Source organism: Heptranchias perlo, chromosome 6, assembly GCF_035084215.1.
Source record: "Heptranchias perlo isolate sHepPer1 chromosome 6, sHepPer1.hap1, whole genome shotgun sequence".
Taxonomy (NCBI): Eukaryota; Metazoa; Chordata; class Chondrichthyes; order Hexanchiformes; family Hexanchidae; genus Heptranchias; species Heptranchias perlo.
Window position 1 is genome coordinate 23,641,388 of NC_090330.1, and position 1,153,433 is coordinate 24,794,820.

General features: G+C 42.5%; 5 protein-coding genes and 1 long non-coding RNA gene across 13 annotated transcripts; 3 read left to right on the plus strand and 3 right to left on the minus strand.

The window, feature by feature from the left end:
• Nucleotides 1-32,901: 32,901 nt before the first annotated feature.
• On the minus strand, nucleotides 32,902-670,071 carry nbeaa (neurobeachin a). 6 transcript variants are annotated; one of them, XM_067985943.1, is made up of 58 exons: nucleotides 669,563-670,071; nucleotides 591,479-591,710; nucleotides 583,292-583,392; nucleotides 582,950-583,045; nucleotides 581,144-581,265; nucleotides 564,809-564,935; nucleotides 563,245-563,364; nucleotides 561,886-562,032; nucleotides 527,262-527,459; nucleotides 525,742-525,875; nucleotides 500,443-500,551; nucleotides 499,628-499,780; nucleotides 493,115-493,283; nucleotides 474,283-474,362; nucleotides 473,899-473,961; nucleotides 472,771-472,868; nucleotides 470,542-470,634; nucleotides 454,054-454,162; nucleotides 452,082-452,163; nucleotides 450,788-450,911; nucleotides 448,038-448,230; nucleotides 443,007-444,023; nucleotides 442,501-442,718; nucleotides 436,145-436,298; nucleotides 427,277-427,285; nucleotides 425,389-425,569; nucleotides 417,325-417,455; nucleotides 409,622-409,729; nucleotides 403,126-403,294; nucleotides 379,631-380,069; nucleotides 372,112-372,266; nucleotides 362,975-363,104; nucleotides 361,849-361,976; nucleotides 336,354-336,415; nucleotides 327,158-327,222; nucleotides 325,023-325,131; nucleotides 311,420-311,586; nucleotides 255,308-255,432; nucleotides 198,557-198,700; nucleotides 194,408-194,544; nucleotides 149,532-149,649; nucleotides 149,263-149,365; nucleotides 144,619-144,734; nucleotides 142,570-142,682; nucleotides 115,251-115,391; nucleotides 103,289-103,408; nucleotides 96,479-96,631; nucleotides 92,659-92,826; nucleotides 72,168-72,230; nucleotides 71,777-71,866; nucleotides 67,846-68,038; nucleotides 65,401-65,472; nucleotides 60,560-60,715; nucleotides 58,180-58,350; nucleotides 52,855-52,956; nucleotides 52,478-52,674; nucleotides 51,191-51,342; nucleotides 32,902-34,473 (listed from the first exon to the last, which is right to left on the minus strand). In XM_067985943.1, the coding sequence occupies exons 1-58, from the start codon at nucleotides 669,848-669,850 to the stop codon at nucleotides 34,383-34,385; spliced, it is 8,805 nt and encodes a 2,934-aa protein (XP_067842044.1). In that variant the 5' UTR covers nucleotides 669,851-670,071; the 3' UTR covers nucleotides 32,902-34,382. The 6 variants fall into 6 exon arrangements, with proteins under 6 accessions (XP_067842044.1, XP_067842045.1, XP_067842041.1 ...); XM_067985944.1 differs by lacking the exon at nucleotides 72,168-72,230; XM_067985940.1 differs by lacking the exons at nucleotides 72,168-72,230; nucleotides 427,277-427,285; nucleotides 436,145-436,298; ... (21 more) ...; nucleotides 591,479-591,710; nucleotides 669,563-670,071 and adding exons at nucleotides 197,837-197,869; nucleotides 425,875-425,937.
• On the plus strand, nucleotides 189,300-191,145 carry LOC137322474 (putative nucleotidyltransferase MAB21L1). Its single transcript, XM_067985395.1, has one exon. It carries the CDS (start codon nucleotides 189,615-189,617, stop codon nucleotides 190,692-190,694), a length of 1,080 nt encoding a protein of 359 aa, XP_067841496.1. The 5' UTR covers nucleotides 189,300-189,614; the 3' UTR covers nucleotides 190,695-191,145.
• Nucleotides 670,072-717,606: 47,535 nt separating the features above from the next.
• Nucleotides 717,607-744,063, plus strand: LOC137322641 (E3 ubiquitin-protein ligase TRIM62-like). The gene is made up of 8 exons (XM_067985548.1): nucleotides 717,607-718,170; nucleotides 724,951-725,046; nucleotides 727,326-727,430; nucleotides 728,216-728,449; nucleotides 728,591-728,613; nucleotides 736,381-736,529; nucleotides 738,285-738,530; nucleotides 744,035-744,063. The coding sequence occupies exons 1-8, from the start codon at nucleotides 717,607-717,609 to the stop codon at nucleotides 744,061-744,063; spliced, it is 1,446 nt and encodes a 481-aa protein (XP_067841649.1).
• Nucleotides 744,064-896,349: 152,286 nt separating this feature from the next.
• LOC137322832 (probable tRNA methyltransferase 9B) lies at nucleotides 896,350-956,057 on the plus strand. 3 transcript variants are annotated; one of them, XM_067985946.1, is made up of 4 exons: nucleotides 896,350-896,635; nucleotides 940,863-941,069; nucleotides 946,392-946,565; nucleotides 954,625-956,057. In XM_067985946.1, exons 2-4 carry the CDS (start codon nucleotides 940,916-940,918, stop codon nucleotides 955,752-955,754), a joined length of 1,458 nt encoding a protein of 485 aa, XP_067842047.1. In that variant the 5' UTR covers nucleotides 896,350-896,635; nucleotides 940,863-940,915; the 3' UTR covers nucleotides 955,755-956,057. The 3 variants fall into 3 exon arrangements, with proteins under 3 accessions (XP_067842047.1, XP_067842046.1, XP_067842048.1); XM_067985945.1 differs by lacking the exon at nucleotides 896,350-896,635 and adding an exon at nucleotides 900,416-900,552; XM_067985947.1 differs by lacking the exons at nucleotides 896,350-896,635; nucleotides 946,392-946,565 and adding an exon at nucleotides 900,416-900,552.
• LOC137322475 (uncharacterized) lies at nucleotides 901,826-909,882 on the minus strand. Its single transcript, XR_010963135.1, has 3 exons — nucleotides 909,805-909,882; nucleotides 908,918-908,981; nucleotides 901,826-903,238 (listed from the first exon to the last, which is right to left on the minus strand). It is a non-coding gene; the product is annotated as an uncharacterized lncRNA (long non-coding RNA).
• An 11,245-nt stretch (nucleotides 956,058-967,302) lies between the features above and the next one.
• Nucleotides 967,303-995,781, minus strand: rfc3 (replication factor C (activator 1) 3). The gene is made up of 9 exons (XM_067985396.1): nucleotides 995,611-995,781; nucleotides 988,902-989,039; nucleotides 981,832-981,899; nucleotides 979,246-979,343; nucleotides 978,591-978,772; nucleotides 973,411-973,547; nucleotides 972,760-972,858; nucleotides 969,479-969,548; nucleotides 967,303-967,738 (listed from the first exon to the last, which is right to left on the minus strand). The coding sequence occupies exons 1-9, from the start codon at nucleotides 995,695-995,697 to the stop codon at nucleotides 967,547-967,549; spliced, it is 1,071 nt and encodes a 356-aa protein (XP_067841497.1). The 5' UTR covers nucleotides 995,698-995,781; the 3' UTR covers nucleotides 967,303-967,546.
• Nucleotides 995,782-1,153,433: the final 157,652 nt, after the last annotated feature.

The following is a 1,153,433-nucleotide window of genomic DNA, read 5'->3' on the forward strand; positions in this document are numbered from 1 at the left end:
TGTGCATGTGGCAAGTTTTCCCATTGTAAATTGCAGCTTGAATGGGTGTCTTGCTGAAGTATGGGTGTGCATGACTTGGCATCGGCAAACATTAAATGTGGGACAGGTTGAAAGACAATATTTTGTGGCATGCAATCATGCACCATTTACTTGGTATTTAATGTGAAGCAGGTTAAAGCTATATAAATGCAAGTTGTTATTGTTATTGTATATGGTACTGTTGTGTAATTTAACCTAACCATGTTCCTTATAGTATGTTGCCTTCTCCAGCATCCGTTCCCAGCTTTTGCTGAATCGTTTTAATTGTTTTTATGTTGATTTTCTTCTGAAATTGTCTTCTGAAATTGTTTTGCCCCCCACCCCCCAAGCAACTTTTGGAAAGGCTAACAAATGTTCCAAAAAACATTTCCAGCCTTTCTAAAGGCTGAAAAAATGTTTTTCCTCCTTTGTCTATGTAGCAACTCATCTTTAAGCGGCCACATCCCTTTCATTTTTTCAGCTCATAATCTGCCCCCCTCCATCATACGCTCCTACTGTGTTATGGACTAAGCACAAGGAGCACACAGAAATGACTTAAATTAGCTGATCTCACATATACCAAGAGGTCACCTTTTTGCTCTGCAGGCATGGCCAATGCTACTGCTTTGAGAGGTGTTAACGAGCTCAAAGTTTACAAATTACATTTTGATGATCTTCAACCAGGATATATATTACAAGCATTAATAGTGCTGAATGAATGCATGCATCATATTCAAACACAGAATATGTTCTAAGACCTGAGAATAATTAAAAATATCTAGCATAACAAATGTGCTAAAGATACCATTTTAGGTAAGTGACTGTCTTACATGGTTTTTAAGTGAGGTATGCGCGACATTATAGCTTAAGAACACCGCCAGTCTTAAAATGGAAAAGCACCTTGCTTCATTGGAAGGATAGGCCAAATGTGATTTTCTCATCATTGTCTTTTTATGTCCAGCACTTGCTTATTGTAAAATAGTAGTGATCCTGTCATCTGTGGGGGATAGCGGACCAGCATTGAATAGTGTGGATGAAGAGATATTCTGGATTTTTGCTTGATTACCTATGGGATCGGGTGGTATTCCTGCATAACTTTCCCTCAGATACTTAATTACTTGGCTTGCTATTCATGACAGGATATATTATTATTATACATGATCTGTGGAAGGATAAAGCTTATTGGGTGAAAGGACCTTATCTCATCTTATGTGCCATAAATGTAATTCTTTCATTTGGAATGAGAAAATCAACATAAAAACTATTAAATGATTTTCAAAAAGAGTAAAGTATATCAAGATGATCAAGGTAAAAACAGAACAAACAAAATAAAAGCAAGTTAACAGTGGCTGGGCTGACAACATTGCCACAATTTTGGGTGACTTTTAGCTTCCACATCCAAGGAGTACTCTTGATTAAAAGAATATTACTTCAAACTGTGAACTCTAGCTAATTCTTGCAAGTAAGAATTTTAGAGATGTTTTAAATATTTTTGATAGACCAACAAAAATGTTACTAATGTAAATAGCACCAGAGACTCTCTCATTTATCCAGTTTATTTTAGTCACAAATAGCAAAGTACAGAAAATTCACAAAATGGAGACTACATAGAAACATCAATAGGGTTCGGTTACATCTAGAAGACAAATACCATCATTGTCATGTTTCATGACTTATTAAGGACTTACAAACCATTACCAGTTAACTTTCAAATAAACAGATTCTTAACTAGTATGGTTTTATTAAAAAAGACGACTTTTAACATGCTTGTATCCCCTTTTGTTAGACTATAAAATCCATCCAATTCTTCTCAGTCAGGGGGCCAGGATAATTCATTTGAACTGTTGAACAGAAACTGGTCTGGCATATATTACACCATAATAAGCATTTTTAAATGATTTGGCAAGTAAAATGCATCTTAGCTGATTTGCATGTGTTAGCAATCAGTCCTTTTTATGCGTGGTTTATTGCCAAATCTTTCTGGAAACACAAGGAGGAATTAAGGAAGTCCAGTTTGACAACTCAGAGGTAATATAGCCATCTGTGTCCCTTGTATGATGAAATCTGTTTAATCCAGTACAATCTGTATAGAATGATCCTCTGACTCCAGCATGTTTTTCGCAGTAGTAGAGCTGGATGACAAGTCTCACTGCCAAAACAGAGTAGCAGTGAAGTGCCTTGGGACATTTTACTATGTTAAAGGCACTATATAAATGCAAGCTATTGTTGTTATTGTAAAAGGTGTCTGATGTTGGGAGTATAAGTGAAAAATTACCCTAAATGGAATTTCTCCAGTACTAATATCTTTTGATTGGATGATTGCAATAAATAATTACTACAAATCTTTTCATGAAAAAACATGTTAGCTTCATGTTATCAGTCGTGGACGTATATTACAATTCTCCTGTCCTTGCTGTACTGCACATGAAGATATTCAAATGAATTGTATGGAAGCTTTGTTAAAAATAGTTCTATGCATCCTTGAACAAACTTCTTTACCAAAATAAGCAAGGGCCTGGGTAGGTAGAATCTGCTCCCTCCAGTAACCACGTGTATGATGAGCTTTTATCAGCTAAGCCCAGATGATAAGTGAAACAACCTTCGGAGCTGTGGTGAGTTCTGTCTGTAGATCAAACAGCCCAATAAATCATTGAGAAAGCAGCAGTGGAATCAGAAATCATGTGGTATCTGCGATCATTCAACCATCTGACATGTGAAAATGAAAGAAAATGGGAAATAAGAGAACAATATTTTTTTTAAAAAGACAAGGATGTCGCTGTTCAACACTTGCTACCATAGAATTTATGAGATTACCCACTCCATGATATAATATTGGCTATTCTTTGAATTAAAATATCCTTCACATAGCATATATGTGTGTAAACAATCTAAAGGGAAATCACAACAAATACTTGACCCTTCGAGATCATTTTGTACCATCCCCTTTAAAAGTCATGTTCCTTTGTTTCACATTCATGTAAACTTTATTCAGATTTTTTTTTCCCAATCAAAGGCTGTACAGTGTTTGTTCTGAATTTCCTTACTTAAACTAAGAGTACACTATATATGTTTGAGCATTTAAAGTAAATTTTACATTTTGCATTTTGCTTATTAAGGATAAAAATCAATTACACATATAACCCTAACAATTACTGTTTGAACGTTCCTTTGTTCTTTATTTTAATAGCAAATGTTGACATTCCCTTTTAAAAATAAATATGTTATTTGAACCTATGGTGATAGCGCAAACAATACTTTCTAACCCACAAAGAATAAACAGCTTTAGCAATATAGCAATGCAAAGAATGAGAGCAGGCAGAAATATTTGACATTTGAGAATAATTTAGAGTGAGGAGTATTCCACCTAAGGGCACGTCCCTTATGTGTTTTATTGCACATATCATAAACTCTTCATAAATAATATTTATTTAGAAGAGAAGACCTGTTGATTTATGAAAGAAGTTTTTTATAGAATTTCACTTAAGGGCAACAGGATGATTCTTTGCTGCCAGGTAGGAAATACAATAGGAATATAGAGGATGATTGCCTCTGTGTTATGTGTACTAAAACTGTAAACCCATTTATAAAGAGTTTACGATTTTGTTCAACATCCTGCATAGATCTTTGTCTATAAACAGGATACTGTCTATTAACTAACAAGCCAGTGTTCGTTTAGTGAACTTACTTTTTTTTCTTACTCCAAAAGGTGTATATTCCTAGCTGGATTACAGCTCCAGGGACATTGGTCACCCTCTGGTACCTTGCCCAAAGGACCACTATTCAAGTATGCACCATGACAGTGACTGTCAGCAGACTATTCTACCACAGGGAACATTACAGTTGAACCCAATCCTGTCTCCACCTGACATCCACACAAGTGCACTTCCTGAAAGGGTTGCTGGATGGCGATCAGGAGTTGGACCCCTGGCAGATTTCCCCTTTACTACCCCAACAATAGTGCCTCTACTGCTATGCTGGCTGAGACCAGCTAATTTAACAAAGACCAGAGATCAAACTCAGGATGTTGCTGATCTGCGTGGTTCAGCTATTCACTGGACAAACTTTCCAAGCTATTACGGGAGCCGACAATTTTATTTACACAGGAAGCAAAAAGTCAAGCATTTTTTTTCTTCCACCTGTATATTAGCAAAGAGCTCAGCAATTTTCAAGAAAATGTCTGGAAAATTGTAGGGCCAATGGCTCTGGTATTACCGTGGCACTATCACCCCATCCAGGAGATAATGTGGCCCCTCTCAACCTCCCATTTTCTTATGATGATGATTGGTTGCTGCAAATCTTAAATTTATAGGCTTTGCCACATTTTCTATCATCACCAGTGGCCGTTTGAAGTACGTCATTAAAAAAAGCGGTGGCAACAGGTGACTGTCAAAATCTGATTGTGTGCTGTGCAAACGTTGGCATCTATATCAGGAACATACAAGAGCATGGTACCACATTTGTCACAGGAATATTTGCAACTCTTGAGGTGCACCATGTGATCAGGTATACACTGCTGTTATCACTTGTCTCCATTTAAACTTTCTCATTAAAAAAAAAGCTGAAAAACATCAACAAGAAAAAAACCCAACTATGACAACAATAACATACTGAAACAAAAGTAAACGTGTGAAAACATTATGGAGAAAAAAACCCAGAAAATAAAACGAATAATAAAAAATTAAAAATTTCCCCAAGGAAAACAAGCTCTACTTATAGGTCTTTCTTCATAACATAGAGATACGGGGAAGGTGGGAAAATCAGCACCCCTCCCCCCCCCCCCCCAGAACTGGCAACTTCTGCCACAATTTGCGGACTGTGGGGCAAGGTGATTTAGATGTGCCTCTAATGGTACAGACATCCACCAATGGCATTAAAACCAAGGGGCCACCCCCTGCCCCCATGAACTTTAGCAGGGTCAATGGCAGAGGTTACAGGCAGCAAGCATCTCAGCACTTATGCCAGGATGTACCCTTCACCCACGGATTTTCAGCCCCATAAGCCCTTAAACCATCTTTGTTGTGCTCTAAAAACATTTTTTGAAAATAGGAAGCCCAAAATTACACACAATATTCTAAATGTGACCTCATCAAGAAGCTATACAAGGTAAGAATAACTTGTTTTAAATGAAATGCCCTTGCAATGCAAACCCAGTGCATGATTGGGTGAGTTATTAACAGCTTCACGTTGACTGGAAGCTTTCAGTGAATGATTAACAATTACCTGAAAATCCTATTTCTTTTCCATCTTTGCAAATGGCAACCCTTCATCATGTGTACTCCAATCATGTTCCAATATGTATTTCCTTGCATTTATCCACAGTTAAGCCCATTTGCCATTCCTTATTCCATCCATTTAATTGGGTCAGAATCCTTTGTAGAATCTTCCTTATACTCATCACCTGGTCACATACCTTTCTGTCATCAGAAAATGTTACGACGTTATATTACAAGTACGCTAATGACTTGTGGCTATTGCAAACAGAAAAAAAAAAGACTCTGTAGGCCTCCACTAATCACTATCTTCCAGACACAGCTCTTTCCATTTATCATTACCTTCTGCTTCCTCTTGCCAGATCAATCTCAAATACAGCCAGTTAATTTGCCTTTTATTCCAAAACCTTAATCTTCCTTAAGCACCTCAAATGGATAATTTTATTAAAGGTCTTCTGAAAACTAAGTAAGTCATATCAACCAGATAGTAGTTGATCACTAATAGATTTGTAAGGCTTGTGCTATTGCTTCTAAATCCATGCTGGCTGCTCCATATAGCATCTGAGCATTTTAGAGAAACACTGATTGCATTCTCGCAACACTGTCAAACATATTCCTCAGCAGTGATATTTGGTCAACTGGTCCATAATTTCCAGATTCATCCGCTATTCCTATTTTGAACAGTGGGTGACATTTTCTATTTTCCAGTTACAAGAACACCTCCTGATAGATGGAAGATAATGATGGAGTTTCTGAAAATGTGAATGTATTCACGGAGATGCTGAAAATGTCATCAGAGTCTTGCCTTTCCTTACTTGCTTCCTCGAAGAGCCTGTAATGTGCCTCAGTTGGTCCAGATGTTTTGTTACTGTTTAATTCTCCACATGTCTTCATATAACACACTTTAGTGACCTCTACATACATCTTAGATTTCTGAGCCAAAATGAGTGGATCCAGAATTTACACACAGCCTTTACCTGCTAGTTTCTGATCCTCTATAATAGTTCTGCCGCACTTATATTCCTTAAAGATCCTATCTGGCCATTGATACACCTTCCCCAGACCGTATTATTTTTGTTACTTTCTGTTTTAAAAAATATTTTTGTTTGACCTTTAGATTATTTTTGACATCTGTATTCAACACTATAATCTAACTTCCCAGTTGATTTATCTAAACTGAAAGGGAGATATGTGCTAGGATAACTATTCTACTATAACACCTAATTTATTTTTCAGTTTTAGGGTAGTTTTTCATCTCTCCATTGATCCATCCATCCATCCTAAATTACTTGTAAAATCTGAATCTCTGAGAAGAGGATTATTAAATTTCCATTTAGAGAACATCCTTGGAATACAAATGTAGCTGTGTGATTACTAGAGTGTGTAATAATACCTTTAATACAAAAATGTGTGCTGGAAAGGACAGTGAGTAGAAGTTAAAGAGAAATCATGCAAAAAGATATATAGGTTTGAAAAGGGCAGTGAAGTCAAATGAAAAAGTCATCCAACTACTGGCACAAGCTGACAAAATGTTTATTTAAATTAGCTGCGACTGCAGAGACCGAACTAAAAAAGACAGGACCAAAACCAAATTAAAGCTTTCTCCGAAGGAAAAGAATTTGGATCGAGATAATAGATTAAATAAGGAAAAAAAGGTTATGCAGTTTCTTGAAAGAGTTTTTGGAGGTGGTAATAGTAATTTTGGAAATGATTTGGATCCAAATTAATACAATAGTTCCATATGCTCCCATTTAACCAATCATTAGCAAGTCAGAGGGTAACTAGATTCTATTCGTACTCAGCTTTTCAAACTCAATTTAAAATTCAGTGTGATATTTTCTATATTTTATTTCATACAGTTACTTCTGCAATCCTATATTTGAACATTTATGAAGGCTTAAAAGTTACCTTTGTTTTTACAGAAACAAATGTTGAAATCATACTTATTGGATCCTTTAGAATGCAATTTAAATTAGTATCATAAATCTGATGGCCTGGGTAGCACAGTATATTATCACACTGTCCTTTTATCTTTGGAAACTGAGCTAAAATCCAGCCCAAACTGAAAGCATAAAACTCCTCTGTTGCCTGTATGGGTTTCACATGTAAAATAGGTTTAAACAATCTCATCCCAGTTTCTAGTAGGTGTGGTCTGTAGTGTTATAATTGGATAGCCATGTGGTAAAGGAAATACTAGAGCCTAGTCTTTAATTGTTTCCAAGGCTTTATTCATAGAGATTCCTTGATAAGCTCTCTTATAAAAAGGATACAAGAGAGTCCCCAATTGATACCCACCATCTGAATACAATTAAAACTCATTGATATAAATCATACAATTAACAGTTTCCCTTCTCTCCCTTTAAATAAAAAAATTAACTTTATATATACACAATACAAACAAAAATTTCAAAAAAAAATCAAAAAAACTTCCATACTCTTTACAACTTCTACTATTCACAGCATTACATTGTGAGGCGACCCTTCTCCAGGACCACTAATAATTCCTTTGTACATGTACCTCTTAGTAAAACAATATGGTAGTTGATGGCTTGAATCCACCCATTTGGTTTTGGAGATTTCCTTTCTCTCCAGCATTTGTTTCAGGCCAGTAAGGTCAATCCGTAATCTTTTCTCACTCACATTTTTCATAGAGTGTACATTATCCCACAATGAACGATTATCTACATAACATTCAATGGGTATACTATCTTCAGTACTCCCATTGTACAGGATATCACTCAAAATATTTGCTAAATAGAACCCCGTATCCACTGTGTCTACAAGAGCCAGGGTTTCAGCAACCAGAGTACTTTTAACAACCCTTTTATTTTCTTAGCTTCCTAAGCTAAAGGACAACATTTCCCATTCTCACCCAAAAGAAACACAATGAAACCAGCTGCACGAAAATACCCATCAGGAAGATTAGCATATGAAGCATCGCTAAAGATAACTAACTTCATTTTCTTTGGGTCACCTAAGGATGGGAACTTAAGTACACATTTATCTATATTTAATTTTTGTAATGCTTTATTTGTCTTTAAAACATTCTCTACTATGGGATGTTTCATTGAAGTACTTAACTCCAACACATCAAAACTAGCATCTGGTCTAGTCTGAGTGCACAACCAGTTCAACTGACCAATCAAGCTTCGTACTTGCTCTGTCTCTTCTTTAGACATCACCTTTCTGTGATGACCTAGTACAAGTCACCGGGATGGGAGAAACACTAAATAGGACTGTTGATTTAAAGATATACCAGACCCACTCTGTTTAATATCTAAACCAATATATTTAAAAGCCCCACAGGCCTGATTCCCAATTTTAAATTCTACTCTAATCGTATTAATGACGAATTTCTCAAATTTCGCATTACCAACCCATAAGAAATTAACGTGCATCATGAAGATGCCTGAAAGTTTTCCGTTATGGTTCCAATAAAACATTGCAGGTTCTGCTTTAGTTGAACACAACATATTTTCAGCAAAACAGATCTCACTGAAAAATATCATACCCTGGAAGCATCATTCACGCCATAGACGCATTTGTTTAGTTTCCATAGTTTTCCTTCCGCATCGGCTGCTTCTTTAGGCGGTTTCACAAACACTTCTCTCTGAAAAGTATCGCTCTGCAGGAATGCAGCTTTTGTGTCAATTGACCTACAATCCCAAGAAAATGTTGCCAAAAGAGCCAAAAAGATTTTTAAGATTACCTTTCCAGCAGTGGGAGAATCCACTCGAACATCTGTATCATCCAGTTTCTCTTCAAAACCCCTAGCTACCAACCTCGCTTTAGCCTTATAAGTCCCATCTGTAAGGAGTTTTTCAGTACAAACCCACCTATGCAACAAAGCTGGTTGACCCTTATCTGTTACCTCAGAATAAATTCCAAATTCTTTCCAACTATCTAACTCCCTTTGTTTTGCCTCTCTTACTCGTTTATCCTCAAGTTTATTGGCAGCCACCAAAACTTCATGATCATGAGGACTTCTGCTTCTAGTTCTGTTATGTGATTGTTCTGTGGTCTTTGTTTCATTGTCTGACCTCGTCAAACTACGTCCTCCACTTCCATTTCTATGTCTGTAGAGACTACTACTGCGAGATCTCCGTCTTTCATCTCTAATTTGTGATTGTTTTCTGATGTGAGTGCCACTTCTGGATGCCCTATCACTACTTGTACTCCGCTTTTGTGCTTTCCACTCTTTTACCCCGTTCTGCCAATCCATGGATCTCGCTTCTTGGCCATCATCCTGAACATTCAACCAAAATTTAAACCTACCAGTAGCTTTGCCTGCATGTCCCAAAATTGTTGCCATTCATTAGTCCCTTCTGGAACATATGTCACCCGTGTACCCACTTTGGGTAATTGTTCTGTGAATGTGATAGCTCTGTCTTGTGTTTCTTCATCACTGACATTACCACTGTCTGGCCCTTGATCTACCTCATTCTGTTCCTCAGGAACCTCATCAAAAAAATTATGAACAGCTGAGGCACAAGGTGCCTCGCTCACTTCTATCAATTGCTCAAAGTCTGAGATTTTATAATTAATTCCAATTAATCATGATGAATGAACCCTAGCAGTTTGATTGCCATGTTGGACAATTACTGTCTTACCATCATGACAGATTATCTTACCAGGGCCTTTCCATTCCCTATGACACTCTCTTTTACAGTATACCAAATCTCCTGAATTCAACTCTGTCACCTTAGTGATCTATGAATTTTCTCTGATACCTCAGCATTGATAAAAGCCTGTCTCCCTGCATTCATCGCATTTAAATGCTCAGAAAAAATGACACTAATTGTAGTACCTTCTAGAGCACGAAAATTATCACAAAGAATAGAAGGTAACTGGGAATTGCGCCCATAGACTAGTTGGAAAGGACTATATCATCCAATCATCTGAAGAGAATTCTTTGCATGAACTGCCCATGCTAGGACAGTTGAAAATTTACACTCTGGTTGATCAGACAAAATGTTATGCACCATACTATCAATCACAGCATGATTCCTTTCACAAAGACCATTGTTAAAAGGGCCCTCAGCTGCTGTATTCGTATTCTCATGCATATCTCTGAACTCCACGTTAGCGAATTCACCTCCATTATTGGTCAAAAACTTTGCTGCTGTCTCAAGTCCGTCCCTATCCATTTTTCCATAATTTTATCTAGAATAACCTGTTTACTACATGGAAATACTAAATCTCATAGCCAGGTCAATAAAATATAAGATGAAAACATGTATGTCTTTGCCCAAACCTTTAGATCCATGGCAACTACCTCGTTAAAGTCACGTGCTAATGGAATACTTACAATTGGATGTGGCGGTGTCCGTCTATACTTCTTACAGATGTCACAGTTCTCACAAATCTCGTCTATTAACCTCGTATGCTCCTCATCAACTACATCTGCATCTTTTAGCAGGACTTTTAAACGTTGACAAGTAGGGTGGGCAAATTATGTATGCAACTTTAAGACAATTTCTTTTTTTCTCTCTCTTATCCTTATTGCCTGATAGCATTAGTACTTGCCTAACACACTGATGGGGATACAATAATGCCCTGACTGGGTAAACTGCAGATCAACTGATTTTACAAATATGATTGCCTCATTGTGTTCCATGTCAAGTTTCAATTTTGCCTTATTCATGGAAGGTTTATCCAAAACCATAGATATCTCGCTAGAGACTACATCCGTACTTATAAAATGGCTTACTCCAGCTATCTTACATGGAATTACCACTCTCTTAAGTGACCTTAAGATGTTGTCATCTCCAAACCTAAAACATGTGGAACTTTTATATTCCTTAATCTTGCTTCAATCGTCACAACTTAGTGAAGCAAGATAATATTTTAACCAATCTACCCCATATACAGTTTAAGTACATGCACTAACACCACACAATTAATGGAATCCGTGACTAATACATTCATCACAGGATTGAAATTCTTTGTGACCAGTATAATCTGTTCACGTTCACCATTATCTTCATCCTCTTCCTCAGAATTATTTCATGCGTCATTTCAAAGACCCTGCCTCGTCGCTCTGAACAATTCGCCTCATAATGATACTTAGAGTCACATCTAAAGCGTCTCCTGCTTTTTCCTTGGGCATTCCTGGAATTCATTCACCCGTTATTACTGCCCCAGTTTTGTCTTCTGTTCATATAACTGGATTTGCTGTACCTGCTTTCATCACCACTCTGGCTGTCTTTAATCCTTCCGCCATATTGACACCTGCGTCCGGTCTCTTGAAAATTTCGAAACCTGGTCTGGCGCCTGCGTTTAGTATCTGAAATATTTTGAAACCTGGTAACCAATGAATCTTCTATTTTTTGTGCCATAGCGGAAGGCCTCATTTGTTCCATGAGAGCTGAAGGGAATGACTGTTCCCCCAGGAATTTTTTTAAGGCAGCAGACATTTGATCCAACAAAGAACTGGATGCCAGTTAGGACCAGTTGCCTGTCTGTATGAGACACCTTAGCACAATCTAGTAATTTAAATGCTATACCAATCCAGGGATTCCCAATTTGAACTTTGTCAATCTTTTGTACAATTTGTTAAAGTCCATGATATACTCTTCCATTGAATGACCATCCTTTTTCCGAAATCTATCAAATGCTGACCAGGCCTCATAGGCACTTAACAGGTCATCACTCATAGATTTGATCCAGAAATTCTATTAGAAAGGTAAAACCTTCATCATTATCCAAAAGATCTGCATTCATCTCAGAAAATACCTTACTTCTGATTTTACTTAGTTTGGGAAGCGACAACGCCAAGGCTATGCCTTGTTTTCTCTTTGGCAGAGTAGTAACCCGTGTCCACATATCAATCGCGTTCGTTCACTGGTCATATGGTTCAAACTCCGAGAACATCGGAGGGAAATCGTACCTTGACGATTTAAATGTGCTTTCTTCCATTTTCCACAATGGCCACTAGGCTTTCACGTTTTTCTTCTTTTATGACCAAAAAAAAATCGTAGTTTCCAACCTCCACCTTTAGGCAACCATCATCTACCATCATGTTATAATTGGATAGCCATGTAGTGAAGGATAGAATACTAGAGCCTTGTCTTTAGTTGTTTCCAAGGCTTTATTCATAGAGATTCCTCTTAAACACACACCACACCCTAGATAAGCTGTCCTATAAAAAGAAATTAGCCAGCTTTCAGGAGAACAGCGTCCACGACACCACACAACCCTGCCACGGTAACCTCTGCAAGACATGCCAGATCATCGACACAGATACCACCATCACACGAGAGGACACCACCCACCAGGTACATGGTTCATACTCCTGTGACTCGGCCAACGTTGTCGACCTCATATGTTGCAGGAAAGGATGCACATTGGCGAGACCATGCAGACACTGCGACAACGGATGAACGGACACCGCGCAACAATCGCCAGACAGGAGGGTTCCCTCCCAGTCGGGGAACACTTCAGCAGTCAAGGACATTCAGCCACCGACCTTCGGGTAAGCGTACTCCAAGGCGGCCTTCGAGACACACGACAACGCAAAATCGCCGAGCAGAAATTGATAGCCAAGTTCCGCACCCATGAGGACGGCCTCAACCGGGATCTTGGGTTCATGTCACGCTACACGTAACCCCACCAGTGAACAAAAGTTATCTGTTTTTAATATAACGGGTCATTGGCTGTCTTTCTCTTCCTTCCGGATGTTTCTGCCTCTCTCTCTGTTTTTTTTTGGTTGTTTGTATATTCGGTGGTCCTGTAGGTAACACCTCTCTGTCTGAACACTTTGATTGCCTTGGCAACGGGCAGTTGGAAAGACTATCTGTAATCACCAGGTATTGTTCTGTGATTTATAAATGCGAAGGGTTCGAGAATTTCTTGACATTCACCTGAGGAAGGAGGAATCCTCCGAAAGCTTGTGATTTTCAAATAAAATTGTTGGACTATAACTTGGTGTTTTAAAATTGTTTACAACTATAAAAAGAATACAAAAGAGTCCCCAATTGATATCCACCACCTGAATAGAATTAACACTCATGGATATAAATCATACAATTAACATATAGTACCAATCTACACATAATTCAGCACAAACTTGCAACTTCGCTTAGGGGATGTTGCGTCTGGAAGTTGCACCTAACCTGGGAGTGCTTGGAGACAAAAGTGGAAAAGTGTTCCATAGATCACATTTTTTCTTGTATATAGGTTGGTTTCTCTATTTCATCCACACTCACACATATGAAAACATTAAGAAAAAAAAGAGTACAGACAGTTGCCTTCTTTTCCACCCCGCTATATACCTTTTTGCGACCAGTCTTTTTTTTTCCATTCTCCATTCTTTACCTTTACTTTCTCTTACACATGTCCTACTTCCTCCGCTACCTCAAATATGAAGTAGTTGCACTCAATTAGAGTTTATGCCATGTTTTTCTCCGATGGCTTTCATTCACTTCATGCCTCCATTGGCTGATGCCTTTCAGTGCCTGATGGAGGAGGCCCCAGGCATCTCAGATTTAAGTTGTGTGTGTCCCTCTCCTCCCGAGCCACTTTCTTATTCCTTTCTAACCTGATCTGCTATTATCTTATAAAAAACTCAACGGTGTTGTCCAGTGACAGAACATCAGCATTGCACGAGCTTTCTTTTTCCAATCAATAAATTTGAAATAGAGCACTGTGCAATGGGAATAATATAGACCCTATTTTTAATGAAACTATGCAGAGAGCACTCAGCATTTTAGATCTATATTTATGACCTAAAGCAGTAACAGAAATCATTTTAAACAAGGTGCTCCCACTGACCTTTGTATGTGACAGAAATGGTAGGAGGTTGGGGAGAGCCAGATTGGATGGGAGAGAATCAGTCAAGCACATTATAGAAAAGAGGAAAAGAGGAAGCAAATTGAACTGAAATTCCATAAAAAATTACATGCTCCAATTATCCAGCCTAAATCCCATATTAGCACTCAAAGGCCCGGAATTTTCTAGATGGCTTTGGCATAAGATCAAAATCGTGCTGTTTGTTTCCAAGGAAATTCAAGTGTAACCGCGGTTTTACACTGAAACACCACTACCCGGGAATTTCCACGACCGTTACACTCGACCGAGATACCTCCGTTGAAACCCACCGCTCCTCATTAACAAAGCCCTGCCACCATGGAAAAGTCCATCTTGTGCGAGTTTCCTGGATTTACATGATTAATGCGTTGGCGTAGATTTATGTCCAACAACTTAGGTGCAGCAAACCCAAAGACAACTGATATTTGGTGTAACTGCGATTTTCCTTGCGATTTAAAAAATAATGTTTTTACTAAGACCTGCACTATACTTGACCGAAGCGTTGACAGTCTCAGTGAACCCCCAAATTTTTAAGATTCCCACCCCCCACGCGTTCAGCAGGTCTAAGCAGCTGCAATGGCCTTCCCAATGGGAATACCCTTGTTCTGTATAATAATGGAAGAGGAAGAGGAACAACAGAGGCAAGAGGCCCTGAGAGTGAGGCACCATGTCAGAAAACATGAAATGTGGAAATCTTTATACGGATAGGAGAAATATGTATCATTCGACCACTGATAATCCTCAGCATGATGAGTGTAAAACATCATCAACAAAACCCTCTAAAGCTGATAAATTGAAATGCAAATATTAATGTTTTTAAAGGATTTAGGAACAGCACCTTTAGTATTCCATTTCCTGTTTCTGTTAATTGAGATTAACTGCAGCTGATTCACTAAACTGAGAGCATATGTGGAGTAAATGAGATTATAAATTAAAGTTGAATTATAAGTATCACAATTCCATCCAAAAAGTTGGAGGGGGTGCTTGGGGGGGGGGGATTTTAACTTCCAGCAGATTTCCAGTTTCTCGCCCACCAGTGGCAGAATGAAACCCCATGAATTAAACCACCAGGCTTTTTTTTTCAAAAAATATACTTTATTCATAAAATTTGCAGCAATACATACAATACAGTTGTCATATCACATTCCAAACGTACACAATACAGATTTTACAATTTGCAGGTTACATCAAGTACAGTTCAATGAACACATTGGACATAATTACAGTTCATGACACTCTAGGGTGCCTCATTGCAATACACTCAATACACATTTTTGATAACAGGTACGTTACAGATTCTTTCCAGGTTCATTACAGATTCATTACAGTTACATTACATCGGTTAGAATTTTACATTCTGCCCGAGGGGGTTTTTCCCTGATTGCAGCCCCTCGGTATACAATGGCGGGAAGGCTCTAAACGGTTGCCTTTCCCACCAGGCTTTATTATCATGTTGTCAGTGGGTAGGAAGCAGATGCCGGCATTCTAGAAAGTCGGACGTCCAAGGACCATCTGCCGGCACTTGGGTAAGCATGGGGCCTCCGATGCAGGGGAGGCCCAAACTTTCCTTATGAGGCCTGGAGGCCCAGAAAAGAAAAGAAAAAAGTTACCTGGAAGGCTTCCTCTACAAATGGTGGGAAAGTCGGGGCAATTTACCCGTTCAGGCCAAAGTTAAAATCACTGTTGATTATGTCATTGGACCTTAATTATCATATGTCAATTAGACCCCGCTCGCTTTGTGTGGGTGCTTGTCTAGAATAGTCATTTAAAATTGGAAATGGTGGGATCCAGGCAGCTTTCTGGTGGGTAAATAACCTGGGGCATTTTAACTGCCCACCCACCCGGTGGGTAGGATTAAAATCCCGCCACCCCCCCCCCCCCCCCACCTTGGTTTGATCACTGACACAGAACAGGTGAGATGTGTAGGTGGCTGCTACTCAGTTTGCAGGCATTATCATAGTATCATAGTAGGTACAACACAGTAGGAGGCCATTCGGCCCATCGTGCCTGTGCCAGCTCTTTGAAAGAGCTATCCAAGAGCAATTCAATATAACAGTAGAGTTTCTGTTCTATATTCTACATAGGTGTGGCTTCAGCCAAAAAAATATTGCTTGGGTAAACACATTGGGATAAAAATTAGTCTGGGCCCGTTTTCAGACCCAGACGGCACTGCACCCAAACCAAGAGGCCTGAAGATCATTAGAAATTGGTGCTTGGGCCTCATCTACTTACTCGAGGTGAGCTGCTGCTGCTTGTCGTATCTCCACAGGCAGCTCACCCCACAAGAAAAGTCAATTTCAGGCTGCCTGCCTCGCTGGCAGCGGCCATAAGGTAAACTCCGGGAGGGAGGTTGGAGTGGGCAGTGGGGGGGATGGGCGATCGCTAGGACTGTCGAGTCGGGGGGAGTACTTCTGCTCCTCCTGGCTCCAGATGAAGTTTTTTTAAATTAAAAAAATAAATATAATTGGGTTGAATTTCCTCTTTGGGCGCAATTGGGAAATTGCCCCCAAAATGCGCTTGAAATTGCACTGGCTAGGTTACAGTTCAAGTTTCCGATAAAATTAATTTGTATAATCACAAACGTAAAATCTTCCATGAACCAGCGCAATCAGGCACCGTAATACAACATAATTGTTTCTTTTTCTTTCCATTAAAAGTATTCCTTGATGTATTTAAGAGTGGTAACATGGTGCAGTTTTATCAATACAGTTGAAAATGGGTTTATCACCAAAAATAAGCATTTTTAATAAGGGTTTTCAGTCCTCCAACTGTGAGTAACCTGATTTAAAATCACTGAAAATGATTTAATTTACTAAGAAACTGACTTGTGTACACCAATGAAACTATTAAATGGTCCAGTATAGTTTTAATAATATTTTTTGATATGAAAAAACTTTTAAAATGTGCCTATTGGTGCCTGTGCACCTAAGAAAATGAGCGTAATTTGAAGAGCATTCCTTAACCAGCACAATTGTTGGAATCTCGCAATTTCGAGATCCGAGCGAATTGAATCTTGAACCGACGTAAAAGATCACAGAAATCATAAACATAAGCAGTTTTGGGCATAAATTACTTACATTTAAAATTCCCCGATCTTTTGCGCTGGTTCAGCCAATTCCGCCCAAATTGCGCTGATGTTACTGGGGTAAAAAAACGGAAACTCTACTCCATTTTATCTTTAGTTGACGGCCACAGAAGAATCCTGAGCGTGGCAAGTCCGATGCCCATCCCGCTTATTGGTAACTAATTTTGTAAAGGGGCATTAAACCCCTCCTCATTAACATATTCAAGGGGCCTAACACCTGTTTTAGGTGGCTGTCCAGGGTGCCGTAATAATGGGACACATAAATTTAGCAGTGGAACTAACATCTGTCCAGATTGGGAGCAGACCATTCCACTGCTAACTTGGTGTGCTTTGCGCCCTGTTTTACAATGCATTCCAATTTCTACTCCACTGTTTACAGTTCCACATATTAACGACAGGCTCTTGCCTGCTCTGTTTATACTTTGACAGGGGATGATGTCCTGATGCTTTACTATCCCTAATAATTTTTTGCATCTCTAGCTTAGGTAGTATGAAGGTCTCCAGTGATCCGATACAGAATACTGGATTAGCCTACATACAGACAATATGTTGTCAATGAACTACAGATCAGGGCAGCTATGGTACTGAATTTAATAGCATCACTTACATGTACCTTGCAATTCTGAGTTATCTGAACAAACCTGAAGGCCTTCCTAAAACCTTGCACTGAGTGTTCACTGGAGGGTATTCCCTATGCAAATAAGTAGAGGGAATGCTACTTAGAAACTACTCTAAGATATTCAAAATTGATCTGGAGAGATGGAACACTCCACCATTATCCTTGTGATACAGAGTGCACTGTGTCAAGATGTTGATTTTGCCCCAAATTATTGCATAAAAGGAATTTTGCTGCTACCAAAAGAAGCATTGTCTCGATTTTAATGAATGGTAACAGATTTCGAAGGGAGAGGAAGTTGCCCAACAGTGGACCGATTGATCAGAAAAAATGATGATGATGATGGCCTAGGTCTGCCTAATTTGGAAGCTTACCATCTGGCATTCCGCTGTAAGATGTGATTGTAATGGTGAGGGTGGGTTAGAATTCTGCAGAGTGACAAATTGTGGATTAGAACTGAGTAGCTCTTAGGAGTCTGGCACAGTTGATGCTTATTAGTCGACCAATGAAGAGACACTTTTCAGTGTAAAGGTTGGTTGGCTGAAAAGGTCAGCAGCTGGCTAGGAAGAGGTTAATGCAACTAAGATTCTCAATGTTGTAGCATAATGATGAGAACAAAACAGAATCTCTCACTAGAACAAGTAGAGGGGGCTAAAGACTACTGAAGATGTATTTATGGAGCACAAATATACTCCCTTTATACAATTAAAACCAAAAAACAATGATATACATATTTTGAGACAACATTCATTGTGAGGTACTTCATCTTGAGGTACTGAAGTTATCATTCACATGCATCTTAAAATTTGAGGCCTTTCTTGCAAAAATGCTGAAGGCCCAAAGCCAGTGCCAGCTATCTCTGCCTCAAACAAAAGCATTAACAATCTTAAGCAGTAGGTTTGGGAGGTGGAGCTGGGATTAAATTCACAATGGGAAGAATGGGTCACATTTTCATTATTTGTTTATCAAAGCCTTGAGAAATTAAAACAGTAAACCTTGTATTAGATGTCATGTTACTGTTAAGACAAGGTCACAATCCTGTCAACCATTGCAAAATGCATATAAATGCTCCACCAGAAATGACTAAAATTCAAACGTTGTAGGAGTGATTTTGCAGTCGGATGCTCACAGAGAGCATTTACTGGGAAAACACATGCACACAGTGCCTGATTTTTTGTCCCTTTAAATTAATGGGCAGAATATCGGGCACTGCACTCCTGCAATTTCCGAGCAGGTGTTCCCTGTTAGTACTGTGCCATGCTGGGAGTGCCCAACCAAAGAATGATCTGTTGTGTCATTACAGGTCCTCTCTCGAGACTGATAGAGCTCACAGATATAGCACTTTTCTTCTCCCCAACAAATAATCCATCTATCCCCAAATCAGTCTGAACTAGGCCTTTGTGAATGCCAATACCATAGGTAATGTAAACATTTGAGGATGCCTAGTTCTGACAGTAGTTGAGTCATTTTCCTGCTTCCTTGCCCCCATAAGAAAGTTGGTTGTCTTGAACTCCCAAACTTCCTCTGAAGCAAATAGAACTTGTTACTACTAGGCCACCGACACCTCTCCAGAAACCTTTCTGTCACTTCCAGACGAGATTGGCAAGGCCTCTGTGCATGACACATCATTTCCACTTCAGCAACCAAGCAGCAGCACTAGAAATGTGTATTGCAGTTGGTATATACACATCAAGACATAGGGAGCGATTTTAACCCTACCCACCTGGCAGAAACTGGGAGGAAGGTCAGTTAAAACGTCCTGGGTTACTTACCCGCTAGAAAGACGATTTTTACAATTTTCAGTGAGGCTTCTGAACAGGTGGCTAAGTCGCCCACCCAAAACCAGTAGGGTCCCAATTCGCATATGTTAATTGGGGTTCAGTTACATCATTGTGCTTTGACAGCGATTTTAACTTCAGCCTGAAGGGGTGAAGAGGATTTTCCAGGTAAGATCTTTTTAACTTTCCTTTATGGAGCCAGGAGGAGCAAGAATGCTCCTCCAGACACCATAAGGAATGTTTAGACCTCCCCATCCCTGGACTGCACCCTTCCCTACCATGAGAAACCCTGGAACTCCCTTTCCCGCAGTTATCTGAGTGCCGGCGAGTGGCCAATTTTTCGAAGGCCGTCAGCCGCATCCCACGCGTTCCATTAAAATCGCAGGTAGGCGGGAAACTAACTGAACCCAGCGGCAGTTAAAATCCTCCCCAAAGATTTGGATAAATGTCTACATTAAAGCCCTATTCAGAGGATGAGTTAAATATTATGCTCTCAAGCAAGACATAACACTTTCCAAGGATCACAAAAAAGCAATGCTTCAAGCATAAGGACAAGAAAGGGCACCTTCTAGCTTATCAGCTAAAACAGCATTAGTATAGCAAACTCCTTTCAGAGATCAGAACTGCTGATAGGTCCACAGACATTAAAATCATTTCAACCTTGGTTCACTTTAGAAACTCTGTCTGCACCAGCAAGTCTCACATTGGAAAAGAAGCCAAATGGTTATATTAAGAAAGCACTTGATGACCAAGTCATTTTATATTGGAATTTTATGTGGGATATATTTCCTTGCCCTGTGAGTCTCTGATTTTTCCATCTATCAGGGCATTTTGACATTTTTCCCAGTGCAGCAGTACATTTTCATTAAATGAGGGCTGTAAGATGTGGTGCTTTGCAAAACCTAGTGGGTTCTGCTTGGTATGAAGCTGGGTGAAATCAGGAGCCAATATAAGTCAGCGAGGACAGGGGAAATGGGTGCGGGATAAGATACGGGCAGCAACGTTTTGGAAGATCTGAAGTTTACAGAAGGCGGAGCATTGGAGGCTGGCCAGGAGAGCACTGGAATAGTCAAGGCTGGAGGTGACAAATGCATGGAAAAGGGTTACAGCAGCATATGGTCTGGAGTAGGGCAAAGGTGCATGATTTTACAGAGGTGGAAGTAGGTGGTCCTTGTGATGGATAGAAATATGGGGTTGGAAGCTCAGCTCAGAGTCAAATAAGATGCTGAGGTTGCGAGCCGTCTGGTTAAGCTGTAGACAATTGCTGAGAAGGCAGATGGAATCGGTGACAAGGGTACAGAGTTTGTGTTGGGGGCCAAAGACGATGGCTTCAGTCTTCCCAATATTTAACTGAAGCATATTGCAGCTCATCCAAGACTGGGCATGCAGTCTGATAATAAAGAGGCAGCGGAGAGGTTGAGAGAAGTGGTGGAAATGCAGAGCTGGCCGTTGTCTGTGGATCATGTCATGATGGGGCAGTATGTACATGAGGAGGAAAAGGGAGCCAAGGATAAATGCTTGGGGGACTCCGGAGGTAAAGGTGTGAGGGTGTGAAGAGATGTCATTGCTGGAGATGCTATGGCTACAATCGGATAGTTAAGAGTGGAACCAAATGAGGGCAGTCCTGCTGAGCTGGAAAACAGGAGAAAGGTGTAGTAAACTGTGTCAAAGAGGTCGAGCAGTTCAGGGAGAGATAACGCACCATGGTCAAAGTTACAGAGGATATCATTTATGACTTTGTTTAGTGTAACAGTGCTGTGACAGGAGTGGAAACCTGACTGGAGAGAATCAAACATGGAGTTGAAAGATGGACATGGATTTGAGCGGCGACAACATGTTCAAAAACTTTGGAGAGGAAAGGGAGGTTGGAGATGTGGTGTTAGTTTGCAAGGACAGAACGATCGAGGGTAGGTTTTTTAATGGGGGGGGGGTTGGGTGATGATAGCAGTCTTCAAAGGGAGGGAGAAGTACATGAGGAGAAGGAATGATTTACAATGTAAGTTGGCATGGATGCCAAGAATGGAAGTTGGGTGGTCAGCAGTTAACTTGGTATAGAAAAAAGCAGTTGATTAATGGCATGTCGGCGGGCAATAGTCCCACACTGTTGCTAACCCACCAACAGGAAGAAAATCCAACCCCAGTCTTCAAAGGGGTCCACAAGGTCATCAGACATCTGTCTGAAGCTGGACATACTGTGGGCTGTGATCACAATGTCTTGAGAATTCTGTATTCTATTACTTTTCTGAATTGTTGACTTACTAGCATGTTATACTAATAAAAACATTTTCTGCAATGATAGCACTATTTTTCTTTAGAAAATCAAGACTGACAGATTTTTATTAGGTAAGGGTACCAAGGGATATGGATTAAAGGCAGGTAAATGGAGTTGAGGTACAGATCAGCCATGATCTAATTAAATGGCAGAACAGGCTCAAGGGGCTGAATGGCCTTCTCCTGTTCCTATATCCCTAAATTAAGAGAGTGGCCCCCTAGGAATGTGGTCAATATTTGCAGGGTGTCCCTCACACAGAAAAGTTTCAAAATCACTACAGCACCCAAATAAAAAATGGCACCAATTGTAGAATACAACTTAGAAACTGAAATTCAATTAAAATATTGATAATCTAAGATCACAACTTTTAAATCACAGTATGTATCAAACTTACTTTAACAAAAATAATTTTTAAGAACATATTTAAAATTGTTTTTTACTACTATTTTCCACATTTAAATATTAATAAACATATAACAAATGGAATCATCCACCAGTGGCAAAGTATTATTGAGTTTATTTCACTTGTGAGAAAACGTCAAAAATAATGAGTATCCAATTAAGGGTTTTCCACACTAGTGTAAAAATAAGTGGTGTGCTACTGTAATATCCTTTAGGCATTTAACAATCCAATTAACACATCTCTCCTGACATAGTTACCAAGTTAATTTGATCTATTCTCATCACATTTCTCCTTCAATAGGAAAAATTACCTCCAAACTCTTGTTACAATATTCTTTTCTTTTTATGTGATATCTGGAAATAGACTTGCTAAACCACTTCAGATAGATAGAGAACATCATCCTTATTTGGACAAAAAACATGAATTATTGAAATGATTTCACAAAGATTGCCCATTCAGTATGAAATACTCCACTCATAGTGAATAATTTAGTTACGGAAATCAGCTGCAAATACTCTCGAAAAACAGGAATTTCCTGGATTGCACTTACGCAGTAATCACTCCAAAATTTACATCAGATTCTGCACTGATTTGATGACAGGATCCAACGGCCAAATTTTCTGCACAGGAGAACAATATTGGGCAGCTGTCTTGTGCCATGTCACCTCACTCACAGCCTCTTGCCTCTGGTGCTCCTCTTCTTCCAGAACAGGTGTATCCTCATTGAGAAGTCCATTCCACCTGTTTACTCCTTCTAGACACGCGGAGGGAGGAGCAGGGATCTAAAAAATTTCAAGTGCACAGAGACTGACAGCACTTTGGTTACATATGGTCCAGGTCTCATGGGGACGGGGCTATGTAAATGAGTGGCGAAAGGTTTCGACGGACTTATCTCAGAAGCGGCACAAATGCTGGAATATGGAATTAGAGTAGACAGGGCTGATGGCCGGCGCGGACACGATGGGTCGAAGGGCCTCTCTCCGTGCTGTATAACTCTATGACTCTATGACAATTGATCGAGGAAATTCAAACATAGCGATGTTTTGGCGTAAAACCAGCATAGGTCAGTTACGTGAAAGTTGCTTGGAGAAAATGGCACAACTCCACTTTTACACCATAGTTGTACGGAAACGTTCCATCAAAATTCCAGGCCATTGTTTCCAGGATCAACACACCAAAAATATATATTGGTTTGGTATTACTGGATTTGTCAGATAGAATAATGGAGAAAAAAACTATGCTTTTGAACTACTAACAGATCTGGGTTGACATTTTTATGATGAGTTGGATGATATGCTGTTTTACAACAATGGGGTTGTTAGACCATGTAATGCACAATATATTATCAAGACCACTGATTTACAGTGACTGAATAAGTCAAATTCTAAACTAAAACTAAAGGCCGACAAATCCCCTGGATCTGATGGCCTACATCCTAGGGTTTTAAAAGAGGTGGCTGCGGCGATAGTGGATTCATTGGTTTATATCTTCCAGAATTCCCTAGATTCTGGAATGGTCCCCGTGGATTGGAAGGTAGCAAATGTAAACCCACTGTTCAAGAAAACAAGGAACTGTTAGCCTGACATCAGTAGTATGGAAAATGCTAGAATCTATTATTAAGGACATAGTAATAGGGCACTTAGAAAATCATAACATGATAAGGCAGAGTCAACATGGTTTTATGAAAGGCAAATCATGTTTGACAAACCTATTAGAATTTTTTGAGGGTGTAACTAGCAGGGTAGGTGAGGGAGAACCAGTGGATGTATTATATTTGGATTGTCAAAAGGCGTGTTCGATAAGGTGCCACTCAGGAGGTTGTTAAATAAGACTAGGGCTTATGGGATTGGGGGTAATACATTAGCATGGATTGAGGATTGGTTAACTGACAGTAAACAGAGACTAGGAATAAACAGGTCATTTTCGGGTTGGCAGGTTGTAACTAGTAGGATGTTGCAAGGATCAGTGCATAAGCCTCAGCTGTTTACAATATATATCAATGCCTTAGATGAGAGGACCGAGTGTAATGTATCCAAGTTTGCTGATGATGCAAAGCTAGGTGGGAAAGTAAGCTATGAGGAGGATGCAGAGAGACTGCAAAGGGCTATAAACTGGTTAAATGAGTGGGTGTGAAGGTGGCAGATGGAGTATAATGTGGGGAAATGTGAAATTATCCATTTTGGTAGGAAAATAGAAAAGTAGAATATATTTTAAAAGATAAGAGACTAAGAAATGTAGATATTCAGAGGGATTTGGGCGTCCTTGTACATGAATCACAGAAAGTTAACATGCAGGTACCGCAAGTGATTAGGAAGGCAAATGGTATGTTAGCCTTTATTGCAAGGGGGTTGGAGGAAAAGAGTAAGGAGGTCTTGTTGCAATTATACAGGGCTCTGGTGAGACCACACCTGGAGTACTTTGGTCTCCATATCTAAGGAAGGATATACTTGCCACAGAGGGGGTGTAATGAAGGTTCACTAGATTGATTCTTGGAATGAGAGGGTTTTCCTATGAGGAGAGATTGAGTAGAATGGGGCTTTTTTCTCTGGAATTTAGAAGAATGAGAGGTGATCTCATTGAAACATATAAAATTCTTAGAGGGCTTGACACGGTAGATGGTGAGAGGCTGTTTCCCCTGGCTGGAGAGTCCAGAACTAGGGGTCATAGTCTCAAGATAAGGCATGGGCCATTTAGGACCGAGATGAGGAAATAATTCTTCACTCAGAGGGTTGTGAATCTTTGGAATTCTCTACCCTAGAGGGCTGTGGATGTCGTTGAGTATATTCAAGACTAAGATCGATGGATATTTGAACACTAAGGGAATCAAGGGATATGGGGATAAGGCGGGAAGGTGGAATTGAGGTAGAAGATCAGCCATGATCTTATTATGAATGGCGGAGCAGGCTTGAGGGGCCATATGGCCTACTCCTGTTCCTATTTCTTATGTTCTTATGTTCTTAAATTCTGTTTTCATTACATGGTATTTTTACAGGTGTTTTGGGGATAAAATTCTGTAAAGTTTTCCAGGAAAACTGTAAATCAGTGGTCTTGATCATTATTATTGTATGTTCCTTTACCCGTGTATTTAATTTTTATCTTTTAACTTTCTTAAAGCCTAGAATATTCAGCAAGATGGAAGGCAATGTGTATCATATTGGACGTAAGTATGTGTGATTTAAAAGTAGTGAGGATTGATGGAGCTTGGAATTTGACATCATTTACTGGGGTGCTGGACTTAAGTTGCACTGCAAATAGGTCTGGGGAATGGTAGTACACTGGAGAGGGAACTTAGGCTGTAGATGTAGAATGTGGGGTTCAGCTTATTGGGCGATTCCTGGGTCTGGGAGTAGTAGAAAGGGGTTCCAAGGTGTTGCTGTTGGGGGGGGAAGTTCTGGAGTATGGCAGCATTGTGGGTGGGTGGGTGTGTGGGAGCACGGGGGAGGTAGAGCATCGTAGAAGGTGGCGGGACTGGGCAAGTGCCAGGGGCTGGATCATTGAGAGGGGCTCTAGGGTGTGTCAGAACTGGGGATGAGGAAATCTAGTAGAGCAGAATCCTGAGGTGTGACAGCACTGGAGACAGCAGAGGTGTGGCTGCACTGAGGAAAGGTGTTAGGGTCTGACTGCAATGGGGATGTTGTATGAGGATAAAAGAACTAAGGAGTGGGGCCCTGCAATCTCGGAGTATTGAGGGCCCCCTGAAAGTTGGCAGCTGCAAGGGTAGCCATGGGCTTTGGCAATGCTGTGGGGGCTTCGGGGAGCAGTACTAGGATGGAGAGTTCTGGTGTGTGACTTGAGGGACAGTGAAAGGTCTGCAGCAATGAGGTCCTGAGGTCCATGGCATGCACATCTATTAAGAAGGACCTGAAGTCTGTGAGTATGGGAGAGATCCTGGGTCTGGGATCAATGGGGGGTGATCGTGGCATTTGGGAGCATTAGTTGAGGAACCTTGAGTTAAGAGAACATTGGGGAGGTGACTGAATTTGGAGCACTTCAAGGGGAACTTAGCTGTGTAGAATTAGGGGAAGCTTCCTGAATTGTGCATCTACTACGGTAGTCAGGGTTTGGTAGCAGTAGAGAGAAATTCCCAGGATCTAGTAGTACATGGGGTGGGGTGGGGTGGGGGCAGTGGGTGCTGGAGTGTGGAAGCATTAGGTAAGGACTATGGGAGTATTGGCATGTGGGAGCATTAAGAGGAGGCTTCTGTGTTTTGGGAGCACGGAGAGAAAGAGGTTGGTGATGTGGTCTGGAGCAAGGGAAGGGGTAGGTATTGTCAGAACTGGTGAGAGGGAATTTTCCAAAGAAAAAAAAGCTAGATTTCAGGACTAATCATCAGAACAGATGCAGTAATCCATATACCAGAAGGCATGATTGTCCGTAAAAACCACAAGTGTAAACTTTGCCAATTTAAATAAGCAACGGCACGCCTTAAGCGATCAGAGACATAACAATCAAATCCCGTTGTCCATTTAATTTAGTGTAAAAGGTACCCTGAAAGACAGTGTCAGCACAACTTTTAATCTGAGTTAATGAGCCTTACGCTGCTTAAATCTTGCATAATTAACTCATACACTACTCCAGTAAATAGACAGCAAAATAATTTGCCTATTCTAATTCTGGCATCCAACATGGTTGTCAAATACTTTTCTACCACAACCAATATCAGTCTAAAACAAAGTTTACACAACAACTGTATTTGAATAAACATACTGCAGTGATTATTGTATAAACCATCAAGTTCATGTTAGTTTAATGAAAAAAATCCAGTTTCCTGATATATATTGCAACAAGGCAAAATTATTCTCTTTGGCTATTAAAAACAAATCAAATGGAAAGGATGTTCGGCAGCCAGATTATGAGTTAAAGTTCTAGGGACTGGTACAGCCCAGTTCAACCCACCTGAATCACGCCACCTGCCAGCTGTGGAGAAGTCCATGGCCCAGACCATCCTGTTTAGACAAGGATATATTATGCCGATCAGCACTGTTGGCGAGAAAGGAAACCTAAATCCAAAAAAAATCAGGTTGCTAGAACTACTATTTACTGAATGTTATATTTTGTGTGAGCTTGTTAATAACAATTTTAAATTAAAATTGTTTAGATGAACATTATTGTCTTAAAATCTTAAAATTTTGTTAACAATTTCATTGGAATTTCAGTAAACCATTAAAAAATCAGTTCCATATTCTAGTTTACATAGAGCCAGAATTTATGTTGTTGAGAAACAAAGACAAGAAATGCTGGCACTACTCAAAAGGTCTGTGGAGACAACAGGTGAGTTCATGTTTCGGGTGTAGACCCTTCTGTTCTGATGAAGAATCCAGACCTGCATTATTAACTAATCTGTTCTCTCCATAGTTACTGTCTGACCTTCAGAATATTTCCAGCGTTTTTTGATTTTGTTTCCCAACAACATAATCCTGGTTCTGTTTAAACAAAAATATGGAACTGATTTTTTAATGGTTTACTGAAATTCTGTTGAAATTGTTAATACAATAGTGTTCATCAAAACAATTTTGATTGAACAGTTATATTATTGGGAAGTTGGTTATGAAGAGTTGGTTACTCCAGCAGTGTGAGGGAGTTGTACAGTTAAAATAGCAAGATTATTGCAGCGTCCTAGATTAGTGACTACATCTACTAATTTTAATTGAGCTCTCACACTGCCATGAAACAATTGTAACACAATCTGTAACACAAATAGTTCATTTTCAAATTCCTAATAATTAACTGCCCATTCAGAATTACTGGGTAATTGGAAAGTCTACCAAAGGTTGATGATAGGCAGTCACGTCCCAGCTCTGTGAAAATTTAAGTGGCACAGCAACAACTACAGGATCAAGAATGGGATAGGTGGGCAGAGTGCCAAAAGTTCTGAAAGAATTCTTAGTCTGAGAGAAAGTGATTTATTAAGTTTGTTTTTAGAAAAAATTGGTAATGTTTTTAAGTTGTTAAGCTGGCAAGCAGGGAAAAACAATGCCTGGCCTAAATCCTTCTGGTTCCAGTAGTGCCAAGCATTTTTTAATATGTTTATAGCATGACTCAGTAGATATGTGAGTTATTTTCAGGTATAACAACCGAGTGTTTTAGTTGTATTTTCATGCTGCCCCTTGGCGACATCATTCGAAAATATGTCGGATTCCACATCTACGCTGACGATACCCAGCTCTACCTCACCACCTCCTCCCTCAACCCCTCCACAGCCTCTGATTTGTCACACTGCTTGTCTGACATCCAGTACTGGATGAGCAGAAATTTCCTCTAATTAAATTTTGAAAGATTGGAAGACCGAAGCCATTGTCTTTGGTCCCAGCCACAAACTCCGTTCCCTAGCCACCGACTCCAACCTCTCCCTGACCATTGTCTGAGGTTGAACCGGACTGTTCACAACCTCAGCATCCTATTTGTACCTGACCTGAGCTTCTGACCCGAGCTTCTGACCCTATATCCACTCCATCTTCAAGACCACCTACTTCCACCTCCGTAATATCACCCGTCTCCGCCCCTGCCTCAGTTCATCTGCTGCTGAAACCCTCATCCATGCTTTTGTTACCTCCAAACTCGACTATTCCAATGCTCCCCTGACTGGCCTCCCACCCTCCATAAACTTGAGCTCTTCCAAAACTCTGCTGCCTGTATCCTAACTCACACCAAATCCTATTCACCCATCACCTCTGTGCTCATTGACCTACATTAGCGCTTGGTCTGGGAGTGCCTCAATTTTAAAATTCTCATCCTTGTGTTCAAATTCCTCCATGGTCTCGCCCCTCCCTGTCTCCGTGACCTCCTACAACCCTCCGAGATCTCTGCGCTCCTCCAATTCTGGCCTCTTGCGCATCCTCAATTTTTATTGCTCTACCATTGGCGGCCGTGCCTTCAGCTGCCTAGGCCCCAAGCTCTGGAATTCCCTCCCTAAACCCCTCTGCCTCTCCTCCCTTAAGTCGCTCCTCAAAACCTACCTCTTTGGCCAAGCTTTTGGTCACCTGTCCTAATATCTTTTTACGTGGTTCCATGTTAAATTTTGTCTGATAACGTTCCTGTGAAGCACCTTGCAAGATTTTATTACATTAAAGGCGCTATATAAATGCAAGTTGTTGTTGTTGTTAGAACTCACTATTTTTTACATAATTGGAAGTTTGGAACAGATGTTGGGAAACATTATATGACCTCCCTTAGGCATGATCTTCATTCTTACTAAGCAATTGATCATTCACATCAAGAAAATCTAATCATCCAAAGGGAGAAGATCACAGGAACAGAGTCTCTTAAACAGCTTTGCTTGCTTCATCCTTGCAAGTCATGTGATTTGCCTAAATCCCATTTTGCATTAGAGATGTGATACCAGACTAATGTTGACTTTTTAACAGAAGCAGCCTCCAGAGTAGTTAATCTTTTAACAGCAAATAATTCATTCTTCTAATTAAATAGTAGTCTGATGCTTCAAATCAGAGAAGGACAGTGGGAAAACGGCATGTGAGAACATAAGTGATGAATAAATTCTGTAGAAAGAATGATGCAGACCATACCGAGGTTTGGTAATCAAACAATTTTTCTCATTCATTTATTTTTCCATTTTATTCAAAGATATATATAAATCAGTACCAAAAATGGAGTAGGCAATTTTATAATTAAGTTTAAGTCAAGACAAACATAAGAGTATCCTCCGGAGAACTTAGATTCAAACAATAGTATTTAATGAAGATGTGGTTATTGTTCTTTGTGGCTGACACATTACAATATCTTAGCACGATCAGAATTGAGTTCTCTCTTAACATAATATACAATAGTTATATTGTCCACTTAAGGCATCCTCTACTTGCTTATGGATCCATCCATGAAAATGTAGGAGTGTCAGCCTTGGTAATTAGAGTAGCCTTGTGTGTCAACTGGTCTGTGATTGTGTTCATACTCTTTAGATCCAGGTTTCTTGCAGGTCAGAAAATCAGTATGAGAAAGTATCTAAGTCTTAGCAGCAGGACCCGCATTGAAAATATTTAAAAGTCTCTCTCCTGGGACCACCGAGTCAGACAAATTACTAAGTCCCAGCAGCACGCCTAAAGATATTGCAGTACTATTGCTGACAAACTTCCTTTGGATATTTTTTCTAAGAATATTAATTGTAGGTTGGAATGCAAACAAATAAATTGTAAAACCCTTAATTTCCCTTGCACAGAGCCTAAGATTGTATATAAGTGTCTACCTCTGAAGCCAAGACCTCTTTCAATAGGGACATCTTGAACTGAGATAAGAAAATGAGTTCCAGCAGTTCCACAACTTGCTGTTCAAAGAATCCCCTCCTACTAATTTAAGCTTTAATAGCTCATGTATTGACTAGAAATGAAGTTGGCTCCTTCTGATGGCCTGTGGGTTTATCCAATGAGTAGCTTAGCCTATGGCCCAGGAAGATCACAAATTTGATCTGGGTTCTGGGATGATATGGCTGATCTCAGCTGAGGTAGTGAGATAGAAATGTAACAATTGGTCTCAGCATCTCTGGTTAGGGAAGGGAAAATCAGCCATGGCTCCCATTCTTGATCACTATCTAATGACCCTGTTGGAGAATACATAATATGTTTTTGTGCACTGGGGTGAGGGCAGGATCAGGATTAACTGTGATAAACCTGCTGTCCAACACTCCCTCCTGGAAATTACCTTGTGGGGCAAGCTGCCTGTGGAGGTGTGACCGGAGTCGACAGCTTGCCCCGAAGGTATAGATGACGTGCCAGGCCCAATTGTGGGATGGCTTCAGGCCTCTGTTCGGGCATGCACTATCCCAAAATCTCTTATATCAACCAAAGCATTGAGACAAAAAGAATACTCAGTGATTTTGGATGACATCACAGGCACCACATAAGCACCAACTGAGGTCAATTCTGTTGACTAATTAAGTGCAAAGGCTGATCGCAATGCTTACAGTGGCTGAGATGGTATGGCTATATGGAATGCTAGGTTATTATAGACGCAAAACCTTCTATGATGATTTTTTTAATTTTTGGGGTGGTGGTAGTATTGTCCAGAATTATCCTAAGCTAATTGCCTTGGCTCTTAAGTGCGGGTCAATGATGGAGTGAGTAACCATGCAGTAACAGAGAATTCAACACACTCATGACCTCGGAAAAATCATCTGGCAATTGTGAGCTAACCAATGCAGTTTGGGTTCCTTCAGGAGGAGGTAGAAATGATATCAATACCTACGCAATGAGGGTGTTAGAGCAGTCATCATACAAACCTGTAAATAATTGCTGGGTCAGAGAAGAACCTATGTCTTATCGTGGTAATATAAGGTGGAATGTAACCTACCACACTCGGTGCAGTTGATGTGCATCAGTTCCACAGTTTACAACTGTGCAGTGTCCTTCTGTGCTTAACACGTCTGTCCCTGATCCACAGTGCTCATTCTTAAGTTTAGACTGGGGACCCATCTCCAAAGGTTCACTCTTAGTAGGAGGAGATGCATGAAGTAAAACCATCCTTTGTCCAAGGATCACTGTCCAATGCTTTATACATTTCTCAAAGAACATTCTCCAACAGATGAAGACAGGCATTTGACTCACAAACTGTAACTCAGGTGGAAATGTAACATTGTAGGTGGTTATCAGTACAGCTAACATCAACTGAAACAAGTTTCAGAATATCCAAAGCAGTTATAGCAGAACTATAAACAACAACAATTTGCATTTATATAGCGCCTTTAACGTAGTAAAACATCTCAAGGCGCTTCACAGGAGCGTTATCAAACAAAATTTGACACTAAGCCACATAAGGAGATATTAGAACAGGTGACCAAAAGCTTGGTCAAAGAGGTAGGTTTTAATTAGCATCATAAAGGAGGAAAGAGAGGTAGAGAGGCAGAGAGGTTGAGGAAGGGAATTCCAGAGCTTAGGGCCTAGGCAGCTGAAGGCACAGCTGCCAATGGTGGAGCAATTAAAATCGGGGATGCGCAAGAAGCAAGAATTGGAGAAGTGCAGAGATCTCGGAGGGTTGTAGGGCTGGAGGAGGTTACAGAGATAGGGAGGGGCAAGGCCATGGAGGGATTTGAAATCAAGGGTGAGAATTTTAAAACCCTCCAGAGGAGAAAAATCAGCATCTAAACTACTCAACCAACACGTAGTGATTACACTGAAAATCTAAGATTGTAGCTATAAACTGATTTCAAAGAAAAACATTTCCTGATAGAGAAAAACAGCAAGTTACTACAACAGAAGAAAAAGGAACTCAGGCTGATCTGGAATTATTATTCTTGTGCAGCATCAGACTGGGACAAGATCAAATGGCTCTGTGAGTTTACAGCAAATAAAACTTTTAAAGGGACCTTATTGATGTGATTTTGCTCCATTGTCTTGTGATGTATGTGGAAGACAATGAAAAATAATTTCTTGCAGGTTGCAAGAAAACTGAAGTGTTTAGAAACTTCAGAGACAGGAAGATTTTCCATTCCTTTAAATGCTCTGCTGAGTTCCTCAATGAAATCTGCACTAGTATTAGTGGGTTGTTGCAATTCAAACTTAATTAAAAAAACCTGATCACGAAGGACTCTATTTGAATTTGCAATTTCCTGTAGAGGAAAAAAAATGACAAGCAATTACATTTATTAGAAAAGCATTTTTCAATTAAATGAAAACATATTCTCATTTTCGTACATTTGACAAGATTCACATAAGCTCCACAGGACACTATCGTGACAAAAGAATGAACAAAACAAATTAGTTCTTTGCATATTTTATTTTTTTCAATTTTAATTTCCAACTGACACACATCTGGCATATTTTACATCTTTGCCATAAAACAGCGTTACAATAGCTCAAGGATTTTGTATATCCAAAATATTTCACTGTGATTTCCAGATGAAATGAAATTGTTTTCCAGATGCTTATTCCCCCCCTCCCAATTCTAGACTAAAAACTCATAATATTGCTCACACATGTGATGTACAACTTAATAGTTACGCAGTCAGACTTTCTTCATGGTTTTAATTGTTTAAATACAAACAACGAGTAAAGAATTCAGTGCTAAAATTTACTATTACAGAGTGGATGACAAATCAATAATCACAGCAATAAATAATGATATGTTTCTGGTGCAAAGTGCCAATACAAAGAATCCAATAATTATTTCTTAAATAAACAACTGCAAGAGAGTGTAATTTCCAAGAAAACTACATTCCTGTTACATGCCTCTTAGCCCTACCAACACAGTATGTACATCTATGACTTTTGACGATACAGTCACCAAATATACAAAGAAGAAAACATGAAGTGATTTTTTTTAAACCCCTGGGTGTATATGTGTATGTGTGTTTAATCAGAATAATATGCCAGAAATATCTTTAACAGTGATTTTTGCTACAGTAAAAAAAATGCAAGGTACTCCTATTCTCGTGCCTACTAGGAAAGCTGAAAATGTAGTTTATAAGCTAGAGAACCAAGATCTCACAATATTCACCTCATTAAGATAACTTTTAACAGTGTAGAGAAACCAAACTGCGTTTGTAAGTTGACAGCACAGCACAGAATGGCCACATTGTAAAATTAGATGGCCAAGTCAACTTAGTTCTCAAAGCTAATAAATGTTAGGTACTTTCGACCAAGTTCCAGTTTTTTTTTGAAAAAAGTACCTTAAGGGTATGACTGGAACGCTGGATTTACAGATTGTGCACAATGGAACTTCAAACTGGTTAGGAAACAGCTGTTTTGGGTGTTTCATTTTTTATCAAAGGTATCGTATTAAAGTAATACTTATGAAAAGTATTCTTTCACAGATTGGATACTGGCTGAAAATAAAGAGGGATGCAGTTTTTTTTTTTACAGGGTCTTCTGTTAGCCTGAAGTATTATAAATAATAACTGGATACGTTCTTCAGAAACTTTTCCCTGACACATTGTCAATAAAGTTACTTGGAAATATGAATTATTTAACATATTCTGATTCATCTACTTTACATCACTGAATCATAAACTAATATGGCATTTCTTTGTTGTAGCTGGTGCTCAGTGGTGGGAAGAAAGAAAACACAGCATTTGTGATTGCTTTTACACGTAAAGAATACAATGTACAACTATTGCTAGATGTAATGGAATGTATAACAGAGGTCAATGCAGAGGGCATCACGTTCCACCACCTGTACCTGGGGCATTCACTGCAGCACTTGTGCTCTCAGCTGGGACTGAATCACATTTCAGCCTTCCTTAAAATTGGTTTAGTATCTGTTCTGATGTTCATAATGCCACCGGTTGAAATCTATGTTAAAAGCTACGATACTGCCTGAAGCCATGCCAGTTATCAGTGTCCTGTAACAGAAATGCAAAAATAATGTTATATTCAAAATGTGATCTTTGAATATCACTTTGCATAATGCATACAGACAACAGTTATTTTTTTAAAAAAAATTCACATGGGGCAGTTTTGAAACAATTTCCTAATTGAATTATGTTTTTGAATCAAATATATAAATCATAATTATTCTTACGTTTTTTTTCAGTAAATTATCTTTAAATTTATTACCTTTTTCTAGTATAAGTTATTAGGACAATTAAACTGTAAAATACTTCCAAGGTGGCTCAACACAATCTGTTAAGCGTATAAATGCACAAACAGGCTCTTCTAATACCTCAGCGAATTCATTTAGTGAGTAGCTCAGCCATTTAGACCAGTAAGGTTCCAGGTTTGAATCCTAGTGTGTGCCATGCCAGCTGATATCAGCTGGGGTGGCAGTAGGGTGCTGCAATTGGTCTTATTTTGCTTGGTTTCTCGCTCCCAAGAACTATCAGGAAGTCATAGTCTTAATATTTCAGATAAATAGACATATTAATTGCCTGCGGGATTCCCACCAGTGGGGGCCACGCACGCAGCCCCGCACATCATCGGGGAACCCGGAAGTGGTCGGGATCGCAGCGCGATCCGGTCACGTGACCGCATATCGGGATTTTCGGGGCCCCCCCGCTGGAAACCAGCAGGAAACCCGACCCTAAAATCGAGCCCCATGTCCCTTTAAGAGTTTGCAGTGGCATATTTTTTTTATTCGTTCATGGGATGTGGGCATCGCTGGCAAGGCCGGCATTTACTGCCCATCCCTAATTGCCCTTGAGAAGGTGGTGGTGAGCCGCCTACTTGAACCGCTGCAGTCCGTGTGGTGAAGGTTCTCCCACAGTGCTGTTAGGAAGGGAGTTCCAGGATTTTGACCCAGCGATGATGAAGGAACGGCAATACATTTACAAGCCGGGATGGTGTGTGACTTGGAGGGGAATGTGCAAGTGGTGTTGTTCCCATGTAACTGCTGCTCTTGTCCTTCTAGGTGGTAGAGGTCGCAAGTTTGGGAGGTGCTGTCGAAGAAGCCTTGGCGAGTTGCTGCAGTGCATCCTGTGGATGGTACACACTGCAGCCACAGTGCGCCGGTGGTGAAGGGAGCGAATGTTTAGGGTGGTGGATGGGGTGCCAATCAAGCGGGCTGCTTTGTCCTGGATGGTGTCAAGCTTCTTGAGTGTTGTTGGAGCTGCACTCATCCAGGCAAGTGTAGAGTATTCCATCACACTCCTGACTTGTGCCTTGTAGATGGTGGAAAGGCTTTGGGGAGTCAGGAGGTGAGTCACTCGCCGCAGAATACCCAGCCTCTGACCTGCTCTTGTAGCCACAGTATTTATGTGGCTGGTCCAGTTAAGTTTCTGGTCAATGGTGACCACCAGGATGTTGATGGTGGGGGATTCGGCGATGGTAATGCCGTTGAATGTCAATGGGAGGTGGTTAGACACTCTCTTGTTGGAGATGGTCATTGCTTGGCACTTGTCTGGAGCGAATGTTACTTGCCACTTATGAGCCCAAGCCTGGATGTTGTCCGGGTCTTGCTGCATGCGGGCTCGGACTGCTTCATTATTTGAGGGGTTGCGACTGGAACTGAACAGTGTGCAATCCCCATTTCTGACCTTATGATGGAGGGAAGGTCATTGATGAAGCAGCTGAAGATGGCTAGATCTAGGACACCGCCCTGAGGAACTCCTGCAGCAATGCCCTGGGGCTGAGATGATTGGCCGCCAACAACCATTACCATCTTCCTTTGTGCTAGGTATGACCCCTGATTCCCATTGACTTCAATTTTACCAGGGCTCCTTGGTGCCACACTCGGTCAAATGCTGCCTTGATGTCAAGGGCAGTCACTCGCACCTCACCTCTGGAATTCAGCTCTTTTGTCTATGTTTGGACCAAGGCTGTGATGAGGTCTGGAACCGAGTGGTCCTGCTGGAACACAAACTGAGCATGGGTGAGCAGGTTATTGGTGAGTAAGTGCCGCTTGATAGAACTGTCGACGACACCTTCTATCACTTTGCTGATGATTGAGAGTAGACTGATGGGGCGGTAATTGGCCGGATCGGATTTGTCCTGCTTTTTGTGGACAGGACATACCTGGGCAATTTTCCACATTGTCGGGTAGATGCCAGTGTAGTAGCTGTACTGGAACAGCTTGGCTAGAGGTGCAGATAGTTCTGGAGCACAAGGCTTCAGCACTACAGCCGGGATGTTGTCGGGGCCCATAGCCTTTGCTGTATCCAGTGCACTCAGACGTTTCTTGGTATCACGTGGAGTGAATCGAATTGGCTGAAGACTGGCTTCTGTGATGGTGGGGATATCGGGAGGAGGCCGAGATGGATCGTCCACTCGGCACTTCTGGCTGAAGATGGTTGCAAACGCTTCAGTCTTGTCTTTTGCACTCACGTGCTGGACTCCGCAATCATTGAGGATGGGGATGTTGGCAGAGCCTCCTTCTCCCGTTAGTGGTTTAATTGTCCACCACCATTCATGACTGGATGTGGCAGGACTGCAGAGCTTTGATCTGATCCGTTGGTTGTGGAATCGCTTAGCTCTGTCTATATAGCATGTTGCTTCCGCTGTTTAGCATGCATGTAGTCCTGAGTTGTAGCTTCACCAGGTTGGCACCTCATTTTTTGGTATGCCCGGTGCTGCTCCTGGCATGCTCTTCTACACTCTTCATTGAACCAGGGTTGATCCCCTGGCTTGTTGGTAATGGTACAGTGAGGAATATGTCGGGCCATGAGGTTACAGACTGTGCTGGAATACAATTCTGCTGCTGCTGATGATGGCCCGCAGCGCCTCATGGATGCCCAATTTTGAGCTGCTACATCTGTTCTGAATCTATCCCATTTAGCATGGTGGTAGTGCCACACAATATGGTGGATGGTGTCCTCAGTGCAAAGACGGGACTTTGTCTCCACAAGGACTGTGCGGTGGTCACTCCTACCAATACTGTCATGGACAGATGCATTTGCGACAGGTAAATTGGTGAGGACGAGGTCAAGTAAGTTTTTCCCTCGTGTTGGTTCGCTCACCACCTGCCGCAGCCCCAGTCTGGCAGCTACGTCCTTCAGACTCGGCCAGCTCGGTCAGCAATGGTGCTACCGAGCCACTCTTGGTGATGGACATTGAAGTCCCTCACCCAGAGTACATTCTGTGCCCTTGCTACCCTCAGTGCTTCCTCCAAATGGTGTTCAACTTGGAGGAGGACTGATTCATCAGCTGAGGGAGGGTGGTAGGTGGTAATCAGCAGGTTTCCTTGCCCATGTTTGACCTGATGCCATGAGATTTGATGGGGTCCAGAGTCAATGTTGAGGACTCCCAGGGCCACTCCCTCCTGACTGTATATCACTGTACCGCCAACATCTGGTCGGTCTGTCCTGCCGGTGGGACAGGACATACCCAGGGATGGTGATGGAAGAGTCTGGGACGTTGGCTGAAAGGTATGATTCTGTGAGTATGGCTATGTCAGGCTGTTGCTTGACTAGTCTGTGGGACAGCTCTCCCAATTTTGGCACAAGTCCCCCGGTGTTAGTGAGGAGGACTTTGAAGGGTCGACTGAACTTGGTTTGCCTTTGTCATGTCCGGTGCCTAGTGGTCCGATGCCAGGTGGTCCGTCCGGTTTTATTCTTATTGTGACTTTTTTTTAGCAAGATTTTACAACTGAGTAGCTTGCTAGGCCATTTCAGTGGGCAATTAAGAATCAACCACATTGCTGTGGGTCTGGAGTCACATATAGGCCAGACCGGGTAAGGACGGCAGGTTTCCTTCCCTAAAGGACATTTGTGAACCAGATGGGTTTTTACGACAATCCAGTAGTTTCATGGTCACCATTACTGATACTAGTTTTTTTTAAATTCCAGATTTTATTTAATTAATTGAATTTTTTTCATTAATTGAATTTAAATTCCCCAGCTGCCGTAGGCAGGATTTGAACTCATGCCTCTGGATTATTAGTCCAGGCCTCTGGATTACTAGTCCAGTAACATAACATTACTAGTCCAGTAACATATGCGTTACCCTCAGGCCTGCTGCCGAGATGATAGGATATACAAACGCCCAATATTATATCTTGCTTTCTCCTGTTGTATTATCACTCTGGTTAGTACTCTACTTATTCATCCCTGTTTTGAGTAGAGCTTTGTACTGCTGATTAACTTAATATTTTCATTTAACAATAAAACATGCAAACACTGGGCAAATTGGAATCTCAGCACTAAAATTAACCTAGAACTCATTACTATATGGATACTAATATTAAGTGGTTTGAAATAAAAGATTGGCAGGCAAAACTGTAATGGAACAATAGGCAGCCTTTAAAGAGGAGATGGCTCAGGTACAGTCTAGGCACATTCTCACAAGGGGAAAAGGTAGGGCAACCAAAGCCAGAGCTCCCTCGGACGAAAGAGATAGAGAATAAGATGAAGCAGAAAAAGGGGGCATACAACAGATGTCAGGTTGATAATAAACGTGAGAACCAGGCTGAATATAGAAAGTACAGAGAAGTGAAAAAGGAAATAAGAGGGGAAAAGAGATAGTAGGAGAATAGACTGGAAGTTAACATAAAAGGGAATCCAAAAGTCTTCTACAGGCATATAAATAGTAAACGGGTAAGAGGAGGGGTAGGGCCGATTAGGGACCAAAAACAAGATCTATGCATGGAGGCAGAGGGCATCGCTGAGGTACTAAATGAGTACTTTGCATCTGTCCTTACAATGGATGAAGATGCTGCCAAAGTCACAGTAAAAGAGGAGGGAGTTGAGATACTGGATGGGTTAAAAATTGATAAAGAGGAGTTACTAGAAAGGCTGGCTGTAGTTAAAGTAGATAAGTCACCCAGTCCGGATGGGATGCATCCTAGATTGCTGAGGGAAGTAAGGGTGGAAATTGCAGAGGTGCTGGCCATAATGTTCCAATTCTCCTTAGGTACGAGGGTGGTGCCAGAGGACTGAAGAATTGCACATGTTACACCCTTGTTCAAAAAAAGGTGTAAGGATAAACCCGGCAACTACAGGCCAGTCAGTTTAACCTCAGTGGTGGGGAAGCCTTGAGAAACGATAATTTGGGACAAAGTTAATAGTCACTTGGACAAGTGTGGATTAATAAAGGAAAGCCAGCATGGATTTGTTAAAGGCAACTTGTGTTTAACTAACTTTATGGAGTTTTTTGATGAGGTAACAGAGAGGGTTGATGAGGGCAATGCGTTTGATGTGTAAATTGACTCTCAAAAGGCGTTTGATAAAGTGCCACATAATAGGCTTGGCAGCAAAACCGAAGCCCATGGAATAAAAGGGGCAGTGGCAGCATGGATACAAAATTGGCTAAGTGACAGGAAACAGAGAGTAGTGGTGAATGGTTGTTTTTCGGACTGGAGGAAGGTGTACAGTGGTGTTCCCCAGGGGTCGGTACTATGACCACTGCTTTTTTTGATATAAATGACTTGGACTTGGGTGTACAGGGCACAATTTCAAAATTTGCAGATGACACAAAACTTGGAAGTGCAGTAAACAGTGAGGAGGACAGTTATAGACTTCAAGAGGACATAAACAGGCTGGTGGATGAAATTTAACGCAGAGAAGTGCGAAGTGATACATTTTGGCAGGAAGAATGAGGAGAGGCAATATAAATTAAATGGTACAATTTTAAAGAGGTTGCAGGAACAAAGAGACCTGGGAGTATATGTGCACAAATCTTTGAAGGTGACAGGACGGGCTGAGAAATGGTAAAAAAAAGCATACGGGATCCTGGGCTTTATAAGTAAAGGCATAGAGTACAAAAGCAAGGAACTTGTGTTGAACCTTTATAAAACACTGGTTCGACCACAGCTGGAGTAGTGTGTCCAATTCTGGGCACCACTCTCTAGGAAGGATGTGTAGGCCTTAGAGAGGGAGCAGAATAGATTTACTAGAACGGTTTCAATTATGAAGGACTTCAGTTACGTGGATAGACTGGAGAAGTTGGGATTGTTCTCCTTGGAGCAGAGAAGGTTAAGAGGAGATTTGATAGAAGTGTTCAAAATCATTGGTTTAGATAAAGTAAATAAAGAGAAACTATTCCCATTGATGGAAGGGTCGAGAACCAGGACACAGATTTAAGGTGATCGGCAAAAGAACCAAAGGCGACATGAGGAAAAACCTTTTTACACAGCGAGTAGTTATGATCTGGAATGTGCTGCCTGAAAGGGTGGTGGAAGCAGATTCAACTGTGGCTTTCAAAAAGGAATGGGATAAATACTTGAAGGGAAAAAATTTGCAGGGCTATGGGGAAAGAGCGGGGGAATGGGACAAGCTGGATTGCTCTTACAAAGAGCCGGCATGGGCTCGATGGACTGAATGATCTCCTCCTGTGCTGTAACCATTTTGTGATTCTATGATTCTAAGTCTGCCCCTCCCTTTTTCTTATTTTTAGGTTCCATTGTACCACTGATATTTTGTCCTCTTCCTCTACTGTAGATACAATGTATTCATTTAACAATTCTGCCATTTCCTTATTATAATTTCATTATTCCTGCATTTGTCTTTAATTAGGAACAGGAGTAGGCCATTCAGCCCATCGTGCCTGCTCCGCCATTTGATAAGATCATGGCTGATCTGTGATCTAACTCCATATTCCTGCCTTTGGCCCATATCCCTTAATACCTTTGGTTGCCAAAAGCTATTTATCTCACATTTAAATTTAGCAATTGAGCTAGTATCAATTGCCGTTTGCGGAAGAGAGTTCGAAACTTCTACCACTCTTTGTGTGCAGAAATGTTTTCTAATGTCACTCCTGAAAGGTCTGGCTCTAATTTTTAGAATGTGCCCCCTACTTCTAGAATTCCCCAACCAGCGGAAATAGTTTCTCTCTATCCACCCTATCTGTTCCCCTTAATATCTTATAAACTTCGATCAGATCACCCCATAACCTTCGAAACTCTACAGAATACAACCCCAATTTGTGTAATCTCTCCTCGTAACTTAACCCTTGAAGTCCGGGTATCATTCTAGTAAACCTACACTGCACTCCCTCCAAGGCCAATATGTCCTTCCGAAGGTGCGGTGCCCAGAACTGCTCACAGTACTCCAGGTGTGGTCTAACCAGGGTTTTGTATAGCTGCAGCATAACTTCTGCCCCCTTTTACTCTAGTCCTCTAGATATAAGGGCCAGCTATTCCATTAGACTTATTGATTATTTTCTGCACCTGTTCATGACGCTTCAATGATCTATGTACCTGAACCCCTAAGTCCCTTTGGACATCCACTGTTTTTAACTTTTTACAATTTAGAAAGTACCCTGTTCTATCCTTTTTTGATCCAAAGAGGATGACCTCACATTTGTCTACAATGAATTCCATTTGCCACAGTTTTGCCCATTCACCTAATCTAACAATATCGCTTTGTAATTTTATGTTTTCATCTACACTGCTTACAATGCCACCAATCTTTGTGTCATCGGCAAACTTAGATATGAGACTTTCGATGCCTTCATCTAAGTCGTTAATAAATATTGTGAATAATTGAGGCCGCAAGACAGATCCCTGCGGGACTCCACTAGTTACATCCTGCCAATGTGAGTACCTACCCATTATCCCTACTCTCTGTCGCCTTTCGCTCAACCAACTTCCTAACCAAGTCCATACTTTTCCCTCAATTCCATGGGCTTCTATCTTAGCTAACAGTCTCTTATGTGGGACCTTATCAAATGCCTTCTGGACGTCCATATAAATGACATCCATTGACATTCCCCTGTCTACTACTTTAGTCACCTCTTCAAAAAATTCAATCAGGTTTGTCAGGCACAACCTACCTTTCACAAATCCATGCTGGCTCTCTCTGATTAACTGAAAATTCTCAAGACGTTCAGTCACCCTATCCTTAATTATAGACTCCAGCAATTTCCCCACAACAGATGTTAGGCTAATTGGTCTATAATTCCTGGTTTTCCTCTCTCTCTCCTTTCTTAAAAAGCAGAGGGACATGTGCAATTTTCCAATCTAGAGGGACAGTTCCTGAAATAGAGAACTTTGAAAGAATATAGTTAGGGCATCTGCAATCTGCTCACCTACTTCCTTTAAAACCCTGGGATGGAAACCATCTGGTCCTGGGGATTTGTCACTCTTTAGTGCTATTATTTGCTTCATTACTGTTGCTTTACTTATGTTAATTTTATCGAGTCCCTGTCCCCAATTCAATATTAGTTTTCTTGGGATTTCCGGCATGCTATCCTCTTTTTCTACTGTAAATACTGACGCAAAGTAATTGTTCAACATGTCCGCCATTTCCCCATTGTCAATGACAATATTCTCACTTTCAGTTTTTAAGGGGCTAACACTGCTCCTGACCACCCTCTTTTTCCTAATATAACTATAAAAGTTCTTTGTATTGGTTTTGCTATCCCTTGCAAGTTTTTTTTCATACTCTCTTTCTGTAGCTCTTACTATCTGTTTTGTGACCCTTTGTTGATCTTTGTATCTTTTCCATTCGCCAGGATCTGTGCCATTTTTTGCCTTTTTGTATGCCCTTTCCTTATGTCTTATACTGTCCCTTACCTCTTTAGTTGTCCATGGCTGTTTTTTTTGGCAAATAGAGTTCTTGCCCCTCAGGGGTATAAACCGATTCTGTATCACGTTAAATCTTTCTTTAAACATTTCCCACTGATCATCAGTCGTTTTACCCATTAACAGATTTGCCCAGTTTACTATGGACAGTCTCTGTCTCATCCCATTGAAGTCGGCCTTACCCAAGTCTAGAATCTTAGCAGCTGACTCACTTTTTTCCCTTTCAAACTCTACATTGAACTCGATCATGTTATGATCGCTATTGGATAGATGTTCACGCACAGTTAAGCCGTTAACTAAATCTGGTTCATTACTCATTACTAAATCTAGTATGGCTTGCCCCCATGTTGCCTCTAGGACATACTGCTGTAGAAAACTATCCCGGACACACTCAAGAAATTCACTACCTTTCTGACAGTTGCTAGTCTGCTTTTCCCAATCTATGTGAAGGTTAAAGTCCCCCATTAAGACCACTATGCCTTTGTTACACGCTTGTCTAATCTCTGCATTTATACAATCTGGCACTTCAGAGCTGCTGCCAGGGTCCTATACACAATTCCCACCATAGTCTTAGATCCTTTCCTATTTCTCAATTCAACCCATAAGGTCTCTGTTGGCTGCTTACCTCTCATTATATCCTCCTTTATCATTGAAGTGATTTCATCTCTAATCATTAAGGCTACTCCTTCCCCTCTTCCATTTTCCCTGTCTCTCCTGTAGACCTTATAACCCGGTATATTCAGTTCCCAATCCTGACCATCCTGTAGCCATGTCTCAGTAATAGCTATCATGTCATACCCTCCAATTTGAATATGAACCTGTGGTTCATTTAATTTATTCCTTATACTCCGTGCATTTGTATATAGAACTCTTAGTTGGGCCACACACCCTAGCCTGACCTTCAGCTTTGATGCTGGGTTAATCGCCTTACACCTACATACCATCTTACCACTCTCTTTCTTTTAATATATTTATTAAAACTTTTACTGTTAGCTTTGATTTCTCATGCAAGTTTTTTCATACTCCCTTTTGCAACTGTTACTACTTTCTTTGAATCCATTTGTTGATTTTTATAGCTCTCTCGATCTGCTGGATAATCGCTTTTCCTTGCATTTGAGTAAGCCTTTTCTTTTAACTTGATACTGTCTCTCACCTCGTTTGTTGACCATGGTTGCTTAACTGCACAAGTGCCGCTTTTGCCTTTTAGGGGTATGTACTGGTTTTGTATTGTACCAAAAAGTTCAATGAATACTTCCCACTGTTTTTCTGTAGGTTTGCTCATTAACAGCTCAGTCCAGCTTACTATGGCCAATATATTTCTCATGCTTTCAAAGTTTGCCTTCAAAATCTTCCCCATTAGGAAGAGTAATTTAAGTGGCTAGCTGCTAGGTCTCAGTGGTGGTCACTTGCAATTGAGGTGGCCCTGTATCTTCTTGTACTGGATCATGAGGTGGGCCTGCAACTGGTTCTACCAAGTGTGTTGCTGCGGTGGTTGGTCTGCCCTCTTTTGGCGCAGACTGAAATGCTGGTTCTTTGAAGAATAAGGTGTCTAATGACACCCTTGTGACCATGGGTATTAGGAGTTGTTCTTCCACTGTGGGCGCCACTGTATGCCCATAGAGTTGCAATGATGTTCTGACGTGTTGTTGAGCCTTCTGCATGATTGCTCACATGCACCTGGCAGATTCCTCCACAGTCATCACCACGCCTTCAAGGGGGTTTTGGACAGCCTCAAATAACTCCACAAGGTGATCATACTCAGATAATAATCTTCATTTATAAGCAGGCCCATGATATAAATCTCTAGGCACAGTAGCTGAGGTAGAATGCTCCTGCTTCTCCCACTCTCCTTCTCATTGATTCATTCAGTGTTCTCTTCTCAAGGTTATTACCCCACCCTCTGGTGGATGTAGCTGTGCTGGTGTTTGTGACAGGTGCAGTGAATGAAGCATTGTGCTGTGAGGTGCTAACTTGTTTGTGCCATTGGCACATCAGCCTGATTCTTGGTGATGTCTATAGGAACATGCATTAGAATGTTGGCTGCACGACACCCCTTGAAATAGCACTTGCATGTCAATATACTGTGCGCCATGGTGTTGAGCTTGAATATACGGAACAATGAGTGAGTTTCTGAGTAAAGGGAGAAGAAATAAGAGGATGGTACTAGTCTTGAATTGGAGATGGCCTCCAACACCACACTTTCCTGTATGCTCTTACTCCCAATGACTTCAAATGTCACCTCTATGAAACAATTCAAGTTTGAAATTTCAGAGCCCTTCTCCTATGTAAGTCGGTTTCCTCTTGTCATATGCCACTTTCCCTTGCATGGGGAGAAGTAGTCTTGAGGTGTCAGCCTTGGCTCAATGGAAGCACTCTTAACTCTGAGTCGGAAGGCTGTGGTTTCCAGCCCCATTTCAGATACTTGAGCATATAATGTAGGCCAACTCTTCAGTGCAGTAGTGAGAAAGTGCTACACTGTCAAAGGTGCATTCTTTTGGATGAGATATTAAACCGAGGTCCTCTCTGCTGTCTCAGGTGGATATGAAAGATCCTACAGCACTATTCGAAGAAGTGCAGGGAAGTTCTGCTGTTGTGGCCAACATTTAACCTCTCAACCAACACCACTAAAAAGGATTATCTGATCATGTATCTCCTTGCTGTTTGCGGGACCTTGCTGTGTGAAAATCGGCTGCTACGTTTGCCTATATTACAACAGTGACTCCACTTCAAATGTACCTAATTGGCTGTGAAGTGCTTTGGGAACGTTAAATGCAACTTCTTTAATTTCGTGAGATGCCCGAAGTTTCAGGAGTACAAACAGTGGTACTCAAGTTCTCATCCAGCACCTTGGTATTTATGTTAGTAAATGAACATGCTAGATTTGTTTGGAAGAATTGTTTATGCGCATGTCTTTAATAGACGCAAGTATGACAAGAGTTTCAGTTGTCAATTGTGACTGCAAAGTGTGTTCTACTGTAGTTCTTCCACGTATGTTAAAGAATCAGAGGTGATCAAATTAATGCAGAACAGGTAGCGAGGAAAACAAATTATGGCATGCATACGTACTTGGTACAAGGTACTGGTAGGTAACCTTACCTTGGCAGGTTTCTTCAGATGGGCAAATTTTTTCTCAACTGTTCCCCCTTTGAATGTTGCAAACACTAACCCTTTGCACCACCTCCTGCCCGGTACTCAGCATACTCTCCTGTTGGGAGGGTACCCTGATCCCTAGGGCAACCCTATTTTTGCTACTACCTGAAGCAACAGCTCTGCAGCTGCACCTGTGAATCGGAGTGTTCTTTAATGCTATGGATTGATAGATTGGCCAGAAAAGAATACAATTTTTCCCAGGCATAAGAATACTTCCCTTCAAATGGGTGCTGCAGCACTTGAAATAGTCGCACCCACCTGGAAATATCTCTGCTACATCGCTGAGCGCTTCAAATGATAGGTGATTTAGATGGTACGAGATCATATACAATATGTAAGTAACTCTGAACCTGAAGTTGCAGAGAGAACAGGTGTGCAGAATGGGGTAGGCGTACAGCTCTCTCTCCATTGTTTCTGCCGTCATTTAGTGCTCTGGGACGTCCTGACGAAAGGAGCTATATAAATGTAAGCTTTCTCTTTTTAAAAAAAGCAGCTATTCTGTTCAAATCAAAGGGTCTAATTGAGGATTCAGTTTGAAGAGAACTGATCAGTTTGAAAGTCCTGAAAGGGAGATCAGTCTGAATTTCTAAAAAAAATATAAATTATTTAGGCTCCCATGGTGGTAAGAAATTCAAGGAAAGGAATCATTATATTATTAAAAAGTTTTTTTCACAGAATTAGCTTAGTTCTTCGAGTGGCAATCTACTTTAGTGGATAGGTGGAAGGAAGTCTGATGTGAATATATAATTATCGGTTCAATTCCTGCTCTATTCTGAGTTAGCTGATCTCAGTTAGAGCAGCACTTGGGGGCACTACAATTAGTCTTGGGACTCCCGAACTAGAGTGTGGAAAAACCAGCCAGGGTTTCAGCTCCTGACTGCAATCCAATGTCCCTGTACTGGATGTCTTGCATGTATGCAGTTAAGATAGGACTAGGCTGTGCTGCGCTACCCTCACAGTTGAGTAGCCCGATGGTCAGATAGCAGTATTCTTTTATTTGCAGGTCCCATGAGGTCCTGATCCATGACCTCAGCAGATGAAGAATGACTTTATCTAAGACCAGGCGGTTCCAGTGTCAATATAGCCCCTTCCACTTACTCCTCCTCACTCATGTTTAGTGCTTCATCCAGTGCAAACTTCAAACTGATGCAAGCAGTTGCTGGGCCATTTCATGATAGGGAAGTTTAGGGCCTAGAAGCACCTGCTAACCCCCCAGTAGCCAGTCACCTCACTTCTTGCTCCTCCCAGTTGAGGGAGCACATGCACAGATTCTAGAGAAGACAATCACCTTTCACTATCACCAAAGGTAAGCACCAAGAAAAAAAACATTAATGGCAAGTACACTGATCATTTGTAGATAAATTAAGTAACTGCATTTTGTTTCAACTTTTTTCGGAACACATCAGCGTTTAACTGTGTCACAAGTCATTGGTATGAAAAATATCTTATTCAACAAAGAAAAACAGTCTTTAAGTACTATCTGCGTGATGCAGAAGCTATAACTGGACAGATATGGGACTGTATGTATTATGTATTCTGACCACAATCCCTTATTGCACTTACACTTTACTCATATCTGTTGCAATGGATTGCTCTATAAAGATACAACAGGGTTATCCAACACTGCCATGTTTCTAAAAACGGGTACACCAACACAGTGTCAAGACAGGAATTTCAGCCCTCATGAGCGCGGCATTTGAAATGGGGATGAAGGGGTGTGATGTGACAAAAATTAAGCATTTTTGTATTATAATGTAACATAGTTTTGGCTTCTTTAATTCTGCCATAACAGGGTTAAAAACCAGCTTCATTCACAAGAGGACAGTAGATGCAAAATTTTGTCTTGACCAGGTGTCCTCGGGAGGGGCCAAGCCATTCAATTTAAATGCTGATAACTTGTGAGATTGGTTTTAACACATGTTTGATTGGCAGCTTTTTAAAAATTTGAGTGTCATTTAATTTTGATTGTTTTCTAGAAAGTAGTTCTCAATCTGGTTGGTTCAAATTGGAGAATCTGTCTGAAGTTTTTGGAGTGAGGCCTCGCTATTAACCACCCCTCAATGGACTGGAGAGGGCCGGGAGGGAGGTTAAACCGTCAAATGCGTGATACCCGCCGCGCACGCGCCCGTTGCTGTTTTTACAGCGGCGGGTTTCGTGGCCTCCCAGTATCCTGCCGTGGAGAGGCGAGACATTTCATTAATATACTTAAATCAGGCTCCCACAGTGCAATTGGGAGCCCAATTTAAAATTCACTGCTGCTGCACAGTTTTCCCCGGGGTCGGGATACTCAGCAGTGAAACGGAGGCAGAGGCTGCCGGCTCCTCAAGGCAAGAACCTTTTCCAGCATTCCTGATGGGCCAGAGTGCTTCCCCCGGCCCCTCTAGGAGGCCTTTCCTCCCCTCTGCCGATCGCGTCCTCTCTCTCCCCCTCCCGAACGCCGACCTCCCCCCTTTCTGATCTCCCCCCTTCTGTCCCAATGGCCTATGCTCTCCCCCCACCCCGGCCACGATGTCCGATCTTACCCCCCACCCAAACCGCCTGCCAGGGAGTCTGATCTTCCCCACTCCCCCTCCCCGCCGTGATGGCCAACCTTCCCCCTCCCAATTGCGGGCACCGTCCCCAAGGGTCCCCAGCGGCAGCCTTCTGCTGCTGGTTTTCCTTCCCGGCTACCGGCCAGGCTGTCAACTTGACCTTCCCTCACTTTGCCGTACATGGCCTTTTCTGGGCTGTGATCTTAGTTCTTTGATGGAAAATGCAGAATTGAGACTCTGAGAAAATTATGGTAAGAGCATTAAACAATAGACACCATGCAATTTCAAGCAGCACCAGTCAGAAAGAAAAATGTAGGAGAGCTTGGAGCTTTGCAAGTCCAGGTTGACTGTCATTCTAAGAATGAGGAAGATAAAAGGAAAATAAAAGTATATATGTACTGACTCAAGAATAAAGGGATACTGTGGCATTGCCTCTGAGGAAGCCATTGAAGGATGACCTCCTCCCACCTTGCCTCCCTCAGTGATGAGAAGAAAGCCTACGTGGAAGCCAGGAAAGTAGTCACTCGCTTAGGATGACTCTAGTCATATTCACAAATATCTCTGGTGGTACTAAAGCTACTTTTTTACCTACCAGAGCCAAAAGTAGTGCCACAGCTGGCCGTGCCCCAGAGGTTGGACCATATGATCTAGTGCTGCAACAGAAAGAGTAATGCCAGCCATAGACTGAGAGAAGGACATAGTGTTGAAGGAGTTCTTGAAGAAATCCTTTGTGCTGAGGGGGTTATTTGGGCAATGACTTACTTTTCCGCTTGTGGGAAGAATACTGGTAAGACAATTTTTTGGCCTCCTTCCTCCTGTTTGAGCTTGTTGTTGCACTCATCTGGATCAGCATTGAAACAAAGTCCAAGGTAACTGCTTCAGGAGGAGCCAAAGGTTGCACCAATGAGTTTCGTTGGCTCTACACTTGTAAAACTTGAGCTTTGATATCTTTATAACTAAGACAGCCTTACAGAGAATGAGTCGGTAACACAACCTTAATGCTGAATTTAGAGCAGATCTCAAACTTCTAAAGTTCACATGATGACAATAAAGATGATGCTGTGTGGGTCAGTTACTAGTGAGGATCCATAATGTTTGATACAGATTTTAAAACCAGTAGCTGACACTGACCGGTCTTATGAGCAGCTCATCAAGATCAAACTCACTGAAGTACCCTTGGGAGGGCTAATAGGAAGATATAGCAAGTATCAGCCAAGACACAAATGGCATTAACAAATTAGCAGGAATAAAATGGAATCTATCTTCAGAGACAGAGTGACTGAGCACTTGAACAAGTATTAGCTGATCAAGGAAAGTCAGCATGGATTTACGAATGTTAGGTCATGACTGACTAATCTAGTTGAATCTTTTTGAAGAGGTCACTTGTATGGTGGATTGGTGAATTCTATGGATGCTGTCTATATGGACTTCTAGAAGGCATCTGATAAGGTTCCGCACAAAAGATTATTAGCAAAGGTGAAAGCGCAAGGAATTTGAGGTAACCTTATGACATGAGTTGATAATTGGTTGGGAGGTAGGTGACAGAGAATAGGTATAAAGGGTTTGTTCTCTGATTGGTGGGATGTGACAAGGGTATTCCCCAAAGATCTGGACTGGGGCCTCAGCTTATCACCATATACAGTAATGAGTTGGATGAAGCAATAGAGAGTTGTATATCCAAGTTTGCAGATGACACTAAGTTAGGTTGTGTGGATGGGAGCAGAAAGTTTCAATGGGACACAAACAGACTATGTGAGTGGGCAAAACTATTCCTTCTCACCTTCCTCAGTAAAGACAGGAAAACCTACCTAGAACAATGGAATTAAGTCCTTAAAGAAATAGTGCTCCTCTGTATACCCCACCCCCGACTGTTTGACCAATTACATCTGTGCCAATGTTTTTCTCCACAAGCCACCTAGTCTAATTGCACTCTCCTGGTTTCCCACTATATCCTTTATTTTTTCTCTTTATCAAGCAACTGTCTAATTCCCTATCAAAATAATTTATGGACTCTACTTCAAGAATGATCTGTGACATAACATTCCAAATTCTAACCACCTTCTGTGCAAAGATTTTTTTTTCTAACTTCCTCTTGAGCTCTTTGTTATTATCTTAATTCTGTGCCCTCTTATTACTATCTCACCGGTGATAACAATCCATCACTGTTTACCTTATCATAATCCTTCATAATCTTGATGACCTCTATCAGGTCACTCCTTAACCTTCTCTAGTGAAAGAAAATCTTAACTTCTCAAATGTCTTTTCAGAACTGTAAGCCCTCCTTCTTGGTAACATCCCAGTGAATCTACACTGTATGTTTTCCATTACTGTTATATCCGTCCTCTAATGGTTTACCCAAAACTGTGTACAGTTCTCCAACAACCTTTTGGAAAAGTATTTCCTTGAGGAGAATAATGAAATATGAATGAAAAATAGCTAAGAAGATGGAAACATTATTCTACATACCAGCTTAATGGTTTCCATTACCTTTGATCATGGGATAGGTCCATAGCCCTGATGCCAGCATCACAACCAGGGTAAATATAGAGTTGTTTGAAGTCACAGGCTTGCCACACTTCTACCACACCATTATCACCCCCAGTTACCAGGTTTTGTCCATCGCTGCTGAGAAGTAATGCCTAGAGAAAAAATAATTCAGCATTCAAGAATTTAAGTTTTTTATTCTCTAATGGTACAAAGAAATAGTATTATCACCTGGGGAGAGAAATTGGAGTAGCACCGATTTCCAGTATGAAATGAGGGGCACAATTGTACCGCGAGCCCAAAAATGTTGATCCAAAGCCCGATTTTGTTCGGGCCTCATCTGCATGATACTGGCCAATTGGGGTACCGAGGCTGCTTGCTGCTCAGGGAGTCAGAAATTTTGTCAGGCTTCGACGCCAAGTCGGTCGCAAGTAGGTCCTGGGAGGGGTGGGATGGGGGGATGGGACCGCAGGGGTGCAAGCCTGGGCTGGAAGCAGCCCGTATTTTGTGGAGCCAGGAAATGTACTCCTGCTCCTCCTGGCACAAGTGAAACTGAAAAAATTGTTTACTTACCTTTATGTTGGCAGCCTCAAGCAGTGCCTTTTAGGACCAGTGGTTAGGCCGCTGAAGACCCGGAATAACTGGACGGCGCATGTACAGCGCATGTTGCACATTGCTTATTTTCTGAATGGCACCCAAAATGAAGCAAGACAGTATGGGATCACTAAATGCCAAGTCCAGAATTCCTTGACTTTAGCGACAGTAAAAATTTATAGCAGTGATTCACCACCTATCCAGCAAGGAGTACTCGGAGGCATTTTATCTCATAAAAATGAATACTTTACTATAATAATATTTTATTGTTGCTTAGAAATTATTTATTAAATTCAGGTTTTGATAAATTTTCTCCTGTGTGTTCATCAAAGCCACAAATGTCATTGCTGGGGAATGGAGGAACTCTGTGCTACATACCGCTATGCTAATCCTAATGCAAGTGTTGTCAGAGGGCAGTCCAATCCATATCAAGTTCATATACAACAAAGTGTAAACTCTATCTTGGAAATTTCCAAGTGGCCTGCCAATAACTGGCACTCCAAAAGTTCCAAGAATGAGAATTAAAGAGAAAATTTTATCACTTTAATAAACACTCTTATAGAAGAAGATGACTGTTCCAAAATGACAGTTGGCAAGCATTGAAAAGGCAGGAAAAATCAAAACAATCATAACCTAGAAGTCTACTTCAACAAAAAGATGGGTATACAGTGTTTTGCAACTTCCTGTGCCACTTACTCTGGTTGAGTCATTGGTCTCCATCTGCCCTAACAGTTTGCCGTTGATGCTAAAATTACAGAATCTTCCTCGCTCGTAGTAGATGATGCAATGACCTTCACTGGATACAGATATAAGACGTGGGTAGACACAGTTTTCCGGCCCCTCCAGGGCTCTAAGAAGGTCCCCAGTAATTGTATGCACCAGACATGGTCCTTCTGTAAAAGAACGAAATGAACATGTTCAGAAAAACCTCAAAAATCTGCCAGAAAGGATTGAAATTGTTCATTCCTACAGATGAGTGGCACTTCGGGATTAAATTACGCTCAAGGGAAAACACACACTCATTAAAATAACAAAAATATTAATATTCTTTCTGCTGTAGCATGCCTGCTCACCTTTGGCTCCACTGATGACGAGTCCCAGTTCAGCACACACAGATACAGAAACTACTTCATGGTCATGCCCAGTCAGGACAGCTCTTGGAGCAGGATAATCACCTGAAAGTAAAAATCAGAGATCATGCCATTTAGTAAAAATTAACTGGAATACACCACTAGGCTATCCTATAGTTGAACACATGATGTATATTGTACCCTTTGAATTAAAGCAATTATTTCAACACTGACCAGTTTTATATTTCATAAAAAAAGTATACTTGTCCTTATTTCAGAAGGCACTTTTATTTCTTTCCTGCACACAATTTCCTAAAAGAGAGAGGCAGCTATGTGACATGTTCCTAATCCTCTTTACGATGTCACCATAGTGGCACTGGTTGATTTCATTTCTAATCTTGCTTGGTGTTTCCTCTACTGGCATAACTGAGATTAGGAACTGGCCAAGGCAAGTCATTAGATAAGGTGAGAATGACTGCCCTTGATATCAAGGCAGCATTTGACCGAGTGTGGTACCAAGGAGCCCTAGTAAAACTGAAATTGGGGGAATGGGGGAAAACTTTACAGTGGCTGGAGTCATACCTGGCACAAAGGAAAATGGCTGTGGTCATTGGAGGCCAATCACCTCTTTTGAAGTCCTCACAGAACTGATTTGATTTCTGAAAGGTATATGATCTAATTCCATCAACTGAACACCGGAACTGGAATACTGTAGCAGCTGATTACAAAGCTACACTAAGGTTACCTGCTTCTCCTTTTGGCCATGGAATAGTACAAGGTACAGATATACCTAAAGAGTGGAAGGTGGTGAAAATATAAGGCAACTCACCAAGTAAAATGCAAGGACAATATGAAGACATAAGCTCCAAAGCTACATATTTTTTTTAAAGAAAGTATGACCTGATTTTCTATTCCACTGACAGAGAGGCATCATGAGAACACACCACAGAAAGGGTTAATACCTATAACAGCAGATGTCTGAAATCAGAGTAATAATTTAAAAAGAAATTGATTATTCCATCATTGTCAAGTCATCTCTGACAGATGCAGTGAGAGAGAGGTTAGAGGTTGTGACATGCATGCAGGCAAAGGAGGAAAACTACTTCTTGGAAATAAAAGTGGATTTTCAATTTGAATCTCTATATTCTGTGCAATATAGTGCTATTTGTCACAATCAGTTTCAATTTGTATCATCTGTACATCTAATGCATTCACTAGTCATAGTTATAGCTATAGGGGATTTTTTTTTGCACGTTATATTGAGTGGATTAATGTGACAGATTCTCAACTCTGCAGCAAGAAACAAAAAAAATCACCTACTTATATTGAGATAAAGAAATTGCCTTTGAAAAATGTTTAATCAAAAGCTTCAACAACTTTTTAAAGCGTTATACTTTGAAATATTAATTTAGTTGAAAGTACACATTATTGTTACTTGCTCATACATGACTCAGACCCCTGATCATATTTCCATCTTTGATTTAAAACATGCCAATACTGGACTGGTTATTCAGATAATTATTTACAGGTTTTTGAATCCTCATCAAAGCTGGACTCATGAAAGTCAGATGAAATTGAGGCAGAGCTAAACTAGCATGAGATCATTACATTTGCTGTAATATTAAAGTCAACAGAAACCAGTAGAGTAATCATTGCTACAGTGATGAGCTACAACTGGTTTTCTGTGTTCATTAAAAATTTTGATAAAACATTAGGAACCTACATAGAACTGTATCAGAGAAGAGAACTTAGTTCAATTAGTTAGATCAGATCTGGAAAAAATGCAGATGGATGCATATATAGTGAATGTGGCCAACATGATATAGAACTGTCAACAGCTGATTAATATTCATTTTTTGTTATGCAGTTCTGGTGCTGGTTTGAAAGGTCATAAATATAAAAGAGTCGCTAATAAATCCAATAGGGAATTCAGGAGAAACTTCTTTACCCAAAGAGTGGTAAGAATGTGGAACGCACTACCACAAGGAGTCGTTCAGGCAAATAGCATAGATGCATTTAAGGGGAAGCTAAATAAGCACATGAGGGAGAAAAGAATAGAAGGGTATCCTGATATGGTTAGATGAAATAGGGAGGGAGGAGGCTCGTGTGGAGCATAAATGCCGGCATTGACCAGTTGGGCCAAATGGCCTGCTTCTGTGCTGTAGTTTCGATGTAACTCAATGAATGAAAAAAGAGATGACTATGAAATCCTTCTGCAAACAACCGGAGCCTTTTTAACGTAATTCATAAATAATTAAACTGAAGATTACAAGATTTCTAAAAGTTACCATTCTCTTTTAGGATTACATTTATTGTCAATGCAAGGACATTTGTAGAAAGGCCATACGATCTCAACAAAGATGTTCAGATTTCATTACTTCTTAAATCCATCAAAGACTGTTTAATTAAATGCTATAAAACTGAAGCTATGCTCCTGTATGGTCTTATAGTCAGCAGTTTTAATCATTATTTAGATTTAATAGTGCAAACAAAATAAATATTTCCTATACAATTTAATAATAAATGAGATTTTAGTTAACCTAGAATTATCATAAGTAAGCTTTTGAAATATTTTCTAAACGTCAAACAATGGTGATTAAAACTTGAACTAGTAGTGTACCAACAAACTGCACCATGCAAAGTACAATGTGGGTTGGCGGTTGGCAGTCTTCACGTAGGGTGTTCCTAATCTCAGTCAGGGTCGGGCCATAAGGGGGAGGCATCGAGTTGAGGTTTAACACTTCCTTTCAGGGAAGGAAAGAGGAAAATAAAAATCAGACAGCTGTTCTGATGTAGCTGCCAATGAATGGTAAAGGGTTACTTGTCTGCCTATTCCTCTTGACTAGGAAATGAAGGGGCAGAAACTAGAAACTAAAACAGTGGGGAAAAAAAACAAAGAAGACAAACTTTTAAGAAAGAACAGTAGTTATGCTTAAAAGGTACCAATAAAATGCAACGGTTTATGGATTCCCAAAATAAATTACAAGTTATAGATCATATGAACTATATTAAACACTAGTAACACATTAATGCAATACATAACTTTACCCTGGATCACAACCTTCCCCCCCCAAACAAAAACAAAAAACGCATGGATGCGTGCTCTTTGGAGCTGTCTAATGAGAAATGTCAGGTGAAATCCCTCTAATCAATGGATCTTCAGGCTCTTGGGACACAGTGTGAATTGAATTGATCCCTTCAAGAGAACAGCAGTCAAAGGCTGAATGTAATATATTGCAAAGAAATGCTCTGGAGGATTCTTGGCCAAGTGCAACACACCTGCCTGACAAAAAAAGATTCAATCAGTTCCTGTTCCAACATAAGATGTTGGAGTCTTGCAGTTCTTCAGCATTGGGCAGCAGCTTCAATTAGACTGTGTAAATTAATTTTTATCACTTTTAAATTAGTTTTTTTTTCAGTTGTGAATTGCTCTGCATCAGATTAAAGCATCTGGCATCTACCTTCCTACAGAACTATCACAGTTTCACCATCAGAAACTATAAATGTGATGCTCAATGACAACATGCTACAGCATTCAAATGTAAGATTTACCAATAAAGTGCAAATAATTCAAGCTCAACCCAAATTGCAAGCTATTTGTGCACATCACACAGACATGCTCTGTCATAGCATGCAAATTTTCTCTCTGTTGCAGAGAGGATTTTTCCTTCCTTTATATGCATCAAACAACTACTTCTCCATTTTAATTTCAATTGTTCATCAAATCTTATTGATGCTATAGGATGATAGAATGGCACTAGCCGAAAAACTAGTAGGGAACACTCCATAATAACCACTCTAAGAAAGTGCCCTGGTTGAAAACTCTGGGTTCGATTTTAACTCCCGGGCAGGAACGTGGCCTAGCAAGTGTCCTTACCTAGCTGGGCCTCTTCTGGCCCTGGCTCCTGTTCCTGGCAGGGAAGCTATCGCTGCTCACCCACTCAGGCCTCAAGTTAAAGTGGCAGATCTGGCTCCGATGACATAATCGGAGTTGGATCTGTATACACATACATACATTAAAAAATGAAACCCCACCTGCTTTGGGCGGTGTCCTTGTTGCCTGCTACTTCATATTGCAGTCAGCCAGATCGGGGAGACAAAGGAGTGGGTAAGTCCCCTGTTCCATTTTAACTGGCCCCTGCCTGTTTTCTACCAAGTGGGGGGAGTTAAAATAGACCCATTGGAGTAAACTATGAATACAAGAGTTACAGCCTCAGTCATTGCCATGAGATCTCTATAATTTTACAGGGAACATGCTTTGGGATTCAAAAGTAAAATTATAAAAAAGGATATGTCACATTGCTGAATAAACAAACAGGTAAGGCTCTAAAGTATTGCTTTACAACACCCATTCTGCCAACACACATCAGCTAGTGTGATAGGTTCCATAGGAATGTATAAAGTTGCAAAGTAGCTACAGATGTGAGATTGTTAGATTCAGTTTAGTTTTAATAGGAAAAAAAGCCATCACTTTGCTTCTTCATCTATTTGCAAATGTTAACATTTGCATGTGATTGCATAATGTGTTTGCTATCAACTTTTCTGACATTTTGTCTTGCTGATCTCAAAACAATTGGAAATCTTAATAACAAACACATAGTATATTTGTTTGTTTGTTTAACACTTGCAGCGCATTGTAATATTTTTACACCTTTGTTTAGAAATAAGGATCAGTTATTTAATTAGATTTATTTCTAAAAATTTTTTTTGCTCATTTATAATATTCAATGCAAATATATATTATCAACTCATAGCGAGCAGCTCACCTTATCGAGGCTTTAGTTCTTCTGCTAAATATCATAATGTTAAATCATTTCCTCTCAGAGGGAAGAGCAGTGTGTTATAATGAGAGGAGTGTGATGAAAGTCTGCAGCAGGATTATTGCAATTGTGCAAGATGTTAGGTGATTTACAAAAAAAATACATTCTATGAATTGATAACTAGATGAAGCAGTTTCAAAAACATACAAAAATCTTTCCCTTTGTCCTTAATATGCTTTTTGTAGACATGAAGTACATTACATAAAATTTATTAACTCTCTTTATCCCAATTATGATCTGCAACAAACCTCATTTCACAGATTGGAAGACATACAGTGAAACTACAAATCTTAATTAATGTCCCAACACTATGAAAACTCATTACTACAATTCTAACACCTAAAACAGCTAATTATTAGTTCTGACATTTACATTTCTTCCACTCCTTCATAGCTCTTATTTTGGTTATGAGAAGTTTGACTACTAAGCCCTAGTCATCCTGCTGTACTGAGCTTTTTGCAAAAAGCATAACACTAAGTGACAGTTCTTCCTTCCGAAGGCTACTTACTATTGTTAGGGTTGTCTCCAATGATGTGATGTCGTCCACTCCAGTACCATAGCAGAAGTGTGGCATCACGAGAACCTGATACAATGTAACAGTCACCACCAATATATGACTCAGATCTGGCCAAGCATGTGACCACATCCCAGTGTCCAAACACGATTTGTGTCAATTTCCCTAGAAATAATTATGAAGTCAAATTTTATTGAACTGTAGCATAAGAAAATGGATAATGTAGCTATGCTATATTCTAATTTGGCTCAATCTTTTATAGATTTTTTCTCACAAACACTTAACTTATAAAAATATTTAGATATATTCTACCGTTTCAATATTTCTGTTAAAGACTTTAGAAAGCTTGGATATTTTTCAACAGTGATTGTGCAGAAAAATCTCCTACAAAGTAAAGTTGTCTTTAATATTATAATCAATATCAAAAATCAATGTGAGAAGTTTTCCTTTTTATCTGGGAATTAAACAGATGCACCCATATTCAGTAGCACAGTGCACCTGCGTACTAATAAGCAGCACCCCAAAGTGGGGCGGGGGTACAGCTTCAATCTTACACTCTACTGAGTTTTCGATTTCAGTGGGGAGGCACCAAATGCAGATTAGGGAGAGGGATATAAGTATAACAGTAAAAAGGCTCTGCCGATGGCTGCGTGGGTGAGTTGTGTGATGTGGTACTAAATCACGGAGACCATGAAATGTGACAGGCTGCATTTCTAGACTTTGCTGAGTTACCTTATCTCAGCTGAGTGGAGGCACTACAATTGGCCTATGTCTCCTTGAGCTAAGGGTTGGGAAAAAAATCAGACAAAGTTCTCACTATCAAGTTCCCCTGCTGTAAAGTATATATGTATGGATGTCAGGTGAGGACAAGGTCAAGCCCAGCTGTGATGCCCCTCGTGGTCAAATACCTTGTCAGCATTCTCTTTCTCAGCTCATATATGGAGAATGGCCACTGAAGTCAGTGCAGAAAGGAGATGACAGGAAAAAGGGGAAAGGGAATAATATGTTGATCACTTTTGGAAGTCAAATTGAGATCATTCCTTTATACCAAAGAATTTTAAAAATGAATGGTAGGAAGTTGAAAAGTAAACAGAATATGCTAAAAAAAAACACATGCCAGTCAGCATCTGACCCTTCATCAGAAATTATTAATTAGTTAAGAAACATAAGAAATAGGAGTAGGAGTAGGCCATATGGCCCCTCGAGCCTGCTCCGCCATTCAATCAGATCATAGCTGATCTTCGACCTCAACTCCACTTTCCTGCTCGATCCCCATATCAGCATAACTCAGTTGATCGTACTATCACCTCAAAGTCAGAAGTTTGTGGGTTTAGCCATATCCCATCCATTGCAGTACTGAGGGAGTGCTCCATTATTAAAGGTGCCATCCTTTGGATAAGGCAAATCAAAGTCCATTCTGTCTGCTTTGTTAAAGATCCCATGGCAATATCCAAAGAAGAGCAAAGAGCTCTCCTGGTGTTTTGACCAACATTCCTCTCTCAACCACCATCAAAAATAAAAGGAATCTTACAACACCAGGTTGTAGTCTAACAGTTTTATTTGACCGTTGGACTATAACCTGGTGTTGTAAGATTCCTTACATTTGTCCACCCCAGTCCATCACCGGCATCTCCACATCACCATCAAAAATAGATTAACTGATCACTCATTTGATTGCTGACTTTGGGATCTTACTGGGAATAAAATAACTACCACATTGCCTGCATAACTGTCACTGCCCTTCAAAGTAGTTAATTTTATAAGAAGCACTTTGAGACATTTGAGTAACATGGTAAGATGCAGTATTTTTATTAGCATATTAATTTTCATCTTCCATCAAGACAAATGGCTAATGCCAGAAAGGCTTGCTGGTCTTAACTTTTGGATTTATGTTTCCATTTGGAGTGCAAGACTTCTTCCCCCTCTCTTTGCAGCTTGTTATAAAAATATATCCTGTTTTAATTGAAAACGAGTGGGGAGTAAAGCTAACTTTATAAGTGGTTATATTAAGAATATCATCATATTTAGTTGTCAAAATCTATATTTTAGATTTAAATAAAGTGCCTCCTGGATTGTATGGGCAAGTACATCCATATTGCAAAGAAAATTGATGTTTGTGCTATTCTTTCAAGAAACTATCATTCAGCCATTTTTTTGTATTAACTGAAAGTCTAGAATAAAAATCACATATGTCTCTAGAGCGCACTGCTACAATATAAGGAGGCACATGAACACAATGGCGAGATGGATGGGTCAAACCCTACATCGCAAGCATGGCTGCACTGAAATTAATACTATGGTTGCTCTGATTTTCAAATTACAATCCTTAATTTTAACAGCGAATTTCTAGAAGTCACTTGGTACTGTCACGTACCTGTTTCAGTTGAGTACACTCGAAAACTCTTGTCCCAGAATCCACAAACGAGGATGTAACGATTATCTGCTGTCACAACAAAGCAGTGTGCGTTAATCTGAATGCTCTGATCCACAAGGTCCGTGATCTGCCTCTTGTTCACACCGGCATTATTGGCTGTGAGGAGAAAACAAAGAAAAACAACTTCAAATTCATGCTGAGCTCAAACACAAAAGGGTGCAATACCTTCTGGTCAGACGCTTCTCAGTAAACGAATAATTTTCACCTCAATTATCTGCTTAATCTGGGCAAAAGTGCTACAAATATGAATTTAAAAGCTTGCTGCTGAGAAAGGCTTTTTATCTATGTTGTGTACAAACATTTGCTCCTCCCAGTAAATCAGGCTCTCTCGGCTTCCTTCTATTTTGCACTTGTGTCCCACTGAGTTTTTTTTTATCTCCTTCAAAGAGATTTTAAAAACAGCAAACTGAGACACTCATGGCAGAAGAAAAACAATTTGACATGCAAGGCCAAACTTCTCAGTGCCTTTCAAATGAAAATAAAGCAAGAGTAGTAGCCCATATCTACAAGACAGTTTGATTTAGTAACCTCTCAGTAGAACAATCATTCTGGGAGCTAAAGAAAACATGTCCTTCTACCGAGAGGGGCCTTGGAGTGACAGGAGCACAGACACAAATACAAAGTTAAAACCCAGTAACCATATGTCATGAACCTAGCAACAGGAAATGTTAGGGAACCTACTGATTCCTAGATTGAGGGTGATCAGGGAAAGCAAACCACATCTAATGAGTCCATAGATTCAACTTGCTTTATGCTAAAAATTAGAGTGGAAGTACAACAAATTCTCATTTTTGTGTAATTTATCAGATAAGATTTTGTGAGGAAACAGTGGGCTCAATTTTAAAAGGGCAGTGGGATGGCAGCGGCTTGGGTGGTGGGGGGGGGGGATTTGCGGGCGCCAAACCCAGAAGGGAAGTAGGCGGTTTGCAACCAATTAAAGCCTCTTCCGGGTTTTGTGCCCGACAGGAGCTGCACATCTTGGGGGGGGGGGGGGGGTGGGGGTGCTGTAGAGAAAGAGAGCGAACTCATCGGCCATTGTGAGAGAGAGTGTGAGGGGGAGACAAAGATCGGGGGGGGATGGAGAGGACATCGGACACAGAGGTTGCGGGGGGGGGGGGGTGTACAGAAGACATTGGACATCGGAAGGAGGGGTTGTGCAGTAGACAATGGGCATCAGAAGGGTGTGCATAAGACATCGGACATCGGAAAGTGGGGGGTGTGCAAAAGACATCGGACATCGAAAGGGGGGGGCTGTGTGAAAGACATCAGATATCGAAAGGGTGTGCAGAAGACATCGGACATCAGAAGGGAGGGGCTGTGCAAAAGACATCGGACATCGAAAGGATGTGCAGAAGACATCGGACATCAGAAGGAGGGGGCTGTGCAAAAGACATTGGACATCGGAAAGGGGGGGCTGTGCAAAAGACATCGGACATCGGAAGGAGGGGGCTGTGCAAAAGACATCGGACATCGAAAGGGGGGGGCTGTGTGAAAGACATCAGACATCGAAAGGGTGTGCAGAAGACATCGGACATCAGAAGGGGGGGCTGTGCAGAAGACATCGGACATCGAAAGGATGTGCAGAAGACATCGGACATCAGAAGGAGGGGGCTGTGCAAAAGACATTGGACAGAGAAAGGGGGGGCTGTGCAAAAGACATCGGACATCGAAAGGGTGTGCAGAAGACATCAGACATCGGAAGGGTGTGCAGAAGACATCGGACATCGGAAGGGTGTGCAGAAGACATCGGACATCGGAAGGGAGGGGGGAAGACATCGGAGAAACATCTGATATCGGAGGAGGGCGGTGCAGGTGATTTCGTGATATCGTTTGTAGGTATGTTTATTTATTTTTTTACAATAGGAAATGTAATTTTATTTAATTTATTTAGTTTATTTTTGACTGACCCGGCCCTTTGGTGTGAATTGGAAACTGTGGGAAAGCCGCCCAGGTAAGGTCAAAATCTTTTAAACTGTTCAATATGCCAAAAATAAACTACCTTTAGTACTTTAATGAGGTACATTTGCTTGTTTAAATATTGTCCCGCTGGCTTTAATTGCCGGCGGGACTTCCGGGTTCGGGAGCAGTGCGCACACCCAGATGACTCTGGGTCATGCGTGTTCTTCAGTGGGCTGGAGCCGGGAATCCTGCCTGCTCCAGATTTCTCTGGTTTTCTTTGCCCCCCACCTCCCGTCCTCAACGCACCCGAACTTTCATTTTAAAGTTGAGCCCGGTGAGTTTGATTTTCGTCTTCACTGCCTGTATGGTAATCTGGTGGGGTGGATTGCCCACCCTTTATAGAACCCACCTGATTTTCATTCCATTGATTTCAGTTCTACAATGAGCGGACAGCCCACTCCGTCGGTTTACCGTCCTGGTGGTGAACACAGAAATCTACCCCTGTATTTTCATACATTGAAAGTAAAATTGGATGCAGTGTAAAATGGGCGGCTAATCCGATCCAGTCAGTATCCCAGCAGGTGGGTTAGGTTAAGATTACCCACATTATTTTTATTAATACAGGAATGAGAGCTATAGGGCTAGAAACAAAAAAATTGATTCAATTTAGCTATAAAAGTGAAATAATAAGCTTATACGCCTGTGATATGACTTTTCTTTTTCATTCATTCTTTGGATAAGGGCATCGTTGGCATGGCCTTACAAGTGTCTTCTTCTCTTAGTCAAATGTCTAATCTAAACACACCTGAATGCTATACCTTTTACTTCCCCCAAAATAGGGAAAACTGGATTTTTTCCTCAATCATTTTACCAAACAAACCTAACTTAGAGAATTATTACATAATTATGCACAAGCTGGAAACTTAATGTTTTCCAGTCAAAGATTAAACTATGTCCAATCCACTTGATTTTCTTTGTGTTCGGTATGATCCAACCCCGTCTCTTTTGAGAATATAACTTTGGAAGGAAATACAATGGCGAACAGGACTGTTTTTGAGAAACTTAAAAGTTCTTCACTTCTCAAATAGTTAAAAAGTTTGCTTTTAAAGATGTTTTTTTCTTCCTTCCTCAGACCAGTTTGCTTTGAGATTGAAAATTTTTAAAGACGATATTGGGGGTAATTTTAACCTAAACCACCACCTAGCAGGAAACTGATGGGATCAGATCAGCCCCCTTTTACAATCCATTGTGGAAAGTAAAATTGGATGCGGTGTAAAATGGGCAGCTAATCCGATTCAGTCAGTATCCCACCGGGTGGGTTAGGTTAAAATTACCCACATTATTTTTATTCATACAGGAATCAAAGCTATGGGGCCAGAAACAAAAAAATTGATTCATTTTAGCTATAAAAGTGTAATAATCTTATACACCTTTGGTATGACTACTTTTTTTCCATTCATTCTCGGGATAAGAGCATTGCTGGCATGGCCGGCATTTATTGCCCATCCCTGGTTGCCCTTGAGAAGGTGGTGGTGAGCCTTCTTCATGAACTACTGCACTCAATGTGGTGAAGGTACTCCCACAATACTGTTGTTAGGTAGGGAGTTCCAGTATTTTGACCCAGATACGATGAAGGAACGGCGATACATGTTCAAGTCGAGATGGTGCGTGACTTGGAGGGGAACTTGGAGGTGATGGTGTGCCCATGAACCTGCTAACTTTGTCCTTCTAGATGCTGGAAGTTGCAGGTTTGGGAAGTGCTGCTGAAGAAGCCTTGGCGAGTTGCTGCAGTGATTTCTGTAGACAGTACACACTGCAGCCATGGTACGCCGATGATGGGAGGGGTGTTGATGTTTAAACTGGTGGATGGGGTGCTGATCAAGCAGACTGCTTTGTCCTGGATGGTGTTGATCTTCTTGACTGTTGTTGCAGCTGCACCCACCTAGGCAAGTGGAGAGAAGCCCATGTACTCTTCCTCCCAATTTCAATCAATCAGACCACACTCCTCAAAGTCAATTTGTTGGGGAATTTACAACTCCTATGTTACAGGCCAAAAAATTGTAAAATGCTAGGTAATAATTTATTGCATTTATGTCACTACCAACCATTTATTGAATGGTAACCACATGTATTGATGCACAGTTTAACTTCTAGTACAATTACACCTTTATGACAATATTAGAGATTTATTTCCAAGTTAATTTTATTATCTTCAGTAATTTCTTGTACCATGGATCGCAGCCAATTTTGTTTGGAAATCTGCATGTTTCTAACTAAAGTAAGTCAGGGAAAATTATATCTCCAAAAAATTCCCTTTCCACACCTGTACTTTCTAAATGCAGCAACGGTTATGCATACAGGAAGTTATATTTTGTATTATTTAGTGCATATATATTGTTTTCATGAACATAACAATTCTAACAAAGACATCATGGAAATACTGAGTTTGATGAATAGGGAACACTTAGCACTTGGAAAAGAAGTTTTACCCCATTGAACTCTGACATGACATTTGTAAATTCAAGTAATATTACCTTCAAAGGGATAATTAGAAATTACACAATCATGTCACTGATCCTTTGAATGGGAATTATTGTAATTCTGAAATAAAACTAACCTTTGCACCAAGATTATAGAATGTTAAGATGGGCAATTTTATTGTTACAGCTAAGAATAAAATTGTATGTCTATGCCTGAATATCTTTATGCTAATTTTGATCAAGAAATAGTGATGGATTTATCTTTACTTTCCACCTAATTACTAAAAACAACTGTTATATCTTTGACTCGTTGCCCTTAACAGACTGCAGCAAGAGGAAACAGTACAGTCCTAGTCATCTCATTCCAAACTAGAACACCACAGTCAGCTACAATGGATTTACCAATCAATGGATCCATTTCAATCGGCAAGTGATGGGCCTGTTCCAGGGAGTATCCTGGAGCTCCCCTAAGACCTGCAGAGAAATAATAAAAAACAATGTTTCACAAATGACAGAACTAATGTAATGCACTTATAAAATGCAATCCTTTCAGGTATACTACTTATAGTAGTAAAGGTGGGTTATGGGCAGAATTGTATCTGGCTTCACGCTGTAGAATTCCCTTTCTGAACCCCTTTGCCTCTCCATCTCCAAGAACCTCCTTAAAACTCACCTCTTTGACCAAGCCCCTCCCATTACCTCTTACCTTGGCTTGGTGTATATTTTAATTCATTATACTTCTATCAAATGCCTTGGGACATTTTTCTACATTAAAGGCATTACATAAATGTTGTGGCTGATTCACTGAACTGACTGATACACTATGTATTTCAATGGGCTGAATTACGTTTAATTTTTGTCATTCACAATCAATAGAATCAAAATCTGACCCTCTAGATTAACTCCCAAGCAGTGAAGACCAAATCTACCCCATGGTCCCGTGCCAGTGCTGAATTAAATGATCTTAGCCACTGCAAAAGTAGTGGCACTAAAATTTGCCCCACTTTTCCTGGGCTACGGGACAGAAAATTCAGCCAGAGCTCTTGCTTCCGATCAGTATCCAATTATGCTTGCATATGTGGACATTAGATGAGGATAGGAGTGGATTCAGTTATGATGTACGATAATGTCCAGGCTTACACCTGAAAATTGTTCATTTGGTGAAGATTCCAGAATGTCTGTGGAACCTCTAGGGTGAGAGGTTGAAGGGGGAGAAAACTAGAAAAAAAGACAAGGCACTGAAGCTATTTTGAGATTTTTGTAAATTTTCTAAGTTTACTATCCCCTTCAAAGAATTTTGTGGCTCTACACTACATATGCCCTACTTCTCCATAAATTCATATTGCTGGTTTGCACATAAAAACAGGGGAAGGGCTGGATAATGGAAAAAAACTGCCATAAGGCCCCTCGAGCCTGCTTCAATAAGATCAGAGCTGATCTTCTACTTCAACTCCAATTTCCCGCCATATCCCCATATCCCTTGATTCCCTTAGTGTCCAAAAAACATCAACAGTTTTCAGATCTGTATATTTCATAATTCTTTAATCTGTTAAAAAACATTATCTACCAAATAGTCAGGTTTTCAACTTGACACACTGCAGTATTTTTATAAATGTGACACTCTTGGATCTTTGATAAATATAAGCTATATTTCTTATAGCATTATTAATAGAAGCCAGGAATAGGAAACATTTCCAAAAGATATATTTGAATGGCTCTGAAAGATAGTCTTATAGAGAGGATTAACTATACACATATTACAGTACCACACACAAATTTCACAACAAGGAGAAAATGTCCTAACATTAATGAAGTTGCATACCGGCTGTCATTCAGAAGCTCTACACATTTTACCGGAGCATGTTGTTACCTGAAAAGACTACAAGGATCGATATCCAATTAAGATGAAGGCTATGTTCTGGAATGTATAGTAGCAAAAAGGACAGTATTTTTTTTTCTTAACATATTAAAACAATACATTTCAATGTGTTCCTTTATTTAAACAAATCAAATCTGAGTTTAGAAGTTAAAGAGATGGTGAGCATTACTATTTGCTCTAACTATTAATAGTGATTAATAAAAGCATAAACTACACCTTTATGTAGGTTTTTATGGCCTGTAAAATGTCTATTTGAAGGCTGGTCAAGTCATAGATGTTAATTTTACAGCTGGTTTGCCAATATCTTGAACTTTACAGAGGGTATATCACACAAATATTCCCAAGGTCATCACAGAAATTTGTAACAATTTAAATTTAAATCCAAGGCCACCAGAAAATTAAATAGAGAAGTGTAAACTATAACACTACATATTTTGTAATGCCACTTCAGAAATATACATCAGAAGTGCTACAACAAGGATATCGGAACTACGGCCTGCAGTCCACACGAATGCTATCTAGTTGGTGAAGCACTATAATATCCCCACTATCCTATAACAGTATTGCTGCCCATTCAATTTCTTATTTTAGCCTATTAGAATAGACAGCAATCTGGAAAAGCTGGAGGAAGTTGTTTGTAATGCCACTATGTAAATTTAAGGAAAAATTAATTAACACATATATACACTGAGTTTTCTTTAAACAGTACTAGATTCACATATTTAATTTTAGTGGGACTGGTAGTTTGGAAAGATCTGATTTCAGTGCTGATCAGAAATTTATATCATCCCAGTCTATGGCACAAAATGTAGGCACACTAGTCTATTGCACCACCAATAATCTACTGCCTTTATTTTGTCATCTCATTGCGCTTATTGTCAGGAATACTGAAAATAACAATGACCACAAAATAACAAAATTCTATGTAATGAATGTTAAAAAGATTCAAAGATAGTGTTTTCACTTACCTACAGTGTTATGCCACCTATTCACTGCAAACAGCCTGCTGCAGGTCACAGTGACCACAGCAGGGGTGCTTAGGTGAGGCAGCGTGTTGGCTGCCACATGGGTAACAGGGGAGTTGGATGGAAATTTTAGCACCATTATAACATCTTGTTGCATCTGATCCTTAAACATGAGTGGGCTCTGTGGAAGGAAACACTGTTGAGTAGAAACAAAGAGGAGAAAACAGAAGAGGCAGAAGGGAAAACACAATTAATGCGGAGGTCTGGAAAAACAGGGAAAAAAACAATAGGTAAAGTATTTACATGCATCAGGAAAATGTGCTGCTATTTTGACAAAACAAACAGCACCCATATCTAGGAAGTCTAGAACTGGACCAGTACAATAGGGTAGGTAATAAGGGGTCCAAGTGGAGCTGGTATCATCAGGTACTACAGAAAGGGTTTCATGTAAAAGAAACATTCAGCACAAAAACATTTCTGTTCATTCTACCAATGAATAACAAAACAAAAATATATTGAAAAGAACATTTTACATTTGGCCAACATGGTTAAATGAAAATACTTTCAGTAAACCATGTTGTGAAGTTCTAAATCATATGATACACAGTGAAATATTAAAAATATATAACATTATTATTTTAGTCATATTTTAGATGTTGCAATTGGCACCATCTGTTCAAACTCTGTGAATAAAACACGTACCCAATTGTTAACTGAGTGAAACACTATGCGGCCAAAAATTTGCTGCCCTTCCAGTGCACTCTGATCATAACTATGCTTGAAGGATGCCTGAAGGGCTGCAAATTAAGCCGAGACCTGGATATGCCAGGTCCTGGCCTTATTATGGGGATTCTGGGATGGCCTGCTGGGGCAGAACCTCCGCCCACCCCAAACAAGGTAATTAGCATGAGAGGGTGGGGACTCCTAAATCAGGAGTTTGCATTTTCCCACAACTTTGGCAGGGTCAGTGGCAAAAATCTTGTGTAGGTGCTTACACTAGGATGTGCCCCCACAGAATTTTGGGGCCCATAATACTAAATTTTAACCATCATTTTGAATAGAACATGTGTTACTTGAAACAAAGATTTTTTCAGAAATGTATGACTTTTTCCAACTACATCAACCTCTCTCTCTACCCACTTTGCAAATATTACTTTATCAGTAATACTCCTTCAGACATTATCAACCACTTTATTCTTCTGCTGGCTATTAACCCACTACTATTATACTAAGTACATGTAAGTGAAATAAGGATAATTTAGATCTTATTTTAATTTCAGCTGTAAAATAACAATAGAAGCAGTTTCAGGTTTTTTGGTTTGGTTATCTATTTTAAATGGCAGTTGCATCATCATTACAAGGAATACAATATGACAATTTAAATAGTAATTGGGTCCTCTTCCATCTCCCTTGAGTATTGAAGGAGGGGACCAAAATTATTTGAAAGGCAATTCTTCAAATCAGATATCTAAACCTATCTACATGTACTGTATATTATAGATTATCTACTTGCAGGATTTCCCGTGGCATTGCTCATGCAGTCCTGGGTCTGCAGCATGACCTATTAGGTCACTACTCTAAACAGGAAAATTAAGGTAATTGAGGTTTCTGAGAAACTCCTGAGGTCAACCAGAGGGCAGTAGTAACTACTAGTAAATTGTAGGCTCCAGAATGTACACACACAAAATCACTAAGAGACCTCCTATAGTGCTCTAACCATCATCTTATAGTGAGTCTGATGACGTGCTGTGCTTTAAGGACTATGTAACGTGCAATATATTATTCTGCTAAAGTAAAACTGTGTCCCTTCAAGTCTAAAAAGTCTAATTTCTGTGAAGTAAACCCTGGGTGAGATCAGAGTTTAATTGTTCATCATGCTGCAAGTCACAACCCTGACTTTCTCTTTCTCTAAATGTCATTGGTAAAGTCAGTCTGTCATTGTAGACATTCGAGGGTCGATTTTAAGTCCTGGGTGGGAATGTGGTCATAGCAAGCGACTAGCCCATCTCAGAGCGGATGCAGCAAGGCCCAGCCAATTGTAATGTCCGTGCCTCATTAGAGCGCCACTGTCTGACTTCCCGACCACAAAGGTTCTGGAAATTGGCTGGAAGTGCCTGCCCCGCTGTTAAAATCCGGCAGCAGGAGGCGACCGTCAGGGACAAAACAATCCCCCTGTACTAAGTTAAGTCTGCGGGGGTGGGGGAGGGTGTGGTCTGACGGAGATCGCGATCAGGGGAGGGCAGGGAAGTGGGGGTAGGAGAGGCCCAAGGTTTCCTTGTGGGCTCTGGTGGAGGACTCCTGCTCTTCCTAGTCCACAAGGAAACATTTTTTTAAAAATTTACCTTTCTGGACCTTTTCTGGCCTTGGATCCACTTCCCAATACCTTTGACCAGGCAGGGAAGCCACCACTGCTCCCCTGCTCAGGCCTCAGGTTAATATTGCAGCCAGGACCCAACGACATCACTGGAGCCCAAACTGCTTATTTAAAGAAAGATCCCGCCGGCTTCAGGTGGGTGCTCTTGCTCCCTGCAATTTCAAATTGTAGTTGGTCAAATTGGGGCAGCAAGCCAGTGAGTAGGTCCCCCGCTCCATTTTAACTGCCCTCAACCCTTCCTGATGTCCACCGGATGGGGGAGGGGGAGGGTTAAAATTACCCCCATGGCTCCTGTGTTAATGAAGATATTCTCAATTGCTGGGCAACTAGTACATTGCTAATGGCTGTTTTTTTCTTTATTTTTTTTTAAAACTGTGGAACAGAAATTTGTAGTGTGATACTTGAAATATGATAGGAAAGCGTGCCAATATTATTTGTTGATGTCCCATGGTGTTGCTCAAGTAGAGAAAAATTTAAAATAAACACAAGAGAATGCCTTTTATTCAAATATTGTCTCTTTCTTATTTTAGTTTTAGACTGTAACCATTTGTGTTCTTCGGAATATTTTATTACATTTTTGCTGCTTGTATTACAGCAACTAATTGCCTTTTAATTTTGTACCCCTTTATATTTGCTCTCTGCATCATGTATCTCTCCTGCTCTACTATTTTAACTCTTATTAATATCTATTATTACCCCCCCATTTCTAGTTGCTCTACATTTGTCTCAGTTTTCATCATCTATATTTCACCTTCTTTCAGTCTCTCTTTCATCACCTCTATTATTAATCTTAATAGTACAGTACATCTTTATTATTGTTACCCCAGGCTCTCAGTGATTGTTTATTTAGCAAACACAGACCCTTGAAAATTTTCTCCTCCCTCTGTATGTGTTCCCTTGCCGCCTCCCTCCTATAATTGTCCCCTCTATTGCTTCTCACTCAATCTCACGCCTGTAATCAGTATCTGTTCCCGTCCATTAGATGTTTTACTGGTTCCCTTACCAACTGTGTTTACCTCCTCCCTGTTCGTCCAGTGTCCCAGCCCAGATCACCAGTTTCAGTCTTGCACTAGCTAGTCACTGCTTTTAACCATACATGTGTGGTAACTCCTATCCTATGTCATCAGAGGAGTGAGAGAAAAGAGATGCTTACTGTAGAGTGGCAGCATGTGCTAAGTAAGAGAAGTGCAGGCCTGAGAATAACTAGCTAAAATGAATGGATAGAAAATCATGCAGGTTGCACTGACTTCCAAAACCAAATTCCCGATATGCGCTCCTGTTCGATGATATTCTGGGAGTGCAAATTCATAAAATCAATCCCAATGTTTTATGAGATACCCAAACCTAATAAAAGAGTCTATGCTGTTCTTATTTTGGGGGAGGGGTGATTATAAATTTATGGTAACTTTATTTGCTAATAATAATTTGTGACATCAACCAGATATGATCAGTTTTTGCTCTTTGTAGAAGTGTGCCTTCCTCATCTGTTGCAACTCTGCATTTTGTTTTTACACCAGGTGAAGTTCAAGTAAAACAGATTCCAAAAACATTATTTCTCACCAGGTGCATGGCAGAGCTTCGAGGTGGATGTGGCTCAATAAGCAACTGGGATGGCATTTGTCCAAGGTTCTGTATGTGCGCCTCCATGGCCTGAAGGAGAAAAGAATGATTGTCATGATCAATATGCATCAAAGTGGGTCAATGCTCTGGTTGACAATGCAAGCAAATCCTAGCTCAGCTAAGGTTTCTGGAAATTCATCGCAAATGTGCTCCTCTTGCAGTCTGCAAAATTAAACTAAATGTTAGTTGTGGTCAATACACTTTTCCTGCAACATGCTGAGATTAATCATTTCTTTATATTCAGGTTAAGGGTTAATAAAAAATGTTAACTGGTGACAACATGCAATAAGATTATAGGCCATTGAAACACCAATGCTTTAAATTGAAATACCTTTACAAAATCTGATGCAAGGAGAAAAGTATAGGGATCTCTAATGAAATAAGGCTCTGGGATCTTTAAAGAAAAAGACAAAATGGTCACAGGCCAGGAAGCAATTATCCTTTTAAAAAATGCACAGAGGAGAAATGGCAATTATTTAATTGCTCATTAAAAAGAATTCTGACATCTTTCTGTGACTAAATAGTTATCTCACCCATGGCATTTGAGTTTTTTGAACAAAATGTGCATCATTTTATTTTTCCAACCCAGAATGACCACCTTGTTAGCTACATATTCTGTACAAGGGTCTTATTTAGATAATTGTAGCACTCTAATTCTCATATAAACCAAACTGACTGATAGAAAAGTGTAATGAATTAAATGTTACATAAACTACCAATTATGCCCTACCGTAGAAAATCAGGAAATAGCTGGTTTCACAGTGGAGACAAGTCAGTCAGCAGTGCACAGATGAAAAGCCATAGTCTGTCAAGCAAGAGGAAAATTCCTTCCAGCTATTTTTATTACCAAGAGGAGAGGTAGCCAGTAATTTGTTCATTTTCTATAGAAGGTCTGATCAGAGCAAATGGGATTAAAAAGCATTATAACCATGGAGCCTCTGTATGCTTTGACAAAGCAGGAAAACTAATACCAACAGCTCAGTTCAACTTTAAAAACGTGAAAGTTAAATGTTGACAAGAAACCTATAATTTTGCACATCGTAGCAACTTTTACTCCCAAATTGATGGAACTGTAATTAGGCCACAAAATTTAAAGAGGCTGGGGGGAGGGAGACATATGTGTATACTGTATTAACAAAAGACTGGACATGGATTCAACATAGATCCCAATGCTGGAGAAGTTACTCTTTTCTCTTAAGGTCGAAAGGTTCTATACATTTCCACATGATTTAGTATGCTGGCAGTTCCCTTGATAACAGCCATACTGTTTTCACTGTCATATAATTTTAGCATCCTCAACAGAAACCTGCAGAAAATGTAGGTATATCCATAATGCAAGTACGTTAAAACCTTGTTTTGCTCAGAGATTGTGACAATATCAATTAGTTAGCCTGATGTTGGAACCTGAAGGGTCCGGCATTTTAAATTTTGCTGAGAAGTGAAAAATAAATACTCCATGCACCATACGGTGAATACACTCCATGTGGAACAGGTTTTTGTTTCCCCCTTTATACATTAACATAATGATTCTCAATCTGGAAAGTGAAATATTGTTCTTCAGATTTGCCTCTCCATGTGGCAGGCTTGGCTGTAGACAATGAGCACGCAGAGATGTTTATAAAGAAAAATAACATTCAACCCCAGCCCTTTCCATTTATACATATTGAATAAAAGATAGGAGGGAGCTCAAAGTCAGCAACAAAATCAAGGGGTTCAGAGTATGTCAAGGTGCAACAGAAAAACCCGAGTGTCATTTACACACACTAATCTAAACTCCAGGACAGACTTACAGCCTTCAATTGCCTCCAATCTATTATTTGTTATGCACAATTTATGTCTTATTTCTGGAACCTGTAAATTCCTGGCAGCTAACCAGCATTCACAGCTCAATCAAATTCTTCTGGAGTAACATTACTGAGAGTGTGTTACAGGCATTGTGATACAAACAAAAGCATCATATGAGTGGTAGAAACCAAGGTATACTGTGATTGTTTGTTAAAGTAGAAGTAACATGCTGGATTATTCACTACTTAATATATATTTAATACCGTTATTTATTATCAATGTGACAGTCATCAAATGAAGGTGAATGAAGGGCAGAGGAACAAAAACATACCTTGTTGAAAACTTTAAATACATTTTGAAAATAAATTTATAACACAGCCTCACGACAAATACATTGGTGCAACAAAAGTTTTAAAGTTGTCACAATTTCATACCACAATTCCATACACTAAGCACAACAAATTCTATTTCTAGTGCTTTAAGAATATTAGACAACATAAATAATGGAAAATACAACAAAAATTAAACAATCTGCAATATCACTATTCTTCACAACACAAGCAGCAGACTATTAGCAAAACAGCCTTTTATCACTCCACAATTGTTTATGCCAAAGATTATCAAATTTTTCTAGGGAGAACTCTGCAATGCTAGACATACCCCTGGGGGTCTCCTGTAAATATTGCCATGTTCTTGAGAACACCCTGTCCTAACTTCTGAAAGCAAGTGGCAGCCACCCAAAGGCAAAGAGTGCCATCAAGATCAAAACCATTGTTCATTAGCATTAAGCAGCAGAAATAATGTGCTAGTGAGTCAACAAATACTGATGACAGACAGAAATTTGATAACCTTGCAAACTCCCTTGGAATCCCTGGACCCCAGTCTGAAAACCAATAGCAAAAGTTATGAAGAGTAAAATCCAGCTATATACTTTTTTTGTTCCAATGTTAAACTTTACTTAGCCAAGAAAATTGTACAAGGATCATGGCCTAAATTTTAGTCTGGAAGAATGGGTGGGATGGGGGCGGGGGGTGTGGGGAAGGTGGTAAAAATTTTAAAAATCTAAAACCCGACCCCAACCCGCGCACTTCCAGATTTAAAAGAGGCAGGACAAGGGGCGACCAAATTGCTCTGAGGAGGCGGGTCGGTCACTGAAAGCTTTCAAGAAGGCTGGGGGCCTCCATTTTCACAGCTTTTTTTATTTTTAACCCCTCGGGGCCGGGATTCCCGGACCTTTTGCTTCATGCCACGTGAGAGGAGGTGAGATGGCCTGAAACAGCAGGTAAGTGCCTTTATAGCACAGCTTGTGGGCCCGGAGGGGCAGGAGTGTCGATCAGGCTGGCCTGTCAGGCGGGAAACCGACAACAAAAAAATAAAAGACATCCTTACGTCAAAATCATAAGGATGTGCGGGAAAACCGTACTTCCGGGTTTCCCATCAGGAAATCCCCCCCCCACCGCTGTTTTCCCAGTTTGGTGTTAAAATTTAGGCCCATGTGTCTTACAAGGATCATGGGCATGATTTTAACTCGAAGCCGGGAACCCAGCGCATCCGCAGATATTCACGTGGAGAACCCAGAAGCTAAATGAGTGCGTAGCAATCTGCGATCGCAACTCAACTGTAGGTAAGTATTTGTGCTTCCAGATATCCCATGCGCCAGGCAGCCAGGTTGACAGGCTGGCTGCCTGTAGGAAGTGAAAGCAGCCACGAATTGGAGAGGAGGGAGGGAGGGAGAGATCGTGGGCCATGGAAAAAAGTGGAGGTGTGGGGGGAGGTAGATGACATGGGTGGGCCTTGGAGAAGATCGGTGGGGGGGGGGGGGGGGGCTGATCGCAGGATCCTATCAACGCCAGGTGAGCTTGTTGGGCTTGGATGAAGCACTCTAACACCTCTGGGCCCATAAGCAGTGCAATAAAGGCACTCACCTCATGGATCCGGCCCTTCCCACCTGCTTTCACCTGACGTGAATCGGAAGTAATGGGATACCCGAACAGGTAAGGTTAAATTTGTTTGACATTTTTAACACAAAAAATTAAGTGTCTCAACTATCGCGATGAGGTACATTGCCTCTTTGAGTATCGGCCCGGCGGCTTTAAGTGGGGACGAGACTTCCGGGTTTCTGTTGCACGCGCATCCAAACACGCCTGGGTTAAACCAAAAATCAACCATTTTTACTGCCCACCCGTTCTTGGGGGTTGAAATTACTCCCCATGTGTCAGTGGAATCTCCTGACTTTGAATTTTAGTCCAACTTGAAGTAGTGCTTCACTAATAGTGTCCTGCTATGTAGGGCTAAACAAGAACACTACCACTTTAAATAGTATGGTGCGGCAATGTTCTGCAAGTAATAGTGGAGTTAAATTGTCATAATGTCTTCAGCTGCAGCTTCTTTATTGTGAGAAGGTGTCAGTTTTTAATTTGACGTGAGGAAGAAAATTATCTGTTTTGCCAACCTCTAATTTCTTGACATTTTAATGCCATAATCGTTGTGGTTAGCACTGAAAACTATGGTTCCACCTGTCAAGGATGAATGAATCAATACCCTCAAGCTGATCATCACATCTGAAAATGTCTTCCATCTCAAGCATTTCACAGAATGGCTGGGGGATATAATCAAACTGTGGAACACTTTCTTTCAACACTGAATAGTCATCATTGTGATAGGAAAACAACCGGAGAACATTGAAAACAAGAATAATAGAATGGAGTGTAACAACAAATCTGCTCACTTTGTTTTAAAACACAAAAAATACTGTGTGTTAACTCTCCATGTACCAGAGGATTTGTTCCATCAGCTCCAGCAAAAGCAGTCTTCTAATTACGCTTTAGAAAAAATATTTTTCTCAACTCCATTACCTTAATAAAATTTCAAATAGTGATTTTTTTCCAGCTTACTTTATAAACAAAACAGAAAAAAATAATTGAGATAGCCATAGTACTAGAATCATATATTTCTATTTTAATAATTATGTTGATTCATCAGTGCACCTCAGAAGTGTAGTAATTTCAAAATCATCAGGAAGAAAAAAGAGCAACTTTGGTAAAGAAATATTACTGATCTGACCAGCAACAATTTAGATAAAGAATAATGGATACCTCTTAGTGAATTAAAAAAGCAGTTTAGGGGTTCAGTTGATGTCAAAAATGCAAGAGTGATGGTCAAGTAATTTACACTTGTCATCCAAACACCAAGATTGGGCTACTGCCTTACATTAGCTGTGTGATATCTATTATTGTATATTAGAGCACTGCAATTTTCCCCTCAAACTATTATTTTCCTTACTGTGTGGTACTGTATTTCCATTTGAGGTGAAACTAGTCTTTCATTATATATGGCAAAAGGGTATTATTAATTTTGTAATTAAGGACCTGACTAAGTTGAATTTCTGAAGTAAGATCATACCTATTTACATAAAAGGTATATCCAAATTTTATTTAAAAAGTGAATCATTTCTTGCCTTATATACCATACACATTACGATTGATAAAGGAGCAAAACACTTAATACAAAATACACATCTTAAGCTTCTTATAAGTTTAGGAGACACAAATGTGGCTCACTATACAGCACCATGAGCAGACCATTCCTCGTTTCCATTGGTTTTAAAATCTATTCCAGTGACTCTTTACTATCTTTTATCAGCTGACTATAATTTTCTGCACTTAAAACCTACATTCTTTCACTGGATTGGATTGAGTTAATGTCACTGGTTTGACCACTTACATTTCACTAAACACCTGCTTCATTATTGTTTCTATTGCTGCCAACTACATCTTTATAAGGACTAAAGGACTTCATTAGTTTCTTGGCAACCAAGGTCTTCTTAACTTTTCTAAATAAAATAACACCACAAAATAATACTAATGGGAATTTCAGCCCAGTCTGCCTCCTGATGGGTCTAAGGTCGGATAGGCTTATGCACTGCTATGGGCCTAGAAAAGATGCCATAATGAAGGAGGAAGCAGGAAATTGATCGCTTTATGAGCTGAAGAGTGGGTTGATCCAGGCCTGGGAAAACCCTTCCTCATCTTCAGTGCAGCATTGGAGCAGTATGGTGTAACTCTGATTTTCCAGACGATACCACTGGTGCATCCTTACAGGCACAGCAGCCTGCCCTGGCTGTGGTAATAACACCATTCCAGCAAGCTGGGACAAGCTTTATGGCAGGCTCCATGGGTGCATCTCTGCTGGTGGACCAGACCTCCTGAAATTTCAAGCCATCTGTATTTTTTTTAAGACAGAACACTGCAGTAAACTGCATTAACAAATTTACTTTCAACGAGTTAACGCCTTCTGTATAACAGTGGAGAGGGAAATTTCAGACAGACATGTTAAATATTCACAAGCTAGTATCAACGCAGCAAAATTTCAGGCCAGTAATTTTTAAGAACACAATTATTTACTTGCATAATTCCATTCTTTTTCTTCCAAACTACATAGTAATCCTGTTCAGTTTGGGTTTCACTGAATGAAACCAACTGTTCAACCATGGCTGGTTGGCTGAAGCTTAACCACATGGTGGGATTGTTCAGGCCTGTTTCTTTGTAGTTCCATTTTTTATGAGTTTACTGATTTATGATCAAGGCCACTGAATTGTAGTTTTCATCGAAAAATGGACAGAATTACAGAATGTTATCCCAAAACAACAGTAAAATTCTTGGAGAATTCCATCATCCCTTGTAATAAAGTGAAATTCATTCACCATAAACCAGTGCCTCTATGTAAAGGTAAGTATGAACTCTAAAGCACTGGTAACAATCTTGAAATTCTGTGTAATAAATACAGAATTTGATTTCTTCAGTTACCTTAATACACTATCCCTGGTCAGGATGATTTTGGTTATGATTGTGGTATATTGCGGAGGATTAGAATTTTGGTCAACTGAAAATGTCTGCACTGCCTGTTCCATCAAAGTAGATCACTGCTTAGACCAAGTATTTGGAATGATTAGTCTCCACAAATAGCTGGCTAGTGACAAACCAGCTTTATGAACCACAGGTACACGAAACCTTTTGAATCAACCAGACAGTCGGAGTTAGAATTACCCCGCTGTCTGCTTTGGTTGATTCAAAAGGTTTCTTGCCTGGGGAGTAATGTGGCGGAGTGGATCATCTGCCCATTATAGAACTTGTCCGATTTTCATTCCATTCAATCGGATGTAAATTGAGCGAGATCATTAATGGGCAGGCGATTTGCTCTGTCACATTACCTCCCAGGTGGTGAAGTTCAACCACTTCCAGAGCCTGATCGGTGAAAGATATCAGCTCATCCCAATTCAATGCTAGTATTATCATTCAGGGGCAGTTTCAAGGTTTGCAACTGGTGCCAATGTCTCTGGAATAGGCAGTCGGTTCTCAGGAATATGGATGCACTGGCACCACCCTATTTTAATTATATCAAAACAAAATATCCTGATGTGATTGTCCTTTTATTACAGTTGCTCTGTATTCTCATTCCAACTGAATGAAAACAAATTGCAGTGGTATTTCATAACACAATTTTATTGCATGAAAATCAAAACAAACATTATAGCCCAGATCTTACTCTTCAAGGTTGATTTTCAATGGGATGGTACTTCTCCCTCTCCTCTGTGTCCGCTCCAGCCTCCACCCATTGGGGCTCATTAGAGGTGCAGGGTAGGCTCCTGGTGGAATGCCCACCATCGCAATGGAGCCCACCAGTGCTAATGAGGAAACTCCATCAGTGCTGCAGTGGGGACACCAGAAGATACACAAATTACTTAAAGGGGCAGAAGCTCCCTTAAGATTGGAAAAAGGCCTTCAGCAGGTAAGTCCCAAGGACCATCTGGAGAGAGAGAAAGTTTCTACAAGACCCTCTTCCTCCATTTGGGTACTTACCACTCAACTGCCACTTCCCACACAGTGGCCCCAGGAAGTGGTGGTAAATGCAAAAATCTGTCGGGACCCTAGGTCCCGCTCCCTCCACCAACATTTACAGGTGGCAGGCAGGAAAGCAGTAGGCGGTAAAGGAGTGGACAGTGGGATTGTTAAGGAGATTTCCCCCCACATTTTCCTTTTTGAAGAAATAATAAATTCACACCAACTACCTGGTGTTCCTTTCTTGCTGTGTGAATGCATAGGATGACTGAAAGTATCCCAGTGTTCAAAATCTCCTCTCTGGAACATATTGCCAGAGTTATCTTTCCTTCCATTACTACTGTACAAAGCACAAATTGAAGGTATGTTTGTGCATGTAAGTGAAGCATTTTGAATGAAAGTGTACCTAAAGCTTTTGTGTGCATAAATGGTCTAATGAACTTTAGTTACAAGGCTGAACTGACTTGGGATGCAAGGTAATCCTAGGAATTGTTTTGATTGTTGGGGACCTTAGTATCTGTAAGGTAGACATTATTCAGCAGAAAGCAGACGTACAATTAGATCAGTCTTTTTCATATGATGGTATCTCACTCTCGAGTCTCTTGTGGTTCTTCTTTTGTTTGTATTTTTAGGATAATATAAAGCCAAACCAAAACCAAATGGCCTCATTTTTACAAATTGCCAAAAATTATAACATATTCACATAATACATCACATTGGCAGCTCAAGACCTACAGTGTTTGAGCACAGGACTCTTGATTAAGGAAACAAGAGTTCGAACTCTAGTCTTGAGATAAAAACAGAAAATGCTGGAAAAGCTCAGGAAGTGAGGCAGCGTCTGTGGCGAAAGAAACAGAGTTAACAGCCCCGATTTTAGAATGGAGGCGGAATGGCAATGAGGGGGTGAATGGGCGCATGGGTAACCCGACCAGTAAAATATGTCCATTTCCCACGCGATCGCAATTGAATTGGTGCCACTTAACGTGGCTTCCGGGTTTGCCGTCGGAAAGCTGTGCAGCAGACGGACTGCGCTCCCGCATCACAGGCTGTCAGCTGGAGGAGCTCTATTTAAAGGGCCATTGCTCCAAAGGCTTTTTCTGGAGCAAAGACCCAGAAACCACAATGGAACAGCACAGGGGCAAGGCTGCTCCAAGGTTCAGCGACGTCCCACTCCAGGTGCTACTGGACGGGGGTGAGAAGGGAAGTGTTTTACCTCGTGGACGGGAGGAAGTGCCCTGCCCCTGCCACCAAGAAGCCCTGGCTCGAGATGGCAGAGGAGGTCACCAGCAGCAACAACTTATCCTACACCTGGATCCAGTGCAGGAAGCAGTTCAATGACCTAACTAGGTCAGCAAAAGTAAGTACACTTATTGATTCTCCTACACTCCGTGTTTCAGTTCACCGCCCCACCCCCCACCCAACTCATTCTGCATTGCCAAGACTACCCTATCACATCACTCCTCACACCCACTTAAGGCTCAACCTCAAGTTACCTGCACTTCCTGATCTCCCCATTAGTCACCCCACCATTACCGCTCACCCCAATTCTCATCCAATGTGATGGCTCTGTCTCATAATCACCCTCTGATGCATCTCTTTCACGGTCAGTCTCACCCAAACCAATGCATTCATTGGTTGGCCACTTCACCATCACTCACGTCTGTTCTTTCTCCCCTTCTAGAAGAGAGTGCAAAATGCATGCGAGAGGGCAAGGACTGGAGGGGAGGCCACAACAAGTAGTGGTCCTCACAGACGCGGAGCAGGAGGTGCTCGAGATCAGCTGAACCCTTGAGTGCCTGTCTGTTGGGGACGGCAAGACTGGTACCCCAAAAACGTCTGGTGACACAACTTAAAAATTCATCACACACAATATGAATTGATGTTAACGATGCTTGCCATCTTCAACACGACACAACTGTGATGATGCTTAATATTGCCTTCTGTTCTCTTACAGGCCCTTCAGTGACGGCAGTGACAGCAGAGGGCGATTCCTCAGAGGAACTGCCGGCCTCTGAGGGTGCACCGTCACATCTTAGTGAGCCATCCACAGTGAGCCATGCTCACACCTCAATGGATCCTAGTAGGGAGTTAGTTGGGTTGACACCTGGTGAGTCACCGCACACAAGTGAGCACAGGTAGACACAGGTGGCAGGGGCAGCTGTGGAGAATCCACATCTTCCCCAGGTTCTGCTCAGCTGCACGCGGATGCTGAGCCCTGGGGGTCATCCTTTAAAAGGAGAATGATCGAGGGAGGTGAGCAACTTTCTTTTTCATTTGTTCATGGGATGTGGGTGTCGCTGGCGAGGCCGGCATTTATTGCCCATCCCTAATTGCCCTTGAGAAAGTGGTGGCGAGCCACCTTCTTGAACCGTTGGTTCTCCCACAGTGCTGTTAGGAAGGGAGTTCCAGGATTTTGACCCAGCAACGATGAAGGAACGGCGATATATTTCCAAGTCGGGATGGTGTGTGACTTGGAGAGGAACGTGCAGGTGGTGTTGTTCCCATGTACCTGCTGCTCTTGTCCTTCTAGGTGGTAGAGGTCACGGGTTTGGGAGGTGCTGTCGAAGAAGCCTTGGCGAGTTGCTGCAGTGCATCCTGTGGATGGTACACACTGCAGCCACAGTGCGCCGGTGGTGAAGGGAGTGAAAGTTTAGGGTGGTGGATGGGGTGCCAATCAAGCGGGCTGCTTTGTCCTGGATGGTGTCGAGCTTCTTGAGTGTTGTTGGAGCAGCACTCATCCAGGCAAGTGGAAAGTATTCCATCACACCCCTGACTTGTGCCTTGTAGATGGTGGAAAGGCTTTGGGGAGTCAGGAGGTGAGTAACTCGCTGCAGAATACCCAGCCTCTGACCTGCTCTTCTAGCCACAGTATTTATATGGCTGGTCCAGTTAAGTTTCTGGTCAATGGTGACCCCCAGGATGTTGATGGTGGGGGATTAGGCGATGGTAATGCCGTTGAATGTCAAGGGGAGGTGGTTAGACTCTCTCTTGTTGGAGATGGTCATTGCCTGGAATTTGTCTGGCGCGAATGTTACTTGCCACTTATCAGCCCAAGCCTGGATGTTGTCCAGGTCTTGCTGCATGCGGGCTCGGACTGCTTCATTATCTGAGGGGTTGAAAATGGAACTGAACACTGTGCAATCATCAGCGAACATCCCCATTCCTGAACTTATGATGGAGGGAAGGTTATTGATGAAGAAGCTGAAGATGGTTGGGCCTAGGACACTGCCTTGAGGAACTCCTGCAGCAATGCCCTGGGGCTGAGATGATTGGCCTCCAACAACCACTACCATCTACCTTTGTGCTAGTTATGACTTCAGCCACTGGAGAGTTTTCCCCCTGATTCCCATTGATTTCAATTTTACTAGGGCTCCTTGGTGCCACACTCGGTCAAATGCTGCCTTGATGTCAAGGGCAGTCACTCGCACCTCACCTCTGGAATTCAGCTCTTTTGTCCATGTTTGGACCAAGGCTGTAATGAGGTCTGGAGCCGAGTAGTCCTGGCGGAACCCAAACTGAGCATTGGTGAGCAGGTTATTGGTGAGTAAGTGCCGCTTGATAGCACTGTCGACGACACCTTCCATCACTTTGCTGATGATTGAGAGTAGACTGATGGGGCAGTAATTGGCCAGATTGGATTTGTCCTGCTTTTTGTGGACAGGACATACCTGGGCAATTTTCCACATTGTCGGGTAGATGCCAGTGTTGTAGCTGTACTGGAACAGCTTGGCTAGAGGCGAAGCTAGTTCTGGAGCACAAGTCTTCAGCACTACAGCTGGGATGTTGTCGGAGCCCATAGCCTTTGCTGTATCCAGTGCACTCAGCCGCTTCTTGATATCACGTGGAGTGAATCGAATTGGCTGAAGACTGGCTTCTGTGATGGTGGGGATATCGGGAGGAGGCCGAGATGAATCATCCACTCGGCACTTCTGGCTGAAGATGGTTGCAAACGCTTCAGCCTTGTCTTTTGCACTCACGTGCTGGACTCCGCCATCGTTGAGGATGGGGATGTTTACAGAGCCTCCTCCTCCTGTTAGTTGTTTAATTGTCCACCACCATTCACGACTGGATGTGGCAGGACTGCAGAGCTTTGATCTGATCCGTTGGTGGTGGAATCGCTTAGCTCTGTCTATAGCATGCAGTTTAGCATGCATGTAGTCCTGAGTTGTAGCTTCACCAGGTTGGCACCTCATTTTTAGGTACGCCTGGTGCTGCTCCTGGCATGCTCTTCTACACTCTTCATTGAACCAGGGTTGATCCCCTGGCTGGTTGGTAATTGTAGAGTGAGGAATATGCCGGGCCATGAGGTTACAGATTGTGCTGGAATACAATTCTGTTGCTGCTGATGGCCCACAGCGCCTCATGGATGCCCAATTTTGAGCTGCTACATCTGTTCTGAATCTATCCCATTTAGCACCAAACAACACGTTGGATGGTGTCCTCGTCTCCACGAGGACTGTGCAGTGGTCACTCCTACCAATACTGTCATGGACAGATGCATTTGCGACACGTAGATTGGTGAGGACGAGGTCAAGTAAGTTTTTCCCTCGTGTTGGTTCGCTCACCACCTGCCGCAGTCCCAGTCTAGCAGCTATGTCCTTTAGGACTCGGCCAGCTCGGTCAGTAGTGGTGCTACCGAGCCACTCTTGGTGATGGACATTGAAGTCCCCCACCCAGAGTACATTCTGTGCCCTTGCTACTCTCAGTGCTTCCTCCAAGTGGTGTTCAACATGGAGGAGGATTGATTCATCAGCTGAGGGAGGGAGGAGGGTGGTAGTAATCAGCAGGAGGTTTCCCTGCCCATGTTTGACCTGATGCCATGAGATTTCATGGGGTCCAGAGTCAATGTTGAGGACTCCCAGGGCCACTCCCTCCTGACTGTATATCACTGTACCGCCACCTCTGGTGGGTCTGTCCTGCCGGTGGGACAGGACATACCCAGGGATGGTGATGGAAGAGTCTGGGACGTTGGCTGAAAGGTATGATTCTGTGAGTATGGCAATGTCAGGCTGTTGCTTGACTAGTCTGTGGGTCAGCTCTCCCAATTTTGGCACAAGTCCCCAGATGTTAGTGAGGAGGACTTTGCAGGGTCGACTGGGCTTGGTTTGCCTTAGATAGTGTCGTAGGTAACTGCGGGAATGTCTGAGATAGTGTCGCAGGTAAGTGCGGGAACGTCTGTGATGGAGAGAGGCTAGCCTCCGTTCAGCTTCAAACACGGCTCACAAATGAGTCCATTCAGGCCCTCACAATGGTCGTTCGGACTCAGGGTGAACAACATTCTGCCGCCTTAAACAGGCGGCAGACAGATACTTTAGAAGTGGCCTTCCAATGCATCACACATGTCCACCACACTGTTCTCCAGCAGGGTGATGAGAGTGACATGGGCCTAGTCCAGGGGAGGGATGATGGCAAAAGGGGACATGGAAGTGGGGACGCCACTCAAAGCGCTCCCACATCTCACCTGTTGCCCCCCTCTTAACCAGTATCCGCAATGCTGCCTCCTTTCCAGATGGCTGAGTCTGCACAGGTGCAGGTGGAGCAGTCTTTGGAGGGGCCCAAAATCCAGAGGGCATAGACCCAAAGCATCTAAGCAGTCAGGGCACAAACATGAGCAATCTGCCACTACCTCTGCTGCAGCCACAGGGGATGCACCACACAGAAGTCGTCAGAAGAGAAAGGCGAAGGTTTTGTGAGCACGAAGAATATGCACAAGGGTGTTTGACAGACTGTCAAGTTTTTCATTTATATTTGTTTTTTGTTAAAGCCACATTAAATGTTATGATTATCACCACTACTGCCACGTCTTGTCCATTCTTGACTGGCTTTTGTGATAAAAGGGAAGGTATGTGATAGGGTAGAGGGCAAGATTGACAAAAGGGATGATGGTGCAAGGCAAGGAGGGTGGTACTGGGACAAGTTAAGAAACAAAAGATTGGTCTAGAGGAGCTGTAAATGGCAACACTTGCTATCACAAAAAATGGGAGCAGTGGTTATGATCTCGTCTTGATGGTCATTTGTATTTCATCTTCTCCTAGCTGGTGAGTTTGTTAACATCAGGGATAGAAAACCAATCCTGAAAAAGTCAATACCCACATGATCATACAGGTGAAGCATGTCTGTTGGGTTGACCAAACAGTGGCGTTCAGTATCTGTGGGGGTATCCATAGACTCCACTGTCTCAACTTCCCATCCAAGGAGAACAATAGGAGTATGTTGGAGAGAGTATTTTGTGGACATTGGAGCAAAAATTAGAAAAAAGAAAACCTACTTCACTGGAGCAGGATAGAGCACATATGGGACATGCACTTTTTCATTAATTCTCCCTCCCCCATGTTTCTAAAATCTACTAGGTTGCATGCTTCTCCATGACCCATGCCTATGTTGCCCTGTAATCTGCCAACGAGAGACATATTTTTGGCAGGGAAGGACAGTATTTTCCCTTTTGGCAGAATGTTCTGCTTCCAAGAGATGTTCCACTTACAGCCTGAAAGAGAACTAACAAAATGTATCCCAACTATAACAGGCAGATTTGAGTGGCAGGCAGTCATGGGATGTGAAACCACAACTATTTGGTTAGTTGCTGTCTCAATTATACTGCTTTACTTTTTCAACATAACATTCTCAGGTTATAATTTGGACTTACGTTTGCTCTGGCAACACTTAAAGGGTTATTAAAGCTAGTGCTTTGTACAAAATGAAAACCAAAGAGAATGGTTGGATAATGTAATTTATTCTTCTCTTCTGCAGGCTTTCTACTTTTTTATTAATAATTCTCCTTCTTACAGCATTGCATTTTTAGTTATTTTGCACACAACAGATGGTAAAGATCTAGGGATATCTGTAGCACACTACCACAGCTCTACTGGTGCACTGTAGTTTCAAAGCATATTTCTCTTAAGCTTTGCATACCAGCTGTCACATAGTCATAATGTTCTGAATAAATATTAAAAACCCCTTAGTGCTTCTTTTGTTCATGAAAAAACCTGGCACAAGTACATTGACAAAACTGTTTTGAAGGCATAAATCAAAAAAATATTCTTGACGGAAACAATGTGCATTAATTTTATCAATTTAAAACTACGTAAAGAAACTATAAGTTTAATTTAATAATCCCACTAATTGACCTGTCAATAGGATATATTTATCTGTCTAAATCTTGCACGTGACATTACTCAGTGTAAGTTTACTCAACAGCCCAAATGTTTGAAAGGGTTTTTTGTGCTCTCGTATTACACAGCTTGATGTAGTGAAATACTACACCATGACATTAGTGAGAATGATGAGTTTTGTCTTTTAGTGGCAGATTTGTTGCACATGCACACAGCTTTAAATGGTGCAAAAATACCCCTAAAAGGATTTCACTGGGCCCATTAAAATCATGTTGTTTTGACCTTCAAATAGAGTTGTTCAAAAAAGGAATACAATAAGGACAGAGGGGGTCACTGTTTGAGGACACTAATTCCACATGGGCATGTTTATAATTTCAAAATTGTCTGTAATTGTCCCATGCAGATATTTTGTTCAGGTAGGTTATTTTCAAATGTTAGGAGCTAAAAGGAATTTACGTATTTTGGGTTTAAGGGAAAAAACAGAGAGAGGGTGAATCTTTAAAACACAGATCTCCCACAGCCAATTATTTACAGTAATTTGTTATGCCATGACAAATGTTGCAAACTTAATTAAATTTTACATTTTAATAAATACATTCATGCTCCTAGCGGTCCATTGACCTGTCCCTAATCTGTTAAAAAAAATCAAGAATTTCCATGGCAGAAAAGTTGGAAGTTCAACAGCTTGATAATTTCCCTGTGACTTCTACAAAGACAATGTGAATTATGGACATTTGAAGAATTCATGAAAGATTTCAATGAATTTACTGAGGTTTTAAAAATTCCCAAAAACTCAAAAAAACAATTTTGGTGGTTATCCAAACAAAGCAATGCATGAAGTGCAGGTTGAAAATTAGTCCAAAAGTTAGAAGAACTCAGAATGTCCTACCAGAAACCAGGGGCTCAATTTTGAAATGGTGGCGGGTTGGCAGCGGGGGGAGTGGGGTGAAGGCGCACGTGGCAAACGCAAATAAAATAAACTTACCAGTTCTGACGCAATCGCGATGTAATTGATGGTGATTAAAGCTATTTCCGGGTTTCGCGCCCAGCAGCCAGCTTGATTGACAGACTGGCTGCCGACAGGAGCTGCAATGCCGGGGCGGGGTGGGGGTGGGGGGCAGAGAGAGAGAAAGAGAGAGCGAGACATCATCTGGCGCTGAAGATCGGTGGGGGGGGAAGAGGGGAAGATCGGTGGGGGGGAGAGGGGAAGATCGGTGGGGGGTGGGGGAGATGGGAAGATCGGTGGGGGGGAGAGGGGAAGATCGGTGGGGGGGAGAGGGGAAGATCGGTAGGGGGGAGAGGGGAAGATCGGTAGGGGGGAGAGGGGAAGATCGGTAGGGGGAGAGGGGAAAATCGGTGGGGGGGAGAGGGGAGAATCGTGGGGGGGAGAGGGGAAGATCGTGGGGGCAGAGGGGAAGATCGTGGGGGGGGAGAGGGGAAGATCGGTGGGGGGGAGAAGGGAAGATCGGTGGGGGGGAGAAGGGAAGATCGGTGGGGGGGAGAAGGGAAGATCGGTGGGGGGGAGAAGGGAAGATCGGTGGGGGGGAGAAGGGAAGATCGGTGGGGGGGAGAAGGGAAGATCGGTGGGGGGGAGAAGGGAAGATCGGTGGGGGGGGGAGAGGGGAAGATCGGTGGGGGGGGAGAGGGGAAGATCGTGGCGGGGAGAGGGGTAGATCGTGGGGGGGAGAGGAGAAGATCGGTAGGGGGGAGAGGGGAAGATCGGTGGGGGGCAGAGGGGAAGATCGGTGGGGGGCAGAGGGGAAGATCGGTGGGGGGGGAGGGGAAGATCGGTGGAGGGAGAGGGGGAGATCGAGGGGGAGATCGGAGAGGGACATCGGGGTGGGGGAGAGGAACATCGGGGTGGGAGAGAGGGGCATCGGAGAGGGAGACATCGGGGGCTGAGAGGGACATCGGAGAGGGAGACATCGGGGGCTGAGAGGGACATCGGAGAGGGAGACATCGGGGGCTGAGAGGGACATCGGAGAGGGAGACATTGGGCATCGGAGCATGGTGGAAAGGTAGGTTTATTTTGTATTTTTAACTTCGTGCAATGGTTTTTTATTTAATTTATTTTGTTTATTTTTCGGCCCTCCACACCAGGTGTAAATCGGAAGTCATGGGAAAGCCACCCAGGTATGTTTAAAATCATTTCAACTATCTACTACATCAGAAATAAAGTACCTTAAGTGCCTCAATGAGGTACATTTGGTTCTTTAACTATCATCCCGCTGGCTTTATTTGCAGATTCGTGAAGCACGCACACACAGGCACGTCTGTGGGGAACCCGGAAGTCAGCGGGTCGGAGCCGGCTTCCGAATCCGCTCAGGATTTTTGCCATTTTCGCAGCCTCTCCCCTGCCCCCAACGCACCCGCAATTTGATTTTAAAATTGAGCCCCATGTTAGAAACAGAATCAGTAGTAGATTTTCAAAGGGAAGTGGATAAGTTTTCGAAAAATAAATTTTTTAAAAAGGTTTAGGGAAATGGGAGGGGAATAAGACTGAGTGGACAGCTCTTTTAAAGAGCTGACACAAGCACAATGGGCTGAATTCTGTGGTACGAAATTCTACGATTTTAAGTCGGTAAACATGCTATCTCAAAGTACACACTGTGGGCTCGATATTAGCAGGGTGGCGGGTTCTCAGCGGGGGTCAACTGGGCGTGTGGGTAACGTGCCCGGTGAAATCAGTGTGCTCCGCATGCAATCGCAGGCTAATTGGAGCCACTTACCTTTGCTTCCAGGTTTCCCGCTGGTAAGCTGCGCGGCGGGCGGACTGCGCATGTGCAGCAAGATCTGTCAGCTGGAGGAGCCCTATTTAAAGGGGCAGTCCACCAATGCTCCTCCTGCAGCAAACGACCAATGCTGAACCATGGAGCAGGCCAGAGGGAAGGCTGCCCCAAGATTTTCAGACTCCTCACTCCAGCTGCTGCTGGATGGGGTGAGGAGAAGGAGGGAAATCTTTTTCCCGTCTGATGGGAGGAAATGCCCTCCCTCCACCACGAAGGCGGCATGGCTGGAGGTGGCTGAGGAGGTCACCAGCTGCGGCAACGTGCCACGAACCTGGGACCAGTGCAGGAAGAGATTTAATGACCTAACCAGGTCAGGCAAAGTGAGTATACTTACGCATTCTCCCACACTCCGTCTTCCACATCACCTTCACCACCACACAACCCCTTCTGCACTGCCACCACAACGCTTTCGCATCACTCCTCACATCCACTCAATTATCATCCTCACCTTGCCTGCACGTACTCACCGCCCCTGTCCCCATTCGAACACTACCATGCAACCCAATCCTCATACAATCTCATGGCTATGTTGCACACGCACCATCTCCCTCACGCTCAACCCCACCCACACCAATGCATGCAACGGCTCACCATGCAACCATCACTCAATCACGCCTCTTGATAGGAGAAGAGATGCCAGAACGTCCTGGAGGGGGCATGGACCGGAGTGGGCCCGCCACATCAGGTGGTCCTAACGGACGCGGGGCAGCAGGCATTGGACATCAGCCGAACGCTGAAGTGCCTGTCTGTGGCGGATGCCGAGGCTGGGATTGCACAAGCGGCCGGTGACAGAAAGCTAACACTCAGCACTCATGATAGCGAATGATCTTAGCATCACTTGGGATCTTAGCAGCACCTCAACATCTGTCCACATGCCTAATATTGCTTTCTGTTCTCTTGCAGGGCCATCTGCGAGCACCGTGACCGTGGAGGGTGATTCCTCAGAGGACCTGCCGGCCTCTGAGGGTCCATCGTCACATCTGAGCCATGCATCCACCAGCGCAGATACATACACCTCGGTGGGTCCCCGTCCTCACTTAGTTGGGCTTGCACATGGTGAGTCACCACGCACATGTGAGCACGAGCAGACTCTGGTGGCAGGGGCAGCCGTGGAGAGTCCGCGTCGGTGGGAGTACTCTTCTCCAGGCTCTGCTCAGCTGGACCCAGATGCTGAGCCCTGGGGGCCAGCTGTGAAAAGGAGAGTCGTCGAGGGGCAGCAGCACATTGCTGAGGCACTGGAACAGGTGCCACGCGCACTCTCCACAATCGTGCAGAGGATGGAGGAGTCCAACTCCTGCATGAGGGGAACGTGGCACAGGTACAGGAGGGTATCTCCAAGATAGTGTCACAGGGACGTGAAGGCATCTCTGAGATAGTGTCGCGGGTAGGTGCGGGAATGTCTGCGATGGAGGAAAGGCTAGCCTCCCTCGAGCATCAAGCACGGCTCAACAATGAGTCCATTCAGGCCCTGACAACGGCTGTTCGGATTCAGGGTGAGCAACATTCTGCCGCCTTGAACAGGCTGACAGATACTTTACAAGTAGCCTTCCAAGGCCTCACACAAGTCCTCCAAACTGCCGTCCAGCAGGGTGGAAGGGGTGATGTGGGCCTGGGCCACGAGAGGGATGATGGTGAAAGGGGACATGGAAGTGGGGACGCCACTCAAAGCGCTCCCACGTCTCACCCGTTGCCCCCCTCTCAACCAGTACCCGCAATGCTGCCCCCTCTCCAGGTGGCCGAGTCTGCCCCTGCACAGGTGCAGGTGGAGCAGTCTTTGGAGGTGCCCTCACGGGCACCCAAACCCAGAGGGCATCGGCCCAAAGCATCTCATCGGTCAGGGCATGGACAAGAGCAACCTGCCACTACCTCTGCTGAAGCCACAGGGGTAGCACCACATAGGGGTTCCCGGAAACGCAATGCAAAGGTTTTGTGAGCACCATCTCCCTCACGCTCAACCCCACCCACACATTTGTCATGATTTTTATTTATATTTGTTTTCTTTCACATGCACAATAAATCTTATTATTATCACCACTACTGCCATGTCTTGCCCATTCTTCACTGGCTTGTGGAATAGGTCCCTTTCATGGAGTTCACCATGAACACGCACACTTGATGCCACCCATTGTGTCACTGCAGAGTGGGTGTAGGTGTATTTGCAGGGCTCTTTTGTGCAGACAACTGAGAGACGTCGGCGATGTCCCCGGTGGCACCCTGGAAGGATGCGGAGGAGAAGTTGTTGAGGGCAGTGGTGACTTTGACAGCGACAGGTAAGAAGATGGTGCTCGGGCCTGCCGGGAGCAGCTTGGCATGAAGGAGGCTGCAGATGTTCACGACTACATGTCAAGTGACTCTGAGCCTCTATGTGCACTGCTGCTCAGAGAGGTCCAGGAAGCTGAGCCTCGGTCTGTAGACCCTGTGGCGAGGGTAGTGCCCTCTGCGACACATCTGTCTCTGCGGTTGCCCTCCCTCCTGCTGTGCAGGTGGATGTGTCACAGCACTGTGTTGTGGAGCTCCACGTGTCAGAGGTGGACGGCATGGCCGGCGAGGCTGGTGATGCTGTTCGTCCTCCGAGGAGGTCATGACTGCAGCTACGGCGGTCCCCATCTGGAAGTTTGAGGGGGTCCGCAAGGTAGGTAAATGTGTCTTGACACCGGGGTAAGTGTGCAAGTTTGTGCATTTTATTGTTAGGAGGAGGGTGGTGGAGGCCAAACTTTGTCCAAAGTGACAGAGTGGCCTCCTGCAATGAGTGAGGGTCTCCCCCCCAACCTGTCAAATGGACCTTTGCAGCTGCCAAAGGCTGATGGCTGCAACACATCCATTTGAACTGGGAGTGTTTCCTCCAGTACGGGAAACAGTCTCAGTTCATTTTAAAATCCTATCCCTCCTAAAATATCAGGTCAATCAGGTCTGTAAACAACCTGAAGTACCTGTTTAAGTACTTTAAGTGGCACCAGCCGGCGGGAGTCCCACATGCAGGGGCTGCACGCGCATGTCAGCGCGTCACTGGGGAACCCGGAAGTGGGTGGGTGGGTTGGAGCCGGGCTCCAGACTCGCCCCGGGAATCCCGGATTTTCGCAGCCCCCCTGTCATGAACGCACCCAAAATCGAGCCCTGTATTTGGGATATTGTCTCAGCTAGCTACAAATAGGTCCTGTGCATTCAATGCAAATATTTTCTTTGAAGGGAACATATTAAACAGATCTCTGCAGCATAACATTTGTTGCAACAGTTCTAGAATGTTTAAAAAAGTGACTATGAACACTGTGATTTCTGCATCTGCTGTACTTGTTAGGTCTTACCTCTCTCAGGCCAGAATCTGTGATGCTGTCTAGATTCACAGAACCCTCATAAGTCAAGTAATGGAAAACATTGAGAGCACGAACTGCCTCTGGGCCTCGCTGTTTGTATCCAAAAATAAGGTCAATCCACTGATGCAGTTGGCAAGAAACAAATTCACTTTCCAGAGCCTGCATGAAAACATTTTAAAATGATAAAACAATAGAGGTCTAGAATATTATTATATTACTATTCACATGGTAAAATATTTATCAAGCCTGCATCCTTTAATGCTTGCTTTTTATTTTTATTCCTCCCACTCCTCAACCACTCTAAAAAAAAAAGTATTTAATGGAAATTTTTATTACACTGGAATATTTTTACTATTTTCAAAATACAGTATAAATGTTGATAAATTTGCATCATACCACCAAATTGATTTTCCATTTTACAATGTTGCCCAGAAACATAATAGTTATGGTTTTGAGTAAAAAGGAAAACAATATCATGGTATTTGCTTCAAAATATCCAAGCTCATGTAAAACATTAATTTTATTACTGCAAGCAATATTTACATTTTCAACACAGAAAATTATAATGATTTGCATTGTTTTAATTTTCTTAAATACTGTATGGATGTTGGAGCAATTTTGTAATATAAGAGACAAAAAAAGATATATTATTCCTTTAAGAAAATGTATGACAAATGTGCCTGATCATATAAAAATCACTGTAGTCTGACCTCATACATTTTCATTTTCTCTGCTCACAGAATAATTTAAGAATTAGAAAATACAAATCATCATAATGCACTCATCCTCAAGGTCAAGTCAGCACAGTTCACTGAATTATGCTGACATTTTTAGCTGCCATCATCATATTTAAGCAGCTCTCTGGAACTTACAACAATAGGCAGATATTCAAGGGATGAATATTAGAACTCAAAGACCAAAATGTTTGCGCCAGCTATCTGGACACTGTTTTAAATTAGACCGAGGTTTCCCAACCTAAAAACACTGCTGTAGATTCTATTTAACAGGGCAGTAATTTAACTAAAGATATTATCCTTATAAGTGTGTGACAACATTTCTAGACCAAAGCCCAAAGCATTTTTTTTTAAAAACTGAAACAATTCAGAAGGTATAATTTCATTTACTGTTTTTCATTAAAATAGCTGTCAAATGACCCTCCAAACATTTGCTCTGTTTTTACAAAAAATAATTTCTAATAAACTATGCCACATTACAAATTGAACAATTTAATAAAATTTCCAATTTTGTTTAAATAGTGCAACATTGTTAATTTGACAATGTCATAGCAGAGAAATGTCATGGCTGAAGGACAAACCATATAATTTGACAACACACAAGGCATGCAATCACTACTCCTCTTTGCAAAGCAAAAGCTGTTGAAGTGGCCTGGTTATGTGGTATGGATAGGGCCAGATCTCCATTTGAACTGCCTGAACAGAAGGAAGGAAGGAAGAGAAATGAAAAAACTAGCATTTACATATTGCCTTTTACTGTTTCAGCCACAGCTCAGTTGGTAGCACTCTCGCCTCTGAGTCAAAACATTGTGGGTTCAAGTCCCACTCCAGAGACCTAAGCACATAGTCTAGGCTGACACTCAAGTGCAGTTCTGAGGAAGTGCTGCACTGTTGGAGACTGCACTGTCTTTTGGATGAGACATTAAACCTGCCCTTTCTGCCCTCTCAGGTGAACTTAAAAGATCCCATGGCGCTATTTTGAAGACGAGCAGGGGAGTTCTCCCCAGTGCCCTGACCAATATTTGTCCCTCAATCAACACCACCAAAAAAACATTATCACATTGCTGTTTGTGGGAGCTTGCTATGCACAAATTGGCTGCCATGTTTCCTTCATTACAACAGTGACTACGCTTCAAAAAGTACTTCATTGACTGTAAAGCACTTTGAGGTGTCCTGAGGTCGCGAAAGATGCTATATAAATGCAAGTCTTTCTTTCAAAACCTCAGGTTGTCCCACAGCGCTTCACATTCAAAGAATTACTTTTGAAATTTAGTTACTGTTGTTTTGTGGGCAAATACTGCAGCCAATTTGCACAATGCATGGTCCCACAATGAGATAATGGACCAGTTAGTCTATTTTGCTGATTTTAGTTGGGGAAGCATGTTGGCCAGGACACTGGGAGAACTCCCTACACTTTTCAGAAAAGTGCCATGGGATCGTTTACATCCACAAACAGCAGACTGAGTCTCATCTAACATCTCATCTGAAAGATGGCACCTCTAAAATGCAGCATTCCCTCAGGACAACGATAAATTGTGTTCTATATGTCATGATAAAGCAATTGTTTCTATCTTTGTACTTTCATAAAAAAAATAGAAATACTAATGCATCATTAAATTTATACAAACTTATTATTCAGTGTGCAGGGTGTTATAGTATGTTTGTGCTCCAGCATTCTGTGTTAGAGTTTTAGGATAAGGCTTCCTCCTATGGTTCTACACCTGGAGGGATTGTAATTTTGATCTGCAAGATAAGGAAACCAGGAGCTTCCTTACAGGGAAAGCTAATGAAAATTGACGGCTAAAATATAAAGGACTACTCTCACTCATCTCCCAGCAGCCAGCATTGGCAAAGGCTTGTGAACAAGCAGCTCAGTCAACTTAAAAACAAATGTAAGGAATCTTACAACACCAGATTATAGTCCAACAAATTTATTTTAAAATCACAAGCTTTCGGAGATTATCTCCTTCGTCAGATGAATGAATCTGACGAAGGAGATAATCTCCGAAAGCTTGTGATTTTAAAATAAATTTGTTGGACTATAACCTGGTGTTGTAAGTTTCCTTACATTTGTCCACCCCAGTCCATCACCGGCATCTCCACATCATGGCAACTTAAAAACAGTGTGAGCGCACCTAAACAAGGCACCTAAAAATATATATATATTTTAAATGAGGTAAAAAAAATACTTTTCAAAATCTTTTGTTTAGTCAGTTGCATAGTAATTAATAAGAAGGATTTTTGGGTAGGAAATAATAAATATTCTAAATACACTATTTTTCATTTTTGTAACCATAATAACCTGTAAACATTTTTAATTGCTTAATACCTACTTCTTCTAGTTTGCCAGTTCCAAGCAAAGGTACTTTGACCTCAAGCTGGATGCAGCTGGCCTAGAGTCAAGTCACGCAAAGAATTGTATTATTTGGAGATAGGCGACGATTCAGTTCAGATGAGAACCTGGTCTATCTGAATACACAGGATTTTTTGACCAGAACAAAAGAAAAGTTTTTTTTATGAAAACAGCTCTTATTAATAAAACAAAGTAGCAAATAAAGATGAATAGGTGGAATTGGTATCATGTTGGAAATCTGAGTTAATATTATTAGTGGTGGTCAGTGGGAATGAAGGCATTGTAATTTGAAAGATAAACTGAAACTAACAGCGTAAATCCCAGAATTCCTCATCTTCAGACTCCTTTGCATTCACATATTTAGCATACTTGAACAGCCAGCTGAATGTGTTCTATTTATGGCTGCCACCCGCAAAAGCCTGCTGGGATTGAATGGCTGAGTAATGCTGCAGATGCACATCTGTGAGAAGCTTTTTAAAACTGGTAAATTATGATTGATGAACCCAACAGTCATGTAACATTATCAGGGACACTCACTGCTTCTGTCCTTTGGTGACATCATAGAGGTCAGAAAAAAATCATGTTAGTATTGAACACTCTGCTTTAATAAGGTTACATGAATAAGTCTCTGGGAAATGTCTAGCCACATGCAGCTTGGAAAAAAGGCTATATGCAGTTTATCCAATGTAGCGGTCATTTTGCAAGAGTCAGTTATCATTCTTACCATCCTGTTAATACGAACAAAATCCTCTGGCTTCTTTGCCCAATGTGGAAGCTCAACATCAGAAACAACAGTTCCATCCTCTCGAATGCCAAGATTATAGTTATTACTGTTCACAAACATTTCGGGTAAATAATAGAATTCTGGAATTAGCTCCTGGTTAAGAAAGAGACAAAGACAGTAAAGCTTTTTTTTAACATAATAATAATTGTTGAGAAACAAAATTCAAGATTTCTTTATGCAACTTCACCATCTCAATTATCATTACTTGTAGGCAATGATAGGTTACACACCATGTCTTAGGATTAGATAAATCATACCACGTAGATGTGATTAGCACTGTAACAATTATGCAAAACAGAACAAGTTGTCTTATCTGCTCCATAGATTTGTACTATAAGGCATATCACTGTTATATGTAATACGCTGAAAATGTTGCATTTTAAATCTCACATGGTTAATTCCATCCTCAATGGGAAACGCACCATTGGTGTAATAAAATAATGTGTGTGTCTGGCAATGCCTCTTCCTCAGTGGATGAAATTTTATGCTTGCCACCGCCCCCCCCACCTTCTTTTCCCCCCCCCCCTACCCCCATGTTCTTGTTTAATTCCCTGGCTGATGGGCCTCTAGAGCCTGCCACCCACCCATCCTCCCCCTTCCCATCTCCTTCCTTCTTCCCCTACACTCCTCTTACATAAGAAATAGGAGCAGGAGTAGGCCATACGGCCTCTCGAGCCTGCTCTGCCATTCAATAAAATCATGGCTGATCTTCTACCTCAACTCCAATTTCCTGCCCTATCCCCATATCCCTTGATTCCCTTAGTGTCCAAGAATCTATCAATCTCAAGCTTGAATGTACTCAATGACTGAGCATCCACAGCCCTCTGGAGTAGAGAATTCCAAAGATTCACAACTCTCTGAGTGAAGAAATTTTTCCTCATCTCGGTCCTAAATGGCCGACCTCTTATCTTGATACTATGATCCGTAGTTCTAGACTCTCCAGCCAGCGGAAACAGCCTCTCAGCATCCACCCTGTCAAGCCCTCTAAGAATTTTATACAATTCAATGTGATCACCTCTCATTCTTCTAAACTCCAGAGAATATAGACCCATTTTACTCCATCTCTCCTAACAGGACAACTCTCTCATCCCAGTGAATCTTCGTTGCACCACCTCTAAGTCAAGTATATCCTTCCTTAGGTAAGGAGACCAAAACTGTACAAAGCACTCCAGGTGTAGTCTCACCAGAGTCCTATATAATTGCAGCAAGCCCTCCTTGCTCTTATACTCCAACCCCCTTGCAATAAAGACTAACATACCATTTGCCTTTCTAATTGCTTGCAGTACCTGCATGTTAACTTTCTGTGATTCGTGTACAAGGACACCCAAATCCCTCTGACTATCAACATTTCTTAGTCTCTCAACTTTTAAAAAATATTCTGCTTTTCTATTCTTCCTATCAAAGTGGATAACGTCACATTTCCCCACATTATACTCCATCTGCCACCTTCTCGCCCACTCACTTAACCTGTCCATGAACCTTTGCAGCCTCTTTGCGTCCTCCTCACAGCTTACCTTCCCATTGTATCGTCAGCAATCTTGGATACATTACACTCAGTCCTCTCATCTAAGTCATTGATATATATTGTGCATTGCTGAGTCCCGAGCTCTGATCCTTGTGGCACCCCACTAGTTACAACCTGCCAACTCAGAAATGACCTGTTTATTCCTACTCTCTGTTTTCTGTCCGTTAACCAATCCTCAATCCATGCTAATATATTACCCCCAATTCCATGAGCCCTAATCTTGTGCAACAACCTCTTGCATAGCAGTTATTGAATGCCTTTTGAAAATCCAAATATACTCTTCTTCCCTCTCCCCCTTCCTCCGACCCTGCCTTGCCTGAACTCAATACTGCACTTGGTCTTGACTCTCTATGTGCAATGCCATGGGAGGTCGACTAATAATAATAATAACTACCTAGGTGTGATTTCACGGCTATAATCTAATTTCAAGCATCAGGTGATGATAAACCATTGACAACACCCTATACCCTCAATGAGATTGCTCACCCTATTATCATTATTTAATTATAAAAGGTTTACATGTTAAGTCAACTAACTCCGTTTAGCAATAGCTACATTTAACATGCAATCAAGGTCTTCTATGCTAAAGTGTCCAATTATCATGAATGGTTTCCTTCCTTGCAGAACACTCATCACATGTTAACAGTCATGCAATTCCAAAATGTAAAACAGATTTCAATATCAATTGTTAATTAGCAATGCACTATTAATATATAAAAAATGTTAAAAGGAAGTTTGCATCTTATATCTTGCAACCACAGTTTTGTCAAGCAAAGGGTGTTACAGATGGTTGAAAACAATTACTAGAATAATGTTCAATGCAATAATTATTTAGTGATTTAAGTTTCCACGTCTGTTACTGCAGAAAACACACAATACATTTCTTGAACTTTGTACACCTCTAAAATACCATGAATTTAAAATAAAATTTTCATTGTTCATATTCTGCAAAATTGTTAATTTCAAATGTTCAGAAAAGGACAAGATTATTTTGGCTCAAAAAGAGTTAGTATTGATTTTTGTTCATCTAGGATTCTATTAGATGTAATTTTAACAAGGTCAATGACATTGGAAGAATATGTAACAAAGATTGTTGCTATATTATGTGATATCTCATTAAAGTATGTGATGTGCACCACATTGCCCAGACTGTCAGGTGAAGACAAGCCAATTTTCCAGAGGGGAGAGAGGGAAAAACTAAAAGGTATGTGCACTTCTTCCACCCTTGCATACTCCTGGCAGTTAGTTAAAGAGTTAGTTAGGAGAGGCTAACAAGTGGTTACCCATCTACCTAATTGTTTGGGGAATGATGCAAGGAGGCCTAAGAGGAGAGAAAATAACTTGTAAAACACAGGCGATATGGGATTAAGATTATGTATTTTTACTATGATGCAAAATGACAAAGTTAAGTTACCTGGCTCAATTCCAACTGTCATAAATAAGCCAGAGTAGAAAATAAACTATTGTGTTTTACATATTCCACAATTCAGAACAAAATGGAGATTTCTTTGGTGGCTACATTTATGTTTGAAAAAGTATTTCCTGGCACAATCGCCATGAGGGAAATCTAACTATACCTTTTTCTATGTGAACGACACACAATTCTGGAGCATTTTAAGCAAACCTCTTCAGGTAGCTTACGTCTTAAAATTACACTGCAAATGCCATTTTGTTCTTAGAAAATTCTTTTATCTCCTCTTTTAACAAAGGCATTATCCTGTTCAAATAGCCAATAAAGGGATTTCATATGAATATGTAATTGTCTGTATGTTAATATTTGTAAACTTTGAAAACCTGAATATATTTAATCCCATGTTTTATTTGAGCAACTTGTTACCCAAAATCTTTTAACGCTAAGTATTATGGAATCAAATTATAGAAAAGTCCCAAACCTCAGTGTATATCTCAATTCAAGAAATATTTCATTATCCTATTTTTAAAGACACAAAACCATTATAGTTTTGAAGCCTTATTTCTTGGGCCTCAATATTGTAAACCATGGATTTTTGATAGATTGCATATACCTTTTAACACTAAGTAGACAGTAATAATCTTTCTCAAATCTGTTTTTTTTTAATGACTTTATAGAATTTCTAAAATTTCTGCTTAAGTTTTCACATATTACTCAACACAATCATTTGGATTTGTTTTTGCTTTCTACAGAGGTCATAACATTAGTTTTAGGGTTCTAAAAGCTGCTTTGATACTTGAGTGGATTAGTGGTAAAGCCAGAAATTAGAGTTTTTTGTGAGCTATTGTAATATAATGAAGAACCCACACTGTCTTCTATTCTAATCACATCAAACTATTTACACATTGGTGAGAAAACACAAATAAAACAATCAGTACTTTTTTTCATTTTAGTAGTTATGCACTTCCTCAGTGCTCAAAGGTAAGTACAATTCTTACTGCTGAAACTCTGCCACCCTTATTTAAATTAAACACTTCTAAAACCTACTGCTGCTAATCTACACTGTATGCTAACATGATACAGCTTTTTTAAAAAAAAGCAGCCTGAAGCCTCCGATTTCCCAAATCCCAGCAACAGATTAAATTCACCAGATTACATCGTTACAAGCATTAAAGCACTACAACGCGTAACATGATCAAAACGGATGACACTCTGCTTGAAATCTGACTCTCTATATAGGCTTTTCTAGGGTCACAGAGGTATAATAATGTAAAAAAAAAATCACTACAGTCACTAAAGTAACCAATTAAATTTGATACCTCAGCCCTGTAATGTGCCAGGGATGTGATCTAGAAAAGACATTAATTGTTAGACACAAGACATTTTCCTCTAGCCTTCCTAAAAATGGTTTGATTATTTACCATTATTAAAATATGTACTATCAAAATACAGTTTGTTTCAATTAATGAAGATAATGCAAACTTCCCTTAGTATCATTTAATGCAATTTTATTCCTTGGTATAGCTTTAGGTAAAGTACAAAGTGTAAAATAAGACAAAACTCCAGCTCAGGCACACATTATGCACAGTCTTATGTAATAATAACATGGTATTCTAATAACACAGGGCAGCCTGACTGTCCCAAATTCTAAGTTGGAGGGGTGGAGGAGAAGGGAAAGAAAATGTAAGTAAAGTATATTAAACAAGTATAAATTCATGGATAGTGACACAAAAGACTTTCTTTAGCCAGACATAAGTGACTTTAGCTGGTATTTGTTACTACCGAATTCTTCAAAATTGTACACTTTTTACCAGATCCTATGTAAAGTTTACATTCCACTGTTATTGCAACATAGTGTTATTATGGCTGCACAGTGAAATGAAATCCAAAACATACGTTTCCACTTTTCTAATGTATTTCACTGCAAGCTTTTAAAAATGCCATCTATTTTCTAGTTCTTGATCCCTTGGCATTCATTAATTCTGGAAAAGACTCATAATGGACTGACTAATCATTCAGAAACTCTCCCCATTAACTGTATTAATTTACGCTGCTTTAATAGCATTTTGTCAGACTCGTGAGGCCTGCAAAGCCTTTTGAGAACACACAGTGGCTACTTTGAACAGTTTTTATTAAATAAAGAAAAGAAGTCTGGACAGTGGTTCCTTTACTTGTCACTACATTTTAAAAAATCAGTGTGAAGCCAACTGGACTAGCTAAGGTCTTTTCCGGGTGACTTGTTTCCTGAAAGGTCATCTTACTAACAGCCACTCTTTTCCCAGCTTGCTCTCATTACCACAGGAGGAGGCCAGGATTAATAAAGAAAGATTGTAAAACATAGATTCTTGACCAATTTTGGGTTCTGCAAGATCATATATCAAACATTTCTTTTGACCAGATCCCCAAATTACCTGTAAATTTAACCTATATAATCATACAAAACACATGTGTATACATATATGCTCTAACGCATTTTTGTACGCAATGTCACTTCCACATTTTCCCCCAAAATACATAGTCGACAGACATACACAAACAACATTATTTAAAATGAATTGCACTGAAGTATAACATCACTGGGCGCAAACAGCCTATGGTAAGAAAAAGTGGCTTTAAGGATCAATCTGCATTTAAAATAGAACATGTCATTAATGGTTAATTAACTGCCTTGGGCAAATGTAACCAGCGTTGGATTGAACCACAACAATATGACACATTGAGGACGAATGCCATTCCTGCTGTGTTTTATTGTAGTGAGAAAAACATTAAGTCAACACCAGCAGAACCATAATAATACTGTACCTCTCTTGTTTGTAGTCCATGTTATTAATGACAACCGTGTTAATTAGCTTTGTTCAGACATATCTCTTAGCTAACAATTTGTGGAAAAAAAAATTTAAAAAACAAACAAAATTCATTTTTCAAATTCATTTTTGCTGACTGCATATTTTGCTTCAAGCTGAACTGTGTAACAACTTTGGCTGAATAACACTAATTAAAAACACTGTAGGTACTAACTAGGACTGCAGAGTTTAAAAGCTAACAATGGAAAAACATCAACTGAAAACCTCACTTAGAAAGAAGCTGTTAAATATATTTCTATGATACCATAGAACACTATACAGTTAGTGTCAATTCAAACCTTCACATCAACCAAACTGTGTGCTGTAATTCAGATGCAAAGCCACTCAAAGCACAGTCAAACTGCTTTGATATTGGCATTATTTTAATTCAGATTCAGGAAGGCCAATTTCTGTGAGCTGGCTCCCGCATATACACTTAAATTCTCTTTCCTTATCTTAGCAGCAGACTTGTAGACCCAATTTATTTAGGTCTACGAGTCTGCCGCTGAGATAAAGAAACCAGATAAAGTAGTAAGAACACCAAAAGCTGGTTGACAGATAGTGGACTCCTGGAATACAAATTAAAGTAAGGGGAATATAAAAGCAACATCAGTAAAAGGTGGGAAACCACCTGCATGAGGTGATCTCACATTATGTGGAATTTTTACTTGCTGCTATATAACTGCAGCTGGTATGAATCTAAATTTTAAATGTTTCCTGATAGTCTGTTCTTAAACTTCATTTCCGATGTTAGCAGTGAGATGACAGTGATGTCAGTTCTCTCCAAACATTAAAATTTAATAGGTATTCAGATGTTGGAGAACAGACCTTGGTGCACGTATAATGCTCCATTGTCACTGGGCAGAAAGTGATGCAGGAGCACCCAGTGTATCCCACCTGCTATACCTGCATCACCTAGTACATGTAGCATAATAGCCTCAATATACTTTAATGCAGTCAGCAACACTTACTTTTACATCTGAGGTGTCTCTCTGACAGTTCCTCCATGACTTTGCCACGGAAGAGAATGTTCTCTCTGGATAATCAAATTTTCCTTCATTTGCATTTAGGAAAAATGTGGTAAAAGGCTCCTAAAAAAAACAAATAGTTGCATTTATATGACAAAATAATAATGTGGAATTAACCAGCACTTAGTAGCTAAAGTCTGACCAATAAATGTGTACTTCTGAAGTAGAAAGATCACATCTGATCAAAACAATAAAAAAGAAACTAAAGAACTGAGTCCCATGAAGGAAATGTATGCCCAAAATATCAACTTTTAAGTATTTTCAAATATATATTCCAGTTCCATGATTATCATATTAGTTTTCAATTTCAAATAACTTTAATGATGGCATGCAACTTGTGGAGGACCATAACATCAGACCAGGGAACAAATACATGTATTTCATGGCTCAAATTGACTGGAAGAAATGTTCTGCATAAAAGCTCCCTCATCATAGGAACAGAGGAATATAGGAACAGGAGTAGGCCATTCAGCCCCTCGAGCCTGCTCCGCCATTTGGTAAGATCATGGCTGATCTGTGATCTAACTCCATATACCTGCCTTTGGCCCATATCCCTTAATACCTTTGGCTGCCATAAAGCTATCGATCTCAGATTTAAATTTAGCAATTGAGCTAGTATCAATTGCCGTTTGCGGAAGAGAGTTCCAAACTTCTACAACCCTTTGTGTGTAGAAATGTTTTCTAATCTCACTCCTGAAAGGTCTGGCTCTAATTTTTAGACTGTGCCCCCACTCCTAGAATCCCCAAACAGCAGAAATAGTTTCTCTCTATCCACCTTATCTGTTCCCCTTAATATCTTATAAACTTCGATCAGATCACCCCTTAACCTTCGAAACGCTACAGAATACAACCCCAATTTGTGTAATCTCTCCTCGTAACTTAACCCTTGAAGTCCGGTTATCATTCTAGTAAACCTACACTGCACTCCCTCCAAGGCCAACGTGTCCTTCCGAAGGTGCGGTGCCCAGAACTGCTCACAGTACTCCAGGTGTGGTCTAACCAGGGTTTTGTATAGCTGCAGCATAACTTCTGCCCCCTTGTACTCCAGTCCTCTAGATATAAAGGCCAGCATTCCATTAGCCTTAATGATTATTTTCTGCACCTGTTCATGACACTTCAATGGTCTATGTACCTGAACCCCTAAGTCCCTTTGGACATCCACTGTTTTTAACTTTTTACCATTTAGAAAGTACCCTGTTCTATCCTTTTTTGATCCAAAGTGGATGACCTCACATTTGCCTACATCTACATTTACAAAATCATCCCTAAAGGTAATCAAATAAGACTGCAGAAGGTAAAGTGCTCAAATTGTACACAAAATTCCAATTGCAGCCTCGCCAGTGATGCAGTAAAGGTTAGAATAACTTCTTTTGATTTATGCCGAAATGCCTTTGAGATAGAACCTCGTATTTGATAAGCTTTGTTTATAACAGCTTCACATTGACTTAAAACTTCCAGTGAATGATTAACAATCACATCCAAACCCCTTTCCTTCTCCACTTTTACTGATAGCTATCCTTTCATAATGTATACATTTGCTGTTTCCTGCTCCACACATTTGGAGCAGAGGAACATACAATGATATATGGAGATAACAGAGCAATGGGATTAGTTTTGAATTGCCCTGGCAAAGAGCCAGCAGAGATATGATGGCCTCCTTCTGTGCTGTAAACGTCTATGGTAGTATAAATTATCTTACATTTGTCTACATTAAAATCCATGTTAAACCAGCTGTTTAACTAGTCCAGAAGTTTTTCAATGCTGTTTATCTCTAATATATTAATCACATAATCACATGGCCACATAGCTTGGTAGAAAAGCAAATTTTGTAATAAATAAAAGAAGTTGTCTCGAGCAAGTTATGAATATTAACAATAGAAGACCGTGTTAATCACCACATCCCAGAAAGATCCTTCTGCTTCATATTGACATAGTTTTCAATCGAACTAGTAAACTTTCCAATAAGCTTTTAAAAGCTTCAGATGTGAATCTTCAATTATATACTTTACAGCATCTCTCGGTTGCCTGTTGTTCCTGTGATATGTGGTTTGAAACTGCTGATTAAATTACATGGCATCATGAAATTATGTATCAGTGGCACCATAAATGAGGATTGTGGGTTGTAGGCAGCAGTCCCATTCATGTCACTGAAGTGAAATTTCATCACCAAATTCTTTCAACCATAAACCATTACCATTACATAATATCAATAAACCTTACCATTTTTGATACTGAGAATACACAGTAAGATGGTATTCAAGGTATACCATTTGGAGATAGATACCTGGCATTTAAGAAGTAATTAACATCAAATTCAAAACAGTGTACTCTCCAACTCACCATCAGCAAAGCCAAATGTGGTAATATATTATAATATGTCTACAATGCATTTTGTTTGCATATATACTTCCCATTGTCAAATTTTGCCATCATACTTTTGCTATTGCATTTTACTGATTGGTTCAAAGTAAAACTGCAGTAAATTACAACTGAAGAGCTAGAGAACGTACAAATTAAAATCAAGGAAAGCAGCAAGAAAACTACCAAACAGAAACGTCTAAGGACTGATTAAAAACATCTAATCCTGAATGACTAATCAGGACACCTTTTCATTTGTTTTATTATCAATAAAACAAATGAAAAGGTGAACCAAATGAAATGCTTTGACTCAATATTTTTCCCTCAGAACAATTGAGGAGAGTTACAAACCACATCCATGCACTCAGAGCATGTGCAGTTCGCAGATCTTCCCAGAATGCATGAATAGGTTGCTCTTAGTTGAAGCAGAAAGGTGTATTCCATTATCCTGTGAAGATGTGTGTGCTTCTTTGTTTTTTCCAAAAGACTGAAACAAACTGGAGATTGAGTTTTCAGGCAAGTTTTATATTTAAAATATTAACTGTTCCATTTCTGTTATGAACTTGTTCCATTTCTAGTATGAACTTCTTGCTTAGTTAACACCTATGATTAAGACAACCTGTGCATAGCAGCAGCTGTAGTTTCTTTGTTGACAGGAAGCAAAATAAAAATTGTTTATCAAGAATGTATTTCTTTTTTCTCAGTCGAAAGGTTCAAAATTCATTTAATCTTTCTCTTCTGTATCATTTTGATGCTTATGGGCATTAAAATAAAAATTGAGAAACTGCAAAATGAAGAACCTTTGAGTGTTTTGAGAAGTACTTTTCGTTTATGAAAATTTATATTTATTATTAAAACTATACAAGTTGACAAACTATTAGTGCACCAAATGCTTTAAAGCAGCAATGGGAAAAGTGGCAGGGGTGGAGTGAATAATGGACAGATTGGGAAAGAGGCTGTCAGGAGAGGAGTGAGGTGGCGGTGGGGGGTGGGTTGATACCTGCTGGGGGTCAAGAGCAATTCAGGTTCCATTCCCCTGCTCCCCCCTCTAAGACTGCTAAATCCTACCCTTCCAATACTGCCAGATGCCAGCAACCCCACAACAGTGCCAGATGCTGACTCATTTGATGCGCCCAAACCCCCTTCCAAGTTCTGCTGGATCCCAGGATCCACCTCCCCAGGACTTCTCTCCCTCTCCCCATCCCAATCGGGACCCCTCTCAGTGATCACAAATTCCTAAATCACGTTCCCAAGGGCAGAGTTTAGTGAGAAGAAAGCAAAAGGGTGGTACTTGGAAGAGAAGAGGTGGGAGTTCAAGAGCAATGCAGCAGAGGTTGGAGTGCACGAGCAACGTTGAGAAGATGTGGGATGAAAAGTGTGAATGGGACAGGGGTGTAGGAAAGTAGAAACATGAATTGAGGGAAGAGAGATAGAAAAGTGGTAGCATGAATTAGTGGAGTTAGAAGGGAGCGCATCTCCAAGAACTGAGGGGCGAAGGTTACAGGAGAGTATAAACAGGAGGGAGTTGGAGGGGGAGAATGTCTCTGTGAAGGCAAAGAAATGATCTGGTTGGTTTGTTGCAAAAACAAATATCACTTATCTTTCTTTGTTTTATTGTGAAGTAAAATCTTTTATAAAATTAAACAGAACGCACCATTTTAATGTTAAAATTTTTTTTTCAGGGGCATTTGGAAGGAATGTGTACAACTCTAAATTTGCTGCCTACAGCCCTGACTATGTTCAATAAGACCAGATTTGAATCCACTATTTGCTATTACATTTTTTTTCTTTCAGAAATAGATTATCTCCTGCAATTGGGAGAAACAAGTTTTAAAAAAATAAAGAAAACTAGTGAACTCCCAAATGGCAAATAAAAAGTAGTTTTTAATAAAATTGCACAATTTATTTTTTAGATTTAAAAAAATGTAACGTCAGTGTCCACAGTAGGATCCAAAATGCTGGAAAACACCAAATAAATTGTCACAAATCAAAATTTCTGTGGGGGGGGGGGGGGTCATGCACTAGATCCCTCCTATAAAATAAATCTAGTGCTTTGAACACTTTTATTCATTGACGTGGAGTTTGCTCTGGGAAGTTGGATGCAAAATTGCACCCAAAGCTGTACCTATTTTGCCAATGTCAAATTGCACCCAAATAACCAAGCGTGGTTGAAACATAATTGGACAGAGCCAATGGAGCTTCAGGTGCTAGGGTGGAGGACTATAAAAGTCGGAAAAAAAATCCTGCAAAGTGAGGCTGGGGATTTCAAGTAAGGAGCACACAGCTCTCTGTCTTGCAGATTTTTAAATAAATGCTTTTAAATTGCTCTGTAGGGTGTCTGCATCGTCTCAAACTTTTCCCCTTTCACAGATGACGACATCTGAATCACAGGAGAAGGCTGTCCACAAGAGGGCTTTCAATTTCGCTAACAAGGATTTTCAGGTAGAAGTGAAGCACCAGCAGCTGATTAGCTCCCCAATATCTCAGCCCACACGTGGTGAGGAAGTGGATGTCACCCGAGATCGCAGAGGCACTGAATGCCAGCTCATTCATGCCCAAGATGGCGGAGTAGTGCCGAAATAAGTTTAATGACCTGACTAGAGCAGGGAAGGTAAGAATCTCACGATGCCACAACTTTCTCCCACATCCAATGTGGTCACCACATTCAGGCGGAACAAGCTGATTAGTGACCAATTGGCAAGACCCACCCTCCCTCTGATAGATGCAGGGCAGTGGCTCCTTCAATTGCTCCATATACTTAAATCACAAGTCTAATCTTTTCCATTCTGGTCTTTTTAGGGCAGGAATGCACACAATGCCCACGACTCTGTACAACTGGGCACCGGCGCGGACATAGTAAACCATGACGTGTAGGTGATTCAACCCCAGGTTATCTCCCAGGTGTCTGAATCCAGATTTGGGGAGTGGGGAGACTCGGAGGAGGTGGAAGATGCAGCATCTCTCTAGAGGGACCAGCCAGAAGGCAGCTACAGATTGGTGAGCCAGTGGAGCCTGACTTGACAGCTCAGTCATGAAGGGGCACATGCTGTCGGAGCATCAATGGGGCAAGAGGTCCCTCGGCTTCATCAATAGCAACATGGAGTACATTGCCAGTCTGGCCTCAGTCTGCTGTGATGATCAGCAGCAGAATTGCACAGATGATGCTACAGCTCCAAAAGCAAATCCAGCTGTTGACTGCTACTTTGGGATATACGGCAGCTCCTGTGTCTGGGATGATGAAGTAGAAGTCAGGGCTCCCAACTTGATGGATGCTCACACTTCAGCTCTTAAGGCTTTGGGAGATAGACTGGAGGGCGTGATGAGTCACAGCTTTCTAGTCTTGTAGAGGCATTCCTGGATCTCACGGGCTGCCATCGTTCCACCCATCAGGATGCTGGCTGGGGCCTGAGATCAAGACGGCATTGGTAGGTTGGCTCATGTGGTCTAAGTGGCTGATGCTTCCACATCTACGGGCGGCAGAACCACCCTGGGCTCCAGCCTTACAGCAGCAGGCACATTGCCAGCTGCACATGGCAGGCTGTATGGGGAAGCTCAGGATCTCAATCCTGGGATGCAGACATAATTCCCTGGTCCAGGAGTAGCTGGGCGTAAGAATCAATGAACTACAGGAGGTCATCGACTTTGGATCCAAAGAAGACAAATATTTTCTTAATGGTGAGGGACTAGAAACTGTGGAGGAACAAAGGGATATTGGTGTCGAGGTACAACTGTCACTAAAAGCTAGTGCACAAGTACAAAAAGTAACTAAAAGGCTAATGGAATGTTGGCCTTTATATCAAGGGGTTGGAGTATAATGGGAAGGAAGTTATGCTTCAATTGTACAGAGTCTTAGTCAGACCCCATATGGAGCACTGTACCTCAGGAAGGATATATTGGCTTTGAAGGGGGTACAGTGCAGATTCACCAGAATGATACTAGGGCCTAAAGGGTTAAATGATGAGGACAGGTTACATAAACTTTGCTTGTATCCCTCTGAGTTTAGAAGGTTGAGGGGTGAACTAATTGAGGTGTTTAAAATAATAAAAGGATTCAATCTTAAAATTAGACTTAGCCCATTCAAGAGTGAAAACAGGAAGCACATTTTCACACAAAGGGTAGTGGAAATGTGGAATTCACTCCCCAAAAGGCTGTAGATGCTGGATCAATTGAAATTTTCAAGACTGCGATTGACAGATTTTTATTAGGTATATGGATCTAAGGCGGGTAAATTGAGTTTGAGGTACAGATCAGCCCTAATCTAATTGAGTGATGGAATAGGCTTGAGGAGTTGAATAGCTTACTTCTGTTCCTATATTCCTATAAAATGCTTGTTCGTACTCATAGGACAGAAAATGTTTTCTTGGCGAAGCATACTTTTGGGTCAGGAACCTGAGGTTCAATTTGGTGTATAGACCTGTATATTCTTTATTTGGTCTTTGATCAAAAATGTGGCCTGGAGATTGATGACACACACATGCACCATATTACTACCACTTTCTTTCAGCTGGTGTAGCCATGGACATTTTTACTGTTGACTGTTGTGCGATGCCTGTTTTTATTGCTGCCTATGCATGTTGCCCCTGATTCTGCTTTTTACTGTAGTCTGTGTCCCTGAACTGCTGCCGTTCCTTCAGTGCTTTTGCATAGAATTTTACAGCACAGCAACAGGCCATTCGGCCCAACAGGCCCATGCTGGTGTTTATGCTCCACAGGAGCCTCCTCCCATCTTACTTCCTCTCACCCTATCAACATATCCTTCTATTCCTTTCTCCCTCGTTCTTAACTAGCATCCTCTTAAATGCATCTATGGCTAATCGCCTCAACCACTCCATATGGTAGCGAGTTCCACATTCTCACCGCTCTCTGAGTATAGAAGTTTCTCTTGAATTCCTTATTGGATTTCTTAGTGACTATCTTATATTTATGACACCTAGTTTTGAACCCATGGATCTCCCTCAGTGCTGTGAGACCCCAAGATAATTTCCCAGTGGGGTCAAATACTAAGACCACCATCCCAGTGAAGTCAAACCTTGGACCACCCCCAAAGTGCTCTCATCCCCAGGACCTCCACTGCTGATTCTCAAGGCCCCTCCAATGCTCCGACATCTCCAATGAGTGTTCCCAGATCCTAGGCCATGCTGGGTGCTCCTAAACCTCAGCATTTCCCACTTCAACCAAATCTTTCCACTCTGTGGACAGATCCACACCAACCTCTTCCATCTTCACCTATCGAGTACTCCCAGATGCTATTTCCTACCCAGTGCACTTCAAGGCCAGCCCCATTCAGTGTTCCCAAAGCTCAAGTGCTAAGTTTCCCAGATCCATTCCCCCAAGTACTCCCAGACAGCAACTCCCACTTTCTAACCTCTGAAAGGCCTTAGTCTTCTCTGCCTCCCACACAACAACTGCAGGCTCACTGCCCTCTGGATCACATTGGCATGCTTCCTCCTGGTCCCTGCCTTCCCACTTTTTCATAGCTGATGTCACTAGCCCTCAGTTTTCTTTCTCTGGACCCTACTTTCAGCCTGATACATGTTGCCTCACATCTTGCTGTTTATCCCTGGGCTTTAAAAAGATGAGTGAGAAAAATTGAGTAGATAGGTAAAGGAACATGAGAATTGGGCAGAATTCAATTGATTAGCAGCACCTTGTAATAAAAATAGCACTGACTTACTTAATCACCATAAATCGGTGGTCCTGATGATATATTATGCATTACATAGGATGACTCCATTGTTGTTATAAAACAGCACATCTCTGATTCATTGTGAATAATGCCACAGGAATATGTCCACACACATTTCTTGTTTCCAATTGCTATGTTTTTTAGAAACATGATTGTGTCAACTTTTACACCGTAAACTCCTATGTCCACATTTCCCATTCAATTTTCCTATTTGGACATTTACTGAACATTCAAAATGCTTTTCAAAAAAATTTCAGCTGCCTTTTTTTCTCCTCAGTAACTGAAATTTAAAATGACTGGAATAAAAAATTCAAAAACTACACATTTCACAATAACATGTTTCAATTTTCCCATTGAATTGTGTTCTATATCTTATAATCCCTTCTTTAAGTTTTACTTCAAGGGCTTTGCCTGCCTCAAAAACTTGGGCTTTGGTTATTTTTACTTCCCAGCAGTTGAGAGACCTTTCTGTGCATTCTGAGCATGTGCAATTTGCAGAATTGCCTAGCATGCAATCTGTGGAGCTGAAGGATAGAATGGTGTGTCTTCTCATCTTGTGGGGATTTGAGAGTGTCTTTGTTTTTCCCAAAAGACTTCGAAAGAAATTGAAGGTTGAATTCTCAAAGCTTTTATTTTAGACAAGTGATGAATTTATATAAATATATTAACAATTGTGCTTTTCTGTTACAAACTCCTCAAGGACTGAGCTGTGAGAGGCAGCAAGTGAGAACAGCAACTGTTATCATGGTTTCTTTGTTGATGGTTAGAAAAAAAACCAAAGAGATTGTTTATAGAGAATAGATTTTTTTTAGTCAATCTGCTGGCTCTATATATTCAATTTAAAAATCTCTCCTGAACCATTTGAGCTTTAAGAATTTGTTTTAATACAAAACTTGGAAAATTCACAAGCAATGAACTTCTGAGTGCTTCATGAGCTAATTTTTATTTATTTATGAAAATTTCTGTTTATTAAAGATTGTACAAGTTGGTAAACTCAGTAACAGTGAACTAAATGTTCTGCTTCTGTACTTCAGGAGTGCATATTCAAAAATTGTACACCTGCAGCCCGTAATTTTCATCCATTAACTTTAAGAAGCAGAAGATTTACGCTTAAATGCTTTAAGATAGAAACATAAAGACAGTAAGCAACTGACACTGGAATCTCGCAGTGCTCTCTGACCCCCATTCCTGGTGCTCCTGGATGCAAGGGCTGCATCCCAATGTTGATAAGTCAATGCCCTGTTAATACTACTTGACATAACATCCCTGTTCTTATAAAACTTCCAACTCACTGTGTGCAATTCCATGAGAGATCTGCTTAACAGCAGAGGTGTTGGGCGTTTTCTTGTATGTGCTTGGGACAAAACCGTTCCAAGGTATTGCAAGAAGTGACATTTTTTTTTAAAAGATGGCTGCAAATTTTTTTTTTTAAGTGTGACGATGATGGAATTTCAGACCACATACCAAAAAAGACATTATTGTCACAACCAGCCAAAATGAGACTACACAAATAAATAAATCCTACATTCCAGTGGGCGTATCTGTACATGCAACTAGAACCCATTTTACATATGCCAGAATGGGTAAAGCTTCAAGGCTTTGCTTCTAACTTGTTCTAATTCTTACCAATATGCATTTTTATCATATACAACCAGTACCGGTAGAGGAGAATAAAATATGAGTTGAAAGCTGGTTTTACTTTTGTGTCACTCAGAAATTATTGTCCATATACTAATTTCAGTTATTTATTGAAAGGAGAGGATTAGTGTGAAATTGCAGAATAATCCTAGAATGTTCTATAAAAACATCAAAAATCTATGTAGCTGTGCAACCTAAAGGTTATGTCATTGCCTAATCTGATTTTGTAATTTCATGTCAAACTGTGCAACCTAATCAGTTTTATTAGATATGGCTGACTGCCTGTCCAAACCTTTAATATAGTTATTCTCGGTGCACCAATCCCATTTCTTTTTTAATAGTATTAACTACAAATGCCTGCTTTAAAAAAAACTTTCAGTGATTTTGTTACAGACAGAAAACTCTTAGGAGCTATAGTAGTTTCTTGTAATGCCTCTCTCCATTTAAATCTTATGACAGCACTAATAATGTAACATTTGTAACAATGTTAAAAAAAAATTGAAAAACTTAAAATCAGTTGTTATATATGTGTCAATATAAGTGCAGTACTGGCACTGAATTAGCCTAAATTTGTCCACTTTGAAAAAATACTGCCGGCCGTTAAGCTGATCTGCCAGCCCTCCAGCCCTTCTTATTTTATATATACAGTCTTCTAAAAGTTTGATATAAACTCAAACAAGTGTTTTTTGCTGCAATAAGATACAATTACCAGCAAACATTGAACGTTTTACATATCTGGATTGAAAAATACTAACAAAACTGGGATTCAGGGGTAAGAGACTGTGAATACTAAATCGTGAAAATTATGCACTCCTTCCCAGCATTATACATTCAAAGAAGCAGAAAGGTTTGCAGATTTAAATGTCATAGCACTAGTAGAATTTATAAGGGGTTACTTCAATTGTTAGATTGTGTATGACACCATCTCAGAATGATCTATTTCAAGTCCACAAGAAAGCAAAAATAATTTAACTCAACTTTTATAACTACCTCTCATCAATATGATTGTGAGATTATGCATTAAAATTTAGAAAACAGTTACCAATATTCTTTTGCATATTATGTATCGCAGTTCTAACTTTTGTCATTATTATAATCTGCAACATAATAAGTTGCTTCCATTGTAGAGTTAAGACTTGGCCCTAATCATCAACTCTCACACCTTTGCAATAAAATGCTGATAAAACGTATTTTCTGGTTGATTAAAATATGGGTGCACAGAACACGCAATTTACCAAATCCAAATAACTTTTAATAGTTGACAGTCAAATGGCATGATTAAAAATATATTGATGCAATGATTCATGTGACAAATATGGTGGAAATAACACATTCAAGATAAATTGATATGGGGAGAATTTAAATTGGTTTGCATTGTTCAGTAATTAATTTTCATTGAACAATATTCAATAAGAAATATTAATTTGTAATTATTTCTACCATAGTACATCTTTAATAAAGAAAATATCCTGTTGAATATATGATAAAACTGTGTCAAAATAGATGGTCTGGTGGTGCAGTTACCTAACTGATGCACCACTTCACTACGCCTCAGTGATCTAGTATATGGGTGTGAGCCCTCAGTTTCCCACAGGCTCAGTCCCCATATTTTTCTGTCCCCATCCTGGGGATACACTGAATTGATTCAATTCTTGAGGGATAGGTTTTTGCAGATTTTCAAATAAATTATCATTTTTCTATGGTTATAGTTTTCCCCTCTTATTAAGAAATGCAGAAATAATAATAATGATAGCATTTATACTGTGAAACATTACTGTTGTGAGTAAGAACAGCACTGACAAAGATATTGGAGAAGACAGACTGACAACCTTTCCAGATGGGCCACAGAGCAGTGTTTCAAATTTGATCAGGGATGGAAGGAAAATCTGACCCACTCGCATGCACCTTATAGCATACCAGTTGCTAAACAATTTTGTTAAAGGCTTAAGAGCAAGTCATTGTTCTGCTCTCTGCTTTGAAATGGTTCAAGCTTTTGGGTGGGAATGGGATCAAAAAGAAGGCAGGAAGCAATAACTGAAGACCTTGCTATTTCTTTTAAAAAGTCACAATACAACTTCTTTGAAAAAAAGACACAATGAGCTCCCTAAGAAATTAGCCATAAGTTAGACATAAACACTGGCATAGACCAGTTGGACTAAATGGCCTGTTTCTGCTGTAGATTCTATGTAATTCTAAATAATATATGCATCTGAAGATACTCACATTTCTGACAAGCCATGATAGTATGGAAGTAGCTGTAGAGTAATGTGTGTTGTAATGGTAAGGTGGGACTTGATCATCCTCCCACGTCTCATAGCGTTCAGCATAGAAGACGGCACGCTTTGGGTTCAAAGATCCAATAGGCTGTCAGGGAAGAAATATAGATAGCAAATAACTGGTGTTAGCTTTAAATAGCATCTGGAGAAATAAAATGTAGCTTCTCTTAAGTGGATTGTTCCTCATAATTATAGTAATAGATTTGTGCAGTAATAAATTTTCGAAATCATTTTATTCTGTAAGGGAGACAATAACATTTCTCTTTTACTGCAAATTCCTGAGGGATAGGTTTTTGCAGATTTTCAAATAAATTATCATTTTTCTATGGTTATAGTTTTTCCCTCTTATTGTAAAATGCAGAAATAATAATAATGATAGTATTTATACTGTGAAACATTACTGTTGTGAGTAAGAACAGCACTGATAAAGGCATTGGAGAAGACACATTGACAATCTTTCCAGATGGGCTACAGAGCAGTGTTTAAAATTTGATTCAACTTGATTTGTCCTATTATTTAATAGTCTGCTAACTTGTGTTTTGTGAATTGCATTTTCTTCACAGTCATTTAATTTCCAGAATGCTGTATGCATATACTATTTTGTCAGCTATATACAAGTCAGAACAGAGAGCCGTAAAACCCTTATTTTAAGCACATAGCATATAGACTGTGTTCAAATATAAAGGAGTGGATAGGTTAACAACCACAGTAACGAGCTTTCCATAAGATACTGTCTGAAAAATTTAGTATTTTTAAACATTTATTTAAAAACTTGAAAGTTTGAAATATTGCCACTACAACTCTTAATTGACATATTTAGCATGTCTCTTTATCTGTAGGGCCTGGGTTATGTCCAGTGCTCGACAACTAAATCCTGCAGTGCAGAATTGTTAAACATGTCTGTGTGTTTCAGTGATGTCACATGAATCAGAAACAACCCGTCACATACTGTGGATTTTAAGATAAAAATATCCAATAGAAAGCATAGGGTGCTATATGACATAAAACAGTGTGGAATGGTTTTCTTAAAATTATATCTTAGATATATTTGAAAACACGCATGTAATGAACCACCAAATTAATTATGAACAGAAAGAATTTTTATCCTCCTTCAAAATAGTTGAAACATTATGCTGCATGTCCCTTTTAAAATCCTCTTAAACAATCACAGCTTTCTTAGATGCTGTAGTGTATTATCTTAAATGAAATTTCATCCTGTGAATTTTATTTTTTTGCTGAATTGATCGTTCAAATTTGGTAGTAATTTTTTTAAAAACACAGTGCACATGCCCATTATGTAGACCAGCTGCTGTTAGTTATACTTCCAATCACATTTTTAAAAATATATTTATATGTTGAGGACATAATATAGATCTACAATAAATCCAGCTTCTGGGTCATCTATTAGCATATCTTGCTGGCACTCTGGGATACCTGTAATTATTTTTTTATCCAAATACTTCAACCGTACCATTCACTTTTAAAAAAATGGCTCAAAACAATTCATTTTTATTCATTCCTGGGATGTGGCCGTCACTGGTAAGATCAGCGTTTATTGCCCATCCCTAGTTGCCCTGAGAAGGTGGTGGTGGGCCTTCTTGAATCGCTGCAGTCCGTATGGTGTGCATCCCACAATGCTGTTAGGTAGGGGCTGTAGTAGTTGGATATAACTGAGCTAGGCCACTTTAAGGGCAGTTAATAGTCTATTACGTTGGTGTGGGACTGAATCACATATAGGACAGACTGGGTAAGGACAACAGGTTTCCTTCCCTAAAGGACATTAGTGAACCAGTTGGGTTTTTACAACAACCACAAGGCTTCATGATCACTTTTTTTTTTACTGATACCAGCTTATTATTTCCAGATTTTAAAAATCTGAATTAAGATTCACTAAAACTACCATAGTGGGATTTGAACCCACGTTCTCCAGATTATTAGACCAGGCCTCTAGATTACTAGTCCAATGACAAAACAATTACACTATCGTAACTATTATTTTTATGAACAAATTAAAACTGTTACAATTAATGCAAAATACTGTAAGCATTTTCTGAGTAAATGTCTTGAACTTTCACCCCAGCCTTTCCATGCATTTGTGGAATCAAGCCACACAGTTCATTATGTCACTAATCCTTTGAGCACTTTAACGGTATTTATACATCAGAAATAAAAACCAAGTCTACAGTTTTCAGATTATAAAGAGGCTAATTTCTAATGGCTGATTCTCAGTATCTTCAATAATACAACATTGGACTCCCAAACAGTGCACATCAGTTCAAATCTTGATGTAGCATTTATTTCACAAATCTGAAGATGGGTCTGTCTACGGAAAGAATGAAAATTGCCCAGGGATCCTTTCAACCAACAATCATGCGCACCTACGGCTGGCTCTGACATTAACCATGGAAGTGCCTGAAAACTGGATTAACTTTACAACCATAGAAATTAACATGGATTTTTTTTTGAGAGAAGCAGGCCAATAGCATGCAGCAGAAAAAATGGTAGGGAAGCGGAAGGACAGAAAAGGGGTGGAAACTATTTTTTTGATGAAATGAGAGTATCTTTGCTAGAAAAGATAAGTATGTTTTTAAAGCTACAAGGGAATTCAGTTGCTAAAGAGTTAACTGATTGAGGTATTAGCTTTGAGACAGTTGTGCGTAGGAGTCAGCACTTACGTTTTTAATAAGATGATCAGCATTGTTTTCTCTGAGAAATCGTAAATTCCCTATTTATGATTTCTCAGTGCTTACTGCTGAGAACCTTTGCATGTAACGTAGCCCAGTGTGGAAAAAATAAGACAATTCTTCTAATTTAAATCAAATAACCTGCAGCGTATATCTGCATAAAGCATGACCTAAATATACAACAGGCTTAATTTCTAGGACTTTTGTGAGGGACATTTTCCTCTCGAAGCCTGACTGGTTCTAATTTGTCTCCAGTTAAAAGGTATGTCCTTGTGAGTCCTTGTAACTGAAGATGATTTGAAATTGTATGTTTGAGTCAGCAGGTGACTGTGGGTTCATTTACACATGAATGGTTATGTAAGTATCTGGGCTTAGTGACATTCTACCAGGGGAATATTCATCATCAGGGTTACAGTTGAATTTTTTACACAAGCAAAAAAAGAGGAAATTGTTATTTTAATAAGATTAAAGTACATTGAGGGGCATAGGTGCATTGTAGCGTGAAGTGGTAGAGTGCAGGTTCTCTCTCAAGGATTATCCGTGTCAGCCAGACTGTTAAGGGAGGCACTGAACAAAGGCCAAACAATTACAATAAAACAAAACTTGCATTTATATTATGCCTTTAATGTAGAAAAATGTCCCAAGATGCTTCATAGAAGCGTAGTCAGACAAAAGTCGACACCCAGCCAAAGACAGAGATATTAGGAGGGTCGACACAAAGCTTGGTCAAATAGGTGGGTTTTAAGGAGGGTCTTAAAAAAAGAGGAAGGTGCTGGGGCGTATACATTTAGGATGGGAATTTCAGAGCTTAGGGCCCAGACAGCTGAAGGCATGCTCGCCAATGGTGGGGCGAAGGGATTTCAGGATGCACAAGAGGCCAGAGTTGGAGGAATGCAGAGTCTCTGGAGGGTTGTAGGGCTGGAGGATGTTACAATGATAGGGAGGGATGAGGCCATGAAGAGATTTAAATAAAAAGATGAGAATTTTAAATTTGAGATGTTGGGTGACTGGGAGCAAGTTTTTCCTTCCTTGTCCTCCTTGATTTCTCTGCAATCTTTGACATGTTCAACCACAGTATCCTCCTTTAATGCCTCTGCTCTGATGTCGTAATACTAACCCCTTACATCCATCTATTGGATATTAAATTTGGTATGTATATTCCCCTGAGATTGGACAATCTGACCAATGGGTTCCCATAAATCGTTCAAAATGCTTTATGAATTTTTTTAAAGCTTTTTTTTCCCTCAGTAACTGAAATTTCTAATATCCAAAATAAGAGTTTAAATAAAACAAAAATGTCAAAAAATTAAACATTTCTTAATAACATAACAAAGTGGGGGAGAAATTCAACCTCGTTTCACTCATTTTCTGGGCGTAAAACTTAGTGAAATTGGGCTGGGATCTGCTGCGCCCGATTTGCTTCCGAAGATCGATGCCCACCATTTTGGATCGGGCAACTTCTACTCGCCCAGGGCACCTGCCTGAATCTAGTGTTAGGACTCTTGAATATGCTAATAAGGGAGCCAGAGCCTGTTTCAGGACCCCAATGTCAAATTAGGCAAAAACTGGAGTTTTTTTAGGTCTCCGGCAGCCTAACCAGTGGTCCTTAAAGGGACTCCTGAAGATTGCCGAAGAAGTAGTAAGTTTTCCAAATTTGACTTACCTTAATGCGGAGCCAGGAGGAACAAGAACGCTCATCCAAGCTCCACAGTGATACTGTGAGCAGCCCCCTCCTCCCATTCATCTCCCCACACAGGACTTACCTGCTGCCGGCTCGGCAGTTGAGCTGGAGGATTTCGGAAGTGCCAGACCAGCGTGCTGCATCGGCATTCCATTTGGCATCTGCAACTTGTCGGAATTATGAAGGTGAGTCCTGAGGCCAATTTGCCTTCTGCAATTGGGCGAGTGTTTTCGATGAGTCAATGATTTTGCCCTAGTTCTGCATGAGAACCCAATTTCTCCCCCAATGTATCCACTGAATTGTCTTTTGTGTCTTTGACTGTTTTTACTCCGCGGCCGCAGCCCCTCCCATAAGTCTGTGCATAAGAGTTGATATTTTTACCGAGAGCTGTGAATTTGAGCGTGCCTTGGGATGTTTTACTACGTTAAAGGCGCTATATAAATGCAAGTAGTTGTTGTTGAATTCGCATTGTGTGGTTTGAGCATGTGCAGTCCACCTAATTCCCCAGGATGCATCAGTATTGTTCAGTCAGCTGTACTGAGGGGAATTTTTCTTTACCTCCTAAAACAAGAGGGCAAATTTCAAAAGCTTTACTGAAGTAAAATTTATGTTGAAGTTTTTTTATATATATATAAAAAAAGTTGTGTGTATGTTTGTGAGAGAATTATTACACTGTTGTAGCTTTTGTTTTGTGTTTGAGAAACTTTAAGAAATATATTAAACTGAGGGTGAGACAGAGAGCGAGAGAGAGGAGAGTCAGACAGAGAAAGAAAGAGAGAGGTGAGAGACTGTGCGCTTTCTTAATTTAATGTTACTTTAATTTTCAAAAGGAATGAATTTTTAGCAAACTAATAATATCCACCAAAAAATTAGAAAAGCTGAATGCTAATCACTTGCACCTGTGAGATAGAGGCCTGGATATTTGTTGAGACTTGGGCCGTTTCTCAGGTGCGAAATGGGCGCCGCGGCGGCGGCGTGCGCGCACACATTTCACACCAGAAGTGCATCGCCTGCCATGTTGGTAAAGGCAGACAAAGCGGCATCCAGGGTCCGTGTCTAAAACAGGCGTTAGGCCCTTTGCATATGCATATAATGCAAATGCAAATTGTGCTTTTAGTCGCAGATCTTCAAATCAAGCACAGGAATAGACAAACCATCTGATTATAGTCTTGTAATATCACAGTATCAAATGTACTATCTATGTTAAGTTCAAACACCACAATAATGTTACTTCCCTTAGTTCTATGTCACACTGCCTTAGCTTTACAGGACAGAACATGACAGTAAGAAAACCACAAATATACTTTGTAAAATGGAAACTGCTTAATACACACAATTAATAAATTATCTGGAACTGAATTAATTAATCTATTTAGATTGCCCTTTAAAATATAGCACCAAGAATTTGATGTTAAAAGCCTCAGGATTCAGATGGCGTTCAGAAACAGTTTGTGTTTTGCTCTCGTGGTTTATAAACCTTGATTGAATTACAACCTTGCAACTCACTACCCAGAATCTATTATTCTGCATTTTAAACTATGTATGAAGGAAACACAAAGCTCTGCATTCAGAGTCATGAATAAACTGGCTGGTTTTCTGAGTGTGTGAAATTTTCACTGTAATCCCTAGGGCTTAACCTTACCTGACTTGTATCATACCACAAGGTCTTGCAACACATTCTTGAAAGTGCAACATGACCTAACCCAAAAGCCTTTCTAATACTTTCTCAACTACTGTAAAATGATAAAACAAACATTCACATTTCTTTGCTCCTGGAAGTCATGGGAAAAGGACTTCAGTACCAATGTTATGTTGCTCTAAAGAGGCTCTACGAACCTTCACATTCTGCCTTGTTTTCCATATTTCGTGAACAAAAATAAATCTCTTAAACTTTTGACAGTACCAATACTTCAGATAAATCCCCATGTTACATATGTCACACAGACAAATGGTAAATACGAACAAAATAGTAAGAACATTTAAAAAGATGGTTACACAAATGCCTCAGATTCAACAATTAATAAAAAATGTACTTTGTAAGGTTTTATGAATGTCTTTGATTTTCTGTACAAGATGTCAAACCTGCAACATTCACAAATATTCCAATGGCATATTTCATTTTCCAGCAGGGTGAGGATATAAACCTAAAAACTTAGAATTTCTAAAAAAAAACTGACTAGTTTGCAATTAATATTAGTAGTTAGCAAAACACCATTAAGTATATACAATTTAGAGGTACAGAATTCTAGCTGGACAGAAGAAATTGATCTGCATGTGAGCAAGTGTGCAAAAGCTTGCTAACTAATTTTGAATGTTATGAATTGTATGTTATTTGGTACATGCATGGAATGAACCATACATCTTCTCACCTCATGACCTGATGTCTTATCATCACCAATATTTATTTATGACTGGGCACACAGTAAGAAACAGGAAGATCATCTGAGTCACATTAGCTAATGTCAGCATGACCCCAAGATGCCTTAGCCCTCAAAGGGACCCAGCATATCAGCTTTCAAAGGTCTGAGGTAGCAAGTATTACTTCTTTCCAGGAAGGCCTGACACTCCCATCACCTCCGGAACTGGCAACCTCCACCAGGATTCCTGGTCTCTACACCATGGTGGCCATTCAAGATGCATCCCTATTGGCGCATGCATTTGTCATTCAAATATTAACGCAAACTTTGGTGGGAGGCCTTAGGAAGTCCATCTTGGTACTTTTCAGAATGCACTTCTCCCCATGGGTTTTCTGCCTCGTTAACTATAAACTCCAACATACACTACAATAAACAGTGGGGTATTTTCTGAAATGAACTTACTCTGAATTGAATGCAAGTATGTGCAAAACATTATGAACCTTTGATTCCCAGTAGATGTGGCTTTGTAGCAGGGAATTATTGATCTTCTCCTGCCCCTGGAATAAACACTCAAAATCTCTGTAGTGCCCTATCAAAATCAGCTGCCTGTGGCCTGTTGCCTTTTACAACATTGAGGCCCTGGTCCTTTTTTGCCCTAACTCTCTCAACTTCACTTTCAATACTCTCATCCCCCTCAGATCCCGTACAGTCTCCCACCCAATTGCTCCCCCTGGTATAACAAGCACCTCCATAGCTTCAAACTAGCAAGCCTTTAAATTTGAATATATTTAGTGTTACATATGAACATACGAAAATGACGGGCAGGAAAAGAACATCAAGCCTGCGCCACACAGTTGTGATACCTGAAGTATCATGATTAGACACCCCTTACCCAACAGCAGCCTCTTCTGGAAGAGGCAAAACAAAACAGATAAAAAACCATGGCCAAATAGGAACAAAATCTAGTAAATTCCTCTCCGATTCCCTTAGGTGATTGAAACTAGTCCAGGAGACTAAATTCACCATACTTATAGTACCTGGTATTTCACCTGCCTTTTATAAGATGTGATCTCTACCCCAACCTGGAACTCTCTCTGCCTTCAGTTTATGACTACATGTCTCGCCCAATCTCTGCCATGCCTATGTAAACCTTTTGACTGCTTCTTGCAATTGCTGGCATCGCCATGGTGAAGGATGGGGAGGTCCATGGAGCATCCTCCTTTTGCTAGTTGCCTGGTTGTCTACCTTCATTCTCTACTGGATGGGGTAGGGCTACAGAGCTTTGCCTTGATCTGTTGATTGTGGGATCACTTAGCTCTGTCTATTGCCTGCTGCTTTTTGTGTTCAGCATACAGGTAGCCCTGTGTTGTAGCTTCACTAGGTTTATACCTCATTCTAAGGTCTACCCAATGCTGCTTCTGGCATGCCCTTCTACATTGAACTAAGATTGGCCTCCTGGCTTTATGAAGATAAAGCAGTGAGGGATGTGCCGGGATATGAGGCTACACATTGTGGTGGTATAAGAACATAAGAAATAGGAGCAGAAGTAGGCCATACCACCCCTCGAGCCTGCTCTGCCATTTAATAAGATCATGGCTGATCTTCGACCTCAACTCCATTATCCCACCCTACTCCATATCCCTTGATTCCCTTAGTGTCCAATAATCTATCAATCTCAATCTTGAATATACTCAACGACTGAGCATCCACAGCCTTCTGGGGTAGAGAATTCCAAAGGTTCACTAACCTCCAAGTGAAGAAATGTTTCCTTATCTCGGTCCTAAATGGCCGACCCCTTATCATAATGCACTGCATTGGAGTGTCAGCCTAGATTATGTGCTCAAATCTCTGGAGTGGGACTTGAACTCCCAACCTTCTGACTCAGAGGCGAGAGTACTACCACTGAGCCACAGCTAGTATGATGGTGGTGCCACACTCCATGATAGAGAATGTCCTCATGATGAAGATGAGAGCTGGTCACTTCTACCAATTATATCGTGGATAGGAGCATCTGCGACAGTTGAGTGGTGAGGTTGAGGTCAAGTAGGTTACTTTCTCGCATTGGTTCCCTCAGCACCTGATGAAGGCCCAGTCTGGCATCTATGCCCTTCAGAATTCTGTTAGCTGAGTCAGTGGTGGTACTACTGAGCGACTCTTAATGGTGCACATTGTAATCCCTCACCCAGTGTACATTGTGTGCCCCTGATTCCCGCAGAACTTCTTCCTAGTGATGCTCAAATAGGAGGCGTAGTAAATAATTCTGAGGACCAAAAGAAGCTGCAAGTGGATATTGAAAAGATGATGGAATGAGCAAAAAGGTATCAGATGGAATTCAATGTCAGGAGGTAAAAAAAATAATAATTATACTTTGAATGGGAAAGGCTGGTTGATGTGGAAGAGCAGAGGGATTTTGGGGTTCGGGTTCAAAAGACATTAAAAGCAGCACCTCAAGTGGATAAGACCATAAAAGAGTAATGGAATATTGTGTTTTATGACAAGAGGTATAGAATATAAAAGTCGAGATGTAATGGTGAATCTTTGTGAACTGGAAACGCATATGTGCAAACCCGGCAGAGATCCAACGGAAGAGGTCACTGCAAATTTCCCATTCCATATGCATATGGGGCAACAGAGAGATGAAAATTGCCCTAATATCTTATTTTCCTTCGTGCAGACTCTTTAGCCCTCTAGTCTGGACACTGACTTCAACAACTTCAGACCTTATCTGTCTCCTCTGCTGTGTTCTCCCAATAAAAACACAATGAAAACAAAAATCCTAGTACAGGGATATTGTATGTTTTCTTCTACATCTGGGTCTACTCCCAATATATCATCAGGTCAAAAGGTGGCAAGTATTACATTGCATCTGACCTGTTCTACACTAGACCCAGGAGTGCTTGACAGTATCACTGAGTGACAAGCACGTAAAGAGAAATTCCGTTTCTCAGCATTGCTGTGGCTCATCTCAATATGCACAAAACCAAAAAAAGAAAAAAATTTACCAAACAATTTTTCACCTTCTATAATATTAAAAATGGTGGCTATGTATTTATTTTACTAACCTGTATGAAAGTCCTGCTCATTTAGTTGAATAATGTTTAAAATCTTTCAGGGGTTGTATCTTATTCTTAGCCTTTATTATAATGTTTAGTATTATATTCACATAGAATTTAATTTTGGAGATTCAACAGAGCATATGTTGACATGCTGTTGCATGTGTTAGAAAAGAATTTCAGTGATCAAAAGACAAAATTACTAAGGTGCAAGTGAGCTCTGAATTGTGAACATTTATGATTTATTGTGGTTCTTCAGACTGCTTGTCATTCAGAACTGACATTCATTTTCAGCTGCCTAGGGTACTCCTGACAGAATTAAATTTCACAGTCAGTGAAAATGACATTGGAATTAGTGCCTATTTTGCTTTTTTTATATTCACACCAAATGCCTGCATTGATATGGACCAATTTATTACTAATTTTTATTTTGACTGTCCTCTTTCACTATATTATTGGTTTCTGCGACATGTACAAGAATAGAGGAACTTCATTTTTTATGACTATTGTGCAGTTTAACTAGACCAGTCATGCTTAACTGCAATCATTTGCATTATTCCAATTAGGAGCCCAAGGCATTATCACTTCCTTTATAAACCAGCATTTCAATCTGGAAAAGTGGTACAGCTTGATCATCAGTCACTTAAAAACACCTTTAACATTCATGAAAGTAAGTCCTGCCCTTTGGCAACTGGGTGTGTACTGTGTTTTACACAAATGTCAACTTTGGTTGCACTGATGAACCCATTCAAAATAATGAACAGGCTTTAAAATGAATTAATCTGAACATCTGGTTTACACTTCAGTATAACAGAACAAAACAGCATGTAAAATCTAATTCTGCATAAATAATTTTAAGGTAATGTTATATCATTTTTCCAGCACTTAGCAAAAATCTGCAGATGTCATGAACTAAGTTATTCACACTATCTGTAGATGCATTCACTAATTATGAATCATGAAGGGCGATGCCCCTAATTCCAATACCTTTTGGACATAACCATATTAAACCAATTGTGATGTTCGAATGCCATTCAAATAAAAGCCACCAGAATTTTGTAGTAAAACATCCAAAAGAAAATTGTTGAAGTGAAGAGTTTGCATTGTTATCTATTTGAGTTCCCTGCCTCTCTTATGTCATTAGCATTTCAGCTTTCTTGTAATTTTTTATATTTGCCTAGCAAAACAGACAGGATCATGGAAATTGCTATATGCTCAAAGTTGGTCTCTGCATCTCTGGCAACTAAACCAGAAAAAGTTGGAGTAACAATTTCTAAGTTAGTAACGATCAACCCCTTAAAAAATGTAAATTTTCCTATTTTCATAAATACAAGTATTGACCTCATTTTTAATTAGGGGTAAATAACAAAAAACAAATTTAAAGATGTAACTGTCAGAAAAGATTAATAATCAGTCAGCCTACTTGTGTGGACTTAATACAAGCCTGTTCTGCAGGAAACTACTTGCATTATTTTTATGGCAGAACAATCAAATTTTAAATTTTCATCTGGTCAACTGACATTATCTGAATCGTATTATGTTAAATTTGAATATTGTCCAAGGTACTGAATATGGCCAGCACAATCCACTCAATCATGGAGTTTACTTCACTCGTTTAATTATGCAAAAGAATATTCTACAAATTTATTTGTCCAGCTTTCTCCCTGCTCAACCCCTTGGCCAAAATAAGTTGAGCAAAATTTAAGAATTTCAGATACTTATTTAATCCTACATCACACTTTATTTCACCTTGATTGGTTGCCTTTCTTAGAATAGCACCTGCACAAACTCAGCAGCTTAGGAGCTATTTTGTTGCATTGAGCCTTTGAAAATCTTTATTTGCACTTATCCTAACAACACTCAACCCTGCTCCTAATTAGATATTCATTGAATTAAAAAAAGATGTTTATCAATATTACATTAACTTTTTTTGTTGTAAACATCCACTATTCTGTGAGGAGAAAGTCTTTCTAATCTCAATTCTTGTGTCCTTTGTTTCATGGCCACAGTGTAAGGTCCATAACCTGCTTGTGACTACATTATTCATCCCTCATAGCATTTTAAAGATCTAGATTATGTCCTTTCTCAGTCTTTTTTCCAATGAAAAGAAATTCTGTTCTGTGAATCTTTCTTTGTAACTTAGAGCCTACTTCCCAAATTATCCTTATCCTCCGTTGAATTCTCTGCAACGCATCATTGTCTTTTTGAAAGAAGGTGTCCAGAACACTCTCTATATTCACGGTTAGAAAAACTTGTTTTGAGTTACAATCAAATGCTCTTGGATGCAACTTAGTACATGACTAGCTCTCTGAACCAAATACTTTCAATGAATGGTCAATAACCACACAACTCCTTTTCCTTTCCTACTTTTGCTTTATATGCATACACAAAATTTTTCTTTGAATACAGACTGCCCCTTCACTAAACTGTTTCTGCTTTTTTCCCTCTAAGGGGAGGCATTTGTTGACTGTTCAAATAGAACGGGACTATAGCTCTATAACAAAATAGTACCTTTGTCCATATTAAAATTCATCATCCATTCCTTAGGACAATCACTTTGAGTGGTCTCAATTCCTTTGAATTCTATCAATTTCTGTTTTAATCATCACCTACCCACATAACTTAGTATCTACAGAAAATGTTATATTACAAGTCATATCATATTTACAAGTACCACCCTCCCTCTATATTATTTCTGAATACATGATCAGGTGACTCTGAACACATCCCTGCAGAACTCCACCAGTCACTATTCCCTAGTCAGAGCTTCTTCTAATCATTGTTGTCTCCTATTTTGATTGTTAAATCAGCTTTTTCATCCAATTGGCTAATTTGGTATTAGTTCCATGAACTTTAATCTGTTTTCAAACTGCTTTAATAATTAGTAGAATATTCAATTGCAGGAAAAACTGGTCAGTAGAGTCAGAATTTAGTATTTTGTGTAGTTTTTTTTTACATCCTGTCAACCTTTACAAATTATCCATAACCTGTTTGGTACAAATGTACTTTGCAGCATTCAGAATAATCATGCTAATTTTCCAGCACATACAATGTACAATTGTGCATATGTTTTCAATGTGAAATATTGTAAAGTAAAATTAAACAAACATACAGAACCTAAGGACATTTGTTAATTCACAAGTCACTGAACAAACCAATTAACTGTAATCATGTTATAATTGTGAGTGCAGAAATGCTACTGCAATCAAACAAAGGGTTAAATGATGTTACCATTTAAGACATCTGATGAGCTACGTCTCCTTTCTAGGATGAGAACTCTGACTGGTGGAGCTGAAATATTCACAATAGATGAAAGGATGCCTGGCCCTCAATCTAGCAAACCAGAGTTGCCAGATAAACGCTAGTGAATAAGCACAGGGCAGAACAAATGGCATTGTGCTGACAATTATGCAAAGCTCACTGTGTTGTGCAGAAATCCAGAAAATTGTTCTTAATGCCAACTTCAATCCATCAACCAAAAAGTTTACAATAGATGAAAGTTGACATCAACATGAAAAAAGCTTTTCTAATTGTTCGATTCTTTATGCTGACAGTGTTATACATACATATGTATCATATACTGCATGAAAAACATACTGAATTGTAAATTAAACTAGACATAATAAATAAATGAACGAAATAAATTAAATCTGAAACCAATAAATTGAAATTTAAATCGTAGCAATCTGATTCTAAATCAAAACTACAAAATAGCAAACATATCATGTGTTTGGTTATGGGTAAAGAGGGGTTCTGATTGGCTGTGCATCAGATTAAATGCAGTTTCATTCAGTTTCTGAACCTTTAATCATTCTGCATCACAGCTATTTCTGTCAAGAAAATCAGAGGCAGCAACTAAAAATAATTTCAAAAATCATCACTTCCATTTATTCTGATAATAATGAATTCACATGATGTACATTTACCTAGATTTTAGAATTCCAGGGTTCACTTTTGCACTAAGTAATCCTTCATGCGCTAACCTACAGTAAATGTACACCCTTTCATCCATTAATATTCAATTGAGAAAGGTTGTCTGGTCCCATTCCACCCAATAATACAGTAATATGCAACATTCCAAATTTTTAGAAAATTCATTTTGCATAAACTTTAGGGACAGTTCCTTATTTTAAAGGCAACTTCTGTATACAAACATTAAAGCTCTTAATATTTTACTCAAAACAATTTAAACTACTGTCAAATATATACATGCTGTAGCCTTACATAAAACAAATTTAATTTCAGAGCAATACTTTCATACTGTGGTATGGAAGAGAGAAGCAACAGAAAGCAGCAGCAGTGAATTCAAATCAGTTTACTTAAAACAGATGTGTTTGAAGATTAAGTAAAAAAAACTGTCATTAAAAGGGACAATTTTCACTTATTGCAGCATGCAATTTAATAGGAAATAGTCTCATCTAAACAGAAAATGTACAATAATGCAACAAATAACTTGTAGACAGCAACATACTACACGAGATTAAGAGTCTCTATGAATCTACAATGTAGGTGTATTCATGTCTGTAGCAGACACTGAACAGTCCTAGTCTTTGAGCAATTTTTGTACTAAAACACAAATAGAACTATTTTGCTAGCATTGTACAATAAGCAAAGGGTGACTGGTGCCAAAGTAGTTTTAGTCTGAAATTTTACAGGTCTTTGTTTAGTGATCATTTATCATGATTGCAGGAAACAGTAAAAAAGCTCTATATGCAACACTATTGAAGGAATGGATCTGCATGAAGTCCTCAAACAAAATAAATGAGCGCAACCTTAATGTGAGAAACTTCCTTTAGGAGAGAAAGGTTAGAGGCTACTGCCTATCCAGCCTGAAGGGATGAACCGTTTAAGGGGATTAAAGAAAATGGTGAAAATAAAAAGCTGCCTGATCTGGTTAACATTTCCAAAGCTTGGCCACAATTTATGTACCTTTTAAGACAGTGATTTGTATACCTTAAATGACTTTAGTTAAGTCTATTAGGATTAAATATTTCTGTTTACATAAACATGACTTGTTCTGATATACCAATGGTGTTTTAACGTTTGACTGAACTAAAGGATTCCAGGGAAAATGCCATTGTACATTTCATTGATTGATTAATTAAAAAAAACACATGCCAAAGTTTCTAGTAGAGCTGTCTTCTTCTTGTCCTCCAATGACTACTAGACATTACATATATTGTATAGTAAGAATTCAATTTGCTGATTTTGACTAAATTCTTCCCAACTATTTCACATGTAATTTATTGTAGCAGGAATAAATAAAACCATGGACACTGCAAAACAATGAAAAAGTCAAAGGCTAGTCCCACTGATAATTTCCCCTTTAATACCTGCTTTATAGCAAAAATCTGCAATCTGGCAAAACAGCACTGTGAGCATTGTGACTTGATATAAGGCAAAGGGTAGGAATCCATCTGGGTTTATGGTTGTGCACTGTTGAATGCTATGCTACCAAAGCTACTTCCAGCTGGTCCTGCTTGGCCCCACCTTTTATTTGGAGATAATGGCAGAGACTTTCAATTGCTAGCCACCTGTTTCTCACCTAAAAAAAGGCGACCGGCAATTAAAATTCTGGTGTGGACCTTGTGCATCCATTTGCCTACCTGAATCAACTTTGAGACAAGATTTTAAAATAGCCAACGAGCACTTCCACCCAAAACAAGTGAGAGGCTGTTTAAATATGCAAATCAGGGTCCTATGCTTGTTGTAGGTTACTGATTGCAACTTTCAAGGAGAAATGATCAAAGCATGCACAACACATGCCAGTCCCACTTTCTCTAGGCTTTGAGGCTCTTAAAGGGACTGGCTACTTGCAGTAGCAGGCCGATTTTCCTCCTCACCAGACTGGCGAGCTGTAGTGAGCGACCGTTTGAAAGAAAGACTTATATTTACATAGCTCCATTACATAGTTCCTTTAACAACCTCAGAACGACCCAAAGTGCTTTGCAGCCAACGAAGTACTTTTGATGTGCAGTTATTGTTGTAATGTAGGAAACGTAGCAGCCAATTTGCGCACAGCAAGGTCCTGCAAACAGTAACGTGATACGACAGATAATCTGATTTTAATGATTTGGTTGAGGGATAAATATTCGCTGTTCTTCTTTGAAATAGTGTCATGGAATCTTTTATATCCATCTGAGGGGGCAGACGGGACCTCAGTTTATCGCCTCATCCGAAAGACGGCACGTCCGACAGTGCAGCACTCCCTCGACACTGCAGTGGAATGATAGCCTGGGTTTTGTGCTCAAGTTTCTGGAGTGGGACTTGAACCCACAACCTTCTGACTCAGAGGTGAAAGTGCTACCTATGAGCCACAGCTGACACCTAAATTTGGCGCCTGCAGTTCACCGAGAAAATGTTAATGAGGCCCAAAACGGAAAGTGGTTCCACCCTCCCAATTGACGCATTGGGGGGGGGGGGTTGCCCTGACAATATCGTGCCCATTCGGTGCTCAACCTGAAAGACTCTCCAATACGCTGCTGTGACATCATCATGTTACCAAAAAGGCTGACCTAGCTACTCTGAATTCATACATCATAAATGCTTAACTGCTGTTCAGCTTTATGCATTTTGCTTTATCCCCTTTTGTCCCCCCAAAATTAAATATTAATACAATTAAATGAAGGAGAAGCCTAATTTTCCATTCTCGGCCAAATTTAGCCTTTTCTATCTATTTGCTGGAGCAAAGCTAGCGAGCAGTACTGAGCTCACTCCCTCCCAATTTCCTGTGGTCAGCTTATTCATATAATTAGTCATTGTTGGTTGTGTTGCGTTGGTCTTGTGCAAGGAGCCACCATAATGTGGGATGTAAAACATCTGGCCAACAATTCAAACTAAAATGATGTGCATGCTTAAAGTTGAGTGGATGCATATAGGGTCAAATACTGTTTTAATCTCTATAAAGCTTTGAAATTAATTTTAAATATTTTTTTTTATTCGTTCATGGGATGTGGGCATTGCTGGCAAGGCCAGCATTTACTGCCCATCCCTAATTGCCCTTGAGAAGGTGGTGGTGAGCCGCCTTCTTGAACCGCTGCAGTCCATGCGGTGAAGGTTCTCCCACAGTGCTGTTAGGTAGGGAGTTCATCTCATTGAAACATATAAAATTCTGACAGGGCCAGACAGACTGGATGCAGGGAGGATGTTTCCCCTGGCTGGGGGGGTCCAGAACGAGGGGTCATAGTCTCAGGATACGGGGTAGGACATTTAGGACTGAGATGAGGAGAAATTTCCCCACTCAGAGGGTGGTGAACCTGTGGAATTCTCTATCACAGAAGGCTGTGGAGGCCAAGGCACTGAATATATTTAAGAAGGAGATAGATAGATTTCTAGACACAAAAGGCAACAAGGGATATGGGGAGAGCGCGGGAATATGGTATTGAGATAGAGGATCAGCCATGATCATATTGAATGGCGGAGCAGGCTCGAAGGGCCGAATGGCCGACTCCTGCTCCTATTTTCTATGTTTCTACGTTCCAGGATTTTGACCCAGCGACGATGAAGGAACGGCGATATATTTCCAAGTCGGGGTGGTGTGTGACTTGGAAGGGAATGTGTAGGTGGTGTTGTTCCCATGTGCCTGCTGCCTTTGTCCTTCTAGGTGGTAGAGGTCGCAGTTTGGAAGGTGCTGTCGAAGAAGCCTTGGCGGGTTGCTGCAGTGCATCCTGTAGATGGTACACTGCAGCCATGGTGCGCTGGTGGTGAAGGAAATGAATGTTTAGAGTGGTGGATGGGGTGCCAATCAAGCATGTCGAGCATCTTGAGTGTTGTTGGAGCTGCACTCACCCAGGCAAGGGAAGAGTATGCCATCACACTCCTCACCTGTGCCTTGTAGATGGTGGAAAGGCTTTGGGGAGTCAGGTGGTGAGTCACTCGCCGCAGAATACCCAGCCTCTGACCTGCTCTTGTAGCCACAGTATTTATGTGGCTGGTCCAGTTAAGTTTCTGGTCAATAGTGATCCTCAGGATGTTGATGGTGGGTGATTCGGCGATGGTAATGCCGTTGAATATCAAGGGGAGGTGGTTAGATTCTCTCTTGTTGGAGATGGTCATTGCCTGGCACTTGTCTGGCACGAATGCTACTTGCCACTTATCAGCCCAAGCCTGGATGTTGTCCAGGTTATGCTGCATGTGGGCATGGACTACTTCATTATCTGAGGGGTTGCGAATGGAACTGAACACTGTGCAATCATCAGCGAACACCCCCATTTCTGACCTTATGATGGAGGAAGGGGTGTGATAGGCGCATTTGAAGTGCCAGACAAATACAAAGTCAACTGATTACCAATCTGATGGAGCAGTATATCACTTCACCTATTGTTTTGATGGCTGGCAAAAAGGACGTGTAGCTGCATGAGGTGAGTGTGAGGAGGGTTGTCCTATTTGGCATTTTAAAGCATTCTTCCCAGAGGACATCAGTGCATCATTCATAGCTGCGGATAGGAACATAGGAACAGGAGTAGGCCATTCAGCCCCTCGTGCCTGTTCCGCCATTTGATAAGATCATGGCTGATCTAACTCCATATACCTGCCTTTGGCCCATATCCCTTAATATCTTTGGTTGCCAAAAAGCTATCTATCTCACATTTAAATTTAGCAATTGAGCTAGTATCAATTGCCGTTTGCGGAAGAGAGTTCCAAACTTCTACAACCCTTTGTGTGTAGAAATGTTTTCTAATCTCACTCCTGAAAGGTCTGGCTCTAATTTTTAGACTGTGCCCCCTACTCCTAAAATCCCCAACCAGCGGAAATAGTTTCTCTCTATCCACCCTATCTATTCCCCTTAATATCTTATAAACTTCGATCAGATCACCCCTTAACCTTCAAAACTCTACAGAATACAACCCCAATTTGTGTAATCTCTCCTCATAACTTAACCCTTGAAGTCCGGGTATCATTCTAGTAAACCTACGCTGCACTCCCTCCAAGGCCAATATGTCCTTCCGAAGGTGCGGTGCACTATATAAAGATAGTGATTAGCTTCAATGCAGCGTACACTACCTGCAGGCACTGGGAACAGATTTGTAAGAAGACTGCACATTTTAAGGAATTTGGAAAGGTACGACGACCAACAATGTGTAGAGCTCCCTGGATTGCATGCCACAAAGTGTCAACTATCAACCTGTTTCACATTTACTATGACAATCCCTCACACAAACATACAGCTCTTTCACTGTACTTCATGTATTTGTGTACTTCAGTAGGGCACACCTTCAACGTGCAACATACAATTGAAACTCTAGCCATACTCATTTTTTCCAAGGGTATCGCACCTCAAGTCCTTGTAGCAGAACCTAACAGCATTATGCATAGTCACTTACAGATAATCAAGATTTGCATGTAGATCAAGTACATGCCACTGTGCATGTACTCCTTCAACTTCCAACATCTCAAGATTACTTCTTCACTTGTACAACAAGATAGCACAATGAGGGTCCAATTCTGACCTGCAGAAAGGCTTCCCTGGTAAAGTGTAGGTGGTAAAGGCACATCTCCTTGACATGCCTAAATGGCTCTGGTGGTGTCTGTGGACCCACATACTTAGGTAACAGCAGGTCTGTGAACCTGCCTGAGGTGCAGGCAGCCCTGCCTCTGATCATTCCTCTGAAACTCCTCATTCTCAAGCTCCCTGAGGGCAAGAGGAATTTCCAAAGGAATGCTGCTCCTACCTGCAAGACCATCACAAATCACAGTGAAACTCTCTTGAATGGGAGGTGGCAGAAAAAAGTAAAATGCAAAAGTTGAATTTAAAAATGCAAAATATAAAGTGCACATAAATAAATGGAATGAAAGCAAACCGAAAAGTCTACATAGTACAGTAATCACTGAAAGCTAGTGGACAGGTACAGCAAATAATTAAAAAGGCTAATTGAATGTTGGCCTTTATCTCAAGGGGGTTGGAATACAAAGGGGTGGAAGTTATGTTACAGCTGTACAGTGCTCTGGTTAGACCTCCTAGGGAGTACTGCATTCAGTTCTGGGCACCGCACCTCAGGAAATGTGTGAGATAGATACCCTGTTCTCATTCACATCTTTCTCAAACTCTTAGTGAGCCTTACGCACTTCAGCAGCACAAGCCTCGAGCATTCAGCGCAGCCTGATTGGAAAATAACCATTTCTGAGGCAAGTCAGTCCTGTCTTGCCTCATAGCTCTCCCCAGATTTCCAGACTTCCCCTTCCCCACACCCGCAGGCAGACATCCACTGCAGCAGAAAATCTTCCCATATCACAAGATACGGACAGATGATGAAGGCTATTTGGCTCTTCTTAATTCATCAATCCAGAACTACCCTATGCCCTCACCACCCCCCCCCCCCCACAATGTTGTATCTAATTGTTTTTTTTAAATGATTTCAGGATTTTTACCACTACCACTTTGTTCAGAAGTTCATTCAAAGTGTTGATCACTCTGCGTGAAGAAAAACCTCCTGCTATCAGTCCTAAAGCTACCTTTTACCAGTTGAACCTGTGTCCCCTTGTCCTACTCCCACAGTTTAACTTAAAGTGGTATTTTAGATTAGCCTTTTCCATATCATTTACTATCTTATATATCTATAAGGCAATCTTTCAGACATCTCCTTTCCAGATTAAAAAGCCTAAGTCTCTTCAGTCGTTCTTCATAACTCAGACTCCTGACACTAGAACCGTAATTTAAACCCCCTGCACCCAATGAAAAAGGGGCATGAGGGAGGTTAAAATCATGGCCGCATGCTACTCACTGACTTCTTACTGATTCTCACGCCGCACGCTATTTTAACAGGCATGTGTGGGGCACCATTTGAGGTCCTCTCCCCAGGCAGGCAAGGGCTTCGTTGAGATGCAAAAGTCAGGGCTGATCATGTTATTCAGACCATGACGCTATTTTTACTTCAAGTTGTGCGTTCAGTGCTTGGTGGCGGCCTCGGCACCAAGCACTGGGCCCCACAAGGAAACTTTGGGACCCTCCTACTTCAGGCTTCTCCAGCTTTCCCCCAACCGCGATTGCATCTGGCCCCCGTCCAGATCCATTCATCTGACTGCTGGGGACCGTTCCCGCGGTTTACTGGCAGTGGCATCCTGCCGTGCTCACCCCGCTACCACACCAACCCCCCCACCTCCCCCCAATCCGCAGGATTCAGGCCTGGACTATGGTAATGAGGCACAGGAGTTAAAATGGCCTGGGCCCCACATTGGCAAGTTGAGGTGAATCTGCTGCTCAGCCCACTGACAGCCCGCTAACCTCTCGCCCCAGTTAAAATTGGGGCTTAGAGATCAGCCTTGTGGCTCTTTTCTGCACTGTCTCTAGTGCTTGAATGCCTCCCTTGTTTCTTGGTACTCAAAATTGGACACAGTAATCAAGGTGTGGTCTGACCAGATCACCGTACAGTTTGGTCACTACTTGCTCTGACTTGTATTCTACTGTTTTGGCTATGTAATTCATCATTGGCTTTGTTGATTGCTGTACTGCATTGGTTGGACATGTTGGGCTCGATATTACCAGGGCGGAGGTTCGCGGCGGGGGGTCTATTGGACGCGTGGGTAACGCGCCCGGTGAAATCAGTCTGCCCCGGGCGCAATCGCCGGCTGATTGGATCCACTTACCTGGTCTTCCGGGTTCCCCGCTGCTGAGCTGCGCGTCGGGCGTACTGCGCATGCGCAGTAAGGTCTGTCAGCTGGAGGAGCTCTATTTAAAGGGGCAGTCCACCACTGACTGATGCTGCAAGAAATAGGAAAAATTACAGCATGGAGCAGCCCAGGGGGAAGGCTGCTCCCAGGTTAATGATGCCTCACTCCAGGTATCATTGGATGGGGTGAGGAGGAGGGGGAGGACAGAGATCTTCCCCCCGGCGGGCGGGAGGAAGCGGCCTGCCTCTGCCACCAAGAAGGCCTGGCTCAAGGTGGCAGAGGAGGTCACCAGCACCACCAACATATCACGCACCTGCATACAGTGTAGGAGGCGCTCCAATGACCTAAGTAGGTCAGCCAAAGTGAGTACACTTACTCATTCCCCTACACTCCGTCTGCCACATCACCGCCCCCACACCACACCTCCTTCTGCACTGCCAACACTACTCTGTCACATCACCCCTCACACCCACTCAAACCTCATCCTCATCTTACCTGCACTTACTCACCTCGCCAGTACTCATCCCGCCACTACCACTCAACCCAATCCTCATACAATCTCATGGATCTATCTCGTACTCACCCTCTCATGCATCTCTTTCATGGTCAGCCTCACTCAACCTGCCACTATCTGTGCTGCAGCCACAGGGCATGCATCACATATGTGCAGTAGGCAGCGTAAGGCAAACGTGTTGTGAGCATGAAGGAGATGCACAAGGGTGTTTGAGGGTTTGTCATGGTTTTTACTTATATTTATTTTTTAATCAACTCACATTACATATTATATTGGCACCATTACTGCCACGTCTTTGCGAATCTTGTCTGGTTTGTGCAATAATGCCCTTTCCTGAGGATCACAATGAAGACCCACACCTGATGCCACCCATTGTGTCACTGCAGAGTGGGTGTAGGTGTATTTGCAGGGCTCTTTTGTGCAGACGACTGAGAGACGTCGGCGATGTCCCCGGTGGCACCCTGGAAGGATGCGGAGGAGAAGTTGTTGAGGGCAATGGTGACTTTGACAGCGACAGGTAAGAAGATGGTGCTTGGGCCAGCCGGGAGCAACTCGGCATGAAGGAGGCTGCAGATGTCCACGACTACATGTCGAGTGACTCTGAGCCTCCGTGTGCATTGCTGCTCAGAGAGGTCCAGGAAGCTGAGCCTCGGACTGTGGACCCTGTGGCGAGGGTAGTGCCCTCTGTGACGCATCTCTCTCTGCGGTTGCCCTCCCTCCTGCTGTGCAGGTGGATGTGTCACAGCACTGTGTTGTGGAGCTCCACGTGTCAGAGATGGACGGCGTGGCCGGCGAGGCTGATGATGTCCGAGGAGGTCATGACTGCAGCTACGGCGGTTCGCATCCGGAAGATGTACATCTGAGGGGGTCCACAAGGTAGGTACATGTGTCTGGACACCGGGGTAAGTGTGCAAGTTGCTAAATTTTATTGTTAGGAGGAGGGTGATGGAGGCCAAACTTTGTCCCAAGTGACAGAGTGGCCTCCTGCAATGAGTGAGGGTCTCCCCCCCACACCTGTCAAATGGACCTTTGCAGCTGCCACAGGCTGATGGCTGCAACACGTCCATTTGAACTGGGAGTGTTTCCCCCAGTACGGGAAACAGTCCCAGTTGTTTGCAAAATCCCACCCCATGTAAAATATCTCCTTAATCAGGTCTCTAAACGACCTGAAATACCTAAATAAATACTTTAAGTGGCACCCTGCTGACTTTAATTGCCTGCGGGAGTCCCACATGTGGGGGCTGCGCGCGCAAGTCAGCGCGTCTGTGGGAAACCTGGAAGTGGGCGGGTTGGAGCCAGGCTCCCAATCCGCTCCGGGATTCCCCGATTTTCGGAGCCCCCCCCGCCAGGAATGCACCCGATAGCGGGTGCTAATATCGAGCCCGTTGAGTATACTAAGGATCCTAGGTCTCTTTCCATTTTATCCACAGTTATTTCAACATCCTTCAGAGAATATGAATATTGCCCATTTTTCCTTCCTACATGCAATATTTTACACTTGTCTGCATTAAATTTCATTTCCCTTTCTTTGGCTTACTCACGTATTATGTTGAACTCATTTGGTAATTTCTGGCCTGCCTCCTTCAATTCCACTGCTCTCCTAGTTTGGTATTGTCTACAAATTTTACCAATTGAGTTTGAGTGCAAGTGACTGATATAATTTAGAAACAGTGGTAGCCCCAACACTCATCACAGTGGCACCCTCCATATTAATTTCCAAGTCTTGCCCTTAGCTAGGTTTTGAGCTTAACTAGTAACCTTTCACAAGGAACTTTTAAAAATGTAAGGACACAATACCATAGGGTTTACCGTAACCAACTTAGGTTGTCACTTCCTCAAAGAAATCAAGGAGGTTTGTCGGACAAGATCTTCTTCTTCTAAAGTTGCTACTTACTAGGTTGTTGTTTAGCAGTCATTCCTCAAGTTTACTCCAGATAATTGACGATTATTTTACACAGAATCGAAGTAAGACTAATAGGTCTGTTTAGTCACTTTAAAAAAAAATGGGTACCATATTATCCTGTTTCCAATCTACTGGTACTTCCTCAGTGTCCAGTGACTGTCTCATAATGATCATATCACAATTTTTCAATATTGCTATTGTTTGTGATTCTGGGACATATTTATACATTGCTAGTATAAAGTATGGTTCAATGTACATGATACAGAAGTATAGACTAATAGGGAGTAAACCTTATATCGGGGTTTAACGACAGACTTGGGGCTGGTTCCAATGAGTGGTATTGGATTTTACATAGACTGCTGTGACTGTGTAGTGACGTTGATAACTGGTTAATCTCGTTGGCTGCATTGCTTTAGGTTTCTGACCTTCCATGGGCTAGTGTATGTTCCTGTCACACAACGTATAGGCCATATAGGGGAATGTTGTTGATGTGCCAGCCAGCCGTTGGCAATAGGAATCAGATTTTAAAATAATTTCTGCTAGTTATCTAAGAACATTATCTTTTGGAGTGGAGTATTTTTTACAGCCATTCAACCTACATCAACAGGATTGCAGGATTGTCACATGCTGTCACCTCAGAGGAACACATGATTAGGCTGCAGTTAGGAGGAAAACTAGGAATCTGGCCATGTCTAAGCCCAGAGTGACCATTATGGTAAAGCCCAGAAAGCACTGAGCTCAATCCGGCTAGATAACGTGGTTGGTTATCTTCTGAATTCCAAGCAGCACATTATGACACTAGGGCTGGATCTTCGTGCATAAATACAAAATCATAAAATTTTGCAGGACAGAAGGCGCCCATTCAGCCCATCGCGCCTGTGGTGGATCTTTGCAAGAGCTATTTACTTCGTCCCATAATCCTACCCTTTTCCATTTTTGTTTTTGAAATATTTATTCACATTCCTTTTAAAAGCTATTGTGGATTTTGCTTTCACCCCTGTTTTTTGTATGGCATCTTATATCCTAATAACCCTCAGTGTAAAAAAAATTCTCCTAACTTCTCCTTTCTATCTTTTGGTGACAATCTTAAATTTATGCCTTCCAAGTTACCTACTCACCAACCACTGGAAATAGTTTTTTCCCTATTTACCTCATCAAACCTTCCATAATTTTGAACATGTCTAGCACATCTTCTCTTAACCTTCCCTGCTCTAAAGAACAGACCTAGTTTTTCTAATCTCCCCTTATAACTATAGCCTATGGGGGTATAATCATCTTAGTGGATATTTTCTGCACCCCTCAATGGCCTTGACATCCTTCCTAAAGTAGGGTTCTTAAAGTGGAGACAATAGCGATGATTTTCCTCTGCTTTGTGTCCGGAGAATGAAAAGCAGAGGAAAATGGCTGGAGACCTTGGATGCCAGCTCTCTGTCCCCTTTGCACTGTTCTTGTACTTCCTGAGGTGGGGGTGGGGGTGGGGGTGGGGGTGTATAGTGCCTGCATCTGGAAGAAGCACAAGTATTGAAAGAAATTGAAATGAGACAGGAGTTATATCATCACACTGCCTGCCTCATTTTTCTGGGTTTCCGCTTTGTGGATGTCCAATCTGTGATACACCCACAACAAGTGTGCTTTAGCTCTTGCACTTAGCCCCCTCAGGTCGGACAGTCTGGGGAAAAGGCAGGCAGCAAGGACATGGAGGTTCCAAAAAAGTATGTGTCTTTTTTTCTGAGTGCTGCACAGGATTTTTGAGGCAGGAGGTCTTCTGGTTACTGTTCTTGAACGGTAGCCAGAAGACCTCACATCCAGTGACCATTAATGCTGCTGCAGGCCTCTCAGTTGACTTTTCTCCTCTTCTGTTTCCAGGCACATCCCTATCAAGAGGTGCTCCTGAATTAGATGACCAGAACCTGGAAGTACAGGGGAGTTCAGGTAGGTCAGGTGGCGTGCACTTCGAGTACACTCTGCTCAGGTGGAGGGATAAGGAAAATTGGTCCTAATATTCTAACTGCAACCTGACCAATGATTTGTTTAGGTTTAGCAACACCTCTTGTGTTTTGTATTTCATGTTTCCATTTATCAAACCTCGGATCCCGTATGTTTCTTTTTAATACAGCTTTATCAACTTGTCCTCCCCTTTTTAAAGATTTGTGTATCTGACTACACTTCAAAAGTACTTCATTGGCTGTAAAGTGTTTTGGGATGCCCTGAGGTCTTGAAAGGCGATGTATAAATACAAGTTCTTTCTTTCTAGCTATACACTTTTATAGCTGCTTTGTTTTTCATTTTGCTAATCATCAAGTTTGAGAGTGCAAATTATAGCTGAAAACTATGTTCATTTTACTAACAATTAAACAGATCAGCAAGAACGAAGGGAACAAAAGACAGAAATATACGGATGAGGAAGAATCTGGAAGAAATATTGAACATGCTCATCGAATTCAGTAATAACTTGATTATGTGAACTGATGTTAGAAAAATATTTCCTACCGTAGCACCTGAGGCCTAAAAGCCAATACACTCAATCCCACTTAAATGAATAACTGGTAAAAGAATAAAATTTCTAAGAGAATAAAATCTCTACGCTCAAATTCTTTGGGGGTGATTTTAAACCCCAAGAACGGGTGGGTTGCGGGCGGGTGGATGTTGAAAACAGTTGTTTTTTGGGTCGCGACCACAACCTGGCTTTATTTCCAGGTTTAACATCGGCGAGTAAAAGTACAGGCTTCCCACTGGGAATGCGAAGTCCAAAAGGTTTGTGGTTGCGAACCAAAAAAACAACTATTTTCAACTCCTACCCGCCCCCAACCCATCCGTTCGGGGTTTAAAATCACCCCTGTTATCTTTTCCAATGATGGTTTAGATTTATTCATTTAAGCCTCATATTGCTTTGCTAAAGCCAATGTGTTAAGCCTTTTTTGCCAATCAATGTGCTAAGCTGTTTTTACAAGTGTTTTTGTCTAGGTGTGAAAATCGCCCAGTAACCAGATCAGTGATGTTCAGCATATTTCATATAAACACAACTATTATCTCTACCTACAAATTTTAATTTTATTAGCCTGAAGTTGCAAGACTAGATTTTCATGTTTACTCAGAAAATGTTTGTGTCTTCTTAACTTGGCTGTTATAAATAATACTACCACAGTCCTGGCACATATAGCAGCATAAAATATATAAACATACTTAATAGCATTAGTAGAATTAAAATGACCAAAATAATTTTACCTCACCCAATCAAAAATGAACTAATTATACTTGTTCTGCTTTAATATAATGCCAACTACAATTGCTACAACTATGTTGAAACTAATCATGAAAATTATACACTACAGCTTTGTGATTTTTGGACCTGCTTAATGAAATCCTTATGGCCTGGGTAAACTTAGGTAGAAATTTAGCATCCCTCTCTCCCCTCTGGAGAAGTGCTAAAATAGCTTAGTTACAGATCAGGCACTGTTGAAAGATACCTTTGATAGGTCCCTGAAGTTGCCTGGTAGGGTCAGATCCAGCTCTTCGGACTCATAGTTCGTAATAACCCAAGGAAACACAGGGTACTGGTTTAAATCATTGTACGTCCGTCCTAGCAAAGAGGAGATAATATGATGAAGGAATGCTTGTAATGTGTTTGCTTCATAAACGGGAACTAAAATTATAAACTTGACACAGTTGTGTTACTCATAAAATGATATTGGTGTTATGTAAAAATGTGTGATTGTTAAAGACACTTGAACAACAAATGTTTCCTTAATAAGGTAGAAATTGCACCATGAAACATCAGGAATCAGAATGACTGAAGCTTCTGCACTCTTAGTTTATATGGAGAAAAACTAGCTACAAATGTTCATGTTCCCATTTACTACTTCCTGTATTTGGCCATCTTATCCCCTTTGTCAAAGCATTTCCTTGAATGTTCTGCTACAAATTCCTCTGAATGAAGCATAGCTATAAAACACACAGGTCTGTTTGTTCTGCTAAGCATCCTCTGCGCACAAATGCCTCATACTGGGAATTTTTGTACTTAGCTGAAATTTGAGAAACCAGTGACCTGCAGTGGTGCAGCAGCATCCTCACATTACTCAGCTTTCTGCAGGCTTAATGACTATGGGCAACATTTTCCTCACCTTTAAGGTTCAATAACTTAATCCAAATTCAATTTGCAATTTTTTCCCAGGTTTATTTTCTGCCACAAGTGGATTTTAGTTCAAATCTGAAATCTGTAAGTATTTTTAATTGTATCTTTACAAGCAGAGAATTCCGGTTTGTAACAAGGGCAAAATGTCAAGACGGTAGAAATCCAAGCCTGCAACAATTTTTGCAATAATGATCCTGGAGAGCTTTAAAATATTATTTTAATATATTAGGTTCAGATGACCATTACAAATTTAAAACACTCAAAAAATTTAGTATGACAAAAATTGCAATGGACATTGCCATCTTTGGTTTTACTATTCTGACTGCTATTGCTCGGGTAGTGGCTTAGGCCATTCTAATCAGTTTTCATAACTGTTTTCTCTCACGATTCACAGGATGACATAGGAGCTTTATGGGGATAAGTATACATTAAAAGCAATTTCAAATTGATGTGAAAGGTTCCCCTATAAAACGATTAACTTCTGGCCCATTTGTGCATTTATAATTAAATTTGTTAATTTTCTCATAATTTGATAAATAATTTTTTATTCCACTCTAATTCTAAAATAAGACACACAACTGGTTGACCAGAAGGCCTAGATAAAATATTACTGAGAGCCAAATATTTTTTATGTACTTGAATATAGCATGTTTATGGTTGTTATTCCTCTGCTTGTCTGCTTCCCAACACTTAACAGACATTTTGTCATCTCCAGTTCATTAGGAAAGAATTTTTAATGATTTTTCTCCATGTAAGCAGTTCAAGTTACATCTAATTAGACGGCAATAATAAGCTCAACACATGCTGAAACTAAACATATACATAATTATTCAGTGCAAACTTCAACCACACACACATCAGAAAATAAAACAGTGGAAAATGCATGCGTTGTATGGAAACATGTAAAGTGCTCTCCCTTTGTTTTACCTTCTGATACGAACACAAAATCTCCTATTTTCATGTATATTTATGTTGCTTTCTATTAATCTGCCACAACTCAAGATGTTGTACTGAACAGAATACTGTGCCATTCTTGTTCTACTGTCTAGTTGCTGTTGTCTTGAGTGACAAACCACTAAAATTACATTTTCTCGTTATTATTTCCAGACACACTCTGAAAATGGTTTGTAGACTCTAATAAAGCTTCAGTTTCAGACAAAGCTGTCAGCAAAGGAAATGGCAGAGTGAGACCACAGAATAACCCCAGAAACAATAAATGAATCTACAGTCACAGTGGCAGGTTATGTGTCTCTTGATAAAATTTAATGGGATAGTTTCAATATCCATCATGGCCCTGCAGCTGAATCCCAATGGATAAATGCAAACTATCAAGCCAAACCTTGATATACAAACATATAAGGAGGACTCAAAGGCTGCAATGTACCTGCTACAGTGTTAAGGAACATCAAGTATTCAAAGTTTGAAATTTCCCGCCGTTGCCAGCGTTGTGTCATGTTGGAGGATTTAAAAAGCTGGCGAGGACTGGCCAACGATATTCTCCTGTTAATTCCAAAGAACAGGGAAAGAGTTGTTATTCATTGTACACATTTGATTTCATCCAGAGTTATGGTACCAAAAAAGTGAGAGAATATTTGCCTCTTTTGGTCACTTCAAAAACCTTTTCCTTTTGAGTAACAAAAAAGCACTTCTTCCTGACACTCACCCATCAAGCAGCCTAGTCTTGTTTCTATCACAGCAGTAAAACTTCCATTATCTTTTAATACCAGCATGAGAGCTATATTGAGCAACAAACTTAAATCAATTTATTTTTCTGTTCACACTTTTGCATCTGAGTGTTCCGTTGCTTTTTTTTAAAAACAAGAATATTTTTGGGGTTTTTTTTACATCTTCTGGATAGAGTAGAACTCTGTTAGAATGAAACTAACCTTGGTAATGAGAAGTTTAAGAACTCTCAATGTAGTCAAATAGCTTGAAACTATTCAAGATACAGTTAAGCACCAATGCAATTTGAATTTGTCATGGAAAATGAGATTATAAAAGGGTGTCACTGTACTGGGTGAAAAATTATCACGAAACATTTTGAGAGTTGGTTAATCTGTTCAGTGTACTAATTCATAAGCCTTAAAGAGGATCTTTGCCAACTAATCGTGGAATTTTTAAGTGAGATTGCAAATTTATTAATTTTGAAAAAGAACATTACATAGGTCATTGAAAATACATTTTATCCACCCAAATAGTGGACTCATTCAACATAGCTGTGCTTTATAACAATGTAAAATAATGCAGTATGAATTATTTATAGTAGCAAAAATGTGTTAAAAATTTGTGTCCAATTTTCAAGGTACTAACTCAATACTTCAGGAGAATTCTAAAAATTAAGTATTTGCAGAAAAATTGCCTGTCATGCCGAGGCTGACCTCTTGATTAGGGCCCCATTCTCATGCACCTTACTCTGGATTATTTCTTAACAATTACACTAGAAACCAATATTGTGGGGAGAGTTATCAAGAACTGTAAAGGAACTCAATTTTTGAAATGAAACAACATAATGAAATAACTTCACCATTGACATGAAGTTGCTATCATTAGTTTCTGGGGTGACTAGTTTGACTCTAATCAGTATAATAGGATAAGTGATAATTGTAAACCACTTGATCTTTCTTGATGCCTCAGAAACTAATTTTGTACCAATATTGGTTTTGTTAACATTTGTGCACAAGATGCCAGGAGCCCTACTGATTCATGATTGCCATAGACAAAATCCATTAATCAGTTTAGTTGCTGTAATTTACCAACAGCATGTAAAAACCTGTGGGCATTTTCTGACACCAAACTGGAAAGACTAGTTTTTAGAATTTATCAAAGTCCTAAATCTTGTCAACTACATAGCAAACATTTTCTGATGTTGCATCCAGTGAACTAGTCATTAAAATATCAGAGCTAGTTGATAAATTAATCAATAGCAAGTTATACAATTTCATGCAAATTGGATCAATCAGAAGACCTGCAACATATACTGAATCTGGTGAAAATCTGTAGAAGATTGTTGCTGTTATTTAATATTTACAACAAGTAATATGTTTTAAATGAATACTGATCTTGAAATTCAGAGCCAATTTTTGAAAGAAAACAAATGTGGAGAAACTTTTACTTAAAGTTTGGTACAAGTCTGTTCTAGGCTTTTGGAAGGAGACATTGTCATTGTCTTGAGGGAGGCAGAGTTAACCATAATTGCTTGGACCAGCCTGATAACAATGGAGTTCTTGGTTTATGGCCTTGTGAATGCATAAGGGACAGGTGGTCTTGTCTAGCAAATATAACCTTGCACTGCATCTTATTTTACCCAAAACAACTGGTAAGATGTTTTAACACAACCCTAAAAAGTAAAATCATTTATGGTAATAAAACAAAAAATCCACCAACATGGAAGAGTACTGTGGGTCCCACACATTTTGGAGAATCCTATTTCCAAACAGTTTAGAAGCGTCTACAAAAACTTTGAATTCTTGAGAAAAATAGTAATATTGAAAAGATTGACAATTGATATTTGTCTCAACTGCCATATTGAATATTGCTGAGTGGGTAGTTTGTTTACATCAGCAATTTATTTTTTCAGGCTAGGGATTCATAATGAATGATTGAAGTAACAAGCAAATGCCAACAGACAGCTGTTAAAGGCAAAATCTAATTTTAAATTCCCTATTTTTCTGAATTGCAGGGGTATTAAAAATCATGAAGAGTAAGCAAAAGAAGAGAAAAACAAGAACACCTATATTGTCTTATGAATGATAACTCTAATTGCCCTTAGTTAGTGACAGTGAGAAGAAACACTACTTCATATATCACAGTGGATAACAAGTATCAGTATGAGCGCAGATTTGTTTATCCTTCCTCTTCTTTTCCACGCTTAAGATTACAACTTTATACCGTATATATAAATGGCACAATTATTATGCAGAGTAAACATGCTGCTACTCTGTAGGCTTCAGTGCACAGCACTGCTGTTAAACAACCTGCAGCAGTTCTCATTTATCAGGCTTTCTCAAGGTGTGATCTGCAATTACCCTGTTTTATTATTCAGTGTGCTACAGTAGTGATGATGAATAGACAAAAGTCAACAAGTCTAGCATGTTAAGTCTTGTAACTAAACCACTGATCAGCATGCATCTCAACCCTTTCACATATACGCAAAAGGTTTTTAAACCACTATAGTTATAAAAAAGTGTAACTCCTAACTCCGACCACATATCTGCTCCATCACCAAGAGCACCTCCTTCCATCTCCGTAATGTTGCCCGTCTCACTCCCCCCCCGCCTCAGCTCATCTGCTGCTGAAACCCTCATCCGTGCCTTTTTTATCTCCAGACTGGAGTACTCCAAGGCTATCCTGGCTGGCCTTCCATCTTCCACCCTCCATAAACTTGAGCTCATCCAAAACTCTGCTGCCCATATCCTAACTCGCACCAAGTCCCTTTCTCCCATCATCAATGTGCTCGCTGACCTACACTGGCTCCCTGTTTGGGAACGCCTCGATTTTTAAATTCTCATCCATGTTTTCAAATCCCTCCGTGGCCTCGCCCCTCCCTATCTCTGTAACCTCCTCCAGCCCTACAACCCTCCGAGATCTCTTCGCTCCTCCAATTCTTGCCTCTTGCGCATCCTCAATTTTAATCGCTCCGCCATTGGTGGCCGTGCCTTCAGCTGCTTAGGCCCTAAGCTCTGGAATTCTCTCCCTTAACCTCTCCACTTCTCTCTCCTCCGTTAGACGCTCCTTAAAACCTACCTCTTTGACCCAAGCTTTTGATCACCTGTCCTAATATCTCCTTATGTGGCTCGGTGTCATATTTTGTTTGATAATGCTCCTGTGAAGTGGCTTGGAACATTTTACTATGTTAAAGGTGCTATATAAATGCAAGTTGTTGTTGCTATTGTTGTACATATCAATAATAATACACATGTATGGTCAAGTACCCTCTGCTCATCTGATCTCTTAAAACAAATACTTTGCAGTTTATTTTAAAATGAATCTCTCAACAAAAATAACTACTAACAATTCAAAAACAAATGCAATACATCATTTACTAAAATCATATTGTTCAAAAGTTTAAATTCTGAATACATATCTTCAATTTTATGGTCAAATCTCTGCTGTTATTGGACTGTTCCACTGATGGTATCATGGGTTGACACTCACAAATACTCCTCTCACATTGTGCATTCAACCCACAACATCCTATGTGGAACAGTTTGCATAAACAAAAGAAAGCAACAATGCACTGTCAATAAAGGTATAGATTTAAGATTTTGAATACTGGAGTTTAAATAAGAGATTCATGAAAAGAACCAGTGTTAATTCAGAGGTTTACTCTATGGACTCTAAAATTAAAGGAATCTTACAACACCAGGTTATAGTCCAACAATTTTATTTTAAAATCACAAGCTTTCGGAGACTATCTCCTTCGTCAGGTGAGTAGACTACTCACCTGACGAAGGAGATAGTCTCCGAAAGCTTGTGATTTTAAAATAAAATTGTTGGACTATAACCTGGTGTTGTAAGATTCCTTACATTTGTCCACCACCGGCATCTCCACATCATGACTCTAAAATTGGTTGCTTGACCCATGTGGTAATAGCACATATTGGACTATTAATGTTTACAACAGATTTCATGAAAGTCTTATATATAGTGTTGCAGAAGCTCAATCTGTCTGGTTTGTTAAATTATACTTGAACTCCAAACATAATCCCTTTCAATTAAATATACTTGCGCATAACACTCAGCAAGTTATGAGTTACAGGAGAGATGAGCTTTGATGGGCCATATGTTCTTTTCTAGGTGTTTTCTTATTTTATGAAGTCACCATACACTAAAGAATAATTTTAGCAATATAGGCAGGCTAGCCAATATCTCACAAATGGCTATTGACGAAAAATACACAAAATCATTTGCTTTGTATTATATCATCAGGTAAGCCTTTCTGGGTTAAAATAACTGTTAATTTAGGAGTACTGGATTTGAGATGAAAAATTAAGAGAAATTTCACATAAAAAAGATCCATATCTAATACCTGGCCTGTGGCAAACCATAACTAGTGCCAACTCCAACACGAGGTAAACTATATACAACCTTCTTCACTGTAGCTTGGTCTGGGAAATTGAACATAACAGAAGCTGCAGAAAAAAATAAGAAAAAAATAATTTTAAAGAGGAAAGATGCAACAAAGAATTACCTTTTTTACAAAGGCTGCACTATTTCAAGCAGATTTTTTAAGACAGCGTTATAGGTCTGCATTTACAATACTTTCCATGAGAAAATTAAATTTGTAACAGGACATACTTCTGTTGGCCATGAAAACTTCCAAAGCTGTGCTCTGGAGGAGATAGCGTCTTGAAAACACAGCCCGTATCTCGCTGAACATCCATTTTCCATGTAAACCTTCTGTGTAAGCAAGGACCTAAAATTTGAAAACATATTCATTTTATTTAATTCAAATCAGTAAAAAAAAATTGGTTAACCGTCGATAGAATTAAGGATTAATCTGAGAATATGCCTTTAGTCCAAGTTTCCATTTATGTAAGAAATAACAAATGTCAGATCTGTGTAACACTTTCCATTAGGGCACCTCAATTTTCCCATAAATTTTGAAGTAACTTGAAGGAATGTACTGTGAGTTAAAAAAATAAAATCAGTCCTTGGAAATTATAACCAGAATTTTTTATTTAAAAAATGAATTAATCTATTTGCGATGGCTGATGTATGTTAAGAGGCAGGGAGGTGCACTCAGTTGCTCTGTTAGTTTTGGAACACAGCCTAAATACACTTACATAAAGTAACACTATTATAAACATATTCACTGATAAAATAAGTCAGTGTTTATGAATAAATCTCAAACTGCTTTACAAGACAACTTTTTAGAACACAAAACTTCAATACTGTCAGTGGTTGAAGCTGTACTCCTTTTGGCACTTCTTTTTCCTAAGAATTTTAATATGAAGTTTCTAAGTTACAGTTTTTCTGTGCAAAAATTTTTAATTAATGCAATGCTGATATTTATATCTCATAATGAGAAACAGGTATTAAATATACAAAGATTCTGTTTATTATGGCGTTTGGAGAAATGATTCAGAAATAAAACCACAATTCTCAAAGGGTTAATAAGGGAGTGTGGTAGAATTTTCTGTCCTTTTTTGTTAAGAAAATTTGTACTAAGAATACCACAGAGGATTTGCTGATGTATAGAAAAAGATGAAAGGAGCCTTTTCCTTTTCACAAAAGACCCATCAGAATTATCAAGACACATTTTCCCTTTTAAACAGATTGTTGCTATCTTTCAGTTCTAAACGTTAGACCTTTTTTTTAAACAAAACAAACCATAGCTTTTAACATTATTTGGTTAACAAATAAACCTTAATTGTTACATTGGTACAGGTTAAAGGCAGCCTGGCTTTTGAGTGAAAAAAAATCAAGTGGGCTCTAACTGACAAGTGAAAATAATCCTTTTCCATTTTCTATTTTCCCACCCTGACTTGCAAAGAAGGGCCCAATTGACAGCTTTCTGTGCATCTCAGGTCAGCTTCATGCTTTTCAAACTTAATCAAGGAGGTGTTAAAAAAAAGATGAAAGTCCCTCAACCTTCGCATATGGTAGAAGGCAGAGAAATGTTGGAAGTGAAGTGAGATGTTCCACAGGGGAAGGTTAAGGCTGATGCTAATGCTCATTTAAAATGGTGACAGTCAGTAGTACTGAAGCCTAGCTAGGCTGGTTTAATTTCTCCCTGGAATAGCTCTTTCCTGACCTTATGCAGCACATCAAAGTCTCTTGAGCTCAATTAAAATTGGATTATGTTGAAATGCTCTATCTATGGGACTTTATGCTCACTAACACTTTTCTCTCAGTAATACTCCAGATGACAGTTACTCATCCCAATTTAAACAGTTGTCATAGAGACCACGAACTAAAGAAATGGCAGCCAACAATAAGGTGAAAGGTAAGCTCCGCCATCTCATGAATGAATAAAATGCTCGATATCCCATCACAATGGTCTCAACTGCAGCAGCAGCTTGGATTTAGAATCAGTGTCAAGACAGTGCATGAGGTGTGAGCTTCAGGGGAACTTAAGGAAAACATGTCAAAGGATTTTAAAATATTGCAAAACAAAAATTGCTAAAACAACATGGCTTTGGTTAAAACCAACAAGGGGCCTTGCAGAGTTAGTTCATAGTTACCGTGATGAAGTGCAGCCCTCATTTTAGCCCAGCTGTAGAAAATGCCATCTAATGAATCTGTCTGGGACGGCTCTCCTTGTCCTGTCAGGCATGTCAGGAAATGACAAGCACTGGGGACAGGCCGCCTCCAGTCATAGACAGGCCTGCCAGCTGGAGACTTCAGCCCCAATCTAATCGCAGCACCAGAAAATAACATTCAGGTTTCAGCTTGTCAAGATGGTTTGGGAAGATGGCTGAAAAGCTTTTTGTTTCAATTACAGATGAAATTTGCACACAGTAATTAAAAGATACTACTAGCAGATGAGTTTCATGCTGTTTAATATAACCAAAAAACACATGGTGTTAATGTAAATCAAAAAAGGACAAGCAGCAATAGGCCAAGACCATTCTTTCTTGGCCTATTTAAAAATGCAGCTATCAGATTCAGAAATCACTTAAAGGCAGTGCATATATTATACTAAAATCATTGCCATTATAAAAAGTAACATCAGCCATATTACAAACATCTTCAAGACAATGAACGTAGCCTCATCATCAAATTACACATCTGCGCACTTTCCTGTAGCTATTTTGTTTGATTCATTTCATTCATCTAGGAGCAAGGCAAGCTCTGGCCCCCTGACCTCAATTTTTACTCGAAGAAACAAATTTATTTTTTGCAAACTAACTCAATTTTTCACACGTCAACCTTTAGCCTAGCTTTAAAAAATTAATCTCATTTCCATTCCATTACATATAGATATTTGCTGCATCTAAAGTTACTTAAACCATTTGAACTCATTAGCATCTGCCCTATGACAACAGTATTATAGTCAGCTCTGAAAATACATTATAGCTATTTACCTTAGATGGAGGTGAAGCCTATCGCTTTACTTGAGAGATTCATCTACAAAGTTTGCATTCTTAATAACCTTTGTAGACTGTGATATTAGTTCTGCACCAAAATATTTAGCTAGATTGCAATTTTTATATGCTACCAACAGTCTGAATTAAGAAATGCTCTACTATTAATAAGAGCATTTAATTCTACTTGACATTTAGAATTAGAAATGGGCTGCAATCCATCACAGCAAATGTAACACAGCAGAAAATAAGTTGGTATTTTGAAGACCGTAAAGATTTTCCAAGCTCAGACTTTAACAAGATGCTCCCATGTGTAGTTTTAGAACAATGTTCGGCCAGAATTTACTGTCAAAATAATGGTGAGGCTAACAGCGCTCAGAGTTATTTATGTACAAATCACACAGCAACTTCAGACGAGGGCAGATGCGCGGTTAAACGCGAAAATCCAGTAGTTGCTGGCCGAGATGTGCCGCTTCGCTGTTAGCTTCCTGAAAATGGTATCTCACTGTCTGACCCACCATTCAAGTGTATTAAACAGAAAGTTAGGGCTTGTCCATTTCAGTCAAAGTATCCTTTTTAACTGCGTGATAAGTCTTAATTACTGCCAAACAATCTCCGTGGCACTGAAAAATAACCTTTACAAATGTGGAGTCCCCTTCAGCTTTTAATTGTCGTTGGAGATTTTTTAAAAAATTAAATTAATTTTGTTTTCTTTTTCTTTGTTTCTTTTTCTTCTCTCTCTTAATCCAATCTTTCTTTCTCTCTCTATTTCACTTTCTGTACCTGATTTAACATTGAATTCACTTTTCTAACTTACACTTTCTGGTTCAGACTGCACTGGTCATTAACAATTCTTCAATCTGATTGGTTAAGTAGATACACAGTTGCTTGTCCTGTTCACACAAGTCCCAGGTGTCCTGTAGGGGGCGCTGTGCCAGATTGATCTCCCATTTACAGCAACTTGCCGAGCAAAAGCTCACGGAAATTAAATGGACAAGTCTAATGAATGGCAGGTGCCGAATAGCACATTCAAGTATGTTTTGAAATGTAGTCAGAAGGTAACCAAAATAAGTTGATCATTTTTGTGATATTTCTACCCTTGATGAAAACCATTTCTTTTCTGGATGACTATTATTGGGTTATGTATGTACACTGCTGTTATTACTTTTCCAATTATCTTTTGTAAAAAAAATGTAAAACTTAAATTGAATTTTTAATCAACATCACTAAAACAGGTATCTGGTCATTTATCTCATGGCTGTATATGGGTCCCTGCCTTACGCAAACTGGCCACCATATTTACCTACATTGCAACAGTTATTACAGGGGGAGAGGGAAGAAATCAAAAATTGGCGACCCATCTCACTACTTAACATGGACAACAAAATTCTTTCTAAGGTCATCGTAAATCGGGTCAAATCAGCCCTGGAGGTGGTGATCCATCCCGATCAGACCTGCGCTGCACCCGTCAGCCTGGTGCTGATAGCCTGGTGCTACTCAGGGATACGAACGCCTACATACAGGGCAGAGGGGTGAACACCTGCCTCATCAGCTTGGACCAGGAGAAGGCCTTTGACAGAATATCGCACACGTACATTATGGAAGTGCTCTCCAAAATGGGGTTTGGGGAGGGAATCCGCAATTAGATCCGACTGCTCTACACAGACATCAGTAGCGCAGTTTCAATCAATGGGTGGGAATCGGAAAGCTTTCCGATCAAATCTAGAGTCAGGCAGGGCTGTCCTCTCTCCTCCACCTTGTTCGTGTGTTGCATCGGACCCTTTGCCAAGTCCATCAGGAGGGATGTGGGCATAAGAGGGGTGATGATCCCAGGCAGCGGAGGCAGTCACGTCAAGGCCTCCCTGTACATGGACAATGTCGCCGTCTTCTGCTCGGATCAGCTGTCAGTCCGCAGATGGATGAGCATCTGCGACCAGTTTGAACTGGCCTCGAGGGCCAGAGTGAATCGCAGCAAGAGTGAGGCCACTTTGTTTGGGAACTGGACCGACCGCTCCTTTGTCCCCTTCACCGTCAGGTTGGATTATCTGAAAGTGCTGGGGATCTGGTTTGGGGGGGCCGGGGCGTGCACCAAGAACTGGGAGGAGCGTATTGCTAAGGTGAAGCAGAAACTGGGACTGTGGGATTGACGATCCCTCTCGATCGTGGGCAAGAACCTGGTCATCAGGTGCAAGGTGCTCTCGGTGTTGCCGTACGTGGCGCAGGTCTGGCCCATAACTTGCTCCTGCGCCGTGACAGTCACCCGAGCCATTTTCCACTTTATCTGGAGATCAAAAATGGACCGTGTCCACAGGGACGTGATGTACAAATCTCCAGAGAAAGGGGGGAAAAACGTGCCCAACGTGGCCCTCATCCTGATGGCCACCTTTGTGTACGGCTGCATCAAGTTGTGCGTAGACCCTCGGTACGCAAATACAAAGTGTCACTACGTGCTGAGGTTCTATTTGTCCCCGGTGTTGCGGAGGATGGGCCTGGCCATGCCGCCACGGAACGCTCCATCCACTTTGACCGTTCCGCCCCACCTGACCTTCGTGGAAAAGTTTGTGCAGAAAAACACCCTTGACCACAAAGCGATCAGCAAGTGGTCTTCACGTAACGTCCTCGAGACCCTGCGGGAAAAGGGGATGGTGGATCCTGTCGGTTGATACCCCGAGCAGACTGTCAAAGTCATTTGGCAGAACACCTCATCGCCACAGCCGTCAAACAAGCACCAAGACCTAGCTTGGCTGGTGGTGAGAAGGGCCCTTCCTGTCAGATCCTTCATGCACTCCTGACGTCTCAGTGCCACCGTGCGCTGTCCCCGAGGAGGCCGTGGTGGGGACGAGACAGTCACCCATCTCCTTCTGGAATGTGCCTTTGCAAAGAAGGTCTGGAGAGAGATGCAGTGGTATCTGTCCAGGTTCGTCCCGAGCAGTTCCATAACACAGGACTCTGTGCTGTACGGCCTGGTCCCAGGGATGCGCACTGAAACTGACATCAACTCCTGCTGGAAGACCATCAACTCGGTGAAAGATGCCCTTTGGTCTGCCCGAAACCTGCTGGTCTTCCAGTGCAAGGAGTTATCCTCGACCGAGTGTTGCAGACTGGCACATTCCAAGGTCCAGGACTACGTGCTCAGGGACGCACTGAAGCTGGATGCGGCCGCCACAAAGGCTCTGTGGGGAAAGGCAACCGTTTAGAGCCTTCCCGCCATTGTATACAGAGGGGCTGCAATCAGGGAAGACCCCCTCGGGCAGAATGTAAAATTCAAATTGATGTAATGGAATGTAATGTACCTGTAATCAATAAGCTGCATTGATTGTGATGCAATGAGGCACCCTAGAGTGTCATGAACTGTAATTATGTACAATGTGTAACTGTACTGTTGGAATCATATTTGAACTATACTTTATGTATCTTGCAAATTATATAATCTGTATTGTGTATGTTTGAAATGTGATATGACAACTGTATTATATGTATTGTTGCAAATTTTATGAATAAAGTGTATATTTTGAAAAAAAGTTACTACAATCAAAAGTAATTCATTGGCTGTGAGATGTCCTGAGGACGTGAAAGGTGCTATTTAAGTGCAAGTTCTTTCCTTCCTTAAATACACTCACATGCTTCTCACGATTACATCTGGCAACAGATGAAAACACAAACCTCATCCATGAGGCCATTCACCTTCTACATGAATAATTCATACTTCTTTATCCTCTTCTGCAGGAGCCAGCTCCTGCTGAGTTTTGATTCCATTGTCACCTTCTAGTATCTCATCCAAATGGCCGTTCTTCATGTGTGAGTTGAGGCAATGGATGTTGGCAGTTGGCAGGTTATCAGGGGCACCACAAGCGAGCCCAATACCATTCTCACCCAACTTCCACACGTGCACTTCTGGCCGAACAATTGTATAATCTGTATTGTGTATGTTTGAAATGTGATATGACAACTGTATTGTATGTATTGTTGCAAATTTTATGAATAAAGTATATTTTTGGAAAAAAAAGTTACTATAGGAGTAGGAACCCTGGCTGATTTCCTCCCACCACCCCCACCATAATCGAGAAGTGTTAAAGCAATTCAGAGTTTTTTTTAATTTTTTTTATTCGTTCACGGGATGTGGGCGTCGCTGGCAAGGCCGGCATTTATTGCCCATCCCTAATTGCCCTTGAGAAGGTGGTGGTGAGCCGCTTTCTTGAACCGCTGCAGTCCGTGTGGTGACGGTTCTCCCACAATGCCGTTAGGAAGGGAGTTCCAGGATTTTGACCCAGCGACAATGAAGGAACGGCGATATATTTCCAAGTCGGGATGGTGTGTGACTTGGAGGGGAACGTGCAGGTGGTGTTGTTCCCATGCGCCTGCTGCCCTTGTCCTTCTAGGTGGTAGAGGTCGCGGGTTTGGGAGGTGCTGTCGAAGAAGCCTTGGCGAGTTGCTGCAGTGCATCCTGTGGATGGTACACACTGCAGCCACAGTGCGCCGGTGGTGAAGGGAGTGAATGTTTAGGGTGGTGGATGGGGTGCCAATCAAGCGGGCTGCTTTATCTTGGATGGTGTCGAGCTTCTTGAGTGTTGTTGGAGCTGCACTCATCCAGGCAAGTGGAGAGTATTCCATCACACTCCTGACTTGTGCCTTGTAGATGGTGGAAAGGCTTTGGGGAGTCAGGAGGTGAGTCACTCGCCGCAGAATACCCAGCCTCTGACCTGCTCTCGTAGCCACAGTATTTATATGGCTGGTCCAGTTCAGTTTCTGGTCAATGGTGACCCCCAGGATGTTGATGGTGGGGGATTCGGCGATGGTAATGCCGTTGAATGTCAATTATTTATCTCAAAGATGAACTCTTTTTATGTGAATCTTTCCTTGGAAATCATTAAAAATATTAAATTTTTTAAAGAAGTTAATATGACTTTTTAAAAAAATGTTAATAGACTATTACAGCACTAGTAATACATCATTGGGTTTAATTCATTGAATTAAACACTTCAGAATTCACACACACATTATGGTGATTTTAAATTCATTAAATAAACATGGTAAAGCAATGCTACTGATGCAATACCCTTTGTTGATTAGTGGACACCAGTTTTCTCAGATGCAGTATTAGTGGCAAGTGAATCAGATTAGAGAATATAATATGCTCTGGAAATGAATACATAATGATGATATTTGAAGAAGGAGTTACATTGATATTAATGGGGGTAATTTTCAACTTCACTGCCTGGGTGGTATGCGATCAGAGTGGTTCATCTGCCCGTCGAAGAACCTGCCTAATTTTCGTTCTATTGAAATCAATGGAACGAAAATTGGGCAGGTACTATATTGGGCGAGCAATTTGCTCCACCAGGTTACTGTCTAGGTGGTGAAGGCGAAAATTATCCCCAATATATCTATTAAAAATCTTGGTTTACTTAGCAATACATGGTGACAATTTTAAGGAGATCAGGAGGGGGCGAGCGTTGGCTGCTAGCAGCTTGTAGTTTCAATGTAGAGCCAGGAAGAGCACTTACCTACTTTTTTGTGGCAGCCTCCAGCGGTCCCTTTAAGGACTGCTCGTTTGGCTGCTTTAGGCCTGAGAAAACTGACTGTAACATGCATGCCGCATGCTGTGGTCAGTCGCGATCGAATATGGAAAAGGGGCCTAAAATCGGCGGTATGCCCTGGATTTGCACAGGAAATGAGTCCAATGCCGGTGTCAAGCTTGCGCCTTGGATGGTTCCGCGCTACCCTAACTAGTTTGGCATGCAGTGCTCTCATAGTGCGGAATCAGTGCGCACATGCCGCATGCAATATTGGACGCTTCAGGGAGGAGGGGAGCAGGGTTTAGATCTGGTGCAGGCCAGAGAGGAAATGGAACAGGGGGCCCATAGCCTGATGTTGGACTGAGCAGAGGCTGGGCAAAGTTGGTAAAATGCCTAGGTGAAGGATTAAGGCGGGAAGAATGGAGAAATAGGGAATTGTAATGATTGCTGAAAATGGTTGAATTTTTTTCCCCCAATGATTGGTTGTCTGTGCCAACCTCAGACCACTATCATGTGGTTAGCATGGGCCAATCAACAATGATTGAGGGACTCTACAATGTTACATTATCACAATAGTACATTATACAATCTACTTTACAGTATTAGGCACAGACACAAACTTTTAACATAGATAGATTCCTGATTTCCCTGATAGCATTTGCAGATTTGTTTTCAAATTCAATACTGAAAATGTGGTATGAGGTCATGCTTCTGTTCAAACTATACATCCTATTATTCATAAAGAAGCCATGTGTCACATGATGACATCACCAAATCGTGTTACGTTGCTATACTCAATACTGGTGGACCAGTCAAAAAAATGTAAGTGTCTCCTTCATTAAAATTGAAGTTGTTGCCACAGTTAGAGTGACTACATTGTACCAAATACAGTATTTAAAATGATTATAATGGTAAATACTACAATTTGGATAAAATGTCCCTTGGAAATGCTTTAAATTTGATGACATACCAAACAGGAATTAAATATAAACTTTGCTAACAAGAAAACAGAACTTAATATGAACAGTTACTTAATGTTAAAAAGAGAAAAAAAACTTGAAATACTAAAATAAAAACAGAAATTGTTGAAAATATGCAGCAAGTCGGAATGGTGATTAGACAGGTTAACATTCTGGATATAAAGATCCTTCGTCAGAATTCAATTAACCTGTCCTGCGCTTTGGACCTGCTCTGTATTTCTAGCATCTTGTTTCTATTTGCATTGTGGTGTTTGATTGTGTTTTAGGAAGAAGTTCCTAACATCAATAATTTACAAAAAATATTGGGTTTACTTAGAAATACATGGTCAAAGCTTTTACTTTTGACCCACAATATTTTGTAGCATTCATATATTCTGTTGGGGGTGAGAGAGGCTTATTGAAAATCTTGTAAAACAACAGCTGCTGTGAAGAAATCTTGCTAGTTGCCTTCACATTTTGTCCTTTAGTATACATGGGATGTGATAGGCATGCTTAGGGACTCGGTGGATTTGAGCTGTGAGGCGACTGAAACACGCCCTGTCAGTTTTCAACTCATTCTGCCAAGTGTGTTAAATGTGGCTCTGAGCATTTAAAAGACTGGAATTTCAGGAAAGCTCCAGTTTGCTGCACAAAGGGCTCATGAGCAATGAATGCTGCACCATCCCCCAATTAATCTTGTCTCTCTACCTTTGCTTTTGCTTTCCCTCTACATGAAGGTAATAATGACACCCTCATCCATTATCCTTTTATCCCGTTATTCACATGAAATTGCTTAATAACATGTTACAGATTTGTCTTCAGTCATATAATTCTTCCTGTCATTGGCAGTATATCATCCACAAAACATATAGCCCTGTTTCCCAGTGTACGCTTTGAAGATTATTGTCAGTGACACCTTCAGGATGCATTCACAATTTGGAGCATCATTTCCACCATAATGTGGAATTACACTGACTTATCTGTCATTGCCAAAAGCACAACAAGCAATTCTGTGCTAATGCAAACGTAATACACATTTTCTCCATGCTGTTGGAACAAGGGCTCTTGTAAATTTATGCTAATGATGCCCTTTTGTAGGAAAGTAGGTCCCACTGAAGGACACTTTGGCAGCTGATAATCTGTGTTTGAGTCCATTAGATAATTTGTAGTTTATCCTCTTGTAATTATATAGCTTAAATCTTTTTATTGTTATTAATCCTAAATCATGTGTCAGGACCCTAGTTTTGTTAGAGATAGAAGGGAACAGAGTGAATTAACAGTTTGTGAATTTCTGCTTTGAGAAATTCTAATTGCTCAAACCCATATCATCTTTTAACAGTTCAATGGCACAAAAAATGAAGAAGCTCTTCAGATTCTTAATATTTAGCTCATTTTCTCCTACAAGAGATCACCATTGTTAAAACCAAATGGCTTCCCTAACTAAAGTGGCATTCCAAGGGGACCAAGAGACCCCAGTGTGCACACCAATCTGACAGCACATGACAAGCTGGTCGGCGTGCAATAATTTGACTAATTATACAGGATTAGAGCATATTAATGCAAGCTGTTTTCTCTAGGGTTAATGACCTACTGGCTGGGTTTATATGCCTGCAAGTCTGCACGAAGCTAAAAACACAAACCCAATTTCTGATCCTCGTCTTTTCGTATCAGCAAATGAGTACATCAAACTACTGAGCAGCAAAATGCATGTGACACTGTGCCTCCTATTACCCTTCAAGCCTTTTCTAACTTTCCACCCTAGGGATTATGGGAAAGAAAATGAAAGTTCTCTCTTTACAGACTGCAGTGGATATTCAAAAACAATTCTATATTAGCACAAAGAAAATGTGCTAGTTCCTAGTTGATTCTATTCAACCAACAGAATTAAATTCTCAAATCAACCACACCCAAAGGTAAAAGCAGCATAGTATGGATTTGTAAATTTATGTACAGAATCAACAAAGGCTGATTATGCAGCATTATTTTGTTTAACCAGAGACAATTTTTTCTTACTGAACACGTTATGAACTATTCAAACACATTTATTTTCTTTCAAGCCAAACACAGATAATAACATCTAAAATATGTGGATTAATGGAAGACGAAGGATCAAACTTAAAGCAAAGCATTGGTAAATATTTAGCCTGCACATTTGATGAGCCATCTTGATGAAAAAAGATAGGTTGCAAAATGTACTTTTGGGAGTTTCAAACCTCATTTTATAATAGTCCATCAAATTAATACAGACAACCATTTGTAGGTTCCTTGCCACACAATTTCTATTGAAATCAGAAAGTTCCTCAAATGGTTTGTAAACCCATGGAATCCTGAAAAACTTTCAGTATCAAAACACAGATATCTTGAGAATATAATTTCTGGGAAATTATTTTCTGTAACAGGAAAATGCTGAACATTGTAAAGCAGAATTAACGTACATTACACTTCAGGACTTCGGATTTTTTTCAATAAAAGATACTAATCTTGTTATATTTGTAATTCTAGCTCAGAATTACTTCTGTGGCTTCCAAAGGGTTTATAATGACTATATTTAAAAAGATACACTTTAGATTTACTTTACCCAAATAGGTAGAATTCCTGAATTCAGAAGATTTTTCTACTTTCAATTAATAATTGCTTCTTTGGAATTCTAAAGTTTGTTATTTTACTGAATGTTTTCTACATAACAAAGTCACTTAAACACATTAAAAAGGGGTAATTTTAACTTTTATTGCTGGACGGAAAACGGGTGATAGCGAGTCCCCAGCCCCTTTTACAACTCACCCGATTTTCTTTTCCATGTTCAATGAAAAAAAATCAGGTGAGGTGTAAAACAGTTTGCTGAGTCACTATCACCCTTTTCTCACCTGGCGATAAAAGTTAAAACTACCCCCGACAAATTGGGTGTATTCCGAATTCTCTGTGGTTCATTCTATTTACAAATGACTTGGAGGAGACTATAAAATTTTAGCTTGGCTCAGTTTGCAGCACTCTCGCCTTTGAGTCAAGAGGTTTTGTGTTCAAGCCCCATGATGCCTTGAGCAAATAGATCTGGATTTTCTGATTGGGACACATCTCTGGTGGGGCAGGACTTCCATCCACTACTGCCCCGATCTCAGCCGTATTTCTTGCCCAAGGTGTAATCTGCATGCAGGACTCTGAAACGGAGTCACACCAGACTGGGGGCAGAGACTTGCTACAGCAGGCCTTCGAGCTAGCCACTGAGCTGACTGTGTTTTTAAGTGCTACATTTTTTATTTTACTGATGGGACCTGTGCACAGTTATGCTCTGAGTGTGTTTGCTAAGGTCCTTCTTCCAGTGAACCCTTGAGGGCCCCCATCCACTTGATCTTAGAACTTGCCCCTGCAACCAGTCAAGGGAAATAACGAGAAACACGCCTACTTCCATTTCTATAACAACGCTTGTCTCTGCCCCTACCTCAGTCCATCTGCTCCTGAACCTCTCATCCATGACTTTGTCACCTCCCACCCCCACCCTCTAAACTGCAGCATACACTTGGCTCCTGGTCCCCTAATGCCCTAAATTTAAAATTATCAACATTGTGTTTAAATCCCTCCATGGCCTCACCCCTCACTACATCTGTAATCACCTTCATGCCCTACAAGACCCCACCCCCCACCACAACAAACTCTCAGTTTCTCTGATTCTGGCGTCTTGTGTCCCCCCCCATCTCTTTGCCACACCAACGGTGGCTGTGCCTTCAACCGCCTAGATGCCACACTCTCAAATTCCCTCCATAAATCCCTTTGCCTCTTCTGCTCCTTTTCCTCATTTAAAAACCTCCTTAAAATCCACCTCTTTGACCAAGTTTTTGGGCACTGCTCCTAATCTTTCCTTTGACAGTGTCCAGTTTTCTTTATGCCTCTGTGAAGTGCATTGGAATGTTTTTTTTTACATTAAAGGCACTATATAAATGCTAGCAGATTGGCACTTCAGTGCAATACTGAGGGAGTGCTGCATTGTCAAAGCTGCCATTTTTTGAATGAAATGTTAAAGTAAGGGCCTATGAGTAAAGACGCGTAGAGCTGAATTTTTTTTAATCATCACTGGGGCACAGAACTGGAGGACATAGGGTTAAAATTAAGAACTCTCAAGTGAGATTAGAAATTAGAAGAAACTTTTCCTTCCTCCATAGAGTAGTAGATAAATAGGACAAAAGCAGTCGACACTTTGCGGATTAACTCCTTCAGCAGGTGTGGAATAAAAATTTGATTGGGAATAGGAAGGAAGTTTATGTATAGACTGAGATGATTAAATACTTCAGAGTGCAATGGTTCCTGGATTGCTGTGTATGGTGAGTGTACAAAAATAATGAAAACAGGAGTAAGAGGAAAAAATATACATTTTTGCCATTTTAATTAAAAAACATTTACACTTTCAAATCAAATTTCTTCAAATACTGCCATGATAGTACTTTAGAGGATTCTGTTGGAAATTGAATTTTATGTCTATTTTATATTTTATGTGCAAGGCTGTAATACATATCAGCAATTCTAGCATTGAATAAACAAATAGAATACTTTAATCAGGTTGAGATCCTCTGTTCGAGTTTAGATACCACTAGAGTACTCATTATGACTTTATTGATAGATTGCAATATAACTAGGAAGCTGAGGCAGTTAAAATCATTTTAGCAACACAGGAATTTTATCACAAATAAATGTAGACCTGTTCTATCAAAAAGGTCTCTTTGATTCAGTCATCTATGCATTGTTGATAGAATCGTGCTGGAAGGTACCAAGCCAATTCAGCACTTAACAAGTTAACAACTAGATGCAGGAAACCAAACCGATCAGTTTTGAATATAAAGCATATTAGAAAGCAATCATTATACATCAAAAGTGCAACTTAAAATATATCCTGGTCAAAATTAAACAATTCACTTAAACATAGAAAACTAACAGAAGGCTTACTTTGCACAGCAATCTGCTTAGAGTTATTGTATCTAAGATAATGAGTGCTCAGGAGGGTTCTGACTTGAAGCTATCTCACTGATTTGTGTAAAGGCAACATGCCACAAGAAAAGAATAGGTATACAGCTGGGCTTTCTCTTCTGATGTAACCCCAGGTTGCACCTGTAAACCCCCCTCCCCTTCTACAAACAACTATATACCAGCTGATCTACAGCAGTATAGCCCCATAAGACAAGAAATGTTTTCGCTAGCCTGCTGTGCCTCCCTCAGTTCAGTGCTGCACCACATGGTAGATGACAGCTTTGTGTCTATCCCTTCCCCTCATCCTCCCCCACACACACAAAATGTTCTATAGCTAATGATGCAAACATGAAGCGTAAAGTCTCCTTAATTTGACCCTTGTTCAACTCCTAATTGGATTGCGGCTGGGCTGAAGTATATAGCAGGCCTGGTTTATTCAACTGGGTTTTATAGACTGAAGAGCTAGACTATAAAAGGCCCTTACTCTGGCTGGCGATGGACACCTTAAAGATTAGGCGATGAATTGCAGCTGTCACTTAACTAAAATCTAATGAATTGCTTCCTTAAACAGGTAACTTTTCAAACAGTTTTCTCATTGTGATAATCTTCAGAGTGTGCTTGACCTAAATTTAATAAGATGCTATTATAGTGAAAGTGCAGCTGTTGAACAAACACTGTTGAACGATACTGTGCATTCAGGGTGTTAATGATCCTAAAATGACTACAACCACTGTTTCATTCAAGCTGAACAAAGCTCAAGGCACTGTTCCTCAGCACACTGTTTGAACACAAACTGTCTGAAGCAGCAGCACTTACTTGTCTTCATAAAATGCAAAAGGTCAAGGAGTGTTTCAGAAAATGGCTCAACAGCTCAATTATGTGTATTCTGTAAGAAATCTCTACTACTCTTTGGATAGGAAAGCTGGTTTCTTTTCCCAGAAAATAGCCCTAATACAGAAGCAAGACAGTCTATAATATACAGACAGGTGTAAAACATGCAGTAATTACAGAAGATGGAATTAGTTCATAGCCTGGAGGTAAGAGAGAATGGTGCATTGACAAAAGGGAATAGCAAATAGGGAATGGAAACAAAAAAATGTTTGGATGTGTAAATTAGCAAGAAAAATGAGACAGAAAAGCAGCTTTTCCCCACCATTATTCACCACATGAGAACAGAGCAGCTGAACATGATCAAGAGGGCTTTGGTGCAGAGAAACAGGCATCAACACCGAAATGAAGCCAAGAATGGCAGCTCCGCACTCCCTAGTCAATCACTCATTATGTGGTGAAGTGCTCTTGAGAAGAGCCTCTTATACTTGACCTATCATATTACTTCTTCTGTAAACGCATAATCCCTGCTTGTTAGGTGGTGTCAACACCAGCATTCATGCACTGTGGTAGTTCCTTTGTGTTTAGACACCTAAGAAGTAGTGTCACTGTTGAAAAGCAAGCACCACTTCAGGACACTGTTAAACATTCTGATTTTACTAACATCAAATACACATTGATTTTTCAGCCCATGCATTCGAACAGTAATTGTTCTACTAGTTCAAATTTAATGTATATATCTGTACTTGATCTTTTATTTGGAACATAATATTTTAACCATTTTCATATCAATATAGACTCATCCAAAACAAAACCGTAACGATTTAACATCCTCGTGTCTACAAAAATGTGAACTGCTGGTTTATATTAGATCCATACTCAAACACAATTCAGTTTTGCAAAGTGTTTGCTTTTGCAAATGTATGCAAAAACAGGGATAATTCTAAATGTGACATGATAGTTTAGTAACATACTGTAATAGTCTTCCGTTAGAAACACTGATTTATGATTAAAATGTGTGTGAGCTTATGCCTTAGAGAACGAGTTGCTCCAGTGGTTTTATTTATTCACTTTCAGCAAGTACACATCAATAAGGGAGAAAAATATAAATGCTATGTACAGGATGAACATTGATAGAATGACTGTTTAGGAATTTGTACGACAATAATTATTACGTTATTTGCATGGACTCAAAGCCATGTAATGACTACTTTTATGTCACGACCAGGCTGGATCTTTCTTTACCCCTCCCCCAACACAAAACTAGCTAGCTGACATAATTGGAATTATTAAAGTGGGGATTTTGGTAAAATTGGCTGTTGCAAATCCAACTTTAATTTTAACAGCTGTTTGTAACTTTTAGTTCAATGACTCAATAATACTGCATATTTTTAAATACTGCTTAAAAATAAGTTTGATAGAACAATAAGCAACAGCTTTGTGCCACGATTCCCCATGTAGGGGCGTTCTAATTTTATTTGTGACTTCAGATGCAAGCAATGAGCATAGGCTAGGCGCTTCAAAGCCGGGAGCAAAGGAACATTAGAGGGTAAATCAATCTAGACCATTCTTGTATAGGCTCCCTTAGGCCCATTACATGACATTAGCAGAGTGCTGGTGACAAAGTTCCTTGAAGGCTTTCTTGACTGATCAGTAATGAATAGCATGATGGTGGTGGGAACTTAAGCATAAGGGAAAAATAACTAAAGCAACAACTTCTATTTATATAGTGCTCCTCACGTACCGAAAAACGTCTCAGAGCACTTTACAACAAGAAGCAATATGGTGGACATGAGCATAAGGAAAGTGGAGGAGAACGGAAAAGCTGGGATGGGGAACCAATTGAAGATGAGGAACAAGAAGCAAAAATCTGCAGAAAACAACAACAATTTGCATTTACATAGTCCTTCACAGGAGCGTAATCAGGCGGAAATTGACATGGAGCCAAAGAAGGATATATTAGAATAGGTAACTAAAAACTTGGTCAAAGAGGTAGGTTTTATAGGAGGATCTTCAAGGAGGAGAGAGATGTGAAGAGGTTTAGGGAGCAAATTCCAGAGCTTAGAGCCTAGACAGCCAAAGGCACAGCCACCAATTATGGAACAAATTGAATGGGGTATGCACAGAGGCCATAGTCAGAGGGGCGCAGAGTTCTTGAAGAGTTGAAGGGCTGGAGGAGGTTATAGAGATAGAGAGGGGTGAGGCCCTGGAGTCATTTGAACACAAGGATGAGGATTTTAAAATCGAGGCGTTGGTGAACTGGGAGCCAGTGTAGGTCAGCGAGCACAGTGAGCTTCCGGTCGCTTGCCATTTTAATTCTCCGTCCCACTCTGACCTCTCAGTCCTCAGCCTCCTACACTGTTCCAATAAAGCTCAATGGAAGCTCGAGGAGCTGCACCTCATTTTTCAATTAAGCACTTTACAACCTTGATTTCAATAACTTCAGATCATCACCACTGCTCCCATTTTTTCAGACAGCTGGTGTTGGTAATGGTTCTGCTGTTGCCATTTACAGCTCCTCTAGAACCATCTTTTGTTTCTTCACTTGTCCCTCTACCTTTTGCCTTGCACCATCATCCCTTTTATCATTTAATGAATCCTGCCCTCCACCCTATCACAGACCTTCCCTACTGTTCTTCCCTCCCCTTCTCACCAACCCCCATACCACCACCCCCCACCCCCACCCAATCCTTTCCCTGGCTCTGTACTTGCATATAAACTGTTAAATCTCTAACTTCTTCCAGTTCTGATGAACAGTCATCGACCTGAAATGTTAACTTTGTTTCTCTCTCCACAGATGCTGTCTGACCTGATGAGTATTTCCAGCATTTTCTATTTTTATTATCTATGAGATGTCAGTAAAAATTTCATTCTAGAGTTATATCAGAATAAAAACTTATTCTTTTGGCAATGGGTTTCATATCACTACAACACTAGTGTTGATGTAGTGGAAACACAAATCCAGGGCATTTTTTTGATCTCTGCTATTTGTTTCCAGACAACAAGGGGAGTCAATGTGGTGATGGGACCTTCATTGCACTATTTCCACCCTGGCCATCTGTTCTAACATCCTAGGTCTACTAAAGTGTAAATTTTGCCAACCCTGGATCGTGGCTTAGCAGTAAGTATACTAATCTATACCAGAGTTGTTTTGGGTACAAGTGTAAACAGGATTTAAGCCAATTTAATAATGTAAACTTGTCATAGGTGATGGTATGACAAGATAACAATACTCAAAGGAACAAAACCCCCTGCTCTGTGCTACTGTTTCTAGATAAGAAGCTAGAAAATACAAGTCAATGAGATAGGTGAATGGTTGTTGTAGCTGGTCAGAAACTGCATAAATAAATCATTCCATAAAGCAATATTCCAGGCATCATTAGTCATAATTACATAATAATACACTGAACAGAATGCACATGCGTCAACTGGGAATGGTGCACAAAGGATCAGACAACTTATGAACTCCACCAAGCTCTAGAAGCAGTTCATAAAGCAACTGCCTAGTACATTCGGATTCATATGATGACACTTACTACAGCAGAATGACCAGATGACACAGATGGGACAAACTCAAGCAAAGAAAGGCCTCTTTTGTGTAAGTCCTGGACCTTATTCAAAACCCATTCAAGCAACAAATTGGGGAAATCTGTGCAAGTAGCACTACATTTTGCTCTTTTGTTTGGAAGTCCATACCACCATTTGGCAAAATACAAACACACACATTCTGCTTCACTCATAAGCTGCAGTTAGGCAACAAGAATGTGTAGACCTAATTAGGCTTAAAATCTTAAATGCTCTTCTTTGTGTATATCCTTTGCCATCCTCTAACCTTATTGCACATAAATAATTTCTGTGACTTCCCTGGGAAATTGCTGCATGTTCTATTTATAAAATGAATTGAAATGTTTAGATTTGCATGCTCTGCTTCAGTGACAATAATAGTAGTAACTCTAGTCTAGCAAACCTCAGTTGATTGACGTCACCAATGAAATATTTTATGAAATCTGATATCATTCAGCCATGCAGATAATTCAGGTTTTAATGAGCCCTTTTATGTCACTTAACAATGGTGACTAAAGTTTCACCATTGGGTGTGTTTAAAGGGTTAAGATAGGAACACAGCTAAGGTAATCACAGCAGTCACCCAACACCACAATCTGCATAGACTAAGGCATTTGTCATCATTAGCTTCAGTACTGACAGTTGGCACCCAGGGTGTCCCAGTGTTGTAGGAGTGGCAATAACAGATCTCTCATCAGAGTTCATCAGGGTTAGGCCTCATCATTATTTAATTTTATTATCTTTTTGCCAATGACACTTGATTGTAAGGCATCTAACCTTAATAGTGACAGTAATTTTTGTAAATCACTAGAAATGTCTTCTAGAATATCTGTTAACACCGTATCATCCCTAACAGATAATTCCAAAAAGGATGTAATCTCTACTACAAGGCATATATTAATTTTTATTTTTCTGTTAACAGTAATCACATTTTTATTGTGCTCATAAAATTCAAAGTATTTAATACTGCAATAAAAACCTAACAGCCTAAACTGTGCCCTTTTAAATCATGGTGGAATAATTATATGAAAGACACAAAGAAATTTATCAATGTCTGCTGAAAGCAATCTCCTGCCACTGAAAAACTAAACCATTTTAATAATTTTCTGCATTATTATGTAAACTAGTTTTTCCCAAATAAAATAAAATTGTGTTAATGTAAAATCTATGCAAATTCATGCAGTCATTTATCAGAAAAGCTGACAACCATTCCATATCGGTGGAGAAAAATCAAACAGCCTCAAGAATGGAGGCAATTAATTATTTTGTATTTTCTGTTCTTCTGTCCTGAGGCACAAAAGTTATCCATCCAGTTAAAAATGCGAGTAAAATAAAGAGATTTTTTTTTCCCTTTAAACACATATGGCTTTTGCTTGCAATAGTGATCACCACAAGGTCTACAGATGCCCGTGGCTAAATTGTACACCCACAGATGCACACAAGGGAAAACTCCGTTAACGCAGTGTAGCCAGAAAAACAAATGAAAGAACTGAATTTATATAAAAAGCAGCAGCCTTCTTATTCAAAAATTCAGCTTTCATACAGACACCAGATTTGGGGAACAATGCACTATTTTCAATTTCCATTTCCTCAGTCTGCTCACTCAACAAAAAAAATACAGTGAATATTTACAATGCGAGTACTGGTTCCACAAAGAAGAAGCAAAACAAACATAAATTTAAAGCAAATTTGTTCTGCACACACCAGTAATTTGACATTGACTTTTAAACTACACTTTTTATTAGAAAACACCTAATATCAGAGACGATAAGAAATGTCAGCTAAATTCAGAGGAGTGTTCACTCAGCAGGAATATAGGATTGCCAATCATATCATATCAAGAAGAGTAGGTTTATTTTAAATAGATTATTTTAAAAACCTTTAGGGTTAGGATTAGATACAACCTCTTATCCTGTAGTTACTTTGCAACTTGTCATTTATATAGTGCCTTTCATTAGGATGTCCCAAAGTGCTTCACAGCCAATGAAATACTTTCAAAGTGTTATCACTGTCATAACGTAGGGAAACGAATTTACATACCAACATACGAATTAAGAGCATGAGTAGGCCATTCAGCCCCTCGAGCCTGCTCTGATTTGTGCACAGCAAAGAAATAAATGACCTGATAATCCATTTTTAGTAGTTTTACTTGAGAGATAAATGTTGGCCAGGACCACAGGAGAACTCCCCTGCTTTGCTTCGACAAGTGCCATGGGACCTTTTACATCCACCTGAGAGGTCAGACACCCGTGGTTCAATCTCTCATATGAAAGACGGCATCTCCAACAGTGCAGCTCTCCCTCAATGGTGCACCAAAATGTCGGCCTAGATTATGCGCTCAAGTGTTTGGAGTGGGGCTTGAACACACAACCTCAAGACTCAGAGTCGAGACTGCTACCACTGAGCTAAATCTGACACTTTGCAGTAAATTCTAAAGGAAGCATCAATACACAATATTCAGGGTAATTACTGGGCAAATAAACTATATAATTACAGAAAAATTCAAAACCTCACGGGTTTCTTGTCAGTAGTCAGTAGTTTTTTTTTAAAAAAAGAACTCACCAAACAAACCATCACCCATGACAATAAAACGCAAGACATTGGGAAATATTTCTTTCATGCACTTATGAAGTTGTTCTTTATTAATGAATTTATAATTTTGTTACACCCATCGCACAGCAGATATTTTCCCCATAGTTGTAGGAGAAATTAGTAAAATGCATGGTGCGTTTGAAAAAATAAAATAAGCTCTGAGATACTCATTTGCAAATTCATGTTTGTGGGCTTTAAATAAAGGTTTAGATAAACATGACTTAAAATGCCATTAAGTTATTTGGTTAGCTGGGCTCATCATTCGTTTTTGATAAATTATATTGCGCAGAGATGCGGAGCTACTTAAGAATTATAATGATTGATGGCACAGTACGTAGAAACACTAACATGCATTGCTACCTTGATAGTGAGTCCCATAAAGTTGAATTCCCAATCTCAACCACACTATTGTGAGACTGTACCTTCCTGGCAGTAAAGCAAAACTGCAGGAGAGTTGTCTCTCACTCACACAAATAGGGAGAAAATAGGAAAGGATAAAGAAAACTATCTTTTAACAAAAAAACAATTGTGATTAAAGAATAAGCCAATGCTAATTGTATTTTTGCATAACCTGATACTTACCATTGTACAGTTGTTACATTTTTCTTTTTGTTTGATTTAGTAAAACCACTAATACCAGATACTACTGTTACCATACCATTAAATTCTGAAAATTATGGTGAGGTCATTTATCTTTTTACTTCAGAAATCATGATGATATTGAAGTACAGCTGTGTGACTTTACAACAGTGTTGTCTAATAGAAATTGCTGACTAGCCACATGTGTGGCTACAGTGACACCGTTTTAGCCATATGCATTAATTTTTATTTAGTAATAAGAAATGCAATTCACCATCCCTGGATTCCCAATTAGCCACATGTGGCTAGTGACTGATGTATTGAAAAACACTGCTTCATATAAAGTATAGGGAGAACTTTCTGTTCTGAACACAGCTGATACAGCGCTAGAAATTTTTAACAATGACTATTCTTTATCCATGAATAAAATTTATTATTAAAAAGCGTGAATATTTGGCTGTTCAACTCCCAATCAAAAGTTCACATGTTCATCTCCCAAGAAGGCCCTGCAGTGGCACCTACTTCAGTAAGTTTCAATAGATCTTAACTGGGCCACAAGATAAAATATCACATTATTGCATGACACTCTCACCAGGAATTTCCTTGAGGGTTTCCTGATCGGCAGCCATAACTTTGGTGGAAGATCAGCAGAATCCCCGTTTATGCGGCGGATCTGGGGTTTCCGCCAATTTTCTGCTGAAGTTATAGTAGCTGATCGGGAGAATCACTGAGGAAATTCCTAGTGACTATCTTTAGTGGGGGAAGGGGGAAAGTGAAGCTGACATTGACTCCAGCTAAAATTATCCTCTTTCTGAATGATCACAAAGTTGAATTTAATGGTTATTGTGGGAAAGTATGGCCTCCTGACTGGAGTGGTGTGTACAAGAACATGAGAAAAAGTCAAAGGTAGGAAAAAGCCATGTGGCTCATTGAACTTGCCATTCTTCTATTTCAACTCACTTGCCTAGCATCCAATTGCATCCTGAATTCCCCCAACATCTCAGATTGAACGATTTTAACTGGTACATCATTCCAAACATTTGTCACACTTTGAGTAAAGAAGGTTTTTTTTAATAAGACCGGTTTTAAATTTACTTTCACTAATTTAAATTGACATCCTGTTTACTGACCTGGCTGAACTTGAAGTAATATTCTGTGTTCACCTTGTCTATACCAGTGAATACATTATTCACTACAATAAGGTCTCCGCTTAACCACCTTCCCTCTAGACTGTAGAGCTTAAGCTTTTCTAACCTTTCCTCATAACTTATTCTGTTTACACTTGGGGTAATTCTTGTTGCTCTTCTTTGTATCCTTTCCAATGCATGTATGTCCCTTATGAAGTTTGGCATCCAGAATTGCACATGGTATTCCAAGTGAGGTCTGACCTTATACAGCCCAAGCATAACCCCTATAAACTTATACTCCGCTGCTTTGGCTAGTTCTATTTGCTTTTTGATTTGCTTCTCTACATTGTCACAACAATGAAAGTGCCAAGTCTATTCTTATTCCCAGATCCCTTTCAAAGTCTCTTTGTGCTATTCCTATTCCTTTCATTGTATCCAATAAGAACAACTTGCATTTATATAAAACGTCCCAAGGCGCTTCACAGGAACGATTTTCAAACAAAATTTGATATCGAACCACATAAGGAGATATTAGGACAGATGACAAGGTAGGTCTTAAGGAGCATCTTAAAGGAGGAGAGAGAGGCAGAGAGGTTTAGGGATGGAATTCCAGAGCTTAGGGCCTAGGCAGCTGAAGACACAGCCGTCAGTGGTGGAGCGATTAAAATTGGGGATGCGCAAGAGGCAAGAATTGGAGGAGCACAGAGATCTCGGAGGTTGTAGGGCTGGAGGAGGTTACAGAGATAGGGAGGGGCAAGGCCATGGAGGAATTTGAAAACAAGGATGAGAATTTTAAAATCGAGACGTTCCTGGACTGGGAGCCAACGTAGGTCAGCGAGCACAGAGATGATGGATGAACGGGACTTGGTGCGAGTTAGGATACGGGCAGCAGAGTTTTGGATGAGCTTAAGTTTATGAAGAGTGGAAGATGGGAATCCAGCCAGGAGAGCATTGGAATAATCAAGTCTAAAGGTAACAAAGGCACGGATGAGGGTTTCAGCAGCAGATGAGCTGAGGCAGGGGCGGAGACAGGCGATGTTACGGTGGTGGAAGTAGGCAGTCTTGGTGATGGAGCGGAGCAGTATACTTCAGTTACTCATTCTTTTTTCCAACATGCAATATTTCTTATTTGTCAGTATTAAATTCAATGTCATTTGCCCAATTGCATAACATTCATAAATTCTTCTTCAAAACTGAACTGCATCCTCTGTCCCTACTGCACTCCCTATTTTAGTGTAATCTGCAAATTTAACATGATTATAGTGGTACTCCACTCAGCACCTCCCTCAATCTGACACAATAGGGCCGATTTTTGTTTCGCTACTGCCCTACTTTTGCCTATAAACGGATGGTAGTGGAACAATTTTAAAAAAAAGTCCTGATGGTCCATTGGAGGTTGACCATTCTGATTTTCTGGTGGACCTTGATGTAGATGACCATGCTCCCAGTGGAAACAGGTGGGGGCCTCACTAATGTATGCAAAAAAGGCTGCTACTTCCTCCGCCAACGAACCATGGGCAGTACAGCTTCAGAGGTGACCATTTCCAGCGGTATTTAAAGGGATCTTTAACTGCAGTCATAGAAAGCTGGAAGCAGGTCTAGCACTCATTTTTTCAGCAATCTTTTCTGAGTTTTGAGTCTTAAAGGCTTATATTATTTCATCTCCTTGGTGCCATGGGTACTTCAAAAAATTCCCTGCTGCTGAAAATTGCAGCTTTATTTCACTCCCAACCTTTCACTCTCCTCTTTAAGGTGCTACTGCAGGACCATGAGGATTGGCTGCTCCGGCGGAATTCCCGCCTTCCCGAATGGCAAGCTGCATACAAGCAGCATGATTAGTGCTGGCAGCTTGCCTAGTCAATGCGAAAATTGATTGGGCCTCCCGCTGATGTCATCGAGTGGGCAGGGTGGCCGTCCTAGCCACCGCCCGCCCAACGTATGCTCCGCACGAAAATCGATCTTTATGTCTCATGATTATTGTTTCTTATTTTTTATCCAATTGCTCATCAAGTCCCACATCTGACACAGGGATTCCTTTGGGTTTTAGATTAATTAGTATTCTTTTATGTGGGAATTTGTCAAAGGCCTCTGGAAGCCCAAATAAGCTATATCAGGGGGATTTCGCTTTTTTTTAATATAAACTCCTGATGAGGTTTGTCAAGCATGACCTTCCCCTCCTAAATCCATTACTTATTAAGCTGTTTACTATACAGGTACGTCTCCAATCTACTCTGTCATGTATTTTCTATTATTTCATGGAAAGCTAATGCACCTCAAGGTACCTAGATCAGATTTGTCCCTTTTTAAAACATAGGCGCTATGTTTGTTAGCTTCCAATCCTGTGGAATCTCTTCAGTATCCAATGAATTTTTAATTTCTGTAGTCAATGCCCTGCAAATTTACTACCTACCACCCTAGGATAGGCCATATGGCCCAGGGAATATGTTAGCTTTTAGTTTTAACTTATCAAGTATCTCCTCCTCTTCATTTTCAGAATATTCTATGATATTCACTGTACCAGAATGTTGCGTAGTCACCTAATATTTTCTTCTCTGGTGAAACTTCTAGAAAATAACCATTAAATAATTCAATTACTTTCCATTCATCTTCAGACATGCCAAAAGTTTTATCTTTTAAAAATCTAAAGTCCTCCTAACTACACGTTTACTATTATGAGATTGAAATTTATTATTGTGCTTAATGAATAATGGGGAGTGGCAGAAGTGAAGCTTTTTCTTTAAAAATACACATGTACACACACAAACCAACAACTACTCTTGGAGAAATTAAATTAAAACTGGAAATAATGTATTATAACTTCATGAGCAGCTCATCTGAAGGCTCAATTAGTTAACTTAGCAACTAAGCCAAAGAGACCAGGAAGGTCCCATGTCTGCCTGCATTAGCTGATCTCAGCCACAGTGGTGTTTGGGTGCTGCAGCCCACCTCAGTACCCCTGGGTTAAGGAGAGGAAAATGCCAGGGTTACCGCTTCTAATCACATCCAGCAACCCCGTGTAGATGTGTGAATGCTGGTTGAAGACACAATCAGGCTCAGTTGTGATGCCCCTCATGGCTGAATGGGCTGCCGATAATCACTTTCTAAACTCACACATGAAGAATGGCCACATGAATGAGGAACTGGAGAGCAACCTGGCATCTGTGGGACAGTCCCCATCAAGAAAGTAGGAAAGGAGAGAAGCAAATTGGCAGGGAAAAAAACTTCATTAACATAGTTACATCATTTAGTAAGCAACCTGTACCTCTGACACAATGAAAAACATTAATGGCAAGTAACATTTCAGTTAATTATATTTAATGTACTTTTATCCTTTATAATCTGTACGTGATGTAATCATTAGCTAATAATGAGAGAACAGGAGTAGGTGATCAATATAAGTAGTGCTATGAGTGATTTTTCTTTTGAAATTTAATATCCTGAAAAAATGATCAAAATTCAACTAACAAACCCCCAGAAATAGCATCATCTGTTGTCACAATATTACGTAAAATGACAATGTAAAATGATAATGTAAAAACAGCCCCTTGCTATGGTAAAAGCGTCACAGAATCAGTACCCTACAGCACAAAAGGAGGTAATTTAGCTCATTGTGCCTGTCCTGGCTGTTTGAAAGAGCCGTCCATTTAGTCCCATTCACCTACTCTTTCCCCATACGCTTCTAAATTTTTCTTTGGCACAAATGTAGTTACTTCCCTTTTAAAAGTATTATAGGTACTGCTTTCACAACTGTTAAGGCAGTAAGGCATTCCTTGTCCTAACAATATTCTGCATGAAACAATTTCTTCTAACCTTTTCCTTCGTTCATTTGATGATGATCTTAAATCTATGCCCTCTAGTTACCAACTCACTGACCAGTGGAATTAGTTTTTCACTACTTACTTTATCTGAACCTCTCAAAATTTTGAACATATCTGTCAGACCCCCTCTTAACGTTCATTGTTCTAATGAAAAGAGGCCAAGTTTCTCTAGTCTCTGCTAATAATTAAAGCTTCTCATCCTCAATATCATCTTCAGCACCCTTTCAATAGCCTTATCATTCTTCTTAGTGTAAAATGCCAAAAGCTGGACATAATATTGTAACTGTGACCTAACTTATGATTTGTGTAGGTATTTGTTTTCGTACTCAATGCCCCTATTTATAAAACCTAGGATTCCACATGCTTTTCTAATCAACTATGTCCTTCCACTTTTACACATCTGTGTATCTAAACCCCTAAGTCTCTCTGCTCACAAAACAATGCATTTTATGTGCTGCAACAGGTTATGTTTCTATTAAGTGTGATGACAAATCCGTCAGGATTTTTAAAAATACCATCAGGGTCTTGATTACAGTACATACACACACAACAATCACAACATCTTGAATTTTTTACCTACTTTTGTATTTCTTAAATCCTTCCTCAAAATTAAGAGCAGTAAGTAGGAATCTCAGTATATGTTTAGCAGAACCCAGCTTCTGTACACTAATGTTCTAATTGTGGTCTAATATTTATTTGTATAGGTCTAGCAGTACCTCTTTGCTTTTGTATTCCGCTCTTATTTATAAAATTTAAGATTCTATAAGCTTTTTACAGCTTTATCAACTTTGAGAAGCTCTATTTTCATGACTGAATTTTGACTGTCATTATCATGATTGTCGCAGAAGTTTTTAAACATTATACAAAGACATAAATGTACAAGTAAATGGAAAATGAATATAAATGGTTTTATGATTTTGGCAATTTTTTTTGCTGCTTAGCAACCATTAACTGGTAGTTTTGCCACCTGCATATTCATATTTGAGCCAATCAGCATTGTTAAGACTGGTATGTTGTGGTTTCTGGCATAATTTGTTTGTCAATCATGATTTTTTTCCCACCCATGGACTCTTTCCAGTGTCATACTTGGGGTGTGATGGGCAAAAATAACGTATTTGTGTGTGATGGACGCTTTGCAAATGTGACGCAGTTAAGTGTGACAGATGCACACTAGGTACAAGACTTAATTAGGTACATGAATTATACTGTTTTAGACTATTAGGCATTAATAGCTTGCCTAATGCTCAGCAATACCTTATTTCTAAATTTCTATTTTTAATTATGTATCATTATGGAATGATACTCAATGTCACTATTTGAAACCTTTAAAATACCAATGTATTTGTGTCTATAGATCAAAATAACCCGCATTTGAGCTCAACACATGATAAAAGAACCCTTTTGTTGATATCATTCTGTTAAAGATTTTGAGTTTAATCTCAATTGCATTGCAAAGTGAATCCATGTGCTAAAATATAGCAGTGAAGAGATGAAGCACATTTCTCAATAGTCTGGCGCAATTATTCACCTCTGTATGAATTCATCTTGAATTACTGAGGTCAATTCTTCCTTGGTCTGGTTTGATAACAAGAAATGGTTATGGAATGTGAAATACAGCTGTATCACTTCGGAGGCAAAGAAGAAAAGTGGAAGGTGGTTCAAAACACACAATCAAGTCACTTTAATAATCACTGCAATAATACAGTAACTGGACCATAGGTGGACATCAGTGCAAAAGTGGCTTAGCTTAAAAACAAAGCTTAATTTAATTTTTTATCTGTTTATAATTTTATGTGCACAATAATGGCTGGTCATAAGTCATAGAGTCATACAGCACGGATAGAGGCCCTTCGGCCCATCGTGTCCGCGCCGGCCATCAGCCCTGTCTACTCTAATCCCATATTCCAGCATTTGGTCATGTATAGAAATAGACATGTATGTAGTTCCCAGTTGGTTTAGGAACAGAAGCTATGAATTGACTTACAATCTTGAACCTACATAGAACCTCCATAGGCAATGGTAATTCATCTCTGCACTATTATATGCAAGTTCTTTTTTTTTAACCTCTTTCTCTATTCAACATCAAGTGGCCTATGTCAAATTAGCATACAACTTTGCAGGTGACTGTTAGTAGAAGTAAAAATGACAAGGAAATGATCTGGATGTTCTGAAACAGATTTGTACAGATTACAATGGGAGAATTTGAGGAAATACAGATAAATGAACTTGTTTATATTGGCCCAGAGTTATCTGGAGCGGGGCATCTCGCAGTGAGTGCATGAGTTGGATTCTTTTCCTCACCTTTCAGCTCCAATTAATTTTGCACCACAAATTGCTGAAAGTACGAGTTGATAATGGCATGGCGAGGTCAACGGGGCATCTGGGACCTTGGTGAATGACGGAACCAATAGTCTATCTCCTTAACCAATTAAATTTAAGGATAGCGAAAGAAACACAGTGAACGACGAAGAAGGAAACAGGGTGAATTAAAGTCAAATTAGATACAGAAAGAGAAATAAAGCGAGGGAAAGAAAGAGAGTGTAATAAGAGAGAGAGAAAAAAGAAACAAAAGAAAAGTAAGGAAAAAATAAAAGAATGTAAGATTTTAAATTTAAAAACCTCTAGGATCAATTTACTACCTGCAGAAGTGAGAATCCACAGTTTCAACTGTTCCCTTTCTGGGCATCCGATGTTGTGTGGCATTGCAGAAACATAAATCTCGTCATTAAAAGGGCCCTTACATCAAGAAATAACAGCCCTAACTTTGAGGTGAGTTTAATTCATATTTATGGCGCAAATGCAGCACTGGATAGAGCAAAGGCTATGGGCCCCGACAACATCCCAGCTGTAGTGCTGAAGACTTGTGCTCCAGAACTAGCTGCGCCTCTAGCCAAGCTGTTCCAGTACAGCTACAACACTGGCATCTACCCGACAATGTGGAAAATTGCCCAGGTATGTCCTGTCCACAAAAAGCAGGACAAATACAATCCGGCCAATTACCGCCCCATCAGTCTACTCTCAATCATCAGCAAAGTGATGGAAGGTGTCGTCGACAGTGCTATCAAGCGGCACTTACTCACCAATAACCTGCTCACCGATGCTCAGTTTGGGTTCCGCCAGGACCACTTGGCGCCAGACCTCATTACAGCCTTGGTCCAAACATGGACAAAAGAGCTGAATTCCAGAGATGAGGTGAGAGTGACTGCCCTTGACATCAAGGCAGCATTTGACCGAGTGTGGCACCAAGGAGCCCTGGTAAAATTGAAGTCAATGGGAATCAGGGGGAAAACTCCCCAGTGGTTGGAGTCATACCTAGCACAAAGGAAGATGGTAGTGGTTGTTGGAGGCCAATCATCTCAGCCCCAGGGCATTGCTGCAGGAATTCCTCAGGGCAGTGTCCTAGGCCCAACCATCTTCAGCTGCTTCATCAATGACATTCCCTCCATCGTAAGGTCAGGAATGGGGATGTTCGCTGATGATTGCACAGTGTTCAGTTCCATTCGCAACCCCTCAAATAATGAAGCAGTCCATGCCTGCATGCAGCAAGACCTGGACAACATCCAGGCTTGGGCTGATAAGTGGCAAGTAACATTCGTGCCAGACAAGTGCCAGGCAATGATCATCTCCAACAAGAGAGAGTCTAACCACCTCCCCATGACATTCAACGGCATTACCATCGCCGAATCCCCCACCATCAACATCCTGGGGGGGGTCACCATTGACCAGAAACTTAACTGGACCAGCCATATAAATACTGTGGCTACAAGAGCAGGTCAGAGGCTGGGTATTCTGCGGTGAGTGACTCACCTCCTGACTCCCCAAAGCCTTTCCACCATCTACAAGGCACAAGTCAGGAGTGTGATGGAATAATCTCCACTTGCCTGGATGAGTGCAGCTGCAACAACACTCAAGAAGCTCGACACCATCCAGGACAAAGCAGCCCGCTTGATTGGCACCCCATCTACCACCTTAAACATTCACTCCCTTCACCACCGGCGCACAGTGGCTGCAGTGTGTACCATCCACAGGATGCACTGCAGCAACTCGCCAAGGCTTCTTCGACAGCACCTCCCAACCCTGTGACCTCTACCACCTAGAAGGACAAGAGCAGCGGGCACATGGGAACAACACCACCTGCACGTTCCCCTCCAAGTCACATGCCATCCCGACTTGGAAATATATCTCCGTTCCTTCATCGCCGCTGGGTCAAAATCCTGGAACTCCCTTCCTAACAGCACTGTGGGAGAACCTTCACCACACAGACTGCAGCGGTTCAAGAAGGCGGCTCACCACCACCTTCTCAAGGGCAATTAGGGATGGGCAATAAATGCCAGTCTCGCCAGCGACCCCCACATCCCATGAACGAATAAAGAAAAAAATTTCTTGACACTCATGGGGAGGTTGACGGTGACCTCCCGCTTTTCCGAGGCTAACGGCGGAGTGGTGCAAATTGCATATTAATTTGTGGTGATTCACAACTCCTGGCATATCCCTTCCTCGCCACAAATTGCTGGATTTTTTACACACTAATAATGGCGTGCGCCTTTAACTCGTCGTTATTTTGCCAGCAAATTGTGGCCCATTATGCAGGAATATTTCAAAAATTAAGTTTTAATGTTTTCATAGGTTTTTTTTGTAGGCAAAACTTGCTCTTAAGTTATGTCTCATATTCCTCTTTCTTGGGAATTCCGTCACCAAATATTCAGCCCAAAGAACAACTTAGCTGCCATTATAAGCAAAACATACTGAAAGATCCCCTATGATTAATTAGGTCTAGACTAGGGTAACTCAATTTGCTTTTCTGTTCTCATAGCACCAGGAAGTCTTGCTGCACCACTTCTGGCCTGGAAATAGCCAACGATAAACTACAGAAAAGTTTGAACTTCTTAAATTTGACTATATATACTAGCTGATTTACCTTTAATCCAAGAACAATAGTTTTCCCCAGTTGGACATAAGAAAAACCTAAATATAAAGATATTGAATTAGATTTTCAACTTGCTACCTGAACAAAAACTGGCATTGTGGATCAGCCGGCCATTATAGAAACATTTCCATTAAATATCAGGCGATTTTGATAATGGGCAGCCATTCTGCAACGCCGGTTTTATACCCGGGCATCAAGTTGAAAATATATCCCATTCAGTCAAATCGAAATCCTGAAATTTACAAGCATCCAAAGTGGGAAAACTGGTCACAGAAATCTAGTTTCCCCATTGAAGTAAAAATTTTTTACTACATGTTGATATTTTACAATACCCGATATATATTAACATACAAACATGTGTTCAATAATGATGTTTTACTCCAAACAAAACATGTTAAAAATGTATTTTTAATTATTTTGTGTGTATAAATAATGCCACTTTTAAAAGTTACATTAAGGATTCAAGATACTGTTACTTTTCCTTTGCTATAAGGCGGAAAAGGGACAGTATAATGTCAGAGTCAGGCCTCAAAATCGACTCTGGAGTACAGCAATGTGAAAGCTCCTTGAAGGACCCTGTCTCACTGCTTGGAATAGACACTGCATGGAGTATAGCTCCAATGCAATCTGAAACCATTGGACCTCCTTGGCAATTTATCAACTGAAACAGAGTTTTAAAAAATGTTTTGAGAAGGCAGGGACTCCTATTCATGCTCTCAACATATTTACAATTTCCTAGCTAGGAGTGGAGATACGCACATGTATGCAGAGAACTTGTTCATGGTGTCAGGAGAACAAATGTGCAGTACACAGTGTTTATAGAGTGCTGTCAGTTGTGAACTGCTCACTGTAAAGTATAACCACAACCTAAATTTCCCTAAGTCACCCTCAGCTTATAAAAAGTTCTAATTTTTTTCATATTATCTAATGGAGTAAAACACACTTTCAAAGGACCATGTGGAATAGCATTTTAAAATAAATGGTAACCAAGCACATTCAACATTTCTGTATTCTGCACTAATGACAGCAACTTAAAGATTCTAAAATCTACTCCAGATTTAAAGAATAATGTAGGTGGGAAGAGATCCTCTGACAGAACAGTATCCATCTTACTTCAATATCACGATTCTTAAACATGTTGAAGCTGTGTATGAATGTCTGCTAGAGAGAAAAAAAAGACATTCCACACTGATTCAAGACAACCACATAATAAATGAAACTGATCGTCTGCAGTCACAGATTTATTACTAGAGGTCAATTCTGAGAAGTGACCACAAACTCACAGCATTACAGTATTTAACTATAACAAATGCACTATAGTGCTGAACTTGTTTGACCTGGTGCAGATGTGGCAAATTAGGAGGTGCAAATCTCAACAGCAATCAGACTCATCTCATAGCATGGGAGGAAACACATTCTCTTGGTGGGAAAGCTTAAAGAATTATCTGATGTAGCGGTCTGAGAAAAGACAGTGAAAGTTAAGGAATGTATGGATATATGCCTTGGATACAGTAGCAAGCAGTCAGTAAATCTCTTTCTGCTTTCAGTTTCAAAAACATTAGAAAGACACTTCTATGTTGTGCTTTATATCCAGATTTTTTAATTTCTGTAATTATAGGCTTTTTCGATTGCCCTTTTCTTCACTGCATAGCGACACCATTGTGAAATAAGCATGGGATTGTCAAACCATATTACAACAAAAATCATAGTATTTTAAATTGCATTATGCGACACTTCAAGCAAACAAACCACCCATATCTGTCATTTATTCCTGCCGTGTAAGAGTAATATTTACTGTGGTTGGCAAGATGATAGAGAAAAAGCAGTATGGGTGCACTTGAAAAAACATTAAAAATCCAGAAATCAAATGTAATCAATCAGCCTTCAAATCCACTCCAGAAACACAGATAAATAATTTAAGATCAGATTAGTATCCTATTCTTCAATTAGTGCAATGTGCAGATATTTTAAAAATGAAACCTGAAGTGAGACTTTCTTTCATGTTGGCTTTTTTGACTGGCTTTAATATGAGAAACTAATTTATATATTCAACACAAGATGTTTAAAGTATAATATAATTAGTGCTGAATTATGAGCCAAATTAAAAATTAAAAAGTAAACTACCTGAACAAGTGAAGTATCTCGTTAGGACTTACATTATTTTTCAATTACAAAATCATGTTTTATTAATTTATATAAGATAATAAAAGTCTGAACTATTGTGCCTGATGCATTGCCTGCCAAACTCTACTCACTACTGTGCTTGGTGATACTATAAGAAACATGTTAATGTACTGCTTTTTCTCTAAGTCAGTGTGGCTCACATAAAATTAATTATACAATTACCAGAGACCAATAAATGTTAATACTGCACAATAAATATTCAGCAGGATATGGACTCATTTACATCACTCATATAATTAAATAATAAATGTTTTATTTTTCTATACTATTAAACAAAACTATGATCATTTAAAAACATTTGTGGAGAAAGACAAAGGCATATGCTCAAAGGAGCAATAAAGATGTAATACAACTATCAAATATGGGAGAAACAGTGTGTCATATTTCTGGTATCTAAGGATAATGACCTAAATGCTATTGTTAATGCAATCCTTGTATAGTTTGGTTCTATACAGTCAGTTTAATTACCGTAAATTAGCTAAAGTATAAATTATAAATGTCACATGTTGGGTATTTTAAAAAGAAAAATTCTGAAAGTCATCCATGCAGCACCATCTCACTTGTTACGCACTGAAATAGCTCATGGATGCTTTACAATAACATTTCTGAGGTGTGCAATACTTTAGATTTGTCTTGCTTCAGATAAAGTATGTGCATTCTGAGGCAAGAGTCTTAATGTCTGCAGTCTTACATTTTGCAACTATGCGCTTCCTTTAGTTTCCATCTTTTGTAAGTTTGAGAGCCACAATAGCATTTTTGCATCATAAAAATAATTCTGGTTTAAGTATCTGATTTTATTTAAACAATAGTATTAATTTTTAAAGGGTAATAATTTGCAGCATTATGGAGAATTCTCTGTCTAAATATACTGTCTAATGAAAACGAATGTGTATTTTTGGTTAGAATATTGCAAAAAATATTCAGGCACTTCATGGTTAATTTAATGAAAACATGTGACAAATCATGCGTAGGTCTCACATAATGATAGCAGTTTCCTTGCTATTAATACTTACAGCACATGATATTGAAAAATATTAAACTATAAGTATTAGGAAAGTAGAAGTATGACTCTGAATGTGCACCTACCAATGGAAAACAGTAAAAAGGTTTGACAGAATCCACATTAAGAGACCTAAGCAATACGTAGTTAAAGTGAATTCTGTGACACAGCTGATCCTAATTGGACAAATGAATCTTGCAAGATATCCCTTCAAATTCAGTCTTACTGACACACCATCATACCTGGTAAGAATTCTCAAAAATGAATAGCAACTAATTTGAGAGTTGTTGAGAATTTCTGGCAGTGCCTTCACACTCCAGCAAGCAAACTGGAAGTGAATTGCTCCTGCGTTTGTTTCAGGTTTGGAGAGTTGATTCATTCTGGTACCTCCAAAATTCAAACTTCTTTCCAGGGTTTCAAGATAGTTAATACTACTATGTCATGATGTGCACGTGATGACATCATAACACATGCATGAGAAACAGTTTTTTAAAAAATCCTGGAGAGATTAAAAAGATTTTCACCATTTTCCCCAGGGCGATAACTAATGAAGAAAGATTTTACATTTTGATTTCTTCCTCATTTGTCCTGCTCTACTTTGCCCTTGAAAGTGAACCGCAGAAGCGTGCATTTATACTGCAGTCTGTGATCTGCAGTTAAGATATGAAACCACTAGGTGCTGGGCGTTCAATTTTTGGGCATGTAGATCAATTCAATCTAACATTGACCTTGTTTACACACTACCTTTAGTGTCATGGAAAACTGGGAACTGCTTTGTTGTGATGCTAAAAATGGTGTGTGAATGCACCCTTAAACAACTGACACCCAAATTGTGAAACAAGAACCATTTATCTTCTTGGCTGAAGGATTTTAACTTGAAAATTTGTCTCAAACAATATACTTGCTTGCATGCTTGTGTACCAGGTGATAAAGATAATAAATAACCGTATTTCAAATTCTGTTTTAAAAAATTGAAACTTACAATGAAGGGATTTGCATGTGGAAAAAAATATTTTAGAGGTGAGAACATAGGAAATAATCATGCCATGATTGAAACACATATCATGATGATATAATTACTATAAGTTCCAATGCTATATATTAATTGTTCCACTCCCCCATCAGAGACTTAAGATAATATAAAATGACTGGGCTTATGGAGTACAGAAAAATAGAACTCTAAAATGAATATCATTTTCACTGAACAGGTTCCCACTTTTTCATATGAATTGAGTTCGTAAGTCAGACTTTCAGTTTAAAGTAAACCGTTAACCTACTAGCATACTTTACATTACAATAGCCAAGGTATCCCTGCCTAAACCTACTATTCAAAAATCTTAATTGTATCCTTAAATTTTGTTGACCTCTTTTCGTATCAACTGTTCCACAGAATGACATTACAAGATGAACAGATTTTGTGATTAACATAACTGATAGACAATCTTATGAGATCACCAGTGAAACAGTCCATTGATAACCAGTGAACTGTAGGCATTTAAAACCTTTTGTACATCATTATTTTTAATAATATAGAGCCAATGTTTGTCCAATTTTTAAAATGTTAGCAATGTACCTTAGTGATGTCCTTAAATTTATATGGTGGTAGATTTAATCTGAAATGATATTCAAGGATGATTCAACTGCTGGTGCCATAGAGAAGATAACTCACCCTGCAAAAGCCATTCCTGGTTTAATACATTAAAACGCATCAAAAATTCCCATTTCAATCTTTATAGTTCTGGCTGAAAATCAGCACTGGAGACAGTTTTCAGGCAATCAGTGACCAGTTTTTCCAATGTGAGTCCCACATCCAAAATGGATATAGGACCTAGCAAAGGAAAACAGGAAAGTAAAATTGTAATAAAAACAAAAAGTGCTGGAGAAGCTCAGCAAGTCAGGCAACATTTGTGAGAAAGAAACAGAGTTAACATTTCAGGTCGAAGATGTAACATCTTCCAGTTCTGACGAAAGGTCTTCGACCTGAAACGTTAACTCTCTTTCTTTCTCCACAGATGCTGCCTGACTTGCTGAGCTTCTCCAGCATTTCTGTTTTTATTTTAGATTTCCAGCATCCGCAGTATTTTGCTTTTGATTAAGTAAAATTGTAAGTTTAAAAAGAAATTAGAAGGTACAGAATAATTTGAATTGGATGTATTAATTAGAAATTAAGTCATAGTAAAGTCAAAATAAGAACAGAAGAGGGAGAAAGAGAATGAATAATAAAGGAGAGAATGGGGAAGAGAGAGAAATAGGAGAAAGAGAACATGTTAAGGAAAAGTAAATTGTTTATTTAGAATTGCTTTTTTCAAGTTACAAGTTTTTAACATTACAGTAATCAGGCTCCTTCTGACATTTAAGTAGCTTTATTATCGTAATATTACTTTTTTTTAGCATACCAATGCGTGTGCTGAAAGCTTAAGCCTAGGAAGACTGACATTTCTCTGGATCTGTCAGCAGTGTAAGTGTTAACCAATTATTAATAAGCATTAATATCAAGTATAACAGAGTCCATAAGTCTAACTGAACAGAGACCAATTCCAATCTTTCAGCCTCCATTGATTATTAAAAACAAACTTTATTTGTAATTTCCTTTAATCATACTCTGCTGCTTTATTTCTTGTTGATAGAAAATAAAGTGACTACCAACCTGTTCCATCTTTTACTGCTTAGGTCATTGACTTTTAATAAACTTAATCAAATATTGTATTTTACAAGCTAGCTGTGATTCTGTAGGTAGAGAATGATGCACATTTCATTTTTAATAAACTTGATACACAGTCTCTGTGGGTCAGAAGACCAACATTACATGATCTATTTAACTACCTATTGTGGCATACTGGCATCAAAATATTTAGTTACAGTATTTTAATCCGATTCACTTTCATTCATCTACTGTATCAACACACCAAACCATGTATTAGTTTTATACCACATAATACTTCCTGCTTATGTCATGTTAAATGTGATTGTAGAATCTTTGCCAAGTTGTTGGATAATAGCAAGAAAGAAAATCTTTAGAATTTACACTAATTTTACTAAAATGCTGTACATTGAGCAAAAATAAAATTCTACCTGGAACTGTAGGATTACAAAGAGGCATTCTTAGAAGTTAATTCTCATTCAGCATATGGATTAGAACATGTGTATGCTTATCTCGCAAAATATTTTATTTTTATTTCGAACCACCGTTTAATACATTCTTCGATTAATTAGCAAAAATTCAGGAGCAGCCAAAAAAGCGACGTGATGCAAAATATTCTCAATCGGCCGGATTTGATCCTTGCAATCTGACTTCATCGTCAATCGCTTTATTTGACTCAGATTGTAACAGCTAATCTAAGCGTTATCAAATTCGCCTCGATATGAAATGCAGATATCTGTTGCTATCTGATAATCACGTGCTAGCACACGGCTTGTAGGAGAATATACGTTTTCCTTTAAAAACATAATTTTACATTTAACGATAATCAACAGACGGAAAGATAACGGACGAACGTTACCGAAGATGCAAGTGATTACAGAACTAAGAAACCTCTCCAACTCCAATTAATACTCAATCGGTTGTTTCATAATATGACTGAATGAAAAAGAAAAAATGTATTTTGATTTTAATGAAAGCGAGATAGTCTGTATCCTCCATCTGGTTTGCATAAAGCATCAATTTTGTGATCTATTTAATGTTCATGGGCAATAAAAATAGATTTTTAAAAATGTCCTTTGACCGGACCAGGCGTTCATAAGTTAACGAAGTCCGTAAATGATACAATGTATATGCCTTCATTTTAAGTAGCTTCAGCATTGAAGGGATTTTGCCAACACCTCCATAGATGGATTTGTTGAACTGACCTACAATTCAGAAATCTAGTTCATTTTGTAAGTTAATCTACGTCAATTACGGTGAGTTATCAACATATATTCATTTGCGATACTTCTCACCACAATAAACAGAACAGGTTGTTAACTTTGGTTTACAAAAAGTGACATATCCCGTAATGCAGTCCCGTTTTGTGGTGCATAATTATCTTCTTTTATCACAATGCTAGCAGCCTCGGACTGAGAGCAATGACAGGCACGGGTTTCAACGCACTAAACAGCAACTCTCCAATTGCAAGGGCTCCGGAAAATGGCATCGCTAGAAACAAAACCGTCCCGAGAGCATGTGGAAATCCGAAAGATAAAATAAATAACATCAACTGATCATTCAAAATGTATAGTAAACCTATGATACAGAACTGACAGGCTTTAAAGTTAATTTTGTTTTAAGTCAGTTTTCCTTATTACGAGTGTACATTACTTTAAAGCTACGTTTTTAAGATCATACAATTTTAATATTTTGAAGACACATGACTATAAAATGAATGTTTCAAAACCTAATTTTTGTTTGTTAAAATTAATGTCGTTAATTGTTTACTTGTTTCGTTGCAAATAATGTAACATGTTGCCAGTGAGAACGTCACTTATTAAAAAAAGCTATGCTGTAGAGCTAAACCCTTCTAAAGCTGGATTTGAGCTGTTATCTGACAATCAAATGAAGAGCCCCGATGAAACCGGACTTTCTTCTTTGAAAGTGACGAGGACCTACAGCCACAACAAGCCATTAGCACCTGCCTATACAAACACCTCATAACTGTAAACACTGCCCAACCTAATAGAATAAGAGGGCTAATAGATCAGCTGGCTATCAAATACCGCATCTATTTATATTATAATATTACCAAATGGCTTCTCTGTCCAATAATATCCACAACATACACACAAAAATTCAAGTATTCCTCTGACAATCCCATTGCGCTTTTTTGAACATTCTCTTTTCGTCTCAGACACCCACTTTGAGTTTCTTTATAAATGCTAGGATTAATTAGCTCTATTTAGTGGCAGGCAATGACGAGCCCAAGAGCGATTGGATGCCGACGCCCGGCCCTGCCTTATATTTTACACTCCACAGAGCATCTGTGCTCCTCCAAACTGATCAGCAGCTTTAGAAGCACAGGCTGGACTGCACTTGATCTGTTTCTTGACAACTTAGAGAGAGAGAGAGAGAGAGAGAGAAAACAAACAAACACGAAGTTTGTTTTGACTGGTGCGAGTACTGCAGTGTTCGGTTTCTACGCTCCTGCTGCTGTCCAGATTTTATTATGAACGCAAGTCTTTGACATCAACGCTGTTCGAAGTTTCTTTTTTATTGCAACACCTACTTTTACTGCTGATTTTATTTCTCTGAAGTTGGCGCCTGTAAAACCGGCCGCATTGGATCCGTCAGCGTATTGCGAGACTCCGGTGTACAACCCGGATCTCTGCCCCAATATGATAGCTGCCCAAGCCAAACTAGTCTACCACCTGAACAAGTACTATAATGAGAAATGTCAAGCTCGAAAGGCCGCTATAGCCAAGACCATCAGGGAAGTGTGTAAAGTGGTGTCAGACGTGCTCAAGGAAGTAGAAGTGCAGGAGCCACGGTTTATCAGCTCTCTCAACGAGATCGACAGCCGCTTTGAAGGTTTGGAGGTAATTTCCCCTACCGAGTTCGAGGTGGTCCTCTACCTGAACCAGATGGGAGTTTTCAACTTCGTGGACGACGGCTCCTTACCTGGCTGCGCCGTGCTGAAGCTAAGCGACGGTCGCAAGAGGAGCATGTCTCTGTGGGTGGAATTCATTACGGCTTCGGGATATCTCTCTGCGCGTAAGATCCGCTCCAGGTTTCAAACACTGGTGGCTCAGGCTGTGGACAAATGTAGCTACCGGGACGTGGTGAAGATGGTGGCCGACACCAGTGAGGTGAAGCTCCGGATCAGGGACCGCTACATAGTGCAGATCACCCCCGCTTTCAAATGCACAGGGATTTGGCCGAGGAGCGCGGCGCACTGGCCACTGCCTCACATCCCCTGGCCTGGGCCGAACCGGGTGGCCGAGGTCAAGGCGGAGGGGTTCAACCTGCTCTCCAAAGAGTGTTACTCCCTTTCCGGCAAACAGAGCTCAGCCGAGAGCGATGCCTGGGTCTTACAGTTCGCCGAGGCCGAGAACAGGCTTCTGCTAGGGGGCTGTCGGAAGAAATGCCTATCCGTCCTCAAAACTTTGCGCGACCGGCACCTTGAACTCCCCGGACAGCCTCTCTATAACTATCACATGAAAACTCTGGTTTCCTATGAATGTGAGAAACATCCCAGGGAATCGGACTGGGACGAGTCGTGTTTGGGAGATCGCCTAAACGGGATCCTATTGCAGCTCATCTCTTGTCTTCAGTGTCGCAGATGTCCACATTATTTCTTACCCAATCTAGATTTATTTCAGGGCAAACCACATACCGCTTTGGAAAACGCTGCAAAACAAACCTGGCGCCTGGCGAGAGAGATACTCACCAACCCCAAAAGCTTGGAAAAACTTTGAAAATGAACATTTACAAAATTTAAACTGTGGTTTTTATTTTGTTACATATTAAAAAAAACTCGCATTTGTCGTTCAGTTGTGGCTGTTGATGTTTGTGTTTCGTGAATTCTTAGGCGAACAAGCTGACTGGTTCCAATTTTTTTGGATACGGCTGGACATTTTTTGCTAAAAGAAGATATTGCCATCAAGGTATTTGTAGATAATATCATTGAAGTTTATTGCTATCTGATGTGTCTAATGCAAAAGTTTACATTCTGGCGACAGTGATCGTTTCAGATATTTGCTTGTTCATTCCTTTCTTACTCATTCCACCATTACTTGAATTGTTATTTAAACTATATCCAAACGGAAATATGAACGTTGCTTATACATAATGCTTGAATATCGAATACTGGAGAAAATATTGAAAATATGCACTTGGAAAACACTGGATTAGAACATTTTGTGACTAAGAACATTTTGAAATTCCTGTTGCTGAAAATATTTAATTTGAAGTTAATAAAAGAAACGATTAAAATCTTTACTGTCTGCAGTTTGTAATGAATTACTTAAGTCAAAGATTCCATATTGCAGTAAAAGACTAATCACTTTTGTTAGTCTCACTAATATCTACAACAACGTACCCGATCAATTGTTTAAATATTCAATGGATGATAAAAAGATACAAAAACGCCACAATAAATTTCTATAAGCTATTATTTTACAAGATAGTGTCACATTGTTTTCAATGACAGTCAGTTTTGAGGTCGATAATATAAAATAAAAATACTATAGCTTCAAGAAATTACTATGAACGCGAACGTAAACCAAACTAGGAATGAGAGTCATCGGTTACGTTTGTGTAAATAATCTTAAAAGCCAATCTAAAATGCAATTCCATTACAAAAAAATATGATTATTTGTACATATTGCTGGTTCCTTGTACTCTTATTACAGGAGCCAGATTAATTAACGGTAAAAAGCAATGAAACCTGACTTATGGTAAATTACATTTGATCAAAACGTATCCATTGCATTAAAATGGCGTTAGATCCCCTGTTTAATTCAGGATAAGGCTTGGACAATGCAAACGTGAAGATAACTCACGATGTATAAGATCACCAATATATTCATTAAATAAGTGAGGTACTGGAAGTGGGCCTAAAATGGTCGTTTAACATATTTACATATGAAAATGCATCGGGAAACGGTTTACTATTTTAAATATATTGCACATCAGTGAACTTGTCAACTCAACTGTTGAATTTTTATGTTCATTTTAATAAGAAATGTATTTACGATGCCAATTTGCTTTTTTGTTGTCTCACAAAGTATTTTAAATAGGCCTCGGTGTTAGATATAGTGTTGAAAGGGCGCAGTACAATATTAAATTGGTCAATCTCTTCTGGGCATTGATTTTTCAGCTGTAAGTAAATACAGTAGAAACATAAGCTTAGAAAGCAGAAAATGAATAACAAAAATACTATGACGCGCTTAACAACAGTCATGTTTTAATGTAACCAAAATAAAGTAGGATATTTCACATCTGTATCTGAACTGCCCCCCTCACACCAAAAAAACTTGTTTACAAAGGAACTGATTTATATTTTCAGGAATTTAGACAATATGAATATGTAATTAAATGTTTTTCAAATATTCAAAACTAAGTATAATTTTCAGGGGTTTTTTTTGCAAATGGGTGTGCATGATAGGCGTCATTAGCCGCTTGTGGAACCATAGATGGTTTTAACAGGTTATTTTCGTTTCTTGTATTACCCATCCAAGCATGTCCCTATAGCGTTTGTTCTTAAATAAAATCGAGTACTGCAGTTAACAATTATGTTTTGATGCAAGAATAGAAAGAAAATTTAATGCTATTAATGCGCTGACTAAGCTGAAATGAATTGACTTCTCAAGAACAAATAAAAGTTCTTAATGTAAATGTAAACCACAACCAACTCAGAATACATTAACTATAGCGTGCATGACGTAAATTTGTTTGAATCATTAGCAAGACATTTTTATTAAAAGTGTAACTCATTAAAGCAAGTATTAGACCTAGTAATGCTATATAACATCAATCATTGTCCTTCACCATAGGTGACTCTGAAAGTTAGTGGGTTAACATAGTCGCAAATTTTTCTGCATTATGTTACTTTGTAAAACGTAGCTCACCATGGTGATAAAAGGGGCATAAGTCTTTGAAAACAATATTTTTTTTGTTGGTTAAGTTTTGAAAAAAAGTCACACGCTGTGTTATTTGAATGTTAAGGGCTTTGTCCAGATTCACTTTTTATGTATTACATTATAATGGCTACCAATACCATAGTGTAAACTTAAAATAAAAAGAGAACAGAAAAATAAGATGGAATGAAACAGGTGTGTCAAGCTCAGTTCCAAAATGAAACCCATGAGAGATTGTTTTATTTAATTAAATTCTACGAGAGTAAAAAAAGAGGATTTAGATGTGTTTGAAAACATTAAATCAAAATGCAATCATAAATCGTAACTGAATTAGATATGAACTACCGTTATGTCGAATTGGTCCTCTCGAGTATATTTTAGTATTGCAAAATTGTAAATATTTGGTCTGCAGGCACTATACGAGTCAACTGGATGCAATGAAAACAGGGCCAAGGCCTGAACATCGTGGTTTGAAAAAGCCATTAACTCTTTTGTAGGCCCAGATAGACTAGGTTAAAGATCAAATCCTGTCTTTAGTCCTGCCAGTTTTATTCACTTAAGACTCATCAAAATGTATCGGCTACTTTAAATAAACGAGTCTCAAGAGATGCAGAAATCAAACACCTTTTTGACGTCTGTTTGTAGTACTGAATATCACACACACTGACACGCATGCAAAACTTTTAGAATATTTCATAAGGTGCTTTGAACACATGTGATCAATACATTGATCTATATAATCTTCGGTGGGGAAAGCTATAGTACTACATTTTACAATATGTTCCCACATAACATGAATTTATTACTACATCCCAAAGCACCCACCAACTTTGTACCAACTGTGCTACTGACGAGCTCACAAATGATAGCTTTATATGCTGTGTTATTTTTAAAATGTAAAACTGACATGGCTGCAAGATGCGGGTCGATCAATTTTATTGGACCAAAATATCAGTTCGGTTGAATTGCTTGGGTTAAAGTGTGAAATACCAGAGGGACAGGGACAAAATAGGAAAAACACTAGTTTTTTATACCACACATTAATAAGATTTTCACGAATATACAAATATTGCAATTAGCAGAAATTACAAACTGCTTGTTTTCCTTTCCCGGTACTTTCCAAAATACAGCCATATTCAATATTTGCACATTATTTTGGTTAATTTCTAATTAATTTTAAACACACTGCGAAAATGTAGGTAATTGTAGCATTTGCTGAAAATATAAGACCTTATAAAAAAATCGGTACCAAATGATTAGTACTCAAATAACTTCTTGTAATTCTCAACATGTCGTTGTTGGGAAATACACTTTTAATTTTATTTTCAAGATTGAGAACGTGTTAATGTTCGTACAAATGTTATTTTCAAGTTTTCAGACAAAGCCGGTAGTCTTTCCATGCACGAATACTGTAATTTAATATTGGGGCAAAGTTTAGTGTCATTCAAAACAATTGAGGAAGGTGACTAATAAAACGCGGCTTAACAAACCACAAATACACAAAATATAGTTCGGACGTAAACTGTCTTGCAAATATTAAAATAACTTACTTTTGGGTCGATTTTTTTAAATCCTTGGTCATCCTCGTCTACTTCGAAATAGATTTCTGTGGTGGTGATAGACAAGGTTCCTTTAGCAACTACCACTGGTGCGATTAGCTGAGCTGGAGTACTCAGGACAACGGGGCCTGCAAGTAGACATGTAAATCTTTATTCTCAGTATGGATCTTTTCGGGGAACGTGATTTCAAACGCACTGGCCATTTAAAATTTAATAATTTGACAAAATCGGTTTACCGTGATCATGTATGGAAGTTTCTTCATCAAAAGCCGTACGCCAATGCTCACATTTAATCATGGGCTTTGTAGCACATTAGTACGCACAACATTACCAGTGAAGGTACATAGGCTTCAAAAATAATTCTAATGCTATTGATAATTTATGTGTGCCCACTATGCACAAGACTGGTATCTCATTAGACACTACATTTATTGAAGTTATCTGAGTAAGATCCTGAAAATATAAACACCTCCTTTTTATGACACGATCTAATGTACATTTTATTAGTTTGAACGCCTGCACAGACTACCTTTAAATAACGTGGAAAATTAGCATCCAACATTTTTATCCGTCTCAAAATTATCACAAAACGTACTGCACACCACTGAAACAAACCAAGGGCCAGGTTTCTTACAAAGAATGTGTTTACACATTGTTATAATCCGTTACTAGTCTTTCCAGCAACATTTTAAAATACTTTGATCACTGTCAATGTAACGGTTTTTGCTCCGCGTTCTAAGAATGTCTAAAGCAGGGTCTATCAGTGTTCGTTTTCTTAGGATCCGACACTTTTCTGATCTTAGTCAGCTGACCATCATCACGTGAAATGTCATCATCTGGATCCTGAGCACTCACTTGTGCCCATATTATCCATCACATCTAGCCACAACTAGCCAAACTAAAATCTTTACGATTGGTATTTGCTATCGATCGCTACACTGAACCGCTACTTTAATCTCTCATCAATCTTAATCTGGGCTGCTCAACCAATTATGTTCGATATTGTTGCAAGATTACAAGTGGATTTGGTTTGTATTCCCAAGGCTCCCCTCTTTTGTGCTCGGAGAAAGAACTGCGTGCAGCTCTTCGTCTTACATCTCTCAGAAGAGATGTTTACTAATTCAGATCAAATTTTTAGAACTTGTCAATGATACATTTGGGGGGAGGCGCTTTCCAAAACCCTAATTGCATAGTAACCCTAACCGTAGAATATTTAAAGAGGATACAAGCATTGTAGTGTTGACTGGAGGGAATTAGAGAAAGACTGGGACAATATGAGATTAATCCAGTACAGCCGTAAGAAAGGGATTACGTTTTAAACTCTCATGGGATGGTGACTCCATAATTAGGATCCAATATTAAAATGTTTGCATAAGATAATAATCAAAGCCGCACATACTCAAAGGTCAGAGAAATAGTCCACAATGCAAGAGCTCCTTTTTAGCCAGACATCTCTGGGCATAAAACAACGACATAATACTATCTGAACCTTATTTGAATCCAGCCGTAAGTACCCGCTAATAGCACTGGCTCGGACCTGATTTTACGGAAGGCTGAATCCTTCAAATGTGGATGGCAACTGCCTGAATGCATCTGATATAACTTCCTAAATGTTTGTCTATTTACACTGATACAGTATATCTTTTTTGTATTTGAATTGTTTCAACACCGCATCTCTCATTAATGGACTGCATATATACATACATTGTTTCTTGTGCTACATTTATATTTTAGCGAGGTTTAAAAGATAGGCTGCTAAACCGCCCTATTCATCTGTACGTGTGTGACTATATCGGTCTATAATAGTTCAAATGAAGTTAGCAATCGTGTAAATTTATCTCAACGTAAGTAATACATAAGAAGCTGATACTGATATGAAGCTCAGGCGTTGCACACCTTCAAATTTAAATTAACGTTTAAAATGAACATAACACATCACATTATAACCACATTTGATGTCTCTCTTGAATAAAATACGGTAGCAGCAGCAGAACTCTCTTGTTGGTTTGACACCTGACTACCACCAACAACCACCATTTGTCTGTTGTTGAGTTGAACCAAATTGGTAGATTAGAGGTGGGATGGGCATATAGATGTGAGATGGGCATATAGATGTGAGATGGAAGAGTAAAGCTGGAGATGACAGGAGTTCTGACAACCCAGGCATATAGATCACGCGAGGCTACAGACAGGAGAAATAAATGGCAACATCAAAGATTAAGAGATTAACCCGATTTAGGACTATAGAGCAGGAGTGAGGTGCAGGCAGGAAACGGGAAAGGCCAGAAGCAAGATCATGAGATTCGGGTAGGCAATGGAAAAAAATAGCTCTGATGGTGAGATACAACCTTACACAGCAGAGAAGTAGGACAACGAAAAATGACCGGAATCCAAGCCTATAGATCACCAGAAGACACAGGCAGGAAATTTTAAAAAAGGGCAGCTGTGCAATACTGATCCGGCTCAAACCTATAGATGACGAGGGCAGGCGGGAAGAGATACCCGGGGTTAACAAAATAACAGAGTCCTAGAGATCATGGGCGGGGGTTTCCGCCTCTGCGCTCGCGATTTTCTTGTCTTGGGAAATCGCGGGCTATTGGGCGCAGAAGCGGAAAACCCCGGACCATGGGCCTAGATGTGGAAATGGAAAGGAGAGTGGAGAATGTAGAGCAGAGAAGTGACCTGACTCAGAGACTTATTTTACCGGGCATACAGCAGATCAATTATAATCAACTAGGCCAGACAGAAAATAATAGATGTATAATATGAGAAGATGGAAAGAAAAAGTAATATAAACACATAAAATAGGGGATTATTGGGATAACTGACAGGAAAGCTTCAATGTGGACTGAAATTAGCCCAGTTCCTTTAAACTCTATCTAAGAAATACCAATTATAGTAAAAACAACTTACCAGGAATACGCTAAAGGTCTATATAGTTTGTGGTTTTGATTTCCTATTCTTCATTCATTTGACTACACTTGCACAGAATAGGATTTACAATTATAAATGATTTGGTGTTGAAAAGTGAGGCTTGCCTACTATTACAACCAAATTAGCCAACAGATAAACATAATGTCCTTTAAATTTACTATTTTGTTGCGTATTTAATCAAATAAACAAGTTCAATGATAAATAAAAATCAACTGAAACAACAAACATTAGTAGATTAGTTTTTTTTAAATCAAGTAATATGTGAAAACAATGGGAAAGACATTTTGTTAAACAAACACAATGGAATCGCCAATGGACATCCATCTTCTGAAAAGATGTTAATTTAAGTAATTTATTACAATGTTACTTTTTACATTCTGTTCTTATACTACTGCGTCAGATGGTGATTTCAGGAATTTTGTAAAGCAACAACTAACGTAAAAGTGCCTTCATTTAGATGTTAGTGGTCGTAAACTTGTGACTTGCCTCTGGAAATAAAGACTCGCGGACAAAAAGGCGCTGGAATAAAAGTGAACAATATGTATTAATTTTTGAAAGAAATAGGACTGCAACTTAAGATCAAACCAAATTGAAAGTACAGGCTATCTAACTCTACCGAGAGGAATAGTAACTACACAATATTCGTTTTGAAAGTACTGTTCGTGGCATTTTTTGAAAATAAGATATTCTGAATGGGCTTTTCTGCACAAATACTTTCGGACCTTATTTTGGTTCCAGTTAATAAAATATATGTACACTTCTAGAAAATAACTTTTCAATCAGTTCACAATGTAAAGGTTACACAGATGATTTATGTTTAATTTTACTCTTTTAACACTGCTTTTTAAGCGTTGCGTATTCGTTTTTTAAGTTGAATAGCAAACTACATATGGAAGTATGGCATTTTTCATTTCCAGAAGTTGGATGAGCATATATAATAGTGGTTAATATCCCTGCACGAGTGATCTTGTTTGAACTCCGGAAATTGACAGATTATTGATCGCCTTTTCAGTATTGTAGAGGTTACCCTGCACTCAAACTCCGTGGATGCTGTGAACGTCTCCCTAAACTGTCGGTCTCTTTCAGTATACTGAGTGTAGATCTTTAGAGCTATATACAATACAAATTATACGCCAGTGCGCCCATCATAATAGAATGACTACCTGCTAGGCAGGGTGGCTCGCCCTCTTTGTACAGCGGGATTACCTGCTAAATTGTCGATCTCTTTCTCCTGTAATAGACTAACAGTATCGTCATCTCCCTCTAACATTAACTCGGTCTCGGCATTCTGATTTACAACAGCCTGGGTCCGGAAAGTTTTCTTCGACTTTATAACATCCTCATCTGTACCTGCAAAAGAAATTCGACATTGAAAGAACTCATCCCCATATGAAAACGTGTTAAATTCCCCATTTCAACATTTTTCTGACTCCTCTTTTGATAACCGTTGCAAAAGCTAGATGTAAGACACTGTTTTTTGCGGACCCAAGACGAGCATCTTCCTTGACAAACACATGAGCGTTTGCGAAAATACCTAGTTTCTGATTGTGGGTTAAATATTAGAAAGAGTTTCAGAATAATATTGTACTCCGTAAGGAAAGTAATTATACCACAAGACGACTTTTTCTGACCTACAGAATAAAAATATTTTAAAGAAACGAAGTACAAGAAGATTACAATTGTGTTTAATATATCTTAATTTATAGTATGACTAATTCGTCACGTGTTGGACCAGTTTTCCGTTTTCTTATATTCCTTTCGTTATTTTAAAGATAATGCACGTATATGCTAATATTCCAAAATAAAATACACCGTCCCTTGGAAAAGGAAAGCCTACGTGAAACCTGGCTAATGACATTTACAAGATTTTTATTCAACAAAATATCTAGATATTTTGTTCCAACACCTTTTGAAGTTATGTACAATTCAAAAAATGCATTTTGTAAACATTTTTGGCCAGTTGGCTATCAGCTACTAGAATCTTGTTTTCGAACTTTTCCTCTATTAACATGTCACATCAACTATATACGTAACTCAAAGTGAGGGGATAGTGGTTTATGTCCGGGTCACAGAGATCCAACGTCACTCTGCCCTTATATAAATTAAGCTTCAATGTGTCAATCACAATCCGGAGAGGAAGACGAGGAAAAGGGCTCCTGTTATTGGAGTCTTTAAACTTAACATTTCAATTGGAAAGCGTTGAATGCTCAGGAACCCCAAAAAGAAATTGATAATAACATTAATGTTGAGAATAATCTATATTGTCTTCATGGTGAATGGTTTATGTTATCGCTATCCCGGACTTCCAGTAAACGAACAGAAACTATCTTATTTCAGATTATTTTTGAAATCGCAACCTCTTGCTACAATTTATTTCTGAGCTCCACCTTGTGGATAGAAATATCTGGACTCTACGATGTCATTGATATTTGTTCTTACGGAAGGAGACACATAATTTGTATTTTTCTTTTGTGTTGGCTCCATTCGCTATTTATAGATAAATTAGGATAGGAGCTATGTAGTTATTCGAAAGGACGGCAGAAATTAACCGCTAATGATCGTCACCCATCGAACAAAATTGAATAATTAGTACATGGATTTTGTTGTATTCTGAAAGTGTTGCAACTTCTTAGAAATAATGTTCTGTGTTTTGAAGCACTGTGGACAAGCAGCACATATTCAATACAAAATAAAATCAGCGTCATGTACAGCGTGAATACTTCCATATGCCTGTCAATTTTGTTTCGAAAAATACAAAGATGACCAGGCAACCAACATGCCAGTGAATAAATGAAAGTCAATAAACCGGGGCTTATGGAACTGCATACCACATATATAAAATTCGCTCACTGAATCCGCCCTTCCTCTTATACTTCGATTCTCCAGCAGTATTCAAAATGTTGCCTGGTAACAGTTAAGAACTATTATGGAATACATCTCTACTATTGGCATGACATCTCCATGGTCCAGAATACAGACCAAAGGTAAAACTTGCTTCGGTTGGGACTTTTGCAGATCAAGTTATCTGGAAAGTATTTAAGACAGATACCGAGTCTAAATACTATGAGGATTCTCACTATCTGTTTCCAGTTTAAAACCTGGGTAAGTACTAAAACTAAATTCTATGCAGCAAAAATGAAATCGATGATGATGCCTAACTGCCTGTCAATGAGTAATCCGTTAGATTCTGAAATGCATATACTGCTACACAATTTACAATATGTCCTTGAATGTAGTGTGCATATTCATATTCAATCAATCTGTACAAGCAGGAATTGCAAGAACTACCGACTGGAAATTATAGATACAACAGTAAGTGTGAGATTCTTAAATAAACAATTCTATATTTTTAAAATCCCTTGTTCCTCAGTCAATGCTATATGTTATCTGTTGTACTGCATACAAAATTGTACAAATAAACAGTTCAAATTAATAAGAATGCATAGGTTAGGGATACAGAACAATAACCTCAGCCCAGGATGCAAATATTAGTGAATATTGTAGCAAGGCCAGTCTTCAAATCAGTAGCAATTTTCTGTTTATTTTAAAGATTATAATTCATTTCACAAATAGACTCTTTGCACATAACTGGCAATCAATAAAGACCACCAATAGAAGACAGGAAAAAAGATCTGAACATGCTTTGACAAAATGCAATTCTTGTAACATTAAATTGTACCGTACTCCACCCCCAGGTACTCAAACATCATGGGCCAGAAATTGCTGCAATGGTGGGTTTGGCGGGAACAATATTAATTGGACTTTTATGCTCACTACTGACATCGCACTATATTTGAGCTACAAATTGCTGGAACACCCCAATCCGCTAATGGCACAGTGGTGTCAATATTGCATCTAGGACCTCATAAACCTTGCGCTCAATGGCTTATCTCGATGATCAATGAAAGAAACGGATAAACAGTGAGAATGACCGAGAAGGAAGTAGGGCGAGTAAGAGTCAAACAAAATATATTGACAGAAAGAGGAATAAAGAGAGGAAAAGAAAGAGAGTGGATTAAGAGAGAGAAAAAAAAGACAGAAATAAAAGTAATTTTTTTTAAAAAAAGAACAAGCTGAAGAAGAGGACACTGTAATCCAGTTGTGTTTTTGAATTGCTGCATTGGTCCTTGAGAAGATAATGAGTGAATGACAGGGGTAGATGTGCAAAATGTACAAACATGTTTGACCCAATAAGTATGGAACCAGCAGCCCCGTCCATCATGATCAGGAACAGTGGAACATCCAGTGGGTATGCTATTGCACTGCTTTCATAGGAACATTAAAATTGCTAGATGATAAAAGACCAAGGTCCATCTAGTTTGCCTTCTACCATCCCCGGTAGTCACATGATACAATCATAATGGAGTTGTTGACTAATCATAGCAATCAATCTCTATCAATTAGTTTACAACAGACCAAAAAATTACATCAGGAAAATCCCAGTGGTGGAGAGCTTTGGGAACCATAGGTCCAGTCATCTTTTTCCTCCCAAGCATGCTACACTTACCACATGTCACGTCTCAAATTACTCATATAGTGTATCCCCAAAATGGTATTTTCTGAAAGAAATTTATCTAATTTGCATTTGAATGAGTAACCCTCTTCTGAGTTTTGCATCCTGCAAATTATTGCCGTCCGACACTAACAGGAGTGTGGATGACAATACTGGCACAAAAAAAACTGTCAAGACAGATAAAAAGTATAAATAACCTCTGGGAACAATTTATCAAAAAAGACCCTGCTGGGTGTGATAGATTTGACTTTCCAGATGCAACAAGTCCCTCCATTTGGAATATGAGTTCAGCTCAGCACAAGATCATGATGTTGAAAAACCAAGATCTTTGAAGCCAGTAAGACATTATCAAAATTAATGCTGTATTTTTCATTTTTACATTTTGCAGAACAGCGGGAATCGCATGAAATGGAACACATGAGCTTGTGATCCCAAGAAGGCCATCAACTTTGACCTGTCCCTGGAACAGAACTTTGTAAACTGTTTGTTGCTCAAAATGGAAAACAGACCGCTGCAATCCCAATCCTGAAACTGAGTCACCTTTGAAGCATCTGTTTGTGCAGGTGCACTGGAAAACGATTCAGTAAATGAGCTACTTCTTAGAACCATAGAAGTTTATACCACAGAAAGAGGCCTATTGTGTCTGTGACAGCCCTTTGCTAAAGGAGTCCAAAACTAATACCACTGCTCTGCTCATATCCCTTTATATTCCTTTACTTCAAATATTTATCCACTTTTCTCTTAAAAGATATAATAGTTTTTACCTCAATTACTCCGTGGCAAAGTTTTCTAAGCTCCAACAACTCTGCGGGAAGACATTTCTAAATTCTCTGATCCGTCTTACAGACAATTTCAGATTGATGACCCGAGATCGAGAAGAAATGGTCTTTCCTTATTCACCGTATCAAAACTCTTAATTTTAAAAATCTCAATCAAATCTCCTCTTAGCCATCTCTACTCCGGTGGAAATAGTCTCAATACTTCTTCCCATAACTATAGTTTCCCATTTCTGTCATCATCCTGGTGAACCTCCATTGTACATTCTCTATAGATTTAATATCCATTTAATCTATAACTTGTACATGAGTGACATATCCATACCCCCACACACCCTTACATGTGTGGGGTGGACCCATCCTCCACACCCTGAGCTCAGCATTCCCAGAACTGGTCCAAGTTTTAAGGCCCCTACCACATTGCAGCCTCCCCTCAGCCCCAAATCCTGTCTCAGACTTGCAGCTCAACCGAGGGTTCAACTCCAGCCTCAACAGAAGACCTGTTAGATTACCAACGGAGAGCATCAGTATCAGGGAAAGCAGGACAGTTATCTGTGACAGCACTTGAATTGTATTTCAGTTTGTCTATCAGAAAATCTTTAAAAGGACCAGACCTGTTTTTATGATTGACAATAAGGCTGGCCATTCAGAGTGTGCTATGATTTACTCTTTGTAAGCTCCAGATCACCTGCTCAGTACTATTATAGACTGAGGAGAAATAGAAACAAAAGCAAAATACTGTGGATCTGGAAATCTGAAATAAAAACAGAAAATGCTGGAAACACTCAGCAGATCAGGCAGCATCTGTGGAGAGAGAAATGGCTCAGCAGGTCAGGCAGAAAAAGAAACCTTAATCTACATTCTGGGAGGTGTAGTTTATCAGACTGTCATGCACAGTGTGATATTACTGCATTCTAGGTGTTTGCTACTTGGATGAGTCTCTTCACTTAGATAATTTTGCAGAATTCAATCCCCAGGCCTAGAGATAAGGATACTTCTTGGAGACATTTCCAGCATACAATAACTGATCTTATGAGTAAGTTTAATGCTTATTTCAGAATTATAAATTTTATATGGGCATATCATTTTATAAATGTTATTTATATGACTATATATTCAGTTGGATCAGAAATAAAAATGGTAGCTATAACCACATAAAGTAAGTCCAGTGACCAGATTTGTTGAAATTGTAGCCATTCAACTAGCTGTTTTTTGGTGGAATCTTTACTAATCTATATTTCATCGAATCAATACAGTTATGTTCCTTATTTGAATTACTGAGAAAAGCAGGAGACTTGATTTTTTTTTTGCTACAGATAATTTGCTACCCACAGATTTAATGGATGACACTTTACAAACAAGAATTTTGCTTATATATTGGCATTTATCTGTGATTTATCTGGTGACTATTGTCACTTAAATCTTAGCAACTCTCAAACTCCTTTTATTTAAATCTGGCGATGTTACGCAGTGCTTCTTGTTGGAATTATATTTTATTATTAATTTTCAAATTAAATATCCACAGGTCCTAGGAAGAAAAGGTTAGAAATATTTTGTTACAATCAAACAGCAAAAAGGCTTTGTAGTCACTTCTCATGTTCACTTATCTATGCAAAAGTCATTCAGATCACTTAAAATAAAAAACACAGATACAGAAATATTTAATCCATACAAAAATATCACTGGATCTTAAAATATTTCTAGTTTCCAACATGTAGGCCTCGATATTAACCTTCCCACAATGGGCGGGAGAGGTTCAGGTGGATGGGTTAAACCATCAAATGTGCGAAACGCGTCCCTAACCTGCTGTGCAAGTGCCCGTTGCCGTTTTTATGGCGGAGGATATGGGGTGCCCTAGTATCCCGCCGTGGAGAGGCTTCTGTCATTAACATATTTAAATAGGGCTCTTACAGTGCAATTGAGAGCCCGATTTAAAATTCACTGCTGCTGAACGGGTTTCCCAGGAATCGGTAATCCCGGCAGTGAAAGGGAAGCGGGAGCTGCTGGCTCCACAAGATAAGTGCCTTTTCAAGCATTGCTTACCGGCCAAGAAGAGCAGGAAAGCTCCCCTCAGCCCCTCAAGGAAGACTTTGGCCTCCCCCCTGCCAATCACTGACCTCGCTCCCCTTCCAGCCCCAATGTCTTCTCTCTCCCCCTGCTGCAATGGCCGATCTTTCCCCCCTCCCCCGCCGCAATGTTTGACCTTCCCTCCTCCTGATTGCTGGGGACCGTCCCCAAGGGCCCCCAGCTGTGCTTTCCTCCAGTGGTTTTCCTTCCTGGTCGCTGGCTATGCTGTCAACTTGTCCAGTGGCCAGGTGGGAAACGGATTTAAAAAATGATAATGAAGTCCTGCCATTAAGTTCGACAGGACCAACGTGTCCCTGGCCTTATCGGGTTCTTCACCCATTTTCGGCCTCCCTCGCACCCTCTCTGCCTCCCCGTAAGTATTGGGGCCAAAGTCTCTAATCTACCCAGAGAAAGCTTCAAATATATGACTCTTACAATTCTATCTCCATATATTTACATTAATGCTACAGGTATCTTAATCATATGCATTTAGAATCATAGAAAGGTTACAGCACAGAAGGAGGCCATTCAGCCCATCGAATCCATGCCGGCACTATTTGAAGGAACTGCATTAGAATGTTTGTGTGCATGTTTTCTCTCATTTATAGTATAGTTATACCTCAGAATGGGGTGATTGGAAACCTAAGAATCTTATCCAATAATGGGTTTGGAGGTAGAAGACAGAGAGTAGGGATAAAGGGAATGTTCTCTGATTGGGGGGATATAACTGGCGGTGTTACTCATGGATCTGTACTGGATTGCAGTTTTTCACCGTATATATTAGGGATTCGTTAGGTAGATATAGATAAACTATTTCCTCTGGTGGGGTAATCCAGAACAAGAGGGCACAATCTTAAAATTATAGCTAGGCTATTTAGGAGTGAAATCAGGAAGCAATTTTTCACAAGGCTAATGGAAATCCAGAACTCTTTCTCCCAAAAGACTGTGGATGCTGGGTCAATTGAAATTTTTAAGATTAAGATTTATGAAATTTTGTTGGGTAAGGATATCAAGGGATATGGAACAAAGGTGAGTACATGGAGTTGACGTACAGATCGGCCATGATCTAATTGAATGGCAGAACAGGCTTGTGGAGCTGAATGACCTACTCCTGTTCCTCTGTTAAACTCTGCAGGTCTTTTGGTGAAATTTGAGTATCTGAAATTTTACCATATCTAACGACATTTTCTAAAGAAAAAACAATATAACACACACATGTATGTATAATAATGAAAAAAACAAATGAAAACATTAAGATAAGCATCAGATTAATTAAATGAACAATCTCAGGAACTTTTACATTTGCATATATTAAATCATTTGACGTGGCAGATTTAAATCACAGTGCGGCAATTAATTATCATAAGAATATAAGGTGACAGGGACCAAAAGAGGTCATTGAGCTCATCAAGCCCTTTCATTTCATAGACAATGTACAACTCATTCCATCAGGTACACTACCCAATCTATTTAATCTCCTGAGGAAAGATATTGGAAAGTTTCTCCTGCCCTCTAAAGGCAAATCAAATAAAACCAGAATAAAAATGCAACCTTACATTCCACATTATTCATCCTTGACTAATTACCTTTCTTAGCATATTCTCAGTAACCCTCATGTTTACATAGCATTCTAGTATCACTATCCGGACTTATTCTTAAAGCTTCAATTCTTTCTTTACCAGATAAATTTTGGTCATTTTAAATGGGAGTCTATTCCATATATCTGCAACTTTGTGGGGAAAAAGTCTTCAAATCAAGTTTAGCTTGCTAATTTTGGACTCATTGTCATGTGTTTGGATTTGTTGACTATTTTTCCACACAAAGGATTTGGAAAAGAGTTACATTTAAATGTGTCTTTTTTAAAGCAAACTCAAGTTAAAGCACCGAGACAAAATGTGGTTAAAACACTGATGAGGTAGGAATTAAAGTTGTTTCCTTAAAGACTAAAAATAATAAACAATTTGTTAGCCTGTCTCAGTAATTCAAAAACACTTCACATCCATTGTGTTGGGAAGTCCCTGGTCCTGGATGCTTGGCAGAATTGTCTGGCATAGGTTCTTTCCTCTGGTTGTGAACACTGGGAGATAAAACAGCAACAAAAACACATACTGACAGTCAGTTTTTTAAATTGAAACCTGCTAGGCAAACTTCGTGCCAAATTCACAAGGTTAGGATGCTGCAGGGTGTTTAGACGTTATTTTGTTTAAGCCAGGCAAGATGACCCACTAATGCAGGGAGGAGGCACAGCATGTTTATTGTTTTGTATTATTACGTAATAACAAGTTGTACGGATTGAATTAAGTGAATCCGATCGTAACTCTATATGTTCACTTTCTGTCTGAGAAGTAAAACATCTAAAGATTTGTTCTGGCCTCGTCTCACTAAAGTGTGAACAGTCCGCCTACTGAAAGGTTGGAGAAACACAAGTGACAAAAGTTGCCAGGAGTGGAGGGTGAGACAGTTGGAATTGCTGCTCTAGGAGAGCCTGCAATAAGTACCACAGTAGGTGTGCTGGAGAATAACAAAGCACAACAGAAGGAGACCAAGGGCGTGTTCCAAGGCACTTGAGTCTGGGCAAGTGGCAGTACTGAGAAGTAGCATGGAGTGGGGGCAGGGAGAATGGTGCTCCAAAGGGGGATTTGAAAGGAGGTATGACTAATGAGATGAAAAGGAGGAGCGAGTGCGATAGGGCCTAGAGATGGCTGCAAATGGTCGAGCCAAATTTGGTGATGAAGGCCAGCAGCTAATAGGTACATGAACATAGATACAGAGAAAAACTGTAAACAAATGAAGACAAAAAAGGGGGAAAAATTAAATGGAGAAACATACTCAAATGCTCATGATTATTAACTACATTGTAATTTCTTCATATGTTTTACTTCAGATAAAAAAAAGTTATAAAATAGAAAGAAGAAGCCAGGTAGAACATTTTTAACTGAGGAACAATAGAGTTATGGAATAAGTTAATTTTCAACAACATATATGTTAAGGTCTGTTGTATATCACAGGCAACATCTTTGATAAGTGAAGTCATCAGAATTGATGAATCTTTGGCTGTAAGTGATCAACATCAGGAAAGAGGTTGTGAAATCCTATCTTTATGGAATTCATCAGAGGTAGCACCTTTGTAATTCAGAGATAAATGAGTAACGTTGTCCACACCCCTTAAAAACTGTGCATCTAAATGTTATCACTGGTGATTAAATTGTGACTGCTAAACTTTAGGAAAAATTCTAATCTCAGAATGAGTTTAGGAGTGCCTAATTTCAAAGTCACATCTACACCAAAGAGCAGAATGACTGTAAGAGAGATGTAACCAATTGTTAACTAACAACTGTTAAGACTATGCCTTTATCCTGCATCTTGCATTTTGAATCATACTGGGACGGATTTTGGTGTGAGCAGCGTTAGACTTGCACTTGCCCATAGACTTTCCATGGGGTTTTGCACAGCCAGTTGCTGTCAACGGGACAGCCAAATAGCGTGGCACCCTCTACATGGCATCTGGGATCTATGAGAGCAGGGTCAGCAACTGTGTAACTCCTTAACGAATCAGATTGAAGAATTGTTAATGAACAGCAGAGAGTCTGAACCCGGAAGTGTAAGTTAGAATAGTGAATTCAATGTCAAATCAGGTACAGAAAGTGAAATAAAGTCAAGGAAAGAAAGATTGGATTAAGAGACTGAGATAAAAGAGACAGAAAGAAAAATTAAAAAAAGCTATTTAATTTAAAAAAAAATGTCAAACAATATTTAAAAGCTGAAGGAATGAGACTCTACACTTGTAAAAGTCAATTTTTAGTGCCAGAGAAGTTGTTTGGCAGTAAGTAAGACTTACCATGCCGTTAAAAGGGTACTTACACTGGAATGGACAAGCCCTAACTTTTTTGGCGAGATTAGTCTGTATCTATGAGGTAAGTACAGGAACTTCATGCCATTCAATACATTTGAATGGTGAGTCAGGTATGGCAAGGTGCCGATTTTGGAGGGGCAGGTCATCTCGGACAGCAACTTTCGTATTTCCGGGTTTAACTGCATATGCGCAGTCGCCGGAAGTTACTGTCCGATTTACACATAAATAACGGTGAGCGCTGTTAGCCTCACCGTTATTTTTACAGCAAAATCCAGCCCATTGTCTTTTGTAATTTTTCTATAATTTTAAGTGTTGTTTATTAAAGCATGTATCTCTTGCTTAAGAAATGAAGCAGAATTTGATTTATTGGTGGCTTCCCAATTTACATATTAGAGCTGAAAAAACAGCACTCCATTTTAATGTGAATTAAAAATTACATTGAGAATAATTCACAATTTATAATGAGGCTAATTAGCATTCCCAGGACAAACTGACTCATGAATTAAATCACAGCAGACAAGGCTAATATGATGCTCAATGTTTTTTTAAAAATCAACTTTGGATTCGGGACACAAATTTTTGGATCCAGGGCCCAAAGTTTGAATTTAGAATCCATAAAACATAACAATTTTAAAAGTAACTTTAGTTATTTTTGCAATTATGTCACTATATTTATATGTTATGTACTCAGGAGAAGAAAAAGCCATCAAGGCCCCTATGCATTTGCCCCACTTCTTACTGGACTCATCACTGTGCCCCTACCCTTGCTTCCACCCTCTTACCTCCAAACTTCTGGGAAAGGCAATGAACACAGAACCCTGTAGCTGAATCAGGAAAAAATGTCAAAAATTCCTCTCTCACCTCACAAAGGCAATCAGGCAAGCCCTAGAAGGCCACAACCTGTTTGATATTACCCAAAATCGTACCTTCTGCAGTGATTATGTAGTTTTCTAAAAATGCGTCTAATTCCTTCTTGAAGGACTGCAAAGAGCCAGTCTTCGCTAGCACCTCTGGAATGTTGCTCCACAAGTCGATCACCCTCTGAGAAAACTAAAGCTAATGCACCTCCAACGTCACTCCCTTTCTTGGGAAAACGCTTCAAGGAAATACCCTGTGATCATTTCCACAGGTCAATGCACTTAGGCCAAGGATCAGCCCTGTTGCCCTATCTGTACATTCTCCAGAGCCAAAATATTCTATTTGAGATGGGGGCACCAAAAAGGTACACAATACTCCTGACAAGGTCTCACTAAAGACATACATAACCCAATCGGCATGACCTTTTTCATTGCACACTTTTTCATCACTATAGTATATGAGAAATAATAAATAAGCCAGTTAAACAAAGCTATTTATTTTTGTTACATGATTACAGAATATTGAGGGATTGATATATTTTGCTTTTTTTTAAATTTAAAAAGTTTTCTTAAAGTATTTTGTAGATTTGAAACATCTATCAATCAAAATGGTAGTCTACACATTTGTTTTTCTCACTGTTGAGTTCATGAAGCATGAATTCAATAGTGGAAACAATAGAAAAGCAGACAACCATGATAATAATGCCCCTTTGACATTTTAGTATTAGCCAGTTAAGCATTATAACGGATAATAGTTTTGTGTAGGTAACTGTGGAGTAAGCAAACCTTGTACAATGATGACTCCATGAAAGTGTATAAAATCCCAATGTACCCATAATGTCCAAGTGGTAAGAATTTCATACTCGCATGCACCATTAAACTAGTTGTAGCATTAATGATCATGTCATAATTTCTCAAAAATTGAAACATCACAAATATTTTTTTTCATTATATAAAACTATGAGCATGACTGTAAGTAAATTTACAGCTAATATATTAGTAAGCTTTCATAATTATAAAGGCCCAATGAGTGAGCTAATCAAATACATGCATCATACTTCAGAAGCACCTTGCAAACAAAGTCATAGGCTACCAGTGCAGCATGAAGAACATTTTATCACACCTAACCAATTATTTGAGATAATTATGCAACTAATGAAGGAACTTGATGAACAGCTAAAATACTTTACAATTAAATTCAGTTTTGTGGCATCTACAAAATAACCATCAATTTGTCCTTACAGTAACATAAAGATATATATCTTTGCATTATCATGCAGGAGGGAGAGAGAAAACAAGTAAATCAATAGTCAAATAATTGTATGCAGATGGAAATAGGTCACACATTTAGAATTTAGAAGCAGAAAGCAGGATATTGAAATATTGACATATTATTTATACTTAATTTCTTTTTAAACCCTAATTCTGAGCATTGCATCATACCCATTTGGCAGCCACAAGCTCCACAAAAATGCATCGTCTTTTGCTGTGTTGTTTTCTTCCCAAGCGAGTTTTCCTTTCCTTATACTGTTTCTGATTGCCAGTCATTGTAATATTCATTCCTTCATGTAGGTTTCAGGTTTCCATTCAAGTAGTTTTCTTTCTTCTTTCATCTCAAGTTAAATAATTTATTTTAAATACTCCCAGATCCTCTCATAAATAGTGTCACCAATCCGTAATCTCTTCCCAACATTTTGACCCAACCAAATGAAACTCATGTCCATCCTATGATGTTAAGCATGTCTCCATGACCCATCTTTTGCCATGTATAACCTTCAAGCTGCAGTAGCTTGTTTAAGATCTTTATATTTATAAAAATACATTTCTTTATTATAGTAATCTCTATTAGGTTCCTGTTTAGTAAATTAACTTAGTTTTTAAAAAAAAATCTCACCTCCCTAATCACAGCTACTTACTTGATTATATTTTTTCTTCTCCATTTCATGCTTCTCCTGTACCCTGTCATCTGGATTATTTTTTAAACATTTCCCAATTGAAGTGGTAGCACTCTCGTCCCTGTGTCAAAAGATTGTGGGTTCAAGTCCCATTCCAGAGACTTGAGCACAAAATCTAGGCCGATACTTCAGTGCAGTACTGAGGGAGTGCTGCGCTGTCGGAGGCGTCGCCTTTCTGATGAAGCGCTAAACCAGGGCTCTGTCTTCCCTCTCAGGTTGATATAAAATATCCCATTGCACTATTTTGAAGAAGTGCAGGGGAGTTCTCCCCAGTGCCCTGGCCAATATTTATCCTTCAACCAACATCACTAAAACAGATTATCTGGTCATTATCACATTGCTGTTTGTGGGACCTTGCTGTGCACAAATTGGCTGCCGCATTGCCTACATTACAACATTGACTTCACTTCAAAAGTACTTCATTGGCTGTAAAGTGCTTTGGGATATCCTGAGGTTGTGAAAGCCGCTATATAAATGCAAGTCTTTCTTTCTTTTAAATAGGATATTCTATTTCTATGCCTATGTATATTTAACTCAAATCTATCTCTTCTGAACAATGCCTTCCAAAAAACTTAAATCTGAACCCTATCATATGTACAGGTTACCACAATCAGCTGTCGGGTTATCTGATGGTATGAAAAGGCCATTTTCATCTGAACAAATCTAAATTTCCTAATCCTGTTCCTCTTGACATGCTCTACAAATGTAGGCATATGATCTGAAATATCCTGCACAATGAAAATACTGACAGACAATTGTGTTATAGATAGACTTATGTTTACTTGCCCTTCCTTCACATTGGATTCAATTTTCTTCTACTGTTCCCAACCCATACAAATTTGCATAGGTTTCTTTGCAAAAGCCTTTAGCAAGAGCTTCAGAATTATTAACAGTCCTTTAATAAGATTTTTTATTCCCAGTATCTCCCTATACCCATTTTAGGTTGTAAGGAAACGGAGACCAGCAGTAATAATGGGCTATATATCCAATATGCTTTTGGTTCACCAGCTTAGTCACATATATAAAATATACACCAGGGAGGTAATTTTCACCTTCACTGGTTGGGCAGTAAACTGGCAGAGCAGATCGCTCGCCTGTTATAGAACCTGCCCAATTTTCACTGCACAATGAAATTTGGGTGGGTTCTGTAATGGGCAGGTGATCTACTCAGCCAGTTTACTGCCCAAGTGATGAAGGTGAAAGTTACTCCCCATGGATTTAAGAATTACATTTTGTTTTGATAAAATGTTACGTTTCAATTTCCCTCCAATGGCTCAGAGGGTAGACGGCCTGCAAAAAATGCTAAAAACTGCACACGAATGGGCCCATAATTTTCCCTACCTTGCTGTAGCCCCTAATTAACCTTCCAGAGTAGCACATCTGTGATCAATAACAACAACTTGCATTTATATAGTGCCTTTAACGTAGTAAAACATCCCAAGGTGCTTCACAGAAACGTTATCAAGCAAAATTTGACACCGAGCCACATAAGGAGATATTAGGACAGGTGACCAAAAGCTTGGCCAAAGAGGTAGGTATTAAGGAGCTTCTTAAAGGAGGGGAGAGGGGTAGAGAGGCGGAGAGGTTTAGGGAGGGAATTCCAGAGCTTAGAGCCTAGAGAGCTGAAGGCACAGCTGCCAATAGTTAAGTCCAGAGGTAACAATGGCATGAATGAGGGTTTAAGCAGTGGATGAGCTGAGATAGAGGTGGAGATGGGTGATGTTACGGAGGTGAAAGCAGGCAATCTTGATGATGGAGCGCATATTGGGTCGGAAGCTCATCTCAGGGTCAAATAGGATGCCAAGGTTGCAAATAGTTTGGTTCAGCCTCAGACAGTGGTCAGGGAGAGGGATGGAGTTCGAGGCTAGGGAACAGAGTTTGTGGTAGGGACCAAAGACAATGGTTTCGGTCTTCCCAATATTTAGTTGGAAGAAATTTCTGCTCATCCAGTACTGAATGTCGGACAAGCAGCATGACAAATCAGAGGCAGTGGAGGGGTCGAGAGAGGTGGTGGTGAGGTAGAGCTGGGTATCATCAGCGCACATGTGGAACCTTATGTGTTTTCGGATGACATCATCAATGGGCATGAATTCACCGGAGATCTAGCTTACTGCCAATCCATCACCCTTGATTTTAGGAATTTCTATAACTAATACTCTATGACCTAGAAATTGGATCATGCACCATGCGTTTTTCAGGCAAAAAATGGGTGCTGAGGATTAAATATGGTGTGTGGTATGTATTTGGTCATTCCAAGCTGGATATGCGCCTCATGCCATATTTGTTAGGGTGCCCTGTAGTCATCCAGGGCACCTGCCTGAAACAGGCACGAGGTCCATTGCATATATCCAGAGCTGGCAAGCTGCATTGAGGAATGCAGCTTGCCGCATATATATTCTTAATGGGGTCCAGTTCTCAAAATGGCACTATCGGGCAGTTGGCCAGAGCACTTCGCCGGTCAGCCACCCCATAGTTAAAATCCACCCCAAGTCTTCTGAGCCAACATTGGACATGATCGGTTGATGTATTTTCCAAGGGACCAGTCTTATGAATGATCTTGGCTCATACTTGATTTTCTGACCTAAAAGTGGTGACGTTCTGCTGCTTCTAGCTAGACCCTGAGATATCTGCTCCAAGCAGAATCTATCTGCCATTTTCATAGGCAAGAACATCTTACAGTAGACAAATTGGTTACATCAGACCCCTGCACTGAGCTTGGAGCAGGCTACACATTTTCGAATTCATGTGATGAAGGAAGACAGTTATCATTGCAGTCATTTGCTGGGATGAATCCATGGCGCTTGATGCAAATTTTAAAGCCAGGAGCTGGCATATTCTGTTGGCCACAGTGGGGATAAAGCAGGGCTGGCCCAATCAAAATAGGCTGCAGAAGATTACCAGTCCAAATGTTATTGGCAGAAAATGGCGCAAGAACTACCAAATAAATTTAACGTACTTCAAAGAATACTTTCTTCCTAAATCAAGAGTTTAGGGGTGAAGACTGGATCTTACAGCGCCAAAATAGGCCATTCAGCCCATCAAGATTGCATTGGTATTTTTCTCCATAAGTCACCTTGTCTAATCCCAATCTTCTGTTTACTCCCTATGCCCTTTAACAGTCCTCTTTATAAAGCAAACATCTAAATCCCTTTTAAAAGAATTTACAAACGCTGCTTCAACATATGGTGTTGTGGTATAGATTCCACATTCTAACCATCCTTTGTGTAAAGGATATTTTTCTAACCTCCCCTTTAATTTTTTTGTGACATCTGTGTCCTCTCAGTACTGTCTTGCCAATTAGTAGAAGCAATCTATCTCTATTACCTTATCATAATCCTGATGACCACAATCAGGTCACCCCTTAATTTTGTGAATCCTAGTGGAAAAAATTCTAACTTCTCAACTCTATCCTCATAACTTGGAACTGTTTCATACGAAGCAGAAGACAGACAGATGGCAGTAAAACTTTTTCTGGTGTGGAAGCCAACAGATAGGATGTGCTTTTGCTGACAGAAGAAAAGAACTAAGGATACACCTCAGCAAGTGATCTTATCTACAGTAGAGTACAGGATTTCAAAAGGGAAGGTCATGCTTGAGCAACCTTATTGAATTCTTTGAAGAAGTAACAGAAAGGGTAGACAAGGATAATGCAGTAGATATAATATATTTGGATTTTCAAAAGGATTTCGATAAGGTACCGCATAGTAGAGTCATGACTAAGGTCAGAGCATGTGGAGTCAGGGGACAAGTAGCAGAAAGAATAGCAAGCTGGCTACAAAACAGAAAACAGAGAGTAGGGGTTAAAGGTAGTTAATCAGACTGGCAAAAGGTAGGAATTGGTGTTCCACAAAGATTGGTGCTGGGACCACTGTTGTTCACCATTTATGATGTGGAGATGCCGGTGATGGACTGGGGTTGACAATTGTAAACAATTTTACAACACCAAGTTATAGTCCAGCAATTTAAAATAAAATTGCTGGACTATAACTTGGTGTTGTAAAATTGTTTACAATTGTTCACCATTTACATAAACAATTTGAACTCGGGAATCGGAAGTACAATTTCAAAATTTGTGTATTACACCAAATTGGGGGGTATAGTTAATACCGAAGAGGACTGTGACAAAATACAGGAAGACATTAATAAACTTGCAGACTGGGTGTGTAATTGGCAAATGAATTTAAATGTAGATAAGTGTGAGGTATTACATTTTGGTGGGAAGAATAAAGGGGTCACAAGCTGCTGGGATAATAAGAGACTAAATAGGAACATAGGAACAGGAGCAGGCCATTCAGCCCCTCGTACCTGCTCCGCCATTTGATAAGATCATGGCTGATCTGTGATCTAGCTCCATATACCTGCCTTTGGCCCATATCCCTTAATACCTTTGGTTGCCAAAAAGCTATCTATCTCACATTTAAATTTAGCAATTCAGCTAGTATCAATTGCCATTTGCGGAAGAGAGTTTCAAACTTTGTGTGTAGAAATGTTTTCTAATCTCACTCCTGAAAGGTCTGGCTCTAATTTTTAGACTGTGCCCCTACTCCTAGAATCCCCAACCAGCGGAAATAGTTTCTCTCTATCCACCCTATCTGTTCCCCTTAATATCTTATAAACTTCGATCAGATCACCCCTTAACCTTCTAAACGCTAGAGAATACAACCCCAATGTGTGTAATCTCTCCTCTTAACTTAACCCTTGAAATCCAGGTATCATTCTAGTAAACCTACGCTGCACTCCCTCCAAGGCCAATATGTCCTTCCGAAGGTGCGGTGCCCAGAACTGCTCACAGTACTCCAGGTGCGGTTTAACCAGGGTTTTGTATAGCTGCAGCATAACTTCTGCCCCCTTGTACTCCAGTCCTCTAGATATAAAGGCCAGCATTGCATTAGCCTTATTGATTATTTTCTGCACCTGTTCATGACACTTTAATGATCTATGTACCTGAACCCCTAAGTCCCTTTGGACAGTCACTGTTTTTAACTTTTTACCATTTAGAAAGTACCCTGTTCTATACTTTTTTGATCCAAAGTGGATGACCTCACATTTGATCCAAAGTGGATGACCTCACATTTGATCCAAAGTGGATGACCTCACAATAAATGGAGTAGAGGAGCAGAGGGATTGGTGGTACAGGTACACTAATCACTAAAAGTAGCGACCCAGGTTAATAAGGCCATAAAAAAGCAAACCAAGCACCGGGGTTCATTTCTAGAGGCATAGAATTGAAAAGCAGAGAAGTTATGTTAAACTTGTACAGAACCTTGGTTAGACCACACTTGGAGTACTTTGAACTGTTCTGGTATAATCCTATTATAAAAAGGATATAGAGGCACTGGAGAAGGTACAAAAAATATTTACCAGGATGATACTTGAACTGAGGAGTTATACCTATCAGGAAAGATTGTGCAGGCTAGGGCTCTTTTCTCTAGAAAAAAGACTGAGGGGTGACCTGATGGAGGTCTTTAAGATTATGAAAGGGTTTGATAAGGTAGACGTAGAGATAATGTTTCCACTTGCGGGGGAGAGCAGAACTAGGGGCCATATATATAAGAGGCGGGAGTAACTATGACTCTCTTCGAGGCCTTAGTAGGTGGTCTTGGTGTGTTGCCCTCTGGTTGCTGTAGCTGTGACAGTTTTGTAAGTTCTCGGTCACAGTGAGCCGTGCCTCCACGTTGTCCCGCTGGAAACAACGTAACATCAGTGGCTGAATGGGCTGCTCAAAGAACTTGCTTAACGGGTGATCTGTGTACATCCGCGGAGGTAAGCGATTTCTCTCTTGACCTGTCCAGGCAAGAGCCCAGGCAGATGCCTGGTGTGGAATCAAAAGTTGGGGGTAACGACTTGCCCTCAGCCGGTGTTTGTTTTAGTAAGTCCGGTTACAGTAGTAAGGTAGCTGTAGTCATGCAGCTCTGCTGTTAAATCGCGACCAAACTAGCACTCATTTGGTGAAGTCTTCGTCTTACTGTAACTGTGATTCTCTTGTGTGTTCTCGGTCACAGTGAGTCGTGTTCCCGCCAGTCTCTTTACGACACGTGGCTGTTGCGACTGCTCAAAGAATGCACAAAGGGTGATCTGACGGAGATCACACTCCCTCAGGAGGGGAACCTTCTAAAACAAAAATATGTGAGTTCGCTCACGGCCGGACGGGCAAAAAACCTCCCCGCCGATTGGTGGCAGCCAACCAAGGGGTAAAATACAAAAGCTGCACCGCTAGACTGACTCCTGCAGTTCTAGCATCACAAGCCTCTATCGAGATGAAGGATGGCAACCAGGCAAGATCTACAAGTGCCCAGCTGTAAACCAAATCACGGAAGACTGGACTGGAACGGACTGTCAGTCAATTCCGAAGACCAGGGGACCGCGAAAGTTGTTCTCAGCCGGTGATGTCTAAGAGAGGTCCACAGAACCTCGACGAAGGTGTTCCAAGAGGAGAGCCGATATACCATTTAATCCCCAGTTTAGTGGGTATGGAAACCAGAATAGAAGCAACCCCGTAGGGGGTTCCCGAAACAAGAGACACTAATGTGGACGTTGAAATTACAAAGTTGATGGGTCAACTAACGAGCCGCTAATCCAACTCTCTGTAAATACGTTACATGTTAAATCTGTTGTTGTTATGTTACTGTACGTTGTCTGATGTGTGATAATTAGTAATAAAGCGCAACCATCAGATGATGATCATGGGTAATCGGCAAGCAAGGCCGCTAACCAAACGACACTAACTCAGTCACGTCTCTCCGTTATGGTGGATTCCATGCCTGGTGAACCTGTCGGTAACGTCTGTGTTCCCAAACACAGATCAACCCCTCCTTCCCACCTTAAGTACCTGCGATTCACTAGCAGCCGGCCCAACTTGGCTGTGGTGAAGCTGGATATTGCAACGTGGACGAGCCACGTAAAACCTCAAAATAGGCACTCATTCATTGGGTACTATGCCATGAGTGTATCAAAAATAGTCACTAATAAATCCAATGGGGAATTCAGGAGAAACTTCTTTACCCAGAGGATGGTTAGAATGTGGAACTCGCTACCACAAGGAGTAGTTGAGGTGACTAGCACGGATGCATTTAAGGGGAAGCTGGATAAACACATGAGGGAGATAGGAATAGAAGGATATGCTGATAGGGTTAGATGAAGTAGGGAGGGAGGAGGCTCGTGTGGAACATAAACACTGGCATGGATCTGTTGGTCCAAATGGCTTATTTCTATGCTGTACATTCTATGTAACTACCAAAACATACCACCTCACACTTAACTATATTGAAATTCATTTGCCAATTACACGCCCATTCTGCAAGTTTATTAATGTCTTCCTGTATTTTGTTGCAGTCTTCCTCAGTATTAACTATACCCCTCAATAATTCTTTGTAATACCTTCTGACTGCTGAAGGCCTGAATTATGTGAAGGGACAACATCCCAGCTAATGTTGCCCTTTGGGAGACAGCAATTCCTACGTGTAGGTGGAGGCTGAAATCCTTATATTTTAATATAATTAGATTTTGAGGCAATGTTCATTGTGGCATAAACATAACTATTACGCTTCCTTCTTCTAGAGTTAATAATTACTTCAGAAAGCCTCCAAGAATTTAAAGCAAAATTAACTCATAAGGATTTGTAGAGGTCTTCAATTTAGAGATACACCCAAGCATGAGATGGCAAATTGCCTGTGCTGACCCTATTTTGAATCACAAGTCTTCACCACATAAGCTTCTTTCATGGTCGTAATGGTGCACTACTCTGCTGCTACAACACAAGTTTATAAGATTAATCACTTAATCATTCCAGTTCATTTACTGGATCTTGTGATTCAACTCTCCTGTGTGATAATTTAACGTTTGTCAATCAATCTTTGTTACAAACTTATTTTTGCTTACATCAAAATCCATAGACAACTTGTACTTCTAACATTAAGCATTTAGCTGAACAGATACTTTTAAATAAAATTACTTTTAATATATGAACATAAGTTCAAAGGATGAGGATGGTATTGGTACTTTTCTTTTTCTCAATCAAGCACTGAACAAACTGGGGTGTTTTACTTTCCCAAATTGTTTTTTTTAATGAAGACATTGGGCCAGAATTTGCTGTCAAAATAACGGTGAGGCTAATGGCTGTTATTTATGTAAATGTACAGCAACTTAGACGAGGGGCAGATGCACAGTTAAATGTGAATATTCAAAAGTTGCTGTCCGAGTTGCTTTGTGAAAATGGCATCTCGCTGTCTGCCTCACCATTGAAATGTATTGACTGGTGTGAAGTTGCTTATTTACGTGGAATATATGAACTAAACTCGCCACAGAAAGTTAAGTCTTGCCATTTCAAGTGTAAGTACCTTTTTAACAACGTGGTAAGTGTTAATTACTGCCAATCAACCTCTATGGCTCTGAAAATTAACTATTACAAGTGCTGAGTCTCATTCCTTCAGGTATTGTTGGAGATTTTAAAAATGTCAAATTTAAAATGTTTTAATTTCTTTTTATTTTCCTTTCTGTCTCTTTTATCTTTCCCTCTCTTTATTTCTCCTTCTGTACCTGATTTGACATTGAATTCACCCACTCTAATTTATACTTCCTTCTCAGTCCTTGCACTGTTTATTTCTCAATCCTTCAATCTGATTGGTTAAGGAGATACACAATTGGTTGCCCTGTTCACTCAGGTCCCAGATGCTCTGTATCCCCCGCTGCCCTGTTATCAGCTCAGACTTTCAGCAACTTGCCACACAAAAAATTTAAAAACCTAAACGTGCAAGGGCAAATCGAACTAATGGCAGATGCCATTAGCTGCCCTGCTACAGCAAAATCTGGGCCACCATGAAAACTCAAACAGAACACAAAATACAAACAGAAAGACACCATATTCATGACAAAGTCTTCAGCAAACTTTACTGTTTGCGAAGTTAAAATGTAGGATTGAAGTTATTGCGTCCATCTCTTGTGCATGGCTTTATTGTGGCCAAAATTATGCACATCTTTTCTCCTTTCCCAAACAGCAAAAGTTCTTTGAAACAATTTCTCATGAAGACTGTGCCCTTTCAAGTGTTTGTCCCACTGTTCTAAAATCTAGGAGCAGTGATTAAAATGAGGAACACATGGAACAAAAAGAAAAGAACTGCTTTGAAGATGTAAAATCTTAAAGTGATAAATACAATTGTGTTTTGTTCATAGGTCAACTGATTATACCTGTCTGCTGCTGAGCAGCAAAAGAAAACCTTGGTTTACATTGAATAAGTCGGTAGGGGAGTTAATTAAGAAGGAAGTCAAAATACTCCTAATCAATTAACCCATCTATATATATCCATACATTATTAAAATCAGTATGTTCTGGTTTCCTCCTGTTCAAAAAATCTATGTCAACAGTCCCTATGGATTTTCTATGTTAATTGTGTTTACACTTGGTGATGCCTGCACTGTCACATTTTCAATAGGATTTTACCAGTAATGTGACAGCTTGTGATGCTGCAGTTGCAGGATCTGGCCACTAAGTAGTGTTGTACAGCAAATGTGTGGTCTTTCTCTCACAGCTCCGCCACCTCAACGCCTTTTTTCCCCTCAATCATTTTTCTCCTCAGGTAAGTTCATTTTGAAGTTTAAAATTTGCTCTTTTTAGTTTTACTGTTATTTTCTTCTCCCTACTGCTGTTTTATCACAAGCAGTGGGCCCCCCTCTCTGCTTTTGCCTCACAAGCTGTTTGTGCTGACTGCCACGACTCCTGGTTGAAGCACGGTCTGTCTCTCTCCTCCTGCATTTTAGACAACCTCCCATCAGCCCTCTAGCCTATTTTGTGTCTGCAGCTGCCTGCCACGTTTGACCTGTGCCCAATATCTGGATCTACTGACCGATTGGTTGCCCTACTCTCTGCCTCCCCCGCAGATCCTTAATTCACTGGCAGCTCTGATTAGTCACAATTGCTCCTGTCACCCTCTGCTGAGTTTCTGGTTGATCGGCCGACTTGCTCTGTATACCGGTGTCCCTCTCCAGTCCCCCACTCAGGTCCTTCAGGCCAGCCCCTACATTTAATTAATGTCCCCCAATTAAACCAGCTTTAGTACTGAGGGAGTACTGCACTGTCAGAAGTGCCAACTTTCGGATGAGATGATAAATCGAGGTCCCATCTGCCTTCTCAGGTGGATATAAAAGATAGCATGGCACTATTTGAGGAAGAACAGGGGAGTTTTTCCGATGTCCTGGCCATTATTTATCCCTCAACTAATAGCAGTGAAAAAACAGATTATCCGGTCATGTATCTCAGTGATGTCTATGGGACCATACTATGTGCAAACTGGCTGCCATGTTTCCTGACATTACAATGGTGACTACACTTCAGAAGTACTTTATGGGCTATAAAGCACTTTGGGACAACCTGAGATTGTGAAAGTCATTAATTAAATGCAAGTTCTTTCCTTTCCTTTTGCTTTCAGAGCACCTTAAAACTGCCAAATCCCTAACCTCCCCGTCTTTCCATCCTAGTACAATCTTAAAGCTTTTAAAATCAAAGCAAGACATCACCTAATCATTTACTTTGTCATCCAATACCCTGTGTTACCATCCTTCACCTTGATCAGCAGAAAATCCACAAAAACATTTTTCAAAAAAATTTGAGAAAATACATGGGGGTATTTTTGGCATTGTAGGCACTTTACTTAATGTCACACCCAGAAGGAGTGGAAATCATTTATAAAATAACATGAACCAGAAGACTGTCACGTTGGCTTGAAAGTCCAATTAGTCCCTGTATTTGGACCTGTTATTTTACATGTGCATACAAAATGCTGACAGATTTTGAACACAATGTTTACTATTTTTAATTTTCAATGGTGAGAGGGAGAGAAAATAGGCCAAAATGAACATGGACTGGCTGTCTTTTTATTATGATATGCTTAATGCACACATATTATGTTAAATGGATAATAGAAAATGGCAAACTTGAAATGCCAAGCCAAATTTTCAGGCATGAGGCCATTGCGTTATTATGCTTGTAATGAATGAACAATTGACTCTATAGGGATGACTCATGTAAATTGCACTCATCAGGTGATCAGTAGGCAGGGTGTGCGCTCCACCCATCGAAGGAGTCGGTGTGGGGTCCGAGCCATTTTTGTGATTAGGCCTTAATACATTAACTGAGTGAGCTGCCAGTATGAAGTGACACACTTCATAATTTGGCCTATATGTGACTCAAGTTCCACACTGACATGATTGACTCTTAACTGCCCTCTGAAGTAGTCTAGCAAGCCAGAAATGATGAGTGGATGATCCTTCTCGGCCTCCTCCTGATGTCCCCACTCTCACAGATGCCAGTCTTCAGCCAATTCGATTTGCTCTACGTGACATCAAGAAATGGCTGAGTGCATTGGACATAGCAGAGGCTACGGGTCCCAACGTCCTGACTGTAGTGAAGACCTGAGCTCCAGAACTAGCCAAGCTTTTAGCTAAGTTGTTCCAGTACAATGTGGAAAATTACCCAGCAATGTGGAAAATTGTCCGGGTATGTCCTGTCCACTAAAAGCAGGACAAATCCTTAGAGCGGAGAAGGTTAAGGGGAGATTTAATAGAGGTGTTCAAAATCATGAAGGGCTTTGATAGAGTAAATAAGAAGAAACTGTTTCCACTGGATGGTCGGTGGTCGGTAACCAGAGGACACAGATTTAAGATAATTGGCAAAAGAACCAGGGAGGAGATGAGGAAATTTTTTTTAAATGCAGCAAGTTGTTAAGATCTGGAATGCATTGCCTGAAAGGGTGGTGGAAGCACATAGAATAGTAACTTTCAAAAGAGAATAGGATATACACTTGAAAAAGGAAAAAATTGCAGGGTTATGGGGAAAGAACAGGGGACTGGGACTAATTGGATAGCTCTTTCAAAATGCCGGCACAGGCATGATGAGCCGAATGGCCTCCTTCTGTGCTGTGTGATTGTATGAAATCCAACCTGAACAACCACTGCCCCATCAGCCTACTCCCAATCATCAGCAAAGTGATGGAATGAGTCGTCAACAGTGCTATCAAGCAGAAATTACAACAACAACAACTTGCATTTATATAGCACCTTTAACGTAATAAAACATCTCATCGCATCGCACAGGAGCGTAATCAGACAAAAATTGACATCGAGTCAAAGAAGGAGACTTTAGGATAGGAGACCAAAAGCTTGGTCAGAGGTAGGTTTTAAGTTTCAAAGGAGGAGAGAGAGGTGAAGAGGCGGACAGGTTTAGGGAGGAAATTCCAGGGCTTAGAGTTTAGACGGCTGAAGGCATTGTGGGGCGAAGGAGACCAGAGTTGGAGGAAGGCAGAGTTCACGGAGGGTTGTGGGGCTGAAGGCGGTTACAGAGATTGGAAGGGGTGAGGCCACGGAGGGATTTGAACACAAGGATGAGAATTTTAAAATCAAAGGTGTTGGTGGACTGGGAGGGTTCCAATATGGGGTTGGAAGCTCAGCTCAGGGTTAAAAAGGACGCCGAGGTTGCGAACAGTCTGGTACAGCCTGAGACAGTGGTCAGGGAGGGGGACGGAATTGGTGACTAGGAAGCGAAGTGTGTGGTGGGGTCGAAGACAATGGCTTTGGTCTTCCAATTGGAGGAAATTACGGCTCATCTAGGACTGGAAGTTGGACAAGCAGTCTGACAACAGAGGGACAGTGGAGGGGAGGAGAGAGGTGGTGGTGAGGTAGAGCTGGGTGTCGTCAGCGTACATGTGGAACCTTACGCTGAGACTTCAGATGATGTCGCCGAGGGGCAACATGTAGATGAGAAATAGGAGGGCGCTAAGGATAGATCCTTTGGGAACCCCGGAGGTGATGGTGCGGGGGCAGGAAGAGAAGACATTGCAGGAGATTCTCTGGCTACGACTGGATAGGTAAGAGTAGAACCAGGCGAGGGCAGTCCCACTCAGCTGGATAACGGAGGAGAGACATTCAAGGATGGTATGGTGTACTGTGTCAAAGGCTGCAAATAGGTTGAGAAGGATAGTGCTATCAAGTGGGACAATGCACCATGATGGGTCAGTCACAGAGCATGTCATTTGTAACTTTGATTAGGGCTGTTTCAGCATGTTGGCAGCGGTGGAAACTTGATTGGAGAGTTCAAATATGGAATCATGGGAAAGGTGGGCACAGATTTGGGAAGCGACAACACATTCAAGGTCTTTAAAGAGGAAAGGGAAGGTGGAGATAGGGTTGTAGTTTGCATCCAGTTGTGAATGGTGGTGGACGATTAAACAACTAATGGGAGGAGGAGGCTCCGTGAACATCCCCATTCTCAATGATGGCAGAGTCCAGCACGTGAGTGCAAAAGTCAAGGCTGAAGCGTTTGCAACCATCTTTAGCCAGATGTGCCGAGTGGATGATCCATCTCGGCCTCCTCCAGAGATTCCCACCATCACAGATGCCAGCTAATTCAATTCACTACACGTGATATCAAGAAAAGGCTGACTGCACTGAATGTAGCAAAGGCTAGAGGCTCTGACAACATACCGACTGTAGTGCTGAAGACTTGTGCTCCAGAACTAGCTGCACCTCTAGCCAAGCTGTTCCAGTACAGCTACAACACTGGCATCTACCCAACAATGTGGAAAATTGCCCAGGTATGTCCTGTCCACAAAAAGCAGGACAAATCCAATCCAGCCAATTACCGCCCCATCAGTCTACTCTCAATCATCAGTAAAGTGATGGAAGTTGACGTCGACAGTGCTATCAGGCGGCATTTACTCACCAATAACCTGCTCACCGATGCTCAGTTTGGGTTCCATCAGGACTACTCAGCTCCAGACCTCATTACAGCCCTGGTCCAAACATGGGCAAAAGAGCTGAATTCCGGAGGTGAAGTGAGAGTGACAGCCCTTGACATTAAGGCAGCATTTGACCGAGTGTGGCACCAAGAAGCCCAAGTAAAATTGAAGTCAATGTGAATCGGGGAAAAATTCTTCAGTGCTGGAGTCATACATAGCACAAAGGAAGATGGTAGTGGTTGTTGGAGGCCAATAATCTTAGCCCCAGGACATCGCTGCAGGAGTTCCTCAGGGCAGTGTCCTAGGCCCAACCATCTTCAGCAGCTTCATCAATGACCTTCCCTCCATCATAAGGTCAGAAGTGGGGATGTTCGCTGATGATTGCACAGTGTTCAGTTCCATTCGCAAACCCTCAGATAATGAAGCAGTCCATGCCCGCATGCAGCAAGACCTGGACAACATCCAGGCTTGGGCTGATAAGTGGCAAGTAACATTTGCGCCAGACAAGTGTCAGGCAATGACCACCTCCCCGTGACATTCAACGGCATTACCATTGTCAAATCCCCCACCATCAACATCCTGGGGGTCACCATTGACCAGAAACTTAACTGGACAAGACAAATAAATACTGTGGCTATAAAAGCAGATCAAAGGCTGGGTATTCTGCGGCGAGTGACTCACCTCCTGACTTCCCAAAGCCTTTCCACCTTCTACAAGGCACAAGTCAGGAGTGTGATGGAATACTCTACACTTGCCTGGATGAGTGCAGCTCCAACAACACTCAAGAAGCTTGACACCATCCAGGACAAAGCAGCCCGCTTGATTGGCACCCCATCCAACACCCTAAACATTCACTCCCTCCACCACCGACGCACCATGGCTGCAATGTGTACTATCTACAAGAAGCCCTGCAGCAACTCGCCAAGGCTTCTCTGACAGCACCTCCCAAACCCGCGACCTCTACCACCTAGAAGGACAAGGGCAGCAGGGGCATGGGAACACCACCACCTGCACGTTTCCCTCCAAGTCACTCACCATCCTGACTTGGAAATATATCGCCAGTTCCTTCATTGTTGCTGGGTCAAAATCCTGGAACTCCCTCCCTAACAGCACTGTGGGAGAACCTTCACCACACAGACTGCAGCGGTTCAAGAAAGTGACTCACCACCATCTTCTCAAGGGCAATGAGGGGTGGGCAGTAAATGCTGGCCTTGCCAGCGACGCCCACATCCCATGAATGAATAAAATAAAAGGACAGAGGGATCAAGGGTGGATTTTTGAGGAGGGGGATGATGACGACTGATTTGAGGACAGTGTCTGAGTAGAGGGAACCATTTACAATATCTGCTAGCACGGGTACCAGGAAAGGAAATTGGGCGGTCAGCAGTTTAGTGGGAATAGGGTCGGGAGAGCAAGAGGTGGGTCAAATGGACAAGTTGATAACACGATCACCTCCAAGTTACTCCTAATAACCTGCTCACCAATGCTCAGTTTGGTTTCCACCAAAACCACTCTGCTCCAGACCTCATTACAATCTTGGTCCAAACATGGACACAAGAGCTGAATTCCAGAGGGGAAGTGAGAGTGACTGCCCTTGACATCAAGGCAGCATTTGACAGAGTGTGGCACTAAGGAGTCCAAATAAAACTGAAGTCTATGGGGATCAGGGGGAAAACTCGGCAGTGGCTGAAGTCATACCTGGCACAAAGGAAGATGGTTGTAGTTGTTGGAGGCCAATCATCTCAGCCTAGGACATCGCTGCAGCAGTTCCTCAGGGCAGCATTCCAGGCCCAACTATCTTCAGCTACTTCATTAATGAGCTTCCTTCCATCATAAAGTCAGAAATGGGGCTGTTTGCTGATAATTGCACAGTTTTCAGCTCTATTCACAATTCCTCAGATAATGAAGCAGTCCATGCCCGCACGTAGAAAGACCCGGACAACATCCAGGCATGGGCTGATAAGTGGCGAGCAACATTCGCGCCACACAAGTGTCAGGCAATGATCTCCAACAAGAGAGAGGATAACCACCTACTCATAGCATTCAATGGCATTACCATCGCCTCGTCTCCCACCATCAACATCCTTGCGGGGGGGGGGGGGGGGGGGGAGGAAGAGGGGCAACCATTGACCAGAAACTGAACTGGTCCAACCACATAAATGCTGTGGCTACTACAACAATTCAGAGGCTGGGTATCCTGATGCGAGTAGATCACCTCCTAACTTCCCAAAGCCTTATTACCACCTATAGTGCACAAATCAAGAGTTTGATGGAATCCTCTCCACGTGCCTGGATGGGTGCAACTGAAACAACACTGAAGAAGCTCGACACTATTCAGGACAATGCAATCCGCTTGCTGGGCACCCCATCCACTGGCTTAAACATCCACTTCCTCCACCATCAGCATTCCATGACTGCAGTGTGTACTATCTAGATGATGCACTGCAGCAAGTCGCCAAGGCTTCTTCGGCAGCAACTCCTAAACCCGCGAGATCCACTACCTAGATGGAGAAGAGCAACAGGTGCACAGGAACACTATCACCTCCATGTTCCCCTCCAAGTCAAAAACCATCCTGACTTGGACATGTATTGCTGTTCCTTTACTGTTGCTGGGTAAAAATCCTGGAAGTCCCTAATTAAAAGTATTGTGGCAGCTGCTTCACCTCACGGACTGCAGTAGTTCAAGAAGAAGTCCCAACACCACCTTCTGAAAGCCAACTAGGGATGGGCAATAAATGCGGCCTTGCCTGCGACGCCCACATTCCGAAAATGAATTTTTAACAAGTGCACTCTTTATAGGCAGCTTGCCAATCTGGGCACAGGAAATCTGGTGGGACAGTCGATTTTGAAGGACCTGCAGCAGCACTTAAAGGGGAAGGGTGGAAGCATGGGAGTAGTAGTAGTTTCTGGCATCAGGCAAAATTTTTGCAGCATCTATAGCAGTAAGGGTATTAAGTATGGAAGTCTTTAAGGCTAAAAACCTGTAAGTGACTGCAGTAAAAATGAATTTCGAACCGGCTTCCAGCTTTCTCTGACTGCGGTTAAGGATTTCTTTAATGTATGCTCAAAATGGCCACCTCCTATCTTCTACTGCTGATGTTTCGTAGTGGGGGTGGGTGGGTGGTGTGGAGATCAGGAACCAGTGGAAGCAACGCGGGCAGAAACAAAATTGGCATCGGGGTTGTAACTACATCATCTGACATTTGCATTTATTTAAGAAGCCCCTGCTCATATCTGACAGGAGCTCTGGCTGCCTAAATTGAGGTCTGCCCAAAAACCGAAGGTTAAGTCGGCACTTCTATTCCACTTGTGATTTTGGTTCTGCTACCGGCCTGTTTTTAGGTGCAAATGGGGCAGTAGGGACTTGAAAATTGCCACCAATAAAATCTCTATTTGAAGGCAATGCTTCCAACTGTTTAGTTGTTTTTACATTGGTCTTTTAAGTTAGATTCCAGGAGCCTGGAGTCTGTGAACTGGCTCTGGCTTTTAAACCTGGTTTCCATAGACTAGTGACAGACTTATATCTGAGTCGACAAGTATGCCGCCAGTCTATAGAAAGTGGGTTTAACAGCTTAAATGCAGGAAGCTTGTTCCTGGATGTCAGGCTCTGGGAAATGTACATAAAAGGCCTTTCAGTGTACATAACTAAAAAATCTTGTAACTTGTATTTTTTCCTAGTAACATTCAGTTTGAATTTTACATATTTGTAACCTTTGTAGTGCCTTATTTCATGAAATAATTATCATCCTCAACCTTTACAGCTGCTCATTATTTTATAACCCTTCCATTATTTGAAATTTATTGCCTGAGAACATTCACTGGACATTGTCAGTCACTTTCACACTTAAGTGACCACTTCTTATTTTACCAGGTCAAAATTCTGCGTTGCATTTTCTTTTGAAAACATAACATTCAAGAAGGTGAATGAAATTATACTACTATATAAGCACAGAAGTGCTTAATGACAATACAATATAATTGTAACTAGGTTAATAAGCCTGTAAGAAACCCTGAATACATTACATTAGTAGCTATTGTTCAGCAAGATGGGATATCAAGGACACTTGTAAGTAAAACACTTACAGCTACAGCTAAAGACTTGGATCAATATTAATGTGACTTTCATTTCATGCTTGCCCAACTCCAATAAGCTGACAATATACTCTGATTATGTGAAGTGCCTCCAAGTAACAAAAAGGTTATTAGACTGCAGAAGTGAAAATGGAATGCAGTTTTTTTATTGACAGTTTCACTAATAGATTTTACTGATTTTGAGACTATCTAGTACAGGGTTGATATTGAACACAGTCATTTCTAAAATACAAAATAAGGGTCAATGTCAAATATAAAAGTAAAAGAAAAATACTAAACTTAAAATAATTATTTTCATTATTTAAGAGAGCAAATTTAATGATCAAACATAGTGATCCAGTCAAAGATTTTTTACAATGTTTATTTTGCGGGCAGGTTAGAAAATGAAGCAAAAGAATTTTAACCAGAGGACAGGGTAAACAGCAACTGGAAAGTGAACATGATGTTTATGCGCACAGTTGTGTTCCCCATGGAAACTGAATAAAAAAGCACAGTGGAGCTTCGAGTGGGAAGTCATTACTAGGAAGTACGAGGAAGTAGGAGGGAGTAATAAGTGGAGAAAACTGGGGATGGGAAGGGTACATATCCTCAAAAAATTCTATAGTCTCATGCAGTAATTTCAGTTGTTTTACTTATTTATTATTTCCAAATATTAATCAGAGGTGACATAAAACTAGATACCCAAGAGAAAAAAGGCAGAACCAAATAAGTACATAACAACCCTTTTAATCCTGAAACCTGGAGATCCAAAACCTTTTCAACAAATGGAAATTTGGCTTAGAAAGCTATTTGAATGTTTTGCTATTTGAGTACATAAATTTGTATAGAAATAATTAAATTTAAGTAATGAGATTTTTTACCACCATTGGCTCTTATGACATAAACTTAAATTATCAAAGCATAATGTTAGCATTTGTACAATGCAGTAATAAAGTTGATCACATCTATAATAAAAATGGAAAATAAGTTATCAGTAAAACATTCACAGTATCTGTAAGTTCTCAGTGTTTAATTCATGGTAGGTTTTCAGAACAAGTGAATAGCCACATAGAGGGAAAAAAAGAGTTCAGTCTTTATGGGAGCATGAACTCTGCCCAAATGTGCATTGGAGTGGCTAGTTTTAATATTTTTATAAAATGTGAATTTAATACATTTGGAAATTTAGTGTTCCTTGCATATTAATTCTATTGTAAAATAAAAGATATAAGCTTTGTACGCCCAAACAATTCAACGTCTGATCATTATTCAGATACATTATGAAACAAAATTGGAGAGTTAAAAGCATCAACAGTACGATATAGCTGCCATAATGAAGATGTACCTTAGGTTTGGATAGAACTGAGAAATTAATATTAACTGGGAACATAATTCATGCATTTAGAGATACATGGGTTAATCAAGAACAGCCAGCACAGATTTGTTAAAGGAGTCAGCAAGGATTTGTTAAAGGCAAATCATATTTGACAAATGAAATAGTTTTTATTTGAAAAAATGACATTATTTAGACAAAGGGAATGCAGTACATGTAGTGTATATGGATTTTCAGAAGGCATTTGATAAGGTGTCTCATAGGAGGCTTGTCACAAAAATTCAGATATATGGTACAAGAGGAAATGTAGCAGCATAGGAAGTTGTTTCTGGAATGAACACAAAAGGGTTAAGGTTAATGGGTGTTGCACCCCAGGGATCAATGCTGATCCACTTTTGTTCTCATTATACATAGATGATTTGAACTTGGGTAAAAGAAACATGACATCCAAATTTTTGCCAGTCTTTAATTTTCCTGAGTAGGTGGTGGTGGGACTTCTAGTCGGGATTGTTTTATAACTTAGTGGCTTGCTAAGCCACTTCAGAAGGCAGTAAGAGTAAACCATTCAGTGTGGGATGGAGTCATATGTAGGGGCAGCAGGTTCCTTTCTCTGAAGGATGTTAATGAACCAGTTGGGATTTTAAGACAGCTTTCATGGCTATTTTTTCTGGCACCAGTCCATAAATTTCCAGGTTACTTGAATTCAATTCCAAAACTTGCAATTGCAGGACTTGAACTCATGACCTTTGGGTTGCTTGTCCAGTACCATAACCACGATACTATCATACTCCAAATTCGTTCAATGGGAAGGAGACAGTGTTGGACCTAATTCTAGGAAATAAAGTGGGCCAACTAAGTAAGGATAGGTGAACATCTAGGAAACAGCAACGTTAACACAATTGACTGCAAAAAGCAAATTTCAAAAGTGAACCAGCACAGATAAATTGGAAACAAAAATTGGCAGATAAAACAGTAGGAAACTTTCAAACAGGAAATAATTTGGGTGCAAACTAGACATAATCCTACAAAGACTAAAGGAGATAAATTAAAAGTGGGAATTTTTTGGACAAGTAGAGAAATTCAAATGAAAATGAGACTTATAAAAGAGGTATATCTAGGTCTAATAATAAGAGACAATCAAGTTGTGTGTAGATAGTAAAGAGGGAAAAAAACATTAGAAATTCTAAAAGGCATAAATCTTAGAAGGCATAAATTTAAGATTATCACCAAAAGCAGCGATTAGGAGAATTTTTTTTATGCAGAATGTTGTTAGTACATGAAATGCCACACAAGAAACAGTGATGGAGGCAAAATCCATAATAGCTTTTAAAAGGGAAGTGGACAAATATTTTAAAAGTAAAAAGGGTATAGGGAAAGGAACTTGGTAGATAGCTCTTTCCAAGAGCCGGCATAGGAATAGTGGCCTCCTTCTGTGCTGTAAAATTCTATAATTCTATTATAATGATATTAAAATGATGGGATACATGGATAAATAAGATTTGTACATGTAATTGCCATAGTACTACAGTATATGATATGAAAATAACAAGGAACTACTTAATAGCATCCACTGATCCTGACAATATTTAATTGAGTCCCAACATTGCATTACAGTAATGGCATTTTTCTGACTATGTCAAGTATGATTCTTTCTCTATGGAAGTATCTAATGAAAAAAATAATTGAAACCATTGTATCTCCATGCCATGACAACTATGGAATGCAAAAAATATTCTATGACATGATCCCAGCAGAAGTGATTTACAAATAGGTTATGCAACAGGCTTATGTGGAATATTTTCCACATTCCGAGATTGCATCAAATTACATTGAAACCACAGCACAAAAACAGGCCCTTCGGCTCAACTGATATATGCCGGTGTTTATGCTCCACACGAGCCTTCTCCTCCCTAATTCATCTAACCCTATCAGAATACCCTTCTATTCCTTTCTCCCCCATGTGCTTATCTAGCTTCCCCTTAAATGCATCAATGCTATTTGCCTCAACTACTCCTTGTGATAGAGTGTCCCACATTCTTAGCACTCTTTGGGTAAAGAAGTTTCTCCTGAATTCCCCCATTGGATTTATCAGCAACTATTTTATATCTATGACCTCTAGTTTTGGACTTCCCCACAAAACATTTTCTCTACGTCTACCCTATCATTATCTTAAAGGCCTCTATCAAGTAACCCCTCAGCCTTCTCTTTTCTAGAGTAAAGAGCCCCAGCCTGTTCAGTCTTTCCCGATAAGGCTATCCTTGCAGTTCTGGTATCATCCTTGTGAATCTTTTTTGCACCCTCTCCAAAGCCTCTACATCCTTTCCATAATATGGAGACCACAACTGTGCACAATACTCCAAGTGTGGTCTAACCAAGGTTCTGTACACGTTTAACGTAACTTCTTTGCTTTTCAATTCAATCCCTCTAGAAATGAACCCTAGTGCTTGATTTGCCTTTTTATGGCCTTATTAACCTGCATCGCTACATTGTGATTTGTGTATATGTAGATCCCTTTGCTCCTCTATTCTGTTTAGACTCTTATTATCCAAGCAGTATGTGGCCTCCTTATTCTTCCTAAGAATATGCATCACCTCACACTTATCTATATTGAAATTCATTTGCCAATTACATGTCCATTTTGCAAGTTTATTAATATTCTCTTGCATTTTGATGCATTCTTCCTTTGTATTAATTACACGCCTCTCAATTTGGTGTCGTCTGCAAATTTTGAGATTGTACTTCCGATTCCTGAATCCAAATCGTTAATGTAAATTGTGAACAACAATGGCCCCAGCACTGATGGTACACCACTTTCCACCTTTTGCCAGTCTGAGTAGCTACCCTTAACCCCTACACTTTGTTTTCTGTTTTGTAGCCAGCTTACTATCCATTCTGTTACCTGTCCCCTGACTCCACATGCTCTGACCTTAGCCATGAATCTACAATGTGACACCTTATTGAAGACCTTTTGGAAATCCAAATATATTACATCTACAACATTACCCTTGTCTACTCTTTCTGTTACTTCTTCAAAGAATTCAATAAGGTTGGTCATGTATGACTCTCCCTTCTGAAATCCATGCTGACTATTCTTTATTATATTTTCATTCTCTAGATGTCTTTCTATTACATCTTTGAGATCAATCAAGAGACTCTATCTTACATTCTTGCTGTTGAAATAGACAAGCATATCAATAATCTGTGGAGTTATTATACTTACAAATTCTTCAAGAATCTATGCGGAGGTCAACATTATATTGATACAATACAGACATCCCTTTGTCCATTAGGCACATAATTATAGGTAACAATCAGACAGTGGTTGGTTTAGAACTGAAATAAAAACAACGGAGAAGGGATAGCATGCCATACAGAAGAGATCTGATGATTGGTTTAGAGTGTAAGCAGTTCTTCTATTATTAGGATCTTCCACAGAGACATCTTTGTGAACATTTAGTGAATTGGTTTATTTCTATGATGATGTTATACATCTGCAGGCAGCTATAACATGTCCTGTATAAAATGCTTTCAATTGCCATCTTGGATCTTCTCCTTTAGGAGACAAAAGAACATTTATTGGTTCCATGAGCAGGTCAATGCCTGCTTCTTTTGCTAGGTTCTAAATAACCTGTATGCAGAAAGCTAATTTAACGTAGAGCCACAATAATTCCACAAGAGTGTAAGGTAGGCGCCATCTGATAGTCCGTGCTATGTAAGATATTGGATGTGCAAAATATTGGCAATTTGCATGCCTGTGACCACATGTCACATAATCTGTGTAGGCCAAATAGTATTCTTTCATAGGTACCTTTTATGGCTTGAATATATGTAGAACAATGTAGCTTGATGGCTATGCACTCAGAGATATAGAAAGTCTGTTGTGAGTAGTTGAACAATGGTCCCCTGGCTTGGGAGAGCCAAATCTGAGGAGAGATGATGTTTTAAAGGATGTCTGTTGAATATATTTTTCTAACACTTTCCAAGCTGTAAAGAGTGGAATAATATTTATTCAGAAAAAGCATTACTGAAACGTTTAAGGAGGAAAATTAGGAATACATTACTGCAGGGGAAACTGAAACTGAGAAACCTAGATGTCGTGTAATGGGAAGAGAACAACTGAACTATGCTTAACAGAGCTGTGATGTGCCTTAGATCGGGAGTGGAAAATTTACTGCATAGAATATAATACAATGAGTCGCCTGCTAACTTCTATAGAGCTACACAAGGTGCCCTATAAAATTAAGACTGTCATAACTGTTTCTGTCGGAGTGATATATATGCCATGGCATGTATGGGATAATTCATGGAATGACATTGAAACTGACAGGGAATGTAAGCCTAGTTATTACGCTATAAGGAACATCAATAAATTAAAGTTGTTTCCTTCCTCCTGGACACAACAAAAACAGTATTTTATGTATTTTTAAGCAATACACTTGTAAACACATACATACATATATTACTAAATTTCAAACATGCTAATTCTGTGTACATAGGTATAAAGAACATAAATAGTTAAGCAAATTTAGCTATAAAAGCATGTTTTCATATGAACTTGACATGAAAGATTCATTGCTACTTAGTTTCAATGTTCTCTTTTTCAAACTGATGACTTGCAAATTTCTATGGAACAATCAAATACATTTTAAAGCTGATTCCCTAATCATTTATTAATTTTTATTCTCTATATCCATATGCATTAATACTTATAAAATATTAAAGTTATTAATATTAATAATTAATACTGGCATTCACTAAAATAGAATCAAATACAGACTTAATATGACATATATTTTCTTTCTGCCTGGGGCCATCTTTAAGGAGAAGCAGTGGAATAAATCTTTTGGACACCTACTTAATGTTATATTTCTGAACACAGAAGCATAGAGCAGTTTCTTTCAAAAAAAAATATGGACATGAATGATGCAAGTGCTTCAAATGGTCAACTAATTTTACAACAACTCCAAAGTAAGGTCCAAAAGAAAAATAATGGATTAAAAAATATATTGCATATCCTATCTTAGTTTAATAGAGTAGTTTTATAGCCATACTAATTGTCCCATATGGGGATGTTGGATATCAAGGGACAAGAACTGTATAGCACCTGTAATATAGAAAAGACCCTAAGGTGCTTGAGACACTAACAAAAAAAGAACGGATGCCATGCAAGGAGAGCTGACCAAAAGTGTAGTTGAAAGGATGTGTTTTGAGAAGGCTTTTAAAGGGAGGTAAGCAGACAGAGGCATTTAGGGGGAAGAGTTCCAAAGAGTAGGGCTGAGGCGACTGTAGGCTCTGCCACCAACGGTGGAGTAAAAGGAGGGGGAATGCACAGGTGGTCAGAGTCAGAGGGTCGAAGACTGGGGGAGGGGACATAAGGTTGGAGATGGTTGCAGAGATAAGGTGGGATGAAGTGGTGAAAGAATTTGAAGATGAGGATGAGGATTTTAAATTCAATATGATGGAGAAAAGGGAGCCAGTGTAGGTCAAAAATGACTGGGGTGATTGGCAAGTGGGACTTAATGTGCGATGGGACACAGGGACCTAAGGTTTGGACGAGTTGGAGTATATAGGAGGTGGAAGATGGGTGGCTGGCAAGGCGGGTGTTGGAGAAATTGAATCTAGTGATGAAAGTACGTATAGGGGTCTTGAGGCAATAGAGGTCAGGTAGGTGGGGATGGATGCAATGTTGTAGGAACATTTTTGAAATACAACAATATTTATACATAATTACAGTAGTTCAACTATATATAGAAAAATTATGAAATAGACCTCTGGTAATATTGGAGCTTATTTTCTCAATTTGATAAAAAAGATTCAACTCTATACACTGGCTTTCCACTATTTAGTGTTCTTTTTAATATTTCAATCATTAATTTTCCCTTAATTCTGATTGGTTTGGCTAATGGAAAAGAAAATGTACTTTTGCCAGTTGTAGCTACTAGCTATGATATGCTGTCTATGAAGAAAGCCCCATCACTGGAGGAAGCTATGATCTGTGGTAAAATAATAGTCTGTTAGTCTAATGGTAAAATTAATTTTCTGCCATAAAAAGCTTTTGATCTATGACAGATTTTGCACACTGGTACTCTATACAGTGCATTTGATCATCCCTAAAAATCACTTATCACTGCAATCTAAGCTAGGATCATGTGGCAGAAAAACTGCCAAAACACTGAGTCATCATCAGTTGTCTGATCACCTACAATATGTTTGGACAACAAATATTTTCAAGGTTTTATAAATGTGGATTTTTTTTTCTTAATACAAAGCTTTATTGAAATTCAAGACTGAGAAACATACCTACTGGTAGAATTGGTACTGGACAACCCACAAAGAAAAAAAGACTAACAGAAATATTTAATATTACATCTGGACTCTGATTTCTGAATTGAAGTTTAAAAGATTAAGTTCAAAAGAATATTTTTGCAGTAAGCTCCAGGAACTTTAAACTAAAGTAGATTTATAAATGAAGAAGAATTTTGGAAATTTTTCAATTAGATAAATAGTGTAACAATTAAATTAAGCTTGAAACATTAAGTACTCCATTTTTTAAACATTCCACATATTGTTCTGTTTTCCAAAAGTGGCACTCTCTATTCTATAAACTTAAATTATAAATAGAAATCCGTTGACTTCTTTTCCTATCATGTTTTATTTAACTTTTTGTCCCTGTCTGACAGATTGCTTTGATCAGAGGTGAACAGATGTTAATGCTAATGTATAGGCTTGCCTTATCTCATCACTTACATAACATTTCCATTTATTCACAATAGAATTCTTTTTACCAAAAGCCATATCTTTATAATATACCTGCATTCCTAGTCAACATTGATTCAGCACTTTATTTGTTACAAGAATCTTTGCAGTCTTCAAGGTCATAACTGGATGGGTGCACATGCTTAGATGAATCGGGTGCTGCACTGACATATCTCTGAGGAGCACAGAAATTCTCCCATCTGCCTTCTTCAGCATACCTCATTATTTTCTGCCACAGAAATGACTGATTAACTTTGTCATTATTGCTGCATGTTGTTGCTTTGTTTGGTCCACCAGGCCTTTACTGCAGTGACTGATCAGTACTAGTTATAATACAGGCTTTGAATGCAGCCACAAAGGACAGAAACCAGCAGGACATTTACTTCTCTGCCATATTTACAGAGAAAGCCAAAATTATACCTGACAGTTACAGTAGATAACACTAATGCAGATCCAAACTAAGCATCTTCAATTAAACAATGAGGTCAATTTTGGTCTCCCAGTGTGAAACTGGCGAGGGGTTGGTGGACGATAGCAACGGCTGCTTGGGGAAGCCAGTGGAGGACCCATCCCATTTCCAGGTCAGTCTATTGGCATGCAGTGTATGAACTGCCAGCATGAAATGCTGGACAATCTGGCACTGCTGTAGGTTCTAAAGTGCATGCAATGGCTTAAAAGGGAATTTTTGTTGTGGCAAAATAAGAAAGGCACATTGTGGCGCTGCAGGAAGATGTCTGGGGGCAAGACAGGTTTCAGCAGGGCCCCAAGGTTTTCAGATTCAGCTATGGAGATGCTGGTGGTTCAAGCTCACATAAATTGGGGCATAACTTAGCTCAGTAATCTTCTTAAAGTTTGCCCTCCTGCAGATGTGTAGGAATGCAGAGCTGCAGCCTGGAAGCAGGACAGTCATGCAATGGGATTTAAAAATTATGCCATCTCTCATGATGACCACACCTCTGTACCTTTGTGAACCTCTCAACCAATGCCTATTTCAGTGCTAGAAAGCAAGCTAGGCCAGACTGCCAAGCAGACGTCAAGTTTTTGCAATCTGCAGCTGAGCCCACTTAGGCTAAGCTCCTAGAGATCACTGACTATGAGAATCTCATCAGCCTTTAATTAAGCCACAACAGCCTACTTCCTCCTATGCTGCAGCCACTGGTCAAACACCATATAGAAGTTCTAGGGTACATAAAACAGCACTTCAGTCAGGCACCGGGGGCTCATATGGTGGCAAATTGTGTAGGCCTTTCTGTAAGCCATTAAAACCACAATGCTATTTTAAATCTTCAGTGTGCAGAGAGTGTACCTGTAATAGCTGGTGATCTTGCAATGTGAAGTGAAATAATAAGCTCTAGCATTGTTAATTTCTTAAATACTAAAAATTATAACAAAGAAATTAATGGCAAGAGACAATAAATCATATGGATTTATTTCTTTTTTCCAACTCCAATTATTTACTCATCACTTTCAAATACCTTTTTTTGTTCACGTACAAACAATTTCAACTAGAAGAGAAAAAAATCTGGGTCTGAATTTTAACTGCCAGTGGGTTTTCGATGGGAAACCATGCTGGTGAGTTAATTTCCCACCCACCCACGGCAAAATAAGAACCATATGATTTTCATGGTCGGGTCTCTTGAAAATCTTCCCAGCCGACGTCCCGCCTTTTCCAGGTGGGAACTCGCAGGAAGCTGTGGAAAATTGTGCTGCCGACACCAGGTTGGTGGTGGGTTCGGCTTAAGTGACGTCTCACAGAAGCCTTGTGTTTGTGAAGTGGTGGGGCGGGGGGGAGAACAGAGGAGAGTCTGCGGCGGGGATGGCCTCAGCTTTCGTTGTAGAGCCCGGAGGAACACTCCTGCTTCTCCAAGCCCCACAAGGAAAGTGAAAAAACGTACCTGTTTGGGGGCCCCAGCTCCTCTCTCCGCTATTTTCACTGGCGGGAAAGCTACAGTGGTTCAGGCCACCCTTTAAAATTGCAGTCAAGTCCCGATGGCATCATTGGGACCCAACATACATATGTAAAGAAGGACTCTTTTATGTAAAGAAGGGTTGGCTTTGTGTGGGCGTCCTTGCTACCTGCTCAGTAGAGCAGGTTGAAATCCCAAATTAGGAGTTGCTGGTGGTTTTCTCGCAGATATGTAATCTGAGTGTTTTTAACTGCCCACCCGCCCTGTTGCTGCTGGCATGTAAGGTTAAAATTGCCCCCCTGATTTCAGTTCAGGTATGTCTGTTCTTGTGCCCATAACAAGAGAGAGTCTAACCACCTCCCCTTGACATTCAATGTAAGGAATCTTACAACACCAGGTTATAGTCCAACAGTTTTATTTGAAAATCACAAGCTTTCAGAGCTTACCTCCTTCGTCAGGTGAGTGAGTGAAAGGTTCTCAAATCGCATCGCATATATTAGGCTGGGAGACGATCACACCAATCAAAGGTGTCGTTGGTGTTCAGACAGGTTAGCCACGGAAAACATTACATCCCAGTATACTGAATACACAATGGGTCAGATTACAAAGCCAGAGAGAGAAAGAGACCCGTAAGGCAGAGAGAGAGAGAGAGAGAATGAATGTCCAGTTGTATTAAAAACAGATAACTTTTTTTTCCTGCTGGTGGGGTTACGTGTAACGTGACATGAACCCAAGATCCCGGTTGAGGCCGTCCTCATGGGTGCGGAACTTGGCTATCAATTTCTGCTCGACGATTTTGCGTTGTCGTGTGTCTCGAAGGCCGCCTTGGAGAACGCTTACCCGAAGATCGGTGGCTGAATGTCCTTGACTGCTAAAGTGTTCCCCGATTGGGAGGGAACCCTCTTGTCTGGCGATTGTTGCATGGTGCCCGTTCATCCATTGTCGCAGTGTCTGCATGGTCTCGCCAATGTACCATGCTCCGGGGCATCCTTTCCTGCAACGTATGAGGTAGACAACGTTGGCCGAGTCACAGGAGTATGAACCATGTACCTGGTGGGTGGTGTCCTCTCGTGTGATGGTGGTATCTGTGTTGATGATCTGGCATGTCTTGCAGAGGTTGCCGTGGACGCTGTTCTCCTGAAAGCTGGGTAATTTGCTGCGAACGATGGTCTGTTTGAGGTTGGGTGGCTGTTTGAAGGCGAGTAGTGGAGGCGTGGGGATGGCCTTAGCGAGGTGTTCGTTGTCATCGATGGCATGTTGAAGGCTGCGGAGAACATGGCGTAGTTTCTCCGCTCCGGGAAGTACTGGACGACGAAGGGTACTCTGTTGGTTGCGTCCCATGTTTGTCTTCTGAGGAGCTGTCGATCGACACTGCGCAACAATCGCCAGACAAGAGGGTTCCCTCCCAGTCGGGGAACACTTTAGCAGTCAAGGACATTCAGCCACCGATCTTCGGGTAAGCGTTCTCCAAGGCGGCCTTCGAGACCACGACAATGCAAAATCGTCAAGCAGAAATTGATAGCCAAGTTCCGCACCCATGAGGACGGCCTCAACTGGGATCTTGGGTTCATGTCACGCTACACGTAACCCCACCAGCAGGAAAAAACAAGTTATCTGTTTTTAATACAACTGGACATTCTCTCTCTCTCTCTCTGCCTTTCGGGTCTCTTTCTCTCTCTGGCTTTGTAATCTGACCCATTGTGTATTCAGTATACTGGGATGTAATGTTTTCCGTGGCTAACCTGTCTGAACACCAACGACACCTTTGATTGGTGTGATCGTCTCCCAGCCTAATATAAGCAATGCGATTTGAGAACCTTTCACTCACTCACCTGACGAAGGAGGTAAGCTCCGAAAGCTTGTGATTTTCAAATAAAACTGTTGGACTATAACCTGGTGTTGTAAGATTCCTTACATTTGTCCACCCCAGTCCATCACCGGCATCTCCACATCATGACATTCAATGGCATTACCATTGCCGAATCCCCCACCATCAACATCCCGGGGGTTACCATTGACCAGAAACTTAACTGGACCAGCCACATAAATACTGTGGCTACAAGAGCAGGTCTGAGGCTGGGTATTCTGTGGCAACGGACTCACCTCTTGACTCCCCAAAGCCTTTCCACCATCTACAAGGCACAAGTCAGGAGTGTGATGGAATACCTTCCACTTGCTTGGATGAGTGCAGCTCCAACAACACTCAGAAAGCTCGACACCATCCAGGACAAAACAGCCCGCTTGATTGGCACCCCATCCACCACCCTAAACATTCATTCCCTTCACCACCGGCGCACAGTGGCTGCAGTGTGTACCATCTATTGGATACACTCGTCAAGGCTTCTTCGACAGTACCTCCCAAACCCGTGACCTCTACCACCTAAAAGGACAAGGGCAGCAGGCACATGGGAACAACACCACCTGCACGTTCCCCTCCAAGTCACACACTGTCCCGATTTGGAAATATATCGCCGTTCCTTCATTGTCGCTGGGTCAAAATCCTAGAACTCCCTACCCAACAGCACTGCGGAAGAACCTTCACCACACGGACAGCAGCGGTTTAAGGCGGTGGCTCACCACCACCTTCTCAAGGGCAATTAGGGATGGGCAATAAATGCTGGCCTTGCCAGTAACGCCCACATCCCATGAATGAATAAAAAAAATACCATAAATCTGCTGTAGTAATATTTTTGCTCAATAGCAATTGAAGTAGGAAAATTAACTCTACAAATGCTAAGATTCTGCGTTGGGGCAATACCAATTGTTATGAGGTTTTCCTTACACTTGTTGCATTTGATAATCATACATCTCAGAGTTATATTCCATGGTTGGCTTTCCTTATCTTTTCATTTAGAAAACCAATAAAGAAGAAGAAATACGTTGGTAGAAACAACTAGAAACCTTGCAAATAGGTATAAAATCCAAAACAAATTACAAATGTGAAAACATTTGCTAAAATATCACAGGTAAGATCATAATTTCACAATATATAATTTCCTTGTAATTCATTTAGTCCTTAAAATTTGATATACTTGGTAATGTGCATAGACTGAGAATACTCTAGTTACTTCAAATGTGTTTTGCTCCTTGAATGAGTTGGATCTAGAGAGTCATGAGCACATCACATATAGTATTTTTTTTAATATGTGGAGGAAAATCCACAATGTTATATCTAATTTAACTGTTTCTCAGCAAAAAATGAAAATTACTATTCTAAACACAATAAATACACCTACCCTCTTCTTTGGTACCACCACCATAATAGCCCCGATTCTAAGTCAGGTGAGCAGCAAGCTCGCATGGCTGCGCCAACATGAGGCCCAGGCTATTTTATCTCCTGAGTCATTTGACTGACAGACTGCCCTCCCTATTGCATTTGGAATTGGGCAGCCCACCCACCTGCTGTGCACAATTTCTAGCGGTACTCTTGAAGCCTATTTAAAGCAGAGATGCAACATCTAAAATGCGGTTGCATCGCCTGCTTGGATTTTTCATTGTTCAAATTTGCAAGATATCATGGCTAATGAAAAGAGTAGAAGGTCTGTCCCAGCTTTTTTGATGCCTCCCTGAAGGTCCTAATAGAGAAAGTGAGGGCTAGGAGGGCAGTACTCTTCCCGAGAAGTTGCAAGGCCATAATTGAGCAGGCCTGGACAGAGATGATATGGCTTCAATGTCGAAAGAAGTTCAATGACTTCACAAGAGCAGAAAGGGTGAGTACAGCTATTCAATTCTCTACTTCCCTCAACAACACCTCACAGCACTCCTTTCACTCCCACCCTTCTTAACAATTCCTTCCCCTCCATCACATCTTTCAACATACAATCACAAATGCTCTCTGCAACACGTCTATTTCTCATTTCAAACATACTCACTTCTTCCTTTCCTCTCTTCACAGCACACATTGACACCATTCTCTTCTCACACACAACCACCAACAACTCCCAGCAATCCTTCCTTACTTCACACTCCATACAATTGGCTTTACATTCATCACCTCCCCATACTCATTCCATCTTGCATCTTCTCCACCTCACAACACATCAATTATATGCACATGCCCTACACGTCTTCACTTACCTTTTCAACAGTCATTCATTAAAACTCATGCTCTCTTTCTGCAGGACAGGACAGCGCATAATGCGAGAGAGAGGACCAAGACAGGTGGAGGAGTAGCAAACATCATCACCCTCACTCAGACAGAACAAGAAACCATCGAGATCAGTGGGTCAGGCAGAGCCACGAGCATTGGGGATGGTGAATCTGGCGGAGTACCCAAGCAAGGTGTCTGTATATTACTTGTAACTCTTGATTCACCTCAGCAAATATGTAGGAAGCTTCACAACTTCAAGCTGCATTCTCAAGACACTCACCTACTCATGTCCAGCTTTTCTGTGCCATCCTAACTCTTGCCCCTTTTCTTTTTCCTCTAGGTCCTTTTTGGCGCAAGAGGCTCCTTTGGAAAACAGCTCGTCAGAGAACAATCTCTTGAGGATGCACCGTTATGCGCTCCATCCCTCCCAAAGCAGCAACAGAGATTAAAACCCCAGCTGAGTTGGAGAGTGAGTTACAAGGGTCTTCCCGTGGTGAAACATTGAGCACAAGTTTTTTTATTCATTCATGGGATGTGGGCGTCGCTGGCAAGGCCAGCATTTATTGCCCATCCCTAATTGCCCTTGAGAAGGTGGTGATGAGCCGCCTTCTTGAACTGCTGCAGTCCATGTGGTGAAGGTTCTTCCACAGTGCTGTTAGGTAGGGAGTTCCAGGATTTTGACCCAGCGACGATGAAGGAACAGCGATATATTCCTAAGTCAGGATGGTGTGTGACTTGGAGGGGAACGTGCAGGTGGTGTTGTTCCCATGCGCCTGCTGCCCTTGTCCTTCTAGGTGGTAGAGGTCACAGGTTTGGGAGGTGCTTTCGAAGAAGCCTTGGCGAGTTGCTGCAGTGCATCCGGTAGATGGTACACACTGCAGCCACGGTGCACTGGTGGTGGAGGGAGTGAATGTTTAAGGTGGTAGATGGGGTACCAATCAAGCGGGCTGCTTTGTCCTGGATGGTGTCGAGCTTCTTGAGTGTTGTTGGAACTGCACTCATCCAGGCAAGTGGAGAGTATTCCTTCATACTCCTGACTTCTGCCTTGTAGATGGTGGAAAGGCTTTGGGGAGTCAAGAGCTAAATACCCAGCCTCAGACCTGCTCTTGTAGCCACAGTATTTATGTGGCTAGTCCAGTTAAGTTTCTGGTCAATGGTAACCTCCAGGATGTTGATGGTGGAGGATTCGGCGATAGTAATGCCGTTGAATGTCAAGGGGAGGTGGTTAGACTCTCTCTTGTTGGAGATGGTCATTGTCTGGCACTTGTCTGGCGCAAATGTTACTTGCCACTTATCAGCCCAAGCCTTCCAAGTGGGCAGCAGCAGGTACTGGAGGCAGGGACAGCCCAGGAGAGAGTTCGCTGGAGGGCGAGATCCTCTCCCAGCAAAGCTGAGGAAGACAGAGATGAGGACTTCAACGGAGCAGCTATGAAAAGAAAACTGCTGGCCTCACACAAGCAGTTGTACCAGGTATTGAAAGGCCTGCCAGGGGGTTTTGGCACTATGGCTGAAAGTGTGGAGGAGTCCACTTCCAGCCTGTGTGTATCATCTTGCATGGCTTTAGCACTCTACAGTCTACCCTAGAAAGTTTGGTTACCTCCAGGGATGCTGAACCTGGGTCCTCGAAAAGAGAGTCAGTGTCACCAGCCTTTGCAGTTTGGTGGAAGCTCAAATGGCTGCCATGCAGGCTCCACCGTGGGGGACATTGGTGGACTGAATAGATAGGGACTTTGAAGGAGTCACTCACCTTCGGCAGTTTGCTCTCCTACAGATCAGTGGAAGTGATGAGTCCCAGCCCCACGGGAGTGGTAGTGGTGCAATGGGAGCTGTACGTATTGCACTCTCAGGATGTCTAGTCCTTTGCAACCCCCTCAACCAATAATCGCTATAGTGTCAGCAAGTCAGCTCCACTAGACTGCTTCTAAAAAATGCACCACTAGTTGAGCACTTTGGTGTGAAATAAATGGAAGGTGATTATTATGTTTGCCACTAAATTAATCACCTTTATCACATTTGGCACTTCGGTCTGCATTGTCAGAATATCATTGATATAGAAGTTGGCTGAATGGTTTGAATGTTCTTAAATGTGGGATGAAGGAAGTGGTGAAGGATGTAACAAGAACTGTTAATGCAAGTTTTGAGGACAGAGGAATGTGCAGGTCATCGGAATCGCTGAGCGATTAGCTGATCCCTCACATTTCTTGCTGCAAGGCGAGGAGATGACTCTCCTTGGTCTATGGCTTCCTCGCCTTCCCCGCCTTTCTCCTGGTCTTCCGCTAGTGCTGTACCTCCCCCAAGTGCAGACTTCTCTGTAATGCAAGGTTATGCAGTATGCAGCACACTATGATGATGCAGGAGAGTCTTTGTGAAGCATACTGATGGGAGCCCCCAGACCCGTTGAGAGATCTGAACCTTTGCTTCAGCATCAAAATGGTATGCTCAGTAGTGATCCCGATGGTCCTTTGGTTTTGATTAAATCTGTGCTGCTCAAGTGTGGTGGAGTTACAGAGTGGTGTCATGAGCCACGTGTGTCGGGGGTATCGCTTGACCCCAACCATCCTACCACATTGTAGGGAGGGTTGAATATTGAGAGGATGGTAGAGTTCTGCAGGATAAATGCCCTCCAAAAACCTGAATGTAATGTTTAACAGTTTACACAATCCAGTAAGAAGGATGTCCTACAGAATATACGCTCATCAGCTTTAAAAAGTTATACAGTACAGAATTTATTATTCGTTCACAAATTTCTCACTTCCTATGAAATATTAATATTTCCCTTAGCAACAGAATTTCTCTCAGCATAAGTATCGCCGTTAAACGGTCAAAACAAACCCTTTTAAGTTTAAACGACGACGACAGTGCTCACGATTATTCAATACTAATCAACATGTATTTCATGGTCATCATGCAGTTTTTATTATTCTGGTAACTTTCAAAACAATGCGTTTGCAACTTGAATTCCCTGACCCCTCTATCACATTCCACACCAATGTATTAAGTGTTTCCTAAAACTACAATTAAAGTGAATTAGGACTATTTTCTAATGGACTACAGTTGTCCAGATATCAAATTTCCTTTTTTATACATAGTGATATTGCTGCCATGCTGAGTTTAGGTGATTACAGGCACTTTGTAATGTGGAAACACCAGAAGAAACTGCATGGTTGTATCAGACCTATATTTCTTTTAGAAATATATAATATTGCATTCTTACTCGTGCTCCTGTTTGCTGCCAGGTTTCACCGGCAGCTCTGGCAGTCACCGCAACTAGTACGACCCGTTGTTAACATCGCATCGGAAACCTAATTGCATCATAGGACCCTGACTTTTACATATTAATGAGGCCAACATCTGCCTATGCTTTTGGCGATTCCCATGACTTGGGAGTTAAAATGGTGGCGGGCGGGGGAATGGAGAGAACGAAGTGGTAATTAGTTTACCACTATTCTAACCCCCTTGTCCACCCTGTTCTCGTTGAGCACGGGAAGTTAAAATCGGGGCTAATAGTTTACAGATCAACTTTAACGGTTGATCAAAATAAAGTTAGTTTTCGTTCTAGTTTCAAGGAGGTCGATGAGGTATCTTCTATTTTGGAAGGACAGAAGTTACTCTAACTGTGCAAGTCAGCCTTTGCAATAATTTGTGTGAAGAACAATGTTTAACAGTAGATAACTGGTGTTCTTTTATACCTCTTCACTGGTTACCTGATAGAATCCTTTAATTATACAGCACATTTGGTTCATCATGCCTGTGCTGCCTCTTAGAAAGAGCTATCCACTTTGTCCCATTTCTCTCTTCTTTCCTCAAACCATTTTCTTTTTTATCTTTTTCAAATATTTACCTAGTTTCCTTATAAAAGCTATTATGGATTCTGCTTGCACCATGTACTGACAAACCTGTGAGTAAAAAAATGATCTTAACCTCACCCTACATTCTTTTTTTGATCATCTTAATTGTATGCTCCTTAGTTACTGACTCACTGACTAGTTCTATTTATCTTATCAAAACACCTCATTATTTTTAATCACCTCTATCACACCTTTTCTTAACCTTTTGCTGTTCTAGTTAAAAGAACCTCAGTCTCTCTAGTCTCCTCGTAATTCCTTGTACCATCCTAGTGAATATCTTCTGTACCCTCTCCATGGACTTGACATTTTCACTAAAGAAGGCCATCCAAACTTGGACACACAATCCTAACTGTGGCCTAAACAATATGTTTAACATTATCTCTATGCCCTTGTTTATAACATCTAAGATCCCATACACCCATGAGGGGAGGAATAAGAGTGGCAGAGGGGAGGAATATGAGTGGCAGGGCTATATTAATAGGGGATTCAATTGTAAGGGGAACAGATAGACGTTTCTGCGGCCGCAAACGTGACTCCAGGATGGTACGTTGCTTCCCTGGTGCTAGGGTCAAGGATGTCACAGAGCGGCTGCAGGGCATTCTGGAGGAGGAGGGTGAACAGCCAGTAGTCGTGGTCATATCGGTACCAACAACATAGGTAAAAAAAGGGATGAGGTCCTGCAAGGTGAATTTAAGGAGTTAGGAGATAAATTAAAAAGTAGGACCTCAAAGATAGTGATCTCAGGGTTACTACCAATGCCACATGCTAGTGAGTAAAGGAACAGGAGAATAGACCAGATGAATGCGTGGCTGCAGGGATGGTGTAGGAGGGAGGGATTTAGATTCCTGGGAAATTGGGACCGGTTCTGGGGAAGGTGGGGCCTGTACAAGCAGGATGGGTTACACCCGAGCAGGACTGGGACCGATGTCCTTGCGGGGTGTTTGCTAGTGCTGTTGGGGAAGGTTTAAACTAGCATGGCAGGGGGGTGGGAACCTGAGCAGGGAGACAGAGGAGGGGGAAACAAGGATTGAAACAAAGGACAGAAAGGGAAGAAGCAATAGTGGAAGGCAGAGAAAAAAAGGGCGAAAAAGAAATAGGGCCATAGTGCAAAATAAAACTAAGATGACTAGCAATCTTAAAAAGACAAGTCTAAAGGCATTGTGTCTTAATGCGCGGAGCATTCGCAAAAAGGTAGATCAATTAACAGCGCAGATAGATATTAACAGTTACGATATAGTTGAGATTACGGAGACATGGCTGCAGGGTGACCAAGGATGGGAACTGAACATCCAGGGGTATTCAAAATTTAGGAAGGACAGGCAAAAAGGGAAAGGAGGTGGGGTAGCATTGTTAGTAAAGGAGGAAATCAATGCAATAGTGAGGAAGGATATTGGCTCGGAAAATCACGATGTGGAATCTGTACAGGTGGAGCAAAGAAACACCAAGGGGCAGAAAACGTTGGTGGGGGTTGTCGATAGGCCCCCAAAAAGTAGTGGAGATGTAGGGGAGGGCATTAAACAGGAAATTAGAGACGCATGCCAGAACGGTAAAACTATAATCATGGGTGACTTTAATCTACATATACATTGGTCAAACCAAATTAGCAATAATACAGTGGTGGAGGAATTCCTGGAGTGTGTACGTGATGGTTTTCTAGACCAATATGTTGAGGAACCAACTCAAGAACAGGCGATCCTAGACTGGGTCTTGTGCAATGAGAAAGGATTAATTAACAATCTTGTTGTGTGGGGTCCCTTAGGGAAGAGCGACCATAAGATGATAGTATTCCTCATTAAGATGGAGAGTGAAGTAGTTGAATCCAAAACTAGCGTCCTGAATCTAAATAAAGGAAATTACGAAAGTATGAGGTGCGAGTTGGCTATGATAGATTGGGGAACTTTACTAAAAGGGATGACGGTGCTTAGGCAATGGCTAATATTTAAAGAACGTGTACAGGAATTACAACAATTATTCATTCCTGTCTGGCGCAAAAATAAAACAGGAAAGGTGACTCAACCGTGGCTTACAAAAGAAATTAGGGATAGTATTAGATCCAAAGAGGAGACATATAAAATTGCCAGAAAGGATTGGGAGCAGCTCAGAATTCAGCAAAGGAGGACAAAGAGATTGATTAAGAGGGGAAAAATAGAGTATGAGAGTAAACTAGCAGGGAACATAAAAACTGACTGTAAAAGCTTCTATAAATATGACAAGAGAAAAAGATTATATTAGTGAAGACAAATGTAGGTTCCTTACAGTCAGAAATGGGGGAAATCATAATGGGGAACAAAGAAATAGCAGAACAATTAAACACATACTTCGGTTCTGTCTTCACAAAGGAGGACACAAATAACCTGCCAGAAATGTTAGGGAACCAAGGGTCTCGTGAGAGGGAGGAACTGAAGGAAACCAGTATTAGTAAAAAAAAAGTGCTAGGGAAATTAATGGGCTAAAAGCTGACAAATCCCCAGGCCCTGATAATCTACATCCCAGAGTACTAAAAGAAGTGGGCCTGGAAATAGTGGATGCATTGGTGATCATCTTCCAAAATTCTATAGACTCTGGAACAGTTCCTACAGATTGGAGGGTGGCAAATGTAACCCCACTATTTAAAAAAGGAGGGAGAGAAAAAACAGGGAATTACACACCAGTTGGGAAAATGCTAGAGTCTATTATAAAAGATGTGATAACAGAACACTTGGAGGGCATTAACAAGATTGGACAAAGTCAGCATGGGTTTATGAAAGGGAAATCCTGCTTAATAAATCTACTGGAGTTTTTTGAGGATAGGCGAGAACCAGTGGATGTGGTGTATTTGGATTTTCAGAAGGCTTTTGATAAGGTCCCACACAAGAGGTTAGTGTGCAAAATTAAAGCACATGGGATTGGGGGGAATATACTGGCATGGATTGAGAATTGGTTGACAGACAGGAAACAGAGAGTAGGAATAATCAGGTCTTTTTCCGGGTGGCAGGCAGTGACTAGTGGGGTACCGCAGGGATCAGTGCTTGGGCTCCAGCTATTCACAATATATATCAATGATTTGGATGAAGGAACTCGATGTGACGTTTCCAAGTTTGCAGACGACACAAAGCTGGGGTGGAATGTGAGCTGTGAGGAGGATGCAAAGAAGCTCCAATGTGATTTAGACAAGTTGGGTGAGTGGGCAAGAACATGGCAGATGCAGTATAACGTGGATAAATGTGAGGTTATCCACTTTGGTTGTAAAAACAGAAAGGCAGATTATTATCTGAATGGTGATAGATTGGGAAAAGGGGAGGTGCAACAAGACCTGGGTGTCCTTGTACACCAGTTGCTGAAAGCGAGCATTCAGGTACAGCAAGCAGTTAGGAAGGTGAATGGTATGTTAGCCTTCATTGCAAGAGGATTTGAGTACAGGAGCAGGGATGTCTTGCTGCAGTTATACAGGGCCTTGGTGAGACCACATCTGGAGTATTGTGTGCAGTTTTGGTCTCCTTATCTGAGGAAGGATGTCCTTGCCATGGAGGGAGTGCAACGAAGGTTTACCAGACTGATTCCTGGGATGGCAGGACTGACGTATGAGGAGAGATTGGGTCGACTAGGCCTATATTCACTAGAGTTTAGAAGAATGAGAGGTGATCTCATCGAAACATATAAAATTCTAACAGGACTAGACAGACTAGATGCAGGGAGGATGTTCCCGATGGCTGGGGAGTCCAGAACCAGAGGTCACAGTCTCAGGGTACAGGGTATGCCATTTAGAACTGAGATGAGGAGAAATTTCTTCACTCAGAGGGTGGTGAACCTGTGGAATTCTCTACCACAGAAGGCAGTGGAGGCCAAGTAATTAGATGTATTCAAGAAGGAGGTAGATATATTTCTGAATGCTAAAGGGATCAAGGGATATGGGGAAAAACCAGGAACAGGGTACTGAGTTAAACGGTCAGCCATGATCATTTTGAATGGCAGAGCAGGCCTGAAGGGCCGAATGGCCTACTCTTGCTCCTATTTTCATACACGTTTTCTTTCAGTTTCATCAACTTTTCCTCCCATTTTTAAAGATTTGTGTATCTAAACCCCTAAATATCTCTGCTCTTCTACTTTATTTAAAGTCCATCTCAAAATATATCACCTCACATTTTTCCCCATTAAATTTCATCCAACTTTTATCTGCTCAATTCAACTATACTCCGAAACATTATCCCAGGCTTCATTGTGAAGGCATCCAGTCTGGTCGCTTCTATTCTATTAATACTTCATGTTTCTGAGATGTATTCAGAAGGATGTGAACATTACAGCATTGTAAGCTCTTCTACTTTATTTAAAGTCCATCTCAAAATATATCACCTCACATTTTTCCCCATTAAATTTCATCCAACTTTTACCTGCTCAATTCAACTATACTCCGAAACATTATCCCAGGCTTCATTGTGAACGCATCCAGTCTAGTCGCTTCTATTCTATTAATACTTCATGTTTCTGAGATGTATTCAGAAGGATGTGAACATTACAGCATTGTAAGCCATTCATTTTTGCAACCAAGGAGAGGTTTTCTATCTCCATTCTGGGAGATGTAGACAGCTGCAGTCTTTTAGTATACAGCTGTCCTGTTTAACCTGCATGTTTCCATTAGATGTCAGAGCTGCCCAGAAAAGTGCATTCTTGAACATTTTCTGCGTATTTTTCTTAATCACTAAATTGGATTCTAAATTGTTTAAACATCCTGACATGACCTTAGATCTTTTAGCATTACCTCACAGATTGATGCTGGACCAAATTTCTCCTATTTGGATGAGTTACATGTTGTAGACGATCTTCTATTCCATCCAAAAATGCAATTTTATCATAACAGTGCTGGTCAGAAAGCTTTTTAAAAATTATTTGAAACTTTTAACACTATAAACTATTTCTGTTTTAAGATGCGTCACTCTATCGTGATGCTACATTGAGGTCACATTTCTAAAGGTGAAGCTGCTTCTGTAGAATGAAATTACCTGAAAAATCTGAAGCCCCAGAGCTCTGTAGGTAGTTAAATAATTGTGTGGAGAGGAAGGAATCCCCTAAAAATATATTTTATATATATATATATATATATATCCACACACATACACATAATCTTTTTACAGAGATTTTTTGGGCAAAGTAGCAGGACCTATTAGTGTTCCTGTACCATGAATTGAGAAATGAGTGTTTGAATCCCAGCCTTGTCTGATATTTATATTCAAGCTTTCCCACAGATGGTGAATTGCTGATCTTGGCCAGATCATCAGGCACAACATTGAGCAGATAGGGGGGAGGGAAAATCAGCAAGGCTTCCACCTTGGGTTGCACTTCCAGTACACCCTTACCAGATGGCCACAGAACAGCACTGTCAGAGACTGAAGATTTGTGCAATGTCTTTTTAACCAGAATCTTGTGTGAACATCCCAGTAGAATGCAAAGGGGAGAGAATGGAGATTAAAGGGAATGGAGATTAAAGATATTTAGTTTAAAAGAAGTAAAAATGATTCACTTCTGAATTTTCAAATATAGAACACTCTGCTTTATCTTTTTTAAATAGCGTTTTTCTCTTTTATAAAAAGGAGCAGTAGTGTTTGACAAATTATTTGATTTAGAATGGTTCAATTTAAATCTTGAAGTTTACTATATTTTAGTAAAGATTACAGATGGGATTTTAACCCCCCTCACCCAGCGAGAATGTTGCACAGGAGGGGTTAAAATTTGAAGATTCTATCTCCCAGCTCCAACCCACTGCAATCCCGGTAGTTGTAATTTTTATAACGGCGAATCATGCCATCGACGAGGCTCGCTAAAGGCGGACGGGGGCCCACTTAATATTTAAAAGTCATAGTCTGATGGCATCATCAGCGCCTTGACATAATATTAACTTCACATCACGGGGAGTCCCGCACTGCCTGCAGCCCGGCAGCAGAACCACGGCAGGAGGCGCTGACTTGTCAGAAAAGGCCAAGTTAAGTTTTAAAAAATTGCTTCTGTTAGAACTCCTTGTGGGCCAGGAGTGCTCCCCCCCAGAACCTGCAATGAGTCTTTGGGCCTGACCAACCCCCGCCTCCCCCCAACTCCGATCGCCTCCAGGTGCCTCCTCCCACTGTCTGCCAGGGACCGTTCCCACAGGTTCCTGGCTGTGGCCTCCTGCTGCCAAATTCCCCCTCCCGCCCACCGGGCAGATAGTGAATCTGGCCAGGTGTCGGGCGGGACGCCACGACCTTTTATTTAAATGAAGCCCTGTTATTAAGATCTGTAGGGCCTCCACGTCCCCGAACTCTACGGACGCGCCGCCTGCTTTGGGGCTTGCGCGCTCCATTCTCGCCTCCTTTTAAAATTGGGACCTATGTTTCAATAAAATGAAAAATTAGGATTAATCGACTAAAAAATGGGTACTTCTGATTCTAAAAAAGAAAGTATAGTTTTAAAATCCAGAATAGTCAGTAAGGTCATCCAAGAGTAAGGTGCTTTGGGAAAAGAAGGCGTGTTGGTGATTTCAATTTGGAAAGCAACAGTAGCAATCTGGTAGTGCAAAGATTGAAAACAGTCTGGCAGAGGGCGATGGGGGGTAGATGTTAGCCAAAATGTTAACGTGAATTTCTATTGTGGTTGAAATGATCATCAGCAGATCTTGTTGAGTTGCAGCACCAGTTAAAATGTTATTATACAACATTGTAATAACATTAGTTGGTTTATGTGCCCATGTGAATGGTATAAATTGGGTTCTGGGATACTCAGTCTTCACAAATTGCCAATTACTGAGGGCTTCACAAACAAGAGCTAAAGTGTATTCGTAATGAAAGATTACAGGTTTTGTACAAGATGAGGGCTGCTTAGAACTCATTATTAATTATACTCCAACACCGGCGGCAGAATGTGCACCAGCAGGCTGAACCAAATCCCTCTCACATGACAACCTAAAAAATTAGTTAGCTCATTATAATCACCATGAGGCATGGGGACGGTAACATAATAACTCGAGAGATCTTTTCTTTTGTCATTTTGAAGGCTTTATAAATATTTATTTTTACCTATCCCAATTTAGGTTAAAATAAAAACACATGAATTATTATTGACTTTACAATCTTGAGCAACTACACATTCCAAAATCACAAATGTCAGTTTCTGAGATTGCACCACAGTTCTAACCACCTCCGACGATATATTTAGGATGAAGTCAATTGACTCTTTTTGGACCAGGCAAGATAAAATTCCATTGTAACGTGAAACATCAATTTAACCAACAAATCTTTATACTAACAAAAAGAGATGTTGGGGAGAAATTCAACACACAGACGCCTGTTTTCCCAATGTAAAATCCACCTCCGAATTTCACGTCATGATCCGTCGGGCCAATTTTCACCAGAATTGCACCGTATGCCAGATTGACTCGAGTGACTTTTCGTCGACCAGGGAGCCCACCTGAAACAGGTGTTCGGCTTCTTAAATATGCAAATTGGAGTCCCACACTGATTGTAGGACCCTTGTTGTAAAATTCATGCATAAATGGGCAGAGCGTGTGCCGTGCACTTGGTGTTGAATGGCCTAACCAGTGGTCCTTAAAGAGCCCACTGGAGACCACTCAAAAGAAGTCCCAGGAAATTTTGAATTTTGTTTTGTGGCCGAGGAGATACAAGAGTGCTTCTCCTGGGCTCTTAAAAAAAAAAACTCCGGCCCACAGCCAGCATGTTCGATCCTTACCTGAGATCGCCTCCTTGCCTAATCCCTGACCCGAGCTGCCAACTGGCCTAGCATAGGAGCCAGCCAATTTCCCGCCTTCCCCGACCAGTAAGCTGGAACAGGGTGCCCTTAGCTTGCTGGCGGCATTTAAATGAGGCCCAAAGCTGAATTTGGCTCAGGCCATTGTGCACATTACGGGCGCAAGTCGAAATTTTCCCCCTGCGCGTTGTTTGGATGCACAACTCATTGTCAATGTAAAATTCCAGGTTCCATGTAATGGCTTATCAATGTATTCTTAGCTAAGATACAGTAAATAGTAAGACTATTGAGGTAGTTAAATGGTCTGGCAAATGTACTAAAATGTACTACAAAAAGGCTGGTCTTCAGCAATTAACTCTTGGAAAAGTTTCTACATTTTCAATGATTAAACAAATGTAATTCTCCGATTTTATGAAAAGCATACGTCTGTCATCATGGATTTCCTTCCCCCCCCCCCCCACCTCCGAAAAGCTTCTGCAAAAATAACAAGATTGAAAACTAACCGTAGTCTTCTGCAGATTTAAGCAAGACTTCAGGATGTATGGATCCAAAGGCATTACGTATGAACCTGCGTCGGCGACGCAAGTCATCTTCCCAGTAGTCCAGGCGCCAAAAATCATGCTGCTGACTGTGAGAAGACAAAACATACACACATGTTCATAATTATTATGTTCAAAGAGTCAGCAAGTATTAGAAACATAGAAACATACCCCTACTTCTTCAACTCAACTGGTTAAAGGATTTTGTCATTGTTTGAAAAGCAACCCATTTTTCTATTAAACATATTCTAAGAATATAAGACTGAATGCTACAAATAGTATAGAATACATGAAGCATTTTTCCTATTTATATTAAGTACACTTTGCAGAAAATAGAAAACTCTATTTGCAAATTTAGAAGCAAAAATGGTTATTGGAGGTTTAATCCAATAATGCTCACCTGATGTACTATTTTCCCATTTCCACATTATGATATATATTCAATCCTCATTCATATAAAATTTGGACAAAAATGATGTTTTTGCATTTATTTCTGTGACAATAAAGTAGTATTAACAAACTGAACTACCCGGAGTCACAAGGCAGCAAAACTGCCATCCACATAAATCAGAGCAAGACCATTAACAAATACAGCATCAAATTACATTTATAAATGGCACAGCTTGCCTCCTTTTACAGTGTTTTTTAACAAGGCTTGTAAATCATGCAATGGGACCTCAAACCAAACAGCATGCAGTTTAATGACTATAGTCCCTCTGCAGACTGAACTTGGAACTATAAAATATTGCTTTACTTGAGGTTGCAGAACCACGATTAAAATAATGTGTTGAAATATTCATTGAAATAATTCCCACAGGCAAAAAGCAACCTGAGAAAATTGCAATTTTATTCATTATTAATAAAGCTGAATTAGAGCTCAAAAAGTTCTAGCATGTGGTAATTGTCTGGGTAAATTATTATTACAACATTAGTGAGGTCTTGGACAATTTTATAGCTTTCAATTAACTCTTTCATGACTGAGGAAATGTTGTTTCTGAAGTACTAACTGGTTTTCCACTACGTATTTTCTTTACTGAAAACGTTCTATTATAGGAAAAAGGTATCGATGTGTGGGGAAACAGTCTTCCCTCTCTGTGATCTAGATTCAAGTTCCAGACATTAAATGGGCTATGGGTAATGACAATTTTGTTTGTAGGGGCAACATGGCACAGGGCTACCTTCACATTTAGTACCAGTTCAGGTGGAATCAACAATCTTACTCAGATATTGGAGGGAAAGATCTGAAAAAGGGGTGTTTCAGTGCAGTAGAATCATAGAATTTTTACGGCACAGAAGGCGGCCATTCGGTCCATCATGTCCGTGCCTAATCCCACCTTCCAGCACTTGGTCAGTAGCCTTCCTGCAGTCTACAGCTTTCCTCCTCACTATCAACCACACAGCCAATTTTTGTATCATCTGCAAACTTCTTAATCATGCCCCCTACATTTAAGTCCAAATCATCAATATATACCACAAAAAGCAAGGGACCTAGTACTGAGCCCTGCGGAACCCTATTGGAAACAGCCTTCCAATCACAAAAACACCGGTCGACCATTAACATTTGCTTCCTGCCACGGAGCCAATTTTGGATCCAACTTGCGACTTGCCCTTGGATCCCATGCGTTGTACTTTTTTGACCAGTCTGCCATGTGGGATCTTGTCAAAAGCCTTGCTGAAATCCATGTAGGCTACATCAAATACACTACCCTCATCGACCCTCCTTGTTACCACCTCAAAAAATTCAATCAAGTTAGTCAGACACGACCTCCCCTTAACAAATCCATGCTGACTGTCCTTGATTAATCCGTGCCTTTCTAAGTGACGGTTTATCCTGTCCCTCATAATTGATTCCAATAATTTGCCCACCACGGAGGTTAGACTGACTGGCCTGTAATTACTCGGTCTATCCCTCTCTCCCTTTTTAAACAACGGTAGTGGAACTTCAGTGAAATTACAATCATGGTGTAGAGATCAAACAAATGGTGAGTTTCCACCAAATCACTGTTCTCTGTCTCCTGCTGGAAGGCCATCATCCAGCTGGGAAACAGGCTGCCTGCCTACGCACTTAACCATAGAAAGGGATTGGGGGGGGAAGTTAACTGCAAAAGAGGAAAGATAGGGGAAAGAGATTGTGTGACCACATAACCTTAAAAGTGCAGTACCTGTGGTTATGTAACCATTCTGCACCAGCAATGCTTCAGAAACAGTAATGAGATGAAAGACCATTCCATCTGTTTTTTGGTGGTATTGGTTGAGGAATGTTGGGCAGGAAATTATATTTTCCATTCACTACACATTCTTGAATTTACAGATTGCCAGAGAAACCTTCTCCCCAACAGTGATCGCTATAAGAATTACAATGTGAGCTGCATTCAGGAATTCCATGTGTGTTTGTGTACACGCATGAAAATACATTTGAATGATAAGGTGTTTTAACACAGTATCGTAAAACCACTGGTGTACTCAGAAAGTCAGATTGGATTCCCTTGTCTTGTGCTAAATTAAGGCAAAATTTTCTGTTGTTAGGCAGCCTCAAGGTCACTGTAATTTGAAAGTTCTATTGTGTATTCTGTTAAAGTTTGCACTCAATATTATTCAAGATTTATTAAATATTTCATCTATCTAGCAGATTTCCAGTGATGTCGCTCATGGTGAGTTGGAGGATATGCTGTTTTAATACAACAGATCACATAATGCACAATATATTGTATAAATATCAGATAACCCGTGGCACTGCTTATCGAGAGTCATAAAATGTGACAGCTAAAGTATGACAGGAAGTAAGTGTGATGCTTTTAGGAAGTGCGCACTATACACAAGACTTTTAACACATTATATAGATATAGCAGATATCTCGTGTTATCACGGACAAAGTGTGTCTCTCTTTCGAATACATAATCTAGCTTGACACTCTGCTGAAGGTGGCATCCTTCAGAGGGGTTGTTAAAACAAAGTCCTGTCTGCCTGTTACGGTGGATGTTAAATATCCCATTATACTTTTGAAGAAGGGCAGAAATTTTTCTAGTGTCCAGTCTAAGATTTCTCTCTCAACCAGACCACAAAAAAAATTGGGTTGACTGATTATTTAAATCACTGACACTAGTGGTACATTGCAGTCACAGAATGGCTAATGCATTTTCCCCACATAACAGCAGTCATTGCACTTCAAAACTAATTCATTGTGTGGAATGCTTTGAAATATTTTGATGTGAGAAAGTGCTACATAACTGAAAGTACTATTATTGATTAGTTAATAATAGGGCATGGTAGGCTACTGATTATAGTTCTGAACTAGCAACGTAGAGGTCATTTAAATCCCATCATGACAAATTGTGAAATTGAAATCTGGTCATTTGTGGGCTGGCACTAGATAAAATGACCATGAAAGTTGCCATAAAAACCCAACTGGTTCACTAATATCCTCAGGGTAGGGACCTGCCACCCCTACCCGGTCTGCCCTACGTGTGACACTGGCTCTACATTACTTGGTTGACTCTTAATGCCCATAGGGCAACTACAAACGGGGCACACTTGGGGAATTCCAGAGGTGGCCATGCAGGAGCTGTAGGAGAAGCCATTGCTGAAAATCCACTGGCTTGATCGGACAGATAAGAGTGGAATCACAAAAGGGAAGCCCCGGTAAGATGGTTCACAGAGGGAAAGCAGTGGATGACAGTGTGACTGATCATGCTGAATGTTGCAAGGAAGAAAAAAGCACCAAAGTTGCAATCACAGAGGGTATTGTTGATGACTTTGACCAGGGCAGTCTTACTGATTTGGGAAGGGAACAAACTGGACTGAAGGGATTCAAACAATTGGTTCTGTGAGGTGAGTATAAAACGTGGAGCTAATGATATGCTCAAAGATATTGGACAAGAAGGGAGGGTTAGACATTGGGTGGTAGTTGGAGGGGACACAGGGGTCAAGGATGGAGTTTTTGTGAAGGGGTGATGATGGGTTTTGCTAGGAGCAGGCATAGCGCCTGAACAGAGAGGCATATCTGCAAGCATTTGGGCCAGAAAAGGTAGTTGAGAGGTCAGGAGTCGTGTGGGGAGGGGATCAAGAAGGCAGGTCTCGTAGAAGAGGGCGGTTTGGAGAGGCTGGGGGAAATGGGAAAGATAATGCAAAGTGACAGGGGTTGGAGTTAGGACGAATAAGGAGTTGGGGGGGGGGGGAAAGGGAGAATGAGGTGGCACTTGCGGCAGCTGCATGGATGGTCTTAGTCTTAGAGATTAAAAAATCTTGAGCATATCGCACTTGGTGTTAGAGGGGATTGGAAGGGACAAAGGAAGAGGCTTTAAGGAGATAGTTGATCATAGAGAAAATAAATTATGGATCGCTTTTGCCCTGCAGCATGAGGAGTAATAGGAATATTTCACTGTGCAGGAATGCTTAATATGGACTAGACAAATTTGATGCTGGACGACAAGATCAGTGCTCGGCAGGTGCAAAAGGGGTGGTGAGAAGGTTAGAGAGGTTCTCTATCAGGGATGAAGTGAATGGAATGATTGCTGTGAAGAGGTACTGAGGCAATTAGGGCTGCTACTCTGTGATAGCCAGTTACAGTTGATGAGGAGGCTAACAGTGCAGCCCTGAGACTTAAGGGTGCAAAGGTGGTAACTACTTGGGGAATGATGGGGATGGGACAAGGCCATTGAAGGCAGAAATGAGGAACTGTTTAGCAGGTCAACAGTGGCAAGAATGTCCTGATGGCTTGATGGCCGGAGGAGGGCAAGTTAGAGAATGAACTGATGAGGGAGTTGTAAGGCTGTTTTTTTTCCTGTGGTTACTCTGAGGTCGATGAGGTCTGTGAGGAGGATGAAGAAGTCTGGTTTGTAGCTCATAGTTGGAGCTCATAGTCTACAAGGAGGGTGAAGAAGTTTGGAGTTATCAAAAAAACTGAAGTAGTGTGAAGTTTGTGAGCAACGTTGGTACCGTCTGGGCTCTGCAAGGAAGGTCGGAGAGTCCAGGAAAGGTTGGAGAAGTCTGGGGTCTTTCAGTGATGGGTGTCCAGTAGCAGACTCACAGTGCAGCAGGGTGGGAATGAGCCATGTGGTCTGGAGCAGATAGTTTTAACTTGTTGATTGATGCATGGACCTCACTGTATCTGCACTCTGCTGTTGTTCACGGCATTTTTGGAGGTATCTGTTGCTAAGGCTGAATATGCTAGCCTAGGTCTCCTGTTAGCCATCTTGCACTCTTTTTCTATCAAGTAATCCTACCATGGGCATATTACCCTAATATAAAGACATCATATGCTGACTGGGAAGGTTCTTTTTCAGGTTTCCCAGACAGCATCATTGTGCCTTCATTTTAAGGCAATTCACCTGTGCCAAGATTATTTGATGAAGAAAGAAAAGTGCAAAGATAGAGCTTAGGAAACTTAACCCACCCTCTTCTGTAAGCATTGACTTGTATGATCCTAACTTGATGATTATGCACAACCTGCATGTTAATAAGAGTAGAAGCCCTTGCAATTCATGAAGGCCATGGGATTACGTGCGTGACCTTTCAAGCCACATGGGTGCTATGAATGAAGTCCTATACTTTGGCAATCCTGCTATGTTAAAAAAAATTGCAAAGGCCTCTTATTCTACTGCTTACTACCCTTAGGGAACGTAATTAAATAGTTTGCCTTAGTGAATAAAAAATCAGTTATCTGCTTGATACATCAGTGAATTGCACATTGACTAATATTGCTGACATGGCAGTTTGAATGAGCCAGATACATAAAAGTTCAAGATTATGACCTTAACAACCATTGGCAATACAATCACTTAAGTGGTGGTTTTTGCAGGAATTCTAGGAGATGGCATAAGTCTGTTACTGCCTTCCCAGTGAAACAAAGTCTGCCTACAAGGGCAGTTTTCCTCTGACATTCCAAACTAAATTTGCCTTTGCCTGTAGATGGGGCATCATATGTGAGATCGCATAAAGGCCTCTGATGCAATCTGACCTGCCTCATACCTTTCCTTTCATTCTTTTCTTTATCCAAAGTTCTTGCCTGGCAAAAATCCAGCATAATTTACATGCCCGAATTTCTAACCCCTCCCCACCCAGCATCCATTTGCTTCCAGTACCATTAAGAATGATTACCAGCAGACTAATCCTTTCATCTACATATACGTATGTGAATTAATCAGGTGAAACAAAGAAGAAAGCAATTTATAAATGTGAAATCATAGGTCTTTATAATGTGCACACAACTAATCAGTAAGAGACTGACCATGCTGCATTTATTTCTTGAATGCCTGCTGAATGAAGAGAACTCCCCAAGAACCTCAAATGAAAAGACCTCTATAACTCAGTCTGTAATGTGGGTCTTTCACTGCATTTTCAACACCTCGGATGAGTATGTTCTTCTACCCTCAGCAGTTATAGGGTTTTTATGGAAAAGAACTGTGCCAAAAATCAGTTTAGTAAATTTTCATATTGCCCCTCCTGCTGTTAAAACTACCCATATGCAATTGTTTTGAAAGCGATTTGTTCACTGCTGCCGTGACTTCGCATGCTACTGCTGTTAACTGCGAACACCAAATATAAGGAATTCAAAGGGGCTGATAATGCGAAGGCCCTCTATTATTGGGTGTAGAGGCCTGGCACCTACTCCGCACCCAATATGATGAGTGCAGTGAAATGTGAGAGGGAAGAGCCTAGGGAGCTGGGTGCCTGTGCACCAGCTGTGTGCAAGGTTTATCAGGAGCCCAATGTGCTGCAAATTAGGGACTCCCCATAATGCGAATGGAGAGCCTGAGTAGTGCTTCAGACACCAAGGAGCACTACATGGAAGTTCCAGGCAAGAAATTTGAAATTTTGTTCCTGAGTGGCCTGCTCCTTGTTATAGGGTCACCCTTCCTAACTGTCTCATCTTTTGCTGAATGGGGACGTCAGATTCCAATACATTTTTTTTTTAACACAATGGCAGTGCTTTCCAAAGTCAGAGAATGCATTGTTGCTTCACAAATAGGCTCCCACCATTTTATATTTGAGCCCTTCAGTGGCTGCCGACGGTAGGTATTCCAGCCCCCACTGCCTTGGTGCTCCCAGTGTTTCATTCTCTATGTGCCAGGAGTGCCACAAAAATATTTAAATGTGTTGAACTTGCATTACTGCACACAGTTGCCTGAACAGCATCGAGTCCTGCACCTCTGCACCGGGACTGAATTATCTGTCTCGTGGACTTTGCCTTTGTCGTGTCCGGTACTTAGTGGTCCGTCCAGTTTTATTCTTATTATGACTTTTTTTAGCGAGATTTTACAACTGAGTGGGGCTTGCTAGGCCATTTCAGAGGGCAATTAAGAATCAACCACATTGCTGTGGGTCTGGAGTCACATATAGGCCAGACTGGGTAAGGACGGCAGGTTTCCTTCCCTAAAGGACATTAGTGAACCAGATGGGTTTTTATGACAATCCGGTAGTTTCATGGCCACCATTACTGATGCTAGTATTTTAATGCCAGATTTTTTAAAAATTTAATTAATTGAATTTAAATTCCCCAGCTGTCGTGGTGGGATTTGAACTCATGACTCTGGATGATTAGTCCAGGCCTCTGGATTACTAGTCCAGTAACATAACCACTATGCTACCGTACCCCTGCCACTGCATACTCCCCAATTCCCTTTCTCCTCCATCCAACTGAACCCTCATTTATTCCATTCTGACATTTCTCTATCAGCACATTCATTACATCCATGATGACTACTATCTGCTCCTTTTATCTCCTCCTGTCCAACCGCCTGACTGCCCAAATTTATTCCATCAGTCCCCACCTCCCTCAAGGCCACTATTGTCACACGTCCCTCAAGAAACCTACCCTTACCCTTCCACTCTCCCCAACTAGTACACTAACTGCAATCTTCCCTTTCTTCAAAAGTCGTAGAATACATAATTGCTTCAGAAATATGCCCTCCCCTTTCTTCATTTGAGATCAACCAGTTTGGTTTCCGTACTGCCCACAGCACTGAAACTACATTCGTCAGAGTTACAAATGACACCCTGTGTGTGATTGTAGGTCTCTGTTTCTCCTTGTTGTCTTTGGTGCCTTCGACACTGTTGACATTCAATCTCTCCCAAAATCTCACCTCTGCAGTCCACCTCCAAGGCAGAGTTCATTCCTAGTTCCACTCATACCTGCTGCTAGATCTACTCCAATAGTTTCGCCTCCTCTGTGTGCAAGTTTACCTCAGGGGTCCACCCTTTGTCTCCTCATTAATCAAATCATGGTGCCCCTTGGCAATATCAACGGGTATGGGGTCTGCTTATAACACTCAGCTCTACTTTTCTGACTCCTCCATTGATCCAAAGGCTGTTGCCTATCTCAGATTAAAATGTGAATACGCCAAAGCCTCTTCCTGTTGACCTCCCCGCATCAACCATCCAAAATGCTGTAGCCCACGTCTTCACTTGCACAGTCTGACTTTCCTGTCACCCCATACTTCCCAAAGACTACTGGTTCCCTCTACAACAACAACTTCAAAATTATCATTGTCACTTTCAAAAACTTCCATGGCCTCGCCCACCCTACCGTTGTGATCTTTTCCTGCCTTGCAGTCCCAGACACATCCACCCTCCTTTAACATTGGGCTAGTCTTTGTCCTCTGTTTCCTCTACTCCACCATTGGTGGCCATTCATTCAGTCAGTATAGCCCTGCCCTCTGGAACTTTGTTTTGCCACCTCCCTCCCAGTTTTAAAAATTCTCCTCAAAGCCTTTCTCTTCTGTCATGCCTTTAACCCTTTACATTTATTCCTTTCCTCTCCTGCTTGGCATCCAGTACTTTTGTCTTCCAAACTGTAAAGCACTTTGAAATAGCTTCCTGAATGTGAGGAGTACTTTGGAAATTAAAATGATTGTTGTAGTACAGTGGAATTGAAGAAAACGCTTAGATTTTTGTTTCCAATGTCCTGAAACCCACGAGAAAAGAGTGTTTCCAATTAGACAAAGGCATCAAAACTATCCCATTATCCTGTGATAAACAGGAACCAAATTAATTGGGTTAGTCCAGTCCTGATTGCTATTATAAAGGTGTATATGTAACTGAATCATAGTTAACTCCATATTATACAAAGTAAATTTCTGTATACATGCTAAATGGCCTCAAATAGTAAAGGTTATTTGTGTTAAGCACACACATTCGGTCATTGTGCTGCACTTAAGTTATTATATGAAACCCTAAAAGGCAGAAAAACTGTTTACAAACTATGTTTTAGGTTAAGGCACTGTTGGCACAAAAGTAAGAACGTTTATAATGTTGCGAAGAACCTTTCTAAGCTCCTGCTGAGAAGTGAACTACTAGGCTAGAAGAATTACTGAAAATGCCTAAAACAGACAGGAAGATAAAAGCCCTGCATTGAAGTTATGACATTGTGCTGCACAAATATAATGATTTGAAAGCTCTAAATTTCTAATGTATTTGCCCAACTGATTACTTTCTGCATTGGGACATGTGTTAAGGAGTGTCTCAGGAAAAACATTGTCCTTCTTACTATACACTATTCCTATATTAACACAAAACATTCGGTCTGGTTTCTGAAAGATTAGATTCTATATGCTGAATGTTTGATTATGATACAGCCCTGAAATATCACACACTTTATCATGTCTGCCTTCCTTTCATCTTTGATAATTATTTCTGAATATCTGTAATGACCCAAACACTGAATTCAAACCACAATAAATCTTCAGGCTATAACTCAGAATGACAGACTATTCATCAGTAAGGCAATCTGTAGAAATAATTAGCTCCCTTGACTTTCACTTCCTACTTACCAATTGTACACAATGACAAAAATATGGTAGTCAAGGTTTATACAAAGCAGGCTAAATTTATTATTCACATCTCCAATCAATCACTGTAAGGCATACTTGAAAACCTAATTTGCTGTTGAACATTGATAACCACAAACCGCCAGGAAAGACTGTTGTACTGCACATCTTCACCCACTTTAAAGCATGTGAAATTTTCACATTGATTATTTATACATATAATTTTGGGATTTTGTAATCATTTTTTCCCCCAAGGAACTAGTTCAGTCCATCAAAATTGTGTATTTAAGTGGTTTTCTTTTTCCTTTTTAAAATGTGAAAGTCTCCTGCACACTCAATTTACTGCCCTAGATATGATAAACTGCCCGATATACAATGGATTAAAATTGTCTATGTATAGGAAATTCCACTTACTCCATATTAATTTTGATTATTTTATGGTTTTCTTCTATAAAAGACTGAACACCTACTAAACATACAATGTGGTTGTTATAAAATGATGTTAGAGTTTCTGACTGATTGCATGACAATAACAGTGAAACATGGAAGTAGAATGTCAAACTGTGCTTTTTCATAGCTGTTGCGGGTATTTAGGAATGCTGATTTACAAAGGGAGAATAAATGGAGCTATGGACTATTATGCAGGAACCTCGGACGTCCTCAAATCTGAAGCTCCCTCCAGGCTATAATATTTCTTTATTCACCACAAGAAAAATCAACTGAGCATGTGCAACTGGCACGGGAATTATTCCATGCACAATCAAGGTCAAAGTTCTATAATGTCCATATCAATCTGAGCCCTTAATCTAACAAAAACTAGTTCTGAACCATTACATAATGAAATCTGAAGAATAAAACTGGAAGCTGACATATCTTATGCTATATGTCTCCATTTTGTACATACAAAATATTCCATATGGTGGAAATCTTTACTGGAGTTCAATTTGAATGATTAGAAGATCACAGTGTATAGAAAGATGTCTGCAAATTTAGCTTTAGCTCTAATACAAAACTTTTTTAATGCAGAGAATTTGAAGAATACTGCAATACTGCCAATAATTGGATTAAAGGTAATCAAAAACCATCATTATCTACAAGCTGTCCCCAATTTCATGTTAAGTGCATTTACTAAATTGTAGATATTTTCAAATATAGCATATGAAAACCATATTTCAAGTAGCTGCAGCAGTTCTTCCTCATCATCAGCTACAATGATAGTATATGGACACTCAAAGTAGAATACTTCACAGTAAGCAGTACTACCCATTGATGAAGTTACTTAGTATTTCACTTTCCAGTTGAAATGTAGATTGAATTTTATGGAGTTTGGTATTCATCTCTTCTTGCTTAATTTTAACTTTGTACATACAGGTAACTAGTGGAAATAAAACCATCATGAATAGTTTGAGGTGGGTGTCCTGGGTCGGTGTCTTCACCCTGGGCGGGGGGAGGTGGAGGTTGTTAAAGTATCCGAGCAAAAGGCACCAGGGGAGTGAGATGAATTAAAGGGCCCCCACTATCATTAGCGGCCTTCTTTAAACACTGTTGCCATGGAGACTCTCGAGTTACGGCCTGTTCCCCACCCCCGGATCTGGGCTGCTTGGCTCATTTCAGCTCGTTTCAGGAGACACAGCCCGTGAGTCCCATGGGCAATAGTGTGATGGTGGTCTGTTTTGATGGTGTTGGCCGGGACGCCGGGTGGAGCTCCCCTGCTCTTCTTCAAAGTGGTGTCATGGGATCTTTTAGACAGTGCAGCATTCCCTCGTGCTGCGCTGTGTGCATCGGCCTGGATTGTGGGCTCAAGCCTCTGGAATGGGACTTGATCCCACAACCTTCTTTACCAGAGAGTGGTTAGAATGTGGAGCTTGCTACCACATGGAGTAGTTGAGGCAAATAAGCATAGAAGCATTTAAGGGGAAGCTAGATAAACACATGAGGGAGAAAGGAATAGAAGGATATGCTGATAGATGAAGAGGGGGAGGAGAAGGATCATGTCGAGCATAAAGACTGGCATAGACCAGTTGGGCTAAAAGGCCTGTTTCTGTGCTATACATGCTGCTTAAAAAAAGAGCTACAAATGGATTTTATATAATTTTTAGATATATTTTAGAGAACAGGCAACAGTTCATGAAATATGGATTGGAAAGAATTTGCACTGGAATGGATACAGTGAGATGTCAAATAGAACTGGTCAAAAACATGTAAATTGTTAAACAAGCAGCATTCATATTTAAGGCTTCGTAACGACTGATTAACATTTGGCATATGATGCCAATGGTAGTGTGCGCTATTAACCAGAGGTCTGAGGTTATGCACCCAGAATTTGGAGCTGCAATATGAAATAAGGTATTGATTTCACATGTTATTATTTCTCAAACTGGATAGAATAATGGGGAGTCACAAAAGCAGATTTGGAAGAGGGAGGGGGAATTGCTTTGATGAACAAGAGATGATGCTCAGGGAAAAGACGAACATGCAATCAAAGTGATAAGGTGATATTGCGAGTCAGTAATAAATGTTTTAATATTTATGCAAGTGTCAAGACTTTTGGAATCCAAAGTACACGATTAGCAAAAGTACTGACATTGTTAATATTGGGCTGGATTTTGCTGTGAAAATGACGGTGAAGCTAACAGCGCTCACCGTTATTTATTCGCAAATCGGACAGCAACTGCTTGCGAGCACACATGCGCAGTTCAATGCAGAAATCCAGAAGTTGCTGTCCGAGACACGCTGCCCCTCTGTAAGCTACGCGAAAACGGCATCTTGTTGTCTGGCTCCCCATTCAAATGGATTGAACGGCGTGAAGTTCCTGTACTGACATCATAGATAAGGACAAAACTCACCACAAAAAGTTAGGACTTGTCCTTTCCAGTCTAAGTACCCTTTTAACAGCGTGGTAAGTCTTATTTACTCTCCGGAATTGAATTAACTTTTACAAGCGTAGAGTCGCATTCCTTCAGCTGTCTCTTTTATCTTTGTCTCTTAATCCAATTTTTCTTTCCCTCTCTTTGTTTCACATACAGTACCTGATTTAACATTGAATTCACTATTCTAACTTACACTTCCTGGTTCTGAATGCACTGCTCATTAATGAATCTTCAATCTGATTGGTTAAGGAGAGACACAGCTGCTTGCCCTGTTCACACAGGTTCCAGATGCCCAGTAGTGGGCACCACACTAATTAGTTGTCCCACTGACAGCAACTTGCCGTGCAAAACCCCATTGAAACTCTATGGGCAAGTGCAAGTCTAATGCACAGCTTCGCTGCTCACAACAAAATCCAGCCCATTATATAAACATAGTTATATGCACAAGATGGGTCAGACTTAAAAGATTTAATAAATTCTTCTGCAAATATAGATACATTGGCCTGAATTTGCTGAAAACATGCACCATAGTAATGCTGCATCTATGGCATACGCCATTATTATGGTGCAAATTCTAGGAAATTATGGCTGAGTGACTTATGCCATTATGTACACCACGGCATAATTTGCTGGCACTTTTGTGCTACTCCATAGAGACCCTCGCCGAAAACATCACACAGCTAATTATCAAAGCGCTGCCCCCATGATGTTGGGGGTAATATACTGGCATGGATAGAGGATTGGCTAACTAACAGAAAACAAAGAGTCGGGATAAAAGGGTCATTTTCAAAATGGCAATCTGTAACTAGTGGGGTGCTGCAGGGCTCAGTGCTGGGGCCTCAACTATTTACAATATATATCAATGACTTGGATGAAGGAACAGAGTGTCTTGTGGCCAAATTTGCTGATGATACAAAGATAGGTGGAAAAGCAAGTTGCGAGGAGGACACAAAGTGTCTGCAAAGGGATAGTGACAGGTTAAGCGAATGGGCAAAAATATGGCAGATGGAATATAATGTGGGAAAATGTGAAGTCATCCACTTTGGGAGGAAAAATAAAAAAGCAAAATATTATTTGAATGGAGAAATACTACAAAATGCTGCGGTACAGAGGGATCTGGATGTCTTCGTACATGAAACACAAAAAGTCAACATACAGGTGCAGCAGGTAATCCAGAAGGCAAACAGAATATTGGCCTTTATTTCTAGGGGGATGGAGTATAAAAGCAGGGAAGTCATGCCACAACTGTACAGGGTGCTCGGGAGGCCACACCTGGAGTACTGCGTGCAGTTCTGGTGCCCTTATTTAAGGAAGGACATACTTGCATTGGAGGCAGTTCAGAGAAGATTCACTAGATTGATTTCGGTTATGGAAGGATTGTCTTATGAGGAAAGATTGAACAGGTTGGGTCTATACTCATTGGAGTTTAGAAGACTGAGAGGAGATCTTATTGAAACATACAAGAGTCTGAGGGGACTCGATAGGGTAGATGCTGAGAGGATGTCACTCCTCATGGGGGAATCTAAAACTAGGGGGCACAGTCTCAGAATAAGGGGTTGCCCGTTTAAGATGGAAATGAGGAGGAATTTCTTATCCCAGAGGGTCGTGAATCTTTGGAATTCTTTACCCCAAAAAGCTGTGGAGGCTGAGTCATTGAATACATTCAAGGCTGAGTTGGACAAATTTTTGATCAGCAAGGGAGTCAAAGGATATGGGGAAAAGGCGGGAAAGTAGAATTGAGGTAAAAATCAGATCAGCCATGATCTTATTGAATTGCGGAGCAGGCTCGAGGGGCTGAATAGCCTACTCCTGCTCCTATTTCTTAGGTCTTATGGTCTTAAAATCCATGGTGAGATTGAGCTTGAATTAACGCCACTACAATCGCTACACCCATCTCTACCATGACAGAAATTCACTGAAATCTTAAAACCTGAATTAAGTAATAAAATACATGTTTTGACAGCCAGACATTTTCTGATTTTCCCTCTACTGATATTTTTATATTAATATTCATTGAGCTCATGCGCTAAGCATTGATTGCAATCGGTAATGAAATATGGCTCGGAATCACGAGTAGTTCGGGAGATAACCCTATGCATATGGGTCCCTTCTTAATGCCGATTTATATATTTATACTGTACAATGGTTTCAGTACAAACTTATCAATCAAATTAAATCTGACCTGTACATTCTGTCCATACATACTGCGGCCCAACTCCATGTTATCAGATCAGATAATTATTGTTAGAGATTTTAAAAATGTCAGATTTAAAATTAAAACTTTTCCTTTCTGTCTTTTTTTCTCTCTCTATAATCTTTCTTTCCCTCTCTTTATTTCTCTTTCTGTACCTGATTTGGCATTGAATTCACCTACTCTAATTTACACTTCCTTCTCAGTCCTTGTGCTGTTAATTTCACAATCCTTCAATCTGATTGGTTAAGGAGATACACAGTTGCTTGCCCTGTTCACTCAGGTCCCAGTTGCCCTGATTTCCTCGTTGCGCCGTTATCAGCTCGCACTTTCAGTAACTTGCCACGCAATAAATTCAAAAACCTAAATGTGCAAGGGCAAGTCTAACTAACGGCAGATGCCATTCGATGCCCTGCTATGGCAAAATTTTGCCCAATTATTTTACCAACAAATTATGGTGTGAATTCACCAATGGAGGATCAGGGAGCACAACTTATGATGTTCGTTACTAATAATGCCATTGCAGCGAATTCCCGGCCGTTAAGTTTGGCAGTAGAGTGGACTTATTGTTAAAGGGCAATATAAAAGCTATTGAAAGAGTGGATATTACAGCAGAACTGGAAATGGCAGAAGTAGCATGAATAGAATTAAATAGATTCAATGGTAATGAAATAATAACTGGCAGCCATCAACCATCACTTCAAGATGAACAAATAGATAAGCAAGCTCTTTAGGCAGGGAAGAAAGGTTGGCAGAAATCATGAATAATACAATAATAAAGCATTTTGCTGTGAGCATTCACAATTACTGTGGACAATTTGCTGTAGGCATTCCACGGCCTCACCCCTCCCTAGCTCCATGTCCTCCTCCAGCCCTACAACCATCCGAGATCTCTGTGCTCCCCTAATTCTGGCCTCTTGCGCATCCTGGATTTACATCGCTCCACCTTTGGCAGCCGTGTCTTCAGCTGCCTAGGCCCTAAACTCTGGAATTCCCTCTCTAAACCTCTCTGCCTCTCTCATCCTTTAAGACACTCCTTAAAACCTAACTCTTTGACCAAGCTTGTGGTCACCTCTCCTAATATCTCCTTGTGTGGCTCGGTGTCAAATTTTGTTTCATAATGTGCCTTGGGACGTTTTATTATATTAAAGGCGCTATATAAATGCAAGTTGTTGTTGTTACTGGTGTATATCCTGTAGGGCAACTTGAAAGAAACACAGGTATTTCAGTCATATTTTTAAGTTTTTGCAAGCTTAATTTTAAAATGTAGGAAAGCCTCACAGGTGAGTAAACTGTGCAAAAATGTAAGTTTAATAAATAAACCCTGGACTGGTTTGCCCACTACAAAACAATTTATTTTTTTCCCCTGTATTATAAGTTTTGTGGCGACATTTTAAATTTTTTTCTTACTGGACAATAAATGCTTTCAATCCGACCACAGGCAATGTTATTTTCAAAGGGAAAAAGAGTGTTCTTCTCAGTTCACATTTAATTTTTATCCTGTCAACTCCCAAATAAACAAAAGGGACAGCTTTTTGGTGAAAGTGGAGGGGGTGGGGGGAGATTAAGTGATAGTAAAGGGTTATTGAGGGAGCTATAAATAGTGTATGTTATTGCATATCAGAGGTCTGGCATATTAGGAAGCACTTCAGAAAGAGGGATGCTCAATTTATGACACAACTTAACTGGTAGGTCTTGAATTAATAGCTGTAGATGTAAAACCTCTAACTGCTATACAATGCTGCTGTTTCCAGAGTAATTCTACATTTTTCAGAGCTGTCACCATCGAGGAAATGTTAGAAACGAGATTTATGGTTAAAATTAGTGAGCTAGATTGAATCCCACATAAACATATGGAACTGTGTTTACTTCTTAAATGTGTCAAAATAATTTACGGTTACAATTTTAAACTAAAATGAATGAAGCTCACTCCAAATGAGTGAGACTTGAAAGGGCTGTATTTCTGTGGACAGAGATGATCAGACACTTATAGAAAATGAAGCTATTTTAAACATATGGTGGATCAAATCGAACTAGAGTTTTGGGTGACCAGTGCTACTGCAGATTCCAGTATAAAATGTCTTCTATCAACCAGGTACCAACTCAGTGTATTTCACATTAACTTCATAATAAATGACACTAGTATTACAGTTCTGAATGATAGTTAAGTGTATTCACCATCCAATGATTACAGTACAATAAAACTCAACTGGACTGAGAACCAGATTTGAAAAGGTTTAGATTTTAGTGAAAATTGTAATGTTTAGTAATTGTTAGTGAAATTATACAAATAGCATTATTAATATCCTTTAAAAAGATTTTGCGAATAGATTTCCCATACTGAAACAGTAAAAATAATTACTGTAGTGATTATGGGAAACCCTCTCAAAATTGCCTCTTTTAATCTTTATATTTCAGATCTTGGAAAATTAAAGCTTTTCACTTTATTGTATAAAATTCTTATTGAGTTGATGATTGCAAAAACAATCTCATGATTAGGTATGCAACAGCTTTATATTGATTTACAGTTGTTGCTCATCATGATCCCTTGTTATTTCATCGTTCACCTGTCAGCCACCAAATACCACTTCTGTTTAATTAGAATTCATTATAAAAAACTTTTGAAACCAAGAATAATTAGTATATTTATAGGCACTGTTAAATTGACTTAAAGTGCACCATATTACCCTTTCTCAGTGCTGCTCAGTTCTCTACAAAATCCAATAAAGCACTATTATATTCCTTTTAAATGGTTCCATTACAGGAATCTGCAGCAATTGCCTAATCTCCAGATAATTATAATAAATGTCTGTAATCAAAGCAAGAACTATTTAAATCTGAGGAGGGGAAGAAGGAGTGGGACTGTTTTCCATCATAGACTGTGTACTTCTGTGACCTTTTAAACATTAAACTACATAATGGCACACCACCTGAGACATAAAGAGGGATCAAGTATTTTCAACGATGCAACAAAATGGACTAAGCATTTAACTGATAATTGCAGTTTTAATGACATCAGACCTATCAACAATATAACATTTTCAGATGGTGCAAACTGATCTGCATTTCCATGCAGACAACCTGACCCAACAGAAAATGTAGCTATTTAGGGCCAACAAACATGCAACCCATTTCCAGTGATCAAGCAAGAAACTGGAGCCTGACAAAATTACGGAAATGACTATATGTGATCAGAATGACTTTCATCTGCATTTTGTTAGGCCAGACATTGATTTCACTTGGGCTGTGAACAGTAAGACGCCAGCTGTAGCCTAGGGTGAAAGCAAACAGTATATTGAGGCAGCAGCATAGGCTGAACACGTCAGTAATCTATTCCATATTTCACCTTTTCTACAGATATTAAAGAAACACTACTTGAAAATTATCTATTGTAATGCCAAATAACACAAAAAATTGGGATCAAATACATAGCACAATAAATCTTTAAACCTCATGTATTAGGGGCAGGGAGGGGGAGATAGCACCTGGACATCACAAGACAAATAGGCTGAGAGTGACTTCATGTACAAGAACCTTTGAATTCTAGGTTCCTGCCATATCATGCAACCTACTAACTTGAAAATTAGGAACACAGGCCTAAAAAACAGGGATAAATGGTCAGAATCAGGAATAATTTATTTTATTATGCTTACTGTCATAAATATTCAAACAATAAAAATGTTGTTTTTTTGTACTATTATGTACATGCTTCTAATGAATTTATTGCATTGTTATCATTTTCACAGATCCAAGTATGAAGGGAGGTTTGGTCTAGAATGCATTTAATTTGTTTCACAGATTTAAATTATTAATATCCAATTGCATTTTGACATATCTAAAACTATGTACTATCAAAATACACTAATTGTTATCCCTCTGATTGAGAAGTATAAGAATCAGACTAGTTTTTCCTTGAACTTCTGTAACTTCAAAGTAAAGCATTATGACCAACATTTTTAGGCTTAGATGTAATTTTAATATTTGAGAAGTCCTTCCAAAGACAGACAATATTCACATTCACCCATAAAGTTGAGAAATCAATAATTAAATCAAGGCAGTTGAGGTATTATTCCTGTAGTTAATTGCAGGGCCTTCTTTAGTTAACCACAAGTCAAAAGGAACAGTACCTATACCTTAAAACCTCAACACCTTGGGATATAATGAATACCCTAAATAATGTACTAATTTAAGCACTAGTCACCCAGATCATTTATTGATATTAATGACAGTGCAAACACAGAGTTGATTGGAAGAGGTTGCTTTCAATGTTCAAAATAGCAACTCAAATTTGGTGGAATCCAGTCAGACAACCATTTTTAAAAAGAAATCATCTACTCTATGTTACATAATCAAGCAGTTAAGTGGATGAATTGTTAATTCTTGGGGGTTAAATTTAACTTCAGTGGGGGTGAAAAATGGGTGGCAGCGGATTGCCCCCCACTATAAACTCTGCCCGCTTTTCCTGTTTTGCTCTCCCGCTGAAGTTGAATTTCACCCCCTTTGTGTTATATCTGGCTGTCTCGAATGATTAATAAACCATTATGCCAAGCATGTATTCTCTCAAATCATTAAATAACCATCAATTAAACATCATGACAATTTTCAACAAAAAAGTCAATATCGGCTCAAAGCAGAGGCCATATGGCCATGGATATTTCAAGTTAATACAGTTTATTGCCAAACCCTCTGGGGGAGACTTATAACTGCTGGTCGCCTGTTTCTTGCATGAAAAAGGAGGTCGGCAATTGAAAGTCTAGCAGGGACCCTGTGCGCCCATTTCCCCGCCTGAATCAACTTTCAGGCAGGCCCTTAATCGGGCGCCCAGCACTCCCGCCCAAAGCAGGCGGGAGGCTGTTTAGTTATGTAAAACTGAATGCTACGCCTATTGTAGGACCCTGATTGCAAATTTCAGTGAAATGGGTGGATTATACACTATGCACGCAAGGCCAATTTCTCCAGGCATTGAGAGTCCTAACCAGAGATCCTTCACGGAACCGCTGGAGGTCACTCCAAAAGGTTTTAATCAAAATTTTTAAGGGCTCAGGAGGAGCATGGATGTTGAAAATTACCCGCTATGGTGCATATCATTAACTTTTTAAATATACGGAAATATTATTGATAAAATACAGTAATTTACCAGTAACTATCGTCCTGCCATTGCTCTTTTCACTGATCACTGATCTATATTCAGCAAATATAAAACCATATATGTGAGATTACAGTCTCTAAGGCTGCAGTTAGACTGCCACTTTCAGGTAGATAGATGAGGTGCATAACAATGCAAAAGTGGCAGTATGATTCATTAGTCAAGTTGTGACCTAACTTCTAAGCACATTAATGGTGCGAGGGAGCTATCTCACTCAAGGTTCACCCCTTGTGGAGTACAATTCCAGTCCTGTGTGAAGCCAAGTTTAAAAAATGCTCGGGCTGTATATTGGACGTTTTGGTCATTTTATTATTTGAGTTTATAGTATTTTCAATATTATGATAAAGTGCACATTGCTGCGTTTTCCCTAAAAATAACTGAAACCACGCATTTGTAGAGTGTGAGCTGTAATCTACAGCTTCTGGTCACAGCCTGGTGGTATAGTATAAGTGTAGGCTAAGATTAAAAAAAAACAAGAATGGTTAATTCAAGAATCCGTGATGTATTGGACTTACTAGCCTCATGCTGAAAACTGATCAGCCATTCTTTTACCCGTGATATATTGGCAGAGTTATTTGTGCAGCAGTGTGAGCTTGCTAAGGTGGGGTGAGGTAGATGGTCACAAAACTATATGCACTCTCAGTAAAACACAGGCATGCAATCCAGTGGACTAGCCTCCGATATCAGTGTTATTCTATCTACTGCTTATTAAAAAAAAGCTGATGGGACCATTGTTCTTTCCAATCAGCTGATAACTAAATATACAAATGGCCAGTCTAAATTTTAAACATGTAAATAAAAGGTGTTTTTTTTTTACTGTTATTGTAGTATGCTAGCACAAAACTAATGCTAATAAAGGGTATTGGGAGCAAGCACGGGAGTGGGAATAGACTGCGTGACTCATTTGGAGAAAAACGTTAGTGTAGACTTGATGGGTTGAATGACCTGCTTCATTGCAGTTACAGTTTATGATATGAAGTTCTGTACTTGAGTGCAATTCTCCAACTCCACATATACAATGTTAGACATTTACAGACAATAATTTTTGAAGATATTTTTGTGGGGGTTCTCCCGCTGGTCTGCTGTAACCAGGGTGTTTACTCCGTTTTCCTTGGGTTTCCGCGGCTCTTCCACTGAAGTTATGGCAAAAGAGAGGGAAACCTACCCCCACCGTGGAAATTCACCCCAAGGTGATCAAAAAAAATGCAAGCTTTTAAGATGATTTGGTTCACAAAGGGTTAAATATCATCTTATTAAAAGACATTTCCTTGTGAGGATGAAGGGTGTCTAACCTATGTAATACAGCACTTCAAATTTCAGCTTTAAAAAAATATCAACTGTAATATGACCTGGCCCCATTAACTCTATCTAATGGATACATATTACGCAGCCTCATTTTAATTTTATTTTTCCTTTGCTAGCCTAATTATCTCATGTTACTACAGACTGGTTGGTTTATTTAGTGGTTTTTAATGTCTATGGAGTCTATATATTCCACTGTATTTTTCCACAATCAATATCAATGTTTGAAAGTTAATAAAAAAGTCATTTCAAAAACATCAAGAAAACTGATTTTAAACAAATCATTAGTATGATAGGTGTACAAATACAAACCGTGTAGATAAAATACAACAATGAATACTGAATATGGTAGTTATTAATCCCAGTTCAATATTGCAGCTGTATACTAGTAATCTTCCAAATTACTTTTAACTCCATTTCTAGTTTAACCAAGCCCTAAGGTTAAGGCTGCCCTTAGGGTGGGCCTCTCATGATTCAAGAGCAATTAATGGTAGCACAGGGAATGAAAAAGCAAAACACAGAAAAAAAAATCATTTTATTCACCGACATTAAGTTTGTCAGGTTTCAGCTTGCCTGTTCCCATCATCAAGGCACATTTATAAATTGAGTAGCAACGCAAATGTATGATTACACCTCAGTTAACTAAAATCAATAGTTCAGTGATTTGGGCTCAAAGATGAAGAAGATTATGGGATATTACGATGCAGAGGGGATGAAAGGTTCATTCCATCGGCAAGTAATTACGCCAGACCAGATTGTTACCATTTATCATTGCTGAAAGATGACACTCACTGTTAGTCAAGGGAAACAGTTACTCAAATGCTTCCATCCAGATCAATACCTGCCACATTTTTCTCTGGCAAAAAGTAATTATACAATGGAAAACTTTGGGATCAATAAACAGTCAGGTTAACTTAGGGTCTGCTTCACATGCTGGAATGTACAATGGTGAGTAGGGTGTCTGTGAGTTTCAGAGCATTAAACCAAATTGGAAATTCAAGCTTTTCTCTGTCTGCCTTTTATTAGATATTTTACATTAATCCACCCATATGGTGTTTGATACATTAGAAATAAGTTGTACTTAGAAGCTTTAGTTACAGAAATCAAGCAGATCATTGAAAAAAAGGGTGTACAGCTCTGCAAGTCAAAAAATATTTCTTTAAATGAGGAACTTCAGTAATTACACAAACCATCAACAAACAGCTCGGATCAAAAACTGACCTCAGGACCCCCAACTTGCTACATGTGCAAACAACAAATGTCAAGGTGTCATGCAACACAAACAACAGTCATCTTTGTTGAATCTGCACATTATGAACATTCATTGTGAAAAGTGCATATGAACCACACTCTTTGCTTGGGTTAAATACAATAAAATATAGGATGCTTTGCAATTTCATTTATGAATCACATAGCAATAGGATCTTAGTTTCTATGAAATACATACACATTAATCTAAATGTCACTCACAGCAACCACTTCCTGATGTCTATGCTTAGCCCTATAACCCAATCTACTAGGTCAACAAAGGTTAAAGGGCAGGAAAAATCACTACTGCAGTGAAAAAAAAATTGACATCCAATTTTCAAGCTGATTTATCAGTGGAAAGCTCAAATTGATAGTTTGCCCATTACTGGGTAGCAACCTGTCTAGAAAAGCTGTTACAAAGCCTTTAGTTTTGATTTAGCAGTACAGATCAATACAAAGCCATACTGTTTCAATTTTGCAAATATCGATTTTCTGATACAACCTCAATACTGGAACATAAATCACCAAGGCTGCTTGAATATTTGATCCAGTAATGACAATTTTATAAACTCTATATTTCATAATTATTTCATAACAAAAAATATATTGGTTAAGCAAATTACATAAGCATTCGTGGTAGTAGTTTAATAAATCCCATGATGGCAGATGTTCTTTTTTTTAGAATTTACATGTGCATTATTTACTCAGATTTTGCCTTTGTGGATATTCATGTGGGAAGCCACAGCGCTAAGAAAGAAAAACACAATAAAAGCCCATCATGATATCAGAAACTTCATTGCTGAGATCAAAATGTCTAAGGGGAACGAAGTGGATGCAAAATGATTGGTCTTGAAAAATCTAACCCGATTCACTTTGATGTGGTTTGTCAGCAAGTCTAACACCAACATGGGCTTCCCTCCTGATTTTTTGTTAAAAAATAATTTCTGCTGTGGAATCATGTCAGTGCAGTTGTAATACTGAAATATATAAACAATCACACTGTACAATTATACCACATATTAAATCTGCTTGGAATGAAATATTTTGCTTGCCACAGTACAGCACACATTATAACAATGTGTTAAAATCCCATGTGTGATTGACTCAAAAGTAACTCAGAGTTTGCAAAATAATTTCCATGCTGTGTCTCTTACTTCAGAGTAAATAAGAATGTAACCAATCATGGAAAGGAAAAATTGCCATTTAAGCCCATCAAGCTAGTTCCCTCTACAGACCATTCACAGTTTGCTGTATCCCAGTACCTTCGTAGCTGCAATTTCTTTTTGATGAATTTTGTGTTTATTAAGGAAATGGATGCTAGTGTTGGGAAGTAAAACACTTTGATTTCTGCAAACCATAGTAACAGTAGTAGGTCATTCAGCCCCTCGAGCCGGTTCTGCCATTCAATTAAGATTATGGCTGATGTGTACCACAACTCCATTTACCCGCCTTCGTTCCATATCCCTTGATACCCTTACCCAACAAAAATCTATCGATCTCAGTCTTGACAATTTCAATTGACCCAGCATCCACAGCCTTTTGGTGGTGAGAATTCCAGATTTCCCCTAATCTTTATGTGAAGAAGTGCTTTCTGATTTCACTCCTGAATGGCCTAGTTCAAATTTTACAATTATGCCCTCAGTCTGGATTACCCCACCAGAGGAAAGTTTCTCTGTATCTACCCTATCGAATCCCTTAATCATTTTAAATACCTTGATTAGGTAATCCCTCAACCTTCTAAACTCAAGGGAATACAAGCCAAGTTGATGCAACTGTCCCTATAATTTAACCTTTTACACCCTGGTATCATTCTGATGAATCTGCGCTGTACCCTTTCCAAGGTCAATATTCAAGATTCGGTGCCTAAAACTAAACGCGGTACTCCAGATGGAGTCTGACCAAGGCTTTGTACAACTGAGGCATCACTTCCTCACTTTTGAATTCCAACCACCTTGCGATAAAGGTCAACAGTGATTACTTTTTATACCTGTGTACTAGATTTTAGTGATTTGTGTACATAGTATTGTGTACATGAATACCTAAATCTCTTTGCTCCTCCACTGTTCCTAGTCTATCACCATTAAGAAAATATTCTGATTTGTCTTTCTCAGATCCAAAGTGGATGACCTCACACTTCCGCACATTGAACTCCATCTGCAGTGTCAGCATCAAGCATTCCCAGGTCAAGTATAGCATGTAGAAGCAGAGTAAAACTCCCTCTATCCTTCTCAATTATATGAGAAAAGGAGTTTGTGATTGTCGTTAACCTGCAGTGTAATAGGGGTACTTATCTGCAGAGGAGAGCCACGATCATGTCCATCTGGCTGTGGATAGCCAGGCTAGTCGACACTATATGCACTCCACTCTACAACCCATGTACGTGTTCAGAGGTGGTTGTTGTAGCAGAGGAAACCAGGAATGGAAGATGATCCAGGGGATGTTGTCAGTCAAGGGTGTTAAAGTTAAGGCAAGGCAGCTGTTGAGCAGATCAATGTTGGCTGGGTGGCAAGCCAGAGGACAGGTAATTTGGAGTTTGAGAGTCAATAATAAGGGAGCTAGGTGGTAGTTCCCCCCCACCCAGATGCATGAGAAGAGGCTGGAGAAGCTAGAGGCAGGCAAGGCAAGAGGATGTGATGGTGCTGGAAATGATGAAGTAACCACAAATACATCTGGCATTGATTGTGACTTTGGAGATGGTGCTCCCTCTTGTGATAGTTCGATGGAGAGTGAAGGTGGGGCCAGGGACAAAATTTTCCCTTGCTCATAAAAGATGGCCATGGATGTAAATGGAAGAGTTTATGAGGAGGGTCAGTTGTGGAAAAAAGGAGAGAAAATGTAGGTGATTTCAGTGAGGAAGCCACAAGGACACCAGGGTAAATGACAGACAATAAGTGGAAAAGGTGATAGAGAGTGAGATGTTCCAACACAGCAAAATTATTGGCAGGATATGGGACTAATCCAAGATCTGAGTGCCACATCACCTCCAATGATGGCTGAGGTGGGGAATGTGGTGGAAAATGTAGCTCAATGGGATGATTTTGCAGGGCAATGCCAAGATAATAAAACTCTGTGAATTAGGGGGAAATTGGGCATGCAGAGGCTTGTGATGGTATGGAGTTTAGAGAAGTTATTCTCTGGGGAGCATGTTGAGCAAGAAAGGGGAATAAAGCAGAGGGGTTAACTGCTGAGAAAAAGCTAGCAGTGTGTGCCACAGTAGATGTGGCAGAAGATGCCTAGGTTAGAAGGCAGCGCTGGAGCATATCAAGAAGGTGGGATAGCAGCAAGATTGGAATTCAGCAGAGGACTAGTGATGAATGGGATAGAAAAATCAATAGGGTCCTGGTGCAGTGAATCAGGGAGGGGAGCATGAGTGGCAGATATAATGGGGGAAGGGGCAGGAGATGAAGTCAGTGAGCAAAGTGGGACAGAGAAGGAGCAGGGAGCAGAGCAGTTGGCATTCAAAGTGTCAGGTAATATGAATACGTGAAGGGACAAAAGAACTACCAGTCACAATAACATTAAGCGTTTACAAGTGAGGGAAAATAAGGAACACTTTGGTTGGTGTTTTGTTTTGCGTTAGCTATGCTCCTGGAGAGCAGAATCAGGGGCCTGTCCGACAATTGCAAGGGGTTTCAATTTCCACTCATGGGTTCTTCCAAACCCGTAGAGTGCTAAATCTCATATGGTATCAGTATTGCCTGAAATCCATAGAGATACTTCATTACTTCCTCAGAACAGAAAACATGAACAGGACAGAAAAACATCCGTGGGGTCAGTGTGCTTGTAATAAGCTTTCTCTCCTGGCCTCATCTGGTCTGGGTACCAGTTTCCTGCTCCTGGTCTTGACTGGTTCAGGTCCCATTTTCTTACTTAGTCCTGCTGAATTACCAGCATTGAAGTTACAATGCCAAGATTGGGAAAGTGGGGCAAATTGAAAAGGTTCTAATGACAGGATTGTGAGGATTTTAAAATCAATGCTGGGAACCCTGCGGAGAAGCATGTTGCAGACCCACTTTCTTTAAAGGAATCAAGCAAATTCATAGATTATTTTTCCTTCTTACCCTCCTCTATGCATTGGTTGATAATTTGAAAAACTCCCAGCAAAATTAGTTGTTGGATGTTGTGTCAATTAACTTTTCCAAAAAAAGAATTGGATGAACATCTGATTAAAATGACATTGTAGGTTAGAGGATCGGACAGATTGAGATAATCAAATCCTCGTGGCATATTCTGCTGTGGGAGGGGGGTGGGGGGGCAGCTGGGGGAATGCTTTTACTGGTAAGTGATTGGACAGTTTGTGGCAACTTGCCAGGGTTGAATCGTGGAGGGGAATAAATATTCTGTACTTTTGGGCATCAATGAATATTTATGTTTTTTTTCCCTTGTGACATTAAATGGATAGAGTCCATGATGGGTTAGAGTGTACATTGTCTGTGGAAGGAACAAACATTATGGAGCAAATTTTGTACTCCCAGCTTTCTTATGTTCTCAGATTTCTGTCTGCTGATGCAGCCATTGAACTGACTTAGTGCGGCATAAGTGCTAGTAAGTGGTTGTACCCACTACATAGAATAAAGAAAAACAATGATAATCTCCTGGCTGTGATGGCCACAGTACTGCTCCTTGGATTACAGAAGTGACTCAAGTGTTAGAATATCTTTGATTTCAGACATTAATACATATTGAAAATGAATTTTGTTACCAAAGGTGAAGTAATTTAGTATGGCTGCCTTCAAAAACAATTATTTATTTAATATAATCCTATTAAGATAAAATTTATCACTTGCTCCTGGTATCAGTATAGTCCAAAGTCAAGCATAAGAACAATTACATAGTTAAACAAGCCATTTTCTTAGGGAAATCAGTACCCCCACCCCCCCTGCTCAGTACAGCTGCCACCTTAGGGACTCAAGTCCATGGGCTCCAGACTACAGCACAGTTGACATAAAACTGGCCTGGCTGTCCACCAGGTTTGACCAGCTCAAACTGCCTTTCTGCGCCAAATCCTCCTGTTACTCCAGAGTCATCCTGGAGAACATAAACAACTCCAAACTACTCACAAGCTGCTTCCTCCAAGTTCCCTCCCTCACACCCTCCATCCTGTATCCTCACCTCTGGTACTGTCAGGCGCTCAAGGATGACTATTTTCAAAATCAGGCCCATCCAATGGTTACCTTGCCTTTTCTACCCCTTATTCCTCCTAACTCAGCCTCCATACACTCATACTCTGCAGCTTCTCTCCTATCATCCTTCTCCCTATCCTCTCCAAACATATCTCCTCCATGACGCCCAAACCTGCTTTCTTAACCCTCTCCTAGTTCAGCTCTTAATTACCAGATTCCCTTCCTTGGTCTCATCTCTCCTTACAGGCCTCCTCATCTCCATCCTACATAAGCTTCGGGTAATCCAGAGCTCTATAATCTGCATAATTTCCAACATGAAATCCCACACAGCTGTTACTCTGATCCTTGCTAAATTCCACTGACTCCTTGGGGGTAATTTTAACCCCCAAGAACTGGTGGGCTGGGAGAGTACTAAAAATAGTTGACTTTTGGAACGCGCCTACTTCCGGGTTTAACCCAGGTGCGTTAGGATGCGCACACGCGCAACAGAAACCTGGAAATCCCGTCCCCACTTAAAACTGGCGTGCTGGTACTAAAAGAGACAATGTACCTCATTGAGATAGCTGAGCCACTTATTTTTTTGTGTATTACAAATGTAAAACCTTACCTGTTTGGGTTTCTCATCGCTTCTGACTCACATCAGATGTAAGCAGGTGAAAAGGGCTGAATCAATGAGGTGTTTGCCTTTATTACATTGCTTGTGAGCCAGGATAAGGAGGAGTGCTTCATCCAGGATCCAGGCCTAACAAGCTCATTTGGTGTAATTGGATCCCCGCGATTGGCCGCCACCACCCCCCCCCCCCAACCCCGCTCCATTTCCGCCTTCATGTTAAAATCATGCCCCTTATGTCCAGAGAAATGACTTCAAAATCCTTGGCCTCATTTTCATATCCTTTCATATAACTTTGAGTGATCTTCTCCAGCAATACAACCTTGCCTGCACTCTCTTTCCTGTGATTCCTTTCCTCTGGATTATTGTTTGTTCCCTACTCCCCTATCATAGGTTGATCTTTTAGTCTTTTCGCCCCTGCCCCTGGAATTCTCTTCCCAAATCAATTTTACCATGCTATCTCCAACTGTGCTCCCAAAAAACTTCCTAAAAATCATCTCTGACCACACCTTTGGGTTCCCCTATTAAATTCCTCATTTTCCTGTTATCTCTGCCATAGAAAGGTGTTCTTTTATGCAAGAAGAACTACATAAATGCAAGTTGCTGTTTCATATGGTAAAAATTCACCTAATTCCTATAATAAACTACTGCAGAGATTTGTTTAAAGATAACAGTGTAATCATGTTTTTCATATGTCCTTTGATCACTGTACACTGTGTTTGAAATTCGTGTTCTTATCTCACAATGAGAGGATTTCCCTATAATTATGTACCTCTGATGTCACAAATGCATTATGATGTTGATTTCATTGTTCATTACCTAGTACCTGATCCCGTGAAGTCAACACACATGACACCAAGCATTTTTCATCGAGAGGTAAGTCACAAAAGTAATTATGCAGAATGTGCATGTATGTATGTCTGTCTGTCTGTCTGCATATACCAGCCATTATTCTACAAACCTCCAGAATCATCAAAATTCAAACTTAAGTCTCAAATGTACCAATATGATGCTTATTTCACAGACTCCACCAGGTCATAATTATACCATTATATAACAACTTGTAACAGATTTACTGTTTAAAACCAGAATTCAAAACAAGAAATACAAGAGTACCTCTGTGAAAATGAGCATTAATAGACAACATTTTTAGTTTCTATTGTAAGAAATAATAGCAAATGTTTAAAGGTTTTTTTGTAAACAACTTTACATTTGTCTTTATGTGGATTCTTGACTTTTGTCAATCAACTTAAAGAGCCCAGCTCATTCAAATCTCTTGGGGGAAACTGCTTTAATCTTGCATTGAGTAACAGTCAATTCTTATAAAAGTACTCTAAGAAACTCTGAAATAATGTATTTGTTCTTTTATAACAGCATTACTTTCTCCCTATTGTAACATTAAACACTAATGGGAGTCCCGTCTTCCATAAACCAACGTTCTTATAAAAGCAACATTTAAAAACAGCATCTGTACTAGGAATCTTGTAATGGCTATATCTTTGAAGCGCTTAAGGGCTTTCATATTTTACAACAGAAGCAATAATGGAAAAGTTAATGTAGCATTGAATAAGATTGAGTTGCTCAGCTGCAACAGTGCCTATTACTCCTTAAAAATATGGTGTAATTTCTCTTGCCTGGGCAGGTTTTACAAAGTAAATTAGCAAAACAGAAAAAAAAAATCTGACATGGGACAATTTTATGCTATATATATATATATATATATAATCTATTATATATATATATATATATAATAGATAGAGATATATGTATAGATATAAAATGCAACAAGAAATAAGTTAGCGAAGAAGGTTGAGTTGCATGTTAATATATTTTTGAAAAAATCTTTAACATTCAAACCTAATATTAGATATTATTAGATTAAAGCAGTTTGGATTGCCTTGAGAGTCAAGTTTATACCAAAAATCACTGGTGAAATGTTGTAGCTTTGTTAAAAATTAAATTTCTTCCCCAGCCCTTCTTTAAGGTACAAGCTTTGAGTAAGATGCTAATCACAGAACTGATTATTTTATTTGAGACTGTGGTGCCAGAGATGAAAAGCCAGCATCTGACCTACTACGCAGAGGCATTTTTTGCTCATAGCAACAAATGCCTTTTTTTCCAAAGAACTGTAATGTCATGAAAATGGAATCCAAAAATATATATTTTTTAAATTGCTGATGTTTAGGTGGGTATATTTGCAGGCAGCTTATATGCATGTCTTTTCTGCAGGTAGCTGGCAGGTCCACATCAGAATGCAGATGATGTAGACTGCATTTGTAGAGTATATGCAAGCAGGAGATTGGGGGAGGTTCATTTGACAGAATGGTAGTAGGAGGTGTTTTGTCCATATAGAAATAAGCAATGGTGTGATTGCAGGTAAGTGAAAATAAACAATTACATTAAAGAAGCACTCTTTCAATTATTCTGGCTATTGCAAAAACACAATTAATTAACAGAGAATATGGTTAACCAAAAGTTATTTATCAAAGGTTTAAACTGGTCAGAATTTACTAACTCAGAGATTTGGAAAATTGGAGGCCAGATGTTCTACAAGGATTATACCCATGATTCTTGTTGTGACACAGAGATACTAAGTAGATGTACGGCACATTGAGCAGATTCTATAAGACCCAAATTTCATGCAAATATTTTGAGACTATTGTTACTTTAGGAATATAAGGAACGGAGTAAGCCATTCAACCCCTTGAGCCTGGTCTGCCATTCAATTAGATCACAGCTGATCTGCATCTCAACTCCATTTACACGTCTTTGCTCCATATCCCTTGATACCCTTACCTAACAAATATATGTCAAGATTATATAAAATATATTATATATGATTTTTATATATGTATATATCTTTATATAAACATTTAAAATAAAATTATAACGGTCAAAACAAAATAATCTATATGGAGTTTACGAAGAGTGGAGTTTACGAAGAGTGAAGCTTACACACCAGCATGTTCAATTACTGTATTTCATATGATATTAAAAGCAATAACACTAAGAAAAAGAACTTGGGTCTTCTTGTTGTCGACATTTGTTTTTACTGTGTTTCTTACTGTTTCTATAGTGGGGTGCAATTTAGTTGTCTTACTTTTACATACTTAGTTTGTGACTGTGAATATACATACAATAGTCTGCCCTCACATGAGTCCTTTTATGCACAGAAACCGGATATAATGTGGTACTCTCTTCCCTTTTACAATTAAGGCCTTGAAATCTGACTACATTCAAGGCCAAGTAAGAAGTATTATGCAATTATGATTCAACAGAGAACATTCTTTCAGTTGAAACAAATGACAGTTTCTGTAGCACCATCTACTTTATGGAAGTGCCCTGGGGAATATTTTAAGATTGCGGTGATGTCAAGGTCACCCAATGAAACCAGCAGGGATGACAGGAACACAAGCATTTTCTGTATATACCAAGAGGTTTTACTCAGTTACTTAAAATGCCATAAACATAAATAGTGTTCCATCTCTACACTGTCTTAGTGACAGATGGCTTCAAAATTTAGCACAGTGCAGCAATGGGGTCTTTACTGGCTAGCACAACAGCTTTTATTATTGACAAAGGAAATCAATATACTGGCAACCGCAAATTTCATGAGATACTGAAGGCCTCCTAGGATTAACTTTATTTCCAATCGGATAGCTGCATGTTTCTTCAACACTTTGATTACTAAGCGAGTAAATCAGGTTGTGATAGTTTTTCTACAAAAAAATGAAGCACATATACTACCAAGCATCAGTCGATTGATCAATGCACTAAAACAATTAACAACCTGGTACAATCATCTACACAGATGGTTCAGCTCAGTGGTCTTTAAATACAATGTGTGTTGCTTACAGAATTTATACTTTTTTGTTGTTCAAAGCTGGAGTTATACTATTAGTAATTGTAAAAGTGGGTTGCACCTGGCTGTAAACCTGAATTCTACTTGCCAAGAAAAATTTCTGTAATGTGCGCACACGTGACAGAGCTCTGTTTCCCCCAATGGCTGCTTTTTAATGTTAGAAGGCAGAATCTGCTTTCTTATTACATGAAGACGACAATACTAAGTTTTTAAACTGCCTGGGAGGTCAAATGGACATCTTGGGTTACACTCTAGCCAAGCAGTATGAGACAGCTCATATTGCTCGAGTTTAAACCTGAACATGACTTCGGCATTATGCCACTTTTATACTGATTGGCACCTGGCATTGTTTTGTATTGATGCCCTTGCAATCTTAAAGGCATGTATCTAGCATTTTTATATTAGTATCAAATAGCAATCACTTTGTCAAAATGCAGCCATCTTAATGTGGAAACTACAAAAGGTACAAAGTAACACAGGAAAAAGGATGTTCCAGCTTTTTGGCACTTCTCAAGTACTGGATTATACAATCACATTAAAAATAAGAGGGTATAATTTTATTTTTGGCAGCAGTTTATTGACTTACCAAATACATAGTATTTACAATACAACTCAGCTATATGTAACAGGTCAGGCTGAAAAAAAATTCTACAAATCACTAATTGCACAGAATACTACTGTCTTCTATCTATTATGGCAAGGGTTCAAGAAGCATAAAGAGGCAGATGCATAAAGAAGTAATTTCCACAGTTCGCAGTTACAATTGAGATTCAATGTACTATGAAATCATAACTTTACAGCCTACTTGCCTAAAATATCAGGTGTAATTTTTACCCTGCTTGCCAGGCAAAAAGTGCGTGAGCGGGCAGTTAAAATTGCCCGGGAGACATCCCGCTCTCTTCCATTTTAATCTGCTCTTCTGAGCAAGTAGGAAGGACACCCTCTGGAAATCAGCTGGTTCCTTCTTTAAGTCATCGGTGTCCAAATGCTATTTTAACCCGTGGCCTGAGTAGGGAAGCTGATGTGGCTTTCCCACCAGGTGAAGCTAGTGGGAAGAAGAGTCGGGGCCAGAAGAGGCCCTAACATGTAAGTTTTTAAACTTTTTTTCTTTCCTTGTTGGGCCAAGAGGAGCAGGAGTACCCCTTCTGGCTCCACGAGGAAAGTTTAGGCCTTTTCTGCCCTGGGTTCCTCCCTCCAATTGCGAGACCCTCCCGAAGCTCCCTCCCTGCGACGTACCTGAATTGCAGGGACCGTTACTTCAGCCTTTGCCAGCAGCTTCCTCCCGCCTGACGTTCATTTCCTGCCCGCCGGCCAGTTGCTGCTTTCTGCCGGTTTCAGGTGGGAAAATGACCACAGAGCATATACATGAGGCTCGGGTGTTAAAATTGCCTGGTCCTCACGCTGCCAAGGTCAGGACAGTTTGCCACTCGCCTCTGGCCCGCCCGCCCCAATTTTAACTCGGGGCTATCATTTCTATCAAATTATGAGGGCAAATCTTTCTTTGATGGCTCCACTCTTCAGTTATTGTTCATATATTGGCATTCTCTATCTTTTCTGATCTCAAATGGAAATCGAACATCTCCTCAATTGATAAAGCTGCCTCTAAGAAGATTACTTTCCCCTTTTGTGCCAGCCACAATTTTCCCTTCTGCAAAGCCCAAGTCTGTACAAGACTTTAATGTTGTTCTTGGGTTACACTCCTGGATAGTAAACACAACAAATCTTGTCATCTGATTGGTGCTCCAACTCTCATGTGTTAGCTTGGCTATTAGTAGGACCTTTGCCTCAGAGTCCGAAGGCTGAGTATTCAAGCCCTTCTCCAAAACTTGAACACATAATCTAGGCCGGCACTCCTGTGCAGTACTGAGGGAGTAATACATTATTGGACAGGTCATCATTTGGATGAGACATTAAATTGAGGCCCCAATTGGTTGTTCCACTGGAGGTTAAATATCCCAAGGTCGAAGAGCAAAAAATTCTTCGGGCATCTCTGCCAATATTTCTTACTCAACCAACATCTCGAAAAATACAGATGAACTGATTATTCATCTCATTGCTGTTTGTAGAATCTTGCTGATTGCAAAATGGCTTCTATATTTACCTACATAATAATAGTCACTACACCTTGAAAGTAATTCACTATAAATGAAATGCTTTGAGATATTAGTGAGAGACATATCATAGAATCACAGAAGGGTTACAACATGGAAGGAGGCCATTTGGCCCATCCAGTCCATGCTGGCTCTATGCAAGAGCAATACAGCTAGTCCCACTCCGCTGCCCTATCCCCATGGCCCTGGAAATTTTTTCCGTTCAAGTACTTATCCAGTTCCCTTTTGAAAGCCACGATTGAATCTGCCTCCACCATCCCCTTTGGCACTGCATTCCAGATCCTGCGTAAAAAAGTTTTACCTCATGTCACCTTTGGTTCTTTTGCCAATCATCTTAAATCTATGTCCTCTGGTTCTTGACCCTTCTGCCAATGGGAACAGTTTCTACCTACTCTGTCTAGATCCTTCATGATTTTGAGTAACTATCAAATCTCCTCGCAAACTTCTCTGTTCCAAGGAGAACAACCCCAGCTTCTCCACGTAACCAAAGTCCCTCATCCCTGGAATCACTTGAGTAAATCTTTTCTGCACCCTCTTTAAGGTCTTTACATCTTTCCTAAAGTGCGGTGCCCAGAACTGAACACAATACTCCAGCTGTGGCCGAACCAGTGTTTTTTTTTATTCGTTCATGGGATGTGGGCGTCGCTGGCAAGGCCAGCATTTATTGCCCATCCCTAATTGCCCTTGAGAAGGTGGTGGTGAGCCTCCTTCTTGAACTGCTGCAGTCCGTGTGGTGAAGGTTCACCCACAGTGCTGTTAGGAAGGGAGTTCCAGGATTTTGACCCAGCGACGATGATGGAACGGCGAAATATTTCCAAGTCGGGATGGTGTGTGACTTGGAGGGGAACGTGAAGGTGGTGTTGTACCCATGTGCCTGCTGCTCTTGTCCTTCTAGGTGGTAGAGGTTGCAGGTTTGGGAGGTGCTGTCGAAGAAGCCTTGGCAAGTTGCTGCAATACATCCTGTGGATGTTACACACTTCAGCCACTGTGTGCCAGTGGTGAAGGGAGTGAATGTTTAGGGTGGTGGATGGGGTGCCAATCAACCTTTGTCCTGGATGGTGTCGAGCTTCGAGTGTTGTTGGAGCTGCACTCATCCAGGCAAGTGGAGAGTATTCCATCACACTCCTGACTTGTGCCTTGCAGATGGTGGAAAGGCTTTGGGGAGTCAGGTGGTGAGTCACTTGCCGCAGAATACCCAGCCTCTGACCTGCTCTTGTAGCCACAGTATTTATATGGCTGGTCCAGTTAAGTTTCTGGACAATGGTGACCCCCAGGATTTTGATCGTGTGGGATTCGGTGATGGTAATGCCGTTGAATATCAAGGGGAGGTGATTAGACTCTCTCTTGTTGGAGATAGTCATTGCCTGGCACTTGTCTGGCGCAATTGTTACTTGCCACTTGCGAGCCCAAGCCTGGACGTTGTCCAGGTCTTGCTGCACGCGGGCTCGAACTGCTTCATTATTTGAGGGGTTGCGAATGGAACTGAACACTGTGCAATCATCAGCGAATATCCCAATTTCTGACCTTATGTTGGAGGGAAGGTCATTGATGAAGCAGCAGAAGATGGTTGAGCCTAGGACACTGCCCTGAGGAACTCCTGCAGCAATGTCCTAGGGCTGAGATGATTGGCCTTCAACAACCACTACAATCTTCCTTTGTGCTAGGTATGACTCCAGCCACTGGAGAGTTTTCCCCCTGATTCCCATTGACTTCAATTTTACTAGGGCTCCTTGGTGCCACACTTGGTCAAATGCTGCCTTGATATCAAGGGCAGTCACTCTCACCTCACCTCTGGAATTCAGCTCTTTTGTCCATGTTTGGACCAAGGCTGTAATGAGGTCTGGAGCCGAGTGGTCCTGGCAGAACCCAAACTGAGCATTGGTGAGCAGGTTATTGGTAAGCAAGTGCCGCTTGATAGCACTGTCGACGACACCTTCCATCACTTTGCTGATGATTGAGAGTAGGCTGATGGGGATGTAATTGGCTGGATTGGATTTGTCCTGCTTTTAGTGGACAGGACATACCTGGGCAATTTTCCACATTGTCGGGTAGATGCCAGTGTTGTAGCTGTACTGGAACAGCTTGGCTAGAGGCGCAGCTAGTTCTGGAGCACGTCTTCAGCACTACAGCCGGGATGTTGTCGGGGGCCATAGCCTTTGCTCAATCCAGTGCACTCAGCCGTTTCTTGATATCACGTGGAGTGAATCGAATTGGCTGAAGACTGGCTTCTGTGATGGTGGGGATATCGGGAGGAGGCCGAGATGGATCATCCACTCGGCACTTCTGGCTGTAGATCGTTGCAAACGCTTCAGCCTTGTCTTTTGCACTCACGTGCTGGACTCTGCCATCACTGAGGATGGGGATGTTTACAGAGCCTCCTCCTCCCGTTAGTTGTTTAATTGTCCACCACCATTCACAACTGGATGTGGCAGGATGCAGAGCTTTGATCTGATCCGTTGGTTGTGGAATCGCTTAGCTCTGTCTATAGCATGTTGCTTCCGCTGTTTAGCATGCATGTAGTCCTGAGTTGCAGCTTCACCAGGTTGGCACCTCATTTTTAGGTACGCCTGGTGCTGCTCCTGGCATGCTCTTCTACACTCCTCATTGAACTAGTGTTGATCCCCTGGCTTGTTGGTAATGGTAGAGTGAGGAATATACCGGGCCATGAGGTTACAGATTGTGCTGGAATACAATTCTGCTGCTGCTGATGGCCCACAGCACCTCATGGATGCCCAGTTTTGAGCTGCTAGATCTGTTCTGAATCTATCCCATTTAGCACGGTGGTAGTGCCACACAACACGTTGGATGGTGTCCTCAGTGCGAAGACGCAACTTCGTCTGCATGAGAGCTGTGCGGTGGTCACTCCTACCAATACTGTCATGGACAGATGCATTTGCGACAGGTAGATTGGTGAGGAAGAGGTCAAGTAAGTTTTTCCCCTCGTGTTGGTTCGCTCACCACCTGCCGCAGGCCCAGTCTGGCAGCTATGTCCTTCAGGACTCGGCCAGCTCAGTATGTAGTGGTGCTATCGAGCCACTGTTGGTGATGGACATTGAAGTCCCCCACCCAGAGTACATTTTGTGCTCTTGCTACCCTCAGTGCTTCCTCCAAGTGATGCTAAACATGGAGGAGAACTGATTCATCAGCTGAGGAAGGACGGTAGGTGGTAATCAGCAGGAGTTTTCCTTGCCCATGTTTGACCTGATGCCATCTGATGTTTTATAAAAGCTCATTATGACTTCCTTGCTTTTGTACTCTATGGGCCCGATATTAGGAGGGTGGCGGGTTGTCAGCGGGGGGTCGACTGGGCGCATGGGTAACGCGCCCAGTGAAATCGGGGTGCTCCGCACGCGATTGCAGCTTGATTGAAGGTACTTACCTTTGCTTCCGGGTTTCATGCTGGAAAGCTGCGCAGCGGGCGGACTGTGCATGCGCAGCATAGGCTGTCAGCTGGAGGAGCCCTATTTAAAGGGGCAGTCCTCCACTGACTGATGCTGCAGAAAATAGGAAAAGTTACAGCATGGAGCAGCCCAGGGGGAAGGCTGCTCCCAGGTTTAATGATGCCTCACTCCAGGTATCATTGGATGGGGTCAGGAGGAAGGGGAGGACAGAGATCTTCCCCCCGGCGGGCGGGAGGAAGTGGCCTGCCTCTGCCACCAAGAAGGCCTGGCTCGAGGTGGCAGAGGAGGTCACCAGCACCACCAACATATCGCGCACCTGCATACAGTGCAGGAGGCGCTTCAATGACCTAAGTAGGTCAGCCAAAGTGAATACACTTACTCATTCCCCTACATTCCGTCTGCCACATCACCGCCCCCACCCCATATCTCCTTCTGCACTGCCAACACTACTCTGTCACGTCACTCCTCACACCCACTCAAAGCTCATCCTCATCTTACCTGCACTTACTCACCTCGCCAGTACTCATGCCACCACTATCACTCAACCCAATCCTCATACAATCTCTATCTCATACTCACCCTCTCATGTATCTCTTTCACGGTCATCCTCACCCAACCTGCCACTACCTGTGCTGCAGCCACAGGGCATGCATTATATATGTGCAGTTGGAAGCGTAAGGCAAACGTGTCGTGAGCATGAAGGGGATGCACAAGGGTGTTTGAGGGTTTGTCATGGTTTTTACTTATATTTAATTTCTGATCAACTCACATTACATATTATATTGGCACCACTACTGCCATGTCTTCGCGAATCTTGTCTGGTTTGTGCAATAATGCCCTTTCCTGAGGATCACAATGCAAGAAAATCAAAAAGTTGGTATGCAGGTGCAGCAGGTGATCAAGAAAGCCAACGGAATGTTGGCTTTTATTGCTAGGGGGATAGAATATAAAAACAAGGAGGTATTGCTGCAGTTATATAAGGTATTGGTGAGACCGCACCTGGAATACTGCATACAGTTTTGGTCTCCATACTTAAGAAAAGACATACTTGCTCTCGAGGCAGTACAAAGAAGGTTCACTCGGTTAATCCCGGGGATGAGGGGTCGGACATATGAGGAGAGGTTGAGTAGATTGGGACTCTACTCATTGGAGTTCAGAAGAATGAGAGGCGATCTTATTGAAACATATAAGATTGTGAAGGGTCTTGATCGGGTGGATGCGGTAAGGATGTTCCCAAAGATGGGTGAAACTAGAACTAGGGGGCATAATCTTAGAATAAGGGGCTGCTCTTTCAAAACTGAGATGAGGAGAAACTTCTTCACTCAGAGGGTGGTAGGTCTGTGGAATTTGCTGCCCCAGGAAGCTGTGGAAGCTACATCATTAGATAAATTTAAAACAGAAATAGACAGTTTCCTAGAAGTAAAGGGAATTAGGGGTTATGGGGAGCGGGCAGGAAATTGGACATGAAGCTGAGTTCGGATCGGTCAATGCCCTGTGGGTGGCGGAGAGGGCCCAGGGGCTATGTGGCCAGGTCCTGCTCCGACTTCTTGTGTTCTTTAGATTTGTGGTTGGGATCAGATCAGCCATGATCTTATTGAATGGCGGAGCAGGCTCGAGGGGCCGATTGGCCTACTCCTGCTCCAATTTCTTATGTTCTTATGATGCCACCCATTGTGTCACTGCAGAGTGGGTGTAGGTGCATTTGCAGGGCTCTTTTGTGCAGATGACTGAGAGACGTCGGCGATGTCCCCAGTGGCACCCTGGAAGGATGCGAAGGAGAAGTTGTTGAGGGCAATGGTGACTTTGACAGCGACCGGGAAGATGATGGTGCTCGGGCCAGTCGGGAGCAGCTCGGCATGAAGGAGGCTGCAGATGTCCACGACTACATGTCGAGTGACTCTGAGCCTCCATGTGCACTGCTGCTCAGAGAGGTCCAGGAAGCTGAGCCTCTGTCTGTAGACCCTGTGGCGAGGGTAGTGCCTTCTGCGACGCATCTCTCTCTGCTGTTGCCTTCCCTTCTGCTATGCAGGTGGATGTGTCATAGCACTGTGTTGTGGAGCTCCACGTGTCAGAGGTGGACGGCGTGGCCGGTGATGCTGTTCGTCCTCCGAGGAGGTCATGACTGCAGCTACGGCAGCCCCCATCTGGAAGATGTACATTTGAGGGGGTCCGCAAGGTAGGTAAATGTGTCTGGACACCGGGGTAAGTGTGCAAGTTGGTGAATTTTATTGTTAGGAGGAGGGTGGTGGAGGCTAAACTTTGTCTAAAATGACAGAGCGGCCTCCTGTAATGAGTGAGGGTCTCACCCTCCCCACCTGTCAAATGGACCTTTGCAGCTGCCACAGGCTGACAGCTGCAACACGTCCATTTCAACTGGGAGTGTTTCCCCCAGTACGGGAGACAGTCCCAGTTGACTTGAAAATCCCACCCCTCCTAAAATATCAGGTCAGTCAGGTCTGTAAACGACCTGAAGTACCTGGTTAATTACTTTAAGTGGCATCCTGCCGGCTTTAATTGCCGGCGGGTGTCCCACATGTGGGCGCTGCGCGCGCATGTTAGAGGGTCACTGGGAAACCCGGAAGTGGGCGGGTTGGATTTTCGGAGCCCCCCCCCCCCGTCACGAACGCACCCGCTCGGGGGTGTGAAAATCGAGCCCTATGCCTCTATTTATAAAGCTCAGGATCCCGTATGCTTTTTTAACCACTTTCACATCCTGCCCTGCCACTTTCAACAATTTGTGCACATATACCCCCGATCTCTCTGTTCCTGTATCACTTTCAGAATTGTGCCCTCTAGTTTATATTGCCTCTCCTCGTTCGTCCTACCAAAATATATCACTTCGCATTTTTCTGCGTTAAATTTCATCTGCCACGTGTCCGCCCATTCCACCAGCCTGTCTATATCCTCTTGAAGTCTATCAATATCCTCCTCACTGTTCACTACACTTACAAGTTTTGTGTCATCTGCAAATTTGGAAACTGTGGCCTGTACAAGTCATATCAAGAAAAGCAATGGTCCTAGTACCGACCCTTGGGGAACACCACTGTACACCTCCCTCCAATCCGAAAAACAACTGTTCACCACTAGTCTTCTGCTTCCTGTTACTTAGCTAATTTTGTATCCATGCTGCTAGTGCCCCCTTTATTCCATGGGCTTCAATCTTGATGACAAGCCTATTATGCGGCACTTTATCAAACGCCTTTTGAAAGTCCATATACACCACATCAACCGAATTGCCCTCATCGACACTCTCTGTTACCTTATCAAAAAACTCAATCAAGTTAGTTAAACATGATTTGCCTTTAACAAATCCATGCTGGCTTTCCCTAAACAATCCACACTTGTCCAAGTGACTGCTAATTCTGTCCCGGATTATTGTTTCTAAAAATTTCCCCACCATCGAGGTTAAACTGACTGGCCTATAATTGCTGGATTTATCCTTACATCCTTTTTTCAACATATAAACTATGATATTGATGCAAGTCCATCTTTATTTCTTTCTTTGACTTCTAGCCTCCAGCTTTTCTCTCCATCACAAGCCCATTGTTGTTTATTTTATCAATACTACTATGGTCATTTCTTCTTTTAGTCCACCTACAATCGACAACCTTTTAAAACCCAAACTTGGTCCCACCTAACCACTACTTCCCAATTCACTTTGTCTTACCTCCTATTCAGTTCAGCTGGTGGTAGCAATCTCATTTCAAATTCAGAATGTTATGGGTTAAAATCCCACACCAGAACTTAAGCACATAAATTAGGCCAACACTCCAGTGCAGTACATTGTTGGAGCTGCTGTTCTTCAAATGAAGGCCCCAACCATTTGCCTGCTCTGTGGACATTAAGGATTCCATGCCTTTATTCAGGTGCCCTGGTTTACAATCTTTCTTCCACCAAAAATAGGTTAACTGATTATTCATCTCATTGCTGTTGATAAAATAGCTACAATACTTGTTTGTATAGCAGGAGTTACTGCACTTAAATGTAATCCATTGTATGTGAAGCAATTTGAGGCACTTGCAAGAAGACAGGATAAATGCAAGTCTTTCTTTCTTACTCTTTTCAAACTTGGAGATGTTCTGCATTATGGGCCCGGGACTTAACACACGTTTCTCAATATACTACTTCTGCTACGACTACTATTGATAGTAACTAAATACGTCACTATTCTTTGTCTTCAATTTGTGTACATGTATAATGTAAAATATATTCAATTATTTTAGTCCTCCAATCAACTTGTATGCATAACCAATGCAAATTTCCTAATTAAAAAATAAAATCAGACAGGTTTACTCCACCTGACTATCCACCAAGAACATTCTGTATATACAATTCAGGTCTAAGAGGACGTTATTAAGATGAAGCTGAATATTTCAAAAACATATTTCAAAAAAAGCATGTTCTGAATTGATCCATATGAGTCCATCCATTGACCCAGTTGAATTCTTTTCACTTCATTTTTTTCCTTACACTGTGAAATTTGAAAACTCTTCTTTATCATCCATTCTGTTCATTGGTTCTGCCAATGGATAAAGTTATGATAACGTGCACACAGAGTAAATTAAAGGGCTCCATATTGATATACGTTGTATGAGAGCCCAAATCTACAATTATAGACAGTGGCTTCAAAGTAGTCTATCTATTTTTATTCCCCAAGTGTGCACCTGTAACTAGAGATAAAATTAGTAGTTCAACTAGTCAGCTGTACTTAATTTAATTCAACTTCAAGAGTTATTGTTCACCGTACAAAAATTGAGCCTATTGTAAATTTCAATGTACTGGCTGCCCTCATCTTTTGGTCTGTAACTTACAACATTCTACATGAAGTTTTTAAACCTATAGTTAACTTTGCTATCTACCAATGCTTACTATCAATACCAGAATATTCTCTAGCAATTTTGTTTTTTTTTTAGCTAATGTTCTAAAGAATTTAATAAAAAACTTAGACCATCCGACAGTTCATCAACTTTACATCAGTTTGCATTGTAATTCTAACTATTTTTGTATGTTCCAAATACAAGTTAACTGCATAATTTTTTTTTATTTACTGCGCGTATTTTTCCTAAAGTATGTAAGGAAAAAAACGAAGTATCTCAATTTATATAGTACTAGAATAATTTAACCTTTTCACTACCTGTTATATGTAATAGCTCACTATACAACATTACGTTCTGCTTGTTCAGTTCTATCCAACTTTTTAAACTAAAATAATCAGATTTTGCTGAAATTTCAATTAAAATGCACTTTTATACAAATTTATATGTGAAACTGTACTGACAGCATAAATGCATGCAGTGGTGAAAATGGATCAATAAGCTTTCACTATCTAGAATGTATTTTGTTCAAACCTATAGAAAGGTTTATGCCATTGAAGAGTCTAACTTGGTCACAAGAAAATAGGGAATTTCTAGAGTGAAGTAACTCTCTAATATCATGTCTTAACTATTTTGCTATTTACAAAATTGCAAAATTTTCCTTCTATAAAAACCAAACAGCTGACATTTCAAATTATGCACAGCGTATCACTACTCTCTCAAAATAAATACAATTCTAAATTGTAATTATCGGATATGAACTCAAAGCACAGGCTAACTATGGCACATTTATCTCTGTCACAGTTAAACAAGTGTGGCTTACAAGGTTCAAGGGTTATCACAAGTGTGGAATAACAGACTGCTGAGCAGAGCAAGCTTTGCTGCTTTATGATGTTCTGCTAGAATCTATACTCAAATTAATTTAATGCTTGCTCACGGGTAGGGGTAGAAACTTTAATCATCTCTGACAGAAACCTTAAATATTTATACATTTAAAGTCAATCCAAATATTTGCAGAACTAATTTGTTTTATTACAATGATGTGTAAATAATACCAAGCTGGGAAACAAAATGTGATGAAATGAGCAACAGCTGTCTTAGGAACACAAGAACAAGAATAGGCCATTCAGCCCCTCGAGCCCATTCCGCCATTCAATTAGATCATGGCTAATCTGTACCTCGACTCCATTTACCCCCTTTTGATCCATCTCCCTTGACAGTCATACAACAAAAATCTATTGCTCTCAGTCTTGAAAATTTCAACTGACCCAGCATGACAGCCTTTTGGGGAAGAGAGTTCCAGATTTCCACTACCCTTTGCATGAAGAAGTGCTTCCTGATTACACTCCTAAATGGCCTAGTTCTAATTTTAAGATTATGTCCCCTTGTTTTGGATTCCTCCACCAGAGGAAATAGTTTCTCTGTGCCTACCCCTTTGAATCCCTTTATCATTTTATACACCTTGATTAGATCACCCCTCAACTTTCTAAACACAATGAAATATAACTAAAGTTTATGCAACCTGTCCTCATAACTTAATCCTTTAAGCCCTGGTATCATTTTAGTCAATTTGAGTTGTAACCCTTCCAAGGCCAATATATATTTCCTGAGGTTTGGTGCCCAAAACTGAATGCAGTACTCCAGATGGGGTCTGACCAAGGCTCTGTACAATTGAAGCATCACTTCCTCACTTTTGAGTTGCAACCCCTTTGAGATAAAGGCCAACATTCCATTAGCCTTTTGATTACGTTTTGATTCTGTGTACTAGCTTTTAGTGATTTGTGTACATGGACATCTAAATCCTTTTGCTCATCCACTGCTCCTGTACCATTAAGAAAAATTCCTATTTGTCTTTCTCAGATCCTCAAATTTCCCACATTGAACTCCATCTGCCATAGTTTTGCCCAGTGACTTAGTCTGTCTATCTTCCTTTGTAATTTCCTGCTCTCATCTACACAACTTACTGTGTCTCCCAACTCAATGTCTTCTGCAAACCTGGATATACAACTCTCTATTTCTCCATCCAAGCCATTAATATATATGGCGAAAAGCTGAGGCCCCAGTACAGATTCCTGGGGAACACCAATTGTCGCATCCTGCCAATTAGATAACAAATCCTTTATTCCTACTCTCTGTCTCCTACCTAGAAACTAGAACTAGGAGGCATAATCTTAGAATAAGGGGCTGCTCTTTCAAAACTGAGATAAGGAGAAACTCCTTCACTCAGAGGGTAGTAGGTCTGTGGAATTTGCTGCCCCAGGAAGCTGTGGAAGCTACATCATTAAATAAATTTAAAACAGAAATAGACAGTTTCCTAGAAGTAAAGGGAATTAGGGGTTACGGGGAGCGGGCAGGAAATTGGACATGAAGCTGAGTTCGGATCGGTCAAGGCCCTGTGGGTGGCGGAGCGGGCCCAGGGGCTCAGTGGCCGGGTCCTGTTCCTACTTCTTGTGTTCTTTAGATTTGAGGTTAGGATCAGATCAGCCATGATCTTATTGAATGACGGAGCAGGCTCGAGGGGCCGATTGGCCTACTCCTGCTCCTATATCTTATGTTCTTATTACCTCCCAACCAATTATCGATCCATGTCATAAGGTCACCTCCAATTCTGTGCGCTCTCATTTTTGCTAGTAATCTCTTGTGTGGAATCTTACCAAATGTCTTCTGGTAGCCTACATAGACAACATCGATAGACACTCCCCTATCCACCATGCTAGTGACCTCCTCAAAAACTTCAACTAGATCAGTCAGACATGCCCTACCATTCACAAATCCATGCTGACTCTTTGATCAGCTGATACTTGTCAAAGTGCTCAGTCACAACAGGTCTGTAGTTGTCTGGTTTCTTCCTCCCTCCCTTCTTAAATAATGGTGTGACATTTGACATTTTCCAATCCAAGGGCAAAATTCCTGAATCTAAAGAACTTTGGAAAATTATGACTAATGCATCTGCAATCCCCTCACTCATTTATTTTACTACATTGGGGTGGAAAGCATCAGCTCCTGGAGGTTTGTCTATCTTAAGTCCCATTATTTTCTTCATTATCTTTAAAAAAAACTTATATCAAATCCACTAAGTTCCTCCATTTAACTTATTTTTAGGTTATGTTGTACCACTAATATTTTGTCCTCTTCCTCCACTGTGAAAACATTCATAAAGTTCAAGTCTGCGATTTCCTCATTATCCATTACCTTGCCTGCATCTTTAATGGGCCCACATTCCCATTTGGCACTCTCTTTCTCTTAATATATTTATTAAAAAAATGTCAGTTAGCTTTAATATACCTTGCAAGTTTTTTTCATATTCTCTTTATGCACCTCTTATTACTTTCTCAGTCTGCTGGATTTCCACTTTCTCTTACATTTGTGTAAGCCTTTTCTTTTAGCTTGATACTGTCTCTTACCTCATTTGTTGACCATGGTTGCTTAACTACATAAGTGGAGTCTTTGTCTTTTATGGGTATGTACTGGTTTTATATTGCACCAAGTGCTTCTTTAAATATTTCCCACTGTTTGTCTGTAGGTTACAGTTCAGCCCAATTTACTGCAGTTAATTCATTTCTCATCCCTTTGAAGTTTTCCTTAAATTTAAAACCTTGGTTTGTGACTTTCCCTTCTCTCTCAAACCTAATACCAAATTCAATCGTACTATGGTCACTATTGGCAAGATGCTTCCTTACCATCAGACTGTTATCTAATTCTGGTTCGTTATTCATTACTAAATCCAGTATAGCCTGTTCCTTTGTCGGTTCTAAAACATATTGTTCTAGAGAACTATCCTGAATACATTCTAGAAATTTATTGCCTTTACTACTTGAGCTATTCTGTTTCTCCCAGTCTATATGAAAGTTAAAATCTCCGATTATAACCACATTAAGTGTTTTTGGACATCCTGAGTTCGTGAAAAGCGCTATATAAAAGCAAGTCTTTCTTTCTTTCATTATTTTGGTACATGCTTCCCTGATCTCCGTATTTATACATTCCCTATACTACATCACTACATTCTGGAGGTTTGCAGAAAACTCCTACCAGAGTCTTGCATCCTTTGCAGTTCTTTAACTCTACAAGTAGTGTTTCCACTGCCTGATCTCCCTGACTGAAATCCCTTCTTTCTACTCCGGTAATTGTGACTTCTATCAATATTGTTACTCTCCCTCCTTTCCCGATTTTCCTGTCCTTTCTAAAGAACTTATAACCTGGAAAATTGCTCCCAATCATGCTCAGGTTGTAGCCAAGTCTCTGTATTGGCTACTACATTAAACCCTTTAAGCCAATCAAGTTTTAATTCTTATGTCACATGCATTTGTGTCCCGAAGTATATCAGGTAGCTCATGATTGACTTAATTGTTTTGATGAAATTGATCATTACCAGCGCTGTTCTTGTTGACTAAATGAAAAGGAAAATGGTTATTGACTAAAATGACAGTATAACTAGATTTCAAATGAAAATAAAACTAAAATTTGAGATTGAAGAGATGAGACTAAATCCAAATTAAAATGAAAATGACTTTCAGGACTGGATCAACAGTGATCAGTAGTAAACAACTTTTGGAACAGTTGGAAACTGAAACAGACAAATACACTCTTGTCATTCATGCATCAATTCATTATTTCTTAATATTTGTTGTGATCTTGTCATTTGTGCAAAAAGTGCAACAATTAAAATACTTTTGAAACATGAATTTTGTAAAAGCCCCAAGACGATTAGAATGAAAATACAGAAATAAAAACTATCCTTTGATTATAATTTTTTCCGATACTAAAACTAAAATATTAATAAAATTTGGGAACAAAAGTCCAGAATGAAACTAAAACTAAATTTCTTCTGAAACATAAATATAAAATAAGACTGAAACAGAAGTTCCAGAGATAGGACTAAAACTAAAATTATGTGTATGTCTAAAACAAAACTGATTGTCACCATATTTTCAACAGAGTAGTAGTAGTCTTTCTCCCATGGTAGTCAAGATCGGTTTGAATTTTTCAATTCAAGCGGGGTTAGAGGGTGGAGATACTTGAACCAAGGTGGAGAAAGGGAAGGCAGAGAAAGAGGAGGCAAATAGGAGGTGGATCAGGAGAGGGAAATGGGAAAAGGAAGTTGCAGTAGAGAATAGAGAAGGGAAGGGGATCGTGGAATTGAGTGGCGAAGGGCAGGTGAGTGGCGAAGGGGATAAGGAGAGGACAGGAGGGGAGGGGAGGGGAGGGAGAAAATAGTGAGAGGAAGAGACAGGGGTGGGGAGAGGGGTGCAAGGTCAGAAAATCATATTGGGATTGTGGGGGGGTGGTGGGTTGCTGCAGGAATATCATCTCAGCTAGTGGGGGGGGATGGGCTTTTCCAAAACAGCTATTGGGGCCACAGAGTATAAACTCAATGGAAACAGATGCAGTTGCAGGACTTAGTGCACTATTGCCGGGGGAACTCTATATTGAATAGTTCCTTTGTGCGTGTGAGGGACTACAAGGTGCTTATGGAGCGAGCTTCAAGAACCGTATGAGGGGTGCAGGGGTTCCAGCAACTGGAAGATTTATCCAGCTGGGAGGGGGAGGGAGAATGAGAATATTGAGGGCAGGGAACTCAGATCAGCAGGGGTAAGGGGTTGAAACATGGGAAAGCCAGTCAATGGAGGAGGAGAATTAATGGTCAGTGGGGAGGAACCCCTGCAAAAGTGGAAATGAAACAGGAGTGGGGTATGTGTGAGGGGGAATTGCAGTGGGAGAGGGAAAACTTGCTCAGTAGGAGGACAGTAAGGGAGGCAGAAACTTGCTCAGATGGGGGAAGCTTTTTGTTTTGCTTCTCATTTTCTGTTGCTGTCCGTTTCACTCAAATACTGTTCCTTCGGAGTTTCAGGGCATACTTCGCATTGCTGCCTTGCAGTCATCATCCATCATGAATTTTTTCCTTCAATTCATGGGAAGGTGTGGAGATGGTGGTAGAGGGTAGAAAAAGGACAGGAAACTTGCTCAGCAGGAGTGAGAGTTGTGAAGGGGACTTGAAACTTGCTGAGGACTGGAGAACAACCACTTACTGACTGAACTGAACAGCTTTCAGGATGTTGTTAGTTGAGTTCATTTGCACTGTTTCTCCTCCAGGTATTTTGGTGCTATCAGGTATTCCATCAACATCAGGGGTTTCTTTTTATAGGAAACATTTCAGTCAATGCTTTTTAGTGTTTTTTGGCAGGGTTCCGTTCGCTTCAAACTTGTATTTGGTCCACCAAGAGAAATTATTACCTCTACATGCAACTGGCCTCATAGGATTTGCTCACATACTTTCCATTCCGTTTTTTTGTTTTGCATTGTTCTTCATGAGCAGGCATGAGAATTATGATAGCTACAGCTGATTTACGGTACTACTACCTACTAATGTTTCCTCTGCTGCCGGAGTCGTTGCTTATTTTGAAGGATGAATACTTGAGAATTAATCAGGATACTGTATGGGTGCTAGATATTAGATGGCGCCCCATTGTTTTCAATTTGTTATGTTGGCAACACCGGTGCAGTACCGTTGGAATCTTAAAACCAATGACGATTTTTAATATATTAGATATGGCTTTGTAATTGTACAACATTTATCGCATTGCATTATTTCCAACATTTTTAAACAAAAGGCTCAGGAAACATGAAATTATTCATATCACTATAACTCCTCAATTCAGCATAAATATATATATACTTTTTTATTCGTTCATAGGATGTGGGCGTTGCTGGCGAGGCCGGCATTTATTGCCCATCCCTAATTTTTTTTTTTTTAATTCGTTCACGGGATGTGGGCGTCGCTGGCAAGGCCGGCATTTATTGCCCATCCCTAGTTGCCCTCGAGAAGGTGGTGGTGAGCCGCCTTCTTGAACCGCTGCAGTCCGTGTGGTGATGGTTCTCCCACAGTGCTGTTAGGAAGGGAGTTCCAGGATTTTGACCCAGCGACAATGAAGGAACGGCGATATATTTCCAAGTCGGGATGGTGTGTGACTTGGAGGGGAACGTGCAGGTGGTGTTGTTCCCATGCGCCTGCTGCCCTTGTCCTTCTAGGTGGTAGAGGTCGCGGGTTTGGGAGGTGCTGTCGAAGAAGCCTTGGCGAGTTGCTGCAGTGCATCCTGTGGATGGTACACACTGCAGCCACTGTGTGCAGGTGGTGAAGGGAGTGAAAGTTTAGGGTGGTGGATGGGGTGCCAATCAAGCGGGCTGCTTTGTCCTGGATGGTGTCGAGTTTCTTGAGTGTTGTTGGAGCTGCATTCATCCAGGCAAGTGGAGAGTATTCCATCACACTCCTGACTTGTGCCTTGTAGATGGTGGAAAGGCTTTGGGGAGTCAGGAGGTGAGTCACTCGTCGCAGAATACCCAGCCTCTGACCTGCTCATGTAGCCACAGTATTTATATGGCTGGTCCAGTTAAATTTCTGGTCAATGGTGACCCCCAGGATGTTGATGGTGGGGGATTCGGTGATAGTAATGCCGTTGAATGTCAAGGGGAGGTGGTTAGACTCTCTCTTGTTGGAGATGGTCATTGCCTGGCACTTTTCTGGCGCGAATGTTACTTGCCACTTATGAGCCCAAGCCTGGATGTTGTCCAGGTCTTGCTGCATGCAGGCTCGGACTGCTTCATTATCTGAGGGGTTGCAAATGGAACTGAACACTGTGCAATCATCAGCGAACATCCCCATTTCTGACCTTATGATGGAGAGAAGGTCATAAGATCATAAGAAATAGGAGCAGGAGTAGGCCAATCGGCCCCTCGAGCCTGCTCCGCCATTCAATAAGATCATGGCTGATCTGATCCTAACCCCAAATCTAAATTCATGTCCAATTTCCTGCCCGCTCCCCGTAACCCCTAATTCCCTTTACTTCTAGGAAACTGTCTATTTCTGTTTTAAATTTATTTAATGATGTAGCTTCCACAGCTTCCTGGGGCAGCAAATTCCACAGACCTACTACCCTCTGAGTGAAGAAGTTTCTCCTCATTGATGAAGCAGCTGAAGACGGTTAGGCATAGGACACTGCCCTGAGGAACTCCTGCAGCAATGCTCTGGGGCTGAGATGATTGGCCTCCAACAACCACTACCATCTTCCTTTGTGCTAGGTATAACTCCAGCCACTGGAGGGTTTTCCCCGATTCCCATTGACTTCAATTTTACTAGGGCTCCGTGGTGCCACACTCGGTCAAATGCTGCCTTGATGTCAAGGGCAGTCACTCTCACCTCACCTCTGGAATTCAGCTCTTTTGTCCATGTTTGGACCAAGGCTGTAATGTGGCAGGACTGCAGAGCTTTGATCTGATCCGTTGGTTGTGGAATCGCTTAGCTCTGTCTATAGCATGTCGTCCTGAGTTGCAGCTTCACCAGGTTGGCACCTCATTTTTCGGTACACCCGGTGCTGCTCCTGGCTTGCTCTTCTACACTCCTCATTGAACTAGTGTTGATCCCCTGGCTTGTTAGTAATGGTAGAGTGAGGAATATGCCGGGCCATGAGGTTACAGATTGTGCTGGAATACAATGCTGCTGCCGCTGATGGCCCACAGCGCCTCATGGATGCCCAATTTTGAGCTGCTACATCTGTTCTGAATCTATCCCATTTAGCATGGTGATAGTGCCACACAACACGTTGGATGGTCTCCTCTGTGCGAAGACAGGACTTCGTCTCCACGAGGACTGTGCGGTGGTCAGTCCTACCAATACTGTCATGGACAGATGCATTTACGACAGGTAGATTGGTGAGGACAAGGTCAAGTAAGTTTTTCCCTCGTGTTGGTTCCCCAGTCTGGCAGTCACGTCCTTCAGGACTCGGCCAGCTCGGTCGGTAGTGGTGCTACCGAGCCACTCTTGGTGATGAACATTGAAGTCCCCCACCCTGAGCACATTCTGTGCCCTTGCTACCCTCAGTGCTTCCTCCAACTGGTTTTCAACATGGAGGGGGACTGATTCATCAGCTGAGGGAGGGCGATTGGTGGTAATCAGCAGGAGGTTTCCTTGCCCATTGTGACCTGATGCCATGAGATTTCATGGGGTCCAGAGTCAATGTTGAGGACTCCCAGGGCCACTCCCTCCTGACTGTATATCACTGTACCGCCACCTCTGGTCGGTCTGTCTTGCCGGTGGGACAGGACATACCCAGGGATGGTGATGGAAGAGTCTGGGACATTGGGTGAAAGGTATGATTCTGTGAGTATGGTTATGTCAGGTTGTTGCTTGACTAGTCTGTGGGACAGCTCTCCTAATTTTGGCACAAGTCCCTAGATGTTAGTGAGGAGGACTTTGCAGGGTCGACTGGGCTTGGTTTGCCTTTGTTTGGCATCCATATTTCTTTGATTACACCTCCATGAAGCACTTTGTGATGTTTCTCTATATTAAAGACGGTGTGTATATAACCCACAGCAATGTGGTTGATTCTTAATTGCCCTCTGAAATGGCCTAGCAAGCCACTAGTTGTAAAATGTCGTGCCTGGTGCCTAGTGGTCCGATGCCGGGTGGTCCGTCTGGTTTTATTCTTATTATAAGTTTTTTTAGCGAGATTTTACAACTGAGTGGCTTGCTAGGCCATTTCAGAAGGCAATTAAGAATCAACCACATTGCAGTGCGTCTGGATATATTATATATATATATATATATATATATATACACACACATACACACCGTCTCTAATATAGAGAAACATCACAACGTGCTTCATGGAGGTGTAATCAAAGAAAAATGGATGCCAAACAAAAGGAGGAGATATTAGAAAGGGTGACCACAAGCTTGGTCAAAAGAGGTGGGTTTTAAGGGGGACCTAAAGGAGAAGAGGGAGCTGGAGAGTCATAGGGGTTTAGAAAGGGAACATTGAACCTCGGTGGCTGAATATACTGCTGCCAATTGTGGGGTTAAGGGGGAGGGAATGCACAGGAGTTCAGAGTCAGAGGAATGAAGAGTTTGGGGTTGGGAGATGTTGTAGATCGGGAGGAGTTTACGGAGATAAGGAGGGGCAAGGCCATGTTGGGATTTAAATGCATGGATGAGAATTTTAAATTTAAGGCATTGGGGGACCAGGAGCCAATGTAGGTCAGCAAAGATGATAGGTAAGTCGGACTTGCTTTGGATGAGATGAAGTTTAGGGTGAAGAGGAGGGTGGCAAATGGTAGGCTGGCCAGGAGACCATTGGAATAGGTGAGTCTGGAGGTGACAAAAACATGGATGAGGGTTTCAGCAGCAAATGGGCTGAGGTAGGGGTGGGGTTGAGTGGTGTTTTGAAGTTACTTCCACTAATAATGGAAAGCAAGGGTTTTGTAAAGATGAACTTGTTGAGAAAGATACACAAGACATCTCAAGATGCCAGAACAATATTATTGTTAGATATATTTTTCAGAACTATCATACATAAACTGCCACTGTTGAGACCATTAAAATAAAGGGTACTGTTCAAGTAGGATAAACATGGTGGTACCTTGGATGTTTGGTTAAATCCAATATATCCATTAAATTTAGAAAGAGCAGGGGAAGGCTAGCATTCTATAAATAGTGCGAAAAGCACTTATGTTGTGAGAGGATATATGCTTAAAATGCTATAAAAAATATCCCTAAGTGTTTCACAGATAGATATAAGGAAAATGGACACCAAGCCAAGAAAAGAAAGGTTAGGAGGGGTGACTGAAATCTTGGTCAAAGAGATGGGTATTGAGCAGGTTCTTAGAGCAGAAGAGATGTGTGGGGACTTTTAGGGAGGTACTTTCAGGGAGTAGTACTCAGACGACTGAAAACTCTACCTTTATTGGTGGGGTGAAGGAAGAGAGGGATGCACAAAAGGTCCAAATCATAGGAACAGAGTATTCAGAGATGGGGGAGGGTTATATAAGACTGTAGGAGATTGCAGGTAAGCAAGGATGTGGAGGGATTTTATGACTAGGATGTGGATTTTAAAATTAATGCAGTGGAGGACAAGAAGCCAATGTAGGTGAGCAAGGACAGGTGTGATGGATGAGTGGGACTTATTGTGGGACAGGATATGTGCAGCAGAGCTTTGAACAAGTTGGAGATTATGAAGGCCTGGGATGAAAGCATTGGAGTAGTCGAATTTGGAGGTGATGAAGAAATGCATAAAATTTTAGCAATTAAGGGATTCAGGGTAGGAGCAGAGGAGGGTAATGTTGCACAAGTGGAAGGAAGCAGTCATTGTAATGGAGAGGATATTAGATTTGAAACTCAGCTCAGGGTCGAACACGACTCTGAGGCTGCAAATGCTCTATTTGCTCTGAGACAGTGGTTGGGAAGGAGGATGCAATCAGTAGTAATGGAGAGATGTTTGTGGCAGGGCTCTGGTCTTTACAATGTTGAGCTGGAGGAAGTTATTCATCCAAGATTAATGTCAGACAAGCAGTTTGACAGCACAAAGGCAGTTGAGAAGTTGAGAGAGGTGGTGAAAAGCTGAATGTCATCCCTTTGCAGGGCCCAATTCTATTTTTTCTTATGCCATTGGTTGCAACATGAACCACAGCTTCTGACTGTACCAACTCCATGATATCCTGGCACCTGAGAGGCAATATACCATTTGGGACTCTTGCTGGAGACTGCAAAAGTTCCTATCTATTTCCTTGACTGAAGAATCCTTTATTACTACTTTGTTTCTGAAAATCAGTTCTCCCTCTTTGGCAGCCACTTGCTCCACAGTACAATTGTTTTGTTTGTGGTTATCCATCTCCAACTTGTCATTGTCACAGAGATTCAGTACTGAATACTTGTTGTCAATTCAGCACTCTCAGGAGATTCCTGCACTACCTCCCGTTTACTCTTCCAAACCCAATGGATGGTCACCCATTTCCCATCCTCAGTATTGTGTGTTCCAAGAGCCCTTCAGCTTCCTGAATGTGACAGGCGGGGCAGTCTTCAACTGTTGGCCGTCTGTTTCTCACCATAAAAATGGGCGTCCAGCGGTTGAAAATCAAGGGCGGGCACCTCGGCCACCCCTTGGTTGCAGTTTCCAGGCAGGTCTGTAAAAGCATACACAGCATGCCCGCCTGAAACAGGAAACAGGCTGCTTCCATATGCAAATCTATGCTAATTGTAGGGCCCCATTTGAAATTTTCAGATACAAATAGATGGAGCATGTGCTGTGCATGCTCTGCTCATTTGTACCAGGCAGGGAATGGCCTAACCAGTGGTGCTTAAAGGGGCCAATGGAGGCCACTCCACAAGAATGTTCTTTCTGGCCCCACAAAAGTGCTGTGGCCTGCTGCTTGCCACTCTGTGTGCCTCCCCCCGACGCAACTCTCCATTTTACTAATCATGACTGGCCAGGCTAGCCCTCATCCCCTTTAACCATCACTGAGTTACCATGCCCTAGTATATAGACAAATTGTTATCCATACTTTCAAATCCCTTGAGATCCTTAGCACCACGGTAGTGATCTCCTCCAGTCTCATGTCCCCACATTTACCCTCTAATCCTCTAACAATGGGCTAATTCTTGTCCCTTGCTCCCTCTGCTCTGCCACTGGTGGCTGCTAATTCAGCCAATATGCACCTGTCTTCTGGAACTCCCTCCCTAAGTTCCTTCCACTTTGGTACCTCCCCCAATGTTTTCACAAATCTCCTTGAAACCCTTCTATTTGATTGTGGCTTTAGACATCCCCGTCCCAACCCTCTCTGTTTTACTTTCCCTGCTGTCCACTGTATTTTTTCTTGCGTAAAGTAAAGTATTTTGTGATGAATACTTGCGAGTGAGGAACACTATAGAAATGCAAGCTGTTCTCTTCAAAAGGCCTAGCTGCAACATGACTTAGGCAATAGAAGCTATGCTGCAGTACATGTAATACTAGATGAGATTCTTTTTTCATATATATTTGGGATCCATAAATTTAATTGGGTTAGAAATATAAACTACTTATCACTTTTCACCTAATTGAGGCACTTTATTTATTATAAAATGTGGCATTTCTTTATTCATACAGAAATATTTTAACATTATTCATCACCTCTCTTTAATTCCTTCCACTGTATGCACCATTTCAAGAGGGGCAAGTAGGTGAATTGCTACTAGCCTTCTGTTAATGTCACACTATAACCAGCCACTAGAAAATTTACAGACATAGAGTGAGTTAATTCAGTCTTTAATTTCCCCCATGTGGAGAAGCAGTCTGCCTCTACTTGACATCACTCACAGCCTGGTCAAGATTAGGAACTCAGCAGGTTAGCAAATCACAAGGATTCTATTCACATTCTAGTACTCTGGTACAGTATACCAATGTGCCATACCACCACACTGCCCTAAAGCTTAAAGAATCTATGTGTTCTTGACAACTTGGGAAAATCTGTGATCTAATAGCTGAACAGTGAGCATTTATTGGAACAAATTTGCTATGGACTAAGTTGGCTAATAAAGCCCAGTGTTATTAGGCTTCAACTGCTTTTGACAGGACACCAAATCTGCCTTATTTGGCTATTAAGCAAAGGAATACAATTTTTTAAATGCTCAATACAAGAGTCTAGTGCCAAACTGACCCCTAAGCACACTGAAACCAAGATCTGTGAGACCACGTCATTAGGCACTCTCATAACACTTCAGTTTTGCAGCAGGTCCAGTATAACCCCAGCTGCACTACATTTACACAATTCTAATATAATACAGCATAGTGATTTAAAAACTTAAGAGCTTTCCACAAGTAATGAAAACCTACCTCTGAGAGATGGTACCCCATGCACCATGCTTGTTTGTAAGGATGTTGAGAATCTTCTGTTTTAGCTGATTGGCTGTAACATGATCTCGATGCTTCGCAGCACTAATGAGATGGTCACACATCTTCTCTTCTTCTCTTCTATCCGCTGTATATTGAGCACATTGGGACTGTTGATGAAAATTAAAGGGTGGGCTCAGTAAAAGCAAAAATACATTGGTCTGAATGGTAGCAGTAGCTTAAAACTGCTACTAAGGAAGGAATGTAGCAAAATAATTAAATGTGTGAAACCACAGAGAATGTAACCCAAATCAAACATGAGCAGAATCAGATCAATGTACTGAAGTCTCAGTTGTTATCAATACAAGATCCAAAACATGGTAACCTGGCAGTCCAAATAGGTAATGCAGTGCAATCATGTTGCTTTTTGCAGTAGGAAATGAGAGAAACCCTTACAGCAAATATTCACTCAAAGAACAAAATGCAGATAAGATGCAATTTTTCTTAGCAGAGAAATTGAGGATTAATTAATTGGCAAAAAATAGATGAATAATAAGCTCAGTATTTCCAAAACTACCTGGAGAGTGAGAGATAAAGGAAGTATCATTAGTCTTTTAAACTGTAAGATATTTATCCACTACAGCCACAACAATGATATTAAAACCCAGTCTGATATAGTAACAACCAATTACGGCATCTGAATACTCTGAACAGTTCTTACGCCCTTACTGCTTGTCCCAACTAATTCTATTTTTTTTTCTGTTGGGGCGGTGGGGGGTAGGATTTTGCACTCATCAAATTGAGGAAGGCTGGTGCTGAAGGAGGAGACCTTTTTCATTTATTTTTACGCTGTGTCAGTATGAGCATTTTCTGAAGTGAAGTTTTCCACAAGTTTGATTCATGGTGAAGCCCTCTTACTTCCATCTTAACAATGTAGCTTAACGCTCAAACTTAGAAGAGCACTCCCTACCGCACCAGTGAAAATTTTACTACTTTCAATGCATTCCACTGACCTTGCAGATTGAGACTGATTTAATGCCAAATAATGTAGAAAAATGTAGTTTTTCCACATTATGGCTATCAGTCCACATTAGGTTAAACCTGTATTGGAGAGTTGAAGGGACAACAACCAAATTTGGAATAAGATATAATGATTATACTGCCCACAAATATTTAATACTGATATTCTGAAGGTTAGAAGAGCCAATGAAAGATGTTTTTTCTCCCAGAATCCTGCATGCCCATTATACAGCACAGTGCAGGACTTCCATAAGTTAATTAAATTTTAATCAATTTAACATACAATTTCCATTAGATAATTCTGCAAAAATAAATGTATGCCTGCTTTACGTTGCAGATTTAAACAACATTACTATAATAAACCATCACTAATTTGAAGGACTCTACAGCTATAATTATAATGAACAAAGTTAAAATGCAACTTATTGTTTTCAGAGTATATATAAGAAATTAATGTAATCATTTGCTCAAACATTATTTAATTAGATATAGCTTGGCAAACAAAGACCAGTGCAACAGGTCCTTTGATTATCTCAAAACTACATCTTGGATGATTATATTTTTATAGCCCCTTTTATATCAATGTTTACAGTAAGTTAATAATTTAGATACTTTTTAAATTTTCTTTTATTGGTTGGTTAATGTGGAGAAGAGAGATAAGAAATGTAAATGAAAACAAAGGGAGTATATGTGTGGATGCAAAAAATATCCTGACCCTGATGTAAAAGATTTTTTTCTGTTCTTTTACATTTCCATGGCTAATCAGTGGAAGTAGGTCCATGTTGCAATCTGTTTCAGAATATCGAATCTCTCTGTGGATTATACATCAAACTTTCCTTAAAAGGACAGGTAAAGAGTTATTTACCACAAATATGGTTCTCTTAAATGCACTAGATTATTAACTGTATGATGCGTATGGTTTGACATGTTCCCAGATTGAGGTAGAGTAGTATATAGTACTGTTCCAGCAACCCAGAGGTCAGGAGTTCAAATCCCACATTGGCAAGTTGTGAAACTGAATGCATTAATTTTTGGGCTGGCATAATAGAAGAAAAAATAATCATGAATGCTGCCAATTGTTATTAAAACCCACTGGCTCAGGGAAGGGAACCGGCCACCCTTATCTGGCTTAACCTACACGTTACTCTAGTCCCATCGCATTTGTTTGACTTTGATTGCTCACGGGTCCACTAAGGATAGGTAACAAATGCTGCCTTGCAAATGTTGCCCACATCCCAAAAACAAAAATAAAAAATAAATTGTACATTAGGAAATTACAAAAAGAAAATTTTTTTTTGAAGAAGTCTTTGAAATAATTGGATGAATAACATTTCTGATTATATGCATATATCTCACATGCTGTTTCTAATTGCTAATATACCTATAAATTGTTGCAAAATAATTCTGGTCACAACAGTAGTTATGAAAAATTAAAAAGATCAAGCTGCAAGAGGAAAGACAGGCATTTCTCTTTTAAAAAATGAAAGTACAGTTCAAAAGGGAAGTGAATATATACTTAAAAAGGAAAAGTTTGCAGGGCCAAGGGGAAAGAGAGCAGGGGAGCAGGACTAATTGGATAGTTTCCAAGAGCCGGAACAGGTACGATGGGTTGAATAGCCTCCTTCTGTGCTGTATGAGTCTATGATATGTTAGAATGTTCCACACCAACAATTATGAAAATGTTGCAATACAACATTGGTGGTACAGCACATTAGTGGAATGATGCGATAGCCTGATTTTCTGCTTCTACGCTTGCCAGCACACAATTTTTCCCCGATTAAAGAGCAAAGGCGGAAAATCATGGGCGCAGAAATGGAAAACCCAGCAGGATATATCAGGACAAGGAATGAATCCCCGCCATCTCCCCCCCTCCCACCCCACCCACTATAAATTTCAGTCTGAATTGGAAGATGGGATAATACAGGAGAGAATCAACCTATGTCACTCAACCATGCCTGCTAATGAATAGTTCAGAAGTGAGTTGCACAGCCTTACTGTCTCAGTCAGGGAATGGTGCATAATGTAACGAGATCTACTGAACTAAAATATGTAAATTTACAATATGGTGGTGGATAATAACAACATATAATAAACCATTTAACTTGAATTAGATCTCAGTTTTTGGTCAGGTGACCAGCTGGCAAACTAGGTACCTATACTGATTTTTTTTCCCCCAGGAAAAAGAGACAGACAGACAGAGAGAGAGAGAGAAATAGGAGGGAGAAAGAAACAAGATAAGAAAAATTGAGCCAATCGCACAAAACAGTACTTCCTGCTGGTCAGTCATGTTGTGGCATTGACAGCTTATGTGGAGATGTTAATGGCTAAGGGCATCCATCCTTTATCCTAATCCAGGATGGGGAAAGAAGTTAAATTAGGAAACTGACATATTGTGGAAGCAGAAACAAAATATTTAACATCTTTTGGATACAATTGCTATTTTGAAGTTCACTCTTGCTTCCTATAATTCTCAGTGTCTGCAGGACATTTTCTTACTGAAACCGCATTAATAGATTTTTGAAATACGGGCATCATACTAATGGAAACATCTTAACTTACATTACATATGAAGTAAGACAGGTTTGAGGAAGCATTGTTTGGGAATAATGCTAATGTCCAGAATCTCATTTGCTAACAGACATTGAAAGATAATTGAATCTTTCCATTTTATATCAAGTTCTGTCAGTTCTTGTATCTCAACATTTTCTTCAAATAACAGATAACTCAATCTAATACTGTCATCTTGGGTTACAGTGCACCAAACTGATAAATATCATATCTGCTATTTATCTGTTTTATGCTATGAAGCTGCATCCTGGCACAGGTTGATCATGAATATATTTTATCTTACTTCTAAAATCTTTCATCTAACACCGAATAATAAAGTTGCAGTGAACATCTTCCATTTGACAAGTGTTTACTGTCAATCTCCTGACAAAATGAAGCAAAGGTTATGTTTATTTTTAGTGACAACTGCTATCTCTGAGTCTTGCACTTTATTGGTTAGGGCAAAGATCATAAGAGCTAGTGCATCAAGCTGTAGGTTTAAGGAAGCTGTTGTGGCCAGATAAGAACCTCATCAAAACTGAGATGCCAAATTCTCCTTTCATCCACAAGGTGCATGTTAGTCACCTTTGACAAACTAACAGTACAGTGATTTAGAGATGAGCAAAAGGTTCCAATTTGATGGGACCTCTGCAGCCCAGACCAATTGCATGCTGCAATATTTTGTGTACTCAGAAGTTGTTCTCATTTTTTACTAACATGTACAAAATAACTCAAAATAACTATTTCTGGATGCAGTTCACAAGCAAATACAGACAGCGCTTTTATTTTGATGTCTGAACAACAACTTTTGCTGTACAACAATTTTTTTTCTCCAAATATACATTAGAATGAAATCACCAAAAAAAGCAATGAAATTGTTTTAATTTTACGTTCTCATGTGTATCCAGGAAAAATATTTATCTCAGGTTAAGCACTATATTTTTGATATTGATTACAACATGTGCCTCTTTCAATCTGGATTTCTCCATAAGTCTCCTTGTTATCTTTCTTTGCTTTCAGTCTCTCAGCCTGACCAGTTCACTTCTAAGCATTATTTGCTTATATTCTATTTTTCTTTTGCTCCTTTGTTTATATTTTACTTTTTTTTCTATTTCTGCAATTATTATTTCTGATTCTTCCCTTCCATGTTTCTCTCTGATTTGATTTTTCTCCCTGCCATAGGCCGATTCTTCCTCACTTGCTGTACACTCTGGTCACAATATTTAATTATTTTGTATCCCCTGGCACCTTCCAGCTAGCCAGGGGATAAAAAATATTGTACTTTCTAAAAATAAAACTCACTGCTCTCTGTTTCTCTGAAACATGCTACCATCAGCATATATTTCCAAAATTGCCACTTAGTCAAATTTTACTATCATTGCAACATTTAATTGTGCAACATTTAATTTTTACCTGGCTGGTATCCCAATAGCTGTGTTCAAAACCTCACAGAAATGACATATTTCATGAATTGTTCTTATATCAATCTTTCTAGTGGGAAATTCTGTATAGATGAAAGCAGTGGGAAGATCATAAGCGATCTTAAAAGTGATTTTTCAAGTGAAAGCCTGCAGCTCTTTCTTGCAGTGAATTTAATTTAAAGGTACATCATCTTCTTTTTTCAAATTCTTGTCAATGTTCTTTGTTTCCCTTCTCCTTTCCTGAAGGCATTGACTGCCTGCTGGGAGATGCTACCATGGGCCCAGGTTGGCCTCTGGTACCTCAACAAGCTATTCTTCAAAAGCGAGCACAGACGATGATTGTCGACAGGGTACTGAATTGCAGGGTAGCAGCAGGAACATCTTAGCTGACGACATGTTCTTCCAACAAGGGTAATTATACAGTGATCAGGAGCAAGAACGTTGGGTGATTTTTCCCTCCCGAACCTAGAACCTCTGCAGCCAATTGTAGCACTGCAGCTAAGATTGGTTAACCCAGCACAGCATGGAAAAGAATCCATGACGTTGCTGGTCTGCATGGCTCAGTTTCTCACTACCTTAACTAGTTAAGCCACTGTGTCTTAATACGCGGAGCATTCACAATAAGGTTGATGAATTAACAGCACAGATAGATATTAACGGTTATGACATAGTTGCGATTCCGGAGACTTGGCTGCAGGATGACCAAGGATGGGAACTGAACATCCAGGGGTATTCAATATTTAGGAAGGACAGGGAAAAAGGGAAAGGAGGTGGGGTAGCGTTGTTAGTAAAGGAGGAAATCAATGCAATAGTGAGGAAGGATATTGGCTCGGAAAATCACGATGTGGAATCTGTATGGGTGGAGCTAAGAACAAGGGGCAGAAAAAGTTGGTGGGGGTTGTCTATAGGCCCCCAAAAAGTAGTGGAGATGTAGGGGAGGGCATTAAACAGGAAATTAGAGACTCATGCAAGAAGGGTACAACTATAATCATGGATGACTTTAATCTACATATAGATTGGTCAAACCAAATTAGCAATAATACTGTGGGGGAGGAATTCCTGGTGTGTGTACGTGATGGTTTTCTAGACCAATACGTTGAGGAGCCAACTAGAGAACAGGCGATTCTAGACTGGGTATCGTGCAATGAGAAAGGATTAATTAACAACCTTGTTGTGTTGGGTCCCTTAGGGAAGAGCGACCATAACATGATAGAATTCCTCATTCAGATGGAGAGTGAAGTAGTTGAATCCGAAACTAGGGTCCTGAATCTAAATAAAGGAAATTACGAAAGTATGAGGTGCGAGTTGGCTATGATAGATTGGGGAACTTTACTAAAAGGGATGATGGTGGATAGGCAATGGCCAATATTTAAAGAATGTGTGCAGGAATTACAACAATTATTCATTCCTGTCTGGCGCAAAAATAAAACAGGAAAGGTGGCTCAACCATGGCTTACAAAATAAATTAGGGATAGTATTAGGTCCAAAGAGGAGACATATAAAATTGCCAGAAAAAGCGGCAAGCATGAGGATTGGGTGCAGTTCAGAATTCAGCAAAGCAGGTCAAAGAGATTGATTAAGAGGGGAAAAATAGAGTATGAGAGTAAAATAGCAGGGAACATAAAAACTGACTGTAAATATAAATACCCCTGGATGTTCAGTTCCCATCCTTGGTCACCCCGCAGCCATGTCTCCGTAATCGCAACTATATCATAACCGTTAATATCTATCTGTGCTGTTATTTCATCAACCTTATTGTGAATGCTCTGTGCATTAAGACACAGTGGCGTAACTAGTTAAGGTAGTGAGAAACTGAGCCATGCAGACCAGCAACCTCATGGATTCTTTTCCATATATAATGTCAAGAGAAAAAGATTAGTGAAGACAAATGTAGGTCCCTTACAGTCAGAAATGGGGAAATTATAATGGGGAACAAAGAAATGGCAGAACAATTAAACACATACTTTGGTTCTGTCTTCACAAAGGAGGATACAAATAACCTACCAGAAATGTTAGGAAACCAAGGGTCTAGTGAGAGGGAGGAACTGAAGGAAACCAGTATTAGTAAGAAAATAGTGCTAGGGAAATTAATGGGGCTAAAGGCTGACAAATCCCCAGGGCCTGATCATCCCAGAGTACTACAGGAAGTGGCCCTGGAAATAGTGGATGCATTGGTGATCAACTTCCAAAATTCCATAGACTCTGGAACAGTTCCTACAGATTGGAGGGTGGCAAATGTAACCCCACTATTTAAAAAAGGGAGAGAAAAAACAGGGAATTACAGGCCAGTTAGCCTAACATCAGTAGTGGGGAAAATGCTAGAGTCCATTATAAAAGATGCGATAACAGAACACTTGGAGGGCAATAACAGGATTGGACAAAGTCAGCATGGGTTTATGAAAGGGAAATCATGCTTAACAAATCTACTGGAGTTTTTTGAGGATGTAACTGGTAGAATAGATAGGGGAGAACCAGTGGATGTGGTGTATTTGGATTTTCAGAAGGCGTTTGATAAGGTCCCACACAAGAGGTTAGTGTGCAAAATTAAAGGACATGGGATTGGGGGGGAATATACTGGCATGGATTGAGAATTGGTTGACAGACAAGAAACAGAGAGTAGGGATAAATGGGTCTTTTTCCGGGTGGCAGGCAGTGACCAGTGGGTTACCGCAGGGATCAGTGCTTGGGTCTCAGCTATTCACAATAGCTACAAGAGCAGGTCAGAGGCTGGGTATTCTGCGGCGAGTGACTCACCTCCCGACTCCCCAAAGCCTTTCCACCATCTACAAGTCACAAGTCAGGAGTGTGATGGAATACTCTCCACTTGCCTGGATGAATGCAGCTCCAACAACACTCAAGAAGCTCGACACCATCCAGGACAAAGCAGCCCACTTGATAGGAACCCCATCCACCACCCTAAACATTCACTCCCTTCACCACCCGCGCACTGTGGCTGCAGTGTGTACCATCTACAGGATGCAATGCAGCAACTCGCCAAGGCTTCTTCGACAGCACCTCCCAAACCCGCGACCTCTACCACCTAGAAGAACAAGAGCAGGAGGCACATGTGAACACCACCACCTGCATATTCCCCTCCAAGTCACACACCATCCCGACTTGGAAATATATCGCCGTTCCTTCATCGTCACTGGGTCAAAATCCTGGAACTCCCTTCCTAACAGCACTGTGGGAAAACCTTTACCACACGGACTGCAGCGGTTCAAGAAGGCGGCTCACCACCACCTTCTCAAGGGCAATTAGGGATGGGCAATAAATGCCGGCCTCGCCAGCGACACCCACATCCCATGAACGAATAAAAAAAAATCAATGATTTGAATGAGGGAACTAGATGTAACATCTCAAAGTTTGCAGATGACACAAAGCTGGGGTGGAATGTGAGCTGTGAGGAGGATGCAAAGAAGCTCCAATGTGATTTAGACAAGTTGGGCGAGAACATGGCAGATGCAGTATAACATGGATAAATATGAGGTTATCCACTTTGGTTGTAAAAACAGAAAGGCAGATTATTATCTGAATGGTGATAGATTGGGAAAAGGGGAGGTGCAACGAGACCTGGGTGTCCTTGTACACCAGTCGCTAAAAGCGAGCATTCAGGTGCAGCAAGCAGTTAGGAAGGCGAATGGTATGTTGGCCTTCATTGCAAGAGGATTTGAGTACAGGAGCAAGGATGTCTTACTGCAGTTATACAGGGCCTTGGTGAGACTACATCTGGAGTATTGTGTGCAGTTTTGGTCTCCTTATCTGAGGAAGGATGTCCTTGCCATGGGGGGAGTGCAACGAAGGTTTACCAGACTGATTCCTGGGATGGCAGGGCTGACGTATGAGGAGAGATTGGGTCGACTAGGCCTATATTCACTTGAGTTTAGAAGAATGAGTGGTGATCTCATCGAAACATATAAAATTCTAACAGGACTAGACAGACTAGATGCAGGGAGGATGTTCCCGATGGCTGGGGAGTCCAGAACCAGGGGTCACAGTCTCAGGATACGGGGTATGCCATTTCGAACCGAGATGAGGAGAAATTTCTTCACTCAGAGGGTGGTGAACCTGTGGAATTCTCTACCACAGAAGGCAGTGGAGGCCAAGTAATTAGATGTATTCAAGAAGGAGATAGATATATTTCTTAATGCTAAAGGGATCAAGAGATATGGGGAAAAAGTGGGAACAGGGTACTGAGTTAGACCATCCGCCATGGTCATTTTGAATGGCGGAGCAGGCCCAAAGGGCCGATTGGCCTACTCTTGCTCCTATTTTCTATGTTTCTATTAGCACAATGTTAACATCATACTTAAAATTGTAGCAATATAAGAAGATAAATTGGTTCAACTCATGGAATTTGACCACAAGTACTAGCGACGTCCTCAAAGGCTCATGTAAAATTTGTGATGCTGTATTATGTAAAGCACCATTTTCAATTAAAATACAATCAGAGCTTTAGCATCTCCACCTATAGTTCAGAGCAGTAATTTCAGTGATTTTTTTTTACTGTTTTGTTAGCCATTTTCAAACTCTGGACTAAATTAAAGTTGTAATCATGGAGGTTACACTGTTTTTGGCTATGGTACAAACTACCAAACTATTCTCTCTTAATTGAATAAGGATAACAATGTAGCAGAAATCTTCTATTGAGTATTGTGCTCCTTCAAGGTACTCCAAGTTCATGACTGAGTAAGATGCAATATTTAGGCAGTAAAATGATGCTCTGATGGACCACCCTAAGCCTATCTCAATATGACCTTTGCATCATCTTTTACATTTCCTTTCTTTAGCTCTTAGTCCTTCAGAGCTGAGATTGCTGAACTTGAGGAGTTGACTCACACCTGCAGAAAATTCAATAGAGATGGCAAAGTCTCACAATATTTGTTACTGGGCTGGATCAGAACTCAGTGTCTGAGTAGTAATCTGTTAGAACTAGATTAGCTTAAGACAAGCAAACAACTTCCTTAAACAAAAATGATAGAACATAAGAACATAAGAAATAGGAGCAGGAGTAGGCCAATCGGCCCCTCGAGCCTGCTCCGCCATTCAATAAGATCATGGCTGATCTGATCCTAACCTCTAATCTAAATTCATGTCCAATTTCCTGCCCGCTCCCCGTAACCCCTAATTCCCTTCTTCTAGGAAACTGTCTATTTCTGTTTTAAATTTATTTAATGATGTAGCTTCCACAGCTTCCTGGGGCAGCAAATTCCACAGACCTACTACCCTCTGAGTGAAGAAGTTTCTCCTCATCTCAGTCATCAGACCAAATCTGCATTTGGCTGTTATTTGCTGAGTTTCAATTCCTTTTTGAAATTTGGATTTAAGTTAAAAAAGCATATGGGATCCTGGGTTTTATTAATAGAGGAATAGAGTACAAAAGCAATGAAGTTATGCTAAACCTTTGTAAAACACTGGTTAGGCCTCAGTTGGGTTGTTATGTTCAATTCTGGGCACTGCACTTTAGAAAGGATGTCAAGACCTTTGAGAGGGTGCAGAAGAGACGTACTAGAATGGTGCCAGGGGTGAGGGACTTCAGTTATGTGGAGAGACTGGAGAAGCTGGGGTTGTTCTCCTTAAGACAGAGAAGGTTAAGGGGGATTTGGTAGGGGTGTTCAAAATCAGGAACGGTTTTGATAGAGTGAATAAGGAGAAATTGTTTCCAGTGGCAGAAGGGTCAGTAACCGGAGGGCACAGATTTAAGATGATTGGCAAAAGAGCCAGAGGCGACATGAGGGCACATTTTTTTATGCAGCAAGTTGTGATGATCTGGAATGCACTGGCTGAAAGGATGGTGGCAGCAGATTGAATAGTAACTTTCAAAATGGAATTGGATAAATACTTGAAGGGAAAAAATTTACAGGGCTATGGGGAAAGAACAGGGGAATGGGACTAAATGAATAGCTCTTTCAAAGAGCCAGCACAGGCACGATGGGCTGAATGGCCTCCTCTTGTATGGTACCTACTGTGATACTATGAAGTGACTGAAGTCTTTAATGGCTCACTACAGATAATATACACTGTATGTAGGAAGACACATTTCCTTCAACTTGCCAAATTTTATGGATATACACAATGAAACAACATACACTGGGATGTGTCTCAGGACTTTGGAGAAGCAGCCTTGTTTGTACATATGAATAATTTAGATAACTGATTGTGAATTAATTCCAACGTCTTACAGCACTAAGTAATAAATTTACAAGGATGTTACCAGAATTGAGAGGATGCAACTATCAGAAAAGATTGAGCAGGCTGTTTTCTCAGGAAAGAGCAGGCTGTTTTCTCAGGAAAAGAGAAGACTAAGAGGAGACCTGATTGAGGTCTTTAAAATTATGAAAGGGTTCAACAGGGTGGCTGTGGAAAAACTGTTTCCACTTGTGGGTGACTCCAGAACAAGGGGGCATGAATATAAGCTAACCAGTAACAGCTGAAATAAAGAATTTAGGAGGAATTTCTTTACACAGAAATTGGTGAGAATGTGGAACTCGCTGCCACATGGAATGGTTGAAGCAGATAGCATTGTTGCATTTAAGGGGATGCTTAATGCATACATGAAAGAGGAGGGAATGGAGGGATATGGGGGCATGGTGGGAAGAGGTAATTAGAGGGGGAGGAGACTCGTGTGAAGTATTATCACCAGCATAGACCAGTTGGATCGAATGGCCTTTCTCTGCTGTAGATTCTATGTAATTTTATGTAATATTATTTCAGCACAAACACTGATGTACAGAGCAATGAAGTAACAATGAAAGGCATGCTGGGAGCTGCATGTAAGTGTTGCTTGTTTAAACAGGTTCCCACTGCATTTGCAAATCATATGTGCCTCTTTATAGAAAGAAAATATTGTTTGTTGTGAAAAGTGGAGGAATTTAAATTTTGGTATGTTTTAACAGGATATGCCTTTTATTTCCAACGTACAATATGCTGGATACTTTTAGGACTGCATTGTTATTTCCTATATTTCACACAAGAGTAATTCACATAACAAATGAAAAACAAAATTTCCACTCAACCCTCCAAAAATTTGCTAAACAAAAAAATTTTTTTTTAATCAGTACAAGTTTGACACTCCTCTCGTATGCAAGTCAGGATACAAGTAACTTTTTTGTCTATCTTGACCTTTTGCATATAATAGTATTCCACTGAAAGGAGGACACCTATATTTATTTCAGAGATTCCAAAGACAAAATTGATGAATATGCTGGAAAAAAAATTCAGCTGGGGGCGGAGGATGTGAATTCATAAAAGTGTGGAACATATTCAGACTATTTCTCTTAAAAAGCTGTTGCAATAAAGTTACTGTATCAAGCTGTCTGCCGCGCAGTAAAAGTAGGCACACCCCCATTCCTACCCACACCAGCAAATTTATGTTTGAGAACACACTGCAGCTCCACATATGTTCTTAAAATGAAAACCTGGTACATTGCTGCACCTCTTCTAGTACAGCACACCTTTTTACAACCAAAAACAAAATGTGTCCAATGGAAGAATTGGAAAGCTACAATCTTCCTGCCCTAACCTCTATCTGAAGTTAACACGGAAAATATTAGAAACACTCAGCAAGTCAGGCAGCACCTATGGAGAGAGAAACATAGGGTTAATGTTTCAGCTCTGTTTCTCTCTCCGCAGATTATGCCTGACCTGTTGAGTGTGTCCAGCATTTTCTGTTTATATTTCAGATTTCCAGCATCTGAAATATGGTGCTTTTTGTTCTATCCAAAGTTCCTGGTTGCCATAAATTATAGCGAGGGCACAGTTAGGTCAGCTTTCTCTGGCTTATATATGTAATGCCTGAAGATAGCGTTTACATGCAAGTATGAATCACTCCAAATGGATTCAGTATTATTAGCTTTTGTCAAAATTAGTTTTTGATTAGGCAAAGAAAAGGTATAAATGTTCCATTAAACTGACAGACGGCCACTCCAGACTTGCAATTTGAAATAAATTTAGCATATAATTTAATGCCGTGCAAATAACCATCTGCAGTTATCCAGGAAAGGAGCTATGGCATCAGCAGTCAGTCACAAAATTTGTTTTGACTTTTGATTTAAAAGAGCAATACACACAATGGACAAATCGCTCCTTCACTCTTTTACATAATTTAGACTAACTCAATATTTGCTCCCGAAATGCCAACCTTTCGTGAGCTGATAGACACTAATAAGCACCAAAGATATTGGTATTGTAACTGCTTTTGGCTACCACTGCATATACAGAATGCTAAACAATTCATCAAAGCCAAAGGTATGTGAACTAATAAAAAATAATAAAAGCTGTCATACCTTTGAAATGTTAGGATTATTTCTAGCCATTAATCGCAACATGTTTCATCTGACTTGTTTAAGATCTGTCAGGCAACAGCCAATTGAACTGTCTGATAAAGGGGTTTCATCAAAACCATAAAAGTTTTATAGATCTTTGTGAAGGGCAATGCTACACCACTCATACACTATTTTTGACCAAAGTTTTTAACAAGCTTTGAATTATTAAAATAAAAAAATACTAAAAATCTGCCACATGTGCTAAGGTAACTTTTGTGCCTTTAGTTTACAACTTGTGTGACTATTGACTTCAAGTGGAAAAACAGTTAGAAGTGTTGACAGGAACCAGCTTACCTCAAATTCTGCATGCTTATGAACATCTTCTGCCCTCTGTCTGTTCAGAATGAATTCTGCCTCATTAGCCACTCTAACTATGTGGTCCTTCATGGCATGGCATAGCAACCTTAAAAAAAATGAGCAAGAGAATATCATAAGTCTTCCTTTAGTCTAATGTGCTTGACAAATGCTATTTTGTTTGATGAATAGACAGATATTCTGCACACTACTGCCTGAAGCTCAACTGTCTCCATACATTCATAACACTCAGGATATTGTTTAGTACAGTACAGATCAAACATATCCTTTATGTTATAAAGTAGAAGTTATGGTTATTACTAGATAATAAAACTGAACAAAAGCAAAACATAATTCATCTGCTGATAATGAAGTAGGTTTCAATTATAATTTTGAATTTTAAAAAATCAGTGCTGAATAAAATAACTAGTCATCTGTCATTAAAGAGAATTCATATTTTTCATGACTAGCACTGTCCATTGCTTGAATTGGCATTTTATGACATAACAAAAACCAATATAAACAGTAGAAAATTAAACTGTGTTCTTTTCAAATGCCCAGGTAGATAATTTGAGTGATGGTACAACTTCTGGATATTTCAAGAACGAATAGCTGAAAAGATCCAATTAATCGCTAAAGACACCAAAATTATCAAATGTCACATACTAGAAAACTGAGTTTCAATACCCTAATTGTTTTCATTTTTAAAAAGTCCAATTTGCTAATATGCACATGCATCATTTAAGAAGTTTCTTACTATTCTAACAACCTCTTACTAATCTCATTCTGACTTTATTCTGAGAAAAGCAGTCCTTACTGTGTAGAGATTATGTGTAATTTTACACACCATTAAATGCGCTTTGTTTTAATTATGAAGGTGCTTTTTTATTCCTGTAAATGATCCTGTTTATAATTTCTGGCCATCCCACAGAGCACTTAACCACAGCACATTCATCAACTGTTTATGCCCTGTTAATTGCAGACAACTGCACAATTACATTCTTAATCTATGATGAATAACTAGCACTTATATGGTTTCCTGGTGGTTGGAATAATTTTTAAAAATCATTAGTTTTTTTCCTTCATTCTCTCTGAAAATTCTCTACCGTAACTGCTATGTTGAAAATATGCACACAGTGAAATATTATTCAAGCAAATCAGATTAAAACAGAAATCTTTGTGATATTAAATGTAAAAAAGGACAGGTATAAATAGACCAGTTGATCTGTCAATCATGTCCTAATACATTTTAATACATAGGAAACATAAACAGTTGTAGTTCTTTGTCTCACTACTATTTAACTTTGATAAGAGCTGATTGCTACACACATTTACAAACTGTATATTCTTCACAAATTTTAAATTTATGGAGAGTCTTCCTATTGTTCACTGACACTGCATTTAAAAAAAACTTTGTGCCACTGTCATGGATGCTTATTTTAGCAACAGATAATTAATTTATTTTCACATGATCTGTTTAGACTTTTTTCCCCACCATTTCTCATGCCATTTATTTAGCACATCAAATCAGAAGAAATACATTCTAAGCATAGGACCTTTAAATGAATGAAGAACTTAAATTCTGTGTCTGTTGAAGGTCACATCAGATTTATAACAATAATAGTCAACAATTCTTAGCCAACCCATATATTGGTTAAAACTATTAGCCATTGATGCAGTACCTTGGACAGCACCTAGTGCCCAAGTGATGCTGCTTTAATGTACTGAGAATGAAGTCCCTACTGTAAAATACACAACACATACTACTTTAACAGATGGGGTAGCAGATGGGTTTACAGGCTAAACTCCCTTTATCCTTCATATGAAACTTCCCTGCTGTTTCATTAGTTGTCCACAAATAAAATGAGAAAAACCTCATTATTGATTGCACATTTTTCAGCATTTTGTGTAAAATTGTATATGGATATAGTTGCTAGGATACTGCAAATAAAGCAGAGATTGTTTTAAACCCACAATCACTGAACTATTCACATACACCATGTATAGTTTCACCATAACAAAAATGGAACTATTCATTGGCAGATGGTTAAAAATAAAGACTATTTCCCTTTAGAACACCATGTGTCTTCCAGGGCCCCACATTACAGCTAAAAAACAGCATAAAGCTTGGTTACCTTCCTTCATTGATGAGTTCAATAAATGCAAGTCCTGCATTCTTCTGAATAGAATTCTGCCATTCCTAGAAAGATAGACCAAATAATGTGTCACTTCATAAAGGCTACTTGAAATGTTTATGTCAAATCTGTACTGGGTATAATCCTAAAAGTAAGTGTCTGATCAAGACAGATCGGATATTTCTGAATTTTCATATCTTTAGATAATCAGAGGTTTTGAACAGTTTCTACCAGCTTCAATTTACATCTTTATAAAAAAACATTTTTCAAACTCCTGAATGCTCAAGAAAGACAGACTGCAGTTTGCTGCCCCAGTTAAAATTAGGTTTTGTTTTTTTTTTAAATTTTGTGGATTTGTACTCATACTTTTAGGTTTAACAGTAGTGCTAAAGACATGGATCTAAGGCAGTCTGCAGAAAGAATTGCTCTAAAATAACAAAGCAGCATAAAACATTTAATGCAGCTGTTCTGTTACACAAAGCAGCAGCAGTAACGGTAGCAGTTGCAATAACTTAATAGCATTACTGCAACTACAATAGCACTAGTTGCAAAAACTTACAATAGCACCTTTAATGTAGAAAAAACATCCCAAGGTGCTTCACAGAAGCACAAGCAAGTCAATTAATACAAAGCCAAAGAATGAGAGATTAGGAGGGGTGTCCAAAAACTTGGTCAAAGAAGTGGGTTTCAACGGGGTCTTAAATAATGAGAGGGAGGTGGAGAGGTAGTAGGATTTAGGGAGAGAATTCCAAAATGTGGGGCCTAGCCCGGTAAAGGCACAGATGCCAATAGTGGGGTGAATGGGGGAAGAGGGAAAGGGAAATGCACAAGAGGCTGGATTTGAAGGAATGGCAGGTGTAGCAGTGGAGGAGTTTATAAAGATAAGTAGGGACAAGGCCATGGAGGAATTCAAGCACAAAGATGAAATATCAAATTTGAGGCATTTATTGACCAGATGCCAATGTAGGTCAGCGAGGACAGGGGTGATGGGAAAATGAGACTTTGTGCTGGATAGGATACAGGCACCAAAGTTTTGAATGTGTTGATGTTTATGGAGAGCGGAGGGTGGGAGGCTGACCAGGCGAGCATTGGAATTGTCGAATCTGGAGATGACAAAGGCATGGATGAGGATTTCAGCAGATGAACTGAGGTAGGGGCAGAGGTGGGCAATGTTTTGAAGGTGGAAATAATGAAATAATTATGCAATGCGTGTTTAAAATGTGCTCCTACACAGGGTTAGTTTGCATATTATTTGAAGTGGACTGCTTTTCTTCCCCCCATTTTTGTTATCTTAATGTGTTTGAACACTGGGTACACTAATTATCTGAATTTGTTAAATGTTGCTATGTCAAGATCTGTGTCTTTCAGATAACAGTATCCACAAAATGAGCAGGTTAATTAGACAAATTGATTTGGAGTAAAAAAAAATGTGTGACACATTCACAGTTTGAAAAATATTTAGATATATTACAAGTACCAAATATTAATCCAAAATTACTTTTAGCATAATTAGCTTTGTACGTATCAAAATGGCCTAATTAATTGTTCAGATAGAAGTCAATCTTTTGCAACTATAACAAAAATAACTTATTTAGTTCCCGAGTTTAACAACAACAACTTGCATTTATATAGCGTCTTTAACATAGAAAAATGACCCACAATGCAGAAGTATTCCAGAGTATGGGTTCTAGTTCTGGCAGCTGAAAGCATGGCTGACAACGGTGGGATGAAAGTGGGGGGGGGGGGGCAAGTCAGAGAAATAAAGGGCTGTAGGGTTGGAGGAGGTTATAGAAATAGGGTGGGGTTAAGCCATGAAGCGATTTAAACACAAGGATAATAATTTTAAATTTGATGCATGGGGGACAGGGCGCCAACATAGGTCAATGAGGACAGGGGTAATAGATGAGCTGAATAGGTGCGGGATAGGATTGGCCAGGAGGGGAATGCAATTGGTGGCAAGAGTAAGGAGTTTGTGGTGGGGCCCAAGACAATGACTTCGTGCTCCCAACAATTCGCTGTAGGAAACTGCAGCTCCGCCAAGACTTGATGTTGGACAAACAGTCTGACAACACAGAGGCAGTGGAGATCAGATAGGTAATAGTGGAACCGAGCAAGAGCAGTCCCACTCAGCTGGTCAACGGAGGACAGACATTAGAGGAGTACGCTGTGGTCGATCATCCAAAGCCTGTTGACAAGTTGAGAAGGATCAGGAGGGATAATGGATCACAGTTACAGTTACAGAGGATGTCATCTGGTTAGGGCCATTTTGGTGCTGTGGTAGTGGCAGAAGCCTAACTGAAGCGATTCAAACATGGTAGCTGCAAGAAAGATAGGCACAGATTTGAGAGGTGACAGCACACTTAAGGACCTTGGAGAGGAAAAACAGATTAAAGGTGGGGTGGCAGTTCGCAAGACCAAGGGTTGAGGGTTATTTTTTTGAGAAGGGAGTGATGATGGTTTTGAACGTGAGGGGGACAGTACCCGTTTACAATTAACATGGAGCTAGAAACAGAAGTTGGGTGGTCAGCAGTTTAGTGTTTTGGGGTCAAGGCAGCAGGAAGTGGAGTCATGACAACAGGAGCTCAGAGATGATGCCCGTTTAAGGCTAGGGCGGGTGGAGTCAGGGGGCAGGTTTGGCATAGTGGGTAAGGAAAAGGGGGGAAGCAGCATAGGCAACTGAATGGATGGTCTCAATCTTAGTGACAAAGAAGCCCATGACCTTCTTGCTCTTGTTGTTGGAGATGAGAGTTTAAGGAGATGGTTGTTGGTGGAGAAAAGCAGCCAGGGGTTATCTTTGCTCTCCCGGATGACCCTTTTTAAAGAGGAGAGTGAGGCTCGATAGCATGTGACATGGTCCAGCCAGATCTGGTGATTGATGGCTGAAACAGTTGTGCACCAGATACACTCAAGTCTGTGCCTCTTGGACTTGAGGGAGTGAAGAGAGAGGCCACACCGAGGAAAGACCCGGATGGGAGAGAGTAGTGTTTGCTGAGGACAAGGACATTGTAACATGCAAACTTTTAGCATGTAAATACATAAGTAATAAAGTAGCTACCAACAATTACATAATATTTCAATAGGAAACAACACTGTACAAATTACTATAAATTTTCTAACTAAATCAATTGTATTTCTAGAGAATTATGTGTGCATGAAAACAACAAATTGAATTTCCAGTTAACCATGACTGCGGTCTAAGTCTTAGTCATGGTCTAAGACTGTTACCTGTAGGGCATGATGCTCTGTTAGCAGACCAAGTTATACCGCTGACAGCATCGCGCATCAAATTTAGCAACAAAGGATCTTTATGCACACAGAGTTCTACTCCCAACTAATATTTAATGTTGTGAATCCAGGTGGCATCGTCCATTTTCTCAAAAAGACTGAAGAATAAGTTTATAGTCACTTTGTATTGATGGACAGCCAAAACGTCTTCACATCAATGTAAAAGAGACACTATAACACTCTTACTAAACAGCTTGGTGCAGTACATGGTATCCAGATTATACCAAGGCCACACTGCAGGGTCAAGTTGTCCTTCACAACATATAAAAAGTGTTTAATATGTTTATGAACAGAGACAATGCATACAGCAACATAAATGTATTAAGTATGCATAATTAACAGATGTTTTGTCAGAGTGCATGAACAGCAAAATGCGATTGAGTTTCTCAAAACAAGATCTGACACTGTTTACTGATCCTCAATGACAGATGTGTGCCATGCAACCCTAAGTGACAGCTGACAAGTCTTCTTAAAATAAAACTGAAAGACTCCTAGGAGACAAATTTCCACCGTTTCATACATGTGCTTTCGATGAACCTTCATAAAATTTGGAACTAATAAACACTAACCACACACTGCACATTTTCTATGGGAACAAAATTTCCTTAGAAACAAAATTAAAATAGAGAAAAATAAATTTGGTGGGGGAGGGGGTAAAGAGACATATTTAAAAAAGGAAACACAGGCCTGGCCCATTATAACAGTCTTCAATAAACACAATTCCACAGCTGTGACAGATATTGGCTCAGACTGTAGAGAACTCAACAGCAGTAATCAGGTACAGATCTTGTCAAGAAAATATCAAATCATCTCTGTTCTGGCCAGATACAAACTCTTGGTTTCACTTCTATCCAACAATTTCAACATTAAAAAAAATTAAATTCTAAAAGTGGTTTTCTTTACTTTTCAGAGTCTAGTTTATTGAACTATACAGCTGTGAAATACTTCTAAGCTGTGAAAGAGATGTTATTTCATGAAATGTTACAATAAAAAAAAATCCCCATATGACCTAGTGGGTAAAGGCCCTGCCTGGTGCAGGACTAACCCATAGAGACTGGAAGGTCCTATATTCAATTACCAATTTGTGCTGCGTTTGCTGATCTTAGCTTAGGTAGGAGATGGGGAGCTACAATTGATCTCAGTGGTCCTGGGCTACAGGGGAGGGGAGGGAAATCAGGCAAGGTCTTGACTGTTGCCCAGTGACTCCTATTGTAAAAGTACGTGTGTGGACATCAGGTGGGAATATAATTAGCCTTGGCCGCCAAGTCCTCTGTGGTCAAATAGCCTACTGAGACTCGCTGCCAAGGCTCACAAATGAAGAACTGGCACATGGGTGAGATATCGAAGGGCTGCTTGTACCTATGGAACCATACACCAACAAGATTTGTTGCATTTGGCAGGGATGGGGGGGTTGGTGGAATTTGGGGAAAACATACTTAAAGATTTAAATTAGGTTAGATGGTTAAGTAAACTTTGTATATCATAGAAATTTACAGCACAGAAGGAGGCCATTCCACCCATCGTGTCTGTGCCAGCCGAAAAAGAGCTATCCAGCCTAATCCCACTTTCCAGCTCTTGGTCCATAGCCTTGTAGGTTACGGCACTTCAAGTACATATCCAAGTACTTTTTAAATGTGATAAGGGTTTCTGCCTCTACTAGCCTTTCAGGCAGTGAGTTCCAGACCCCCACCACCCTCTGGGTAAAAAAGTTTTCTCCTCAACTCCCCTCTAATTTTTCTACTAATTACTTTAAATCTATGCCCCCTGGTTATTGACCTCTCTGCTGTGGGAAATAGGTCCTTCCTAGCCACTCTATCTAGGCCCCTCATAATTTTATATACCTCAATTAAATCTCCCCTCAGCCTCCTCTGTTCCAAAGAAAACAATCCCAGCCAATCTTTCCTCATAACTAAAATTCTCCTGATCCTCTGTACCCTCTCTAGTGCAATTACATCCTTCCTGTAATGTGGTGACCACAACTGTACGCAATACTCGAGCTGTGGCTTAACTAGTGTTTTATACAGTTCTAGCATAACCTCCCTGCTCTTATATTTTATTATATTCCCAAGTTTATGTTCCCAAGCTAAGCTGAAAATGGAGTGTTCATATTATTAAAATTGTGTTAAGAAAACTAAAACTGAAAAACTCATTTTGTATTCCTTTGAGTTATGATATGGAAAACTAGAATGCTCCTTTTATTGATAGATAGGTTTGCACTTTTATGGCTAACTGCCACTCATAATGCAATCTTTGAGATGCATATGTTCCTGAACTCTTCCACAATTCTCATGTCTGTGAGTTTTTTTTTAACAACTGTGGACAATCCAAATTAACAAAAAAAGCAAGTTGTTTCTGTTAAATCAGTCTCTTTTTGGCTTACATCAAAGTATGTAATAAAGATAAGGGCCGCTTGTTTAAGCCAGTAATATCATCGCAATCCAGGCATAATCAGTCAGACCAACGCAAAAGATCGGAGAATATTAAATGTAAGTGAGTAACGCCCAATATTCGTGTTTTCCTTGATCTTTGCTGCTGGATTAAGATTCAATTTGACCGGATCAAGCCCCGCCCACAAAACTGGCCACACTCCCAGATCGAAATTGCAAGATTCTGATGATTGTACTGGTTTGGGAAGGCTCTTCAAATTGTGCTCATTTACCTAGGCGCATCAAGGAATACTTTTTAATGGAAAGATAAAAAAGAAACAATTACGTTCTATTATGCTGTCCGGTTGTGCTGGTTCATGGAAAATATTAGGTTTGTCATTATGTAAATGAATTTTATCAGAAACTTGATCTGTAACCAGTGCAATTTCGGGCGCATTTTGGACACAATTTCCCAGCTGTACCCAAAGCAGAAACTCTACTCCAAATAATCGCCAATTGAAAATTTTCAATAATTTTTGCCAACAATTTTTATAAAATAAGAATCCTGGTGGTTCTACTTTTAGATATGGCTGTGTGACTAGCTGGAAAAATTTGTCTCTTTGAAATTGATCTGGACTCAACAAATAGATTGCTGGTAAAAGTATAATTCAGTTTTAAACCTTCTGACAATTGCATCAAGTGGATGTAAAAAAGATATATACTTTGCAGTAAAGCACTGAAATAGCCCTGTGGAGGAAACCTGATTGCAATCGTTCATAGTCTGAAAGCCTGGCCATCTGAATTGAATTAGGCATGACATGTACTTTCAAACGTTTGCAATCCGAAACCTCATGTAAATTTAGAACATACCTTAGACTTGAGCCTCTGGCAGTTAATGTTTTGATCAGCAGCACAAATTTAAAAAAACTGACAATCTGCTAATCTGAAGTTGTTAACATGAGATTTCTGATATTAAAAAAACTTGAAAAGTGCAAATTTGATAAGGCAAATTAAGAGGAAACACACTATATTCAGTTTCCTTAAAAGAATGATCTTCAACAGTTTAAACAGAATTATTTCAGTTAAAAGGAAAAAGTAAACAAACCTAACATGATTTTCCAAAGCAAATGAAGAATGAATAAATCAAAATGGTTTCCTCTGTGACATAGCTGCAACATCTACTTGACTTACATTGATGCATTTGTAATTTTAGACTGCATTCTCATCAGCAGTCAGGTTTAGATTTGTACCAAAAAGCTTTGTGAAGGACACAGGAAGAGAGCTCAAATTTCAAACTCTTAGTCCTAATCAATATTTGAGGCAAAGTTTCATCTCCTGGGTCCTTAATGGTAGGAATTCCTGGAGCCAAGAAATGAGTAAAGCTAGTCTCATTATTAGATGATGGAATCATTAGGAGACAATATCCACATGTTGTGTTGCTTTCCGGTACAATGCAGTAAAGTGCAGGGGTTGCAGTAGAAGCTCTTTTAACACCAACTTGTTCATAAAACCTCACTTTAACGGCTACAAAGCTCTCCATAAATGCCATGTTTTGCTGCTCAAGGGCCATAATGGACCTCAAGGAGTTTCCCTTGAAATTTGGACTAAAGCTTGAGATCATAAAATCACAAGTGCCCTGCAGGAGATTTTTGATGTCTTAATTCCGCAGAGGATTCATGCCAACACAGTTCTTTCCTCTCTGTTCAGCAATCACTCATACCAGGGGAAAAGAAAAAAAAGTTGACTTGCATCTAATGGCTTCCTTACGTGAATCAAGCTGATGAATACTGAAATATATATTCAGGACTCGTAACAGCAGGTATGTGAACATGTCTGGTATAGTTATTTAATTTTGCAAAATAGCTTTGATCTTTTAACATCTGACTTGTGAAGTAAGGAAGCTGTGATTTCTAAACCATTTGGTAAGGAATCAATTTGATCATTTATGGAAAGGAGACTTCTACTTTTGGCATCAAACAAGAAGATATCAGAAATTTGAACACAAGAAAGTTACGCAGTTAATATTTCCTCTTCTGTTCACTTATTAACAATGATTCATGTAGACTCAAGAGATTTTATGTAATAGTGTTGGTATTGTAAAAGGGCATAAAACACTTCTACCAGCTGGACATTTGGTGCATAAATGTACATTTTACAAAATTCTGCAAGGAGTCAGTAAGATCCGCACGGCAAAAATAATTCTCAGCAGCTTGACATTCAGTGCAGATTTTTCAACTGTAATGGCTTCCATTCTGTTTTAATAATGTACCATCGCTGCTTAAGGATATAAATAATTTATATCTTGTAAAAATCAACTCAAATGAAAACAGCAGTATATTCAAAACAGTGTGTTACAGAGGGTTCCTAGAAATGCTAATTGCGTCATTGCTATTTCTCAGATTTGGATCTCCAATTGTTTTGTGGGTGTGTGTACATTATAATTTTTAATATGCTCTAGATAGCCAATTTATTTTTGTAATATTTCAAAAGAATATACATAGTCTTGTAAAACATACGTTAAAATGTGTATGCATTATTAGGTGCCACAATACCAAAATAATCAAATGTATCAATTATGTGACATACATTTTGAAAATCTTTATGCCAGGGCAATATCATTTGTTTATGCAAGGGCTGTATTTGTTAGATGGGCAATTTAGTGTCCACTTGACAGGATTAGATGTTCGTGACATTCACCACCCAATTATTTACATCTCAACTGCTCAACATAAGAATCCTAACAAAATGTTAAAAGGTTTCAACTGCCAGTATTGTTCTATTTAAATGGATGACTTAGCATAATTGAAAATTTTTTTTTTTGGAGTACTGCCTCTTCACATTGTCCAAAATGATTAGCCAAAAATACAATTTAACGTAATTATTTGGACATCATTGTATTGCAGAAATGTTACGCTAAGAAAATGTGCAAAGAATAGCATTGCCCTCATTACAAATGCAGCATTGCAGGAGGTTCTTGTGATAGTCACAATAATGCATAAGCAAAATGGGTGCTTTACATCTATCAAGGTATGTTCTGGAAAAGACCCAATAAGGACTGCATTTGAACGGCTGTGATTTTCAGTTTCTAACCATTGTTTAGTGGAGAAGAAGCAATAGCGTGTAAAGTGACAGCCCTTCTTGATTTCCCAAGCAAAAAAATTCCTTACACTCATACTCACAAGGCAGTTCGTAAAGGGATTCTGCCAGACTTCATTAATCATCATGATCCAACAGAGAAGAGTGAAAACGAGCTATCTACCCGTCAACTAAAGGAGCACGAGAGAGTTTTAAAGTATATGATGTCCAAGAATAATCTCCTAAAAATAAATAGCATATAATAGGGAAAAAAGTGGGAAATCTCAATCTTCTATTTTGGATCTATTTTCCCTGTATTGTCTTTCAACTTATATAAATCATAATGCTTCAAAAAGTACTCACTCTAATAATCATCTCTGTTTATGGATTTTTTAGGTGTTTGACATTTTTCATGTTTGAATATGAGTTAAGCTGCATAGTTTTGGAAATATTCCTTCCAAGTATCTTACCTGCGAACACAGCAACATAACCAATTCTACGACAGAGGTACTAGACTTCATACACACCAAGCCTGCAAAAGATTACAAATAAATTTGTTTAAGGCAGTACGTAATAATTTCCACCAGAAGAGATAGTACATTTTAGAGCTCAACTAATAGTGTTGCAGTGTGAATAGTTGCAGAGACTTTAAATAGTAACTAAAAATAAATCTTTTGCATATTATTGCACTATCATATGCATTTAACTGGCCAAGTGCTCATGATACTCTTGTGTCCTTTTGGAAGCTATTTGCAGGATTTTGGTCTCACCTTGCCCACTGCTTCCATAATGCAATTTAAAATGAAGTACTGCAAATGTAATAATTTCTGTTATATGTTATGGTGATATACTTCTTTCCAGAAGACTTTTCTTTGGTATTTTATTTCTGCACTTGGTACACATTCAACACTAAAGTATCAAAGGCAGAATTTTTCCCTCGTTTGTAATGACGAAGAGAACTTCTGTCTCAGGATTCTTCAGTCCAAAATGCTAGATTACCTATTATATACATGGTCTTTGTCATTCTTTGAAAAAAGTTCGACTTCCACAAATAGGATACTGCGTTATCCTACAAACAAAAATTACCTGGGTACCTTATTCCTTTGGAATCATAGAATTTTACAGCACAAAAGATGGCTATTCAGCCCAGTACACCATGCCAGCTCTCTGAAAGAGCTACCCACATAGTCCCATTCTCCTGCCCTGTCTCCATACCCTTTCATGTTTTTCTTTTTCAAGACATTCCTCTAAGAAGTTCAAGTCCCGTCTGTTCCTTAACTGTATTGCATATAAGGCCCGAATCTAAACCACACCCGTAGGTCTCTGAATACAGCTTTGAAACCTCAAATAATAACACAAACTTAATGCAGTAAACAGAAGAATGTCTTGAAATTATGCCAGGTTAGCAAGATAAATGAATAGCAGAGAGAACTTTATATGCACAGGTAAAACTTACAAAGAATGAGAGAAACTATAGCTAAGATAAGTAATTAACAATGGTACACATTTATTCAACCTCCTTAAACATATAGGAGGATAACAAAAATAATACAAAAACTGGTAGTGAAACCCTGAGCATCAACACCTTCAGGCTGCTTTGGAGCATTACAGTGCAAAAGCTACAGTCATCCTGAGTTGTCATGCCAGGACAGTAACATTTAGTGAAAGTGTGCAAACTGCTCCAGGTCAATGCCTTATAGATGGTTTCACAAGAACCCAGACATGTTGGCACAAGAATCAGAACTCCTCCAAGTTGAGCACCACTTGGAGGAAGCACTGAGGGTAGCAAGGGCACAGAATATACTCTGGGTGGGGGACTTCAATGTCCATCACCAACAGTGGCTCAGCAGCACCACTACTGACCGAGCTGGCTGAGTCCTGAAAGACATAGCTGCCAGACTGGGCCTGCGGCAGGTGGTGAGAGAACCAACATGAGGGGAAAACCTACTTGACCTCGTCCTCACCAATCTACCTGTCACAGATGCTTCTGTCCATGACAGTATTGGTAGGAGTGACCACCGCACAGTCCTTGTGGAGACAAGTCCCGTCTTCACACTGAGGACATCTGTTGTGTGGCACCACCATCGTGTTAAATGGGATAGATTTAGAACAGATCTAGCAGCTCAAAACTGGGCATCCATGAGGCGCTGTGGGCCATCAGCAGCAGCAGAATTGTATTCCAGCACAATCTGTAACCTCATGGCCTGGCATATCCCTCACTCTACCATTACAAACAAGCCAGGGGATCAACCCTGGTTCAATGAGGAGTGTAAAAGAGCATGCCAGGAGCAGCACCAGGTGTACCTAAATATGAGGGACCAACCTGGTGAAGCTACAACACAAGACTATATGCATGCTAAACAGCAGAAGCAGCGTGCTATAAACAGAGCTAAGCGATCCCACAACCAACGGATCAGATCAAAGCTCGGCAGTCCTGCCACATCCAGTCGTGAATGGTGGTGGACAATTAAACAACTAACGGGAGGAAGAGGCTCCATGAACATCCCCATCCTCAATGATGGCAGAGCCCAGAACGTGAGTGCAAAAGACAAGGCTGAAGTGTTTGCAACCATCTTCAGCCAGAAGTGCCGAGCGGATGATCCATCTCGGCCTCCTACCGAGATCCCCACCATCACAGAAACCAGTCTTCAGCCAATTCGATTCACTCCACGTGATATCAAGAAATGGCCGAGTGCACTGGATACAGCAAAGGCTATGGGCCACAACAACATCCCGGCTGTAGTGCTGAAGACTCTGCTACAGAACTAGCTGTGCCTCGAGCCAAGCTGTTCCTGTACAGCTACAACACTGACATCTATCCAACAAAGTGGAAAATTGCCCAAGTATGCCCTTGTCCACATAAAGCAGGATAAATCCAATCCGGCCAACTAACGCCCCATCAGTCTACTCTCAATCTTCAGCAAAGTGACAGAAGGTGTCATCGACAGTGCTATTGAGCGCACTTACTCACCAATACACTGTTTGGGTTCCGCCAGGACCACTTGGCTCCAGACCTCATTACAGCCTTGGTCCAAACATGGATACAGAGCTGAATTCCAGGAGGTGAGGTGCGAGTGACTGCCTTTGACATCAAGGCAGCATTTGACAGAGTGTGGCATCAAGGGAGAGACTGGGAAGATTGGGTTTGTTTTCCTTGGAGCAGAGGAGGCTGAGGGGGGACATGATTGAGGTGTACAAAATTATGAGGGGCACAGATAGGATGGATACTAAGGAGCTTTTTCCCTTCGTTGAGGGTTCTATAACAAGGGGACATAGATTCAAGGTAAAAGGCGGGAGGTTTAGAGGGGATTTGAGAAAGAACTTTTTCACCCAGAGGGTGGTTGGAGTCTGGAACTCACTGCCTGAAAGGGTTGTGGAGGCAGGAACCCTCACAACATTCAAGAAGCATTTGGATGAGCACTTGAAATGCCATAGCATACAAGGCTACGGACCAAATGCTGGAATATGGGATTAGAGTAGACAGGGCTTGATGGCCGGCGCGGACACGATGGGCCGAAGGGCCTCTATCCGTGCTGTATGACTCTATGACTCTAAGGAGCCCTAGTAAAATTGAAGTCAATGGGAATCGGGGAAAAGCTCTCCAGTGGCTGGAGTCATAATAGAATCATAGAAAATTTACGGCACAGAAGGAGGCCATTCGGCCCATCGTGTCCGCGACGGCTGAGAAACGAGCCACCCAGCCTAATCCGACTTTCCCGCATTTGGTCCGTAGCCCTGCACGTCACGGCTCTTCAAGTGCACATCCAGGTATTTTTAAAAACGAATTGAGGGTTTCTGCCTCTACCATCCTCTCAGGCAGTGAGTTCCAGACCCCCACCACCGTCTGAGTGAAAAAATGTTTCCTCATTTTCGCTCTAATCCTTCTACCAATCACTTTAAATCTATCCCCCCTGGTTATTGACCCCTCCATTAAGGGAAATAGGTCCTTCCTAGCCACTCTATCTAGGCCCCTCATAATTTTGTACACCTCAATCAAAATTATCCCTCAGCCTCCTATGTTCCAAGGAAAACAACCCCAGCCTATCCAATCTGTCATCAAAGCTAAAATTCTTCAGTCCTGGCAACATTCTCGTAAATCTCCTCAGCACCCTCTCTAGTGCAATTACATCCTTCCTGTAATGTGGTGACCAGAACTGTGCGCAGTACTCAAGCTGTGGTCTAACTAGTGTTTTATACAGTTCCAGCATAACAGCTTTTATGCCTCGGCTAATAAAGGAAAGCATTCCATATGCCTTCTTAACCACCTTATCTACCTGTCTTGCTACTTTCAGGGATCTGTGGACATGCACTCCAAGGTCCCTCACTTCCTCTACACCTTTCAGTATCCTCCCATTTATTGTGTATTCCCTTGCCTTGTTTGCTCTCCCCAAATGCATTACCTCACACTTCTCCGGATTGAACTCCATTTGCCACTTTTCTGCCCATCTGACCAGTCCATTGATATCTTCCTGCAGTCTACAGCTTTCCTCCTCACTATCAACCACACGGCCTATCTTTGTGTCATCCGCAAAATGCTCAATCATGCCTCCTTCGCTTAAGTCCAAATCGTTAATGTATACCACAAAAAGCAAAGGACGTTGTACCAATTTGCCACATTCCCTTGGATCCCATGGGCCTTTACTTTTTTGACCAATCTGCCATGTGGGACCTTGTCAAAAGCCTTGCTAAAATCCATGTAGACGACATCAATTGCGCTAACCTCATCAATGCTCCTTGTCACCTCCTCGAAAAATTCAATCAAGTTAGTCAGACACAACCTCCCCTTAACAAATCCATGCTGACTGTCCTTGATTGTCCGTGCCTTTCTAAGTGACAGTTTATCCTATCCCTCAGAATTGATTCCAATAATTTGCCCGCAACCGAGGTTAGGCTGACTGGCCTGTAATTACTCGGTCTATCCTTCACTCCCTTTTTAAACAACGGTACAATGTTAGCAGTCCTCCAATCCTCTGGCACTACGTCTGTATCCAGTGAAGTTTGGAAAAAGATTGTTAAAGTCTCCGCTATTTCCTCCCTGGCTTCTTTTAACAGCCTGGGATACATTTCATCCGGCCCTGGTGATTTATCCACTTTCAAAGATGCTAATCCCCTTAATACTTCCTGTCTCACTATATTTATCCCATCCAATATTTCACACTCCTCGTCCTTAACTTCAATCCTTGTATCATCCCTCTCCTTTGTGAAGACAGATGCAAAGTATTCATTAGGAACCATACCCATATCTTTCACCTCCACACATAGTTTACCTTTTTGGTCTCTAATAGGCCCTACTCTTTCCTTAGTTATCATTTTGCTCTTAATGTATTTATAAAACATCTTTGCACATACCTAGCACAGAGGAAGATGGTAGTGGTTGTTGGAGGCCAATCATCTCAGCCCCAGGACATCCCTGCAGGAGTTCCTCAGGGCAGTGTTCTAGGTCCAACCATCTTCAGCTGCTTCATCAATGACCTTCCCTCCATCATAAGGTCAGAAGTGGGGATATTTGCTGATGATTGCACAGTGTTCAGTTCCATTTGCGACCCCTCAGATAATGAAGCAGTCCGTGCCCGCATGCAGCAAGACCTGAACAACATCCAGGCTTGGGCTGATAAGTGGCAAGTAACATTCGCACCAGACAAGTGCCAGGCAATGACCACCTCCAACAAGAGAGTGTCTAACCACCTCCCCTTGACATTCAACAGCATTACCATCGCCAAATTCCTCACCATCAACATCCTGGAGGTCACCATTCACCAGAAACTAAAGTAGACCAGCCATATAAATACAGTGGCTACAAGAGCGGGTCAGAGGCTGGGCATTCTGCGGCAAGTGACTCACCTCCTGACTCCCCAAAGCCTTTCCACCATCTACAAGTCACAAATCAGGAGTGTGATGGAATACTCTCCACTTGCCTGGATGAGTGCAACTCGAACAACACTCAAGAAGCTCGACACCATCCAGGACAAAGCAGCCCGCTTGATTGGCACCCCATCTACCACCTTAAACATTCATCTCCCTCCACCACCGGCGCACTGTGGCTGCAGTGTGTACCATCTACAAGATTCACTGCAGCAATTCGCCAAGGTTTCTTCGACAGCACTTCCCAAATCCGTGACCTCTACCACCTAGAAGAACAAGGGCAGCAGGCGCACGGGAACACCACCACCTGCACGTTCCCCTCCAAGTCACACACCATCCCGACTTGGAAATATATCACCGTTCCTTCATCGTCACTGGGTCAAAATCCGGGAACTCCCTATCAAACAGCACTGTGGGAGAACCTTCACCACACAGACTGCAGCGGTTCAAGAAGACAGCTCACCACCACCTTCTCAAGGGCAATTAGGGATGGGCAATAAATGCTGGCCTTGCCAGCGATGCCCACATCCCATGACTTAATTTAAAAAAGTTACCACTGCACAAGCAGGGTAAGCTCTAAATTTCCTTGGTGGGTGCTGTCCTGCCAGGAAGAATACCAGAGTTATGAACTCCATTATTTAATATCCTAAATTTGCTTTAGTAGTAGTTTACCTAAAGTTATGTTCCAAAAGGAAACAAAACAACTGCCTGAATTTAAAAGTTAATGATATTTCTTTTCAATGGAAGAAACAAGAGGCAATGAATAGAATGGTGGCACAATGATTTTATGAGGGAAGTGAAATTCATAAAAAAATTTGGCACAAAAATGTATTCGGCCTGAGGACTGCCACAGGGAGGACTCCCTCTTTCGGAGTCAGGGGAAAACTCTCCAGTGACTGAAGTTATACCTAGCACAAAGGAAGATGGTTGTGGTCGTGGAGGCCAATCGTCTCAGCCCCAGGACATCGCTGCAGGAGTTCCTCAGGTCTTCGTCCTAGGGCCAACCACCTTCAGCTGCTGCATCAATGGCCTTCCTTCCATCATAAGTCAGAAGAGGGTCTGCTGACTGATGATTGCATAGTGTTCAGCTCCATTTGCAATTCCTCAGATAATGAAGCAGTTCATGCCCGCATGAAGCAAGACCTGGACAATGTTCACACCACACGAATGCAAGGCAATGACCTTCTCCAACAAGAGAGAGTCTAACCACCTCCCCTTGACATTCAATGGCATTATCACCATCCTCCACCAGCAACATCCTGGCCAGAAACTCAATTAGACCAGCCACATAAATGCCTTGGCTACTAGAGCAGGTCAGAGGCTGGGTATTCTGCAGCAAGTGGCTCAGCTTCTGACTCCCTGAAGCCTCTCCACCACCTACAAAGCACAAGTCAGGAGTGTGATGGAATTCTCTACACTTGCCTAGATTGATGCAGCTGCAACACAAGAAGCTTGACACTAACCAGGACAAAGTAGTCTGCTTGATTGGCAGTCCATCCAGCAACTTAAACATCCACACCCTCCACCACTGGCACACCATGGCTACCGTGTGTCCTATCTACAGGTTGCATTGCAGCAACTCGTCAGGGCTTCTTTGTCAGCACCTCCCAAACCCGCGAACTCCTTCACCTGGAAGGACATGCGCAGGAGGTGCATGGGAACACCATCACCTCCAAGTTCCCCTCCAACTCACATACCATCCTGACTTGGACATATATTGCCGTTCCTTCCTTGTCGCTGGGTCAAAGTCACGGAACTCCCTACCTAACAGCATTTTAGGAGTACTTTCACCACATGGACAACAGCGGTTTAAGATGAAGGCTCACCACCACCTCCTCAAGGGCAACCAGGGATGGGCAATAAATGCTGGCATTGCTAGCGACGTCCATATGCAGAGAATGAATTAAAAAAATTTGCATGCCAGACAGGAGAAGATGAGCCCATCAACAATGTATTTAACAAACTAACTTTCTCTGCTGAGTTGAGAGCCAGCAAAGTAATTATTTTTAATGCAAAACCTTACACGCAGAAGAAACATTGGGTTCAAAGGCTCCTGATATTAATTAGCTCAGAACCAAATTCAAATCCCACATAAGGACAATCTCAGGAAGAAAAGACCATACTTTCTAAGCGCCTTTCATAAATCAGGACACCTTGGGCTACTGCCCAATTACTGATCCTGCCAGAGGTAGGTGATCATCAGAAATAGCAATGTGGACACTTAATGAACTCAGAGTGAGCTATCAGCTTTTTACAATGCGAAACCACCGTGTTGTCAAACTGCTTGTCTGGCATAAACCAAAATTTCCTCTAATTAAGTTCTCAGAGGGTTGTAGGACGTTACAGGGATAGGGAGGAGCGACGCCTGGGAGTGATTTGAACATGAGGATGAGAATTTTAAAACTGAGTTGTTGCTGGACTGGGAGCCAATGTAAGTCAGCGAGCACAGGGTGATTGGGAAAAGAGGACTTGCTACGAATTAGCATACGGGCAGCACAGTTTTGGATGAGCTTAAGTTTATGGAGGGTGGAAGATGGGAGGCCGGCCAGTAGAGCTTTGGAATGGACGAGTCTGAAGGTAATAAAAGCATGGAAGAGTGTTTCAGCAGCAGATGAGCAGAGGCAGGGACGGTGACAGGCGATATTACGGAGGTGGAAGTAGGCAGTCTTTGAGATCGAGGGGATATGGGGTCGGAAGTTCAGCTCAGGGTCAAATAGAACACCACGGTTATGACCCAGTCTGGTTCAGCCTGACACAGTGGCTAGGAAGGGCGATCGAATCGCTGGCTAGGGAAATGGGGCAGCACACTCCGGCTCATAATGAGTGCACACACCCCGTCTGCCACACTGGATGCTTAGACGCCCGTTTTGTCTCTGAAAAATGGGTGCAGCACCATTACATCTTAGGCCATAGTGTAGGGGGAGTGGAGTTTGATTTTTACTGCATAGTTGGGCTTAGATATTTTGAAATTTAGCATGTGGGGCTGGGATTTTTAATCATTTCGTAGCCCACTCAAAGGTTGTGCCATGTGCATCCAGTCCCCTGCTCCAGATGTTTGGACTCCCCACGTTCGATAAAGGCGCTTCCTTTGCTGTGCCCCAGAATATCATAGCAGAAGTGCATCCCGTACACAGTGTCACACATTCCATTTCCTGCACCCATCACCCTTGTAGCATTTCCGAATAAATTGGCCAAACTGGTGTGAATTGATGCAAGATGTGTATTATGGGTCCAGTAAGACAAGGTTGAAACAACCCAAATTCATTTTATGTAGTAACCTTAAAGGAAGTACAGAAAAGGAACCTTCATCCTCTGGGCTGGAGTCAAACAGCTAGAGCTGCAAGAAGAGTGTGCAAAACTACTGTATCACCCAGCTCCCCTACAAGTTTGCTTTCTAAGTGGAATATAGTTATGCACAATATACACTATATTAATATGTTAAAATATATCTGCATTCACTGGTTCATGTTGACTTGTGACTATTTTTGTAATAAAAATGTGGAATATGCAATCTAAAACGAGAAAAATGCAAATCTAAGAAGTTGCTTATATTAGTGGAACCTACACCATGGAACCTGTTTCATTAGTCCTAGTCTCAGTAAAGGTGTATTTTACTTTGAATACCTCTGCAATTAAGTCTTCAAATTCTTATGTGCTTGGCATCATTTGCACCATACACTGTAACACAAGGTTAAAGAAAACTGTGACCAATTCCATTTTTATGTGAATTTTGCCAAAGTAAATTTCTTGTCGCTTACAGTTCAAAGGAAAAAGAAACATATTTGATAAAAACCATGCATAACATTTTCACACGTTTTAATTTGTTTTTAAAGCATAATGAAAACAATTGCAAGTAATCACTATTCCACTGAAATTACTGCCTTTGCATCCCCACAGTAGCCCCAAAGTATCTGTAAAAATATAGTGACAAGGTCTGTTGTGATCTGCTATATTAAGTCACTACTTTTTAAATCTCTCCTTTTATCTAATTATGCAATACACACAATATTCATCAGGATTTTGTATAACATGGAGCAGGTATAGTTCAATACTACATCTAACTTATGACCCAAAAGGCACATGATGTAACTTGTTTCAAAGAAATTATTTTTCAAGTACTTCCTGCCAAATGTCAGAGAAAATGATTTCCATTGCTGCAATTGAGAAATATGTGTTTTGTGCTTCAAACAAGTTGTACATAAGATCCAAAAGCTAAATGCTTTTTTTGATAGGCCATGTTGAGCAGTTTCTGAACAGCTCCAGTTGTTCTTTATGTATAATTATAGCACTGACCACATGTCTAAGGGCTACAATTGTGGGGGGTGGGGGGGGGAGTGGAAGAGAGAGTGCATGACCTTTCTAATCAGCAGTATAATAGATGGATAGTAATTACTTCTAAATGACCCACATTGGCACAGGACTATTTTGCAGCTGGTGCTCAATGTCTTTCATTTTCTCATGCTATAGGATATGCTAATTAACTGTTGCATCCACTTTGTGTGATAAATTACTGCTTTGTAGAATATCACTAGTAAATCAATTAGAAAATCATTTGTAACTAATAAAATGATATTTATGGCAGTGTCTGCAATGTGAAATTCAAATTTTGTGTTTATAATGATGTTAGTATAATTATTTTAAAGAAACAAAAATGCATCTAAGCTGTAATGTAATGATCATTGTATGCAAACATACCATTGATTTATCAATAAATTTAAAATCAAGAAAGGTTTTGTGTTGCTTGCAATGACTCATTAATCAATCCCTAATAAGCTGAGACTAAATAGTAAGAAGTTATTCTTTGTTAAAAATTTAAATTCTACAATTTTAATCAGGCATTTTAGGACGACGAACAACAGAGTTTTTCACTCTAGAATTACAAGACTGTTTGAACTTTCAGATAATTTCTATTCTTAAGAACTAATTTAACCTAGTAGAAAAACAAATTTAACGAAGATAATAACGTACCATGCTTGCAAGTGAAATCTGAATCAGGTCGCTGATCATGTAAACTAAGCATTCTATTATCAGGAGTTTCAAAAATAATTTCAATCGGTGCTGCATATATTGGGATTATTATATATGCATTATAGGTATTGGCCCTGCATTTCTGCGAGGTTCTCCTGATCTCCTGCTGGAATTTCGGTGGGAGATTGGTGGAACCACCGTAGAAATAGTGTAAACAATTATGCCACTTCTCCAGAGGTTCCGCTGAATTCCTGCTGGAGAATCCCGGTGGAAATTGCAGATGATTATGTTTATAAATCACATACTGCAGTATTTCTGATCATTGTCAGTACTATTTTTCTGCCTTAGCATTGTATGCAGTAATTCATGGAGGAAGATTTAAAAGGAGAAATAAACCTACATTTGGACTGCAGCCAAGTACTACGATAATTTCTTATTGTAGGTCTTTGTGTCCAAGTGAGTGATGTTGTTGTGAATAGAAAGTGTATATAACCAAAATTTGAAAAGCAGGCACCTGCCAACTATAGCATTCTTCTCAAAAGATGGTAATACAGATAAAGACAAGAAGCGCCCATCAAACACTTTATAAGGTAGATAACTTACACAACTTTTATCTACAATTCTACTAAATTATTTACATACAAAGAAGTCACACTTCAGTTCTAGGTGCCCATTTGGAATAAGTACAATAAGTACAATGACTAAAATCAATTCAGAAGATTAAGCACTTTTATATTTACAATCTTATTTCTCCAAATTATGTTTCATAATTGAGACCTTCAAGGAGGAGATGATTCGGATTCAGACTAGACACATTCCCATGAGGGGGAAAGGAAGGGCATCCAAAGCTAGGGCGCGCTTGATGACTTAAGATATAGAGATTAAAATGAAACAGAAAAAGTAGGCTTATGATGAATGTAAGGTTCATAATACAGAAGAGAAACAAGCTAAGTACAGAAAGTATGAAGGAGATACAAAAAAGGGAATGAGGGGGAAAGAGAGAGTATGAGAATAGATTAGTGGCTAACATAAAAGGGAACCCTAAAATCTTTTATAAACATATAAATAGTAAAAGGGTAATCAAAGGAAGGGTGGCACTGATTAGGGACAAAAAAGGAGGTCTTCTTGTGGAGGCAGGGTGTATGGCTGAGGTACTAAATGAATATGTTGCATCGATCTTCACTAAAGAGGATGCAGTAGTAATGTAGCAGTAAAGGAGGAGGTAGTAGAGATATTGGATAGGATAAAAATAAAGAGGAGGTACTTAAAAGGTTGGAAGTACTCAAAGTAGAAAAGTCACCCTGTCCAGATGGGATGCATCCAATGTTACTGAGGAAAGTAAGGGTAGAAATTGCAGAGGATCTGGCCACAATCTTCCAATCCTCCTTAGATATGGAAGCAGTGCCGGAGGACAGGAGGATTGCAAATGTTACACCACTGTTCAAAAAAGGAGAGAGGGATAAACCCGGCAATTACAGACCAGTCAGCCTAACTGTGGTGGTGGGGAAACTTTTAGAGACAGACAAAATTAATTGGCACTTGGAAAAGTATGGGCTAATAAATGAAAGTCAGCAGAGATTTGTTAAAGGAAAGTCGTATTTGTCTAACTTGATTGAGTTCTTTGATGAAGTAACAGAGAGGGTAGTGTGCTTGATGTTGTGTATATGGACTTTCAAACGACATTTGATAAAGTACCACATAATAGAAATGTAAGCAAAATTAAAGCCCATGGTATTAAAGGGATAGTGGCAGTGTGGATACAAAATTAGCTAAGGGGCAGAAAGCAGAGGTGAACAGTTGTTTTTCAGACCGGAGGGAAGTATACAGTGGTGTTCCCCAGTGGTCGGTATTAGGACCACTGCACTTTTGGATATATATTAATGACCTGGACTTGGGTATACAGGGTATAAATTCAAAGTTTGCAGAGGACACAAAACTCAGAAATGCAGTAAACAATGTGGAGGATAGTAGCAGACTTCATGAGGACATAGACAGACTGGTGAAATGGACAGACATATGGCAGATGAAATTTAACGCAGAGAAGTGTGAAGTGATACATTTTAGTAGGCAGAATGAGTAGAGACAATATAAATGAAATGGTACAATTTTAAATGGGGTGCAGGAAAAGAGAGACCTGGGGGTGCACGTTCACAAATCCTTGAAGGTGGCTGAACAAGTTGAAAAAGCATACGGGATCCTGCGCTTTATTAACAGAGACATAGGTAAATTTTAACCACACGAACAGGTGGGTTGGGAAGGTTAGCATTGTAAAAAAGTAAAAGCCTACCCCAACCCACCCACTTCCGGTTTTAACGGAGGCGGGTGATCAACCTGTTCTCAGGAGGTGGGTCGGTCAGAAAAATCTTTTAAGGAGGCTGCAGGCCTCCATTTTAATAGGTTTTTTATTTTTTAATTCCTGGGGTTGGGATTCCCGGACCTTCTGATTCTCGCCACGTAAGAGGAAACGAGAAGGCCTGGATCAACAGGTGAGTGCCTTTATTGCGCTGCTTATGGACCAGGAGGAGCAGGAGCGTTTCCGCCAAGCCCAACAAGCCTATCTGCCGCGATGTAACACACGCGATCGGTCAAACCCGCCCAACCATGTCCAACCCTCCCCGCAACGATCTCCGACCCCCCCATGACTGAGCTCCCCGACGACCGACCCTCACCCCTGATGACCGTCACCCACCCCCGATGTCCAACCCCCCATGACTTACCTCTTCCCTGCCCCCTACCGATGACTGACACGCTCCCTGATCTAAGACGTAACTGCTGGCATCCACTCCCTGGCTGCTCTCCCGTCCGGCTGACAGCCAGCCTGTCAATCTGGCTGGCTGTTGGGCGGAAAACCGACTAGAAAAAACTTGAAAATCGTCCTTACATCAAAATCATAAGGACGTCCGGGAAAGCCTTATTTCCGGGTTTACGATCCGGTAATCCCCCCACCTCTCTCTTCCCGGCTTCCTGTTAAAATTTACTCCATAGAGTACAAAAGCAAGGAATTAACGTTAAACATTTATAAAACACTGGTTAGGCCTCAGCTGGAGTACTGTATTCAATTCTGAGCAGCACATTTCAGGAAGGATATCAAGGCCTTAGAGAGGGTGCAGAAGAGATTTACTAGAATGGTACCAGGGATGAGGGACTTTAGTTATGTGGAGAGACTGGGGTTGTTCACCTTAGAGCAGAGAAGGTTAAGAGGAGATTTAATAGAGGGGTTCAAAGTCATGAACAGTTTTTATAGAGTAAATAAGGAGAAACTGTTTCCAGTGGCAGAAGTGTCGGTAAACGGAGGACACAGATTTAAGGTGAATGGCAAAAGAGCCAGAAGCGACATGAGGAAAATTTTTTTTATGCAGCGAGTTATGATGGTTTGAAATGCACTGCCTGAAACGGTGGTGGAGCAGGTCAGAGGCTGGGTATTCGGTGGCAAGTGACTCACCTCCTGACTCCCCAAAGCCTTTCCACCATCTACAAGGCACAAGTCAGGAGTGTGATGGAATACTCTCCACTTGCCTGGATGAGTGCAGCTCCAACAACACTCAAGAAACTCAACACCATCCAGGACAAAGCAGCCCGCTTGATTGGCACCCCATCCACCACCCTAAACATTCATCTCCCTCCACCACCGGCGCACAGTGGCTGCAGTGTGTACCATCCACAGGATGCACTGCAGCAACCCACCAAGGCTTCTTTGACAGCACCTCCCAAACCTGCGACCTCTACCACCTAGAAGGACAAGGGCAGCAGGCACATGGGAACACTGCCACCTGCACGTTCCCCTCCAAGTCACACACCATCCCAACTTGGAAATATATCGCCGTTCCTTCATTGTCGTGGGTCAAAATCCTGGAACTCCCTACCTAACAGCACTAAGGGAGAACCTTTACAACACAGACTGCAGCGTTTCAAGAAGGTGACTCACCACCACCTTCTCAAGGGCAATTAGGGATGGTCAATAAATGCTGGCCTTGCCAGCGACACCCTCATCCCATGAACGAATAAAAAAATAACAACTTTCTAAAGGGAACTGAATAAGTACTTCAAGGGAAAAAATTTACAGGGCTATGGGGAAACAGCAGGGGAGTGGGACTAATTGGATAGCTTTACCAAAGAGCCAGCACAGGCACGATGGGCCGAACGGCCTCCTTCTGTGCTGTATCATACTATATGATACTGTAAACATAATAGACAAAAATCTGTCACCAAGTAGATCTGTTAAATAAGTGCTGTACTGTAAATCAAATGCTAGCAATAATAACTGTTGATGTACAGTGAAGCCTATGCAAAGGGTCACCTGCAAAAAAGGGACACTCATTGATAGTTCCAAATAAATTACTGTACATACATTGACCATTTTGAAAATAGGGTCACCTGCAAATAAAGGAAACCTGATGCAAGTCCTTTAGGTGTCTCTAATTTACAGGTTTCACTGTAATAGGAACAATGCAATATCTCCAGCATTAGCATCACTGCACAGGAGGACATATACAAAATTCATAAGAACATAAGAAATTGGAGCAGGCGTAGGCCACATGGCCCCTCGAGCCTGCTCCACCATTCAATCAGATCATGGCCGATCTTCAACCTCAACTCCACTTACCTGCCCGATCCCCGTATCCCTTGATTTCCCCTAGAGTCCAGAAATCTGTCTCTCTCAGCCTTGAATATATTCAACGACTGAGCATCCACAGCCCTCTGGGGTAGAGAATTCCAAAGATTCATAACCCTCTAAGTGAAGAAGTTCCTCCTCATCTCAGTCTTAAATATCCTGCGACTATGCCCCCTAGTTCTAGGCTCTCCAGCCTCTCAGCATCTACCCTGTCACGCCTCCTCATATCTTATATGTTTCTAAGTTACTAAATTCATTGGTGACGCACTTCTCAGCTAATCCAGTGATAGTATGTTTATTGTTCCAGGCCCTAATCATATCAACTACCTTCTGGTATTCATCTTTTGGATCTTATATCATCTATTGTTTGTTTCCTTCCACTGCTGGGTTGGGTTGAATTAAACCTACAAGTTAATACCTTTGCTTTACAGTCCAGTTTCATTTAGAAGAACAGAAAAGTAGGATGAGCAGCAAGATAAACTAAAAATAACTAAACAAAACACTAAAAAGAAAAGTTATGCAAAAATAGGAAAATGAAACTAGAGATCGGTTGCAAAAGGAAAACTATACATGATGTAATAAAAATGGAAGTAAAGGAAACAAAACAAATTATTCTAGGAGAGGTAAGGAAAGAAAAAATGAGAATGCGGACAAGGAAAGAAAGAACGAAAGAGTAAAAAAATCATTACAGAAAATGAAAGTGACAGGAAACTGGATTCAAATCTAGTTTGTACATTTCATAAATTGCTATTGAGGTTTGGAAACTAAAAAATGCTTTTTTTGCAGGCTAAATATAGTTCTTGCTGATGTTGCAGACAAAGCTATCTTTATAATTTGCAATTGATACAAGAATGTAAATAGATAAATGCAACAGCATTGATATTATAAAAATAATAAAAAGAGTTTCTTGAGGGAATAAATGGAGATAAAGTGACACTTTTAGACAATGCTTCACTGAAATAGAAATGTGTTTTATTCTGTCAACATAATTTTTCTCTGGATGTTGATAAGTCCTGTCACTTAATAATCCTCAGTGTGAATGACAATTTGCCAAATTGACATTTTCTATGTTAAAGGCACTATATAAATGTACGTTGTTGTTGTGTTACAAGTCAAACTTTTTCTCTACAATTCCCCTGTATTCCATTTTTTCCATCCCCCTTTTCAATTTCTATCTGCCATGCACCATTTCCAGCTAAAAGCAACTGACCACTATGACAGATCCGAGATTTTCCTAACTTCTGGGGAAACAGCTCAATCCCCCACTCACCATCTTCATCCATTGCCCCAACTGATAGCAGAAACTGAATGCATTTACAGTTACTTGATGTAAATTGAAAACAAAATGATATGCTTTGTGGCCGTTTTTTGGGTTTAAACGAGCGTAACGCTGACAAATTTTGCAGTGTAACGGCCCATGCCAATCTGCATGTGTGTTCTGGCCACTGTTAAATTTGTCGGGCCCATTTTTTTTTAGGTGTCCCAGGCGAACGCCTAAAACAGGCAGACTTTAACTAGTGACCTAACGCCTGTATAAGGACCCCTTTGGGAAATTTCCCATGAGCGGAGCAGGTGTCTACTCTGCTCAGGATTCTTCAGTGGCTGCTCCGGCCACCAACAAAAGGTAAGTTATTTTTAAAATATGAATTTATTAAAAACCTCCTGTGGAGTCAGAAGGTGCAGGGGTGCTCCTCGGACTCCACAAACATCGTGATAGCACCACCCCAGTTACCCACTCCAATCCTCCTTCCGGGACGCTATCAGCGAGGCAAGCGGTTCGACATTCATCATCGTCAATGCCTGTGGAGGCACGACAGACGCCAGCAGCTCACACATAAAATGTTATTGAGCCCAAGGCCCAATTTCGCATATGAAGCATAGTTCCATTAAGTTTTGCTTCCTAATTAACTGTTGCTAATGTTTTGCATACATGTTTATCTTATATCTATACACAGAGGATACATTATGAAGGCCCATGGGATATGAGTTATGTCCCACAAGTAGCTGGTGTTATTACTCATGAATGATGTTGTAAGTGAATTATAATTAGTATCATGAATGAAATATAAATCATAACCTCTGGATCTTCACAATTTATTCCATTTAAACCATACATTAAAATTAATTGATGAAGAATTTCTTTAAAAATGGCATTAAAGGTGCACTATATTCCTTTACAGTCTGGTTCAAGTGCAGGCAGATATAATAAGCATAATGCTTGAGACAGGTTAAGAATGTTCATGGTTTGAACAATCTCCAAGTGAATTTACAAAGAAAAAAATAAGATCTGATATAAACTCCTCTCTGAGGTCTATGAACATAAAATAGAACGGTCAGGTACAAAAAATAATCAAAAAGGCTAATGGAATGTTAGCCTTTATATCTAGAGGGCTAGAATATAAAGGAGGGGAATTTGCTTCAGCTATATAAAGCCGAGGTTAGACCCCCATCTGGAGTACTGTGTACAGTTCAGGGCACTGCACCTTAGAAAGGATATATTGGCCTTGGAAGAAGTGCAGCGCAGATTCACCAGAATGTTACCAGGGCTCCAAGGGTTAAATTATGAGGAGAGATTACATAAACGAGGCTTGTATTCCCTGGAATAAAGAAGGTTAAGGGGTGATTTGATTGAGGTTTTTAGGATTTTGAAAGGAATTGATAGGGTAGATAGAGAAACTTTCTCTGCTGGTGGGAGAGTCTAAGACAAGGGATCATAACCTTAAAATCAGAGCCAAGCCATTCAGGAGAGAAATTAGGAATCATTTCTTCACACAAAGGGTGGTAGAAGTGTGGAACTCTCTCCCACAAAAAGCAGTAGATGCTAGCTCAATAAATAATTTTAAATCTGAGTTTGATAGATTTTTGCTAGCCAAGGGTATGGAACCAAGGCAGGTAAATGGAGTTTAGATACAGATCAGCCATGATCTCATTGAATGGCGGAACAAGCTCAAGAGGCTGAAAGGGCTATTCCTGTTCCTATGTTCCAAACATGTCATCACTTCCCAGCTCCTTGGTGCTTTCCCTCAAAATTCCCTATTTAAATCTTTCCAGTCCTGCTTCTGCCCTTCTCACAGCATCAAAATGGTCCTAACTAAAGTAACAAATGATGGCCTTTGCAACTGTGACCATGCTGTATTATCTCATTACCTTTCAGCAGGTTTCAATACGGACCACCATACCATCCCTCCTTCGTTGTCCAGCTCTGCAGGTCCACCCTTGCATGGTTCCATTCCTACCTGTCTAAATACATGTAGTGCATCTCCAGCAATGGCATTGCTTCTCTACCCCAAACGAATAGCCCCAGTGTCCTCTAAGGATCAACCATTGGCTCCTCCTCTTCCTTGTCTACGTGCTGCCCCTTGGTGACATCATCTGCAGGCAAGCTAGCTTTCACATGTATGCTGACAATACTCTGCTCTACCTTTCCACTACCATTCAACTCTTTTACTGCCTCTGCATAGATTTTGCCTGACCTGCTGAGTGCTACCAGCATTTTCTGTTTTAATTTCAGATTTCCAGCATCTGTAATATTTTGCTTTTTGTTTCCTTGAGGAAGTCCTTACCTTACAGGTCGATGCCCATCTCTCCCAAAACTGTTCAAATCCCTCAGTCTGGCTACCACATTATTCATAGCACACTGACCACTTTGGCCAAGTCATAAATGACATCCTCTGTGACTACAACAATGGTGAGCTCTCGCTCCTCGACCCCTACATGTCATTCGACACAGTTGACCACATTAGCCTCCTCCATCGCCTCTAATCTGTTGTCCAGCTCTGTGGGACTGGCTTTTTGTGGCTCTAGTCTTACCTAGCCCAGTGCAGCCCGCACTTCTCCAGCTTCTCTTCCCTTTCTTGTGGACTTGTGGCCAAATTTGCTGATGATACAAAGATATGTGGAAAAGCAAGTTGCATTGAGGACACAAAGGACTATTGACAGGTTAAGCAAATGGGCAAAAATTTGGCAGATGGAATATAATGTGGGAAAATGTGAAGTCATCCACTTTGGGAGGAAAAAGAAAAAAGAAAAAAGAAAATTATTATTTGAGTGGAGAAATACTACAAAATGCTGCGGTACAGATGGATCTGGGTGTCCTCGTACACGAAACACAAAAAGTCAACATAGAGGTGCAGCAGGTAATCCGGAAGGCGAACGGAAAATTGGCCTTTATTTCTAGGGGGATGGAGTATAAAATCAGGGAAGTCATGCTACAACTGTACAGGGTGCTGGTGAGGCCACACCTGGAGTACTGCGTACAGTTCTGGTACCCTTATTTAAGGAAGGACATACTTGCATTGGAGGCAGTTCAGAGAAGGTTCACTAGGTTGATTCCGGGTATGGAAGGGTTGTCTTATGAGGAAAGATTGAACAGGTTGGGTCTATACTCTTGGAGTTTAGAAGAATGACATGAGATCTTATTGAAACACACAAGATTCTGAGGGGATTTGATAGGGTAGATGCTGAGAGGATGTTACCCCTCATGGGGGAATCTAAAACTAGGGGGCATAATCTCAGAATAAGGGATCGCCCGTTTAAAACGGAAATGAGGAGGAATTTCTTCTCCCAGAGGGTCGTGAATCTTTGGAATTCTTTAACCCAAAAAGCTGTGGAGGCTGAGTCATTGAATACATTCACTACTTCCCTTGGCCTCACTACCAAGATTCTTAAGGGAATAGATAACTTGAATTGCGTTATGTTCAAGATTGTCACAAGTTCTAGAACCAGGTGTTGGGCCCCAAGCTTAAAAAAAAGGAACTGCACAGATAGGTTAGACTTAATTATTTTCCGCAGAGGGTGGTGAACCTATGGAATAGCTTGTCCAGAGAGTGTGAGAAAATTTAAGGAGAAATTGTATGCATATTTGGTGGAGTAGGCAATCGAGACCTATTGGTCCAGATTTTGCTGTCAAAATAACAGCTAATGGTCCTCGTCGCTATTTACGCGCAAATGGGTTCAACGCCGATATCCAAAAGTTGCTGTCCAAAAGCTGCTGTTAGCTTTGCGAAAACGCCATCTCGCTGTCTGCCTCACCACTGAAATGCAATGAACAGTGTGAAGTTGCTGTATTTGTGCGGGAGATACAAACTAAACTCGCCACAGAAAGTTAAGTCAAGTCATTTCAAGCTTAAGTACCCTTTTAATGACGTGATTAGTGTAATCACCCTCTCGCACTGAAAATTAACTATTACACGTGTGGAATCTCATTCCTTCAGGTTTTGATTGTTGGAGATTTTAAAAATGTAAAATTTTTAATTTTAACTTGGGGCATAGATTTAAGGTGAGAGGGGAGGAGATACAAAAGGGTCCAGAGGGGCAATTTTTTCACTCAAAGGGTGGTGAGTGTCTGGAACGAGCTGCCAGAGGCAGTAGTAGAGGCGGGTACAATTTTGTCTTTTAAAAAGCATTTGGACAGTTACATGGGTAAGATGGGTATAGAGGGATATGGGCCAAGTGCAGGCAACTGGGACTAGCTTAGTGGTATAAACTGGGCGACATGGACATGTTGGGCCGAAGGGCCTGTTTCCATGTTGTAAACTTCTATGATTCTATAATCTTTCTTTCCCTCTCTTTATTTATCTTTCTGTGCCTTATTTGACATTGAAATCACCCACTCTAATTTACACTTCCTTCTCAGTCCTTGTGCTGTTAATTTCACAATCCTTCAATCTGCTTGGTTAAGGAGATACACACTTGCTTGCCCTGTTCACTCAGGTCCCAGATGCCCTGTTTCCCTCGCTCCAATGTTATCAGCTCACACTTTCAGCAACTTGCCACACAAAAATTTTTAAAACCTAAACGTGCAAGGGCAAGTCTAACTAACAGCAGATGCTGTTAGATGCTCTGCTACAGCAAATTATGGCCCATTAGTTTTTGGGGCTGTCCAGATGGACTGCAAAATCATATCTGACCCTGTACTTTTCTATGTTCCCATAACCTCCTCCACCTAACTGACAGGTTTCTACTACCCTTTCTGTGAAAAAGTGCTTCCTGATTTCAATCCTGAATGCCCTACCTCTAATTTTAAGATTGTGTCCCCTTGTTCTTGATTTCCTTACCAGAAACCATCAGGTCCTGGAGATTTATCTATCTGAAGTCCCATTAATTTCTCCATTATCATTTTTTAAAAAACTTTTATTGAATCCAGTAAGTTCCGCCCCCTGATTTATTTTTTAGTTTCCCTTCTATCACTGCTATTTTATCCTCTTTCTCTACTGTGAAAACAGATACAAAGTACTTGTTTAATAAATCTGCCATTAGGAACATTGGAACAGGAGTAAGCCATTTAGCTCCTCGAGCCTGTTCCACCATTCAATGAGATCATGGCTGATCTGTGACCTAACTCCATATACCCGCCTATATCTCTTAATACCTTTGGTTAACAAAATCTATCAATCTCAGATTTAAAATTAACAATTGATCTAGCACCAACTGCCGTTTGCAGAAGAGAGTTCCAAACTTCTACCATCCTTTGTGTGTAGAAGTGTTTCCTAACTTCACTCCTGAAAGTCCTGGCTCTAATTTTTAGGCTATGTTCCCCTGACCTAGATTCCTCAACCAGCGGAAATAGTTTCTCCCTATCTACCCTGTCAGTTCCCCTTAATATCTTGAAAACTTTGATCAAATCACCCCTAGATCGACTAAATTCCAGGGAATTCAACCCTAGTTTGTGTAATCTAGCCTCCTAATTTAACCCTTGGAGTCCAGGTATCATTCTAGTAAATCTACATTGCACTCCTTCCTAAGGTCCCAGAACTGAACACATTACTCCACGTGTGGTCTAACCAGGGCTTTGTATAGCTGTAGCATAACTTGTACCCTCTTGTATTCTAGTCATCTAGATATAAAGGCCAGCATTCCATTAGCCTTTTTGATTATTTTCTGCACCTGTCCATGACATTTTCATGATCTATGTACATGGACTCCTAAGTCTCTTTGGACCTCCACTGTTTCCAGCTTTTCACCATCTAGAAAGTACTCTGATCTATCCTTTTTAGGTCCAAAGTGGATGACCTCACATTTGCCTACATTGACATCCATTTGCCACAGTTTTGCCCATTCATTTAATCTATTAATTTCTCTCTGCAATTTTATGCTTCCATCTACACTACTTACAATGCTGCCTATCTTTGTGTCATTAGCAAATGTAGATATAGTTGGCTCTGTATCCCATCATCTATGTCGTTAATAAATAGTGAATAGTTGAGGCCCCAACACAGATTCCTGTGGGACACCACTAGTCACATCCTGCCAATTTGAGTACCTGCCCATTATTCCTACTCTCTGTCTACTGCCACTCAGCCAATTTCCTAACCAGATGAATAATTTTTCCTCAATTCCATGAGCTTCATCTTTAGCTTATGAGGGACATTCTCGAATGCCTTCTGGAAGTCCATATAAACAATATCCATAGACATTCCCCTGTCCACTGCTTTAGTCACCTCTTCAAAAAAATCAATCAGGTTCGTCAGGCATGACCTACCCTTTACAAATTTATGCTGGCTCTTGCTGTTCACCTGAAAATTTTCAAGGTGTTCAGTCACTCTATCCTTAATTATAGACTCTAGTAATTTCCCGACAACAGATGTTAGGCTAACTGGTCTATAATTCCCTGGTTTCCCTCTCTCACCTTTCTTAAATAGCAGAGCGACATGCGCAATTTTCCAATCTAAAGCAACAATTCCTGAATCGAGAGAACTTTGGAAGATTATAGTTAGGGCATCTGCAATGTGCTCACCTACTTCTTTTAAAACCCTGGGTTGGAAACCATCTGGTCCTGGGGATTTGTCATTCTTTAGTGCCATTATTTTCTTAATTACCGTTAATTTGCTTACGTTAATTATGGTGAGTCCCCATCCCTGATTCAAAATTAGTTTCCTTGGGGTGTCCGGCATACTATCCTCTTTCCTCTACTGTAAATACTGACCCAAAGTAACTATTTAACATGTCTGCTATTTCCTTATTTTAATTTACAATATCACTAATATCAGTTTTTAATGGGCCCATATTGTTCTTGACCACCCTCTTTTTCCTAATTTATTTGTAAAAATGTTTTGTGTTGATTTTGATATCCCTTGCAAATTTATTTTCATACTTCCTTTTTGTAGCTCTCATTATCTGTTTTGTCATCCCTTGCTGTTCTTTGAATCTCTTCCACTCGCCAGGATCTGTGCTATTTTTTGCATTTTTATATGCTTTTTCTTTAGTTTTATGTTGTCCCTTACCTCTTTTGTGATCCATGGCTGTTTTTTTTTGGCAAGTAGAGCTCTTGCCCCTTAGGGGTATAAACTCATTCTGTATCATGTTAAATTCTTTTTTGAACACCTCCCATTGATCTTCTGTTGTTTTACCCATTAACAGATTTGCTCAGTTTACTCTGGACAGTTTCTGTCTCATCCTGTTGAAGTCGGCCTTACCTAAATTTAGAATCTTAGTAGCTGTTACGGGTTTCTCCCTTTCAAACACAACGTTGAACTCAATCATATTACGGTCGCTATTAGATAAACGTTCATGCACCGTTAGGCTGTTAACTAAATTTGACTCATTATTAAATCTAATATGGCCTGCTCCCTTGTTCGTTCTAGGACATATTGTTGCAGAAAGCTGTCCTGAACACACTCAAGAAATTCGTTACCTTTCTGACATGAGCTCGTCTGCTAATCACAATCTACATGAAAGTTAAAATCCCCGATTAAAACCACAATGTCTTTGCTACATGCTTCGTTAACCTCTGCATTTTTACATTCTACCACTTCACAGCTGCTACCAAGGGGCCTATACACAACTCCCACTACAGTCTTAAAATCTTTTCTATTTCTTAATTCTACCCAGAAAGTCTCCACTGCCTGCTTACCTCTCATTATACCCTCTCTTATCATTACTGTGTTGTCCATTATAGTATCACCTGCATGTGTCTTTAATAGGCCTACATCTCCCTTAGCCACTCTCTTACTCTTAATGCATTTATAAAAACTTCTATTATTAGCCTTTATATTACTTGCACCAATGAAGTCCCAATCAAAGTCACAAACGACATTTTCTAAGCCTGTGACCACAGTTAACTTTCCCTCTTCTTCCACCTTCATCTGCAGCCTTTGACACGGTCCTCCTCCAATGCCTCTACTCCACTGTCCAACTTAGTAGGACTGCTCTCGCCCGGCTGCACTTTTCATTATCCATTTGTAACCAGAGCTTCCAGCCAAGGCTTCAGTTACCGCCTCAACATGGTTACCTTTAGAGTACCCTGAGGATCCTTACTTGGCCCTCTCCTCATCACTCTTAGACATGAAGTCAGCTTCTAAATGTACTTTAACAATACCCAGCTTTACCTCCCTACCATTGCCTTTGTGTCAGACTGTCTGTCCAACATCCAAACTTGGATGTGCCACAACTTCGTCCAGCTAAGCATTGGGGAGACCGAAGCCATCGTTTTTGGCCACCACCACAAACTCTATATCCTTGCCATCGATTCCATTTCTCTCCACGGCTACTGTCTCAGACTGAATCAAGTGACCCTGAGCTGAGTTTCCGACCCCATATCTTATCCAACACAAATACTGCTTACTTCCGCCTCCATAACATCACCATTATCAGCAGAATAAGTTACAGCACAAAATTTGGTCATTTCTGCAATATTTACTAAGACATATAATGCTACAAAAATATGGTAAGAACAAATGACAAACAAAAGCTATGTAACATTTATCGTTACTTTGCAGCACAGCTTCTGATAATAAGCACATAATTTGGGATAAAAACTTGTACATAGTAAAGTTTTATTCCAAGAAGGTTAAAACGCTTGTTACTTTAGGATTGTACATTTAAAACTTTTTATGTTGATTAGGGAAGTAGAGGATCTAACACAAGAAAATGTGCATTACCATTATATTATTAGGTGTTAAGGGTTGTCGTAACTCATGAGTAATGATGTTATCCACACATTTTGTTCTCAAAATTAGGTCTCTTCCAACCCCCCCCCCCCCTTACATTTGTCAACAAAATTATCACCCTGACAGTAGTAGTTGAACAAAGGGAACCGGCAGCATATCTGTGGAGGGAAAAGCCTGAGGAGCAGTGCAGTAGGTAGAAGCACAGGTAGTGTCTAACATCAGAATTTCACAAGTGGTGACAATTCAAAAGATAATATTTTAATTTAAAATGTATAATTCAACAAAGAAATTAAGTAAAATTCAGAGATATTCAGATTAGAAGAAAATTCCACTGAAACTTTAAATATCTAGAATACTGTATTAGGTGCTCAATTTTTACAGTCACTGAAGGTGCAAAAGTCATGAGACATAAAGGTAAACCATGATCTCCTTTCTCAACCAAAGAAACAAAATGTAGCTTTATTTTAAAAGTTTAATGACTACATTTTTATCCTAAAGGGACTGAAATTTTCCTGTACCTGATTTTCTCCATCATCAATGTAAAATGCAGAAAGTCAACAACTATCCTACTAACTACTTCTCAGCAAGGCTACATAGACATCATGTAAATAAAAGTTAACTATACAGCACCTGTACCTTCGATCAACAACTCTTGGCCATGGCTGCCCAGCAGGGTTCTTGAAAGAAATGGAGCAAAGTCCACAAAGATCTCACGCAATAGTGGAGCAACCTTTTCCAGGGCTCGTTCAAGTTTTGCTGTGATGCTGTTTAGAAATAGAAAGTAGATGTAAGTATAGCAATATCGCACCAAATCATAGAATTAAATAGAATTTTACAGCACAGGAACAGGCCGTTCGGTCCAACAGGTCTATGTTCTTCACGAGCTTCCTGCCACCTTATTTCATCTCATCCTATCAATATATCCTTCTATTCCTTTCTTCCTGATGTACTTATCTAGCTTCCCCTTAAATGCATCTATGGTATTTGCCTCAATCGCTCCATGTGGTAGCGAGTTCCACATTCTCAACACTCTATAATCAATCCAATTACAAGAAATTTACACCACACAAGTACTGAACTGTAATTTGAAATGTTCTTGCTCATTGGAATTATTTTAGTTTTGCCTGCAAAATCCTACTTGAATCAGAGTTCACAGTATAATATGATTAATAACTCATGGGATTTAAAATAATGAGAGCTTATCGTAATCACAAAAGGAAAAAACACATAAAACAATCTTTTTCCCCTTAATTTTATTCTCTCTTCCACTGAAGATACTGCCTCCCATGGGAACTTGCAGCCTTCCAATAACTCTCTCAAGTGGCCATTCTTCATGTGTGAGTCTAGGCAATAAGTTCTGATAAGTGCAATGCAATTCTAGGAAGTGGGGGGAGGAGGGGGGAAGGAAATCAAATCCTGGTTTTGTCTGCCCCTAGTATCCACATCCACCCTCTTCAATAAGGGTCAGTGGATAGCAAGGAGGAACCCTGTATTTATTTCTCCTTCCCTAACCCTAGAACAATGGGAGCAACTGTAGCACCCATACTGCCACCATAACTGAGATCAAATAACTAAGTACAGACCAGGGATCAAATCTGAGATTATCCTGGTCTGTATGGCTCAGTGACATTCAAGATGATGTATTTACCTACTCAACCATCAAACGAGCTTCCCCAAGTCATCTTAGTTTTACACTTTGTAAATTAGTATTACAAAAAAAAGTGGAATTCAAGAAGATAGAAAAGAACAGATTGAATTTAACCTCATGCTTTCAGCAGAATCCTCTGGCATTGGAGCAACTGTCTGCACTGCAGGAAGATTCTTGCTGGTAGCACCATTCACAAAACTGGAGGAAGAAGAGGAGGAGGAAGTGGAAGCAGCCTCTGCAGCACCTGTGCGAAAACATTTCAAGAAATAAACTCAAATGTGATGGATCAATTACACTGCAATATGTCAATAAAAAGCCATGCAATCCAACCACATTAATATGAAAGGTGTACTTACGTGGATGCAGTACAAATAACAAAGTTCATATAAAATAATAATTATTTTATGGAATTAATACAGTGCTGCCATTTTAGTATGGAAAAATTGGGAACATATTCCAAAAGTTGCATTTAGCATCTAAAAGCCAATTTTGATTTACGTAAAAAATCCATAAATAATGAAATTGGTTTATAATAGTTTATACTTTAATTTTAATATACAAACTACTAGTCATATTTTGTGATCTCTTGATTATATCTATTTCTCCCTAAACAGGCTTAGGTGTCAGTGGTGGCTCAGTTGGTAGCACTCTCGCCTCTGAGTCAGAAGGTTGTGGGGTCAAGCTGATAACCGTACCATCGCATTGTTTTCTCGGGCTGAGGGCAGGGTCCTACAACTGAAAATAAATACATTTCAAGGATGTTGAGATTCTGGGTGAATTTACAGTGCAAGTTTAAGTGTCAGTGCAAAGTGATTTCCACTTCAGACTGATGCTAAACTTGCAGTATTAGTGCAGTGTCAGGGCCTGCTTTTGCATTGGAACAAAGTGCAGTCTCACATGGCTTTGCTTTGAACTGTATGTAGTATAAATCCAGTGCGTTGTCACCCCTGGATATTTTTTAAAATATACTTTACCTCAGGAGAAGGTGTCTTCCTCTTCCTAATCTCTACACATTTAAACTTCTAACTATTGGGAGTGAGCACGGCATATGTATGTATACAGGCACGTGCAGAGCTCTGACCCAAACAGGCTGAAACTCAAACTGCAGCTACTGGTCTTAGACCATTAGCTGCAGGGTATATGCACTCTGATACACTAAACGTGTTCCACTAAACTTGTAATAGAGGCTCCATGTTCAAGAACTGTTACTGGATGCCAGCTTGGCTCGGTGGTAGCATTCTTGCCTTTGAGTCAGAAGGTTATGGTTCAAGCCCCGCTCTTGCATTCGAGCCATATATCTAGGCTGATGCTTACGTCTTTTGACGAGACATTAAGCTGAGGCATTTGCTGTTCAGGTGGATGTAAAAGATCCCATGGCATTATTTGAAGAAGAGCAGGGGAATTCTCTCAGAGTACTGGTCAATATTTATTCATTAACCAACAACTGGGGACTGGGGACTTCAACTATCCTAATATAGATTGGGATAAAATAATAATATAAAGGGCAAAGAGGGGGATGAATTTTTGAAATGTGTTCAGGATAACTTTCTTGACCAGTTCGTTTCTTGCCCAACGAGGAAGGAGGCATTGCTGGACTTGGTTCTAGGGAATAAGGTGGGCCAAGTGGAACAACTGTCAGCGGTGGAGCATTTAGGGAGCAGTGATCATAGTATCATAAGGTTTAAAATAGCTATGGAAAAGGATACAAACCACCCTAAAGTAAAAATACCCAACTGGAGGAGGGCCAATTTCAATGGGATGAGAACACATCTGCTTTGGGTAAATTGGAATCAAAGACTGGCAGACAAAATTGTAATTGAACAGTGGGCAGCCTTTAAAAGAGGAGATGGTTTGGGTAAAGTGTAGGCACATTCCCACAAGGCAGAAAGGTAGAGCAACTAAATCCAGAGCTCCCTGGATGACAAAAGAGTAAGATGAAATGGAAAAAAGGGGTGTACGACAGATGTCAGGCTCATAACACAAGTGTGAACCAGGCTGAATATAGAAAGTTCAGCGGGGAAGTGAAAAAGAAAGTGAGAAGGGCAAAGAGAGAGTATGACAATAGACTGGCGGCCAACATAAAAGGGAATCCAAAATTCTACAGGCATGTAAACGGTAAGCGGGTGGTAAGATGAGAGGTGGAGCCCATTAGGGACCATAAAGGAGATCTACTCATGGAGGCAGAGGGGATGGCCGAGGTACTAAGTGAGTACTTTGCATCCGTCTTTACCAAGGAAGAAGATGCTACCAGACTCTCAGTAAAGGAATGATGTGGAGATGCCGGTGATGGACTGGGGTGGACAAATGTAAGGACTTGCACAACATCAGGTTATAGTCCAGCAGTTTTATTTTAAATCACAAGCTTTCGGAGCTTACCTCCTTCGTCAGGTGAGTGAAGGGTTCTAAAAACGCATAGCATACATAGTCAGAGAACAATGCCTGATGATTACAGTGATGTGGAGATGCCGGTGATGGACTGGGGTGGACAAATGTAAGGAATCTTACAACACCAGGTTATAGTCCAACAAATTTATTTTAAAATCACAAGCTTTCGGAGATTATCTCCTTCGTCAGATGAATGAATGAAAAGGTTCTCAAATCGCATATCTTATACTATGTTGGGACAGCATCACACCAATCAAAAGGTGTCGTTGTTATTCAAACAGGCCAGTCACGGAGAACAGCACGTCCCAGTACACTCGATATACATTGTGTCTATTACACAGGCAGGCAGAAAGAAACTCAAAATGGCAGAGAGAGAGAATTTTAAAAAACATATAAATTTTTTCCCCCTTTTTGCTGGTGGGGTAACGTGTAGCGTGACATGAACCCAAGATCCCGGTTGAGGCCGTCCTCATGGGTGCGGAACTTGGCTATCAACTTCTGCTCGACGATTTTGCGTTGTCGTGTGTCTCGAAGGCCGCCTTGGAGAACGCTTACCCGAAGATCGGTGGCTGAATGTCCTTGACTGCTAAAGTGTTCCCCGACTGGGAGGGAACCCTCCTGTTTGGCGATTGTTGCGCGGTGTCCGTTCATCCGTTGACGCAGTGTCTGCATGGTCTCGCCAATGTACCATGCTCCGGGGCATCCTTTCCTGCAACGTATGAGGTAAACAACGTTGGCCGAGTCACAGGAGTATGAACCATGTACCTGGTGGGTGGTGTCCTCTCGTGTGATGGTGGTATCCGTGTCGATGATCTGGCAAGTCTTGCAGAGGTTGCTGTGGCAGGGTTGTGTGGTGTCGTGGACGCTGTTCTCCTGAAAACTGGGTAACTTGCTGCGAACGATGGTCTGTTTGAGGTTGGGTGGCTGTTTAAAGGCGAGCAGTGGAGGCGTGGGGATGGCCTTAGCGAGGTGTTCGTCGTCATCGATGACATGTTGAAGGCTGCGGAGAACATGGTGTAGTTTCTCCGCTCCAGGGAAGTACTGGACGACGAAGGGTACTCTGTTGGTTGCGTCCCGTGTTTGTCTTCTGAGGAGGTCTATGCGATTCTTCGCTGTGGCCCGTCGGAACTGTCGATCGACAAGTCGAGCGTCATATCCCGTTCTTACGAGGGTGTCTTTCAGCGTCTGTAGGTGTCCATCGCGTTCCTCCTCGTCTGAGCAGATCCTGTGTATTCGCAGGGCCTGTCCATAGGGGATGGCCTCTTTGACGTGGTTGGGGTGGAAGCTGGAAAAGTGGAGCATCGTGAGGTTGTCCGTGGGCTTGCGGTAGAGTGAGGTGCTGAGGTGCCCGTCTTTGATGGAGATTTGTGTGTCCAAGAAAGAAACCGATTCTGAGGAGTAGTCCATGGTGAGTTTGATGGTGGGATGGAACTTGTTGATGTTATCGTGTAGTCTCTTCAGTGATTCTTCGCCGTGGGTCCATAGGAAGAAAATGTCGTCGATGTATCTGGTGTATAGCGTTGGTTGGAGGTCCTGTGCAGTGAAGATGATGATGATTACAGATAACCTTTCCAACTGCCCGTTATCACATCTCGGCTGGGAGACGATCACAGCAATCAAAGGTGTCGTTGGTGTTCAGTCAGGTTAGCCACAGAAAACATTTCATCCCAGTATACTGAATACACAATGGGTCAGATTACAAAGACAGAGAAAGAGACCCGAAAGGCAGAGAGAGAGAGAATGTCCAGTTGTATTAAAAGCAGATAATTTTTTTTCGCTGGTGGGGGTCATGTAGCGTGACATGAACCCAAGATCCCGGTTGAGGCCGTCCTCATGGGTGCGGAACTTGGCTATCAATTTCTGCTCGACGATTTTGCGTTGTCGTGTGTCTCGCAGGCCGCCTTGGAGAACGCTTACCCGAAGATCGGAGGCTGAATGTCCTTGACTGCTGAAGTGTTCCCCGACTGGGAGGGAACCCTCCTGTCTGGCGATTGTTGTGCGGTTTCCGTTCATCCGTTGTCGCAGTGTCTGCATGGTCTCGCCGATGTACCATGTTCCGGGGCATCCTTTCCTGCAACATCGTCATCAAACCAGCGGACAAAGGAGGAGCCATCGTCATACAGAACAGAACGGACTATTGTAAAGAAGCATACCGACAACTGGACAACCAGGAACACTACAGACGGTTACCCGCAGATCCGACCAAAGAACACACCCACCAGCTCAACAAACTGATCAAGACCTTCGATCCAGACCTTCAAAGCGTCCTACGCGCTCTCATCCCACGTACTCCCTGCGTGGGAGACTTCTACTGCCTGCCAAAGATACACAAAGCCAACACACCCGGACGTCCTATCATATCAGGCAACAGGACCCTGTGTGAGAACCTCTCTGGATACGTCGAGGGCATCCTGAAACCCATCGTACAGGGAACTCCCAGCTTCTGTCACGACACTACTGACTTCCTACAAAAACTCAGCCCCCATGGACCAGTTGAACCAGGAACACTTCTCACCACGATGGACGTGTCGGCACTCTACACCAGTATCCCCCACGATGACGGCATCGCTGCAACAGCCTCAGTACTCAACACCAACAACAGCCAATCTCCAGACGCCATCCTACAACTCATCCGCTTCATCCTGGATCATAATGTCTTCACCTTCGACAACCAGTTCTTTACCCAAACACACGGAACAGCCATGGGGACCAAATTTGCACCCCAATACGCCAACATTTTCATGCACAAGTTCGAGCACGACTTCTTCACTGCACAGGACCTCCAACCAACGCTATACACCAGATACATCGACGACATTTTCTTCCTATGGACCCACGGCAAAAAATCACTGAAGAGACTACAGGATAACATCAACAAGTTCCATCCCACCATCAAACTCACCATGGACTACTCCTCAGAATCGGTTTCATTCTTGGACACACGAATCTCCATCAAAGGCGGGCACCTCAGCACCTCACTGTACCGCAAGCCCACGGACAACCTCACGATGCTCTACTTTTCCAGCTTCCACCCTAACCACGTCAAAGAGGCCATCCCCTATGGACAGGCCCTGCGAATACACAGGATCTGCTCAGATGAGGAGGAACGCGATGGACACCTACAGACGCTGAAAGACGCCCTCGTAAGAACGGGATATGACGCTTGACTCGTCGATCGACAGTTCCGACGGGCCACAGCGAAAAATCGCATCGACCTCCTCAGAAGACAAACACGGAACGCAACCAACAGAGTACCCTTCGTCGTCCAGTACTTCCCCGGAGCGGAGAAACTACGCGATGTTCTTCGCAGCCTTCAATATGTCATCGATGACGACGAACACCTCGCTAAGGCCATCCCCACGCCTCCACTACTCGCCTTCAAACAGCCACCCAACCTCAAACAGACCATCGTTCGCAGCAAATTACCCAGCTTTCAGGAGAACAGCGTCCACGACACCACACAACCCTGCCACTGCAAACTCTGCAGGACATGCCAGATCATCGACACAGATACCACCATCACACGAGGGGACACCACCCACCAGGTACATGGTTCATCCTCCTGTGACTCGGCCAACGTTGCCTACCTCATACGTTGCAGGAAAGGATGCCCCGGAGCATGGTACATTGGCGAGACCATGCAGACATTGCGACAACTGATGAACGGACACCGCACAACAATCGCCAGACAGGAGGGTTCCTTCCTAGTCGGGGAACACTTCAGCAGTCAAGGACATTCAGCCTCCGAGCTTCGGGTAAGCGTTCTCCAAGGTGGCCTTCGAGACACACGACAACGCAAAATCGTCGAGCAGAAATTGATAGCCAAGTTCCGCACCCACGAGGACGGCCTCAACCGGGATCTTGGGTTCATGTCATGCTACATGTAACCCCACCAGCGAAAAAAAGTTATGTGTTTTTAATACAACTGGACATTCTCTCTCTCTCTCTGCCTTTCAGGTCACTTTCTCTCTCTGTCTTTGTAATCTGACCCACTGTGTATTCAGTATACTGGGATGTAATGTTTTCTGTGGCTAACCTGTCTGAACACCAATGACACCTTTGATTGCTGTGATCGTCTCCCAGCCGAGATGTGATAACAGGCAGTTGGAAAGATTATCTGTAATCGCCAGGCATTGTTCTCTGACTATATATGCTATGCGTTTTTAGAACCCCTCAGTCACCTGACGAAGGAGGTAAGCTCCGAAAGCTTGTGATTTAAAATAAAACTGTTGGACTATAACCTGGTGTTGTGCAAGTCCTTACATCAGTAAAGGAAGATATAGTTGAGATATTGGATGGGCTAAAAAAAGAGGTACTCGAAAGGCTAGCTGTACTTAAAGTAGATGAGTCACCCGGTCCGGATGGGATGCATCCTAGGTTGATGAGGGAAATAAGGGTGGAAATTGCGGAGGTGCAGGCCATAACCTTCCAAACATCCGTAGATAGGGACGACTGGAGATTTGCAAATGTTACACCCTTGTTCAAAAAAGGGCGTAAGAATAAACCCAGCAACTAGAGGCCAGTCACTTTAACCAGTGGCGGGGAAACTTTTGGAAACGATAATCCGGGACAGAATTAACAGTCACTTGGACGAGTGTGGATTGATTAGAGAAAGCCAGCACGGATTTGTTAAAGGCAAATCGTGTTTAACTAACCTGATAAGAGTTTTTTGATGAGGTAACAGAGGGGGTAGATGAGGGCAATGCAGTTGACGTGGTGTTTATGGACTTTCAAAAGGCGTTTGATAAAGTGCCACACGGTAGGATTATCATCAAGACTGCAGCCCATGGAATAAAAGGGGCAGTAGTAACATGGATACAGAATTGGCTAAGGGACAGGAAACAGAGAGTAGTGGGGAACGTTTTTTTTTCGGACTGGAGGGAGGTGTACAATGGTGTTCCCCAGGGGTCAGTGCTGGGACCGCTGCTTTTCTTGATATATATTAATGACTTGGACTTGGGTGTACAGGGCACAATTTCCAAATTTGCAGATGACACAAAACTTGGAAGAGTAGTAAACAGTGAGGAGGATAGTGATAGACTTCAAGAGGATATAGACAGGCTGGTGGAATGGGCGGACACGTGGCAGATGAAATTTAACGCAGAAAAACGCGAAGTGATGCATTTCAGTAGGAAGGACGAGGAAAGGCAATATAAGCTGGAGGGCACAACTCTAAAAGGGGTACAGGAACAGAGAGATCTGGGGGTATATGTGCACAAATCTTTGAAGGTGACAGGGCAGGTTGAGAAAGCGGTTAAAAAAGCATACGGGATCCTAGGCTTTATAAATGGAGGCATAGAGTACAAAAGCAAGGAAGTCATGACGAACCTTTATAAAGCACTGGTTAGGCCGCAACTGGAGTACTGTGTCCAGTTCTGAGCACTGCACTTTAGGAAAGATGTGAAGGCCTTAGAGGGGGTGCAGAAGAGATTTACTAGAATAATTCCAGGGATGAGGGGCTTTAGTTACGTGGATAGACTGGATAAGTTGGGGTTGTTTTCCTTGGAACAGAGAAGGTTGCAAGGAGATTTGATAGAGGTATTCAAAATCATGAAGGGTCTGGACAGAATAGATAGAGAGAAGCTGTTCCCATTGGCGGAAGGGTCAAAAGCCAGAGGACATAGATTGAAGGTGATTGGCAATAGATCCAAAGGTGACATGAGGAAAAGCTTTTTTACATAGCGAGTGGTTAGGATCTGGAATGCACCGCCTGAGGGGGTGGTGGAGGCAGATTCAATCATGGCCTTCAAAAGGGAAGTGGACAAGTACTTGAAAGGAAAAAATTTGCAGGGCCATGGGGATAGGGCGGGGGAGTGGGACTAGCTGGATTGCTCTTGCATAGAGCCGGCCCGGACTCGATGGGCTGAATGGCCTACTTCCATGCTGTAAGCTTTCTATGATTCTATGGCTCTATCTCTAAAGAATAGATTCGTTAGTCATTTATCTTTAAGTTTGCTGTGCGCATATAGGCTATAATGATAACCACACTTCAAAAGTATTTCATTGGCTGTGAAGTAGTTTGGGATGCCCTGAGGATATTTAAGGACCTATATATATTCAAGTCCTTATTGGTCTAAAACCAAATAATGATGTGCCAAGTCAATTGGTCACTTTATGTGCAACAGAATACTTGGGTCTAGTTCTGCATCTGTTTTTTTGAGGTGGTCTCCTTGTATCTCTCTTCATTACTGAAAACAAATTTAATGTGGTAACTGCTTTAAGAAATTAGAAAAATATTTTAACATTAGTAGCAAATGAAGCACTAACAAGCAGTATCATAGTAGTGAATGCAGGCTCAATTCCCTGTCTGCTGAGTTACTGATCATAACTGTTTCTTTGTGGATAAGAGGGAGGGAAATTAGTGGACAATCTTCACAGGACTGCTCTTATGTACCTCCTAGCAACATGTAAGCTTATTTGTTTGAACAAGAATACATCCTAGGACTGCTTCTGAAGTCTTAAAGAGCTGTGGATACTGAAAAATGAAAGGATATTTAGTAAATGTATGCACCAATTACATCATATAATTGGGAAAAGTCAGATCATGGCTATTCACTTTGTGATATTTTTGTTGATGAATTAAAAACAGTATTTCACATAAGAAATTATCATTTCATTAGGCACAGCACATGCAGTTACGTGGACTAATTTGGGAGCACTTCTGTCCGTGCTTACTACCATTTCCACATAAATGCTTTATCAGTTATATTTAGAAAACAACATTTTTGGCTGGGCATATTGTAGAATTTCATACTGAAGCATGTTCATAACATTCTATAGTAAATAGGGAGACATTTAGTGGTACACTTGTTCCAATTACTTTTCTCAATGAGCTCCTCTTATAACTAGAGCTTTGTGGACTGTACCTGTCGTATTTATCATACTTTTTGGTGTGGCCGCTGCAGGAGAGGTTATGTTGGTTGCACTGCCAGTGACAAGACTACTCGTAGTACTGGCGCCACCAACTGTATTGACGGTCAGACTGCCCGGAGGAGGTTTCTTTACTGGTACAACAACGCTCCTAATGAGATGGAAAAATACATTAAATGTAACATCCTCTCATGAGAATATCAGTGTGTGCCTTTGTGTTTAGCATCAACACTTTACTAAAATACTAAAACCTATCTTCCTTACAAGTATGTGTGACAAATGCTCCTTCTACACTGCACTATTAGTGCTGGTACAATGATATTTTTGCCACTCGCCACTCCCCCCCACCCCAAAAAAACAATAAAAGGGCAACACAGTGAAGATGAGGGCACTTCCATGAGGTGGTGCTAGTCCAAAGAAAAATGAAGCAACAACACCTCTATAAAATAGATTCATTTGGCTTGCTTTCCACAATTTATAGTTTTGTTTGAAGCCAAAACTTTTACAATTTTTAAAGTTTTTTTTAAAGCTTTGGCAGTATCACTGCCACCTTTCAATTTCCACTAATTGAAAGCAAATGATTTTCCCATCAGTTCTTTTAATTGGAATAAACTAACTTTGGTTAGAGGCCAGTAAGTAGTTCATTTGAGCGTGCAGAGGTCTGCATTCTCCCATTCCGTACTAATGTGAGCTGAAAGGCTGTTAGTATTACACTCAGAAGCTACAACATAGTGACAGTATAGGGTTTTCAGTTACCTGGATGACCAACAATGACAATTACTTTAGAAAAAAATGGGATAGTTCTCCAAAGTTTTAAAGTACAGACAATAAATATAATCACATCAGCATCTTTAAAGCACAGTCCCACAGTATTATTTTGCTGCAAGAATAATGTAAAGTCATGGGTTTGAAATAGTCTGTTGTCATTGTCACATGATTGAATGACAGCTTTAAATATAAATAAATGGTAGATTGGTGGTACAGCACATCAGTGCACATGTTACACCATGCGGCACATTTTTCTTCTTGAATGTCTACATAGATCTGGCCAAAATGGACTGGGATCAGCTGCTTGTAGGAAAATCCGCATCGGAGCAATGGGAGTCTTTCAGAAGGGAGATTGAGACCATACAATGGCAACATGTTCCCGTAAAGGTCAAGGGTGGTTCCAAGAACTCCAGGGAACCTTGGATGTCAGGGGATATACGAGAATGGATTAGGAAAAAAAGGAGGGCTTTTGGCAGATACAAAAGGCTAAAGACGGAGGAAGCCCTAGAGGAGTACAAAAAGTGCAGGGGGATACTTAAAAAAGAAATTAGGAGATCAAGGAGGGGCCATGAAATAACACTGGCGAGCAAAATAAAGGAAAATCCTAAGATGTTTTATAAGTATATTAAGGGTAAGAGGATGACTAGGGAAAAAATAGGGCCCATTAGGGACAAAAATGGCAATCTGTGTGTGGAGCCGGCAGATGTAGGAGGGGTTCTAAATGAATTTTTTGCATCTGTTTTCACTATGGAGAAGGACGATGTAGACATAGAAATACGGCAGGGGGACTGTGATATACTCGAACATATTAACATCGAGCGGGAGGAGGTATTGGCGGTTTTAGCAGGCCTAAAAATGGATAAATCCCCAGGCCCGGACGAAATGTATCCCAGGCTACTGTGTGAGGCAAAGGAGGAGATTGCGGGGGCTCTGACACATATATTCAGAACCTCTCTGGCCACAGGGGATGTGCCAGAGGACTGGAGAACCGCTAATGTAATACCATTATTCAAGAAGGGGAGTAGGGAAAAACCGGGGAACTACAGGCCAGTGAGCCTAACATCAGTGGTAGGAAAATTATTGGAAAAAATTCTGAAGGACAAAATTAGTCTCCACTTGGAGAAGCAAGGATTAATCAGGGATCGTCAACATGGCTTTGTCAAGGGAAGATCATGTCTGACTAATTTGATTGAATTTTTTGAGGGGGTGACTAGGCATGTGGATGAGGGTAACGCAGTGGATGTGGTATACATGGATTTCAGTAAGGCCTTCGATAAAGTCCCCCACAGGAGACTGGTCAAGAAGGTACGAGCCCATGGAATCCAGGGTGCCTTGGCACTTTGGATACAAAACTGGCTTAGTGGCAGAAGGCAGAGGGTGATGGTCGAAGGTTGTTTTTGTGACTGGAAGCCTGTGGCCAGTGGGGTACCACAGGGATCGGTGCTGGGTCCCTTGCTGTTTGTGGTCTACATTAACGACTTGGATATGAATGTAAAAGGTATGATCAGTAAGTTCGCTGATGATACAAAGATTGGTAGGGTGGTAAATAGCGAGGAGGATAGCCTCAGTCTGCAGGACGATATAGATGGGTTGGTCAGATGGGCGGAACAGTGGCAAATGGAATTTAACCCGGAAAAGTGCGAGGTGATGCACTTTGGAGGGACTAACAAGGCAAGGGAATACACAATGAATGGGAGGACCCTAGGCAAGACAGAGGGTCAGAGGGATCTTGGTGTGCAAGTTCACAGATCCCTGAAGGCGGCGGAACAGGTAGATAAGGTGGTAAAGAAGGCATATGGGATACTTGCCTTTATTAGCCGAGGCATAGAATATAAGAGCAAGGAGGTTATGATGGAGCTGTATAAAACACTGGTTAGGCCACAGCTGGAGTACTGTGTGCAGTTCTGGTCGCCACACTACAGGAAGGATGTGATCGCTTTGGAGAGGGTGCAGAGGAGATTCACCAGGATGTTACCAGGGCTGGAGCGCTTCAGCTATGAAGAGAGACTGGGAAGATTGGGTTTGTTTTCCTTGGAGCAGAGGAGGCTGAGGGGGGACATGATTGAGGTGTACAAAATTATGAGGGGCACAGATAGGATGGATACTAAGGAGCTTTTTCCCTTCGTTGAGGGTTCTATAACAAGGGGACATAGATTCAAGGTAAAAGGCGGGAGGTTTAGAGGGGATTTGAGAAAGAACTTTTTCACCCAGAGGGTGGTTGGAGTCTGGAACTCACTGTCTGAAAGGGTTGTGGAGGCAGGAACCCTCACAACATTCAAGAAGCATTTGGATGAGCACTTGAAATGCCATAGCATACAAGGCTACGGACCAAATGCTGGAATATGGGATTAGAGTAGACAGGGCTGATGGCCGGTGCGGACACGATGGGCCGAAGGGCCTCTATCCATGCTGTATAACTCTATGACTCTCTAGAAAGATCCTAGTCTCAGACAATCCATCTGAGGAAGTGCCAACATGACATATCCCTGGAATGAATAAGATAGAGTTAGAGAGTAACTTCTGTGGACTTTCCTGCATGGAATGCAATAACATTGCCCAGTCATAAGGCAGCAGTTAAATCTTCAGAAATCTAGCATTGACGAATTAACAATCATGCTTTAAAGCTTGACTGGATTATCTTTACAATGAAGATGCTGTATATATGAATATACAAAGAGAGCAAAAATAGACTATTGGGCCCATTAATGCTCACCCCATCTGTTAGATAATGCAATCTCCTGAGGTTGGAGTGGGGCTTGAACCCATGACCTTCTGACTCAGCACCAAGTATGCTACTACTGAGCCAAGGCTGACACCTACAACTCTTATATCCAAAAAGTCAAGTAGATTTGTCAAGCAAGATCTAGCCATGTTGGCTACTTTATCCAAAATATTTTAATCGAGGAAAAACATTTGCTTTCATTGACATTATGTATATTATCATTGGGGAAGGTATTTTCAAGCCATTACTTTAAGAAAGATCAGTACTGAATCAAATTTCTTCTTGGTTATACTATCTTCGAATTAGAAAAATTGAAACTGTGTGAAACTGTAAGCAATTTAATGTTTGTCTGGGCTGCCTAAGCTGAATTTCAGAGAGGTTAAATTCAGTGTTTTTTTCTCAACAATAGTCCAGCAGTCTGAAACCAGGCTGGTTACCATAATGATATGGATTTTTAATTAGTAAACAAAGATAGAGTTGTTATGTACAATCTCAAGTATATCATGCTACTGTAAGATGGCTCCCTTGTGACATCTGAGGGGCTAAGCATCATTCCATTCTATTTGCATAGCTGGGGGATTAGCTAAGACAGAAGCATAGGAGAAGCCTGTTCCAACATTAAAAGATAGGTATTCCAGTCAGGATGGCAACTTTGACTGATGTCTCAGTGAGCCGAACCCTCCATCGCACAGACTTAAGCTAGGTGACAGGGAAGTATTTTTCTCTCTCTATCTTGCACAGCAGGTGAGCTGTGCCTTAGCTGGTGTCAACAAAAGTGAACTTATGTTTCTGAAGTTAGTAAGCTTATTTTTCCATAAACGAAGGCCATAGAAAATTAAACGTTCTATGAAAACTGTATACTGTTCATTCATGTATTTTGTGTAAAATAAACCAGTTATTGATTTGAAGTTGTTGCTCAGCTCGATAGAGAGCTTTTCAGTCTGCCTTCTGTAAAGGGAGGAGGTGCACGTAACATTGCAGTAGCTGGTATACAAGACATTTTCAATTGGTGAAGCAGTTTCTCTGTGGACAGTTGTCCTTCTTTCAAAAGAAAGTGCAACATAAAAAAATTGCATGTGTGGCATGAAGTGAGGTGGTTATGTTTTAAAGGACTTGAATCTACAGAAAATCATGCAACCCATGAGTGAATTGCAAGTCATAGCTACTGTGAGCTAATAATGGATCTATGTAATACTTTTGAATTCAAAACTACAAATGTTGTGAATTGACTATTTTTTCATCCAATTGCTGGTTGCAGAGTGGCCGTCACCCTGTCAGTTGCACGAAATGTCACTGTGAAAAAAAAAGGTTTGCAAATGTGAGAAATACTTCTATAAATAAATTGAAAATATTCTGTTATTAATATGTTGCTGGTTGTACTGTCCAAGCATGATTCTGCCTGATCCAGAAGCAATTTAATAGTAGGCAGCTGATTCACTAATTGTGGCAAATGGATCCCCAGCCTTACCTCCCCCTGTCCCCTCACTCTAAAAGTTAGTATATTGTTGAGCTAGGTCAAATAGAGAAGAAAATGAAGTGACAATACAAGTTGAAAATAAGGGATTTGTGTTCTAGACTAAACCATTTGCTGCTAGAAGTGAGAATTTTCAGGGGTTATGTGTCAAGAGATCAAAGGTGGGATTTTATTTAAAACAGATGCTAGTGTACTTACTGCCAACACTGGTGCCATCCCCACAGTGTAATTTTTAACTTGATGGTTGGATTTAAAAACTAATATTCAGATGTCTGGCTAGTTGAGATTATATGCCACTTCTCTTGCTTAACAGCCATCATTTTGCACTGGTCAGTTGTTCTACTTAGGCAGTATGTGTCCTTGTTTTAATTTTCCTTTTAGATGCTCTTGTAGCTGTAGTCCTGCTGTCCTGACCATTATCTGCAGTAACTGGGAGAGCTAGCTTTTATCTACTGTGGCACGGATAAGATTTGTATTGTGTTTACCTCCTCCAACAGTTATACAGAACCACAAACTAGGATGAGCCACTATTACCCTTTGAAACGTGGGCTAGTTATCAATCAAACTCCATTTGGTATTCCGAGATAAAGGGAAGTACACAGTTGGTGGTATTGTTGTTCTATTGCTACTAACCAAATATAAATTCCAGCTACTGCCATCAGCGACACTAATCCCCATTCCAATGGCATCAAAATTCTGCTCGATGTGTCATAGCATTTGGGATAAGGTGGATAAGGTCTTGGTTATGCCCCTCTTGCTGGTTGAACTATCAATGAGCACTAATGACAGCAAAAGTAAATAAGTATAAACCCCTTTAGCATGCTGTGCTGAATGAATATGGATAACATAGGTGGGTAATACAGAGATTAACAAAAATGTTTGGAGTCATGGAAAGGACTCAAAAAGGATGGGAAAATATGTGTTCTTAAATTTCATGCATGTGTCTTTTTAAAGAAATATAATAATTTACAAAAGCATTTATCCTTTGTGTCTTACTACTTTTTATGAAGGATGTTGAATAGAGGTGCGCCCTAACTACATTGCAGCACGTGGTGGTGGGGTGTGGGCTCATGTCCATGTTCCTCCACACAATAGTTAGTAATGTCAACAATGTACACAAAAGCTAAGACTTCACCATGGGAAGGGAGGTAAAATTATTTCTCTCGTATGTGCAACTCTTAGCAGTCAGTTTAAAAAGGTTTTGGAAAAGTCCTCGGGATAACTCTACCGTTTTCACTACATTGTTCATGGTAGGGAAGGGGACTAATATCAGGAGGAAAAAAAAGAGGATGTTTAACTTTCAGAATATTTATCAAGTATATTTTGCTTTACACACTCCCAAATCATGAATAATTCAGGAATCTATTACTTTACAAATCCTGCAGACCTAACACAAACTGGAAAGTGGCTGGAATAAGGTGCTCAAAGAATATCGTATTAGCAGCACAATACATAGAATGATTCCCTGAAAGATGCTAAACTTAAAATGGTGGATCCATACCCTAATGTAGGGGGGGAAAGCTTCATGTCTCTGGTTCCATTCATTCCAAACATACAGCAATTTATTGCACCAAATTGAGACTGTGAACTATGTATGAGATTCCCTTCAAATCATTACAGTATCTATTTTGGAGTCTAGGAGTTTTATTATTATTGGACTGCTTCTTTAAACTATTTGCCTCCATTGCAATGCATTAGTAGTTGCATCATGATTTAATGTAGCAATTAGTATAACTTTATATTTTTAATTCAGAAAATGAACAATTTTCAACCAACTGCATCTACTTATTTAAAACTAAAAATAAACTGCAAAATCACCTTCAAAATCGTCGTTCTAACAAATAAAAAGAGCAGACTGCACATTTGTAACCAAATTAAAGCATGGTTGATAGGTGCACAAAATTACAATGAAGTGTGTTTTCTAAAGATTTTTTTTTAATTATTAAAAGTGCCATCATGGGAATTTGGACCTTTATTGACTAGAAATCTGTTTAGACTGTTCATAATATAATTACATCTTCCTAAAGACAGATGAGGCAGTAGAAACCTAATATATTTAAAACTAATTGAAAAATTCAGTTGACCAGAAGCACAAGAGAGTGGGGTCTCTTAAAGGCCGATCAAAGCTTCAGACTTTGAAGCGAAATTTTTGATGTTGTCACTCTCAATCGCCTGAATGCCTGACAGACAAACAGATCCTTCTGTCTTCCTGGCAGTTCATTTCACTGGCAGGTGGCAAACAATTAGACACACCAATTTGTGCCTCGTGATGACATTAAACCATGAAACAAAGTTGTATGTGGAGCTCAGTGATTTGTGTGAAAGCATTTCAAAAATAATACACTTTGCAGTGGCAACTCATTTCAGGCTGCCACCTCCCATTATGGCTTTGAGCTGTGAAGACGACAGGCTTGGGCTATGTGATGCTGCTGTTCAATCTGCCGCTGAAACCCCTGGAGACCTCTCCCCCTCTCACCAATATCACCTCATCACTCACATTCATAAATACTCTGGTGGGTGAATAAATTAAAACAACATCTAGGCTCTTCACCTGTCAAACGAATGAAACTGCATTGGAAGAATAGCTTGTGCTTCTCTTTTCACAGTAGGATCAGGATACGATACAGGTTCAGGGCCAGATTCTGCACCCTCCATTGGAGCTGCCACCAGGCTTTTCAGAATCTCCTTCACGTTCATGCCTTTTCCTTGGCTGATACTCGTAATAGATGAGGCCGGCTTTAGCACTTCAGTTGGGCTCTCAGCTAAACTTTCTTGGGATTTCTTTACTTCTGAGGACAAGGAAGATAGAAGCTCACTCATTGCATCTGGCCCAGTGCCTGTTTCCAAATCAGAGCCATTCATGAGGCCAACTATTTGCTCCTCTCCAATGCCTGAATCAGTATGTGGAATAGAGCTTTCAACTTGTACATCTTCGACTGGTGTTAGAATTTCTTTTTCTTTGTTGCTCTCAGGGAAAGTAACAGGGTTCTCTGCAATTAACAGACAAAATAAATATTCAATTATCAAACTCTGGAGACTAATAAAAGTGCAGTCAAAACTATCTTCTCAACTTAACAATTCAACAAGATTTTTTAAAATATTTAACCACGGTATGCAAAGAAAAGTAGATTTACACAAAATATCAACAGTTTTCATACTCCAATGTAAGCCAACTGCCAATATCCCATACAAAATGCAATGTCAGCTTATACAAATGTGTCTTTCAGATATGGTTTTCAACTTGATATTGCTGAACAAAATGTGTAAATAGGCTTTTCCTTTAGTACTATAAGTAGGAGAACTTTAACGATTAAAAGATATTCAAACAACATTAATCTCTGGATAGAATTCCCTTGTCTCAGTTCTATACAATTTTAATATCACGCATAGACATCTGTAATTCTTGCGTACCAGATATAATGAAATCAGTGCATTTGTTTACACTCCTGCTGGGATGAGACTGCACATAGCGGATGGAAAAATAGTGTCCTCCTTTAATCAAATACTGCAGGCAATTTTCTTTATTATTACTGTATTATTATAATTTGGCTTGTACTAATATTTGAGCTGGAATTACTGTGATAAGGCTCATACTTCTGAAGTTCTGAGTTCTGAAGTTCTTCGGCATTTTCTAGCAATTGATGCAGGTTTACCATTAATACACATATCAAATAGAAATACTGCAGCAAAGTAATTTTTACATTGTATTGTCAGATACTATTAGAAATTATTTGTGTTATTTTTAAAACATAGCATGTCGTTAATATAACAATGTTACATTTCATACATTAACATAAAAGCAAATTGGATTATATATTTCTTTAAAAAACATTTATTTAGTTCCTTCTTTCTGGAACATTGTTTGTATTCACAGACTCAATTAAAAGCAAATCTGGGATCACTAAGTTTAAAACAAAACCCACTTTGTATCGAGAATGTGGACACACAGATATGATAAATATCAATGAAAATGACCAGTTAATTCATGAGTGATGTGTGGTTAACCTCATTTTTGAATGCATTTATCATCTCTCAATGCTGGCCATGATACATTTACATTACACATTTCATGATGCATTTATATTAAACTTTAAATTATCATTTTAAGACGAATTTATATTTATCACAAGTGTTGAGGTATTTTTCCTATTTCCAGTGTCTCTATTAACATGTGGTATAAAATCCACAGCAAATTAGTTTGGACCAAAGGCCCTTAAACAGTATTTTTTAAAATGTTAACATTAGAAAGAGGAATGGAGAAGGCTATTATTTGAAAGCTGCAGTGTTACTTAATTTTAAAAAGATTTGTTTTTAAAACTGTAAACTGTCTATGCTGTAAAGCACTTTCTATCCATTTATTTACCATCTCCCATTAAAAAGGAACTGTAAAAATCAAAAGCATTCCAATAGGAAAATAAATGCAAGCAGAAATGGCAAATAATTTTAAATACAAAAAGGGAGGTAATTTGATTCAACGTGAAACTCATTTAAAGAAATTGTTTTAGAGTACTCAATGTTTATTCTACAGGAATTAAAAGAATGTCCATTTGGTAGCTATTTAAATAAGATTGTTTTCTTCAAATAGCTATTGTGTGTTTCAACACAAAAATGTATTTTTCTTAAGAAAGATAGATATGTATATGAACACAAGTTTTGCACCAAGTCCTTAAAATACAAATGTTTAATTATTAAAATTGTGGACTACTGTAATTTAGCAGTTTGTAATCAAGCTATTGCAAGATGAATAAGGTTTAGAATTATTTAAAATCTTAAATGAGAACCAGTTTATATTCTCTTAAAAATTAATCTTGAAAAGGTTGATGGCATGGACTTTAGGGTATCAGCAACTTGTATTTATATGGTGCCTTTAAAGTAGAAAAATGTCCCAAGATGCGTCACAGAGGCATAATCAAAAAACATAACAAGTAACATTATGGAGTGAATGCACTAAAATGTCCACACAGCTAATTCCTAATTTCTGCCATTAAGTCAGAGGAAGGTCCAAGGAGTGCTTCACTATAGGTATGTTAAACATAGGTTTCAATTTCACCAAAAGTGCAAAATCATTTATAGGGGATCAAGTCATGAGCTAAAAGGCCTGAATGCCATGATTTAATTCTTTATTTTTAAAAGACAGCTAATTACAAACTTTAATTTCACAGAACAGCTCTTGCAACGTTCTAAACCCAAATTTTAATTGCACATTACATGTTATTTAAAATTTTACCAATATGATTTTTTTCTACATTTATTTGTTACTGTTTACTTCTCTGTCGGACTTTATGAAAAAGGCAGAGACAAGTCTATTCTATTTTAATCTCGCTGAATGAACTTGTGTCCCTGCCACTCTGCACACAAAAGCACCAGTGTGTTGTGCAATTGTGCCACTTTAGCAATAACAATTTTAGTACATTTTAGTAAATCTCAAAAATTTAATTTAATACTTTATTTGAATTTTGATATGCCTAATTTTTTCTGACCTCCTCAATTGTTTTCCCCTCTCCTGAAAGGAGTGATTCCTGCTCGGGTACTGTTCTACAGGCATTTGTCCTTCTGATAGTTCTTCTGCAGGTGTGAGTCTAGACAATGTCAGCAGACTGCTCAGCCATGAGGGCATCACAGCAGATTTGGATTCTATCCTAGTCCGATAGCCAAATGGATAGCATAAACATGGGATCACAATTAGGTGAATCCTGGTTTGTGACAATCCTGGTTGTCTGAGAGCCAGTTGATGCACCATATTGAATATCATCCAAATGTGGATTTACATGAAACAATATAATGGACTGATTTATAGCAGACTACAGAGCAACTGGTACATTTATTGCTATGACCGGATAATGATTACAAATGTGCAAATATTCAGAGTCTGGTCTAGTATTTTGTTCTGAAATACAGACTATATAATGCCACCAGTGTTTTCAATACTACCACTTACAAGAATCTGGTATTTTGAAGCAAAAGAAACAGTTCAGTGGAGAAACTATAATTTAATTTTAGAAATTGAAATGGGTTTGGGACAAGTCCACAATTTCATAATAAATCATTTCAATTTTGCAAATACAAAATTGTAGCTCTGAACATTAATTGTATTATATCATGAGTTACTATAATTTATTGTACTATGTTGTGTCATATTATCAGGAGCACTTGTTTAAACTTTAATGTAAAGCTTTGTGCCACTTTTTGTAATCTATTAAGCCATTTATAAGTATGATTAGGCCAAAAGAAAATGGTTAATTAGCTTGAACAGTTGATTTACTGCCACAAAAAGTACTTTAATGGCTTGGGGACTGATACAAAGTTTTAGGTATTTTGCTTTATGCTGAATGCAATTAGAAAACAAAACCACTGCAATTTAAAATTAGAAATCCACATGTTCTCAAATGTCGCTACAAAACAGAGAGAAACACTGGCTCTCTCTAGTTCCCTGGTTGTTAAAAGTGCAGTTTCATTCAAAGTTTCAAAGTTTCACTAAGACTTTACACAGTGACACACAGATACAGGAGGAACACTGGAAGATGAAGTTTGAGTCTGAGATATTCCCATTTGTGTTCTTTATGAATAATATAAACTCCTTCCCTTCCTTTTCTACATAAATGGGACCAAAACCGTTTAATTTTGCCAATGTTCTCCTGAATGTGTTGAGTCCTGCTGGGATATGGTTGCATGAGTGCTAGGCACTCTTTGATACCTTATTCAAGTTGCCACTTATGTGTCAACCCAGGCATTCTGTATTGGCAGGTTATTTGACCATTAGGGGCATTGTAGCCAAGCCCAATGCTGTTCTCATCAAACATCCACACAAGTTCACTTTAAACATGGGTCCCTGGATAGCAATTAGCGAAAGCAGTCTAAATCTAATTTTAATTAACAACACTCTAAAATATGGTTTAAGGAAGTTTCTTTGGCTGTTTACACTAGAACTTTAATGTCGCTGCAGAACGGTTTCCACTTCACATTGACTTTGCTGAGGTTATAGTATTAAATCAGAGTCAAGGCCCAATTTGACTCCATGAAGAAGTAATGCAAGACTCCCTGGAGGGCATAGTCTCACACTACTTGGATTTGACACAATGTAGAGTATGTAAGTTAGAAAAGCTGCCCAGCTAGTCTATTGGACACAGGCTCGCACTGTCTAAATAGTTAAATGATCAGCCACTAGGCAAGGAGCTCTGTGCATGTGTGTAAGTGTTCACACCAGTATCCTAATGAAAAGTCATGATGTGGAGATGCCGGTGATGGACTGGGGTTGACAATTGTAAACAATTTTACAACACTAAGTTATAGTCCAACGATTTTATTTGAAATTTGCAAACTTTCGGAGGCTTCCTCCTTCCTCAGGTAAATGTCAGGAACTCCTCGAAGCCTACGCAATATAAACAATACATGGTGAAGACAGGCTGCCTTTGCAAATGCCCGTTGCCAAGGCAATCACCGTGTTCAGAATGAAAAGTGATCATGCTTTCAGACACAAATAGCCAAATTGGGACATGTTGAGCGAAGTACTCCACTCTTATGTTTATTCTATAAATATGGAAGCATCTGTTGGGATCTATGCCTATATTACAAATACTAAAAAGGTATGTCCAACTTTCTTCAACTAGACATGATAGCTATATTCCATAAGGTGCATATCTTTCTTAAGATATCTTGTAACAAAAAAGATTAGCTAAATACTTACAGTTACCTTAAGAGGTAACAATTAGATAACAAAATTATATTTGTACAATGGCTCAAGCGTTTATGTTTACTTCATTCCAACAATCAAAAAGGGAACAGCAATAGGAACAGAAACATAGGTTTTACTATCTGTGATCCTCTTAGTTATTAAGCTTGTAAATTTTCAACAGTTCTCATCTGTTTTCTGTAGCACTAGGTCAGGTCACCATGCAAAGACAGCCAGCACATTACCAGACCCAATGACCTCTGGCCTTAGCTGAGTCAGCCAGTTGCCAGATGCCTTTTTAATACCTTTTATCAAAGCAACTAATGAGATCACCCCTAAATTATAGAAAAATATGGACTTCAGTTCTGTCAGTGACATCAATTGTTGAGCGGCAGCCTTATTTGTTACACCCTTCCCAAAAGTCTTGTTTTGCTATGATTTATGAAGTATGCTACAACAATTTACTGCCAGTTAAGTTAGTTAAATGCAGATACTCTCTTTTATAATGCATGTGAATTAAACCAGCATCAGCGTACACAATAGTAGGGAACATAAGGTCTTCAAATAACCACAGTTCGACAAGGCGCAGTTTTGGTTGAACAGGTGAAGCAGCTCACTTGCAGTTGGCTGCACACTTTTTCATTCTGTCGCGATGGTTTGTTTTCAATTGTAATAACATGCCCATAATCAGAACAGAATTGTGGAAGAGCTACAAAGAAAAGTGGCACAGATTTCTGATAGATATATCTAATTGAGACCTTGAAGATCCAATTTCTTGCCTATATAGCTCAAACTCATTAAATCAGATTTAAAGATTACAAATCGATTTCCTTTGACAATAGAATAAACTACGCACATCAATCACACACTTTTTATAATATGTATCCAAAACAAATGAAGACACTCCAAAAATAATTTGTATAAAGTTCTAAACCTACAACAATCCAAATGAAAATCGAAAATTCGTAGAAAAAAAAATCATCTCAATGTAAGACAACATAAGCAATAAAAGACTGAACATAAAACTATAAAAATTTTGTCTAGTCATACAAAATGACAATGTAATTATTAAATTACATTAGAGGGAATATTTTGAACAAATATTTTACTCAAATCATCCAATTTATGTAAAATGAATTTTTAAATCACCATACTACAAACTTTTATTTCACTTAAAAAAAAATACCTTTGAAAAGCTTTCAATTAATATTGACAGATGCCCAGGAAGATTTTCCTCCCAAGCAGTGTTCGGGTGGCCAGCTGGTTGAGCGCCCCAGTCAGCCACCTGATAGTCCTGACGGGAGGCTCAGTCCATTTTGAGGGCCAGGCCCTATTAATATACGGGCTGAGGGTAGAAAATTACGTCACAGTAGAACGTACCGGCTCTGGGCCGCCACATTTTCGGACGGGCCTATGAGCCTGGAAAAAGGTGGGTCCAGGGAGGGGGTTTGTTCTCAGGGTAGGTGGAGGATGGGGCGACCTGGTGCAGCAAAGGCCCAGGTTGTTTTTGTGGAGCCCGGAGGAGCACTCCTGTTCCTCCCAGCCCCACAAAAACAAATTAAAACTTTTCTTCTGGGCTCCTTTTCAGCTGGACTGCCAGGTGTAACTGTGGGGAAAGTGCACGATGGATGCGCCACCCAGTTGAGTCCTAAAATGGCAATCAGGGCTCTATGTGCGTCATAGGACTCTAATTTGCATGTTGAAAAGGCTTACTGTCTGACTCAGCCAGGCGCTGCTGCCGCCTATTACGGGCCCTTAGGAATACAGCGTCAGCCTACCATCAGAGGAAATGAAGCAGTATGTCACAACCCACAATTTATGGAGTGCTATCACCCTGTTTCTGCCAGGCATACAGGCTAAACAACGGAAGCAACATGCTATAGACAGAGCTAAGCGATTCCACAACCAACGGATCAGATCAAAGCTCTGCAGTCCTGCCACATCCAGTCGTGAATGGTGGTGGACAATTAAACAACTGACGGGAGAAGGAAGCTCTGTGAACAGCCCCAACCTCAATGGTGGCAGAGTCCAGCACATGATTGCAAAAGACAAGGCTGATACGTTTGCATCCACCTTCAGCCAGAAGTGCCAAGTGGATGATCCATCTCAGCCTCCTCCCAATATCCCCATCATCACAGAAGCCAGTCTTCAGCCAATTCAATTCACTCCACGTGATATCAAGAAACGGCTGAGTGCACTGGATACAGCAAAGGCTATGGGCTCCGACAACATCCTGGCTGTAGTGCTGAAGACTTGTGCTTCAGAACTAGCTGCGCCTCTAGCCAAGCTGTTCCAGTACAGCTACAACACTGGCATCTACCCAACAACGTGGAAAATTGCCCTTGAAAAAGGTATGTCCTGTCCACAAAAAGCAGGACAAATCCAATCCGGACAATTACCGCCCCATCAGTCTACTCTCAATCATCAGCAAAGTGATGGAAGGTGTCGTCGACAGTGCCATCAAGCGGCACTTACTCACCAATAACCTGCTCACCGAAGCTTAGTTTGGGTTCCGCCAGGACTACTCAGCTCCAGGCCTCATTACAGCCTTGGTCCAAAAGGGCAGCAGGCATATTGGAACACCACCACCTGCACATTCCCCTCCAAGTCACACATCATCCTGACTTGGAAATATATCGCCGTTCCTTCATCGTCGCTGGGTCAAAATCCTGGAACTCCCTATCTAACAGCACTGTGAGAGAACCTTCACCACACGGACTGCAGCGGTTCAAGAAGGCGGCTCACCACCACCTTCTCAAGGGCAATTAGGGATGGGCAATAAATGCTGGCCTTGCCAGCAACGTCAACATCCCATGAACGAATATAAAAAAAAAGGACACCTCAAAATCTCCCCATCTTTAAAACGTACCTACGTTAAATATCTTTCCTATTATATGGCTCAATGACTGGATTTTAAACAAAGAGAGAAAATCAAGTCGAAGCACCCTTGCTTTATAAACACTCTTTTTGGCGACATCATCTGAAAACACGACGTTAGGTTCCACATGTACGCCGACAACACCCAGCTCTCCCTCACTGTCTCTCATTTGTCATGCTGTTTGTCCGACATCCAATACTGGATGAGCAGAAATTTCCTCCAACTAAATATTGGGAAGTCTGAAACCATTGACTTCGGTCCCCACCATAAACTCCATTCCCTAGGCACCGACTCCATCCCTCTCCCTGGCCAATGTCTGAGGCTGAACCAGACCGTTGGCAACCGTGCCGTCCTATTTGACCCTGAGCTGAGCTGCCAACCCCATATCCGCTCCATCACAAAGACCGCCTACTTCCACCTCCATAACATCGCCTTTCTCTGCCCCTGCTCAGCTCACCTGCTGTTAAAGACCTCATCCGTGCCTTTGTTACCTCTAGACTTGATTATTCCAATGCTCTCCTGGCCGGCCTCCCATCTTCCACCCTCCATAAACTTGAGCTCATCCAAAACTCTGCTGCCCTGTATCCTAACTCTCATCAAGTCCCGTTCTCCCATCACTCCTGTGCCCGCTGACCTACATTGGTTCCTGGTCCAGGAACGCCTCGATTTCAAAATTTTCATCCTTGTTTTCAAATTCCTCCATGGCCTTGCTCCTCCCTATCTCTGTAACCTCCTCCAGCCCTACAACCCTCCGAGATCTCTGCGCTCCTCCAATTCTGGCCTCTTGTACATCCCCAATTTTGAATCGCTCCACCACTGGCGGCAGTACCTTCCGCTGCTTAGGCCCTAAGCTCTGTAATTCCCTCACTAAACCGCTCCGTCTATCTACCTCCCTCTCCTCCTTTAAGATGCTCCTTAAAACCTACCTCTTTGACCAAGCTATTGGTCACATGTCCTAATATCTCCTTAGGTGGCTCGGTGTCAAATTTTGTTTGATAACGTTCCTGTCAAGCGCCTTGGCACACTTTATTACGTTGAAGGTGCTATATAAATGGAAGTTGTTGTTGTTAAGCAAATTTATATTGAAAAAATCTGCTGCCATCTCTGGAGATGAAATTGTTATTTTAATTAATTCTTTAACTGGGTTAAACACCTTAGCTAAAATAGCAGCCAAAGGAATTTCATACAAATGCATTAATTTTCACCAAGCGCCTTGGGACGTTTTACATTGTTACAATGAGTCTACAGCACAGTAACAGGCCATTGGGCCCACCTGGTCTATGCCAACGCATGAGCCTGTTCCCTCCCTTCTTCATCTATTCCTATCAACATACCCTTCTATTCTTTTCTCCTTTGTGTACTTATCTAGCTTCCCCTTAAATGCATCTATGCTATTTGCCTCAACTACTCCTTGTGGTAGTGAGTTCCACATTCTTACCAATTTGGTTTCTCTGAATTCCCTATTGGATTTATTAGTGACTATTTTACATTGATGACCATTAGTTTTGGATTCTCCCACAAGAGGAAACATTTTCACTGTGTCTACTCTATCAAACCCTTTCATTATCTTAAAAGCCTCTATCAGGTCACCCCTCAGCCTTCTCTTTTCTAGTGAAAAGAGCCCCAGACAGTTTAGTCTTTCTTGATAAGCATATCCTCTCAGTTCTGGCAACATCTTTGTGAATCTTTTTTGCACCTTCTCCAATGCCTCTACATCCTTTTTACAATATGGAGACCAGAACTGTGCAGAGTATTCCAAGTGTGGTCTAACCAAGGTTCTATACAAGCTTAACGTTTTAGTATGTTAAAGGCACTATATAAATGCAAGTTGTTGTTGTTGGTATGCTAACATATAATGCAATTTTACTGGCTGTTTTAAAAAAAGAGCATTTAAACTTAATTCTTATCAGCATAAGTTTCTTGGCAGGAGACTCAATTGTTTTAGATATTCATAGTGAATGTAATTTGAGTCAAGTCTGAGTTATACAGCTGCATTTATAGGAACACAATCCCCTGTAAAGAAACTGAGATATTTGTGTTTTAATTCTGAATATTAAACATCCTCTATTGCTTTCAAAATGCCTTATTTTCTATACAAAATGAAGCTTTCTAAATAAGGCTAATTGTTAAAAAATTGGAGAAATATTAACACATGAATTAACCGATTTAGAAAAAGCAACACGGTAATTAAAATTCCTCCTTCCCATATTTTGAAAGAGAAGCAGAAATGCTTACATTAAAGCACTACCTTTTTAAGAAGTTGATATGTAGATATAGAATCAAAAATTTCAAAACAGGTGGCGCCATTTGGCCTATCACACTTGTGATTGTTCCGCAGAAGATCTACCTATTTTAATCACAATTACTTGCTCTTCCTTTATCACTTTTAATAATTTTCCTCTTGAACTGTGTTTATCCAATTTTCTCCTTAAGTGCTGTGATTGACTAAAATTCAATAACAACTTATGTAATGCATTCCATATTCAAATGAACTTGGCATGAAAATATTCTCACCTCCCCTTTTATACCTCTTGTACAAATCCTATGTTTACACCCCCTTATTATCGATTCACAGACCAATATAAATAACTTTTCACTAATTACTTCCGGCAACCCTTGCATAATTTCAAATGCTTCTATTTCATCCTTCAGCATTGATTTGTGAAAGGTAGGTCGTGCCTGACAAACCTGATTGAATTTTTTGAAGAGGTGACTAAAGTAGTGGACAGGGGAATGTCAATGGATGTTATTTATATGGACTTCCAGAAGGCATTTGATAAGGTCCCACATTAGAGACTGTTAGCTAAGATAGAAGCCCATAGAATCGAGGGAAAAGTACGGACTTGATAGGAAGTTGGCTGAGCGAAAGGCGACAGAGAGTAGGGATAATGGGTAGGTACTCACATTGGCAGGATGTGACCAGTGGAGTCCCACAGGGATCTGTCTTGGGGCCTCAATTATTCACAATATTTATTAACGACTTAGAGGAAGGCATAGAAAGTCTCATATCTAAGTTTGCTGATGACACAAAGATTGGTGGCATTGTAAGCGGTGTAGATAAAAACATAAAATTACAAAGCGATATTGATAGATTAGGTGAATGGGCAAAACTGTGGCAAATGGAATTCAATGTAGACAAATGTGAGGTCATCCACTTTGGATCAAAAAAGGATAGAACAGGGTACTTTCTAAATGGTAAAAAGTTAAAAATAGTGGATGTCCAAAGGGACCTAGGGGTTCAGGTACATAGATCATTGAAGTGTCAAGAACAGGTGCAGAAAATAATCAATAAGGCAAATGGTCTTTATATCTAGAGGATTAGAGTACAAGGGGGCAGAAGTTATGCTGCAGCTATACAAAACCCTGGTTAGACCGCACCTGGAGTACTGTGAGCAGTTCTGGGCACCGCACCTTCGGAAGGACATATTGGCCTTGGAGGGAGTGCAGCGTAGGTTTACTAGAATGATACCTGGACATCAAGGGTTAAGTTACGAGGAGAGATTACACAAATTGGGGTTGTATTCTGTAGAGTTTCGAAGGTTAAGGGGTGATCTGATCGAAGTTTATAAGATATTAAGGGGAACAGATTGGGTGGATAGAGAGAAACTATTTCCGCTGGTTGGGGAGTCTAGGAGTAAGGGGGTACAGTCTAAAAATTAGAGCCAGACCTTTCAGGAGCGAGATTGGAAAACATTTCTACACACAAAGGGTGGTAGAAGTTTGGAACTCTCTTCCGCAAACGGCAATTGATACTAGCTCAATTGCTAAATTTAAGTCTGAGATAGATAGCTTTTTGGCAACCAAAGGTATTAAGGGATATGGGCCAAAGGCAGGTATATGGAGTTAGATCACAGATCAGCCATGATCTTATCAAATGGCGGAGCAGGCACGAGGGGCTGAATGGCCTACTCCTGTTCCTATGTTCCTATTAACCGTCGCAACTTCACTGATACAGTGCTAGGATGTTGGACCACCCATTTTATTTTGTTGTTTAGGGAGGATTGTTCTATTCCACGCAGAGTACATTACTCCCAGTTTTATAAATCACTTCAACAAAAACCCAAGAGAATTAAACTCAAGCACCTGGAGAGGCAATAAGCTTACTCATTTTTCTTAAAAAATGTAAACTGAACTGAGCTATGGTAGGAAATATAAACTTGAAGCTGCAACATACGTAAAATATTATAATTGTTTTTAAACATATAAATAAGTATTGTGAATAAAAATACTGTCAACTGGCAAAAGTATTAAATTGTATTATATCATAGCACTAAAACTTCATCTGGTATTTGAGGGTGGATCTAATAAAATAATCAAGAACCACAGACTTTTCACCAAGTTTGTTTTGATTGTTGCTTTAAGGCGCCCAGCACTACATTCCAGACCCTGACCAAGAGAACTTTTCTCTCATTTCTATCAATATACTCTCTTAACTTGCACTAATTGCTGAACAAGAGAGTCACAAGTTGGCCTCTAACTTTCCTTACCTCCTTTGCTACAGGGAAGCACTTGTCTCCCCCATGATCCTGCTGATCCTGAGAACTACCCACTTGGGGAACTGCAGCCATAAAACTGCAACTTGTAGTGACATTTCTTTCCTGCTATTTGGTGGTCTATAATATATTCTCAGTAGATAACAGATCCTTATTTTTTTTAAACTCAACCCACATAGATTCCATTTGAACAGCATGAATAAGAAGCTTCTGTTCTATGGTTGTAATCCTGTCACCAATTTATAATGCCACACCTCCTCCCTTTTTTCCTTTTCTATCTCTTCCAGAAAATATTTGGTTCCCAGTTTTACCCCAGCTGAAGTCTAACTTCTATTTGGGCTGAAAATCATGACTCTCCATTCTAATCAGTACCTCTAGTTCACTAACTTTACTTCTAACGTATTGCACATTCACATTCATTAATTTGATTTTCTCCATTTTCTTTTTACCTTTTCCTTCGCTGTCCTTCTCCTTAATCTTTCTCCTATCTGCCCTAAGGCACTTCACTCCTTATTCCACTTGTTTAAATCCTCCCCACTGCCCCACTTACTCTCTCTACGAGGCCAATAGTACCAGAAAACACAATATGAAGTGGATGGCATGGGTTTGTGTAGCAAGCAGGTGAAAATTATCTGGGACTTTGTATTGTGTATATGAGCTTGCAGTTGAGGGAAAGCATTAACATAGAATTATATCTAGATGTAGCACTGGTGGAAATGCAATTAGACACTAGGGCAACAGTATGTATTTTGCCAGAATTCATTCATAAACATTGCTTATCACATCTGCTATTGAAGAAACTGCCATGATATTAAAAATCTACTTGTTGAGTCAATTGCTTTACTGGGTCAAAGAGAGCTACCTGTTAACTATAAGGAGCAAGTCACTACTGTACCATTGGTTGTAGTTAAGTAGAAATTACCAGCATTGTTAAGCACAAACTGTCTGAACAAGATTCACAAGTTGAGGAAGGCTATTTAATCCACCTTACCTCACCATCGAGTAAAACCTTACAGCAACTCCCATCAGGGGTTTGGTTGGACTGCACCAGTATTTTCAAAGTGAAAACCCCTGCCAGGACTGTTGTCAAGGAAGTTGTAAATCATAATAAATTTGTGTTTAAAAATGAATATTACACTGTAAAGAATTTTAAAGCAGAAATCTGGTTACGTCCTGATGCCAAGCCAGTTTTCTGGTCTGAACTGTACCTTACATTCTTAGGGAGCCTGTGGAACATGAGTTTGACTCACCAGAAAAAAAATGGAAGTATCTTGCAGGTTGACATAAGTAATTGGCCTACACCCATAGAAGTGCTAGCAAAAGCTGATATGAATGTGTGGGGACTACATGACAGTAACCCACATTGGAGAAGAAGAATCTGCATTTACCTATTATTGAAGATCCATTTTCAGCACTAGTCAGAGGTATGTCAGTGCATACCAGCAGCTAAACGTAGACACTAACTCCAAGTAATATTTGATCACCAATACCCACCAGGAGTTCCATCAACTCAATGAGCTGTCGTTTGGAATCTGAGTGTATCAGCAATATTTCAAGCAGTCATAGATCAAATATTTCAAGGCTTTATGACATAATATGTTTTTCTGGCAATATTCTGATTATTGTTAGCTGAAAGGAGGAATGCCGTAAAAACTTAGACAAGGTACTCATCAGACTGGAGTGTAATGGAGTTCACATGAAGCTGACAAAGAACAGACTGCTTGGAACATCCTACCAGTAAAAAGGCTGAGATTATTGAAAAGGCATTCAGACCTAACAATGTGCCCAACAATGTGTAACTTCAGTCTTTTAAACTAGTATGGTAGATTTTTGCTTGACCTCAAAAACACCCAGCAAACTCTGCTTAAACTTCTGAAAAAAAAGAGAAAGGCTGGTCTTTGTCAAGAAAATGTGAAGCACTTCTCAAGTGTAAACAGCAATTGCTGAATGGTGAAGTTTTAGTACATTATGATACAGGAATCATTGTGCTTAGCCTATAATCCTTTGTCATAATGGAATGGGTGCAGTTATCTGTAGTAATGAAAAATGGAGAAGAGCGACCAATTGCTTTGCTTCCTAGACGTAACTAGTAGCAAATAAAAATATACCCACGTTAAAAAGGAAGCTCTTGAAAGAGTTCCACAAGTATCTGCATTGTCAAAAATTTACTTTAGTCACTGATCTGAAGTCAATAACAGCTAATTTGGGACCCAAGTCAGCTATCCTAACCCAGCTGCTATTAGAATGCAATGCTGGGCACTAACTTTATTGATGAATGAAACGGAATACTGAAAATGTAGATGCCCCAACAAGGTATAAAGAAAACATTTAGAAATTTCCAACAGAGGTGGAAATATTTTCTATTTCTCTTATTTACAGAGTTGGCTATCTTGGCAAAGAGTACTCCTTAGGAGACATATAGAGATCCATTACTTGTTCAGGTATGGAACTATGTATTAAATGGATGGCAAAGCTATTTGAAAATGAGGACCTTCAGCCTAAGTTTATCCAGAGACACAAATTAGAAGCAGAATAGAATTGTGTGTATTAGGCAGCAAGAGTGGTACTATCACCTATATACAGAGGGGGAACACCTTGGAATGTGCTACATAATCCCCAGTGTGATTATGGATAAACTATGAAACACTACTTCGCAAGTTTGGCCTTTCAGCCCTGAAGAGATGTCACATGAGGTATATAATGTTATAGAGAAAGTAAACTCGGGATAATATTTTCAGATATTCTGGGTAGCAGGGGCAGGATAGCACAGGTTAGAATTATGACGGCTAAGTTTAAGACAGATGTCAGGAAGCATTTCTTTTCATTGAAGGTGATAAACAGTTGAAATAAGTTGCCAGCAAGGATTGTTGAAGTCAAGGAAGAGTGAGATGCTGGAAAATGAGATCAAATGGATGTCTGAAGAGCTTTCTTCATCCATACCTATCTTCTGAGCTTGTGAATTCAAAAATATCAAAGAGTTATCACTCTTGTGCATCCACAAAGAACAACTGAAATGAGGAATAAAGAGCATTTTGTATACTGGGGCTTGTCAAGTGTTTTTTTTATCAAAATACTTCTTCAAATTTCCCTCCCTTGAAGTGCCTTTGAATCTTGGTCCAAGACACAATCAATAAATTTAAATGTAAGGAATCTTACAACACCAGGTTATAGTCCAACAGTTTTATTTGAAAATCACAAGCTTTCGGAGCTTTCCTCCTTCATCATGCACCTTACATTTGTCCACCCCAGTCCATCACCGGCATCTCCACATAATAAATTTAAAGGAAGGGAAGAGCAACATGCATTACTGAAGATGTCCTAAATGGTGTGCTTTCTAAGGTCATGGCATATCAGAGATTATTAAAGCAAAGCCAAGAGTGAAAAAAGTGTATTATTTTGATCTGATACTTCTCATTTACATAGGAATGCAAGAATTGCTAGATGAAAATAGACCAAGGTCCATACGAAGTTGCACCATCTGTCTTAAATGACTTGGTATTTTGTAGAAAACGTAATCTGGTAAAAAAATATTTTTTGAATCTACTCAAGGGATGTTTCCCCTGGCTGGGGGAGGGGGGGTCCAGAAGGAGGGGTCACAGAATCAGGACACGGGGTAGGACATTTAGGACTGAGATGAGAAGAAATTTCTTCACTCATAGGGTGGTGAACCTGTGGAATTCTCTACCACAGAAGGCTGTGGAGCCAAGTCAATGAATATATTTAAGAAGGAGCTAGATAGATTTCTAGACACAAAAGGCATCAAGGAGTATGGGGAGAGAGTGGGAATATGGTATTGAGATAGAGGATCAGCCATGATCATACTGAATGGCAGAGCAGGCTCGAAGGGCTGAATGGCCTACTCCTGCTCCTATTTTCTATGTTTCTAAGTAGATCTTCATTCTAAATGAATGAAAATCAAATCTAATCCTAAACGTAAACATTTAACAAATTATTTCTTGGTCCTAGAATCTTTGACATGGTATATATTATAATAGTTAAAATTAAAATAAGAATAAAACTCATCTAAATTCACAATTCATAGACCTATGTGATACCTTTTCCTTCCCTTCACCTGTTCTAGTACCTTGGTGTGCTGGAGTGTTGGTTTGTGCAACATATAAAACATGTTACATCTCAGCAACATTTTGTCCCACATTACAAAAGTATTCATCGTCTACATCAAGCTAAATATGCTGTATATCCATATGATCTGAAAAACTGTTAGTTCTACATTTCCAATTTTAAAAGCAGATTGTATCTTTTGGCCACTAGAGGGCATTGGTAAACCCAGATTTAAAGTAAATATCCAGGTATAAAGAAATTCGCTATTTTATTTGGCATATTTTAGTTCTGATGCCAGTGACTTCCAGGGTGCTATTAAAAATAACTAAACCATCTATCCACTCATAATATTTTCCTCCTTATCCACATTATAATACTCTCTTTGCTCTGTTATATACCGCAAAAATAACAGTTCATTTTGTGCCTTATAATGGAAAGAATTTGATGAAATGACAATACTGAGTATGATGTGGAGATGCCGGTGATGGACTGGGGTTGACAATTGTAAACAATTTTACAACACCAAGTTATAGTCCAACAATTTTATTTTTAATCCCACAAGCTTTCGGGGGCTTTCCCCTTCCTCAGGCGGTTTCCACACCGCCTGAGGAAGGGGAAAGCCCCCGAAAGCTTGTGGGATTAAAAATAAAATTGTTGGACTATAACTTGGTGTTGTAAAATTGTTTACAATACTGAGTATGTCATTCTTCAAAGCTAGGGAATAATCAAAAATATTAGCTAGAAACATAATGAATCTTACTTACTACACCTACAATTGCAGTAAGCAACATTCTAAGCACAAAAAAATAAAATTACAACATTAACATCTTAGGGGTCACTACAGACCAAGAACTGAACTGGACCAGCCATATCACACTGTAGCTAAAAGAGCAGGACATAGGCTGGTACACTGCAATGAGTAGCTCAAGGACAAAGCAGTGTGCTTGACCACTGCCCTGCCACTGTGACTTACCAAGCACTATGGCTGCAATATGTATTTTCTACAGGATGCATTGCAGCAACGTGCCAAGCTTACGTCAACAGTAAGTACTATCCAGGATGAGAGCAGAAAGGTCATGGAAACACCATCACCTCCAAGTTCCTCTCCGAGTTACACTCCACCATGTCTTGGACATGTACCATTATTCTTTCATTTTTATTGGGTCAAAATCATGGAATTCCCTAAATAACACTATTATGGGAGTGCTATTAGCATAAGAACTGGAGCAGTTCAAGAAGGCGGCCCACCATCACCTTTGCAAGGCAACTAAGGATAGGCAATAAATGTAGCCTTGCTAGTGTCCTCCACTTCCAGAGAACAAATAATAAAAAGCCTTACATCCTGTTGTCACATTTTTTTGGCCACAATTGTGTGTTAATTTTTCCCCATTGTAAATTCCTATCTCCACATTTACCATTCAATTTACTTAAATCAATTTTCACCGTCACCATTTGTTGATGAACCAATTGAATCAATCAAAATGCTTTTCCGGAAAAATATTTTGCGTACCATTTTTGGTTTCTCAGTAACTAAAATATGTAATGTCCTAAATAAGGATTTAAACAAATTTTAAAAATAAAAATTACACATTTCAAAACAATGAAATTTATCCATTGAAATTTTTTTTTGTCATCACCCCCAACACCTGCTATCTGTCCATTGGCACCTTCCCATGCAAGCCAGGCACCATCCAGGATTCCAAACACTCCTTCTGGGTGAGACAGTGATTTACATGTACCTCCTCCAACTTAGTAAACTGTATTTGATTTTCATGATGTGGTCTCCATTACATTGGGGAGACCGAACATAGATTAGATGATCACTTTGCTGAACACCTCCTGTTTTGTCCGCAAGTGCAAACCCGCGTTTCCGATCGCTTTCCACTTTAATTTTCCGTCTCATTCGCACTCGGACCTCTCTGTCCTTGGCCTCCTACACCGTTCTCGTGAAGCTTAACGTAAGCTCAAGGAACAGCACCTCATCTTTCGTCTAGGCATTTTTCAACCATTTAGCTTTAATATTGAATCCAACAACTTCAGACGTTAACCACAGCTCCCATTTTCTCTCTGACAGTAGCTGCTAGTAAAGTAGGATGGGTGTATCAGCACTTCCGTGGATATGGGAGGGAGCGGATTGGTACTAGGAGTGCAGATTCCTCAATGTTACACCACTGGCAGGTGGTCAGCACCCCTGCTCTCCCTCTCCTACTTAGCTAACCTGCTTTAACTGTTCACACATTCTCCGGGTCTCATCTATATCTTTTATTTCTCTAATTTATTTCATCCTTTTATGATACACAATTATCACTTCTGTCAGTTAATCATCTCCTGTTCTCCACCTAATCACTTTATTGCTCATTCTTTTTCTTCTTTTGAGGAGCCCCTTCCCTCGCTCTGTTCCTTCTTATATGCTGCCCATCTGTAACATCTTCTAGTTCCTATGAAGGGTTATGCCTGAAATGTTAACTTGTCACTTCTCACCACAGATTCTGTGCTTGACTTGCTGAGTGTTTCCAACATTTTCTGCTTTTGTTGCAGTTTCCAGCATCTGTAGTGTTTTTTTTGTTGAATTGTTTTTGTGTCATTTAACACCTTCATTTAAGTTTTACTTCCATGCCTCAGTTTGTCTCGAAAGTCTGGATTTCGACTGGAGACTTTTATCTTAACAATTGAGAGAAAGTTTCCAATTACTTCTGTGCATATGCAATTTGAAAAATTTCCAAGCATGCAGTCTGTGCATCATCAAGAACTGCAATGACCATGGAACACCAGATTATGTATCCCCACTCCAAACATTATATCTAGCTACATCAAGTATTTAAATAATAATGCCTACATCAAAGCGGGGTTACAATTAAAAATTAAAAAAAATAGTAATGATTCAATTAAGTTTTATGAACTAATATTTCTACATCTTTAAAGATGTGCAATGTGAAGCACTGCAATGGTTCTACATTTGGTGGCTTAAGTGCTGGGATGTAGGTTTGCAGCTATTATTTCCTCTATGCAAAGTTCCTGATCTAGGTCATGCTATCATGGAGCATCACAGAACAAAGATCATTTTTTCTTTTTCTTCAATAACTTTGAACAAAACAAAGGAAACCCAAAAACTAAATTACAGTATTAAATAGCCTACTGCATCTGGTATTCCCAGACAGTCTCCCATTCCAAGTACTAACCAAACCTAACTCTGCTTAACTTCGAAGATCAAACGGGATCGGGCTCCCACATCCACGGATCAAGCTCTTTTCACAGAGTAAGAGAGAAAAATTCAGAAAATGGGTCACAATAGTCCAGACTCATACACCTCCTAGTGGCCACATCAGCAAGACACTGTCAAAAGCTTGGAAGTAGTTCACTTGCAGACATTCTCAGCTGGGGAATGATATTTGGCCAAGGGACACATTGGTGTGAGAAAATAAGTTTGAAATGGAAAGTTGATCATTACTCAGACAAAAATTTAGGGGAGAAATTGTTCCTCATCACACCTGTTTTTTGGGCTGAACACCTATGCCAATTGCTGCCCACGATTTCTCAAGACCGATTTCCCCTAGAGTGCACCGACTGCCAAATTGGAAGCCAATAACTTCCAAGTGCCCAGAGTGCCCGCCTGAAACAGGCATCAGGTATCTTCAACATGCAAATCAGGTTCCTAACACCTGTTTTAGGACCTCGCTTGAAATTTGTCATCAACATGTGCTGCACATGCTCAACTCAGTTTTACCGTCTGCATGGGCCTAGCCAGCGGTCCTTAAAGGGAGTGCTGGAGATCATCCTCAAGTTAAGTAACATCTTTACACTTTCATTTCTGTGGATCCAGGAAGGATGACAAAAATACTGTAGGCCACTGTCAGCCCAGGCTCATCCCCTCCAATTCACCACTAACCCCCCCCACCATCAAAACTTACTTGTGGCTTGGCTCGACGTTGGAGCCGGAAGAACTTCCCAGACTCCTGACCGGTGTGCTGCATCAGGCTGCCCAATTGGCACCTGCAGCTCACCGACTTTATGCAGAAGAGGCCCAAGGCTCAATTTCCAGTGAGCCTTGGGGCAATGTCTTCGGGTGCACATTCCAGTCGCGACATCGATTTTGCACCAGTTTCACAGACGTAATCTCTTACTTGACTGGTACACACTGAAAAAATGTCTGCTTAAAAGTTAATTCAATTTTCATGGCCACTGGAAACTAGAAACTCATTTATTCTACATCATCAGTTGCCAAAAGCATAAATCAATACTTAATCAGCAGAAAGAGATAAAGCTACAGTATTATTTCCAGAAGAAATTGAAAGGCATACTATACACTGTGCCCATTATCCTTAGACTAATATCTAAGCACCATTATTATTCTTCTCAAAAATGATACCTGTATATACCTGCTTTTCACTCTCAACCAAAAATATATATTTCAGATACTCACCTGTCAAATGACTACCAATTAAATTAAACTCATTTTCTTTATTACTGATTAAATTTTCAAGGGGAAAACAACAAAACAGTAGAAAAAGTGTCAAAATAACATTCACAAAAACAGATTTTACTACTTCAAACTTTCTGGTATGACAGTACTTAAATTGTTTGCATGCGTAAAACAATTTGTTTCCCTGCATTTTTTTCGAATTCATCATTCACAGATTTTTGTTACACGGAAACAGCTTGCCATTATGCAGACTCTCTCAACTGGGAAATTTTGGAATGATATTGAAACTGAACTAACCATACCAGCTTAAAAATGCTCTATGATCAGTTAACAGATAAAAACAAGGTCATCAATCTGCATTACTGCACTGGTATTCCCCTTTTCCTTCTTCGTCTCTACCTAGGAACATAGGAACAGGAGTAGGCCATTCAGCCCCTCGTGCCTGCTCCGCCATTTGATAAGATCATGGCTGATCTGTGATCTAACTCCATATTCCTGCCTTTGGCCCATATCCCTTAATACCTCTGGTTGCTAAAAAGCTATCTATCTCAGATTTAAATTTAGCAGTTGAGCTAGTATCAATTGCCGTTTGCGGAAGAGAGGTCCAAACTTCTACAACCCTTTGTGTGTAGAAATGTTTTCCAATCTCGCTCCTGAAAGGTCTGGCTCTAATTTTTAGACTGTACCCCCTACTCCTAAAATCCCCAACCAGCGGAAATAGTTTCTCTCTATCCACCCAATCTGTTCCCCTTAATATCTTATAAACTTCGATCAGATCACCCCTTAACCTTCAAAACTCTACAGAATACAACCCCAATTTGTGTAATCTCTCCTCGTAACTTAACCCTTGAAGTACGGGTATCATTCTAGTAAACCTAAGCTGCACTCCCTCCAAGGCCAATATGTTCTTCCGAAGGTGCGGTGCCCAGAACTGCTCACAGTACTCCAGGTGCGGTCTAACCAGGGTTTTGTATAGCTGCAGCATAACTTCTGCCCCCTTGTACTCTAGTCCTCTAGATATAAAGGCCAACATTCCATTTGCCTTCTTGATTATTTTCTGCACCTGTTCTTGACACTTCAATGATCTATGTACCTGAACCCCTAGGTCCCTTTGGGCATCCACTGTTTTTAACTTTTTACCATTTAGAAAGTACCCTGTTCTATCCTTTTTTGATCCAAAGTGGATGACCTCACATTTGTCTACATTGAATTCCATTTGCCACAGTTTTGCCCATTCACCTAATCTATCAATATCACTTTGTAATTTTATGTTTTCATCTACACTGCTTACAATGCCACCAATCGTTGTGTCATCGGCAAACTTAGATATGAGACTTTCTATGCCTTCATCTAAGTCGTTAATAAATAGTGAATAATTGAGGCCCCAAGACAGATCCCTGCGGGACTCCACTAGTCACATCCTGCCAATGTGAGTACCTTCCCATTATCCCTACTCTCTGTCGCCTTTCGCTCAGCCAACTTCCTAACCAAGTCTGTACTTTTCCCTCAATTCCATGGGCTTCTATCTTAGCTAACAGTCTCTTATGTGGGACCTTATCAAATGCCTTCTGGAAGTCCATATAAATAACATCCATTGACATTCCCCTGTCTACTACTTTAGTCACCTCTTCAAAAAAATTCAATCAGGTTTGTCAGGCACGACCTACCTTTCACAAATCCATGCTGGCTCTCTCTGATTAACTGAAAATTCTCAAGGTGTTCAGTCACCCTATCCTTAATTATAGACTCCAGCATTTTCCCCACAACAGATGTTAGGCTAATTGGTCTATAATTCCCCAGTTTCCCTCTCTCTCCTTTCTTAAAAAGCAGAGTGATATGTGCAATTTTCCAATCTAGAGAACTTTGAAAGATTATAGTTAGGGCATCCGCAATGTGCTCACCGACTTCCTTTAAAACCCTGGGATGGAAACCATCTGGTCCTGTTATCATTTACACACTGTGTACTTGAAAATGTAAAATGTACAAGGTAAAAGTATAAGCTGTAAGTCCTACAAGCTCCTAAGAGCTACAATGTTGTTAACTGAAACTAACCAGAACCTCCATTTGTATCTACCCACAAATATATCTATTTCTCTAGATCTCAGCAATTCAGACCAACTTGCAAATATCTCTGGGTGAGAGGCAGGCACGGTATTACCTGCACTACTGGGTTTTATATTTTGAAGCACCTGAACATGGCAACAAAGAATTATTTCAGATTCAAAAGATCATGAGGTTATTGTTTGCACTATTTTGGTGGATATTTAAACCATCCAATCAAGTAACTAGATTTTGAAAAGTTTTCTGCCGTTTTAAAACAAAATTTAGCATTTGCTGCACATGTAGTGCAATTAGTAGTTTTTGCACAGTATAATATTTTAAAATTCTTGATCACAATTTTACAGTATTATAAAGAAACTCACTAAACCCATGTTAACTGCAATCTTCTGATCAAATGTATCATTTGAAAACAAATAAATGGTATAGTGAAGCAACAAAAAATATATAAATTTAAAACACTAACCTGTACTTGTTGGTGAGTTTATTTCCTGCCGAATATTTCGACTTATCTGGCTTCCAGATCTTGCAATTTCACGTTGTGGTTCCAGTATGTCTCTGTATTTTGATACCATGAGTACAGAGATAAAGTACACAACAGCCAAAGCCAAAAACTGAGCCTGTTTACTGTCATCCTATTAAGAAAAATTGTCAATGAGTCACAACTCAAATGGGAGAGGATTTAAAGTAGCAAGGCAGGGAGGCGGAGCAAATCACAATTTTAGAATAGACTGCTTGGGGTCAGTAGGGAGGTTTTACAGAAGTTAAGCAAGATGGTAAATTAAAGAGGCAAGGGAACCAATAGTAGGGGAATAAAGAAAGGGAAAGCAATCAACCGAACAAGTTGTCCTTAGACCAATTCTGGGAGTATAACAATAACAGATCACCCGGTCCAAATGGGATGCATCCTAGGTTGCTGAGGGAAGCAAGGTGGAGACAGCAGATGCTCTGACCACAATCTTTCAATCCTCCTTGGTTTTGGGAATGGTGCCTGAGGACTGGAGGATTACAAATGCTACACCCCTATTCAAAAAAGGGGAGAGGGATAAACCTGGTGACTACAGGCCAGTCAGTCTAACGTCAATGGTAGGAAAACTACTAGAGACCATTGACAAGGATAAAATTAATTCTCACTTGCAGAAGCATGGGTTAATAAGGGGCAGCCAGCGTGGATTTGTCAAAGGCAGATTGTGCCTGACTAACCTGATTGAGTTCTTTGATGATGTATCAGAAAGGGTTAATGAAGGTAGTGCAGTAGATGTTGTATATATGGACTTTCAAAGGCATTTGATAAAGCACCACATAACAGACTTATTTAGAAAATAGAAGCACATGGGATTAAAGGGACATTGGTAACTTGGGTACATAATTGGCTATTGGATAGGAGGCAGAGAGTAATGGTGAATGGTTGTTTTTCTGACTGGAAAGAAGTATGCAATGGTTTCCCCCATGGATCTGTAATAGAGCCATTGCTTTTCTTGTTTTATATATAATATATATATATATAAAAGTGACCTGGAATTGGGTATAAGGAGTACAATTTCAAAGCTTGCGGATGATACAAAATTGATAAGGCGGTTAAGAAAGCTTTGTAAATAGGAGCATTGAATACAAAAACAAAGATGTCACGCTAAATCTTTACAAATCACTGGTTAGGCCTCAGCTGGAGTGTACTGAGTACAATTCTGGGCACCACACTTTAGGAAGGATGTCAAGGTCTTGGAGAGGGTACAGAGGAGGTTTACCAGGATGATACCAAGGATGAGGGACTTCAGTAATGTGGAAGGACGGGAGAAGCTGGGATTGTTCTCCTTAGAGCAGAAAAGATTAAGGGGAGATCTAATAGAGATATTCAAAATTATGAGGGGTTTTGATAGGGCAAGTAGGGAGAAACTGGTTTCCCTGGTAAGTGGGTCGGTAACCAGAGGTCATAGATTTAAAATAATTGGCAAAAAAAAAACTAGAGGGGAAATTAGGAGAATTTTTTTTCCCACAGAGGGTTGTTAAGATCTGGAACATAGTACCTGAAAGGGTGGTGGAAGCAGATTCCATAGGAACTTTCAGAAAGCAATTGGTCAAGTACTTGAAGAGGACTAATTTGCAGGGTTATGGGGAAAAAGCTGGGGTGTGGGATTGAATTGGACAGCTTTCAAAGAGCTGGCACAGGCACGATGGGCCAAATGACCTCTCTCTGTGCTGTAAGATTCTATGAATCAGAAGCATAAATCCATAATGTGGTAGTGATTATAGAGACCTGGCAGCAACCTGGGCAAGATTGGGAATTAAATCATACCAGGAGATAGGATTTTTGGAAGGGATAAGGAAAATAGGAAAGAAGGACGGTGACAGTATTAACAAAGGCATCATCATGGCAGTAGAAAGGAAGGATCTACATGACAGCAGGTGGTAACACTATAGGTAATGTTAAGCAATGGGAATGGCTGAAGTGCTGCGGGGTATACTTTATAGATCTCCTGTCTGTGATGACTTAATTTGCTTATGCAGATTAGGAAAGCCAGTAAAATTAAAAATCTAGTAATAATGGAAGATTTTAACCTGAATAGGATTGGGAAAGAAATAGCAGAACAATAGGATAAGGAATAGATTTAATGAATGCATTCAGCATGGTTTCATAAAGCAGCACATCTTCAAACCAACAAGAGGATGGGTGGTACTTGATCTAGTTGTGAGTAACAAACAGAAATAGTTAGCTATTTGGTAATGAAAGTATTTTGGGAATAGTGACCATAATATGATAGAATTCACTATCAAGCTTGGGAAGCAACCAACTAAACTTTGGGATTTCAACAAAACTAACATTCAAGGGTTGAGGAAAGAATTGGCTGGAAAGGGGATGGAAAAATTAAAATCTACAGACCAACCGTATATCCACAAAACAAGTATATGCTGTTGAAAGACAAAAGGGGTACTTCTGGGATAATGGAACCATCGTCATTAGGACTATTAAACAAAACAAACAGGCTGATATAAGGGCAAAGAACAGTGGCAAAAATGAAAATTTAGGAGATTACAGAAAGCAATAAAAAGAGACTAAGAAAATAAGGAGGGCAAAGACATATTATGGAAATATAATATCAAGGGTAACAGCAAAGGCTTCAATAAGTACATCAAGAAATAGAGTGTGAAGAAGGAGGAAGTGTCCATTAAAAATAGATTTAGGCATGGCAATAGTAGAGGATAAAGACATGATGGAATAGCTCAATTAATATTTTGCTTCAATCTTTACAGTAAAGGGGGATGATATTATGCTAAAAGTAGGAGGAAGGCTAGAGATTAGTGAAGCAGAGAAACTGACAGAGATGAATATAAACATTGTAATGGGTAAAATAGTGATATTGAAGCCAGATATTGACAGTTCTTTATGACTAAAAGAAATAGATGAAGAAATTGGGGACGCATTAGTTCTAACCTTCTAAAGTTCACTGGAATCGTGGATAGTACCAGAGGTTTGGTATTCAGAAAATGAAGAGGTGGCTTATACCGTTATTCAGAAAATGAAGAAGTGACAAACCAAGTAACTTCAGGTCAGTGAATTTAATATCCATAAAGAGATAATTGGTGGAATCTATCAACAGGGCCAGAATAAGTGAGCATTTGAAAAAGTATAAACTGATTAGGGAGACTCGTCTGAAAGACTAATGGGATGCTGGACTTCATCATCAGAGGTGTAAAATAGAAAAGAAAGGAACTGTTACTATAATTACACACAATGCTAATCGGACTTCATTTGAAATATTGTGTTCAACTTTAGGCACCTCGGGCGCTAAATTGGGTTGTGTAGCACTCGTTTTTTTGGCGCTACACGGCCTCTCCGACATCCAAGATGGCGTCTTGGATGCGCCAGACGTCATCTTGGTATAGGAGTTAGCGCTGGCGCAGATAACAAATGCTGGAATCATGTAAAGTAGGGAGAAAATGGCTTCAATCAGTGTACAACGCTGATTTAAAGCGATACACACCATTTTGGGACTTAATGCTCAACTCAACGCACAGTCTTAACCCCAACCATCTGAACGTGTCATAGAGTTACTGGAGGACCCTCCACCAGTGCTATTTAAAGGGACCATGCAGGATTTACAGGTTAGTGGCTGGATTATTGCTTCTAGCTGCCGAGACATTGGAGGTCTTCTATATTTTAACACTGGGACTAGGGGGCATAGCCTTGCATATAGAACCAGGACATGCAGGAGTGAAGTTAGGAAATGCTTCTACATGCAAAGGTTGGGAGAAATTTGGGAAGCTCTTCTGCGAACGGCAGTTGATGCTAGCTCAATTGTGAATTCTAAATCTGAGATTGATAGATTTCCGTGAACCAAGGGTATTAAGGGATATGAGGCTAAGGCGGATGTATGGAGTTAGGTCACAGGTCCACCATGGTCTCAATGAGTGGCGGAACAGGCTCAAGGGGTTGAATGCCACTGCCACTTGCTTCCTACTGATATGCGCAACCTTCTCCTGCAAGAAAGCGGGACGTGTGTCTGGGCAATGTGCCTGTCATGTATGAATAGCTGCTAGTGTGTGTGGGTTGGCGGCTGGCAACAGTGGTAATGTGTGAGGGTGAGAGGAAGCATCTGTTTGGAAGAGTTTATTGGTAGGTGGGTGTTGGGGGGTTTAGTGCGTGGAGGAGTGGATGCAGCTCGTGGTGCAGTTGGTAGGAGATGCTATGCCACTTGACAGTTGACCACACTCACCTTGACCACTCATGTCAAAGCAATGAACATCTTCCTGAACTGTAATCAAGTTCATGATGCTGTACACCTGGTTCATCCTCTACTGCCTCCCACTGCCTTTTGGGTGTATGCCTGGAGGGCCTCTTGCTACCGCCACCCCCCCCCCCCCCCCCCAACAATGTGGATAATATAGGATGGCCCTCCTTTTGTCCACCTCTTGCACCAAGGCCTCTGGTGCATCAGCAGAGAACCTTGGTGCACAGACTCTCAGATCGACAGATTGGTGAGGTCTGGCATGCAGATAGGAGATGATTTAGTGGTGCGCAACCTTTATTCAATGTTTTAACATAACTCATTAGTATGTAAACATAGGGATGGGACCTGCATCTGTACTTTGTGTGCAATGTCTGATCTCTGTTCAGACTCCATGCAGACAACAGGCTGTTATGTTCAGAAAATAACAGGTACCAGCTACCTTTAAGAGATTTCTAACAGACAGCCTGCCTTTAAGAGATTGGAGCTCCCCCTGCTGGTGGAAAGTGCAAATTACATGGAATCCTCATTCAACGTAGATTTCCGATGCAGATTGCAGGTGAATCCTCAGGCCTGACGAAAATCTCGTCCTGCCTGCGCAAGGACCATTGGGCGCGGGGTAATAGCGGATCGTGCTACTCCTGCCCAAAAACAGGCCCTATCCAATTTTTTCCCCCTCATCTCAGGAAAGATATACTGGCTTTCAAGAAAGTTCAGTTCATCAGGTGATGTCTGGGATTAAGGAATGGAGCTATGATGAGAAACAGGGTAAACTTGGATTATAGTTCCTCGAGATGTGGCGGTCCGATCAAGATGTTTAAAATAATAAAAGGAATTAACAAGGTGGATACAAAATGACCCTTTTTCTAATAGGAGAATGCAGAACAAACGGACATAATCTTAGAATTTGAGCTAAGCAAATTCACCAAAAACATCTTCGCACAAAAGGATTGAGAGAATGTGGAACACCCTGCCCCAAAAAGGCCTTAAATGCAAAATTAATGCAAGAGTTCAAAACGGATACAGATAATTACTTGTGAAATAAGGGTATTAAGGGATATGGAGGGAAGATTGGATGAGGCCATGGAGGAATCTCTAAATGAGCACAAGAATTTTGAAATCAAAAATTTGAGAACACGAGTGAATTGTGGATACTAACTTTTGATAACTAAAGTTCACAATTTCAAAACTTTCACATTTCACTTTAAAAACAATTCATTTAAAAAGTAAAACTTCAATGCTATTTTCAAAAAATAATGTTTTATGTTACGTATTCCAAAACAACAGATTTGGGTTACATAGGCAATAAATGAACCTAAATAGTTTTAAATTTTTTCTTTTCCATAGTTTCCCCTTTTCACATAAAAGCAGTTTTCACAGATGCCACTAGGAAGAGCTATCATTTTGGAAATCATGTTCTGCCTCTGTAAAGCAGAAATAAATAACATGTTTGCTTTCTTAAAAGTAACAAGACTGACCAGAAATGCTGGAAAGCAAACTAAAAAATGGAAATATATTATAGGTCAGTCATTAACTGAAAGAGAAAAATAGTAGTGTTTCAGTTTTCAACAGCGTTTTGTTAAAGTATTACAATCAAAATATTAAACTATCTTTCTCTTTCATATGCTGCTGTGTATTTTTCAGCTTTACTTTCCTACCTATCCCACAGCATAAATATGCTGAATAGCTGCAGTGAAAATGTTATCATGTATTAGAAACCACTACTAAGCACTGTAGACAAATATTTTAAACACTTGATTCTGAATATTGCACCATCACCCATATACTGTGCAATATACAGATATGAGGTCACACCTAGCTTAAGGAAGTTAGGACAGTAAAAGTTTTAGTAACCAAATTTACCTGCCACCTTGAGGAACCAGAAAGTTTTAGAAGTTTAATCCAGCTGAAGTATTTATTTTCACTATTAGAAGCTACAGCTTCCTGATGTAATAAGGGCATTTTTTCTCCATTGCCACCATTTTTACAGCAAAATACTGAAATGTAGGTAAAATATTGCTAGAAAAGCTTGTTAAATGTAGCAGATTTTTTCTTCATTCTTTCCTTTATAACAGTCTGTAACATTTTGTTAATTTATAATTTCAAAATAAAACAGCAGGAACTATAGTAATCTAATGTGAAAACTATTTCATCTGTCTTTGCATTACCTGCATTAAATAATCTAACAGCAAAACCAACAAACCACAATAGAGCAATTTAAATAAAATAAATAATTACCACATCGCGAAAGACAACAGCTCGTAACCGGTTAATGTCCACATCTTGCAGTAATCTGTCAGGATCCTTAATTGGAGAAAGGTTACCAGTGACATTTTCAACTCCAGTCTGAAAAAATTGAGCACCTTATTAAAATACAGTTGACTCGGACTATTTTACTATGCACTGTCTCATTTCTAAAGATGACACTAAGGAAGTATTTTCACAAGACTGCTCCTAGCAGCAAGCGTGAGTCACAAAACTGGGGTTAAAATGTTGTAGCCCCATTTCCGATGTTGTGCTCACTGGGAGTGGACCCTCACAAAATTACCCTCTTAGAATCTAAACGGACAAACCACCATACATTTGAAGAATGCATGCTAAAACTTCAGGGTTTTTTTTTAGGAATTATCTAAAATTGTATGGATGTGTGAACATTCACTTTAACTATTCAATAGCTGAAGCTAACCACAATTATGGACTTCACTTGCATCTATCAAAAGGTATGTACATTTCCTCAACCCAATACACTAAAAGGCAAATTATCTATGTTCATTCAAACATGTTAGTCTTAAAATATGCTTAAGCTTGATCATCACAGAATTTTATCTTTCAAAGGAGAACCGAACCATCTATTATTTATGAAAAAAGTGACTGGTCTTCAGATTCTAACGGTACTGCACCAGTGGGTGGAACAGTAAACATATTTTTTTTACATGACACATTGAAAATAGTGTATCCACACGCATCCTCTGCCCCCGAGGTAGAAATCATCTGGTGGCTTTCCTTTCTTCCCCCGACCCCCCACCGAGGCTAAAACTTCACTGGCAACCCCCCCACCACCCCTCCTGAGGTAAACTCTCCTTTGACACTTTCACCTCCCCTCCCTTTGCATCTTGCTCTTAGCTCCCCGACACTCGCATCTCCATCACAGCCCTTCATTCCCTCTTACAGCCCTCCTCTCCCCATCACTCCATACCAACTCCCCTCTCCATTCCTCTCCCTGGTCCCTTCCCTTCATTTCCAAACCTTCCTTCTGTCTTCCACTTCCGTTCCTCCCAACGCCTCTCCCCTCTCACTCCGCCTCCTCCCACTCCGTAGCCAAAGTTGCCTCCGTAGCCAGGTTGAGAAAGCGGTTAAAAAGCATATGGAATCCTGGGCTTTATAAATAAAGGCATAGAGTACAAAAGCCAGGAAATTATGCTAAACCTTTATAAATCACTGTTTCGGCCACAACTGGAGTATTGTGTCGAATTCTGGGCACCGGACTTTCGGAAGGATGTGAAGGCCTTAGAGAGGGTGCAGAAGAGATTTACTAGAATGATTCCAGGGATGATGGACTTCAGTTATGTGGATAGACTGGACAAGCTGGGGTTGTTCTCCTTAGAGCAGAGAAGGTTGAAAGAAGATTTGATAGAGGTATTCAAAATCATGAAGGGTCTAGACAGAGTAGATAGAGAGGAACTGCTCCTATTGGCGGAAGGGTCAAGAGCCAGAGGACGTAGATTTAAAGTGATTGGCAAAAGAACCAAAAGCGACATGAGGAAAAACTTTTTAACACAGTGAGTAGTTAGACTCTGGAATGCACTGCCAGAAGGGGTGGTGGAGGCAGAATCAATCATGGCTTTCAAAAAGAAGTTGGATAAATAATTGAAGGGAAAAAATTTGCAGGGCTAAGGGGAAAGGGCGGGGTAGTGGGACTAACTGGATTGCTCTTGCAGAGAACTGGCAAGGACTCGACAGGCTGAACAGCCGCCTTCTGTCCTGTAAGCATTCTATGATTCTATGAAATAAATATACATTCATGTTTATCATCTTCCCTCTTTATCTATTGATAGTGTGCCAGTATAAAAGTGTGTATATCTGTCTGTATTGATTATTTAGTACCCAATTTTTTCCTTTGTATTTCAGAATAATTGGTGGGAATTTGAAGAAATTGGTTTCATCCTGACTGCATCTTCACTTGTATTTTTTAGGTCCTTTTTGTTGTTGACCTAGTTGTCCTACAGTGACAGATCCAGTTGTCATGCTCCACATGGGTACAATGACATAGCTGGGACTAAGAAAGAGGTTCTGCTGAGGGAGTTTGAGCAGCTAGGGACTAAATTAAAGAGCAGAACCACAAAGGTGATAATCTCCGGATTACTACCTGAACCACGAGCAAATTGGCACAGGGTAAATCAGATCAAAGAGATGAATGCGTGGCTCAAAGATTGGTGTGGGAGAAGTGGGTTTTCATTCATGGGGCACTGGCACCAGTACTGGGGAAAGAGGGAGCTGTTCTGTTTGGATAGGCTTCACCTGAACCATGCTGGGACCAGTGTTCTGGCAAACCGAATAACTAGGGCAGTAGAGAAGGCTTTAAACTAAATAGTGGGGGGGAGGGCTCAGGTGGGGCGAAGTTTAGATTGATAAAGAGAAGTAGTACAGGACAGTGATGGGGGTAATGATAAACAGAGAATGTCAGGAAGGGACAGAGCGTACAAACATAAGAGTGCACTAGCAAATGGGGCCGGGGTAGGAAAGAATGGTAAAAAGACAAAATTAAAGGCTCTTTATCTGAACACGTGCAGCATTCGTAATAAGATAGATGAATTGACGGCACAAATAGAAACAAATGGGTATGATCTCATGGCCATTACAGAGATGTGGTTGCAAGGTGACCAAGGTTGGGAGCTAAATATTCAGGGTTATTTAACATTTCGGAAGGATAGGAAAAAAGGTAAAGGTGGTGGGGTAGCTCTGTTAATAAAGGATGAAATTGGTATAATAGTGAGAAATGATCTTGGCTCAGAAGATCAGGATGTCGAATCAGTTTGGGTGAAGGTAAGAAATAGCAAGGGAAAGAAATCACTGGTGGGAGTAGTATATAGGCCCCCTAACAGTAGCTACACTTTAGGGCAAAATATAAATCAGGAAATAAGGGGGGCTTGCAAAAAAGATAATGCAATAATCATGGGCGATTTTAACTTTCACATAGATTGGACAAATCAAATTGGCAAAAATTGGCTGGAGGAGGAGCTTATAGAGTGTATTAGGGACTGTTTCTTAGACCAATATGTCGGGGAACTAACCAGGGAACAGGCCATTTTGGATCTGGTACTGGGTGACGAAACAGGATTAATTAATGATCTCAAAGTAAAGGATCCCTTGGGAAGCAGTGACATCCAGTTTGAGAGCGAGGATTTTGGGTCTGAAACTACTGTATCAAACTTAAATAAGGGCAATTATAAAGGAATGAGGGTGGAATTGGCTAAAGTGGACCGGGTAAACAGATTAGATGATATGATGGTGGATAAGCAGTGGCAAACATTTAAAAAGATATTTTATAACTCGCAACAAAAATATATCCCTGTGAGGAGGAAAGACTCCACAAAAAGGGTGAACCAACCAAGGCTAACTAAGAAAGTCAAGGATGGTATCAGGGTATAAGAAAAAGCATACAACATGACAAAGATTACTGGTAAGCCCGAAAATTGGGAAAACTTTATTATCCTTTTAGTCATCCTATGCTGGTTTTTAAAGAGGGAGAAAATAAATTATGAGAGTAAACTAGCAAGAAATATGAAAACTGACAGTAAAAGCTTCGACAAGTATATAAAAAGAGGGGAGCTAAAGTAAACATTGGTCCCTTAGAGGATGAGACTGGGGAAATAATAATGGAAAACAAGGAAATGGCAGGGGAATTGAACAGAAATTTTGTATCTGTCTTCACAGCAGAAGACACTAATAAAAGACACCAATAATAATAGAAAATCAAGGGGCAAAGGGGAGAGAGGAAGAAAACCAATCACTATCACTGAAGAAAAAGTACGAGGTAAACTAATGGGTCTAAAGGCTGACAAGTCCCCTGGACCAGATGGCTTGCATCCGAGGGTCTCAAAGGAAGTGGCTACAGAGACAGTGGATGCATTGGTTGTAATCTTCCAGAATTCACTAGATTCACGGATTGGAAAACCACAAACGTAACACCCCTATTCAAGAAGGGAGTGAGACAGAAAGCAGGTAACTATAGACCAGTTAGCCTAACATCTGTCATTGGGAAAATGCTAGAATCCATTATTAAGGAAGTAGTAGCAGGACATTTGCAGACTCATAATACAATCAAGGAGAGTCAACATGGTTTTATTGAAGGGGAAATCATGTCTGACAAATTTATTAGAGTTCTTTGAGGAAGTAACGGGCAGGGTGGATAAAGGGGAACCAATGGATGCACTATATTTGGATTTTCAAAAGGCATTCGATAAGGTGCCACTTAAAAGATTACTGCACAAGATAAGAGCTCATGGTGTTGGGGATAATATACTGGCATGGATAAAGGATTGGCTAACTAACAGAAAACGGGATAAAATGTCATTTTCAAAATGGCAATCTATAACTAGTGGGGTGCCGCAGGGATCAGTTCTATATATACAGAATATATATTGATATATATCTATATATTGATAGATAAATATATATCTATCAATTTACAATATATATCAATGACTTGGATGAAGGAACAGAGTGTCTTGTGGCCAAATTAGCTGACAATACAATGATAGGTGGAAAAGCAAGTTGCGATGAGGACACAAAGTGTCTGCAAAGGGATATTGACAGGTTAAGTGAATGGGCAAAAATTTGGCAGATGGAATATAAAGTGGGAAAATGTGAAGTCATCCACTTTGGAAGGAAAAATAAAAAAGCAAAATATTATTTGAATGGAGAAATACTACAAAATGCTGCGGTACAGAGGGATCTGGGTGTCCTCGTACATGAAACACGAAAAGTCAACATACAGGTGCAGCAGGTAATCCAGAAGGCAAACAGAATATTGGCCTTTATTTCTAGGAGGATGGAGTATAAAAGCAGGGAAGTCATGCTACAACTGTACAAGGTGCTGGTGAGACCACACTTGGAGTACTGCGTACAGTTCTGGTACCCTTATTTAAGGAAGGACATACTTGCATTGGAGGCAGTTCAGAGAAGGTTCACAAGGCTGATTCCGGGTATGGAAGGGTTGTCTTATGAGGAAAGATTGAACAGGTTGGGTCTATATTCATTGGAGTTTAGAAGAATGAGAGGAGATCTTACTGAAACGTACAAGATTCTGAGGGGATTTGATAGGGTAGATGCTGAGAGGATGTTACCCCTCATGGGGGAATCTAAAACTAGGGGGCATAGTCTCAGAATAAGGGGTCTCCCGTTTAAGACAGAAATGAGGAGGAATTTCTTCTCCCAGAAGGTCGTGAATCTTTGGAATTCTTTACCCCAAAAAGCTGTGGAGGCTGAGTCATTGAATACATTCAAGGCTGAGTTGGACAAATTTTTGATCAGCAAGGGAATCAAAGGATAAGGGCGGGAAAGTGGAGTTGAGGTAAAAATCAGATCAGCCATGATCTCATTAAACGGTGGAGCAGGCTCGAGGGGCCGAATGGCCTACTCCTGCTCCTATCTCTTCTGGTCTTATGGACCTCAGCAGGACAGCACTCTAGCCATGTGCTCTAATGCTAATTAGTGACTCAAAGAAAGCTCTCAGAAATACCCACATTAATCATTCTCGTGATTCTCTGTCTACTGTGTGGCAGTGTCCAGTGATAAAAAATTCACATTACAATATATAGGGGTATAAATTCTTCTTGAGTGGGAGTGCAAAACGGGCGACGATGAATCAGGAGCCCGTTTTACACCCTGCACCATTTTCCTTTCCATTGACTTCAACAGAAAGAAAAATCATTTCTCTCTAACGCCTAAACCAAATTTTACCCCGTGAAGTCTATTGGTTTAAAAATGAGGAAAAGTAACAAATACAGAAAGAAAAAATTGAAATTTGACATTAAAATACAGCATGGTGACAAAGGAGATTGTAATTTCAACATGCTGCATCATGCAGCAGCAGATTTGCAGCCAACAATACTCCACACATTGAGTTCCTGATATTAGCTGTGCTTTTATAAGCAAGTGTCCAGTGGTGACAAGGCACTTTTCCAGCAAGAAGCAAAATTGGAAGACAACCCTCTCCTCCTAGCTTCTTTTATATGCTGCTTATTGACCAGTTTTTGAGCAGCGTTGATGAAAGCCTCGGAGGATATCACCTGCTCATCCTCTTGGCTGAGGATAATACCTTTGCACAGGGAGACTGAAAAATGAAAATAGACCTTTCTAACTGCATAAAAGATAATAAAAATACGTATTGTCTAAGAGAAAATACAATTAATTTTCTAGTATCGTAGTGATCTGTTGTTTGCTGAACTTTCCCTGAGCCACTGCTGTGATGCCAGAGAGAGGGTCTTTATTCATTTCATGCATTCCAGAGTGGCTCCATTCATTTTGTTGGCCAGGGGCTGCAGAAAGTAACCTGAGAAATCAGCTGCTGATACACAGGCAAGAACAACTTTTGAACTGAAGTAACCTGAGTTCAGTCGTTGGCCTGAGCTGGCTGGAACCGGTTTGAATTAGCTAAGTTTTGTGAAAGACAAAGGAGATGTGATAAGACACAAGTCCTTATTTAGAAAAGGAGTAATGAGGTAATGCTACCTGAGACCTTGGCTCAGAGCCAATGAGGAGAAGACACAGGCAAAAGCGAGCAGGCCTAAACCAAAGGGAGAGAGACAGCACAGCTTGAAGAGATAAGATTCGGAATAAGAATGAAGGATCTGGGGCGTGGAGCCAGAGCGAAGACTCTGGAGACCAACCATCGCGGATGTGGAAGACCCTACGTCAGGGACGTAGAGACGACGTCGAGAGAGAGAGAGAGAGCGAACGGAACGCCTGGCCAGCGTCAGCTTTCCTTTTCGGGTATTATCCTTTATATTCTGTGACCACTCAGGGAGTGTCAGAGAAACCTAGTGGATGTGCGTTTAGATCCTAGTTTGGGTATAAAACTGTATAACCTGGTGTAAACTACATGTCTATATCTAACCAGACGTATAAGCTATATGTATATGATCTAACGGCGTGAATAAAGTGAATTGAGCGTTAAGAGAGAATTGACTCTTCTCCTCTTTGTACTAAGCCAGTAACCGTAACCGGTGACCTCCGGTCAACAATTTCAATGAGGACCAGCACTTCACACTGGCTTAGGATCCAATCTGAAGCAATGTGTGCATGAATAGTTCTCTGTTGGCTGAGTATGCAACAGTAATTGAATGAGCGTGCATTGTTAATATACCATTGTATGCTGAATCAGAAATTAATTTGCCTGACTAGGAATCTTGTAATTATGAAATTATCAATTATAAATAAAATACAGTGGTTAGAAATACTTGCTTATTAGCAGCCCATCGATTTAGGCATTGGTATGCTAACAATATGCCACTGAATGGTTAGATGTTGGTTCTCTTCTATGATTCTTTACATGGTGAGTTTCCAATTAGCCAAGCCATCTGAAGATGGAAAAACAGTCAGCCTATGCCTTGTGCACTGCCTAGTGGCTAACTCAAGGTAGTGATGACAGAAATACTCAGAAATAGTCACCTGCCCACCTTGTTGAACACAGTCTGATATGTGATGTCGAAGTACCTAGAGTTAAGTAAGACAATATGCAAAATTGGAAGAAGGGGCAGAAATTAAACTGTACAGAATTTGTTGATCTGCTACTCACACATTTTTAAATTTAATTTAATGAAATGATGCAATTTGTAGACTACAATTGAGTTTTTTTGGTCGCATATCAAAAACTGCAAGTCAGCTTTTTGAGACTAAATGAAGGAATATAATGTACAATATCTGTGTTATGCTGTTACCTTGGCTGCATTAGATCCTGTCAAACTTTGAAGATTCTCTTGGGCCTTAATGCTAGCTAGTGAAGTCTTTGTCATTCTTTCCCTTTGCCTCTGGCGACATTCCAGACAATTTCTCACAGCAACACAGCAAACTGTAACAGAATAGTAGCACAAAGTTATTAGTGCAATAATTTCTCTTCTCAAATTTACAGCTTTAAATCATAAGTTTAAAACTTAAACATTATACATTCAAAATAATACAGAAAAGTACATCACTTTTTGTTCCAGGCACGCACACGCGACTAGAGCTTCAAAATCCCAAGGAGGGGGGGTTCTGAAATCTCAAACTAAAAACAAGGCTTGACATTAATGGCTGTTCTATGGGCCTTTTTGGAAAATTTCTGATGCCAAGGCACCCAAGTAGTGAATAGCCTGGACATGGAAAGAATTCTAATACACAAAGCACAAGATCCAGAAACTGAGATGGAATTAAGTGTCTCTATATCCTGCCAAGAGAAACATTTTCAGTGATCACTATATGTGCATGGATTCATTGAACAGTGCAACATTAGTAGATTTTCTGAGGTAGGTTAAACAAGGGATCAACAAAAAGGAAAGTGCAACACAGTGCAAAAGAAGGATAAAGCTAAAGTACTGAAGAAAAAAAACAAGATGGGAAAAATAAATACTTTGTTTCAGCTTAGTTCAATTGGTAGCACTCCCATCTCTGAGTCAGAGGTTGTGGGTTCAAGCCCCACTACAGCACTTAAGCACATAATCTAGACAGGCACTTCAGCGCAGCCATGAGAAAATGCTGCTGTTAGAGACTAAGATCGAGAGGTAGTAAAAGAATCCACTTCTATTAAGTTCCATTTTGATATTAACTTCTATGGTTGTAAACCTAAACCTGGAATTCTGCAAATGTTTAACAATACAATTTCTGTACAGAGGTCGTGAGCAGCTTCTGGACCTGGCTAAAGATTGTGCACAGTCAGAGCTTAAGCTTTCTGTAACTATCCAGACCCGACTATTCCAATGTTCTCCTGGCTGGCCTCCCACCTTCCACTCTCCGTCAACTTGAGCTCATCCAAAACTTTGCTGTCCATATCCTAACTCACACCAGGTCCCATTTAGCAGTCACCCATGTGCTCGCTGACCTACATCCAGCAACACCTCAATTTTAAAATACTCATCCTTGTGTTCAAATCCCTCCATGGCCTCGCCCCTCCCTATCTCTGTAGCCTCCTCCAGCCCTACAACCCTCCGAGATCTCTGCGCTCCTCCAATTCTGGCCTCTTGCACAGCCACGATTTTCATCATTCCACCATTGGCTGCTGTGCCTTTAGCTGCCTAGGCCCTAAGCTCTGAAATTACTTCCCTAAACCTCTCCGCCTCTCCATCCTCCTTTAAGTTGCTCTCTAAATCCTACCTATTTGACCAAGCATTTGGTCTCTATGTGGCTGGGTGTCAAAATTTTGTCTTGCTAACCCTAAACAATGGTCTGTTAGTCTTGGAACCATGGATATCAGAATAGAAAGGTAAATGTTTAGGTAGCCTGGAATATCTTGATGCACACTGATACAGACTAGTACCAAAGTGGGTAAAGGATTATGGAATGCAGATGCTTATGGATTAGCACAGCTAGAAAAAGTATAAATGAGATCATAGCCATAAGTTAGAAGAACAGAAGGTGGGAGGAAGAGAGAGAAAGCGAGTGAGATAGAGAGGTGTACTCTGTGTCCGAGAACTCATCCTTGGCATATAGGCACAGGACTGCTTCCTTTATCTACATGATGACAAAAATACACATCCTAACTGCTTTGTGGAAGGTGCCACCTTTCAGATGAGACGTTAAACTGAAGTCTGCCTGCTCTGATGGATAGAAAAGATCTCATGGTACTATTCAAAGAAGAATACAGCATTCTCCCAGTTCACTGGCGAGTATTCTTCCCTCAGCCAACAGCACCAAAAACCTATTAACTATGCCGTTTAGGGGACCTTGCCATGTGCAAATTGTCATCCACATTTGTTAACATAACAAAAGTGACTGCATCTCAAAAGTAATCCATTGGTTATAAATCCCTTTACGATATTCTGAGGATGTGATAAGGTGCTACATAAATACAAATTCCTTCTTTAACAATAAACTGATATGAGTAGGTGAACTCCAGTTGGGAAAGAATATGGGGTAAATTTTCAACTTGCTGCCTGGGAGTAAAGCTAGCACTGCAGTTGAGCCGCCCCAATAGAAACAGCCCAAATTTCATTTCTGTTGTTCAAATTAAAATTCTACCCCATAGTTTTTTCCTGTATAACACTGAACATAATCTTGTTTTATGAATATTGAAAATCTGCTAAAGGAAAAATGTCAGAGTAGTGGGAAGCACTAAGTGAGCTGCCCTAGGGCTCAGTGTTTGGACCACAACTTTTTCTAATTTTCATCAACAACTTGGATTCAGAAACTCAATGCAAATTCATCAAATTTGCAGATAAATCCAAACTACGAGGGGGGCAATGGAATCGACGGAGGCAGCCTAAAAATCACAGAATGGGTTGAACAAAATATGTGGGCCGAACAATGGCAGACAAATTTCAAGTACTGAATACAGGAAGTAAAAATGGCCAACTCAAGTACATGTTGAAGTAGGTAAGGATGATGTTGAAGAGATGTAACCAATGCAGAGCAGTAAAATAAAATGTTGAACTGTGTAAACAGTAGAATAAGAGTCAAAAGAAGTCCTAATCAAATTGTACAGTGCTCTGGTCAGACCTTAACTTGATTATTGTATCGTGGTCTGGTCACTGAAAAATGAGGGAAACATTCAAATGATAGAGGCAGTGCAGAGAAGAACCATGAACCTCATCCCTTATGTCAGGGATTATAGTTATGAGAAGACTGGAGAGGTTTGGGCTTTTCAACATGGAAAGGAGGCATCCAGGAGGTGATCTTATAGGATAGTAAATGTGTGGAAAGGGTTCATCTGGAATACTAATTTAAATTAAACTGTGGGAGTAGGATAAGGGGGCACAGGTTCAAACTAATAAAAGGTGGAGAGAATGATTAACACTTCAAATTGGACTTTGGGGCAGTGGTGAATCATTTAAGAAATAATTAGATGTAGCAATGGGGGGTGGGCGATGGGGGATGTAGGGTCATTGTGGATGGATGGATGAATTAAGATGGTCTAATTGACTTTCTCATTCCAAAGAATCTTGAGATTTGCTTCTTTTCCACTGCAGAGCCCTGTGGTGTATTACAAGTTTGTGCTGTGATAGTGGCAATACTGCTCATTTGCTCCTTTGCCTGGTTCCAGAACAGTTTACTGTTTAAAAGACAAATGTACAGAGTAGATCCTGCTACCTGATATGGAGCTGCATTCAAACTGAATTTAATTGGTTGACATTACAATTAATTCAAAATATGTTGTTTAGTTCTGTCAGACTGGTTACCTATTCTGGCAACCTGTTTTTTTTTAAATTGTGGCTGATTGCATTCTTAAGTGTCAGTCTGGCTCAGTGATAGCACTCTCACCTGAGTCAGAAAGTTGTGGATGCAAGTCTCACTCCAGAATTTGAGCACATAACCTAGCTTGACAATTCAGTGCAATACTGTGATGGCTACTGTGAATGCTACATTATCAGAAGTGCCATCTTTTGGATGAGACACTAAACTGCCTGTTCAGGTAGACATAAAAGATTCTATGAGGTACCAAAGCAATACCCTGCCAAGAAGCCAAGCCATTAAGGAGAATATAGCAGGTAGCCATGGGGTGGGAAAGAGGAGAATTTTTGAGCAAAAGAGATGGGAGGCAAGCTTTCACACTTTCTCTTTGCATGCATCTAAAGCTTCAGTGTTAGAAATTATTTTCCTATTTTTTTCAAAAATCAATAATATATGTTTAGAAGGACCAATCCTTTGTAGTTATACTATCAATTTTACAAGCAATGCAAAAATGACAGAATAATCCTAGAAGAATCAGATTCCAACTTGACTCCAGATGCAGCAGTGTATGACCTCTTGCAGGGAGCAGTGTTGAGAATGCTTGAGTTTGACACCACATACAGTATATTTCCAGCACTTGCAAAACCTTTAAAAAGCATTAAGAGCAATCTTAAATGTATCGAAAGTGCAGACATTCTTTCTTGCACTCTCAAAACTTTTAAATTATTACAGCCAGGAACCAATTCTGTTACTTCTGGTCTCAGCCCTATACCTAAGAGAAACCTGAAACACTGATCGTATTTTCAGCAATATTTGCTAGAACTCTGGAAGATTTTCAACCATACTATAATATTGATTTCAAATGTCTCAAAACAATAAATTTGATCTTAAACTCTGGAACTAGCTGACACGGGCTCAAGCATATAAAAGGGGAAGTGCAAAGATCAGATTTAACTACACTGAGTTACATCAAGTTACATCGAATCTGCAGCAAAGAAACAGGCCATTCGGTCCAACTGGTCTATGCTGGCATTTATGCTCCACATGAGCCTTCTCCTTCCTTCATCTAACTCTATCAGCATACTCTTCTATTCCTTTGTCCCTCGTGTGCTTCTCTAGTTTCCCCTTAAATCCATCTACGTTATTTGCCTCAACTACTCCCTGCGGTAGCACGTTCCACATTCTTACCACTCTTTGGGTAAAGAAGTTTCTCCTGAATTCCCTATTGGATTTATTAGCAACTATTAAATATTTATAACCTCTAGTTTTGGACTCCCCCACAAATGGAAACATTTTCCCTATGTCCACCCTATCATTATCTTAAAAGTCACCCCTCAGCTTTCTCTTTTCTAGGGGAAAGAGCCCCAGTCTGTTCAGCCTTTTCTGATAAGTATATCCTCTCAGTTGTGGTATCATCTTTGTGAATCTTTTTGCACTCTCTCCAATGCATCTATATCCTTTCTATAATATGGAGACCAGAATTGTGCACAGTAATCCGAGTGTGACCTAATCAAAGTTCTATAAAAGTTTAACATAACTTCTCTGCTTTTCAATTCTATCCCTCTAGATATGAATCAGTGCTTGATTTGCCTTTTTATGGCCTTAATAACCTGTGTCGCTACTTTTAGTGATTTATGTATCTGTACCCCTAGATCTCTTTGCTGCTCTATCCCATTTAGATTCTTATCCAAATAGTATGTGGCCTCCTTATTCTTCCTACCAAAATGCACTGCCTCACACTTATCTATACTGAAATTCATTTGCCAATTATACACCCATTCTGTAAGTTTATTAATGTCCTCTTGCATCTTGACACATTCTTCCTTTGTATTAACTACATCCCCCAATTTGGTGTCGTCTGCAAATTTTGAAATTCTACTTCCGATTCCCGAATCCAAATCGTTAATATAAATTATGAACAACAGTGGTCGCAGCACCGATCCCTGTGGAACATCACTTCCCACCTGTTGCCAGTCTGAATACGTACCCTTAACCCCTACTCTCTGTTTTCTGTTTTGTAGCCAACTTGCTATCCGTTCTGCTACGGGTCCCCTGACTCCACATATTCTGACCTTAGCCATGAGACTACAATGCGGTACCTTATAACTATATTATGCAAGAGGTGGCAAATGTGTGGAATAATAACTGGTTAGATATTTGAGGGCGTGGGCAATTGAGAAGTTATTAATTTTTTGGAATTTGCCAGATAGTGTCTTTCTGGTCCTGTACTTTCTCATGCTCTTATATAATTTAGTTGACTGAAGAAACTCTCCCCCTTATTCTCCTCTCCCAAGAGCTATACAATCTAAAGGCCATATCAGTGAAGTGTAGATTATAAAGTCTTCTTTTCATGACATTTATGACGATCTTATATGTCTCTGCTCATTTCAAAGTATTCCAAAGCAAATATCTTTTGCCACTTTGGACTCTGAATCAGAAGTGACAGAAAAATGGGAACAAAGTTCCCATGACTGAAGTTTCGGATCCCAAAAGCTCAGTAGCACCTGTGACAGCCAGTTTCAATATTTTCACGACTTAATGAAACCCCAAATATATTAAAATACAACTCTTGACATGCTGAGCTACATTTTGTAGTATGATTACTCATGCAGCATACATACAATGAAATGACATTTGACAGTATAAATATTTCAAAGTTAAAATCAGAAAGGAATACGAGGATAAGTTTTCCTCATTGGGTGCATGGCAGGTCGACTTGTAAGAGGACAGCACACTCAGGTTTCTTGGCCTGAACCACATGCATGGCCCAGGTGTACTTCTGCCGCAGCAGCACACTCAGGTTTGAAGATCATATGAGGAACGAAGGAAAGTATCTTGGAATCATTTTCCACATCTTTTTTGGAGTGCCCAATGGTCAGCTAGGTGGAAAGGTAAGGCGAGAGACTGAGAATGCTCCCTTCCCAACTCATTAACATTGTAATCACTGTTCCAGGCATAGGCCTAATAACATAATTTTAGAAGCCCCAGGGAAGCACAGTGAGGCAGAGACCTGTTATAGCATGTTTTTGCCCCTTTTTCCTCTTAAGCGTCTCTCAGGCACAACAAGGAAGAAAATTCACCATAAGTCTACTCCTGATAATTCAATCATTTACTGTGCTTAAAAAAACTTGAATTATCCAATAATTTCAATTAAACAATGTAAATAACAAAAGAAAGTGATCATCTGTTTTTAGCACTAAATTAAGTATTATTAACATTTTAAAAACTAACCAACTAGCACTTAACATCAGTCTTTCTGGGCAATTTCTTGGTCTTCTTTGAACAAGCACCAATTCTAATGTATCAGATAATTACATTTTTACTTTGGGCAATCTTTTACTGAACGAATTTCTCCTCCAAATACCATAGCCTAACACAACAAATCCAACATGAATTTTAACACCATCTCAATAGTTTTCCTTTCAATTCGAGGAGATTGGCAGGGTGACTTATCCAAGAGGGTAAAAACGCAATAGCTAAGCCTCTATCTGACAGAACAGAAGAGCTCTTACACTCTAAAAGCATGGATAAACGTCAAACCAACCATTAATATAACATGGGTTTGTTAATTTGTATTAATTGACATCATTATTTAAGGTACATTTGCTTTTTGGTCTCAGCTAGGAGTTGTCGTCAAAGAATGATTGTAATAAGCTTTAAGGATGGCTGGTGTGCAAAATGGAAGTAAGGGATACTATTCTAATTCCCCCTCCCACTCCTACTCTGACCTCTCTGTCCTCGGCCTCTTACGCTGTTCCAAGGAAGCTCAACGTAAGCTAGAGGAACAGCACCTCATCTTTCGTTTAGGCACTTGACAACCGTCCGGACTCAACATTGATTTCAATAACTTCAGATCATAACCACTGCTCCCATTTTTTCGGTCGGCTGGTGCTGGTAATGGTTCTGCTGCTGCCATTTACAGCTACTCCTGATCAACCTTTTGTTTCTTAACCTGTCCCATTACCACCCTCCCTGCCTTGCACCATCATCCCTTTTGTCATTTAATAACTTGTGCCCTCTACCCTGTCACTGACTTTCCCTTTTGTTCCTTCCTCCCTTCCCTCCCCCCCACCTTTCCATGGCTCTGTACTTGCTGAAAAACTTAACTCTTAACATCTTCCAGTTCTGACAAAAGGTCTTTGACCTGAAAAGTTAACTCTTTCTTTGTCCACAGATGCTGCCTGACTTGCTGAGCTTCTCCAGCATTTTCTGTTTTTATTTCAGATTTCCAGCATCAGCAGTATTTTGCTTTTGATACTATTCTAATGCTGGGATATGACACACTATTGGGAGAACTTTACACTGCATAAAACCTTGATTCACTTAACCTGGGAATGCTTGATCTTGACATTGAGCGCCTACAGACACCCCTCATCCTGAATTATTCCCTACAATTTTTTTTGATTTACGATATGGGATCATAATATTCATCGTAGTTTGTGAAATATATACTTATGTAAGTGGATAGCATGTTTTGTAAATCTGGAATGCATGTAACACAAATTATAATGAGGGCAATAACAGCAAGACGTTTTCTTCATTTTACTAATATTATTATTGTTTAATTTTAATGATTGAACTTACTCATTGAAGCATTGAAATGCTATTGCATTCATAAATAAATACAAAACCTACAGCCTCACCAAGCCTCAGGCACTGGCGCATTAAGCCTCCAGATGACATGTTCTTTTCTGCTTCAATCTCACTGAAATTGAGTGAGCTCGAGAAAACCAGCACATCAACCATGGCCATCAGCCTGTTTAAGAATGTTACTGCTGTCTCTGTTGACATGCCTTGGGTTGCCTCAATGTTTTCCAGCTCAGTCTTTTAAAAAAAAACACAGGCAAAACATACATGTAATGTTTCCACAAACCTTTTCCTTAGAAAATTCCACATACAATTTTAGAAACTGTTGAAAATTAATTCAGAAAAATATTTTAGCTGGTAAAGTTTGCATTTTCAGTTTATTTACCAAAAAAACATAAATCACTTTGGTGTTAGCATCTTACAATGGTCTAACACAATCAATAGCTCCTGATGCTATCAAAATCATGAGAGTGAAATTCAACACTCCAATACTCTTATTTTATGTGAAATATATATGCAGCATATATAATTTTTTAACTTACGAGTGATTTGCCTGGGCTGTGGAGTCTCCCACTGTCCACTGGGGCTCTGGAATCCACTGTGTTGGTCTTTTGAAGATAGCAGCAGTTTTTATAACACGTGAGAGGAAAAGTGGGTATAACAGAGTTTATAAGGAAAGTCTGTACATATACAGGAAGGGCCAGTGACACAGAAATTGCTTTACAGCGGGATACTAGAAAATTATATATGCTGTATACGTTAAAGTACAATTTGAACATATTGTTCCTGTATGTTACCAACATTTGCTTTGGATATATACTTTAATATATAAGTATTCAAATGAAGTTCAGGGTATCTTCTGAAAGCTCAAGCTGTTAAACTTAAGGCTTTTTTTTTGGAAAAAACTGAAACATTGAGAATCAAAGTAAAGGTATTCAAGTTCAGGGAATCTATTATACTGTTTTTCAAAAAAAGGCTCAGTCACTAAGTGCAAGATGATAATGATTAGAAGTATCAATCACTTAATTGTGAGATACAACTAGACATTTCCTATTCTATAGGACAGTAGAACGCATTTCACATTTTAACTTTTTTTTAGTTTATAGCACTTCAATAACATGAAATTCAATTTGAGCAACGTGTCACCAATTCTCAAGTATGTGGGCTACCTTTATAGCATTCTTTTGGCTGCACACACCTAAATGCCATCTATATCTCATTTAAATTTCTCTAGCATCTTTTGTCATTCTCAACTCCTAAGTGGCATTTCTACACTCATCTATTCTTGAAACTTTCATTTTAGAGATCATAACTAAATATTTTCAGATACTATTCAGTACTTCAGCCATTTTTGTGTTTTTTTGTGGTTTTTTGTATTAATATAGTCATGAGAAAGAATGATATTGATGATCTACATAAATAGCACATTTTAACAATTAATATCTTGCAAGATACCGAACATTTACAAATAGCGTACATTTTTTAACCATTAAATACTTTGGAGACGAATTTCCACAGAGGTTCTCCCACTTGTCTGCCATAACTTCAGAGGAAATTCCTCAGAAATCTCAGGAAAACATTCATGCTGAATTCCAGGGTTTTCTGTGGCTCCTCTGCTGAAGTTACGGTGAACAAGCAGGAAAATCCATGCTTCAATTCACCCCTTTTGTCTTCCAACTTCTCCCTTTAGCCCTATTCATTGATCTCTCCGAGTAAGTTTTCTGCTTCAGATGTTGCAAACCAAGAAAAGTCAGAGTGCTCCACTGTAACAAATACTAACTTTCTCTCGTAGATTACAGGAAAGAGTTACACTTTATGCTAGTTCGAGAAACCTTTAACAAAAATTGTGATCTTATCTATTCCCATATTAAGTGATTATACAGAAGATATAATGACTTTCAAATAAATTAAACTAAATTAAACTCAAAAAGTAGAAGTACTAACCTTAGAACCCTGGACATGCAATATGTAAAAACACAACACACAAAGAAAAGGGTAAGAATTAATAAAGAGGAAAAAAATCACAACGTCAATTAAATTCTAAAATCATATTTCTTACCTACTAAATTCAGCCGTAAAAACTCAACTAAGTAGCATTAATAAAAGAAAATATATGGACTATAACATAGACCACACTATATCTAATAATTGAATTACTAATTTCTAAAATGGTTGGACCTTCCTTTTTTAACAATATTATCGTTAGAACTTTTAACAGATGGCAAATTTTGCCATTAATCATTTGGATGGGTAGTCATTTCAAACACTGAAGACATGACTGAAAATAAATTATTTCTACCATGAATCTTTTATTTGTTAAAAATTGTTCAGAAAACTCAACACTGCCATGTTTGTCACAAAAGTCAAAAAGCAATTATGTACATAATACAAACATTTAACACAATCAGAATTCACTTCCTGGGTTCAAGAATATAGGTAATTATACAGGAATTATAAGGAAGATTTTCCACTCCACTGCACTGGTGATGTGGTCGTGTGCCTGGCATGGGGGGAAGCTTGATGGAGAGTGCAAGCTTACTAACTAGGTAGCATGATAGCTCAGGAAATGTGCACTGCTGGAATACTCAAGCTTTATTAAAGATCTGAAAAGTTTGCAAATAAAGTGGGGCTTTCCTCCCCTGCATTTTCCAGTAATTGCAACCAAATGTAATTTCATCACTCTGTACCTGTGCAGAAACAGGTGCATTTCCAAACTAACTTCAGAACTTAGGTTCTTAAAAATTTTGCATGTGACAGTTAAGTTGTATTTATATGACCATTTTTGTTAGTTTTTGCTGCCTTTTTTCCTGCTTTTTTGCAATCTACTGCTAGTTTTTCCTTTATTTCCCACCATCATCATGTATCATTCGGGGAAGATGCCCTCAATGAAAACAGCTCCCATTGCATAAAATGGATACTTCACATGGGAAGCCCTCTTGCCCTCGAGGAGCTGGATGATGACGAGGAGCAGTTCTACAAGTGTGTGGGGAGGCAGATGTGCCTGTAGAGGAGGTGGTTTGAGCAGACCTTCCTGTCCAAGGAGGCGGATGTACAGACGATACAGTTACTTGGGCCTGTCCAAAGAGCTCGGTCTTCACCACTTACACTGTACCAGGAACGGAGTCTCAGAAGTCTTTTGTCTCCTACAGTTAGACCTCCAAATTTTGTCCATGACAGGAACGGCTCTGCCTTTAGCAGTAAAAGTCACTATTGCTTTGAACTTCTTTGATGTGGAGATGCCGGTGATGGACTGGGGTTGACAATTGTAAACAATTTTACAACACCAAGTTATAGTCCAGCAATTTTATTTTAAATTCACAAGCAATCGGTGTGCAGACAGACAGGTGTTACCTGCAAGTTCTCAGAATATACAAATCACCAAAAAAAACAACAAACAAAAAAAAAACAGAGATAGAGAGGTAGAAACATAGAAAAGACAGCAATTGACCCGTTATATTAAAAACAGATAACATTTGTTCGCTGGTGGGGTAACGTGTAGCGTGACATGAACCCAAGATCCCGAATCGCCAAACAGGAGGGTTCCCTCCCAGTCGGGGAACACTTCAGCAGTCATGGACATTCATCCACCGACCTTCGGGTAAGCGTACTCCAAGGCGGCCTTCGAGACACACGACAACGCAAAATCGTCGAGCAGAAATTGATAGCCAAGTTCCGCACCCATGAGGACGGCCTCAACCGGGATCTTGGGTTCATGTCACGCTACACGTTACCCCACCAGCGAACAAATGTTATCTGTTTTTAATATAACGGGTCAGTTGCTGTCTTTTCTATGTTTCTACCTCTCTATCTCTGTTTTTTTTTTGTTTGTTGTTTTTTTTGGTGATTTGTATATTCTGAGAACTTGCAGGTAACACCTGTCTGTCTGCACACCGATTGCCTTGGCAACGCGCAGTTGAAAAAACTGTCTGTAATCACCAAGCATTGTTATGTGAATTATAAATGCGATTTCATTTCAAGAATTTCATTTCGACATCGTTCACCTGAGGAAGGAGGAAGCCTCCGAAAGCTTGTGAATTTAAAATAAAATTGCTGGACTATAACTTGGTGTTGTAAAATTGTTTACAATTGAACTTCTTTATTACTGGCTGTTTTCAAACTTCAGTGACATCTGTCATATTAATCCGTATACAGTGGACTGCAGAAAATCAACCAGCAACAAGAGGGGGCTCTTCACTTTTTCACTGTAGTTGAGTTTCTAAAAGTCATCGATGGAACCCATGTGGTCATACCTTTCACCAATGCTTTTGGTATTTATGAATAAGCATGGGGTTCTAGTCTATTAATGTTCAGGTTATATGTGACCATTCAGAACTAGATGTAGGCAGATGCCAGATATTATGGAAGCTACCATAATACATTGATTCTACACCAGTCAATATGTGCAAAGAGGAAGAATTCAGTAGGGCAGTTATGTGCTTTTTACAGCGTTTGAGTGAATGACACAGAATAGAAGGGTAGGTGGTTTGAAGGAAAAAAGTGAAGAGACTATAATCGTTTACACAGTGGTATAAATGACATACTGGATTCGAAATTTGTCCTCTTAAAGAGCCATTACAGAAGAATGACCAGGAAATTTAAGGATAAAGGAGCTAGGTTAGTAGTCTCTGGTTTGTAGCCAGTTATTTGGGTTTGTTCGGAAAGGAAAGCAGGATACTTTATTTTGATGACTGGCTTGAGTCATGGAGTAAGATGGAAAACCTTATGTTTGCAGATAAGTGGGAGTTATTTTCTGGATAGGGTAATTTTTTCAGGGAGAATGGAGTTCATCTGAATCAGTTGAAGGCTTAAAAAAAAAACTAGCTCAGAATGTAGAAAGTGCCAATGGAAAGCATTTAAACTAGTTGGGGCAGGGAATACCATAGTTCATAATCTGAGTAGTTCCATAAGGACTGAAGAGGCAGGGCCGCTGATAGTTGCAGTAACAATTTAAACAATTTCTATTACAGGGGTCAAGACAGTTTACATAGGATGAGCCTTGAAATATTTTCATGCTAATGCTGGGAGTAAGTATTAGAAATAAATTGCTGAAATTACATATATATGCTTCCGTAAAGAATTTAGATGTAATTGGTATCTATGAAACCTGGCTATACAAGAGAGATGGAACAGAAGTGTAGCTCACCTTCCATATAAACTCCCATACCCACATTCACGACAAGGTCAAAGCAGTTTTCATCTCCCAAGATCTATGGTCTTGGTCATCATAAGGCTATCTCTGACCACTTCACCATCTACATCCCCATACCATCTTCCAACTCCACTTGCAATCTCCTCCTGCATTCACTCCTTTTTAAAAAAACTTTCCCCCCAACTCGTTTACAACTGCACTCTCAAACTTCCAAAATGTTTAGTTTTTGGCCCTCCATCTGCTACTATACCACTACAGTTGTAAATGTGCTCTTTTTTTTTTATTTGTTCATGGGATGTGGGTGTCGTTGGCGAGGCCAGCATGTACCTCATCTACACCTCCTCCCCAGCAAAACCTTCACCACCTCCCATCATAGTCATTCCCCCTATCTTAGTTCTCTTAAATCCAAGGGGCATAAACTTCAGCCTTTTTGATGCGCAACTGGCTTAGCCAGATCTGGCCTAACCACATCAAGCTCTATTGGGCTTTGCTCGCCTTCGTCAAAACCATCACTATAGGATGATTCTGAAGGGCAAAGATAACCCCAGGCTCCTTTTCTCTACTAGCCGCTTCTTAAACCTCATCCCTGCCCCCTCCAACCTCACTTCTAAGAAATGTGAGCAGCTCACAGGTTCCTTCATCAAACAAGGAAGAGAACATCTGTTCAGCCGCTCCTACTGCTTGCTCCTTGTTCCCACCAAGCCAAACCTCTGCCCAACCCCCTCTCGTGTTGGCCATGAACACTCCAATCTCTCGCTCGCTAGTTCATTCTACCCCCACCCTCCCAATCTCCCATTCTGCCTCTCCAAGCTCTACTTCTCCATAAGTTTAAAGTCCAAATAGAAAAGGGAAAAGTTAGTACAAAAACAAGGGCACAGATTGGAATAGGGTAGATTTTAGAAAGGGGAGCGAGCTAGCTGAGATAAGTGGGAAAATAAATTGGTAGAGGAATGTAGATATTTTTGCAAAGTTTCTGAATAAGTATAAACCTTTAAAAAAGATTACATCAAATTTGAGAATGCCGTTAATAAATAAAGAGGTTAGAAACAAAATGAAGTTGAAGAAGGGGACGAGTGAGACCTATAGATATGATTAAAAAAAAATGAAAGAATACAAGAAAATAAGGAAAGGTAAGAAAAGCAAGTAGGGAGCATGAAGAATCTCACAAAATATTAAGAACAGTAAAAGATTCTCAAAAAATATTTAAAAGAACAGTAAAATATTCTGCAAATGTATCAGGGAATTGTTAAATGTAAGGTGGGATCCCTGAGAAGAGAAGACATTGGCCCAGATTTTGCTGTGAGCGGCGAATGAACAGTGCCAGCCGTTCGTTAGACTTGCACTTGCGCATAGACTTTCTAATGGGTTTGCACGGCAAGTTGCTGTCAGCCAAACAGCACAGCGCAGCGTCCTCTGCAGGGCAACTGGGAACTGTGTGAACATAAGAAACAGAAGCAGGAGTAGGCCATATGGTCCCACGAGCCTGCTCCGCCATTCAATCAGATCATGGCTGATCTTCGACCTCAACTCCACTCTCCCACTCGATCCCCAAATCCCTTGATTCCCCTAGAGTCCAAAAATCTATGCATCTCAGTCTTGAATATATTCAATGACTCAGCATCCACAGCCCTCTGGGGTAGAGAATTCCAAAGATTCACAACCCTCTGCGTGAAGAAATTCCTCCTCATCTCAGTGTTGAATGGCCGACCTCTTATCCTGCGACTATGCCCCCTAGTTCTAGACTCTCCAGCCAGAGGAAACAATCTCTCAACATCTACCCTGCCAAGCCCCCTAATAATCTTATATGTTTCAATGGGATCACCTTTCATTCTTCTAAACTCCACAGAGTTTATTCTACTCAACTTCTCCTCAGAGGTCAACCCCCTCAGCCCAGGAATTAATCTGGTGAACCTTCGTTGTACTGCCTCCAAGGCAAGTATATCCTTCCTTAGATAAGGAGACCAAAACTGTATGCAGTATTCCAGGTGAGGTCTCACTAAAGCCATGTACAATTGTAGTAAGACTTCCTTACTCTTGTACTCCAACCCACTTGCAATAAAGGCCAACATGCCATTTGCTTTCCTAATTGCCTGCTGTACCTGCATACTAACTTTTTGTGTTTCTTGTACGAGGACAAGTCTCTCTGAACATCAACATTTATTAGTTTCTCACCGTTTAAAAAATATTCTGTTTTTCTATTCTTCCTACCAAAGTGAATAACCTCACATTTCCCCACATTATACTCCATCTGCCACCTTCATGCCCACTCATTTAATCTGTCTATATTCCTATGCAGGCTCTTTGTGTCCTCATCACAGCTGACTTTCCCACATAGCTTTGTATAGTTAGCGAACTTGGATACATTACACTCGGTCCTTTCATCTAAGTCATTAATATAGATTGTAAATAGCTGAGACCCAAGCACAGATCCTTGCAGCTCCCCACTAGTTACAGTCTGTCAACCTGAGAACAACCCGTTTATCCCTACTATCTGTCCTTTAAGCAATCCTCTATCCATGCTAATATATTACCCCCAACTTCATGAGCCCTTACCTTGTGTAACAACCTTTTATGTGGCACCTTATCGTATGCCTTTTGAAAATCCCAATATATTACATCCACTGGTTCCCCTTTATCTACCCTGTTAGTTACGTCCTCAAAAAACTCTTAATAAATTTGTCAAAACATGATTTCCCTTTCATAAATCCATGTTGACTCTGCCTAATCATATTATGATTTTCTAAGTGCCCTGTTACCACTTCCTTAATAATGGATTCCAGCATTTTCCCGACGACCAATGTCAGGCTAACTGGCCTGTAATTCCCTGTTTTCTCTCTCCCTCCCTTCTTGAATAACGGGGTAACATTTACTACCTTCCAGTCCACTGGGACTGTTCTAGAATCTAGAGAATTTTGGAAGATCATAACAAATGTATCCACTATCTCTACAGCCACCTCTTTTAGAAGGGCAAGCAACTGTGTATCTCCTCAACCAATCAGACTGAAGAATTGTTAATGAGCAGTGCAGTGTCTGAACCAGGAAGTGTAAGTTAGAATAGTGAATTCAATGTCAAATCAGGTACAGAAAGCGAAATAAAGAGAGGGATAGAAAGATTGGATTAAGCGAGAGAGAGATAAAAGAGACAAAGAAAAAGTTTTTAAAAATTATTTAAATTTTAATAAAAATCTCCAATAACTAAAAGCTGAAGGAATGAGATTCCACACTGGTAAAAGTTAATTTACAGTGCCCGAGAGGTTGTTTGGCAGTAATTAAGACTTACCACGGTGTTAAAAGGGTACCTAGACTGGAATGGATAAGCCCTGACTTTTTGTGGCAAGTTTAGTCCGTATCTAGGTAATCAGTACAGGAACTTCATGCTGTTCAATACATTTGAATGGGGAGCCAGATGGCGAGATGCCGTTTTTGCGCAGTTTACGGAGAGGCAGTGTACCTCCGACAGCAACTTCCGGATTTTCACATTTAACTGCGCATCGACTGAGTGCGCGTAAATAACGATGAGCACTGTTAGCCTTACTGTTATTTTCACAGCAAAATCTGGCCCATTGAGTTAGTAGAGGGGAAATGGAAATTGGCATAAATACTTAACAAGAACTTTACTCCAATGTTTACAAAAAAAGTTTATTGGGGAGGAGGTAAATCTTTAATTAGTTAAAAGCGAGCTGACAGAATAGTAAATATATCTGCAGGACCCTCTCCAAAGGGTGCTCTGGACCCACCATCTGCAGGGTTTTTTTTTATTTGTTCATGGGATGTGGGCGTCGCTGGCAAGGCCAGCATTTATTGCCCATCCCTAATTGCCCTGGAAAAGGTGGTGGTGAGCCGCCTTCTTGAACCGCTGCAGTCCGTGTGGTGAAGGTTCTCCCACAGTGCTGTTAGGTAGGGAGTTCCAGGATTTTGACCCAGCGACGATGAAGGAACGGCGATATATTTCCAAGTCGGGATGGTGTTTGACTTGGAACGTGCAGGTGGTGTTGTTCCCATGTGCCTGCTGCCCTTGTCCTTGTCCTTCTAGGTGGTAGAGATCGTGGATTTGGGAGGTGCTGTCAAAGAAGTCTTGTCGAGTTGTTGCAGTACATCCTGTAGATGTACACACTGCAGCCACGGTGCGCCGGTGGTGAAGGGAGTGAATGTTTAGGGTGGTAGATGGGGTGCCATCCTCCAGGCAAGTTAGGGGCTTCAGACTGGAGGGGAAATCAGCAGGTGCTCATCTCTCCCTCCTGCTGTGGGCTTTCTTTTCCTGGAGTCATAAACAAATTCATGAAGTGCTAACTGTTTCATGAGGTCTGCCACTGCCATCCAATTGGCCATTTTGCCGCCCAAAACAAGAGTGCAAGAAAATGCAATATGCAAGTGGATATAGTTGGAAACTCTTTTGACCCTACTTTTTTTAAAATTCAATTTAGCACATCCATTGCAAGTTATGCTTGAAATTTGCAAGGTGTGTCCTGCATGAATATGTGATTGTTTGAGAAAGGTGAGAGGTCTCCCAAATGATCACCATACATCCAATATGAGGATGCAATTGGTTGAAGTGTAAGTGTGTATAGCTGCCATACCATAGCACCAGAGACAGGTACATCAAGCAGACACCTACCTTGGCAAACTTCTTCAATGCGTTAAACTTCTTCCGCCTCTAAGCCGAGGACATCTTCACCATATAAATTGTGTTCACCTGTTCCACTACCTCTTCCCAGGGCAGCTGCCTTCTGAGGAGGGTGCTCCTTCAAACTAAATATAGCAACCCCACTTCACTTCGCCTCTTGCAAAGTTACCTCCATGGTTCTCTCTGTAAAGGGAACAATCTTCCCTCCTCTCTGGGCCCTTGCACTCTCTTCAGCCGTCTCTAATATGCCAGCAAAACTAATACACAAATCCAGCACCTGCAAAGCAAAGAAAGTGCCAGTGCTCCTTTAAGCCACAGCAGTAGCCCTCTTCTGCTGCTGTGCCAGATATCATGCGCACGCTTCATTGGCCTCCACACTCCCAGTGCATGGAACGATGCTTGCTAGGAACACCGTGTATATAATTTTTAAATTGAGAGCATCTCAGAATTTACTAAAGTACCAATCCCCCACCCGTGTCCACGGCACATAATTTGCTCACGCACTCGTGCGTGCACCATTGCCGTGCTGCTGAAACTGGAAAATCTCCCTGTATTTTTTTTTAATGGGTAATGAACTTGTTAATGGATAGATTACATGTATTGAAGTACATATAACTGTAAAATTACTGTTTCACCACATTTTGGGTTCTGGAATACAAAGCCAAACATAGAATGATGCACTCAGATAGGTGAAATCTAGGTTTTATATTTATGCTAGGGTGACAACACGGACTGCAATTGTAAGTAGTTAACTGCATGCTTGTTTGCACGATCATGTCATCTGTACACTTCTGCATGTTAAAACCTAAAACTTGACATTTATGTTAAGAAATTCTATTAAATCAAAGCTTAGTTTGCAATTACTGGAATTCTTAACAAAAAACATGGCAGAAATGCTTTACTTCAATTATCAGTTTAATACAATAATTTCTACTTGATACAGAATAAATATTTAGTCCTCCACTTTGCAATATTTTATGGAAATTATTGATTTTAATTCTGGTCATTAACATTACATGGTATCATACTTCATACTTACAGAAGGGGATGTGGCTGCTGATAACAAAGGCAAAATTCCACCACAAGCAATGATGATGTTGTCTACCATCTGGGAAATGAGGTGAATTGTGTTGTGCACAAAAATAATGTTCTCATTGCTATTCACAAAATCCATCACCGACTTTGTGGCATGGCTGCAGTGACATAAAAAATATTAAAATAAAGAAGTTACTACTCCATAATTGTAATTATGACATTGTATAATTATCACAAAAATATATAAATCGATTAGGTTTATTGCGATCTAACTCTAACCAGCCAAATGAAGTTCAAAGAGTAGGGAAATTAGATTACGTAACTCCAATTGAAGAGCCAGCAAAATAATGGCCTCTTGCTGTGCTGTGAATTCTATGATAATTGCATACAGTTAACGGAAAGGCAATCACACGGTCATTACAAGATACCTTTGGGTTAACTACTGGGATATGATGATTGGTTCCCCCAAGTGCAGTTTTCCATGGTTCAAGAGTAAATCTGGAAGATATTGATAGGAAAATACAAAGAGCATGAACAAGAGGATAAGTATTTTAAATTGCAGGTGTTGGGGGACCAGGAGCCATTGTAGGTCAGCAAAAACAGAGGTGATAAGTGAGCAGGACTTGGTGTGGTATAGGACATGGGCAGCAGAGTTTTGGATAAGCTGAATCTATGAAGACTTCAATTTAAGGATAGAGGATGGGATGCCGGCCAGGAAAACATTGGAATATTCAAGTCTGGAGTCAACTAACTTTATCCTGAACACAGTTATTTATGATCATGCTGACAAGAATCAAAGAGTGCTTTTGATTCGTCTTGACTTTCTTCAATGACAGCAAAGTTTCAAGGCAGGTCAAGCTTGTGGCATAAAAGACTTGTGTTCAATAGTTCTCCTTCATGCTTCAGAACTAACAGGTACTCAATAGTTCTTCTGTTAAATGTGCAAAATCCAAGGCCATGCTAGGAGGTAGCAAGAAGAGGAAATGATTGAAGGGAGGATTCTGGCCTACATTGACTAGTTGCTCAGCAGCCTGGAGGGTATTTAGCCCCGTGACAGGCTCTTCCCTTTGCCAAAACTGCTCACAAGGATGTGGATTGGTGACAAGCAGGTCTGACTTAGATTTCTAGAACTTCAAGGCACATGGTCATATGCAAGCTGTCCTGTGTTGGTACTTCCACCATATCGAAGAGATTTCCATTCTATAGTTGATCAGGAAATTCTAAGGTTTGCCACCACAGCTATTGGAAGCTGTTGCATGGAAGCCAGAGATATAAGACCACACATTAATAAATCCAGGGCTTTGTATCCACCATGATTGGGTTGCATTTCTTGTTGAAGCTCAGCATCTCCAGCTGGTGGAACTATTATTTTATAGGGTGTGGTGTCTGCACATGTTGTGGTCAGAAGGGCGGTGGAAATGCACTCACACATTTTATGGTGACTTGGGCTGCTTACTATGCTTTTGTGAAGAGTCCCTGGTATCTGCTGCCCTCGTGATAAGGGCTTAAAGCATGCACTTTTCATCTAGTGACCAAAAAGTGATTATTCTCCTTGGAGAAGGTTAGAAGGGCTGGCAATGAAAGGTTGAAATGGAATCAACCCTCCACAGCAGACTCAGCAATCCAATATCTAAGTCAGGCAGGTCCACAGTACTTCTGGGAATTGTTGGTGATTGACTAGCTAGCCTGGTTCATTAATGGGACCTAAAGAGCCAGCCCTTTCACTGGGGATTCTTCCCATTTGATTAGATAACCATCTACGGCAATATCATAGAATCATAGAAAAGTTACAGCACGGAAGGAGGCCATTCAGCCTATCGAGTCCGCGCCGGCTCTATGCAAGAGCAATCCAGCTAGTCCCACTCCCCCGCCCTTTCCCAATAGCCCTGCAAATTTTTTTCCTTTCAAGTACTTGTCCAGTTCTCTTTTGAAGGCCATGATTGAATCTGCCTTCCCCCACCCCCTCAGGCAGTGCATTCCAGAGCCTAATCACTCGCTGTGTAAAAAAAGTTTTTCCTCATGTCACCTTTGGTTCTTTTGCCAATCACCTTCAATCTATGTCCTCTGGTTCTTGACCCTTCCGGCAATGGGAACAGTTTCTCTGTATCTTTTCTGTCAAGGCCCTTCATGATTTTGAAACCTCTATCAAATCTCCTTGCAACCGTCTCTGTTCCAAGGAGAACAACCCCAGCTTATCCAGTCTATCCACGTAACTAAAGCCCCTCATCCCTGGAAGCATTTTAGTAAATCTCTTCTGCACCCTCTCTAAGGCCTTCACATATTTCCTAAACTGCAGTGCCCAGAACTGGACACAGTGCTCCAGTTATGGCTGAACCAGTATTTTATAAAGGTTCATCATGACTTCCATACTTTTGTACTCTATGCCTATATTTATAAAACCTAGTATCCCGTATGCTTTTTAACCGCTTTTTCAACCTGCCCTGCCACCTTCGATGATTTGTACACATATACCCCCAGATCTCTCTGTTCCTGTACCCCTTTTAGAGTTGTGCCCTCCAGCTTATATTGCCTCTCCTCGTTCTTCCTACCAAAATGTATCACTTCGCACTTTTCTGCGTTAAATTTCATCTGCCACGTGTCCGCCCATTCCACCAGCCTGTCTATATCCTCTTGAAGTCTATCACTATCCTTCTCACTGTTTACTACCCTTCTGAGTTTTATGTCATCTGCAAATTTGGAAATTGTGCCCTGTACACCCAAGTCCAAGTCATTAATATATATTAAGAAAAGCAGTGGTTCCAGCAATGACCCCTGGGGAACACCATTGTACACCTCCCTCCAGAAAAACAACCGTTCCCCACTACTCTCTGTTTCCTGTCCCTTAGCCAATTCTGTATCCATGTTACTATTGCCCCTTTTATTCCATGGGCCGCAATCTTGATGATAATCCTACCTGTGGCACTTTATCAAACGCCTTTTGAAAGTCCATATAGACCACGTCAACTGCATTGCCCTCATCTACCCTCTCTGTTACCTCATCAAAAAACTCTTATCAGGTTAGTTAAACACGATTTGCCTTTAACAAATCCACGCTGGCTTTCCCTAATCAATCCACCCTCATCCAAGTGACTGTTAATTCTGTCCTGGATTACTGTTTCTAAAAATGTCCCCACCACTGAGGTTAAACTGACTGGCTTATGGTTGCTGGGTTTATCATTACACCCTTTATTGAACAAGGGTGCAACATTTGCAATTATCCAGTCCTCTGGCACCACCCTCGTAACTACGGATGTTTGGAAGATTATGGCCAGTACCTCCGCAATGTCCACCCTTACTTCCCTCATCAACCTTGGATGCTTCCCATCCGGACCGGGTGACTTATCTACTTTAAGTACAGCTAGCCTTTCAAGTACCTCTTCTTTATCAATTTTTAGCCCATCCTGTATCTCAACTATACCTTCCTTTACTGTTTCTCTAGCAACATCTTCTTCCTTGGTAAAGACAGAGTCAAAGTACTCATTTAGTACCTCAGCCATCCCCTCTGCCTCCATGAGATCTCGTTTATGGTCCCTAATTGGCCTCACCCCTCCTCTTCCTACCCGTTTACTGTTTACATGCCTGTAGAAGACTTTTGGATTTCCTTTTATGTTGGCTGCCAGTCTATTCTCATGCTCTCTCTTTGCCTCTCTTATTTCCTTTTTCACTTCCCTTCTGAACTTTCTATATTCTGCCTGGTTCTCACTTGTGTTATCAACCTGACATCTGTCATATGCCCATTTTTTCCATTTCATCTTACTCACTATCTCTTTTGTCATCCAGGGAGCTCTGGCTTTAGTTGCTCTACCTTTCTGCCTCGTGGCAATGTGCCTAGACATAAATCCTGACAGAGATGGTTCCAGCTGTATATACAGTGGGAAGATAACCAGTGCTCTCTGCTGATGAACTTCACAGATTTGGTTAACTGCAGTAGTATCCAAGTGCACTCTTGGGGGTTCCCTAAATCTTGGCAATTGCTAACCTGAACCCAAGCTATCTGGACTCAGGTGCTGTCCCAATTAGCAGTGTACATTCCAAATCGGAAAAGAGAGTCTACCTCAGTGGATATCTTAGTAGCTTGTTTTGGAGACTATTAAACATTGATGATGGGTTTCCACATGTGTCAGATACCCAGTGATCCAAAACAAAATATATGAGGATCCCTCTTAGGCATCTCTTTTCAAGAGCTAAATAGTTCTAATTTATCGAGTCACAGCTTTTCCTTCTGACACCAGGAATTAGCCTAATTTCTCTTCTCTGGACTGCCTTTTAGGCCTGGATGTCCATCTTACATCATGTCAATCAGAGTAATACGAAGTACTCAAGGTGAGCTGACTAGGGCAGTGTATACCCTCTGCATGATCTCTGGGGATTTGAACTCAACTCAGCCAGCAATTTATCCCAACATCCTACTTGGTTTGTTTTTTTGTCATCTTAAACTGATTAAATGTGGTTAGCGATGAGTTTCTTTTAACTTCCTGTGTGGAAAACAGGAAGTTAAATTTTTCTGAAGAAATATATTCCATCAGTACCACTGACTGAACAGTGCTAATTCTGGGAAATTAGGTGCACTGTACGTGCTCAAACTGCACAACCCAGATCCAGCTCACAGCTCTGGAAAAAATGTGAAGTCCAAGCTTTTGGAAGAAGCTGAGGCTTTCAAGTAAAAACTTTAATGAAGTTATTAAAAGATACAGAAGACAGGTCTAATTAATCATATTATTGTGGAAATATATAATGTTATTTAAACCCTTACTTTGGACATTAGAAATTTCAGTTACTGAGGAAAAAAAAGGATAGATTTTCAGCTTCACTTTGAGCTACTTGTGGGAACTCAGTGGCCAGATTGTACAGAGTAATGAGCTTACATAGGCAAAACCCATTACAAATGTGGATACAGGAAATTATGAGAAAAAGTTCACACAATAAATGTGACACCAAGAAGTCAAGTTGTGCAGTCAGGAAGTGTGTGTAGTCCCAACATATGTTGTAGATAGACAAGTTTATCCACATTCTCACACTCCCCACTTACCTACTCCCTTCTTGTACTATCCACATTCTGTTCAGTCCCTTCCATCTTCCTGTAGCCAGAACTGTAGAGTAGTTAAGACCACAGGGGTAATTTCCTGACTTCGGACTACTCAGTAACAGCTTTGCGCACTGGCCGCGCATATCAGAAAACTGCAGGGACATTGCTCATGGTTTTACATCTGTTCATTTTGATGGGACAGAAAATCATGGGCGGCACGCTCACAATTTCCTAATTTGCACTGCCGGTGGGCAAGGGTTCCCACCACTAGCATGAACTTGGAAAATCAGTCCTGATAAGTTTATTCTTGATCAGGATTGAAATACCTTGTGATCCTGTTCCACGGTGGAATGCTTTTATTGCAATGATAAGAACTGATCATATCTCTCACATCTAATTGACAGATTTGAAACTCAAGTGTACCCAAGATCATCTTTTATGAAGGATCTTTAAATGCAATACTGTTGATTTGCTTATTAAATATGTAATATTTATTAATAGCTTTATTTGTCAAACACTGGTAGATTTTACTCAATACAATTATGTATTAGTTGTTCAGTGTGGGCATCATCATATATCAACCGAACAAGTACAAAGGCAATAAATCAGTGCTGAAACCCACTATCGCAAAAAAAAGGTCTGAAAATGGGGAAAATGCTCCAAATTCACATTATACATTTTAATAAAAAATTCTGAAGTTTTAAATGTCAGTTAAAAATTTCATTCTTGCAGCTTATTACACACTGACAGGATTACTGCCTTGTAATCACTGCCATGTATGTCATTATCCCATTTAAAACAAATCAAACAATTTAAATCAGCTAATTCTAATAGAATTTCTCAACATTACACTACACTTCTCATCAGGTTGGCTCAGTGGTGGCACTCTTGCCTCTGAGTTAAAAGGTTATGAGTTCCAACCTTGAGCACCTAACCGAGCGCAGTACTGAGAATGCTACATTGTCAGAGGTGCCATTTTTCAAATAAGACTTAAACCAAGGCTCTCACTGCCTGTTCAGATAGATGTAAAAGATCCTATGGCACTTTTTTTTTTGAAGAAGAGCAGAAAGTTCTCCCAGTGTCAACCACCAACACCAAAACAGATTAACTGGTCAGTCATTCATTTGCTAATTGTGGGCCCTTGTTGTGTGCAAATTGGCTGCTGTATTTGCCTACATTACAACAGTACACTTCAATAGCTGTCAAGCGTTTTGTGACATATTAAGGATGCCAACGACATTATATAAATACAATTCTTTTTCTTTCTTTTCTATGTTGTATTTAAATCTTATTTCTACTGCCTTTTATAAAAAATAATATTAATGTTTCATCACCTCCGCCAAACATGTACATCTGTTTCCAAAGCAAAAAGCAGATCTGTCAGAAGACGCTGGTGCATGGGGGACCACTTAAATTCAGGGATGCGAAACATGGTAGTGCGTGGTCCTGGACTAAACTGTCGGCGTTGCTCCTCAGTCATTGGCATTCCTCGGAAACCCAGATCAACACGAAGGTCTCTTTCTTGTAACCCGCCTCCTCGACCCTGAACAGCCTATAAATTAAAAAAAGATTTAATTAATTTTAACAAATCTTCATAACAAATTTTGCCATGCTGTCTTGCATGATAAAAGATGGACATCAGTATCACTGAAGAGCATAAACAAGTAAGCTATCGTGAAATGTAAACATAAGTACATTTCACTCACATTTCTGAAAAAATAAAAAACTGTTCTGATTTGCAAATTTGATAAAGAAAATTATTTGTTATAGAAACAAACTACAATTAACAAGATGAACAAAGCGTAACAAAACTATAATTTTAGGAACCTTTTTATCTTACCTGGGTTGTGGCGGTGGTTTGAATCTTTTTAACTTCCTTCCCTCCTTCCTTGCCATCGTCAGATCTGTCAGTATCAGATACTGTGCTAGCAGCATCTAAATTACCAACAGTTTTTTTTGAAGACAGTTCTGAATCAATGGGTGTGCCAATCATTTCTGCATATTCCATTACTTTTGGAACAATTCCCTCCGATTCAGACAGGATACTCATTTCATCCAAATTGGTTGGGATTTTGAAATCCTTACCCTCAGATATAGGTTTTGGACTCGTAATGTCTGAATTACTGGTCATATGAGCTAACAGCCCCAGGTCATCACTAGCACTTGTATGTATTTGATTCTCCTGCACATTTGTAATGGAAAGATTATCAGCAGAAGGCAGTTCAGCCAATAGTTTTTCCTGATGGTTTGTTCCTTTGTCAAACAGAAATGAGGTACTATTAACAGGTTCATCATCCTTTTCATCTACCAGAGATATCAAGGGACCACTGTCTCTTTGTTCCCTTTGTTGAGTAATGGAGGTGTTATTTATATTGCTCTGAAGTTTCTCAACAGCAGAGGTATATACGTTGTCTAATAGAGATTCTACCTCCACCAGGTTACCATTCTCTCCAGCTACCAATGTTTCAGGTGACAGATCTAGATCATCAAGCTTTACTTCAGTGGCATCTACCTTCTCAGCTTTGATATCCACCAAGAGATCATGAACCTCCACATGCACTCCTGTTGTTGGTCTGTCTGAACTTCCTACTCCATTACTGGATATTCTTGCTTCAACTAGAAGGTTTCTAGAATCTGTGTTGACAGGGTAATCAGTTTCACTCTCTGGGCTCTGAATATGGGAACCATCTTCAATTTCTCTGATCTCTATGCCTCCTTTGGATCCTACTGCTTGAGATGAAAGGCCAGAGATTGTGCTGACACTGCCCTTTTTTCCTTTTTTGATGTTCTCCTCTTCTTGTCTTTGATACTCTTCATACATCTTGGCTAAGTACTCTTTGTGAGCTTCATAGGTCACCTTCAGAAACAGATATACTAGTTACAATCAATCAACTGTAGTTAACAGATTTCTAAAGGACCAAATCATTCAGATAGAGCTTAACACATCATTCTGCTTGTGACTCCGCAAAAGTAACAATAAAATCTGAATTAAAAATAATACAATGGTTCTTGCTTCTCATCTACAATTACCACCAGTTTAAATCATTTTAATCAAAGCAAACACTTACCAGTTGGAGCTAATGAAACTGCTAGCAATTTGAAGTTAGTCTAAAATGGTGCAGTACACTTAAAATATACTTTATCAGTTTATAAATCAGGAACGCGGTACACTTCTAGTTAGTTAGTATAGTAACAATTAATCCTTACATCAAGAAATCCTGTACCTGTGTGCAACATTTTGCCTTACATTGTGAGGCTCAAGAATTTTCTGGAGGTGAGGTTACACTACTTAAAATCAGTTTTTGATCAACTATGGAATGGTTTGAAAGCCTAGCTTTTTGCTAATTAGGAGACAGTAATAAAGTGCAATCAGAGTAACAGGTTACACTTTTTACTTGTTTCTCACCTGACTCCAGAAATTTAAAAAACACAAACAGAGATCTTATTGACAGCCGAGGTAGGGCAACTTACTGAATGAGTTACTTTACTAGCCGATTATAGTTGGACCAGATTTTGGTATCTTTCTCCACATCCCTTATAACTTAAAATATATACTCACGGTATCCCTGTGTAAAGACTGGAATCGATATCAGATACTCTAGTTTTGATAAAAACATTAATTCGCATGGCACCATTTTATGTGTAATTTGTTTTGTCACAGATTTTAAACTTCTATTCAGAACTCCTACCTCACCTGCTATACAATGTGTTGGCAGTTCCTGGAAAATAATTAGATGCAAGTGTTTACAAACACCAGATATGAACTGACAGTAGGAATATGATCTGTTTATATTAAGACACATACTGCAGTGGGAGTTTAAAATTTGACCAATATGAGATCTTTATGTGACTCCCTACAGCAAGTAAGCATCAGTAGTGCACCACTGTATCTGCACTGACATTACAAGTGGGAAAAATGTGTTGTCAGTCAGATGTGGCAATAATCATCTTGTATCACATCTGCAACTTTAATAATAACTAGAGAACTGAAATAGTGCACTGCAAAGTTTTCAATCTAATGAATTCATAAGTCCCAATCTAACAGAGTACTTTTGTACAAAAAAAAATTTTTTTTTTAAATTTTCTCACGAGATGTGGACGTCGCTGACAAGGCCAGCATTTATTGCCCATCCCTAATTGCCCTTGAGAAGGTGGTGGTGAGCCGCCTTCTTGAACCGCTGCAGTCCATGTCATGGAGGTTCTCCGACAGTGCTGTTAGGAAGGGAGTTCCAAGATTCTGACCCAACGACAGTGAAGGAACGGCAATATATTTCCAAGTCGGGATTGGTGTGTGACTTGGAGGGGAACGTGCAGGTGGTGGTGTTCCGATGTGCCTGCTGCTCTTGTCCTTCTAGGTGGTAGAGGTCGCGGGTTTGGGAGGTGCTGTCGAAGAAGCCTTGGCGAGTTGCTGCAGTGCATCCTATGGGTGATACACACTGCAGCCACAGTGCACTGTTGGTGAAGGGAGTGAATGTTTAGGGTGGTGGAAGGGCTGCCAATCAAGCGGGCTTTGTCCTGGATAGTGTCGAGCTTCTTGAGAGTTGTTGGAGCTGCACTTATCCAGGCAAGTGGAGAGTATTCCATCACACTCCTGACTTATGCCCTGTAGATGGTGGAAAGGCTTTGGGGAGTCAGGAGGTGAGTCACTCGCCGCAGAATACCCAGCCTCTAACCTGCTCTTGTAGCCACAGTATTTATATGGCTGGTCCAGTTAAGTTTCTGGTCAATGGTGACCCCCAGGATGTTGATGGTGGGTGATTTGGCGATGGTAATGGCGTTCAACATCAAGGGGAGGAGGTTAGATTCTCTCTTGTTGGAGATGGTCATTGCCTGGCACTTGTCTGGCACGAATGTTACTTGCCACTTATCAGCCCAAGCCTGGATGTTGTCCAGGTCTTGCTGCATGCGGGCACGGACTGCTTCATTATCTGATGGGTTGCGAATGGAACTGAACACTGTGCAATCATCAGCGAACATCCCCATTTCTGACCTTATGATGGAGGGAAGGTCATTGATGAAGCAGCTGAAGATGGTTGGGCCTACGACACCTGCCCTGAGGAACTCCTGCAGCACTGTCCTGTGGCTGAGATGATTGGCCTCCAACAACCACTACCATCTTCCTTTGTGCTAGGTATGACTCCAGCCACTGGAGAGTTTTCCCCCTGATTCCCATTGACTTCAATTTTACCAGGGCTCCTTGGTGCCACACTCGCTCAAATGCTGCCTTGATGTCAAGGGCAGTCACTCGCACCTCGCCTCTGGAATTCAGCTCTTTTCTCCATGTTTGGACCAAGGCTGTAATGAGGTCTGGAGCCGAGTGGTCCTGGCAGAACCCAAACTGAGCATCGGTGAGCAGGTTATTGGTGAGTAATTGCCGCTTGATGGTACTGTCGACTACACCTTCCATCACTTTGCTGATGATTGAGAGTAGACTGATGGGGCGGTAATTGGCCGGATTGGATTTGTCCTGCTTTTTGTGGACAGGACATACCTGGGCAATTTTCCACATTTTCGGGTAGATGCCAGGGTTGTAGCTGTACAGTTTGGCTATAGGCGCGGCTAGTTCTGGAGCACAAGTCTTCATCACTACAGCTGGGATGTTGTCGGGGCCCATAGCCTTTGCTGTATCCAGTGCACTCAGCCGTTTCTTGATATCACATGGAGTGAATCGAATTGGTTGAAGACTGGCTTCTGTGATGGTGGGGATATCGGGAGGAGGCCGACATGGATCATCCACTCGGAACTTCTGGCTAAAGATGGTTGCAAACGCTTCAGCCTTGTCCTTTGCACTCACGTGCTGGACATTGAGGATGAGGATGTTTACAGAGCCTCCTCCTGCAGTTAGTTGATTAATTGTCCACCACCATTTTGCTATTATAATGGTGTTTTTCTTGCAGTTGCGACAAAAAAACAGAAACCATGAATATTTATAAACCAATGCATGTTGTACATGCATAATACAGGTCATATGGGTTAGGAGGGCTCTAAAACAGGCTAGCTGCAGCAGTGATAGAGCGATGTGTATTTCCTTTATTACCTAAAGGCTAAGCACTTCATTTCAGGGATCAAGAGATACGAAATTAGAGGCAGAGATATTTATGCTGCATCTTGTTGGCCAGAACAGCATATTATTAAGTATGTTGTTCCATCTCTTCCTGAATGGAGGACAATGTGAGAAACTAAAGATTAGGATGAATGAAACAATACCTACTAAATATCCTAGCAAGTTTCAAACATAATGGGGAAACACAATACCATGCAATCCCAGACAGAAATGCAGCTTTACCAGCTGGACAGTCTCAGTCATACCAAAGGTACAAGGATAATTTTGGTCTAATATTTTTACCCTATTGCTTTAGTGTTTTTTTCAAATACTACAGAAAATGCTTAAAGAAAAAAATGTTAAAATAATAAAGCTGATTCCCATTCCAATTGAGACAAAGAATGAATTAATGGGCAACAAAGTCAGGAAATAATACAAGAGACACCTATATTGCAATTTTTATAATTTGCCAGAAGAGGGTGACAATGAACTGCACATGACATTGTGCATCATATATTTGCAATCTTCTTCAGTTCCTGAACTATTTATTGGTATATAGTCAACTGAACTACATTAAATCATCTCAGGGAGCAAGTTACTGCTTTCAGATGCAAGTTTTGTCACTCTCCATTACTCCCTTGTCCGGTACTACTGGATTTATACATGGTAATTGTAACTATACAACAGTATTCGCCAAACAGAAGATAGTACAAGGGGCCTCCCTTTGGACTAAGAAAAAGGCGTTCCACAGCAGGATTTGAACATTGCATTTTATAGACAACCTCTGCATGTTTATTAAAGGTGATTTTACTAGTAAATAAACCTTACCTTGGAATGTGCTATTGAGAGAGTATCTACCCAAACACGCCAGCCTCCCCATTCATACTTAATTGCGTGATACAGGAGAATACGGAAAATGTTGTACACCATCTCTGTGATTTTTTGTTCGTCTGAGCATTTTGGATTTATGTATCCAAGGGAGAACATCCAGTCTTGCCAAACTGAACACTGCAAGAGGCACCTGACAATAGAAATGTGCATATACAGAATAGATTACCATCTACCTGAAGAAGTGGATCAATGTAATGTTACGTTCATCATCAACATCTGTATCTCACATTAGTAAATATGTTATATACAAGAGAACATTCCCTGGTCAAGCACAAAGTTCATCTATGCATGTTTCTAGATATATATATTGGTGGGGGTGTGGCGTGGGATGGGGGAACACACCTTTCACAGGTACTTCCTCAGTTAAGGCTTCAATTGTAGTATAGTCTAAGCAGTCTTGCAGCAAAAATGCCTCACATATCTTTAACTTTATAATATTGTTGAATAGTGTGCAAAAATAATTGAATTAATGAATAAAAACCATTATAAAAGTAATTTTCCGTAAAATGTAAATATGAGTTTTGATTTTTGCAATGGCCCCTCATCAAGAAAGTGATTTTTTAAAAAAATCAAGTTTTCTTTAAGACACAATAAGGAAAGATGGCTGAAGTTTGGATGATGCCAAAACGGAGTGGAGGAGTGACAACAGGCCCTGTATTTACAAATACCATATATGTAGCAGGGCTGTTTAGTAGGGTGAAATATTAATAGGGTGAAATATACTGACAAACTACTGCAGGACTCGAGGTGTTTGGGAAGGTGGGTGGATAACTGACAGATGCAGTTTAATGTGGGTAAATGTAAAGCCATGCAGTTATGGATACCAAATAAGCAGAAAGATTATAGGATTAATGATAAAATAGATCCAGGAACAAATCAGGGCAAAATCTGGGTGTCATAATAGATAGATCTTTCAAGACATCAGTCATTGGCTGCTGTCAAGAAAGCAAGCGAGATATTAGGTTCTATAATGTAGATTGAAGGAGACTATTCGGTCACTGTATAGTATATTGATCAGGCTGCACCTGGAGTATTGTGTGCAGTTCTGGATTCACTATAGAAAGGATGTAGTGAGCTGAGCTGGAAAAGGTGCAGAGAAAAACTACCTGAATGATTAAGGGACCAGCAAATAATTCATACAAGAATAGACTTACAGAACTGGGACTCTTCTCATTGTAAAGAAAAGTGAGGGGGATATGATTGATGTATTAAAATTAATAAGGTTCATCAATGTAGAGGATCATTCAGAGCTATTTGATTTGGTACATAGATAGCAGATTAAGGAGGTCTGGGGTTGGGAGTGGTCGAGTCCATGATTGAAGCATGGAGTGTGGAAGGATTCTTTTATGTTCTTAACTGATCAAAATGAAGTGTCTTAACCAAAATGTCAGACGTTGACAGGCCTCTGTGTATTTCCAACATCTTTGAAAAATAACTTACTAAATTTAATAAGTGTTTATTTTTATTCAGTATTAGTTATACATAGAAATACATAGAGGTTACGTCACAGAAATAGGCCATTCAACATAACCAGTCTATGTCACCGTTTACCCTCCACATGAGGAAATAGTTCTAATTGCACATAGATGACCAAGAAGATAAGGAATGAAAGAAAGAAACAGAAAGAAGTAAAGATAAAAGGGGATAAAAGTCATGTAGTTCATTAAATGTGGAAAACCACAAAATATGAATAAAAGCACAGAATACAGATACAATGGCCCAGAAATTGGTTTTAAAATAACGGCGAGCTTAACAGCATTCACCTTTATTAAGGGCGAAATCAAAGAGCAAGTTTCGGCGATGGTACATGCGCAGTTGAACATGGAAATCTGGAACTTGTTCTTCCTGGTTCACCAGTGATGTGACAGCATCGCCTTAAAGGGATATCGCCGGCTGCAATCAATGGAATCAACTGACTGGCGCCAACATGCTCTCCTGCCCAGCTGGAAACTAACTGATCTTGCCACAAGACAGGTATGCCCAGTTTTGTTTAGGTCTGAACTAAGTTTTAACAGTGTAGTAAGTCTTAATGACTGTCAAACAACCTCTCTGGCACTAAAAATTAACTCTTAAAAATGTGGAGTCTCGTTACTCCTGATTTTAATAGTTTTTGGACGTTTAAAAAAAATGTAATTAAAAAATTAAAACTTTTTTTTACTTTTTCCTCTGTCTTTTTTTATCTCAATCTTTTAATCTTATCCTATCTTTATTTCGCTTTCTCTATGTCATTTTATAATACCTTATCGGGCACATCTGGGTTTTTAGTCTGCGCTGTTTGTCTGTGAACTGCACTTCCTGGTTCTCAGAGTGCGGCTTGCTTCAAGCTGATTGGTTGAAGGGCCTTAGCGATCCTTTCCCCACTCACACAGCCCGGGAAAGAAAGCTGATGTTTTTTGAAGTCGCAGTTGAAGGAAGTTGCCGCCAAGAAGAACACGGTAACTTAGTAGGTGAATTTAAATCTAATGAACAGCAACCACTACTGGTTTGCCACTTGGAGAAATTTCCAGCCCAATGTTTTTTCCCCCAACAAGGAATGGTTGAAACCACAGGATCTGCACACAACTGTGCCATTGGACAAGCTAACCTAAATTTATCTGCCAAGCAGGCATGTTAGTTATTGAAATATATATATGTAAAAATAAAAATGCATACATAAATCACGCCTTGTGTCAGTTGTGACAACGTACCTTCTGTTTTCCCGGCTGTTACTGAACAATTTTATCATATCTGATAAAAACAGACGTCTAACTTCCATCAGCTCATTGCTTGGTGTAGAATTTTTCAACAAGGTGGCAACTACCTTGAGAATCACTAAAAAGACAAGATATAGTACGTTAGACATAATATATACATATATAAATAAACTGTGGGTGATTTTCACATATAGCATAAATCAGGTAGGCCGTGGGCAGAGCGTCTATCCACCTGAAAGTACGGGCGCACGCTGATTCTATTTGAGGTCGGGCCTATTTTAAATTGAACCAGTGAGCTGCCACTTTTAAACTGGCACTCTGTAGGCAGCTCACTGATTGGGGGGGGGGGGGGGCGGGTGGGACATCTGGTGGGGCAGCTACTACTTAAAGACAGCCTGCAACACTATTAGAGGAAGGGCATTTATCGATAGTGGGTAACAAATCGCAATACTGCGGAGCAGCAGGCACCATGACTTCAACCAGGGCTCTCAGTTTCTCATAGTGGAGGTGCTGATAGACCAAGTAATTGATGATGGGTGCCCAGGCAAATTATTTAGCAAGAATGGGGAAAGGTGGCAGAGCATGTAAATGACATAGCTTTGTCCCTGGCTGCAATGAAGGAAAGATTTAATTATCTCACTAAGAACGCCAAAGTATGGACTCCCCTCTACATGTTTTTTACTCTCTACACAGTCCTGCAAGACACTACTTTATCCCCAGCACTATCAATCCTTCTTTTCCCCACTTCCCTGCCTCTCCTCAAGTCAACATGGAACACTTCACCACACCTCTTTCTGCTTCTGCTCTCACAACTACTGTCCCTCCTGGCCACACTTGCTGCTTCTTCCTGTCATTATCCACACTATGTAAACTGCTTCACACCTTGAAAACACATCAACAAATGTAAATTCATGTCACATGTTTTTAAAAGGCAAATCGCATTTCCCAAGTTGTTTTCTTTATTTTACAATTATGCACAATAAATGGTGTGTAAACAAATCTTCAATGCACATTATGACTTCCATCAAGTTGTAGTCATCCAGACCCCTGTCAATGTTGCTCCACAGCTGGGCCGCAGATATTCTCAAGGCAAGGCAGTCATGAAGAATGGAAAACTGGCAGCAGAGAACGGAAGACGCTTGCTGGAAAATGGGGAGGTGATGAACGGAAAGTGAAGACAAAGTAACAACAGGAAAATCATTTTTTAATACCAATTATTGCACTTTTGTTCCTTTGGAAACACGTTTTGGCACGCATTAACACTAAAAAAAACATTATGTATACTCACTTGGATTTTGAATTTTTACTGTTGAGTCAGGTTCTGGATGAGGCTTGTGAACAACCTGTGTGCACACTTGTTCAGTCAAAATCTAAACAAAAAGTAAAAGACATGGAACATTTTCCTTCACAGTAGCAAGTAAACATTCACAGAATAGCTATAGTATCTACCATTTTAATAACATTAGATTCTTTAAGGACATAGATTCTCATTCTTGGAAACAAGTTCAACATCCATATAGGAATAAGAATTCACTGTCTAAAATGGGAGGGGAAGTCATGTGGGACATTATTCCTTCATAACACTTGTGCTTTAAGCATGCAGATGATCTTCTCTCAACTGTGCTGTGTAACAGCCTCATTCTGAGGTGTGCCTTGAGCTTTTTTTTCTCCTGTGATTAACAACAGGCCATGATCGTTTGTGTTCCACACCAATTAACAATTTCAAGTTTCAAAGTGCTTTGGTTCTATTGAGTTTTACTTTAAGTTTCAACCTGAAAAAGTTCATACATGTGGTTTCTACGAACACCTCTTTAATTGTGGTCCATTGTGGTATAAATATTCTGATAGACAAGCACAGTTACTGGAAATCACACATTTCTATTTGAGGGATAATTATGTATGTATCCAATATAATGTTGCATGAAACATGAGCTATTGTAAAATTGGTATTTAAGTCACATGTCCTGGAGATATGTTCTAAGTTCTCCAAATATGGAGGTACATGAAATACAAAGTGCAACTCCTGAGCTCTTTAAGTAAAATACAAATTATAGTCTGGATTTTGTATTTAAACATTGTGTTAAGGAAAATAGCAAGCTCCTGCATAACATACATATTGTGCAGATTCAGAGCACAGGATAGTTTGTAGTACTGTCCATAGTTCTGTTTCCAGCTTCTGTTTATTTTATTTTCTATCCATTTAACAAAAAATCTTCAATATGAAGAGGAGCCATTATATCATTTCAAGATTTATTGGTACCCTCCAAAGCTCAACCCAGATGACCTATAAGCACCTGCTCATCATTATTCTATACAATATTTCCTGCTACTGTTGCTTTAATAATGTATGATAGCTCTGACTTGAGGTCTTTAAATTGAATTACTGGGGAATTCTTCTATAATTTTTAGTTCTCATAGGAAATCTAAATTCCACGGATGAACTGAAATTTGCATCATTACTGTACATCAGATTTGCAAGTCTACCTAACCATTTCATTCAAAAGTCTTGACACTTATCAGACTCTAAGGACTAGGTTCTAAAAAAGGGTATTTTAACCTATTATGGACTAATTCTGATTTGTTTCTTTGTAAGTGTTGCACTGATTCATTATTTGTTTTATCATTTGGCTTCTGTGTATTAATTAATCTGTAAATAAATCTAATAGTTTTAGCTTGTGGGTATTGACCTAACAGCAAGCATTTTCTGCCTTTTAAGAGATACAGGAGGACATAGCAGGCACCTCATTGTTTTTTTTCTCGGGATGCGGCCAATGCTGGTAACGCATTCATTGCCCATCGCTAGTTGCTAAAGTGATTCTTTTTTAAAACCAAGTAGATTGTTGGGCCACTTCAGAGGGCATTAAGAATCAACCACGTGATCTCCAGTGAACAACATACTGCAAATGGGGTTTAATCGTTAAACCTACGCATCCTAACCGATATGCAGCAAGTATAAGGGCACAGATTCTATATCATTGGACACATGATCAGCTTATGAAAAACATCTTTTTGCTACGAACAGAAGACAAAAATGTTGGAAAAATGCCTCAACCACAGCAACCTTGCCTTTTTTCACACAGGAAATGATTCAGAATGCAGAAATTTGATAAATATTCTAAAGGAATGAGATTATTTTATTGTTGTTATAGCTGCAGGAAAAAATACAACAAATTTACTTTTGAATTGCAATGTGCATATCATATGCTTCTCATACCAGTTACAGTAGTTGCCAAGCTATCTCTTTTTGTTTAATGTCTTACCTCATAAAGTGTGTTGTATGTTGTTATAGTAAGAGTGTTGGTGTGAAGCATGAGCCTTTCTCCAAGCAGTGTGAACAGACTGTGCGTGTGCATGATCTCCACCTTCCTTCTGAAAGAGTCACATTATTATACCAGACATGACTGATACTAGTTCATTTTACACAGCGCTAAAAAATTAAACTAAACTTTTTATTTAGGAGTCACTTTTATTTCGTCCATTGTGCAATATTCCTCCCAGCATCAGACTACAGTGGCTCATATTTACAATACCCATCAGTTCAAATTTCTGGCTTCTCTTTCATCACTTTCACAATAGATTAAGATAAGAGTCCTGTTAAGATTATGAAAACTTAACATCTCAAAGAAGCTCCATTAACTGAATACAAATGTCACTATTAGTTTTTCAGTGGTGCTAGCTTCTGAAAAATCAGTAACTTAGAATACTCAGATTTAATATATATTATACTTGCATTTATTCAATGCCTTTTGTGACACAATGGGCATAATTTTAATAAGGCAGCCGGGGGGTGGGGGGGGGGGAAGGGGGGTCAATGGGCACACAAGTAAACCCGAATAATAAAACCTTACCATTCCCCACGCGATCGCGACTTAATTGGTGACCATTAATCTTGTTTACGGGTTTGCCATCCGAAAGCTGTGCAGTGGGCGGACTTCCCACCTGCATGATCCGCTGTCAGCTGGAGCATCTAGATTTAAAGGGCCATTGCACCAATGGATTTTGCTGAAGCAAGGAGCAAGGAGACAGAATGGAGCAGCAGAAGGGCAAGGCAACTCCCAGATTCAGCGATGCCTCACTTGAGGTGCTGCTGGCCTGGTTGAAGAGGAGGTGGGGACAATTTTACCCGGCCGACAGGAGGAAGCGCCCTACCACTGCCACCAAGGCGGCCTGGCTCGAGGTGACAGAGGAGGTCACCAGCAGGAGCAACATATCCCGCACCTGGATCCAGTGCAGGAAGCGCTTCAATGACCTAACTAGGTCAACAAAAGTGAGTACACTTACTGATTCTCCTGCATTCTGTGTTGCACATCGCCCGTCCCCCCACAAACTAACATCATTCTGCACTGCCTAGACTACTCGATCACATCACTCCTCGCACCCACTTAAGGCTTATTCTCAACTTACCTTCACTTCCTGAGCACTTCCTCATCTCCCCATTTGTGAACCTACAACTATCACTCTCCCCAATCCTGAACCAATGTGATATCTCTGTCACATAATCACCCTCTGATGCATGTCTTTCACAGTCAGCCTCTCCCAAACCAATTCATTCATTGACCACTTCATCACTCACTCACACGTCTGTACTTTCTCCCCTTGTAGAAACAGAGAACGCAAAATGCACGTGAGAGGGCAAGGACTGAAGGGGGGCCACAACAAATAGTGGTCCTCACAGAGGCAGAGGAGGACGACCTGCAGGTCAGCCGCACCCTCGAATGCCTGTCCATCGGGGACGCTGAGACTGGCACCCTATAAACGTCTGATGACACAACTTTAACATTCATTACACTCAACATGAATTGAAGTTGAGAATGATTGGCACGTTGAACACCTCAGTATGCTCATCGCAACATTACACATTTGTGATGATGCTTAACATTACCTTCTGTTCTCTTCCAGGCCCTTCAGCGACCACAGTGATGGCAGAGGGCAATTCCTCAGAGGAGCTCCCCTCTGAGGGCGCACCGTTACATCTTAGAGAGCCATCCACCAGCGCAGATACTCATACCTTGGTAGGTCCTAGTAGTCAGTTAGTTGGGTTGGCACCTGGTGAGTCACCACGCACAAGTGAGCAAAAGCAGACACTGGTGGCAGGGGCAGCTGTGGAGAGTCCGCGTCAGTGGGCGCACTTCTCTCCAGGCTCTGCTCAGCTGGACACAGATGCTGAACCCCAGGGGGCCAACCTTTAAAAGGAGAATGATCGAGGGGCAGCAGGCACATTTGCGAGGTACTGTTCCAGTACCTCACACAATATCTCCACAATAGTGCAGAGGATGGAGGAGTCCACCTCCTGTATGAGTGGCTTGGTGGCATAGGTAAGTGCGGGAATGTCTGCGATGGAGAGAAGGTTAGCCTCCATTGAGCTTCATGCACAGCTCACAAATGAGTCCATTCAGGCCCTGACAACGGCTGTTCGGACTCAGGGTGAACAACATTCTGCCGCCTTAAACAGGCAGACAGAAACTTTACAAGGCTTCCAAAGCATTATACATGTCTTCCAAACTGTTCTCCAGCAGGGTGGTAGGAGTGATGTGGGCCTGGCCCAGGAGAGGGATGATGGCGAAAGGGGACATGGAAGTAGAGACGCTACTCAAAGCGCTCCCACGTCTCACCCGTGGCCCCCCACTCTCAACCAGTACCCACAATGCTGCCTCCTCTCCAGGCGACCAAATCTGCCCCTGCACAAGTGTAGGTGGAGCAGTCTTTGGCGGGGCCCTCACGGGCTCCAAAACCCAGGGGGTGTAGGCCGAAAGCATCGAGGCAGTCAGGGCATGAACGTGAGCAACCGGCCACTACGTCTGCTGCAGCCACTAGAAGCGTTTGTGAACACGAAGGGTATGCACAAGGATGTTTAACAGACTACCATGTTTTTCATTTATATTTGTTTATTGTTACATTCACATTAAATGCTATCATTCTCACCATTACTGCCCATCTTGCCCATTCCTGACTGCCTTTTGTGATAGCACCCTTTCATGTGCTTCATCATGAACGGTGAGACTTGATGCCACCCAGTGGGTGCATTCACAGTGGGTGTTATGTGTAGTTGTAGGACTGTTTTGTGCGGGGGGTGGGGGGTTGCTGGTGTTGGCCCTGCTCTTTCCAGGTGGTCTGAGGACTGGACTATCGTCACTTTGCACATTTCCTTATGAGAATCCTTCAAATATTAGGGACACCCTGGCCTCATGAGCAGCCAGGTGAGCCGCTGCTCTGCCAGTGGATTCCTCCCTCTCCTCAATGTTGATGGCAGATGTGAATGCTGGATAAGGCCTCGTCAAACGGTAACCTTCTCTGTTGTGCCACATTGTGCAGGACACAACAGATGACTATAATTCAACTCTTGCTGGTGCATATTGAAGCACCCCCCCAGACCGATCCAGGCACCAAGATCGCATCTTCAGCAGTCCTATCGCATGTTCAATTATAGACCTGGTGGCGATGTGACTGTCATTGTATCAACGCTGTTCCTCGCTGATGGGGTTCCTCAGAAGTGTCATGAACCACGTGTGCAGGGGGTATCCCTTGTTTCCGAGGAGTCAGCCCTTAAGGCTGTTTAGCACATGGAAGAGGGGCGGGATGTTGGATTCCTTCAAAATGAATGAATCATAGCAGCTGCTAGGGGATCTAGCACATGTTAAGAAATCTTTTCCTGTGGTCACTAACGAGCTGAGCGTTGATGGAGTGATATCCCTTTCTGTTGATGAATAGTCCTGGCTCACGTGGAGGTGCACGGATTGCTATATGCGTGCAATCGATTGCACCCTGTACCCATGGGAAGCCAGGCACAGAGTGTAAGCCCTCTGCCCTCTCCATCTGGCTGAGCTCGTCCATGGGTAAGTTGACATATTCGAAACAAACTATCGGTGACCTGCCTTATGCACTTGTGGGCAGAGGACACCGACGATATCCCTGGTGGCGCCCTGGAATAACCTAAAGGCAAGGAAGTTGAGGACAATGGTCACTTTAACAGCGACTGACAATGCGATGCCACCAGGCCCAGCCAGTAACAACTCGGCATGAAGGAGGCTGCAGATGTCTGCGACTACCTGGCGACTCACTCTCAGCCTCTGTAGGCACTGCTCCTCAGAGTGGTCCAGGAAGCTCAGCCTCGTGAGAGGGCAGTGCCTCCTGCGACAGATGTCTGTGTGGTGGAGCTGCAAGTGGTAGAACTGCACACCGTGCCTAGCGAGGATGGTGATGTTCCTCCTCCTTGGATGTACTGCCGATTGGAGCATTGTGCCTCCCAACCTGATGTCGTCAGTTTGAGGGGGTCCAAAAAGTAGGTAAATATGTGTAAACAGAACAATTCCGAGTGTAAACCAAGAATTTTCAGTCTAAACACAAAGATCTCCCAGCCAAAAATGTGTCTGAGAGAGCTGAGTGCCCTGCTGCAATATCTCACCTTTTATCCCCATCTGTCAAACAGGGATTTAAATGTCCAAATGGCTGCCGGCTGCAACCCGCCGAGTTTCCCATGCCTGTTTCACAGCACGGGAAACATGTTGAGGCAGCTTTGAAATCGCTTGCCATCATTGTTCATTAAATTTATACACATTTCAAGCATTTTATTTCTTGAATTGCTGGTTTAAATATCGTCCCGCTGACAGACTTCCGGGTTCGGGAATGGCGCTTTTTTGGCGGGTTGGAGTCAGGATTCCTTCCCGCTCCAGAAAATCCCGATTTTCTTTGCCCCCCCCACCCCCAACCCACCTGGACTTCAAAGTTAAAATCGTGCCCAATGTTTCGAAGTATTTTACACAATGATTTCCTTATTTGAAGTGACTGCTACATACGTAAACGTGGCAGCCACTCTGCCAACAATATCCCACAGGCAGCCATGAGATGAATAACCAGTCAACTGTTTTTGGGTGATGGTGGTTGAAGGAGGAATGCTGGCTGGAACAAAGTTTTCAGATAGACTGAATTTGCTAATTCACAGGAAGAATTTTTTCCTTCCCCACCCCCTTTAGATCAATTGGTTTCACACATGCATTCTTCGGAACAAATGCAACGAAAGCAGAGTTTTCATCCTGTTACAAATTGGGAAATTTGTAGCTTCATTTCAGTTTTCAAAATAGGTAGTTAAACTAGAAGCTGTTTTCCCTTAGCAAAATTAAACATTGGGCCAGAATTTATTGTAAGCGGCGAACGAATGGCATCTGCCGTTCATTAGACTTGCACTTGCCCGCTGACTTTCCATTAAGTTTTGCACGGCAAGTCGCTGTCGGCAGGAGATTTTCTCTACAAGGCCTATGGGACTTGTGTGAACAGGGCAAACAACTGTGCATCTCCTTAACCAATCAGACTGAAAAATCGTTAAAGAGCAGCGCAGTCTGAACCAGAAAGTGTAAGTTACAATAATGAATACAACGTCAAATCAGGTACAGAAAGCAAAATAAAGAGAAGGAAAGAAAGATTGGATTAAGAGAGAGAGATAAAAGAGACAGAAAGAAATAGGAAAACATTTTTATTTTAATTTTTAAAAAAAATCTCCAACAATTAAAAGCTGAAGGAATGAGCCTCCACACTTGTAAAAGTTAATTTTCAGTGTTAATTAAGACTTATCACGCCAATAACAGGGTGCTTAGACTGAAATGGACAAGTCCTAACTTTTTGCGAGGTGCCATTTCCGAACAGTTTACAGAGGACCAGCGCTCCTCGGACAACAACTTCTGGATTTTCGCATTTAATTGCACATCTCTGCTCGCCTGAAGTTTCTGTCTGATTTGCGCATAAATAACAGAGTACTGTTAGCCTCACCATTATTTTGACAGTAAAATCAGGCCCATTGAAGACTAAAGATCAGGGGCACAATTTTATCGAGGGAGCGGGGGGAATTCCAGATGGGAAACCCGGAAGTACAGGTTTCCTGGACGTCCTTACGATTTTGTTGTAAGGACATCTATTTTTTTTGACGGTTTCTCGCCCGACAGGCTGGTCTCAGTCGGACGGGGAAGAGGATGTGAACAAGTAAGTGTTAGATGGGGAGGGGGGCGCGGAGATCGTGGTTAAGTTGGGGGGGGGGGCGTTGCTGCAGGTAGGCTTGTTTGGCCTGGGGGAAGCACTCCTGCTCCTCCTGGCCCACAAGCTGTGCTATAAAGGCACTTACCTGCAGTTTTCGGCCTTCTCGCCTCCTCTCACATGGCACGAATCAGAAGGCCCATGAATTCCGGCCCCCAGGGGTTAAAACCTGTCAAAATGGAGGCCCGCAGCTCGCAGCCTCCTTGAAAGCTTTTAATCACCGACCCGCCTCCTAAGTGCGTGTTGGTCGCCCGCCCCTCGTCCCGCCCCCATGAAAACTGGAAGTCTGCAGGTTGGGGGTGGATTTTACATCTTAACATTTTTTTTTAACTCTTTCCTGCCCCCCCACCCACCCCCCTCAACCCACCCATTTTTCCCCATTTAAAATCATGCCCCAGATGTCTGTGCTGAAGCCCCAGTAACCTTTGAACCTAAGCCAATCAAATTATTGATCTTTGAAGGTCAATGGGCGTTTTACCTGTTAATTCCAGCTCATACCAATCAGACCAAGTTGTGGTTTTAATTACTGGTTGGTAGCAAAACAAAACGCATTATTTGAAATGTTAATATATGCAGATTAACAGAATAATTTAATTTCTCGAATTGTTGATCCAACAAAGGGAATGTTTGAAGGAAGACTGTAAAACCTAGATATTAAAACATCACCTTTTAAGAAACAAAAGCTGTTATACTCCCAGTTTTGTTTGTTGACTTCAAAGTTATGGCTTAACGAGAAAAAACTTCCATGGGTAAATCACGGTGCACATGATTCATGTTTTTAGTTCTGACCAGAGATCTGAACTCCGGGTAATGGATATTTGCACTATTCACATACATCTGCCATGGGGGAACTCTTGTGCCATGTGGAAACTCCAGGACGCTTCCTGTGTCCTGGACAACCACAGGTGCAGGAAATGTCGTCAACTGGAGGACCTCGAGCTTGAGGTCTTGAGCAGCAGCATTTTTTTTTATATTCGTTCATGGGATGTGGGCGTCGCTGGTGAGGCTGGCATTTATTGCCCATCCCTAATTGCCCTTGAGAAGGTGGTGGTGAGCCGCCTTCTTGAACCGCTGCAGTCCGTATGGTGAAGGTTCTCCCACAGTGCTGTTAGGAAGGGAGTTCCAGGATTTTGACCCAGCAACGATGAAGGAACGGCGATATATTTCCAAGTCGGGATGGTGTGTGACTTGGAGAGGAACGTGCAGGTGGTGTTGTTTCCATGTGCCTGCTGCTCTTGTCCTTCTAGGTGGTAGAGGTCGCGGGTTTGGGAGGTGCTGTCGAAGAAGCCTTGGCGAGTTGCTGCAGTGCACCCTGTGGATGGTACATAGTGCAGCCACAGTGCGCCGGTGGTGAAGGGAGTGAATGTCACTGCATCCGCAATGCTGAGAGCTACATGGATAGCATGTTTCAGGAGGTGGTCATCCCACAGCTTAAGAGAGTGCAGGCAGAGAAGGACTGGGTGACCGCCAGAGAGACAAGGAGGAGCAGGCAGGTAGTGCAGGAGTTTCCTGGGGGCATCTCACTCTCCAACCAGTATTCAGTTCTGAATACTGGTGAGGGAGGTTTCCTCTGCGGAGTGCAGCCAGAACCAAAACCATAGCACCATGGGTGGCCGAACTGTACCAGGGGGAAGGGGAAAGGTCAGGAGAGCAATAGTGATAGGGGATTCTATAGTTAGGGGAGTAGACAAGCATTTCTGCGGCCGCAGATGTGATTCAAGGATGGTATGGTGCCAAGATCATGGATGTCATTGAGCGGCTGCAGAACATTCTGAAGGGGGGGGGGGGGGGGGGGGGAAGAGAGGGGAACAGCCAGAGGTCGTGGTCCATATTGGTACCAACGACATAGGTAGAAAGAGGGATGAGGTCCTGTAGGCATTGTTTAAGTAGTTAGGAAAGAAATTAACAAGCAGGACCTCAAAGGTAGTAATCTCCGGATTACTCCCAGTGCCACGTGCCAGTGAGTATAGAAATAGGAGGATAGAACAGATGAATGCATGGCTGGAAAGATGGTGCAGGAGGGTGGGCTTTAGATTCCTGGGGCATTGGGACTGGTTCTGGGGGAAGCGAGACCTGTACAAGCCGGACGGGTTTCCCCTCAACAGGGCTGGGACTAATATCTTTGCGGGGAGGTTTGCTAGTGCTGTTGTGGAGGGTTTAAACTAACTTGGCAGGGGTTGGGAACCTGAGAGGCGATTCAGAAGGGAGAGTAACAAAGCTGGAAGTGGAAGGCAGAAAAATAGAAAGTGAAATTGGAAGGCAGCGGAAACAAAGGCCAGCAGCAAATAAGGTCAAAATAGGAAAAAATGTTAAAAAGGCAAAATTAAAGGCACTTTATCTGAATGCCCGCAGCATTCGCAACAAGGTAGATGAATTAACAGCATAAATAGAAGTAAATGGGTACGATCGAATTGCCATTACGGAGACTTGGCTGCAGGGTGACCAAGGCTGGGAACTGAATATTCAAGGATATTCGACATTTAGGAAGGACAGGCAAAAAGGAAAAGAAGGTGGGGTAGCGCTGTTGATAAAGGATGAGATCAGTACAATAGTGAGAAAGGATCATGGCTCAGAAGATCAATATGTCGAATCAGTTTGGGTGAGCTAAGAAACAGCAAGAGGCAGAAAACATTGGTGGGAGTTGTTTATAGGCCACCAAACAGCAGTGGTAATGTAGGGCACAGTATAAAGCAGGAAATCAGAAGTGCATGTAACAAGGGTAATACAGTAATCATGGGGGACTTTAATCTACATATAGATTGGGCAAACCAAATTAGCACTAATACTGTGGAGGACGAATTCCTGGAATGTATATGAAGTGGTTTTCGAGATCAGTATGTTGAGGAATCAACCAGGGAGCAGGCTATTTTAGATCTAGTATTGTGCAATGAGAAAGGGTTAATTAATATGTTGTAAAGGAGCGGTTAAGGAAGAGTGACCGTAACATGATAGAATTCTTCATTAAGTTTGAAAGTGATATAGTTCAGTCCAAAGCAAGGGTCTTAAATCTAAACAAAGGAAACTACGAGGGTGTAAGGCGCAAGTTGGCTGTGGTTGATTGGGGAACTACATTAAAAGGTATGAGGTGGAGAGGCTATGGCTAGCATTTAAAGAATTAATACATAATTTGCAACAAATATGTATTCCTTTAAGGCACAAAATCCCAACAGGAAAAGTGGTCCAACAAGAGAAATTAAAGATAGTATTAAATCAAAGGAAGAGGCATATAAAGTTGCCTGAGGATAGGGAGCATTTTAGAATTCAGCAAGGACGACCAAGAAATTGATAAAGAGAGGGAAAATAGATTATGAGAGTAAACTACCGAGAAACATAAAGAGACTGCAAAAGCTTCTGTAGGTATGTAAAAAGGAAAAGACTGGCGAAGGCAAACGTGGGTCCCTTCCAGACGGACGGGAGAATTTATAATGGGGAATACGAAAATGGCAGAGAAATTAAACAAATACTTTGTGTCTGTCTTCACGTGTTGTGTGGCACTACCACCGTGCTAAATGGGATAGATAGATGGCATGCTATAGACAGAGCTAAGCAATTCCACAACCAACGGATCAGATCAAAGCTCTGCAGTCCTGCCACATCCAGTCGTGAATGGTGGTGGACAATTAAACAACTAACGGGAGGAGGAGGCTCTGTAAACATCCCCATCCTCAACGATGGCGGAGTCCAGCACGTGAGTGCAAAAGACAAGGCTGAAGCGTTTGCAACTATCTTCAGCCAGAAGTGCAGAATGGATGATCCATCTCGGCCGCCACCCGATATCACCACCATCACAGAAGCCCGTCTCCAGCCAATTCAATTCACTCCACGTGATATCAAGAAACGGCTGAGTGCACTGGATACAGCAAAGGCTATGGGCCCCGACCACATCCCGGCTGTAGTTCTGAAGACTTGTGCTCCAGAACTAGCTGCGCCTCTAGCCAAGCTGTTCCAGTACAGCTACAACACTGGCATCTACCCAACAATGTGGAAAATTGCCCAGATATGTCCTGTCCACAAAAAGCAGGACAAATCCAATCCGGCCAATTACCGCCCCATCAGTCTACTCTCGATCATCAGCAAAGTGATGGAAGGTGTCGTCGACAGCGCTATCAAGCGGCACTTACTCACCAATAACCTGCTCACCGAAGCTCAGTTTGGGTTCTGCCAAGACCACTCGGCTCCAGACCTCATTACAGCCTTGGTCCAAACATGGACAAAAGTGCTGAATTCCAGAGGTGAGGTCAGAGTGACTGCCCTTGACATCAAGGCAGCATTTGACCGAGTGTGGCACCAAGGAGCCCTGGTAAAATTGAAGTCAATGGGAATCAGGGGGAAAACTCTCCAGTGGCTGGAGTCATACCTAGCGCAAAGGAAGATGGTAGTGGTTGTTGGAGGCCAATCATCTCAGCTTCAGGACATTGCTGCAGGAGTTCCCCAAGGCAGTGTCCTAGGCCCAACCATCTTCAGCTGCTTCATCAATGACCTTCCCTCCATCATAAGGTCAGAAATGGGGATGTTCGCTGATGATTGCACAGTGTTCAGTTCCATTCGCAACCCCTCAAATAATGAAGCAGTCCGAGCCCGCATGCAGCAAGACCTGGACAACATCCAGGCTTGGGCTGATAAGTGGCAAGTAACATTCGCGCCAGAAAAGTGCCAGGCAATGACCATCTCCAACAAGAAAAAGTCTAACCATCTCCCCTTGACATTCAACAGCATTACCATTGCCGAATCCCCCACCATCAACATCCTGGGGGTCACCATTGACCAGAAACTTAACTGGACTAGCCATATAAATACTGTGGCCACAAGAGCAGGTCAGAGGCTGGGTATTCTGCGGTGAGTGACTCACCTCCTGACTCCCCAAAGCCTTTCCACCATCTACAAGGCACCAGTCAGGAGTGTTTTGGAATACTCTCCACTTGCTGGATGAGTGCAGCTCCAACAACACTCAAGAAGCTCGACACCATCCAGGACAAAGCAGCCCGCTTGATTGTCACCCCATCCACCAACCTAAACATTCACTACCTTCACCACCGGTGCACCGTGGCTGCAGTGTGTATCATCCACAGGATGCACTGCAGCAACTCGCCAAGGCTTCTTCGACAGCACCTCCCAAACCCGCGACCTCTACCACCTAGAAGGACAAGAGCAGCAGGCACATGGGAACACCACCACCTGCACGTTTCCCTCCAAGTCACACACCATTCCGACTTGGAAACATATCGCCGTTCCTTCATCGTCGCTGGGTCAAAATCCTGGAACTCCCTTCCTAACAGCACTGTGGGAGAACCTTCATCACACAGACTGCAGCAATTCAAGAAGGCGGCTCACCACCACCTTCTCAAGGGCAATTAGGGATGGGCAATAAATGCTGGCCTCGCCTGCGATGCCCACATCCCATGAACGAATAAAGAAAATAGTAGGGAAAATGCTACAATCTATTGTAATGGATGTGATAACAGGACACTTAGAAAATACTAATAGGATTTGGCAGAGTCAACATGGATTTATGAAAGCAAAATCATTTTTGACAAACCTATTGGAGTTCTTTGAGGATGTAACTAGTAGAATAGATAAGGGGGAATCCAGTGAATGTGGTGTATTTGGATTTTCAGAAGGCTTTCGATAAGGTCCCACACAGGAGGTTGTGAACAAAGTTAGAGCACATGGAATTGGGGATAATATACTGGCATGGAAACAGAGAGTAGGAATAAACGGGTCTTTTTCAGGTTGACAGACTGTGACTAGTGGGGTACCACAGGGATCGGTGCTTGGGCCCTAGCTATTCACAATCTAGATCAATGATTTGGACGAGGGGACCAAATGTAATATTTCCAAGTTTGCTGATGACACAAAGCTAGGTGGGAATGTGAGTTGTGAAGAGGATGTAAAGAGGCTTCAAGGGGATATAGACAGGCTAAGAGAGTGGGCAAGAACATGGAAGATGGAATATAATATGGAAAAATGTGAAGTTATCCACTTTGGTAGGAAAAACAGAAATGCAGAGTATTTTTTAAATGGTGAGAGATTGGGAAATGTTGATGTTCAAAGGGACCTGGGTGTCCTTGTACATGAGTCACTGAAAGCTAACATGCAGGTGCAGCAAGCAATTGGGAAGGCACATGGTATGTTGGCCTTTATTACAAAAGGATTTGAGTACAGGAGTAATGATGTCTTACTGCAATTATATAGGGCCTTGGCGAGACCACACCAGGAGTATTGTGTACGATTTTAGACTGCTTACCTAAGAAAGGATATACTTGCCATGGAGGGTGTGCAACAAAGGTTCACCAGACTGATTCCTGGGATGGCGGGATTGTCGTATGAGGAGAGATTGAGTAGACTCGGCCTGTATTCTCTAGAGTTTAGAAGAATGAGAGGTGATCTCATTGAAACATACAAAATTCCTACAGGGCTCGACAGGGTAGATGTTTCCCCTCGCTGGGGAGTCTTGAACCAGGAGTCAGAGTCTCAGAATAAGGGATAGGCCATTTAGGACTGAGATGAGGAGAAATTTCTTCACTCAGAGTGGTGAATCTCCACCCCAGAGGGCTGTGGAGGCTCAGTTATTGAGTACATTCCAAACAGAGATTGATAGATTTCTAGATATTAAAGGCCTCAAGGGATATGGGGACAGTGCAGGAAAATGGCGTTGAGGTAGAAGATCAGCCATGATCTTGTTGAATGGTGGAGCAGGCTCGAGGGGCCGGATGGCCTACTCCTATTTCTTATGTTCTTAACACAACATAGTGAAGATCTATGAAGCACTGTTTTAGCCAGAAGACTTGTATTTATCAAGCAGTGTAAGACCCTATGTGGACTGATTCTATTTTTTTTAAATTGCTGAAGCACTGTACTCACAGTATCTTGTTCTCTCTGCTTCTATTTATTATTCAAGCCATAAATAAGTAAATGAGTTCTAACTTCTACACATTAATCTGGCAGTATGGTACTTTCTGCACTTCAAAGGACACAAGAGAATTTGGCAAGCGTCACAAACCACCTGCAGTGTACCATATATTGAAATCAAGGGGTAGCTGTTAGTCCTGACTACCCTACATGCATAAAGGTTTATGGAAACAAACTTTTTGTTATGAATACAAAAAAGTATTGGGAGAAAGGCAAAAATATAATGCCTGCTCCCGGGCCACTGGTAATGTTGCTCTGTGACTGATAGTTCGGAAGGACACAAGATGATTCCACGTTGCCTCTATGACTCCTCCTTCATGATAAGGAAGCAACAAAATTTGCTCTAGATGGGCCGGTCAAGTTCAGGAATAGGCCATTTTAGGAATCATGTAGAAATTTGAATCCCATTACTGAAATAAAAAGGACCTAAAGATAATTGTTTGTATATGGTAACAGAAACCTTTGGAAGATGGGATTCTGAAGCTTTGAGAAGAATTTTATGGAAAATTAAATAGCAAGCCATACATAAACATAGAACAGAAGAACAGCTAAGTCAATTTGAATATTTGCCATTGCTGAATTGTCGACTTATTTGATAGTTTTTCTGCCCGTATAATTCAGGCCAATTCTCTTTTCTCGCTGATCTATGTTTTTTTCCAGTCTAGTACACTTACTTTAAAGTCTTCATTATCCTTTTCTATTCTTACGTTGATCCTAACTATGTTGTGGTCACTATTTCTCAAATTGTTGTCCTACTCTCATCAGTTATCCGTCCCACTTCATTTCCTAGAATTAAGAAATGCTCCTTTCCCTAGTTGGACTAAGAACATACTGATCTGGGAACCAGTCCTGATTGGATTCTAAAAAAACATTTTCGACTTTGACCACATACGTTACCTTTATTGCAGTTTATTTTGAGATAGTTAAAACCACCCAATATTATTGTCTGTTGTTCTTACATACCCCTCTATTTCATCTCGACTGTGATGACCTGTGATCCACAACAAGAACTGTACTATTTCCCTTCCCATCTCTTAACTCCATCCATATGGATTCTGTTTTAACGCAACCCTCCAGGCCATCCTTAGATTCTAGCGCTGTAATGGAATCCTTCACTAAAATTGCCACCCCACTCCCTTTTTTCTCTCCCTATCTTTCCTGAAAACGTTATAACCAGGATTATTAAGTTACCAGTCTTGTCCAATTTCAAGCCACATCTCCATTATAGCTACTATGTCATATCTCTCCATACTTATAAATGCTTTTAACTATTCAATTTTGTTTTGAATGCTTTGTGCATTCACATAAATACCACTCAATCCTGACTCTATATTTTTTTATATAATTTTTTTTATTCGTTCATGGGATGTGGGCGTCGCAGGCGAGGCCAGCATTTATTGCCCATCCCTAATTGCCCTTGAGAAGGTGGTGGTGAGGCGCCTTCTTGAACCGCTGCAGTCTGTGTGGTGAAGGTTCTCCCACAGTGCTGTTAGGAAGGGAGTTCCAGGATTTTGACCCAGCGACGATGAAGGAACGGCGATATATTTCCAAGTCGGAATGGTGTGTGACTTGGAGGGAAACGTGCAGGTGGTGGTGTTCCCATGTGCCTGCTGCTCTTGTTCTTCTAGGTGGTAGAGGTCGCGGGTTTGGGAGGTGTTGTCGAAGAAGCCTTGGCGAGTTGCTGCAGTGCATCCTGTGAATGGTACACATTGCAGCCACAGTGCGCCGGTGGTGAAGGGAGTGAATGTTTAGGGTGGTGGATGGGGTGCCAAACAAGTGGGCTGCTTTGTCCTGGATGGTGTCGAGCTTCTTGAGTGTTGTTGGAGCTGCTCTCATCCAGGCAAGTGGAGAGTATTCCAAAACACTCCTGACTGGTGCCTTGTAGATGGTGGAAAGGCTTTGGGGAGTCAGGAGGTGAGTCACTCACCGCAGAATACCCAGCCTCTGACCTGCTCTTGTGGCCACAGTATTTATATGGCTGGTCCAGTTAAGTTTCTGGTCAATGGTAACCCCCAGGATGTTGATGGTGGGGAATTCGGCGATGGTAATGCCGTTGAATGTCAAGGGGAGGTGGTTAGACTCTCTCTTGTTGGAGATGGTCATTGCCTGGCGCAAATGCTACTTGCCACTTATGAGCCCAAGCCTGGATGTTGTCCAGGTCTTGCTGCATGCGGGCTTGGACTGCTTCATTATCTGAGGGGTTGCGAATGGAACTGAACACTGTGCAATCATCAGCGAACATCCCCATTTCTGACCTTATGATGGAGGGAAGGTCATTGATGAAGCAGCTGAAGATGGTTGGGCCTAGGACACTGCCCTGAGGAACTCCTGCAGCAATGTCCTGGGGCTGAGATGATTGGCCTCCAACAACCACTACCATCTTCCTTTGTGCTAGGTATGACTCCAGCCACTGGAGAGTTTTCCCCCTGATTCCCATTGACTTCAATTTTACTGGGGCTCCTTGGTGCCACACTCGCTCAAATGCTGCCTTGATGTCAAGGGCGCTCTCACCTCACCTCTGGAATTCAGCTCTTTTCTCCATGTTTGGACCAAGGCTGTAATGAGGTCAGGAGCCGAGTGGTCCTGGCAGAACCCAAACTGAGCATCGGTGAGCAGGTTATTGGTGAGTAAGTGCCGCTTGATAGCACTGTCGGTGACGCCTTCCATCACTTTGCTGATGATTGAGAGTAGACTGATGGGGCGGTAATTGGCCGGATTGGATTTGTCCTGCTTTTTGTGGACAGGACATACCTGGGCAATTTTCCACATTATCGGGTAGATGCCAGTGTTGTAGCTGTACTGGAACAGCTTGGCTAGAGGCGCAGCTAGTTCTGGAGCACAAGACTTCAGCACTACAGCCGGGATGTTGTTGGGGCCCATAGCCTTTGCTGTATCCAGTGCACTCAGCCGTTCCTTGATACAATGTGGAGTGAATTGAATTGGCTGAAGACTGGCTTCTGTGATGGTGGGGATATCGGGAGGAGGCCGAGATGGATCATGCACTCGGCACTTCTGGCTGAAGATGGTTGCAAACGCTTCAGCCTTGTCTTTTGCACTCACGTGCTGGACTCTGCCATCATTGAGGATGGGGATGTTTACAGAGCCTCCTCCTCCCGTTAGTTGTTTAACTGTCCACCACCATTCACGACTGGATACGTCAGGACTGCAGAGCTTTGATCTGATCCGTTGGTTGTGGAATCGCTTAGCTCTGTCGATAGCATGTTGCTTCCGCTGTTTGGCATGCATGTAGTCCTGAGTTGTAGCTTCACCAGGTTGGCACCTCATTTTTAGGTACGCCTGGTGTTGCTCCTGCTCCTGGCATGCTCTTCTACACTCCTCATTGAACCAGGGTTAATCCCCTGGCTCATTGGTAATGGTAGAGTGAGGAATATTAAGCCTTATTCTTTTTTCTGGTTTCCTCATAATTTTTGACACCACTTGACCTTTCTACAGCATTGTTTCTTTCTCTCACTGCCTCACAGTCAATTTCTTTCCATTTCTCTTGACATTTCTGCACCTCTTTTATTACCATCTCAAACCAGCTCACAGGGCACCAAATAAACAACTTTAAAAGGCTCCTAGTATTGAACAGTTAAAATTTAAACAAATTAAAATCAATTTCAACTCAAAATACAGCAAAATATATAAATGAAAATTCCAATACTTATGTCCCAATCACTCCCACTGAAGCTAATCTCCACACTATTCTGGTTGTCAGATTCCTCTGGCTTCTCGAAGCTCGAGAATATGAAAAGAGTAGTGAGTTTTACCATGAGAGAAATTAAAAATGCAATTAAAACTACTTTGGCTATACTTACTTGTGACCAAGATGTTTGAGGAAGTACCCCAGAACTTTTAGTGCTTGGACACGGATGCTTTCACTTTTAGAAGCCAGTAACTTGTAAATAACCCTGATGGGGAGATAAATCAAATCAACAATATTACAATGATTCACTAAAACACTGACCCTCATGAATAACATTTTTTGAAAAAAGTAAAATCAGAATACTTTTTCGCTTCTAACCTTTTTAAAACATTTACATATTTATATTATCTAAGGCTAAGTACAATATACTCATCACAGATCAAGTGGATTTTAAAAAAAAAGCTTGAACAAGGCAGATTGTTCTTTTGTCTCTTTTGAAACACAGCCATCCTATATAAAAAAAAAAATTCAATATTTGACTGCTGATAGTTAGAAAGCCAGAAAATTAAAAGAAGAAAATAGGTGTATGTAGTCCCCCTTCCAGATGCAGAAATCTAACAAGAGGTTTATTTTCGGGGTGGGGGGGTGCAGGTGTGGAAGAGAAAATCCCAACATTTGACAGCTCTAGAAAACTTCTCTGAATAGTTGATTCTTTTAGCAAAACATTACAGATGTGTTTGAAATTTGACAATTTTATACTCCTCACATAGTCAAAAGAAAAAAATACTTATTACTTCATTAGAAAGGCAACATTAACACAGGAAATAAAATAAGAACATAAGAACATAAGAACATAAGAAAAGGAGCAGGAGTAGGCCAATCGGCCCTTCGACCCTGCTCCGCCATTTAATAAGATCATGGCTGATCTGATCCTAACCTCAAATCTAAAATAAATTATGTCCTTAATATTAGTTGGGTTATTTTTCTCAACAAAAGCAGAAAACACATTTACTAAAAATGACAAGTATTGTACGAATGGTAAAAAAAACTTGCCTTTATACAGTGCCTTTAACATACTAAATCAACCCAAGGTGCTTCACAGGAGCGCGATCAAACAAAACTTGACAGTGAGCCACATAACGAGATATTACGACAGGCTTGGTCAAAGAGGTAAGCTTTAAGGAGCGTCTTAAAGGAGTAGAGAGGTAGCAAGGCGGAGAGGTTTAGGAAGGGAATTCCGGAGGATTGGGCCTGGGCAGTGAAGGCACTGCGCTAATGTTGGAGCAAAGAAAATCGGGGATGTGCAAGAGGTAAGAATTGGAGGAGCACAGAAATCTCAAAGGGTTGTAGGGCTGGAGGTGAGGCCATGGAGGGATTTGAAAACGAGGAGAATTTTTAAATCGAGGCGTTGCCAGACCGGGAGCGAATGTAGGTCAGCGGGCACAGGGGTGATGGGTGGATGGGACTTGGTGCAAGTTTGGATATGGGCTGCAAAGTTTTGAATGAGCTCCAGTATGTGGAGGGTGCAAGGTAGGAGGCCGGACTGGAGAGCATTGGAATAGTCCAGTCTAGAGGTAACAAAGGCATCGATGAGGGTTTCAGCAGCAGATGAGCTGAGGCAGGGGAAGAGACGGGCGATGTTATGGAGGTGGAAGTAGGCGGTCTTGGTGATGGAGGGGATTATAAGGTCAGAAGCTCAGCTCAGGTCAAAAAGGATGCCATGGTTGCGAACAGTCTGGTTCAGTCTCAAACAGTGGCCAGGGAGACGGATTGAATCAGTGGCTAAGGAACGGAGTTTGTGGCAGGGACTGAAGACAATGGCTTCGGTTTCCCCAATATTTAATTTTTGGAAATTCCTGCTCATCCATAACTGGATGTCGGATAAGCAATATGACAAATCAGAGGCAGTGGAGGCGTCGAGAGAGGTGGTGGTGAGGTAGATCTGGGTGTCGTCAGCGTACATGTTGAACCTGATGTCGTGTTTTCAGATGATGTCGCCGAGGGGCAGCATGTAGATGGGAAATAGGAGGGAGTCAAGGATAGATTTTAGGGGGACCCCAGAGGTAATGGCATAGGAGCGGGAAGAGACGCCATTGCATCTGATTCTCTCGCTGCGGCTGGATAGATAGGAATGAAACCGGGTGAGGGCAGTCCCATCCGGCTGGTCAAAGGAGGAGAGACATTAGAGGAGAATGATGTGGTCAACCGTGTCAAGGCGGCAGACAGGTCGAGAAGGATGGAGAGGGATAGTTTACCACGGTCAAAGTCGCATAAGATGTCATTTGTGACTTCGATAAGGGCCATTTCAGTGCTGTGCCAGGGATGGAAACCTGATTGGAGGGTTTTAAACATGGAGTTTCGTTCAAACACATTGTAATGAGGGACAGAAGAATGTCCTCACCGTATTCCATTTCGCTGATCAAAAGCAGGTATCATGGATGCAGGGTGTTCTGACATCAGTGCAACCAGCAGTTGCAGAACATCATGAATGTTTTCATCCTGTTTCATGATATAGATAGCCAGTCAGCAACCCAGACAAAATTAAATTCTCTCCAATTCACAGAGATAGTCCTAAACATTAACTCCCTACATTTATGACTAACACATCTTGCACAATAAAACAGCAGTGATTGATAGCCAGCTGTTTAAGTTGTATGCCACAATGATGAAACAGTTCTGACCTATTCAATTGAATATTTAAAGCCGTACCTACCAGTTTTACATTGGTATAATTAGAACTGTGCAAGTTGGCAACACTGAATTATACTGCTTCTTCTGCACTGTTCTCAAATTGAGGAAAAGCAAAGCTCCATATACGTCTACTTATTTTTAATATTTTCCTTATATGCATTCAAATATTGCTGATCAAATATATATGATTATGAATGAGATCAAGCCAAATAACATGACACACAACATTTCACTTTGTGTGAAATTGAGCTTGGAAATTTAAAATCAAAAAAATATTAAAATGTACGACCGATGTCATGTTCCATCAATTTCAATAGGATAAACTACAACTGATTTTACAAAACTGAATATAGATAAGCAAGTTTTTCTTCCCTTTCCAATTTCCTCCTCTCCTTAAGGTGCTGATTTCTGCTTGGGGTACAATACCATGGGGACTGGACAAACCTCCTGTACCTTTCCCAAATGGTCATTTTTCATCTAAGGGTCTAGATAATATCTGTGGGCTATTTGACTATGGAAGGTATCACAACAAAACCCGATCCCTTCCTCACCTGATATGCAGCTAACTTTTAACAAATCATGGATTGAAACTGACACCTACCTGGTCTGTATGGCTAGGTACCCCATTAACTCATTCAGTCTCAGAACAATAAGCAGGTTTTAAATATCAAAATTACTTATGATGTCAGCACAAATTATAAAAGATAGAACTCCAACAAATAGCTATAATGCACATGTTTATTTCAATTATGCACTACTGTACTTGTAATTTCAATCCTGATTAAAGTGATTTTCTTTTTAAAAAAAAGAAAACTGTCTTGGTGTTTTTGAAATTTACCTCATGCATGGTTAACAGGTAGTTAAGAATACTTTGAAGTTCATCTTCCTTCACACCACGATCCTATTCAAAAGAAAATAACTACAGTTGACAATTTATATTTTAACAACTACATATAATACATAGCTAGATCCTCATACATTAGATTAATTCTGTCACAGAGGACCATGTGTATCACAAACAATTAATTTAGATCAGGAGAATTTATTATGCCAAACATATTTTCAATCTTTTTACTAAAAAATTGATAGAATGCAATTGTAGGAAATGTGCAATGAATTTTATTTCATCACTGTAGAGATCTTTCCTGGTTTCTACAACCTAGCAGAATTTCCTGAAAAGCAAAGTAATTATAACATTTCAGTATAAATTTTCAGCTCTTACCTTCAAAATTAGTTGCTTCAAAAATAGCAGCATAAAAGCCCGTAATGAAATAATTTCTTTCTGAGATGGACGAGGGCCATCTTGAAACAAAAAGAATATTTTTTGTCACACATTTTCAAATGTTAGTTTAAAAAATGTTCACTAAATCCAATACCAAGACCTGAACTCTTTACACATAAGTATATTAAGCAAATTCCTGAAACATACAAATGGAACTTTTCTTTAAAAAAGGCTGTCTCATACTAACAGATTTTGAAGATTTTCTTTCTAAAGAATTGTGCAAATTCAGACAACTTCCAAAATAACCTCGTTGGTTTAAGAAAATAAACTTAAGAATCGAAAAGACCAGATTAAAGGTTTCTAGAGTATAATTGAATACATTGAAGACAAGAAAAATTATTCAATTATGAAAAAAATCTCAGTGTAATCCCAATACAAGTCATCCAATTCATTTTGCAAATTTCTTATGCGTTCAACAGTCAAATGGTATAAAATATATTTACACAAATTAAACATTAAAAGTTATGCAGTAAAGTTTTATTGGACATATACTATATATGGAATTTATCTCAAAAAGTAACATGTCAATCGGTTTTATTTCAGCAAGTCATATGACAGTCACACCATTTAATTGATGCTCATGCAGATCTGCTCCAACAATGCTCAGGTGCTACCCAGCATTCATCAGCATATTGTTTCTCATTGGTCTGCAAAGGACATTGGTTTCATTCAACTGGAAACATTTCCACTTTCCAAAAGCATTGATCATACCTGACATTATTATGTATTAATACCATGCTTACTTAGACCCAGATCACACCATTTTTACAACAAACATTGCCCTCAAGAACTGTGCTGTGGAATTAAATAATTTAAATTATGTAAAACAGCAGAGTTCTGCACTTTGCAGAACATAACTTTGTTACTCTGTATGAAGCAACAAGCTAAAGCTTAATCACAGCTTGATGTATCACTGCTGCAGCATCTTCAATATTGCCATTTTTTTGAGCAGATTTTCAAATCAGAATGCACTCAAGTGATGCATTTGTGGCAGAAAGCATTAAATTTGTAGCAATATACACATTGAACAAATATATTTATGCAATCGATATAAAAAATGTCAGTTGTCGAAAACCTTTCCACCCAGCACCAGTGTCAAACTACTGCATAGATAAGAAGCAGACTGAAGACCCACAAAATGTATCCCCAAAAATATCAAACTCAATTGCCAGTAATGGGCCCCCTTACTAGTTTCATTTTTCCCAATGTCCCTCACTGAGGCTGGCAATTTAGCTCCAATTAATACATGTAATATAATTTTGTACTGTGGGCACTTTCCAGCTACAGACTGGATTGTTGCTGCCCATTTCAGTTAGGACCCTTACTGCTAGCAGAGAAAGAGGAGATCATCATGCCATTAGTCTGCAGTAGATGCAAATTAATATCTAGAATGGTGTTCCATTACTCAGTTCCTAACACAGCAAGTTTCTGATCTGACATTCTGGTGCTAGGAAGCACCAACAAAAATATATCCCTGTAAGGAGGAAAAACTCCACAAAAGGGTGAACCAACCAAGGCTAACTAAGAAAGCCAAGGATGGTATCAGGTTAAAAGAAAAAGCATACAACATGGCAAAGATTACTGGTAAGCCCGAAAATTGGGAAAACTTTAAAAACCAGCAAAGGATGACTAAAAGAATAATAAAGAGGGAGAAAATAAATTATGAGAGTAAACTAGCAAGAAATATAAAAACTGACTGTAAAAGCTTCTACAAGTATATAAAAAGGAAGAGGGTAGCTAAAGTAAACATTGGTCCCTTAGAGGATGAGACTGGGGAAATAATAATGGAAAACAAGGAAATGGCAGAGGAATTGAACAGAAATTTTGTATCTGTCTTCACAGTAGAAGACACTGATAAGATACCAATAGCAGTAGAAAATCAAGGGGCAAAGGGGAGGGATAAACTAAAAACAATCACTATTGTAAAAGTACGAGGTAAACTAATGGGTCTAAAGGCTGATAAGTCCCCTGGACCTGATGGCTTACATCTGAGGCTCTTAAAGGAAGTGGCTCCAGAGATTGTGGATGCACTGGTTGTAATCTTCCAGAATTCACTAGATTCTGGAAAGGTCCCAGCGGATTGGAAAACCACAAACATAACACTCCTACTCAAGAAGGGAGTGAGACAAAGAGCAGGTAACTATAGACCAGTTAGTCTAACATCTGTCATTGGGAAAATGCTAGAATCCATTATTAAGGAAGTAGAAGCAGGACATTTGGAGACTCAACATGGTTTTATGAAGGGGAAATCATGTCTGACAAATTTATTAGCGTTCTTTGAGGAAGTAAAGGGTAGGGTGGATAAAGGGGAACCAATGAATGCTGTATATTTGGATTTCCAAAAGGCATTCAATAAGGTGCCACATAAAAGATTACTGCACAAGAGCTCATAGTGTTGGGGGTAATATACTGGCATGGAGAGAGGATTGGCTAACTAACGGAAAACAAAGAGTCGGGATAAAAGTGTCATTTTCAAAATGGCAATCTGTAACTAGTGGGGTGCCACAGGTCTCAGTGCTGGGGCCTCATCTTTTTACAATATATATCAATGACTTGGATGAAGGAACAGAGTGTCTTGTGGCCAAATTTGCTGATGACACAAAGATAGGTGGAAAAGCAAGTTGCGATGAGGACACAAAGGGCTCGATTTTCGGACCTCCGAGCCGGCGGGTTCGTGGCGGGGGGGCTCTGAAAATCGGGGATTCCCGGGCCGGGTCCAGAGCCCGGCTCCAACCCGCCCACTTCCGGGTTCCCCAGTGATGCGCTTACATGTGCGCGCAGCCCCCGCATGCGGGACTCCCGTCGGCAATTAAAGCCAGCGGGATGCCACTTAAACTAATTAAGTAGATACTTCAGGTCATTAGCAGACCTGATTGACATGATATTTTCAGAGGGGTGGGATTTTCAACTCAACTGAGACTGTTTCCCGTACTTGGGGAAACACCCCCAGTTGAAATGGACGTGTGGCAGCCATCAGCCTGTGGCAGCTGCAAAGGTCCATTTGACAGGCAGGTGGGGGAGACCCTCACTCATTGCAGGAGGCCACTCTGTCACTTTGGACAAAGTTTGGCCTCCACCACCCTTCTCCTAACAATAAAATTCACAAACTTGCAACCTCAACCCCAGTGTGCAGACACATTTACCTACCTTGTGAACCCCTTCAAACGTACATCTTCCGGATGGGGGCCACCATAGCTGCAGTCATGACCTCCTCGGAGGACGAACAGCATCACCAGCCTCGCCGTCCACCTCTGACACGTGGAGCTCCACAACACAGTGCTGTGACACATCCACCTGCACATCACGAGGGAGGGCAAGCAGAGAGAGAGATGCGTCGCAGAAGGCACTACCCTCGCCACAGGGTCCACAGACCGAGGCTCAGCTTCCTGGACCCCTCTGAGCAGCAGTGCACACGGAGGCTCAGAGTCACTCGACATGTAGTCGTGGACATCTGCAGCCTCCTTCATGCCGAGCTGCTCCCGGCTGGCTCGAGCACCATTTTCTTACCTGTCACTGTCAAAGTCACCACTGCCCACAACAACTTCTCCTCCACATCCTTCCAGGGGAGATCACTGACGTCTCTCAGTTGTCTGCACAAAAGAGCCCTGCAAATACACCTAAACCCACTCTGCAGTGACACAATGGGTGGCATCAGTTGTGGGTCTTCATTGTGATCCTCAGGAAAGGGCATTAATGCACAAACCAGACAAGATTTGCAAAGACGTGGCAGTAGTGGTGCCAATATAATATATAATGTGAGTTGGTCAGAAATTAAATATAGGTAAAAACCACGACAAACCCTCAAACACCCTTGTGCATCCCCTTCATGCTCACGACACATTTGCCTTACGCTGCCTACTGCACATATGTGATGCATGCCCTGTGGCTGCAGCACAGGTAGTGGCAGGTTGAGTGAGGCTGACCGTGAAAGAGATGCATGAGAGGGTGAGTATGAGATAGAGCCATGAGATTGTATGCGGATTGGGTTGAGTGGTAGTGGTGGGATGAGTACTGGCAAGGTGAGTAAGTGCAGGTAAGATGAGGATGAGCTTTGAGTGGGTGTGAGGAGTGACATGATAGAGTTGTGTTGGTAGTGCAGAAAGAGATGTGGGGTGGGGGCGGTGATGTGGCAGACGGAGTGTAGGGGAATGAGTAAGTGTATTCACTTCAGCTGACCTACTTAGGTCATTGAAGTGCATCCTGCACTCTATGCAGGTGCACGATATGTTGGTGGTGCAGGTGACCTCCTCTGCCACCTTGAGCCAGGCCTCCGTGGTGGCAGAGGCAGGCCACTTCCTCCCGTCCGCCGGGGAGAAGATCTCTGTCCTCACCCCATCCAGTAAGACCTGGAGTGAGGCAGCATTAAACCTGGGAGCAGCCTTTCCCCTGGGACGCTCCATGCCGTAATTTTGCATATTTTCTGCAGCATCAGTCAGTGGAGGACTGCCCCTTTAAATACGGCTCCTCCAGCTGACAGCCTATGATGCGGCTGCGCAGTCCGCCCGCTGAGCAGCTTTCCAGCGCGAAACCCGGAAGCCAAGGCAAGTACCTTCAATTAAGCTGCGGTCGCGTGCGGAGCACCCCGATTTCACTGGGCACGTTACCCATGCGCCCAGTTGAACCCCCGCTGCCACCCCGCCTCCCTCCTAAAATTGAGCCCAAAGTGTCTGCAAAGGGATATTGACAGGTTAAGTGAATGGGCAAAAATCTGGCAGATGGGATATAATGTGGGAAAATATGAAGTCACCCACTTTGGGAGGAAAAAGAAAAAAGAAAAATATTATTTGAATGGAGAAATACTACAAAATGCTGCGGTACAGAGGGATCTAGGTGTCATCGTACATGAAACACAAAAAGTCAACATACAGGTGCAGCTGGTAATCCGGAAGGCAAACGGAATACTGACCTTTATTTCTAGGGGGTTGGAGTATAAAAGCAGGGAAGTCATGCTACAACTGTACAGGGTGCTGGTGAGACCACACTTGGAGTACTGCGTACAGTTCTGGTGCCCTTATTTAAGGAAGGACATATTGCATTGGAGGCAGTTCAGAGAAGATTCACTAGGTTGATTCGGGGTATGGAAGGGTTGTCTTATGAGGAAAGATTGAACAGGTTGGGTCTATACTCATTGGAGTTTAGAAGAATGAGAGGAGATCTTATTGAAACATACAAGATTCTAAGGGGACTCGATAGGGTAGATGCTGAGAGGATGTCACCCCTCATGAGGGAATCTAAAACTAGGAGGCATAGTCTCAGAATATGGGGTCGCCCATTTAAGACAGAAATGAGGAGGAATTTCTTCTCCCAGACGGTTGTGAATCTTTGGAATTCTTTATCCCAAAAAGCTGTGGAGGCTGAGTCATTGAATACATTCAAGGCTGAGTTAGACAAATGTTTGATCAGCAAGGGAGTCAAAGGATATGGGGAAAGGGCAGGAAAGTGGAGTTGAAGTAAAAATCAGATCAGCCATGATCTCATTGAATGCCGGAGCAGGCTCAAGGGGCCGAATGGCCTACTCCTGCTCCTATCTCTTATGGTCTTATGGACCAGGTTTGTTTTTCCACTGGGAAGGTTAGAAAAGCAAAAATAGTTAAATTAGACCACTAAATCACAGCTTCTAGTTGCCACTTTGAAAATATTTGCAAAATACTGGGAACAGGTCAGATATCTGTCCTATCAACTGGAGAATGATTCGTGGCCCGAAAAGAAAAAATGACGACTAATTTCCAAAGAGAGGTGGAATACAGATTACATTAACTTAATGAGTATTAAATGTCCTTCATGCTTACAAAAATGATGTAAACACATTACTCAGTGCAAAACTGTGGAATATAACTTTTAACTCCACTTCTAAGAAGGACCTTGATAACACACTTGAAATTGTGAGATATACATAATTATAGATGTTAACCGCAACTGTAATGTTTTGGCTTTTTACAATAAAATAAATGAGTTAGCAATATCCTGTAGTGGATAATGTTGAACACATCAAAAATAAAGTGATTAATTTTTTAGATTAAATTCTCCAAAACCTAAAACAGGCCTTCCTATAAATCTGCAAACTGAGCAGTGTATGTTTTGGCTTAAGCTGCGAGATCCCGTAGACATCATCATGGCTTTAGGACCACGTAAAGAAAAATCAACAATTCCATAGCAAATAAAATGCCCAATTTCGAAACAGACACTAATCAAATGGACAATTCAGTGAAATACATTTTGATTACACCTAACAAAGTTCTGCCTGCTAATACTGTTGTACTATATTATATCTGTGCATAAAATGGGTATTCCAAGGTATTCATCGCAATTCCTCCTAGAGTCATCTCTAAAGGGCAGTTTTCTACTTATCTTGTAGGCTTTGCTAATGGGGACATCATTCAGAAGAACCATACTTGTAAGAAGCCTTGTTGAGACCAGTGCTGATTTTTAATTCATTAACAATGGGCTTATTTTGGGAATGGGAATGTCTAATTATTTTCTTCATGTTTGACAAGATATAAAGATCACTTTAAACTCTGAGAAAGTAACAATACAACTGAAAGAACTTTTTAAAGCTTGTGGAATAGTTCACTGGAGTGAACTACCACCAATACTGATATAGTATTGTGTAATTCCAAGTTCAGCAAATGTACAGATCATGAGGAACTCACTTGCAGTATTATAAAAAATAGCCTGGACGGTTTCCATTTTTAATAGCTTATCCATTTTTTTCTTACAAACTGTACTCAACTGTACTACAGATTGCAGCACTTATGTCCCCAAGAAAACATATCAAGAATTTCTGTATTACAACTTTGTATTTGCTAGTTGAATACAAAGCAAAAAAAATAGAAATATAATCTTGATACATGTTTTTCTTGCATCAGATTTGGCTTATACATTTTGTAATTCCTATAAAGGAAAATAACTATCAGACTCAAGGAAAATAAACCTGCAATGATAAAAAAAATAAGAAAAACAGATAACAATGGAGGAAAAAAGTTGGATTTGTCATATGCAGTCCTTGAGATCTCTGCCACTCTAAGGATCACTTGTTATTGTTGATGTGAGAAACCAGGCAACTGAGGCCTACAGCCAGAGGAAGCCAATATAAATTCTTAAAAAAGACAGATGCATTTCTACTTGGACTTCTCACGTGGGGCTCAACCCATGAAATGTGCAAGAAAAGTACTGCAAGTTTGGCATGATCTCTAGCACAGTATGGGCACCAAACATGCAGTGTAATGTCTGGCATCAGTAACCACTTATAAATACTGCCATGGCCTCAAACTATTCTACCTCTGCAACCTCCTCTAGCCCTACATCCCAGCTTGTACCCTCCAGTCTTCAAATGCTGCCCCACTCTGTCTCACAAACTCTATCATCTGTGGCTGATCCATCAATCATCATTCCCCTACAACGCTCCAGCCACATAATGCCTGGCTGGAACAGGCATGGAAGACAAGACTGCAATGAAAAATGTGTAAAATAAAAGTTGGCCCCCCTTGCCGTGCAACATCCCCGGCACCCTTGCCACCAATGCTTTCTGGTGCCCCACAGCTTGGTGTTCCAAGGGCTGGAGTCACAAAGACCAGGTAAGGACAGCAGGTTTCCTTCATTACCGGTCATTAGCGAACCAGTTGGGTTTTTATGACAATCTGACAGTTTCGTGGCCACTTTTACTGAGACCACCTTTTTATTTCCAGATTCTTATCCAAACTTAAAATATTCAAAAGTGATGGCAAACAAAGTCATAGGCTTATAAGATTTGTTTCCAAAAACTCTTGAACTGCATATATATATATATATATATATATATATAAAAAATGCTAATCAAGTCACAATAATCCATCTCAAAATACATTGGGAAAACTCCTTTTTCAGACCTTGTCAATGGGGAAATCCATTTAAAAGTGTTAACATTTAACTGCAGTACTTGCTAAACCAATTGATGGTGCTGCAATTGGTACCGATAACATTAAAAGACTTGTCACGTAACAGTAGCTCCAAAACCACCACTGTAAATGTGTTTTTGGCTTTAAAGTCATTTCGGCATGCAGCTCCATGAAAACTCCACTCGGTGGCAGTGTAGAAAAAGTCTTTATGGAGAAAAGTCTCTCTTCATGGCAGGAATGGAGTCAGTAGAAACCTCCAAGCATTCTAAAAGAGAGACCATGCTTGCCGGCTGGAGCGAAATCTAGCTTTTAGGCTCCTGGTTGGACTTTTACCAAGACATCCCTCTGACAAATACATGGCTCCCACTCCTCAGGACCTAGCACAACTCTTCAAGAAAGAAACACTATACCAGATTTTGCTGTCAAAATAATGGTACTCGCCGTTATTTATGCGTAAATGGTACAGCAACTTCAGGCGAGGAGCAGATGCATGGTTAAATACCAATATCCAAAAGTTGCTGTCCAGGTTGTGCCACTTCGCCATTAGCTTTGCAAAAACGGCATTTCGCTGCCTGCTTCGCCATTGACATGCATTGAATATCATGAAGTTGCTGTATTTGCGCAGTAGATACGAACTAAACTTGCCACAGAAAATTAAGTCTTGTAATTTCAAGCGCAAGTACCCTTTTAACAACATGATAATTGTCAATTACTGCCACTCAACCTCTTGGCACTGAAAATTAACTATTACCATTGCAGCCTCATTCAGGTATTAATTGTTGGAGATTTTAAAAAATGTCAAGTTTAAAATTTTAATTTTTTTTTACTTTGTCTTTTTTTTCCCTCTCTCTCTTAATCCACTCTTTCATTCCCTCTCATTATTTATCTTACTGTATCTGATTTGACATTGAATTCACCCACTTTAATTTATACTTCCTTCTCAGTCCTTGCGCTGTTTATTTCTCAATCCTTCAATCTGATTGGTTAAGGAGATACACAGTTGGTTGCCCTGTTCATTCAGGTCCCAGATGCCCTGTTTCCCTCGCTGTGCTGTTATCAGCTCGCACTTGCAGCAACATGGTGGGCAAAAATGTTTAGAGCTGAAGGGTGCAGGGGCAAGTCTAACTAACAGCAGACGCGGTTAGGTGCCCTGCTACAGCAAAATTTGACCCAATCTACCAATCAGGGCTTCGACGAACTGAGATTGGATGTGAATGGAACATTGGGATTATCTGCTTGGGACTGCTATGTGTTTATCCAGAACTCAATGGATAAAGAGTATTATACCAGAATAAAGAGATCCTCCTAACCTTGAGATAAGCTAATCATTCTTGTTTGAGATAGAAATTCTCCATTATTATTCCTGACAGTTTATACCCTGTGCATCGACTAGAACACGAAAATGCTCAAACTTAACTTAAAGACCAGGTAGAGTCAATTCAGTAAAAGATTCTTAATTTACTCCTGTGAGGAGCATTTTGGACTAGCATAAGGTTTACAATGTGTGAAATAGAACAACAGATGGTGCCTTAAAGATGAAGGTTTGTATAAATGTTAAGGTCAGGATACGGGCTGGTTTCATACTTGAATTTAGACTAAGATGTCAATTGATTTTATGGACGTCTCTAAATACATAAATATATGGGAAAGAGTTAAGAGTTGTAAAAATACAAATTGAAGTGTCAGGTGGTGTTATCAATTTGATAGCGTACACTTAATCCATACTGAAGGGACGTGAAGATGTTAAAAAAAAAGCTTTAACGGCAGTTTGGGAGGGGGCGGGACTATAAAGAACAGAGCCAGTTTAGGACATCCGCTGAGAACCCTCAGCTCACCGTTCTTGCTGGTTTCCTCAATTGCTAGTGGCACGGGGCCTGTGCGATTGATGGAAGGGATTAGATTCCAGGTTTGTGGCTGTAAACTCGCCGCTGAACAGACTGTGCAAAAATCTACTGGCCCAGATTTTGCTACAGCAAGGTATCTGCCATTAGTTAAGACTTGCCTTTGCACGTTTAGGTTTTTAAATTTTTTGCATAGCAAGTCGCGAGCTGATAATGGGGCAGCGAGGGAAACAGGGCATCTGGGACTTGAGTGCACAGGGCAAGCAATTCTGTATCTCCTTAGCCAATTAGTCTGAAGGATTGTGAAATAACCAGAGAAATGACAGAGAAGGAAATGTAAATTCGAGTGTGTGAATTCAATGTCAAATCAGATACAGAAAGAGAAATAAAGAGAGGGAAAGAAAGATTGGATTAAGAGAGAGAGAAAAAAAAGAGACAGAAAGGAAAAGTATAAAATAAATTAAAAATTTGAAATGACATTTTAAAAATCTCCAACAACAATTAATGCCTGAGGAGTGAGACTCCACACTTTAACATTAATTTTCAGTATCAGAGAGGTTGATTGTCAGTAATTAACAGTTATCACATTGTTAAAATGCTTATAATGACAAGACATAAGAAATAGGAGCAGGAGTAGGCCAATCGGCCCCTCGAGCCTGCTCCGCCATTCAATAAGATCATGGCTGATCTGATCCTAACCTCAAATTTAAATTCATGTCCAATTTCCTGCCCGCTCCCCGTAACCCCGTATTCCCTTTACTTCTAGGAAACTGTCGATTTCTGTTTTAAATTTATTTAATGATGTAGCTTCCACAGCTTCCTGGGGCAGCAAATTCCACAGACCTACTACCCTCTGAGTGAAGAAGTTTCTCCTCATCTCAGTTTTGAAAGAGCAGCCCCTTATTCTAAGATTATGCCCCCTAGTTCTAGTTTCACCCATCCTTGGGAACATCCTTACCGCATCCACCCGATCAAGCCCCTTCACAATCTTATATGTTTCAATAAGATCGCCTCTCATTCTTCTGAACTCCAATGAGTAGAGTCCCAATCTACTCAACCTCTCCTCATATGTCCGCCCCCTCATCCCCGGGATTAACCGAGTGAACCTTCTTTGTACTGCCTCGAGAGCAAGTATGTCTTTTCTTAAGTATGGACACCAAAACTGAATGCAGTATTCCAGGTGCGGTCTCACCAATACCTCCCTGTTTTTATATTCTATCCCCCTAGCAATAAAAGCCAACATTCCGTTGGCCTTCTTGATCACCTGCTGCACCTGCATACTAACCTTTTGATTTTCTTGCACTAGGACCCCCAGATCCCTTTGTACTGCAGTACTTTCCAGTTTCTTGCCATTAAGATCATAACTTGCTCTCTGATTTTTCCTGCCAAAGTGCATAACCTCACATTTTCCAATATTGTATTGCATCTGCCAAATCTCCGCCCACTCACCCAGCCTGTCTATATCCCCTTGTAGGTTTTTTATGTCCTCCTCACTCTCCACTTTCCCTCCCATCTTTGTATCATCTGCAAACTTTGATATGTTGCACTCGGTCCCCTCCTCCAAATCGTTAATATAGATTGTAAAGAGTTGTGGACCCAGCACCGACCCCTGCGGAACACCACTGGCTACTGTTTGCCAGTCCGAGAATGAACCATTTATCCCAACTCTCTGCTTCCTGGTAGATAACCAATCCTCCACCCATGCCAGAATATTACCCCCAATCCAGTGATTCTTTATCTTGTGCGATAATCTTTTATGTGGCACCTTGTCGAATGCCTTGTGGAATTAACTTAACTTAACTGTGGCAAATTTACTTTGCATCTACCGCGCAAATACAGCCATTCAATACCTTTCAATGGTGAGGCAGACAGCAAAATGCCATTTTCACGAAGCTAATGGAGAAGTGGTGTAACTCGGACAGCAACTTTTGCATATTGGCATTTCACCACGCATCTGCCCCTCGCCTTAAGTTGCTGTACCATTTTCGCTTAAATAACATCAAGCGCCATTAGCTTCACTGTTATTTTGACAGCAAAATCTGGGCCATTATCTTTTTCCACTCTCTGCACATGGAATAGACACATCAGATACTTGTGGCCGTAATCCTACAGTGCACATACTGTTCAAGTAGCCATTGTCTACACGTTCCCAGCATTTATTGGCTACGAAGCACAGCTAGTTGATTGCCATCCTGCTTTTAAGCCTGCCCCTATATGCAATGGAAATGTTGCCTGGTAGGCTCAGTTGATAGGAAAAGTAGGTAACATGGAGGAAAGTATCTTTAGCTCAGAGCCAATGACAGCAAAATCGTGACATGGTTGTTTCCGACAACCCTCCTGCATTCGGAGCAAAATATGGGGCATAAAGCATGTTAGTGGTGTGTGGAGGCGGGGGGGGGGGGGGGGGGGGGAGGAACTGAGTGCAAAATCAGACCCTGAGATAAAAGGAAAATTCTAATCCTTCAGAGAGGGAATGGTCCACCTCAACCCTTTTCACTGATAAAGAATCCAGACCTGGCAAGGACAGAAGAACAGTCACCCTCCTCCTCACCACCGCCCCTCCCTCTTCCCCTTCCCATCTACTTCCTCCCCCACCCCTACTGGGGTCCATAATCTCCTTGCCCTCGAACCCTGCTTGAACTGAATATTGAATTTAGTCTTCACTCCCCATGTGCAATGCCACAGGAGATCATCTAGTATTTAATAATGAATGATTTTGTAATGGCAATTTAAAATTTACATACATCTTTTTAAAATTGTTCAGTACAGTGGTCCAATTATCTCCTATAATCTCCTGCATTTTTCCTCATAGTTTGCCAAACCCCCAATTTGATATCATCTCCAAACTTAAAAATCATTCCTCTTATGTCTATGTCCAAATTATTTATATAAATGGAAACGAAAAGGTCTCCGCATACATCTCAGAGGCATTTTATAACCCATGCCCACTAGTCCGAAAAACATCCACTTACTAGTCCTCTCTGTTTTCTATCCCCCAGTAATGTCTCTATCCATTTAATTTCCTTTAATAGCATGTGTTTTAATTTTTCTAACAAGTCCTTATACAGCACCTTATGAATTGTACTCTTAAAATCTATATAGACACAATATCTAACATATTCCCTTTAACTACACTCAAAATGTTTTCTCAAAAATTCAATTAAATTGGTCAAGCAATCTACCCTTCACAAATCCATGCTGACTGCCCTTGGTTATTCCATACCTTTCTAAGTGCTTATATTACCATGCCTTTCTAAGTGTTTATATTATCGACGCTAGCAGTTTACATACAACCGATGCAAGACTAACTGAACTATAATATCCTGGCTTATCCCTTTCCCCATTTTTGAAACGAAGTGTAACATTTGGGGGCCCTGGTGCAAGAAAATCAAAAAGTTAGTACGCAGGTGCAGCAGGTGATCAAGAAGGCCAACGGAATGTTGGCTTTTATTGCTAGGGGGATAGAATATAAAAACAGGGAGGTATTGCTGCAGTTATATAAGGTATTGGTGAGACCGCACCTGGAATACTGCATACAGTTTTGGTCTCCATACTTAAGAAAAGACATACTTGCTCTCGAGACAGTACAAAGAAGGTTCACTTGGTTAATCCCGGGGATGAGGGGGTGGACATATGAGGAGAGGTTGAGTAGATTGGGACTCTACTCATTGGAGTTCAGAAGAATGAGAGGCGATCTTATTGAAACATATAAGATTGTGAAGGGGCTTGATCGGGTGGATGCGGTAAGGATGTTCCCAAGGATGGGTGAAACTAGAACTAGGGGGCATAATCTTAGAATAAGTGGCTGCTCTTTCAAAACTGAGATGAGGAGAAACTTCTTCACTCAGAGGGTAGTAGGTCTGTGGAATTTGCTGCCCCAGGAAGCTGTGGAAGCTACATCATTAAATAAATTTAAAACAGAAATAGACAGTTTCCTAGAAGTAAAGGGAATACGGGGTTACGGGGAGCGGGCAGGAAATTGGACATGAATTTAAATTTGAGGTTAGGATCAGATCAGCCATGATCTTATTGAATGGCGGAGCAGGCTCGAGGGGCCGATTGGCCTACTCCTGCTCCTATTTCTTATGTTCTTATTTGACAATTTCTAATTCTTTGTCATAACTCTCATTTTCAAAATTTTCTGCTATCTGCTCCCTAACCTCCTTCAGTATTGGAGATGCATACCATCTGAGCTTGGCAACTCTAGTTTCTGACTTAAGTGCGTTACTTTCAAACTCAAAGTGAAATTCTATCATATTATGATCACTCTTCCCCAGAGGTTCTTTTACTGAGCGATTACTAATTAACCCTATCTCATTACATAATACAAGATCTAAAATAGCCTGTTCCCTGGTTGGTTCCATGACCTATTGCTCTAGATAACCATCTAGAATACATTCCAGTAATTAGGCTATGGTATTATTTCCTAACTACAATTCACTTACTTCTCTTGCTTCATTAGACAGAATGAAATTGCATCCTTCCTTGTTGGACATGCGGCATACTGATTACCAGATGCATTCAAAGAACCCTTTCTCAGTCGGACATAAAAAATTGTCTTACCACAGTCCATCTTAGGATAAAGTCTCACATAATTACAATTGTTACTACTGCAAGCATCTCTTGCCTACAAATCTACGCCTTAGATTCAATTTTTTGCAGAAAGAGTTGGCACAATGGAGCTTTGTGATTTTCAGGGGCAGTCGTTTATCGATTTTCTTGGTAACTATCTGATTTTTTTTCACTCCTTCTGCTCCAGAAAAAACAATGTGTGAGAAAGATACACAATTCAGGTCAACTGGTGGTAAAGGTAAAAGATAAACCACCTTGTTGGTGAATGGATATTTCAAATTTCTCCCTAAGTTTAGTTTAGGGGAGCTGAAATGATTTAAAGATATGATTGTAGCTCATTTTCAACAGCACCTTCCCCTCTGCCATTACAAAATATATTTTTACTCTTTTCAAAAAAATTAGACAAACGCAACATTTCATGGACCACAAAACAATGAATTTAATTCAATTTATTAAAAAAAGAAAGCAGCAGAATGTATAAACAAGTTAATTTGGATAACACGGCATTAGTTTGAAGAATTTGATATGTTCATCACTTATTTTTCAATGCTCCAGCAATATGCAGTTGCACCATGGGACTAAAGAGTCTCCAATGTAAGGATAAACCAGGCAACTACTGCATGTCACCATTATTTCTGTTGAACTGTTCGGCAACCCATTCTAGTATTGGTTAAAATATATCTAGTTTTGAAGGCTGATCTACACAGCTACAATCTCAGCATAATCCTCACACCTCTGTGGTTTGTCACTTCAATTTCCCCTTCCATTTGTATTCCAACCTTTCCATCTTTAATCTCTTACACTACTCCAGTTAAGCTCAACACACACATCAAGAACAGTACCTCATCTTTCAATGTTCCAGACTAGAGAGGGAGAACATAAAAGCCAGGCAGAGTTTCTAGTCCAGATCACTACTGAGATATCTTGCTAAAAAATGCATGCACGGATATCAGGTGAAGAAAGGACTCCCTAGGCAATGATGCCCCACAGTCGAATAGCCCACCGATACTCACCGTATAGGCTCACACATGAAGAATAGCCCCTTGGGTGAGGTACCGGAGGGCTGCTGGTGCCTGTGGAACCATACCCCAGCATGAGTCACCACCTTCAGGAGAGGAGAGAAGGGGAGAAAATTGGGAAAAAAAATTCTTTAGCTTTACTCCATGTCAACAGTGGAAGAGCAAAGTCTCACCATGTGACAACTACACACGAATGACAGGCAGTGCAGTAGCACAGGTAGGCTTGCCTCACAACCAGATGTTTAGAGGTTTTAGATCTAACCCTACCAATCACTCAAGGCTACCTGCCGCTGCTTGTACTGAGCTCAACCAGATCACTGGATCAACAAGGTTAACAACCTGTAATAAGGAAATCTTTCATCTTAGCATGATGGGGGAAAAACAACCAACTGATTATGGAACAGTAGGAAAAATGGTTATGGTTATCAGCTGAGGAAGGCTGTGTGGCAGCGTAGTTGAGAGACAAAGGTCAAAAGATTGTGCACAACAATCAAATCACAAAACAGTGAAACTGAATGCAAAACAACTCTAGTCAGTCACTGAAATCAAAATAAGCCATTCCAAGCTGCACAATTCAGCAAACGATCAAGTTGTCTTCAGTGACTTTGGAGGAAGTTGTTGTGCAAGTATTGGTTTCAGATCAGTACTTTTCTGGAGTGACAAGAGTCTGGCAGACCCTATTTACCACCAATTGCCAACATTTTACGTCCAGAGCAAAATGAACTCTGCACATGCAAATTTACATTGCCATCCAAATGCTGGATGAATTTTCATGTTAGCAAAGACTCATTGAGGCGAATTTTCGTCTGCCAGTTCTAAATGGTTAAGAACTGGTGCAAATCCTGCCGGAACGCGAAAGTGCTAACAGCACTAATTTTCTGGGGTAAGGTTATTTGCATAATTATTCACACGTCAAGGCACAGGCTCGAACAGTACACTAGTGGTGGGAGTGGAAAATTGCATATCAGTGAAATTTAAAGGGGATATCACAGTAGGAAGGCAAAAAGTCAAATAATTGTGCAAAAGCTCAAAAAATCCAACCCATTAGAGGCCTCTGTCAAGGCTCAAAGGGCAAAGGACTAAGTAACAGCAGGCAAACATGAAGGGAAAGGAAACTCAAGGTGCAGAAATGAGTGTGCAGTCAAGTGACAGAGCAGCCCAGCACCAACCCATTGTTTGATGGCTGCTTAAGTAGAGGTGCTGCTGCATGAAGCTGTTGAGAGGACCGTGGTCTTTGTGCCACTTTGGAAAGGCACTCACATATCTTAGTGGTATCATCGAGTCTGCTGTCCTAACTTCCTTTGGGATCAGGAGCCTCTGTATGCACTAATTGTCTGCTAAAACAAGGTATGTTCCCCTGCTTACAGATGGGGTGTGCAAGTATTAGAAGGTGGACACAGAGCACCACTCATGCAGCCTGACCCACTTGAAATGCAACCATAGATCCACTTCTTCTAATCACCTCAGATAAGAGTATTCCCATTTGGCAATCCATTGGTGCTAGTTATGGTGCAAGAGGCAACAATGAAAAAAAATTAGAATTAGCACAAAGACTCATGAGAACCCAAGCGTCGGCAGAAAAAAACAAAAAATTCAAAATGATCCAAAATGGTTAAGAATTAGTGCAAATCCTGCCGGAATGCAAAAGTGCTAACAGCACCCAATTATCTGGGGTGAGATAACTTTCTTTTGCATTACTTTGCCCTTTAAATGAACTTTCCGCTGACCTCTCAGTTCCTAGCGACACTAATTTCCTGAACATGATTTCAACTAGATGTCCTGCATGCCAAATGACAGGAAATTGCATGCAGGATTTTCCCACTTCCATTTCCATATTTAAATGAAGCTTCCATCTGTTTCGGATGAGTTTCCAACACTTGCCCCAGTGCCCACTGGAAACTTCAACAGTGCACAGAATTGGCAGAGACCGGTTGGGACTGATCTCTGCTTAACTTCATGCTCCTTTACACCCTGTTTGCGCCATTGTCAGGCACAACGAAGACTAATATTTGCCCCATTTGTTCTTTTCTGATGGTAAATGGTTAACAATAACATTTGAAAAGTTCCTGGAGAGTCCAACGAACTGCCCAGAAACATTTTCAAGTTCATTTACACTAGTTAGTTATCCTGCTGCCAGTTCAAAACTACCTTGACACGGTCTAAAACTATATGCCAAAATCCAATTTGGGTGACTTCATTCCCAAGTTATATCGCACAATTTGTGTTAGTACAAGGTCAAAGCTTCCTATTTGTCTTAATTAGAACAGATAGCTTTCACAAGCTCCTTTTCTTCAGGTGATGCAGTTTTTTCGTGCATTTCTTGCATTCAGCCATCAATCTGTCAAGTGCTAATACATCGATATTGTAACAGACTGCAACAATCAATTACATGCAGAAGCAAACAGGGACTCACAGCTATAACACACCATCCTAATCCTGTTCATGATCAAGTTTTCTTATCTGTCTTCCTAAACAATAACAACCTGAATTTACATAGCGCCTTTAACGTAGTAAAACGTCCCAAGGTGCTTCACAGAAGCATTATCAAACAAAATTTGACACCGAGCCGCATAAAGAGATATTAGAACAGGCGACCAAAAGCTTGGTCAAAGTGGTATGTTTTAAGGAGCATCTTAAAAGGAGGAGAGGTAGAGAATAGGAGAAGTTTAGGGAGGGAATTCCAGCACTTAGGATCTAGGTAGCTGAAGGCATGGCTGCCAATGGTGCAGCGATCAAAATTGGAGATGTGCAAGAGGTCAGAATTCAAGGAGCGCAGAGTTCTCGGAGGCTTGTAGGGCTGGAGGAGGTTGCTGAGGTAGGGAGGGGCGAGGGTGAGAAAACAAGGTTGAGAATTTTAAAATCGAGGCGTTGCCGGACAGGGAGCCTATGTAGGTCAACGATCACAAGGCTGATGGGTGATCTGGGCTTGGGTCGAGTTAGGATACGGGCCACAGAGTTTTGGATGAGCTCAATGTTACAGTGGGTGCAAGGTGGGACTGGCCAGGAGAGCACTGGAATAGTCGAGTCTAGAGGTAAGAAAGGCATGGATGAGGGTTTAATTAATAGAAAAACAGTAACTGTGGTAATGCCAAGAAAATGAGGTGTCTATGGCATTGTCACTACAAGTACTTCTACTAAATTGATGGAAGTCAGTTCCAACTAGTAAGGATATCAGTAATCCAATTTTGCTCAAAAAATTCTCATATTTCGGCAGGTAAAAATTGTTTTCTACACCAACATATACTCTTGTTCACAGGAAAGTATCTTATAGATGTCAAAAAATACCTTTGATTATGAAGGAGGGTAAATCTAAGCTGCATTTTGTAGCAGTTACATAAGCAGCTATTAAAATTATTGAAGCAAGTAAGAAAGTGAGGTCAAATAAGGTCAAATGTCTAGAATTGGAGAAGTAAAATGAGAAGGTTCAGTTAACTATAATATTTAAGAAGCTTCCTATATTTCTTACCTTGCCCTTTGGAAGATATACCACTGCAATCAGATGGATTGATTACCCAGTAGTAATATTTGAGAGTATGCATTAGCTGTAGTACAGTGCCCACTCTACGGATGGTACTGTAGATAGTAGCAGTCCCAATGAATTCAGCAGACAAATAAGTATAAAGTGAAAGCTGCACCTGGAAGATAAACATAAAAGATCATTTGCCTCATCTGCTAAACAATGTGCAAACTACTTCCACAAATGAAATGTTAACAAAATTAAATGATTTATACAAAAATTCACAGTTACAGTACTAACAGATTTTACCTTCAATTAGAGTTGTGCAAACAGTCAATTAAACCAATTCATCAAAAATCCATAATTATTTCACTACTACTAGCATGGTCCACCATTGTACAGGCATTCAATCTGGTCACACACATCCTGCGTTGCTGTACGTGTTGACTACTTTTATAACAATCAATAGTAGATTGATGGGATAGATATATAAAAATGCAATAACATTTATAGGTCCAAGTACAGTTACGCCACAGACCGATAAAAAGGAAAAATGATTGCAAATCTGATATAAGAACAGAAATACTGGAAATATGCAGCAGATCCCTAAACATTGGAAGAGAGAAAACATACAAAAATGTTTTGGGCGTAAATTCTTCAGCAGATAAACTTCCCACTACTTGTCAAACTAGTACCCTATTACTTATTAGGGCAGTGGCTTGCAGGGTGGTTTGGCGTGGAAAGAATCCCGGCCACCAGTTACAGATATTCGTTTCCAAATCACTTCAATGAGGCAGAAATCGCTCACAAAATAACGGAGAGCTCAACAGTGCTCTTCAGAGGAAATCCGGAACTTGCTCCGACTGATTCGCCGGCAATATGACAGCTTCGAATTAAAGATATATCACACACTGCAATCAGAGAAATCATTGAAAAAAATGCAAACTTGCTTATCTGCCCAGCTGGAAATTAGCTAATTATGCCAAAAAACAGGTGCACTTAAAAATACAGGTCTAAACTAAGTTTTAACAGCACGTTAAGTCTTAATGACTGCCAAACAACTCCAAATTAACTTTTAAAAATGTGGAATCTCATTACTCCTTATTTTAATAGTTTTGGTCATTTAAAAAATTGAAAAATTATTTTTTTTAAAAAACTTTTCCCTTCTGCCTCTTTTATTTAATTCAATTATTTCTTACCCTCTCTTTTTCTCACTGCCTATAACTGTTTTTACGTTGATTTTAATGTTGTACCTTTCACTTCCAGGTTTAACGCTCCAAGCCTGCAGAGACTGTGATCGCAGCGTATCAAAAATGCTGCGATCCGATTGGTCGAAGGGAGAGCGCGATCCTCTCGCTTCTCCCAAGGTTCTAGCTTCGCTTGAACTGACGCTGGGCTCTTCTCCGCTTCCTATTCGAGGAAGTGCCCAATGAAAAGGTGGTGGTAAGTTAATGGGTTAGTATAAATCTATGGAGCGGCAAGGAGTGTTGGTTCACCGTTCCGAGCAATTTCTGCCCCATTGAATCAAGCTATTTGGTCAATTATCAATAGCATTCTGCGCTGTGGAACTACTGAGCTCAGGTATCAGATTTCAGTGATAGAGTGCATTTACAATGCAACAAGAACTACTTGCATTTATAATTTAAACAAAGCCAATTACGTAGGTATGAGGGGCAAGCTGGCTAATGTAGATTGGGAAATTAGATTAAAAGATATGATAGTAGATAAGCAATGGCGAACATTTAAAGAAATAATTCATAATTCTCAACGAATGTACATTCACTTGAGGAATAAAAACTCCACGGGAAAAGTGATCCAATCGGGGTTAACTAGAGAAGTTAAGCATAATATTAGATTAAAAGAGACTTGCAATGTTGCCAAAAAGAGTAGTAAGCCTGAGGATTGGGAGGGTTTTAGAAATCAGCAAAGGGTGGCCAAGAAATTGATAAAAAGAGAGAAAACTAAAAATGAGAATATAGCAAGAAATATAAAAACAGATTGTACGAGCTTCTAGAAGTATGTAAAAAGGAAGAGATTAGCAAAAGTAAACATGGGTCCCTTAGAGGCAGAGACAGGAGAAATTATAATGGGGAATAAATATTTTGTATCTGTCTTCACAGTAGAAGACGCGATAAACATCCGCAATAGTCAGGAACCAAGGGTCTATTGAGAGTGAGGAATTTAAAGTAATTAAGATTAGTAAAGAAAAAGTACTGGAGAAATTAATGGGACTAAAAACCAACAAATCCGCTGGATCCGATGGCCTACATCCTAGGGTTTTAAAAGAGGTGGCTACAGAGATAGCGGATGCATTGGTTGTGATCTTCCAAAATTCACTAGATTCTAGAACGGTCCCCTTGGATTGGAAGGTAGCAAATGTAACCCCACTACTCAAGAAAGGAGAGAGAGTGAAAATAGGGAACTATACGCCAGTTACCCTGACATCAGTAGTAGGGAAAATGCTTCAATCGATTATTAGGGACTTAGTAACAGGGCACTTAGAAAATCATAATATGATTAGGCAGAGTCAATATGGTTTTATGAAAGGGAAATCGTGTTTGACAAATCTATTAGAGTTTTTTGAGAGATGTAACTAGCAGGGTTGATAAGGGGGAACCAGTGGATGTATTTGGATTTTCAAAAGGCATTCGATAAGGTGCCACACAAGGTTGTTACACAATATTAGGGCTCATGGGATTGGGAGTAATATAGAAGCATGGATTGAGGATTGGTTAACGGACAGAAAACAGAGAGCAGGAATAAATAGATCATTTTCGGGTTGGCAGGTTGTAACTAGTGGGCTGCTGCAAGGATCAGTGCTTGGATCTCAGCTGTTTACAATACATATTAATAACTTAGATGAGGGGACCGAGTGTAATGTATCTAAGTTTGCTGATGGTACAAAGTTAGGTGGGAAAGTAAGCTGTGAGGAGGACACAAAGGGCTGCAAAGGGATATAGATAGGTTAAGTAAGTGGGTGAGAAGGTGGCAGATGGAGCATATATGGGGAAATGTGAATTTATCCACTTTGGTAGGAAGAATAGAAAAGCAGGATATTTTTTAAAAGGTGACAAACTAAGGAATATTGGTAGTCAGAGAGATTCGGGTGTCCTTGTACACGAATCACAGAATGGTAAAATGCAGGTACAGCAAGCAATTAGGAAGGCAAATGGTATGTTGGCCTTTATTACAAGGCGATTGGAGTATAAAAGTAAGGAGGTCTTGCTGCAATTATATAGGGCTTTGGTGAGACCACACCTGGAGTACTGTGGACAGTTTTGGTCTCCTTACCTAAGAAAAGATATACTTGCCTTAGAGGCAGTGCAACGAAGGTTCATTAGATTGATTCCTGGGATGAGAGGGTTGTCCTATGAGGAGAGAGGGAGTAGAATGGGCCTATATTCTCTGGAGTTTAGAAGAATGAGAGGTGATCTCATTGAAACACACAAAATTCTTAGAGGGCTTGATACGGTAGATGCTGAGAGGCTGTTTCCCCTGGCTGGAGAGACTAAAACTAGGGGTCATGGTCTCAAGATAAGGGGGTGGCCATTTAGGACTGAGATGAGGAAAGATTTCTTCACTCAGAGGGTTATGAATCTTTGGAATTCTCTACCCCAGAGGGCTTTGGATGCTCAGTCGTTGAGTATATTCAAGACTATGATCGATGGATCTTCGAACACTAAGGGAATCAAGGGATAAGGGGATAGGGCGGGAAAGGGGAGTTGAGGTAGAAAATCGGCCATGATCTTTTTTTTTTATTCATTCATTGGATGTGGGTGTCGCTGGCAAGGCCAGCACTTATTGCCCATCCCTAATTGCCCATGAGAAGGTGGTGGTGAGCCACCTTCTTGAACTGCTGCAGTCTGTGTGGTGAAGGTTCTCCCACAGTGCTGTTTGGTAGGGAGTTCCAAGATTTTGACCCAGCGACAATGAAGGAACGGCGATATATTTCCAAGTCGGGATGGAGTGTGACTTGGAGGGGAACGTGCAGGTGGTCTTGTTCCCATGTGCCTGTTGCCCTTGTCTTTCTAGGTGGTAGAAGTCATGGGTTTGGGTGGTGCTGTCGAAGAAGCCTTCGCGAGTTGCTGCACTGCATCCTGTGGATGGTACACACTGCAGCCACAGTGCGCTGGTGATGGAGGGAGTGAACGTTTAGGGTGGTGGATGGGGTGCCAATCAAGCGGGCTGCTTTGTCCTGGATGGTGGCAAGCTTCTTGAGTGTTGTTGGAGCTGCATTCATCCAGGCAAGTGGAGAGTATTCCAAAACACTCCTGACTTGTGCCTTGTAGATGGTGGAAAGACTTTGGGGAGTCAGGAGGTGAGTCACTCGCCGCAGAATATCCAGCCTCTGACCTGCTCTTGTAGCCACAGTATTTATGTGGCTGGTCCAGTTAAGTTTCTGGTCAATGGTGACCCTCAGGAAGTTGATGGTGGGGGATACGGCGATGGTAATGCCGTTGAATGTCAAGGGGAGGTGGTTAGACTCTCTCTTGTTGGAGATGGTCAATGCCTGGCACTTGTCTGGCGCAAATGCTACTTGCCACTTATCAGTCCAAGCCTGGATGTTGTCCAGGTCTTGCTGCACGCGGGCACGGACTACTTCATTATCTGAGGGGTTGCAAATGGAACTGAACACTGTGCAATCATCAGCGAACATCCCCATTTCTGACCTTAGGATGGAGGGAAAGTCATTGATGAAGCAGCTGAAGATGGTTGGGCCTACGACACTGCGCTGAGGAACTCCAGTAGCAATGTCCTGGGGCTGAGATAATTGGCCTCCAACAACCACTACCATCTTCCTTTGTGCTAGGTATGACTCCAGCCACTGGAGAGTTGTCCCCCTGATACCCATTGACTTCAATTTTACCAGGGCTTCTTGGTGCCACACTCGGTCAAATGCTGCCTTGATGTTTAGGGCAATTACTCTCACCTCACCTCTGGAATTCAGCTCTTTTGTCCATGTTTGGACCAAGGTTGTAATGAGGTCTGGAGCCGAGTGGTCCTGGCAGAACCCAAACTGAGCATCAGTGAGCAGGTTATTGGTGAGTAAGTGCCGCTTGATGGCACTGTCGACGACACCTTCCATCACTTTGCTGATGATTGAGAGTAGACTGATGGGGCGGTAATTGGCCGGATTGGATTTGTCCTGCTTTTTGTGGACAGGAGATACCTGGGCAATTTTCCACATTGTCGGGTAGATGCCAGTGTTGTAGCTGTACTGGAACAGTTTGGCTCGAGGCGCGGCTAGTTCTGGAGCACAAGTCTTCAGTACTACAGCCGGGATGTTGTCGGGGTCCATAGACTTTGTTGTATCCAGTACACTCAGCCGTTTCTTGATATCACGTGACGTGAATCGAATTGGCTGAAGACTGGCTTCTGTGATGGTGGGGATATCTTATTGAATGGCAGAGCAGGCTCAAGGGGCCGTATCGCCTACTTCTGCTTCTAGTTCTTATATTGTGTATTTAATGTAGTAAAACGTCCCAAGGCACCTTCACAGGAGTGCATTCAGACAAAAATTGACAGTGAACCAAAGAAGGAGACATTCGACAAATGACCAAAAGCTTGGTCAAAGAGGTAGATTTTAAGGAACGTCTTAAAGGAGGAGAGGTGGAGAAGTTTCGGGAGGGAATTTCAGAGCTTAGGGCCTAGGCAGCTGAAGGCACAGATGTCAATGGTGGGATGAAGGAAATGGGGGATGGACAAGAGGCCAGAGTTAAAGGAACGCAAAGTTCATGGAGGGTTGTACAGCTGGAAAAGGTTACAGAGATAGGCAACGGCAAGGCCATGGAGGGATTTGAACACAAGGATGAGAATTATAAAATTGAGGTGTTCAGGGACTGGGATGTAGGTCAGCGAGCACAGAGTGAACGGGACAATGTGTGAGTTAGGATATGGGCAGCAGAGTTTTGAATGAGCTCAAGTTTATGGAGGGAGGAATATGGAAAGCCAGCCAGGAAAGCATTGAAGTAGTCGAGTCTGGAAGTAACAAAAGCACGATGAGGGTTTCAGCCGCAGGTAAGCTGGGGCAGGGATGGAGACAGGCAATATTATGGTGGTGGAAGAAATTTGCAGATGTTTATTTTCTTTTTAAAGTTGCAAAGAACAATTGGTATGGAAGAGGACGTATTGCCCCTCGTTCAATCCCCAGTCTCTGCTGACTTACCTGATCTATAATTAGCCTCGGTGTTCACATTTAGGGAGGAGAAAAATCAGGTTGGGCTTCTGCTCCTGATCGCTCTCCACCAAATCCAAATCAAGGAAATGCACGTGTGTGGAAGTCAGATGAGGGCAGGGCTTGGCTTATCTATGATGCAGTTCAACAGCCTGCCAAGGCTCACTGTCAAAGCTCACCCATGAAGAACGGCTAATGGCCAAGGTCCCATACCCCAGAAAGGAGTCAATACCTCCATAGAGCGGATGGGAGTTGATGGTGCAGAAAATTGGTAAGAAGTAAAAATGGATAAGATAAATAATTTTCCTGTGACATACAGGGGTTCCCAAATTTTTTTTAAAACATACCTTTGCAGGAGTATGAATCCAGATGGCAGGATTAAACAGGATGTGATCACACAACTGTTTTAATAAAGGTGCTCCATGGGTCAAACCATCCAGGTATTTAGCAAAGGACAAAAACTGTTCAAGGACAGCTCGTGTTATGTGAACTCTGGATGACTATACGAAGAGAAATCAGAACACATGGTAAATTACTCAATTTTCTTTAAATCATGATTCTTTATCTCTTGAATACACATTCTATACATCCTAACTTTAGAAAAGCAGAAATCAAATTAATTTGGGGGAAACTGAAAATTTTCCACCGACATTTCATTCAACGTAACTACATTACACAACTACAAATTCAGCTGCAAATATTTAGGCATTATATAAACATGCTAAACTACAGATTTAGCCGGCTATATTTTGAAATGTTTCTGTTTACTGCAGAGTAACGTATCTCTTCCCTTAAGATAAAGAAAATTGCAACTAGCTATCCCATAAATAAAACCTAGGACATTTGTTTTTAATTAAATATACTAGTGAGTTATAACATACGACTGACTATCCAAACAACTCCTATTATCAAAATTACCCACTTGTTCTCATTTAATATTATTGAAAAATACTTTAAAAGATTGGGTGCTGACTTCATTTTGAAATAGTTATTCCTGCAAATAATTAACTGTCACAGCTGAAACAATATTATGCAAAACAAGCAAAACATGCTGGTCTACATATCACAAAAAAATTATCTTTTTAGCTTAGTCTATCAGGTTCAGCCAGATGTACTTTCACCTTCTAAATTAAGATAATGTGTTGCGTCTTCATAAATTTACCTTTTCTAAGAGGTAGCCAATTACCAAGAATCCTTTTCCACCCAACATTTGTTCTTGCATGGCCACTGAGCTCTTCAGCAGGTCAACCAGAAAGGCCAAAAGGGTTGCACTGCACAAAGACACGCCAAAACCCATTAGAAAGTTCAAAAGGAACGCTATTTTTCTTATCATTCTTAAATAGTTCTAAATATGGACTTGCTACGAGATTGCTTGCTTTAAGAACAAAACTACTTTAATGAATTTTAATACTAGAATCTCTTAATTGGAGTACTTCTGACATTTCTACTTGAAGAATGTAATATATTATACTAAATCTAGCAATTATCCCCATTCCCCACAGCGAATCTTAAATCTCAGGAGCAGCAGAGATGCCAAGTAGAGTTTATATATTTCTGCACTGTGGGAGAAGGAGAAAAAGGGTTCCATAAGTAAGTTATGTATGTTATTTTCACACACTCTTTGGCAGGGAGTTCAAGAGCAATATTGGCAGAAGTCTGTGAGCGATTCACCTGTCCATGCTTTCAGCCAGAAAAAAATGTGTTACAGAAAAGACCAAAAGGAATGGAGGGTTGGAAGGAAAACTATTCAGTTACAGCATGCAGTCACACCACGACAGTGTTGCACTATCCTCTAGCACATCACCAGGTGGTGCTGTATAAGCTCTCCATGCCCCAACACATCTGGCAACAGCTGAAGTTCTTTTTAAACTTCGTTCTACTTATTTCTCTGCCATACAAGGAATCAGAGGAACACAGGTGTTGTCATGTAACGTACAGTTGTACAGTGGAATGCACAGATTTGAAGTGTGATGTACAGATTTAAGGTGCAACATATTTAAGGTGATGGGTGCTAAATGCAATATTCAATTATACGTCTATATCTATAACACAAGTGGCTCCACTTTTCTTTCTGAAATTCTTGAAGAAAACAAACTAAAACAAATTAAGTTAAAAAATTTAAACAAAATGAAGAAACAAGTAAATTGTAATGGTCAGCAATTATATTTAAATAAAAACAAGAAAACTCCTTCTTTACCTCTAAAGTACCAAGGGGGTGATTTTAGGAGGCAATTGCGGGTGCATTGGGGGCAGGGCGGCTCTGAAAATCGCGGAAATCCCGTTCGGGTTCGGAAGCCGGCTCCAACCGGCCGACTTCCAAGTTTCCCATGCGACCCGAAAACGGAAGTCCCACCGGCTTTGACAGTTAAAGAGCCTCATTGAGGCTCTTAGGACACTTCACCTGTGACAGATGAAGGGATCAGAAAGATTTTTTTTTAAACTTACCTGGGCGGCTTGCCCACCACTTCTGATTCACGCCTGGTGGGCCAGATCAGGGACAAAGAAATTAAATAAATTAAATAAAAAACATTGCAAGGAAGTGAAAACACTAAACAAACCTACCTCTGAAACCTGTTCCGACGTCTGATGTCTCCTGCTCCGATGTCCCCCTATTCACCCTCCCGACAACCCCCCGATCTTCCCCTCTCCCCCCCCCACCCCCACCCCAGATCTCCCCCCCCCGATCCTCTCCTCTCCTCTCCTCCCCTCCCCCCCCCCCCCCCCCCACCAGATCCTCTCCTCTCCCCCCCCACCGCCATATCCTCTCCTCTCCTCTTCCCCCCCACCCCAGATCACCGTCTCTCCCCCCACCGCGATCTTCTCCTCCCCCCCCCCCCCCCCCCAACCCCGGTCTTCCAGACCAGCACCAGATCTTCCATTCTCACTCCCAGTCTTCCGTTCCAGCGCCGGATGATGTCTCGCTCTCTCTCTTTCTCGCCACCCCCACCCCCCCCCCCCCACCCTCGCGTTGCAGCTCCAAACGGCAGCCTGTCAATCAGGCTAGCTGCCGGGCGCGAAACCCAGAGAGGACGTTAACCACTATCAATCAACGTGCAATCGTGTCGGAAAAGGTAAGTTTGGTTCATGCGGGTTTGCCACGCACCCAATCGCTGCCCCCCGCTGCCATCCAGCCTCCCCACTAATATCGGGGCCCAAGAGTACAAGAGTTGTCAGTATAACACTGACAACTTCCATTAAATACTGTCAGTCTTGATTCACTTCCAAAGGTTTTAAATGGTCCCTATTGGCAACATATCAGGAGCACTAATGCACAAATACCTTTCAGAGTAATTTATTGAACTAGATCATTAAAAATGTAAGATAAATTCATATCTAGAAATGCGTTAAGAAATGTTTTAATTACATTACATCAAATTATCAATGAACCATCCTTCTTGTCATCAGATAAAATAGGCAGGAACATATTTAAACAAAATATTAACCATATGAAGACCTCAATCAAGATAAAGAATCATTCCAGCCTCAAAACTTTGCATATCAGAAGGAATCAGGCTGGAGTTTGTAGAATCTACTGGTATTGATGCTTCAAATAAAGCTATTTCTGTAGTAATGTACAGTTAAATACTCAAAAATTGTTAGAAATCATTACATGAGTGTACTCATGTAGTACATGAGTGACCAAGTATTCTGTCTTCAGGGACATAAGAACATAAGAACAGAAGAAATAGGAGCAGGAATAGGCCAATCGGCCCCTCGAGCCTGCTCCGCCATTCAATAAGATCATGGCTGATCTGATCCTAATCTCAAATCTAAATTCATGTCCAATTTCCTGCCCGCTCCCCGTAACCCCTAAATCCCTTTACTTCTGGGAAAATGTTGATTACTGTTTTAAATTTATTTAATGATGTAGCTTCCACAGCTTCCTGGGGCAGCAAATTCCACAGACCTACTACCCTCTGAGTGAAGAAATTTCTCCTCATCTCAGTTTTGAAAGGGCAGCCCCTTATTCTAAGATTATGCCCCCTAGTTCTAGTTTCACCCATCCTTGGGAACATCCTTACCGCATCCACCCGATCAAGCCCCTTCACAATCTTATATGTTTCAATAAGATCGCCTCTCATTCTTCTGAACTCCAATGAGTAGAGTCCCAATCTACTCAACCTCTCCTCATATGTCCGCCCCCTCATCCCCGGGATTAACCGAGTGAACCTTCTTTGTACTGCCTCGAGAGCAAGTATGTCTTTTCTTAAGTATGGACACCAAAACTGTATGCAGTATTCCAGGTGCGGTCTCACCAATACCTTATATAACTGCAGCAATACCTCCCTGTTTTTATATTCTATCCCCCTAGCAATAAAAGCCAACATTCCCGTTGGCCTTCTTGATCACCTGCTGCACCTGCATACTAACCTTTTGATTTTCTTGCACTAGGACCCCCAGATCCCTTTGTACTGCAGTACTTTCCAGTTTCTTGCCATTAAGATCATAACTTGCTCTCTGATTTTTCCTGCCAAAGTGCATAACCTCACATTTTCCAATATTGTATTGCATCTGCCAAATCTCCGCCCACTCACCCAGCCTGTCTATATCCCCTTGTAGGTTTTTTATGTCCTCCTCACTCTCCACTTTCCCTCCCATCTTTGTATCATCTGCAAACTTTGATATGTTACACTCGGTCCCCTCCTCCAAATCGTTAATATAGATTGTAAAGAGTTGGGGACCCAGCACCGACCCCTGCGGAACACCACTGGCTACTGGTTGCCAGTCCGAGAATGAACCATTTATCCCAACTCTCTGCTTCCTGTTAGATAACCAATCCTCCACCCATGCCAGAATATTACCCCCAATCCAGTGATTCTTTATCTTGAGCAATAATCTTTTATGTGGCACCTTGTCGAAAGAGACAGGGACCATGGAGCCTCACTGGTAACATATAAAGTTTAAATCCCTTTATTTTTCATATACTACAAGCTGCTAACATTTACAGACCTTGATCCTTCAATTTAGGATTTATCCACCAAGGAGGCATTGTGCTAAGAACACCTTTCCATACCTCCAACCCCACAAAATTCAAACAGGCCAAAGCAGCAAGTGAGAAATATAAGCACAAATAGAACTGAGCTGCCTAGGCTTCATGAGTTGATGCCAGGGCTCGCAAGCTGCACAGATCATAGTTTGGTCGCCTCGAATAGAGCAGTACCAGCATTACCAGAAAAGAGTTGGGGCTAGAAAAGAGAAGGCTGAGGGGCGACCTAATAGAGGTCTTTAAAATTATGAAGGGGTTTGATAGGGTAGATGTAGAGAAGATGTTTCTTACTCGGGGCCATTAATCTAAGATAGTCACCAATAAATCCAATAGGGAATTCAGGAGAAACTTCTTTACCCAAAGAGTGGTAAGAATGTGAACTCGCTTCCACAAGGAGTAGTTGAGGCGACTAGCATAGATGCATTTAAGGGGAAGCTGGATAAACACGAGAGAGAAGGAATAGAAGGATATGCTAATAGGGTTAGATGAAGAGGGTAGGGAGGAAGCTTGTGTAGAGCATAAACACTGACAAAGACCAGTTGCGCCAAATGGCCTGTTTCTGTGCTATAAATTCTATGTAAATTGATATAGCCATATCACTAGAGACAACTAGTTGCACTGATCTAGGTATCAGTTCCATGATCTAGGGAGAAGTTCCATCCCTCCAATGCTCAGATTTTCACGACAAAACTAGAAAATGTAATTATAACAAGAATATAATTTTTTATGCTGCAGTTTTATTGCTACAACTGGTGCAGTTTTCTTCTTAAATCACAGCAATTCGAGCAGACAGCTATGACTATAAGACGCACTCAAAGTGCTGAAGAGGAAAGATAAAACTCCAAACATATGTGCTCTGTATAGACGTATGAGAACCTATCACTAGTCTTTACCTTTTCGCGACATTTAGAAATACATGGAAGTTACACCAAGGAAACAGGCCATTCAGCCCAACCAGTAATCGGCATTTACTGTCCATGCAAGCAAATAACCCTAATGACATTTACCCTCCCTTTTCCCATATCCCTTTATCCCCTTTTCCTTCAGCTATCCAATCTAATCTTGAAAGTTGACAGTTTCTGCTTCAACTACCAATTCTAAGTGAATTCCATAGCCTCACAACTATTTGTTTAAAGAATTTTCTCTTTCTCTCTAGTCTAAATCTCTTACATCTTGTATCTATGGTCCCTCGTTCTGGATCCCTTAACTACTGGAAACAGTCTGCTACTATCTACCCTGTCCCATCCTTATATAATTTTAAACACTTCTATCATATCAACCTGTAATCTGCGCTGTTCGAACTAAAAAGGCCGCAATTTTTCAAGTCTTTCTTCGGATTTTATGACCACATATCAGGCAGAATTCTAATGATTTCTAATGATTTAAAATAGTTGACGGAATAGTCAGTCCTTTTCAAACATAAGAAATTGGAAGGTGGTACAATACGTCATCTAAATCTAATCCTAGCATCCAAGATGAAAAAAAAATCAGTGGCAACTAGATCCAAGTTAAAGAAACTGCTGCTGCACATAATCTCTACTTTGGACACCATGGTCACCATTTTAGCACCCACCAGCGGGTGCGTTCCTGGCGGGGGGGCCCTGAAAATCGGGAAATCCCGGAGCCCGCCTCGAACCAGTGCAGTTCCGGGTTCCCTGCTGACGCGCCGGCGTGCGCGCGCAGCCCCCACTGGTGGGAATCCCACAGTCAATTAAAGCCAGTGGGGTTCCACTTGAAGCTATTTATTTTGCTTGGTCAGGTCATTAACTGACCTGATTAAGGGATTATGTGAGGAGGGGTGGGATTTTAGAGCAAACTGGGACTGGTTCCCACACTGGGGGAAATACTCCCAGTTCAAATGGACCTGTTGCAGCTGTCAGCCTGTGGCAGCTGCAAAGGTCCATTTGACAGGTGGGGGTGGGGAGACCCTCACCCATTGCAGGAGGCCACTCTGTCACTTGGGACAAAGTTTGGCCTCCACCACCCTCCTCCTGACAATCAAAGTCACCAACTTGCACACTTACCCCGGGGTCCAGACACATGTACATACCTTGCGGACCCCCTCAGATGTACATCTTCCGGATCGGGGCCGCCGTAGCTGCAGTCATGACCTCCTCGGAGGGCGAACAGCATCACCAGCCTCGCCATCCACGCCGTCCACCTCTGACACGTGGAGCTCCACAACAGAGTGCTGTGACACATCCACCTGTACAGCAGGAGGGAGGGCTACCGCAGAGAGAGATGCGTCGCAGAGGGCACTACCCTCGCCACAGGGTCCACAGACCGAGGCTCAGCTTCCTGGACCTCTCTGAGCAGCAGTGCACACGGAGGCTCAGAGTCACTCGACATGTAGTCGTGGACATCTGCAGCCGACTTCATGCCGAGCTGCTCCTGGCTGGCCCGAGCACCATCTTCTTACCTGTCGCTGTCAAAGTCACCACTGCCCTCAACAACTTCTCCTCCACATCCTTCCAGGGTGCAACCGGGGACATCACCGACGTCTCTCAGTCATCTGCGCAAAAGAGCCCTGCAAATACACCTACACCCACTCTGCAGTGACACAATGGGTGGTATCAGTTGTGGGTCTTCATAGTGATCCTCAGGAGAGGGCATTATTGCACAAACCAGACAAGATTCGCGAAGACATGGCAGTAGTGGTGCCAATATAATGTGTAATGTGAGTTGGTCAGAAATTCAATATAAGTAACAACCGTGACAAACCCTCAAACACCCTTGTGCATCCCCTTCATGCTCACGACACGTTTGCCTTACGCTGCCGACTGCACATATGTGATGCATGCCCTGTGGCTGCAGCACAGGTAGTGGCAGATTGAGTGAGGCTGGCCGTGAAAGAGATGCACGAGAGGGTGAGTATGAGATAGAGCCATGAGATTGTATGAGGATTGGGTTGAGTGGTAGTGGCGGGACGAGTACTGGCGAGGTGAGTAGGTGCAGGTAAGATGAGGATGAGGTTTGAGTGGGTACGAGGGGTGACGTGACAGAGTAGTGTTGGCAGTGCTGAAGGAGATGTGGGGTGGGGGCGGTGATGTGGCAGACGGAGTGTAGGGGAAAGGGTATGTGTACTCACTTTGGCTGACCTACTGAGGTCATTGGAGCGCCTCCTCCATTGTATGCAGGTGGGCAGTATGTTGGTGGTGCAGGTGATCTCCTCTGCCACCTCGAGCCAGGCCTTCCTGGTGGCAGAGGCAGGCCGCTTACTCCCGCCCGCCGGGGTGGGGGGGAAGATCTCTGTCCTCCCCCTCCTCCTCACCCCATGTATTGATACCTGGAGTGAGGCATCATTAGACTGGGAGCAGCCTTCCCCCTGGGCTGCTCCATGCTGTATTTTTTTCTGTTTGTTGCAGCATCTGTCAGTGGAGGACTGCCCCTTTAAATAGAGCTCCTCCAGCTGACAGATCTTACTGCGCATGCGCAGCCCGCCCGACGCGCAGGTCAACAGCGGGGAACCCGGAAGACCAGGTAAGTGGATCCAATTGGGCTGCGATCGCGCGGGTGGCTGACTCATTTCGCCACGCGCCCGATAGCGCCCCCCCCCGCCGAGAACCCGCAGCCCTGCTAACATCGGGCCCCATGCGATCCCCTGGGTCTACCACAACGCTAGAGAGCATAAATTTGATATCATTCCTAACAGAAATATTGGTGAAAGCAGAATCCACAATAGTTTTAAAAGGGAAGTGGATAATATTTGAAAAATAAAAATTGCAAAGAGCATGGGAATAGGATTACATGAATAGCTCTTTCAAACAGCCAACACAGGTGCCCTCCAGTGTTGAAAAAAATCTATGATTCTATAACTTCATTCTGGGCCAAGGTCTCAATGCTCCATAAGGAGCATTGAGACCTCGGCCTAACACTTCTTCCAGGCAAAAGAACTATTGCTTTTTTGGGCCTTGGAATACAATTTGCCTTTGCTTTAATTGCCATTCCCAGAATTATGCAGATACTTTGTTGTTGCTTTTTAAAGCTTTACGGCCTAATGTTGATCAAATCGGTTTTTAATCTGAAAAGGGGAGCTTTAAACTCACTCAGCCAGTGGTATGAAGAATAAAACTCAGATCCACAATCATGTGAAGTAGCATAAATTGGGTTGGCACTCTTAGTCCAGTGCCCTTCAAATTCAAGGTATTTATTGCAGTCTGCTGCTCCAAATGCACAGCTTGGCTCATGTTACTGAGGTTGGCTCTGTCTTCACTTTGATCCATGCCAGAAATGTACATTGTGGCTTTGTCAAATTGGGTTCACCCAATCAGCCTGTACAAAGCAATCCATATCTGCATAGTTCCTTGAGCCTGAAAATTTGGCTGAGCAACCAACTACTTCCATGCCGTTTCAGATTAAACCAATTTTCAAACCTGGTTTGTAGCTGAGAAAACACTGGTGAAATCTCCAGCCAGGATGCCACAGCATCCATAGGTTATCCCAAGCCTGCACAGGAGATGGCAGGAAAAATCAACAAATTTCTAACTGAAAAGTATATTCACCAGGTCAATTGATGGTGCCTTTGCCTATACTATCAGCTGCCAAATGTTGCACTCGTAACTGGGAATCAATGAGTATTGTATTTGTTAGACAAAATAAATACTGAAATGTTTTGCTTGAGGTCTTCTATGGAGGTCCTCCTGAAAAGAGGCTTCTTCCTCTGTATTCTCAAATCAAAGAAGTGAACAAATATGGCCTTTTAGTTGCCTCAAAAGTGTGCCCACAAGTCACTTAGCCAGTGCACCGGCCCACCTTGCCTTTGGCTACATTGAAGCGCTTTACACTCATCAACACTTGTGGACGTAGCAGTGTCAATGGCCTTTGGCATGGCCCTGTTCTATCAACATGAAGCTATTGCCACTTGCCTTCTGAAAGGTGGTCCCAATGACATAGGAAAGTAACTCAAAGTTTTCCCTAATGAACAACAACAACAATTTGCATTTATAATGCGCCTTACCCGTAGTAAAATGTCTCACGGCGCTTCACAGGAGTGATTATCAAACAAAATTCAACACCAAGCCACATAAGGAGGTATTAGGACAGGTGAGTAGATTTTAAGGAGCATCTTAAGGGAGGAGAGAGAGGTAGACAGGTGGAGAGGTTAAGGGAGGGAAGTCCAGAGCTTAGGGCCTAGGCAGGCTGAAGGCACGGACGCCAATGGTGGAGTGATTAAAATCTGGGATGTGCAAGAGGCAAGAATTGGAGCAGTGCAGATATCTCAGAGGGTTGTAGGGCTGGAGGAGGTTACAGAGATAGGGAGGGGTGAGGCCATGGAGGGATTTGAAAACAAGGATGAGAATTTTAAATTCGAGGCATTACCCGACCAGAAGCCAATGTAGGTCAGTGAGCACAGGGGTGATGGGAGAACGGGTCTTGGTGCGAGTTAGGATATGGGCAGCAGAGTTTTGGATGAGCTCAAGCTTATGGAGGGTGGAAGATGGAAGGCCAGCCAGTCTAGTCAAGTCTAGAGGTAACAAAGGCATGGATGAGGGTTTCAGCAGCAGATGAGCTGAGGTGGGGCGAAGGCGGGCAATGTTACGGAGGTGGAAGTAGGCGGTCTTGGTGATGTCGGAGCAGATGTGTGACAGGAACTCATCTCAGGATCAAATAGAATGGCACGGTTGCTAACGGTTCAGCTTCAGACAGTGGCCAAGGAAAGAGATGGAGTCAATGGCTAGGGAATAGAGTTTGTGGCGGGGACCGAAGACAATGGCTTCGGTCTTCCCAATATTTAGTTGTGGAAAATTTTTGCTCATCCAGTACTAGATGTTGGACAAGCAGTGTAACAAATCAGAGACAGTGGAGGGGTCAAGGGAGGTGGTGGTGAGGTAGAGCTGGATGTCATCAACATATACATGGAACCTGACATTGTGTTTTCGGATTATATCGCCGAGGGGCAGCATGTAGATGAGAAATAGGAGAGGGCCAAGGGTAGATCCTTGGGGGACTCCAGAGGTAACGGTGCAGGAGCAGGAAGAGAAGCCACTGCAGCTAATTCTCTGGCTAAGACTGAATAGATAAGAATGGAACCAGACAAGCACAGTCCCAACCTAGATGGACGATGGTGGAGAGGCATTGGAGGAGGATGGTGTGGTCAACTGTGTCTGCAGACTGGTCAAGAAGGATGAACGTACGAACATACGAGCAGGAGTAGGCCATTCAGCCCTTCGAGCCTGCTCTGCCATTTGATAAGATCATGGCTGATCTGATTGTGACCTCAACCCTACTTTCCCGTCTACCTACTATAACCTTTGACTCCCTTGTTAATCAGGAATCTATCTAACTCAGCCTTAAAAATATTCAATGACCCTGCCTCCACCGCTCTCTGGGGAAGGGAGTTCCACAGACTCACGATCCTCAGAGAAAAAATTTCTCATCTCCGTCTTAAAAGGGAGACCCCTTATTTTTAAACTGTGGCCTCTAGTCTAGTCTCTCCCACAAGGGAAAACACCCTCTCAGCATCTATCCCTTCAAGTCCCCTCAGGATCTTATATGTTTCAATAAAATCACTGCTCATTCTTCTAAACTCCAGTGTATACAGGCCCAACTTGTCCAACCTTTCCTCATAAGATAACCCTCATCCCAGGAATCAGTCAAGTGAACCTTCTCTGAACCGCCTCTGAAGCGATTATGTCCTTTCTTAAATAAGGAGACCAAAACTGCACACAGTATTCTAGATGTGGTCTCATCAATGCCCTGTACAACTGTAGCAAAACATCCTTACTTTTAAATTCCATTCCCCTCGCAATAAATGACAACATTCCATTTGCCTTCCTAATCACTTGCGGTACCTGCATACTAACTTTTTGTGATTCATTTACTAGGACACCCAGATCCCTCTGTACCTTAGAGTTCTGCAATCTCTCTCCATTTAAATAATATACTGCTTTTCGATTCCTCCTGCCAAAGTGGACAAGTTCACATTTTCCCACATTATACTCCATCTGCCAAATTTTTGCCCACTCACTTAACCTATCTATATCCCTTTGCAGACTCCTTATGTCCTCTTCACAACTTACTTTCCTACCTACCTTTGTGTCATCAGCAAATTTAGCAACCATACATTCGGTCCCTTCATCCAAGTCATTGATATAGATTGTAAATAGTTGAGGCCCAAGCATTGATCCTTGTGGCACTCCACTCGTTACATCTTGCCAACCTGAAAATGACACACTTATGCCTACTCTCTGTTTCGTGTTAGCTAACCAATCCTTTATCCATGCTAATATGTTACCCCCTACACCATGAGCTCTTATTTTGTGTAGTATCCTTTGATGTGGCACCTTGTCAAAAGCCTTCTGGAAATCCAAGTACACCACATCCACAGGATCCCTTTATCCACGTTGCTAGTTACTTCCTCAAAGAACTCTAATAAATTAGTCAAACACGATTTTCCTTTCATAAAGCCGTGCTGACACTCCCTGATTGCATTGTGATTTTCTAAGTGCCCTGCTATAACCTCCTTAATAATAGATTCTAGCATTTTCCCTATGACAGATGTTAAGCTAACTGGCCTGTAGTTTCCTGCTTTCTGTCTCCCTCCTTTCTTGAATAGAGGAGTTACATTCGCTATTTCCAATCTGATGGGACCCTTACAGAATCTAGGAGATTTTGGAAAATTAATACCAATGCATCTACTATCTCTGCAGCCACTTCTTTTAAGACCCTAAGGTGAAGTCAGTCAGGACCTGGGGACTTGTCAGCTTTTAGTTCTAATAATTTTTTCAGAACCCTTTCCCTGGTGATTGTAAATGTTTTAAGTTCCTCCCTTTCACCTCTTGATTCACAATTATTTCTGGCATTTGTATCCTCTACAGTGAAGACGGACGCAAAATATCTGTTCAATTCATCCGCCATTTCCTTATTCTCCATTATTAATTCCCCAGACTCTCTCCCCAGAGGGCCAACATTCACTTTACTTACTCTTTTCCTTTTTAAATATCTGTAGAAACTCTTACTATCTGTATTTATATTTCTAGCTAGCTTTCTCTCGTACTCTAATTTCTCCCTCATTATTTTTTTAGTCATTCTTTGCTGTTTTTTATATTCTGTCCAATCTTCTGACCTGCCACTAATCTTCGCGGAATTGTATGTTTTTTCTTTCAATCTGATACTATCTTTAACTTCTTTAGTTAGCCATGGATGGTACGTCCTTCCCCTAGAGTCTTTCTTTCTCACTGGAATGTATCTTTGCTGAGTGTTATGAAATATCTCATTAAATGTCTGCCACTGCATCTCTACTGACCTATCCCTTAACCTAAGTTCTCAGTTCATTTTAGCCAGCTCTGTTTTGAGGGGGATGAAGTCCCTTAGAACTAATTCAAGAACAACAAATGCGTTACAGTAGAAACAATACCAATGACGACGGCTGCTATTGCGCACAATGGGTTTGATGTTTTAGACCATAAGAGCATAAGACCATAAGAGATAGGAGCAGGAGTAGGCCATTCGGCCCCTCGAGCCTGCTCCGGCATTCAATGAGATCATGGCTGATCTGATTTTTTTTTTAACCTCAACTCCACTTTCCCGCCTTTTCCCCATATCCTTTGACTCTCTTGCTGATCAAAAATTTGTCTAACTCAGCCTTGAATGTATTCAATGACTCAGCTTCCACAGCTTTTGGGGGTAAAGAATTTCAAAGATTCACGACCCTCTGGGAGAAGAAATTCCTCCTTATTTCCGTCTTAAACGGGCGACCCCTTATTCTGAGATTATGCCCCCTAGTTTTAGATTCCCCCATGAGGAGCAACATGCTCTCAGCATCTTCCCTATCGAGTCCCCTCAGAATCTTGTATGTTTCAATAAGATCTCCTCTCATTCTTCTAAACTCCAATGAGTATAGACCCAACCTGTTCAACCTTTCCTCATAAGACAACCCTTCCATACCCAGAATCAACATAGTCAACCTTCTCTGAACTGCCTCCAATGCAAGTAAGTCCTTCCTTAAATAAGGGCACCAGAACTGTACGCAGTACTCCAGGTGTGATCTCACCAGCACCCTGTACAGTTGGAGCATGACTTCCCTGCTTTTATACTCCATCCCCCTAGAAATAAAGGCCAATATTCTGTTTGCCTTCTGGATTACCTGCTTCACCTGTATGTTGACTTTTTGTGTTTCATGTACGAGGACACCCAGATCCCTCTGTACCGCAGCATTTTGTAGTATTTCTCCATTCAAATAATATTTTGCTTTTTTATTTTTCTTCCCAAAGTGGATGACTTCACATTTTCCCACATTATATTCCATCTGCCAAATTTTTGCCCATTCGCTAAACCTGTCAATATGCCTTTGCAGACACTTTGAGCTCTATTTTAGCACCCACGATCGGGTGCGTTCCTGGCGGGGGGCTCTGAAAATCGGGGATTCTCGGGGCGGGTCGGAAGCCCGGCTCCAACCCGCCCACTTCCAGGTTTCCCACAGACGCGCTGACATGCTCGCGCAGCCCCTGCATGTGGGACTCCCGCCGGCAATTAAAGCTGGCGGGGTGCCACTTAAGCTATTTATCTTGGTATTTCAGGTCGTTTACAGACCTGATTAACGAGATATTTTAGGAGGGTTGGGATTTTACAAACAACTGGGACTGTTTCCTGTACTGGGGGAAACACTCCCAGTTGAAATGGACATGTTGCAGCTATCAGCCTGTGGCAGCTGCAAAGGTCCATTTGACAGGTGGGGGGGGGGGAGGGGGACCCTCACTCATTGCAGGAGGCCACTCTGTTACTTTGGACAAAGTTTGGCCTCCACCAAAATTCACCAACTTGCACACTTACCCCGGGGTCCAGACACATGTACTTACCTTGCGGACCCCCTCAGATGTACATCTTCCGGATGGGGAGCGCCGTAGCTGCAGTCGTGACCTCCTCGGAGGGCGAACAGCATCACCAACCTCGCCGGCCACGCCGTCCACCTCTGACACGTGGAGCTCCACAACACAGCGCTGTGACACATCCACTTGCACAGCAGGAGGGAGGGCAACCGCAGAGAGAGATGCATCACAGAGGGCACTACCCTCGCCACAGGGTCCACAGACCGAGGCTCAGCTTCCTGGACCTCTCTGAGCAGCAGAGACCCATTACCAGATCCAAAATGGCCTGTTCCCTGGTTGGTTCCCTGACACATTGGTCTAAGAAACAGTCCCTAATACACTCTATAAGCTCCTCCTCCAGGCTATTTTTGCCAATTTGATTTGTCCAATCTATGTGAAAGTTAAAATCGCCCATGATTATTGCATTACCTTTTTTGCAAGCCCCTCTTATTTCCTGATTTATAATTCGATCTACAGTGTAGCTACTGTTAGGGGGCCTATATACTACTCCAATCAGTGATTTTTTTCCCTTGCTATTTCTTACCTCCATCCAAATTGATTCGACATCTTGATCTTCTGAGCCAAGATCATTTCTCACTATTATACCAATTTCATCCTTTATTAACAGAGGTACCCCACCACCTTTACCTTTTTTCCTATCCTTCCGAAATGTTAAATAACCCTAAATATTTAACTCCCAACCTTGATCACCTTGCAACCACGTTTCTGTAATGGCCACGAGATCATACCCATTTGTTTCTATTTGTGCCGTCAATTCATCTATCTTATTATGAATGCGCATTCAGATAAAGAGCCTTTAATTTTGTCTTTTTACCATTCTTTCCTAACCCGGCCCCATTTGCTAGTGCACTCTTATGTTTGTACGCTCTGTCCCTTCCTTACACACACTGTTCATCATTACCCTCATCACTTTCCTGTATTACTTCTTTGTCTTTTCTCTTTATCAATCTAAACTTTGCCCCACCTGAGCCCTCCTGGACCCCAAGAATTCAAGTATCCATACACACTTTTCATAGAATCATAGGCTGGCTGCAGCACAGAAGGAAGGCATTAGGCTCCATCATGCCTGTGCCGGCTATTTGAAGGGGAAACCAGTTAGTCCCATTCTCCCGCTCTTTCCCTGTAGCCTTGCATATTTTTTCCCTTCAAGTATTTATCCAATTCCTTTTTGAAAGCCACGATTGAATCTGCTTCCACCACCTTTTCAAGCAGTGCATCCCAGATCATAACTACTCGCTGTGTAAAAAGGTTTTTCCTCATGTCGCCTTCGGTTCTTTTGCCAATCACCTTAAATCTGTGTCCTCCGGTTCTCGGCCCTTCCGCCAAAGTAAAGAAAGCTTCTCTTTCTTTACTTTATCTAAATCCTTCATGATTATGAACACTTCTATCAAATCTCCTCTTACCCTTCTCTGCTGTAAGGAGAGCAACCCCAGCTTCTCCAGTTTATCCAAGTAACTGAAGTCCCTCATCCCTGGAACCATTCTAGTAAATCTTTTCTGCACCCTCACTAAGGTCTTCACATCCTTCCTAAAGTGCGGTGCCCAGAATTTGACACAATACTCCAGTTGTGGATGAATAAATGTTTTATAAAAGGTTCAACATAACTTCCTTGCTTTTGCACTCTATGCCTCTATTTATAAAGCCCGGGATCCCATATGCTTTTTTAACCACTTTCTCAACCTGTCCTGCCACCTTCAAAGATTTGTGCACATATACCCCCAGGTCTCTCTGTTCCTGCACTCCCTTTAGAATTGTACCATTTAGTTTACATTGCCTCTCCTCATTCTTCCTGCCAAAATGTATCACTTTGCACTTCTCTGCATTAAATTTCATCTGCCATGTGTCCCATTCCACCAACCTGTCTATGTCCTCTTGAAGTCTATTATTATCCTCCTCATTGTTTATTACACCTTCCAAGTTTTGTGTCATCTGCAAATTTTGAAATTGTGCCCTGTATACCCAAGTCCAATTCATTAATATATATATCAAAAAAAGCAATGGTCCTAGTACTGACCCCTGGGGAACACCACTGTATACCTTCCTCCAGTCCGAAAAACAACCGTTCACCACTACTCTCTGTTTCCTGTCACTTAGCCAATTTCGTATCCATGCTGCCACTGCCCCTTTTATTCCATGGGCTTCAATTTTGCTGACAAGCCTAACATGTGGCACTTTATCAAACGCTTGACACAAATAAAGTAAGTTAAGAAAAAAAGATATGCGCTCTACATAGAATCAATCAATCACATCATGCTGAGAATTTAACAGACAGATGACATTTCCAAGTAGGCTTGACTTATTCAGATTTTCACACATTCCCATTCCGCACAACTTTTGCCTTAATTGTGTATGGTTGGTCTCCTGCTTGTTTTCTTGAGGCTTAGTGATGTTCAAAATAAATACTCTGGCTTTCTTGGCTCTAAATTCCCTTCCCCCATTTCTTCATCTTTGATGCTAAAAATAAAAACTGAAAAATATCCAAACAAAATGAGTTTTGAAATTGACCATAAACTTTAAAAGGTCCATAAAGATAGTTTCTGTTTGTCTTGTCACTTAGTACTCCATTCAAATTGGTATCAAAGACCATGAAATTACAATAACCCAGAATGAAACAGTTAGTCAGGCCAAGTAAGCCAGTTGGGCACTGCTCAAAACTGAAACTGCAACAGAAATATATGACATTGCTCGCTTCATTCAAACAATGTAGGAAAAACAAGAGTCTTTAAGAAGCTGAAGAAAAACTGAAAGCTGTCAGGAACCTTCCTTTGATGTGGAAGATTACAAGATAATCTGCTGCTAATAACGGAGGAAAAAGAACTGAAATTGTGTCTCGAAATGAGGATATGGTGAAGTATAATTGGGGGAGACCACCACATGACTCTCTTAAATAAGCAACATCCTTTGATAACTTTTCTCCATGGAATGAGGAGCATTCCATTTGTATGTCTACGGTGAACAACTTATGCAAGTAGAATTTTTTACTTAAAGGATTAACTGGAAAATCGAAGTGTCACTTATTCAACATTGTTGCATACAGGCACCTGAATATAAACACATGGGGGATTATTTTAAACCCCAAGAACGGGTGGGTTGGAGGCGGGTGGGAGTTGAAAATAGTTATTTTTTGGGTCACGACCACAACCCAACTTTATTTCCAGGTTTAACGTCGGTGCGTAAAAGTATAGGCTTTCCACTGGGATTGCAAAGTCTGAACATTTTGCGGTCGCGACCCAAAAAAACTAATTTCAACTCCCACCCACCCCCAACTTGCCCGTTCTCGGGGTTTAAAATCACCCCCCCATACTCTCTATTAGGATTATCCACCAAACATTGGTGAACCACCAGTGCTCAAACAATGAGCTTCCAAATTCACCCAGGCACTCACATGGCAACAGGTGTGGTCACTACCAATCCACCTTTTGTGCACCTACCAGTAGGTGGATAAAGAGGTATCAAAAGATATAATTGTAATTGTCCACTGAAAAGTTCACAAAAGGTGTGGACTGCAGTGGCCACACGTGTACAAAACATTGGTTAGGCCACAGTTTACAGCATTGTGTGCAGTATTGAGTGCTCCTTTATAGAAAGGGCATTAATGCCATAAATAACATACAGCATAGATAATGGATAATAATAGAACCAGAATAATTCCAAAGGTGCGAACCTATAGTTATGAGGAGAGACTTGAGATATTAGGAGCATTTCCAGCAGAGCAGAGACGGCTGAGGTGGTTTAATACAGGTCTTTAAAATTATGACGGAGATTTAATAAAGTGAATAGAGAAAGACTATTTCCACTACTTGGGAAGTCAGTGACAAGGATTGGTGAATTTAAAACTATTAAGAGTGAGGAGAGGTGTTAGGAACATTTCTTTACACAAAAGGCTGTTGAAGCATGGAATGTTTGTAACAGAGTGTGGTTGAGGAAAAGACCATTGTATAAATATTTGAAGCAGGAGAATATACAAGGCTCTGGGGCAATGGGATTAGTTTTGGATTACTCTAGGAAAGAGCCAGCACAGATGCAAGGGGCTAAATGGCCTTCCTCTGTGCTGTAAACTTCTATGGTTCAATGTAGCCGCTTGGAGCAGGCTATCCTGGCCAGGGAACAGTGAGAGGAGAACTAAGGATGAATCATAGAAAGGTTACAGCACGGAAGGAGGCCATTTGGCCCATCGAGTCCGTGCTGGCTCTATGCAAAAGCTATCCAGCTAGTCCCACTCCCCTGCCCTGTCCACGTAGCCCTGCAAATTTTTTTCTTTCAAGTACTTATCCAGTTCCCTTTTGAAGACCATGATTGAATCTGCCTCCACCACCCACTCTGGAAGTGCATTCCAAATCCTAACCACTCGCTGTGTAAAAAAGTTTTTCCTCATGTCACCTTTGGTTCTTTTGCCAATCACCTTAAGTCTATGTCCTCTGGTTCTTGACCCTTCTGCCAATGGGAACAGTTTTTATCTACTCTGTCTCGACCCTTCATGATTTTGAATACCTCTATCAAATCTCCTCTCAACCTTCTCTGTCCCAAGGAGAACAACCCCAGCTTCTCCAGTTTATCTACGTAACTAAAGTCCCTCATCCCTGGAATCATTCCAGTAAATCGCTTCTGCACCCTCTCCAAGGCCTTCACATCTTTCCTAAAGTGCGGTGCCCAGAACTAGTCACCATACTCCAGCTGTGGCCGATCCAATGTTTCATAAAGGTTCATCATGACTTCCTTACTTTTGTACTTTATGCCTCTATTTATAAAGCCAAGGATCCTGTATGGTTTTATAACTGCTTTCTCAACATGCCCTGCCACGTTCAACAATTTGTGTACATATACACCCAGATCTCTCTGTTCCCGTACCCCTTTTAGAATTATGCCCTTTAGTTTCTTTGCTGCTCCTCATTCTTCCTACCGAAATGTACCACTTCGCATTTTTCTGCGTTAAATTTCATCTGCCACGTGTCCACCCATGCCACCAGCCTGTCTATGTCCTCTTGAAGTCTATCACTATCACTATCCTCCTCACCGTTCACTATACTTCCAAGTTTTTTGAGGACATAACGTACAGGGTGGATAAAGGGGAACCAGTGGACGTAGTGCATTTAGACTTCCAGAAGGCATTCGACAAGGTGCCACATAAAAGATTATTGCTCAAGATAAAGAATCACTGGATTGGGGGTAATATTCTGGCATGGGTGGAGGATTGGTTATCTAACAGGAAGCAGAGAGTTGGGATAAATGGTTCATTCTTGGACTGGCAACCAGTAGCCAGTGGTGTTCCGCAGGGGTCGGTGCTGGGTCCCCAACTCTTTACAATCTATATTAACGATTTGGAGGAGGGGACCGAGTGTAACATATCAAAGTTTGCAGATGATACAAAGATGGGAGGGAAAGTGGAGAGTGAGGAGGACATAAAAAACCTACAAGGGGATATAGACAGGCTGGGTGTGTGGGCGGAGATTTGGCAGATGCAATACAATATTGGAAAATGTGAGGTTATGCACTTTGGCAGGAAAAATCAGAGAGCAAGTTATGATCTTAATGGCAAGAAACTGGAAAGTACTGCAGTACAAAGGGATCTGGGGGTCCTAGTGCAAGAAAATCAAAAGGTTAGTTTGCAGGTGCAGCAGGTGATCAAGGCCAACGGAATGTTGGCTTTTATTGCTAGGGGGATAGAATATAAAAACAGAGAGGTATTGCTGCAGTTATATAAGGTATTGGTGAGACCGCACCTGGAATACTGCATACAGTTTTGGTGTCCATACTTAAGAAAAGACATACTTGCTCTCGAGGCAGTACAAAGAAGGTTCACTCGGTTAATCCCGGGGATGAGGGGGCGGACATATGAGGAGAGGTTGAGTAGATTGGGACTCTACTCATTGGAGTTCAGAAGAATGAGAGGCGATCTTATTGAAACATATAAGATTGTGAAGGGGCTTGATCGGGTGGATGCGGTAAGGATGTTCCCAAGGATGGGTGAAACTAGAACTAGGGGGCATAATCTTAGAATAAGGGGCTGCTCTTTCAAAACTGAGATGAGGAGAAACTTCTTCACTCAGAGGGTAGTAGGTCTGTGGAATTTGCTGCCCCAGGAAGCTGTGGAAGCTACATCATTAAATAAATTTAAAACAGAAATCGCCAGTTTCCTGGAAGTAAAGGGAATTAGGGTTTTTTTTTTATTCGTTCACGGGATGTGGGGGTCGCTGGCAAGGCCGGCATTTATTGCCCATCCCTAATTGCCCTCGAGAAGGTGGTGGTGAGCAGCCTTCTTGAACCGCTGCAGTCCGTGTGGTGACGGTTCTCCCACAGTGCTGTTAGGAAGGGAGTTCCAGGATTTTGACCCAGCGACAATGAAGGAACGGCGATATATTTCCAAGTCGGGATGGTGTGTGACTTGGAGGGGAACGTGCAGGTGGTGTTGTTCCCATGCGCCTGCTGCCCTTGTCCTTCTAGGTGGTAGAGGTCGCGGGTTTGGGAGGTGCTGTCGAAGAAGCCTTGGCGAGTTGCTGCAGTGCATCCTGTGGATGGTGCACACTGCAGCCACAGTGCACCGGTGGTGAAGGGAGTGAATGTTTAGGGTGGTGGATGGGGTGCCAATCAAGCGGGCTGCTTTATCTTGGATGGTGTCGAGCTTCTTGAGTGTTGTTGGAGCTGCACTCATCCAGGCAAGTGGAGAGTATTCCATCACACTCCTGACTTGTGCCTGGTAGATGGTGGAAAGGCTTTGGGGAGTCAGGAGGTGAGTCACTCGCTGCAGAATACCCAGCCTCTGACCTGCTTTCGTAGCCACAGTATTTATATGGCTGGTCCAGTTAAGTTTCTGGTCAATGGTGACCCCCAGGATGTTGATGGTGGGGGCTTCGGCGATGGTAATGCCGTTGAATGTCAAGGGGAGGTGGTTAGACTCTCTCTTGTTGGAGATGGTCATTGCCTGGCACTTATCTGGCGCGAATGTTACTTGCCACTTATCAGCCCAAGCCTGGATGTTGTCCAGGTCTTGCTGCATGCAGGTTCGGACTGCTTCATTATCTGAGGGGTTGCGAATGGAACTGAACACTGTGCAGTCATCAGCGAACATCCCCATTTCTGACCTTATGATGGAGGGAAGGTCATTGATGAAGCAGCTGAAGATGGTTGGGCCTGGGACACTGCCCTGAGGAACTCCTGCAGCAATGCCCTGGGGCTGAGATGATTGGCCTCCAACAACCACTACCATCTTCCTTTGTGCTAGGTATGACTCCAGCCACTGGAGAGTTTTCCCCCTGATTCCCATTGACTTCAATTTTACTAGGGCTCCTTGGTGCCACACTCGCTCAAATGCTGCCTTGATGTCAAGGGCAGTCACTCTCACCTCACGTCTGGAATTCAGCTCTTTTGTCCATGTTTGGACCAAGGCTGTAATGAGGTCTGGAGCCGAGTGGTCCTGGCGGAACCCAAACTGAGCATCGGTGAGCAGGTTATTGGTGAGTAAGTGCCGCTTGATAGCACTGTCGACAACACCTTCCATCACTTTGCTGATGATTGAGAGTAGAATGATGGGGCGGTAATTGGCCGGATTGGATTTGTCCTGCTTTTTGTGGACAGGACATACCTGGGCAATTTTCCACATTGTCGGGTGGATGCCAGTGTTGTAGCTGTACTGGAACAGCTTGGCTAGAGGCGCAGCTAGTTCTGGAGCACAACTCTTCAGCACTACAGCTGGGATGTTGTCGGGGCCCATAGCCTTTGCTGTATCCAGTACACTCAGCCGTTTCTTGATATGACGTGGAGTGAATCGAATTGGCCGAAGACTGGCTTCCGTGATGGTGGGGATATCGGGAGGAGGCTGAGATGGATCATCCACTCGGCACTTCTGGCTGAAGATGGTTGCAAACGCTTCAGCCTTGTCTTTTGCACTCACGTGCTGGACTCCGCCATCATTGAGAATGGGGATGTTTGCAGAGCCTCCTCCTCCCGTTAGTTGTTTAATTGTCCACCACCATTCACGACTGGATGTGGCAGGACTGCAGAGCTTTGATCTGATCCGTTGGTTGTGGAATCGCTTAGCTCTGTCTATAGCATGTTGCTTCCGCTGTTTAGCATCCATGTAGTCCTGAGTTGTAGCTTCACCAGGTTGGCACCTCATTTTTAGGTACGCCTGGTGCTGCTCCTGGCATGCTCTTCTACACTCCTCATTGAACCAGGGTTGATCCCCTGGCTTGTTGGTAATGGTAGAGTGAGGAATATGCCGGGCCATGAGGTTACAGATTGTGCTGGAATACAATTCTGCTGCTGCTGATGGCCCACAGCGCCTCATGGATGCCCAGTTTTGAGCTGCTAGATCTGTTCTGAATCTATCCCATTTAGCACGGTGGTAGTGCCACACAACACGTTGGATGGTGTCCTCAGTGCGAAGACGGGATTTCATCTCCACGAGGACTGTGCGGTGGTCACTCCTACCAATACTGTCATGGACAGATACATTTGCGACAGGTAGATTGGTGAGGACGAGGTCAAGTAAGTTTTTCCCTCGTGTTGGTTCGCTCACCACCTGCCGCAGGCCCAGTCTAGCAGCTATGTCCTTCAGGACTCGGCCAGCTCGGTCAGTAGTGGTGCTACCGAGCCACTCTTGGTGATGGACATTGAAGTCCCCCACCCAGAGTACATTTTGTGCCCTTGCTACCCTCAGTGCTTCCTCCAAGTGGTGTTCAACATGGAGGAGGACTGATTCATCAGCTGAGGGAGGACGGTAGGTGGTAATCAGCAGGAGGTTTCCTTGCCCATGTTTGACCTGATGCCATGAGATTTCATGGGGTCCAGAGTCAATGTTGAGGACTCCCAGGGCCACTCCCTCCTGACTGTATATCACTGTACCGCCACCTCTGGTGGGTCTGTCCTGTCGGTGGGACAGGACATACCCAGGGATGGTGATGGAAGAGTCTGGGACGTTGGCTGAAAGATATGATTCTGTGAGTATGGCTATGTCAGGCTGTTGCTTGACTGGTCTGTGGGACAGCTCTCCCAATTTTGGCACAAGTCCCCAGATGTTAGTAAGGAGGACCTTGCAGGGTCCACTGGGCTTGGTGTTTTGCCGGGGAGCGGGCAGCAAATTGGACATGAATTTAGATTTGAGGTTAGGATCAGATCAGCCATGATCTTATTGAATGGCGGAGCAGGCTCAAGGGGCCGATTGGCCTACTCCTGCTCCTATTTCTTATGTTATGTTCTTATGTTTTGTGTCATCTGCAAATTTGGAAATTGTGCCCTGTACACCCAAGTCCAAGTCATTAATATATATCAAGAAAAACAGTGGTCCTAGTACCGACCCATGGGGAACACCACTGTGTACCTCCCTCCAGTCCAAAAAAACAACCGTTCACCACTACTCTCGGTTTCCTGTTACGAAGCCAATTCTGTACCAATGCTTCTACTGCCCCTTTTATTCCATGGGCTTCAACCTTGATGACAAGCTTATTAGGCAGCACTTTATCCAATGCCTTTTAAAAGTCCATATGCACCACATCAACTGCATTGCCCTCATCTACCCTCTCTGTTACCTCATCAAAAAACTCAATCTAGTTAGTTAAACACGATTTGCCTTTAACAAATCCGTGCTGGCTTTCCCTAATTAATCTGCACTTGTCCAAGTGACTGCTAATTCTGTCCCGGATTATCGTTTCTAAAAGTTTCCCTACTACCAAGGTTAAACTGACTGGCCTGTAGTTGCTGGGTTTATCCTTACACCCTTTTTTGAACAAGGGTGTAACATTTGCAATTCTCCAGTCCTCTGGCACCACCCCTGTATCGAAGGTTGTTTGGAAGATTTTGGCTAGTACCTCTGCATTTCCCACCCTTACTTCCCTCAGCAACCTAGGATGCATCCCATCTGGACCAGGTGACTTATCTACTCTAAGTACAGCTAGCCTTTCTAGTACCTCCTCTATCAATTTTTGGCCCATCCAGTATCTCAACTACATCTTCCATTACTGAGACTCTGGCAGCATCTTCTTCCTTGGTAAAGACAGATGCAAAGTACTCATTTAGTACCTCGGCCATGCCCTCTGCCTCCACGAGCAGATCTCCTTTATGGTTCCTAATCGGCCCCACCCTTCCTCTTACTGTTTACATGCCTATAGAAGACATTTGGATTCCCTTTTACGTTGGCCGCCTGTCTATTCTCTTTGCCCCTCCCCTCTGAACTTTCTATTTTCAGCCTGGTTCTCATGTGTTATCAACCTGCCCCTTTTTTCTGCTTCATCTTACTCTATCTCTTATCATCCAGGGAGCTCTGGCTTTAGTTGCCCTACCTTTCTCCCTCGTGGGAATGTACCTAGACTTTACCCGAACCATCTCCTCTTTAAAGGCCACCCATTGTTCAATTACAGTTCTGCCTGCCAATCTTTGATTCCAATTTACTCAAGCCAAATCTGTTCTCATCCCACTGAAACTGACCCTCCTCCAATTGAGTATTTTTTACTTTTGAGTCCTTTTCCATAGCAAATTCTAAACCTTATGATACTCTATGTTGCCTAAATGTTCCCCCACTGACACTTGCTCCACTTGACCCACCCCATTCCCCAGAACCAAATCCAGCAATGCTCCTTCCTCGCTGGGCAGGAAGCGTGCTGGTCAAGAAAGTTCTCAACACACTTCAAAAATTCCTCTCCCTCTTTACCCCTTATTACTATCCCAGTCTATATTAGGATGGTTGAAATCCCCCATTATCACTAATCTATGGCTTTTGCAGCTCTCTAATTTCCCTGCAAATTTGCTCCTCTATATCCTTCCCACTATTTGGTGGCCTATAGAATAAACCCAGTAGTGTAATGGCACCTTTATTGTTTCTTAACTCTAACTAAATAGACTCTGTCCTTGATCCCTCCAGGACATCCTCTCTCTCCAGCACTGCAATATTCTCCTTAATCAATACTGCCACCACCCCCCAACCCACTTTCTTTCCTTCCCTGTCTTTCCTGAACACCTTGTATCCAGGAATATTTAGAACCCAATCCTGCCCTTTTTTGAGCCAGGTCTCTGTTATCGTCACGACATCATATTCCCATGTGGCTATTTGCACCTGAAGTTCACCAACCTTGTTTACCATGCTTCATGTGTTTACACACATGCACTGTAAACCAATCTTAGACTTTCTTGTACTCTCTCTTCGTCTGATCCACCTATTACTGCACAATTTCTTATTCCAGTGCTATCTTTCTCTCCCAATCCTTTGTGCACCTTGTTTCTCCTTTTCAATGCTACATCCTGGCGTCTATCCCCCTGCCAAATTAGTTTAAACCCTCCCCCACAGCATTAGCATGAGGAAGAAAATGAATGCAAAAATGAGGCAAAAAATACTGAGCAATTGATATGACCCACAACTAGTATAATATTCTCTATGGAGGCTTTCTGTCAAGTATAACAGATCTAATGGTAACTTAAATAACACATTTTTATAAATGTTCTGTCACTGCCCCAAAAAGCTGGGAGATCAAGAAATAAACGACAGTCCTAAAAGCCCCTATGCATTATGCTATTTGGTTCATCCATATCAAAACAATATTAATACTCCCACTTTGACATCTGATGCATGACATTTTAATTTATGTTTAAATATTGTCCCAGAATATGTAGTCCAGAACACTGAGGTTTTGTATACACAAATTTTTCTTCTAAATCTTACCAGACTGTGGTCTCCATCTGACTGTCATTTTGCTGATTACAGTCCAACTGTGCAAAAAGTGGGAATAGAACCTGAATACCACCAACAGAATGGATTGCACTGTGAATTGAGTGTGTCACGATAGCTTTTACATCCTAAAGCAAAACAGAAAACAAGAAAAAATATAATTTGTTCTGAAACAATGCATTCAACACCTCATTTCTGAGAGGATCAGATATTTGAAGATTATAGTTTACTTGGGCAATAGAGTGACACAGTCACATAAACAATATCACCACACAGTGATGGCACACAAATTTGATTGGTCATGCAATTCAACTGCCGTGAGGAAATGCTGGGCAGATTTTCCTCTCGTATGCACCTGGGGAATGCTCAGATCCCAGGCACAAAGGAAAAGAAAAGGGAGCAGAGACCTAGAATACTGAGTCTCCACCCAGTCTACGTTCCCCAAGGGGGAAGCAGCATACCTGTATGTGGTGCAGGCACAAGCATTGGGCAGCCATGCAAATGAGGTGGGAGGGCCCAAATGGGAACTTCCACCTTATTTTCCTGTAGGTATACCAAGCAGGTGCCCATTAGAAAGTGCGCCAAAAGAAGCAGGCTCTTGGCATTGCCCCCAGCCCTGCTCAGGTTGGTGGATCTGAGGGGGGCAGAGATGCCACCAGGCAGACACCCAGAAAGAAGATAAGTGGTTTCCTGCTACAAGGTCAACAAGATGTGGATTGGGATTAGAGGACCTCTGGCTGCTGTTTTTGTAGAGTCCTGGAGCAGCAGCAGCTAATTTCCATCCCCTCTTCTGGGCACAGGCCACCACTGAGTACTGAACACATGCCTGGGGAACATCAGGCCAATGTTAATGAAAATGCTAAATCCAGGCGGTTTCAGACTACGTCAGACAGAGTTTGCTTCAAATGCGATCCACTTGACTTGTTTCAAGAAGTGGGGGGTGAGGAGAGGAATATCGGGGTCCAGGCATGTCTCTCGCTCTCTTTGCAGAGCATAAAGGAAAGATGACAACTGGGTCATTCTCAAGCACTTTGCAGGTGTTCCACTTAAGAGCAATACTGGGCTGTGATCAACACACACCCTTTGAGTTCAAGAGGTTTGGGACCTCAGAGGGAAAAGATGAACGGGAGAAAGTTAGAGGGAAACATATCTTAAAATCGAAAGTTATGGCTTTAATCTGCCTTATGACAATTGGCTACCACTAAGAATTAACTGAGAACAAAATATTTTTTACAACTCAATAAATATATTTTTTAAAAATGGGCATCAGTTGTTTTAGACAACAGGACATTCCCTAATGTAACTGCATGTATATATTCTGAGAAGAAAACCTGCAACATTCCAACAAGTATTTCACACAGTAAGCAAAGTAATCTTTTTGTCACATAATTTTGAAAATGGCATCAACAAAAGGGCACCACAGTCAAGCTCTTATTTAACTGGAGTTTACTTTTAAATAATTTGGAAAGCAGAGTTCAGTGCAAATCACACCAGTATAAATTTTTAATGCTAACCTGCAGCATTAGTGCATGTGGAGAATGTACAAAAATTGAGGGGTTTTCCTTTGGTGATGACTCAAGGCAAAGCTGTGCATCAGTAGCTTTGGCATTATACGTGAAGGCAATACTACTAGCCAGCTTCCCATCATACAATACTTGCTTATGATGTTCCGCAAGGTGGATGTCACTCTCCGATTTGAACTTAAAGGTACTCTGAAAGACAATACATTAATTTAAGTTTTCCTACACATTTGAAGTATTTTACAGCATTAACAAAACAAAGTAGCAACAGTTCACACAGATGTATAAAATTTTTCACTTATCCATTAATGCTTGACTTTAAAGCCATATCATATTATAACGCACAAAAAATTGTTAAATATGTTTATTCCACAATTGAAGGACATTCCCGAACACAAACTCATTCAAACAGTCAGTTATGCAGGTATCCTTCACAAGCAGAACAATGCATTCAAAAATTATTTATGCAGTATTATTTTTATATGGATGTAAGTGTTTAAAATTGACATTATTTCCAGTAAACTGTAAAATAAACTTACCTTTTAATAGTAAAGTTTTGGTCTAGTATAGTGCTTTAGTATTTTTTGTGGGCCAACAATGAAGTAGCTATCCTGCCCAGAGTGTTCAGTGGCCATTATTACAGTAAGCATGATATCAGTTGGAAGATGGTTGTGATGAACATGCAGTGAAATGTGTGTACAACTCAATGGTTCAGAACTAGGTTCAGACTGCCAAAATTCATAGGAATAAAACAAAGCTAGCAAAGAAAAGACAATTTCATTCTCTTAGTATGGGCTAATTTGAATTTACATCCAAAAAGTGAAAGGATAACCCTCTTAACCAACTAAGCTACTCATTTCTTGACTTTCCCCCCACCCCCACAACTACAAATCCTACCAATCCTATGGCACCTCAACATGCTGTGCCACCACCATACTCCATCTGAAACGCTTCATTAGAATTACAGCCTTGCTGTCACAATCACATTTCAAAAAACAGAAACATTTACTATTACTAGCTCATCTCATGATATTCTCATGGACAAAAGTAATAAGATGTATCTCATGCTTTCTTTCCCATTTAACTATTGATTCCATTCCTCCATTTGTTCAGTTTCTCTTCCCCTCATTCTCTCTCTATGCCTCTCATATGCAATCTTTCATCAGCCCTGTATCTCTCTCTCTCTCTCACACAGATTCTTCCTCATTCTCTTCCTGCATATCTCTTTTCTTCGGTCTCCTCTCACACATGTACCTTTACTGATTTACTTAATTGTCTTTTACCTTTTTTAAAGGCGGGGGCCCCACAGCAAGATTGGGGACAGCGCTGAGATGCACTTCTACGTTCTTCCCGTCACAGTTGTGGTAGATCTGGCGCCTCGGCCCTGACCGGTACTGGCATGTCTGGAAGCCACTGCGACACGCGCAAGAGAGAAAAAGTTGTGGGCCAAAGAGTTGGGACAAGCCAGGAATGAGCAGGAGTGATGCCCGAAAGTGAGCAGAGGGGGAAGAGAGCAGGAAGGCATTATTAGATCTTTGGAAAGGAGCGCAAAGCCTGGAGCCGAGCTTGGAGCGTGAGGCAGGGCTGGGCTGGAACTGAATGGGAGGAGGCAGGGCTGGGCTGGAACTGAATGGGAGGAACCAGGGCCTATGGGCACAGCTGGAAGGAAGCAGGTCAACCAGGGCTGGAAGGGAGTAGGTTTGGGTTGCTCAGAGCTGCAGAGCAGAAAGTTGATAGAGAAGAATGGCATTATTTTGATGAATAATCATTTTAAGTAAGTTTTCTTTCGAAAAAATAAAGTCATTCAGTGCAGTGAATTTCAAGCCGTGCTGTGACCACAGATCCTCCCTAGGATCCTACATCAATCACTTTTCTGCTACTGCTTGTGTTATTCTAACAGTCAGGGCTGAGAAAAAGGGAAAGGTAAAGCATGGTTTGGTCATCAATAACTGGCTTTAAATATCTAAATTAATTAATTTTTTAATTAAATTCAAATCACACCAGTTGATTAAAAAATTGTTTATTTATTTTTTTTATGGAGATACTATGTAAAGGCAGAGACTGTAAGGAAGCTGGGACTGAGGCTGAGGCCAAGTCAGAGTCAGAACTACAGCATCATATGAACAGAATTGAACCTGCAGGATCAGAAGAGCAGAGAGCACCTACAAATATCCAAATTTGGGGCAAAACACCAAGATTTATTTATTTACACTAATATACCTCTCATTGCATTGTTCACTGTGAAAATGTGGAAAAAATTAGGACAATTTACAAAAATTGAGTTAAATGAAAATTTGACATTTATTCTTTAGTTCTTGCTGCCTTATTTCTTACCCCCGCCTCCTTTGTTTTATGTTTTTCCTTCCTTTCTTCACTCCTCTATTGAGGTTATCATCTTTTGGTCTCCGATTTTATTGTTTCTTTTTTTAACTTGTCTTGAGTGTTGTTTTTTGGTACTTCCGTTTATGTTGTTTTCTTTTATCATCTTGAGGTTGAGGTTCTAGCCCAATATAAGAATTGCTTTAAGCTCAGAATTAAAAGTAGCTGGGGCTGGGTATGAGGATGGGGGAGGGAACACAGTCAGAGTTGGCAATCAGCGGGAGAAGGGGGGCACTGGGATAAAGCACTCAAATGGCAATCTGATGAAGCGAGGTTAGCAGTGGGAACCAAGACTTTAAAGCAGAGGTGGCAGTGGAATTGGGAGCAGGCCTGAAGCAGAGCTAGGGAGGACAAGCAGTGATGTGGCTGGGTACTGATGTTGCACAGAGAGGCCAAAATATATTGGGAGGGGCAACCTAGCAGAAGAAATAAAACTTCAGAAAAGGAGAAAAACTCGGAGCCCCAAAAGAGGGAAGGTATCTGGGGCAAAACTTATAGGACAGATTTCTAGCAGGTCATGAGCAATTTTATAAAAGAAAGATTTGAATTTATATAGCACTTTATCACATCTCTGAAAAACACCTCAAAGCGCTTCACACAAATTACTTTTGAATGCAGTCACAACCAATTTGCATACAGCAAGATCCCATAAACAGCAATGAGATGTATGTTCATTTAATCTGTTCTTAGTGGTGTTGCTTGAGGAAATGGTGTTGACCAGGACACTGGGGGAACTCTCTGCTCCTCTTCAAATACTGCTATGAGATCTTAGATGTCCAGCTAAACGGGACCTCGGTTTAACATTTCATTTAACGTGCAAGGTATTTTTGTGAATTGATGAAGTCTTTATGTGTGCTAGTTATACTATCTTATTTTTAGTTATATATCCTCAACTGACTGAAGAAATAACATGAACACTTAAGGGAATTAGCAAAACTGTTTGAGCCGTGTGACTGGTTTGTTTTGTGGTAATCTTATTCTCAACTGCCAGCTCTGAAAAAAAACTGAATACTTTAGTTGGTTTGGTATGAGATGCTAGTTCCTAATTGGTATCTTCCCCTATCTCTATTTGAGTGAACCAGCATGGTTTAACTTAACAGCAAGTGGTTATTTCAATGAATCAAAAAGCATGACAAATGACTTTTCATGCTACAGGCACATTTAATGTGTGATACATGCTATGGTCAAGACTTTTACTTTGATAATTAGATAGGTGAACTATGTTAGTTTCAATGTGGGAAGTTATTCTGATGATGTTACTGCAGAATCATTTTGACATGCAGTACAACATTACAGCAAGTTAAGAGCGGAGATATATGTACAGTGTTATGTATATTATTATGACTTAAAATGGAACATTTCAAGCAACATAAAGAGAATGCTATTTGACTAATTATAGTATAACATATAGGATTGTATATTCCATTTTTGTGAATACTGACAATTAACATTTTGAAAAGGATCCAATTTATTTTCTTTTAACTGCATGCATCTTAGTTTACATCAGACCGAAAATTAAATATATCTTTTATGTCTGTGTGCATCTTTCAATTCACTAATTCTAGTCCTTACACAACAAAGTGGCTACTGTTCTTTTAAATTATAACAATATTAAGTATTCAAAATTCAAAGTACTTCTTCAGCTTTAATGTCATTTTTAGTAACATAATACTATAAGTTGTAAAATAAAACAGTTAATTGTACAATAGATACACAAATCATTTATTCCATGGAAAGCTAAATACAAAGATAAGAATGCTCATATATAATTCACTTGAGCAGTTCTGCAATCAAACTTTTGTAGTTTATGACCTGTAGAACTCCAAGACTCCAAGTCTACTGCTAGTTATTTGCTATTATACATACACACTAATATAAAGTTACTTTGACTTTTTTCAGCTTTTCTAGCGAAAAATTCATGGTGCAATGAGCACATTACAGACAACCTGACATAGGTACTCAAGTCTAATAAAGACAATGGTAGCATCAGACCTCGAAGTACATGGAATCCCACATTAGAAGTTTTCTTTCAGCAGGAAATTAGCTATACCGCATAAAATATTATCAGTATCAAAATTTCAAATTAGTAAAGTTTTCAAGGGATACAGAACTTCGGCTGAACTGTAGAAACCAAGAAAACACAGACCACATGAAGTTCTGGTCACCGAGAAACAATGGATATATTCAAGGCCTGCCAGTAGGTCTATCACGTCTTTGTGGGTAATTTCTAAATCTATCAATTTTTCTTCATCTTGCCCTTTGAATTCTAACCCATATGGAGAAGGCAGTCCTCAGATTCATTTGTAAACACTGATGCAAATAAATTATCAGGACAACTTCTATTCCTTAGACACTTATTATGTTCCCTGGATTCCCTCAGGGAAAATACTGTTTTCCTCATCATCCCTTTTCTCTAAAGAGCTTGACTAAATTGAAGATTAACACCAAGATACTGAAACTATACACCATATTTTAAACATTAACACACAAAATTAAACTTTTTGCTAACACTTTTAATTTCTCTTTTGAAAAAATGACATCTAGTTTAAGTTTGGTTTTGCACAATTTCACAGGCCCATGTTTTAGAATGCAGAAAGTTACAAATTTCAGTTTGAGCTGCATGGTTTACACAAAAAGCTTTAGTTAATGTTTTATGACTACGAAGTTTCTAATCCAAAACAGCCCTGCTGTGACAGGATCAAACCATTGTGCTCACTGTATTCTTAAATAAATCTGAATAAACCTCTCCCAATTGGCTCAGCAAGTTTATTCAGTGAATAGTTAAGACAGATAGACTAGGAAGATATCAGGTTCAATCCCCAGTCTGTGCTGAGCGAGCCAATCTTAGTCAAATAGCCTACCAACACTCACTGTCAAGATATGCATATGAAGAGTGCTGACTTGGGTGAGGTACAGGACATAATTTGCTACTTCTGGAACCATACCCCAGCAAAATGTCAACTTGCCAAATGAGGAACAGTTCAAATATACACTGAGATGATTTCATAGATATCTTCTTGGATAAAAGCATCATATGGTATAATATGAGCACATGAAGACAAGAAGGCCAACACATTCAATTCCAGATGTCAGCTGAGATAGCCAATATCAGTCATAGTGGCAAAGGACCTTACTTTTGGCCTCAGTGCCCTTGGCCTATTGAAGAGAAAAATCAATCACTGATCCCCTGTTGAAAACATTTGCATGCGTGAGGAGGGAGTCAGAAATCAAGTAAAAAGAGAATCAAGCCCAAATGTGATGGGTCCCAAAGCGTCCGTCAACACTCACATTCCAGTCTCACACAGAAAGAATGGTCACTTGCATGAGTTATAAGAGGGCTATTAACTGTATGGCACGAGTTGCCTTCAGAAGAGAATAAATAAGGGATAAAACTATAGGGAGGAGGAGGAGGAGGAGGAGGAGGAGGAGGAGGAGAGTACAACACCACATAATTAATTCAAAGTGAAACAAACATAAGCTTTAAAAATACTTATCACAGGTTTTCATCTTATTTACTAATAGGACTGCTTAAAAAGCATGTCACAGGTAAACTTCTTATTCCGTCTCCCCCAAAGTTTTTGCAACTAATGAAAATGTTAAATTTAAAATATAATGCAATTTAAGATCTACTAATTATTATTCCAAAATATATATATTTTCTTCTGAGAGGAAGCAAGGAATTCTTTAATGCCTACTTTTGGCACACTGTCCAGTACTGTCCAGTTGACATGTCTCATTTCATACACTAGATGGAGGCAAAACAATAAAGAATGCAATACAACCATGGAATTAAATATAATATAGGTATGCTGAGAGCAAAAAAAATAGACAATACTAAATAATTGTGAGGAACACAGAAAGACAGTTGATTTTTGCTCTTTGTCAAGCAGATATAAATGTTTGCCATAGCTATAGTAATGAGCTGTCTGAGAAGAAAGTGAGCTGTCTGCTGAATTAGTCCAATTACTGTGGAATTAAAAATAACAACAGCGCAAGTGAGTGCATGTGCCTGACCAGAAGAATTAAACTGTTATGTGAAAAATGGATTAAATTGTGCAAAAATGTTGCCTGCCTAAAGTTCAAATAAGACTCACAGTCATATCCCTAACATTTATTTTTATTATGATGTGGAGATGCCGGTGATGGACTGGGGTTGACAATTGTAAACAATTTTACAACACCAAGTTATAGTCCAGCAATTTTATTTTAAATTCACAAGCTTTCAGAGGCTACCTCCTTCCTCAGGTGAACGATGTGGAAATCGTCCACATCGTTCACCTGAGGAAGGAGGTAGCCTCCGAAAGCTTGTGAATTTAAAATAAAATTGCTGGACTATAACTTGGTGTTGTAAAATTGTTTACAATTTATTTTTATTAAGCTTCTCTCAGTGGTATACGTACAGAAGTGTACAAAGCTTGAAGCTTCCAAGGAGTGGCACTTTGAGGAGTGCAGTTTTCTTTCTAAAAGAGAAACCACCAGGAGCTGGATTTATAATCACTTCCTCTACATCCCATGCGCAAGATATTAACACGGTTTCAAAGTCACTCCACACAAAGGCAAGTAGATAGAAATAAAGCAGTAATACAGTGCATCAGTGTACTAATGTGCTATGCCACAAAGTGATAGAAATGGAATCTGCCATACAATCCCAAATTCGTAATCTCTGGTTCAGACTACGTCCCTCAGTGGCATGAGAAGAAAAAAGAACAAAAATCCAAAAGATGAGTGAAAATAGGACGGCCAAATACAGCAGTTGAAAATGTACATAATTGGGACAGCAGAGGAGAATATAAGTACCATAAAAATTAACTGGCATGTGTATAGGTATCCCATTTAAACAAAAATGTCAAATGCAGTTGTCTTCCACGACTCACAGATGACAGGAAATAATTGGTAACCGACACCAGGAAAATTATGAAAACTTGCCAGACCTCGGATAGGTTTTCAAGGAAGTTGATAGAAAATAGAGAAATCTGAATGTTAATCCTGAACTACAAAATTCCTCTTTTCCATAACAAAGGTTACTGATAGTAAAGGGTGCAGAAATAAGACAAAATGAGATATTATACAAAGAACATTCACATGCATGAAAACCTTACAGTGATCACGCATTTCTATTAATTCAGTTGAGGAGTTGCTTATAAGTTTTGTTAAAATTTAACAAAATCTAATTATTTTGAAATCACTTCAAAACTTATTGAAACTTGAACACACACAGGCACAGTTACCAGAAAGCACTTAAAAATTCATCAGTTGTCACATTTGGCCACTACTTAATCTACATTCGAGCTAGCTCATCACTAGGAATACCAAACACAAGATTTGCCTGCATAATGGACACAAGTAGGAAGCTGTGACCACATTCTAGCATTCCAACTGTCAGATGAAAGATTCAGACTTTATCAGAGCATACATGAACATGATTATGTTAGGGCAGTGGAGCATTATAGTGCATCCAAGCAGCTAAATACTGATATCAGCTCTAGTGGAATGTAAAACCTACTTCATCATTAGCCAAAAAACAAACAGTAGACAAAATGATTAGACAACCAAAGGAACAGACGCTTAACGCCATACCAAGTTCAGTATGAAAAACATTAGTTTGTTGGGAGATACGTATATAACTTCAGTTCCATAATAAACTCCAAGTGGCAGTGGATAATTTCCTTCCAACATTGGCCTCAATCTCGATGAGAAAAGATCCACAAGCCACGTTCTCTGCGGACACGGTAGGGTTCATGAGCACTGATTTTCTAAAACATCTGAAGCCTAAATCCTTGTGCCAAAGTTCTACTGAAATATAATAATGCACCATCAGGCACAAAAAGTTAAATATCTCCTTCGTTAACTTGATCTCAGAAAAGCCAATGACCCAGGCAAGGGCCTTGGTGCCTGAAACTACCATCCAAAGGGCCTGCCGTCAGTTGGATTATCTGCTTTAACAGACCTTTGTAACCAATTTTAGACTCTGATACAGGCTGTAGCTGTACAGGCTACTATTATGACTGCCAATCATGATAAAGGTAACATAAGCTGCAGTGAATGAATGGTTGCTAAAATATTTCATAACTGTCTGCAATCATCAAACTGGCTTCATAGCAAATCCACAGACTTCTCATATATTGAATGGAGCGGCTCTCTTGATGACAAAAAAAAGCTTAAGAGCAATAGTCTGCAACAGCTTAGAGCCTTCAATAACGTATAGCAATTTACGGTCCATTGGCTTATTTGACAAGCTTCTCAATTAGACACACCACCTACTAAAATTAAGTAAACATAATGTAATTAAACAGGTGTAATGTCTAAGTAGAATTCATTTAGAAATGCGCGTGTTCATCAACCAGGCTTCAACCAGAACTTGGTGGATGCCAAATAAAAGTATTATCTTTGCAAATTATAACACTGTTTACAGAGTAGCTGAATCCCTATTTCAAAAAAATCTATAATCAAATTTATGCAGGCAGATATTGACAGAAGGACACAGTGGACAAACAAATGCTGTGTTATCTTCAGCAACAGCAAATCAAGTTTTGTTGAAGAAAAATTGCCACAATGTTGCCTGCCCTCTTCCGTAAGGGCTGCAAATTTAGCTCCTTGGCTTAGTAATCATATCCATGGGACAAGTGACTAAGATGGCTAGAAAAGTTGGTATAATAAGAATTCTCAAGAAAGCTTGGCTTTCTTCATCACTTTCAGCAATCTCGGTGCTCTCCAAAGCACATTGTTGCATAGTTAAGGATTTTTTTTAGTCCTGTTTGACCAGCTGCAGAGAAATCCATCACTTACTGCTGGGTTCGGTACAGTCCAAAGACAAATGAACTAATGAACTTAATGAAATATCTTTCCCTATGCTAAAACATACTTTCTCCAACATGTCCAAATGTATAGTATCTCTACAATATATATACAGCAGAATAATAAAAGCTTTCAATCCAGAAAGTCTGTACACAATATCAGTATCGCAGCTTCAAGCACCACTTCTCTTGCTATGGAATTCTGCGCCGATCACAGAAAAGTTGAAATGCAAATTGAACTACCATTGCTGAACTGGAGTTGTTGGAGGAATTTCATATCAACACTATACATATATACATTTAATTAAGAATTAAAGGTGAGTTGCAACATTCCATGTAATTCCTGTTCCACAGGTAGATGGCGCTGTGTTAGGTATTTTCAATAGAATTCATATAACATTACATACTTAAGAGCAATCAACTACCCTATACATTGATCTTACAAGTATCACCCAACTTCACCTGTAACCAAGAAGACTGCAGAACACCCTGATGCTTAAGACATTCCTTAGAGAATTGCTGCTCACCTGGCTCCATTCTTATCTATCCAATCGTAGCCAGAGAATCACCTGCAACTGCTTCTCTTCATGCTCACACACTGTTACCTCCGGAGTTCCCCAACAATTTATCCTTGGCCCCTTCCAATTTCTCATTTACATGCTGCCCCTCGGCGACATCATCTGAAAACACATCAGGTTCCACATATACACTGACGACACCCAACTCTACCTCACCACCACCTCCCTCGACCCTTCCGCTGTCTCTGATTTGTCACGCTGTTTGTCCGGCATCCAGTACTGGACGAGCAGAAATTTTCTCCAACTAAATATTGGGAAGTCTGAAGCCATTGCCTTCGGTCCCCATCACAAACTCCGTTCCCTAGTCACCAACTCCATCCCTCTCCCAGGCCACTGTCTGAGGTTGAACCAGATCGTTCGCAACCTTGATGTCCTATTTTACCCTGAGATGAGCTTCTGACCACGTATGTGCTCCATCACCAAGACCGCCTACTTCCACCTCTAACATCCTCCATCTCTTCCCCTGCCTCAGCTCGCGTTGCTGAAACCCTCATCCAAGCCTTTGTTACCTCAAGACTTGGCTATACCAATGTTCTCCTGGCTGGCCTCCCATCGTCCATGCTGCCCGTATCCTAACTCGCACCAAGTTCTGTTCACCCATCACCCCTGTGCTTGTCGACCTATATCGGCTCCCGGTGCGGCAACACCTCGATTTTAAAATTCTCATCCTTGTTTTCAATTCCCTCCATGGCCTCACCCCTCCCTATCTCTGTAACCTCCTCCGGACCTACAACGCTTCGACATCTCTGCAATCCTCCAATTCTGGCCTCTTGCGAATCCCCTATTTTTATCACTCCACCACTGGCAGCCGTGCCTTCAGCTGCCTAGGCACTAAGCTCTGGAATTCCCTCCCTAGACCTCGCTGCCTCTTTACCTCTCTCTCCTGCTTTAAGATGTTCTTAAAACCTACCTCTTTAACCAAGCTTTTGGTTACTTTCCTAATATCTCCTTATGGGGCTCAGTGTCAAATTTTGTTTGATAACGCTCCTGTGAAGAACCTTGGGATGTTTTACTACGATAAAGGTGCTATATAAATTCAAGTTGTTTTTGCTGTTGTTCCATTAAATGCTGTGAAATAATATTGCATGCTCTCACCTGAAGGGGAAAAAAGCTTTAATTGCTGGATTTTTCATGGCAAAACCGGTACCATGTCCAGACACGCTAGCTTCCAAGAAGTGGTTTAGCATGTGCCAAAGAAGTAGTCCAATACCAGCCCCTTACCCTGGCCCAACTGTGTCACAAAGTGGCATTTGCGTGGACACCTTTGTAACTGCTAGGCCATTGAAACAACGATGGAGTGTGCCTCAAACTCTGGGACCGTCACTGGGCCACATTATACCATAACGAAGCCCCAACCTAAGCATTGCCTGATCACTCCATGAATCTGTTCAGAATGTGCACTAACACTTGCTCCCCCTCAATGTAAATGTGAGCTAAGCATTCTCCTCCAGTCCATCCTCTTCCTGCCACGTTCTTTCACAGATCTCAGCCACCAAGTCTTCAGTCACTGCCCTCCTTCCTACTCGACTGCCATCAACAGCAATTTGCCCTTAGATTTGCATTTCGAAGCAACACTCCCTCCAATCCTCCTTAATTTAAATATATTTGCAAGGCTTGTGTCACCAGCAAAATTGTTCAGTCAAACATGGTCTCCTCTCCACATCTGAACAGGAACCTTCTGTGTAATTCATAATCTGCAGCCAATCATTATCCATCCTTAGCTTAGTAATTTTATCCATGTGGCTAAGATGGCTAGAAAAGCTGGTATAATAAGAATTCTCAAGAAAGCTTGGCTTTCTTCATCACTTTCAGCAACCTCAGTGTTCTCCAAAGCATATGGTTGCATAGTTAAGGATCTTTTTTAATCTTGTTTGACCAGCTGCAGAGAAATCCATCACTTACTGCTGGGTTCAGTACAGTCCAAAGACAAATGAACTAATGGACTTAATGAAATATCTTTCCCTATGCTAAAACATACTTTCTCCAACATGCCCAAATGTACAGTATCTCTACAACATATATACAGCAGAATAAAAGCTCTCAGTCCAGAAATTCTGTATACAATATCAGTAATGCAGCTTCAAGCACCACGTCTCTTGCTATGGAATTCTATGCCAAACACAGAAAAGTTAAAATGCAAATTGAACTACTATTACTGAAATCGAGTTGTTCAAGAGGAATTTCATATCCACACTATATATATTAAATAAATAAATATAAATTTAATTAACGGTGAGTTGCAACATTCCATGTAATTTCTGTTCAACAGGTAGATGATACCATGTTAGGTATTATGGATAAAATTCATATAACATTCATAAGAGCACTCAGCTACCCTATACATTGATCTTATGAGAATCATCCAACTTCACCTGTAACCAAGAAGATTGCATATCACCCTGACGCTTATTCCTTAGAGAATTACTGCTCACCTGGTTCCATTCTTATCTATCCAGTTGTAGCCAGTGGCTTCACTTCCCAGTCCCACACCATTACCTCTGGAATCCCCCAAGGATCTATCCTTGGCCCCCTCCTATTTCTCATCTACATGATGCCCTTTGGTATCATCATCCGAAAACACAACGTCAGATCCCACATGTCCGCTGATTGACACCCAGCTCTACTTCACCATCACCTCGCTCGAACCCTCCACTCTTTCTGATTTGTCACACCGCTTGTCCGACATCCAGTACTAAATGAGCAGAAATTCTCCAACTAAATATTGGGAAGATCGAATCCATTGGATATGATTTTAGCATGGTGGCAGGAAGTCAGCGGTTGGGTAAATAGTCACGTGGGAAACCTGGAAGTAATTAGTGCATCAGATTGTGCAATCGCCACTTAATTGAAAGCACTTAATTTTACTTCCAGGTTTCACATCGCCAAGCTGCGTAGCGGGCATATTGCACATCCACATGACACGATTTAAAGCCCACTATTCAAAGGAGGAAAAAGCGAAATGGAAGGATACCGAGGAAAGGCAGCACACCCAGGTTCTCAGACGTCTCCCTTGAGATACTTCCGGCTGCTGTGAGGAGCAGGAGGGAGGTGTTATACCCAGCTGATAGGAGGAGGAAATCTGCTTCTGCCACCAAGGTGGCAGAACAGGTCAGCAGCAGGAGCATGTTGCCCAGGTCTTGGCTACAGTGCAAGAATAGTTTTAATGACCTAACCAGCACATTTGCTGGTTCACCCACATCCTGTGTTGTGCAACACCGCACCTCCCCCCCCCACCCTTCGTCATTCCGTGTTGGCATGCCTACTCAATCACATAACTCCTCACACCCATTTTAGTTTTAGCATCAACCATCCTTCGCATTCTATGTACTTCCTCAACTCCCCATTTATTCACCCACCACTGCCATTCACCCCAATCCTCATGCAATGTGATGTATCTGCCCGACAAGTCACCCTCTGATGCATCTCTTTCATGGTCAGCCTCACCCAAAGCAATAAATTCAGAGTGAAAACATCACCTTCAGTCACTCACAGGTTTGTTCTTTCTCCCCTTGTAGGAGAAGAGAGCACAAGACATAAGAGAGAAGACCAGAACTGGAGGTGGTCCACCACATATAGTGGAGTTGACAGATGTGGAGGCAGCAGCCATGGAAATAAGTGGGACAGTCGCATACCTATCCATCAGAGATGCAGAGACTAGGAACCCACAGATGGCTGGTGACAGAACTTTGACATCTTTCACACACACGATGAATTGATTTCACTAATGAATGAACTGTGACAGACCTCAATATAGTCATTGGAATGATTTATTCATCAGAAAAATGACATTCATATCACTTTCAGTTTCTTCTAGGGCCTTCACGACTTCAAGAACAATCAAGAGAAATGGAAGACAATGATTCCTCAGGAGGAGCTCATGATGTATGAGGAGAGATTGGGTTGACTAGGCCTATATTCACTGGAGTTTAGAAGAATGAGAGGTGATCTCATCAAAACATATAAAATTCTAACAGGACTAAACAGACTAGATGCAGGGAGGATGCTCCCGATGGCTGGGGAGTCCAGAACCTGGGGTCACAGTCTCAGGATACGGGGTATGCCATTTCGAACCGAGATGAGGAGAAATTTCTTCACTCAGAGGGTGGAGAACTTGTGGAATTCTCTACCACAGAAGGCAGTGGAGGCCAAGTCATTAGATGTATTCAAGAAGGAGATAGATATATTTCTTATTGCTAAAGGAATCAAGGGATATGGGGAAAAAGCGGGAACAGGGTACTGAGTTAGACGATCAGCCATGATCATTTCGAATGGCGGAGCAGTCCCAAAGGGCCGAATGGCCTACTCTTGCTCCTATTTTCTATGTTTCTATGTTTATTTCTTCTGATGGTGTGCCGTCACAGGACATAGAGCAATGCACCAGCACAGATACGCGCACTTCGGTGGGTCCTGTAAGACATAGTCGGGTTGTCACCTGGTGATGCACCATAAGTGTGCATGAGCAGACACTGGTGGAAGGGGCAGCTGTGGAGAGAGTCTGCATTGGGGAGCACACTCCTCTCCAAGCTCTGCTCAGCTGGTCATAGATGCTGAACCCCGGGGGGCTATAGTTGAGAATGATTGAGGCATGGCTGCACGTTTGCGAGGTAGTGGAAAACGTGCCACGTACAGTCTCCACAATAGCGGAGAGAACAGAGGAATCCAACTCCATCACTAGTTGATTGTTGTTGCAGGTAAGTGTGAGACTGTCTGCAATAGAGAGTGTGGCAGCCTTCATTGAACTTCAAGCACGGCTCTCAAATGAGTCTATACAGGCCAAGGCAACAGATACCTTATCCGTGGCCTTAAAAGATGGCACATCTGTTCATCCACCTGCTGTCCAGCAGAGTGGTGGAAGTGATGTTGCGCTGGTCCAGGGGAGGGATGATGGCAAAGGGGATGTGGAAGTGGGGACTCCACTCAAAGCATTCCCCCCACCACCCCCAAACAGAATCCACAACGTTGCCTCTTCTCCCCCCGCACAGATGCAGGTGGAGCAGTCTTTGGCGAGGCCCTGAAGGGCTATAAAACCCAGAGGTCATAGGCCGAGAACATCTCAGCAGTCAGGGCATATATCTGGGCAACCTTCCACGACCTCTGCTGAAGCCACAGGGGATGCACCATGTTGAAGTGGTAGAAAGTGAAATGTTAAGCAATTGTAGTTCACCAAGGGTATGCAAGAGGGTGTTTGATGAAATGTCATGCTGTTCATTCATATTTTTATTATTCCACATTAAATTTAATCATTATCACCACTACCATGTCATGGCCATTATTGTGTCCCATCCGTGAAGTCGCCCTTTCATTTGCTTCATCATGAATCCCAAGATATGATGACACCCATTGGGCAGGTGTGCATCGGGTGTATGCGTGGTTGAAGGACTGTTTTGTGCAAAGGTCAGGGGGGGTGGGGTGCTGGCGGTGGTTGTTCCACGTGGCTTGAGTTACGAGGGCATCCCTGGCAGCAATGTGCGCGGCTGCTCTGACGATGGGTTCCCCATCTTCATTTTCCTCCTCCTCAATTTTGGTGCTAGCATAGGATGCTTGATCAACACATTCAATCTCCTCCACCTGTAACCCTCTCTGCTGCGTTAACTTGTGCAGGATGCAGCACATGACTATTATTCTGGATTCCCTCGCTGGCGAGTACTGAAGGGTTTCCCCAGATCTATCCAGGCACCTGAAACGCATCTTCAACATGCTGATGGTTTGCTCAATGATGCACCTGATGCTGATGCAGCTCTGGTTGTACTGCTGCTGTGCCTCATTGGTGGGGTTTCTCATAGGTGTCATGAGCCATGTCTGCAGGGGTACCCAACAACCCTTATGTCTGTCTCCAGTCTGGAAGAGGTCCAGAATGTTGGACTCGCGCAAAATGAATGAATCATGACAGCTGGCAGGGAATCTGACGAACACCTACAAAAATCTCTTCTGGTGGTTGCACACCAGCTGTGCATTGGTGGAGTGATAGCCCTTTCGGTTTATGAACATTCCTGGCTCATGTGGAGGCCCTCGGATTGTTATGTGCGCGCAATCGATTGCGCCCTGCACCCGGGAAATGCCAGCCAGAGAGTTGAAATCCACTGTCCTCTCATTCTGGCTGACTTCGTTGCGGGAGAAATTGACGTAGTCTGATGTCCTGGCAAACAAGCCATCAGTCACTTGTGTTATACACTTATGCGTAGACGACAGACACACCCTGGAGATGTCACCGATGGCGCCCTGGAAGGATCTGAACCACCCGTGAAAAAATTGAGGGCAACTGTGCCTTTAACTGCGACGGGCAATACGTGGCCACCAGGTCCAGCCGGGAGCAACTCTTCTTCAAGGAGGCTGCAGATGTATGCGACCACCTGCTGACTCAATCTCAGTCTGTGTAGATACTGCTCCTCAGAGGTCCAGGAATCTCAGCCTCTGCCTATATACGCTCACACTTGGTTATGCCTCCTGTCTTGTGCACCTGCAGGTCCCAGAACTGCGCGACATGCCTGCCGTGGATAGTGAAGATCCTCCTCCTCAGAGGTACTGTGGAATAGATCCATTGTGCCCCCCCCCCCCCCCATCCTGATGATGTCAGTTTGAGGGGCTCCAAAATGTTGGTAAATTTGTGTGAACATAAGAATTCTCAGTCTCAACAAAGAACTCTCAGTCTGATCACAAAGAACAACCAGTCAAACATTTGCCTGAGAGAACTGAGTGCCTCACCTTTTATTGAGATGTATCAATCTCTGATTTAAGGGCCAAATGAGCTTTGGCTACATCTCGTCACCGTTTCAATGGCGTGTTTCAGAAGCCATGGGAGACATGCTTAGGAGACGTTAAATCAATTCCTGTTGCAGAATCCACAAAAAGTTAAGTACCTCAAGTGTTTAAATTACCTACATTGTCCCTTTAATTATCGGCCAGCCAGCTTTAACTGGGGACGGGACTCTCTGGTTTCTGTTACGCGCACGCATCCTAACACACCTGGGTTAAACCCGGAAGTGGGCGAATTGGAGCTGGGATGTGGTCCCGTTGAAGAAATCAACTATTTTTACCACCCTCCCGCCTCCAGTCCACCCGTTCTTAGGGGTTAAAATTACTCCTATTGTCTTCAGTCCCCGCAACAGTTCCCTAATCATCGGCTTCATCCGTCTCCCTCGCCACTGTCTGAGACAACCTTGGCATCCTATTTGACCGAGATGAGCTTCCGACCACATATATGCTCCAACACCATGACCGCCTACTTCAACCTCCGTAACATCGCCCATTTTCGCCTCTGCCTCAGCTCATCTGCTTCTGAAAGCCTCATCCATGCCTGTTACCTCCTATGCCTTAACTATTCCAATGCTCTCCTGACTGGCCTTCCATCTTCCATGCTCCAAAAACTTGAGCTCATCCAAAGCTCTGCTGTCTATATCCTAACTGGCACCAAGTCCCGTTCACCCATCACCCCTGTGCTCATTGACCTACATTGGTTCCCAGTCTGACAACCCTTCGATTTTAAAATTCTCGTCCTTGTTTTCAAAACCCTCCAAGGCCTCGCCCCTCCGTATCACTGTAACCTCCTCCAGACCCACAAACCTCCGAGATCTCTGCGCTCCCCCAATTCTGGCCTCTTGCGCATCCCCAATTCTCATCATTAGCGGCCGTGCCTTCAGCTACCTAGACCATAAGCTCTGGAATTCCCCCTTAAACCTCACTGTCTCTTTACCTACTTTAAGGCGCTTCTTAAAACCTACCTCTTCCTGTCCTAATATCTCATGCGGCGAGATATCAAATTTTGTTTGATAACGCTCTTGTGAAGCGCCTTGGGATGTTTTACTATGATAAAGGCGCTATATAAATTCAAGTTGTTGTTGTTGTTCCATTAAATGCTGTGAAATAATATTGCATGCTCTGTGACTTGCATGCTGTCTCTCACCTGAAGGGGAAAAAAGCTTTAATTGCTGAATTTTTCAGAGCAAAACCGGTACCATGTCCAGACACGCTAGCTTCCAAGAAGTGGTTTAGCATGTGCCAAAGGAGTAGTTCACTACCAGCCCCTTACCCTGACCCAACTGTGTCACAAAGTAGCATTTGTAACTGCTATGCCACTGAAACAAAGATGGAGTGTGCCTCAAACTCTGGGACCGTCACTGGGCCACATTATAACATAACGAAGCCCCAACCTAAGCATTGCCTGATCACCTCATAAATCTGTTCAGAATGTGCACTAACACCCATTCCCCATCAATGTAAATGTGAGCTAAGCATTCTCCTCCAGTCTCTCCTCTCCCTGCCACGTTCCTTCACAGATCTCACCCATCAAGTCTTCAGTCACTGCCCTCCTTCCTACCCGACTGCCATCAGCAGCAATTTGCCCATTGATCCGCATTTCGAAGCAGCACTCCCTTCAGACCTCCTTATTTTAAATATATTTGCAAGGCTTCTGTCACCAACAAAATTGTTCAGTCAAACGTGGCTTCCTCTCCACGTCTGAACATGAATCTTCTGTGTAATTCATAATCTACAGCCAATCATTGACAGACCTCGGTTACTGCTTCAACGATGCATTTAAATGGAATTGCTATTTTGATTTGAGTCATTCCTCATCATTTTGTCTTCTGCATTAAAAAAAACTTCCTCAATGTCATGTAAAAAAGCCAAATTTAAAGGTATTAATTTTCATTTGGCTTATCTTTGCTATTTTTAGGTCTTGATATAGCCAACTTACCAAGTGTGAGTCATAAAATAACATATGTCACAATGCATTATCAAACAAAACATAAAGATAACTCAAATATATATATCAGAAAAGATTTACTCTTTTAGCTGACAAAAGTAAGTATCAAGGATGAATCTTTTTCTTTTGATGATCCAAGTTTGTAGCTACTATAATTCTGTATGAACTAATTAGGTGTATCTTAAAAAAAAATTCTCGAAGTACTGTAGATTTCAACTGTAGGAAAGTTAAATGCACCACTTATAACTTAAAATATTTATGTATTTTTGCGTGTGGTCTTTGCTTTCTTGGTAGATGTAGCAATTGGTGTGAAAGAAAACAGGCGGTTAGCACTGCACTACAGTATCATTGCTGAAGGGATATGCATTTGTTTTATATAGACAGGCAAACAAATACACTGAACAACTTTTATTGGGAATTGAATTTTGTGTCTGTGTACAGTAATTAAATTTTATATATGCCTTTTCTATGTTTGCAGCATTTTTAGATGTGCTACAGAATTAAGATTAAATTCAGCAAAATATATTGAAAGGAAAAAAAAACAAAGTAATTCAGCCAAGAGTTATGCAGTATTTAACAGCGTTAAAAGGAAGGAATTAACCTGTTTTACTTCAATTTATTTTAACTTTTATATTTAATTATCAGCTGATCGTCAAAGAGAATGAAATATTTTTCTACTATGCACTTTGTGGAAACACCTACCACATTTGGAATGATTCCAAACAAATGAAGGCTCAACCCAAATTACAATTAGCTCACTTCACCAAATTTAAAACAGTTTAATTAAAGACTACAGAGTTTAGCAGCATACATTGCAATTTTATTATAATGGAAACACTATTTTAATGTTGTATACAGGAGTTTTTTCACTCCCAGCTAGGATACAAATATACTTCCTAGGAATTAATTGTGTTTCTGAACATCTCAGCATCAGATCTCAATAGTCATAAATGAAAGCTGCTTTCACATCTATATTTGCAGGGAAGTAACCTCCTTGGTACAACTTTGAAAGTAATGAGTCCACACAGTAACAAATGCAATTAATTACAGAAATAAATACAAATGAAGTTTAAAAAAATACAAGCACTGATACATTTACTGGGGAAAACCTCCTATAAAGTGTTTTATTCAGCCCTTATATTCCTAACTATTCCAATTTCCAATGGAAAGCAGCAAGCTAGTTTTAAACTGATGTATGCAAAACATTACATTGCTTCAGTTTCCTTACATTTCACCAGATATTCGGTAAAAATTTGAAAAGAAAATCTCTATTTTTGGTTAATTAGTGCTCTTCATGAGGCAAAACATACAAAGTGAGGCACTTCTCTCTGCAGGCATTTTTCAAAGATCGTCTAGGTCCAGAGGTCACATGCAATGAAGCTTTTGACCTTCTATACATCTTGCATGTGACTCACATTCAAATACTTTCCCTACATTGAAAACCCTGGGAGAGCAGTAGTTGCCAAAAAAGCAAATTGAATACATTGGAATGTAGGAACAGGATTAGGTCATTCAGCCCCTCAAGCCTGTTCCGTCATTCAATGAGATCATGGCTGATCTGTACCTCAACTCCACATACGCGCCTTTGTTCTATATCCCTGATATGTTTACCTAACAAAAATCTATCATTCTCAGTCTTGAAAATTTCAATTGACCCAGCATCCACAGCCTTTTGGGGGATTGTTCGAGATTTCCATTATCCTGTGTGTAAAAAGGTGCTTCCTAATTTCACTCCTAAATGGCCTAGCTCTAATTTTATGCCCTCTTGTTCTGGATTCCCCCATGAAGAAATTGTTTCTCTGTATCTCCCCCATCGAATCTCTTAATCATTTTAAATACCTCGATTAGATCACCCCCTCAACCTTCTAAACTCAAGGGAATACATCTACGGAGAACCAACAAAAAAAAATAGCTTATATCAAACTAAAAAAGAAAACCCAGCCCACAAGGCATCACACTCCCGGTCCCCTGTATATCACTGACCCACAAGGATCCCTGACACAGACAGCATAGCGAGATCAGCCCCAATATTCAAGAAACTTACTCTAAACTCCACCCCCCCAGCCAATACAACAATTGGTGCAGCATTCACACAATCAACATTCACCATAATGGCTGACTACCTACCAACTGCAACATTGTGCTACCCACAGTTCCGCCCACACCCTCCAGTACTGAAGCTAAGAAAGAACTAAATATGCTGGCAAGGAGACTGCCCACAGAACAGCACTTGAAAAGAATTGTCTGTCACCTGAAGAAGTGCTGACGAGTCCAAGGGATCACCCCGAACAACTCTACCCACAGCCCCTAACAGGTAGATGACAATGGGGCTACCATCCTCTCCAGTCACGGAATACCTATTGCCCCCTGAAACCCCTCCCTCCTCAATGACCTCTTCAAACACCCGCAAGCCTTCATACCCCACACAACAGGGGGAACAGTCTGCAGACCAATGTACAGAACTCTCCAGTAGGAACAGAGTTGTATAATGGCCTCCCCCCCCCAGCCAGGACAAAGATGCTCCCTTCAACCGCAGGTGATCACATTACAGGATCACAAATGGCACAACAAGGAAGGAGCAACTTGTCACAGTTCCGAACAACTGTAAAAGGCAAGATGCACTTACCAGCTCTTGCTACAGAAAGCATTCCCCGTGAAACTCAGCCAATGTCCCCCCCAATTCAAATGCCTCCCCTCAGGACACTCAGCCAAAGACCCCCCATCTCAAATGCCACCCTTCAGGACTCAAAGGACACAAAATCCACTGGATATGCTGTCGTCAACAGCTGCTCAAAAATACTTATCCAGGACAGCTGACTAAAGCAAGTCCCACCCCAGGTGCAGGAAACGCCACTCAAAAATCCAAGTCATTCCCATCACTGCCTTCCTACGACCATTGACAAATTCCACTCATATGAACCACTGGAGACAATTCTAAATTCCAAAAGCAGACAAATCAAACCTAACCCAACAACCTGACTTACAGGCATTATTTAGAAAGCGCAATAAAATTTTCGATAACCATCAAGAAGCTGAGCTCTTCAGTGATAGTGCTCAAGCAGAACACCAAATAAATGAGCTGGAATCCTGGGTTTGTGAAAATGAAGCTAAGATATTGGGCACAATTTTGAAATGATGGCAGGTTGGCAGCGGTGGGGTTGGGGGGGGGGGGGGGATTGACAGGCTGGCTGCCGTCAGGAGCAGCAACACAGGGGGTGGGGGTAGTGAAAGAGAGAGAGCAAGACGTCGTCATCCGGCGCTGGAACGGAAGATCGAGGGGGGGGGGGGGGGGGGGGGAGGAAAGATGGGAAGATCAGGGGGGGGGGGGGGGGGAGGGAGGAAAGGGAAAGATTTAGAACTGAGATGAGGAGAAATTTCTTCACTCAGAGGGTGGTGAACCTGTGGAATTCTCTACCACAGAAGGCAGTGGAGGCCAAGTCATTAGATGTATTCAAGAAGGAGATAGATATGTTTCTTAATGCTAAAGGGATCAAGGGATATGGGGAAAAGGCGGGAACAGGGTACTGGGGTAGACGATCAGCCATGATCATCTCGAATCGCGGAGCAGGCCCGAAGGGCCAAATGGCCTACTCTTGCTCCTATTTTCTATGTTTCTATGTTTCAATGGCATCCAGCTGACCCTCTGAAATCAGGGTATTGAGGACAGGATGGTCTATCCTGCCAGACTAAAAATCCAAACAGGTGTTCCTCCCACCTTTGACACTCCAGAGAAGGCCAGAGCCTTCCTAAACCAGAAGAAGCATACGCACACCCCAAACGAGGGGCTCCCCTTCTCCCACCGTGTACTCACATGGCACTGCCAGCCTATCAGAGGTGGAAAGAAACACATACAAAAGAGTGACACACAAACAAATCGACCTCACAACCCCAAAAAGATCGAAGTGCTAGAATAACCACCCACAGCACTAAAACAAGTTCCCACACCTCAGGACAAAGAGTTGACAATCCAGAGAGCTCTCCAATACTACTTCTCCAGGATAGCTGACCAAAACAAGTCCCAACCCAATTAGACTGTCCTACTCCCCAGGACAAGCGGCAGATGATCAGGCTGAGCAGAATGATGCTAGATGGCCACAGGCAGGAAGAAAAATGGATGGGACAAAGTGGGGGAGTCCACTCAACTCAATCAGAAAAAATAAAAGATAGTCATTAGCCTAGGGACAGGGGAAGGCACAATAGCAACCAATTACCAGTTAACAAGGGAAAAAGGGCTGTCTCTCGTAACCATCTCTCCCCACCCCCACTTGGCCACTCATAGCACCTACAAATCCATAACCAATGAAGGATATCCACCACCCACAGGAACAAATATCTTGCTCATATCTGGAGGGGAGAGGACACACCCTAATAGAGAAATTGAATGCAGGAACCCACATTATAAGCAACGTTTTGCTATGGACTTTCCCAATGATCACTGGGCACATCATACTGGAGACTTATATCTACATATGTGCTAAATTTGACCTATTGTAGATAAAACTGCACAAAATGCTCCTTCATCAGGAAAGAAATACGCTATAACTGTTTAAGTGCAAGGGTATGACCCTATGACACATGTGGGAGTTGACAACTAAGGCTCACTAACTCCAGCACACCAGTCACAAACCAGCTTCTCCCTACTACTCAGCAGCCAACAAGGCACTCACCTCACAAACAAGAACCCCAAGGGACTAAAGAATGATGATGGGGAGGGTATGGGAGAAGAGAAGAATCAATAACAGATACGGTGTAAGCGAATGATTACCACGGGCATTGCATGCACAGGAGCACTATGAAGGGACCTGAGGCATAACCTCCAAAAGGACACGGAGCACAAGTAAAACCGCAACAACCAAGCAGCTCCCTAATTCCAAGGCCACAAGTGGAAAAGCTATACCTACAGCTTGCTCAAACACAAAAAGCCACCCCACAGTATACCAACCTGTCCACAAAACTATATTACTTAACATCAAGAGAATCAATCGCCTTATCAAGCCAAAAAATGCTAATCTACCTAGAAGAAGAATGGATGTATGGGACATTCCATCATGAGACTCTCCTCACCCCTTCAGAACACACCAAACTTACAAGACAGTGGGCGGAGCAAACGCTAACTGCCTCCTATTTGGCCAAGGGCAGAAAGGGGCCATACTACTAAAGAAAAACATTTCCTTTAGAGACAACCACCCCTGAAGACAGCTGCTCAATCCTGACAAAAGGATAAAGAGCCTGAGAACCCATAACAATACTCAACGTGTTTATCTTTAATGCGTACCCCACCACCTCACATGGAAAGCACAGTGGTCATGGGTGAAGACCTAAACAGTGCCCTCCACCCACAATGGGACAAACTCCAAGTAAATACAGCGTACCCAAGACAGGCAACCAGAGCAATCCAAGTGCAGTGTAATGAACTGGGCCTGGTGAATGTCTAGCAGTTCCTACAACCCACTGAAAAGGTAGTCACCCTCTGAAATCCCCACAAGACATACTCCAGAATAGACTACTACATCTTGAAACAATCTTGCCTATCCTGAGTCACAAGCTGTAATATAGGGCCAAGAATCATCTCAGGTCATCGCACAATTATGTTCCAACTCACTCTTGCCAACCACCATATCCTTCAAGGCATTAGCACCTCAATCTTGCCCTCCTTGGAAACTCAGAGTCCTAGGATACTTCCAGGCTAGCCTCACCTGCTGCATTGTGCAGCACCTGCCCTAGTATTGTCGCTGGATGCAGAAAAGGTATTTTGATCAATTTGAGTGGAAACTCCTCCTTGCAACAATTGAGACACTGGGTTTTGGCCAAACATTCAGGAGGTAGATTACAATCCTGAATTCACAATTCACATCCACAGCGTGCACCAATGGCTTCAACTCCTCCACATTCCGACTGCACTGGGGATGAGACAAGAATGCCCCCATCCTCTGTACCCTTCGCTCTAGCCATAGAACCTCTAATCACATGGATCAGAATGAAACCAGGCATCTATGGAGTAGAGGCAGGTGGAAATGAGCACAAAATCTCCTGTTGATGACACACTGTTATATGTAACCAACCCAACCATGTCACTCTCTAGCATCTTCCAAAGCATCAAAGAATTTGGACGACTCTCTGGATACAGACTCAACTACACTAAAACAGGCCTAACCTTGTGACATGGGTTGGTAATTGGTTGGGAGGGAGGAGACAGTGAATAGCGATAAAGGGAATGCTTTCTGATTGGAAGGATGTGACAAAATGGTGTTCCCCAGGGATCTGTAATGGGGCCTCAGCTTTTCACCATATATATTAATAACTTGGATGAAGGAATAGAGAGCTATGTTTCCAAGTTTTCAGATGACACTAAGCTGGGAGGCACAGTAAGTTGTGTAGATGGGAGCAGGAAGTTACAAAGGGACATCAGTGAATGGCAAAACTATGGCAGATCGAGGTTCAATGTGGGGAAATGTGAGGCCATCCACTTTGGATCCGAAAAAGATAAATCAGAATACTTTAAGGGTGAGACACTAGGAACTATGGAGGAGCAAAGGGATTTGGGTGTCCATGTGCACAAATCACTAAAAGCTAGTGCACAAATACAAAACGTAATCAGAAAGTCTAATATAATGTTGGGCTTTATCTCAAGGGGATTGGAATACAAAAGTGAGGAAGTGCTGCTTCAGTGTACAAAGCCTTGGTCAGACCACATCTAGAGTACTATGCTCACTTATGGGCAACGAACCTCAGGAAAGATATATTAGCCTTGGAGGGTGTACTGCGCAGATTCACCAGAATGATACCAAGGCTTAAAGGGTTGAATTATGAGGATAGGTTGCACAAGCTTGGTTCGTGTTTAGAGTTTAGAAGGTTGAGGGATGATCTAACCGACATGTTTAAAATGATAAAGGGATTCGGTACGGAGTATTCTGCGACCTGGACGGTTGAATCTCCAAGTTCCTTTGGGCAGGTAAAAGACCACAAAAACACCTCAAATGCCACCAAAACAAGAGCAAAGACTCTTTAAGACATTACCACTGGACAGTTGATTGTGTCCTGGTCCCAAGCACCCCCTCAACATAATCTGTGATGTGAATAGAAGCCAACGCCTCCCTCCTAACACAGCCCATCGATCATACACCCTCAGAAATTATCAGCAGAAAGCCAGGGAATCACCTCGTAATTCGCTCAGTCTGGAGTCAGGTCTGTGCCTCCCTAAAGATCCCGCCTGTCTATCAGCTCTCTCCATATGGCACAATGGGGAGCTCCCAGAGACTTACCTCAGTTGGATGCAGAGCCTGCCAAGAGAAATGGATTACCAAATCAGGCCATCTCCTCCATGAAGGCTAGAATATGCTCTTCCACAAATTAGATGACAAATTTCATCTTGCCCAACATGATCAAGAATGCTATCTCCAGGTGAAGCAATAACTCCAGAACCATAAATTACTTTGTTGATGTCAGGCATGCTAACTCCCTTAAAACGTTTCCCCCACTCCCAACAGCTTCTTGCAGGTGCAGCTGCACGCTCAGTACCATTCTCACCTCTATAACAGACTCGAGGGGCCATATGGCTTACTCCTGCTCCTATTTCTTACAACAGAACAGAAAGCCTGAAAGTTGCCTCGGAACATGACCTATGCCAAGCCATTAAGGGTGAAGGAATAGCAGAAGGTATCAAGTCAGATCCTAAACACCACCACTACAGCAAAATGCAGGAAAGCTAATTCAAAATCAATTGTAAACAATTTTACAACACCAAGTTATAGTCCAGCAATTTTATTTTAAATTCACAAGCTTTCGGAGGCATCCTCCTTCCTCAGGTGAACGATGTGGAAATGAAATCCTCGAAATGAAATTGCATTTATAATTCACAGAACAATGCTTGGTGATTACAGACAGTTTTTTCAACTGCTCGTTGCCAAGGCAATCAGTGTGCAGACAGACAGGTGTTACCTGCAAGGTCTCAGAATATACAAATCACCAAAAAAAAACAACAAAAAAAAACAGAGATAGAGAGGTAGAAACATAGAAAAGACAGCAACTGACCAGTTATATTAAAAACAGATAACATTTGTTCGCTGGTAGGGTAACGTGTAGCGTGACATGAACCCAAGATCCCGGTTGAGGCCGTCCTCATGGGTGCGGAACTTGGTGTTGTAAAATTGTTTACAATTGTCAACCCCAGTCCATCACCGGCATCTCCACATCAATTCAAAATCATACATTGCACCCCACACATGCTCCACAAATGCCACCCCTCCATACCAGACAATTCTTGGAGTGGCTACGGCCAGAAGGGCACCCTCCTATACATATTCCAGTCGTACTTCAACATCCAGCCATTCTGGACAGCAGCATGAAAAATCAACAGGAACATGACAGCCCTTACCATTCCAGAGTACCAAGTTCAGAGCTTGCTGGGCCTAACTACCGAGCAAAGCCCTCGACCCACACAACAAGCAGGTTTGCATGACTCTCACTACCAGCTGCAAGAAAATACATGCTCCTTTTTTAAAATTCATTCATGGGATGTGGGCGTCGTTGGCAAGGCCAGCATTTATTACCCATCCCTAATCGCCCTTGAGAAGGTGGTGGTGAGCTGCAGTCCGTGTGGTGAAGGTTCTCCCACGGTGCTGTTTGGTCGGGAGTTCCAGGATTTTGACCCAGCAACGATGAAGGAACGGCGATATGTTTCCAAGTAAGGATGGTGTGTGACTTGGAGGGGAACGTGCAGGTGGTGGGTTCCCATGCGCCTGCTGCCCTTGTCCTTCTAGGTGGTAGAGGTTGCAAGTTTGGGAGGTGCTGTCAAAGAAACCTTGGCAAGTTGCTGCAGTGCATCTTGTAAATGGTACACACTGCAGCCACTGTCCGCCAGTGGTGAAGGGAGTGAATGTTTAAGGTGGTGGATGGGGTGCCAAACAAGCGGGCTGCTTTGTCCTGGATGGTGTCGAGCTTCTTTAGTGCTGTTGGAGCTGTACTCATCCAGGCAAGTGGAGAGTATTCCATCACACTCCTGACTTGTGCCTTGTAGATGGTGGAAAGGCTTTGGGGAGTCAGGACGTTAGTCACTCGCTGCAGAATACCCAGCCTCTGACCTGCTCTTGTAGCCACAGTATTTATGTGGCTGGTCCAATTTAGTTTCTGGTCAATGGTGACTCCCAGGATGTTGATGGTGGGGGATTCGGCGATGGTAACGCCATTGAATGTCACGGGGAGGTGGTTAGACTCTCTCTTGTTGGAAATGGTCATTGCCTGGCACTTGTCTAGTGTGAATATTACTTACCACTTATCAGCCCAAGCCAGGATGTTGTCCAGGTCTTGCTGCATGCAGGCATGGACTGCTTCATTTTCTGAAGGGTTGCGAATGGAACTGAACACTGTGCAATCATCAGCGAACATCCCCATTTCTGACCTTAGGATGGAGGGAAGGTCATTGAGGAAGCAGCTGAAGATGGTTGGGCCTAGGACACTGCCTTGAGGAACTCCTGCAGCAATGTCCTGGGGCTGAGATGATTGGCCTTCAACAACCACTACCATCTTCCTTTGTGCTAGGTATGACTCCAGCCACTGGAGAGATTTCCCCCGATTCCCATTGACTTCAATCTTACTAGGGCTCCTTGGTGCCACACTCGGTCAAATGCTGCCTTGATGTCAAGGGCAATTATTCTCACCTCACCTCTGGAATTTAGCTCTTTTGTCCATGCTGTAATGAGGTCTGGAGCCGAATGGTCCTGGCTGAACCCAAACTGAGCATCGGTGAGCAGGTTATTGGTGAGTAAGTGCCGCTTGATAGCACTGTCGACGACACCTTCCATCACTTTGCTGATTACCTTCTATGGTGGAGTGCAGCCCTAACCACAACAAACACGTGGCTGAAGTATGTGGATTTTTTTTTTGACAATTGGAGCATAGGAACATAAAAAAGGAGTGATATCTGGCCTCCAACTTGAATTGGGGAAATACCAGAGACCCTGAGGTCCACTTTTAGAAACCCCCTCAAAAGAAGCAACCCATCCATCAGCCATAAGGAGCACCAAACCCAACCATCAGCATTCAGGACTCCTGCCCGTTGCCCTCAAACCTGACTAATCCCACAACTCAGGGCCAAACAATCTGCTTCAGCTCCTCCAGCTGCATTGCTCAGAGTACAAGCAACCCAATATGGCGATACATTTCTCTCAAAGGCACCATGCAGTCATGATGTGCAGTGACTAATAAACTACATATAGGAATGCATATTTTTATAAAATGTGTGCAATTAAATACCTAAATATACAATAACTTCAGAAAATATCTATGTACATTTACCCTTAATCATGTAATGGCTTCTTATAATATTTGAGTAGATATCTATTGATAAATTATATGTACAACTTCATAAATTACATGTATGTGTACCTAAATGTATAATAATTTTATAATATATTTATGAAAGTAACAGCTTCAAAAACGTGGAGGAAAAAAGTTAGAATTGTCGATTTTAGTGATCCAAAAATAAACTGTGATATGGAAAAGTGTGAGATGGAAGGTTTTCTACAATGTGTTCAGCATTGTTTGCTCATTCATTATGTTCTTATTCCAACAAGGAAGATCTACTTGATCTAGTTGTGGCTAATAAAGCAGAACAAGTAGGCGGGTTAAAAGGAGAGGAACATTTGGTAAGCAGTGACCACAAATATAATTAGATTCAGAATGGGAATAGAAAAGGAAAAACAAAAGTCAGGGACAAAGATACTCGACTAAAAAAAAATTACAGCGAGATAAAAAGGGAACCTTGCACAGAAGGGAGGGAAGATGTAATTGCATTGTGACAAGTTTATGTAGGCAATTTCCAAAATATGACTTTGATGCAGTCTTGGGCCATGGTGCCTTACGCGAGTGCCTCATTCCTTTGCGCCTTCTTCGGGTCATCCATGATAATTAAGGAGTCGTACAACACCAGGTTACAGTCCAACAGCTTCATTTGAAATCACAAGCTTTCGGAGCTTTGCTCCTTCGTCAGGTGAGTGAAGGGTTCCATAAAGGCACCACATATATAGTCAGAGAACAATGCCTGATGATTACAGATAATCTTTCCAACTGCCCGTTATTACACCTCGGCAGAGAGATTATCACAGCAATCAAAGGAGTGGATGGTGTTCAGACAGGTTAGTCAGGGACACATTACATCCAAGAATACTGAATACACAAGGGGTCAGATAACAAAGACAGAGAGAGAGAGAGAGAGAGAGAGAGAGAGAGAGAGAATGTCCAGTTGTATTAAAAAGAGATAACTTTTTTTCGCTGGTTACATGTAGCGTGACATGAACCCAAGATCCCGGTTGAGGCTGTCCTCGTGGGTGCGGAACTTGGCTATCAATTTCTGCTCGACGATTTTGCGTTGTCGTGTGTCTCGAAGGCCGCCTTGGAGAACGCTTACCCGAAGATCGGAGGCTGAATGTCCTTGACTGCTGAAGTGTTCCCCGACTGGGAGGGAACCCTCCTGTCTGGCGATTGTTGTGCGATGTCCGGTCATCCGTTGTTGCAGCGTCTGCATGGTCTCGCCGATGTACCATGCTCCGGGGCATCCTTTCCTGCAACGTATGAGGTAGACAACGTTGGCCGAGTCACAGGAATATGAACCATGTACCTGGTGGGTGGTGTCCTCTCGTGTGATGGTGGTATCTGTGTCGATGATCTGGCATGTCTTGCAGAGTTTGCCGTGGCAGGGTTGTGTGATGTCGTGGACGCTGTTCTCCTGAAAGCTGGGGAATTTGCTGCGAACGATGGTCTGTTTGAGGTTAGGTGGCTGTTTGAAGGCGTGGGGATGGCCTTAGCGAGGTGTTCGTTGTCATCGATGACATGTTGAAGGCTGCGAAGAACATGGCGTAGTTTCTCCGCTCCAGGGAAGTACTGGACGACGAAGGGTACTCTGTTGGTTGTGTCCCGTGTTCGTCTTCTGAGGAGGTCTATGCGATTTTTCGCTGTGGCCATCATACACGGAACCCCCAGCTTCTGTCACGACACTACCGACTTCCTACAAAAACTCAGCACCCACGGACCACTTGAACCAGGAACACTACTCACCACGATGGACGTGTCGGCACTCTACATCAGTATCCCCCACGATGACTGCATCGCTGTGACAGCCTTAGTACTCAACACCAACAACAGCCAATCTCCAGACGCCATCCTACAACTCATCCGCTTCATCCTGGATCACAATGTCTTCACCTTCGACAACCAGTTCTTTACCCAAACACACGGAACAGCCATGGGGACCAAATTCGCACCCCAATACGCCAACATTTTCATGCACAAGTTCAAGCACGACTTCTTCACTGCACAGGACCTCCAACCAACACTATACACCAGATACATCGACGACATTTTCTTCCTATGGACCCACGGCGAAGAATCACTGAAGAGACTACACGATAACATCAACAAGTTCCATCCCACCATCAAACTCACCATGGACTACTCCTCAGAATCGTTTTCATTCTTGGACACACGAATCTCCATCAAAGACAGGCACCTCAGCACCTCACTATACCGCAAGCCCACGGACAACCTCACAATGCTCCACTTTTCCAGCTTCCACCCTAACCACGTCAAAGAGGCCATCCCCTATGGACAGGCCCTGTGAATACACAGGATCTGCTCAGACGAGGAGGAACGCGATGGAAACCTACAGACGCTGAAAGACGCCCTCGTAAGAACGGGACATGACGCTCGACTCGTCGATCGACAGTTCCGACGAGCCACAGCGAAAAATCGCATAGAGCTCCTCAGAAGACAAACACAGGACACAACCAACAGAGTACCCTTCGTCGTCCAGTACTTCCCTGGAGTGGAGAAACTACGCCATGTTCTTCGTAGCCTTCAACATGTCATCGATGACAACGAACACCTCGCTAAGGCCATCCCCACGCCTCTACTACTCGCCTTCAAACAGCCACCCAACCTCAAACAGACCATCGTTCGCAGCAAATTCCCCAGCTTTCAGGAGAACAGTGTCCACGACACCACACAACCCTGCCACAGCAAACTCTGCAAGACATGCCAGATCATCGACACAGACACCACCCACCAGGTACATGGTTCATACTCCTGTGACTCGGCCAACGTTGTCTACCTCATACGTTGCAGGAAAGGATGCCCCGCATGGTACACCGGCGAGACCATGCAGACACTGCGACAACGGATGAACGGACACTGCACAACAATCGCCAGACTGGAGGGTTCCCTCCCAGTCTGGGAACACTTCAGCAGTCAAGGACATTCAGCCTCCGATCTTCGGGTAAGCGTTCTCCAAGGCGGCCTTCGAGACACACGACAACGCAAAATCGTCGAGCAGAAATTGATAGCCAAGTTCCGCACCCACGAGGACGGCCTCAAACGGGATCTTGGGTTCACGTCACGCTACATGTAACCCCACCAGCGAAAAAAAGTTATCTGTTTTTAATACAACTGGACATTCTCTCTCTCTCTCTCTCCCTCTCTGCCTTTCGGGTCTCTCTCTCTCTCTGTCTTTGTTATCTGACCCCTTGTGTATTCAGTATTCTTGGATGTAATGTGTCCCTGACTAACCTGTCTGAACACCATCCACTCCTTTGATTGCTGTGATAATCTCTCTGCCGAGGTGTGATAACGGGCAGTTGGAAAGATTATCTGTAATCACCAGGCATTGTTCTCTGACTATATATGTGGTGCCTTTATGGAACCCTTCACTCACCTGACGAAGGAGCAAAGCTCCGAAAGCTTGTGATTTCAAATAAAGCTGTTGGACTATAACCTGGTGTTGTACGACTCCGTACATTTGTCCACCCCAGTCCATCACCGGCATCTCCACATCATGATAATTAAGAACAGGGGAAAGCCCAGTTTATAGATCATTATAATCCTTTCGACTTCTTAACACAGAGAAGGGTGAGGGTCCAGAAAGTATTGCTTTCAAATTATTTCCTGCAATTTCTACGGTGGAATAATGGTGCACGCCATTAATATGATACAAGTTTCCAGGAAATTCCAGACAATGGCAAAAAATACTTAGCATCAAAGGATTGAGTTATGAGGAAAGACTGGAGCTCTTTATCCTTGGAAAGAGGTGATTGAGGAGGATTTGTATAAAAGTATACAAAACGTTAAAAGGCATAGATATGGTTAACCAAGAGCACCATGTTAAGGTGTGTCAGATGGGATAAACATAGTGAGGGAGGAAGTATTAAGGGGATTAGCATCTTTGAAAGTGGATAAATCACCAGGGCCAGATGAAATGTATCCCAGGCTGTTAAAAGAAGCCAGGGAGGAAATAGCGGAGGCTTTAACAATCATTTTCCAAACTTCACTGGATATAGGCGTAGTGCCAGAAGATTGGAGGACTGCTAACGTTGTACCATTGTTTAAAAAAGCGAAGGATAGACCGAGTAACTACAGGCTAGTCAGCCTAACCTCAGTGGTGGGCAAGTTATTGGAATCAATTCTGAGGGACAGGATGAACTGTCACTTAGAACGGCACGGACTAGTCAAGGACAGTCAGCACGGATTTGTTAAGGGGAGGTCGTGTCTGACTAACTTGATTGAATTTTTCGAGGAGGTGACAAGGAGGATCGATGAGGGTAGCGCAATTGATGTAGTTTACAGAGATTTTAGCAAGGCTTTTGACAAGGTCCCGCATGGCAGATTGGTCAAAGAAGTAAAGGCCCATGGGATCCAAGGGAATGTGGCAAATTGGATCTAAAATTGGCTCAGTGGCAGGAAGCAAAGGGTAATGGTCGCCGGGTGTTTTTGCGACTGGAAGGCTGTTTCAAGTGGAGTGCCGCAGGGCTCGATAAGAGGTCCTTTGCTTTTTGTGGTATACGTTAACTATTTGGACTTAAATGTAGGGGGCATGATTAAGAAATTTGCGGATGACACAAAGATAGGCCGAGTGGTTGATAATAAGGAGGAAAGCTATAGACTGCAGGAAGATATCAATGGACTGGTCAGATGGGCAGAAAAGTGGCAAATGGAGTTCAATCCGGAGAAGTGTGAGGTAATGCATTTGGGGAGAGCAAACAAGGCAAGGGGATACACAATAAATAGGAAGATACTGAGAGGTGTAGAGGAAGTGAGGGACCTTGGAGCGCATGTCCACAGATCCTTGAAGATAGAAGGATAGATAGATAAGGTGGTTAAGAAGGCATATGGAATGCTTTCCTTAATTAGCTGAGGCATAGAATATAAAAGCAGGGATGTTATGCTGGAACTGTATAAAACACTAGTTAGGCCACAGCTTGAGTACTGTGCAAAGTTCTGGTCACCACATTACAAGAAAGATGTAATTGCACTAGAGAGGGTGCAGAGGAAATTTAAGAGGATGTTGCCAGGACTGAAGAATTCTTGCTATGATGACAGATTGGATAGGCTGGGGTTGTTTTCCTTGGAACAGAGGAAGCTGAGGGGTGATTTGATTGAGGTGTACAAAATTATGAGGGGCCTAGATCAAGTGAGTCGGAAGGACCTATTTCCCTTCGCGGAGGGGTCAATAACCAGGGAGCATAGATTTAAAGTGATTGGTAGAAGAATTAGAGAGGAAATGAGGAAACATTTTTTCACCCAGAGGGTGGTGGGGGTCGGAACTCACTGCCTGAGGAGGGTGGTAGAGGCAGATACCCTCAACTTATTTTAAAAATACCTGGATGTGCACCTGAAGAGCCGTGACCTGCAGGGCTACGGATCAAATGCGGGAAAGTGGGATTAGGCTGGGTGGCTCGTTTCTCAGCCGGCACAGACACGATGGGCCGAATGGCCTCCTTCTGTGCCGTAAATTCTCTATGTTTCTAGGTCAGGATATAAGAACAAGGGGATATAGGTTAATCTGGGTGTACTGAAAGTTTAGGTCAGACGACAGGAGGAACTTCTTCATGGAAAGAGTGTACAAATGGTCTTCTAGGTAAGGTAGTGAAGGCAAAAGCCTAAACTCTTCAAATGACAGTTGGATAACACAATGGAAGCAATGTAAGTTTTTTGATTCTCAACAGATGAGCTAAGATGGGACAAATAGTCTCTCTCATCTGTACCTATCTTGTGAGCTGGTACCTTTAACATCATCGTTACTGTAAATTTCAAGTTCAAACTTCAATAAATACACTGCATACAGACACAAATATTACACAGTTAAAAAAAACTTTCATTCTAGAGACACTGTATAGACATACCTTGTATCCAGGTCCTAACTGATGTATTGCAAATATTTGTGCTGGGTTAAGTGCTTCAGTAAACACATATACTGCTCCAAGCTGGCCACAGAATACCCTATTTGCATCTGCAGTTTCTGATGAACCCAGAAAGCATTTGTCAAAACTCTACACAAAGGAAACAAGTAACACAATAATGAATGTTTATGCATTGTGAGCCAAGCATAATATGACTTCATGGTGTAAGATTACATTTAGTATCTGTTAAAACAAACAGGTCATATACAAACATTTTCCAGCAGAACCAGGAGACTGCAGCTTACAGCACAGAAGGAGGCCATTCGGCCCATCGTGCCTGTGCCAGCTCTTTTGAAAGAGCTATCCAATTAGTCCCACTCCCCTGCTCTTTCCAAGAGCCCGGCAATTTTTTCCATTTCAAATATATATCCAATTCCCTTTTGAAAGTTACTAATGAATCTGCTTCTACTACCCTTTGAGACAGTGCATTCCAGATCATGACAACTCGCTGGGTTAAAAAAATTCTCATCTCCCTTCTGGTTCTTTTGCCAATTATCTTAAATCTGTGTGCTCTGGTTACCGACCCTCCTGCCACTGGAAACAGTTTCTCCTTATTTACTCTATCAAAACCTGTCATAATTTTGAACAGCTCTATTAAATCTCCCTTTAACCTTCTCTGCTCTAAGGAGAACAATCCCAGCTTCTCTAGTCTCGCCACATAACTGAAGTCCTCATCCCTGTTACAATTCTGGTAAATCTTCTCTGCACCCTCTCCAAGGCTTGATTCAACGTAAGCAGCCCCTACCCAACCAGTGTTGTTGCACAAAACTACTAAAAATAAGAATTCAGGCATCAAATCATTAAATGGCTGCGAACAGTCTAAGCTCACTTTATCTTCCATTACATAGCACCCCACTATCCAGTATTTTCAGTGCTAACATAAAGTTTAAAGAAAGGCAAAGTAAATTAGCCACAACAGGTCTTTGCCACTAAAATGTCTAAATTTTGTTTGATACAAACAAATAGCGGTGGGGGGGGGGGGGGGGAATCATTTTTATATATGTCAAAAGGGACAGATAATCTAAGCACATTTGCTAGAGCTTGATGGAGGGGGTGGTTCCATACTTTCCAAAGCCCTACGGATATATGAGACAGATACAAACTTTTGATTGGATAGGTATGTTAAAAAAGTTTGCTTGGGTGTCAGATTTAGTATTATAGAATTTCTGAAAACACTAACAAGTGGCGTTATGATAAATAGTAAGCCTTGATCCCTCATCCTTCAATCACCACCTGTACAAGTGCTTGCTCGTTCAACCCACCCATTTTCCTTTTTACCCCTAAGGCAAACATTGAACTTACATCATTAGTGTTGACATGCCAAGCCATATCTCCATAGGAAACCAGCTGACCATTGACATAACAACGAATCTCACTATTTCTCCAGCGATTGTAGATGTGCACAATGCTGATCATGTACCACTGCAAAATACAAGAAACCATAAGAATACACACAAGTTATTTATATCACCTATATTAGTGAAATCTGACAATTGCTCAGTGCTAGGCATGATAGAGTCCATTCATTTCAATGTGTATCAAGTAAAGCAATCAGTTGTTGCAAATGAGCATTCATCTTACTGCCTGTATCAAGAACAAGCCTAAGTAGAATGTTGCTGTCCTTTGAGGTTACTTTATATGCTTTCAAGAAAAGCATTATTTTGGTACTCATCTTTAATATTTATCCTATTTGACAGTAGATCAACTTGGGTTCAGCTGTTTCAATAGTACATACATATGAACAAACGAAAATACAAATTAAGAGCAGGAGTAGGCCATTCGGCCCCTCGCGTCTGCTCTGCCATTAAATAAGATCACAGCTGATCTGATTGTGACCTCAACCCTCCTTTCCCATCTGCCTACTATAACCGTTGACTCCCTTGTTAATCAGGAATCCATCTAACTCAGCCTTAAAAATATTCAATGAACCTGCCTCCACCGCTCTCTGGGGAAGGGAGTTCCACAGACTCACGACCCTCAGAGGAAAAATTTCTCCTCATCACCGTCTTAAATGGGAGACCCCTTATTTTTAAACTGTGGCCCCTAGTTCTGGCCTCTCCCACAAGGGAAAACATCCTCTCAGCATCTACCCCTTATAGTCCCCTCACAAATATGGTCCTGTATTACTTTCATCTCTCAAAAGTAAAGAACGGACTTGCATTTATATAGTGCCTTTCGGGACACCCCAAAGCGCTTTATGGCAATGAAGTACTTTTGAAGTATAGTCATGTTTGTAATGTAGGAAATGCGGCAGCCAATTTGTGCATAGCAAGGTTCCACAAACAAGAAAGAGATTATGACCAGTTAATCTGTTTTAGTGATGTTGGTTGAGGGATAAATATTGGCCAAGACACTGGGTAAAACTCCCATGCTCTTCTTCGAATAGTGCCATGGGATCTTTCGCGTCCACCTCCCGGCAATGCAGCACTCCTCGGTACTGCACTGAAGTGTCAGCCTAGATTATGTGCTCAAGTCACTGGAGTGGGACTTGAACCCACAATCTTCATGACACAGAGGCAAGAATTCTACCACTGCACCAAGGCTGATGCCCTGTCAGCTTGTTGTATTCTATTACACTAGGTATTAGAATACAACACAAGCTAAATTTGTATTAGAAATATTTGAAGCATAACTGTCTAACTATAAAAGTAACTATATTTTAACTAAGATTTTTTAATAATCATAAGCTATGTACAAAAACTTACAGCATAACTTTTAATATAAAACAGGGAAGACAATGAGATGCAAAAACCTGACCTACTACATTGACATAGTAAGGAAAACACACTTTTCAACACACTGATATTTATTTTCAACAAAATGTATTCTTCAATCTATAAATGTGTTAGTTATATCATGTATTTACCTTTCTGGGTTGAAAATCATACTTCACACAATGCTGGAAACCTTTTCCTTTTGACTTCAATGATGTCACAATCAAACAGTTTCCAACAAAATGTGCTGAATAGCCAACTCCTTTGCTTGTTCGAAAGCTGTAAATTAAATGTCAAAACTGTATCTCTTCAGAAATATACAGGTTCATCACAGATAAATCATGATTCAGTGGGTACATTTCTAAATTAATACTCATCAATTTTATAACTAGTAAGGAAAAATCATTCTATACACTCTGGCTTCCCAATTTCATCTCTGCGTCATGAAAAGATGCTGAGCAGTGGCCATTAGTTTCATTTTAGGTAAGGGAAGAGAAGACAGAGAAAGTGTCACCCCACATTACTTCCACACACATCCTAGTTTCAGACCAGCATTGGTTGAGGCCGGGGACCAGAAGGCTTACCCACCCAGTTAGGGATAGTGTGTCATGTTGAAACCCAAAAAAAGGGAGAAAAAACACATATTAAAAGAGGGAGTCTCTAAACTAAAACAAAATGGCTGTAATTTAATCACAGAGTTTTGAGGACATTAAAACCCTTTGTTACAATTTCATTCCATTCTCTCAACAGTTGAACAGCAGTCCCTGCAATTGGACATTGTCTTCTCCAATCCAGAATCTGTAACTTTTCTAAACTATGTCCTTGTAGAGGTGCGTACCTCAGAGGGTAACAATTACCCCACCTATAATAATCTCCTAAAGGATCTAATTAATCTTACACTATACTACAAAACTCTTTTTGCAAAAGCAAATAATACCACAAAAACCATCCAGGCATACAACTGGCGTTGAAGCTCAGCTGAGGTCAATGGAAAGGAAAATAATGGCAAGCCAATCCACGACGTCAGTTTTACGCCCAGGTGGCAAGTTGAAAACCCATCCCCACAGGTTTACAGATCAATGCAATTAATATCTTTATTTATAATTAAATAGTAATATAGCAAAAAAATACACTTTAAACCAAGGAAACAAGGAATGAATCACTTTGATCGTTTAGGTAAATTTTTGCCACACTCTTGATCTTTGTTATTGCAGCTGTCTCACCAGAAACCCTTTGATTCAATTGATGTCCCATATCTAACTGGCAGTGACCTATTTTCCTACAGTTGCTAAAGTTCATATAAATACCTTTCAAAGAATATCACTTTACATTTTAGATAGGACCACCAATCATAAAAAATATACAGTCTACTCCCGTTAATTCAAAGTTGTTTTTTGCTCAAAAAAAATCAAATTATCCAATTGTTTCAATTAAACAAATTTAATGAAACACCACAACAAATTGCTAGAGAAACATTAGAAACTTCAAAACACATTAAAGCAATGATTCAAACACATATGATTGAAACCAGGGCACTGTATGAGCAGCACAATGGAAAGTTCAGTCATTTTGCAAAATATTCTGTGATTGTTGTTTGTTTGCTGCTGTTACCATATTGGTCCATAAAGTATTTAGTGCAAACAAAAGTTCGATGAAGACATCTGACTTAGTTGTCAGCTGCTAACCAAGCAATTGGTAGGCATTTTCAATGATGGGGGCTGGTTCCTCCACCTCTATCTGCTCACTAAATCCATTCACTTATACCTCTTCACTCTCACTCAGAGTAACAGCATCAAGGCTTCCTTATCAACACTGAAAATGGATTCAAATTTCATGTCTGCTGGCAGTTGCAACAGAGAACTTAAGCATTCAAAGTGATTCACTGCTTCAGAGTCAGCCATTAGTGCCTGTGTGGGGTCCTCGACTGTATCAGATGCAATTGCTTCCTTTGCTGGTGAGATGAATTTACAGTGCCAAAAATAGTTGTCAATAGATTCTGCTTTTAAGCACAGAGACTTCATGAGTACCCAATTTATCAACATTCTAGGCACTTTTTCTGCCATGCAAGGCCATAGAAACATAGAAAGTAGGAGCAAGAATAGGCCATTCGCCCTTTGGGCCTGCTCCGCCATTCAAAATGATCATGGCTGATCGTCTAACTCAGTACCCTGTTCCCGCTTTTTCCCCATATCTCTCGATCCCTTTAGCATTAAGAAATATATCTATCTCTTTCTTGAATACATCTAATGACTTGGCCTCCACTGCCTTCTGTGGTAGAGAATTCCACAGGTTCATCACCCTGAGTGAAGAAATTTCTCCTCATCTCGGTTCTAAATGGCATACCCCGTATCTTGAGGCTGTGACGCCTGGTTCTGGACTCCCCAGCCATCGGGAACGTCCTCCCTGCATCTAGTCTGTCTAGTCCGGTTAGAATTTTAAATGTTTCGATGAGATCACCTCTCATTCTTCTAAACTCCAGTGAATATAGGCCTAGTCGACCCAATCTCTCCTCATACGTCAGTCCTGCCATCCCAAGAATCAGTCTGGTAAACCTTCGTTGCACTCCCTCCATGGCAAGGACATCCTTCCTCAGATAAGGAGACCAAAACTGCACACAATACTCCAGAGGTGGTCTCACCAAGGCCCTGTATAACTGCAGTAAGACATCCCTGCTCCTGTACTCAAATCCTCTTGCAATGAAAGTCAACATACCATTCACCTTCCTAACTGCTTACTGCACCTGAATGCTCGCTTTCAGCGACTGGTGTACAAGGACACCCAGGTCTCATTGCACCTCCCCTTTTCCCAATCTATCACCATTCAGATAGTAATTTGAATTTCTGTTTTTACAACCAAAGTGGATAACCTCACATTTATCCACGTTATACTGCATCTGCCATGTTCTTGCCCACTCACCCAACTTGTCTAAATCACATTGGAGCCTCTTTGCATCCTCCTCACAGCTCACATTCCAACCTAGCTTTGTGTCATCTGCAAACTTGGAAATGTTACATTTAGTTCCCTCATCCAAATCATCGATATATATTGTGAATAGCTGGGGCCCAAGCACTGATCCCTGCCGTACCCCACTAGTCACTGCCTGCTACGCAGAAAAAGACCCGTTTATTCCTACTCTGTTTCCTGTCTGTCAACCAATTCTCAATCCATGCCAGTACATTCCCCCCAATCCCATGTGCTTTAATTTTGCACACTAATCTCTTGTGTGGGACCTTATCAAAAGCCTTCTGAAAATCCAAATACACCACATCCATTGGCTCTCCCCTATCTATTCTACGAGTTACCTCCTCAAAAAACTCCAGTAGATTTGTTAAGCAGGATTTCCCTTTGATAAACCCATGCTGATATTGTCCAATCCCATTAATGCCCTCCAAGTGTTCTGTTATCACATCCTTTATAATAGACTCTAGCATTTTCCCCACTACTGATGTTAGGCTAACTGGTCTGTAATTCCCTGTTTTTTTCTCTCCCTCCTTTTTTAAATAGTGGGGATTACATTTGCCACCCCCCAATATGTAGGAACTGTTCCAGAGTCTATAGAATTTTGGAAGATGATCACCAATGCATCCACTATTTCCAGGGCCACTTTCTTTAGTACTCTGGGATGTAGAATATCAGGCCCTGGGGATTTGTAAGCCTTTTAGCCCCATAAATTTCCCTAGCACGATTTTTTTTTTACTAATACTGGTTTCCTTCAGTTCCTCCCTTTCACTAGACCCTTGGTTCCCTAACATTTCCAGGGGGTTATTTGTGTCCTCCTTTGTGAAGACAGAACCAAAGTATGTGTTTAATTGTTCTGCCATTTCTTTGTTCCTCATTATAATTTCCCCCATTTCTGACTAAGGGACCTACACTTGGCTTCACTAATCTTTTTCTCTTGACATATTTATAGAAGCTTTTACAGTCAGTTTTTACGTTCCCTGCTTGTTTACTCTCATACTCTATTTTTCCCCTCTTAATCAATCTCTTTGTCCTCCTTTGCTGAATTCTAAACTGCTCCCAATCCTCAGGCTTGGTGCTTTTTCTAGCAATTTTATATATCTCCTCTTTGGATCTAATACTATCCCTAATTTCTTTTGTAAGCCACGGTTGAGCCACCTTTCCTGTTTTATTTTTGCGCCAGACAGGAATGGATAATTGTTGTAATTCCTGCACACGTTCTTTAAATATTAGCCATTGCCTAACCACCATCATCCTTTCAGTAAAGTTGCCCAATCTATCATAGCCAACTCGCACCTCATACTTTTGTAATTTCCTTTATTTAGATTCAGGACCCTAGTTTCAGATTCAACTACTTCACTCTCCATCTTAATGAGGAATTCTATCATGTTATGGTCGCTCTTCCCTAAGGGACCCCGCACAAGATTGTTAATTAATCCTTTCTCATTGCACAAGACCCAGTCTAGGATCGCCTGTTCTCTAGTTGGCTCCGCAACGTATTGGTCTAGAAAACCATCACGTACACACTCCAGGAATTCCTCCACCACTGTATTATTGCTAATTTGGTTTGACCAATCCATATGTAGATTAAAGTCACCCATGATTATAGTTGAACCCTTCTTGCATGCGTCTCTAATTTCCTGTTTAATGCCCTCCCCTACATCTGCACTACTTTTTGGGGGCCTATAGACAACCCCCACCAACGTTTTCTGCCCCTTGGTGTTTCTTAGCTCCATCCATACAGATTCCACATCTGGATTTTCCGAGTCAATATCCTTCCTCACTATTGCGTTGATTTCCTCCTTTACTAACAACGCTACCCCCACCTCCTTTCCCTTTTTGCCTGTCCTTCCTAAATATTGAATACCCCTAGATGTTCAGTTCCCATCCTTGGTCACCCTGCAGCCATGTCTCCGTAATCGCAACTATATCATAATCGTTAATATCTATCTGTGCTGTTAATTCATCTACCAAGGATAGAACAGGGTACTTTCTAAATGGTAAAAAGTTAAAAACAGTGGATGTCCAAAGGGACTTAGGGGTTCAGGTACATAGATCATTGAAGTATCAAATAGGTGCAGAAAATAATCAATGAGGCTAATGGAATGCTGGCCTTTATATCTGGAGGACTGGAGTACAAGAGGGCAGAAGTTATGCTGCAGCTATACAAAACCCTGGTTAGACCGCACCTGGAGTACTGAGAGCAGTTCTGGGCACCGCACCTTCGGAAGGACATATTGGCCTTGGAGGGAGTGCAGTGTAGGTTTACTAGAATGATACCCGGACTTCAAGGGTTAAGTTACGAGGAGAGATTACACAAATTGGAGTTGTATTCTCTACCATTTAGAAGGTTAAGGGGTGATCTGATCGAAGTTTATAAGATATTAAGGGGAACAGATAGGGTGGATAGAAAGAAACTATTTCCGCTGGCTGGGGATTCTAAGAGTAGGGGGCACAGTCTAAAAATTAGAGCCAGACCTTTCAGGAGCGAGATTAGAAAACATTTCCACACACAAAGGGTGATAGAAGTTTGGAACTCTCTTCCGCAAACGGCAATTGATACTAGCTCAATTGCTAAATTTAAATGTGAGATAGATAGCTTTTTGGCAACCAAAGGTATTAAGGGATATGGGCCAAAGGCAGGTATATGGAGCTAGATCACGATCAGCCATGATCTTACCAAATGGCGGAGCAGGCACGAGGGGCTGAATGGCCTACTCCTGTTCCTATGTATCTTATTGCGAATGCTCCGCGCATTAAGACACAATGCCTTTAGACTTGTCTTTTTAAGATTGCTAGTCATCTTTGTTTTATTTTGCATTATGGCCCTATTTGTTTTTCGCCCTTGTTTTCTCTGCCTTCCACTATTGCTTCTTCCCTTTCTGTCTTTTGTTTCTATCCTGGTTTCCCCCTCCTCTGTCTCCCTGCTCAGGTTCCCATCCCCCTGCCATGCTAGTTTAAACCTTCCCCAACAGCACTAGCAAACACCCCCACGAGGACATCGGTCCTGGTCCTGCTCGGTTGTAACCTGTCCCGCTTGTACAGGTCCCACCTTATCCAGAACCAGTCCCAATGTCCCAGGAATCTAAATCCCTCCCTCCTACACCATCCCTGCAGCCTGCAGCCACGCATTCATCTGGTCTATTCTCCTGTTCCTATACCCACTAGCACGTGGCACTGGTAGTAATCCTGAGATCACTACCTTTGAGGGCCTGCTTTTTAATTTATCTCCTAACTCCTTAAATTCACCTTGCCGGACCTCATCCCTTTTTTTAAACCTATGTCATTGGTACCGATATGGACCACGACTACTGGCTGTTCACCCTCCCCCTCCAGAATGTCCTGCAGCCGCTCCGTGACATCCTTGACCCTAGCACCAGGGAAGCAACATATCATCCTGGAGTCACGTTTGTGGCCGGAGAAACGCCTATCTATTCCCCTTGCAATTGCATCCCCTATCGATATAGCCCTGCCACTCTTATTCCTCCCCTCCTGTGCAGCAGAGCCACCCATGGTGCCAAGAACTTGGCTCTTGCTGCTTTCCCCTGATAAGCCATCTCCCCCAACAGTATCCAAAGCGGTATATCTGTTTGAGAGGGAGATGGCCCCAGGGGACTCCTGCTCTACTTGCCTCGTCATTTTACTCTGCCTGGCGGTAACCCATTTCCTTTCTGCCTCCGTAATATTTACCTGCAGTGTGACCACCTCACTGAACGTGCTATCCACGATAATCTCAGCATCGCAGATGCTCCACAGTGAATCCACCTGCAGCTCCAGCTCTGAAATGTGGTTAGCCAGTAGCTGCAGCTGGACACACTTCCTGCACACATGGTTGCCAGGGACACCTGTAGTGTCCATGACTTCCCACATAGTGCAGGAGAAGCATATCACGGGTGCGAGCTCTGCTGCCATGACTTGCCTTAGATTTAAACCGCGTTCACCTCTCGGGCTCTCTTCTCATGCTTCAGCCAAAGTGACGCAGCCACTCCTTAAAATGAGCAACAGTCATCCACTCCTTTTTTTGTTGATGAAACCAGAATTCTGTTTAGGTGCAACTTTTCAAAAAGGCCAGGATTAAAGATGACTTTGGTTCATAACAAAATAAAATTTCAAGAAATTTATCACGCACCCAGTTGTCAGCAATTTCTGTCACTTGCCTCCCCACATCAGGACCTGGATTTGACTGCATGGCAATTTCTGAAGCCGCTGACGCACAATGCTAAACAGGGTTGGTTTTGGCAAATTCATTTGCATTCGGACCCATTTGGGGTGGAAATTTGAATTGAAATTAGCCGATAATTCTAATTAAAAGGTTCAAATGAAGGAATAAATGTTTAATGTATTTTCGATGGGAGGCGAATTTTAATTCGAATCAACAAATAATTTGAATTAAGCAACTACAAATTAAGAGTAGATTGTACATTTAGATTTACCATCATTTACATGAACTACAGTTTGCACAGTTGTTATTCTTCAAACAGCATTTTGATTTTAAGCAAAATAATGTGACAACATTTTAATTTTATCTACACAGTAATTAATAACCCATTCAATGGCAGTAAATCTAGCTATAGGTTTTAAACAAAATACCCCAAGTTATCATAAATCTGCTTTGGTTGCATGGAATATTCCCTTTGACTGCAATAAACATAATGTCATGCTTGAGAAGCACTTTATGAATAAAATCTTATTAAACAAATTGAATTTAATAAAGAATTTAATAACATTACCATAAGAGAAGTGCAAAAAAGTAGCAATAGCAAACATAACTTCACAACATCGAAGAACTTACTTTTACTTATTTCTTCAAAGCAGTGTTCCATAGGCTGGTACGAGATCTAAAATCAAACCTTAGCAGTGATCCCTTCTAACATCTACAATCAAATCTATAACAAGGAGCCTTTTTCTTTTCTAAGTCAGATCTCTTGTTGACTACCATTATCCGACCACTGTCACTGTTTCTGCCTCCCCAAAAATTATCGCACTCAGAACCACTTACAAACTGGGATGGCATGTAATTTTACCAGTGGTTCCTCTCAGTTTATCTTTTAATGCACCAAGTCCACTAAAGTCATTCTTTTTGATGTAAAGAAATAAAATGCAATATTTATACTTTATAAAAATTACATTACACAAGTTTGCAACAAATCATGAATCCTATAAATACCTAATATGAGCAGGAAATCAACAAGGCACACAAAATGCTGTGAATTTGTTGCTGATTAAGCATTTGTATTGTATAGCTAGGTATAAAAATAATTGTTTTTATAGATACATGGAAATTTTCTATAAATATTCAGAATATAACTACCTGTCCAAGATTTTGACTCCCCCAATAAATTAACCCCATAAGGAATATTCTTTGTGAGCAGTTTCCAAAGTCATCTTTGTCATGGAGGGTGATTTTAAACCCCAAGAACGGGTGGGTTGGGGGCAGGTGGGAGTTGAAAATTGTTGTTTTTTTGGGTCGCAACTGCAAAATTTTCCGACTTTGCATTCCCAGTGGGAAGCCTGTACTTTTACCTTTACGCTGACTTTAAACCCGGAAATAAAGTCAGGTTGCGGTCGTGACCCAAACAACAACTATTTTCAACTCCCATCCGCCCCCAACCCACCCGTTCTTGGGGTTTAAAATCACCCCCATGGTGTCTGCATAGCAAAACTCAAATTTTTTTTGTGGCAAGAGGAAGTTATTTCAACTGCATTTGGTAGGAAACTAAGCTTTATAAGTTGCACTATGTATGATGAAAATGCACTTAAAGATTAATCTTTTCTGTAAATTTACTCAGCAGGTATCATTCTGATTAAAACTATGGTTTACAGCATTTCAGAAGTATCCACCTAATTACTGCTTTAATACAGGTGTCAAAAATGTGTTCACATTGTTCAACTAATGAATAAAGTTACTGATAATATTTTGGTCTGTTAAAATGGCAAAATCACAACTGTCACCACGCCTGTTGTAAAAACATTATTCAGCATTAGTTAGGTTACAGATACATTTTGTTTTGTGAAACAGAGCTCAAGGAAATAGTTGTCAAAATAAATAATAAGGCACCGTCACTATTAGAGCACCAGTTTATAACAGGAATGCAACACAAATTAATTTTAAATGCTATATTGCAAAATAGACAATGCATAACAATTTCCAGTAGGGGGCAGCAGTGAAAACAATACATCTTTTAAAATGTAATATATAATTTATAAAAAATTCTCATTTTGACAAACAAAATACCAAAACAAAAAATCACTTGGCCTCAAGTCAATTCAATTTACATGATAATGTCTTGCTGTCATTAGCTCATTATCTTTAAGTGACAAGTCAGATGAGGCTGAGAAATAACTCTGAAGGCACCTAATGGCCTAAGGCTATTATTGTATATGCTTTGTAAGCAGTAATAACTTAAGTTTTAAACACAAATGTAGATAAGTAGTGATTAAAGACCAATAAGACATGGTCAATAATTCTGCAGCTGTCAATCTGCTCAATTACACACTCATCTCCTTTTGATGCCCTTGCCCCACTTCCACCCTTGCTTTCTCCCATCCTAGTTGTTCCCCCTGGTATGGCCCCCATCTTTGCTCCCTCAAGTACATGGGATGCAGACTTGAGAGTATCTGACAAACAACTATGATTCCATGATTCTAATTAGTTTGGTCATCTATCGTCATATCTGGCTGGACCAGATCATAGGAACATAAGTAGGCCATTCAGCCCCGTGAGCCTGTTCTGCCATTTAATTCGATCATGGATGATCTGTATCTTAACTCCATCTACCTACCTTCTTTCTGTAACCCTTATTACCCTTGCCTAACAAAAATCTATAAATCTCAATTTCAAAATTTTCAATTGACCTAACCTCAACAGCTTTTTTTTTTTGGGGGGGGGGGGGGGGGGGGGGGAAGTTCCAGATTTCCACTAACCTTTGTGAGAAGAAGTGTTTCCTGACATCAATCCTGAATGGCCTAGCTCTAATTTTAAGGTTATGCCCCCTTGTTCTGGAATCTCCCACCAGAGGAACTAGTTTCTCCATCTACCCTACCAAATCCTTTAATCATTTTAAACATCTCAATTAGATCACTACTTAATCTTATAGATTCAAGGGGATACAAGCCTAGTCTATGCAACCTGTCCTCGTGATTTAACCCTTTTAGCTCCATTATCTCTCTGGTGAATCTGCGCTGCAACGCCTCCAAGGCCAATATAGCCTTCCTGAGGTGCAGTGCCCTGAACTGAATGCAGTACTCTAGATGGGTCTAACTGGAGCTCTGTACAGCTGTAACATAACTTCTACTCCATTGTATTCCAGCCCTCTTGAGATGAAGGCCAACATTTCATTAGCCTTTTTAATTATTTTTTGTACCTGTCCACTAGCTTTTAGTGATTTCTGTATTGGACCCATAAATCTTTCTGCTCATCCAGTTCCTTGCTTCTTGCCATTTGGAAAATATTCTGATCTATCTTTCTTAGGTCCAAGATGGATGACCTCACACTTTCCCATATTGAACTCCATCTGCCACAGTTTTGCCCACTCACTTAATCTGTCAATGTCCCTTTGCAACTTTCTGCTCCCATCTACATTATTTACTGTGCCATGTAACTTAGTGTTGTCAGCAAACTTAGATATACTACTCTCTATTCCTTCATCCAAGTCATTTATAAATATAGTGAAAAGCTGCTGCCCCAGTACAGATCCCTGGGACACCATTAGTCATATCCAAGCCAGTAGATTGCCTCCAATTCCATGCGCTTTAATTTTTGTTAACAGTCTCTTATGTGGAACCTTGTCGAATGTCTTCTGGGAGTCCACATTAATAACATCCATAGACACTCCCTTATCTACCATGTTAGTTACCTCCTCAAAAAATTAAACTAGATTCTCCACTGCCAAAACCACCCACTATTCCAGGATCATACTGGAGAGCAAAGATAAACAGCCCGCTTCTTTTCTCCACTACAAACTGTCTCGTCAAACCTCTCTCCCCTGCCCTCTCCACTCTCACCTCGAACAATAGCGGCAAGGGGCTCATGGACTTTGTCACCAAGATTGAGATCATCCATTCAACGACCTCTGATACTTCCCCCTTCCCCTTGCCCAACAAACCAAACCTCCCCCTTGCCCTAGCCCCGATCCCATGTCCTTCTCTAGATTCTCTCCCCTCATGCCCTCCTTAAGCTCCTCTTGTCCACGAGATGCAACTCCTGCTCCCTTGACCCCATTCTCATTAACCTGCTGACCACCCAAACTCCCTTCCTGGCCCCTACGCTAGCTGATATAAATGGGTCGGTCCTTCTGCTCAGGTACTGTCCTGGTCCCTTTCAAAATAGCCATAATCACCATCCTCCTCAAATGCCTACTTCCTCAACCCCTCTGTTTTTGCAAACTACTGTCCCATCTCCAACCCTTTCCTCTCCAAAGTCCTTGAATGTGTTAATACCTCCCAAATCCTTATCCATCTTTCCTTAAACTCCACATTTGAATCTCTCCAATGAGGTTTCACCCACTGGGCAAGGCTGAGTCTGACCACTTCCTCATCTCCCTTACTACGCACATCCTCTGTGACTGTGGTACAATTTTCCTCCTCGTCCTACTCAACTTCTCTGCAGCCTTTGACACGGTCCTAGACCATACTCCATTAACGTCTCTCCTCCGTTGTCCAGATCAGTGTGTGCACTTGCTTGGTTCCAACTCTTGCCTATCTAATCGAAGCTGAAGCATCTCAGCAAGGACTTCTCCTCCTGCACCACAATATTATTTGTGGAATCCCCCAAGGATCAAGCCATGGCCCCATCCTCTTCCTCATCTACAAGCTGCATCTTGGCAACATCGTCGGAAGACATGGGGTCAGGTGACAACACCCAGATCTACCCCCACCATCTCTCTCGACCCCTCCACTGCCTATATGTGGTTAGACTGCTTGTCTGACATCCAGTCTTGGATGAGCCACAATTTCCTCCAGTTAAACATTGGGAAGACTGAAGCCATCGTCTACGGCTCCTACCACACACTCCGTACTCTCACTACCGATTCCATCTTTCGCCTTAGCCACTATCTTAGGTTGAACCAGACTGTTCGCAACCTTGGTGTCCAATGTGACCCCAAGCTGAGGTGCCAAACCCATTTCCTCTCCATCAGAAAGTCCGTTTACTTCCACTTCCATAACACCTTTGTCTCCTTCAAGCATCTCACCTTGTTCGATCCCTCTTGCATCTCACTTAACATGCTTGGTGTACACTGCATTCCCAAGTCCCATATTGACTTTCTCACCAAAATCTCTTCCTTTTGCCTGAGCACTGAGTGACTTTCATCCTTAGTGATTTCCACCTACACCGAAACTGTCCTAGCTCTCTCTCCTCTGCCTTCCTATCTTCATTCAATCTCACTTCACATAAACTATCCCACCCACAACCACCCTCTTGACCTGACCATCCCGTGGTCTCTTTAATTCAGGAGTCTTGATCAGTTACAAGGCTGAGTCTGGCAACTTGCTCATCTCCCTTACTACTCACATCTCTCTACTTTCCACTACTTCCACCATCTGCCCATGAGAAAAAGGGTCCCCCTCAATTCCTTCACTAATTCACCGTCAAATTTTCACTTCTTTTGCCCTTCACTCATCATAACGCCCCTGCCACTGTTGACCTGCTCAATTGTTTTGTTAACACATTTGCCCCTACCAAATAATTCACCGTCTCCCATGCCTGCTTATTCCCCAGCTACAGTCTCCATCTTACCTCCTTTTAGTCCAAAAACCACAAACTTGAGTGCACCTGCTGCACGACTGCTCTAAGTCATTTATCGCCAAATCTGACTCAACCATGTTAAACAATGCCATGTTTTGCTCTCCTCAGTCAAATCCTCCTACTACAGGATCATCCTGGAGGGCAAGGACAACCCTTAACTCCTTTTCTCCATGATTAATTACATCTTCAAACCTCTTTCCCCTGCTCCTCTGCCCTCATTTGCAATACCAAACGCAAATAGCTCATGCATTTCTTATCTAAAATTTTGACAACCATTGCAGCGGTCTCTGACACTACCCGTTGTTGCTCCTTTATTACAATAGTAACTACACTTACAATTCCTACATTAGTGAGTGGGCAAAAATTTGGCAAATGGAGTATAATGTGGGAAAATATGAACTTGTCCTCTTTGGCAGGAGGAATAGAAAAGTAGTGTATCATTTAAATGGAGAGAGATTGCAGAAGTCTGAGGTAGAGAGGGATCTGGGTATCCTAGTACATGAATCACAAAAAGTTAGTATGCAGGTACAGCAAGTGATTAGGAAGGCAAATGGAATGTTGTCATTTATTGTGAGGGGAATGGAATATAAAAGTAGAGATGTTTTGCTACAGTTGTACAGGGCATTGGCGAGACCACATCTAGAAAGGACATAATTGCTTTGGAGGCCGTTCAGAGAAAGTTCACTCGGCTGATTCCTGGGATGAGGGGGTTATCTTATGAGGAAAGGTTGGACAAGTTGGGCCTGTATACACTGGAGTTTAGAAGAATGAGAGGTGATCTTATAGAAACATATAAGATCCTGAGGGGACTAGAAGGGGTAGATGCTGAGAGGATGTTTCCCCTTGTGGGAGAGACTAGAAATAGGAGCCACAGTTTAAAAATAAGGGGTCGCCCATTTAAGAGAGAGATGAGGAGAATTTTTTTCTCAGAGGGTCGTGAGTCTGTGGCACTCCCTTCCCCAGACAGTGGTGGAGGCAGGGTCATTGAATATATTTTTTAAGGCTGAGTTAGATTGATTCCTGATTAACAAAAAAGAGTCAAAGGTTAAAGAAGGTAGACGGGAAAGTAGGGTTGAGGTCACAATCAGGTCAGCCATAATCTTATCAAATGGCAGAGCAGGCTCGAGGGGCTGAATGGCCTACTCCTGCTCTTAATTTGTATGTTCGTACAATAGTATAGTGACTACACTTGAAAAATACTTCATTGGCTGTAAAGAGCTTTGGAACATCCTGCGATCATGACCTCCCCCAAGTCTCTCACCCACCCTACCTCAAATTCCATTGCTTTGCCGTTTCATTTCCATCATCCCCTGTCCTCTCCAAGCTCATCTCTTTCATGAAACCCACCTCCTGTTCCTTGATCCCCTTTCCTATTCATCCACTTCTCCTGACTCCAATGCTTGCTGACATTGTTTGCTCTGCTCAGGCACTGCCCCTTCCCTTTCCTTACCTCTCACTTCTCAAAGACCCACCCGATCTCTCCAAATTCCATCTCTATCCTCCCTTTCCTCTACAAAGTTCTCAAATGTATCATCACCTCCCAGTTCCAAGCCCATCGCTCCCAAAACTCCCTATTTGAATCCTTTCAGTCCAGCTCTCGCCTTGCTCACAGCAGGATCACCCTGGGCAAAGTCACAAATGATAATCCTGAATGTGATTGCAGTGCCTTATTTCTAGTAAAAAAAAAATTAAAATTTTAACTCTCATATTTGGTACAGCCTTTGAAAGTCATCCAGAGTTAAGGTCTTCTCATGCCTCAATATATAAATGTTCTGCCTTGTACAATACTGAACCACAGATCAGGACATTCCTAGGTTCATTGTACCTGTGTTCAGTTTTCTGATTTCAGTCAGGACAGTGATAGTAACTCTATAATTGACCTCTGTATCCTTAAACTAGGGATGGGAGGAAAAAACATCAGCCAGACTCCTACTGGTGAAGTGGCAGCCGCTGTTGAAAAGTGTGCATGTGAAGACAATGAGTGACATCAGCCATGTGATAACCCCATGGTTTAAAAGCTTATTAATACTTGCTGCTTAGACTCACATGAAGAGCCACATCGGTGACATACTGTAAGAACCGATTGTGCCTATGAGAACTGCACATCAGCTTGAATTACTACCTTCAAGATAGGATTAAAAAAGGGGGGCGGGGGGGGGGGTGGAAGGTGACTATAACAGAATTAATACAAATTCCTATTTGTTTTTTGGCTAAAATTTGATTTTACATAGAGATAAAAAGAACAAAAAACTGCAAATACTGCAAATTAGAAATAAAAACAGAAAATGGTGGATAAACACAGTAAATCCACCAAGATCTGAAAAGAAAAAGATATAAAGGAGTCAACTTATAAAGGAAAACAATACATACTCCTTTATAGGACTGACCAAAAGAGAGTAGGAGAGAACAGGTAAGAGACAAGAGTGCAGAAATGCTAACCACTAATGCAAGGAGATCTATGAACAATTTTTTAAAAATAGGCTGGAGAAAAGTACTGGATGAAATACAAAGGTTGCCTCATCAGGCTGTGAAAAGGCACTATATAGACAGAAAATGAGTAAAACAGCTACAAAATGGAGGGGACCATAGCGGAATATGGAATAGGAGACACCAGCAGGAAACTACATGTAAATCTAATATATCATATTCACTGCTTACAATATGGTTACTGTGTATTACGGAGAACAAATGCAGATTGAGTGACCGCTTTGCTGAGCCTCTTTATTCTATCTGCAAGCACGATCCTGAACTTCCTGTGATTTTACACTTCAATTCTCCCTCATATTCCTACACCAATCTTTCCAGGATTGGCAATCTACATTCTAAATTGTTCCAACCAAGCTCAATTAAAAGTTTCTCATCTGTCTCCCGAGCACTGTCTAGCCTTCTGATCTGAATACTGACTTTGGCATCTTGAAACCTTGGCTGTCTTCTTCATTCTCCTACCATTTCTTCCCATTCACATTCCATTGGGTTTTATTCCATTTTAGTATTTTTATTCACTATCTGACTTTCTAATGGCTTTCAACAGCATGACTGATATGATCTTTATGTATTTTATCCAGCACTTTTCATTGCTTTCCAGCTTTTTCTTTTATAGATATCAGAAGTTATTAAATACATTAGCAACTCCTTGTAACAGTACTTAAGCATTCTTAATCTTATCCTTTACCTATTCCCCCTTCCTCTCTTTGTTATGTCAGTCCTGCAGAGAAGTTGGTCTGCTTTTCTTTATTAATCTGATGAAGGGTATCAATCCGAAATATTAGCCTCCTTTCTTTCCAGGTGCTAATGAATCTGCTGTGCATTTGCAGGATTTTCTGCTTTGATTTTTGGTTTTAATGTGTCTGTCCCATTCTTCCTAACAGTTACTTTCTCAATATGCTGTACTGTGATGAGAATTAATTTTGAGGAAGTGAAGAACAATGCATATGGTTTAATTCTCTTTATTAAGCCTGCTATGCAGGTTGGTGACTCCTTAAGTGAAAACAACTACAGGGCAAGAGATAATTAAAGTCTGGAGTAAAAGACTCTATATAAATGGATTTTCATATTATATTTATCACAGACTTTAAAAATGCTAAATCTAACATGAAGAAATATGAAGCACATACATGCCAAATCCATATAAACTAATCTCATTAACAATATTGCCACTTGCATTCAGAGTAGGATAACCACAAGACACCGACTGTTCAAACCATATGCATAAATTTATCAAATACATGCTTACAATACACCTATTCACACAGCTATTATACAGAAGTAAATTGTGAGTACATACCAGTAGAGATATGGCTTGTCTTTGTCCACATTTATATTATTTAGCGGATCCATGCGAAACCAGGTATTTAAAGTAAAACCATTTTGGTAAGGCCACTTAGCAATAGGAGGCAAAGCGATGGCCTGGCGAAAAGTGAAAGGTACAGATTTCAGAACCAGAAGAAGCTTTACTGAAGCCTGTGAACACACTCATGCATTACATGCTGCCACTGTGATGTAATCTGCTGCAGTACACATATAGTTCATACATCTACAGTGCGATGGTCATCTGTAGTCTTGACAAGACCTGGATCAGCAATGGGAATATTTTAAGTGGTGGGGGCAGGTGTAACCTGATTTGTTATATGTTCTGACATAATAGTTGTAATGCTGCACCAGAACACAGATCCATTGCTGATCATTGAAAAGTATTTGATCAGCTTTGCACTCCATTCATCACTAAACTGCATCAGGATTTCAACCAGGGAATCAACATCCCCTTCTCTTTCCCTCCGTCCCTTCTCCCTCCATCCCCCCCTCATCTCGCACCCTTTCCCCACCATGTATAAACACCTCAGTCACGACTTGGTCTAATACCCTTATTTATTCGGGGGAGGGAGAGAGAAAGAAGGCAAGCAGGGAGGGAGTGAGAAGGGGAGAAGAGGAAATTGAAAAAAGGAAGAGAGGAAAGGAAATGAGGGAAGTAAGGAAGAGAAAAAGTAGGAAAAAAGGAAGTGGAAAGAAGGGAACGAGGAAAGAATAAGAGAAACAGAACAGAAGGAGGAGAGAGAGAAACAAGTAGAAAGACTTTTTTGGTAGACTCGGCCAGTTGTAATAAGTTTTCAAATATACCAAATCAGATTATTTTTCCTTATGTTTTTTGCCGAGTATAAGATGGTGCAACAAGGAGTCAAGACCAAACGTACTTAAAAAAAAAATCTGCAACTCAGCAGCATGGTGGCAGATTAAACTCAATACAAACTTATGTAAGGTATTGAATAATGAAAGAAAAAATAGGCAAAATATGTATTCTGTGAATGCTCACAAATGGGTGAAGGTGAAAGTGATCTCAGAGTGATAGTAGGATAGATATTTAATATCCAGTTATTTCAAAGCAGCAAACAAAATGAATAGAATGCTGCATTATATTGCTAAGAATACAAGACTGAAGATGTCACACTGAAACTATTCAGACTACATCTTGAGTACTGTGTCCAGATTTAGCAACTTAGACACAAGGGACATGTTCAAGCATTAGAGGCAGTCAGAAGATTGAAACAGCCCTGAAAGGAGGCAAGAGAGGGGAAACCATACATTTATACAAAATATTATGGCATAGAAAAGGTAAATCCAGAGCATGACATCAAACCATGCCATGGAAGTACAACAAGGTTTAAACTGGTGAAAGGAAAATTTAGGATCTACATCAGATGGTTATTTTTCATGCAGAGTGAATAACACTTACAATGGACATCTGTTCAGGGCAGTATAGGCAAAAATCTTAGACATTTAAAAGATAATTGGATAGCGGGTGTGGGGGGTGTTGGGGGGGGGGGGGGAGAGGAGAACATCACGTTTTTCTATATGGTTGAGCCAAGTATCCTTCTTCATAGGTGTTTATCTTGTGATCAGCATTCAATACTAAAAGATTTTCTTCCTCTTTTTAAAATCAAAAGGCAGTCAAAAGTGTTTCTTTTGAGATGTTGAAGGAGGTCCTGATATTGAAAAGCTATTTTCAAAACACTGCACAAGACTATTATAATTCTTAAATGTTTTTATACAACATAGTTAATAAAGGATTAAATAATATAAATTATAATAAACTTACTGCTGCACTCCGTCCAGGAAAGTTGAAGAAGGTGTCTGGGCCTTGTCTTTGTGGCATCTGATTCAGAATTGACAGCAATTTAACTGCATGTCTTGGCTGTCAAAAAGATTGGAATTAAAAGCCTTCAACCTAGAAGTGTATGACTGATCCTGCATCTGTGGCAACATTTTACCATTGCAAGTTAGTTAATACATTTATTTTAAGCAAAAGGTTGGTTACACCAGAAGATCCATCACAAACAATTCATATGCCCCAAAATCAACTACTATACGCTACTACAATAAAGCGGACTCCAGCTTCACTGGTTTACATGCAATACTTAGTCTCAAGGCTAGAGCTTACCCAGAATCCATTTTCTCCACGCAGCATGCTGAATAGCAGCTTGAGTTCCTTGACAGTAATGCTATAGCTCGCTAGAACACCCAACATATCAACCAGCAAATCTGCAAAGAGAGTATTTCACACTATAAATATGAAAGCTGTATATTGATACATTTTATGTTATCACACAAGGAGAATGTAAATCAGGAAGCAACACGAGAAAATAAACCAGCAATGTTGGGATACACAATTCATAAGTCCTGTACTTGTGAAAAAGTTGTGTAGGTTCTGTCACAAGTGGCTTATAATTTATCTCATTTACAGCACTACTCCCATACATTCTGGATATACCACACATAGTTTTAATGTTTGCTGACTTCTAGTATTCAACTACAATTTATATTAATTATGAAAGCAGCAGATTTTATCAGCTAATTTCATTTAAATGTTGGTCTGAAATAAAATAAACATCTAAGTTCCCCTGATGGCTCATTGCCAAATGTGGAACTGAGCCATGCAAGCCCATCTAGGTTCACATTTAAAGAATGGTCACTTGGAACCTTTGGATAAGGTGAGGAGTCAAGAAAGTTAAAGGGAGAATATTGCTTATGTTCAGAGACCTTCTGGACTGAAACTTTAAAATTTTCATATTAAAAATTCCACACAAGATCGCAGACAGAGTACCAACTCAAAAGTGCAAAATCTGTTTTAGAATGATTCAAGCCGGTAGCACTAAATTCCATGGCTGGTTCTGCATCATAATGTACTCAGTTAAAGCACATCGCCATATAGGCGTACGTCAATGCATGAACAGTGTTGCGCTCACTGGTACAAGAATTGCTGAAGAGCATTTGGTAATAGGGTATTCAATGTTTCAGTAACAATTGTTAAGTTAGTTCATTTTGCACCAGTCACAGGTCTCCTGCAACCAGAGTGAAGCCCAAAAAGTCTGAGACTACCTCCTTGAAGTGATGAGTGTAGGCAACTCATTACACTCTGGGGGAGGGCATCACAGTCCAAAATTATCTTAGCCTTGCTCATAGTGATGCATATCAACTGCAGATATTACTGGATAGTGATCAGTAGCTTTTGCATTGCATCAATGCAGAAATTGTAGTATAACTACACTGTTACAAGCAGGATTAGAATCACAGAATCATAGCAAGGTTACAGCACGGAAGAAGGCCATTCGACCAATCGAGTCCGTACCGGCTCTATGCAAGAGCTATCCAGCTAGTCCCACTCCCCCGCCCTATCCCTGTAGCCCTGCAATTTCTTTCCTTTCAAGTTCTTATCCAGTTCCCTTTTGAAGGCCATGATTGAATCTGCCTCCACCACCCACTCAGGCAGACATTCCAGATCCTAACCACTCGCTGTGTAAAAATGTTTTTCCTCATGTCACCTTTGGTACTTTTGCCAATCACCTTAAATCTACGTCCTCTGGTTCTTGATCCTACCGCCAATGGGAACAATTTCTCTCTATCTTCTCTGTCTAGACCCTTCATGATTTTGAATACCTCTATCAAATCTCCTCGCAACCATCTCTGCTCTAAGGCAAACAATCCCAGCTTCTCCAGTCTATCCACGTAACTAAAGCCCCTCATCCCCAGAATCATTCTAGTAAATCTCTTCTGCACCCTCTCTAAGGCCTTCACATCTTTCCCAAAGTGCAGTGTCCAGAACTGGACACAATACTCCAGTTGTGGTCAAATCAGTGCTTTATAAGGGTTCATCATGACTTCCATACTTTTGTACTCTATAGAATTATAATTGCTGCAAGACCCAACAAGATCACTGAAGCTACTGGTCATTCTTTAATAGAAACCAACTACTTGTTTGACAAATATCAGTTCAGGCACATTCCTCATCACCTCCACTGAACAGTGAGTAGCAGAAGAAGCCCTTCAGTGACTACCAGGAGGAAAAGCATCCAGCAGAGGAGACAGAGGGGCATTCTGGGAGAAGTCGGCTCAGTCACCTCCACTGAACAGTGGGTAGCAGAAGAACTGGTGACTGGTAAGTAGTTTTTCTTTCCTTTTTTCTTCTTGAAATTGTAGTTGTTGTTAAGCTAACTTAAGGGTTAAGTCATGGCAGGAGATCCCAGACCCGTGTCATGTTCCTCTTGTGGGATGCGGGAATTCAGGGATCCTTCCTGTGTCCCTGGTTCCTTCACCTGCGGGAAGTGTGTCCAGCTGCAGCTACTGTTTGACTCACTTTGGGGCATCCGCGATGCTGAGGAAGTCGTGGATAGCACGTTCAGTGAGTTGGTCACACCACAGATAAAAATTACTGAGGGAGATAGTGAATGGGTAACCAACAGACAGAGGAAGAGTAGGAAGGCATTGCAGGGGTCCCCTGCGGTCATCTCCCTCCAAAACAGGTATACCGTTTTGGATACTATTGGGGGAGATGGCTCACCAGGGGAAGGTGACAGCGGCCAGGTTCATGGCACCGTGGCTGGCTCTGCTGCACAGGAGGGCAGGAAAAAGAGTGGCAGAGCTATAGTGATAGGGGACTCGATTGTAAGGGGAATAGACAGGCGTTTCTGCAGACACAACCGAGACTCCAGGATGGTATGTTGCCTCCCTGGTGCAAGGGTCAGGGATGTCTCGGAGCGGCTGCAGGACATTCTGGAGGGGGAGGGTGAACAGCCAGTTGTCATGGTGCATATAGGTACCAGCGATATAGGTAAAAAACGGGATGAGGTCCTACAAGCTGAATTTAGGGAGTTAGGAGTTAAACTAAAAAGTAGGACCTCAAAAGGTAGTAATCTCAGGATTGCTACCAGTGCCACGGGCTAGTCAGAGTAGGAATGACAGGATAGCTAGGATGAATACGAGGCTTGAGAGATGGTGCAAGAGGGAGGGATTCAAATTCCTGGGCCATTGGAACCGGTTCTGGGGGAGGTGGGACCAGTACAAATTGGACGGTCTGCATCTGGGCAGGACTGGAACCAATGTCCTAGGGGAAGTGTTTGCTAGTGCTGTTGGGGAGGGTTTAAACTAATGTGGCAGGGGGATGGGAACCGATGCAGGAAGTCAGTGGGAAGTAAAGTGACAGAAACAAAAGGCAGTAAGGGAGAGTGTACAAAACATGACCGGACAGATGGTCTGAGAAAGCAGGGCAAAGACCAAGGGAAGTCTAGATTAAACTGCATTTATTTCAATGCAAGAAGTCTGATGGGCAAGGATGGGTACATGGGACTGGGATGTTATAGCTATTACTGAAACATGGCTAAGGGAGGGGCAGGACTGGCAGCTCAATGTTCCAGGGTACAGATGCTATAGGAAAGATAGAGCAGGAGATAAGAGAGGAGGAGGAGTTGCGTTCTTGATTAGGGAGAACATCACGGCAGTAGTGAGAGGGGATATATCCGAGGGTTCGCCCACTGAGTCTATATGGGTAGAACTGAAAAATAAAAAGGGAGAGATCACTTTGATAGGATTGTACAACAGACCCCCAAATAGTCAACGGGAAATTGAGGAGCAAATATGTAAGGAGATTACAGACAGCTGCAAGAAAAATAGGGTGGTAATAGTAGGGGACTTTAACTTTCCCAACATTGACTGGGACAGCCATAGCATTAGGGGCTTGGATGGAGAGAAATTTGTTGTGTATTCAGGAGGAATTTCTCATTCAGTATGTGGATGGCCCGACTAGAGAGGGGGCAAAACTTGACCTCCTCTTGGGAAATAAGGAAGGGCAGGTGACAGAAGTGTTAGTGAGGGATCACTTTGGGACCAGTGATCATAATTCCATTAGTTTTAAGATAGCTATGGAGAATGATAGGTCTGGCCCAAAAGTTAAAATTCTAAATTGGGGAAAGGCCAATTTTGATGGTATTAGACAGGAACTTTCAGAAGTTGATTGGGAGAGTCTGTTGGCAGGCAAAGGGACGTCTGGTAAGTGGGAGGCTTTCAAAAGTGTGTTAACCAGGGTTCAGGGTAAGCACATTCCTTATAAAGTGAAGGGCAAGGCTGGTAGAAGTAGGGAACCTTGGATGACTCGGGAGATTGTGGCCCTAGTCAAAAAGAAGAAGGAGGCATATGACATGCATAGACAGCTGGGATCAAGTGGATCCCTTGAAGAGTATAGAGATTGCCGGAGTAGAGTTAAGAGAGAAATCAGGAGGGCAAAAAGGGGACATGAGATTGCTTTGGCAGATAAGGCAAAGGAGAATCCAAAGAGCTTCTACAAATACATAAAGGGCAAAAGAGTAACTAGGGAGAGAGTAGGGCCTCTTAAGGATCAACAAGGTCATCTATGTGCGGAACCACAAGAGATGGGTGAGATCCTGAATGAATATTTCACATCGGTATTTACGGTTGAGAAAGGCATGGATGTTAGGGAACTTGGGGAAATAAATAGTGATGTCTTGAGGAGTGTACATATTACAGAGAGGGAGGTGCTGGAAGTCTTAACGCGCATCAAGGTAGATAAATCTCCGGGACCTGATGAAATGTATCCCAGGACGTTATGGGAGGTTAGGGAGGAAATTGCGGGTCCCCTAGCAGAGATATTTGAATCATCAGGTGAGGTGCGTGAAGATTGGAGGGTAGCAAATGTTGTGCCTTTGTTTAAGAAGGGCGGCAGGGAAAAGCCTGGGAACTACAGACCGGTGAGCCTGACATCTGTAGTGGGTAAGTTGTTTGAGGGTATTCTGAGAGACAGGATCTACAGGCATTTGGAGAGGCAGGGACTGATTAGGAACAGTCAGCATGGTTTTGTGAGAGGAAAATCATGTCTCACGAATTTGATTGAGTTTTTTGAAGGGGTAACCAAGAAGATAGATGAGGGCTGTGCAGTAGACGTGGTGTACATGGACTTTAGCAAAGCCTTTGACAAGGTACCGCATGGTAGGTTGTTACATAAGGTTAAATCTCACGGGATCCAAGGTGAGGTAGCCAATTGGATACAAAATTGGATTGACGACAGAAGACAGAGGGTGGTTGTAGAGGGTTGTTTTTCAAACTGGAGGCCTGTTACCAGCAATGTGCCTCAGGGACCGGTGCTGGGTCTGCTGTTATTTGTTATTTATATTAATAATTTGGATGAGAATTTAGGAGGCATGGTTAGTAAGTTTGCAGATGACACCAAGATTGGTGGCATTGTGGATAGTGAAGAAGGTTATCTCGGATTGCAACGGGATCTTGATAAATTGGGCCAGTGGGCCGATGAATGGCAGATGGAGTTTAATTTAGATAAATGTGAGGTGATGCATTTTGGTAGATCGAATCGGGCCAGGACCTACTCCGTTAATGGTAGGGCGTTGGGGAGAGTTATAGAACAAAGAGATCTAGGAGTACAGGTTCATAGCTCCTTGAAAGTGGAGTCACAGGTGGATAGGGTGGTGAAGAAGGCATTCAGCATGCTTGGTTTCATTGGTCAGAACATTGAATACAGGAGTTGGGATGTCTTGTTGAAGTTGTACAAGACATTAGTAAGGCCACACTTGGAATACTGTGTACAGTTCTGGTCACCCTATTATAGAAAGGATATTATTAAACTAGAAAGAGTGCAGAAAAGATTTACTAGGATGCTACCGGGACTTGATGGTTCGACTTATAGGGAGAGGTTGGATAGACTGGGACTTTTTTCCCTGGAGAGTAGGAGGTTAAGGGGTGATCTTATAGAAGTCTATAAAATAATGAGGGGCATAGATAAGGTAGATAGTCAAAATCTTTTCCCAAAGGTAGGGGAGTCTATAACGAGGGGGCATAGATTTAAGGTGAGAGGGAGAGATACAAAAGGGTCCAGAGGGGCAATTTTTTCACTCAAAGGGTGGTGAGTGTCTGGAACGAGCTGCCAGAGGCAGTAGTGGAGGCGGGTACAATTTTGTCTTTTAAAAAGCATTTGGACAGTTACATGGGTAAGATGGGTATAGAGGGATATGGGCCAAGTGCAAGCAATTGGGACTAGCTTAGTAGTATAAACTGGGCGACATGGACATGTTGGGCCGAAGGGCCTATTTCCATGTTGTAAACTTCTATGATTCTATGAAAGATAAATCTTCAACAGACTGCAGGGATGGAAGAGAGAGAAAACAGTAGTCTGCTTGTGCTTTTGTTGAGAAAGTCAGTTGTCATGAAAGGTACTACACTATCCTACCCAATCAGCGATGCGACTAGAGTGACATAAAACAAATAAAGTGAAAGTAATATACATTAATAAATTAACATGATTACTAAGAAAAAAATTGTGAACTTTGATGCATCTTTATGGAGTTACCAAACAATCAACTTTACAGCAGAGGAGCACATCATCTTTGGGTCAAGGGATAAGAGAGAAATGCCATCATCAAGGAAATGTATCCCAACCCCACAAAGAACTGTTTCTGGCAGCTAACACAGAGATGCCATGATGCACTGTCATCATGGCAAATTCTGCAACTTACAACTGCTGAAAACAACACCAAATGGACAGAAAGTCAGAGGTAAGATTTTAATATGTTAGAGTTTAACTTAACAAAAAATAATTTTAATTAATTTTAAAATACTATCAAATCTCCCATAACATTGCTTATGGTGAGTCAAAGAATATGTATTTTCATAGCAGCAGTGTTATGCCATGTAGTGTATTACACAATACAAAATTTTAACTAGGCACTAATACCATACCTTGAATCTCCTAAATATTTAAACAGCCATATTCTAAATACCAAGTCAAGATATCTAGTTTAAAAGGACCTTAGTTACCAGAATAGGCTTAGAGAGCTGGGATGTTTACTGTATAAAAATGTCGACTTCAAGGAGATATGATTGAGGTCTTTAAATAATGAAAAGATTAGAGTCGGTCCATGTGGATAGACCATTTGAGTTAGATAGGTGAAGGAGGACCAGGAGGCATGAGTACAAGTTATGTAAGCATTGAATTAGTTTAGATGCAGGAGGTATTTCTTTTCATAGAGTTGTCGACCTATGGACCAACTTACTGGTTCATGCAGAGAGTGTGGATTTGCTGTAAACATTCAATAGGGTATTGGATGAGTTTCTGACTGTGGCCGACATTACTTTGTACAGAAGGTGAGATACTGGAGATATATTCCTGAAACTTGTTTGTTTGCCTTCAGGGGTCAGAGAGGAATTTCCCAGAGTTTTTTTTTCCTAAATTAACCCAGGGTGATTCTTTGATTTTTTTGCCTCTCTAGAAGATTGCATACGCAGCTGGTTAGTGGGGTGGTGGGTGGTGGATGGGGGTCATTGTGTGCATACATTTAACCAAGACAATATGGAACAGGTTTGATGGATCAGCTGGTCTTTTCCTATTCTTCATTTTCATATGTCTCCCTGTGTGGCAACTGCAATTCTGTAGGAAGCATGAAGAAAAAGGAGAAAAAGGATAAGAGGAGGAGAGAGAAAAAAAAAGTGAAGAAGGGAAGAGATATGAAAGTGAGGGAGGTGAAAAACAGAAATAGAGAAGACGAAAGTAAGACAGTGAAACAGAAGCAAGAAAAACAGAAGTGGAGAAGAAGAGTGAAAAATATAAGTCGGAGAGAGCGAAAAACAAGTGGAAAAGAGTGAAAAACAGAAGCTAAAGAGAGTGAACAGCAGAAAAGAGTGAAAAACAGAAGAGTGTGAAAAACAGGAATGGAGGAGTGTGAAAAACAGAAATGGAGGAGTGTGAAAAACAGAAATGGAGGAGTGTGAAAAACAGAAATGGAAAAGAATGAACAACATAAAATGAAGGATAGTGAATAACAGAAGTAAAGTTGGGGAGGGGAAGAGAGGTAGACACATGTATACATACACAGATTGAAGTGGAATAGGGAAAGGGAATTTTTTTTTGCAATATTATCACTACCAGTATCCTGAGCTAGAGTGGAATGAGTGGCATGAGAAGCTGAGCGTTCTTTGGTGAGGCCCAGCCAGAATAATAACCTTTCTGTGGTGTACTCAATAATTAGCTGAACAAAATACTCCTCAAAACTGACATAATTGCTTTATTATTTTCAGGCTGCTCCAATTGACATTCTTCATACTTAATGATATTTATTAAAAAAAACAATAAATGCATCAATCAAAAGCATTGAATTTTATTCTGCCAATTTACTTCTTTTGACAGCAAAGTGTTATCTGATTAAACATAAAAGGGCAAAAACTATATTTGACTTTCTTCACAATAAGCATTAAGTGTGTCAAGCTTTATGAAATCTATATTTCAGCAGATTTTCATTAATACTGTTATCAACACAGCTTAAATAATCAATACCTGCTATCATGTCATCCACTTTGCTCATCTTTAGTAACACTTGTTCAATGAGGCCAACCTCTGTGCTTGCTTGAAGGTTGCGTACACTCTTGCGCAGAATGGCTGTGAACATACTCCAAATCTCTGCCTGGCAGGTGACATCACAGTGTTCAAGAAGTTCTATCATGCAGGCTATACTCTCTGCATCTTGAATGATGAAGTTAATTTCCAAATCAAATTCTCCACCAACCAGCTGTCAAGGCGGAGGGGAGGGGCGGGGAAGAGGGTTGGGAAAAAGAAAAGGAAAAATTATTTAACAGCTTCATCTTTTTAAATAATGTCACACAATTTCAAAACATTTAAATCATAACAGCATTTCTGCTTCAGGTTATAATGTCCAACATCAGTGATTTTTACAAAGCTACTTTAGTAAGCTCCCCCGTTGACACAGCAAGTTTATCCAGTAAATAAGATGAGCTAGGAGGGCTCTGTGCTTCATCTCTACTCTATCCTGAGTTAACTAATTCAGCCAGGGAAGCAGTAGGAACACTACAATTAGCCTTAGTGCCCTTGTCTTGAGGACAAAATCAGCCACAGCTCCCATTCCTGAACATTAACCAACACCCTTGCTGTAAGTGCAAGTGCATGTGAACATCAGGTGAGAAAAGAATAGGGCTCAGCTATGATGACCCTCAGTCCAATAACCTGTTGACTTTCACTGTTAACACTCAATACGAGTAATGGAACCATATCCCAAAAAGGAAATAATACATTCTAAGTGGGGAAGGAGAGAAAGGGAGAAAATTGACAAGAATATTTTTAAAAATACAACTATAAAGAAAAAAATACCTCCAGACACAACTATTCCAATGCTCTCCTGGCCAGCCTCCCTCCTTCCACCCTCTGTAAACTTGAGCTCATCCAAAATTCTGCTGCCCATATCCTAACTCGCACCAAGTCCCCATATTCCCATCACCCCTGTGCTCCCTAAACTACAATGGCTCCCGGTCCAGCAACACCTCGATTTAAAAATTCTCATCCTTGTGTTCAAATCTCTCCATGGCCTCGCCCTCCCTTTCTCTGTAACCTCCTCCAGCCATACAGCTCCTGTCACCCGCACCCCCACCAAGCTCTCCGCACACCTCCAATTCAGTGCTCTTGTGCGTCCCCGATTTTCATCGCTCCACCGCGCCGTGCCTAGGCCCTAAGCTTTCTGGAATTTCCTCCCTAAACCTCTCCGTCTCTCTATCCTCCTTAAGTCGCTCCTTAAAACCTACCTCTGATCTAGCTTTTGGTCACCTGTCCTATTGTCTCTATGTAGCTCGGAATCAAATTCTGTCTGATAACGCTCCTGTGAAATGTCTTGGGACGTTTTCACTATGTTATAGGTGCTATATAAATGCAAGTTGTTGTTGTAGTAAATGTGCGTTCCATCTGTGCAGTTGTTTGAAAGTCATGATTCACAACTTCCATTTTTGGCTACTGGAACCACACCCTTGCTGGGAAAACTCCATACAGATCACCAATTAGAATTATATGTGCAGCAGAGTAACTGTCACACTGGAATCAAACTAAACACTTTGAGGTAGCACACTAACAATCCTTTGTAGCACATCTTCAGTGACACTACTAAAATATATTTCAGTGTTTCTAATTCAAACATCCAAAAACGAAACTAACTAAAACAAACGCAGAGTACTTCAATTCTTGGGTGGCTTTAACTCAATGGCTGGTCTCATTCCCAAAGCAATTTAAGGGCTTGAGGGTGAATTGTATGCTAACTGGATAAGTGAATCCTACTGCCAAAACCCATAGCTTCTATATCCTCTAATTCATTTGCTCGCTCCTTTATGCAGGTGGTTCAATCACCTGTTGAAGCAAATGAATAAGGTTCCATAACCAATACTAATAAAATAACCGATGCCTAGAAAGACTCAGGGCCAAGAAACTTTCAATTTCTCAGCCACGAATACAAAAGAGGGATTCCTCCATTTCAGGTATCATCAATTAGCATTAGCTCAAACATAACTTTCCTGTGAAGTAGGAATTGATACGCACGCTCCTCTGCCAGATCTAGGTAACTGACACATGGTTAGCATACTATTTCATAGGAGTACAGCCTGATCCTGCTTCTTAGACCACAGAAGGAAGACATTTCATCTATCGTGTCTGTACGTCTTTTAATTTGAGCCAGCTGAAATGTTCATGAACAGAATCTAACAACTTACATTTTTATTGTGCTACTCACACATGGAGACACATCCCAGATTGTTAACATGGTAGTGGACTGAGCAGGACAGAGAGAGGAATTAGGAGGGGCAAAAGTATGTTCACAGTAAAGGGTCTTTGAAGGGAAGGAGGGAAGCGACAAGGCAGAGGTGCTGAGGAGGCATAGCAGCTGAAGGAGCAGCCGTTAAATGTTCGAGTGAAGGAGTAAAGGGTGCGCATGTATGATGGGAATCTTAATGTTGATTCTCCAGGGCACAGGGAGTCAGTGAAGCTTGGCAAGAATGGGGTGACGGGTTGCCTTAGAGCAGGTGAGAACAGGGTCCACTGCATTGTCAATGATTTTTGGTTTACGGAGGATGGAAGTGGGGAGGCCAGCACAGACAGCATTGAACAAGTTCAACCTCAAAGTGATAAAGGCATTGATTAGAGTTTCGATAGCTGAGGAGGGAAATGTTTCAGAAGTAAAAGAAAGCAGCCTTAGTAATGCATCAGATGTGGCAGGGATGCAGAGTGCAAAATCAAATAGGACCCCACGATTCCATAGCTCTGGGCTTGGCCTGAGAGTGCAGCCAGAAAGGTTAATGGAGTCAAGACCAGTGGCACATGGGTGTTCATTGGTGCTGAAGAGGATAGCTTCATTTAGCTACAAGGAGTTGCGGTTCATCCAGGACTGCTTAGCGGACAGGCAATTGTGGTGAGAATGTGGAATTCCCTACCACATGGAGTGGTTGAGGCGAATAGCATAGATGCATTTAAGGGGAAGCTAGATAAAGTACATGAGGGAAGAAGGCATAGAAGGATATGTTGATAGGGTGAAATAAAGTAAGGTAGGAGGAGGCTCGTGTGGCCTGCTTCTGAGCTGTAAAGTTCTATGTAATTGGAGAGAGTTGTAACAACCCTGGGTCAATGGAGAAAGCAAAGAGGAGGAGCTGGGCGGCATTGATATGTATATGTGAAAGCTGATCCCATATTTCCAGGAGATAACACACAAAACATTTGAAAGGCTGGAAAAGACCAGCTGGTCCCATTAAGCCTGTCTCATCCTGACATGGTTCCACACACCATCACCCCCATCCCTGACACAGTAAGACAATCTCCTGGGACAGGCAAAAAAATCGTTAACTCTAGGAAATTCCTCTCCAAGTGTGAAGTGGAGGTATTCGAGGAGGATAGAATGGTCCACAGAAGTCAAGCAGGACATAACTGGTTGCTTGACCAGGGGAGAGCAGAGGAGGGGGATGAAAGAGAAAAAGAGAGAGAGAGAGAGAGAGAGAGAGATTGGGAGTGGTGGGTGAAGGCAGAAGGGCATTGGAAAAGTTGCAGAAAAGGAGGGGAGAGGGGCATGGAAGAGGGAGGGGAGAACTGCATATGCCAGATTTTTAAAATAATATATAGTACTCAGTCTCGTGTGGCATTACAAGTGGGGAATCAAGTCCTGTACGATGTTAAAAGATCATCTCTCTGTTTCCAAAGAATGTGATGCCAATCCCTCCTAAAACAGTGGATAACAGAACCTTTTACAATAATGACACAGAAATTAAAAATTAACAGAACAAACTAGAAAATGTGTTGCTTTTTTGACACAATGCAATTACAGCAGGAAAACTGAACCCAGACACACCAGCACAATCACCTGCATCACAACTAACTGGCATCAGCGAAAAGATACTGATGAGCATTGATGCATAGAAAAACAGGCACCATTAATAAATTCACAGAGCAGTGACCACCAACAAATTACGGCAGCAATGGACAGTAATCAATTAATAAATTAACACCAGTAAATTAAATGATGAAGTGGACAGTGAATTAATAAATTCATAGACCAGCAGACACAACAGGAAAACCAGTAAATAAATGGAATAACAGACATATGAGCAAATCAATAAGGGGCATAACAAATTAGTAAATTAGTGGTGTAGCAGACAACAGAAAATCAATAAGTTCATACTGTAGCAGGCACACCAAGTCAATTATTTAATGGAGCAGCAAGCATAGCAACAAATTAATAAATTAATAAGTAATAGGCACCAGTGAATGAATGAAGCAGCGGGCACTTGAACAAATCAATAAATTAATGAAACAGTGCGCACCAGTAAATTAATATTCAAAGACCAACAGGGCATGCCAGCAAACAAATTCATGGAGCAGTAAGTGATGAATAAATTAATGGAAGAAGAGGCATTGGGGCAGGGGCAAGGTCAAAATGCAGTCACGGTGAGATCAGAGGTAATAGCAGTCGGGGTCAGAGGCTACTAGTCGCAATGTGGGGAGCCACAGGTTGATGAAAGGAAAGATTGCAACAGTCTGTCCAGCCTTTACCATCATTGTGCAAAGGGAATAAGAGGGACTGCTGCCATTCCAATCATTCCCAGTCCCTCCTAGTCAACTTATCTCATAATACTTACTTTGCAATGCTTAACTATTTTATTGTAAACAATTTTACAACACCAAGTTATAGTCCAGCAATTTTATTTTAAATTCACAAGCTTTCGGAGCCTTCCTCCTTCGTCAGATGAACGATGTGAAAATGAAATCCTCGAAATGAAATCGCATTTATAATTCACAGAACAATGCTTGGTGATTACAGACAGTTTTTTCAACTGCCCGTTGCCAAGGCAATCAGTGTGCAGACAGACAGGTGTTACCTGCCAGGTCTCAATATATAAATCACCAAAAAAAAACAACAAACAAAAAAAAGAGATAGAGAGGTAGAAACATAGAAAAGACAGCAACTGACCCGTTATATTAAAAACAGATAACATTTGTTCGCTGGTGGGGTAACGTGTAGCGTGACATGAACCCAAGATCCCGGTTGAGGCCGTCCTCATGGGTGCGGAACTTGGCTATCAATTTCTGCTCGACGATTTTGCGTTGTCGTGTGTCTCGAAGGCCGCCTTGGAGTACGCTTACCCAAAGGTCGGTGGATGAATGTCCATGACTGCTGAAGTGTTCCCCGACTGGGAGGGAACCCTCCTGTTTGGCGATTGTTGCGCGGTGTCCATTCATCCATTGTCGCAGCGTCTGCATGGTCTCGCCAATGTACCATGCTCTGGGGCATCCTTTCCTGCAACGTATGAGGTAGACAACGTTGGCCGAGTCACAGGAGTATGAACCATGCACCTGGTGGGTGGTGTCCTCTCGTGTGATGGTGGTATCTGTGTCGATGATCTGGCATGTCTTGCAGAGGTTACCGTGGCAGGGTTGTGTGGTGTCGTGGACGCTGTTCTCTTGAAAGCTAGGTAATTTGCTGCGAACGATGGTCTGTTTGAGGTTGGGTGGCTGTTTAAAGGCGAGTAGTGGAGGTGTGGGGATGGCCATAGCGAGGTGTTTGTCCTCATTGATGACATGTTGAAGGCTGCGGAGAACATGGCGTAGTTTCTCCGCTCCGGGGAAGTACTGGACGACAAAGGGTACTCTGTTGGTTGCGTCCCATGTTAGTCTCCTGAGGAGGTCGATGCGATTTTTCGCTGTGGCCCGTCGGAACTGTCGATCGATGAGTCGAGCGTCATATCCCGTTCTTACTAGGGCGTCTTTCAGCGTCTGCAGGTGTCCATCGCGTTCCTCCTCGTCTGAGCAGACCCTGTGTATTCGCAGGGCCTGTCCATAGGGGATGGCCTCTTTGACATGGTTAGGGTGGAAGCTGGAAAAGTGGAGCATCGTGAGGTTGTCCGTGGGCTTACGGGAGAGTGAGGTGCTGAGGTGCCCGTCTTTGATGGAGATTCGTGTGTCCAAGAAAGAAACTGATTCTGAGGAGTAGTCCATGGTGAGCTTGATGGTGGGATGGAACTTGTTGATGTTATCGTGTAGTCTCTTTAGTGATTCCTTGCCGTGGGTCCATAGAAAGAAAATGTCGTCGATGTATCTGGTGTATAGTGTTGGTTGGAGGTCTTGTGCAGTGAAGAAGTCCTGCTCGAACTTGTGCATGAAAATGTTGGCGTATTGGGGTGCGAATTTGGTCCCCATGGCTGTTCCGTGTGTTTGGGTAAAGAACTGGTTATCGAAGGTGAAGACGTTGTGATCCAGGATGAAGCGGATGAGTTGTAGGATGGCGTCCGGAGATTGGCTGTTGTTGGTGTTGAGTATTGATGCTGTCGCAGCGATGCCGTCATCGTGGGGGATACTGGTGGATAGTGCCGAGACGTCCATCGTGGTGAGAAGTGTTCCTGGTTCAACTGGTCCGTGGGTACTGAGTTTTTGTAGGAAGTCTGTAGTGTCGCGACAGAAGCTGGGAGTTCCCTGTACGATGGGTTTCAGGATGCCCTCGATGTATCCAGAGAGGTTCTCACACAGGGTTCCGTTGCCTGATACGATAGGACGTCCGGGTGTGTTGGCTTTGTGTATCTTTGGGAGGCAGTAGAAGTCTCCCACGCGGGGAGTACGTGGGATGAGAGTACGTAGGATGCTTTGAAGGTCTGGATCGAAGGTCTTGATCAGTTTGTTGAGCTGGTGGGTGTGTTCTTTGGTCGGATCTGCGGGTAACCGTCTGTAGTGTTCCTGGTTATCCAGTTGTCGGTATGCTTCTTTGCAATAGTCCGTTCTGTTCTGTATGACTATGGCTCCTCCTTTGTCCGCTGGTTTGATGACGATGTTGCGGTTGGTCTTGAGAGCGTTGATGGCGTTGCGTTGTGCTCGGGTGACATTCTGGACTGTCTTCTGAGTGCGGCTGATGAATCTGGCATTGACGCATTTCCTGACCGCTTGAGCATACATGTCCAGCTGAGGGCAGCGACCCTCCGGAGGAGTCCAGTTTGACTCTTTCCTCTTCGGTTGCTGTACCGCGGATCCCTCTGTCTGCTGTTCCGGATCGTCGATTGTCTCATTGGGTCTCTTCGGTTGCTGTACCGCGGATCCCTCTGTCTCCCAATGAGACAATCGACGGTCCGGAACAGCAGACAGAGGGATCCGCGGTACAGCAACCGAAGAGGAAAGAGTCAAACTGGACTCCTCCGGAGGGTCGCTGCCCTCAGCTGGACATGTATGCTCAAGCGGTCAGGAAATGCGTCAATGCCAGATTCATCAGCCGCACTCAGAAGACAGTCCAGAATGTCACCCGAGCACAACGCAACGCCATCAACGCTCTCAAGACCAACCGCAACATCGTCATCAAACCAGCGGACAAAGGAGGAGCCATAGTCATACAGAACAGAACGGACTATTGCAAAGAAGCATACCGACAACTGGACAACCAGGAACACTACAGACGGTTACCCGCAGATCCGACCAAAGAACACACCCACCAGCTCAACAAACTGATCAAGACCTTCGATCCAGACCTTCAAAGCATCCTACGTACTCTCATCCCACGTACTCCCCGCGTGGGAGACTTCTACTGCCTCCCAAAGATACACAAAGCCAACACACCCGGACGTCCTATCGTATCAGGCAACGGAACCCTGTGTGAGAACCTCTCTGGATACATCGAGGGCATCCTGAAACCCATCGTACAGGGAACCCCCAGCTTCTGTCGCGACACTACAGACTTCCTACAAAAACTCAGTACCCACGGACCAGTTGAACCAGGAACACTTCTCACCACGATGGACGTCTCGGCACTATACACCAGTATCCCCCACGATGACGGCATCGCTGCGACAGCATCAATACTCAACACCAACAACAGCCAATCTCCGGACGCCATCCTACAACTCATCCGCTTCATCCTGGATCACAATGTCTTCACCTTCGATAACCAGTTCTTTACCCAAACACACGGAACAGCCATGGGGACCAAATTCGCACCCCAATACGCCAACATTTTCATGCACAAGTTCGAGCAGGACTTCTTCACTGCACAAGACCTCCAACCAACACTATACACCAGATACATCGACGACATTTTCTTTCTATGGACCCACGGCGAAGAATCACTGAAGAGACTACACGATAACATCAACAAGTTCCATCCCACCATCAAGCTCACCATGGACTACTCCTCAGAATCAGTTTCTTTCTTGGACACACGAATCTCCATCAAAGACGGGCACCTCAGCACCTCACTCTCCCGTAAGCCCACGGACAACCTCACGATGCTCCACTTTTCCAGCTTCCACCCTAACCACGTCAAAGAGGCCATCCCCTATGGACAGGCCCTGCGAATACACAGGGTCTGCTCAGACGAGGAGGAACGCGATGGACACCTACAGACGCTGAAAGACGCCCTAGTAAGAACGGGATATGACGCTCGACTCATCGATCGACAGTTCCGACGGGCCACAGCAAAAAATCGCATAGACCTCCTCAGGAGACTAACACGGGACGCAACCAACAGAGTACCCTTTGTCGTCCAGTACTTCCCTGGAGCGGAGAAACTACGCCATGTTCTCCGCAGCCTTCAACATGTCATCAATGAGGACAAACACCTCGCTATGGCCATCCCCACACCTCCACTACTCGCCTTTAAACAGCCACCCAACCTCAAACAGACCATCGTTCGCAGCAAATTACCTAGCTTTCAAGAGAACAGCGTCCACGACACCACACAACCCTGCCACGGTAACCTCTGCAAGACATGCCAGATCATCGACACAGATACCACCATCACACGAGAGGACACCACCCACCAGGTGCATGGTTCATACTCCTGTGACTCGGCCAACGTTGTCTACCTCATACGTTGCAGGAAAGGATGCCCCAGAGCATGGTACATTGGCGAGACCATGCAGACGCTGCGACAACGGATGAACAGACACCGCGCAACAATCGCCAAACAGGAGGGTTCCCTCCCAGTCGGGGAACACTTCAGCAGTCATGGACATTCATCCACCGACCTTCGGGTAAGCGTACTCCAAGGCGGCCTTCGAGACACACGACAACGCAAAATCGTCGAGCAGAAATTGATAGCCAAGTACCGCACCCATGAGGACGGCCTCAACCGGGATCTTGGGTTCATGTCACGCTACACGTTACCCCACCAGCGAACAAATGTTATCTGTTTTTAATATAACGGGTCAGTTGCTGTCTTTTCTATGTTTCTACCTCTCTATCTCTGTTTTTTTTTTGTTTGTTGTTTTTTTTTGGTGATTTGTATATTCTGAGACCTGGCAGGTAACACCTGTCTGTCTGCACACTGATTGCCTTGGCAACGGGCAGTTGAAAAAACTGTCTGTAATCACCAAGCATTGTTCTGTGAATTATAAATGCGATTTCATTTCGAGGATTTCATTTTCACATCGTTCACCTGACGAAAGAGGAAGCCTCCGAAAGCTTGTGAATTTAAAATAAAATTGCTGGACTATAACTTGGTGTTGTAAAATTGTTTACAATTGTCAACCCCAGTCCATCACCGGCATCTCCACATCATAACTATTTTATTGCAGACTCTTCCTTAAGTGATTTTTTTTTTCTCAATTGCTCAGTAAAGTCTACTGCTACCCTCTGTTTCTCTTAGCATTCTCCAACTGGCCCATTGTGGAAACCCGGCAGTTAAAATGGTGGCGGCACGAACGCATCGGGTAGCACAGACTGCCATTTTCACTACCTGCCCGCCCTATTCCCTCTGGGTCGTCAGGGTTAAAATCAGTCCACAGGTATTTTTAATGTGACAAGGCAAGGCAAACCAGTGCTGCTGGTCTCTTGGAAATCGTGCAGGAGGCTGTGCGAGCTCATGAGGTATAAGACGTCTAGTTATGCGATGACTATATATAGATTGACTCCTTACCATCACCGAGTCACCTTGAATGGGACACACTTTAAGGCAGTTGCGAGACACTGGCTGCTCATTCATGACAGTACATGGCAGCCTGTGAAGGACAACCATTATGTAAATAGCTAAGTTGTCCAGATGTGGAGGCTGTGGATGACCACAGAAATACCAGTGGACAGAGTTTGGCTGGAAAACTTTGGTTACACAGCGGTCATAGAAATGAGAGTAAGAACATAAGAACGTAAGAAATGGGAGCTGGAGGAGGCCAAGTGGCCCCTCAAGCCTGCTGCGCCATTCAATAAGATCATGGCTGATCTTCAACCTCGACTCCACTTTCCTGCCCGATCTCCATATCACTTGATTCCTTTAGTGTTCAAAGATTCATCCATGCAATTCGATGAATTTGGGAATAACAGATACGGAGGGGGTTATAAATAAGCAGTTCAAGAATAAATAGATCAGGGCAGTGCAGCGCAAAGCTAGTCTCATTAGTCCAGTGCAGGCAGATGCAGAAGTTCCACGAGGTCTGTGACATGCCACACCTGAAAACACTCAGAGAGCTGAGGCGATGTCAGACAAAGCTTGCCAGATCGACTCCAAGCACTATGGAGGCAGGTAGAGCTGCAGCAAGAAGCGTTGCTAGGGGTTTCACAGTTAAGGGACGCCTGGATAGTACTTACCAAGGGAGGATGGAGAAAGTGCAACCTGCCAACCACATCCAAGGGCTCAGACAGAAAGCTCACCTCACAAACTGAATCCGCCAGGACCACTCGGCTCCAGACCTCATTACAGCCTTGGTCCAAACATGGACAAAAGAGCTGAATTCCAGAGGTGAGGTGAGAGTGACTGCCCTTGACATCAAGGCAGCATTTGACCGAGTGTGGCACCAAGGAGCCCTAGTAAAATTGAAGTCAATGGGAATCAGGGGGAAAACTCTCCAGTGGCTGGAGTCATACCGAGCACAAAGGAAGATGGTAGTGGTTGTTGGAGGCCAATCATCTCAGCCCCAGGGCATTGCTGCAGGAGTTCCTCAGGGCAGTGTCCCAGGCCCAACCATCTTCAGCTGCTTCATCAATGACCTTCCCTCCATCATAAGGTCAGAAATGGGGATGTTCGTTGATGACTGCACAGTGTTCAGTTCCATTCGCAACCCCTCAGATAATGAAGCAGTCCGAGCCTGCATGCAGCAAGACCTGGACAACATCCAGGCTTGGGCTGATAAGTGGCAAGTAACATTCGCGCCAGATAAGTGCCAGGCAATGACCATCTCCAACAAGAGAGAGTCTAACCACCTCCCCTTGACATTCAACGGCATTACCATCGCCGAATCCCCCACCATCAACATCCTGGGGGTCACCATTGACCAGAAACTTAACTGGACCAGCCATATAAATACTGTGGCTACGAAAGCAGGTCAGAGGCTGGGTATTCTGCGGCGAGTGACTCACCTCCTGACTCCCCAAAGCCTTTCCACCATCTACAAGGCACAAGTCAGGAGTGCGATGGAATACTCTCCACTTGCCTGGATGAGTGCAGCTCCAGCAACACTCAAGAAGCTCGACACCATCCAAGATAAAGCAGCCCGCTTGATTGGCACCCCATCCACCATCCTAAACATTCACTCCCTTCACCACCGGCGCACTGTGGCTGCAGTGTGCACCATCCACAGGATGCACTGCAGCAACTCGCCAAGGCTTCTTCGACAGCACCTCCCAAACCCGCGACCTCTACCACCTAGAAGGACAAGGGCAGCAGGCACATGGGAACAACACCACCTGCACATTCCCCTCCAAGTCACACACCATCCCGACTTGGAAATATATCGCCGTTCCTTCATTGTCGCTGGGTCAAAATCCTGGAACTCCCTTCCTAACAGCACTGCGGGAGAACCGTCACCACACGGACTGCAGCGGTTCAAGAAGGCGGCTCACCACCACCTTCTCGAGGGCAATTAGGGATGGGCAATAAATGCCGGCCTTGCCAGCGACGCCCACATCCCGTGAACGAATTTTAAAAAACTGAATTTTTAAAAGGCACCATATCCTGAGAAGGTGTGTTCAGCCTATCAGGAGGACACAGGGTGTTCGGGAGGCAGTTTGTACCATACAGTGTTCAGGTAGAAATAGCTTTGTCTTACCTGAGCTATTTAGGTGAGATAGGGGGAGACATGGGAGGCCTCATGGTACACTGCCCAGCTGGGAACAGCGCATGCCATTCGGGGGGGTATGGCTACCTCATCCAGATGATGCACCTACAAGCAGAGATCGCCTGTGGCGGATCACAGGATCAGCACTAGTTACCCTGCCACACAACATATGAAATTGTAGTTGGCGCAAGAAGTCGATGGTGCCAAGTGCAGGGGCTACACACTTCTCGGGCAGGTTTCCTTGCAGCACGCAAGCTCCCAAAGGATGGAGGGCAATGGCAGGCATGATGGTGTACCGAGTGAGAAGTGCACGGTCGTCCACAAGCAACCTACATGGAGGAATGCTAATCAGTCACAATTCAGGATTCTGTGATCATTTTTTCCGGACTGCTTCATTATCTGAGGGGTTGCAAATGGAACTGAACACTGTGCAACCATCAGCGAACATCCCCATTTCTGACCTTATGATGGAGGGAAGATCATTGATGAAGCAGCTGAAGATGGCTGGGCCTAGGACACTGCCCTGAGGAACTCTTGCAGCAATGTCCTGGGGCTGAGATGATTGGCCACCAACAACCACTACCATCTTCCTTTGTGCTAGGTATGACTCCAGTCATTGGAGAGATTTCCCCCCCGATTCCCATTGACTTCAACTTTATCAGGGCTCCTTGGTGCCACACTCGGTCAAATGCTGCCTTGATGTCAAGGGCAATCACTCTCACCTCATTTCTGGAATTCAGCTCTTTTGTCCATGTTTGGACCAAGGCTGTAATGAGGTCTGGAGCAGAGTGGTCCTGGCGGAACCCAAACTGAGCATCGGTGAGCAGGTTATTGGTGAGTAAGTGCCGCTTGATAGCACGGACTGCAGTGGTTCAAGAAGCCGGCTCACCACCACCTTGTCAAGGGCAATTAGGGATGGGCAATAAAAGCCGGCCTCGCCAGCGACACCCACATCTCATGAACGAATAAAAAAAAAAGCACTGTCGACGACACCTTCCATCACTTTACTGATGATTGAGAGTAGACTGATGGGGCGGTAATTGGCCGGATTGGATTTATCCTGCTTTTTGTGGACAGGACATACCTGGGCAACTTTCCACATTGTCGAGTAGATGCCAGTGTTGTAGCTGTACTGGAATAGCTTGGCTTGAGGTGCAGCTAGTTCTGGAGCACAAGTCTTCAGCACTTCAGCCGGGACATTATCGGGGCCCATAGCCTTTGCTGTATCCAGTGTACTCAGTCGTTTCTTGATATCACGTGGAGTGAATTGAATTGGCTGGAGACTGGCTTCTGTGATGGTGGCAATATCGGGAGGAGGCCGAGATGGATCATCCACTCTGCACTTCTGGCTGAAGATGGTTGCAAACGCTTCAGCCTAGTCTTTTGCACTCACGTGCTGGACTCCGCCATCATTGAGGATGGGGATGTTTAGAGAGCCTCCTCCTCCTGTTGTTTAAATGTCCACCACCATTCACGACTGGATGTGGCAGGACTGCAAATCTTTGATCTGATCCGTTGGTTGTGAAATTGCTTAGCTCTGTCTATAGCATGTTGCTTCTACTGTTTAGCATGCATGCAGTCCTGAAATGTAGCTTCACCAGGTTAGCACCTCATTTTTAGGTACGCCTGGTGCTGCTCCTGGCATGCTCTTCTACACTCCTCATTGAACCAGGGTTGGTAATGATAGAGAGAGGAATATGCCGGGCCATGAGGTTACAGATTGTGCTGGAATACAATTCTGCTGCTGCTGATGGCCCACAACGCCTCATGGTTGCCCAGTTTTGAGCTGTTAGATTAATCTGTCCCATTTAGCACGGTGATAGTTGGATGGTATCCTCAGTGCAAAAACGGGACTTCGTCTCCATGAGGACTGTGTCATGGTCACTCCTACCAATTCTGTCATGGACAGATGCATTTGCGACAGGTAGATTGGTGAGGACGAGGTCAAGTTTTTCCCTCCTATTGGTTCGCTCACCACCTGCTGCAGGCCCAGTCTGGCAGCTATGTCCTTCAGGACTCTGCCAGCTCGGTCAGTCGTGATGCTACAGAGCCACTCTTCGTGATGAAGTCCTCCATCCAGAGTACATTCTGTGCTCTTGCTACCCTCAGTGCTTCCTCCAAGTGGTGTTCAACATGGAGGAGGACTGATTCATCAGCTGAGGGAGGGCGGTAGGTAGTAATCAGCAGGAGGTTTCCTTGCCCATGTTTGACCTGATGCCATGAGATTTCATGGGGTCTGGAATCAATGTTAAGGTCTCCTCCCTCCTGACTGTATATCACTGTACCGCCACCTCTGGTGGGTCTGTCCTGCCGGTGGGACAGGACATACCAGGGATGGTGATGGAAGAGTCTGGGACGTTGGCAGAAAGGTATGATTCTGTGAGTATGGGTATGTCAGGCTGTTGCTTGACTAGTCTGTGGGACAGCTCTCCCAATTTTGGCACAAGTCCGCAGAATGTACTCTGGGTGGGGGACTTCAATGTCCATCACCAAGAGTGGCTCGGTAGCACCACTACTGACCGAGCTGGCAGAGTCCTGAAGGACATAGCTGCTAGACTGGGCCTGCGGCAGGTGGTGAGCGAATCAACATGAGGGAAAAACTTACTTGACCTCATCCTCACCAATCTACCTGTCGCAAATGCATCTGTCCATGACAGTATTGGTAGGAGTGACCACCGCACAGTCCTCGTGGAGACGAAGTCCCGTCTTCGCACTGAGGACACCATCCAACGTGTTGTGTGGCACTACCACCGTGCTAAATGGGATAGATTCAGAACAGATCTGGCAGCTCAAAATTGGGCATCCATGAGGCGCTGTGGGCCATCAGCAGCAGCAGAATTATATTCCAGCACAATCTGTAACCTCATGGCCCGGCATATTCCTCACTCTACCATTACCAACAACGGATGGATCAACCCTGGTTCAATGAGGAGTGTAGAAGAGCATGCCAGGAGCAGCACCAGGCGTACTTAAAAATGAGGTGCCAACCTGTTGAAGCTACAACTCAGGACTACATGCATGCTAAACAGCGGAAGCAACATGCTATAGACAGAGCTAAGCGATTCCACAACCAACGGATCAGATCAAAGCTCTGCAGTCCTGCCACATCCAGTTGTGAATGGTGGTGGACAATTAAAGCATTTGCAAACATCTTCAGCCAGAAGTGCCGAGTGGATGATCCATCTCGGCCTCCTCCCGATATCACCACCATCACAGAAGCCAGTCTTCAACCAATTCGATTCACTCCACGTGATATCAAGAAACGGCTGAGTGCACTGGATACAGCAAAGTCTATGGGCCCCGACAACATCCCGGCTGTAGTGCTGAAGTCTTGTGCTCCAGAACTAGCTGCGCCTCGAGCCAAGCTGTTCCAGTACAGCTACAACATTGGCATCTACCCGACAACGTGGAAAATTGTCCAGGTATGTCCTGTCCACAGAAAGCAGGACAAATCCAATCCGGCCAATTACCACTCCATCAGTCTACTCTCAATCATCAGCAAAGTGATGGAAGGTGTCATCGAAAGTGCTATCAAGCGGCACTTACTCACTGATGCTCAGTTTGGGTTCCGCCAGGACCACTCGGCTGCAGACCTCATTACAGCCTTGGTCCAAACAGGGACAAGAGCTGAATTCCAGAGGTGAGGCGAGAGTGACTGCCCTTGACATCAAGGCAGCATTTGACCGAGTGTGGCTCCAAGGAGCCCTAGTAAAATTGAAGTCAATGGGAATCAGGGGGAAAACTCTCCAGTGGCTGGAGTCATACCTAGCACAAAGGAAGATGGTAGTGGTTGTTGGTGGCCAATCATCTCAGCCCCAGGACATTGCTGCAGGAGTTCCTCAGGGCAGTGTCCTAGGCCCAACCATCTTCAGCTGCTTCCTCAATGACCGTCCCTCCATCATAAGGTCAGAAATGGGGATGTTCGCTGATGATTGCAGTGTTCAGTTCCATTCGCAACCCCTCAGATAATGAAGCAGTCCGAGCCTGCATGCAGCAAGACCTGGACAACATCCAGGCTTGGGCTGATAAGTGGCAAGTAACATTCGCGCCAGACAAGTGCCAGGCAATGACCATCTCCAACAAGAGAGAGTCTAACCACCTCCCCTTGACATTCAACAGCATTACCATCGCCGAATCCCCCACCATCAACATCCTGGGGGTCACCATTGACCAGAAACTTAACTGGACCAGCCATATAAATACTGTGGCTACAAGAGCAGGTCAGAGGCTGGGTATTCTGCGGCGAGTGACTCACCTCCTGACTCCCCAAGGCCTTTCCACTCAAGAAGCTCGACACCATCCAGGACAAAGCAGCCCGCTTGATTGGCACCCCATCCACCACCCTAAACATTCACTCCCTTCACCACCGGCGCACAGTGGCTGCAGTGTGTACCATCCACAGGATGCAATGCAGCAACTCGCCAAGGCTTCTTCAACAGCACCTCCCAAACCAGTGACCTCTACCACCTAGAAGGACAAGAGCAGCAGGTACATGGGAACACCACCACCTGCACATTCCCCTCCAAGTCACACACCATCCCGACTTGGAAATATATCGCCGTTCCTTCATCGTCGCTGGGTCAAAATCCTGGAACGCCCTTCCTAACAGCACTGTGGGAGAACCTTCACCACACGCACTGCAGCGGTTCAAGGCGGCGGCTCACCACCACCTTTTCAAGGGCAATTAGGGATGGGCAATAAATGCCGGCCTCGCCAGCGATGCCCACATCCCAGGAACGAATAAAAAAAATCACTATTCTACCGTACCCTAATGTAAAGTAGTCTTATACTGTAATTCTTGCATTCAACACGACTCAGAACTGAAGCCTTCTGTTGTAAAACTCCATCTTGGAGGCTGTATCAGTGATTTGAGTTCCAAAAGCATACAGCAAAGACCAGCCTAAGTCTGTGTGTGCTGGAGCTTCAAGGAGGAATTAGTGGATGGTGCTTTAACATTTCCTTTCTTGGGGATCTTTCTGGATGAGACTTGGGACTCTTCTTTTGGGGTTTAACTATATTCTTGAGACATATCCCATCCTTTATGAGAATGCATTGGCAACTTTGCTTGGGAAAATTACTGTTTTTATTTCCAATAAGTAGAAAAACTTCACTTCCCAGGCTCAGTTGGGAGCACTGATTCCAGGGTTGGAATCGATCTAAACTCAGTTTTGAGTTTCTTGGTGTTCTTCAGCAGGAATCTAGATTCTCTCTTGAACTTTAAAGTAGAACATCCACTTTTAAGAGCTTGGAGATAAGTTGGATGACTCTTGCTGGAATATCTCAGAGATTGTTCAAAGCTCCAACACTGAAATAAATTCAGAGTTTCATTAGTTCTATAGAAAACTACTGAAAAAATTGGTGGAACTCAAAGCGGAAAAAGCACTGGACCCCGATGACATCCATCATAGTACTAAATGGCAAGTAGTGCTCATAAAACCATGAGTCAGGATGGGAGGGGAGAAAATTGGAAGGGGAAAAGAAATATTTAACAAGATTTTAAAAAAACAACTTGATTAGTATTCCAGTGATAAATTACTCAAACATTTAATTTCATGCTAAACAATTAATCTAAATACTGGTTTAATTTTGCTTTCTTTACTGAAGCTACAAAAATCTTGTTAAAATTTCCTTTCCCACCTCCCCATTAATGATTTGGGGAGGTGGGAAAGGAAGTTGCTCTCCAGAAACACAACAGAGTGATTTTTCATTTCTGAAGTTTTAAAGATCTCCTAAAAATTGCACTCCATTTTCCATCTGCAGTGTCAAGGAAATGCCAACTGTCTGTAGCCTACATAAGACCTATGGGTATCCTACTGCTTATCCATCTCCATCAGCAGAGAGGACAGAACAGTCACCCAAGACAGATGCATTTACAGTTTAGTTGCTCAAAAAGGAGCTATGCTTTCACTGCCACCCATGTATACAGGCCAAGGCAATCCATACCGGGACATGTCCAAAAAGATCCACATGCAGAGTCTTTAATTTACGAGGAAAACCACAAGAGAACTGTGTAATCTCCTGCAGGCAGTCTCTGAAATTGCATAGGGAACAGGAGGCTGTGCTAGTGATTGCCTTTGATTTGTACACCACTGAGTCCTTCCAAGCAAGTAGGTTTGTCCAATCTCATAACCAGCAGCGCACAGCTGCATTACAACAACAGCAACAACTTGCACTTATATAGCACTTTTAATGTAGTAAAACGTCCCAAGACGCTTCACAGGAGCGATTTTCAAACAAAATTTGACACCGAGCCACATAAGGAGATATTAAGACAGGTGACCAAAAGCTTGGAGAAAGTTAGATTTTAAGGAGCGTCTTAAAGGAGGAGAGGTAGAGAGGCCGAGGGGTTTAGGGAGGAAATTCCAGAGCATATGGCCTAGGCAGTTGAAGACACGGCCACCAATGATGGAGCGATTAAAATCGGGGATGCGCAAGAAGCCAGAATTGGAGGAGCGCAGAGATCGCAGAGGGTTGTAGGAGGTTACAGAGGTAAGGAAGGGCGAGGCCATGGAGGGATTTGAAAACAAGGACGAGAATTTTAAAATCGAGGCATTCCCAGACCGGGAGCCAATGTAGGTCGGTGAGCACCGGGGTGATGGGGGAACGGGACTTGGTGCGAGTTAGGATGTCGGCAGCAGAGTTTTGGACAAGCTCAAGTTTATGGAGGGTGGAAGATGGGAGGCCTGCCAGGAGAGCATTGGAATAGTCAAGTCTAGAGGTAACAAAGGCATGGATGAGAGTTTCAGCAGCAGATGAGCTGAGGCAGGGGCAAAGACGGACGATGATACGGAGGTGGAAGTAGGTGGTCTTGGTGATGGAGCGGATATGCGGTCGGAAGCTCATCTCATGGTCAAATAGGACGGCACGGTTGCGAACGGTCTGGTTCAACCTCAGACAATGGCCAGTGAGAGGGATGGAGTCAGTGGCTAGGGGACGGAGTTTGTGTCAGGGACCGAAGTCAATGGCTTCGGACTTCCCAATAGAGGACATTTTTGCTCATCCAGTACTGGATGTCAGACAAGCAGTGTGACAAATCAGACAGTGGAGGCGTTAAGGGAGAAGGTGGTGAGGTAGAGCTGGGTGTCGTCAGCATACATGTGGAACCTGACGTCGTGCTTTTGGATGATGTCGCCGAGGGGCAGCGTGTAGATGAGAAATAGGTGGGGGTCAAGGATAGATCCTTGGGGGACTCCAGAGGTAACGGTCCAGGAGCATGAAGAGAAGCCATTGCAGATGATTCTCTGGCTACGACTGGACAGACAAGAATGAAACCGGGCGCACACAATCCCACCAAGCTTGACGACAGAGGAGAGGGGATGGAGGAGGATGGTGTGATCAACCGTGTCAAAGGCTGCAGCCAGGTCAAGAAGGATGAGGAGGGATAGTTTACCACAATCACATAGGATATAATTTGTGACTTTGATAAGGGCCATTTCAGTGCTGTGGCAGGGACGGAAACCTGATTGGAGGGAGTCAAACATGGAGTTGCAGGAAAGATGGGCACGGATTTGGGAGGCGACAACACGTTCAAGGACTTGAGAGGAAAGGGAGGTTGGAGATGGGGCAGTAGTTTGCAAGGACAAAGGTGGGTTTTTTTGAGGAGCAGGGTGATGACAGCAGATTTGAAGGGGAGGGGAGCAGTACCTGAGGAGAGGGAACCATTAATATCAGGTGATGGATGCATTGTTTGTCTGTACTACATATTCCATCAATTTTCCAAACCACGTTTCCACAATGGAAATTATCTCTGCGCTTTTACAGCCTGGTTGAATTTCCTAAAGTACAGGCTATTTTTGATGGTCATATTGTCCTTTACTCTCAATGCCATTTTCCATCATAAATACATAGTGGTTTCACTCTGTGCATGTGCAGCTAATCTCTAATCATAGGTAGACATGCTTGCTACCCTTAGACCTGCTAGGATTCCATCTATGTGGGGCCAACACTAGCTACTGAGTCCTGGGTTATGAATCTTTTGAGACACCAACGGGCAAGAATGAGAGAGAGAGATACAGTGAGGCACATGTAGCTACCATGGCCTTGGTGCAACAGAACATCAGGATGTTAAAGCAAAGGTTCTGATACACTGACCAATCAGGAGAATCTCGCAGTGCAATCCAAACAATGCATCTATCATAGTGTGTTGGTTTTTACACTAGATATTCTCTCAGGTTCAGGGTCAACAGTCAGTGCTGTAAGTGCACCTCAAATCCTCTACGATCCCAAGTGCACATTCTTCTGGTAAATGATTACATGACCCAGGGTCTGTAACAGAAATCCTTTACTCCATACATGTGCTGCCAAATGTTTTCTCCTCTTTAAAGAGATGGACTGAAAAGGACTCTACCAAGAGAAGATACAGGCTTCGAGCCAATAACTGGTTTCTTTATATAAAAATACGTGAATGGACAGCATACATCTTTCACAGTTCGAACAATATATTTTCCTACACTCCTCAGTTATGAAAACATTAAAACCCAACTTACTTTCTCTATCTATATATGGGCTCTTAGACAGAAGACCAATTACTTTAACTTATCCCTTGGAAGCGAAGCTCACTTACGCTTGAAAATATACAGCCTTTTGTGGCTGGTGGCAAATCCATATAACTTTGACCAACAAGGACCAATCCCTTCTCAGAGCATTGCCCCTTGCATGGGTAAACTAGTAGGTATGGTAATGGACTAGCAACCCAAAGGACATGAGTTCAAATCCTACCATGGCAAATTGTGATATTGAATTTGATAAATCTAGTAATTTTAGAGCTAGCACAAGATAAAATGACCATGAAAGCTGCCAGATTGTTGTAAAAACCCAACTGGTTCACCAATGTCATGGAGCAAAGAGACTTGCCGCCCCTACCCAGTCAGGCCTATGTGAGTCCAGGCCCACATTACGTGATTGATTCTTAATGCCCTCAAAGGCAACTAGGGATGAGCTATAAATATGCCCAACATCCAAAGAACAAATAAATAAAACAAGCCAATGAGTTGAGGTGTCAGCCCACTGAGCTGTCAATTGCAGAAGGCTCCAGACTAGGGCATGGCCTCAGAACAGTGTGGGCAGGAAATATACCTCTTGATTTAATTAACCCAGAATAGCTATTCATAAATATTGAATAGAAGCAAACTCACTTGATGGCCTAAGATGCTTAATAATGAATGTGACCATCTCAGATAAGTGATCCCTGGGAGTTTCTCAATGTCTACAGCCTTATCAATCTGAATAAAGAAGTAACATCAATGGCAGCCTGTCTAACATTTCAAAGCAGTGTTGTGTGATCCTAAACAAACTTGCATCTTGAGGAAAGTCTAATGGATAAACAGTCTGGTTCCAAGCTAATAACACATTGTTAAATAAAAGGAATACCCCATACATCTCAAAAGGTTGGAATAAATAGGGGAAGAAGTTATGCTTTAGTCATACAGAGCCTTGGTCAGACTCCATCTGAAGTATTGTGTTCAGTTCTGGGCACCATACCTCAGGAAGGATGTATTGGTCTCGGAGGGGGTACAGCACACGTTTATCAGAATAATACTGGGACTTAAAGGATTAAATTATGACGCCAAGTTGCATAAACTTGGGTTGTATTCCCTTGAGTTTAGAAGTACGAAGGGTGATCTAACTGAGGTGTTTAAAATGATAATGGCATTCAATAGAGTAGATACAGAGAAAATATTTCCTCTGATGGGGGAATCCAGGACAAGGGGGCACAATCTTAAAATTAAAGCTAGGCCATTCAGGATTTTTCACAAAAAGGGTCGTGGAAATGTAGAATTCTCTCCCCCAAAAATGCTGTGGATGTGGGTCAATGAAATTTTCAGGACTATTTTCAGGACATTTCCACGACCCTTTTTGTGAAAAATCCTGAATGGCCTAGCTTTAATTTTAAGATTGTGCCCCCTTGTTCTGGATTCCCCCATCAGAGGAAATAGTTTCTCCGTATCTACTCTATTGAATGCCATTATCATTTTAAACACCTCAGTTAGATCACCCTTCGTACTTCTAAACTCAAGGGAATACAACCCAAGTTTATGCAACTTGGCGTCATAATTTAATCCTTTAAGTCCCAGTATTATTCTGATAAACGTGTGCTGTACCCCCTCCGAAACCAATACATCCTTCCTGAGGTATGGTACTTATTAGGCAAGGGTATCAAGAGATATTGATCAAAGACGGGTAAATGGAATTCAGATACAGATCAACCCTGATCAAATAGAATGGTGGAACAGGCTCAAGGTGCTGAATGGCCTACTTCTGTTCCTATGTTACATGCTGAATATACCAATACAGAAATGAGTTAAAAAAACAGCCAAAAGTTTTGCCACAGTATCTAACATTATTGTAATTTGCTATGCCTTACACAACTTTGCCTTACAAAGAGATGTTGCCCTGAAGCAAATTGAAGTAGAGAGGTAGCTCCAATCAGGAGACCAAAAATATCCAGCACCAACCACTCAGCAGTGGTAAGTACATTTACTTAATTGCCCTTACATCATCTGCACAAGTGTGCAATGCCCCATCAAAAAACATTATTCATACCATTGCCCTTAGTCTTACACACGAAGACCGACAAATAGAATCTTAGAACTTTACAGCACAGTAGCAGGCCACTCAGGCCATTACACCTCTGCTGACTCTCCAAAAAAGCTATCCACTTAGTCCCATTCCCGATATCCTTTTGAATTTTCTTTTCCAAATATTTATTCACTTCCATTTTAAAGACTATTATGAGTTCTGTTTTCACCACTGTTTCTGGTAGAGAACTCCACGTCCATTGTGTAAAAAAAACCTATCCTCACCTCTTCTTTTGTTTTCTTGGTGACGATCTTAGATTTATGGCCGCTATCTACCAACTCAACCAGTGGAAATAGATTTTCCTAACTTACCTTATCAAAATCCTTCATAATTTTGAACACTTCTATCCAATCTCCCCCTAACCGTCTAATCTAATGAAAAAAGACTCAGCTTCTGCCATCTTCACTCATACCGAAAGCCTCTCAACCCTGGTAGATTTTTTGCCAATCATTTCTGTTCCCTTGCCTCTGAGGCACAAGGTTGCCCAACTCCAGTATTTGCACACATAATCTGGGCTGACCCTTCAGTGTAATGCTGAAGATTTGCAGCATTGTCAGAGGTGCCAATTTTCAGATGAGACATTAAACCAAAGCTCCATCTGCCTGTTGAGGTGGACATAAAAGATTCTGTGGCATCATTTGAAGAGGAGCAGAGGAGATCTCCCAGTTTCCTGGCCAACATACGTCTCAACCAACACCACCAGAAGAAATTAACAGGTCATTTATCTCATTGCTGTTTGTTGGACCTTTCTGTGTGCAAATTATCTGCCTCGTTTGCCTACGTAATTAATTTGCAGTGAATTGCTTTTGGATGTCCTGAGGACATGAAAGGTACTATAAAAATGCAAGTTATTCCTTTCTTTCTATTCATATTATTTGAATTTCTCCAGAAACTTGTCATAATGCACACAATTGAAGAATTCTGTTACATCTCAAAAGGTAATACCTGTAATCTACACAAAGTTCTCAATAAAAAAAACTATGCTGCTGGAAAAAGAACAAACTTGTACTTACAAAGCATCTTTCACAACCTCAGGTTGTCCCAAAGCACTTTACAGCCAATAAAATACCGTTTTAATGAAGGGAAATGTAGCAGCCAATTTGCGGACAGCTACGTACCACAAACAACGAGATAAATGATGAGATAATCTGTTTTTTTTTAAATATAAAAGAGATATTGGTTGAGGGGTAAATATCAGCCAGAACTCTTTCTCTTCTTCGAATAGTGTCATGGGTCGTTTTCATCTACCCAAGAGGTCAGACGTGTAACGTCTCGTACAAAACACAGCACTCCCAACAATGCAGCAGTCCCTCAGTACTACACTAAAGTCACAGCCTAGATTATGTGCTCAAGTCTCTGGAGTTGGGCTTGAACTCACAATCTTCTGACCCAGAGGCGAGAGTCCTTTCTTTCCTATGAGATACTGTAAACTAGGGTGTCCAAACAGCAGCCAGTAGCCAAATAAGGCACTCAAGACTTAACAATCTGGTCTTCAACACCCAGGCAACTCAATCCTATTTGTTTGTACGTCTTGTAATTTGGTGGTCCTGAAGGTCTGAAAAGGACAACTGCCTCATTAATAAATATTTCCTAAATCAGAACACAAAGATCTGCTCCTATCAGTAACTTGAGATTTATGAGATTTAATGAGAACATGGACATAAACCCCTGAGGCTGTGTGGCATGTACCTGTGCAGCCTATGAAGACAAAAAGCTTCATACCTCCGCTGTAAGCATGTTAAATGCAATATCATAATATTCCAGACAGGTAAGAAAACAGCAAGACATATTTCCTCATTGGAGGGGGGAAAAAAATCATATTTTACTGAATACTGTATATCTGTTAAAAAGATAATTTAAAAAAAAAATCACTTCCAATGGAGACATCTCAGATTCAGATTTTCACAAAAACCTTTCCCGAGACACCACTCTTGCAGAATATCGACAACCTTTTAACATTTTACACAAGAGACACTGAATCGCTTCAACAATCCATTCACTGCATAAGCTCTCTGGGGTGTATTTTCTATTCAAACGAAATCCAGAGTCTCTCAGATACTGCATTAGTTGTCGATTACAAAGAACTTGCCTCCATTTATTTTGCTTTATGAAAAATATACACTGGATAAAAGAGCATACACAAAAGTGCACTCTTCAATGCACAATTAATTGTACAAAAGTATAAATAAATTGATCCAAATTGAAATTGGTGAAATGAGCAGACTCATGGCAGATGAAATTTAACACAGAAGTGTGAAGTGATTCATTCTGGTAGGAAGAATGAGGAGAGGCAATCTAAACTAAATGCTACAATTTTAAAGAGAGTGCAGGAAGAGAGAGATCTGAGAGTGTACGTACACAAATCTTTGAAGGTGGCAGGACAAGTTGAGGAGGCTGCTAGAAAGGCATACAAGATTCTTGGCTTTATAAATAAGGAACTTATGCTAAACCTCTATAAAACACTGGTTAGGCCCCAGCTGGAGTATTGTGTCCAATTCTGAACACCACACTTTAGGAAGGATGTCAATGCCTTAGATAGGGTGCAGAGGAAATTTACTAGAATGACACCAGGGATGAAAGGCTTCAGTTACATGGAGACCCTGGAGAAACTGGGGCTGTTCGCCTTACAGCAAAGAAGGTTAAGGGGTGGTTTGATAGGGGTGTTCAAAATCATGAAGGGTTTTGATAGAGTAAATAAGGAGAAACTGTTTCAATTGGCAAAAGGGACGGTAACCAGAGGACACAGTTTTAAGGTAATTGACAAAAGAACCAGAGGCGACATGGGGAAAAAGAATTTTACGCGGCAAGTTGTTATGATCTGGAATGTATTGCCTGAAAGGGTGGTGGAAGCAGATTCAATAATAGCTTTCAAAATGGAATTGGATAATTACTTGAAGTGGAACAATTTGAAGGGCTATGGGGAAAGAGTACAGGAGTGGGACTGATTGAATAGCTCTTTCAAAGAGCTTGTATGGGCACGATGGACTGGATGGCCTCCTTCTGTGCAGTATCATTCTGTGATTCTATATCTCCATCCTATTTTAACAGATTAGCTGTTCTACTGAACTACTGCTTTTGTTTGCATTTTTCCACAATTAAATATTAAATTTCATTTCAAGTTGACTTTAATGAACCTGCATAACATTTGACATGCAGTTAGACTGAATATTGCAATCAGATGGCAAGAACTAAACAAAGCATCAACCATTTTGGTGGCAAAAGTAGACTTTAAAATTCAGATTAGTTCTGATGAAAAAAAATGTTGTAGGTTCATAGGTCTCCCAATCTTTAACGTACGGCATTATATTCAAAAATATATGAATGACTCAAATGCGATACTTATAAGGGGAAGATGGATTATTAAAATTAACAGGGGATTATTAGTCATTTGTGTGAATGGGAGAAGGAAGTTAAAAAGGGATATAGACAGACTCTGAGTGGACAAAACTATAGCAGATGGAGTTCAATGTGGGGAAGTGTGAAATCACCCATTTTGGATCTGAGAAAAACAAATCACAATATTTTCTTAATGGTGAGAGACTAGGAGCTGTGGAACAGCAAAGCAATTTAGATGTTCATATAAACAAATTATTAAAAGTTAGTGCCCAGGTACAAAAAGTAATGAAAAAAACTAACGAAATGTTGGCCGTCATCTGATTGGAGCAATTCAAACTGAGTTGGAGGAGCTTAGAGTTCTGGTGGTTGTGGAACTGGAGGAGGTTGCAGAGATAGGGAGAGAAGAGGCCAAGAACAAATTTAAACACGAGGAGGTGAATTTTAAACTACCAACAGCCAATGCAGGTCAGTAAGCACAGATGTGATGAGTGAGTGGGACAACTCACTTGTGGGATAGCATACAAGGAGGAGAGTTTTGAATGAGCTGAAGTTTGTGGACGATGGAAGCTGGGAGGCCAGCCACGAAAGCATTGGAAAAAAGAAACTTGAGTCTGGAGCTAATAAAGGTATGGGTGAGGGTTTCGGCAGCAGATGGACCGGGGGATAGAGATGGGTGATATTACGGAGGTGGACTTAGGCGATCTTTATGACGAAGAGGAGGTGAGGTTGTAAACTCAGCTCAGGGTCAAATACAATGCCAAGGATGTGAACAGCTTGGTTCAACCTAAGACAGTACTGGGAAGGAGGATGAAATCAGTGGCACGGTTACGGAGTTTGTGGTGGGGTATAAGACGATGGTTTCGCTCTTCCCAATGTTTAACTAAAGGAATTTGCAGATCATTCAAGGCTGCATGTCAGACAGGCTGACAGCAGAAACGCAATGGAGGGGGAGAGAAAGGGTGTAGAGGGAGAGCTGGGTGTGGGCCAGCTTATATGTGGAACCTGATGCCATGTCTTCAGATGAAGTCGCCAAGGAGCAACACATAAATGAAGAGGAGCACTGGGCTTCAGAGGTAACGGAGCAGGGCCGGAAAGAAAAGCCATTGCTGGAGATGCTCTAACTATGGTTGGATACATAAGATTGGAACCAAGCGAGGGCAGTCCCACTCAACTGCACAAAGGAGGAGAGTTGTTGGAGAAGGATGATTTTTTTTTAATACATTCATGGGATGTGGGCGTTGCTGGAAAGGCCAGCATTTATTGCCCATCCCTAATTGTCCTGGAGAAGGTGATGGTGAGCCACATTCTTGAACCACTGCAGTCCGTGTGGTGAAGGTTCTCCCACTGTGCTGTTAGGTAGAGAGTTCCAGGATTTTGACCCAGCGATGATGAAGGAATGGCAATATATTTCCAAGTCAGGATGGTTTGTGACTTGGAGGGGAATGTGCAGGTGGTGGTGTTCCCATGCGCCTGCTGCCCTTGTCCTTCTAGGTGGTAGAGGTCGTGAGTTTGAGAGGTGCTGTCGAAGAAGCCTTGACGAGTTGCTGCAGTGCATCTTGTAGATGGTACTCTCTGCAGCCACGGTGCACCAGTAGTGGAGGGAATGAATGTTTAAGGTGGAGGATGGGGTGCCTATCAAGCAGGCTGCTGTCCTGGATGGTGTTGAGCTTCTTGAGTGTTGTTGGAGCTGCACTCATCCGGGCAAGTGGAGAGTATTCCATCACATTCCTGACTTGTAGATAGTGGAAAGGCTTTGGGGAGTCAGGTGGTGAGTCACTCGCCGCAGAATACCCAGCCTCTGACCTGCTCTTGTAGCCACAGTATTTATATGGTTAGTTTCTGGTCAATGGTGACCCCCAGGATGTTGATGGTGGGGGATTCGGCGATGGTAATGCCGTTGAATGTCAAGGGGAGGTGGTTAGACACTCTCTTGTTGGAGATGGTCATTGCCTGGCACTTTTCTGGCACGAATGTTACTTGCCACATATCAGCCCAAGCTTGGATGTTGTCCAGGTCTTGTTGTATGCGGGCATGGACTGCTTCATTATCTAAGGGGTTGAAAATGGAACTGAACACTGTGCAATCATCAGCGAACATCCCCACTTTTGACCTTATGATGGGCGGGGGGGGTGGGAGAAGGTCAACGATGAAGCAACTGAAGATGGCTGGGCCTGGGACACTGCCCTGAGGAACTCCTGCAGCAATGTCCTGGGGCTGAGATGATTGGCCTCCAACTACCACCACCATCTTCCTTTGTGCCAGGTATGACTCCAGCCACTGGAGAGTTTCCCCCCCGATTCCCATTGACTTCAATTTTACTAGGGCTCCTTGGTGCCACACTCGGTCAAATGCTGCCTTGATGTCAAGGGCAGTCACTCTCACCTCTGGAATTCAGCTCTTTTGTCCATGTTTGGACCAAGGCCGTAATAAGACCTGGAGCTGTTTGGTCCTAGCGGAACTCAAACTGAACATAGGTGAGCAGGTTACTGATGTGTAAGTGCCACTTGATAGCACGGTCGATGACACCTTCCATCACTTTGCTGATTGCTGATGATTGAGAGTAGGTTGACGGGGCGGTAATTGGCCGGATTGGATATGTCCTGCTTTTAGTGGACAGGACATACCTGGGCAATTTTCCACTTTGTCGGGTAGATGCCAATGTTGTAGCTGTACTGGAACAGCTTGGCTAGAGGAGCAAAAGTCTTCAGCACTACAGCCGGTATGTTGTCAGGGGCCATTGCCTTTGCTGTATCCAGTGTACTCAGCCGTTTCTTGATATCATGGGGAGTGAATCGAATTGGCTGAAGACTGGCTTCTGTGACGGTGGGGATCTCGGGAGGAGGCCAAGATGGATCATCATTTCTGCATGATGAATCAGCATTTCTGGCTGGAGATGGTTGCAAAAACTTCAGCCTTATCTTCTGCACTCACGCGCCGGGCTCTGCCACCATTGAGGATGGGGATGTTCACGGAGCCGCCTCTTCCCATTAGTTGTTTAATTGTCCTCCACCATTCACGACTGGATGTGGCAGAACTGCAGAGTTTGGTCTGATCCGTTGGTTGTGGGATCGCTTAGCTCTGTCTACAGCATGTAGTCCTGTGTTGTAGCTTCACCAGGTTGGCACCTCATTTTTAAGTACGCCTGGTGCTGCTCCTAGCATGCTCTTCTACACTCCTCATTGAACCAGGGTTGATCCCCTGGCTTGTTGGTAATGGTAGAGTGAAGGATATGCCGTGTCATGAGGTTACAGATTGTGGTGGAATACAATTCAGCTGTTGCTGATGGCCCATTTCGCCTCATGGGTGCCCGGTTTTGAGTTGCTGGATCTGTTCTGAATCTATCCCATTTAGCACGGTGGTAAGGCCACACAACACGTTGGACGGTGTCCTCAGTGTGAAGACGGGACTTTGTCATCACAAGGACTATGCTGTGGTCAGATGCATCTGCGACTGGTTAGATTGGTGAGAAGGAGGTCAAGTAGGTTTTCCCCTCGTGTTGGTTCTCTCACCATTTGCCACAGGTCCAGTCCGGCAGCTATGTCCTTCTGGACTCGGCCATCTCGATCAGTCGTGGTGCTACCGAGCCAATCTTGGTGATGGACATTGAAGTCCCCCACCCAGAGTATATTCTGTGCCCTTGCTACCCTCAGTGCTTCCTCCCAGTGGTGCTCAACTTGAAGGAGTTCTGGTTCATCAGCTGAGGGATGCAGTAGGTGGTAATCAGTAGGAGGTTTCCTTATCTATGTTTGACCTGATACCATGAGAGTTCCTGGAGTCCAGAGTCAATGTTGAGGACTCCCAGGGCCACTCCCTCCTGACTGTATACCATTGTGCCGCCACCTCTTGTGGATCTGTCCTGCCAGTGGAACAGGACATACCCAGGGATGGTGATGGGGCAGTCTGGGATATTGGCTGAAAGGCGTGATTCTGGTGAGTATGGCTGTCAGGCTGTTGTTTGACCAGTCTGTGGGACAGCTCTCCCAATTTTGGCACAAGTCCCCAGATGTTAGTGAGGACAACTTTACTGGGTCGACTGGACTTTGGTTTGCCTTTGCCTTTGTCGTGTCTGGTGCCTGGTGCCTTGTGATCCGATGCCGGGTGGTCCGACCGGTTTTATTCTTATCATGACTTTTTGTAGCGGGATTTTTTTTTTAGCAGGATGTGGTCGACTGTGTCTAAAACTGCAGACAAGTCGAGGAGGGAAGATGCGTCACGGTCACTGTCACAGAGGATATAATTCGTGACTTTGATTAAGGCTGTTTCAGTGCAGTGTCAGGGATGGAAACCTGATTGGAGCGATTCAAACATGAAGTTACAGGAAAGATGGGCACGGATTTGGGAGGCAACAACACTTTCAAGGACTTGAGAGGAAAGGGAGGTTGGAGATGGGACAGTAGTTTGCAAGGTCAGAGGGGTAGAGGGTGGGTTTTTTGAAGAGGGAGCTCGACAGCAGTTTTAAAAGGAAGGGGGACAGCACCTAAAGAAAGGGAACAATTTACTACGTCAGGTAGCATGGGAACCAAGATGGGGAGCCGGCAGTTTATTATGAATCGGGTCAAGGGAGCAGGAAGTGGATTTCATGGACAAGATGAGCCCGGTGAAGGCATTAGCGGAGAAAGAAGAAGGACTCATGATCAGTGCTATGATAGAGGGAGGCTGCGGGGAGGTTTGGCTTAATGGGCAAGGGAATGGGAAGGAATCAGCAAGTTAGCTGAATGAATGGTCTCAGTCTTAGGATAAAGAAGTCCATGAGCTCCTCGCACTTTTGTTGGAGGTGAGAGTGAGGCTGACAAAGAAGAGTTTAACGAGATGGTTGGTAATTCAGTGGTTATCTTTGCTCTTCAGGATGATCCTGGAGTACTCGGCAGTTTTGGCAGAGGAGAATGCGGCCTAATAGTGCTTCATGTCATCTGGTAATGGATGGTTAAACCAGTTTTGCACCAGATACATAAAAGTCTGCACCCCTTGAACTTTAGGGAGTGAAGATGGGGACCATGCCAGAAGGAATGGCCAGAATGGGAGTGAGCAAAGATTTTACTGGGGACAAGGGCATCGAAGGCAGAGGCGAGGGGGAGGTTGAACAAATCAACAGTACAGTAGTATCGTGGCAAATGGAAGGCCAAAATTTAGACAGTTGTGAGATTGAAAGTACAGTTGTAAGTGACTTGGGGGAGGAGAAGTGTGGTTGGAAGTGGGTATGGCGATGTGGGTCGTGAGAGATACAAGGAAGTGGTCAAAAATGGTCTCGTCTATGATCAACACCATGGGAGTGGAGAGCCCACAGGAGATGGCAAAGTCAAGTGGGGTGGCCATGAATATAGCAAGCATATCCTTTTTCCCTCAAAGTTTATGCAACAATGCTGTCCTGGTATCATTATACATCTTCAAACACAACATTTTTAAATTAAGATTTAGCAAGTATTATCATTTCTGCTTACGAGGAGTTATATTATGATATTCAGCAGCTTTAATAGTTGCGCTGCTCATCTATTATCATGGCCTGGAATTTTTGCCAGAACGGCGATTTGGTCACAAACCCTATATGTTAGACCGTTGTGCGCCCTGATCCTCAAGTGGCAAATTTAAGCCAAAATTTGCTGGGGAACAGATTAAAATATGCCACAGATTCGGAAGTGGTGCAGCCAATGGCCAATGTAATGATCCAGCTAGCATACCATGCTGTATTAAATGAATTATTTGGGCGTTTATTCAAAGTTAAATGTTAAAGCATAAGTGATTAGAGAGGGCCAGATGATGGAGGATTTGTCACGAACTGCAAGAATCCGATCAGAAAGAGCGACCAAGAAGCAGTCAGGAGATACCTGGAGACCCACTACCAACTCATTTCAAATCCCGTGTTCCAAGATAGGGTGAATGAACCATTAAGCTATAACAAATATAGTTGTCCTTCAAAAAATTGTCAAAAACCTCGATATTTTCACAGGGTAAAAATGCTTCAAGTCGGCCAGTGTCTTCAACTACAGAGTGTTTGACCGGCTCTGTTGTCTGTACGTACACGTTTCAATTTATGTTTATTAAACTAACTTAACGGCAATTATATTTAGTACAACACTTACTAAGCCAGTGCCTTTTCCAGCTTGTTGAAATTCTCCAATTAAATTTTGCAGTCCTCTTCCTTCAATAAAAATCGCACCACTGTCAGGTCATCAATGCCCTTCTGGATCAGTCTAAGTGGCAACAGCGATCAAAGCAGCAAATTGGACATTGCCACTAATTTTATGGACGAGTGGAGCTACGATAATGGAATTTTCACAATTTCAGCGAGGGTCACGGCGGAGAGGATTCCAGGAAATTTTGGCATGCCGAAAATAATGGTTTGAGTCACCTACGCCACAATTTCACGGAAATTCTGTACCATAGTAATGGTGATCAACATAGATGCATCATTATTATGGCACAAGTTTCCAGCAAATTCCATAGGAGTATATCTATAGAAACAGATAATTGAGAAATTCAATTAGTTTATTTTGTGGTAGTTGCTCATTCCAGATTGTTGGGTTTCAAAAAAAGTCATTTGATTGGCTTTGTGCTTTTGCTTGTTGTTGATTGGAAGCTTTCCTATCTAGTAAATAGATTGTTTTGCATTCAAACAAAAACCATCAATGGAACATTTGAGCCAAGTGCTCACTTAAGCTAACCACAATTTTTTTTTGTCCAGTAGCTGCAAGTTATGTTTGTTTTTGAGCTACACTTTGAGGTGGTGTGATATTATGGGCACTCCCCAGATGCAAGATGTAATTACACAGTTGTTTTTTCCCTAACTGCCACAGCAAATTTGTAATATTTGCTGAAGATGCAAGTAGTCTTAATTATTTGTCCATTTTTCTCTCCAGCCTTTCCAAATCCTCTTTCTCAATTATTTAGAAAATATATTTTTTCCTCCCCATCACTGCCTATGTTGAAGATATAGTCATTGCATCAGGGTGATTTTTCTCACTGCCAAGTCTCCAATGACCAGAACCTACAAACATACGAATTAAGACCAGGAGTAAGCTATTCAGCCCCAATAGGAAGCGGAGAAGAGCCCAGCGTCAGTTCAAGTGAAGCTGGGACCCTGGGAGAAGCAAGAGGATCACACACTCCCCTCAACCAATCAGATTGCAGCATGTTTGACAGCTGCCTCTGCAGGCCTGGAATGTTAAACCAAGAAGTGAGAGATAAAAATTTTAAATCAATGTAAAAACAATTAAAGACAGCGCAAAAGAGAGGGTAAGAAATAGCTGAATTAAATAAAAGGGACAGAAGGAAAAAGTTTTAAAAAATAATTTTAATTTAACTTTTTTTTAATGATCAAAAACTATTAAAATAAGGAGTAATGAGACTCTGCATTTTTAAAAGTTAATTTTTAGTTGTTTGGCAGTCATTAAGACTTATCACACTGTTAAAATTTAGTTTAGACCTGTATTTTTAAGCATACCTGTTTGGTGGCGTAGTTAGTTACTTTCCAGGTGGGCAGATGAGCAAGTTTGCACTTTTTCAATGATTTCTCTGATTGGAGCATGCAACGTCCCTTTAATTTGAAGCGGTCATATCCAAAACGCCACCCTTAACTCAAAAACTATATTTGACTGCTTAAATCATATGAAACAATGAAAAAATTAAGTCTGTTTTATAACTAGTAGCTTTCCTGTGGCATTGTGTACAAGTCTGAGGATACATTTTTTATAACAGGGGGATTATGACATTCAACATTAAGTGTATTATCAGGACTATTAAATTACCATGACTGAGTAAGTCAAATTCTGTTTTTATTGCATGATAACTGGGTTTTTAAATTGGCGCTTTGAGGGATTAAATTAATTTTTATGTAAAAATACCAAATTACTTTCCTTGATTATTCTTATATTCATAAACGAATGGCCTTTATTTTACATACATTCTTCTACATATTATTAAAGTTTTTATCCCTTACCTTCTTTAAAATGAGAACACACAGCAAGAAAGAAAACAAGATGTACCAAGTTAGAGGTAGGTAACCTGATGTTTAGAGGTAATGAAGAAGGTCATGGGGTTTAGCAGCACAGAGATAGTTTTGGGCTTTGGCATGGTCCTGTTAATTGGCATGATGAGTAGGGGTGAAGTGTCCTCTGGTTTGGCAGAATTGTGGAGGAGAAAGCTGGGATTTGGCTCACTGGTGAACTCCTTGGGTCAGTCAGCAATGGGAGGGGAGAAGAGCAAGGGGCTGACAGCATGGGGGGAGGAGGGGTATTAGCACCTATCAGATTAATACAGTTTCTGAAGTTTAGAGTTTTAGTAGATCTATCATGCTGTTACACAGCAGACAGTTGACTTAGGAAAATGTTATAAATGTTGACATACTATTTTCATGTTATAAATATTTCCCAAACCGTCGCAGCATTTTAGCTGAGAGCAGAAGTGAGTAGCCTTTTAATTACCACTAGAAAAAGCCACATGACCTGTAGCATCCACGGTTTGAGGGCGGTTGAGGAAGTAGCAGCGGTAGCATGATTTGAGATGAACCTGGCACTGGGAGTCCTGGCATCAGCTGACCCACCATTTGAATGTATTTATTAGGCCGACCTGTTTCAAGCAGGGATACAGTGAATCAGAAGACTAATGGCAAAAGTGTGATAGGGAAAGTTTTATAGGAAATAAGTGCAAGTTACACTTCTGCTTCTCTGGTACTCTTCATTTTTTTCCTGGTTTTCTGTCTCCTGTTTTTTGGTTGGGGGGTGATGGGGGAAATGTGGTGGGTCCGATGGTGTAGAAGGCATAGAAACATAGAAAACAGAAAATAGGAGCAGGAGTAGGCCATTCGGCCCTTAGAGCCTGCTCCGCCATTCAATATGATCATGGCCGATCCTCTATCTCAATACCATATTCCCACTCTCTCCTCATACCCCTTGATGCCTTTTGCGTCTAGAAATCTATCTATCTCCTTCTTAAATATATTCAGTGACTTGGCTTCCACAGCTTTCTGTGGTAGAGAATTCCACAGATTCACCACCCTCTGAAGAAATTTCTCATCTCAGTCCTAAATGTCCTACCCCATATCCTGAGACTGTGACCCTTCGCTCTGGACCCCCCAGCCAGGGGAAATATCCTCCCTGCATCAGTCTGGCTAGCCCTGTCAGAATTTTATATGTTTCAATGAGATCCCCTCTCATTCTTCTAAACTCGAGTGAATACAGGCCGAGTTAACGCAATCTCTCCTCATACGACAGTCCTGCCATCCCAGGAATCAGTCTGGTGAACCTTCGCTGCACTCCCTCTATGGCGAGTATATCCTTTCTTAGGTAAGGAGACCAAAACTGCACACAATACTCCAGGTGTGGTCTCACCAAGGCCCTGAATAACTGCAGTAAGACATCCTTGCTCCTGTACTCAAATCCTCTTGCAATGAAGGCCAACATACCATTTGCCTTCCTAACTGCTTGCTGCACCTGCATGTTTGGTTTTAGTTACTGGTGTACAAGGACACCCAGGTCCCTTTGTACACCAACATTTCCCAATCTATCACCATTTAAATAATATTCTGCCTTTCTGTTTTTCCTTCCGAAGTGGATAACTTCACATTTATCCACATTATACTGCATCTGCCATGTATTTGTCCACTCACTCAACTTGTCTAAATTGCCTTGAAGCCTCTTTGCATCCTCCTCAAACTCACGATCCCACCTAGTTTTGTGTCATCAGCAAACTTGGAAATATTACATTTGGTTCCCTCATCCAAATCATTGATATATATTGTGAATAGCTGGTGCCCAAGCACTGATCCCTGCATTATTCCACTAGTCACTGCCTGCCACCCTGAAAAAGACCCATTTATTCCTACTCTCTGTTTCCTGTCTGTTAACCAATTTTCAATCCATGCCAGTATATTACCACCAATCCCATGTGCTTTAATTTTGCACAATAACAATGGTGTGGGACTTAATCAAAGGCCTTCTGAAAATCCAAATAAACCATATCCACTGGTTCTCCCTTATCTATTCTACCAGTTACATCTTCAAAAAATTCCAGTAGGTTTGTCAAACATGACTTCCCTTTCATAAATCCATGTTGACTTTGTCTAATCCCGTTGATATTTTCTAAGTGCCCTGTTATCACATCCTTTATAATACTCTAGAATTTTCCCTACTACTGATGTTAGGCTAACTGGACTGTTTTCTCTCTCCCTCCTTTTTTGAATAGTGGGGTTATATTTGCCACCCTCCAATCTGCAGGAACTGTTCCATAATCTATAGAATTTTGGAAGATGACAACTAATGCATCCACTATTTCCATTTTCTGGGTGCAGGGCATCAGCAGGGGAAGAGATCGTGCTAGTTGTGTAGAACAGCATGCTGAGAGTACCTTTTTGTCTGCAGGTTGCCACTGAAGGGTGGGATCCAGGCCATGGGCTACATTATCCAGTGGTGAATGCACGGTGCTGTTCAGGGAGGGATCCATCTAGGGATGGAAGATTGCAGGAGCGATAGGGAAAGATTCCAAATAAGATTATGCAACAGGGATGGTAGGCAAATGCCCAGAGGCATTGGCAACATTCAGTGTAGCCACAAAGATTAGGCAACAGGGCGAACAGCTGCAGATCCAATGCCAGAAAACAGCATAATGGAGAGAGAGAGAGAGAGAGAGAGAGAGAGACAGCATGTGGGTAAGACCTCAAGCCAGGATGTAGGCAGGCAGAGGACATCTTGGATTAACCTGTCCACTACCCTCTCCTACTTTAATACCCTCCTTAAAACCCACCTGTTTGACCAAGCTTTAGGTCACCTAATATCTCCTTGTTTGACTGTCAATTTTTGTCTGAATACTCTTCTAAATGCCGTGGGACATTTTTCTACATCAAAGGCACTAAAAAAATGCCAGTTATTGTTTTTTTTATTGTCATTGAGTGGGCTTCTTCTGGGGTCAGGAAAGAAGCAGAGTGGCCCTGGAGGAGGACTGAGTAGCAAGAGGTTAAGAAGGTGGGTGACATAGGACATAGTGATGCTATTCCACCTGCACTAAGTATTTGGAGGCCTTTATCTATAGCAAGTGCATGCAAGACTTTGAATATATTATTAGTAATTCATTACTGGCTTTTCTCATGGTCAGTTAATAAATATAAGTATTTTTATATACAAAACAGCAATAGAGTTGGAGAGAATCTTCAGAAACTAACTCCATAGAGCCACCCAAGGGCCATAGCTTGCAACCACCTTGTTACAGTTGGAATAACACAACTTAATGTAAATTGTGTCACCATTTCCCAATGATTGATAGAAACACGTGACCAAAAATCATAACAGGAAGTACGTTTTTTGGACAAGAACTGAACATCACATGCAAGATTTTTAATAATAGACTAGAGGATTTTCTGGGGCATTGCACATGGTAGGTCAGAGAATATGGTCACTCTCTCACCTGTCTCTTGTCTTCATGACTGCTTCCCTTTTGCTCTCTCATTCTCATCTGCTTCAATTTCTATTTTGCTTTTCTCTCCATAACTTTTGGCTTCACTCGCTGTCCTTTTCTTGTTATGTGGGAGGTGGTGGGTGGCATGGCATTGTGATAGGGAAAGGAGTTGCCATGGGTTACAGGCTGTATTTTCACAGTGAGGGTTCTGGGAGAATACAGGCTTCACCCGTTAGTGGTTCCCTTCCCATCCCACCCCCTCCCCTTCATTTGAGCTTCCCCTACACCCTCACCATATCCCCAACCCTTTCACCTTCCCACAACTTTCATCACTACCTCGACTCATTCCCACAGTTATCCCTTCGACTTTGAACTACATACTCAACCCCTATATCCTACCCTCACCCTTAATACATTCCTTCACTCCCCCAGGGCTTGGCCACAGGCGTCCTCACCCTATTTCCCTCTTCTCCTACTTCTTCTATCCATTACCCTCAAAGAGGCTTTACTTGCTGTTTAATTCAACATGTTTTTATATAATAAAGGACTCAGATTAGGATGACGAAAGACACTCAGCTTTTGTTATGCTTTCTGAAGTTTATAGAATATAAAAGTTACATTATTACATTGTTACATATTGGTATATATCATTTTACTGTTCTCTCACACACACATACTTTCTTTGAAACTAAACTTTACTTGAATAAAACATTTGAAATATGTCCTTTAGCTTTTCTTCAAATGATCTTAAGACACAGCTGAGCAGAAACTGCTAAAAGCTAAAGAAAAACGTTCAGCAGTTCACCTGAATGTACTGATGCATATAATATGTTTTATTTGTTTAAAACCTTATTTTGGACATTAGAATTTCAGTTACTGAGGTAAAAATAAGACATTTTTTTCTCTCTCAGAAAGCATTGAGTGATTTGCGGGTGAAAGATCATACAGGACCACGTGGTGGTGTCACAGGGAACCATGAAAGGTGAGCCTGAAGATCAGCATTGGATCTCCTAACACTGGTTTGCCACCTATTGGCATTACAGTGAACTGCAGAAGGTAAGTATGGACATTTTAACACTGGAATTTCCTTAGGAAACGTTCACATAGCAGTTTTCAAAGGAATGTACAACCTACTTATGAATTGCAATAGGTTTCGGAGCATTTGCCAGTTTGTGATTGTTACTTAAAAAAAGCTTGGTTAATTTTGTGGTGGTTGTCCCTTTTTAATTCTTAGCTTTTCCTATCTATCTAGTAAATGCAACTGGTCTTTGGCTCAACTATCCCACTGATCTAATGAGGATCAGTCGGCATAGTTACCTTAACTATGTTAGATATATAGACTATGTTACATAGTTAGATAGATAAAGTAATGCTTTTGAGAGGCATGACACCGTTGACGTACACTAAACATAGGATTTGAAATTATTTATACTTGAAAAGGAAACATCTGCAGAGTTATGGGGAAAGAGCAGGGGACTGGGACTAGGACTATTTGGATAGCTCTTTTAAAGAGCCGACACAGGCAATGGGGGGGATTACATGGCCTCCTTCTGTGCTGTATGATTCAATGTTTTGTCATGTGACCACCAAAACTGAACAGTGTGTTCTTTGTGTAGATTGACTAATACATTGTTAAACATCAGCATGGCTTCTGTAGACTTGCATCCTACGTTATTCTAGAATTCTATTTTTTTTAAATTGCTTTGGCACATTGTCTGTAAATGATGTACCCAGTATTATTTCCATGTCACTTTCTAAATATGGTTTTACACTGCAGGAGTGCAACTTATGGCACATCTACAGTTCTCCCTCTATCATCTGCATTTTTTGGTGTAAATGAGACAACCTGTAGCACATCACATATCAAAGAAAATGTGGGTCTACAAATCTACTGTCAGGATAAGAGTGCTTACTCCTACCCTTCATGATTTTGAACACTTCGATCAAATCTCCTCTTAACCTTCGCTGCTCTAAGGAGAACAGTAAATTTCATGATTGCATGGAGAAACCATACCTTTTGATCATAAAGTGAATGCTTTTTAAAAAAATTGATCTCAGGATGTGGGCAGCATAGAATCATACAATGGTTACAGCACAGAAGGAAGCCACTCGGGCCCATCGAGCCCTTGCCGGCTCTTTGTAAGAGTAATCCAGTTAGTCCCATTCCCCTGTAGCCGTGCAAATTTTTTCCCTTCAAGTATTTATCCAATTCCTTTTTGAAAGCCACGATTGAATTTGCTGCCACCACCCTTTCAGGCAGCACATTCCAGATTATAATTACTCGCCGCATAAAAAAGATTTTCCTTACAGCGCCTTTGGTTCTTTTGCCAATCACCTTAAATCTGTACGGTAAGGTTCTCGACCCTGCAGCCAATGGGAACAGTTTCTCTTTATTTACTTTAGCTAAACCCTTCATTATTTTGAACACTTCTATCAAATCTCCTCTTAACCGTCTCTGCTCTAAGGAGAACAATCCCAGGTTCTCCAGTCTATCCACATAGCTGAAGTCCCTCATCCCTGGAACCATTCTGGTAAATCTTTTCTGCTCCCTCTCTAAGGCCTTCACATCCTTTCGAAAGTACAATATCCACAATTGGACAGAATACTCCAGCTGTGTCCAAACCAGTGTTCTTTAAAGGTTCATAATAACTCCCTTGCTTTTGTTCTCTATGCCTCTACGTATAAAGCCCAGGAACCCATGTGTTTTTTTTAAACTGCTTTCTCAACCTGTCCTGCCACCTTCAAAGATTTGTGCACATGTACTCCCAGGTCTCTCTGTTCCTGCACCTCTTTCAGAATTTCACCATTTAGTTTATATTGCCTCTCCTCATTTTTCTTGCCAAAATGTAAAACTTCGCACCTCTCTGCGTTAAATTTCATCTGCCATGTGTCCGCCCATTCCACCAGCCTATGACCTCTTGAAGTCTATTACTATCCGCCTCACTGTTTACTACACTTCCAAGTTTTGTGTCATTTGAAAATTTTGAAATTGTGCCCTGTGCACTCAAGTCCAAGTCATTAAGCACGAGCAAGGCCGCACTTGTTGCCCATCCTTACTTGCCCTGAAAAGGTGGTAGTGGGCCTTCTACTTAAACGGCTCAATCCTGGTCATGATGATACTTCCAAAATGGTGTTAGGTGGGGAATTCCAGATACTGGCACAGTGACGATCAAGAAATGGCAATATATGTCCAAGACTGGTTGGTGGGTGACTTGGAGAGGAATTTGAGAGATGATGTGTTCCCACAGCATGGTTGCTCTTGTGCTTTTTGGTGGTAGAACTTGCAGGGGAGAGCAATATCTTAGTTGCTGCAGTGCCTCCTATAGATTGTATATACTGCAAACACAGCGCGCCAGTGACGGAGGGGGTGGATGTTAAATCCTGTGGCAGGGGTACCAATCAAGTGAATTGCTTTGTCCTGGATAATGTCGGAATGCCTGAGGAGGCTCCATGAACGTCCCCATCCTCAATGATGGCAGAGTCCAGCACGTGAGTGCAAAAGACAAGGCTGAAGCGTTTGCAACCATCTTCAGCCAGAAGTGCCGATTGGATGATCCATCTCAGCCTCCTCCCAATATCCCCACCATCACAGAAGCCAGTCTTCAGCCAATTCGATTCACTCCACGTGATATCAAGAAACGGCATAGTGCACTGGATACAACAAATGCTATGGGCCCCTACAACATCCCAGCTGTAGTGCTGAAGACTTGTGCTCCAGAACTAGCCCCGCCTCTAGCCAAGCTGTCCCAGCATAGCTACAACACTGGCATCTACCCGACAATGTGGAAAATTGCCCAGATATGTCCTGTTCACAAAAAGCAGGACAAATCCAATCCGGCCAATTACCGCCCCATCAGTCTACTCTCAATCAGCAGCAAAGTGATGGAAGGTGTCGTCGACAGTGCTATCAAGCGGCACTTACTCACCAGTAACCTGCTCACCGATGCTCAGTTTGGGTTCCGGAAGGACCACTTGGCTCCAGACCTCATTACAGCCTTGATCCAAACATGGTCAAAGGAGCTGAATTCCAGAGGTGAGGTGAGGTGAGAATGACTGCCCTTGATATCAAGGCAGCATTTGATCGAGTGACCATAAGACCATAAGAGATAGGAGCAGGAGTAGGCCATTCGGCCCCTCGAGCCTGCTCTGCCATTCAATGAGATCATGGCTGATCTGATTTTTACCTCAACTCCACTTTCCTGCCTTTTCCCCATATCCTTTGACTCTCTTGCTGATCAAAAATGTGTCTAACTCAGCCTTGAATGTATTCAATGACTCAGCCGCCACAGTTTTTTGGGGTAAAGAATTCCAAAGATTCACGACCCTCTGGGAGGAGAAATTCCTCCTCATTTCCATCTTAAATGAGCGACCCCTAGTTTTAGATTCCCCCATGAGGGGTAACATCCTCTCAGCATCTACCCTATCGAGTCCCCTCAGAATCTTGTATATTTCAATAAGATCTCCTCTCAGTCTTCTAAACTCCAATGAGTATAGACCCAGCCTGTTCAATCTTTCCTCATAATTCAACCCTTCCATACCCCAAATCAACCTGGTGAACCTTCTCTGAACTGCCTCCAATGCAAGTATGTCCTTCCTTAAATAAGTGCACCAGAACTGTATGCAGTACTCCAGGTGTGGTCTCACCAGCACCCTCTACGGTTGTAGCATGACTTCCCTACTTTTATACTCCATCCCCCTAGAAATAAAGGCCAATATTCCATTTGCCTTCCGGATTACCTGCTGCACCTGTATGTTGACTTTGTGTTTCATGTACGAGGACACCCAGATCCCTCTGTACCGCAGCATTTTGTAGTATTTCTCCATTCAAATAATATTTTGCTTTTATATTTTTCCTCCCAAAGTGGATGACTTCACATTTTCCCACATTATATTCCATCTGCCAAATTTTTGCCCATTCGCTTAACCTTCAATATCCCTTTGCAGACACTTTGTTTCCGCATCGCAACTTGCTTTTCCACCTATCTTTGTATTGTTGGCCAGAGGCTGCAGAAGGATGGCAGGTTTCCTTCCCTAAAAGGACATTAGTGAACCAGATGGGTTTTTACGACAATCCAGTAGTTTCATGGCCACCATTACTAGTATTTTAATTCCAGATTTTATTTAATTAATTGAATTTAAATTCCCCAGCTGCCATGGCGGGATTTGAACTCATGACTCCAGATTATTAGTCCAGGCCTCTGGATTACTAGTCCAGTAACATAACCATTATGCTACTGTACCCTGTCAACATTGTTTAATCCGAAATTGATCTCACGAATTGATATCAGTCTCAGATATTGACCTCGACTAGAATTTGATAATTGGCAATTCAGTTAGCGCTGATTTACTGTGACACCACTGAACTGCCTTTATAACCTGTTCTTCAAATTACTAGGACCCAGTCTAGAACTATTTATATCTTAATGCTTAAGTTTAAGTAGTGTTAATCATGATATTGAAGTTAATAAACAATTGTTTGTTGCATGACTTGTTGCTTGATTTCTTCTTTGAAGGTTGGCAAGAAAGGGTTAATTCATTCGCTCAGTTGCTTGTGGGTATCCCTATTGGGTTTGGTAAGGTAAACGCAACGCAAATTCAATCCGAACTAGGTGATGAGACAGTTCAGCAAGCCAAACCTGGGCATCATTCACTCCTAGACTGAAGCTGGATGGTAAAACCCAGATGGTTCCTTGACAAGGAATTACGGTGAAGGGGTTAAGGATTTGTCTGGTTCCTTGACAAATACTTGTTGGGATCCCTAACCCAGTTTTCCTGCAGACTATTAAGGTAAATAGTATAAATAGTTTAATGAAGGAAGTGAGGGATATATTAGAAAGTTTGTAGTTAGGTTTGAGGTCGATCAAAAAGGTTTCTCTTGTCTGAAGCATTCATATATATGTGAAGACTGAACTACGAAAAGAATGTGGAAAATTATATCAATAGTATGTAACTCAACATTTTTTTGTGTTTGTTTAAAATTTTGTTGCACTGCAGTTGACTGTGCAGCAAGACAAATTGTCCTTCTATAGCTTTGCATGAAGAAGGTGCCTTTGAGTTGGTAGCAGTCATGTGATAAGAAAACCTTTTAAAAAAATCAGAACAAAATGGTTATGGCATCTGCGTTAAGAAAGGGTTTTGATGAGAAATAACTTTTTTTTAAAAAGGGAAACATTCCTGTGTGTGTTAAAAAGATCTTTAATCCACTTTTAGAAACTGTATTTTCAACCTTACACCACATTGCCTGAAATTCGAGAGCATTTCTTACATAATTAGCTGAATGCTGAGAAGGTAGAAACATTTAGAAATGTTTTATATTACAGTTCCAGAATTATTGATTGAAACTGCTGACAAAACTAGACTCACTGTACTAATGTCCCTTTTATACTATAATTAAGTTATTTGTAATAAAACTTAGTTAGCCAGTGAATACATAAGGCATTAACTGTATGGTATAAAACCTAAATGACACTATACAAAAGTATTTAAGAAAACACAAAAACTGAAACAGGCTTTTTTATTGTTTCAATTAGGATTTGCATTCCTCAGATTGATAAGGATTTTAGTACTTTTTTCTAAATGAGATTAAACCCTTAAATCAAAAATACCATTTAAGATTCTGAATAAATCTCTCAATATTAAGAGTGAAAATTGCCCAAAACATGTTTGTTAAGGATTATCCAAATGCTTGAACAAGTTGTCTTATTGTGTTGTATTAATGAGCAACTTTAGTTGCCAGTCTTTTCACTTAAAACTGTCCCGTTTCCTAATCGTACCACTGCTTCCTTTCTATACAACATATTTGGCATAAGTTGACCATTATTTGCATTAAATAATATTCTGTAATTAGCTCTAATAATCTAGTTACATCGAGTCTACAGAACAGGAACAGGCCATTCGGCCCAACTAGTCTATGCCAGTATTTATGTCCACACGAGCCTCCTCCCTACTTCATCTAACCCTATCAGCATACCCTTCTATTCTTTTGCCCTCGTGTGCTTATCTAGCATCCCTATAAATGCATCTATGCAATGTGCCTCAACAACTACTTGTGGTAGCGTATTCCATATTCTTACCAGTCTTTGGGTAAAGAAGTTTCTTCTGAATTCCTTATTGGCTTTATAAATGACTATCTTATATTTATGACCCCTAGTTTTGGACTCCCATACAAGTGGGAATATTTTTTCTATGTTTACCCTATCAAACTCTTTCATTATCTTAAGGACCTCTATCAGTTCACCCCTCAGCCTTCTTTCTAGAGAAAAGAGCCCCAGCCTGTTCAGCCTTTCCTGATAAGTATTTCCTCTCAGTTCTGGTATCATCCTTGTGAATCTTTTTTGCACTCTCTCTAATGCCTCCATCCTTTTTATAATATGGAGACCAGAACTGTGCACAGTACTCCAAGTGTGGTCTAATCAAAGTTATATACAAGTTTAACATAACTTCTCTGCTTTTCAATTCTATTCCTTTCGAACTGAACCCCAGTGCTTGCTTTGCCTTTTTGAAGGCCTTATTAAACTGTGTCGCTGCTTTTAGTGATTGTGTATCTGTACCCCCAGATCCTTTTGTTCCTCCACCCCATTTACACTCTTATTATCCAAGCAATATGTGGCCTCCTTATTCTTCCTACCAAAATGCACCACCTCACTTATCTATATTGAAATTCATTTGCCAATTATACGCCATTCTGCAAGTTTATTAATGTCTTCTTGCATTTTGATGCATTTTTCCTTTGTATTAACTACACCCCCCAATTTCGTGTCATCCGCAAATTTTGAAATTGTACTTCCGATTCCAGAGTCTAAATCGTTAATGTAAATTGTGAACAACAATGGTCCCAGCACTGATCCTGTGGAATGCCATTTCCCACTTTTTGCCAGTCAGAGTAGCTTAATCCCTACACTGTTTTCTGTTTTGTAAACAATTTTACAACACCAAGTTATAGTCCAGCAATTTTATTTTGTAGCCAGCTTACTATCCATTCTGTTTTGTAGCCAGCTTACTATCCATTCTGCTGCCTGTCCCCTGACTCCACATGCTCTGACCTTAGTCATGACTCTATCAAAGGCCTTTTGAAGATCCAAATATATTACATCTACCACATTAAACTTGTCTATTCTTTGTTACTTCTTCAAAGAATTCAATAAGGTTGGTCAAGCATGACCTACCCTTCTGAAATCCGTGCTGACTACTCTTTATTCTATTTTCATTATCTAGATGTTTTTCTATTACATCTTTGAGTAAAGATTCCATTATCTTTCCTACCATTTACGTTAAGCTAACTGGTCTATAGTTCCCTGGACTTGTTCTATCTCCCTTTTTAAATACAAGAAAAATATTAGCTGTCCGCCAGTTCCCTGGCACTAATCACTTTTCTAATGAATATATATATATATATATATATATATTTTATATATTCTATATATTTTATATATTCTATATATAAAACTATTATATATATATAAATAAAATAGTGCCTCTGCTATCTCTTCCCTAACTTCTTTTAATATATGCGCATACAATCCATATCAGCAGTTTTATCCTATCTAAATTTGATTAGTTTATGAATTATCTCTGCCCTTTCTATCTTAAATGTCTTTATATCTTTTTTGATCTCTTCTTCTAGTGTCATGCCCACCTTGTTAGTCTCCCCGGTAAATACAGAGGCAAAGTAACTATTCAATATTTCTGCCATTTCGCTGTCATTACCTGTGAGTTTATCTTGTGTATCCGTTAGTAGCCCTATCAGTATCCTGATTTGTCCTTTGTTATTTATGTGTCCATAGAATACTTTACTATTTCTTTTTATATTCCTTGATAATTAAATTATCGGTCAACATTTTTTTTCCAGTTTACCATCCCTAGTTCCATTCTCATCCCCTCAAAATTTGTTTTTTTCCAATCTATTACTTTGGTCTTTGTCTTACTTACGTCTTTCGCACGTCTGTCTCAATTATTTTAAGCCTTATTATGTTATGATCGCTACTGCCTAGATGTTTCCCTACACTTCTCTTACCTGCTCTGGTTCATTTCCCATTACTAAGTCCAGCTGTGATTCTTTGCTTGTTGGGCTTCTCACATGCTGGGTAAGAAAGGAGTCCTGTAGTTATTATGGGATAATATTTCCCTTCCAATTTACATAACTTATGAAACCTATATTAAATCATAAATTTATTGAATTTAAATTATGTGCTAGATTTCAGGAAACTACAAAAAGATGGCGTGCATCTACTATATTAAAAATCTTATGTCTGCGTGTAGTGCCTGTCAATTTTTCTCCACTACAGATTCCTATATCCATAGATATAATAAAAACATTGGAGGCACTGCAGAGCTAACACTATCGGGAGGCTGTATTGCAGCATGACAAGTTTACCTAGGCAATTTCCAATATAAATATATATATAAAAATAAGGACAGAATGTATATCTTTACACTCTGGTCCAATTGCCCTCTAATCCCAATTCATCCAGGGACTACACTTGGTCTTTACTTCCACATATAACACCACAAGAGATCAACTAAATTCCCCAAATTGATATTGGGAATAAAGGATTTACATGTTGAGGTTGACCCAAAAATCAAAAGCACCTATATAAATCCTCTCCATCCATTATTTCTGACCATCTGATCTCAACTCTTACATGGTTACTTAGTGACCTTTTTTGCATCTTAAGTTAAGTGGCAAAACAGAGCAGGATCGATATTTACTTGCATCACCTGGTACTTGCATCATCTGGTGTTAATGGGGCAGTAACAGCCTCAAAATGGGGTCTGTAGCCTTACCATTGGAACAGTAGGAGGCCACTCAGCCCCTCAGGCCTGCGACGCCGTTCACTTAGATCATGGCTGATCGGCCCCTCAGTGCCATTTCTCTATCTTTGCTCCATATCCTTTGATATCCTTACCTAACAAAAATCTCAGTCTTGAAAGCTCCATTCTCCTAGCATCCACAGAATTTTGGGGGAGAGAATTCCAATTTCTACTACCCTTTTGAGTGAAAAGGTGCTTCCTGATTTCACTCCTGAATGGTTCAGCTCTAATTTTAAGGTTATATCCTTGTTCTTGATTCACCCACCAGAGGAAATAGATTCTCCATATCTATCCTATCAAATCCTTTTAACATTTTAAACACCTCGATCAGATCACACCTCAATCTCCCGTACTCAAGGAAACACAAGCCAAGTTTATGCAACTTGTCCTCATAATTTAACCCTCCAAGCATCGGTATCATTCTAATGAATCTGCACTGCACCCTCTCTAAGGCCATATATCCTTCCTGAGGTGCGGTGCCTAAAAGTGAACGCAGTACTCCAGATAGGATCTGACCAAGGCTCTGTACAACTGAAGCATAACATCGTATTCCAGCCCCATTAGCCCTGACAATGAAGCCGGCTCCATTTTGAAAGGGGCCTACCACCAGGTGATCAAAGTGCATGCCTGTTTCAGGCTGTAGATCCCTTTTAGTATGCAAATCTGGGTTCTATGACATAACTGGGGCCCCAGTTGCCATTTCAGTTTGGAACTGGTTGGAGTGTGTGTCGTGCAAGCTGCAATTAGTTCCACGGGCTGAAAGAGGTAAGTTTTAAAGAAATGATTTTCGCTGCTGCAGACCTGGGATTCCCCCTCCCCTCCCCCTCCCCCTCCCTTTGATAGAATAAGTCTTTCAGCATCAGAATGCTTTGTTGGCAGCGAACAGAAGACATGTAATTTAAAATGCAAGTTAGATATAACAGGAGGGTTAATGTAGGAAAGAAGGTGGTCATTTGACTCAATGCTTTTCTCAGCAGCTAAAATACCACCTTGATGTCATTCATTGAATTTTAAATGAAGATGAGCAACAGAAAAGAGCCAAATCTGTTTCTTCGGAGGGTCCCAGCATAGACACTACTATAGGATAAAAACATGCATTGACCTAGCGTCTGCCTCATTTTTTTGGAAGTCACATACCTAGTTCAACAGATACACTACAAGAATGCTATTCTGGCTTCTTATGACGGCTCAAACAAATGCGAAATTATGTTGTGACCACACTCGCAAAAACTAGAAGTTTCATAACTAAAAATGCACAAATGTAACTCTCAGCAACTGCTACAAATGTAAAAGTGAAATCTAGTGCTGATTTTACAGTTTAACAGATGACAGCTCCCAAAATGCAGTATATCTTTCAATCAAGACATGTTTAAGGGAAGGAAGAGGGAGAGATCCCAGGCTCAGGATCGGAGCTTGGGTGGAGGAGGATAGCGGGGCGGGGCGGGGGAGCACTCCTGCTCCTCCTGGCCCACAAAGAGTGCTATAAAAAGCACTAACCTGCTGAAGCATGCAGCTCTCGCCTCCACTTCACTGTCGGGTTTCCCGACAGTGAAGTGGGGGCGAGAGCTGGCAGCTGTTAAATTTAAATCAGGCTCCCAACTGCACTGTGGGAGCTTGATTTAAATATGATAATGATGTTTCCCACCCGTTCAAAACGTGACACACGCACTCCACCCGCCGCCATAAAAATGTACGCGGTGGGTTGGGGACGCTTTTCCCAATTTTTTATTTTTAAACCCCCTCCCCCACCGGGGGGGTTAATATAGAAGCCAAAGTATTTTCAAGGATTTCCTATTCTATAACTGCTGATCTTGCCATTTAAAACTACTCCTTAGATTTACCCACATCTGTAACCACCACTGTTTAGGATTGAGAACTACAGTAAGTACAACTGTACTTCATGCATATTTTACCTCTTCAAAGTTCTGCTAAAAGAAGCTGCATTGAACCAAATGTGAATGTTTGAACTGTTAGTGATGCATTTCAACATTTCCCGACAAAGCTCTCAAAGTCCCTTATTACTACTACTACTCTAATATCAGCAAAATAATGCACATGAATTTGTGTATAATGTTCAGGAAAAAAAATGCAAAACTGATCTTAGAGCAACTAATGACTTACGTTTGTGGAATCAAAGGTATTTTTAATTATCTAAAATCGACAGGCATATAATCTTCAATATGTCAATGCCAAACCCAAAGGAAACAGAAGCACAATATGAAAATGTTTTAAATAGCTTGGCAAAGTTAAAGCAAACTGAATTACTACTGTGCCAATGTATTCATAGAGTCAAACAAGACATTTGTAGTAACGCAATGCTGAGAACAAAGGGCTGGCTGTTACAAGGTTGCTCAAGAAGTTGAGCTATCAAAACAACATGAACAAAGCGGCAGTGATTTTTACAGTCATTCCCAGTCATAGGAGTACATTACATTAGATTCATTTAAGGGGAATCTAGATAAGCACATGAGGGAGAAAGGACTAGAAGGATATGCTGATGGAGTGAGATGAAGAGGGGAATGAGAGGAGGCTCGTGTGAGCTGGGCCCAATGGCCTGTTTCTGTGCCGAACATTCTATGTAATTATAGTCATTGTGGGGGAAGGGAAATTTTTTGCAGTCATCAAGAAGAGCAATGCTAGAAACAGAACATTTCTTTGCACCGAGTGTTATCAAATTCGTCAATGTCAAGTTATGAGTCCAGTGGAAAGTAATGTTCCTTCCGTACCGCTCCAAGAATACATCTCAAATCTAACCTCATTAGGAGGACCTTCATTACATTTCCCTCTACAAATATAGGCATTAAGAGTACTCACCTATTGTCAAATTATTGGCAGTTTTGCATATAGTCTCATAGCTATTAGGTATAAAATTAAGATTGTCCACTCATTTCATTTAAGCCCCTTGCAACAAAAGTGAATGAAAACCCTTCCATTCCATCGGTTCAAACTGGACTTACACCCAAGTGTGAAAGCATGGCCTGCAACACTGTGCCAGCTTTCCCATCATCTTTTTTGTCATTTAGATTACCTATTAAAGATATCATCCTTCTCAATCTAGTTTATACCCTTAAGGGCCAAGAGTTCTATTTGTCAAAAAAAAGTAGGTAAGGGACAACATAAAACTAAAAGAAAAAGCATACATAAATGCAAAAAAACAGCACAGATCCTGGTGACTGGGAGAGAAACAAAGAACAGCAAAGGGTGACAAAACAGATAGTAAGAGGGACAAAGAAACTTGCAAGGGATATCAAAACCAGCACAAAATGTTTTTACAATTATATTAGGAAAAGAAGAGGGTGGTCAAGTGCAATGTGGGCCCCGTAAAAACGGATAATGGTGATATTGTAAATGAAAATAAGGAAATGGCAGACATGTTAAATAATTACTTTGCATCAGTATTTACAGTAGAGAAAGAGGATAGCATGCCAGACACCCCAAGGAAACTAATTTTGAATTAGGGACAGGGACTCACCATAATTAACGTAAGCAAATTATCAGTAATGAAGAAAATAAAGGCACTAAAGAGTGACAAATCCCCAGGGCCAGATGGTTTCCATTCCACGGTTTTAAAGGAAGTAGGTGAGAACATTGCAGATGCCCTAACTATAATCTTCCAAAATGCTCTCGATTCAGGAACCATTCCCTTAGATTGGAAAATTGCACTGGTCACTTGCTGTTTAAGGTGAGAGAGGGAAACTAGGGAATTATAACATCTATTGTTGGGAAATTACTAGACTCTATAATTAAGGACAGAGTGACTGAACACCTTGAAAATTTTCAGCTGATCAGAGAGAGCTAGCATGGATTTGTAAAGGTAGGTCATGCCTGACAAACCTGATTGAACTTTTTGAAGAGGCGACTAAAGTAGTGGTCAAGGGAATGTCTATATGGACTTCCAGAAGGGATTTGATAAAGTCCCTCATAAGAGACTGTTATCTAAAGTTGAAGCTCATGGAATTGAGGGCAAATTATTGACTTGGTTAGGAAATTGGCTGAGCGGCAGTAGACAGAGTAGGGATAATGGGCAGGTACTCAAATTGGCAGGATATGACTAGCAATGTTCCAGAGGGATGTGTGTTGGGGCCTCAACTATTCACTGTATTTATTAATGACTTATGTAACGGGATAGAGCGCCACATATCCAAATTTGCCGGTAACACAAAGATAGGCAGCATTGTAGATGAAACCATAAAATTACAGAGAGATATTAACAGACTAAGTGAATGGCCAAAACTGTGGCAAATGCATTTTAATGTAGACAAGAGTGAGGTCATCCACTTTGGACCTAAAAAGGATAGATCAGAGTACTTTCTAAATGATGAAAAGCTCAAAAACAGTGGAGGTCCAAAGAGACTTAAGAACCCATGTACATAGATCACTAAAATGTCATGGACAGGTACAGAAAATAATCAAAAAGACTAATGGAATGCTGGCCTTTATATCTACAGGACTAGAATGCAAAGTGGTAGAAGTTGTACTACAGCTATACAAAGCCCTGGTTAGACCACACCTGAAATACCGTGTTCAGTTCTGGGCCCAGCACCTTAGAAAGGATATACTGGCCTTGGATGAAGTGCAGTGTAGATTCACTAGAATGATAACTGGACTCCAAGGGTTAAATTACGAGGCAAGATTGCACAAACTAGGGTTGTATTCCCCGGAATTTAGAAGATTAAGGAGTGATTTCATCGAAGTTTTCAAGATATTAAGGGGAACTGATAGTTTCTCTCTCTGTACCCTATTTTTGCTGGTTGGGGAGTCTAGGACTAGGGGACATAGCCTAAAAATTAGAGCCAGGACTTTCAGGAGTGAAATTAGGAAACACTTCTACATGCAAGTTTGGAACTCTCTTCCACAAACAGCAGTTGATGCTAGCTCAATTGTTAATTTTAAATCTGAGATTGAGAGATTTTTATTAACCAAAGGTATTATGGGATATGGAGCTACGGTGGATATATGGAGTTAGGTCACAGATCAGCCATGATCTCATTGAATGGCAGAACAGGCTCACGGATTAAATGGCCGACTCCTGTTCCTATGTTCCTAATCTTCGAAACAACTTCAACCTCTACACACAAAAAATAGCTGTAATTCTTGGGGGAAAATCACCCAGAACAAACATCGGGTGGTGAGGTGATCATGCCCAATCTCTTGTAAGGCACGAGTTATGGAATACACTTTTAATTCTTTCCTTCAAGGAGCCAGCACCAAAACCCCAATAACAGCACTGAAATAAAACAATTAAAAAGATTCCAAAACCACACCAGTCAGAAGGGAAAACTAAAGATAGGCGAAGAAACTTTTGTTTTAAAGGCTAACTTTTTTTTTCAAAATATGAGGACGACTCATCTACGACAAATAATCTTAACATTCTTTCTAAATCATGCGACCTCCACCTACAAATGGGGAGGGTCAGTTTGGCTCAGTTTAGCTCAGTTTGGCTCAGTTGGTAGTAATCTTGCCTCCTAGTTGGAGGTTTAGTGTTCAAGTCCTAGTCCACAGCTTGAGCATATAATCTAGGCTAACTCTTAAATGTAATACTGAGGGAGTGCTGCATTGTCAGAGGTGCCATCTTTCAGGATGTGACATTACACCAAGGCCCCATTTTCCTGTTCAAATGGATTCACAAAAGAGCAGGGAATTCTCCTCAAGTCCTGCCCAATATTCCGCCCTCAGCCAACACAACCAAAAACAAAATAGCTGATCATTCATTCATTCATTTGCTGTTTGTAGGACCTTGCTGTGCACAAATGAGCTGCCATGTTTGCCCACATGACAACAGTGGATATAAAAGATAGAATAATTAATTATGGGGCTTCCTGAATGAAAAGTCCCATATACAAACATACGAAAAAGGCAGGCAGGGACAGACAAGCTCCTCCATCAAGCCTGCACCACACTCGTGACACCTGGAGCATCACGACTAGGCACTTCTTACCTGCCCCACTGCCATGTAATCTCCTGGGAGAAGCAAAAAAACAAAAATATAAATGCAAGTTCTTTCTTACACTAAGGTGGTGGTAAAGTTCTCACATCTTCGGCTGGCTTGCAACACAACTGGACTAAAGCATTTTCAGTTTCAGCTGCCATGTCACAGGGTCCAGGATCAATGAAAATCCTTTAGGATCACAAGTCACAGTAGCGAACCCCAAGTTTTTCTCACCTGACACAGCCTTCTTCTATAGTACCAGCAAGGAACGGCATCTACACTAGAACATTTCCCTGCCCATCTTCAGACTGCCCTAAGAAAATCCACCCACCTTTAATTTTGAAGAAGTCAAGGATACTGGTCTCTTTTCATGGTCTCTAGTACTTGCGCATCTCCTAAAAAAAAATCAAGCATGTGACAATCACACATTTAAAGGGGAGTCGCAGAGGAGTGGAGGAAGCAACAGAGCCAACAAGCTTTTCCTTTCTTTCAAAGGCAAAAAGCATACCAATTGCCCAGGCTCTCACATGAAGAATGGTTATTGAGATAAGATGTTGGTAGGCTTCCAACGTCTCTAAAGCTGTACTGTAGCACATTTCCAACGTCCTGCAAACTCCCCCAAAACAAAAAAAAGCACAGAATAATGGTTTTGTGCAGGATGTCGCAATGACGCACTGGAGCATCACAGAAGGGGCTCAGTGATCTAAAGCAATGTAACAGGAAGAACATTTATCTAGTAGCAATGGAAGGAGTAATTATTGTGTGATAAGTTTACATAAGCAGTGTTCATTATAAATCTGGACATAGGGATTTTTAATGGAAAAAGTTGACAGCAAGCATGCATAGATGTAAGATTTTTTTTAAAATATATTACACAGAATTATATAGAATGTGCAGCACAGAAACAGGCCATTTGGTCCAACAGGTTCATGCCGATGTTTATCCTCCACACTAGCCTCCTCCCACCCTTCTTCATCAAACCCCATCGACATATCCTTCTATTTCTTTCTCCCTCATGTGTTTATCTAGCTTCCTCTTAAATGCAACTGTGCTAGTCGCCTCAACTACTCCTTGTGGTAGCGAGTTCCACATTCTAACCACTCTCTGGGTAAAAAAAAAGTTCCTCCTGAATTCCCTATTGGATTTATTAGTGACTATCTTATATTTATGGCCCCCAGTTCTGGTCTCCACCGCAAGTGGAAACATCTTCTCTACATCTACCCTATCAAACCCTTTCATAATCTTGAACACCTCTATCAGGTCACCCTTCAGTCTTCTCTTTTCCAGAGAAAAGAGCCCCAGCCTGTTCAATCAATCCTGATAGGTATAATCTCTCAGTTCTGGTATCATCCTGGTATTCTTTTTTGCACCTTCTCCAGTGCCTCTATATCCTTTTCATAATATGGAGACCAGAACTGTTCACTCCAAGTGTGGTCTAAACAAGATTCTATACAAGTTTAACATAACTTCTCTGATTTCCAATTCTATCCCTCTAAAAATGAACCCCAGTGCTTTGTTTGCTTTTTTTAAAAAAATGGCCTCATTAACCTGCATCGCTACTTTTAGTGATTTGTGTATCTGTACCCCCAAATCCCTCTGCTCCTCTACTCCATTTGGACTCTTATTTTTCAGAGTATTTGGCCTCCTTATTCTTCCTACCAAAATGTACCACCTCATACTTTACTATATTGAAATTCATTTGCCAATTACACGCCCACTCTGCAAGTTTGTTAATGTCTTCCTGTATTTTGTTGTAGTCCTCCTTAGTATTAACTATACCCCCCAATTTGGTGTTGTCTGCAAATTTTGAAATTGTACTTCCAATTCCCGAGTCCAAATTGTTTATGTAACTGGTGAACAAGTGATCCCAGCACCAATCCTTGTGGAACTTCCCACCTTTTGCCAATCTGAGTAACAACCTTTATTCTCTACTCTGTTTTCTGTTTTGTAGCCAGCTTGCTATCCATTCTGCTGCTTGTCCCTGACTCCACATGCTCTGACCTGAGTAATCAGCCTACTATGCAGTACTTTATTGAAGGGATTTTGAAAATCCAAATATATTACACATTACCCATATCTGACCTGTTACTTCTTCAAAGAATTCAATAAGGTTGGTCAAGCATGACCCTCCCTTTTGAAATCGGTGCTGACTATTCTTTATTATATTTTCAATTTCGAGATGTTTTCAATCACATCTTTGAGTAAGGATTCCATTATCTTTTCTACCTACTATTTGTTATAGTAAATGACCCATGATATTGCCAACGGAGGAAATATCAGGAGGGGTGACCAAAGCCAGTCAAAGATGTGGATTTATACAGAGGACCATAAAGGAGAGAGGGATGAAGGCGATAATAGATGGATTTCCCAAGCGTTGGGCCTACGTGTCTGAAGTCATAGCCACCAATGGTGGGATAAAGGGAATGGGGGGTGTACAAGAAAACAGTCAGTGGAGGGCCGGGTTGTAGGGCTGGAGAAGGCTACTAAGATTGGAAGCGGCAAGGCCATGAAGGGATTTAAACGCAAAAATAAAAATTTTAAATGTGAAGCTTTTGGGGACCAGGAGCCAGTGTAGGTTAGCGAGGAAAGATGCAATGGGTGAGCAGGTTAAGATGTGGGCAGCAGAATTTTGGATGAGCTGAAATTAACATAGGGTGCAGGGTAGAGGCCAACCAAGAAAGCATTGAAAGAATTGAGTCAGGAAACAGAGCAACTGTTCCCCAAACTCATTTACACTTGCAAACGAAGTGCAGTCAGGAGCAAATCCACGGTACCGCGAGAGACTCGGCTGCGCAGGGGGGGCAAAAGAAATGCAGTTGTTATAGGGGATTCAATAGTCAGGGGGATAGACAAGGGTTTCTGCAACCGCTGACATGAGTCCCGCATGATGTGTTGCCAGGGTAAAGGACATCACTAAGAGAGTGCAGAATATTTTGAGGGGGGGGGGGGGGGGGAGGGGGGGAAACAGCCAGAAGTCATGGCCCATTTGGGAACCAATGACATAGGAAGGAAAAGGGTCAAGGTCCTGCAGTCAGAGTTTCAGGAGCTAGACACAAAGTAAAAAAGCAGGATCTCAAAGGTAGTAATCTCTGGATTACTCCCAGTGCCAAGTGCTAGTGAGTATAGGAATAGTAGGATAAGATAGGTTAATGAGTGGCTGGAATAATGGTGCAGGAGGGAGGGCTTCAGATTCCTAGAGCTTTGGACCCAGTTCTGGGGCAGGAGGGATCTGTTCAAGATGGGCGGGTTGCACCTCAAAAGAGCTGGGGCCAATGTCCTCGCAGGGAGGTTAACAAGTGTTGTGGGGGAGGGTTTAAACTAATTTGGCAAAGGGATGGGCACCAGGATGAAACATTAGAGAGGAGAAACAAGGTGCACAGAGGACTGGGAGGAACAAGTAGCATTAGAGTAAAGAATAGTTCAGAAATAGGAGGGATCAGACAGGGGCAAATGCAAGGCAGTCTAAGATGAAATTGGAGTGCATGCACGTAGTGAGATAAATACAGTTGGTAAGCTGCAGGCTCAAGTTGCCACGTGGGACTATGATATAGTGCCAATAACAGAGACCTGGCTCAAAGAAGGGGAGGATTGGGTACTTAATATTCCTGGCTACAAGGTATTCAGGAAAGATAGGGAAGGAAAGAAAGGAGGGAGGAAGGTAGCAATATTGATCAAAGAAACTATTACAGCATTGGAACGGGATGATGTAGTTGAGGGGTCAAAGACAGAATCGATTTGGTTAGAATTAAGGAACAATAGTGAGCTATTACGATAGTGGATGTATACTATAGGTCCAATAATGGGAAGGAGATAGAGGAGCAAATTTGCAGACAAATTACAGAAAGATGCAAGAACTATAATGGGAGACTTCAATTACCCCAATATAGACTGGGACTGTAACAGTGTAAAGGGCAAAGGGAATTCCTGAATGTGTTCAAGAGAACTTTCTGGAACAGTGTGTTCCAGCCCAATCGGGAAGGAAACAGTGCTGGATCTAGTTCTGGGGAACGAAGTGGGGCAGGTGGAGCATGTGGGGATCAGTGATCATAGTATCATTGGGTTTAGAATAGTATGGGAAAGGACAAGGAACAATCAAATGTAAAAATGCCTAACTGGAGGAGGGCAAATTTCAGTGAGTTAAAAAGGGATCTTGCCCTGGTGGACTGAAATCAATAACTGGTAGGCAAAACAGTAATTAAATAATGAAGTTGTGCATATGGCCTTTAAGAAAGAGTTGGTTCAGGTACAGAGTAGACACATCCCTTAAGGGGAAAAGGAAGGGCATCCAAAGCTAGAGCTCCCTGGATGATTAAAGATATATAGAGATTAAAATGAAACAGAAAAAAGGACAAATGTAAGGTTCATAATAGAATAGAGAACCAGGCTGAATACAGAAAGTACAGAGAAGATCTAAAAAAGGGAACAATAGGGGCAAAGAGAGCGTATGAGAATAGATTAGTGGCTAACATAAAAAGGAACCCAAGTAGTCAAAGAAAGAGTGGGACTGATTAGGGACTGAATAGGTCATCTTGTGGAGGCAGAGGGCATGACTGAGGCACTAAATGAATACTTTGCATCCATCTTCACTAAAGAGGATGCTGCCATTGTAGCAGTAAAGGAGGAGGTTGTAGCAATTTTGGATAGGATAAAAATAGGTGAAGGGGAGGTACTTAAAAAATTGGCAGTACTCAAAGTAGAAAAGTCACCCTGTCCAGATGGGATGCATCCTAGGTTACTGAGGGAAGTAAGGGTGGAAATTGCACAGGCTCTGGCCACAATCTTCCAATCCTCCTTAGATATGGGGATGGTGCCAGAGGACTGGAGGATTGAAAATGTTACACCCCTGTTCAAAAAAGGGGAGGGGGATAAACCCGGCAATTACAGGCCAGTCAGCCTAACGTTCGTTGTGGGGAAACTTTTAGAAATAATAATTGGGGACAAAATTAATTGGCACTTGGAAAAGTATGGGCTAATAAATGAAAGTCAGCATGAATTTGTTAATGGAAAATCGTGTTTGACTAACTTGATTGAGTTATTTGATGAAATAACAGAGTGTTGATGAGGGTAATGCGGTTGATGTGTATATGGACTTTCAAAAGGCATTTGACAAAGTACCACATAATAGACTTGTTAGCAAGATTAAAGCCCATGGGATTAAAGGGGCAGTGGCAGTGTGGATATAAAATTGGCTCGGGGACAGAAAGCAGGGAGTAGTGGTGAATATTCTTTTTTAAAATGGTGAGAAACTATACAATGTTGGTGTTCAGAGAGATTTGGGTGTCCTCGTATAAGAAACACAAGAAGTTAGCATGCAGGTATAGCAAGCAATTAGGAAGGCAAATGGCATGTTGGCCTTCATTGCAAGGGGGTTGGAGTACAAGAGTAAGAAAGTCTCATTACAATTATACAGGGCTTTGGTGAGACCTCACCTGGAGTACTATATACAGTTTTGGTCTCTTTACCTAAGGAAGGATATAACTGCCTTACAGTCAGTGCAACAGAGGTTCACTAGATTGATTCCTGGGAGGAGAGGGTTGTCCTATGAGTAGAGATTGAGTAGAATGGGCCTATACTTTCTGGAGTTTAGAAGAATGAGAGGTGATCTCATTGAAACATACAATATTCTGAGGGGGCTTGACAGGGTAAATGCTGAGAGGTTGTTTCCCATGGCTGGAGAATTTAGAACTAGAGGGCATAGTCTCAGGATAAGGAGTCGGCCATTTAAGACGGAGATGAGGAGGAATTTTTTCCACAGAGGGTTGTGAATCTTTGGAATTGTCTAGCCCAGAGGGCTGTGGATGCTGAGTCACCGAAAATGTTCATAGCTGAGATAGATAGATTTTTGGACTCTAGGGGAATCAAGGGTTATGGGGATCATTCAGGAAAGTGGAGTTGAGGTCGAAGATGGCAGAGGAATTGAACAGATATTTTGTATCTGTCTTCACAGTAGAAGACACCAATAACATACCAATAATAGTAGAAAAGCAAGGGGCAAAGGGGAGAGAAGAACTAAAAACAATCACTAGAGAAAAAGTACGTGGTAAACTAATAGGTCTAAAGGCTGACAAGTCCCGTGGACCTGATGGCTTGCATCAGAGGGTCTTAAAGGAATTGGCTACAGAGATAGTGGATGCATTGGTTGTAATCTTCCAGAATTCACTAGAATCTGGAAAGGTCCCAGCGGATTGGAAAACCGCAAACGTAACACCCCTATTCAAAAAGGGAGTGAGACAGAAAGCAGGTAACTATAGACCAGTTAGCCTAACATCTGTCATTGGGAAAATGCTAGAATCCATTATTAAGGAAGTAGTAGCAGGACATTTGGAGACTCATAATACAATCAAGGAGAGTCAACATGGTTTTATGAAGGGGAAATCATGTCTGACAAATTTATTAGAGTTCTCTGAGGAAATAACGGGCAGGGTGGATTAAGGGGAACCAATGGATACAGTATATTTGGATTTCAAAAAAACATTCAATAAGGTGCCACATAAAAGATTACTGCACAAGATAAGAGCTCATGGTGTTGGGGGTAATATACTGGCATGGATAGAGGATTGGCTAACTTAACAGAAAACAGAGTCTGGATAAAAGGGTCATTTTCAAAACAGCAATCTGTAACTAGTGGGGTGCCACAGGGCTCAGTGCTGGGGCCTCAACTATTTACAATATATATCAATGACTTAGATGAAGGAACAGAGTGTCTTGTGGCCAAATTTGCTGATGATACAAAGATAGGTGAAAAAGCAAGTTGCGATGAGGACACAAAGTGTCTGCAAAGGGATATTGACAGGTTAAGCGAATGGGCAAAAATTTGGCAGATGGAATATAATGTGGGAAAATGTGAAGTCATCCGCTTTGGGAGGAAAAATAAAAAAGCAAAATATTATTTGAATGGAGAAATACTACAAAATGCTGTAGTACAGAGGGATCTGGGTGTCCTCATACATGAAACACAAAAAGTCAACATGCAGGTGCAGCAGGTAATCCGGAAGGCAAACAGAATATTGGCCTTTATTTCTAGGGGGATGGAGTATAAAAGTAGGGAAGTCATGCTCCAACTGTACAGGGTGCTGGTGAGACCACACCTGGAGTACTGCGTACAGTTCTGGTGCCCTTATTTAAGGAAGGACATACTTGCATTGGAGGCAGTTCAGAGAAGGTTCACTAAGTTGATTCCGGGTATGGAAGGGTTGTCTTATGAGGAAAGGTTGAACAGGTTGGGTCTATACTCATTGGAGTTTAGAAGAATGAGAGGAGATCTTATTGAAACATACAAGATTCTGAGGGGGACTCGATAGGGTAGATGTTGAGAGGATGTTACCCCTCTTGGGGGAATCTAAAACTAGGAGGTATAGTCTCAGAATAAGGGGTCGCCGTTTAAGACGGAAATTAGGAGGAATTTCTCCCAGAGGGTCGTGAATCCTTGGAATTCTTTAACCCAAAAAGCTGTGGAGGCTGTGTCATTGAATACATTCAAGGCTGAGTTAGACAAATTTTTGATCAGCAAGGGAGTCAAAGGATATGGGGAAAGGGCGGGAAAGTGGAGTTGAGGTAAAAATCAGATCAGCCATGATCTCATTGAATGGCAGAGCAGGCTCGAGGGGCCGAATGGCCTACTCCTATCTCTTCAGGTCTTATGGTCTAAGATCAGCCATGATCTTATTGAATGGCGGAGCAGGCTCAAGGGGCCGTATGGCCTACTCCTGCTCCTATTTCTTATGTACTTATGAACAGTTGTTTTTCATATTGGAGGAAAGTATACAGTGGTGTCCCCCAGGGGTCAGTATTAGGACCACTGCTCTTTTTGATATGTATTAATGACCTGGACTAGGGTATAGGTGATATAATTTCAAAGTTTGCAGATGTCACAAAACTCAAATGTAGTGAACAATGTGGAGGATAGTAACAGGCTTCAGGAGGACATAGACAGACTGTTGAAATGGGCAGACACTTGGCAGATAAAATTTAACACAGAAAAGTGTGAAGAGGTGCATTTGGTAGAAAGAACAAGGAGAGGCAAAATAAACTAAATGGTACAATTTTAAAGGGTGTGCAGGAACAGAGACCTGGGGGTGCACACACACAAATCTTTGAAGGTGGCAGGACAAGTTGAGAAGGCTGTTAAAAAAAGCATATGGGATTCTGGGCTTTGTTAATCGAGGCATTGAGTACAAAAACAAGGAAGTTATGCTAAACCTTTATAAAACACTGGTTAGGCTCAGCTGGAGTATTGTGTTCAATTCAGGGCACCACACTTTAGGAAGGATGTCATGGCCTTAGAGAGGGTGCAGAAGAGATTTACTAGAATCGTGCCAGGGATGAGGGACTTCAGTTATGTGGAGAGACTGGAGAAGCTGGGGATGTTCTCCTTAGAACCGAGAAGGTTAAGGGGAGATTTGGTAGAGGTGTTCAAAATCATGAATGGTTTTGACAGAATAAATAAGGAGAAACTGTTTCTAGTGGCAGAAGGGTCGGTAACTAGAGGACACAGATTTAAGGTGATCTGCAAAAGAGCCAGGGGCGACATGAAGAATCATTTTTTAATGCAGTGAGTTGTTATGATCTGGAATGCACTACCATTTTCACCTTCACCACTTGGGCAGTAATCTGGGAGAGCGGATCACCTACCCATTACACCCAATTTCACTGATTTAAATGCAATGGAAATTATGCAGATTCTATAAAGAGCAGGTAATCCACTATTCCAGATTACCACCCAGGCGAAAACAAAAATCTATGCCATTCTCTTTCCATTCCCCGAATAGGGGTAGTTGAACAACCAAATTAACACTCTAACTGCCCGAGTTTCCGATCACCCATTTCTCCCCAAGTGAGTACTCACTATGAGTGCTCTCTCTCTCATAAATAAATCTAAGTAAGTCCAAACTTCAAAAATCAGACTCTGTAGTCTGGAGTGTCACTTGTACAGATTCCCCAACATCTTCAGGATTTTTTTTTTAACTTAAATAATTGGGCCATGAATTAGAAAGATTTTGTAAGAGGTCTGTAATACAACATCAGTTAGGTTTCTAGTTACAAGAATTTCTGTATTTCATATTTTGATATGAATTTGCAGGTAGACCTAGGCATTGGGATTGTTAAAATGGAAACCATAGCTCCTGTGTCTGTTGAGAATTCCTTTGGCATCATGAGGGCCTTAGCATAATGTAAACCACTCCACAACTGCCTGTCCAGAGTGAACTTTGATACTGAAAGAGGACATCCTGCCTCTGTTTATATTGATTCCAGTCCCCTGTCAGAACAAAATCGGTTTGATTGTTTCCTGAGACAATATCTGCTAGGAAGCAGATGGTTAGATCAGTCAATTAATTAGATATGGGACAGGCATCTGGTCAGCAAGATTCACCTGTTGTGGCAGTTTTGCTTTGTCCTGGAGATCTGAACTACATGTGTCAGGTAGCTGAGATGCAGCTTTGAAATCTGACTCACAATATAAATATGCCAAACTTTCACCTTTGCTTTAGTTCCATTAGTTCTGAAGTAAAATTAGAAAATTCTGGAAATATATAGCATCAACATCTGAAGAGAAAGTACAGTTTAACATTTCATGTAGTCAGAGCAATTATGACCCAAGTTTTCTACCTACAATGTTAACCTCCTTTTCTCCTTCCAAATGCTGATGGATATGGTATATATTGCCAGCACTTTATATATTTTTTCTTTCCGTTGTTCCTCCTGAAGTGATTTTACACACCTTTTTCAGCATGTCGCTCTCCTTTTAAGTCAATCTCTTCCATATCAGAAGGTCATTCCTCCAAGTTTGTAATCCTTATTCTGTTTTCCATCAGTTTCTGTTGAAAAAGCCACATTCTGTTTTGCCTCAACAACTCCATTGACACTTTTATATCTGGTGTTTCTGTAGATCAAGTTGCAGGAGAGCAATATCCGTGCGTTGGCTCGCCTCATTTCAATGCCAAAAATGGCTCCTATATACGGACAGTAAAATCATAGATCTACACTTTTGTGGGGACCCAGCATATGGACATCACTATCCAAAATAGTGTAAAATACAAAAGTGCCTTTTGATTTTGAAGTTTTTAATGTCCAATAACCTCCTCATAACCATAGCCTAGAGTGAAGGAAGGGCAGAGTCTACCAAGCTACTGTTACCAGGAAGTAGATGATGTGGGCTCATAGATTTCTCAGGCCTAGATTTATTTTCTGTTAAATTTCACCATTACTTTGCTTCAACTACAAAAGGTATAAGTGGTTTCAGGAGAAATCCTGACATACAATTGTCTCAATTTAAGCTCTTCTGCCTCATTCACCTTAACAAAATAACAAATTTTTCAGAAAAGACAGCTTGACTTTAATTCTAAAAGAGCAAGCACAACGTCATTTGTCTACTCCTTTATGTGGAGAATACTACCAAATATCACTGACAGCATCTTCTCAACGATCTGTTGTAATCAGGTCATCTGAATCAACTATTCATATTATTATATGCATAACTCCATCTCAACACGTAAATATTTTGAAACAATGAATAATGATTACATACAGTATACTTTTAAAAACATGAGACAATTACAAGAGTGTATTATGATGTGGATAAAGCTGAACTGCAGGCAGATATTTATCATTCACAAGGTGTGATATTTTGGCAGCTGAAACCCAAACCTGGAGGCCATCTCTTGGGAGCAGACAATGTTATTGCCAAGTACAGTGGCTAAGACTGCCAGATGTCACAGCCAGGATTACATGCAGGAGCAATCCAGTCTGTGTGTTTGATATCAAATCTAATTGTTATTTTAAAATGTTTTTTGATCAAAATTATATATCCTATCTAACCTAGCATGAAACACCACACAATAGTTCATTTTGCTAATCCCTTGCCTTTCTTGAAACTGCCAGTTTAATAAAATACTTCTAAGAACAGCCCCCAATGCTATGCCTGATAGCTGTATAATGCTGAAATCTTCCTGTTACCCTCTGCTTTTTCTGTGTTTAATAATTACTCCAAGTCTTTACACCTGCTACTGCTGACAGCTGCCCTCAAATCATGCTTATCAACCACTAACAAAAGGGTCCCTCCAGATCCCAGAGGCAACCCTATGTCACTGCTCGATCCATGCTTCAAATGACCTTGCTGTAATGAGACTGCACAAAGACACAATGGTGTTGTTGCATCTTGCCAGCTGGCATGACTTACGTTCCATTTCAGAACAGCAGTATAACAGTATCGCTGTGAAAGCTCAACAACTTGAGTGGAACATTGCCACAATCTTGTCGACCATGAAACAGTTTTATAAGTAAACCATGATGCATTCCCAAAGTTTTTACTGTAAATATTTATTTTAGCTGAAGTACAAAGTGGGAATGACATTCACATACAGAAAAAAAACCAAGAAAAATTACACTGTAATTTCCTATAATCATTTAAAGAGTAAGCTTCTTCAGATAACACTGTCATTTTCAATGTTTCATGTCAGGTAAGCAAATTTAAGGCAAATTTTCTTTGACAAATGAAGTTGACCTTTCAGAACTAGACTGTTTGAAGAAATATTTCTAACTAAGTGATTATAATTGAGTAAAAGAAAAAAAGACTTGCATTTATATAGCACCTCTCACGACCTGAGAACGTCCCAAAGAACTTTACAGCCAATGAAGTACTTTTGAAGTGTATAGTCACTGTTGTAATGCAAGCATCTGCAACTATAAAGCAGACCTCACAATAAAGCAGAATTCAAAAAGGTGCAACTATTAGTGTGTACTCCCAACCAACGGGTGGAAAGAAAGGCAAGCGCAAGTGCCATTTGATAAGTAGACAGGAACATAGGAACAGGTGTAGGCCATTCAGCCCCTCAAGCCTATTCTGCTATTCTATTAGATCATGGCTGATCTGTACCTCAACTCCATTTATGCACCTTTGCTCCATATCCCAATACCCTTACCTAACAAAAAATCTATCGATCTCAGTCTTGAAAGTTTCAATTGACCCAGCATCCACAGCTTTTTGGGGGGGCGGGGAAAAGGATGAAGAGTTCCAGATTTCCATTACCCTTTGTGTAAAAAAAGTGCTTCCTGATTTCACTCCTAAATCGCCTATCTTTAATTTTAAGATTATGCCCCCGTGTTCTGGATTCCCCCACCAGTGGAAATAATTTCTCTGTATCTACCCTATTGAATCTCTTTACAAGCCTAAAGATGTCAGAGAGATGCTCAATTTGAAAAGCTACAGAAACTGCAAGGCTAGTCTTCATATCAAGAGTAAATAGATAACATAATTCCAAAGGTTTAAAATTTGGCAGTTTATAATTATCTATTGTCCATTACAAGTGTAAAGCATTCACTTTGAAAAAGTATGCCTTCAAGCAAAAAAGTTAATAAATGTGGTTATGGCACCATCATAATTTTGGTTGTCAATACATGCAAAGAGAATGTTTGTGACCTACTATAAAGAACTGTATCCAGTATATTTATTCCAATATAAAGGATATTAAAATCTGGATTTGCATATAGCATAATATGCCAGAGGCCGTATTATCCAAGAATAAAGAGATAAAATCCTAATTATGCTGACCTGCACATGCAGAGCATTAAGTACTTCAATTTCAAAGCAAAACTGTGGAGACATTGATTAAAAACGGGTGAGTGTTTACGTGAAAGTTTTTCACAAATGCATAGTGTGGGGTTTCCTTGGTTGCAGATATTTCGCAAAAAGGAAATGAAATTTTTTACATATTTATTAGGATTTAATGTATATAAAAAGTCACATTTAAAGCAGATGGGAGTATAGAGCTTCTAACCCCATCTTACATTTATCTACTGCAACTGAGGTATTTATGTACTATAGTAAGAAAAATACTATTTTTCAGGAATCAATCAGAAAATATTTGCTTTGCTACCTCCTCTGGGGAGATCTTTAAGAAACTTTCCAAATTTTCAGTGGAAATGTGCAAACCACTCACTCCAACATCTTAACCTCAGAATCAACATGAATAACACTACATCATCAATGACCTACCCTCCATCATAAGGTTAGGAGTGGGGTTGCTCACTGACTATTCCAGTGTTCAGTGCACAGACACTTCAGTGTAGTATTGAGAGTGTTAAATCAAGGACCTAACTGCTCCCTCAGATAGACACAAAATATCCCACGGCACTATTCAAAAAGTTGGGGAACTCGGTGTCCTGGCCAACATGGATCCCTTAACCAACCCCATTAAAACAGATTATCTGTTCATTTATCCCGTTCCTGTTTGTGGAACCTTGCTATATACAAATTGGCTGCCGCCTTTCCCTACATTACAACATTGACTACAGTTCGAAAGTACTTCATTGGCTGTGAAGCACTTTGGGATGCCCTGAGGCCATGAAAGTTGTCTCTTTCTTTCAGCTCCATTCACAACACCTTCGATGATGAAGCAGTACATGCCGGCCTACAGCAGAACCTGAATACCAACCAGGTTTGGGCAGACAAGTGGCAGATTACACATTTGCACCATGTGGCAAATATGACCACCTTGAAGAGAAAGCCTAGTCATCTCCATTTGATGTTCAAGGGCACCATCGTCACCGAAATTTTCCCCCCTCCCCACCCACAGTTAATATATTGGGGGTCACCATTAACCATAACCTTAACTGGAGCGACCATATCAACACCACAGCTATAAGCAGTGCAGGGGTTGGGTAATCTGCGATGCGTGGCTCATCTCCAGACACCTGGCTCAAGTCAGGAGTGTGACAGAATATTCACCACTTGCCTGGAAGGGTGCAGCAGCAACAGCTCTCAAGAAGCTCAACATCATGCTGGAAAAGCAAATCGCCTCATCAGCCCCATTCCACTAGACTCAGTATCCACCTCCTTCACCACCTGTGACTGCAGTACGTACAATCTACAGGATGCAGTGCGGCAACTCAGCAAAGTTACTTTGCAGCACCTTTCAACTGCTACATTTAAATTTGCAGATCTATCAAGATGTATACCTTGATCTCAAAGCAGAATTCACAAAAAGCTGAGTACCTAAAGTGTTTCCCCTTTAAATATCGGCACACCGGCTTTAAGTGGAGAGGGGACTTCCGGGATTCCGTTGTGCATGCGCATCCTAACGCACCTGGGTTAAACCCGGAAGTGGGCATATTGGAGTCAGGATGCGGTCCGGATCCAAAAAGCTGCTACTTTAACCTCCCAACCACCCCCAACCCACCCGTGCTTGGAGGTAAAATTATCCCCTTGGTACGTGTTTTTTGTCTTCTCCCAGGCTGCTGGCATCTCCTCCACTTTGCCAGCTATTAGTGTGTTTTTTATGCTTCTATTTCCATTTGCCATCTCCTCAGCTATTCGCACATTTTGTGTGTCCAGTAAATGTCTTTGATTTCTCTCATTTTGCATCCTATTGTCACATTCTAATGTCATATCTGCCATTTAATTATTTCCTGTTTACCACTTTACAGGCCATGTGTGCATGTATATGCGCATGCACACTTTCCACCTTCCCTTTGTTCTATCTTATTCATGCTATCCAACTGTAATCTTCTCTGTCTCTCCTGTTTTAATGCTTTTATCCATACTTGGCAGTGATTTGATGTTACACCATCCCACTCGTAATTCTTCTCCAGGTTTGTCAGTGTTTTTTTTCTATATATATTTTCCCCTCCCCTTTTTCTGACTGTATTAATATGCCTTTCCTCCAGTTTTCAAGAAGCATCCCCATCCAAAACATTAACTTCTCTGTCCTCTCCATAGATGCTGCATGACCTGTAAAGATAGAACAACATTTAGGTAGTAACCCTTGATCAGAACTCCGTGTTAAATCTTTTTCTTTTCTTGAGAAACATAAGATTTGAATATTCAGCAGGCTTGTATACTGCAATGCTGTTGGCAATAGGGACAGCATAGAATGCTGTATATTTTGTTGAATCTTAACATAATCACAGACTTGTCCATTTAAAGATGTATTGTCCGGTTGAAAGTTCAACTCTAAAAGAAATAGATGCACATTCTTTGGGTCGATTCACCCTGGAGTTGCATGCTCTATAAGACACACCTGTTAGAGTAAGGGAGAGTAGAGGAATGAATATATTGATCCTTAGAATTTATAATATTATGCCATTCTGCAACAGAAACAGATTTAACTAATCCTGAACGTGTTTCCCGTGGCATCTGCAATACGCCATTGAAACGGAGGTGAGCTGCAGCCGAAGCTCATTTGGCCCTTTAAACCAGTGATTAATGCATCTCAATAAAAGGTGAGGTATTGCTGCTAGGCACTCAGTTCTCTCAGACAAACGTTTGGCTGGGAGTTCTTTGCGTTTAGACTGAGATTTCTTGTGTTCAGACAAATTTACCTACATTTTGGAGCCCCTCAAACTGACAAGATCAGGATGGATCTATTCTACAATACATCTGAGGAGGAGGAAAAAGAAGATGGGGAACCCATTGCCAGAGCAGCCATGCACTTTGCTGTCCATGATGCCAGGGATGCCCTCATCTCTAACAGGTTCTCATAATGAGATGTGCAAATTGAAGACTTCGAAATACTCAGGCTGCCAAGAACAACCACCACTACCAAGCCCACCCCCCTACCTTTGCACAATACAGTCCTTCAACCACACATACACCCACTGCACAAGCGCCCAATGGGTGACAGCGTGTCTTGGCATTCATGATGAAGCACATGAAAGGGCGAATTCACAAAACGGACTCAATAATGGCCAAGATACATAGTGGTAGTGATAATGATTACATTTAAAGTGCCATAACAAAATATATAAATTAATAACCTGACAGCTCATCAAACACCCTTGTGCAAACCTTGGTGAATTACAATTGTTTAGCCTTTCTCTTTCTACCGCTTCTATATGCTGCACCCTCTGTGGCTTCAGCAGAGGTATTGGCAGGTTGCTCAGATCCCTGCCCTGACTGCAGAGATGCTCTTGACCTGCAATCTCTGGGTTTTGGAGCCAGTGAGGGCCCAGCCAAAGACTGCACCACCTGCACCTGTGCAGGGGCAGACTCAGCCATCGGGAGAGAAAGCAGCATTGCGGGTACTGGTTGAGGAGGGGGCAGTTGGTGAGACGTAGAAGCGCTTTGAAAGGAGTCCCCACTTCCATGTCGCCTTTCGCCATCATCCCTCTCCCAGGTCAGCACATCATCACTATCGCTGCTCTGTTGGCCACGAGTCGCCTTGTAAGGCCACGGCTAACGTATCAGTCTGCCTATTTAAGGCGGCAGACATGTTGGCATCCAGAGTCCATACGGCCATCGTCATGGCCTGAATGGACTCATTTGAGAGCCAAGCTTGAAGCTCAATGAAGACTACCATTATCTCCATCGCAGACATTCTCGCACTTACCTGCACCACCCATCCTCTAGCCATGGAGTTGGACTCCTCCAGACTCTCCGCTATTGTGGAGTGAGAGTGGCACTTTTTCCACTACCTCGCAAAGTTGCTGCTGCACCTCGATCATTCTCCTTCTCAACGACGGCCCCCAGGGTTAAGCATCTACGTCCAGCTGAGCAGAGCTTGGAGAGGAGTGTGCCCCCAATGTGGACTCTCCACAGCTGCCCCTGCCATCAGTGTCAGCTTGTGCTCACTTGTGAGTGGTGAATCACCAAGTGACAACCCAACTAACTGTCTAACAGGACCCATTGAATCAGCACTGATGCATGGCTGTATGTCGTGTGCGGTGCACCTTCAGAAGGAATGAGCTCCTCTGAAGAATCGCTTTCTTCCATTTTTGCTGATTCCTCGTGAAGACCCTGGAAGACAACAGAAAGCAATAGTAATGATTCATTGCAAAAGTGACAATCTTTCCAGTGACCACTAAGGTCTGGCACAGTTACATCATTGATAAAATCACACGTGCAAGATGTTAAAGTTCTGTCACCAGCCATCTGCGGGTTGCCAGTCTCTCCATCTCTAAAGGACAGGCATGATGAGACGGTCCGACTTATTTCCATGGCCTCCTCCTCCACATCTGTCACCTCCACTATATGGTGGGCCACCTCCAGCTCTGCTCCTCTCCCTTGCGTTTTGCACTCTCTTCTCCTACAAGGGAAGAAAGAACAGACCTGTGAGTGACCGTGAAGGTGCCGTATTTACCCTATGAATGCACTGCTTTGGGTGAGGCCGACCATGAAAGAGATGCATCAGAGGGTGACTATCAGACAGATACATCATATTGCATCAGGACTGGGATGAGTGGCAGTGGTGGGTGAATAAATGGGCAATTGAGGAAGTGCATAGAGAGTGAAGGATGGTTGCTGCTGCTGACACTTAAGTGGGTATGAGGAGTTATGTGACGGGGTAGGCATGCCAACAGAGTGTGACCTGGGGTGGGGGGGCGGTGCGGTGGGTGCTGAACCACACAGGATGTGGGTGAATCAGCAACTGTACTCACTTTTCCTGACCTGGTTAGGTCATTAAAACGCTTCCTGCACTGAACCCAAGACCTGGGCACCATACTCCTGCTGCTCACCTCTTCTGCCACCTCCAGCCAAGCATTTTTGGTTACAGAGCCAGGTTTCTTCCTGCCATCCATTGGAAACATGACCTCCCTCCTGGCTCTCACTGTAGCCAGCAATACATCCAGGGAGGCATCATTAAAACTAGGGGCAGCATTTGTTTTCCTGGACTCCATTTTTCCTTCAAAATCCACTCTTGGACTGGCCCTTTAAATAGTGGGCTTTAAATCGCATCAGTCGGGTGCACAGTAGGCCCACTGCACAGCTTGGAGACGCGAAACCCAGAAGCAAAGATAATTGCCTACCATCAAGTTGCGATTGCAGATTTAACCGCGCACACTTGACTTCCGGGTTCCCCACATGCAAATCCACCCACTCGCTGAGTTCCTTGCTCCAAGTTAAATTCATGCCCCAAGTATATAGGCTGCCCTGTCAATACTGTGTTCCAACAGATGGTCTCCACTCCAAGCATTACTGCCGATTCATTTCTGCGTTTGTCATAAAAGATAGATAAAAATTTCCCCCTCACTTATTTCTGATTCTAATAATGCAACTATCAGACTCTTATTTTCCAATTTTGAAGAAAGGTCTGCATCCGAAACTTTAACTCGCCTGTTCTCTCCACTGGTGCTGCCTGTTCTGCTGTTTATAACACTTTGTTTTTGTTCCAGAGTTGTAGGAGGTAATTTTAACCCCAAAGAACGGGTGGATTGGGGGCGGGTGGGAGGTTAAAATAACAGCATTCTGAAGCACAACCACAACCCGGCTCCAATGCGCCCACTTCTGGGTTTGATGTGGGCACATTTAGATGCACGCGCGCAGCCAAATCCCAGAAGTCCAGTCCCCAATTAATGTTGGCGTGTGGATCATTAAAAGGAACAATTTACCTACATGAAATACTTGAGGTAGATAAATTTTTATTGATTGTGAACCTGAAACGAATTTTATTTGACCTGCACGGATTTCCCATGGCTTCTGAATCTCGCCAGGCGTGGGGGTCGGGGGCCGTGGGCGTCGGGAGCCATGGGCGCGGGAACCACAGGCTCGGCGGGGGGTGGGCTGCAGGGGCCATGGGCTCGTGGGAGGGGTGGGCATCGGGAGCCACAGGCTTGTGGATTGGAGGGGGGCTGACGATCGCAGGCTTTCAGGGGGGGGGGGGGTTCGCCGATCGCAGGTGACGGGGCCGGCTGATGGCGGGGGAAGGATTGGCTGATCACGGGACGTTGGGGTCAGCCGATCGCATTTGGCGGGGGGGGGGGCGCAGGGGGGGGGCCGGGGGCGGAGGGGGGAGGGGGGCAGACAGATGTTCATGGGGACAGGATGCTGGTTTGCTTGGTGGTTCGGGGGGTGGGCGGGAAGCAATCCTGCTCCTCCTGGCCCTCAAGCAGTGCTGGAAAGACTGAAGGAAGGCAAGAGCTGCCGGATCCAGCCTTACCTGCTGGATCTAGTAGCTCTTGCTTCCGAGTTTTCCTAGCCCTAGGAAACCTGGACCCTAGGTGTTAAATCTGAAAGCCTGCTAAAATTTGAACCATGTAGCCTCATTAGCATATTTAAATGACAGACCCACCTCTGGATAGCAGGTCACCCCCCCCCCCCCCCCACCACCACCAAACCGCCTCTGTTAAAAGCCATAAGTTGGAGGTGGGTTGGTGTCGGGTTTCTGATTTTTGAAATTTTTACTTGCCCTTCTCCCACCCATCCTGGAGCTTAAAATCATCCCCACCCCCCTCGGAGTTTTGTGCTGGTTATTCATTCTGATCAGTATCATTTGCTACTTGTCAAGTGTGTTTGACATGCTCACATTTAGTCAATTGGATTTTAACTGATAATAGCAGTAGTTATTTGAGTCAAATTTATACATGAATTTCTTGCACTATAGATTTGGTATTTGCTCTGAACCGGAGAATTTGAGCTCCTTAGATTTAATGCATTCGCCAATGATAAGGCCACAAAACAAATGCAAGATCAGTGACTCCAAATACACATTTATCCTTAAGTTTCAGGTTAACTTCTAGTTATACACTTTACAAAGTCAGATATAGATATAGCACCTTTCACATTCTCAGACTGTCCCAAATTGCTTTGCAGCCAATGAATTGCTTTTGAAGTTGTTTTAAAGGCAAAACACAACAGCCAATTTGCACAGGAAAGGTCCCACAGACAGCAATGAGATAAATGTCCAGTTAAACTTTTTCTGGAGGTGTTGATTAAGGGATAAACTTTGGCCAGGACACCAGGAGACCGCTTCTACTCTTCATCAAATTGTGCTGTGGGATCTTTTACATCCAACTGAACAGGCAGACAAGGCCTCAGTTTATTGTCCCATCCAAAAGACAGCACCTACAACAATGCAGCATTCTCTCAGTAGTGCACTGAAATGCAGCCTAGATTATGTGGAGCGGGGCTTGAACCCATGACCTACTGACTCAGATGAGAGAGAGTGCTACCACTGTATTGTGGCTGACATTTACATAGAATCATAAAATGTTACAGCACAGAAATAAACTACATTGCCCATCTAGTCTAATCCCACTCTCCTCCTCCCTCTTTAATATTCCACTTCTTCAAACACTATCTAATTTCTTTCAACATAATTTATGGATTCTGTTTCAACAGCAGTTTACAACAGAGAAGGGATTAAAATAACCTTGTTCTTTACACCTTCCACTTTGGATTACTCAGTCAATCCCTGTATCCTCTCTTTCCTTCCATTTCTTCTCTCACCATCACTCTCATCCTCCTGCCTCCTCCCTTTTCCTCTCCAATTATCCCTGCTAAACCCACTTGACCCAAGAATTATGCTTGGTATTTACTCCCCATTTCCAATACCACACAAGATCAACTAGTAAAAGATAAAAAATACAGAAGGTAAACACTAGTGAAACTTTGCAGTCTTAAAAAAATACTTTGAAAATCCAAAAATGGTTTTAAAAAAAGCAATAACCACTAAATAAGATTTTTTTGGGAGTGGGGGATACCAGCCTAAACAAGAATTCACAGGTTTGTCAGTAGCTTACTCCCAGTTGCAACATCAAAATCTGGTCTCATTGAGTTCCAATCACAGATACATGCATTCTCCTTCCACCAAAGCAAAATTCTACAAAAACAGAATAGAATAATGATGCATTTACTCTCTGTGCAGTCTGTTCCAAATCATGCTGAATGTTGAATTGGCATTTCATTTTCTCAGTTTTATCATATATTTACATAAAATATACTGCAGGACATACAAATTACAATAGAATCATAGAATGATACAACACAGGAGGCGGCCGCCATTTGGCCATTCGTGCCTGTGCCGGCTCTTCGAAAGTAGTCCCACTCCCCTGCTCTTTCCCGACAGCCCTGCAAATTTTCCCCACTTCAAGCATTTATCCAATTCCCTTTTGAAATTTATTATTGAATCTGCTCCCTCCACTCTTTCAGGCAGTGGACTCCAGATCATAACAACTCGCTGCGATAATTTTTTTTTTCTTCATGACGCCTCTGATTCTTTTGCCAATTACCTTAAATCTGTGTCCTCTATTTTTATTTGTAAAATATTCACATATTTAGATGATATTCATAACCACTGTCAACATTTTACCTGCAGTGCTAAAATCTGTTGGTAACCAACGTGAAAGTGCTCGATTTTTCTTCAATTTGATGTTAAAATTCTAATAAAGTGTTGCTCACAAGTTTCCCAGTACGGAGGTCAATTTGTCACCCTATTCATCTATTCCCCCTCCCCCATTCCAGGGTCTCATATCAACTACCCAATAAATGTTGAGTATAAAAATTAAATGCAAGCCCTTTCATTTTTTGCTCAAATATATTATTAAAAAACCATTACGTGTATTTCTTGAAATGACAGCATTTCAAATTTAAACCAAAAGAGGTGAATACATTGCATACTGTATAAAATAACTGTATAAGCAATTCAAAGATTTCATTATTTTCAAAGCATTACACTATATAGTCAACTCCGGGTATCTGATCTAAGCATAAAAGTTCAGTGAACTAGACCTCTTCATATTCATGTCTGTTGTATATAATTCCTGATCCAATCAAACCATTATCCTACATTTAATGATCAGATATAAACATGCAATCCACTTCCAAATATAATTTAAAGACAGCAGTTCACTCAGTGATCAGTCCAATTACCACAACCCATTTACAAAGATTTGCAAAGTAGCAATTTTTATTTGCGTGATATTTCCTGACAGATGAGATTTAAAAAACAATTTCAAAAGGAAGTTATTAAAATTTTAATCCCCTTCCATATGATTACAAAGCAGGATCCATCTATGGCAAAGATCAATTTGCTGTTGCCCTGTGAATTCTAGTGAAATATGCATCACTCAAATCCTAAACTCACAACAGTAGCAGCATATATTCTGCAATTACTGATCACAAAAACTTTCGCACTGGGAAACCAAATTATACAATACTTTAAAGGAGAACTACTATATACTATTACTGGAATTATTGGTTATTGTATCATTTTAGCAATTCCACAGTGACCTTATCACATCCTTTTGATATGTGCTATAATTGTGAGTTGGAGTCTCAGTACACACTTCTAAAGAATGAACATTTTACTTCCTGTTAAAATAATGCAAGGTATGTGACCATAGTGATCTTAGGAGTGCTTATATGGAAAATGATTTTATAGAGCGAAGATTATTCCAGTCAGGAAGAATGTAATTTGCATCTGAACAAAGGAATGTTTTAAAACAAGTGGTGTTTACAGCATATTTGTATAAGTGTATTAATACTGCACTGGCAAGAAATTAAACCAAAAAAAATGAAAATTAATCCCAACAGTATAATGTATAGGAATTTTCCAAAGCAAACATTTCACATGGAAAGAAATTTCTTGTTTAAGTTGCTTGGTTGTCATTTGTACAGAAAATGCAACAAAAATTGTTCTCCAAAATTACATCACCATATTTGAGGAAAAAGACACTAATTTAATGCTGCTGTTCATAATTAAACATTATAATGTTAGCAGCAAGATACTGTTATTGTAAACAGAACTATTAACAGGTTGTAAAAAAAATATTGGGACAGGCAGCTCAATAATAAAGGACCTTAAATGTGACTCTTATATACACAGTGCCATAGATCAACAAAACATGTTCAGTATGCAGTCCAAAACATTGCAGAAACCTGCCATTTGTATATGAAGACACATACAAAATTAAAACTAATTTTACAGAAACTTAATTCTTAAATAGAATATTTATAAATATATAATATGGGTATTTAATGGCATTTTGTGTGTGAATTTTTGTCCTCAAGGTGAGGGTTTTAGTACTGAACAGTTTCCATTTTGGACACATGGGTCTAGATTTTCCATTTAAGTTATGCTGGCTCCCCAGGAAAACTTGCACAGAATGTGGCAGAAAATTATTTGGGAGCGACTCCACCAGCTCCACACTCACCCCTGCCAATACCAGTATTTCTTAGCGGAAGTTCATGGATAACATAGAATACATCTATCCAAATATAGTGGCTGTATACAAACATCATGCAAATAACAGAAATAAGCTATATAGTACAATTGATTACTTGCACACTCTAAGGTTTTTTTTCATTTACATTTCCTTTATTTTTCTGGCAGCAGATAGGCCACTGGCCACATTGCAACACTGGCCTGCCACAGCCATTCTCTGTCCTTCCTCCAGGCAGACTCTCTGGTGAAGACGAGGTAGTCCATTTCAATTATGCAAAACAGCCTGATCTGGAACCTTTCTGGTGAGCAGAATTCCTGCTATGATCAAGAGCATCATTATGCTGCCAAAGTTGCATATCCTGACCCTAGTGTCAGCATAAACCAGATACAGTATTAGATGCAAAATGTAGCTCCCTATATGCCGCAGCCCCAACCTCAGATAAGCACCCTCTACTACAAAATGCCATTTCTTCTTTAAATTTCTCACACCAGTCGACTTATGGCCTAGAGCAAACTTTGAGATGCTCATTAAGAACCGGATTGAAACCATCCAAACTCATTTCACCCAAGACATTCACAGCCAGCAAATAGATGAGACTTTCATCCCATCAGTTTAGGCTGGATTTGATTGGCGGTGAAAAGCCAATGTATAACCGATTGTTTCATACTGGTCCCCCAAATTATTTAGGTTTGATATTTTAAATAAGATCGCTATAAAGCTGATCACAAGGATAATGCATTTACATTCTTGATGTTCAAAGAACCACACCATATGATTTCAGTTTTCACAGAAAAATAATGTAATCCCAAATAGTTTAACTTATTCATTCAGTCACCAAAACAGTGACCTTGGAATCAGAACTGCAAAACTGTTAATTGTACATTCTACTAATCATTCAACACAAGTACAGACTTGTTCTTTTTCTAGGTCATTTAACTTTGGAAAATGTCTTTAAACATAACCCTGCACAGAAAATTAAGCTTTTCATGTTTAACACTTCTGGAAAGCACTTCACACAAATCAATAACACAGCAGTCAATTTGTGGTTTCTAGGATGTTGGCGATATCTCTCAATCATTAGCTTCACAATTGACAAGTTTCAGATTAAGTTGAGGTGAACAGAATAGCGGTTATTTGTCAATTTCAAACAAGTCTGGTAGTTTTCCAAAGTGCACAGTGGTTCTTCTACCCATTGGTTCAGCATTGAGGAAGTGTGCACACACTGCTACTGCACTATCTTCCCAACGCTGATTTTTTATCATTCAAACCAGTACATTGCCAGCAAAGGCGTTACTATAATTATCCGTATATTCGTGTGCGTTCGGAACTCGGGGAGTATACATTTGAAGACCGATATAGCATAGAAGGATTTTACTTAAATAGTCCTGGAAATTTCATCCAGATCATCACTTTCAGATGTCAAAACAGCTGCGTGTGTGCCTCATTAAATCACCTCGATATACTTTGCAATCATCTCAACTATCCCCATAAAAAGTCAAATAATGCTAATCTGGCCCACTGGTCAGGTGGGACCAGGACCTTAGAGACTCAAACCGCAACTTGTCACAGACAAACAACAACTGCGATGGATGATAGACAGTGCTGACGTCTTACACTATAATGAAAATATTTTCAAATATTTAAAAAGGAAAAGTACATCAGAGGCTTTGGGTGTCATTCGCAAAAGCACAAATCTCGCTGCGTCTGTCTGCCTTACAGCAAGACGTGCAGACTATACCCATAGTGTACTGTATTGTAGCTGCTCCGCATTTAAAAGAATCAATTTCAATAAAGCTGTCATTCTATGGCCCCGTTATTTGGGCGCAAGAGTCCGCTGGTAACTTGCTACTCTGCCTATCGCAGGTTTACGGCACACGAATCAGGCACGGCTCGGATTTCTGCGTGCGGATGGGTTCTGGTTATTTAAAATAAACCTTTACCCTTTCAGCCAGGTGCAACCCAACCAATTACAATAAACCCCTCACGCTGCATTTGACACCACATCAGTTTTCCAAAACAGCATTTCTTATGTCACACCTACAACAAATCACATCCACGCTTTGCGTTTATAAAATACGATCCCCAGATGATGTATCTTTTTTCCCAATCACAGTTCTCAAGGGCACAGATTAAGCACACGTTTTATTCCCACACTTTAGCAAAAAAAAAACTCACCAGGTTGAGCACAGTCTCCACAATGTCCCTGTTGCTGACTTCCCCGACTTGGATGAGCCCGATGACAACGGCGAATTTCATCTTTATATTCCTGATGGGCACCGACGGGTTAATGCCGGAGATGGACACCATCGAACCCACCATCTCCGCCGGAGGCGGCGGCTGCTGCTGCTGTTTGGTACCGAGCTCCAAACCGCCGGTTGCCGACCCCAGTCCGGCGGCTCCTCCCGCTCCAGCCGGTGCCGAAGGTTGAATGTTTACCGGCAGCGCCGGCTTGTCGCTCGCCATGTCCCTTCGACCCAAGCAATTCCTGTTTCTCACATTCACCAGGCACCAGAGACACAGGCAGAGGGGGGCAGAATATTCTGGAAAAAAGCTCAGCACAATTCAACCCACAACAAAAAAAAGGAGAAATAAATAGCCTGCCCCCTTTAATAATTAAAAGACTTGATCCTTTTCTATTTTTTTTTGTTTCTTCTCCTCCTTTGAATTTTTATAGAGACTGATTCAGGTTTTGTTTGTGCTGCCACTCCGCTCACTGCTGTCGCTGGCTCTCATATCACTTTCTCCGCCATCTTCTGCCCCCTCGCTGCAGTCGGCTCCTCTACGCATGCGCACTGCGGTCGGCGGAGTCCCGTTAGACAAGTCTCAGGTGTCCAGGTGACAAGTGCACATGGTGCAAGCTCAAAGCAGTCAGCAGAAGAGATCAGCTTGAACCAAGGAGGCAAAAGCTGCTTCAACAGCTGCAGCTATATCAACAAAGCACAAGCAGAAATCATGAAACCAGTGCACACGTTTATTATTCTTTGTCTAAAACCCTTTCTTATTTTGCTGTACTTTTTCATTAACAGTTAAAGTGATGAAAATGATGAAAATTGTTGTCATTACCTATAACTATAACAGTGTCATTATAATGTATATTTAATTTTAAGGATCTCAAAGCAGTACAGAAACCACTCTCCTGTCCCTCATTTGTCACTCTGCTTGTCCTACATCCAGTACTAGATGAGCTAAAATTTCCTTCAACTAACTATTGGGAAGACCAATGCCATTATCTTTGGTCCCCACCACAAACTCCGTTCACTAGCTGCCGACTCCAACCCTCTCCCTCGCCACTGTCTGAGGCTGAACCAGACCGTTCGCAACCTTGGCATCCTATTTGGCCCTGAGATGAACTTCCAACCACATATCCACTCCATCACCAAGACCGCCTTCGTCCACCTCCATAACATCATGTGGAGATGCCGGTGATGGACTGGGGTGGACAAATGTAAGGAATCTTACAACACCAGGTTATAGTCCAACAGTTTTATTTGAAAATCACAAGCTTTCGGAGGCTTTCTCCTTTGTCAGGTGACTCCTTACATTTGTCCATAACATCACTCATCTCTGCCCCTGCCTCAGCTCATCTGCAGCTGAACCCTCATCCATGCCTTTGTTACCTCTAGACTGGACTATTCCAATGCTCTCCTGGCTGGCTTCCCATTTTCCACCCTCCTTAAACTTGAGCTCATCCAAAACTCTGCTGCCCATATCCTAACTTGCACCAAGTCCCATTCTCCCATCACCCCTGTGCTCGCTGACTTACATTGGTCCAGGAATGCCTCGATTTTAAAATTCTCATCCTCATTTTCAAACCCCTCCCATCTCTGTAACCTCCTCCAGCCCTACAACCCTCCAAGACCTCTGTCTTCCTCCAATTCTTGCCTAATGGGCATCCCCGATTTTAATCGCTCTGCCATTGGCAGCCGTGCCTTCAGCTGCCTAGGTCCTAAGCTCTGGAATTTCCTCCCTTAATCTCTCTGCCTCTCTACCTCTCTCCTCCTTTAAGACACTCCTTAAAACCTACCTCTTTGACCAAGCTTTTGGTCACCTGACCTAATACCTCCTTATGTGGCTCGGTGGCAAATTTTGTTTGATAACGCTCCTGTGACGCTTGGGACGTTTTACGAGGTGAAAGGCGCTATATAAATGAAAGGTTTTATAGTTGTTGTTGTTTGGAGGACTTATCAAATGGATTATTATGAGTAATATACGGGCCACACTTTCTACCACACTGGAAATATCTGCAACAGCGTCACAATTCCCGAAAGGGATAAGCAATAAACAGGATTGTCCACAAATATATGTTTCCCTGTATTTATTATTGAGTGGAGGTTTTATTATGACCAATTGATCAAACATCAGGATATTCTATGTAGGGATCATCTTGTGTCTTGTGAAATGTTTAGGCGCCTCTAAAATACTATACTTAAGTTAATTATGTATGACCCTTATTGAAGCCATTTTTCCTTGTTAATGTGTCAGGGTTTGGCTATGCATAGGTGTGTTTCAAACTAAGGACACACAAGGACAGTTTTTCCAAGTATTTCAAGAAGAAACATTCCCCACTTTCATCCAGGAAACCCAATTGACTCCACAGAAAATCATTGAACCATAGTGACTCATCCCGACATCACCGCAACATAGTAGAAAAAAATTAGCATAGCACCAAGTCAATTTATACAACATTCAGTTCTTGCGAAAAATAGAAATGATAAGAGTCTCAGTGTTCTACAACCATTCAACCAAAATAAATCTTTTCAACAAAATCGCTAGTCAAAACGATCTATTTATTTCCTTCTTACCACTATGTTTGAGGAATTGCGGTGACTTTCATATGCATCATTTCAGAAAGCAACCACAGTTATCTGGATATAAATGCAATATCGCCTTTCAAAGTATTTATTTTGATTTTCTCTCTCTGTTTTTACCATTTCTGAGAAAATTGAAAGATCAGCACATAAAATCAACCAAACACACGATTTAATAAAGCAGTTATGGATCATTAAATGGCAATAATTAATTTTGTTGAGTGAGGCAGAAATGGGGAAACGAAGAACTGGAACAAACAAAACTGGCTGAAAAGTTTCTCAGAACAGCATGATATGAATTTATTTCAGGTTTCTGTGTGAATGGTTTAGTACTGCCTTGGAAAAAAAACTGCCAAATCTTAGTAGGAAAATCACCTCTCAAAGGCCAAAGACCAAAACAAAAGTCATTTCTATGAGAGGCCTTGGTTTCATTGGACAGTTACAACCTGGGGTTTATGCAGTTTTACATTGGGAATTCTACAATCTTAGACTTAAAAAAATTAACATTCGTAATGAACCTGAAGGAAATTAACTTCGTCCAGTTCTAAATATCTCCTTAACGCCTCAAGACAAAAAATGGTCACAATCAGAGCTGCAGTATTCGATCTTTGTTGTCATCAGATTTATTTTTTCATAATTACTTTATTCGTTCATATTCATATGGGTACACTTCCAAACAAAATAGGCCAGGCAAGAAAAGACTATGAAATGAACAGGCTTGCTCGCACATTTCATAAAGATAACTAAATGATTTTGTGTTTTCACTTCTTTCATTTTACAGACGTCACACATTATGCCTTCTGACTGGAAACTTTTACAGTCACTTTGCAGATCCATATTATTGTTTTACATATATAAATACTAAATATTCTGAAAACGGTATTGACGTTACCTTTGCCTTATTTTAAATACTTTCCAATACATTTATACAAGACAAGGAGTTTTTATTTCTGAATTCCAGCATCCGCAGTATTTTACTTTTGTTTGAGATGTATCAGTGTTACGTTTAATGCCAGATTTAATATAACTATCTCTCCCATAATTACTTAAAATTGATCTTCAAGATAATAATTGTTACTTTTGAATAATTTCTAGCGGATCTTTCGTGGCATTGCTCACAGGCTGTTTATTTTAAATGGATGAAATATACAATCTGGGGAGAGATTGGCCCACACGGAGACTTAGGGTGGAGTGAGGAGAGAAGAGGTACGACTAGTAGAGGGGGGCGGCTGCTATTCTTTTCAGAAATGTTCCTTGTTTCTTTCCTTTGGCTCTTTCCTCACCTTTCCTTTGCCCTCCTTTCTAAAACACTACTAAAATAATATTTTACAGCACAGAAACAGGGCATTCGACCCAACAGGTCTACGCCGGTGTTTATGCTCCACAGGAGCCTCCTCTCACCTTACTTCATCTCACCCTATCAGCATATCCTTCTATTCATTTCTTCCTCATGTACTTATCTAGCTTCCCCTTAAATACATCACCTTAAATGAATTCCTTTCTGGCTCCCATTCATCTTTTCTCCACCATTACTTTTTTTTCTACTCTCCCCTTTTCTCTTTTTGATTCTGACTCTTCCCGTTCTTCTGCCTTTACATTGAGTTACATCATCTAGTCCACAGCACAGAAACAGGCCATTCGGCCCAACTGATCTATGCCAGCGTTTATGCTCCACAGGAGCCTCCTCACTCCCTACTTCATCTAACCCTATCAGCATACCCTTCTATTCCTTTCTCCCTCATGTGCTTATCTAGCTTCCCTTTAAATGCATCTATGCTATTTGCCTCAACTATTCCTTGGAGTTGTGTGTTCCACATTCGTACCACTCTTTAGATAAAGAAGTTTCTCCTGAATTCTCTATTGGATTTATTAGTGACTATCTTATATTTATGACCTCTAGTTTTAAACTCCCCCACAAGTGGAAACATTTTCTCTATATCTACCCTATCAAACCCTATCATTATCTTAAAAATCTCTATTAGGTCACCCTTCAGCCTTCTCTTTTCTAGAGAAAAGAGCTGCAGCCTCTTAGCCTTTCCTGATAATTATATCCTCTCAGCTCTGGTATCATCCTTGTGAATCTTTTTTGCACCTTCTCCAATGCTTTTATATCCTTTTTATAATATGGAGACGAGAACTGTTTATACTACCTGCATTTATTTCTCTCATTTGCTTGTCTGCAACGATTGCATGGGTGGGAGCATGGCATCGAAAGAGGCCAGGGCATGGGCTGTAGGATGAAACAACAAATCAGACGCTTAATGGCATCAGTCTTTGCTGCCTTAACTGTCCTGTGATGGAGCGAGTTCAAGCTGTCCAAGTTCTGGAGCGTTTGTATTTTAAAGGTAGATACTACGCTAAACTTTAGGTACAGTTCAAAGGGAACAGTCATCTCCAGTTCTACCAAGGATGAATGTGGAGGGCAGGGTGTGAAGGGAAGCTGGGAAGCGAGCACTGGAGGAAGAGTGAGGCGATGGAGCACTGGCGGTTGTCCTCAAGGCTAGAGGTTTGGGGCCATCCTGCAAAAGCTGCTTTGTAAGCCTACTGAGTGTGATAGGCAAGCATCGAAGAAACGGGCTCTTAATGTTGGTGGTCAAACATTTCCTTGGAAACTTTAGAAATTGACACGTCAATTGGTACAATCTGGCGTATTTTCTTCTGTTTGTTGGCTTTTGTTTTCGGGGCACACTATAACACGCAGAGTAGGGGTTCTCAATTATATATTGAGAAGAAGTCAACTTACCTCACACATCGGGTTTATTGACGTTTGGATGTGGCAACTAGCTCAATCATGTTTTTTTACGGGGTTAATAAAAGTATCTCTCTCTCCGTTAATCTCTTCCTGAGGCGGAAATATTTATTTTCATTAATTTTCAAAAAAAGTACACAATTATAAATCCGTGTTTCTGATAGTCAATACAGGAAATAATAGTCTCTTCTCCCACATCTCTATTGTACTCTCCCAGCATCTCCCAAACTCTCCCACTCTGTGTGTGTTTCGATCTGTTACTCTTTTCCCCTGTTTCTGCCCTGTCTCTCCTTTACGCTCCACATTTCTCCTTTCTCTGTATGTTTCTCGCTCTGTTACCGTTTGACTGCTCTTGGTATTTTTATATTACTTTAGCAATCTGTCTGAACTCTGCTCCCCTGAATCGCTTAGCAATGAGCTTTAAAAGAACCACTGCCGCTATGCAGGTGCCTGAAAAACTGATCAACGAGCTGTATAAGATGCTTCCACTTCTCATGTCTATGAATAGCTCATCAGTATGCATTTTGTAACAACAAAAAATTGAAAAAGTAAACCACTGCTGCAAACCACCTACATGACTCAGCATTGAGGCCCTTTGCGCAACTTATGATTCGCGGGTGTCTTAAGCCAGACTTGGGGATTCTGTGTGCCTTCACACCAGGCCTCAGCTGAGGTGGAGAATGAAATACAGGTATGTGACTGGACTTAGTGCTATCTGCTAGAGGAGGAGTAGATCCAAGATGAAGGCTATTAGACACTTGATGGACCGGGACAGGCCTTGCACGGGATGGGGTTGTTGCAGCGATTAGAAGATGGAAGAGAATGTTTATGGATAACGTTGGTTTTCTTCCCCTAAATTGTCGATTTTTCTATATTTTTTATTCGTTCATGGGATGTGGGCATCGCTGGTGAGACCAACATTTATTGCCCATCCCTAATTGCCCTTGAGAAAGTGATGGTGAGCCGCCTGCTTGAACGGCTGCAGTCCGTGTGGTGAAGGTTCTCCCACAGTGCTGTTAGAAAGGGAGTTCCAGGATTTTGACCCAGCGACAATGAAGGAACGGCGATATATTTCCAAGTTGGGATGGTGTGTGACTTGGAGGGGATCGTGCAGGTGGTGTTGTTGCTGTTGAAGAAGCCTTGGTGAGTTGCTGCAGTGCATCCTGTGGATGGTACGCACTGAAGCCACAGAATACCCAGCCTCTGACCTGCTCTTGTAGCCACAGTATTTATGTGGCTGGTCCAATTTAGTTTCTGGTCAATGGTGATAGAATCATAGAATCATAGAAGTTTACAACATGGAAACAGGCCCTTCGGCCCAACATGTCCATGTCGCCCAGTTTATACCACTAAGCTAGTCCCAATTGCCTGCACTTGGCCCATATCCCTCTATACCCATCTTACCCATGTAACGGTCCAAATACTTTTTAAAAGACAAAATTGTACCCGCCTCTACTACTGCCTCTGGCAGCTCGTTCCAGACACTCACCACCCTTTGAGTGAAAAAATTGCCCCTCTGGACCCTTTTGTATCTCTCCCCTCTCACCTTAAATCTATGCCCCTTCGTTATAGACTCCCCTACCTTTGGGAAAAGATTTTGACTATCTACCTTATCTATGCCCCTCATTATTTTATAGACTTCTATAAGATCACCCCTAAACCTCCTACTCTCCAGGGAAAAAAGTCTCAGTCCATCCAACCTCTCCCTATAAGTTGAACCATCAAGTCCCGGTAGCATCCTAGTACATCTTTTCTGCACTCTTTTTAGTTTAATAATATCCTTTCTATAATAGGGTGACCAGAACTGTACACAGTATTCCAAGTGTGGCCTTACTAATGTCCTGTACAACTTCAACAAGACATCCCAACTCCTGTATTCAATGTTCTGACCAATGAAACCAAGCATGCCGAATGCCTTCTTCACCACCCTATCCACCTGTGACTCCACTTTCAAGGAGCTATGAACCTGTACTCCTAGATCTCTTTGTTCTATAACAATGGTGGGGGATTCGGCGATGGTAATGCAGTTGAATGTCAAGGGGAGGTGGTTAGACTCTCTCTTGTTGGAGATGGTCATTGCCTGGCACGTGTCTAGTGTGAATATTACTTACCACTTATCAGCCCAAGCCTGGATGTTGTCCAGGTCTTGCTGCATGCGGGCATGGACTGCTTCATTATCTGAGGGGTTGCGAATGGAACTGAACACTGTGCAGTCATCAGCGAACATCCCCATTTCTGACCTTATGATGGAGGGAAGTTCATTGATGAAGCAGCTGAAGATGGTTGGATCTCGGACACTGCCCTGAGGAACTCCTGCAGCAGTGTCCTGGGGCTGAGATGATTGGCCTCCAACAACCACTACCATCTTCCTTTGTGCTAGGTATGACTCCAGCCACTGGAGAGTTTTCCCACTGATTCCCATTGACTTCAATTTTACTAGGGCTCCTTAGTGCCACACTCGGTCAAATGCTGCTTTGATGTCAAGGGCAGTCACTCTCACCTCACCTCTGGAATTCAGCTCTTTTGTCCATGTTTGGACCAAGGCTGTAATGAGGTCTGGAGCCGAGTGGTCCTGGCGGAACCCAAACTGAGCATCGGCGAGCAGGTTATTGGTGAGTAAGTGCCTCTTGATAGCACTGTCAATGACACCTTCCATCACTTTGCTGATGATTGAGAGTAGACTGATGGGACGGTAATTGGCCGGATTGGATTTGTCCTGCTTTTTGTGGACAGGAGGTACCTGGGCAATTTTCCACATTGTCGGGTAGATGCCAATGTTGTAGCTGTACTGGAACAGTTTGGCTAGAAGCGTGGCTAGTTCTGGAGCACAAGTCTTCAGCACTACAGCCGGGATGTTGTCGGGGCCCATAGTCTTTGCTGTATCCAGTGCACTCAGCCGTTTCTTGATATCACGTGAGGTGAATCAAATTGGCTGAAGACTGGCTTCTCTGATGGTGGGGATATCGGGGGGAGGCCGAGATGGATTATCCACTTGGCACTTCTGGCTGAAGATGGTTGCAAACGCTTCAGCCAGAAGTGCCAAGTGGATGATCCATAGCTATGTTTATATTGCTATGTTATAGCTTTAGGGGTATTTAGTTCAGTGGATTTGGAACTCTCATGAGAAATTTATACCAAAAAGATTGGGAGAAGGTGATTAGTTCAGATACTAAAACAACCAATGAGAATTGACAGCACAAAGATGGTTGTGGGGTGCATTTTGAATGAAGGGACAGGTTGGAGGAGAAGTTCTGAAGTATGCTTGATTCTGCAATCCGATTGGTTGAGAAATTCCCTAACAATGGTCTTCAAACTTTACAGTGTGGGGACCCCCAAACATTGACTCAATACCAGAATCTCCGTCCAGCTACCCAAAGGTAAACAGTACTATCACTGCAAAAACAAATAGTCAAAAGCAATAGAAATTGTGTACTGGTATCTCGAAAATTGCAGACATCGGATGACACACAGAAAGGTAATGAACAGCAGGCCAGCTAGGTTCAGGGGACCTCAGTTCGAGAGTTAATGCTCTACAGCATAACGGCACATAAACAAGCCAATAAAAAGGAAACCTCTATTTTCTCATATACTGTAGCAACACCCACGATTTCAGCACACCACAAACGATGACACATCCGGAGTTATTATTTCATTTAAGTCAGTAGATTCCCCCTCAACGTCGCGTACACTTTATTATTAGCATTCGTATAACCTCTGTATTTCCCTGGCTACGCAGTGCATGAAAAAATCGCTCATAGGTGTTATTCTGTGCAAAGTCTGAGCAAAACAGGCGTGTCAAAACATGCAGAGTCGTTACATCGATCTCCCTTTAAGCTCCAGTAGCATTAATTATTGTGGTCACTGATAATCACATCTCTTTCTGCTTGTGATGCTGAAATCTGTGATGTCAGGAATTTTGATGGTGTAAATAAATACGAGTAAGGAATACGTTTGTGTTTATACGTTTCTAATTTAGAACTCAAAAGCAAATGTATATATTTGGATAACTTTGAATTGCGGACTATGTCAATATGTCACTGTCGGTGGTGAAAATATCTTTAGTAAGTAAAGTCTGAATTACACACGATGTACATAGCACAACACGCTTAGCTATAATGATTAATTTCGATTGACGTAATTGTAGTTCTGGTTAAATCTTTATGCTTTAACTAGGAAACATTTTTACAAGTGATCAAACACGAAGTATTGAATTTATGAGTAGCTCTTTAAAAAAAACAGTATTGATATCAACATTTAAAGGCTTTTACAGAAAAAAGCTCAAAAACTCGACTATTATTTTCTTAGAAGCCCTGAAGATAGTGCATAATGACTGCAGCATTTTCCGTGGTATAATGCAGCCATATTCAATTCGTAATGCAGCAAAGCCCTCTTAATTTCAGTGTATACAAGACGAAATCCGGCGATCAGCTATTTCAAAAACGTTCTGAAATTGAACGATATTCCAAATTCGATTTAATGCCTGTCAGGACCATTTTGTTTCTGGTAAATTGCAGTCTTTCTTGACAAAGGTTTCAATGTATTAAACACCCATATAAACTGCAAAAGTGTTGATTTTTAAAATGTTTTTTGCATTATAATCTGATTACACCAAATCTAATAATTTCCCTTTTCGTGGAAGAGCCCAATGGGCAGTGATATGCTGCTGCCTTGTGTCCTCATGTGGAGAATACCAGCACTGCAAGTCCCAATCATCCCATACAAATGAATGCTTTTATTTTCATGATAACAATTAGATACAATTTGTATTTTTAAAATCATATAATAATAGCACTAAAATAACAGAAAATACAACAATAATATAAATATACTATTTTTGGAACGCTCATTCCGGAAGATGAAACCATCCGGTCAGGAGCCCAAAAACTTGCAATTATATAACACCTTTAATCTAGTAAAACGTCCCAAAGCGCTTCACAATAGCGATTATCAAACAAAATCTGACACTGAGCCACATAAGGAGATATTAGGACAGTTCAAAAACTTGGTCAAAGAGATAGGTTTTAAAGAGCATCAAAAGAGGAGAGAGGTAGAAAGGTCAAGAGGTTTAGGGAGGGAATTCCAGACGGTAGGGCCTACCCAGCTGAAGGCACTGCCACCAATGGAGGAGCGATTAAAATCTGGGATGTGCAAAAGGCAAGAATTGGAGGAGCTCAGAGATCTTGGAGGGTTGTAGGGCTGGAGGAGGTGACAGAGATAGGGAGGGGTGAGGCCATGAAGGGATGTGAAAACAAGGATGAGGATTTTAAAATACAGGCGTTCCAGGATGGAGAGCCAACGTAGGTCAGCTCCTCCAACTTCTGTTTGGAAGATGGGGTATTTTCCATCACCTCCAAGTACACAATTTTCTTGCCAAACCTGACATTTTCACTAGAATGACAACATTCATCACACCTTTCCATGGGTTATCGTCCTTAATAATTTGGGTGAACGTTTGTTCTCCTCATTGTATCACATTATTTCGTCCATGAAAGACGTGGTAGAGAAGCATTCTGAGAAGCAACCTTTAAGGTTGCTATATGCAGTTGCCATAATTGGAGAGATCAAGTAGCTCCGGCGTGCTGGCAGGAAGAGATGTAGAGGACTGATACTTTGTTCCAAATCTTCTGAACCTACCCAGCACTTTGGGGAAATCAGCATCGAATTTTGAAGTGGGCTATGAACATTCTGGTATTAAAGTTAAGTCAGATCCATACTACTCAGCCTTCGGATAATTTTGAATCTTTTGATTTGTACGTTCTTGAAATGCCTGCTGTTTGTAGCAAGGTATTGTATTTTGGTGCCTTGGCATCAGACTGCAGTACCCACTGGTGATGTGAGGGTAGCTATGTTTTTGAAATTGGCCTTTTCAAAGAAAGTCACGTTTTCTCCCTGATTAGAGAAGTATACATTTTAGAAGGTAAAGTCACAGAGTGGGTCTAGGAATTCGACAAGGATGGTGCAAGATAGAAAAGTAATGGTGAATAATTGCCCTAATGCTCGATGTCTTAGAGCAGTAATGATGACTTAGCTGCTGCCAAGTATGTCGAGGCACATCCAGCCTATGGATCATGATATTTCAACATTGTCTGTCCGCAGTAACTAATGAGCAACATGGAAATGATGGAAGCAATGACGTGTGACACGATTACATCACTACTGCCCTATTGTACTAAAAATGATCACCAAGAATGACAGCGGTAAATGACTTGGACGCTAAAGTGGACGGAATTGCAGCAAGATTGAACCCAGGCCAATTTTCCAATCTGGACTGTCCAATTTACATCACGATAATGGGCGGTCCCTTACGGAAAATCTAAAATGAGTGCTCTAAATGCCCGTGTTGACTTAGGAATTACTGTTTTGTACTAATCGAAGGTGAACAGAGCGTTGGGTAAGGTTTGGATTCTAACAAAACACATTCATTTATCTTTGATTTGACTAGCTTGTTCTCCGTAACACCCACGTTGTGGGCCATCCAATGGGAACACATTAATAATGAACAGTAGCACTTATTAAACGCAATGAGAAGGCACTTAAATCTGTTAATTGGTGCAAGGGAGCCCAGAACAGCTGCTAACACAGCAATTTAGCTGAACAATGCAGCCATGCAGGCAGGGGAAGCTGGGGTTACGAACGCCCTATTTGAAGCAGTGAGGAAAAGGGGCGTACTCTATGGGACAGATGGGCACCGTTCTAAAGCACTTGCTGCAGCGGGCAGTGGGTGCTTTGCACTGAAAGGGATAGCGTTATCTCCTGAACACCCACCACCAGGAAAGATATCAAGAGAATACGTCAGATTTGAAGAAATCCATTACACATGACAAGCACCTGCCACAAATAGACCTTTAAGATAGTTAATTATTTCATTCTTCCATGCCGTAATATACTAAGATGTAACAAGACGCTATCCAGATTCAGTCTGGCACAATAAAATTAGCCTGAGGAATACTTTATGTGATTGGGGGCACTTGGGATATTTGGGCTCCTTAAAATTACCAAGCGCTTATGGTGAAACTAATATGCAAACATGCCTCAGCGCACTACAGACTATGCAAAGGATAATTGAACAAAAGACTGCCTGAAGATAAGCAAGGATAATTGACTTTTTTTGATTAGCGTCTAACCTATTGTAGTACTGTAAATACAATGCCGTATGTTGTAAATGTTTAGTTCTGCTTGATCTGTTTTAATCTGTTCCTATATGCTACTGTTATACACCGTTTAAGATAGTTTAGCTAAACCAGTTAATCTATGATGTTACTGTATGGCACTGAATGTTATGCACATTTTTAGAACCTGTTTAAATAAACCAGCATATTTCTTTATAGACATGCCGTGAGTTTCTTTTACAACATACAATCTATAGTAGTTTCTTAGTAATATGATTGTGTACAGTGTAGGGCAAATGTTCCCAGCAAAGTACTAAGGTTTCAATATTTTGAAGATCCAATTTTTCAAGAATTTTGATATTTTGAGGATTTAATATATCAGTATCTTACCGGACCATGTTATTTGGAGACTCCACTGTATTTGTTTTGTATTACATTTATAACATTAAGTCATGCATTTAGTGCATGTCTTTTACATCATACTTTTCAAAGGCATGAAGATGCGGCCTCAGAGTGTCACACCGCAATACATCACGACTCCAAAGTATATGACTATAGGGGAGAATATTGTGATTGGCTCAAATAACCACATATCTATTAAATTACTAATAACATATCTGATTGACTAAATGTTAATGAAGCAAAAGATAGCAAAAAGTGGAGTGAAGAATATCAACCTGCAAAAAAACAAAGAATCAAACACCTCAATTTTTGAATGCTATCATTTACAAACGAGCACGTACCACGAAGTAGACTAATTACATTGCTCAAATAATTTCTTTACTCTGTTTTCAACTGTCATTTTCCTTCAGGTGAGTGTATACTGCTAGAAGTAATATTTATAACGTACACTTATAAAAAATGCAGCTCTGAAAAACAATTATCCACAAAGTTGGTTAGTTAGTGTTAGAAATGACTGCAAGAAGTTTCCGTCGCAGAGATCTGCAATGTGTTTGCAGCTTGAGTTAAAAAAATTATTGGAGCTTGAGTGCTGCAAAATTCCAGCTGCTGTTAATAAATTGTGTGTATCTAAATATGCGTACGAGAGATGAATTATAGGGTTATAATCCCCCATTCCTGTAGACCTACAATACTCAGAGTGCATTATGGCAACATGATAATCAGGTTGAAAAAAATGATGATCTAGCTCCTGTGCAGAAATTGTGTGTGTACATGAGAGAGAACGCTGCATCATGGGGGTTGCGGTTTCCACCCTGCTGTTATGGAACTATAATATTGGGGCAGAAATTGCTTGCAAAATAAAGGTGAGCTCAACTGCAGGCACCATTGTTAGTGGTGAAATGGAGGAGCAAGTTCCAGCGTTTGTGCATGTGCAGTGAAATGCGGAAATCCAGAACTTGCTCCGGCTGGTTCGCAGGCGATATGACAGTTTCGAATTAAAGGCATATTACACACTGCAATCAGGGAAATCATTGAACCAGGGTCAACTTGCTCATCTGCCCAGCTGGACAGTAACTAATATCGCCACAAAACAGGTACACTTAAAAATACCAGGTCGAAACTAAGTCTTAATGACTGCCAAACAACTAAAAATTAACTTTTGAAAACGTGGAGTCTCATTACTCCTTATTTTAGTAGTTTTTGGTCATTGAAAAAAATTTTAAAATTGAAACTTTTTTTGACTTTTCCCTTCTGACTCTTTTATTTAATTCAATTATTTCTTACCCTCTCTTTTTTTCGCTGTCTATAGCTGTTTTTACAATGATTTTAATGTTGTACCTTTCACTGCCTGTTTTTCACCTTCCAAGCCTGCTGAGACAGAACCTTTCTGCTTCATTTTCTCTCTTCCTGTCTTTAAAGGCCTTTTGAAAATCTACCTATTTGCCTTAGATCATTTCTCCTAACTCCCCCATTAATGTTCTACACACATTTTTACTCCTCTGTGAAACACTTGGTATTTTTTCTACATGAAAAGTTATTATATAAAGGCAAGTTTATTGTTGTATCACCAACAAAAAGGAAACAAAAAACTTTAATCAGATATTGTGAAAGATTTATTAATTTGTTGGCAAACTAAACAAAACGTGTCACTTCCTTCATCTCCAGTCTCCTTTTTTACAATGAACAGTAAGGTACTTTGATAAGACCAAAATATAATTGGAATAAGAAATACAGTAGCATTTGTAATTTTAATGTTTCATGATAAGTTGCCATGCTAAATGTACACAAAAAGTTGACCTTGTTATAATTTTAAAAAATAAATAAAAGTAAAACAACTGAAAGTAAGACAAACATTGAAATAAAGTACTACCTGTCATAACAATGCAATGGTACAACACACTCAGGCACCAACTTGAAATTTCACAGAGTGGTACAGCACAGTTTTGATCCACTACATTGAGGATGTCCAAAGCTTTTGTCTTCATGGGTTACACAGGTGCACACCGTGGAGCTTCAGGGGCTATATATAATGTTTTAAATCCATGTTCCCAATAATTTGCTTATGTCTCAAGTTGCTAATACTAAAAGATCTTGGTATTCTAATCTATGATTTATTCAAAAGTGGTGCAACATCACTAAAATCATCTCTTTCCAATACTTCGGGTTCAAGAAATCCAACCAGGACAAACCAGCAAATAAGAAATATAAACACAAATAAGATTAATCTGTGTGGGCTTCCTGGGCTGGATAGCCAGGACTCAGAGGCTGCATGTGGCCTTAGGGCTACAGGTTGGTCACCACTGCACTATGTCACTAAGTACATAGGAGATGCTGAATGTAGGCTAGACATTTCCCACAGGAAGAAGGACAAATTTGAAGCAGATATCTCCCTGGGCTGCTCTCACTTACCTCTGATTGCCCAGTTCAGAACAGCAGCAGAAGCAGTTCATTCAACCACACTTTCCATATCAGTTGACAGAACTGGTGGGTCCAAAGGAGACAAAAATGAATACATGTTATCTTTGAAAAGTACACATAGCAGGCTTGGTTGCAGATATGAAAGTCATGCATCTTACAAGGGAATATATAATAAAAATAATAAACATTCAGAATAAAGCATGTGTGGATTGAAGGGTCAATTCTTGGAACTGAAGCTACATTTGACAGAATGATGTTGACAATGTAAACAGTATTACCAAAAACAGATTTTTGGGAATAAAAGGAACAGTTGCAATCCTTGGAAGAAGTTGAAAGGCACAGATTCAATTCACATAGAGGAATTCAAAGAAAGGCTGAGTCTTTCTAGTTGTAAGTTTTTATTGCTGTGTTGTTACATAACTCACAAAATAGAGAGTATGAAAACAATGCAGGAAACAAGAGAACTCACAAAAGATAATAAAATTGTATTCTTTCATGGTGAATATAACTTGTTTTGAAGTTAAAATAAGTTGAACCTTTTGCAGTGAAGAATAGTGTTATTAAAATCAAGGGCCCTGAAATTCTTGTGTCCCCGATGCCCTGGCTGAAGTGCAGCATGATGGGATGTCAAGCCATTGATATCCAAGGATGCTAACCTCATCAGAAATCCTGGGGTCATTTGCTTTGAATAATGCTGAGTAGGTCAAGGTAAGAGCTCCTTCAATTTAAAGGGGCGGGGAGGCTCTGGTTAAAGGTCACACAATGCAGTGGCGGCTGGTCACCTTTTTGACAGGTGAGGCACAGCTATGCCTAATAAAGCCAACATGTTATCAAGGCAACGGGCCCTTCGTGCAGGCGCAATGCATTTTATTTTCTTGACTATAGCTATCTTTCATTATAAGAGAGTCAATAATCACTTTGGCAAAGCCAGCTCCTTTTCTTAAACTCATCCTTCCCGATATGCTGATTGTAAATTTCTATCCCTTGCCCTAATCTCAGGCCCAGGCCTCTTTCTCCCTTTCCCATCCCCTGCTCACCTGACAGCCCCTCTTATGGAATCACGACACTACGTTGTGGAGCACAGTCCCACCGCTCGGCCCTATCCTGTTCACTGGGACTTGAGCTACTGCCGATGGTGACACTGACTCCCGACTCACCTGCACATACAGAATAGGGGAAGGTCATTGAATTCTGCTGTTGATATTTGACAGTATGCTAAAAACACATATATAGGGCAACTCCATCATCACCTATGCCATCTTTTCCCTGTAAGAGATGGATATGCTTCAGTTGCTACTTATCAATTAAAATGATTTACGAATAGACAGTATATTTCATTACCACAATAAAGCCACAGCTAGAGTACTGCGTACAGTTCTGGTCACCACATTAAAGGAAAGATGTGATTGCACTAGAGAGGGGACAGAGGAGATTTACGAGGATGTTGCCAGGACTGAAGAATTTTAGCTATGTGGAAAGATTGGATAGGCTAGGGTTGTTTTCTTTAGAACAGAGGAGGCTGAGGGGAGATTTAATTGAGGTGTATAAAATTATGAGGGGCCTAGATAGAGTGGATAGGAAGGACCTATTTCCCTTAACAGAGAGGTCAATAACCAGGGGGTATAGATTTAAAGTGATTGGTAGAAGGATTAGAGGACAGTTGAGGAGAAATTTTTTCACCCAGAGGGTGGTCGGGGTCTGGAACTCACTGCCTGAAAGGGTGATAGAAGCAGAAACCCTCATCGCATTTAAAGGGTACTTGGATGTGCAATTGGGGTGCCGTAACCTACAAGGCCACGGACTAAGAGCTGGAAAGTTGGATTAGGCTGGATAGCTTTTTTTTGGCTGGCACAGACACGATGGGTCGAATGGCCTCCTTCTGTGCCATAAATTTCTATGATTCTATGATTCTATACCAGTGAGAGATAGAATGTCCTGAAGGCCACAAACGTTTCTTTAATGTCACAGAAATGTACAATTCAGAGCAGAAGTAGCTGTCAGCTGCCAACAGATATGCCACCCTGCCCTTAGATCAGATCCTACAAATGGACAGCATTGGACTGCTCCTTTCATTAAAGTACAACATGTGGTGTTAGAATCACAAACCTCGGGAAAGATTCTAAGAGTGCATGTGAGTACTAAAATCCCCATTACTATCACTACCAATTCTGAAAGAGGTTTCTTCTTATCTGACCAGGCTGGTAGGCTTGTGTGTATTTTCATAAGTATTATCATGTTTGAACACAGGCATATTATCGTCACGGTAATGGATTACAATGGGTCAGTAAAGTTTTGTTTTCTTGATTCAAGGGCTCAAGTTTTAAGTTATAGTCACAATTTTTTTTATTTGACCTGTTTCCTTGTTTTCTTCCCTGAATTAGCACAAAGTGTTTCAAATTGTACAGCGCAAAACATCATTACTGATCCTGTCAATTATTCTTTTCAGCCAGCCCTCAAAGAGACACATATTAGGCAAGTTTTTATTTTTTCCTATACAAAGTCCAGATACAAATATTTGTTGTCACTGAGATGCACACTTGGAGAGTAGATGGGAGGCCTGGTTAAATTTGTATTTTTGGGAAGTAGTTTTATTTTTACTATGGTCTTGGCTTGTCAGCTATCAATTTTTTAAAAATTCATTCTTGGGATCTGGACGTCACTGGCATTTATTGCCCATCCCTCTTTGCCCTGAGAAAGTGGTGGTGGGCCTTCTTCTTGAATCACTACAGTCTGTGCTCCCACAATGCTATTAGGCCAGGATTTCCAGTGATAATGAAGGCATGGTGATACATTTCCAAGACAGGATGACGTTTGATTTAAGAACTTAAAGGTGATGGTATTCCCTTGCACCTGCTGCCCTTGTCCTTCTAGGTGATGGAGGTCACAGGTTTGGGAGATGCTGCCATAGATGCCTTGGTGTGTTGTTGCACATAAAAATTCACATTTTAATACCATTTAGTAGCTTCAAATTTTGTACTCCATATATTGTTCTGATCAGAGTGGCAATAAGGATATACAGTAAAAGAGTAAATTATTTAATTATTAGTATACTGGAAATTAACAAGAGTTAAAGTTTGTTGCACAGCAAATACATCAGCTCTGACTTTAGTAACTTCAGATTTTAGCTATATGCTCCATTTTCTTTACATCAAGGGGTGCTTGTGATATGGTGGGTCTGTCAGTCAGGGGGAGGAGAATTTGGTTGAAACTTGGGATGGAGACTGTTCATCAGAACACAGTGTTGGAGAGTGTCTGAGCCTGTGTTGTAGCCCTGTTTTTTTCCCCTTCTCAGAATTGGTGGAATTTTTGTGTTTTGCTAGCATTTGTCATTTGAATTTCAGATCTGCTGCATTTGCAGCCAGCCTTTTCCCGTTTCCCTTTCTCTATTTTCTCCCATTTTCTCCCATTTTTGTTTCTGTGGACCTTTCGCATATCTTCATCCTACACTGTTTGTACATTTATTTATCCTTTTAATGTTCCTCCATTACCTCACCTATGATCTCTTATATTATCTGTTTTATATTAAGCATAATGGTAATTCAATCAATTGTTCCCATTCTTTGGTTGATGGATCTGTTAATTCACTGCCTCTTACCCTTTCTCTCAATCTTTTCCAACTTTACTGTAGTAAGTGTTCATCTTTCATCTTCAGTTCTGATAAAGGGTACTGTAAGAACACTGGGATTGGTACCCTAATAAACCTGAAAAGGAACAATGATCAAAGAGTATCAGACACATCTGTAACTCTTTCACCTTACCTCCTCATCAAAGTACCATCGGGAAATTCGCTGCTCCTGTCCAGAGAAGGGTTAGATGCCTTAATTTGATTCACAAAACTTTTTTATATCAACCAGTTTGGATTATATTAACATTTACATTACCAACTCATTATTAGTATATGCATAAACTACTAAATGAATGAGTTAATCTCTTATCATAGTCCTAGTATCATAGTAGGTACAGCACAGGAGAAGGCCATTTGGTCCATTGTGTCTGTGCAGCCACTTTGAAAGAACTATCAAATTAGTCCCATTCTCCTGCTCTTTCCACATAGCCCTGTGATGTTTTTCTAGCCACATCATCAAATAAGAAGGCAGACCATAAAGTCATGAACTAATATTTCTTTATTAACACTGTATAATCATAATTAACAACATTTAAGTCATAAACATTAAAGTATGCACAGTTATTATGTAGATATGGTTAACTGACAGAATTAATAATGGAGGTTACAATGGCTGTTCAGTAAGTCACAGTAATCCATCATTAATTGGCTGGATGATTATAAATTGATGCTAAGCTCAAAATCTGAGACTGATATAAATTGGTGAGGTTACTTTATGATTAGAATCCTTTCACTTCCTGGTTTTTACGTTCCAAGCCGGCAGAGACAGTGAACGCAGCTGTCAAAAATGCTGCGATCTGATTTGTTGAGGGGAGAGATCGCTCCTCTCACTTCTCCCAGGGTTCTAGCTTCACCTGAACTGACACTGGGCTCTTCTCCGCTTCCAATTCGAGGAAGTGGTCGATGAAAAGACCACAGTAAGTTAGTGGGTTAGTATAAATCGAGCGGCGAGGAGTGCTGGTTCGCTGCTCCGTGAGATTTCTGCCCCATTGTACTTACTTATATTTAAATTTTATTTCCTACATTGCAAAATTGATTACACTTCAAAAGTACTTCATTGCCTGTAAATGCTCTGGGACGTTCTGAGGTTGTGAAAGGTGCTATAAAGAAAGTACAAGTTCTTTTTACTGTTACTGCTACTCCCCGATAGTAGCTCTTGGTTTGAACCACTGAATCAACATTTGGAGAAAATCACTGGGCTATGACTATCTTGAGTACAGTTCAGGTTTGTGTCACAAAGTTGAGAACATAGTTTAGATTTAGATTCTCATGATGGAGAATTCTTGTTCACATGCGTATGTGTTCCTAAACATGGAAAGAATTCTTGATGCAAAGGATCTCAGGTTGGGATAATTTGGTGCCAGATATTGATAAAACTTGGTAACACCAGTACTGGAAAACTTATCCTTCAACAGAATGTCACACTGCAGATCAATAACTTTCATTTGGAGCTCCTCTGGTACATCACTAAAAATGGTGTGCTTAAAATTGCAAAAAGGCTTTCATGGTTCCTGAAGTCAGAGAAACATTCTTGAAGTTCCTTTTACAGTTCAGCAAATTTGCCCATGTACCGTTTTGTGGCACCACCATGTTGCATCCCAACAGTGTCATATAGTGATTTCAAAGCAGGAAAATGTGTCAAGTTACTCTGGGAAAGTTGTTCTCCCAAAGCTGAAGTTTCATCTCAAAGGCCCGAGTGTTGTCAAAGTATTCTGTCACTAGAACATAAGAAAATAAGAACATAACAAATAGGAGCAGGAGTAGGCCATACAGCCACTCAAGCTTGCTCCGCCATTCAATAAGATCTTGGCTGATCTTTGACCTCAACTCCACTTTCCTGCCCAATCTCCATATCCCTTGATTCCCTTAGAGTCCAAAAATCTATCTATCTCAGCCTTGAATATACTCAACAACTGAGCATCCACAGCCCTCTGTGGTAGAGAATTCCAAAGATTCACAACCCTATGAGTGAAGAAATTTCTCTTCATCTCAGTCCTAAATGGCCGACCCCTTAGCCTGAGACTATGACCCCTAGTTCTAGTCTCTCCAGCCAGGGGAAACAGCCTGTCTGCATCTATCCTGTCAAGCCCTCTCAGAATCCTATACGTTTCAATGAGATCACCTCTCATTCTTCTAAACTCCAGAGAGTATAGGCCCATTCTACTCAATCATTCCTCATAAGACAACCCTCCCATCCCAAGAATCAATCTAGTGAACCTTTGTTGCACCACCTCTAAGGCAAATATATCCTTCCTTAGGTCATGAGACCAAAACTGTACACAGTACTCCAGGTGTGGTCTCACCAAAGCCCTGTACAATTCCAGTAAGACTTCCTTATTCATGTCCTCCAACTCTCTTGCAATAAAGGCCAACATACCATTTGCCTTTCTAATTGCTTGCTGTGCCTGCACGTTAACTTTCTGTGTTTCGTGTACAACGACACCCAAATACCCCTGAACACCAACATTTAATAATTTCTCACCATTTAAAAAATATTCTGTTTTTCTATTCTTCCTACCAAAGTGAATAACCTCACATTTCCCCACATTATATTCCATCTGCCACCTTTTTGCCCACTCACTTAACCTGTCCATATCCCTTTGCAGCCTCTTTGTGTCCTCACAGCTTACTTTCCCACCTAGCTTTGTATCGTCGGCAAACTTGCATACATTACACTCAGTCCCTATATCTAAGTGGCTGGCTCTGCTGCACAGGAGGGCAGGAAAAAGAGTGGCAGAGCTATAGTGATAGGGGACTCGATTGTAAGGGGAATAGACAGGCGTTTCTGCGGACGCAACCGAGACTCCAGGATGATATGTTGCCTCCCTGGTGCAAGGGTCAGGGATGTCTCGGAGCGGCTGCAGGACATTCTGGAGGGGGAGGGTGAACAGCCAGTTGTCGTGGTGCATATAGGCACCAACGATATAGGTAAAAAACAGGATGAGGTCCTACAAGCTGAATTTAGGGAGTTAGGAGTTAAACTAAAGAGTAGGACCTCAAAGGTAGTAATCTCAGGATTGCTACCAGTGCCACGGGCTAGTCAGAGTAGGAATGACAGGATAGCTAGGATGAATACGTGGCTTGAGAGATGGTGCAAGAGGGAGGGATTCAAATTCCTGGGCCATTGGAACCGGTTCTGGGGGAGGTGGGACCAGTACAAATTGGACGGTCTGCATCTGGGCAGGACTGGAACCAATGTCCTAGGGGGAGTGTTTGCTAGTGCTGTTGGGGAGGGTTTAAACTAATGTGGCAGGGGGATGGGAACCGATGCAGGAAGTCAGTGGGAAGTAAAGTGACAGAAACAAAAGGCAGTAAGGGAGAGTGTACAGAACATGACCGGACAGATGGTCTGAGAAAGCAGGGCAAAGACCAAGGGAAGTCTAGATTAAACTGCATTTATTTCAATGCAAGAAGTCTGATGGGCAAGGCAGATGAACTCAGGGCATGGATGGGTACATGGGACTGGGATGTTATAGCTATTACTGAAACATGGATAAGGGAGGGGCAGGACTGGCAGCTCAATGTTCCAGGGTACAGATGCTATAGGAAAGATAGAGCAGGAGATAAGAGAGGAGGAGGAGTTGCGTTCTTGATTAGGGAGAACATCACGGCAGTAGTGAGAGGGGATATATCCGAGGGTTCGCCCACTGAGTCTATATGGGTAGAACTGAAAAATAAGAAGGGAGAGATCACTTTGATAGGATTGTACTACAGACCCCCAAATAGTCAACGGGAAATTGAGGAGCAAATATGTAAGGAGATTACAGACAGCGGCAAGAAAAATAGGGTGGTAATAGTAGGGGACTTTAACTTTCCCAACATTGACTGGGACAGCCATAGCATTAGGGGCTTGGATGGAGAGAAATTTGTTGAGTGTATTCAGGAGGAATTTCTCATTCAGTATGTGGATGGCCCGACTAGAGAGGGGGCAAAACTTGACCTCCTCTTGGGAAATAAGGAAGGGCAGGTGACAGAAGTGTTAGTGAGGGATCACTTTGGGACCAGTGATCATAATTCCATTAGTTTTAAGATAGCTATGGAGAATGATAGGTCTGGCCCAAAAGTTAAAATTCTAAATTGGGGAAAGGCCAATTTTGATGGTATTAGACAGGAACTTTCAGAAGTTGATTGGGAGAGTCTGTTGGCAGGCAAAGGGACGTCTGGTAAGTGGGAGGCTTTCAAAAGTGTGTTAACCAGGGTTCAGGGTAAGCACATTCCTTATAAAGTGAAGGGCAAGGCTGGTAGAAGTAGGGAACCTTGGATGACTCGGGAGATTGAGGCCCTAGTCAGAAAGAAGAAGGAGGCATATGACATGCGTAGGCAGCTGGGATCAAGTGGATCCCTTGAAGAGTATAGAGATTGCCGGAGTAGAGTTAAGAGAGAAATCAGGAGGGCAAAAAAGGGACATGAGATTGCTTTGGCAGATAAGGCAAAGGAGAATCCAAAGAGCTTCTACAAATACATAAAGGGCAAAAGAGTAACTAGGGAGAGAGTAGGGCCTCTTAAGGATCAACAAGGTCATCTATGTGCAGAACCACAAGAGATGGGTGAGATCCTGAATGAATATTTCACATCGGTATTTACGGTTGAGAAAGCCATGGATGTTAGGGAACTTGGGGAAATAAATAGTGATGTCTTGAGGAGTGTACATATTACAGAGAGGGAGGTGCTGGAAGTCTTAACGCGCATCAAGGTAGATAAATCTCCGGGACCTGATGAAGTGTATCCCAGGACGTTATGGGAGGTTAGGGAGGAAATTGCGGGTCCCCTAGAAGAGATATTTGAATCATCGACAGCTACAGGTGAGGTGCCTGAAGATTGGAGGGTAGCAAATGTTGTGCCTTTGTTTAAGAAGGGCGGCAGGGAAAAGCCTGGGAACTACAGACCGGTGAGCCTGACATCTGTAGTGGGTAAGTTGTTAGAGGGTATTCTGAGGGACAGGATCTACAGGCATTTGGAGAGGCAGGGACTGATTAGGAACAGTCAGCATGGTTTTGTGAGAGGAAAATCATGTCTCACGAATTTGATTGAGTTTTTTGAAGGGGTAACCAAGAAGATAGATGAGGACTGTGTAGTAGACGTGGTCTACATGGACTTCAGCAAAGCCTTTGACAAGGTACCGCATGGTAGGTTGTTACATAAGGTTAAATCTCATGGGATCCAAGGTGAGGTAGCCAATTGGATACAAAATTGGCTTGACGACAGAAGACAGAGGGTGGTTGTAGAGGGTTGTTTTTCAAACTGGAGGCCTGTGTCCAGCGGTGTGCCTCAGGGATCGGTGCTGGGTCCGCTGTTATTTGTTATTTATATTCATGATTTGGATGAGAATTTAGGAGGCATGGTTAGTAAGTTTGCAGATGACACCAAGATTGGTGGCATTGTGGACAGTGAAGAAGGTTATCTAGGATTGCAGCGGGACCTTGATAAATTGGGCCAGTGGGCCGATGAATGGCAGATGGAGTTTAATTTAGATAAATGTGAGGTGATGCATTTTGGTAGATCGAATCGGGCCAGGACCTACTCCGTTAATGGTAGGGCGTTGGGGAGAGTTATAGAACAAAGAGATCTAGGAGTACAGGTTCATAGCTCCTTGAAAGTGGAGTCACAGGTGGATAGGGTGGTGAAGAAGGCATTCGGCATGCTTGGTTTCATTGGTCAGAACATTGAATACAGGAGTTGGGATGTCTTGTTGAAGTTGTACAGGACATTAGTAAGGCCACACTCGGAATACTGTGTACAGTTCTGGTCACCCTATTATAGAAAGGATATTATTAAACTAGAAAGAGTGCAGAAAAGATTTACTAGGATGCTACCGGGACTTGATGGTTTGACTTATAGGGAGAGGTTAGATAGACTGGGACTTTTTTCCCTGGAGAGTAGGAGGTTAAAGGGTGATCTTATAGAAGTCTATAAAATAATGAGGGGCATAGATAAGGTAGATAGTCAAAATCTTTTCCCAAAGGTAGGGGAGTCTATAACGAGGGGACATAGATTTAAGGTGAGAGGGGAGAGATACAAAAGGGTCCAGAGGGGCAATTTTTTCACTCAAAGGGTGGTGAGTGTCTGGAACGAGCTGCCAGAGGCAGTAGTAGAGGCGGGTACAATTTTGTCTTTTAAAAAGCATTTGGACAGTTACATGTGTAAGATGGGTATAGAGGGATATGGGCCAAGTGCAGGCAATTGGGACTAGCTTAGTGGTATAAACTGGGCGACATGGACATGTTGGGCCGAAGGGCCTGTTTCCATGTTGTAACTTCTATGATTCTATGATTCTATGATTCTAAGTCATTAATATAGATTATAAATAGCTGAGGCCCAAGCACTGAACCTTGCGGCACCCCACTAGTTACAGCCTGCCAATCTGAAAATGATCCGTTTATTCCTACTCTCCTTTTTTTGTTCGTTAACCAATCCTTTATCCATGCCAATATATTATCCCCATCCTATGAGCCCTTATCTTGTGTAACAAGCTTTTCTGTGGTGCCTTGTTGAAAGCCTTCTGAAAATCCAAATATACTACATCCACCGGTTTCCCTTTATCTACCCCACTCGTTACATCCTCAAAAAACTCTAATAGACTTGTCTAACACTATTTCCCTTTCATAAAACCACGTTGACTCTGCCTAACATAAGAACACAAAGAACATAAGAAATAGGAGCAGGAGTAGGCCACAAGGCCCCTTGAGCCTGCTCCGCCATTCAATCAGATCATGGCTGATCTTCGATCTCAACTCCACTTTCCTGTTCAATCCCCATATCCCTTGATTCCCCTAGAGTCCTAAAATCTATCCATCTCAGCCTTGAATATATTCAATGACTCAGCATCCACAGCCATCTGTGGTAGAGAATTCCAAAGATTCACAACCCCCTGCATGAAGAAATTCCTCCTCATCTCAGTCTTGAATGGCCGATCCTGTATCCTGCGATTATGCCCCCTAGTTCTAGACTCTCCAGCTATGGGAAATAACCTTTCAGCATCTACCCTGTCCAACCCCCTCATAATCTTATATGTTTCAATGAGATCACCTCTCATTCTTCTAAACTCCAGAGAGTATAGGCCCATTCCACTCAACTTTCTAACAACTGCACTTCTAATCATGTTATGATGTTCTATGTGCCCCGTTACCATGTCCTTAATAATGGATTCCAGCATTTTCCCGACTACTGATGTCAGGCTAACTGGCCTGCAGTTTGTGTTTTCTCTCTCTCTCCTTTCTTGAGTGGCAGTGTTACATTTGCTAAGTTCCAATCCACTGGTGCCGTTCTAGAATCTAGGGAATTTTGGAAGATCACAACCAATGTATCCAGTATCTTTGCAGCCGCCTCTTTTAGAACCCTAGGATGTCGGCCATTGGGTCTAGGTATTTGATGGTGTCCCTACATTCTTCTGTTGAGCGAGTTCATGTGCTCCGTAATATCCCCATGAAAGCAAGGTCTTGAAGCCATTCATTGTCCTGTAAGTCAGTAACATCTTTCCCTTTCTGATCCAAGAACAGTTGGATCTCACCACGCAATTCAAACAAAATGCTTCAACACAGCTCCCCAACCTAGCCACCGAACTGTAGTGTGATATGGCAGTCCCTGGTGAATTTTATAGTCTAAACTGCCGGTGATGAAGAGCTGCACCTTGAATAAAAATGTCAGTTTTAATAACCACATCCATAACATGATTCATTTTGAATGTTTTATTACACAGAGTAAAATGCAATGAAAACTACTAAACTTCTGGTTGGATTGATACTTTCCAATTTGGCCTTCAATTTTATCACAACTTCAGCTTTCTTGCCCACCATTGCTGGTGCTCCATCTGTGGCCACACTGACAGCTCTTGACCAGTCCATATCCAAATTTGACCAGTGCTCCCACTAAGCTGTCGAAGAGGTCATTCGTTGTTGCTGTTTCTTTCATTGGCACCAATTCTACAAGCTCCTCTATTATGCACATGTTCTCATCAACTCCATGAATGAATACTGTTAGCTGAGCCACATCAGTTACATCAGTGCTTTCAGCAATTGGAATTGAAAAAGCAGATAAGGACTTTTCTTATGTTGATTGTTCAAATTCTCAGCTGAAGCATTGATTCTCCTAGTGATTGTGTTTCTTGAGAAGCTAATATTTGCAAAACTTTCCGCTTATCTGGGCAGACTATATTTGTAGCTTTTCCCTCCAAAATGGTTTTGTGGACGCAGCTATTTCATGGACAATCACACAGCTCGTCTTAACAGCAGCATCAGTTATGTGGCGAGCAAAAGTAAACATTGATTGCTGCATTCTTATCGACTGTGCTAATTTAGAAAATTTACCTTCCTGTAACTTCTCTATATACTAAACATATTTCTCACCATGGTGGCTTCATAGTGCCTTTGAATGCTGTATTCTGCCATGGGGGTTCTAGCGCTCGCCTGCTGTAACTTCGGCTAAAAAGCTGCGGAAACCCTGGAAAAATGGCATAAATGGCGTTTACACAGATCTTTCAGGGTTTCTGTGACTCTTCTGCCAAGGTTGTGGTGCATGAGTGGGAGAACCCCAGCAGAAATTCGCTCCTGTTGTTTTTAAAAACCCAGCATTAAAAGCAACTCTTTTTCCAAATCCTTTCTGTGGAAAAATGGTCAAAAAATCCTAAAATGCGACACAGGTGATAATTACTTTTTGCTTTATGACTGTCATAAATCAAAGTGTTTAATCTTTCAAACCAATTTCTCGAACCAGTCTAAAGAGATTTATTGGTTGCAAAATTATAGCATTTGTTGGTAACATTTTTTAAAAATGCACATAACACAGGCAGAAAGATTTGAGTATACCGGTTGAAGGTTTGACATGATTAGCTCTGTAGATAGCTCACACTCCCATTGTTTTTAAATTAAAAAGTCAGTCAGGTAAGTAATAAGATTAATGAATGTGCACCTGCTCCCTACATGTGGGTTTGAAGATTGGTACTGAATCCTCAAATAGGATATAATTACCAAGGTATCTGCAGGGCCTAATATTAATTCCATAATCATTATCTAAACACTTGGTAAACGCTTGAAATAATTGTGCTATTTTATATTTCTATATTGTGAACTTTAGCAGGAATTTCACTGTTTGATTTAATGTTGGATGACATCTCATTTTTTTCACTGTCACTGCCGATCCTGATATTCAATGCTTTTAATAACTCTGAAAGTATTAGCTGATATGTATGTACTGTCTCTCACGTTTTCAGAAGAATTTAAGTAGGCACATTAATAACTCATGTTTACTAATTGTGCCATATACATAGATACCAAACATTTATAACCATTTACATTTTATGTTATAAATCAAAGGCAGCCAAATATATAGTTAAAGTGTTGCAAAGGTAACTTGGCAAAGATTACAAAGATAAGCACAGACAAAGGTGGTAATTCCCTCCATGGAGCTCATTCTACCAATTCTCCCCATCACAGCATCTAACCGCCTCTTGAATGATTTCAGAGTGTTGCCTCTACTACACTAACCAGAAGACAATCCCAGGAATTAATCACTTTGTAAGAAGAATTGTGTCCTTACATCAGTCCTGAAGTATGCCTTTTACCAGTCTATATCTCTGTCCCTATGTCCTGCAGTGCAGGCTTAATTTAGAATATTATTCTGGATTTATCTTTTCTATTATGCTTCACACCTTATCAAGGTGTCAGCCATGGCTCAGTGGTAGCCTCCATACCTTTGGGTTAGATGGTTGTGGATTCAAGCCCGACTCCAGAAATTTGAGCATATAATCTAGACTGACACTTCAGTGTAGTAGTGAGGGAGTGCTGTGCCATTGGAGGTGCCATCTTTTGGCTGAGATGTTAATCTGAGGCACCAGCTTACCTCTCAGGTGGTAAAAGATTTGGTGGCACTATTTGAAGAAAAGCTACTTTTCACTCATTTGTAAAATGATGCATAAGGCCTATGGGTTAACTCAACTTCTAAGTTTCTAACCTTACCTTTTAGAAAGTGCTTTATTTTGGTACTTGGCTTGATTGATGTTACAAACTTATTGTGTAGGAAATTACAACCCCTCTTCTCACATGGCAAATCAGACTAATGCGTTGGCTCACTATGCCACTGATCTAGCCTTTAATCATTTTCCAAACATGAGTGGTCATCACCTGCATTCCCTTCTTTGAAGGATATATGCATGGATGAATCTCTGATTTTCAATGTACCATGGAACTACATAACACAACAGGAGATTTATTTGTGAGATGAAATACCCTTTTCCTTTTTCAGACAGCTTTTCCATAAATTTGACTGAATTGGTGAATCTGGTCATTCATCGATATGTCCTGAAATTCAACAACAACTTGCATTTGTATATCAGTCCTCACATGCAGGAAGACAAGTCAGAGTGCTTTGCAATAAGAAAGAAAATGATCCAGTGGACACTGAGCATGGGAAGGGTAAAAAATGGAGAGGCTATGGGAAATTGAAGACATGGTTCAGCAGGGTTTTGAAGAGATTTTGAAAGCAGGGCAGGAAGTGACAGCGTGGAGGGACTGGGGAGAAAGTTCCAAAGCACAAAAGTGAGAGGTGAGGATAAGTCAGATGTATGAGGAGCAGAGGGAATGTGTGTGGCTATAAAACAGGAAGGGATTATGAAGGTAGGGTAATTTTCAGATCAACACAGTGGGACAAAAGGAGTCATTGGAGCTTGGAGAGGAAGGGGGCGGTGGGAGCACGGAACTTAACATAGACAGAAATTAAAGCATGAACATGAAGATGAAGATGTACTACTGCTGTAAAAGCTTTCTTTTTCTATAAAATGTTAATAACTAGGTCATTTCATTAATCAATGCCTGTTACTCTACAAAAAAGTAGAGTTGGAGGGGCAGCTGGAGTCAATATAGAGCATAAGGAAGGCTGAAGGTTTCCTGGATCATACGTTCCAGGAAGTGGTCATCCAACAGCCATAGAGAGTTCAGGATAGCAAGTGGGTGGCCTTCTGAAAGAGTAGGAAGAGGCAGGTAGTGCAGGAATCGTCTGGGTGTGTGGCACTCTCAAACATTCAGCATCGAATACCAGTGAGGGTGACGACACCTCGAAGGAGTGTAGTCCTGAGCATGGCACCATGGGGCAAAGGACCGCACGGGGGGCACAGTGAAGTATACAAATGCACTGGTCACGGGGGATTCGATAGTCAGGGGGACAGACAGGCGTTTCTGTGACTGAAAATGTGAGTCCCACATGATGTGTTGCCTCCCTCGTGCCAGCGTAAAGGACATCACAGAAAGGGAGCTGAACATTTTGTGGGGGGAAGGGGAATAGCCAGAAGACGTGGTCCATATGGGTACCGATGACATAGGAAAGAACAGGATGAGGTTCTGCGGTTAGAGTTTCAGGAATTGGGGAAGAAATTAAAAAGCAGGACCTCAAAGGTAGTAATCTCTGGATTACTCCCAGTGCCATGCACTAGTGAGTACAGAAATAGGAAGATAAGGCAGGTTAATGCATGGCTAGAAACATGGTGCAAGAGGGAGGGCTTCAGTTTCTTGGGGCATTGGGACCAGTTCTGGGGCAGGAGGGACCTGTTCAAGATGGATGGGTTGCACCTCAACATAGCTGGGACCAATGTCCTCGCGGGGAGGTTCACTAGTGCTGTGGGGGAGGGTTTAAATTAATTTGGCGGGGGGGGGGGGGTGTAGGTGGGCACCAGGATGTAGCATTAGAAAGGAGAACAAGGTGCACAAAGGATTGGGAGAGACAGATAGCACTAGAGTAAGAAATAGTACAGTATTAGGTGGGATCAGACTAAGAGAGAATACGAGAAGGTCTGAGATAGGTTTAGAGTGCATGTGTGTAAACGCACGAAGCATGGTAAATAAGGTTCGTGAGATGCAGGCACCAATAGCCACGTGGGAATATGATGTATTGGCAATAATAGTGGCATTAGTTAGTACAGAAATAGGAAGATAAGGCTTAAAAAAGGAAAGGGTTGGATACTAAATATTCCTGGATATAAGGTGTTCAGGAAAGATAGGAAAGATAAAAAAGGAGGGGGGGGGGAAGACAGTATTAATTAAGGAGAATATTGCAGTGCTGCAGAGAGGGGTCAAGGACAGAATCTATTTGGTTAGAGTTAAGAAACAATAGAGGTGCTGTGATACTACAGACTGTATTCTATAGGGCACCAATTAGTGGGAAGGATATAGAGGAGCAAATTTGCAGGGAAATTACAGAGAGGTGCAAGAACTATAGAGTAGTGATAATGGGGGACTTCAACTATTCTAATATAGGCTGGGATAGTAATAGTTTAAAGGGCAAAGAGAGGGAGGAATTTCTGAAGTGTTTTCAGGAGAACTTTCTTGATCAGTATTTTTCCCACCCAATGAGGAAGGAGGCATTGTTGGATCTGATTCTGGGGAATGAGATGGGTCAAGTGGAGCGAGTGTCAGTGGGAACAGTGGGAACATTTAGAGAAGAGTGATCATAGTATCACAAGGTTTAGATTAGTTAAGGAAAAGGACAAGGAGCAATTTAGAGTAAAAATACTTAATTGGAGGAGGGCCAATTTCAGTGGGTTGAGAAGGGATCTGGCCCAGGTAAACTGGAATCAAAGATTGGCAGGCAAAACAGTAATTGAACAACAGGTAGCCTTTAAAGAGGAGATGATTCGGGTACAATCTAGGTCCATTCTCACGAGGGGGAAAGGTAGGATAACCAAAGCCAGAGCTCCCTGGATGACGAAAGAGATAGAGAGTAAAATGAAGCAGAAAAAGGGGACATATAACAGATGTCAGGTTGATAATACAAGTGAGAACCAGGCTGAATATAGAAAGTACAGAGGAGAAGTGAAAAAGGAAATAAGAGGGGCATAGAGAGAGTATGAGAATAGACTGGCAGCTAACATAAAAGGGAATCCAAAAGTCTTCTATAGGCATAAAAATAGTAAACAGGTAGTAAGAGAAGGGGTGGGGCCAATTAGGAATCAAATGAGATACTAAATGAATACTTTGCATCTGTCTTTACCAAGGATGAAGATGCTGCCAAAGTCACAGTAAAAGAGGAGGTAGTTGAGATACTGGATGGGCTAAAAATTGATAAAGAGGAGGTACTAGAAAGGCTGGCTGTTCTTGAAGTAGATAAGTCACTCGGTCTGGATGGGATGCACCCTAGTTTGCTGAGGGAAGTAAGGGTGAAAATTGCAGTGGTGGTGGCCATATTCTTCCAATCCTCCTTAGATAAGGGTGTGGTGCCAGAGGATTGCAGAATTGCAAATGTTACACCCTTATTCCACAAAGGGTGTAAGGATAAACCCGGCAACTACAGGCCAGTCCTACCTTGGTGGTAGGGAAGCTTTTAGAAACGATAATCCGGGACAAAATTAATAGTCACTTGGACAAGTGTGGATTAATAAGTGAAAGCCAGCATGGATTTGTGAAAGGCAAAGGGGGGTTAAATTAGATAATCCCCGAATCCAGGTGCGGGAGTCACGGCGTGCAATTAACCCGTGCCCGGTCGCTCCAATGCAGGCAGCACATGAGAATCGTGCTGCTTGTCCACTTACCTAATTCCAGCATGAGCAGTCAGGCGTAGCTGTGTTGTTCAGTGTCTTCTCACCAGCAGTGGGGCCCGATATCGTTTGAGTGGTTCGCACCTCTTAAAGGCAGCCTGCACCTCTTATTTGTAAATAATAAGATATGGGTCCGCATGGAGTCTGAACGAAGATCAGACATCGTTCACGTAAAACACAGATGCATGTCCCATCCATATGTTTACAAACTGTTGAGTTATGTTAAAACATTGAATAAAGGTTGCACAATACTAAACCCACATCCTCCAATCTGCACGCCAGACTTCACCAATCTGCCGATCTGAGTTTGTACCAGGCTTATGAGAGAGCGTGCACCATGTTTCTTTTCGGATACACTAGATGCCTTGGTGCAAGAGGTGGACAAAAGTGGGGGCATCCTATATCCGCAGGGGGGCAAGAGGCCCTCCCGATGTCTGCTCAACAGTCAGTGGGAGGCAATAGGGGACAAAGTCAATGCAAGGCGCATAGTACCACGAACATGGATGCAGTGCAGGAAGACGTTCAATGCTTTGACATGAGTGGTCAAGGTGTGTGAGGTCAACTGTCAAGTGGCATCTCCTACCAACTACACCACTAGCCCCATCCACTGCTCCAAGCACTACACCCTCCCCCATCAGCCACATGCCAACAAACTCTTTCAATCTGTACTCAACTCTTCCATCAGATGCTTCCTATCACCATCACACATTATCACTGTTGCAAGCCGTACACCCACAACTCGCACGTCACATACAATTCAACCATGACATGCATGTCACCCAAACATCTTGCAGGACACTCACCGACACACGTGCCACTTTCTTGCAAGAGAAGGTGGCGCAAAGTGAGAGGTAGCAAGTGGCAATGGCATTTAGACTCTTGAGCATGCTCCACCATCCAATGAGATCATGGTTGGTCTGTGACCTAACTTTAGCTCCATATCCCTTAATACCCTTGCTTAACAAAAATCTATCAATCTTGGATTAAAATTCATAATTGAGCTAGAATCAATTGCCGTTTGCAGAAGAGCGTTCCAAATTCCTACCATCCTTTGTTTGTAGAAGCGTTTCCTAACTTCACTCCTGCAAGTCCTGGCTCTAAAGGTTAGGCTATATCCCTCGTCCTAGTATCCAAGTATAGGAGACCTCCAAGAACAGGTACAAATGCATCAACAGCCAGACGCAATAATCCAGCAACTAACCTGTAAATCCTTCATGGTCCCTTTAAATAGCGCTGGTGGAGGGGGCCTCCAGGCCGTGTACGACATGTTCAGCTGTTCGTGGTTAAGATAGTGCGTTGGTTGGATCGTTGAGTGGCAAAATGGTATCTATCCCTTTAAATCAGTGTTGCACACTGATGTAACGTATATTCTTCTTACTTTACATGGTATTGGCGTTCGTTATCTGCGTGTGCGCAAACACCTTTACCAAGATGGTGTCCGATGCACATCTGTGCGCATTCCGGTTGCCATTATGGGACCTTAGGAGGCCACATAGCGCTCAAAAAAATGGGTGCTATGCAGCCGAATTTATAGCCCATCGTGTTTAACCAGCTTGATTGAGTTTTTTGATGCGGTAACAGGTAACAGAGAGGGTTGATGAGGGCAATGCGGTTGATGTGTATATGGACATTCAAAAGGCGTTTGATAAAGTGCCACATAATAGGCTTGTCAGCAAAATTGAAGCCCATGGAATAAAAGGGGCAGTGGCAGCATGGATACAAAATTGGTTAAGTGACAGGAAACAGAGTACTGGTGAACAATTGTTATTTGGGCTGGAGGAAGATATACAGTGGTGTTCCCCAGTGGTCGGTACGAGGACCACTGCTTTTCTTGATATATACTAATGACTTGGACTTGGATGTACAGGGCATGATTTCAAAATTTGCAGATGACACAAAACTTGGAAGTGTAGTAAACAGTGTGGAGGATAGTAACAGACTTCAGAAGGACGTAGACAGACTGGTGAAATGGGCAGACACATGGCAGATGAAATTTAACGCAGAGAAGTGTGAAATGATGCATTTTGGGAGGCAGAATGAGGAGAGGCAATATAAGCTAAATGGTACAATTCTAAAGGGGTTGCAGGAAGAGAGAGACCTGGGAGTGTATGTTCACAAATCTTTGAAGGTGGCAGGACAGGTTGAGAAAGCAGTTAAAAAAGCATACGGGATCCTGGGCTTTATAAATAGAGGCATAGAGTACCAAAGCAAGGAAGTTATGTTGAATCTTTATGAAACACTGGTTCGACCACAGCTGGAGTATTGTGGCTAATTCTGGGCACTGCACTTTAGGAAGGATGTGAAAGCCTTAGAGACGGTGCAGAAAAGATTTACTAGAATGGTTCCAGGAATGAGGGACTTCAGTTGCGTGGATAAAATGGAGAAGCTAGGGTTGTTCTCCTTAGAGCAGAAAAGGTTGAGAGGAGATTTGATAGAAGTGTTCAAAATCATGAAGGGTTTAGATAAGGTAAATAAAGAAAAACTGTTTACATTGGTGGAAGAGTTGAGAACCAGAGGACACATATTTAAGGTGATTGGCAAAAGAACCAAAGATGACATGAGGAAAAATTATTTTACGCAGCGAGTAGTTATGATCTGGAATGTGCTGCCTGAAAGAGTGGTAGAAGCAGATTCAATCGTGGCTTTCAAAAAGGAATTGGATAAATACCTGAAGGGAAAAAATTTGCAGGGCTATGGGGAAAGAGCGGGGACATAGCACTAACTGGATTGCTCTTACAAAGAACCGGCATGGGCTCGATGGGCCGAATGGCCTCCTTCTGTGCTGTAGCCATTCTATGATTCTATGAACCTATGAAAAAAGATTGTCATGCTTCTTTTTGGAGGTAAAGAATTTTGGAATGATTCACATGTCAGGTTAATACTCAGAGAGAACCAGTTACCAGAATATACAATTTCCTCAGCAACCCAGAAACTGCTGACATTCTAAGACTACTGTTAATAAGTCCCTCAGCTACACCATGATTGTGATGGAATGTGTGATCACTGCATCATGATCTGCACAGCAGACCAATACACTGAGCTTTGTTTCTGCTCAGCAATTTCTTTTGTGGAATTAGCTTCTATGACATTATATTTTCTGCTGTTTTAATGAATATGGTAAATAATTTAAAATAAACGTGTTAACGACTCTGTTAAAATAGCGAAGGAATGTCATACAAACATGTTAAGAGTTTGTACATCAAGGGGTGGAATTTCTGTGATGGACAATTTGCACCCTCCTGAATTAAACATGCTTCACTGAGCCCCAACTTTTTGATTGAGCTTTACAGGGTATGATTTGAGACTATCACTGGCAGCTTGCGGAGTTGGTGGGGCATGATTCCCGGTGCAGGTGCAGCAATTATAGTTCTTTCTCTAAGCTCAAACAGTACTCAATTCGCATGGAAAAAAGCAATAAGATGACTTAATATAAAATTAGTAAAAACATTTTAACATTAGGCAGGGACAATGACCTCTCCCATTTTCTCTAACACTTCGGTGTGTTAGAGAAAGTCACAGAGATGGCCAATGATAGCTTTGGAGAAGCAAACCCTCCTAACCCAGAGTAACTTAGAGAGGGATTTTTTATTCGTTCATGGGATGTGGACGTCGCTGGTAAGGCCAGCATCCCTAATTGTCCTTGAGAAGGTGATGGTGAGCCGCCTTCTTGAACCGCTGCAGTCCATGAGGTGAAGATTCTCCCACAGTGCTGTTAGATAGGGAGTTCCATGATTCTGACCCATCGTTCATTTTGACGATGAAGGAATGGTGATATATTTCCAAGTCAGGATGGTGTGTAACTTGGAGGGGAATGTGCAGGTGGTTTTGTTCCCACATGCCTGCTGCCCTTGGCCTTCGAGGTGGTAGAGGTCACGAGTTTGGGAGGTGCATTGAAGAAGCCTTGGCTAGTTGCTGCAGTGCATCCTGTAGATGGTACACACTGCAGCCAAAGTGTGCCAGTGGTGAAGGGAGTGAATGTTTAGGGTGGTGGATGGGGTGCCAATCAAGCGGGCTGTTTTGTCCTGGATGGTATCGAGCTCCTTGAGTGTTGTTGGAACTGCACTCATCCAGGCAAGTGGAGAGTATTCTATCACACTCCTGACTTGTGCCTTGTAGATGATGGAAAGGCTTTGGGGAGTCAAAAGGTGAGCCACTTGCTGCAGAATACCCAGGCTCTGACCTGCTCTTTTGGCCACAGTATTTATGTGGCTGGTCCAGTTAAGTTTCTGGTCAATGATGACCCCAGGATGTTGATGGTGGGGGATTCGGCGATGGTAATGCCGTTGAATGTCAAGGGGAGGTGGTTCGACTCTCTCTTGTTGGAGATGGTCATTGCCTGGCACTTGTCTGGCGCAAATGTTACTTGCCGCTTATGAACCCAAGCCTGGATGTTGTCCAGGTCTTGCTGCATGCGGGTACGGACTGCTTCATTATTTGAGGGGTTGCGAATGGAACTGAACACTGAAATCTTCAGCGAACATCCCCATTTCTGACCTTATGATGGAGGGAAGGTCATTGATGAAGCAGCGGAAGATGGTTGGGCCTAGGACACTGCCTTGAGGAACTCCTGCAGCAATGCCCTGGTGCTGAGATGATTGGCCTCCAACAACCACTACCATCTTCCTTTGTGCTAGGTATGACTCCAGCCACTGGAGAGTTTTCCCCCTGATTCCCATTGATTTCAATTTTACTAGGGCTCTTTGGTGCCGCACTCGGTCAAATGCTGCCTTGATGTCAAGGGCAGTCACTCTCACCTCACCTCTGGAATTCAGCTCTTTTGTCCATGTTTGGACCAAGGCTGTAATGAGATCTGGAGCCAATTGGTCCTGGTGGAACCCAAACTGAGCATCGGCGAGCAGGTTATTGGTGAGTAAGTGCCGCTTGATAGCACTGTCGACGACACCTTCCTTCACATTGCTGATGATTGAGAGTAGGCTGATGGCACGGTAATTGGCCGGATTGGATTTGTCCTGCTTTTTGTGGACAAGACATACCTGGGCAAATTTCCACATTGTCGGGTGGATGCCAGTGTTGTAGCTGTACTGGAACAGTTTGGCTAGAGGTGCAGCTAGTTCTGGAGCACAAGGCTACAGCACTACAGCCGTGATGTTGTCAGGGCCCGTATCCTTTGTTGTATCCAGTGCACTCAGCCGTTTCTTGATATCACGTGGAGTGAATCGAATTGACTGAAGACTGGCTTCTGTGATGGTGGGGATATCGGGAGGAGGCCGAGATGGATCGTCCACTCGGCACTTCTGGCTGAAGATGGTTACAAACGCTTCAGCCTTGTCTTTTGCACTCACGTGCTGGACTCCACCATCATTGTGGATGGGGATGTTTGCAGAGCCTCCTCCTCCCGTTAGTTGTTTAATTGTCCACCACCATTCACGACTGGATGTGGCAGGACTGCAGAGCTTTGATCTGATCCGTTGGTTATGGAATCACTTCGCTCTGTCTATAGCATGTTGCTTCCGCTGTTTAGCATCCATGTAGTCCTGTGTTGTAGCTTCACCAGGTTGTCACCTCATTTTTAGGTACGTCTGGTGCTGCTCCTGGCATGCTCTTCTATACTCCTCATTGAACTAGGGTTGATCCCCTGGCTAGTTTGTAATGGTAGAGTGAGGGATATGCCGGGCCATGAGGTTACAGATTGTGCTCGAATACAATTCTGCTGCTGCTGATGGCCCACAGCACCTCATGGATGCCCAGTTTTGAGCTGCTAGATCTGTTCCGAATCTATCCCATTTAGCGTGGTGGTAGTGCCACACAACACGTTGGATGATGTCCTCTGTGTGAAGACAGGACTTCTTCTCCACGAGGACTGTACGGTGGTCATTCCTACCAATACTGTCATGGACAGATGCATCTGCGACAGGTAGATTGGCGAGGACGAGGTCAAGTAGGTTTTTCCCTCGTTTTGGTTCGCTCTCCACCTGCTGCAGGCCCAGTCTGGCAGCTATGTCCTTCAGGTCTCAGCCAGCTCAGTCAGTAGTGGTGCTACCGAGCCACTCTTGGTGATGGTCATTGAAGTCTCCCACCCAGAGTACATTCTGTGCCTTTGCTACCCTCAGTGCTTCCTCCAAGTGGTGCTCAACATGGAAGTGTATTGACTCATCAGCTGAGGGAGGGCAGTAGGTGGTAATCAGCAGGAGGTTTCCTTACCCATGTTTGACTTGATGCCATGAGATTTCATGGGGTCCAGAGTCAATGTTGAGGACTCCCAGAGTCACTCCCTCCTGATTGTATATCACAGTACCACCACCTCTGGTGAGGGCTCGTTGGGCAGATTGTGGGAAGGACCGAAAAAGATCATGGAAACTCCGAGGAAGCGATTTGAAGGTGAGTAAGCAGCGGAAGTTGCTTGCACCTAAATTCCACCTTTGAAATTGACCATACACCTCTCCAACATCGTTGGTACACTGGAAACAGCAAGGAAATTCACTCCATAGTGATTGGAGTAACGCAAAATTATCAACTGAAAATTGCAAATGAACAAAAATGTTGTGGAAGCAACTTGTAACAAAACCCCTTTAAATTGGCACTGAATCTTTGAATTAAAAACAGAAAATGTTGGAAAACACTCAACAGCTCAAGCAGCATCTGTGGAGAGAGAGTAAAGTTTCAAGTCGATGACCTTTCATCAGAACTGAATCTTTGAAAATTGGCTTTAACATATAAAATATAACATCTGATACAATTTTTGCTCTCATGTAAATTTAATGGATTTTGTGCAACCAGGTAGAACATAATTGGTTTTCCTTTAACTGCTGTTCATGATACACCATATCAGAGTGCTGCGTGGGCCAAGTTACATTTGATCTTGTTTTTAGAGTGATGTTTGTAAATCTACTTTTTATATTTAGACAGAAACCAAATGTTAACAGCTGCAGTATCGTGTTTGCAGCAATTTTTGAGTTGCTTATGTTTTTGCATTACTTATGCCAAAAATATGATACGAGAGAGAAAGAGAGAATGAGAAAAGAACGACAGACAGAAACTTAAAGAGACAGAGAGAGGACAAAGAGATAGAAAGAATTAGAAGACAAAGCGATAGAAACAAGATGAAGACAGAGAGATAGAAACAAGGGAGATGAAATTGATCCAGTTGTGCAAAGTGAGCTCATTGTGAATTGGCAGATCCATTTTATACTGGGTCCGATTTTCTTTTGCATTAATTCAGCATAGGCTGCCAATTTGCTCGGGGCCCATTCTATGCTACCAGTGTAGCCCAATTTCACGCCCAAGGAGTGGGCAGGAAGAAAGGCCCCGATATTTATGGGGAGGTGAGGAGGGATCGGGTGCATGTGTTTGTCGCCAGGAACGCGGAGGTCCTGCCGAATTTAACGGCAGGACCTCATTAGCATGTTTTTAACTCCGTTTCCTGTCCAGCAGCCGGCCAGATTGAGAGGCTGGCTGGCTGCTGGGCGGGAAAGCTAGCGGTAGGAGGCCACAGGCTGGTCCCTAGCAATCGGAGAAAATCGGGGCATGGCGAGGGGGCTTGGAGCGCGGCAGCGAGGAGGGAGGGAGGAAGAGATTGTGGGGAGTTGGCCGATTGCGGGGAGGGAGAGATCGCGCGGAGGGATGTGGCTGAAGATCGCTGGGTGGGGGGATGGCAGGGGGAAGAGATTGCGGCAGAAGATTTGTTTGATGGGCCGAGGGAAGCACGCCTGCTCCTCCTGGCCCACAAGCAGTGCTCTAAAAAGCATTTACCTGCTGGAACTGGCAGCTCCGGGTTTAGCTGCCAGTTTAGCTTCTTTAGTTGCCGGGTTTCCTGAGCCTTGGGAAACCTGTCCTGCAGCCATTAAATTCAAATGGGTCCCAAAATCTGAGGAACAGAGCCTCATTCAAACATTATAATGACAGACCCGCCTCTCCAGAGCTGGTTACTCAGACTCACCCAAACCCACTGCGGTTAAACCGGAAGGAGACACGTTTGCAGTAGATTGGGGTTGGGTTTCATATTTTTACCGATTTAATCCTCCCCCGAACCTCTCCCGCCCGTTGTGAGGGTTTAAAATTCCCCCCAAAGAGACAGAAACAGAGAGAAAGAGAAAAACAAGCTGAGATAATAGATAGATCAACAGAGAGAGAGACAGAAACAAATAATAAGTGGAATAGAAACAGACAGAACAGACACAGAAACAGTAAAAGGGAGAGGCAAAGAGAGATAGAAACAAAGAAAGCAAGGCAGAACCAAACATGGAAACAGGTAGAGGAAGGGAGAGAAACAGGGAGAGACAGAAAGAAACAGGGAGAATAGAGACACAAAAACAGAGAAGAACAGGGACAGATAGAAACAGTAGGAGAGGGAGACAAAGAAACAGGGAAACGAACAAAAGCAGACAGAGGTGCAGAGAAATAAAGAGACAGAAACGGAGAGCGAGAGAAAGAAAAAGAAACACAAAGAGAGGAATAGCCAGTGGCAGAAAGAGAAAGAGATAGATACAGTGAGAAAGAAAGAGAGAGGAAAAACAGACAGATAAACAGAGACAAAAACAAGACACATACAGAAATAGAGCGAAAGACAGCTCTGGCAAGTCCCTTCTTATTTTCCCTCTCTCCAAGCTCTGACTGATCCTCTGTTAATCCCACTTGCCCTCTTTCCCCGCAGTCTGACCAGGACCCCTTGAAGAGAGAATGAGACAGTGGAAAAGAAAGAGATAAGAAAGGACAGAGAGACAAAGGAAGAAAAGAAAGAAAGATTGAGCATGAAAAGAGCAGAGAAAGAAGAGAGATAAAGGAGAGACAGAAAGAAGGACAGAGAGAGAGATAAGAAATGACAGAGAAGGAAAGACAGGCAGAGATTGAAGCAGCAAACGATAGACAAAGATATATAGAGGCATGAATTCAACATTGTTGCACCTTATTTGTGGTCATAATAATATTGGAATAATAATATTGCGGCATTAAAATAAACCTAAGTAAATATATAGGAATGTGCACAAATTGGCTGCCACATTTCCTACATTACAACAGTGCCTACACTTCAAAAGTGCTTCATTAGCTGTAAAGCGCTTTGGGACATTCTGAGGTTGTGAAAGGCACTATATAAATGCAAGTCTTTTTTTTATTTCAGGTGACTGCAGGGCTGCCTAAAGAAAGTTTAGTAGAGACCTGAATGCACACACAGATTGGGCATGGGTTACCATACAGCTAAATTCATCTTTGGTCCGCCCATTTTATGACCACAAATAAGGTGCAACAAACAATAAATGTTGGCCAGGCCACCGGGGACATCTCCCCTGTTCTTCTTCAAAGTAGTGCCATGGGATCTTTTATGACCACCTGAGGGGGGAGATGGGGCCTCGGTTTAATGTCTCATCCGAAAGACGGCACCTCCAACAGTGCAGCACTCCCTCAGTACTGCACTGAGTATCGGCCTAGATTATGTGCTCAAGTCTCTGGAGTGGGAAATGAAAGCAAGCCTCATTTTAATATTAAAATAAGAGTCCTGCACCCATTTTAGAACCGTTTGTAAAATTCATGAAGAATAGTCAGAACCAACTAGTTTTCATGAATCTACGGTGGCCTAACCAGTGGTCCTTAAAGGAATTGCTGGCGGCTGCCAAAGAAATGGTAAGTAAAGGCTTTCTTACCTTAATTTGGAGTTAGGAGGAACAGAGGTGTTACCATCTGCCTCCATAGTAATACTGCAGGTCCCTGCCAGCCCAAGCCCGACCCTCTCCCACTTACCTCTGCCCCCTCCCCGGAGTTAGCTGAGGGCTGCTGCCGGCGTACAAGCTGGCTGATCTTCTTCCCGGCCAGCTACATCGGCGCCCGCAGTTCTCCTGTGTTAGGTTAATGAGGTCTGAGGACCATTAGTGGACGGTTCTCGGGATCCATCTCTTCTGGCACATACAACGATCACCGCAGCCATTTCGTGCCCTTATACATGTGCTAACTAATTTAGGCCCAAAGTGTATGAGAAAAGGAGAGAAGAGAAGGAAAGACAGAAAATGATAAGCCTGGATTTTCCAAACAAACCTACCCAAATTGAGGCAGTATAGAGGTCATCCGGGAAGGAAAATGAGATGCTGACTAGGAGCTGCTTGCCCTGAGCATGTAGATGAAAGCGGAGGGGCATGATTAAGCACTTCCTGATACTTTCCAGCCTTTGCGCCAAAGTCCCGCCCTGTAGGGAATTCCTTATTTTGTGTGATTCTTGGACACAGGACGAATAGTCAAGCAAAGAAAGTCACCCTCACTCAAAGCCTAAACTGATTAATCAAAAGTAATTATTTAATGTTGTTATCATTCATACGAGCATTCATAAAGCAAAATCAAACATACATATGACTTTCCTCTATAAAATCCCATTATACATTTAATAATTCACAACATTATTATGTAATGACATAACAATTTATACACACATCAGGAAAATCATTAGTACATATACAACCTTTAAACCAAGGATTTTGATCATGAGCCTGAAGGTTGATCAGCTCTTCAGAACTCAATGTCCTCTTCTTCTTCTTGCACGATGTTCAACTGCAGTGTGCGTTCCTCATGACTGCCAGGTGGTGAAGAGAAAAGAGCCCCTGTTCTTCTCGCAAAGTCTTCTTTTTATATTGTTTTTTACCAATAGAATGTAGGATTGGGGAGGGTCATTCTTTTCGTCCAATCGCTCCCTGTTGCTATCCCTCAATCATTAACATACTTCAATGATTGACAGTTTAGGCTTTGATCATGTGACTGGAGACCCTTTGATGTAGAAAAGACCGTGTGTTTGAACGATGGGTTGTAAAAGGCTCCTTACATTTCTAACATGGCTAACAAAAGAAATTAAGGATAGCATTAGATCCAAAGAGGAGTCATATAAAGTTGCCAGAAAAAGTAGCAAGCCTGAGGATTGGGAGCAGTTTAGAATTCAGCAAAAAAGAGATTGATTAAGAGGGGAAAAATAGAGTATGAGAGTAAACTTGCAAGGAACATAAAAGTGGACTGTAAAAGCTTCTACAAGTATGTAAAAAGAAAAAGATTAGTGAAGACAAATGTAGGTCCCTTACAGTCAGAAACGGGAGAATTTATAATGGGGAACAAGGAAATGGTAGAACAATTAAACAAATACTTTGGTTCTGTCTTCACAGAAGAGGACACAAATAAATTCCCAGAAATGCTAGGGAACCAAGGGACTCGTGAGAAGGAGGAATTAAAGGAAATTAGTATTAGTATAGAAATAGTGGTGGAGAAATTAATGGGACTGAAAGCCAATAAATCCCCAGGGCCTGATAATTTGCATCCCAGAATACTAAAAGAGGTAGCCATGGAAATAGTGGATGCATTGGTTATCATCTTCCAAAATTCTATAATTTATGGAACAGTTCCTGTAGATTGGAGGGTGGCAAATGTAACCCCATTACTTAAAAAAGGAGGGAGAGAGAAAACAGGGAACTACAGACCGGTTAGCTTAACATCAGTAGTAGGGAAAATGCTAGAGACTATTATAAAGGACGTGATAACAGGGCACTTAGAAAATATCAACGGAATTAGACAAGGTCAACATGGATTTATGAAAGGGAAATCATGTTTGACAAACCTACTGGAGTTTTTTGAGGATGTAACTGATAGAATAGATAAGGGAAAACCAGTGGATGTGATTTATTTGGATTTTCAGAAGGCCTTTGATAAAGTCCCACATAAGAGGTTAGTGTGCAAAATTAAAGCATATGGGATTGGTGATAATATACTGGCATGGATTGAATATTGGTTAACAGACAGGAAACAGATAGTAGGAATAAATGGGTCTTTTTCAGGGTGGCAGGCAGTGACTAGTGAGGTACCGCAGGGATCGTGCTTGGCCCCAGCTATTCACAATATATAGCAATGATTTGGATGAGGGAACCAAATGTAATATTTCCAAGTTTGCTGACGACACAAAACTAGGTGGGATCGTGAGTTGTGAGGAGGATGCAAAGAGGCTTGAAGGCGATTTAGACAAGTTGAGTGAGTGGGTAAATACATGGCAGATGCAGTATAATGTGAATAAATGTGAAGTTATCCACTTCGGAAGGAAAAACAGAAAGGCAGAGTATTATTTAAATGGTGATAGATTGGGGAATGTTGATGTACAAAGGGACCTGGGTGTCCTTGTTCACCAGTCACTGAAAGCAAACACGCAGGTGCAGCAAGCAGTTGGGAAGGCAAATGGTATGTTGGCCTTCATTGCAAGAGGATTTGAGTACAGGAGCAAGGATGTCTTACTGCAATTATACAGGGCCTTGGTGAGACCACAACTGGAGTATTGTGTGCAGTTTTGGTCTCCTTACCTAAGAAAGGATATACTTGCCTTAGAGGGAGTGCAGCGAAGGTTCACCAGACTGATTCCTGGGATGGCAGGACTGTCGTATGAGGAGAGATTGCGTTAACTCGGCCTGTATTCACTAGAGTTTAGAAGAATGAGAGGGGATCTCATTGAAACATATAAAATCCTGACAGGACTAGATAAATGTTTGGATGCAAGGAGGATATTTCCCCTGGCTGGGGGTCCAGAATGAGGGGTCACAGTCTCAGGATACGGGGTAATATATTTAGGACTGAGATGAGGAGAAATTTCTTCGCTCAGAGGGTGGTGAACCTATGGAATTCTCTACCACAGAAGGCTGTGGAGGCCAAGTCACTGAATATATTTAAGAAGGAGATAGATAGATTTCGAGACACAAAAGGCATCAAGGGGTATGGGGAGAGAGCGGGAATATGATATTGAATGGCGGAGCAGGCTCGAAGGGCCGGATGGCCTACTCCTGCTCCTATTTTCTATGTTTCTATGTTTCTAAGCGCAGACATTCTTAATGGTCCTTGCGTCTCCAATTTTGATTGCTTCAATGGCGTCAAATCCATTCCTTATACCATTTGACCATATGCTGGGTGCAACACTGTTTGATGTTTTACAAATCCCAGTTCTTTTGAACAGATTACCAGATGGGAATGAGAGGCCCCTGCTTTTTTTCACACCTATCATTCCCTTCCTGATCCGAAGCCTTTGATGTATGTCCTTGTTGCCTTTGCTTACATTACCCCCTGCTGTGTTGAAAAGCCTATGTGTTTTGAAAACCTGACAGCGCTTTAAGCTCAATATTATCCATCTAGTTTATGTATTTAATAATCTAGATATCTATCCGCAGTAAAATGTCTTTGATCCCGAAACTCATACTTCTCCAATGCCATCAGCGTCAGTGAAGGAAAAACAGGATATGCGAGAACACAGTTTACCACATTACTGTGTTTGCAGGTTTTCAAATGTCTTTTTTTAAAAGGGGTACAGTTAACCCTTTCCTTCAAATGTCTTTGTTCAAGGAGTTTTGAACCCCACAATCCCCAGAAAGTGCCACCTGTATAAAAGGGGTGGTGTTGGCACCAGTACAGTATCTCATAGATGGGAAAGAATTCTAAAGGCCAGAGGTACTCAATATAAAGTTTATACAGGGCTTTGAAGACTGGAAGCAACTTCCATTACACTACAATACTGAATTATCAGAATTTAAAAATGGTATTTACTATTTCCAAAGAATTTAAAGTCAAAACATCCTTGTAAATTAATAAGGGATTTTTTTCTTGGAACTCAATTATTTCAATTTTTTGAAGAAGAAGATGATTAGAACAGGGAGCAGGAGAGAAGAAAGGACCTGACTATCTGGCATCATGCACCACCCAACATCGGGAGGTCTGGAGACCAAAGGGGTCATATGTAGATTTCTCCCAAACGCGGCGAGTGTATGAGAAGGCTGAAATTTTCTCCAGAAGCAGTCAGTGTTATGCCAACTGTTGGCATCAGACCTGAAGCTTCTTTCCATTGAGGCACAGCCTTGTCAGTGGCTGTAAAGGTAAAAACAGCTCTAAATTTTATACCACTGGATATTTCTAGGTGGCTTCGGATGACAACAGTCGCATAAATCAATCAGCACAATGCTACTGCATTGAACAGGTGATGATGCCCTGTTCAGGTGGGCTACAGATTTCAGATCCTTTCCCATGGACCCAACAAAGCAGAGACAGTGAGCCCGGGAATTTTATGGAGTGTCAGGATTTCCCTAAGTACAGGTTATTGATACCACCCATGTGACATTAAAGGCCTCGAATGTGGACACCCTAAATTTCATTAACAGGAAGGGTCTTCATTCTGTGAATCAGCAGCTTGTGAGTGATGCCAGCCTCATCATTCTACATGTGAATGTGTGCTACCCTAGAAGCTGTAATGATTCTTTTGTTCTCCAACAATCAAAGATATCTGCACTGTTCTGCCAGAGCAATGTATCAAGAAGGTTGCTTGGAGACCAGAGTTGTCCGGTAGAACCATGACTGATAATACCACTGTGTTATCTGCAAATCTAGAGTGACAACAGGTTCAATGAAGCCTTAAATGCTACATGTGTCATTATTGAACAGACTATTGGGATTCTTAAGTCCTGCTTCTGTTGCTTGGATAGAGAAGGGGGAGCCCTACAGTACAAGGGTATCAAAAGTTATAGTGACATGCTGCATGTTGCATTTAGGAGGGTTTTTGACCTTCCATCTACATAAGATGAAGAGGAAGAAGGTGGAGGCCATTGATCCCCATATAATGATGAGGGTGCCAAGGAAGGACAGGAGATGGCACAGACACAACCCATTGCCAGCAGCATATGTAATTTGGCAGGAAATTATCAACAACTTTTTCCAGTACAAAGAATGTACCCCATCTCCAGAGCCCATAATCCTTGGGTGTGATTTCAGAGGCTCTGGAGGCCTCTGGTAGCTCATCCAAGTGCCATTCTTCATCTGTGTCTTGTGAGTGTTGACAGGCTAATTGATGATGGCGAGGATCAGAGCTGAGTACGATCCGTATTTCTTCTGATATTGATATATATGCATTTCCACCAGGGTGCATTGAACAGATATCAGGAGGAGGAATCGTGGCTAATTTTTCCTGTCCTTAGCCCAGGGCATTATGGTCAGTTGTATGATCACCTTGCTGAAATCAACTAACTCAGCATAGATCAGTGATTAATGCAGAAGTTTTGTACATATCAGCCTGTTTTGCACTCCTGGTGTTGACCAATTTCACCCCCCACATGCTTTGTGCTACAGTGCATTTTGCAGCATACTAAACACACGTTTCCTGAATGGAATAAAAGCTGTCCATGTTACAAGTAAAATGGTTCCAAAACAGTCAACCATCTTTGAGCAGTTTACCAATGCCTATGTCCCTACACCTCATTATTAAATTTGACTCCACCCCTTTATGTTTTAAAAATTGCATGATCAACAATCATGGATCTTATATCATACTGATTTAATTAAAACAAATATTAAGAATTTATAAAGCTCAATCTTCTAACTGCTGACAGTATGTAAGTGGAGAAAGACATCTGTAGACTATACCATTCCCTTTGGAAGAACATAACTAAATCATAATTTTGATATTCTATCATTCTTTTACATGGTAATATATTTTTTAAAAACCTACAAAAATAACTATGGCAATTATTAAGAAAAATCAGTTGAAAAATGACTATATTTTCCTACATATTCAAGTAGACTATGGTAAAGAGAAGTGGAATATCCCATGAGCATATAAATAGTTGATCTCCCTCCATTTTGCTATATGGTCACAATGGCTGGTTACATTAGACCTGTAGACAGTTACAAGGATGAAGTTACCTGTTCTGTCTGCCTGCAGATATTTACATACCCGGTAACTCTTAACTGTAACCACAGCTTCTGCCTAAGATGCATTCAAGATCACCTGAAGCACAAGTCACCAGATGACAATTATATATGTCCAGAATGTCATGTTGAATTTGTTGAAAAGCCAAGGTTGCTTAAAAATGCCAAGCTTGCTGAAAAAGTCGAACAACTGTCAAAATGCCAGGAAAGAAAAACTGTCTGTGATTACTGCTTTGAGGAAGCTGTGCCTGCTGCAATGAGCTGTATCCAGTGTGAGACCTTCTTTTGCGTAACCCATCTTCGCCCACACAGTGAGAAAGCATTGCTAAAGGATCATGTTTTGGTTGACCCCACAGAAGCAATGTCGTTGCGGAAGTGTGAAGAGCACAAGGAAACTCTCAAGCTCTATTGCAAACAGGATCATGCAAGCATTTGCAGTCTTTGCAGTATTATAGGGAAGCACAAGAAGCACTTGATCTTGACCATAGAAGAAGCAAAAAGTGAAATTCAGGTGAGTATGAAAGAGAATTTTAAAATCTTGTACATGCACACCTATTAGCATATTGGATAATGTACTCACTTAGTTCTGTGGTGACAGGTTTGAACACCTACATTAACTGACTCGAGATTCTTCGCATCACACATGAGATGTTTTGTCAGTTCTTGTTCGAGCAGCCTGGTAGGGTAATATAGTGTTTAATTTTTTGCAAGTGAACAGGGAGTGGTATTGCTAATTAAAACAAAGGTGAAGTCTTCAGCCAATTTGTTCTTCTCCAACTTAAGGAGGTAGCAGGATGGAGGTAAAATATAAATAGATGGGACAAAAGGAATAAAAACTAGTGAGAACTGAGATAAATAAATGATTTGTTAGGTTTGGGTATTTTTTTCAGTTGCAAAATGGAAGCTTGAGACTGAGCCAAGTTTCCACTGTGACATCAAGTTGGTGGCAAAAATACAAAACAATGGCCCCAGGAGTGCTCTCCATAGCTTCTGGGAAATTTTCCATTCGAAAATACTATGGAGGGGAAAAAGAGACCTTTATGTTGTCTTGGGATTTACGGGGCTTTCTCCAAGTGGAGTGGACTGCCTGTGCCTCCATTAGGTGCAGGTAAAATTTTTCCATGGAAATGGGATGGGAGTGGGCATTAGCAGTCTTTCCATCTCATTTTTCTCTCCTTCTGACCAAAGGGAACCTATTTTCAGGAGCATCTGAAGAAGCTACCAGTAGACCTTGTACTTTTTTTTTACTCATTCATGGGATGTGGGCGTCACTGGCGAGGCCAGCATTTATTGCCCATCCCTAATTGCCCTTAAGAAGGTGGTGGTGAGCCACCTTCTTGAACCGCTACAATCCGTATGGTGAAGGTTCTTCCACAGTGCTGTTAGGAAGGGAGTTCCAGTATTTTGACCCAGCGACGATGAAGGAACGGCGCTATATTTCCAAGTCGGGATGGTGTGTGACTTGGAGGGGAATGTGCAGGAGGTGGTGTTCCCATGTGCCTGCTGCTCTCGTCCTTCTAGGTGGTAGAGGTCGCGAGTTTGGGAGGTGCTGTCAAAGAAGCATTAGCGACTTGCTGCAGTGCATCCTGTGGATGGTACACACTGCAGCCACTGTGCGCCAGTGGTGAAGGGAGTGAATGTTTAGGGTGGTGGATGGGGTGCCAATCAAGCGGGCTGCTTTGTCCTGGATGGTGTCGAGCTTCTTGAGTGTTGTTGGAACTGCACTCATCCAGGCAAGTGGAGAGTAATCCATCACACTCCTGACTTGTGCCTTGTAGATGGTGGAAAGGCTTTGGGGAGTCAGGAGGTGAGTCACTTGCCGCAGAATACCCAGCCTCTGACCTGCTCTTGTAGCCACAGTATTTATATGGCTGGTCCAGTTAAGTTTCTGGTCAATGGTGACCCCCAGGATGTTGATGGTGGGGGATTCGGCGATGGTAATGCCATTGAATGTCAAGGGGAGGTGGTTAGACTCTCTCTTGTTGGAGATGGTCATTGCCTGGCACTTGTCTGGCGCAAATGTTACTTGCCACTTATGAGCCCAAGCCTGGATGTTGTCCAGGTCTTGCTGCATGCAGGCTTGGACTGCTTCATTATTTGAGGGGTTGCAAATGGAGCTGAACACTGTGCAATCATCAGCGAACATCCCCATTTCTGACCTTAGGATGGAGGGAAGGTCATTGAGGAAGCAGCTGAAGATGGTTGGGCCTAGGACACTGCCCTGAGGAAGTCCTGCAGCAATGCCCTGGGTCTGAGATGATTGGCCTCCAACAACCACTACCATCTTCCTTTGTGCTAGGTATGACTCCAGCCACTGGAGAGTTTTCTCCCTGATTCCCATTGACTTCAATTTTACTAGGGCTCTCCAGTGCCACACTCGGTCCAATGCTGCCTTGATGTCAAGGGCAGTCACTCTCACCTTACCTCTCGAATTCAGCTCTTTTGTCCATGTTTGGACCAAGGCTGTAATGAGGTCTGGAACCGAGTGGTCCTGGCGGAACCCAAACTGAGCATCAGTGAGCAGGTTATTGGTGAGTAAGTGCCGCTTGATAGCACTGTCGACGACACCCTCCATCACTTTACTGATGATTGAAAGTAGACTGATGGGGCGGTAATTGGCCGGATTGGATTTGTCCTGCTTTTTGTGGACAGGACATACTTGGGCAATTTTCCACATTGTCGGGCAGATGCCAGTGTTGTACTTGGGACGCCTTCAGATTGGAGGGTCTAAGGGGACCAAATGGTAAAGAAAAAGAGACTGGAAAGATAAATTAATTCTCCTTCCCTCGAGGCTGTCTGGCTATTGTTTTCCAACAGTGGTCCATGCTTATGTCCTGGCCCACCAAATTCAGATGCTGTGAGGCCTAGGCAGGTGCAGCATAATTTGGGTGCCTGTCCAGCACCTGGTCAAGAGTGAGGAGGAATTTCAGGGCCATTGTTTTGAACTTGACTTGAATTCAGACTTAGATTTGGCTTCAGTGTCATGGGACACCAGTCACTTATACCTGCCAATGATACTCCCAAAATCCTGAAATAACATAGCTATGAAGTAATAATATATGTTGTTTTTAGTTTCCAGGACTGTGCTACACATAATTCCCCCCCATTACTTTACAACATTCATATATACATACTTCTTGCAGGAATCTGTGTTTACTGGCCTGGATATTTCTGGAAGCCTACTTAGAGCCATCAAACAGACAGCAAAGTGTGCAGCATACCCAGCTGGTGGCATGTTTTCCTGGGTTTGAACAGCCGTCATTCTACATTGGTCTGAAGTTGCAAATCCGAGTGAAATGAATGGTGACAGGATGGCTCTTCTCCATTAGTCATGTCACCAGAGTGGCCTGGAGAAAAGGAGACTTGAAATGGTTGGTTACATAGGAATAGGAGTAGGCCATTCAACCCCTCAAGCCTGTTCCACCATTCAATTAGATCATGGTTACAGCTAATCTGTACCTCAACTCCAGTTACCTTTGTTCCATATCCCTTGATATCCTTACCCAATAAAAATCTATCAATCAAAGTCTTGAAAATTTAAATTGGCCCAGCGTCCACAGCCTTTTGCGGGGGAGAGTTTCAGAATTCCACTAACCTTTGTGTGAAAAAGTCCTTAACGATTTCACTCCTAAAAGGCCTAGCTCTAATTTTAAGATTATGCACACGTGTTCTTGAATCCCCCACCAGAGGAAATAGTTTCTCTGTATCTACCCTATTGAATCCCTTTATTATTTTGAACACCTCGATTAGATCACCCCTGAATCTTCTAAACTCAAGAGAATACAAGCCAAGTTTGTGCAACCTGTCCTTATAATTTAACCATTTAAAACCTGGTATCATCCTGGTGAATTTGTGCTGTATCCCCTTCAAAGGCCAATATATCTTTCCTGAGGTTCGTTGCCCAAAACTGAACGCAGTACTCCAGATGGGGTACGATCAATGGTCAGACCCCCTCTGGAGTGCTGCATTCAGTTAAGAAATCCATAGTTTGTATTAAAACAGTAACCAATATTTTTATAAGTACTTTGAACAAAAGGTACTCCCTACCTTTTGCCTTTAAGGATTATGAGGTACAAGTGGATATTAGTGTGGAACATGATTGCCCTTTGCAGCAATAGATCTAAATGTCCACAGTCTTTACCAAACCGACATAGAATGTCGGTGTAAAGTCGGTTATTAACCGATAAGGTGTCTGAACAGGAAGACCAGATCACGGTTTCATATATTTGTAACGTATTGTAGCTTAAAAGTCCAGCAGCTGGTGCACATAAAATATTTATGCTTACCAAACTTGGTGCTCCTATTCCTTTGCACCTCAACTAACATAAAATTACTTGCTTTAAAATACAAAACAAATTAGCATTAGATGCTTCACTGAACCAATTTATCCTTTTTAATATTATTTCATAATCACATAACTATCAATCAGAGATCTACTGAACTAAATGATTACTGATAGGCACAAATCACCCTGACAGGTACAGCCAGTAAAACTATCAAGTAACCTCTACAGTTCTATGTTTTATTGCAAAATAATCTCTGAATAATTACCAGCATCAGACTTCTCTACAGAGGCCCCTAAGGACACACAGTCATTATAGACTGTGATAAAATATTTTTCCCATGTTAGTTGTCAGTGTGACTTCTGCAAAGGATCTTTTGAATCAATGGGGGTAATTTTGACTTGGAGCGATAGTGTAAAATGGGCGAAATTGATTCACCATCTCTCCTGATTTTCATTTCTATTGACTTCAATGGAAAGTAGTATCAGGAGAGATGTATAACAGTCGGCCAAATCGATTTTGCCCATTTCACACTATCACCCAAAGTCAAAATCACCCCCAATGATTTTTGAAAGTAGATTTCGAGTAAACCATTATCTTATTGATATAATATTAAAATAGGATGAAAATAAACCAGCAATAAAATATTTCTAGTCAACAAATATTTCAAATTTGAATGTAGGCACAATAAGATGATAGCAATTCTTTCCACTCATCATTCTAATCTTATGCCTCTGCCTCTACCTCTACCTCAGCCCATCTATCACTGAAACCCTCTTCCATGCCTTTGTCACCTCCAGACTCAACTATTCCAATGCCCTCCCGGTTCACTTCTCATCCTTCACACTCTGTAAATTTCAGCTCATCCAAAATTCTGCTGCCTCTTTCCTATCCTGCACCTTCCCACTCACCCATTACCCTATCCTCGCTGACCTACATTGATTTCTGGTCCCTCAATACCACCAATTTAAAATTCTCATCCTCGTGTTTAATTCCCTCCATGGCCTCACTCCTCCTTATCTTTGAACTGGGTTGATGCTTGAAAAAGAAAGAGTGTGTGATAGTGTGCACTTTGATGTGTAGTCAGGGCTGGATCCATTGGTGCCTCGTTCTACTTTGTCTGAAAAATCTAGAGGAGGAGAAAAAGAAGAAAGGATTGCTGAGGAACTGAATTTCCTTGTCTCTTTCATAGAGGGAGTGACATGAGGGTATCATGATGTAGCGTGCTGATAGGTAATACAGAGCATGGTAACAGAGAAGCAGATGTCCTGATGAACCTGCAGCTGACATGTGCCTTCTGACTTCCCTATCACCCACTCTCTAGTATCTCCAGGTGCTCCACGGCTTTCTCCTTGTGGAGGGTGAGAGGACATTGGCCAGGGGCCACCACCTATGGCATTTCTTGCCCAGGTAGTATGGGTTATCTTCTTGAAAACAAAGGGAAAAAGTTAGAATTACTTGAGAATCTGCCAAATCGTGGTGTTAGCAAGCAGCCCAAAATTGATGTGATGACAGGCACATGCATCAAGCAATGATAGTCCATGTTAGGGTATTAATGAAGTGATTACATGTAAAGCAGTGAGGGAGGTGACTGCGAAGCCCCGATTTTAACTCGGGGCAAGCGGCGAATGTGGGGCCAGTGGCCCAGGCGGCAAGCTCATTCTGGCTCGCCAATGTGAGTTCTGACACTCGCCCGAACTTGGCGTCAATGACGTCAGGCCAGTTGGGGGGGGGGGGGGGGGGGTGGAGAACGTAGGATGAGCATGGCAGGAGGCCGGAGCTGAGGCATCTATTTGCCTTTTTAAAAGGCCTTTTTAAAAAATAAATAACTAAATGAGGGAATTTTTGAGATGATAGTTAATAGTCTGCTCAGCTTCCAGCAGATGGAAAACAGGATTTTGAATGGCAAACAGATCTTTTGACTAATTTTCTGGCCCTGACAATTTGGACAGTAATTGATTGTTTTAATACAGTATCAAAAATCACCAATTATTAGCAGCAGAGCTAATCAGCTTTGGACTTATTGTGATTCCCTGCCATGAATACAGCTTTGATCTAACTGTAAAATTCAGATTTAATCAGAATCTCTGCTTGCTCTCTTTGCGCTTTGCAACATGATTGTGTTAGCTGTATGGATCCATACACATTTGAGATTCAAGGCCTACTTCTTATGCTACTTTGGGTAAACACTTAAGCAAGATATCACCATAGACTTCATTGGCATCTTCCTCACTGCCCTGCCTGCATTGCCCCAGGCTTTGATCCATTTTGATTTGCTGTTGGTTACAGCTGCCATTCAGATGGCTGAAACCAAATAGTCTAAAATCCACTAAAAAGATTTTGCCATTTATATTGCTACTTCATACAACTACCAATAATTCCAAATTTTTCAGAAATATCAGTTTTAAATTTATTTTTCTCTTCTCTTCCTACTTTTGGTCTCGAGGCATGCATTATTTCTACCCAGTAGGGTAGGTAGCAAAACCTACTCTAGAACTCTGCTGACACCAGTTTTATAGCCAGTGACTAAGCAGCAAGCAAGATGGCCTAGAAAACTTGCCATTCGATTTTGTTTCCTGTGTAGACAAGAGATTCATTAAGGCCTTGACATAAATTGATTATTTATCTCCCTAAGCTGCCTTCCCTCCTCCACAGTCTTATTTTTGAAGACACTATAACATGGTAAAGACTTTGGAAAAATGCAAAACAAGCACGGTAAATCTTCCTCCATTCAGTATAGCTAACATCACAGCTCCCCTGGGCATGATGAGAACTTAGCTAACTAATTCAAGATACTACAGGATGTGGTTGCCATAGCAGCTAAAAGAGCATTTACCGGGTTTGAACTAATGACTGAATGCTCTTTTGAAAATCTCTTCTATGACTGTGCACTTCATAAAGGCTTTATCATGAAGCAATTTGAGACATAATATAATACTTCTCAGGACCTGTATCAATAACAGGTTACTAGTGAGTGCAGTAATTAATTCCCTTTGCTTCCTTATCAGCTGTCTTTCATGGAAAAACTGAAAGAGCTTAACATGAAGAGGACAAAAACAGAAGAGGCTGTCAAACAGCTGCGGGAATTGAATTCCCATGCGTTAGTAAGTGTTATCTTAAAAGCTAATTGTATTTTTACCTTGAGATGAGCTTCCAACCACATATCCTCTCCATCACTAAGACCGTCTCCTTCCACCTCTGTAACATCGCCTGTCTTCACTCCTGCCTCAGCTCATCTGCTGCTGAAACCCTCATCCATGCCTTTGTTACCTCCAGACTGGACTATTCCAATGGTCTCCTGGCTGGCCTCCCATCTTCCACCCTCCATAAACTTGAGCTCATCCAAAATTCTGCTGCCCATTTCCTAACTCACACCAAGTCCTGTTCTCCCATCACCCCCGTGCTTGCTGACCTACATTGGCTCCTGGTCCGGAAATGCCTTGATTTTAAAATTCTTATCCTCATTTTCAAATCCCTCCATGGCCTCGGCCCTCCCTATCTCTGTATCCTCCCCCAGCCCTACAACCCTCCGAGATCTCTGCTCTCCTCCAATTCTTGCCTCTTGCACATCTCCGATTTTAATCGCTCCACCATTGGTGGCCATGCCTTCAGCTGCCTAGCCCCTAAGCTCTGGAATTCCCTCCCTAAACCTCTCTGCCTCTCTACCTCTCTCTCCTCCTTTAAGACACACCTTAAAACCTACCTCAAGATTTTGGTCATCTGTCCTAATACCTCCTTATGTGGCTCGGTGTGAAATTTTGGTTGATAATGCTCCTGGGACGTTTTACTACGTTAAAGGTGCTACATAAATGCAAGTTGTTGTTGTTGTTTTAAAGAAAAGACCCTTATTGTTTAAGAAGTACAGTTAGAGATATAAATAAGGTAATGGACCAGATTTTTCTCTGAAAATAACGATGAGGCTAACAGGGCTCACCGTTATTTCTGTGCAACTTCTGGCGACCGCAGATGCGCGATTAAACGCGGAAATCTGGAGGTTCCTGTAACAGATGCGAGCCTCCTCCGAAAGTTTTATGAGAACAGCATCTCAACGCCTGGCTCTCCATTCAAATGAATGTAACGGTGTGAAGTTCCTGCACTGATCTGCTGGATATGAACTAACGTCACCAGAAAAAGCTACGTCGAGTCATTTTAAGTCTAAGCACCCTGTTAACGGCATGGTAAGTCTTAATGACTGCGAAACAACCTCTCTGCACTGAAAATTAACTTTTACAAGTGTGGAGTCTCATTCCTTCAGATTTCAATTAAAATTTTTACACTTTTTAACTTTTTCTTTCTGTCTCTTTTATCTCTGTCTCTTCATTTAATATTTCTTACCCTATCTTTATTTTGCTTTCTGCACCTGATTTGACATTGAACTCACTATTCTAACTTACACTTCCTGGCTCAGTCTCTGCGTGGCTTATTAACATGCTTCAATATGATTGGTTAAGGGGATACACTGTAGCTTGCCCCATTTGTACAGATCCCAGATGCCCTCTAGAGGGAGCTGCATTGGATTGAGCACCTGATGAGAGGAATTTGCTGTGCAAAAGCCCATGAAAATTGTATGGGCAAGCGCAAATCGAACGAACGGCAGACAGAATATTGGCCTTTATTTCTAGGGGGATGGAGTATAAAACCAGGGAAGTCATGCTACAACTGTACAGGGTGCTGGTGAGACCACACCTGGAGTATTGCGTACAGTTCTGGTGCCCTTATTTAAAGAAGGACATATTTGCATTGGAGGCAGTTCAGAGAAGGTTCACTAGGTTGATTCCGGGTATGGAAGGGTTGTCTTGTGAGGAAAGATTGAACAGGTTGGGTCTATACTCATTGGAGTTTAGAATGAGAGGAGATCTTATTGAAACATATAAGATTCTGAGGGGACTCGATAGGGTAGATGCTGAGAGGCTGTTACCCCTCAAGGGGGAATCTAAAACTAGGGGGCATAGTCTCAGAATAAGGGGTCGCCCGTTTAAGATGGAAATGAGGAAGAATTTCTTCTCCCAGAGGGTCGTGAATCTTTGGAATTCTTTACCCCAAAAAGCTGTGGAGGTTGAGTCATTGAATACATTCAAGGCTGAGTTAGACAAATTTTTGATCAGCAAGGGAGTCAAAGAATATGGGAAAAGGGCAGGAAAGTGGAGTTGAGGTAAAAATCAGATCAGCCATGATCTCATTGAATGGCGGAGCAGGCTCGAGGGGCCGAATGGCCTACTCCTGCTACTATCTCTTATGGTCTTATGGTCTTATTATAGAAATGTACATGGCAGATAAGGTTGCGTACCATATGAGTAATATGTTGTGGGTTCATTTGGGTGAAGAAACGGCTTAAGTAGTTATTATTGTCTTTTGAATCTTGAGATGTATTTCTGTGTTGAAGCACATTTCTACATGTGTTATTCTGCATAGCATATGCAAAAATGTTATTGTTTACCGCTTAATTGTCTTACAAAATGGAGGTGAAAAAGTTGCTTGTCAGTGCAGGGTAAGCAGGTCCGTTGCAACTTGGGGGGGAAGGGAGGGGCAGGCTCCAGCAATTGCATCACATAATTCAAAGTGACATGTGATTCTTACTGTAGTGCCATTCTATGCAACTACAATGATATTGAGATTAATTTCATGGAGTTTCATCAATCCCAGTATTGTGTTCCCAGAATGACTAATCGTACTATTTAACCTGCCTGCTTCATTATTATGTATCTATATAATGATGTGATTCGACTGAAGTCTTTAAATGTGCTCACAATTGCCAGCTTGTCTTCTCTTCTGTTGCTGTTTTAAAATAAGTTAAAATGGATATTAAAAATGTTCATATCTGTTATTTGGATGGGAAATAAAATCTAAAAATAATTAATGGAGTATTAAATGTGACTGACAGAACATACTTTTCCACCAGCCCCTGAACTTTTTGTGACTCTGAATAAAATAAGTCAAAGCTGCAAAAATGGAATACTAGATACTTACAACAAAATTGAGGAGTCATGAATATAACTGCAAAGTCACAACTGTTTTAAATATTAAGTAAACAAAATGGAGTTCACCTTGAAATATGTAAATATAAAATACACTCCATGTTTGAGACAGACTTTTAAAATTCAGTTAGTATTGATTTAAGGGTGGCGTTACAGTAATTATTTTTAATGATTCTTGTTTTAATGATTTTTGTTTTAAAAGCAGTAGTCCTTGAATTAAAATATAAATATATAAAAATGGGTATTTCCAAGAAAGGAATCTAAAATATATTTCTTTTTGGATTATTAATTCATGTAGGCAGCATACTCTGGATATCTGGAAAAAGCTATACAGCATTATAAGGGGATTAAAGCACTTATTGAAGATGATGAGCAGCAGACCTTGCGGTTCATTGAAGCAGAACGACAGGCTGCCACTTTATACATAGAAACACAGACCAAAGACTGGGTGGAAGAACTTGATGACCTAAAAAGAACTATTCAGCAGATAAATACCATTTTAAACCAGAGTGATTCATTTAGGTTTCTAAAGGTAACTTATTTTTAAAAATTTTCTTGGAGAATTATTCACTGTTATTCTCAATGCTTTAAAATCAAAATATGGGTAATCTTCTCTTTGAACAGATTTGTTGCAGAGCAATTGAAACCTTTTTTTGCTTTGTTTCTCCTATAGGGAGCAAACTGTAATGAATATCGGTAAGTAAGAAATTCAATAAATCGCTTGGTTTTACTAAATATGATTTTAAAGGGCTGTACAATTAAAAGTTCATTTTTCAATGACTTGTGTTTTATTGAATAGAATTGCAAAGGGTTGTATGTTTAAGAGTTTTTCCCCCCTACAATTTGCAAGGGTTTGGAAGATGGATAAGCTGGTATTACCCAACTTGCCTGGGTCAAATTGAGCTTCCTGTAGGCCAGTCTCAGAGTGGCTCTGTTGGCCATTTTGTAAATGTTTGTGGCCCAGGTGCCATCCCTCTCACATAGCCAAAGGAGGTTGTGTGATAGTGAACAGGCTACAGGCAAAACACAAGTGGGAAAAACATAAAAACGAATGTTACTAAAACTTGTGAATCCCTCGATGTACTGCAGTCATTCTGTCCTCTGGCTGTGTATGGGGTAGATCTTGACTTTGTGCGATAGTGTAAAATGGTGATGGTGAGTCAACAGCTCGTTTTACATCTCTCCCGATTTTTATTTCCATTGCTCCTCAGCAACCTATTCTAACTTCCTTTATTCCTTTTGATGTGCCCAAAAATGAAGAACCAGGTCCCATTGCATTTGCCCCTAGCAGTACTTCATAGCATAAGAACATAAGAAATAGGAGCAGGAGTAGACCATGCAGCCCCTCGAGCCTTCTCCGCCATTCAATAAGATCATGGCTGATCTTCGACCTCAGTTCCACTTTCCCGCCGAATCCCCATATCCCTTGATTCCCCTAGATTCCAAAAATCTATCTATCTCAACCTTGAATATACTCAATGATTCAACATTCACAGCCCTCTGGGGTAGAGAATCCTCTGAGTGAAGAAATTCCTCTTCATCTCAGTCTTAAATGGTTGACCCCTTATCTTGAGATTATGCCCCCTAGTTCTAGACTCTCCAGCCAGGGAAAACAACCTCTCAGCATTTACCCTGTCAAGCCCCCTCAGAATCTTATATGTTTTAATGAGATCACCTCTCATTCTTCTAAACTCCAGAGAGTGTAGGCCCATTCTATTTAACCTCTCCTCATAGGACAACAGTCTTATCCCAGGAATCAATCTAGCATACTTCATCACTCACCCTGTCGCTTTCAAGGATCAGGTCAGAGATATCCACCTCGGGGAAACCATTCCATGTGCAACAACACGCTGCATTAAAAAAAATCTTCTAACCTCCCTCCTCACTCTCTCAGTTACAATTTTAATTTGATAACCTCTTGTTACTGAGTCTCCAACCACAGGAAATAGTCTTTCTTTATTCACCCTAACAGAACTCTTCATAATTGTATAAATAATCTACTCCTATACATCTCTGCTCCAGTGCAAATATCCCCATATGTCAAGGTAACCTACCAAAGGCAAATCTCCAAAGCTTTCTGAGATTTTTACTCAACCTGAAGTGGCAATCAAACAAACTGCAAATTATTAATCTAACTGTATAATCCATACTTACAACCTTTGAGCCTTATAATATACCAAGAAATATTTAATGTTTAATGTTAACACATATATATATCTTTCCCTTTTCTAATCACATTAGAAATTATTTTTTAAAGAAATTTTCAAAGTAATTTTAAAGCCTTTTCAATGATCTAACTGCTCAAACAATTTTCTCCATCCAGTGGAATAAAGTGCAAACAAATTTAACATCCTATAAATGATTGGTATATGTGCATAATGTTTCTTGCCCTGGTGCTTCCCCTTGGTGACAATGTATGTTTTGTGTGGTCTAGAACCTAACCTAGTGCTTTCCCCAATGCAGGAGGTGGCTGGGTGCTGGGTATCAGTGACTAAGGTGTCTGTTGACTCCCTGATATGATTCATGTGATGGCCATACAACTGGCTCCATGATGCTCACTGCTATGGTGGCAACCTCGTATGCTTTGCTTACTTTTTGGTATAATACTGTCATTTTAGCTGGAAGAAGGGTGCTGGGCTGGATGAGGCATTGTTCAGACAGGCAGTAGCCTCGTTCATGGCCATTCTAGTCATGCCCTTGTTACTGGGCACTGCCTCACCATGCCCACTGATCTGCGCGGAGCAGACCAATGTGCAGCAATGAGGGCACGATGGTTCTCTCCATCCAATCCCCTAGCATGTTGAAACCAGACAAGACACTCTGTTGTAGATTGGAAATAAAGGCCTCAGCAGTCTGAGCCTTGATATGAGACACTGTGACTGGGCTTAGGACTACAATCACTAAAGCTCTACTGCAGAAAGTCGCACACTCCAAGGTGAACTGTAGTTATGATGTGCATTCACCTGTGATTGCACAGACATGATTAGTAGGCTCGTCCACACTGGCTCTCAGACTTTGCAAGATGCTTGGCAAATCTAATGACTGCAGAAAACATTGGTGCTCAGATGGCATTCTTCTTTTAAAAGTCGTTCTTGTGAGGTTTGGATCCCAGGGCTCTGCAGCTGAGGAAGGTTGCATGCTGGTCCATCAGCCAACAGGTGCCTGCATTGTGAAGTGAGCTTGGACATGGAATGACACAGAGTTGAGGCTAGAGTATAAATTTTCTGATTGTGCATTCCTGGCACGGACCCTAACATCAGAAGTATATTTCTGGAAACTGCATGCATGCAGCCCTGATTTTCTATCCATCATGGATACCTTGGCAGTGTGTGCACAATTTCCAAAATGCACTCCTGGCGGATGAGGCTCGATGCCAGGAGCGCGCAATCAAAAAAGTGATGTATAGAGATACAATGAAATCGAGATCTGATAAAAATACCAAAATATTTGGTCGGTTGCAAAGATCATAAATTGCCACTTCAGATTGAGTAAATGTCTACTCTGTGTCTGCTCTCCAAACTATAAAATGTGCCACACTTAATTCTTGGTAGCTGGAGTTGGTAAAAAAAATGGATACTATTTTGGTGACAACCATGTGACACTAATTAGCATCTATTTTGAAAATTCAAACTATATTTTCCAAGCCTAGCTGCAAAGTACGGCAAGTTACATATTCTATTTCACACAATAATCTTTATCAACGAATACATGTAATATTTAAAATTCTTTAATATTATGATTTTAAGTTTGTGTTTAAAAAAGTGTTCATCTGTGTCCATTTTTCATTCTTTATTTACTTTTGAGCTGTTACATATTTTGTGCCAACTTGGCTCAGTTGGTCATGCTGTCGCCTCTAGGTCAGAAGACTGTGTGTTCAAATTTCACACCAGGACTTTAGCTCATGATGTACTGTGACACTGCAATGCAATACCGAGGGAGTGCTGCATTTCTGGAGGTGCTTGCACTCCTATCTGTACATGTGGAAGCTAAAAACTCCATGATACCAGTTGAAAGAAAGCAGAGAATTCTCCAAATGTCTTTGCCAACTTTCCTCCTTCAACCAATGCTAGCCAAAAAAACAAATTTAGCACATTAATCTCATTGCTGTCAATGGGTAGATTTCATTGGGGTAGATTTTTACCTGTACTGCCTGAGCATGAATTATTACCTGGTGGAGGCAAGGAGGAAAATTTGGCAGAGGGGAGTTGCATGGGTCTAATGGTGTCCAATTTCCTTGATTTCAATGGAAGTAAAATCGGGCTGGATCTGTTATGGGCACGTGATCCTTTCCTCTTGATTTTCCATTCTGTGCTCTGCCTATACAATGTTTACAGATGAAAATCTATCCCATTGTGTGAAGTTCTTTGAGACATGACAAATACAGAAGAGCTGGAGATAGTTTAAAATAGAATAATTTGTACCATACATGCAGACTCAGTAATAATTGCTACTAATGTTAGTTTTAATTAACACATAACTGCTGTGTCAGGCAACAGTGCAGGATATGACTGCCTCCCATCAAGCACCCACAGTTGCCATGGAAGTTCTGTATTCAATCTCTGTAATGCTCATACACTCATATATAGTAAATGAGAAATTAGTTTTGAGAAGTTCACTTAAGCTGTAGAAAACATTAATATCTTAATTTAGGAAGGGAGAATTAAAAAAATAACCTGTGATTCTTACCAATAAACAGTTGTGTAATATTTACTGAATCCTTTCCCAAAAAATTAAGTAAAACATCAGTAAATCTAAAAATATTAATTCATTCAATCATGATGACAACTATCCAGAAATGTTAATAAACCATTTATGCCCTCCCCCTTCCATGAGCAACAGAACCATGGCCCAAATTTAAATGCTGGACAGAATAAAGAACAAAAGAGCCAATGTCATGCCATCAGTACAACATACTCTTGAGGTTTTGATTGACTTATGAACCTCTCAATCTTCAACTTTATAAACCACACCCTCTCCATATATAATGTTGAATATAGTGTGTCGAGCTGCACAAGTATGGTCTGGAGCTTTTAGCAATTGGGAAAGGAGGTGAAACATACACTTCTTTTCATTGCAAAACAGGCAATGAAAGTGTCCTATTTTAGACAGGCAGCTGGGATTGTGGGATTGGATGTAGCCTTTAAGTGCCTCCACAAAAATTAGAGGGTGGGATGCCTATCCAGATTAGTTTAAGCAAAAAAAAAACCAACAAAAATAACTAAACCAATCAAAACAGTAAAATCAGGAGATATCAAAAAGAGAAAGTCTTGTGGTGCCTGTCAGCCACAAAGGGAAATGAATGAAAGCTTTTTGAATGGTCGGTGGAACAAGGCTAATCCCATCAGAATGCAACAGGTGCCTCCCCTTACAGGAGGCATCACTATATTTTCAAGGCGGGGTGATCCACCTAAACTGAATTTTAAAATAAAATAAACAACAAAAATAAATTAAATTTAAATTAAAACGGTCCGGTTGCAGTAAAGCAAGAAACTAATTGTGGATATACTTACCAATGAACTGCTAATCCCCTGGGCACGATTTTAATAAGGCGACGGGAGGGGAGGGGGATCAATGGGCCTGCGGCAAACCCGAATAATTAAATCCAACCGTTCCCCGTGCGATCGCGACTTAATTTGTGCCCCTTAACGTTGTTTCCGGGTTTGCCATCCGAAACCCCTGCAGTGGGCGGACTGCGCACCTGCATGACCTGCTGTCAGCTGGAGTGTAAACCAAGAATTTTCAGTCTAAACACAAAGATCTCCCAGCCAAAAGTTTGTCTGTGATAACTGACTGCCCTGCTGCAATAACTCACCTTTTATCCCCATCTGTCAAACAGGGATTTAAATGGCCAAATGGCTGCCGGCTGCAACCTGCCTAGTTTCTCATGGCATACTTCACACAGCACAGGAAAGACGTTGAGGCAGCGTTGAAATCGCTTGCCAGCATGATTAATTACATTAAGACAGATTTCAAGTACTTTAAGTACTTCAATTTTTGGTTTAAATATCGTCCCGCCGGCTTTAATTGCTGGCGGGACATCCGAGTTCGGGAACGGCACGCGTACCCAGATGGGTCTGGGTTGTATGCATTTTTGGCAGGTTGGAGCCGGGATTCCATCCCACTCCAGAAATGCCCGATTTTGTTTGCCCCCCTACCCCCAACCTACCCAGACTTCAAAGCTAAAATCGCGCCCCCTGACTCTGTTTAGGTCAATTTGCACACACATTGCACTGAGTCTTCAAGAAATCACATAGCATTAATGCTCCTAAAATAGGCTAATGGGAAGGCAATGAATATGCCCTATCTTGCAGCAATTCAATAGAATTGTGGAACTATTTGAATCTAATACCAATAAAATTCATACAAGTGACTCCCCTTAAATGGGCGATGTTTTTCAGGACCTGGTTGGCCACCCAAGTTAGTTTTAAACAAAAACACAATGGAAAGGTACTATTTTATAGGAGGCCAGTGACTATGTAGGGCTAGGTAGGCAAAATCCCAATTACAGATGGTGAATAAGGAAAAGGATTTGGGAGTGATAATTGATCATGTACTGAAAGCATCTGGTTAGTGTGAATCATTTATAAACAATGATGCATTTACACTGCAGCTATTGGCCTCAGATAGTACTGTTTGCACTGCTTGGCTCCTGTCCGGCTGTAACTCCAATTCTTCCGCTTAGGAGAGAGCTCTGTTTATGCATGGTTAGACACATGTGCCAAGCTCTCTCCTAGCAGTTAAATTTTTAATTGTTTAGACAGTGAGGATAAAAGCATCTGTATTGTCTAATCCATTAATATTAATTGTGGAGCCCCCTTGGGTATTTTTTAAACCTTGTTTGACACATGGTATCATGCGGTATCAAACCGAAGTGGTGTGAGACTACCCCCTGCAGGATGTCTCACATCACTTCTCTGTCCAGTCAGATCGGCTCTGACTCTAGGTTTATACTACAATCATGGCATAATGCGGAGCAGAAACTGTTTCAGGTTCTGGGGTGCACCTAGAAGGAATTAGATTATGAGTCAGGACAAGTTTTACTGACATTGTACAGATCAATGGAGAGGTTAGTTCCAGACCATGGCATGCAATTTCAGTCACCCTATCTCAAAAAGGATCTGGATGCATTAGAAATGACTCAGAGAAGTGATCAGGATGATTACAGGTCTTAGGGTGCAGACATCTCTTCTAGCTCCTGGTCAGGGACTTCTTCTGTCACTGGTTGAGGCAGGCTCTCTTCTTCTCCATGATCTATGACAATGGCCCTTTGCAGAGCCTAGTTGTACAAAACACAGTAGACTGTAATAATCTGTGATAGACTCTGTGCAGGAAACTCCTGATCGGTTGAGGCATCTGAACTTTTGTTTCATCATCCCAATGGTCTGCTCCACCAAGAGTCTGGTAGCTGCATGTGTCCCATTGTATCCCTCTTTTGGTGTAGCTCCTGGCTTTGGGAAAGGGGTCATGAACTAGGGCTCCAATGGTTAGCCTTCGTTTTGCAGCAACCAATCCATGGAGAAAATAATGAAATCCCTGGCCTGGGCAAACAATGCATGTGTCATCCGCATGATGAAGTTGTGCATATATTGGAAGATTAGTCAGATACGTCCTGCTATTGCTTGGAATGGTTTAATAGCATCAAAATTTCAAGGCAGCAGTCACCTTGACAACTACTGACCCTGTCCTTGAAGTGGTTTCAAAGTCTGGCTGCAGGAGGCTGCACAGTTCTGTTACAACCACTCTAGTAAATCATGGAGATCTCCTCAGATATTGTGCATATATGAATGTCTTGGCCAGTATACTTGGGTGCCAATGTATGGATGGATTGTTCTTGAGCTCTAAAGTGTGAAGATTCCTATCTTGTGTACTCATTGATCCTACTTTTCTTCCCCTAGATACAGAGAGAGATGCCTAGTGGGATATACATATGTATTATGTAGGCTCTGTGCAATTGCAGTTCCCTTTCAAACACCCCAGATGGGTAACTGAGCTGTAGCTTTAAGAAAGTGGGTGTGGCTTCAGTAGTGAAAGCAAAAAAAAAATTCAATGAAATATACAAATCACTGTGTCAAAATATTGCTACTTCATACAACTACCAAGCAGACTCCCCTTTAAGAAAAGGCCCTGACATGACTAACGGGGGCCGACTATGCAGGATCTGTCTCATATGGGCAATAAGCAGCTGCAGTACTGTTCAGGTACTGAAGCTTATCGTAAGTTTTGGCTGGTTAACAATCCTAGCACACACCTGGTGCACAGGCCTTCAGTGTCACAGGCTCGTCTCCACCATATTTTACTTGTGCTATGCACAATGGGGACACAGAAGATCTCAGCACCTTTTCAATTCCTCATGGAATAGACTGAGATGTATTTAATTTTATCTTTTTTTAGTTTAAAATATTTTCGTTTCTGTTGTAATATTCCCATGATGCAAACAGTATATTAATTTATTTTTTCTTTTAGCATCAATTCTTTACTAAAGAAACAGACACTGGTTATCCATGATACTGTGGTTGATGATGGCAAACTTTCTTCTTTGATTAAGTCAATCAGCAAGCTGTTCAACACTTTGTCCAAGAATGACACCTCGGTCAGAAAAGCCCTACTGGCATGTGAGTCTAAGCATTTTGTTTTGCAATACAACAATGGCTCTGATTCTTCTACAATTAAAAACAAAATTACAGTAATGTGATTTAAATGAGAAATTAAATGTTAAAAATACTACTGAAAGTAATAATAACATATTTATATATCTTATTTCTGAGTTTCTTATGCTGAGAGTTAAGGCCCAACAGATGGAATAAGGATGAGCCCTAAAGAAAAGCATTTTTGTCATTTAAAAGAACCTCTTATTTTTTAATGCAGGCTTTGTGTCCTCTTTTCACATTTTCCATCTGTGCACAGCAGTTACATTTCACTGAAAAGAAAAATTTCAGCAATAGATTACATCACAAATCATGCAGAATTCCATCATCGATCAATAACGGTTGCTTAATAATATCATATTACCACAAGAGGTTCTGAGATTTTTGAAGTATAGATGCACTTCAGTTCAAAATATGAATGCCTTAATAGTAACATATCATTTCCTTAATATTGAAGTTATTTTTCTTGTCTCATGTCAATCCCCTCACTGTTGCTCCCAAACCTCTGTCAGTTGCACCCTTGACTGGCTTGCAGGAGGTATATGCAATGACTTGCTGAGAGCTACTTATGATTGTTCCCTATCTGCCTTTGGGGAAGTCTATGCTCCCCATTTCATACCTCTCTCTGAGATTGAAACAGCAAAGTCTCCATGTAGGAAGCTGTGGGCCTAGTCCTTGATTCCTCAACCGACACTGTGCTGTCTGGCTGCTTAGCTGATATCAAATCCTGGATCAGCAAGAACTTCCCTCAACTCAACAATGGCAAGACCAAAGCCATCCTGTTAGGATCCCACCAAATGCTCAGTACCTTGTCCCCCGACTCCATTGCTCTCCCTGACTGCTCGCTTGGACTATACCTGATGGCACACAACCTCGGGCCTTGTTTAATTATGAGCTGCCACTTCAAACTCCACATCCTGGTTACCACCAAGTCTGTCTATTTTCACTCAGCAACATTGCCTCCCTCTGCCCCTACCTCACATTAGCTGATTCATTTAAGCCTTTGTCACCTCCAGACCCAATTAGGGTGGAAAAGTTTCACCCTTCCAAAATTGCAACTTCTCCAAAACTCTGCCGCCTGCATTCTATTCAGAACCAAGCTCCCGATTCTCTATCCCCCTGTCCTTTCTAACCGTCATTGGCTCACTATGCTCCAGTACATCAAGTTCAAAATCCTTGTCCTCAGCTACCAAGCCTTGCACGACCTCATTACTCCCTGCGCCTACAACTTTCTTCAGCCCTATGTTCCTGCATGTGCCAGTTGCTCATTACTCTGGCCTCCTTTGCACTCCCCCCCCCACCCTCCACCTTTGGCCTCAGAACCTTTAGCTGTCTTAGCATCACACTCTGGAGCTCTCACCCTTAACACGACCTCTCTCCTCTCCTTCAAAAACATCCTCAAAAAAATAATTTTTTGACCATGCCTTCATTCACCTTCCCTAACTCCTCTTCCACAGCTGCTCAGTGTCCGGTTACTTTTGTCTCTATTAGGCACTTTGGGATGTGTTATTATGTTCAAGGCACTATTTAAGTTTAATTTCTTGTAGTAGAATGTACTGAAAGACCATGCACTGCACCATGGCACTACCTGACTTAACATTCTGTTATTGATGAACAAGAATTTAAATATTACAATTGGAACATAATGCATTTATAGTGTTGTTAAATATGTTTATTTTAATGGGCCTATTTTAGATAACCTTTTCTTTTTTAAAAACACAGATGCAACTACTGTTACTTTTGACCCTGTAACTGCAAATGAAAACCTTATCCTGTCAGAAGACCGAACAATTGTACGCTACACAGATGAGATCGTAAAGGCTCCATACAGCCCCAAACGATTTGATGACACTTTGTATGTGCTTGGCTCTCAAGGGTTTACATTTGGCAATCATTACTGGGAGGTGGTGGTGAAGAGCAAGTCTGATTGGGAGATTGGAGTTGCTTATTCATCCATACCCAGGAAAGGCAAATGTTGGTTGGGCAGGAACAATGTGTCATGGTCTCTGGAATGCAGCTGCGAGCAGTATACTGCGTGGCACAGTAACATACCCCTAAAAGTTACTGTCAATGGGAAACTGGAAAGGGTTGGAATTTATTTGAATTACACTGGGGGAGTGCTAGCATTTTATGATGCTGAGAAAATGACACTTCTGGTTTCCTTTTATCACAAATTTACTGAAGCACTTTACCCTATTCTAAACCCCTGCAACAGCAAAGGAGGAAATTTTGCACCTTTAACTGTTTTGCAACCGAAAGGAATTGGCCAGATTTAGCCACTGACTCTTGCTTCAAAAAATCAGTTTATATATTTTCTGTGACAAAAAACAAAAGAAAAGTGCTTTCACCTGGGGGTAATTTTAACCTATCTCGCTGGGCAGGGAGCCCATGGAATTGGGTGGAACACCTGTTTTACACCCTGCCCAATATTACTCTCCATTGACTTCAATGGAAAGTAAAATCAGGTAGGTTATAAAATTAGCATTGCACCCAAACCCATCAGTTTCCTGACAGGCAGGGTAGGTTAAAAGTGACCTTCTGGCTACTTCTCCTTTGCTAAGCTGCATTGAATTCCTCAAACTGAACTTTAAAAATACTGGGTTGTATATTTACTTTGAGCATCTGCTGGTAAATTCCTATTGGAGAGCTCTGAGAGGCAAGGCCTGAGGTAGTCTGATTTTGCCTTAGATTAAAACATATAAACCTAGAAAATACTATTGGTATATTATCTCAAGAAGGCTTAACATATTTGTATGACATTTCTCTTATCAGCTATTTGAACATAGGTGGTTTTTTAAATGGGTTAACATTTGAAAAGGGCTAGAGAGAAGGGCAGTGGAATTAGCATTGGTTTCTGTAGCAAAGAGTTGGAATAGAAATGATGGGGCATAGAAATATGGGGGGTTAAATTCAATAACCCCCGAATCTGGGTGCGGGGGGGTGGTCACAGTGTGGGATTAACCTGCGCCCAGTCGCTGAGATGCACACAGCATGTGAGATTCATGCTGCCTGGTCGTTTACCTGATATCTGCAAGCAGCCAGGCCTAGCTGCGCTGTTGTGTGACTGCTCACTAACAGGGGGGCCCCTATATCGAGCAAGTGGCTAGCACCACTTAAAGGCAGCCTGCACCTTTTAAAGGTAGCCTGCACCTCTTATTTGCAAAATATAAGATACGGGTCTGCACAGAGTCTGAATGGAGATCAGACATTGCAAACGTAAAACACAGATGCAGGTCCCGTCCCTATGTTTACAAACTGTTGAATTATGTTAAACATTGAATAAAAGTTGCACACTACTAAATCCCACATCCTCCAATATGCATGCCAGACCTCACCAATCTGCCGATCTGAGTTTGTGCTGGTGGCCTGCGAAAGAGTGTGCACCAAGGTTCTCTGCCGATGCACTAGAGGCCTTGGTGCAAGAGGCAGACAAAAGGAGGAACATCCTAGATCCGCAGGGGGGCAAGAGGCCCTCCAGACATATGCTCAAGAGACAGTGGGAGGCAATAGGGGACGAAGCCAATGCCAGGCACATAGCACCACGAACATAGACGCAGGTGAGTGAGGTCAACTGTCAAGTGGCATCTCCTATCAACTGCACCACTAGCCACATCCACTGCTCCACGCACTACACCCTCCATCATCCACATACAAACAAACTCTTTCAATCAGTACTCAACTCTTCCAATCAGATTCTTCCTCTCACCCTCACACATTACCACTGTTGCAAGCCGCAGATTCTCAACTCACAGGTCACACACACTGGCAGCTATTCAACCATGACAGACACATCACCCAAACATCCTGCAGGACACTCATCGATTCACGTCCCGCTTTCTTGCAGGAGAAGGTGATGCATAACAGGAGGCAGCAAGTGGCAGTGACTCCATGCAACATGAACCTGTTGTCCTCTCTCAGGACGACAGCATTCCTGTCCCACCCCTGCCACTCTACCAGTACCCTTGCTGTCGACAAGCCAGCCAGGATTGAAACTTTATTTTAGGATCATAAGAAGATAGGAAGAGGAGTAGGCCATTTAGCCCCTCGAGCCTGTTCTGCCATTCAATGAGATCATGGTTGATCTGTGACCTAGCTCTATATACCTGCCTTAGCTCCATATCCCTTAATACCTTTGGTTAACAAAAATCTATCAATCTCCGATTTAAAATTAACAACTGAGCTATCATCAATTGCCATTTGCAGAAGAGTGTTCCAAACTTCTACCACCCTTTGCGAGTAGAAGGGTTTCCTAAATTTACTTCTGCAAGACCTGGCTCTAATTTTTTAGACTATGTCCCCTAGTTCTAGTATTCAAGTATAGGAGACCTCCAAAAACAGGTACAAATGCATCAGCAGCCAGAAGCAATAATCCAGCAACTAACCTGTAAATCCAGCATGATCCGATAAATAGCATTGGCAGGGGGTTTTCCATGCTGTTTAAGACCTGTTCAGCTGTGCAAGGTAAAGACAGTGCGCTGTTTGGAGCATTGAGTTCCAAAATCGTATCTGTCCCTTTAAATCAGTGTTGCACATGCGTGCAAATGCCTTTACCAAGATGGTGTCCGGCACATGTCATCACTAGAAGCGTGCGCGTGCTTTCTGGATGCCATTTTGGGTCCTTAGGAGGCCGCGTAGCGTCTACAAAACGGGCCCTACTTGGCTCAATTTATAGCCCATGGTTCCATAGATCCCCTAAAATAACAGACAGAAGAATGTTACAGGAACTTGTTAAGCGTTGATGCGATAATATTGCTAATAGTAATTTCCAGGTTATTTTGACCTTTCTCCATGGCTTGACAGCAGATGTGATAAATTACTATTCCTGTCAATCTTCTTTTTCTTTACCATTTTCTCCCCTCCCCATCTCTTCTGAAAGGCATTGACTCCATGCTGGGATATGGTTTCGCTGCAGCCTGTTGCCGTCCAGTACTTCATCCAAGAATTCATTATGTAAGGTTTGGCGTTGGGTGCAGCAAGCTATTTCGCTGCTGGGGGCATCACAGCCAAGCCTGATTCTGCCAGACATTGGCATACATAGACTTCCATCAGAAATCATTGGATAGTGATCAGAAGCAACACTTTGGACAGTTTTTCCCTCCATAACACAGAGTGCTAGGGCCAATTCTACTGCTCTGACAGCAGGCCAGCTGAGATAAATCATAACTGAAGAAGAACTTTGAAGGAAAAAAAGCTCTTTAACATTGTACCATAACTTTTACTTATTTTAAGTGAGGTAACTCAGGGTACAAAGGGATGTTTATTAAGTATACATAATGTTATACTGTGTTTGAAAAAATTGTGAGGTTAGAGTATCAGATCTGATTGAGGCACACATGCTTACCAAATGATTAAAGCATTGTGCTAATTATGCATATTCACGCTGTGCAGAAAATTTGACAGTTAAACTGGCTTCTCTTTGAAATGGGTGTTCATATCACCCTTTATACAAAGAGGCAAATTTATAACTGAGTTAAATATGAGTGATAGTGAATTTATTATAAACTTAGTCACTTACACAGACAGTTTATTGGAAATAGTTCTGGGGTCACATGAAAGGAACGATCTCAAAGAAACCAAATCCTTTAGACTGTAATTTAGAAAATTATATTGGATTGGGGGATTCTTATTGTTGTGTCATGTTGCTTCATGTAGTGATATGTTTTAATTTGTAGCCCATTTAAATTCAATGATTCTGTGCAAAATTATTTCCTGCATTTCGCCACGAAGAGAGTCACTCAGCCCTGTACAATTCCTAGGCTGGATTTTCCTTAAAAAGTAGTGCCCACATTATCACCTGAGAAACAAGATCGATACTGTGACTGGCTCCCCTACTGGCTTAGTGAGTTCATCTGATGAGTAGACCACAAAGGTGCTTGGCTTGGTCTCCAGCCTGAGGTTAATTAACTGATCTCAGCCAGGTTGGCAGAAGGGTGCTACAATTGGCCGTAACACCCCTGGCTTAGGGAGGGGAAAAATTTACCAGGATTCCTGCTCCTGATAACAACCTAACAACCCGTGCCTGGAGTCTGCTTGATTGAATGTTGGGTGAGGACAGGTCCGGGATCGGCTGTGATGGCCATGGTGAACGCAGTCGGCTGACGTTCACTGTGAAGGCTCACACATGGATAATGGCCAGTCACTAGAGGGCAACCAACACAATATAGAATGATACCCCAGCAAGAAAGAAATGCCTTCAGGTGGGGATGAGAAAGAATATGCATCAAATATGTATCAAAAAATAAAACATAGGAACATGCACAAGATAATTACTTCATATTAGAACAGCTGTTGAGAATCACAGTTAGTGGAATCAGCTTGTCTGCAATAATGTTAGCACCTGTTAGGTGCTCACAGTGGAATGGTTATTTAGTCGTTAATTCTAGTTTTGTTGTAATTACTGCAGACTTGCATTTTTGAGCAGTTATTGAACAGATATGATGCATTATTGTACAAACACTAAGTCACTAATTAAGCTGATATTAAGAGCAATACCTGATAAAGAAATAACTTGCATTTATATATCTCTTATCATAGCCTCAAGATCTCCCAAAGCACTTCACAGCCAAAGAGTCACCCTTGAAATGCCGTCAGTGGTGTTAATGAGGACCGACACAGCAGCCAATTTTTGCACAGCATGGTCGCACAGACAGCAATGAGAAAATCATCAGTAAATGGGGCTGATTTTAAGTGCCTCTACCCAGTGTAAATGGTGCTGTAATAGGCTGGAAATTGTGTTGGGTCACTTACCATCTCATTTATGCTGGCACGCTGGCTGCCGCCATCTTTGGTAGATCCTAAGAAGGGCAGCAGGAGCACCCAACTATTTCAGACAGGAAGCCTCTTATAATATACAAATCGGAGTTCTGTGATGTACATGGGAGCTTGATTGCAATTTTGAGTTTCAAATGGGTGGAGTGGGCAATGTTAGATAGGGAATTCCAAGTTTTTGACCCAGCATTGCCCATATGGTGGGCAACATGGACAATAAATACGCTAGTGTCACCCATATCCTGTGACCAAATAAAAAGAAAGCAATCTATGATATTTATAAACTAGCTACAATGATTAATCTCCCTTCAAGTAAATTGTATAATATAATGCAACAGTGTAACACTAATGGAGACTGCACTCTTTTTAACTATTTAAATAATTTCCTCAATGTAAGGCTAGCCAAATTCTAGGTGTATACAGTAAATGCATGAGCACGTAGATTATTAAGGCATACCATATTTTCCAGAACACTCCAAAAGTCAAAGTTCAGGACACAGGGCCATCTCAAAGCACTGCCTTCACCCTTGTCACCTTTTTGAGATAATTAAAGTATTTCTCTAGGCATGCTGACCCTTTTTCATTTTTAAAGTTTTATTTATTTTTCTTTGAAAAAATTAACCACATTTATATCAATGAGCACTTGCTTTAAGATAAGAGGCCTTTTCAATCCATAATTAACTTTTTCCTTTGACTAAAATCAGAAATTCATGTTCTGCGAAAAGTAGCTTAAGCCTCTTTGGGTTTTGATACATGATATTGCTTCATACCCAATTTATAATATAAGTAAGGAAGGATACATGCAGAGAAGATCAGCCCATAAAAGCTGCACCTAAAGGAAAAGTGTGGCTAGCGACTAACATAAATAAACTTGTCAAGGCTGCAATTTTATTCAGACTCCTGGCAGACTGACCTCTCGGCTCACAGACAAGGTAGCAGTTTTCAATTTGTTGACCTGTACGACCTTCCCCTGACATCACAGTCAAAATCAAAAGTCTTGTTTGCTAACTTTGAGATTCTGTGGCACAGTTTGTTCCAGTGTTACCACCAGTCTCCAAAACCAACTCACACATGCGTGATGTAGCTGCCCGTGTTTGGAATACATGCAGTTGGATCAGTGGAAGCTGTTTCATAGTACACGAGTTATGACATTTATAACCGGCACTCAGTCATGAACAAAGGTCAATCAGTTCATTTACAATTGTTAAATGCCATAATTTGCGTAATTTTCATTGGCTATCTTAATTTGCCTTAAAATAAGTGAATTAATATCTTTCTTAAAATAGAGGATAAAGGAATCATACTAACCCGGTAACATGTTTGTTACTAATGTTGCACAGCATCATTTTAAACCACGAGTATCATTTCACCTTGACAGTTATTTCCTGCACATTTCTAGTGTCATCTGAAATAAAAAGATGTGTCATCCTAAGGTAACTCATGATTGGAGTTTTATTTAAAAAGTATGGATCCAAGCAAAAATTAGTGGGGAAAATGTATGTTACATTTTCTGTAACATACATTTTCCCCACTAATTTTAGTATTTTATATTTTTGATGGTTTACTGGAAAGGAGATGAGAGGATGTGCTACAGAGCACAGCAGATATTTTTCCCATGTACAGCTGAAAGAGGTTTCTGGAACCAAATTATTAGATTCAGAAAAAGTACAAGATATTGGAAAATTGCAAAGGGCTGGGAAGTATGTTGGGAAATATGATTTCAACTACCCCCAAATAAACTGGCAAGAAGAGGTAGGGACAGGGGAAAAGGGAATGGAGTTTTACAGAACTCCTTTCTTACTTAGTATGTGAGAAGCCCAACAAGAGAGGAATCACTGCTGGATCTAGTAATGGGAAATGAACCAGAGCAGATAAGAGATGTAAGCATAGGGGAACATCGAAGCAATGGCGATCACAACATAATAAGGTTTAAAATAATGATTGAGAAAGACATAAGTAAGACAAAGACCAAAGTAATAGTCTGGAAAAAAGCTAATTTTGAGGGGATGAGAATGGAACTAGGGATGGTTAACTGGAAAAAAATGTTGACAGACAAAGAGATAAAACAGCAATGGGAACTATTTAAAACGGTGATCAATAGAGTTCAGGAGAAATATATCCTCTAAAAAACAAGAACAAAATAGCCAGTAATGAAACACTGTGGATGAATAAAGCAATTAGGGTGAAATTGAAACAAAAGAAAAAGGCAGACACTAAGTACGTAGACAATAAAGGAGAGGATGACAAAAAGTTAGGAATGAAGTCAGAAAAATATTAGGAAAGCAAAGAGGAACTACAACATTAAATTATCAAGGAATATAAAAAGAAGTAGTAAAGTATTCTAAAGACACATAAATAACAAAAGAAAAATCAGGAGAGGGATAGGGCCACTAAGGGATGCACAAGATAAACTCACAGGTAATGACAGCGAAATGGCAGAAATATTGAATAGTTACTTTGTCTCAATATTTACCAGGGAGACTAACAAAATGGTCATGACATTAGAAGAATAGATCAAAAAAGATATAAAGACATTTAAGATAGAAAGATGGGAGATAATTGATAAACTAATCAAACTTAGAGAGAAAAAAACTCCTGGGGCTCGATTTTAGGGTCGGGTTCGGACGAAATCCCGGCCACTTCCGGGTACCGCGCTGACGTGCGGGGCTGCGCGCGCAAGCCCCGCTGGTGGGAATCCCGCAGGCAATTAAAGCCAGCGGGGTTCCACTTGAGAGTACTTAACTTGCTCGTTGTGGTCAGTTAATGAGCTGAAGCAGCTGTCAAAAGAGGAAGTGTGGGATTTTACGTTCAAAGCAGTCAGTTTCCCACACTGGGGGAAACAGGACCCTTCAAACCAGGCGTGTTGCAGCCAGCAGCCTGTGGCAGGTGCCAAGGTGCGCTCCACGGGGGAGCGCCCTCACCCACGCAGGAGGCCAACGCGTCACATAGGGCAACCCCTGCCCCCCACCACCCCCCGGCCAAGCCAGAGGACAGACCGACACGAAACCGCAGCCCCAGTCCGAGGACCCACACACCTACCCTGCACAACCCCTCAGACCAACACCTGCCAGTTGGGTGGTGTGTGGACTCCCTCGGAGGACGAAGAGCATGACCACCACCAGCAGCCTCGCAGTCCACGCCGTCCGCCGCAGAGACGTGGATCCCCCCAACACGGTGTGGTTGCACGCCCACCTGCACAGCAGGAGGGAGGGCTACCGCAGAGAGAGACGCGTCGCAGAGGGCACTACCCTCGCCACAGGGTCCACAGACCGAGGCGCAGCTCCCCGGACCTCTCCGAGCAGCAGTGCACAGGGAGGCGCAGATTCGCTCGACATGTAGTCGTGGAGATCTGCAGCCTCTTTCATGCCGAGCTGCTCCTGGCTGGCCCCAGCACCAACTGCTTACCTGTCGCTGGCAAAGTCACCACTGTCCTCCACACCTTCTCCTCCGCATCCTTCCAGGGTGCAGCCGGCAACACCGCCGATGTCTCTCAGTTGTCTGCGCGGACGAGCCCTGCAAATACACCTGCACCTACTCTGCAGTAACACGATGGGTGGCATCAGTGGTGGGTCCTCATAGTGATACCCAGGAGCGGGCATTATTGGACACAATGGACAGGATTCGCGGAGACATGGCAGTGGTGGTGTCAATATAATGTGTGCTGTTTGTGGCTCTGAAATTCAATATGGGTAACACCCATGACAAACCCTCGGACACCCTTGTGCACCCCCTTCATGCTGACGAGACGTTTGCCTTACCCTGCCTACTGCACATATGTGATGCATGCCCTGTGGCTGCAGCACAGGTGGTGGCAGGTTGAGTGAGGCTGGCCGTGAGGGAGATGCACGAGAGGGTGAGTATGGGATGGAGCCATGAGATTGTATGAGGATTGGGTCGCGTGTTAGTGGCAGGATGAGTACTGGCGAGGTGAGTAGGTGGAGGTAAGATGAGGATGGGGTGTGAGTGGGCATGAAGGGTGATGTGACAGAATAGTGTTGGCGGTGCCGAAGGAGATTTGGGGTGGGGGCAGTGTTGTGGCAGACGGAGTGTAGGGGAAAGACTTCGTGTTCTCACTGTGGCTGACCTACTGCGGTCATTGCAGCGCCTCCTGCACTGTATGCAGGTGGGCGATATGTTGGTGGCGCAGGTGACCCCCTCTGCCACCTCGAGCCAGGCCTTCTTGGTGGCAGAGGCAGGCCGCTTCCTCCCGCCCGCCGGGGGGAAGATCTGTGTCCTCCCCCTCCTCCTCACCCCATCTGATGATACCTGGGGTGAGGCATCATTAAACTGGGAGCAGCCTTCCCCCTGGGCTGCTCCATGCTGCAATTTGTCCCATTGGTTGCAGCATCTGTCAGTGGAGGACTGCCCCTTTAACTAGAGAGCCTCCAGCTGACAGATCGTACTGCGCATGCGCAGCCCGCCCGACGCACAGGCCAGCGCCGTGGACCCCGGAGGAGCAGGTAATTGGATCCTATTAGTGGATTGCCTGCTACGATCGCGTGGGCAACCCACTAATTTCGCCGTTCGCGTTTTCGACGCTCCCGGAGGACCACCCGCTGGGAACCCGCAGGCCTGCTAAATTCGAGCCCCTGGTCTAGACAAATTGCATTTGTGCATATTAAAAGAAGTTAGGAAAAAGAAAGCAGAGGCACTATTACATATATATATATATAAAACTTCATTAGAAAAGGGAATAGTGCCAGAGGACTGGCAGACAGCTGATGTTATTCCTATATTTAAAAAGGGAGATAGAACAAGTAATGGGAAAAATAGACCAGTTAGCTTAACGTTGGTGGTAGGAAAGGTAATAGAATCGTTACTCAAAGATGTAATACAAAAAATCTAGAAAATGAAAATATAACAGAGTAGTCAGCATGGATTTCAGAAGGGAAAGACATGCTTGACCAACCTTATTGAATTCTTTGAAGAAGTAACAGAAAGGGTAGATAAGGGTATTGTAGTAGATGTAATCTATTTGGATTTTCAAAAGGCCTTTGATAAGGTACTGCATTGCAAACTTATGACTAAGGTCAGAGCACGTGGAGTCAGGGGACAGGTAACAGAATGGATCGTAAGCTGGCTACGAAACAGAAAACAGAGAGTGGGGTTAAGGGTAGCTACTCAGACTGGCAAAAGGTGGGAAGTGGTGTTCCACAGGGATCGGTGCTGAGACCACTGTTGTTCACAATTTACATTAACGATTCAGACTCTGGAATCGGAAGTACAATTTCAAAATTTGTGGACGATACCAAATTGGGGGGTGTAGTTAATACAAAGGAAGAATGTGTCAAAGTGCAAGAGGACATTAATAAACTTGCAGAATGGGCGTGTAATTGTCAAATGAATTTCAATATAGATAAGTGTGAGGTGGTGCATTTTAGTAGGAAGAATAAGGAGGCTTGGTTACTAAGAGTCTAAATGGGGTAGAGGAGCAAAGGAATCTTGGGGTACGGATACACAAATCACTCGAAGTACCGACGCAGGTTAATAAGGCCATACAAAAGGCAAAGCAAGTACTGGGGTTCATATCTAGATGGATAGAATTGAAAAGTAGAGAATTTATGTTAAACTTGTATAGAACCTTGATTAGACCACACTTGGAGTACTGTGTACAGTTCTGGTCTCCATATTTTAAAAAGGATATGGAAGCATTGGAGAAGGTACAAAAAAGATTTACAAGGATGATACTGGAACTGAGAGGATATAATTATCATGAAAGGTCGAACAGCTGGGACTCTTTTCTCTAGAAAAGAGAAGGCTGAGGGGTGACCTGGTAGAGGTTTTTAAGATAATGAAAGGGTTTAATGGGGTAGACGTAGAGAAAATATTTCCACTTCTGGGGGAGTCCAAAACTAGAGGTTATAAGTATAAGATAGTCACTAATAAATCCAATAGGCAATTCAGAAGAAACTTCTTTACCCAAAGAGTGGTTAGAATGTGGAACTTGCTACCACAAGGAGTAGTTGAGGCAAATAGCATAGATACATTTAAGGGGAAGCTAGATAAGCACATGAGGGAGAAAGGAATAGAGGGTTTGCTGATAGGGTTAGATGAAGGTGGGGGGGGGGGAGAAAGCTTTTGTGGAGCATAAACACTGGCATAGGCCAGTTGGGCTGAATGACTTGTTCCTGTGCTGTAGACTCGATGGGCCTGATTTTAGCAGGCCTGCGGGTTTCCGGCGGGTTGGGTTTCAGGTGCGTGGCCTCCGCGCCCGGTGAAATTAGTGGGTTGCCCGCACGATCGTAGCAGGCAATCCACTAATTGGAATCACTTACCTGCTCCTCCGGGGTCCGCGCTGCTGGTCTGCACGTCGGGCGGGCTGCGCATGCGCAGTACGATCTGTCAGCTGGAGGCTCTCTAGTAAAAGGGGCAGTCCTCCACTGACAGATGCTGCAACCAATGGAACAAATTACAGCATGGAGCAGCCCAGGGGGAAGGCTGCTCCCAGTTTATTGATGCCTCACCCCAGGTATCATCAGATGGGGTGAGGAGGAGGGGGAGGACAGAGATCTTCCACCCGGCGGGCTGGAGGAAGCGGCCTGCCTCTGCCACCAAGAAGGCCTGGCTCGAGGTGGCAGAGGGGGTCACCTGCACCATCAACATATCGCCCACCTGCATACAGTGCAGGAGGCGCTCCAATGACCGCAGTAGGTCAGCCACAATGAGAACACGTAGTCTTTCCCCTACACTCCGTCTGCCACAACACTGCCCCCACCCCACATCTCCTTCGGCACCGCCAACACTACTCTGTCACATCACCCCTCATACCCACTCAAACCCCATCCTCATCTTACCTCCACCTACTCACCTCGCCAGTACTCACCCGCCACTAACACGCAACCCAATCCTCATACAATCTCATGGCTCTATCCCATACTCACCCTCTCGTGCATCTCTCTCACGGCCAGCCTCACTCAACCTGCCACCATCTGTGCTGCAGCCACAGGGCATGCATCGCATATGTGCAGTAGGCAGCGTACGGCAAACGTGTCGTGAGCATGAAGGGGATGCACAAGGGTGTCTGAGGGTTTGCCATGGGTGTTACCTATATTGAATTTCAGAGCAACAAACATCACACATTATATTGGCACCACCACTGCCATGTCTCCGCGAATCCTGTCTGTTGTGTCCAATAATGCCCGCTCCTGGGTATCACTATGAGGACCCACCACTGATGCCACCCATTGTGTTACTGCAGAGTAGGTGCAGGTGTATTTGCAGGGCTCTTCCGCGCAGACGACTGAGAGACATCGGCGGTGTAGCCCTCCCTCCTGCTGTACAGGTGGATGTGTCACAGCACTCTGTTGTGGAGCTCCACGTGTCCGAGGTGGACGGCGTGGATGGCGAGGCTGGTGATGCTGTTTGCCCTCCGAGGGGGTCATGACTGCAGCTACGGCGGCCCCCATCCGCAATATGTACATCTGAGGGGGTCCGCAAGGTAGGCACATGTCTCCGGACCCCGGGGTGAGTGTGCAGGTTGGTGACTTTGACCGTCCGGAGGGGGGTGGTAAAGGCCACACTTTGTCCCAAGTGACAGAGCGGCCTCCTGCAATGGGTGAGGGTCTCCCCCCCAACCTGTCAAATGGACCTTTGCAGCTGCCACAGGCTGACGGCTGCAACACGTCCAGTTCAACTAGGACTGTTTCCCCCAGTGTGTGAAACAGTCCCATGTTTCCCCAAAATCACACACAGTCCCTTAATCAGGTCAGTTAATGACCTGAACAAGCGAAATAAATAACCTCAAGTGGCATCCCGCTGGCTTTAATTGCCTGCGGGATTCCCACCAGCGGGGGCCACGCACGCACCCCCGCACGTCATCGGGGAACCCGGAAGTGGGCGGGATCGTGGCGGGTTCCCGTCACGTGACTGGATATCGGGATTTTCGGGGCCCCCCCGCTGGAAACCCACAGGAAACCCGACGGTAAAATCGAGCCCGATGTAACTCAATGTAACGCGATGTGAATTTTCAGCTGCGAATTTTCAGCTGCGAATCAGCAAAAATCTAGAAATTATTTAAAAATACATTTAAATACCAGTAAAAACTTTAAATGAGAAATCTTATTCATGTTTTTCATTAGATAAACTAGAGATGACAGTGTGTGGTCCTCAAAGGGTTTTAATGAATATATAAAGGCTGTGAGTCACATATTAAAAGAAAATAAAGGTAAAATTGGTTTTGCAACAAAATAAACTGTCTTCACCGTCTCAAAATATCAATCAGGGTTTTCTAATTGACTGTATGGATTTACACCCAACCCTACAACCCTTTACATTACATAGGCCATTGATGTCCTTCTTTGTCAAGCACTCTTCAACATGTCATTGTTTTTCACCTCTGCTATTGGCCTTCCCAGCTACTTCGAAGAAATTAATAGAGTTTGGCATTTTCTAATGATGCTGCAGGTTCAAATTTTAATTTTTAATCACCAGGCTGTGAGTTTGTCTCAGAATATCATTATATCAAATGTTATTTTCTGCATGACATATAAAATAAAACTCACAAAGGAAAGAGTAGAACTGTTGTCAGGATGGGCTTGCCTGTAATTGTTGCTACCAACTTTAATTTCGGCCATCAAGCTACAACCACAGTGTAAGCAGAACCACCAGTACTCAATTAAAGTGCCGAAGCTATAGAGTAGTGATGACTGGGGAATTCAACTATCCTAATATAGACTGGGATAACAATAATAATACAAGGGGCACAGAGGGGGAGGAATTTTTGAAATGTGTTCAGGATAACTTTCTTAACCAGTACATTTCCAGCCCAATGAGGAAGGATGTGGAGATGCCGGTGATGGACTGGGGTGGACAAATGTAAGGAGTCTTACAACACCAGGTTATAGTCCAACTGTTGGACTATAACCTGAGGAAGGAGTCATGGATGGACTTGGTTCGAGGGAATGAGGTGGGCCAAGTGGAGCAAGTGTCAGTGCGAGAGCATTTAGGGAGAAGCGATCATAGTATCATAAGGTTTGGAATAGCTATGGAAAAGGACACGGACCACTCTAAAGTAAAAATACTCAATTGGAGGAGGGCCAATTTCAATGGGATGAGAACAGATCTGGCCCAGGTAAATTGGAATCAAAGGTTGTCAAGCAAAACTGTAATTGAACATTGGCAACCTTTAAGGAGGAGATGGTTCAGATACAGTCTAGGCACATTCCCACGAGGCAGAAATGAAGGGGAATTAAAGCCAGAGCTCCCTGGATGACAAAACAGATAGTGAGTAAGATGAAATGGAAAAAAGGGGTGTGACAGATGTCAGGTTGATAACACAAGTGAGAACCAGGCAGAATATAGAAAGTTCAGAGGGGAAGTGAAAAGGGAAATAAGAGGGGCAAAGAGAGAGTATGAGAATAGACTGGCAGCCAACATAAAAGGGAATCCAAAAGTCTTCTATAGGCATGTAAACAGTATACGGGTAGTAAGAGGAGGGGTGGGGCCGATTAGGGACCATAAAGGAGATCTATTCATGGAGGCAGAGGGGATGGCTGAGGTACTAAATGAGTACTTTGAATCTGTCTTAACCAAGGAAGAAGATGCTGCCACAGTCTCAGTAAAGGAATGCCTGGTGATTACTGCCCGTTGCCAAGGCAATCACAGTGAGCAGACAGAAAGGTGTCACCTAAAAAGGCCACCGAATATACAAACCCCAAAAAAAAAGAGAGTGAGAGAGAAGGAAAACAGTCAATGACCCGTTATATTAAAAACAGATAACATTTGTTCGCTGGTGGGGTTACGTGTAGTGTGACATGAACCCAAGATCCCGGTTGAGGCCGTCCTCATGGGTGCGGAACTTGGCTATCAATTTCTGCTCGACGATTTTGCGTTGTCGTGTGTCTCGAAGGCCGCCTTGGAGTATGCTTACCCGAAGGTCGGTGGCTGAATGTCCATGACTGCTGAAGTGTTCCCCGACAGGGAGAGAACCCTCCTGATTGGCGATTGTTGCGCGGCGTCCGTTCATCCGTTGTCGCAGCGTCTGCATGGTCTCGCCAATGTACCATGCTCTGGGGCATCCTTTCCTGCAACGTATGAGGTAGACAACGTTGGCCGAGTCACAGGAGTATGAACCGTGCACCTGGTGGGTGGTGTCCTCTCGTGTGATGGTGGTATCTGTGTCGATGATCTGGCATGTCTTGCAGAGGTTACCGTGGCAGGGTTGTGTGGTGTCGTGGACGCTGTTCTCCTGAAGGCTGGGTAATTTGCTGCGAACGATGGTTTGTTTGAGGTTGGGTGGCTGTTTAAAGGCGAGTAGTGGAGGTGTGGGGATGGCCATAGCGAGGTGTTCGTCATCATTGATGACATGTTGAAGGCTGCGGAGAACATGGTGTAGTTTCTCCGCTCCGGGGAAGTACTGGACGACGAAGGGTACTCTGTTGGTTGCGTCCCGTGTTAGTCTTCTGAGGAGGTCTACGCGATTTTTCGCTGTGGCCCGTCGGAACTGTCGATCGATGAGTCGAGCATCATATCCCGTTCTTACTAGGGCGTCTTTCAGCGTCTGTAGGTGTCCATCGCGTTCCTCCTCGTCTGAGCAGACCCTGTGTATTCGCAGGGCCTGTCCATAGGGGATGGCCTCTTTGACGTGGTTAGGGTGGAAGCTGGAAAAGTGGAGCATTGTGAGATTGTCCGTGGGCTTGCGGTAGAGTGAGGTGCTGAGGTGCCCGTCTTTGATGGAGATTCGTGTGTCCAAGAAAGAAACTGATTCTGAGGAATAGTCCATGGTGAGCTTGATGGTGGGATGGAACTTGTTGATGTTATCGTGTAGTCTCTTTAGTGATTCCTCACCCTGGGTCCATAGAAAGAAAATGTCGTCGATGTATCTGGTGTATAGTGTTGGTTGAAGGTCCTGTGCAGTGAAGAAGTCCTGCTCGAACTTGTGCATGAAAATGTTGGATTCGAAAATGTCATTTCCACACCGCCTGAGGAAGGGGAAAGCCCCCGAAAGCTTGTGGGATTAAAAATAAAATTGTTGGACTATAACCTGGTGTTGTAAGATTCCTTACATTTGATTAGGGAAAGCCAATGCGCATTTGTTAAAGGCAAATCATGTTTAACTAACCTAATACAGTTTATGATGAGGTAACAGAGAGGGTAGATGAGGGCAATGCAGGTTGATGTGGTGTATATGGACTTTAAAAAGACGTTTGATAAAGTGCCGCACAGTAGGCTTATCATCAAGATTGCCGCCCATGGAATAAAGGGGGCAGTAGCAACATGGGGCCCGATGTTAGCAGGGCTGCGGGTTCTCGGCGGGGGGGGGCTATCGGGCGCATGGGTAACACGCCCGGTGAAATTAGTGAGTTTCCCGCGCGATTGTCGCAGACAATCCACTAATTGGATCCACTTACCTGATCCTCCGGGTTCCCCACTGCTGATCCGCGCGTCGGGCGGGCTGCGCATGTGCAGTAAGATCTGTCAGCTGGAGGCGCTCTATTTAAAGGGGCAGTCCTCCACTGACAGATGCTGCAATAAATAGCAAAAATTACAGCATGGAGCAGCCCAGGGGGAAGGCTGCTCCCAGTTTAATGATGCCTCACTCCAGGTATCAATACATGGGGTGAGGAGGAGGGGGAGGACAGAGATCTTCCTCCCGGCGTGCGGGAGGAAGCGGCCTGCCTCTGCCACCAAGAAGGCCTGGCTCGAGGTGGCAGAGGAGGTCACCAGCGCAACCAACATATCGCCCACCTGCATACAGTGCAGGAGGCGCTCCAATGACCTCAGTAGGTCAGCCAAAGTGAGTACACGTAGTCTTTCCCCTACACTCCGTCTGCCACATCACTGCCCCCACCCCACATCTCCTTCAGCACTGCCAACACTACTCTGTCACATCACCCCTCATACCCACTCAAACCTCATCCTCATCTTACCTGCACCTACTCACCTCGCCAGTACTCATCCCGCCACTACCACTCAACCCAATCCTCATACAATCTCATGGCTCTAACGCATACTCACCCTCTCGTGCATCTCTTTCACGGCCAGCCTCACTCAACCTGCCACTACCTGTGCTGCAGCCACAGGGCATGCATCACATATGTGCAGTAGGCAGCATAAGGCAAACGTGTCGTGAGCATGAAGGGGATGCACAAGGGTGTTTGAGGGTTTGTCATGGGTGTAACTTATATTGAATTTCTGACCAACTCACATTAAATATTATATTGGCACCACTACTGCCATGTCTTCGCGAATCCTGTCTGGTTTGTGCAATAATGCCCGCTCCTGAGGATCACTATGAGGACCCACAACTGATGCCACCCATTGTGTCACTGCAGAGTGGGTGTAGGTGTATTTGCAGGGCTCTTCTGCGCAGACGACTGGGAGACATCGGCGATGTGCCCGGTTGCACCCTGGAAGGATGCGGAGGAGAAGTTGTTGAGGGCAGTGGTGACTTTGACAGCGACAGGTAAGAAGATGGTGCTCGGGCCAGCCAGGAGCAGCTCGGCATGAAAGAGGCTGCAGATGTCCACGACTACATGTCGAGTGACTCTGAGCCTCCGTGTGCACTGCTGCTCAGAGAGGTCCAGGAGGCTGAGCCTCGGTCTGTGGACCCTGTGGCGAGGGTAGTGCCCTCTGCGACTCATCTCTCTCTGCGGCAGCCCTCCCTCCTGCTGTGCAGGTGGATGTGTCACAGCACTCTGTTGTGGAGCTGCACGTGTCAGAGGTGGACGGCGTGGATGGCGAGGCTGGTGAGGCTGGTGATGCTGTTTGCCCTCCGAGGAGGTCATGACTGCAGCTACGGCGGCCCCCATCCGCAAGATGTACATCTGAGGGGGTCCGCAAGGTAGGTACATGTCTCCGGACCCCAGGGTAAGTGTGCAGGTTGGTGACTTTGACTGTCAGGAGGAGGGTGGCGGAGGCCAAACTTTGTCCCAAGTGACAGAGTGGCCTCCTGCAATGGGTGAGGGTCTCCTCCCACCAATCTGTCAAATGGACCTTTGCAGCTGCCACAGGCTGACAGCTGCAACACGTCCATTTGACCTGGGAGTGTTTCCCCCAGTGTGGGAAACAGTCCCACTTTGTTCTAAAATCCCACATAATGCCTTAATCAGGTCAGTTAATGACCTGAAATACCTAAATAAATACTGTCAAGTGGCATCCCGCTGGCTTTAATTGCCTGCGGGATTCCCACCAGCGGGGGCTGCGCGCGCACGCCGGCGCGTCAGTGGGGAACCCGGAAGTGGGCGGGATCGAGACGGGATCCGGTCCCGCTCCGGGATTCCCCGATTTTCGGGGCCCCCCCGTCGAGAACGCACCCGATAGCGGGTGGTAAAATCACCCCCATGGATACAGAATCGGCTAAGGGACAGGAAACAGAGAGTAGTGGTGATCGGTTGTTTTTCGGACTGGAGGGAGGTGTACAATGGTGTTCCCCAGGGGTCACTGCTGGGACCATTGCTTTTCTTGATATATATTAATGATTTGGACTTGGGTGTACAGGGCACAATTTCAAAATTTGGAAGGGTAGTAAACAGTGAGGAGGATAGTGATAGACTTCAAGAGGATATAGACAGGCTGGTGGCATGGGCCGACACGTGGCAGATGAAATTTAACGCAGAAAAATGCGAAGTGATACATTTTGGTAGGAAGAACGAGGAGAGGCAATATAAACTACAGGGCATAACTCTAAAAGGGGTACAGGAACAAAGAGATCTGGGGGTATATGTGCACAAATCGTTGAACGTGGCAGGGCAGGTTGAGAAAGCAGTTAAAAAAGCATACGGGATCCTGGGCTTTATAAATAGAGGCATAGAGTACAAAAGTATGGAAGTCATGATGAACCTTTATAAAACATTGGTTCAGCCACAACTGGAGTATTGTGTCCAGTTCCAGGCACTGCATTTTAGGAAAGATGTGAAGGCCTTAGAAAGGGTTCAGAAGAGATTTACTAGAATGATTCCAGGGATGAGGGACTTTAGTTACATGGATAGACTGGAGAAACTGGGGTTGTTCTCTTTGAACAGAGATGGTTGTGAGGAGATTTGATAGAGGTATTCAAAATCATGAAGGGTCTAGACAGAGTAGAGAGAGAGAAGGGTCAAGAACCAGAGGACGTAGATTTAAGGTGATTGGCAAAAGAACAAAAGGTAACACAATGAAAAACTTTTTTACGCAGCGAGCGGTTAGGATCTGGAATGCACTGCCCGAGGGGGTGGTGGAGGCAGATTCAATCATGGCCTTCAAAAGGGAACTGGATAAGTACTTGAATGGAAAAAATTTGAAGGGGTACGGGAAAAGGGCAGGGGAGTGGGACTAGCTGGATTGCTCTTGCATAGAGCTGGCAGGGACTTGATGGGCTGAATGGCCTCCTTCCGTACTGTAACCTTTCTATGATTCTAAGCACTGTGTGCAAATTGGCTATTGCATTTGCCTTCATAACAACAGTGACTGCACTTTAAAAGTAATCCATTGATTCTAAAGTCCTTTTGGGTGTCCTGAGGATGTGATAAGGTACTGCATAAGAGCAATCTCTTTTTTCTCAAAAACTTAAAATACACTAAGCACATACTGCTTTGATTATAATATGGTCCCTATAAGGCACCAAGCAGTTTGTGCATTTTAACCTATCGTTTGCTATAGTCTATATTCTGTAACATAGTATAAGGTACAACATGAAAAACTATAACCCCATATATATCAGCCCATAGAGGTGCTAGTCTGCTTCCTTTTTAGGATTACCTCTGCAGTGCAACCCACCGATGATTTCCTGATCTCAGCCAGACTAGCTGCAAGCGGCATTCTGAGATGAGAGCGAATAATGGCAAGTCAATCAGCATGTACCTCACTTGTGCACCTATTGGTAGCACTGTTAGAGAGCATGGAAAAAAGATGTCAACCTGCCATCTCAGTCCTGGAAACACCCTAAAAGTATGGAAGAAAAATAAAAAATTAAAAATAGGGGGAGAACAAATGAGTAAAAATAACAGGTAGATGGGCACCAAAGTGTTTGGCTGTCATGGGCAGGCGGGCACCAGAAATGCTCACAAAGTTTAGCTTGTGCTCACCTGCCCCATGGTAATGAGGTGACCTTCCACTGGCTTCGCATATTCTGGCAGGTGGGCACCACCAGGCACAATCCCAGCAGTTATATTAAGATTGTGACCCATGTATATTTGGCCTCTATGTCTTTTATAATAAATGTAAGGAATTTTACAACACCAGGTTATAGTCCAACAGTTTTATTTTCAAATAAAACTGTTGGACTATAACCTGGTGTTGTAAGATTCCTTACATTTGTCCACCCCAGTCTATCACCGGCATCTCCACGTCTTTTATAATAGACTTAGACTTGGTTTCTCTGTGTTGAAGAGAATTCACATCCACATTTGTGGCTGGAAATTCCATAGGGATTGGTCTGCCTTTTAATAGGGCTGGCCTTTACAGGCAATCATCCCAACTGTTTATTTAATCACCTCAGGCCTATAGTAGTATATTATGCATCTGGATGCCATGGATACACATCATTATCCCCAATGGCTGGTCTATCACAGCCGCTTTGTTCTGCAAAAAGCCAGCCAGGTGCCATTGTATCTTTTGCTTGATGAGTGGCAATCTTGAATGCCTGCAAAACTTGAAGTTAAATAACCTGGTTCTCATGGTAGGGGTGTCCACAGGATGTTTTTGGGGAAGGGGGCTGATTAATAGCTCCATGCCCATGCAGAGGAATATATTCGGCAGCCTTTGTCCAACTCAGCAATTCTGCCTGTTTTATCATTGGAAAATGAACATGTGAAGACTTTGTGGGATAGACTCAACCTCATGTGTATGTTTTGTGTTGTGAATGCTCTTCCAGGTTCGGTGTTGTTAGGATAATTAATGAAGCATCACTTTGTTTATTGTTTTGCGAAGCATCACTTTGTTTATTACTTCGCAATTATGAGTTTTTAAGTTGTAGGTTTTAATGAAATCTGCTGTTTAAACTTCTTGTTACTATTTATCTTTTACTGATTCATAGGATATAACTAAAAACCACGAATAAAGCCTGGATTAATTTGATTTTGTTTCTTGGTATTTCTGTACACACTGCACTAACCTGATTTGCTTATTTAGCAGCTGCATTGCTCACACGATGATGCCTTTGCTACAAACAGGAGCAGAATTTAAAACAGAATTTAAAGCAATGGATATTTTAAAGAGTTTTTACCTCATGACACATTATCCTATAAGGTTTTGCTGTGAAACAAACTGTGAGCATTCCTTTCTAGCACATATTCTTTGTCCACCTAAATCATCAACAGGCTTTGTTCATGCATTGCAGAAATAGCAGATGTAAGAGACTGTCTCCATTTTGCTTAATGTACAGCTGCCTCCACCACTCCTGCTGCTGCACCAGTTAGTAAAGATTACACAATAGTGCATTCTGAACTTCACGAATGAATGAATGTTCCCAGCAGTGATGTGATAATTACAGAAAGCCATTACGAATTTGGGCTTGCATGTCTCACATTGATTTATTCACACATGACAAAGCTACATAGCTCTCAAAACAAAATGAGAAGTGGTGAAGAATGAACAAGACCTTTAATTTATAATTTCGCTTTGCATGCGACAGTTTATTAAAAAAAACCTAAACTGCTTGTTAAAATGGAAGAGGGCACTAACACGAATTAATTATTTCCAGTATGATACAATTCAGTGAAGATGTTATATATTTTATTTATGAAAGGAATATTAAAATAGCCTGTGTGTGAGAGAGGAGGAGGCTGATTATTTATATCAATGCATTTTCCATTTTCCAAAGGCTTTTTTGGAATTGGAACAGTCTTTATCACAACAGGACTGAACTAGATGCAAACCAAATTTAAAAAGTGGATGCCATATTAAGGTAAACATCCATTAATATAATTTGCTCAAATAGCTCTTAAACAATATTACAGCCCTGTTTGGCATTAAGCCTAAAAACCTTCTCTTGCTGATGGACTCAGCACAGTCCAAAGCCATGTGACGCAGTGGACCTGCTAATGAATGTTTTTCCAATCCTATGAATCCATTCACTTCATCATCAGAAACATGTGGTCGGGCTGTCAGTCCTCTATAAGATTAGCACTGGAGCAACCCCAGAGACGTTGCCTGCATTTAAGCTAGTTTTATTCACTATTTTTTGTTGATGGCCACAATCCCAAGTAGTGACTTGCTTGAGGGCCACTCTCACGAATGTTCCAACATGTTGTGCCACACAGTGATGGGATGCAGGTCTGTGTCTATGATACTCTGCGCAGTGAGCTCATGATTTCATCATGCCATCGTGGGCAGTTGCTGAGTAGAGGCCAGGCAATTTCCCACAGGAATGGGGAATAAAGTAAAATTATATGACCAACAATTCTATTAAAAATGAAAATATTACATTTTATTTCAGTCCTATTATAGACACTTGAAAATTCTGCCTCCTAATAGCATTTCTTTGTTTTTAAAAGTATTCTTTTTAGTCTTTAAGCTATTTTGGTCACTCTTTTCAGTTGATGCTGTCTTGGTAATTTACTCCTTTTTCTCATAGGGTTATACTTCCATTCTACACTCTTTTAAGGATAGTTTTAAGAAATCAAATTTTCTTTTGTGTGTTTTATTTTCTAATTCCCCTTCCCCAGTAATTCTCTCCAGATCTCTTTTCACTTACCTGGAAGGCCTCTTTGTCCTTCCCACCAACTGTCGACCTGCATCAGACTGGTGGGAAATCTGCAGCATTTTCCCCGCTCATCCCCCAGTTAAAATGCCATCGGGGTTTTATTGGCATTTTTTCACGAGGCTCCCGCCCGAGTCCACCAATAAAACTAGCGGTGTTAAAATTGCAGATCAGCTTGATCAGTGTGGGAAATGGAACTGCTCCATTTTAACTGCCCGCCTGCTCCATTCTCACCCCATGGGGAGAGTTAAAACTCCCCCCACTAGAAATACATTGCAGGTTAACATTTTGGTTGGTACATTCATCTTTCTTCCTCTTTCAAATGCTGCCAGACCTTCTTTGTGTTCCAGTCTTTTCTGCTTTTATTGCAGATTTCCACCATTTGCAATTTTCCTTTTTCTCTCGAAAGAGGCTTTGTATATCTAGTGACTCCCACTATTCAGACATTCACCAAATTGATTGCAATACAGACAGTGAAGCACTTCTTCATTCCCATTTTGACTACAGCTGTCTGTTAAATCACACTTCACAGTTATAATTAGAAAATCCTGAGAAATGTGGGAGTGATGTCAAAGAAGATAAGCCACTGGAAGCAGAAATCTCACAAGTCTAGTCTCAGGTGTATTATTATCCCTCGAATGCTTCTCTCTTCAGCCACAATTTACTTACACATCATGGGCAGAATGGTTTTCAGTCTTCGACAAAAGGAGTCTTTTCTATTTAACAAATACAAATGTGTATATAAAATACATATAACAGATATTCTTTCTAACCCAGAGACTGCCACTGGAACACACAAATTAAAGGGGATTATAATTCAATTCACAATGGACAGAAAAGATTTCTCCCATTAAATCTACTATCACAGTATTAGTACCAAATTAGAGATCAACTAAAACCAGAAACCTCAGCCAGTCCAACCTTATTTGGTTTGATTGGGTCATGTGAACAGAACCTTTCTTAGTTTGGGTTTCGTAAGTGGCAGAATTCTTGCATTTCACCCAGAAAATTATTTCTTTCACTAAGAGATGTAGAAAATTATGTGCTAAAAGTACCACTGAATAATGAAAGAACATAAGGATATAAGAAGGGAAAAAAGCCATTCAGCCCATCTAGTTCAGTGCATCATTTACCAACCATTTTCCAGCTCCCTTCTGCCTTTTGTTTAAAACATATATCTATATAAGTGAGTAGCCATTTAGAACCCTACTAAGTCCTGTGAAGGATTGTCAGGGCAGTTTCAATTCCTCATGTAACTGATGTGTCCTGGATCCAGGGTCCAACCTTGCAGACCATCCATAGAGTGATGGATCATTCCAAAGTTCCGTGTAGTTCTTTGTAAATTCTGCAAATAAATAATTAAAAAATATATTGTTATGTATTACATTGTAAACAAATGTCTTTGCTGTTCATTTATATACATATAATTATGTGGCTGGTGGCCATGACTGCTATTTATTTTGCATGATTTATAATGTATATTTATTTTTCAAGTACAAAATTCAATTTTACATAAATAGCATTGTACTGTGATGATTTAACTATACTTTCATTTCATACAATGTGAAAAACAAGAATTATTTAATTTGTCTGTGAAAACACTATTTCCCAGTCTCCCTCTCTTTCCCCTGAGCCCCTATCTCCTGACCTCCTATTCCCCAGTTTTCCTCTCTCCTTCCGAGCCTCCATCTCCTGACCCCCTATTTCCCAGTCTCCCTCTCTCCCCCCGAGCCTCTATATCCTGACCCCCTATTCCCCAGTCTCCCTCTCTCCCCCCCCCGAGCCTCCATCTCCTGACCCCCTATTCCCCTATCTCCCTCTCGCCCCACGAGCCTCTATATCCTGACCCCCTATTCCCCAGTCTCCCTCTCTACCTGAGCTTCCATCTCCTGACCCCCTATTCCCCAGTCTCCCTCTCGCCCCCCCCCGAGCCTCCATCTCCTGACCCCCTATTCCTCAGTCTCCTTCTCTCCACCCTGAGCCCAGATCCCCATACCCCCACATTCCTGTCTCCCTTTCCCCTATAAGTCCCCATCCATTGTCCCCCCATTCTCTAGTCTCCATCTCCCCCCTAAGACCTATTAGCGACCCCCACCGATCTCTGGTCTCCCTCATCCCATCTGAGCTCCCACCCCTGACCTTCGATTCTCCAGTCTCCCTCTCTATCCCCTGAGCCCCCCATCTCACAGGCTTCCCCCTGAGTCCCTATCCCTTGTCTTCTTTTCCTTAGACCCCCAGTCAGCTGTCACTCTCTCCACCAGGCCCGAGCCACAATCCCTGGTCACCCTAGCCCTACACCTCTCCCTGCTCCTTCTGTCTCCTGACTCGACCCGTGCCTCTCTCCCCCTACCATCCAATCCCGAGTCGGGTTATCCCTAAGCCAGTCCCGAGGGGCGACGTCACCGACCTGGAACCTTCTCTGAGTGGCAGCTGGTGATGTTACGTAGAGGGGGGAGGGGGGAGGGGAGAGAGGGGGAAGGGGGGAGGGGAGAGAGGGGGGAGGGGAGAGAGGGGGAGGGGAGAGGAGAGAGGGGGGGAGGGGAGAGGGGGGGGGAGAGGGGAGGGGGGCACTGCTGCGGCTGGAAACCTAAAGGCCGAATATTTCCCGGACTGCGAGCAGCAACGCCCGGAGATCCTCACCCATTCCAGGAGACTCCTGAGTAATCTGGGAGGGTTGACTCCCACCGATCTCTGGTCTCCCTCATCCCATCTGAGCTCCCACCCCTGACCTTCGATTCTCCAGTCTCCCTCTCTATCCCCTGAGCCCCCCATCTCACAGGCTTCCCCCTGAGTCCCTATCTCTTGTCTTCTTTTCCTTAGACCCCCAGTCAGCTGTCACTCTCTCCACCAGGCCCGAGCCACAATCCCTGGTCACCCTAGCCCCGCACCTCTCCCTGCTCCTTCTGTCTCCTGACTCGACCCGAGCCTCCATCTCCTGACCCCCTATTCCCCAGTCTCCCTCTCGCCCCCCCCCCCCCCGAGCCTCCATCTCCTGACCCCCTATTCCCCAGTCTCCCTCCCGCCTCCCCCCCCCCCGAGCCTCCATCTCCTGACCCCCTATTCCCCAGTCTCCCTCTCGCCCCACGAGCCACTCAGTCAAGACAATTGGGGATGGGCAATAAATGCTGGCTTTGCCAGTGACAGCCACATCCTGAGACTGAATTAAAAAGAACTCCTAGCTTCCATGGAATAACGGGTTTCAAAGATGGCACTTTTGGCTAATTCAAATGAGGTACGTCCCAAAATGATGATTTAAAGGAATGGTAGTGAGTGGTTGTGGTCCTAGACTAGCAAGCAAGAGGTCAAGAGTTCAAATCCTACCGTGGTTAGTTGCAAAATGAATTTTAAAAAACAGACAAATGAACACGACAGCTGCCAGATTGTTGTAATGACCTCTACCTGATCTGGCTTATCTGTGATTCCAGTCCCACACTATGTGGTTGACTCTTAGGGCTAGACTCTTGCCTCTTGAGACCTCGGTGATCCCATTTTACAGGCGCAAATCAGGCACCACAGGGCCCAATTTCGGGGACCAATGTCCTGCATCCCAAGGATGCCTGAAAACATTCGACCCAAAATTGGGTCAGGTAATTTTTCATGTGCCCCTGGCCACCTGTCCCGCTGAGGATTCTTCAGCGGCTGCCAACTAAAGGTAAGGTTTTGAGAATTTAAAAAAAAACTTTCTTGTGGAGCCAGGAGGAGCGGAGTGTTCCCCTGACTCTGCAGTCATTGCGATGCCCCCCCCCAACATTGCCTGCTCCAACCTTCCACCCAGGACTTACCTACGGGCAGGCTGCCTGATAATCTTCTAAGCAAACGCATGAGCTCCCTGTGGATGTGTGACAGCCACTGACAGCTCATGCAAAAATATTTAATGAGTCCCGAGGCCTAATTACAGGCCCAAAATTGAGCCCAAGTGAATTTCCACTTCTTAATACCCTCAAGGAAATTAAGGATGAGCAATAAATGCTGACTTGATGGTTTTGTTTACAAGAAAAAAATGTAATAAGTGCCCATATTTTCCCTTCTCTCTTTACCCACCGACCCCCACCCCCCACCAAACCCTTCATGTGATTGGGATAACAAATGTGGCTAACATTTTAAAGGGTAGTGTGTCAACTGAATGTGAAAAACAAGCCATTTGTATAGAATATTTGGCTTGACAGAATACATCAGAATAGATATATTTCACCAGAAGAGCAGTATGTTTAGCTGCAGAACTATGAAGCAGAAGATTGTAAAATTTATTGAAATTTCTTTTCATCCAAATGTTGCAGAGTGTATGTAAATTTGGTCTCTCTACTATTACATGTGTGAAAATTGTTCCTTCATCCAAACATAAATTACAGAGTGGGTGTTAGCCTGTCCCATCTGTGGTATACAAGCTCATAATTCTTCATCAACCCACTGATGTGTGTGAGACTTTACAGGCCTGTTATTGCTTGATTTGTCTATCTAAACACTATTATGAATCAGAACATCGCTTTCAACCAATCAGGGCTGATGATTGTGTGTGTGAGAATGTATTATGCAACAGCACATAGTGCAAGGTGCTCAAATCTCTCTCTTACAATGACTCCCAGGTGTCTCGTAACCCTGTCAACCAGAACATGTTATTCAAGCAAAATTCTAAAATGAACTTAAAGGTGTGCTATTCTCGAAGGCAAACTCTTTGTTCTCCAACTTGTTTACAAAGACATGTCACAACGATGTAAATGTGACACTTGTGATTTTACCTTAATGATAAGGTACACTGTACTCTGGTTCTTCTGCCCAAAGAAAAAAAAAGTGTGCTGAACACCCCTTTAATGGTTCAAACCATTTATTCTGCTTGATGTGAGTGTAGCACTTTTAATGTTTGTTGCTGCATATTTTCTTTAATAAAAGTTACAAATTCACTGTGTACCTCATTATTGAGACTTTTTTATGGCTAATGCAGGAAATAAGCCTCTACACAAAGTAATTGTCAAAAAGTATTTAAAAATACCGTCTGTTCTTTAGAATACTTAAATATGGTAGTGTCAACAAAAACTTTCACCAATAAGTGGGATATTTTACAGCAAAAAAGACCTTTCCAGTGTATCGAACCTTGCTGAATGAACTGATTTTCAACAAAATTATTAGCAGAGTTGGAGACATAGATCAGTTCAATTATTAGCCAAGGTAATGGGATTTGGAACATATAGCACATTCCCTTGTACAAGGAATACTCAGGGTTTATGTTATTATTTTAGGGGAGTCTCTTGTTAATTGTTATAGTTAAACTGGCAAAGAAACTGCCGCACAAGCTCCACCATCATCCACAGAATCAATAAAGAGTTATCAATCTAGCAAAACAGTCTGCGGCAAGGCCAGTGGAGATTTCTTAGCTGACTCAAATCATGCTGCATGTTTTTAATGTAATGATGACAGGCAGTCCATTAATTCCTTTAACTTTTGGAAAGGCCACTGCATTTCTGCCATCATTTTTCATTCCGCCACTCTTCACATGAGTGTGTTTTGTGTGAAGAATACAAGTACCACTGATCTGTTATTGCTCCAATCTGTGAGAAGCTCAGAGAGGTAACCAAAACATCAAACAGACAAGATTTAAGGTGTATTGCAAGCGTTGAAAGTGCCACAATTTCAATTTTAAATCACCGACCTTGCAATGTGTGATGCCAGAATCACTACAAGCTCTCAGACTAGTTTAGAGTTCAATTCTCATTGGTATTCTTGGAAATAGCAAGAAGATGGCAGCAAGTTTCTTAAAAACATTGACTTATTAATGATATATAGAGGGGTGGATGTTGCCATGAATATTCAAATATAAGACCATATCGAGCCTTATTCTACAGTACTGCATTAACTAAAGAAGCCTGGCTAATTCTATCAATTTTTCAGGGTGGGCGAAGTTGGGGAACAATGGAAAAGAGGAGTAATTAAAGATAAAAAATGTACTTTTTCATAGGTACGGTCCTGAATTTCTAACATCGAATTATAGTGCTCCATTTGTTTCATGAAATTAGGAAAAATGATAAAATAATACCTAATAAGTCTTTAAAAGGGTTTGTGAATTAATCAAGGTTGATTTTGCAATGGTGGTGGGTTGGCAGCGGTCGGGGGGGGGGGGCTGGTGAAGGTGCACGTGGGAAACCCGCATGAACAAAACTTACCGTTTCCGACGTGATCGCATGTTGATTGCTGATGATTAACGTCCTCGCTAGGCTTCGCGCCCAGCAGCCAGCCTGATTGACAGGCGAGAGCAAGACAGAGCGAGACGTCATCCGGAGCTGGAATGGAAGACTGGCGGGCTGGTTGGGGAGAGTGGAAGATTGGGGGTGGGGGGAGAATGGAAGATCAGGGGTGAAGAGGTGGACATCGGGAGGACATTGGGGGGGGGGGGGTGAAGAGGGGGAGGTCGGAGAGGGAGACATCGGACATTGGAGCAGGATGCAAAGGTGGGTTCATTTTGTGTTTTAACTTCCTTCTATGGGGTTTTACTTAATTTATTTAGTTTCTTTTTCCCTGATCAGGCCCTTGGCGTGAATCAGAAGCGGTGGGCAAGCCGCCCAGGTAAGTTAAAAATCGTTCTAATCACTTACTCTGTCACAGGTAAAGTACCTTAAGTACCTCAATGAGGTACATTTGGCCATTTAACTGTCATCCCGCCGGCTTTAATTGCCGGCGGGACGTCCATTATCGGGTCGCCCGCGCCCACACAGGTGGATCCCTGTGAAACTTGGAAGTCTGCGGGTTGGAGCCGGCTTCCGAACCCGAATGGGATTTCCGCAATTTTCGGAACCCCCGTGCCCCATTGCACCTGCAATTGCCCCCTAAAATTGAGCCCCAAATGTCTTCTTTGGTGCACTTGTCATTCTACACACTTAAAGGCATCACCTATACTGACATCTGACAACCACAATTTCTTCTTTGATCTTCAAAAGTGGCTTCAGTGCAACTTTTAAATACTCTGCATAATTTTCGTATGTATGTATGTATAATCAGACTGCAATAACTTACTAGTTTTACAGGTTTTGATACCTGCTGTGCAGAAGGGAAGTAAAAGGAAACACTAATGACTAAGATGTGAACAGTATCCAAAAGGTAACAATTTTTTGACAAGTAAAAATTTAATTAAGTAGAAAAAAAGATCTACTTGCCTAGTGGTTAATAACTCTCAAAATATTTATCTAGTCCTGGCTGGAGCACAGATTTTTTAAAAAAGATAAATCTATTCCAACTAATTGTTTTTTTGAAGAAAATATTGCACAGTGAATTTGATGGGTGTTGTGTTTTTGATTTGCACCATGCGCAGCCCCTGTTCTCAAATGCCTGTGGCTGTGCTTCAGCCCATCTGTTAGAATTAGAAGTAAATGATGTGAATGAGCCATTAGCATCCTGATCACAGCATTGCTCGGCTGCCAGTAAATCAGGAGTTCAACCATTAAGTGAAGCAGTCACCTGAGTCAAAAAGACACTGAAGTTCAAATGAAATCTTAAAAAATATAAAAATGCAAAGTAGGAGCAGGGCAACAGCAGAGTTTAAAAGGGAAAGATACTATCTGGAGAAAATAACTATTTATTTTAATACTTTGGAGATTTTTAAGAACAGAAAGTTTTAAGAACAAAAGTGCATGAGAGGGAAATATTTTGCATTCGAAGTACTTCTCCACCATTATATCTAGGGTTCTAAAAGAGGTGGCTGCAGAGATAGTGGATGCATTGGTTGTGATCTTCCAAAATTCCCTAGATTCTAGAATGGTCCCAGCGGATTGGAAGGTAGCAAATGTAACCCCACTATTCAAGAAAGGAGGGAAAGACTAAACAGGGAACTACAGGCCAGTCCTGGGAAAATGCTGGAATCCATTATTAAGGAAATGCTAACAGGATACTTAGAAAATCATAATATGATTAGGCAGAGTCAACATGGTTTTATGAAAGGGAAATCATGTTTGACAAATTTATTCGAGTTTTTTGAGGATGTAACTAGCAGGGTAGATAAAGGGGAACCAATGGATATAATATATTTGGATTTTCAAAAGGCAGTCGATAAGGTGCCACAGAAAAGGTTGTTACGCAAGATGGAGTCGGGGGTAATATATTAGCATGGATAGAGGATTGGTTAATGGACAGAAAACAGAGAGTAGGGATAAATTGGTCATTTTCAGGTTGGCAGGCAGTAACTAGTGGAGTGCCACAAGGATCAGTGATTGGGCTCAGCTATTTACAATCTATATTAATGACTTAGATGAAGGGAACAAGTGTAATGTATTCAAGTTTGCTGACGATACAAAGCTAGGTGGGAAAGTAAGCTGTGAGGAGGACACAGAGTCTGCAAAGGGTTAAGTGAGTGGGCAAGAAGGTGGCAGATGGAGTGTAATGTGGGGAAATGTGAGGTTATTCACTTTGGTAGGAAAAATAGAAAAACAGAATATTTTCTAAATGGTGAGAAACGATTAAATGTTGGTGTTCAGAGAGATTTTGGTGTCCTCATAAAAGAATCACAAAAAGTTAGCATGCGAGTACAGCAAGCAATTAGGAAGGCAAATGGCATGTTGGCCTTTATTGCAAGGGGGTTGGAGTACAAGAGTAAGGAAGTCTTACTACAATTGCACAGGGCTTTGGTGAGACCTCACCTGGAGTACTGTATACAGTTTTGGTCTCCTTATCTAAGGAAGGATATACTTGCCTTAGAGGCAGTGCAAGTGGAGTTGAGGTCGAAGATCAGCCATGATCTTATTGAATGGCGGAGCAGATTCGAGGGGCCATATGGCCTACTCCTGTTCTTATTTCTTATGTTCTTATATCTCACCATCATAGCTACCTAAAATTTTAGATTGGTCAGAAACCTTTATGTAGATGCAGCCTTGGACCCTTCTGCCAATACCTGGGTGCTCATTCAGAATGATTGTACCCAGTACTACTCAGTTGATAATGATTTTTTTTTCACTCAGTCGGTAGCACTCCAACCTCCGAGTCAGAATGTTGTAGATTCAAGAACCACTATTGCATTTGAGTGTATATCTAGGATGTGACTCTGGTACAGTTCTGAGAGATGTTAAACTAAGGCCATGTAGGTTCAGGTAAATATTAAAAATTTTGTGCCACTATTTGGAGAAGAGCAGAGTTCTCCTGGTGTCCAGGGCCAATGTTCTTTGATCAACCAATGCCAATCAAAACAGACTAACTGGTCGTTCTTCTCATTGCTTTCTATGGGATCTCATTGTATGCCAAATTTGTCTACATAAAAACAGTCAAAGTAGCTCATTGTATGTGAAGTGTTTTGAGACGTGAGATGTAACAAAGTACCCTCTAAATGCAAGTCTGTCGCTTGGGCCTGGATTTTTACTCCAAGCGTGGAAAGAGCAGGGGGGGTGGGGTGGAGGGAGGATTTCTGGAGGGGAAACCTGGAAGTATGGGGTTCCCAGATGTCCTGCCGATTTTAGCGTCAGGACGTCTTTTAAATCTTTTCAGCAGTTTCCCCGCCCGACAGCCAACCAGATTGACACACTGTCTGTCTGTTGGGCGGGAAAGAAGCCGGGAATCAGATGGAAGGTAAATAGGACATCGGGAGGTGGGGAGAGGGGTTTGGCGGGGGAGGGGGTCGGAGACATTGTGGGGGTCGGTCATCAGGGGTGGGGTGGGGTTGGAGACATCTTGGAGGTGAGTCATTGTGGGGGGGGGGTTGGTCATCGGGGGTGGAGTTGGAGACATTGTGGGGGTGAGTCATTGTGGGGGGGGGGTCAGTCATGGGGGGGGAGGGGGGAGTCGGCCGATTGCGGCAGGAAAGCTTGTTGGGCCTGGAGGAAACGCTCCTGCTCATCCTGGCCCACAAGCAGTGCGATAAAGGCACTCGCATGATGATCCGGGCCTTCTCATCTCCTTTTAACTGGCGAGAATCACAAGCCCCGGGAATCCGGGCCCCCAGGAGTTAAACATAAAAAAGCTATTAAAATGGAGGCACAAAGCCTCCTTAACAGATTTCAGTGCCCGACCAGCCTCCTGAGACTGGGTTGGCCAGCTGCCACTTGACCCGCCTCCGTTAAAACCGGAAGTGGGTGGGTTGGAGGCGGGTTGGGGTCAGGTTTTACATTTTACAATTTTTACTTTCCCACCCGCCCGCAACCCACCTGTCCTTGGGGATTAAAATTACCCCCTTGGAGTCTGATGGAGTCTGTACTTCTGAGGATTCTCAACAAAAAAATGTGAGGGTGCCACCTAGTGGTAAAAGATATTGGGCCGGAAATTGGTCCGAGTGGCGAACAAACGGTGCTCACCGCTCCATAGATTTATTCTCACCCACAAACTTACCTGGTCTTTACTGCAAGAATTTCCTCTAACTCGAACCTGAAAAGAGTCCAACGTTAACTCCAGCGAAGCTAGGACCCATGCAAGCGACGAGCCCTCAACCAATCAGATTGCAGCATTATTGACAAGCCGCGAAGAGTCAGTGTAAGCTGCAACAGTAAAATTATCGTAAAAACAGTTAGAGACAGCGAAATAAAGAGAATGTAAGAAATATTGAAATAAAAGACAGAGTTAAAAGATACAGAAAGAAAAAGTAAAAAAAATGTCCAACAACTATTAAAATCACAATGGATGAGATGCCACGTTTTTTAAATGTTATTTTCAGTGCCAGAGAGGTTATTTGGCAGTCATTAAGATTTACCATGCTCTTAAAACTTCGTTTTTTTTATTCGTTCATGGGATGCAGGCGTCGCTGGCTAGGCCAGCAATTATTGCCCATCCCTAATTGCCCTCGAGAAGGTGGTGGTGAGCCGCCTTCTTGAACCGCTGCAGTCTGTGTGGTGAAGGTTCTCCCACAGTGCTGTTAGGAAGGGAGTTCCAGGATTTTGACCCAGCGACGATGAAGGAACGGCGATATATTTCCAAGTCGGGATGGTGTGTGACTTGGAGGGGAACGTGCAGGTGGTGGTGTTCCCATGTGCCTGCTGCTCTTGTCCTTCTAGGTGGTAGAGGTCACGGGTTTGGGAGGTGCTGTCGAAGAAGCCTTGGCGAGTTGCTGCAGTGCATCCTGTAGATGGTACACACTGCAGCCACTGTGCGCCGGATGTGAAGGGAGTGAATGTTTAGGGTGGTGGATGGGGTGCCAATCAAGCGGGCTGCTTTGTCCTGGATGGTGTCGAGCTTCTTGAGTGTTGTTGGAGCTGCACTCATCCAGGCAAGTGGGGAGTATTCCATTACACTCATGACTTGTGCCTTGTAGATGGTGGAAAGGCTTTGGGGAGTCAGGAGGTGAGTCACTCGCCGCAGAATACCCAGCCTCTGACCTGCTCTTGTAGTTTTTCCCTGATATAATTGAAACGTTACTTGTTTTGTGACGATATGAGTTAGTTTCCAGCTGGGGAGGAGAGCAAGTTGGCGCTGGTCCATTAATTCTATTGATTGCAACTGGCGATGTCCCTTTAAGATGAAGCTGTCAGATCGAGGGCGAACCAGGAAGAGCAAGTTCCAGATTTCTGCATTTGACTGCGCATGTGCACTTGCTCTTCAATTTCGCCACTAATTACGGTCAGCGCAGTTGGGCTCACCGTTATTTTGAAAGCAATTTCTGGCCCAATAGTTCTCTTAACAGTGACAACATTTTTATATCAGTTATGATTAAAGTGCATGGAGCAGTTTTGCACTGGTATCCTAAAAATGTCTGGAACAAATTACGTTTTTTATAATTCTGCATTAGATGCATTACAATTTTATAATTTGTTGTTTAACAACTCAAGTGTTTGAGAATTAAACAGTAACAACAACAACAAATGTTAACAACATTTATATAGCAACTTTAATCTAGTGAAACGTCCCAAGGCGCTTCAAGAGCATTATCAAAATTTGACATCGAGCCACATAAACAGATATTAGGACAGGTGACCAAAAGCTAAGTCGAAGAGGTAGTTTTAAGGAGCGGTCTTAGAGGAGGAGAGAGAGGTAGGGAGACGGAGAGGTTTAGGGAGGGAAGTTCAGAGTTTAGGGCCTAGAGAGCTGAAGGCACGGCCACCAATGTTGGATACGCAAGAGTCCAGAATTGGAGGTTGTAGGGCTGGAGGAAGTTACAGAGATAGGGAGGGCAAGGCCATGGAGGGATTTGAAAACAAGGATAAGAATTTTAAAATCTAGGCATCCCCAGACTGGGAGCCAATATAGGTCAGTGAACACAGGGGTGATGGGTCAACAGGACTTGGTGCGAGTTAGGATATGAACAGCAGAGTTTTGGTTGAGCTCAAGTTTATGGAGGATGCAAGGTTAGGTGCCGGCCAGAAGTAACCCTATTATGTGTGACTGTGCCCCATTCTGTTCACATTGGTTGAAATTTTGTGCTGCAGTAACACAAATTTAAAAATTATTTTCCCTCCCTCAGAGCTTTGTCACATACAAGAATAAAGGCTGAAAATACAGGATAATGTAAAATTCCTGTGTCAAGCCATCATCATCAGGCAATTTTGCATTCGATCTCAAATCCTTCTTTAAGCAGAATTATATTAAGTTATCATATCATTCAACTTCCTCTGCACATTAAAGCTGTAGCAGCCATGATTCAAAGCAGTGCTGTGGAAACATCGTTGCAGTGCTGAAATGGCATCAAACTGACTCCATTTTCCTCCTCAGACACTGTCTCAGGTCATATCAGACTGTTCGTAACCATGGTATCCTGTTTGACCCTGCGCTTCCGACACCATATCCTCTTCAACAGAAAGATCACCTACATCTACCTCCGCAACATTGGCTCGAATTTGCTCTTTAAATAACAGCGATGCTAACAGGGCTCACCGTTATTTCAGGGCAAATGGAACAGCAACTTTCAGCGACGTTCCATGCACAATCAAATGCAGAAATCTGAAGTTGCTATACCAGATGCCCTGGTCCTCTGAATGCTGCGCAGAAAGGGCAGCTCACCGGCTGACTCACTGTCGGAATGAATCGACGAGCGTGAAGTTGCTCTCCTGCCCAGCTGGAAACTAATTATTTTCACCAGAAAAAGGTACGTCCAGTTTTTTTAGTCTAACGAAAATTTTAACAGTGTGGTATTAATGACTGCCAAACAATCTCTCTGGCACTGAAAATTAACTTTTAAAAATGTGGAGTCTCTTTCCTTCTGATTTTTTTTTATTCGTTCATTGGATGTGGGCGTCGCCCATCCCTAATTGCCCTTGAGAAGGTGGTGGTGAGCCGCCTTCTTGAACTGCTGTAGTCCAGTCCTTGGACATTTAAAAAAAAAAGTAACATTGTTTTTATTTTTTCTTTCTGTCTCTTTTATCTCTGTCTTTTGATTTAATATTTTGTACCCTCTCTTCATTTCGCTTTCTGCAACAGATTTTACATTGAATTTACTGTTCTAACTTGCACTTTCTGGTTCTCGGCTTGTTAATGATGCTTCAATCTGGTTGAGGAGATTGACAGTTCCTTGACCTGCTCACGCAGCTCACAGATGCCTGGGAAAGGACGCTGCACTTTTTTTGACTCCCCATTGCAGGAAGTTGGCGCCCAAATGTCCGTGGATAGTTTGCGGATAAGTTTAAATCTAACGAGCGATGGGTGCCGTTCGTTCGCTGCTCAATGCAAAATCCGGGTCAATACCTCCCTCCACTCCTACCTCAGCCCATCTGCTACTCAAACCCTTATCTATTCCTTGTGCCACTTTCAGACTTGATTACTCCAATGTTCTCCTGGCAGGCCTCCCATCCTCCACTCTGTATAAACTTCAGCTCATCCAAAACTCTGCTGCCAGTATCCTGCTCGCCAATCACCCCCACCCCCGTCACTGACTTTCATGTGCTCCTCATTCCCCAATGCCTTAAATTTAAAATTCTCACCCTTGTGATTAAATCCCTCCATGGCCTCACCCGTACCTATCTTTTTAACCTCCTCTTGCACTTCAACCCGCTCCCTCAAATGTTCTGTTTCTCTGATTCTGGCCTCAGTGCATTCCCCCCCCACCCACAATTGGTGGCCAGGCCTTCAGCTGCCTAGGCCCTATGCTCTTTAATTCCCTCCCTAAACCCCACTGCTTCTCCATCTCCCTTTCCTCCTGTCAGAGTCTCATTAAAACCCACCTCTTTGACCAAGCATTTGGTTATCCCTCATACTATCTTTGTCTTTGTCCTTACGCTTCAAAGAAGTGCCCTGCAATCTTTTTCCACATTAAAGGCACTATATATATATATATATATATATATATACACAATAAATACAAGTTGTTGTTAGTGTTGTTGTTTACAGTGGTATCCCAAAAACTGGAAGTTCCTCAAGGCGGTGAGGACTCATTAATTCTTTAATTTATCAAATTACTTTAACATAGGTATAGACAGAGAAAAAAAATACAGTTTTTAAATCATGTAAATCTATAAATCCTATTTCTAGCAGATGCGAAACCCCTTTGGCTGGCTGAATACTCTTACATGAAATCTGCTAAATGTTCCCTGTAACATCATATCCACTTTCTTATGAGATTTTTCCCTGACGGTGATAGTCAACTTCAACAACATGCCAATCCAGAAAACTAGCAAAAACTCATGAACAGCCAAAAATGCTGACTCAAAATAGCCCTGAATAAAAGCCTGTGATGTGTGAAAGCAAGTAATGACCTTGTATGAGCAGTGGGACATAGATTTACATAGAATTTTACAGCACAGAAACAGGCCATTCAGCCCAACAGGTCTATGCCAGTGTTTATGCTCCACATGAGCCTCCTCCCACCCTACTTCATCTCACCCTATCAACTTAAGCCGTGGGTACACGAATATTCATTGACTTTAACTACTTAAAAGCTTGAAAAGGGAATACAAGTGTTGAAGACACAGTGTGAGTATATTTTCCCACTGAGCGACATTCAGTGGGCTGGCCAGTGGACCGGATAGTCCCGACGGGAAATCCGCCCACAACTGTCCTAAAGTGGCAATTGGGCTCCTATGTACGTCATGGGTGGGCCCTTTTAATATGCGAATATTAAAAGGGCCCACCGCCTGACTGAGGCGGGAGCTCTGGCTGCCCAGCTGTAGGCCCTGGGGAAGATATTCGGCAGGAAAGGAGCGATAAGTAGTTCCGTACCAATTTTGGGGCGTTACCGTCCTATTCCTACTGGACATGAGGGGCCCGATTTTACCAGGGGTGCGGGTTGGCAGCGGGTGGTCAGTCGGGCTCGAGGAAAACGTGCCGTGTGAATTGAGTGCGTTGCGCGCGCGATCGCGGGATGATTGATGTAATTAGCCGGCAGTTACGGGTTCCGTGCTTCTCAGCTGCGTGCCGGTGGCCTGCGCATGCGCATTGACGTCTGAGCGATGGTGGAGCTCTATTTAAAGGGGCAGTCCACCAAAGCCCCTCCAACCACAAACTATACTCCATGAAGGATGGAGGAGCTCAGGGGTAAGGCTGCTCCCCGTTTCACGGACTACGCCCTCCAGGTGCTGCTGGACGGGGTCCGCATGAGGAGGGAGACGCTGTTCCCCACGGATGGAAGGAGGTGCCCTGCCAGCGCCACCAAGAGGGCATGGGAGGAGGTGGCCGCTGAGGTCACAAGCAGGGGAAACACCACCCGCACTTGGATTCAGTGCCGCAAGAGATTCAATGACCTCACCAGGTCCGGGAAGGTGAGTACACTAACGCACTCTGCGTCACTCCGTCTTCCACATCACCTCAAACACCTCACAACCCCATCTCCACTGACAGCACTGCGCTCCCGCACCAATCCTCACAGCCACCCAACTATCATCCTCACCGTGCCTGCACGTACCCACCATCCCTGTCCCCACTCGACCACTACTACACACCCCAATGCCCATACAATGGGATGGCCATGTGGCACACGCATCCTCCCATCCATCTGGCACACGCTCAACCCACTCACACCAATGCCTGAAGCATCTCACATTGTAATCATCACTCAATAACGTTTTTGTGTTTTGCCCTCACAGGAGAAGAGGGCCAGGAACGCACGCGATAGGGCACGCACCGGAGGGGGCCCGCCACACGAGGTGGCTCTGACAGACGCCGAGGTCGAGGCACTGGAGATCAGCCGCACGCTGCGTTGCCTGTCGGTGGCGGATGGCGAGTCTGGTTCTGGCGAAACGGCCGGTAAGGGAAAGCTGGCACTCATCACTCATGACCGCGAATGATCTTAGCATCACATGGCATATGCCGCACCGCCACATTTGGTCACATGCCTGATATTGCCCTCTGTTCTCTTGCAGGACCGTCTGCGATCGACGTTTCGGTTGAGGGCGATTCCTCAGAGAACATGCCCGTCTCTGAGGGTGCATCGTCACACATGAGCCTTGCATCCACCAGCGCAGATACACACACCTCGGTGGGTCCCCCCCTCAGTTAGTTGGGATTGCACATGGTGAGTCAACGCGCACACGTGAGCCTGAGCAGACTCTGGTGGCAGGGTCAGCCGCGGAGGGTCCGCGTCGGTGGGAGCACTCTTCTCCAGGCTCTGCTCAGCCGGACCCAGATACTGAACCCAGGGGGCCACCAGTCAAAAGGAGAGTCGTCGAGGAGCACCAGCACATTGCTGAGGTACTGGGAGAGGTGCCACGCGCACTCTCCACAATCGCACGGAGGATGGAGGAGTCCAACTCCTGCATGAGGAGAATGGTGGCACAGCTGCAGGAGGGTATCGCCGAGATAGTGTCGCAGGGACGTGAAGGCATCTCTGAGATAGTGTTGCGGGTAGGTGTGGGAACGTCTGCGGTGGAGGACAGGCTAGCCTCCCTCGAGCGTCACGCACAGCTCACCAATGAGTCCATCCAGGCCCTCACAACGGCTGTTCGGATTCAGGGTGAGCATCATTCTGCCGCCATCAACAGGTTGACAGATACATTGGAGGTGGCCTTGCAAGGTCTCACCCACGTCATCCAAACTGCCGTCCAGCAGGGTGGAAGGGGTGATGTGGGCCTTGGCCATGAGAGGGAAGATGGTGAACCGCAATAGTCCATCCTCTCCAGGTGGCCGAGTCTGCCCCTGCACAGGTGCAGGAGGAGCAGTCTGTGGAGGTGCCCTCACGGGCACCGAAACCCAGGGGGCGTCGGCCCAAAGCATCTACCAGGTCAGGGCACGAACAGGAGCAACCTGCCACCACCTCTGCTGGAGCCACAGGGGTAGCACCACGCAGGGGTACCCGGAAACGAAAGCCTAAAGTTCCGTGAGCACACAGGGATTGCACCAGGGTGTTTGTCTATTTGTTTTTTTTTAATTTCCACTCTTTGAATGCCAACACAAAATGAACTCACTTTTTCTCACCAATGCAGCCACCTCTTGTCCATAATTCTGCGGCTTGTGCAATATGTCCCTTCCGTGCGCCTCATCATGACGACGACCACCCCGTCCCACCCATTGGGCATAATACAGTGGGTGCAGGTGTACAGGCACCACTCTTCTGTGGAGGGAGCCTGTATGGACCCTCGTCTGTGCACGTTATGACATGTGAACACCTCACACAGTGTGATGTTAGGAGAACCGTTGGCATATGAGTGCCTCCCTGGCCTGATGAGCACGCAGGTGAGCCGGTGTTCGGCCCATGGGTCGTTCCTCCTCCTCTCCCTCTTCCTCCTCCTCCTCCTCCTCCTCCTCCTCATTGTCGTCCTCAATGTGGGTGGCGGGTGTGCATGGGGCCTCCTCCAACGGCACCCCTCTGTGTAGTGCCATGTTATGCAGGGCACAGCAGACAACTATAATTCGTCCCACTCGGAGTGGCGTGTATTGGAGCGCTCCCCCGGAACGATCAAGGCACCTGAAGCGCATCTTGAGCAGCCCTATAGCCTGCTCAATTGTAGACCTGGTAGCAATGTGGCTGTCATTATACCGACGCTGCGGCTCGGTAATGGGGTTCCTCAGAGGTGTCATAAGCCACGTGTGCAGGGGATATCCCTTGTCGCCGAGGAGCCAGCCGTTGCCGGCATTGGGTGCGTGGAAGAGGGGCGGGACGGTGGACTCCCTGAGGACGAAGGCATCGTGGCAGCTGCCAGGGTATCTGGCGTACACGTGTAGGAATCTCTGGTGGTGGTCACAAATGAGCTGGGTGTTCATGGAGTGATACCCTTTCCTGTTGATGAACAGCCCTGGCTCATGTGGAGGTGCCCGTATTGCTATGTGGGTGCAATCGATTACACCCTGCACCCGTGGGAAGCCAGCCACAGCATGGAATCCAACCGCCCTCTCCGTCTGGCTGTGCTCATCCATGGCGAAGTTGATGTAGGTTGAGGCCCTGCGGAACAACCCATCGGTGACCTGCCTTATGCACTTGTGTGCAGACGACTGACAGACCCCGGTGATGTCCCCCGTGGCACCCTGGAAGGATCCGGAGGCGAAGAAGTTGAGGGCAGTGGTGACTTTGACGGCGACGGGTAAGAAGATGCTGCTTGGTCCATCCGGGAGCAGCTCGTCATTAAGGAGGCTGCAGATGTCGGCGACTACCTGGCGAGTGACTCTGAGCCTACGTATGCACTGCTGCTCAGAGAGGTCCATGAAGCTGAGCCTCGGTCTGTAGACCCTGTGCGGAGGGTAGTGCCTCCTGCGACGCATCTCTCTCTGCGGATGCCCTCCATCCTGCTGTGTAGGTGGATGTGCCACAGCACCGTGTTGTGGGGATGCACGTCTCTGAGGCGGACGGCGTGGACTGCGAGGCTGCTGAGGCTGGTCATGCTGTTCGTCCTCCGAGGATGTCAACGCAGCACCCATCTGGCAGGTGTAGGTCTGCGGGGTTGTGCATGCTAGAAAAGTGTGTCCTCGCACAGGGGTTGCACTTCCACACCGGTGAATCTTCTTGCTTGGAAGAGGGTGGTGGAGGGCAGGCGTTGCCCAATGTTACGGAGTGTCCTCCTGCGTTGGTGAAGGCTCTCCCCCCACACCTGTGGAATGCACCTTGGCAGCTGCCACAGGCTGCTGGCTGCAACACGTCCGTTGGGAGTGTGAGTGTTTCCCCCAGTATGGGAAACAGTCTCATTTCACCGTAAAATCCCACACTTGTTAAATAAACAGCTCAATCAGGTCATTTAATGACCTGAAATACCTAGATAAATACACTCAAGTGGAACCCCGCTGGCTTTAATTGCCTGCGGGATTCCCACCAGCGGGGGCTACGCACGCACCCCCGCACGTCAGCGCGGAACCCGGAAGTGGGCGGGATCGAGGCGCGATCCGGTCCCGCTCCTCGAAATCGGGATTTTAGAGGCCCCCCCGCCGAGAACGCACCCGGGACCGGGTGCTAAAATCGGGCCCGAGGCCTCAAAATCACCTTCAAGATCTATTTTCTAGGGGTTTCTGGGAGCACCACCCTCCCCTAGAAAAATTTAATGTCTGACATTTTATTTGCTGCATTTTCTAGTATTTTGCAATCCGCAATGAGCAAGGGCAATGCATTTTATTTTCAATTTAAAAGGAATGTGCCGTTGCTCAATTTCATTGGTAACTATTGTTGTCACTTTTGGAAATGAATTCTTTTTCTTTGTTTTTTAAGACTTATTTCTCCCAGTAGCAACAGATGATCGATTACTGGAAGAAAAGTTTTAATTTTCTTTTTCAGAAACAAATCACCAAATGAAATAAAAGGGGATTCAAACCTAGCTTTATTGACCATAGGATCATTCCAGTTAGGGCTGTAGGCGGTAAATTTAGAACTGTAGCTGTCCTTCCAAATGTTGGTCGCCCCCACCCCAACTATTTCTCGAGGCCCAGAGACATGCCTTACCTGTAAATTTTGAATTTTTACATTAAAAATGGTACAACCTGCTTAATTTGCAAAGTTTATACATCACAATTGATAGATTAACCGATTTGACTCTCTCTCCCAAGTGCTATTGCTGGATTCTCTCTTTGCCCTAGGGTGCTGCTGGCTCCTGCCAACCCCCTTATCGTGCAGCTTGATCCTCTCTACCACCTTACCGAGTGCTGATGGCTACTCCTTTCCCCTGCCTACATACTGCCGGCTTCTCTCCCTCCCTTTTAATCCCCTCAGCAAAAAGCATATTATTGCCTTCACCTCATTCTGTCCACACCTAAGACCACCCAAGACCACCGTTCCCTGTTTCTCCCAAGTGCTGCTGCTCACCTTCCCCCAAGCACTGCTCCGGAGCTCCTACATTTTTGTGCTCCTTTTGCAATTGATGACGCTGTACACTGTGAGTGGGAATACTTGTTCTTGTGAAAGTTCCTGCCCACCGTGCACAGTGTCCTCAAACACGGTAAGAGACTGAGCAGTTGGAGGCGAGAGTCGTGCTTGGGGGACGCAGTACTAATTTTGGGCCATGATACTGGACAGGTGGACAGGGCCCCAGGCACTGAATTTTCAGGTTAAACATGTATGCAAACAATGAAAACCTAGTGGCCATTATTATTTTCTAACAATGGATGAAAGAATTAGTCAATTCTGTAGTCTGTGAAGGTATATTTTCCTCCATTCAACTTCCAAATTTATACTCACATCTATGTTTTTGCTAAAATTGGCTAAGGGTGGAAAATATAGCTTGAATAATTTATACCCATAGGCCCTGAAATTCCAATAAGGAGCTGAGGCATCAGTGGAGCAGATCTCTGATCGGGTTGGGGCGGGGTGTGGGTGGGCAAACCAAACATTGGGGCAGATTCTGCCACCTTTGCACCCCTACTAGAAATTCTAGTGGAGGGAGTGTACGTGGAAATTCCGTCCTCCCCCCCAACATCATGTCTGGGAGAGCTGCCGGGCTACCTCAAGGATTAGCCCTGACCATTAGCTCTTCGATAGGCCTAAATAGAATTCATGCCAACTGAGAGTTGATGAGAGTTCTATCGAGGCCTGAGAAAAAGCCCAAAAAGTGTCCAAAAACAAGCGATCCCGTCGGAGATCGACTATCTTTGTTTCATTGGGAATTGCCTCCCGTAGGTGAAGATTTCCTAAAATAATCTTTTTCCTTCGGCCTGGAAGGGCCTGGAGACATCTATGGTACAGTGGCAGTGGTTACCAAAAATTAGTTGTTGTTTTAAAACTATTCCTTTGTATTTCTCTCAAGCTAATAAGGACAGACCAGGATGGTTGCCACTGAAGAGACCCAGCAGACACCAGCCACCCACCTCGACTATGCTAATGATCCCATCTCCACAATTTGGGACAGGGCCCGTGCCTTTGAGGATGGGTGACCTTATGAACTGCTTTGCTGTGAGTGAGCCAATCAGAATTTTAGCTTTTAAATGTTTAAATGATAGTGTTTAGTCTTTTTGACATTTTCTGAAGCTCTAATCATTATTGCTGGCCTATTAATCACCTTTTTATTGATGAATTAATTGACATTTTTATTGTTCTGCCTTGTGAACCGAAAACCCCTGCTGTAAATTAGAGTTAATTCCTAACCCCAGAGCATCAGAAGTCCCACGTCTCATCTCAAGCTTCTATTTAATCTTCTAGTCATCTTTTAGTATTTATTTCAGTTGCCACAGGCCTTTTTAAAACTTTATGATTGGTCTTTTCCTCTTTATTCTTTTATTTCCAGCTACTTGTTTCACATACCAACCTTTGTGAAAGAAATTATATCATTAGTGCATGGAACCATTAAAGATAATGCTGCTATACAGAAGAAAATGACAAGGAAAGTCTCAAATAAAAGCGAATAAACGGACAAGATTTGTTAATGTTTTTGCAGTGATGATTTTATGAGCTGATTTACTGAGTCAGTCAGTGTCTGTTTGCCTGAGTGAATAATTGTTGCACTGTTCTATTATTAATTTGAGAGAAATGCAATAGAACAGTAATGCTTCATTAGCATAAGTTTTGATCAACTAATCTTTCTTACGTATTTTAGTTGTGAAGCACAGTCTTTGTCAGGTACGAGTAAAAGGCAATTTATTGTTAAAGATGAATAGACTAGCCTATATTCCCGACATGTTGATTAGATTTCAATCTTTGTAATGTCAATGGACATGTACAGAGATGGACAGAGGTTTTTTTTATTGGAAATGTTTTTTTAAATAACTGATGAAGTACATACATAAGGTTTAGTTTTGACTAGGTGGAAGATGTGTCCTTTTCTTTTATCAGCAGTCATTTCTTCTCTAACACTTATTATCTTGGGATGAGTCTTTTACACAGACGACTGTGCACTAGAATGGAAAAATTCAATTATTGCTTCAGGTCAGACCCTTAACTGCTCTCTGCTTATTTTTCTCACTATATTCAGGTTGAATAATTATTAAAAGGCCCTGTTACAGTTCATCCTTTGAGACATTGCAGCAGCAATTTTATAATGTCCAAAGCTAAGCCAGGATCTGAATTTTCCAGGTTAATGCTGTGCATTTACAGAGACGATCAAAGGTTAGATCACATGGGTTTTTTGCTCCTGTTTATTTGTCCTATGTATTACTGCTGGTACTACTTAAATGATAAGGGACAACTCCTTGTAGTATACTGAGGAACTGAGGCTAGGCAGGTGATCTGGAGGATATGACAGCAGGTCAGTTCCTTCAATCAGCTTGCCTCTCCTCAGTTCCCTGTTAAGTTATGGACAGAGTCCATTCTTGCTGCCTGATCAAACAGAAAAACTAAGCATAAGTAGGTCATTTGGAGGATGAGACAGCAGGTCGATTCTTTCAATCAGCTTGGCTGCCTATCTTCAGTTTTTGTTACAGGCAGAATCTGTTATTTCTGTTTAAATTCATCACTACAAATTTTTGCATGACTACTCCTATATTTCCATCTGGCATCAACTTAGAAACAATGTACTTGAAAAATGTCAACCTTGATGGTGCTTTCTATGCCACAGTGCAAGGTTAGGGGTGCACATAGTGTGAAATGCTACACCAGTGAGGAACAGCTATGAAAATGATAAAATACAGAATATTACTCTGTCTGTGTCTCTCTTATTTTCTCCAAGTGGAGTTGAAAGTGGATAATTTGCACAAATCTCCAATTCTGCAAGGCTCAGCTCTGTGTAGCAAATCTTCCAACTCCCCCTCAAACTGGCTGCAGGGTAGGAAGCTGCAGGCACTTGTCAGGGGAGTGATGTTGAAGTGGGAGGAAGTGCTGAGTGGAATGCTGCAGCAATCTGTGCTATGGTGCAGAAACCTGATGTCAACTGTTCAAGTTCACAGATGATACCAAACTAGGGGTGGAAAGTTGAGTCAGAAAAAATAGCCAAAATGAATTAAATTAAATCTGTAAATTAGCAGAATAATGGCAGTAATTTAACGTGTAAGGTGTAAGGTATTGCACATTGGAAGAAAATAATAGGTGACTATACCTACTCTATGAATAGTGCAGAAGCAAAGAAAAGTGAGAATGAAAGAGATCTGGGAGTATTAGGAGATTCAGAACATAACAGGGGTAATTTTAATTTTGGGCGATGGTGTAAAATTGGCGATATTGAATTGACCACCCCGCCTGACTTTCCCTTCTATTGGAGTTCAAAAGCGAATTTAAGACGAATATCAAGAAGAATTTCTTCATACTAAGAGAAACCAATACTTGGAATAGACATCCGTGTTGGATCATGGAAGTGAAAACCTTAGAGTCATTTAAAAGCCACTGAGATACTGTGATTGGAAACAGCAGGCTTGTTTCTTTCTGAACAAATGAACCAATATGATCTGAACGGCCTGTTTTATCCATATTTATTTTGTGACCTTGTGACATAAAGAATGACATTTGTGAACAATTGCCTGCATTTTTGAATATTCGTACATTTATGTCATTACTTATTTTAATGGTGTATTTTATATCAAACAATAGATGAAAGGTTTGTGACAACTCATAGCTTCTGGGGACTTTAATTCCTTGCAAATTTGGCATTACCTCGTGCTTTCAACACTTGGCTGAGCTTTCACCTTCATAACATTTTATTTGGTGTACTCACTGATTTGATGGACCCTTTCACATGAGAATCTGCTGAATCCTGCAACCATATTTGGAACTAGCTTCGATATTGTGGTGTTTAGCCACTCAGAATGCTTAATTTTCTCCATATTTGGAAAGGACAGCTCTTCTGTTTGGCTGATTACCAATTCCCCGAAAAATTGTTGCTTTAACCTGAACAAATCACTTGTGAGCTAATGATTTATTGAAAAATAAATTAGCAAATGAAATTTTCTGTACATATATAGGTTGCAACCAAGAATAGATCACTCATAAACTGAAAAAAGTCTTGACTCATGCTTAAGTATTTGTAGCAGATATCAATTTCAATAATGTACAATTTGCCTGCTCACATCACTGACCTCTGCTCTTTGACTTAAGATCACTACCAATTGCAGAGCCAACACCCAATATTAAGAATGGAGTTCATTAGCTTGATCACACAAATGGCATTGTACTGATCTCAAACTTGCCTGCGAATGTTTATAGTAACTATAAAGTAACACGAGGAACACCATTTTTCCCAGAGCTGGGTACTTAATACTTCTCAGGTATACTAGTAAAGAAGTACCTCATTATTACTATAAATGAGACAAGTATTTAGCTTCCAAGCACATGTTAAGGAAAGTTGAAACATGACAGTGTCATGTGCAAAACACTAAAGAGAATTGAGAATGCAGTTTACTGGCATGTTGTATTGGTGATCCAATATTCTCTGCTGTGGAGTGGCAGGACTTGAGTGCATTATTCTGCATACAGTGAGTCAAAGCTCTACCATGCAGCTGTGTAAAGGAATTGAATGGAGGTCAGGCTCTTCCCCATTAATGAGGTGGAAAATCAGGAGGCCTATCACGTTACTAACTTTGGAGTGGTACTGCAGGAGACCAGGAATACGTGCATGATGCAGGGAGATTCCAGAAAGAGTAATGGAGAAAAAAAATCAGTTAATTAGTAAAAAAAGGGACTTAGAAATATGGTGTCAATTAGTCAAATTATGTTAATTTTGTCCCCTTTTATAAATTTCCCTCTCACAGCTGCTCATTGCTGTGCCATTCTCCATCAGCCAGGTAAGCAGGTGGCAGCCTTCATCTGGGAATTCTAATGCCACGTTTTCTCAATAGATTGGCCAGGAGGGAGTGTGCTTCAATGAAAAGGCTACAGGGAAGCTGTCAGTCACTCTTCCCATGGTAAGAAAGCCTACCTAGGGGTCATGACAAAAACTAATGAAACCAGGCACACATACAATTGTGCTAGCACATCTTAACAGCTGTGCTATGATGATGCTCATTTTTAATCTTGATCATAAATTTTCGGTGTGGTATTTTGGGATGGTATAGTAGTACTTCTCTATATAATTGGTTTGAAGATATTTTCATTTACTACTGGGAAAACTGGGCACCTCTGTGACTTGTTTTTGCGAACCAGTTTCTTACTAATCCACAGTATTCACAATTAAGAGCACAACAGAAACATACATGGTCTCCTAGCAACCCTGGAATGTCAAACATATTAAAACACTCAATTTCTAAGAGACCAATCCAATGTGCTGCTGTGGTTTGAAGATGCTAATCTTGTACATCTATTTATTTTATGCCTTTTTGAAGTAATCTCCTGAGTTTGTACAAACTGAAATTAAACATTTCTCTGACTCTCTAGTAGTCAGAGGGGTTAAAATTGTCCTCACTAATCAGAAAGTCTGGACTCCAAAAGATATGAATGATTGTTTAATTCACTTATTTTAAATCTTGCAGGAATAGATTGTTGTGTGTGGGGAAAGGAAGGCAATAATTATGTGACATGCTGATTTGTAAGAATGGTATTGTTTGATTGTTTGCATTTCTACCTTGTAATTTGCTATAGATAATTTTAAACAATCTGATAGAAATTGGATGAAATGTTACTAATTGGCTATTTTAATTGAGCCATTTTGCCTTTGTTAATAATTCTGGTTTAGTTTCTGTTAGCAGTAAGTATTCCAAAGGATGTTAGTAGCTATGTTTTGAGGTAAGATAATTAAGTTTGAACGAAAGGAATTATCAAAAGATAGAACATATAAGTATCTTCATTCAAAAATCTCTCCATTTTGAGGCATTCAAATAACAGGGCTTTAATAGGCACTAAAGTTAATAATGTATGAAATGTTAACGAGGATACAAAAGAGCTCATGAAGTGATTCAATGACCTTAGACTTAAGTAACAAGGGAACAGGCACAGGGAGGAGCTGTAGTTGATCAAAAATGTAGCCTAATCTTATCACATGGTGAGAGAGAGAAGGGCTCCCAATCAACTGACTTTTGTGATTCAGGTATGTTTATTTACAACTAGTAGCTCTCCCTTGGCATCAATCACAGTAAGACAGATGATACAGTATTTTATAGGCACAGGAGCATTATACAATGTAACACACAATGTAATGGCCCGGTTATTGCTCATAAAATAACCACAATCCTAACAGGGCTCACCGTTATTTCAAGGCAAATGGAAGAGCAAGTTCTGGAGAGCGTACATGCCCAGCCAAATGCAGAAATTCGGAAATTGTACTAACATTTGCCCTGCTCCTCTGAAAGCTGCGTGGGTAGGATGGCTCATCGGCTGAATGAATGGACCTGTGCGAACTTGCTCTCCTGTCCAGCTGGATATGAACTAATCTTTCCATTTAAAAAAAAAAGTACACTGGGTTTTTTAGGTCTAAATTAACTTTTAACAGTGTGGTAAGTCTTAATGACTGGTGAACAACTTCTCTGGCACTGAAAATTAACTTTTAAAAATGTGGAGTCTGATTCCTTCCAATTTTAGTTGTTGTTGGGCATTTATATCCAACAGGGATACAAAAGAGCTCAAGAAATGGCTCAATGACCTGAGACTTAAGTAACAAACTCCTAGCAACCCTGGAATATCAAAGATTATTTAAACACTCAGTTTCCAACAGACCAATGCAATGCTTAATTTCAGTTTGTACAAACTCAGGAGATTGCATAAAATAAATAGACATACAAGATTAGCATCTTCGAACCACAGATGTTTTCTGTCTCTTTTATTTCTGACTTTTAATATTTCTGACTTTTAATATTTCTTACCCTCCCTTCTCTAACTGATTTTATATTGAATTTACTGTTTTAGCTTTCAATTCCTGGTTCTGATTCTGTGCGGCTTGTCAAGGATGCTTCAAGTTGATTGATTGATTGATTGATTGAGGGGAGAGAGAGATCCTTTCTCCACTCTCACAGCTCACAGTAGCCCGGGAAAGATCCGCTGCACTTTTTGCAGCTCACCTTTGAAGCAAGTTGCCACCCAAAAGCCCGCGACAAGTTTGTGGGTGAGTTTATAACTAATGAGCGGCAGGCAAGGTTTGTTTTCCACACAGTGCAATTTCTGGGCCACTGTTTTGCTTCTAAGAAGGAGCTATGTTTAACCTGCCCCATTATTTTGAGGCCACAAGGTATAATTGCTATAAATAAGCATTTCCTGAGGTCAATTAGAGTCTAAGCATATCCTAAGGTCCATTAGGGTGTCATTTGGGGTTATATTGGATAACCCCCAAAATCAGGGGCTGGGATCACGGTACGCGATTACCCCATGCCCGGTCATGCATGTAACATTCTGCCTGATGATTTCAATGATTGCTGTGTGCAGCCAGTGCTACCTGAGCTGTTGATTGGCTGCACGCACCAGCAGGCAGCCTTGATATTGGGAATGACTAGCACCACTTAAAGGCAGCTTGCACCTCTTAAAGGGGAGGTGCAATGTGGCTGCAGGAAATCCTTTGGGAAGTAACTCTATGCTGGAAGATATTGAAAGAAGGCTGCGCCTGGGAGAAAGTGTGTACCAGGGTTCTCGGTCGGTGCACAAGCTGCCTTGGTGGAAGAGGTGGACAGACGGAGGGCCATCCTATATCCACAGTGGGGGAGGAGGCCCTCCAGACATATGCTGAAGAGGCAGTGGGAGGCTGTGGCAGACGAGGTAAATGCCAGGAGCATCGCACCATGCACATGGATGCAGTGTTGGAAGAAGTTCAATGATTTGACAAGAGTGGTCAAGGGGAGTGCGTTCAACTCTCACATGTTATATCCTACCAAGTGCACCACTAGCCTCATCTACTGCTCCACACACTACACCCCCCCGTCACCCACCTACCAACAAACTCTTTCAATCAGTGCACAATCCTGCGCATCAGATGCTATATCTCACCCTCACACATCACCACTCTTGCAGGCTGCACACCCACAACTCACAGGCCACACACACTGGCAGCTATTCAACCATGACAGCCACATCACCTAAACTTCTTGCAGGACACTCACTGACACACTTCCCTCTTTCTTGCAGGAGAATGTGGCGCATAACACTAGGCAGCAGGAAAAAACTGGGGGAGGACAGGCATGCCATGGAGGTGACAGTGCTGTCCACCATTGGACAGTCTGTCGCTGCGGCCGTAGCCACCGGTGGTGCTGGAGGTACCGATGATGAGGGTCTCCGCATACCTAATCCTCCTTCTCGCTTCCCACTTCTCCCCCAGCCCACAATCTTTTCTGAATCTGGTGCTGCAGATGGTTTCAGCACGCACATCTTACTTTCTCCTCTCCCCACACCACAACTCAACCCGTGTCCCTTTGTCATTTCAGAAACCCAAGAACTGGAACTGACACAGGCAGAGGAAGATGACAGTGATGATGCAGACACTTCGTACTCGATCTTGCACTCGCAGCCACCAGCTCAGATACTGACACTGCACGTACTTTAGAGGCTAGGATAGGGGAGGGATCTGCACATGGTGAGACACCAGGCACAAGTGCGCAGGAGCTGGGGCGTAGGGAACTGAAACCGCAGGTGCCAGCTCGCCAGAGGGCGAGGCCGCACACTAGTTCTGCCGCAGAGGAGTCAGGTGATGACTTTGATGGGCCAGGCTACAAAAGAAGGCTGATGGGCATACACAGCCAAATACTTGATGCTCTGGAACGCCTGCCAGGAAGCCCGTGCACAATGTCAAGGGGCATGGAGGAGTCCAGCTCTAACTTGGCACAGGGCTTTGCACAGAGCTTGGAGCCCATCCTTTCCCACATGGAATGGGCAGTCACTTCCATCAGCACACCCGTGGAACCCACCATGACGCAGCGTCAGATGACCGATGTCTCTGCTTTCACTGTAGCACAAACATCTGCCATCCAAGGTCTAACTGCTGCTTTGGAAGCTCAGACTACTGCTATCGTGGCTCTGGGTTCTACTTTGGAACAGGGCTTCTAGGTTGTCACAGCAGTCCAGCACTCTGATCTCCAGCAGATCACCAGGTTTGTTGAGGCGTCACCCCAGGAGAGTGGCAGTGATGCCATGGAAGGCGAACCTGCTGTCCTCTCTCAGGATGACAACATTCCTGCTCCCATCCCTGCCACTCCGCCAGTGCCCTTGTGATGCTTGTCAGCCAGCCAGGCCAGACTGCTGCAGACCAGGCCGAGACGGTGCAGTCTGAAGCCAAGCACTCCTGGTCCAGAGCTGCTTGAGGTCATGCTCCAAGGCCAACTGCACTCTACTCCATTGAAAGTCAGCCGCCTTCCACCTCCCATGCTCCAGCCACTGGGGATGCACCTCGTAGGAGCACTAGCAAGGTAAAGGCACATGATCGACAGGCAACAAGTGACTGCATAAGGGTGAACGATATCAGTTTGTTTGAATCATTTGATGTGTAAATCTATAAACATAATTATGAATTTGTATTTGGTGTTGGCTTTCATTTCTGTGATGAGCTGAGGGAGGAAGCAATGTGTAATCATAAGGGGACGATTTGATGGTCACGTGGCAGAGGAAAGGTCAGGAGCCTGGAACTGTTGGTGAATGGGGAGGTGTTGTTGAGGTTACTGGTATCGCTCATTAATCATCTGATCACGCAGAGCCTTGGCAGACAGGGTCTGTCTACCTTGTTGCCTCCCTGCCTCTTCCTCCTCCTCTGCCACTTCCTCCTCTATCTCTTCCTCTTCCTCCTCCTCCTCCTCTGCTTCATCCTCCTATTCCTCTACCTCTTGCTCAGGTTCTCACCAGATAGGCGGTGGCAAGGGCCGTTGCTCCATAATGGTAAGGTTGTGCAGCATGCAGCAGACAACAACAAATCTTGATACCTGCTCAGCTGAGTACTGCAGGGCTCCTCCAGAGCGATCCAGGCAGCGGAAGCGTTGCTTGAGGATGCCTATGGTGTGCTCTATGATGTTCCGTGTGGCAGCATGGCACTCGTTGTACGCCTGCTGTGCATGTGTGCGTGCATGCATTCCGGACCGGAGTCATGAGCCATTTCATGAGGGGTTAACCCTTGTCGCCCAGCAGCCAGCCTTTGACTTGCCATGCTGGTTGAAATGTAGGTGGCATATTGGACTGCCGCAGAATGCAGGAATCATGACTGCTGCCAGGTTAACAGGCATTGACTTGCATGATGTACTGTGTGTGGTTGCACAATGAGGGAGTGGAATTCCTTTCTGTTCATGAATATGGCTGAGTTCTGATGTAGAGCATGCATGGCAATATGCGTGCAGTCAATGGCACCCTGCACCATGGAGAAGGCCTGCAATGCGAGCAAAACCTCATGCTCACTCCTGCTACTTGTCTCTGTCAAGAGGGGACAATATGAATCTGTTTGAGTGTGTACAGAGCCTCAGTGACCTGCCTTATACAAACTGCGAAATACTGCTAATAATAATACTGCTAAAACAGCAGCCTGAAAGGAGCCAGAGATGTAAAAATTAAGTGCCACGGTTACCTTAACAGCCGCAGGCAATGCTGTCCTTGCCCTGCTCTGATGTTGCAGTTGTGGCTGCAGCAGTTGACAAATTTCCGTCATGACCTCTTTAGTGAACAGCAGCTGTCTGATGTACTTGTCGTCGCTGAAGCTGAGGTAAGAGAATTTGTCCCTGAAGGTCCTCGTTGGATATGGCCTCCTGCTGAGTGCCCTACACCACCTCCTCCTCCTCCCTCTTCTAGCAGCTTGTCCTGCTCTGCGTGGCCTCTCTTCATATTCCCAGTCATGTGCAATTTCCAGAGGAAGCACTAGCAGGCCACCGGTGTCTGGAAGCAGCTTTTGTCAGCACACTGTTTAAAATGCCACTAATAGTACTGCAAGACCAGTCAGACCACTCCAAAGAATATTGCAACTTTCTCTAAGTATAGAAAACTTCCAAAAACACATATAATTGCACTAGCAGCCTGAATAACTAATCCAGCAACTAACCTGCAACTCCTGCATGATCCTTTTAAATAGCGCTGGTAGGGGGGTCCTTCATGCCATTTAAGTCCTGTTCAGCTGTGCGAGGTTAAGACAATGCGTTGGTTGGAGCATGGAGTTCCGAAATACCGCCAGCTGCTTCAAATCAGCGTTGCACACTGATTAACATCATAATCTCCCTACTTTGCATGCTGCTGGCATTCGTTAGCGCACGCACACCTAATGCCTTTACCAAGATGGCGTCCTGCATACGTCACGCTGGAAGTGTCTGCGCACATCTTGGCCGCCGTTTTTGAGGCTTAGGAGTCCGCCTGGCGCCTACAAAACTGTTTCTTTATAGATTGATAACTACTTGTAAGTTCCTGGCTCTTCCCGAAAGTCAGAAGCTGGCAGGACTTGACTGATTTTCTTTCTCTTTTTTGATACTTTTTGTGTTACAATGTGTGATTTCTGAAGTGTCCTCATACATATATCATCATTCATTCTAGATCATCCATGATCGAATTGAATGGTGGGGCAGTCTCGAGGGGCTGAATGGCCTACTCCTGTTCCTAATGTTCCTATGTTCTCTATACAGATATCAAACACATGTAATGTAGGCTAAACTGATATGAATGCCAATATCGCTGATCACTTTCTGTGCAATGAATATTGCCAATAACATTTCAAGGTCGATTGTTTTCTCATCTACATATAACAAGTGATTTGTGTCACAAATGTGAAATAATAACCTGACTGGCACTATTTTCACCATTGGTTAGGATACAGCTGTAACCACTGCAATTTATGTCTAAAAATTGTCCTATTTATAGCATTATGCTCTATAGAAGAAACAAATATAGGTTGTGCAGAAAATCTCATAGCTTTCCATTTCAGAAATGTACTGTCCTTCTTTTGGAGAGAAGAATGTGAAGTAGTGGAAGGAATTGCAGGCTGATTAACAGTCTGATAGGCTGTGACGTGAACGCTCCTTCCATGGCTGTAAACATCTTTGTACCAGCTGATAGGGTGGTTAGTCCTATATGGCAGGAGGGTTTTTCTGGGCTCCCATATCCCATACGAGGAGGGAGGAGTACGCACACCAACTGGACTGGAGTATCCCACTGGATGTCAACCCAGAATTCATAGCCAGTTTCCACTCACTGGGACTGGCTGGAGCTGGGTTCAGACCCTGCACCTTCTCAGGAATGCTACCACTAAGCCAAAGGTTTGCTCCTGCTGATCTAATTGATTTTCACAGAATCTTCAAGTCATTCACATCTTTTGCACATATGCATGCCAGACACCAAAAGTGTCACACAGCTTCTAACTCAACAGCACAAAATGTTCTTTCTGCTCCTACAACAGTACACTACACATAATAAAACCTGATTAAAATCTTGAGTATGCTGTTTAACCGATTATAAAGCTTGTTTTGTTTCACCCAAAGCCTTGTTGTACTGTGAGGAAGAAAGAAAATCAAAACATGGGCTGCCGTGACCTAAAAGTACAGACTGAGAAAATCTGTGTACTACTAATCAGAGATTGTTCCTTTATCAACAACAGTTTCACATCCACAGTTGAATTGTGGCATAATAAAAGAGGGCTGAAGAAGGATTTCTCAAAAGCAGCAGCAGCAGTACTGCAAAACTTATCAGGGTGCTGAGGTTCCTGTGAAATAATGCTCCTGGTTAAATTATTCATATATGCACTGTCTGGAAGGCTTAACATCCTGAAAAGTTACATGTGGGTTTAAAGTAAAATAAGCCTATCCTCTGACCACCCTTGAGGCTGATAAGATAGTAAAGAAGAACTGTTTCTGTACATTACAAAGTCTAAAAGCAATCAGTGTTACTGTTGCGAATACATTTTTATATATAGTTTAAAATTCCAAATGACTGTTCATGTGAGTGTTGGATAATGAAGTATACCTCCAACTATTCACTATTGGCTGGGGCCATGAGGTGAGATGTAAGACAGTCCCTGGAGAGCCTAGAGTTTATGTTGACCCCCACAGTGTCTATTTAAGTAAGCATTATGCATCTGTGAACCAAATAATTGCTTTGTACTTTTCCACACAGTAATAATCCTGATATTCAATGAAGTATGGACACAGATTTCTATCATATAATTTCTTCAAAAGTGATGTTCTGTTCAATGTGGGTGTTGAATCCACTAAAGAGGGCTGTGACTTAAGTAGAGAACATATAAGATCATAAGACAAATCAAGGACAAAAAGAGGCCATTTAGCTGACCAAGGCCTTTGTTAGTCTAACTTTCCCAGCTTGCATCCAATTATGTTTTGAACACTTCTAAAATCTGTATCTCTATTCCCTGCCTGGCAGGTTATTGGAAACATTTATTGTCCTTTGGTTTTTAAAAATGTGTTCATGGGATGAGAGTGATATTGCAAGGCTGTATTTATTACCCAGGAAAACGGTGGTGGACCTTCTTCTTGAACTGCTGCAGTAATGGTGCTCCCACAATGGCATTAGTCAGGGAATTCCAGCATTTGACCTAGTGTAATAAAGATACATCTGATAATTGAAAGCTTGATATTAATTTGGCTCCAGCATGCTGAAGGAAAAGGACTGTAAAAAGGATTATTCATTTACACGTCGTAAAAGACCACACAGATCACCATAACAAAAAGGACCGCCTCCGGGTCGGCCGGAACTCATTTGAGCACCTGCCTACTTAACTTGATTATTGTAAACGTATGTGACGAAGGAGGAAGCCTCCGAAAGCTTGTAGATTTCAAATAAAAATTGTTGGACTATAACTTGGTGTTGTAAAATTGTTTACAATTGTCAACCCCAGTCCATCACCGGCATCTCCACATCATAACTTGATTATGTCATCGACACTGAGAGAAAACAAGTGAAGTGTCAATCAACTGAGGGTTGTATTTGGAGGAACCTATTGTTGACAAGCCATCGCCCCAGAGGTGTGGTTCAAAGTTAAGAAGACTTTTAAAGTTAAGCAGAAGTGAGAGAGACACAGCTCCACCGCGATGACTCCAACCTCGCCTTTCACCTTCTGGCGGCACCACCTTACCTAGAATCTTCATGACTGCTCGCTGCCTCACAGTTTCATGCCTTGATGCAGGCTTACCGTTTTTCTACAAGAGAAAGCCATGATACACTACGACGGTGTCCATTAAATACTTGGAATTTTCCCGACAAGCTTGAACCAACTATGATTATATAACTTTCGTTATGGAGTTAGTCTAAGATAGACATTTGGCCCCCGATATTAATGGGGAGTCGGAGAGAGGGTGGTGATGCACGGTAGTGAATGGAAAACCCGGCAAGGCCGGGGATGTGGAGGCCCCGCCGATCTTAATGGCATGGCCTCATTTAAATAACATGCTGCAGTTTCCCACCCAACTGTTGGTTAGATTGACAGCCTGGCCGGCGGCGGGAGTGCAGAAAAGCAGCAGGGGGCTACAGCCGCGGACCCATGGGGACGGTCCCTGGCAGCTAGTGGTGAGGGTGAGGGGGGCTGAGAGTTGGTGAGGGGGGAAGGGAGGGGGTGAGGCTGAGAGGTCGGGGCCACGATTGGGAGGGGGGTTGGGTTTTGCCGTAATTGTAGGGGGGGTGTCCGGCCCAAGGGAGGCCCAAGTCTTCCTTCTGAGGCCCGGAGGAGCACTATTGCCCCTCCAGGCCAACAAGAAAACCTGAAAAATTAATTTCAAACTCTTCTGACCCAGGATCCAGCTCTCAGTAAGCTTTGCCTGCCAGGGGAATTGACACTGCCCTCCACCCCCTCTCAGGCCTCTGGTTGATATTGCAGATCGGGTGCTAATGCCATCATTGGACCCGATCTTCATATTTAGAACAGGACCCCGCTTCTACACTCGTGACAATGACAAAACAACAATATATGTCCAGGTCAGGATGGTGTGTGACATAGAGAGGAATTTAAAGCTCATGTTGTTCCAATATTTGTGTGAAGAAGGTCCTTCTGGTATTTGATATAAACTTATTTTTCATTAATTTATGCTTAAGATTTTTGGTTCTACTATTTTCATATATTTAAAAATATTATTCACGATTAACCGTAGTTTAGCCATTTAATATTTTGTATAGTTTCATGAGATATGCCCCTTAACTGTTTTCTCTCCAGGCAGTACAGATTGAGCTGTTTTAACCTTTCTTTGATCCTCCCTTTGTACGTTGAAAGCTCATCCTGTCCTTACACAATGGAATTTTAGTTTCTAGCATGTCTGTTGTCAGGGAATTTGTGAGTCTTTTTTCTTCTTTCAAACATGTGACCTTTTTAAAAAAAAAGCATCAGTTTGTTTTAGCAGGGCAGGCTGCTGTGCACAGTGTTAGAAGATGCAAGTTCTTGTTTCATTTTAACTTCCCTCCCCTCCACTCTGCTCAAAAAAAGTGATCAGTATGTAGAATGGACTTCTGGGTAGAGTAGTAGAGACGATAAAAAGAAACGGCAATCATTTAAGAGATAGTTGGATGCTGTGATGGGGGAGATTGTAGAATTTTCTGGATGGATGAGCTAAGATAAGATGAATGGTCTTCCTTGTCTATATTTATCTTTTGATCGTTGACAGTTCCTGATGCAGAAGACAGGCAGCAGGCTCATCGCCCCGTTAAAATAACAAGAATTCCATTTATTTTACAAAGTATAATGTACAAAATGGAGGAGAGTCTACACACTGATAAATGCAACTGCAGCTGTGTGGAGTACTACATCTTAACTAATACCTTTTTATGTACTGAGTGCTAAATTTGATTTGGTCTCATAAATCATGGTTCCAAGTATAGCATCAGAGAGTCTGGCCAGGTTTACAATATTCTCTTTCTCCATGCTGCCTTCTTTAATGCACACACACTGTGACCACAGTCCATGCACAGATGCTGCCTACATCCCACAGTGCGAATGTTCACTGCATGTGATGTTTACCAGGTTACAGACATAGGCTTTCAGTTTGTAAACTGTTTAGACTGGATGGCCTCTGAATTGGTCTGATGTAAAACTTACTCTAAGGTAGGATACCTTTATGATAACACTAGTTCAGAACACAGAATTTAATACGTTTTCATTGAATGTAAAGGGTGGATTTGTGCAGATTTAAGATTCATCATGGCATCAAAGGCACAGTGTAAAATGGATAAAGCATCAGAGAGAGGATAATCGATATAATGCAAGAGAATAATCAAATCAAAGAACATCAAAAGCACAAGCTGTTTATGTTCCTCATCTGACTGCAAAATTAAATTCACATTATTGTTAATTACACATATAATAGGATAGGTTTTCTTTGCAGCTACTTATTGTTTAAGTTACTTATTTCAATTCTGTTTAAAGGTGCTGCATGACAAGAGCAGCTGAAGGGATTTTGGATCTGTGATGTAGGGCCTGCAGGTTTATTTAGTTTGAGACAAAGGGCATGTACTGTCATCAGATTATTTTTAATTCACTATTACACACACACATATATAGTATGCATATATATGTTTGTGTGTGTGTGTGTGTGATTGATTGAGATATATATATATATATATATATTATATCTCACACTATATGATCATTTTATATATATTCAGTCTCCTGTCTGGAACTGACACCAATAGGTTGTATCTAGGTCAGTGCAGTACTTCTTGTAAGGAAAGGTGGAGCTAAATGAGTGCCAAAGGCAATATGTCTAATGCTCTTTGGTTTAAAGTGGCAATGATGCATATATAACACTGTGATCATTTAAATGTCAAAGCCAGAAAACCTCATGTCAGCTAACAGCATAAAATGGCCGATGTCACAAATTTACTAAACTTCGTCTGGGGTACATTGTCAATATTGTAAGATGAAAATGTGAGTTTTACATCACAACCTCATTCTTTGCAGATGAGGTGAATTTCTCAGATCTTCATCCTTGGGAATGTAGCAAATACCTGCAGTATTTCAGGAAGTAATTGTTTTCCAGTCAGTTGTTGCTTTCTTGCTGTTGAAAGTTCAAGCTCAGATCCACCTAATCGTCATTGGTAGGATTGTTCGGGTGTTTCCAGTCCCTGGAATCCACGGAATATATATCTGGTGCCATTTAGCTCCAGACCTCATTAAAGCCTTGGTCCAAACATGGACAAAAGAGCTGAAGTCCAGAGTGGGGTGTGAGTGACAGCCCTTGACATCAAGGCAGCATTTGACCGAGTGTGGCACCAAGGAGCCCTAGTAAAATTGAAGTCAATGGGAATCAGGGGGAAAACTCTCCAGTGGCTGGAGTCATACCTAACACAAAGGAAGATGGTAGTGGTTGTTGGAAGCCAATCAACTCAGCCCCAGGACATTGCATCAGCAGTGACCTAGGCCCAACCATCTTCATAATAACCTCCCCTCCATCATAAGGTCAGAAGTGGGGACGTTTGCTGATGCTTGCACAGTGTTCAGTTCCGTTCACAACCCCTCAGATTACGAAGCATGCCCGCATGCAGCAAGACCTGGACAACATCCAGGCTTGGGCTGATAAGTGGCAAATAACTTTCGCACCAGACAAGTGCCAGGCAATGACCATCTCCAAAAAGAGACAGTCTAACCACCTCCCCATAACATTCAATGGTATTACCATCACCAAATCCCCTACCATCAAGGTCCTGGGGGGTCACTATTAATCAGAAACTTAACTGGACCAGCCACATAAATACTGTGGCGACAAGAGCAGGTCAGAGGCTGGGTATTCTGCGGTGAGTGACTCACCTCCTGACTCCCCAAAGCCTTTTGCACCATCTACAAGGCACAAGTCAGGAGTGTGATGGAATACTCTCCACTTGCCTGGATGGATGCAGTTCCAACAACACTCAAGAAGCTCGATACCATCCAGGACAAAGCAGCCCGCTTGATTGGCACCCCAATCACCACCTTAAACATTCACTCCCTCCATCACCGGTTGCACCGTGGCTGCAGTGTGTACCATCTACAAGATGCACTGCAGCAACTCACCAAAGCTTCTTCGACAGCACCTCCCAAACCTGCAACCTCTATCACCTAGAAGGACAAGGGCAAGGGCAGCAGGAGCATGGGAACAACACCACCTGCACAATCCCCTCCAAGCCACACACCATCCTGATTTGGAAATATATCACCGTTCGTTCATCATAGCTGGGTCAAAATCCTGGAACTCCCTACCTATCAGCACTGTGGGAGAACCTACACCACACTGACTGCAGTGGTTCAAGAAGGCGGCTCACCACCACCTTCTCAAAGGCAATTAGGGATGGGCAGTAAATGCTGGCCTTGCCAGCAACGCCCACATCCCGTGAATGAATTTTTTTTTTAATATTGCCGTTATTAGCTGGAGCTTTTTCAGGGAGTGAGATGCTCCCCGCACCCCCCCCCCACCCCACCAGAAAGGGGGGGGTGGTAGGGAAAAATGTGAGGGACAGGCAACTGCTCACCTTCTCTGCAATGAAAACCCTTAAATATTGAGAGAAAATCTACATATATAAATCGTTAAACAGCAGTAACACTAATTTACTGAAACGCCATGCAATTTATCTACAAGCATTTTCCTGATCATGTTAGATTGCATTGATGATGTTGTGCATAATTCTAAATTCATGCTGCCCTACAGTCAGGGAAGGCCACACAATTAGCGTGAATTATGGAAATCGCAAGAAAGAAACAAATAATTACAGGAAAGTTGCATCTAATTATACAACCTGTTTTTCCTCCAATATACAGGATTTTACTAAAAGTCTTGTCTATGTGCACACTTCCTGCAACAATCACACTAATTTCCTGTAACGCCTATTTGTGATGCTTTTTCTGTCACATTGCAGTGGATTTTAATTGCCAGCAGGTTTCTGGTGGGAAACTGTTGGTTTCAGTTAGTTTCACCCCCTTCCCCCCACCTCCTTCCCCACCCCCCCCCCACCCCTCACCCCCACTCCACCTCCATGACAGTATTTTAACTGTCGGGTCTCATGAACATGCTGCCAGCCAACTTCCCACCCTCAGGAAGCAGTTGTTGGCCTCTGACAAATTGGGTGGCCGTCCACTGCTCCCGGCACTCAGTGTGGGGAAGAGGGTTCCAGGGTGGGGGTCTTACAATAAGGAAGGGGACGGGGAGTCCAGGGCAAGGACAGCCTAAACTTTGAGTTCTTTGGAGGTCACCATTGACCAGAAACTTAACTAGATCAGCACCATGATCGGCACAGGAGCAGGGTAAAGATCGGTTATTCTGCAACGAGTGACTCCCCTCCAAACCCCTCAAAGCCTCTTCAACATCTACAAAGCTCAAGTCAGGACTGTGATGTGGGGACTCCATCACTAACGGCTTGTCGGGAATCGCCAACTTAAGGCCAAAGTTACACAGGAGTTTGCCCGAAGAGCCACCAATTTTCAATGCTTGACTATCTACCACTAAGTTGGTGCATCATGGTGTGTATCCTTGGCTGTAAAAAGGGTGTGAGATAAAAATTAATTACATAGATAAACAAATATCTATATAATAAGAAGGCTGCTTGTTTTTACGTATAAAAATTTCTGAAATCCAAGCATATCAGCTGAGCGTACAACAGATCTCTGCGCTCCTCCAATTCTGGCTGTTGCGCATTCCCGATTTCCGTCGTTCCACTATTGGTGGCCGTGCCTTCAGCTGCTGAGGCCCTAAGCTCTGGAATTCCCCCTCTGCCTCTCTATCTTTCTCTCCACTTTTAAGATGCTCCATAAAACCTACCTCTTTGACCAAGCTTTTGTTCACATGTCCTAATATCTCTATGTGGCTCGGTGTCAAATTTTGATAACGCTCTTGTGAAGCACCTTGGGACGTTTCACTACGTTAAAGCCGCTAAATAAATGTAAGTTGTTGTTGTTGAATCTATTGGCAGAAAGATGACTTAACAAATGAAAGATGGAGCCTATTCTCATTTGCAGGGAATTTCCTCAGGGGTCCTTCTCTTCTGTCGCTGTTACTTTGACTGAAGTTCAATGGAACCTCAATTTACGGCATTAACAATGTTTCCACTGAACATCCACCAAAGCTACAGCGGTGAAGCTTTCAGGAAATTCCCAGCAATTGTATCTAAGATTAAAAGTTAAAGCTTTTAGCGATTTTTATCTTTGGATAACTGCAAATCTGGTTTAAGGATTGATATTTTCCCAAATGCTGCAGTAAATGTACTGCCCTGAACCATACTGAACAAGGTCTCAGGTTGAATTTAATATTCGATGTCAGCTGAGCTGGGACTGGAGCCTTACAATTAGCTTCAATGTTCTTGGGCTAGGGAGAGGAAAAGTCAGCTAGAATTCCCACTCCTGATTGCAGTACAGGGACCTTGATTTTTAAAAAATTTCCTAACCCTGGACACAATGGCTAATTATAGTGCCGGTACTTTCATGCCAGCTGAGATCAGTTAGCTCTGCACGGGGGATTGAACTTGCAACATGCCTGGTCTGTATGGCTCAGCATTATATCAGGCAGTACATTTACTCCATTAAACCCTCGCAGGGGATGCAAGGTCTGCTTTATGGGAGTGACTGGTGACACCGAACCCAAGAAAACGTCTCATGTATAAACCCACAAACTGTGGCATCTGTCATTCTCTTTCCAAATTTATTTTTCCTCGGCACTCTTTCCTTTCCCCCTGCTGTTCTTATTTTAGATCGCTCCTAGATGTTATCAGTGTGTCCTGTAATCCCAGACTGAGACCTGAGTGACTAACCTGAAGTGGACTACAGCACCAATGATATCAATTTACCTAGCACTATCATCTCAGTACACCCTAGGGCACCACAAAATTGACTTTAAAATGACAACAAACTAACCAGTGAGGTAATACCGTACTACAGAAATTAAATATTTGTGATGCACCAACACCACTTGGTCAGGTGTTTCTCCATGCTAACTCGGGGTTTTTTTTAAATCCAAGCCTCACTGTCATGTATCCTCTAACCGTGCATTGTTTATTCAAGAGCAGATACTCACTGCACTGTAGGAGGTCACATCCAAACTGTGAAAAGTAATAAAAAGGGAGAGGAGCTTTTTGTATAATAATAAAAAAAAATCTAAATTACAGTATTATACATTTTCTGTAGTGGGAGAAGATTGGACGTGGCTACCAGTCAGATTTACATGACTTTATTTCTTTTTTAAATTATTCTGCGGGATGTGGGCAAGGCCGGCATTTACTTCCCATCCTTGTTGCCCTTGAGAAGGTGGTGGCGGTGAGTCTTTTTCTTAAACCACTGCAGTCCATGTGGTGAAGGTGCTAATACAATGCTGGTAGGTAGGGAGTTCCAGGATTTTGACCCAGCGACAATGAAAGAGCAGCGATATACGTGTGACTTGTCCTTCTAGGTGGTGAAGGTCATAGGTTTGGGAGGTGCTGCTGAGGAAGCCTTGTGTACACATTAGAGGACACTACTGTTTGGCTGTAGTGCATAACAGGTTCATTGGAAAAGCTTAATAACTGTTTTTGTGGAGAATATTTGCTCAATGCTTTGGCATTACCCTCTCACAAACATTGAAATATAATAAAAATCAAGAAGGGTTCTTGGCAATGAAGATGTTAAGCGCTACATTTCCGACCTATAGTTAACCCATGGAAGGGGTTAATAACATTTGAATTCAATGTCTTCTGCCCTTCCCTCATTATGACCAGATGCATTTGTTTTCCACAAACCTCAAGGAGGTGGAGCATTATCCACTCAGGGAGAAAAAAAAAATCAACATCATCCAACTCACGTCTCCGCAGCAGCAGTAATCTGTTAAACAAACAGCACTGGCAAAATGTAATGATGAAGAACCCATTGACCCTGTCTTCCCTGCACTCTCAGCTGGAAGAGAATTATGGAGGCAAGCATCCTTAGAGGGAGGGGAAAAATCTGACGAAATGGGAGGAAGAGAGAGAAGGAGGAAGAGAGCTCAAAGCAACAGAAGTGAAAGACATAAATAAATCTAAAATACTAATCAGAGATTCATAACCCTAAAAGCTTATATATGAATTCAGGGTATAAACATTCAATTGCAACATTTTTCACATAGAATTATTGCTGGAGTTTTTGTGGAGAAATGCTGAACGCCGGTCGCTCACATCTATGTCCGCGAAACTTACAGACCAGCTTTCATTCAATGGCAATCTTGATGTATAATTAATTGTAATTAAAATACATACTATATTTAAATACAAAATTCATGAATGAATGTGGCTGAGAAGCAGGCCAACAGCAGACACAGCACTGCTGGGTAACTGCTTTACGTTAGGAGTCACAGAAATCACAACTGATAAGAAGCCATAAAATACCAATTTACCAGAGCACTTTATTCAATGCTTTATCAACAAAAAGCAGAATAGTGTATCAAAAGCACTTACAGATAATGACTAAAAGTTTTGTATCCTCTTGCTTTTCTAATGAACAATTTCAAGTGATCAGTTATATTTACAACGTTAATGTAAATTTATGTTTCCTTTCAAGCATGTTTATTATGTTAACTGAAGCTTACAACCTGATGACTTTGCAACATAGTACATCGTCAATTCATTTGAATTCCATAAACATTAATATGGAACTGCAAGTTGCTGATAATCTCCGCCATTATTTTGTGTGTGAATCAACGTAAAAGCAGAGAGTCTGCCTGAGCTGCCGGCAGGTTCAGTTACTAACTCAATGTGGGAAGATTGGTTTACCATTTGACTCATGGGGCTCAATTTTAAAAGGGCAGCACGATGGCAATGGGGGGAGGGGGGTCAATGGGCGTGAGGCAAATCCGACTAATAAAAACTTACCTCTTCCCACACGATCACGACTTAATTGGTGGCCATTAACCTTGATTCAGGGTTTGCCGTCTGAAAGCTGCACAGTGGGCGGACCGCAAACCCGCATGACAGGCTGTCAACTGGAGGGCATAGATTTAAAGGGCCATTGCTCCAATGGATTTTGCTGGAGCAAGGAGCAGGAAGACCCAATGGAGCAGCACAGGGGTAAGGCTGCTCCAAGATTCGGCGATGCTTCACTTCAGCTGCTACTGGCCGGGGTGAGGAGGAGGAGGGAACTCTTTTACCCGGCTGACAGGAGGAAGCGCCCTGCCTCTGCCACCAAGAAGGCCTGGCTCGAGGTGGCAGAGGAGGTCATGAGCAGGAGCAACATATCCCTCACCTGGGTCCAGTGCAGGAAGCATTTCAATGACCTAACTAGGTCAGCAAAAGTGAGTACACTTACTGATTCTCCTGCATTCCGTGTTCCACATCCACCCCCCCAACCCCCAACTCATTCTGCATTGCCAAGACTACTCCATCACATCACTCATCACTCCTCACACCCACTTACGGCTCATCCTCAACTTACCTGCACTTCCTCAGCACTTCCTCACCTCCCCATTAGTCACCCCACCACTACCACTCACCCCAATCCTGATCCAATGTGATGGCTCTGTCTCATACTCACCCTCTGATGCATCTCTTTCACGGTCAGCCTCACCCAAACCAATGCATTCATCGGTTGGCCACTTCACCATCACTCACTCACGCGTCTGTACTTTCTCCCCTTCTAGAAGAAGAGAGCATAAAATGCAGGCGAGAGGGCGAGGACTGGAGGGGGGCCACAACAAATAGTGGTCCTCACAGACGCGGAGGAAGAGGCCCTGAAGATCAGCCGCACCCTCGAGAGCCTGTCCGTTGGGGACGCTGAGACTGGCACCCTATAAACGTCTGGTGACACAACTTTAACATTCATCACACACAACATGGATTGTTGTTAAGAATGAATGGCATGTTGAGCACCTCAGTATGCTCATCGCAACATTGCACATCTGTGATGATGCTTAATATTGCCTTCTGTTCTCTTACAGGCTCTTCAACAATTGCAGTGGCGGCAGTGGGCAATTCCTCTGAGGGCGCACTGTCACATCTTAGCGAGCCATCCATCAGCGCAGATACTCATACCTCGGTGGGTCCTAGTAGTCAGTTAGTTGGGTTGGCACCTGATGAGTCACCACACACAAGTGAGTACGATCACACACTGGTGACAGGGGCAGCTGTGGAGAGTCTGCGTCGGTGGGCGCACTCCTCTCCAGGCTCTGCTCGACTGGACGCAGATGCTGAACCCTGGGGCCATCCTTTAAAAGAGAATGATCGAGGGACTGCAGGACATTTGCGAGGTACTGGAACAGGTGCCACGCACACTCTCCACAATAGCGCAGAGGATGGAGGAGTCCAACTCCTGCATTAGTGGAATGGTGGCACAGGTACGGGAGGGAATCTCTGAGATAGTGTCGTGTGTAACTGCTGAAATCTCTGAGATAGTGTCGCGTGTAACTGCTGAAATGTCTGAGATAGTGTCACAGGTAAGTGCAGGAATATCTGCGATGGAGAGAAGGCTAGCCTCCGTTGATCTTCAAGTACGGCTCACAAATGAGTCCATTCGGGCCCTAACAACGGCCATTCGGACTCAGGGTGAACAACATTCTGCCGCCTTAAACAGGCTGACAGAAACTTTACAACTGGGCTTACAAGGCATCACACATGTCCTCCAAACTGTTGTCCAGCAGGATGGTAAGAGTGATGTGGGCCTGGCCCAGTAGAGAGATGATTGCAAAAGAGGACATTGAAGTGGGGACGCCACTCAAAGTGCTCCCACATCTCACCCATTGCCCCCCTCTCAACCAGTACCTGCAATGCTGCCTCCTGTCCAGGTGGCAGAGTCAGCCCCTGCATAGGTGCAGGTGGAGCAATCATTGGAGGGGCCCTCACGTGCTCCAAGACCCAGAGGGTGTAGGCCGAAAGCATCGGGTTTTTTTATTCGTTCATGGGATGTGGGCGTCACTGGCAAGGCCAGCATTTATTGTCTATCCCTAATTGCCCTTGAGTAGGTGGTGGTGAGCCGCCTTCTTGAACCGCTGCAGTCTGTGTGGTGAAGGTTCTCCCACAGTGCTGTTAGGTAGGGAGTTCTAAGCAGTCCGGCCATGGACATGAGCAACCTGCCACTACCTCTGCTGCAGCCACAGAGGATGTACCACGTAGAAGTGGTAGGAAGAGAAAGGCTAAGGATTTGTGATCACAAAGGGTATGCACAAGGGTGTCTGACAGACTGTAACGTTTTTCATCTATATTTGGTTTATGTTAAAGTCTCACTAAATGTTATCATTCTCACCACTACTGTTATGTCTTGCCCATTTTTGACTAGCTTTTGTGATAGCGCCCTTTTATGTGCTTCACCATGAACGGTGACACTTGATGCCACCCAGTGGGTCATTTTACAGCGGGTGTATGTGTAGTTGCAGGACTATTTTGTGTAGGGGGGGTGCCTGTTGTTGGCGCTGGTCTTTCCAGGTGGTGTGAGTACTGGACTCTTCTCACTTTCTGATCTTATGAGAACCATTCATATATGAGTGACTCCCTGGCCTCACGAGCAACCAGGTGAGCCGCTGCTCTGCCCAAGGGTTCGTCGTCCTCCTGCTCCTGCTCCTCCTCAATGTGGATGGCAGATGAGGGGATGGGGCCACCTCATCCGGGACCCCTCTCTATTGCGCCATGTTGTGCAGGACACAACACACTACTATAATGTGACCCACTCTCGCTGGTGCGTATTGAAGCGCTCCCCCAGAACGATCAAGGCACCGAAATCGCATCTTCAGCAGCCCTATCACATGTTCAATTATAGACCTGGTGGTGATGTGACTGTCATTGTATTGACGCTATTGCTCACTGATTGGGTTCCTCAGAGGTGTAATGAGCCACGTGTGCAGGGGGTATCCCTTGTCCCCGAGGAGCCAGCCCTGAAGGGTGTTCGGTGCGTGGAAGAGGCCCAGGATGTTGGATTCCCTGAGAATGAACGAATCATGGCAGCTGCCAGGGAATCTGTTGCACACGTGAAGAAATCTTTTGCGATGGTCACAAACGAGCTGAGCGTTGATGGAGTGATAGCCCTTTCTGTTGATGAACAGACTTGGCTCGTGTGGAGGTGCTCAGATTGCTATACGAGTGCAATTGATTGCACCCTGTATACGTGGGAAACCAGCCACTGAGTGGAATCCCATTGCTCTCTCCATCTGGTTGAGTTCATCCATGGGGAAGTTGACGTATTGTGAAGCTCTGCGAAACAAGCCGTCAACTTGCCTTATGCACTTGTATACAGATGACTGAGAGACATCGCCAAGTAACTGGTGACACCCTGGAATGATCTGGAAGCGAAGAAGTTGAGGGCAGTGGTCGCTTTAACAGCGACTGGTAATGAGATGCTGCCAGGCCCAGCTGGGAGCAGCTTGGCATGAAGGAGGCTGCAGATGTCTGCGACTACCTGGCGACTGACTCTCAGCCTCTGTATACACTGCTCCTCAGAGAGGTCCAGGAAGCTGAACCTCAGTCTGTAGACCCTCTGACGAGGGTAGTGTTTCCTGCAACATCAGTCCCTCTGTTGTTCCCCTCTGTGCTCTTGTGCAGGTGCCTGTGACGCAGCACTGTGTTGTGGAGCTCCAAATGGTGGAGGTGCATGTCTTGCATGACGAGGATGGTGATGTTCCCCATTGCGCTCCCCATCCTGATGGTGTCAGTTTGAGAGGGTCTGAAAAGTTGGTAAATATGTGTGGAAACCAAGAATTTTCAGTCTAAACCCAAAGATCTCCCCCCAAAAGTTTGTCTGAGAGAACTGAGTGCCCTGCTGCAATATCTCACCTTTTATCCCCATCTGTCAAACAGGCATTTAAATGTCCAAATGGCTGCCGGCTGAAACACGACTCCTTCACCATGGCGTGTTTCACACAGCACGGGAAACACTCTGAGGCAGCGTTGAAATCGTTTGCCAGCACAATTAATTACATTCATGCACACTTCAAGTACTTCAGTGTGTTGGAGCTGGGATTTCGGCCCGCTCCAAAGAACTACGATTTTATTTGCCCCAACGCACCCAGACTTTCATTTTAAAATTGAGCCCATGCTGTTTTCACAGATAAGAATTTAAAATCCATTTGCTGGAACATTTGCTCCATAGCAGAGATGGGATTTTTTTTAAGCTAAACATTTCGAGCATGCTGCATATATTTGTGGCATTGCAGGAATGTGCAGGATTTCAGAAGAAAGATTTGTATAAATAACTGCGATGTATCATGATCTCTGCCTGATCGTCTAAAATGTACAGTCCAGACTTTTTTATAGCACCACAAGATGCCTCACTGCTCATGGAGTACAACAGTATAAGTTAGCTGATGCTTCAGTCATTTTGCATCTTACCATCTTCACTCCCTCAAGGCCAAGGGGCATAGGCTTGAGCTTTTCTAGCAAACAACTGGTTTAGCAAACAACCGTCAGATCTGACTGCACCACACCAAGCACCATCAGGCCTTGTTCTCCTCTGCCACAACTGTTTACTACTCCAGGATCATCCTTGAAAGCAAAGAAGCCTCATGGCTTCTTTTCTCTACTACCACCCATCTCTTTAAACCCCTCTCTGAACCTCCCTCTACTCTTGCCTCCAAGAACAAGTGCAAGGAGTTAATGGACTTCTTTGTCATTAAGATTGAGAATATCTGATTAGCTGCCTCTGCCTCATCTCCCTCTTCCCCTTGCCCACCAAGCCAAATCTTCTCCAAGGTTCCCTGCACCCTAACCCTGATCCCACGTCTTTCCCTAGTTTCTCTCCTATCTATCCTCTTGCCCTCTCCGAGCTCATTGTCCCCATGACCGCTCTCTTGATCCTATTCCCACTAAACTACTGATCACGCAACTTTTTTTCCTGGCTCCCATGCAACATGACATTGTAAATGGTTGACTCCCCTTAGGTACAGCCCCTCCCCCTTTCAGGACTGCATGATCACCCCCTTCCTCAAAAAATCCACCCTTGACTCCTCTGTCCTTGCAAAGTAACGTCCCATTTGCAAACTCCCTTTCTTCTCCAAAGTCCTTGAACATGTTGCCATCTTTCCCACAACTCCATGTTTGAACCTCTCCAATCAGGTTTCCACCCCTGCCACAGCACTGAAACGGCCCTAATAAAAGTCACAAATGACATCCTTTGCGACTGTGACCGAGATGCACTTTCTCTCCCTGTCCTCCTTGGCCCCTCTGCAGCCTTGACCACACCGTTGTCCTCCAGCAGCTCTCCTCAGTTGACCAGTATAATGGGACAGTGCTCACTTGGTTCCCTTTGTCATCGATTCATCAACCTGTGGAAATAGGTTTCACTAGATCCCATCTCCTTTGTTTATTAGGTGCTGGCTCCCCATATTATCAAGTGAGAACCTTGAGACCTGCTCCTGTGAATGCAGCCCTAGTTTTCTATAGATTGGTTGGACAGCACAATTTGCAGAGATCCAGGTTTAACTAGCATTTGCTGACTAAAATGTGTGACATGATAAAATAGGATATGGAGTGCCAGAAGCATTTCAGCTATGCCCTTCTGGTGCCAATAAAAGTACTGCTGTATTTTAGTTGGATAGCATGAGCACTTTTCATATTCTGGTCAGTCAATCAGCAGTCAATTTACAGAGCAATTTCTCAACTCGCTGCTGCATTGCTCAGCAAGATAAAATATTGTATTGGCTTCACTGGCTTGCCAATTTGCTCATAGCAGCAACAACAAAACATAATTTGGCATTCTGCAAATGTGACGACTGGTCTCAGCCCCATTTATCGAAGCCTGTCCTCAATGCCCCTCCAGAGCAGCATGGTTCAGATTGGAAACGAAACAGGATGGAGATTAAGTCAGTAATCACTGATTCAATGATGCTGCATCTCTGTCTGTGTTCATGATCTGAAATGTGGCTCATAAAATCTTAGCAATACCCCCAACACTGCAAAAGGAACGTGTAATGGGGGTTATACAACTGTAAGGATCACAACAACAACTTGCATTTATATAGTGCCTTTAATGTAGTAAAACATCCCAAGGCGCTTCACCGGAGCATTACGAACATATGAATATATGAATTAAGAGCAGGAGTAGGCCAATCGGCCCCTCGAGCCTGCTCTATCATTTGATAAGATCATGGCTGATCTGATTGTGACCTCAACCCTACTTTCCCGTCTACCTACTATAACCTTTCACTCCCTTGTTATCAGAAAAAAATTGACATCCAGCCACATTAAAAGATATTAGGACATGTGACCAAAATTTCCTACATTCTTGAACGGTCCCAGTGGATTGGAAGGTAGCAAATGTAGCATAGTAATTCAAGAAAGGAGGGAGAGAGAAAACAGGGAACTACAGGCCAGTTAGCCTGACAACTAACGGGAGGAGTAGGCTCTGTAAACATCCCCATCCTCAATGATAGCAGAGTCCAGCACGTGGGTGCAAAGGACAAGGCTGAAGTGTTTGCAACCATCTTCAGCCAGAAATACCGAGTGGATGATCCAACTCGGCCTCCTCCCGATATCCCCACCATCACAGAAGCCAGTCTTCAGCCAATTCGATTCACTCCACATGATATCAAGAAACGGCTGAGTGCACTGAGCAAAGGCTATGGGCCCCGACAACATCCCGGCTGTAGTGCTGAAGACTTGTGCTCCAGAACTAGCCGCGCCTCTAGCCAAACTGTTCCAGTACAGCTACAACACTGGCATCTACCCGACAATGTGGAAAGTTGCCCAGGTATGTCCTGTCCACAGAAAGCAGGACAAATCCAATCCGGCCAATTACCGCCCCATCAGTCTACTCTCAATCATCAGCAAAGTGATGGAAGGTGTCGTCGACAGTGCTATCACGCGGCACTTACTCACTAATAACCTGCTCACCGATGCTCAGTTTGGGTTCCGCCAGGACCACTTGGCTCCAGACCTCATTACAGCCTTGGTCCAAACATAGACAAAAGAGCTGAATTCCAGAGGTGAGGTGAAAGTGACTGCCCTTGACATCAAGGCAGCATTTGACCGAGTGTGGCACCAAGGAGCCCTCGTAAAACTGAAGTCAATGGGAATCAGGGGGAAAACTTTTCAATGGCTGGAGTCATACCTAGCTCAAAGGAAGATGGTAGTGGTTGTTGGAGGCCAATCATCTCAGCCCTAGGACATTGCTGCAGGAGTTCCTCAGGGCAGTGTCCCAGGCCCAACCATCTTCAGTTGCTTCATCAATGACCTTCCCTCCATCACAAGGTCAAAAATGGGGATGTTCGCTGATGATTGCACAGTGTTCAGTTCCATTCGCAACCCCTCAGATAATGAAGCAGTCCGTGCCTGCATGCAGCAAGACCTGGACAACATTCCAGGCTTGGGCTGATAAGTGGCAAGTAACATTCGCCCCAGACAAGTGCCAGGCAATGACCATCTCCAACAAGAGAGAGTCTAACCACCTCACCTCCTGACTCCCCAGTGCCTTTCCACCATCTACAAGGCACATGTGAGGAGTGTGATGGGCCAAGTGGATGATCCATCTCGGCATCCTCCCGATATCCCCACCATCACAAATGCCAGGCTTCAGCCAATTCGACTCACTCCACGTGATATCAAGAAATGGCTGAGTGCACTGGACACATCAAAGGCTATGGGCCCCGACAATATCCCGGCTGTAGTGCTGAAGTCACTGCTCCAGGACTAGCCACGCCTCTAGCCACGCTGTTCCGGTGCAGTTACAACACTGGCATCTACCCGACAAAGTGGAAACTTGCCCAGGTATGTCCTGTCCACAAAAAGCAGGACAAATCCAATCCGGCCAATTACCGCCCCATCGGTTTACTCTCAATCATTAGCAAAGTGATGGAAGGTGTCATTGACAGTGCTATCAAGTGGCACTTACTCACCAATAACCTGCTCACCTTGGTCCAAACATGGACAAAAGAGATGAATTCCAGAGGTGAGGTGAGAGTGACGGCCCTTGACATCAAGGCAGCATTTGACCGAGTGTGGCATCAAGGAGCCCTAGTAAAATTGAAGTCAATGGGAATCGGGGAAAGCTCTCCAGTGGCTGGAGTAATACCTAGCACAAAGGAAGATGGTAGTGGTTGTTGGAGGCCAATCATCACAGCCCCAGGACATCCCTGCAGCAGTTCCTCAGGGTAGTGCCCTAGACCCAACCATCTTCAGCTGCTTCATCAATCACCTTCCCTCCATCATAAGGTCAGAAGTGGGGATGTTCACTGATGACTGCACAGTGTTCAGTTCCATTCGCAACCCCTCAGATAATGAAGCAGTCTGTGACTGCATGCAGCAAGACCTGGACAACATCCAGGCTTAGGCTCATAAGTGGCAAGTAACATTCGCGTCAGATAAGTGCCTCACTCCCTCCACCACCGGCACACCGTGGCTGCAGTGTGTACCATCTACAAGATGCACTGCAGCAACTTGCCAAGGCTTCTTCAACAGCATCTCCAAAATCTGCGGCTTCTACCACCTAGAAGGACAAGGGCAACAGGCACATGGGAACACCACTACGTACCCGTTCCCCTCCAAGTCACACACCACCCCGACTTGGAAATATATTGCCGTTTTTTCATCGTCGTTGGGTCAAAATCCTGGAATTCCCTAACTAACAGCACTGTGAGAGAACCTTCACCACATGGACTTCAGCGGTTCAAGATGGTGGCTCACCACCACCTTCTCGAGGGCAATTATAGGGATAGGCAATAAACGTTGGCCTTGCCAGCGATGCCCACATCCCATAAATTAATTTTAAAAAAGCACTTTGGGGCATTCTGAGGACGTGAAAGGCACTATATAATCACTAGTACTTTCTTTGAGAGCATGTGCTCATATATTCAGGATTTGGGACCTACTGGATGTTGTATAGCTTGGCTTGAAGAAAGGAGTTGACAAGATTTCTCACAAAAGATTTGTAATCAAAGTAAAAGCCCTTGGGATAAAGTGGGAAGTAGTAAATTAGATAATAAATTGGCCAAATAAAACCATACAAATGGTAGTGATCAATGATAGTAATTATAATTGGACAACTGTGAGCTCTGGTGTACCTCAGGGATCAATCCTGGAACCTCAGTGGTTCACATTTATTAATTACCTTGATGAAAGTATTGATAAGTAGGATGTCTAAATTTGTTGATAATACTAAGTTATCTAGGAAAGCAGATTGTTTGGAGGAAAGGAATAGAATTTTAAAAGAATTACAAAGACATAGGCCCTGAAATTCCTGGGATTCGGATACCGTGGCAATAGTACTAGTTGGAGTTGGACTTATACCCGTTGAAATCATAGGAGGCTGGGCCTGTCAGAAATCTCAGGGTCTGCTAGTGCTGAAGGGCTGAAGGGACAAGGGTGGCAGTCCCGCCAGCAGTAGGCCAGATACACTAGTTGAGGGGGGGGGCAAAAAATTCAGGAATGGGGAGGATTAAGAGCATAATGTCATTATACAAAAGGCTGCATGCAGTTAAAGGGGTGAGCAGGCTCTTACAAGAGTGAATGAAATAGCAGCTGCAACAGAAGGGAAGAGATGATCATCTAATTGCTCAGAGGCTGATGTTGTAGCACTGCTGTCCCAAATGATGGAAAGTAGGGATGCCGTTGTTGGAGAAGAAGCCATACCATGCAGCAGCATGACTCACATGAATGGAAGTGGCTGTGGCTGTGAGTGGCACTTCCATAACCGCAAGAAGATCCTAACAGTGTTGGAAGAAATTTAATGACCTCACAAAATCAGAAAAGGTATGTGCATTGTTAGCTGAATAACAGGGCAGCTAACTGAAACACAGAGAAACAACTGGATATTCAAGCAATGTCTTTAGGGTATCACATGGCACCTTGTTCCTTGACCCAGAAACAAAGTAACTTGGCAGTACTCACATCAATTGTCTCACATCCTGTAAGGCATGCCAACATGTTGAAGTCTTTCAATCTAGATCCTCGCTCCCTTCCACCCATCATTATTAACATCCGTTCCATAAATCTGAACAGGTTGTAACTGCAGGATCTGGAGACTGCTGCAGCCAATTAACACAATACATTCCTGCTAAAGGAGAAGACAACGCAAAGGGGGTTAAATTGGTTAACCTCCAAATCTGGGATCCGGGCATCGCAGTACACGGTTAACCCATGCCCAGTGGTTCGGATGCAACAAGTGAGATTCGTGCTGCCTGGTCATTTACCTGATAGAAGCGCAACAGCCAGGCCGAGCTGTGGTGTTCCCACCAGCTTCGCACTTCTCACCTGCAGGGTGGGGGGGTGGTCCAGATATTATGGGAGTTGCTCGCACCACTTAAAGGCAGCCTGAACCTCTTATGTGCAAAATATAAGTTACAGGTCCACACTGAGTCTGAACAGAGATCACACATCACAAACGTAAAACACAGATGCAGGTCCCATCCATATGTTTGCAAACTGTTGAGTTATGTTAAAACATTGAATAAAGGTTGCGCACTACTAAATCCCACAGCCTCCAATCTGCACCCCAGACCTTACCAATCTGCCGATCTGAGTTTGTACCAGGCCTGCGAGAGAACGTGCACCAAGTTCTCTGCTGTTTTTTTTTATTCGTTCATGGGATGTGGGTGTCGCTGGCAAGGCCAGCATTTATTGCCCATCCCTAATTGCCCTTGAGAAGGTGGTGGTGAGCCGCCTTCTTGAACCGCTGCAGTCCGTGTGGTGAAGGTTCTCCCACAGTGCTGTTAGGAAGGGAGTTCCAGGATTTTGACCCAGCGACGATGAAGGAACGGCGATATATTTCCAAGTCGGGATGGTGTGTGACTTGGAGGGGAACTTGCAGGTGGTGTTGTTCCCATGTGCCTGCTGCTCTTGTCCTTCTAGGTGGTAGAGGTCACGGGTTTGGGAGGTGCTGTCGAAGAAGTCTTGGCGAGTTGCTGCAGTGCATCCTGTGGATGGTACACACTGCAGCCACTGTGCGCCGGTGGTGAAGGGAGCGAATGTTTAGGGTGGTGGATGGGGTGCCAATCAAGCGGGCTGCTTTGTCCTGGATGGTGTCGAGCTTCTTGAGTGTTGTTGGAGCTGCACTCATCCAGGCAAGTGGAGAGTATTCCATCACACTCCTGACTTGTGCCTTGTAGATGGTGGAAAGGCTTTGGGGAATCAGGAGGTGAGTCACCCGCCACAGAATACCCAGCCTCTGACCTGCTCTTGTAGCCACAGTATTTATATGGCTGGTTCAGTTAAGTTTCTGGTCAATGGTGACACCCAGGATGTTGATGGTGGGGGATTCGGCGATGGTAATGCCGTTGAATGTCAAGGGGAGGTGGTTAGACTCTCTCTTGTTGGAGATGGTCATTGCCTGGCACTTGTCTGGCGCGAATGTTACTTGCCACTAATGAGCCCAAGCTTGGATGTTGTCCAGGTCTTGCTGCATGCGGGCTCGGACTGCTTCATTATTTGAGGGGTTGCAAATGGAACTGATGCAATAGAAGCCTTGGTGCAAGAGGTGGACAGAAGGAGGGGCATCTTTTATCTGCAGGGGGGCAAGAGGCCCTCTAGACATATGCTCAAGAGTCAGTGGGAGGTAGTAGACGACAAAGTCAATGCCAGGCACATAGCACCATGAACATGGACGCAGTGCAGGAAGAAGTTCAATGCTTTGACACGAATGGTCAAAGTAAGTGAGGTCAACTGTCAAGTGGCATCTCCTACCAACTGCACACTAGCCGCATCCACTGCTCCACACACTATACCCCCTCCCCCATCACCCACATACCAACAAACTCTTTCAATCAGTACTCAACTCTTCCAATCAGATGCTTCCTCTCACCCTCACACATTACCACTGTTGCAAACTGCACACGCAGAACTCACAGGTCACACACACTGGCAGCTATTCAACCACGACAGGCACATCACCCAGACACCCTGCAGGACACTCACTGACACACTTCTCGCTTTCTTGCAGGAGAGGGTGGTGTATAACAGGATGCAGCAAGTGGCAGTGGCATTTAGCCCCTCGAGCCTGTTCTGCCATCCAGTGAGATCATGGTTGATCTGTGACCTAACTCCATATACCTGCCTTAGCCCCATATCCCTTAATACCCTTGGTTAACAGAAATCTATCAATCTCAGATTTAAAATTAACAATTAAACTAGCATTAACTGCCATCTGCAGAAGAGCATTCCAAACTTCTACCACTCTTTGTGTGTAGAAGCATTTCCTAACTTCACTCCTGCAAGTCCCAGCTCTAAATGTTAGGCTATGTCCCTCCAGTCCCAGTATTCAAGTATAGGAGACCTCCAAAAACAGGTACAAATGCATCAGCAGCCAGAAGCAATAATCTAGCAACTAGCCTGTAAATCCTGCATGGTCCTTTTAAATAGTGCTGGTGGGGGTTCCTCCAGTCTATCTATGACATGTTCAACTGGTCGTTGTTAAGACAGTGCTTTGGCTGGAGCATTGAGTGCCAAAATGGTATCCATCCCTTTAAATCAGCATTGCACACTGATCTAATGCATATTCTCCCTACTTTGCATGCTGCTGGTGTTCATTATGTGCGACTGTGGGAACCCCTTTACCAAGATAGCGTCTGGCGCACATCACGCTAGAAACATACGCCCGCATTCCAGATGCCATTTTGGGACCTCAGGTGGCCGCGTAATGCCTGAAAAACGGGCGCTACATGGCTGATTCTAGCCCAGTGTGCCAAGGAGAGAAGTGCACAAATCCGTCATTTAACCGCATAAAGAGGAAGCACTGATAATCATAGATTCAACCCTGGTCTGGCAGCATGTGGGATGGAGATGTGGAAGTCACTGTGCCTTCAGTGAGTTTGTGAGCAAGTATATCTTTTCTTATTTAATGTTTCTATATATGCGTCAATTTCTCCACCAACTACCAGTTTCCTCATGAGGTCAATGCAGCAGAGGCTGCTTTCCCTCGTGGCAGCAGCACAGAGAAGCACTTCATCAGCTCCCAACATTAGTCTGCATCTTTGCAGAATCAGGCTGCCAAGGAGCTCATGACAAAGAGCCAGCCTATCTTGTGACCAACACATGACTTGTGGGCCCTGAGAGAAAGGCCATTCCATCCTAAAAGGCTGATAATATTTTGTAGCAGCCATCTACATCTCAGACCTCAGGTCCTCGGTGGCATGGATAAGAAGTCTTAAAATAGCGCAGAGAAAAGCTTCCACGATCAAGGGGTTTGGGCGGTGACAAAACCAAGTAATGTCTTTGTAAATAGCTGCAATAAATCACTGGAATATTTGATGTAAGGACTGCTTGGTGTTTGCTTCTATTTGTAGGAAAATAGAAACAGGTAATGTGCTGATGTTGAGACTCAAGATTCGGATATGATGGCCAGCTGTAAGGAGCAAGAATTTTGCATAGACCATACAGAGGTTGGTGGGAGCAGGCAGAAATTTGAAGGCCTGAGACCTGTTTAAAATATTGGTCTATGCATCTTTGACGGTGGCCTGAATGAGTCTGACTCTCAGCTGTCTAGCAACAGTAGTCGCTGCACCTGCTTAATGTTCTTCATGAGCTGGGTCTTCAGCATCAGCAATGTCATCACTTGACTCCCTGGCATCTTCTGGGACACCTACTATCAGTCTTTTCCTAATAATAAAGTTGTGAAGCACAAAACATCTTACCACAATTCGCAAGACGGTGCTGGGTGCATACTGCAAGGCCTCCTCAGGCCTATCCGGGCACCAGAACCTGGAGTGATGTAGGTTTAGGGTAGGAAAAAGATGAAAGTGGGTAGATAGTTTCCTAATGAATAAGCTGTCTGCCAATGACATGTTGGATAATGTGAACGTGTTTTAGGAACATAGGAACTGGAGTAAGCCATTCAGCCCTTCCCTCGAGCCTGTTCCGCCATTCAATGAGATCATGGCTGATCTGTATCCTTACTCCATCCACCTGCCTTGGCTCCAAATCCCTTAATACCCTTGGCTAGCAAAAATCCATCAATATCAGATTTAAAATTATGAATTGAGCTAGCATCTACTGCTTTTTGTGGGAGATAGTTCCACACTTCTACCACCCTATGCGTGAACAAGTGTTTCCTAACTTTTCTCTTGAATGGCCTGGCTCTGATTTTAAGGTTATGTCCCCTTGTCCTAGACTCTCCCACCAACAGAAAAAGTTTCTCTCTACCCTATCAATTCCTTTCAAAATCCTAAAAACTTCAATCAAATCACCCCTTAACCTTTTATATTCCAGGGAATACAAGCCTAGTTTATGTAATCTCTCCTCATAATTTAACCCTTGGAGCCCTTGTAACATTCTGGTGAATCTGCGCTGCACTTCTTCCAAGGTCAATATATCCTTTCTAAGGTGCAGTGCCCAGACTATATACAGTACTCCAGATGGGGTCAAAGTAAAGTTTTGTATAACTGTGGCAAAGCTTCCTCCCCTTTATATTCTAGCCCTCTAGTTATAAAGCTTAACATTCCATTAGCCTTTTTGATTATTTTTTGTACCTAACGACTACGTTTAATGATCTGTGTACATGGACCCCTATATCTCTTTGGATCTCCATTGTTCCTGGCTTTTCACCATTTAAAAAATACTTGGATCTATCATTTTTGGTGCAAAATGGATGATCTCACATTTACCTGCATTGAAATCCACCTGCCACAATTTTGCCCACTCACTTAATCTATCAATGTCTCTTTGTAATTTTATGCTCCCATCTGCACTACTTACTATGCCACCAGTCTTTGTGGATATATGGCTCTCTATTATGTTATCTTAGTCATTAGTAAATATAGTGAATAGTTGAGGCCCCAGCACAGATCCTTGTGGGACACCACTAGTCACTTCCTTCCAATTTGAGTACATACCCATTATCCTTGCTCTTTGTCTTCTACTATCTAACCAATCTCCTAACTAGGTCAATAAATTGCCTTCAATTCCATGAGCTTTAATTTTAACTAACAGTCTCTTATGTGGAACCTTATAGAATGCCTTCTATAAGTCCATATAAACTACACCCATAAACATTCCCATGTCTACTACTTGAGTTACTTCCTCAAAAAATTTAATTAGACATGACCTAACCTTTACAAATCCATGCTGGCTCTCTCTAATCAACTCAGATTCCTCTAGGTGCTCAGTCATGCTGTCCTTAATTATAGATTCCAATAACTGCCCCACAACATATGTTAGACTAACAGGTCTATAATTTCCTGGTTTCCCTCTCTCACCTTTCTTAAATAATGGAGTTACATTTGCAATTTTCCAATCTAAAGGGACAATTCCTGAATTGAGAGAGCTTTGGAAGATTATGTCCAAAACATCTGCAATGTTCTCACCTATTTCCTTTAAAACCCTGGGGTGGAAACCATCAGATCCTGAGGATTTGTCAGTCTTTAGTGCCATTATTTTTTCGAGTACTATTTTCTTGCTTAACTTTAGTGGCTTTCAGTCCTTGATTCATTATTAGTTTCCCTGGAATGCCAGGTATATTATCCTCTTCCTCTATTGTGAAGACTGACACAAAGTAATGATTCAACAAGTCTGTCATTTCCTTATTTTTATTTGCAATATTACTCGCATTTGTTTCTAAAGGGCCCACATTACCCTTGACTAACCTTTTCTTTCTAATATAATTGTAAAAACGTTTTGTGTTAATCTTAATATCCCCCACAAGTTTCTTTTCGTATTCCCTTTTTGCAGCTCTTACTGTCTTACTATGGATCTACTCTATTCTTTGCACTTTTGTATGGTTTTTCCTTTAGTTTTATGTTATTTCTCACCTCTTTTGTTGACCATGGCTGTTTTATTTGGTAAGTAGAGCTCTTGCCCCTAAGGGGTATATACTGGTCCTGTATTAAGCTAAATTCTTTTTTGAACATCTCCCACTGTTCATCTGTAGTTTTACCCGATAACAGTTTTGACCAGTTTGCTGTTTCAGGCTTTGTCTCATCCCATTAAAGTTAGCCTTACCATAATCTAGAATCTTAGCAACTGTGTGATGTTTCTCCTTTTCAAACCTAACATTGAATTCGATCATATTATGATCACTGTTAGATAAATGTTCCCTTACTGTTAGATTATTAACTAAGTCTGGCTTGTTACTCATTACTAAATCTGATATGGCCTGCACCCCCCCCCCCACCTTATTCTTATGCTCTTGTATCTTGAGTGCACTAAATTGGGAATGAGAAGGTACATGGTCTGCTTGTCTTTGGGGTTAAGTTGAATGGGCCATCTTCTTATCAGTTTCTGTCAACCTTTTTATTTTTTACTGTTTCTCCTTCCCCTTTCACTTCAAACCTTAATAAATCACTGGTTGGGCCTTAGCTAGAGTATTGTGTCCAATTCTGGGCACCACACTTTAGGAAGGATGTAAAGGTCTTGGAGAAGGTGGAGAAGAGATTTACCAGAATGATACCAGGAATGAGGGACTTCAGTTATGTGGAGAGACTGGAGAAGCTGAGATTATTCTCCTTACAGCAGAGAATGTTAAGAGGAGATTTAATAGAGATGTTCAAAATTATGAAGGTTTTTGATAGAGTAAATAAGGAGATATTGTTTCTACTGGTGGGAGGGTCGGTAACCAGAGAACACAGATTTAAGATAATTGACAAAAGAATCAGAGGGGAGAGGAGGAGAATTTTTTTTGTAGCAAGTTGTTAAGATCTGGAATGCACTACCTGAAAGGTTGGTGGAAGCAGATTCAATAGTAACTTTCAAAAGGGGATTGGATAAATACTTGAAAAGGATAAATTTGCAGGGCTATGGGAAAAGAGTGGGGGAGTGTGACTAATTGCATAGCTCTTTCATGATGAGCCAAATGGCCTCCTTCTATGCTGTAAGGTTCTATGAAATTATCCAAGAATACCGTCAGCTCCCTCTTCACTTTCGACTATTTATTCATGTCACTTTACAAACACTAGCTGCCAATGCAGAATAATTTCCTTATTCCTTATGACCCCAAGTCCTTTCTCCTGTGGTTTGACCAGAGCACTGCACAGTTTGATCACTACATCCTCTGACTTATATTTTACTGTTTTGGTTACAGAGTTCAACATTTTATTGGCTTTGTGTATTGCTGCTCTGTGTTGGGTGAACATGTTGAGCATTGAGTCTACTAAGATTCTGGAGGGCAGTTTTTGACTATAGTGCAAATCGGGCAGGGCACCCATTACGCCTGCCCGATGATACCTTATCAAAGCCCCATATAATTTTGAACACATCTGTCAGATCGCCTCTTAATCTTCTTTGTTCTAACAGCCCGGAATTGTCTCATAATTTTCAGCACAATAATAACGGAGTAGCCGTGTTACATTGTTTTTCTCTAAGCAAATTCATATGTAACTGTCTTATGGTGGTTTTATGGCAGAACTTCGTTATGATCTGCGTATGCAAATAAAATCCGCAGGAAATTTCAGCCTAAGTTGCTGATAGCAAGATTGGCGAAAATGTTGGCATTGGTTGCGGTGTAATATTAGCGTAAGTCAGATTGAGGAAATTCCGGGCCACTGTTTCTCCTCATAAATAAAGACTCTCGTCTCTGAAACAATCTTAGTGGATCTCTTCCGTATCCTCTCCTTGGCCTTGACACCCTATGCCCAAATCTGGACACAATGGTGGTGGAATCCGTCTTGGGTGATAGCGCAAAACAGGCGATAGCAAAATCGCCCAAGAGGAATTTCATGCCAATATTCTGACTTCTGCCTAACCAATAATTTGTATAGATTTGTTCTTACCTCTTTGTTTTTCAACTCTCCCCCGACTAATAATACCTAAGATCTCATATGCTTTTTTTTAGTTTTATCAACTTGTCCTCCTTATTTAAAAAAATTATGTTTTTGATCCCTAAGTCTCTTTGCTCCTATACTCCTTTTAAAGTTTAGTGTCCATATTAGATTTCACTGATACGTATCTGCCCAATCTGCTAACCTGTCTACATCCTCCTGAATTTGCTTAAAATCCTCTTCTCAGTTATCCATGCTCACTAGTTTTCTATTATCTGCAAGTTTTGTGCCACTTATACCCAAGCCCAGTTCATTCATGTATATTGAGAAGTGCAACGGTTCCAACATTGACGCCAAAGAGGACACCATTGTTTACATCCCTCCAGTCTAAAAAAGATTGGGTAATTTTCACTTCTGCGGGGGCAAAAGATAGGGGTTATTGTATCTGTTGCCCGATATACACCCTGACCAATTTTCCTTTCCATCGATCAGGACATGTGCGGCAGAGTTGTGGATAATTTGATGTGTATGAAGGGTGCAGAATGGGAGGCCAGCAAGGAGAGAGTCGAATCCGGAGGTTTCAATTGTGGAGGGGCTCAGGTGGAGAGGAGAGGGAAATATTGCAGGGGAGAGGGAGGAGGGGTACCCCATTCCCCTCGCCCTCTCACAGCCACTTCACTAACAACAATGTAGGGTTAACATGCTTGCTGATTATTTTTTTCTCTCCGCTCGTACATCCAGCTCTCTGTGGAAATATCTTACCAATGTTTAATGATTCTTGCAGACTGTACCTACTTGACAGATTTGACTCAGAACACAGCGGCTGTTCTAATTCCACTCCTTTAATTATAGCTTTCATTCATTTATAGATCCTTTCTGGAGCCAGAGCACATAATGATTCTCTCTGGGTTTTCTTTCTCACTTCTTCCAGAAGTAATTGTGAATTATTGGCTTAAGACAACAGGATGCATTTGACTCCTTAAGGGTAATTGTAACCTTTGCTGCAAAACTATAATCCTACAAATGAAATCAAATGATGGCAGAGTTGGATACATTGGTCTGGAATTTCCTGGAAACTTGAGCCATTATTCCAGTGTAGAAGTTCCAGGAAATAATGGTGTAAGTGAGTTATTCCATTATTTACATTGCACCATGATTTTCTGGGACAGATATCCTCACCAAATCTGAGAAAAGTTCATTATCATAGCTCTGCCCACCATTGCAGTCAATAGCAATTGCGAATTTTCTCACCGCAGCCACTTACACTGAAAAATAATGATGCAGGTGATCTGGTATCGACGTGATTTATGGCCGTCATATGACACAGAGCCTGGGAGGAAGCATCAGAGATGTGGAGCCTCAACCTTGCAGTATGGAAATTGTTCTCATATTTTCTTTTCTGATTCTGTCAGTTTTGGCAGTTTTGCCATCCAGAGTCCTGTGAGTATCTGAAGGCAATACTCACAGGCTCCCACCCTTCCCTTCCTGTTAAGAAGGTGAAGGGATTGCAATGGCCTATCCATTCCCTGTTCTTGATTATCATGGATGACTGGGAGGAGGAGCAGAAGGAGTAGCCACAGTGTGTGAGGCACCATGTCTGGAGGCTACACCCAACTCCATTTTTTTAAGAAAACTTTGTGGTCTGAAAACATGAAAAGCCCAGAGACTGCTTACCTTGCCTGTACCAGTCAAGTCATTGTACTTTTTCCAGCACTGCTCCACCCAATGTGGAATTGACAACGTGGCACTCAGGGTCTCAGCCATCTCACTCCACACCAACTCGCGGGAAACCCTGCTCCTGGTGTCCCCAGTAGCCCATCTCGTCTCTGCTCTATCTCATTGAGGGGGGTCTACAGGTCCTCATCCCCAAAGTTTGGGGCCCTTTTCTTTGCCTCTTCCTAACTCTGCAACATATCTGTGGAAAAGAGGATGTGCAGACACTGGAAATTACTTTTTACAATGTTTACAGCAGTTATTAACTAAAATTACCTTTTTCAAATTAATTTGAGACCAGTTCAGAACAGACAGCTCACTTGCCAAGCCTCACTCTGAGTTATAGCATCCATTCTCAGCTTTTTATAATGCCATGCGGTTAGTCTGTAGGGTGAGCCATTGGCTGCACTGCAAATTAGGTCTCCGATTCATCATTCAGCTTGCTGCGATGTAATCAAATCGATTTTCCATGAAATTTTGGCCATAAGTACAATGCAAGAAGATCGGGGCGCTTAACTGCCTGATTTGCGTTGTGCATTGTGTATCACGCCGTTCCAGGAAATTCCGGGCCAATATTTGCTTGCTTCTCTTTACACATTTTATTATATACATTAACTTAGAGGACTAACAAAATCTGACAAACAGCTTCAAAAATGCTGACACAGCCTCAAAAAAGCTGAGAAGTCCAAAACATCACTGAAAAACAGGCCAATGATGTGCAATTATACTGAAAGTGCAGTGGGGCAGGGGCTTGTCACAACTTAAGGTGTAGGCATACCTCTATTCCAGCATATTTATGCGTGTTCGACATCCAGTATTGGATGAGCAGAAATTTCCTCCAACTAAATATTGGGAAGACCAAAGTCATTGTCTTTGGTCCCCGCCACAAATTCCGTTCCCTAGCCACCAACTCCAATCTGCTCCCTGGTCACTGTCTGAGGCTGAACCAGATCCTTTGCAGCCGTGGCATCCTATTTGACCCTGAGCTGAGCTTCCGACCCCATATCCTCTCTATCACCAAGACCACCTACTTTCTCCTCCATCTTGCCCATCTCTGTCCCTGCCTCAGCTCATCTGCTGCTGAAACCCTAATCCATTATCTCTAGATCTTGGAGGGTTGCAGGGTTCAAGGAGGTTACAGAGATAGGGAGGGGCGAGAACAGGGAGGGAATTCAAAAGAAGGTTGAGAATTTTAAAATTGAGGCGTTGCCAGACCGGGAGCCAATGTAGGTCAGTGAGCACAAGGATGATGGGTGAATGGAACTTGGTGTGAGTTTGGATGCGGGCAGCAGAGTTTTGGATGAGCTCAAGTTTACGGAGGGTGCAAGGTTGGAGGCCAGCCAGGAGAGCACTGGAATAGTTGAGTCTAGAGCTGCCAATATGGCTGCCCGTTATACATCTCTACCGATTTTCATTTCCATTGAGGTCAATTGGTGACTAAATTGATATCGGCCGTTTTACGCTATCACCCAAAGTCAAAATTATCCCCAGGGACTCAAGCTTAAAGACCACCAAGAGGTACTCTTCAAGGTTATTAGATCTGGCCTATTTTATTTCCCAAGTAGCCAGCCTCTGACCTGACGGCTTGTTTGGAATGGTCGCTCTGTCCATTTGGAATGTGATGTATGTGTTCCTCCTGGCATAGAGAATCTCGGTCACCTCCCTGATACAGTGGTGTACAGCTAACTGGGAGATGTCGCTGATATCAGCTGCTGTGGCTTGGAACAACCCTCTGGCATAAATGTTAAGGGCCACGGTGACCTTGACAGTCTCGGGCACTGCTGTCCATACCCTGCTCTAGTTGTAGCTGTAGAAAGTGACATAGCTCAGTGATAACAAGGTCCTTGCCGACTGTTAGCGCCATGAGTGGCTGGGCGAGTTTAACAGGTGGTGGGTCAGGTGCTGGGGCAGATCAATTTCACAAAAGTGTCTTACGACCAGCGTAGGATCCTTATTTAAATATTATAATAAGCTTCCTGAATAGTTCCAGCGCGCTCCCTGAACGACTACAAAGCAGCCCAATTCAATATGGCGGGCACATCTGGCGCGGGACGGGTGCATGCTGACCGCAATATAGGACATTTAGGCACTTGTTCTATACCTGAATGACGGGCATGGTGCAATCGAATTTCTCCGCCATATGTTTGAAGGGGGATCTTGTGCTGTGCTGTGTGGGCAATGTTTACTATGCTCCATGGTTTGTATCTCATCAGACCCCAACAACACTGCTATGTAGAAATATCTAGCTCAGCCCTACAAAATACAGAAATACTTCAACCCAGTAATTGCTTTGGTTGAATATGGATCAATCAGACTTTGTGCTCAACTTTCACGTTCCTTAATTTATGTTAAACATTTTCTCTAACCAATGTCAGAGGCCAGGGGCTCGATTTTAGGGTCGGGTTACCTGCGGGTTTCCAGCGGGGGGGCCCCGAAAATCCCGATCTCCGATCACGTGACCGGATTCGGACGAAATCCCGGCCACTTCCGGGTACCGCGCTGACGTGCGGGGCTGCGCGCGCAAGCCCCGCTGGTGGGAATCCCGCAGGCAATTAAAGCCAGCGGGGTTCCACTTGAGAGCACTTAACTTGCTCGTTGTGGTCAGTTAATGAGCTGAAGCAGCTGTCAAAAGAGGAAGTGTGGGATTTTACGGTCAAAGCAGTCAGTTTCCCACACTGGGGGAAACAGGACCCTTCAAACCAGGCGTGTTGCAGCCAGCAGCCTGTGCCAGGTGCCAAGGTGCGCTCCACGGGGGAGCGCCCTTACCCACGCAGGAGGCCACCGCGTCACATAGGGCAACCCCTGCCCTCCACCAACCCCCGCCAAGCCAGAGGACAGACCGACACGAAACCGCAGCCCCAGTCCGAGGACCCACCCACCTACCCTGCACAACCCCTCACACCAACACCTGCCAGATGGGTGGTGCGTTGACATCGTCGGAGGACGAACAGGATGACCAGCACCAGCAGCCTCGCAGTCCACGCCGTCCGCCTCGGAGACGTGGGGCCCCCCAACACGGTGCTGCGGCACACCCACCCACAGCAGGAGGGAGGGCAACCGCAGAGAGAGATGCGTCGCAGGAGGCACTACCCTCCGCACAGGGTGTACAGAGCGAGGCTCAGCTTCATGGACCTCTCCGAGGAGCAGTGCATACGGAGGCTCAGAGTCAATCGCCAGGTAGTCGCCGACATCTGCAGCCTCCTTAACGACGAGCTGCTCCCTGATGGACCAAGCAGCATCTTCTTACCTGTCGCCGTCAAAGTCACCACTGCCCTCAACTTCTTCGCATCCGGTTCCTTCCAGGGTGCCACCGGGGACATCACCGGGGTCTGTCAGTCCTCTGCACACAAGTGCATAAGGCAGGTCACCGATGGGTTGTTCCGCAGGGCCTCCCACTACATCAACTTCGCCATGGACGAGCGCAGCCAGATGGAGAGGGCGGTTGGATTCCATGCCATGGCCGGCTTCCCACGGGTGCAGGGTGTAATCGACTGCACCCACATCGCAATACGGGCACCTCCGCATGAGCCAGGGCTGTTCATCAACAGGAAGGGGTATCACTCCATGAACGCCCAGCTCATCTGTGACCTCCGCCAGAGATTCCTACACGTGTGCGCCAGATACCCCGGCAGCTGCCACGATGCCTTTGTCCTCAGGGAGTCCGCCGTCCCGCCCATCCTGCAGGCACCCAACGCCGGCAACGGCTGGCTCCTCGGCGACAAGGGGTATCCCCTCCACACGTGGCTCATGACACCTCTGAGGAACCCCATCACCGAGCCGGAGCGTCGGTACAATGACAGCCACACTGCTACCAGGTCTACAATTGAGCAGACCATAGGGCTTCTCAAGATGCGCTTCAGGTGCCTTGATCGTTCTGGGGGAGCGCTCCAATACACACCATTCAGAGTGGGACGAATCATAGTTGTCTGCTGTGCCCTGCACAACATGGCCCAACAGAGAGGGGTGCCGCTGGAGGAGGCCCCATCCACACCCGCCACCCACATTGAGGAAGGCGAGGGCGAGGAGGAGGAGGAGGAGGAGGAGGAGGAGGAGGCGGAGGCGGAGGAGGCGGAGGAGGAGGACGCGCCCGAGGATGTTGGACGACCCATGCGCCGAGCCGCGACTCACCGGGATGGTCGCCGGGCCAGGGACGCACTCATACGTCAACGGTTCTCCTAGAGTCAGACACTGCGAGGTGCTCGCATCTCCTCACCTGCACATGCGAGCGGCCATACCAGCCCCCTCCACTGAAGAGTGCTGCCAGTAATCCTGCACCCACAGCAGTGTGCCCAATGGGTGGCAGCAGGTGTTCGCCGTCATGATGGCCTCCACGGAACGCAACTACTGCACAAGCCGCGGAAGAATGGACGAGAGGTGGCAGGAGTGGTGAGAATAGACTATTTAATATGTGGAATGTGACATCATTTAAGAAACAAAGTACAAAATAATAAACACCCTGGTGTATTCCCTTTGTGATTATAAGGCCTTTGGAATTCTTCTCCGGGAACCCCTACGTGGTGCTACCCCTGTGGCTCCAGCAGAGGTAGTGGCAGGTTGCTCGTCTTCTTGCCTTGACCGGGTAGATGCTTTTGGCGGACGGCCCCTGGGTTTCGGTGCCCGTGAGGGCACCTCCACAGACTGCTCCTCCTGCACCGGGGCAGGGGCAGACTCGGCCACCTGGAGAGGAGGCACCATTGCGGGTGCTGGTTGAGAGGTGGGCGACGGGTGGGACGTGGGGACGCCTTGAGAGGCGTCCCCGCTTCCATGTCCCCGGTCACCATCATCCCTCTCTTGGCCTCGGCCCACATCACCCCTTCCACCCTGCTGGACGGCAGTTTGGATGGCATGTGTGAGGCCTTGCAAGGCCACCCCTAGTGTATCCCTCAGCCTGTTGGTGGCGTCGGAATGTTGCTCACCCTGAATCCGTACAGACGTTGTGAGGGCCTGCAAGGACTCGAAGTGGAGCTGTGCGTGACGCTCGAGGGAGGCCAGCCTGTCCTCCACCGCAGACAGTCCCGCACCTACACGCGACACTGTGTCGCCGGTACCCTCCTGTGCCTGCGCCACCAATGCCCACATGCAGTAGGTGGACTCCTCCATCGTCTGCGCTATTGTGGACAATGCGCGCGGCACCTCTGCCAGCACCTCAGCAATTAGCTGGTGGCCCTCGACGACTCTCCTTTTCTCTGGTGGCCCCCTGGGTTCAGCATCTGGGTCCGGCTGCGCAGAGCCTGGAGATGAGTGCTCCCTTCGTCGCGGACCCTCCGCGGCTGCCCCTGCCACCAGGGTCTGCTCATGCTCACTCGTGCGCAGTGACTCACCAACTGCTACCCCAACTAGTTGGCGAGGGGGACCCACCGAGGTGCGTGTCTCTGCGCTGGTGGATGGTTGGCTCTGATGTGACGATGCACCCTCAGAGACCGCCATGTCCTCTGAGGAATCGCCCTCCATGCTCGCTTGATCCAAAGACGCACCTGCAAGAGAACAGAGGGCACTTTGAGGCATGTGGACCAACTTGACAGTGCGCCTGATGGCAGGTGATGATACGGTCACTCGCGATCATGGGTGTTGAGTGTCAGCTTTCCCTTACCGGCCGTTTCGGCAGCGACACACTCGCCATCGGCCACCGACAGGCAATGTCGCGTGCGGGCGAGGTCGAGCGCCTCCACCTCTGCGTCGGTGAGCTCCACCACTTGCGGCGGCCCACCTCCGGTGCGTGCCCTTTCGCGGTTGTTCTTGCTCCTCTTCTCCTGTGAAGGCAAAACACAGATGTGTGAGTGGGTGCGTCTTGCATCGTGAGACGCATCGAGCATCGGTGTGGTTGGGTTGAGCGTGGCGCGGAACGGATGGGAGGAAGTGTGGGCCACGTGCCCATCCCATTGCATGGGGATTGGGGTGTGTGGTAGTGTTCGGGTGGGGTCAGGGACGGTGGGTACTTGCGTGCACGGCGAGGATGGTGAATGAGTGGCTGTGAGGATTGCTGATGGAGCGCAGTGGTGGCTGTGCAGGAGGGGGTTGTGATCTGCTTGGCGTGATGGTGGGGACGGGATGTGGGAGGGTGCGTTGGTGTACTCACCTTGCCAGACCTAGTCAGGTCATTGAAGCGCTTGCGGCACTGCTCCCAAGTCCTTGGGGTGTTGCCCCTGCTGCTCACCTCCGCCGCCACCTCTGCCCATGCCTTCCTGGTTGCGGCGGCAGGGAACTTGCGCCCATCCTCAGGGAAGAGTGTTTCCCTCCTCCTCCTCACGCCCTCCAGCATCAGCTGCAGTGCCAGATCTGAAAAACGGGGCGCAGCCTTTCCCCTTGGTTGAGCCATTCTCCCAGACCTCTTGCTTGCAGCAGGAGGGGCTTTGGGAGACTGCCCCTTTAACTGGAGCTCCTACATCGCGTCGACGGTACTGCGCATGCGCAGCCGGCCGGCTCGCAGCTGGGGAGCGCAGAACCCGGAAGCAGGCCTTAATGGGTCCAATTATCCCGCGATCGCGTGGGGGACGCACACAATTACCCGTCCGCGTTTTCGACGCTCCCGGAGGACCACCCGCTGGGAACCCGCAGGCCTGCTAAATTCGAGCCCCAGGTTTCTTTTGACCAGCTTTGTAACAATTTTACTGCTTTTCTGGCCTCTGATTGTAAAGTTCAGTAACCAAGCAGACTGACATTGGCACCTATAAGGAATAAATACAAACATAAACATAGAAATTAACTGGCCAGGAAGCTTAAATTAATCCATAGCTGAACACAACTTTCAAATTCACCAGTGTTTGGTCCTCACATCTTTGTTTTGCTTGTTTTTATGTTGGAGCTGGTGTCGTTTGATATGATTCAGGATTCTGTCAGTCAAAGTGCTTTCCTTCACAGTCCCAGAACTCTTCTTTCCTAGCTGGCGATCTCTTATTTATTCTTCCTTCTGAAAGTGCACACATTTCCTCTAGCAGTTGCAAAGGGATCCCTAGTAGATCGGTGAAAGCTTCACCTGTTGCAGTGGTGGTGCCACAGAATGAGACTTCTATACTTGTCAGCTTGAAATACTGAGGGTAATTTTGACTTTGGATGATAGTGTAAAATGGGCACAATCGATTTTGCCGCCCGTTATACATCTCTCCCGATTTTCATTTCCATTGAGGTCAATTGGTGACTAAATTGATATCGCCCGTTTTGCGCTATCACCCAAAGTCAAAATTATCCCCTGTGACTCAAGCTTAAAGGCCACCAAGAGGTACTCTTCAAGGTTATTAGATCTGGCCTATTTTATATCCCACATTATTTTGAGCCTGGCAAGGCATCAAAATATCATTAACACACCAGTTCTGCTGTAGCTAAAGGATGTGATAGATGAGTAATTCACAAAATAGATCACATTAGTCGTGGCACACATTCATCCTTTTAAAAATTATTTTTGACTTCAACAGGGCTGTCATTTCAGCTGGACACTTGGCACTAAATCATCAATTTGTAGCAGCTGTTAAGACTCTGCATCATCAATGGATGTTTGAGCTATACCCTGAAAATTGGCAGCTAAATGTTTAGCTTTCAGTCTTTCAATCTAGTCATTTGCTTTTGCAGCAATTTCAGATTGTGCCTTGTAATCCCTGGCTCGTGGGTTTATTTGGTGTTGAGGATGACAGTATGACTGTGAAATCAGAAGGGGCTGCTCTTGGGAATAGTTACTCACAGAACCATGTGGGTTAGCATTTGGAATACTGTTCTCAGTATTTTCAGTGTTTTGTGCACCTTTGAGACCATTTATAAAAGACAGCATTCTCCTTTGCTGGGGTTATGCTTTAATGTACTGAAGTTATGTAGAGAGATTTCCCATTTAGCAGCTAATAGCAGACACAAGGAATTTTCAAGATTCCCAAACCTGTGTTACTTCAAGCTTGAGTTGCAACTCTACTTTTCCAATTGTTCCTTTAACTTCTTCATATGGTTCAAAAAATGTAATTCATTTTAGCCTTCATTTTGAAAACTTCACCTTGGAATGCAAACAGAAAGTGTTGGGAATACACAGCCTGCCTTTCAGCAATTCAAGTGAGAAAAAAAACCTGTATTTGAATGGTACTTATAGTGCAATAAAATGTCCCAAAACACTGGTTCGGCCACAGCTGAAGTATTGTGTCCAATTCTGGGCACCACACTTTAAGAACATAAGAACATAAGAAATAGGAGCAGGAGTAGGCCAATCGGCCCCTCGAGCCTGCTCCGCCATTCAATAAGATCATGGCTGATCTGATCCTAACCTCAAATCTAAATTCATGTCCAATTTCCTGCCCGCTCCCCGTAACCCCTAATTCCCTTTACTTCTAGGAAACTGTCTATTTCTGTTTTAAATTTATTTAATGATGTAGCTTCCACAGCTTCCTGGGGCAGCAAATTCCACAGACCTACTACCCTCTGAGTGAAGAAATTTCTCCTCATCTCAGTTTTGAAAGAGCAGCCCCTTATTCTAAGATTATGCCCCCTAGTTCTAGTTTCACCCATCCTTGGGAACATCCTTACCGCCCCTTCACAATCTTATATGTTTCAATAAGATCGCCTCTCATTCTTCTGAACTCCAATGAGTAGAGTCCCAATCTACTCAACCTCTCCTCATATGTCCACCCCCTCATCCCCGGGATTAACCGAGTGAACTTTCTTTGTACTGCCTCGAGAGCAAGTATGTCTTTTCTTAAGTATGGACACCAAAACTGTATGCAGTATTCCAGGTGCGGTCTCATCAATACCTTATATAACTGCAGCAATACCTCCCTGTTTTTATATTCTATCCCCCTAGCAATAAAAGCCAACATTCCGTTGGCCTTCTTGATCACCTGCTGCACCTGCATACTAACTTTTTGATTTTCTTGCATAGGACCCCCAGATCCCTTTGTACTGCAGTACTTTAGGAAGGATGAGAAGGCCTTAGAGAGGGTGCAGAAAAGATTTACTAGAATGGTACCAGGGATGAGAGACTTCAATTACACGGAGAGACTGGAGAAGCTGGGGTTGTTCTCCTTTATGCAGGGAAGGTTGAGAGGAGATTTGATAGAAGTGTTCAAAATCATGAAGGGTTTAGACAAAATAAATAAGGAGAGACTGTTCCCATTGGCGGAAGGGTCGAGAACCAGAGGACATAGATTTAAGGTGATTGGCAAAAGAACCAAAGGCAAAATGAAGAAATTTTTTTTTACGCAGCGAGTAGTTATGACCTGGAATGTTCTGCCTGAAAGGGTGGTGAAAGCAGATTCAATTGTGGCTTTCAAAAAGGAATTGGATAAATACTTGAAGGAAAAAAATTTGCAGGGCTACAGGGAAAGAGCGGGGGAATGGTACTAACTGGAATGCTTTTACAAAGAGCCAGCATGGGCCGAATGCCCTCCTTCTGTGCTGTAACCATTCTATGATTCCATGATTCTACTTCACAAAGGCAAGAGAGTAGATTTAGGAGAGTTGGTTGCAAGGTAGATTTTAAGGAAGATTTTAAACATAGGGAGGGAAGTAGCAAGTTGGTGAGGTTTAGGGAGGGAGCTCCAGAGACTGCTGGCCAAGGTGGTTGAAAGCTCTGCCAGCGAGTAATGAGCTCTGAGAGGGGAAGATGCACAGGACAACAGAGTTGGAAGAGCATCAGGCGTAGCCTGGGACATAGGCTAGACATGTTTGCAGAAGTTGAGTGGGGTAAGGATGTGCAAGAATTTGTAAATGGGACAAGGATTTTGAATTTTGGTGGTGTGTTTGGTGATAGGCAGTCAATGTTGGTCAGCAAGGACAGAAGTGAAGTGCGTCAACCCAAAGTATTAAACCTGTCTCCTTTTGGAAGTGAGCCACCCGGAATATGTAAAATATTCTTCCCCTGCCTCTCCCTTCCAATTTGATGCAGACAGCAAATGAGGCAGAGTGCAGACATGTGATGGAAACCTAAGGTAAAATGGCATAGAGTGCAGACATATGGTAAAAACCTAAATCAAAGGACTTTTGAAATCAAAAGGTTTATTCATCGAGCCAAATAGTCATAAGAGTGGTTGATGCATTATTGTTAAGAAGTCAACAAGTATCTCACAATGCAAGAATACCTGAATACTATGACAATACTTCACTTATAACAAATAGGCAGACAATCAAAGAACTTAGTTCAAAACAAAGGACTTGGTGGTAGAATTTCAATATCATTCTGCCCAGTTTTTGGAGCATTCAACATACCAATTTTGTTGTGGGATGTCCGTGCCATGAAATGCGGCGGCCATCATATTAGTGGGCGGTGCTGGCAAGGTCAGCATTTACTGCCCATCCCGAGTTGCCCTTGAGAAGATGGTGGTGAGCCTTCTTCTTGAACCACTGCAGTTTGTGTAGTGAAGGTGCTCCCACAATGCTGTTAGGTAGTGAGTTCCAGGATTTTGACCCAACGACAATAAAGAACAATATATGTCCAAGTCAGGGTGGTGTGTGACTTGCAGAGAAACTTGGAGGGGAACTTGGAGGTGATGGTGTTCCCACGCACCCTTGTCCTTCTAGGTGGTGGAGGTCATGGATTTGGGAGATGCTGCTGAAGAAGTGCATCCTGTAGATAGTACACACTGCAGCCATGGTGGATGGGGTGCTAAACAAGCGGACTGCTTCGTCCTGGGTAGTGTTGAGTGTTGTTGGAACTGCACCCATCCAGGCAAGCGGCGAATATTCCATCACACTGATTGTACCAGTTCAGCAATTTATGAATTTACATTTCATAAACTGATTATTTTGCAAAAATGTTCACTCCTAATAATTTAGTAATATCACTGTAATAATACCAAGATGATTTATATTGTAAAATTAAAAATCCCAGCAATGTATGGCACAGTTATTAGTTTGGTACTTTAATTATTTGTACTGAGATAAAATATTGGAAATACATCATATACTTAACATAAAAACTTTATAAAAGACTGTTTTATTTTGGGAAGACAGTGGAGTTTATATGGTTTAAATTCTCCATGCCCAGAAATATTAGATGGGTCTAAAGCAAACAGGATCCATCTATTTAACTGCCTAAACTGGCAGATTTTAATTGTGAATTGTAAGATGTTTCTGCCCAGGTTAGCATGGGATGAATAATTCAGATTGATGACAATCAGAATAAAACATAGATTTCTATCAAAACTCAATTTGCCACTTGGTCAAATCAGGCAGAGAATTTTCTGATACCTGGATGATCATGTTCGTATATAAATTGGTGTGCTATTTTTATTCAGTTTGGCGATTTGCTTTCATTTTACTTTTGCTGACAGTGGCTCTAATAGTAGACACCAATGAACAGTGAGTTGGTGGGTAATGACATCCATACTGAAGCATTAATAATTATCAGTTCTGGTTTACAGAATGATCAGTTCTACAAGGGAATCCAGTTTGCATTTTGCAATATATATCCATGAACAAAGACAGATAATCAAGTTATTTTGGAAGCATTGCCATAATCCCTTTATCTCTCTCACAGAGGCACTTTGAACTCTGTATTAAAATTTCATTTAACAACTTAGTGCTGTATCTTTGCATTCAGAGTGAATATTAACAATTAAATTCTGCATGTGCTAAGTTGCATTTTTCAAACCATTATTGTGGTGTAAGAATTTCTCTTGCCACTGAAAATACAAAATTGTGGATCTTCCAGTTTTCAGCTCTGACAAAGGGTGTTCACCTGAAATATTAAGCTATCTTTCCTCTTTTTAGATGGTGACAGACTAGCTATGTAGATTTTATGAACTTGTAATACCAGCACAGATCTTTGTACAATAGAAGCAGAGGGCAAGTGTGCAATAATAGCCCACAGTGCCAGTAAATTGGGGGAAGGTCATTCCTCTCAACGCTGCTATATTAAAAAATGTTTCTACTTAAACAACAGAGTAACCTTATTACACTGGACTACAATTACATTAAATAAGATTTGTGTTGTAATTCTGATTAATCTGCCCTGGATCTCATCAATGCAACCTTTCTAAACAGGCCTGAACACATTTGATCTTCTGTGTTTGTGCATTCATTTGTAAAATTATAATTAAGTTTTCATTAAAATCTATAGTTGTTCCTCCGAAGTATAGAATTCTAGACCTTTTGTGAATTAAAATTTGGGAGAAAACTTTGATCACAGATCCAGTAAGGAATATTAAATAAAACCAGAGTGCTTGACATGGAAAAAGGGGAAATATTAGTGTGGGCTCTACCTCCATCTAGTGGGAAGTTTGGAAATCACAATCTACAATTTTGACACAATTTCTGCAGTTTACACAATAAAATAATATTGAGATTAGTGCATTGAAAACAAAGCCAAAATTGTGTCAAAGATTTTAAATGTATGTTTTGGAACCTACCTCATTTCCCTGGCAAGTACACATGCCCATACAAATTGCAATCTGTATGTCAGCATGGCATGTGCTTCCTTTTAAATATATTCTATTGGTGAAGCAGGCAAATAGGCAAGAATTATAACAAATGTATTATAAAAATGAATAGTGAATTACTAATAAAAAGAACAGCAAAATGTATTGTACAATTCTGGTGATGCTGAAAGAATCATTTTATATACATTTGACAAGTATATTATTTTCTTCTTCTTAATATTTAATTTGGATTTTTGCATAGTTTATGATTATTTTCAGCTCAGTATTAACTGCAGTAAATGTGGCTTTACATTGTTTCAATAAAACAAGTCAGTGCTGTTATGTCACACAGGCCTGACATTGCTGTGTTTCAAAAGTATATTACAGTCATATGTTGTTTTTTTAATATAATGGCCACTGTCTCCAGAGTGATAAAATCCACTGGTGTGATGCCAAGTCTTCTTTTAAGAGGACAACCTTAAACCATTTTGTTTCACACTGCTGCTATCACTCTCTCGTCACATTTCAATAAAAAAAACAGCAAATGAAATAATTGACCTAAAATTACAAGCATATCAACAGTGAATATTTCAATAAACTTGAACATTACTAATTAAGAAAAATCCAGAACTAATGTTGCGATGTCCACACACAATGATGACCCAAACCCTAGCATAGACCGAATCACAACATATATAAATATAAAGTAGGACCTTCATTTTTTACTCTTTTCTATTAATGTTTTTGTAAGCTTAATTACTAACATTAGGCATGGTATGAAAAGAATACATGATGAGGGCTGGCATGATTAGACGTTTTAAACAATGCGTTGATCTAACGGGACAATAGATGCTTATGACTTTCTCACTTATGCTGTGTAGTGAGTTCCACTCACTATTTTACTCTATTACATCGGACCTATGTGTTACCTTCTAATTTTTATGTTGTTATTATTTTTTAATTTCATTCCCTGGATATGGGCATCGCTGGCAAGCCCAGCATTTAATAGCATCCCTAGTTGCCCCTAGTAGTGGGCCTTCTTCTTGACCTACTGCAAGTAGTGGTTTGATATAACTGAATTGCTTGCCAGGCTACTTCAGGGGGAAATTAAGGCCTAAATTTTAACCCCATGAATGGGTGGGTTGGGGACAGGTGGGAAGGTAAAAATAGTAAAAAAATCTAAAATCCAATCCCAAACCACTTCCAACCCGTTCACTTCCGGTTTTAACAGAGGTGGGTCGAGGGGCAGACAACTAACCCAGCTCTCAGGAGGCGGGCCAGTCAGTCAAAGCTTTTAAGGAGGCTGCGGGCCTTCATTTTGACAGGTTTTTTCATTTTAACTCCTGGGGGCCGGGATTACCGGGCCTTCTGCTTCACGCGACATGAGAAGAGGCAAGAAGGCCTGGATCGGCAGGTGAATGCCTTTATTGCGCTGCTTGTGGGCCCGGAGGAGCAGGAGTGCTTCCCCCAGGCCCAACAAGCCTACCTGCAGCGATCCCACACATGCGCTCGACCGAATCCCTCCCCCCAGGCTCTCCAATCCCCTCCCACGATCTCTGACCCCCATGATTTCTGACCCGCCCCCATGATCTTTGACCCCCCGGTCGACTCCTATGACTTACACCCCCCCCCCCCCGATGACCAACCCCCCAACCCTGATGACCGACGCCCTCACAATGACCCTGACCCTCCCCCATGGATTCCTCTGACGAGGGGAGGGGAGTTAGAAGCCAGCAAAGGATGATCAAAAAATTGATAAAAAAGGGAGAAAATAGAATATGAAAGTAAACCAGCAAGAAATATGAAAACGGATTGTAAGAGCTTCTATAAGTATGTAAAAAGGAAGAGAGTAGCAAAAGTAAACATTGGCCCATTAGAGACTGAGACAGGAGAAATTATAATGGGGAATCAGGAAATGGCAGATGCGTTAAACAAATATTTTGTATCTGTTTTCACAGTAGAAGACACAAAAAGCATACCAGAAATAGTGGGGAACCAAGGGGCTAATGAGAGTGAGGAACTTAAAGTAATTAATATCAGTAGAGAAAAAGTACTTGAGAAACTAATGGGACTAAAAGCCAATAAATCCCCTGGACCTGATGGCCTACATCCGAGGGTTTTAAAAGAGGTGGCTGCAGAGATAGTGGATGCATTGGTTATGATCTTCCAAAATTCCCCAGATTCTAGAATGGTCCCAGCGGATTGGAAGGTAGCAAATGTAACTCCATTATTCAAGAAAGGAGGGAGAGAGAAAACAGGGAACTACAGGCCAGTTAGCCTGACATCAGTCATCAGGAAAATGCTGGAATCCATTATTAAGGAAGTGGTAACAGGGCACTTAGAAAATCATAATATGATTAGGCAGAATCAACATGGTTTTATAAAAGGGAAATCGTGTTTGACAAAGCGATTAAGAGTTTTTTGAGGATGTACCTAACAGGGTAGATAAAAGGGAACCAGTGGATGTAGTATATTTGGATTTTCAAAAGGCATTCGATAAGGTGCCACATAAAAGGTTGTTATGCAAGATAAGGGCTTATGGGGTTGGGGGTAACATATTAGCATGGATAAAGGATTGGTTAACGGACAGAAAACAGAGAGTAGGGATAAACAGGGCATTTTCAGGTTGGTAGGCTGTAACTAGTGGGGTACCGCAAGGATCGGTGCTTGGGCCTAAGCTATTTACAATCTATATTAATGACTTGGATGAAGGGACCAAGTGTAGTGCATCCAAGTTTGCTGACAATACAAAACTAGGTGGGAAAGTAAGCTGTGAGGAGGACACAAAGAGTCTGCAAAGGAAAATAGACAGATTAAGTGAGTGGGCAAGAAGACAGCAGATGGAGTATAATGTGGGGAAATGTGAAGTTATTCACTTTAATACGAAAATTAGACAAACAGAATATTCTTTAAATGGTGAGAAACTATTAAATGTTGGTGTCCAGAGAGACTTGGGTGTCCTGGTACAAGAAACACAAAAAGTTAGCATGCAGGTGCAGCAGGCAATTAGGAAGGCAAATGGCATGTTGGCCTTTATTGCAAGGGGGTTGGAGTATAAGAGTAAGGAAGTCTTACTACAATTGTACAGAGCTTAGGTGAGACCTCACCTGGAGCACTGCATACAGTTTTGGTCTCCTTATCTAAGGAAGGATATACTTGCCTTAGAGGCAATGCAACGAAGTTTGACTAGATTAATTCTTGGGATGAGAGGGCTGTCCTATGAGGAGAGGTTGAGTAGAATGGGCCAATACTCTCTGGAGTTTAGAAGAATGAGAGGTGATCTCATTGAAACATAAGATTCTGAGGGAGCTTGACAGGGTAGAGGCTGAGAGGTTGTTTCCCTTGGCTGGAGAGTCTAGAACTAGGGGGCATAGTTGCAGGATATGGGGTCGGTCATTTAAGACAGAGATGAGGAGAATTTCTTCACTTAGAGGGTTGTGAATCTTTGGAATTCTCTACCCCAGAGGGTTGTGGATGCTGAGTCATTGAATATATTCAAATGTAAGGAATCTTACAACACCAGGTTATAGTCCAACAGTTTTATTTGAAAATCACAAGCTTTCGGAGGCTTTCTCCTTCGTCAGGTGAAGTCACTTTCTCCTTCGTCACTTCACCTGACGAAGGAGAAAGCCTCCGAAAGCTTGTGATTTTCAAATAAAACTGTTGGACTATAACCTGGTGTTGTAAGGTTCCTTACATTTGTCAACCCCAGTCCATCACCGGCATCTCCATATCATGAATATATTCAAGGCTGAGATAGATAAATTTTTGGACTCTAGGGGAATCAAGGGATATGGGGATAGGGCAGGGAAGGGAAGTTGAGGTGTAAGATCAGCTATGATCTGATTGAATGGTGGAGCAGGCTTGAGGGGCCGTATGGCCTACTCCTGCTCCTATTTCTTATGTTCTTATGATCGACCCCCCAATGACTCCTGACCCTCCCTCCGAATGACTCCCCCGATGACCGATCCCCCAGGTGATCCCCGACCCAGACCCCGTGCTTCCAGGTTTCCCGTCAGGAAATCCCCCCCTCACCCATGCTCTTTTCCCGGGTCCGGGTCAAAATTTACCCCTTTGAGTCAACCACATTGGTGTGGGACTGGAGTCACACATAGGCCAGACCAGGTAAGAGCAAATAAGAAAATAATGAACCAGTAGGGTTTTTAGAACAATCTGACAGCGTCATGGTCACTTTTACTAATATCAGCTTTTTGTTTTGAGAATTCAAATTCTCAAACTGCCATGGTGGGATTTGAACTCAAATTCTCTGGATTATTAGTCCTGCCCTCTGGATTACTATTCCAGTAACATAACCTCTACACCAGCATACCCGTAGTACATAGTTACACTACGATACCCATGATCATTATTGGTATTATTATGATTATTAATAATGTGATTCTGATGGATCCATTTCCACTGGGGCCTGCTCGGTTGGATGGATCTGTTGTTTATCTTATAGGTCTGATTCTCATAGCCTGGCAACAAAGATTGCACTCAAGTTGTGCCTATTCCAAGCCTACTATTTCTTACCTTCCAGTAGTCTAGTAGTGGGGACTATATATTTTATTTGGTGCGTTCTAGATGCAAGGAGTATATCATTTCTGTTGTCTATGCTATCTCCTACAGGAGCTGCACCGCATTACTGGGACTGATGCATGTTTGTATATTACAAACAGCATGAATCCCAAGAGTCTGGAAGGGTGAGGAAGCTAATGGGAGGTTTCGAGGAATGCCCGGGGACAGAGCCAAGCCTGCACAAATCCACTAGTGGATATAAACCTAAAGATGTCCAACTGGAAGGCCAAGCAGATAACCTGCTCTTGGGCCTTTCTATAGGACTATGAAAAAATAGTTTTGTTGAGAGGATGGGCCATATAATTATTTTCATTTAAAAGGATATGTGTGCTAAATGAAGAAAAAACTTGAATGATTTAGCTTTATATTAAATGTTAAAGTGAGCCAAATAGATTTCTTAAATGGTTGGGCAGTGTGTTATACTCCTTATCTAGTTTTATTCTTTAAAACAATAAAAGGATTTGAAAGGGTAGATACAGAGAAACTATTTCCACTAGTGGAGGGATCCAGAACAAGAGAGCACAATCTTAAAATTAGAGCTAAACCATTTAGGAACTCTCTCCCCCAAAAGGCTGTGGATGCTGGGTCACATGACATTTTCAAGCCTGAGATTGACAGAGTTTTGTTAGTGAAGGGTATCAGGGGCTGTGGAGCAAAGGCGGGTAAATGGAGTTGAGGTACAGGTCAGCCATGATTTAATAGAATGGTGGAACAGGCTTGAGGGGCCAAATGGCCTACTCCTGTTCATATATTCTCCATTTATTGCACGTTATGGAAAAGAGAGGTAAATAAACTATTTTATACTTGTTCAGTTGCAGCTATCACTCCATTTGAACAGGATCTTCTTTAAAATATATTTTCTTTTAAAAAAATTCTGATTATCTGCTTAGCAGAATGGGACGTTCAGCCAATAATGCCATCATGCCACTGACCCACTTAGAGGCGTAGCAAACAAATCACACTGATGCATAATTTGTTTTAAATGAGAAATGAACACTGTATGTGTTTTTATTCAAAGCCTATATATCTGTTCTGATTAGAATGCAGCACTGCTGGCTGGTGGTAGATGATAAAAGGAATGCTCATGTTTAAGATATTGAGGATGATGATTTCTGTCACTAAATATGAAATATATGTATTTTTACAGAGTATAGTATTCCATATTTTCCTAACTGTTCCGCTACATCTGCTCTGCTGATTTCTCAGGTAAATGATAAATGATCAGATTGAAAACAGAGGGAAGGGAAATGATTGTAGCTCTTCTGTATTAAGTATTCTATATTAAGCTGTAGCAGTTGCAGGAATATCAAACGGTGTTTTTGTGATACTGCACAGAAATTATTTATTTGCTGGAAAACCACTCAGCTACAGCTGGGGAAAAATAACAAAATGGAAGCTAAAATTAAGCTTGATTGGCTGACTAAAATTGTAGCTCAATTTGAGTACCTCAGTAAATTTCACTATAAACAAAAAGAATCAGCAATTAATTCACTTAGCTGCTCCATACAAAAAGAAAAATATTTGATGTAGAAACAGGGTCGTGATACTTATTAGCCGAATGTAAATTACTGCATAACTTAATCTTTTTCTTTTGCACTCATTAAGGTGACAAATGACAGTGCTGGAGAGCCGATCATTTTTTTTTCTATTTTGTTTCCAATGACATTGCAAGGCATTCTTGCTTAGATAAGAATGCTGCACAGATCATTGGGAAAATATCCCTCGGGTACCTGAAACAGCACAGCTTTTACCCAATTTATAGTGCAGAATGATGGCCAATGTACACATGAGAAAGGAGAAAACAGCAGACATTTAGACATGAGTTAGGTTTTGCAACGACCCACAACTGTGAAAGTACCTTCAGGGTGATTTCTGGCTGTGAATTTTGCCTCATTTGATTTCACTGATGCTGGATCATACATTGGAAATAGCCAACATAGATCAGCCACATCGTTTTTTTTGTAGGCATGTTATGGTATCATGACTTCACTAAATACTCAGAATGCACTACATTTCCTTTCCCTCTTATTTTCCCCCCGTCTCTCCTAAAGGCACAGACTCCTAATGGGATGCAGTTGCATAGGTGGAGTTGGCCCTCCAATACTTTACCCAAGTAGCCATATTCATATGTGAACATGAATAGCAAGTGTCCATTTGACTGTAATGGGCCATCACAGCCAAGGCTGATCCATTCCCCAAGCAATATTCACTCTCACACTCACACTCTCTTTTTAGTCGGGTCACTGAATCTTAATCAGGATTGAGAGTTTCTTCTTGCTCCATAGGTCAGGAACACCGAGTTGAATTGTAGCATTGTCAATGCCACCCGGCTGAGAGCAGCTGCTTGACACACACAACAGATATGGAACCAGTCTTCCTTTTCTCTGTGACTCAGTACCGCACAACAAGTGCATATGTCTAGCTTTTGTGAAATTCTATATGGACACAGGTTAAACGGTTATGATTTCCATCTGTACAAGGGCTCAGTATTGATAAGAGAGAGCAAGAGATCACCTATCAGACAGGAAGCTTTTTCTTATATCCTGTAAAGAGTGTGAAGGGGGTGGGGAAGAAAAGTGTCACCAGATATATTTACAAGCCTTAACCAAATGACTTAGAGTATTAAGAGTTATTGAGAAGAAAAGATGTGTATAAAAGCTGTCTTTCACTCAGAAACAAACATTAAAACAAAATAAATAGGGGATCGAGTGGTGCAACAGATTAATTCACTGCCCTTTCAAGTGTGGAACCACAGTTCCAAACCAACCCAGACTGCTAGAATGAAAGTCTCTGTGAGTTGTAAGGGTCCTATATGAAATGAGTTTGGGCAGTCTCAACCCAGTTCCTACTGAGTATGGGCCACAACACAAACCAACTCCTAATTCAGTATAAAATTGGCAAACTCACTCAGAGGTACCACAAGACTGGCAGGTAGGGAGATGGAATGTTACATTGGTGCAGTACAAGCTTCTCTTTAGAAACTGAAGTTAAGGCCTATTGTTGTGGCCTGAAATGGAAAAATGATCCAATTCTCATCACCAACACCTTTCACTTTAAGTGCAAAAATTCACCAAAAAATGTACATCATGTAAATGTATACATCAAAGTTTTAATTAATATCATGTCATTTATTATCATGAGATTACAGAACTATCAATTAATTGTGCATTATTTCTTTAGGCTCCAAATGCAGTCAATTTTAAGTGCTTATTTACATGTTGCATGTACACTTGTACAATGAGACTTTTTTTGGATATTTATAGTTAATACTTATTTACTATTTATATTTTGATTATTGGCTTATGTTTAAAGGATGGTAACAGTAACTATATTATAACTTGTCATGCTGAAAGTGCAGCCTATAAACATGAGTCTTTAAATGTATTTTAACACTCCTGCCCTTCAGATGTGGGCTCATGCTGAGATATGGTTTCACAGCAGCAGCTGCCCTCCAATACCTTGCTGAAGTGGCCAATCTTCATGTGTAATAACTGTGGGGAAGTCACAGTCGTTCCAGGAAGTCTTTCCATATCCGAACGACCCTGAGGCCAATTATAGAACTCCAACTGCGGCCCAGCTGTGATCAGCTAATTCAGCACAGTTCAAGGCTGCTGTCTTGTGGTCTCTATCCCTTAATGCTACAGCTGGAAGTGCTAGACCAATTTAACACATTTTGTAACGCAGGATATCTGTTTTTAGCACCAACTGAAATGTGTTTAATTAAAGTGGTAATTACATATGCAGTGTTAGATTTAAACAAATGAAGCACAAGGTATGTGCTTGACTAGAGGCCACCGTTTATACAGTACAGTATTATGCTTTGTATTGTATGTGTTACAGCAGTAGGCTTTGTCCAAATTAAGAACAAAGTAGGACATGCTATATTCAATGCTAAGTTTTAAAGCATCCATTTTGAAAGAACAGGTTTAGTATGGATGCTAATCTATCTGTGTGAATAGCACTGTATACTTAGATGCGTAGGCTTCGAGGAGCTCCTGAACATTTACCTGAGGAAGGAGGAAGCCTCCGAAAGCTTGTGAATTTAAAATAAAATTGCTGGACTATAACTTGGTGTTGTAAAATTGTTTACAATTGTCAACCCCAGTCCATCACCGGCATCTCCATATCATGTATACTTAGACACATACCACATAGACTATTTATATTAATGCATTTGTAAACTAAAAAGATTATGCTCTATATACATACATACACAGACATTATCCTCATACTCCTAAAGGCACATTCCAGAATTGGAACATGCATTATTTATAAGTTTAATTTTCTAAATTAAGCACAAACAGTAAAAGGAGAAGGAAACATTTTATAAATCTGAAATAAGTGACAGTATTAATGCTTTGCCTTCTTTAGAATGATTTCAACAAAACAAATCTATAAATCTGGTATCAACAATCGTGCTGCCCTGATTTAAAAATGCATTTAAATAGTTATTTTCAGTATGAAAAGGAAAATCCAGCAAAGGAATGGGACTGTTATTAAAATGGTTTTGTAAACAAATTAATAGAGCAGTATTCCAAGCTTCCAGTTTCCAAACTGCACTCAGACCTTAAATATACAACAAAATGACATTACTATTGTTGCTTTGTCAACGTTGGCACTGATACAGTGTCATTGTGTTATGCTCATACATGGGCATGGAAGTTATGTGTTCGCACATGAGTTACTGCACATTGTAGCACTTTTACTTGCTAGCCTCCCACATACTGAGATAGATAAGATAAACAAGCTGGCACTGTAGAGCATCCATATGTCAGGAAGAATCAGGATGCTGCCAATTCTTCGCCGTGGTACTTTAAACTTGACATTAAACTCCACCTTTCAGTAATGCATTAGGTGACATTTCAAATCCTGGGAATCCAAGAGTGACTGAGGAAATATTTACTGTGGGGTCATAATCAGTGATGATAAGGCTTTAACAACCAGAGTCCAGTTCATTTGTGATCTTTAGAAATCTCTTGGTATTCCTGTGCTTTAGCAAAAAACAAAGCCAAATTCAGGCGACAGCTGCACTCAATTATTTTGCCGTATATTATACAAGTAAAACAAATGGGGCGATTATCATCCTCTCTTTGTTCCATGAGCTGAATTTGATTGCTAAAGACAGATTCCATCAATCAGCTCTCCTCTAAAAAGCAGTTACTAAGAATTGCAGCTAACATTCTTTTTTAATTTTTAAAATAGTCGGTGCTGATCACTAGGCTGAGAATCAGCTTGTTATCTATGATGCAAAGAAGCTGAATTAAATTAAGGTTGAAATGATATGATCACTGAAGCAACTTGGGTTAATGACTATATCTTGCACAATGTTAATTCAGCTTCTCCTTAGTCATGCACTCAGCTAATAACCCTGGCAGTACTCACTCAAAAAACCGACCCACCCCACTAGTGAGCAAGCTTGTGGCCATGATCCCCTGACCACGCACAGAAGCTAAATTACCCCCTCCCCCCATCCCCACCATTGAATAAAAATTGGAGAAGGAAGGAGGAAAGAATAAGAGGAGGGGGCACTCTTAGGTAATTTTACTAGCACGGACTAACCCCTGCTGGCAAAATTACCCAAGAGTTCCCACCTCCTCTCATTCTTTCCTTCTTCCTTCTCCCATCGCATCCTCTCCTCTTCCCATCTCTCCGCTTCTCTCCCTCTTTTCTCATCTCCCCTTTCCTCCTATCCCTCTCCGCCCCCACTTCTCCTCTCCTCCCCCTCTGTCCCTCACTGTTTTCAGTGCTCCCTCACTTCTTCACCCTTCCTTCTTCTATCCCTCTTGCCTCAGCATCCCCCTGTTTCCTCTCCTCTCCTTCCTCCACTCTCCCCATTTCCTCTCCTCTCCCTACTTATCCTCTCCCTCTCCCCGCGGCCCCCCCCCACCTTCAACTTACCCAATCCTTTTTCCCCCTCACTCTGACCTTCTTTGATCTCCCCAACTCCTCTCTCCTTCTGTTCCCTTTCCATTTGCCTCCTCGCCTCTCCCCCACCTTGGTTCAATTACTCCCCCCCTCTCTAACCCTGCATGACCTGGACCCTGCAACACCATGGGAGACCAACTGGTATAAATGGAAAACAAAAGACATCCCAGCACAAGTTCTCAGGGCACACCACTGCCCACATCATTTTAATCTGAAAAAATATCTATTTGCCCTAACTCTTTTCTTTCTGTCCCCTAATCATTTCTCTATCCGTGTGGCTGCATCCCCTTTTAATAACATTGCACCTAAATTTTCATTCTGATACAAGGTTTTACATCCCTTGAGAAGGTCACCTCCAACAATGCAACACTCCTGCAGTACTGCACTGAAAATGGCAGCATAGATTTTGTGCTCAAGTCCCGGAGTGCAACTTGTAATCAGAATTGTCTGATACAAAGGGCACAGTGGTACCAGCTATGCCAAGCTGACACAAATTCAGTTTATTGAACAATGAAACCGCCTTCATCTCAACTGTAGACACAGCATGTAAGTAGATCTAAATAGGCAGAACTCAGAAACACTGTAATACATTTAAATTAGATCAATTTAGATTCAGCAGCCTCAGAACTCATCCCTATCCATCAGAAACCTTCATCTGGAGTTTCTGCAGCCACAGGAAATGCTGATCTAGTTTAACGTGTGACTATTCTTAGTACTACACTTTTTCCTTTATCCATGATTAGCTGCCAATTTGTCCTGCTGTTGTTACGCTTATTCTGCTCCTACTTCAATGCCAAGTTATTCAGTGATATCAGTATGCACACCTGTTTAAGACAGAGATGAGAATGAATTAATAAGGTTGAGGTACAAATCTCTGTCAGCTCAAAGTGAGAAAAAGGTGCCAAACTAAAAGATGGAAAGAAAATTAGCAAGAGTTTCAACATAAGCTGCACTTTCATCCTCCCTACTAACTAAGCTCATAGTGACATCTGTGCTATAGAAAAATACCAAGAGAAAATACTGAAAAGGAAAAAAAATGACAAGAATTACATACCAATTCAGTATATGTGGCCAACAGTATCATTGTTTACAAAAAGTGACATATTAAAACGCCAGTTTTATTGCCTTTTGACTTATAAAAAGTTGCTCATATAAATCTATGGTATGAGAAATATTCTCTCCATCCTCTCGTAATTTTTTTATGCAGCGAGTTGTTATGATCTGGAATGCACTGCCTGAAAGGGTGGTGGAACAGATTCAATAGTAATTTTCCAAAGGGAATTTGATAAAAACTTGAAGGGGAAAAAATTGCAGGGCTGTGGGGAGCAGGGGAATGGGACTAATTGAATAACTCTTTCAAAGAGCTAGCACAGGCACAACGGGCCGAATGGCCTCCTTCTGTTCTGTACGATTCTATGATTCTCTCTTGTTAAATCCCTAATTCTATCTCTGACCAACAAGCTTCCTCCTTCAACCATAAGGGTTGGACAACTGGAAATGCAGGATTCCCTATATCTGCTTTCTGTGCCTTTAAAAGGTTAACACTTACAACACCATCTGCCATAAATGGCTGACCTCCATAAATCAAAATTAGGTTGGGTTGTTTGGGATAGAGTCAGGCTGGGTCTGTTAGTCACTTCTTCTACACAGCCCCTTTAAATACTCCACTGCCTCTGTCAGGGCTGTGCTCAAAATTAAAAAATTTACCTGTTCATAAAACTAACGGCAAATACGAATGGGAGTTCAGGACTCATTTTGTAGGTACTGTGCAATTCTGCTAGTGTTTCTCCCCAGTGTCCTTTAACAAAGTAATCACAGTTCTAAACGAGTCCTTAGCAATATATTTTTCCCTTGTTATAAACTTTTCTGCCCTTTCTGAGAAAATTTAAGGGCTTTTGTTTATGTTGTAATTTTTTATTCCTTTTTCTTGGGTCACAGCAAATGCGGGGTTAAAATTGGCTATTGCTAGCTGATTGATTTTAAACTGCAGGGAATATATATTATGCTGAAGGTATTAATATATGTCTGCAATTTGCTCTCATCAAACAAAGGCGAGTTTAATATGCTCATATTAATTTACCATATGGGGTAAATTTAAGGTGTTGTTGATGATGTCCATTGAGTGCAGATACATTAGTGTCATTCTATCTGTTAGTGAGTCTAATAGCTCGCTGGACAACATGTACATTTTTGGCAATCACAGGTCATTCAAAGTGGTTGGGACAAACACCTTGGGCTCGATATTACCAGAGCTGCGGGTTCGCAGCGGGGGCGCAATTGGGCGCGTGGGTAACGCGCCCGGTGAAATCAGTCTGCCCCGCACGCGATCACAGCCTAATTGGATCCACTTACCTGGTCTTCCGGGTTCCCCGCTGCTGAGCTGCGCGGCGGGCGGGCTGCGCATGCGCAGTAAGGTCTGTCAGCTGGAGGAGCTCTATTTAAAGGGGCAGTCCTCCACTGACTGATGCTGCAAGAAATAGGAAAAATTACAGCATGGAGCAGCCCAGGGGGAAGGCTGCTCCCAGGTTTAATGATGCCTCACTCCAGGTATCATTGGATGGGGTGAGGAGGAGGGGGAGGACAGAGATCTTCCCCCCGGTGGCCTCTGCCACCAAGAAGACCTGGCTCGAGGTGGCAGAGGAGGTCACCTGCACCACCAGCATATCGCCCACCTGCATACAGTGCAGGAGGCGCTGCAATGACCTAAGTAGGTCAGCCAAAGTGAGTACACTTACTCATTCCCCTACACTCCGTCTGCCACATCACCGCCCCCATCCCACATCTCCTTCTGCACTGCCAACACTACTCTGTCACATCACCCCTCACACCCACTCAAACCTCATCCTCATCTTACCTGCACTTACTCACCTCGCCAGTACTCATCCCGCCACTACCACTCAACCCAATCCTCATACAATCTCATGGCTCTGTCTCATACTCACCCTCTCATGCATCTCTTTCACGGTCAGCCTCACTCAACCTGCCACTACCTGTGCTGCAGCCACAGGGCATGCATCACATATGTGCAGTAGGAAGCGTAAGGCAAACGTGTCGTGAGCATGAAGGGGATGCACAAGGATGTTTGAGGGTTTGTCATGGCTTTTACTTATATTTAATTTCTGACCAACTCACATTACATATTATATTGGCACCACTACTGCCACGTCTTTGCGAATCTTGTCTGGTTTGTGCAATAATGCCCTTTCCTGAGGATCACAATGAAGACCCACAACTGATGCCACCCATTGTGCCACTGCAGAGTGGGTGTAGGTGTATTTGCAGGGCTCTTCTGCGCAGACGACTGAGAGACGTTGGCGATGTCCCCGGTGGCACCCTGGAAGGATGCGGAGGAGAAGTTGTTGAGGGCAGTGGTGACTTTGACAGTGACAGGTAAGAAGATGGTGCTCGGGCCAGCCGGGAGCAGCTCGGCATGAAGGAGGCTGCAGATGTCCATGACTACATGTCGAGTGACTCTGAGCCTCCGTGTGCACTGCTGCTCAGAGAGGTCCAGGAAGCTGAGCCTCGGTCTGTGGACCCTGTGGCAAGGGTAGTACCCTCTGCAACGCATCTCTCTCTGCCTTTGCCCTCCCTCCTGCTGTGCAGGTGGATGTGTCACAGCGCTGTGTTGTGGAGCTCCATGTGTCAGAGGTGGACGGCGAGGCTGGTGAGGCTGGTGATGCTGTTCGCCCTCCGAGGAGGTCATGACTGCAGCTATGGCGGCCCCGATCCGGAAGATGTACATCTGATGGGGTCCGCAAGGTAAGTACATGTCTCTGGACCCCGGGGTAAGTGTGCAAGTTTGTGAATTTTATTGTTAGGAGGAGGGTGGTGGAGGCCAAACTTTGTCCCAAGTGACAGAGTGGCCTCCTGCAATGAGTGAGGGTCTCCCCCCCCACCTGTCAAATGGACCTTTGCAGCTCCCACAGGCTGATAGCTGCAACACGTCCATTTGAACTGGGAGTGTTTCCCCCAGTACAGGAAACAGTCCCAGTTGTTTCTAAAATCCCACCTCTCCTGAGATATTCCCTTAATCAGGTCTGTAAATGACCTGAAATACCTAAATAAATACTTTAAGTGGCACCCCGCCGGCTTTAATTGCCTGCGGGAGCCCCACATGCGGGGGCTGCGCGCGCACGTCAGCGCGTCTGTGGGGAACCCGGAAGTGGGCGGGTTGGAGCCGGGCTCCCGACCCGCTCCGGGATTCCCCGATTTTTGGAGCTCCCCCGCCAGGAACGCACCCGATAGCGGGTGCTAACATCGGGCCCCTTGTGTAGTTTACATCTGATGAATCTTTTTAAAGTAATAGGTTTGATTGACAGTTATGTCTGAATTAAAAACTTGTCAAGTTTGAGAGAGGAGCAGGGCTGTGATTCTTTGTAGTCTGCTTTGACAGATAGATCTGTAGCCAGGAGCTGCTGGTTGTGGGTTGTGCCAGCCTTTACCTAGCTCACGTTGGCCTGAGCCCAACATTACACCTCAGACTCTGGGTGGAACTCTCAGCTTTGACAAGGGCGTAAAAAAAATTTTGCTGGTTTTCTAATAAGAATACTCCACTGTAAGCATAGCAATGAATCAGGCACTCTGCGCCAATCTAAGAGCTGAAGTGACGGCACATTCACCAGTGGGAGGGTTTCCGTGAACGGAAATGCGATTCCTTAAATTAACTTTAATCTACAATTATTTTAAACTGTCGTGCCCTTTTTTGAGTTTTGAGATTTTTTCGTCAGTTTCACTGTTGAATTCACGCCACTCCGAGTCATTTCATTATAAATTATTAATACCTCAGGAACAAAATATTGATTGACTTTTATTTTCATTGGTTGTGAGAACATAAAATGAGCTAAGCAAGCTAACCTTGAATTTTTAACTTATTTAAAAGTTCTGGGTTTGAATGAGACTGAAGATCGCAAATCTTTGGGGGCACAAAAATGTACATAATGGGCTTGAATTCACTGTGACTGATGAACGAATGGCACCCACTATTCTTGGATTTGCATTTGCTCATAGACTTTCCATGAGCTTTTGTGCTGAAAGTTGCTGTAAGTTAGAGATCCAAACAGTGTGGCACCCTCTACAGGGCATCTTGGTCCTGTGTGAACAGGGCAAGCAACTGTGTACCTCCTTAACCACTCAGATTGAAGAATCATTAATGGACAACACAGAGTCTGAACCAGGAAGTGTAAGTTAGAATAGTGAATTCAATGTCAAATCAGGTACAGAAAGCAAAATAAAGATAGGGATAGAAAGATTGGATTAAGAGAGAGAGATAAAAGGGACAGAAAGAAAAAGTAAAAAAAAAATTATTTGAATTTTTAAAAATCTCCAACAACAATTAAAAGCTGAAGGAATGAGACTCCACGCTTGTAGAAGTTAATTTTCAGTGCCAGAGAGGTTGTTTGGCAGTAATTAAGACTTTTTACATCGTTAAAAGGGTACTTAGATTGGAATGGATAAACCCTAGCTTTTTATGGTGAGTTTAGTCCGTATCTACCATGTCAGTAGAAGAACTTCATGCCATTCAATGTATTTGAATGGGGAGCCAGACAGAGAGGTGCCATTTTTGCAGAGCTGATGGAGGGGCAACGCATTATCAGACTGCAACTTCCAGATTTTCTCATGTGCACTCACTGGCAGTTGCTGTCTGATTTGCGCATAAATAACAGAGTGAGTGCTGTTAGCCTCACTGTTATTTTCACAGTAAATTCTGGCCCAATGACATGTTTATTTTCCTCTGAGTAGATGGACTTGAAATGTTTTTGAGGTATATGTACATCAATTTACTCATAATTGATTGAAACAACAGTGATTAATAAAGAAATTAGGGTTATTAGAAAAGATATGTTTGTTGTTAGTGGCTTTAGTGAGGTTGAGCACTGTGGGAAAACAGAGATGGGATCATTTAAATTCTGAAAACAATCTCATAAATTGAATGGCATGGCAATATTAAAATTGAAAGTTTCAAGGTGCAGTAAGTGGATATTCAACAATCCTAGTTATTTAATCTTAGCAACAGTAATACATTTTTAATAACTGGGAGTTTAAACCCGACCTTGGAGCAATAAATCACGGCTGCTGCCAGTTCATTCAGACCATTATTTTTAAGTCTGCATGGCGGTGGCAGTGACTTGAAAACTGGCTTAATTGCAGGAAAATTGAGATTGCCATTGATTTTAATAGAGGCGAAGCAATGATAATTATCTTCAAATTATTCCCGGTTAGCGCATCAATTCCAGGAAAATATGGAGTGGCACAATTAATGGCGTAATTCACTTACTCCATAATTTCCTCTTTCTTTTGCACCATTCAGGGGTCCTTACGATGTAGATGCGCCATTACAAAAGCACAAGAACCCAGGAAAATCTGGGCTATCATTACATTGGGCACTCGTTCACTTTAATGGTACAATGGAATTTTGTCATTCCTAGGCATTACAAAACGCATCTACAGTGTGCTCACTAAACCCATGGAAGTCAACTAATCCTTTCTTGGAAATATATTCAGCACTTTAATTTGAGATAGTCTGCAATAAAGAGCAGCTGGCAGACAGTTAAAAAAACACCTGAACTTTAAGACCTCTAATTGTAATACCTTTTGGACTTTAATACTAGTGCCATCAGATTACCTAAAGTACTTATATGCAGACTGATGCTCTAATTGTCATAATGAAGATCATCAGTTTACAACTTACCTCAGTAATGATGCACTTACTGAATCTACATCAGGACATACTACTAAAGGTTATTAAGCAATTAACTTGCAATAAACTTTATAGGTCCGGTTCATCTGTAGTGAACTCATCACACTCTGCAAATAAAAAGAGAGGATCTAAATTAAGCAAGAATAATAGTTTTGACAGGGATTACTTTGGTCCCAGTTTAAGGAATTAAAGTGGGAAGGGTAACAAACTGTTTTCAATAGTTCACTTACAGGGTCACCTCACTGAGGCAGGGAGAACTGATATGAATATTTTACCCTACATGCCCTACAAAGATCTTGTCAACTGATCACAGAGCTGTGAAAATAACCACGGCCAAACCATCTACCCCACCTAACAAGAGGATACTACCTGGGGAGTCGATTAACTTCTGAAGGGAACAAAAGTAGAAAAAGAGGAGGGGATGGTGGGCAAACAGAAAGAAAAACAAATAATAAAATTAGATGAGATTTAACAGGAACATAGCCTGATCATAAAAGCTGTCTACGTTGCTATTTCCTTGTAGGTTAGATTCATCCAACCGTCTCCATATGTTTTTAATGTTTTTGTTGTTTTTAAATGTAAAATCTTTTCATCTCATTGCAACAGTACATTGACCTATTTAGAGTAATATCTGAATTCTTTAGTGCTGCATTTTAACAACAGATTTGTTCTCAGACCCAGCTCTGCGTGCTTTGCAAGGCAATAAAAGCTTGGCCAAGTTACAGCAATACACATCACTACAAACACCATCTGCTATAAGTACAATTTGTTTCCTTATCTGTTTTATTCTTTCAAAGGCACATGTGTTGTAGCAGTATTACAATCACCCTATGTTTGTGACTGTTGGACTACCAGTTCTGGTTCATTGCTGGTACAACTGAATCTTTTTTTTATTCGTTCATGGGATGGGGGCATCGCTGGCGAGGCCAGCATTTATTGCCCATCCCTAATTGCCTTTGAGAAGGTGGTGGTGAGCCGCCTTCTTGAATTGCTGCAGTCCGTGTGATGAAGGTTCTCCCACAGTGCTGTTAGGTAGGGAGTTCCAGGATTTTGACCCAGCGACAATGAAGGAACGGCGATATATTTCCAAGTCGAGATGGTGTGTGACTCGGAGGGGAACATGCAGGTGGTGTTGTTCCCATATGCCTGCTGCCCTTGTCCTTCTAGGTGGTAGAGGTCGCGGGTTTGGGAGGTGCTGTCGAAGAAGCCTTGGCGAGTTGCTGCAGTGCATCCTGTGGATGGTACACACTGCAGCAACGGTGCGCCGGTGGTGAAGGGAGTGAATGTTTAGGGTGGTGAATAAGGTGCCAATCAAGTGGGCTGCTTTGTCCTGGATGGTGTCGAGCTTCTTGAGTGTTGTTGGAGCTGCACTCATCCAGGCAAGTGGAGAGTATTCCATCACACTCCTGACTTGTGCCTTGTAGATGGTGGAAAGGCTATGGGGAGTCTTTATAAACTGTATACCTTTTTTGCCACGCAAAAGTGTGCTTACATGAGAATATTTATAAACTGTGATGAAAACAACTAAGATTCCATTTGTGCCATAACACATTAAGTGATTTATTCAGCAACTTAATCTTAACAAAAGCAAGAGGGAACACATATGCAAAAACATGCACTTTACACAAAAGTGATTAGACTATTAAAACTACCTACTGTTCCTGAATAATGCTTAGCAGTGAACTGACTGTAGTGTTGTCATCATTTTTTATGTCGTGGAAATTGCAGAAAATATGTGAATCAAGAGTTTGTACTTTAATGTTATGCTTGGATCTGCAATTCTGTACAGTGAGACTGAATGGAATGTGGTCTGGTACACTGGGACTTGATCAGCTACGTATTTATTTGGGATCAATTATGCATGAATAGCTGCCCTAACATTGGTGATGGCTTAGGCAGAGCTTTTACTGTATAAAGCCAGTTCTTTTACTGCCCAAGGTCGGTATGACTTTCAGAATATACAATGGAAGTGGAACAGGTAAAATAGCTGATTCAATCCTGCAGTCTCCAGGAAATGTAGATTCTGCTCCAGTCATATTGAGGAGATGGACAAAGAACTGATTTTGAAGACATGGTTACAATGGGGATGAAGGAAAACAAAAATCATAGAGATAGGATTAAATTATATAATAATAGCCAAGTATTTGACGAATACACCATGAACGTTTTATGCTGTTGTTTACACTGCAGCTGCAGTGTGAGTGGGGAACCATGGCAACATTGCTGCTATAGAACTTAAGTGCCTCTGCTGGGAATATTATAACATGCTACTTTGCATGTCCAAATCTCTCTCACTGCGTCTGTCAGCTGATACTCACATTCTTCCCAGTATCCCTTTACTTTTGCTTGTTCCTTTCTTGTATTAATCTAGCTTTCTTCTGCCTTATCCCACTCTCATTCCTAGCTCTGTGTTTGTCTGTCCTAGATCTTATAGCACAGAAGGGGGCCATTCGGCTCATCTTGCCCATGCTGCCATTCCATGTCCTAACAGCCTTCTGTGTAAAACAAATACTCCTAACTTCTCCTTTCACTCTTTTAGTGAAGGTCTTAAATTTATGCCCTCTAGTTACTGACTCCTCAACAGTAGGAATAGTTTTTTTTTCAATTTATTTTTATAAAACCTCTCATAATTTTGAACATCTCTCTCAGGTCTCCTCTTAACCTTCTTTGTTCCAATGACAGTGTTTCCTTCTTGATGCTCTCTGTGCCACTTTCATTAGACAGAGTTTCTGGAAGTGAATAGTGTGACTCATAATTACACACCGAGCTCTCAATCAGATCAACTATCTAGCAGTTGACTACAAGAACACAAGCTTAAATAAAATATATGTCCGGATAATGGTGAAATAAATCATTTGTGCCATATGTCCATGGCATTCGAGATTAATTCTCCTTTATGTCATGGTGACTACTGACTTTTGCAAATAAGTAACTCTCCAATGGCACATAGCCAGTGTCAAGTGTCACTCAGTCCATCTTCTTCTGTTCAGGAGCAACGTTATTTCTGATAAGGTGGATAATCATAACCTTACACAAAAATTGAATTTAGATATAATTCTACCAGAATAAAGAAATGTTTATCAGAAGTGCAAATGCCATTCAATAATTTCAATATATTATTGTTTTTTTCTTTTTCTAAATTTAAAAAAGCTCATTTTTGTGGAACCATTTTGTGTAAGTTTTGTTCACAGCATCAGTGGATTCATGAGCTTTTCATCAGTTAGATTTAGTGGCAATTTAGACACTTGAGTAGTGTGAAAGAAGCATTATTTTGGGTCCAGTACAAATGTTTGTTGTTACATAGAATTTACAGCACAGAAATAGGCCATTCCGCTCAATGCTCCACACAAGCCTCCTCCCACCCCTCTCCATTTAACCCCATCTGCTTATCCTTCTATTTCTTTCTCCCTCATGCACTTATCTAGCTTCCCCTTAAAGGCATCTATGCTATTCACCTCAACTACTCCTTGTGGCAGCATGTTCCACATTCTAACCACTCTCTGGGTAAAGAAGTTTCTCCTGAATTCTTTATTAGATTTATTAGTGACTATCTTATATTTATGGCCCCTAGTTTTAGACTCCCCTAAAAGTGGAATCATCTTCCCTACATCTACCCTATCAAACCCCTTCATAATTTTAAAGACATCTATTAGGTCACCCCTCAGCCTTACATTGAGTTACATCGAGCCTACAGCACAGAAACAGGCCATTTGGCCCAATTGGTCTATGTCGACATTTATGCTCCACACGAACCGCCTCCCACCCCCTCTTCACCTAACCACTAATCAGCACATCCTTCTATTCCTTTCCCTCTTTGGTGCTTATCTAGCTTCCCCTTAAATACATCTATGCTATTTGCCTCAACCACTCCTTATGGTGGCGCGTTCCACATTCTTACCACTTTTTGGGTAAAGAAGTTTCTCCTGAATTCCCTGTTGGATTTATTAGTGACTATTTTATATTTATGATCTCTAGTTTTGGACTCCCACACAAGTAGAAACATTTTCTCTACGTCTACCCTATCAAACCCTTTCATTATCTTAAAGATCTTTATCAGGTCACCGGTCAGCCTTCTCTTTTCTAGGAAAAAGAGCTCCAGCCTGTTCAGTATTTCCTGATAAGTGTATCTTCTCAGCTTTGTGATGATTTGTGAATGTGTACCCCTAGATCCCTTTGCTCCTCTACCCCATTTAGACTGTTACTTTCCAAGAAGTATGTGGCCTCCTTTCTACCAAAATGCACCATCTCACACTTATCAATATTGAAATTAATTTGCCATTTACATGCCCATTCTGCAAATTTATTAACATCTTCTTGTATTTATGTTTGTAATTTCTAGTGCGCCTGAGCGCCATCAGATGATCTTTCAGAGTGTGCTCGCAGTAGTGAGGGAGTGGCAAACATTACCAATGACGTGGTTGCTCATGGCAGGAATGTGACAGAACATGACGAATGTTTTTTTGCAGTACTGCAGAAATTGAGCAGCCAGATTGACTATTAATCTGGACAAGTGTGAGTTCCGAATGGCTCAAATGACATTCTTCAGACACCGGCTGACAGCGAATGGCATTCACCTGTCTGAGGAGAAGATCAATGCCTTAGGAGTGCGGAACCACACAAATGTGCTTTGGACGTACGGAGTTTTCAGGGTTGGTGCAATACTGTTCCAAGCTTTTTTTAGTGACAGTTGCTGAACCATTATAGCAGCGGATGAGGAAGAAACACACCTTTTCACTGGGGATGAACGCACAGGAAGCTTTTGATCACCTGAAAGGTTTGTTGACCAAATCTGTATCTATGGCATATTTTGACAAAAACACTAGAACTCGAATCGTGGCAGATGAGAGTCCGACCGGATTAGAGTGGTGCTAACGCAGAAACAGGATGATGTGGAGATGCCGGTGATGGACTGGGGTGGACAAATGTAAGGAGTCGCACAACACCAGGTTATAGTCCAACAGCTTTATTTGAAATCACAAGCTTTCGGAGCTTTGCTCCTTCGTCAGGATGAAGGAACAAAGCTCCGAAAGCTTGTGATTTCAAATAAAGCTGTTGGACTATAACCTGGTGTTGTGCGACTCCTTACATAGAAACAGGATGGAATATGGAGAGCTATCAATTATGCGAGTAGGAGCCTGACGGATGTGGAACAATGATATTTGCAGACAGAAAAGGACGCATTAGTTGTGGGGTGGGCGTGTGAGCACTTCAACATTTATGTATTTGGTCGGAAGCTTGATTTGGAAATGGACGATAAGCCATTGAAGTATATCTACTCAGAAATGTCGAAGGCGTCAGCTAGGGTTGCGTGTTGGCTTTTGTGACCACAGGTGTATGACTTTGAGGTGATTTACAGGCCTGGTAAGCAAAACATTGCTGACGTGTTGTCTAGGTTGAGCCTGCAAGTATACTACGAAAAGGGGTGACATCTAGTTGAGGAGGTATGGGTAATTGCCAAGCAGGTTATCCCAGTAACTTCAGTCTCCAAGGCAAGTAGAAAAGGAATCCTTTGCTGACGCAGAGCTGAAAAACATTTGGAGGTGCATTGAATCTGGACATTGGGACGAGTGCTACTATCCATAGTATCTTCTTGTGAAGGAGTAACTGCTTCACTCGGTCAATCGGTCATGAGAGGAGACCAAATGATCAACCAAAGGGCGTTGTGGGAGCAAGTCTTGATGTTCGCGCAAGAAGGACACCAAGGGGTGGTAAAAATGAAGAACGGCTGAATCTCAAAGCGTGGTAGCCAGGAATGGATTGGAATGTGGACAGGATGTGTCCACAGTTGCCAAATAGTAGGACCATTTTTTCCACCTGAACGGTTGATACGAAGCAGACTGCCAAGTGGACCGTGGCAAAATTTGGTGGCAGATCAGCAAAACTGGTGAACATTTGCTCGTAGTCGTGGACTATTACAGTAGGTTTTTTGAGGACAAATTTTGAAGGGAGTTACAGCGGTGAACATCATGAGAATGATGAAGCCGATCTTCGCAATGTATGAAGTACCACTTTTGCTGCAAACACACAATTACAGGCAATTTGTGGCCGGAGAATTTTTGGAGGAATATGCAACTAACATCGAACCCCGGCTCCGTACTGGCCACAGGCTAATGGTGAAGTGGAAGGTCAAACATGATGCTACTGAAGGTGGCACAGGCGGAAAGTGGCACAGCAGGAAATGGTAACGTTCCTTATGGCATATTGGAACACTTCACGGCAACGACAGGTGCGACTCCAGCTTGGTTAATGTTTGGACACAAACTGTGCACAAAGTTGCCAGAACTATGATGCGATGCCAGTGTTTTGGATGAGAGCCACTGAGATCAGGACTGGAAGCGGAAAGCTGAGTGGAAGGCATACGCGGATGGACAGCATCATGTAACCTCAAGAAAGGTCAAGGCTGGCGATCGGGTTTTGGGTGAAAGCGCTGAAAACAGGTAAACTGACAGCGAACTTTGAACCCAAGCCCTGCACTGTGATGAGGAGAAAAGAGGGTGAAGTCATTGTACCGTCACCAACAGTTTAAGCGGAACACGTCACTTCTAAAGAAGCTGGTGGGAGAAGCAACAGAGATTCAAGCTGAATGAAAACTGTCGCGAACAGGGGAGGAGGAAGAAGAGGGACTGAAGAAAAGTTGCGAAGGAGATTGGAAGAGAGTAGTCAGGAATGATCCCGTGTGAAGGGGAGACCATCGCAGTCGCAAAAGTTCACTTGTCGTTTCGAGGACTTTGTGATGATCGAGTGAAGCAAAAAGAAGGGAGGGAAGTGGAGCACTGTATGTTAGTGTGGGAATGAGCATGTGCAGGTTGCATATAATGATGCCGTGTTCAGTCTAAGTTCAGTTCCACTGTGGTTGTTGCACATGTGCGGTTGCTGCATGTTGAAGTTTAAAAAATAAAATAGTTGTTCCTTCGCAGTGTTTGATTATTCTGGCAGTACTCATACACTACAGTGGCCATTTAGATCTACAAAAAAAAATGAAGTTATTAACCCCATTTTTTGAAAAAGAGGAAAATATCCAACACCGTGTGTCCTTTGAAGTCTTACTGTTTCTCATAGTGTAATGCAAACTTTGCTATAGTTTTGTGCCCAGTGCTATGATGCTAATTTACTCTATAAATAATGAATCTATGCAACAGATAGAGTGTTAGCGTAATGAAATCAGTCATGCATCTAAGAGATGTTTGCACCTGCTGTTTGCCATTGAGATAATAGGAGCAGCAATATTGTTGATAAGAACCTACTGTTTTTATTTCACAGGTGAGAAGTCAGCTGTATGGAGATCCAAAATTGTTTTGACTTTCTCTTTTTGTCTTGGAGAACAAGTTGGCCTTGTTTTAATACTGATGTATTTTGACACTACAGTTCAGGAAGACAAATTAATAAATGCAATGAAAAATTAATCATTTCTAGAAGGAAATCAGACATATACATTACCTGTCTTTCCCTGACAAAAGATGCTTTATTACCAAACCAGGATCTTTTAAGAAGAGTGTAAGACAATTTATTCACATCAAATGAAACTTGCAGACTCCAGGGTCAAAAGGATTAAGACACTATGCTGGATCATGTCTAAAGTCATTGCTAATGTGGAGAAACAGTAAAAGTTATTCACAGGAAAGCTTTCTGAAATGTTCTGTAAGGCCACAATATATATTTTCTTTAAGATCTCCTTATTTAGGTGCATCAGAATATAAATACTGGATTACAACTACAGATAAAATCAAGCCCTATTAAAACCAAGGGGCCTATTTCTAGACTGCCATAACTTTACCACTGAATTACTTCATATTTATTTTTAGTCATGGGTTTATTTCAAGCTATAGGAGGTGATTTTTTATTAGTCAAGGTATCACCTGTATTTAGAGGTGATAGATAGATCAATTAAAATGATTAATTTCTCTAAAAATGCAGAGAAACAGGTTGCTAGACAACAACATTTTTATGCTATTCCTGGCTTTTCCCAAGTCATGTGTATGGCTACTGGTGCTGTCAGCAGTAATGGTTTATGTTTCCTAAATATGCAGATGATATGCAATACCCAGAGCATCATTCTCCTGGTGACTACACTTCTTTCACCCTGAATATCCAATTGAGTTTAACCCACTTATTTGAACAATATAATTGACTGCAAAGCTCTTCTTTTCGGGGGGCATTGAATACAGATTGAAACCACTGGTATAATCATAGAATCACCTAGAATTTTATAGCACAGAAACAGGCCATTCGGTCCAACAGGTCTATGATGGTGTTTATGCTCCTCATGAGCCTCCTCCCACCTTACTTCATCTCACCCTATCAATATATGAAGCATATAAACCTAATTATTCTGTAATGGATCAATCTTGATCATTCTGCAGCGGGGAGGGGACCTTACTGTATAAGTCACTCAAGGTCTCTACACTCTTCGTACATACTTTGTAGCATATTTTCCAGAGGTTGGGTGGCACTGGATCAGCTCCCTGGCAGATTCCAAGTTACAGTCCCTACTAAAATAAAGAGACCTTCCAACACAGACAGCACCTTTCCACAGCAATGTCAACAGTGATGTCGAAGGAATTGAGAACCAAAATGATGGGTTCCTATTGGGTAGGTAACTTGAAATTTTTTTTTAAAGTAACAAATGTATTTCTCATATTTTTTCCATGAAGATACGTGGGGGTTGCTTCGAACAGAAAATACACCACCTTTGCAAAATCTATCCTTAACAAGGACTGCAATCCTTCTCCAATTTCTGCAAAATCTGCCTTAATGCTTTATGGTCAATCTACCCTATATCCGATACAGCCATATTCAAAACAATTTGCAATAATGCACATACGTTACTGAATCCACAGCTCACAATGGAATCTACTGTGGTCACTACGTTGGATGTTGTTAAGCCCAAGGAACCAGGGAATAGTGAAAGGTAAATTCATAGGATCAGTGCAGATGAAGGAATTTGTCTGAGAAACAGCTGTAGGGAGGTGAGGAGCACACAAGATCGGGAGCAGCAGAAGCTTGAGGAGCCGGACCCACCCAATCCCACGAAGGGTGACGGAGGAGATCTGAATGATGAGTGGAGTCAGCGGCCATGGAAACAAGTGGAAAGCAGCAACGCTAAGGTTATTTGGCAGCAATAGAGCAGACCCCAGAGCAGGATGGAAACCAGCAGGAGCCGATCAGATGTAGCTCAGCGTAGACTGAAAAGTTCCTGGCAGAGAAACAGAAAACTGAGGATGCAAGAGAAGGCCAGATACTAGAAGCAGAGAATACAGGCTCAAAGAAAGCAGTGGTGACATTGGAGGCCACTATAAGGCCCCGAAGCCAGTGGGGAAATGGACTTCGGCCCAGGAGAAAGTGGATCCCAACAGAAAGAATAACCATGGCTCCATTTTGAAAATCTCAATACTCTAGTCTAGCTATACTTCCATATGAGAAAATGTGAAGGATAATTTAATGAGTCTGTGCTGCTTGCTGGAGTTCTGCCCCCTAGGAGTGCATATTAGAAGTTCAGGCACCTGCTGCCTACCTTTCATTATAATATTCGGAAAATCGTGGGCAGGCGTGCCCTGAATTCCCAACATGCCTTGCCAGCAGGTGAGGCTCCCTGCTCGCAGCACAGATTTGTAAAATGCCCCTTGTGATATAGATTTTTTTTTAAATAACATAATGCAGGACAAAGTCCACATCTGACACATATAACAGGGCAATTTTTTAGGTCCAGTTTAGGGGTGAGGCGGGTTAACATTAGGAAATAATTGCTTTATAGTATTCATCAAAGTCCTTTAGTTTGAAAGCAGAAATCTTTCCCTATTTTATACTCTGGTGTAGGGAAAGAAGCATTTACCATTTTGTATTCAACAAATGTACCAAGCAATGAAACAAGACTACTTCATAACTGTTTTAGAATACAGTTTTAGCTGCTACCTCAGAGACATGCTGATTCCTAGTCTTTACTTTTACCATTTTGGTGCAATCTGCCACTGATCTTTTTGAAACAAGATTACAGAAAGTCCACCATTAGTTAGTATGGGAGCAGCTACAGTATGTGATGTGAATCCATAAATATTTGTACTAGTTCAACTGTCTGTGTCTCACTATTTCCGATGACCTTTAAAAGCCCTTTATGGAATCACTGCTCTTTAGGAGAGAACTTTGTGACATTACTAGGCTGTATGTTTGTTTATCCAATTATATTTTTTTAAAATTGCTTATCTACTGTATTTTTGTTAATGAAGCAAGTATCCAATTAAATTTAACTTATGTTTTTTCCAAAATTACTGAAAGAAACTCCAATACCTATTTTCACTCATGATTAATTAAATTGATCTAAATTAACCTAAGACTATTTTTTCCCTGTTTTGACACTGATGGCATTTTTGATACCATGCTTAGTAGCCTACAATTTCATTTTCATGATAACTCAAATACTAATCTGTATTACTAAATCAAAATTCCTACACCAGTTCCAACATTTTTCTACAGAAACCCATTTGTCAGTTATATCAGTACAAATCCTTCCCATTTCCAAAAAATATTTTCCCTGCTTTTTAGTTTCCTTTACACCACACACCATACACCACACACCATAGCCCACACTGTGAGGACGGATAACAGAACTGATCTCAGACCTAGTCCAATGATGTTCTTATGGTTTTTAGGCGGAAGAATTGGGTCCTTCAACATACCTACATAGCAATTCACAAACTGATTTATAAATTGTAATAGTTGTTGGCAGAACAATGGCACAATGTAAGCAAAAATGATTTTTTTTGACCCTGTGGCCATCTTCAAAATCATAATTTTCATCAATTTAATTTAACTTACAAGTGACACACTGCATCTTGATGTGATTAATATTATTACATTGTTTGCTTATAAATGAGCTAGAATTATCTAGTTAAACATTGGCAAAACCAAAGCCATTCTTTTTGGTTCATGGCAAACACTCTATATGCTAGCCTGATTCAATCCCCTTACCTGGCTTCTGGCTCCAGCTAAACCCAATAGTCTGCAACTTTGATGTCCTGTTTGACCTTGAGATGAGCTTCAACCCCTTTCTTATCCCACCCATCACCGACCAAAATAATCACCATACCTCACCCCACCGCCGTTGAAACCCCTCCCTCATCCATGCTTTTTTCACCTCAAGGCTCAACATTCTAATCGCTTGCTCTCTGAGTTGTTCTAACCAAATGAACTGAATACTTTTTCATGAATACCTTTAAAAGGAGGTGAAGATTCAAGTGAATGATTGGTTCTTGTCACATCTCTAAAACATGTACACAAGATCCCAGGGAAATAAATTTGAGATTGAGTTTCATATTAAACCATTCTTTAAACAGCTATAAACTAAACAAAAACCGAACTCAATTGTGCTTTTCTAGTAGTATCTATTCTTAGACATTGCTGTAATGTTGCCATTAGCTCCCTCTTCCTGGGAGCTGATGGCAACATTACAGCCTGTACAGTAAATTGTTCCATTAACATAATGATGAATAGATAAAGTAATAGATGGTTGGCAATGAGTTGCAAGACAGTAATTCAGTTGAGTGTTCCTGACAATATTATTGATTGAGAATGAAGCTCCATGATTGGATTTCTGCCTTAAAGTCACAGCTAGACAGTTATTCTTTTTAATACTGGTATCTAGTCAGTAGTTTTTTTTACTTCAAAATAACATTTATTTTTACTGTTATACTGTGCCAAAATGTGGATGAAGGATAAAAGTAATACAGAACCCAAAGATTGAATTCTTTTTAGCATTACATCCCTCGATCAGAACTGTACTATCAACCAGTAAAATATATGTTTGTGAATTAATTCTCTTTGTACAATATTCTAACCAAAATGTAAGACTAACAGTTAAAATTGAGCCATTTTTATTTTTTAACATTTATCCTTACCTTGTGCCTAAAGCATGCAATAAACACCCAAATTATCCATTGTTCCACGTATTATACAAACCAAATTAAATGTACACAGTACTAACAGGCAGCTATCAACAAGTCTATCTATTTATTAAACATTTTCAGGTACTGTTAACATTCAGTCCCAGAGAGCTAGCTTCTACATCAAGTAGCATGTTCTTCATTACAGGTTGACAGCTCAGCCATGCAAATGCATAAAGCATTTATCCTCAATGGGGCCACTGAACACTTGGGCAGATTAAAATGCCGGTCTATAAATTAAGGGCCAGAGCTCCACAGATGGATCAGTTAGAAGATATTGGGGTAAATTTTCATCTTCGGTCGTCCTGACATAAAATCTTATATCCCAGAAGTGCATATGGGAAAATCGGGTGCGCTGTCCACAATCTTCCATCCATTACTTCCAGTGCAACCCTAACAGCCTAGTGTGGTATTGAGCAGTACAAACCAATAAAATTTGATCTCCTGTCTGTGCTGAGTTTACTGATCTCAGGCAGGATGGCACTGGAGATGATATAATTGGCCTCTGCTCCTCTTGGCTAGGATGGAGAAAATCAGCTAGAGTTGCTCCTCTAGATCACTATTTAAGTGAGTCCCACTGTTACGTACACATATCTGGACATTGGATGAGGAGGGAGTGGGGCTCAGTGGCGATTCCCCCACCCCCTCTATCATTGAATACACCAGAAATACCTACTGTTGAGAGCACCATGTGAAGAAAATCCAATTCTGTGAGGTACTGCAGGGTAGCCAGGAACTGTACCCGAGCAGGAGGCAGCAACTTGAGAAAGGGGTAGAAATCGATTTTTTTAAATGCAAGGGACTTTGTTACTTATATCCCTGTTATGCTAATGCATATGTTTAAATACATTTGGGTTAAATATGTGGATTTTTGTGCCCGAGTAGATTGCCTTGTTCAAAAGGAGGGGAGGTTGAAGAAGCAGTGCTGCAGTGTTGTAGCTTTATCTCTGACCTGTGCTGCTTTTGAGCCCGGTTTCCTGTTGGGGAAAGTAAGAGCTATGAAATGACCTAGTGATGTCATGATGCGCAAGCCAGGTAAAACCCTACTATTGGTGTTGAAAGTCATGTCCGGTGTCCAAGCCCCTGGCTACTGTCCAAAGCAAACTCCTAACCAATCTTTTTATTTTCCCTAATATTCTCCTGAAAGTAGAGGTAACATTCCATGACCTTTCTTCCCATCTGAACCCAGTAAATGAGGGCTGACCGACTATTTGACCATGTTAGCATGTTAGTGAAGCCCAATTCTGTACTAACTGATATCTAGGCACCAGAGCTATCAACAGCTGACATCCCTAGGTGTGAGATTTTCAGTCATGGCCTGCGCCTCACAGCAAAAACATAACATCAACTTGCCTTTATATAGCCCCTTTAATATGGAAGAATGTCCCAAGATGCTTCACAGAGGCACAATCAGACAGAAATGGAAGCTGAGCCAAAGAAGGAGGGGTGACCAAAAACTTAGTCAAAGAGGTGGATTTTAAGGAGGGTCTTAAAGGAGGAGAAGGAGTTGGAGTAGTTTAGAGAGGGAATTCCAGAGCTTGGGGTGCGAGTGGCTGAAGGCACAGCCACCAATGGTAAGGCAAAGGGAAAGATGGATGCACAAGAGACAAGAGTTGGAGGAATGGAGAGTTCTGGTGGGGTTGTAGGGCTGGAGGAAATTACAGGTCAGGGAGGGGTGAGGTCATGAAAGGATTTAAACACAAGGATGAGTATTTTAAATTGAAGGTGTTGGGGAACCAGCAGGTCAATGTAGGTCAGCAATAACAGGAATGATGGGTGAGCGGGACTTGGTGTGGTGTAGGATAAGGGCAGCAGAGTTTTAGATGAGCTGAAGTTCATAGAGTGTGGAGGATGGGTGGCCGGCCAGGAGAGCATTGGAATTGTTGAATCTGGAGGTGACAACAGCGTGGGTGAGAGTTTCAGCAGCAGATGGGGTGAGGTGGGGCGGAGGTGGTGATGTTACGGAGGTGAAGTAGACGGTCTTTGTGATGGAGAGGATATGGGGTCAGAAGCTCAGCTCAGGGTCAAATAGGACGCTGAGATTGTGTACAGTTTGATTCAACCTGCGACGGAGGCTGGGGCAGGGAATGGAATCAGTATCAAGGTACAGAGTTTGTGGCAGGGAGTGAAGAAAATGGCTTCAGAATTCCTACTGTTTAACTGGAGGAAATTGCAACTCATCTGAGACTGGATGTCAGACAAGGAGTCTGACAGCACCAAGGCGGAGAAGGCATCGAGAGAAGTGTTGCAGAAGTAGAGCTGGGTGTCGTCAGTGTGCATGTGGAAGTTGACGACATGAGGTAAAATTTGTCTCGGACAGTAGCGCAAAACAGGCTGAGCTTCTGACCCCATATCCTCTCCATCACAAAGACCGTCTACTTCACCTCCGTAACATCACCACCTCCGCCCCACCTCACCCCATCTGCTGCTGAAACTCTCACCCACGCTGTTGTCACCTCCAGATTCAACAATTCCAATGCTTTCCTGGCCGGCCACCCATCCTCCACACTCTATGAACTTCAGCTCATCTAAAACTCTGCTGCCCTTATCCTACACCACACCAAGTCCCGCTCACCCATCATTCCTGTTATTGCTGACCTACATTGACCTGCTGGTTCCCCTACACCTTCAATTTAAAATACTCATCCTTGTGTTTAAATCCTTTCATGACCTCACAGGCAATAGTGAATCAGCAGCCTGTTCTCCACTCCACCCAATCTTCTTTTCCACAATGGAAGTAAGGCTATTACAGCATCCATAGTGGTAGTGAAAGCCATCTACTAAACGTACAGTTCTACTGTTTAAATAAAGGGCTTTTCCTGCCACTCTGGATGTTGCAATAGACCTACTTACCTAGGGTTTAATTTTTTTGGAGCTTTTCAGCAAGAACAATGTTGGGAATTAGCAGCGTGGACTGTACACGTGAGATTGCAATTCTGAGGTGGAATGGCAGAAGACTGTGATTTTCTATGTGAGTCTCCTGCAAAATGCAAGAGTTGACCAGTCTCTTAAAAATTTTCTAGTGAGGCGTCACTAGATAGTGATCATGAGTTGGAATTCCTGACTAATCGTATCCTCCATAGCCTAGGGGTGCTAAGGCCAATTTTAGAGCCCTCATTACTTCTCTGACTTGGGACAGACCAGTGATCAAGCCTAGATCTGATCTTTGTGGCTCAGCAACTTTACTTCCTATCATCATAGTATTTAAAAGGGAAAATGCTACATTTGACATGTTAGTGATTGATACTGGCACTGGGCACCAAAAGTGGAAAACGTTCTATTCTCTATCACTGAGATTTCTCATCTTGATAAGCATAAAATTTTACCTACAAAAAAGGAGGGGTAACTAAAAATCAGAGTAAAGTAGAAAATGTAAACATAATGACCGTCTTCAAACATTTTAAATAAATCCATAAACTTTATAAGTATTGTTATCGATACAGTGGTAAATCTAAAATAGAAAACAGAAGTGTTGAACAAACTGTTGGATATTGCCTGCTTTTAATACAGGAAAGATTATAAACTATTCACACACTTTTAGAGTGCATGCCTCTAACACAGTTAAAGTTTTCTATTAACTTACCAGTTTATAGACAAATTAATTATCCAAAAACATTCTGCAGGGACATCCTGTAAGAAATGCAAAACTGCTGTCTTGGGAGTACTAAAGGAAGATTATGATCTGAATGTCTGAAAATGAAATCATTTAGCAAGGGTTGGTATGTAAGGTATCTAAATGAGAACTGGCATTATTTAAATGTGTAATATCATCCTGGACAGATTCAATTTCCCCCATTATAATGATATTTGACCTTCTGAAAATTTTAGTTTGGAAGTTCATAATAAGAAAAATTAGAAATAGCAACACTGAAAAATGATCTTTTAATATATGTGTACGAAAAAATCAAGACTATATAATTAACTTTTTCTGGATAGACTATTCTGAATACATGGTAAAGGTTTGGTCATATGCAAAAATATTACTATGTAAAAGAATTAAGGTGATGTTTTACTGCATTTCAAATTGGATTTTGAGGGTATGGAATCCCTTTATTTCCCCCACAGTCTCTCTGCCGAATGGGTGAATGGTTGGCCTGCTCTCTGGGTTTTGCAAATGCTTCTATAAACTATCTGCTCGAAGACCTATGAAGAAAAAATGCTTCCACCTTCCAAGGACAACACTGCCTCTGATTTTTTCCTCCCCATGAATAAGCGCCTAGCCTCTGCTTGTCAGCTCAGGAGAGACTGAGGGACTAAAAGCTACATCCCACCGCATAGTGCCATTCCAAGGCACTGCATCACATTAATCTTTTGGATAGGATTTTACAAAATTGCAAATGTTATCCTAATACATTAAACAAAATGAAAATTCACTACAGCATCAGGTTCACACATCTCTAACCAAAAAAAAATCCAAATAATTTATTATTTTCCAGGGAATTAATACTCAATGAGTCAATCCAGGCCACTGTCACACATCCTGACAAGAATTAATGGCTTACCATTGGCAGATGCAAAGGAGCAGACTGTCAGGTCACTTTCTAAATTAGTGCACAGTACCTGTTATGTGGAAATCTAAATAGAGGGACAAAATATTGCAAAAATGGAAAGGGAAAAAAAACAAGCTAGAAAAAACTTGACATTAAAACAGAAAATGCTAAAAATGTAGAGCAGGTTGGTCAAATCTGAATGAGGATGATATTAATACTATTGATGAATGGCTAATCTTTTGGATGCAACCAGGTGTTCACTAGCCCATTGTGCATTTCCAGCATTTTCTGTTTTTTATTTCAACTTTCCAGCATTCATCGATTTTCTTTAAATCTCCAGAAAAACTGTTGGGTCCCTATATTAACAGGGAGGCGGGATGGCAGCGGAGGGAGGGGTGGGGGCGACTGGGCGCGTGGGTAACCCACCCAGTAAAATCCATCCGTTCCCCACGCGATCGCGGGTAAATTGAAGCCACTTACCGTGCTTCCGGGTTTCCCGTTGTCAACCTGCGCAGCGAGCGGACTGCGCACCCACATCACAGGCTGTCAGCTGCAGGAGCCCTACTTAAAGGGGCAGTCCTCCAATGCTGCTCCTGCAGCAAACAACCAAAATTATACAATGGAGCAGACCAGGGGAAAAGCTGCTCCAAGATTTACTGATGCTGCACTCCAGGTCTTACTGGATGGGGTGAGGAGGAGGAGGGATATTTTCTACCCGGCAGACGGGAGGAAGTGGCCTGTCTCTGCCACCAAGAAGGCCTGGCTCGTGGTGGCAGAGGAGGTCACCAGCAGCAGCAACAAATCCCGCACATGGATCCAGTGCAGGAAGCGCTTCAATGACCTAACTAGGTCGGCCAAAGTGAGTACACTTACTCATTCTTCTACACTCCGTCTTCCACATCACCGCCCCCACCCCACAACTCCTTCTGCACTGCCAACACTGCTCTATCACATCACTCCTCACACCCACTCAAACCTCATCCTCAACTTACCTGCACTTACTCACCTCCCCATTACTCATCCCACCACTACCACTCAACCCAAACCTCATACAATGTCATGGTTCTATCTCATACTCACCCTCTGTTTCATCTCTTTCACGGTCAGCCTCACCCAAACCAATGCATTCAGCGGTTGGCCACGTCACCATCCCTCACTCACGCCTCTCTACTTTCTCCCCTTATAGGAGAAGAGAGCCCAGAATGCACGGGAGAGGGCGAAGACCGGAGAGGGGCCGCAACATCAGGTCGTCCTTACGGACGCGGAGCAGGAGGCTCTTGAACTAAACCACACACTCGAGTGCCTGTCCGTCGAGGACGTCGAGACTGCCACTCGACAAACGGCTGGTGACAGAACTTTAACATTCAGCACTCCCAATAGCAAATGATGTTAACATGCCTTGCCATCTTCAGCACTTAAACATCTGTCATCATGCTTAATATTGCCTTCTGTTCTCTTACAGGGCCTTCAGCGACCACCACGACGGTGGAGGGCGATTCCTCAGAGGACCTGCCGGCCCCTGAGGAGGCATCGTCACATCTGAGCGAGCCATCCACCAGCGCAGGTACACACACCTCGGTGGGTCCCCATCCTCACTTAGTTGGGGTCTCACATGGTGAGTCACCACAAACGTGAGCACGAGCAGACACTGGTGGCAGAGACAGCTGTGGAGAGTCCGCATCGGTGGGAGCACTCTTCTCCAGGCTCTGCTCAGCTGGAGAGAGATGCTGAACCCTGGGGGCCATTCTTTAAAAGGAGAATGATCGCGGGGCAGCAGCACATTTGCGAGGTGCTGGAACAGGTACCACGTGCACTCTCCAGAATCGCGCAGAGGATGGAGGAGTCCAACTCCCGCATGAGTGGAATGGTGGCACAGGTACAGGAGGGAATCTCTGTGATACTATCACAGGGGCGTGAGGGCATCTCTGAGATAGTGGTGCGGGTAGGTGCGGGAATGTCTGCGATGGAGGGAAGGCTAGCCTCCATGGAGCTTCAAGCACGGCTCACCAATGAGTCCAATGAGGCCCTGACAACGGCCCTTCGGACTCAGGGTGAGCAACATTCTGCCACCTTTAACAGGCAGACAGATACACTAGCACTGGCCTTACAAGGCTTCACACATGTCCTCCAAACTTTCGTCCAGCAGGGTGGTAGGAGTGATGTGGGCCTGGCCCAGGAGAGGGATGATGGCGAAAGGAGACATGGAAGTGGGGACGCCATTCAAAGCGCCCCCACGTCTCACCCGTTTCCCCCCTCTGAACCAGTACCTGCAATGCTGCCTCCTCTCCAGGTGGTCGAGTCTGCCCCTATACAGGCGCAGGTGGAGCAGTCTTTGGAGGGGCCCTCATGGGCACCGAAACCCTGAGGGCATAGGCCCAAAGCATCTAATCGGTCAGGGCATGAACAAGAGCAACCTGCCACTACCTCTGCTGCAGCAACAGGGGAAGCACCACGTAGGAGTACTCGTAAGCGTAAGACGAAGATTTTGTGAACACAAAGGGGATGCACAAGAGTGTTAGACGGTTTGTCGTGTTTTTTATTTATATTTGATTTTTCTTAATGGCACATTAAATATTATTATTGTCACCACTACTACCACATCTTGGCCATCTTGACTGGCTTATGTAATAAGTCCCTTTCATAAGGTTCACCATGAACACCCACACTTGATGCCACCCATTGGGTCACTCTACAGTGGGTGTATGTGTAGTTGCACGACTATTTTGTGGAGGTGCCTGTGGCGCAGCACTGTGTTGTGGAGCTCCACGTGGCGGAGGTGGACGGCATGCCCAGCAAGGCTGGCGATGTTGCTCGTCTTCGGATGAAGTGATGAATGCAGCTATGGCGCCCCCCCATCCTGACGGTGTGAGTTTGAGGGGGTCCGCAAAGTAAGTAAATAAGTTTGCACTGCAGAGATTAGGGTATAAATTAAGAATTTTGAGTGGAAAGATAAAGGTGTTACAGCCAAAACTTTGTCTGAAGTGACAGATTGCCCTGCTGCAATAATTTTTTTAAATTATTCGTTCATGGGATGTGGGCGTTGCTGGCGAGGCCGGCATTTATTGCCCATCCCTAATTGCCCTTGAGAAGGCGATGGTGAGCTGCCTTCTTTAACCGCTGCAGTCCGTGTGGTGCCGATTCTCCCACAGTGCTGTTCGGAAGGGAGTTCCAGGATTTTGACCCAGCGTCGATGAAGGAACGGCGATATATTTCCAAGTCAGGATGGTGTGTGACTTGGAGGGGAACATGCAGGTGGTGTTGTTCCCATGTGCCTGCTGCTCTTGTCCTTCTAGGTGGTAGAGGTCACGGGTTTGGGAGGTGCTGTCCAAGAAGCCTTGGCAAGTTGCTGCAGTGCATCCTGTGGATGGTACACACTGCAGCCACTGTGCACCGGTGGTGAAGGGAGTGAATGTTTAGGGTGGTGAATGGGTTGCCCATCAAGCGGGCTGCTTTGTCCTGGATGGTGTCAAGCTTCTTGAGTGTTGTTGGAGCTGCACTCATCCAAGCAAGTGGAGAGTATTCCATCACACTCCTGGTGGAAAGGCTTTGGGGAGTCAGGAGGTGAGTCACTCACCGCAGAATACGCAGCCTCTGACCTGCTCTTGTAGCCACAGTATTTATATGACTGGTCCAGTTAAGTTTCTGGTCAATGGTGACCCCCAGGATGTTGATGGTGGGGGATTTGGCGATGGTAATGCCGTTGAATGTGAAGGGGAGGTGGTTAGACTCTCTCTTGTTGGAGATGGTCATTGCCTGGCACTTGTCTGGAGCGAATGTTACTTGCCACTTATGAGCCCAAGCCTGGATGTTGTCCAGGTCTTGCTGCATGCGGCCTTGGACTGCTTCATTATTTGAGGGGTTGCGAATGGAACTGAACACTGTGCAATCATCAGCGAACATCCCCATTTCTGACCTTATGATGGAGGGAAGGTCATTGATGAAGCAGCTGAAGATGGTCTAGGACACTGCCCTGAGGAACTCCTGCAGTAATGTCCTGGGGCTGAGATGATTGGCCTCCAACAACCACTACCATCTTCCTTTGTGCTAGGTATGACTCCAGCCACTGGAGAGTTTTCCCCCTGATTCCCATTGACTTCAATTTTACTAGGGCTCCTTGGTGCCACACTTGGTCAAATGCTGCCTTGATGTCAAGGGCAGACACTCTCACCTCACCTCTGGAGTTCAGCTCTTTTGTCCATGTTTGGACCAAGGCTGTAATGAGGTCTGGAGCCGAGTGGTCCTGGCAGAACCCAAACTGAGCATCGGTGAGCGGGTTATTGGTGAGTAAGTGCCGCTTGATAGCACTGTCGGCGACACCTTCCATCACTTTGCTGATGATTGAGAGTAGACTGATTGGCCGGATTGGATTTGTCCTGCTTTTGTGGACAGGACATACCTGGGCAAATTTCCACATTGTCAGGTAGATACCAGTGTTGTAGCTGTACTGGAACAGCTTGGCTAGAGGCGCAGCTAGTTCTGGCGCACAAGTATTCAGCACTAGAGCTGGGATGTTGTCGGGGCCCATAGCCTTTGCTGTATCCAGTGCACTCAGCCGTTTCTTGATATCACGTGGAGTGAATCGAATTGGCTGAAGACTGGCTTCTGTGATGGTGGGGATATTGGGCGGAGGCCAAGATGGATCATCCACTCGACACTTCTGGCTGAAGATAGTTGCAAACGCTTCAGCCTTGTCTTTTGCACTCACGTGCTGGACTCCGCCATCATTGAGGATGGGGATGTTTGCAGAGCCTCCTCCGCCAGTTTTCCCTCCACCTGTCAAATAATCCTTTGCATTTCCCACTGGCTGCTGGCTGAAACATGTCATCTCCAACAGGGAGTGTTTCCCATAACACGGGAAACACACTGAGGATCCTTCAAAAGTGCACCCCTGCTAAAATCTCCACTCAATGAGTTCTGTCAAGTACCTCAACTATCTACCTAACTATCTAAAGCAGCATCCCGCCGGCCTTAATTGCTGGTGGGAGTCCCGCATTTGGGAGCTGCGCGCGCACCCGAACACGTCACTGGGGAACCCAGAAATCAGCAGGTTGGAGCTGGGCTCCGAACCCGCTCTGGGATTCCGCCATTTTTGGAACCCCCCGCCCCCAACGCACCCATCGGCCATCCGAAAACTGGCCCCTTGGTGTCTGGAAGGAGGAAAGGGGTGACCTCAAGCATTGAAGCAACCGCATTATATAAAGAAATATCAGACTTCTGAAAGGAATGGCATGAAGAAAATGGCCATTAATTGAATATGCAACTCTGTTGTCACATTGACATTAGTTCTGCCAAATAAAGCCAAGTTCTGATAAGTAGACAGATAGTTTGCCAAGAAATTAGGGGCTTCATTTTATTTTGTATGCATCATCGCAAAAATGTGTGTGCTCTGAATTTTGTGGTGCAAATGCATTCTTATCCTTTTAATTTAGGTAACATGATCCACAGGCATGGGGTCAGCTTCCATATATATGCAGATAACATCCATCTCTACCTCTCTGCCACCACCCTCAAACTTCACAACCACCACTTTGTGCAAAACTCAATAAATCACATTGGAAGCCATCTTGTTTGGCTCCCATCAGAATCTCTGTATCCTTACCGTCAACTCCATCCCTTTTCCTAACTGCTCTCTCAGGATGAACCATATTCTGTGCCTTGTTTGATCTATTCATCACCAAGACTGCAGCTTCCACTCCATAATGTCACCCACCTCCACGCTTTCTGCTCTGTGAAGCACCTTGGGGTGTTTATTATATTACAAGTACAATATAAATGCAAGTTCTTGTAGTTTCCAAAATGTAAATCTTAAGGAGCCATTCCGCTTCATTTATCATGGCCTATGTATTGCCATCAGCATGTCTTTTGTACTGCATTGTGGAAGAGGGATTGATCTATATCAATCACATTCTATCTTCTCCACTCTTTAATTAGAGCATTTTTGCAGATTTCTTGCTGCAACAGAAGAGAAATGGTCATTCAACCCATCAATACTCATTGCTCAAATACTTTAACTTAACCAGTCTAGCATCCAACCACATTTTCAATGCCCTGAACTTCTTTGACTCTACTAACTAATATGATGCATTATTCCAAGTATTTTCCTTATAGTAAAAATATGCTTCCCAATATTTGTTATAAATTTATTTTACACTGATTTAAATTTATGTACTTTGGTCCTAGTAGCCTTGAAATAATATTCATGGACCCTTTTTCTATACCATTTAATTCATTATATGCCTTGATGAGGCTCATCTAACCACCTTCTTTCTAGACTGTAAAGCGTGAGGCCGAATTTACCTCGCTGTTCCTCTGAAACCCTGCTGTCACTCCAGCTCTATTATTGGTAAACTCTCTGTCCCTTCCTGCCACACTCTGCTTATCTTTACCTACATCACTACACTGCTCTGTTGCCTTGACTTTTCTCATTAGATTTCTAAATTTCCCCTCACCTGACCCCAACCCCCACCTTTTTAGTTTAAAGCTCTATCTACAGCCCTAGTTATTTGATGTCAGGTGAAAAGGCTGTGGATGCTGTACCAATTGAAATGTTCAAACTGCAATTATTGGTTTCAATTATTTCAATTTATGCTGAGTGATACAAATTACACAGATATGAAAGTATTGGTAAGGGACAGTGCGAAGAAAACACAAACTGAAATAAGGAAATTCGCTGTGTTTTATGTAATTGTTGTTTTTTCAGTGTCTGGAATCTGTAGCTAAAAGCAGAGACTGGAAAAGTAATTTGCATTTAGATGTAAGATGCACATGCTGTTGCAACCATACTGTAGAACATATCTGTTAAAGAAAATTATACTTTAACTGATAATCTTCTTATCAGTTCTCTAGACATTCCATATTGTTATGACAAACAGCTTACAGCATTACTGTTATGCAAATTCTTATGAATGCCTGTCTGTCACAACCCTAATTTGTAGATTCAGTTTTTCTTTTTAAATTTCACAGTTAAAAAAAAGCCAAAAGATTGCTTTTGATTCATTCTAACTAGCAGGTTCGGATTTCTTGATTGCATTTCCCAGTTGAATAGAGACTTCACAATAAAACAATCCCAAAACATTACAAAAAAGCTTTCCTGGGATCTTCTGCTATTCTGAGTGTAAAAGTCTGCAAGGTTTTTAAAGGCAGTGTAGTTTTTTTGAAAAGACTCAGCCCATTCCAAAACCTCTGGTGCACCATATTGTTCCGAACAATAAATTAATACATGCTGCTGGCACCATGGGGGAGTATTCTCTGTAAAATACCTGCAGGGAGATTACTTATACAATTTTGTTACAAATTGTGAACAGAGGAAATCTTCTCCCTGTATCTGCTGCAGCACAAAGTTTTCAATGTTTTTTTAACCGTTAATGTGCATATTTAGTAAAACAAACATTTAAAATAAAATTATGGCAGTAAACAAGAAAGCATCATTCTGTTGCTGATTGCATTATTGAGCTTGTCTTTTGTTTATTAACTTGCAAGACAGGCCAGATCACCTTCTTATAACAGGAAACCAATGTTTTTCCAATCACACAAGCAACCTGTAAGATACCACGCTGCTTGAAGTGACTGGGGTAGAGTTTCTGCTTTGGGTGCAATCGGGAAATTGTGCCCAAAATGTGTGTGAAATTGCACTGGTAAATTACAGTTCAAGTTTCTGCTAAAATTTATTTGCATAATCACAAAGGTAAAATCTTCAATGAACCAGCGCAATCGGGAGCGTAATAGAGCATAATCGTTTTTTTTTCATTAAAAAGTCTTCCATGACATTTAAGAGTGGTAACCTGGTGCAGTTTTATTAATACAGCTGAAAATGGGTTTATCACCAAAAATAAGCATTTTTAATATGGGTGTCCAGTCCTCCACCTGCATGTAACCTGATTTAAAATCACTGAAAATAACTTTAAAAACTATACTGAACCATTTAATTGGTTACCATTGGTGTACTTAGAAAATTCTTAGAAAAATAAATATTTTTTGATGTGAAAAAACTTTTAAAACATGCCTACTAGTGCCTGTGCTCCTAAGAAAATGAACACAATTTGAAGAACCTTCTCGCAATTTTGACCTGGCGTGTGGTCGGTTTTGTGGGTGGGGCCTGATCTGGGCGCATTGAATCTTAATGAGCATAAAACATCGTGGAAAATACGGAAGCAACTGGTTTTGAGCGTAACTCACTTACGTTTAAAATTCCCTGATCTTTTGTGCTGGTTTGGCAGATTCTGCCTGGATCACGCTAATGTTACTGGCATAAACGAGCAGAAACTCTACCCTACTGACTATTTTTTAGTAAGAAATATGTTTCAGTAGCAAATTCACATTTTGAGTTGAATCAAACACAAATCTCACTCCCTGCCTCTTCCTTGTCCCCCACCCATGCCTGACTATTTCACAAACACCTTGGAGTAATTTTGACTTTGTGCGATAGTGTATACCGGGTGATAGCGAATCAAAAACGGGCTGTCGATTCGCCATCACCTGTTTTACACCATCACACACAGTCAAGATCGACCCCTGACAGTCGGCGTTTGAATAGGGCATGTCTCTACTCAATGTCATTCCTATCTGAGTCCTGCTGCTAATGGATGTGGTCCTGACCTCTGTATCCTGTGGGTAGGAATTCTTGACACAACAGAATAACAGAATCACTTCAAGTAGCAGTAGGACTTGGGTAGAAATGGCATTGAGGGCAGAGGAAAGGGGGAGTATGTGGAGGGCAGAAGGAAAGGGGGAAGTGGAGAGAAGGTGGCAAAAGTAGAAGGAAAAGGGAAAAAGTTGAGTGTAGGGGTGAGAATGGAGTTACGAAGGAGAGTGGAAGGAAGGGGAAAAGTGGGGAGAAATGAGAGAAAAATGGATTGCAAAGAGAAGGGGAAAACAGAAAAGAGAAGAGGGATAGGGGTCAAAGTTAGGACTGGTATTTTGAGAGGGAAGAAGGAAAAAGCTAGGAATGGTGTTTTAGTTTTGAGAGCAAGGAAACTGCCTCCATCAATAAGGGAGTGGATGGGGGAAGAGTGCCAGCTAGAACTTTGGGGGGGGGGGGGGTGCGGTGATGGAAAGAGAGAAAAAATACCAGGTTGATCTGAGGGGTTCGGAGGGAGATAACAACTTGCAATTAAAAAGCACCTTTAACAAAGTAAAACATCCCAAGGCGCTTCACAGAAGCGTATTCAGACAAAAATTGACACCAAGCCAAAGGAGACATTAGGACAGGTGACCAAGGGCATGGTCAAAGAAGTAAATTTTAAGGAGCGCCTTAAAGGAGGAGAGTGAGGTGGAAAGGTGTTGTAGTTTGAGGAGGGAATTCCAGAGCTTATGGTCTTGACAGCTAAAGGCATGACTGCCATTGGTAGGGCAAAGGAAGTGGGGGACGCAAAAGAGGCCAGAGTTGGAGGAACGCAGAGTTCTCAGAGGGTTGTAAGGCTGGAGGAGATTACAGAGATAAAGAGGGGCAAGGCCATGGAGTGATTGAACATGAGGATGAGAATTTTAAAATCGAAGTGTTCGTGGACCTGGGAGCCAATGAAGGTCGGTAAGCACAGACGTGAAGGCCGACCAGGAAAGCGATAGAATAGTCTAGTCTGGAGGTAAAATAAAGCATGGATGAGGGCTTCAGCAGCAGATGGGCTGAGGTAGGGATGGAGGTGGGTGATATTACAAAGGTGGAAATAAGCGGTCTTGGTGATAGAGAGGATAAGGTGTCAGAAGGTCAGCTCAGAGTAAAGTAGGATGCTGAAGATGCGAACAGTCTGGTTGAGCCTGAGACTGTGGCCAGGGAGGGGGATGGAATCAGTGATTAGGGAACAGATTTTGGGGCGGGATTGAAGACAATGGCTTTGGTCTTCCCAATGGACTGGATGTTGGACAAGCAGTCGGACAACACAAAGGCAGTGGAGAGGTCAAGGTAGGTGATGGTGAGGTAGAACTGGGTGTTGTCAGTGTACATATGGAACCTGATGTATTTTAGGACGATGTCACCAAGGGGCAGCCTGTAGATGAGACATAAACTAGGGAGGGGTGGAAGAAGAGTTTCAAGTTTAATTGAGCAGGGAAGAGGGAGAAGAGTGCTGAAATGAATTAGAAAGATTGGACTAAGACAGAGTAGCTTCGGTTTCTGAGCAGCATTATTTTAAAATAGGTTACCACTGGCATTAAAATTATGCTGCTCAGAAACCTAAGCTACTCTGTACCTATTTAAAATAAGTAGGTTACAGCCAGTGTTAAAATAATGTAAATTGGAAAATCCAGGCTAGAGCTCCTGAGAAAGGGTGGGGAGATGGGTAGGGTACAGTATCTCTGAACTGGTTCTGGAGGGGGTAGAGTGCCTCTGTGAACTGGGAGTGGTTCTTGGACATGGTTGGGGGGGTGGGGGGGGTGATGGATGAGATATCTTTTGTGATGAGCAGTGATCCGAGGCTTCCCAGCAACATTGAGTTTCCAAGTTCTTCAACCTAGATCTCAAACTTAATTTGTCGTGGTCCTGCAGCTAGACAATGGCATCAAATGATAGGGTTCATGCTGAAGTTTTCATTAGGGTGCGTCTCAAGAACATCCACAATCAGGTTCCTCACCACTGACCCACTTATATTTGTGTGCCCACCACATCACCAAAAGCTTGCCCCATCTGGGAGAGCTTTTAAAGTGTAGCCCAATTGCCCTGCAGAAGCACAGGCTCCAGAGCCATAATTCTGAAAATTTTCCATTACTTCCAAACCATTGCATTCAGTGATAGGCTGGCTCTATCCTGGTCACCTAGCCCCCATTCCTCCACAGTAGAGCTATACCTTAGTCAGAAGACACTAGCCCTGACCAATATATATCTAACATAGAACCGGTCACATCATCTGGACTGGATCATCAGTAGTGCACCTCAGAGTCATGGTAAGCACCCAGGGTTTGGTGCAGAGCAGGTCATTGGAAGTAACGTATAAATCAGGTGAGCGTCATCTGTGTGAAAGCTGTGCTCCTGTGTGCTAGGAGCCGCCACTGTCTCACACACACAGACTTTACTAGCTGCAGTGGTGGATAAAGTTGCACTTTCAAGCATGAAATGAACACTCCACTATGTGGAATTAGGGATTAGGCACCCAAAGCCTGGAACTGAGTCATTAGAAGTGCAGTTTGGAGTCATTGTGAACACCCAGGGTATGACCCAGATAAGATCATGGTGTGTAACCCTATAAGTTAGTTGAGCTCTGTATATGTGATATCAGTATTCCAACCCCACACACAGTGGTGGATGTTTATGCAAATACAGTTACATTTGCTTTTACAGAACTATGGGATATGTAATATTGACTAGTAAATGACAATAATATGAAATTTTGACAAAATTTTGATGGAGTTTCCCCTTGAACAGTATCACTGTTATAATTCAGGTAAATCAAACCTATCTTTTTATTTAACTCAGTATTTCCATAAGGTTCAAAATATTTTAAAATATGTCAGAGTCGTCAAGTTCTCCTTGCAGATTTCAACTGGGCAGGCCCAACAGCAGGTAAAAATTAGAGGGTGAGTCAACTTGCTCTCGAGCACTTTCTGACATTTGTTCAAGTGCTGTGTTGGTGGAAATAATAATAAAGAAGATATTGGAGAAAATGACCCACAAGAAGGTGATGACTAGGATATGGGTTGGGTGAGGGAGTGGGGCTGTTCTGGTTAGAGCAAAGGGAAACCCTCAGCCCATCTATAAAGGACTTGAGCCTGAGATGATGGCTTAATAGTAGACCAGTGGGGGAGTAGCAATTTGGGAGGAGTTCGGAGAATGAAAGGGCCAGGATGTAGTGAGACAGGATAGGGTATGGGGGAATATAAATGGAGGTCAAAAGGGGGGAGAGAGACAAGAGAGGAAGAGGGGCCAGAGTGGGTCCAGGAGATGCCTAAAGAGGCAGATCATGTAACTAATAAAATAAAGTCAACCTTTGTACTGTAGAGTATCCTTAGCAACAGAACTGATACCAAACAGTTTAATATCAATTAACTGTAGAGTGATGTCTCATCTTTCAGTTCCACAGCCTGCAGAGAAGCTCCTATCCTCTAATAACACTACTACTCTGCTTCAAGTTTTGTTATTTAACTATATAAACAATAATATTTTAAATTTTTAGATAAAAATAAGGACAGAATGCATGACTTTAAATAGGGACTGATATATGTCTGTGTGCCCTGGTCCAATTATCCCACACCCTCTAATTCTGCTTGATCTTGACTTTTCATGTACAATGACATGGGAGATCAACTCATAATATATATATTTACAGTAATAGTTAAGCTTTGCAAGCTCCCCTTTTATAGAAAATAAGAACTAAATTTCATATTTTTACATAGTGATTCTTTTTCCCTTTTTTCATCAATTATCAGAATTAACTACCTCAACTAACTCTCTTCAGAAGTTGCAGACAGGCAATCTTCTTAGGCTCTTAAAAAACCCTCAGTAATCTGAAAAGAGGTAAACTGATAATATTAGTTATTAGTGGTTAATGGGGATAAAAGGAGGGGAACGGAGGCCCGAGAGCAGAAGGAGCAGGACCAGCGACCGAGAGAGGAGTACACAAAGCTGAGGCCAACTCAAACACAGGCAGAAATTTGAAAGAGTAGCATCAGAGGACAGCAGGTTGGTGACTGGTGGTGAGTAATACATTGTTTTGCTCTCTGAGCTGGGGGAGTGGTTTAAACTAGGAACAAGGAACCTATAACTTGCTAACACTTTATTAAATTAATAACTTAAACTGGATAAATTAATTAGTTTTAAAAAATCTAAAAATAAACCAAGTGAATTAATTACATAAAAACTTTAATTAAGTAAATAAATAAAACAAGGTTAGATAGAGATGGCAGTGCAAGTGGTGTACCGTAACTGCAGCATGTGGGAGTTTGTGGAGAGCAGCATGATCCCAGGCAACCACATCTGCAGTAAGTGTTTGCAACTCGAGGAACTTCGGCTCAGAGTTGTTAAGCTAGAGTCCGAGGTGCAGACAATGCGATGCATCAGGGAGGGGGAGAGTTACCTGGACACTTTGACCCAGGAGGCAGTCACACCCCTTAGGTTAGGTATTAGTTTAGATTTGGTTAGTGGTCAGGGACAGGAGGATGTGACTGTGAGTCAGGCAGGTAAGGGGACCCCAGATGCAGTGGTGGAGCAGCCTCAGCCTTTGCCCTTGTCCAACAGGTACGAGGTACTTGCTACCTGTGTGGATGAGAGCAAAGACTGCAGCGAGGATACAAATTGACCACGGCACCGTGGTACAGAAGGCCATTCAATTGGGGGGAGCGAAAAGGAATGTGGAATGGGATAATATAGTCAGGGGATAGGTACTGTTCTCTGCAGCCATGACTGGGAGTCCTGAAGATTGTGTTGCCTGCCCGGTGCCAGGGTTGAGGACATTTCCTCATGGCTGGAGAAGAACTTGAAGCCGGAGAGGGAGGATGCAGTTGTCGTGGTCCACGTAGGAACCAACGACATAGGTAGAACTTGGAATGAGGTTCTGCAGAGGGAATTTGAGGAGCTAGGGTCCAAATTAAAAAACAGAACCTCAAAGCTAATAATCTCTGGATTACTACCTGAGCCACATAAGGTCAAATAGATTAGATGGTTAAATGTGTGGCTGAAAGAGTGGTGCGGGAAGAAGGGGTTTCAATTCATGGGGCACTAGCACTAGTACTGGGGAAAGAGGGAGCTGTTCTGTTGGGATGGGCTCCACTTAAACCGGGCTGGGACCAGTGTCCTGGCGAATCGAATAACTAGAGCAGTAGATAGGGCTTTAAACTGATAAGAGGGGGGGGTGGGGGGAGGGTTCAGCTAAGGGTAAATTTATAAGTCTAAAGAGAAAAGTCAAGGCTGTAGGGCAGAGGGCAGAGTAGCAACTTGGTAAAAACAAGCAGATTGTGTCAGGAAGGGACAGAGCATTTAACAAGGGTGATAGGGCATTAGTGACGAAGGTCACATCAGGGAAAAATAGTAAAAAGTTAAAATTAAAGGCACTATATCTGAATGCATGAGGCATTCGTAACGAGATAGATGAATTAATGGCACAAATAGAGATAAATGGTTTGATCTAGTAGCCATTACTGACTTGTGGTTGCAGGTTGCCCAAGGTTGGGAACTAAATGTTCCAGGGTACTTGACTTTTAGAAAAGATAGGCAAAATGGAAAAGTGGAGGGGTGGGTGTGGGTGTGTCGGGGGTGGGGGGTAGCCCTGATAATAAAGGATGAGATAAAGGCAGTAGTGAGACAGGAACTTAGCTCAGAAAATCAGGATGTAGAATCAGTATGGGTGGAGCTAAGAAATAACAAGGGGCAGAAAACACTGGTGGGAGTAGTTTATAGGCCCCCTAACAGTAGTTATAATGTTGGACAAAGTATAAATCAGGAAATTAGGGGAGCATGTAACAAGGGTAATGCAATAATTGTGGGGGTCTTTAATCTTCATATAGACTGGGCAAGCCAAATTGGCAAAAGTAGTTTGGAGGACGAGTTCATGGAATGCATTCGAGACAGGTTTCTAGAACAATATGTCAAGGAACCAACTAGGAACAGACTATTTTAGATCTAGTATTGTGTAATGAGACAGAGTTAATTAGTAATCTTATAGTTAAGGATCCTTTGGGGCAGAGTGATGATAGTATGATAGAATTTCATATTGAGCTTGAGAGTGAAGTAGTTAAGTCCGAAACTAGGGTCTTAAATTTAAACAAAGCCAATTATTTAGGTATGAGGGGCAAGTGGCTAAGGTTGATTGGGAAATTAGATTAAAAGATATGACGGTAGATAAGAAATGGTGAATATTTAAAGAAATAATTCATATTTCTCAATGAATATACATTCCCTTGAGGAATAAAATCTCCACGGGAAATGTGATCCAACTGTGGCTAACTAGAGAAGTTAAGGATAGAATTAGATTAAAAGAAGAGGCCTATAAGAGTAGTAAGCCTAAGGATTGGGAGGGTTTTGGAAACCAGCAAAGAATGACCAAGAAATGCATAAAGAGGGGAAAAATAGAATATAAGAGTAAACTAGCAGGTAATGTAAAAACAGATTCTAAGAGCTTCTACAAGTATATAAAAAGGAAGAGATTAGCAAAAATAAACGTGGGTCCCTTAGAGAGAGACGGTTTTAAAAGAGGTGGCTGCAGAGATAGTGGATGCATTGGTTTTGAACTTCCAGAATTCCCTAGATTCGAGAACGATCCCCGTGGATTGGACGGTAGCAAATGTAACCGTGCTATTCAAGAAAGGAGGGAGAGAGAAAACCGGGAACTAGAGGCCAGTGAGCCTATAGTTGAGGACATGGTAACAGGGCACCTGGAAAATCATAACATGATTAGGCAGAGTCAACACAGTTTTATGAGAGGGAAATCATGTTTGACAAATCTATTAGAGTTTTTTGAGGGTGTAACTAGTAGGGTAGATAAGGGGGAAACCAGTGGATGTGGTATATTTGGATTTTCAAAAGGCATTCGATAAGGTGCAAGAGGTTGTTACACAAGATTAGGGGTCATGGGACTGCGGGTACTATATTAGCATGCATTGAGGATTGGTTAACAGATAGAGAACAGAGTAGGAATAAACTGGTCATTTTCAGGTTGGCAGGTTGTAACTAGTGGGGTGAACATAAGAACATAAGAACATAAGAAATAGGAGCAGGAGTAGGCCAATCGGCCCCTCGAGCCTGCTCCGCCATTCAATAAGATCATGGCTGATCTGATCCCAACCACAAAACTAAAGAACACACGAAGTAGGAGCAGGACCCGGCCACTCAGCCCCTGGGCCCTCTCCGCCACCCACAGGGCATTGACCGATCCGAACTCAGCTTCATGTCCAATTTCCTGCCCGCTCCCCGTAACCCCTCATTCCCTTTACTTCCAGGAAACTGTCTATTTCTGTTTTAAATTTATCTAGTGATGTAGCTTCCACAGCTTCCTGGGGCAGCAAATTCCACAGACCTACTACCCTCTGAGTGAAGAAGTTTCTCCTCATCTCAGTTTTGAAAGAGCAGCCCCTTATTCTAAGATTATGCCCCCTAGTTCTAGTTTCACCCATCTTTGGGAACATCCTAACTGCATCCACCCGATCAAGCCCCTTCACAATCTTATATGTTTCAATAAGATCGCCTCTCATTCTTCTGAACTCCAATGAGTAGAGTCCCAATCTACTCAACCTCTCCTCATATGTCCACCCCCTCATCCCCGGGATTAACCGAGTGAACCTTCTTTGTACTGCCTCGAGAGCAAGTATGTCTTTTCTTAAGTGTGGACACCAAAACTGTATGCAGTATTCGTTGGCTTTCTTGATCACCTGCTGCACCTGCATACCAACTTTTTGATTTTCTTGCACTAGGACCCCCAGATCCCTTTGTACTGCAGTACTTTCTAGTCTCTCGCCATTAAGAAAATAACTTGCTCTCTGATTTTTCCTGCCAAAGTGCATAACCTCACATTTTCCAATATTATATTGCATCTGCCAAATCTCTGCCCACTCACGCAGCCCGTCTATATCCCCTTGCAGGTTTTTTATGTCCTCCTCACTCTCTACTTTCCCTCCCATCTTTGTATCATCTGCAAATTTTGATATGTTGCACTCGGTCCCCTCCTCCAAATCGTTAATATAGATTGTAAAGAGTTGGGAACCCAGCACCGACCCCTGTGGAACACCACTGTTTACCGGTTGCCAGTCCGAGAATGAACCATTTATCCCAACTCTCTGCCTCCTGTTCGATAACCAATCCTCCACCCATGCCAGAATATTACCCCCAATCCCGTGATTTTTTATCTTAAGTAATAAATTGAGCCAGGGATCAACCCTGGCTCAATGAGGAGTTTTGAAGAGCCTGCCAGGAGCAGCACCAGGCGTACCTAAAAATGAGGTGCCAACCTGGTGAAGCTACAACTAAGGACTACATGAATGCTAAACAGCGGAAGCAACATGCTATCGACAGAGCTAAGCGATTCCACAACCAACGGATCAGATCAAAGTTCTGCAGTCCTGCCACATCCAGTCGTGAATGGTGGTGGACAATTAAACAACTAACGGGAGAAGGAGGCTCTGTAAACATTCCCATCCTCAATGATGGCGAAGTCCAGCACGTGAGTGCAAAAGACAAGGCTGAAGCGTTTGCAACCATCTTCAGCCAGAAGTGCCGAGTGGATGATCCATCTCGGCCTCCTCCCGATATCCCCACCATCACAGAAGCCAGTCTTCAGCCAATTCGATTCACTCCACGTGATATCAAGAAACAGCTGAGTGCACTGGATACAGCAAAGGCTATGGGCCCCGACAACATGCCAGCTGTAGTGCTGAAGACTTGTGCTCCAGAACTAGCCGCACCTCTAGCCAAACTGTTCCAGTACAGCCACAACACTGTCAACTACAAGACAATGTGGAAAATTGCCCAGGTATGTCCTGTCCACAAAAAGCAGGACAAATCCAATCCGGCCAATTACCGTCCCATCAGTCTACTCTCAATCATCAGCAAAGTGATGGAAGGTGTCGTCGACAGTGCTATCAAGTGGCACTTACTCACCAATAACCTGCTCACCGATGCTCAGTTTGGGTTCCGCCAGGACTATTCGACTCCAGACCTCATTACAGCCTTGGTCCAAACATGGACAAAAGAGCTCAATTCCAGAGGTGAAGTGAGAGTGACTGCCCTTGACATCAAGGCAGCATTTGACCGAGTGTGGCACCAAGGAGCCCTAGTAAGATTGAAGTCGATGGGAATCAGGGGGAAAACTCTCCAGTGGCTGGAGTCATACCTAGCACAAAGGAAGATGGTAGTGGTTGTTGGAGGCCAATCAACTCAGCCCCAGGACATTGCTGCAGGAGTTCTTCAGGGCAGTGTCGTAGGCCCAACCATCTTCTGCTGCTTCATCAATGACCTTCCCTCCATCATAAGGTCAGAAATGGGGATGTTCACTGATGATTGCACAGTGTTCAGTTCCATTCGTATCCCCTCAGAAAATGAAGCAGTCCATGCCTGCGTGCAGCAAGACCTGGACAACATCCAGGCTTGGGCTGATAAGTGGCAAGTAACATTTGCGCCAGACAAGTGCCAGGCAATGACCATCCCCTACAAGAGAGAGTTTAACCACCTCCCCTTGACATTCAACGGCATTACCATCACCAAATCCCCCACCATCAACATCCTGGGGGTCACCATTGACCAGAAACTTAACTGGACCAGCCACATAAATACTGTGGCTACAGGAGCAGGTCAGAGGCTGGGTATTCTGTGCCGAGTGACTCACCTCCTGACTCCCCAAAGCCTTTCCACAAGGCACAAGTCAGGAGTGTGATGGAATACTCTTCACTTGCCTGGATGAGTACAGCTCCAACAACACTCAAGAAGCTCGACACCATCCAGGACAAAGCAGCCCGCTTGATTGGCACCCCATCCACCATCGGTGCACCGTGGCTGCAGTGTGCACAATCCACAGGATGCACTGCAGCAACTCGCCAAGGCTATTTCGACAGCACCTCCCAAACCCGTGACCTCTGCCACCTAGAAGGACAAGGGCAGTAGGCACATGGAAACAACACCACCTGCACATTCCCCTCCAAGTCACAAACCAACCCGACTTGGAAATATATCGCCATTCCTTCATCGTTGCTGGGTCAAAATCCTGGAACTCCCTACCTAACAGTACTGTGGGAGAACCTTCACCACATGGACTGCAGCGGTTCAAGAAGGCGGCTCACCACCACCTTCTCAAGGGCAATTAGGGGTGGGCAATAAATGCTGGCCTTGGCAGCGACACCCACATCCCATGAACAAATAATAAAAAAAAGTACTGTGTACAGTTTTGGTCTCCATACCTAAGGAAGGATATACTTGCCTTAGAGGGGGTTTAACGAAGGTTCACTGGATTGATTCCTGGGAAGACAGGGTTGTCCTATGGGGAGAGATTGAGTGGAATGGGCCCATATTCTCTCGAGTTTAGAAGAATGAGAGGTGATCTCATTGAAACGTGTAAAATTCTTAAAGGGTTTGACACGGTAGATGCTGAGTGGCTGTTTTCCCTGGCTAGAGAGTCTAAAACTAGGGTCCATATTCTCAAGATAAGGGGTCGGCCATTTAAGACCGAGATGAGGAAAAATTTCTTACTCAGAGGGTTGTGAATCTTTGGAATTCTGTACCCCATAGGGCTCTTTACCCCATACCCCTCAGTCGTTGAGTACATTCAAGACAGATTGATTGATTTTTGGACACTAAGGGAATCAAGGGATATAGGTATAAGATGGGAAAGTGGAGTTGAGGTTGAAGATCAGCCACGATCTTATTGAATGGCAGAGCAGGCTTGAGGGGCCGTATGGCCTACTCCTCCTCTTATTTCTTCTGTTTTTATGAAAAGAATAATTAATATTTCAGACTTGTCATTGTTTTGAAACAGTTTATATATTGTGCAATTCAAGTAGTGTACTACTGTTCTCTTATTGCAATCTTCTGATTCTGTATAATTATCTTATTTGTAAATAAATCTGTTGGTTTTAGCCTGAACATAATGGTCTGACAGTGTGATTTACCACCTTTCAGAGTGGACAGATGAACACAGTGGATAGCGCATATGGTGTACAGTCTTGTGGTAAAATGCTATAACTGTTATATAAATGGTATAACTGTTAGTTATGTAGCATGCTATTCCATTCAGGTCATGAATAAAGAGGTGTTTCATTTCACTGGAGATGTGATCTGCTTATGGAAACTGTCCTTTGGCTATGAATCCAAGTTCAAAGTGCTGGAAGAGAGCCCAGGCTGTAAATGAATTGTTCAGGTAAAGTATTTTTTGAATAGATTTATGTATCAGGTTGATGTAGATTTTTTCAAAAATAGCTCGCAGCATATCCATTTTCCATAGCAATTCAGATCTCTGAGGCAAAGTCACTCTCTAAATCTGATTAAAAATTAGATAAAGCAGCAAGAAACAAATAGCAGCATTTTCACACATTCTCAAGATTTATTTTCCTTGTCTTAATGAGTCATCGTGAAGCTTGTCTCAGGATTAGTTTGTGCTACTGGCTTCTCTCTGTTTACAGAGGGAGATCAGTGTGACTTTGCCCCAATCTCACGGCAGTGCCCCTCACTGAACAAGTCTGACATTTCTATTTTTCACAATTACCATCCCTCAGTTTTGCGCTGTGGCCCCCGTCCCCATTAGAAACTGTTTGAAACTGCCCAAAGTCATTTCTCTTATGAGCTTCAGGTTTCAGCTGGTTATGCATGCTCTGTGGCTGAGAGGATGGCAGGTAGGCAATTTGTTTCCAAGCATTTCCCTAACTTCTGTCTCAAAACAATACTTTAGACAAAAAGCTAGAAGTGAAGATGCATTCTCATCTTGAATTACATCAGAAGTGAAACCACAAATCCTTCTTCGGCCTAAAGCTTGTAGAAATTTATGATTGAAAAAAAATCCAAATTGGTTAAGTAATGTTAAAAATAAATGACAATAATGGATTTCCATTGTGTGAATTATCCTGACATTGAAGCTCTACTTCAGTGAGACTAGAACTAGAAAATAGCAATGCTGAACAGCAGCTTCAAATCAGCCGTGAAAATAGTCCTTATAGAAGGAGTTAGACTGAAGTACAGCGAGACATGGGCTTATCATAACTTTAGCTGCAGGCATATCTAACATTTGATCACTTATTTCTAGTGGGAGTGGGCTAAACCTAAAGTATACATGAAGATCAGTTTTTAGCAGTAGAGTGAATCTAGAGATTACTGAGAATGCCAAACGCAAAAGGTTTTTTAAAAATAGAGTCTGAGAACATGGCCAATGTCCCAAGAAATTGTTTTTTTGAAAACACTTCATTTGATGAGGTTTGGAGCCTACTATAATTCAAACCAAAAGTAATCTCTGGAGGGATTGCAGAAGTTTTAATCAAGAAAATAATAGTTGAGAGGGTTGTCCTATGAGGAGAGATCGAGTAGAATGGGCTTATATTCTCTGGAGTTTAGAAAAATGAGAGGCAATCTCATTGAAATGTATAAAATTCTTAGGGCATTTGACAGGGTAGATGCTGAGAGGCTCCCCTGGCTGGAGAGTCTAGATCTAGGGGTCTCATAGTCTCAAGATAAGGAGTCGGCCATTTAGGACCGAGATGAAGAAAACTTTCTTCACTCAGAGGGTTGTGAATCTTTGGAATTCTCAACCCCAGAGGGCTGTGGATGTTCAGTTGATGAGTATATTTAAGATTGAGATTGATGAATATTTGGACACGAAGGGAGTCAAGGGATATGGGGATAGGGCAGGAAAGTGGAGTTGAGGTAGAAGATCAGCCATGATCTTATTGAATGGCGGAGCAGGCTCGAGGGGCTGTATGACCTATTCCTGCTCCTATTTCTTATGTTCTTATGCATACGGGATTTCAATACAATTTTACTGGGTCCACCAGTCTCTTTCATTGGAAATCTAATCCCAGATATATCAGATTAATTTGTGAACTGAAACCTTCTATAACATGCACCTACAATAATTCCAACAGGCATTGCATTCTCTATTCACAAAACAAAACTGGCCTACGATTGCATCTGCCCCTGACTGGACCCCATGTCAATCCAGAGGCCGACAAGATATTACCTGGATTGAGGGCGTGCTGCTTTAAGTATTTTAAATGAACAAGTTTAATCTTTACAGTAGATTAAGGTGGGATAAGAATATTCAATATGGTTGAAGCAAAACCTTAAGTGAGTTCTAATAAAGGGTCACAGCCAAACTTTAACCTGTATTTTCCTCTTTTAGATTCTAGTCAACCTGTTGTGCACTTCAAACATTTTTATCATTAAATCTTAAAAATACATGCAACTGTAAACTGCTAGTGGCTACGTCACATTTCGGGCTTTTGGACTTTGGCCGCGGACAGATAACTGAGTTTAATGGAAAGGAAAATTGGATGGGGTGTATAACGGGCGGTCGATCCGCAACCGCCAGTTTTTTACCTATGCCCAAACTGAAATTGACTCCCGAGAACTTTTGGGTAATTTATATTGCGATATTGCAATTAAATTAAATTCAGCTGAACAGAGTTTAAATCCACAACGTACAGCATCTGGGGATGCAGATTAGGATTCAGCAGTAAGTCAAAGGGCCCAACCAGGATGGTACTTCTCATCTACTACATCAGTTTGAGGCAATGAGATTGATTAACACACCCCAAAAAGGAGATTGGGTGGTATGGCTTTATTCACGTGAACCCCACAAGTTGTGCTGCAGGGAATCTCACACCTATGAAGGCAGTAACCAGTTAGATTGGCAGCTCAACTAGCCAATCCCCCCGGCACTTAGCGTGAGGAAAGATCAAGCTAAGAAAGGACACACAGAAACACAAAGATGTTAGTCTACAAGAACTGGTAAGGAAGTCAGATTTAGAGGGAGAAAGCTTTCTCCTGAACCTTAGTGCTGAAAGTACTGCTGAGAAAAGTGCATTTCACCTGTTAACAGGGACAGCATGGCATGTTATGACGAGTCTTATAAAATAGGTTAGAATTCAATGTAAACATTACTCTTAACGTTCACATATTGAGGAAGACGTTTGGGTTGGGTGTAGGGTTGCCAACTCTGGTTGGACGTATTCCTGGAGGTTTCATCACATCAACTCCCACCTCCAACCATCCCACTCAATTAAACAGCCTTTTTTATCCTTCTCCAATATTTTTATAATTAATAAACAAAAATGAACAATACACACAATTTCTCCCAGGTTGCTCACAGCAGTATCCTGCAGATTAATCTTTAATGCCTGGAGACTGTAGGACAATCTGGGAAGGTTGGCAACCTTAGTCGGGCGCTGAAAATGGCAGTTGGAAGACTGGAACCACTTTCAGGTTTGGGCCTCATTCACATTTTTCTGGCGGGCTGATGGTGTTCACTGCAGCTTGACGGTCTGTTCAGGAGCAAAATCGGCTGGGTGTCAGCTGACAGGTAAGATATGTTGCGGGGGAGAGGGGAGAAACGGATGCCGGAGTGGGGGCTAGAACTGGCTGGCATCGGGACGGAAGATTTTTGTGGCTCCTGACCTAACATAAATCATAAGAACAAAACATAAAACATATCTTTTTGGAGAGATCTATAGCAGTCCCTTTAAGGATCTCCAAATAGGCCTCTCAATACCTGTAGAAAATGGGACTGCAATGCGCGATGCATAGTTCATCCAGTTCTCCATGAAAGTTGCAGTCAGGGTCCTACAACAGTCGTAGGCCCCCAATTTGCATATTTAACCAGCCTCCTGCCTGTTTTGGGTGTTAGTTTATAATTGGCCTGTCTCACTAAATTGTTTATCAGTCCACCCATCAGAAGATGGGAGAGATGCACAAGATGGCATGTGGTGAGATTACAGTATCCAGTTCCCAAAGCGACATTTTCATTGTTACAACTCCATCCCAATCATATGACTAGATATTGGGCAGTAGAGGTCAGCTGATGATTGTAATTCGGAGAGCCCAGTGACGATGAACCTGAAAAATTATCTAGTGCAGACCCAAAATTTGTAACAGGAAATAGTAGACAAATGTTTAATGTTTTCAGATGACATATCTCTGTCCATTCTTTCAACAGAGATGTTAGTCCATTTAAAATAAATGGTTCAACACTGACAAAAAAATAAATTATTTTTGTCTTGTTTTAGCTTAATAGGGTTTTCTTTCACTAAGCCGCAAGAGCTTGAGCACAGAGGCTGGTAAAGACAGAGAGTGAATGTCGAATGGAGTGAGGGCTTTCAACTGGGAATTTGGTGAGTGTGGGAATTAGGTGCAGAGGGGGAAGGAGGTACTGAGTGATTTAAACCAAGGAACTATAAACTAATCTATCAACTTTTAAAACTTAAATACAAAAATACATAAAATTTTTAAAAGGTCTAAGACTGAGCAGAGCATGAAGGGAAAAGCAAAATACTGTGGATGCTGGAAATCTGAAATAAAAACAGAAAATACTGGAGAAGCTCAGCAAGTCAGGCAGCATCTGTGGAGAAAGAAACAGAGTTAATGTTTCAGGTCGAAGACCTTTTGTCAGAACTGGAAGATGTTAAAACAGTTAAAATTTTTAAGCAAATACAGAGCCAGGGAAAGGGGGCAGAGGGGAGGAAAGAACAAAAGGGAAGGTCTCTGATAGGGTAGAGGGAAGAGTGATTAAATGACAAAAGGGATGATGATGCAAGGCAAGGAGGGTGGTAATCGGACAGGTTAAGAAACAAAAAATTGGTCTAAAGTAGCTGTGAATGGAAACAGCAGAACCATTACCAGTACTTGTCCAAAAAAATGGGAGCAGTGGTTCTGATCTGAAGTTATTGAAATCAATATTGAGTCTGGAAGGTTGTAAAGTGCCTAAACGAAAGATAAGGTGCTGTTCCTCGAGCTTACATTGAGCTTCATTTGACCAGTGTAAGAGGCCGCGGTCAGAGTGGGAGTGGGACGCGGAATTAAAACGGTAAGTGACTGGCAGGTCAGGGTCACGCTTGTGGGCAGAGCGGAGGTGTTCAGCAAAGCGATCACTCGATCTGCATTTGGTCTCCCCAATGTAGAGGAGACCGCATTGTGTGCAGCGGATACAGTATACTAAGTTGAAAGAAGTCAAGTAAACTGCTGTTTCACTTGGAAGGAATATTTGGGGCCCTGGACAGTGGGAAGGGAGGAGGTGAAGGGGCAGGTGTTGTATCTCATGCGCTCGCACGGGAAGGTGCCGTGGGGAGGAGAGTGGGTGTTGGAAGAGTGGACCAGAGTGTCGCGGAAGGAACGGTCCCTTTGGAATTCTGAAAGGGGAGGATGTGTTTGGTGGTGGGATCATGCTGGAGGTGGCGGAAATGGCGGAGGATGATACATTGAATGTAGAAGCTAGTGGGGTGGAAGGTGAGGACAAGGGGGACCCTATCATGGTTCTGGGAGGGAAGGGAAGAGGCGAGGGCAGAGTGCAGGAAATAGGACGGACACAGTTGAGGGCCCTGCCAACTACAGTGGAGAGAAATCCTCGGCTGAGGGAAAAGGAAGACATATCAGAAGCTCTGGTGTGGAAAGTGATGTCGTCAGAACAGATGCGATGGAGAAGGAGAAACTGGGAGAAGGGAAGAGAGTCCTTACAGGAAGTGGGGTGGGAGGAAGTGTAAACAAGGTAGCTGTGGGAGTCAGTGGGCTTATAACAGATATTGGTTGACAGCCTATCCCCAGAAATGGAGAAAGAAGCCGAGGAAGGGAAGGGAAGAGTTGGAGATGGACCATGTGAAGGTGAGGGAAGGGTGGAAATTGGAAGCAAATTTGATTAAATTTTCCAGTTCAGGGAGAGAGCAGGAAGCAAGACTGATACAGTCATCAATGTACCGGAAAAAGAGGTGAGGGAGGGGACCTGAGTGGGACTTGCTCTGTACTCGCTTAAAAACTTTAACTCTTTAGCATCTTCCAGTTCTGACGAAAGGTCTTGGACCTGAAATGTTAACTCTGTTTCTTTCTCCACAGATGCTACCTCACTTGCTGAGCTTTTCCAGCAATTTTTGCTTTCACATTAAAACATAAAGGGAGTCGTGTAAGGAATCAAAAATCAAGAAAAAGTCAAAAAGTGATGTCACAAGACAAGGAGGAGCACTGAAGGTAAGTCAGTAAGTATTTAGTTCATTGGTTACTGTTTTTAGTGCTTATTGTTCTTAGTGGTTAGTGTCTTTAGTGGTTGGTTAGTGTTTTTTAACGGTTAGTGTTTTAGTGTTAGATAAATGGTAAACTGCCTTAAAGCTAAATAAACAGTTTAAATAACTAGTTAACATGGCAGGACAGCTGGGGCCTGTCGCATGCACATCCTGTGCCATGTGGGAACTCCAGAACACTTTGTGTGTCCTGGATAACCACATGTGCAGGAAGTGCCACTAACTGCTCGAGGGGCAGCTGGCATCACTACAATGCATATGGGAAGCTGAGAGTTTTGTGGATAGCACGTTTCAGGAGGTGGTCACCCCGCAGCTGCAGAGAGTTCAGGTGGAAAGGGAGTGGGTGACAACCAGACAGACTAGGAGGAACAGGCAGGCGGTGCAGGAACCCCCTGGGAGTGTGGCACTCACAAACTGGTATTCAATGATGAATACCAGTGAGGGTGTTGACACCTCGGGGGCGTGCAGTGAGAAGCAAATCCACAGCACTGTGGGAGACTCAGCTGCTCGGTGGGGCAAAAGAAATGCAGTTGTTATAGGGGATTCTATAGTCAGGGGGATAGACAAGTGTTTCTGCAACCACCGACGTAAGTGCAGGAACAGAGACACCCCGGGGAGCACATACACAAATCTTTGAAGGTGGCAGGAAAAGTTGGGAAGGCTGTTAAAAAAGCATATTGGAAGCTAGGCTTTATTAATAGAGGGATAGAGTACAAAAGCAAGGAAGTTATGCTAAACCTTTATAAAACACTGGATGGGGCTCAGCTGGAGTATGGAATCACAGATTCATACAGCAAAGAAGGAGGCCATTCAGCTCATTGTGCCTGTGCCGGCTCTTTGAAAGAGCTGTCCAATTAATCCCATTCCCATTCTCTTTTCCCCATAGCTCTGCAATTTCTTTCTTTTCAAGTATATATCTAATTCCCTTTTGAAAGTTACTATTGAATCTACTTCCACCACTCTTTCAGGCAATGCAGTCCAGATCAGACCAACTTGCTGCTAAAAACAACTTCTCCTCATCTCCCCTCTGGTTCTTTGTCAATTACCTTAAATCTGTGTCCTCTGGTTACCGACCCTCCTGCCATTGGAATCAGTTTGTCCCTATTTACTCTGTCAAAACCCTTCATAATTTTGAACACCTCTACTAAATCTCCCCTTAACCTTTTTACATTGCTTTAAGTTATTGTGCTGGTGATATTACAGAAGCGATCTGTGTTTATTGTAGTTCTTCCGCATGGGGAATGCACGAGTCCTCAGCTTGACCTCACTGAAGAAACAAAAGTCTCTGTTCAAATCCGCTGTTAGCATAGGGTAGATTTTCATGCTGGTTACGCCCTGCGTGCACCACTTCACATAGCGTAACATACCAGAAGAGGTAGAAACCTGCTACGTTGAATCTCTGCCCCTCCCCCCCCCCCACCCAGGGACTCACATTTCAAAATTAAAATGATGTGGGAGTGATGTCAGTGGTAGCACTTTCATCTCTGAGTCAGAAATATTGTGGGTTCAAGCCTCATTCCAGAGACTTGAGCACATAATCTAGGCTGACACTCCAGTTCAATACTGAAGGAGTGCTGCACTGCTAAAGATGCCGTCTTTCGGATGAGACGATAAATTGAGGCCCTGGAAGACAAAGAGGAAGAGGAAAACTAATAGAGGAATGCCGGGAAGGTCAGGCTCTACCAGAGACGTTCCATGCCCACTCTCATTTACAGGCAGTAGTGCACATACTTCACTTTAAAAGAAAGACTTGCATTTATATAGCATCTTTCACAACCAGATGACGTCTCAAAGCACTTTACAGCCAATGAGGTACTTTTGAAGTATAATTACTGTTGCAATGCAGGGAAACATGGCAGCCGACCTGCGTACAGCAAGGTCCTACGAACAGCAATGCTGACAATGACCAGACAATCCGTCCCAGCGATATTGGCTGAGGGACAAATAATCTATGGAGAGACTCCAGCTCTCAAGGTAAGATGTGACACCAGGCCTGATGTCACAGATAGTGTGAAGGTCTGACTATGGTGCTGGATGTTTCTTTAGAAGCACCCCAATTACAGTATGTGGTGCTTTCAGTGGCACGCCATGAAAGAAGGCATGCCAGGCTGATCATCAGTCAACCATACCTGATGATTTGCCAAGCTGCATTGTGCTCAATTCTGGGTGCCATACTTTAGGAAGGATTTCAAGGCCTTATTGAGGGTGCAGAAGAGATTTACTAGAATGGTGCCAGGGACTTCACTGATGTGGAGAGACTGGAGAAGCTAGGGTTGTTCTCCTTAGAACAGAGAAGATTGAGGGGAGATTTGATAGAGGTGTTCAAGATCATGAACGGTTTTGATAGTAAATAAGGGGAAACTGTTTCCAGTGGCAGAAGGGTTAGTGACCAAAGGACACAGATTTAAGGTGATCAGCAAAAGAGCCAGAGGCGACATGAGGAAACATTTTTTTACGCAGCGAATTGTAATGATCTGGAATGCACTGCCTGAAACGGTAGTGGAAGCAGATTCAATAGTAACTTTCAAAAGTGAATTAGATAAATACTTGAAGGGAAAAAAATTACAGGGCTGTGGGGAAAGAGTAGGGGAATGGGACTAAATGGATAGCTCTTTCAAAGAGCCGGCACAGGCACGATGGTCTGAATGGCCTCCTCCTGAGCTGTACTTACTATGATGATACATAAGAGGGGGGGACTTTAACTCCCGCCTCCCAGGCAGAAATATATCCCCAGCCTTATTCGATGCAAGTGCTGCAAAACTTTGTCAATTGTCTCCAAAGCTGGAGGGTCGATCCAAACTAGATTGAAATACATACAGAGTGATTTTCTCAGTTATGTTTATGAATAGCAGTTAATTTTGAATTTTGCTGACAGTTATTTAAATCCAACAAGCCCTGGCGACTGTTTGACAACCTTGAGTCTACTACACTTTTGATTATTATTGTCCTTCTTACATTTGCCCATGATTGTTGACCACAATGCAGATTGTGTGAGCCCTCTCCCCAGTTACTGTACAATAATAAGGGACTGCCACCACAAATGCGTAAACAAATTAAAAACTGCTTTCAAAGTTACAAAACACGACTGGATGCTACAAATAGGCTAATATTCCACATCACATAGTACTAAAATCCTAAATATTGAATCTCATTTTTAAAAATTAAATAATATTCATTATCACTCCAATTCCACTCCCTATTTTGTTTCAAAATCCTTGGTAAATGCACAAGAGCTCAAATAAAGGCAGTTAAGAAATTCACGCCAGGGAACATCTCAAAAAAGCAGCTGTAACTAGTTTTGAAGAAAATAAACATTCACATCAGGCAAGAGGCAGATGTACTCCAAATATTCCTTTGAGGAAAATAAGTTTATTTAAAGATACTTTTTAAAATACGATTACAACACACAGGAAGCGTCGGCTTATTTAAAAATATTTCTTCCTGGAGTTCTGTACAACTGTCAGTAGGCGGAAGTAAGATATGATTAATTATGAAAACTTTCCGTCGTGCCTTCCAACCTCTGATTGGTTCCGATGGTCTCAAATCCCATCTTCCAACTGATCTGATTTACAATCTCTAATCCCATTGAACAAAAAGATTTTTTTCTTGTTAAACACAAACAAGCTGACGTCTTAAAATTCCCGCGGTTCCGGTGTTTGATTATTTATTGTCAAATTTATCCAGTTTTGTAGAAATGCTTTTGTGGTGAACGAACCCATAGGGTTCCATTTCTGTTGTCACTGACGAATTCAAGAATACTAACAGTATCGAGCAGTATGGAGGGTTTTCAATCCATCAGCTCCTTCTTTCTGACTTTTAAGCAAGTCTCAGGTGTTGTAATTTTTTTTTGGGGGGGGGAAGAGAAGGGAAAAGCATTAACAAATTGTGCCACTTTGACCTGAAAAAATGCTATACTCAAACTTAAATACAAAAGGAAGAAAATGTGCATTTTTATAGAAAATTAGGGACAGATGAAATCTCTACACATCTTTGTCAATCACACTCTGAAAACGCTATCATGGGGATCTTCTTTAAAGATCAAAAAAGTACACAATATAAAGTTAATAAAACAGATCTTTATAAAGCAGATATTTCTGAACTATCAACAATAACCTCAATTTAAAGGCATTAGTTACTACAAAGTTACTATTTTAAAGAAATGGCAATTGACATCACGTATCATACACCCATTCATCCACAAAATCTATTTCCTTCTTAAGGTCAATTAGGGATGGGCAATAAATGCTGGCCTTACCAGCGACGCCCGCATCCCATGAACGAATTTTTAAAAATCTCTTTTTTTGGGATGGAAAGCCCTACGTGTTTCTACTCGCCTGCCATACATTTTCACAGGCTTGCAGGTGTTATTCTCTTTCTTGCTAAAGAAACCTTCCTTATAGTACTGTTGAAGTTAACAGGCTTATAATCTATACTAAGTGGTAAGTTAAGGCACAGCTAGGTCTCGCAATGACTATTAAACCGATTGTTGAAATTTAGTAGTGGTTCTCATCCACCTCCACTTCTTAAATGATAGGGGGAGAAAAACTAATTGCAACTTGGGTGGTTGCTGAGCTGCTGCAGGAATCATGTGACAGTGACCCGGTGCCAACCTCTCTGTCATGGGGAGGCCACGTGCCCAGCAGATGCGTCTGCGATGTTGAAATTGCGGTTCAGCCGCACGGATGTCCTCGTGGCGTGCCGGGGACGCGGCCATCGCCATCCGGGCGTTGAAATCGGCGCTCGGCCCTGACTCCACTCGGGATGTGGAGGCGGCTCAGGCGTGCGGAGCCATCCCGTCCGACCTGACCCCCGTTCGGACGGAGTTCCTCCTCGGCGCCAAACCCCGGAACCTCCCTCGGGGGGCCGCGCCTCACAACTTGAGCCGTCTCTCGGAAATTCCCTCCGTGCCGTTTCACACCGCGCGAAGGGATTTCCTGTACGGGCTGCTCCTTCACACCATCCACTTCCTCGCCCTCGTCTCTCGGCCGGACACGCCCTGGCGTGCCATCCTGCCGTCCGGCGGAGACGGGGGTCCCCAGTGGGAGGCTCTCTATACAGGGGTCCTCCCGTGTTACTTTGGGGATCTGGGGTGGAGGGTGGCGCACGGAGCAGTCGCGTGCAACCGGCGGTTACGCCATTTCACGGACACCCAGGCCGCTTGTGATTTCTGCGGCCTGGAGGAGTCCGTGTTCCATCTGTACACTGGGTGTGCGAGACTGCAGCCCCTGTTCCATTATTTGAAGGGGCTGCTCCTCAAGTTCTGGCTGCACTTCAGTCCCACGCTCCTGATCTTTGGCCGCCCGGTGAGGAGGGGGGCGGGCAGGTCGGTGGACGTTCTCGTGGGCCTGCTCCTGGGCCTGTCCAAGGTGGCCATCCACAGGTCTAGGATGATCGTGGTCCGTGGGGGCGGTCGCTCGGCCTGTCTGCCTCTCTTCCGCGGAATGCTCCGCGCCCGGGTGGCCCTGGAGATGGAGCACGCGGTGTCTGCCGGTACGCTTGAGGCTTTCCGCGACCGGTGGGCACCGCAGGGGCTGGAGTGCATCCTGGACGAGGATAATAAAATTTTAATTTGAACACTTGGTTTTGGTCTGTTTGGTTTTAGTATTTAAGCACACCCCACACCCCCTTATAAAAGGGGGGCCTAATAAAAAAAAATCTGATAACATCTCTGTTGGGTTGTAAAAAAATATTAAAAAAAATCATGTGACAGTGCAGTCCAATGAGCGCTGGCTGCTGAGCCGAGAATGGTCTGTACTGTTTGCCTATTGCTGTGTGACAGTTCGCGGTTGTCGCTAAGTTACAGTAGCCGACCGCGTTCGGATCCCGGTCAACGCTCCAAACTTGCCTGCAGGAGCGGCAACACTCAGACTTCAATAAACATATTCTGCCAGGTACGTGGACATTGTAGTTTTAAATACGTGGTTCGATGTTTTATTAAAAGTCCACGTTCTGAGCACTCAGAGAGGGGGAAAAAAAGTGACGGCATTTAAACTCGTGTAGGGAAATCAACCTGGAAATATACTTCCATTGTGCAACAAATGAGATCGACTTGTTGCTAAACACAGCCGGCCGTAGCTCCCGAGGGAGGACTGTTTGAAACTCACACTAAACTTGAGTCTGGATTCTAAAACTCGGCAAACGCTAAGTTTATAAGTCGAAAATAATGATCTGTGGTATTTCAGAAACTCTGTCTTGACGTGCTACTTTTTATTGTAACCGATGAAAATTAAAACTATTGAACTTTCTGTTGATCCTTTTTCTTTTTTTTTGCTTTGATAATTATTGGGACATACTATGGCCTTGTATTCCAGGCCCATGGCTTTAGTGTGTTCAGTACCTGCCTAAATTATGTTGTCACTTTTGTGTTGATGGACACCCTAATCACTTTGCCTTAGTGCAAAAATGGCAGTGTAACTGCACTTTTAATATAATTAATACACCAGATCCAAGCAGCCTGTATTCTACAGCAGTTAAACTGACCATCCAATTGGCATTTGTCATATGGTTCTGTCTCACCTTATTTGCTTAGTTAACAATGCTTGGCTCTCTCCTTTTCATTCACATCAGCAAAAACTGTCATTTTTCTAAATGGTGAAACAATGAACAAGGGAGGGAGGGAGGTGAGGGTGGGGCAGAGAGGAATTAGAATAACCTTGAATAATTAGAATGGTGCAGAATAGCATACCTAAGAATATGTTGTCAGCCTGTAGTGATAAGTGGGAGCTTTGCTGTTGTAGTTTATAATGCAGAAGGCTAAACATTCTCGTGTGGAGCATAAACACCGGTATTGACCAGTTGGGCCGAAAAGCCTGTTTCAGTCATGAAAATTCTATATAATTCTACAATTTTTGATTGTCCTGAATTGAAGTTAAATATGACAGTTATTCAGGGTTATTGAGTGAAAAGAAAGTTAATTTTTGTAAAATAAATATACCTTGAATATCTGCTTATGTGGAAGATTTTAAATATAAGTAGTGGGTAGAATAACTGCTGTATGTAGCATATCGTTGAAAAAAGGTGGTATCTGTCCTGCAAATAAAAATGTCTTCATCTTTCTTAATGCAGAAAGTATTTAAATATTGATGAGCTCTCTTGGAACTTTTTACTGACCCAATGCATACAAAGCAAATTAATACATTTTTGTTTTTGTATGTTTATGGTTTTGTAGTATTGTCCCATTGTATTCTATTTAAATACTTTTTGCTTAGCATTTTATTTTACAGAAATAAAGAAAGGAAAATAAGCAGATAACCAGAAAAGGAAATTGTTGCATATCGGAGAATATTACACATTTACAGATATTGTCGGATAGCTCTCATCAATACAATGTCCTGCTGTTAAGAGCCAAGAGGGGAATTTTAACCCCCAAGAACGGGTGGGTTGGGGGTCGGTGGGAGGTGAAAATCGCTGTTTTTTTTGATCCCGGCTCCAACGTGCCCACTTCCGGGTTTAATGTGGGTGTGTTTCGATGCGTGCGCGCAACGTACTAGCTGAAGTCGCGTCCCCAATGAGTGCGGGTGGGCGGGTTGTTAGCGGGGCAATTAATGCAGTTAGTAGACGTCAAGTCGCTTTTTAAAAATTGAATGTCACCCAACTTCAACTTTAACGTCACCGGCATGGATTTCCCAGAGATTCTGAATCTCGCCGGTGAGATTGAGCCGCAGTTCATGTGGGTATTTCAACTTTTAATTGTTCCATTTAAATAAAAGGTCAGTTATTGCAGCTGGTGTCTCCGTTCCCCCTGGCAAACATTTGGCAGAGTGTTCTTGTGTTGAGATAGCTTTTGCAAAACTTTGGAGCCTTTCAAACTGACAAGATCAGAATGGGTGGTTTGTATCTGAGAGGGACATCAGAGGAGGAAGAAAATGACCATCCACGGCAGCCACGTCGTCCTGTGTTGGGATCTGCAGGTGCACAAAAGTGAGGTGCACAACAAAGATCTGGAGAACAGCGGAGAGAGGAACAACAGTGTGCAGGGTGCAATCAATGGCACACATGCGGCAATCCGAGGACCACATGAGCCAGGAGTTTTCATCAACCAAACGGGGTTTCACTCGATCAGTGCACAGCTGCTGTACAACCACAAGAAGAGATTTATGCAGGAGTGCGCCAGCTGTCATGATGCGTTTATATTGCGCCAATCCAACATTCCAGATTTCTTCCAAACAGGAGACTGACTTAAGGGCTGGCTCGTTGGAGATAAGGGATACCCCTTTCAAACTTCGCTCATGACATCTTTGAGGAACCCCACCAATGAATTGCAGGGGCGCTACAAGCAGAGCCACATGACAACCAGGTGTGTCATTGAGCATGCGATCGGCATCATTGAAGGTACGCTTCAGGTGTCTTGATAGGTCTGGAGGAGCCCTTCAGTACTCGCCAACAAGCGTGTCCAGAAACATCATGGTGTGCTGCGTCCTGCACAATATAATGCAGCAGAGAGGTTTCGAGGTGGAGGAGGATGAAGACACTCATCAATCCACCTCTGATGGCGGCAACATTGAAGAAGATAGGGCACCCATCGCCAGACAGCCACGCACGTTGCGGCCAGGGATGCCCTCATCTCTCACAGGTTCTCTTAGTCAGAGTGGGGAAAAAAGAGACATTGACATAATCAATCCTGCTCACATCACCATTACCATCAACACCCCCCACCCCCACCCCTTTGCACAAAACAATCCTTCAACCGCGCATACACCCATTGCACATCCACCCAATGGTTCGCGTCATGTATTGGCATTCATCATGAAGCAAATGAAAGGACGACTTCACCCTCAGGATGCAATAATGGGAAAAATGTGGAAGTGGTGATAATTAATACATTTTATGTGCCAATATTAAAAAAGGGAAACTTTACAACGTGACACTTCTTCAAACACCCATGTGCGTACCCTTGGTGAGCTACAATTTCGTGACCTTGTGCTACCTACCGCTTCTAAGTGGTTCATCCACGTTGGCTTCAACAGAGGTTGAGGCAGTCTTTTGGCCTGCGACCTCTGGGTTTTGAGGCCCACGAGGGGGTGCGGCAACGGGTGAGACGTGGGAGTAGTTAGAGTGGAGTTCACACTCCCATGTCCCCTGTCGCCATTATCCCTGTCCTGGGCCAGTGCAACATCATTCCTACCACTCTGCTGGAATTAGCTTGGTGCAGATCAGTGATGCGTTGTAAGGCCACGTATAAGGTATCTGCCATCCTGATTAAGGTGGCAGACATGCTGGCTTCCAAAGTCTGCATGGCTGAGGTCATGGCCTGCATAGATTCATTTGAGAGCCGTGCTTGAAGCTCCATGGAGGCTGCCACTCTCCATGGCAGACATTTAACGCAATTACCTGGGACAACAATCCACTAGTGTTGGCACTGGACTCCTCCATCCTCTCCGCTATTGTGGAGAGTGCATGGCATGTTTTCCAGTACCTTGCAAAGTTGCAGCTGTATCTCTAAATCATTCTCATTCTCAACGATGGCCCCTGAGATTCAGCATCTGTGTCCAGCTGAGCAGAGCTTGGAGAGGAGTGCGCCCTCCAACACAGACTCTCTACAGCTGCCCCTGCCACTGGTGTCTGCTCGTGCTCACTTGTGAGTTGTGAATCACCAGGTGAAAACCCAACTAACTGTGTACAAGGACCCACCGAAGTGCCAGTATCTATGCTGGTGCATGGCTGTGTGTCCTGTGATGGTGCACCCTCAGAAGGAATGAGGTCCTCTGAGGAATCATGGCATGCATCTCTGCACATTCTTGTACGTGTGAAGGCCTTGGAAGACAAAAGAAAGCGATATGAATTAGTTGTGGCAATGTATCAATCTTGCCAATCACCATACTCTGGTTTCTCATAGTTCAGTCATTGATGAAATAAAGTCACCATGTGTGTGAAAGATGTTTAAGTTCTGTCACCTGCATCTGCAGGTTCCTAGTCTCTCCATCTCTGATGGAGGGGGATACAGATGTGCCACTTATCTCCATGGCATCCTCCTCTGCTTCTGTCAGCTGGACTATTTGTGGAGGGCCACCTCCTGTACTCGCCCTCTCCCTTGCGTTTTGTGCTGTCTTCTACAAGGGGGAAAAAGAACAGACCTGTGAGTGACTGACTGAAGGTGGCGTATTCACCAGATGGATGCAGTGCATCGGGTGAGGCTGACTATGAAACAGGTGGATCACATTACATAAGGATTGGGGTGAGTGGCAGCAATGGATGGATACATGAGGTGAGGAAGTACATAGAAAGTTAAAGATGGGTGCTGCTGAAACTTATGTGAGTGTGAGGAGTGCTGTGATGGAGTACGCTTGGCAAGACAGAGCGAGCTGGGGTGCTGGATGCTACAGGAGGTAGGTGAATCAGTAACTGTACTCGCTTTTCCTGACCTGATTTGGTCATTAAAGCACTTCCAGCACTGCAGCCAAGACCGGAGCACCATGCTCCTGCTGCTCATCTCCTCAGCTACCTCCAGCCATGCCTGCTTGATGGCAGAACCAGGTTTCTTCCTCCCATTGCTGGGGTAAATTATTTTCCTCCTGGTCCTCACTGTGCCCAGCAGTAATTCAAGGGAACCATTGGTGAACCTGGGTGCTGGCCTTGCTCTTTTGAATCCATTGCTTCATTTCCTCCTTTCTACTCCAAAGTCCATTTTTGCATTGGCCCTTTAATAGTGGATTTCGGATCTCCTCATGCGGGTGCCCGGTACGCCCACTGCGCAGCTCGGAGACCCAAAACCTGCAAGCAAAAATCATTGGCTTCAATTGAGTTGCACTCACTTCACTTCCAGGTTTCACGCATGGAAATCTCTTTCTTCCTCCCTCCCCCCCCCCCCCCAGCTCCATGTAAAAATCATGCCTGAGGAACGTGAAAGGCTAAAAGAGTGTGGAGATTGGCTTCAGTGGGTGATTGGGACATTAGTGCAGAAATTTTAATTTACATATTTTACTTATTCTGAGTTTAAATTTAACTTATTTTTGCTGCTCAATAGTAGAACTGTTTAATTAATTGATCATGTGCTTAGCTGTGTATTTTCCTGTGGCGGTTGGGCTATTGTGTAAGTATAAATTTGAGAGAGATCAATCTTGAATCGCAAGAGGCTATTAGGTATGCGGAAGGCCAGAGGAGTGTGGAGTTTAGCCTCAGAGGGAGTTCTGCATTCAGGTGAAGTTGGACAGGAGTTTATTTTTCTATAATTAATACTTGCCTGATGTGAGTGAGTGGAATTTGATCCTTGCAAGGGTTTGGTGCTGGTGGAAGTTCAGGTTAAAGCTATCTATATTTCTAAGATAGACACAGGTAGGCAAGGTAGACAATCATCCATGATGTGTGTGGAGTGTAATATGTGGGCCATCGTGGATTCTCAGGGACTCAAGTGCAGGGAATCTCTGAATCACTAACTGTCCAATGGATATATAGGGGGTTATATTGGATAACCGAGGAAAACGGGTGCTGGGTCGCAGTGCGGGATTAACCCGGGCCCGGTAGTTGCGATGCAGGCAGAATATAACATTCGTACTGCCTGATGATTTGAACGATTTCTGCGTGCAGCCGGCGCTACGTGCGCTGTTGGATGGCTGCACACACCAGCAGGTGGCCCCATTATCGGGAGTGGCTACCTCTAGTTAAAGGCAGCCTGCATCTCTTAAAGGAGAGGTGCACTGTGGCTGCAGGAAATCCTTTGGCAAGTGCTGGAAGATATTGAAGAATGGCTGTGCCTGGGAGAGAGCAGCACCAAGGTTCTCGGACGGTGCACTAGGGGCCTTGGTGGTAGAGATGGAGAGCCATCCTATACCTACGGGGAGGGGGGGAAGAAGGAGGAGGCCCTCCAGACATATGCTGAAGAGGCAGTGGGAGGTTGTGGCGGATGAGGTAAATGAGGAGCATTGCACCGCGCACATGGATGCAGTGGAGGAAGAAGTTGAATGATTTGACACAAGTGGTCAAGGTGAGTGAGTTCAACTGTCATGTCATATCCTACCAACTGCATCACTAGCCTTATCCACTGCTCCACCCACTACACCCTCCCCTCCCCTCCCCCATCACCCACCTATCAACAAACTCTTTCAATCAGTATGCAACCCTGCGAACCAGATGCTGTATCTCACCCTCACACATTACCACTCTTGCAACCTGCACACCCATAACTTACAGGTCACACACACTGGCAGCTATTCAACCATGACAGCCACATCACTCAAACATCTTGCAGGACACTTAATGACACACTTCCCTCTTTCTTGCAGGAGAATGTGACATATAACACTAGGCAGCAGGAAAAAACTGGGGGAAGACAGGCATGCCATGGAGGTGACAGTGCTGTACACCATTGGACGGTCCGTTGCTGTGGCCATGGCCACTGGCAGTGCTAGAGGTATCGATGATGAGGGTCTCCGCATACCTAATCCTCCTTCTCACTTCCCACTTCTCCCCCAGCCCACATTCTTTTCTGATGTGGAGATGCCGGTGATGGACTGGGGTGGACAAATGTAAGGAATCTTACAACACCAGGTTATAGTCCAACAGTTTTATTTGAAAATCACAAGCTTTCGGAGGCTTCCTCCTTCGTCAGGTGAGTGTGGGATTCTATGAAAGGGTACCGCATATATAGTCAGAGAACAATGCCTGGTGATTACAGATAATCTGCACACTCCTCCATTGAAGGTCAGCAGCCTTCCACCATCATGCTCCAGCCACTGGGATGCACCTCATAGGAGCACTTAGAAAGGTAAAGGCACACGAATGACAGCACCAAGGGAATGCACAAAGGTGAGTAGTCTCAGTTTGTTTGATGTGGAGATGCCGGTGATGGACTGGGGTTGACAATTGTAAACAATTTTACAACACCAAGTTATAGTCCAGCAATTTTATTTTAAATTCACAAGCTATCGGAGATTTGCCTGAGGAAGGAGAAAATCTCCGAAAGCTTGTGAATTTAAAATAAAATTGCTGGACTATAATTCAGTTTGTTTGAACTGACAAGTGCCAGGCAATAACCATCTCCAACAAGAGAGAGTCTAACCACCTCCCTTTGACATTCAACGGCATTACAATCACTGAATCCCCCACCATCGACATCCTGGGGGTCACCATTGACCAGAAACTTAACTGGACCAGCCACATAAATACTGTGGCTACAAGAGCAGGTCAGAGGCTGGGTATTCTGCAGCGAGTGACTCACCTCCTGACTCCCCAAAGCCTTTCCACCATCTACAAGGCACAAGTCAGAAGTGTGATGGAATACTCTCCACTTGCCTGGATGAGTGCAGCTCCAACAACACTCAAGAAGCTCAACACCATCCAGGACAAAGCAGCCCGCTTGTTTGGCACCCCATCCACCACCCTAAACATTCACTCCCTTCACCACCGGTGCACCGTGGCTGCAGTGTGTACCATCTACAGGATGCACTGCAGCAACTCGCCAAGGCTTCTTCGACAACACCTCCCAAACCTGCGACCTCTACCACCTAGAAGGACAAGGGCAGCAGGCACATGGGAACAACACCGCTTGCACGTTCCCCTCCAAGCCACACACCATCCCGACTTGGAAATATATTGTCGTTCCTTCATTGTCGCTGAATCAAAATCCTGGAACTCCCTACTTAACAGCACTGTGGGAGAACCTTCACCACAAGGATTGCAGCGGTTTAAGAAGGCGGCTCACCACCACCTTCTCAAGGGCAATTAGGGATGGGCAATAAATGCTGGCCTTGCCAGTGATGCCCACATCCCATGAATGAATGGAAAAAAAAGAATAATTTCATGTGTAAGTCTATAAATGTGATTATGAATTTTTATTTGGTGTTGGTTTTCATTTCTGCGATGAACTGAGGGAGGAAGCAATGTGTAATCATAAGGAGGATATTTTGACGATGATGTGAGAGAGGAAAGGTAAGGAGTCTGGGACTGTTGGTGAATGGGAAGGTGTCATTGAGGTTACTGGTATCGCTCATTAATCATCTGATAAAGCAGAGTCCTGACAGACAGAGTCTGACTACTTTGTCACCTCCCTGCTTCCTCCTCTTCCTCCTCTGGCAGCTTGTCCTCCTCTGCGTGGCCTCTCTGCATGTTCCCAGTCATGTTCAATTCCCAGAGGAAGCCCTAGCAGGCCATCTATATCTGGAAGCAGCCTTTGTCAGCACACTATTTCAAATGCCACTAACAGTGCCTCAAAACCAGCCAGACCACTCTCTTTAGAATATTGCAACTTTCTCCAAGTCTAGGAAACTTCCAAAAACACATACAATTGCACCAGCAGCCAGAATAACTAATCCAGTAACTAACCTGTAACTCCTGCATGATCCCTTTAAATAGCGCTGGTGGGAGGGTCCTTCACGCCGTTTAAGTCCTGTGTGAAATTAAGACAGTGCATTGGATGGAGCGTGAAGTTCCAAAATGCCTCCGACTGCTTCAAATCAGTGTTGCATACTGATTTATGTCATAATTTCCCTACTCTACATGCTGCCAGTGTTCATTCAGTGCGCGCACGCAAACGCTTTTACCAAGATGGCGTCCTGTGCGCTTCACAACGGAAGTGTACGCGTGCATCTCGGATACCATTTTCGAGGCTTAGGAGTCCGCATAGCATCTACACAACGGGCGCCTCGCAGCCCAATTTTGCCCCCATTGTTTCTCTATAGATTGACAACTACTTGTAATTTTCTGGCTCTTCCCAAAAGTCAGAAGCTGATAGGACTTGACTGGTTTTCTTTCTCTTTTTTGCTACGTTTTTTTAAAGTGTGATACAGAATTCAGCACATATGATTTCTGAAATGTCTCAGAAGTGTCTCAAAACATATATTCATTCCAGATCATCCATGATCTAATTGAATGGCCTTGAGCTGAATGGCCTACTCCTGTTACTAATGTTCCTATGCATTTTTTACCAATATCAAACACACTGTAGGCTAAACTGATATGAATGCCAATATCACTGATCACTTTCTCTACACAGCCCGATTTCGCCCCCATAATGTTGAACAAATAGTGTATTAAAAATTCTGTGTATGGCATGCACTTCCTGCTCACAAACCTTGATTCCCTGTGTCATTGTTATGAAGCACACTTTTTATCTCAATATCTAAGATTGAAAATCACTATGGGGCAGCAATTGCTCAGATCAATGAACCAACACTCCTTGCCACTCCATAGATTTATACTAATCCACTAACTTTACTTCTTTACTTCTTTACTTCGGGACTTCCTCGAATAGGAAGCGGAGAAGAGCCCAGCGTTAACTCCAGCGAAGCTAGGACCCATGGGAGAAGCGAGAGCAGTACGCTCTCCCCTTGACCAATCAGATTGCAGCATTTTTGACTCACTGCAAAAACTGTTGCTACAGGCTTCCAATCTGAAAAACCAGGAAGTGAAAGTTATAACATTAAAATCATTGTAAAAACGGTAATAGACAATGGAAAAAAAAAGTAAGAAATAATTGAATTAAATAAAAGAAACAGAAGGGAAAAGTAAAAAAAAATAAAAAAATTTTTAATGACCAAAAATGATTAAAATAAGGAGTAATGAGACTCCACTTTTTTAAACGTCAATTTTTACTCATTTGGCAGTCATTAAGACTTACCACGTGGTTAAAACTTAGCTTAGGCCTGGTATTTTTAAGCGTATTATTATAATATTAATTACTTTCCAGCTGGGCAGATGAGCAAGTTTGCCCCGGTTCAATAATTTCACTGATTGCAGCCGATGATATACCTTTAATTCGAAGCTGTCATATCACTGGTGAACCAGTAGGAGCAAGTTCTGGATTGCCACGTTTCACTGCACATTTGCGAACGCTGGAACTTGCTCCTCCATTTTGCCACCAACAATGGTGAGCGCTGTTGAGCTCACCGTTCTTTTCGAAGCAATTTCTGCCCCATTATGTAGACATTTATGATGGGAAAACCCTCTCTAGCACATCAGTCACTGTCACTGGCGATGAAGCAATTGACATCACTCACAATGCTTTTTGCAAAAGAAAATCACCTGCCACTCTCCAAAATAAGGTTTTAAACAAAATTAAAAAATAAAAAAAATACATATTTTACAACATGATTAAATTTACCCACTGAATTGTTTTTGGTGTTCACTGACGTTTTTAGTTGAAGGGCTCAGCCTCTCTCAAAAGCCTGGGCTTTGGATTTTTTTAACCTCTCTCAGTGGTTGGAGAGAGCTTTCAACGACAACTGTGCATTCTGAGCAAGTGCAGTTTGCTGATTTGCACATCATGCAATCTGTGCATCAAGCAGTGAAGGGTGGAAAGATTTGTTCTCATCCTACAATGATTTGAGAGTTACTTTACTTTTTCCAAAAGACTGAAGGAAACTGGAAATTGAACTCTCAAAGATTTATTTGAAGCAAGTCTGTCATTTATTTCAATTTGTTAACAAATGCTGTTTTCTATTATGAACATCTCAGCCAGATAACAATTGTGAACAACAGCACCTGCGATCACACTTTCTTAGTTCGTGGTTAAAAATAAAACAAAGGTTCTCTAGTGTATTCAGTTTAAAAATCTTTCAGCACCATTTTTGAGCTTAAGGAAATTGTTACATTTATGTTAACAAAGTGTAACATTTACACTTAAATGCTTTAAGGGAGGAATATAAAAACAGGATCCAATTGACGGTGAGTAAATTGGTGAAATACCTATGGATGTAAAAAGTGCTGTGAACTGGTAGGGAAGAGCCTGGCAGTGGGAACACGTGGAGAAGGTTGAGTTGGAGCTTGATGGTTCAAAAGGGGCCAACAGCAATTTGGATCTCATTCTCCTGGATTCCCCTCCCCCACAAGGTTGGTTCAACCCTGATTCCTGCCCCCCCCCCCAAAAAAATCCCAGTAGCCCCTAAAACTACCAAACTCTGGCCCAATCAATGCTGCAAAGCCACCCCCCCCCTAATCTGAATGTACCTGAGGACCGTCCTCTCCAGACTCCCCACTTCCAGGAAACCCTCTCGGTCCTCACAAATTATGAGATTACATTCCCAGTACTCTCTGATCCCAGACCTCATGCACCCAGATCCTGAGATCTCCCTTGCCAATGCCCCCAGATACCAGGATACTTCTCTGTAACCCAGATTCCAGGATCTGCCCCAGTATTCTAGCTTTTAGTGATTTGTGTACATGGACACCTAAATCCTTTTGCTGCTCGTAATCTCACTCCGTTAGGAAAATATTCTGATTTGTTGTTCTTGGACCCAAAGTGGATGTCCTTGCACTTCCTAGATTGAACTCCATTTGCCAATGTTTTTCCCACTCACTTAGTTTGTCTATGTCCCTTTGGAATTTCCTGCTCACATCTACACATCTTACTATGCCTCCTAACTTAGTAGCATCTGCAAACTTGGATATATATCTCTCTCGCTTCCTTCATCCAAGTCATTAATATATATGGTGAAAAGCTGAGGTCCCAGTTCAGATCCTTGGGGAACACAACTTGTTACATTCCACCAATCAGAGGATGTTCCCTTTATTCATAGTCTCTGTCTCCTACATCCAAACCAATTATCAATCCATGATTCAAGGTTACCTCCAATATGTGATAGGGATGGAGGGGACAAAGTACCCGAGAAAGGAGAAATGAAAGGTGGCATAACTGGGTGACAGGTAGGCACCCAAGAGGGGTCAAGAGAAGAGAAGGGGGAAAAAAGGGAGATAAAAGTAATGGGCTCAGGTCCAGAGCAGCAGCCAAAATGTACACACAAATGGACACAGAAGGATTTCAGGTTATATAGGCATGGCAAAGATTAGGATTAAGGTTGCCAACTCTGGTTGGAGGCATTCCTAGAGGTTTGATCATGTGACATTCTGACCATGTGATGCCAGATCATGTGACTTTCGATCACATGGCATTCAATCATGTGACTTCCACAAATGTTATTACATTTACTTTATTATGGTTGGGTCCCCTCTAGTTGACTATTTTTGCTTGTGGTTTCGACCAGCAGTTATTATGCGACAAGTTCCAAGAACCAGGAGGCTGGGGAAGAGGGGAAACCAAGGAACCCCCCATTTCAAAGCCCCCCCACTATTTCAGGGACCCCTTATTACAGAAGCACCCCAATTGCCGAGATCCCTCCAGTTGCTGAGACCACCTGATTGCCGACTCTTCAGCCCCCTCCCGTGTGCGCTCCACGAGGTTATGGCTCTCTGCGGCTGATGCTGCAGCCGGGGGTGGGGGGGGCTGCATTGGGGTGGGAAATTTAAATTGCCGAATCTCCCAGGCTGCTGGAGGCAGCACATGGGGGAGAGACCCCTCCCGGTTCCGGGAAACTGACGGTCATTCCAGCAAGGTTGGGAACTCTGATTAGGATAGACACGCCTTGGTTGTAAACAGGATGGGACGGAGGCAATGTGAGAGAGTCCAAAGTTAAAGTCAGAGGTCTTGTGGTGGGATGAAGTTGACTTGTAGACAGGGTGGAGTCAGCTTGGAACATAGATGAACCAATGTCCAGGTTCGGAGACAGTTGTGGGGGGTGCCTGAATTCAGGAGCTTTTTGAGGGGCAGACTATCAGTGGGCCCAGTGCTAGAGGTTATCCTGTGGAAAATGGAGATCCAAGGAAATGTAGAGAGTCGACCATGAGCCAGTTTTGTGTGCTGTAGCAGGATTTGACTGCTTGTTCTGTTGATATTTTAATTCTTGTATCAGATGCTAATTTCATCTCCTCTTCCTGAATGAACACTGTGCTTATTTCAGATAAGATCCAGGAGTGGAGTGACCAATGTATTTGATGAAGATAAGCTTATTTTCTCTCAGCTTACTGTAGGTATTGTCATTTCTCTCCATTGTTTAATTTAAGGCCGTTAGTGGTTGTCTGGTTTAAGGTCCATTTAGTTTTTGGGCTTACTTTATTTGAGTGTTACATGGGTAAGCTGATCTTCTGTTTTTATGTTCATTGTCTCTGTGATTTATTTCTCTCTCCACCCACCTCATCCTTACAGAACAACTAAGTACTGTAACCAACTCATTTCCCCTTCAGGAAAAGTGTTGAATTACAATTTGCGGCAATGGGCCAAATGAATGCTTTTTTTTAAAAGGCCTACTTCCCAGTTTTATTCTCATCTTTCCTGGCATCTGCTTACCCGACCCTTTCTGGCACTACAGGGCCAAACGGCACACTTCATAAGCTTAATGGCCCTACCCCAAAATTGTCCTTTGAACTGCAGAAATAAAATTCTCTAAATGGCTTCCCCCACAACTTTGGAGATGTCCCTTGTCAGCTGTGGCTCAATTGATAGTATTCTCGCCTCTGAGTCAGAAAGTTGTGGGGTGAGGCCCCGCTCCAGAGATCTGAGCACAAAATCTAGGCTGACACTCCAGTGCAGTATTGAGGGAGTGCTGTACTGTTGGAAGTGCCATCTTTCAGATGAGATGTTAAACTGAAATGGGTAATAAGGGGTGGTGCTGTAAAGTGGAAGCAGAAGGAGAGGCAATGGGAACAAGGTGGTTTGGCAAAAGAAGAGGAAGAGCATGCACAGCTTGGAATTTGAATGGACTCCTCAAATCCTACAAACCACATATTCCCTAGCTGTTAATTGTCCAATTAGTTTAAAAACTGATTGGAAATAATTTTCAAGCCTAAAGACTAAAAATAAACAATGTGAATTGTGATCAATTAACTATCTTTGGTAAGTGTTTTAATGAGATTGTAATGATGAGGTTTTGTTCTTCCCCATCTTTGCCTTGCTTTAGCTCAGTGTCTCAACCATAAAACCGGGCCAAGAGCACGAACTCACCACTTGGGAAATCATGGCCACTAATCCATGTCCTGAATCCATGATATCCATGTTGATATTCCACCACAGCCAGTCTAATGCCACTGTGTATTTTTAAAAGCTACCTTGGTTAATTTGAATACTTTATTACCAATAGTGCAAAAATGATTATCCCATTGCATCCTTGGTCATTACATCAAAAACAACATGAACAAATTTGCCTTCCTGTGACTATCCGCCTACAGTGCTGCGATTAGCTTAGATTGGTTTGTCTGAGGAGGCCAGTTACAAAAAGTCTGGTTAGTCATCATTGTTGTGTAATGGTTATGAACAGATTTTTTTTTGAAAATAGAAATGCAGCCTTTTTTTAAGCACTGGTCTAGTGTGTTGAGCTTTATTAGTTCAGTCGTACAAGCCGATCAGAATCTCTTGCTCTTTGGAAAGTTATGATGACCTACTGTGGAGTAGTCATTACTGTGGAGCTGCAGAGAACTGTTTTGCTTGTTGATTATTCTGATGGAATTGATGGGGGAGGAGGAGGGAACGAAAATGTGAATGACAGACACCAAAGGTGATTATTTATTATTAATTTGCAGTTTTAGTTACAGCGAAGATAAGTTGAGTAATTAATGACTTCATTATCATTGTATCAGGCGACTACCAGATGGTAGAATGCGAACTAGATGGACCTTGATCTTTTTATTATCTAGCAATTCCTATGTTCCAAAGTAGATTTACAATTTATGGCTCGATTTTAAAAGTAAAAAACGGATGGGTTAGGGGAGGGTGGGGCATTGAAAATAGCCACCATTTATGACCCGCCTCCAACCTGCCCATTTCCGGTTTTCACGGGGGTGGGACGAGGGGCGGGCGGCCAACCCGCTCCCAGGAGGCGGGTCGGGCCTTATAACCTTTCAAGGAGGCGTCAAGCCTCCATTTTTAACTAAATCCCCATTTCAACCCTGGGGGGCTGGGATTCCCGGGCCTTCTGTTTTACGCCTCATGAAAGGAGGCGACAAGGCCTGAGACTGCAGGTAAGTGCCCAGAAAGGCACAGCTTGTGGGCCCGGAGGAGCAAGAGTGCTTCCCCCAGGCCCAACAAGCCTACCTGCGCAGACGCCCCCCTCCCGATTGCGGACCCCCGACCCCGATCCTCCCCCGCCGACCCTGATCCTCCGACCCCCGACCCTCTCCCTCAATGTTCACAGACCCTCGCGATGATCCCCATGACGGACCCCCGATCCCATCCCCCCGACTCGCGCCCTCCGTGCCCAACCATGCCTCTTGCCCACCCTTGCCCCCCATTTCTCCCCTCCCCCCCCCCCCCCCCCATCCCCTACCCAGCTCCTTTTGAAAATTGAGCCTATAATCTTTTCAACCCAGCAGATGCATACATGTACCAAAATTTTAACCTCACAAACAGGTGGGTTGGGAGTGGGTGGGAAGGTAAATATTGTAAAAAAAAAACTAAAACCCGGTCCCAACCCGCCCCGTCTACGATCTCCTACTTCCCCCCCCCCCAACCTACGATCTCCGACTTCCCCCCCCCCCACCTGCGATCTCCGACTCCTCCCCCCCCCACCTGCGATCTCCGACTCCTCCCCCCCCCACCTGCGATCTCCGACTCCTCCCCCCCCCACCTGCGATCTCCGACTCCTCCCCCCCCACCTGCGATCTCTGACTCCTCCCCCCCCACCTGCGATCTCCGACTCCCCCCCCCCCACCTGCGATCTCCGACTCCTCCCCCCCCACCTGCGATCTCCGACTCCTCCCCCCCCACCTGCGATCTCCGACTCCTCCCCCCCCCACCTGCGATCTCCGACTCCTCCCCCCCCACCTGCGATCTCCGACTCCTCTCCCCCCACCACCTGCGATCTCCGACTCCTCCCCCCACCACCTGCGATCTCCGACTCCTCCCCCCCCCACCTGCGATCTCCGACTCCTCCCCCCCCACCTGCGATCTCCGACTCCTCCCCCCCCACCTGCGATCTCCGACTCCCCCACCCCCCACCTGCGATCTCCGACCCCTCCCCCCCCACCTGCGATCTCCGACCCCTCCCCCCCCACCTGCGATCTCCGACCCCTCCCCCCCACCTGCGATCTCCGACCCCTCCCCCCCCCACCTGCAATCTCCGACCCCTCCCCCCCACCTGCGATCTCCGACCCCTCCCCCCCCACCTGCGATCTCCGACCCCTCCCCCCCCACCTGCGATCTCCGACCCCTCCCCCCCACCTGCGATCTCCGACCCCTCCCCCCCCCACCTGCGATCTCCGACCCCTCCCCCCCCCACCTGCGATCTCCGACCCCTCCCCCCCCCACCTGCGATCTCCGACCCCTCCCCCCCCACCTGCGATCTCCGACCCCTCCCCCCCCACCCGCGATCTCCGACCCCTCCCCCCCCCCCCACCTGCGATCTCCGACTCCTCCCCACGACCGACCCCCCTGATCACTGACCCCTCGACTAAGACTTAACTGCTGGCATCCGCTTCCTGGCTCTTTTCCCTGACGGCCAGTATTTCCGGGTTTCCCGTCAGGAATTCCTGCTCCCCGCCCTCTTCCCGGCTCCAGGCTAAAATTTACCTCATAGTTTCCTCATTTAGGTGCTTCCTTGTTCAGCTTAGTATTCTTGTCTCTGAGTTACAAGGTTGAGGGTTCAAGCCCACTCTAGAACTTGAGGAGATAGTCTAGAATGAGGGAGTGTTACATTGCCGATGTCATCACAAGAAAGACGTAGATGAGGAAGGCCAATTGCCTCATCCATCTTAGTTCATCCATCTAGAATAGTGTTGTTCAATACATTAGCCACTAGCCACAGGTGGTTACTTGCATTTTTGATTAGTAAATAAAAAATGATCAATAAACACTGTCATTGGACATGTGATCTCAAAACTCATTCACACAGTGTATGCATGTGTACTTTAACCTTTCTGTGTGTCTGTTGGTAAAATGGTAAGACGAAATGCAGAGCGTGTGAGTATTTTTTGATCTTTGTGTGTGCTTTACTTCCTTGGTACTGCTTATTGGTAGACCAATAGATCTCAGAGAGTAGTGGTACAGGGATTTTTTTTTTATTCGTTCATGGGATGTGGGCGTCACTGGCGAGGCCAGCATTTATTGCCCATCCCTAATTGTCATCGGCCATGAAAGAATGTTACCACTGGGGTCCCACAGGAATCTGTTTTGAGATCTCTTTTGTTTAATATCGTCATAAATGGGACCGAGTGTAATGTATCCAAGTTTACTGACGATACAAAGCTAGGTGGGAAAGTAAGCTGTGAGGAGGACACAAAGAGGCTGCAAAGGGATACAGACAGGTTAAGTGAGTGGGCAAGAAGGTGGCAGATGGAGTATAATGTGTGGAAATGTGAGGTTATTCACTTTGGTAGGAAGAATAGAAAAACAGAATATTTTATAAATGGTGAGAAACTATTAAATGTTGGTGTTCAGAGAGACTTGGTGTCCTCATACAAGAAACACAAAGTTAGTATGCAGGTACAACAAGCAATTAGGAAAGCAAATGGCATGTTGGCCTTTATTGCAAGGGGTTGGAGTACAAGAGTAAGGAAGTCTTACTACAGTTGTACAGGGCATTGGAGAGACCTCTGCGTACAGTTTTGGTCTCCTTATCTAAGGAAGGATACACTTGCCTTAGAAGCGGTGCAACGAAGGTTCACTAGATTAATCCCTGGGATGAGAGGGTTGTCCTATGAGGAGAGGTTGAGTAGAATGGGCCTATACTCTCGAGTTCAGAAGAATGAGAGGTGATCTCATTGAAACACATAAGATTCTGAGGGGGCTTGATGGTAGATACTGAGAGATTGTTTCCCCTAGCTAGAGAGTCCAGAACTAGGGGGCATAATCGCAGGATATGGGGTCGGCCATTCAAGACTGAGGTGAGGAGGAATTTCTTCACGCAGAGGGTTGTGAATCTTTGGAATTCTCTACCCCAGAGGGCTGTGGATGCTGAGTCATTGAATATATTCAAGGCTGAGATAGATAGATAGATTTTTGGACTCTAGGGGAATCAAGGGGATCGGGCGGGAAAGTGGAGTTGAAGTCAAAGATCAGCCATGAGCAGGAGCAGGCTCGAGGGCCATGTGGCCTACTCCTGCTCCTATTTCTTATGTTCTTAAATGATCTAGAACTAGGAGCCACAAGCACAATGGCTAAATTTGCAAATGATACAAAGCTAAAGAAGGTGGTAGACAGCAAAGCTGAATAAGATAAGCTACAGGAGGATTTGAATATAGTTGGGAATTGGGCAGACAGGTGGCAGATGAATTTCAATGTAGAGAAATACAAAGTGCTTCACAGGGGGACAAAAAATCCAAGAAGGGACTATTACTTGAATGGAAAGAAAATAATATGCATGGAAAATAAAAGAGATCTGGGGGTCCTGATTGACAATGAATTGAAGCTAACACAACAATGCTCAGTGGCAGTGAGTAAAACAAATCAGATGTTGAGATGTATTAAAAGGTAAATATTGAGCCGAAATAGTGAGGTAATCCTGCTGCTTTATAAATCATTGGTGCGACCGCACTTAGAATACAGTGTACGGTTCTGGTCACCACAATACAAAATGGATATTGCAGCTATTGAAAGGATACAGAAGAGAGCAACCAGAACCATTTTGGGGATGGAAGGACTGGATTGTGAGGAGTGAATATAGAAATTGGGCATGTTCTCATTGGAAAAGAGATGGATGAGAGGTGATTTGATTGCTGTTTTTAGGATTCCAAAGGGACTACGTAATGTAGACCATGTCAAGCTGTTTAACTTTGTCTGTTATAGACTAATTGACAGAGATTGATTGCTCCATTATCGTTGTATCATGCGACTACCAGGATAGAAGAAGGCGAACTAGATGGGCCTCGGTCTTCTTTCATCTAGCAATTCCTGTATTCCTCTGAGGAAGTCTGAAGTACTGTTCGCAACTGCTGGACAAAAACCTAGAAGCTGCACTTAGATGTGCTGTTTCTGATAAATATTTGGTAGAATTCCAAACGTTAGTGAAAGAGAACGACTGCAAAGCTTCACACTGAATGGAAATAGATTTTTGTTATGTAAATATATACATGTGAAGTACATTTACATACATTCGCACAATACATGTAAGGCATTTTCTACTGAATTAGTGCATATGGCTAAAATGATGTCGCTATAGCCATACTTGTGGCTAGACCTGTGATTTCTACTGGGCAACACTGATCTGGAAAGATCCTAAAGTCTTGCCATTGTGACATCCAATTGTTAAACCAGGGTTTTCTCCTCTAGTTTACCCAGAAGTGCATGCCATGTTTTGATCATTTTGTACGTGAAGAGCTTCCAAACATCAGTCCTGACCTTACCTTTTACTCATCCTTTGGATGAAATGTTAAACCAAGGTCCTGTCTGTATGGATGATTCAAGTAAATCCTATGATATTATTTGAAGAATATAATTCTCCCTCAGCCATCATCACCAAAGCAGATTAACTGTTCATTCCTCTCATTGTTGCGGTATGATCTTGCTATGTGGAAAATGGCTCCTGTACTTCCCAGCATAATTCACGGCATTTCAAAGCAATTCATTTTTAACTGTTTTGAGATGTTTCTGAATACAAGTCTGCCTATCTGTTTTTCTCCTGCTCTCAGACTTTCTCCAGGTAGGATGCAGTGAGCTGCAGACTTATCCATGACTGTTATCAATGGTACACTGATAAGCTGACAAGAGGTTTGTTTCTGTGGGATAAAATTGGAATGCATCAGTGGCCTACAATGCACTGGATAGCAGCCGAGCTGAAAATTAGTAAATTTTATTCAGTAAGGGTAGGCGAGTGGGTGGTTGTAGTTAGGGGAGTTTATATGCAGGTTGAAATTGAATGATGATAGGAGGGGATTGCAGCTAGAGAAGAGGGGGAAATGAGAACTTGGGTGAATATTAAATCACTGAGGATAAGGAGTCACTTGATGCAAAGACTAAGGAGGAGATTTCAGGAAAGAAATCATGGGTTTGGGGATAGACAATAAAGACTTTAAAGGAGGGGTGAAAGGCAATGACGTGTCACAGGAAGAGGACGAGGAAAAGTAACCAAAGGAGTGAGACAGAGATAGGATCTGGCATTAACAGTTATGCTGTTTCGGTTTGGGTGGGTGGACATGAATGTGTAGTGGAGTGGCTTTGGTGAAGAGACTGCGGTTGTAGGTAGGCCTAGCAGGTCGATAGTCTCCTACAGGATCAGCTTGTCGATGAGGTGGATGTTTTTTGTACGGGAGCGAACATTCTGGAGGATAGACAAGTGCCAGGCAATGACCATCTCCAACAAGAGAGAGTCTAACCACCTTCCCTTGACATTACCATCGCCGAATCCCTCACCATCAACATCGAGGGGGTCACCATTGACCAGAAACTGAACTGGACCAGCCACATAAATACTGTGACTACAAGAACAGGTCAGAGGCTGGGTATCCTGCAGCGAGTGACTCACCTCCTGACTCCCCAAAGCCTTTCCACCATCTACAAGGCACAAGTCAGGAGTGTGATGGAATACTCTCCACTTGCCTGGATGAGTGCTGCTCCAACAACACTCAAGAAGCTCGGCACGATCCAAGACAAAGCAGCCCGCTTGATTGGCACCCCATCCACCACCCTAAACATTCACTCCCTTCACCACCAGCACACCGTGGCTGCAGTGTGTACCATCTACGGGATGCACTGCAGCAACTCGCCAAGGCTTCTTCGACAGCACCTCCCAAACCTGCGACCTCTACCACCTAGAAGGACAAGGGCAGCAGGCACATGGGAAAAACACCACCTGCACGTTCCCCTCCAAATCACACACCATCCTGACTCGGAAATATATCACTGTTCCTTCATCGTCGCTGAGTCAAAATCCTGGAACTCCCTGCCTAACAGCACTGTGGGAGAACCTTCACCACACGGACTGCAGCAGTTCAAGAAGGCGGCTCATCACCACCTCCAGGGCAATTAGGGATGGGTAATAAATGCTGGCCTTGCCAGCGACGCCCACATCCCAGGAACGAATTTTAAAAAAACACGGAGAAAGCCTGTTTTTGGAGATTCTCTGTTGTGTTGAGGGGAGCGAGAGGGAGAGGGAGAATGCAAGAGGAAAGAGGAGCACGGAGAAGGCTAAAGATATTAATTCCCAGCAAATGGGTAGGATGATTGCCAGGAAATGGGGAGGAGACAGCAACACTGGGTACAATAGTGGATGCCTAAGATGGAACAGAGCAAAGCCATGGACATGTCTCGGAGGGACTCAAGCTAGTAGCAATGTATGCCATATTACTGTGGTCTTCTGGTAACATTTATATTAGTTTTCATTGAATTTCTGTGAAAACTCTGATGTGGCGATGCCGGTGATGGACTGGGGTTGACAATTGTAAACAATTTTACAACACCAAGTTATAGTCCAGCAATTTTATTTTAAATTCACAAGCTTTCGGACTATAACTTGGTGTTGTAAAATTGTTTACAATTGTGAAAACTCTGAGTAAGCATGGAAAATAAATTATGTATGAGATATAATTACTTCTAATTTAAGTATTTTTTTCAAGAAGAAAAATGTTGACTCTTGCCCTGAAGGTGCTTTCAAGAAAAATTTGCAGATATTTTGTGGTCAGTCATCATTACAGGAGCAGTGACTCCTTCCCAGCAAAGATAGTAACTGTCGTGAGATCACGTACAGCACTTTGTTTTGTATGAAGAGCCACCTTCTGCACAAATGTTTGTTGATAGCGGAGTCTGGTAACCTTTTATATTATTATGAAAAAGGTTTCTGTTGACATCTGTGTATTGTCATAATTGTATTGGCATTAAAGCTTTGGCCAGCAGGGCAAAATATTTTAAAAGGTTATGCGGTTACACTTCTCCCATAGAGAAAGGTTTAATGAGTGGGTTTTGGAGGACCTAATGGTAGTACAGAAGCTTGTGAAATTTGTCTACTCCATTACTGCATTAGAAAATAACAGAAGATCAAAGGAAGCCAGGACTACAGTAAGAAAGAAATAACTTGCATTTACACGTCCTGTGGACATTGAAAAATGCTTCACATGCAATGAATTACTTCATGAAATGCAATCACTATGGACAAATGCGGCCACCAATTTGGGCAGTTTGAATTGTACTACGTTAAACCTTTTGAATACTGAGTTCCCTTTCAAAGTGTTTACATGTATAGCATGGTTGTGCAGCGGTTTCAATAATATATTAGGACAGATTTTAACTATCGAGTGGCCGACCAGCCGAATGTGCCGACTGACTGCTCGAACCTGCCGGCAGGAGGCCTGGTCATTTTGATGGCCAAATGGATCTGGAGGCCAATCTGGCCAGCAGGTAGGACCATGAGGGTGATCACAGAGGCGGGGCACCTTGGGCCAACAGCAGCCCACATTATTCTTGTGGGGTCTGGAAGAGCACTCCTACTCCTCCTGGCCCCACAAAAATAATTTTGAAGATATCTCTTTGGTGTCTCTTCTGCTGTACCACCTGGTAAAACTGGGCGGAGCATCCATGGCGCAGGCTCCACCCAGTTATCTGTTAAAGCTACAATCAGGGTCATAGGACCCCAATTTGCATCTCAAAAGGACCTATTGCCTGAAACAGGTGAACACTCTGGCCCTTCAGCAGAAGGCTCCTTTGAGGATAGCGGCAACTGGTAAGCCATTTTCGCGTTGCTACTGCCCTATTTATGCCTGGTGGCCCAAGTTGAAATCTACCCTATTATGTCTCATGCTGTTTCTAAGGGAGCCTCCGCTTTACTTTGGTGACCAGTCAGACCCTAACTACAGATTCAGGCTGATTTTACAATATAACTGCAGTGCTTCCCACCAACAGTGTTGTAGTGTAAGTACACCATCAGAGTTCTTTACGTAGAGTTTAGGGGGTTAAATTGATTAACACCCGAATCCAGGCGCGGGCATCGCGATGCGTGATTAACCCATGCCCGGTAGTTCCGGTGCAGAACAAGACATTCTTGCTGCCTGGTCACTTACTTGATAGAAGCGCAGCAGTCAGGCCGAGCTGCGATGCTGTCACCAGGATCACACTTCTCTCCAGCAGGGGGGGCCCAAATAGCACGTGATTTGCTCACTCCTCTTAAAGGCAGCCTGCACCTCCGCACAGAGTCTGAACAGAGATCAGACATCGCACACGTAAAGCACAGATGCAGGTCCCATCCCTATGTTTACAAACTGTTGAGTTATGTTAAAATATTGAATAAAGGTTGCGCACTACTAAATCCCACATCCTCTGATCTGCATGCCAGACCTCACCAATCTGCCGATCTGAGTTTGTACCAGGCTTGTGAGAAAGCACGCACCAGGTTCTCTGCTGGTGCATTAGAGGCCTTGGTGCAAGAGGTGGACAGAAAGAGGAGCCTCCTATATCTGCAGGGGGCAAGAGGCCCTCCAGATGTATACTCAAGAGACATTGGGAAGCAGTAAGAAACGCAGTTAATGCCAGGCACATAGCACCATGAACATGGATGCTGTACAGGAAGAAATTCAATGCTTTGACACAAGTGGTCAAGGTTAGTGAGGTCAACTGGCATCTCCTACCAACTGTACCACTAGCCACATAAGACCATAAGAGATAGGAGCAGGAATAGGCCATTTGGCCCCTCGAGCCTGCTCCACCATTCAATGAGATCATGGCTGATCTGATTTTTACCTCAACTCCACTTTCCCGCCCTTTCCCCATATCCTTTGACTCCCTTGCTGATCAAAAATTTGTCTAACTCAGCCTTGAACGTATTAAATGACTCAGCCTCCACAGCTTTTTGGGGTAAAGAATTCCAAAGATTCACGACCCTCTGGGAGAAGAAATTCCTCCTCGTTTCCAGCTTAATCTGAGACTATGCCCCTTAGTTTTAGATTCCCCCATGAGGGGTAACATCCTCTCAGCATCTACCCTATCGAGTCCCCTCAGAATCTTGTATGTTTCAATAAGATCTCCTCTCAGTCTTCTAAACTCCAATGAGTATAGACCCAACCTGTTCAACCTTTCCTCATAAGATAACCCTTCCATACCCGGAATCAACCTAGTGAACCTTCTCTGAACTGCCTCCAATGCAGGTATGTCTTTCCTTAAATAAGGGCACCAGAACTTTTCGCAGTACTCCAGGTTTGGTCTCACCAGCACCCTGTACAGTTGTAGCATGACTTCCCTGCTTTTATACTCCATCCCCCTAGAAATAAAGGCCAATATTCCGTTTGCCTTCCGGATTACCTGCTGCACCTGTATGTTGACTTTTTGTGTTTCATGTACGAGGACACCCAGATCCCTCTGTACTACAGCATTTTGTAGTACTTCTCCATTCAAATAATATTTTGCTTTTTTTTTCCTCCCAAAGTGGATGACTTCACATTTTCCCACATTATATTCCATCTGCCATATTTTTGCCCATTCGCTTAACCTGTCACTATCCCTTTGCAGACACTTTGTGTCCTCCTCACAACATGCTTTTCCACTTATCTTTGTATCATCAGCAAATTTGGCCACAAGACATTCTGTTCCTTCATCCAAGTCATTGATGTATATTGTAAATAGTTGTGGCCCCAGCACTGAGCCCTGCGGCACCCCACTAGTTACAGATTACCATTTTGAAAATGACACTTTTATCCCGGCTCTTTGTTTTCTGTTAGTTAGCCAATCCTCTATCCATGCCAGTATATTACCCCCAACACCGTGAGCTCTTATCTTGTGCAGTAATCTTTTATGTGGCACCTTATCGAATGCCTTTTGGAAATCCACTGCCTGACAAACCTGATTGAATTTTTTGACGAGGTGACTAAAGTAGTGGACAGGGGAATGTCAATGGATGTTATTTATATGGACTTCCAGAAGGCATTTGATAATGTCCCACATAAGAGACTGTTAGCTAAGATACAAGCCCATAGAATCGAGGGAAAAGTACGGACTAGGTTAGGAAGTTGGCTGAGCGAAAGGCGACAGAGAGTAGGGATAATGGGTAGGTACTCACATTGGCAGGATGTGACTAGTGGAGTCCCGCAGGGATCTGTCTTGGGGCCTCAATTCACTATTTATTAACGACTTAGATGAAGGCATAGAAAGTCTCATATTTAAGTTTGCCGATGACACAAAGATTGGTGGCATTGTAAGCATAAAATTACAAAGCGATATTGATAGATTATGTGAATGGGCAAAACTGTGGCAAATGGAATTCAATGTAGACAAATGTGAGGTCATCCACTTTGGATCAAAAAAGGATAGAACAGGGTACTTTCTAAATGGTAAAAAGTTACAAACAGTGGATGTCCAAAGGGACTTAGGGGTCCAGGTACATCGATCATTGAAGTGTCATGAACAGGTGCAGAAAATAATCAATAAGGCTAATGGAATGCTGGCCTTTATATCTGGAGGACGAGAGTACAAGGGGGCAGAATTTATGCTGCAGCTATACAAAACCCTGGTTAGACCGCACCTGGAGTACTGTGAGCAATTCTGGGCACTGCACCTTCGGAAGGACATATTGGCCTTGGAGGGAGTGCAGCGTAGTTTTACTAGAATTAGGTTACGAGGAGAGATTACACAAATTGGGGTTGTATTCTCTAGAGTTTAGAAGATTAAGGGGTGATCTGATCGAAGTTTATAAGATATTAAGGGGAACAGATAGGGTGGATAGAGAGAAACTATTTCTACTGGTTGGGGATTCTAGGAGTAGGGGGCACAGTCTAAAAATTAGAGCCAGACCTTTCAGGAGCGAGATTAGAAAACATTTCTACACACAAAGGGTGGTAGAAGTTTGGAACTCTCTTCCGCAAACGGCAGTTGATACTAGCTCAATTGCTAAATTAAATCTGAGATCGATAGCTTTTTGGCAACCAAAGGTATTAAGGGATATGGGCCAAAGGCAGGTATATGGAGTGAGATCACAGATCAGCCATGATCTTATCAAATGGTGGAGCAGGCACGAGGGGCTGAATGGCCTACTCCTGTTCCTATGTTCCTATACTGCATCCATTGGTTCCCCTTTATCCACCCTGCGTGTTACTTCCTCAAAGAACTCTAATAAATTTGTCAGACATGATTTCCCCTTCATAAAACCATGTTGACTCTCCTTGATTGTATTATGAGTCTCCAAATGTCCTGCGACTACTTCCTTAATAATGGATTCCAGCATTTTCCCAATGTCAGATGTTCAGCTATCTGGTCTGTAGTTACCTGCTTTCTGTCTCACTCCCTTCTTGAATAGGGGTGTTACGTTTGCAGTTTTCCAATCCGCTGGGATCTTTCCAGAATCTAGTGAATTCTGGAAGATTACAACCAATGCATCCACTATCTCTGTAGCCACTTCCTTTTAAAACCCTCGGATGCAAGTCATCAGGTCCAGGGGACTTATCAGTCTTTAGACCCATTAGTTTACCTAGTACTTTTTCACTAGTGATTGTTTTTAGTTCCTCCCTCCCCTTTGCCCCTTGATGTTCTGCTATTATTGGTGTATTATAGTGTCTTCTACTATGAAGACAGATACAAAATATCTGTTCAATTCCTCTGCCATTTCCTTGTTTTCCATTATTATTTCCCCAGTCTCATCCTCTAAGGGACCAATGTTTACTTTAGCTACCCTCTTTTTATATACTTGTCGAAGCTTTTACTGTCAGTTTTTATATTTCGTGCTAGTTTACTCTCATAATTTTTTTTCTCCCTCTTTATTATTCTTTTAGTCATCCTTTGCTGGTTTTTAAAGTTTTCCCAATCTTTGGCTTACCAGTAATCTTTGCCATGTTGAATGTTTTTTTCTTTTCACCTGATACCATCCTTTACTTCCTTAGTTAGCCATGGTTGTTTCATCCTTTTTTGTGGAGTCTTTCCTCCTCTCAGGGATATATTTTTGTTGCGAGTCATAAAATATCTTTTAAATTTTACCACTGCTTATCCACCATCATATCATCTAATCTGTTTACCCAGTCTACTTTCGCCAGTTCCACCCTCATTCCCTTATAATTGCCTTTATTTAAGTTTAATACAGTAGTTTCAGACCCAAGATCCTCGCTCTCAAACTGGATGTGAAATTCTATCATGTTATGATCACTGCTTCCCAAGGGATCCTTTACTTTGAGATCATTAATTAATCCTGTTTCGTTACCCATTACCAGATCCAAAATGGCCTGTTCCATGGTTGGTTCCCTGACGTATTGGTCTAAGAAACAGTCCCTAATACACTCTATGAACTCCTCCTCAGGGTTATTTTTGCTAATTTGATTTGTCCAATCTACGTGAAAGTTAAAATCGCCCATGATTATTGCATTACCTTTTTTACAAGCCCCCCTTATTTCCTGATTAATATTTTGCCCTACTGTTAGGGGGCCTATATACTACTCCCACCAGTGATTTGTTTCCCTGGCTATTTCTTACCTCCACCCAAATTGATTCGACGTCTTGATCTTCTGAGCCAAGATCATTTCTCACTGTTATACCAATTTCATCCTTTATTAACAGAGCTTCCCCACCACCTTTACCTTTTTTCCTATCCTTCCGAAATGTTAAATAACCCTGAATATTTAGCTCCCAACCTTGGTCACCTTGTAACTAAGTCTCTGTAATGGCCACGAGATCGTACCCATTTGTTTCTATTTGTGCTGTGAATTCATCTATCAGATAAAGAACCTTTAATTTTGTCTTTTTACCATTCTTTCCTACCCCGGCCCCATTTGCTAGTGCACTCTTATGTTTGTACGCTCCGTCCCTTCCTGACACACTCTGTTTATCATTACCCCCATCACTTTCCTATACTACTTCCTTGTGTTTTCTCTTTATCAATCTAAACTTCACACTACCTGAGCCCTCTCCCCGCTCTATTTAGTTTAAAGCCTTCTCTACCGCCCTAGTTATTTGGTTTGCTAGAACACTGGTCCCAGCATGGTTCAGGTGAAGCCCATCCCAATGGAACAGCTCCCTCTTTCCCCAGCACTGGTGCCAGTGCCCCATGAATCAAAACCCACTTCTCCAAACATCCACTGCTCCACGCACTATGCCCCATATCATCCACCTACCAACAAACTCTTTCAATCAGTACTCAACTCTTCCAATCAGACGCTTCCACTCACCCTCACACATTACAACTGTTGCAAATCGCACACCCACAACTCACAGGTCACACACACTGGCACCTAGTCAACCATGACAGGCACATCACCCAGACATCCTGCAGGACACTCACCGACACACTTCTCACTTTCTTGCAGGAGAAGGTGGCGCATAACAGGAGGCAGCAAGTGGCAGTAGCATTTAGCCCTTTGAGCCTGTTCGGCCATTCAGTGAAATCATGGGTGATCTGTGACCAAATTCTATATACCCACCTTAGCCCCATATCCCTTAATAGCTTTGGTTCACAGAAATCTATCAATCTCCGATTTAAAATTAACATTTCAGCTAGCATCAACTGCCGTCTGCTGAAGAGCATTCCAAACTTCCCCCACCCTTTGCGAGTAGAAGCGTTTCCTAACTACACTCCTGCAAGTCCTGGCTTGAAATGTTAGGCTACGTCCCCGCGTCCTAGTATTCAAGTATAGAAGACCTCCAAAAACAGGTACAAATGCATCAGCAGCCAAAAGCAATAATCCACCAACTAACCTGTAAATTCTACATGGTCCCTTTAAATAGTGCTGCTGGGGGGTCCTCTAGGCCGTCTTAAGACATGTTCGGCTGGTTGTTGTTAAGGTAATGTGTTGGCTGGAGCATTGAGTGCCAAGATCAGATCAGCCATGATCTTATTAAATGGCGGAGCAGGCTCGAAGGGCCGATTGGCCTACTCCTGCTCCTATTTCTTATGTTCTTATGTTCTTAAAAGGTATCGATCCCTTTAAATCAGCGTTGCACACTGATCTAACGCATATTCTGCCTACTTTACATGCTACACGTGCGTGCGCAGTGGACGCCATTTGGGAACTTTGGGTGGCCTCATAGTACCTAAACAACGGGTGCTACACGGCCCAATTTCTAGCCCTAGTTTTTTTGGAAAAATGTTGTACACAGTCAAATAATAAAACAGCTTGAATAATTAGACTTAGAGCAGAATAAATAAATGTAATAATAGATGTAAGTAATTTCAAGGCCTTTGTGATACACATTGTGCATCTGAAAGAGGTAAATGGTCCTAATGTTATTTGGTGCCACATGACTGGAATACTGCATAATGCACGGTGTAGCAGAAGGTCAATAAAGTGGTATCTTGACATAGAGTCTGAACAATCAATAACTTTGAGATCTCAGTGATGGATTTAATTCTCCAAGCTAGAGTTGTGGCCCCATTCAGAAAATGTGCAGAAGGCTGATGACCTTTCTACATACGCTCCAAAACCAATTAGACATGATGGGTTCCACTTGTGAAGATGTGTTGGAGTATCGTATACCTAATAGAGGATTTTGAATTGTTCCTCCCTTGAATGGTTGCTACTGGCTATGTTGTATGATGCAAGCAAAAAGCTTTTCATTGTTTATCAGAGATATCCTTACCCAGGATTGCTCCATGCCTCTTTTACTCTTTGATGTTTAGGAAATAAAAATGGATTCACGCAGGGTTACTGTCTCTTCTCAGATAAAGGGAAAGTAAAGACATCTTTCAGTGTTTGGGTCTTGTCAGGAACTGAGCATTGTTTAGAAAGAGATCTATCTTTAGACAACAACAACCACCTGCATTTATATAGCGCCTTTAACATAGTAAAATGTCCTAAGGCGCTTCACAGGAGCGTAATCAGACAAAAATTGACACCAAGCCACATAAAGAGGTATTAGGACAGGTGACCAAAAGCTTGGTCAAAGAGGTAGGTTTTAAAGGAGTGTCTTAAAGGAGGAGAGAGAGGTTTAGGGAGGGAATTCCAGAGCTTAGGGCCTAGGTAGCTGAAGCACGGCTGCCAATGGTGAAGTGCAAGAGGCCAGAGTTGGAGGAGCGCAGAGATCTCGGAGGGTTGTAGGGCTGGAGGAAATTACAGAGGTAGGGAGGGATGAGGCCATGGAGGGATTTGAAAACAAGGATGAGAATATTAAAATCAAGGCGTTCCTGGACCGAGAGCCAAAGTAGGTCAGTGAGCACAGGAGTGATGGGAGAACAAGACTTGGTGCAAGTTAGGATACAGGCAGCAGAGTTTTGGAGCTCAAGTTTATGGAGGGTGGAAGATGGGAGGCCAGATAGGAGAGCACTGGAATAGTCCAGTCTGGAGGTAACAAAGGCATGGATGAGGGTTTCAGCAGCGCAGGGACTGAGATGGGTGATGTTACGGAGGTGGAAGTAGGCAGTCTTGGTGATGGAGCGGATATGTGGTTGGAAGCTCATCTCAGGGTCAAATAGCACGTCAAGGTCGCGAATGGACTGATAAGAAATAGGAACACTAGGTTCCTTCTTTCAAATTGGCTTTGCCTTTGCAGTATGAAATAGGACTGGACGGCAACTTGATCTACTAGTTGGGGCAGTTGTTTTTAGGCTCTTTTTTTTTGCTAGCTCACCCGTTGATTAGAAAGGGGAATATTGGGTGTTCAAGTGGCGAATTATCCAAAAGACTAAATGAGATGTGGAAAAATCAACACATCCATATTATGATGTACAACCAGATAAGATTATATCTAGTATGTTGGATTGATCAATAAATGGGAAATTTAACATGGAGATGCAGGACACCATCTGCTTCAGCATGATCCATGATTGTTGTGAAGATTCATTTTAACATCGCGCAAAGCTGTCCTGCCCCAAATTGTTCAAGTTAGCTGATCTTGACAGAAAACGGAGAGTAGGGATAAACAGGTCATTCTCAGGTTGGCAGGCTGTAACTAGTGGGGTGCTGCAAGGATCGGTGCTTGAGCCTCAGCTATTTACAATCTATAGACGAAGGGACTGAGTGTAATGTATCCAAGTTTGCTGACGGTACAAAGCTAGGTGGGAAAGTAAGCTGTGAGGAGGACACAAAGGGCTCAATTTTGAAATGGTGGCTGGCCAGCAGCAGGGGTGGGTGAAGGTGCGCGTGGCAAACCCGAATTTTAAAAAAAACTTACCTTTTCTGACGCGGTCACGATGTAATTGATGGTGATTAATGTTCTTTCCGGGTTTCACGCCCTGCAGCCCCTGATTGACAAGCTGGCTGCCAACAGGAGCTGCATCGCTGAAGTGGGGGGGGGGGTGCAGAGAAAGAGAGAGAAACATCATTCGGCACTGGAATGGAAGATCAGGGTGGGGGGAGAGGGGAAGATCGGGTGGGAGTGTGGGAGATTGGAGAGGGACATTGGGGGAGGGGGATGAGGGGGAAATCGTAGAGGGACATCGGGGGCTGAGAGGGACGTCGGAGAAGGAAACATTGAACATCGGAGCAGGGTGGAAAGGTAGGTTTATTTTGTTTTTTTAACTTTGTGCAATGGTTTTTTACTTAATTTATTGAGCATATTTTTGCCTGATCTGGCCAGGCGTGAATCGAAAGCCGTGGGAAAGCCGCTCAGGTAAGTTTAAAATCGTTTTAATTACCTAATATGTCAGAAGTAAAGTACCTTATGAACCTCAATGAGGTACATTTGGTTCTTGAACTATCAGCCTGCAGGACTTCTGGTGCGTTTGTGGGAAACTCGGAAGTCGGCGGGTTGGAGCTGGCTTCCGAACTCGCTGGGGATTTTTGCCATTTTCGCAGCCCCCAATGCACCCGCAAGTTAATTTTAAAATTGAGCCCAAAGAGCCTGCAAAGGGAACATAGACAGGTCAAGTGATTGGGCAAGAAGGTGGCAGATGGAGTATAATGTGTGGAAATGTGAGGTTATTCACTTTGGTAGGAAGAATAGAAAAACAGAATATTTTATAAATGGTGAGAAACTATTAAATGTTGGTGTTCAGAGAGATTTGGGTGTCCTTGTACAAGAAACACAAAAAGTTAATATGCAGGGACAGCTGGCAATTAGGAAAGCAAATGGCATGTTGGCCTTTATTGCAAGGGGGTTGGAGTACAAGAGTGAGGAAGTCTTACTAGATTTGTACAGGGCTTTAGTGAGACCTCACCTGGAGTATAGCGTACAGTTTTGGTCTCCCTATCTAAGGAAGGATATACTTGCCTTGGAGGCAGTACAACGAAGGTTCACTTGATTAATTCCTGGGATAAGAGGGTTGTCCTATGAAGAGAGGTCGAGTAGAATGGGCCTCTTCTCTGGAGTTTGGAAGAATGAGAGGTGATCTCATTGAAACATATAAGATTATGAGGGGGCTTGACAGGGTAAATGCTGAGAGATTGTTTCCCCTGGCTAGAGAGCCTAGAACTAGAGGGCATAGTCACAGAATAAGGGGTCAGCCATTCAAGACTGAGATGAGGAGGAATTTCTTCATGCAGAGGGTTGTGAACCTTTGGAATTCTCTGCCCCAGAGGGCTGTGGATGCTGAGTCATTGAATATATTCAAGGCTGAGATGGATAGATTTTTGGACTCAGGATATCAAGGGATATGGGGATCGGGTGGGAAAGTGGAGTTGAGGTAGAAGATCAGCCATGATCTGATTGAATGGCGGAGCAGGCTTGAGGGGCCGTATGGCCTACTCCTGCTCCTATTTCTTATGTTCTTGGTAGTTGGAGCACTACGAATGTCTTAGCACACCTGTGTTAGGGTGGTGAAATCACTCGTACAAAGTATAAACTAGTTTTAATTAAATTATTACTTTGGTCCAGTATTACTACTGTAGTCCTCATGGGGCACATTTAGCACTACTAGGCGAATGTTGTAAAGTATGTAATATTTATTTTAAAATGTTGTATTGTTTCTTAAAAGTGAATGCTGGAAATCTGAAACAAAACCAGAAAATGCTGAAAATACACAGTGGGTCAGTAAGCATCTGCAAAGATAAATGACGGGTCAACATTTTGGGTATAACCCTTCATCAGGACTGACAATTGGCACCATTTGTTAAGGCGGTGATCTCTCCTTTTCTGTAAAAGCAAAAAATGCTAAAGAGAAACAAATTTTTATTCTACACAGCATCTACTGTTCTAGTTTGCAGTACCAGATTTTACTGTCAAATATGAGAATCTGAATGTGCAACATGGTTAGTCAGAGTTTCATTTTGCATGTGGCAGATTGTTGATCTTCAAGTAGTATTTTAAATTGAGGGCTTTTACATTAAAATAATGAAAAAAGGTCTAGCCATTGTTTATTATAGATATCAGCAATCTTTATTTCTGAAACAATAGCCTTATGTTACATGATAAATCTGGTACAGATTCACAACTCAGAGGTCATTCTATTTACAGATGCTATCGTGTGGTGCTGGAGTTCATTAATTTTGTGTTGCATGCAATAGGTTCAAAATGTGAGACCAGTAACACAGAAGATAAATTACTGCAATACATCAAACCTAACAACGTAATCACTAAGATAAAGAAAAAAAAAATCCAGCATGGTATTTGACTTTATATGATCCATGAAATTAATTAACTAGCTTAATGTAAAGGCTTAATCCAACAGTTGCTTATTATTGTAGTTGTTCCTTCTCTTTGAAGGGGAGGAAAGAGAAAACGAAGGAAGAAAGGAGAGGAGAGAGGGGAGCGGGAAGGAGGGGGCAGGGAAGGTGAGAGAAAGAGCTGTCTACAAATTTACTTCAGTGAGTTACAGAGGCAGAGGAGATTAAGGATGGAATTGCAGAGCGTGGAGCCTAAGCAACTGGACACAAGGCTGCCAATGGGAAGGGGTTATGAGCAAGAAGCCAGAGTCAGTTCAGCAGGAATGGTAGGACTGCAGGAGGTTACAGAGGTAGAGAGAGGAATGGCCAGGAGGCATTGGGAGATCAGGAGCCAATATAGATCAGGGGAGGGTTATGGGAATGGATTCTATTGGGGGGAGGGAAGGAAACAATGGCCAACGTATAGTTATTGAAATAGCATTCAGTTGGCAGGGGAGTGGGGGGTGAATGTAGGAGCAAATGTCCTTCCTGCTAGCTGAGGCTACTGGGGACCAAGATAATGCTCAGTGGCAGGGGTGGAACTGCCTGAATTGCTTCTTGATGGGGTGGGGCGAGATATACTGCTCACAGCAGTGGAGAACAAGACCGAGAAACTGATCATTGTAGAGGAATTTACCTGAGGAAGGAGGAAGCCTCCGAAAGCTTGTAGATTTCAAATAAAAATCGTTGGACTATAACTTGGTGTTGTAAAATTGTTTACAATTGTAGAGGAAGCCAGGGCTGAGCTCCTGCTCATAGGGGTAGGGGGTGCTGCTTGGTTAGAGGGGAACGAGGTGATGTGGGAGGAGAGAAAGGGACATTGGCCAAACTAGGGAAAGGAGGACTGCTCAGGGGCCGGGGAGGGGAATTGCTGAATTACAGTGGCTGCTGGCTGAGATAAAGTTATGATGTGGAGATGCCGGTGATGGACTGGGGTTGACAATTGTAAACAATTTTACAACACCAAGTTATAGTCCAGCAATTTTATTTTAAATTCACAAGCTTTCGGAGGCTTCCCCCTTCGTCAGGTGAACAATGTGAAAATGAAATCCTCGAAATGAAATCGCATTTATAATTCACAGAACAATGCTTGGTGAGTACAGACAGTTTTTTCAACTGCCCGTTGCCAAGGCAATCAGTGTGCAGACAGACAGGTGTTACCTGCCAGGTCTCACAGAATATACAAATCACCAAAAAAAAACAACAAACAAAAAAAACAGAGATAGAGAGGTAGAAACATAGAAAAGACAGCAACTGACCCGTTATATTAAAAACAGATAACATTTGTTCGCTGGTGGGGTAACGTGTAGCGTGACATGAACCCAAGATCCCGGTTGAGGCCGTCCTCATGGGTGCGGAACTTGGCTATCAATTTCTGCTCGACGATTTTGCGTTGTCGTGTGTCTCGAAGGCCGCCTTGGAGTACGCTTACCCGAAGGTCGGTGGATGAATGTCCATGACTGCTGAAGTGTTCCCCGACTGGGAGGGAACCCTCCTGTTTGGCGATTGTTGCGCGGTGTCCGTTCATCCGTTGTCGCAGCGTCTACATGGTCTCGCCAATGTACCATGCTCTGGGGCATCCTTTCCTGCAACGTATGAGGTAGACAACGTTGGCCGAGTCACAGGAGTATGAACCGTGCACCTGGTGGGTGGTGTCCTCTCGTGTGATGGTGGTATCTGTGTCGATGATCTGGCATGTCTTGCAGAGGTTACCGTGGCAGGGTTGTGTGGTGTCGTGGACGCTGTTCTCTTGAAAGCTAGGTAATTTGCTGCGAACGATGGTCTGTTTGAGGTTGGGTGGCTGTTTAAAGGCGAGTAGTGGAGGTGTGGGGATGGCCATAGTGAGGTGTTTGTCCTCATTGATGACATGTTGAAGGCTGCGGAGAACATGGCGTAGTTTCTCCGCTCCGGGGAAGTACTGGACGACAAAGGGTACTCTGTTGGTTGCGTCCCGTGTTAGTCTCCTGAGGAGGTCTATGCGATTTTTTGCTGTGGCCCGTCGGAACTGTCGATCGATGAGTCGAGCGTCATATCCCGTTCTTACTAGGGCGTCTTTCAGCGTCTGTAGGTGTCCATCGCGTTCCTCCTCGTCTGAGCAGACCCTGTGTATTCGCAGGGCCTGTCCATAGGGGATGGCCTCTTTGACGTGGTTAGGGTGGAAGCTGGAAAAGTGGAGCATCGTGAGGTTGTCCGTGGGCTTGCGGTAGAGTGAGGTGCTGAGGTGCCCGTCTTTGATGGAGATTCGTGTGTCCAAGAAAGAAACTGATTCTGAGGAGTAGTCCATGGTGAGCTTGATGGTGGGATGGAACTTGTTGATGTTATCGTGTAGTCTCTTTAGTGATTCCTTGCCGTGGGTCCATAGAAAGAAAATGTCGTCGATGTATCTGGTGTATAGTGTTGGTTGGAGGTCTTGTGCAGTGAAGAAGTCCTGCTCGAACTTGTGCATGAAAATGTTGGCGTATTGGGGTGCGAATCTGCCAGTTGAGATCCTTGAAGGTAGTGTGCAGGATTACAAATTGGGAGCATTTAAAACAATTATTTTAAGCACAACACTCACTTGAACAAGTATGATGTACAATGTCTTCACCTTCGATAACCAGTTCTTTACCCAAACACACGGAACAGCCATGGGGACCAAATTCGCACCCCAATACGCCAACATTTTCACTGCACAAGACCTCCAACCAACACTATACACCAGATACATCGACGACATTTTCTTTCTATGGACCCACGGCAAGAAATCACTAAAGAGACTACACGATAACATCAACAAGTTCCATCCCACCATCAAGCTCACCATGGACTACTCCTCAGAATCAGTTTCTTTCTTGGACACACGAATCTCCATCAAAGACGGGCACCTCAGCACCTCACTCTACCGCAAGCCCACGGACAACCTCACGATGCTCCACTTTTCCAGCTTCCACCCTAACCACGTCAAAGAGGCCATCCCCTATGGACAGGTCCTGCGAATACACAGGGTCTGCTCAGACGAGGAGGAACGCGATGGACACCTACAGACGCTGAAAGACGCCCTAGTAAGAACGGGATATGACGCTCGACTCATCGATCGACAGTTCCGACGGGCCACAGCAAAAAATCGCATAGACCTCCTCAGGAGACTAACACGGGACGCAACCAACAGAGTACCCTTTGTCGTCCAGTACTTCCCCGGAGCGGAGAAACTACGCCATGTTCTCCGCAGCCTTCAACATGTCATCAATGAGGACAAACACCTCGCTATGGCCATCCCCACACCTCCACTACTCGCCTTTAAACAGCCACCCAACCTCAAACAGACCATCGTTCGCAGCAAATTACCTAGCTTTCAAGAGAACAGCGTCCACGACACCACACAACCCTGCCACGGTAACCTCTGCAAGACATGCCAGATCATCGACACAGATACCACCATCACACGAGAGGACACCACCCACCAGGTGCACGGTTCATACTCCTGTGACTCGGCCAACGTTGTCTACCTCATACGTTGCAGGAAAGGATGCCCCAGAGCATGGTACATTGGCGAGACCATGCAGACGCTGCGACAACGGATGAACGGACACCGCGCAACAATCGCCAAACAGGAGGGTTCCCTCCCAGTCGGGGAACACTTCAGCAGTCATGGACATTCATCCACCGACCTTCGGGTAAGCGTACTCCAAGGCGGCCTTCGAGACACACGACAACGCAAAATCGTCGAGCAGAAATTGATAGCCAAGTTCCGCACCCATGAGGACGGCCTCAACCGGGATCTTGGGTTCATGTCACGCTACACGTTACCCCACCAGCGAACAAATGTTATCTGTTTTTAATATAACGGGTCAGTTGCTGTCTTTTCTATGTTTCTACCTCTCTATCTCTGTTTTTTTTGTTTGTTGTTTTTTTTTTGGTGATTTGTATATTCTGTGAGACCTGGCAGGTAACACCTGTCTGTCTGCACACTGATTGCCTTGGCAACGGGCAGTTGAAAAAACTGTCTGTACTCACCAAGCATTGTTCTGTGAATTATAAATGCGATTTCATTTCGAGGATTTCATTTTCACATCGTTCACCTGACGAAGGGGGAAGCCTCCGAAAGCTTGTGAATTTAAAATAAAATTGCTGGACTATAACTTGGTGTTGTAAAATTGTTTACAAGAGATAAAGTTAGGGTGACACTCATGGCCAGAGCCAGCAATTGCATGCAGACTAAAATAATCTTTTGTTGTTAACCGTACTATTGTTTTAGCAGCTAATCTTACGTGACATTTACTATGGAAAACCCGCATCACAGTGTCACCTACAGGCGTAATGAAAACTGTAGTTAAATGTTTGCACTTCTATTATTTTATAATGGGTGATAGTATAGCATAGGACGTTTTAGTGCATTTTCAAATGTTTTAAATGTTGTGACCCACTTAGTGATTTTAGCATGTAATAGATGTGTAATATCTTGCACATTTGTTGTGATTGTGAACAAAATAAACAATTCCCCCCCCCCCCCCCCCCCACTCCGCCACAAACCCAGTTTAAATTATCTTGGTAAATTGAAATGAACAGCACTGAGCATGGCAAGTCTGTGAGAGTGAATATGGAATGTAGCCTTTCATTAGATGCCAGCAGTGTATAAACAAAACACTAATTCTGTGTTTCAGAACCATGCATTGCATGTCAGATTATCATTGCCATGTTTTTGACATACATTTTTCTGTGAGTTCATTTTGTGTTCATTAAGGTGAAGGATACCTTCAGAGAGCATTAGCACCAAGCATTTCCAGGCCAGTTGCAACATAGACAGCTGCAGAACAAAGCTTCCTTTACTCTAATAGGGGGGGAAAAAAATGACCAAAGGCAGCATTTATAGAATACAAAACATTGTCCTCTCTCTGCAGTTATCATTTTTAAAATGATTTTTTATTTGTGTGGTTGGGGAAAGAGGGAATAACAGAAAATGCTTCATTCATCCTCCCTGATGCAAACTTGTCTGTAGGCTGTCATTAGAACCGCAAGAGCTATTTGTAAGTGAGACATGTGATTTTGAGGTCACGCACAGCATTACTCGGTGAGGAGTCGATTGTACACAGGGAGGCAAACCAGCATTCCAAGTGATTACATTAGACATTTAAAATCACCGGGGAGGGGGAACAGGAAGGTTAACCCCCATTTTTTTTTCTTTTTAGCTCTATCATTGTTATTGCTGCAGTACCTGGGTCCTGGATTTTTTTGATTCTGCTTAATGCTATTGCAGCATGAAATTAGTGGGATTTTAAAGTGCTTGGCTTCAAAGAGCTATGTTTGAAGGTGAAGTCTGCTTTATCTATTTTAAAGCAGGAATTATAGTGCTCTTGTGGAGCTAACTCATCTAATTCTTGTGCAATAATGCTTATACTTTATTTGCCTTGCACTTGAAGGTGCAGATTTGGACAAGTTTTATTGATTTTTTTTTCATTCTTTGTGTTTGAAATGCAAAAAAAAAAATTTCACCTGTAGAAAATGAGCTTCATTTTATTTGCAGGTCAAAATTTTTGCTGAACATCTACTGCTCAGCATTTATGCACAAACCCATTAATTATGCTACTGATCAAGCTAACCATGTTTTCCGCTAACTTTAGTCTTTTGCCACTTTGCAGTGGGAATGGCCTACCTCTAAAGATGGAACAATCTGGGATCCACTCAGTGTAATATAGAGCACCGTAAAAAGGCATCTAAAAGTATTAGTTAACAGTTCCCTAAATACCAGGGGGAGAATTTCCGCAGGATTCTCCCAATCTCACACTGTAACTTCAATGGAAACCCTGGAGAAATGGTGTAGTCATTTTTAGCTGTTTACGGTGTTTCTCCAGTGGTTCCACTGATCTCCCACTGGGAAACCACCTTCGATATTCCAGGCGCAACAACATAATAGAATTGTTTTAAAACATTTGTTGTTGGGATGTGAATGATGCAGGCAAGGCCACATTTATGGCCCAACCCTAGTTACAACAACAACTTGCATTTATATGGCATCTTTAACGTAGTAAAATGTCCCAAGGCACTGAGAATGTGGTGCTGAGTCTTCTCCTTGAACCAGTGTAGTCCTTGTGGTGATGGTACTCTCACAATCATTGTAGGATATTGACCCAGTGACGATGAAGGAATATATATTCAAGTTGGGATGGTGTGTGACTTGGAGGTGATGGTGTCACGATGATATTGCTGCTCTTGCTCTTCTCATGGTAGAGGTTGCAGGGGAGGGAGGTGCTATTGAAGTAACCTTGTTCAGTTGCTGCAACGCATCCTGTAGATTGTACACAGTCCAGCGTCTGTTTGCCGGTGATGGATGGGTGGATGTTGCGACTAGTGGCAGGAGCACCAATCAAATGAACTGATCTCTCCTGGATGGTGTTGAGCTTGTTGCGAGTTGCTACTGTACCCATCCAGCTGAGTGTTGAGTATTCCATCACATTCCTGAGGTCAGCCTTACAGATGGTGGAGAAGCTTTGAGAGTCCTGGGGTTGCAATGATTGGTCTCCGACAAGCATAACCATTTTCCTTTGTGTTAGTTATGATTTAAGCCACTGATGAATTTTTCCTTTGACCCTCACTGATATTTACTAGGGCTCTTTGGTGCCTTAGTCAGTCAAACGATACCTTGACATAGATGTCAGCTACTCTTACCTCACCTCTGGCACTCAGCTCTTGCAAAGTTATGCATATTTAATTAACCTTACTAATATTCCAGCCAGACAACAGGGACGTTGGGGTTGGATAAGATGTGAGAACAGGATGAGGATGCAGGCCAAGGCAAAGGCTAAAGCTGGGCCTCAGATGTGGTTTAGGTTAGATGTGGTCTGGGAGGACAGTGCAAGCCAAGGCTAAATATCCTTCTGATGGCAGGCCCCAAGCTAAGAGTGTGGGTAGGGTCCAGGCTGGGCAGAAATGGGTGTGGACACGTGGTGGGAAGGGACCAGGCCTAGGCAGAAGACAAATAAAACCATTTGTATTGATGAATGCTATGAGAAAATGAACAAACAATAAAAGTACGTTCTGAATTTTTGTGAGCAAGTACCTAGCCTAAAATTACTAGCTGCAATGTTGAATTTCTTCTGATTGCTTTTTAATATTTTGTTTGCAGTTTAAGCTCCTTAGAGCTTTAGACAGGTACATGACAGAACGCGTGGCTTCACCATGGACAAAGAAGCAAGCAGTTTGGAGAAGGACTATGTTCATAGTGTGTATGAGAAGATTGCCCCTCACTTCAATGACGCTCGTTATAAGGCATGGCCCCGAGTACGACAGTTTCTGCTGGAACAAGAACCTGGCAGTCTCATTGCTGACGTTGGTTAGTATATAATCCAATTGCTAATCTGTTTTAAGCAATAAAATATTTTTGAGTCAGAAAGTAGCCCTGTTTTGATTAAGTGCTGAGAGAACTTTATGTTTTATTACTCGAGGGCACATCCCACGTCTTCTGACTGCTTATTTCCATCTCGCAGTAATGTAAAAACCGCCTGCTGTAATTAAAGATTTTCTTCCCTCAGGTGGTTGTTGCACAACTAGAGCACTGTGCAACACCTTCAGTTCAATACTGAAGCCATCCTGTTCAGCTCCCATCAGAAACTGCTGTCTCAGGCGCTGATTCTAACCCCTCACTCAGACCGACCCTGACTTTTTACAGCCTTATATCTTAATCAACCTTGAGCTGAGCTTCAAGCTCCACATCCAGTCTGTCACCAAGACCGACTACTTGCATCTTTGCAAAATGGTCCATCTACGTCTCTGCTTCACTCGTACAGTCATCAAAACTCTCACTCACGCTTTCACCACCTCCAGATTTGATGTCTCAAACACTTTTCTTGTCAGGCTCCCAAACTCCACCTTATATAAACTCCAAGTCATTCAGAACTCTGCAGCTTGTATCCTCTCCTGCACTAAGTCCAATAATCCAATCAGCTCCACTCTCATTGACCTCCATTCACTCCCTATCCCCCCAGCACAGTGACTTTAAAATCCTCAACCTCAATTTCAAATATTTCCTTGGCCTTGCTCCTCCCTACCTATGCAACGTTCTCCAACCATGCATCCCAGCATGTATCCTACACTCTCCTGAATCTGGTCTACTCTGTATCTGCGTGTGTCCCTCTGCTTCACCATCTGTGGTAGAGCCTTCAGCCATCGTGCCCCTGCACTCTGGAATTCTTTCATCAAACCCATCAATCATCTTGATACCTTTCATCCCACCTTCAACAGTCCCCTTAAAAACCTACCTCTCTGATCGTGCTTTTGGCCACTTCCCCAAACTACTATTTTTCTCTCTCATTTCCTGCTTGGGCCACCTGACCTCTCCTCCACGCCCTACGTAAAGTGTATTGAGATGTTTTGTTATGTGAAAGATGCTATAAAAGTGTAAGTTGTTAACAACTTAGCAGTTCTGTTGCATTGTTAGCATTAACAAAGTGGCCTCGCTGAAACAACAATTTACAATGCAGCACTTGTATCATCTGTATATTGTGGAAGTGGGGAGTATGGAGTAGTAGTGCTGTTCGCATATCTACGAAAGGGAGTGGCAGAGCTCCTTGCGTGCAGGTATTGTAATTTACGGTTCTCTTGTCTTGCCTGTGAATTCAGTAAACAATTCACTGGCAAGACAAGTCTGATTCCTTCAGTTAGAAGGAAATAGAACGTCATTATTTTCTGTTCATTTTTTGTTAAAGCAGTTGTATTGTGGTCAAAACAAAGCAATATTGATATGAAGCCACCTCTTAGCAATAGGGTGACTTATGCCTAGCTGTGGGCTGACATGAACATGGTTAGTATGAGCATGCTTCGTATGGGCACAAAGACAATTTCAACATATTACTGCCATTAAAAGTATAGTGTAAATATAGCCTACAATGTTTTTGAAGAAAGGTTTTACAAAAGGTTTTCAGGTGCTCCCCCAATGGCCCAGTGGCCTGGAGTCATACAAACCAGAATTTCCCAAGTTTGATTCCCAGTCAGTAGTTGGGATACTACAATTGGCCTCAGTGCCCCTGGACTAAGGTCCGGAAGAATCAGCCAGGGTTCCCTCTCCTGATTGGTATCCAATGATTGGTGTGGGAAAGTGTCCCTGTGTGGCGGATGGTGTGGAGAGATTGGCCTTGGTTGAATAGTCTACTTACATTTGTTGTCTGTGCTCACAGATAAAGAATGGCCACTTTGGCAGATGCCATCTTGAACCATTAGAACCCCTTCAGGTTAAGAGGGTGTCCTGAGAAAAGGATAGAAAATTAAAACAAAAAAGTGTCCGGGGGACTTTTTACTCTTAATCACCCCCCTTCCCATCAGTGGCTAAAAGGATAAATGCATCACTTAGTGTGTTACTGAACCAAATGCCACGTGTAGGGTAGATTTTCCCTCTCTGTGGTTTTCTGGCGGCTGGCCCGATAGATAGTGCCCACCCAATAGTGCCGGCAGGAGACCCGCTCCATTTTCAGGGCTGTGCCTCATTAACACACGGCCAGTGCGCTGCCGGTGGGAAATGAACGCCCAGAGCAGCACAGCCAGCTCTGGGCCTGGAAAATGGAAGGCCTGGCTGGAGGGTAAGTCTTCAGGAGAGGGACACCTAGTGTGGCAGCGGCCCAGATTGCTACTGTGAAGCCTGGACCAGTACTCCTGCTCCTCCCGGCCTCATAAAAATAAGTAAACCACCTACATTTGGACTCCTCTTCATCTGGACTGCTAAAACAGTGCGGAGAGAGCACAGCACACACTCTGCCCATTTGAGTTCTAAAACAGCAATGGGGGTCCTATGCATGTCATAGGACCTTGATTTTATTATTAAAAGTGCTTACCCCCGCACTCAGGCAAGTGATCTGGCCAACTAGTGGTAGGACTTCACAAATATAGCGTCAGCTACATGGTTGCTGGGAATGGGGTGGTAAGTAATACCCCACAAGAATTGGGGTGCTGATGCATCGGCCCCGATATCTACGGGGAGGGAATGGCCCAGAAATGTGGGTAACACTGAGGTCCTGCCAATTTTAACAGTGGTGAGAGCGTGGAGGTCGAGGGTGGGAGGGGTGGTGAGAGCGTGGAGGTCGAGGGTGGGAGGGGTGGTGAGATCGTGGAGGTCGGGGTGGGGTGGCGAGATCGTGGAGGTCGGGGGGGGTGGGGTGGCGAGATCGTGGAGGTCGGGGGGGGGGGGTGGCGAGATCGTGGAGGTCGGGGGGGGTGGCGAGATCGTGGAGGTCGGGGGGGGGTGGCGAGATCGTGGAGGTCGGGGGGGGGTGGCGAGATCGTGGAGGTCGGGGGGGGGTGGCGAGATCGTGGAGGTCGGGGGGGGGGGTGGCGAGATCGTGGAGGTCGGGGGGGTGGCGAGATCGTGGAGGTCGGGGGGGGGTGGCGAGATCGTGGAGGTCAGGGGGGGGGGGGTGGCGAGATCGTGGAGGTCGGGGGGGGGGGGTGGCGAGATCGTGGAGGTCGGGGGGGGGGGTGGCGAGATCGTGGAGGTCGGGGGGGGGGTGGCGAGATCGTGGAGGTCGGGGGGGGTGGCGAGATCGTGGAGGTCGGGGGGGGTGGCGAGATCGTGGAGGTCGGGGGGGGTGGCGAGATCGTGGGCGGGGGGTGGCGAGATCGTGGGCGGGGGGTGGCGAGATCGTGGGCGGGGGGGTGGCGAGATCGTGGGCGGGGGGTGGCGAGATCGTGGGCGGGGGGTGGCGAGATCGTGGGCGGGGGTGGCGAGAACGTGGGCGGGGGGGGTGGCGAGATCGTGGGCGGGGGGGGTGGCGAGATCGTGGGCGGGGGGGGTGGCGAGATCGTGGGCGGGGGGGGTGGCGAGATCGTGGGCGGGGGGCGAGATCGTGGGGGTGGGGGGGGCGGTGAGCTCGGGGGGGGTGGGTGGTGAGGTCGGGGGGGGGTAGGTGCTGAGATCGTGGAGGTTGAAGGGAGGGTGGTGGTGAGATCGTGGAGGTCGGAGGGGGGATGGTGAGACCGTGGCGGTGGGGGGGGGGAGGGTGAGACCGTGGCGGTGGGGGTGGGGGGGTGAGACCGTGGCGGTGGGGGGGGGGGGTGGTGAGACCGTGGAGGCCGGGGGCGGGGGGGGGGTTGGTGAGACCGTGGAGGTCGGGGGCGGGTGGGGGGGGTTGGTGAGACCGTGGAGGTCGGGGGCGGGGGGGGGGTGGAGTTCGGTAGGGCGGGGGGGAGGGTGGAGGTCGGTAGGGCGGGGGGGAGGGTGGAGGTCAGTCGGGCGGGGGGGAGGGTGGAGGTCGGTAGGGCGGGGAGGAGGGTGGAGGTCGGTAGGGCGGGGGGGAGGGTGGAGGTCGGTAGGGCGGGGGGAGGGTGGAGGTCGGTAGGGCGGGGGGAGGGTGGAGGTCGGTAGGGCGGGGGGAGGGTGGAGGTCGGTAGGGAGGGGGGAGGGTGGAGGTCGGTAGGGCGGGGGGAGGGTGGAGGTCGGTAGGGCGGGGGGAGGGTGGGAGACCGTGAAGGTCGGAGGGTGGGGAGATCGTAGAGGTTTGTTGGGGGTGGGGGGGGGCGGAGATCAAAGGGGAGGGAAGCCGACCACGGAGATGGAAGCAGGTTAGCTTGGGGTGCCGGGGGAAGCACTCCTGCTCCTCCTGGCCCACAAGCAGTGCTGTAAAGGCACTTACCTGATGGATTCGGCCTTTCTCGCCTCCCTTCAGCTGTTGGATTTCCCGGGCCCTGGGAAACTGGACCCGCAGCAGTTAAATCTAAAAGTCCGTAAAAAAATTTGAGGCACGCAGCCTTATTAGCATATTTAAATGACCGACCCGCCACTCGAGAGCAGGTTAGTCGCCCGTCCCCCAACCCGCCTCCGTTAAAACCGGAAGTGGGCGGGTCAGGATCCGGAATTTAGAAATTCTAACAGCCCCCAAGACCCTCTCCCGCCCGTCGTCGGGGGTTAAAATCTCTCCTTCCATTTCCGCTGGATGGAAAGCTTCAAAATCTCCTCCTTACCATGGTACTGAGCCTACCTACCAAAAAGGTTCTAGGTTTGATGTCTGTCTCTGCTTGCTAATCTCAGCCGGCGGTGCAGTGAGGGTTAAGAAGGGCAAAATTGGCCAGAGCTCCCGCTGCTGATTGGTGGTCAATGCCAGTGAGCACAGTTGGATAAATGTTACTGTCAAGCAAGGATATAATGAAGCTTGCTGTGCATGGACAAATAGTCCGGTGACACTTACTATCTAGCCTAACAAGAAGAGAAACTACTGCCTGTGAAATCATATACCAGCATGAATTTCTGCCTTCAGGAGGGAAAATTGAAAGAGAAAAGTGGGTAGAGTTTCCATGGGGTTTCACCCAATCTCCCGCTGTAACTTCAGAAGAAGATCAGAGGAAACCCTCAAAGGGATTTCTGTCTATCTTTTGCAAAAACCATTGTGGAAATTCTACCCCAAGGTTTATGGTCACTGGGGTTACTTAACAACAGCCTGGAATGAGACTCCTTCCAACTTGAATCTTGTCTTCCACTTGGCCTTTGCCCATGTTAGTACAGCTGAGTTCATGAACCATCAGTCTGTGGTTGTAGTGTTAACTGTGGCTCAGTTGGTAGCACTCTCGCCTCAGAGTCATTTTTAATCGTTTTTGGTTTGGTCTTACATACCGTAATTTCATGAAGCGAGTGCTGTTTTACTTTTTTTTTCAAAACAACTCTTTCTTAAATTAGGATGTGGAAATGGAAAGTACCTTTGCATCAACAGTCAGGCCTACAAAGTAGGTTGTGACTACTGTCTACCCCTGGTAGAATCTGCAAGGGAGCACAGCTATGAAGCCATGGTGTGTGACAGCCTGCATCTACCATATCGGGATCACTGTTTTGATGCCATTCTGTCAATAGCAGGTGAGAAATTAATTTCTTCCATCTGTTTTTTCATCCCCAGTAACAACCAAAATACGTGGTGTAGTTATATATTTGTTCACAAATAAAATAAATGCAGACAAACAACAGGTGAGATACATTGGAGTAGAAATTGGAATGTATTGTGTCCGTTTATGAGGCGACTCAAGCCTAAAGGTCCATCACCAGCATCTGATTATGCTGTTTTTATACTGAACTTTAGTGTCAGTGCAACAGCTTCTTGGGTCCTGCACCAGAAATCCACTGCAAAATGGGCAGATTCTCTGTTAGTCACCTGAAAGAATGGTGTCAGACTATTCAGGGCATTAAATACAGCTGCTACAACGTGTCACCAAGATAGGGAAGCTTTTGAAAGTTCTGTACCACTATATATGTAAAAGCTTTGCCTCCAGCATGTGTTCGTCACATATGTGAAATGTCTATTACACACAAAATTCAGAATATTTCAAATTTCCTGTGACCTAATCAGTATGAAAGGACTTAACATATAAATGGCTTTTGAAAACATAAATGGTAGAAATATGAGTGTGTGTAGAGTCAAGTCCTTGATCGATCGCATAAGAAATGCAATGCGTGACGGTTGTGACGGTTGCTGGATATGTTAAGTATAGCTTTGGTACACATAAACTTTTTTCCTCTTGAATATTTTTGAGAATAATTGACAGAAAATGCATTTTTTTAATTAGGAGGAAAGATTTCAACATGAATATAGAAGGCTTTTTTGTGTCTTTAAAATTATTAGTACTGAAGCCATAGTAAGAAGGTTTCAAACCTTCCTTAATCTTTCCAAAGATATCAAATTACTTTAAATATTGAATTTTGCAACTGAAGTACATTACAATTTGCAATTACGCAACAATGAAATTACTTGCACAAATCACTCTCCTATAGCTATAATAACCATCACTTAAATATAAACTTTGAGAATAGACTTATGAGCCAATCATTGATTGCTTAATTTTTTGTAAAATATATTTTGAATATAATTTTCACAGGAACAGTTCTTGGTTCTCTTTCACTATGTCATTTTTTTTTAGTATTTCTAGTGCTTTTTTAATTTATTTCTTCAGACCATTGAAATAACACTCTCCCAAAAGCTTAATGAGTAAGGAAGCCTTTATCTTTACAAACCCATGTTTGGCTGTTGGCAAGATATCGGTACAACTTCTAATGAGTTGGCCACATTTAAGGGAATCTAAGGATTGGGAGCAGAAGAGAATCAGAAAGTGCCTGCCTTGCTGTGCTGTGCTTTAAATAAAACTAGTATAATGTCTTATTCATCCTAATTTAGAAACCACTCATTTGCTAATATGTTTGAACCTAACTGAGCCATGTGTGATCTAATTGCAAACTAGATGAGAGCAGGACTCTATAAATAAAATTGTTGCATTTTGGATATTCTGATTTTTAAAAAAAATTAATTTACAACCCCATTTGACAGGAAGCAGTTCAGTCTTCCTAATTAATAGGTAGTTCAGTCTTCTTAATTCATAGCTAACTACTAAAAACCTTTATTTTGTGCATTTTTATTATTTTTGGAATTTGCTTTGCTTTTTAATGCAATCTAAATGTATAATTTACAGAACCTGTGACAGAGAATGTTACCTTAAAAGTATTTATTACAGATATGAATGAAATGATGTAGCTGATTTTAGTATAGTTTGCAGTAAATTACTGCTGAAAAAGAACAGACTTCAGCAGCTGAAGATGCAAGGTAGATTAAACAAAACTAAATGTTATTACTGCTATGCTGTTATCAAGTTTTATCAGTCGCACAATCTGTAACTAGTACCCAAACTATGACTGAATTTTGTGTCCCTGACTGCAGTGTGGCAATGAGTTTCCAGTGATATCGGTGCTTTAGTTAAGTATATAGGTGTTTAATTCTCAGTCCTGTCACTAGCCCTGCTAAATTTCCTGCTTCTTGTGAGCACCGCCTGAACATAGGAAGAACGTAGGAATAGGCGGTCATTCAACCCCTCGAGCATTCCATCTCCTATTCTCTCAGAATCATGTACAAGAATGCTTGTTTTTAATGCTGCAGTTTGGACTCTTTTCTGAACCTTAACCTTCATTGGCTTGAGTGTGTTGCCCTATATTTATCAGACAAACATTAATTCACCTCCATTTCATTAAGAATAATGGGATTGAATTTGCTCAGTCTTTCTGATGTCAGAACACCATATTCAGGGTGGGTGAGAACTAGCTGGGGCAGAATTCAGGATGGGACCTTTTTCCACTCATTAAAATTTCAAGACCTGTGCATCCCTGGCATCAAGGGTAGCTAAGGGTGTGAGAGACTGCTAAATTGTTGACGGCCAGGGTTTCATACTTTAATCGACTGCTCTGTAGTGAAGAAACTAAATTTTTTTTTTTAAAAAGGCGCAAGATTTTTTAGGGTCATTTGTTCGGGCTGGCCCACTAATACAATGGCTGGCCCCTGCTCTATTTTCCTGCAGCGGGTACTCCAGTTGCACCAATACTGGTGTGGGCACCTGCCCACTTTATGTCATACCCTGGACTGGGGAGTCTGGAGCCCTCTTGACAGAAGTCCCACCTTGCTGTGTGTACAATGGCATTGGAGGTTCCATGGAAATTCGGGCTCCATGTCTTTCAGCAGTAAATAGTCAAGGTAATGCTCCAAATCAGTTAAATACATTTAAAACAAAAAGTTGTTGGGCTGTAAAGTTTGAAAATAGAATATAAGCCTGCATAGAGTTTATGTAATCACGCTTAAGCAAAATCAAACTAGTCTTTCTTGCTTCCCAAGCAAAAAATCAAAAACTACAAAGTAACCTCATTTTACAGAACTTAGTGGGTGAAATTGAACATGGGCGGGGACGCAAAACGGACGACACCACATCGGTCGTCCGTTATACACCCTGCGTGATATTCAGTTCCAATGACTATCGGGCGGGATATATAACCGGCAGCTGACATGATACTGCTCGTTTGGCACCAGAGCCTAAGACAAATTTCTGCCTCATTGTTTAAAAACTTTATTATTTTTGCTGTTTTGCGCTGATCAATCTTAGGGGTATAAGAGAATGAGGACTGGAATACTTTTCCTTTGTAGGCACCCACTACTTGTCATCCATATCCAGTAACATTGCAAGGTATACAGTAAAACTCCCTCCATTCTGCATCAACAGTATGCCGTAGCCTTATTTTGCCAGCGTGAATTTTTCTACTTCCCATACCAGCCATCTTTATGGTCTATTAGAGTGAGATTGCGAATTTAGTGCCAATTTATAAGCAGGCTTGTGCTGTGCACCTGCACCCACTAGGAGTTAGGTTGGAATTCCCAATCATTTCACTGAAGATCTTGCAGCTGACTGAAGGGGCCTAGTCTGATTGATTTCCATAGGTGACAGGCCAGTGTACTCACCCAGTATACTACCTGGTCCTTTTGGGAAAAAGATATATAAGCAGTATGGGGTAAGTTTTAACTGTAGGGTGGCTGACCAGTGGAACTCACCGGCCAACCACCCAATAGTGCTAGCGGGAGGCCCAGTCCATTTTAAGGACTGGGCCCCATTATCATGCTGCCGCAGGATCCGGGGCTGTAAACGGACCTATCTTTGCAGCTTGCCAGCTCTGGGGCAATGCTTGGAGGCAGCTAGGTAGGTCGCGGTGGAGGGGCGGGGAAGGGGAGCCTGGAGTGGCGTCCACCCACGTTATTGATGTGGAGTCCAGAGAAACACTCCAGACCTCGCATGAATGATTTTATACTTATCGTGTTTGGTCCACATCTGCCGCTCAGCCCAGTTCTCTCCCAAAATAGCAGTTGGGGTGCATTATAGGACTTGATTTACATATTAAAAGGGTTTATCAGTTGAAACAGGCTGGCGCTCAGGCTGCCCATAGGATGGCATTGGCTGGATTGGAAACAGGAATTAGGGCAATAAGTTTTTCCCTGCGATTTTCAGAGTCTCATTTCCCCCTGGGGGAGCCATTGAAAATCTACCCCTTATGTATTCTGTATTGATTGGTGTAGGGTGCTTCCAACCAACTTACAACTTCACATTCCTGTTAGAAAAATCTCTTTGGGTAAGAAGGTAATGGTATGAATGGCTCACATGTGTTATTCCCAGCACCAGGGGTGACTAGAAGAGGCTGGCAACTTGAAAACCACAAACATGAAATATTAAGTTTTTTATTTGCTTTACTTCTGAGCTATTCTTAAAAGATACTTTGGGGTCAATTTTCGGATGGCCGAGCGAGTGCGTTCGTGGCGGGGGGGGGCTCCTAAAATTGGGGATTCCCGGAGCGGGACCGGAGCCCGGCTCCAACCCGCCCACTTCCGGGTTCCCCAATGACGCGAATCGGTACGCACGCAGCCCCCGCATGCGGGACTCCCACTGGCAATCAAAGCTGCGGAATCCCACCTAAGGTCATTATCTGGGTACTTGAGGTCGTTTATAGACCTCATTAGTTGGAGATTTTAGGAGGATTCAGATTTTGGACTACCCAGAGCATGTTTCCCATGCTGGGGGAAACACTCCCGGTTTAAACAGACGTGTTGCAGCCAGCAGCCAGTGGCAGCTGCAAAGGTCCATTTAACAGGTGCGGGGTAAACCCTCATTCGTTGCATCAGGGCACTCTGTCACCTCAGGCAAAGTTTTGCCAGCCACATCATTGTCTCCACACTCCAAATTATTAAATCACACTCTAAACTCTGCTGACTAAACACATTTACCTACTTTGTGTGGACCTCCTCACACTCACACCGTCAGGATGGGGGGGGGGGGGGGTGTTCCATTGCTGCATTCATCACTCCATTGGAGGACGACCAACATCACCAGCCTCGCCAGGCATGCCGTCCACCTCCGCCACGTGGAGCTACACAACACAGTGCTGCGCAACAGGCACCTGCACAAAGTAGTCGTGCAACTACACATACACCCACTGTAGGGTGACCCAATGGGTGGCATCAAGGGTGTTCATGGAGAACCTCATGAAAGGGCATTATTGCACAAGCCAGTCAAGAATGGCCAAGACGTGGCAGTAGTGGTGACAATATAATATGTAATGTAAGTTGATCAGAAATCAAATATAAGTAAAAACCATGACAAACCCTTGTGCATCCCCTTCATGCTCATGACACGTTTGCCTTACGCTTCCTACTACACATACGTGATGCATGCCCTGTGGCTGCAGCACAGGTAGTGACAGGTGGGGTGAGGCTGACCGTGAAAGAGATGCACGAGAGGGTGAGTATGAGACAGCCATGAGATTGTATGAGGATTGGGTTGAGTGGTAGTGGTGGAATGAGTACTGGCGAGGTGAGTAAGTGCAGGTATGATGAGGATGAGCTTTGAGTGGGTGTGAGGATTGATGTGATAAAGTAGTCTTGGCAGTGCAAAAGGAGATGTGGGGTGGGGGCAATAATGTGTAGGGGAATGAGTAAGTGTACTCACTTCGGCTGACCTACTTAGGTCAGTGACGTGCCTCCTGCACTGAATGCAGGTGCATGATATGTTGGTGGTGCTGGTGACCTCCTCTGCCACCTCGAGCCAGGCCTTCATGGTGGCAGAGGCAGGCCACTTCCTCCTGTCCCCCTGGGCTGCTCCATGCTGTAATTTTGGCTCCTTTCTGCAGCATCAGTCAGTGCAGGACTGCCCCTTTAAATAGGGCTCCTCCAGCTGACAGCCTATGATGCGGGTGCGCAGTCCGCCCGCTGCGTAGCTTTCCAGCGCAAAATCCGGAAGCCAAGGTAAGTGGCTTCAATTTACTTACGATTGCATGGGAAACTCACTGATTTTACTGGGCGGGTTACCCACATGCCCAGTCGACCCCCGCCGGCAACCCACCTCCCTCCTAATGTCGGGCCCTTTATTCTAAATAACCTTCAAAAGCTAGAACAGTTTTAGAACCATGCCATGCATCTCTTTTTCAGACACATAGGGGCTCCCAATGCAACAGCAGGAACCTTCTGGACAAATACCAATGGGCTTGCAAGCTCATACAAGTTTTGAAAATTGCCCTTTTTGTGCTTTCTGCACCACACCCTTTGGCTGGCAGATGCTATAACACTCATCTCATTCATTCAATTGTTGCTTCTGAAACTATTTCATAACCACACTGACCATTAAACAGCAGTGCTAATTTTCTGTATGTGGCTGTGACAGGTAGAACTTGTTTCACAAAAGGCTTGTAAAACTTGCTTATTTTTAAAAATCTGTTCTATTCACGGCTCTCCTTACCGCACTTTACACTTCAGTGCCAGAACTAACCATTGTTTTATATTAACCCTTATAACTCTTAAGAAAGTTTTACATGTGTGGGTGTCTGTGTATATAAAGCAAATCTCTTGTGGCATTCCTCATGATGAGTCAGAAGATATGCTGTTTTATAATCATAGAATCTTACAGCACAGAAGGAGGCTATTCGGCCCATTGTGTTTTTGCCGGCTCTTTGAAAGAGCTATCCAATTAGTCCCACTCCCTTGCTCTTTCGTGAAAGCACTGAAAAATTTTCTTTTTCAAGTATATATCCAATTTGCTTTTGAAAGTCACTTTTGAATCTGTTTCCACCACCCTTTCAGGCAGTGCATTCCAGGTGAGAGTTCTGGATGAGAGATAATGATGAGAGTTACACCATGTAGCACACAATGTATTACATAGCACATAGTTGATCTCCCTGTGTCATCATACATGGACAAAAGAAACTCTTCCTTGTGCACGTAATCTAGGCTTACACTCCAGTGCACTTCTGAAGGAAAGCTGCATTGGCAGAGGTCCAGTTTGCCTGTTCAAGTGGTTTAGATGGATGTTATAAATTTCATGGCACCATTTGAAGAGGAGCAAGGAGTTCTCACAGTGCCCTGGCCAACATTTCTCCCTCAACCAATACCACCAAAAACAAACAGATTAATTGGTCATTCATCTCTGCTGTTTGGTGAGACATTGTTGGCACATAATAGCTGCTGCATTTGCCTAAAAAACAAATCACTGGACTTCAAAAGTAATTCATTGTGTATAAAACGTTTTAAGTATTTGACATTCCAAGGGGTTATATAAATGCAAGTCTGCTTTGAACTGTTTTTCTGCTCCCCCATCTACTATCCTGCTTTCTCTTGCTTTGTTTTTTACTCTCACCTATGGCTGTCACATAATTCATTGTGATGCCTTATCTCGCTCTCGCTCCCTCTTCCCTTCTTCCTGCCACCTTTCTTTTTCATCCGAATGTTTCTGTATGGCTCTTGCACATATTGATTTACTGACGTATTAAATCTCTATATTTTAGCCTTTATTAAAGTCCAAGGCACACAATAAATTGGCATGGGGTTATTAGGACCAGATAGCAACCTGAGAGAATGGGGGGTGGGGGACACAGGGGCTAGGATCTGGGAGTGTTTGGGGGTGGGGCACAAGCATAAAGTAGCAATGAAGGGCTGTGCATGCGCAAAAACCCAAAAGAGGCATTGAGGGGCAATAACCTTACCCAATAAATAGAAACAGAAATAGGAGCAGGAGTAGGCCATTCAGCCCTTCGAGCCTGCTGATAAATATCAGGAATGTAGGCCCAGAGGAGTAGACTGGAGTAACTTCAGGAAGGGAACCAATCCAGGCCTCAGCTCACGAGAGGAAAAAGCATGGGAGAAAAATTGTGAAAGAAATTTATACAGTCCATGGGTAAGTTTGAGTAATTTTAGTTACAGTCGCTGATTTAGTTGTTTACATCTTTCTTATGTTGTAGTGGGGTTTGCACGCAACCAAGTTAGCCACTTAGAACGCATGCAAAAGAAACTTTTGATTTGCTAAGTTTGTGTTAGTTGCTAATTCATTATTGGTAGCTTTTCCTATCAATGGGAAAATATTTATGCAAATCAACAAGGTTATCATGACAGGTAATGGTCATTTAAGCCAATCATGACTTTGGAAGTGTGCTGACTTACATACATATGCTTTGATATCCTGCAGATTTTGTGCTAGACCCAAGACTTTTATATAAATAAACAATATATGTATGGATATTAAAATACTGTTGTCTAGCATAGAATGGAAAAGTATTAAAAATTTTATTTTTTTTGTCCTAGTGATACACCATTTTTCCACTAAAGAACGCCGTATTCAAGCAATAAAGGAAATGGCAAGGATTTTGCAAGTAAGGGGGAAAATTATGATCTATGTGTGGGCAATGGAACAAAAGAGACGCAAGTTTGATCAGCAAGATATTTTTGTTCCATGGAACCCTACACCTCCAACCTCAAAATCATCAGAGACCAAGATACTAAATGGAAAAGGTAGATCATTCCAGCAAAATAATAATCATGATGTTTTTCATGACGACAAACCTTTTAATTCAAATAAGCTGCCAAACCTTGAATACAATATGCGTGAAAAACACATAAAAACAAACCGAGCATTCTCTTTGGGGATGGAAAATACATTACTTGTTGAAAAATCTTTAAAGTTATGGCTATTTTCTCAATCGCTGGATTCTGCACTACAGTTTAGCAGCAATAACAGAACAAAAACCCCCAAAGAACTGTGGATGTTTCAGGATTATGCCACTTCATTTAAAACAAATAGTATGGTAAAGTCCTTTGAACAAAGCAAAAATGACCACGTGACCAGATTTGCTTCTAATGTGTTCTCCTACGGGCAAAGTTCTGAAGATGTTTTTGATGTTCTTTCCAAGTCACGATCACCTAGCCATTACAACAATTCAGAGTCTCACACACAATTCTTTGAATATCCATGCACCGGATCGTTTGAAATCCAAGAGTCTTCTGCCATATTTCGTAGCTGCACTGAAGTTTCCTTACCCAATCTTGCTTCACAGCCTGTGTTCCAAAATGAGCTCCACAACTGCCCTGGAGAAAATACATCAGCAACAAGCTCTACCTGTGAGAACAATGTCCACAGTGTGCATCCACAAATACAGAGAACTTTGACGACTAACTCAAGTGACTGGCCTTTGGAGCCTCAGGTACTGGCAAAGGACAAAAAGGATCAGATTAATTACAACAGTACCTGCCTCAGATATTATCACGTTTTCAAACAAGGGGAGCTTGTTGAGCTCATAGAAAAGTACACTGACGATCTGCAAGTGATTCAAACATACTACGATCATGCTAACTGGTGTGTTGTTGCAGAAAAAGTAAGAGTTTGCCAAAGTTGCGATTACATCACATCACAACCCTATCCTAAGTGTAAAGAATAGTAATTAGTATTAATAATTTTTCATCTTTTAAAAGTGTTTGTGCATATTGTTTTCATGTGATTGTATTTAATTTGTGTGTCTTCGGTGTGCCTTTAACATTGCAGATAGTGATAATACTTGAACAATACTTTGTAACATGCACTGCCATATGTTACTACTGTAATGGGTAAAATTTTGCACTCTTAAATCAAATATTTTAATTTCATTGCTTTCTTGTGTTTTAATGATTAATATGGCAAGCTACTAGCAAAACCATGCTAACTTATTTTACGCTGTAATAAAGTATGTACAATTAACCAGTAACGATTTTGATCATGAATTTATTATGGGAGCTGCATACCACAAATATCCTCAAATTAAAATCTTTTCAGCTGGAATGTTTATCCACAACATTTTCCAGTCTAGTTACAAGAACAGTTTCTGGTCTGATGTTACCATGCCTACTTTTGTCTAGCCTTCCTTGAATTTGATAACTTGCTTATTTGATCAAACTGACTGGAGTCAGTTGAAAGAAGAAACATCTTTGAAAGTAAATAAATCGCAAGGCCCAAATGAAATGTATCCAGGCTGTTAAAAGAAGCAAGAGAGGAAATAACGGAGGCTCTAACCATCATTTTCCAATCCTCACTGGATACAGGCATGGTGCCGGAGGATTGGAGGACTGCTAACGTTGTGCCATTGCTTAAAAAGGGAGCGTGGGATAGACCGAGTGATTACATGCCAGTCAGTCTAATCTCAGTGGTGGGCAAGTTATTGGAATCAATTCTGAGGGACAGGATAAACCGTCACTTAGAAAGGCACGGAGTAATCAAGGACAGTCAGCAGGGATTTGTTAAGGGAAGGTCGTGACAGACTAACTTGATTGAATTTTTTGAAGAGGTACCAAGGAGGGTCGATGAGGGTAGTGCATTTGATGTAGTCTACATGGATTTTAACAAGGCTTTTGACAAGGTCCCACGTGGCAGACTGGTCAAAAAGGTACAAGCCCATGGGATCCAGGGGAGAGTGGCAAGTTGGATCCAAAATTGGCTCAGTGGCAGGAAGCAAAGGGTAATGGTCGACGGGTGTTTTTGTGACTGGAAGGCTGTTTCCAGTGGGGTTCTGCAGGGCTCAGTACTAGGTCCCTTGCTTTTTGTGATATATATTAATGATTTGGACATAAATGTAGGGAGCATGATTAAGAAGTTTGCAAATGATACAAAAATTGGCCGTGTCGTTGATAGTGAGGAGGAAAGCTGTAGACTGCAGGAAGATATAAATGGACCGGTCAGGTGGGCAAAAAAGTGGCAAATGGAATTCAATCCGGTGAAGTGTGAGGTAATGCATTTGGAGAGGGCAAACAAGGCAAGGGAGTACACAATAAATGGGAGGATACTGAGAGGTGTAGAGGAAGTGAGGGACCTTGGAGTTCATGTCCACAGATCCCTGAAGGTAGCAGGACAGGTAGATAAGGTGGTTAAGAAGGCATATGGAATACTTTCCTTTATTAGCCGAGGCATAGAATATAAGAGCAGGGAGGTTATGCTGGAACTGTATAAAACACTGGTTAGGCCACAGCTAGAGTATTGTGTACAGTCCTGGTCACTGCATTACAGGAAGGATGTAATTGCACAAGAGAGGGTACAGATGAGATTTACAAGGGTGTTATAAGACCATAAGAGATAGGAGCAGGAGTAGGCCATTCGGCCCCTCCAGCCTGCTCCGCCATTTAATGAGATCATGGCTGATCTGGTTTATACCTCAACTCGACTTGCCCGCCCTTTCCCCATATCCTTTGACTCCCTTGCTGATTACCAGGACTGGCGATTTTAGCTATGAGGAAAGATTGGATAGGCTGGGTTGTTCTCTTTGGAACAGAGGAGGCTGAGGGGTGATTTAATTGAGGTGTACAAAATTATGAGGGGCCTAGATAGTGGATAGGAAGAACCTATTTCCCTTAGCAGAGAGGTCAATAACCAGGGGGCATAGATTCAAAGTGATTGGTAGATGGATTAGATGGGAGCTGAGGAAAGATTTTTTTCACCCAGAGGGTGGTCGGGGTCTGGAACTCACTGCCTGAAAGGGTGGTAGAGGCAGAAACCCTCAACTCATTTTAAGAAGTACCTGGATGTGCACCTGAAGTGCCGTGACCTACAGGGCTACCGATCAAGTGCTGGAAAGTGGGATTAGGCTGGGTGGCTCATTTTCGGCCAGCACGAACATGATGGGCCGAATGGCCTCCTTCTATGCCATATATTTTCTATGATTCTATGAGTATTCCTGCAAGATTGTCTCCAAGGTGGTACAGTTGGGTGTCCAAGTAAACCGAGATAAATTGTAGTTTTAAATACCTTCCGTTAGAGCTGGATTCCAGGCAGTGCTGATCACAATCTTCCTGCTAGTGGGAAAAACTCTTCAAACTCAAATCAACTAATGGTCTGTAGCAGATACCAAAGTTGTGACTAAGCCCTGCCACTTAAGGCAGCTGTTAAATTCATATATTGCTTTTAATTTAAGTTAGAGTTCTAGGAAAGCAATGCTCAAACTAAGAGTTGTGACCAGTGTGTTACGCTCCCCTACTTACTTTTAGTCCTGTCACTACTCCAAATTGAGGTGCGTTTTGGGCTATTTTTTAATGTAGATCTATACTTTGTGTATGTGTGACCACAGAAAGGGGGCAGTTGCCATTAATTAGAAAATAAAATAGGTTCATAACTGAAATATTCATAATTTTCCATTTTTAAAAATTATTCATTTTCGGGTTCTGGGCGTCGCTGACAAAGCCAGCATTTATTGCCCATCCTAGTTGTCCTGAGAAGGTAGTGGTGGGCCTTCTTTTTGAACCGCTTATAGCAGTTTGATACAACTGACTGGTTTGCTAGGATATTTCAGAGGGCAGTTAAGAGTCAACCACGTTGATGTGGGACTGGAGTCACATATAGGCCAGACCAGGTAAGGATGGCAGGTTTCCTTCCCTAAAGGACATTAATGAACCAGTGGGTTTTTACGACAATCCAAAATCTTCATGGTCACTTTTATTGATACCAGTTTTTTATTTATAGTTTATTTTTTCCTAACTGAATTCAAATTCTCAAACTGCCATGGTGCAATTTGGACTCACATTCTCTGGATCCGGGCCTCAGGATTACTAGTCCAGTAACATAACCACTATACTACCGTACCCATAGTCAATGAGTACTATGTCCCAAATAAAAATGTTCTATTTGTAGCACCATTTCAATAACTAGCCCTGGAAATCGCTGCACAGCCAATTCTGTGCATCTGTGGGCTTGTATCATGACCTGAAATAGCATCATAGTTCAAGCATGCAAAGTACAGGAACAGCTCCACATGTTAAGTGCCTACTACTGAGACCACCTATAGCTCTGGCTTTGGTGCAGTACACTTTTAATCATATTTCTTTGCATCAAGCAATGATGGATACTTATTCCTGTGTAAAAAGAATGACAAGATAACCATTAAATGAAGTCCAAAGGTCTCCATTACAAAACAATAAACAGTAAACACATAATTAAACAATAATTACAGTAATGAATCCCAAGAGACTGTATACAAAATAATTTCCATTATTTAATCCAAGACCCAGTAACACACTTTCAACAAAATGAGATTTTCGTTAAGCAGGTGGTTACTTCATATTAAAATCTGTGAGGGTCAGTCTCAGTTCAAAAGTTCAGTGGTCATCATTTTAGAATTGCTGTACATTTAACAATTTAAGAATCATGCTTCCCTGCCTAACAAATTAAGGCTAAAAGCTAACACTACAATATAAAGACAAATCAATAGTGATATTACACTAGCACACTTCAAATGAGTGAGATTAACCCTTTCCATGCATTCCTCTGGCTTAATATATGCAAAAGTATAGTTATCCTTTTTGGCTTCCACCAACTCCCACATTCTCCATCCTTAACTCCATCAATCTCCTCACTATCACCTCAGGTTAAATCCAGTGATTCAAATCCTTGGCATGCTGCTTGATGCTGAATCAAGTTTCCTTACTCACATCTGCCCTGTCAAAAACTATCTACTTCCACCATCTACCTCAAGGCTTATTTCTTTAATGCTCTTCTAGCCAGCCTGCCCTCTTCAATCTGTCACAAACTACATTTCATTCAGAATGTTGCTCAACACCTCTCTACATTATAATAGTGACTACACTTCAAAAATACTTCATTGGCTATAAAGTGATTTGGGATGTCCTGAGGTCATGAAAGGCGCTATATAAATGCAAGTTCTTTCTTTCTCACTTCCAATGCCCTGATCCTCGCTAGGCTCTACAAACCAAATTCAACATAGCTGCACTGCCTCGCCCCATCATAACTAAGTGACATCTTCAGTTCTGTCCCTGCTCACATATTTTGCTCCTCTGCCACTAATCTACTCCTCACTCTCTGTCTTCTTCACTTCATCACAGACAGCCACTGATGGTTAAATCCAAAGAGAGAAGGAGGAAGATTGAAGAGAAATATTTTGAGGATTTTTTTAAAAATTGCTCTGCTCTGTTTTTTTTGTTTCTTTTAATGCATATTTATGGCAAAATATAAGTTAGGTTTAAAAAATTGAAAAGCTTCCCCAATTGCAGGTTTATAAATAATTTTGTGACTGATGTGCATGAATGAAGGTTGAATGAGTTGAAACTTTTAGTTTTAAGACTTGAAGAAGAAATGTACCGGCATGGGTTCGGCGTTTCCTTGGGCCCTGATTGTTTACGCTAATTTATGACCATTTTTAAGTTCGGTCATATTCTAATGAGATTGGGAGGATACGGGTGTAACTTGACATTGACAAAATGGGCGTAGCTAAGGGTGCAATTTCGGGTGCAACTTCCGGGTTGCGTCCAAGTAGGAAACTCCAGGCCTATGGTTTTTGGTATCTGTCTATGGTGATCTGAGTTTTAGACTGTGTTCCATAATGCAGCACACAGTGATACGTATGACATTGTTTTCATAGTATCATAGTAGGTACAGCACAGGAGGAGGCCATTCGGCCCATCTTGCCTGAGCGGCTCCTCGAAAGAGCTATCCAATTAGTCCCATTCCCCTGCTCTTTCCCCATAGCCCTTTAAATTTTTTCCGTTCAAGTAGTCATCTAATTCCCTTTTGAAAGTTACTAATGAATCTACTCCCACTACCCTTTCAGCCAGTGCATTCCAGATCATTACAACTCGCTGTGTAAAAATATGTTTCCTCATGTCGCCTTTTGCTGATCACCTTAAATTTGTGTTCTCTGTCAATCTTCTGCCACTGGAAACAGTTCCTCCTTATTTACTCTATCAAAACCGTTCACGATTTTGAACACCTCTATCAAATCTCCCCTTAAACTTCTCTGTTTTAACTGAAGTCCCTCATCCCGTTCTACCATTCTGGGTACCATTCTAGTATATCTCTTCTGCACCCTCTCTAAGGCCTTGACATCCTTCCGAAAGTGTGGTGCCCAGAATTGAACACAATACTCCAGCTGACGCCTAACCAGTGTTTTATAAAGGTTTAGCAAACTTCCTTGCTTTTGTACTCTATGCCTGTATTAATAAAGCCCAGGATCCGATATGCTTTTTTAACAGCCTTCTCAACTTGTCCTGCCACGTTTAAAGATTTGAGTATGCGCAACCCCAGGTCTCTTTGTTCCTGCACCACCTTTAAAATTGTATCATTTCGTTTATATTGTCTCTCCTCATTCTTCCTACCAAAATGTATCACTTCACACTTCTCTGCATTAAATTTCATCTGCCATGTGTCTGCCCCATTTCACCAGTCTGTCTATGTCCTCCTGAAATTTGTTACCAACCCCCACATTGTTTACTACATTTCCAAGTTTCATGTCATGAGCAAACTTTGAAATTATACCCTCTATACTCAAGTTCAGGTCATTAATATATATCAAAAAGAGCAGTGGTCCTAAAACTGACCTCTGGGAAACAGTATACTTCCCTCCAGTCTGAAAAACAACCGTTCACCACTACTCTCTGCTTTCTGGCACTTAGCTAATTTTGTATCCCTGCTGCCACTGTCCCTTTAATCCCATGGGCTTTAATTTTGCAAACAAGTCTATTATGTGGTGCTTTATCAAATGCCTTTTGAAAGTCCATATACACAACATCAACCGCACTACCCTCATCAACCCTCTCCGTTACTTCATCAAAGAACTCAGTCAAGTTAGTCAAACACGATTGTCCTTTAATAAATTTGTGCTGACTTTCATTTATTAGTTCATACTTTTCCAAGTGCCCAGTTATTTTATCCCAGATTATTATCTCTAAAATTTTCCCACCACCGACATTAGGCTGACTGGTCTGTAATTGCCGGGTTTATCCTTCTCCCCTTTTTTGAACAGGGGTGTAACATTTGCAATCCTCCAGTCCTCTGCCACTGGAGGATTGCAAATGTTTAAAGAGAATTGGAAGATTGTGGCCAAAGCCTCCACAATTTCCACCCTTACTTCCCTCAGTAACCTAGGGTGCATCCCACCTGGGCGGGTGACTTTTCTACTTTGAGTACTGTCAATCTTTTAAGAACGTCCTCTTTATCTATTTTTATCCTATCCAATATCGCTACTATCTCCTTTACTGCTACAATGGCGGATGTGACGTATTCATTTAGTACCTCAGCCACTACAAGATCATCTTTTTTGTCCCTTATCAGTCCCATCCTTTCTTTAACTACCCTTTTACTATTCACATGTTTATAAAAGACTTTTAGGTACGCTTTAATTTTAGCCACTAATCTGTTCTCATTCTCTCTTTGCCCCTCTTATTCCCTTTTTTTAGATCTCTGTACTTTCTGTATTCAGCCGGGTTCGCTACTGTATTATGGACCTTTATCATAAACCTTTTTCTGTTTCATTTTAATCTCAAGATCTTTAGCCATCCAGGGACTTCTAGCTTTGGATTTCCTTCCTTTCTCTCCCATAGGAATGTGTCTACTCTGTACCCAAACCAACTCCTCCTTGAAGGCCTCCCATTGTTCACCTACTGTTTGCCTGCCAATTTTTGATTCCAATCTGCCTGGGCAAGATCCCTTTCTAACTCACTGAAATTTGCCCTCCTCCAGTTAAGTATTTTACACTTGATTGTTTCTTGTCCTTTTCCATAACTATTCTAAACCTAATGATATTATGATCACTGTTCCCCAAAACTCCCCCACTGAAACATGCTCCACTTGCCCCACTTCATTCCCCAGAACTAGATCCAGTACCGTTTCCTTCCTGATTGGGCTGGAAACACACTGTTCCAGAAAATTCTCTTGAACATATTTCAGGAATTCTTCCCCCTCTTTGCCCTTTACACTGTTACTGTCCCAGTCTATATTGGGATGATTGAAGTCCCCCATTATCACGACTCTATATTTCTTGCATCTTTCTGTAATTTGACTGCAAATTTGCTCTATCTCCTTCCCACTATTTGCTGGCTTATATTATACACCCAGTAGCGTACTAGCTCCTCTATTGTTCCTTAATTCTAACCAAATAAATTCTGTCTTTGACCCCTCAACTACATCATCCCTTTCCAGAGCTATAATAGTTTCTTTTATCAATACTGCCACCCACCCTCCTTTCTTTCCTTCCCTATTTTTCCTGAATACCTAGTAGCCAGGAGTATTAAGTACCCAATCATCCCCTTCTCTGAGCCAGGCCTGAGTTATTGCCACTATATCAGTCTCATGTGGTGACTTAAGCCTGCAGCTCACCAACCTTATTTACCACGCTACGTGCATTTATGCATATGCCTCGCTTTTGCCCCTGTCTGATCCCTCCTATTTCTGAACTATTCTTTACTCTAGTGCTACTTGTCCCTCCCAGTCCTCTGTGCACCTTGTTTCTCCTCTCTACCGTTTCATCCTGGTGCCCATCCCCCTACCAAATTAGTTTAAGCCCAAATTAGTTGTTGTGCAATGTATTGCAGGAGAACCTGCATGTGTTATTATTAGTTCATTTACTTTACATCGCTGCTGCTGATAGCAGCCCCATCTTCAGCGACAGTGGCCAGGAAGTTGAGCTGCTTCCGTAACGGCGGCAGGGTGGGAGCAGCTCCCGAGGAATTTCCTGGCCAGTATCTTGCTTCTGTGTTCCCAGACCTCATTCCTTCCTCAGTGTTCTAACCCTATCTTTGAGTGCTCCAGTCCTCTGACTCATCCAAGCTTCCTAAGTCCTCTTGGAAACCAGATCCTTCCACTCATACCACTGCTCCAGATGTCCTGCTATTAATGCAAATAGGTACATTTGGAAGTATCTATCTTTTAGGTCTGTATTTGAACAGTTCATCAAAAAAACGATAGGCTGGTTAATGTCTATCATCCTTTTGTACATAAACAAGACATTTGGGCACAGAATGTGTAGTGTGCTGCCATCTAGTGTTTTGTAATTCAAAAGCAAGATATTTCAGAAGGCCTGGATTATTGTTTTAGCACCCAAATATTATTCTTCAAATTATTTTGAGTTGTTTTGCACATTGATCAAAATATAAAGAACAAACTATTTTTCTCATTCACACTAATAAAGATAAAATACCAGCTTTATTTGTGTGGTCAATACAAATTGCAGTTAATTTATCAACAGTCCTATTTTGTACCAAGTCAGAGGTACATACTTGAAACCTCTTTGTACTAAGCATCTTGTCATTCATGGTTCATTTCAAATCAGGCTCTGATAATTACTAGTTCTGTACTAAGCCAGAGTCTTTTAAGGCTATAGCTTTTTTTTTGCAGGGGTGGGGGGGTGCGGGAAGGGGATAACAATTTTGCTCTTGGCCGATTTAGTGAAATAGGTCTAAACATCAATACTGATGCACAGTAATTGCTAATATAATTGTATTATCTCAGTACACTGAAGGTTACAGTACTTACTATAGTAGCCATATTTTTATGTCCTTCAGGAAATCTGCTTCAATGCACAATATACATTTCAAATGCAGAGAATGGGGATTGTGTTGTCACATATTACAACAACAACTTGCATTTGTATAGCACCTTTAACGTAGTAAAACTTCCCATCAGACTAGTTTCATTAAAAAGGAATTACTAAAACCAAAAACTGAATGGATCTTGGCTTTGAATCAGTTGTTTAAAGTGAATCAGATATTAAGTTGTTTTAATAGGAAAATTTATCAACAGCTCATCTTCTGACTTTTCTCCATTAAATCACGGTTTTCCTGAGTATGCTTTCTGTGCCTCCTTTATATCAATGTTGTCCTCCATGCATCATCCAAGCCTTTGCATTCTTGCTTGTTCCACTCTGTATTCATCAACTTCCTTCAGATTACACACACTGCTCCACTCCTTGCAATGCAATGGCTAAATCACTACATCTTGATCTCTTCCATGCAATGCCAATTGTTCTTTTTCCCTTTCAATTCTTGAGACAATTCCTTCATGCCTTCATGTCAAGTGCAACCAACAATTCCCGCTCTTAACTTTGGCTCATCTGTATACTTTCAACATTCTTGATATCACTCTTTGACCTCAAATGGAATCCCCACATCTCCTGACCTTCTGTCTGTCTCTTTTTTTTCTCATCAATTCCACTGCTTAATGTTCCAAGGGGCATTTATCTCTTGCTCCTTGGAAGCTACAAGTCCTACATGTTCCTCCTCCTCCACATTGTTGAAATGCAGTCTATCTCTTCCCTAAGATCTCAAAACTCATTGACTCCCTCAGTCTTTTCTTAATTTTCAAGATTTTTAAATCCAAGCTTGGTGTCACATAATCACTACATTCTGATTTACATCGTCTTGCTCTTTTTAGTGGTGGTGGCATCACTGTGTGGGACTTTGATCCTTTACTTTTTGTTTCTCAAGATATACACTGCATACTGTACTGTTTATAGCAACAGTTCTATCTTATTTTAATCTGAATAATATTTGTAAAGGTATGATATAAAATGCATTATAATTTCAAACAAATTGAATAAAGCTGTACCTTACATTTTGTCTAGTAAAACTGTAGAAGTTGTTTAGATTTAGGTTAAAAAAAAGTGACCATACCAATCTAATTCGTATTAGTGAAGGTGTGATGTATTCGGGCATTAACCTTGTAAAATAAGTGAGCAGCCATTACTTTTTAAATCTTTACATGCCAGTTGTACGACATTTGTCCTTTTTTTTTGGCATGGTCTTTGGTATATTTATTCCCTGCTTTTATTTTAATTATTTTTCTCCTCATCCATTTTATAAGCTCATTTAATGTCAGCTTGCTAATATTAGAAATCTTTCATGTTGGCAGCAAATTGGATTTAAAAATAAGAGGTCTCCACTGTATTTGCAGATGAGAAAGTGATAGGAATTCAATAATGAAGTCTCAAGGAAACCTTGTGAAAACTAAATGAATAATAGGGTAATGATATTTTGCAAGATTTGCTAGAGGAAAAGAGTGCCTGCAGCTCAATATAGCACCAAGATTGATGAAAGTACACTAATGAGAACTGTTGGAGCTGAACTTGTGGGAATGCACATAAGATCATTAAAGCAGCAATAGCCAACATAATGCATTGGTTTTCAATAACAGCAGCAGCTATAAAATAAACAAAAGAAATCAATATTCAGACTAAGAATGAGTCTAATTAAAGAATGTTTCAGAAGCTATTGGGGTGGATGACATAATTTCTTTTCAATTGTGGATTGTGTGAGAGTAGGCATGTGTCCAATACCTTGTTATCTTAGGGCAATCTGGAAAATAGCTCTAAAAGAATGCAACAGAGGGGAAATAATAGGCTTAAGAATAGACATAGTGGTACTGTGGTTCCAGTTCTTTTGATTTTAGTCTGCTAGTTGCTGCAGAAATAGACCGTTATAGACAAAGTCCTTATAGGCCAGAGTTACCAACAAATCTCAAACAAAACCCACTAGTGCTTTAGTCTGTATTGCTCATCCAATTAAATTGAACACAATTATGTGGGTAGAGGAATAGGATTAAATCATTCCACAACAGATTAGATTAGTCTCTTAATTGCAAAGCGTTATCCAACAATGAAAATTCTGTTAGTTTAAATTATAGGCCTCAGGAAGCCCCCGAGCTAAATTGATAAAAGTCAGGAGCTGAGTCACCAACTACAATAACAAAGCAATTCAAGAAGAAACCAGATCACCTCAAACATGGCTTTGGTGGAAGACTGTGCAACAGCAACATGTTTAGAACGGCATGGAATTAGGCCTATTAAAGTCTTTTGAGATGTCGTAAGAAATAATTCATTATTCATGGAAACAAGCTTTGCAAAAAAAAAATTTCTCCATGTTTAACTCCAAATGAACGAGAATCTGAGCCTCCAGTTGCCTACTGTATTTACAATTACATTACTGATCTAGCAATACACTTTTTTCAAGGAGATGTTTAAGCTTAGGAATGTAATTTTGCCAGGTGTTCCTGAAAATCAATATAAATATTTTCAAACCAGGCAGAGTGTGACAGCGCATGTTTTCTCTTCCAATCTTCCACTGTTCCCTTCTCCTCTAATGTGTGGGGGAAAAAATAGTAATTCTACAAGCAAAGCGATTATTTGCAGCCCTGTCATCATGAAATTTTAAAATAAAGCACACACAAAACAGCTGATATCCCTGATCTTCATTAGAATTCTGTTTATTGTGGATTCAGGCAATTTATTATTTACAGCAGGTTTATCAGGTTTTTTGTTATATTGGGACAATGCAGGCTTGTGCAAAGATTGACTGGATTTATTCGGACAGCTAAAGTATAGTACAAGTTTTGGTTGATTTTCCATAGCATACAATGAGATTCAAACCAGTTATATTTGTACACTTCCCAAATTGAAACAGTCAAAGAACATCTTTAAACACAGGAAGTTCATTAAAACATCATCGCTTCCAAACCATCTTCCATGAATTGCTTATAAATAGCCATAAACTTGGCCACAAATGCTTCCAGGTGATAGATGGCCTTGTTACCAAGCTGCAGACGATGCTCATAATAGGCAGCCATCTGTGCAACCTCTCCTTTAAGTAGACCATCACAGTTGTTTAACAACTCTGACAAAAGACCCTGAAACAGAAAATTTAAACAAATGAATCTGAAAATCTACAGATCACTACATTTGGAGTGAGCAGTTCATTCAGACTGATCATATAAAATTTTATATGAATTATTCTAAAGAAAGGTCACACTGATTTATGCAGACAGACTTTGATGAGCAATCTGTACTTCTGACTTGGTTAAATATGCAATATAAGTGACTAGTATGTCATTTCAGTTTGCTCTTCCTTTTCACCGTGAGATCATTTGTTCTCATTAGCTGGGCATAAATACTATTTACACATTTAAACCTAACATTAATTGTCTTTATTGCGCATTACACACTATTCTATCAGATACATCTCTATTCCTTAAAGTCATCACTGCAAGAATGGCATTTTGCAGTATATTACACATCAGCTCAAACCATAGGAGTAATTCTATGAATATTGGGTCACAATTATACAGAGAAAAGAGAGTCACACAGAGCACTGTACGCTTTAGCAATAAAATCTATGCATTTACTTTAATTTTCTACATGAACACAGTTCGCAACATGCGCAGAGGAGTTATGTTTTGATGTAGGAAATCCCAATTTAAAAGAGACCCATAGAGATTCCCCAATGAACAAGATTGAAAGACAATTAATGCATTGCTGCCTCGTAGCATACTGTACAATATACATGATTCTCTATTTAATTAAGCAGTAGGGTAGCAAAGTGTGGTCTTGCCAAATGAAGTAAAAGTTGGACAACTGAATGTCAGGGCCATTAATCTTACAGATGACCGTCAACTTGATAAAATTCGGTTACCATCCTATCACACCATTGAAGGATTTTCACATTTAATATTTACATTTTTTGAAAAAATGAAGGTTTAGACAACAGCCCAGAACTGAAACCATCATAAAATCATGGTATTATCTGTTTTCACATTATTCATTCTCCAATTGTAAGTTAGAATTTTGATTACATCACCCCCTGACCAAATCAGTGAGAAATTTTCTGATCTGTCTATGCCACCAGAAGAATGCAAAAAGTTGACTTCCATTAAATTTTAATTTCCCATGCTCTCTCCTCCATCCCCAAGTCAGTGAAGAAGCAGCTTGCTTTCTTCTAAAAGTCAGCAACTTGTCACATGAGAATCAGTAGATTAGCATCTACTTTCAATTACTCTGTGGCATAGCAAGGTTGTATACCAATAAAGCTTGTTTCAACGGGTAGCTTTCTTGCCTGAACCAGGAGGTTTTGGGTTCAAGCCCCATTCTAAGATTTGTGCACCCAATCTATGCTAATTCTCTAGTGTTGTCAGACTCAGTTGTTCTTCAGATATGATGTTAAACTATGGTCCCATTGATCTGTTCCAGTGATTCCGGTGGGCAGCAAAATTCCATGGCAGGGAGTTTTCCTAGTGTCCTGCCCTTCCTCAAACAACAGCATCAAAACCATAACAGGTTATTTATTTCTTGCTGTTTGTGGAATCTTTTGATATATAAAATGGTTGCCACATTTTCCTACATAACCACATTTCAAAGTAACTCATAATATGTGAAGTGCCTTGAGACATTTGAGAAGCATGGTAAAAGTGCTTTAAAAAGTATATTTTCCCAACATGCTATATCACTGCTCTAGAATTAAACTTTTTAGGATGGCCAAGTTGCTTAATTAAATAAACAATCCTTTAGTCAACATTGGAGAATAAATGTTGGCACATCTCTTTTCCAGTTAGGGGTGACGGAATTATGGGGTTAAATGGTGTTCAGTAACATACCTTCATTATTATCTCAGGAGGTATGCAGTGGGTCAGAAGCTCATACAACCGTCCACGTACTTCAAGCAGCCTAAAAGGAGAGACAGACATTTCAGAGAATGCTGCATAAGAAATTCAATGAAACATCAGCTCTTATTAAGATTAGGGGCCATAGAAGATGTATCAGCACTATTTATGTTTCACCAGATTAATCAATGTGTTTTATAGAGACAACAAGTTATTTCCTTTATTGCTTCACTACAAAATGCCACAACAAAAATATTATACATTAAGCAAGTTTGTATCCAATATAGCATTGCTTATGTGGACTGTATTTTATTTGACCAGACTTGACAAAATATCATTATAAATCTTGCTGATACCATGAACTGTTACGCTGTTTAACAACACTGGCCAATCAGAAAGATGAGGAATGCTAATAAAAAGCGCCCTGCAGAGAGCGTAGTTTGTAAAATCCACAAAAGACGGCCAAATATAGTAGCAGAACATGCACATTTAAAAGCTTTTCTACTTACAATGTTAATATATCTATAAATTAAGTTTTGCTGTACAAATATTTCAAGTACCACCATATGGTGGCCTTATTACACACAAAAATGTGATCTCGTTGCATAGGGGGTGGGGGAAGGAGAAATGAGGAAGGGATAAGAACAAGTCAATATAGTAATACCTTCCCACCCCCAGAGTATTATGAGACACTAGGAATAAAATTTGTCAAGTGCTAACAATCATCAAAAGGGAGCCAATAAATGTCGGGATTACCACGAAAGAAACGAAATAAAGGAAACCAAAGGAGGAAAGATAAAACTTACAGATTATTGCACCTTTCATGTCCTCAGGATGCCCCAACTTGTTCATAGACAATGAATTACTTTTGAAGGGGAGTCATTGTTGTAATGTAGGCAAACACGGTACCAATTTGCACAGCAAAGTCCCACAAACAGCAGTAAGATAAATTACTAGTTAATCTGTTTTGGTGGGGATGGTTGAGGGATAAATGTGGAGAGCACTCCCCTGTTCTTTGAATAGTGCCATGAGATCTTAAATCCACCTGAGGGGGCATATGTCACCTCAGTTTTACATCTTATCTAAAAGATTGCATCTCCAACAATGCAGCATTCCCTCAGTATTGCACTTAAGTGTCTGCCTAGGCTATATGCTCAAGTGCTAGAGTCCATGACCTTCTGAATCAAAGGAGAAAGATTAGAAACTCGATTGGAAACAAGCTATCATTGGTACCCATATCCAAGAAAAAGTGACAAACTATTGACCCAGTTTAACATCAATACCTAGTAAACTAATGGAATTCATCATCAGAGAAAACTTGAGGAATGCCTAAATGAGAATAATCTAATAAATAGTAGGCAACATGGCTTTAGAAGGAGAAAATGCTGCATGATGAAGTTCTTGGCTTTTTTGAGAAAGAGATATCTCGCAAGGATAGTAGAAAACCATATGAAGTGGTGCTTAGATCTAAAAAAAAACGCTGATAAAGTTCCCACGAAAGACTGCTGATGGAATTGAAAGTGGGAATTAAATGTAAAACTTTGGTGTAAATAAGAATTGGCTGAAGGGAAGTAAGTAACAGGTATTTGTTAAAGGGGGAGAGGTATGGGTGGGTGGGGGGGTGGAGAGGGGAGAGGAACTGTCGAGACAGAGAAAGCAGCCACAGACCTAGAAAAGGAATGAGATGAAGTCTGTAATTGGGCAAATTAATGGCAGACAAAATTCAATATGGATAAGTGCAAGATTGTGCACATTGGTAGGAAAAATGGATGGATGTCACAAAACCTATTGCTCTTCTGTTGATACCACTCTACATTCATCAGTTCTCTTCAGATCGATGCCCCCAGTGCTCACAACTTGCAGTCTCTTGCAGTGCAATTGCTGAACATTTTGATGGCCTCAATGCCCCTTAATGCAGCAATTCTCAGAACTCTTAAAAGACGGTTCCTTCATGTCTGGTAAATCTAACCAGCAACTACCTTCCAGTCTGGGTTGGTTATATCTGTGATCCTTCATAATCTAGCAATATTCCAGGCCTAACTCTGCCACCTGACCTTGTGGCATCTCGTATCCGTTCCTTTCCTAAAACTGCCTCCAAGAGATTCAGTTTCCTCTTTCATGTCAATCACTTCTTTCCTAAGCAACTTAATGCGCTTTTAAGCCCAAGTCTATCCAAGACTTGAATTTTGTTCCTATATGTGAGGGTGGTCTTCTAGCACTTCCCACGCATTCCTGGAGTGGATCCAGAAAAAGCTTGTTGTTCAACAGGCAATCCCTCTCACCTCAAGCCTCTACCCTCTTACATTTATTGATTTTATAGTCATTTTACTATGTTAAAGGCACTATATAAATGCATGTTGTTGTTTTTGAGACAGTACATGTAGCTGGGAGTATAACTCAAGTCTAATGCTCTCCTGGCCAGTCTGCCACTTTCCAGCCTCTAAAAATCAGCTAATTCAAAACTCTGCTGCTCGTATCCTAACCTGTACCAAGTTCCCTTGCCCATTACTCTCATCTTCACTGACCTACATAGGCTCCAGGTCTCCCAATGCTTCAAATTTAAAATTGTCATCTTAGTATTTAAATTCATCTATGGCTTCACTCCTCCCTATCTCTCTTATGTCCTCCAGCCCTACACCCCCCACCCCCCCCAACTAACTCCAACCTCTGTTGCATCCCTCCCTTCACACCACCATTGGTCTCACTATCAAGAATTCCCTTCCATATACCTCTCTTCTTCTCCTCCTCTTTTAAGACCCTCCTTAAAACCCAATTCTGGTTACCCCTCTTAATCTCACATTTGGCTTGGTGTACACTACCTTAGACAGTTTCCCCCACACCATTATGTTTACTCACGTTCACTGCCACCCTTTTACTATCTGTGACCCCCAATAATGAGCCTCCATATTAGCTGGTGCGTGGAACTTTTCACAGAGCATAACTATTTCTGCCTATTTTGTCTCATCTTACGTAGTCTCAAATGCTGACTTTGGTGGCCTAGCTAAGAGCAAGTGAAATTCTCTCAGAGGAAAGGGGAGTTCAAACACCAAATTGAGCCTAGGATTGAATGGTCAACCATTAGCTCTATCTGATTCAGTTTTGAAAGAAATAAAGGATCTGATGAGAGGAAGTAATTTACATTTTTACAAAAATCTGATAAAGCAGTTGTATCATTGGAGGTGGTAACTCATCTAATAGATTGCAGGCAAAGTAATAATATAAATATAAATCACTCCACTTTTGATGGCAGAAAAAGAAAATTCCAAGAGGCTTACCTTTGTGGTGTTTGCTGGCTGACAATAGCATTAGCAGTTTCTCGGAGGTATATTTCCCAGTCTGTCTCAGGAATATCCTGATCTGCTGAAAATGGATATCTAAACAGCATAAAAATATTTACAGGTCAAGAAAAACTAAGACAATCTAGATATTCTTGCACATAGTTCCCTTTTTTTTTAAAAAAAAAGAGACTAGTGCACAGCACCTGGAAGTGGGGAAAACTCAGAAATTTATGCATTTTCAATTTTGCTACTGTGAACCTGAAACTTCAGTTGCTATCTAACATCACTCTTCTATATTTTAAGATTAAAATTTGAATTTCCACTGTTGCACAATAGCTAATGGCATTTTAAGAAAATTGTTTTCAAATTACTTTGCGTAATGAAAATTGGGAAAATATCAAAGTACATGAATTCTCAGAGTACAGTATGAAGGGTATGGTAGTGTAGTAGTTTGTGTTACTGGAGTAGTAATCCAGATAACAGGAGTCCAAATCCCACATGGCAGTTTAAGAATTTGAATTTAGTTAAATAAATAAATCACTACCTTCTCAAGGGCAATTAGGGATGGGCAATAAAATCCTGGTCTTGCCAGTGACTGTCATACCCAGAGAATAAATTTTTAAAAAATCAATTTCATCTGTTACTTACTGTTGAACCCTGCAGGCTTCACACATAAGCAGTGCTTTTCTAAGATTGCGACTGGATTTTTCTGCAATTTTCCGAGCCAGTTCTTGAGGAAGTACGAGACCCTCTTTCTTGCAAACTCCACTTAGCACATGACAGATCTGGGGACAAACAAGCTGAGATAGTAACTCTTGCATATTGGCCTAAATTTAGACAATACTTCACAAAACAGAAAATTCTGCAACTTCATTATTCAGGTCAGCACCTTTCCAAAGTTTTGTTCAGATACCATTTTACACCACTACTTCATGGGTATTTAAAGGGGAATGCTAATAATGGGATTATACAAGGGATGTTGACATGTTGACATCTTTGGTATAGTCTTCTCTTTTTGAATGCTAGCAGACTGCGAGTTAGAGGTTTTGCTGTTTAATAATAGGGATGTTTCTGCCATCTAGGTGATAACATTTGGGCAACTGATTTACAATGACTGAATGTCAAATTCCATTTTATTAAATGGTATTCTGGGATTTTTACTGGTGCTTTGGGGATAGAATTCCATGGCCATCCATTATTCTGTGAAACTATGAAATATAAATCTGTTACATATTAAATTCAGTCTCAAACGTGTTTTTTAAAAAATTTGTTCATGGGATGTGGGCGTCGCTGGCAAGGTCAGCATTTATTGCCCATCCCTAATTTCCCTTGAAAAGGTGGTGGTGCGCCGCCTTCTTGAACCACAGTGCTGTTAGGTAGGGAGTTCCAGGATTTTGACCCAGCGACGATGAAGGAACGGCGATATATTTCCAAGTCGGGATGGTGTGTGACTTGGAGGGGAATGTGCAGGTGGTGGTGTTCCCATGTGCCTGCTGCCCTTGTCCTTCTAGGTGGTAGAGGTCGTGGATTTGGGAGGTGCTGTCGAAGAAGCCGTGGCGAGTTGCTGCAGTGCACCCTGTGGGTGGTACTCACTGCAGCCACTGTGCACCGGTGGTGGAGGGAGTAAATGTTTAGGGTGGCGGATGGGGTGCCAATCAAGCGGGCTGCTTTGTCCTGGATGGTGTCGAGCTTCGAGTGTTATTGGAGCTGCACTCATCCAGGCAAGTGGAGAGTTTTTCATCACACTCCTGACTTGTGCCTTGTAGATGGTGGAAAGGCTTTGGGGAATCAGGAGGTGAGTCACTCGCCGCAGAATACCCAGCCTCTGATCTGCTCTTGCAGCCACAGTATTTACGTGGCTGGTCCAGTTAAGTTTCTGGTCAATGGTGACCCCAAGGATGTTGATGGTGGGGGATGTCAAGGGGAGGTGGTTAGATTCTCTCTTGTTGGAGATGGTCATTGCCTGGCACTTGTCTGGTGCAAATGTTACTTGCCACTTAACAGCCCCAGCCTGGACGTTGTCCAGGTCTTGCTGCATGCGGGCACGGATTGCTTCATTATTTGAGGGGTTGAGAATGGAACGGAACACTGTGCAATCATCAGCAAACATCTCCATTTCTGACCTTATGATGGAGGGAATGTCATTGATGAAGCAGCTGAAGAAGGTTGAGCCTAGGAACCATCTGCCCTGAGGAACTCCTGCAGCAATGTCCTGAGGCTGAAATGATTGGCCTCCAACAACCACTACCATCTTCCTTTGTGCTAGGTATGACTCCAGCCACTGGAGAGTTTTCCCCCTAATTTCCAGCGACTTCAATTTTACTAGGGCTCCTTGGTGCCACACTCAGTCAAATGCTGCCTTGATGTCAAGGGCATTCACTCTCACCTCACCTCTGGAATTCAGCTCTTTTGTCTGTGTTTGGACCAAGGCTGTAATGAGGTCTGGAGCCGAGTGGTCCTGGCGGAACCCAAACTGAGCATCGGTGAGCAGGTTATTGGTGAGTAAGTGCCGCTTGATAGCACTGTCGACGGCACTACAGCCGGGATGTTGTCGAGGCCCATAGCCTTTGTTGTATCCAGTGCACTCAGCCGTTTCTTGATATCACGTGGAGGGAATCGAATTGGCTGAAGACTGGCTAGATCTGTTCTGAATCTATCCCATTTAGCACGGTGGTAGTGCCACACAACACGTTAGATGATGTCCTCAGTATGAAGACGGGACTTCGACTCCACAAGCACTGTGTGGTGGTCACTCCTACCAATACTGTCATGGACAGATGCATCTGCGACAGGTAGATTGGTGAGGATGAGGTCAAGTAGGTTTTTCCCTCATGTTGGTTCGCTCACCACCTGCCGCAGGCCCAGTCTGGCAGCTATGTCCTTCAGGACTCGGCCAGCTCAGTCAGTCGTGGTGCTACCGAGCCACTCTTGGTGATGGACATTGAAGTCCCCCACCCAGAGTACATTCTGTGCCCTTGCTACCCTCAGTGCTTTCTCCAAGTGGTGCTCAACGTGGAGGAGGACTGATTCATCAGTTGAGGGAGGGCGGTAGGTGGTAATCAGCAGGAGGTTTCCTTGCCCATGTTTGACCTGATGCCATGAGATTTCATGGGGTCCGGAGTCAATGTTGAGGACTCCCAGGGCCATTCCCTCCTGACTGTATATCACTGTACCGCCACCTCTGGTGGGTCTGTCCTGTCGGTGGGACAGGACATACCCAGGGATGGTGATGGAAGAGTCTAGGACGTTGGCTGAAAGGTATGATTCTGTGAGTATGGGTATGTCAGGCTGTTGCTTGACTAGTCTGTGGGACAGCTCTCCTAATTTTGGTACAAGTCCCCAGATGTTAGTGAGGAGGACTTTGCAGGGTCGACTGGGCTTGGTTTGCCTTTGTCGTGTCCGATGCCGGGTGGTCCATCTGCTTTTATTCTTATTATGACTTTTCGTAGCGAGATTTTACAACTGAGTGGCTTGCTGGGCCATTTCAAAAGGCAATTAAGAATCAACCACATTCAAAGAACAAATTTTCATTCATATAGCATCTTTCAAGACTTCAGGACACTCCAAAGCACAAAAATTTATACTCCCTCCCTCATTAATGACTGGTCGCCAAGCAGAAATAGTTTTTTCCCTTTTGTACCTTATCAAAAACCCTTAACTTAGAATACCTGCATCAGATCTCCTGTTAACAGTCTATGCTCTAATGAAAAGAGTTCTAGTTTCTCTAGTCTTTCCAATGAGATATTAAACTGACACCATATCTGCCTTTTCAGGTAGACACAAAAGATCTCATAGCATGATTTGAAGAGTCTGCCCAATTTCCCAGGATCCATTAGTACCACTTAACAAGATATACTGATGGAATATTCTAGCAGTCACTGCTGAGAAGTTTTTCAAAATTATTTGAAGAAATTTCTTTTTTAAAAAAAGTGAAAAAAAGAGAAGCTGTGTGTGAGAAAACAGGACAGATTGATTACACACTGCCCGATTTTCGTTTCTATTGACTTCAATGGGCATAGTGTAAAACAGCCAGCCAATCCGTTACTGCCTGGTGGTAAAAGTGAAAATTCTCTCTCAGCTGAATAGATTTTCTGAAGTTTATAGAACAAAAAAAAGCTATAACAGGTGTGTAATCATTTTTTGATTTTGTACTGTCATTTTATTCTCACTCTCACCAACTCTATAGTTGTACTATAAATGCACCTTAACTGTCACTTAATTTACAGTCCTCGCTTCTCCTTGCCAATATGTAAGCCAGGATATGAATACTTGTTCTCATTCAGTTAGGAGATTGGAGGCACAGAATTCACTAAAGTTGACAGAAAGCAGCTTTATGACTGAAGACAATGTGAGATCAGTTTTTTAAAAAATCAGATCAGAGGCTCAAATCATTGACCGATAACTTTGAGATTTGAACCCCAACCATCAAGATGTGAAGCGAGTACCGTTATTATGGTTATACCATTGAGTTCTCTCGGTCTTAGTTGTACATGTTTTTATTAAAGTGTGGTGCAGAAGGATGGAATATTTTTAATATTTTGCACCAAGTGATTGAAAGAAGTACTTTTTGGTCATGTGGTTCCCTTAATTTTCCTATCTTACCACCTTACAACAATCCATACACAAAGGTGTCATATTTATGTCCCATGTACCCTACTTATAACTGTATTAAATAGCAATTCAAGAGAAGTTCTCTATTGTGATTGACATCCAAGATAAAGAAGCAGACTTTCAAGAGGCACCTTTCTCCTTTTTACATTTGAGTTAGGTTCAAACCCAAGTCACAGAATGTAGGTAGAGTTATTAAACACTATGATACTCATCCTTAAAGATCAACCTTTCCCAGCATTACGCATGCTTCTCCAAAGCAGCTAGGGAAAGATCAGGTCACATTGGTACATATCAACAAAACACTTGGTGCCAAGGAAGTAGAATTCAAGAAATTAGGATTAAGAATGCAAAAAGAATCGGGTGATACAGCCTGTTAAGTCTTTTCACTGGTAGGTCTAGTAAGCCTAGACAGTATGCCAAATACTTTATATGGCTGCCCAATATATGTTTGAGCAGTATCCATGTGATTCCCAGTGAACAGTACCTACAACATTGCACCTTGGTTGGCATGTATTGCAGCATGAGGGAGATGCAGGTGAACCTTCTAACTAAAATGAATCCTTGCGATTAAATAACAGTCCTTCAAGCCACCTAGAATTATTTTACACTGATTCAGTTTTATTATTCTACTATGATAGGCAGTTAAATGTTACCATTTGTGTTAAGTCTTTTACACAACTGTCCCAAACATAATAGAAGTACTTGGAGTGCCACTGAAAGGGTCAGAACAGTCATCTTGTAACTGGGATATTGAATGTCTTTGGTGAAAAACAACATTTAGTTTGAACTACTTTGGTAATTACTGGACCAAAGTTACAATGCTGGTGTATTACTGAAGTTTAAAGGATAAAAGTTCTGCCATGCAATTCCCCAATTTCTGCTGATTGTTAAGGAGTCTTCACAGAGAAACAGTTAAATAATCAGCTGGGAAACAATCGGTAAGAGCATTTCCCCCCCTGCCATAGCACTTCTCTGGCATAACTACTTTCATGACCATGGTCTCATACTTGTTGTCTCTTACTAGAGTGTCTTCACTAACTAAAACAGTGTCAATAACCCAATACATAATATGTGAAGTTGCAAATCATTAAATGAAATGTAGCATGACTGAAATACATACCTGCAAACTTCAATTTTAAAAAAACTTAATAGATGGTTTAATCAACAATTCACCGACAACTAGAAAGCTAAAATTTCATCAGGACAAATAGACCTACTTCCTCAATGCTGGGTGCAGAGACTCGCACTGCAAGACATCGGCTACGAATAGGAGGAATGACTTTTGATGTTGAGTTACAGCAAAGGATTAATCTACAGGTAGACATGTACTTTTCCATTGTCCTCCTCAGTGCATGCTGGGCATCTTTTGTTAGTCTGTCAACTTCTGTCAGCAATACAACTGTCAGAACCAATAAAAATTAGAACATTTCATTAGTTGCTTAGCTTCTTTCCATACATTATGTGTATATAAAGAGCACCAAGGTCTGGAATTACCACTATTATAACATGTTTTACTATTCTGTCAGGTTTGGCCAAGCTAGCTTTTGAGATTCAAAGTATTGGCTAACACTATGGTTCAAAATGTAATGGAATCTCTGAAGCCAAAACATACCTTAGCACTAAAGGAACAATGTTTAAACTTTAGACAGCTCTTTTAGTTTTACGTATTATTGAAAATTGTGTTCACTGTGATAAATCAGCAGAGGTTAGTTCTGGGCATTTTATTCTAGATAAATAAAAGTTCTATTTTCCAAAAAGTTAAACAAGTTATTACTTCTATGTAATAAGGGTACACAGTGCTTTTTAAATTGTGATATCCATATATTATATTAGATTATTTTTCCAGTCTCTCAGAATTGTATAGCCTCCTACCTTTGAAGTCTCGCTGTGTACTTGTCTCAAGCTGTTGAGACTGTGCTACTGTCTTAATCAGTTCTTGAATAACCACTCGGTCACTGTTCCCAGCATCACTGCAATAGAAGCATAAATCTAGAATTTTGATATGCTTTGTTAAGTTGGAAATAACAGACAGTGGGGGATGCATGAGGTGAGTCAAATCTGGATTGAAATATATATATTTCTAGCTGGGATACACAATTTCACAGCTGCTCTCCAATATTCCACCCAAGTAGCCATTATTCCCATGATCTTTGACAGCAAGCATCAGTAGGCTATTTGATCATGAGATGGAAACATCACAGCCAAGATGTGATCTGACTCATATCCACATCCGTGAAGGGTCACTGGATAGTGATCAGGAGCAGGAACTCAGGCTGATTTTTCTCCTCCCAAGCCCAGGGGTTCTGATGCAAATTGTAGCACCATCCTGGCTGAGATTAGGGTTTGTATGACTCATTTACTTACTAGATAAGCTCAGTTGAGTCACCAGAGGAGTGGAATAAAACATATTTAATTTCCTTTGAGTGTCATGCACATATTAATTTGGTTGAAAAATTAAATCTAAAAATGCATAATAGGTCAGTAGCAATTCCGTAGGTGTCAGATATGTCAAAGAACCAATATAAAATAAGCATAAAAATATTACAATTGTTATCTGTGTCACTGTGCAGAGAGGAAATAAAACAAGGTGGCAAGTGGGTTAAAACACATCCTCCAGGACCTGAGTTTGAATCCAGCCCAGACTGATGGCACAAAACAATTTCTTTTTGCTAACTCTAGGGGCCCCATGCAAATCTGGTTTAGACAGTCTCGATCCATTTCCTAGTTGGCTGGGATTAATAGCACAAAACTGTTCATATTTTAATACTAATTGAACAAGTTAGTCAGAGGGGTCATAAGGATGGTTGGTCTGGGAAATGGAAAAATTCATACCAGTACAGCTTGGTGTGCAGCTCCTGAGAAATTGAAGTGGAACATAGCCTGCTTTTTTAAAAATTAGGTGGCATATCATTAGAATGTTGCTACTGATGTTTATTATAATGTTAGACATCTCACAAAAGTGACCGCGGTGGTTGCAAGAAGCACAGACACCTTCGGCAAAATAGTGGGGTATCAACAATCAAGTAGGAAAATTTTCCACCTACTGCATGTTTCAGTAATCCTCATTCCAGAACAATGATGATGCCACTCTACATTTACACCTTGCATTTAGCACTGCTATACATATCTGAACTGGGATATTCACACTGTGTGCCAAAAGCAAAAAAAAGTGTTCCATTCCCAAGCACCGTCGTCGCTCACTTGCATGACTAATCATTAAAAAGATAAAGGCAGTGCAAAATGGCTTTCTAATAATATTCTAGAGATACAAAGTGAAACATTGTACTCCTCAGTGCATTTTGCCCTACACACTTGGGTACAAATCTAGTCCAGAAAACAGACATGTCTCTTTCTCTGGTGATTGTAAAGGACCATAAAAGAACTGAAAGAGTGATGGGAGATTCAATAGAGTTTTTCATGAGGCCACTGCAACAAAAAAAACCCACTAAAGTAAGCATGAAAGCAGTCAGGTTCCAAGGACAGTATGTGGGGATTGGAAATGTCATACTTCCATTATAGTGATGTTCAAAGAAACAAACTTGAGATTTAGGGCCTAATTTTCCTCTTCCCCTCTCTGTCAGAGTATAAGATGGGTGGAATGTGCAAAAAATACATTTGCTCAAAAGCATCCAAACTCATCCACATGTTCAGGTTTAGGTTCAGATCAATAGCATTCCCCTGCATAGGAACACCCCTGAGATTAGGCATGCATCAAAATGTGGTGAGATGAGTGGACTGCTACACCAGGACTGGGAAGCCTACAAAAGGAAGTATTTAGTTGTTTGGAGGTGAAAGGAGGTTAATGGCAGCCTTTTCTCAGATTCCCCAATTTGAAGGCTTCCGAAGGGACCGTTCCCTCCACGACACCCTGGTCCACTCTTCCATCACCCCCAACACCCACTCTCCTCCTCATGGCACCTTCCCATGCAAGCGCAGGAGATGCAACACTTGCCCTTTCACCTCCTCCCCTCCCACCATTCATGGCCCCAAACATGCCTTCCAGGTGAAACCGCGATTTACTTGTACTTCTTTCAATTTAGTATATTGTATATAACCTCCAAAGCCCCCACTTTCAGTGGATGCTGCAGCATTTGGTCCCAGGATGTGACATGGGAAGTACTCCAATGTGTACATCATTTACATACAGCCATCTGAGAGGTGAGAGCACTCCACCCACACCCTGGAGATACACTGAAAATGTGAGTGAAGCACAAAGTGGGCAGCATAACAGGTCTCTACCTTTTTTCCTGTTTTACACCTGGGAAATAGGCATACCTCAGGCACAGAGGAAAATTGGCCTCATATTGTCAGTGTGGAGGAAACACATTCTTTCAATTGACATTTGAAATGTAAAGCAAAAGTTTTCAAATTACTAACACTGTTCCACCTTTTTAGATTGACAAACACACACTTAAAATTGAAGATTAAATACAATTCTCATGCTTTGGAAGAACTTACCTCGCATTAACTTCAAGATGATAGTTGCTTGCTATTGTGCTTATTTCCAGTTTCTTTTTGGATGGTGTCTGTAAAGATGCACAGTAAAGCACAGTGAGGATCTACAATATTAATAGCATTCATGCTGATTTGATTAACCAATCTTATGTTGTTACACTGCAATCAATTCATTGGCAGAGTTTTTAAAAAAAAGTTCTATTAATAAGTAGCCCCAAATCCTAGATAATACTATCAAGCTTTGTATCCATTTCTGTATCCTAGAGTTAGAAAGCAGAATATAAAAATGTACTACTCAGTCTTTTCATAACAAGTTTGCATTCGAATCGCAGAAGATAAAGATAGTAAGTGGTTTCGTTCCCCACTCCCATAAAAACAAGCGGATTATGCAGTTTCGACATGGTGAAGTATATTTTTCAGTTAACACCTCTTCTTCATCGACTCAAATTCAAATAATTTATGTCTGAAATTTCTATACTACACACACATACCAAGTTTATCTGATTTTAAAATAAAAGCCAAGTGTGTGGAAATGTTCATCATGACCCCAGATGATTTTAGAACACAATCATTTCTCAATAAAACAAATCAAAGCATTTGCAATTACTGTTTTATATAGCAGACACGTGGTACACAAACTCCCAACATGCAAAATATTAGAAATACAGGAATGTCCCAGATTTTCTCACAAAACTGGATATCATTTCCAGTTTAACCTTAATTGTAGTGAACATGGCACATGAGTGTAATTTCTCACAACAAAAATCAAGTTCAATGGGTTCTTGTCTCCTAGCAAAAGAACAAATCTGTCTCTCTCTCTCAAAAGCAATCCTTCTACAGACTGGTTACTTTCCACTATGACATTTCCATGGCCTCAGCATCACAGCATTCCCATAAGTGGGTCCCCTCAGAGGCAGAGACAGGAGAAATTATAATGGGGAATAAGGAAATGGCAGGGAAGTTAAACAAATATTTTATATCTGTCTTCACAGTAGAAGACACAAAGAACATACTAGAAATAGTGGGGAACCAAGGATCTAATGAGAAGGAGGAACTTAAAGTAATTAAGATTAGTAAAGAAAAAGTTTTAGAAAAAATTAATGGGATCAAAATCCCCTGGACCTGATGGCCTACATCCTAGGGTTTTAAAAGAGATGGCTGCAGAGATTCTAGAATGGTCTCCATGGATTGGAAGGTAGCAAATGTAACCCCGCTATTCAAGAAAGGAGGGAGAGAGTAAACAGGGAACTACAGGTCAGTTAGCCTGACGTCAGTAGTAGAGAAAATGCTGGAATCTATTATTAAGGATGTAGTAACAGGGCACTTAGAAAATCATAATATTAGACAGAGTCAACACGGTTTTATGAAAGGGAAATCATGTTCGACAAATCTATTAGAGTATTTTTGAGGGTGTAACTACCAGGGTAGATAAGGGGGAACCAGTGGATGTAGTATATTTGGAGTTTCAAAAGGCATTCGATAAGATGTCACATAAGAGGTTGCTACACAAGATTAGGGCTCCTGGGATTGGGGGTAATATATTAGCATGGATAGAGGATCAGTTTACGGACAGGAAACAGAGAGTAGGAATAAACAGGTTATTTTCGGGTTGGCAGGTTGTAACTAGTGGAGTGCCGCAGGGATCGGTACTTGGGCCTCAGCTATTTACAGTCCATATTAATGACTTAGATGAAGGGACCAAGTGTAATGTATCCAAGTTTGCTGACGATACAAAGCTAGGTGGGAAAGTAAGCTGTGAGGAGGACGCAAAGAGTCTGCAAAGGGATATAAACGGGTTAAGTGAGTGGGCAAGAAGGTGGCAGATGGAGTATAATGTGGGAAAATGTGAGGTTATTCACTTTGGTAGGAAGAATGGAAAAACGGAATATTTTTTAAATGGTGAGAAACTATTAAGTGTTGGTGTTCACAGGGATTTAGGTGTCCTTGTACACGAACACAGAAACATGCAGGTACAGCAAGCAATTAGGAAGGCAAATGGTACGGTGGCCCTTAGTGCAAGGAGTTGGAATACAAGAGTAATTGTATAGGGTTTTGGTGAGACCACACCTGGAGTACTGTGTGCAGTTTTGGTCTCCTTACCAAAGAAGGATATACTTGCCTTACAGGTGGTGCAATGAAGGTTCACTAGATTGACGTCTGGGATGAGAGGGTTGTCCTGTGAGGAAAGATTGAGCTATACTTTCTGAAGTTTAGAAGAATGAGGTGATTTCCTTGAAACATATAAGATTCTGAGAGGGCTTGACAGGGTAGATGCTGAGAGGATGTTTCCCCTGTCTGGAGAGTCTAGAACTAGGGGACATAGTCTCAGGATAAGGGGTCGGACATTTAGGACTGAGATGAGGAGGAATTTCTTCACTCAGAGGGTCGTGAATATTTGAAATTCTCTACCCCAGAGGGCTGTGGATGCTCAGTCGTTGAGTTCGATAGATTTTTAGACTCTAAGCGGATCAAGGGATATGGGGATTGGGCGGGAAAGTGGAGTTGGGATTGAAAATCAGCCATGATCTGAATGGTGGAGCAGGCTCGAGGGGCCGTATGGCCTACTGCTGCTCCTATTTCTCATGTTCTTATATTCATTCTATGGAGTACTGACCATTTGTCAATAGACTGCATTCAGACTGCAGTTGCCAATCACAAAAAACTGATGCTCCAAAAATACCTACATTAGGTGAATAAAATTCCTGACTGGAGAATGTTTGATAAAGAGCACTGAAGAAGCTAAGTAGATACATAGAAACATAGAAAATAGGAGCAAAAGTAGGCCATTTGCCCTTTGGGCCTGCTCTGCCATTCAAAATGATCGTGGCTGATCGTCTAACTCAGTACCCTGTTCCCGCTTTTTCCCCATATTCCTTGATCCCTTTAGCATTAAGAAATATATCTATCTCCTTCTTGAATACATCTAATGACTTGGCCTCCACTGCCTTCTGTGGTAGAGAATTCCACAGGTTCACCACCCTCTGAGTGAAGAAATTTCTCCTCATCTCGCTTCTAAATGGCATACCCCGTAAGATGAGACTGTGACCCCTGCTTCTGGACTCCCCAGCCATCGGGAACATCCTCCCTGCACCTAGTCTGTCTAGTCCTGTTAGAATTTTATACGTTTCCATGAGATCACCTCTCATTCTTCTAAACTCTAGTGACCATAGGCCTAGTTGACCCAATCTCTCCTCATACATCAGTCCTGCCATCCCAGGAATCAGTCTGGTAAACCTTCGTTGCACTCCCTCCATGACAATGACATCCTTCCTCAGATAAGGAGACCAAAACTGCACACAATACTCCAGATGTGGTCTCACCAAGACCCTGTATAACTGCAGTAAGACATCCCTGCTCCTGTGCTCAAATCCTCTTGCAATGAAGGCCAACATACCATTCGCCTTCCCAACTGCTTGCTGCACCTGAATGCTCGCTTTCAGCGACTGGTGTACAAGGACACCCAGGTCTCATTGTACCTCCCCTTTTCCCAATCTATCACCATTCAGATAATAATCTGCCTTTCTGTTTTTACAACCAAAGTGGATAACCTCGCATTTATCCACGTTATACTGCATCTGCCATGTTCTTGCCCACTCACCCAACTTGTCTAAATCACATTCGAGCCTCTTTGCATCCTCCTCACAGCTCACTTTCCACCCCAGCTTTGTGTCGTCTGCAAACTTGGAAATGTTACATTTAGTTCCCTCATCCAAATCATTGATAAATATCGTGAACAGCTGGGGCCCAAGCACTGATCCCTGCCGTACCCCACTAGTCACTGTCTGCCACCCGGAAAAAGACCCGTTTATTCCTACTCTCTGTCAGCCTTTAGCCCCATTAATTTCCCTAGCACTATTTTTTTTACTAATACTGGTTTCCTTCAGTTCCTCCCTCTCATAAGACTCTTGGTTCCTTAACATTTCTGGGAGGTTATTTGTGTCCTCCTTTGTGAAGACAGAACCAAAGTATGTGTTTAATTGTTCTGCCATTTCTTTGTTCCCCATTATAATTTCCCCCATTTCTGACTGTAAGGGACCTACATTTGTCTTCACTAATCTTTTTCTCTTGACATATTTATAGAAGCTTTTACAGTCAGTTTTTATGTTCCCTGCCAGTTTACTCTCATACTCTATTTTTCCCCTCTTAATCAATCTCTTTGTCCTCCTTTGCTGAATTCTAAACTGCTCCCAATCCTCAGGCTTGCCGCTTTTTCTGGCAATTTTACATGCCTCCTCTTTGGATCTAATACTATCCCTAATTTCTTTTATAAGCCACGGTTGAGCCACCTTTCCTGTTTTATTTTTGCGCCAGACAGGAATGAATAATTGTTGTAATTCCTGCACACGTTCTTTAATTATTAGCCATTGCCTATCCACCGTCATCCCTTTTAGTAAAGTTCCCCAATCTATCATAGCCAACTCGCACATCATACTTTCATAATTTCCTTTATTTAGATTCAGGACCCTAGTTTCGGATTCAACTACTTTGCTCTCCATCTTAATGGAGGAATTCTATCATGTTATGGTCGCTCTTCCCTAAGGGACCCCGCACAACAAGATTGTTAATTAATCCTTTCTCATTGCACAATACCCAGTCTAGCATCGCCTGTTCTCTAGTTGGTTCCTCAACATATTGGTCTAGAAAACCATCACGTACACACTCCAGGAATTCCTCCCCCACAGTATTATTGCTAATTTGGTTTGACCAATCTATATGTAGATTAAAGTCACCCATGATTAAAGTTGCACCCTACTTGCATGCGTCTCTTATTTCCTGTTTAATACCCTCTCCTACATCTCCACTACTGTTTGGGGGCCTTTGGACAACCACCACCAACGTTTTCTGCCCCTTGGTGTTTCTTAGCTCCACCCATACAGATTCCACATCGTGATTTTTGGAGCCAATATCCTTCCTCACTATTGCATTGATTTCCTCCTTTACTAACAACGCTACCCCACCTCCTTTCCCTTTTTGCCTGACCTTCCTAAATTTTGAATACCCCTGGATGTTCAGTTCCCATCCTTGGTCACCCTGCAGCCATGTCTCCAGTAGTCGCAACTATATCATAACCGTTAATATCTATCCGCGCTGTTAATTCATCTAGCTTATTGCGAATGCTCCGTGCATTAAGACACTATGCCTTTAGACTTGTCTTTTTAAGATTGCTAGTTATCTTAGTTTTATTTTGCACTATGGCCCTATTTGTCACTCAATCCGGGTGGTGTGCTCAGAGAGGAAAGAAACTGCTCTCATCACCTGGCTGCAAAATTTCCCAAGCCACAGCAGGACCATTGTAAAGGAATACAGAGGGGTTTGCAAACCTTTGCTTGGTAGGGAGGCAGCATGGTGGAGGGGGAATAAAAAGGGCAAAATAATAGTTTCCTCATGTAAAGATTTTTTAACTCCATAATCCTACTGTCACCAGTGCGCATCTGGAAAGTTTGACATGCCTAGAAGTGGCTCGTTACTCACAGTATTCAAGAAAAGGAACCCAAATTTGAAAGAATTTATCCTGCCAGACATGGAGTAAATAATTTTTCAGATTAGGTTATCATCCACAACCTGTCAGGACTAGCTGGTTATTGAACCTGGAACCATTCAACTAGTATACAATGCTGTATAGTGTATAATAGCATCAATAAGTTGACCTCTACCAGGATCCAAAGAAAAAAGTTCAGATTGTTGGATTCAACTGTTATCCCCGTTATTGATGCAATTCATTAAAAGTAGTTACCTTAAGGTCCAGAAAATATGTAAAAAGGCTCCCAACCTGACCGTCCCCAATGCTGGAGGGGCTGTGAAGAGTTTCAGTATTGCAATCATACAGGGATGTGATAAATGCAATGCGCACTTTAAATGACTTTTTCTCAATGGGTTGTGCGTGACCCACACATATTGCCTCCCATTGCTCTTCGCAACATCAATATTTTGATTTGTCTCCATATCGTGATTTAATTGATTGGAACTCAACATTCATTGAAACAAAAAGGGAGTAAAATAAAGCTGTTGGTTTCTCATTGCTCCAGTAAAAGAAAGAAATCTTCCAGTGCGTCAACGGTCTAGCAGTGTGTTTCTGTTGCCTTTCAACTGCCCCAATGATAAATCTAGTACTGGTAAAAATCACTACCTTCAAAACAAAACTGATTCTGTAAAGTCTCATATAACTGGAGTCCTCCTTTATCAAACAGCTCAGCCAGGTGCTTTAAATCTTCAGTCATCAGCTCACGAATCAATGCCCCACCAACATGGGAGGAACAGCAAAATTGCTCCGCAGCTGTCTGATAGCCCAGAGGAATGTTAAAACAGCAGCAGAAATCCCTCAAAATCCTAAAGTAACACAGATCTACAGGTAGCCTCACAAATCACTAGAGTCACACTTAGATAAACAGTAGACATTAGAAAGGAACATCAACATTCCTGCTCCATCCCTGTCCATGTATCAGTGAAAATCCATTTGCACACAGCTTGAACTTGAACTGCCCAATTATAAAATAAATTACACACTGAAATTCCTTCGCCATTCAGAGGGAGATGAAATTATTTTAAGATTTTCATAGGCATACGGAAGCAGGAAATCTGCCAGTTGAGATCCTTGAAGGTAGTGTGCAGGATTACAAATTGGGAGCATTTAAAACAATTATTTTAAGCACAACACTCACTTGAACAAGTATCATATTGGCTGCCCATTAGATTCCATTTAGAATCATGCTGACTGGGAGAGATAAATAGATATCAATGTACAGTGCTCTAATTTGATTGAAGTTATAAAAATAGAAGTCACTAACTCATCACATATTAATATTTTCATGAATAATTGTTTCTAAGGGACCTTCCATAACTTTCATTTTTTTCCCAGAAGCATGTTCCTTTGCTTACTTTTCCCAAAACCATAATGTGAAACTAAAAACATCATGTATACACACAGTACATAAAAATGCATATAAGAGAATATAAGTCATTCCCTCCTGACAGCATTCCCCATTATATTCCCGATAATGATGAAATTTATGCATAGGTTCTAAACACCTTCATTTTGCTGAAGTATACATTTCAGCACACAAATCAGGTCTTACTGTTATAGTTTGATGTTCAATCCTTAGCTTCTCTATTCCCGCACCATAAAGCTCACGAAGTAAACACATTATCCTGGTCTTCTTTCCTGAGCCTGAAGGCCCATACACCAGCAAATGAGGGAAATCACCACACTGAACCTGGAAGAAAGAAAGCAAAGGTCACTAAACAGCCACTGAGTTTCACTTGATAAATACAATGGGGTGGTAATTCTTTGACCAGTAACTGAAGTCACTGTTAATGTAGGCTAAAGTGGCAGCTAATTTGTGCACAGCAATCCTACAAACAGAAAGTGAGAAGACCATAAATCATTTGTTTTTAGTGGTCAGGAGATAGCAAAATCATAGTTTTACAGCAAAGAAGGAGGCCATTCATCTGACTATGCCTGCTCTGAAAGTGCTATACAGTTAGTCCCATCCCTCTGCTCTTTCCCCACAATCTTTTTAAATTTTACTTTTTCAAATATGTATCCATCATCAATTCTGCTTCCACTACTGTTTTGACTAGGCTTCAAAAGTACTTAATTTATACTTAGATAGTGAAACACTTTGGGGGGTCCTGAGGTTGTGAAAGGTGCTATGTAAATGTAAGTTATTTCTTTATCTCAAAAATTTGAGGATCACACCAAAATAGCAAGGATGGTCAATGCAGTGGAAGATAGAAAACGAGCTAAAAGAGAAATTAGACTATTTGGGCTGGTGGCAGACGCAGTTTAATGTTGAATTTTGAAGCCAACTAATGACCTTACCTGTGTTTCACTCATAGTTAGGTCAATGCTAATGGTTTACACCTGTCTGACAGAGATTATAATTTTTAATATCGATGAAAGTGGGTGGGGGGCGGAGGAGAGAGAACAAAAGGCAGATAGACAGTGTCTTTCCTCATTCTAATTCGATTTTTTTTTACAAAATCATTTAATTTTGAGGGAAGATGGGGCGGAAAGGCAGGTTGGAAACTGGTTGAGGGTGAGGGGGTTCCTCCGGTCTCTCGCCACCTGTGTTTTGGGGAGCAAGTAGAAGTAGGTAGATAGTTAAGCCTGAGGTGACTGATGCTTAAGGGAGGGGAGGGTACAAATGTTGAGCAGGCAGTTCAAAGGGAAAGAGGCAAGGATAGGAATGGAAATGTGGTAAAGAAAGAACTTGCATTTATACAGTGCCTTTCAAGAGTTACGGGGAGAAACATAAAAGAAAGTGACAGAATCAGAGAAGCAAGAGACAGAAAAGCAATAGCAAGACAAAACAGGTCAGGGAGAGACCATATTCTCAAATTAACCATTTGGAATGCCACGGGAGACTGAACAAACACCAAAGACTGCATACTCATATGAAAGATCGTACCTCCGACAATACAGAGCTCCCTCAATACTGCACACAAGCGTCAGTCTAGATTGTGTGTTCACATCTATATAAGGGTTAGAACCTACCACCGTACCACTTGGAGACGATAGTGCTACAAACTGAGCCAAGTTACACTTGTGTGGGAGTGTTTGCCAAGCTCAGCTACGTTATCTTATGTCCTTATCCTAAGCTGTGATAAATGCTGAACAATAAATGTTCTAACTTCTTCTGAAACAGTGATCACTGCTGCAAATGCAGGCAAATACACTGCATCATGCCTGTTCCTTAAAACCAACCTCTTTGATCAAGCTTTTGGTCACCTGTCCTAATACCTCTTTATGTGGCACGCTGTCAAATTTTGTCTGATAATGCTCCTGTGGGACATTTTACCACGTTAAAGGCACTATATAAATGCAAGTTGTTATTCCAGAATATACACTGTAGCATCACAAATTCTGGGAGAAGCCAGAGCATCCAGAGTATACAGCATCTGTAGTCTTGGCTTGGGGTGAGCATATTCTATGTTTGGGGGAGGGGAAAGAGGGAGAAAGATTACTAACAAAGAAACAAAACTTCAGACAACAGTAATCAATCAAGTAAATTTTTTTTCTTTGGAAATGGGCACAATTGCTTGATCATTGTTAACTTCTGGCCATCTCTGGTACCTGAAGGTTTTCTTTCTTTATTCTAGCCCCTAAAGTACAAGGTAATGTTTTGATTAAATCATTCTTGACCTCGAAGCAAAATGTCATGCTGGAGAAATTCATGCCTTCAAACTCTGTACTAACCTTTAAATGGTTCTTCTGGCATTACACAAAACTCCACTAGTGATCAAAGAGAATGATATATCACAATACCCTAGGCTCCAGCTCAGGGGAATGTTGCACTGCAAAGTAATTACTTTCAAAAGCAATTTTGTTGAGCAACAGAACAAAGCTTGATCCTATTTCAACTCTTAAAGAGAGTGGTATATTGAGATTCTACCACCAAAAACTATTTTTCAAAACGGAATGTTAACTTCCAACAGAAATGATCTTCTGTTTCCTTTCAGGCTGTATTATCAACGTGTGCACAGTAAACAGATCACAGCCTCATGTTCTATTTACCTGCAGCAGCCCGGTCAGTTCAGTGAGTTATTTAGTTTTGACTATGATGACGACAATGTAATTAGTACACCATGGATATCTTTAAGTTATTTAATAGTACAACACTATACTGTGTTAAGTATTAAGGTGTTCCCAAGATGAAATATATAATAAACATTGAGAGCATTGGCTGTATGTGTAACTAGGAGTTGTAGAAAGAACAGTGGGAGACAAAAGCTAGCCTGGGATTGTAATTAAAGCTATTAGGAATAAAGGGAAGGCATTCAAATACTGTAAGTTATCTGCAACAGATAATAGAGCCAGTAGAAAGAAAAACTTTTCAATTCAAAAGGACTGTTAAAATGGCAAAGCAGGTGTATGAATTTAAAATTGCGAGGGAAGTTAGGATAAGAACATCAGAGGGCTGGCAGAACAACTGATACAAATATTTAGGGACTCCTTAGATAAGGTAGTGGTACCAGAGGACTGGAGACCAGCAAATGTGTTGCCCTTATTTATAAGGGAATCTGGCAAATTATAGATGAATTAGTCTCACATCAGTACGAGGAAAAATTGCAAAATCAATTGTCAAGGACAAGCTGGTGGAGCATTTAGGGAGATATAAACTAATTCATCAGAGTCATCATGGATTTACAAGACTAACTTAATAGAAATTTTTGACAAAGTAATTAAGATGTAGATAAATGCAATAGTGTAGATGTGGTTTATGTGGAATAAGAACATAAGCAATAAGAGCATGAGTAGGCCATACGGCACTTCGAGCCTGCTCCGCCATTCAATAAGATCATGGCTGATCTTCGACCTCAACTCCACTTTCCTGCCCGATCCCCGTACCCCTTGATTCGCTTACAGTCCAAACATCTATCGATCTCAGTCTTAAATATACTCAACGACTGAGCATTCACAGCCCTCTGGGGTAGAAAATTCCAAAGATTCACAAGGCCAACATACCATTTGAATTTAGTAAAGCTTTTGATAAGGTCTCATGGAAAACTAGTTGAATTAGCAGGAATGGCATTAGCAGCAGTTTAGTGGGATGGATCAAATCACAGCAGGGTAATAGAAAACAAAATCTGTGTAAAAGACAGGTATTCTCTGTAAAAGCTTATGGTGAGTGGGGTCTCACAGGGCACAGTGGTGGGAATGATATTCTTCAATGTTTTCATAAAACGATCGTAAAGCGGGTATTAGTAGTTTCATCTCAGTAGGTGCTCCCTCTTAGTCAGAAAGTTGTGGATTCAAACCGCACTTCTGTGCAGTACTTGGAGAATGCTGCATTGTTGGAGGTGCAGTTTTTCTGATGAGATGTTAAATGGGGGCCCTATCTGCCCTCTTGGATGGATGTAAAAGATCCTATGGCATTATTCGAAGAAGAGCAGGGAAGTTCTCGCAGTAATTTGGACAAAATCTATTCTTCAGCCAACATAAACGAAACAAATGATCTGGTTATTTATCTCAGTGCTATTTGTTGGGCAAGGAAGACGCTATATAAATGTAAGTTCTTCCATTATCTCAAAGTTTGCAGATGACATTAAATTAGCAGGAGTCGTTAATACAGTGGAAGATGGAAACGAACTACAAGAAAACTTAAACTGTTTGGGGAGATGGCAAATGCTGTTTAACGTAGGCAAGTGTAAAGTCGTGTAATTAGGGATACAAAATGAGTAGAGGAATTCATGGATTAATTGGGGGGAAAATACTGACAGGCGGATTAGGAAAATGATTTGGCAGTCATTCTAGACAAATCCCTCAAGGTAGCAAAAATATGACTTGCCGCTGTCAAGAAAGCAAATGGGATGTTAGGTTAAATAAAGGTAAATAGAGTATAGATCGAAGGAGACTATTCTGCCACTATTTAGAGTGATGGTAAAGCCGTACCTGGAGTATTGTGTGAAGTTCTGGAGCCCTCACTACAGGAAGATGTACATCTATATTTACAATCTATATTAATGACTTAGATGAAGGGACTGAATGTAATGTATCCAAGTTTGCTGATGATACAAAGCTAGGTGGGAAAGTAAGCTGTGAGGAGGACACAGAGTCTGCAAAGGGATACAGACAGGTTAAGTGAGTGGGCAAGAAGATGGCAGATGGAGTATAATGTGGGGAAATGTGAGGTTATTCTCTTTGGTAGGAAGGATGGAAAACAGAATATTTTTTAAATGGTGAGAAACTATTAAATGTTGGTGTTCAGAGAGATTTGGGTGTCCTCATACAGGAAACACAGAAGGTTAACATGCAGGTAAAGCAAGCAATTAGGAAAGCAAATGGTATGTTGGCCTTTATTGCAAGGGGGTTGGAGTACAAGAGTAAGGAGGTCTTGCTACAATTGTAAAGGGCCTTAGTGAGACCGCACCTGTAATATTGTGTACCGTTTTGGTCCCCTTATCTAAGGAAGGATATACTTGCCTTAGAGTGGGTGCATTGATTCCTGGGATGAGAGGGTTGTCCTATGAGGAGAGATTGAGTAGAATGGGCCAATACTCTCTGGAGTTTAGAAGAAGGAGGTGATCTCACTGAAACATAAGATTCTTAGAGGGCTTGATAGGATAGATGCCGAGAGGCTGTTTCCCCTGGCTGGAGAGTTTAGAACTAGGGGTCATAGTCTCAGGATAAGGGGTCGGCCATTTAAGACTGAGATGAGGAGGAATTTCTTCACTTAGAGGCTTGTGAATCTTTGGAATTCTCTACCTCAGAGGGCTGTGGATGCTTAGTCACTGAGTATATTCAAGGCGGAGACTGATAGATTTTTGGACTCTAGGGGAATCAAAGGATATGGGGAACGGGCGGGAAATAGGAGTTGGGGTCAAAGATCAGCTATGATCTTAATAAATGGTGGAGCAGGCTTGAGGGGCCATGTGGCCTACTCCTGCTTCTATTACTTACATAGCTAAGCTGGAAAAGGCACAGAGAAGAGCTACTAGAATTATTAGACTAGAGGATAAGGCATTAGGACAGACTCACAGAACTGGAATTCTTCTCTTTGGACACAAGACTGATAGGGGTTATGATAGAAGTACTGCTGTACCAAATTAATAAGGCACAGATGTGGAGCAACAGTCAGAACTAATTGATTTGGTACAGGATAGCAGAGTATAAGTAAAGAAAGGGTAGATTTAGATGGGATGTAAAAAAGTATTACTTAACAGAGAGGCAGATTGGCTTTTGCAATAGCTTAGCATGGGAGGTTGTAGGGGAAAGTAACTTAGATCTTTTCATGGTCAAATCTGACCAGTGTCTTGAAAAATAAATTAGTTACAACTGCTAGGATAGCAGGAGGCAGACCATATGGATCTATGATGTTCTGGATAAACAAGCAGCAGGAAACTTGCCAGTGGTCTGTGTTAGTGAGCTGCATGTTTTAGTTAATCTGCAGTAGTATCCCTGTGCACACTTTGGGGATTCCTAAACCATGGCACCTAATCTCTTTGAACTTGGTTGACTCTTAACTGCCCTCTGAAGTGGCCTAGCAGGCCTCAGTTGTATTAAACCGTTACTCAGCGCAACTAGAGATGGGTAATAAATATCGCCCTTGGCAGTGAAGCCCACATTCCGAAAATACATTATTAAAAGTGTCCTTGTGGATGCACTTATTATGCAAACAACAACTGTGCAAATTTCTTATAAGTTTGGTGTGGAGATTCTTAAGCATTGCAATCAAAAAATGAGGTTCCTGATCCCGATTGCAATCCAGTGGCCTCTACTAGAAACTGTATTTGGGGGTTGTATTGGGCTTGGTTCTGAGTCCTCTACTGTCAAACAGTTTACTAAAACATAACTGTTCAGGTTCACAAGAATGGTCCCCTACCAGATGGCGCAGGCGCCCACAGAACAATATCTCAGCAAAATCCGATTAGCGAAAAGTGACAAAGGAAAATAAGAGAAAGCCTAAGGAGCTGAAATTAATTCAAGTTACATCTTTAAAATATAAAATAGAGTTAGATTTGTTCAGTTAAAAAAATTAAAGATGTTCGTGATCAAATGCAGCAATTACAGGAACGGGAAGAAACGAAGCAGATTTTATTTTGCAAAGAGAGATAAATAAATGCAACAAATAGATGGGATTATGACTCGACTTCTTTTTTTGCAGCAATAATGCAGTCGGTTTAAAACTCGCTGCCTGACCACACGCCGCAGCATTAAACTCAGTGTCTCCAGTGTTTTCTCTCGGCGTTTAACACAACACGTCGGGGTTACCTGGAGACCGAAGACCGGAGGGCCCAGGGCTCACCCAGTGGTCAGCCTTCCGGTTCGGTCCAGCCACTCACCAGGTTACGGAGCTGGCTAGCCTGCTCCTTATGGTAGTCCAGCTTGCTAAGGGCCGTCGGCCGGTACTTGTCCACCCACAGGCTCATGTCCGATGTGTAGACGACTTCAGCCCGCGTCTCGAGACCCGCCAAACTGCCTCTCCGCGCGCTTCCACTCAAAGCAGACGCACACTGAACGTCAGCACGGCGTCTACGTAACGTGCCATCTGCAACACGACGACCAAGAAGTCCCTTTTGCATGTTTGCATGTGTCAGGTTTGCTTTTTGTCATTGATGCAAAGTTTTATTTTAATCAAGTATAAATCTGCATCGATTTCATTAAAATACTAAATAGTTTAGAAGAGAAGACTTATGGAATCTGAAAGGACAGGGGAAGCAGGTTCAGTAGCAACTTTCAAAAGGGAATTGGATAAATACTTGAAGGGGAAAAATTTGCAGGGCTATGAGGAAAGGGCAGGGGAGTGGGACTAATTGGATAGTTCTTTCAAAGAAGCGGCACTGACACGATGGGCCGAATGACGTCCTAATGTGCTGTATCATTCTATGATTCTATGACCTCTCATAAGAACATAAGAAATAGGAGCAGGAGTAGGCCATCCGGCCCCTGGAGCCTGCAACGCCATTCAACAAGATCATGGCTGACCTTCTACCTCAACGCCATTTTTCTGCACCATCCCCATATACCTTGATGCCTTTAATATCTAGAAATCTATTGATCTCTGTTTTGAATGTACTCAATGACTGAGCCTCCACAGCCCTCTGGGGTAGAGAATTCCAAAGATTCACCACCCTTTAAGTGAAGGTCCTCATTTACTTAGAATAAAGTAAAACAAATCATATAATCCTCATTCCCATATTATGACAGTGACTGCACTTCAAAAATACTTCATTGACTGTAAAGCGCTTTGGGACGTCCTGAGGCGGTGAAAAAAGCTATATAAATGCAAGTCTTTCTTTCAAGGTTTTCTTTAATAACCTGCTATGCTTCTCCAAAATGTCCTGTTTTCATTTGAGTTCCAGCCACTAAGTTTTTCTTCTCTTCCAGTGATGCTGATTGATCTGCTACGTTTTATTTCATGTGGATCTGGCCCCCTGCTTCAAATGGTTGGACACGACGATTTAGGCAATCCCAAATTTTGGCCAATTTGGATCAACATCTACTGAATTAAAACCAAATTGCATTTAATTAAAACTAGAATTAATTTCCCCAAAATTTAGAGCACAAAATGGAATTTATTTTCCCCGTTGCTCAATTTTCAAGAAGGGTCAGCAAGGTAACCCAGTTCCAAGATTCCATTAATCCTGTTTCAGAACCAACTGCGTAGGAGGTGCTCAATCTCAAACAGCCTTGCTGAGATCAAGAACTTACTGTGGAAGACAGCCTAGGCTAAATTTTCTGCTTAGAATCATAGAAAGGTTACAACACGGAAGGCCATGATCGAATCTGCCTCCACCACCCCCTCAGGCAGTGCATTCCAGATCCTAACCACTCACTGTATAAAAAAGTTTTTCCTCATGTCACCTTTGGTTCTTTTTGCCAATCACCTTAAATCTATGTCCTCTGGTTCTTGACCCTTCTGCCAATGGGAACAGTTTCTCTCTATTTACTCTGTCTAGCCCCTTCGTGATTTTGAATACCTCTGTCAAATCTCCTCGCAACCGTCTCTGTTCCAAGGAGAACAACCCCAGCTTCTCCAGTCTATCCACGTAACTCATCCCTCGAATCATTCTAGTAAATCTCTTCTGCACCCTCTCTAAGGCCTTCACATCTTTCCTAAAGTGCGGTGCCCAGAACTGGACACAATACTCCAGTTGTGGCCGAACCAGTGTTTTATAAAGGTTCATCATATCTTCCATATTTTTGTAATCTATGCCTCTATTTATAAAGCCCAGGATCCCGTATGCTTTTTTAACTGCTTTCTCAATCTGCCCTGCCACCTTCAATGATTTGTGCACATATACCCCCAGATCTCTCTGTTCCTGTACCCCTTTTAGAGTTGTGCCCTCACGTTCATATTGCCTCTCCTCGTTCTTCCTACCGAAATGTACCACTTCTCTTTTTTCTGCGTTAAGTTTCATCTGCCACGTTTCTGCGCATGCTACCAACCTATCTATATTGCCTTGAAGTCTATCACTATGCTCCTCACTATTTACTACCCTTCCAAGTTTTATGTAATCTGCAAATTTTGAAATTGTGCCCTATACACCTAAGTCATTAATATATATCAAGAAAAGCAGTGGTTCCAGCAATGACCCCTGGGGAACACCACTGTATACCTCCCTCCAGTCCGAAAAACAACTGTTCACCACTACACTCTGTTTCCTGTCCCTTAGCCAATTCTGTATCCATGTTGCTACTGCCCCCTTTATTCCATGGGCCACAATCTTGGTGATAAGCCTATTATGTGGCACTTTATCAAACACCTTTTGAAAGTCCATATACACAACATTATCTGCATTGCCCTCATCAAAAAACTTAATCAAGTTAGTTAAACACGATTTGCCTTTAACAAGTCCATGTTGGCTTTCCTTAATTAATCCACGCTTGTCCAAGTGACTATTAATTTTGTCCTGGATTATCATTTCTAAAAGTTTCCCCGCCACTAAGATCAAACTGACTGGCCTGTAGTTGCCAAGTTTATCCTTACACCCTTGCTCAAAAAAGAGTGTAACATTTGCAATTCTCCAGTTCTCTGTCACCCCCTCCCTATCTAAGGAGGATTGGAAGAATATGGCCAGCACCTCTGCAATTTTCACCCTTACTTCCCTCAGCAAGCTAGGATGCATCCCATCCAGACTGGGTGATTTATCTACTTTAAGTTCAGCCAGCCTTCTAGTACCTCCTCTTTATCAATTTTTAGCCCATCCAGTATCTCAACTACCTCCTCTTTTACTGTGACTTTGGCAGCATCTTCCTTGGTAAAGACAAATGCAAAGTACTCATTTTCTACCTCAGCCATGCCCTCTGCCTCCATGCGTAGATCTCCTTTTTGGTCCCTAATCGGCCCTACCCCTCCTTTTACTACCCGTTTACTATTTATATGCCTGTAGAAGATTCACTTTTATGTTAGCCACCAGTCTATTCTCATACTATCTCTTTGCCCCTCTTATTTCCTTTTTCACTTCTCCTCTGTACTTGCTATATTTAGCCTGGTTCTCATTTGTATTATCAATCTGACATCTGTCATATGCCCCCTTTTTCTGTTTCACCTTACTCTCTATCTCTTTCGTCATCCAGGGAGCTCTGGCTTTGGTTGCCCTACCTTTCCCCCTCGTGAGAATGTACCTAGACTGTACCCGAACCATCTCCTCTTTAAAGGCTGCCCATTATTCGATTACAGTTTTGCCTGCCAATCTTTGATTCCAATTTACCCAGGCCAGATGTTCTCAACCCACTAACATTGGCTCTCCTCCCAATTAAGTATTTTTACTCTAGAGTGCTCCCTATCCTTTTCCATAACTAATCTAAACCTTATGATACTATGATCACTGTTCCCTAAATGTTCCCCCACTGACACGTGTTTCACTTGACCCACCTCATTCCCCAGAACCAGATCCAGCAATGCCTCCTTCCTTGTTGGGCCAGAAACATAGAAAATAGGAGCAAGAGTAGGCCATTGGGCCCTTCGGGCCTGCTCCGCCATTCAAAATGATCATGGCTGATCGTCTAACTCAGTACCCAGTTCCTGCTTTTTCCCCATATCCCTTGATCCCTTTAGCATTAAACATACTGATCAAGTAAGTTCTCCTGAACACACTTCAGAAATTCCTCCCCCTCTTTGCCCTTTACACTATTACTATCCCTGTCTATATTTGTATAGTTGAAGTCCCCCATTATCACAACTCTATAGTTCTTGCACCTCTCTGTAATTTCCCTGCAGATTTGCTCCTCTATATCCTTCCCACTAGTTGGTGGCCTATAGAATACACCCAGTAGTGTAATGACACCTCTAAAGTTTCTTAACTCTAATCAAACAGATTCTGTTCTTGACCCCCCCACCCCCACCAAGGACATCCTCTCTCTCCAACCCTGCAATATTCTCCTTATTCAATACTGCCACCCGCCCTCCTTTATTTCCTTCCCTATCTCTCCTGAACACCTTGTATCTAGGAATATTTAGTACACAATCCTGCCCTTTTTGAGCGAGGTCTCTGTTATCGCCACTGCATCATATTCCCATTTGGCTATTTGAGCCTGCAGCTCACCAACCTTAATTACCACTCTTCGTGCGTTTACACACATGCACTCTAAACCTATCTTAGACCTCCTTGTATTCTCTCTTAGTCTGATCCCACCTAATACTGTAGTATTTCTTACTCAAGTGCTTTCTGTCTCTTCCAATCCTTTGTCCACATCGTTTCTCCTTTCTAATGCTACAAACTGGTGCCCACCCCCCTGCCAAATTAGTTTAAACCCTCCCCCACAGCACTAGTGAACCTCCCCGTTAGGACATTGGTCCCAGCTCTGTTTAGGTGCAACCCGTCCATCTTGAAGAGGTCTCTTCTGCCCAGAGCTGGTCCCATACTCCAAGAATCTGAAGCCTTCTTGCACCATGTCTCTAGCCACGCATTAACCTGCATTATCTTCCTATTTCTGTACTCACTAGCGCATGGCACTGGGAGTAATCCAGAGATTACTACCTTTGAGGTCCTGCTTCTTCCCCAGCTCCTGAAACTCTAACCGCAGGACCTCATCCCTTTTCTTTCGTATGGCGTTGGTACCCACATGGACCACAACTTCTGGCTGACCCCCTTCCCCCCGCAGAATGTCCTACACCCTCTCCGTGATGTCCTTTATCCTGGCACAAGGGAGGCAACACACCATGCGGGATTCACGTTGGCGGTCACAGAAACACCTGTCTGTCTGCCCCCCTGACTATCGAATCCCCTATGACTAATGTATTTCTACACTTCACTGTGCCCCCCTGTGCAGTCCTTTGCCCCATGGTGCTATGCTCAGGATTGCCTCCCTTATGCTCTGCAGCTGCCCCTCAAGCTCAGAAACCCTCAGCTTGAGCTTGAGCAAATGGAGGCATTTCCTACACGTGTGGCCCTCCCAGACACATGAAGCGTCCTGAAGTTCCCACACGGCGCAGGAATTGCGGGCAATGGATCTCAGTTGCCCGTCCATTATATTTAGAACCTTTTTTTTTAAACTCCCTTTAGATACTCGATTATTATTAATTTACTTACTGTTTACTTACCCCGATTAACCTTCCCTTTTATTCCAGTTCTCTCAGAGCTCCTCCTCTATGTTCACTGTGATGCCACTCTCACTGTTTTAGTGAATGGGGCTCCTCCCCGGTGCTCAGCGCCGCTTCCCTTGACTCGGCTCCGCTCCTGCTTTTGTACTGATTCCTGGAGCTCCTCCCCTGGTGCTCAGTGCCGCTTCTCCTGACTAAATAATCTATTTATTTATAGATAATTACTTTTCAGTCTATTTTGTTTTTTTTTCCTCTTTTTTAATTTAGCATCTCCTTCCCCTCTACACCTAATTCCCAATCTCACCAAATTCTCAAGTTCCCACTCGGTTCACGATCCACTCTCTTTGCGATGCACGTTCTGTGCTTCAGCAGGTAACCTTCTACTTGATACACCTTTTGAGAACAGCAGAGAGAACAGTGTACATGGAGTGCGAGAGTTTGCAGCTTCTCTTCCACTATTTGAAGTGGCTGCTCTTCAACGTCTGGCTGCACTTCAGTCCCACGCTCTTGGTCACCCGGTGCAGAGGGGGCGGGCAAGTGGGAGAACCTCCTCGTGGGTCTGCTCCTGGGCCTAGCCAACATGGCAATTCACAGGTCCAGGTTGGACGCGGCCCGTGGGAATGGCTGTCTGCCTCTCTTCCGCGGTCTTTTCCGCACTCCGGTGGCCCTGGAAGAGGAGCATGTGGGTGTCCGCCGGTACGCTTGAGGCCTTCCGCTACTGGTGGGCACCACAGGGACTGGACTGTGCAGTGGATTGATTATTATTTAATTTGCTAAGTTTTCTTTGTCTTTTGTATGATTTGGGGTGTTTATTGTTTGTGCCCTTAAGGAACACTTTTGTTAGATTTCTTTTATTTTGGATTGATGACACTGGGGCAACCTATTGTCTCCTAATAAGTTTAATAAAAAGAGGCAACAGGCAAGTTGCCAGTCAGAGGTATCTCTGACACTGAGCTTATCCATAAGATTATAATGAGGCTGACCCCGAAAACTACAGTTGGGCCAGCGCTCAGTATGTTCAATGGAGCGAATTGCACACTGTCCAGTTAGGATCACACCCGATCAGAAATCCAGACTCCTATGTCATACCACATTGTGGCATATTATACAAGTACTCTGGCACACTGAGACACCAGACTGCTCTAGAATACAAATTTTAAACGTTATTGTTATTCTACTAAGGGTAGTGCCTAAACACATGATTTGATGCAAATTGTCCAAAGTGAGCTTTGCTTATTGCCACCTTCAATTTACATTAAAATGACAGAACTGACAATTTTACAGGAGATTTTTCACTGTGCTATCAATTTTGATTGTCACTTTAGCAATTCAGTTTGATGTTTTCTGACTTGATGGACTTAGGTCTGTACAGATCAAACAGAAGTGTTACTATATGAAACACAAGTCAGTTTGATTGCTTCTAAATGTATTTGCCATTAATGGAAATGCAGTCGTTAACATCAGAGTATATCTTCACAGATGTCTCATATCTTCATCAGATGCTACACAGAAAGCTAAAGATTACAATGAAAAATCATTGAAATTTTCTCTTATCTGTTGTGGTCTACAGAATTCCCTCCGCAATTTTCCACTGGCTTCTAGTGGTCACCTCACCACAATTCTAGAGATGAGTCAGGAGAGCCGTTCCATGCAAACAGGTCTTTATTTCAAGCAGCTGCAGGGAGAAGCCTTGGCGGATCAAAACTTCTCCCGATTACATTGTTACATCAAGCTTTATACATGCAGAAGTGTCTGGTTTACAACCCCCATCTTATCCGGCCTCCAAGGTTTCCAATTACCACTATCTTTGTCAGTATTCTTGTTTCAAGGTTTCATACTAGGCATGTCTATGCGGACTGCTACGGCCAAAGCTGCTGACACTATGTTTTTAGTCTTTTTGGCCATACTACCCGTTATGCCTTGCAGTTTCAGTCAGTATACAATTTACAACATTTTCCATCATTCTTTCTAATGCTAATGCTAACCTAAACTCCTAACTTAACACCATCTATCTGTAAAGTTGAGCTTCCCTAAATTCATCTTTCTGATGAGTATTCAACAGCAGCATCGTATAACATCAGGGCAGAAGCTGAGTAGCCAAGGACTGTAAGCCTGACATTCAAAATACACAGAGAAGTCATGATAAGGATATATATATATTTGTACATTAGAATCCATCACAGTAACTGTGCAGCAAATACCTATTTTTATGTATTCTTCATTTTCTGTTTCCTCATACAGACTAACATCCAAGTCATTTTGCTGTTTCCTTGGAGGGAAATTCTTCCCACAGTGCACAGTATAGGCTGAATGCTGTTCCATTGCCTTTTGTACTCTTTGTTGATTATGCATCCGTGAAGCGCCTAGGGATGTCTTTCTATGTTAAAGGTACTATATAAATGCAAATTGTTATTATATTGAAATAAAGAATAAAAATGGTTGCCGATTATAGCTGAGGTAAAAAAGGGTTCATTATTTCAGGACAAACCTCTGAAGTTTTGAAAAGGTCCTTTGAATGTAAATTCGAATTGTGAGCCGAAATACCTCTTAATATTTTAGATCAGATTAGCTCTGTAACACTGCACCTGGAAAACAAACTACTGCAAATAGACAGGATTTTCTGCCCCTGCTCCGTCAGTTTTCCAGCTTTATTCAGGTGGGAAGGGGCGCAACCATGGACAGAGGGACCTGTAATGCCTGCCTATTTCTACGCCCATACAGTGTTACTTCCATTGGATGCTGGAAGCGGGTGTATTCAAATAAAGTGGTATTGATGGAGTGACATCGTACATTACATTATCCGTCAACACTGGACACTAGTCATGCTGACATTTTACTGACGTTACTAGGGCTGGTGGAGGGAGTTAAAAATTTAAATAGCCCACTGCAGTAAATGCTGTCGATCAGTGTGATCAATGCAATGTCCACCTCCATCACTGCTGAGAAGCTGTCAAAATAATTTTTATACGGCTGACCTGGGAAATTTGCTGGGGTCAGCAGCGGGTCACACAGGCAAGCAGAAGTCTCACCCCACCACGCTCTCGGCGTCAACGAAATTCTCTTATTATTAGGGAATGATGAAGCAGCAAAAACGTTGTATCACAAACATTTCATGCGCTGAGAACAGCAATCTGAAATGGATAACTTTTTACAATTGAATTTTACATTAAGAAAACCACTGCACAGTGACTTTTCTATTCCAAGAAGTGCTTACAAGAACAACTTCCTGTATTTAATTGTAACCATCTTTTTTGCAGTTGGACTGCTGGATGGAACACCAACTCAGTTGGAGGCAGATCTATTCCACCTGATGAAGCACATCTTTTGTTGGCAGTAATGGAACAACCTCGACAACAATGATATACAAGTCTGTAGACCAGATATATTACTGAAATAGCCTGGTTGACCTGTAAATTCCAGCATCACTGGCATTTCTCAGCTGAGCTACAATAATATGGTAAGTGACTGTCCAGCTTTTTCATGGTTATAATAAGATCGTATACAATAAGTCTTTGTTCCAGAAGTGTTTGATGGCAGTTAAAGTAGAACAACATGCATTACCAAGGGTCATGAAGTTAACACTGAACCGACAGCGGAAGAGCTTCCTGACCCATTTTGCTCTCACACTCACCCTAAAACTATCTGAAATATCAGAAAATCCTGCAGAAGTCTGTGTCTTATTTTACTGGAGTCATTTTGACAAAAGTAAAAGGAATGGGAGTGTAGACTCAATGATAAGATGCTGGTTGAACTGAGAGCTATAGTATTCAATAATTATTATGGATCAAATATATTGGGCGCTAAATTGGACTGTGTAGCGCCCGTTGTTTCGGCTCTATATGGCCTATCTGACATCCAAGATGGCGCCTTGGATGCGCATGCACGTTTCCAGCGTGATGTTGCGCCGGACGCCATCTTGGTATAGGAGTTAGCACATGCGCAAATACCGAACTCTGGAAGCATGTAAAGTAGGGAGAAAATGCGTGCAATCAGCGTGCAACGCTGATTTAAAGTGATAGACACTATTTTGGACCTTAACGCTCAACTCAATGAACAGTCTTAACCCTGAGCCAGTGCCTGGAGGACCCCCCACCAGTGCTATTTAAAGGGGCCATGCAGGTGTTGCAGGTTAGTTGCTGGATTATTGCTTCTGGCTGCTGGTGGAGTAGGAAGTGTTTTTTGAAGCTCCCTATTCTATCTGAGAGCTCCTAGAATACATTTGAGAGTGGATTGGCAGGTACTGCCTTATGGTTCGGAAAGTTACAACCATGGTTGAACAACATTCCTGCCAACCATGGGCGGTCTGCTAGGGCTCCCGCTGGGCATTGAGCATGACTGAGAGCATGCAGAGAGGCCACAAGCTGCAAGGAGACGCAGGACGAGGAGGCGCAGGGCACTGAGCAGGAGGCTGTACCCAATGAGGGCCTTCCGGGACCAATTCTCTTACCTCAACATGACCGAGAAGGATTGCATCCGACGCCTGAGGTTCACTAAGGAAGCCGTGACCCAGATCTGTCAACTGGTGCGGCCACAACTGCGGCTTTAGAACAGGGCATGGACAGCATTGCCCGTGGCTGTGAAGGTCACTGTGGCGCTGAATTTCTACGGCTCAAGAGCATTTCAGGCTTCTGCTGGCGACATGTGCAACATCTTGCAGTACGCAGTGCACTGCTACATAAGGGAGGTCACAGACACACTGTACCAGATGAGGAACAGGTTCATCACCTTCCCTCTCCACAAAAACAAGCAGAATGAGCGAACACGGAGGTTCGCTCGCATTGCTGGCTTCCCCATGGTGCAGTGTGCCGTTGACTGCACGCATATTGCCCTGCGTGCCCACGCATATCAACTCAGCCGTCTTCGTCAATCAAAAGGGCTTCCACTCCCTCAACGTGCAGCTGGTGTGCGACCACACGCATCGAATCATGGAGGTCGATGCCCGCTACCCAGGGAGCAGTCACGACGCCTTTGACATGCGACAATCCAACGTGCTAGCTATCTTTCACTGACTTGGCAAGTCAAAAGCTGGCTATTGGGCGACAAAAAATATCCCCTCATGGCGTGGCTCATGACACGTGCACAGCAGTCCTGTAATGAGAGCTATGCTGCCACACACAACATCATGGAGCACACCATAGGCCTCCTCAAACAACGCTTCCGCTGCCTGGACCAGTCTGGAGGAGCCTGGCAGTACTCCTCTGAGCGGGTGGGCAGATTTGTGGTGGTATGCTGCATGCTGCACAACCTCGCCGTCATGAGGGACCAGCCTTTGCCACCAATGATTGGAGAAGACCCTGAGCCAGAGGTGGCTGAGGAGGAGAAGGAGGAGAAGGAGGAGGAGGAGGAGGAGGAGGAGGGTGTGGAGCCGGAAGATGAAGTGGAGGAAGATGCAAGGGTGCAACAGGAACCACATGCCTTGTCTGCAAGGGCTCTGCGTGCTCGCCTGATCCGTTGCCGCTATCAGTAATTGGAACTACATCCCCCAACTCACCAACAGTCCTACATTCCCCACCTTTCCGCTCCCAGAAGACAATCAAATCGCCCTTCATCTGATTACACTTTAGTTTCCCTCTCAGCTCATTGCATAAATAAAAACCACCACCAAATGCAAAATCAAAGCCTCATTTATCAATGAATAAAGGAAATTATGCAAACATAACAGAACTATTCACCCTTGTGCATTCCTTTAGTGCCTTTTGTTCGTGTGCCTTTACCTATCCTAGTGCTCCTACGAGGTGCTTCCCCAGTGGCTGGAGCATGGGTGGCGGGAGGCTGCTGGCCTTCAATGGAGGAGTGTGCAGATGCCTTGGAGGATGACCTCGAGCAGCTCTGGGCAGGGAGGGCCCGGCTTCAGACTGCACCATTTCAGCATGGGCTGCAGCAGTCTGGCCTGGCTGGCCGATAGGCAACAACAGAGGCAGTGGTGGAGTGGCAGGGGTGGGAGCAGGAAGGCTGTCGCCCTGAGAGAGGACAGCAGGTTCGAATGCCGTGGCACCACTGCCACTCTCCCGGGGCAGCACCTCAGCAATCCTGGTGATCAGCTGGAGAATGGATTGCTGGAGTGCTGTGACGCCCTGGAAGCCCCATTCCACAGTGGTCCCCAGACCCACGATAGCAGCAGTCCGAGCTTCCAAGGCAGCAGTCTGAGCTCCAAATGCAGCAGTCAGACCTTGGATGGCAGATGTTTGTGCTGCAATGGAAGCTGTGACATCAGTCATCAGACGCTGCATCATGGTGGGTTCCACAGGTGCGCTGATGGAGGTGACCACCTGTTCTATGTTGGGAAGGATGGTCTCCAAGCTCTGCGCAAAGCCTTGTGCCAAGTTGGAGCTGGACTCCTCCACGCCCCTTCCATTATGCGCAGGCTTTCTGGCAAGCTTTCCAGTGCCCCAAGCATTTGGTGGTGTACGCTCATCAGCCGTCTTCTGTAGCCTAGCCCATCGAAATCCTCATCGGACTCCTCTGCAGCAGAACTAGTGAGCGACCGCGCCCTCCGGTGAGCTGGCACCTGTGGTATCCGTTCCCCCCTGCCCCGGCTCCTGTGCACTTGTGCTCGGTGTCTCACCACATGCAGATCCCTCCTCTAACCTAGCCTCTAAAGGATGCCCAGTGTCAGTTTCTGAGCTGGTGGTAGCATGTGTCAGATTGAGTGACGGTGAGGCTTCCATGTTCCCCTTGTCCTTCTCCTTCTCCTCCTCCTCGGACGGTGCTGCCACGTGTTCTTGGGTATCTGCAATGACAAGAGGAAACAGGTTGAGTTGTGGAATGGGGAGAGGAGCAAATAAGACGTGCGTGCTGACAGCATCTGCAGCACGTGAGTCAGAAAAAATTATGGGAGGAGGGAGATGTGGGAAAGGAAAAGGCGCATTAGATATGCAGAGACCCCCTTCATCGGGACCTCCAGCGTGGCATGTTGTCATGGCTGCAGCGACGGCCCGCCCAATGATCCGAAGCACTATCTCCTCTGGGGGGTGAGGATGTGTATGCCACCCTCAGATCCCTCCTGCTGCCGACTGTTATGCGCCACCTTCTCCTGCAAGACAGAGGACAGTGTGTCAGTGAGTATCCTGCAAGATGTGTGGGTGATGTGCCTGTTGTGGTTGAATAACTGCCAGTTTGTGTGACCTGTCAGTGTTGGTTATGTGGCCTGTAAGTATGGTTCTATGTGCGGGTGAGATGCAGCATGCCGAGTGCAGCATTGCGTATGGAAGGGCAGTGTTTGTTGGTGGGTGGGTGACGGGGAGTGTGATGCACGGAGCAGTGCTGCAGTTGGTAGGATGTGCCACTTGACACTTGCATTCATTTACCACTCGTGTCAAATCATTGAACTTCTTTCAGCGCTGCACCCACTTGCATGGTGCAATGCTCCTGGCGTTGACTTCCTGCGGAGCTGCAGTCTGGAGGGTTTCCTGCCACCCTGCGGATACATGTTGGCTCTCCCTTTGTCCACCCCTTCCACCAGGGTCTCCAGTGCATCATCGGAGAAGCGTGGAGCCCTCTCTCGTGCCGGTCCTGCTATCCTCGTGGCCATCTTTCCCTTCTCCTAGTAAGCTGTGTACCTGCCATTTGAAATGTGCACCCGCACCTTTAAGAGGTGCAGTCTGCTGATGACGTGCGCTGTACATGCCCCATTTCCAACTTCCTCATTCTCCATGCAGCCTCTCAGCAGCGCGGGTGGCGCTGGCTGCACGGAGATATCTTGGTAAGTAGCAGGCAGCACGAAGTTCACGTGCTGCCTGCTTCGCGGCCATCGGGCGTGGGGTACTAGCGCATCACGCTACCCCTGTCCGAAAACGTCCTTATCGAATTTTTCCCCCATTATTCCTTAAAGTGCGAATGCAGGTCAATAAAGCAATACAAAACACCAGCAGAATTTGGGGCTTTATATGGGGCATAGAATACTAGAGCAAAGATGTAATGATGAATTTATCCAAAACTTTGGTTAGGCCACAGTAATACGACTGTATGCAGTTTTGGGCTCCCTGTTATAGAAAGGACATTAAAGCCATAGAGAGCATACAGTGCGGATTCACCAGGATAATGCCAGGAGTAGGAAACTATGGGCGCTAAATTGGGCCGTGTAGTGCCTGTTGTTTCGGCGCTACGTGGCCTCGCAAACATCCAAGAAGGCGACTTGACTGCACACGGACCTTTCCAGCATGACGTGCACCGGATGCCATCTTGGTATAGGAGTTATCGTATACGCAAATACCGAACGCCAGAAGCGTGTAAAGTAAAGAGAAAATGGATACAATCAGTGTGCAATGCTAATTTAAAGTGATGGACACTATTTTGGCACTTACCGCTCAACTCAACGCACAGTCTTAACCCCAACCACCTGAACATGTCTTAGAGTGCATGGAGGACCCCCGCCTGTACTATTTAAAGGGACCATGCAGGATTTACAGGTTAATGGCTGGATTATTGCTTCTGGCTGCTGAGACATTTGTAACTGTTTTTGGAGGTCTCCTATACTTGAATACCAGGACGCGGGGACATAGCCTAACATTTAGAGCCAGGATGTGCAGGAGTGAAGTTAGGAAATGCTTCTACACGCAAAAGGTGGGAGAAGTTTGGAATGCTCTTCTGCAAACGGCAGTTGATGCTAGCTCAATTGTGAATTCTAAATCTGAAATTGATAGAATACTGTGAACCAAGGGTATTAAGGGATATGGGGCTAAGGCAGGTATATGGAGTTAGGTCACAGGTCCGCCATGATCTCATTGAATGGTGGAACAGGCTCGAGGGGCTAAATGCCACTGTCACTTGCTGCCTTCTGATATGTGCACCTTCTCCTGCAAGAAAGCGGGGACGTGTGTCTGGGTCTTGTATGTGCCTGTCATGGTTGAATAGCTGCCAGTGTGTGTGACCTGTGAGTTGTGGGTGGGTGGCTTGCAACAGTGGTAATGTGTGAGGGTGAGAGGAAGCATCTGATGGAAAGAGTTTGTTGCTGTGTGGGTGATGGGCGGTATAGTGCGTGGAGCAGTGGATGCGGCTAGTGGTGCAGTTGGTAGGAGAGGCCACTTGACAGTTGACCTCACTCACCTTGATTACTCGTGTCGAAGTATTGAACTTCTTCCTGCACTACATCCATGTTCATGATGCTGTGCGCCTGGCATTGACTTCGTCCCCTGTTGCCTTCCATTGCCTTTTGGGCATATGTCTGGAGGGCCTCTTGCCCCCCTGCACTTCCCCCGCGGATATAGGATGTCCCTCCTTCTGTCCACCTCTTGCATCAAGGCCTCTAGTGCATCAGCAGAGAATCTTGGTGCACATACTCTCGCAGGCCTGGTACAAACTCGGTTCGGCAGGTTGGTGAGGTCTGGCATGCAGATTGGACAATGTGGGATTTAGTAGTGTGCAACTTTTATTTAACATTTTAACATAACTCATCAGTGTGTAAGCATAGGGACGGGACCTGCATGTGTGTTTTACGTGTGTGATGTCTGATCTCCGTTCAGACTCCGTGCAGACAGCAGACTGTTATTTTCAGCAAATAACAGGTACCGGCTACCTTTAAGAGATTTGAAGACACATCCTCCCTTTACGAGATTGGGGCTCCCCTGCTGGTGGAAAGTGCAAATTGCATTGAATCCTCATGTCAACGCTGATTCAGAATGCTCTCGAGAGACGGGTCAGTAATTATAATATGTTAATGAGGTGCCATATCTCAGATTTTGGCAGCCATTTAAATTTAACACTGGCCAGCTCGGGAAACCCAGCAGCCAAAGAAAGGCGAGAACTGCCGGATCCAGCAGGTGAGTGCTTTCCCAGCACTGCTGGTGGGCCAGGAGGAGCAGGAGTGCTTTCCCCCGGCCCCTCAAGCAAACCTGCTGCGATCGGCCTCCCTCCCCGTGATCTTCAGACCCCCTTGCGATCTCTCCCCCTCCCCCGCCATCTTTCCCTCCCCCCCTGCAATCTCTCCCACCTGTGATCTCTCCCCTCAGCGATCTCTCCACACTGTGATCTCTCACCCTTCCCCCACCTTGCGATCCCCCCTACCCGGCGTGATCTCTCCCCTTCCTCGCGATCTCTCCCTCCCTTCTTGCACTATTTAAAAAAGGAGGGAGAGAGAAAACGGGGAACTACAGTCCGGTTAGCCTAACATCAGTAGTAGTGAAAATGCTAGAATCTATTATAAAGGATGTGATAACAGGGCACTTAGAAAATATCAACGGGATTAGACAAAGTCAACATGGATTTATGAAAGGGAAATCATGTTTGACAAACCTACTGGAATTTTTTGAGGATGTAACTGATAGAATAGATAAGGGAGAACCAGTGGATGTGGTTTATTTGGATTTTCGGAAGGTCTTTGATAAAGTCCCACATAAGAGGTTAGTGTGCAAAATTAAAGCACATGGGATTGGTGGTGATATAGTGGCATGGATTGAAAATTGGTTAACAGACAGGAAACAGAGAGTAGAAATAAATGGGTCTTTTTTGGGGTGGCAGGCAGTGACTAGTGGGGTACTGCAGGGATCATGCTTGGGCCCCAGCTATTCACAATATATATAAATGATTTGGATGAGGGAACCAAATGTAATATTTCCAAGTTTGCTGACGACATAAAACTAGGCGTGATCGTGAGTTGTGAGGAGGTTGCAAAGAGGCTTCAAGGCGATTTAGACAGGTTGAGTGAGTGGGCAAATACATGGCAGATGCAGTATAACATGGATACATGTGAAGTTATCCACTTCGGAAGGAAAAGCAGAAAGGCAGAGTATTATTTAAATGGTGATAGATTGGGAAATGTTGATGTACAAAGGGACCTGGGTGTCCTTGTTCACCAGTCACTGAAAGCAAACATGCAAGTGCAGCAAGCAGTTAGGAAGGCAAATGGTATGTTGGCCTTCATTGCAAGAGGATTTGAGTACAGGAGCAAGGATGAATTACTGCAGTTATACAGGGCCTTGGTGAGACCACACCTGGAGTATTGTGTGCAGTTATGGTCTCCTTACCTAAGAAAGGATATACTTGCCATGGAGGGAGTGCAGCGAAGGTTCACCACTCTGATCCCTGGGATGGCAGGACTGTCGTATGAGGAGAGATTGGGTCAACTCGGCCTGTATTCACTCGAGTTTAGAAGAATGAGAGGGGATCTCATTGAAACATATAAAATCCTGACAGGGCTAGACAGACTGGATGCAGGGAGGATATTTCCCCTGGCTGGGGTGTCCAGAACGACAGGTCACAGTCTCAGGATATAGGGTAGGACATTTAGGACTGAGATGAGGAGAAATATCTTCACTCAGAGGGTGGTGAACCTGTGGAATTCTCTACCACAGGAGGCTGTGGAGGACAAGTCACTGAATATATTTAAGGAGATAGATAGATTTCTCGACACAAAAGGCATATAGGGCTATGGGGAGAGAGCGGGAATATGGTATTGAGATAGAGGATCAGCCATGATCATATTGAATGGTGGAGCAGGCTCGAAGGGCCGAATGGCCTACTCCTGCTCCTATTTTCTATGTTTCTATGTTTCTCTCCGGTCCCCAGCTGCGGTCTTGTACAGCAGGCTTTCCCGCCCGATAGCGACCAGCCTCTTAATCTGGCCAGCTGCCGGGCAGAAAACTGAGTTTAAAAAACCCTAATGAGGTCCTGCCATTAAATTCGGCAGGACCTTCGCCTTTCCCGTATTTCCGGGTTTCCCGGCCCCGAAAGGCGCCCTCGCTCCCTCCCTGTAAATATCGTGGCTGAAAGCAAGCTCAAGAGCATATGCTAATAGGCTGCTGGGGAGCAGAGGGTGGAATGAAGAGAAGTGAGGTGACAGGGGGAAAAGTCCAGCAGACCAAGGTTGGGGAGCCCACCATTGTGCTAGAGGAAGGCTGACTGTTACCAAAGGCTTGAGGGTAGTGCCAGAAGGCTGAATAAAAGTAAATAAAGTAAATAAGATGGATACCAAAATTATGTGATAGAAATTGAATTAAAAAAATCAAACTTACTTAAAACATACCTTTGCATCAAATTAAAAACAACATGGTTACTGCAGTAAGGGCAGAGAGATTTAAGAGATTGCTCCACAATGTCATTAAGTGACTGGAGTCTGTAACTACATCATAACGGGCTACTGTTTATATCAAAAATGGTTACATGTTTAGATAGGGTTTTCCCATTATAACTGTTTACATACTGATTTTCAGTGTTAAATGTTGATATAAAAAGAGGGACACAAGAACTTGGGGTCCTGGGATCTGGAAGCATTGAGGAGAGAGGTCTCATTGGGGACAGTTTTGGAATCAGGGAGCACTGGGAGTGTAGACTACGAGTTTGTGAGAACTGAGACGGGGTCCTGGGATCTTGAAGTGTTGGGGGGATACTGCAGATGGGGTCCTGGAATCCAGCAGGACTGGGGAGAGGTTTTAGAGCAATGGGGTGACGCAAAGTCTAGCAGTATTGGAGGTTGCTGTGATCTGGCAGAAATAGGGGGAGCAGGGTCTAGCAGCCTTGTAGGAAATGGGCCCAGGAGAATGGGATCCAAACTGTCCTAAGCTCCTGTTGAACCTTGAGGCCCTGAGCGTCCGTCTCACCTTGTTCCCACCCATCCGCCTGCTCCCCAACCCATCCTCATTTGCGCGCTCAGGTATAAGAACATAAGAACATAAGAAATAGGAGCAGGAGTAGGCCAATCGGCCCCTCGAGCCTGCTCCGCCATTCAATAAGATCATGGCTGATCTGATCCTAACCTCAAATCTAAATTCATGTCCAATTTCCTGCCCACTCCCCGTAACCCCTAATTCCCTTTACTTCTAGGAAACTGTCTATTTCTCAACGCTTTGCCCGTTGTCAACCAGTTTCTGTCTTTACATACCTACTTTACAACATTTAAGGGTACATTTACTGCTTCTTAAAATGAATAGATGGAAAATCACTAGTTGAGAGTACACAGTTTCCTATTATGTGCTCCAAGCCCATGCAAGGAGCACAGAAGCAGAAAATGTATCCTTTAATGCATTATTAGTGACTCAGGAAGTAAGGTTGGTGGACAGGAAGTGTGTGCCTGATTTTTAATATAATATAGTTTGGGCTACAGTACATATTGCAAAAGTATTGTACAGTAATATCAAAAATTGATTAATTGCTGCAGAATACAGTAACGTGTATGTGCTGTAGTGGCAGGAGGGCAAGGTACTTAAGTCATCAAACAAATCTGAGAGATGGCAATTGATAGTTTAATCAACATTAAAATTGACTTCTCTAATTTAATTTTTGTTGCTCTACCTTGAGTGCACTGATCTGCTCAACCTCAAGTGTACAGAATGGCAAAATATTGTTCTAAATGATAGCTAACAAGGAAATTATTTTTGAAGTGTGGACAATGCATTCCACCTAATACCTTTTTTAAAAAAGCTAAAAACTTGGTCCCTACTGATTTACATTTTCTTTACAGTCAGTGCAAGGAGATAATGTAATGTCAAAATCCTTGTGGAGAAAAATGACAATAATATAGATAGAATTTCTTTAGAGCAAAATAGCACACTATCAACTGAACAGGTCAGAGGATTGTGTTGGTTAGTAACCTGGCAACATTTATCATTTTAAATAGGATAGCAATCCTCCATAAATTACAGTGACATTCACTTGGCTTCAGGGAATATTATAGACTTAAAAATGAATAGATACAAGAAACAGGGTTTTGCTGACTTTGAAGGTCAATAAAAAGTTACTAGGGAACAGGCTATTTCAGATGTAGTATTGAGTAATGAGACAGCGTTAATTAGTAATCTTATAGTTAATGATCCTCTGGGGCAGAGTGATCAAAATATGATAGAATTTCATAATGAATTTGAGAGTGATGTAGTTAAGCCCGAAACTAGGGTCTTAAATTTGAACAAAGACAATTATGTAGGTGTGAGGGGTGAGTTGGCTAAGGTAGATTGGGAAATTAGATTAAAAGATAAGATAGTAGATAAGCAATGGCGAACATTTAAAGAAATAATTCATAATTCTCAACGAATATATATTCCCTTGAGGAATAAAAACTCCATGGACAAAATGATCCAACCGTGGCTAACTGGAGAAGTTAAGGATAGTATTAGATTAAAAGAAGAGGCTTACAATGTTGCCAAAAAGAGTAGTAAGCCTGAGGATTGGGCGGGTTTTAGAAATCAGCAAAGGATGACCAAGAAATTGATGGAGATGGAGAAAATAGAATATGAGAGTAAACCAGCAAGAAATATAAAAACAGATTGTAAGAGCTTCTACAAATATGTAAAAAGGAAGAGAGTAGCGAAAGTTAACTTGGGTCCCTTAGAGGCAGAGACAGGACAAATTATAATGGGGAATAAGGATATGGCAGAGAAGTTAAACAAATATTTTGTATCTGTCTTCACAGTAGAAGACACAAAAAGCATTCTGGAAATAATGGGGAACCAAGAGTCTAATGAGAGTGAAGAACTTAAAGCAATTAAGATTAATAAAAAAAAAGTACTGGTGAAATTAATGGGACTAAAAGTCGACAAATCCCCTGGACCTGATGGCCTATATCCTGGGGTTTTAAAAGAGGTGGCTGCAGAGATAGTGGATGCATTGGTTTTGATCTTCCAGAATCCCCTAGATTCTAGAACGGTTTCCGTGAATTGGAAGGTAGTAAATGTAACACTGCTATTCAAGAAAGGAGGGAGAGAGAAAACAGGGAACTATAGGCCAGTTAGCCTGACATCAGTAGTAGGGAAAATGCTAGAATTTATTATTAAGGACGTAGTAACAGGGCACTTAGAAAATCATAATATGCTTAGGCAGAGTCAACACAGTTTTATGAAAGGGAAATCATGTTTGACAAATCTATTAGAGTGTTTTGAGGATGTAGCTAGCAGGGTAGATAAGTGAGAACCAGTGGATGTAATATATTTGGAGTTTTAAAAGACATTTGATAAGGTGCTAAACAAGAGGTTGTTACACAAGATTAGGGCTCATGAGATGGGGGTAATATATTAGCATGAATTGAGGAATGGTTAACAGACAGAAAACAGAGAGTAGGGATAAACGGGTCATTTTCGGGTTGGCTGCTTGTAATTAATGGGGTGCCGCAAGGGTGAATGCTTGGGCCTCAGCTGTTTACAATCTATATCAATGACTTAGATGAGGGGACCGAGTGTAATGTATCCAAGTTTGCTGACGATACAAAGCTAGGTGAGAAAGTAAGCTGTGAGGAGGACGTAAAGAGGCTGTAAGGGGATATAGACAGGTTAAATGAGTGGGCGAGAAGGTGGCAGATGGAGTATAATGTGGGGAAATGTGAAATTATCCACTTTGATAGGAAGAATAGAAAAGCAGAATATTTTTTAAAAGGTGAAAGACTAAGAAATGTTGGTAGTCAGACGGACTTGGGTGGTCTTGTACATGAATCACAGAAAGTCAACATGCAGGTACAGCAAGCAATTAGGAAGGCAAATGGTATGTTAAACTTTATTGCAAGGGGGTTGGAGTGTAAGAGTAAGGAGGTCTTGCTGCAATTATATAGGGCTCTGGTGAGACCCTACCTGGAGTTCCGCGTACAGTTTTGGTCTCCTTTCCTAAGGAAAGATATACTTGCCTTAGAGGGGGTGCAATGAAGGTTCACTAGATTGATTACTGGGATGAGAGGGTTGTCCTATGAGGAGAGATTGAGTAGAATTTTTTTTTTTTTATTCGTTCACGGGATGTGGGCGTCGCTGGCAAGGCCGGCATTTATTGCCCATCCCTAATTGCCCTTGAGAAGGTGGTGGTGAGCCGCCTTCTTGAACCGCTGCAGTCCGTGTGGTGACGGTTCTCCCACAGTGCTGTTAGGAAGGGAGTTCCAGGATTTTGACCCAGCGACAATGAAGGAACGGCGATATATTTCCAAGTCGGGATGGTGTGTGACTTGGAGGGGAACGTGCAGGTGGTGTTGTTCCCATGCGCCTGCTGCCCTTGTCTATATGGGCAATATTCTCTGGAGTTTAGAAGAGTGAAAGGTGATCTCATTGGAATGTATAAAATTTTTAGAGGGCTTGACAGGGTAGATGCTGAGGGGCTGTTTCCCCTGGCTGGAGAGTCTAGATCGAGAGGTCATAGTCTCAAGATAAGGGGTCGGCCATTTAGGACTGAGATGAGGAAAAATTTCTTCATTCAGAGGGTTGTGAACTTTGGAAGTCTCTACCTTAGAGGGCTGTGGATGCTCAGTCATTCAGTATGTTCATTACTGAGATCAGTGGATATTTTGACACTCAGGGAATCAAGAGATATGGGGGCAGGGTGGAAAAGTGGATTTGAGGTAGAATATCAGCCATCATTTTATTGAATTGTGGAGCAGGCTTGAGGGGCCGTATGGCCTACTCCTGCTCCTATTTCTTATGTACTTATGCCCTTATACACCCAATTTAAATAGATGGAATGATGGTCCATCTGAAAGACCTCTCCATCATAAGAACTAACATACAAAAAGGCCCTAAAAAGTCTGCAGGCACTAATATAGAAACTGAGCAACATAGAAGGTGAATGGCCAGAAGTTGTCAGTAAATGATGGGAGCTGCAACTTCATATAAGCGCAAAGGGAAAATGAATTGTGTTGGCTATATTAAACAGTGAAGTAGTTGAGTAATAATGACATCAGAGGTTTTATTTATTAGCAGTAATGTGTGGACATTTGTTTCAACAACAACAACAACAACAACTTGCATTTATATAGCGCTTTTAACGTAGTAAAACATCCCAAGGTGCTTCACAGGATCGATTATCAAACAAAATTTGACACCGAGCCACATAAGAAAATATTAGGCCAGGTGACCAAAAGCATGGTCAAAGAGGTAGGTTTTAAGGAGTGACTTAAAGGAGAAGAGAGAAGTAGAGAGGCGGAGAGGTTTAAGGAGGGAATTCCAAAGCTTAGGGCCTAGGCAGCTGAATGCATGGCCATCAATGGTGGAGCGATTAAAATTAGGGATGCGTAAGAGGCAAGAATTGGAGGAGTGCAGAGATCTTGGAAGGTTATAGGGCTGGATGAGGTTACAGAGCCAGGTTGGGGCCAGGCCATGGAGAGATTTGAAAACAAGGATGAGAATTTTAAAATCGAGGCGGTCCCTGACCAGGAGCCATTGTAGATCAGCAAGCACAAGGGTGATGGGTGAATGGGACTTGGTGCAAGCTAGGATATGGGCAGCAGATTTTTGGATGAGCACAAGTTTATGGAGGGTGGAAGATGAGAGGCCAGCCAGGAGAGCATTGGAACAGTCAAGTCTCGAGGCAACAAAGGTATTGAAGGTTTCTGCAGCACATGAGCTGAAGCAGGGGCAGAGACAGGTGATGTTATGGAGGTAGAAGTAGGCAGTCTTGGTGATGGAGTGGATATGTGGTCGGAAGCTCATCTCAGGGTCATATAGGACACCAAGGTTGCGAACAGTCTGGTTCAGCTTCAGACAGTGGCCAACGAGAGGGATGGAGTTGGTGGCTAGGGAATGGAGTTTGTGGCGGGGATCGAAGACAATGGCTTCGGTCTTCCCAATATTTAGTTGGATTTTTGCTCATCCAATCGGGCAAGCAATGCGACAAGTCAGAAACAGTGGAGGGGTCAAGGGAGGTGGCGGTGAGATAGAGCTGGGTGTCGTCAGCGTACATGTGGAACCTGACGTGTTTTTGGATGATGTCGCCAAGGGGCGGTATGTAGATGAGAAATAGGAGGGGGCCAAGGATTGATCCTTGGGGGACTCAAGAGGTAATGATGCGGGAGCGGGAAGAGAAGCCATTGCACGTGATTCTCTAGCTACGACTGGATTGATAAGAATGGAGCCAGGCGAGCGCAGTCCCACCCAGCTGGACGACGGAGGAGAGGTGTTGGAGGAGGATGGTGTGGTCAACCATATCAAAGACTGCAGACAGGTCGAGGGATAGTTTACCATGGTCACAGTCACATAGGATGTCATTTATGACTTTGATAAGGGCTGTTTCAAGACTGTGGTGGAGCGGAAACCAGATTGGAGGGATTCAAACATGAAGTTGTGTGAAAGATGGGCACGGATTTGGGAGGCAACAACACGTTCAAGGACTTTGGAGAGGAAAGGGAGTTGTAGATAGGGCGGTAGTTTGCAAGGACAGAGGGGTCAAGGGTGGGTTTTTTTGAGGAGGAGGGTGATGATGGCAGATTTGAAGGAAAAGGGGACAGTACCTGAGGAGTGGGAACCGTTAACAATATCAACTAACATGGAGGCCAGGAAGGGAAGTTGGGTGGTCAGCAGTTTGATGGGAATATGGTCGCGAGAGCAGGAGGTGGGTCTCATGGTCAAGATGAGCTCGGAAAGGACACGAGGGGAAGATGCGAGTTCAGGACTAGGCGGAGGGAACCTTAGGAGAAGTTTGGCTTGGGCTAGGGGAAAGGAAGGAAGCGGCAGAGGCAGCTGAACAGTTAGTTTCAACCTTAGTGACAAAACAGTCCATGAGCTCCTCCCACTTGATGTTGGAGGTGTGGGTGGAAGAGGCAGGGAAGAAGGGTTTAAGAAGACGGTTTGTAGCGGAGAAGAAAAACTGGGTGGTTTCTTTGCATTCCAGGATGGTCCTGGATTAGTGTGCAGTTTTAGCAGAGAACAGCAGGATCCGATAGTGCTTTATGTGGTCCAGCCAGATCTGGCGATGAATGACTAAACCAGTTGTCCGCCATAAACGTTCATGTCTGCACCCGTGGGACTTAAGGGAGCGGAGATGAGGGCCGTGCCAACGGGAATGACCAGGATGAGAGCGAGATATGGCTTTAATGGGGACAAAGGCCAAAGGTGGAGGTGAGGGTGTGATTGAGCAGATTGGTAGCTGCAGAAATGTCGTGGTGAATGGAGGGCCAAAGGCTAGACAGTTGGAAATTTGAAAGTACTGTTGTAAGTGACTTGGGGGAGAGCTTTTCCAGGGGTGACGGCAGAAGGAAGTGGGGTTGGAAGGTGGAAGGGGGATGTGGGTGGAGAGGGAGACAAGGAAGTAATCAGAGATGGCCTTATCCGTGATTGACATGATGGGAGTAGAGAGGCCACGTGAGATGGCAAGGTCGAGGGGGTGGCCGTGAATATGGGTAGGGGAGTTTATATGGGGGGAGAGATTAAGGGAGGCTAGGAGGGCAGTGAACGCAGAAGAGAGAGAGCATAATGAGTTGAGATGGAGGTTGAAATCACCGAGGATGAGAAGCCGCAGAGGCTGAGGGAGGAAAGCAGTGAAGATATCTCGGTGAGAAACGTGGAGTGGTACTTGGGGGGGTGGTAGAGAATGAGGATTTTAAAGGAGAGGTGAGAGGGGTGGAACAAGGTGAGATGCTCAAAGGAGGAGAAGATGCCAGAGGAGTAGTGGGACAGACCAAGGTGTGATTTGGTGATAAGGACCATACCGCCACCGCGGCGGTCTGGGCGGGGCAAGTGGTGGAAGGTATAGCCAGGCGGGGGAGGCTTCATTAAGGGTGAAAGTATCATCACCTGTCAGCCAGGTTTCCATCAAGGTCATGATGTAGTGCTATCATTCACAATAAGCTCATGGATGGCAAGGGCCTTGTTTACAAGTGAACGGACATCCTGGAGGGAGATACGGACAGGGGCGGTGATAGCTGACCCACTGGCAGAGTCCACAGGGTCAGTGCTGGGAGGGGTGAGTGGGACGGGAAGGAGATTGGCAAAATTAGCCCCCAGCTAAGATTGGCAAAATTAGCCCCCAGCTGGGCGGGAAAGTCGGTGAGAGAGTAGGATGGGGCAGTTGGAGTTGCTGCTCATAAGAAGGCAGTGATGAGTGTCTTGCTGGACCCTCCGGAGAATTACAAGAGAGGCACAGAGGGATGCTGTAGGCTTATCGAAGAGGAAGTCAAGCCTGGGACAACGGCAAGAGAGTAGGAATTTCGAGGAGTGCGGAAGGGTTGGGGTAGGGATTTGGGGGGACAGAGTACCCGAGAGGGGAGAAATGAAAGGAGGCATGATGACAGGAGAGAGGGGCCTAGGAGGGGTAAAGAGAAAAAAGAAAAAAAGGTGGAGAAAGTGTTCTTGCAAACCATAACAAAAAAAAATATTAAACGCAGGCGTACTGATTGCATATGAATTTAATACAGCAGCAGTGACAACATAGAAGTAAATGGAACCTAAAAGTAGCTCCTTGCAAATGGTAGCCCTGATATTTCTCCCACCCTCCATCTGGGCACAAGTAAGGCAGAGTGCACCTGTTACGGACCTCCCATCTCATATGATTAGCTGTTCCAGGCACATGCACTCTGCATTCTTCTTGTGGCACCTCCAGGAAATCATTGGGCACTAGGGTACAGTAGCCTTGTGGTTTTGATACTGGACTAGAAAACCAGAAGTCACAAGTTCAAAGCCCTCCATAGCAAGTTGTGAAACTGAACTCAACAAAATTTGCTATTTGGTGACCATGAAAGCTGCTGGATTGTAGTATATACCCATCTGGTTCAGGGAATGGAACCCTCCTCCACACCTGGTCTGGCATACATGACTCCAGTCCCACACTGTTTGGTTTACTCTTAATGCCATCAGGTCAACCAGTGATGGGCAAAAGACTAAAATAATGGGGCTGAAGATCTTTGGGGGAGTGTATCCTGGTGCAAGTGCAGAGTTGTGCTCCCCTGGGCCTCCGCTGCTGACCCTGCCAACGTTAGTGGGGACAGAGGAGGTCCCTTCATTTGAATGCCAATGACAGATGCCCATGCCAATTGAGGTGCCCACTGAAGAGGCCGCATTATATGGAAGAAGTGCTGGGACTTCTTCTTGAAAGAATGCTAGAATGTCCCCATCGGCTTCCTTTGTCAGGGGCCGCATTAAAAAATATATTTTTATTTCCTTGCTTTAATGAAGGTGCCAAAATTCCTTGGCTCAACAGTCCTCTTGGTCTGGAATTTGAGTTTAGGAGGCCTGACGGAGGCAGGATTTCTGATGGGAACTGGGAACATTGAGTCTCTGCTCAAAATTCCACCCACACAGAATTTGCATAGGAGCTTCTGTCCATCCCAGACATGGCCCCTGATGTCAGAGAGAGGAGATGCGAGGAAATTCCCAGCTTCTCTAATGCCCAGTGACCTGGATTCTGGAATGAACCCAGAATACGGGTCATTTAAGTGTGGAAGTGGGTTGCCCAAGCGGTCTTGCCATTAATCTAGCCTGGGCCCCCAAAGAAAGGCAGCAGCTTGAGTTGTATCGGTCCCTTTATAAAGGTGATTGATTTGACAGCAAATAAAAATGTCCCACTGGCTGTCTAGCAAATAGCTTGCCAGCTCTTCTTCGTTGGGCCTCCCAAGATGTGCTCATAATGGCACGGGTGGCACTCAGTCCAGGGGTCAAGAGCTGAGATCACCAGCACCCGCTCCACTACACTTTTGTCAATGGAGCATGCCCAAGAAATTTCGACTCTAATGTACCGTAGCCCTAATCTTCGAAGAACACCTCCTATTGCAACAGTGTGAATTTTTTCACATTCCAAACCAGTCTTACTTACAGACTTTGTGAGCGAGATTGTCAATTAGTTGACAGTAAGTACTTTGAGTATCCAAGGTTCCTTTACGTGGGACTCTTATAGCCAGCAGCGAGTGAAGGGAAATTTGCATCTCAGTCAGAGCTGGGATTTGTCCAGGCCCTAGAGGTTGAAAGGATAGTGTCTAATTCACTGCATTATCCAATCTCCCTACATTTTCTTTAGAATTGGTTCTTTGCACATTGAAGGCGCTAACATTCTTTATTTAAGCCTCCCAGTGTTCCAGATTAAAACAGTTGTTTTCACCTGATCAAATCCATACAAGTCCAATGTGTTTTAGTTTACAGAATTACTTTCTGGGATTTTTCCAAGGAATAAAATATTTTTCCAAACATTTCTACAGTAATAGATTGACTGAATGCTGCCTAGAAATTTCTTTTGGAGATTTCTAATCAATCTAGAAGTAACCTCAGTAAGTAATTATTCAATGTTCAAGTTTTCATGCATGCTAAAAAGTGGAGCAGTGGCATTAGTAACAGCATTATGTGCTATGAACAGACCACAAAATAGGTATAAGGATGTGTACAGCTAATTCATGTTTTTTCTCTGTGAATTGCACTTTTGTGCATTCACCAAAGCACTGTCAAGTGTAATCCATTGTAAATGACTCATGGGATAGAGTGCTTCTTTATTACCATCATAGCTTCAGCAAATCTGTTTTCAACTTTTGACTTCTTAAATCACATGTCCATAATTTTGCAATAAAACATGCGCTGGTTAATGCCAAATATATCTACTGTCGGGGACCCATTTTTAGCAATCTTGATCATTCCTTCCTTTTGCAGAAATGGTAAGGAGAGTTGATTTGATTATGATTATAGGGAGTGTTCTGAGTTCAGGAGCACTATTAATATTCAGTATTCATGAGGCTGTGGTGTGTGTACATGAATATGTGTGAACAGTCTTTTGGGTATGGAAAACAAGACATAAGTGAACCCTGGATAATCCATTCAAGCAAAAGACAAAATTATGCTGTGGTTTCCAAATAGTCAATTTCACTCCTGCAAATTCACTTCCTGATATATGCTGGGCGACCACCTGCAAAAAATAATAGTTTTGGTTGCTATAATTTTTTTAAAATATGACCAACAAAATGTAATCGTATTACATTTTCCTTCCTGTGGGTCACAATTCTTCCCATCCATGACAGGCCAGACAGGTTTTAAATCAAAATATTATAAGCTTCTCACTTTAGTATCAAACATTTGAAGAAGAGACACCTGATTTGGAGGGGGGAGGGGGTGGAAGGCAAAAAAGGACTGAAATCGCAGTTTGTATAAAAAGAACAGGAACTGGATAAGGGAAATATCAGGATGTGAAAAAGAGAGACGATTGGGGAAAAAGAATAATCAAGAGAGAATTGAACATGTTATTTGCTTATTTCCTATCTTTTTGTTAAATGTTTTCTTTCTTTTGGACATCTGTTTTTACACTGTTATGTTCACACTTTTATGTTCACACTGTTTTGTTCACAAGAACTAGCATACCCCATACATTCATACGGGAACACACAACCATCACATTAAATTGGTCTACTTCACAGGAAATCAAAAGGTGAACAGAGTAATGAAAGAAGAGAATTAAAGAGGACAAAAGGAATTCAATACCCTCAGTAGAATACTGCATTAACTCTTTTCCCTGCTCATTAAAAAGCCTGTTATTTGCACTAGATTCTCCACAGTAGGCCCACATCACAATCTCCTTTGTCAAGTTTTAGCTCCTGCTGCTGTTGTTGATGGGCGCCTCCTACCTGTCATATAGTGAGCTCAATTTTGAAATGGTGGCAGGTTGGCAGCAGTGGAGGGGGGGTGAAGGTGCGCGTGGCAAACCCGAATAAAAAAAATCTTACTGTGTCCGAGGTGATCTCTTGATCATTCTTTTTCCCCAATCGTCTCTCTTTTTCGCATACTGATATTTCCCTTATCCGGTTCCTGCTTTTTTTTATACAAGCTGAGATTTCAGTCCTTTTTTGCCTTCCACCCCCTCCTTCCCCCCCCAAAATCAGATGAAACATCTGAGAAGCTGATTGACAGGCTGACTGCCGACAGGAGCTGCAAAGCAAGGGAGGGGGGAGAGAAAGAGAGACAGCGAGATGTCATCCGGTGCTGGAACGGAAGATCGGGGGGGAGAGGGGAAGATCGGGGGGGAGAGGGGAAGATCGGGGTACCTCGGTGGGGGGAAGTGGGGGAGATCGGAGAGAGAGACATCGGGGGCTGAGAGGGACATCGGAGAGGGAGATATCGGACATCGGAGCAGGGTGGAAAGGTAGGTTTATTTTGTGTTTTAACTTTGTGCAATGGTTTGTTATCTACTTTATTTCATTTCTTTTTGCCTGATCTGGCCCTTCATGCCTGGTTTCACCAGGTGTGAATCAGAAGCCGTGGGAAAGCCGCCCAGGTAAGTTAAAATTCGTTCTAACTACCTAATATGTCACAAGTAAAGTGCCTTAAGTACCTCAATGAGGTACATTTGGTTCTTTAACTACCATCCTGCCGGTTTTAATTGCTGGCGGGACTTCCGGATTCGGTACGCCCATGCTCACACTGGTGCATCTGTGTGGAACTCGGAAGTCGGCGGGTTGGAGCTGGCTTCCGAACCCACTCTGCATTTCTGCAATTTTCGCAGCCCCCCTGCCCCCAACGCACCCGCAATTTACGTTTAAAATCGAGTCCGATGTTTTACATTAAGTTCCCCTTGATGAAGCCATGAAAAATCCTTATATTAGTTAAGGCATTGAAAAGAATACTAGGATATATCAGTTAATTTAGTGACATCTGCTTTAAATTAGCTGCGTTTTTAAACAATTATTTTAATTATAGTACTTAAATAGATGTTATCCTGTATGGTTTTAAATAGGTTAGCTGATCTCTATTGAGTTCAGCCAGTAATTTCCCAGTAGTTTGGAGTCTGGAGCACAGTTGTGGGCTCCATATTTTCTTGGGTCCAGTGGTGTGCCCGGGATGAATGTCCAACGAGTGAAACACAGTGGGGACAGAAAAAGGGTGGAACCTGATAACATTGGGTCCCCAAAGATCAAGGCACCTGAGTTTCCTGGGGGGGGGCGGGCAGAACAGACAGAGGTTTCATCCACCCCCAGGGAGTTGGGATTCAAAAAGGAGGCTGGGTTGTCATCTGCTGGACTTCTGGTTGCTCCCATCTCCTGAGCCCCATATGAACTGAACGCTGGCAAGATACCAGCATCCAGCTCAATGGAACGATGTAAGTGAGACCCACTCCAGAAGATTACAGGCTGCCAGATATAATTTATGTGGATAAAGGGGGTTGATCACAGAGTTGCCTAAATTTTTACGCCGGGTTTGCTGGCTTTCAAGCAGCACAATTTGCGTTCCCCCAAGCGGGTTCCCAAGATGCACCGATACATCCCTGGGTGTCAACTGACTTATGTAAATGAGCTGACCTCACTCTGACCACAAAGGCTCTGATGGAATCAGGCTCTCTTTGCACCAATGGGCTGCGATTCCTGTTCTGCCATACAATTGTGGCTAAGTTGGATTGCGGTGATTCAGGGCCATGAAATTTAGTGTAATTCCACTCCAAGCCAGGAAGTGAAGTATATTGTGGAGGGAGAGAACAGAGCACAGTGGAGACAGGAGGTGGAGCACAACAGGAGGACAGGAAGCAGAACACAGCGAGGCTAGAGAGCACACCATAGGCCTCCTCAAACAACGCTTCTGCTGCCTGGACCGTGGAGGAGCCCAGCAGTACTCCCTTGAGTGGGTGGGCCGATTCGTGGTGGTCTGCTGCATGCTGCACAATCTCGCCATCATGAGGGACCAGCCTTTGCCACCAATAATTGGAGAAGACCCTGAGCCAGAGGTGGAGGAGGAAGAGGCTGAGGAGGAGGAGGAGGAGGAGGAGGGTGTGGAGCCGGAAGAGGAAGTGGAGGAAGATGCAAGGGTGCAACAGGAACCGCACGCCTTGTCTGCAAGGGCTCTGCATTCTCGCCTGTTCTGTGCCCGCTATCAATAATGTGAACTACATCCCCCAACTTACTAACAGTCCTACATTCCCCACCTTTCCGCTCCCACAAGACAATCAAATCGCCCTCCATCTGATTACACATTGGTTTCCCTCTCAGCTCATTGCATAAATAAAAACCACCACCAAATGTAAAATCAAAGTCTCATTTATCAATGAATAAAGGAAATTATGCAAACATAACAGAACTATTCACCCTTGTGCATTCCCTTAGTGCCTTTTGTTCGTGCACCTTTACCTATCCTAGTGTTCCTACGAGGTGCTTCCCCAGTGGCTGGAGCATGGGTGGTAGGAGGCTGTTGGCCTTCAATGGAGGAGTGTGCAGATGTCCTTGGAGGACGACCTCGAGCAGCTCTGGGCCGGGAGAGCCTGGCTTCAGACTGCACCACCTCAGCATGGGCTGCAGCAGTCTGGCCTGGCTAGCCGATAGGCAACATCAGAGGCAGGGGTGGGAGCAGGAAGGCTGTCGTCCTGAAAGAGGACAGCAGGTCCGACTGCCATGGTGCCACTGCCACTCTCCTGGGGTGATGCCTCAGCAATCCTGGTGATCAGCTGGAGAACGGATTGCTGGAGTGCTGTGACGCCCTGGAAGCTCGGTTCCACAGTGGATCCCCGATAGCAGCAGTCTGAGCTTCCAAGGCAGCAGTCCCAGCTCCAAATGCAGCAGTCAGACCTTGGATGGCTGATGTTTGTGCTGCAACGGAAGCTGTGACATCAGTCATCAGACGCTGCATCATGGTGGGTTCCACAGGTGCGCTGCTGGAGGTGACCACCCATCCATGTTGGAAAGGATGGTCTCCAAGCTCTGCGCAAAGCCCTGTGCCAAGTTGGAGCTGGACTCCTCCACGCCCCTTCTCATCATGCGCAGGCTTTCTGGCAAGCTTTCCAGTGCCCCAAGCATTTGGTGGTGTACGCTCATCAGCCGTCTTCTGTAGCCTGGCCCATCGAAGTCCTCATCGGACTCCTCTGCAGCAGAACTAGTGAGCGACCGCGCCCTCCGGTGAGCTGGCACCTGTGGTATCCGTTCCCCCCTGCCCCGGCTCCTGTGCACTTGTGCTCGGTGTCTCACCACATGCAGATCGCTCCTCCAACCTAGCCTCTAAAGGACGCGCAGTGTCGGTCCCCTGAGCTGGTGGAAGCAAGTGTCAGATCGAGTGACGGCCTGGTTTCATTGGCCCCCTCCTCCGCCTCCTCAGACAGTGCTGCCACATGTTCTTGGGTATCTGCAATAACAAGAGGAAACAGGTTGAGTTGTGGAGTGGGGAGAGGAACAAGTAAGACATGCGTGCTGACAGCATCTGCAGCACGTGAGTCAGAAAAAATTATGGGAGGAGGGAGATGTGGGAAAGGAGAAGGAGCATTAGATATGCAGAGACCCCCTTCATCGGGATCTCCAGTGCAGCATGTTGTCACAGCTGCAGCGACAGCCCGCCCAATGATCCGAAGCACTGTCTCCTCGAGGGGGGTGAGGACGTGTAATCGTGCCCGTCCACCATCAGGTTCCTCCTGCTGCCAGCTCTTATGTGCCACCTTCTCCTGTAAGACAGAGGACAGTGTGTCAGTGAGTATCCTGCAAGGTGTGTGGGTGATGTGTCTGTTGTGGTCGAATAGCTGCCAGTTTGTGTGAACTGTCAGTGTTGGTTATGTGGCCTGCAAGTGTGGTACTATGTGCGTGTGAGATGCAGTAGGCCGAGTGCAGCCTTGCGTATGGAAGGGCAGTGTTTGTTGGTGGGTGGGTGACGTGGAGCAGTGGTGTAGTTGGTAGGATGTGCCACTTGACGCTTGCATTCACTCACCTCGACCACTCGTGTCAAATCATTGAACTTCTTTTGGCACTGCACCCATGTGCGTGGTGCAATGCTCCTGGCGTTGGCTTCCTCCGCCATAGCCTGCCAATGCCTGTGGAGCTGCAGTGTGGAGGGTCTCCTGCCACCCTGCGGGTACATTTTGGCCCTCCTTTCGTCCACCCCTTCAACCAGGGCCTCCAGAACATCATCGGAGATGCGTGGAGCCCTCTCTCGTGCCGGTCCTGCAATCCTTGTGGCCATTTTTCCCTTCTCCTATTAAGCTGTGTACCTGCCATTTGAAATGTGCACCCGCACCTTTAAGAGGTGCAGACTGATGATGACGTGCGTTGTGCACGCCCCATTTCCAACTTCCTCATTCTCCATGCAGCCTCAGCAGTGCGGGTAGCGCTTGCTGCATGGAGATATCCTGGTAAGTAGCAGGCAGCACGAAGTTCACGTGCTACCTGCGTAGGGGCCATCGGGTGCAGGGTACTAGCGCATCACGCTACCCCTGCCTAAAAAGGCCCTTATAGAATTTTTCCCCCAATATGTTTAAATTAGAATCTCTAGAATTTGGGAGATGTGGAAATTTACCTGATTAATAGACTAGTAGAACTGTGATGGCAGCTGTTAAAGGAGGAGTAGCCTCAGTGATTAAGGATAAAATTACTTCAATGACAAGAGAGGATATAACGAGAGATAAGCAGGCAGTGGGTTGAATTAAGAAATAGAAAAGGATTTAAGACTGTAGTGGGAGTTGTGTATAGGCCCCCTGGTAGCAGATGTGAAGTGGCAGAATGTATAAATGCAGAGATTAGACAAGCATGTAGCAAAATCAGGGCGGTTTTAATGGGGGATTTTAACTTTCATATAGATTGGGATAATCAGGCGAGCTCATGTTAGAAAGGTAGCAAATTTCTTGAGTGTATTCAGGATAACTTTCTGCAATATTATGTCCTAGAACCAACAAGGGGGCAGACCATATTAGATTTAATAATGAGTAATGAGACAGATTTAGTTAACAACCTAACGGTGCATGAACTAATAGCGATCATAATATGATCGAGTTCAACATTGTGTTTGAAAGGGAGAAACCCGTATCAGCTACTAAGATTTTAAATTTAGATAAGGCCTACTTCAACGGGATGAGACAGAGACAGTCCACAGTAAACTGGGCAAATCTGTTAATGGGTAAAATAACAGACGATCAGTGGGAGGTGTTAAAAAAATAATTTAATGTGTTACAGAACCAGTTTATACCCCTAGGGGCAAGAGCTCCATTTGCCAAAAAAAAGCCATGGCCGACAAAAGAGGTAAGGGGCAACAGAACACTAAAAGAAAAAGCATAAAAATTGTTTAAAAAATCACAGATCCTGGCAACGGGGAGAGATACAAAGGACAGCAAAAGATGACAAAACAGATAGTATGAGCTACAAAAAGGGAGCATGACAAAAAACCTTGCAAGGGATATCAAAATCAACACAAAAATTTTTTACAATTATATTAGGAAGAAGAGGGTGGTCAAGAGCAATAAGGGCCCCTTAAAAACTGATATTGGTGATATTGTAAATGAAAATAAGGAAATGGCAGACATGTTAAATAATTACTTTGCATCAGTATTTACAGTAGAGGAAGAGGATAACATGCCGGACGCCCCAAGGAAACTAATTTTGAATCAGGAATGAGGACTCACCATAATTAATGTAAACAAATTAACAGTAATGAAGAAAACAATGGCACTAAAGAGTGACAAATCCCCAGGACCAGTTGGTTTCCATCCCAGGGTTTTAAAGGAAGTAGGTGAGAGCATTGCAGATGCCCTATCTATAATCTTCCAAAGTTCTCACGATTCAGGAACTGTTCCTTTAGATTGGAAAATTGCACATGTCACTCCGCTATTTAAGAAAGGTGAGAGAGGGAAACCAGGGAATTATAGACCTGTTAGTCTAACATCTATTGTTGGGAAATTACTAGAGTCTATAATTAAAGATAGAGTGACTGAACACCTTGAAAATTTTCAGCTGATCAGAGAAAGCCAGCATGGATTTGTAACAGGTAGGTCATGCCTGACGAACCCGATTGAATTTTTTGAAGAGGTGACTAAAGTAGTGGACAGGGGAATGTCTATGAATGTTGTTTATATGGACTTCCAGCAGGCATTCGATAAAGTCCCTCGTAAGAGACTGTTAGCTAATGTTGAAGCTCATGGAATTCAGGGCAAATTATTGACCTGGTTAGGAAATTGGCTGAGCGGCAGGAGACAGAGAGTAGGGATAATGGGCAGATACTCAAGTTGGCAGGATGTGACTAGTGGAGTCCCACAGGGATCTGTGTTGGGGCCTCAACTATTCACTGTATTTATTAGCGACTTAGATGACCGGATAAAGAGCCACATATCCAAGTTTGCCAATGACAAAAAGATAGGCAACATTGTAAGTAGTGTAGATGAAAGCATAAAATTACAAAGGGATATTAATAGATTAAATGAATGGGCAAAACTGTGGCAAACGGATTTCAATGTAGGCAAGTGTGAGGTCATCCACTTTGGACCTAAAAAGGATAGATTAGAGTAAATGGTGAAAAGCTCAAAACACTGGAGGTCCAAAGAGACTTAGGAGGTCCATGTACATAGATCATTAAAATGTCATGGACAGGTACAGAAAATAATCAAAAAGGCTAATGGAATCCTGGCCTTTATATCTAGAGGACTAGAATACAAGGAGGTAGAAGTTATGCTACAGCTATACAAAGCCCTGGTTAGACCACACCTGGAGTACTGTGTTCAGTTCTGGGCACTGCACCTTAGGAAGGATACATTGGCCTTGGAGGGAGCGCAGCGTAGATTTACTAGAATGATACCTGGACTCCAAAGGTTAAATTAGGAGGAGAGATTACACAAACTAGGGTTGTATTCCCTGGAATTTAGAAGATTAAGGGGTGATTTGATTGAAGTTTTCAAGATATTAAGGGGAACTGATAGGGTAGATAGAGAGAAACTATTTCCGCTGGTTGGGGATTCTAGGACTAGGGGACATAGCCTAAAAATTAGAGCCAGGACTTTCAGGAGTGAAGTTAGGAATCACTTCTACATGCAAAGGGTGGTAGAAGTTTGGAACTTTCTTCCGCAAAGGGCAGTTGATGCTAGCTCAATTGTTAATTTTAAATCTGAGATTGATAGATTTTTGTTAACCAAAGGTATTAAGGGATATAGGGCTAAGGCGGGTATATGGAGTTAGGTCACAGATCAGCCATGATCTCATTCAATGGCAGAACATGCTCATGGGGCTAAATGGCCTACTCCTGTTCCTATGTTCCTAATATTTTTCCTGGAAAAATGGAGGCTTGATGTATACACAAGGGAGAAGGGAGTCGAGGATATGAGGGGTAGGGTGGGAAGAGATATTTAAAGTAGGGAAGGCTTGTGTGCAGTAGTCGGGCCAATTGGTCTGTTTCTGTGCTGTGCATTCTATGTAAATTCTATGAAATCAGAAAGCTGTTTCACCAAGAATTTTGTTTTTTTCAATCAGAAAATCAGTACATATCTTTAAAGCAACAGAATTTTTTATATGATTCCGAGTCATTCAGAGAGCGTGCCATAACTTCTGGTTTGTAGGTTCCCCCTTCTAGCACTATTAGACTCAATAGAAAGTGACAAACTTAAACTCCATGCTGGGAGTTGTAGTCCAGCAGATTAATCTGCTACATGGTTAAGCCTTTTCACTCAGTCAAGACCAGGTATGCACTGCAAACTGGGGAGTGGAGCAGAACTTGAATCTCAGGCCCAGCGAAAGGAGCAGTGCTGAAGACACCTTGAAGCAGTTCTACCATACAATGGCTGAGTTAGTAAATTTAGTGATTTTTTTCAAAATTATTCCATGTTATGTATTTTAAATGTTGCCGTCAAAATTCCACTGATGCTCCACAGAACTGAATCTGTCAGAATTTTATGGGTCAACTCTTTTGCATATCCATTGGAGGTTCCATTGGCACAAATCCCATGTAAAACAGGAGTTAATGAACTTGGGATACTTAGAAATTAGAGTGTAGCTTTTAAAAAGCTATGGCTAGCTGAAGATTGCAGCAGCAGGTTGGGGGAGCAGCAGTTAAGTATCAAACTGTTGGATCACTCGGTTCACTGTCAGGCAGATGCACTGGGTGAGTGATGTGTGCTTTTGTCCCACTTATGAAGAATGTTTACCACTGTAAGATCTGGCACCGATAGCCAAAAAAGGGAGAAAGGCATGGAAAAAAGGAATGGAAGAAGAGGACACAATTTTTGTGAAAGCAACCTCCAACCTCACTTGCATGAGACTGAGAAAATGAGAAAGACACTGCTTGGTCTCCATGAGAGGAATTCACAGAAAACTTTGTCTTGTTCCATATGGAGGCAAGTGGCATTGGCGTTGGGTCGGTCTCACCCCTTGAACTGTAGACCAGGCTGCTAGAATTTCAATGACCTGACCAGAGCAAGCATGGTAACACACCAGCCACTCTCCTTTTCCTTCCTTGGGCATCAGCATACTCTTCACCTCTAAAGTTCAGAGCTCCACAACTAATTCTTCGCTTTGCACTCTGGTTAAAGTTGACACTAACTCAGCATCTTATGGTTATACATTGCCATCTCCCCTAACAGTAATTACTTGCATGCATAACCTTAGAATTCTCTTCCTCCACTTTAACAGGGTGATACCACCATATCAAGACAGCCCTCAATTGCTAGCCTTCACCAAATTAATATCTTCATTAAAGTTTTTACTTCATAGTCTCTGCCTGTGTCAAAAGCCACAGAGTGAAGACGGGACTTCGTCTCCACAAGGACTGTGCGGTGGTCACTCCTACCGATACTGTCATGGACAGATGCATCCGCAACAGGTAGATTGGTGAGGATGAGGTCAAGTAGAGTTTTTCCTCGTGTTGGTTCGCTCACCACCTGCCGCAGGCCCAGTCTGGCAGCTTTGTCCTTCAGGACTCAGCCAGCTTGGTCAGTGGTGGTGCTACCGAGCCACTCTTGGTGATGGACATTGAAGTCCCCCACCCAGAGTACATTCTGTGCTCTTGCTACCCTCAGTGCTTCCTCCAAGTGGTGCTCAACATGGAGGAGGACTGATTCATCAGCTGAAGGAGGGCGGTAGGTTCCTTCATCATCGCTGGGTCAAAATCCAGGAACTCCCTACCTAACAGCACTGTGGGAGAACCTTCACCACACGGACTGCAACGGTTCAAGAAGGCGGCTCGCCGCCACCTTCTCAAGGGCAATTGGGGATGGGCAATAAATGCTGGCCTTGCCAGTGATGCCCACAATCCATGAACGAATAAAAAAAAAAATCAGCAGGAGGTTTCCTCGCCCACGTTTGACCTGATACCATGAGATTTCATGGGGTCCGGAGTCACTACCTCCTGATTGTATACCACTTTACCGCCACCTTTGGTGGGTCTGTCCTGCCGGTGGGACAGGACATACCCAGGGATGGTGATGGAAGAGTCTGGGATGTTGGCTGAAAGGTATGATTCTGTGAGAATGGCAGTGTCAGGTTGTTGCTTGACTGGTCTGTTGGACAGCTCTCCCAATTTTGGCACAAGTCCCCAGATGTTAGTGAGGAGGACTTTGCAGGGTCGACTGGGCTTGGTTTGCCTTTTTCGTGTCCAGTGCCTGGTGGTCCGATGCCGGGTGGTCCGTCCACTTTTATTCTTATTGTGACTTTCTGTAGCGAGATTGTACAACTGAGTGGCTTGCTAGGCCATTTCAGAGGGCGATTAAGAATCAACCACATTGCTGTGGTCTGGAATCACATTTAGGCCAGACCAAGTAAGGATGGCAGGTTTCCTTTCCTAAAGGACGTTAGTGAACCAGATGGGTTTTTACGACAATCCGATAGTTTCATGGTCACCATTACTGATACTAGATCTTTTTTTATTCCAGATTTTAGTTAATTAATTGAATTTAAATTCCCCAGCTTCCGGGTGGGATTTGAACTCATGACTCTGGATTATTAGTGCAGGTCTCTGGATTACTATTATTTTCTTTTTATCTAGATACATAATAACTTCATCCTTAATTAAAGACTCAGGCTTAGAATTTCCATATGCAAAGTAATGGAGTGAATCCGCTTGCATTTTATGAAGGATTGTATGTTGTGTGTAGAGGCCTGAATGGCCACATGCATGCCACCAATAATGCCCTGGGTTTTGGTGAATGCTGTGATGCAGAAAAATTACAGTGATTTCTCAACCTCCTGCTGGTTTTCCATGGGGAAAACAATGAAGGTACTTTCCATGGTGAACAAAGCATCAGTGACCTGTTTGAAACATCTGTGCATGCGGATTGAATGATGTTACTGATGAATTTGAGACATTAAAATTCAAGGCAATGGTGACCTTAATGTCACTGGCAGTGCAGTCCTTATGTTGGAGGTTGTCTACAGATAAAATTCCAACAGATGGCATAACTCCATTACCTCCTCCCTAGTGAAGTGTACACTTCAAAGGCTGTTTTTCTCTGATATACACAGTTAGGTGTGCCTGGATCTGTACACTTAGCCACGTGGGTAAGGGCAGGTGCCAGCTGTCCACATCTGGTGCAGTCAAACCTGGCTGCCATCACCCCTTTAATCCTTTTTTTCCAACAAAAATCATATAGAAAAGAACGCCCATAGAGATTGCCACATTCTGATTTTTGATTGCAGCGATCAAAAATCCTGCAAACAAAATGTAGCAAAAATATCCAACAATCAGAAATCCAGATGTTTACAAAATTCACCTATCAAGCTTTGACCATGAATTTTCTGAAAACTAAAAACGTGTCTGGACTTCATTGCCTGTTTTATGCATTACTCATTCTCTGTGAGAAAATTAGGGAATCGCGCGCAGGCTCATTTCAATACCCTTTACATGGATTTCCATATTAGAGTGAAGCTCATGCATAAAATGTGCAGAAGCATTTTAGACCAGCGTAAAAGACCAGCTGGAATATTAAGTGCCTTGTGCTTTGGCCGAGGATCCGACGATATAGATACCAGTCTAATTTCCCGGCCCTTGCTTGCCTTTTCTGCACAGGCACCAACAATCCCACCAGAAAATCTACCCATATATCTCAAATGCGAAATGTGGCACTCATTTTATTGGCCACTAGGTGATGCAATAAACCTAAAGGTTGAAACAGTTGGCTACATGTTTATGAAGACAGATCTATATCTGATTAACATTTTATGGAATTATAGATATGTTTATTTGAATGTTAATTTTAAACCCCTTAGACTTATACTGTATCATCATTTTTATATGTAGGAGGGGCTCCAATATTCAAAGCTATAGACAAAGGCTGTCTTAGTCAAGTTGATGAAAGTGCACCAGTGTTACTTTTATGTAAAATAAAATGCCTCATATTTGCCCAGGTTGCAATCTCAGTGGTTAAGCTGAGATCGTGCCCAACAGTGCCCTCCAGCATTGACCCCAGTGGAGTTTGCAGGGTCAGTGGACACCTCATATGAATGGGACAGGGAGGCACAAGTGCCACTTCAGGCATATCTGTGGCACCGTCCTGCCCAATGCTCCCAGAAACTCTGCTGTCTGCCCGCCCTTGAGGGAAAGGGGTTCCCCAGGCTCCCTGACCTCAGCTCTGCTCCAATTGGCCTTTGATCCAGAGGGCTGATCTAGGAATTATCCTTTTTTTTAAACGCCTAACTCCACCAGGGTCCAAGCAAATTACATGGTGTGAAGATCCACCTTTCTGTGGGTCACTTTTTCCTTTAAGAAGTGTGAAAGCCCTCTGCTTGCCATCGTATGGAATGCAACCCAGGTGTGTAAGCATTCCTTAATTGGGATGATGAAGAAAATGAGCAACTTGCATAACATGTGAGGATTTCATTGCTTCCCTTGGTGTTAGGAACACTTCTGGCGGAAGGAAAGGGGTGTGCAGGGTATCATTACCAATTCAGGTCTGCAGTAAATATCTTTTTGGATTCAGCGGCATCGATAAGTTGAAAAATGACCTCAGACATCTCACTCAGAGAACCATAAACATGGCTGGTGTGGGAAGTGGAAAGAATCACATTGGTGAAGGTTAATGGGGGCTACTCTTCTGATTAGTGGTTAAGACACGTTGTCGGAGCATAGTAGAGGGACCTTTAGTGTACATCTAGCCATGCGAGACTTAGCCTGCAAATGTTTGATGCTGACACTGGCAAAAGGGTCGGTGTTCCATTTTCCAGCACTAACATCCTTCATTTGATGGGCAAAATCGCCAAAAGTATAAAAATTGAAACAAAAGATAACATTTCTTGTGAAGCCAACCTGCAACCCTGGAAGATGAATGACATGTCCAGTGATTTAATGACATGCTCATTGGAGGGGACCAGATTCCTTTTGGACTCCTTTGTGGGCTTTTCAGACATACTCACAAATATATGTGTCTTGTAGTTTCTGACAGTGATATGTTTTGTATTAGCCATACAGTCACATTGGGCAAGATTTTAACTTGGATCCAGGAAAACCCAGCCTGTCCCTAGATATTCGCGTGGGGAACCTGGAAGCCAAATGAGTGCGTCGCAATCTGCGATCGCAACTCAACTGAAGGTGAGTATTTGTGCTTCCGGATTTCCCACGCAGCAGGCAGCCAGATTGACAGGCTGGCTGCCTGTTGGAAGGAAAAGGAGTGGCGAATTGGAGAGGGGAGCGGGAGGGAGAGAAAGATTGTGGGCCCCGGAAAAAATTGGGATGGAGGTGGAGGGACGTGGATGACATAAGGGGGCTCAGCCAGCACGGGATTGGCGGTGGGGGGGGGTCAGTCAGCATCGGGGATCAGGTCTTCAGCCATCATCGGGGATCAGGGTGGGGTTCAGCCAGTATTGGGGATCGGAGGGGCGGGGGTTGGCCAGCAGAATCGGGGGGTCAGCCATTATCGGGGATCGGGGTCTGTCAGCCAGTATCGGGGAGCGGGGGGGGGTTCAGCCAGTATTGGGGATCGGGAGGGGGGGGGTTCAGCCAGTATTGGGGATTGGAGGGAGTCAGCCAGTATCAGGGATCGGTGGAGGGGGGTTTAGCCAGCATCGGGGATCAGAGGGGGGGGGCCAGCCAGCATCGGGGATTGGGGCGGGGGGTCCAGTATCAGTTGGGAGGTTGGGGGGATAGGCCGATTGCAGGGTCATGTTGTGCCAGGTGAGCTTGTTGGGCCTGGATGAAGCACTCCTGCTCCTCCGGGCCCACGAGTAGTGCAATAAAGGCACACACCTATTGGATCCGGCCCTTCCCGCCTGCTTTCACCTGACAGATAAAGTTAAATTCATTTAACTTTTCCAATACACAAAAACTTAAGTACTTCAACTATTTCAATGAGGTACATTGTCTGCTGACTTTAAGTGGAGGTGGGTCTTCTGGGTGTCTGTCGTGCGCATGCATACAAACCTCCTGGGTCAAACCCAGAAGTGAGCACGTTGGAGCTGGGATGCGGTCCCACTCCAAAAAGTTGTTATTTTAACTCCCACCCGCCCGTTCTTGGGGATTAAAATTACCCCCATTATTTGTAATTTGGCATGCTTCTTGACTATATGATGTAACATTTTGAAATCAATAAGTTTTTACATACTGAGATCATCCTTGGTTAGATATTGTCACCACACAGATAGAAACAAGCTGTTCTTCTTTGATGACTTGTTCATGCAACACCAAAACAGGGTTCTGCAAGTCACAGATTCTAGAATATACTACATGTGTGAAAACTGATAACCTGAAATACAATGAGACCATTCACACACCCAAATACTTTTAGCTACTGTTGTGTGCTGAATAACCTGTGCACTTTATTAGAGATGAGCATGTTGATGTTTTCAAAACCTTTGATATGGACTTCCCTTGTCACTAACTTTAGATTTCCAGAACTGTACGTCTGGATTTTTGTGTCTGAAATGACTAGTGGTTGAGAGCAGAAGGAGAAGTTTCCCTGGGCCTGTCTGGAAAACAGATGTATGTGACACATTGCTCCCAGGCTACTACAGAGGTGAGATGGACCAGATGCAAAACCAAATAGACCACCCAGGAAATGACTGAAAGAGCATCACGAGAAAATAAGCCACACGTGTGCACCACAACTTGGTTCAGTTGGTAGTATTTCTATCTCTAAGTCAGAAGATTGTTAGTTTAAACCCCCAATTCATTGCTAGAGCACATAATCCAGACTGACCCTTTGGCATAGTACCATGGGAGTTCTCCATTAGCAGAGATGATGGTCTTCAGATGAGATTTGAAACCAAAGCCCCATCTGCTTGTTTTGGTGTTTCAGAAGAATGTTAAAGATCCCAAGGCACTATCCAAAGAAGAGCAGGCCTTCCTCCCTCAACCATCACCACTAAAAACAGATTATCTAGTCATTACTCGCTCATCTCATTGCTGTTTGTGTAAAAAAGTTGTTACATTTGTCTACATAACAACAGTCACTTCAAAATAATTCACTGTATATGAAACACTTGGAGACATAACAGAGTTTGATAAACTTCTATATAAATACAAGTCTTCCTTTTTCTTTCACTATTGTAAAAAAAAAGGCTGGTTTAGAAAAGCACTTACCGATCACTTATGTCAAGCTGTCATCACAAAAAGCCCACAGTAAGTGGGAGTGTGCTGACTTTTGAGCCCAGCTCTTCTATCATAGTGAATGGGCAGGACAGATACAAAAACAGCAGAATGCCATACTCTGTATTCAATGGGACTGGCCTTCAAAGTCTTGTGACTTGGATTTTTTTCCAAAAATATAAGAGAACCCCTATTTAGAGCTCCCTCAATGCTCAGTAAATTTATCCAGTAACTAGCTGATCCATAAAGATCTGAAAAGTTACAGGCTCAATTTCCAGCCTGTACAAAATGCTGAGAGAACTCCCTACTCTTCCAATAGTGGGATCTTCAACGTCCATCTGAAACACCAGAGCCAGCTGACAGTGCCTCGGTTTCTTGTCTCATCTGATGAATGGCACTTCTGATATTGCAGAACTCCCTCAAAACTGCACTGAAGTGATCTCAGCAAGGGCGACAGTCAGGTACCAGTAGGATAATTCCATGATCTGGGACTCCCAGTGGGGAGTGACGCACGCAAGGGACACAGCTTAGAAAATAGTGGGTGCACAGCCTGGGATTTAGCAAGATGCGCTCCCTGCAAATACTGCATCACACTGGGAGCATTCAACCGTGTAACCACCCCTTAGATTTGGACTTGGTGTTGTAGAGTTATGGAAGGGAAAATCAGGTAAGGTTCCAGGCTTGATTACTATTCAGCAGCTGTTTGTGTGGGCATTGGTTGATGACAGGATTGTGTTGTCTTCTCTGTTCCTTCCTCCTTACACAGCTAAATAGCTTGACACAGGTTGAGGCTCACACTTGAATAACGGTCACTGTGGTGAAGTACTGGAGGGGAATTAGCTGCCAAGGAACAAAACCCCAACAAGCAGTCGATACCTGGGTATGTCCCACCGGCAGGACAGACCGACCAGAGGTGGCGGTACAGTGATATACAGTCAGGAGCGAGTGGCCCTGGGAGTCCTCAACATTGACTCTGGACTCCATGAAATCTCATGGCATCAGGTCAAACATGGGCAAGGAAACCTCCTGCTGATTACCACCTACCGCCCTCCCTCAACTGATGAATCAGTCCTCCTCCATGTTGAATACCACTTGGAGGAAGTACTGAGGGTAGCAAGGGCACAGAATGTACTCTGGGTGGGGGACTTCAATGTCCATCACCAAGAGTGGCTCGGTAGCACCACTACTGACCGAGCTGGCCGAGTCCTGAAGGACATAGCTGCCAGACTGGGCCTGCAGCAGGTGGTGAGCGAACCAACACGAGGGAAAAACTTACTTGATCTCGTCCTCACCAATCTACCTGCCGCAAATACATCTGTCCATGACAGTATTGGTAGGAGTGACCACCGCACAGTCCTCGTGGAGATGAAGTCCCGTCTTCGCACTGAGGACACCATCCAACGTGTTGTGTGGCACTACCACCGTGCTAAATGAGATAGATTCAGAACAGATCTAGCAGCTCAAAACTTGGCATCCATGAGGCGCTGTGGGCCATCAGCAGCAGCAGAATTGTATTCCAGCACAATCTGTAACCTCATGGCCCGGCATATTCCTCCTCACTCTACCATTACCAACAAGCCAGGGGATCAACCCTGGTTCAATGAGGAGTGTAGAAAAGCATGCCAGGAGCAGCACCAGGCGTACCTAAAAATGAGGTGCCAACCTGGTGAAGCTACAACTCCATCCCGGCCTCCTCCCGATATCCCCACCATCACAGAAGCCAGTCTTCAGCCAATTCGATTCACTCCATGTGATATCAAGAAACGGCTGAGTGCACTGGATACAGCAAAGGCTATGGGCCCTGACAACATCCCGACTGTAGTGCTGAAGACTTGTGCTCCAGAACTAGCTACGCCTCTAGCCAAACTGTTCCAGTACAGCTACAACACTGGCATCTACCCGACAATGTGGAAAATTGCCCAGGTATGTCCTGTCCACAAAAAGCAGGACAAATCCAATCCGGCCAATTACCGCCCCATCAGTCTACTCTCAATCATCAGCAAAGTGATGGAAGGTGTCGTCAACAGTGCTATCAAGCGGCACTTACTCACCAATAACCTGCTCAACCATCTTCAGCTGCTTCATCAATGACCTTCCCTTCATCACAAGGTCAGAAATGGGGATGTTGGCTGATGATTGCACATTGTTCAGTTCCATTCGCAACCCCTCAAATAATGAAGCAGTCCGAGCCCGCATGCAGCAAGACCTGGACAACATCCAGGCTTGGGCTGATAAGTGGCAGGCAATGACCATCTCCAACAAGAGAGAGTCTAACCACCTCCCCTTGATTATTCAACGGCATTACCATCGCCGAATCCCCCACCATCAATATCCTGGGGGTCACCATTGACCAGAAACTTAACTGGACCAGCCATATAAATACTGTGGCTACAAGAGCAGGTCAGAGGCTGGGTATTCTGCGAGTGACTCACCTCCTGACTCCCCAAAGCCTTTCCACCATCTACAAGGCACAAGTCAGGAGTGTGATGGAATACTCTCCACTTGCCTGGATGAGTGCAGCTCCAACAACACTCAAGAAGCTCGACACCATCCAGGACAAAGCAGCCCGCTTGATTGGCACCCCATCCACCACCCTAAACATTCACTTCCTTCACCACCGGTGCACTGTGGCTGCAGTGTGTACCATCCACAGGATGCACTGCGGCAACTCGCCAAGGCTTCTTCGACAGCACCTCCCAAACCCGCGACCTCTACCACCTAGAAGGACAAGCGGAGCAGGTACATGGGAACAACACCACCTGCACGTTCCCCTCCAAGTCACACACCATCTCGACTTGGAAATATATCGCCGTTCCTTCATCGTCGCTGGGTCAAAATCCTGGAACTCCCTTCCCAACAGCACTGTGGGAGAACCTTCACCGCACGGACTGCAGCGGTTCAAGAAGGCGGCTCACCACCACCTTCTCAAGGGCAATTAGGGATGGGCAATAAATGCCGGCCCCATCAGCGATGCCCACATCCCATGAACGAATAAAAAAAAACATTTCCAAGGAGGAAAACATTCTGATTCAGACGGATCATTTTTAAAATGTATTTTGGAGCTCATAGCTATAATGTACTGCATGTAAGCTTTAAATAGGACTATAGTACAGAGGCCCAATACGAATGTCTTGCTGGAGGCTCATGATCATATTGTGCATGGAGTAAGCCATCATTATTTTGACTTTGATCTTCACGTTCAGAAGAGGTACCACAGCTCGAATACCTTTAGAAGCCACTGTAAAATAACAAAAGGTTTTGCAATGTCAAAGCCCCTCTGTTTTTGAAGTGGACTTTACATTTTAGGAGAGGAAATTCATGATATTTTTTTAAAAGTCCAGCTGGGACTCAGATTGTGTTGTTGCGACGAAGAAAACTACCAATGGTTATTTAGAATCATAGAATCATGTTTACAACATGGAAACAGGCCCTTCGGCCCGACATGTCCATGCCGCCCAGTTTATACCACTAAGCTAGTCCCAATTGCCTGCACTTGGCCCATATCCCTCTATACCCATCTTACCCATGTAACTGTCCAAATGCTTTTTAAAAGACAAAATTTAAAGTTTAATTAGTAAGTTAACCATGTTTAAAATATACTGAGTATATTTATCAAATATTTTGTAAGCACCCGTAGAGGACATTTGCTAGTTGCCCTTTATTGTTTACTAATACAGTATATAGTTTAAAAGTCATTATTGAAAGCGTACTATGTTAAACTGTATTGTTGGCCACTGATGATTGGCTATTAATTTTCATACAAATTCCTCTGATTAAGGATTTGGCCTCATATACCCAGTTGTTTCACATAGTGAAAATGCTTGCTATGAAAAATGAGATCACTGCTCCAATCTGTTTGTTAAAACCGGGGCTGCACGTGGGAATTTAGTGAAAGCAATGTATTTTTTTCTTTTAAAAAGATTTAAGTCATCTTAAAAGTATTTGTACTCACAGCTGTGCGTGAGGGAAACTTTGGTTCACATGGCTGCTTGATTGATAGAGTCTTCAACATTTTGTGAATATAACAATGTGCAGGTCTAAACAAAACCCAGCTAGAATGCTGCTGCTAACAGTTGCCAATAAGCAGTGTACTGAAATTGATTGTCTATTATAAAATTTGTGACTCTCTTTCTAGAATATTCACTTATCCTGGAAAAGTACGTTTGATTTTCAATGGTCAGCTTGTGGAATTAATATTCACTGACCTAACTCAGATTATATCTGTGACAATAACTCTGCCAGGTGTTTTTTTCATTCCACAATGACATCACTTGCCTTTAGGCAGTATCTTTTTGCAATCGGACAGGCCAATAGAGGTGTAAAAGTCACCTATTCTTACCATTATGATCATTTGTCATTCATGTCCTTGCTGGCATAGAAATGTCATATGTACAAAAGCACACAAGGTTGCAATCAACATTTAGTTGCCTCATGTTAATCGCAGTTTAATATTGTTGAAATAAGGGTGTGTTGTGTTGATCGTCCAGAGAAATACCAATTCCATTTATACAGGAGGTATGTGAGAGTGAACCATTTAATGTCAAACTAGAAACAGCAGGTCCTAAAGACAACATTTTCTATCAGTATTAGCCTTAAATGTAATTAATTGAAATTACTGTACCAAAGGTACATCATTTAAAATGATTCAGTCTTTTGTGACGTGGAAAAGAAAACTTGATAGAGCTAAGCTTTGAAATTTTTTTAAAAATTGAAAGCGATGGCTTTTCTTTTAGGTGACTTACAACATCAGATGTATTCTAGGTTGTGGTATGGATGCTGATTCAAAATAGGGCTGAAGATCTATCATGGACAAAAGTAGATTTGAAATATTACTTTTATTTATCGGATTATATTGTCTATTAGTATATTGTGTTATTGAAACTGAGGAATTTAAAATTAATAAATGTAAACTAAAACAATACTAGCAAAACAAAGTCCTGGTGAAGTTCATCACGTTGAGAATGTATTTGAAACTTTCACAGTAATGGAGCTGAAAAAGAATGAAGTGATGTCTGCCAAGTAATGATTTAAAAAAAGGTTCATCTCATAATGTTAAAGAGTGTGCTTTTCATTTTTAAAAGTTCACTCCATCGTTCCAGAGGCTTGCTCATAAGGGCATTTCTAGATTAATAAGTGTGCACCAGGATGGCACATTAAGCTATCCCATGGATGCATCTATACTCTATGCCATGGAGTAGCATGTTCCACAGTTCACCACATTGTGGAGTCAATTTTGAGTTATGGGCGACTGACGGGCGGAGCACACCAGCCGATCGCCCACACTCGAAGTGAAGAAGCAGCAGAGATTTAAGCTGCAGCCTCATGAACATCGGACGGATGAGCTCCGTGGCACCAAACAGACATCACGGGCAGCTCACCGGATTAAGGCCTACCAATATTTTGATTTCACTCTTGCTCCTCCTGGCTCCACAAATATAATTTCAAATTTACCTGGGTTGAGCCTCATCTCTTATCGCCCATAGAAATGATCAGAAAGTGCACGGTGCATGATCTGACCATTTCCAACCTAAAATGGCAATCGGTGCCTTAGGATCCCGATTTTCATATTGAAATGGGCCTACTGCCTGAAACAGGCAGTTGCTCTGGGCGCTTAGCGGTAGGGCCCTTTTAAAATGGCGCCGGCCACATTATCGGGGTTAATAGGGTTACCAACCCCATTTTGAGGCTGTGACCGCCAGACAATACAAATTAAAATCAACCTCTGTGAATCTGTATTGGGTGTACTGCCAGTAGGTGCCCAGCAGAGGCCAGGAGTCTCTCCACAGGGAAGAGAAAATTGAAGGATTTTTCTCCCAAGAACACCACTTTATATTTGTGTAAAATTTTACTACCTATCCCCAGTGTCTGCCTCAAGAGCGACATTTGCAGAAGTCTGGGATTAGATTGTCTGCTTAACCTGATAGTCATGAAATGGAGCTGGGAAGGGAAGGAGGCAAACTAAAGAGAAAAAAAATCTAAATAGTTTTTGTTAAAATAAGAAAAACTTACTGTGGGATTACTGTCATTAATGACTGAAAGCTTGCAGACAAATTATTTTTAGATGTATTTCCAGATGGGTTTTAATGCAATTTTAGTTCACCTAATAGAAAAATTAGCTGAGGAAAGTAGCATAATCTAAAAGCGTATTCATGTCATCTAATCCAATTTGGAGTGATATTAAATTGGGTTACTTAAAATAGTACTGTAACATTTGCAATTTGATTTAGGGAGTTCAAATAATGAGCAAAGCTTGTGTCATGAGCTTTATGAATACACAATTTTATTATAAAACTATCAGTTAAGAGCACACTAGACATTTCAAAACTTCCAATGACTCTCCCTCTTACTCTGCCAGGCTGTGCACACTTTAGGCAATTAAGGGTTGGAATTTTTTTTGTATTCAGTGACATATCTGCACCTGTGTTATTTAGGTCACATCAGTCACATAAGGCAAAATTTCTGACAAGCAGTATCTTTACTAGTGGTGGCGATCATGCGTGGCAGTTAGTGGAAAATTGTCATAAGATCCTGCTTAGAACCTATTACATGCAGCATGCCAATGAAATTCCATTTAGCTTCAATGTTTGAGTAGAAGAACTGTCCAGTTTTACTTCCATCTATTCAGACATTAAAGGTAAATTGCATGAGCTTTTAAAAATTAAAGAGACAGAGGCTTTTTGCTAACATTGTTTGAATGCTTGGGGTAGTTTTTTCAACTTGCCATCAGGACATAAAACTGGCGTTGTGGATCAGCTGCTTGTTATAGAAACGACCTAATTTTCATTTCCATTGAAATCAATGGAAATGAAAATTGGGTGATTTCTGTCATGGACATCCGATCCGCAATGCTAATTTCTGCAGCTCCAGTTTTACGCCCGGGTGGCAGGTTCAAAATCTACCCCCTTGTTTCCTGGGTTACTTTTAGGATGGTTTTAGTGAATTTTTCTTTTGTTATTTTTAGTACTATATAAATGGATGTTTCTTGGGTTTTACCAGATCATACCACAGAGGAGATGTTTCTGTCAAGTGTCAAGCAGGCCAATCATTGTTACCAATATCACAGAGAAACCAACTGTAAAAGCAGGATTTTTCTCAGTCTTTCACCAGTTTTGTGGCGGTGCTGGGGGCAGGGGTAGAAAATTGGGCCGGTCCTACTACGCTGAATCCCCATCCATTTTTGTGCTTGTTCCAGTTTTCCCATGTCACTTTTGCTAGAAGCAGAAGTGTCTATTCAAATAAGAGTGACCATGAGGGAGTTACATTATATGTCACATTAGCTGTTATTATCAGCTCGGGAATACTGGGCACTACTCATACCAGAGAGAATGGCATTCAGCATTGCCAAGCTAGGGACTTCATGTTCAAATATTTAAATACCATTGCAGTCAGCTGTAATTGATGTAGGGACAGTTGATCCAGAGTGGCAGATTTTTTTGAATGGTATTTGAAGTCTCTAAAATGTTTCTGCCCTTCAGGTTGCCTGCCCCTTTAAGCTTCTGCAGACATCCAGCTCCTGCAGCAACAGCCAATCCCTGTCCTGGCCAGTAGCAATCCTCAACCACAGGGAGCTCACTGAAATAAAGAGGCTGATACTGGAAATTTCACTGGGGTCAGCAGTGGGTCAGGTGGGCAGGTTGCAAAACCTGCTCTGGCAGTCCTATACCACAGATCGTGCCAGAGAGGAAAATATTGGCCAATTATTTCTAAGGGTTCAGCACAACAGGAAGACCCTTAAAGAAGATGTGTTCAGTCAAGTGTTCCCATAGTACCAATAGTCATTCCACTGCTGGGTGTGTTAAGGCATCTAACTGGAAGCTACAGAGTCCAGTCCATTTGGCAAACCACCTTTGTTACTTAATTGCTGGTGCTTGCTTTCAGTACCTTGATCACTGTATTTTATAATGAAACTGATATAAGATAAAAGAAGGAATTTGTTGGCTCTAAAATTTGCAGCAGCAGGAAAAAACTCTCTGGTCAAAGTGAAGATGATTTTAACCCAATTTATTCCTGCTGAAGTGCTCAGTATGTATTTGCTTGGTGTGTTTAACTCTAATGGTTCTTCTTGTTGGTAGCATATGTTTTGCATGTTCTTGGTGCTAATCTCGTGCTCTTTCTAGCTTCAACCTATGGCTGGAGTAAGTGAGGTAGCTGGCTACTAGGTGCCAGTGGGAGCATCTAGGGGTCGAGGAGGCTCTCTGCTTCCAGATGTTGCGTTATGAGACGGCCTTCAACTGGCTCGACCACATCTACTGTTGCAGTGGTTGCTTGTTCTTGCCCACTTTCTGCCACATCTTCTGTGACAGGATGGTGGGGAGATGGGGACGGGACAGGTATCATCACCCTGAGTGTACTCCAGCCATGCTGGATCCTGTCTCAGCATAATCACTGATCTGCATGGGAGCAGATCTTCGTACAGTAATGAGGATAGTACAACACTGCATAATGGCTCTCTCCATCCAATCCTGTAGCACGTTGAAACAGGGCATGGTAGTCATTAGCAACAGTTTGAGCATTCTTGAGTGATTTTCAAAGTTTGCTTAGGAGTTCTGTCACTAGCTGCTCCATTGCAGATGTCTCTGGAGTTACTGGAGCAGTTCAGAATTCAGCAAAGGAGGACAAAGAAATTGATTAAGAGGGGAAAAATAGAGTATGAGAGTAAACTAGCAGGGAACATAAAAACTGACTGTAAAAGCTTCTATAAATATGTCAAGAGAAAAAGATTAGTGAAGACAAATGTAGGTCCCTTACAGTCAGAAATGGAGGAAATTATAATGGGGAACAAAGAAATGGCAGAACAATTAAACACATACTTTGGTCCTGTCTTCACAAGGGAGGACACAAATAACCTGCCAGAAATGTTAGGGAACCAAGGGTCTAGTGAGAGGGAGGAACTGAAGGAAACCAGTATTAGTAAAAAAATAGTGCTAGGGAAATTAATGGGGCTAAAGGCTGACAAATCCCCAGGGCCTGATAATCTACTTCCCAGAGTACTAAGGAAGTGGACCTGGAAATAGTGGATGCATTGGTGATCATCTTCCAAAATTCTATAGACTCTGGAACAGTTCCTACAGATTGGAAGGCGGCAAATGTAACCCCACTATTTAAAAAAGGAAGGAGAGAAAAAACAGGGAATTACGGACCAGTTAGCCTAACATCAGTAGTGGGGAAAATGCTAGAGTCTATTATAAAAGATGTGATAACAGAACACTTGGAGGGCATTAACGGGATTGGACAAAGTCAGCATGGACTTATGAAAGGGAAATCATGCTTAACAAATCTACTGGAGTTTTTTGAGGATGTAACTGGTAGAATAGATAGGGGAGAACCAGTGGATGTGGTGTATTTGGATTTGCAGAAGGCTTTTGATAAGGTCCCACACAAGAGATTAGTGTGCAAAATTAAAGCACATGGGATTGGGGGGATTATACTGGCATGGATTGACAATTGGTTGACCGAGAGGAAACAGAGAGTAGGAATAAACGGGTCTTTTTCCAGGTGGCAGGCAGTGACTAGTTGGGTACGGCAGGGATCAGTGCTTGGGCCCCAGCTATTCACAATATATATAATTGATTTCGATGAGGGAACTAAATGTAACATTTCCAAGTTTGCAGACGACACAAAGCTGGGGTGGAATGTGAGCTGTGAGGAGGATGCACAGAGGCTCCAATGTGATTTAGGCAAGTTGGGTGAGTGGGCAAGAACATGGCAGATGCAGTATAACGTGGATAAATGTAAAGTTATCCACTTTGGTTGTAAAAATAGAAAGGCAGATTATTATCTGAATGGTGATAGATTGGGAAAAGGGGAGGTACAATGAGACCTGGGTGTCCTTGTACACCAGTCGCTGAAAGCGAGCATTCAGGTGCAGCAAGCAGTTAGGAAGGCGAATGGTATGTTGGCGTTCATTGCAAGAGAATTTGAGTACAGGAACAGGGATGTCTTACTGCAGTTATACAGGGCCTTGGTGAGACCACATCTGGAATATTGTGTGCAGTTTTGGTCTCCTTATCTGAGGAAGGATGTCATTGCCATGGAGGGAGTGCAACGAAGGTTTACCAGACTGATTCCTGGGATGGCAGGACTGACGTATGAGGAGAGATTGATCGATTAGGCCTATGGTCACGAGAGTTTAGAAGAATGAGAGGTGAGCTCATCGAAACGTATAAAATTCTAACAGGACTAGACAGTCTAGATGCAGGGAGGATATTCCCGATGGCTGGGGAGTCCAGAACCAGGGGTCACAGTCTCAGGATATGGGGTATGCCATTTAGAACCGAGATGAGGAGAAATTTCTTCACTCAGAGGGTGGTGAACCTGTGGAATTGTCAGTGGAGGCCAAGTCATTAGATGTTTTCAAGAAGGAGACAGATATATTAATGCTAAATGGATCAAGGGATATGGGGAAAAAGCGGGAACAGGGTAGTGAGTTCGACGATCAGCCATGATCATTTTGAATGGAGGAGCAGGCCTGAAGGGCCGAATGGCCTACTCTTGCTCCTATTTTCTATGTTTCTATGTTTACCAGGCACTCTGTGGTAGACTACAGTGATTAGAAGCGTTCATACACAACCACACATATGGTCTCCACCACACTTGTTCTTCAACTTTTCAGGGTACTTGACACATCCTCTAATGAATGCAGAAAACTGTGGTGCTCAGAAATCATTCTTCTTTTAAATGCAGACCCATAAGGTTAAGACATCCAAACTTATGGGCCTGCATTTAAAAGAAGGATGATATCTGAGCACCACATTTTTCTGCATTTATGAGGGCATATGCCAACCACCGAGAAAGGACACAAAATGGCCATCCAGCTAGCAAGTTCCTGTTCCTTCACTGCCACTACCACCTGCTCCTGCTGACTCATGCACTTTGAATCATTCATCATCCTGTTACATCTCAGTTTCTAAACCCACCTGGGTGGATCTGTTCCAGTGCTTGTGCCATTAGGAATGAGTGATGCAGGGTGCTGTGAAGTGTTTGCTTCTCAAGAGCAACTAGGATGTTACACGCTTGTGTGGCACATCTACAGAAGAGAATCATAGAAGAGGGATATATGTTAGAATACTGGCTATGTCACACCTCTTCAAATGCTGTTTACATGAAAATATACTGTGTTAGTAACAGAGTCAGTTATGAGGGTAGTGCAGTTGATGCTGTGTATTTGGACTTTCAAAAGGCATTTGATAATGTACCACATAATAGACTTGTTAGCAAAATTAAAGCCAATAAGATTATAGGAACAGTGGCTACGTGGATACAAAATTGGCTAAGGGACAGAAAGCAGAGAGCAGAGGCGAACGGTTGTTTTTCAGACTGGATGGAAATATGGGGCCCGATGTTAGCAGGGCTGCGGGTTATCGGCGGGGGGGGGCTATCGGGCGTGTGGGTAACGCGCCCAGTGAAATTAGTCAGCTCCCCGCGCGATTGTAGCATACAATCCACTAATTGGATCCACTTACCTTGTCTTCCGGGTTCCCCACTGCTGATCTGCGCAGTCGGGTGGACTGCGCATGCGCAGTAAGGTCTGTCAGCTGGAGGAGCTCTATTTAAAGGGGCAGTCCTCCACTGACAGATGCTGCAACAAACAGAAAAAATCACAGCATGGAGAAGCCCAGGGGGAAGGCTGCTCCCAGTTTAATGATGCCTCACTCCAGGTATCAATACATGGAGTGAGGAGGAGGGGGAGGACAGAGATCTTCCCCCCGGGGGGCGGGAGGAAGCGGCCTGCCTCTGCCACCAGGAAGGCCTGGCTCGAGGTGGCAGAGGAGGTCACCAGCACCACCAACATATCGCCCACCTGCATACAGTGCAGGAGGCGCTCCAATGACCTCAGTCGGTCAGCCAAAGTGAGTACACTTACTCATTCCCCTACACTCCATCTGCCACATCACCGCCCCCAACCGACATCTCCTTCTGCACTGCCAACACTACTCTGTCACATCACCCCTCATACCCACTCAAACCTCATCCTCATCGTACCTGCACCTACTCACCTCGCCAGTACTCATCCCGCCACTACCACTCAACCCAATCCTCATACAATCTCATGGCTCTATCTCGTACTCACCCTCTCATGCATCTCTTTCACGGCCAGCCTCACTCAACCTGCCACTACCTGTGCTGCAGCCACAGGGCATGCATCACATATGTGCAGTAGGCAGCGTAAGGCAAACGTGTCGTGAGCATGAAGGGGATGCACAAGGATGTTTGAGGGTTTGTCATGGTTGTTACTTATATTGAATTTCTGACCAACTCACATCACATATTATATTGGCACCACTACTGCCATGTCTTCGCGAATCTTGTCTGGTCTGTGCAATAATGCCCTTTCCTGAGGATCACTATGAAGACCCACAACTGATGCCACCCATTGTGTCACTGCAGAGTGGGTGTAGGTGTATTTGCAGGGCTCTTTTGTGCAGACGGCTGAGAGACGTCGGCGATGTCCCCGGTTGCACCCTGGAAGGATGCGGAGGAGAGGTTGTTGAGGGCAGTGGTGACTTTGACAGCGACAGGTAAGAAGATGGTGCTCGGGCCAGCCAGGAGCATGAAGGAGGCTGCAGATGTCCACAACTACATGTCGAGTGACTCTGAGCCTCCGTGTGCACTGCTGCTCAGAGAGATCCAGGAAGCTGAGCCTCGGTCTGTGGACCCTGTGGCGAGGGTAGTGCCGTCTGCGATGCATCTCTCTCTGTGGTAGCCCTCCCTCCTGCTGTGCAGGTGGATGTGTCACAGCACTCTGTTGTGGAGCTCCTCGTGTCAGAGGTGGACGGCGTGGATGGCGAGGCTGGTGATGCTGTTCGCCCTCCGAGGAGGTCATGACTGCAGCTACGGCGGCCCCCATCAGGAAGATGTACATCTGAGGGGGTCCGCAAGGTAGGTACATGTGTCTGGGTAAGTGTGCAAGTTGGTGACGTTGATTGTCAGGAGGAGGGTGGTGGAGGCCAAACTTTGTCCCAAGTGACAGAGTGGCCTCCTGCAATGAGTGAGGGTCTCCCCCCACACCTGTCAAATGGACCTTTGCAGCTGCCACAGACTGATGGCTGCAACAGGTCCATTTGAACTGGGAGTGTTTCCCCCAGTGTGGGAAACAGTCCCAGCTTGCTCTAAAATCCCACCCCTCCTCACATAATCCCTTAATCAGGTCAGTTAATGACCTGAACAAGCCAAATAAATACGTTCAAGTGGCATCCCGCTGACTTTAATTGCCTGCGGGATTCCCACCAGCGGGGGCTGCGCGCGCACGCCGGCGCGTCAGCGGGGAACCCGAAAGTGCGTGGGTTACTAGGCGGGCTCCAGTCCTGCTCCGGGATTTCCCAATTTTCAGGCCCCCCCCAGCCAGGAACGCACCCGCTGGCGGGTGCTAAAATGCTGCCCATACAGTGGTGTTCCCCAGAGGTCAGTATTATGGCCACTAATCTTTTTGATATATATTAATGACCCGGATTTGGGTATAGAGGGTATAATTTCAAAGTTTGCAGATGACGCAAAACTCGGAAATGTAGTAAACAATGAGGAGGATAGTAACAGACTTCAGGAGGACATAGACAGACTGGTGAAATGAGCAGACACACAGCAGATGAAATTTAACATAGAGAAGTGTGAAGTGATACATTTTGGTGGGAAGAATGAGGAGAGGCAATATAAACTAAATGGTACAATTTTAAAGGGAGTGCAGGAACAGAGAGTCCTGGGGGCATATGTACACAAATCTTTGAAGGTGGCAGGACAAGTTGAGAAGGCTGATTAAAAAAGCATATGGGATCCTGGGCTTTATTAATAGAGGTATAGAGTACAAAAGCAAAGAAGTTATGCTAAATCTTTATAAAACACTGGTTAGGCCTCAGTATTGTGTTCAATTCTGGGCACCAACACTGTAGGAAAAATGACAAGGCCTTAGAGAAGGTGCAGAAGAGATTTACTGGAATGGTCCCAGAGATGAGGGACTTCAGTTATATGGAGGGACTGGAGAAGCTGGGGTTGTTCTCCTTAAAACAGAGAAGGTTAAGGGGAGATTTGATAGAGGTGTTCAAAATCATGGATGGTTTTGATAGAGAAAATAAGCAGAAACTGTTTCCAGTGGCAGAAGGGTTGGTAACCAGAGGACACAGATATAAGGTGATCGGCAAAAGAGCCAGAGGTGACTTGAGGAAAGATTATTTTACACAGCGAGTTGTAATGATCTGGAATGCACTGCCAGAAAGGGTGGTGCAAGTAGATTCAATAGTAACTTTCAAAAGGTAATTGGATAAATACTTGAAGGGAAAAAATTTAAAGGGCTACGGAGAAAGAGCAGTGAATGGGACCAATTGGATAGCTCTTCCAAAGAGCTGGCACAGGTATGATGGGCCGAATGACCTCCTCCTGTTCTGTACCATACTATGATAGTAAGCCATTGTGATTGAGGGACAGTAAGTGACTGTGTGAGCAGGGTAACTGGAAAGAACTGGAAAAACATGATACTAGTTCTGAGCTGGGAGACAGTGCCGAAATTCCTCTGCTGTTCTGGCAGACTACCATCGTATTTTTGGCGAGACTCTGCCATAATGTCCCCAAATGCTGCAAATCCCCCCTCCCCCACCCCCAGTGTAGTACTCTCAAGTTATATAGAAATTGCGCTACTGGTATGGCAGTGGATATTCAAATGAGCTAATTTTATGTTCTCTGGCAGGCAATCAGCGAGGGCAGGTCCCACCTCCGGGCACAACACTGATGTAAATAGTCCCATGAATTTTCAGGGTTTTTCTTTTAAAGTCATCAGTGCATGATTCAACATGCTGTGAGGTTTGCTGAGCATTATTGGTACTGTTTACTTAAGTTAAAAAGTAAATGTGCAAGCCAGTTATTGCCGTTGACCTGTCATAATAGTAGATTTCTTTCACCATTGTTCTGAGACGAGGCAGTAGGCCAGTTAGTTTGTTGGTTGCATGGATGACTTTCAGTTGAACTGGTGAATAGTCAGTTAACAATAGAAATCATGCTGTAACCAGGTAATTATTTAAAGTATTACAGCTAGAATTTTGGCAATAACAACTCAAGACAAAATTCATGAGTTTGCAAAGTTATTGCACTGAATTAAATTTAACTTACATCACTGAGTTATGTCTTTGATGTTAAGTTTACTTTATTCAGAAACACTGGTTTGAAATTTACAGTAAACTTCAAAGTAATTCTATATTCACTTTGTAGTAAAGAGAAAACAATTAAAATGGAAAACAATTCACTCAGTTTTAGTCGCTTAATTGGTGACTGCCAGGAGAGTCTACTTTTATGGAAGATTATTTTTATGACAGAATACATTTCATAACAGATTTAACAATTTGATTTAAAAATTGTATTAATTATATTCAGGAATACATTCATTCTTGTAATTCTGTACATTATTTTTAGACGGGGGGAGGCGGGGCAATTTTAACCCTAAAGTTAAAATGGCCAATGTTACTTAGCTGTCCTGGAGCCACCGGTTGCCAATTTTAACCCACTCTGCAGAGCAGGCGGGATCCTTTTTTATATATGTAAGTTTTTTCCAACTGTATTGGCCAGTGGCTATGTTATAGAGTTTTGGGATACAAAAGTGCATTCACGAATCTCCACGCAGTTCCTAATCTCAGCAGAGCCTTTGACGGAAGCAGAAGTTATAGGGCCAGTTTTTCTCCAGAGGGAGGAAAATGACTGGGTGAATAAACCTGGATCACTGTTAAGGTTCGAGATTTTTGACTATGCTGCCATGGTGCCATGGGGGGATCTTGGTGTAAAATATGCGACAATTGAGCTAAATGTAGCTCTCACCGAGTTAAATTCACAGGACAGCAGACTGGAAGATGTAGTTGGAATTTATATGGCATGTCTGAACCAATGTGCTGCAGACAATGAAAGAAAGTTTAACATTATATTGACTGTTCATACTTATTGCGTTTGCAACATCTGTTCATTTGAACTGTACAGGGGTCATTGCCAGTTTAGGCTGGTGGATTCCACTTTTGGATGAGAGAATAGTTGGTGACTAAAAGCCAACACTGGAGTCAGGCTCATTAGAGAAGAAACAGCAAACTGTAGCAAGAGAAGGCTCTACCTGGACTGAAGGCCAAAATGCAGGGGTTACGTTTCTTGTAGCCAGTAATTGCACATATAATAAATTAATTCTGAAAATAGTCCACAAATGCGGAATAGCGTGGCGAGTTCATTATTTTATTTATGTATGGAAAATGAAGTGACGCTGAGTGGAATGAGCAAGTTTGGATTGCAACTGATACTCTGTATATTCCCCAACTGTGAAAGAAAGCAGGGTAATGATTCATATCTGGCCTTGTCTCACTAAGTGTTCATTCAGTCCACCATCAAAGAGATTGAAGAAGTACACACGCGAAAGTCACAAATATCTGGTTAACATCACAAGAGGGTACTATTGTTACATTCCCAGGTTATGTTTTCGTGCAAGTAAATATAGAGCAGTGTGTGTCTAATCCCGTAAAAGATGCTCAGACCACTTATGGGAGTAGCTGATGCCATTAAGCTGGAGAAGGTATCTGCAGCAGACCCAAATTATTAGCAGTGGTTCTTCTGTACTTCCCAGCAATGGAAGGCCTAGCTGCCCACCTACTCAGTCAGAGGAATGGTGCGGGGAACAAAAATTGGTCTCAAAATGGGCAGAAAATAGAAACAAAATAAGCTCTCTAGGAGCAGACAATTTTGATTAACATTGTAGACCTGGAGCACTGCTACATTATTATTTTAAAATGTGTGACACATTAATTTTACAACCTGATGACAAAAAATGTTTTATAAGATTACCTGTGTGCAATGACCTCAGCTAAAAGCCTTTTCTTGCCAGTGGCATTAATCTGGTAAATAAATCTAAAGAATAATACCCTACTGTAGGAGCATTGAATGAAGGGTTTATGTGAACTATTCATGGATTGCAGCCTGTGCTTGCTGTTTGCTCTGACTGGAGTCTTTTTTTCCCTTCCCCAAAAACAAGTTCTTTGTGAATAACATATGGTTGGTAATGTAGATCTGTTCAGCATTCCTAACATAGTTCTTATGCTGCATCATGTAGCCTGAATCCGTGTGTTACACATGTTGAAATATTAAAACACTGTGGTTTGCTGTTCAGATTCTTCAACTGCCATCATTATTTACCCTTGAAATATTTCTGAATAGTTATTTTGTTCAAGGGAGCATAAAAAAGATTCAGCTGCTAACAACAAAGGATTAGGGATTGGTTGAGTAAATTACAGCTGTGCAACATTACCAATTTAAATGAACACCAAAGTCTAATCATTTAATTCAACCTTTACACTAATGTGAAACCTGTGTGTGAGAAATAACCTGGGAATTGCTTTGGTTTATCCAGTCTCCCCAGCTAGAAGATTTCTTGGACAATTCCAAAAATGACCACATGTCCCTGGTTGTGTTTCGAAGACAGTAACAAATGACTTTAGTAATTAATCTAATTAAATTAGTAACTCATTTTGTGAAATTATAAAAGGAAAATACAATACATTCGTTGAGATTCTTCAAAAAAGGACAGTGGTTGGGCAAACAGTCCTTGCGCTATTGTTTACAATTTACTTACTTTTTATTAAGAAAGTCCTGCCAATCAATTCTGTTGGATGGAAAATTATAACTGTAGGAAATTAAAGGCTTACGTGCCTTATTCTTGGTAAACACTGTTTGTTACCTAACAACAGTGGGATCTTGTAGTGTTTATTTTGGCTTCAGCACTGGCAAAATAGTCTACGCAGCTAGGTACATCTACTTTTGTCTGGATGAGAGCTGTTCCATAGAGGGCTGTCATCACCTGAAATTGTTGTTTTTAAAATATTGCTTGGATTTTCTCAGAATTTGTAACTTTTTTTAAAAATGGGCATAATGGTTCCTATGAAGTTCTGAAAGTGAGCCCCCTCTTTAGAGTGTTATTTCCAAGTTGTCTTAATTTTTAAAAATACATTGGTGGGAAAGTAATGCTCTGGTAGAATTTCAAGAGTCTAATTCAGTAAACATCATAGTCCTCTCATGAAAGACAAAATCTTTTCATGAAAAATGAATATGCAGGTAGTTTTTATACACCCAGTCTATGCTACACACAAAATGAAGTTACTTTTAACTATTGCAAGAAAAGATTGTGATGCCAACAATGGGAAACCCTGTGAGATACTGTACCTAAGATGTCTAGAAATCTTTTGATAAGATCAGCATTAAAGGCTGATACATAATTTAAGGAGATGGGTAAAACCTGGAGGTGAATAAGGATTTGGCTAAAATCAGAAAGCAGCAGATACTTGCTAGATGCGTAATATGAGGTTGGGTGATATACTGCATGATGTGCTCCAGGAACCAGTTCTGGGGCCCCTAAGCTACAGGAACAATCTGGATTCAGAAGCAAAATGCAATTTGATTAATGATGATATTAAACCGGGGGGCAGGGGCAGTTCAATGTGAAGAGGCAACCAAGGAACTACTCATAACTTTAGAGGGTAGATTTTTTTACTGGAGGTACTCTGGGGAGCCATTGTAACTCCTGCAGTAGGCTGCTCCGTTGGCTCCCCACTTAACCCGGACACTTCCAGTATTTTCTACTGGGAAGTGATGGGGGTCGTACAATGGGCTCGATATTAGCAGGGCGGCGGGTTCTCAGTAAAATCAGTGTACTCCGCATGCAATCGCAGGCTAATTGGAGCCACTTACCTGTGCTTCCGGGTTTCCCGCTGGTAAGCTGCGTGGCGGGCGGACTGCGCGTGCGCAGCAAGGTCTGTCAGCTGGAGGAACCCTATTTAAAGGGGCAGTCCACCAATGCTCCTCCTGCAGCAAACAACCAATGCTGAACCATGGAGCAGGCCAGAGGGAAGGCTGCCCCAAGATTTTCGGACTCCTCACTCCAGCTGCTGCTGGATGGGGTGAGGAGGAGGAGGGAAATCCTTTTCCCGTCTGATGGGAGGAAGTGCCCACCCTCCACCACGAAGAAGGCCTGGCTGGAGGTGGCCGAGGAGGTCACCAGCTGTGGCAATGTGCCATGAACCTGGGTCCAGTGCAGGAAGAGATTTAATACCTTACTAGGTCAGGCAAAGTGAGTATACTTACGCATTCTCCCACATCACCTCCGTCTTCCACATCACCTCCACCACCACAAAACCCCTTCTGCACTGCCACCACAACGCTCTCGCATCACTCCTCACATCCACTCAACTATCATCTTCACCTTGCCTGCACGTACTCATCCCCCCTGTCCCCATTCGAACACTACCACGTAACCCAATACTCATACAATATCATGGCTATGTTGCACACGCACGCTCCTATGCATCTCCCTCACGCTCAACCCCACCCACATCAATGCATGCAACGGCTCACCATGCAACCATCACTCAATCACGCCTCTGTGTTTTGCCTTGATAGGAGAAGAGATGCCAGAACGCCTGGGAGAGGGCACGGACCAGAGGGGGCCCGCCACACCAGGTGGCACTAACAGACGTAGAGCAGCAAGCATTGGACATCAGCCACACGCTGGAGTGCCTGTCCGTGGCGGATGTCGAGGCTGGGATTGCACAAGTGGCTGGTGACAGAAAGCTAACACTCAGCACTCATGATAGCGAATGATCTTAGCATCACTTGGCATCTGCAGCACCTCAACATCAGTCCACATGCCTAATATTACTTTCTGTTCTCTTGCAGGGCCATCTGCGAGCGCCGTGACCGTGGAGGGTGATTCCTCAGAGGACCTGCCGGCCTCTGAGGGTCCATTGTCACATCTGAGCCATGCATTCACCAGCGCAGATACATACACCTCGGTGGGTCCCCGTCCTCATTTAGTTGGGCTTGCACATGATTATTCACCACGCACATGTGAGCACGAGCAGACCCTGGTGGCAGGGGCAGCCGTGGAGAGTCCGCGTTGGTGGGAGCACTCTTCTCCAGCCTCTGCTCAGCTGGACCCAGATGCTGAACCCTGGGGGCCAGCCATGAAAAGGAGAGTCATCGAGGGGCAGCAGCACATTGCCGAGGTACTGGAACAGGTGCCACGCGCACTCTCCACAATCGCGCAGAGGATGGAGGAGTCCAACTCCTGCATGAGTGGAATGGTGGCACAGGTACAAGAGGGTATCTCCGAGATAGTGTCGCAGGGACTTGAAGGCATCTCTGAGATAGTGTCGCGGGTAGGTGCGGGAATATCTGCGATGGAGGAAAGGCTAGCCTCCCTCGAGCGTCAAGCACAGCTCAACAATGAGTCCATTCAGGCCTTGACAACGGCCATTCGGATTCAGGGTGAGCAAAATTCTGCCGCCTTGAACAGGCTGATAGGTACTTTACAAGTGGCCTTCCAAGGCCTCACACAAGTCCTCCAAACTGCCGTCCAGCAGGGTGGAAGGAGTGATGTGGGCCTGGGCCATGAGAGGGATGATGGTGAAAGGGGACATGGAAGTGGGGACGCCACTCAAAGCGCTCCCTCATCTCACCCGTTGCCCCCCTCTCAACCAGTACCCGCAATGCTGCCCCCTCTCCAGGTGGCCGAGTCTGCCCCTGCACAGGTGCAGGTGGAGCAGTCTTTGGAGGGGCCCTCACGGGCACCCAAACCCTGAGGACGTCGGCCCAAAGCATCTCATCGGTCAGGGCATGGACAAGAGCAACCTGCCACTACCTCTGCTGAAGCCACATGGGTAGCACCACGTAGGGGTTCCCGGAAACGCAAGGCGAAGGTTTTGTGAGCACAAAGGGAATGCACAAGGGTGTCTGACGATTTGTCATGTTTTTTATTTATATTTGTTTTCTTTCACATGCACAATAAATATTATTATTATCACTACTACTGCCACGTCTTGCCCATTCTTGACTGGCTTGTGGAATAGGTCCCTTTCATGGAGTTCACCATGAACACGCACACTTGATGCTACCCATTGTGTCACTGCAGAGTGGGTGTAGGTGTATTTGCAGGGCTCTTTTGTGCAGACAACTGAGAGATCTCGACCATGTCCCCGGTGGCACCCTGGAAGGATGCGGAGGAGAAGTTGTTGAGGGCAGTGGTGACTTTGACAGCGACAGGTAAGAAGATGGTGCTCGGGCCAACCGGGAGCAACTCGGCATGAAGGAGACTGCAGATGTCCACGACTACATGTCGAGTGACTCTGAGCCTCCATGTGCACCGCTGCTCAGAGAAGTCCAGGAAGCTGAGCCTCAGTCTGTAGACCCTGTGGCGAGGGTAGTGCCCTCTGCAACGCATCTCTCTCTGCCGTTGCCCTCCCTCCTGTTGTGCAGGTGGATGTGTCACAACACTGTGTTGTGGAGCTCCACGTGTCAGAGGTGGACGGCGTGGCCGGCGAGGCTGGTGATGCTGTTTACCCTCCGAGGAGGTCATGACTGCAGCTATGGCGGCCTCCATCCGGAAGATGTACGTTTGAGGGGGTCCGCAAGGTAGGTAAATGTGTCTGGACCCCGGGGTAAGTGTGCAAGTTTTTGAATTTTATTGTTAGGGGGAGGGTGGTGGAGGCCAAACTTGTCCGAAGTGACAGAGTGGCCTCCTGCAATGAGTGAGGGTCTCCCCCTCCCACCTGTCAAATGGACCTTTGCAGCTGCCACAGGCTGATGGCTGCAACACGTCCATTTGAACTGGGAGTGTTTCCCCCAGTATGGGAAACAGTCTCAGTTAATTTCAAAATCCCACCCCTGCTAAAATATCAGGTCAATCAGGTCTGTAAACGACCTGAAGTACCTGTTTAAGTGCTTTAAGTGGCACCCCGCCGGCTTTAATTGCTGGCGGGAGTCCCACATGCGGGGGCTGCGCGCGCATGTCAGCGCGTCACTGGGGAACCCGGAAGTGGGCTGGTTGGAGCCGGGCTCCAGAGCCACCCCGGGAATCCCGGATTTTCGCAACCCCCCGCCACGAACGCACCCGATCGCGGGTGCGAAAATCGAGCCCAATATGTCTGCTAAATATGGGTGAGTGTATTATAATTACATAGAATTCCATACAGCACAGAAACTGGCCATTCAGCCCAACTAGTCTATGGCAGCGTTTATGCTACACATGTGCTTCCTCCCACCCCTCTTCATCTAACCCTATCAGCGTAATCTTCAATTCCTTTCTCCCTCATGTACTTCACTAGCTTCCCCTTAAATGAATCTGTGCTATTTGCCTCAACTACTCCTTGTGGTAGCACATTCCACATTCTTACCACTCTTCGAGTAAAGAAGCTTCTCCTGAATTCTCTATTGGATTTATTAGTGACTATCTTCTATTTTTGACCTCTTGTTTTGGACTCCCCACATGTGGAAACATTTTCTCTATGTCTACCCTATCAAACCCTTTCATTATCTTAAAGACCTCTATCAGGTCACCCCTCACCCTTCTCTTTTCTAGAGCAATGAGCCCCAGCCTGTTCAGCCTTTCCCGATAAGTATCTACTCTGAGTTCTGGTATCATCCTTGTGAATTTTTTTTGCTACTCCTCCAGTGCCTCTATATCCTTTTTATAATATGGAGATGAGAACTGTGCACAGTACTCCAAGTGTGGTCTAAGCAAGGTTCTATATAAGTTTAACATTACTTCCATGCTTTTCAATTCTATCCCCCTAAAAATGAACCCCAGTGCTTGGTTTGCTTTTCTTATGGCCGTATTAACTTGCGTGGCTACTTTTAGTGATTTGTGTTTCTGTACCCCACATTCCTTTGCTCTTCTATCCCATTTAGACTCTTATTATCCAAGCAGTATGTGGCCTCCTTATTCTTCCTATCAAAATGTAACACCTCACACTTACCTATATTGAAATTAATTTGCCATTTACACACCCATTCTGCAAATTAGACGCAAATGACAGAATACATCATATGACGTACTTCCCTTAGCAATGCAGGGTGTAAGTAATGCTGGTGCATTCCTGGCATTCAGTGTTATTAGGGTGTTAGGAGGTGGGATTTAAAAATTATAGGGCTGGAAAACCTATGCAATCAATTGTAGGATGGTTGTGTAAGCTAAGATTTTTTTAAAAAAAGTTTTTAAAAATGTTTTTACTCTGTGCCTGACACCAAGGATGATGGTCACACTACTTTGCAGCCTTCCACAGACATTCTTCAGCTGCTGTCAGACGGCTGCCCACCTGGAGGATCAGGGTGGGCGGGGGGGGGGGCAGTGCTGGGGGCATACCAAAATTATTCAAAATTAACCTGACCCTGGAAAATCAGCTGGGGCCAGGGAAGCTTCTTTGGGGCAGATGAAACCTCCTCCAAGACCAAGACATACTGTGATTCTACAAAAGCAAAAAATCCTAGCCATCATGTCTAGTTATTGCAGAGCAGCAATCAACAAAGCCAACAGAACACTGAGCTATATTACCAAATCGGGAGATTAAAGGCTGTCATGCCAAAACTGTGTGGAGCGCTGGTCAGGCACACCTTGAGTGATCCGTACAACTATGGTTATTGAGACACATCCAGTTGTGAGATTGGCCTTTGCCAGTAGCGTGAAACGGGCTCAGAGCTAATCGGCAGCCTGTTTTACACTGCGGCCGATTTTCTTTTGCACCGCCATAAAAATCCTCAAAGCAGTGAAGATCCCTATTGTGAGGACTAGGTCAATAGGATAGTCTATAAAAACTCCATCTGCAGCTTTGAGAGGGCAAATGATACTTTAAAGTTAAACCATGACTATTGGGGCAATGGAACATAGGTTTTTTTTATTCGTTCATGGGATGTGGGCGCGCTGGCAAGGCCAGCATTTATTGCCCATCCCTAATTGCCCTTGAGAAGGTGGTGGTGAGCTGCCTTCTTGAACCGCTGCAGTCCGTGTGGTGAAGGTTCTCCACACGTATGAACCGATAAAAACAAATTGAAGATAAATGTTAAGAAGCACTTCTTCACGCAAAGTACCATTAATGAAATGATCTTCTAGGTCAAGGTTGTGGAGATTAAACCTTTGAAATCATTCGAAAGGCGGTTAGATTTTGGGAGGGGGGGATGAGCTAGATGGGCCAAATGTGCTCGCTTATTTATTTTTATCTTTGTGAAATTATATAAAATCGTGACTGTGATAAAGCCAATGCTAAGTTTCTTCTCCCCCCAAGTACTGTGCTTCTATTTTTAGTGCAGATGAGAAAAATGAAAATCCCTGTACTGTTCATGACAAAAAACAATAATAGTACCAGATGCAAATGTTTAGTGTTGTGCAAACAAATGTACAATTGGATCCACTTGTTTTATTTATTTTGGTTTCCCACTGCCATTTTTTTTATTCGTTCATGGGATGTGGGCGTCGCTGGCAAGGCCAGCATTTATTGCCCATCCCTAATTGCCTTTGAGAAGGTGGTGGTGAGCCGCCTTCTTGAACCGCTGCAGTCCATGTGGTGAAGGTTTTCCCACAGTGCTGTTAGGAAGGGAGTTCCACGATTTTGACCCAGCAATGATGAAGGAACGGCGATATATTTCCAAGTCGGGATGGTGTGTGACTTGGAGGGAAACGTGCAGGTGGTGTTGTTCCCATGTGCCTGCTGCCCTTGTCCTTCTAGGTGGTAGAGGTCGCGGGTTTGGGAGGTGCTGTCGAAGAAGCCTTAGCGAGTTGCCGCAGTGCATCCTGTGGATGGTACACACTGCAGCCACAGTGCGCCAGTGGTGAAGGGAGTGAATGTTTAGGGTGGTGGATGGAGTGCCAATCAAGCGGGCTGCTTTGTCCTTGATGGCGTCGAGCTTCTTGAGTGTTGTTGGAGCTGCACTTATCCAGGCAAGTGGAGAGTATTCCATCACATTCCTGACTTGTGCCTTGTAGATGGTGGAAAGGCTTTGGGGAGTCAGGAGGTGAGTCACTCGCCACAGAATACCCAGCCTCTGACCTGCTCTTGTAGCCACAGTATTTATATGGCTGGTCCAGTTAAGTTTCTGGTCAGTGGTGACTCCCAGGAAGTTGATGGTGGGAGATTCGGTGATGGTAATGCCGTTGAATGTCAAGGGGGGGTGGTTAGACTCTCTCTTGTTGGAGATGGTCATTGCCTGGCACTTGTCTGGCACGAATGTTACTTTCCACTTATCAGCCCAAGCCTGGATGTTGTCCAGATCTTGCTGCATGCGGGCATGGACTGCTTCATTATTTGAGGGGTTGCGAATGGAACTGAACACTGTGTAATCATCAGCGAACATCCCCATTTCTGACCTTATGATGGAGGGAAGGTCATTGATGAAGCAGCTGAAGATGGTTGGGCATAGGATACTGCCCTGAGGAACTCCTGCAGCAATGTCCTGGGGCTGAGATGATTGACCTCCAACAACCACTACCATCTTCCTTTGTGCTAGGTATGACTCCAGCCACTGGAGAGTTTTCTCCCTGATTCCCATTGACTTCAACTTTACTCGGGCTCCTTGGTGCCACACTCGGTCAAATGCTGCCTTGATGTCAAGGACAGTCACTCTCACCTCACCTCTGGAATTCAGCTCTTTTGTCCACGTTCGGACCAAGGCTGTAATGGTGTCTGGAGCCGAGTGGTCCTGACGGAACCCAAACTGAGCATCGGTGAGCAGGTTATTGGTGAGTAAGTGTCGCTTGATAGCACTGTTGACGACACCTTCCATCACTTTGCTGATGATTGAGAGTAGACTGATGGGACGGTAATTGGCCGGATTGGATTTGTCCTGCTTTTTGTGGACAGGACATACCTGGGCAATTTTCCACATTGTCGGGTAGATGCCAGTGTTGTAGCTGTACTGGAACAGTTTGGCTAGAGGCGTAGCTAGTTCTGGAGCACAAGTCTTCAGCACTACAGTCGGGATGTTGTCAGGGCCCATAGCCTTTGCTGTATCCCGTGCACTCAGCCGTTTCTTGATATCACATGGAGTGAATCGAATTGGCTGAAGACTGGCTTCTGTGATGGTGGGGATATCGGGAGGAGGCCGAGATGGATCATCCACTCAGCACTTCTGGCTGAAGATGGTTGCAAACGCTTCAGCCTTGTCTTTTGCACTCACGTGCTGGACTCTGCCATCATTGAGGATGGGGATGTTTACAGAGCCTCCTCCTCCCATTAAATACTTTTCTTCTCATGCATTATACATTGTACCTAACCAAGGGGATAAACAGATAATCATATAATTATAGAAAGTTACGGCACAGAAAGAGGCCATTCATCCCATTGTGTCTGTGCTGGCCAAAAAGAGCTATCCAGCTTAATCCCACTTTTCAGCACTTGGTCCGTAGCCCTGTAGGTTATGGCACTTCAAGTACACATGCAAGTACTTTTTAAATGAGTTGAGGGTTTCTGCCCCTACCACCCTTTCAGGCAGTGAGTTCCAGACCCCCACCACCCTCTGGGTAAAAAACATTCTCCTCAGCTCCCATCTAATCCTTCTACCAATTACTTTAAATCTATGCCCCCTGGTCACTCACCCCTCTGCTAAGGGAAATAGTTCCTCCCTATCCACTCTATCTAGTCCTGTCATAATTTTATATACCTCAATTAAATCTCCCCTCAGCCTTTTTTGTTTCAAAGAAAACACCCCCAGCCTATCCAATCTTTTCTCGTAGCTAAAATTCTCCAGCCCTGGCAACATCCTCGTAAATCTCCACTGTACCCTCTCCAGTGCACTCACATCTTTCCTGTAATGTGGTGACCAAAACCGTACACAGTACTGAAGCTGTGGCCCAACCAATTTTTATACAGTTCTAACATAACCTTCCTGCTTTTATATTCTGTGCCTCGGCTAATAAAGGAAGGTATCCCTTATGTCTTTTTGACCATCTTATCTACCTGTCCTTCTACCTTCAGGGATCTGTGGACATGCACTCCAAGATCCCTTTGTTCCTCTACACCTCTCAATATCCTTCCATTTATTGTGTATTCCCTTGCCTTGTTTGCCCTCTCCAAAAGCATTACCTCACACTTCTCCGGATTGAATTCCATTTGCCACTTTTCTGCCCACCTGACCAGTCCATTGATATCTTCTTGCCATCTACAGCTTTGCTCCTCTCTATTAACCACACTTTTTGTATCATCTGCAAACTTCTTGATCAAGCCCCCCACATTCAAGTCCAAATCATTAATATGTACCACAAAAAGCAAGGGATCTCGTACCGAGCCTTGAGTGACTCCACTGGAAACAGCCTTCAGTCACAAAAACACCCGTCAACCATTACCCTTTGCTTCCTGCCAGGTGAGCCAATTTTGGATCCAACTAGCCACTTTCCCTTGGATCCGATGGACTTTTACTTTTTTGACCAGTCTACCATGTGGGACCTTGTCAAAAGCCTTGCTGAAATCCATGTACACTACATCAAACGTGTTACCCTCATCGACCCTCCTTGTTACCTGCACAAAAAATTCAATCAAGTTAGTCAGACACGACCTTCCCATAACAAATCCATGCTGACTGTCCTTGATTAACCCGTGCCTTTCTAAATGACGATTTATGCTGTCCCTCAGAATCGATTCTAATAATTTGCCCACCACCAAGGTTAGACTGACTGGTCTATAATTACTCGGTCTATCTCTTTCTCCCTTTTTAAACAACGGTACAACATTAGCAGTCCTCCAATCCTCCGGCACCACGCCTGTAGCCAGGGAGGATTGGAAAATGATGGTCAGAGCTTCCGCTATTTCCTCCCTTGCTTCTCTTAGCAGCCTGGGATACATTCATCCAGGCCTGGCGACTTATCTACATTCAAAGATGCTAAACCCCGTAATACTTCCTCTTTCACTATGTTTATCCCATCCAATATTTCACACTCCTCCTCCTTAACTAAAATCTCTGCAACGTCCCCCTCTTTTGTGAAGACGGACACAAAGTATTCATTAAGAACCATACCCACATCTTCCGCCTCCACACATAGGTTACCTTTTTGGTCTCTAAAAGGCCCTATTCTTTCCTTAGTTATTCTCTTGCTCTTTATGTATTTATAAAACATTTTTAGGTTTTCCTTAATTTTACTTGCCAGCATTTTTTCATGCCCTCTTTTTGCTTTCCAATTTCCTTTTTAATTTCACCCCTACACTTTCTGTACTCCTCTGGGCTTTCTGCAGTATTGAGCTTTCGGTGTCTGATATAAGCTTCCCTTTTTTGCCTTACCTTACTCTGTATGCTCCTTGTCATCTAGGGGGCTCTAGATTTGGCAGTCCCACCCTTTTCCTTTGTGGGAACATGTTTGCTCTGAACCCCTTGAATCTCCCCCTTGAATGCCTCCCACTGCTCTGGCACTGATTTACTTTCAGGTTGCTGTTTTCAGTCCACTTTTGCTAAATCACTTCTCAGCTTAGTAAAATTGGCCTTTCCCCAATTTAGAACTTTTACTCGTGTTCTATCTTTTCCATAACTATGCTAAATCTAACTGAATTATGGGGCCCGATTTTAGCAGCCGCTCTCGGGTGCGTTCTCGGCGGGGGGGCCTCGAAAATCGCGAAATGGAGGACCCCGACCGGATCCCGCCTCGATCCCGCCCACTTCCGGGTTCCACACTGACACGGCGGCTTGCGCGCGCAGCCCCCGCTGGTGGGAATCCCGCAGGCAATTAAAGCCAGCGGGGTTCCACTTGAGAGTATTTATTTAGCTATTTCAGGTCATTAACTGACCTGATTCAGCTGTTTTATTAGGAAGTGTGGGATTTTACCTTGAACTGAGACTGTTTCCCATACTGGGGGAAACACTCTGGGCCCGATTTTACCAGGGGTGCGGGTTCTCGGCGGGTAGGCCAGCGCGCCCGGTGAAATTAGTGGGTTGCCAGCGCGATCGTAGCAGGCAACACACTAATTGGATCCACTTACCTGCTCCTCCGGGTTCCCCGATGCTGATCTGCGCGTCGGGCGGGCTGCGCATGAGCAGTAAGATCTGTCAGCTGGAGGCGCTCTATTTAAAGGGGCAGTCCTGCACTGACAGATGCTGCCACAAACAGCAAAAATTACAGCATGGAGCAGCCCAGGGGGAAGGCTGCTCCCAGTTTAATGATGCCTCACCCCAGGTATCATTAAATGGGGTGAGGAGGAGGGGGAGGACAGAGATCTTCCCCCCGGCGGCCGGGAGGAAGCGGCCTGCCTGTGCTACCAAGAAGGCCTGGCTCGAGGCGGCAGAGGGGGTCACCTGCGCCACCAACATATCGCCCACCTGCATACAGTGCAGGAGGCGCTCCAATGACCTCAGTAGGTCAGCCACAGCGAGAACACGTAGTCTTTCCCCTACACTCCATCTGCCACAACACTGCCCCCACCCCACATCTCCTTCGGCACTGCCAACACTACTCTGTCACATGACCCCTCATACCCACTCAAACCTCATCCTCATCTTACCTGCACCTACTCACCTCGCGAGTACTCACCCCGCCACTACCACGCAACCCAATCCTCATACAATGTCATGGCTCTATCCCATACTCACCCTCTCGTGCATCTCTCTCACGGCCAGCCTCACTCAACCTGCCACCACCTGTGCTGCAGACACAGGGCATGCATCACATATGTGCAGTAGGCAGCGTAAGGCAAACGTGTCGTGAGCATGAAGGGGATGCACAAGGGTGTTTGAGGGTTTGTCATGGTTCTTACTTCTATTGAATTAAAGAACAACTCACATCACACATTATATTGGCTCCACTACTGCCATGTCTTCGCGAATCCTGTCTGGTTTGTGCAATAATGCCCACTCCTGGGTATCCCTATGAGGACCCACCACTGATGCCACCCAGTGTGTCACTGCAGAGTGAGTGTAGGTGTATTTGCAGGGCTCTTCTGCGCAGACGACTGAGAGACATCGGCGATGTCCCCGGTTGCAGCCTGGAAGGCTGTGGAGCAGAAGTTCGGGAGGGCAGTGGTGACTTTGACAGCGACAGGTAGGAAGATGGTGCACGGGCCAGCCAGGAGCAGCTCGGCATGAAAGAGGCTGCAGATGTCCACGGCTACATGTCGACTGACTCTGAGCCTCCGTGTGCACTGCTGCTCAGAGAGATCCAGGAGGCTGAGCCTCAGTCTGTGGAACGTGTGGCGAGAGTAGTGCCCTCTGCGACGCATCTCTCTCTGCGGTAGCCCTCCCTCCTGCTGTACAGGTGGATGTGTCACAGCACTCTGTTGTGGAGCTCCACATGTCAGAGGTGGACGGCGTGGATGGCGAGGCGGTGAGGCTGGTGATGCTGTTCGCCCTCCGAGGAGGTCATGACTGCAGCTACGGCGGCCCCCATCAGGAAGATGTACATCTGAGGGGGTCTGCAAGGTGGGTACATGTCTCCGGACCCCGGGGTAAGTGTGCAGGTTGGTGACTTCGACCATCAGGAGGAGGGTGGTGGAGGCCAAACTTTGTCCCAAGTGACAGAGCGGCCTCCTGCAATGGCTGAGGGTCTCCCCCCGCCCCCCCCCCTCACCTGTCAAATGGACCTTTGCAGCTGCCACAGGCTGACGGCTGCAACACGTCCATTTCAACTGGGACTGTTTCCCCCAGTGTGTGAAACAGTCCCATGTTTATCCAAAATCACACACAGTCCCTTAATCAGGTCAGTTAATGACCTGAACAAGCAAAGTGAATACACTCAAGTGGCATCCCCCTGGCTTTAATTGCCTGCGGGATTCCCACCAGCGGGGGCTGCGCACGCACCCCCGCACGTCAGCGCGGAACCCGGAAGTGGGCAGGATCGAGGCGCGATCCGGTCCCACACCTGGATTTCGGGATTTTCGGGGCCCCCCCGCCGAGAACGCACCCGGTAGCGGGTGCTAAAATCGGGCCCTCTCACTCCAAACAGACGTGTTGCAGCCAGCAGCCTGTGGCAGCTGCCAAGGTGCATTCCACAGGTGGGGGGGGGAGAACCTTCACCAACGCAGGAGGACACTCCGTAACATAGGGCAACGCCTGCCCTCCACCACCCTCCTCCAAGCAAGAAGATTCACCGACGTGGAACCGCAACCCCTGTGCGAGGACACACTTTTCTACCGTGCACAACCCCTCAGACCTACAGCTGCCAGATGGGGGCTGCCTTGACATCCTCGGAGGACGAACAGCATGACCAGCCTCAGCAGCCTCGCAGTCCACGCCGTCCGCCTCAGAGACGTGGATCCCCACAACACGGTGCTGTGGCACATCCACCTGCACAGCAGGAGGGAGGGAACCACAGAGAGAGATGCTTCGCAGGAGGCACCACCCTCCGCACAGGGTCTACAGACCGAGGCTCAGCTTCATGGACCTCTCTGAGCAGCAGTGCATACGTAGGCTCAGAGTCACTCGCCAGGTTGTCGCCGACATCTGCAGCCTCCTTAATGACGAGCTGCTCCCGGATGGACCAAGCAGCATCTTCTTACCCGTCGCCGTCGAAGTCACCACTGCCCTCAACTTCTTCGCCTCCGGATCCTTCCAGGGTGCCACGGGGGACATCACCGGGGTCTGTCAGTCGTCTGCACACAAGTGCATAAGGCAAGTCACCGATGGGTTGTTCCACAGGGCCTCGCACTACATCAACTTCGCCATCGATGAGCACAGCCAGATGGAGAGGGCGGTTGGATTCCATGCTGTGGCTGGCTTCCCTGTGGGTGCAGGTTGTAATCGATTGCACCCACATAGCAATACGGGCACCTCCACATGAGCCAGGCTGTTCATCAACAGGAAGGGGTATCACTCCATGAACACCCAGCTCATTTGTGACCACCGCCAGAGATTCCTACACGTGTGCACCAGATACCCTGGCAGCTGCCACGCTGCCTTCGTCCTCAGGGAGTCCACCGTCCCGCCCCTCTTCCACACCGGCAACGGCTGGCTCCTCGGCGACAAGGGATATCCCCTGCACACGTGGCTTATGATACCTCTGAGGAACCCCAACACCGAGCCGCAGCGTCGATATAATGACAGCCACATTGCTACCAGGTCTACAATTGAGCAGGCTATAGGGCTGCTCAAGATGCGCTTCAGGTGCCTTGATCGTTCTGGGGGAGCGCTCCAATACACGCCACTCAGAGTGGGACGAATTATAGTTGTCTGCTGTGCCATGCACAACATGGCACAACAGAGAGGGGTGCCGCTGGAGGAGGCCCCATGCACACCCGCCACCCACATTGAGGACGACGATGAGGAGGAGGACGAGGAGGACAAGGAGGAGTACGAGCGAGAGGAGGAGGAACGACCCATGGGCCGAACACCGGCTCACCTGCATGCTCGTCAGGCCAGGGAGGCACTCATATGCCAACGGTTCTCCTAACATCACACTGTGTGAGGCGTTCACATATCATCACGTGCACAGACGAGGGTCCATACAAGCCCCCTCCACAGAAAACTGGTGCCTGTACTCCTGCACCCATTGTATTATGCCCAACAGGTGGGACCAGGTGTTCGTCGTCATGATGGGGTGCACGGAAGGGACCTATTGCACAAGCCACAGAAGAATGGACAAGAGGTGGCAGCAGTGGTGAGAACAATTGTGTTTATTGTGTATGTCCATTCAAGGACTAGAAATAAAAAGATAACAATTCGTCAGACACCCTGGTGCATTCCCTGTGTGTTCACAAAACCTTGGCTTTACGTTTTCGGGAACCCCTACGTGGTGCTACCCCTGTGGCTCCAGCAGAGGTAGTGGCAGGTTGCTCCTGTTCGTGCCCTGACCGGGTAGATGCTTTGGGCCGACGCCCCCTGGGTTTCAGTGCCCGTGAGGGCACCTCCACAGACTGCTCCTCCTGCACCTGTGCAGGGGCAGACTCGGCCACCTGGAGAGAAGGCACCATTGCGGGCACTGGTTGAGGGGGGGCAACGGGTGAGACGTGGGGGCACCTTGAGTAACGTCCCCACTTTCATGTCCCCATTCACCATCTTCCCTCTCATGCCTAGGCCCACATCACCCCTTCCACCCTGCTGGACGGTAGTTTGGATGACGTGTGTGAGACCTTGCAAGGCCACCTCCAATGTATCTGTCAACCTGTTTATGGCGGCAGAATGTTGCTCACCCTGAATCTGAACATCCGTTGTCAGGGCCTGCATGGACTCAATGTTGAGCTGTGCGTGACGCTCGAGGGAGGCTAGCCTGTCCTCCACCGCAGACATTCCCGCACCTACCCACGACACTATCTCAGAGATGCCTTCACGTCCCTGCGACACTATCTCGGCGACACCCTCCTGCATCTGTGCCACCATTCCCCTCATGCAGGAGTTGGACTCCTCCATCCTCTGTGCAATTGTGGAGAGTGCGCGCGGCACCTCTCCCAGTACCTCGGCAATGTGCTGGTGCCCCTCGATGACTCTCCTTTTGACTGGTGGCCCCCTGGGTTCAGCATCTGGATCCGGCTGAGCAGAGCCTGGAGAAGAGTGCTCCCACCGACGCGGATCCTCCGCGGCTGACCCTGCCACCAGGGTCTGCTCATGCTCACATGTGCGCGGTGACTCACCATGTGCAATCCCAACTAATTGAGGGGGGGGACCCACCGAGGTGTGTGTATCTGCGCTGGTGGATGCTTGGCTCATATGTGACGATGCACCCTCAGAGACCGGCATGTCGTCTGAGGAATCGCCCTCAACGGACACGGCGCTCGCAGACGGCCCTGTAAGACAACAGAGGGCAATATCAGGCATGTGGCCAAATGTTGCGGTGCGGCAGATGCCATGTGATGCTAAGATCATTCGCGATCATGAGTGCTGAGTGTCAGCTTTCCCTTACCGGACGTTTCTGCAGACCCAGCCTCGCCATCCGCCACGGACAGGCAATGTAGTGTGTGGCTAATCTCCAACGCCTCCACCTCGGCGTCCGTCAGAGCCACCTCGTGTGGCGGGCCCCCTCCGGTGTGTGCACTTTCCCGGGCGTTCTTGCATCTCTTCTCCTGTGATGGCAAAACACAAAAGCGTAATTGAGTGATGATTGCATTGTGAGACGCTTCAAGCATTGGTGTGGGTGGGTTGAGCGTGTGGCAGATGGATGGGAGGATGCGTGTGCCACATGGCCATCCCATTGTATGGGGATTGGGGTGTGTGGTAGTGGTCGAGTGGGGACAGGGACGGTGGGTACGTGCAGGCACGGTGAGGATGATAGTTGAGTGGCTGTGAGGATTGTTGCGGGAGCGCTGTGGTGTCAGTGCAGATGGGGTTGTGAGGTGTTTGAGGTGATGTGGAAGACGGAGTGTGGCAGAGTGCGTTAGTGTACTCACTTTCCCGGACCTGGTGAGGTAATTGAATCTCTTGCGACACTGTATCCAAGTTTGGGTGGTGTTGCCCCTGCTGCTGACCTCCGACGCCACCTCCTCCCATGCCTTCTTGGTGGCGGAGCCAGGGCACCTCCTTCCGTCACTGGGGAACAGCGTCTCCCTCCTCCTTCTTACCCCGTCCAGCAGCACCTGGAGGGCGTGGTCTGTGAAGCGTGGAGCAGCCTTACCCCTGGGTTGATCCATATTGCGCTACCTCTTGGTTGTGGCTGGAGGGGCATTGGTGGACTGCCCCTTTAAATAGAGCTCCACCATCGCTCAGACGTCACTGCGCATGCGCAGCCCACCGGCGCGCAGCTGAGAAGCGGAGAACCCGTAACTACCGGCTAATTACCTCAATTATCCTGCGATCGCGCGCGGGACGCACTCAATTCGCACGCCGCGTTTTTCACGCGCCCGAAGGACCACCCGCCGAGAACCCGCACCCCTGGTAAAATCGGGCCCATGATCACTACCACCAAAATGCTTTCCCACTGATACTCCTTCGACCTGCCCAGCTTCATTCCCTAAAACTAAATCCAGAACTGCCCCCCCTCTTGTTGGGCTTGCTACGTACTGGCTAAAAAAGTTCTCCTGAATGCAATTTAAGAATTCTGTGCCCTCTGTACCTTTTTGCACTGATTGTATCCCAGTTAATTAGTGTAGTTGAAATCCCCTACTATTACTGCCCTATTGTTTTTGCACTTCTCAGACATTTGCCTACATATTTGCTCTTCTATCTCCTTCTGACTGTTTTGGGGTCTATAGTACACCCCCAGCAGTGTGAATGCCCCTTTTTTGTTCTTTAGCTCAACCCATATGGCCCTTTCTCTTTTTCTCTTGCTTTTAAACTGGCTAATAAAAATTGTTGAAAGTTGTGTGTGTTAGTTTATTAAGTTGATTAATGGGGACTTTTCCACTTTTGGTATTCAAGCCTAGAAATTGGATCTTGCCGGAATTTAACATGCTTCACAAGTCTTATGAGGCCGGTGGCAGGACCACCGCAATATGGTCCACTGGCCTCCTTAGGATAGTACTGATGAGCTTCCCCATGGGCAAATCGCCGCTCACGGTTGGGCAGCAAGATTGGCCAGCTCGGACACTGGCCGAGGAGCTCAGGAAAGTCAGGGGAGGGCGGGCGCGAGCGATGGCCAGCAGCAACCTGCAGTTTTAATATGGATCCGGAAAGAGCACCCTTGCTCCTTCTGCTCCACAATAAGGTAAGTAAAAAATCTTAAACTTACCTTTTGAGTGGCTGCCTCCAGTGGTCCCTTTAAGGGCCGCTAGTTTGGCTACTGAGCACCTGAAGAAACTTGGCATGCACGGCCCAGACCAATTTGGCAAAGGGGCCTGAAACATGCGTTTGGCCCCCAATTTGCATATGCAATGGGCCAAAGCCAGTTTCAGGCGTATGCCCTGGACGTCTACTGAGCAGTCCTAACCAATATGGCAGGCAGTGCACTTCCGACGCAGAATGAGCGCACACACCCCACCCCCCATATTGGATGCACAGATGCAGGTTTTACACCTGTAAAACTGGTGCAGCGCCATTGAATTACTAGGCCTCAGTATCAACATTACACACTCTCAAGCTAGATTAGACACAGGGCAAAGCTTCCTTTACTGTAATCCACTATTCTAACCCAATGCATCACCTCATTTCTCATACATACCAGTACACTAACACACTGGCAAATACCACTGTTACAGTGGGAAAAAAAACAAATGAATAGCTAGTTCCCAGCTTGACTGCTTGGATTGAAAGGAAGTGAAACAGTATTTTATGAAATTAGAATAGAAACTTAAATGGAGATTTACTAGGCTCCTTGGTCCCACACTCAGTCAAATGCTGCTTTGATGCCAAGGGCGGGCACTCTCATCTCACCTCTGGAATTCAGTTCTTGGATCCATTCTGCTTAAGGAACTGGAGGACAAAGAGATGTTCACAGAATATGTGGAGGCAGATGCCCCCAACACATTGTTACTTGAGAAGGCAAGCCTATATACCCTATGACAGTTACTTGGACATATCTGAGGAGATCCCTGCTAACTAATCTTCACCAAAGAAGCATTCTCAGATATTTGCTATCACTTGCAATCCAACTTGCAAACTTCATCTAGTTTGGGGGCAATTCTTCCCATGGCTGTGAAACTCACCACTGTGTTGAACTACTAATACATCCTTTCAAATTGACTTGGGGGATCTTTGCCAGATCAGCCAGTCTCCAATGTGCCACAGTATACATCAGATTACTGCTGCCTTGTTTGCCAGGCCAATGGCTTTATCACTTTACTAACAGAAAAGGAGAGCACCACAAGAGAGGGTTCTGCACTTTTTTACGATGGCTTTGTTCCCAGGGATGCAGACCCTCATCACTGGAACTCATTATGTTGTTTACCAACGGGATAGATTTTTTTACGATGACTATGTTCCCAGGGATGCAGACCCTCATCACTGGAACTCATTATGTTGTTTACCAACGGGATAGATTTTATGGGTAGGAAGGGGTTCCATTCAATAAATGTACTGGTTATATGTAACCATCAGCACCACATCATGCAATCGGATGCCAGGTACCTTGGAAGTTGCCATGTGCATTCCTGCTACAGCAGTTAATGGCACCATTACTTAATGGAATATCTAGACTAGATGGATGGATGGATTTTTGGGAGTCAGGAATATCCTCTTGTAGTGCTTCATGATGCCAGTCCAAAATCCATGAAATGCAGTTGAAACAAAACATACGGAGGCATATATTTCCACAACAATACAAATAGAGCATACTACAGGTATGCTGAAGCAAAGATTCCACTGGTTAGATATGTGTGTGAATGTCATATTGTATGGCCCTGCAAAGGTCTCCAAAATATTCGCGGTATGTTGCATGCTGCACAATTTTGCTCCCAGAAGACAAGTCACTATCCAGAAAATGGTCAGGCAAGCCCTGAAAAAGTAGACAACAATGAACCTGAGGCAGAAGAGGGAAATTGGGCGCTGTCTAATAGACAGTTTCAATTACATTTCTAAATTTCCCCAGCATAAACAATCCTGACTAAATATTACCAATGTACTGGTGTATATCATGCTCAACATCTTGACATTATCTACCATGCATTGCCATCCATTCATTCCCTGCTACAAGAATTTACTGCCTTTCAAATGAACTCTGTACAAAGTGGAAATGGACTTTAAATAATTTATTCACCTAATAGCATTTGTTCTGTTCTAAATTAGTGTTTTCCCCCATGTTCCCCCTTGATAGATGTATATGGTTTGTGTCTAGTACTGACAAATTTAGTGTTCCATCTAGGTGCCAGCCCAGTGGGAGGAGGAAGTCAGGTGGCTGGCTGCTCAATCTTAAAGAACGGCTCTTGGGAAGGTAATGGCTCAGTTCCTCTTTGTACAGACTCATGATGTAAGCTTGCAATTGATGGTGCCATGACCGAGGCTGAAATGGCAGTCTGAGCCGATCCTCTTTCTGGCACCATAAGGGTCTTTAGAGTGGAGTGGCTGAGTAGCATGGATGCTGCTTCTTTGCAGCCTTCTAAGATGGTTACCACTTGAATTCAAGAATGACAACCTTCCTTTGCTGCACCTCATGATGTACCACCTGCAGGTCCCGCTCTATAAATGAGGCACTTCTTGTTCTGCCATAGCGCTCACATTTTCTTCAGCCATGACCCTCTTCTCACCAGTTTGGCAGCTGGCTGTTGACTGGTTACACTGGTTAGTTCCCCTTCAATGGAGAGAAAGTGCATTTAAATCAGTGTTGTCCAATACGTCCAGCTACTAGCCACATATTGTGACTTGGAAATCCAGATGTGGTAAATTGCATTTCTGAATAGTAAATAATAAAATGAATAATAGACATCATCATTGGGCATGTGATGTCAATACTCATATTCACACGGTGTATGCATGTGTACTTTAACCTTTTTGTGCGTTTGTAGATAAAATGGTAAAGCGAAAAACAGAGTGTTTTTCGATTGATGTGAGTTTACTTGGATGTTTGTTAAGTAAATATACACATGTGGAGTAGATTTACCTGTATTGTGTGAGTGTATGTAAGGCATTTTCTACAATAATTCATGCGTGTGGCTAAAACTGTGTTGTGGTAGCTAGTCAGCGATTGAATAACGCTACTTTAAATCTGTTGCTGTACTAGATATCCCACTTCTGGGATTCCCTGCACAGTGCTCAATCCATGCAAGGAATGGTATCTTCCTGTGCTTCAAATGTTTATCTATTCTTCATTTAAAAGATAAAATGGTCTCTGATTCAACTACTCCTTTTGCCAAAGCATGTCATGCTCTTAACAACTCTGCGACAAGGAAATATCTTCTAATTTCTTCTAATCTCTCTCCTAACATGGAACTGCATGATATGTGAAGATTGTTGGGACTTACAATATAGTCCCAAAAAATTACAGGCTCAGACACTAGAGATATATTAACTTTAGAGATTTATTGAACACTAAGAGATATTACAAGCAAGCAATATATCTATAATCTCATAAGCAGGATACCCATTGGGGACGAAGAACTAATCCTATCCAAGGTGATTCTTAGCCTTGAATAACAAAGAACATATGACTCCATCCCATATTTAGATCTTTTAATAAAACACATTTACTTTGATCACAGGATATGATGTACCCCTACCACCATGTGCTATCCCTTTGTCTAAACCTCACTTAAACCAGTTCTATCCAGAGGTGATGCCGGAAGTACAACATTGCAAGGACTTCAGCGGTTCAAGGAGAAGGCCCACCATTACTTTCTGAGGGCAACCATGGATGGGCAATAAATGCAGCCTTGCCAGCATGCGACGTGGTCAACATTGACCACATCCCATAAACGAGAAAAAAACAATACCAGTGAAAAATACCCCAGATACGGTCAGTGGCTTCAGAAAAGGAGGAAAGAAAACTAGAAGGAAAAATAAAAATTGCTTATCTTTCACCTTTGTGACATCACCAGCCAACAGGCCTGTTGGGGTAATTTTAAACCCCCACGATGGGCGGGAGACGGTCAGGAAGAAGGTTAAATCGGTAACTATGTGAAACCCGATCCCAACTCACTGCGAACGTGCCTATATCCGGTTTAACCGTGACGGGTTTGGGAGCATCCGAGTAATCCGTTCTGGAGAGGCGGGTCCATGATTATAATATTTAAATGAGGCTCCGTTCCTCAGATATTGGCAACCATTTGCACTTTACGGCGGCAGTCTAGGTTTCCCAGGGCGTGGGAAACCCAGCAGCTAAAGGGAGGCGAGAGATGCCAGATCCAGCAGATAAGTGCTTTTCAGAGCACTACTTGTGGGCCAGGAGGAGCAGGAATGCTTCCCCCAGCCCCCCAAGCAAATCTTCTGCTGCGATTGGCTGACCTCTCCGCAATCTGCCAACCCCCTGCGATCTTCCATCCTCATCATTATGCCCTGATCTTTCCTTCCCTGTCGTGCTCCGAGCCCCCCCCCCCCCCAACCCCACTCCACCATGCCCCAATCTTTTCGAATTGCCGGGGAAAGTTCCCAAGGGTCCCCGGCTGCGGCCTTGAACTGCACGCTTTCCTGCCGAGCAGCCAGACAGCCTCTCAATCTGGCCAGCTGCTGGGTGGGAAACCGGGTAAAAAAAAATGATAATGAGGTCCTGCTTTTAATATTTGTGCAACTGAACTTAGGTTGAACCCAGGGATATTAATGTGGGAATGGTAATGATATCTGCACATAACCTTGTGATTATTTATGGCTGTTGCTGGTAGATATTTTTTCAAGAATTACATGAGGTGAAATATATTACAATAAGCGCTGCCAACAAGCCCATCGATCTGAATATACACTGGCAATTCTTCAAAACATTTTTTTAGCCATTCAAAACTAAGATTCATTGAAAATTGCACTAAAGAAGAAATTTAACATTTTTATTCAAAAGCGAATCCATTCCAAATTCATTTGTAGTGTTCACAGAAACCATACAAATCTCCCAGTGTTGTTTATGGTAGGCCCACTTAAAATGGACAAAATATACTAATTCTAATATTCACTACCTCACTACACACACTCCTTTTGCCTAAGAATAGGCACACAATAGGGAGAAAATGCATCTTTTTCCTGATAAAAAAAGACTTCCTGAAGCACACTCAAATTAACATTCTCTTGAATGGGGGTGGTATCCAGGCAAATGACCCAGAAAACTTAATAAAAGACATTTGCAGCTGTAAGAAATTTTAAAATGAACTTGAAGTGCAGTTATTTGCAGCCTTGAAGTGATTTCCAGGTCAATATTCTGTCATTAGAACAAAATGAATAGTTCATCTCCATTCTTGAATAGATGTGTGTACATAGGTTGTGTGACAGGTTAATTGCCTCCTTCAGCACCCCTATTCAGTGCTTCACATGCTAAGAATTTGGATGGAAAATGGATGAAAACCACAAGGGTGCATGCCCAAATAACTGATATGCACCCCTGTTGAACGACTGGGAGCACAAATTTCAATTACCCCCCCCCCCCCCCCATCCTATTACAGATACACTGGAAATGTTATTGTTTCTGACCCAAATATTTTTAAATAATGGAAGAAGTTGTCCTTTCTTTCCCAAATTATACCACATTGATTCATGATCTCTCTTGTATTATTGATGTTGATATTATCTTCAGATGGATAGTTATTAACTATCAGTGCACATAAAATCAACGTACAGCAACAACTTGCATTAATAAAGCATTTTAACGTAGAAAAACATCCCAAAATTCTTTGCAAAGCACAAAAGAAATGGACAGTGAGCCTTCATAGGGGAGTTAGGAGAGAGTACTAACATTTGAGATAAATTTTAAGGAGGCTTTTAAAGGCAGGGAGTGAAGTAGAGAAGTAGTGGCATTTAGTGAGGAAATAAAAGAGAATAGAGCTGAGACAGCTAAAGGCTCTACCATTAATGGTGGAGCAGAGTTGGGAGAGGACATAAAACTGGAAGAGGTGGTGGGTTGAAGCTATGGAGGGGTTAATAAATGAGGACAAGGATTTTATATTCAACGCATTAGCAGACAGAGGGCCATTGTAGATCAATGAGTGATGGGCAAGCAGGACATAGTTTGGGTCAGAATGTGGGTAGCTGAGTTCTAAACAAGTAGGAACTAATGGAGGGTGAGTGTTACACATTCAGGTCTGCTGTAGATATCTTCTCAGTTTCAGTGATGTCATTTATTCCCATAAGAGGGAATCCCATGTCTCTCTACATGCCATACTGACTTACATAATATCTACTTATATGACCCAGGTGATGTAAAAATGCATCCCCCTTGACATACAAATTGGATAATGTGTCTTTCTCAAGTGCTTTTCCAATCTTACACTTTACTGAAATGAGGCGAACATGAAACATTATGCTGTTTTATTTCTCAGACAGCAAATTAACAGACAGAGCAACAGCTTTGCCGGGCTCACTTAACTCAGTCAATACAACTTGTGTTTGCAAAATAATACAAAATAATAAACATGCTACCCTTTCCCACATCAGTGGGTTATTTTGTTTGACCTAAACAAAATAACTTCTAACTACCCTTGTGACTCCAGCCAAAGCCTGCCTTGCAGGTTTCTATCTAAATACCTAATTGTTAGTGTCTGTTTCAGTTTTATTTTATCTCCATGTTCACAACAAGAGAACCATAGAGCCATAGAAAAGATACAGCACAGAAGGGGGCCATTTGGCCCATCGTGTGCGTGCCGGCTCGATGAACAACCAGTGCCCATTCTAATCCCACTTTCCAGCACCCGGTCCGTAGCCCTGCAGCTTACAGCACTTTAGGTGCAGGTCCAGGTACTTTTAAAAGAGTTGAGGGTCCCTGCCTCGACCACCAATTTGGGCAGTGAATTCCATACACCCACCACCCTCTGGGTAAAAAAGTTTTTCCTCATGTCCCCTCTAATCTTTCTGCCAATCACCTTAAATCTATGTCCTCTAGTTCTTGAACTCCCCGATAGAGGAAACAGGTACTCCCTGTCTACCCTATCTTGGCCCCTCATAATTTTGTACACCTCAATCAAGTCTCCCCTCAGCCTCCTCTGCTCCAAGGAAAGCGACCCCAGCCTATCCAATCTCTCCTTGTAGCTGCAATTTTCAAGCCCTGACAACATTCTTGTAAATCTTCTCTGCATTCTCTCCAGAGCAATTACATCCTTCCTGTAATGTGGTGACCAGAACTGCGCACAATACTCCAGCTGTGGCCTTACCAGTGTTTTATACAGTTCCATCATTACATCTCTGCTTTTGTATTCTATACCTCGGCTGATAACGGAAAGCATTCCGTTTGTCTTCTTCACAACCTTATCTACCTGTACTGCCACCTTCAGGGACCTGTGCACATGCTCTCCAAGGTCTCTCACTTCCTCTACCCCTCTCAATATATTCCCATTTACTGCGTATTCCCTTTTACTGTTTTCCCTCCCTAAGTGCATTATCTCACACTTCTCCGGGTTGAATTCCATTTGCCACTTTTCCGCCCACTCCACCAACCCATTGATATCTTCTTGGAGCCTACAGCTATCCTCTTCACTATCAACTACACGGCCAATTTTTGTGTTGTCTGCAAATTTGCCAATCATGCCCCCTACATTCAAGTCCAAATCATTAATATATACCACAAACAGCAAGGGATCCAAGACTAAGCCCTGTGGCACACAACTGCAAACGGATTTCCATTCGCAAAGACATCCATCGACTTTTCTCCTTTGTTTCCTGTTACTGAGCCAATTTTGGATCCGATTCACCACATTTCCCTGTATCCCATGGGCTTTTACCTTTCTGACCAGTCTGCCATGTGGGACCTTGTCAAATGCCTTACTAAAATCCATGTAGACAACATCCACTGCACTACCCTCATCAATCCTCCTTGTCACTTCCTCAAAGAATTCAATTAGATTTGTAAGGCATGACCTTCCCTGAACAAATCCATGCTGACTATCCCTGATTAAACCATGCCTTTCCAAGTGACAGTTTATCCTATCTCTCAGTATTGATTCTAATAGTTTGCCCACCACCAAGGCAAGACTGACCAGCCTATAATTGTTTGGCCTTTCCCTCGTACCCTTTTTAAACAATGGTACTATGTTTGCAGTCTTCCAGTCCTCCGGTACCTCCCCTGTATCTAGTGAGGATTGGAAAATGATCCTCAGAGCATCCGCTATTTCCTCCCTGGCTTCCTTCAATAGTCTAGGAAACAATCCATCCGGCCCTGGTGACTTATCAACTTTCAAGGATTCCAGTCCCTCTAGTACTTCCTCTCTCGTAATGTTTACCTTATCCAATATTTCACACCTCTCCTCTTTAACTATTACGTCCGGATCATCCCTTTCCTTTGTGAATACGGAGACAAAATATTAATTTAAAACCTTACCCACATCCTCTGCTTCTACACACAAGTTACCCTTATCATCCCTGATAGGTCCCACCTTTTCCTTAGCTGTCCTCTTGTTCTTAATGTACTGATAAAACATCTTTGGGTTTTCTTTAATCTTACTAGCTAATATTTTTTTGTGCCCTCTCTTTGCTTTCCTTATTTCCTATTTTACGTCATCCCTGTACTTTCTATACTCCTCTAGGCTTTCTGCAGTGTTTAGTTTTCTGTGACAGTCATAAGCTTTCTTTTTCTGATTTATCTTGCCCCGTATACTACTAGACAACCAGGGGGCTCTAAATTTGGCAGTGCCACCCTTTTTCTTTGAGGGGACGTGTCTGCATTGTACCCATAGAATTTCATTTTTTAGTGCCTCCCACTGGCTTGCCACTGATTTCTTCTCATGTAGTTGTGTCCAGTTCACTTCTGCCAAATCATCTCTTAGTTCTGTAAAATTTGCCTTCCCCCAATTTAAAACGTTTACTCCTGATTTAACTCTGTCCTTTTCCATAATAATGCTAAAACTAACTGAATTGTGGTCACTATCCCCAATATGGTCACCCACTGTCACTTCATCCACTTGCCCATCTTCATTTCCCAGGACTAAATCTAGAATTGCATCCCCTCTTGATGGGCTTGTCATGTACTGGCTAAAAAAGTTCTCCTGGACACCGATCAAGAATTTTGCGCCCTTTGTGCCCCTCACACCGTTTGAATCCCTGTTGATGTTATGGTAGTTGAAGTCCCTTACTATTATTGCCCTCTTATTTTTGCACTCAGAAATTTGCCTACATATTTGTTCTTCTATCTCCCTTTCGCTATTCGGGGGTGTTGTGGGAAAATCACCAACTATATACTCACGGCCACAATTACCAGTTTGGTAATGTGCTTCCTCGCATGGAGTTCGGCTCCAGGTTAATATGATGAGATAATACACACCGAAAATTAACTTATGCTCTAACTTATGCTCTAATCTCTGCGTTTGTTTGCCACTACAGAGTTTGTTACCGGATCAGCATGAGCAACCAGTTCCTGTTTATACCCAACAGTCCCATAAATTCTCTTAACTTACCCCCCGTTTTTAACTGCACTGTTGGCTTAGTCTGACTCCCACAGTTCAATAATCTCTACTCCAGTTCGCTGATCGAGGCCAACCGATCAGCTCACCAGCAGTGAGATCCTGCCGACTACGCCAATTTGTTGTGGGAAAATCACCACTTGGAGTCAGACTTAAAGATTCAACATGCAGTTTATTGGACAAAGTACTTTGGGAGAAGAACTGGACGCTCCGCAGCGCACGCAACTACCTCCTCAACTTTAAAATGGTTGTCACGCTTTTTATACCTTTAAAATACAGACTTTCAGTAGCTTTTACATCATTAATCTTGATTACACACATTAACCAATTAAGCCCGCACAGCAACTACGGACTTCCAATCATATTAAAACAACTGTTATCACCTTAAGACAGTATGCCTTTGTTTCACGCAGTCTGGTTCTAAAGCTTTATCAGTTCGTTGTGAAATGTCTTTTGTATTCCCAGACTGTAAGTCAGTTTTGGAATATACAAACTCAGCACTTTTAACTGTCTTTCCCACAGTCACAGAATCCATTTTGTTTAGTAGAGTCCATTTTGTTTAGTAGTCAAGTGTTATGTTTAAGCTTTTAATTAGGGTTAGTCTGGTCTGCACAAAGCGCATTTCAGTGTGGTCTTGGGGCAATGACCGCAGCCATGCACACAATAGTCACTTCATCTTTGCCTTTAACCCAACAGCCCAAATTTTACGCTAACAGGGGTCAATAGTACACTCCTAGTAGTGTGACTGCCCTTTTTTTATTTCTTAGCTCAACCCATATGGCCTCGATTGATGATCCATTTAGCATATCATCCCTTCTCACAACTGTAAATGATTCTTTAACCAATAATGCTACCCCCCTCCTTTTTTATCACCCACTCTATCCTGCCTGAAAACTCTATATCCAGGGATTTTGAGCTGCCAATTATCCCCCTCTTTAAGCCAGGTTTCTGTTATAGCAATGATATTGTGCTGCCATGTGTCTATCTGTGCCCTTAGCTCATCTGTTTTGTTTGTAATACTCCTTGCATTGAAGTATATACCCTTTAACCCCATCAAATTCCTGTGCTGAACACTATTTAAACTTTGCTTCTTTTGCCTTTCTGAGTTGCTAACTACGTCACTAACTGCTTTTCTACTTCCCGTTTCCTGGTCTGAAGTTGTCCTATCTGTACCTGCCCTTTGGTTCCCATCCCTCTGCCATACTAGTTTAAACCCTCCCCAACAGAACTAGCAAATGTCCCCGCGAGGATATTGGTCCCGGTTCTGCTTGGGTGCAACCCGTCCAGCTTGTACAGGTCCCGCCTTTCCCAGAATCGGTCCCAATGCCACAGAGGGGAGGAACAATGCCTGTAGTTCCTTGGCAATCATCCAGGATCAGGGACTTCTGAACACAATGGATGTGAGGTGTTTATTGATTACCGAGACAGGCTAATGACTTGTTAATTACTTTTGGTCTTTGGGGAAAAAACCTCAATGCGTATCTTCAATTCAGTACGGACTTGGTTAGGAAGTTGGCTGAGCGAAAGGCGACTGAGAGTAGGGATAATGGCTAGGCACTCACATTGGCAGGATGTGCCTAGTGGAGTCCCGCAGGAATCTGTCTTGGGGCCTCAATTATTCACAATATTTATTAACGACTTAGATGAAGGCACAGAAAGTCTCATATCTAAGTTTGCCAATGACACAAAGATTGGTGGCATTGTAAGCAGTGTAGATGAAAACATAAAATTACAAAGGGATATTGATAGATTAGGTGAATGGGCAAAACTGTGGCAAATGGAATTCAATGTAGACAAATGTGAGGTCATCCATTTTGGATCAAAAAAGGATAGAACAGGGTATTTTCTAAATGATAAAAAGTTAAAAACAGTGGATGTCCAAAGGGACTTAGGGGTTCAGGTACATAGATCATTGAAGTGTCATGAACAGGTGCAGAAAATAATCAATAAGGCTAATGGAATGCTGGCCTTTATATCTAGAGGACTGGAGTACAAGGGGGCAGAAGTTATGCTGCAGCTGTACAAAACCCTGGTTAGACCGCACCTGGAGTACTGTGAGCAGTTCTGGGCACCGCACCTTCGGAAGGACATATTGGCCTTGGAGGGAGTTCAGCGTAGGTTTACTAGAATGATACCCGGACTTCAAGGGTTAAGTTACGAGGAGAGATTACACAAATTGGGGTTGTATTCTCTAGAGTTTAGAAGGTTAAGGGGTGATCTGATCAAAGTTTATAAGATATTAAGGGGAACAGATAGGGTGGATAGAGAGAAACTATTTGTACTGGTTGGGGATTCTAGGAGTAGGGGGTACAGTCTAAAAATTAGAGCCAGACCTTTCAGGAGTGAGATTAGAAAGCATTTCTACACACAAAGGGTGGTAGAAGTTTGGAACTCTCTTCTGCAAACGGCAATTGATACGAGCTCAATTGCTAAATTTAAATCTGTGATAGATAGCTTTTTGGCAACCAAAGGTATTAAGGGATATGGGCCAAAGGCAGGTATATGGAGTTAGATCACAGATCAGCCATGATCTTATCAAATGGTCAAATCCTGTTCCTATGTTCCTATCTCATCAACATTTTAACCACCTTTTGTCTCAGTGCCTTTTTTAAAAACTTGTAAGTACACTTTGCTTTAAAAACCCAACATTTAACCGTAACTCTTTTCCAAGACCGGGAATTTCCTCTGCCGCTGTAACCAGTAACCAGAAACCACAGAGGTGGAACAGAAGCAGCTCCAAGAAAATTCCAGCCCAAATATTTCTGTGGAAAAATGGTCAAAAAATCCTGAAACGTGACACTGTTTGAGAGTGTTGAAAAATCAAGTCTAGAAATGACCAAAGCATCAATATTGGTTTCAATAGTGGTCGAACTGAGGTGGGACAGAGGTGCATGATGTTGTGGAGAGGGAAATAAACAGTCTTGGTGATGGGTAGATTTTGGGGTTTGAAGCTCAGTTTTGCATTGTACAGCATGCTGAGGTCATGCACATCTGATTCAGCTAGAATTACAGCCAGGGAGAGAGATGGGGGCCAATTTTTGGATGGCCAACCAGGGGCAGGGGGGCTCCTAAAATGGCGGAATCCCGGAGCGGGTTCAGAGCCCGGCTCCAACCCGCTGACTTCCGGGTTCCCCAATGACATGTTCGGGTGCGCGCGCAGCTCCCGCATGCAGGACTCCCACCGGCAATTAAAGCCGGCAGGATGATAATTTACGTTGTTATTTAGGTAGTTGAGGTACTTGACAGACCTCATTGACTGGAGATTTTGGTAGGGGTGCAATTTTGAAGGATCCTCAGCGTGTTTCCCGTGCTGTGGGAAACACTCCCTGTTGGAGCAGATGTGTTTCAGCCAGCAGCCAGTGGGAGATGCAAAGGATTATTTAACAGTTGGGGGGAGTACCTCATTTATTGCAGCAGGGCACTTTGTCACTTCAGACAAAGTTTTGGCTGCAACACCTTTGTCTTTCCACTCAAAATTATTAATTTATACCCTAAACACAATTACCTACTTTGCAGACCTCCTCAAACACACACCATCAGGATGGGGGGGGGGCGCCATTGCTGCATTCATCACTGCATCCGAGGACGAGCAACATCACCAGCCTCGCCAGGCACGCTGTCCACCTCCGCCACATGGAGCTGCACAACACAGTGCTGCGCCACAGGCACCTGCACAAAATAGTCGTGCAACTACACATATACCCACTGTAGGGTGACCCAATGGGTGGCATCAAGTGTGGGTGTTCATGGTGAACCTCATGAAATATAAATAAAAAACATGACAAACCGTCAAACACTCTTATGCATCCCCTTTGTGCTCACAAAACCTTTGCCTTACGCTTACAAGTACTCCTACATGGTGCTTCCCCTGTGGCTGCAGCAGAGGTAGTGGCTGGTTGCTCTTGTTCATGCCCTGACAGATTAGATGCTTTGGGCCTCGCCCTCTGGGTTTCGGTGCCCGTGAGGGCCCCTCCAAAGACTGCTCCACCTGCACCTGTGCAGGGGCAGACTTGGCCACCTGGAGAGGAGGCAGCATTGGGGGTACTGGTTGAGAGGGGAGCAACGGGTGAGATGTGGGAGCACTTTGAGTGACATCTCCACTTCCATGTCCCCTTTCGCCACCATCCATCTCCTGGTCCAGGCCCACATCACTCCTACCACCCTGCTGGACGACAGTTTGGAGGACATGTGTGAAGCCTTGTAAGGCCAGTGCTAGTGTATGTGTCTGCCTGTTTAAGGTGACAGAAAGTTGCTCCCCCTGAGTCCGAAGGGCCGTTGTCAGGGCCTGAATGGGCTCATTGGTGAGCCGTGCTTGAAGCTCGATGGAGGCTCGCCTTCCCTCCATTGCAGACATTCCTGCACTTACCCGCGACACTTTTTCAGAGATGCCCTCACGTCCCTGTGACGGTATCTCAGAGATTCCCTCCTGTACCTGTGCCACCATTCCACTCATGCAGGACTTGGACTCCTCCATCCTCTGCGTGATTGTGGAGAGTGCGCATGGCACTTGTTCCAGTACCACGCAAATGTGCTGCTGCCCCTCGATCATTCTCCTTTTAAAGGATGGCCCCCAGGGTTCAGCATCTGTGTCCAGCTGAGCAGAGCCTTGAGAAGAGTGCTCCCACCGACACGGATTCTTCACAGCTGCCCCTGCCACCAGTGTCTGCTCGTGCTCACATGTGTGTGGTGACTCACCATGTGCGACCCCAACTAACTGAGGACGGGGACCCACCGAGGTGTGTGCATCTGCGCTGGTGGATGGCTCGCTCAGATGTGACGGTGCCCCCTCAGAGGCCGGCAGGCCCTCTGAGGAATCGCCCTCTGCCGTCACGGCGGTCACTGAAGGCCCTGTAAGAGAACAGAAGGCAATATTAAGCACGATCACAGATGTTGAGGTGCTGAAGATGGCAAGGCATGTTAACATCATTTGCTATTGTGAGTGCTGAATGTTAAAGTTCCGTCACCAGCCGTTTGTCAGGTGGCAGTCTCGGCGTCCCAGACGGACAGGCACTCAAGGGTGCGGCTCAGTTCAAGAGTCTCCTGCTCCGCGTCTGTGAGGACGACCTGATGTTGCGGCCCCTCTCCGGTCTTCGCCCTCTCCCGTGCATTCTGGGCTCTCTTCTTCTATAAGGAGAGAAAGTAGAGAGGCGTGAGTGGGGGATGGTGACGTGGCCAACCGCTGAATGTATTGGTTTGGGTGAGGCTGACCGTGAAAGAGATGCATCAGAGGGTGAGTATGAGACAGAGCCATGACATTGTATGAGGATTGGGTTGAGTGGTAGTGGTGGGATGAGTACTGGGGAGGTGAGTAAGTGCAGGTAAGTTGAGGATGAGCTTTGAGTGGGCGTGAGGAGTGATGTGATAGAGTAGTGTTGGCATGTACAGAATGAGTTGGTGGGGGGGCAGTGATGTGGAAGACAGAGTGTAGGAGAATCAGTAAGTGTACTCACTTTAGCTGACCTAGTTAGGTCATTGAAGCGCTTCCTGCACTGGATTCATATGCGGGAGACGTTGTTGCTGCTGGTGACCTCCTCTGCCACCTCGAGCTAGGCCTTCTTGGTGGCAGAGACAGGCCACTTCTTCCCATCCACTGGGTAGAAAATCTCCCACCTCCTCCTCACCCCATCCAGTAAGACCTGGAGTGAGGCATCAGTAAATCTGGAAGCAGCCTTTCCCCTGGGCTGCTCCATTCTATAATTTTGATTCTTTGCTGCAGGAGCAGCTTTAGAGGACTGCCCTTTTAAATAGGGCTCCTCCAGCTGACAGCCTGTGATGCAGGTGCGCAGTCCGCCCACTTTAGTTTTCAGACGGGAAACCCAGAAGCCACGTTAAGTGGCTTCAATTTACCCGTGATCGCGTGGGAAACGGATGGATTTCACTGGGCGGGTTACTCACGCGTCCAATCGCCCCCCCCCCGCTGCCATACAGTAGGGTACGGTAGCAATCCAGAGGCCTGGGCTAATAATCTGGAGTCATGAGTTCAAATCCTGCCACGGCAGCTGGGGAATTTAAATTCAATTAATTAAATAAAATCTGGAATTAAAAAAACTAACATCAGTAATGGTGGCCATGAAACGACCGGATTGTTGTAAAAACCCATCTGGTTCACTACTGCCCTTTAGGGAAGGAAACCTGCTGTCCTTACCCGGTCTGGCCTATATGTGACACCAGACCCACAGCAATGTGGTTGATTCTTAATTGCCCTCTGAAATGGCCTAGCAAGCCACTCAGTTGTACAATCTTGCTAAAAAAAGTCATAATAAAAATAAATCCAGACAGACCACCCGGCATTGGACCACTAGGCACCGGACATGACAAAGGTCAAACCAAGCCCAGTCGACCCTGCAAAGTCCTCCTCACTAACATCTGGGGACTTGTGCCAAAATTGGGAGAGCTGTCCCACAGACCAGTCAAGCAACAGCCTGACATAGCCATACTCACAGAATCATACCTTTCAGCCAATGTCCCAGACTCTCCCATCACCATCCCTGGGTATTTCCTGTTCCACCAGCTGGACAGACCGACCAGAGGTGGCGGTACAGTGATATACAGTCAGGAGGGAGTGGCCCTGGGAGTCCTCAACATTACTGTGGACCCCATGAAATCTCATGGCATCAGGTCAAAGATGGGCAAGGAAACCTCCTGCTGATTACCACCTACCGCCCCCCCTCAGCTGATGAATCAGTCCTCCTCCATGTTGAGCACCACTTGGAGGAAGCACTGAGGGTATCAAGGGCACAGAATGTATTCTGTGTAGGCGACTTCAATGTCCATCACCAAGAGTGGCTCGGTAGCACCACTACTGACCGAGCTGGCCGAGTTGTGAATGACATTGCTGCCAGACTGGGTCTGCGGCAGGTGGTGAGCGAACCAACACGAGGAAAAAACCTACTTGACCTCGTCCTCATCAATCCACCTGTTGCAGATGCATCTGTCCATGACAGTATTAGTTGGAGTAACCACTGCACAGTCCTCGCGGAGACGAAGTCCCGTCTTCGCACTGAGGACACCATCCAACGTGTTGTGTGGCACTACCACCGTGCTAAATGGGATAGATTCAGAACAGATCTAGCAGCTCAAAACGGGGCATCCATGAGGCGCTGTGGAACATCAGCAGCAGCAGAATTGTATTCCAGCACAATCTGTAACCTCATGGCCCGGCATATTCCTCACTCTACCATTACCAACAAGCCAGGGGATCAACCCTGTTTCAAGGAAGAGTGTAGAAGAGCATGCCAGGAGCAGCACCAAGCGTACCTAAAAATGAGGTGCCAACCTGGTGAAGCTACAACTCAGGACTACATGCATGCTAAACAACAGAAGCAACATGCTATAGACAGAGCTAAGCAATTCCACAACCAACTGATCAGATCAAAGCTCTGCAGTCCTGCCACATCCAGTCGTGAATGGTGATGGACAATTAAACAACTAACGGGAGGAGGAGGCCTTGTAAACATCCCCATCCTCAATGATGGCCGAGTCCAGCACATGAGTGCAAAAGACAAGGCTGAAGCGTTTGCAACTATCTTCAGCCAGACGTGCTGAATGGATGATCCATCTCGGCCTCCTCCTGATATCCCCAACATCACAGAAGGCAGTCTTCAGCCAATTCGCTTCACTCCACATGATATCAAGAAATGGCTGAGTGCACTGGATACAGAAAAGACTATGGGCCCCGACAACATCCCGGCTGTAGTGCTGAAGACTTGTGCTCCAGAACTAGCCGCGCCTCTAGCCAAACATTTCCAGTACAGCTACAACACTGGCATTTACCTGACAATGTGGAAAATTGCCCAGGAATATCCTGTCCACAAAAAGCAGGACAAATCCAATCCGGCCAATTACTGCCCCATCAGTCTACTCTCAATCATCAGCAAAGTGATGGAAGGTGTCGTCGACAGTGCTATCAAGCGGCACTTACTCACCGATAACCTGCTCAACGATGCTCAGTTTGGGTTCCGTCAGGACCACTCAGCTCCAGACCTCATTACAGCCTTGGTCCGAACATGGACAAAAGAGTTGAATTCCAGAGGTGAGGTGAGAGTGACTGCCCTTGACATCAAGGCAGCATTTGACCGAGAGTGGCGCCAAGGAGCCCTAGTAAAATTGAAGTCAATGGGAATCAGGGGGAAAACTCTCCAGTGACTGAAGTCATACGTTGCACAAAGGAAGATGGTAGTGGTTGTTGGAGACCAATCATCTCAGCCCCAGGACATTGCTGCAGGAGTCCCTCAGGGCAGTGTCCTAGGCCCCACCATCCTCAGCTGCTACATCAATGACCTTCCCTCTATCATAAGGTCAAAAATGGGGATGTTTGCTGATGATTGCACAGTGTTCCGTTCCATTCGCAACCCCTCAGATAATGAAGCAATCCGTGCCCGCATGCAGCAAGACCTGGACAACATCCTGGCTTGGGCTAATAAGTAGCAAGTAACATTCGCGCCAGACAAGTGCCAGGCAATGACCATCTCCAACAAGAGAGAGTAACCACCTCCTCTTGACATTCAACGGCATTACCATTGCTGAATGCCCCACCATCAACATCCTGGGAGTCACCATTGACCAGAAACTTAACTGAACCAGCCATATAAATACTGTGGCTACAAGAGCAGGTCAGAGGCTGGGTATTCTGCGGCGAGTGACTCACCTCCTGACTCCCCAAAACCTTTCCACCATCTACAAGGCACAAGTCAGAAGTGTGATGGAATACTCTCCACTTGCCTGGATGAGTGCAGCTCCAACAACACTCAAGAAGCTCAACACCATCCAGGACAAAGCAGCCCACTTGACTGGCATCCCATTCCACTACCCTAAACATTCACTCCCTTCACCATTGGCGCACCTTGGCTGCAGTGTGCACCATCCACAGGATGCACTGCGGCAACTCGCCAAGGCTTCTTCGACAGTACCTCCCAAACCTGCGATCTCTACCACCTAGAAGGACAAGAGCAGCAGGCACATGGCAACAACATCACCTGCACATTCCCCTCCAAGTCACACACCATCCCAACTTGGAAATATATCGCCGTTCCTTCATCGTTGCTGGGCAAAAATCCTGGAACTCCCTAACTAAGAGCACTGTGGGAGAACCTTCACCACACAGACTGCAGCGGTTCAAGAAGGCGGCTCACCACCACCTTCTCAAGGGCAATTAGAGATGGGCAATAAATGCTGGCCTCCCATGAACGAATGATTAAAAAAAATCCTGCCTCCCTGGTAATATCAGAGTTAATGGCAAGAGAGTAGAATTATTAGTGGGGGCCCAAAAATGATGGCTTTGTTCTTCTAAATATTCAATTGGAGGAAATTCTGGCTCATCCATGACTTGAGACAGGCAGTCTCCTCCATAAGACCCCTCCTGCAGTGGGGAAGCACTTAGGCAGGGAGTCACTGAGTGGTGAAGAGGATTGGCCAATGGGATTTTTCTCTCTGGGGCCTGATTACTAAGTGAGAGGGAATGCTTAGTCCTCAAAGCAAAGTTATTCCATACCAATATATAACCTGAACGTGTAGGACTGCGCCTCTGCCATTCTGGACCTCAAGGAAGAATCAAGATGATGCTGAGACAGGAGCAGGTATCACACCTCAAAAAGTAATGCGATGATAGAAGAGGTTGCACAAAATCTTTACAGGATTATAAAGTAAAGAGTAAACTTGACAAAGGCTAAATATGACTGTCTTCCTAACAGCCAAAAACCTACATTTTATGCAGTAATAATCTGTTAATCTGAGATTATGTTAATTAAAAATCTTGGCAATTCAGCACAAGGCTTCGCCAACTTTGATTCTACTTTACTTTATTGTAATTTTTGTCTAGCATTTTTAGCTATTTTTCTCTCCACCTTAGGTCTCCATATTGGGCATAATTCCCTGGCTATGAGGGGTAGACAGGCAGTGAAGTGCCTGTGACAGGCTTTGGCAATGCTGCTCTGTGACCATCTGCAAGACAGTTCACGACAGTGACTCTGGATGGTAGCCGTCAATTTTATTTTGTCTGTGTTGGGAAATGCCCAGTCTCCAATTGAGGTCAGAACATCTTATACAAAAGAAATCACAGATGTGAACCCATGTCCTACCTCATCATGATCCAGGGCATTGCGGCACCAACTTAATATGACACTTGTCTGCTTTATGCTATTTTCTGTTTATATAAACTTAATTATTCAGAAATTCATTAATCTTGCAGTGTGGATGTTTCGTTTCACTGGGATCCGGTCATGTGCATATGCACTGTACAGTTTCCACTTTTGCAATAATTAATTACTGTGTTCCATCTCATTAACTCAAACAATAGTGCTATTAGCACTAATGCACCTTCTCTGGAATAAAGACCATTTATTGTTGCAAGTGATTTTCTGTGTTATTTGGAAGGCGTTTGGATATACACTACTATGGCTGAATTGGCACCTTTGTGACAGCCAGACAAATGTTTTCCTGTGGCTTTGAGGAACACCTACCGCACGTCCTAGTCCAGACTCCTAAGTGGTTCTTTAGCCAGTCAGGGGTGGTGCTTTCAGTCTACAGCTTATATGTGAGCCTTAATTTCCTTGCAGTTTTAACCACAATACTAAAGCAGTGGAGAATTTTTTTTAAAGAAGTAAGAATTCTGTCAGAATTGCCAGGTGAGTGAAGTGTTGTTTTGAAAGAATTGTTTAAGCTTGCTTTATAATGTAACATTGGTATGAAATACTAACAATACAGGGTACTTTAAATTGAAAGGCATTTGTTGATACTGTGTAGAGTTTTTACTATATTTGTGATACATGTTGGATACATTTGTGATACATTTTTATTAAAATCTCCAAAGTAGATATAAGTATAGGAATGTTTCATTCACCTCAAATTAATATTTATTGTGAATCCACAATTATGTGCAACATTCTGCTATTAATAAAAGGTCACAAACTACAGTAACTTACGTTTGACACAAATCTGAGCAGCGTGCAGTGAACCAGCCATGCTGTTAGTTAATTACTGCATGAATCTTTTAGACATCTGCAAGGCCAGTCCGGCGAGGTGCCAATCCCCGGGGACACTCGGGGAAGAGCAATCCAGGCTGTGTATTGTTTTGTCTGATCTGGCCCTGAACACTTGTGCATGCATGGAGGGATTAACTAGAACCTGCTGCTTGGACTGCAAAAATCAGTGGAGAATGTAGAAGAAAGCTTCTAGCCTCAGCTGGTCACTGACACTTTATTCATAACAAATTAATATGGAGGTTTCATTATTTTGCAGTGTTTAAGGTTTTCATTTGGTGAATTTTCAGTAGAAAAAGTGACGGAACTTCCTCTACTCATACAAATACTGATTCCATCTAACCATATATAACAGAGCATGAAATTATTTCAAAATGATAGGATGAAAGCTATTTATTTCCTGACTTGTTATTTTCTTTTGATTATGAGGGAATGATTACTGGCGTAAACCAAAATGGCTTTTGTTCCAAGTTTCTAATTTATTGTAACTGCCTTGTTAAATATATGATCTATAATGTGTATGTTCTGTGTATGTGTATGTTTAGTGGTTTATTTTCACACAAAAGCTTGCCAAACTTTTGTGAAGTTTTTAAATTATTGCTTCAATTTTTATTGTTGTTGTGTAGTTGGATATCACATTAAATTACAAACAAGAAAATCATTGCCTTACTTTTGTATTAACACAATATACAAGACAATATTACTTAAACATCTTTGCATATAATCAAAAGCAAAATACTACGGATGCTGGAAATCTGAAATAAAAACAGAAAATGCTGGAAATACTCAACAAGTCAGGCAGCATCAGTGGGGAAAGAAACAGTTAACGTTTCAGGTCGATGACCTTTCGTCAGAACTGGAAGAAGTTGAAGATTTAACAGTTTTTAAGCAAGTACAGAGCCAGGGAAAGGTGGGGGGTGGTGGGGGGGAGAAAGGGGAGGGGGGAAAGAACAAAAGGGAAGCTCTCTGATAGGATGGAGGGCAAGAGTGATTAAATGACAAAAGGGATGGTGGCGCAAGGCAAGGAGGGTGGTAATGGGACAAATAAAGAAACAAAAGATGGGTCTAGAGGAGCTGTAAATGGCAACAGCAGAACAATTACCAGCACCTGCTGTCCGAAAAAGTGGGAGTAGTGGTTATGATCTGAAGTTATTGAAATCAGTGTTGAGTCCGGAAGGTTGTCAAGTGCCTAATCGAAAGATGAGGTGCTGTTCCTCGAGCTTCATTGGAACAGTGTAGGAGGCCGAGGACAGTGAGGTCAGAGTGGGAGTGGCACAGAGAATTAAAATGGCAAGCGACTGGAAGGTCAGGGTCCAGCTTATGGACCGAGCGAAGATGTTCAGCAAAGCGATCAGCCAATTTGCGTTTGGTCTCCCTAATGTAGAGGGGACCGTGTGAGTAGCAAATACAATATACTATATTGAAAGAAGCACAAGTAAATCACCTTTTCACCTGGAAGGAGTGTTTGGGGCCCTGGACGGTGGGAAGGGAGGAGGTGAAAGGGCAGGTGTTGCATCTCCTGCTCTCGCACGGGAAGGTGCCGTGGGGAGGTGGGCGGCTGTTGGGAGTGATGGAAGAGTGGACCAGGGTGTCAAGGAGAGAATGGTCCCTTCGGAATGCTGAAAGGGAAGGGGAAGATGTGTTTGGTGGTGGCATTGCGCTGGAGGTGGCGGAAATGGCGGTGGATGAAACGTTGAATGTGAAGGCTGGTAGGTTGGAAGGTGAGGACAAGGAGAACCCTATCGTGGTTCTGGGAGGGAAGGGATGGGGTGAAGGCAGAAGTGCGGGAAATGGGACGGACACGGTTGAGGGCCCTGTCAACTACAGTGGAGGGGAATCCTTGATTGGGGAAAAAGGAAGACATATCGGAAGCACTGGTGCAGAAGGTGGCATCGTCAGAACAGATATAACCGAGAGGGAGAAACTGGGAGAAGGGAATAGAATCCTTTCAGGAAGCAGGGTGGGAGAAAGTATAATGAAGGTAGCTATGGGAGTCGGTGGGCTTATAGTAGACATTGGTTGACAGTCAATATTGGCGGTGGGGTCATGGTCCTACCTCCCCCAGACCATGACCTCACCACCGTTGTGGCTTTCCCGCCAGGTCAACCTAGTGGTAAGAGGAGTTGGGGCCAGAAGAGAGTCTAAAAGGTAAGTCATTTTACTTTTTTTGACATTACTTGTGGGGCCAGGAGGACTAAGAGTGCTGCTCAAGATCCTAAAAGGAAAGTTTAGGCCTCCCCTTCCCCAGGCTTTCCCCCCTCCCTCCAATTGTGAGCCCCCCCTGATCCTGAACCCCCTTCCCATGATTTATCTGAGTGCTGGCGACCGTTCCTTTGCTCCCCACAGGCGGCCTCCTGCCACCTGACATTGAGCTCCTGCCCACCGGCCAGGTGCTACATTCTGCCAGGTTCAGACAGGGTACTGACTGGGGTTTTGCAGATAAGGCCCGGGCATTAAAATCTTCCAGGCCTCACACTGCCGATGTCGGGATGATTTACCTCCTGCCTCGGCCGGCATCCGCCCGACTCTCATTCCAAATTAAAATCAGGGCTTAACTGTTTGGATCGATCAGGTTTGGTAGAACACATCTGCATTCAAATTCTAGTGAAGATTGTGGATACAGAAAGTAAAAAAATTATTTTTCCAGCGAATGAATTATGTTCTATCTGTTAGCAGTTCCCGCAATCTTGCAATAGTTTGCCATGGTGCAGCATCTGTTCATGTTTCTGTGGGTGTAGGTTCCCACAAGATTAGTCTTAAATGTCTGCAAAACAACCAAATGTTTGGGGGAAGTGTGGTTGCCAGACTCATATCTCTACCATTCAGCATGTCAAATATGATATTTGATTTATTTGAGACAAATTGGTATCCAAGCAAAACTGTTCTGTATCAAAGCTTTAAGACAGGTATGGTTCATACATTTACAAATTGATATAATGGTGTGGGGAAGGAGGAATATTTGGCAGGCAGCCAATTTAGCCTTTGCAAGCGCAAAGCTTAAATTAATTCAGACTCTGATATGAAATTGTGTACAACTTACTTTCATGTGGCTACATTGGATAAATTCTCAGTAAAATGAAAAATACTGGAGATGTAATCAAACCAAAGGAACTAATATACCACGAGTGTGCTTTTGAGTATCACTTTGCGTTAGATATTTGGGGCACTAAATTGGGCCATGTAGCGCCCGTTGTTTCGGCGCTACACGGCCTCTCTGACATCCAAGATGGCGTCTTGGATGCGCATGCACATTTCCAGCGTGACGTGCGCCGGATGCCATTTTGGTATAGGAGTTAGCGCATGCGCAAATACCAAACGCTGGAAGCATGTAAAGTAGGGAGAAAATGCGTGTAATCAGTGTGCAAGACTGATTTAAAGTGATACACATCATTTTGAACCTTAACGCTCAACTCAACGCACAGTCTTAACCCCAACCATCTGAATGCGTCTTACAGTGCCCCACCAATGCTATTAAAAGGGGCCATGCAGGTGTTGCAGGTTAGTTGCTGGATTATTGCTTCTGGCTGCTGGTGGAGTAGGAAGTGTTTTTTGAAGCTCCCTATTCTTACTGAGAGTTCCTAGAATACATTTGAGAGTGGTTTGGCAGGTACTGCCTTATGGTTCGGAAAGTTACAACCGTGGTTGAACAACATTCTTGCCAACCATGGGCGGTCTGCTAGGGCTCCTGCTGGGCATTGAGCACGACTGGGAGCATGCAGAGAGGGCACACATAGCAGGTCAAGCTACGAGCAGACGGAGGACAAGGAGGCGCAGGGCACTGAGCAGGAGGCCCTACCCAATGAGGGCCTTCCGGGACCAATTCTCTTACCTCAACATGACCGAGGAGGATTGCATCCGACGCCAGAGGTTCACCAAAGAAGCCTTGACCGAGATCTGTCAACTGGTGCGGACACAACTGCAGCCTCAGAGCAGGGCAAGGACAGCATTGCCTGTGGCTGTGAAAGTCACCCATGGTGCTGAATTTCTACGGCTCAAGAGCATTTCAGGCCTCTGCTGGCAACATGTGCAACATCTCTCAGTATGCAGTGCACTGCTGCATAAGGGAGGTCACACACGCACTGTACCAGATGAGGAACAGGTTCATCACCTTCCCTCTCCACAGAGACAAGCAGAATGAGCGAGCACGGGGGTTCGCCCGCATTGCTGGCTTCCCCATGGTGCAGGATGCCATTGACTGCACGCATTTGGCCTGCATGTCCCCGCATATCAACTCAACCGTCTTCGTCAACCGTAAGGGCTTCCACTCCCTCAATGTGCAGCTGGTGTGCGACCACACGCATCGAATCATGGAGGTCAATACCCGCTACCCTGGGAGCAGTCACGACACCTTCGTCATGCGGCAGTCCAACGTGCCAGCTATCTTTCAGCAAGTCAAAGGCTGGTTACTGGGCGACAAGAGCTATCCCCTCACGCATGCCTCATGACACTGGTCAGGAACCCACGAACATGTGCACAGCAGGCCTATAATGAGAGCCATGACAGCCATGCTGCCACATGCAACATCGTGGAGCACACCATAGGCCTCCTCAAACAATGCTTCCGCTGCCCCAAGCATTTGGTGGTGTACGCTAATCAGCCGTCTTCTGTAGCCTGGCCCATCGAAGTCCTCATCTGACTGCTCTGCAGCAGAACTAGTGAACGACCACGCCCTCCGGCGAGCTGGCACCTGTGGTATCCGTTCCCCCCGCCCCGGCTCCTACGCACTTGTGCTCGGTGTCTCACCACACGCAGATCCCTCCTCTAACCTGGCCTCTAAAGGACGCGCAGTGTCAGTCTCTGAGCTGGTGGAAGTAAGTGTCAGATCGAGTGACGGTGTAGCTTCAGTATCCCCCTCTTTCTCCTCCTCCTCAGACGGTGTCGCTACGTGTTCTCGGGTATCTACGATGACAAATGGAAACAGGTTGAGTTGTGGAGAGGGGAGAGAAGCAAGTAAGACATGCGTGCTGACAGTATCTGCAGCACATGAGTCAGAAAAGATTATGGGAGGAAGGAGATGTGGGAAAGGAGAAGGAGCATTAAATATGCAGAGACCCCCTTCATCGGGACCTCCAGCACGGCATGTTGTCACGGCTGCAGCGATGACCCACCCAGTGATCCGAAGCACTGTCTCCTCTAGGGGTGTGAGGATGTGAAAGCGTGCCCATCCACTGTCAGGTCCCTCCTGCTGTCGGCTGTTAGCCGCTACCTTCTCCTGCAAGACAGAGGACAGTGTGTCAGTGAGTATCCTGCAAGGTGTGTGGATGATGTGCCTGTCGTGGTCGAATAGCTGCCAGTTTGTGTGACCTGTGAGTGGTGGTTGTGTGGCCTGTAAGTGTGGTACTATGTGCGGGTGAGATGCACCATGCTGAGTGCAGCATTGCGTATGAATGGGCAGTGTTTGTTGGTGGGTGGGTGATGGGGTGTGTGATGCGTGGAGCAGTGGTTGTACCATCCACAGGATGCACTGCAGCAACTCGCCAAGGCTTCAACAGCACCTCCCAAACCCGCGACCTCTACCACCTAGAAGGACAAGAGCAGCAGCTACATGGGAACAACACCACCCGCACGTTCCCCTCCAAGTCATACACCATCCCAACTTGGAAATATATCGCCATTCCTTCATCGTCGCTGGTTCAAAATCCTGGAACTCCCTTCCTAACAGCACTATGGGAGAACCTTCACCACACGGACTGCAGCGGTTTAAGAAGGCGGCTCACCACCACCTTCTCAAGGGCAATTAGGAATGGGCAATAAATGCCGGCCTCACCAGCGACGCCCACATCCCATGAACGAATAAAAAAAATGTGGTGCAGTTGGTAGGATGTGCCACTTGACACTTGCATTCACTCACCTTGACCACTCGTGTCAAATCATTGAACTTCTTTTGGCACTGCACCCTCATGCGTGGTGCATTGCTCCTGGTGTTGACTTTCTGCGCCACAACCTGCCAATGCCTGCGGAGCTGCAGTCTAGAGGGTCTCCGGCCACCCTGCAAGTACATGTTGACCTCCTTTCATCCAGGGCCTCCAGAGCATCATCGGAGAAGCGTGGAGCCCTCTCTCATGCTGGTCCTGCTATCCTTGTGGCCATCTTTCTCTTTTTCTATTAAGCTTTGTACCGACCATTTGAAATGTGCACCTGCAACTTTAAGAGGTGCAGGCTGCTGATGTCGTTCACTGTGCACACCCCATTTCCAACTTCCTCATTCTCCATACAGCCTCTCAGCAGCGCGGGTAGCGTTGGCTCCACGGAGATATGGTAAGTAGCAGGCAGCACGAAGTTCACGTGCTGCCTGCGTAGGAGCCATTGGGCGTGGGGTACTAGCGCATCACACTATCCCCGCCCGAAAACAGCCCTTATCGAATTTTTCCCCAACAATCTCCTTGATCTGTGTGCTGTGGATATTACTCAAATACAATGTTTGAGCAAAATAAAGTTTGTGCATATCTTCTGGGGATACATATTGCAAAGAAAATCATATCACAAAATTTGAAAAGTATGGAGTAATGCCATTTAAAGCATGCATTGTGCTGCAGCACAGTATCCTAATTGTCTGCAGTGGCATTGATATATAGTTCCCCGATTCTACATCTATGGCTAATTTATGTCATGGGCTATCATTGCAAACAGCAGGAAAAGTGTCCCTGAAAATACAGATTAGGGTAAACTGTTTACGTATTAGAAAACTCTTCATTAAATATTGAAATGCCCAATTGTATACTAAAGATTTGAAAATTGCTATTCCCTGGCTATTTTAGAAAAGTAATTTTTAAATAGTGTACTTTATTATATTCGATTATCTTGTAGGGTAGATAGAGAGAAAATATTTCCTCTGGTAGGGGAGTCCAGAACAAGGGGGCATAACAAAATTAGAGCTAGGCCGATCAAGGGTGAAGGCAGGAAGCACTTCTTCACACAAAGGGTAATGGAAATCTGGAACTCTCCCCCAAAAAGATGTTGAGGGTAGGTCAATTGAAATTTTCAAAACTGAGATTGATAGATTTTTGTTAGGCAAGGGTATTAAGGGTTATGGAACCAAAGCGGGTAGATGGAGTTAAGATACAGATGAGCCACGATCTAATTGAATGGCGGAACAGGCTCGAAGGGGTGAATGGCCTACTTCTGCTTCTATGTTACACAGAGGATGATGAACATCTAGGAAGGTTGGTTGATTCCGGGATACTAGGCTCATTACTGTAGCGCATTGTTGTAGAATGCAGGCATGTCCAAACTGCAGCCTGTGCGCTACCTGCAACTGCCGAGCCCTGTTAATCTGACTCCATGGGCCCCAGACAATGTTGTTCTGTTTGCACTTATATTATTTGCTGGTTTGTCCTGTTTGAAATTTTGTGGCACTGAAAGCTTGGAGAAGGTTGTTCTTGGTGCTATTGCCTAATTGGTGCATAAATCCTAAATCAAGTGCTGTTGGTATCAGCAACTTGAGATCTGTATAAATGAATGGGAATGTTGATTTAAACTTTATATGCAGCCCCTGTGGCATGCTAGTATGTGTCCTACAGAGATAAAGATCTTGGACATCCCTTGCTGTAATGGGCAGATTTGTTCTGGAAGGATGAAATCAAATGGACAGAAGATCTGGGTGAAGAGGGGGGCTGAGGAGAATTTTTTTCACCCAAAGGGTGGTGGGGGTCTGGAATCACTGCCTGAAAGGGTGGTAAAAGCTGAAACCCTCAACTCATTTAAAAAGTACTTGGATGTGCACTTGAAGTGCCGTAACCTACAGGGCTACGGACCAAGTGCCGGAAAGTGGGATTAAGCTGGATAGCTCTTTTTCAGCTGGCATAGACATGATGGGCTGAATGGCCTCCTTCTGTGCCATAACTTTCTATGATTCTATGTTCCTATGTTCCGTGTGACTGTTAGCAGCTATTTCAAAGGAAATAGATATTTCAAAGGAATCTTTGAGAAAAAAATGAAAGGGAATGTAAATGTGCATTAGTCCAACATAGGGTGAAATGTGTTTGAGTACCAGCTTGTGCCACAAAGTGGCGAGATGTAGATTCATTCCCCCAAGTTTCAGATCTCAACTGCACTTTGCAGGGAGCTGCCAAGTGATCAATCATTTAACTCGTGACAAATTAAATTTTGTATTTGAAATTATGTGTTGGTTGTTTATTTTGTAACATTTTCTAAATGGTTAGGGCAATTAAATCTCTTATTTGTGGGTACCTGAGAGAAGGTACACACAAATGAATGGGAACGTTCAGTGAAAGGGCTAACTTGAAGGCGGGAAATCCTAAGATTATAATTTAAGTAAGGGAGGGAGTTCTGGATAACAGCCAGGATTTCTTGTCCAATCTCCACTGATATATAAGCAGATGCAAATGAGGAATGCATCCTCCTATATATTTCCTGCAATTTGGACCATTGCAACACTAGATGCCAGGGATGCCCTGTTGGTACCCAGCATTCAGCATTGCCATGGCAGCAGAGGGAGGCTGCCCTATTTCAGGATTTTTTGATTATTTTTCCACAGAAAGGATCTTAAAACAAAACAATTTTTTTTTACTTGTTTTAGGGATGTGGGGACAAGGTCGCATTTATTTGCACAGCCCGAGTTGCCCTGAGAAGGTGGTGGTTTTCCTTTTCCTTGAACCGCTGCAGTTTTTGTGGTGACGGTGCTCCCACAATGGTGTTAGGTAGGGAGTTTCCAGATTCTGATCAGTGATGATGAAAGAACAGCATTGTATGTCCAAATCAGAATTGAGTGAAAGTTGGGAGGGGAACTTGGAGGTGATGGTATTCCCACAACATTGCTGCTCTTGTTCTTCGTGGTAGAGGTCCCAAGGTGCTTCGCAGAGACATAACCAAAAATAATGGATGCCAAGCCAAAGAAGCAGATATTAGGCCGGGTGACCAAAAGCTTGGTGAATTGCAGAAAGTTCAGAGAAGAGCAACAGTGGTGATTCCAGGACTAGAGGCGCTGTAAGTATTTAACTGTGACTTTGTATTCTGAACTAGAGGCCACAGGCGTACAATTAACAAGCTTCAACTAAGACTGGAGATTGGAAGAAACGTTTTTTACCGCAGAATAGTGGATATCTGGAACAGCGTGTTGCTTAATTGTTTCAAAAAGGAACTGACTAAACATCCATTTGGGAATAGGATTGGAGGTTGTAGGAATATGTGTAGGCTGAGATGATCAAATACTCACAGGATACAATGATTACAATGCTAATGGAGATGGGAGATGGAGGTATTGGGATATTGACTGTGAAGGATAGGAGGCTGGGACTAAATAGTGGAGATATTAGGTTGGATTAATAGTCTTAGTTATGCTTGTGGGACGTTCCCTTGGTGGATTAAATATGTGGAGTGGGATCTGTTAGAATTTGGGGTATTTCCCAATACTCTATACTATTGCTCTCTGCATAGGTCACCCATGTTTCCTTTAACCAAACTTGACCTTATGTGCAAAATATTTGGGATGGCTGGCTGTAGCGTGAATAATGAACCCTTAAACCGCTGGGCTATGCCCTGGAAATAGTATGAGTTAATACTATATACTTCAGATCGCTCTGAACCAGCAGACAATTACTAAACTGACAGACTGAAGCTAAATCAGCTGAAGCTAAATTATTAATTCAAGTTTATTATAAAAAGTAAAATTTTGCAGAAACAGGAATAAATCAGCAGATTATATTGCAATAGATTACTTAGCTTTTACCAGTATAGTAATGAGTTTTCTGAGTCCAACATAGCAAACGGTTTTTGAGAATTTTAGTTCTTTCCAGAGTTTTTATAACTATTTTAGAAATATGCATTCACAGGCATTTCAGACCTTATGGAGTTTCACCTCTCCATAGCAATTTGGATGTGAGTGAACTGCATGAACTGAACCAAAAGACTTGTTATATTGCTAGGTTATATACTAAAAGACACTAGGGACCAATGTAAGGTTATAGGCACCAGGCCTGAAAGAATTGCAAACTCAATAAACTGTAAGTATTGGAAGTTGGTGATCAACCTACATTTGTTGGTCAATACAAGTAGCTCAGTCCTCAGTGACCATTCGGGTCTGCTAGGAAACTACAAATTAACCCATCCATTACTTTTTAAAGCATCCATAATTTGATTCGTAGATCACCAAAATTACTGAGACAATCGAACGTTTCCATAGCCCGTAAGAGACTCCTGATGCAATTTATCTTGTAATGCCTTCAGACAGAGAAGAGTGTAGCTATACATGTACAGAAAAGCAGAAACTAACCCCTTTCCAGCTAGCAATTTACAGAGACCAGTTTGACTTTTTTCCATTCTGAAATAGCTACAATTTTATATAAAAAGATATAAGGATAGATTTTGTAAACTAACTCTGCATTGGAGTGCAAATTTGTAAAATCTACCCTCGAATGTTCAAAGTGTAAAATTGGAACCAGGGCAGATCTTGTTCCGTCACAGAATCCATGTTATGGAGTATTTTATGTGGTCTGCGAAAGGAGTGAGTTTGATCGGCAGAATTATCTTTTCTTTTTCTCCTCACTAATTTTTGCTCCTCTTCTCATGATGTTAATCATCACAGCAGAGCCTGATCCTGCGCTTACCTGATGTTCACACACATGTGTTCCTACAGGAGTCATTGGACAATGATCAGGAGTGGGAACCATGACCAATTTTCCACTCCCAACCCAAAGTAATGAAGCCAATTGTAACGTCATTATCACTACCCTGGCTGAGAGTTGACAGGTGCCAGGCAATGACCATCTCCAACAAGAGAGAGTCTAACCACCTCCCCTTGACATTCAACGGCATTACCATCGCCAAATCCCCCACCATCAACATCCTGGGCGTCACCATTGACTAGAAACTTAACTGGACCAGCTACATAAATAATGTGGCTAAAAGAACAGGTCAGAGGCTTGGTATTCTGCGGCGAGTGACTCATCTCCTGACTCCCCAAAGCCTTTCCACCATTTACACGGCACAAGTCAGGAGTGTGATGGAATATTGTCCACTTGCCTGGATGAGTGCAGCTCTAACAATACTCAAGAAGCTCGACACCATCCAGGACAAAGCAGCCCGTTTGATTGGCACCCCATCCACCACCTTAAACAATCATTCCCTCCACCACCGGCGCACCGTGGCTGCAGTGTGTACCATCTACAAGATCCACGGCAGCAACTTGCCAAGACCTCTTCGACAGCACCTCCCAAACCCGCGACCTCTACCACCTAGAAGGACAAGGGCAACAGGCGCATGAGAACAACACCACCTGCATGTTCTCCTCCAAGTCACACACCATCCTTACTTGGAAATATGCTGCCGTTCCTTCATCGTCGCTGGGTCAAAATCCTGGAACTCTCTACCTAACAGCACTGTGGGAGAACCTTCACCACACAGACTGCAGCGGTTCAAGAAGACGGCTTCTCAAGGCCAATTAGAGATTGGCAATAAATGCTCGCCTTGCCTGCGACGTCCACATCCCATGAATGAATAAAAAAAGGTAGCTCAGTAGCAGGGATCAAACCTGGGACGTTCTTGGTCTGTATGACTCAATTGCTCATTGGATAAACTTACCGAGGTATCAGGAGAGCTGTGAATGGTCTTTTCTTGCATGCATACATGTTCAGAGGTACTCACATTATTATTACAATGGTCAGAACAGCAATGCCACAGTTGCATTTAAGAGTTAGTTTCCTCAAAACTTACGGGTTCAAAGTGAGCTTAATCTTGAATATTCTTAAACTAAACTGAATTAGCCCAATTCAAATTAATTTGGATTCATAATTTAATTTGAAACTTATGCCTCCTACTAGAGCATTTTAATTTTCTCATATTATGATAGACACAATGGTCCTGACAGGGGGGGAGTGGGGGCACGAGTTATTTCATGGCAGGATTAGAATTTTTTTACTCCGTTTCCCACCTGGCAGCCGGCTAGATAGAGAGGCTGCCCGGCTGCCGGGCAAGAGAGCCTGTGGTACAAGGCAGCAGTCATGGACCGCTGGGGACAGTTACGGTGGTGGGAGGAGGGATGTGGTCAGCAGATTACGGGGGCGGGGGTGCTGTCCGAGCGTGGGAAGCGGCAGAAGGTTAGCTTGAGGGGCCGGGGGAAAGCACTCCTGCTCCTCTTGGCCCACAAGCAGTGCTAGAATAGCACTTACCTGCTGGACCTGGCAGCTCCCGCCTCCCTTCAGCTGCTGGGTTTCCTGAGATCTGGGAAACCCGGCCCACAGCCATTAAATTCAAATGGCTGCCAAAATTTGAGGAACAGAGCCTCATTTAAAGATTAAAATCACTGACCCACCTCTCCGGAGCGGGTTCTCAGATGCCTCCTAACCAGCCATAGGCTTGTCCGCAGCGGGTTGGGGTTGGGTTTCACATTTTTAACAATAAACCCCCCCCCCAATGACGTGCAGGAGAGGGTCGTGGGGGGGGGGGGTTGAGGAGGGGGTTATAATTCCCCCCGATAATTCTTCAAACTCACTTACCCTATCACATCTTTTACTGACAATTTGCCATGGTAACAACACAGACTTCTTTTGAATGTGCGAAAACGGAAGGAAACCAAATTAGTTTTCTTCATGTTCAGTCACATGAATCACTAACAAAACTGTTAACACAACAGACACAGACAAGGAAGTTCCTTTACATAGTTTGTCGGACGTGATTAAAATCGATATTTCATTGATTCAATCGGGGGGGGGGGGGAGGGTGGAAGTTCTTTTTAATCACAAGGCTCAAAATGTAGATATCACAAATCTTTGGAGAGTTCAGTGAATTATAGTTTTTCTACAGTCTATTGCTTGCTTATCAGAGTTATTTGCAGAAGAATGGAAGTGCTGGACTGTGGTAAATTCCCTCCCTGGATGTGATGTCTGATTCATTCAGTCTAATTCCCAATTAACAGGACAATAAAAAGGTAGGAAAATGTGTACAATATCACTAAAAACTGATATGATAGGAAGCTGTTCTTATCTATGTGGTTTTCACGGGGACATTTTTTGCATAGGCGTTTTCCATTGCACTGGGATATTAAGGAATGTTAATGCTTAAACAAGAGCGATCTTATCTGAGGTTATCGAAGATGAGTGATTTGTATTTTGTAAGAACAGTTGCAAATAAGGACTATTGAATGCTCCTTAGAAGAAGCATCATAGGTTTTCAAAATATTCTGTTAAAATTCGAGAATATATTGAATGAAAAATTACAAAAGAAAACATTTTTCAAGGCTGCTTGTAAAGTTCAACAAGACAGTGTTTGAAATACAAAAGCTTAGTATGATTAGCTGAATTTTTAAAAAAGTTTATTAGTTATGCCAATCAAAATAAAAACAAGTGATAAGAGAACTATGCTGGTAAATCAGTGATATTCGACACTAAAAGCAAACTAATTATATGATATGCTTTGAATGAATGCTGTTCATTGAGATTTCCACACATCTTAAACTAGCACTCCTCGGCGTGTGTTAATCCTTCTCAACATTGCTTACGTGTATTGCTTCACAATGTAAGGAAATGTGCATTGCTAACAATGGATTTGAGTACCTAATTTCCTTGCTGTTTATTGATTAATTACAGTACTACTTTCAATATAAGCTCTGTGTGTGCTTGGAGTGAGTGTAACGAGTAGAGTAGTGTCAGAACTTTGGCACAGCATCAAGTCGTACGTGGAGAGAATGCCACTAAACTGTTTTGCTTGGGGCTGTTGGAAGGTTGGAGTTGGGGTATTAGCAATAGAAAATAAGCAGTTGTTAGTAATAAGACCAAAAAAATCAAGAAAACAATGAGTAGTTAACTGATTTGACCATTCATATGTTGGTGAATAGATCATTAGTTGTACCTAAAATTTCGATCCATCAAACCTTAGTCAACATGATTGTAAGAATTATTCAGAAATTAGATTAGAAGACAAAGACCCAATTTTTCAAAGCAATTGTGCAATGGCTTTCACATTAGGGGATCTTCCTGCATGACCCTGCCCGAAATTGGGTAGGCTCGTGGTGGAAAAAAGGGTGAAATTTGGTGGTATGTCCTACAGCTGCCTTATTGCCCTGATTCCCAGGGTTTCCTATCTGATCGCATCAGGAACGAGAAACCCACCCACTTCCTGAGCCTAATTTTTGACGGGCCTCCAGAGGCCTATTTAAAGCAGGAATGCACTTCTTAAAGGGAGGTTGCATTCACTTTACTGGCATTGCTGTCTTTTACTGCTGCAAAATGCAAGATGAGTCAGAAGCAAGCCCCCAGGCTCTCTGAAGCCTCCCACGAGGTTCTGGTAGAAGAGGTGAGGGCGAAGATGGAAGCTCTCTTTCCCAAAAATGAAAGGAAGAAACCTAAAATGGATGTTCACCAAGTCTGGAGAGAGATAGCTGAGATCATCAGCTCCAGCTCACCCTAAATACCTGGGTTCAATGCAGGAAATATTTCAATGAGCTGACAAGAGCAGCAAGGGTGAGTAAAGCTCTTCATTTCTCCACCTCCCTCAATAACACCTGGCAACAGTCCTTCTCTCCCTCCCCCAAAACTCTGAACAATTCCCTACCCTGCGTCACATCATTAATCACCCATCGCACAGGCACATTATACCACCTCTCATTCTCAGTCCAAACATACACTCACCTCTTGCTTGTTACCTTCACAGCAGCCACTAACCGCATTATCTTCTCACATGGTAGCTATTGCAGAACTCCTCTGATGACTCCTTCCTTACTTCACCCTCCAGCCATTTGCTTTTCAGTTAATACATCCCCATCCTGCTTGAATCTTGCTTCTTTGGCTTCTTAGCAAATGTACAACAAAGCAGAAGCCCCACATCTGTGCACTGTCCTTTCTAGGAGACACTAACACTAACTTTCTGTAGGAGAAAACAACATACAACACAAGGGAGAGGAGTAAGACAGGGGGCAGAGTACACAGCATCATGATCCTGTCCATGCTGGAGCAGCAAGCTCTTGAGATCAGTCGCCCCTTGAGAGCTGTCTGCATTGGAGATTTTGAGGCTGGGTACTTATCTGAACAGGGTTTCCGACTATTACTTGTACCCCTTCATGAACCTCAGAAAAATGCACATAATAGACAACATCATGCTGCATTGTGAAGTGTGTCATCTGCATCTGTGCAGTCTATCAATTCCAGTCTGACTTTGTCCCTTTTCTCTTTCCTCTAGGTCCTTCTCAGCAGCAAGACCCTGCAGAAGAACAGATCTCGGAGGAGGACAATCCTTCTGAGGAGGCACTGCCATGCGCTCCATCCCTCCCAAGCACCAACACAAGGATGAGCAGCCCGGGTGGGTTAGACTGTGAGTTACATGAACCTGCACGTAGTGACACACCCAGCAGGAATGAGCAGGAGCAGGTAGTGATGGCAGAGAGAGCCCAGGAAGCCGCTTAGGATCACAGAATCATAGAAGTTTACAACATGGAAACAGGCCCTTCGGCCCAACATGTCCATGTCACCCAGTTTATACCACTAAGCTAGTCCCAATTGCCTGCACTTGGCCCATATCCCTCTATACCCATCTTACCCATGTAACTGTCCAAATACTTTTTAAAAGACAAAATTGTACCCGCCTCTACTACTGCCTCTGGCAGCTCGTTCCAGACACTCACCACCCTTTGAGTGAAAAAATTGCCCCTCTGGACCCTTTTGTATCTCTCCCCTCTCACCTTAAATCTATGCCCCCTCGTTATAGACTCCCCTACCTTTGGGAAAAGATTTTGACTACCTTATCTATGCCCCTCATTACTTTATAGACTTCTATAAGATCACCCCTTAACCTCCTACTCTCCAGGGAAAAAAGTCTCAGTCTATCCAACCTCTCCCTATAAGTCGAACCATCAAGTCCCGGTAGCATCCTAGTAAATCTTTTCTGCACTCTTTCTAGTTTAATAATATCCTTTCTATAATAGGGTGACCAGAACTGTACACAGTATTCCAAGTGTGGCCTTACTAATGTCTTGTACAACTTCAACAAGACATCCCAACTCCTGTATTCAATGTTCTGACCAATGAAACCAAGCATGCTGAATGCCTTCTTCACCACCCTATCCACCTGTGACTCCACTTTCAAGGAGCTATGAACCTGTACTCCTAGATCTCTTTGTTCCATAACTCTCCCCAACGCCCTACCATTAACAGAGTAGGTCCTGGCCCGATTCGATCTACCAAAATGCATCACCTCACATTTATCTAAATTAAACTCCATCTGCCATTCATCGGCCCACTGGCCCAATTTATCAAGATCCCGTTGCAATCCTAGATAACCTTCTTCACTGTCCACAATGCCACCAATCTTGGTGTCATCTGCAAACTTACTAACCATGCCTCCTAAATTCTCATCCAAATCATTAATATAAATAACAAATAACAGCGGACCCAGCACCGATCCCTGAGGCACACCGCTGGTCACAGGCCTCCAGTTTGAAAAACAACCCTCTACAACCACCCTCTGTCTTCTGTCGTCAAGCCAATTTTGTACCCAATTGGCTACCTCACCTTGGATCCCGTGAGATTTAACCTTATGTAACAACCTACCATGCGGTACCTTGCTGGAGGGCGAGGTCCTTTCCCAGATCTGCTGAGGAGGACAGCGATGCGGACTTAAGGGGCCCAGCTATGAAAAGAAAACTGCTTACCTCACACAAGCACTTATGCAACGTATTGGAAGGCTTGCCAAGGAATTTCAGCACCTTGGCTGAAAGATTGGAGGAGCCACTTCCAGCTTGTATTGGTGTCATCTCACATGGCATCAGCACTCAGCGGTCTACTTTGGAGCATGTGGCCAACTTCAGGGATGCTTTATCCTGGCCCTCACAACAGGAGCCGATGTTACTAGCCTTTACAGCTTTGCTGGAAGCTCAAAAGGCTGCCATCCTGGCTCTGGGCTCCATCTTTGAGAGATTGGTGGACCAAATAGATAGGGGATTACAAGGTGTTTCTTATCTCCTGCCGCCTGCTATCCCACTGAACAGTGGGACTGATGAGCATTAGCCCCATAGGATTGGCAGTGATGCAACAGGAGCAATAGATGTTGCCCTCTCTGAGGATGTCAAAACATCTGCTCCCTTGCCACCCCCTTAACCAATACTTGCCATGGTACCAACAAGCCAGCTGGGCCAGATTGCCTCAGCAGCAGCCAAAGGGAGCAGTCTGCAGCCGGGCCCTCACGGGTTCGAGCCTCTAAATGTCGCGGGCTGCGAGCATCTTCGGGGTCCCAACATGAGCAACATAACCTGGATGAAGGAATAGAGAGTTGTATATCAAAGCTCGCAGCTGACACTAAGTAAGGTGACACAGTAAGTTGTGTAGACAGGAGCAGGAAGCTACAAAGGGACAGATGTAGATTAAGTGAGTGGGAAAAAACTGTGGTAGATGGAATTGAATGTGGGGAAGCGTGAGGATCCAAGAAAGGCAAATCGAAATATTTTCTTAATGGTGAGAGACTAGCAACTGCGGAGGGGCAAAGCGATTTGGGTGTCCATGTACAAAAATCACTAAAAACTAGTGCACAATTCTAGTGAAAGAATTTCCATTTACATGGCATCTATCGCAGCCAATGAATTACTTTTTTTCAAATGTAGTCACTGTTGTTATTTAGGCAAACATAGTAGCCAATTTGTGCAGAGCAATGTCCTACAGACAGCAATGAGACGAATGACCAGTTTTTATCTTATCTCAGTAGTGTTGGTTGAGGAATGAAATTTGGTTGAAAAAGTGCCATGGGATCTTTTACATCCACCTGAACAGGCAGACATCGCCTTGGTTTAATATCTCCTCGATAAGATTGGGAGGATGGTAAATTGCACACTGTGCATGGCTTTAGTGTAATGCATGGAGTAACATCCTTCAATCTTTTAGAAGTACAAGCGGGCATTATAACTTAATAGCCTGCACTACACTGGTGCACAAATGGAGTCAGTACTGTTCGAACACAACTATTTGGCTATAAAGTGTGGGTAAATGATTTTTTAAGTTTATTTGTAACAACACTAATGACACAGCTGGAAGAATGGCTGATAACAACTGAAATGGCGAAGCAGGAATTACATAGAAATTACAACACAGTAATTCGGTACAAACAGTCCATATTGGTGTTTATCCTCCACATGAGCAATAGTCCAAATCTCATGTGCCCACTCTGTTCCCTAAAGACTGGACAGTGAGGAGAAAAAGCATGGAGATGTATCCTTTGTATAGAGTATAGTGATCACTTCAGCTTCCTGTCACCTATGTGCCAGTGCTGCTACTGTATCTGTCAGTAAACATTGGGAAATCTTTGTCAAGTCTTGCTGATGGATTTATCGCCTTACTGCCTTTTGGTGTGCAATACAAATGAAGGGCATTTAAGGTTCTGGTGATGTAATTCCTTAATGCTCAGTCAGTGGCTCGGTAGCACCACTACTGACCGAGCTGGCCGAGTCCTGAAGGACATAGCTGCCAGACTGGGCCTGCGGCAGGTGGTGAGCAAACCAACACGAGGGGAAAACTTACTTGACCTCGTCCTCACCAGTCTACTTGTCGCAAATGCATCTGTCCATGACAGTATTGGTAGGAGTGACCACCGCACAGTCCTCGTGGAGACGAAGTCCCGTCTTCGAACTGAGGACACCATCCAACGTGTTGTGTGGCACTACCACCGTGCTAACTGGGATAGATTCAGAACAGATCTAGCAGCTCAAAACTGGGCATTCATGAGGTGCTGTGGGCCATCAGCAGCAGCAGAATTGTATTCCAGCACAGTCTGTAACCTCATGGCCCGGCTTATTCCTCACTCTACATTACCAACAAGCCAGGGGATCAACCCTGGTTCAATGAAGAGTGTAGAAGAGCATGCCAGGAGCAGCACAAAGCGTACCTAAAAATGAGGTGCCAACCTGGTAAAGATACAACTCAGGACTACATGCATGCTAAACAGCGGAAGCAACATGCTATAGCGATTCCACAACCAACGGATCAGATCAAAGCTCTGCAGTCCTACCACATCCAGTTGTGAATGGTGGTGGACAATTAAACAACTAACGGGAGGAGGAGGATCTGTAAACATCCCCATCCTCAATGATGGTGGAGTCCAGCACGTGAGTGCAAAAGACAAGGCTGAAGCGTTTGCAACCATCTTCAGCCAGAAGTGCCGAATGGATAATCCATTTCGGCCTCCTCCCGATATCCCCACCATCACAGAAGCCAGTCTTCAGCCAATTCGATTCACTCCACGTGATATCAAGAAACGGCTGAGTGCACTGGATACAGCAAAGGCTATGGGGCCCGACAACATCCCAGCTGTAGTGCTGAAGACTTGTGCTCCAGAACTAGCTGCACCTCTAGCCAAACTGTTCCAGTACAGCTACAACACTGGCATCTACCCGACATTGTGGAAAATTGCCCAGGTATGTCCTGTCCACAAAAAGCAGGACAAATCCAATCCAGCCAATTATCGCCCATCAGTCTACTCTCAATCATCAGCAAAGTGATGGAAGGTGTCGTTGACAGTGCTATCAAGCGGCACTTACTCACCAATAACCTGTTCACCGATGCTCAGTTTGGGTTCCGCCAAGACCACTCGGCTCTAGACCTCATTACAGCCTTGGTCCAAACATGGACAAAAGAGCTGAATTCCAGAGGTGAGGTGAGAGTGACTGCCCTTGACATCAAGGCAGCATTTGACCGAATGTGGCACCAAGGAGCCCTAGTAAAATTGAAGTCAATGGGAATCGGGGAAAACTCTCCAGTGGCTGGTGTCATACCTAGCACAAAGGAAGATGGTAGTGGTTGTTGGAGGCCAATCATCTCAGCCCCAGGACATTGCTGCAGGAGTTCCTCAGGGCAGTGTCCTCGGCCCAACCATCTTCAGCTGCTTCATCAATGACCTTCCCTCCATCATAAGGTCAGAAATGGGGATGTTCGCTGATGATTGCACAGTGTTCAGTTCCATTCGCAACCCCTCAAATAATGAAGCAATCCGCGCCCGCATGCAGCAAGACCTGGACAACATCCAGGCTTGGGTGCATAAGTGGCAAGTAACATTCGTGCCAGACAAGTGCCAGGCAATGACTATCTCCAACAAGAGAGAGTCTAACCACCTTCCCTTGACATACAATGGCATTACCATCGCCGAATCCCCCACCATCAATATCCTGGGGGTCACCATTGACCAGAAACTTAACTGGACCAGCCATATAAATACTGTGGCTACGAGAGCAGGTCAGAGGCTGAGTATTCTGCAGCGAGTGACTCACCTCCAGACTCCCCAAAGCCTTTCCACCATCTACAAGGCACAAGTCAGGAGTGTGATGGAATACTCTCCACTTGCCTGGATGAGTGCAGCTCCAACAATGCTTAAGAAGCTCGACATCATCCAGGACAAAGCAGCCCGCTTGATTGGCACCCCATCCACCACCCTAAACATTCACTCCCTTCACCACTGGCGCACAGTGGCTGCAGTGTGTACCATCCACAGGATGCACTGCAGCAACTCGCCACGGCTTCTTCGACAGCACCTCCCAAACTCGCGACCTCGCCCACCTAGAAGGACAAGAGCAGCAGGCACACATGGGAACAACACCACCTGCATGTTTCCCTCCAAGTCACACACCATCTCGACTTGGAAATATATCGCCGTTCCTTCATCGTCGTTGGGTCAAAATCCTGGAACTCCCTTCCTAACAGCACTGTGGGAGAACCTTCACCACACGGACTGCAGTGGTTCAAGAAGGCGGCTCACCACCACCTTCTCAAGGGCAATTCGGGATGGGCAATAAATGCTGACCTCGCCAGCAACGCCCACATCCCATGAACGAATAAAAAAAAAAGTGGCTCTTGAATTTCCTCCAACATTTATTATGTCCTTTGTATTACAGTGCCTCCAATAATTGCAGCCACCTCTTCAGTGCTATAATGTAAATGAGAGTCCTAGAAGTGCTAAGAACCACATCTGGGAGTTTCTTTTGGGCTTTTCTGCAGGCGGTGCTACTGGTGCTAAATATAAATGGCTGCCACTTTCCTCATGGCAGGTTGCATTGCAGGCCAGCGATGTGGTTTGGATATTGCTATTGATACACTGATGTTCAGCATATGTTGTAACTGAATGTTGTGCATTGTTTTCTAGGATGTTAGATTGGAGCTGAGGCAACACGACTCCAGCATCTAACCATTTAAATATGTGATATAGCAGCTGAACTTCATTCCATTTTAGCTGCTCCAATGCAGTGAGTTTAAATGCCTTATCCTTGCCTTCAAATCCCTGCATGGCCTGGCCCCACCTTTACCCTGCAACCTTTTCTTGCACCCTTCGATCCTTCGTCACTGGCCTTTTGCGTTTCCTCCTTCCATTTGTCCCAACTTTGGCCAGCTTGGCCCTACTCTCTGGAACTCCCTCCCTCACCTTCTCTCTCCCCCCTTTTGAAAATCGTTTCCAGGTCCATCCTCTGAACCAAACTTTCATCAGTCCTCCTAATCACACACTCCATGGCTCAACATCTGTTCCTCTTTCCATTTCTGTTTATCTTTTCTCTCCTCTCTAAAATGCCTTGGGACATTTTCTACACTTAAAAGCACTTTACTAGTTGTTATTGTGTACTAATGTTCACAGTTAATTTATGCCATGAAAATTCTAATATTACATTGGTTACCTTTGCCTGCGAGTGCCAGATGCGACCACATTACCCAGCTACTGTAGCATAGATGTTTTCCAAATTTCAGTGGGTGAAATCAACTGCATTAAGAAGCGGGTAGTGTCAAACTGTATTAACCAGTGTAAGAGGCAGTTCAAAGATTAAGTAACAAGCGAGACTTTAGTAGACTTTGGTTAAAGCACAGGAGTTTTACTGACCTTTCCTTGGTTGATTAAACTTTGAGAGTGTACCGAATTAAAAGAAAAAAAATGAAAGAAAATGAGTTCCTTGGCACAGATGACTCCACAGTCCTCAGCATTAGCTCCACTATAAACAAACATTGTAATCCTGTGATACAATGCAGCTTTTACTCATTAACATCACATTTGGATTTAGAAGTGGACATTGAGATTGCCATCTAAAAGATCCTTAAACCACAAGTAAACCAGATTTCGCTTGATTAAATTACTTAATTGTGGTTTACCTTTAGTTCAGATCTAGTGAGTGTTTGCACACAGGTGTGCACGCACGCACACATCCTACTTTGACCCTGGAGTTTTTGATAGCCCTTTTGGGTCAATAACAGTAGGACTGCAGCTCAAACAATTCTGTGGTTTTATTAATCAGCATTTTGCATTTGGTAATAGTTCTATATTTTTAAAGAAATCAAAACATAGTTCAGTTTGACCCTGGGGGCCCAATTTTCCTGGACCTAGCAAACGCTTATTCCTCCGCAAAAAACACAGGAAAAATGTAATGCCAGATCTCCGCCCACTTTATGTTGTCCTTCGAGGCAGAGAAGGGGTGGAGTGCCTGTGCCAACAATAGCTGCAGGCTAAGGGCAGGTAATTGAATGAGGTGGAAGGGAGAATTCCCAGCCCTCACACCTCACTTTCCTGTTGGTTTACCGGTGGGCTGCACACTCCCACGGGTGCACAATATAAGGCCCAAACTCTTATTCAATTAGAACTTTGGTACCAATCGCGACAAAGATAAACTAAAAAAAAATTTCCAGCCCCACTGCGAATGGATGGGCTGCCTTTTAAAGGTAATCATTCCCTCTCAGAAGGCAAGAGAACTGCAGGGTCTAACGGGGGTGAGCTGAGTGGAATTTCTGGAGTAGCCCGGGTATTCCCTCAGACAACCCAAACTGCTGCTGGAATGAGGGGGGATGGGCAGAAGAGGTGCCTGCGTTTCCTTTCCTGTGCCCCCGCCGCCCCCCCCACCCTGCCTTAGTCAAGATTTTCATTGTACCTTAAATGGGTTGGAAATTCAGCCGATCTGAATGGGAGGACCCTAGGCAAGACAGAGGGTCAGAGGGATCTTGGTGTGCAAGTTCACAGATCCCTGAAGGCGGCGGAACAGGTAGATACGGTGGTAAAGAAGGCATATGGGATACTTGCCTTTATTAGCCGAGGCATAGAATACAAGAGCAAGGAGGTTATGATGGAGCTGTATAAAACACTGGTTAGGCCACAGCTGGAGTACTGTGTGCAGTTCTGGTCGCCACACTACAGGAAGGATGTGATCGCTTTGGAGAGGGTGCAGAGGAGATTCACCAGGATGTTACCAGGGCTGGAGCGCTTCAGCTATGAAGAGAGACTGGGAAGATTGGGTTTGTTTTCCTTGGAGCAGAGGAGGCTGAGGGGGGACATGATTGAGGTGTACAAAATTATGAGGGGCACAGATAGGATGGATACTAAGGAGCTTTTTCCCTTCGTTGAGGGTTCTATAACAAGGGGACATAGATTCAAGGTAAAAGGCGGGAGGTTTAGAGGGGATTTGAGAAAGAACTTTTTCACCCAGAGGGTGGTTGGAGTCTGGAACTCACTGCCTGAAAGGGTTGTGGAGGCAGGAACCCTCACAACATTCAAGAAGCATTTGGATGAGCACTTGAAATGCCATAGCATACAAGGCTACGGACCAAATGCTGGAATATGGGATTAGAGTAGACAGGGCTTGATGGCCGGCGCGGACACGATGGGCCGAAGGGCCTCTATCCGTGCTGTATAACTCTATAACTCTATGATTCTATGACCATAAATTATGACACCTCCTCCCACAACTAAGCTAGAATCACATCCCTTCAGGCAAGCAGCTCCCTGCCACTTTCAGTTGCTTTTGTGTGCAAGTTTATAAAACTGACTACATAATCAGTCTGATTAATTGGCATGTAATTTTAACATGTACCACTCTCTTTAGTGTACACAGAATTTCTTGCATACATTTCGCTTAAATTGTGATGTGAAAATACATATTTTATGCATCATTACAGAACAGTATCCACCACAACATATGTCTGCATGCCTATGAATAGGAACATTTAGCCAAATGGGCTGCTAATAATGTGGATTTGGCAACTGATCCACCCATGACTTGGATGATGCCTGTTACATTTGATATCATCTAAGGTATGATGCTACGTTCCTCATCTGTCATTCTTGTTTCTGGAGATACCCAATGTTTTCTCAAATAAAAACAGAAAATGCTGGAAAAGCTCAGCAAGTGAGGCAGCATCTGTGGAGAAAGAAACAGAGTTAACGTTTCAGGTGGAAAACCTTTCGTCAGAATGCTTTCTCAATCTGCACACCTCTTCTTTCTCATTGTCATCTATTGCTGTCCCTGAAGACTTCCCTATCGTTGTCTGATTGTTCTAAACATTCAACCTTTCCTCCAAGGTTAGTAATGTCCCATAAGTGTCAGCTTGTCTTAGTTGGTGGCCCTTTCACCTGAGTCAGAAAGTTGTAGCTTTAAGCCCAACACCATGATTTAAGAGCATAATCTAGGCTGACATTTCAGTACAATACTAAAGGAGTGTTGCATTGCGAGAGGTGCTAGTTTTCAGATGAGTTATTAAGTTATGACTGTCTGCCTATTCAGGTAGAGGTAAAAGATCCCACGGCACAAGTTGAAGAGCGGAAAGGTGTCCTAGCCAATATTCCTCCTGAACCAAAAACAGATTAACTGATTATCCCCCTCCCTGAGCACTTAGGCTGAACCAGACTGTTCGCAATCATGGCATCCTATTTGACATTGAGCTGAGCTTCTGACCCTATGTACTCTCCATCACCAAGACCGCCTACTTCCACCTCTGTAATATCGCCCGTCTCTGTCCCTGCCTCAACTCATCTGCTGCTGAACGACATCAAGGCAGTATTTGACCGAATGTGGCATCAAGGAGCCCCAGTAAAATTGAAGTCAATGGGAATCAGGGGGAAAACTCTCCAGTGGCTGGAGTCATACCTAGCACAAAGGTGGATGGTAGTGGTTGTTGGAGGCCAATCATCTCAGCCCCAAGACATCGCTGCAGGAGTTCCTCAGGGTAGTGTCCCAGGCTTGACCATCTTCAGCTGCTTCATCAATAACTTCCCTCCATCATAAGGTCAGAAATGGGGATGTTCGCTGATGATTGCACAGTGTCTAGGTCCATTCGCAACCCCTCAGATAATGATGCAGTCCATGCCCACATGCAGCAAGACCTGGACAACATCCAGGCTTGGGCTGATAAGTGGCAAGTAACATTCATGCCACACAAATGCCAGGCAATGACCATCTCCAACAAGAGAGAGTCTAACCACTCCCCTTGACATTCAACGGCATTACCATCGCCAAGACCCCCACCATCAACATCCTAGGAGGTCACCATTGACCAGTAACTTAACTGGACCAGCCACATAAATACTGTGGCTACAAGAGCAGGTCAGAGGCTGGGTATTCTGCGGCGAGTGACTCACCTTCTGACTCCCCAAAGCCTTTCCACCACCTACAAGGCACAAGTCAGGAGTATAATGGAATACTCTCCACTTGCCTGGATGAGTGCAGCTCCAACAACACTCAAGAAGCTCAACACCATTCAGGATAAAGCAGCCCACTTGATTGGCACTCAGTCCACCACCTTAAACATTCACTCCCTCCACCATCAGTGCACCATGGCTGCAGCGTATACCATCTACAAGATGCACTGCAGCAACTCGCAAAGGCTTCTTCGACAACACCTCCCAAACCCACGACCTCTACCACCTAGAAGGACAAGGGCAGCAGGCGTATGGGAACAACACCGCCTGCACGTTCCCCTCCAAGTCACAAACCATCCTGATTTGGAAATACGGGAGTACCTTCACCACACGGACTGCAGCGGTTCAAGAAGGTGGCTCATGACTACCTTCTCAAGGTTAATAAGGGATGGGCAATAAATGCTGGCCTTGTCAACGATGCCCACATCCCATGAATTAATAAAATAATCCTCCATTCTTGGTGTTATCTTGTCAGGACATATTGGGCCAGAAATTGTTGCAGCAGGTCATCTAACAGAGTCTGCCGTTAGTTAGACTTGCCCCTGCACCCTTCAGCTCAAAATATTTTTGCTGAAAGTGCGAGCTGATAATGGCACAGTGAACGAAACAGGGCATCTGGGACCTGAGTGAACAGGGCAAGCAACAGAGTATCTCCTTAACCAATGTGATTTAAGGATCCTAAAAAAAGGGGAGGCTAAGGACGAGATGCCATTTTCGTGAAGTTAACGGCGGAACAGCACAACTCGGACAGCAAATTTTGGATATTCACATTTAACTGTACATCTGCACCTTGCCTTTAGTTGCTGTACCATTCACCCATACATAGCGGCGAAAGGGTCGAGAACCAGAGGACACACATTTAAGGTGATTGGCAAAAGAATCAAAGGCGACATGAGGAAAGACTTTTTTACACAGCGAGTAGTTCTGATCTGGAATGCGCTGCCTGAAAGGGTGGTGGAAGCAGATACAATCGTGGCTTTGAAAAAGGAATTGGATAAATACTCGTAGGGAAAAAGTTTTCAGGGCTACGGGGAAAGAATGGGGAAATGGGACTAACTAGATTGCTCTTACAAAGGCCGATTGGCCTCCTTCTGTGCTGTAACCATTCTATAATTCTATGATGCCAGGTTAGGCTGGGTTTGGTGCATATGGTTATAGTTCCAGATAATTGTGGATTAAGTCTGTATCAATCTACTTGACTTGTAACTACAGAGCTAATTTGCCACAAATATCCAACATTAATACCAAGCAGATATAAGGCGAGTTACATTTCTTAAACTAGAAATGAGATACAGCAGAATTTATCACGTTATATTCCTAGTTTGAGTGATTGTATTATAATTGCTGTTTATTGTTATTAAGATCTTACCTTCATGCAGTGGAATGCAGTAATCCACCTGGGGCTATCAACACAAGTAATTGCTTAATTTGTGAGGATCGCAGATGCTGGCTCCTCTGGAGGGGTGTGGTGGTGAGGGAGCCCTCCTTGCCAATCTTATAATTCCAATAAGTGGCCCTTTTAATGCCATTGTATGTCTTCCTTTATATTCTCCTCCCATACGTTCCTGCTACAACATCATTAAGTGTTATCTTAATTTTTATGTTCCTCTGAATCACTTTCTTGATAAAGCTTCTTGCTGGATGAAGTTTTTTTATCCATTTTTTTTTAACATAGGTATGACGATCACCGTTCCACTGCTACATCATCTACCATCAGCTTTAACAACTCAAGCCTTTTACAGGTTGGGTGCACTTGTAAGTTACCATCATATGGTTTTCCACTGTGGTGTCCTATCCTATAATTCATGGGGTAGATTTTCAACCTGCCGCCAGAGCATAAAACTGCCTTTGCGGATCAGACGTCCGTTATCGGAACCGCACGATTTTCCTTTCCATTGATGTCAATGTTGCCGGAATCCCGGCGATTAAATAGTGGCAGGCGTGAACGCAGCGCGAGACCCCCGACCACCATTTTAATCACCCACTTGCCCCATTTGTGCCAAGTGGGCTGAGTTAAAATCAAGCCCAGAGTTACACTTTTAGCATGTGTAAATGCAATGACTGGCCTCATATGTTCAGTTCACTTACTACTGTGCGATTTCAATAACCGCGACCCTTGCAATCCAATTGGTGTATGTAGAGATACCCATATGTATTCTGTTTTCTGTGGATTTAGTTGTTTGACAGACCAATGTATATAATAAAAAGAAATGCTGGCAATGTGCAATAGGTTGTTCAGCTTCTAAAAGAGAAAGGTAACAACATTTCAGGTATAACTCTTCTTCAGTGTACACCAAGTCTGTGCAAGTGTATGATCTTGTAGGAAAGGAGAGAATTATGCCTACTGTTAGTGATATTGGGGCACACATTCAGACCGATATCAATTAAGGCACAGTTTTCTTATTTGATGTACTTATACTTACCACAAAGCTATTGATTCATTTTCAAATCCACTGCACTTTAACTTCAATTGAACATGCAATCAGATAGAATTCAAAGTTACCCTTGCAATAGGTGGATATGAGCTAGCTGACCTGTGCTAATAGACATATAATGGCGCTGGTGGGAAAGGATGGACAACAGAGTTGACCATCTTTCTCTGAAATGGAATTGACCATCTTTCTCTGAAATGAATTAGTGATGCAATCTAAAATAAAAACACCACTGCACTACTGGGAATTAAGTCAAGTTTGCTAGCAACAGAGGGCCGTCAAAAGGTATAGGTAATCATTGTAAAAATTGTGAATTGATAATCTGAATTGCCCAGAATTGCAGAGGACTGTGGAAAATGAATGACCTTAAGGAAATGGCAAAAGTGAAAATGTATCCAAGACAGCCACTAATTACCGAGGAAATATGTATCGAGAATGGAGCCTTTTGAAACAGGTCAAATATGTATTATTGAGTTTAATTCAGCATGCAACTTATACTGGCAGCCTGACTAATAATCTGTTTTCCATGTCATGGCAACCTGTGTTTTTTTTAATCTATCTGTGTCCGTGACCCCATCCAAACAAGGCAGGTAAAAAAAGGGGTGTCCCCTAAGGAAGTCCGGTACAGATGCTGTGAGGATCCCTGCTACACTTGTACATATGCGTGCCTTGTAAACTTTGTTTTTATCCTTATTCTTACTGTGAAAAAGGTTATGCAAGATATGTCCAAATAGCTTAAAGAAGAAGGAAAGTGAGGAGACCAGTTTTTATTCAATGTACTCCTCATTATATAGAAGAAGAAAATAAGCTTTTTAGTAAAATTTTCTTATCGGCATGGAGACCTTCAAGTTGAATCTCCCTCTCTGCTAAGCTGTTTCCCATGACAGTTGACCCAGGGAAACTAAAGCCCGGATTTTAACCCAGCCTGCCCTTTTGCACAGATAAGGATGGGTCAGGCCATGGATGGATTTAAACACAAGGATGAGCATTTTAAAATTGAGGCATTGGGGCACTGACCTTAGATGAGAAAAGCAGATTGCAAGCAGATCTAGCTGCAATGAGGGAATGCGTTTGTGTCTGCTGGATGTCATCTAATATTGATAAATGCAGTGTTCTGGTAGTTACAGCTAACGACAAGCATATGTACACCTTGCAAGGTTGCGAATTTAAGACCTATGGGGTCGATTTTCCCGGGGAATTGCGGGTGCATTGGGGGCGGAGGGACTCCGAAAATTGGGGAAATCCCATTCGGGTTCGGAGCCCAGCTCCAACCTGCAGACTTTCGGGATCCCCGTTGATACATCTGGGTGCGTGCGTGCCTCCCGAATGCAGAAGTCCCACCGGCAATTAAAGCCGGTAGGATGATACTTTACATAGTAGTTGAGATAGTTTAAGTAGTTGAACTACTTAATTTTCTCTACATTTTGACAGGGGTGCGATTTTGAAGTATCCTCAGTATGTTTCCCGTGCTGTGGGAAACACTCCATGTTGCAACAGACGTGTTTCAGCCAGCAGCCAGTGAAACATTCAAATGCTTATTTGACAGATGGGGAGAAAAGGTCACTTATTGCAGCAGGGCATTCTGTTCTGTCAGATGAAGTTTTGGCTGCAAGATTTTTGTGTTTTCACTGAAAATTCTTACTTCCACTCAAAATTCTTCTGTTCAAACATAGTTAACTACGTTGTGGACCCCCTCAAACTCACACCGTCAGGCTGGGGGGCGCCATGTCTGCATTCACCACTACATCCGAGGACAAGCAACATCATCAGCCTCGCCAGGCACGGCATCCACCTCCGCCACTTGGAGCTCCACAACATAGTGCAGCGCCACAGGCACCTGCACAAGAGCACAGAGGGCAACAACAGAGAGAGCCTCGTTGCAGGAGACACTACCCTTGCCACAGGGTCTACAGACCAAGACTCAGATTCCTGGACCTCTCTGAGGAGCAGTGCTTCGGAGGCTCAGAGTCAGTCACCAGGTAGTCGCAGACATCTGCAGCCTCCTTCATGCCGAGCTGCTCCTGGCTGGGCCGAGCGGCATCTCCTTACCTGTAGCTGTCAAAGTCACCACTACCCTCAACTTCTTCGCCTTTGGATCATTCCAGGGTGCCACCAGGGACATCGCCAAGGTCTCCCAGTTGTCTGCACACAAGTGCATAAGGCAGGTCACCAATGGCTTGTTTCGCAGGGCCTCGCAGTAGGTCAACTTCCCCATGAACGACTTCAGCCAGACGGAGAGGGCAGTGGGATTCCACTCCGTGGCTGGCTTCCTACGAGTGCAGGGTGCAATCGATTGCACCCATATAGCAATACGAGCACCTACACACGAGTAAGGACTGTTCATCAACGGGAAGGACTATCACTCCATCAACACTCAGCTCGTTTGTGACCACCGCAAAAGGAGGAAGAGGAGCAACCCATGGGCAGAGCAGCGGCTTACTTGGCTGCTCGTGAGGCCAGGAAGTCACTGATATGTGAATGGTTCTCCTAACATCAGAAAGCATGAAGGGTCCAGTCCTCACACCACCTGGATAGAGCAGCGCCCACACCAGCAACCCCCCCAACCCTCCCTGCACAAAAGAGTCCTGCAACTACACATACACCCACTGTAAGGTGACCCAATGAATGGCATCAAGTGTCGCCGTTCATGGTGAAGCTCATGAAAGGGCCCTATCACAAAAGCCAATTAAGAATTGCCAAGACATGGCAGTAGTGGTGACATTCATAGTATTTAATGTGAATTTAACAAAAGGCTAATATAAATAAAAAAACATGACCAACCCTTTGTGCATACCCTTTGTGCTTACAAAACCTTCGCTTTTCTCTTCCAACTACTTCTACTTGATGCATCCCCTGTGTCTGCAGCAGATGTAGTGGTAGGCTGCTCTTTTTCATGCCCTGACCACTTAGATGCTTTGGGCCTATGCCCTCTGGGGTTTGATGCCCGTGACGGCCCCTCCAAAGACTGCTGCACCTGCACCTGTGCAGAGGCTGACTCGGCTACCTGGAGTGGAGGCAGCATTGCGGGTACTGGTTGAGTGGGGGGCAACGGGTGAGACGTGGAAGCGTTTTGAGTGGCATCCCCACTTTCATGTCCCCGTTCGCCATCATCCCTCCCCAGAGCCAGGCCCATATCACTCCTACCACTCTGCTGGACAGCAGTTTAGAGGACATGTGTGAAGCCTTGTAAGGCCAGTGCTAGTGTATGTGTCTGCCTGTTTAAGGCGGCAGAATGTTGTTCACTGTGAGTCCGAACGACCATTGTCAGTGCCTGAATGGACTCATTTTTGAGCCGTGCTTGAAGCTCAATGGAGTCTAGCCTTCTCTCCATCGCAGACATTCCCGCACTTACCCGTGACAGTATCTCAGAGTTGCTCACGTGCCTGTGACACTATCTCAGAGATTCCCTCACGTGCCTGTGACACTATCTCAGAGATTCCCTCATGTCCCTTTGACAATATCTCAGAGAGTTGCTCACGTCCTTGTGACACTATGTCAGAGATTCCCTCCCGTACTTGTGCCACCATTCCACTCATGCAGGAGTTGGACTCCTCCATCCTCTGCGTTGTTGTGGAGAGTACGCGTGGCACCTGTTCCAGCACCTCGCAAATGTGCTGCTGTCCCTCGATCATTCTCCTTTTAAAGGATGACCCCCAGGGTTCAGCATCTACGTCCAGCTGAGCAGAGCCTGGAGAGGAATGCTCCCATCAACGCGGACTCTCCGCAGCTGCCCCTGCCACCAGTGTCAGCTCGTGCCCACAATGGTAACTCACCAGGTGCCAACTGAGGATTAGGACCTACTGAGGTGTGAGTATCTTCGCTGGTGGATGGCTCGCTAAGTTGTGACAGTGCACCCTCAGAGGCCGGTAGTTCCTCTGAGGAATCGCCCTCTGCCGTCACTGCGGTCGCTGAAGGCCCTGTAAGAGAACAGAAGGCAATATTAATCATGATCACAGATGTGTCATGTTGCGATGAGCATACTGAGGTGCTGAATATGGCGAGGCATGTTAACATCAATTTATATTGTATGTGCTGAATGTTAAAGTTATGTCTCATCAGCGCTCGAGGGTTCGGCTGAGCTCTAGCACCTCCTGCTCTGCGTCTTTGAGGACGACGATTTGTTGTGGTCCCTCTCTGGTCCTCGCCCTCTCCCGTGCATTCCGAGCTCTCCTATAAGGAGAGAAAATGCAGACGCATGAGTGAGCGATGGTGACATGGCCAATCGAGGAATGCATTGGTTTGGGTGTGGCTGACCCTGAAAGAGATGCATCAGAGGGCGAGTATGAGACAGCCATGACATTGTATGAGGATTGGGTTGAGTAGTAGTGGTGGGGTGATTAATGGGGAGGTGAGAAAGTGCTGAGGAAGTGCAGGTAAGTTGAGGATGAGCCTTTAGTGAGGAGTGATGTAATAGAGTAGTATTGGCAGTGCCGAATGAGGTGGGGGGTGGGGGGGTGATGTGGAAGACGTAATGTAGGAGAATCAGTAAGTATACTCACTTTGGCTGATCTAATTAGGTCATTGAAGCGCTTCCTGCACTGGATCCAGGTGCGGGAGATGTTGCTGCTGCTCGCGACCTCCTCTGCCACCTCGAGCCAGGCCTTCTTGGTGGCAGAGGCAGGCCACTTCCTCCCATCCGCCTGGTAAAACACATCCATCATCGTCCTCACTCCATTCTGTAGCACATGGAGTGAGGCATTGTTGAATCTTGGAGCAGCCTTGCCCCTGTGCTGCTCCATTGTGGTGTGTGGGTGTTTGCTCCAGGAGAAGCCATTGGAGGACTGCCCCTTTAAATAGAGCTCCTCCAGCTGACAGCCTGTGATGCGCAGCTTTTGGACGGCAAACCCGGAAGCCACGTTAAGTGGCTCCAATTGTCTTGAGATTGTGTGCGAACATTTTTTATTGGGCGGGTTACCCATGCGCCCAATCACCCCCCCCCCCCCACCCCCGCTGCCATCCCGCCTCCACACTAATATCGGGGCCCATGTGTCATACTACATGAATCTCTGAAGGCTCACAGTTAGTGCTGCGAAGTCATTGTAAAAGAAAATAGAGTGCTAGGAATAATAGCCAAGATGATCAAACACAAAACAAGAAACGCTATAGTGTCCTTAGTTAAGCCTTATCTATAATACTATGCCCAGATTTGGTCTCCTCACATGGTGGGTGATTCAGAGGCCCAAGAAAAGAGTCAGAAAAGGGCCACTAGATTGATTCCTAATTGAAAGGCCCTTAGTCAGCAGTTGCTCATTGTGAAATAAAGAATATTCAGAACACAGTGTTCCAAAGTCAGTCATTAAATTTAAACCTTGCAAAGGTATTTCCTGAGTAAATAAATATAGTGTTCACAGCTATAAATCACCTGAAACTTTGACCATCAGCCTTGGCATTCTCATTGGACGTTGGCCAAAAGCATAGCACAGCTTCTAATTTATCTTACCTATGCTCTCCCCATGTGAGAATACTAGCACCAGTTATAAAATGTACCCTGTTGCCCACCCTTATTTACTTAATATCAGGTTTCATGTGTTGCGCAAGTTGCTGTCTATTGCCAGCTCATAAAAGCAGTTTACATCTAGGTCACGAATATGCTCCACATGTAGCACAATGGAAAACACTATCTGTGGGTTTTTTAATCTACGGGCACTGCAAATGCTTATTTATTTCCTTAACTGTAATCACTTTAGTGATGAAGGTTTTAATTTGTGTTCCGTGTTGCAAAGACGTTATTTGTTCTCATGTACTGTCATATAGCTCTACATCTATACTTACAGGGTCTGATTTTGGGATTATTTTATTCAAAGTTAAAATAAAGGTCACTGTATTCAAGAAGGGAATCAAGTAACACTTTAATTTGTTACACTTTGTAAATGTGACATATTAATACTTTTTAATCTAACCTGTTAATTTTTTAAAATCAGAAAACATATGTAGGCAACATATGGTAGTAATTGTAACATATTCTGACCAGGAGCAGGCCATTGGCCTATTGAGCTTACCAACCAATTTTGGGTGCACTGTTTTAGGAGGGGTGTCAAGGAAATTAAGTCAGGTACAGAAGAAATTCACTAAGATGGTACCGAGGATAAGAGACCTTTGTTGCCTAATATGTAGTCATGCTATTGTATCACTAGATATTAGGCAATAAAAGAAAACTTCTGATCAGCTTATGAAAGAGACTTGTGATGCTGAACCCAATAGCATTCTAGTGCAGACCTGAAATTGCCAGCCCACACGTTACTGCCGCCTGATATAAAGGCAATCATTAAGACAGTGGAGAGGGCCAGCAGAGACTCAGCATAGAGCAGCGTATGAGACATTGTAAAGAACAACTCAGCTGTTCCAGTGCACCCAGCAGCGAGAGCGCATCAGCAAGTTTTAGAGGAGGAGGACGAGCAGCAGAAGATGGCTGGGGAGCTACGGGACCACAGGAGGAGCACTGCTTCTACCCCATGCAGCACGTAAGATCTACCTTGACTTCACTGAGGAACAAAGCTACACCTCACCAAGGAAGCCATAAATGAATTATGCATCTCTTTGAACAGACCATAGAACCATAGAAGCTGACAACACAGAAGGATGCCAGTTGGCCCACTGTATCTGTGCTGGGTCTTTGCTAGAGCAATTCAAAACTAATCCTACTGCTCTGCTCTTTCCCTTCCTGCAACCAAGGAGCAACATGATGTACTGTGCTGCCAGTAGGGTTAAAAGTGACAGCACACAGATAAGCTGTTGTAGTATCACAGCAGCTTATTTCAATGCAGTAGCCATCCATTTTATGTGAAAGAGATGATACTAAAATGCCTATACTATTCAAAAACAGCTTTGTACAACAAATCAATGCTGCCTTAGGCAACCTTTCTGATTATTTAAATGCTTCAGTAATTACTACAAGGCCTGCATAGCTGTAGGGTGTCTTAGCGATTACAAGTACAGTCAGTTCCACATATATGCAATCCTGATATAAGCAAATTCCTGCTCGTTGTATTGTAATGGCCTGTTGTATGTGCAAGCTGACAAAAGACTTGAAAAGGATCAGCCAGTTTGTAGTCTTCTGTAACAGATACCTGTTTCAACATGCTGCTAGATATATTAAAATTAGTGGCAGCAGAAGAAGAGGCTGACATGGTTTCTTGAACGATGTGGCATTCTCAGGATACAAAGCACAATCAACAGTATCCATGTGGTTATTCAAAAATCTGTGCAGTATCCCATGGTGCTCATCAACAGTAAAAAATACCATTCAATAACTGGTCAAATGGTCTGTGCCTGCTGTCAAAGAATAATGTATGTGAATGCACAGTTTCCATGGACAACTGCCATACCTTAAAAAATCATGGATTCCTCACTTATTCTAGGTTGAAAACAAATTGAACAGTTGGCTCTTTGAGGTTGTGAGTTACTCATTCATGACACCTTTTTTAAAACCTCATCCTCTATGTGTCAGGATATTTTATAAAGGACAGGACAATCCTAAAATGATCTGCGTTGGGCAATTTTTGGGTAGTTACAAAAGTTCCCTGAAACAGCACAATTCAGATCCTTTATATGTTTTTGCAGTTTGTTTGCTGTGTGTCCCTAATGATGTACCTTTACCTGTGAGGCCTTTTGTATTTGCATTATATTTCTAATTGTTCACATAGTTTTCATAGTAGTATCACAGCAGCTTATTTCAATGCTGTAGCCATCCACTTTATGTAAGAGATGATACTAAAGTGCCTATACTATTCAAAAACAGCTTTGTACAACAAACCAATGCTGCCTTAGGCAACCTTTCTGATTATTTAAATGCTTCAGTAATTACTACAAGGCCTGCATAGCTGTGGGGTGTTTTTGCGATTACAAGTACAGTCAGTTCCACATATATGCAAACCTGATATAAGCAAATTCCTGCTTGTTATATTGTAATGGCCTGTTGTATGTGCAAACTATAATTTTATATGTGAGTCTGGTTAAGGGCACGTTTTCTTTAATCCCCACCCCCCAATCTATAACACAAAACCAGGCTGCTGTAGCTAAGATTTCATTGATTGAAGTGGAGTAGTAATATGTACAGACCAAAACATACAATGTTCAATCCCCTGTCAGCCCTGAAATAGCTCTTGATATAACAATCCCTGCTAAAAATGCACATCTATGGACATCAGGCCAGGATAGGATTTGGCTGAGCTCAGATAGCCTGCTGACATTCACTATCAAGGTGAAAAGTTTTCAAATTAATGTCCCCAGACATTAGGGGACCTCTAGGGGTCTTTCAGTCCATCTGTCACCGGATTTCTTGACTTACTAGAAAATTAATTCTGTTTTACTAATGAAAAAGGTTTTCTGAAATGATTGCACTGCCGTCCATTGGATAGCTGGACTCTATCTTTCAGAAATTAGAGCAGGGGATTCTTGGGAATGTGTTGATATTTGCAATGATTCTCCACATAAAGGAAAATACATGTCAGCATTTTCAGGAGAGGATGGGAGAACATTAAAGAAATAGGGGGTAATTTTAACCCCCAAGAATGGGTGGGTCGGTGGCGGGTAGGCAGTAAAAATAGTGGCTTTTTGGAGCGGGACTGCATCCCAGCTCCAACATGCCCACTTCCGGGTTTGACCCAGGCGTGTTTGGATGCGTGCATGCAACAGACACCCGGAAGTCCCACCCCCACTAAAAGCTGGCGGGCTGATACTTAAAGAGGCAATGTGTCTCATTGTGATCGTTGAGGTATTTAATTATTTGTATATTACAAAAATAAAAGAACTTTAACCTTACCTATTCAGTAGCCCATCACTTCCGATTCATGTCAGGTGAAAGAAGGCAGGAAGGGCTGGATCCATGAGGTGAGTGCATTTATTGCACTGCTTGTGGGCCCGGAAGAGCAGGAGAGCTTCTTTCAGGCGCAACAAGCTCACCTGGCGCGACATGACCCCAATTGGCCGATCCCCCGCCCCACCCCCCAATGCTGGACTCCCCCCCACCATGGTGGATTCCCTCCATCTCCTCCGGCATCAGCTCACCCCCTCTCCAATCTCCTCCCAGCATCAGGCCCCCCCTCCCCATGACCTCCATGGCCCACGATCCCAGCCTCTTCTCTGATCCCTGGGCTTCCCACCCGCCAGCCTGTCAATCAATATGGCTGCGTGAAGTCCAGAAGTAAAATTTATTGACTTCATTAAGGTCGCGATCACAGATTGTGACCCGCCAACGTAAGTTCCGGGTTTCACATCCGATTATCTTCCCCCCCGACTCCCTTCCCACCTCCATGCTAAAATCATGCCCATAGATTCCATTGAAACATATACAGTGAAACCTGTATAAACGGACACTCCCAAAAACGGACACCTGCAAAAATGGACACTTAACGAGAGACCCGAATAACTTACATTGTAAAATATACAAGAGGCACTCTGAAACCTCAGACACTCGCAAATTACGAACTATGGACAGCCTCTAATGTGCCAAGCCCTTTTACAACTTAACACATGTCACACTTTAAAATGTTCAAAGTACATACTGTATCTTGAGTGTGAAGATCGTAATGACCGATGGATTGTTACTGGATTCTTTTTTGTCTATGCCGGTATCAGAGTGTGAATCACTCCTCTAGCCGCTATCCCTGCTTCCAAAAGTAACCATGTTGACAACGCACGCCAGAAAATGCGCATGCACCTGACCCCACATGGTACGATTGTCCGTCTTCTGAGAGTGTTGTTAGGAACAGGTTCAACTGTACAGGTACTGTACTTGCAACATCAGTTTTGTTGTTATATTTACTTCTAAACATAAGTTCTTAGCATTGATGTTGCTGATAGGCGTTGATCATAATCTCAGCAGGTTCTTCAAGGTTGTTGGAACAATTTTTACAGTACATACAATGACTATTTTGAAAATAAGGACACCTGCAAAAAAAGGACACCTGATGCAAGTCCCATAGATGTCCCTAATTTATAGGTTTCACTGTACGCATGTTTATATAATTTTGAATATTTTTTGGCTGCAACAAGCTAAGTATTCAGATCTCAATTTATTCTTGACTGTAAGTTTACTGCCTAAGGTTTTGAGAGAATCTTATGTTGTTATAATAATTGAACAGTTTTCCCTCTGATAGTGTTTTTTTGCTGAGGAGATGGGGCAGGGTGCTGGGCAATGGATTTAACTTCTGTTTCCTCATTTTCCAACTGAAAGGCAGCTTTGTTCCCTATTCTTGAATGTTCTTATAAAACCAATCTTTTTTCATTCAGAATGTTGGATTCGTAGAATCATAGAATCATAGAGCACAGAAGGAGGCCATTCAGCCCATTCTGCCTGTGCTGGCATTTTGAACAAGCCATACTCCCCTGCTCTTTCCCTAAGGCCCTGCAATTTTTCAAGTATATATTCAACTCCCTTTTGAAAGTTACTATTGAATCTGCTTCCACTACCCTTTCAGGCAGTGCATTCCAGATCATAACAACTTGCTGCATAAAAACATTTCTCCTCATCCCCTCCCTGGTTCTTTTGTTAATTATCTTAAATCTGTGTCCTCTTGTTACTGACCCTCCTGTCAGTGAAAACAGTTTCTCCCTGTCTACTCTATCAAAACCCCTCAGACCTGTAATTCTTATTAATAATACTAATAATACTTGAATTTATACAGAACCTTTTCACATTAAGAAGTGCTTCACATAATCAATTACTTTTTGAACTACATTGATTGTTGTTATGTAGGCAAACTATAAGGTGTGTGTTTAAATGGCAAAGAGGTTAATGGAAAAAGCCAGTCAGGAAGGACATCACCAAAACTGAAAGAAGAGGAAGTCAGATACATCGAGGTGTTGAAAAAAGACATTTCCTGGTAATTCATTGTGTGAAGTACTTTGAATGAATGCAAGCATTTTATTTGTTATTATTTTGGTAGGATAAATCAGTGAATACATTGTTTTATGATGACGGGAGCATAATATCACAGGAAATGGGAGCAGGAATAGGCCATACGGCCCCTCGAGACTGCTCCGTCATTCAATAAGATCATGGCTGATCTTCTACCTCAACTCCACTTTCCGCCCTATCCCCATATCCCATGATTCCCTTAGTGTCCAAAAATCTATCGATCTCAGTATTAAATATACTCAATGACCAAGCATCCAAAGCCCTCTGGGATAGAGAATTCCAAAGATCCTCTGAAGACATTTTTCCTCATCTCAGTCTTAAATTGCCGACCCCTTATCTTGAAACTATGACCCCTAGTTCATGAAAGATGCAATGTATTGTTATTTTATGTAGTTTATAAGATAGTTACAATGAGGTAGGCCATTCAGCTTATCTAAAGTCATCCACCCAGAAAGATCCTAAAGTGCCCCCATTGCAGCATTTAGTTGTTTCTTAAATGCTCCCAATGTTTTTGCCTCAGTTACTCAATTCTGGGTCTATTCCATATGTTAATCAGTGTCTGTGTGAAGAAGAATTTCCTGATATCAGTTGTAAATTTTACCCTTTACTAGTTTGAACCTTCATTCCCCTGTCCTACTCTCACAATTTAATTAAAGTAATACACTGCATTTACTTTTTCCATTCCCTTAATCTTCTGTGCTATTGCTCACAGACAAAAGTTAGAAAAATGTTGTGTCTCTCTTTCTGTAACTGTCTCTACATGTATCCTGCTCTCTAAGTCTTTCTGTATCTCCCTTTCTGTTTTTGTCAGGAGTGGGAGTGATCTAACCTGAGGTTCCACTGAAACCAGGCAATTACTTTAAATAATAGGTGAAGAGTTAAAAAACTGTGGGGTACAAACTAATTCGCACCCAAAAAAGCACACACAGGGAACGCAGGGAACGATCCCTGCGCATGGATGGATTGGTCCGAGCAACACCTCATTATCATCGAACCGGTGAGCTGTGGATACCTAATGGCTTGGATCGTGGATGGTAGCAGTGTCCGGGATTGGGGAGAGTGGCGGTGGCGGGGATCGAGGGGGGTGGCGGGGGCAACACCGGTGGGGCGGGACCACAATCGAATGGTGGGGGTAAGCGATAGCCGGGAGGAGCAGTCGTGCTCCTGTATTTTTTAAAAAACATACCTTTTTGGCGCGGCCTGCAGTGACCCCTTTAAGGATCGCCTGCTAGGCTGCATGTAGACCTGCTTTTCCTCAATGCAGCTGGCGCTGACTGCCTCAGGGCAAACCAATATTACAGAGGGGGCCTCAAATAGGCCCCTTATTTGCAAATGCCACGGGCCTAACGCCTGTTTTAAGCGCGGACCCTGGATGCATATTCTTTGATTTTACCAATATGGCGGGCGACCAAACTTCTGGCTTGTAATAAGCGCACCATATTGAAGGCTTAGGCACCTGTTTAGAGTCTGTAAAACGCATGCAGTACCAATTTCTAAGCTGATATGTTAGAATACAAAGTTAACAGTTAAAAATAAAAAACTTGTAAGTTACAGCTTTAATAGACTATTTTACATCAGCAAAAAAATCAAGACGGCGGTCGAGCTGGCACACACAGCTCAGAAGCTGCTTCATCGACGATTGTGCAATCAGCATGACAAGATTACAGAGGTTGTTTTCCGTAAATATGAGCATAGGAATTTATAATGGTAAAGTTGACGCAAATGTGACAATAGGATGTCATATGGTGTAGAGAGGAAAAGTGCAAAGACATGATATTTTCAATAAGATATAGACTAGATTACTGCTGAGTGCCATCTGCATTGAAGTGCTGGCTGTAATTTTGGCAGTATTTATTTTATATTATTATTACTGTTGCTGAGTTTTATTTGCACATATATCAATTTTATTGGTAGGATACAGTTTAACTTGTGCTTATTATAAGAACATAAGAACGTAAGAAATAGGAGCAGGAGTAGGCCAATCGGCCCCTCGAGCCTGCTCCGCCATTCAATAAGATCATGGCTGATCTGATCCTAACCTCAAATCTAAATTCATGTCCAATTTCCTGCCCGCTCCCCGTAACCCCTAATTCCCTTTACTTCCAGGAAACTGTCTATTTCTGTTTTAAATTTATTTAATGATGTAGCTTCCACAGCTTCCTGGGGCAGCAAATTCCACAGACCTACTACCCTCTGAGTGAAGAAGTTTCTCCTCATCTCAGTTTTGAAAGAGCAGCCCCTTATTCTAAGATTATGCCCCCTAGTTCTAGTTTCACCCATCCTTGGGAACATCCTTACTGCATCCACCCGATCAAGCCCCTTCACAATCTTATATGTTTCAATAAGATCGCCTCTCATTCTTCTGAACTCCAATGAGTAGAGTCCCAATCTACTCAACCTCTCCTCATATGTCCACCCCCTCATCCCCGGGATTAACCGAGTGAACCTTCTTTGTACTGCCTCGAGAGCAAGTATGTCTTTTCTTAAGTATGGACACCAAAACTGTATGCAGTATTCCAGGTGCGGTCTCACCAATACCTTATATAACTGCAGCAATACCTCCCTGTTTTTATATTCTATCCCCCTAGCAATAAAAGCCAACATTCCGTTGGCCTTCTTGATCACCTGCTGCACCTGCATACTAACTTTTTGATTTTCTTGCACTAGGACCCCCAGACCCCTTTGTACTGCAGTACTTTCCAGTTTCTCGCCATTAAGATAATAACTTGCTCTCTGATTTTTCCTGCCAAAGTGCATAACCTCACATTTTCCAATATTGTATTGCATCTGCCAAATCTCCGCCCACTCACCCAGCCTATCTATATCCCCTTGTAGGTTTTTATGTCCTCCTCACTCTCTACTTTCCCTCCCATCTTTGTATCATCTTCAAACTTTGATATGTTACACTCGGTCCCCTCCTCCAAATTGTTAATAAAGATTGTAAAGAGCTGGGGACCCAGCACCGACCCCTGTTCTCTGCCTGTATCATAATGAGGATAATAATAATAATTATGATTATTGTTGTTGTCCAGGAGAGGCTAAGTTTGGGACCTAAGATGCATCTGCTTGGGTCAAAGGACTGGGAAGCTGGGCTGAGAACAAGCTTAGAAGCTGAAATTTGGACTGATTAGGGCTGAGACCAGAAGCCAGCAAGATTGCTGATGAAATAAATAATGTTGGGAATTTGTGCACAATATAGTTTTCCTTCTACTGATTATTAACTTCAAAACACATACGATTTGCCTTCCTAATTGCTTGCTGTACCTGCATGTTAACTTTCTGTGATTCATGTACAAGGACACCCAAATCCCTCTGACTATCAACATTTCTTAGTCTCTCACCTTTTAAGAAATATTCTGCTTTTCTATTCTCCCTACCAAAGTCAAAAAGATTTCATAAGGGAATAAAATCAGGGCAAGTGAACTCTCAACTTTATTTATTATTGCAACAGGATGAAAATTTTCCAGAAGTAAGATGTTGCCAGGTGTGAAAATAGCAGCCTCCTATTTATCCCAGACTGCAAACTGAGATAAAGCATGCTCAGAGCCTGGAAAAGAGGAAGCAAGAAAGCCTTGGTAAAGCCTGCTAAAACAGGGAACCTAGTAGAACTCCAGCCTCAGGTCTCATAGAAAAATAGATCTATGTGTAGGAAAGTTGCTACAGGGATTTCTAAGATAAAACACGGTTGTGGCTAAGTTTAATGATTGGTTTGAGAATTTTTTGCTGTGTTTATTATGCTATAATTTTTCATTTTTAGACAAAAATAAGAAGGCGTCCAAAAGAAGGTGGAGTAAATTTACGGGTGATTTGATTGGTTGATTCTGTAATACTTTCGGGTTTGTGAACGATAGCTTTGAAAAAAAAAGAGTAATTTGATTAGTTAGTTGTCTTTTTGCTAGGTGCTCATTTGCTGATTGGTAGCTTTTTCTGCCTAGCCAGTGAATGGGACTACTTTTCTTCACATTAGTTAGTCAGATATTTGAACTAATAAACATTTTAAAATGACAGATGATTATTTCAGCCAATTATAACTTTCTACCCTACTGATGTGTAACACTTTGAGATGTGTTGCCTTTCAGAGTGTGATACTTCAGATGGACGCCAGACACAAGACTTTTCACCACATAAATTATTGCAACATCTATTATCCTGCTAGGCTGGGGTTTCTGTCCTCTCACTTCTACTGGTTCTGGTTGTTCTTTCTACTGATTACTGCAAGTGGTGGGAAGTACACAAACCAAACAGTCAACAAAATCTCTGAAACACTTGGATCATTCAGATTTTACTGAATCCAAATTAATTTCCAAACACAATAAAATTCCAAAGTCCATGAAATAGAATGCCGCACACTGACAGGAGCATAGCATGCTAAACTACAGCAACACCAATTATTGGCTGATCTTGAAAAGGAATATTAGCAACAAAGATAATTGTAGCCCAGGTTGTCCAAATTTTCTGCTTGGCCTGGAGATTATGTGCTATTGCAATTAATAGGGTAGAGAATCCAGGAAATTCTTTTAGTTTTTAAAAATTACTTCCAAGCCTTATTATTTGGTAAACTTAATCCTTTCCTAGAAATTCAGTGATTATATCGATGGACTGAACTTAAAAATTCCCTTCAGCAATGATTTCTAGTACATTTTTGTGAGTCAAGGCACTCTGACTGACCTGATTTCATTGATGTAGACTGCCTCAAAGGTTCATCTTAGAATTTATGTTTGTTGCATGTGCTGTCATGATTGTTTTTATACTTTGAGGACTATGCTCAGCTGAGCTTTTAAAACAGTAGTATCCCTTTCCCTGAAAACTGAAGTACTTGCCAATTTGGGGATTATTTCACAAATTAAAATTAACCAGTCAATGCCCTCTGTCTGTATGGGCTATTAAAAGAAGGGTGAATTTTTCAAGGCTTGTTCATGATGTGGAACTTCACTTGACAGGATTGCACTTGAGAGAATTGAATGCAGTGGTCAGTATGCCCAATTTGACGCACGCCTGATCATCTGGTGATTTTCCAGTGCGTCATTTTTTTCACAACCATCCTGTCTCTTTTTAAATGGCAGTGTCAATTTTTGCACAATGAGGGGCAGTTTTTGTGCCACATTCCAATACTCACACGAATCGATTGAGATTCCCTAAACTCACTTTACATACCAGCACGCACACAGGGGAGAATTTCATCCCATCCATCTGAATTAGTTCAAGCCCAGGTCCTAGAGGTAAAAGGGTGGTGTCTATTAGTTTTAAATGATGGGGTGGGGGTGGAGGGGGTGGTGCCTAAAATGTGAGTCAAATTAACATACTGCAGCCCAAACTTAAAAAATATTTAGTTATAAAATAGTAGATAGATGATGTTCACCATATTTATTTAGTATAAGGAGTGATCGTTTCTGAATCATAGGAGGTGAAATTGGTCTACAGCATTAGCGTGAAATGGGCTGCCTATTTTACATTCCGCCCGATTTTCCGTGACTCAGTGGTACCACTCTCGCCTCTCATTCAGAAGGTTGTGGGTTCAAGTCCCACTCCAGAGACTTGAGCACATTTTCTAGGCTGATACTCCAGTACAGCACTGAGGGAGTGCTGCACTGTCGGAGGTGCCGTCTTTCGGATGAGACGGTAAACTGAGGCCCCATCTGCTTTCTCAGGTGGACATAAAAGATCCCATGGCACTATTTCGAAGAAGAGCAGGGGAGTTCTCCCCAGTGACCTGGCCAATATTTATCCCTCAACCAACCCCACTAAAAGAAATAGATTATCTGATCATTATCACATTGCTGTTTATGGGACCTTGCTGTGCTCAAATTGGCTACCGCATTTTCTACATTACAACAGTGACTACACTTCAAAAGTACTTAATTGGCTGTAAAGTGCTTTGGAACGTCCTGAGGTCATGAAAAGCGCTATATAAATGCAAGTTCTTTTCTTTTTCACTAAAACAAAAATTCGACGTGATGTAAAACAGGCGGACCATTCACTTTCAGCCCGTTTTGCGCTTCTGGTGTAGACCAATTCCATCCTCAAAATCTTTGACAGGGAGCCAAGTGAAGAGTTGGGAAATTTGAAATAGTTTATTTTCTATCTGTGGTTAAAAAGCCCCTTTATTATGTTTTTTTTCTAGTAAATGACATTCACAGTCTCTACAAGTCAAATACCATCTGTCATCCAAGTGCATTCAAAGGAAGAATCTCTGATACTAAAACAAGTTGTAGCACATTTCCTTATTAGCTGTCATGTTCCCACTCTGTGGATCGGGGTGCATTATTGAATTATGATGGGGTTCACTAGACTAAGAAAAAATATGACTGAGATCTACAGCTTTTATCTGTATTATAACAATATAACTGTGACACCTTTAGTGAATTCTTTAAACACAATGTAATTCTCGATCCAATGGAAAAAGAAATATTATAAAAAGTTGCAACACTTCCTGGAACCTGGGGTGATTACAAATCACTGGAATGTGTAAGTAAATAGAAATTTTGCAATTAAGCCTGCTCGTATTGATGTATTTTGGCAATCCCAAAAAAGCACTGGAGGTCTGTATTTGGATCCAGGTGTGCGATCTGTCATTTTGCATAATATTTATATATATATTAAATATACTTATGTTTAAGGATACAGATAAAAGTTGTAGATCTCAGTCATATTCTTTCTTAGTCTAGTGAACCCCATCATAATTCAATAATATATTTATGAATCTTCTGACAAGAAATACATAATTTAGAGATAGCTTCATTAATTTTGAAAGAGTTTGAAATACTTGAAAATATATCAATATTGTTTTGAAGTATTCTGAAGGTAGTCTTCAAATGTGACATTATTTGAGAAAATTGTTCTGGGCACACAGTCTGCTACCATCTTGAAACTCAAACGTTTTACTATCTGCATTCAAAGTTCTGTTTCCCTGACAGGAACCCTGATATAATCCTCCTTTAAAGATGTGTGGCACTGGGAGTAACCATGTCACATTTTTGAAAGTAATAGTTTTCCAACGTCTTTGTTGAAGGTATAATGAATTATATATGGAACTATGGGCTAAAAATTACTGCTGGCATTAAAATAACATTGATCAGAAAACCTAGGTTCTAGTAATTAAGTTTTGAACTCACTTCTTATATTTCAGCCTAATGAACAACTTGTAGTGCCATGATTAATTAAACTATTCCTGTTGAAAACATAGGGGCCATGAATTTCCCTGGAGTCCTCCTCATCTCCCATCATATCTTTTCTTTAATTCATTCTCGGATGTGAGCGTTGCTGGCAAGGCCGGCATTTATTGCCCATACCTAATTGCCCTGAGAGGGTGGTGGTGGGCCTACTAATAGTTTGATACAACTGTGTCGCATGCTAGGCCAGTTCAGAGGGCAGTTAATAATCAACCCCATTAGTGTAGGACCGCAGTCCTCTATAGGCCAGACCGGGTAAGGACACCAGTGAACCAGTTGATTTATTACGACAATCCAACAGATTTATTGTCACTTTTACTGATACGACCTTTTTAATTTTAGCAGCTGAAATAATTATCTGAAAAGCTTTCCTGTTCTTTACTTTGGGAACTTTTCTGAACCTTACCTAAACATCAAGCCTAGTGAAGATACTCTTGAAGTCATAGAGACTTGGGAGTACCCTATAAGAGTAATCTAAAATATGCGTGCCATAAAATCTAGAGTACAAACAGTAAAAAAAAAACATAAACATGACCCATACTGTCATGTTTTGGGATTTTTGACAATTTTTCCACAGAAAGGCTTTTGAAAACAGTTACACTTAAATTTTGTGTTTTTGATACAAATTGTATTTACGCAAGTTTAAAAAAAGCATTGAGATTAAAGGTGATTGAAATTCTAATGAGATAGGTATTGATACTGTATCTCCAAAGACTGTAAACAGTAAGTAATTTGTTAGCCTGTCTCAAAAATTGATAAACACCTCACACCCGTTAGGTTAGGAGGTCCCTGGTCCTGGGTGCTCAGCAGGAGTTGTCTGGCAGAAGAACCTCCCCTCAGGTTGCGAATACAAGGAGATAGAAACAGAGACTGAAACACTCACTGACAGTTAGGTTTTTAAACAGATAGCTGCTAGGGCAAGCTTCTGCCAGGCTCAGAAGGTTAGATTGTGGGAGGATAGTTAGAGGTTTCTGGGGACAATTTTAGCTTTTATCGCTGGGTGAAAAACAGGTGATAGCGAATTAATTTGTTTTGCACCTCACCTGAATTTCTTTTCCAATGGATTCGTTATAACGCCGTTTTTCATCCAGTGATAAAAGCTAAAATTACCCTCAGTCTGTTTAAGTCAACTAAAATGACCCAGTAATGTGAGGGCGCATAGTGCGTTTATTATTTTGCATTATTATGGAAAAACAACATTTACATTGAACTAAGTGAGCCTGATCATCACTATCTGTCTTTATGTTCACTTGGTGTGAAATAAAGCAGCTTAAATGTTTCGTATTTTGCCTCTTGTTACCAAGTGTTCCGCCGGGCGTGGGGTTAAAATTCCCTCTTCTAAGTCACGACTCAAACTTACAACAGTAACAGTGGTATCTTGTTATTTATAAACTAAAAAAATGACTTTGTGATTTCTGATAAAATACTGATAGATCTTTAATAATTAATGCAGTCATTATTTGAACAATGTTTGATAATTATGGTTCTGTTGGCAATACTCTGCCATCAGAAGCCTTATTCTTGGAAACAGCGTTATGAAATTGCTTCTTGTCAGTATAGACGACGCATTGTTTTTTGTTCTTTGCATGCACAGTCAAATTCCTTGTAACCCATATTTAGGTGTTTGTGGATTCTTGAATCAAAAGCTATGTTCCTGTAACATGATAACTAATATTTGTTCCCAACTATAATCATCTAAAAATTTGGCTGATGTTTATGTGCTTTAACCAAACAACAACTTGCATTTATATAGCACCTTTAACATAGTAAAATGTCCCAATGCATTCACAGAGGCAAAAAATGAATATTGAGTTGTAATCGGAGAAGAAAACACAGAGTTGAAGAGACAACTTGGTATTTACACCTCATACCAATTTAGTCCTCAATTTCCTATTTTATTTTGTTGCATTCACAACAGGCTTTGAGGAAGTTTTTGACAGTGGGGGGAGAGGCAGCAAAGTGAATGCATTGAGGGAGAGAGTTCCAGAGTTAGGGACCAGTATGCTGTTGGTCCTTTCGCTGAAGGTGATGCTAACGGAAGGAGAATGCAAAGGGGCAGAGTTGGAAGAGCTGATGATGCATAGGGTTAGAGGAGATTGCAGAATTGGAGAGCAATGGAAGGTTTTGTAGACAAGGACAGGATGTTGATGGTAGAGTTGCTCGAATAGCCTTCCCGATGGCATACCCCCGCGCTGCATGATAAGGCAAGAGGAAGAGGAGCAGCAGAGGCAAGAGGCTGTGAGAGTGAGGCACCATGGCAGAAGACAGCACATATCTTTTTATATCCTATTGGTGATGCTATATTGTGCTTGTTTGGTGCCAGTTTTTAGGTTCTGGCATAGGCAAATGAGCTCCACAGGAAATTTGGGTGTAAGTTCCTGTTGGCAAGATCGTTGTAGAAACGGGCGGAAGTTTTGGTGTAATTTTGGCGTAAGTGAGATCGAGGAAATTCTGGGCCGACTAATCTAAGCAGGACAGAACCCACCTTGGTACATTTGCAACACCACACTGTCTGTGTACCTGCAATAGGCAGCAGACCTTAGCAATATTCAGTTGCAGAGAGGATTATGGCACAGGGGCTAAACGAGTGCCACTGAAATCCGCACAGCATTGACTTGCAAATTCCAGAGTATCCATGTGAAAAGAGTAATAAACCCAATTTTCTTCATTCAACTTAAATTTAGTATTATTGGCAGGTTCCCAGCGCTATTTACGCCCTCTATTGCAAGCTTGCCTCTGTGGGGAAGGGAAATCCAATGCTACTTTATTGTTAATTGTCAGCTTGGCTCAGTGGTATCACACTCAATTCTGAGTCAGAAGGTCATTGCTTTAAGCCCTGCTCCAGGACACTGCAGGTATAGTACTGAGGGAGTGCTGTATTGTTAGAGATGAAGGGGACGATTTTAATGCTTTCTGCTGGGCGAGTAGGTAGTTAAAATAACCCATTATTTACCCACCCGGGAGCAGCCAGGATCCTGTTGTCCATGATTTAAACCTGCTGTCCGGCGGGGTCCTTCTTTACATATGCATGCCAAATCCCGTTGATGTCATCGGGATCCGACTACAATTTTAACTCAGGCTTGAGCGGGGAAACCACTGCGGTTTTCTCACCAGGCCAACCCAGGATAGAAGAGGATCAGCCCCAGAAGAGGCTGAAATAGGTAACTGGCCCTGATTTTAACCCAACCTGACCAGCGGAAATAGGGCAGATGAGCAGTTAAATCATGAAAATCGACTACTGCCCCGATCCCACCAGAAACCCGCTAACCGACATCTTAACTCCGGAACTGACTTGGATCAGAAACTCACCCACCAGAAACAGATGGATGCTTCATCAATAAATTCAAATAGGGGTACGATGTCATCTTTTATACCCCGATATCATTTTAATTGGGTGGATCAGATGTCCCAACCAACGGCAAACTCGCTGAGTAAAACTTAGCAGCGTTGGCTTCAGACACTGAGTGACATGATTGGAAGCTGCATTTAAAGGGGCACTCAACTGCAAGCACTTAGGTCATTGAGATCTGCATGGCATTGTGAGTAGTGCATTTCAAGCCAGTTTTGAGCATCCATTTTGTTTCTTTCTGAATATTTTCCCCCTTACCTACCCTGATTAAGCACTCACTGCTTATCATGGGTGCTGTTTTTGCTTCACTCCCATGGATGGACCAACAGTTGGAGGAAGAAGAGCAGCAGCAGCAGCAACAGCAGCCTGAGGATCCAGGACAAGCAGCAACTGGGCCTGTTAGACAGCAGGTGAGGGGGGTGCTGCTCGTAGAAGGCCATACCCAGTTCACAGGGTCTATAGGCCAAGAGTCACTTCCTTGGATATTTCTGAGTAGTAGTGCAGGAGGAGTCTGTGCTTCACCAGGCAGGCTGTTGTTGACATATGCAGCCTGTTCCAGCAGGACCTAGTGGTAGAAGTGTGGAACTCTCTCCCACAAAAAGCAGTAGATGCTAGCTCAATTCATAATTTTAAATCTGAGGTTGATAGATTTTTTGGTAGCCAAAGGTATTAAGGGATATGGAACAAAGGTAGGTGGATGGAGTTAGGATATAGATCAGTCATTATCTCATTGAATGACGGAACAGTCTCGAAGGGCTGAATGGCCTTCCTATGTTCCTATGGTTCCAAAGTCTGTATTGTTCTGTTATACCTCCTTTGTAACACAATTAAGCAGACTTTGGAACTACTGTATTTATGTATTTTTGTAACAGGCTCCCTCCAATCAATCATGGAAAATCTCTTCCACATTTCTCAATCTTCAATGCACATTTGCATCATCTAGGTCACTGATTCATTCGGCTCAATTTTCACATAGAAGTCCGGGTGCATTGGAGGCAGTGGGGGGGGTAACAAAAATTGGGAAAATCCGGAGTGGGTAAGGAAGCCGACTCCAACCCGCCGACTTCTGCTTTTCACACAGACGCATCTGTGTGCGCTCGCTTCAGGAATCCGGAAGTCCCGCTGGCAATTAAAGCCGGCGGGCTGATATTTAAAGCAGTGATTAAGATATTTAAACTTGTTAAATACTTAATTTTATGTTGATTGAGGCAGGGAAAGGATTTTCATTCTGCCTCAGTGTGTTTCCCATGCTGTGTGAAACACTCCATGTTGAAGGAGTCGTGTTGCAGCCGGCAGCCATTTGGACATTTAAATGCCTGTTTGACAGATGGGGATAAAAGGTCAGTTAATGCAGCAGGGCACTCAGTTCTCTCAGACAAACTTTTGGCTGGGAGATCTTTGTGTTTAGATTGAAAATTCTTGGTTTCCACTCAGAATTCTTCTGTTTACACATATTTACCAACTTTCCGGTCACCCTCAAACTGACACCATCAAGATGGGGGGGTGCGATGGCTGCATTCACCACTACATCCGAGGACGAGGAACATCACCATCCTCGCCAGGCATGGCATGCACTTTCGTCACTTGGAGTTCCACAACACACTCGAGGGTGCGGCTGATCTGCAGGGCCTCCTCCTCCGCGTCAGTGAGGATCACTATTTGTGGACGCCCCCCTCCAGTCCTTGCCCTCTCGCGAGCATTCTGAGCTCCTCCTAGAAGGGAAGAAAGTACAGTCGTGTGAGTGAGCGATGGTGAAGTGGTCAGCCGATGAATACATTGCTTTGGTTGAGGCAGACCATGAAAGAGATGCATCAGAGGGTGAATATGGGACAGAGACATCACATTGGATCAGGATTGGGGTGAGCGGTAGTGGTGGGGTCACAAATGGGGAGGTGAGGAAGTGCTGAGGAAGTGCAGGTAAGTTGAGGATGAGCCTTAAATGGGCATGAGGAATGATGTGATGGAGTAGTCTTGGCAGTGCAAAATGAGTTGGGGGGGTGGGGGGGTGTTCATTGATGTGTACCATGGAATGCAGGAGAATCAGTAAGTGTACTCACTTTTGCTGACCTAGTTAGGTCATTGAAACGTTTCCTGCACTGGACTCAGATACGGGAGATGTTGCTACTGCTGGTGACCTCCTCTGCCACCTTGAGCCAGGCCTTCTTGGTGGTAGAGGCAGGGCACTTCCTCCTGTCAGCTGGATAAAAAAAGTTCCCTCCTCCTCCTCACCCCGGCCAGTAGCACCTGGAGTGAGGCATCATTAAATCTTGGAGCAGCCTTGCTCCAGTGATGCTCCATATTGTGTGTTCTTGTTCTTTGCTCCAGCAAAAGCCATTGGAGCAATGGCCCTTTAAATGTAGATGCTCCAGCAGATGGCCTGTCATGCAGGTGCGCAGTCCACTCACTGCGCAGCTTTCGGACGGCAAACCCGGAAGCCATGTTAAGGGCCATCAATTAACTCACGATCATAGGAACATAGGAACAGGAGTAGGCCATTCAGCCCCTCGTGCCTGCTCTGCCATTTGATAAGATCATGGCTGATCTGTGATCTAACTCCATATACCTGCCTTTGGCCCATATCCCTTAATACCTTTGGTTGCCAAAAAGCTATCTATCTCACATTTAAATTTAGCAATTGAGCTAGTATCAATTGCCATTTGCGGAAGAAAGTTCCAAACTTCTACCACCCTTTGTGTGTAGAAATGTTTTCTAATCTCGCTTCTGAAAGGTCTGGCTCTAATTTTTAGACTGTGCCCCCTACTCCTAAAATCCCCAACCAGCAGAAATAGTTTCTCTCTATCCACCCTATCTGTTCCCCTTAATATCTTATAAACTTCGATCAGATCACCCCTTAACCTTCGAAACTCTAGAGAATACAACCCCAATTTGTGTAATCTCTCCTCGTAACTTAACCCTTGAAGTCCGGGTATCATTCAAGTAAACCTACGCTGCAATCCCTCCAAGGCCAATATGTCTTTCATGATCGCATGGGGAACGGTTAGTTTTTATTATCTGAGTTTGCTGCGCGCCCATTGACCCCCCCGCACCCCTGCTGCCATCCCGCCGCCCTTTGAAAATTGAGCCCATTGTTTGTCAGGACCAATGAATGCACCAGTTTTCCTTTAGAAAGCTGCTAACAGCAAGAAAGAACCCTTTATATGTAATATATGTCAGGACTCGCCAGAGTGCAGAGCAAAATTGAATGTACTCATGTAGCCATACACAGCCCTACCCTCAATGCTATTCCATTCAGAAACAGAAAGGACTGTCACTCAATTAGTGGCAGCTGGTTTCTAACCTCAGGAACAGAATTATGTAAATGAATGTCAACAGTGCCAGCATTATTTGACAGGTTATGATGACTGTAGCGATGGCTGCTGGGGACCAAGAATTCATACTGAAGTCATGGTTCATGAAACCACTACTTAACCCAACAAGACCTAAGGAGAGGTACATTGTGTCGCATGCTTCCACCAGGGGCTTAATCGAGCACACCATCGTATCCCCAAGCAACAATTCAGATAAATAAGAAGATTAGGGCAGGGGTGCTATAGTCCTGAGGGTAAGTATCAGAGCGTTCCCCCCCCCCCAAGAAAGAATTTGGAACTGCCCCTTTATAAGGGAGCCCATATTTACTTTTATTTTAAACTTGAAACTTTTACTTCAGGAGTCCAGATCCATGGTCCTAATTTGAATCCCTGTTTGGGGCCCATTACCTCTGTTTGGCACTTGGTATGCCGCCAACAATATGCCTGGTCCCTTTGAGAGCCAGGGACATGGAAACTCCAAGGGTTGGGAGTGACCACCCCCTCCAGCGTCAGTGGCCTTGCAAGGGGTGTTTACCGTAGGTATTGTGAACACAGAAATGTGCATCAAGCAGATGCTGCTCATGGAAGGAACTCTGCTGAAAGAGATGGGACTGGCAAGAGAAGTGTTGGAAAGTGCACAGTGCAGCCTGATGGTCATCCATGGGAAAATGCAAACAAAGTGAAGGGATGCTTGAGTAGTGTTGACTGGAGGTCACCAGTTACGGTTATTGGCTTAGTACAAAGAGGAGAAAGGTCAATTCTCTCTTAACTCTCAATTCGCTTTATTCGCGTTGTTAGATCATATACATATAGCTTATACATCTGGTTAGATATAGACATGCAATTTGCACCAGGTTATGCAGTTTTATACCCAAACTAGGATCTAAACGCACACCCACTAGGTTTCTCTGACACTCCCTGAATGGTCACAGAATATAAAGGATAATACCCGAAAAGGAGAGCTGACGCTGGCCAGGAATTCCGTTCTCTCTCTCTTTCGACATCGTCTCTACATCCCTGATGTAGATTCTTCCACTTCTGCGATGGTTGGTCTCCAGAGTCTTCGCTCTGGCTCCACACCCTAGATTCTTCATTCTTATTCCGAATCTTATCTCTTCAAGCTGTGCTGTCTTTCTCCCTTTGGTTTAGGCTTGCTCGTCTAGTCTGTGTCTTCTCCTCATTGGCTCTGTCCCAAGGACTTAGATAGCATTACCTCATTACTCCTTTTCTAAATAAGGACTTGTGTCTTATCACATCTCCTTTGTCTTTCACAAAACTTAGCTAATTCAAACCGGTTCCAGCCAGCTCAGGCCAGCGACTGAACTCAGGTTACTTCAGTTCAAAAGTTGCTTTTGCCTGTGTGTCAGCAGCTGATGTCTCAGGTTACTGCAGCCCCTGGCCAACAGTAGGAAGGAAGAATTCATGATAGTATTAGTTGATATATTGCAGAAATATAAGATGATGCTGAAATCCCCTACTCTGGTGAGGTTACTGAATTTCTCATGACACTTGACTCATGTCCTCTGCCAGCAGTGCTTGTCTTGGTGGAATCGTCCAACTCCTCCCAAAAACATTGTCCCACCACCTTGGTCACCCAAAGCTCACCTTGAGGAAAGAGGAGGTCGCTCTTGAGCTGCACCTGCTGCAACAAGACTCCTTATCAAACTAGATACATTTTCAGCCACATAAATCTGTCTTTGCAGGCAACATTCCAAATTGCCATTCCTTTCTTAAATTGCACACAAATTCCCTCCCACTATTAGATGAGTGCCCAATCCCAGGAGCTAGGCCTACCTGAAACATTATTTTTTTCCTTCGGAATAAACAATAGAAACCGAATATGAAAAGGGGCAGTTTTACATACCTATTTATAAGTACTACTTTGGACAGCATGGAGAAGTTCTGTGTTATCATTTATTGATTAATATAGCTCATATCATATCTGAGGCTTTTTATCAAGAATTTGGCAACTGCAACGCAGAGTATCATTAAACCTTTAAAGCAAAAGCAAAAATCTTTCATGATATTTCAGATCCTTCTAAAATGCAAAAATTATCCTATGAGCACGAAATAGGTAACTTTCAAGACAAAAGCACCCTAACATCAAAGGTGGCAGATTAGATTGTGGTTGTTATACCCTTTATTTGGCTAATCTGGCAGTAAATTAGTCACTTTCTCTTGCTTAAATACATTCAAGCTTTATATTCATCCCCCAGTCATCAGTAAAATGAACTGGCATTAAGAAATGCAGCATGACTAATATTAACCATATAATGCAAACTCAAGCCATCAGATCAAAATGTAAAAAGAAAACTCCATCAGATTTACTGCCAGGTTAACCTGTTACAGTTTAGATGCATGACATGAAACAGATGCTTTGATTGCAAACTGTGCCGAAATTAGACTTTGATCTTAAAAGTTACCTTTTGCTTTAAGTTGAAAGAATATAGAATATAGTCAAAACTGTCTCAGCAATTGTTCAGTTCCATTCGCAACCCCTCAGATAATGAAGCAGTCCGTGCCCGCGTGCAGCAAGATCTGAACAACATCCAGACTTGGGCTGATAAGTGGTAAGTAACATTAGCGCCAGACAAGTGCCAGGCAATGACCATCTCCAACAATAGAGAGTCTAACCACCTCCCCTTGACATTCAATGGTGAATCTCCCAACATCAACATCCTGGGGATTACCATTGACCAGAAACTTAACTGGACCAGCCACATAAATATTGTGGCTACAAGAGCAGGTCAGAGGCTGGGTATTCTGTGGTGAGTGACTCACCTCCTGCCTCCCCAAAGCCTTTCCACCATCTACAAGGCACAAGTCAGGAATGTGATGGAATACTCTCCACTTGCCTGGATGAGTGCAGCTCCAACAACATTCAAGAAGCTCGACAACATTCAGGTCAAAACAGCCCACTTGATTGGCACCCCATCCACCACCCTAAACATTCAGTCCCTCCACCACAGGCGCACCGTGGCTTCAGTGTGTACCATCTACAAGATGCACCGCAGCAACTCGCCAAGACTTCTTCGACAGCACCTCCCAAACCCGCGACCTCTACCACCTAGCAGGAAGCACATGGGAACAACACCACCTGCATGTTCCCCTCCAAGTAACACACCACCCCGACTTGGAAATATATCGCCGTTCCTTCAACGTCGTTGGGTCAAAATCCTGAAACTTCCTACCTAACAGCACTGTGGGGGAACCTTCACCACACGGTCTACAGCGGTTCAAGAAGGCGGCTCACCACCACCTTCTCAAGGGCAATTAGGGATGGGCAATGAATGCTGGCCTTGCCAGGGACGCCCACATCCCATGAATGAATAAAAAAAAGTTTCATCCATTACCTCCTTAGGTGCTATGGCTATGAAAGTTTCAATGTCTCTAGCCCTGGATGTCCCGCTGAACAAAAAGACCTTTTAAACATCTGTGTTCTAAACTGCAGCTTCAGAAAAAACAGCCTATTTTGATTATATATATAGGTCTCTGAATTATAATTGAACAGAAAGGTTTTTTTCTCTTTACTGATCAATTGTCTCCCACTTTCCACCCCAGTAGATGTTCACCCCTTGCTGGGGTGTGGCTCCATGGATGCCAGCCAGCCTCCTATACCTTACCGGTGGGCATTCTTCATGAGTGAACCTTGATGGTGAGTGCTATCAGGCTAATTGTCCATGGGGCATATCATGGTAAAAGCCAATCTTTTCCTTACCAAGTGTCCACACATGCTGGACGATGATCGGGAGTGGGATTTTTCCTCTCATTAATCAAGAAGTGCTGAGGTCAGTTATAGTGCTCTACAATTGCCCTGGGATGAGATCAGCTAACTCAGTGCAGCCCAAGAATTGAATCAAGGAATGTCTTGGTAGCTCAGCCACACACCAGTTAGCTTCACTGAGTCATTGTGAGAGGCCACACGGAGAAATGTTTAACATAAATAAGAGATAAATAATGGTAAATAGTAGAATGCTCAGTTCTTTCCACAAATCATTATATCATAGTAAATACAGCACAGAAACAGACCTTTTGGCCCATCAAGTCTTTACCAGTGTTTATCTTCATATGAGACACCCAATGTAATTCCATTCTCTTGCTCACTCCCCATGATTTTTAATATTTGTCAAACAACTAATAAATCCTTTACAAAGAATTTTGGGAGCCTGCTTCAATGACAGTTTGTGATGGAGAATTCAACATTCAAATCACCCTCTGTGAAAGAAATCTTTTCCAATTTAAGTGAGTGGGCAAGAAGGTGGCAGGTGGAGTATAATGTGGGGAAATGTGAGATTGTTCACTTTGGTGGGAAGAATAGAAAAACAGAATATTTTTTAAATGGTGAGAAACTATTAAATGCTGGTGTTCAGAGAGATTTGAATGTCCTTGTACAGGAAACACAGAAAGTTAACATGCAGGTATAGAAACATATAGAAACATAGAAAATAGGAGCAAGAGTAGGCCATTCGGCCCTTCGGGTCTGCTCCGCCATTCAAAATGATCATGGCTGATCGTCTAACTCAGTACCCTATTCCTGCTTTTTCCCCATATCCCTTGATCCCTTTAGCATTAAGAAACATATCGATCTCCTTCTTGAATACATCTAATGACTTGGCCTCCACTGTCTTCTGTGGTAAAGAATTCCACAGGTTCACCATCCTCTGAGTAAAGAAATTGCTCCTCATCTTGGTTCTAAATGGCATACTCTGTATCCTGAGACTGTGACCCCTGGTTCTGGACTCCCCAGCCATCGGGAACATCCTCCCTGAATCTAGTCTGTCTAGTCCTGTTAGAATTATATGTTTCGATGAGATCATCTCTCATTCTTCTAAACTCTAGTGAATATAGGCCTAGTCGACCCAATCTCTCCTCATACGTCAGTCCTGCCATCCCAGGAATCAGTCTGGTAAACCTTCGTTGCACTCCCTCCATGGCAAGGACATCCTTCCTCAGATGAGGAGACCAAAACTGCACACAATACTCCAGATGTGGTCTCACCAAGGCCCTGTATAACTGCAGTAAATATATATTCAAGGTACAGCAAGCAATTAGAAAGGCAAATAGTATGTTGGCCTTTATTGCAAGAAGGTTGGAATATCAGAGTAAAGAAGTCTTGCTGCAACTGTGTAGGGCTTTGGTGAGACCACAGCTGGAGCACTGTGTACAGTTTTGGTCTCCTTATTTAAGGAAGGATATACTTGCCTTAGAGGCGGTGCAACAAAGGCTGACTAGATTGCTTCCTGGGATGAGAGGGTTGTCCTATGAAGAGAGATTGAATAGAATGGGCTTATACTGTCTGGAGTTTAGAAGAATAAGAGGTGATCTCATTAAAATATATAAGGTTCTGAGAGTAGGTAGATATTTCCCCTTGCTGGAGAATCTAGAACTCAGGATAAGGGAACAGCCATTTAAGACTGAGATGAGAAGGCATTTCTTCACTCAGAGGGCTGCGGATACTGAGTCATTGAATATATTCAAGGCAGTGATCGATAGATTTTTGGACTCTAAGGGAGTCAAGGGACATGGGGATTGGGCGGGAAAGTGGAGTTGAGGTAGAAGATCAGCCATGATCTTATTGAATGGCAAAGCAGGCTTGAGGGGCCATATGGCCTACTCCTGCTCCTATTTCTTATGTTCATATGTTCTTCTGTTCAACCTCCCCTTTAATTCTTTCTATGATTATATTAAAATTGTGTCCTTTCGTTACTGCCTCACCAACCAATAACAATTTACCTTGTCGTAACCCTTCATAGTGTTAAAGGCCTCTATCAGGTCACCCCTCAACCTTCTCAGCTCCAGTGAAAAAATCCATAACTTTTCAACTGTCTCTTCCCCAGTGAATCTGTACCACATATTTTTCATTCGTTTTATATAATTGCTATAATGGGGTTCCAAAAACAGTACACAATATTCCAACATGGTCTACAGTTTTATACAAGTTCAACATCACCTCCTTGCTTTTATTTTCAATGCCTCTAGACACAAAACCAAGGATTCTGTTTTTTTTTATTCGTTCACGGGATGTGGGCGTCGCTGGCAAGGCCGGCATTTATTGCCCATCCCTAATTGCCCTTGAGAAGGTGGCGGTGAGCCGCCTTCTTGAACCGCTGCAGTCCGTGTGGTGACGGTTCTCCCACAGTGCTGTTAGGAAGGGAGTTCCAGGATTTTGACCCAGCGACAATGAAGGAACGGCGATATATTTCCAAGTCGGGATGGTGTGTGACTTGGAGGGGAACGTGCAGGTGGTGTTGTTCCCATGCGCCTGCTGCCCTTGTCCTTCTAGGTGGTAGAGGTCGCGGGTTTGGGAGGTGCTGTCGGAGAAGCCTTGGCGAGTTGCTGCAGTGCATCCTGTGGATGGTGCACACTGCAGCCACAGTGCGCCGGTGGTGAAGGGAGTGAATGTTTAGGGTGGTGGATGGGGTGCCAATCAAGCGGGCTGCTTTATTTTGGATGGTGTCGAGCTTCTTGAGTGTTGTTGGAGCTGCACTTATCCAGGCAAGTGGAGAGTATTCCATCACACTCCTGACTTGTGCCTTGTAGATGGTGGAAAGGCTTTGGGGAGTCAGGAGGTGAGTCACTAGCCGCAGAATACCCAGCCTCTGACCTGCTCTCGTAGCCACAGTATTTATATGGCTGGTCCAGTTAAGTTTCTGGTCAATGGTGACCCCCAGGATGTTGATGGTGGGGGATTTGGCGATGGTAATGCCGTTGAATGTCAAGGGGAGGTGGTTAGACTCTCTCTTGTTGGAGATGGTCATTGCCTGGCACTTATCTGGCGCGAATGTTACTTGCCACTTATCAGCCCAAG

What these genes read in the sequence shown, in the direction of transcription:
- rfc3 (XM_067985396.1), bottom strand. Translation starts at nt 995,697, where the DNA reads ATGAGCCTGTGGGTGGACAAGTACCGGCCGACGGCCCTTAGCAAGCTG. An exon ending in TACACAGCGAGACTTCAAAG is followed by an intron (nt 978,773 to 979,245) that starts GTAGGAGGCTAT and finishes TGGTTCTGACAG; the next exon opens with TTGTATTGCTGACAGAAGTT. An exon ending in CTCCTGAGATAATAATGAAG is followed by an intron (nt 967,739 to 969,478) that starts GTATGTTACTGA and finishes TTTCTGTTTCAG; the next exon opens with GGTCTTTTGTCAGAGTTGTT.
- LOC137322474 (XM_067985395.1), top strand. Translation starts at nt 189,615, where the DNA reads ATGATAGCTGCCCAAGCCAAACTAGTCTACCACCTGAACAAGTACTAT.
- LOC137322641 (XM_067985548.1), top strand. Translation starts at nt 717,607, where the DNA reads ATGGCTGGTTACATTAGACCTGTAGACAGTTACAAGGATGAAGTTACC. An exon ending in ATTCATTTAGGTTTCTAAAG is followed by an intron (nt 728,450 to 728,590) that starts GTAACTTATTTT and finishes TTTCTCCTATAG; the next exon opens with GGAGCAAACTGTAATGAATA. An exon ending in TTCATCCATACCCAGGAAAG is followed by an intron (nt 738,531 to 744,034) that starts GCAAATGTTGGT and finishes GACTAAAATCAG; the next exon opens with AAATTCATGTTCTGCGAAAA.
- nbeaa (XM_067985943.1), bottom strand. Translation starts at nt 669,850, where the DNA reads ATGGCGAGCGACAAGCCGGCGCTGCCGGTAAACATTCAACCTTCGGCA. An exon ending in GATGTACATGTTTGGCGGAG is followed by an intron (nt 436,299 to 442,500) that starts GTGATGAAACAT and finishes ATGTCACTGCAG; the next exon opens with CCATGCCACAAAGTCGGTGA. An exon ending in GACCTATCCCATGATCAAAG is followed by an intron (nt 34,474 to 51,190) that starts GTAATGGAAACC and finishes TTTCTGTTACAG; the next exon opens with GACACTGATAACTGGCATGG.
- LOC137322832 (XM_067985946.1), top strand. Translation starts at nt 940,916, where the DNA reads ATGGACAAAGAAGCAAGCAGTTTGGAGAAGGACTATGTTCATAGTGTG. An exon ending in CAGTCTCATTGCTGACGTTG is followed by an intron (nt 941,070 to 946,391) that starts GTTAGTATATAA and finishes TTCTTAAATTAG; the next exon opens with GATGTGGAAATGGAAAGTAC. An exon ending in TGCCATTCTGTCAATAGCAG is followed by an intron (nt 946,566 to 954,624) that starts GTGAGAAATTAA and finishes TTTTTGTCCTAG; the next exon opens with TGATACACCATTTTTCCACT.